The 1,002,528-nt window shown below is 37.1% G+C and overlaps 6 protein-coding genes, 1 non-coding gene and 4 pseudogenes across 15 annotated transcripts; 4 read left to right on the plus strand and 7 right to left on the minus strand.

The window, feature by feature from the left end:
- The first annotated feature begins 9,373 nt into the window (after window positions 1-9,373).
- OSTC (oligosaccharyltransferase complex non-catalytic subunit) lies at window positions 9,374-21,973 on the plus strand. The gene is made up of 4 exons (XM_037829030.1): window positions 9,374-9,580; window positions 12,262-12,355; window positions 13,961-14,158; window positions 21,385-21,973. Exons 1-4 carry the CDS (start codon window positions 9,442-9,444, stop codon window positions 21,401-21,403), a joined length of 450 nt encoding a protein of 149 aa, XP_037684958.1. The 5' UTR covers window positions 9,374-9,441; the 3' UTR covers window positions 21,404-21,973.
- An 18,243-nt stretch (window positions 21,974-40,216) lies between these two features.
- Window positions 40,217-41,230, minus strand: LOC119528761 (casein kinase I-like). Its single transcript, XM_037829031.1, has one exon. The coding sequence runs from the start codon at window positions 41,228-41,230 to the stop codon at window positions 40,217-40,219; it is 1,014 nt and encodes a 337-aa protein (XP_037684959.1).
- Window positions 41,231-73,237: 32,007 nt separating this feature from the next.
- LOC119528762 (aldo-keto reductase family 1 member B1) lies at window positions 73,238-74,587 on the minus strand. The gene has a single exon (XM_037829033.1). The coding sequence runs from the start codon at window positions 74,558-74,560 to the stop codon at window positions 73,610-73,612; it is 951 nt and encodes a 316-aa protein (XP_037684961.1). The 5' UTR covers window positions 74,561-74,587; the 3' UTR covers window positions 73,238-73,609.
- A 43,240-nt stretch (window positions 74,588-117,827) lies between these two features.
- Window positions 117,828-136,656, minus strand: ETNPPL (ethanolamine-phosphate phospho-lyase). Of its 3 annotated transcripts, XM_037830436.1 has the most exons (13): window positions 136,435-136,656; window positions 133,734-133,852; window positions 133,257-133,416; window positions 131,395-131,469; window positions 127,185-127,275; window positions 126,176-126,292; window positions 124,187-124,269; window positions 123,345-123,570; window positions 122,280-122,434; window positions 121,544-121,633; window positions 121,196-121,326; window positions 119,477-119,544; window positions 117,828-118,388 (listed from the first exon to the last, which is right to left on the minus strand). In XM_037830436.1, the coding sequence occupies exons 1-13, from the start codon at window positions 136,488-136,490 to the stop codon at window positions 118,260-118,262; spliced, it is 1,500 nt and encodes a 499-aa protein (XP_037686364.1). In that variant the 5' UTR covers window positions 136,491-136,656; the 3' UTR covers window positions 117,828-118,259. The 3 variants fall into 3 exon arrangements, with proteins under 3 accessions (XP_037686364.1, XP_037686367.1, XP_037686365.1); XM_037830439.1 differs by lacking the exon at window positions 133,734-133,852 and having other exon boundaries at window positions 136,435-136,637; XM_037830437.1 differs by lacking the exon at window positions 119,477-119,544 and having other exon boundaries at window positions 118,247-118,388.
- Window positions 136,657-186,309: 49,653 nt separating this feature from the next.
- Window positions 186,310-690,473, minus strand: COL25A1 (collagen type XXV alpha 1 chain). Its single transcript, XM_037830440.1, has 34 exons — window positions 689,448-690,473; window positions 688,313-688,382; window positions 410,053-410,097; window positions 400,992-400,999; window positions 370,755-370,772; window positions 340,002-340,028; window positions 339,824-339,850; window positions 303,255-303,326; window positions 302,415-302,522; window positions 300,171-300,206; window positions 284,655-284,681; window positions 282,478-282,522; window positions 265,479-265,532; window positions 263,538-263,564; window positions 261,115-261,159; window positions 253,768-253,800; window positions 253,315-253,350; window positions 248,732-248,776; window positions 234,788-234,850; window positions 230,945-231,013; window positions 230,067-230,111; window positions 228,534-228,578; window positions 227,514-227,591; window positions 220,144-220,188; window positions 216,601-216,645; window positions 214,328-214,408; window positions 213,314-213,376; window positions 212,634-212,684; window positions 210,481-210,507; window positions 199,521-199,574; window positions 195,134-195,187; window positions 192,669-192,722; window positions 188,346-188,423; window positions 186,310-186,524 (listed from the first exon to the last, which is right to left on the minus strand). The coding sequence occupies exons 1-34, from the start codon at window positions 689,742-689,744 to the stop codon at window positions 186,423-186,425; spliced, it is 1,974 nt and encodes a 657-aa protein (XP_037686368.1). The 5' UTR covers window positions 689,745-690,473; the 3' UTR covers window positions 186,310-186,422.
- Window positions 690,474-703,366: 12,893 nt separating this feature from the next.
- Window positions 703,367-704,666, plus strand: LOC119529756 (annotated as a pseudogene).
- A 94,684-nt stretch (window positions 704,667-799,350) lies between these two features.
- On the plus strand, window positions 799,351-799,479 carry LOC119530710. The gene has a single exon (XR_005216099.1). It is a non-coding gene; the product is annotated as a small nucleolar RNA SNORA18 (small nucleolar RNA).
- Window positions 799,480-839,809: 40,330 nt separating this feature from the next.
- LOC119528763 lies at window positions 839,810-841,235 on the minus strand (annotated as a pseudogene).
- Window positions 841,236-848,066: 6,831 nt separating this feature from the next.
- SEC24B (SEC24 homolog B, COPII coat complex component) lies at window positions 848,067-972,512 on the plus strand. 7 transcript variants are annotated; one of them, XM_037830441.1, is made up of 24 exons: window positions 848,074-848,385; window positions 879,170-879,901; window positions 906,315-906,482; window positions 915,251-915,355; window positions 932,614-932,694; window positions 935,913-936,145; window positions 947,621-947,805; window positions 950,956-951,058; window positions 952,949-953,075; window positions 954,156-954,265; window positions 954,973-955,085; window positions 958,022-958,140; window positions 958,490-958,545; window positions 958,768-958,974; window positions 961,066-961,189; window positions 961,527-961,685; window positions 962,372-962,545; window positions 963,120-963,230; window positions 964,642-964,817; window positions 965,416-965,553; window positions 966,314-966,418; window positions 967,240-967,332; window positions 971,267-971,370; window positions 971,616-972,512. In XM_037830441.1, exons 1-24 carry the CDS (start codon window positions 848,262-848,264, stop codon window positions 971,728-971,730), a joined length of 3,762 nt encoding a protein of 1,253 aa, XP_037686369.1. In that variant the 5' UTR covers window positions 848,074-848,261; the 3' UTR covers window positions 971,731-972,512. The 7 variants fall into 7 exon arrangements, 6 of the variants coding, with proteins under 6 accessions (XP_037686369.1, XP_037686370.1, XP_037686372.1 ...); XM_037830442.1 differs by having other exon boundaries at window positions 947,624-947,805; XM_037830443.1 differs by lacking the exon at window positions 848,074-848,385 and adding an exon at window positions 876,148-876,299.
- LOC119529075 lies at window positions 865,845-867,102 on the minus strand (annotated as a pseudogene).
- Window positions 940,314-940,931, minus strand: LOC119529759 (annotated as a pseudogene).
- Window positions 972,513-1,002,528: the final 30,016 nt, after the last annotated feature.

Raw genomic sequence — 1,002,528 nt, forward strand, 5'->3', positions numbered from 1 at the left:
TTAGAGATAAATGCCTTGGGAGAAAGAAGCAAGGACACACACGAGCTGAGAGAGAGAAGCTAAGACAAAGCCCAGAAATATTTTGGAGAAAGCCACAGAAACCAGAAGCTAACCCTGGGAGAGGACCAGCAGACTCCAGCCATGTGCCTTCCCATGAGACAGAGGAACCCCAGATGCCATTGACCTTTCTTCAGAGAAGGTATCATCCTATTGATGCCTTAATTGGAATGTTTTCATGGCCTTAGAACTGTTAATTTGTGAACAAATAAACTCCCATTATAAAAGCCAATCCGAGTAGAGGAGGAGGCGGGGCAAGATGGCAGACTGGTGAGCTGTATGTTTTAGTTACTCCTCCAGGAAAGTAGGTAAAAAGCCAGGAACTGCGTGGACTGGACACCACAGAGCAATCTGTCTTTGGGCATACTTCATACAACACTCATGAAAACGTGGAACTGCTGAGATCAGCGAAATCTGTAAGTTTTTGCGGCCAGGGGACCCGCGCCCGTCCCTGCCAGGCTCAGTCCCGGGGGAGGAGGGGCTGTCAGCTCCAGGAAGGAGAAGGGAGAATTGCAGTGGCTGCTCTCATCGGAAACTCATTCTACTGATTCAAACTCCAACCATAGATAGACTGAGGCCAGACACCAGAGACTCTGAGAGCAGCCAGCCCAGCAGAGAGGAGACGGGCATAGAAGGAAAACAACACGAGAAGCTCCAAAGTAAAAGCAGAGGATTTTTGGAGTTCTGGTGAACACAGAAAGGGGAAGGGCGGAGATCAGGCCTTGAGGCGCATATGCAAATCCCGAAGCAAGGCTGATCTCTCTGCCCAGGGCACCTTTCCTTAATGGCCCTGGTTGCTTTGTCTATTAGCATTTCAATAACCCATTAGATCTCTGAGGAGGGCCGTTTTTTTTTTTTTTTTTTTTTTTTTTTTTTTAAATCCTTTTTGCTTTTTCTAAAACAATTACTCTAAGAAGCTCAATACAGAAAGCTTCAAAGAATTGAAATTTGGGCACGTCAAGTCAAGAGCAGAACTAAGAGAGCTCTGAGACAAAAGGCAATAATCCAGTGGCTGAGAAAATTCACTAAACAACACAACTTCCCAAGAAAAGGGGGGTGTCCGCTCACAGCCACCATCCTGGTGGACAGGAAACACTCCTGCCCATCGCCAGCCCCATAGCCCAGAGCTGCCCCAGACAACCCAGTGTGACGGAAGTGCTTTAAATAACAGGCACACACCACAAAACTGGGCGTGGACATTAGCCTTCCCTGCAACCTCAGCTGAATGTCCCAGAGCTGGGAAGGGGGAGCAGTGTGAATTAACAGAGCCCCATTCAGCCATCATTTGAGCAGACTGGGAGCCTCCCAACACAGCCCAGCAGCCCAGAACTGCCCTGGGGGGACGGCACTCACCTGTGACATAGCACAGTCATCCCTCAACAGAGGACCCGGGGTGCACAGCCTGGAAGAGGGACCCACTTGCAAGTCTCAGGAGCCATACGCCAATACCAAAGACTTGTGGGTCAGTGGCAGAGACAAACTGTGGCAGGACTGAACTGAAGGATTAGACTATTGCAGTAGCTTTAAAACTCTAGGATCATCAGGGAGATTTGATTGTTAGGGCCACCCCCCCTCCCCGACTGCCCAGAAACACGCCCCACATACAGGGCAGGCAACACCAACTACACACGCAAGCTTGGGACACCAATTGGGCCCCACAAGACTCACTCCTCCACTCACCAAAAAGGCTAAGCAGGGGAGATCTGGCTTGTGGAGAACAGGTGGCTCGTGGACGCCACCTGCTGGTTAGTTAGAGAAAGTGTACTCCACGAAGCTGTAGATCTGATAAATTAGAGATAAGGACTTCAACTGGTCTACAAACCCTAAAAGACCCCTATCAAGGACAGCAAATGCCACGAGGCCAAAAACAACAGAAAATTATAAAGCATATGAAAAAACCAGACGATATGGATAACCCAAGCCCAAGCACCCAAATCAAAAGACCAGAAGAGACACACCTAGAGCAGCTACTCAAAGAACTAAAGATGAACAATGAGACCCTAGTACGGGATATGAAGGAAATCAAGAAGACCCTAGAAGAGCATAAAGAAGACATTGCAAGACTAAATAAAAAAATGGATGATCTTATGGAAATTAAAGAAACTGTTGACCAAATTAAAAAGATTCTGGACACTCATAGTACAAGACTAGAGGAAGTTGAACAACGAATCAGTGACCTGGAAGATGACAGAATGGAAAATGAAAGCATAAAAGAAAGAATGGGGAAAAAAATTGAAAAACTCGAAATGGACCTCAGGGATATGATAGATAATATGAAGCGTCCGAATATAAGACTCATTGGTGTCCCAGAAGGGGAAGAAAAGGGTAAAGGTCTAGGAAGAGTATTCAAAGAAATTGTTGGGGAAAACTTCCCAAATCTTCTAAACAACATAAATACACAAATCATAAATGCTCAGCGAACTCCAAATAGAATAAATCCAAAAAAACCCACTCCGAGACATATACTGATCACACTGTCAAACATAGAAGAGAAGGAGCAAGTTCTGAAAGCAGCAAGAGAAAAGCAATTCACCACATACAAAGGAAACAGCATAAGACTAAGTAGTGACTACTCAGCAGCCACCATGGAGGCGAGAAGGCAATGGCACGATATATTTAAAATTCTGAGAGAGAGGAATTTCCAGCCAAGAATACTTTATCCAGCAAAGCTCTCCTTCAAATTTGAGGGAGAGCTTAAATTTTTCACAGACAAAGAAATGCTGAGAGAATTTGCTAATAAGAGACCTGCCCTACTGGAGATACTAAAGGGAGCCCTACAGACAGAGAAACAAAGACAGGACAGAGAGACTTGGAGAAAGGTTCAGTACTAAAGAGATTCGGTATGGGTACAATAAAGGATATTAATAGAGAGAGGGAAAAATATGGCAAACATAATCCAAAGGATAAGATGGCCGATTCAAGAAATGCCTTCACGGTTTTAACGTTGAATGTAAATGGATTAAACTCCCCAATTAAAAGATATAGATTCGCAGAATGGATCAAAAAAAATGAACCATCAATATGTTGCATACAAGAGACTCATCTTAGACACAGGGACACAAAGAAACTGAAAGTGAAAGGATGGAAAAAAATATTTCATGCAAGCTACAGCCAAAAGAAAGCAGGTGTAGCAATATTAATCTCAGATAAAATAGACTTCAAATGCAGGGATGTTTTGAGAGACAAAGAAGGCCACTACATACTAATAAAAGGGGCAATTCAGCAAGAAGAAATAACAATCGTAAATGTCTATGCACCCAATCAAGGTGCCACAAAATACATGAGAGAAACATTGGCAAAACTAAAGGAAGCAATTGATGTTTCCACAATAATTGTGGGAGACTTCAACACATCACTCTCTCCTATAGATAGAGCAACCAGACAGAAGACCAATAAGGAAATTGAAAACCTAAACAATCTGATAAATGAATTAGATTTAACAGACATCTACAGGACATTACATCCCAAATCACCAGGATACACATACTTTTCTAGTGCTCACGGAACTTTCTCCAGAATAGATCATATGCTGGGACATAAAACAAGCCTCAATAAATTTAAAAAGATTGAAATTATTCAAAGCACATTCTCTGACCACAATGGAATACAATTAGAAGTCAATAACCATCAGAGACTTAGAAAATTCACAAATACCTGGAGGTTAAACAACACACTCCTAAACAATCAGTGGGTTAAAGAAGAAATAGCAAGAGAAATTGCTAAATATATAGAGACGAATGAAAATGAGAACACAACATACCAAAACCTATGGGATGCAGCAAAAGCAGTGCTAAGGGGGAATTTATAGCACTAAACGCATATATTAAAAAGGAAGAAAGAGCCAAAATCAAAGAACTAATGGATCAACTGAAGAAGCTAGAAAATGAACAGCAAACCAATCCTAAACCAAGTACAAGAAAAGAAATAACAAGGATTAAAGCAGAAATAAATGACATAGAGAACAAAAAAACAATAGAAAGGATAAATATCACCAAAAGTTGGTTCTTTGAGAAGATCAACAAGATTGACAAGCCCCTAGCTAGACTGACAAAATCAAAAAGAGAGAAGACCCATATAAACAAAATAATGAATGAAAAAGGTGACATAACTGCAGATCCTGAAGAAATTAAAAAAATTATAAGAGGATATTATGAACAACTGTATGGCAACAAACTGGATAATGTAGAAGAAATGGACAATTTCCTGGAAACATATGAACAACCTAGACTGACCAGAGAAGAAATAGAAGACCTCAACCAACCCATCACAAGCAAAGAGATCCAATCAGTCATCAAAAATCTTCCCACAAATAAATGCCCAGGGCCAGATGGCTTCACAGGGGAATTCTACCAAACTTTCCAGAAAGAACTGACACCAATCTTACTCAAACTCTTTCAAAACATTGAAGGAAAGGGAACACTACCTAACTCATTTTATGAAGCTAACATCAATCTAATACCAAAACCAGGCAAAGATGCTACAAAAAAGGAAAACTACCGGCCAATCTCCCTAATGAATATAGATGCAAAAATCCTCAACAAAATACTTGCAAATCGAATCCAAAGACACATTAAAAAAATCATACACCATGACCAAGTGGGGTTCATTCCAGGCATGCAAGGATGGTTCAACATCAGAAAAACAATCAATGTATTACAACACATTAAAAACTCGAAAGGGAAAAATCAATTGATCATCTCAATAGATGCTGAAAAAGCATTTGACAAAATCCAACATCCCTTTTTGATAAAAACACTTCAAAAGGTAGGAATTGAAGGAAACTTCCTCAACATGATAAAGAGCATATATGAAAAACCCACAGGCAGCATAGTACTCAATGGTGAGAGACTGAAAGCCTTCCCTCTAAGATCAGGAACAAGACAAGGATGCCCGCTGTCACCACTGTTATTCAACATTGTGCTGGAAGTGCTAGCCAGGGCAATCCGGCAAGACAAAGAAATAAAAGGCATCCAAATTGGAAAAGAAGAAGTAAAACTGTCATTGTTTGCAGATGATATGATCTTATATGTAGAAAACCCTGAGAAATCAACGATACACCTACTAGAGCTAATAAACAAATTTAGCAAAGTAGCGGGATACAAGATTAATGCACATAAGTCAGTAATGTTTCTATATGCTAGAAATGAACAAACTGAAGAGACACTCAAGAAAAAGATACCATTTTCAATAGCAACTAAAAAAATCAAGTACCTAGGAATCAACTTAACCAAAGATGTAAAAGACCTATACAAAGAAAACTACATAACTCTACTAAAAGAAATAGAAGGGGACCTTAAAAGATGGAAAAATATTCCATGTTCATGGATAGGAAGGCTAAATGTCATTAAGATGTCAATTCTACCCAAACTCATCTACAGATTCAATGCAATCCCAATCAAAATTCCAACAACCTACTTTGCAGACTTGGAAAAGCTAGTTATCAAATTTATTTGGAAAGGGAAGATGCCTCGAATTGCTAAAGACACTCTAAAAAAGAAAAACGAAGTGGGAGGACTTACACTCCCTGACTTTGAAGCTTATTATAAAGCCACAGTTGCCAAGACAGCATGGTACTGGCACAAAGATAGACATATAGATCAATGGAATCGAATTGAGAATTCAGAGATAGACCCTCAGATCTATGGCCGACTGATCTTTGATAAGGCCCCCAAAGTCACTGAACTGAGCCATAATGGTCTTTTCAACAAATGGGGCTGGGAGAGTTGGATATCCATATCCAAAAGAATGAAAGAGGACCCCTACCTCACCCCCTACACAAAAATTAACTCAAAATGGACCAAAGATCTCAATATAAAAGAAAGTACCATAAAACTCCTAGAGGATAATGTAGGAAAACATCTTCAAGACCTTGTATTAGGAGGCCACTTCCTAGACTTTACACCCAAAGCACAAGCAACAAAAGAGAAAATAGATAAATGGGAACTCCTCAAGCTTAGAAGTTTCTGCACCTCAAAGGAATTTCTCAAAAAGGTAAAGAGGCAGCCAACTCAATGGGAAAAAATTTTTGGAAACCATGTATCTGACAAAAGACTGATATCTTGCATATACAAAGGAATCCTACAACTCAATGACAATAGTACAGACAGCCCAATTATAAAATGGGCAAAAGATATGAAAAGACAGTTCTCTGAAGAGGAAATACAAATGGCCAAGAAACACATGAAAAAATGTTCAGCTTCACTAGCTATTAGAGAGATGCAAATTAAGACCACAATGAGATACCATCTAACACCGGTTAGAATGGCTGCCATTAAACAAACAGGAAACTACAAATGCTGGAGGGGATGTGGAGAAATTGGAACTCTTATTCATTGTTGGTGGGACTGTATAATGGTTCAGCCACTCTGGAAGTCAGTCTGGCAGTTCCTTAGAAAACTAGATATAGAGCTACCATTCGATCCAGCGATTGCACTCCTCGGTATATACCCGGAAGATCGGAAAGCAGTGACACGAACAGATATCTGCACGCCAATGTTCATAGCAGCATTATTCACAATTGCCAAGAGATGGAAACAACCCAAATGTCCTTCAACAGATGAGTGGATAAATAAAATGTAGTATATACACACGATGGAATACTACGCGGCAGTAAGAAGGAACGATCTGGTGAAACATATGACAACATGGATGAACCTTGAAGACATAATGCTGAGCGAAATAAGCCAGGCACAAAAAGAGAAATATTATATGCTACCACTAATGTGAACTTTGAAAAATGTAAAACAAATGGTTTATAATGTAGAATGTAGGGGAACTAGCAGTAGAGAGCAATTAAGGAAGGGGGAACAATAATCCAGGAAGAACAGATAAGCTATTTAACGTTCTGGGGATGCCCAGAAATGACTATGGTCTGTTAATTTCTGATGGTTGTAGTAGGAACAAGTTCACTGAAATGTTGCTATATTATGTAACTTTCTTGGGGTAAAGTAGGAACATGTTGGAAGTTAAGCAGTTATCTTAGGTTAGTTGTCTTTTTCTTACTCCCTTGCTATGGTCTCTTTGAAATGCTCTTTTATTGTATGTTTGTTTTCTTTTTAACTTTTTTTTTCATACAGGTGATTTGAAAAAAGAAGGGAAAGTTAAAAAAAAAAAAAAAAGATGTAGTGCCCCCTTGAGGAGCCTGTGGAGAATGCAGGGGTATTCGCCTACCCCACCTCCATGGTTGCTAACATGACCACAGACATAGGGGACTGGTGGTTTGATGGGTTGAGCCCTCTACCATAAGTTTTACCCTTGGGAAGACGGTTGCTGCAAAGGAGAGGCTAGGCCTCCCTATATTTGTGCCTAAGAGTCTCCTCCCGAATGCCTCTTTGTTGCTCAGATGTGGCCCTCTCTCTCTGGCTAAGCCAACTTGAAAGGTGAAATCACTGCCCTCCCCTCTACGTGGGATCAGACACCCAGGGAAGTGAATCTCCCTGGCAACGTGGAATATGACTCCCAGGGAGGAATGTAGACCTGGCACCGTGGGACGGAGAACATCTTCTTGACCAAAAGGGGGATGTGAAAGGAAATGAAATAAGCTTCAGTGGCAGAGAGATTCCAAAAGGAGCCGAGAGGTCACTCTGGTGGGCACTCTTATGCACACTTTAGACAACCCTTTTTAGGTTCTAAAGAATTGGGGTAGCTGGTGGTGGATACCTGAAACTATCAAACTACAACCCAGAACCCATGAATCTCGAAGACAGTTGTATAAAAATGTAGCTTATGAGGGGTGACAATGGGATTGGGAAAGCCATAAGGACCAAACACCACTTTGTCTAGTTTATGGATGGATGTGTAGAAAAGTAGGGGAAGGAAACAAACAGACAAAGGTACCCAGTGTTCTTTTTTACTTCAATTGCTCTTTTTCACTCTAATTATTATTCTTGTTATTTTTGTGTGTGTGCTAATGAAGGTGTCAGGGATTGATTTAGGTGATGAATGTACAACTATGTAATGGTACTGTAAACAATCGAAAGTACAATTTGTTTTGTATGACTGCGTGGTATGTGAATATATCTCAATAAAATGATGATTAAAAAAAAAAAAAAAAAAAAGCCAATCCATTTCTGGTATTTTGCATTTTAACAGCTTTAACAAACTGGAACACAGTCTGTAATGGATTTATATCATCAACCATTTTTAAGTGTTACTCAAAAAGGAAACTGACATTTGTAGAACCTTAAAAGGTTGTAGAAAACAAAACAAAACAGAAAACAATAAAATGTTACATCATCTAACTCATTCTCCAACTTGTATTTTCATGCATTTTATCCATTTGGGTTGTAAATACTTCAAGTAATACGGAAGATATTTCCACCTAGAAGCTAGTTTGCTAAAAGGAAAATGCCTCAAGGATTTTAATGGAGTTTAAAAAGTTCATCTACTTTAATGCAGAAGGATCTAAATCCCTGCTGATTTTGATAAGAGATTTGGCTTCCATTCTTGTGGAGAATGGATTTTAAGGGGGAGACCCCTGCTATTACAGAAGCCCAGGCAAGGTATAATGGGGCATGGCAGCAATGGAAACGAAGAGAACTGGGCAGATTAGAGATATTTTGGGTAGATAGCCAAAAAGACCTGCTGATGTTTTGAATGTGGACGGTTAATAAGGAGAGAAATCAGGATGACTTCAAAAATTTTGGCCGGAATAATTTTGCTGTTTACCGAAATGGGCGTGGCTGAGAAAGAAGGAGATTGTGAAGACAAAAACTGGTTATGTTAAGGTATCAGCATTAGGCCTCCCTTTGGAAAGTCGTGTTGACATTTGTGATGGATCTGGGCTGGAAATTTTTTTAAAAAATTAACAATATATTATTTTAACAATTATTGTAACTGTCATCATTGGCATTGTCATCACCACCATCACTACTACGAAAGGAAATAAAAACTCAGCCACCCAGGGCTTTCTCAATCTTTTGAAAAGAACCGCTAACTAGAAAGGGCAGAGATTTCTAAGCCCATTCATCCTCCAGCTCTGGGAACCCGCAGCGCCTGCATCCAATCAACTTCTAAATCCCCTCTGTCAGCAGGTGGGCAGGGCTCAGAATGGATTCTGCTCGCTCTGATTCTCCAGTTCGGCCACGTCAGAAGCCCCGCAGGTCTTGAAAGATACATAAGTGGTTTTTAATCCAAGGTCAATAAGTTGACAGTCTTATTTACAGCTAAGCTTAAAACCACAAAACAACAAATAGTATTTGATCATATCCTTATCTTTTCTAAGTAGGTTCTTTTTTTCTTCTTCTGTGGTTATATAAAACTACCTCTGAGCTTTGCGGACCTGTCGTTCCCTGCCCCGCGCACGCGCGGGCGAGAGGGAGTGAGGCTCTGTTTCCGGGTGGCGCGTGGGGCTGGAAATAGAGACGTGCCTGTGCCGCCACCAACATGGAGACCTTGTACCGAGTACCGTTTTTAGTGCTCGAATGTCCCAACCTAAAGCTGAAGAAGCCCCCCTGGGTTCACATGCCGTCGGCTATGACAGTGTACGCTCTGGTGGTAGTGTCTTACTTCCTCATCACCGGAGGTAACTCGAACTTACTGGGGCCGGAGAGTCGCTGAGGCGCGGAGAGCTGGCCAGCCCCAGGAGGCGCGTCTGTTCCGCTGACTCTCAGTCCCCAGGGAAAGCATCGCTGTGCTCTCGATTTTTCGGAGGGAGGCGGGAAGTTTTGGGGTCTCAAGTATTAACGACTTACAGGTTTCTTTGCCATCCCGCCTGACCCTGTTCTGAATCTTGATGGAAGTCGTGGTGGCCCACTGCTTTTCCTGTCCTCTTATCCCAGGGTTCCGAGTCGGATATATTTTTCAAGTCTAGATTGTTGCCTTTTATATTGTCTGCCATAAATTGTTTGAAAAGGGTCCTGGGAAAGTCTAGTCTGGCCCATTCTGCTTCCATGGTAAAGCGAATGTGGGCCTTTTAATTTCTAATTGTCTAAGGTCCCTGGAACCTTGGAAGAGAATTGACAGTCATTAGGTTTGTTAACACCCTCCAGCATCTGGTGTTGGCGTTTTTCCCCCATCGACAATAAGTATGAATGAGATTTCCTGAAACCACGGTTTATAGTTGAGATGAGATTTGCCGAAGGTTCTGTGTTTCAGAGAGCAGCGTTGAGAATTTAAAGAAAAAAGAAAATAGCATTACTAGTAAATGCTTCTGAATGACCGTCTTACCCTGTCCTTTTCAAATAGAACGTTGCAAAGGGGCGTTGCTTTGCATAGTGGTGAGTTGGCGTCCGACTACAGACTTTTTCAGAGCCACCACCATTTTAAACCGCAGTTCACAATTTACTCAAGAATGTGCTACTCTGGTTTTAGGATTTGGGGGAGAGGTGTACTTAATTTGGAAAATTGAAAGTTAAATCTGTACAGATTAGAAACAGCAAAAATAGTTCAACCTTTAAGAGAAATAGCTATTTACATCTTTGCCTTTTCATCCATATTTTGTGAGTATAAGTGGCACTGAAGAGGAAAGAATTTGAAATTGAGAGACCCGGCTCATTGAGAGTCGTTAGCACATAGAGTTGAAAGCCCTGGGAATGGATGAGTTCAATTATGGAGAGAATGTAAAGAAGGGAGAGGTTGACAGTGGATCAAGCCCTGAGGAATTCCAACATTTAGTGATTCAATAGAAGAGGAGTTTCTGCTAGAAAGGTAGCAAGAAAACATGGAGAGGAGTGTCAAAAAAAGCCATGAAAGAGGTTATTTTTCAAGCATGTAGATTGCGTGCTGTTGGGAAGCCTCTTAAGATGAGTACTGAAAAGTGTCCATTAAATTTGGCAACATGGAGGCCATTGGTAACCTTAGCAAGAGCTGTATCAGTGGTGGCAGCAGCCAGATTGAATTGAGTTAAAGAATGAAGGGTAAGTGATGAGGGGGAAACAGCAACTTTTCCTATCTCTTTCACAGAAGGAAGCCTGACTCCCTTTTGAAAAGGAAGCATAGAAACAGGATACTAACAAGGAGGGTTTGAAGTAAAGGTAGGGTTGATCTAGAAGCAAAGGAGAGATTGAAAATACAGGAGAGGGAAGATACATTCAAAGAAGCTAAGTCCCAGAGAAGGCAAGCAGGGATGGAATCTTGATTTCTATAGAAAGGATCCCACATTGATAGGAGGAAGGAATTTCTTTTATTGTAGCTGGAGGGAAGGAGGTGAGGGTGGATGTAGGTACCAGGGGTTTGTAAATTTGTTGGGGAGAAGATAAGGGAATTCCTATGCCATATTGTTTTGTCAGTCAGGGATGGGCTGTATGCTTGAGAAAAGCTGCAATGAGGAAATCTGAGAATAGTGGAGAAAGTAAATAATAGATGTTGACAGTGGGAGACTGAAAATATTATCCTAACATTGATGAATTGGTGTTAAGTGCCCATTTGAGTAGTTTATTGATCATAAGTCCCTGGTATCACCAATCTCCTGATGGTGTGATTTTCAGGTGTCTCTCTGTTTTACATTTAAGCTTAAACATTTCTTAAAAATTATCTCTAATTTATAGAAACAAATCTAAGCATATGGGCAACATTTCCTTCAGCTAAAATATAGCCTTTAATTGTTAAATCTTTTTTATTTTGGAGTCATTTTTGAGTTTTTAACACTATTATTGAATTTATGAAATTCGTATCTCTTTTAGAGATAAATTGTTTTACAAGTCATTCTAAAATGTTGAGTTGAATTTCTGAATGGTTGTATCAAAATGAAGCTTGGTGATGATAATTGTATAACTATGTAGCTTTTGTTGTGTGACCTTGTGATAGTGAAAACCTGGTGACTGACACTCCCTCCAACCATTATATGGACAGATGAGTAATCAAATAATGACAAAAATATATAAATAATGGGAGTAGGGGATAAGGAGTATGGGATGGTTTGGGTGTTCTTTTTATTTTATATGTATATATATTTTTTCTTTATTTTGGAGTAATGAAAACGTTTGAATATTGATTGTGGTGATGAATGCACAACTATATGATGATACTGTGAGCCATTGATTGTATACTTTGGATGGATTATATGATGTGTGAGTACATCTCAATAAAATTGCATTAAAAAACAAAAAAATGAAGTTTAGGAGATAGTTGGGCCTCATTTGGTTGTAATAATTCAATCAAAGCAGTCCTATTTAAGTATACAAATGAGCCTTTAGAGAAATGAAAACTATAATCCTATTTTTAAAATTAGGAATCCAATCATCTGTACTATTGTTTTTGATATAGGAATAATTTATGATGTTATTGTTGAACCTCCAAGTGTTGGCTCGATGACTGATGAACATGGGCACCAGAGGCCAGTAGCTTTCCTGGCCTACAGGTAAACGATACGTTTTTGAATGAGTTTGTGGTGGGAAAAAACGTTGCTGGGCCTGCCTGCTTATTTAAAAATATAATGAAACCTCTGGGGTCCATCTGTATTTAGGTAACAGTTGTTTTTTAAAATGCTGGATTTGGAGAGGGCAAGAACAGGAGTAGAAATATCTTAAAAAGACTTTTTAAATAAATAAAGTATTTTATAATGATTAATGCTATCGTAAAGTTAAAGGAGGATATCAATTTAAAATATGTTTATAGACTATTCTGGGATTCAGCAAACCAGACTACCTGTTCTTGTGAAGTCTGTTTTAGAAAAAGCCAGGCCTGTTTGTTTATATACTATTTATGTATCTATATGCTTTCAAGCTACAGCAGCTGAATGGAGTAGTTGCCACCCAAATAATATGGCCTGCAAGCCAGAGATGTTTACTTTCTGGCCATTTAAGAAAAAGTTTGTGGACCCCTGGACTATACCATTTAATAAGAACAATAATTTTTGAGAATGGGGGTTCAATTTCAGCACTGAAACACTAGTCCAGTGTGGTTTGGTTCATCTGAGCAATGCTTATCATATTGCTTACTAAAATCTACTTGGTATCTATCTACCTAATCATAGCTATATATTTATATTTACATTATTTTTTCATTAGGGGTATTATATGCGTAGAATATTCCTGGAAAGATTACTGTGATTCTCTGGGGAGGGGATCTAGATGAAAGGAGATCTTGATGGGAGGGAGATTTTTCACAGTGTCCTCTTTTGTGCTGTTTGAATTTTGAATTTGGTACATGTATTACATTTTTAATTAAAACAATTTAAAAAGAAAAACCATATACTTCCTCTTTTTATGCATATTATTAAATCATTTGTTTAACAGAAAAATTAGCTTTTCAAGGTCCATGAACTCTGAAAATTTGATTAAAGCTCTATATCCCTAGAAAAATCAGGTACACATATACACACAAATTTGCCTATAATTGTAAGAGCTTACTGATTGCTGGAAGCCCATTCATGGTTCTTATTGGTTCGTGGAGCCTTAGTTAAGAACACTTGATTTGAAAATATTTCCCTTTGAAATAAGACATTTATTAATTATTACCATAAAACCTCAAGGAACATTTCTAACCGATCCAAGACTAATTTGAAATCGATAATAGAAATGTAAAGTAGCATAACTTTTTTTAAAAACTAAACTAAAGTTCTAAGAGTTCATATGCATAAAATAATTGGTGTTTTTTTAGCTAATAATTAAAATATAATTGTTGATTTTATATAGACAGTTGTGTTGTTGGGGCTTTTAAGACTCTTTAAAATGTAAGCTCCGTGAAGACAGAGATTTTTATCTGTTTTCTCTGTTGTATCCTCAGCACCTAGAATAGTGCTTGATACGTAATAGGCTCTCAATAAATCATTTGTTCAATGAATGAATGAGTGAGTGAATATCCAGAGATATAGTAAAATAATTCTAAGAGTAAGAATAAAATATTAGTGCAGAATTTTTTGAGCTCAAAGCAAAACTAGGAATTTTAATCTCAAGAAAAAACTTTGCGTTTTTCTGGGAATTCTCATTTATTGTTTTGCTAAGGTCTTTCCTTTCTTTTTCAGAGTAAATGGACAATATATTATGGAAGGACTTGCATCCAGTTTCCTGTTTACAATGGGAGGTTTAGGATTCATAATCCTGGACCGATCCAATGCACCAAACATTCCAAAACTCAATAGATTTCTTCTGCTGTTCATTGGATTCGTCTGTGTCCTATTGAGTTTTTTCATGGCTAGAGTATTCATGAGAATGAAACTGCCGTAAGTTGTTTAGTACTTTGTGTAATCAACAACTTGTGTTATGAATAAGTAAAACAGTTAATTACCTGGACAACATAAAATCATTTCGAGATTTAATTTAACCCTCGTGTGAACAGATGGAAAATCTATTGGGGCTGTATAACCCCAAAGAAATTTGTGACTTGCTCAAGGTTATAGCTAGTTAGTAACAAAATTGAGACCAAAAGGTCTTCTTCCTGATTGTTATCCCAGTGCATGTTCATGAGAAAATTCATTTATTTTGCTGTAGTATCACAGACTGGAGAAAATTATTTCTTTAAAGTGCCTTTTTTTTTTTTTTAATTTTTTTAACTTTTTATTTCAGTGTAATGGAGGTGTAGGTTTACAGAAACATCATGTGGAAAGTACAGCATTCCCATATACCCTCTCTCTTAGGCAGTTTCCCTGTTCTTAACATTTTGTGTTAGTTTGGTATCTTTGTTATAATTCATGAAACAGTATTATTATAATTATGCTATTAACTTTAGCCCACTGTTTTTACATTAGGGTTCACTCTTTGTGTTGTGTTTCTGTGTAAATTATATACAAATTAAAATTTCCTTTTTTGTTCCTTTTCAAATATACGGTTCAGTAGTGTTAATTGAATACACAGAGCCTCCATCCCCATCATCCTTTTCCAAAACTTTTCCATCACCCCAAACAGAAACTCCATAGCAATTAAACATTTAGTACCCATTCCCCTTCCCTACTCAACCCTTGGTAACCTGTATTCTAGTTTCTGACTTTATGAACATGCATATTCTGCTCTTTAAAGTGTTTTTTTTTGATTAGTGTATAACATATAGGATTCCAGTTATGTAGGGAATATTTTTAAACTATTAATTGCTGCTGCCCTTTGAATATTGGCATGAAGAAAACCCATTAAGTCTGGGGACAGAAGAGGAGAGCTATTGCCTCCAAAAAAGATAGGGAAAGGATTAGATTATATTTTTTCTACGTCTTTCTATTCAGAAAACTTATGTATCTTTAGAAAAAAGTAAATGGGGTTTAAGGCTGCTTTTATAATTCAGTTTGAGATCATTGATTTGAAATGTGGGCAAGTCTAATTAATTTCCGAATACTCTGATTTCACCCATGGATGCAAGTAGTTAACTAGAAAGCTTGGGCAAACATACCCATATGAAGATTAGTCCTTAGTAAGTTCATATTTTGGAAAATACGTTAAACATCATTTTTTATAACTGATATTTCCTTATTTTGTTATAGAAGGCAATAAAAGGGAATATAGGAATGTGCTTGAATTTCACAAGTTCATTCATCCTCTGGCTTAACTCATCTGTTGTCTCTAACAGATCTGTATGGAATGGGCAGGCTTTTCCAAGAGCATAAGAAGTACTTACTCTGCAACCATTCTCTGTCTTAGACATGGCAGGATGAGAAGAGAGCACAATGTTCTTATTCAGCTGACCATCTGTGGCAAAATAGTGCCTTCAGATTCCTCTACCAGTGGCTCTTATTCTAACCATTGACCAAATTGTAAGAAGTCTTAGGTACCCCAATCTCCTCTTTTAGTACTCTTTTCCTTGCCTCTTTTGAAAATAAGTCAATATAGGCTGGTAAGGTATTCTGGTATGAAAGAAACTGAAGTGTTCTGTAGCAGAATAAGAAAAGAGGAGACTCCTAGAGAAAATAAACAGGCTATTAAAAACTACTAAACAGAAGGAAACCTTGGAGGTGTAAGTCAAAACAGAAGTAGTGGACTTTGCACATGGAATCAGATTTGTTCTCATTCTAACTAGAGTTCCCATCTTTGTATTTATAGATACTCTACCAAGGACGTGAGCGTGTTAAATAAGAAAAGAGGCATTTTATATTTTAGTTCAGGCATTTGGCTTTAAGGTGATTGGAAATACCTACCACTTACAAAAAAGCTTTGGGAAGTGTTTAATTGTCTGGATTGTCTCCATCTTTTCCAATTATTTATGCCAACATTTTTCTTTCTATCTCCATTCTGTAGGCCAATATCCAAGACTGTTGACAAAGTCCAAGCTTGGAGGGAGGGAAATTGGGAACTCCCTGGGTTTCAGGAATATAATAAGATATAATCAAAACCGATTTGTAGATCATGTTTAGATGTAACCAAGGCAGAACAATTGTCCCAGTTGCTACTTTCTATAATTTGCCATGCAGCTAAATCTAGAATTTGAATTTGTAAGATGAAGGAATTTTGATTCCTTCTTTGATATGATTTTTCATCCACAACTCCTAGTGCCCTGTACTTGCGGTATAGAGTAGGGAGAAACAATGGACAGTTTTAGATAGGAAGGGGAAGCAACAGTATCACCTTTGTTGGAATATTTGCAGGCCCTGAAGGAAGTGATGAGCCAAATCTGGGGGCTACACATTGCCCATAATAGGGGTGTGGTTAGTACCATCAGCAGGGAGGGGATGTATCTTTCTTCTTTCATACACATTATCTATGATGTGACATTTAAAAATTGTCTGATATTTAAGAAGTGGGGAAAAAAAGACTGCTGGTGTTTCCAAATTAAATAAGCTGCTAGCATCTGAAATAAAGGATGGTTATGCTATAAGATGCTCTATGACAACTCCAGGATCTAATTCTTTTTGCAGGGTCTTATATCACCTTTAGTAAGAGGTGCCTTTAAAATGGAGAAAGCAGTAGCACTGTAATAGTACTACTGGTTCTATATTTTTTGATTTATGCTTTCCTAAAGACCTCATGCTGTCCCTCTTACTGATAAAATTTTACTAATTAAAACAAGATTTAATCTCATGTCTTTTGAAGAAATGTGGACATTAATAAAATGAATGCCATTAATTATTTGCATACATGGCAGTACACTTAAAATGAATAATTAAATTATAGTGCTTAGTATTTTTATTATTACAGAATTACAGAGGAGCAATTTTCATTTTGAAAACAAAAATTTTCTAATGTACTTCATGAGATAATGTGTGTGAAATCTTTACTTTCAAAAAAATATATTTGGACATGGTATAGCAGACTTTGGTATAAGTTGGTACTTGTTTTTTCTGAAAAATAATGAATGGTCATTAGACTGTCTTTAGCCTCCACTATTAGGGCAGTTTTGACTTAAATGCAGAATCTTAAAATTAAAAAAATAAAAAGTGGCCTGCTGTGTCTTGTAATGGCCTAAAGGTGTTTGGTTGGATAGAAGGATGTTTTCCTACATTTAGGCAAGTCTTTATAAAGCTGAATGAATTCATCTAAATAGATAGCATTATATAATTGGGGGCAAAAGGCCAGCTTTACTCAGACCCTGGCAAAAATTGCCAGTTGAGCATGTCAAATAGTGTTTATTAAGCCTGATGAGAAGAGCTGGGGATCCCATGAGTAAATCCTGAGAACATCTAGTTCAGGAAAGAAGTTTCAGGGAGTGAGGTGGGGAACAGATTGAAGATTAAAAGTAAGAATCAAGTAATACTTAAAATTAACATTATTTAGGGAATAAGATGATATGTATATGTGATTCTTCCACATAACTGAAATTTAACCTTGCCGATACGAAAACTTTATTCACTTTTGATAGACCTTTTTCAAAAGTGTTTGTTTTATTTCCACCTTAACACTTTTTTAAAATCATTTTTTATTGTAGAATATAACATATATACAAAGAAATGGTAACTTTCCAAGTGCAATTTAACAAGTAGTTAGAGAGCAAATTTCAAAGAATGTTATGGGTTACAGTTCCACAGTTTCAGTTATTTCCTTATTGTAAAATATAACTTATATACAAAAAGATATCTTTCAAAGTATGATTTAACAAGTAGTTATATAAGAAATTTCCAAAAATGTTGAGTTACAGCACCATAGTTTCAGTTATTTCCTAACTGTGAAATATAACCAAAGAGGTGATAACTTTCAAATTACAATTTAACAAGTAGCTATAGAACAAATTTAAAAGGATGCTATGGGTTACAGTTCTACCATTTCATTTCTTTCCTTCTAGCTATTCTAATACCCTAGCAACTAAGAAAAAGAAAGTTATTTAGAGATTCAGTATTCATAATCTTTGTTAAATTCCGTCTTGTCTGTTGCTACCCCTTCCTCTAGTTTCCACCTTAACGCTTTTGTGGAAGCATTTGTATTTAGCAAATATTTATTATTTGATGCCAATTATTTGATGGGTGCCATGAACATTAAGCATAGTTTTATCTTCTTGACCCAAGATCAGTTTGCATTTTTATGTTTATACTTATGCATGATACTACTTTTCAGTTTTTTAGTTTATATCCTATGTGACTGTCACTTCTCATTCTCTTCAGTGTCTACGTATTGCAATTTTGTTCCTTCCTCTTTTTTTTTTTTTTTTTTTAGTTTGCTGGTTCTTCTGTGATTTGAGGAAAGATAGCTTAGTCATTGTTAACATTTTAAAATCAGTCCTGGCTGAAGAAGAGCTTAATGGCCTGGCTTCTAACATTCCTTCAGGTGTTTGAGAGTCTCTCATTTGCTTCCATGTTTATAGTTATTTTCTAGAAAATTAAGGTTGTAAAGAGTATGGCATCTGAATAAGTATGTTTCAGTAAGTACAATATAGTATCCAAAGTTCATTTTTAGCAAATGAGAGAGGTAATTCTAAAGAAAATAAAACATATGTACAGTTGCTGAGTACACTGTTTAGTAGAATGAGTAAGGAATTGGAAACCAGTTTTGGATTGGCCAATTACTGCCTGAGACTTTGGATCAGTTTAGTGAACTCTCTTAGCTTTGATTCCAAAATTGTTAAATGAAGTTAAAAATATACCTCAGATAGTTCTTATCAAGATTAAATGAAAAGGTGTTTTATGAGCTGTCAAGCGTAATATCAGAGTTAATTTGTGTTTTAATTATGAAGATAAACAAAATCATAAAAGCTCTTTGTTTTAAGTTGGATTCTGGCCATCATTTCAAAAAAAATAACCTAACTATTACTGTTTCTAAAAGAAGAAAGTAAGATTTTTGTTTCTAGGCCCATTGGGGAAGGTGAGGAGACTTGTGTGTTAGTGCTGGTACTGTTGCTTTCTGATCCATGACATTGAGCAAACCACTTACTGTCTCCACAGTTTCACATTCTTTAACTGTAAAATGGGAATAATCCTTGTTTCACCCATCTTTTTAGGATTGTTGCAAGGATTAAATGCAATAATGCATATCATAGGATTTTGAGAAATTTCTGTATTAATGTCAGCCTAGCAGTGTCTGCCTCATACCCAGAAGATAGGATTATCAAAAGAATGAATGCCTTAAAATAAAACTTAAATGGAAGATCCTTCATGGTGGCTTCTGTTCCAAATTGTTTTTTGAGTTCTTGATTTATTTTAACCTTATTTATCTATAATTGTGTAAAATTCTCACAGGCCTGAAATATAATAAAGATCAGGAAATTTTCTGGACCATGATAGAGGGCTAAATGATTCCAGGAGAAACCATAGTAAATGTGTTTCAACAAGTTTAATTTTATACTCTACCAAGAAGTATGTTAGTTTATTCTCCTCGTTTCTTCCAACATAGTATCCCTTTATAGCATTATAATATTTCTCACTGTCCCCATAATATTCTTAACCTAGGACTATGTATGTTTGGCAACTTTGAACAAAGATATGTCCATTTAAATATTCTTTTCTATCTAAATTTAGGTTGACAATAACCTATGGATTTATAGAAGGTAAACACAGGTCACACACTTGTTATAAGAATACAGTAACATACAGCTATAAAAAGAGATAGATGTCCAAAGTGCTCACGTATCAGTGTATGCAGATTATAGGAAATGGTGCTAACTATCCTTAAAGGGTCTTCAGTGCTTTTGTTTCACAGTGGAAGCTGTCTGTTTTCGAAACTTCCACTGTATGGTGCAGTTGTTAGTGGATACTTGCTTGAAATCTTCTTGACCCTGTTTTTTCCTGTTTGAGGCTTAGATCTTAAAGTATCCTTTTTGTCAGGTATCAGGCATTATAGTGGCAGATGTATATGGGAGTCTTCAAAGTTGATATATATCCAAAGAGCCATTTTATTTTTTATTTTTATTTAATTATTTTTGGGGGGAGTGTGAAAAGTATTGGGCTTAATTTGTACATTAATTTCAGTTTCCAGCTTGCAAGATATGTTAGGAAACTAATCATCTCATCCTTTAATCTAGGATCTTAAAAAGCGGTTGGCAAAGGCAGGAAGGAGGTGGGCAAATAAAAGGGCAACATGAAAGAATCTTGTAGAGTTGGAACTGTTCAGTAACTTGACTTTGACTATAGTGGTGGATACACAGTCCTACACCAGTAATAAAATTATATAGAACTACACACATCCTCAAATGAGTTCACGTAAAACTGGGGCAGTCTAAATAAGATCTGTGGGTTGTATGAATGTCAACATCCAGGTTGTGATGTGATATTATAGTTTGCAAAATGTTACCATTAGGGTAAACTGAAATCAGTGTACAAGGAATCTCCCTGTTTCTTCCAGTTGCATGTGAATCTATAAGGATCTCAAAAAAATTTTTAATAAAACAAAAACTGATTGGCAGGATGTTTTGTGAGGTAGCAAGTCCATATCCTGGGAAATATTCAAGCGAAGATTGAATGTATGTATTTGAGTTGTTGTAAAGGTGATTGTGTTAATGAAAGTTCTCTTTACTTAGAGTATGGATTGGCCAGGCAATGTAGCATATGGGTTCTAGGGAGATTGCATGGGCTGAACTCAGATCTAAGCTATGTAGGAGGTCACGTGAGTCCAGGCTAGAGCCCATGACTGTTATCTGGAGAGTACCTAAAGGAATGGAGGTGCAGGGTCAGATGGCTTCTGCATACTATTTCTTGCCTCAATGGCTCACCTCCCAAGTGTATCTAGATTTTTCCACCTTTTCTTCTGTCAGTATTAATGGTTTTTAGAAATTCAAACCAGCTTCTTTCCATAAAGAGGTTTGCGATTTTTGCTGTAATTGAGAGCCCAAAGGAAATTAATTCTGACGTCTAACTTTTACGTAACATTTTCTTTAACTTTTTCTCATTTTATGTTGTTACTGTATTGGTTTGTAATGTTGTTATACTTTGAGGAAGAAGGGTAGTGGAACGGAGGCCCAGTAATTTACTTATTGTGATGGGGCTAAGATATGAAATAAGAACCATAATAAGGAATTATACAATATTTTGGATTGTCATTTGATTCATTCTGAAATTATTTGGACACTTTGAAATGTTGCTTCCTTTTATAAATTTTATTTCTACAGAGGCTATCTGATGGGTTAGAGTGCCTTTTGAGACGAAATCAATGGATACTGGATTTGCTCCTGTTGATGAAGTTTTAAAGGCTATACCAATCCTCAATATGAAATGTGGAAAAGCAGCAGAGGAAGAAGCATCTAGTGAAAACAGGAAGCTTATTAAAGCTTGGACTAGAATTTCTTCTTGGTAATATCAGAGAGACAATCATATCACAGTATTTTTTCCTGCTGACCTATGGTAGCATACCATCAATGTGAAGTGGCATTTTCTTTTTAGATTTTTATTTCTGGAAGGAAATATACTCCATTTCTACAACTATAATATTGAATAAAGTGATTTTTTTTTTTTTTAACAACCCCCTTAACAGTTTTTGGAGATGGCATTTCTGATTTTCAGAAATTAATGTAAAATCAAGAAGCAAGATCCTATAACCTGAGAACTGTGGACAATTCATCAGCTTTACCTATGGTGCTTTGCCTTTAAACAGAGTGTGCGATAGTTCATTATTTCAGATGTGTATGTAAGATTGTTTCCTGAACAATAAGATGTATGAAAGGAGCAGAAATAAATAATTTTTCTAATTAGCACCTTTTATATATGTTTTCTAAATGACTGATAATTGAGTATTAACCTTTTGGTCTATAATCATCAGTTCCATTTTGTGACTTTATTTACCATTGATATCCTAGAGTCTCAAAAAGTGGTTGGAATAATGCCTTTGTGAGGTAGCAACTCCATATCCCTCCAATATTCAAGCATAGGTTGAATTTGAAGCTCTGTATCAGAATTGTTGTAAAGGTGATGGTGTTAGACGAAAGTTCCCTTCATGCATTCACTTTCAATTGACACAATTTAGAGCATATATTAAAAACATCTCTAGACCAGTTTGGTCTTCCTTTCCTAATTTTTTCTAGGTGGACCTTCCAGTTTTTCCTGATGCCGTGAGCATTGCTTCTTTAAAGGTTCAATTCTTACCCTAAAAATCTCTAAGTTTATAGTAAAATTTTCTCTCAGGTGAATTTTTTTCCCTAGTTCCAATACTGATCCAATTGTGGCATTTCATAAGGTAAAAAGAATTATTTATTCAAAAAGTATTGAGTTCCTGTTATATACCAGACACTGTTTTAACAGGTTATAATGGTAAGTAAGACAGGTGATGGCTCCATCCTCATAGAGCTTATGTTCTTATGTGAAAGTTAGAAGATCAACAGATAGAAAATGTAAAATGCCAGGTACTAGTAAATGTAAAACAAAAGAATAAAGTAAGTGAATAGTCTGGCTAGTAAGCTGAGTTGAATCCCTATGAAGTTAACTATGATACCCACCACACTCCTTGCAACTGGACATCCTTGAAAGGGGATTTAAGCAGCACATCTCTGTTTGCTGAAGATTTATAAAGAAAATACTTTATAAAATTATAAAATTTATAATTTTATGGTTATAAAATTTAAATGAGAGGGAATCCTATATATCTGGCTTGCAGGAAATTGTACTATGATTGTTTTTTTGAACTGGGAAGTGTGAAATAAATTAGATGTTCAGTGAATGGTATGTTCCTGCAGTATAAAGCTGGAAGAAAAGGATTTTTCCCATTTTGCTGGTGAATAAACAGGTTCATTTTCTATAGAACTCGAACTGGAACTCAAGTCTTCCAGACAGCAGACCAGTTGTTTCCATTATGTGCTGCTATTTTCTGGTGCTGAAAATCAGCCTTCCAACATAGTAATGAGAAGGTTTATAAATTTATTTACTTGAAAAAGACATGCCAGATATTGGGTAATATCAGTGAACAAAAGAAAATACAGCCCTATCCAAGTAAAGCTTAAAATCTAGTGAATATATATATTTATAAGGCAAATTTTCTTTGCTATAAAAGCACATAGGAGGAGAACTTAGACCCAGATTTGGATGAGGAAAGGTTTTAATTTCTTGTTAGAACCATGGATCACTAGCTGCTTAGAAGTTTCAAGCACTAACATGTCTTTGCCAAAATCTCTTACTCATTTTTCCTTCTTTTACTTACCACTACATATTAAGACTCTTAATTGCATGTGAGACTCAACCTAGCGTAAAGCAAAAGGGGTAATTTATTAGGATATAAGAGTATCTCATGAATCTAAGATACAGATGCTGCTGGACATTAGGAGTATCCAGAATGAGGAATTGATTCTGTAAGGACTCTATTGTTCATTCCTGGCATGTTCTGTGGGTCTGCTTCATGTTTTTCTCTCTAAAAGACCAGTCACTTCTGTTATTCTAGTTGACAGTTTTGGAAATCATGACTGCCAGCCTATCTTGATCATTACACTTAACTGCTTCAGACACTCTAGGGGAAATTTCCTTGATTCCATCACAGAGTCCAAGTCCAAAAATCCCATGGAAAGGACCATTTGACCAGTTTTAATCAGGTATTTACTGGGAGTTTTCTTCTTTTGTTTTGGAAAATACATTTAGAAAGTATGGTGAGGTTGCTAACTTGTGTTTGCAGGGTTTAAGAGCAGAAGGATTAAATATATACCAAAGGAAGATATTACTGGCTTTTTGCTCTATTTTTTGGTTTTATTTTTTGTAACACTGGTAAATATGCTGAAATTTTTTTTTACACCATGCCATGGGTTTGGTTAACTCAAATAGATATTATTTTTAAAATTATTACTCCAATAATTGGAATTAGGTAAATTTGAAGTATTAATCCTACCATCCCAAAGACTAAACAACTATGTTATATTGTAGGCCTACAATGTCCAATATGGTAGCCACTCACCACAGGCAGCTATGGAGCATTTGAAATGCAGCTAGTCTGAATTGAGATGAGCTATAAGTGTAAAATACACTTGGATTTTGAAGATGTTGTACAGTATCTCAATATTTTTATATTGATTATATGTTGAAATATTTTTGACATTAGGTTAACTAAAATATAAATTTATTTTAAATTTACCTGATTTTTTTTTACTTTTCAAAATGTACCTCCTATATGTGGCTTACATTATATTTCTACTAGACAGTACTGTAGACCAGTGGTTCTGAAACTTTAGCATGTGACAGGATACTCTGGAGGGTTTGTTAAAATACAGATTGCTGGGCCCTACCCCTAGAGTTTCTGATTCAGTAGGCCTGGGGTGGAGTCTGAGAATTTGTATTTCTAACAAATTCCCAGGTGGTATCATGAGACCACATTTTGAGAACTACTGCTTCAGACTAGGGGTCAGCAAATTTTTTCTGTAAAGGGCCAGATAGTATTTCAAGGGATGTGGGCTATAGTCTCTGTCACAGCTACTCTGCCATTGTAGTATAAAAGCAGCCACAGATAATACATGAATGAATGAGCATGGCTGTGTGCCGGTAAAACTTTATTTATAGATACTGAAATTTGAATTTAATACAATTTTGGTATGTCATGAAATGTTCATGTAAGAACTGTTTTTATATTCGTACAGTTAATCTGGACATTGTCCACCACAAGATTCACTGTTACACATTCCTATGTTTTAACCTCCAGCTTTCTTTCTTGTGACATAAATGACTGAACTTCCCCTTTTAAATGTGCTTTTGAATTCAGTTTGCTAGCATTTTGTTGAGAATTTTGGTTCTATATTTATAAGAGACATTGGTCTGTAATTGTCTTGTCTTGTACTTTTATCTGGCTTTGGTATTAGGGTAATGCTGTCCTCTTAGACTGAGTTAGGAAGTATTCTCCGCTCTTCAATTGTTCTAATTGTTTTAGATGAGCTACTTTAGATTGCTGGGGCCTGGCTTTAAGGGCAGCCATTGTTCCAACCCACCCTGGGCAAAGGCAGCAAAGGAGACTTGAAGATGGTATGCTTTTAAGATAGTATGTTTCCTCAGAGCTGCAGAAAACAGTTAAAGGGCTGCATTGGTTGGGCAAGGGCTGAGGCAAGAAAGCATAGCTTTGTGGAGCCATGGAAGAAGCCCCTGGCACCCTTCCTGGCCCCTCCCCCATTTCCTCCTCAAGGCCAGATAAGCAAAAACTAAGGGAGTTCATGACCACTAGATCTACCCTACAAGTAAGGCTAAAGGGAATTCTTTAGACTGAAAAGAAAAGGACACTAGACAGTGGTTCAACACAGCATAAAGAAATAAAGACCTCTTAAAAGTAACCATTTGGGTAAATATGAATGCCAGTACTATTGTATTATATTTTTTGGCATGTTACTCCACTTTTTACTTCTTAAAAGTGTTGAAATGCAAATGCATAAAAAGTAATGATGAAACTATGGTTTTGGATATACAATCTGCAGAGATACAATTGGTTACAAGTACAAAAAAGGTGTGGGGATGGAGAGGTATAGGAATAGCATATGTCTATGCTACTGAAGTCAAGTTGGTATCAAATCAAGTATAATTGTTATAGAGTAGAATGTTAAATTTTAACCTCATAGCAACTACAAGGAAAATATATGAAAAATATATCCAGAAAGAAATGAGGTGGTGTTCAACATGGTACTATAAAAAAGTCAAATAAATATAAAAGTAGGCATTAATGGAAGAATTGAGGGACACAGATGTCAGAAGAAAGTCCTACATTAAAGATAGTGACTTTGAATGTAAATGGATTAAACTCTCCAGTCAAAAAGTCAGAGACTGGCAGAATGGACAAAAAAGCATGACCCAACTATATGCTTCCTACAAGAGACTCATCTTAAATTCAAAAACATAGGTAGGTTGAAGGTGAAAGGATGGGAAAAAAACATAGAATGCAGGTAGTAACCAAAAGAGACCTGGGGTAGTTTTACTAACATCTGGTAAAATAAACTTCAAGTAAAAAACTGTTATGAAGGACAAAGATGTTCCTTAAAGGAACAAAGATGCTCCTTAAAGGAGCCAAGTCAACAAGAACATGTAACAATTATGAATATTTATGTACAGTAAGGCCCCAAAATATAAAGAAAATATTGACAGATTTGAAGGGAGAAATAGTTCTACATTAATAGTAGTAGACTTGAATATGCCACTTTCAATAATGGTAGAACATCTAAGCAGATGATCAATAAGGAAATAGAAGACTTGAACAGGAAAATACTTTAAAGCAACTATACCTAACAGACACTTCACCCTCAGTAACAGTATACACATTTTTCTCGAGTGCACATGGATCATTCTCCAGGATAGACCATATGGTTGGTCATAAAACAAGTCTCAAAAAATACAAAAATATTGAAATCATACAATGCATTTTCTCCAGCCACAATGGAATGATGTTAGAAATCAATAACTGACAGAGCTCTGGATTTGGGGTCAATCAGATTTGGATTCAAATTCCAGCTCTGCCAATTAGCAGCTGTGTAACCTTGGGCAAATTATTTGGATTCTCTGAGCCTCATTTTCCTCTCAGTAAAATGAAGATAGCAATACCTACTTCAAAGTGTTGTTGTGAGAATTCGATGAGCTAATGCATAGCCTCTGGAACATATTATGTGCTCCATAAATGTTAGCTCTGAACTTTAGTTTGTTTCCCACCCCCTCACACTCTAATTTTATTGATGGCATGATTATACATTCTCTCCTGGGGCTGGAAATGGTGGAAATGGGCTCATACAGGCATGCAAGGTAAATATAATTGAAGCATAGAATGTCTGCTTTTATTTTTATGTCCATTTAAAAGGTGTTTTTATGATTTACGTTGTATCCATTGCAGGGTGGAAATGGTCTCTTAGCAGCATGATGCCACCCCTTGCCTGAAAGCCAAGGAGCTGCCTGTAGTTAATGGATGGCATCTCCTCTTCATAAGGTCTGTTTCTTCAGATGCCTCCTGTCGAGGATGAAGCTTCACACATGTCATTAAGTGCTTATGTTGGCAGTTGCTCCACTTCAGAAAAAGTTTTCTCTTGACAGTAGAGGAGAGTAGAGCACCAGTCCAAACACACAGCTCTCAAGGTCTGATGAGGTTAATAGGACTTCAACAGAGCTCACAGTTAGAATGGCTGTAAGGCAGAGTCCCCAGCAAGGTCTGTACTATTTTAACTGGTAGAGAAGACAGGAAAATATCTAACAATTTTAATCCCACAGAGTGATTATGGTACTGTATCTTCTCACATAACAATTTACACTTGTATAATATGTTTCAACCTTTAAAATGCCCTCACATGTATTATCTCATTTAGTTCTAACAAGGGCCCCAGCTACCTTCTGGATCTCTTATTGTCATAAAAAGAAATAGCAGGTTGAGCCAACAAAGAAAGGCATCATGCTGGGTACTTTATACATATTATTTCCAATCCTTTCTACTATTCAGTCTTGTAGATATTTTTGTCTCCATTTCTCAGGGATCAGCTATGATTGAATTGAAATCTGCTTAGCTCTAAAACCCTTATACTTTCTACTAGGACATTCTGCATTTCTCATGTTGTATTCTAATTAGTTGTTTAAAAATCAATCTTTCCCATGGTGTTAGAGGAATAGTGGTTACCCTTGAGAGGTGGGGATGGTGACCAGAGATGCGTGAGGAGAGCTTCTTCGGGAGTTGGTAATATTATTTCTTCATCTGAGCACTACTTACATGAGTACTAACATTTTGGGAAACGCATTGCCAATCATAAGTAAATTATACTTATGATTGTACTTTCTTTGTGAATGTTATATTACAATAAAAAGTTTTTTAAAAGCCAGTTTTTCTTTTGAAAGTGTGAGGACTTTACCTACTTATTCCCGGAATCTAACACTTTGCTTTTACATTGCTGTGGACAAAGTGAGCTCATACTACAGACCAAGTACAGTGGGTGAGAGCCAGGTACACAGAATCCAGGGGAAGTGTTGGTTCTTCTAATAGCAAGGCTTAATCTTTTGGGTCATGGACCAATTGAGGATTTGATAATAGTTAAAATAAAAAGAATAACAATCAAAACTTGTACATTCTGTGTCAAGAACTGTGCCAAACTCTTTACATACATTATTTCCTTTTGTCTATACCACAATGCTGTGAGATGGGCATTACTATTTTCATTTTATAGATGTGTGAATCAAGTCTCAGAGAGGTGGGCAACTTGATCAAGATCACATACTAAAAAATCTTTGATTCAACATTCAAACCCAAATTTTTCTGCTTCCTAAGCCCATCCTTAGTCGCTCCGCACACTGTTTATCTCTAGACACTCTTGCCAGAAGAATATACTCTTTTCCTTTTCCCTTTCCTTCTCTGCACACCACCCCCCTCTCATCTCACATTCACACACACACACACACAGACACACACATTTTCTCTGTTATGTCAGGGAGTTTGTGGACACCATTTAAGAACTCCAATTGAAAAAGAAAATGACAAAAATTTTTTATAGCACCAAACTATGGAAAAGGAAACAGATTTTAAATTTAATGAAATCATAGTTTTGATATCTTACAGTCCTTTGTTTCCCCTATAAAGCCTGATGTTGTCACTTTTCATAGAAACATTTTAATTGCGTAATATTTAATATAATCAAAAGAATCCATGAAACAAAGATGTAGATTGTGTGGCATAATAAAAGAAATAAAGTCCTATGAATCCGTCATGCAATATAAGAATTAAAATATCAGCAATACCACTGAGTTCATCTTTGTACTCAACCCTTACCAGTTCCCTGCCTTCCTCTAGAGATATCCACAGCCGTAGAGGGATCTATCATTGTGTTTATCATGTCTTGTCTTTTCAGAAGATTATGTTACTACATATGTATGAATACTTAATCTATTGTTGATTTGTCTTGCTTTTGAGTTACTGCTTGACCCATTGATAACCTAAAGATGTATATTGCACCATGATTTTAATTTTTCCAAAGTTTTCAGTTTTATAAAATTTGATTTCATATTTCTCTGAATTGAAGTTTTCATCATTATGTAGTTACCCTCTTCATTTCTAATAATGATTTTTGGTCTCAGTGTCTATGTAGTTTCATGTTAGGTGGCTAACTCAGCTCTCAGCAGGGTAGAATTTGGTGTGTATGTGTATTATCATTTTCTTTCAACCATTCTTTTTTTGTTTGTTTTTTGGTTTTTGTTTTTTGTTGTTCAATTACTTTAAAATTAGTTTAATAGTACATCATACTTTACTTGATTTTTTTTATTTCAAAATAAATTCAAAGTTATATGAACAGTTGCAAAAACAATTCTAGCCCCGTACACAGAATTCCATCATACCCTGACCCCCCTCCCCCAATAGCTCAATCCACCAACTTTAACATGCTGTCACATTGCTATTTCTTTCCCTCCCTATCATCCATCATCTATTGCTCTGTCATTTGAACATATGAGAGTTAGCTGCACACATCCTTGAGCATTCACTATAATTCACATATACACTTCCCATGAACAAGAACATTCTTTTATGCAATCCCATTAAGTGCAGCTAAGAAGTACAATAGAGTCAACAATGATACAAAGCTTACATTCTATATTTCCTTTTCTTTATGTCTCAACTGTGTCCCTTTGAGCCACCTGTCCTCTATCCTCCTGTCCCATCCAAGTTCATCCTTAGCATTCAATTGTCATCTAGACTTTTTTTTTTTTTTCTTTTCAGTTGTGGAAACATATATACAGCCTAAATCTTCCCATTCCACTCCCTTCCTAGCCTTTCATTAGTGGGATTAATCATGTTTAGAATGTTGTAATGCTCTTTCCCACCATCCATTACTGGAAATTTCCCTTCACCTCAAACAGCAACCCTACACTCATTTCTTAACTCCCCATTGCCCCTTCCCCCATTTCTCTTAACCCAAACTCTACTTTTCATCTCTATGGTTATATTCTCTGATAATTTCTTTGTGTTTACTGTGGGGCTTAAAATTAACCTCTTAAATCCATATCAATCTTATTTTTCTTTGATACCACCTTCACTTCAATAGGACACGTAAACTATGTTCCTACACTCCTTCATTCCCCCACCTTTATATAGTTGTCTAAGATTACATATTTTACACTGAGTTCAAAACCACTGATTTGTCCTTAGAGTTTGTGTATTTTATATCATGTAGGAAGTAACTAGTGGAATTACAGTTCAAAAATTATTGACTTCTATTTGTATTCCATTGTGGTTGGAGAATGTGCTTTGAGTATATTCAATTTTTTTTTTTTAATTTCTTGAGGCTTGTTTTATGTCCCAGCTTATGGTCCCTTTTCGAAAAAGATCTGTGATCACTAGAGAAAAGTGAGTGTCCTGGTGATTTGGGATGTAAGGTACTATATATGTCTGTTAAAATTCTCTATATCTCTTTCTCCTTTCCCTGTCTCTCCGCCAGCAGGGCTCCCCTCAGAATCTGAAGTAGGGCAGGTCTTTCATCGGCAAAGTCTCTCAGCATTTGTTTGTCTCTGAAAAATTTAAGCTCTCTCTCAAATTTGAAGGAGAGTTTTGTTGGATAAAGTATTCTTGGTTGGAAATTTTTCTCTCTCAGAATTTTAAATATGTCATGCCACTGCCTTCTCGCCTCCATGGTTGCTGCTGAGTAGTCACTACTTAATCTTATGTTGTTTCCTTTGTATGTGGTGAATTGCTTTTCTCTTGCTGCTTTCAGAACTTGCTCCTTCTCTTCAGTATTTGACAGTCTGATCAGAATATGTCTTGGAGTGGGTTTATTTGGATTTATTCTATTTGGAGTTCTCTGGGCATTTATGCTTTGTGTATTTATATTGTGTAGAAGGTTGGGGAAGTTTTCCCCAACAATTTCTTTGAATACTCTTTCTAGACCTTTACTCTTCTCTTCCCCTTCTGGGACACCAATGAATCTTAAGTTTGGACGTTTTATTTTATCTATCGTATCCCTGAGATCCATTTCGATTTTTTTTTATTTTTTTCTCCATTCTTTCTTTTGTTCTTTCATTTTCTGTTCTGTGGGCTTCTAGGACACTGAGATGTTGTTCGGCTTCCTCTAGTCTTGTATTGTGAATATCCGGAGTCTTTTTAATTTGGCCAACAGTTTCTTTTATTTCCATAAGATCTTCTATTTTTTTATTTACTCTTGCAATGTCTTCTTTATGTCACTTATATCTTGGGCCATGGTCTTCTTGATGTCTTTTAAATCCTTTGCCATGTTTTTGTTTCTCGATTGTAGTTCTTTGATTAATTTTGCGAGGTATACTGTATCTTCCGATATTTTGGTTTGTGTGTTTGGAGTTGGATTCTCCATATCTTCTGGTTTTATCATATGCATTAAGATTTTCTATTGTTTTTGGCCTCTTGGCATTTGTTTTGCTTGATAGGGCTCTTTCAAGTTGTAAAGAAAAAGGGATATCGATCTAATTTTTCAGGAACAGAGTTTGGTGACATACACTTTCTCTAACTAACCAGCAGATGGCATCTGTGAGACACCTATATCCCTCAAGTCAGTTCTCAACCTTTTTTCCACGTTGTGTGGGGAAATGATTCTTGTGGGTTCAGTTGGAGAACTCAGTTTGGGTGTGTTGCTGGAGCTGTCCGCCCTGAATGTGGGGCGTGTGTACGGGTGGCCAGGGAGGAAGGGCAGTTCTAATGTTCAAATCCCCCAGGATCCCAGAGATTCATGGCCGCCACATGAGTCTAAGCCTTCATTTCAGATCAGCCCCAGACCCTCTCTCTTGCTGATCTATAAACCACCAGACTTGATGTAGCGTCCCTGGGTTCTCTGAGTGGATCCCCCCTCCCAACCATGCTCCTCCAGGAGCTCAGCTGAGGGAATGCTGTGCTACATCACCAGTGCGCGCCGTCCCACAAGGGAAGCCCCGGGCTGCTGGGCCGTGTGGCGGCGCACTCCCAGCCCAAAGCAAAAATGGCCAAGCAGGGCATCTCAGCCCCCTCTTCCTTGCACAGTTCTTCCTTCCCAGCTCCGGGACAACTGGCGGGGCTCTGGGCTGTGGGCACGGCCCCGGGCAGGAGTTTATCCAGCCCTCTGAGGGCCAGCTGCGAGCCGCGGGGTTTCTTTCTGCTTCCGGCTGTCCCCTCCGTTCCCCTGAACCCGAGGGTATCTGCTGTGGGCTATCTTCCCAGCCAGACAGCAAGAGGCTGGCCCAGCCCCCTCTTGCTGTGTTTTACAGCATGGTTCCCACAATTGCTACTGGAGCCGCTCCTTTTTTTTTTTTTTTTAAAAGAGCCAGCTGGTCTCCATACGCTGAACCCTGGCTTCCCCAGCCCGCCACGTGGCTGCGGGTCTTCCAGCCAGCTTACTCACTCGTTTCCGAATGCCAAATCCCGGTTTCACCAAGTATACGGCCCCTCTGGAGCTAGGAGCCCTCATCCAGCTGGTGCATTGCTGTAACCGGTATTCTAGGTCACTTTCTGGTTTTTAGCTAGTGTTTTTCACAGATGCATTTTTTTTGCCCTGTCTCAGTTAGCTGCCATCTTAGTTTCTCTCGACCACTCTTTGTCCTTACATTTGAGTAATGTCTCCTGTAAATATCATATAGTGTTTTTTCCATTTCTATAATTTTATTTCAAGGGTGTTGTATAAATGGAATCATACTGTACATAAGCTTTTGACATTGCTTTTTCTTTTTTTCACTTAGCATAATTCTCTTGAGATCCTTCAAAGCTGTTTTATGCATTAGTAGTTTTGTTTTGTTTTTTTGTTCTAAATTGCTGAGTAGTATTCCATGGTATGGATGTACCACAGTTTCTTCAACCATTCACCCATTAAGGGCCACCTGTTCTGTTCCCAGTTTTTGGTTAATGGAAATAAAGCTGCTATGAAAATTTGTATTCAAGTTGCTTTTTTTTTCATATAGTTTATTTATTTGTTTTTTTTTACTCTGATATTTTGTTATTTTATTTTATTTTATTTTATTTTATTTTTTTAATTGATTGTTCAGATACCATACAACTATCCAAAGATCCAAAGTGTACAATCAGTTGCCCACGGCACCACCATACAGCTATGCATCCATCAACACAATTAATTTATTTTCAATTTTTAGAACATTTTCACTACTCCAGAAAAGAAATAAAGAAAAAAAAAAAAAAAAAAAAAGGAAACTCAGATCCTCCTATACCCCTAACCATGCCCCCCTCCATTATTGATTCATAGATTTGGTATAGTACATTTGTTACTGTTGATGAAAGAATGTTAAAATACTACTAACTGCTTGATTCATAGATTTGGTATAGTACATTTGTTACTGTTGATGAAAGAATGTTAAAATACTACTAACTGCAGTATATAGTTTGCAATAAGTATATATTTTTTCCCTTTATGCCTCTCTATTATTAACTTCTAGTTATAGTGACATACATTTGTTCTAGTTCGTGAAAGAGATTTCTAATATTTGTATAGTTAATCACGGACATTGTCCACCACTGTGTTATACATTCCCATCTTTTAACCTCCAGCTTTCCTTCTGGTGACATGTGTGACTCTGAGCTTACCCTTTCCACCACCTTCACACAACTTTCAGCACTGTTAGTTATTCTCACAATGTGCTACCATCACCTCTGTCCACTTCCAAACGTTTAAGTTCACCCTAGTTGAACATTTTGCTCATGATAAGCAACTGCTCCCCATTCTTTAGCCTCATATCTATATCCTGGTAACTTATATTTCATGTCTATGAGTTTACATATTATAATTAGTTCATATCACTGAGAACCTGCAATATTTGCCTTTATGTGTCTGTCTTATTTCACTCAATATAGTGCCCTCAAGGTTTATTCATCAACCCATTTCTTTTAAGATGGTTTTGTTCACACACCATACATTCCATCCTAAGTAAACAATCGTTGGTTCCCCGTATAGTCACATATTTATGTATTGAACACCATCACCACTTTCTGTATAAGGACATCTCCATTTCTTCCACAAAGATGGAGAAAGAGTCAAAGAAGGTAAAGAGACAAAACAAAAGAGAAAGAGAGAAAAACAAACAAAAAACACAAAACTTGATAGCTAGAAAGCGACAAAAGGAAAGATAGCATTAACCAAAGTAGAATAAAGAGTCAGACAATATCACCAATGCCAGGAGTCCCATACCCTTCCCCTATTCCCCACACTTCCATATGCATTTAGCTTTGGTATATTGCCTTTGTGACATTAAAGAAGCATACAATGTTTCTGTTAATTCTAGCCTCTAGTTTGCATTGATTGTCTTTTCCTCCCAATCCCACCCTACTTTTAACACCTTGCAATGTTGACATTCATTTGTTCTACCTCATGTAAAAATATATTTGTACCTTTTATTACAATCGTTGAGCATCCCAGGTTTCCCTGAGTTACACAGTCCCAGTCTTTATTGTTTGTCTTTTGTTCTGGTACCCCACATGGTCCCAGCCTTCCTATTTCAACCATACTCATAGTCGTCTTTGTTCAGTGTACTTACATTGCGGTGCTACTATCTCCCCAAATTGTTTTCCAAACCTCTCACTCCTGTCTTTTCCTTTCTGTCTGCAGCGCTTCCTTTAGTGTTTCCTGTAGAGCAGGTATCTTGTTCACAAACTCTGTCATTGTTTGTCAGAGAATATTTTAAGCTCTCCCTCGTATCTGAAGGATAGTTTTGCCAGATATAGGATTCTTGGTTGGTAGTTTTTCTCTTTCAGTATCTTAAATATATCACCCCACTTCCTTCTCGACTCCATGGTTTCTATTGAGAAATCTGCACATAGTCTTATCACGCTTCCTTTGTATGTGATAGATTGCTTTTCTCTTGCTGCTTTCAGGATTCTGTCTTTATCTTTGATGTTTGATAATCTGGTTATTAAGTGTCTTGGCATAGGCCTATTCAGATCTATTCTGTTTGGGGTATGCTGCCCTTCTTGAATCCGTAATTTTATGTCTTTCCTAAGAGATTGGAAATTTTCATTGATTATTTCCTCTATTATTGCTTCTGCCCCTTTTCCCTTCTCTTCTCCTTCTGGGACACCAATGACACATAAATTCTTGCTTTTCATTTTGTCCTTAAGTTCCTGGAGACATTGCTCATATTTTTCCATTCTTTTCTCTATCTGTTCTTTTTTGTGTAGGCTTTCAGATGCCTTGTTCTCCAGTTCCTGAGTGTTTTCTTCTGCCTCTTGAGATCTACTGTTGTATGTTTCCATTGTGTCTTTCATCTCTTGTGTTGTACCTTTCATTTCCATAGATTCTGCCAGTTGGTTTTTCGAACTTTCAATGTCTACCTTATGTATTTCCAGTGTTTTCATTATGCGGTTCAGTTCTTTCACCATATCATCCCTAAACTTTTTGAACTGACTTATTATTAGTTGTTTCAATTCCTGTATTTCTGTTGAAGTGTAAGTTTGTTCTTTAGACTGGGCCATAACTTCATTTTTCTTAGTGTAGGTTGTAATTTTCTGTTGTCTAGGCATGGTTTCCTTGGTTACCCCAATCAGGTTTTCCCAGATCAGAACGGGCTCAGGTACCAGGAGGAAGAAATATTCAGTATCCAGTTTCCCTGAGGGTGTGTTGTAGAAAATTGGTACACCCTGTAATGCCTCAGGTCACTGTGCTTTTCTGCCCAGCAGGTGGCACCTGTCAGCCTGTAATTCCAAACTTGTGTAAGGAGGTGTGGCTGTTTTCCCTAGGTTCTGGGGTCTGATTCTGACTGGAAGGTGGGTAGTAGAGCTGGGCCCCACCCCTTTCCTCTTAGAGAAGATAGACCCCCTAGGGGGGGTCATTAGCATTTCAATGGTCTCTCTCTGCCTGTGCTATCTCCCCCCTTGTCTGGGTCAGAGCACTGGGAAGTGAAAATGGCTGAGGCTTTCTCCACTGAGCCAAAAAAAGAACAGAAAGTTCCCTTCAGGGCTAGTCCACAGTGACCCTCCAGCTCTCCAAGGTCAGTAGTCACTCAAAGCCTCTGTCTGCTTGTTGGGGATTCGTAGGTCATAGTGAGCAGTTCACATTCGCTAATTAAAACGGCATTTGGAGCTCAGCTGAGCTATATTCGCTTGCTGGGAGAGAGCTTCTCTCTGGCACCACAAGGCTTTGCAGCTCAGGCTGTGGGGGGAGGGATCTCCTGGCTTGGATCTGCAGTTTTTACTTACAGATTTTATGCTATGACCTTGGGCATTCCTCCCAATTCAGGTTGGTGTATGATGAGTGGACGGTCACATTTGTCCCCCTGCAGTTATTCTGTATTATTTACTAGTTGTTTCTGTTTTTTTTTTCTTATTTGTTCCAGGGGGACTGCTTAGCTTCCACTCCTCTCTATGCCGCCATATTAGATCCTTCTTCATTGTCTTTTAATGAGTAAATTTAGCCAGTTTTCATGTATTGCCATTATTATATATCTGGTCTTTTTTTTTTTTTAATAGCTTTTTACTTTGTACATATTTGTCTCACTTTTTCAAAATTTCTTTTTCTTCTCATCTTTTTGGGATTAATATATTTTTCAACAGTCTGTATGGCAGATTGTAGTTTCCAAAGATGGCCCAACAATAGCTTCTAACCCACATGCTTTTTTTTTTTTTTTTTTTAATAAAGGAAGCTTCCACTCTGCATGAAAAGGTGGAGATTATTTCTCTAGCCCCTTGAAGCTCAGATGCCCCTATGAATAAAAGCTGATAGAAGTGATACTATTGCTAATGCTTACCTGGCCTGGAAGCCTCTGTTTCCTGCATCTTAGAATGCTGGCTCTTGGGATGCTCCCTTTAGGAATCCAGCTGCCAAGTTGTGGGAAGCCCATGCCACGTGGAAAAAACACGTGGTCACTCCTGTCAATAATACCAGCTGAACTCCAAGATGGCAGCCACCATTAACTGCTAATCATGTGAGTGAGCCATCATGGACATCCAGCCCCAGCTGCCATCTGACTGCAACTGCATGAGAGACCCTAAGGAGGGACTTTCCAGCTGAGCCTAGTGAACATACAAAACCTTGAGAGATATTAACAAACTGCTGTTTTGGGCCAGTAACTTTTGAAGTAGTTTTTTTTATGCAGCAATAGATAGCTGGAATGGAAATGTGTCACTGGCTTTGAGTCTGGTGGGTCGATGCAAACTGGAAGGGTCTTGAGGAGACTGTCAAGGCAAGCTCAAAGGGCCTCCAGAAGACTCTTAGTGATAGCCAACAGAGGACACTGTTGATAAGTTCTTGAAGGACAGTGAGGGAAATATTGGAGGTTGAAGGAAAGGGACATTTGTTAAGTAAATGCAGAAAGTTTGCTAACAGTGTTGCCTGAGGTAAGATGGAAAATAGAAACGGCACCTAATGAACTCATTGGGGCACCTAATGAACTTACTGATCTAGCTGGAGAGCTTTCCAGGCAGAACATAGAAATTGTCAGCTGGCATCCTCTAAGCTGCCTATAATAAAATGTGAGGAGAACTGAACTAAAGAAGGAATTGCTCAGTTTTTGAGCTGAGTTAAGAGGAAACAGAGGACCTTTCTAGGCAGCAAATGAAAACTTGTTTTTCAAAAACATAGCTTATCCAAGAAAAAAGGTGAATGTTTCACATTTATTCTTTTTCTTCTTTCCTTCCTCCCTCCCTCCCTTCTTTCCTTCCCTCCTCCCTTCTTTCCTTTTTTTCTTCTAAGATTTTGTTGCTAAATTGATGATTAAAAGTGTAATTTGGGGAACATCACTTAATGTCCCTGTCTATCTCTTAATAACTTCCAGTCCTATCATAACTTTTCAATTTGCAAAGAACTTTCACATATATTACTTCAAATTTTCCTGACAATCCTGTTGTTAGGCATGTAGGAAAGCTAATATTCCACAATTTTAATAATAACAACCATAGCAACTCTTCCTCTTCCTCTGACAATTTTGGAGTTCCTACTGTGTGCCAGCTGTTATAGAAAGGGTATTTTCTCATCCTCATAGCAGAGTTTTATTATTCACACTTTTATGGATAAAGGGTATTAAGCCCAGGAAGGTAAGTATCTCAACCAAGAAACAGCTAGCAGTTTGATTCAAATTCCAAACTTCTATATCACCTTTTCCCCCGAGAAGAGCAGGAAACAATTTTAAACAAGGAAGCATCTTTAATATATGGATCACTTTCGCCTTAAAAATTTTATACTCATTTTCTATCTCATAGTCAATATTTTCCAGACTTACTATACTTGAACCATAATTTTGATAAATTGATTTTCTCCATTTCTTCTGAACCAGTGAGGAATGTGTCATTAACATAAGCTTCTTCATTTGTATAGAGTGAATGGATCAGATCAGACAATCTCTAATGCCTCCTTCACCATTGATATTCTTAATCTTTAATTTTCTGGCACATGGGTTTTCTATTCACTATCTGCAGTGCTACAAATGAATTCCATTTGGCCAGCAGATGGGGCTCTTGATAATTGAATAGTATTTGAGTGAAGGATGACATTGCTCCTAAAATAAAGTGGTTTACTTGATGGATCATTCACTTACCAACTATGAGTTCAAAGACTATTTACTGGATGCCTACTGTGTGCCAGGCTTTAGCTGAGGTACATTACTCCTGCTGCTTCAGATTTACATAATTTTGATTTTAGGTCCATCTCAAATTGTGTTTTACATATGGTAAGCATTTCAAAGAAACACCTCTACCAAGAAGAAACTTGTCCCTGTGGAAAACTGAATTAAATGAGACTTGTCCCAACTCTAAATGCCATGATTTGAGGCCCCAGAGTTAGTGACCTTAGGATCACTTTGCAAAGGAGCTGAGGTGTCTGATCTTCTGTGGTCTTTGAATATCTCCTAGGAAATCAAAAGCTGCAAAGTGTATCTTATCAAGGCGTTTGTGATCATAAATAAGATACAGAAGCCCTGGAAAGTTCACTAGTATTATAAAATATACATAATTTTTTTTTAAGTCAAACCCTTTAATGCATTAATTCATATTCAAAATCAGTCCAGTTGTTAAGTCAGTGGCAGCAGGAGTTACAATACCAAGTCTGGGCAGTTGCAGTACTAATATTGTGCTTGCAAATCATTAAAAAAAAGAAAAATGAAAGAATGCCTTCCCCTTCAGATGATTAAAAAAAATTAAAAAAAATTGAGGAATAGTTGTTAACATTAAATCTAAAATAATTTGCAAAGGATTATTACTTAACAAACGGCTTGAAGTAGTCTATTAAAAAATTGGGGAGATTTTGATTACATAGTAAGTCTGCAAGGCATTTTTTGTTTTAAAAAATCTCATTTCCTTACAGAAAGCTTTTAGTTTTTAATAAACTTGTAAACAAAAAACTCCCATTTCAAAATAAAAACAGAATCCCAGATCGCAAAGATGTTTACAGTGATTACATTTACTAAGCAACAAATATGTTCAGTTGTAAGATGTTTCCAAATTTCTGTGACATTATAGAGTTTGTGCAGAGCCCTAAGGATAATCAAGTAGTCACTAAGTTTTTCTGAAGCCTACACTTTAAATACTGTTTTTTCTAGCACAGGTAAGCAGGCAGAGTCTTTCATATACTCAAACACAGGAATCTTTAGTTACTGCCATATCAGCTGGCTTGCAAACAAAAAGCTAACTATTTTAAGAATGTTTTAAGTGAACAACTTGCAAACCCCAGGGATGGAAAAAGCCTAGGAATGCACAATTGTGAGCATTTACAACCATCACAACTGTGGCTGCAGATCGTTTGGGCCATTTTTCTGAAATGAGATCTCAAAGCAGTACAGATCAAAATAAAATTTTAACAAAAAATTGCCATATGCACAATTTCGCCACCAATGTGTGTGTGTCAACCACTTAGTTACTTTTCCACTTAAAAAAATGCAATAGAAAACTGGACACTAATATATCAGTTATTATTCACAATTACAGCATCTACATCTCAGGATATAGCACCACCAATGCTGCCCAGAGTCAGTTTATACTGAAATTAGGTCCTTTACACCAGCTAAATGGTTGTCCATAACCGCTGGCTAGTGTATATGTGAACTAAAATTTCTAGATGTGGGGAGAAACAAATGTTGCTCCAGTCATCTGCTCTGCTTCTTCTGTCCATAGATTCATGCTTAGAAATCTTTCACACTACTCTTGATTTTGTCAGTTCTCCTGCTTGTGGAGGTTTGGGGCCGTGAACGCTGCCCACTGGAAGAGGCTGTCTGCCGTGCTGCTTTCGGCTTTAATGTTGCCCAATCAAACGTGTAGTCATATTCGTGATTCAGGGTCCTGAAAAGAATGCGGAATAGCTGTCTCAGATACTTGTAATCGGGGGTTTCCTCAAAGCGCAGCCCACGACAATAGTTTAAGTACATAGCAAATTCTGCGGGAAACCCCTTACATAAAACTTCAGCAGGAGTGGACATCTTCTTTTCTTTAATCTTTTCAAACTTCTGTTTCTTTGTTGCAGCCTTTAGTCCTTGCCATGGCAGGCTGGTTCTGTTAAAATACATCAAAACATATCCTAAAGATTCCAGGTCATCTCGGCGACTCTGTTCCATCCCAAGATGCGCACTGATGCTAGCATATCGGGCAGGGCCAGCGAGATTTTTATCTTCTCTGTATGGTATGTGTTGCCTTGTCCTGTTGTCTCTGTACTGTTTGGCCAAACCAAAATCAATAAGGAATAACTTATTACTGTGAGGCCCAATTCCCATTAGGAAGTTATCTGGTTTAATATCTCTGTGTATAAAATTCTTTGTATGCACATACTCAATTCTACTGATCATCTGGTCGGCTAACATAAGTACAGTTTTCATTGTGAACTTTCTTGAACAGAAATTGAAGAATTCTTCGAGGCTGGGTCCAAGAAGCTCCATGACGAGCACATTGCAGTCTTTTTCCTGACCAAACCACCATATGTAGGGGATGCCAATCCCACCTTGAAGAATCTTACAGAGTTTGCTCTCGTACAGCAACCGGGGATACCTGGCCTTCTGAGATTCTAGCTTCACTGCCACTTCCTCGCCGTTGGTGATGTTGATCGCCAGATAAATATCCCCGAAGGAGCCAGATCCGATCTTCTGTAACAGTTTATATTTCCTCCCAAAAATGAATTCGTCCTTCGCGCCGCCGCTGCTCGCCATCTTGCGAGACGGAAATGAAGCGCTGGGGCCCAGAACCCGCCCAGGGGAACCTGACCGCCGCCTCTCCGTCGGGTTTCTCTTTACCAGGCGGCAGTGTGTGAGAGGGTTTCCGGGGACACTAGGCTGGCCCACTTGTTTCTGGGCGGCTGCAGCTGCCTGGCTTTCCCTGCGACGTAGCGGCCGGGGAAAGGGGCGCTGGGACTTGGGGCGGCGCCACCCATGCCACCGATGCCGCGGCTGCCGCAGGCGGACCCGCCTCACTCCGCCCCCGCCGCCATCTTGTCCCTTCGGCTCCAGCCACGTTATATATCAAGGTTAGTATCTTTTCATCCGTAAAAGGAAATTAATACTAATATCATTATCCCGCCTTCTTCCGTACCAATTTAAATGTTTCAAAACAATGAGTAGAAAAACCCAGAAACTTTGCTTTCTCTTTGCTTCTCTTGAAGACCTCTTATGGTTTTCAAATATCGGTTATCATTATTTTTTAAAAAGCTGCTTATAATTATAGGGCGGGGATTATATTGTATGTATATTAAATATATTAACATTTCTAGGTAATAGATGTCTCGAGTTACAAGCTGCCCCTGGGAGGAAAGGGAAATGGAGAGTTATTGCTTGAGAGGTACAGATTTGTTTGGGGTGATGACAAGGTTTTGGTCGTGGATGGTGGTGATGGCAACTCTATATTGTGAACGGAATTAATATCATTGAGTTGTACATATGAAAGTCGTTAAAATGCGTGTTGTATGTATGTTACCACAATAAAAAAATCAACCAATCAATTAATAAATTTTAAAAAGATAATATGCTGCACTTACACTGGCAATACCACTAAAAACTGCTTTAACATTAAAAAAAAAAAAAAGATTTGTCAAACATTAAAAAAAACCTCTCAAAGGTAGTCCAGGACAAACTACTAGTCCTTCCACTTACTAAACTTGCACATGTGTTCCCTTGTGAAAGGTCACATCCCTCCTTGTAAATTTCTCTTTTCTGAGGTGTCCTGAGGTTGAGTAAACTGTGCAGGTCGTCACAACAAGATCGTCATTTGTCTGGAACCACATGGTGTGGTGTCCTCTGCCCCTGGGCCATGCCTGGTCAGCACTTTGAGAACAGACAGACGTACCAGAAAAGGCTGAATACCAAGTATCACTGGGGCTTTTGGGTCTGACGTGTGCAGATCTGCTTTTTCTTTCTACCCCCACTCCCGGAAAAGGTCACATAACCAGGTTTTACTAAAGTAAAACTTTAATACAGAAATTGCCTGGTTATCAGGAAGGCTTGTTGTTTTCCTTGCCATTTAAATTCAGTGTGGTCCTTTTCCTCTGCGCATGTTAATCAGTGTTTCTGAACAGACTGGGAGTAAACAAGGAATAGGAAAGTGCTGATTCACTAGCCTTAGTGCAGCACTTGCTTCTCTAGAACTTTTTAACCTTAGAAACCCCAAATTCTTGCCGGGGAACTCCTCTTGAGATGATTTTCTCTTATTGTTGAAAAGCTTTGTTGTTTGAGGAACTATAGGTAGTAAAAATAGCTAATATTATTGAGATCATACTGTGTGTCAGACATTGTTGTAAGTACTTTTTTTCCTTACATTTTTTATTGTGAAAAATAACATGTATACAGAAAAGTGATAACTTTCAAAGTACAATTTAACAAGTAGTTAGCAAATTTCAAAGAATGTTATGGGTTACAGTTCCCCAGTTTCAATTATTTCTTTATTGTGATGTATCTAAGTAATTTTTATATATTAACTCTCAGTGCATTCTCACAACCATGTCATAAGGTAGTACTATTATGTGCATTTTGCAGATGAGGCAACAGAGTCTCAGAGAGGTTAAGTGACCTGCCAAAGGTTGCACAGTATGTGGTGGACCTGGAGTCTGGATCCAAAGCCTGGCCTCTTAAGCACAATGGAGCATTCCAGGAATGTGTCCTTGTTTCTCCATAAAATAATAATAACCTTTAAATATTTATTAAAAAAAGGTCAACTCCATTGGAAATTGCTTGAATTCAAGTTATGTTTCTGTTTCTTATTCAGTTCTTTACAAAATTTTCTGTTCCATAATTCTAGAAATACATCCATACTCTCCTGTTGTAGCACTTATTGCGTTGTATCAGTTTAGTCTTATTCATCTTTGCATTTGAGAAATGTGTGCAGTGCTAAACATATAATAGGGGCTTGCTATACGTTTGGGGAATTAAATAGCAATAACGTTTGGAAAATGCTTTAAAGTTTACAAAGTACACCTATGGAACTCCACTATTTAACATGGCCTTCATTTCAGTAGAATTTAGGAAGTCTGTTTTCATACAACTTTTCTTTGGAAGTATGTTAGTTTAATTCTACATAAGATAATATGTACATACCTTCCTTCCTTTTCATAGTGTAGCTTCTGCATTTCTTTTTACTGAATTCAGGCATGAGAACAGAATTAATCAAGGAATTTGTTTGCTTATGTAGTTAGCTTGTGGCTTCAGCCATGAAATTAGCTTCTAACACTTTAGAAAAAAATGGAAAATGAGACCATCTTTATTAAACTAATAAAAGATTCCCATAATTGAGATGGTTAGTCATCTTGGATTATAAATGAAGGAAGTGCACATGAAGAACTGAAAATTTGGGGACACCAACTCTGATAAAGATGGCCTGGATGTAACCCCAGGGGAGTTGTCTTTTGTACTGTAGTTGGTCTGCAGGTGGACAGGGAACAGATCCACCTGGAGCATGCCTCAACTGAACCTAATCAAAGGTCCCACCCACAATAAGTCTACACCCACAGGAAATAGATTAGCTTTTAAGAACATGATCTTCTCTGGGATACATACAGCTTCAAGCCATCACAATAATCAAATATTGTTTTTCAGTATTTGAAATGAATTAGTTCAGTTCCTTAGATAGTGCCATATCTTTTGTCATTTCATTTGCTGAAATGAGATCAGAGTTATATCAAATGACTACACCCACCTATGTGATTATTTTTTCTTATTTTTTTTTGCTGTATTCACTGCTATGCAAACTAATTATGATACCTAATTGTGCTGGTTTGTATATATTATGTCCCCCAGAAAAAGCCATATTCTTTGATGCAGTCTTGTGGGGGCAGATTGATTAATCATTTTGATTAGGGTGTGACCTCTTGATTGGATGTTTCCATGGAGATGTGACCCACCCAACTGTGGGTTATACCTTTGATTAAGATTATTTCCATGGAGGTGTGGATTCATCCATTCAGTGTGGGTCTTGATTAGTTTACCTGAGTACTATAAAATAGCTCACAAACACAAGGACCTTGTTGCTGCAACTTATAGAGACAGACATTTTCAAGAAAGCCGTTGAAAGCTGACATTTAGAGAAGGCCATTTTGAAACGCAACCTGGGAGCAAGCAGATGCAGGCCACATGCCTTCCCAACTAATAGAGGTTTTCCAGATGCCAATGGCCAAATAAACCCCCTTTATAAAAGCCAATCCATTTCTGGTATTTTGCATTCCAGCAGCATTAGCAAACCGGAACACTAGTTAATAACATTAATTTTTAGTAATAGTCAATAATACATAATCATAGAAATCATAATATACTTGTTCTAAAGCTCTTATAATTTGTTCAATTTCTGTAAATGACCCAGTTTTGTTATAACACTTCAAACGCTTTTTAAAATGTCTGGTAGTTTATGTAATTCTTACAAAACCGTCTTGTATCTGACACTCTCCTACTGTGCCTCTCACATGCATCATTACAATGCTCTCAGCTTCTTTGCTAGCTAGATATTTACTAGAGTATGCTTGAGCACAGCTATGGTCTGTCCAGGAAGAAAATTAGTTACTCTACTTTCCTTCCATGTCCCACAACACAAATGATAACACATATACTATGAAACTAGTGCCAAAGGGCCTTTGCTGGTTTGTATATATTATATCCCCCAGAAAAAGCCATATTCTTTAATGCATCTTGTGGGGGCAAATGTATTAGTGTTGATTAGGTTGGAGCCTTCTGACTGAGTGTTTCCATGGAGATGTGACTGAACCAACTGTGAGTGACACCTTTGATTAGGCTGTGACCTCTTGATTGGATGTTTCCATGGAAATGTGGCCCTGCCCATTCAGGGTGGGTCTTGATTAGTTCACTGGAGTTCTATAAAATGAGTTCACAAACAGAGGGACCTCAGAGCAGCTAACAGTGACATTTTGGAGAGGAGCTGCTGCTGAGACAAACATTTTGAAGACAGCCATTGGAAGCTGAAGCAGACATTCTAGAGAATGCCATTTTGAAACACAGTCTGGGAGCAAGCAGACACCAGCCACGTGCCTTCCCAGGTAACAGAGGTTTTCTGGATGCCGATAGGTACCCTATTGTTGATGCCTTACCTTGGACACTTTATGGCCTTAAGACTGTAACTTTGTGACCATATAAACCCCCTTTATAAAATCCAATCCACTTCCAGTGTTTTACAAAATGGCAGCATTAGCAAACTGGAACAGGGCCGTATAAGATTGGCTTAATAAAAAGGCTGCTTCCATTTAGCACAGAACTGGAATTGAACCCTTTGGGATTTTCTCTCTCCCTCTCTTAAGGTCCTGAAACACCTGCTTTGTATTTTGACTCATTGAATACAAATTTCACTTTGTATTTTGATGCTTTATTTCCCTTACTTGGACATTAAGTTCCTGAAAGGCAGAACATGTCTTGCACATGTGGTTGTGCTTAGTATAGTGTTGTGTGCATTGTAGGTGTTCAATAAATCTTTGTAAAGTTTGTTTTATTACTTGTTTATCTTTTAACCTATTATAATAGAAATTTTAAACACAGGTAAAAGTAGAGTGAATACTTTAATAAACCTCCACACATTCATTGCCTAGCTTCACTTATTGTCAACTCATGGCCAATCTTGTTTCGTCTGTGGCACCAGCCAGTTCCCAGTCCTCCCCCCAAATATTTTGAAGTAAATCCTAGAAAATGAGATATATTTTGTCTGTAAATGAATAAACATTTTGAATAAATAAATTTATTGGATTATAGATAATAGATCAGAACTACCATATTTATCCATAAACATCAGTAACCCTTCACAAATTCTTATGAAGGGTGTTGCAGCCCAAGAGGGCCATGCCAGTCCAAAGGCCAAAGAAGACAACAAGCATTTTCTCATACATGAACCTTTATTCAGGGCTTACTTACAGGGTGAGAAGTTGTGGAGAGATCCTGACGGCCTGAGGCCAGGTAGGCATCACATTCACAGGAAAGTCGATGGTGCAATGCAAAAAGGGCAGAAAACCTTTTATAAGGGTTTAAGACACAGGCCCTCCTAAGGGTGGGGGGAGCAGTTTACTTTGACCTGGGGGGTGATGCAGGAAGGACTAGAATAGCACTTGAACAATTACATTTTGCTCTTTTTGTGAGACTAAGAGCCTCTCACTTCCTGCCTGCTTGCATAAAGTTACATCTTAAGGTCAATTTACCCTTTTTCTCTTTACTGGCTTAGAAAGACAATAGGTTAAACATTTAGCTGCCTACCTCATGCAGACTGCTGTGCACCAAAGATCTGCAGGCCTGTTTTGCTCAGGCCAGGGGTTGCCACAAAGGGGAAACCATGTTATGTAAGTCTAGCTCAGGTACTATACTTCTTTGCTCAGTTTAATTCTATTACCATCTACTTTTGATGTGTTTACTTGTGACCAAAGTATTACTTCTCAACTTCAAGACTTCTTTTGCCTCCAGCCACTTCTGCTCTTTGAAGGTTTTATGTTGACTTAGACATGCCTGAAGTTTTTTCCTTCCAGACTATCTTTGTGTGATAGTTTCAACAGGCTGCAAGTGAGCTGAAAACGACACTGCTTGCTTAGGATACATCAAAGTGATTTTTCCTTATTGTTGATTAAGAGCTAATGGTTCATTATTTGAAAAACATGGATTAGCTTTCAAAAAGGGTCCCTTTGCATAATAGTTCAGATTACAGCATCATTGGGCAAACCCTGTGCCCAATTCACCTTAATTTCTAAGAGACTGATATTTCATCAGTTCAACTGAGGTTCCAGGGTTGCAATGTGGGTTGTTTCCCTGGTCCTGACAATTGTCCCTGTTGTGTGTGTGTGTTTTTTTAATTCAGTTTTACTGAGATTGTTCACATACTGTACAATCATCCAAAGGGCACAATCAGTTGCCCACAGTACCATCACACAGCTTTGCATCCATCACCACAATTATTTTTTTTTTCAATTTTTAGAACATTTTCAGTACTCCAGAAAAGAAATAAAAGCAAAAAACAAAATTCAAATCCTCTCATACCCCTAACCACCCCCATCCCATTATTGACTCATTATTGGTATAGTACATCTGTTACTGTTGATGAAAGAATGTTAAAATATTACTAACTGTAGTACATAGTTTACAATAAGTATATTTTTCCCTATATACCCCTCTATTATTAACTTCTAGTTATAGTGTCATACATTTGTTCTAGTTCATGAAAGAGATTTCTAATATTGGTACAGTTAATCACGGACATTGTCCACCACAAGATTCACTGTTTTATATATTTCCAAATTTTAATGTCCAACTTTCTTTCTGGTGACATATGTGACTCTAAGCTCCCCCTTTCCACCACATTTACACACCATTCAGTACTGTTAGTTATTCTCACAATAATGTGCTACCATCAACTCTGTTCATTTCCAAACACTTAAGTTCAACCTAACTCATAATAAGCAACTGCTCCCCATTCTTTAGCCTTGTTCTATATCCTGGTAACTTATATTTCATGTCTATGGTTTTACATGTTATAATTAGTTCATATCAGTGAGACCATACAATATTTGTCCTTATGTGTCTGACTTACTTCACTCAATATAGTGCCATCAAGGTTTTTCATCAACCCATTTTTTTTAAGATGGTTTTGTTCACCCACCATGCATTCCGTTCCAAGTAAACAACCAATGGTTCCCTGTATAATTGCATATTTATGCACTCACCACCATCACCACTATCTATATAAGGACATCTCCATGTCTTCCACAAAGAAGGAGGAAGAGTCAAAGAAGGTAAAGAGACAATAGAAAAAGAAAAAGAAAGAAAACATGGCAGCTAAAAAGCAACAAAAGGAAAGACAGAATTAAATTAAAGTACAATAAAAGAGTCAGACAACATCATCAGTGCCAAGACTCCCATACCCCTCCCTTATATCTCCCTCTTATAGGCATTTAGCTTTGGTATATTGCCTTTGTTACACTAAAGGAAGCATAATACAATGTTTCTGTTAACTATAGCCTCTAGTTTGCATTGATTGTAATTTTTTTCCCCAACATCACCCCATTTTTAACACCTTGCAAGGTTGACATTCATTTGTTCTCCCTCATGTAAAAACATATTTGTACATTTTATCACAATTGTTGAGCACTCTAAGTTTCACTGAGTTATACAGTCCCAGTCTTTATCTTTCCTGTTTCCTTCTGGTGTCCCACATGCTTCTAACCTTCCTCTTTCAACCAAACTCACAGTCATCTTTGTTCAGTGTACTTTCATTATTGTGCTGCCATCACCCAAAATTGTGTTCCAAACCTCTCACTCCTGTCTTTTCCTATCTGTCTGTAGTGCTCCCTTTAGTTTTTCCTGTAGAGCAGGTATCTTGTTCACAAACTCTCTCATTGTTTGTCAGAGAATATTTTAAACTCTCCCTCATATTTAAAGGACAGTTTTGCTGGATATAGGATTCTTGGTTGGCACTTGTTGTCTTTCAGTATCTTAAATATAGCACACCACGTCCTTCTTGCTTCCATGGTTTCTACTGAGAAATCCACACATAGTCGTATCAAGCTTCCCTTGTATGTGATGGATCGCTTTTCTCTTGCTGCTTTCAGGATTCTCTCTTTGTCTTTGATGTTTCATAATCTGATTATTAAGGGTCTTGGCCTACTTAATAGTCTATTCAGAGCTATTCTGCTTGCGGTATGCTGCGCTTCTTGGATCCGTAATTTTATATCTTTCATAAGAGATGGGAAATTTTCATTGATTGTTTCCTTTATTATTGCTTCTGCCCCTTTTCCCTTCTCTTCTCCTTCTGGTGCACCCATGACATGTACACTCAGGCACTTCATGTTGTCATTCAGTTTCCTGAGATATTGCTCATACTTTTCCATTCTTTTCCCTGTCTATTCTTTGGCATGTAGGATTTCAGGTATCTTGTTCTCCAGTTCCTGAATGTTTTCTTCTGTCTGTTGAAATCTGCTGTTTTATGTCTCCATTGTGTTTTTCATGTCTTCAGTCGTGCCTTTCATTTCCATAGAGTCTGCCAGTTGTTTTTTCAAACTTTTGATTTCCACCTTATGTTCACCTAGGGTTTCCTTTATAGCTTTCATCTCTTTTGCCATATCTTCCCTGAACTCATTGACTTGGTTTTTGATTGATTTAGCATATTTCTTTGAAAATCTTTAATTCATTGTTTCATTAAAGTGAAACAATATTTCCACTGTATCTCAACTGAGGTGTAAGTTTGTTCCTTTGACTGGGCCATATCTTCATTTTTCCTAGTGTAATTTGTAGTCTTCTGTTGTCTGGGCATCTGGTTTCCTTGGTTGCCCCAATCAGGTTTCCCCAGACTAGAACTGCTTCAGGTCTCAAATTCAGTGTCAGCTTTCCCTGAGGGTGTGTATTAGAAGATTGACAGACTTTCCTGTGACATCTTTAGCTGCTGTGCTTTCCCTAACCTGCCCAGCAGATGATGCCTGTCAGCCTGTCGCTCCTGACTGGTATAAAGAGGTGTGGTCCCTTTAGTTCTCCACTTAGGTTGTTTCTGTTTTGACTTTTTTCCCCCAAGCCCTGGAGTCTGAGTTCTGAAAGGAGGGCAGGCACTAGACTGGCCCCACCTCCTTCCTCTTAGGGAATATACACCCCCTAGGGAGTTATCTTCTGCATCTGAATTACTCCTTTGTCTCTCTGACTGTGTTAATTCCACCCCTGTCTGGGTCAGAGTGCTTGAACTGAAAATAGCTGGGGCTTTCTCCACTGAGCCAGTGAGGTTGAGAGAGAAAAAAAGGGAAAGAAAGCCTCCCTTCAGAGCCAGTCCATGGCTCCCCTGTTTCGCCTGTTGGTCAGAGAGAGCACCTGGTCTTCTGGGCTCCCTTTCCCAGGGCACAGGCATTTTCTAGCTCTGTAAGGTCAGCTGTCTGTAAAAGCCTCTGTATTTTTTTTTTTTTAATTGATTTTTTTTTCCATCAGCCCCACCTCCTCTCCACTGGGATTGACCTCAGGGTACTTTGCTGCTTGTTAGGGGTTTGTCTACATTTGTAGCTTATATTCAGCAGTCCACACTTGTTAATTAAAATCCCAGTTGGAGCTAGGCTGCATATTTGCTTGTTCTGGGAATGCTGCCTTTCTACCACAGTGAGGTCTTACAGCTCAGCCAGTACAATTCCACAGTTTTTACTTATGTTTTTATGCTGTGATCTCAGCCATTCCACCCAATCCAGGTTGGTGTATGATGTGTGGACAGTCAAGGTTGTCCCCCAGCAGTTGTTCCAGATTATTTACTAGTTGTTCCTGGTTGTTTATTAGTTGCTTCTGGGGACTAAGTAAATTCCGCACCTCTCTATGCCACTATCTTGCCCCTCCTCTTTAAAGACTTTTATTATTTTGCTCTTCTATCCCATGGCTGTGAAATCTCTAAAATTTGTTTCCACCAGGTTTCACCTACAGTACCTATAAATGTGGTGACTTCCTTTCTCCTCAAGTTCTCCAAAATCTGCTATTTTCTTCTGATGTGGTTTTGGATGCAGTGATTGCCATGGCACACCCCCTTCTCATGGGGGACAAAAAGTGTGCTGCTGATGATCATGGGTAGCATCAGTTCCAAAGAGAATAATTATTTCATTTTTTAAAACCAAGTCTGAGTCTGATTCAAATAGGAAGGAGCTGGAAGAAAGGCTTTCTTCCCAGAGCACTTACATAGTATGCTGAGAGGCAAGAGAGCACATGGCTAAGCATGGGGATGCTGGGGTCTGTCTGGGATTCAATCTGGCTTCCACCACCTACTTTTTATGACCTGGGGCGATTTCCTTGACCTCTCAGTGCCATAGTATCCTACCTGAAATAAGGGATAATAATAATACCAATCTCATAGGTTGTTGAGAGATTAAATTTATTCATTCAGTAAGTATTTAAAGACTGCTACTAGTCATCAAGTTCTCTTCTAGATGCCAGGGATGTAACAGTGAACGAGGTCAAGTTCCTCTCCTCATGGTAATTATATTCTAGAGAGGGAAGCATATTCCAAACAAGTAAATATATAATATCAAATAAACAAGTGTTATGAGGAAAATGAAGTAGGGCAAGGATTTGGAGATTAAAGGAGCTAAGACAGTTAAAGTTCTCAACAAAAATGAGGTGTTATTATAGATTCCCTTAATCAACCCTCAAAGGAGTGGCCACACCCATGGTTTAGCTAAGGAGGAGCTGACCTTATTTAGACTACCTAAGTATGACTGCATGCTTCAGAGGAGGGGGGATCACTCATATCAAGTTCTGACTGTATTTGGCCCTTGCTTAGCACTTTTAAATTCTTTAAATAGTCTTAAAAGCAGCCCAGTTTTTCCAAATTCTTTAAATAGTCTTAAAAGCAGCCCAGTTTTTATAAAGGTAAAATTGAAAAAGATAAGGAACTTTGCTTGCTTCATGCCTGTTGTGTCTTCTCCTGCATCGTGACCTTTCCCAAGGATGCAGTTTCTCATGGAATGTTTCATAGACACCAGAGGATTTGAAACTATGTGAGCAGACTCCTCGGCCTGCCGTTCACACTGCCCTTCTTCTGAGAAAGTTGACTGCAGGTGGTTCTTTATGCCCAGATTTCCTTGTTCCGTGTCATGGGGCTCAGCTGCCCCGACTTCAACTGCTCAGCAAATGCTCTCTTAGCTAAAGGCAACCACATTGAGACTGACTCCTGGCCTGTATCAAGACTAGCAGAAATGAAATTACATTAGGTTGTGAGAAATGATACAATCAGATACAGTTTTGGGTTGTGTGAAAGGAAAACAGAGAGAGAGAGTAGAAAGCTGAGAGGCTGTAAGCCCAAGCCACATAGCAGCAGATAGTGGTTGGTGGCAGTGGGAGAGGCAGATACAGTCTTAGTAAATGCTGTGGAAACAAGCAGAGGGGAGGGCAATAGTGGAGGTAATAGACTAAAGATGACTAGATGACCCAGACTCGGGAACGACTGCATGAGGCCGATTATTTGGCAGTGAAGATGGCTTCCTGACCTCTCTTCCCCTTGGTAGTCCCCTAATCAGCCCCCACTAACTGAGGTAACTTGAGCATGAAAGCTGAAAGAGTCTAATGTCCACGCTAGATGATGCTGGTCTCCACATGGCTATGAACGTTTATGCTGTAGAGCTATGACCAGGTGAGGAAGACAAAGTACTGAGCAGAGGACATTTCACTCCTTCCATTGCCTTTGTTTTCATGGCATTCCTGTTCATTCCACAGGACAAACTATGGGTAATTTGGAACAATTAGGAATATCCTGTGAGTTAGAAAAAGTCTTCAATGCTGAGATATGATAGGTTTTAATGCCCAGTAAAGACCTAGGTTTGGGGGTTGATTCACAGCCCTTGGAGCTGTTCTGGAGCCTCTTTAAAAGTAAAGCTTGGGTTGAATCAAAGACTGTTGAGATATGGGAGAGTGGTCAGTTCAGACTTCTTGGCACTGTCTTCCCCTGGTTACTTAACCCTTTGCAACCAAGACAGCTAGTGGGGAGAGGGCCAGTGCAAAGCAAGTCTGTAGAGTAATAAGACTGGCTGGGAATATGCTTGAAATAAGTTGCAAGAATTGATGCATACACTTGATATGATTTTAAATGAGTCTTGTTGACAAACAAGGTGACCTAGCCTCACTGTGCACTTATCCTTCCAGGGCCTTGGCTTCCTCATCAGTGGAGGAGGTCAAGTTTGGGCAAAACTGGTTTATAAAGTCATAGCTCTAATAGTTTGTAAGGCCATGGTAGAAAATGCACCAAATAGGTGCCTTGTATTACTTTATTCTGTGGTACTTTATTCAGTCTGTTTACCACCACAGAGAGAAATTCCTAGAGATGGATTAAATCACATATAAATGAAAAGCTTAAAATTCTGTAAAAAATAGGTTTTTTTAACTGGGGTCCTGGAGTATTGTTCATCCTCAGGACACAGGAGGTGACTCTTATTTTATGATATATTGGGTAAAGCAGGCATTGTGGGTTATGAGAATCTCATGTAGTTATTCTGACTATAATGTACTTTCCCTTTTCAGCAAGCACCTTCTCATCCTTCAAACCTCATTTCTCACTGCTGACTTCGTTGCTCTCTGCTCAGTTGTTCCCATTACCCTTTGTCCATCACAGGCTTATGCCCTTGTGTTGAATTAATCTACACGTCTCCCTCCCCTGCTAGACTTTGATCTCCTCAAAGCCAAGGACTGAATCTTATTTATTTTTGCATCCATCATACTGTGCCTGGAAACTTGTAGCTCTATAAATGTTTGCTGAATGATGAATGCTATCTTACTTAAATGTTTATGCTTAGGCTGACACTGAGAGCCAAACTATTGAAGCAGAAAGTCATAATCCAGCCAGTTCCTTAAGGGTTTAATTAAGTCTGAATAGAAATCATCACCAGTTGGATTTCGGAACAAAACTAAGAGGCAAGGGCAATAAGATTGAGACCTGATAACACAGTAGAATATTGTATGAGGACAAAATCCCATTTGCTTTTGTTAATTAGTTAACAGTGAGCAGCCTGACAAACTCTGAAGTGCAGTCCTTTTTTGAGCATGTACTAAACTTATGGAGGGAAGGATGTTGCCAGCACAGGATGGCTGTGGAGTTGGGGTGAGGGTCATTGAACCATGTGCTTCATTAACAGCAGAAGCCTACAGGGTACACAGGTGAAGAATGTCTCGTCTACCCCATAGCAAAGAGGTGGTTTGATGCCAATATTTACTTGTTTCAGATTTTATTTTCTTAGCAATGTACCAATTACAATGAAACGATTCATCTGTTTGTTTCATTCTTTCATTCATTCAACAGATATTTATACTGAGTACTTTTTTTCCCCGGGGCATTGTTCTAGGCACTGGATACAACAGGGAACAAAACAGACAAAAAATTCCTGTCCTCATGGAGCTTACCCTCCAGTGGGGAAGACAGATAATAAACAAATCAGTGAAATATATAATATGGGTAGATATGATAAATCCTAAGGAACAAAAAAGCAGGAAAAAAGGCATAAATTTTGTGGTAGTACAGCAGGGTTTGCATTTTTTCATGGGATGGCCAGTAAAGGTCTCACAGAGAAGGTAACTTTTGAGTAAGGAAATCAAAGAAGTGGGGGGATCTAGCCATGGGGCCATTTAGGGGAAGAGTAAAAGGAGAAGCAAGCACGAAGGCAGTGATTCTTTAACCACTTAGTTAAAGGATCAGTAAAGAGGCTGGTGTGGCTGGAGTTGAGTGAACGAGGGGAGAGTAGTAGGAGAGAGTAGGCTGCACAGATCTCATAGGGTGCTATAGGACATGGTAATGACTTTGGCTTTTACTTTGAATTGATGGGAGTTCACTGGGAGAGTTTTGATCAGAGGAATGACTCGACTTAACATATTTTAAAAAGCTCAGTTTGACTGAGGTGGTGAGAGTATTCTGCAAGAGCAGTAGCAGTTATGAAGCTAATTGCATTAAAATAGGAGAGAAATGATGGTAGCTTAGACCAGGGCAGGGGCTGTGAATGTGGGGCTAGAAGTGATATATTTTGAAGGGGAGACTGAAAATGCATAGCTGGAAAGATAAGAGGAAAACCAGGAGGAAAACAGTTCTTCCCCCAAGTCTTTAATATTTATTCTTTCAGAAGCTTATATTCTGAACGACTTTTTAGTATTATATATATATATAAAACCCCTGATGTGATATATAAGTATTTATATATATATATAATACATATAAACTTTTGATTTATGCATATATATTCTAATTTATATGACTTACAGAATTTCATTGCATCAAAATACCAATAAAATGCTTAACGAAACTTAAGATGAAAAAAACTGAACACACTAAAATCTGAAAAGTTAAAATTAAAAATTCTTATAAATAGCTTGAGGGGAATGCCTGCTGTTTTATAAGCACTGAAGTTCCTCAATAATCTTGCAATGATAATATTCATACACTCCCAGCACTCAAAGAATTGCTGGGAAATTGCTTCATTAACCTTTATAATACCTTTGTGAGGTCGGCAGAAATTTTATGAGCTTTCCATTCTCTTTGGTTGGTAAATGGAGACAGGGAGAATTTAAGACAATTGTAGACATAGCTCAAGTATAAGTAAGTCTTGTGTCCTCTGAAAGTCATCATTTTGGGGGCATAAGAAAAAACTAAAGTCTATGAACCAGCCATTTTTTAACTTGTATCATAGATCTCAAAAATAGAAAGTCATGTTAGAAGAAATGATGAGAGGAAAGGGGAAAAAAAAGAAAATTTAGTGAACACTTTCTATTCAGGTCTTTTATAATGTCTCCAATGGCAGGTATTGGAAAAGCAAGGAGTCACTACTATACAGAGGACAAAAAGTATGAGAATAAAATGAGTACTCTGAACAAACGGAGGAATTCCAACAGAGGAATTCATTGCTGAAATGAGAGAAGGGAATGAGAGTGAGGTGAAACAGAAGAATCTTAGGTGAGATATATAATGGAAAGATAAAGAAAAAGCTCTGAAATTTTGAAGTCTGGAACGCTGAACTGACCATAAATCATATGATCTGGAATTGGAGGATGTTTGTGCACCAGGAGGTGGGGTGATGGAAAGAACTGATAATCTCCTAAAAATAGCATTCCTAGTTTGGTACCCAAATGGCCTTGCATTAATAATAAGCAGCAGCTAACATTCACTGAGAATTTACCATTTGCCAGGCACTCCTCTTAGCACTTCACAAGTATTAATTTAATCCTCACTGTATCTCTATGAAGTAAGTAGTACTGTTATCCTCATTTTACTGATTAATAAATTAAGGCATACAGGTAAAATAACCTGCCACCAGTCAGTCAGTAAGTGGAGCAGCCTGACATCCAGTTCAGGAATTTATCATGTAACTGCTATGGAAAATTGCATAGTTGATATATAATACTTATTTGTTGATTGAGTGAATGAAAGAACAAATGAACCAGTGAATAAATGACCTGGTAGTTTCACTGTCAGGATGAGACCTCGGCAATACTCAAAGTACCCAAGATTTTTGGGGTATTTTGCCCTTTGTTCATCTGGATCCCTTTTTATTTGTTTGGAACTTCCTTTGCCTCATTGCCTTCATCCGGGCCCCAACTCCTTAGGTGTTTGGTGTTTTTTGTTTTTTTTTTACCCACTGAAACCATCTTTATCTCAGAGTTTAAGTTTTGTGATACACCAACACTCAACCCCTTTCCATTCTCTTTAGCTAAAGAACCAGTACTGTCAATGTCTTAATGCTTAACACATTATAGTCATAATTTGCATATCAGAAACAATTCTCACTTGGCAGGGATTAGAGGCAAAAATGGAGTTTCTGGAAATTTGTCTTCAGCTAGGTCTTTCCTATGGTTCTCCTTTGTAGGTGTTAAACCCAGTAGGTCCTCACCCTCACACCCTTCGAATGAGGAAATGTTTTAATGAATATATCATATATAGAAAACCTGCAGCAATTCTGGAAGGTAAATGTGGAAACTCTAAACTTCGTAGTTAGCAAATGTGCCAAGATGCCAGCTACAAAAATTGGTATTCATATAGATCTTTGTTTACCCCTTTTTGAATATCTACAAAAATAATAAAAGCAATGGTTTATTGATTGCTTCCTATGGTGGAGTAATGTTGCTAAACACTCTATAAGTATTTTGTCATTTAATCCTCACAACCAAGCTGAAGGGCAAGAAAACCTGAGGTTCAAGGAGTTACCTTGTCTAAGACAATAAATAAGAGGAGAAGCCAGGGTTTCAATTCATTCTAACTTCAAAATCCATCCTCTTTCCTCTTCAGCCCTGTAAGCCACCTACTTTCCAGCCACCTCCGGGAGGAGACGTTCACAGCAAATGTTCTTCAGAAAACAATGAAATCTTCACTCATCTGTTGAAATAATTACAATGTTTATTTTCTGGAAATTGTTCTAAGTCAAGTCCCATAGGCCCCAGAGATAGACACATTCCTGTTCAGGTCAGGCAAGAGCCTCAGTCCTGGCCCCATTGTTACTTGTCATTGAAGCAACCCCAAGCAAACACAGGAGTGTTTGCCTTCTCAGGCCACACCACTTGTGTTGGTGATGATAAGAAAATAGGCTTTGGCATAAATTCCAGCATCTTCTTAATCTCTGAATTTTAATCTTTTTGAGAGAGGTTTCTTTCTGCATATCCTCTCCCCTTCCTCATCTCCATTGATCAGAAACTCTATAGAGGTGCAGTTTTGTGTGTGTGTTGGTCTCAGATGCTAATGAGTTGCTATCTTGTTCCAACTGGAGATAGCATATGAGCTTCAGCTCTCCCCTAGGGTAAGCTCCAGGAGGGCAGGGACCCTGCCTTTCCTGTTCATGCTGTATCCCTAGTGCCTAACTGTACCTGGTATGCAGTAGAAACTCAATACTAATTAAAGAATGAATGAATAAGCCATTCTCCACTAAATTGAAGAAAAATAGCAAAGTACCATAACACTTTGGCCATAGGGTGTGTGGGAATTTTGCAGATTCTGATCCGGTGGCAGGGTCTGTTGAAATAGAATCTCCATGGCAGGAGCCTGAGGATTTGTATGTTCAATAAAGATGCCAGATGATTCTTTTTAGGACCCAGCCTAGGATTTTGAATAACTATGCTTCAACTGGGTTAGTGTTCCAAACAGTACTGGTTTTCTTTCATTTAACAATCATTTATTAAACAACTACTATAGTAGTTCTGAATCAGGCCTAGCATTTGTCTTACTCCCCACCCCCTTGTCCCCACCCCAGCTATATAATGTTGTTTACATTGATTCCCAGGTTGTCTTTGGGTTCATTCATTCTTTCACTCATTCATTCGTTTCTTCATTCATCCAACAAAAACCCATCGAAAATCTATCATGGGTGAACTGCTGTTTCCAATAATGTTTAATAGTACAGGGAAACGTTCACTGAAGTTATATCTCTGGGCCCCTGCTCAGCCGTTTTCCCTCGGTTTGATGGTTAGCAAGACAGGGAGAACAGAAAGAGATGTTGTAATATGGCCTGGTCATTTGTCAGTATTAAAATATAGTTCTGTCCTTGGCAGAGAACAGGCTGAGGGACTGTCTAGATTCCTTTATTGGCCACAGATGTGGTTGGATAAAATATTATGTGCCCCCAAATCAATCGTAGTCCCGAAAACCCTAACGAATACCTGGGTCCCTATCTGAGACTCTATAAAAGTTTTGCTCAGTTTATTCTTCAGAATCTTAAATCCTCCAGAGAACTCCTGTGCCAGCTAAGTCCCCAAACCCAGAGGCAACAGCCTCTTCAAGAACATCAACCAGATGCATCCCCTTTTCTCATAAAGTTGACGCCCATTTTCAATGTGAACAAGTTAAGGTGGTCACTGCCTAGACATCCCTGAAGATCAGGAAAGTGATTAAACTAGAGGAAGGGGTAGCAACAGACAAGATGGAATGTAAAAAAGGATTATGAATACTGAATCTCTATATAAATTTTTTTTCATAGTTGCTAGGATATTAGAATAGCTGGAATGAAAGAACTGAAATGGTGAAACTGTAACCCATAATTCTTTGAAATTTGCTATGTAGCTATTGTTAAATTATAATTTGAAAGTTATTACCTTTTTGTATATATGTTATATTTCATAATAAGGAAATAACTGAAACTGTGAAACTGTAACCCATAACATTCTTTGAAATTTGCTCTCTAACTACTTGTTAAATTGCACTTGGAAAGTTATCACTTCTGTGTAAATATGTTATATTCCACAATAAAAAAAATTATGTGCCACGAGGGCTTGGAAATTAATTTTTTTCAACATAGAGATTTGGGGGACAACAGTGTCTAACTTATAGCGATTCTCTCCTGCTTCTGCAGGCAAACTAATTCAGTCTCTAAACCTACTTTGTTCTTGTCATTTTGCCTACCATCTGTTCTTTAAGTATGGAATCCTTCCTGCTGGAAGGTACTATTTATTAAGCAGGGCGAAATGTCAGCTGGAATTGTAGACTTTACCATCTGCAATTTTCAGTGTGTTAATGGATGCTTTTTATTTGCAGGTGACAAAACCAATCTAAATAGAATAGTGTGTGAACAAAAAAGCAGATGCTTCTCTTGCTGTTACTTGGGGCCATCTTGGTGACTGCAGAAGAATGTATCCATCCTGCTTCCAACTGCTGGCTTTGCCCGTTTTCTACCTATAAAACCCCAGAACTTCAGACTTTCTCATGTTCTTTGACATCAAATAGGAATAAAGGCAGACAAACAAATCCAGACATGTGAAGTATATCCCCTAATATTTTTAAATATTGTGTCACAATCATCTCACTTATTACTGTAGCGAAGCTCCTAGATTCTCTTTCCTTTTTTCTTTCCTTCTCAAAAAGTTGTCTGTGAACCACTGCATCAGACTAACCTGGGGTGTTTTGAAGAAGGACTCTTGAACCATCTATACCCCCTCAATTTAATCCTTGTGAGAGAGGGCTAAGGAATGCATTTTTAGCAAGTGCCCCTGAGACTTCTGATGCATAGTGACATCTGAAAACTAGGTTTGTGGGAAATGGGCCACACTCTGTCACTTGGGAGTTTGCTTTCAGTGGACTTGCTTCACTTCCCTGAGTTTTAGCTTCTTCAGCTAAAAAACTCCAGGGTCATTGTAAGAAATTGAGATAATAAATGTAAAACATCATTTCTGGCACAAAGCAGATGCTCAATAGATAGTAGTTACTTTAAACTAGATGCTGTGAAGGATACAAAGTTTTGTAATATAATTCTTACCACCTTTGTCTTCTCCTAAAACCTGCCTAACTTCCTGTCAGCATTTTCCCTCTGTATCAGTGGTTCTCAAACTTTGGTCCTTGTGATGGTTTGAAGCCATATGAACTGCAGAAAAGGCTGTGTTCTTTTAATCCATCCCTGTAAGTGCAGACCTATTGTGGTGGGACCTTTTGATTAGGTTGCTTCAACTGAGATGTGACCTATTTCATTCAAGGTGTGTCTTAATCCTCTTACTGGCATCCTTTATAAGAGGATAAAAGACAGAAAAAGGCCCCAGAGAAACTGAGAGAGGAGGCCTCAGAAGCCAGAAGCTGAAAGCAACAAAAACCAGGAGAGAAGGACCAGCAGATGTCACCATGTGCCTTGCTATCTGACAGAGGAGCCCAAGCTCGCTGGTAGCCGGTCTTCAGGGAGAAAGCATCACCTGCTGATGACTTGAGTAGCACATTTTCATGGCCTACGGCCTGTAAGCTTGCAAGTTAATAAATCCCCATTGTAAAAGCCATCCCATTTCTAGTATATTCCATTTCATCAGCGTCAGCAAACTAAAACAGTTCATTTCAGAATTACCTGAGGGACCTTGGTAAAAATTCAAAGGCTGAGGTGCTATCCTACTTTTGGCAGCTTTTGGCGTCTGTCTTCTTTATTAGCTCTCCAGGTGATTCTGAGACCATCCACATTTGAAAACAGCTGCTCTGCATCAGAGGTCCTCAACCTTAGCTGCTCCTTAGAATCACTTGGGAAGTTGGGGCATTTTAAAACTCCTGATGCCGGGTGCCCCAGACCAATTCCATCAGAATCTCTGGGGGTGGGATATGGCATCAGCATTTTCAAAATTCCCCCAGTGATTCCAGTGTGGAGATGGTTAACATTCCCTCCATTTTTTTTTAACCTTTACTTTGTGTCCAATACCATGCTTGAGCCCCCTAGTTCTTTTGTTTGGAAAACAGCCCATGGTTATTTCATGCATGCAGCTAGTGATTTAGAGACTGTACTTTTTGGGTTATTTTTAAAAGGGACAGGTACTGGTGACCATTCAGGTTCTTATAAAAATGGGCACTACATAATATTTAAGTCTGGATTTAGGGTCCCATGACAGTGCTGGTGAGACAAGTTATTAAGCAGTACTTCTCAGAGCACAGGTAAAGATTGAAGGGGAAGCTTGGGGTGGAGAGAATGAAGCACCGTAACAGACAGACATTCAAGGAAGCTTGGGGGCCTTGCTGGAGGAATTGGCAAGTAGAGATCCTCTAAGCTTTACCATAGGGAAGTGTTTGTGTGTGTGTTGGGGGGGGGCAGATTATTTTCCTTTTAATCCCTTCTTCCATGCTTAAACTAGCTTAAGACAAAAACCAACCAAAGAAGGATACCAATGAAAAGGATAAGGGGATGTGTCATGGGACTTGACAGAGGTGAGCAGCCAGGCTCCCAAAGGGGCTGGAATGAGGAACCAAGGGGCCTGCAGAGCTCTTTCTCTAAACCTCATTTTTCTGCTTCTTTCTACCTCCTCCTTCTCCTCCTCCTCCTCTTCCTCCTTCTTTTTAGCTGGGAGGAATGTATTTTATTGATGGTACCTGACAAGGTAAGTCTCTCTAAGCCCTCCCCTTCTTGAAGAGGTCTGGGATGGACAATATGTCGAGGATCGGAGATTCTCAGTGTTGGGGGCTGAGGTGGGGGAAGGACACCAAAGTAGGTGGCTGCCTCTCTCTTCCTCTTGTGCTGTTGCTGGGTCTGGTGGTCCAGGGGGCTCCTACGCCGGAGGCCATGAGAACCATAGGGTCCACCACCCTGCTTCTGTAGCCAAATTTCTTTTTTAACTTTATCAAAAAATTAAAACAGACAAACAAACCAGCAACGTACTGTAGCCAAATTCATCATACTAGGAAACAGGCTTTACAAGGTGGTTGTGGAGTCACTGCCTGCCCCAGCTTTCTGTTTCTTTTCATGTGAGTGTTTCACTGCATTTCTCTAGTGAACAGCTTTCTCAGCTTCTCTGGGCACAGCATATATTACTCCCTCACAGCTCCTGAGTTTATGAGTTAAATATCAGGCTAAACAAAGAGACTCAAACACCTCTTTTTTCCAATTCCAATATTTGCAGCAGAGGATCTTATTGGATCAGGTTGTGTTGGCTATCTCTTGTGACCACACAGACAATTATTTCCTTTAGGGCCCAAGAAGCAGTCACTTTCTTGTGCAGTTGATAATTTTATTTCCTTTAGATGTGGAACAATTTGGCTATAAAGTGCACTTGTGATACTGGGGGTAATAAGGTGTGTGCTCCTTCTCCTCCATCATCACATTTTTATCATGGTAAATTAATACTCATTGAGCCAGTTGGATCAGGGGAATCATCATGGTTATTTGTCACTGCCCTGATATTTGGTTATCAGTCATAGATAAATGACATGGGTTGGAACATATACCATTATGTGACAGTCATCCTTTGCAGAAATAGAAAGTATGGTATATGAGCTGGTTTGTACGCATGAGTGTGTGTTATACACTGAGTGTGTAATTTGTCATTACATGAATTTAGATATATGTCTCCATAATTTACTAGTTGTAGGATGTTGGCCATGTCATAACTTCTCTGAGACTTAGTTTACAAATATGTAAAATGAGGAGTAAAAATGATATTTATTATCATGTGGGAATTAAATAAAAGAATACACCTGAAGTTCTTAGCAAAATGCTTGGCACTTGAAATAATCATTCAAAATATTTTAGCTACTCTTATTTAATTTTTGTTATTGAGGGACCAAACTTGTCCCTAACACATAAGATGTGCCAAAGACGTATGACTCAGGAGGTTGACAACCATTCTTTTAAAGGGAGCTCAATTCAGAATGAATTATTTAAAAACCCCTCAAAACTCTACTGCCATTTGCTACACTCTGGCAGCACTTCCCAATAGGGGTCAAAGGCTACAGGTTCACTTTCGTTAGGCCCACGGGCAGAGTGAAAGGGGTGGGGAGAAAGCCCATTGCCAATTGGTGGCTGGTTTAGAGATAAGCATTATTGAACGAACTTCACTTTGTCCTACGCCTAAGGTGATGAAACTGGCAGATGTCATGACTTCTAGGAAAAGCAGGAGAGAAACTCACTGTCCAGTCAGCATTCTTTTCGTACAGGGCAGCATGTAAGTCCAAGGCTACGTGCAAGGAGAGGGCTCCTGAGTACGTAACCCTCAGGGAGATTGTCTTCTCATCTCTGGCTCTGATTCTACTAGAGACTGTCAGGTGGGGGGAAGGGAATCAGCATTTAAAAAATATCTACCATGTGCAAGACACTGTCCTCTGTGCTGTTTGCAGTGTTGTAGGAAGAGACAAACCTGTGAATGCAGGTATAGCTCCATTTTACAGATGAGAAAACCGAGGCTCAGAGAGAGACTAATATAACAAGGATCACACAATTATCAAGAGATAGAGTTAGAATTTTAAAAATATTTTAGCTTGAAGTATACCTATAAATAGTACATAAAACATAAATGCCCATTTTAATAAATAATTATATGGCAGGGACCCACATACTTACAGGTCAAGAAATAAAACAAAGGCCCCTTATGTCTCCCATCCCAGTCATGAACCTTTATTCCTTAGAGGTAACCACAACACTGACTTTTTTTTTTTTAATTCATTTTTATTGAGATGTATTCACATACCATATAGTCATATAAAGCATACATTCAGTTGTTCACAGTACCATTATGTAGTTGTGTGTTCATCACCAAAATTAATTTTTGAACATTTTCATTACCACACACACAAAAATAATAAGAATAAAAATTAAAGTGAAAAAGAACAATTAAAGTAAAAAAAGAACACTGTGTGCCTTTTTTTTTTTTTTGCCCCAGTGTTTCTACTTATCCATTCACTGGACAAAGGGGAGTAACACTGACTTTTATGGTTGTCAATTCCTTACTAAAAGTTTATCCATTTCTAAACATTATAGATTAGTTTTTCATGTTTTTTAACTTTATGCAAATAGACTAATAGTGTATATATATCAATTCTCCCCAAACTGATTTATGGATTCAGTAGTACCAATCAGAATTTTGGCAAAATGATTCTAAAATTTATACATAATTGCAAAGCGCCAAGAATAGGTCAGGCATGCTAGAAGAAAAATAACAAGGTAGGAAAACCTGTTCTACCAGATAAAAAAAAAAAAAAACGTATAAGCTGTATTGATTAACACAGTGTGGTGTTGCCCCAGGGGTGGACAAATAGACTAATAAACAGAACGGAGCCTGAAACAGACTCACACTTATATGGGCACATGGTATGAAAAGGTTACTATAGACCTGTGGAGAAAGGATGGCCTTGTCAATAAGTGTTGTTGGGACAATGGGTATCCATTTGGAAAAAAATACATACATTAAAGTCGATTCTAGCTGGATTAAATACTTAAATGTGAAAGGTTATGCACCTTTTAGAAAATATATTGGTATATTTCTTCATGCCTTCAGAGTTGGAAAGGACTTTTTAAATGATACAAATGCAGAGATAGAGTTAAATTTAGATTTGATTGGTTTCAAAGGTCATGCCTTTTCTACTATCTACCCTGTGGGATTCCTTGATGCTGAATCTACATCCTTGGAAGAAAAAAGGGATACTGACCTGTGTTCACTTTTTGTATGCATCCCTACATGTAGATATCTTGCTGCTTTTAGCAACTTCCCTTCCAGGCCACATCCTTCTGGGCTCAGAAAAGCAGTTCCCGGTTGTGCATCTGTCTCAGCATTTCTCAGTGGTCAATAGGAGAAGGAAGGATCATGGAGGCTCCCTGCTTGACAGCTAGTGGTGCAAGCAGAGACAGCTATCCCTGCACTAATACCTACTTACACGCAATGCAAAGGAATATTAGTTAGTGTTCTTTGATTGCAAGTCAGAGAAGCAAGTAACCTGACCTAACTTAAGGTAGGGGGCATGGTGGGGGAAGATGGGAAATAGGGACATGTGATGGAGCCCAAGAGCAGGAATGCAACTGGGCTCAGTGAGGGCTGAATGGCAGACCTAGAAGGCCCCCAGGGCTTGATGTCTCTAATATTTCTGCTATTTTCTTCACATCCGTCTCACCCTCCTCTGCTGACCAGTTTTTCTGCTCAGCATGAGGTACATGACATGAGGTACATGGCTCTCCAACATATTTTCAAGCTATATTTCTTGAATTTACATGTTAAATTTCCAGCCACACAAAGAATCATGAACCACTACTGGTTTCAATTTAAAATGTCAAGGCAGAGCATATCATTGGCACAGCTTTGGTATAACATTCCTGGTCCAATCAGTTATAGCCAGCACAAACAGGGCTATAAGAGATCTACCTGGGTATAATGAACATTCCCAGTGGGGTAATTATGTTATTGGGCAGATCCACCAAAAGATGTCCACTTCAGAAGAGGGCTGTATGACCTTGGGCACATCACTTGATCATCCTAAATTTCTGTTTCTTTATATATAAACAAGGATTGGGACTATACAAATTTTTTGGTGAATTCAACCTTCCACTTGAGCATCTATAAATTTAGTATCCCTCCTTTTCATATTCTATGATATTGCCTTGAACCCAAGGACCATTTCTGGAAGTTACCAGGGGGGGGACATCTTTACAGAAGAGTTGCCATGTTTTAGTCAAAACTCCTTTTCTTTTTCAAGTTGGCTTGGATTATTTTCCTTCTTGAAAGTGGGAGTAGACTGTAGGTGCCATGAAGGTGGCTCAGGGGACATCGCAGATCAGGGATCCTGGTTTGAGCCCATCTGTCCTTGAGACTGCACAGAGGAGAGATTGCGGGCACCCTATCCGAGGCAGGTAATAGTAGGGTGGACCACCCACACACCAGTTGCTTCTGCTTCCCTTCTTAGGTACAAGTCTCACCTTTCTGCCAATAGAAGTAGATGATGCATCTGTTTTAATGATGAACTCAACCTGAGATAATAGGAGCAGGCAGAAAGTAAATATCTTTTTTTCCTGGTTAACCTCCCTTTCAGTTCCTCCCAGCACTGCCCCTGATGTCCACATTTATGCCCTGGTGTACATCAGATTTGCTTTCTATTTTTTTTAGTTAAAGAAGTTGTAGGTTTACAGGAAAATCATACATAAAATAAAGAGTTTCCATATACCATCTGTGGTGGTTTGAAGCTGTGTGTACCCCAGAAAAGCATGTTCTTAAACTTAATCCTTTCCTGTGGGTGTGAACCCATTGTAATTAGGTCCTTTTGATGAGGTTACTTCAGTTAAGGTGAGACCCATCTCAATCACGATGGAGTCCTTTATAAGAGAATTAAATTCAGACAGACAGAAAGCCATGGAAGCAAGAAGCTGAAATCAAAGAAACCTGGAAGAGAAGGGAGAGACTAACAGGTACAGGTCATGTGCCTTGCCATGGGACAGAAGAGCCAAGGATTGCTGGCAGGTGGTCTTGGAGAAGAAAGCATTGCCTTGATGATGCCATGATTTGGACATTTTACCAGCCTCAAAACTGTGAGTGAATACATTCCCAACCCATTTCACAGTATTTGCTTTGAGCAGCCTAAGAAACTGAAACACCAATCTATTGTTAATTCCTTATATTAGTGTGGTATGTTTGATACATTTTATGAAATTGTACATTTTTATAATTGTACTACTTAGTCCGTCATTTACTTTAGAGTTCACTGTTTGTGTTGTACGGTTCTATGTCTTTGTTTTTTATTTTTTGGTTTTTATTGTAGTCATACATATATGACCTAAAATTTCTCCTTTTAACCACATTAAAATAATATAATTCAATGCTGTTAATTATGTTCACAATGTTGAACTACCATCACCACCATCCATCATCAAAACTTCCATCAACCCAAATAGAACTCTGTACAGTTTAAGCATTAACTCTCCATTCCCTACCTCTACTCCCATTCCCTACTCCCCTCTAGCCCCTGGTAACCTATATTATAGTTTCTGACTGTATGAATTTGCTTATTCTAATTATTTCACATCAGTGAGATCATACATTATTGTCCTTTTGGATCTGACATTCATTCAACATGATGTCTTCAAGGTTCATCCATGTCGTTGCGTGTATAAAAACTTCATTTCTTTTTATGGCTGATTAATATTCCATTGTATGTATGTGCCACATTTAATTTATCCACTCATCAGTTGATGGACACTTGGGTTGCTTCCATCTTTGGCAATTGTGAATAATGCTGCTATGAACATCAGTGTGCAAATATCTGTTTGGGTCCCTGCTTTCAATACTTTTGGGTATAAATATAGAAGTAACAATGCTGGGTGATAACATAATTCTATAATTAACTTTCTAAGAAACTGCCATACTGTCTTCCATAGTAGCTGCAACATTTTACATTCCACCATCAACAAATGATTGTTTTTATTTCTCCGTATCCTCTCCAGCACTTGTAATTTCACATTTTTAAAATAGTAGCCATTCTAATGGGTATAAGATGGTATCTCGTAGTTTTGATTTGCATTTTCCTAATAGCTAATGATGTTGAGCATCTTTTCATGTGCTTTTTGGCTATTTGTATATCTTGGAGAAATGTCTATTCAGTTCTTTTGCTCATTTTTAAATTGGGTTGTTTGTATTTTTATTGTTGAGTTGTAGGATTTCTTTATATATTCTGAATATTAAATCCTTATTGTTCTGGGTTGCTAATGCTGCTGGAAAATGAAACACCAGAAGTGGATTGGGTTTTATAAAAGGGGGTTTATTTGGTTACACAGTTGCAGTCTTTAAGGCCATAAACTGTTCAAGGTAATGCATCAACAATTGGGTACCATCACTGGAGGATGGCCAATGGTGTCCGAGAAACCTCTCTTAACTGGGAAGGCACGTGGCTGGTGTCTACTTGCTCCCAGTTTGTGTTTCAAAATGGCATTCTCCAAAATGTGTGCATCAGCTTCCAATGGCCATCTTCAAAATGTCTGTCTTAGCTACAGCTAGCTATGAACTTCTTATATCTGAGCTTATATAAGGCTCTAGTAAACTAATCAAGGCCCATGCTGAATGGATGTGGCCACACCTCCATGGAAATACTGAACCAATAGGTTCCAACCTAATCCACACTAACATGTCTGCCCCTACAGGATTGCATTAAAGGATATGGATTTTTCTGGGGAACATAATATATACAAACCAGCACACTTACAGATATGTGGTTTCCAAAAACTTTGTCCCATTGTATAGGTTGTCATTTTACTTTCCTGATAAAGAAAGACATTTGATGCTCAAACTTTTTAATTTTGAGGAGGTACCATTTATCTATTTTTTCTTTTGTTACTTGTGCTGTGGGTATAAATTCTAAGAAACCATTGTCCAACACAAGGTCCTGAAGATGCTTGCCTATGTTTTCTTTTAGGAGTCTGATAGTTCTGGTTTTATATTTAGGTATTTGATCCATTTTGAGTTGATTTTTATATATAGTGGGAGGTAGGGGCTTACCTTCATTCTTTTGCATATGGATATCCAGTTTTCCCAGTACAATTTGTTGAAAAACTATTCTTTCTAGATCAGGTGGACTAGGCACTCTTGTCAAAAATCAATTGGAAAAAAAAAAAAGAAAAAAATCAATTGCCATAAATGTGAGGATTGATTTCTAAACTCGCAATTTGATTCCATTGGTCTGTATATCTGTCCTCGGGCCAGAATCGTGCTGTTTTGATTACTGTGTCTTTGTAATAAGTTTTAGGATTGGGAAGTGTGAATCTTCCAACTTTGTTCTTCTTATTCAAGATGGCTTTGGCTATTTGGGGTCCCTTACCCTTCCATATAAATTTGATGATTGGCTTTTCCATTTCTAGAAAGAAGACTATTGGAATTTCTATTGGGATTGCATTGTATCTGTAAATCGCTTTGGGTAGAATTAACATCTAAGCAATATTTAGTCTTCTAATCCATGAACGTGGAATGGCCTTCCATTTACTTAGGTCTTCTTCTTCTTCTTGTCCTCCTCCTCCTCTTTCTTCTTCTTCTTTAAGCAATGTTTTATAGATGTCTTTGTATAGGTCCCTTACATCCTTGGTTAGATTTGATTCTGTTATTTACTATGGTGAATGACATTTTTTTCTTTTATTTATTTTCCCTATTTTTCATTGCTTGTGTATATAAACAGTACTGATTTTGGGGTGTTGATCTTGTACCCTACCATTTTTCTGAATTCATTTATTAGTTCTAGGAGCTTTGCTGTGGATTTTTCAGGATTTTCTTTATATAGGATAATTTCATCTGCAAATATGGAAAGTTTCACTTCTTCCTTTCCAATTTGGATGTCTTTTATTTCTTTTTCTTGCCTAACTACTCTGTCTAGAACTTTCAGTACAATATTGAATAACAGTGGTGACAGTGGGCATCCTTGCCTTGTTTCTGATCTTAGAGGGAAAGTTTTCATTGAGTATGGGTTTTTCATATATGCCCTTCAGTATTTTGAGGAAGTTTCCTTCTATTCCTAGTTTTCTAAGTGTTTTAAGAAGAGATGCTGGATTTTGTCAGATGCCTTTTCTGCATCAACTGAGATGATCAGTCCCCAAAAGCCAATCTTCAAATTCATGTAAGCAAAGTTAAAACAAGGTGCTTACCTTGCAAAAGCTGTTCCATGATGAGGACACTAGCTCCCAGCAATCTGATTGGGATTGCTGCCCTTAAAACTTCCATATAGGAAATCTGGAGCCTCCACTGATTAGAAGCATGCCAACTACTTTGGACAGACATGGGAATGTGGTTTGAGAATTTAGTGCTATAGAAAGTCATAATTAAATTCTATGCAATTCATTTGAAAAATTTGAATATTAGCTCCTAGACAGATTTATTCAGAATTTTATTTTCAAAATCTAAACAGTTTTCATTTACTTCTTTAATATCTCTATTTTATAGAAATAATTCTAAAATTATGTGATATTTCCTAATTTCTGCCAAAAATCAGAAAAAAATGCAGCTATTTTGATGAGATCAACACTGAAAAGTTAGTCTAAACAATGTTTTGAATAGCATTAAGAAGAATGTTATAATGAAAGGTTTTTTCTTTTTATTCATTCACATTCATTCAGCAAGGAAAAAATATGTTCCTGTTAGGAAGCATTAGTTCAAAAAAGAATAGAATAGAAAACCAAAAATCAAACTAGCTTAGTGAATAAAAAGGATTTATTGGCTTGTTTAACTGTGTTCTGGTTTGCTAATGCTGCCATTATGCAAAATACCAGAAATGGATTGGCTTTTATAAAGGGGATTTATTAGGATACAAATTTACAGTTCTAAGGCAATAAAAGTATACAAACTAAGGCATCAACAAGAGGATACCATCACTGAAGAAAGGCCGGTGGTGTCTGGAACACCTCTCTCAGCTGAGAAGGCACATGGTTGGTGTCTGTTGGTCCTTTGCTTCTGGATTGTGTTTCAAAATGGCTTTCTTCAAAATGTCGTAGGGCTTTCTGTCTCTCTAGTTTCTCTTAGCTCTCTGCTTGGTTCTCCTGGGGCATTTCTCTCTAAGCATCTGGGAATCCTTTCTTAGCTTATCTGGGGCAAACTCTGGGCTTCATGTCTTAGCTTAGCATCTCCAAATGTCTTTTTGTCTGCATCTCCAAGTGTCTGGGTCTGTATCAGTTCTTAGCTTCTCCCGGGGGCAACTCTGGATTGCATATCTTAGCTTCTCTCCAAAATCTCTCTCTCAGTTTCTCTGAGCTCTATGTTTATCTGAGCTCTCTTAAAGGACTCCAGTGATCCAATCAAGACCCACCCAGAATGGGCAGGGTCACATCTCCATGGAAATAATTTAATCAAAGTTCTCACCTATAGTGGGTGAGTCATATCTCCATGGAGACACTCAATCAAAAGGTTCCACCCAACAAGATCGGATTAAAAGATCATGGCTCTTCTAGAGTCCATAAGAGTTTCAAACTGGCACAAACTCTAAAGTCCAGAGACAGGACAGACTTTAGGGATGATGTTTTTCAGTGGTTCAACAATGTGCTTTCTCTCCATTTAAGTATCACTTTTATCCTCATGCTAGTCAAGTGTCTACAGAAATTCCAGATGCATACCTGCATACCACGAGATTCTTCAGTTCCAGCATTCACCTTTCCTGGACCAGCTTATGCCATTGGTGCATTGACTATGGCCCAAGGAATGGAAAGTGTTGATTGGCTTAAGATACAAACTTCATGGGTCAGGTAGCTGTATGTTTGTGTGAGTGTGTCTTGGATATTCTATTCATTTCCTTGGACTGTGTAACAAACTGCTACCAACTGGGTGCTTTTCAGCAACAGAAATTTATTCCCTCACAGTTCTGAAGGCTCAAAATCAAGGTGTCTGTGGGCTATTCTCCCTCTGAAGGCTCTAGGAGAGAATCCTTCCTTTCTTCTTTCACCTTCTGTTGGCTCCGGGCATTCTGTGGTTTGTGACAGCATAACTCCAATCTCTGCCTCCATCTTTACATGACTGTCTTCTCCTTGTGCATCTCTGTCTGTGTCTCTTCTTTTTACAAGGACACCAGTCATTTTGGATTAGGGCTCACCCTCTTTCAGTATGACCACATTTAAGCTTAATTATATCTGCAAAGCCACTATTTAGAAATAGGTCACTTTCATAGGTTTGGGGATTAGGACTTAAACATATCTTTTTGGGGGACACATTTCAACCCACAATAGATATCCAATTGATAATTCAGTGCTGTTAGGATGAGGGAAGGGGGACTGCATGCTAGGTCAGCAGACATTCCTACTGTAGAATGTATGCTTCACTCTGAGGGAGGGAAAACATGCATCAGAACACCTACTGCTCCCAATGACCTCAAAGGGCAATAGTTGAGGTAAGCTGTGTTCTGCAAATACCTACACATCACCACGCTTTCATTACAGGATAACCTAACACTGATGCTATGATAAAAGTCTTATGAGAGAGAGTATTGGCATGTTTTGCATGACCACAGGCACTACAGTCCTGGAATTACAACATTTACGTAATGAGAACAAACACCAAAAAGTTAACAAAGCATTAGATAAGAAGAGGAAAAGTCTAGAGCATCCAAAGTACTAGTTTCTTTTGCCTGAGTACATTTGTTAACTGTCTGTTCATTTGTAATAAGCTTCTCATTATGCTTTGGGAAAAAGAAAATGAAACATTATATTCTTCCTTCCTGGAGCTCTCTTATTTTAAATTATTCCCATGTAATTTCAGGTGCATTTGACATGTCTCTCACTTGGAAAGTATCACTGTGGTAGGGTAAATAATGCCCCCCACCTCCCATGTTCATGTCCTAATCCCTGAAAACTGTGAATGTCACCTTATCTGGCAAAGGGACATTGCAGATGTGATTAAGTTAAGGATCTTGAGATGGGGAGATTATCCTGGTCGACCTTGTGTAATCACAAGGGTCCTTATAAGAGGGAGGCAAGATGGTCAAAGAAGAGGAAGGAGATAGGACCAAGAGCACACAGGATGGAGTAGTGCAATTTGAAGATGAAGGAAGGTGCCAGCAGTCTCTAGAAGCTGGAAAAGACAAGGAAATGGATTTTCCCCTGGAACTTCTAGAAGGAACTAGTCCTGCTGACACCTTGATTTGTGCCTTCTTGGCTGATTTCAGGGTTCTGAACTCCAGAACTGTAAGAGAATAAGTTTATGTTGTTTTAAGCCCCTAAATTTATTACAGCAGATCACTGACACATCACAGTACCTCTTCCCTTGCTTCTAGGCTCACCTCTTAGATCTTTATATTATGTAAATTATGTGATGTAAATCTGTTCACTTAAAGCTCTTCTCAGGCCACTCATACTGTAGGAGAAGATGCCCAAATTCTTTCCCAAATTGCTGTTATCTCCCTCACCTTGTCTCTCTTCTCCTACCCACCCCTTCCTTTCACTGATACTCACTCAAGACCCTGGGCTTTAGAACATGCTGCCGTCTCCCTCTGGAGGTGTCTACCTTTACCTGTATGTTAAATTCCCATTTTTTCAACTTCTCCTGGATTATGAAGACTTCAGGACTGCTCTGGACATAATTGATTGCTCCCTTTTCTTTTTTTTTTTTTTTTTTTTTTTTTTTTTTTTTTTGGCTCACAAAAGCACTTTTTATTTGAGGCAAGGAGAAGTCTGGCTGAAAGGAATACAATTCTAAGCAGTCAAAAACCCAACTGTTAGTGGCACTATTTTGACATTATAGATTTTACCTCTCCTTGGTCAGAAAAGAGTATTCAAAGTTGTATTTCCTAGTTAGGCAAAAAGAAAGGGCAAAGAAAACTGGAAGAGACTTTTAATCCACAGACACTGCTCTTCAGACCCCCCATTCAGCTGGGCAAACCCCTGCTGGTTAGTCATCAGGCTACTAATGCACTGTTAGGGACTCAGGTCACACCACACTTGCAAGAAAAAAGGAGACAGGAAAAACAGGAGGTTACTCGGGGAAGAGCTGGCAGCCACAGCTTCAAAACTCAGCATTGAAGGGGTAATCCTTGTGGGATGTAGCGCTCATCAAGGCACAGACCCTCCAGTCCCTGTTGTAGCTGAGCAAGGTGGTCATATCCACACTACTTAGTTCAAAGTCAAACACCTGGAAATTCTCAGTGATGCGCTCAGGTGTCACAGACTTGGGGATCACCACCACATTTCTCTGCATGGGAAACCGGATCAGCACCTGGGCTGTGGTTTTATTATGCTTGGTTGCGATTGCTTTGATCCTAGGATCCTCCAGTAGGGAAGGGTCCTCAGGTTTGGCCCAGGGCCTGTCAGGAGAGCCAAGGGGACTGTAGGCAGTCACCACAATGCCCTTGGACTGGCAGTACTGGAGTAACTTCTCCTGAGTTAGGTACGGGTGGCACTCGATCTGGTTAACCGCAGGCTTATATTTTAAGCCAGGTTTGTTTAAGATCCTCTCGATCTGGAGATGGTTGAAGTTAGACACTCCAATAGCTTTGACCAGCCCTTCATCCACCAGCTCTTCCATGGCCGCCCATGTGTCCACAAAATCGCTGTCACTGGGAATTACATTGCCTGCCTCATCCAATGGGAAAAACTCCTTCCCAGACTGAAAGCCTGTAGGCCAGTGAATAAGGTAGAGGTCCAGGTAGTCCAGCTTGAGGTCACTGAGCGTCTTCTGGCAGGCTCCTTTCACCAGGCTTTTCTCATGGTACGTGCACCAAAGCTTGCTGACAATGAAGAGGTCCTCACGCTTCACCACCTGCTCCTTGAGCTTTTCCTGGATGGCCACACCCACCTCATTCTCATTCTGGTACACGTGGGCACAGTCAATGTGGCGGTACCCAACATCAATAGCTACCTTCACAGCCTCTGTTACTTTGCCTGGAGGGGACTTCCAGGTGCCCAGACCCAGGATGGGCATCTTGGCGCCGCTGTACAGCACGACGTGGTCAACCATTGCTACAAGACCTCGGAGACGCCGACCCAGAACTGCCGATTGCTCCCTTTTCAATGATCCCATAACACTCTCAATGGATCTTGATGATATGTGGCACATACCATCCTGTATTACAATTGTGTTTTCTACATCTGCTTTCACCTGCCAGAAGCTCATCTCCTAGGCAGGAAGTGCTCAGAAAGTATTTGCTGAAGGCATGGATAACCATGCTTGTGTCACCCCACCCTGCCTCCACACCTTCTCTCCTTTCCTCTTCTAGCATAGCCTAGGTGGGCTTTAAAGTGGCTCATCTGGGCTGGCATTTACCAGTTGGGTCAACTTCTCAGTCACAGGCTTTCAAGTCAGATAAAATGCTACTTGAGTGGGCTGGGGTGAGAGCCACAGCAATGGATACTCTTGGTTTGAGTTCAGCTCTCATACTTATGGGCATGAACATAGGAACAGTAGGGTTATCATGGGAGGATTTTCAGAAATGTAGGTAGACAAGGATTCCAAATCATGAGAAGTTCAGTTCAAGTTAATATTTAGACTTTAACTAATGATCTCAAAGTGCTTTAAAAACATTATTTAATGGGAATATTTTTCACATGGGGGAGAAAGTCCCAAATACAGGAGATGGCAAGGCCTGGGATGAGTTGCATTCTGGTGACGGCAGTTCTCTGTCACATGGCAATGTCCTTTTCTCCTTGTGCCTCTTCTTCCAGTTCCTACTGACTTCTAGCATCTCCTTCTGGCTTTCTCTTCATAAGGCCTCCAGTAATACGGATTAAGGCCTACCCTGATTCTGTTGGGCCACACTTAAATAGGATCTTAGAAGATCCAGTTCACAAATGAGTCAACACTTTAACTGATAAAACATCTTTAAAGGGTCCTGTTTACAAATGGGTTCATACCCACAGGGACACAGATTAAGATCAAGAACTTGTGTTTTGTTGGACTACATAATTCAATTTACCACAGAAACCTATGTACAAAATATACACATGTGTACACACACATGAGAGAGATTAAGATTCTTTGAACCTGCCACCTGGTAGAATCAGGACTTTGTCTATTGTTAATTTATATTGACTTCCTTGTTCTTCAGTCTGGGCCACAAAGGTGGTCCTTGATACCACCCCTTTTCATTCCAACTTTCATGCAACTCTAGCAAATAATGGAAAAGACCTCAGAGAGCAAGAAGGATTGATAAAGAACAGGGAGGAGAAAAATATAACAGAGAGGAGAATTAAGATATGATGTGTAGCAAAGATTAAACAAGAAGTAAAAATAATCAAATCAAATTTTGAAAACTGTCATGAGGGAGACCCAGATCATACCACCAGGGACTTAGGGGCAAATCTAGGTTTCTTAAGACCTGAAACTTATTCAGTCTTAGGCCCTCTTTAAGAAAAATACTGCAAAAATATCATTTGCTAGTTTTACAGAAACAAATGATCAAGTGAACACACTGGGCCTTGGAAGGGGCATTGGTAAGGGTGGGGGTGCTGAAGCTTAAGCTTTATTTCATAATAGATTCTGCTCTGCAGAGAACAAAGAACAGACTAAAAGTGATGCTTGTTACACAGGCACACACATCCCTCCTGTCTCCCAGCACTGGTGCCAGAGCAAGAAGTCTAATGGCAAAAGTAATGATGTTTCTCAAATCATGAGTAGGCTTTTCAGGACCTCCTTGCAAAGGCTCCTATCCAGGAAATGTTGAAGGGATTTGGTTGGGTCTCAGGGCTTCACCTAAGTAGGATGACTGTGCCAATAGCATCAGTCTCACTCAAAGATCTCTCTAGGACAGTGTCATCAGGAAAATCCCAGTGGGCTTCACTGTGTCAGAGACTGTTGAAATCCAATCCTCTTGGACTACCCAAGTTCACCAGCACCACATCAAGCAACTGTATCTGTGGGTTTTGGGAGCTTGCCTCCATGCAAACAGATGCAACTATGAAGTGCAGGGGCTTTAATGCCCCTGGGGTATCCTTCAACCAATGGAGGAGGGAGTGGTAAGAAGATTCTCCATTTTCCCCATTCTCCATTGGTACAATACTAAAATGTGTTCCACAGAGCCCATTTGAGAGTCCTGGTTGTCCAGTGTGTAATCCCCTCATTGTTGCTTTTCTTCCTTTCTATTCTCACTTTCCCTACTTCTTACTTCTGCTTTTTTGGGATTATGTTCAAAGAAAACTACCCACATCCCAATTCTTGTTTCAGGCATGATTTGGAAAAATCCAAACTAAAGCATTGTTTAAAACCACATGGCCACTCATTTGGGAAAGTCAAGACTTTCATGACAATTATGGGGATTGTTCCAGTTTGCTAATGCTGCCATTATGTAAAATACTGGAAATGGATTGGCTTTTATAAAGGGGGTTTATTTGATTAGAAAGTTACAGTTTTAAGGCCATTAAGTACCCAAGGTAAGGGATTAACAGTAGGGTACCTTCACTGAAGGATGGCCAATGGCATTTGAAAAACTTCTGTTAGCTGGGAATGCACATGGCTGGCATCTACTTGCTCCCAGGTTGCATTTCAAAATGGTGTTCTCCAAAATGTCAGTGTCAGCTTCCAATGGCCATCTTCAAAATGTGTCTCGCAGCTGCAGCTAGCAGTGAGGTCCTTCTGTCTGAGTTTTTATAGGGCTCTGGTGAACTAATCACGGCGCACACTGAATGGGTGTGACCACACCTCCATGGAAATTATCTAATCAGAGTTATCACCTACAGTTGGGTGGGTCACATCTCCACGGAAACAGCCTAATCCAAAAGCTCCAACTTAATCAACACTAATACATCTGCCCCCACAAGATTGCATTAACGAATATGACTTTTTCTGGGGGACATAATATATACAAACCCGCACAGGGATGGAGATAACATTTTACTACATCTTCATTTTGAAGTCTCTGCATGTTCTAATCAACTGTAAACTTCGAAGATGCTTGCCACTCCCCCTTCACCCCCAGGCAACAACTTCCTCTTCAGGACCCATGGCAGTTTTCACTCACAAATTATAATACCAGAATCAACCAATCAGATATAACACGAATGCAGGACTATCTAATGCAAACATTGCATTAAAAAAAAAGGCAGTTTATATCATTCTTGGACTTGACCTCCACAAAGCTTTCTAAAAGACACATGGAAACAATCACAATGAAAAGATCTTATGCATTTTTGGAGCAAAGTTTATTTATTCCAGTTACCTTTGATAGCTGGATCCCATCCTGTCATGCTAGAGAATTTTAGAGAAACTCTCAAGTTTCATTTTCAGAGCTATAGCTGTATCATTATTATTATTATTATTATTATTATCATTATTATTATTACTGGTAGAGAAAAAGTGATCCAGATTGAAGGTTCTGTTAGAATTTATATATTTTTCACTGGCGGTTTTTCCTATTGAATATGCAAATTGATTCTTTCATTTGGGGATCTCTAAGCAGTTATTGGTAGCTATGATAACTCCTCAAATTTTCATGGAAGGAATTTTAAATAATACAATCAATACTTGAAAACCCAACACCTAAATAAAAAACTAGTACCTTGACAATAACCAACGACTAACCACATGGTACCCTTCGTCAATCTACTCTCTTTTTTTAAAATGCATTTTTTATTGTGCACTTTAACATATATATATAATAGTGATAACTTTCAAAGTATGATTTAACAAGTAGTTAGCAAATTTCATAGAATGTCATGGGTCACAGTTCCACAACTTCAGTTATTTCCATTATTATAAAATACAACATACATACAGAAAGGTATTAACTCTCAAAGTACAGCTCAACAAGCAGTGATATAGGTAATTTCAAAAAATGTTATGAGTTATAGTTCCACAGTTTCAGTTCTTTCCTTATTGTGAAATATAGGGTATATACAAAAAGGTGAAAACTTTCAAAGTACAGATCAATGAATAGTATAGCTACTATACTATAGGAGCAAATTTCAAAGAATGGTGTAGGTTACAGTTCCACCATTTCAGTTATTCCCTAATGCCCTCTAATTTAATCACTTTCCTGATCTACAGGGGTGTCTGGGTAATGATCACCCTAACATGTTCACATTGTAAGGGGGTGTCGACAGTATGGGGAAGGGGGCTGCATCGGATTATTGATCTTAAAGAGGCTGTTGCCGCTGGGTTTCAGGACTTGTCTGGCATAGGGACACTCTGGTGGATCTGAAGTTTCTGAGAGATTAAACTTAATGAGTGAATCTTTTACAGAATCTCAGGTAGGGACCTAGGTATTTGGGAACTACTTTTGGTGAAGACATGGCATACTGTGGCCATTTGGAATATCTAGCTGGAGCTTGCATAAGAGAAACCTCCAGGATATCCCCTTAACTCTATTTGAGATCTCTTAGCCACTGTGACCTTATTTTGTTACCTTTCTTTTTTCCCCTTTTTGGTCAAGTAGACATTTTCAATCCCTCACTGCCAGGGAAGCTCATTCCTGGGAGTCATGTCCCAAGTTGCCAGGGAGATTCATTCCCCTGGGAGTCATGTCCCTCATGGTGGGGGTGGTGGTGGTGGTGGTTAATGAATTTGTTTGCCAATTTGGGCTTAGAGAGAGAAAGGCCACATCTGAGCAACAAGAGGTTCCCTGGAGATACCTCTTAGGCATAATTATAGAAGGGCTTAGCTTCCCATTTACAACCCTAAGTTTCACAAGATTGAGAGCCAGATTTATTAAGTAGTAGGTTCGTAATTTCACATAACATATATTCTGTCCCAAACTAAATGGTCAGTTTCTCACATTATTTTCACTTAGTTGTACAATCATCATCACTCTCAATTTTAAACAATTATCATAACATAAAACATCCCAGAGCTCTTAGCCACTAATTATTCATCCCTGTATCAGTGTAGTGCTGGTAAAATATTCCTATTAAACATAGTCTATAATATGTAATGGGTAGTTTTTCTATATACCATTCTGTTGTTAACTCCTTGTACCAGTGTCTTACCTTATAAGTATATCATGCTAACATTTATTTATGTTTGTAGTGCCACTCTGGGGGGTTATATGCCTTTAAACAACAACTTTCAAACATGCTTGCCTTCAATGCAGCACTGATATTTATAATCCCATTAATGAACCATAATCACACCTGTCCATTCCAATACCATTAAGATCACCCTCATTAACATATATGTACATATTAGATTATCATTCCCCCTTTGCTAACTTCTGTCTATCTCTAGGTCCCCTATATTCTTCACTATAATACACTTATTTTACATTGTTCATGGAGTTCACATTAGTGGTAACATACAATATCTCTCCTTTTGTGTCTGGTTATTTCACTCAGCATTATGTCTCCAAGTTTCATCCATGTTGTCATATGTTTCATGATCTCATTCCTTCTTACTGCTGCATAGTATTCCATTGTGTGTATATACCATATTTGGTTTATCCACTGATTTGTCAAAGGACACTTGGATTGTTTCCATCTATTAGCAATTGCGACCAATGCCACTATGAACATTGGTGTGCAAATGTCTCTTCATGTCACTGTTTTCAGATCTTCTGGGTATATAACAAGAAGTGAAATTGCCGGATCATAGGGTAACTCGATATCTAGTTCTCTGAGGAACTGCTAAACTGTCTTCCACAGTGGCTGTACCATTACACAGTCCCACCAACAATGGATAAGAGTTCCAATTTCTCCACATCTTCTCCAGCATTTGTAGTTTCCTGTTTGTTTGATGGCAGCCATTCTTATTGGTGTGAAATGATAACTCATTGTGGTCTTGATTTGCATTTTCCTAGTAGCTAGTGAATATGAATAATTTTATATGTGTTTTTAGCCATTTGTATTTCCTCTTCAGAAAAATACCTTTTCATATCTTTTGCCCATTTCATAATTGGGCTGTTTTTACTATTGTTGTGAGTTGTAGGATTTCTTTATATACGTAAGATATCAGTATAAGATACATAGTTTCCAAATATTTTTCTCCCATTGTGTAGGCTGCCTCTTCACCTTTTTTGACAAATTCCTTTGAAGTATAGAAGTTTGAGGAGTTCTCATTTACTTATTTTTATTTTCACTGCTTATGCTTTGGGTGCAAGGTCTAAGAAGCAACCTCCTACTTCTAGGTCTTGAAGATGTTTCCCTACTTTATCTTCTAGGAGTTTTATGGTACTATCTCTTATATTGAGGTCTTTGATCTACTTTGAGTTAATTTTTGTATAGGGTGTGAGGTAGGAGTCCTCTTCCTTTACTTTGGATATGGATATCCAGTTTCCCAGCCCCAGTTGTTGAAGAGACTCTTTTGTCTGAGTTCAGTGAATTTGGGGGACTTATCAAAAATCAGTTGACCATAGAGCTGGGGGTCAATTTCTGAACTCTTGATTCAATTCCATTGATCAGTATGTCTATCTTTGTGCCAAAACCATGCTGTTTTGACTACTGTGGCTTTATAGTAGGCTTCAAAGTCAGGAAGCGTAAATCCTCCCACATTGTTTTTCTTTTTGGGAATGTTTTTAGCAATTCAAGGTCCCTTTCCCTCCCAAATAAATTTGATGAGTAGATTTTCCAAGTCTGCAAAGTAGGTTGTTGGAATATTGATTGGAATTGCATTGAATCTGTAGATCAGTTTGGGTAGGATTGACATCTTAACTATGTTTAGCCTTTCTGTCTATGAACACAGAATATCTTTCCATCTCTTTAGGTACCCATTTCTTTCTTTTAATAAAGTTATGTAATTTTCTTATAGAGGTCTTTTATATCATTGGTTAAGCTTATTCCTAGGTACTTGACTTTTTTAGTTGCTTTTGTGAATGGAATTTTTTTCTTGAGTATCTCTTCAGTTAGATCATTCCTAGTGTATATGAACATTACTGACGTTTGTGTATTAATCTTGTGTCCTGCCATTTTGCTGAATTTGTTCATTAGCTCAAGTAGGTGTGTTGTAGATTTCTCAGGATTTTCCAAATATTGATCATATCATCTGCAAATAATGCCAATTTTACTTTTTCCTTTCCAATTTGGATGCTTTTTATTTCTTTGACTTGCTGGATTGCTCTGGCTAGAACTTCTAGCAGAATGTTGAATAACAGTGGTGACAGTGGGCATACTTTTCTCATTCCTGATCTTAGGAGGAAGGCTTTCAATCTCTCACTGTTGAGTATTATGCTGGCTGAGGGTTTTTCTTATATGTCCTTTATCATATTGAGAAAGTTTCCTTCAATTCCTACCTTTTGAATTGTTTTTATCAAAAAAGGATGCTGATTTTTGCTGAATGCTATTTCAGCCTCTATTGAAATGATCATTTGATTTTTCCCTTTTGATTTGTTAATATTTTGTATTTCATTGATTGATTTTCCTATGTTGAATCTCCCTTGCATGCCTGAGATGAACCCCACTTGGTTGTGATGTATGATTTTTTAATGTGTCTTTGGATTCGATTTATAAGTATTTTGCTGAGAATTGTTGCATCTGTATTCATTTGGGAGATTGGCCTGTAGTTTTCCTTTCTTGTGGTGTCTTTATCTGGTTTTGGCATTAGAGTGATGTTAGCTTCATAAAATTAGGTAGTGTTCCTTTTCCTTGAATTTTTTGAAAGAGTTTGAGAGGGAATGGTGTCAGTTCTTTTTGGAAAGTTTGGTAAAATTGTCCTGTGAAGCCATCTGGCCCTGAGCTTTTATTTATTGGTAGATTTTTGATGATTGATTGGGTCTATTGTGATTGGTTTGTTGAGGTCTTCTATTTCTTCTCAGGTCAGTCTAGGCTGTTCATGTGTTTCCAGGAAATTATCCATTTCCTCTTAATTGTCTTGTTTCTTGGCGTACAGTTCTTCATAGTATCCTCTTATGACTTTTTAAATTTCTTCAGGATCCACAGTAATGTCTCCCCTCCCCATTTCTGATTTTGTTTATTTGGGTCTTCTCTCTTTTTTACTTTGTCAGTCTAGCTAAGGATTTGTCAATCTTGTTGATCTTCTCAAAGAACCAACTTTTGGTTTTATTTATTCTCTCTATTGTTTTTTTGTTCTCTACATCATTTATTTCTGCTTTAATCCTTGTTATTTCTTCTCTTCTACTTGCTTTTGGGTTAGTTTGCTGATCATTCTCTAGCTTCTTCAGTTGTTTCATTAGTTCTTTGATTTTATCTCTTTCTTCCTTTTTAATGTATGCATTTATAGCTATAAATTTCCCCCTCAACACCACTGTTCTAGTTTGCTAATGCTGCTGGAATGCAAAACACCAGAGATGGATTGGCTTTTTTAAAAGGGGGTTTATTTGGTTACACAGTTACAGTCTTAAGGCCATAAAGTGTCCAAGGTAACACATCAGCTTTTGGGTGCCTTCAGTGGAGGATGACCAATGGTGTGCGGAAAATCTCTGTTAGCTGGGAAGGCACGTGGCTGGCATCTGCTCCAAAGTTCTGGTTACAAAATGGCTTTCTCCTAGGATGTTCCTCTTTAGGCTGCAGTTCCTCAAAAATGTCACTCTTAGTTGCACCTGGGATATTTGTCCTCTCTCAGCTTCTCTGGAGCAAGAGTCTGCTTTCAACAGCCATGTTCAAACTGCCTCTCATCTGCAGCTCCTGTGCTTTCTTCAAAGTGTCCCTCTTGGCTGTAGCAAGCTTGCTCCTTCTGTCTGATCTTATATAGTGCTCCAGTAATTTAATTCAGACCCACCCAATGGGCGGGCCAACACCTCCATGGAAATTATCCAGTCAGAGTCATCACCCACAGTTGGGTGGGGCGCTTCTCCATGGAAACACTCAAAGAATTACAATCTAATTAACACTGATAGTCTGCCCACACAAGATTACATCAAAGATAATGCCCTTTGGGGGGACATAATACATTCAAACTGGCACAACTACCTTCTCTGTATCCCATAGGTTTTGATATATTGTGTTCTGATTTTCATTCATCTCTTAATATTTAACTATTTCTCTTGCAGTTTGTTCTTTGACCCACTGATTGTTTAGGAGTGTGTTGTTTAACCTCCATATATTTGTGAATGTTCTTGTTCTTGGTAGTTACTGACTTCTGGTTGTATTCCATTGTGGTCAGAGAATGTACTATGAATAATTTCCATCTTTTTAAATTCACTGAGGCTTGTTTTATGCTCTGTCATATGGTCTATCCTGGAGAACATTCTATGAGTACTAGAGAAAAATTTGTATCCTGGTAATTTGGGATGCAACACTATATATATGTCTGTTAAGTCTAAATTGTTTATCACATTGTTTAGGTTCTCAATTTCCTTATTTATGTTCTGGTTGTTCTATCTATAGGAGACGGTGGTGTATTGAAGCCTTCCATGAGTATGGTAGAAATGTCTATTGCTTCCTTCAGTTTGCCAGTGTTTGTCTCACGTACTTTGGAGCACCTTCATTGGGTGTATAAATATTTATGATTGTTATTTCTTCTTGGTGAATTGTCCCTTTTATTAGTATATAGTGTCCTTCTTTTTCTCTTATGACATCTTTGCATTTGAAGTCTATTTTATATGAAATTAGTATTGCTACCCCTGCTTTCTTTTGGCTATAGCTTGCATGGAATATTTTTTCCATCCTTTCACTTTCCATTTCCTTGTGTCGCTGGGTCTAGGATGAGTCTCTTGTAAACAGCATATTGATGGTTCATATTTTTAAACCCATTCTGCCAATCTATCTTTTAATTGAGGAGTTTAATCTCTTCACATTCAATGTCATTACTGTGAAGGCAGTTCTTGAATCAGCCATCCTATCTTTTGGGTTTTAGTTGTCAGATCTAATTTTTTTTTCTCTCTCTTTATTTCCTTTAAGTTATGCTTAATAAGAACTCTTCAGTTTTGTGCCCTTCTCCAGGCCTCTCTCTCCTTTGATCTTTCTCAGTCAGTAGTGCTCCCTTTAGTATTTCCTGCAGGCCTGTCTCTTGTTAACAAATTCTGTCAGCATTTGTTTGTGTGTAAAAAATTTAAAACTCTCCCTCAATTTTGAAAGAGAGCTTTGCTGGATAAAGAATTCTTAGCTGGCAATTTTTCTCTTTGAGAATTTTAAATATTTCATACCACTTCCTTCTCACCTCCATGGTGCCCACTGAGTAGTCAGTATTTAGTCTTACATTGTTTCCCTTGTATGTGGTGAATCACTTCTGTCTTGCCTCTTTCAAAACTTTCTCCTTCTTTTCAGTATTTAACAATGTATTCAGAATGTCTTGGAGCAGGTTTATTTAGATTTATTTTATTTGGAGATTCTGTGCATCTTTGATTTGCATATTCATTTTGTTTAGAAGGATTGGGAACTTTTCCCCAACAATGTCCTTGAATACTATTCCTTGCCCTTTAGTCTTCTCTTCACCTTCTGGAACACCAGTGATTCTTATATTTGTGCACTTCATGTTGTTCATCATTTCCCTGAGATACGTTTCAAATTTTTCAATTTTTTTCACCGTTCATTCATTTGTACTTTTGCATTCCCTCACTTTGTCCACTAGTTCACTAATTCTTTCCTCTGCCTCTTCAAATCTGCTGTTATGTGTCTCAATAATTTGATCAACAGTATCTTTTATTTCCATAAGTTCTGTTATTTTTTTAATTTACTCTTTCAATTCTTCTTTATGCTCTTCTAGGTTCTTCTTGATGTCCCTAGCCATCACATTGAAGTTCTTTTAGAGATTTGCTTATGCTTCTTTGATTACTTCATCTAAGTTCTGTGTCTCCTCTGACTTTTTAATTTTGTCATTTGGGTTGTCCATATTTTCTGGTTTCTTCATATGCTTTAAAATTTTTTCTTGTTTTTTGGCTTCATGGCATTTGCTTATTTTGATAGGATTAGTTTAGTATATGCAGGATTATTTGAACACATATCTATAATTTGGCAGAGCTACAGCTTGTTGGAGTGCACTTTCCCTGGCCTACAGCAGATGGTGCTCTTGAGATACTTCTGACCCTCAAGCCAGTTCTTCCCCAGTTTTGTCTATGCACTTAGCAGGGTCCAAACTGGGTAGAAATCCAATCAGTGCACCAATTTTCTGTATGCACTGGGGACTGCCCACCATATGGGAGAGGCACAGGTCCTGCACAGTTCTGCAGGGATTCCGCTCCAGGACACAGACATCCTGGCATTTCCCAGGGCTGTGGGTGGACTACTCTGGGGCTGCAGAGCTGTGCATCTCATCTTCCAGCTCAAATGCCCCACAGTCCCTGTCCCCACTATGAGCCAGTGAGTCCCTGCGATTGGGGAGAGGCACATAGCACTTCTGTGTGGCGCTCTTGCCTCTCAGCTGTGCACACCACAGGCTTCTGTGGAGGAAGAGCAGATGCAGTCACTAGAACCACTAGAATCACTGAATCCCAAGTTCCCTCATGGGAGCTCTTAGCTGTGGGACTGTGAAGGGTTTTCGCCCCAGCCAACTGCTGAGATGGGTGCACAGGGAATGGAAAACTGTCCCTTTCTGCACTTGTCTGCTGGCTCCAACCACCAGTCCCCAGCACAGGGGCTCTTGGCTTTGAGGCTGTGAAGGGTTACCATCCCAGTCAACTGCTGAGAAGTGTGCATGGGGCATGGAAGGCTGCTCCCTTCCATGCTTGTCAGCCAGCTCCAACCACCCATTCCTGGCAGCTTTATGGGGGCAAACCCTCACTAGTCCTAAAAGCAGTCTCTCAGCTTCTCCAACTTCTACAAATACATCCTCACTATGTAGTACAGAAGTCCCTGTCTGGCTGGTGGCACCCTGGAACTGCTGCTCTGGAGTGCTTTTTGTCTTTTATCTAGTGTTTTTCACACAGGAGAATTTTGCTCTGTCTCTCCTAATCCTCCATCTTCCCAGAAGTCCACCTATCCTGTCTTTTACGTCACCTGTGATAGCCATCAGTCTGTGTTCATCATTATTTATTTTGATTTCTACATACTTTTTTGGTATGTGTTCTGGTTTGCTAGAGCAGCTGTTATGCAAAATACCAGAAATAGATTGACTTTTATAAAGGGATTTATTAGATTACAAGTTTACATCCTAAGGCCATAGAAGTGTCCAAACTAAGGCATCAACAAGAGGATACCTTCCCTGAAGAAAGGCCAATGGCATCAAGAACACTGCCAGTTGGGAAGGCACATGGCTGGTGTCTGCTGGTCCTTTGCTCCTGGGTTTTGGTTTAAAAATGGCTTTCTCCAAACTGTCTCTGGGCTTCTGTCTCTCTTAGCTTCTCTCCCGCAGCTCCTGTGCATCCTTGCTTGTTCTCCCAGGGTGTTTCTTTCTAAGCATCTGGGGGTCCTCTCAGCTTCTCTGGGGCAATCTCTGGGCTTTATACTTAGCCTGGCATCTCCAAATGTCTTTCTGCCTGAATCTCCAAGTGTCTGGGTCTGTATCGGCTCTTAGCTTCTCCCAGGGGAAAACTCTGGATTATATATCTTAGCTTCTTTCCAAAAATTTCTCTCAGCTTCTCTGAGCTCCTTCTCTCCATGAGCTCTCTTAAAGGACTCCAATGATCTAATTAAGACCCACCTGGAATAGGCAAGGTCACATCCCCATGGAAATGATCTAATCAACGGGTCTCACCTATAGTTGGGTGGGTCACATCTCCATGGAAACAACTTAATGAAAAGGTCCCACACTGATCAAAAGACTAATAAGTCTGCCCCCACAAGATTGCACTAAAGAACATGGCTTTTGTGGGGGACATAATAGATTCAAACCAGCACAGTATGTTTGAAACATATTTTCAAAAGCAATATAAACCCAATAATTTTAGTTTTTAACTTTATAAAAAGTGATATCATGCTATATAATCTTCTGGACTTATTTTTCCCTCAATTGCATATTGCTAATTTTATATGTGGCATTGCAGCTCATAATTTTTGACTGCCATACAAATATTCCACTGTTCGATTATTGCATAGTTCATTAATCCACTCTACCACTCTACCACTGAGGGGCAATTGGAGGTTCCAGGTTGCTTTATGACCAGTACTGTTTTGGATATTCTTATGTATGAGATGAGGCAACTGAGGCTTGGAGAGGTTAAGGAACGTCATGAAGGCTATACGTCTACTGGGTTAGGCAGCTGCCAAGATGGCTCCAATGATCCTGTCCTCCTGGTATTTATGCCCTGTTTAAGCCCCTCCCTTTGAGCATGACTTGTTTCCAATGAAGAGAATTTGGCAGAAGTGATGGGATTTCATTTCTAAGTTTGGGTTACTAAAAGACTCTGATGTCATATTGCTTTCTATTCCTTTGTGTGTATCTCTCTGCTCTCACTCTGGGGGAAGAAAACCACCATGTTGAAAGCAGTCTTATGGGGCAGCCCAAACTGATGTCTCCTGCAGGCAGCCATCAAGGACTTGCTACCTGCCTACAGTCACGTGAGTGAGCTTGAAAGCAGATTCTCCCCCAGTTGAGCCCTGAGATGACTGCAGCCCTAGCCAACACCCAAATTGCAGCCTTGTCAGAGACCCAAAGCCAGAGGGCCCAGTTAAGCTGCACTCAAGTTCCTAACCCAAACAAACTTTGAGATAATAAAACTTTGTTGTTTAAGCCACCAAGTTTTGCGTTAATTTGTGGTGCAGCAATAGATAACTAATACATCTGGTACTTGGCAGAATTGGGATTCAAATCCAGGTTCAAAAACCCTGCTTTCAAGTATAAGCACTCTATTCTGCTAACTCTGTTTAAAAATAAAGTCTAATAGTAACAAAGCAAGTACCTTGCATACTGTTGAGTCAAAGTCAGTGTTCTTCCAACCATTTAAGCATTCTTTTCCATGGCACCCACACTCCATAGAACCCCATGGCTTTACCACACTTTTCCCTGGCTTTTCTTCTTCCCACAGGGTGTCTGTCCATTGCCCCATTTTCACATAGAACCTCTCCAGGATTCACGTTCTGCTCCACTTCTGAACCCCTCTGGCTCACTCTTACTAATCCTAGTTACAGACCCTTAACTCCAAGTGAGGACCTTGCCTCTCTGTACCCTTAAGCATCTTATGCTTCTCATTCTTCCTTTAGAGTCTGAGCCTGTCTCAGTCCAGGATCCTGTCTTTTGTTTCCTTTGGTTCCACTTCTCAAATGTAGTCCCATACCCTGAGCCTAGGAGCTCCAGCCTAGGACAGAAACGTGGAGTAGAGTTCAGACACATAAGGGGTCATTGACAGCCAGCCCAATAGTTAAACTAATCCATATGTAAGCTATTGTGTACTAGCAGCCCAATTTCTCCCTTACTGATCAGGATCAATCTCTTTGGCTAGTTATATTAACCTCCTTTGCCTAGTGATCCAGTGGCATGAGAAGCCCAAAGTAGCCAAGTGGCAGTCTCTTCTTCTTCATTGGAATCATTTGTATGTCCCCTGGTGGAAGCATACTCCTTTGGAACCAGATTCTTTAGACCAGAAGAGCCTAAATTTGCAGGGATGGGAGGAAAAAAATTTTCTAGTGGATCATTTGGGGTGATTGTGAGAAGAGCCACTTTCATTTCTACCCCTTGGTCCCCAGTCCCGTGAGTCCTGGCCATGGTAGAAAGAGCACCATTTTTTTGGTTACTGATTTAGACCATAGGCCACCTCCTGGATGGCATGTCCCCAAGCTGGAAAATGTTGTCACCTAGCTGGCACCTAACTGAGTCTTCAAAAAGCCATTTTTCTATTCTTTCAAACCAGCTGTTTCAGTATGATGGAGAACACGTAAGACAAGTGAATTTCATGAACATGGGTCCGTTGCCACACACTTGATTTGGAAGGTATTCCTTGGTCAGAAGAGATGCTGTGTGGAGTACCATGATGATGGATAAATTATTCTTTAAGTCCATGAATGGTGGTTTTGGCAGAAACATTGCAATCAGGGTAGGAGGATCCATATTCAGAATATCTCCTCTAGTAAGACCAACACACTACCCCTTCCATGATTGAAGCAGTCCAATATAGTCAATTTGTCACTAGTTAGCTGGCTGATCCCCTCTTAGGGAATAGTGCCATACTGGGGGCTCGGAGTTGGTTTCTGCTGTTGGCAGATTGGGCACTCAGCAGTGGCCATAGCCAGGTCAGCCTTGGTAAGTGGAAGTCCATGTTGCTGAATCTATGCATAGCCGCCATTGCTGCTTCCATCACCACTGTTAAAATGAGCCCATTGGGCAATGACAGGAGTGGTTGGGTGATTGATTCTGAACATCACAGGGAAATTTGGGTTTCTAGAAAAGCAATCTGAATAAGTGAAACTCCTTAGAAAAGAGATATTAATAAAGAAGCAGTTTAAGAATAAAGAAAAGAAAAAACAAACAACTTGGAAGTCTCGAAGATACAGGAGAGAGGTTAAGAACCTCAAGAATATTATAGAGAAATATTTTAGGTTTAGTGGAAAATAAAAGCATATTATTCAGTATATGCAAAGAATGAGTGCTTAGTTTTATCCTGCAATCCCTCCCTTTCTTCCTTTTGAAATCTTATCACACCAAGAGGGTATAAACTATGTGCAAGGCATGATAGAGGCATGGCAAATGTGGGACAGTCCTTGGTGTTATGAAAGAGCAAAAGTTAGGAGACCATTGTTCCCTGCAATCATTTTTCTTGCTTTCTAATCTTTACTTTCTGCTCCTACAGTGCCATTTCTACTTCAAATCCTATGCAACTGCTGTTATTTTCTTCTCTTTTGGGAATGGAAAATGCACTCTGGATTTCTACTTGCTTGGGGGTAGTTATTTATTTCACTTCACAGGTGATATTGCTATTGATATAAAAAGTAGCAAGGATGCGTAAGTTGGCATTTGGTGGCCAATGTTTCTTTATGTAAAGTTCAGTATTACCTAGGAGAATTATTAGTTCATTTGTTACAGTGTCACTTGGGTGAATTTTCCTAATTAATATTTTCATATCTGTCACTGATTAACAAACTGTGTTTTGCTTTTTCTTGCTGGTGGTGAAAGGCAATTCATCAAAATAACTGGTTTTATATTCCGTTAGTAGGTTCAACCACTCTTTTATGCTTCTGACCTGAACATTTTTAAAAGGCGTGGAAGCAAAACCACTGGCCCAGGAGTCTGAGTCTTCTGGGTACCAATCCAAGGTTTGCCCCAGTGATGTAGGACACCACATCTAGTCACTCAGCATTTGAGGCCTCCAGTTTATCCATCAAACAAGGGGGCTGAACCAAGGATGTGGTTTACATACCTTGTCTTATGTGGAAGTTGATTTGATTTAATTGAGTTAAAAATGCTTCACTTCCTCCCTCCCTTCTTTTTTTTTTTTTTTTTAATCATCATTTTATTGAGATATATTCACATACCACGCAGTCATACAAAACAAATTGTACTTTCGATTGTTTACAGTACCATTACATAGTTGTACATTCATCACCTAAATCAATCCCTGACACCTTCATTCGCACACACACAAAAATAACAAGAATAATAATTAGAGTGAAAAAGAGCAATTGAAGTAAAAAAGAACACTGGGTACCTTTGTCTGTTTGTTTCCTTCCCCTACTTTTCTACACATCCATCCATAAACTAGACAAAGTGGAGTTTGGTCCTTATGGCATTCCCAATCCCACTGTCACCCCTCATAAGCTACATTTTTATACAACTGTCTTCGAGATTCATGGGTTCTGGGTTGTAGTTTAATAGTTTCAGGTATCCACCACCAGCTACCCCAATTCTTTAGAACCTAAAAAAGGTTGTCTAAAGTGTGCGTAAGAGTGCCCACCAGAGTGATCTCTTGGCTCGTTTTGGAATCTCTCTGCCACTGAAGCTTATTTCATTTCCTTTCACATCCCCCTTTTGGTCAAGAAGATGTTCTCCATCCCACGATGCCGGGTCTACATTCCTCCCCGGGAGTCATATTCTATGTTGCCAGGGAGATTTTTTTTTTTTTCCTTGTCTTTTTTCTTTTTTCTTTTTTTTTTTAACTTTCCCTTCTTTTTTAAATCAACTGTATGAAAAAAAAAGTTAAAAAGAAAACAAACATACAATAAAAGAACATTTCAAAGAGACCATAACAAGGGAGTAAGAAAAAGGCAACTAACCTAAGATAACTGCTTAACTTCCAACATGTTCCTACTTTACCCCAAGAAAGTTACATAATATAGCAACATTTCAGTGAACTTGTTCCTACTACATCCATCAGAAATTAACAGACCATAGTCATTTCTGGGCATCCCCAGAACGTTAAATAGCTTATCTGTTCTTCTTGGATTATTGTTCCCCCTTCCTTAATTGCTCTCTACTGCTAGTTCCCCTACATTCTACATTATAAACCATTTGTTTTACATTTTTCAAAGTTCACATTAGTGGTAGCATATAATATTTCTCTTTTTGTGCCTGGCTTATTTCGCTCAGCATTATGTCTTCAAGGTTCATCCATGTTGTCATATGTTTCACCAGATCGTTCCTTCTTACTGCCGCGTAGTATTCCATCGTGTGTATATACCACATTTTATTTATCCACTCATCTGTTGAAGGACATTTGGGTTGTTTCCATCTCTTGGCAATTGTGAATAATACTGCTATGAACATTGGCGTGCAGATATCTGTTCGTGTCACTGCTTTCCGATCTTCCGGGTATATACCGAGAAGTGCAATCGCTGGATCGAATGGTAGCTCTATATCTAGTTTTCTAAGGAACTGCCAGACTGACTTCCAGAGTGGCTGAACCATTATACAGTCCCACCAACAATGAATAAGAGTTCCAATTTCTCCACATCCCCTCCAGCATTTGTAGTTTCCTGTTTGTTTAATGGCAGCCATTCTAACCGGTGTTAGATGGTATCTCATTGTGGTCTTAATTTGCATCTTTCTAATAGCTAGTGAAGCTGAACATTTTTTCATGTGTTTCTTGGCCATTTGTATTTCCTCTTCAGAGAACTGTCTTTTCATATCTTTTGCCCATTTTATAATTGGGCTGTCTGTACTATTGTCATTGAGTTGTAGGATTTCTTTGTATATGCAAGATATCAGTCTTTTGTCAGATACATGGTTTCCAAAAATTTTTTCCCATTGAGTTGGCTGCCTCTTTACCTTTTTGAGAAATTCCTTTGAGGTGCAGAAACTTCTAAGCTTGAGGAGTTCCCATTTATCTATTTTCTCTTTTGTTGCTTGTGCTTTGGGTGTAAAGTCTAGGTAGTGGCCTCCTAATACAAGGTCTTGAAGATGTTTTCCTACATTATCTTCTAGGAGTTTAATGGTACTTTCTTTTATATTGAGATCTTTGGTCCATTTTGAGTTAATTTTTGTGTAGGGGGTGAGGTAGGGGTCCTCTTTCATTCTTTTGGATATGGATATCCAACTCTCCCAGCCCCATTTGTTGAAAAGACCATTATGGCTCAGTTCGGTGACTTTGGGGGCCTTATCAAAGATCAGTCGGCCATAGATCTGAGGGTCTATCTCTGAATTCTCAATTCGATTCCATTGATCTATATGTCTATCTTTGTGCCAGTACCATGCTGTTTTGGCAACTGTGGCTTTATAATAAGCTTCAAAGTCAGGGAGTGTAAGTCCTCCCACTTCGTTTTTCTTTTTTAGAGTGTGTTTAGCAATTTGAGGCATCTTCCCTTTCCAAATAAATTTGATAACTAGCTTTTCCAAGTCTGCAAAGTAGGTTGTTGGAATTTTGATTGGGATTGCATTGAATCTGTAGATGAGTTTGGGTAGAATTGACATCTTAATGACATTTAGCCTTCCTATCCATGAACATGGAATATTTTTCCATCTTTTAAGGTCCCCTTCTATTTCTTTTAGTAGAGTTATGTAGTTTTCTTTGTATAGGTCTTTTACATCTTTGGTTAAGTTTATTCCTAGGTACTTGATTTTTTTAGTTGCTATTGAAAATGGTATCTTTTTCTTGAGTGTCTCTTCAGTTTGTTCATTTCTAGCATATAGAAACATTACTGACTTATGTGCATTAATCTTGTATCCCGCTAATTTGCTATATTTGTTTATTAGCTCTAGTAGCTGTATCGTCGATTTCTCAGGGTTTTCTAGATATAAGATCATATCATCTGCAAACAATGACAGTTTTACTTCTTCTTTTCCAATTTGGATGCCTTTTATTTCTTTGTCTTGCCGGATTGCCCTGGCTAGCACTTCCAGCACAATGTTGAATAACAGTGGTGACAGCGGGCATCCTTGTCTTGTTTCTGATCTTAGAGGGAAGGCTTTCAGTCTCTCACCATTGAGTACTATGCTGGCTGTGGGTTTTTCATATATGCTCTTTATCATTTTGAGAAGTTTCCTTCAATTCCTACCTTTTGAAGTGTTTTTATCAAAAAGGGATGTTGGATTTTGTCAAATGCTTTTTCAGCATCTATTGAGATGATCAATTGATTTTTCCCTTTCGAGTTTTTAATGTGTTGTAATACATTGATTGTTTTTCTTATGTTGAACCATCCTTGCATGCCTGGAATGAACCCCACTTGGTCATGGTGTATGATTTTTTTAATGTGTCTTTGGATTCGATTTGCAAGTATTTTGTTGAGGATTTTTGCATCTATATTCATTAGGGAGATTGGCCGGTAGTTTTCCTTTTTTGTAGCATCTTTGCCTGGTTTTGGTATTAGATTGATGTTAGCTTCATCAAATGAGTTAGGTAGTGTTCCATTTTTTTCAATGTTTTGAAAGAGTTTGAGTAAGATTGGTGTCAGTTCTTTCTGGAAAGTTTGGTAGAATTCCCCTGTGAAGCCATCTGGCCCTGGGCATTTATTTGTGGGAAGATTTTTGATGACTGATTGGATCTCTTTGCTTGTGATGGGTTGGTTGAGGTCTTCTATTTCTTCTCTGGTCAGTCTAGGTTGTTCATATGTTTCCAGGAAATTGTCCATTTCTTCTACATTATCCAGTTTGTTGCCATACAGTTGTTCATAATATCCTCTTATAATTTTTTTAATTTCTTCAGGATCTGCAGTTATGTTACCTTTTTCATTCATTATTTTGTTTATATGGGTCTTCTCTCTTTTTGATTTTGTCAGTCTAGCTAGGGGCTTGTCAATCTTGTTGATCTTCTCAAAGAACCAACTTTTGGTGATATTTATCCTCTCTATTGTTTTTTTGTTCTCTATGTTATTTATTTCTGCTTTAATCCTTGTTATTTCTTTTCTTGTACTTGGTTTAGGATTGGTTTGCTGTTCGTTTTCTAGCTTCTTCAGTTGATCCATTAGTTCTTTGATTTTGGCTCTTTCTTCCTTTTTAATATATGCGTTTAGTGCTATAAATTTCCCCCTTAGCACTGCTTTTGCTGCATCCCATAGGTTTTGGTATGTTGTGTTCTCATTTTCATTCGTCTCTATATATTTAGCAATTTCTCTTGCTATTTCTTCTTTAACCCACTGATTGTTTAGGAGTGTGTTGTTTAACCTCCAGGTATTTGTGAATTTTCTAAGTCTCTGATGGTTCTTGACTTCTAATTGTATTCCATTGTGGTCAGAGAATGTGCTTTGAATAATTTCAATCTTTTTAAATTTATTGAGGCTTGTTTTATGTCCCAGCATATGATCTATTCTGGAGAAAGTTCCGTGAGCACTAGAAAAGTATGTGTATCCTGGTTTTTTGGGATGTAATGTCCTGTATATGTCTGTTAAATCTAATTCATTTATCAGATTGTTTAGGTTTTCAATTTCCTTATTGGTCTTCTGTCTGGTTGATCTATCTATAGGAGAGAGTGATGTGTTGAAGTCTCCCACAATTATTGTGGAAACATCAATTGCTTCCTTTAGTTTTCCCAGTGTTTCTCTCATGTATTTTGTGGCACCTTGATTGGGTGCATAGACATTTACGATTGTTATTTCTTCTTGCTGAATTGCCCTTTATTAGTATGTAGTGGCCTTCTTTGTCTCTCAAAACATCCCTGCATTTGAAGTCTATTTTATCTGAGATTAATATTGCTACACCTGCTTTCTTTTGACTGTAGCTTGCATGAAATATTTTTTTCCATCCTTTCACTTTCAGTTTCTTTGTGTCCCTGTGTCTAAGATGAGTCTCTTGTATGCAACATATTGATGGTTCATTTTTTTTGATCCATTCTGCGAATCTATATCTTTTAATTGGGGAGTTTAATCCATTTACATTCAACGTTAAAACCGTGAAGGCATTTCTTGAATCGGCCATCTTATCCTTTGGATTATGTTTGCCATATTTTTCCCTCTCTCTATTAATATCCTTTATTGTACCCATACCGTATCTCTTTAGTACTGAACCTTTCTCCAAGTCTCTCTGTCCTTTCTTTGTTTCTCTGTCTGTAGGGCTCCCTTTAGTATCTCCAGTAGGGCAGGTCTCTTGTTAGCAAATTCTCTCAGCATTTCTTTGTCTGTGAAAAATTTAAGCTCTCCCTCAAATTTGAAGGAGAGCTTTGCTGGATAAAGTATTCTTGGCTGGAAATTCCTCTCACTCAGAATTTTAAATATATCGTGCCACTGCCTTCTTGCCTCCATGGTGGCTGCTGAGTAGTCACTACTTAGTCTTATGCTGTTTCCTTTGTATGTGGTGAATTGCTTTTCTCTTGCTGCTTTCAGAACTTGCTCCTTCTCTTCTATGTTTGACAGTGTGATCAGTATATGTCTCGGAGTGGGTTTTTTTGGATTTATTCTATTTGGAGTTCGCTGAGCATTTATGATTTGTGTATTTATGTTGTTTAGAAGATTTGGGAAGTTTTCCCCAACAATTTCTTTGAATACTCTTCCTAGACCTTTACCCTTTTCTTCCCCTTCTGCGACACCAATGAGTCTTATATTCGGACGTTTCATATTATCTATCATATCCCTGAGGTCCATTTCGATTTTTTCAATTTTTTTCCCCATTCTTTCTTTTATGCTTTCATTTTCCATTCTGTCATCTTCCAGGTCACCGATTCATTGTTCAACTTCCTCTAGTCTTGTACTATGAGTGTCCAGAATCTTTTTAATTTGGTCAACAGTTTCTTTAATTTCCATAAGATCATCCATTTTTTTATTTAGTCTTGCAATGTCTTCTTTATGCTCTTCTAGGGTCTTCTTGATTTCCTTCATATCCCGTACTATGGTCTCATTGTTCATCTTTAGTTCTTTGAGTAGCTGCTCTAGGTGCTGTGTCTCTTCTGGTCTTTTGATTTGGGTGCTTGGGCTTGGGTTATCCATATCGTCTGGTTTTTTCATATGCTTTATAATTTTCTGTTGTTTTTGGCCTCGTGGCATTTGCTGAACTTGATAGGGTTCTTTTAGGGTTTGTAGACCAGTTGAAGTCCTTATCTCTAATTTATCAGATCTACAGCTTCGTGGAGTACACTTTCTCTAACTAACCAGCAGGTGGCGTCCACGAGCCACCTGTTCTCCACAAGCCAGATCTCCCCTGCTTAGCCTTTTTGGTGAGTGGGGGAGTGAGTCTTGTGGGGCCCAATTGGTGTACCAAGCTTGCGTGTGTAGTTGGTGTTGCCTGCCCTGTATGTGGGGCGTGTTTCTGGGCAGTCGGGGAGGGGGGGTGGCCCTAACAATCAAATCTCCCTGATGATCCTAGAGTTTTAAAGCTGCTGCAATAGTCTAATCCTTCAGTTCAGTCCTGCCACAGTTTGTCTCTGCCACTGACCCAGAAGTCTTTGGTATTGGCGTATGGCTCCTGAGACTTGCAAGTGGGCCCCTCTTCCAGGCTGTGCACCCCGGGTCCTCTGTTGAGGGATGACTGTGCTATGTCACAGGTGAGTGCCGTCCCCCCAGGGCAGTTCTGGGCTGCTGGGCTGTGTAGGGAGGCTCCCAGTCTGCTCAAATGATGGCTGAATGTGGCTTTGTTAATTCACACTGCTCCACCTTCCCAGCTCTGGGACATTCAGCTGAGGTTGCAGGGAAGGCTAATGTCCACGCCCAGTTTTGTGGTGTGTGCCTGTTATTTGAAGCACTTCCGTCACACTGGGTTGTCTGGGGCAGCTCTGGGCTATGGGGCTGGCGATGGGCAGGAGTGTTTCCTGTCCACCAGGATGGTGGCTGTGAGCAGACACCCCCCTTTTCTTGGGAAGTTGTGTTGTTTAGTGAATTTTCTCAGCCACTGGATTATTGCCTTTTATCTCAGAGCTCTCTTAGTTCTGCTCTTGACTTGACGTGCCCAAATTGCAATTCTTTGAAGCTTTCTGTATTGAGCTTCTTAGAGTAATTGTTTTAGAAAAAGCAAAAAGGATTTAAAAAAAAAAAAAAAAAAAAAAAAACGGCCCTCCTCAGAGATCTAATGGGTTATTGAAATGCTAATAGACAAAGCAACCAGGGCCATTAAGGAGAGGTGCACAGGGCAGAGAGATCAGCTTTGCTTCGGGATTTGCATATGCGCCTCAAGGCCTGAGCTCCGCCCTTCCCCTTTCTGTGTTCACCAGAACTCCAAAAATCCTCTGCTTTTATTTTGGAGTTTTTCGTGTTGTTTTTTTTCTATGCCTGTCTCCTCTCTGCTGGGCTGGCTGCTCTCAGAGTCTCTGGTGTCTGGTCTCAGTCTATCTATGGTTGGAGTTTGAATCAGTAGAATGAGTTTTCGATAAGAGCAGCCACTGCAGTTCTCCCTTCTCCTTCCCGGAGCTGACAGCCCCTCCTCCCCCGGGACTGAGCCTGGCAGGGAGGGGCGCGGGTCCCCTGGCCGCAGAAACTTACAGATTTCGCTGATCTCAGCAGTTCCACGTTTTCATGAGTGTTGTATGAAGTATGCCGAAAGACAGATTGCTCTGTGGTGTCCAGTCCACGCAGTTCCTGGCTTTTTACCTACTTTCCTGGAGGAGTAACTGAAACTTACAGCTCACTTGTCTCCCTCCCTTCTTACTAGACTTCAAGAGAATCCCTAAGGCCCAGGATTGCACAATTTGAAAAAAGGGACTAGACAAGCTCTAAGACCCTTCTGCATACTCAAATTTTATGATCTACTTTGCTATCAAACCAACATTCAAGTTATAGTCCTGTGAAAGTTTTTGGAAGGAGGTTATATAGAAAAGGGATAGAAGAGGAAAAAATAAGTTTAGGAAGTTTTGTTTAAAAGAGAAAAATAGATATATGAATAATGTTGAGGGTGAAAAACTATATGGAAAAGAGGAGAGAAATCAAATTGGGTGAAGGACTGATTAAAAGAACATGCTGAGAGAATACTGCCCTGTGCTACACACTGATTTATATTTCAGGTCAAGTCAAAGCCCCAGCACTGCAATACATATTGCAGGACATCTCTGTCCTCATTGCATAACTTAGATGCAGTAACCCTATTCCTCATCTGCTACCATATTTAACACATAGGGAATGTATTCTAGGGAATTCATTCATCATGCAACAAACTATTTTGGGAATGTAGTATGATCTAGGCAATGTGCCAAGCAGATTTCTGCCCTTGTGGATTTTATATTCTAACAGGAAAAATCAAATAAATGATTAACTATAATGATGTACAACAAACAGATGAATACTTATACTAAAACATATTGACAGTTATGAAACAGGAAGGAAAGGTGCTTTGCCATAAAAATATACAATAAAGTAAGAAAAGATGACAGAAGATTGTTGTCCATCTATAGGTGCTATAGCTAATTTCTTCACCTTTTTCTCTTTTGACTAGCATCATAAATCTATGTAAGATGTCTCTGTGATAATATTGACCAAAACTTGACTTGGCTATGAGAAGAATGTATATACTGTAGGGGAAAATGCTAACTCTGTCACTTTTGTTATGTGTTCTTAGGAAAAGTAACCTCTGGTCTTCAATTTTCTCATTAGTAACGGGGGAATATAACAATGGTACCCACCTCATACAATTGAGAGAATTGAATGAGATAATCCATGGTCCCTATAGTAGAGTGTATGCATATTGATCTATTAGATTGTGGAAGAAAATATTAGAACAGATTTTTTAAAAAGATTGTTGAACCTGACTGATATTTAATATTTGCACTGATATTGGTGCATTCACTAAGTCTGTCAGATGGTTCCATGTGAAAAGGATGGGCATTCCACAGAGTGGAAAAGTTGACAGTGGCATCATTGTTTGCTTTTGGCTCATTGCCACATATTTCAATCGAAGAATGCTTGGTTAAGTGGATTTGATGTTTATATTATCTAGTTTTAAGCTAAATCAACTCTTAGAAAAAAGAAAAGTGGTTTAAAAACAGTCCTACAGGGTAAATAATTGCAGGGGATAAGGGATATGGGGTGTTTGGGGTTTTCTTTTTTCTGTGGCTGTGTCTATCTGTTATTTTTCTCTCTGGAGCAATGAAAATTGTCTAAAATTGAGAGTGATAATCATTATACAACTAAGTGAGGATAATGAGACACTGACTATATACTTTAGATAGAATATATGGTATGTGAATATATCTCAACAAAATCCTGTTCCAGTTTACTAATGCTGCCCTTTTGCAAAACACCAGATATGGATTGGCTTTTATAAAGGGGTTTATTTGGTTACACAGTTACAGTCTTAAGGCCATAAAGTTTGCAAGGTAAGGCATAAACAAAGGGTTCCTTCACTGGAGAAAGGCCCTTGGCATCCGGAAAACCTCTGTTAGCTGGGAAGGCATGTGGCTGGCGTCTGCTTGCTCCCAGGTTGAGTTTCAAAATGGCATTCTCCAAAGTGTTGCTCTTGGGGGGTTTTGTCCTCTCTTAGCTGCAGCACCTCTTCAAAATGTCACTCTCAGTTGCTCTGTGTCTAGGCCTGTGTGGCTTTTTTTAAAATACTCCAGTGATCGAACAAAGCCCCACCCACAGTGGATGGGGAAACACCTCCATGGAAATAATCCAATGAAAGGTCTCACCCACAGTTGATTGAGTACATCTCCATGGAAACACTCAAAGATTCCAGCCAAACCAACACTGATATGTCTGCCCCACAAAATTGCATCAAAGAATATGGCTTTTGGTGGACATAATATATCCAAACTAGCACAAAACTGCAAATTCAAAAAATAAACAAACAAACCAACAGAAAGATACAAATGCTGGAGAAGATGTAGAGAGGGAGGTCTACCTATTCAATGTTGGTAGTGAAGTAGAATGGTGCAACCTCTCCAGAGGGTAATGTAGTGTCCACAGTAGGCTAAATATAGAGTCATATGATAAGGCAAAACTGTTACTAGGAATATTCTTGGAAGAACGGAAAGCACAAACACGAGTAGACATTTGCACACTGATGTTTATGGCGGCAGTATTCACAATAGCCAATGAATGGAGGTGGCAGAAGGGTCCATTGACTGATAAATGGAAGGGTGAGCTGTGACGTATACATCATGTGACTAAAGAAAGGAATTATTTCATGAGACATGCAACAAGGTGAAAGAACCTTGAGGACATTATGTTGAGCAAAGTAAGCCAAAAATTAAAGGACAAATAGTGTATGGTTGCATTTAGAAAATGCTCATAAGAAAATTAGGGCCTAGATTATAAACTCTTACAGCAGTCACATTTATTCCTGAGTTTTAAGTGTTATTTCTAAATGCTAAGATGCTGTGCTCTTTGTGTATAATTGGTAGTTCCTTGGATCTAGAGGTAACTGTGTGACACCTAAGAGTGAGATTTAGAGTTCTGCAGCTCTGAAAGTGAGCATTACTCCATATAGCAACTGTTAAAGATTAAAAAGAGATTAGACTTCAATTAGAGATATGAATAATGTTTATTTTCTCCAAAATTTACATTTTCTATAGCACACTATCTAACTTAACCTCTCTGTTCAGTTCATTTAAACAACCTAAATACATGGATCCTAGAATAGGGAATGAGAGCTGATGATTCTGTACAGCTCAGAGTATTTTGGGCAGATAATAAAAAAGTATTTGCAAACTCCCTTGAGGGACTGCAGAAAAAATATGAAACTATTAAACTTCTTCGCCTGGGAAATTCCTGATATTCTCTTAGGTACTGGGGACTCCCAATTTAATAAGCCAAGCCCTTGATTTTGAGGATGGCTCTTATGAAACTTTTTTCTGTAATGGTGAAGCTAAGCCTACTTATAAATACACTTAAGAGTCACACCCAGAGAACCTCTTTTGTTGCTAAGCTGTGGCCTCTCTCTCTAAGCCAAACTCTGTAAATAAAACTCATTGTCCTCCCCCCCAAATGGGACATGACTTTCAGGGGTGTAAGTCTCCCTGGCAACATGGGACATGACTCCCTGGGTTGAGCCTGGCCTTGGCATCATGGGATTAACAATGCCTTCTTGACCAACAGGGGAAAAGAAATGTAACAAAACAAGGTTTCAGTGGCTAAGGGATTTCAAATAGAGCTGAGAGGTCATTCCAGAGGTTACTCTTATGCAAACTTCAGTCAGATATTGCAAATTGCCACAGTATGCCAAGCCCCAATCAACGGTATTCCTGAAAGCCCTAAAGAAAACCCAGAGCTTTATCTAAGACTCTATAAGAGTTTTACTTAAGTTTATTTCTCAGAAACTTAAAACCTCCACATTTTTCCTATTCCAGGTAAGTCCGAAAACTTAAGAGGTACCAGTCTCTCCCAGAACATCAACCAGTTGCATTCACCTACCCTGTAATGTCAACACCCACTTTCAACATGAAGAAGTTAGAAAGGTCATTGCCCAGATATCCGTAAAGATTGAGAGAATGATCAAATGTGAGGGAGGAGTTGTAACAGAGAAGCTAGGATTCAACAAATGATTATGACTACTGAATCATTATATAGATATTTCTTTTTAGTTTCTAGTGTATTATAACACCCAGAAGGAAATTCCTGAAATTGAGGAACTTAACCCATACTATACTTTGAAATTTGCTCTATAACTACTTGTTAAACAGTACTTTGAAATCACTTTTCTGCATATGTTATATTTCACTATAAAAAAGTTTTAAAAAAAATCCCTACAAAGAAATCTTGAATCAAAGATCACATTCAAAGATAATATTCAACCACACGTAAAAAAGGAAATGGCAAAACAGGTATACATTCTTTGCCAGCCGAATAACAAGAAAAACATGTAACATATCTAACTCCTTTCCAAAAAAATTCAAATGATCAAGAACTTTTGCTATGTAGACATAAATCTAGCCTAAGTTGGTGTAGATATCTTGAAGGATTAACTATTTATTGTAGGAAGTCACTTTGATGAGCAAGATATTTGCCTGAGCAGAGATTTTTGACAGCTTTGTGGTGCTAGGGACAGACACTGTAGTCCATGGCCCAAGAAGGCAGGAGTTAATGGCAACCCCTTCACTCTGGGTTCAGACCCTTAAGGGTGATATCTTATGAGCAAAGGTGACTTGGAAGTAGACAGGCTCTTCCAGGAACTGTATCTCAGCATTGTATCTCAGTCTTGGTTCCTGATTGGATTAAAGAGATCCCAAGACGTTGATATGAAGCAAAAATTGATAGGCACCTGGAAGAAGGAAAATCAAGACTTTCTGAAGGAACGTAACATTTTAGGCCTCAAATTATTTTTAAAAATAATTTTTAAAATACAACGTCTGGTGCACACATTAAAAAATAACACAAAACACAAAAGCCAACAGAAGAAACAAACAATAAAGATAGACCTAGAGATCCCAGATATTAAACTATTCCAACTTCAATACTTTATTGTTGGTTTTAAAACTACAGAATTAAAATATACAACAATACCATACCTGTCAGGGGGGTTAAATGGAATCAAGGTACTCTAAAGTCCTTACATTATTCAGGAAGAGGACAAAAGTCCCAGCTGATAATGGATTTTGATGAGTCAAGGATGTATGTTTTAAGATAATTTTGCTTTTTATATTCAAGGAAGATAAAAGGCATGATTGAGAATATAACCAAAGAAGCAGAAACTATAAAGGAGAACAAAATGGAAATTCTTAAGTTGAAAAATGTAATAACTTCAAAGAAGAATGCAATGGATGGACTTCAGAGCACATCAATCTCAGCTGAAGAATTGGAAAATAGGTCAGAAGAAAATAATATAAAGCACAGGAAACATAAATAAATATAGAAGAGAGCATAATGCATACATAGATATGTTCCAGCATTTGTGTAATTGAAGTCTCAGGAGGACAGGAGAGAGACAGAATGTACCAGAAACAATCTTTATAAAGATGACTGAGATTTTTCTGAAATTGATGAAAGACATCAAATCACAGATTTAGGAACACTAAACAACTTCAAACAGGGTAAATTAAAAGTCCAAAAAAAAAAAAAATGAAAACAAAGAGTCTTTAAAGCACCCAAAGATAACAAAAATAGACTACTTTCAAAGAAACAACAGTTAGGTAAGTTCTCAATAGAAACAATGGAAGTCAGAGACAATACAATATCATTAAAGCTCTTGACTGATATATTTATAGTGCTAAAAAATAACCTCCAACATAAAATTATAAACCTAGTAAAATATCCTTCAAAAATGAGGATGAAATAAAAATATTTTCAGACAAAAAAAATGGAGAGAATTAATCACAAGCAGCCCTGCAAGGAAAGGAAATTACTATGATATTCTTCAGAAAAAGGAAATAATCCCAGATGGAAGGTCATATATACAGGAAGAAATGAAGATCAATTAAAAGTATATATATGTGGGTAAATCTAGATTAATATTGAGTATATAAAACCAACATTAATAGTTTATTGTTAGTTTTAAAACTACAGAATTAAAATATTCAACAATACCATACCTGTCAGGGGGTTAAATGGAATCAAGGTACTCTAAAGTCCTTGCGTTGTTTAGGAAGAGAACAAAAGTCCCAGCTGATAATGGATTTTGATGAGTCAAGGATGTATGCTATGACTCTAGGTTGACCACTAAAAAAGTGTTAAAATGCTACACAAATTCCGAATTAATGGTGGAGAGAAAATGGAAATTAAAAGTACTTAAATATATTCCAAAGAAGTCAAGAAAGAGAAAAGAAACTGGGAATAAGCAGAACAAATGGTCATTAATAAAATGATATATTTAATCAATACAATGATATATTTAAATTCAAGTATACCAGAAACACATTACGTAGAAAAGCTCAAATTAAAAGACAAAGATGTCAGACTAGATTAAAAAATACAAATCTAACTATAAGCTATTTCAATAGGCATATCTAAAATATAAAGATTCAGAAGTGTTGAAAATAAAAGAGTGGAAAGAAAGGACACTTTCCCAGGAATATATAAATTCCCATGGAGTTATAAATTTGTGTACATTTAATAATGCAGTCTAACTATATGAAGCAAAAATTGATAGAACTGCAGAGGAATAGAAAAATCATGAGATTTGTGGGAGATTTTTAATCATGTATCTCTCTGTAACAAAAATCCCAATAAAGAAATAGAAGTTTTGAATTCCCTGGTCAAAAACTTGATCTGATGTCATACATACAACACCACAGAATTCATATTCATGTACACAAGATATACTTACCAAAATTGACTACATGCTGAGGATTAAAGCAAATCTCAACAAAATTCAAAGGAATAATAGCTTACAGTGTATGTTCTTTGATCAAAATACCTTTAAGTGAGGAATCAACAGAATTTATAATTCCACAAAGCAAACACTAGTATCAGATGACTTCAAAGTAAATTCTACCCAAAATTTAAGGAAGGAATAATGATAATCTTCACAAACTCTCTCAGAGAATAGAAAACTTGGAACACTGTTCACCTTGTTTTATGAGCTCAGCTTAACTCTGATACAAAAATATGAAATTAAATTATGAGAAAGGAAAATTATAGACAAGTCTCATTTGTAGGCATGGAGGAAGAATCCTAATCAAAATATTAGCAAACCTAATCCCAATATATGCAATAAAGACAATGTGAAGATGACATCAACAAAGGGTGATGTCATTAACATGGTGGCATAAGACATTCCCTGAGAAAACTTCCCAGAGATTCAGTGAATAAGAGGGCAAATCCCACTTGCTTAGAACTCTGATGGACAGTAGAGACTGAAGACTCCACAATGCTGAATCAAAGGAAAATAAAAGTATCACTTAGGAAATTTCCATCCCAGACCTGCTGATCCACTTTCCTCCCACTCACAGATTGGGAGTCACATACAGGCAGCACAGCCCAAGTCCCTCCCACAGGGGACACAGACTATAGAGTCACTCACAGCAGCAAGTTACAGCCCCACTCATATCCAGGGACAGGGACCCAAGTCCACAAAGACCAAAGGTAGAACAAAAACCACTAAGGAGTGCTGTATACAAAAAGGCCCCTGGGGTGGGGGGTGGGGAGAAAAGGGGACCATGGTGGAAAGGCTGGCAATTTATGTGCTCATTCAATCCAGTTTCTGTTGACTGGAACACCAAAGTGAAAATGGCTTTTCTAGGGTGACTCAACTTTCTGGATTGACCCCATCTGGCTCTCTGGATCAGGGTATCCTAATGGGGAAGAAATGAGAGGCAGAAAAGCCTCACAGTAAAAAAAAAAAAAAAAAAAAAAAAAAAAGTTGGGGTAAACTGAATTACTGTGAGACAGGAGGGTCCCTGAACTGAAAACTAAACAAAATGGGGGCACTGAGTGAAGGAGAGAATTTAAACAAATCATAGGAGCTGGGGAGAAAATTCTGTACAAAAACAAAACAGGATTCCTGGAGAAGAACAAAGGGAAGGAAGTTTTATCTTGGAGGTGAAACAGTTGCACAAAAAGTGCAATCTCAAAAATTGTACCAATATCAGGGCAAGAATCAGATGAAGAAGAGTTGAGAAAATCTGATCAGTTAAATATGGGCTATTACAAAGGTCTAATATAAGTTGGACCAAGTGTCAAAGAAGAGCCTCAATACAAAGCCAATCAACAATAGAACTCTAGACAAGAGGAAGAAATGACCTTCAGCGTTAACTCAGTAAGATAATCAGATGCAGACATCAGCAAAAACAATCACAAGTCATACTAAGAATCAGGAAGATACAGCTCAGCCAAAGGAACAAAACTTCAGAGGATACACAGCATTTGCAACAACCAATCAAAGAAGTTCAAATAAATCTAAATTAATTCAAGGAGATGAAGGAAAATATGGGTAAACAGATAAAGGATATGAAGAAGACAGTATGTGAGTATAAAGAAGAATTTGATAGTATAAAAAGAAACAACAAAAATTATGTGAATGAAAGCACAATAGTAGAGATTAAAAATACACTAGAGAGACTTCCAGGAAGATGGCAGAGTGGATGAGGTGGAGCAGGCTTCTTCTCTGTGAAAGAAACTAGAGAGGGGCTGGAGGATGCCTGGGACTGCAGTTTTGGGGTGTGACTGACCATAGAGAAACCCCTACAGTATGTGGTTGGGACATGGACAAAAACCTGGAGAGACTGTACCTTGAGGGATGGGGTGAGTTTGTTCAGCCAGGACTGCCTCTTGGGTTCAGCAGTGGTGAAACCACCAGGCAAGGGAGTGAGCAGCTGCTTTCCACTCCTGTGCATCCAGGTTGGCAGGTAGCTGGGGAGGTGATCTCTCATCCATACAGCCAGGAGCTCCTGTGAGGGAACCTAGGAGCCAGCATTTACTCTCTCCCTAAGGAAGTCTGGGGAGTGCACCAGCAAGCAGGGATAGGAGAGGGCAACCTACAGAAGCATCAGAAGCCCCTCCCATACCCCAGAGGCTCATGGGTGCATGGCAGGCAGTGAGTGGGACATGTTTGAGCTGGAAGATGCCCTTGAACAGACACCTTGGTGAACTGCACAGGGCCCACATCATACCACCAGGGCAGGCAGTCCCCAGTGTACATGGAGAACTGGTGCACTGATGGGATCCCCACCTGGTTTGGACTCCACCCAGTGCACTGCAAAAGCTTGGGAAAGTCTGGCTTGAGAGTAAGAGCCAGCTCAAGAGTGCCACCTGCTGGTAGGATAGGGAAACTGCACTCTAGCAAGCTGTAACTCTGACAAATTAAATATACATGCTCAAATAATCCTGCATTTCCCCAAATAACCTTATGAAGACAAGAAAATATCCCAAAGCCAACAGAAAATCATAAAGCACCTGAAGAATCTGGAAGATATGGACAAGCCAAATGAACAAATTAAAAACTGGAGGAGATACTAACTTTGGAGCAATTAATCAAAGAAGTACACATAAATCTTCAAAACAACTTCAGTGAGATGGCTAAAGACATAAAGGACATCAAGACATTCTAGAAGAACATAAAGAAGAAATTGAAAGAGTAAATTAAAAAATAGATTTTATGGAAATAAAAGATTCTGTTGATCAAATTAAAAATATACTAGATTTGTTTTTCTTCTTTTGTTTGAAATGTTTTTTATTGTTTGTTTTTTAATTTTTTAATAAATAAAGGTAAAAAATGAAAAACAAATACTAGAGAGACACGACAGCAGATTTGAAGAGGCAGAAGAAAGAATAGGTGAACTAGAGTACAAACAATTGAATACAAATGCACAAAAGAACAAATTGTGAAAAAAAATAAAAAATTTGAAATGGATCTCATTGGACAACACGAAGCACACAAATATAAGAATCACTGGTGTCCCAGAGGAGAAGATTAAAGGGCTGAAAGAGTGTTTCAAAATATAGTTGGGGAAAACTCCCCAACCCTTCTAGATGACATAAATATGCAAATCAAAGATGCCCTACAAACTCCAAATAGAATAAATCCAAATAAACCCACTCTGAGACATATTCTTATCAGATTGCCAAAGTTGAAGAGAAGAAGAAAGTTCTGGAAGCAGTAAGAGAGCAGTGATTCACCAAATGCAAGGAAAACACCCTACGACTAAATGCTGACTACTCTGTGGGCACCATGGAGATGAGAAGGCAGTGCTATGACATGTTTAAGATTCTGAAAGAGAAAAATTGCCAGCCAAGGTTTCTTTATCCAGCAAAGGTCTCCTTCAAAATTGAGGGAGAGTTTAAAATTTTCACAGAGAAATAACAAGAGACCTGCCCTGCAATAAACACTAAGGGAAGATTGTTCCAGTTTGCTAATGCTGCCATTATGCAAAATACCAGAAATGGATTGGCTTTTATAAAGGGGGTTTATTTGGTTACACAGTTACAGTGTTAAGGCCATAAAGTGTCTAAGGTAAGACATCAACAACTGGGTACCTTCACTGGAAAAATGGCCAATGGCATCTGGAATACCTCTGTGAGCTGGGAAGATGTGGCTGGTGTCTGCTGGCTCCCAGGTTGCGATTCAGGCCAATGGCATCTGGAAAACATCTGTTACCTGGGAAGGCATGTGGCTGCTTCTGCTTGCTCCCAGGTTTCGATTCAAAGTGGCATTCTCCAAAATATCATCTTTCAACAGCCATCTTCAAAATGTCTCTCAGCTGCAGCAAGCAGTGAGCTCCTTCTTTCTGAGCTTTTATAGGGCTCCAGTGAACTAATCAAGGCCAATGCTGAATGGGCAGGGCCACACCTCCATGGAAATTATCTAATCAGAGTTTTTATCTACAGTTCGGTGGGTCACATCTCTATGGAAACAACCTAATCTGAAGGTTCCAACCTAATCAACACTAATATGTCTGCCTCCCAAGATTGCATCAAAGATAATGGTATTTTGGGGGCCATAACACATCCAAACTAGCACAGAGATCTACCAGCTGAGAAAAAAAGAAAGGAGAGACAGGTCTGTAGAAGGGTACAGAACTGAAAAGTATTAGTAACGGTAACTTGAAAAAATGAGAGAGGGAAAAAATAGATCTGACAACTAAAAACCAAAGGATAAGATGGCTGGTTCAAGAACTCCCTTCATGATAATGACTTTGAATATGAATGGACTACACTCTCCAATTAAAAGATACAGACTGGTAGAATCGATTGAAAAGTATGACCCATCAATATGCTGTTTAAAAGAGACTCATCTTAGACCCTGCAACACAGAGACTAACAGTGAAAGGATGGAAAAAATATTCCACATAAACTGCAACCAAAAGAAAGAAGGGGTACCTATACAAATATCAGACAAAATAGACTTTAAATGCAAAGATGTCATAAGGGACAAAGAAGGACACTATATATTAAAAGGAACAATTCACCAAGAAGAAATAACAATCATAAATGTTTATGCAACCAACCAAAGAGCTAGATATTGAATTACCCTACAATCTGGCAATTCCACTTCTCAGTATATACCCTGAAGATCTGAAAGCAGTGACATGAGCAGACATTTGTACACTGACGTGCATGGTGGCATTGTTCACAATTGCCAAGAGATGGAAACAATCCAAGTGTCCTTCAACAGATGAGTGGATAAACAAAATGTGGTGTATACATATGATGGAATACTTTGCAGCAGTAAGAAGGAACAAGGTCCTGAAACATATGGCAACATGGATGAATCTTGAAGACATAATGCTCAGTGAAAGAAGTCAGACATAAGAATAGAGATATATGTTACCACTGCTATGAACACCCTGAACAGTGTAAAATCAATGGGGACCTAGTGATAGACAGAAGCTAGTGAAGGAAGAATGATAATCTAATATGTTCAGATGTGTTAATGAGGGTGAATTCAAAGGTATGGGAATGGATAAGGGTGATGATTGTTAATGGGATTATAAGTATCAGAGCTGCATTGAAGGAGAACAGGATTGAAAGGGGTTGTTTAAGGGCATATATGCCACAGACCAGCACTACAAATATAGCTAGGTACTTCCATGATATTCTTCTAAGGTATGACACTGGTACAGATCATTGACAACAGAATGGTGTATGGGAAAATTATACCTATTACATACTAGGTCCTATAATTAACAGGAATATCTTACTAGTACCACACAAATACTAGGGAGAAATAATCAAGGGCTGAAAAGGGCTATGGGGTATTTTGGGTCATGAGAATTGTATAAAATGGAGAGTGATGAGGCTTGTACAACTAAGTAATGATAATGTGAGATATGGAAGGATTGTTGTGGATGGAACATATGCTATGTGAACTTAGGAACCACCTACTTTATATGTCAAGCCCTTGATCTTGAGACTTACTTTTGTGAAACTTATGGTTGTAAAGTGGAGGCTAAGACCTATAATTACGCCTAGGAGTCACCTCCAGAGGACACCTTTTGTTGCTCAAATGTGTACTTTCTCTCTCTAACCCAACTCTGCAAATAAATTCATCACCCTCCCCCAACATGGGACAGGAACCTGTAGGTAAGTGGTCTCCCCAGTGATGTGGGACCAAGATTCAGGAAATGAGCCTGACCCTGGCATTGAAGTGTTAAGAGTGCCTTTTGACCAAAAAGGGGAAAAGAAAGACAACAGAGTAAGGTTTCATTGGCTAAGAGATTTCAGATAGAGTTGAGAGGTTGTCCTATGCCCACTAAGCAGATATTCTGCATTCAGTGTTGTAGCTTGAGGGGTTAGAAAGGGCATTGACAGTTTATTTGGGTGGCTGGGTGAAACATGGACCGAAAGGTGACTGGCAATACCTGAGGTCAAAATGCCAGAACTGTCCTGGTATAATGTAGAGGAGAGGATCCAAAGGCTTAGAGAGATTGGAATGTTAGAGTGGATTTACCTTGGAAGACCTGCTCACACACCCCTGGAATGTCCAGAGGACACACCTTTCACCAGGGTGACTTTGCATGGTGGAAAAGGAAATGATCATGTATTTCAAGGACGATTAGACATTGGCTCAGAAGTTACATTAATTCCAGGAGACTCAAAATATCTCTGTGGTCCACCAGTTAGTGTAGGGGCTTATGGAGGTCAGGTGATTGATGAAGTTTTAGGTCAGGTCCATCTCACAGGGTCCAGTGGGTCCCTGGACCTGTTCTGTGGTTATTTTTCCAATTCTTTTATGCATAATTGGAATAAAAATACTCAGCAACTGGAATAATCTTCACATTGGTTTCCTGTCTAATGGAATGAGGGCTATTATGGTAAGAAAGGCCAAGTGGAAGCCACTGGAACTGCCCCTGCATAGCAAAATAGTAAATCAGAAGCAATACTGGATTCCTGGAGGGATTGCAGAGATTAATACCATGTTAAAGGAATGACCTGAAGGAGGCAGGAGTGGTGATTCCTACCACATCTCCATTCAACTCTCCTATTTGGCCTGTGCAGAAAACAGATGGGTCTTGGATGGCCGTGGATTATCGTAAGCTTAACCGGGTGGTGAATCCAACTTCATCTGCTGTTCCAGATGTGGCATAATTGCTTGAGCAAATCAACACATCCCCTGGTACCTGGTATGCAGCTATTGAGCTGGCAAATGCTTTTTCTTGATAGCTTTTAGTAAGGACCACCAGAAACAGTTTGCATTCAACTGGAAAGGCCAGCAGTATACTTTCACTGTGAAACTTCAGGGTTATATCAAATCTTTAGCCCTATATCATAATATTGTCTGCAGGGAACTTGATCATTTCTCCCTCCCACAAGACATCACACTGGTCCATTATATTGATGATGTCATATTGATTGGAACCTCTGAGCAAGAAGTATTATCTACTCCAGACTCATTGGTAAGGCATTTGCATGTCAGAGGTTGGGAGATAAATCTAACAAAAAATACAGGGGACTTCCACCTCAGTAAAATTTCTGGGTGTCCAGTGGTGCATGTTGAGATATCCCTTCTAAGGTGAAGGATAAGCTCTTGCATCTGGCTCCTCCTATGACCAAAAAAAGAAGCACAATACCTAGTTGGCCTCTGGATTTTGGAGACGACATATTCCTCATATGGGTGAGGTACTCCAGCCCACTTACTGAGTGACCAGAAAATCTTCTAAGTTTTGAGTGGCCTTGGAACAAAAAGAGGCTCTGTGACAGGTCCAGGCTGCTGTGCAATGTGCTCTGCCACTTGGGCCATATGATCCAGCTGATCCTATGGTGCTGGAAGTGTCAGTCGCAAATAGAGATGCTGTTTGGAAACTTTGGCAGGCTCCTATAGGAGAATCACAATGCAGGCCCTTAGAAGTTTGGAGTAAAGCCTTACCATCCTCTGCAGATAACTACTCTCCTTTTAAGAAACAGCTTTTGGCCTGCTATTGGCCCTTAGTAGAGAAAGAACACTTAACCATGGGCCATCAAGTTACCATGAGACCTGAGTTACCTATCATGAGCTGAGTGTCGTCTGACCTGCCAAGCCATAAAGTCGGGCATGCACTGCAGCACTCCATCATAAAATGAAAATGGTATATATGTGATAGAACTTGAGCAGGTCCTGAAGGTACGAATAAGTTACATGGGGAAGTGGCCCAAATGCCCATGGCCCCCACTTCTGCCACATTACCTTCTCTTTCCCAGCTCACACTATGACATCTTGGGGAGTTCCTTACAATCAGTTGACTGAGGAAGAGAACTCAGGCCTGGTTTACAGATTGTTCTTTACGATATGCAGGTACCACCTGAAAATGGACAGTGGCAGCACTGAAGCCCCACTCTGGGATGTCCCTGAAGGGCAGTGGTGAGAGGAAATCCTCCCAGTGGGCAGAACATCAAGCAGTGCATCTGGTTGTTCATTTTGCTTGGAAGGAAAACTGGCCAGAGGTGTGTTTGTATACTGATTCATGGGCTATTGCTAATGGTTTAGCTAAATGGTCAGGGACTTGAAAGGAACATGATTGGAAAATTGGTGACAAAGAAGTCTTGGGAAGAGGTATGTGGATAGACCCTTCTGAGTTGCCAGCTCACTGCGTGCCCTATGGAATTTGGACTCATGCACCCCCACAGTTGCATGAGACACTTTTATAAAATCTCATATTTATAGATATCTCCTATTGTTTCTGTTTCCCTAGAGAACCCTAACTAATACACAGTCCTATAGAACAGGCAACAATATTCTTCACACTTTTGTGCAGAGCTCTGTTAACTCTCTTGCCTTCTCCTATTGAAACATAGTCTGAAAAGATCTGAGCCTTAGGGCATACTGCAGAATATCATAGTTATCCATTACATCAGTGACATTAAGCTGATTTGGCAGGATGAGCAAGGGGTGGCTAATATACTGGAGGCCTTGATAAAACATGTTTTAAAGAGAGTGGGAGGTAAACCATATGAAGATTCTGGGACCTGTCACTTCAGTAATATGGATGGTGGCTGCATTACAGTCACAGTCATGAGTGACCTTGAAACACAGTGGCAAGGGAAAATCTTCTCAATGGCAGAGCTTTGGGTGGTACACCTGGCCATCTACTTTGTGTTGAAGGCGAAGTGAAATGAATTTATATATGGAGTTATAAGCAGTGTTGAATGGCCTTATTTGCTGACCAACCACCTTAAAGGAAGTATTAGAAAGTCTGAGATAAAAGAGACCTTTGGTAGAGACATATGAAGGGGTATATGGTAGTAAATACAACTTGTTAAGAATTTTGTATCACAAATTAATGTCCACCGAAAGCCTTTACCACAGATGAGGCACTGTGCAACCAAGTAGACAAAATGACTTGTCCAGTTGACATTAGACAGCCTTTATCATCAGCCACTCCAGAACAGGCATGATGGGCACATGGACAGCAGTGGCAAAGATGGAGTCTATGCCTAGGCCAAGATTATGGACCCTAGTTTATGAAGACTTGCCTAGCTATTGCCACCTTTCAATATCTAAGCTGCCAGAAATCAATGCTCTGGCCCTCAGATAGCACTTTTCCTTCAGGATACCAATCAGCTACTTGGTGTCAAGTTGATTACATCAGACCCCTTCCATCCTGGAGGGGACAGCAGTTTGTTCTCACAGGGGTAGACATCTTTTCTGGGTAGGGGATTGCGTTTGCTTTTTCTGCTTGTATCACCACCACAATCCAGGAGCTTATAGAGTTTGTGATCCACAGGCATGGAATCCCACAAAACATATCATCCAAATAGGGAACCCATTTTACAGTAAAGGTGTATAGGAGTGAGCCCATGATCAGGAGATTGACTGGTTGTGTTACATACCAAACCATCCAGAGCAGTCAGCCTGATAGAGCATGGAATACCCTGCTGAAGGTGCAGGTGAAGCACCAGCTCAGAGGTAATATTGTTTAAGGATGTGGTGCTATCCTTCAGGATGCAGTATTTGCACTGAATTAGAGACCTCTGTATGGCACTGTGTCCCCAGTAGGACCCTGGATCCAGGGGGTGGAACCAGGAGGGATCCCAGTTGCCACCAATGACCTACTGGAGGATTTTTTCTCCCTATCTTTGGAACTTTGTGCTCTGTAGGGTTGGAAGTCCTGGCCTCCAAAGGGAGTGCACTTTTTGCTAAGGGACATAGGGTGGTGGTCTGGAACTGCATGTATCCCAGAAAATTATGTTCTTAAAGCTAATCCACTCCTGTGAGTGTAAACTTATTGTAAGTAGTACCTTTTGATGAGGCTACTTCAGTTAAGTTGTGGTCCAGAGTGGATCTTAATCCTCTTAGTGGAGTTCTTTGTAAATGGGATGAATACAGAGAGAGAAAGCCAGGGAAGCTGAAAGCCATGAAACCAGAAGAGAAGAGAGAGACAAGCAGTCACTGCCATGTGCCTTGACATGTGGCAGAGGACCCAAGGATCTCCAGCAACCAGCCTTTGGGAAGAAAGCATCATCTTGATGATGCTTTGATTTGGGCATTTCCCTGGATTCTAATCATAAGTAAATAAATTCTCATTGTTCAAGCCAAACTATTTCATGATATATTGCTTTCAGCAGCCTAAGAAACTAAAACACATAATGATGGTCCTGTTAAACTTCAAGCTACGGTTGACACTTTGGATGCCTTGGACTCCTTGTGTGTATCAGGAGCAGCAGGTGAGGAGTCACCATGCTGGCAGGATAGTTGATGCCGATTAGCAGGAGGAGAGGAAGCAGGGAGGAATATGTGTGGATCTTAGATGATACACTGTGGTGTCTCTTGGTGCTCTCTGCCTAACTAACTGGATGGACAAGTGCAGCAGCCCTGGCTTGAGAGTGGCACGGTTGTGGGGGCCTCAGATCGCTTAGGGTACACACCATTATCAGGACATGCAGAAGTGATAGCTGAGGTTGAGTGGAATTGAGAGAGTGGAGGAGGGAGATGGTAAGTACCAGTTGTGACCCTGAAACTGCAGTGACAAGAGTGGTAGTTTGCTCCCCAAACCTCACCCTTCTAAGTCTTCCCCTCAGGAAGGGAGACCCGTGGACATCATTGAGAAGCTGCTCCCTGAAATGTATGAGGAGGTGAATCTGTGCAGCAAAAAGGGTGGACTGTGGCAGCTGTGGGAGTGTGCTGCCCAGCTCTTCCTTCAGGAGACCTGTGGTGAGGAGTGCAGTCAGACGACAGCCACCAGCTACAGCATCTTCCAGACCCATTGCAGCATTTGAGCTGAAGACATGCTCTCCCTGGGACCTCCCAGCTAATGACGGATGTTGGTAGGGATACAGGGCCTGGTCATTGCTTTGCACTGGAGCTCCCCAAATATGCTGGCAGAGACTTTTTCAGAGCTGCAGCTCAGTCTCAGGTGCTTCCTACTCAATTTTCCTTTCTGTCTCTTCTCCTGTCACAGGGGTTAGGCCTGCATTGTGGTTTGTAGAGGTTTCTGACTACTTCTGCTTTCTCTCTCCTTTATCTTTTATAGGAGTCACCCCTAATCAATCTTGTGTACTTCTAACTCTATTTTGGCATTTTATTTCCCGGGGGTGAGTTGGGAGTGGGAACCCAAACCTCTGTTTTGATACCACAGAAATGAGGCAGCTACCTCGGATTTCACACGTAGGTAGTTTCTGTTGCATTCAGGAAGGGGTCACCTTTCTAGATCTGCCCTTGGTGTCACAGAAACCTAATTTATAGGTGAAGGAAAGAATAGAGTATGAAAAATAGTAAAATCTTTTGTATTCTTTTATACATGGAAAATGCATACCACATGTATGGACTATCTTCTTCTTCCTCCCTCCTCTTCTAATCATATATACCAGGCTCCAATAAGAGGAGACAAGCACATCCTGGGCATAGTAACAAGAGATGCTCACAGGAGTTTCAATCTGGGCTGTATCTGATTCTTTGTAATTATCTTGCTCCTCAAGAGCAAACCACAGAGACTTCCATTCCCCCTCTCTCCTTTTCCCCAGCTCCCAGCAACCAACCTCAGGCATTACTGAGCCAGGATCTACAGACCATAGTTATACTTTTAGAAGTAAAACATATTTAATAAGGAGATGTTCAGTTTGCTAATGCTGCCATTTTGCAAAATGCCAGAAGTGGATTGGCTTTTATAAAGGGGGTTTATTTGGTTACAAAGTTACAGTCCTAAGGCCATAAAAATGTCCAAACTAAGGCATCAATAGATTATACCTTCACTGAAGGGAGGCTGATGGCATCCAGAACACCTCTGTTAGCTGGAAGGCACGTGGCTGGCATCTCTTGATCCCACGATGTGTTCCAGCTCCTCGCTCAGCAACTGTACATTCTTGGTTCTTTCTCCCAGGACATCTCTCTAGGCACCTAGGGGTCCTGTCTTTGCATATCCCAGGGCAAACTCTGGGCTTCATCTTGCAGCTAAATGTCCTTCTGTCTTCTGTCTACATCTCCAAGTATCTCTAAGTGTCAGTGTCAGCTCTTAGCTTCTCTCCAAAATGTCCCTCTCAGCTGCTGAGCTCCTTCTGTTTGTAAGCTGTTTATAGGACTCCATTGATTAAATCAAGACCCATCCTAAATGGGTGAGGTCCATATTGCCATGGAAATAATTTAATCAAACACTTTGCCCACAGTTTACTCACATCTCCATGGAAACGCTGAATCAAAAGATTCCAACCTAATCAACACTAATATGTCTGCCCCCACAATATTGCATTAAAGAATATGGCTTTTGGGGGGGACATAATAAATCCAAACTGGCACAGGGGACCTTGCATTTTTATAGCATTTTTATTTATGATGAACTCAGAGAGGATGTTTTTACAATTAATGTCCCTCCCAACATCCTTCTTGGTTATAAAGAGACAGCCACAGCAAAATTATTGTCTCTTCTTTGTGGAATAAAAACACAAAACACAAAGTTTAATAACTATTAGGAAAGCAATAGAGTTATATGAGAAAAGTCAACACTGAAAATCAAATTTCTCCCAGTTCAGTACATTAGCCTCTAGCATAAATGCCTCCAAAGGAACGTCTGATGGTACCAGAATGTAACGAAAACAACCTTGATGTTTTCGATTTTCTCACTTCCCTTTGCCCATTTCTGGTTAGAAATGTGTGCTTGTGTCTGTATATGAGTGTGAGGGAGTGTTTGTAGGTGATCATAAACTTGATGAAGAGAAGAAGGATGCCTGGTTAAAAATCAAAGTAACAGGTAAGTGACTGTGCGAGGTGATTCAGTCTGAGTTGAAAAAGCTGAGATTTAGTGACTGAATGCAGTACTCTAGGCTACTGCTGCTGTCCCAGCTACACTTCATGCGAGTAAACCCCTGTGTAAACCCCTTGGTCCCCTGTTGTTCCCATGGGATCATGATTAACCTAGTTCACCACCAAGAGTGAGTTATTCATTCACTTTTTAATGCTCCTTGTATGCATTTTTTTTCAAAAAAATTTGACTTAACACCCCAACCCTGAATATTCGCTGCAAAAAGAAAGGCAAATACTTCTCTAATGAAAAATGTTTTGGTTTACATCATTTTTTACTTTATTAAAATCTATACACATATTCTTATATATTAAATCATTATAGAATTCATATTTTAAGGATCTGAGTCTCCAAAATTAAGGCATCTACTGTATTTTGCTCTTGAATTTCAAACATTAAAACATGAGAATACTCCAACCGACTGTTGGATTGCAAGTTTAAATGCAGCAGAATAAATTAGGAATGTTCAGCAATCTCAAGTAAGGAATTAACAGACTAGAGCCTGAACGAATAATCTTGACATGGTTTGATTATCTGTTGGTTTATCCTTATTAGTCACTGACCTTTTTATTTACAAACCTAAATGGAATGAAAATTACCCCTTTACAGAGATACTAAGAGAAGAGACACATCTATTCATTCTCCATAACTCTGGACATCTATCTTGTTACTCTTTCATGTCTTCAGCCTCTTACTGAGCAGTGAATGTTTATCTGTACACAACCCATTTCTCTTTCTGATGGAATTTTCTTTGGAGTCAGTGGAGCTGTCACTGAGCAATTCCAAGTGTGCTTCATTAGGTATCTGCAATACAGAACACAGAATTCCAGTGGGTAATCCACCTCTAAACCCAGGGAGCCTCCATGGGACTGACAGAACAGGCCAGCAAACAAGGAAAACAGCACTAATTATTCCTCCCTAACCCTTTTAGCATCTCCAGTAGGCATTTGAAATGTGATGTCAAGGTTAAATCTGGGTGTCTAAGCCAAAATTGGATAAAAATGTGTTTTGATTTTGCCAACTCCAGAGTGAGATTTCCTGAGGCAAACTCCCTTTTCTGCAAGCTCCTTTTCAATGCTTGGTCAATTTTTATAACAGTGATTCTGTCCTAGACTTAACAGGTTACTTTTGAACATCGGATAATAATTGATTTCTATAATAGGCTTGTGTTGTTAGGGAAGAGAGAGAAATAGCCCTGTTAGCAAATCACGTTTTTAATCATGAAAAGGACTTCGCTGACTGCACTGGTTGAGCAGACAAGACTCTAGGCACTGAGTGTTCCTTTATATGTCTTAGTCATAAACAAACAACAAATTATGCAACAGAGCCTCTCAAGTTTTGGCCTTTCTGTTTCCCAGACACAGGGAGTTCTTTCTCACACCCTGAGCAGTGCAGGCTGAGAATGGAAAGACCCTACAGAAACTAGGCCACTCGGTGCCTGATGGTTCTCAGGCCCAGTTTGCTGTTCAAAGTTTATACTTTAATTTGCTTCAGGACCAAACCCTGGCATTTTGGAGTCACACAGCTAATGCTTCAGCTGACTTCAAAGAGAAGTGTGTGGCAACTGGAGGCAGCGTCAGGTGGTCCCTTATAGAAAACTGAAGGCACTCAGAAGACATTATCATCTCTCTGTATTTACAAGGCCTGCTTTGCAGGCCTGAGTTCTTTTTGGTGGGGTCCTGTAAGAATGGTTTTATTCTTTTCAAACTCTATGAAAATCGCCTTTGAAATATTTTAATTGTGCACTCAAAATTGCAACAATAAGCCAACTCTCCTATAAGCTGCTTTTGTTGTAAAGGTCATTGTACATTTTTTTTTAAAATTGCAATCTTTGTTTCCAAATTCCTTAAGTTTTAATCTTTTCCCCTAAAAATACAGTAGCAGAATCTTACTTTGGTTCTGCATGGAAAATTGTCAGAGATCACACCTTCAGCTTTGGCTCCCGTGGCTGCTTCTAAAACTAAATCCAGAAAGATATAATGAAGAAGACAGAATTAAAAAAAAATAATAAAATTAAAAAATTAAAAAAAACTAAAAAACAAACAAACAAAAACCAAAACCAAAAATAAACAAAAAAACCCTTTTTGGTACCAATAGGAATATCCTTAGTGAAGAACAGAGAGCTAAATGTGATGTGTTAATGAATGTGTCACTATTAAGATTGCTGCTTTTAAAATTTTATTGTAGCATTCATCATTATCACTTACAGGTACCACTGAGCCTGACTATAGAGAGTATTCCCTAGGCCTCATCTACTTCATTCAAAGAAACTTCTTTGAGTCCATCATGAATAACGCTCAAGCTCTGTACTGGTTTTTAAGTCACAGTGATAGATATGCCTCAACCAATGGGTGCTTTTCTACTTGGCTCTTCTCGGGATCACAGTGCACACAGAATTGTGAGAAAGGCTTGCCAGGTTTGGATGTGAGCACTCTTGGAGTCTGCAGACAGGGACCATATTACAAGTAACTTAGGCTGAACCTCAAATTTCCCAACATTAATTACCTATTTTGTCTGCTATATTGATTCATGATATTTCGGCCTTATGCTGATCCCAGAGGCTGATAAGGGAACAGCAAAGTTGAATCTCAGAGTAATAACTATAGTAACAACAGTGATCTAATGTTTACCAGTGTCTGATGTTTCTCAATATGGTTTTATGGTGCTAATTTTATCTTATGCTCAAAACATCTTCCTGAGATTTACTGTCATTTCTATTTTATTTGTGAGGAAATTAACTAACAGTGAGGTTAAGTGATTTTTTTTCCCGCAGGTTAAGATTAAATCAATGGTGAAATCTGGATCAGAATTCAAAACTCCTGATTGCTAATTCAATGCTCTTCAGTTTGTGGTGGGGACTGCAGAAGTGTGACGAAAGATTAAGTGTAAAAAATTTTTTTCTATGATTGTGATTCTCCCAACCTGTCTTTTGACACATTTTGCATAATTAGAAATTGATTATAATTTAAAAAATTATATTTCTGTTCATCTGTTTCACATAATATTGAGGAATTGATGGAAAAACTAAAAAAATTAACTAACCTAATTGTATAATGTATGAAAAAAAGATAAATTCCTACCAGAGGCTGTAATTTTGAATACCAAACAACAGTCATCAAAAAATTAAATTTTAATAAGTGAAACAATCACAAGGTCAAATGATTTAGCATATAGCAAAAATCTGTTAGCCTGTAGCCTGCAAATTTTTATTTAAAAAATTTCACTTATTTTAATGATGCAATGCTGAAATGTTATCTATCCACTGCAGCATTTGTGGTGCTTCATATAATGCCAACATGCAGTTTTATATATCCCAGATATTGGAAAGTGAAGATAAATGATAATAATTTTAAAAACCAACAGTGTGATATTTTAGTAAAAGTTTAGATTTGGAGTGGTATGAGTACAAACTGAAAATTGTGATTTAACTGAGTACACGTAGCTGTTATTTTTCAGCTATTCTTTTCTAGTTCCAAATGCAAAATTGTACGTTCATTTCTGTCCTCCCTCACTTTTGTCACGAATAAGAAGATGCACGCAGGTGATGTATGACCAGACCAGGTTGAGAGTTGGGGGAGGGAAGGACACATCCTAAAGATCCGTGGACTGACCTGTTAGAATCTCATCAAGCTGGTCCACCATAGACTCTGCATCTTCTTTAGTGAAGCACATTGGTGGTTTTATTTTAAGCACATTTCTATGAGGTCCATCGGCACTGAGAAGCACTCGCTTTTCTTTCATCCTAAAGTGAGGGCATACAAATGTTAACTAAGATTATTCAAGAAGAGTGATGTGAACATGCTGTACCTTAGTATTCTGCATGCAAGGAGCCCACATTTATAAAGGGCTTGTGTCTTAGCCTTCCCTTTCTCGGAGATGTGGGAGGAAGTAAAACAAGACTTTCAAGTGAGTGGGCATCCTAGAACCGAAAAACCAAACGGGTGTGGGGATGGATTTACTTGTAGATGATGTGTTGAGCTTCGGCTGTGGCGGGGGTCCTTTTCTGCTGGTCCTTCACTAAATCAATTCCAATAAAAAGGCCAACACCCCTGGAGAAGGTGAAGAAAGAAAGCTTGACACACAATATATCAAGCACTGTGTTGTCCCAAAAAATCAGTGCTCTTCCTAATCTTCAGTTTAATTTGAAGCCAAATGTGATACTCTTTAAGGGTAATTGTTATTGATTCTGACTACGCCAAGGTACCAATCCAGTGTTCACAGCTCCTTCTAGTTTTTGAAAGAAGCTAGTTCTTTGTCATCCAGTTTTTTATCCTCCACTTACTTATAAAAGAAAAGGTTTAAAAGCAACCAATTTTTCCCTGCTATTTACTTTCTCAGCATGATAAGGATGGTAAATGTTTATACACAGCTATGAAAAATGTCTAGTTTTCCAGGATAGCATTTTAACTAATTTTTAATAGGTCATTTAGAGTTACTTAAATTTTGATCTTTTGGGTGCCAAAGTTACCGCAGTTTTACTTGAAAAAAAAAGTATAAAAGTCAGGAAAGATATACATCCAGATATTAACAGTGGTGATATCTGGGTATGGATTAAGAATGATTTTTGTTTTCTAGTTTTTCAGTGTTTCCTAGATTTAGTTTTAGGTAATTTATTTTAGGTTTATGAGATAAAATCTAATCTATTTTTATGTTAGAAAAATGAGTCACTACATGATGACTCCATGATAAACATACCTGATATCTCCTATCAAAATGTGCTTAGCCTTCTGCTTGTTCAGTAACTCAATAAGATAATTCCCTACACGTGTGGCATTTCCTTGAAGGTCCTCATTTTCAATTATATCCAGCACGGCCAGACCAACAGCACAAGATACTGGATTTCCTCCATACTGTTAAAAAGAAGATCAATGAGAAAATATAACAGTTGAATTGGTGGCACTGCTTCATCCATGAGAAATTGGCTCAAAAATAAGCAAATTAGGTTTTAATTTCAATAAAATATTTTCTGTGATAATAGTTTCTTGGATTTAGAGTATAGCAAAATCACTTATTCACGATTGAGTGCAAATTCACTCCAATTATATTCTCCATGCTGCATAACTGGTATGAAGGACTCTCAGGGAATTTATTGGTTTGTTCAAACAAAAAACAGACATTGCATTAGGAATTAAAGATTTGGGAGTGTGGTTCAGTGAGGGGAATACAGGTTTCTGCCCTTCAATGGCTTAGTGAAAACAACTTAACAATGATATTTCCTTCAGGCAATTTATATCTTTAGATTTGCATCTTACTTTTAGCTGTAACAAGTCCAGTTGTGCATGTTTCACAAACTATAGTAATTTCTCCAAGCTTAAAGATTATGACTTCTGAGGGCAAAACCATGAAAGTAAAATTTCCCAAAGATAAAAACAATACCTCAAATGGCATCCATATAACATTTATAGTACCAAACCACATAAATACTTTAAAAGGGTTTGGGAATTTAAATATAATACAAAACACACAGGAAGCATATATCATCTGTTAATGAAAATATCATTAATTTTCATAGTTTAGCAGGAAAGCCATCTATCATTAGAACAATTAATAAGAACATTTTAGGAAGGGGAAAGATACATCAGGAAATATGCATGGAGAATTGAGCCAAACAGAATAAAATCTGGTTAGATCAAAGTTTGGCTAGGTCCCGCGGTGGTTAGCTGGCAATTCTGAATTTTATTTTCTTCCGCTTTGGCAAAAAGTGTAAAAACAGTCATTATTTATTTCCTCTTAGTCTCAAAGTCAGAGAGCAAAAGTTACCGTGTTGAAATACTCCATCCCAGAGCTGCTGAAAGCCTCTGCAATTTCTTTGGTTGTTACCACACATGCCATCGGGTGGCCATTGCCCATTGGTTTTCCCATCGTGATGATGTCTGGAACAAAGTCTTCGCCATGCATCTGGAAGCTCCAGAAATGTTTCCCAATTCGGCCAAAGCCTACTTGAACTTCATCAGCTATAAACACACCTTCTGCTCTGTGGATGTGCCTGAAAAGCAAAGGGTCAATCTAATGCCTTTAGGTCACTGAAAGTTTCCAAGCCCACCCATAAAGATACAGATTATTGAAGATATAAATAACATTTTTTGTTAACATGTAGCCTGTAATCCTTGTTAAAAACATTTCAGTATTCAACATGTCAGCATTCAACTCACTGGATGTCATATATCATATGATGTATATATAATCATATTTGCTTCTATATTAGATATATTCTACATTGCTGGGGATTGTGCTGCTTAAAGTAAACTATATTGCAGTATTTTAAGTGGGAAGTGAAAGAATTGAGTAAGAAGTAGTTTTTCACAGGGTTGATCTTCAAATATTTACTAAGTGGTAAGGCCTGGGCATCAGCCAATTAGAGAAGATGCCAGCCCAGGGCTGGAGCTGGGGGTTGGAGGCACTCCTGCAGGACCAGATGTAAACCCTTCATTTGCTGGATCTTGGGAAGGTGGGGAGTGTACAGGAGTACTGGAGTTAAATTTCAATAATTTAACAACCAGTATGGCCCTACAAAATTGTACTTGCCAAATATCAGCAGTTTTCAGTAAAAAACTATCACAACGTCCTCAGTTTTACCCTGGATGCCCAAGTCAAGTACATACTCTGCCACTTTCTGGAAGTAGCCTGCTGGAGGAATTATTTGTCCGCCACAACTCTGCATGGACTCAGCAATAAAGGCAGCAATCTGTACAAGAGAAGATGGGGTCAAAGTTCACTAGATTCTCCTTCTTCCCCCTGAAAAAGAGGATTTCTTATAAACTAGTTATTTCAATAAATGGTTTGGGATAGATGTGTGAAAAAAGGCAAATAGGCCATCTGGTTAAAAAAGAGAAAAGAAAAGAATCAGTTGCTTGAAAAGCAACTGCTCTGAAGCATTAGTTTCTGAAACTCTAGGGTATTAAAGAAAACTACCATGAGAAATGTAGAAGATGAGAGGGTGCCTTCCATTTCTCCATAATTAATTTAAATACAGTGGTTTCATTAAGATGAAGTTTTGATCAGTCTTTGATATGAACCTCGAACAAATCACCCAGATTCCAGGCATCATCGTTGTGCCTGCTTCCACAACCTGGTAAAACAGGACTGCCTGAAGCTGGAATTTGCCCTAAAGAAATGGGAGGGTGGTTGGTGACCACACACCATGGTTACTATGCTATATTTCTAGTTCTTGCCCTGAACCAGGCTTAACTCAACAGAATTAAGCAGTTCTCAACAGGAACTACAGATGATGTCTTCTAGAGGCTAAGAGAGGAAAAGTAAAAAATAGATAATGCTGAAATAAAAAGAGAAAGTGCAAAAGTGGATGAGATACGAAGTCAAGAAAATCAAGGCTCCAGTCCTGACTATCCTTTAGTTAACTATATTACCTTGGGTTAGTTTTTAGTTAGCTTGTTTATCTGTAAGATGAGGCTATTGGTCTAAAGAAATATAGGGTCTATAAAATTCCATGAATTCACAAGCATATTTAATATTCTGATGTATCCATCTTATATTTGCTCATTGCTTTCGGCATTGTTAACATTTGTGTGGCACTTTAACAGACAGCATCAATCCAATAATTCTTGAAGGCTAGTGTTCTCAAAAAATTATGCATCCCTCTCTTAGCAGCAGAACATCCATATGGTCTTGTAAATGTAATATTTCCCCCCTGGAAACAGTGTTTACTCTCTGTGTAAATAGGTACAGGCTACAATTGAAGAGGAAAAGAGTATGAAGCACCCCACAGCAGTTAGAGTTTTAGGTCATTTTTTTCTCTGCACAGAAATAAACACATGAAGATATGAAAATAAAAATGGCTTCAGAGGAAAACAGAAGAAACAGTTAAGAAATGCAAATGACTATCCAGTTATTAAGACAAAAATATTTGCATTAATTGGAAAAAGCGAGGGCTTCATTTTTATCTCAAGGTTCTTTTCATTGCCAACTCTATGCCACGAGCCATTTAAAAACAAAGTGTATGTCAAGTTGTGTTACAATTACACGTAAGTAACCCCCAAATAGGAAGAGAGTAGGGTGAAGATTGAGAAAATGGAAACATTTTTTTCCTGATCTAGAAGATTCTGGTTCTGTCTTTGAAGTCCAGGTCTGAATTGAAAAAAAATTTTCTGCCTTGTCCTAACCAGACGCAGATGCTTCCCAGGCTCTGTGGTTTCAGGAAGGCTGATCCAGTTCAAAGTATGTCCCAAAGCTCCTTTGTGGGCCTCGGAGTCTACTCTGGTCCCGAGGCCCAGGGCCACCCTACCTCCTCCTTTCACTATATATTGATCCCTGGTGCTACTCTCAGTTGGATTAGTCTATCTCTCGGCTCTAACTTTTATTAATTCCCTCTTCTCCAGTCCCTGTGGACCAGATACCGCATCCCAGAGGGAAGGAACATAGTGATTGCATTTGTGGTATAAATAAAAGTAGATAGTCTTACAGACAGTACTATAATAATGCAGGTTTTGAAATATGCACTAGAAAAAAATGTAACCAGAGAAGAGCAAAAGAAAATTTAGATCTTGTCTTTTTTCACCCATCCAGTTTATCACTATGATTTCAATCCATTTGACAAAAGATGTTAAAATATTTCCAAAGCTGTAAATACAAACCTTCCTTCCAGCTTTATGAGCTTCTTCAATAATTTTCTTCACCTCATCTGCATAAGCAGTGGCTGGGTCTGCATGGTCTTCTCTATATTTTCCTCTGTAAGTATCTGGATTTGGTGCCTGAAAAGATCAAATGAGGCAGTTTCTCATTATTTGCCCCTTTGACAAATAAACTTAAAAAAAACAAAACAGTATTTCCCTACAAGGGTATATTAGAAAGGTATTCAACTGGATTTAAGTGACTCTAGGTTCTTTTGTTGTTCTTTTTCCATAACATTTCTGAATACTGTGAAGAACTGATGTCTTTGTACTGTGAACAGGAGATCAGATTTGCTCCCAGATCCAGCCTACGTCCCCTTTCCCATAAATAACAAATCCAAATCAACAAGTATGATATACTATTTGAAAATGTAAACTAACGGAAATTGCAGTAGCTATTCTTATATTGAAAACAAACCAACACTTAGCAGATCACAAACTGTTCTGACTCACAAAGCTAAAGAGTGCCTTAGCAATGTTTCCAGATCTTAAAAATAAGAGAAGGTACTTGCTGATTATTGTAAGAAAGCAAGCCTTCTTATCCTTAATATGAACATACCAAATGAATTCCACTGTTTCAACAACTTAGAAGCTTTCTTTATTGTACTTAATAAATCTATATAATAATTTAGCTAGAGCAATTGAATTTTAAGACATATACTTTCAATTCAACTTTGAGTTGCAAGTTGGCATAAGTGATAGAAAAATTAATTGATGATCAAGGAGCACAAAAAAATAAAGTGATAGCTCTATCTAACATACTCTCCCACCATTCTAATTTGCCTATTGTAATACTCATCAGTGGATTTTAATCAGTGTGATTAGCTTGCTCTTTAACTTTAGTAAGTCACATAACTGCTCTAGATCTTAGTTTCTTTTTCATGGCTTCATTTTGATGAAAGGGTTGGACTAGATTATCACTAGGCATTCTTTGAGTCTAACATTTTGATTCTAGGATTTTTAAGATACTTACCACATGTACAAATTCTTTCTTGACATCTTTGCCCTTTAGAAATTTGTAAGGACTTATCTCAATTAAAGATGACAGGTGACCATGGTAAGCACTAAACAGAAAAAGAACAGTGATCAAAATCACTCAAAGAAGGATACTTTTCTAATATATTAAAAATATTATTGCATATGTAAGTGAATATCCTTGTTTTTAGGAAATATATATGGAAGTATTAAGTAATCAAGGAACATGATGCATACAATCTACTCTCAAAAGTTTAGAAAATAGGTAGACAGACAGATACATGGATTGATAGATGAATAGATAGGACAACATGGCAAATGTGGCAAAATGCTAAAAGCTAATGGATCTGGGTATCTGGGTGAGGGTTATGTTGGAGTTCTCTGTATGGGTTTTGTATTATTTTTGCAACTGTTTTGTAAGTTTGAAATTATTTCAAAGTAAAAACTTAAAAAATAGTATTGAATATCATCCAGGAAAAATCTCAACGTTGGTGCCAGATTTTACCACATTGGATTTAATTTTTTCATGGCAAGATTGGCCATTTAACTTTTTAATGCAGTTTTACTGAGATATATTCATACATTGAGACATATTCAGACCACCTGAAGTATGGCCATTTAATTTGTCCAGTTCTCCTTACACAAGCAACAAAACACATGCAAAGCCAAGTATGCAGCCTCAGAGACTATTTTTAGCAGGAAAAAAGTAAATTTCCTTGGATTATGTTATATCTGCTAGGTTAGATTGCCTAAATATGAAAAACTATTTTCTATATCTTCATGAAAAACTTTGGGTGTATGTATCATTTAAATGTATTTGATAGTTATATTCTAGTAAATTTCAAAAACAACTTTATAGACTGGGCATGTATTTCTGTTTGTGATGATTTTTAAAGGATATTCAATTGCAAACACTGGGCAAATACTAACTGGGAAGGAACAGGAGGTCACTTCAAGAAGAACTAAGAATGAGAAGTTATCGAGTGACTATGGAATTCCTTTCTCTCACTTAAATTACTTGTGGTTTGATATTCTTTTTTCTGTTTCTTGCCCATAGATATAATTGGGAGACCTGGAAAGGAAATTACAAAAGATCTATTATAATAGATAAAGCAAGCACAAGAGACTTGCCCTACCAGATATTAGGCATCTTACAAAGCCATAGTAATAAATTAGTATGGTATTGGAATAAGAACAAAGAGGTCACTGGAACAGAAGGAGAGCTTGGAGATACACCCATACACAAATGGTAACAAAGTGGATGAAAATTTTAACTATCTGATTTTACAAAAATGAAAGATTTCTGTTGAAGGATACCACACATAAAGTTAAAAGACAGAAAATAAACTGGGAAAAGACATTTGAAATGTCTCAAACTAAAAGGGATTAATGCCTTAAATAGTGGTTCTCAACTCTGGCTGCATATTAAGATCGCTTGGAGAACTTAAAAAAAAATATCCTGTCTTCTGGGACTCACCTCCAGAGATTCTCTTAAAATGAACTGGAGTGGCAACTGGACATTGTCATTACAAAAAATTTCCCCGGGTAATTCTCAATCACAGTCAAGGTTGAGATCTTCTGATTTAGAAGCCAACAAGAAAGGATAGAAATCACAGCAGAAAAATGGGAAGACTATGAACAGGCAATTCCCAGAAAGGAAATCAAGAAAGCTTCATAAGCATATGAAGAGATACTCACAGTCATAATCAGAAAAGCACAAATTAAAAACAACATTGAAATATCATTTTATAACCATTAGAATGGCAAAAATTAGAAATCTGGATAATGTCAAATGCTGGCGAGGAAATGGGAAGATAAGAACTTTTATGCATCCTGTAGATTGTTGTAACCATTCTGGAGACCAATCTGGCAATTTTTAGTGAAATTAACTATGCTTATAGTACACCCTATGGCCCGATAATCCTGTTTCTGGGTATTTATCCCCAAGAAATTCTCAGAAGGTCCGAAAGAGGACATGTACAAGACTGTACAAGGCTGCTCACTGCATCCTGCTTGTGGTAGCTGGGAGTAGAGGACAATCACAGCGTCCACCACTGGGGAATGTTATGCAGTAGTTACAGCCACGACGCCCACTGGGGCAGCCACTCGCCACATATGGCTACTAAGCACTTGAAATGCAGCTAATCTGAATTGAGATGAGTTGCAACTGTAAAATACATGCCAGATGTCAAAGATTTATACAGAGTAATGTTTGTATTAATTACATGTTGAAAGGATCCAATATTTTTTATCTATTTCAGTGGTTAACTGAAATAGATGTTATTTTTATGATAATTACTCCATTAATTAGACTTCGGTAATCTGAAGTATTAACAACTTTTACCATTCTAAAGACCAAATATAACTGAATTAAGCTGTAGACCTACACTGTCCAATATGGTAGCCACTTGCCACATGTGACCATCCAACACTGGAAATGCAGCTGGTCTGAATTGAGCTGTAAGCATGAAATGCACATTGGATTTTGAACACTTGGCATACATACAAAAATGTAAAATATCTCAGTATCTTTTATATTGATCACATATTATGATACTATTTTGGACATAGTAGCTTAAATAAAGTATTAAAATTATTAAAACTAATTTCACCTGGTTTTTTTTTTCTTTTTAAAAATGTGAGGCTACAGAAAATTTAACATTGCTTATGTGACTTCCATTATATTTCTATTGGACAGTGCTGAGTTAGAAGAATAGAATATATACACACCTAGCAACATAAAGTTCTAGAGACAGTCTAACTCAGAACCAGAAATAGATCTATAGCAATTTCTGCAAAATTAAAATAGATGCATATAAAATAATACATATTTTGTAAGAATACAGAAATAAAAGATATAGATGAAACACATTAGAATAGTTGCCACTTAGAATAAATGGCTGGGGGACAGAAGCTATAGAGAATGGAAATAAATGAACAAATCAACTGTGATAGGCTGAATAATGGTCTCACAAAGATGTCCATGTCCTAATCCCATTATATGGCAAAAGGGACTTTGTACATGTGACTAAGGATCTTGATATGATTGTCCCAGATGATCTGGGTGGGTCCAATATAATTACAAAGATCCTTCTAAGTGAAAGAAGGAGGTGGGAGGTGGGGGTCAGAGTTAGAGAAGGAGGCGTGATGATAGAAGCAGAGGTCAGAGTGATGCGACTGCTGGATTTGAGGACTGAAGGGGGCCACAAGTCAAAGAATGTGGAAGGCATCTAGAAGCTGAAAAAGGCAAGGAAATGAAGTCTCCCCTAGAGCCTCCAGAAGAATGCAGTCCTGCTGGCACCTGGATTTTAACCCAATGAGACCGATTTCAGATTTCTGACATAGAGAACTGTAAAAGAATAAATTTCCATTTTTTTAAGCCACTAAGGTTCATTAAGTTTGTGGTAATTTGTTACAGATGCACTGGAAGACTTGTTCACCAATATAAAATGAGAGGAGCTTAAAGAAGGCCAAGAAATGAGGCACAAGTTTAATTTAACCCTCTGCATCTGAGGCTAGTCAGGTGATGGGTGCAGAAAAATAAAATGAAAAGAAAAAACTAATTCCCTAGTAAAGATGGCAGTTGTCAGATTTCTTATTCAAAAGCATTCTTTTTTAACTGGGGAAAAGCTATACTCATTGGCTTAAATTATCAGAGTCCCAGGCCACCCTTCAGAGAGAATAAAATAAACAGAATGTAATAATTTCATGTTTGACAGTAAGACCAAGTAGTGACTATTAAGAATAGAAACAAAGGAGAAAGAACTAAATTTTACTTAGCTGTTTGTTTTCTTTAAAAATTTGCTCTAAATTACCTTCTAAATTCATTATAGTAGATAATTACAAGAGTGAATGGGATGTTTGGATTTTTAAGAAATTAATTGCATTTTTATTTAGGAAAAGACAGTTGACTTACTTACACAAAGCAGTAGCTCAATAAATAGTTAATGTGTGAACTATAAGCCCTGATTCAAAGCCCAAGAGGCCACGACCCATGGCACCCAATAGAGCCTCCCCCATTTGCAGAGCTTAGAAGGAATAAGGATTCTGAGCTTAATCTGGACTTGATACCTTAATAAATAATAAATATCCTAGTGCCATATATCCACACTCCTCTACATCTGTTCATAGTATTAGTTTGGATAGGATCAACCTAATTTTGTCTCTGAAGGAGCATCTTCCTTAGAAATTCTGCACTTAAGACTTACTGGTCTAGAGTGATCACGTCTTGGTGGCCTCTGTACTGCTGAGCCAGGCGTAAGGCTAAATCGTTGGCTTCGGAGCTAATAAGATAACATATGAGAGAGGGGACGATGTAATATAATCTGTTTTTAAAAATATCAAAATTTTAATTACAAAAGTTGTAAGATTCAAATTATTCAGAAATGTAATTTATAAATTGAAGTCTCCCCCTTACACTTCAACCTCCCCCACCTAAAATCTCACTTCACCCTTCTTATACAAGTTTCCCAGATGTTTTGAAAAAAGAATGAAATAAACAGAAGAAAACCAATAAAAATTAAGGATATGCTGCCTATTTCGAACTTTAGTCCAGTTCACTTGAATCAGTAGGTGACTAACTTTGAGGACAAGAAGACTGATCTCAGTGTCTGAGGTCTACTGGCTTGGCTACCAAACTATGTTGTATTGATCCAGTGTTTGATACTAGTTTTATTATCTATGAAATGAAGATCATAATTTTTCTACTGGATTTACAGTGTCTACCAGACAGGGAGAAGGAAAATAAATATTTGGGGACTGTTTACTATGTGCCAGACATCATCCTGAGTGTTGTATTTGTATTTTTCCTCAAAACAACTCTGCAAGGCAATTATTACCATCTCTTTTTAATGGATGAGGAAACAGTGTCAGAGAGGTCAAGTGACCAAAATAAGGTGTCACAGCTAAAAAGAGGTCGAGCCAGGACTTAGAACAAAGCCCGTCTGACTTCAAGACTATATTCTTTCTACTATCCCAGGCTCTGTCACCTCTTGTCTATGGGGTCAGAGATGTTTGGGGCTCTCCCTCTTTGATTGTATAGGATTTTCTAGAAATGAAAGTCAAATATTATGATATTTCATTTACTGAAGACAAGAATGCTTTGTAACAATAAGTTAGAGCCTAACATTTTTACAAGAAAAAAAGAGAATGAGCTTTCGGTTATAAATTTGGCTTCAAAACATCTCATTAAAAAGAAAAGAGTGAATCACAGAATCATATAATCAATCAAACATTTATAGAATTTCTAGATTTATATATATATGTAATTTTTAAAATATGAGCTTTTGCTGTGTATATAGCTTCCTCCCAAAAAAAGCATTGCTTTGCAAGTTTGTTTACATTAAGTTGTGTTTTCAAAAACACACTTTTTAATGTCTGCATAATATTCCATAGAATGGATGGATAATAATTTGAATTTACAGAATTACAAAGTTGGAACATATATCTATTCATCTGAATTTCCTCCTTCTTTCCTTGTGTTTGTGCTGGGGAAAATATGTTCAACTGCCTAGGAAAACAAACAAATAAAAAATCTTACAAAAGTTACAGCTTGTTTAATAGAGTTCTTTCTTTGCTAAAATTCCTCATTCATGCTTTGAAAGAACCATGTGGACCATCAAATCCTGGCTACTCCCTCTACCACATCATTTGACTCATTAGGTTTCTCACACGAACACCAGCTTGAATATTTTTGCCATGGTTACTACCCAAGTGTCTATCCTTTTAGGAATACTTAAGGGTATGCTTTCCTTGTCTTTCTCCAAGGAAACTATGGTAATAAAAAGTTGTGAGCATGCACAGATTAATTATCAGACTACTGTCATAGGCTGTGCTCAGAAGCCTTGGAACATACTGTCCAGTGTCCTATGTACAACAGGCTCATGTAGCTAAGTAGAGAAACCAGGAAGGTCAGGTCCCTGGTGCATGGTCACTTAGTAAATGGCAAAGATCTTAGGAAACCTGTTTAGACATCTGTGTTCTACCACTTTTCAAAAAGAAAAGTACATGTGAAAGGGCAGAAAAAGGGATTGGTGGGAGTGGGGGATGGGTGGGAAACCCCAAAACATACCCTGAATTTGTAAAATAGCAAACAGAGAGTTTCTCTGGCAGGGTTGCTGAAAGGCGCTTGGCATACTCAACAATGCTGTCGTGGAGAAATCGAGAATTTGTATTTAGCAGTTCCATCTGTTTCATGGCAGCTTTGACCACTTCAGGGTGACAGTGTCCCACTAAAATTTAGCAGACAAAAGTCCAAAAAATAAATTACAACTCTAAGTGCCTTGGAAATGAGAGGAATTCTGAAGTGAAAAAGAAAGAGAGAGAGAGAGAGAGAGAGAGAGAGAGAGAGAGAGAGAGAGAATAAATGGAAGAAAGGAAGAGAAGGAATTTCTTTCCCTTCCACATTTTGCTGCAACTTTTCTCTGCTAGTACTGCTGGCCTGCAAAGGAACTGCAGCCACTGCAATTCCTGGGACAAATATTAACGGTCTCAAGTTGGCTATACCTCATAACTGTATCCTTCAAAGCACAACAGACAGGATGTTTACCATGGGCAACGTTGTTGATGCAGTCCAAGTACTGTTCATCTTTCTCATCAAACATATACTGCCTCTGGGCTCGCACTATTTTGATGGGATCCGCAGCAAAGAAAACTTTACATGAGGGTCTAGAAATAATGAAAGGAAAACACTTTGGGTTGGTAGGACTGCTCAGTATTTTTCCTTCTTATTGAAGGTCACTATCAGTGGAAAATTATGATTACATAAAGGAAAGGGAAAACACAACCTGGGTGACATGCAATTTTTTTTTCATTTCCTATCAGCCTGGAACCTTTTACCTTAATCCCCCCTCATGACACTGCTCCAGTTTCTTCTGCTTCTTATGTTAAATTTACCATGATTTAACAACTCTCTTCAGAGGCACCATGAATCAACTTCTGCGACAGCTCTAATCATATAAACCAATAATAAATTTTCCTTTGGGAAATTTTGTTCTACCAGAAAAAAAAAACTTTTTTTTTTTTTTTTTAAATTTGGAGGTGCAGTTTATATCAGGAACTATATTATCTAGTTTATAAATATTATCTTCTTTAATCCTCCCAACCCAAATAGGGGTTACTATCATTCTCATTTTCATAGGTAAGGAAGCCAAGACACTGAAAAATAGCTTGCTCAAGGTTACACAGCCAGTAAGTGAAAAACAAACCAACAAACAAAAACAGAATTTGAAACTAGGCTGTCTTATTCCACAGCTTGAGCTAGCAGACAGCACTTTCTCTTTGTAATCTAATTATACAGAAATAAACACCTCTAAAAGTAAAATCCAAGTCACTTAGAATTAAATACTATGATGGACCTTTTATAGATCATTTTCATGTCTTTTGGGTGGTCCCTGTTCTATATCAAACGTTATCTTCTCTCCTTAAAAAATGAAATTCAACTTCATTTTTTTTTCCTTCTAAACCCTAATCCACTCTTCTGAGCATAATAAAACATCATCTACAGTTTTGGTTATTTGGATGAATATCTGGAGTGTAAAGTTTAGCAGCGTAGAAACATCACACTGTTCTGTTCTTGGCTCTATGGACATTTAAGAACTGAAACTGAATATATATTTTCATTTTGGTGATTTTGTATGCACAAAAAATACCACATACATTGGAGTAGTTTTGGGATAATTCTGTACTTAAATTGATGCTGGTATTAAGCACCAACAGCTAAAATGAACACAGTATTTAATGAGAATTTCTAATTGTTTCAAACTCAACTGTATCAACAAGTTAAAATCCAAAGAACACCTTTGTTATAAATATGGGTTGAAACCTGCAGATTTCATCTTGCCTTTTAAACATACTTTCTACCATATCCCTCAGTCTTCAAGCAAAATTCTTCTTCCCTTCCCCATTCACAGAAATTGTTCTGCTCACGTCAGAAATGATTAGGTTTTCACTGGAATCTAACTATATAGGATTAAAACTACCAGAAAGTGGAGGTGATTAGAAAAAGGTCTGGTGACAGAAGAGAGAGGAATTTGACTATTTTGATCCCACTGCCGGGTTGAGAGAGATCCAAATAACATACTGTTCCAAACCATCCCGAACCTTCCAGGTTGAGATCAGGGACCCTGTCTGAGAAACTGCCCCGTATTTTCTCTGAATAGGGTACTGGTTCTTTTCTTGCTTTTGACACCCAATCCTCTCTCCTTTTCACCTATCCAGATGCAGCTTGCAAGTTAATTGCATATATATTTGTAGACAATTGATTTCACAGTAGTTAAGGGTGGACCAATGGCCACAATTTATATTTATATATACCCTTTCCCAAACCAAATCACAATGCACTAACACATTTATTAATCTTCTGTGTTCGCGCCTGTGAAGTAGAATGTTACTCTTACTTTCATACAAGAGGAACTTACGGGAATTTGGCAGAGGTCACACCGATTTAAGGCTATACGCCAGAGGTGACACGGGACTAGGAGGAAAGCCCAGGTCTGACTTTACGTTGACTCCTGTACCACTCATTATATCAGCAAGTTGTTTGTAACACATGCAAAATAAAAAGCAGACTAGGGAGGACATTGCATTTTTTAAACTTCGTGAGGGCTTGTTGCGGAGCCCAGGGTGGGTGAGCTGCATCTGCGAATGAAGTTCCCGCTTTCGAAGCTTTTCTACCGGATTAACCAACCGTTTACCCCTTAACCAAATGTGCAAAGACAGAAAACTTCCCTATAAAAAAATCTGTCAGTATGAGTTTGTTTTCCTAGCCATCACCAAAAATATTTCTGAACTCCTAATTTTCAAAAGTTTTTCGGTTTGGGGCGTTGGGAATAGTATTCAATCCAGCCCCACCCCCATTCCCCTCCCCCCTCCCCACCCCCTCTCCCCCTTCGACCAGCGCTCTAACGCGCGGAAAGGCGACCTCGGGGCGCTTTGCTCGAGCCCAGCTTTCCCCCGCTTGAGGCGCTTTGTGGGACGCCCTGCGGGCACCCAGTCGCAGCCCACAACCGGCCTCCTAGAAGTGCTACTGGTCCGCTACCTCCGCGGCCCCCGTCGCAGAGGCGCGGTCTGATGTGCGCGTGCGCAAGTGCGGCAGGCGGGCTGGACGCGGCACCTTGAACACCGCGCGCAGTCGCCTCTGTAGAGGGTCGGCGTACTTGGTGTCTCGCTCTTTGGCATCTCGTTCCGCGTCACCACCCCTTGCCCTGAACTTATTTCTCCTGCTTTGTAGTTCGTCGGGGAGTCCTTACCCGATGTGCTTTCTCCTTAGCGCCAGGGTGTTCTGCTTGCTGTACAGCTCGCACATGGTGGTGGGTCCGCCGGGCGCTGCGAGGAGTCTCCCCTGCCCGGTGGCTGCGCTTCCCTCCCGAGTGCGGGGCCGGCCGCAGCGGCTGGCGTTCAAGTTATTCCCTTTGGGGTTCCCTTGCCCTGGGCGTCGGAGTTTCCTGGTGACATCAACCAGATAGGGTATTCTCCTTTTTATGTCTTGCCCTGCCTTTGCCCTTCGCCAAGCCCCTCCTTCTCTTCCCCTTCTCCGCCTGGTGACTGCTTGTCATGTCACTGAACTAGCCACTCATTCGCCACCCACCCCCGCCCCGGTCTGACTGGCTCCTGCCCCTGCCCTGCTGATGCCCACTTCCCCTCCCCATCCCTGTTATTTCTGAAACTTGCCTTTTATTTTCCTAACTTTGCCTTGCCTTCGCCTTTCTTCCTCCTCTGTCTTTGAATTTCCTCCTTCCACTTCTTTTCCTTTTTTACCTCAGTGCATCCCCCACCCCTTTTTTAGTAAATGTTCCAAGATAGGTGCTCCAAGACTCCAGTTTTCTTCATTCTCACACTAGGCATATTTCAATAACAATCTACCATTTACTCAGCACAGGCAAGTCAAGTGTGCCGAAGTATAAATTATATAGGGACTCAGCTTTTAATCTCAGTTGAGAGTGATAATGTGTAAAGTATAGTTTCAAACAAGTACGTTAACAGTCACTACACTTTCAGTTTCTCTCGTATTATACATTTTACAAAGCACATTCATGTGACTTAACTCTTTCAGTCCTCAAAACACCCCTGAGAGATGAACATGAGAATTATTAATATCCCATTCAATAAATGGGGAAAGTGAGGTTAAGCCAGTTCCGTGATTACACATCTGTTTGGTGGGGAACTTGGGATTTGTCCCAAGTTTCTTGACTTCCTTTAGGATGGGCTTTTCACATTGATCAAATTTGAAGTTAAATTTGAGGACTGAGGGAAATTTAATTAACCATAACATTAAATTATGAATTATTTTAAGAGCTAGAGAACATTTTGTTTAACCCCTCTGTTGTGTAGATAAGAACAGCGAGGTACAGGAAAGGCAAAGGCTTATTCAAGGTCACACAACTGCTTAATCCCATAGAGTTATTTTATTCTCTCTGTGTTTGGAAAGGGCAGCACAGAAAACCTAATTTGCCTGTAACAACACATTTGATAAATATCTGCAGATGGCCTTTTTCTTGATAACACTTTTATTTACATTAACCCACTACTGGAGTAGTAGAATTGCATTACCAGAGATGGGTGGAGAAATGAAGACTTATGAGGAACAGCGTGTTAAGAATTCTGGGTGTCATCAATGAAGGGCAAAAGGCACTTTGAAGACTTGTAATAAATCCCAATCATGGAATATTGGGCTAGTTCCTTATCTGAAAGATGTTGCCAGCTGTACGTTTACTCTTCAACTACCTAAACCCAGTGAAGTCACACCTGATTGTGTGCCCTTCACAACCCTCCACTGTTCCTTGTTATTCTCTGCCTTAGAATATGATCCCTAAATAATCCTGGACTAAGAGTCTTGGGTTCTAGATCTGGTTCTTCCTTAAACTAGCTGAGCTTCCTGACCTTTCTGAGGCCAGATTTCTTTGGATACAAAAAACGTATTCCCTGTCTCAAAAAGCATTATGAGTAGGGTTTAAATGAAATCATGAATCTGGAAGGTGTGACAGGATTATAGTTAAGATCTAGATGCTCTTATTTTCTTGGTCCTTTTTTTACTGACCTCCTAGCAAAATTGACAACTGTTTTCTCCCTGAAGTAAGTGTGAAATACACACTGGATTTTGAAGATTTAGAATGAGAAAAAAAAAAAAAAAAAAAAAAGAATGTGAAGTAGATAAATTTTTATATTGATTACTTATTGAAATTATATTTTAGATATATTGGATTAAATAAAATACATTACTAAAATTAGTTTCACCTCATTTCTTTTTTTAATGTGGCTACTAGAAAATTTAAAATTACATAGGTGGCTCTCATCAAGTTTCTATTGGACAGCATTAATATAGGTAGAGGAAATAAGTAAACAAATAAATTAGCAAGACAGTGGCTTAAATTTCTTTAATCATGTTAAGTGCCTTGATGGAAATAAATGGGGAAACAGTCCTAAGCCAGAAACCTAGGAGTCTTTAATGACTCCTCTTGTTTTCATCTCCATTGCCATGTCAAATTATCAAGCCCTGTTGACTCCATTTTCAAAATATATCTTATACCTACCCGTTACCACCCTATCTACCACACCCTCTGTAAGCCATCTGCATCTCATCTGAGACCTCTGTCAAAGCCTGTCAGGGTGCTTTCCACCCTACACATCATGATCAGGACCTCTGCCTCCTTAAAACCATCAGTGACTTGCAGTTTTATTCTCCAGGGTCATCCTGGACCACCCTCCCCATGCCTCCCAACCATCTCCACAGTGGTCTTCCTTTACCTTAATCACTTCAGGGACTTGGCATTTGCTTTTTTCTTCTGCCTGGAGTGCCTCCTCCCCACCCACCTGGTTCTTCTCATGCTTCAGGCTTCAGTTTAAATGTCACAGCCTCAGAGAGGCATTCTACTTTATCTCATTCATCTGAGTTAATCCCTACCCTGTCTCTCCGTCTTAATATCCTCTTTGGTCCTTATCTGACTTGTTCATCAGTGTCTCCCCAGTTCTAGCACAGTGCTTAGAATGTGGTAGACTTTGATAATATTTGTTGACTGACTGAATGACTTACTGAAAGAGAAACCTGTATGAAGACTTGAGATCTTGTTTTGCAGGTGAAAGTTCTTACTAGCTATAGAGCCCTCAGAACTGCTCCTTCTAATAATATGTTGGTTCCTAATTTACACTTCAATAATTTCTTCAAGAAAAATATACTTACAGTTATTATTTTTTTATGGGAAAGCCAGTCACTTGCTTCTTATTTCTCCATTGTTTAACTTATTTCACAATGTGGAATATATAATATTAACTAGGTACTAAGGGCAAACTTTAAATAAAGAATGGACACACATTAATAACACCAAAATAAAGATGAAAATAAAGATAAAAATAAAGTTTGTACAAGACTTTGTCAAGAAATAAATATTAAGCATTTCTTTCCTTTCTTTTTTCTTTCTTTCACCTTCCTTTCTTCCTTCCTTTCATTCTTTCTTTCATTCTTTCTTTCTTCATGTTTTCTGAAGTACTTCACCAGTGTATGGTTATTGGTTATGGGTGTATGCTGTAGTACCTTTCCTCCCCAGAAGTTGAAATTCACTCCATTTTGGTCCTGACTCTACTGATTAGCATTAGAGTGAGGCCTGACCTGAAGGTCCCAGATTTCTCAACCATCTAGATTTGGCCAAGCAAAGCTTACTTGTGTGTAACTGAAATGGGAAGGTGTAGCCCACACAAGCTTGTAACAATAAACAAATCCATTCAGTAGTCCAATGAGAAGAATCTGAATGGCAAATTTTAATCGTCTGGTCCATGAAAAACATGCAAAGGTGAGTGAAATGTATGTTCCTTCCTCTCCAGTTTATTATATAATACTCAAGACGGAATGCATTCAAGTTAAGATGAGGTCATACTGAATGAAGGTGGGCCCTAATCCAATATGACTGTGTCCTTATAGAAGAGGAGAGGACCGAGAGACGAGCTCACATGTGAAGACAGAGGAGACACGGGAGAAAGCCATGTGAAGACGGAGGCAGAGACTGGAATGAAGCATCTACAAACCAAGGAACACCAAGGATTGCCAGCCAACACCAGAAGCTAGAAGAGGCAAAGAACGCTTCTCCTCTACAGGTGTCTGAGGATGTATTACCCTGTTGTCACCTTGATTTAGTTCTGTTAGCCTCTAGAACTGTGAGGGAGTAAATTTCTCTTGTTTTAAGCCACCCAGTTTGTGGCACTTTATTACAGCAGTCCTAGGAAATACAGATGAATACCATAATTATTCCATTTCAGATGAGAAAATTGAGAAACAAAAAGGTTAAGTAACTTCTCCCATTAATAAATAAAAGAGCCAGGTTTTTACCTTGGGAATCTGATTCCTTTACTTGTTCTCTTGACCTCTATGCTATGCTGCCTCTCTGTCGATGAATAGATAGAAAGTATAACTGGATAGCTTCAACTGCAAAAAAGATTCCTTGCTTTGGGGTATATGAAACTAGACCAGTACTGGAAAGTATTTTCCAAGGACATACTCCATGTAAGTTCTTGATATTTTGCTCTGGAGGAACTGGCATAAGTTGTGGGTGAGTCACAAAGTTCAGAGATTGTGGAGGTGTCATTGAGCTCTGCACAACTTCTAGAAAGCGTAGGTCTAGACATGCTCCTTTTCATTGCTCTTGGTTCCGGCAGCTCCTTGCAGAGTTCTCGCAGTCAGGGAGTCCTTGCTCTCACCTCTTTGACAACTGCACAGCTTTTAATACTCCTCAAAATTCATATTTCAACGAGTACTCTTTAAGAAAACACCAATTTAGATGATTTGGACATTGGAAATATTATAGCTGAAGTTCTTTTAGTTCTCAGTAGGAAAGACATTATGTGAACTGAGAGCCTCCTGGTTGAAAAGCACCATCTCCAGAAATCCAGATTTATTTTACAAGGGCAAGGAAGGTACATTTCTCAGGATATTTGCATGATGGTAAGAATCACCTGGGAAACTTGTTTAAAGTACAGATTCCCAGGCCCCACCCCAGATCCACAGAAACAGAATGTCCTGAGTCAGGGTCTGGGAACCTGTATTTTTACCAAGCTTCAGAAAATCTCATCATCAGGCAAGTTTAAGAAACATTGTATAGGAGACAGCAGGGATCTGTGGGGCCATTCCAACATATCTTCTCTTATTCATAGTCTAAGACACCACCATCTCTTGCCTGGAATATAGCAACAGCCTTTTAATGACAGTTCCACGCTTACACTTGGGTTTCCCTCCAGGTTCTCCTCTACGCAGCAGCCAGACTAATGGATTTAGTCCGTTAATGGATTTAAAACTTGATCTTTCCACTTCCCTGCTAAATAAGGTATCAGTGACTTCCCATTCATCTCAGAAAAAAGCCCACTATCCTGAACAAGGCCTGCATCTACCAGCCTGGCCTCCGCCTCTCTCCGTCTTGCTGGCATCCAGTCTCGCTGGCCTGTACAGCTGCCCCCGTGCCTCAGCCACAAAGCTCACCCAGCACCCACTCCCACTTGTACCTCTCTCCATTTGACTCACAACCTTTGCATCTCAGCTCCAATGATGCTTGCTCAGGGTAGCTTCTGACCTGCATCCATTTCCTGCCAGCTTAGGAAATCAACTCCAGCTGACCTGTGTCTGTTGAATATTTTCATAGCAATCCATACTGATCCTTCATAGTACTTGTCATGATTGTAATAAATTAATTGTTAAAATAATTCATTAATTTAACAATATTTCAAATTAATACAATTAATTATTTAATAAATAGAAATGCCATTATTCATAAATATATCTAAAATAAGTAGTAATTAATTAAAATTATTGATTAAATTATTGATAACCCTCCTGGTAATAAATTAATAAATAATAATAAATAAACAGTTGGTGTTCAGGGACAATTTTTCCCGCCTAAAATAAAAGCTCTACAGGGTAGGGACTGGGTCTGACCTGTTCCCCACCGTCCCTAGTGTCTAGTCCAGGGCGTGGCACATGGTAGGGACACAATAATTATTTAAAAAATAAATCTCAAATTTAGCAATGGGTATAATAGCAATCATAGACACATCTTTTTGTCCTCCTCCCCATGTGTTTGGTATAGGTTGGGTGAGTTACATACCTCCAGTATGTGCACCAGCAAGCAGCTATTATTATCTCCATTTTCAGAGAAGGAAACTGAAAATGAGAAGCTTTCATGATTTGCCCACGGCCTCACAACTGCTTTGGGGTAGACAAGATCCCAGGTCTGCTTTACTCTAAAGCCTGTGCCCCTTCCGTTATGCCCGACTGACTGCTCAAGTGCTACCTGGTATGCCATTTGTTACCTACCTTCTCAAAAACCTTTACTAAGAAAGTTTGTGTTCATTTTCTTCTTCACACTGCCAGGCTAACCTTTGCCATTAGAGGGTTAAGACAAAGCTGCTTGCAGGTTTGGCTGAGACTGAGTGCAACAACTGCTTTTCCTGGAGAAAGTTCTGTATTGAAGGGTTGCAATCAAACTGAACAATTTCATGTTTTTCTACTCACCTATGCAGCAGTATTTGAGTGATGTGTTAGTTTCATTTTATGTGAAATAGTCCAGCAATATTAGTAAGTTTCTTTAGGTGACTAATTACAGAAATGATGGGTGAAATGGTGAGAATACCCATGGGACTTGGAAGTGCCAGAACCTCCAGGCGTTCTTTGCTAGGAAGCAGCCTCCCTAGGAACCAGCAGGCTTTTGGAGCCATGTGGCTGATAAGTTTGTTGGCTAAGGAGATTCTTTTCTTCCTGGCTTACTGAGACTCAGAAGGGATATGGAGGCAGGCCAGACACAGCAAAGGTTATATAACATGTATGTTCGATTTTTAGAAAATGGAAATAAAGGAGAGTCTAATTTGGCATTATAAATTTATTTTGAAAAGTAAGTATACCTCATGATGGATCTGGATATCTAGTGGTGGTGGGGTATGTTGGAGCTCTCTTTGTGGGTTTTGTACTATTTTTGTAACTATCATGCAAATTTGCAGTTATTTCACAAAGAAAGTTTAAAAAGTTAAGTATACTGAGGTTTTCATGGCATTGAGACTTCTGTTCCTTGAAATAACTAATCCCTCCACCCCAAAGCCCATATTTTTTCTGAATATAAAATCTGTTGTGCACTATGTAGCAGGGGGAAAATTGCTATTCTAAAAGCCAGAGTTGAGCTTCCTCTGTGAAAGAGAGTGACTGTGGAAAGCAAAAGGCCTTGAGAAGATTTCTGGATATGAAATGATAGGCCTCAGAGCAGGGTCTTGAATAGGAGAGGTCACTGAACTGGATTGCTTTGCCCGGGAAAGGAGAAGAAATTCTTGCTCCAGAGATGGAGGGCTCAAAGAAGAGGTAAGGGGAGAGGCATGAGCTGCATAGGGGGAAGCTGGGTCCTAAGTGGAAGAAAAGGTCAAGGAACCTTTTTTAGAACAGGGATGTCCAATATTCAATTTTGAGTTGCTTGCTTTGATGTAGTCATGTAAACCCCTTCATCCCAGCAAGCCTTAGGAGAGTGCATTGTATACACATACCGTGTATGCCTTGGGAATTCTGGTGGTTTAAAGCTGTATGTACCCCAGAAAAAACATGTTCTTAAATCTAATCCATTCCTGTAGGTGTGAACCCATTGTAAGTAGGGACTTTTGATGAGGCTGTTTCAGTTAAGGTGTGACACACCTTTATAAATGAAATGAATACAGAGAGAGAGAGAGAGAGAGAAGAGATCAGCAGACACTTTTGCTGTGTGCCCAAAGAGCCAAGGATCCCCAGCAGCTGATCTTTGGTAGGAAAGTATTGCCTTAATGATGCCTTGATTTGGGCATTCTCATGGCCTCAAACTATAAGCTAACAAATTCCTACTGTTTAAAGTCAGCTCATTTCATGATTTCTACTTAGAGCAGCTTAGGAAACTAAAACAGGAATGTGTTCTAGAAATAAGGGGAATGGGGCAAATTCCATAACTGGGTCTACAGCAGAGAGTAGAGAACTAGTATTCTGAAGAAGCAGGGAATTGGAGGCAGAAATGCCAAGGAAAAAACAGTTTTTAGTCATTCCTGGGAATTGTGGACTTCTCACAAAATGTGGAAAGGGGTGTGTAGGCAGTATTTCCTAGATCTTGAGGGGCAGGGAAAACCCCAACTGACACCTGGGGTGCATTTGTCGGGTGTCTATTTCCCAGGCCTGTTTTTTTTCACTTTTGCCACCTCCTGTTCTTCAGAGAAACTGGTAGAAAGAACAGGTGTTTTGGACACAAACTGACCTGAATTTAAAACTGTGCTGTTTCAATTGCTTAACCCATTTGAGCCACAATTTTTCTCAGACATAAAAATGATCTTACAGAACACAGGATTATGGTGAGGTTTAAATTAAATGATGTATCATAGGTTTATGGGTTAAGAGCTCAGTTCCTGGAGTCAGACTGCTTGTTTCAAATCCTGGCTTCACCACTCTTTTACTGTGTGATTTGGGGTAAATTATTCAACCTCCTCTTATGAAAAATGGGGCAAATAATAGTATCTATCTCCTAGGGTTGTCGTGAGCATCAAATGAGATAATACAGTAAAGCACTTAGAATAATGCCTGACATTACAATAAGTGCCTAATAAGTGTTAGCCATTATTGTTCTTGTTATTATTACTACTATTACATACATAAAATGACTGGTCATGGCAGGACACTAATTAATGACTTTGCTCTTTCATTTTATAAAAACATGATCTGGGATTCCTATTCTACTAACACCTCTCTTTTTCTTAGAAGAATTAACTAAAAGAGAATTAATGGATAACATATATCAGATTTGAAGCTTCATAGAAGCTTTAAAAAATCTCTCTCTTCACTTTACTCTATATAAAGATTCTTCTGGGTAAATAAAGGTGCTTAAAATGCTGTCGATATACAAGTATATTTTATTTGGAACAAAATGCTGTCAGTTCTAAGAAATATGCCATATATATATATATATATATATGCACTTTGGCAGTTTCCTTGAAGTTTGATCTAATTCAGGATCTTTGAATTGCCTGTGTTCCAGCTCTTGCTGGGGGCAGCATGCTCTGCTTTGTTATGCTCCTCAGAATTTCCTCACCTTTAAGTTTGTTTTTCTATTGTTGCCTTAGGTTGACAATGATCAGTTTCCCATTGTATATGTAGTATACACCCAACTGCCAAAGTTTTAATGCCATACTAAGTAAAGAGTCCTTTAAAAGCAGGTTTTGAAAAACTGAAAAACTCCCAGCCATTTGTCACTGATTGTGACTGAACTTTCTGAGAAGTAGCACAGGCTGGGGAATCCAAGCTTTGATGTTAGAGGACCTGGGTTCAAATCCTGGCTCACAGCTTACTACTGTGACTTTGGTCTAACCACTTAATTCTTCTATTCTTTGATTTCCTCGGGTTAAACAGGGTAGCCAGCCCATAGGGCTTTTGGGGAGTGGATAAATCCTATATATAGTCCTGACATATGTTAAATGCTCAGTGAGTATTGGTTCTTACTATTAATTTGCTTGGATACTTTAGTGAATTATTGCAGGCTTCCAACCAAACTATTTCTCATCTCCAGTTCAGGAAGTTATTAAATCTACAATCCTGAATTACCTGGAAGGATTTAGGGTTATATGCCCTAGCTCTGAAAGGACACCACTTTGCACTTTTCCTTGATCTTGAATTAAAATGGTTCTGAATCTTCTGATAATAGCACACTTGCACCATGTTATTTGGCAGCCTTAGCTCTTCCAAGAGATCTGAAACCCATTCTGGCCATAGCTGGAGCCTGTAGATTTGAATTCTAGTTTCCATTTCTCACTTTCTAGTGGGGGCCTTGCAGCAAGGTATTTCACTTTGCTGAATATCAGTTTTTATAGACTGTGGAAGATTCAGATGAAGTAACACATGGGAAATGATTTTTAAATTGGGAAATGTTAGAAAAATGCCATTATATACTTTGTTGATAATGGAGTAGTAGTAAGTGAGTCCTTGGGGCTTACAGGGAACCATTGTTTCTGAACCATTGTTTCTTTTTTTTAGACACAATGCTAACAATCTTAGTCACCTGAATCTTTTCAAATATTTTACAGTGGTGGTAAAATTTGGGCAAGGTAATCTATATAAGGAAGGTGTAAAATGCATATTTATCAAATGTTGCTAATTATTAGCCACAGTATATAAATTGAAGGAGGAAGGGAGAGTGTTTTGGGTATAATTATCATAGTGGAGTTAACCTATCCATGTGCTGTAAATTTGGGTCTTATTTAAGGTTATATATTATAGATCCTTGACAAGCTCAGAAATGAATGAGAATACAATTTCCATTATTCCAAATGTCCAATCCTTTTAGGATCCTTTACTCACTTTCGTATTTCATACCTCAGTAAGCATGGGTAGTAATTAGCAGAGGTTGAGGGAGAAAGTACAAGGTGCCCTCCCTAGTTTAACTACACTTGTTCACGGAGTGTCCATAGTTCAGATAAGATGAATAGATACTTCATTTGCTGTGAACTCCCCTTTTCAAATCCCTCTGACCTCAAGGGCCCCCACAGACAGAGTCACCCCTATCTTTAGGGAACAGTCCAAGGACTCTAATTTACTCCTGCAGGTCACTGCTCTGCTGCTCTACTTGTACAATGTCCATCAGTAACTGTAGCATTTTTATATAAAAGGTCCATATGCAGAAACAAATTCATTTGCAAGTGTGCCAGAACCTCTGCCAAACTCCAGTCAGAATTTAATCAGTTGTTAAAAGAAACCTGATTAGGGCTTAAAAACCATGAAGATAATATGAGGGCACTTTTTATTTAGATTAAGGAGCATGATCCAAGAACCATTTAAGATTTCTTCTTGGCTTCACTCACAATGCATTCTTTGTGCTACTAATATAGAATTTATTTTACGCTGTCTGGACATTTTGACGGGTCATTTTTCTATCTATATAGATTGCACATACTGTGCCTTGAGGGCAGGAGCCTTGCCTTATTAATCTTATTCTGGTGCTTTGTATATGATGGGTGCTAAAGTGTTTTTGAGTTGAATAAAGGGTGGGGGTGGGAAAAGTAGATGGAGAAAGATACAGAAAAACATTAAAAGAATTTTTCTTTTTGAATCTAATGAAATAATTTTATATTAATTGAATTTTTAGAAATTTCTATTGATTAAATAAAGGTGACTTCATTAAATGGAATATTACTGTTTAAAAATTGTTTACATAATTAATTTAATTTTTTAAAATCAAGGATTCATCAGCACTCAGGTAAGTCCTTTCTGCCAGTTTTCAAATAGGTGGGGCTTTCTGGGGCACTTAGAGTTTATTTTAGTTGGATTTTAAATCTTTATGTAAATTAGCACCCAGCTGTCTGCATTTTATCAAGTGCTTACCTTTCCTTAGATTTACTGGAAAAACCTGCTAGTTCAATGTCTCAGGTTTTGTTCTTATGCTTGTGCTATTTGGATCTGGGACTTGTAGAAACCTTTTGTTTGTTTGCTTCTTGATACCATTTTCTTAAAGAAAAAGAGGACATGATTTGAGACATAATATGTATATGTAGAGCAAATACGTTTCAAATAAATGAATTAGATTTGGAGTCACTCACATAACCAGAAGGACTTGCAGTCTGCACACTATAATTCTTCAAGTGTGAGCCTGTTAGAAAACTGGGTCTGAGGGCATATAAGGTTAAATTACTTTTCAGGGCATTCAGGGTCTGCCCTCTGTTGGTGAGAAGTGCATAAAAACACCTTTATCCCTCAGAATTCAGGACTGGATTGAAATAAATTTTATTGATTAGGAATGGTATTTTGGGGGGGAGGGTCAGGTATAAATAAGGTAGAAAACTTCATAAAAACTCAAAAGCAAATAACATATTTCTTTTAGTCTAGGATTTGTAGTTTAATACAGGAAGAAAGATAGGGGAATGCAAAAGAAAAAAGGCAAATCATGGACAGTTTTTAGTTTCACATTTAGAAGAACACTTAATTTAATAATCTTGAATTAAATGAGAAATTGGGCATGTTTATTTTCTCCATGTACCTAACACACTATTTAATTTTACAGAAGTATGTCATGATACCAATTATTTCCTTGTAGTGAACCCAGTGCTCTAGTTATTGAGACTAAATATTTTGAGAAATATTTTAGTTCATTGCAGAATGCTATCAATTTGAGTTTCTAATTTATAATGAAGTTATAGCTTCATTGAACAATTAAAATTTGAATTTAACTTTGTTAAAAAAGTTTAATATGGTCATTAAAAGTAATAGTGCAAAAATATGAAAAACAGGCACTATTTTGCATTCTTTTCATCTCTTGCATGTTATATTCTTTTGCATTTAAAAATTAGTGTATGTGAGAAGTCTTATAGAAGAGCACTTTTAAAATTTTTCACTCTGAAATAATTTCAAAATTAAGAGACAGTTATAAAAATAATACAAAACCTAAGCAGAAAACATCAACATACCCCCCACTCAGATATCCAGATCCTCTAACTTTTAACATTTTGCCAAATTTTCTGTACCTATCTATCTATCCATCTATCTGCTCTGTCATCTATCATCTAATCTGTCATTATTATCATCTGTCCAATCATCGTCTAGCATCTGTCTGATCTGTCTCTTCTTATTTATCCATCTATTTTCTAAATATTTGAGAGTAGGTTGTGAGAAGGAAGCACTTTAATTTATTACTCCCTGTGATAGTTTGAAGCTGTATGTACCCCACAAAAACATGTTCTTAAATTTAATCCATTCCTGTGAGTGTGAACCCATTGTAAGTAGGACCTTTTGATGAGGATACTTCAGATAAGGTGTGACCCACCTTTACCAGGATGGGTCTTAATCTATTACTGGAGTCCTTTATAAGAGAATGAAATTCAGACACAGGGAGAGGAAGCCAAGAAAGCAAGAAGCTGAAATCAACAGAAGGGAGTGACCAGCAGATGTCACCATGTGCCTTGCCATGTGACAGAGGAGCCAAGGATTGCTGGCAGTCCATCTTTGGGAAGAAAGCATTGCCTTGATGATGCCTTGATTTGGACATTTTCCCAGCCTCAAAACCATGAGTTAATAGATTCCCATTGTTTGAGCTGAACCATATCATGGTATTTGCTTAAGCAGCTTAGGAAACTAAAACACTTCCTATGGAATGAATGCTACATGCGTTGACTCAAGTTGCGAGTTATTTACCTATTTGTCCCAGTTGTCTGACTTTTAGATTTTGATGTAGACTGAAATATAAGTAAATTTCTCAGTTAACTACATAAAAATATGTTATAATAATCAACCTCAAAAGAATGCCAAACCAAAGGGTTTTTTTTTCATATGAAGCTTTTTCTCTCTCTCTTTTTAAAGCTTTCAGCAAGAAAGTATCAGCGTCACTCAGAAAATATTCTGTTTCAAACAGTTTTCTGGGTACCACAATTTTGGGGACAGAAAAGCAAAGCTCCCAGGGTGATAGCTATCACACTTGTATTCAACTTTTTTTTTTTTTTTCTGTTCTCTCCTTCCCACTCTGGTCTGCGATTACAAACAGTTGTGCAATTGTGTATGGAGGCATCTGACTCCAATCATCTCACTCGACTGAATCATTTTTATTGATTCTTAGTACAATGCTGAGGTAAAGGCAGGTCGCTCAGTATTATCCCCATTTTATAGTTGAAGAAACTCATGTTCACAAGGTTACACAATAGCGTACATTTATAAAATTCTTAGTGTCTAAAAAGGATTGAAATACAATTCTCCTGACTTCTTACTCAGAACTTTTTCCTATTGCCATGAACAACAAAAAAAAGATGAATGAACCACCCTTCAAAACCTCTGAGATGCTGGATGCTAACTGTTCCAGTTTGAATGTATTGTGTCCCCCAAAATGCCATTATCTTTGATGTAATCTTGTGTGGGCAGACATATTAGTGTTGATTAGATTGTAATTCTTTGAGTGTTTCCATGGAGATGTGCCCCACCCAACTGTGGGTGATGACACTGATTGGATAGTTTCCATGGAGGTGTGGCCCTGCCTGTTCAACATGGGCCTTGATTAGTTTACTGGAGCACTATATAAGCTCAGACAGAAGGAGCAGGCTTGCTACAGCCAGGAGGGACACTTTGAGGAATGCACAGAAGCTGAGTGAGTAGCTGCAGATGAGAGACAGTTTGAAGACAGCTGTTGAAAGCAGACTCTTGCTCCGGAGAAGCTAAGAGAGGAAAAATGCCCCAAGAACAACTGAGAGTGACGTTTTTGAGGAACTGCAGCCTAGAGAGGAATGTCCTGGGAGAAAGCCATTTTGAAACCAGAACTTTGGAGCAGACGCCAGCCACATGCCTTCCCAGCTAACAGAGGTTTTCTGGACACCACTGGCCATCCTCCAGTGAAGGTAACTGGTTGTTGATGACTTACCTTGGACACTTATGGCCTTAAGACTATAACTTTGTAACCAAATAAACCCCCTCTATAAAAGCCGATCCATTTCTGGTATTCTGCGAAAAGGCAGCATTAGCAAAGTAGAACACTAACTTTTTTATTTGTCTATATGTTTATTCTGTGATCTTTCTGTGGTTCTCTACATATGTCTGTTCATATATTTACCAATTCATTTTCCAATCCATTCATATATTTTACCTCCATCCCTTTCCCCACTTTCCTATGAATCAGATTTTGGTTTTCTGAAAGTCCAAATGTTACATCCACTAGTGTCTTGGATTAACAAGGCAAATAATTCCTATTACTTATATTTCACTGAAGCTATGTTTCTTTTCCCCAGGGAAGTTCTGCTTGCTCAAATTTTATAGGTGAAACTGCCCTCAGTACTTCAGAAGTCAAGTACAACCTGAAATCAAAGTATAATTATTCTTTGGAGACACTATACAGGAAAGTACTCTGAACAGTGGAGTAATATTAAATGGAAGCTTTTATTATCATTATCAATTTCACATGTAGCCATTGCAATTACATGCATATTTTGATTCCTATCTCCTTCCACTGTGAAAAGGCTGATTAATTGTGGAGAATTTTAGGGTAATTCCACCATGAAACATTCTAACTTGGGAGCATTTTAAACGTTAACTAGATTTATTCTGATTATTGGTTTTTTTTCCCTTAGGCATGCCTTTTCATTATCTGATTCATATCACTCACTAGTGATTTTAGTACAAATGATTCTCAAAGTATAGTAAATGTAACAAGAAACAGTAACTTAATCATGTAATGAGGTTTGTTGTTATTCTTCATTTTTTTCTATCTTACTCTTATCCTTGTATATTTTGGAACATGAATCAGCTGCTTCCACACCACGAGACTAGTTCTTGCTCTGTTTTATATATATTATATATATAACATATATAAGTAATATAATATATATAACATATATATAAATAACTATATATATAACATTAATTTATTACTGTGTAGATAGCTAGATGATAGCTATATAGATAGCTAACTAGATAGATGATTACTGGGTCCAGAATTACATTTGAAGTTTTGTGTCAGTTTAACTGGAATAATTGGTCTCTTCCCACTGTCAAGGTTAATCTACCAAAAACGTAGATTACACATTATACATTGTTATCCGAGGAGGGGTGTATTGGATTAAGACTAACTTTTGGAAATGGGAAATTCATCAAGAGATAGTGACCCAGTTTACTATAGGGATTGGTATGTGTGATGGAGGGGACAGAAAACATTTTTAGCAAGTACCGTAATTCCTAATTTTGGTTCACATTTTGGAAAGGAGAGGTTAGTTCACCCTCTGGTTTCTATATGGATAATTCCAGATGTTCCAAACAGACATCTGGAAGAACTTCAGGATCTTGGGTGGGTTTGAAGCCTCTTGCTATGAATCCACTTACATCCTTACTTGCATTCTTGAATCATAGAATGTGAAATGGAATTAGTTTGGTCAGTGTTCCTCCTCTGTGTCACATTATACCCAAACATGTCTCTAACTTTGCACTGACTACAGGCCATTAGCTTTAGCATTTTTGTGAAGAATGTGGCGTCAGAGTACTTAGTCTTAAAGTCTGGCTTTGCTGCTCTCTAGCTGTGTGAGCTTGGATAAATTTCTTAATCTTTCTGAGTTTCAGTTTTCCAATTTATAAAATGATAATTATAAAGTACCTAACCCACATGGAGACGGTAGAATTAAATGAATGTGATGGTTTAGCATAACTGTGTGTGTTAAGCCCTCATTAAATGAAAAGGTCATTACATGACCTGTTTACTCATATAAACCATGAATTCCTTTGTATCTTATCTGCAGTTTGGCAGCAGCCTTGGTGACTATTTGTTGAGTTCAACTGATCAGTTAGAGTTTGGCCATGTAGTGCCCTAGTTATATAGAACCAAAGAACCAGTTAGATTGAACATGTTGGTGGATGTCTTAAAATTCAGGCCACTAGCTTCAAGGGACCTTGAACAAGAGCATTTTCTTGGCTCATTGAAACCTATCGCTGGTATTAGAAAAATGATTCAAGTGCCTATGAGTCAGAGGCATCGGCTCTATAGGGGAAACATCACTAAGAGTTACTTATTAACTTCTAGCTGTACTTTATGTTAGCTATATTTTAGTCCAAATGTAAATGTCTTTAGGATAATTTAACCATACACTGAATTGCTAAGGAGTTTATATGCCATCTGTGACAATATTTTTATAAGTTAATCTGTAAATAGTGTCGATAGCATTCTGCTTTATTGAATTTAAACAAGAAAAGACTAATTCATGAAAGCCCATTACCCTAAGCTAGGTGTTAATAATTTCTTTATTGATATTACAATTCATTTCTAAGAGTAATACCTTTCTTCGGTTGATAATTTGTTATCTTTACACAAGGAAACTTGTTAAGTGTCTTGGGAGATAATGATACTCTCTAATGTTGAACTTAAACTACCTGAATTTCTCATTGGCTTTTAAATTGAAAATAGGTGCTTAAGCCTTTATATATGCTGTGTCAGAGACTTTGGGGACAGTAAAATAGTCAGTGAAATGCATTTTGCTTTTAAGAACAGATGTTTCACTTTCTTAACATAGATCTGAACTTTTTATTCACTGCAAAACTTCCTACTAAGATATGTATGCAGAGCTTTTGTTCTGAAGAAAATAATAGCTAGTGGTTTATTGTGTACTCAACTCTGAGCCAGGCAGGCTCTGTCCTTAGCATGTGTATGTAATTAATTTACAAAACAGGTGTATTAACTCACCACCTTGAGGTAGGTACCTTTATCATGCCTAGTTTACAAATTAGAAAACGAGGCCCAGTGAAGTTATAACTTGCCTTATTATTTGAACAAGGATTCAAATATAGGCCATTTAGCTCTAGCACCTGAGTTCTTAAACACTACATTATATGCCTTGTGGACACTTGGAAACACTTTGAAAACATCTATTGACCACATTCTAGAAGTAATTTATTCCTAATATCAAAAAATAAAAACAACAGAGCTTAATGCATAAGAAAATAGTGAGAATTTGGAATAGATTTACCTCTGCCCTTAAGAACATCTCACTGAAAATACATGTTAATAAAAGGTTTTTGGAATACAGTATACTTTTGGGTGATTTTCATGCTCCATTTCTTGGTGAAAGGGGATTGTTCTAAGAGGTAAGAGGTTCTGCTCCCAGGCTCTGCTCTCAACGGCTGGGTCACCTTGACTAACTCAATGTTTGGATTCTTTCAAATGAAAATATTAATACTGGGCCATTCACCTTATATGGTTTTTGAGAGAATCAGATATAATTGATATGAAAATGGCTTAGGAATACAGAGTGCTATGGAAAGGTAAGGTGCCATTATTGTTTATTGTCACTGGGCGCATACAGAATCATGTCATCTCAGAACTGGGAGAACCATAGAGACATTGTATACTTCCCAGAAGGCAGAGTGGTAGAATGGAAAGAGCTGTGCACTTGCCCTACATTTAAATCCTTGCTTGACCACTTATCTGCTGGATAGCCTTGGGAGAGTTATTCAACTTTTCTTGGGCTCAGTTTCTTTATTGGTCAAAGAGTGACAATAATATTTGCTTTTCAGAGTTATGAGGCTTAAGTGTGACAGTATGTAACAGTAATATCCTGTCACATGCTCTTTCAGTTAATCCTCAAACAACTGAAAACAAAACAAAACAAAACAAAACAAAACAAGAGCCTACCAGTTGAAAGCAATAAAAACAACAAAAATCACACAACTTAATATTGTAAAAATAATTAGAAGTCAATCAATATTTAAGTATTACCTTAACAAGAAGAGTGCTAAGTCTTTTCAACACAGAGTACAAAATGTCAATAGCATCTTTACTTTATCAAAACAAAACAAAACAAAACAAAAAAACAAAATTTTGCCATTTTTGCAAAAAAAATAGCGAAAATACAAATTAACTACCTGTAATTTTTAGAAGACTTCCAATACTACAAAATCAGAGAGGTAATTGCATTTCTTACAACATCTTTTGTTGAAATTTTATTTATTTAAAAATTTTTGACAAATAATTTTATTTAATTAAAAAATCAAATAGGAAGTTCTATAAGTAAAAGATTAAAACATTTCCTGAATGCTTTAGAAAGACTGAAAAAAGGCAAATTTTCTAAAAATCTCTAAAAGCAAAAACAGCTCTCAAATTAGGTGTGGGTAAGAAAACTCTAAAAAACTGAAGAATAAAAGCATAAAAAAGTAGGATACTTTGTTTTGAAAGTAACTAGATTCCCATTTTACTTTGTTTTATTTTGATAAAATTTTTAATTGAAATATAACATACACAAACTAAAATGCACAGATTTTAAGTATTCAGCTCACTGAATTTTTCCAAAATGAGTATCTCTGTGTCACTACCGCTTGGATCAATATATAGAAAATTATCTGAATTCCAGAAGCCTCCCTCATGCCCCCTCCCAGTCTTTTCTCCTCAAAAGATGATTCCCTTTAAGTTCAAAATCAGACATAACTAACATATGATGAGGTATACTTTTGTGCTGGTTTTGTATATATTATGTCCCTCCAGAAAAGCCATATTCTTTTATGCAGTCTTGTGGGGGCAGACATATTAGTGTTGATTAGACTGGAATTCTTTGAGTATTTCCATGGAGATGTGACTCAATCAACTGTGAGTGAAATGTTTGATTGGATAATTTCCATGGAGGTGTTACTCCACCCATTCAGGGTGGGTGTTATTGGATCACTGGAGTCATATAAAGGAATTCACAGAGAAAAGGACCTCAGAGAAACTGAGAGTAACATTTTGGAGAGAGCTGCATCTTACAGAGACATTTTGGAGATGGCCTTTGAAAGCAGTCTTTTGCTCCAGAGAAGCTAAGAGAGGACAAATGCCCCAAGAGCAACATTTTGAGGAATGCACAGGAGCTGAGAGAAGAGCTGGAATACAACCCAGGATCAGCAGATGCCAGTCGCATGCCTTCCCAGCTAACAGAGGTTTTTAGATGCCATCCACCATCCTTTGGTGAAGGTACCCTATTGTTGGACACTTTAAGGCCTTAAGACTGTAGCTGTGTAATCAAATAAATGCCCGTTATAAAAGTCAATCCATTTCTGGTATTTTGCATTCCAGCAACATTAGAAAACTGGAACAACTTTACATACAATAAAATTCACCAATTTTATGTATGCAATTTGATGAATTTCAAAATGTATATAGTTGTTTAGCCACCACCACAAAGATGCTATAGCGCACCACCTTATTTGTATTATATGGCAATGAGTAATTAAGGTTGCCAATGAAATTAAGGTTGCTACTCTGCTGACCTTAAAATAGGGAGATTATCCTAGATTATCCAATTGGGCCCAATGAAATCACCAGGGTCCTTAAAAGTGGAAGAGGGAGGCAGAAGAAGGAGATGGCAGCGTCTGAAGGACTCAGCCGGCATTGCTGGCTTTGAAGATGGAGGATGGAGGCCATGAGCCAATGAATCCAAAGGGCCAAGGGGAGCTGGAAAGGGCAAGGATGGTGACTTTCCCCAGAGCCTCCAGAAAGGAAAACAGCCTTGCCAACACCTTCATTTCAGCCTAGAGAGACCCATTTTGGGCTTCTTAACTATGTAACTGTAAGACCACACATTTGTGTTGGTTTAAACTATTAAGTTTTGGTAATTTGTTACAGCAGCTATATAAAACTAATATAGGTAGTTTTGTTTCCTTTTTTTTCCCAACCCTTTTACCTTATTTTTTCTTTTTTAAATTTCATTGCCTGAGACCTTCAATATGATATTGAACAGTAGGAGTAATACTGAATATTCTTTTCTTGTCCTTGATTTAAAGAGAATGTTTCTAACTTTTTGTTATTAAGAAGAGATGTTCACTATGGGATTTTGGTATAGTCATTCAGGTTAAGGAAATTCCATTCCATTTCAGTGTTTATCAGGAAGAAGTACTGAATTTTATCAAATGTTATATCTTAATTTCTACTTTTTTATATTATAGACTTCCTCTCTTTTTATATCAAGAACATAATATAATCAGTTTTTTCCCAATATTCTTGTATTTTGGGGAAGAGTAATGAGTCAGGAGGAAAATACTCTTTCAAGCATGATAAATCCTTTAGCCCTAAAAGTAGAGTTTTCAGTACAAAAGTTGTTGGATGAATTAAAGAAGACAGTGAGAGCAAATTATGGGCAGTAAGTTATGGATAGTTCTTTATAAGCCATAAATTTAAGACATTAAATATTGCAAACTATGTGGCTAAAATCATCTAGGGATAAGCTCTCCTGTCAAACATCTTCATTTAATCTTTCCATTATCATTTTTGTTCATGTTTGTTTTTGCTTATAAAGGTAGACATAATAGTTTAGGAAGCTCCATAGTTATTAATACCAAGATAACTAAGTCCCATGAATTAAGTTACCATCAATATGATATTTGAGACCTTGATTATCTATCAAACATGTCAGCCACAGATGGAGTCAACACCTGTTTCATCCACAATCTGTTTTCAGTATTCCTATCTTCTCATTCAGTGACTTGATATATTTGCTCAATATAAATGTGGCTCACCTTTTTTTGTCATCCCCATATTGAACTTTCCCTTTAATATTTAAGTAAAGGCTTGCAATTTAGCAAGAAAAGTTTATATCTAAATGACTGCCTATCATCTACTCTATTGAAAAATATTTCCCAAATGCGCCTTTGTCACTCTTGGATCTTTTCATTGCCTTGTAATGATGGACTTGGCTGGACCCTGAAGTTAGGCTCTAATTCAAGCAAGAAGTGCATCCTCAGGCATTTTAGGGTGAAATATGAGTGGGGGAGAGAGAGTGCTAATGGAGAAGAAAATTGGGAGTGGAAAGGAGTGCCAAAGAGTAAGGTGTGACCAAGGAGAACAGCTTTGAAAAGGGTCACTTCTTGGAACATCTCATGTGATGGGAGTGCCAGCTGAACAACAAGGCACATTGACTGCCTGCAGACCTGAGCTATGGCATGTTTTAAGTGAGTTAGATCATATGATACTGTAGGGCAACATTTTTCAAACTGTTCCATGGAAACTGTATCCTTTATCCCTTTCATGGCTGTCATCAGTTCATATTCTTATATCAAATGATCTCATTTGTGGAATACTCATTACTAATTCATAGGGCATTTGTTTTCTGTAGAACACAGCTTGGTCCAGAAGCAATGAAAAATAGGTCCCTTAAATATTCTTTTGCTATCACTATTTATTGTGGGTACTACAATTTGTAAGAAAACAGAAAAGACCTGTAGAGTTCTTTATCATTTCTTTTAACTTTTAACACAAATTGTATGCTCATTATTGTATTGCACATTCTCACACCCAGTTGGTTATGTTACCCCTGGATAGCTTGTTCTGTATCCCTCTGTGTAGTTGCTCTCACTAATTTATTCATTTAAAAATATTAATTGAGTGCCAACTACATACCAGGCATTATGCTGGACATTAGGAATAATATCCAATAACAGAAAAATCCCTCACTTTATGGAGTAATACCATGTAAAAAGTGCTATGATAGAGTAAGCAGAGGATACAAAGGAAGCCCAGAGGAGAGGTGCCTACCCAAGATTAGAGAACCTAGAGAAGTTTGCCCAGAAGCAGCAATGTCTAAGCTGAGACTTCAGGATAGGTAGGAGTTAGGAAGGTAAAGTGAGTTTTTTGGTAAATAGGGAATGAAAAAGTGGCAGAGAGAGAAGTGAGAGAGAAGAACCTGGTTGAAGACCTGAAAAGTGCACATTGTCTAGACAAAATTCAATGGAGAGAATGATGAGAGGCAAGGGGGGAGAAGAACTAGATATGAGCTGAATATAGAAGAGCCTTGTAAACCACAATAAGGGATTTGGGATTTCTCCTAAAAGAAACCTAGAGCTTAACTTTAAAGAGTTTTAAGCAGGGAAAGTTCATTCTGATCACTCGGGATACAGTGTAGGGCAAGACCAATACTGCCAGTGTTACTACTATAGTAATCCAGGTGAGAGATAAAGATTTCTTGGCCTTAGGTTGTGACCATGCAAACCATGTGAAGTGTGTAGGCCTAGTATATTATTGTGTCAGTAGAGTCAGCTGGTCTTGGAGAGTGATGGGGATTCATGAGGGGGAAGGTTGAGCCAGGTATGATGGGTAAGCTTTGGTTTCATCACTAGTGTGAGTGGAGCACCCTTCCCTGAGAAATGGGACATAGGAAGAGGAACATGGTCATAGGGGCAGAGGGCAAGCTCAGTTCTGCACAAGCTGAGTTTAAGGACTGTACCACAAGTCCAAAGTAAGCAGTTGCAATACAAAATTCTAGTGTGGGCATATTGATGGTAACTTAATTCATGGGACTTGAGGAGCTCACTGTGGGAGAGAGTAGCTTGGCAGAATACTGGAAGCAGAGCTTAAAAGTGAATTGAAGAATGAACAGGCGACAGAAGTCGGTATGATGAGTGTATAATCAACTTTCTAGAAGGTTGTCTTTGAGGGGGAGGTGGGGAAGAAAGGACAGAAGCTGAAAGAGTACACATGGTTGAGGAAAAGTTTTTTTTTATAAAATTGGAAGATCATAAAGTTGGAAAAGTCTGAAGAGAAGGAGAGGTTGATATAATTAATGGAATGAGGTGGAACATCAAGGCAGGGGTTTACTTTTAACCAGAAGAGGGGCACTATTTTCTCTTGAAATAGAAGGGAGGGAAGAAAATCAAGTGTGTGGATGTGGGCACATCTCAGTATTGGTGGAAGGATTTGAGGGAGTCTGTTCTGTAGGTTTCCTTTCTTCTTCTGTGAGTACAATACAATCTACTGAGAGTGAGTGGGGTGGAAATTTAAGGACAGTGGAAAAGTTTGAATTACTCACCTTGAATACAGAAATAGGGAAAGATTTTTGGTTTCTGGTAGTTGGTGAATGCACAGGTGAGTTTGAAAACTTTTAATTTATGGTGGGACCAATCTCTATCACTGTTTAATTTTCTCCTGTGGCATGGAGTGACCAGAGCACTTAAAGGTGCAGAGAAGGTAGATGGATGAGATATTATAGGATTGGCTTTTTCCAAGTGGGCAAATGGAAGAACAATGGAGCAATGGAGTTGAAACTCAGAGTGAGATGTTTCAATGTATTTTTTCAGAGTTGGAGCAGTTCCAAGAACTGAAAAATTCAGAATGTGTCTGTAATTTTTCACTAGAAATGCTTAATGTGTACAGAGTTTCTGTTTGGGGTGAGGGGAAAGTTTTGGTAATGGATGGTGGTGACGGTAGAACAACACTGTGAATGTAAATAACACCATGGAATTATATAGTTAAAAGTGATTAAAATGGGAAATGTTATGTTGTGTATACACCACCACAATAATTTTTTTTAAATAAGGTTTAAAAAATGTCATTAGATCCTGATCAAGATGGTAGAATGAGATACTTCAAGGCTTCATCCACCACCACCACCCCCCACACTGGGAGCTTTGAACAACTGGCAGGAACTGGCAGAAACATCCTTCTCAAAGCTTCAGAAAACAATTAAAGGATGCAGTAACAGGGAGAGCACTAAATAAAGAAAATGTCTACATAAAAGTGGTAAGATCTCCTGGGCCCTGGCTGGCTCCTTCTCCTCCCCTCACTGGTTCTGCAGCACTGACCCATCTCCTAGTGCTGAGCTCTGGTCTTGGTACAAGAGGAAGCAGAGTAACCCTCATGCACATACTGGGAGTTTGCATATCTGGACCAGTCTGCCTGGTGGTGGCCTGAGGAACTTGCCCTGCATGTAGAAGGCAGCTCACAGAGCTATCCTACAGAACACTGCAGGAAGGCAGCCAAATTGTGCTGCCTGGGGCAAGGGATTGATGGCTATAGGACACACAGTGCAGTGGCTGGGACCATGATGAAACTATTTCCTAAGGAAGAGGGGACATTTGTATCTGTGTAAGTAGAGGGATTCCAGAGTCACACACACATGCCCAAGACAAGATGATTGTGCAGAAAAGATCAAGGCGGCCCCTATACTTTGGCCTGGAGCTAGTCTATAAACCCATTATATACATAAGCCTTGAAGGAGAGAACTTGCATAGGTCAATAAGCAAAGAATGGTAAAGTGTTTTCTTTTTTCCTTCTTTTTTTTTTTTATTTTGTTAGTCCTGGCATTAAAAGAAAATTCAGTCATAACACTAGCTGGATACAAGCTTAAGGAACAGACACCTCAGAGTCTAAATTCCAGTGTATTAAAATATGAAAATTCCTTGGTTTCAACAAAATACTGCAAAAGAAATAGGAAGCAATGCCAAGAAAAGGAGAACATTAAAGAATTAGAAACCATCAATAGGGAGACCAGATCTGGGACATACCAAAGACTTTTAAAAAATGGTTCTAAATATGCTCTGGGAATTATGAAATGGAACTAAACAGAGCTGAAGACCATAGTAACAGAAATTAAAAATTTCCTAGAGGAGTTCAACAGCAGATTGGAGCTGGCAGAAGAAAGAATCAGTGAACTTGAAGATAAGACAATTGAAATCTTTCAGTTTGAGGATCAGAAAGAAGAAGGAATGAAGAAAACAACAAAACATGAAGAACCTAAGGGACACCATTAAGCATAGCAATATATACCTTGTGGGAGTCCCAGAGAAGAAAGAGAGAAAGAGGGAGAGAGAACATTCAAAGAAAAAATGACTGGAAACTTCCCCAATTTAAAGATAGACATGAGGAGGGTGGGGCAAGATGGCGGAGTGGTGAGGTGTAGGTTTTAGTTACTCCTCCAGGGCAGTAGGTAGAAAGCCAGGAACTGTGTGGACCAGACACTGGAGAGCAATTTGACTTTGGGCATGCTTCATACAACACTCATGAATGGGTGGAACAGCTGAGATCAGTGAAATCTGTAAGTTCTCACAGCCAGGAGACCAGTGCCCCTCCCTGCCAGGCTCACTCCTGTGGGAGGAGGGGCCATCACTGCTGGGAACAAGGAGGGAGAACTGCAGTTGTGGCTCTTATTGAAATCTCTGCTGATCCAAACACCACATGTAGATAGACTGAGAACAGACACCGGAGAATCCAGGAGCAGTCAGCCTGGGGGAGAGGAGATAGGGCTAGCAAAAACAGCAAAAAAAAAAAAAAAAAAAAAAAAAACCCAAAATAAAAACAGAGACTTCTTGGAGTTCTGGTGAACATAGAACAGAGAAGGGCAGGGCTCAGAGTCAGGCTCATATGCAAATCCAGAGGGTGAGTCTCCTTGTCTGAAGAGTTGGTTTCTCTGCTTTCTTGATTGTTCCTTAATGGCCCTAATCTCCTTGTCTCTTAGCATTTCAATAGCCCATTAGATCTGCAAGGATGGCCCCCCCTTTTTTTTTAATCTTATTCTCTTTTTCTAAAACAATTAGTCTAAGTAGCCCACTACAGAAAGCCTCAAAGACTTGCAATTTGGGCCCAGACAAGAGCAGAGCTAAGAGAGCTCTGAGACACAAAGCAATAAGTCCAGTGACTGAGAAAATTCACTAAAGACCACAACTTCCCAAGAAAAGAGGGGAATTCCCTTACAGCCATCTTCCTGGTGGACTGGGAACGCTCCTGCCTGGCACCAGTGCCACAGCCAGAGCTGCCCCAAACAACCCAGTGTGATGGGAAGTGTTTCAAACAACATACACACACACTACAATATCGGGCATGGAAAATAACCTTTCCCAAACCCTCAGCTAATTGTCCCAGAGCTGGGAAGGTGGAGCTGTGTGAAAAGGGGGAAATTAACATGTCCCATTCAGCCATCCTTTCAGCAGACTGGGAACACCCCTACACAGCCCTACAGCCCAGAACCTCCCTTGGGGGATGGCACTCACCTGTAACATAGCACAGTTGTCCCTCAGCAGAAGACCTAGGAGTGCACAGCTTGGTATTGGCATATGGTCCCTCCAAGTCCCAGGGACCATATGCCAATACCAAGGACTTGTGGGTCAGTGGCAGAGACAAACTGTGGCAAGACTGAACTGAAGGATTAGACTATTGCAACAGCTTTAAATCTCCAGGAACACCTGGGAGATTTGATTATTAAAGCCATCCCCCCTCCCTAACTGCTCAGACACATGCCCCATATGCAGGGCAAGCAACACCAGCTACACACGCAAGCTTAGTGCACAAATTGGACCCCACAAGACACACACCCCCATTCACCACAAAGACAAAGTGGGGGAGAACTGCCTTGGGGGAAATAGGTGGCTCGCGGGCACCACCTGCTGGTCAGTTGAAGTGTACTCCATGAAGCTGTAGATCTGACAAATTAGAGATAAGGGTTTGAATCAGTCTACATATCCTAAAAGAACCCTATCAATTTAAGCAAATGCCAAGAGGCCAAAAACAACAGAAAATTTTAAAGCATATGAAAAAAAAACAGACAATATGGTTAACCCAAGACCAAACACCCATATCAAAAGATCAGAGGAGACACAGTATGTGGAGCAATTAATCAAAGAACTAAAGACAACAATGAGAGCATGGCACAGGATATAAAGGACATGAAGAAGACCCTAAAAGAGCATAAAGAAGAAATTGCAACAGTAAATAAAAAAATAGATTTTATGGAAATAAAAGAAACTGTTGACCAAATTAAAAAGATTCTGGATACTCATAGTAAAGACTAGAGGAAGCTGAACAGCAAGTCAGTGACCTAGAGGATGACAGAATGGAAAATGAAAGAACAAAAGAAAGAATGGGGAAAAAAATAAAAAAATTGAAACGGATCTCAGGGATAGCATAGATAATATAAAACATCCAAATATAAGACTCATTGGTGTTCCAGAAGGGGAAGAGAAGGGTAAAGGTCTAGGAAGAGTATTCAAAGAAATTGTTGGGGAAAACTTCCCAAATCTTCTAAACACCATAAATACACAAATCATAAATGCCCAGTGAACTCCAAATAGAGTAAATCCAAATAAACCCACTCTGAGACATATTCTGACCAGACTGTCAAATACTGAAGAAAAGGAGCAAGTTCTGAAAGCAGCAAGAGAAAAGCAATTCACCACATACAAAGGAAACAGCATAAAACTAAGTAGTGACTACTCAGCAGCCACCATGGAGGCGAGAAGGCAGTGGCATGACATATTTAAAGCTCTGAGAGAGAAAAATTTCCAACCAAGAATACTTCATCCAGCAAAGCTGTCCTTCAAATTTGAGGGAGAGCTTACATTTTTCACAGACAAACAAATGCTGAGAGAATTTGCTAACAAGAGACCTGCCCTACTTGAGATACTAAAGGAAGCCCTACTGACAGAGAAACAGAGAAAGGAGAGAGAGAGATGGAGAAAGCTTCAGTACTAAAGAGATTCAGTATGGGTACATTAAAGGACATCAAGATAGAGAGGGAAAAAATATATCTGACAAACATAAGCCAAAGGCTAAGATGGCGGATTCAAGAAATGCCTTGAATAATAATAGTAATAGTGTTGAGTGTAAATGGATTAAACTCCCCAATCAAAACATATAGATTGGCAGAATGGATAAAAAAAAATGAAGCATCATTATGTTGCATACAAGGGACTCATCTTAGACACAGGGACATGAAGAAACTGAAAGTGAAAGGATGGAAAAAATATTTCATGCAAGCTACAGCCAAAAGAAAGCAGGAGTAACAGTATGAATCTCAGATAAAATAGACTTTAAATGCAAGGATGTTATGAGAGACAAAGAAGGCCACTACATACTAATAAAAGGGGCAATTCAATAAGAAGAAATAACAATCATAAATGTTTATGCACCCAATCAAGGTGCCACAAAATGCATGAGACAAACACTGGCAAAACTAAAGGAAGCAATTGATGCTTCCACAATAATTGTGAGAGACTTCAACACATCACAATCTCCTATAGATAGATCAACCAGACAGAAGACCAATAAGGAAATTGAAAACCTAAACAATCGGATAAATGAATTGGATTTAACAGACATATATAGAACATTACATCCCAAATCACCAGGATACACATTCCACTCCAGTGCTTATGGAATTTTCTCCAGAATAGATCAGATGCTGGGACATAAAACAAGCCTCAATAAATTTTTAAAAAGTAGAAATTATTCAAAGCACATTCTCTGACCACAATGGAATACAATTAGAAGTCAATAACCATCAGAGACTTAGAAAATTCACAAATACCTGGAGGTTGAACAACAGACTCCCAATCAGTGGGTTAAAGAAGAAATAGCAAGAGAAATTGCTAAATATATAGAGACAAATGAAAATGAGAGCACAACATACCAAAATCTATGGCATACAGCAAAAGCGGTACTGAGGGGGAATTTATAGCACTAAACGCATATATTACAAAGGAAGAAACAGCCAGAATCAAAGAATTAATGGATCAACTGAAGAAGCTAGAAAATGAAGAGGAAACCAATCCTAACCCAAGTAGAAGAAAAGAAATTATAAGGATTAAAGCAGAAATAAATGACATAGAAAACAACAACAACAATAACAACAACAAAAAACAATAGAATAAATGAAACCAAAAGTTGATTCTTTGAGAAGATCAACAAGAACGACAAGCCCCTAGCTAGACTGACAAAATCAAAAAGAGAGAAGACCCATATAAACAAAATAATGAATGAAAAAGGTGACATTACTGCAGATTCCAAAGAAATTTACAAAATTATAAGAGGATACTATGAACAACTGTGTGCCAACAAACTAGACAATGTAGAGGAAATGGACAATTTCCTGGAAACATATGAACAACCTAGACTGACCAGAGAAGAAATAGAAGACCTCAACCAACCCATCACAAGCAAAGAGACCCAATCAGTCATCAAAAATCTTCCCACAAATAAATGCCCAGGGCCAGATGGCTTCACAGGGGAATTCTACCAAACTTTCCAGAAAGAACTGACACCAATCTTACTTAAACTCTTTCAAAACACTGAAGAAAATGAACACTACCTAACTCATTTTATGAAGCTAACATCAATCTTATACCAAAACCAGGCAAAGATGCTACACAAAAGGAAAACTACAGGCCTATCTCCCTAATGAATATAGATGCAGAAATCCTCAACAAAATACTTGCAACTTGAATCCAAAAACATGTTAAAAAAATCATGCACCGTGACCAAGTGGGGTTCATTCCAGGCATGCGAGGATGGTTCAACATAAGAAAATCAATCAATGTATTACAACACATTAACAAATCAAAAGAGAAAGATCAAATGATCATCTCAATAGATGCTGAAAAAGCATTTGACAAAATTCAACATCCCTTTTTTTATAAAAACATTTCAAAAGGTAGGAATTGAAGGAAACTTCCTCAATATGATAAAGAGCATATATGAAAACCCCACAGCCAGCACGGTACTCAATGGTGAGGACTGAAAGCCTTCCCTCTAAGATCAGGAACAAGACAAGGATGCCCGCTGTCACCACTGTTAATCAACAATGTACTGGAAGTGCTAGCCAGGGCAATCTGGCAAGACAAAGAAATAAAAGGAATCCAGATTGGAACGGAAGAAGTAAAACTGTCATTCTTTGCAGATGATATGATCTTATATCTGGAAAACCCTGAGAAATCGACAATACAGCTACTAGAGCTAATAAAAACAAATTTAGCAAAGTAGCGGGATACAAGATTAATGCACATAATTCAATAATGTTTCTATATGCTAGAAATGAACAAATTGAAGAGACACTCAAGAAAAAGATACCATTTTCAATAGCAACTAAAAAAATCAAGTACCTAGGAATAAACTTAACCAAAGATGTAAAAGACCTATACACATAAAACTACATAACTCTACTAAAAGAAATAGAAAGGGACCTTACAAGATGGTGGAATAGTCCATGTTCATGGATAGGAAGGCTAAATGTCATTAAGGGCATCAATTCTACCCAAACTCATCTACAAATTCAACGCAAGCCCAATCAAAATTCCAAAAACCTACTTTGTAGACTTGGAAAAGCTAGTAATCAAATTTATTTGGAAAGGGAAGATGGCTCAAAGTGCTAAAGTCACTTTAAAAAAGAAAAAAGAAGTGGGAGGACTTACACACCCTGAATTTGAAGCTTATTGTAAAGCCACAGTTGTCAAAGCAGCATGGTACTTGCACAAAGCTAGACATATTGATCAATGGAATTGAATTGAGAATTCAGAGATAGACCCCCAGATCTGTGGCTGACTGATCTTTGATAAGGCCCCCAAAGCCACTGAACTGGGACATAATGTTTTTTCAACAAATGGGGTTGAGAGTTGGCTATCCATATCCAAAAGAATGAAAGAGGACCCCTACCTCACATCCTACACAAAAATTAACTCAAAGTGGATCAAAGATCTCAATATAAGAGATAGTACCACAAAACTCCTAGAAGATAATGTAGGGACACATCTTCAAGACCTTGTATTAGGCAGCAACTTCCTGGACTTTACACCCAAAGCACAAGCAACAAAAGAAAAAATAGATAAATGGGAACTCCTCAAGCTTAGAAGTTTCTGTACCTCAAAGGAATTTGTCAAAAAGGTGAAGAGGCAGCCAACTTAATGGGAAAAAAAATTTGGAAACCATGCATCTGACAAAAGACTGATATCTTGCATATATAAAGAAATCCTACGACTCAATGACAAGAGTACAGACAGCCCAATTATAAAATGGGCAACAGATATGAAAAGACAGGTCTCTGAAGAGGAAATACAAATGACCAAGAAACACATGAAAAAATGTTCAGCTTCATTAGCTATTAGAGAGATGCAAATTAAGACCACAATGAGACACCATCTCACACCAATTACAATGGCTGCCATTAAACAAATAGGAAGGATGTGGAGAAAGTGGAACTCTTATGCATTGTTGGTGGTACTGTATAACGGTTCAGCCACTCTGGAAGTCAGTCTGGCACTTCCTTAGAAAACTAGATGTAGAGTTACCCTTCAATCCAGTGATTGCACTTCTCGGTATATACCCGGAAGATCTGAAAGCAGTGACATGAACAGATATCTGCAAGCCAATGTTCATAGCAGCATTTTTCACAATTGCCAAGAGATGGAAACAACCCAAATGTCCTTCAACAGATGAGTGGATAAATAAAATATGGTATATATACACGATGGAATACTATGCTGCTGTAAGAAGGAACGATGTCGTGAAATGTAGAACATGGATGAACCTTGAAGACATAATGCTGAGTGAAATAAGCCAGGCACAAAAAGAGAAATATTATATGCTACCACTAATGTGAACATTGAAAAATGTAAAACAAATGGTTTGTAATGTAGAGTGTAGGGGAACTAGGGATAGAGAGCAGTTAAGGAAGGGGGAATGATAACCCAGTAAAAACAGATAAACTATTGTGTGTAAATTTAACATTCTGGGAATGCCCAGGAATGACTATGGTCTGTTAATTTCTGATGAGTATGGTAGGAACAAGTTCACAGAAATGTTGGTATATTAGTTTATTTTCTTGGGGTAGAGTAGGAACATGTTGGAAGTAAAGTAAGTATCTTGGGTTAGTTGTCTTTTTCTTACTCCCTTGTTATGGTTTGTTTGAAATGTTTTTTATTGTATATTTTTTAAAAAATTTTTGATATAGTCAATTTTTAAAGAAAGAGCTAATAATAATAAAAAAAAAACGAGAAAAATATGCAGAGCCCCCTTGAGGAGCTGGTGGAGAATGCAGGGGTGTTGGGCTTCCCCACATCAATGGCTGCTGATGGCATACAGACATAGGGGACTGGTGGTTTGATGGGCTGAGACCTCTACCACAGGACTTGCCCTTGGGAAGACTGTTGCTGCAAAGGAGAGGCTAGGCCTCCCTATAATTGTGCCTAAGAACCTCCTCCCGAATGCCTCTTTGTTGCTCAGATGTGGCCCTCTCTCTGTAGCTAAGCCAACTTGGGAGGTGAAATCACTGGCCTCCCCACTACATGGGATCTGATACCCAGGGGAGTGAATCTCTCTGGCAATGTGGAATATGACTCCTGGGGGGGGAGGGATCTAGACCCAGCTTCGTGGGATGGAGAACATCTTCTTGACCAAAAAGGGGATGTGAAAGAAATGAAATAAGCTTCAGTGGCAGAGAGATTCCAAAAGGAGCCGAGAGGTCACTCTGGTGGGCACTCTTACGTATAATATAGACAACCCTTTTTAGGTTCTAATGAATTGGAATAGCTAGCAGTAAATACTTGAAACTATCAAACTATAACCCAGAACCCATGAATCTTGAAGATGATTGCATAAAAATGTAGCTTATGAGGGGTGACAATGTGATTGGGAAAGCCATATGGACCACACTCCCCTTTGTTTAGTTTATGGATGGATGAGTAGAAAAATGGGGGAAGAAACAAAAAAGGTACCCAGTGTTCTTTTTTACTTTAATTGTTCTTTTTCACTTTAATTTTTATTCTTATTATTTATGTGTGTGTGGTAATGAAAATGTCAAAAATTAATTTTGGTGATGAATGCACAACTATATAACAGTACTGTAAACAACTGAATGTATGCTTTGTTTTGTATGACTGCATGGTATGTGAATATATCTCAATAAAGATGAATTTAAAAAAAAGGTAGACATGAATATACATATCCAAGAATGTCTCTCCTTTTTTATGGAAATGGGACCTATTACAATGAACTCCAAAACAGGATAAACTCAAATAGTCCCATGCCACAGCATATTATAATCAAACTGGCTAATGCCAAAGATAGAGAGAATTCTGAAAGCTGCAAGAAAGAAGCAACTTGTCACATACAAGGGAGGCTCTTTAAAACTAAGTGCTGATTTCTCATCAGAAACCATGGAGGTAAGAGTAGAGAGCTCCAGAACTCAGTTCTTCCACGAAAACAGCTATTAAAAATAGGCAGGAACGGTGTAAAACAACTGTTCTGGGACTCCAGAGGCCAAAGGAACACTGTACAGCACCCAAAGAAAAGCGGGAGGAAGAAGCTGATAAACTACAGTTAAGAACAGTGAGTTGCTCTCTCTGTGCAACAGCTGCTGACACATGGGTCCCTGACCCTGTTTTGGCTGGGAAATACTGACTTTGGAAAGTATTGTAACCCTTCCCCAGAATCTGCTCTCCAGGTGAAAGCAGCTAGAGACAATGAAAGGAAAGTAAAAAAGTATAGAGGCAAAACAAAAGCAAACAGAACATAAGTGGAAAAATTATATGGTATAACGAATTATGTAGTAAAGTCCCATTTAGATAAAAAGGATAGACAAATATATATTAAGACAGAGACAGTCTTGGAAAAATGGGGTAAATAACTATGAACCAGGTTTGGCTCAGAGAGGGTAGGCTGGTGGAGGTAGAAGGGTGTGAGGGAAACTTTGTTCAGTTTGTGCTTCTCTGTAATGTTTAACTTTTTTTTTTCAAGGCATACTTATGCTTGCCTTAATTATTTTTATATTTACTCTTATAATAAACAGTGGTTTGTTTAAATGAAAACAAAACAAAACAAACAGAACAGGACAAGGTTTCCAGAAAAAGAAAGAGGAAAAGAAGCTTTCTCCTGGGGGTGAAACAATTGCACAGAAAGTGCAATCTTAAAAATTGTACCATATGTACAGGGCAAGAGTCAGATGAAGAAGAGCTGAAAAATATCTGACCAGTTAAAAACAGGCTATTCTAAAGGTCTAGAATAAGTTGGAACAAGTGTCAAATAAGTGACTTAATACAAAACCAATCAACAGTAAAACCCTAGGCAAGAGAGAGAAACTGAACTTCAGAGTAAACCCGTCAAAAAATCAGATGCTTAGACATCAGCAAAAAAAACAAGTCATATTAAGAGACAGGAAGATATAGCCCAGTCAGTGAACAAATTAAAACTTCAGAGGAGACAAAGAATTTGCAACAACTGATCAAAGATGTTCAAACATATCTCCTAAATCAATTCAAGGAGATAAAGGAAAATATGTATAAAAAGATAAGGATAGTAAGTAGACAATGTGTGAGCATAAAGAAGAATTTGAAAGTATAAAAAGAAACATAACAGACATTATAGGGATGAAAGGCATAATAGAAGAGATTAAAAATACACTGGAGGCACACAACAGCAGATTTGAACAGGCATAAGAAAGTATCAGTGAACTAGAAGACAAGACAATCAAAATAGTACAGACAGAAGAACAGTTAGAGAAAAGAATAGATTTTTGTCAAGGCTACCAAGTCCACTCAACTGGGATAGAACAGTCTCTTCAACAAGTGCTGCTGTAAGAACTGAGCATCCATATCCAAAAGAATGAAAGAGGACCCCTGTCTCACACCTTATACAAATATTAACTCAAAATGAATCAAAGACCTAAAAATAAGAGAGAGGACCATAAAACTCCTAGAAGAAAATGTAGGGAGGCATCTTCAAGATCTCATGGTAGGCAGAGGTTTCTTGGCCTTGATACCCAAAGCACAAGCTATGACAGAAAAAAATAGATAAATGGGATCTCCTTAAAATTGAATACTTTGTGCATCAAAGGACTTTGTCAAAAATGTGAAAAAACAGCCTACTCAACAGGAGAAAATATTTGGAAACCACATATCTGATAAGGGTTTAATATCCAGAATATATAAAGAAATCCTAGGGTTTAATATCCAGAATGTATAAAGAAATCCTACAGCTCAATATTAAAAAGACAAACTACCCACTTAAAAATGGGCAGAAGACCTGAAGAGACATTTTTCCAAAGAGGAAATACAAATGGCTAAAAAAGCACATAAAAAGATGCTCAACATCACTAGCTATTAGGGAAATGCAAATCAAAACCACAATGTGATATCATCTCACACCCATTAGAATGGCCACTATTAAAAAAAAAAAGAAAACAGAAAACTACAAGTGTTGAAGAGAATGTGGATAAATAGAAACACACATTCATTGCTAGTGGGAATGTAAAATGGTGCAGCTACTCTGGAAGATAGTTTGGCAATTCCCCAGGAAGCTAAGTATAGAATTGCCATATGACTTGGCAACCTGCTACTAGTTATATACCCAGAAGACCTGAAAGCAGAGACTTGAACAGACCTTTGCACACCAATGTACATATGGCATTAACTCACATTGCCAAAAGATGGAAGCAACTCAAATGTCCATCAACCCATGAATGATAAACAAAGTATGGTATATACATTCAATGAAGTATTATTCAGCTGTAAAAAGGAACAAAGTCCTGTGCATGCAACAATGTGGATGAACATTGAGGCATTATGCTGAGTAAAATGAGCCAGACACAAAAGGACAAATACTGTACAATCTACAGATATGAACTAACAATACTAGGCAAACTCATATACTAAGCAAAGCTAGCATATAGGTTACCAGGGGATAGACTGAGGTAGCAAATGGAGACCTGATGCTTAATTTGTACAGAATTTCTACCTAGGTTGGTTGCAAAGGTTTGGAAATGGGTGATGGTAAGGGGAGCATATTATTGTGAGTGCAATTGACAGCACTGAATTATGTATGTGATGTAGTTGAAAAGGGAGGTTTAGGGTTGTGTATGTTTCTAGAATAAAAGAAGATAAAACACAGGGCTGTATAACACGGTGAAACCTGTTGTGGATGATGGACTGGGGTTAATAGTATAAGAATGTTCTTTTATGAACTATAACATATGTATGTTATGAATACTAGATGTTAATAATAAGTGGTGTATGGGAAAAAAATACACCTAATGTAAACTATGGGAGTAAAAGAAAAGAAGCCATGGAGGTGAGAAGGCAATGGGATGACTTATTCAAAGTGCTGAAAGTAAAAATTGTCAATCAAAAATTCTATATCCAGCAAAACTGTCTTTCAAAAGTGAGGGAGAGGGGAGGAGCTAAGCTGGTGGCATAGAAAGTAGTAGAAGCCAGTTAGTCCCCCTGGAACAATTCATAAATGACCAAAAAACTAGTAAATAACCTGGAATCACTGCGAGGAGACAAACGTGACTGTCCACTCATCATCCACCAACCTGAATTGGGAGGAATGCCCGAGATTGCAGCATAAAATCTGTAAGTAAAAACTGCAGACCCGCACTGAGAGCCAAGAGCCAAGAGCTCCTCCCTCATGGAAGCCTCGCTGTGCCAGAGAGCAGCACTCTCTCAGCCCAGCTCCAACTGGGGTTTTAATATTAACTGCTCAATACAAGCAACGAATCCCCAACAAGCACATAGAGGCTTTTGGTGACAACTGACCTTCGGAGAGTTGGGGGACATATCTGTCTCGGGACGGGGATCCCAGAGGATCATGTGCTATCTCTGGCTGACAGGTGAAACTGGGAGCTTTTTCTCCCTTTCTCTCTCTGTGGAGAAAACCTCAGCCATTTTCAGCCCACAATGTTTTGCAGTAAAGAAAACCTCAGACATTTTAAAATCAAAACACTTTGATCAGCAGAGTCAGAGAAACAATGAACTTATTGATATGCAGATGAACTCTCTGGAAGGGGCATAGCTTCCCAAGAGGAAAGGGAGGGGCCCAGCTCTACTGCCTGCCTGAACCAGAACCAGACCCCAAAGCCTGGGGGAGGAGAGCCACAGGCCACACCCTCTTACACCAGCCGGTGACAGGCTGACAGGTGCACCTGCCAAGCAGAAAAGCACAGGCATGTCAATCCTGTAAGAAAAACCATCAGGGAAACTGGATACTGAATATTTCCTCCTTCTGTGACCTGAGCCTGTTCTCGTCTGGGAAAACCTGACTGGGGTGGCTTAGGAGTGGCTTAGGAGGTCAGATGCCTAGACAACAGGAAACTACACCACCACGCCTGTAATTGATTTTGAAAGGATCTTGTACTTAACTTTTGTTATGGAAATGATTTAAGTTTTTGTGATATTGTGATGGAATGAATGTATTTTGTATTTGGAAAGATAATGTCATTTTGGGGTCCAGGGGGTGGAATGTGCCAGTTTGAATGTATTGTGCCCCCCAAACACCATTATCTTTGATGTAGTCTTGTGGGGCATACGTTTTGGTGTTGATTAGATTTGTTTGGAATGTGCCCCACCCAGCTGTGGGTGATGACTCTGATAAGATATTCCCATGGAGGCATGGCCCCACTCATTCAGGGTGGGCCTTGATCAGTGGAGCCATATAAATTAGCTGACTCAAAGAGAAGGAACTCAGTGCAGCTGTGAGTGACGTTTTGAAGAGGAGCAAGCTTGCTAGAGAGGAATGTCCTGGGAGAAAGCCATTTTGCAACCAGAACTTTGGAGCAGATGCCAGCCACATGCCTTCCCAGATAACAGAGGTTTTCCGGATGCCATTGGCCATCCTCCAGTGAAGGTACCCGATTACTGATGTGTTACCTTGGACACTTTATGGCCTTAAGACTGTAACTGTGTAGCCAAATAAACCCCCTTTTTATAAAAGCCAATCCATCTCTGGTGTTTTGCATTCAGCAGCATTAGCAAACTAGAATAGGAACTAATTATAATCTGTAAACTCATAGACATGAAATATAAGGTACCAAGATACAGGACGAGGCTTAAGAATGAGGAGCAGTTGCTTAGTATGAGCAGAATGTTCAACTAGGATGAACTTAAATGTTTGGAAATGAATAGAGGTGTCGGTAGCAGGATGTGAGAATAACTAACAGTGCCGAATGGCACGTGAATGAGGTGGAAAGGGGAAGCTCAGAGTCATATATGTCACCAGAAGGAAAGTTGGAGGTCAAAAGAAGGGAATGTATAAAACTGAATCCTATGGTGGGCAATGTCCATGATTAACTGTACAAATATTAGAAATGTCTTCCATGAACCAGAACAAATGTATGACAATACAATTAAAAGTTAATAATAGAGGGGCATATAGGGAAGAAATAAATTGCAAACTATATACTACAGTTAGTAGTATTTCAACATTCTTTCATAAACAGTAACAAACGTACTATACCAACACTATGAGTCAACAATTGAGGGGGGTTGGTTAGGGATATGGGAGGATTCGAGTTTCCTTTACTTTTCTTTTTTTTTTCTTTTTTCATCTTTTACTTTATTTCTTGTCTGGAGTAATGAAAAGTTTCTAAAAATTGAACAAATATTAAGTGTGGTGATGGATGCACAGCTGTATGAGGGTACCAGGGGCAACTGATCATACACTTTGGAAGTTTGGATAATTGTATGGTATCTGACCAATCCCAATAAAAATTAAAAAGGAAAAAAAAATAGATTGGGAGATCAATGAACTATGATGGTAATGTGACCAATTGATTGTATATCTTGGATGATTATATGGTTTGTGAACAAATCTTACTTTAAAAAAAGTAAATGAACAGTGGGGGGAGGAGGAGGGGAATGGGATGTTTTGGATGTTCTTTCTTTTTATTTTAATTTTTATTTTATTCTTTGGGGTAATGAAAATGTTCAAAGTTTGTGGTGATGAAAGCACAACTATATGATGATACTGTGAACAACTGATTGTACACTTTGAATGATTATATCTCAATAAAATAGAATAAAAAATGAGGGAGAGATTAAGATAGTGTCAAATAAACAAAAGCTGAGGGAGTCTGTCACCATTAGACTGGCACTATAGGAGATAATACAGTGAAATCTGCAGGTTGAAAGGAAGAATAATAGACAATAGCTCAAAGCCACATTAAGAAATAAAGGTCTCTGGTGAGGGTAAAAACCTGAGTAAATATAAATGCCAGTACCCTTCTATTTTTGGTTTGCAACTCTACTTTTTACTTCCTATAGGATCTAAAACACAAATGATAAATCAAGGGTTTTTAATTCGTGATGTATAAAAATGCAATTTGTGATAAGAACCACATAAAGGTGGGGGGATAGAGGGGTATCAGAACATAGTTTGTGGTATTAGTTGAAGTTAAGTTGGTACCAAAGCAAATGAAATTATAATTAAGGATGTTAAATTTCAGTCCTGTAATAACTAACAAGGAAAATATCAGAAAATATGCAAGCTCATAGGGACAGAAATTAGAATACAGTTTGCTAGGGGTGGGGGGCAAGGAGAATGGGGAATTAATGCATTATGAGTGTAGGGTTTCTTTTTAGGGAGATGGGAAAGTTTTAGTAATGGAAGGTGGTAGAGGTACTGCAACATTGTGAATGCATTGTGAATGTGATTAATCCTACTGATGGTATGCTTAGGAGTGGCTGAGATGGCAAATTTATGCTGTGTATGTGTTTCTACAATTGAAAAAAAGAAAGATCAACTAAAGATACCATGACAATTAAATTCAATACATGATCCTAGATGGGCTCTAACAATGGAGGAGAGAAGGACATATGAAAAAATTATAATATAGAATGCAAGCTTTATATCAATGTTAAATTTTTTGGATTTAATTGCACTTAAGGTGGTTACATAGGTGATTATCCTTGTTCTTGGGAGATGTACACTGCAGTATTAAGTGTTCAAGAAACATGATGTATACAACCTATATTCAGGCATTTAGAAAATGGCATCTAAGCTTGGCAGGAAAGGTGGTAGTATAAAGATGACATGCATTAAGCCTTTAAAGAAAAGCAAGAGTTCTTCAGATGGATGGTGGGGATGGGAATGGAGACTACTTCAGGCCTTCAGAGCCACCAAAACTGTCTCTGAGTAGTTTAACATGGGAAAACCATTGGGGGAGAGTTACTGCCTGGCAAGATGTGATACTATAAAGTTAAGCAGAGTTGGATCACAATGGAGGCTAATGGGGGACTTTATGTAGAACAATAAAATGGTTAATTTTCTCTGCAGAACTCTTTTCAGTGAAGATAGTTTTGGCACATGCGTTTAGCTTAAATCATTGAGGAAGACTATAAAAATCTGCCACTGTATTTATTGTAGGGATGCTCTAAAATGCAATGCCCCCAAATAAGAAATATCACATGAGAAATTTCTTTTCAATCAGCTTTCATTTTTTTGAAGAAATAGTGTGTTTTTACCTTATGGATGATGTAAAATATTATTGATTGATTTTCCTTTTTCTATGGACACCTGGAAATTCAGAATCACATTGCTTGCTCAAGTTTAATGATACTGTGCAATTTAATATCTTTTCATTATAATTCTCTTTGTGGTCTTAAACTGCTTTTATATATGGTTTTCCTGATTCTTATTTTAAAACTTATTTATATACTTTAATTTCATTGTAGCATTCTTTCAATTTACCTCAAATTCTATGTGAAATGAAATGTGAGAAAGAATTCATAAATGAGTAAGAAGCAGCTATTTTTGCCTTCTTTGAATCATCACCCTCACAGTGATGAAGGGATTAGGTAAAGGAGTAGTAGTTATTAGAGGCAGAGAGGCCAGGTAGAAGGCTCTTCTAAAAGTCTAAGAGAGAAATGAGGAGAGCCTAAACCAAGGCAAAGCAGGTGGATCTGAGAGACATTTAGGAGGTAGCATTGAAAGCAAATGGATTAGATGCTAAGTGAGTGAGGGGATGGGTGGGTGATGAGAGGTTGGCAGTGCCCAAGATGATTCCCAGGTTTCTATCTGTTTGCCTAGAGGGCAGATGGGCATGCCTGTAACAGTAGGTCTGGAAGTCAGAAGGAAGTCTGTGATGGAGATAGAAACTGGGCCTTTGTGGAAGTGAACGAGTGCCCCTAGATAGTGTGTGGCAGGGAAGAGGAAAAGAAAAAAAAGATGTAGGACACAGCCCTGAAGATCAAAACTCATGATCAGGTAGAGGAGTAAGAACTGGTAAAGGAAAATGAGAAAGAAAAGTAGTAGGAAACACAATATGAGTGTAGCAATATGGGAACCAAAGAAGAGTTTTTAAAAGGGTAGCAGTGGCCAACTGCATCTAATGTTGTTGGTAAGAGCAAGAATGAAGAAGACTGAAAGATGAGATTTTTTACATGTTTTAGGACATATAAAGAATTGATGCCCTTAGTGGAGCCATTTAGTCATTCACCATCCAGTAAATATTTATTAAGAGATTATTATGTACTACATTCTAAAGACATGGCGATGACTGATGTGATGGGTGTGTGTGGCGTGATGAGTCAACTACGTACAAGTGCAAAGGTAGTTTAATTCATTAAGATGGAAAATTCAGAAAGAAAAGTGAATTTGCAGGGGAAGCTCAGTTTGGAGGCATTACCACTTAAAAACCGGAAAGTACTAGTTTTAGAAAATCACTACAGTGAGATACGTGTACTGAGTTGAATGGTGGATTACAATATTACAGAAGAGTAGAATAAAATTCCTTAAAGACTTTCAATCAGAGAGCACAGGACAAGGTTTTCATGAACTTCAATAAAACTTTATAATAATACAATTCATTATCATTGGATTAATATTGTAATTATTACACACTTTTTACATTAAGAAAATAAGTCATAAATAGTGTAAAAATAATTCTGAAGATCAACTTCTCACAAACTAAGAACCCTGAAAACAAGTTAAAAAAATCAAATAAAAGCAAATTAGAAACTGAACACAATGCAATTATCGCCAAACTGCAAATAAAAAAACCACAGGGGCCTTTCATTCAGCAATGTCAGCTGGAGAAATTACAATGAAACTGAAATAAGGAAGCAAACAGGGAAAATTCAATCTTTCAACTATTTACACTATGGGAAAAACAGGTTTGTGCCATATTTACAGTGATAAGACACAATACATTCTCAGAATAAGCAATTACTTGAGACTGGCCCACAAAACATTAAAAAAAAATACTCTGTAATGCTTGCCAAAATATTTTTTTTGCATTTTGCTCTTATTTTGTATTTATGTGGTTATTTTTGGCAATATAAAAATAGCTGCACATAGAGATGAACTTTAAAATGTAAAAATTACAAATAAAATATAGTATTTTCTACAGGAGAATCAGATACATACATCTTTTAACAATGTTAAGTGGCATGAAACATTTACAACAATATAAAGAATATTCACATAAATGTCAGCAATATGTAAGACATTCTTTTGTGAATCCAATTCATTAATATTTCTGATATATGTGAGAATATCAACTGCATTTTGAGAAATGCTGGTAGTTTGTTATTATTAAATCAAACAAAACAGGTCAGGTTGAAAAGTCTTCCTGTTCCCCAAATTACAGTTCTGTCAACAAGCAGCACAGGCAATTTTATTCATTTAAATATATTTTAAAAAAATAAGATACATCATTAAAATTTTTATTAATATTGGATTAGCAAAATCAAAATCCACTAAAAATTTAAGTTGGAGGGATGTCTCTGCTGTGGCATACAATAAATCTAGCTAATATGAAGATATTTCAACTTCAAAGTGGGAAAAAGTAGGGACTGAAGGTCCTTATATTCTAAAACAATTTAGCAGAATCATAATTGGTCAGGCATATTAATTCCAAAACGGATGTATGATTTTCACAGCCATAATCACATGTGATTGTTCTTACTTATTTTTTGGAAGATAAGATTAGGACTTGACTTCCTGGAGATAGCAGTTTTTCTTTTTTTTTGGTAGAAATTAGTAAGGTCTTTTTTGGTAATGATAATATTAATATAACTTGATTATCAAGAAATAGAAGAAAATAAGGTTTCAAATATCAATATATGCCTTATGATCACTTAGAAGATATTAAAACACCACCACACAATTATAATTTATAATTTTTGGGTAAGTTGAGATATAGTGATTAAAAGAAAGGATTAAAAAGGATAAAAAATTTAACATTTTTAATGCTATAATAGTGACATTAGAAAAGAAAACCTTCTAAGTGATAAAAATATAAGATACCAAAGATGATTTTTCAATAGGTACAGTCATGCTGATTTGACCATTTTCCAAACTAACAGTTATATACACATACTGTAGACAAAGGATATATAGTATGAACTACTGGATATATAAGTTCTTGCCATCTCATTAGAACATCATGCACAGACAGTAAATTCAAGAACAAGACTTTCTGGTAGAAATGAAAGATATTCTCATGTTTTCTATAAAATCAAATGAGAAAAATCCTTCAAAACTGCTTTTGATTGTGAAAAACGAAAAAGAAAAAAGAAAAATATCTAGGCATATTTATGTGCCAGCATATGTATAGTATGTGCAGATTGTCTAACTCTGGTTTCTGTCAAGCTTAATCAAAGTATATAAGCTAAAAGATGAGAATGAAAGTTGATAAAGACATACAATCAATGAAATGAATGTGAAATAAGGGATCCCACTATCCAAGTAAACACACATCAGCAACAGGTACACTGTTTTGTTTGGTTTTACATTAAGAAAGACTGGTCATTAAACCAGAATTATAGCAAATTCATGAATTTTAAAAATAAAATCACACACTAACAGTTTAGGAATGCTATTAAACAGAAAAATGAAATTATCCATAGTAGAGTTGCATTGTTCATAAAGAAAAACAAAAGAAATACATTAGCACCAACATGAATGGAAAACAATTTTAAAGGTAAAACACATACCAATTTGGCATCATTAAAGGGTATTTCATCAGAAATAAAACCTGACTTGACTTATTTCTAATGTGTCTCTCATGTATTTTTTTTCAATCATCTATCCAGGAATATAAATGAAAGGAAAACTATCTTTAAGAAAAATATGCATCTATCCAACACATATGTCACCAAATATAAGTCATTAGTTCATTTGGAAATTATTTGAGAATTTTCTATTTTGATGATAGAATGGATGCTTGAAAATATTTTAGGAAACAAAAGTTTTAAGATTATCCATGGTGGTCAAGACCTAGCAATTCCACTGAACAAAGAGAAGTACTATCTCTTTATTTCTACCAAGGAAATAAATGTAATGGGAGTTTCTAGTTTCCTTTAATCATAAGTCAAAATCAATGTTAAAAAATCAGTTACAGAGATAAATCTTATATATGCATAGGGCAGAACAGTATTGTGTAAAAGGCTAAGTTCAAAAAACAATTTTTTTTTTTTGGTAAATGAAGTATTTCTCTTTTGATGTTGAGGTGTTCTCTTTCAAAGCTATGCAAGTTTTAAATAGTGATCCATCTCAGTATCTCTTTCTACTAGAGGGGTAGAAAGGAAGATAGAAAGGAAGAAATATAGCCACTGAATTTTTCTCAAGACACCATACTTTGTTTTCCTGAAGAGAATATAGTCCCACCTACTTTAGTTCTTTTTTCCAATCCATTTTAAGACAAATTGTTTCAGACATTAAACAATACCTTATCCTAACCAGTTACAAAAAAGATGGCTAGAAAATGACTTTTAATATTTTTAAAATGTGAAATTGGATTTTGGGTATGGAATGTTATTTGAAATGTCACCAATTAGACTAAGCTACTGGCTTGAACATCTTTTCAACCTTGAAAACTTAATGGGAAAAAAGTCACTTTGTATAATTGATCAGTTGGTTACATAATTTGAAAGAGATCATAATGATCTTAGGATCCTTGTCTTTTGATCTGATATGAGCTGTTGTCGCTGTTTGCCAATTATGAGGTGATTTCCCCATAAAATGCCATTGCATCAGGAGGGAAATTAAATTGTTTCATGGGCTGAATGGGTCCTTATATTCTACTCCTCATCGATAGTATTTCTCTTAAGGTAAACCTTCAACTTAGAATAACAATTTCAAACCATGCTGCCTACTCTTCATCGTGCAACGAAATGCTCAGCCTAATACTTTAGGTAAATTTAAAGCCTGATTTAAGTAGATGAAAAATACTCTCTTTTTGGCAACTATATTTCACAGCTTTCTGACATCTGAGATTTGGTCTGTGGATAAGAGGATCAGACAAATAATTAAAAATGTAAAAAAGGATAAAGATATCTAAATAGACAAAATTTAGATCTAAATAGAAATATAAGAAATAGAAATGGGTTGATATTATCAAATGTAACCAACTCTTGGCTTCATCTTAACTGTAATTACTATGAATGGATATTCATCATATTAAAAAAAGTCAACAAGTACTGAAAAAAATGCTAAATGTTGATTCTTTACAATGACTAAACAGAAAGCGGAGCTTCTTTTGTATTCTCTTCAATCATTCTAAACAAAAGAGACGTTTGTTAAGAGGTCATTTTGACTGTTGGCATCAAATTATGATGATTTGAAGAATTTTCTTTAAAAAATTTTTCAAAACAAATGTGACAAAAACTGAAACAAATCTTTTGGAAATATTCCTGGGACAAAAAAAAATATTAAAAAGAATGGAAAATATCTTTCTGTTTCTAGGACCTTGCAGAAAATATTTCACACTGGTTGAATCTTAGAATGAAAACTCCCACGTCAACTTCTGTAGAGGCGGAACAGTGAGCTGCTCTGTGTCTGCAGGAAAGGTTATCTTGGCCAACCCCTTCTGGGTATGGGTTATTCTCGGCAACCTGAGCATTGGTGGGATGTGCCCACCCTTAGTCCTCAGAAACAGGGGCTGCCATTCCAAGAATCTCCTACCCCCAAGAAGTGCTTTATGCCTCTGTCATTTTCCAAAAGCACCCCATATCAACATTTGCTGGAATTCAGTTTAATAAAAAATTTTTTTTGCTCTTCTGGTTGTTTGCATTTGTAAACCTCTTTCCTACTTGGTCACACGAGAGACAGCACGAGATGCTGAACTGGTCCTCTTCCCGTGTCTTCACTGCTGGGGGCAGCCCAAGGAAAACTGGCAGTGGCAACCAGTTCAACCCCTTGATATTTGAACCAAGGTAGCCACGTGAGCCCACAATATCGGAAGCAGTAGAAGATTGCAACTCCCTCAAAATACAAGACCATTTGTGTGTGTGTTCTCCGCCACATTATCTCTTTTTGGCAATAAGCCACGGTGTAACCCCCTTGAGAGGACAGAAGGAATAAAAGTTCAGATGTGATCAAAGAACTCATCAAGAGACATGCTAGCATTTGAAGTTGCACAACAACAAGCAGGTTTGGCACACAGTCATGCTTTTTTAGGCAGTTTCCATGGGTGGTGTGGGATTTGTGCCCATACCACCATCAATGCTGACGGTGAAGGTGAATAGGAACGTTAGGATAAACTCTAAAATCAGTCAGTATAGTATATTTTCATAACTTTGAGTCCATATTTGGTCACAATTGCATGTAAACTATTCCATGGCACTTTTTTTTTTGTCCATGCAGAGTCACAAGCCCAAAGTAAGAAAATAGCAAGAACAATCATTTTCTATCACTGAAATGTCCATATAAATACATATCTTTACATAAGATAAAGAAATACTGATCTATATTTTTGCAGGCTTCCCACTGGTTTCACATATTGTCCAATTTCAGATGTAAGTGAAGAAAATATGGACACGTGTACTACTGTGAACAGAAGCAGCTATATGTAAACATATCTCAGACTTGTAAAATCTGCAATTCAGTTTTCAACTATAAATATAAAAAGTAGACCATTATATACATAACTTCATGCTTGGAAGGTTAGAGTCATCACTGCAGAGAAACAAACAACAAAAAAGACAAATACACAGAATTAGTAATCTAGGATAAAAATTCCTAATTAACATTTTAAGAAAACAGGTAGAACCATGAACAATCTTTTTCAATGAGCCAATAGAGCACTTGACATGTGTCCCATAAAATGCTATTCTAACCTCTAGGATGTCATGAAAATTTCCATCCTAGGTTTAGTCCACATTTTTCTTTTGCCACTGAGAAGTTTATGCTGTTTGTCTAGGTAAATATTCTGGGAAAGCAGAAAACAGAGATTTTATCACATATATACTATAATTAAAACACATTTCCTCTTTATAATTTGTATACATCTTCTCTAAGCATTAAAATACAAACTGTGGAAGAGGCTTAGGATTTTGACCCCACTAGCGTTGTTTACTGCACTGACTACCTGACTACAATACTGTACTGTCCTTCAGTTCTCATTTCCTTTTCCCTTTTGCAAGCCCTGCCTTGAATGATGTGCACAGTAGACATTCCTGCTATCAGATCTTCAAGGTTCCACTGTGATCTAAGGTACTACGAATCTCTGGTTCCCTGTTTTGAACAGCCACAATTACTACAGGTTTCTCAGAACTGAAGTTAAGTCTGAGAGGGCTGAGGTGCCTGGTATTTAAGGCACAATCTTATAGAGCAGCTCTTGGAGGACTCTTTGACTTTTACTCAAAGAAAAGGCAGTGAGAAATCTAGAATTTACTTCTTAATTGAGCCCAACAAACAGAGAAGGAGAATGATGAAGGTCTCTTTGTCCACTCATTCACAGTTGTGACATCCATAGAGTTATCTTTTGGTTTATTAAATAACAACACTGTTTTTCTCTCTGTTTCAGATGTGTTTGGGGGAGGGGCTGGGCAGTTTTGATCTTCAGAGATGGAGTCCACTCAATGTTTTATGCAGTCATATCAGTGCCAAAAAATGTGCCTGTGGGAAGCATTCCTTTTTCCAAACTCTCATTTCACATTTCAAATCTGATGCAATTTTGGTCTTGTCAAAAATCTACAGACTTTCAAAGATTCATATTTTATTTCCTCAGATTTTAAAACTTCATTTAAAAAAACTGTCACCTTGCTTTAGAAAGGTTCTGCTTCACATCTGTCAGCCCTTCTTGGAAAAATAAAGTTTACTAAAACATTAAGAGATGAAGCTGTGATATTATGGAACAAAGCTACAGGCATTTTCTCTGTTAAATGGTTTTTAGTTGTTGGATGAGGATGAATGATAACCTTATGAGCCTGTAGGTATTTTCTTAACAATAAATTTTGCCATTTACCCACTATACAAATTACATTATTATTAGTTTTTATTATTTAGTGAACTGGTACATTATTATTTAGTCCTAGTTTAGCAACTCTTCTTTCTGTGTTGGCAAATCTAGGAGATTGAACTATATTCAGGAGGAAAAGTAATTTAAACCAAGATCAAATAGCTCTGCATGAAAAAGTATTAGAGTAGTACTACCAAGAAGACTTGTTAATTAATCACAGTGATGAGCATCACTGTCACACTGGAATTTTAAGTCCAACAAAACATTTGCACCATGTTCTAGGACCTCACAGACAAACAGTGTTTAAAAGGGTGGCTCATGTAAAATAGTACTTCCAAATGCAATCTACTGTTTTTTTTTTTAAATGTTTAAAAATAATTAGCTTTGATAGGCAGTATATTTGAAATGGCTAAGTTAACCACATAAGAGAGAAAATTTAATTCTTCTAATGAATTTTCTTTCCTTCCTTCTATGCTTTTTTCCCTTTCCCTCCCTCCCTCTTCCTTCCTTCCTCCCTCCATCCCTCCCCCTTCCTTCCTTCCTTCCTTCTTTCCTTCCTTCCTTCCTTCTTTCCTTCCTTCCTTCCTTCCTTTTCTTCCTTCTCTTCCTTCTCTTCCTTCCTTCCTTCTCTTTCTCTCTCTTCTTTTGGTCAGGAGGGGTTGGTCAGAATTATTTGCATTTATGTGTGTTGGGGAGTGTGTTAAGTAATACTGAAGTTTTATCAGAGTTATTATTTTTCAAATAAGATTCTAGATTCATGAAATCCTTAATCTTATGTAGAATACAGTAACTACTCTGTGGAAAAATGTATACTTGAAAGGGAAATTTCTGATTTCCTGTAGCTATTCACATTACCAGTGGATTTGGCTGTTCTGTGAACCAAAAGGATGATGCTTTTGCCATTATTACACTCTTAAAAAAAGCAAGATGGTTAGAGGCAAAAACAAACATGAACCCAAGTTCTGAGTGGTGTCAGAAGGCTGGATAATGTAAGCCTTTCACATCTCCCTCTATGTAAAGTGTGCTAATGACTGAATTTCAAAAATCATTATAGTATTATTTTATAGGGCAAAGGGTAAAGAGTAAATGGTGATTCCAGCTCAGAAAGTTATTAAAAATTCTATGAATGAGGGTTCTTATGGTAAAAGGATAGTTTTCCCAGGTGAAGAAGAATATGATGACAGACCCAGCTTCCTGAGAACCACTTCACTTCAGATATGATCAAGCTAATTACCTCACAGCCTGAAAGTGGAGTATGGGAAGCTACTAAATAAATGATGTTACTGAGAGGAAGGATTTTCTTTCTCTGGTTTGGATGGATGAAACTGGTTAAGCAAGGCAATGAGTTACACAAGATCTCCCCACCACTGGGATTGCTGGGGTGAGAGGTAACCACGAGAGTCAATTTCCTCTCATCTCTTTTTCCGTCCTACATAGCTTTGTTATAGTTTTGCTGAATAAACCACAAGATATTGGAGAAAGTTGTCTTAAATTTCAAAGCAACTTGCATACTTCCCCCTAACTTTTTTTTTTTTTTTGCATTAATGGTATTCCTTTTTCGTTCAGTACATATGCACACTCTTATAATTATGTTCACACCATTACTGTGTAAAGGCGTGGTATTCTCTGAGTAGCACATCTCATCTAGGTCTCTTTCCTGCTTAAAGTGCTGTCACTGCTTTCCATTGTCTACTTCTCCTAGCTTTGTTATACGCTCGCTCTGCATCTTTGGAAGAAGTTGGCCTCTCTGAACCACAGTTTCTTCATCTGTATCACTGAAGATAATAACACCTTATAGGGTTATTTTGAGGATTACAGGAAACGATATCCTTTATATGAAAGGGCTTTTCACACAGCCTTTGTAAAAGAACTTAAATGTAACCAGGTCCTTCTACATAAATCAGACATCATTTAAGAAAAAAAATTGCTCATAATACGTATATTTTCTGCTTTCTCAACTTTGTGACTAACACTGACAGGGTTCTACCATGTATTTGCATATTTATCTAAGTTATTGAGTATAAATAGAATAAGAATCAAAATTAAGAATAGTTATAAACAGTAGGAGGACAAGGATTTTATTGAGAGACAAGCAAACCATTATCAAGATGCTCCACCTCATTCCATTCCGAAGAGTCTCATACGGAAGGTTCCAAATTATATTTGCTAAGAATTGTTTTCACTCATCAGCTTAGTGAGAAATCAGCAGTAAGTATGTTCAACAAGAGATAGTCTGGAAGATGGACTTTTTTGTTTTTAACACCCAAACAACTTTCGGGAATGTCAAATTTAAAAGATCTGTTGTTCAGAATGGAAAAGGCTAGCCCAGGATAAGAGAAAGGGAGAGTACTCTTTTTAGAAATAATTCTGAAACACAGCCTACCTTTTGCCAACAGCCAGGCATGGGTAACCCATCTGGTCCCTGTTTAAAAGAGAAGAAAAAGTATTCCTCGGGCCCCACAAGAGTGATTATACTTCAAAATTCACATGCTCACAGGCTTAAAAACCAGTATCTCTACCCGTTAGGTGGCTTCAGTCACAGCCATCTTTTCCTAATTACAACTCCCAATGTATTACCCAACGTTAGCTAAATTGAAGAAAATTAAAATGCTTTCCAGAGAGAGTATACATTTTGAAAATACATAAAGTACAGAAAGAGCTATGCCTAGTTTTGAAAAAGCAACTTACAAAGCACAGTGGTCTACTCACAGTTATATCTTTAGATAATAAGCCAGCACTGTGGCTCTTAATTTTATTTATATACACTTTACAGTGATCCTTATTAGGTTAAGTGAAATGACTTCTTGGTCACTATGGTCTATGGCTTAATGCATGATAATGATGAATCATCAATGATGAGCCATTTCTATCTGAAGTTTAAAGATATTAACATGTTGGTATTTTTGCTTTCCTGTATTTAAAGCAAGTATAATAGAGTATATTCAATTAATTGACTTAAAATAAATTTTTTAATAAAATCTTATTTATAGCGTTCAACAGTTTTCCCATCTATTAAAACTCTTCAGAAGACAATTAGCAAATTCTGAATAAACAAGAGGTTCCTAAATGTTGCAAAATTTATTCAATTTGAAGCGTAAGGATTCTTCAGATACAAATGATACAAATAAGGCAGGAAGAATTGGTATATTATGAAAGCATGCTGTGTTTTCCTCCAATTAAATGATTATCAAATATGATTTATTACCAATAACAAGCAAACAAAATAAAAGATAGCACTTCACATGGAGATTTTCTAATTATAATTATTGACTGACTAAAATAACTTAAAAGACTTGAAAAGTAGAAATTTATCTGTAAAGAATCATGCTTAGAACTGAAGAATAATATAAAAACATGCAGACCAAATACAATAATTAATTCAACCATTAAAATTTTTTCTTTATACCTCAGAAGACATGAATGTACTTTCCTCTTAAATATAGAAAAATTTGAAGTAGCTTTATAATATATTTGGGAAAAAATTCAGTAATGCCAGATTGGTACAAGGAGAAGGATCAACTGGTAGAATTTTAGATTTTAGTACAAGGAGGATTTTGAGTTCATGCCAATGGAGATAGGGGATTCTGTCTACTTTAGGAAAGTGAGTTTCAGAAGGAGAGACCATTATATTGAAAAGGTTACGTGACAAAGAAGAAGGTTTGGGCTGCAGACAAGTATCACCTTTAGAAGCACAGAGAAGTTTGGTTTTCTTCCTTATGGTCTCTTAACAGCATTCCCTTGAATCCATTAACTTTTGACCACAGAAGTGTAACTCTATTGTTTGGCATTATTTATAGCCTGACAAAAATTTAGTGAAAGGCAAAAATGCCTCCATTTCGTTTACAGAAAAAGAGAAAAAAGTTTTACATAGGAGAAAAAAAAAAGTTATACATGGGGTAAAAATAAAAGTTACGGTCTATCAGTGCCTTTACATAGAAAACGTTGACTTAATTTTAAGGTAATCTTTATAGTTACTGAATGAATTAAAATTCCAAAGAACACAGGTATGATGGTCATGTCAGTTGTGAGAACAATGCCAGGAGGTTAATTTGCATTCGTTGATAAAAACCCGTGCTTGCTCTCTTCACTTTGCTGAGTCATTGAAGGAGCTGTTCATGCACATGCGTTTAGTGTTTTATCATGTAAAGCTTGCTCCAGAAAGCACCACTTTACACCAATAGATATGACTATATAATAAACAAAGGAATCACATGCAGGAGGGTAGGAAAGAGAAATACTGTACCAATTGGCAAGGGGCATCCAGCCCATCCAGGCCAGGCTGGCCTGGCTCCCCTTTTTCCCCCTTAACGCCACGGAATCCCTGTTTGTAAAGATTAACTCATAACGTTACTATCACAAGAAATCACTTAAGTACACATTCTGCTAAAGAAATAACTACAACAACAAAAGGCTGGGAGAAGAGCAATTCTGCAGGAAAAAGTAACATCTGGAGAAGGTGGACAAAATAAAACAGAGCTAGCTAGGCATTTTCCTATAAGGGCTTGTCTGAGGAACGGTGACCTCTTGAAGCATATGGAATAGCGTTGGTTCCTCAGCAGATTGGATATTCAGGTTTTAGTTGTATTTTGATACCTGGATGTTAAGAAACCAGGTGGAGCAGGTGGAGCAAGTGGGCAGGGACAAGGTGTGGAATGTATCAGGATTATCCGAGATAGATGTTTCCCATAGCCTTCAGTCTATGCTAAATGACCCCAAACAGTGTCCTGTTACCGGTCCCTCCAGCTTGCTCTTCTCCCATCTTATCTCTTCAAACATGACATCTGGAGACAGAGTTCCATGAGTCAGACATACCAACGGGCAGGGTGCATCTAATCCAGGAGCACCCTGTTCTCCTTTCTCCCCTTTAGGCCCCTTTTTGCCTTTCTTTCCCTTTTCCCCCTGTGGATACAAGGGTTTAGATAAAAGACAGGTTTTATTTAGGGGGGAAATATGGTGGTTCAAAAGATGGTTCAGCCAATAAAAGTCTGGAAGGGCATTTACCACTGTTTTCTGGTTTGGGTAAGGCTTAATGTTATAAGAAATAAATTATACATTCAGAGTGTTAGTGTATGAATGGATACTGGGCAGCCGTATGTAGGATTTTATTTAAGATGTGCAACAAGAAGAAGGAAGGAGATCTAAAAAGCCAACACCTCAGAAAGAAAGATCGGTGCTGACTTAGACTACAACACCTCTGACATTGTGAATTAGGTGTCTCTGCCACAGATCTGGCTAGGATGATGTGTACTAATTGTGTTGAAGCCAGCCAATGGCAAGTGAAGTTCAGAGGAATAATGGATACTATATCCAATTTTCAGTATCTGTCAACTTGCTTTTTTCTAATCCTCTAACAGATGAAAACTACTTTGAGCCAGAGGAAAAAGAAGGAATATTAACAGCTTCTATTTTTTCAAGATGTTATCAAATTTTTTGATTTTTTTTTTGTAGCTCTGAAAAAATTCAGTGTATTAAAAATGTGCTTCTATTTCCTTTAACAGTCCTTTTTAGGAAACTAAATCTTTTAAAGCAAAGAATTTCCTTTATTAGTTCAGGCAAACAAATTTTAAAAGTGCCAAACTTCTTAGCAATGCCAATTGGAGAAAGAGACTTATTTATAAACCCAGGGACCCTCTTTAATTCATTCACATAGTGATCTCATGCCAGGTATTTTCAATGGTAAATGAGTTTCCAGCTTACAATATAACAAAAGCAAAAAAAAAAAAAAAAAAAAAAAAAAAGGCGGTTAAAGGTAGGAAAAATAATTTGGACTCAGTAGAGCTAACACTAAAAACGAAGGCAGTGGGATAATTATATGGTGGGAATGTAGCCATGGAAATTAGTATTTAGCAATCAAAGTAAAGGTTGTGGGATTTCTGCATGGATCATAGGGATGGAGGAATTAAGGAAAGGAGGCAAAAGGAGGAGAAGGAAGGAATGCACCTCAGCTGTTTCACATTAACATAAACATCTTGCATATTTATAGACAGGGAGTTGGTGCCGTACAGAATACGAAATTCTATACAATACATATTTAGTGTATTCATTTTGCAATCAGGACGGCAGTTACAATAAAACTAATAAATAATTTCTGAAGCAAAACAACATGAATATTCAAAGGTGAAAAGACATCGACATGACAGAAAATGTATGTGATATACATTCAAATTAATACACTCATTTTGACAGTGCATGAAAGCGCCTCATTTATCTCCTGTGTGCCAAAAAGATTTTAACAGAAGGCTCACAATAAAGAACATTTGGGTTTCCTTAACGCTGAAGAAAGAAAGAAAAATTCTTAGTGGTTTAGTTGATCACTGTCAAAGACAAAGCCCGGAGAAGCCAGTGTGAAGCGAAAGCAGGTGTGATAGGAACAAAGATGGGCGGAGCATACTGCAGTGGACTGCTCACTACGGCAAGATGAATTGACATCCTTCCTTAGCATGCCATGACATCAAGTGCCATGACATCAAGCTGACTTCAGCTTGTTTAGATGAGCTCTTTCCTCCCAGGAGCCTGTGGACTCTTCTTCACTTAGGCGTGACTGAGACCAGGAGTGTTGGGTATGAATTTAGAATTCAACTATTGTTTGATTGGTAAATCAGCTCAGCTTAACCACTCAACACAAAAATATTGTCATATGAATGTTGATTGTGACAGGCTATGGGAATCATTTTTCAGGAATATTTTAGTGAACCTCAAGTTTCATGGAAAACAGACACTACTGTACAAAGAATAATGTATCAATGTTATTGTTAATCAATATCCATTTGTAAAAGGTAGTGATTTTCCATGTATCATAAAACTATCTGTCGTGGGTATGAACACCTGAAGCCTCTTGCTAATTTTCATTTCCCATGTCAAAAAGTGTATGCAGAAAGTGTTCAAATTTAGAATCTAATTTTCCTAAATGTAAAGCCTCTAATCATGGATTCTGCGATACGGAAATATTTCTGTGTAGGTGATTTACATTATTCTGAGGATTAAACTCATAGCTTTATATTTTTGTAAGTTATAATACTAGTAGTTTCTGGCTTGCTTAAAAACATAAAAATGAGCATCCTTATAATGGTGACCTATTTTTGATTGAATATGATTTTAGACTCAAACCAATTAGGTACATATAAATACATGTAATCTCAAAGCACACACACCTGGACTAAAAGCAGGCATGCACAATTTATCTCAAAACATGTTTATTTTATAGTTTAGAATTTTATAATTCAGATTAAAGGAAATTTTTATGTCTCGATTCCTTATCTGTCAAATGGGGATAATAACATTAACCTCACGGAATTGTTATGAGGATTAAAAGACACATGTAGAGCTCTTGGGAAAGCACATAGTGTGCAATAACTGTGACGATAAGGATGATGCAGAAGGTGCTTTTAGATAACCATTCATGTGGTCTCTCTTACCAATGGAAGGCTAAATAAAGTTTAAGGCCTAAAAAATGCATAGCCGGCTTAATAGACTTTGACAATTCTGATTTGGCCTTGCTTTTCAATAGCTAGGAAAGTCAAGGGACTTTCAAGAGGCTTTACGGGGTTTTAAAAACAGTGTGGTGTTAAGTATGGCAGGACAGAAATTAATCTGAGAAAGAGAATTGGTTTAAATCTCACCATGAAAGCATGATTTCAGTCATCGACTTACAGATTTTCACTATCCTACTGAGGTGCTAAATTTTGCCAAGTTAAAAAATTCTTCTTAGATCTATTATTAGGCCAAAGACCCAAGCAAAGTGAAGAGAAGGAGAGAGAAGGAGAGGGAGAAAGAGAGAGGGAGATTGAGAGAGAGAGACTGAGAGACAAAATGAGACAGGCAGAGATTGAAAGAGAAAAGAACGAGACAGGGAAGGGAAAAATTATTTTTAAAATCCATAATCGAAATTTTGGTTTCAGACAAAACCATTTTGCCTGATGCTGGGTCCTGTATACCTTGGAGCTATTACTCCTTAGATAAAACCTGAACATTAAGGTCATAAAATACTCCAGTATCTGTATTTGAAAAAAGCTACAACTGTCAGCACCAAAACTGAGAGTGGCAGGTCCTAGCTCCTAATGGACTCACTGTGGTTTATCACTCACATTGCTTGCCCTTCTTTTTCCAACCAAAAAAATGAAGATACTGAACAATCTTCTGTTTCTCTACTGAGAATGTTGAGAAGATAAATAAGATGCTGGTTTTACAGTGATAGGGAGCTCTGACAAGACCACTGCAGATTTGTGCAATTTAATTTTCCTTTAATGCAATTAATGCCCTTTTTTTTTTACATTTTCAAGAGTCCCTGGCCATTAAATTTATTGCCAAATTGGTATCAGGTGGTGGAAAGATTGTAATTTGTAAATCTGGAGATGATAATTTTTATTCTAGGCTGGCGATGCTCTCATTTCTAGTACTGTAGGCCTTTTACTCTTTGAAGATCTGATTCCTTAGATCAGACATAGTGTATTTTTGGTGCACCGGATGGAGAAAGATTAGGTGTATGACGGAATCATACAGGTTGAACAGCAATGCTGACAGCATGAGAAAGAGCAAAACAAGGCACATGCTAGGGTGGAGAAGTCACCTTTTCTCCTTTTTCTCCTAGATCACCCTTCTCTCCTCGTGGACCAGGGAAGCCCTGTAGGAAAAAAAGAAACCCAGAAATATCTATTGGCCTAACTGTGGCAATATTAAATTGAAAAAAATTAGGATTTCATGTTTCTGAACTCAAATGTAAAGAAAAATGGCATGTCAAACAAACTCAAAACTCAAATAGGTAAAAGAGTACTTAGAAATAATAGTTTTCTAATGTCTCAGTTATCTATATACAACAGGTTTCTTGCCTTTTCTCCTAAGAAATGCAGAGTGGAAAGAACACTAGGATACCAGTTTGAATCCTGGTACGTTCACTGATTTGTGTGACTACTTACCTCTCTCCATTTTGTTTCCTTGACTGTGTTGTGAGCATAAATGAAGCGATATATATAAAGTGCTAGCATGATGCCTGCACATAATAGGTGCTCAGTAAATAGTGGTTATTTCTTTTGTTACCATTATTATTCACATAGTACATGATAAGCAGTAATAGTTTCTAGAAGCATTTGCTTTTGACATTCTCTATTTTCATAAAATTATGTTAGCATAGATATATAGGGTCTTTACATTAAGGGGAGAAGATAATATGTAACAGCTTTGAGAGTAAATATATCATTCCCTAAGGGTAGTATGTGAGAAGTATTTTGATTTTATGCATATTTTTACATAAGTGGTTCAATTGCTGGCATTAAGAATGACCCTATTTTGGGAAAGCATTCTGAAGTGCCACTATCCCCTGTCAGTTATTAATTCTATACCAGCTTACTCTGTTTTTGCTTCTATGTTTATCTCATGCAAATACCAGTGGTATCTTTTATATTGCTGTCTGCATGCACAGCAATATATGCTGTTTGCACAGCTCTATGCATGGAAAAAATAAGTATTGTTGACGTTATTGATGATGGAGACCATCAGCATCTATCACGACAGGAAGATGTGTATTGTATGTATTACTTACATCAAGACCAGGCTCTCCATCTTTCCCCTGCCAAAGAACCACAGTAGCTACATTAGTGTTCCTAAGTTTCATGAATAAGTTATTGTTTTTTTTTAAGGCTGCTTGGGCATGCAACAGTAACATTAGAACTAGTACTTCAGAATGTGAACGTCTCTGTTGATTAGTAACACAAATTTCTTTCATTAAATTGGGTGAAGTGATGGTTAATGTTGCAGTTAAGTCTCACAGAATTTTGACTATATATAAGGTTAAATAAGCTGATATTTTGCTGAAGTTAATGACACTTGGTATCCAAGTTATCAGACCAGGAGTAAGTCAAAAGCAAAACTACTGTTTAGTAGAATCAAAAACACACACACCAGCACTAACAGAGTATGTGAATCAATGCTTTGTGCCACTTTAATAACTTAGTCATTAGCTCATAAATGAGTAAAGAATGTGAAAAGTGTTTTTGTTAATGTAGTTTCAATCTGTCTAGATGTGCATCTTATGTGTAAATATACAGGGTGAGAAGGTAGCTACTTACAAACTGTTTCTAAGTCAACTTTGTAAATGAAGACCCCCAGATATAACATACATCCTTGAAGTTGTGCAAGGATGACAACTTCACCCCCATGCTATGATAATCACATTGATGACCCTATCGTGTCACATGACTGATCCACCCAAAGTCACTGAGAGTTTGCTTTGCTTCCATCAACTAGATTTTGAAATCTATTTCAAACGCATCTTTTTTTTTTTTTTAGCTCTGAAGTAATTATGGTTTAAATTTATTATTTGAGTTTATAAAAAGTATGTGGAAGGTATGTAGAAGTGAAAAATCTTAACATACGTTTTTACTGTAGTTCTATCCTATCCTGTGGAATCAATTATAATTATCCTAAAGGTGGAGTAAACCAATTTGATTTCTGTGTATTTGGGAATTTTCAGAAGATAGAATGCTATTAACATTCTATGTTCTGAAGATCATTTGCCATCACAGTAATTTAGAAAGTGCAGAAATATAAAAGTCATTGTCGATATCAACTTAATTTGAAAATTCACTTTTATCAGCAAGAGTAGTTTTAGTATATAACCTATGAGAAAAGAAAAAAAAATCTGAAGAAAGTTGTTTTAAATAAAGCTTCCTCATACAATTTTTGGATACAGTGACCTCCCAAGAAGTGCCAGTGATGGACGTCCAGGCAAATGGCACAGCAGGGTGTTATTTGACAGGGAGAATCCTGACAATCGGCGCCCCTCCCAGTCGCAGGACGGGCGTGGGTACGTGTCTGCCCATGCTGCAGGGCGTGGGAGGAGCGGGGCAGGACCAGGGGCTGAACCACCATGTCGTATTTCTGAAGGTCACGGCCCTATCGGTATTTTAGATAATTAGTGGATTGTTCCTTGCTCCTCTGATGGGATTAGTGTGCCCACGGGAAGGGGTAACCGCCTCAGTGACAGGTCATCTTTGCATGCTGAAGGTGGTGGCAGCGCACGCGTGACCATGAACTCACAGGCAGACCGTAGGGCCCTCTGGGTCCTGGCTCTCCGGTAGCTCCTTTTTCACCCTAAAATGAAAGGTGGAAAGAACAAATAGTACACTTAATTACCTGGGAGAGAAGGAAATAAGAGACCACTGCTGCCCAGTTGAGTGAAGGGATTTGAATATTTAGAACGCTGCAACTGAGTATCTTTGGCGTTAGTGTGAAGCATTTTTTTTTGCTACTAATTATTTTAAGTTACTACTTAAAAAATTGTAAGAATGAAATGCCTTCCGTTTTTTTTTCAGTCAAATGTCTCTTCTTCAGCGAGGTCTTCCTTGACTGTCCCATCTTTATGGAGCTGTATTTTTCTTCATGGCACTTCCCTCACCAGGAGGCACGCATGTGTTAGCCTGTTGATTCTCTGCTGCCCTCGCTGGAATATGTCTTAGTACTTAGTATCAATCTAAGTACTAAGCCATGGTATTTAGAATAGTGGCTGATGCACCAGGAACTGTTGAATAAATGAATCAATCTGAATCAATAGTCATGTACCTGTTTTGCTTATCTACCAAAAAAATGGAGTTTAAAAAAACTTTTATTCCTTCCACTAAATGCCTGGTAAGGTAGGTATATATTATTTTACTCTCTCTCTGACTTCCTGTTTAAAAAACTGGCTTGCCCCAGCTTAAATGATATTCATGAATGCTTGTAAAGAATAAATGTTATTAGAAATGCTGCTATGACTATGAATTAATTGTGATCATAGTCAGAGAAAAAGGTGTTCTGCATTTCAAATTGTGTTTTCTTCTGCTGCCATCTCCAAAACTCAAGTGTTTGTTAGTTGCTTTAAAGTGACTATTTAAGTGCTTTAAAATTACTGAAGTAATTAAGTGTTACTTCAGTACTAACTGTGATGTTTATATAAGTAGCCAAATAGAAAATGTTACCTTCTTTATTCATGCTCTTGAAGTAGTTTAACAGTTAGTAAATCTTTTTTGGGTAAAATGCCAAACTCTGCTGATAACTGTTCATGTGGAACCACATATTATGCTCGTGTTTCTCTGTATTCCAGATTCAGGTCAATATTAACATTCTACTATAATCTAAACTACAGGGGTTGGTAGAGCTAACTGGCACCATTACCTAGAGGTGCATAAAGTATAGCTCTTTAAGATATATGAAATTATTAAAAATAAATTTGGTAAAAGCTTTTTGAACTTGTATTCATTGTTACTTTATGGTTATTACTAAAAAAGAGCAGCAATTACATTTAGGGAAGTGTCTGGGCTTTGAAACAAAACAGATGTAAATTTGAATTCCAGTTCTGTCACTTACTGGCTGTGTGGCCTTGGACAGCTTTCTTACCTTTCTGTGCCTTAGTTCATTTGCTGTAAAATGAGAATAATAATGCATATTCTGCAAGAATTGTTCTGAAGATTAAACATGAATATAACATAGGAAATTCTATGTTGGTATATAATATGTTCCATAAATAATAGCTATTATTAGTTTTATACCATTAGAGATGTTGTTTTTAATGAAAAGGGCTTGGCAACTCACAGAGCAGTCATTTAAAATCATTTTCTTTCAGTTTGATCTGGTAGTGTTATTCACAGTTTTTAAAACTCTGTGTGTGTTGTGTGTGGGAAGTGGGGATTGAAAGGGAGGGTTCGCATAACCTTATATAGGTCTAGTTTGAAAAAACTCCACAGGTTATTTTGATATACCTACTCTCTTCCTCCTTCTCTGATTGAAAACATGACATTATTTTGTTTTAATAACAAGTATACCTTGGCTTGTTTGAATAAAACTGCCTCTAGAATATTTTTCCCAGAACTTCTCTCAAGGAATTGCCCTCCTCAGATAATTACTTTAAGCTAATAACAATTCTATTTCTCTCACCAGTTTCACCTTCAGAAATGTGCATATGACTGAATGTTGGCCAGTGAGAAGTCAGGAAAATCTGTTGGGAAGTTAATGGGGAATAATATTTTCCTCACTATTCTTTACCAGTAAGAAAGAGAAAGAGGAGGATACCATCTCTGTATTTTCCACCATTGATTTAATGGATGTGACACTCGGAACTGCCCCAACCAGCCTGCCTGTGGCCTGCACACAAAGCCAACTCAGCAACAAACCATTTTGAGCTGGGGTTCTCTTGCTCACAGCCCAAAGCATCCTAATGGTTCCAGCTTCAATATTTTGAGGAATGAAATATTAACACAGAGACTGAATATGCAACTTCTTTTCTGGGATTAAGTAATTCCAAAGGAACTTCTGAACCTTTCAAACGTAATACACTTCACAGAGTTTTGAAGCAGTTACAAGGCCCAACGAAGAGAGGAAGCATAAGGTACTTGAGGAATTGAATACTAATGCTGTCAATCATTTACCTGACACTTTATAATTAACATTGCCTGTCAAATGCCTGAGTTCTTTTAGGCTGGTCTAATTTCACTCAGACTCTTTAATTTGCATGTATACACTGAGGAATTATTCTAGAATGCCTCCTTTTTCTGACTCCTACCTCTTTAAAATTTGAAACTTTGTCAAGAGAGTTCAGATGGTGCCTCAGTCAATTAACTTTGAGGATCACACTCCAGTTTAGCACTTTGGGTGAGGGACACTTGTAGAGAACAGATATTTGATCCAGTTAAGATAGTTAGCATGCTGAGTAAATACAAGTGTAACACTTTACACTGCACACCATTTGACTTAAACTATGCCTCCCCAAATTCTTAGCGATTTCATTTGCTCTCCTGGTTAATTCTGCCCCAGCAGTGAGACCTGATACTCCTGTGACACTGTGAAGCTATCGGAAGTAGCAGCTGATTTACCAAACGGTAAACCCTCTTGAGCCCCAGGGCATTCTGCCAAAGGATTGCTTAAGATTTGCTGCTCCATTTTTAGTACATGCACTGGATTTCTTGATATAATGCTTGAAAGCGCATCTGTGTCAGCAGTGTTGGGGCTGTTAGCTTTTAAATATTATTTTTAATTAAGTTTATCTTCAGAAGTCATTGGTTTGCTCTTAGAAATTACAATTTCACATTTAGGGAGAATATATACTCTTTTAGATTAAATCTTTCTTAGGACTCAGCTTTTTCTATAAGCATTCTTGGATAAAGCCAGTCTTTCTCATCACTGTATGTATAAGCCCGTACTATTTGCATTCTCTGGTTATTTCTTGCTTTAAAAAAATTTTTTTTTCCTCTGCAATTAGATTGTAAACTCTTCTAGGTCAGGGAAAATAGCTGCTTCCTTTGCAGTGTTCAGCGTATATAAAGTATTAATAAAAGTTTGTGGACGGATGAATCAAGTATAATGCTATCATTCAATGCACTGGAACAGATGAGCAAAACAGGCTTTATATAAATGTGAGGAGAATGTTTCCACTTCATACTGGATGTAATACTGTGTTTTGTACATAGTAGCCTTTGATAAATATTTACTGAATGAATGGATTCATTTCATAGAACATAGAATTATGGAATTTGAAGGCATGTCAAAGAAATCACTACCTATCCCTCTATTTTAAAGCAAATATCCCAGACTGGTGAAAATCTATCTAGTTTTAAAAGACCACAAACTTGCACAGTGAAATCATTTCAGCATTTTCTTTACTTTCTTTATATCCCATACTGGATGCTGGCGAAATTGATGACACTATTCCACTCAGACACACACATACGAACTTCTGAGTTTTCCAAGGTGAGGAAAAGAAAAAGTAGGAGAAAAATAGAGAAAGAGGGAGCAAAGTCCCAGACAGATAGATGATTAGCTGCTGATGCTACAGTATATTTTTGTGTCAGATATTTATCTTCCTTTCTGAATGTCTTTTTTTTTCTTCCAAAGGATATGAAAACATGGCCTAGCTAGCAATAGAAAGAGGAGTGAAAGGTTTTTGTTTTATAATGCACTGAAATTATTTCCTTATGGTTAAAGAAAGGCTATTCTTTTGCTAAAAAAAAAAAAAAGGTGGGGGGGGAGCATGTATTACTGTGAGGAGGAATATACTTAGGTTTTGTAATTTCCTTTTTAAAAAAGTTATAACTTACTCTGAATGAACACAGTAGCTTTATCAACCAGAATATTTAGTCCTGGAAATTTTAGCCCCATTGACTTCCACCTTCTGGATTAAGGCCAAATGAAAACGTCGTCCTTATGGTTTAAGGAAAAATAATATAAGCCATTCATTTTAGCTATGAAAATGTGTGCATTGTTTTTATTAAGACAGCCATATTCTATTTTATACTTTGTGGTTCTCATCTCTCAGTCTGGGGACTCTGAAGGGAACTCAAGATGGTATCTATTTTCATTTAATGCTACCCAGCTCTTAATTTCTTGTCTGAAAAATGAACAGTTCAGCACAACTACAACAGAAAAGCTACTTTAGTATACCTCAGGAACAACTTACTCTTTCTCCTTTGGGACCTGCAGGGCCATGGGGTCCCATAGGGCCATCTGTACCCTAAAATAAATAAATAAATAAATAAATAAATAAATAAATAAATAAATAAAAATAAGGTCATGTGAGATATCACAAGTGCTGCAAGAAAAGTAGTTTCAATTTATCCTGGATTTCTCCTGGGTGAACGATACCTTAGAAGGTTAGTAAGACAAATCATCTCCCTTCCAAGCACTTTATTTATTTCAAGAAATTCATGCAAAAAATGAATTAGGTAACTGTATATTTCAACGAAGGGCACACAGAAAAAGCCATATGTCACACTGAATTATATATTTCCTCCCTTACTAAATGGAACTCCTTCACTTTGTCCCCATCATCTTAAGAATAATATACTTGCTCTTCCTTCACATCACTTCTTCCTCACATCCACTGTGCCATTCCCATTCTCTGCATCCTGCCAGAGGTACTCCGAAGCCTTGTTCTTAGTTGTTTATAAGAGGCTGGAGCAGTTGTATGTGTTATAAAAATTATTAAATAAATGACAACCACGTTTAATCATTCAAACCAAACTTTCTGCGGCTGCTGGAGGCAGGGCTCAGAGCGAAGGGATTATTCTTGAAAGTTCTGCTCAAGTCACTAGGCTTACAACACCCAAACCAGGCAGCCAGGATGATTTAATGGCATAATTGCCTTCTGGCCTGTTTCAGGATTAAGATTTCTGAGGCAGAGAAGGTAATACTTGAATGAATATAGGAACACTGAGGTCCACTAAAAATAACGACTGCCTGAAGCAGGCTTTTATAGTTGAAGAGCTTGGAGTTTTCTTTCAGATTCTTAAAAATGTAACAAGGATTTCAAGTATATTTGTCATTTCCAGGAAGACTATGTTCAGATTTGCAAAGAATTTATTATAACATATTCAAATGCAGGAACTATTCCAGCATAGTATTCATTCCTATTTTTGTTCTACTACCTTGGTTTATTCTGCTAGAAGCTTGTGAGATGAAAGAATTCAAGAGTTTAAACTCATTCTAAGGTTGATGAATTCTCATCATTTTAACTGATTTTTTTATTCTTGCCTATACTCAAAGCTCATTTTCAAAAGACTTCTAAAAACTGCTTATCTGTGGCTGCAATTTAAGAGATGGAGGTGTTAAGAACCAAAGAAAAGAGACAAAATCACAGTAGACAGACAAGTCTTATTTCTATGAACAAAGATTTGAAAGTTAGTTTTAAGGAAGAAGTTACATTCCTAAGATGGACATCAACATAAAAGGAAATGCAAGTTAAAAACAAAGGGCCAGATTCGATATTTTAACCCCTTCAGAGGGCGTTTCATGGAATTACAGGGAATGTCTGTCTGTTAAGGAAAAAGTTGTCTGGGATATAAAGACAATGAAGCCAATTAGACTGGTAGTTCTTCCCGACTGGCAAGTGATCTATATTGAACCTGGGCTTCAGAAAGATGTTCTGGCAGTTCAGGCTGTACTTCAAACAGAGCTGCAACCTATTCTCTATCCATCTTCCCCTTTCTGACACCAGCTTCATCTACCTTCCCCTTTCACTCCAGCCCTACGTACCTCTCATCATTGGATGGGAGTACATTGGGCAGTGGGGTCTGTCCTGGCACATACAATTCATAGCTGCAAAGCTTGTCAGAGCAAGACGAGGGACTGACTCACCCGGGATCCTGGCTTTCCGTCTAAGCCAGATGCTCCCTGTGTGTTTGGTTGGTAGCAGGGTTGGTGGGTGTAACACAAATGACAAGAACAGAGATTAGTATGAGGTACCAATGAACAAATGCAACACTTTAAACAACATAGTATGCAGTCACAGGGCTCTGGGTGAATATCACATTGCTACAAATTGTTAGTCAAAAAAAGAAAACAACAACACATGACAATAAACACCCCACAGATGATGGCATTTTAATAAGATTTTATTTAGACAAATCCTTATTTAGAAACCAAGTTAATGAGGTTTTTAACATGGGCTACAAAGTAATTGCCGATAACAGCCTTAGACTGCTATCTAATTTCCACATAAATTTAGCTGTTAAAGACTGTACTATTCACAATATATTTCTTTACCTTCTAAGGAAAAACTAATGGCCAACCTCCTAAGAAAAAGCTCATTGTAAGAATCAAGGTTTAGCATTTTAGACAACAAGGAAAGGGCTCTAGTTTCACTTGTTAAAAAAAGGGTTTATGAATTACAAATGCATTTTTCACATGCCAGGATGATTCTTGGATTTTTACATGAAGAATATGCATTGTTTTCTGGGTTATTCTTATTGTTTACATTAACCACCACTAGAGGGACTTCTAGGAATAGGAAAAGGCAAAAAAAAAAAAAAAAAAAAAAAAAAAAAAAAAAAAAAAAAATCCCGTGACCAAACAAAAAACAAAACTTTCCCAAACCAAATCATTCCTCAATTCATTTCAAATAATCCTTGCATTAAAGCCTGGATGGAAAATATTTTAAAAATCTAATTCTGTTCTCAGGAAATGTATGCTTTTCTTTATCTTGAACTCTAGACTATGCATCAACAGCGTAGGATTAAAAAAAATGACATTTCCAATGCTTGTTTCAAGAACAAGCACAACTACTTCTTTGATATGGCTTTTATATCTCAAAGCCCAAATAGTTATTTTTAGTCCTTTTAAAATATTGATTAGATCAAGGCGTATTTAAGAAAGATGAAGCACTGGCCCTATAAATTCTCTTGGCAAGGTTGCAGAACTATTTCCTCATTTTATGCTTCAGATACAGTTAATAATACAAAATGGAAGGCAAAATCTATTCCAGCTGCAAACTTTACCAGTGATGTTGCACCATATATATTTTCTGTGTTTTTAGTTTTTAATTTTAAAATTCTTTCTGTATAACCCTATTATCCATATTATAACTGCAAAACACATCTTCAGTTAGCAATGATTAAATTAAAAAAAAAGTGTGTGTTTGTTTAATGCTAGCATAGGTAGAGCATTTGGCCAAATGCTGCAAAAAATTATTATTAGACCCAAATTTAAAATTAGGGCAAACTTGAAAGAAACCATATTGAGGGTTAAAATAAAGTAGAAAATCAAAACTCTCTTTTGCGTTTGTATAGTCTCTTTAGAATCACTATTATTTTAACATTTGAAAAAAATGGGTGAATGGTAAAATTTTATACTCATTGATAATACTGTATCTATCAGAATGCTTGAGAAATGACTCGTATATTTTATAGAGGTTTTATGCCTGTGGTTTATTAATGTAATTAGTATGGTTTAACCTATACTTTGATATGAGGCTTATATCATTCACTGATTTATTATTCATTCAGTAAATGAATAAATATTGAGCATCTACTATGTGCCTTGTCTGTGCAAGGCATTGGATATCAAGTAGAATACCTTTGCATCTTAAAGTACTGTACCCATAGGGACAAATGGAATGAGTGACCACTGAGTTCTTTTTCTCCCCATCTCAAATATGTATCAACTATAGTTTATTACTGATTTTATGTCATACTTTAATAATATAGTCTATAATGTTCTTTATTGACTTTTATCTGTATTCACTGAATAGATAGTAAATTAAAAGACTGCAACTAGAACCTTATATTCACTAATCATTTTAAAAAGTCTCTTTTTAGTTGTTATGGAAAGGAGGCTGACATAAAAGGCATGAGAGGGAAATCCCTTTTTCATTAAAAATAAAAATCTCTAAACAATTACAAAACACTTCTTCCATACTAGCCAATACTGCCACAAGAACTGTATAACAGGTCATTTCCAAAACATACAACATAAAACACTGAGAACACGATACGGCTGATTAATGTAAGGGGCTACAGCTTTGATCTCACGCCATTAGCAATGGCCAGTTGCATACCTGCCACCAACAGAGGGCTACAGTTTTTGCACTGAAGAAGAAAAACAATTGAGGAAGGATTTTAAAGTGTGTTAAATATAAAAGCGTTTGGGAGAAATTCTGAAAAAATGAGCACAATACTTTTCAAAGGGGAGAAATGGACGGGAGGGAAACTATTTCAGCCCTAAAAGAAGAAGGCTGGCATGTATGTAATTGAAGAATGACAAAACATTTATAGCATTGTTTGTTACGGGATCTTCGGACCCGAGAGCAGGCATCGGAATAAACACAACTTGACTAAGCTCTGCTCTAACATAATATGTTTTCCAATTACAGAAATCTCAAAAAATAGCTACTGAGTAAACCAGAGTTGTTACTTAGGGTAGAAAGAAAAGTCTGAGATTTGCACTGAAATGGAAAGTTTTCTTTACTTACTGGAAGACCAAGGGGTCCTCTGTCACCCTTTTGACCTGCTTCACCCTTCAATCCTTTAACACCATTTAACCCTGGTTCACCCTAAATGCAAAAGCAAATGCCAATTTTGGTTGCTATTATGGGTGTTTAAATTGGGAGAGAAGAGAGCCAGTCTCCAAAATGATTGCAGATTCCAGTCTTAGGTAACAGCAGAGTCAGGCAAGATTTGTCTTGCATCAGTTCAAAATTTAATTTAAAAATTAAAAAAAAAATTAATAAACTGAAATTGACAGTTAAATAATATTCTGGAAAGGAAAACTCCTAAGAAAATGTGTTCTTTACCATCAAGATATACATGATTGAGTTCCTGAATTTTTGAGTTATATTTCAAGGAAATTTGTGTTATTCTACATTGTTCTGATCAAGCAAATCAAAGACAACCAGAGTGCTCAGGAAGGTTCAGTAGGAAAAACCCACTCTGCTGGAATGGAAAACTGGAATATGCAGGACAGTGTTATATACAGATATATTAAGCCTTTAAGCATTTTGCCCAGGGGAATGAGGTAAAAATGTAACAGCTGATGTTTGAAGTAATGCCATCTATTAAGTCCTCATTCACTGATATTGCCAAGTCAGGACCCTACATGGATTAATCAATAGAGTAGACAACAAATTGCCAATCCCAAAAGAGAATCTGAAGATCAAAGAATTGAAATGTGCTTTTACTAACTGTCTGCTTGCCCCATGTTGGAATAAAGGAGGTATGAATTTAACTCAAGGTGACATTACGAAAGCCAGGGTAAGAAATAAATTCTCTTGACTCTTTTTTAAGAATCTAGGAATACAGTATACCTATTTTCTATCTGTAGGAGCCTGTTACAGCTAGTAAGAGTTCTGACTGGTACACTCTTCCTCTTTTAAGTATAGATATTAACTTCATGTAGAAAATCTTGAAGGACTTATGAAAGGAAGATGATTACAGACTCAAATTCCCTATAGAGTCTTGCTGGAGGGCAGAATGGTGGGCTTTTGCTCACATAGAAGAAAGGATTTACCTGGATAGTGTTTTCCCAACTTGCCTGATGATGAAAATCAGTGTGGTGTTTGTTCAGCAGAGTCCAGGGCCCCACCCAGACTGTAGTATCATAGAAATTGATATTTTTAATAAGCCTCCCAGGTAAATCTTCTCATCAGGAAAGTTAAGAAAACACTGAGCAAGATTCATCCTTGGAACCATGGCATATATTTGATCTTTCAAAGGGGGCACAAAGTAATGAACACATTGGTCTGAGTTAATAGATTTTCTGGATTTTGAATATATGATGTTTGCAGTGCTATCACTTTAGGAAATCCAAATATGCTATGATAGGTAAGATATGGTGTGTGATACAAGGAACTGCCAGAGTCAGAGGCAAAGCCAGACTAAGGCCAAGGCTCAATGTCAACTTCGGACTTGAGAGTCATGGCTCTGCATGTACCTGGACACAGCAAGTGGTGTAGAGATGATGACCAGCCAAGGCAGCCTTGGAAGGCTATGAAAGTCTTTGGTGAGGAATCATGTATTGAGAGCAGCAGGCATTAACTGAGAAGACAAGTTTATAAACAATCAAATCCAGTGGCAAAAACTTCACGTCTGGACTTAAATTCCAGTCCCAGCTCTGTTATTAACTAGCAGTGTAATTTAGGGTAAATAACCTAACCTTCTTGGGCCCATAGCTTACCATCTATAAAATCAAAGGACGAGCAGAGATAATCTGTGAGGTCTTTTCAACCTTGTAACTCTCTGAAATCCATGATTCCAGTAACAAATCAATCAAAGCATCTTAGATATCAAAAAGACCGTGAATCATTTCCTAATCCAGTGGTGATGGGGTACTGGAATCATTTGTGGAATTTAAAACTGCAGTCTTGCTGGCTTTAGCCTTAGTCACTGTGATTGGTCTGGTCTGGAGTGGGGCCTTAAAATCCAAGGAGAGGATGAGAAGATCTAAGATGGTGGTGTAGAGAGGAGTGGAAGCTAGTTAGTCCCCCCTGGAACAACTAATAAACAACCAGGAACAGCTAGTAAATAATTCGGAATAACTGCGGGGGGACAAACATGACCATCCACTCATCATACACCAACCTGAATGGGGAGGAATGCCCAAGATCACAGCTTAAAGTGTGTAAGTAACAACTGCAGAGCCAAGCCAGGAGCCCCCTCACCCCACAGCCCGAGCTGCAAAGCTTCATGGTGCTAGAGAGCAGCTCTCTCCAGCCAAGTGAATATAGCTCAGCTGAGCTCCAACTGGGGTTTTAATTAACAAACAACTGCTTGATACAAGCTACAAATCCCTAACAAGCAGACAGAGGCTTTGGGTGATGACTGACCTTGGAGAGCTGGAGGGTGCTGTGGACTGGCCCTGAAGGGGGCTTTCTGTCCCTGTTTCGGCTCAGTGGAGAAAGCCTCAGCCATTTTCAGTTCCCAGTGCTCTGACCCAGATGAGGGTGGAGACAGCACAGGCAGAAAGAGATCATTCAAATGCTAATGCCTCTCCCTAGGGAGTCTATCTTCCCTAAAGGAAAGAGGTGGGGCCCAGCTCTACTACCCACCTTCCATTCAGAATCAGACCCCAGAGCCTGGGGGAAAATAGCCATGGGCCACACCTCCTTACACCAGTCTGGAGTGACAAGCTGACAGGCACCACCTGCTGGGTAGAAAAGCACAGTGATCTGAAGCATCACAAGGTGTACCAATTTTCTAAGACACACCCTCAGGGAAACTGGATACCGAATATTTCTTTCTTCTGGGACTGGAGCCCATTTTGTTCTGGGAAAACCTGATTGGAGTAACCAAGGAAGCCACGCCTAGACAACAGAAAACGACAACCTACACTGAGAAAAAAAAGTTATGGCCCAGTCAAAGGAACAAACTTACACTTCAACTGAGATACAGGAATTTAAACAACTAATGCTAAGTCAATTAAAAAAGTTTATGGAAGATATGGCAAAAGAGATGAAGTGTATAATGAAAACACTGGGCATACATAGGGTAGAAACTGAAAGTTCGAAAAACCAACTGGCAGAATCTATGGAAATGAAAGGCTCAACACAAGAGATGAAAGATACAATGGGAACATACAACAGCAGATCTCAAGAGGCAGAAGAAAACACTCAGGAACTGGAGAGCAAGACACCTGAAAGCCTACACACAAAAGAACAGATAGAGAAAAGAATGGAAAAATATAAGCAATGTCTCTGGTAACTTAAGAACAAAATGAAAAGCAAGAATGTATGTGTCATTGGTATCCCAGAAGGAGAAGAGAAGGGAAAAGAGGCAGAAGCAATAATAAAGGAAATAATCAATGAAAATTTCCCGTCTTGGATGAAAGACATAAAATTATGGATCCAAGAAGCACAGTGTACCCCAAACATAATAGATCTAAATAGGCCTATGCCAAGACACTTAATAATCAGCTTATCAAATATCAAAGATAAAGAGAGAATCCTGAAAGCAGCAAGAGAAAAGCAATCCATCACATACAAAGGAAGCTTGATAAGACTATGTGTGGATTTCTCAATAGAAACCATGGAGGCAAGAAGGAAGTGGGGTGGTATTTTAAGATACTGAAACAGAAAAACCACCAACCAAGAATCCTATATCTGGCAAAACTATCCTTCAAATATGAGAGGGAGCTTAAAATATTCTCTGGCAAACAGACAATGACAGAGTTTGTGGACAAGATATCTGCTCTAGAGGAAACACTAAAGGAGCACTGCAGACAGAAAGGAAAAGACAGGAGTGGGAGGGTTGGAACACAATTTTGGGAGATAGTAGCACAGCAATATAAGTACACTGAACAAAGATGACTGTGAGTATGGTTGAAAGAGGAAGGTTGGGACTATGTGGGACACCAGAACAAAAGATGAAGGATAAAGACTGGGACTGTGTAGCTCAATGATTGTAATAAAAGGTACAAATATGTTTTTACATGAGGTAGAACAAATGAATGTCAACAGTGCAAGATGTTAAAAATAGGGTGGGATTGGGGGGAAAATACAATCAACGCAAACTAGAGACTGTAATTAATGGAAACATTTTATTATGCTTCCTTTAATATAACAAAGGCAATATACCAAAGCTAAATGCATATGGGGGTGGGGGGAGGCAGGGATAGGGAAGGATATGGAAATCCTGGCATTGGTGATATTGTCTGACTCTTTATTCTACTTTATGTTAATGCTATCTTTCCTTTTGTTGCTTTCTAGCTGTCATGTTCTTGTTTTTTTCCCTCTCTTTTTTCTTTTTCTTTTGTCTTTCCACCTTCTTTAACTCTTCCTCCTTCTTTGTGGAAGAAATGGAGATGTCCTTATAAAGACAGTGGTGATGATGCTAAACACATAAATACGTGCCTATACAGGGAACCAACGATTGTTTACTTAGGATGGAATGTATGGTGTGTGAAAAAAACAATTTTAAAAGAAATGGGTAGATGAAGAAACCTTGAGGGCACTATATTGAGTGAAATAAGACAGACACATAAAGGCAAATATTGCAGGGTCTCACTGATATGAGCTAATTATAATATGTAAGCTCATAGACATGAAATATAAGTTACCAGGATATAGAATGAAGCTAAAGAATGGGGAGCGGTTGCTTATTATGAGCAGAATGTTCAACTAGGGTGAACTTAAATGTTTGGAAATGGACAGGGGAGATGGTAGCATGTTGTGAGAATAACTAAGAGTGCTGAAAGTTGTGTGAAGGTGGTGGAAAGGGTAAGCTCAGAGTTAGTATGTCACCAGAAGGAAAGTTGGAGGTTAAAAGATGGGAATGTATAAAACAGTGAATCTTGTGGTGGACGATATCCATGACTAACTATATAAATATTAGAAATCTCTCTCACAAACTACAACAAATGTATGACAGTATAACTAGAAGTTAATAATAGAGAGGCATATAGGAAAAAATATATATACCTATTGCAAACTATATACTACAGTTAGTAGTATTGTAACATTCTTTCATCAACAGTAACAAATGTACTATACCAAAACTATGAATCAGTAATGGAGGGGGGAATGGTGGTTAGGGGTATGGGAGGATTTGAGTCTCCTTTTCTTTTCTTTATTTCTTTTCTGGAGTAATGAAAATATTCTAAAAATTGAAAAAAAATTAATTGTGGTGATGGATGCACAGCTCTATGATGGTACCATAGGCAACTGACTGAACACTTTGGATCTTTGGATAGTTGTATGGTATGTGAACAATTTCAATAAAAATTATATATATATTATACTATATATAGTTATATATATATATCCAAGGAGAAGCCAAGAATGTGAAGGTTTGACAGTCCAGAGCTGGAGGTGGGGATGGGGGAAGAAGGGGACCTCGGAAAGATTCAAAGAGGTTAGGTAACTACCAAGGTCACAAAGCTGATAAATGACTCTCTCGTGATTCCCCAGAGCAGTGTTCTTTCCCCAAACTGTAATACTGTTACTGGCCTGACCTTGTTCTAACAAGCACTAACTCCTCTCATTCCTCATCAAGTCACCTGCCTGACCCAGAGAAGGAAACTCAGGTTTCCTGAGTCAGACCTATTCCTGCTGCCACCCCTAAAGCAAGGTGGGCCAGAGGTGCCACAGGAGAGATGGGCTGCCCCTTGGCTTTCTGATGTCTAGTGTTAATGCTGCATTTATGTGCCCCTCACTCCCTTTAAATGCTCCAACTCACTACAGGAGAACTCTCAGGGGTCCTTAATCAGCTCTTAATCAGCACTGAGGACTGGGTGTAGAATTTTTTTGCTCAGAACAAAGCATTGAATTATAAGATAACAATAACAACTGCCATTTATTGGGTGTTTATCAACAACTGTACCAGATACTTTTCCATTGCTTTATAATCATACCTCATTTAAATTGTCACAACAATACTAAATTACCCAGTAATAAAGTAATTGAGTAAGTCAAGGATCATAGAGGGTAACTAATCTGCCCAAGATGACAGCCTGTCAGTGGCAAAGTGGAGATTAGAATCCCATCACATACTCTCCCTGGAAGAAGGAGCTTGTCTTTCAGGGCTCATTTCAGTCCTCCAGGATGTCCTCCTGGCCTACACAACTACAAAGAACAGGTCGAGATGATCTTCATGCAAGTTGCACTAGTTCTGGCAAGGACAAGCTATTCTCCATTGTTCTCCTGTTAACCCAAAGAGTATAGAATACAATACATGTATGTGATGTGATCTTTCCGTCACCAGAGCACGACCAGATACACCCTACCCCATTCTAGACCTGTGACCTCTGGAGGAATACAAAATTAAAATGCTGGATAGTCAAAGCCTTCAAATGCAGTACTACTATATGGCAAGCAAGAAGCATCAATTAATAACACCCAAATATAAACTAAAGATACCATAATAAAAAAGGTCTTCTGGATGGGTCTGAAAATCTCATCAGGTTTACTTCTAGTTGGTTGATTTGAGTATATTATGATTAGTAATTTAAGAAACTTACCTAATGCCAAGGAAAAAACTTTAATGTGTTGTGAGTCATTTAATGTTGTGAGATTTAAACATCTGGATGCTTAAAGGCTTAAAGAGTATCAACATTACTTGACAAATAAATAAGACAGGACAGACATGCTTCCATCATGCTTCTCCATGATTAACAAGGAGACAGAAATCAAATCATCAAGGGATTTGTTGGATTACCTTTGGTCCAGGAAGTCCATGTGGTCCCTGAAAGTGGAAAGCACAGCTTTTAATTAAGAATTGATTCACTGTTTCCCAGCCGAAGTGAATATTATTGCAAAGTAAAAAAAAGTAGGGATGTAAAACAAGAGTCTTCTTGTTTGAGCCACAGCTAGAGGCAGGAGAATGGACTTTATGACCTACCAAAAGTTTCTTCCAGGGCTTGGATTCCTCTGTAATAGGAATTCATTAATAGCAATTCTGTCTGCTAGTCAGACCTCATTAAATCATCAAGACAACACTATGAGGTAAATTACCTGTGGGAGGGACTGGGAATCTTCTAGGGTTATATGGAAAGAAAAATAGAAAAAACAGTGTTTTGAACCCATATGACTTCTATTTCTCAAATCCCCATTTTTAAAAAAAATTTGGGTGGAATATATTGAGATGCCTAGTGTGTTTAAATTGACTAAAGGTAGGACTTAAAAGACAGTAATTTGCCAAAGAGAAGTCCCAGAGTTTAAGTACCAGGGAAGAGGAGACTTTCCCATTATCAACTCCTTCAGCCCCAAAGTGTTGGGGAATCTAAAGGAGGAAGGAAATGGAAGATGACAGTTGAGTTTTGGGTCCAGTTGAATAACTTACTTATGATTGAGCAAAGGATCCTAATACAACAGGTATAAATGTTATTATTCAGAACATGTAAAAGATGAATTATTCAAGGCTCTTGTGACAATTATTTACTAATGGAAAGAAGTCATAATGTATATGCATTGAGACCAGCATAAAAATAAAACAAAACATGCATTTTTGTGGAAAATCTTGAAATAGGGACTAATTAGTCATGCTAAATTTAATTGAAATTTACTATGGATTGCTTTAAACTTCTCAAGTGATTTAAATTAACTGTCTGAAGAGAGGAGTACTTTAATATCCATCAGGAAAAAGGTTCTTTATCAAGCAATGCATAAATATTTGTTTCAATGTCTACAATGGAATAATATTTTCCCTTTAGATAAGTTGTGGATAAACATTTTCAGGAAATGGCAGCTGCTTTATTAAGAATTCTTATCTCATTTTAATAATGGTTAAAAATTCTTTTAAACTAATTAATTGTATGATATGAGCAGGATGTAGCATTATCTAACTTAACCTTCCAACATAAGTGAAGGGAGTATAAAAAAAGCCAAAAGTATGTCATTTGCTTAATTCTTAATGAACTGTTTAATTTTAAGAAAATAAGATCAATTATAATTGTTTCATACTATGTAATAGAAATGGCAGTTAGTAAGAAGTAGATGATTGGATATGGAGCTACACTCTGGCTTAAATCATTCCAATGATGTTCTTTCCTAGAGCACAATAGGAAAAAGGAGTGACCACAATTTATTTAACCTGTATGACTGAAGACATTTGGTTTATTAGGCCACCTAAGAGATTAATGTGACCTTACAGACTGCCTGACTTTCCCCCACTCCACCCAGTCAGCAGCATTTGACGCACTCTGCCTTCTACATTCTAGCCTTAACACAACCGTCACTCCTTTGACATTTAGGGAATTACACTCGTTTAATGTCTGCCTTTCTCACTGGACGTAAGTTCCGTGAGGGCAGGGTCAGTTGTCTGCATGTCCCTGTGGGATACCTGCAGGAAATACTGAGGCTCCATAACGAATAAAAAAAAGTACTATAAGAACAAAAAAGGAAAAGGTCCAGCAATACATGATATCTGTGGCCATAAGCTCTAATTTTTGTAACATTATTTTATAAATGTTCTCACTGAACATTTCATTAGAGGACCTCAAGCCTTGAAGTTGATTAGAAACATTGTTCAATGGCTATGATTATTACTCTTATTTTACTACTAATAAACTAGAGGAGTGATTGGTTAAAATGACTAGCCAATAGTCATATAAGGTAGGAGGAAAGCTTGCCAGATCTATGTTTCTTCAACAGTCTTATCATGAAACTACTCATCTCTTTCCAGCTTATGTGACTGAGAGAGCAAAGGACACCCGGTAAAGTCAGTTTATCTCAAAGCACCTCATATTTTCTGAACATTCCTCAGAGAACAGTACAAAATACAAGCTGGCTGTCTGGAGAGATGTGCTCATGTTTTCTCTAGTAGCATGCTCATAAATAAACAATTACATTTTGGAGACAGGGCAAACTTACCATGGGGCCTGGAGGGCCATGCGGGCCTGGGGGACCTGGGGGGCCTATGATCTGTACGTCCAGAAAATAAACATGGATTTGGTTACTTCATTGAGACAAGGCAGTTCAGTGGAATCCTGCACTGGGGTTCTGCTAAGGTCATTAGTAGTTTCAGAGAAAGAAGGATACTGGAAGAAGTGATGCATTTGATTCTCTAGGTTTAGAAATCCCTTCATAAGAACAAAAAAACTTAAAAAAAGAGAACAGTTCTACAAAAGCCAGAATAAATCAAAAGTACATTAAAAGAAAAGGAAGCAACTGATGACCAAGAAATGCTATAATGCCACAACCACTATTAAACTATCACATTCTTCACTAAGCAGAAACAGGGCTCTAGAGTTAAAAAAAAGAATGTATGTTCTGTATTCACAGAACTCTACCCACAAGCGCTGTGGGAAAACCATTGATTTTCTCCTCAGGATTAGACAGTCCTCTGAAAAATTGCTTCTAACCCAGGCCTCTGAGACACTTTGTCTCTCACTGTGCAAGGCCGACAGATATTTCTTCTGCAGTTTGACAAACCGAGAGGTTTGTGGTCTTTCTACCATTGATAAGCCACCTGGCACAGGTTGAGCTAGGTAAGTAACAGGCTCGTTTCAGAGTTTTTCAGGAACCATGAAGTTCAGCCACCCTGGACTTACGGAAGGACCCTGAGGGCCTGGCAATCCAGAGTCTCCTTTTTCCCCTTTCATTCCATTGGCCCCCTATAAATAACCAGTAAGCAGAAGGAAACTGGTGAGGGTTTTCTCCAAAGTGCAAGAAACAACTGAAAATTTCCCCCAAACCCACCCCCCTCTTGAAATTCTTACACTATAAATATTTACATAAATATAAAAGAAGGATTTATTCCCTTTTAGCCTAAAACACAAGCTTACAAAAATCTCTAGGACTGTGGGTGATATGTGAAATAAAATATAAAGTAAATAAAAACTAGGTTAGGCCTAGTTGGTTAAACATATGCAGTGTTAAATACATCAGGTTATAAATGCTATATTTCTTATGGTGGTACTCATTTTAAATAGCAAAGATAAGGTTTGTTTTTTTTTTAAAGCAGTTTTATTGAGAAAAATGCACATACCATAAATCCATCTAAAGTGTACAATCAATAAGATAAGTCTTTCACTTAGTTTTTAATTTGACATTGATTTATGTACTTCCTTGTTTAAAAAAGATCTAGGACAGTGAGGTTTTCTACATTTTTTTCCTACAATTTCTCTGCAAATTCTCACTAAAAATTTGGGAGAAAACCCCCATAAAAACACCATCCCATGGTATTACACTCACAAAGAGAACACTTTCCAGAGTGGCTTATTTTTACAGTCTTGTGTAGTTTTTGCTTTATTTATTTATTTTGATTATGGTTTATTTTAGATCGATCAGTTACCACCATCTTATCAACACTAAATTAAAGTGGCCAAATGTATTTATTTTACTGTCGTCTAGTAAAAATGATTTTGGAAAACTGGAAGGTTTATTTTAGAATTCATTTGGCTCGGTGCTTTAAAATTCGTTTCAGTGCCCCAGCTGGAGTACTATAGTGCCTCAACTATTTCAAAATAAAAATATTATATATGCCCACTATATGACACTATGGCTCTTTTTCTAAGATTACTTAATTTATCTTAATAAATATATTATAATAAGTATAAACATACCGGTAATCCAGGAAGTCCAATTCCTCCTTTTTCGCCTGGCATACCTGGGTCCCCCATTTCCCCTTTTGAGCCTGTGAGTCCCTACAAATGAAAGGGTTTGTATGTTAGGAGTCATGCTGACTCCTGATAGTCACATCTGGGGAAAATTGAATTCCAGATCAATTTTGCTGGGATAGTTCTGGTTTTCATTTTGAGGTATAGTTATATCTCATAGCATTCCTCTACATTGAATCAATACTCCTTTCCCAAGCAATAGAAAGGATTAAATTCTATTACTGTAGGCCATTTAAATATGAATAACATGAACTTAGGTTTTGACATTATTTCTCCTGATTCCATAATTTTACCTGGCAGCCAAAATATGAAATCTCATCAGACTGAAAACAATTCAATGGATTTAATTCTCAACAGTACAATGTGCATTTTGAACCAGAATCTAATGTTACAACAAAAATCCAAATAAATTTCTCCCACCTTCACCCACTATACCCTCCTTAAAGGCAGGCAGAAGTTTCAATCACCATCAATTTTCACTGATTGAATGTTCAGACAGGTAGATCATTTACTGCACACTAATGCTCAATTAATGCTTAAAAACACTTGAACTTTTCATAGTGTTCTTATTTTGTTCTTGTGACATCTCTATGAGGTAAGCTAGGATGTTACTTTTATTCTCATTTTGCAGTGTATTTTGAATGTTAATGAATTTGAAATCTGTGATACTAATACTGAAATTAATTTATATTGTTAAGCATTTTCATCCACTGCAATATGACCAGAGAGTCTATTCTTCAAAGATGATCATAGTTATTATGGTAAGTGACCCAGGATGCACAAGCCTGTTCATCTTATCTACACTAAGGTCAGGAAAGTGTCTTTTCTTGTAAACTACACCTATTTCACAGCACTTTGTTAAAAATCACCCACTGGGTGGGTGGGTAAGTGGGTGCCTGAAGGGATAGATGGATCTTACTGGTTAATCAACCCTGGTTGGTGTTAGGAATCTAATGATGAAGAGCAGCAGGATAACTAATCACTGAACTTAGCAGCATAAGAAGACCTTGTAAAGCCTATAGAAAAAAAAATCCAGCTATTGCATATATAGGGACCACGGAGTATGTCACTGTGTCCGTCAAATTAGTAATTTATAATAACCAACAGTGGGAGAGGCAGTAAAGCCAAATTTGAAATTTTTAATGTGATCTCTGATTGAATAGCAAGCCATTAAAGCATCTTTCTTTTTTAACTATCACTTGTTTGCTTATTGTGACATTACATGATTTCAACATACAAATCTAATATTAAAAACAACTCTTGTTCTAAACTGAATTTTCTTATGTAATATTTTGTCCTGAGGAGTAAATTATTCACCAACTGTATCAAGAATCCTATTGATTTCTTACGATCTTGATTTTAGCCATTTCTTGGGTAAATAATGAAAGCCCAGAAAACATCAAAGATCTTGAAACAAGCCCTGAGGTTTGACTCTGAATTCTGAGTACTGCTCACATTCTGCTGGTCAGATCCTTTCAGAGTCAGGATTGGCATACTATGGCCCTCCGGCCGAGAACTGTTTCTGTATGGCCTGAGTGATTTTTTAAACTTATTTTTAAATTTTTTTTTTTTTTCCATTTTTAAAGGGTGTTTAAAAAAAAAAAAAAAAGAATATGAGATGGAGACCTTATATGGCCTGCCAAGCCTAAAACATTTACTATCTGACCCTTTATCGAAATGTTTGCCCACCCCAGTTTTAGCAGAAACCCTCTGAGATACTGCCACATCTGCAAAGCTGCAGGTACCCTGCTTTTTCCTGCCTTTTCTAAGCAACTAGAATATTTGGTGTGATTTTTAATTGTGAACAGATAGCATTGTCAAAATAACAAAATGCAAGCATTTTGTGGAATATTGTGGAAAATGTTGTCACTGATTCTAATCCTGAATTATTTGTATTCACTGACAAAAATTAGGCTATTCTTATGAAATTGATAATGACCTTGCAAGGCTATTAAAAATTGACACAGGAGTCACTGGTTGATTGATAAGAAGTATTAAGAACAAAACTAAAACATCATATTGTATCTTTCTGAAAAAACAATTACTGTCTAATTTAAAACCAATTGCTTTTTAGAGTTAATGTAGTTTGTAGAACAGATGGTGGAAAAAAAAGAGGATTTCATATATCAACACTCTTACCTTTTTGGCTCTAAACCTATAATATATGTAGTGATCAATAATGCTGCATTAAATCACGGTACATATTATTTGGAAATTACCTGCTCTCCATCAGCTCCTGGGATTCCTGGGGAACCTGGCTCTCCCTATTAAAATAAAAAAGGTCATGGCTTGTGTCCATTTATCACTGGTAACATGCTATACTAAATAAAAATGATACTGGTTGGTAAGTGTACAATTCTGACTTTTAGCAAATCCATTGTAATCTAAGAATACTCTACTACATCAAATTACATATCCAAACTAAGTGAAGAAAAATTTCCTTGAAGATTATGTATAATACTTATATGTAGCTAAACCAGTGCTTTAACTTTTTACACATGCTAAAGAAAAAAAAAATGGTGAAAGTAAACTGACATATTTGATGGCAGACCATATCCTGTGACAACAATATTTTTGCCCTAGTTAGTTAATTTTTTCTCCTTAAAAAATCTGTCTGATTTATTTTATTTTCCAATTTGAGAAAAAAGCAAAACATGAGTTAAGTTAAGAAAGAATAAAATGCAAAGGCTCATGAATTTACAATATTTTAACTGGCACAGTTTGAACAATGGGTACAAATTCATAATCATTGTGAATGTGTTATTTCAAGAAAAGCCTTTCTGAAGGTTATACTAAACAGATAATCCACATAAAATTACTTTTGGATCAACTCAATTTCCTATTTCATACTAAGAATGAACTACAATTTACTATGATTTATTAGAACCCTTGACAAACTCAAAATATATAGATATATGCTTTTTTTAAGTTGAAGATGTTCCATTAAAAACAAATTTAAACAATGTGCTAGAGGTTATTCAAACAACAAATGTGTAGCCACCTTTCAGTTTGAAAGGCACTGAACAAACAAATTCCTTGAAAGGCTAGATATTATTTTAAAACAGTGTGGCATTTATGCAGTTACCATTACGAATATCCCTGATTCCCACACCACGGAAACTTTGTGAAAACAGCTTTCTGAGATCTTAAGTGGCCTGCCTCAGACACAGAATTCCAAAGAAGCTGATTTGAAACTGTATTTTCTAGAAAGACTTGTTTGGTGATGTTATAAACCACAATATTGAAAGGACCAGAACTTAAAAACTTTAAGAGCTATGGGCCACAGCATGAAATATGAGCTTTCCAATATTTAAGGAAGGCATGACCTGTGGTTCCAAAAAAATGAAATAAAAGAGGGAGGAAAAAAAGGTGTCTTTCCTGATTTCAGATTTCCTGCTCTTTGTGGTAGCAGCAAAGTTTATTTTACCACAAACAAGTCTGCTGAGGTTGGATACACCTGGTTTTGAGTCTGAAAACCTGTCAGCATTCTGGGTTCAATAATGATTGCTGTGCTAGGCTTTTACCTTTAAAAGGCGACCCATCAGTGTTTTAAGAGAAACATAATTCATGAGTTGCTAATGCATTATCTTTCACTACTCAAATGTTGTTGTAAAGATTTATATGATGTCTAAAGAATCAAAACTTGTTGGATAAAGGGAGGAGAAAATCTAATTGACAAGGTTCCCATTCAGTCTAAGACTGTGAACAGGCTGGTTTCCAAACTCTTGGTTGAGCCACATCCTGCCCTAATTATCCCAACCTTCTCAAGGAGAGATCATGGAAAGCATAAAGGACTAAATCAGTTAAACAATAGTGAAAGCATAAAATGGTAAGGTTTAAGTGGATATGGAATAAGACTTCTTAGGACTTTGAAACAGGCATATTCCTTTTCTTGTTTCCTTTCACCCAAGATCCCAATTACCAACCTCATGGGGGAGTGTGGGAAACGGGTAGGGGACAGTGTACTGGAGGGATGGCAGGGGTGGGTGGTAAGAGAATACGTCTAACCTCCTACCCCAGACCACTTGTTTGGACCGTCATTGGTCAATTTCTCCCTGTCTTTCAGTTTCAGCTCACAGACATCCTTAACTCCTAAGACTGAGGGGGCCCTCCCTGCATGTCAATAGCATCTGCTCTTATTCAAAGCACTTATTCTATTTATTAACAATTTTGCCTCTGTTTGCCTGTCCCTCTCCCTAAGTGGTAAGCTCCTTGTTGAATCCCTTCACCACAGTCTTTATCACACAGAGTAGAGGCTCAAAAATTACTTATCAAATCGCTGAAGTAGAAAATGAATAGCAATTGGATTATAAAAGAAGAGGGATGGAAGTTTTAGTGATTCAGCTTTTTGGTTAGCTGGGCCTTTTTGTCTTTTGGGGTCAAGGGATGGGTTTCTTCTCAGCTTCTGTAGGCGTTTAGGGTGAAGGAAAGGGTAAATCCTAGAAGCTCTGAGATTTTGCAGGGAATGAGGTATATAATTAGCTTTGGGGGCAATTTTGCTTTTAGAAACCAAAAGTGGGTGGTTTAGGGGCGACGAAACAAGGAACTTGGATCTCGGTTGACTCTACATAGAGGAAAAAGGAATCTGCAGATTTTCTTCTAGATTGTCTCGTCCAGCTCACCAAAATATTATAGAATAGGGCTCCAGTCAGAATTGCTCACCAGGAATAAAGACTGTTTGTATGACTGGAATTTTCTTTGTGTTACATCTCTTAGGGGCCAGAATGGGGTGAAGGAATAGAAAATTTAAAATCCCAAACCTTACATTAAAGTTATAAATGAAATCTGCTTGAAATTAGGATCTATGTCTAAATACAACTCTATAGTCAAGGACCTGAGTAATGTAATTTCCTTATGTAATAGAAAAATTGCTTTTCTTACATACTAAATTTCTGTTTTTTAAGTACCAAGAAAGAGTGCAAAAGCCGATGTGTGTGTGTGTTTAACGGACTTAGCAAATAAACTGCCTTAAGAAGTATAAACAGAAGATGAATTCAAAACCATTTAAGTCCTCTACAAAATCCAATGATGAAATCATATTTCAACACATCTACATGTGTCATATGTCAGACGACATTATTCTGAAAAGTCAGAGTCACTGGCCATGTGTTAATTGATCAAACATGGTTAAATAACTAAGCATTAGTTTGAAGCGATACAGCTGATACTACCAACAAATTCTAGATATAATCAAGTAAATTTAGGTTTCTACTGTTTGTAGTTGGCATGTTTCATTTGATAAGATGCAAATGTTAGAATATCTGTATATATATAATAAAGAAGTATGTTATAAAAAGGACTCTAAAATTTTTCCTAAAATTGTCCTTTGTAAATACATCATGCTAAAACTTCCCTTGTTTCTTATAAAAGAATTGGCAGGAAAGATCTTTCTTAGTGTCAGAGCAAATTTCTTTCAATCCTCCTCTATTCAAAAATTTTCCTTTTTTATACACCACATTTAGTGTTTCTTTACATTTGTAATTTCTGCAGAACTCATTTTTTTCTTGTTTTATATTCTCCCTTCTTTTCAGTATTTCCCTCCTAAAAAAAGGCCATCATACTTTTCTCCTATTTTTCCTAATTTTCTTTTCTTCTGATATTTCTTCCTTCAGAACTTATTTTCTTAATTCTCTTAAACAATATTGCTGATCCCAGCTTCTCCAGTGTTTGGTAAGATTGATTTTCAAAGGCCCAGATACTGAACACAGAATTCTCTGCACAGTGAGTATGCAGTAATGGAAACAAGTGACATAAAGAATAACCTTGGGCCCTTGCAGTCCTTGAGGTCCAGGAGGTCCAGGGGGCCCCTAAATCAAGAAAAAACACAAAGTTTTTAGAAGTAGCAGGTATATGTATTAGGATTCATGCTTCTAATAATAAATGCTTTATATAATTTCTTTATTTCTATCTTATTCAAATATCCCCAAAATTGATTTGCAATGGGGGAAAATCTTGTAGGTTACCTAATTATAAAAACTACCTACTTATATGCTAAAATATCAACACATTGGGGTCAAAATAATATGGATGACACATTTGGGCTGATTCTATAAGACAATGTAAAATGGCCGCCATGTCCCACATTCGTATTCTTGGGATGAATTAGCCTAATATCAACTGTATTTATAGATACACCATCATCCCTTATTAAAAAAAAGGTTTTGATTTTCCAAGCACTAAAGAACACGGTTATATTATTGAGGCCAAGGACTCTTAAGAAAAATAAGATAGTTTATTTTTCTTGACTTTTTCACCAAGCAAGCTGGGTAATTCAATTGGGGCAAAATGTCATAAAAGGTTATTAATATAAGGAAATATAATATTAAGTATCAAAAAAGAATTGCTATATTAGTACCATATGACTGGCATGCATGAACACTAAATAGAAAGTCATAAACCACACAAATCATGCAATAGGAGTTACCGTGACAGTTAAGGTGGTAATCTTCTGTTGGGAAAATGTATTGATAAAGACAGAGTTACCTATTTTGTGTGACAAGGTAAAATAATACATTTCTGAAATAATAAACTTTTGAATATGTTGGCAATTTTGACAACTTATGAAGAATGGATAAGGTACTGAGAAAATATTATCCTATCTTCAAATGAATACAGTACAGTTATAAAGGATTTTTTTAAAAAGTGTATATTGAAATTTATTATTAAAAATCTGTAGATGAAGAACACAGAAAATGTCAAAATTGTAATTCACCTTATTTAAAAAACAATATATAGTGAAATAGTATGTACAAGAGGTTTGTCAGCCTAACTGTGAACTAAGGAGACTTTACTGTTCATAAGAGATCTATTCTAGAGAGAACTTTAATTAAAGAAAATTGAAATATCCAATTTCATAAATAATATTTTCCTTCTCTTTTAGTCTGAAGTTCATTTGTTGCATTATAATTAGCTTGATTTTTCAATGCCATGACTGAAGATTTGCACTGGCATGGATTTATCATTTCTTAGTATGAAGTGCTAGAGTTCTGCTACAGAATATGCTCTGTCAAAGTATGAATCTCCAAAGCACTGGACCCCTAATCCATGAATCATGTTTTTGTATTATTTTCTAGTCTACGTCTGTGCTGAAAGTTCTATAAAGCCTATACCCACATTATAAATTCATAGAGAAGAGAACATTTTCTATTAAGTACCCCGTTCATAGGGAAACATTATCCAATTACATGCAAACTTGGGGATATCACCATCACTTTGCTTTCTACTACTCCATCCCAGTCTCTGACTCAGGTTGTTGTTGCTATTTTTAATATTGTTGCTGTAAAATATCATCTTAAAATTATCTATCTCACTTCAAACACTTGTGTTTCTCTCTAGTGACATGGTGTCAACATTCCTTAGAAAACAATATAGTTATGCATTTGTACAATGGTCAAAGTTAGTATTTTAAGATAAAATCAGTCACTATCATTACAGCTTCAGAGAAAACACAGCAGGAAAGAAAATTTGTGCTTCAAAAGGCAAAAAATAGCCACAGACTGGGACAAGGCTACAAAAAAAATCAAGGCTATAAAAATATCATTAGATCTGTGTAACACTAGATACCATATTTTATTATTAAGAGATTCACATAGGGCAAGAGCTGGATTTAGAGGTATAAGAAAGCTACTTCTTTGTTAAAGTGTAGAGGAGTTATATAAGCAGGCAATTAGAAAATTACAGGGTAGAGTAATTTCTTTACCATTACTTTCCAATTATATATTACATTTTTAAACTAGAAAGCAGAATCATAAAACCTTAGGAAGAGAAAGGAGTTCTAGAAAGGAGCGCTGAAGTTTTCCATGTGCCATGCATTATTTTTGTTTTCCCACTTGTGTTATTTTCAAGCTGTTATGTACCGCAGAAAAGGCCATGTTCTTTTAATCTATTCCTGTGGGTACAGACCTATTGTGGGTGGGACCTTTTGGTTAGGTTGTTTCAACTGAGATGGGACCCGACCCATCCAAGGTGGGTCTTGACCTTTTCACTGGAGTCATTTGTGAGAAGATAAAAGATAAAAAAAGCTGAGAGAGTTTCAAGAGAAAAGCCCTGGAGAAGTAAGCAAGGTCTCAAAGAAACAGAAAGAGCCACTGAAGCCAGAAGCTGAACAAAACCTGGGAGAGGACAAGCAGATGCCAGCCATATGCCTTCCCATGTGAAAGAGGTGTCCCAGATGCCAGCAGCCTTTATTCAGAGAAGGTATCCTCCTATTGATGCCTTAATTAAGACATTCTCATGGTGTGCTGGTTTGAATCTGTTATGACCACATAAAAAGTAATATTCTTTAATACAATCTTGGGGCAGACATATTGTGGGTGGGATCTCTTGATAAGCTTTGTTTCCAAGGAGACATGACCACCCAACTCTCAGTGAGACCTTTTGATTAGATTATTTCCAAGGAAGTGTGACCCTGTCCATTCAAGGAGGGTCTTCATAAGTTTACTGGAGTCCTTAAGAGAGCTCAGGGGCCAACACAGACCCAGATGCTTGGATAAGCAGACAGAAAGATGTTTGGAGATGTTAAGCTAAGACATGAAGTTCAGAGTTTGCTCCAGAGAAGCTAAGAGACGACCCCCAGATGTTTAGAGAGAAACACCCTGGGAGAACAAGCAAGGGTGCACAGGAGCTGAGAGAGAGAAGCCTAGAGAGATAGAAGCCCAGAGACATTTTGGAGAAAGCATTTTTAAACCAGAACCCAGAAGGAAAGGACCACCAGATGCCAGCCATGTGCCTTCCCAGCTGACATGTGTTCTGGTTGCCATTGGCCTTTCTTCAGTGAAGGTATCCTCTTGCTGATGCCTTACCTTGGACACTTTTATAGCCTTAGGACTGTAAATTTGTAACCTAATAAGTCCCCTTTATAAAAGCCAATCCATTTCTGGTATTTTGCATAATGGCAGCTTTAGAAAACTGGAACATGTGGCTTTAGAATTGTAACTTGTAAGCTAATAAATCCTCATTGTTAAAAGCTGGTTGATTTCTGGTGTATTGCATTTCTGCATTTTTAGTAAACCAAAACACCATCTGAACATAATTGGTTTGCTTTTTTTTAAAATTTAAGGATAGCAACTGGTTTAATAATGCCTATCGTAATAAAAGAATATTATAGGTGTTTAAATGATTTTGTTAAATAACTATGTTTGGGAGACCTGAAAACTGTAAAGGATAGATTCCATAAAGTTAATAGAAGACCAAATGACAGCAAACTATGCCACCTTCATAAATGCATAGTTTTTACCACCATCCTGAAGCATTAATGTTCAGATACCCAGAGAATCCAAAACATGTTGGCTCACTTTGGATTTCTTGTATCTGGTTCCTTTAAGTTAAAGATACATAAACTCAGCAGGGCTTTCTCTTGCACTCAAGTAGTAACTTGAAAACCAGAATTTTAGATAGTCATGGAGAAAGACACCCCATTCCTCAGCAAGATAGGAAGTGACATGGAAGATGAGCTAGGGGAACTGTAAATTGGTTGAAGCCTACCAATCAGGCTGCTTCATGCTTTATTTCTTGAGATGCTTAATTGAATCTCTTTAGAATTAAAGATTATTTCCTTTCATTTCTCATAATGATGCAAGTTTAAAATCACTCATGATTCACATGAGAGAACAGGTTTAGTTTCAATGGTGATGAGACTTTTTAAAAGCTTGAGTTAGGAAACAGATGTTTTATTGCTAATTGTGGAAATGTAGCCAACTTAAATAAAAATAAAATAAATGACTTAAGGCAAATGTACATGTGAATAACAATTTTCAGTAGAGGCAACAGTAAAATTTTATTTTTCTAATGTGGTATTTTTATAACTGTAGTATACTTCTATTTAATTATTCCAGATTTTTTTTTGCAGATATTTCTTTTAGAGGAGGCAATAATGAAATGAAACTTGCAAAACTACGACTATCCAGTATTGTTCAGAGAATTAGAAAGTAAATGTCTATTACCTGTTGTCAATCTAATGGCTATTAGTTTAAATTGATTTTATTAGAGACTTTTAGTCCATTAGAGTACTATGTTAGAAAAACCAGTAAATAGGTTTGAAGTGAAAAAATAAATAAATATATGCTCTTTATAAACACAACATATAATTGTCCTAGCAATCCATTAAGAACAATAAGCCTTTAGGCTGAGACATAAGCATGAACTAGTTGATATTCATGAATACTGACTGGTTGACCGGCATAGAGAACTTGAGGTGAGAAAAAGAAACCAAAAGAATATACAGTCTTTCATATCAAGATGCAGGTGTCAGATTTTTTTTTTTTAAGTACAGTGCTTTTAGGCATATCAACATAAAAATGTTCAAGCTCTCTAAAAGAATAATAACATTAGATTTTAAGGACTCTTGGAAAAAAGCTATCCTGATAACATCCTCATTTTAAAGATGAGATGAATGAAGTATAGATACATTCAGTGTTTTCCCCAGAATGACCCAGCTGGTTAGTAGCAGAGGGGAGTTGAAAACAGATTTCAGTTTTAGGCTAAGGGTAGTTTGCCCTATGCCAGGCTCTATTCACGGAAAGAATGCTCTGTAAGACTTTCACAACTCACAGAAAATGACCAATAATATTGAACATTTCTTGGAAGATAAGAGAGTGAATACCTCTTAAGGGTGGTGGTAGCAAGAATTATGGAACACTGGGGGCAGTGTGAGGGAAATTTACAATATTGCTATTAAATTAAGTTTAAAAAATGTCTCCATATTTTATAAGTAAGAATTTCACAAACCAAAACTATGTGTTCTCTGACTCTGCCTCTCGCTTTCTCCACACAAAGATATCAACTTGTGGCAGGAAAGGCAACAATATAGAAAACAGGTTCTGGAAAGTGCCAATAGTCCAGAGGCAACTGCTTATATCTAGTCCACTTACTTTGAGGTACACTAATTCAAGCTGTTGACTGGATATACTGCCCAAGCACCATTTCTCAAAGCAGTAAACCTGCTTCTCTTTACATTTTACCAGAAGAAAAAGAATGAAAAGAACAGAAAAATAGGTTAAGCTGAAGGCAGATTCAGTAAAAACTAATACTTTACTAGTTAAAAATGGTAGCGGTAGTAAAGTACCTATAGAAATGCAGATCTATCACAATTAGCTAAAGTTAGTAAACTCATAAGGATAAAAAACCAATTCCAACAGGTACCAAATGGCAGAGAAAGATTTAAAATGACTGATTTGGCTTTCAAGCAGAGAAATGGCTTGTACACATGATTTACGTAGACTCCCTCATTCAATCAACAACAGTTTATTTAATATTTACATGCCCAGACTTGGTTTTAGGCACTTGCACTTTGGGGGATATAGAATAAACATAAGACATTTCTTGTCATCAAGAAATTTACAATCTGGTAAGAGGCCAGAGTAAAATCAATTATGCAATTTGCAAATAATTAAAACTTTTGGGCCCTGGCTGCTAATGTTTAAAAGGATTAAGAGGAAGAACTCATCTGGGTGGCTGCAGTGGATTGTTGAAAAGGATTTAGATGGGTGAGAGAAAGAAGAATGGGATGAACCCAGGGGGGAAAGGGAGGAAATTTATATGGCTATGATAAAAATGACCACTCCAGGGGAAACTGTGCATTGTGGAGAAATAAAAAATTCTCCATACAAAAGGCAGGATTAGAGAGCTTTAAAAGTCATATGGAGAAACTTGGGCTTGATAAAGTAGGCAACAGGGGGTCATTTAGATTTCTGTGCAGATTAGAACAATCAAAATAGTGATAGTTTAGGAAAAGTAGCTTTGCAGTGACAGGAAGCACCAGGGGCAGAATTGGTCAAGGGGTTGTTGCAGGGTTAGGCATGACATTTTTTCAGGATGTGGCTATAATGGTGGGAATGCGGAGAACAGGGCAACCTCAAGAGACACTTGAAAAGAGGAAATAGCAGGATCTTGTGATACATTAGTGGATAAAGGACTAAGAACAGTTTTTAAAAGATTCTAAAATTTCTATCCCAAGAATTTAAGAACTCACAGTCTCACTAACAGAAACTGGTTAGTTAAGAAAGGAAATGGTTTGATAGGTGGGAGAGGTGACCAGTATAATTGTTTTTGTTGGTGGAAGGCAATGGTGTATCTATAATGAGAACAGCCGTAGGCAGCTAGAGGTATAAGTGGATCAGAGCTGGAGATGAAAAATTGGGGAGCCCATGAAGTAGAGGACCAAAAGGGAGATGATTGTATCAAGAAAAGAAGAAAGAAGAGACTTGATACCAAAATTTAGGGAATGGACAGAGAAACTGGAAATACCAAAATAGAGCAGATCCATCAGAGAGAGAAAAAAAAAAAAAAAAAAAAGGAAGAAATAATAGTAAAAAAGCTCTGAGTGACCAAAAGGAAAGAGTTTCAAAAAGAAGATGGTTTTGTATAAATGTCACAGAAAAGTCAGGGGCAATGCAGGCAATGGGTTCCATCTGGATGTTAATTGCTAACCTTTGTAAGAGCAGTTTCAAAAGAATGATGATAGAGGCTGGAATACAGGAGTCTAAGCATGAAAGGATGAGTAGGAAGCAAAGGTGGTGGAGCCAAGCCACATAGTCTAGGGATTTTAAGCTAATGGAAGGAAAAGAAGTGAATGATAGCAATAATAAGAAATACTCACATAGGGTTTACAACGTGCCAGGCGCTGTATTAAGTGCTTAGTATATATTTAGCCATTTACTCCTCACAACAACTCTATGAAATAGATATTATTATTATCCTTATTTTACGAATGGGAAATCTGAGACCAAGAGAAATCAAATAATTTCATGGCTCGCTGTGTGGCACGAGAACTGAGATTTGAACCTAGGCAGCTCCAGTTCCAGAGCTACAGGGCTCTTAACTGCTTTTCTAAGCTCCCACCCCAAGCAAGGAGGCAAAACTTGGCCAAACTAACACAAAGTTTGAGAGAGACAAGGCATAAGCATATTTGAGGGTAGAAGGGAAAGAAAAGGAGAAATTGGAAAGGAGAGACTGAAAATGCTATGAAATAAAGAGATCAACTGGGGCAGGGAGAAAGGGATAGATCCAGGAGAAAAAGGAGAATGTGTGCTTTGAGCAGCAGAGTCTTCCAAAATCAGAGTGTGGCAGCTAATATTTACAGACATTACATTAGTGTCATTCTTTATCTAGGTCAGGGAGGGGAGTCGTCACTTGCCTGCAAGGCTTCATGGAGGTTGCCATTGTAGTCTATGATCTCGGTGGCTCCCGGATCCCCTTTTTGACCAGGTGGACCCTACCAAAAAAACCAACAAGGGGAAAGTCATGGGAATGAGGACAGTATGTGGAGGGACTGTGACAGAACAGAAATAGCAACTCACAACTCTCTCTGACCATTACTTCCCTCTGAAGGCCCAACTGCACCTTAAAATAAATAATTATGTTCAAATTTTGTCCTTATTTCAAAGGAGGCAAACCACTTCTAACTTCCTGTCAAATACGAAATTTGATAAGAAAGAGGTATGAATTAATCTCTGCAACTGTTTTCTGAAAATTATAAATTTCAGCTAATCTGATATGACTTGCAAAATTGTATTGGCTTTATCCTATATTTAGTAAGGCGACTCCTCACCTTTTTCTGCTTATCTATACTTCATAGATTTCTTCTTCATTCTTTAAGAGGATAGAACATTGTTCTATAGGAAATGCTTAGCTTTCCCAACAGGAATAGAGTCGCATTAAAATTAAACCAAACAGGGAACAAAAAGAAGAATATATATTTTTTTTATGACTTCTACCTTAGGCATTAGCTCTGCCACTTCATTACCATTTGTTATGTCCTAATTCCCTGCCTGTTTTTTAAAAAAGCTCTGAACATATGGGTTATTGCTTTCTTTTATAGTTGGATTAATTGAAAAAAATGGGACAACTCTGTTAACTGGATGACTATGGACTTGCCGTTGCTCATTTAGCAGAGGGAAAGTAGCTAGGAAGAGTTCTTTAGATGTTTTTCTCATGAAGCTGATTTTACGTGTTAGAATCCCCACACTCATTGCTCCTGGTAAACAAATAAAAATAAGAAGAAAGTGGGCAGGGGTAGCAGAAATAATTACAGTAGTTTTCCTCCATGCTATTATTGGGTATTATTATTTTGGGTTCCTTGTGAAAAGCCACATGGACACATACCTCAAATGTGGGCTCGGATGGGGCAAAAGCTCAGATGGAGAGACACACTCACCCTTGGTCCCAGAGCTCCAGAGTCCCCTTTGTCTCCACGATCACCCTTTCCCCATTGGAAAAAAACAAAAAACAAAACTAATTAGTGGTGGAGCCAATAGTCTAGAAATCTCTGCAAGCCTAAGGATGTTTTTACACCATCCAGCAACACCCTTAATATGTACTTTTGAGGTAGAAGAGAACAGCAGTGGCAAATATCACCACAACGGCAGCTGCTTCTTTAAGATGCATCTTGAAGGGAATAAAAATCTCCTTTCAGATAACAGAGAGTTTCTTGGAACAACAATATACATGGCAACGCTCTTGCCGGATGTGATCTTCAAAAGCAAAGCAAATGGTTTCTATGGCACACAAAGCTTTTATCTTTCAGATTGAGCCATGTCCTTTGCATGAAAAGATTTGGGGCAAAAGGAAAAAAAGCCAAGCAATTGGCTTGCCTGTGCTCTGGGAAGAAAAGTATACATAATTGGGATAGGAACAGAATAGAAAGTTTATTGCTACGGAAAATTAGAAGGGAAAGGTCACTTGCTAGCCCTCCTTCTGATGATGGGGATCTGGGGAAAAGTTTATGTACAGGTATAAGCATTTTAGTACTCAGAAGGTGCTGGGTGGAGAGCAGCTAGCTGGCAGGGCTGAAGGCCTGGGTCAGGGCGAATTGAGCTCTTTATTTTCAGTGCAGTATGAAAATCTCTCCATTTACGGTGTTGCTGCTACACCTGGAGAGTACAAGCCCCAGATTGCCCATGCACAGTTCTGAGAACACTATAAAATTCTCAGATGTCTAAACCAAAACAGTGGAGAAGAGGTTTGAACCTGTGAAGGTTTGATGGTTCTTTAAAATAGCCTTAAACTTACAGAGCCTCTTCCCTACAGGAATTCAAAGCATTTTATGTCTTTACATGTATTCCTATAAACTGGGTAGGGACCAGTGAAGATAAGCAGGAAAAAGGATTAATTTCTTCTATCCATATTAGGCTAATACAATTGGCAATAATAACTACATTTGCTATGAAATGGAGTACTAATGATTTCTGCTCTTTTTCCTAATTTTGCACACATTTTTCCACATTATTAGCTTTTTAAATAAAATGATTCTGCTAAGAGTTTATATGTTATGCAGATATTATAAAAGAACAGAGTAAAGGTAAAAATTTCAAATGTTGGTGAAATTTTAATGCTATGAAAGGAGTCAACTAACTTAAAAGTAATGTATAATTTGAACATCTATCACAATGATAGCCAGGGAGTGAAAAATAAGATTATATAACACATAATTTAAATTAAAGTACTTAATTTTTCCAAAAGAAGCTATATTTATGAAACAGAAAATACAAAGTTTTTAAAAGAATAGTCTGAAGTTCAAGAACACACACAAAAAAACAAGATGAAACAAAACAAGCCAAATATTCTCAGATATCATCAGAGGAAATAAATTTATTATAATCCCAGTGTGTGAAAGATTCTCCGTGAAAAAGGCCAAAGGCTCTGGATGGCCTCATGTTACATTCAAATGGTTACCGGTGTTGTTACTGACCTTTGACCCCTTTGGGCCTCTAGTTCCTGATTCACCTTGTTTCCCCTATTATAGGAGAATATGAAGATGAAAAAGAGAAAATGACAGAGGGGATAAGAACAGAAAAAAAGAAATTAGTAGTGACACAAAATAATGAAGAAAAATGGAAACACTTTATTTTAATTGCTCTCTCTATAATATGATATATTTATAGCTGTATAGAACTATATATAATATATATAATCCTCTGTAAACATGAGCATCACCACTGTATCATTAGTTCCGTCTCTTTCTCCCTACCAGCCTTCATTCCATTTTAATTCTGAAGGCAGCTCTCCCTTAGTGGCTGGGGAAGAGTTCTGTGACTAATTCTTAATAATTAGTCTCAACGGTGTCTGTCTGCATAAATTTCTTTTTCATTGGATCAAATCATTTCCTTTGTCTCTAGGATGGGTTATTAAAATAAAGTGTTACCACATTAGTTTGCAGGAAGTTTAGATGAGTAAAGATTGAACAATCAAATAAATCCTTTGCTCTAATATCTTCAAGGTGTTACACACCAAGTTACCATAGAAACCAATACAGCACGTATCAACAGAGATTTTTCTCAGTAAGGTTTAAAACACATTGAGTGATAATGTATTGGTACAGCAGCACCTCCCCCCTTTATATTGGATGTGTTATTAAATTTGTTCGCCAACAACATAGAGTAAACCTGAAAGCCTGAATCATTAAATCCCTTTTGTGAAGACCCAACTGGTGTGCGTTTCAATAAATTATTTGGGATTTTGGCTGTTTTAATACCTGTTGAGGAGTTTTATTTTAGTTTCAATTTCTGAAGCAAGTGGCACATATTTCCAGACCAAAGAAGGTTATTTTCCAATATAATAATAACTGACCTTTGGTCCAGGGGCTCCAGGCTCCCCTCGCTCCCCTCTTCCAGAAGGCCCTGCCTCCCCACGTTCGCCCTGTCACAAATTGCAAAACATGTAAGTGGCAACCCCACTCCCTCCCAGGTTGGTCCCTGGAGATTAATAAGTGAGTTGAATAAAATCAAAGAGTTATCACTTATTTACTGGGTACTCATCACTATACTAATTTCTTAACATGAATGATCTCATTTAACAATCAAAACAACTATGGCAAATTAGTATTATCATTCCCATTTTGCAGATGAGGAAATGGTTTGGTAAATGTCCATCAGATATGTAAGTTGATAAATAGGAAGAACCTTTAAAGGCAACTGATAAGGGCCACCATTATACCTCAGGATGGGAATGGATACAGGACATAAACTTTTATTTAACAATCACTTCTTAAATACTATGGGGAAGAAGCATGGAAAGGTGGTTAAACTACAGGTTTTATACTTCAACATCTTGGATTCTAGTTGTGGCTCTGATATTTAGCAGTTTGTGCTTTGGGGCTAGTTAATTCTGTAAGCCTCAGTTCCTTCTATAAAATGGAGAAAATTATAGTACTGATCTCATAGTTTATTAATGAAAAGTGCTTAGAATGGTGCAATGCACATAGGTGTCACATCTTAATCTGCAGAGTATAAATACAGTTACTGCCCTCAAGGAACTAGTTATCTACTTAGACAAGAGTCACACAAGTGTTGAGGAGTAATGTAAAGGTGCATGTGAGAGCAGAACGAGCCCATAGGGTCTAACTGGTCCAGTGGCTCCTGGACGTGACTTGAGTCATGTCCTGAAGCTGGGTAGACTTTATTATATAATTATTGCTGTTTACTAACGTACTATTGACGAATTTAGGAACTGCATGAAAAACTTTATATGCATTATCCCATTTAATCTACAGAGCAAATGAGGAAGATACCAGAGGTTACATAATTTGCCCAAAGTCACAAAGCTTTTAAAGCAAGAGAGATATTTTAAAGCTGATAGTGCTTAATTGTCAATTCTTGGATAAATGTTTTTGTATGTAAATCGTTTGCATATTTCTGATCACTTTCTTAGGATAAGTCCTAGCTGAGGAATTTCTGGGTCAAAAAGTATAAAACATTTTTAAAGCTTGCCAAATTGCCCTCCAGGAAGATGGTTCCATTTTATACTCCCCACCCACAGAGTAGAAAGTGTCTGGCTTCCTGCATGATGGGTAGAATTTCAATAATCAAACATGTCTGAAATTCAGACTTTTGATGATCTGTTCTTCACTGAAGAAAGAGATTCATCTTGGAAAGGAAGAGGAAATAGGACTGGATCTATGATGGTTGATGTATACTTCAAATCCTAGACCCTTACCTGTATTTTGCCCATTGGGAAGCCTTTGTTGCTTTGTAGAAGAAGTGGGATAGATGGGGCAAGGATTAAGAAAGACAGGAGGTAACAAGGTGGGGGATTCAGCAGGGTTCCAAGCATGAACCGAGAAGGGTGTGAAAATGGAGAAGTTGGAAGAAAGGAGTGGACTCGACTGGATGTCAGAGAAGGAAAGTAGGATCCAGAGGGGATTTTCCAGGGATTAGAGCCTGTGGTACTTCTGTCATTTATGGAACTTCTGTTTTAAAAAACTACGTAATTTGGTGTTTAATAATCATTGATCTCTAATATACCAAAGGAATGGAGTCTATACATCTTTATATAGAATCACTTTTTATCACAATGCCTCTAATTCGTTCCCTATCACTCTTTGAAATTATCCTATTTGTTTACTTCTTTCTCTCCTTCCAGCCCTCTCTCACAGATCCTGGAATGTAAGCTTCAGGAGGTTAGAGACTGTTTTTGTTGCATTTACTCCCTATTCTCAAATGCTAGAAAAATGTCCAGTATAAAAAAATTGTTGAATAAATGAATAAACAATATCATTCAAAGTATCCTAAAGCTTTCTGAATAAAATCCCATTTCTTTAGACTGATAGAGGTCTACTCCTCAGCAGTGATATAGACACTGAAGATTCAGCAGTACATAAAACAGATTTTTAGATGCCATTAAAGATCTTTCTTTAGTATAATCTCTTTGTGTTAGGAGAAAAGAATGCAGGGTCAGTTTATTTTTTAATCTGAATTCAGTGATACAAACCTAGAATGCTACACAACTGGAAAAGAGTGGTGTTTAGTTAAAAGAGATTTTTAAATAATCATTTTTTTTCTATTCTGATACTGAATTCATGTTAGGCAATTTGGCTGAAAATTAACTTCAAAATGTTGCTAAGAAAACCCCACAAATTTCCTATCCATTTCCCTTCTTGAGGAAATATAAAACAGGTATAGTACATTCTTCACTTTATTGGAGGTTCAGAGCAGTATCTGTTCTAAAAGTATCTGGACTGTAAAATCATGCTGAGTTCTTCATAAACAGCAATTAATGTTGATGCTATGTATCTGCATCTGGATCTTTTTTGAAAATGCTGAATAGTTTAACATCAGCGAATTAGAGAAAAGCCATTCAGGGATGAACTCTACTCTCTACTGCCTGTGTTTCTTCCCTTTTCCCGTTAAGCAAACAAAATGCCACAAACATTTACAAATCTTGTTCACACCTGGTTTTCTCCTACACTGACCAGATCTCCCTCCCATCTATGTGCTATGCTCACCAGTGAGGATGCCTTCCTTCTCCTACTTGGCTCTAACACTACATGTCTGAATGAATACAACAGTTCTTAAAGTAACAGGATATGCTCATTAATTTTCCTTTTTTTTTTTTTTTTAGTTCCAGAAAGCACATTTATTGTGTGTATCTGTTCAGGCTAAACCAGGCATTCCTCAGATTTGGTTCATGAGCCTGACAACTTATTATGTGAAAAAGAAAATTGCTTATGAAAACAGCAATTTTGCGTAATTTGACTGAGTTTTAGTCTCCCTTAGGCCATGCATAGTTTCCATTTACTAGGATTAGAGTTATTTTCACTTGACCAGCAGAAATGAGGACTCCTTTGTCAGAACAGACCATGAACATATTTTTCTAACTCTTGGAAATCATCCTCTGGCTTATTCCTGGTGAATGCAATGCACATTGAGGCAAAGACTGCTATGGTTTAAAAATAAAAGAATGTAGCTTGATCTAATTTTGCCCTTTCTTTGATTCATGAGTCTGTCAAGAGTAAAGCTCCATCAGCAGCACTGTACCCTTTTATGTCTTACTGGGCAGATAAAAACAGAACTATGGGCCTGACTATGTCTGCGGCAACAAAAGTTTTTACCTGGTGGCGTATAGACTTTGCTTTTAGGACCCTCTGTAGGGTTGCCAAGTAGAGGATCATGTGATGGTTTTCATAACAGAATCTTTCTGCAGACATTATTCAGGTTGGATCTTTTTGGGATGAGAGGAATCTATGTGACATCAGTATTTGCCTTTGAAATCTAGGGATTGATGGAGGAATAGTAATAATGTATGATTTACAATTTTATCCTAAAACCAGTGATGAGGAGCAGGAGTTAATGAGCTCTGTCTCTCCTCCTTAGAATTCTTCCATTTTCCATAAGGCCAGTAGGCTAGGAGCATCAAATAGTTTAGGAACAATTTGGGGAACAACTGGAACATCTAATATATCCCACCATCCTGTTGTCTTGCCTAAGGATTTCTGGAATTAATTTCCCTTTACTTAATACGGTATTTCCATTAGAAGTGTCAGTAATGGGAGGAATAGGCTGCCTTAGTTTCCTATTAGGAAAAAATATCTGGTCAACTAGATAATAAGGTTATCCCACATTTTTTTCAGCACAATGGACTAAAAATATATTAAGAAAATTCAGAAAGAAAGGAAGGGAGAAAGACTCCACTTACTTTTGTTCCTGGTAACCCTGGTAAGCCTGGTTCTCCTTGAGGACCAATGAAACCTGGTTCTCCCTTTAAGAAGACGGGAATACAAGATTGTTATTCTTTTGGCAGTAAGTAAGTAGAGTCAAACTGATTTCTTTCTGGGATTTTCGTCCCTTGATCACATACGGTTCTCTTGATTACATCCAACTACTGACTATAAAATTACTCAGAATTGATCTTGATCAGTGAAAATATTTTGAACAAAGCTCTGAAGAAACTTGAAAAAGTAAAAGTGACAAAGTAGGCAAATAAATATCTTTAAAATTTCCTGCTTACCAAGGTTAGACCCACTGTATTTCGGTGGATGTAGTAGGCAGTCTCTAAGATGGCCTCCAACGAACCCCCGCCTCCTGGTGTCCATGCCTTTCATAATTCCCTCCCTTTGAGTGTGGACTGGATTTAGTGACTCACTTTTAATGAATAGATTATGGCAGAAATGATGGGATGTAACTTCTGACATTAAGTTATAAAAAGACTCTGGTTTCCATCTTGGGGCTCTCTCTTGTTCTCTCTCACTCTGATCCCTTTCTTTGGGGGAAAGCAAACTGCCACGTTGTGTACAGCCCTGTGGAGAGACCCACATGGTGAAGAACTGATGTTTCCAGCCAACAGCCAGTGAGGACAGAGGCCTGTCAACACCCACATGTGTGAGCTTGGAAGTGAGCCCCCAACCCAGTAAGTCTTCAGATGAGACTACAGCCTCTGTCAGCAACTTGTCTGCAACCTCATGGAAGACCTTGAGCCAGAGACACCCAGTTGAGTTGTGCTAGAATTCTTGTCCCTCAGAAACTGAGAGATATTTAATGTTTGTTGCTTTAAGCCTCTCAGTTTTGGGGTAATACGTTATGCAGCAATCAATAAGTAACACAGTGGATATGGCAACGGATGAGATTAAGGAATGTTCAACATGAAAAGAAAAAAATCTCTCCTTACTACATTTCATTTCCTAAACTTAGCTCCACTACCTGGAGGAAATCAATATTTACATTTTATTGAATATCCACAGTTTTATTTTCTTTTTACGTACTTGAGCTCAAATGTAACAGTCTAGCTACCTGAAATTGATAACAAAATTTTAAAGCAATGAATATAATGGCACTGCTCCCACTTTTATTGCCCCGCCCCCCCCCCCCCGCTCTGGATTATTTCTGGAGCAGTTGTTAATGTTGTTTGTTACATTTAATTTTTTCTAAGGCAGTGATTTTCAGCCCTTGTTTTATGATACTTAGGGTTGAGCAGAGAGATACAGAGAGGATGTTTTACAAAAAATGTTAAAATATCATCAAATATTTTTCAAACATTAAAAATATGCTCTGTAAAACCTTTGGTATTGGGTGGGGAACAATATGGTGTTGCCACCACAAAAAAGTCATAACATTAACTTTTGTATCATATTTATATATAACTCAAACAGGTGTATCTGTAGCTCTGATGCTCCTGGCACTGGTCTAAGAAATAAAGGGGAGACTAATGTTTTAGATTCATTGTTTGTGAAATGTCTATAACTACTCTTCCACTCCCTATACCCTTAAACCTAACGAAAAGGAAAATCTGAACAAATAGTATTGTGTGGTTCTCTCAATGTCTAAAATAATGAATTGAACTATATTCTGAGAAATCAATGATAACTGTTATACTCCTAGTAAAAGTGTTTAAATTATTTCATAAACAAAAAATGTAAGGAATACATTTATTTACAAGTAAAATATTTTTCCCCATAAAATGAAATACACAAATAAATATTCCCTCTCTACCCTTAAGAAAGAAGCCATATTGAAGTAAATGTGTATCATTAGTAATGACTTACTGTCATGAAAATGTAATGCAAGTTAATATGTTGAAAGTTTACAGGAAGGCAAAACTTCTTTCAAGTCTTCAAGGAGAAATAAAATGAACTGATTGTTTAGCAAAGCAAATAGAAGTACAATTAAAGCACACTAATAATAGAGTAGAAAAAGATTAAATGTTACAAAACCACATTTCATATTCATGTTAGTGTTTAGTTTATTAAAAATTTTTAAAAATGAAGCATGCAGTTTCATAATGCACAGATAAATAAATAAGACTTTGTGACCTCAGTGGCTAGATAAAAGTGGTTTTTTTTTCCCTGTCTTTCTTTTTTAAACACAACCTATAATAAATTCCCCTTAACTAATGAATAGAAAGTCACTTTAAACAGAATATTCTCAGGAACAATTTTTATTTCAAGATACAAAATTATCAATATGTTCGACAGTCACAACAATTTTAGCACTATTCCTACTGGCTATTTTTAAAGGCTTTGAGTATGATTAGTTAGACCTTAGAATGCCACTCTAATAAAGCATCTATCATATCTGTACATACTGACACATTTCTTATTTCAATCTATTCAAGGGGAATGACAGCACATTTAACTATAAGATCACAGTTTCATGTTTACTTCTGGAGCTCTCAATCATTTAGAGGCATTATCTCCACATCCCTATATCTTAGCAGGTGTAATGGCCCAGGGCCCGAGACCCTCCTAAAAGGCCCATGACAAACCTGCTTTAGCCAAGGACAAAGGTCAAGAAAGTAAACAATCCCCCCAGAGGGGGACGAATGTAACCATGGATGTAAAAACAGCATTGATTTTATCTTAGTCTTCACTAATCTTAGTAAAACATCAGGTTTTAGGCTCCTTTAATGATTCTACTAGAGACCCAATGTCTTCATACTATATGGAATGTCCTTGTTCTAAAATCATATATTACTCCTTGCACCCACCCTGTTCCTTTCAGAACACTAAACTTCCAGGTCAGCAGCCACCAGAGAACCCGTCCTGTTCATAAGTCCCAATAAATCTATGTCCACTTCTGTGTCTGGCGTGTTTTTCGGTCTCGTGGCAGCACCAGCCCCTGCTCTGCACGAACTCAGTCTGGGCTCGAACAGCAGGAGAAGGAAGAGATAATTATAAGAGGCCATTGAGCTTACAGCATCTGCCAAGGTCAGCCAGCGAGTCTACGGTAAAAGACTGTAGGACCCTGGTTGGCCGTCTCTTTTCCCTCTCTGGCTCTAAAGACAATTATTGATGTAAATAAGCCATGAATAGGTCCATTGATAGCCTTGAGCTGGTTGGGCTGTTTCTTATTTTACTAAACTTATAACAGAGATCCTCAAAGTATGCTCTGGGGATCCCTGGGAACCCCTGAGACCATTTCAGGTAGTCTGCAAGATCCAGTGGTTTTCATGATATGAAGACATGAGTTGCCTTACTTACTTTCATTCCCTCGTGAGTGTACAGAGTATGAAAAGTTCATTGATGTGGTTTCAGATCCTACATTGCACCTAATCTTTAAGAAACAACCACTTGTGGAGTTTGGGGGTAGTAGCAAAGAAGAATATCCACAATTATCTGAAAAGGCTGCTAAAATAACCTTCCCTCGTCCAATTACATTTCTGTGTGAGGCTGGATTTTCTTCATATACTTTCAACCAAACAAAATATTGCAACAAATTGAATGCAAGAGCAGATAAAAGAATCCAGCCTCCTTCTATAAAGCTGGGTATAAAAGATTTTGAAAAAAAATGTGTTGTGATGCCACTCTTCCTGTTAAACTTTTTTTTGTTTTGGAAAAATTAGCTATTTTTCATAAAACATTTTATGTTAGCATGCAATGGGTTCTAAACAATTTCTCAGTTTTAATTTCCAATATAGTAAATATCAATAGAGATAACCCACAAAAACAAAAGCGTTTTCTGAAACAGCCTTTTAAGTTTATGATCTATTGATTTTTAATAAAATGAGAAAAAAAAATCTACAAAAAATGTGGGAAAAGGCAGAGTCTGTAACATCTGGTGTGTCCCATACACTAGGGCACCAATGAATAGCATATGGATAAGTTAAGGACAGCACAGATCTTTTAGAGCCATTTTTATCTGTTTGTCTCTCAAGTTTCATTTGTGTATATATGCATACATATATAGTATGTACTCTACATTCCTTCTATCTCTCTATTTATTTACCATCTCAAGTTAGAGAGCATTTTAGAGTTTACTTTGGTTATCATTTAGATCAGCAAGATCACAAAGCCGATTTTGTTTCCATTCATAGTGGTGCTATCAATAGCGTGTGAAACAGAGTGAAAACAATGAAGGTAACCAAGGCTGAGAGATCTAAAAATGTCACTGTTAGAACACCAGCACTGTGGCTTGATAGGGAGGGACAACTAAAGAAATTATGGTCAAAGGTGCATAACATGTCAAAGTTGGATTTCTCCTTTAGTGTATGAAACTGGGAGATAAATTTAGCCAAAGGCTGCTTCTGTGGATTGATTAATAGGAAGTTATAGAATAAATGCAATACATCTGCTCAAAACAATCTACTTTTGGAGCTCAGTGTTAAAACATTTGGCTATATGCTATGTTGTTAGTATAAAACCACAATTCAGAAAAATTTTTATTTATAGCAATTTTAGAAAATTAAAATCATTCCCACAGTGGAAACAAAATTTGTGGTCCTAGCAATTTATTCTCAGAATAACTTGAACATATAGGTATTCAACACAGCAAAAATATAAATTAGTGTCCATATTCTGAGATTTGCAATGATCTAAATCAAAACCTAAAGATGAAGAACATTTTCGATGAGATAATGAGATCTGCATCCAAAAAGCCTAACGGTGCCCAGTACCCATCAGTTGTTTGTATGACTATTAGGGGTAGAATGAGCAAGACGACTGTTGTTGGCATATTTACATATATGCTTGGTGTATAAATACTTTCAACCAATGAAGATTCATTTTGATGAATTTTGAGGAGCATGAATGTAAGAGTTCTATAGATAAAAGGTCAAGCTGTAATTTTTTTAAGATGAGAAAAGACCACGGTGCAAGAATTTCCAAACTATTGGTTTACATATTTGTCTTGGCACCTTGGGTAAGTCACTTAACATCTTGGATCTGTTGTCTCAAATGTTTTCTCAGACTTTGAATCTGAAGATTCAATAATTCTAACAATGCTTCAGAAATATTAGTGAGCTAAATGTTAATTACTACTGATGTGGCATCTGTGATTCCAAGATAGGTATTCATGATTTGCATTAGAAGAAATACATTTTTTCTCTCTGACTGGCTTTATTGTATGTGCACAAATGTGTAAAGGAAACAATAAGTACACCATAACTAGTCCTACTATATCCTTTCCACTGCCCAGTAAAGAGGATTTAGGCTTGGCCACAGTTTTTTTTTCCTCTTTTCACTTTCAGAGGAGAATCCTCGCCTGACCGGATGGCTACTATTGGAGGCCATGTTGAGGAATCAAAGAATGTGAAGAAACTAATTACAGTAGAAAAGGAAGAGCAAAAAGAAATGAGAAAGGCTTAGTAAAAGACTCTGTCTACATAACAGAAAGATGAGGAAGAAAGAGAAAGGGCAAGGGCAAGGGAGAAAGAAAGAACCAGTTTTTTTATTTTTAATTTCCAATCAGTCAAGGACCAAAACATTTTATAAAATATGAAAAAAATTGCTCGATGGAAAAGTGAAATTTAAGAAAAATTCACTGATATAAGCCTTTTTACTAAGTTCAACAGATGTAAAGTTACAATAAAATTTTCCTAAATATTTATTCTCAATTTCTGTACTTAATCTCATTGTAGACTTTGAGTAGCATTACCTTAGAGACCTAGGAGAATACAAATCTGAGACTTCATATGACTTAGTTCTACAGTTCTTAGAGCATATTCTTGACATCACAACTTTTTACATTCAAATGGTTATTTCACCAACAGTTGGTATGAAGAGTTGAAAGGGCTCTGGATGGGAGTATAGAGATAGGTTTCAGTCTGTGTTCTGCTGCGGTCTAGCTCTGAGTTCTTGAAAAGTCTTCTAGCCTCTCTGAGCCTCAAGGTTCTCATCTGTCAAGTGAGTAGACAAGGCTAGATAATCATCAAGGCTCCTTTAACAACTAATATGCTTTGCCCAATATCACAACCAATAATAAAGTGATAACAGCAATCTTCTACTACTAGTAATTCCTGGCACCTATAGCCAGCATTCAAAAGAACTAAACATTTTTGCAAAAAAGTTATGGGTAAACCCCAACCCTGAGCACTCCCTACTTAACATCAGTCATCACTCACAACAACACACTGTTATCATCTCCGAGAGCATTATGTTGGGTACTAGACTACCAAAGTGGGACACAGAAGGTAACATTAATAAAAGGAGGGGAAGACCTGCTTTCATCTCCAGCCCTGTGTCTGATTCACTGAGTAACCTTGTATAAAAGAAATTTCAAGTGCCTCAGTTTTCTTATATCCTAAAAAAAAGAGACAGTAGAGCCTAAATGACAGCAGTGATTATTAAAAAGTATCCTCATCAATAATATTTAAAATAACAACTAGAAATAATTTCTCGTAAGTCCTTTAAATTACTGGGAGATGAAATTAAGTAGTATTGGGTAAAAATCACAATCTTTGAAAACAATTCATTAGTGAGAGAGAAGTTATAAAAATGAAGAGAAAGAAGAACAGGGGAAGGAGTAGATGGAGGGATGGAGGTAGGGAGGGAGAAAGAGATGGAGAAAAAGAAAAGAAGATAACAAAAGGAGAAAGGAAGAAGGAAGAAAGGAGAGGAACAGGCATCTTAAAATGTTCTGTTCCTCTACTCATTATCACAGGAATTACATCCAAATTTATTCTGTTACTTTTGTTTCTGTTATTGGTTTATGTTGTTTTGTTTTAGTTAGAGATACATGAGATAACTAGATTTGCACTGGTTCTGGAACGTCCATCTAGATCTATTCTTATAACAAATATGGGAAAATATGAAAGATGTATTATCTAACTCTTTAACTACAGAACTATGATTTAACCAAAACCCGGGAATAAAATTTATACAACCCTGTTTATAAGAACCCTTCGTACAAATCAAAATTTTAATTGCTAAAACATAATTAAAAGCTGCTACCCAAGCCTCATGCTAACCAGTAATTAAATGGTTGTAAGGACAATAAAATCTCATCCCTGTTGTTGCTATCATAATATGGGACTAATGCAGCATCAAATTACAAAATGAAGAATAATTTGGTCTAATTTCCTGGTCTTGTTCTGCATAATGTATTGGATTTCATCCTGAGTTGTTTCATGAGTTTTATCCTTTGGCTATTCTTTCTTAACATTAATTAACTAGCCAAGCTCACTACTGATGAGCTCACAAACCAGGTCTCAATATGTTATTAATCCAGGGTGAAGCAAAAAATAAGCCTATTCATTTTAAATTCAGTGAATATAAGTCACAGTAACTCATATGCACTATATTTGAAAAATTATCCCGTTTTTGCACCAACCAAAACCTTCCATTGTCGATTAGAGAATCAGTATTAGGGTTGTTTCTCTCTTTCTCTCCTTCTCCTTTCTTTCATAAATTGGCAATACGGACACATAGAATGAAGTAAACTACAAGAAGATCTAGTTATAGGAAGCTGAGTTCTTTACTCTTTATGTTTCATGGTGAAGTTATCGAAAGGTTTTAAGATAAAAGGAAGATACCGCATAAGTAAGATTTTTGAATTGAAGCCATTTCACCTCAACCCATTTGCTAAATAGCCTATTGAGAGTGCAGCTTAAATTTTGTCTTCTGGCTTAAAAAAACAAAAAACAAAAACAAAAAGCAGAAGACGGGAGGTGGGGGGTGAAGACCACCTTTCCCAGCCACAACTGCAATGTGTTACAAAAAGGCAAGGCAAAGCTGGGAAATTTCTTAAGAACATAACCTTTCTGAAATATAACAATGGCCTCCAAAGGTCTCATTAAGTCTTAGAATTCCATAATAAAATCTTGACTGATTGTTCTCTAAACCTACTTTTAGTACATAGCAAGAAAGTATTTCCGATGACCTCAGTTTATCTTCAAAATGGCCATTTTATACTATTTTCCCAAATTACAAAAAGAATATTCTTCAAATAGGCGAAGACAATCAACAAATACTCAGATGGAATTATTAATCAAGGGAAGGAGGGAAGAGACAACTTCACTCACATAGAAATGGCTCACCAGGTGTTTCCCTATGGACTTCCAGAACTTACCAGTTGTTAAATGGAATGGTAGGCGGAAAGTCCTAACTGATTAGCTCTGAGCCACAGAAAAATCTCTGGTTTTTCATTTATTGCCATTTGTTATATTTTTATAAGTCATTGCCAATTAGAGGAGCAAAAAATGTTATTTTTTACATCTATCTAGAACCCTTAACATGCCAGCTTAAACTAGGTCATGTTTATATGGTTATTACCACAAAGAAAAGCCCATTTTCATTGTCCCAAAAATAGCACAACAGGGCTTGAAAAATATGTGCTGATTTGCCTGGGTGCTACGAGCATCACCAATAATTTTGATTAATGTGTCTTGACACTGAATGCTTTAGCCATATAATATTCTTCTTGCTTAAAGGCTAATTAGAATTCAAGTCAGCATGATACCTGCTTTTGAGGATTACAGCAAGAACATTTGTTGTAATAAGAACCTCCATGAAGCCAGTTTTGGTAATGATTGATTTGTAAAATTATTGAGGGAGAAAAAAAGAATGAGAAAGTAGACTCTGCCCCCAAACACTTATTTCCCTTAAGGATCAAATTTGAGTATAAATTAAAACATCTTGGTTGCTACGTTAAAAGTGAACTACAATAGCAGGTTTATTTAAAACCCAGAAAATACACCATTCTGATTTTTTAAAACAGAATTACATCATGAAAGCACATTTATTGTATTTATTGGGGATTTCCTTATAGCTGCTAAAAGTCTCTGACTTCTGGTTGCATGAGTTTCCTAATTGGACTCTTGAATTACTCAATTCAGATGGACTTTGTGCAAGCAGGAAATAATTATAAGTAACAATAACATAATGTTATCCTTTAACCATTATTTTTTCTCTTCCTTTTTCTTTTAGGAATTCATTTCATATCCTCTGTTGCTTCCAAGTGTTTTCCTCTGCTAATTTTAAAATGTGATTTGATGTTTCTGAGGAAGGAAACTCATCTCCAGAGGATTTAGAAGATAGGTTTCTATTAGATTCCTGAGCAGTATACCTAATCGTAAGAATGCCAAAGTAAATGTTTCTGCTACCTATAAAAGTAAGTCTTTATATGATTGAGTGTCAGGGATGATTTAACATAAGAAGGTATATAGGGCTAGTTACTGTCTCACACCATCCCAATCCTCTAGTTCCTGATCTGAATGTCAAATTTTCACTAACATGGGGCCAGAGTGAAAACATCAATCTTTTAGGGAAGATACATTGTGAATTTTTCTTTACAACTTAACTGATACGCTCTTTTTGACTGAATGTAATTTTTACTCTATTATGTCTCCCTGGCCTTACATGGTTTTTTCCTAATTTACTTTCTGAATATGGTGAGATAAACTGGTGGTATATGTTGAAAGGAGAAAAGCAAGCACCGAAAATCCGTATTTGTGAAAATGTCTTAGTGAAATTTTAGTCATAGTGAAAACTATGACTGGGCCTAAGAGAATTTCCGTCATCGCACATCATGCTTTGCGTATCAACGGTGCCAGGAAGAACTGTGACAGAACTACAACCAGAACATTGTGTTCCCTCATCTTTTGTTCCTGGAGTACATTTGGGTCCTTGGACAAGGGGGATAGTGTGCTGTCACATGTCAAGAGAAACCAGGTTATCTTACTGCTCTTAAAAGTACCATTTACCCATTATTGCAAACGAGTTGCCAGAATTTATATCTCTCAACCCTGTAGAGTATAAATTGCTGTATGTTCCGTAGTTAACATTACTCACTTGAGGAATGACTATATAGAACAGATGTGTAACCAATGACTCCAATATTCTGAGCTGCTCCAAGAGAAAGAAATAACAATACCCCAAATTTATATAGCATTGGTTATAGGTTGAATTGTGCCCTCCAATAAAGACATGTTCAAGTCCTAACTCCCAGTCCTGTGAGTTGGACCTTATCTGGAAATAGGGTCTTTGAAGATGTTATTAGTTAAGATGAGGCCAAACTGGATTAAAGTGGGTCCTAATCCAATGTGACCAGCATCCTTTTAAGAAGGGGAGAATAGGACACAGGAGAGGAGGCGGGAGCACCATGTGACGACAGAGGCAGAGGACACCATTGCCAGCAAGCCATCTCCAGAAGCCAAGAAAAAGACATGGAATAGATTCCTCCCTACAGACTTCAGAGGAAGCATGGCCCTGCCAACATCTTGATTTCAGACTTCCAGTCTCTGATTGTGAGACAATAAATTTCTGTTGTTTTAAGCCACCCGGTATTGGTACTTTGTACGGCAGCCTTAGGAAACTAAGACAATTTACTGCCTGCTTGGCAATATTTCAAGAGCTGTGCATATATTAATTCGTTTAGTCCTTGCAACAACCCTCTAATTATTGTGCAATGATTATTCCCATCCTTATGAGGAAATTGAAGGGCAGAGGGATTATATAATTTGCTCAAGGCCATACAATTTACTAAGGAATAGAACCAGGATTCACAAACAGGTGGTCTGGTGCATAAATCAGTTTTTTTTTTTTTAAACACTTTTATCCACACACCATATAATCCACCCTAAGTGTACAATCCATGGTATAATCACATAGTTATGCTTTCACTACCACAATCTTTATGAGAACATTCCCATTTCTTCCTAAAAGACAGAAAAATATTCCATACCATCCTTTATATACCCTATTATTGACATTTAAGCTTGGTATTGTGCCTTTGTTACAATTAATGAAAGAATATTACAGTGTTACTGTTAACTACTGACCTTAGTTTGCATTAATTGCATTTTTCCCATATACCACCCCATTATTAACACTATGTAAGAGTGACATACATCTGTAAAATCATTCTTATATCAAACCAGGGTTCTTGATCCATGCTCCATACTGCTTGATTACTAGGGTAAGGTAATCATAAAATGGGATAAGAAATGTATTTACATTTTTCAAAGTTAAGTGTGGAGAGAAACTTTTGAAAACTTAGGAACTCAGAATCTTATCCTTTTATGTAATATCAGAAATGCTAGTTACAATAAGCTTTACCTATTAAAATTATATTTGAAGGCTTGCATACAAAACTAGCTTTTGAACTAAAATCTTATTCCAGAAGATCAATGACTGCATGGTGCATTGCCCATAACTTAATTTTTCCAGTTGGAAATCTTGACACTATATGAACCATGAATGCATGAAACAGGAATTTCAAATGCCTTTCACATGAATAGTTGTGCAGGAAGCTTAAGAGTGGTTTGAAATTAAGATATTCCTGTTCTTCATGACTTTCATTATGTATGCCCAAGGTATTTCCACTTTCCTCTGAGTGGTATCCTGAGATGATAGATAGGTGAGTCTGCTGTCTGGATTTAGGCACTGTACTCATTTCCTGAAAGCTGTGTGGAAGGCATTTGGATGCTCATTAAGTTTCCAACCATTCCCCGAGAGCAACAGGTGGTAAATCAAAGCTTCCCTGGTATGTCATGGCTGTTTCCTCAGTGTCTTAGAAATAACGGATGGCATTTGCATGCTCTTTGTAGTATCAGAAGATAAAAAGGGGATGAATAGCAACAGGAAGTATTTCCAAAGCACAAACAAACACACTCGTTTAGGAAGATTATGACTAACGTTCTTGCTGCCACACATTCTGAATCCATACATGGTGGTTTCTTTTTTTCATGCTGTTACTCATTCAAACCATGAAGGCATGGTTAACTATCTTGAGGCTGGCTACCTAATAAGGTAAGGTAAATTAATCAAAATAAAGAACATCTCAAGTCAATGATGCTACATCATTAAATTATAAACTTTAAATTCTATATTTCCAAATTTCCAATGACTACTAATGACCTGATGAGTCCATAAATTGTCACCTTTTAAAATTTATTTAATTATACTGACTACCTACTACATCATTAGGAAATCATCTCTCTCACATCCTGAACTAGAGCAAGAAGACAAAGCTTATTATACCAAAAATAGAATCTGTGGTCTAATACTGGATTGTTATCCAATAGCCCTTGATAATTACACAGAAAAGTATCCGTAAAGAATGGATAAAAAGGGTTTGTGCCAACTGATAGCTCCTTCTCATTTAGTCACTAGTCAGAGTTAGAGAAACAAAGGAAGATATTAGCGTTCCATGACCTCGAAAAGGTAGGTCTAGTAATTTCCAATGCTCCTAGGAGTAAAGCATTTACTGGAGGTGGCAAATTAGCAATATACCTCCCAGTCTGAAAAAGTTCACAATATTCTGATTGGTATACAGATGACTTGGGAAATGCCAAGCACCTAGTGAGATGTTTACAATACTGGAGATCACAAAATAAATAAAGACAATGATAACAAATAGCAGCACTTGAAATTACATATATATGCCTTTGGTTCTGGAGGGAAGAAACCAATTCCTTCATCTTCATCTACTCTTTATCAGCAAGAAAGTGCCATATGCATATACAGGAGAACTGGATTTCACAGCCTGTAGTAGGTTCCCGTCAGACAAGCTGGCAGCACAGCCACAGGACTTGATGCAGGGAACTCTCCCAGGCCTTCCACAATTCCCCGCCACTGAAACTCTCTCCCTCCTTATATATAAAGGTAAGGTTCTTTAAAATTAATTCTGAATATAATTTTCTTCAATATAAAATCTATGATCTTCCAATCATTTGTAATAAGCTATTTTTTTCCTTTGTGGAAATTACTAAGGAAGTGCTATAAATTAACTCTACAGTATGAAACCACATATTAATTTATGAAGTTATTTTTGAGAAATACCAAGTGAAAAGTTAGTGACTTTTACTATTTAGTATTGTCGTTACACAGTGTACTTTTTCACTGAAGAAGCCAAAGACCAAAAATATATTTAAAGGACATTTCTAAATGTCTATGATACTCATATGGAAACATCAAACAAGATGCCAAAACCAAAATTTCTGAGTGCCAACCTGGAAGACATAGCTTTCATATCTAATCGTTATGCTAAACATACTTGTGAAAGATTATATGTGATACCACATGATCTCTTGGAATTCAATATTTTAACATTTATTTTGAAGAAATCATGTTATTTCAAGTAACTCACACTCTAAACACAGCCTTCCTAAAACAGTATACGCAACTCTGACACTGAAACTCAGGAATATTAATTTTAGAGTGCTCTAATACAGACTAGAAATAGAGTAAAAGTTTTATGAGATTAGAACAATGTAAGGGCAAACTACTTACATAATGTTACCCCTTCAAATTAGTTTTAGAATTTTAAAAAAATTGAAATAAGCTGATTTTAAAGGCGTAATTACAGCTATGGTGGTACAACTTTAAGCCTTGTCAGTGGCCCTGGGACACTCTGAAAATTGTCTTAAAGAAAATGTTCTCAAACTAAGCTTTAAGCAATTATTTCAGAAGATACAAAGAAAGTTTACAGGGACAGTGTACATTGGGTCAAAATATTTTAATAACATGACTTACTTTGCAGTGACAATTACTGACAGGAAGTAGAAGCACAAACCATTTTTGAGGATTATTTATAATGGGTGAATCACAAAAACAGCTGCCTAAATGTCAGATTTATGGGGATGTTAAGACTCCAATTTTATCTGACAGGATCTTAAGAATAAAATTAAAATATAAGGGTAAAGAGAAGTTCCAGTCTTCAAAGAATTCCCATGACTTCAAATGAAGTGGTTTTTACATCCCATTTAAGTGATGTAGTTGGTTAAATAGCTGAATATACAATTCAGATAGCAACAGCAGACTTTAGCAGTGCCTGTGCTTAATTTTTAATTAAAAATTTAATTGGTTGAGATGGATGGAGGTTATTTAAAGAAAACTGCTATTTTTTTTTTCACTTTTTCCTATTTCCCCCTATATGGGTGAGTCTAATAATTACAGTTCTATGAATCCAAGACTGTCAGAGTAGTATTTACCTTTATCCCCGGAAGTCCAGGAAGCCCAGGGAGCCCTGGTTCACCCTACATAGGAAAATCACAGAGCATTATAGAATGATATTCACTCAGTCACAATATCTGGATAAAAACATGGCAAATGTTCCTAGATGAACACTTTCTGCATATATAAAAAATGAGGCCTAGTTTCAAGAAGTCTGGTGAGATTATGCAGTTCAGTCAACTCTTGATTCAGGGGATTTGTTGACCACTTTGCAGATTAGTTAGGATTTTCCCTCTTCCTGCCAGTTCATGCTCTATCGTCTCTACCAGAAGGTGAGAAGGAGGAGTAAAAGGAGGAGGAACTTCTATGAGTGTATTTCATCATTACTTTGGTCAAAGATTTGTGGGGAGGCTGCAGCTATTTGCTGAAACAAGGGTTTTGTGTGCATTCCAATAACACGTCCTAATCCAGCACCCCCTCACCTCAGATTATCAAGAGTTGGCTGGAGGAACAGATGGTCACATCAAAACGGTATACATTAAATGTCTTGCTCACTTAAAAGTATAGTAAGATTTGGAAAATCTTTTCCATTCCTGAATGATGAGAAGATAGATGAATGGTTAAGGTCATTTTTAACTCCAGCCTATATTTCTGACATTTGTTTGAGTCTGGGCAACGCTGCTTAGCAGCTTAGGGCTAATGGTACCTTGCAGCTGTTCCTGAGTGCAGGTTTGAGATTAAGTGATACATTTTGGGTGAGCTCACTGGAGACAAACTAAACCTTCTCATTTTCACAGAATTGGTCTACATTACTTTAAGCACAAAGTATGATGACAGGAGGTTACATTGCTTAGAAAATCTCCTGAATTCCAGGAAAGAAGCATAAAAGCAGGAGAAAATGAAAGCCCACTCTGTTTTGGACTGATGGGATTATTGTTTATGGAACCAGCATTTGAAGGTATAAAAGTTACATCATTTAGTGATGGTCAGTAAGTGGGATAACAACTATGCTAAAAAGGTAGGAACATTAAACTAACAATAAAAGTAATACAGGGTGGCACTTCTTTTAATCTAAATGCTATCACCTATCCTTATTCCAAGGAAAATCTACAAAGAACAATCAAACATTCCATCTTTAGTAGGTACTATTTCCAAATTATGATAAGATTTCTTTTCCATTTTGTTTTCCATAATCTGCTTTGGTATTGTCACAAAATTACTTCAGACACTGTTTATTAAGCTGTATAATTAGACATAGAAGGAACAATGACTTTCTTGATAGTTTTTGATCAAAGGTATTTCAGGAATGCAAAAGAAAAAACTATTCTGGCTGAAACAATATAAATAAAAGTTTGCACTGTGACCAATAAGACTAAGATGAGATTAAGTCAAATAAGAAAGGTTTTTTTCAATCATTCTGGTTTTATTTGTGCTAATGAATGACTACTAAGAACTGATTTGTTATTCCATTCAGAGAATATTTGTCCAAATAGATTAAACTTACATAAATACAACATAATAATTTGATTCTCTGTTTTCTTTCCCTTTCCCCTGTCACTCAAAAAATCAAGGAGAATCCAGTCAAAAGATCTTGGATCCATATTTACTGAAGATTCTATGTTACTGTAAAAAAGCATAAGGCTCTTGAAAACACTTAAATTGAAGTAGAATATATAACCAATAAAAGTAAACATATTGATGAAAATGTATAATTTTGCATTCTTTTTGAACCCCCTACCCCTACCCCAAACAAAGGATATTTTATTTGAAACATTGGTGGAAACATATAAGTTGTAGTGCTGTTTCCTAACCAGAGTCCTCATCATACTCCACCAAATTAAAAGGATCATATGGTTACTTCAAAGAAAGATTTTTATATACACACGCATACATAGACACACAAACCATGTCTTTTAACAATGAGAAAGATTATAAGACATTGTGGAGCATTTTATAATAGATACTGAATACTTACATAGACTCTGAGCATTTAGCTGAAATCCATTAGTTGATATAACAGAAGATTATAAAATATTTACTCTTGCCAGTTGCCCCTTTGTGGATCATCTAAAATTTTAAGGAAGATATTTCTTTCTCTATAAATTCTCCATCTTTATACCATGAAGGCTTATCTTCCAATTAAGAGAGTTTTCCAGTTAACTTTGCCATTCCCACATATTTGTTGGCTTAGGAGCTTCTCTGAGTTGCGTTCTTGGGCATGCACAGCCAGTAGGTCAGAGTGAGGTCATAATTTGAAGGATGTCTCCACTATAGGAGACCCCTGTATGCTCTCAAAGTTGGGGCTCTGCTTTCACCCTGCATCTCTCTTACTGTTGCCCTTTACTGGCGGAAATAGTTCAACTGTGAGAATCCCCTCTCAGGAGGAATCAAGTAATGTCACTCCTTTAACATCAAAATAAATATTTTAAAAAGATGTGGGAGAAGTAAGGAGGGACTGAATTATGTGATAAAATACACTTTAATTTATAAATCTACACACTAACTATACAAATACATAGTCACACACTGGCTCACGTATCAGTCACATACTCTACTGTTGAGGCTATAAAAGAAAAATGTCTATTATGAAATGATTTCTATGTTATGAATGTTCATATAAATAGCAAAGTTTCATACTGGAAATTAACCAGAGTGGAAAACGAATCCATGCTTTTTTGCTCCGTTATGATATCCTATACTTTCCTGGGAGTGTCTCTAATACAGGTGTGTAAGTGCCAATGAATCCACAACACAGTTCCACAACAGTGAGGAAAATGCTGTGGAAGACGGGGAGATCTCTTGAGTTGATTCTGTATTCATTTCAGTTTGTCATTTTTCTAATCTAAGAAAGCTGCATGTGTGAAAATACTTAATTTTTAAATCAGTGTTGGGGTGAATATTATCAAATCCTGGTATTACACAAGAGAAGTCAGAAATATTGTGGAAAAGTGCATTGAAGAGTAGAATCTAGCTTAAATAGTAATGAAAACAATGCTTCTCATTTTAGGGGACATATTCATTTGGCTGCGTTATAAGTTTCTAATGAGTCTACCCCCTTCTCTCAAAATAATTTACAATTGATTTTTAATGAAATGCAAAGGGAAACCACTGTTTCCATTCGTAAACTTATAAACTTCCCAAAATTAATCTAAACTATATAAGGCAATTTTTTTTTAAGAAATTGAAATCAGTTTGGAGTTTCTATTCTGAAAATAGTGGAACTTATCAAAGGTTATAGCAAAGTAGTTTTTTTTTTTTTTTTTTAAGAGATAGAACAGTCTTGTAGACACAGCGCTTAGCAGATCACAGATTTGGACAGCAGCTTAAATTTAGCTTTTAATTTTTTAAGTCTAAGAGACCTAAAATTAGATCATCTGGGAAGAATATTTATTTGCTTTTTCAAATGAATGCAGACCGTGGATCTCTGACTATATGTCTAAATTTAAGTTTCTAACATAAAGAATCAGTAGGAAATCTTAGGAATTTACAAGTAAAAGTGGCAGAGTTCTGCTGGGCTCTTTGGAAAAGTCTCAACTTTACCTGAAACTTAGGCCTGATGAATCATTACTCTTAGACTCTTAATTTCCGGAGAAAAATTTGCTTTTAAATTAGAGAAATCTTAAAAGAATGTGAATGACCTTATAAAAAATTACTTCCATCTTAACTGTTTGAAAATAAAATAATGGTCCTCTCAGTGACTTCAAGAATGTGGGAATATTATTTTAGTATGTCTTAAGGATCTCAGCTACTACCATGCGATTTATTCTTTCTTTCCCTTTCTGCTAATGGGGTAAATTCCATCTTTCTACAGCATCAGCTACTGCTAGACAAAGGCAGAGTCATGATCTTAAGAGATTTAACTTAATGTGGAATTCACATTTCCTTGTAAGCTACAATACATCTGTTATCTACAATCGGACAACACTGGGCATGGAGATCCAGAGACTCAGACCTTGTGCCGCCAACAGTTGTTTCCTGCCTCCAACTCAAATGAGAATGTGAATCTAGACATACTCACTACATGTCCTCTAATTTATTGTTGAAGTGAAACACAGTGATAAAAAAAAAATAATATATCCAATGATAGATTAGTTAAAATGGTTTGGGCAGGGTCTGTAATTAAAATTTATTCACAGATTGGTTTGCGTAATATAGCATTCATGCACAAATAGACGTGATTTGCATAAAAATTATCAGAAAGGGAGCATTTCAAATGAAAGAAAAACAAATACAATTTTTAAAGAGCTGTCCATCATTCTTTATAGAGATAGTTTAGCCAATAGGCATTTCTCCTCAAGAAAGATTAAAAACATGCAGGCTATCTTTAAACATGCAGGGTAAGTTGTTGGCATTCAAACACAATTGATTTTTGTTAGTTTCAAGCAGCTGATTATGTGCAGACTTTATTCATATATCAACCTTTTACATGTACAAAATTAATTTTTACATTTTGCTATGGCCAACATATTTGAAAATGCAAAATAATCAATAACAGTCTACATGGGAACCATGAAAACTGCATTATTTTTCCATAATTGTTTTCATATTACATAGTAGGTAACAGATATAAAATGGTGTATATGAGACAGTACAAAGTACACACTTGAGATAGAGATATTACCTTTTGCCCTGGACGACCAGATTCTCCAGGTTCTCCCTGGCCAAAGAAAACCAACAATGAAAGCGACAGTCTTACAAGAATTTTCCAAAATGCTTAGGCCCTTGAGTTCTTTCACAGATAAGCATGCCTTCCTTCTTGGTCACATGTACTTTATTCAAGTTTTTCTGCTGCTCAAAATCTTACTAGACATAAGAAACCTTTTTTTTCTCTCTGAATATGCAAATCCACATTTCCACAAGAGTCAAGCAGAAAGGGAAGACAAGGTAAGATCATTTATTTAGGCCTTTACCAGATTTCCAAGAGAAATTTTCTGTTGTGTTTGGAAGCTGAGTATGCAGGAGACTAGAAACAGAGCTATAACCATCAAAGTTGGTGAAAAGAAGAGAAGGTAAAAACTTACAAAACTCAGACCTGTGACCCTTAGGGTACAAATGCTTTGAAGGCTATAGTTACCTTAATTCCTGCAGCAGATGATCCAGGATCACCCTAAAATGAAATCCACAAGAGATTATTCCACATCTCAGAAGTATGGTGAGAAGAGAAAAGATCGCAAACACACAGCCAGCCATTACCAACACAGGCACTCAGGGGCCCCCATGACTAATGGTCCTAACTTACTCCATAAGCCTTTGTATCAGTATGTCAGCTGCTAAGATGTCAACAATTTCCAAGATAAGTAGTGCACTTCCTAAAATTATGGGTTTACTTTGATTGCAAAATACACAAGGACTACATTCCTTAAAATAAATATTGATTTATAAATATGGATCTCTTCCCTTGATACAGTACTAAAATGCATTCTGCAGCAATAACGTAATTCAGGGATCTGGAACTTTTGGCTTTCTCTATTTCTGGAATTTATTACTGTCACTGGCTATCATTTACTGAGAGTTCTCTGATCCTTTTGGTCTTCAGGAAGTCAAGGTTCAACAGATGAAGTCAAAGGGTTAATGATGTTGGGTTGGAAAAAGCCATGCACCAGGCCAGTTTGTTTTCTTTATGAAGCACTGTTACAGTTACAACCACCACATTTCAAGTGTTACACTTATTTCACTGTGACACAGTCACTGTGAAATTACAGGATGATGGATGACTTGTGGGTGATGGGTATACATGTAAGTTCTGAGATAACATCTCAAGATAGAATTGGGTTTTAAAAAGGTACCATATTCTACTCAGGTCTCAGAGAGAGTGTGTACATTTCTAAAGCAAAAATGATCCAGATAAGCAGGTGGAAAGTAGTAGAGCAAAAACTATGGAGGACAGCTGGGAATATAGCTTATTTCTGAAATGAGGCCAGCAAAGGTCTTGGATCTTCAAGCACCTTCTAGTCTTCTCTATCACATGAACATACTAGAAGGAAAAAGGGGGGGGGGGGGGACTTAGTCGTTTGAGACCATCTGGAAAACAGAAACATCCACAAAAAGGAAAGCACACATTCAGGTTTCCTCAGCTGCCCCATCTGTGCAAGTCGTCAAGAAGCTGGTCCAGGTGTCTATTTCCTTGTTCTAGATTCCGGAAGCAGCTCATAAATCTCTTTTAGTGACAGAGATAAGGCCTCAGGCCTTTGCACATGGAGCACTTGTCCCCCTCCCCAAACTCCTCTTCTGTTTTCTGGCACTCTGTTTCTTCTGCTGAAGTGCTAATATCTCAGAGAAGCCTTCACTGACCAATGAGACACAGACTCCTCACACAGACATCGTACTATGTAGCACTGTGCTGTGTTCATGTCCCATGAACTCATTTATAACTGTGTACTTAGGCTTTCTGCTTATTCATTGTCCTCTATTAAACAGTTTGTATGTGAGCAGATTCTATTTTTATTCAGTGCCTGGCCATACAATATGCTCGGTACACATATATGGTCAATGAATGAAGAAATCTCAAAAATAATTTTTTAAGCAGACCAGCAGTCAAAGATGAAAATGAAAAAGCTTTAGGAAGGAAAATAAAGTTTAAGAATAAGAAGGAAATAGTAAATTAGGTTGAGGAAACTGATATATATGTGAGTTTCTTTGACATCTGTAATTGCTATTATTCAAGTAACAATGAAAACAATAAAGAAGGGCACCCCAAATCCTACTGTCTTACTGTAGGATGACACTGATTTTTCTTTCCAATCATGAAAATTTATTGAATACTGAACGAGAAACAAATTCAGTGTGGCTAATAAAATAACATTTTTCTATTTCTACTAAATCATGTCTGATAGCCATCAACACCAATGAGCCAGGTTTGTAATGTTTAGCACAATAAGACTTTTGTATTCATATAAGCAATTCTGACTTTGCAAAGTGCCGTCTTTCCTTCAACTCATTTTTATACTTCACAAAACTCCCATGAGACAGACAGATTTAATAGATGAGGAAAATGAAGGAATTTGAGGTTAAGTGAATTTTGAGCTTCCTAAATCTACTGCCATGTTCTTTTTATTGAAATAAGAAAAGAATAATTGGTTCCTTTCGATTTGACAACAGGGGCATAAAGGTTGCAGTAAACTTTTAAATAAAAGCAAGTTGTGTGTATTAACTTTAGTTAAAAGATTTTTTTCTCAGTGTTTTAATCTCAAGTGATTAGATAATCTACTAAAGAGAATAAGGACTAAATTTAATTCTCATAGAAGAAAAAGCCAGTTCCTGGAATGCTGATTTATTTGCATACATCTGAGCAGTTTCATTTTGGTGGACAACTATGAATGACGTTTTCATTCTCTTTTTTAAAAATTTAGAATTGTGAAATCTCAAGAAATTTTTTTAACTTTTAAGTGACTAGGGAACTGCTGGAAGACATTCATAAGTTAAAGATTTTCAAGGCTAATGCTGGAAGAAGTGGAAATAAAACAGTGAATATTTATAATCTTCCTTCCCCCAAAAGTGAATATGAATATAGGATTAAAGAGGATTAAAGTAGGGGGCTGGGGGAAGTGCCTTAAGTATACTTTAAGCTTGATGAGTCAGTTGGTTTGGAAATAAGTTTCCACAGGGAAAGCCCTAGTTGGGAAATACTGTAAGAGATAATTGAGATAAATAAATTTGACTTTCTGTTTTTTGTTTATGATTATTTTCAAACACACATTTGGTAGATAATTAAATGTATATATTGATAAAGCATGTGTGGATATATGAAGTGAATGTGGTATCTTATTTCTATCATTCATCAATTAATTCAACAAATTCTTATTGGGCACCAATTATGTGACAAGTCAAGCGTATCTTGGATGCAGGGAGCTAGGGAGACAACAGTTCACAGTTACAATCCCTGTCTTTAACCTGCATTTATGACAGTCACTTACTATATATGTACATAAAAATATTATTGATTATAAGTATGAAAGAGATTCTCTCTCTTTCAAATTCTGGAATAGGAAGACACTGTTGTATTTTGGGAAATTCTGTGTCACCAAATTGTTTTGTAATTTTTTTCATATGCAGTTGGTCAAGACTACTTGTCATAAATCTTAGGCATGACTTGAATGTCTCTACCAACACCTAAATCTTCAATATATCCTTTAAAAAAAAAAACTTAGCCATTATTGTCATACAGTGCACATACTATACAAATATAAAACTAAGATGCTATTGATAAATGGTGATTTGGTATAAGGATGTTGTCCACATGACAGCTATTCTCTCCTTAGTATGTGGTTAAAAGCACAGGCTGTGGAGGTAGGAGTCACAGCTTATCAGCTGGGCTGATATTCAAGTCTTTCCATTCTAGAGCCTATCTCTTAGAACTACTTGTGAGGATTAAAGAGGCAATGAAGGAAAATCACTCAACACAGGGGCTGAGACAAGGCAAGTATTCAGGAATGACAGAAATTGTTGTTACTGTACTCACACAGAAGATACGATAAACAAATGCATGGGACAGGAAAAAGTCCTATCATCCAATGAAAATCAGGCACAGTTTTCAAAAGTTTGATCATTTGATATATTTACTATGCTCTTTCTATGTGCCGGGAGCTTGACTTGATGTTGGAAATAGAGCAGTCTGGCATCATATAGTTATTTGTTTGTTGATTTGTTTGTTTTTATTTTTCCAGTGATCCAGATGTTCAATTAAACCAGGAATTACTATAAACCATGATAAGGTTTATGACAGGAATTATCAAGAGTGCTGTGGGAGCATATATTAAGTGACCTAAACAATTTACAAGAGTCTGAAAGGTTGCTCCAAGGAAATGACTTAGAAGATAGTGTTTCAGTGGACTGAATTTAGGAATATGGGCTAGCTAAGGGTTAGAAGGTGGCAAGGTGGAGGTGAAGAGTTTGAGGGAGGTAGACAGAGGGTAAGAGTGTTCTAAGCTAAGAGAATAAAATGCTAAGTTAGAGGATGCCCAACATAGACTGGGATAGGAGTGTTCACTGCGATAGATCTTTAGCTTTGATGGAAAGGAAATCATTGGGTTGGTGACCCCGAAGATGGCTGTGGCTTGGTAAAATACTCCAGGATACAATTTAAAGATGCTATGTCATATGCAAAGTGAGACAGCAGCATATTTGCAGGAATGGAGACTGGGGAATCAAAACGAAGACACAATAAGGTAATACTAACCAAGTCAAGGAGAAGCTTTTGAATCAATGGATAAAATCATGAATAGAGTGTCATGGTCAAACCATTCAGAGTGCTGGACAAACACCTATTTTCAAGTGGAGGGAAATGGGTAAGAAATCTATTTCTACATTTTTTTTTGTTGTTGGTGGGATTGCCACTCCAAAGATGAGAACATAACCTTCTGATAATAACTCTACACTTGATTGAAATCAGTCTTTCGCAGGTCATTCTGAAACCTAGAGTGTGCCGTGGTTGCTGGACATGGAGAAAACCCGGCCTAATGGTTTTTATACTTCCACAGCATTTCCAGATGACTAGTCTGGAAAGACTTAGATTGCTTTACCACTCAACGGCACTGAGTTGGATCAAAAGGGGAAAAAAAAATCCTATTAAAGTGAATCAATGACGTAATTTACTACATCAATGGCACAAAAGGAGTGTTTTTTTTTTTTATTTTACATCCCAAACTTGGTAAATGATGAATGAGTTTCACATACTGAACACAAAGGCCACAAGAAGAGTGTTTCCAACATGCTGGAAACAAATTATATGACAGAAGCAGGAAATGTTTAAAAAACACATCAAAAATTATATTCCAATTACAGCATTCTCGGGGATAAATGCTACAGGTCAGATTACGTATTATATGTTACAGATTTCTATTTACAATCCCCTGCTTAGACCCATTGAAAGTTTATAGAAATGATTTCCTTTTTAACCAAAGCCTTCTTGTGCTTAATTTCAGCTGACTAATAACCTTTTTTGTTACAAAAGTAAAACAGCCAACCTAGTTGATTTCAATTTCTATGTGGCAAGGAAGGCTAACATTTATTGAGCGTTTACTATGTGTGAGCAGTATGGTAAATGATTTGTATTAATATAAAATATAAGAACAGTATTCCTTTAAGGCGGACGTGGTCTTTTAAAAGAAAAAATGTTGCTCTCCTGTTGGAAAATAAAATTTTTAAAATGTGTGATAAAAGAAACAATTATTTGCCTATGCTCTGAAAATGAAGCTTCAAAAACACATCTTCTACATAAATCCATATAGGCAAAATTCAAACTTGGCACCAATTATTTTCACTCTTAGAAATTGTTCTCTGCTTAGAAGATTTCCTTTCTTTTAAGCAGAGTTGGCAACTCTGGCCTATAGACCAAATCTGCCTGCCACCTGCTTTGTACGGCCTGTGAGCTAAGAACGGTTTTTACGTATTTTAATGGCTGCAGAAAAATCAAAAGAACAAGAATATTTCGTGACACATGAAAATTACATAAAAAATTATAGTTTCAGTGTCCAGAAATAAAGTTTTATTGAAAACAGCCACAATTGTTCATATATTATCTGTGCTTGCTTTCACACTACCATGCCAGAGAGTTAAGCAGTTGTGACAGAGACCACACTGGCAACAAAACCTAAAATATTTATTTTTGGGCCCTTTACAGAAAAATTTTTTTGACCCCTGCTTTTCAGCATGAACAAGAATGCTTAAATTGTACAGAGTTTCTATTTTGGGTGATAGAGATAGTTTGGTAATGGATGGTGGTGATAGTAGCACAATATTGTGAACATAATTAACAGCACTGAATTATGTATTTGAATGTGTCTAAAAGGGGAAATTTTAGGTTGTATATATGTTACTAGAATAAAATTTAAAAAAAATAACAACATAGGTCTGTTCAACACAGCGAACCCTAATGTAAACCATGAATTATAATTAATAGTACAATTATAAAAATATTTTCATCAATTGTAAAAAATTTACCACACTAATGCAAGGTGTTGATAATTGGGGGTATATTGGAACTTTATTTTGTGCATGATTTTTCTGTAAATCTACAACTTCTCCAAAAAAAAAAAAAAAAACAAAAAACCCCAAGAACGTTAAGTGCAACATCAAGGTTTATACATCTGGGCTTTCAAATTTTGACTTCAAGAGTAATTGGAGTGCATCATTGCTTTCATTAGTATTAAACACTTTCTTCCATATTTGATTGTAGCCTGATACTTAACATTTGACACATAAGTAAAATGAGTCTACAGCAGTGGATCTCAATCCTGGGGGCAATTTTGCCCCCCAGGAGACATGTGGCAGTGTCTGGAGACATATACTTGGGAGGGGATGCTACTGGCATCTAGTGGGTAGAGATAACCCTCTACAACAAGGCATTATCTGGTCCAAAATGTTGATAGTGCTGAGACTGAGAAACCTGTTCTACAGCAAGCTGAGTGCCCTCTCTGATTTCTAGACCATGATCACTCCTGGAATATAAACACACTATTTGGTGACATTAATTCAATCCTATCACCCACACCATATTTACATTAATATTTATAAGAACGAGGAAGATAAATTTATTTCTATTTTGTGTATTTTTAATGGTTAACCATTATCCATCTGTACTGTAAGAATTTCTAGTGCAGAATAGTCTTCTCAACTGTAAGTCTAAATGAATAATTCTTTTTTTATCACTCAATTACTTAGCTTGATACAATTTAAAATCTAAGTGACTCTATTCTATTTTTAGTGTCTTAAAAGATCTTATTCTTATTTCCTAATACAAAGCACAAGAGAAGTAGAATATTCTTCCTGTGTCAGAGACGTCTATAAAGTATGAATCCAAGCAAAAGTTAGCTGCAATGATAGACTAGGGAGAAAAAACAAGAGGAAGTGGGAAGATAGCCACAAGACTACCACAATATAAATGCTAACAATGGTGTAAGAAGAAAAAAGAAAAAGGAAGATACAGACTAAATATCAAGATTTAGTGGATTTCAAATTGAGGCAAAATTTCAAAACTGTATTAAAGTCTCTAAAAAAGTGACATTAATTTAGAATCAAACTCTTAAATCTCAGCCCTATGTTCTGACATGCTCTCTTCTAAAATTGGGACAATCAATTTGATTCCCGAATCACTTCAGGAATTCTATTTTTATATCACTGGGTTTAAATGAAGTGTGTGTTTTTATACCTTGAAAGCCATCTTACTGGAAAGTTAGCTACACATTTTTTAGAATTTGTGCCTTGTTTTACTCTCAGAAATATTTAAATTTGTAGCCAGGGGCTGGTAGAATAGTCACCTTTTATAAATCAAATATTTAAATGTTTTCTAATCCTGCAGAATTGTCTCTGATCTTGTCATGTTAAGCTACTCACTCATTTACCTCTTAAAATCTACCATTTTCATATTCGTGAAATTATATTTCTTGCTCATACACATACCCTTCCATATTTCACAAAACTGTACCTTTTCGCCTGTGTCACCTTTGGGGCCATTCTCTCCAGCATCACCCTGAGAGGGGGAAAAAAGTGATACATATGAAACATTTTGGTAACATTAAGTAAGGAGTATCTTTCATTATTTTAAGTTTTCTTTCATAAATATTATTATTAAGATTTTTTATAGATGTTCTATAGAGCTAATGTGCTTTAACTTGACTGGCTGCCTGGTATCAACTGATGCAAAGAAATTTTATTACAATGGACATGGCTGTACAGTTTTAAACTACTCCATGATATTAGCAGAAAACACTAATTTCTATGTCTGTCTTCCAATACCTTATCCTGGCACTTAAAGCCCCTTTAACTCTATCTATCTTCTCCCCTGCTCAAACCTCCCCTCTACAAAGACTTTCTCCTGACTGTTCCCTCTTATACGCCAAGCTGTCACCTTCCCCGCATCTTTCCTGGTGCTGTTCCCGCCACCTCGAATCCCAACCTTTCTTTCTCTTCTGGTTGTATAAATCCTACCCTTTCTTCAAGAGCCTTGAAATGCATGACAATACCCTCGAAACATGCGGACTGTTTATCTGAGTCTACACGTTCTGCATTTATAAAATGAAAATTTATTATAGGGCTGGGTTTTTTTTTGGGAATCACAGTAAAATGGGTTTGAAGGGTTTGTTTCTTTTGATTTTTGAGACATCTCATGCCTATTCCCTCACTCATGTCTCCTTTGTACCCACAAAACAATGCATTAGAAAAAAAGGCATTCACTTATTATCCATGTTTTGCTTCCTTCAATTCTGAATTCGGTAATGTAAATCTTACAGGATGTTAGAGTGGAGATATCACGGGTTTGGAATGAGGGAGACTGGGTTCTGAGCTCAGCTCCAGCACCTTCCAGGCAAATGTAATTCTCTGAGCACCAAGTTTATCATGTGTTGGATAAGGATTTAATTATGTATTTTATGTGTTTAAGGATAACAATACTTTACAGAGGTTTAAGAAATAAGAAATACATTGTGCGTAAAGCAACTAGAACAGTATCTAGCACATAATAAGCCCTAAGAAATGGCAGCCGTTAGTAGTGATAACAATGTATTATTCTTCATACATTCCATAGGCTGGAATGCCTTTTCTCTACTTCCGTAAGAGGTCACTTTCCTATAGTATAAAAAGTCCTTAAGATAAGAGCAACTAATAATAACAGTTTCCTTGGGGGAGGGGAGTGGGCAGATAGGGAAGGGAGTCTCACTTTTCTCTTTCCATTTTCTTTTATGTTTTCAAATAAGCGTAAAGTTAACTTGCTCAGGCATTTGTCTATTGGGACAATGCACCACAGTGGCCCAGGAGAGCCTGAGGCACTTTATCTGATAAACCCTGGAACGGTGCTGGCACCACAACTTTTCCTCCTTAATTTCTACACAGAAGCGTCATCTGATATCTAATTAATTTCACATTAATTACAGTGATTTGGTTGGATGCCAAATAAATATACTGATAATCAGTTATGATGGACTTTTGATAGGCAGCCTATAAGCATGCTTTTTTTAAAAAAAAAACTTTGTAAATCCTTTTATTAAAAAATGAAACAAATTTTCTTAGGAGTACTGACTCAGAGCAGTTGTTCTAAGCCATCCCCTCAAGAACTTGCCTTGTCCACTCTCTACTTTTTCTTCTCCCATCTAAATAAACGTAGCTTTCTGTTTGCTTTATAATGTTGAAAAAAAGAGTTACAGTCAAGAAATTTGCTTGATCTCTAGATGAACTTCTTTTGGGAATTGTGTTCCTAATACTGATTGCTCAGAAAGATCATTTGACTTATGAATAGCATCATGCAGCATATTGGTTGTTTCCTACACAGACAGCATACTTCTCAATCACTATTAAAATAAACACCACGAGAACTAGGAAAATAAGCACCCTAATATACACTGAGACTCTAAAAATAATCAGGACAGGTTCCAAAGTAGTAAGGAAGTCCGAGAGAAATTTAACATGGAGCATACTGCTTCTCTCTTTGTTTCTCTTTTTATGGGCATTCTTTGTGGGGCAACTTTCAGTGTATTTGTTGCAGGTAAACATCTGTATCCTTTTAACCTAGTGACATCAGAAGCAGTAAAGAGAGCTGTGGTGCTTAGAAAAGGATTGGAATGGCATTAGTAAGTAGTTAGAACAGAAATTTTGCAGGCCTAGGGTGTTTTGAAAGCTATTTAAAAGTCCAACATAGAATGTTTAAATTTGCTTCTTTTCCCTCCATTTCTTTAAGCCTTTGTACCCCAACTTTTTTTCACACATAGGAATTACACCAATTTCTCCTTCCACTAAAAACCCCTGTGGTCATTTTATACATACACATATACATATATTTTTTACACAGGTCAGTTTGGATATGTTTTTTGGGGGGGAAAAAAAAAAAGAGAAAAATATAAGCAGAAGCATTCTCACCTTTTCTCCTTGTTCTCCAGGTTCTCCCTGAGCAAAAGAACAGAGATTGAATGACATATTAAACTATAAAACACATAATTAAATGATATCAAACAAAATAAGATATTGAACATACTAGGTAAGTTATGTGTGATTCTTTCTATTTTTGGTAATATATGGTTGCCATATGGAAACAAATAAGGTTTGTTTGCTGGGGAATTGGATATGAATATCAATATCAAATATAATCTTACTTTTTTGTTTTTAGAAGACATTGAAATATATCTTATCCAGAAATTTGCTATCAGTACACAAAGGAGAACAAGGGCATGGTGATTCAATGTCTTGAGAGGGTTCAAATAGTGTATTACTTTTTATTCTGTCCAAACTCAGCATCAGGAAGGTAGACCAGCACGTTCTTCCACAAAGCCTTTCATTCAAAGCGTCCCCTGGTGCATGGATCACCACAGCCGTCCCGAGTGCCAGTGTGGTTGTCCTGTCTGTCCTCCTCTAACATACCCGTAAACACTCAGTCCTGTGTGGACCCCTGACAATATCATACACTCTCTTTAACCTGCTGGTATCCAGAATGTTCCAGATCAGGTGTATTATAAGAGGCATTGGTGCCTTCAGGAAAGACACCAGAAAGCAACAGTGTCTATGTGAGTTTAGGGGAGAAATCCTTACTGAAAATGCACACGAGGGCAGCATGAGAACCACAACATAAAACTATACTCAGAAGAGAATCTCATTATAAACTTAAGCAGGGAAGGGACATGGGGTGGAATGGGAGGGTTCTAAAATGAATCATATACATTATGATTATTTTCTCTTATGAAAAACTTGAGTAAGTATGGCCATGAGATCAAACTGCTTTTCAAAAATGGCTTCAGGAGAATCCTATGTTCTTTTTAATCACAACCCACCCTGGAATGAGTTTGGAGACAAGACTCTTTGTTCCTTGCAAATCAACCTGGCAATTGGCTTTCTGAATTTCTGGCCACCTTAACTGCTCAACATCCATCCGGATGGTCGCTAGGCAACACAAGAATAGCGCCATGAACATGCATTAAGCATTAACTCCTATCACTTGGCTTTTTAGCATGGAGCAAGAGATGGAAGAAGTCAAGAAAATGGCTGTAGTCCCAGCAGGGATATTTTCTCCCCTCTCCTACAGGACAAAGGACAGGTCTATAAATTTTAGGTCTGTCCTAGGCTCCTGTCAATGGCAACGTGATCTGTAAAGTCAGCTGACAGGCATCTGTGGTTATGGGTACACACCAGCACAGCTGATGGGACTAGTCGTTAGTTTTGTACTATAAGGGATGTTTGCTCATCAAAGGCTTTGGGATTTGTCTGCCTGTTTGGCTAAACTAAACTGTCACAAATCTTTTTATATTTAACAGATTCATTTGTTCTTCAAGAAACAAAGAAAAACTTGCAATCCACAAAAATATCCTCATTGCATTTTTTCCCTTTTAGTAATTCAGACTACACCCACTTTTAAATTTTAAACATGCCACATCTTTATTCTGTTCTTACACGATTAACTGGTTATGTTGTGTAAGTGGTGGTGGTGGTCAAATCTTGAGGAAAAACCACAGAGTTGCTGTGAACGTCATCTTTAGCAAATCTTGTGAATATTATGCTAATTTTAGGCAGTATGGACATGACCTATGTTTTTATAGCTCATTAAGCAGTGAAATGACTACAGTCATATTTGAAATATGGACTTTCTTATGTTAAAATTATCCCAGAATAAAGTTTATAGAAAATCATATCCTATTTGTTTTTCTGCATTTTTATTCCTAATGAGAATGACAAACATAATTTATTCATTAGTTACAAAATTCCAAACTATAGCACCTTATATTATTGACAAAAATTTCTGTACAAGTACAACTAGTGGGATTTAAAAAATTCATGTCTTGGATGACTCTGGTTGGTTTTATTTGAACTAACCTTTGGGCCTGGTATTCCATTCTGTCCTACTGCTCCAGGCGACCCGGGTTCACCCTCAAAATGAAAAAGAAATACTACTAAATAAAATAGAAAAATTCAATATGTTATATACATCATTAGAGGGGATAACTATCCAATAATGCTATAGAAGTGGACAAAAAATAAGTACCGACTAGTGTAAATACAAGTTAGCTTATATGGTCTAAAATTCTATGTGCTGGGTACCAAGGACACAATGGGATTAATTTCTTTTGTTCAGTCTGTTCTCCATTAAGAAAGCTGTAGCAACTTACCAGAGGAAATTAATATCTAGCATGTTGTGGGGTATATTGTAGGAATCAAATAAATACTTGTTGCATGAGTAGAAGACAATAGAAAATATTAACCTCTCAATGGAAAACTTTTAACTGACCCATCAGCTCAGGAAAATAAAGACTAAATCATTATATTTTTATATCAGAATTAGTCAAATGAGCATTCTCAAATCTTAATTTTTGAAGAATGTATGCATCGTTGAACAGCTACTTAATTCATGAGACACATTTAACACAAAAGTAAAAAGCAAAAATGGCGTTAATTCCTTGTTCCAATTTTACTGGCAAAATAATTAGAATCAAACATTCAGACTTGTGGCCATCATTGTCTTAGTGGCTTTTGGGAAAATGATGATGGCTATCAGAATAGAACATTTTCCCATTTCAGACAGACGAACACTCTAACAGTTGTTCTGGACTCTGAGTCAGCAACTGTTTTCTGAGGAGGAAGAGTCCCTTGAAGGGCCCAGAAGCAAAGGAAAGATTCCTTCACCTTCTGTACCTACATGTAGCTCAAACACCTTTCAACTAGACTTTCATTTAAATTTAAAAACATTCACCAAAACCCTTCATGGTATGCCCCAATTACTGGACAATCTTTTTTACACTGAGAGTAACGAAGTTACTTCTTTATTTTATTTTTAAGAATAAATTCTAAATTCTATATTTCTAAGTCTGAGATGTAGCACCTGGAGGGCAGGGATTGTGCCTTTTCTTAGATTTGTGTTCTCAGCTTCAAAAACATGTGCATTGATAATAATAGTAATATTTCTTAAGTGCTTATTATGTGCCAGGAACTTTATTCTTTAACTCACTTAATTCTCACAAAATACTATGAGGTATTATTATTGCTATCCCCATTTTACAGATGAATAAATGAAGGCACAGAGAATTGAAGTAATTAGCCCAGAGTTACACAGCTATAGCCAAAATTTGAGCTCTCATGATCTGGCTTAAGAGATTGTGCTCTTAACACTATGCCACATTTGCTGAATGAATAAATGAATGAATCTAGAAGTTGATGTAAACTTGGGAGAGAGTACACAATAAATACTTCTATCCTCTTTATCATTTGGTTTATACTATCATTTTGAAATGTCTTTTCAGAATGTATCAAAATTCTGAATTGAATTAAATTAAATAGAACTTATAAAGAGATCATTTATATACAGATAAACCAAGCAATGTGAAGCTTGTAGTGTCTTTCTAGATAAACAAAAAGTGTATTATTATATTAGATTACTATAATTGCTACAGTAAACGTTCTGGAAGAATTTCTGCTTCTTATATAAAGTCATACTATAATCCTAACTTGCTCTTTCATTGGTAAAATGGTAAAACGATTTTGAATTAGAATAACAATGGTCATTATGGGATAATTTTGATATGCCATTCGTATATAGTAAAGGAGTAAGAACTTGGAAACAGAACACACTCTGAAAAAGGACTATCATTTACTATGTAACCAGAAAAAGATCTATCCAGTCTGCCTTCAAAAAATCCTCAACAGGATGTGCTAATATTGTAACTCATGGTTTAACACAAACATGAGATGCTGCCAGGAAACAATACAAACTTTGTTTAGACTTTCAAAGAATAACCATGGCAGCCAGAGTTATAAAAAAAAAAACATGGTTAAGCTCCTAGAACTGGACAAAATACATGCTGAGGTTTTGAAGCAAAGAAGAGAAATGTTGCATAGGTATCTGTACAGCATTCTCCTTAATACATGAGTATCAAGGGACTCCCACTTGATCTTTTTTATTCTCTGAGTTTATATATTGTTAAAATAATCTTACAACATAAAAGAAAACACAAATTACACTCATAATCCATTCACTCTACAATAATTTCATTTTGTTCTGTTTCCGTCTAGGCTTTTTATTTATGCTTACATATTTGCAAGTAACTGTAAGCATATTTCATGGTTTGATGTTCTGATTTTTCATTATCTTTATATTATACATACTGTTTTCACATGGTCTTCATGATTGTCTTGTATATAGTTTATCTAGCAGAGTCAAGGGTAATCATATGTTTCATCAGTCCCCCAATGTTGAATACTCAGGTGGTTTCCAATTTTTGTTATTAAAGATGAATTAAATAAACACCCCTGTTAACAAACTTACATTTTTTTGTCAAATTATTTCATTATGATAAATTCCCTATATTGGTTTTGTTTAGTCAATGGAAGCATTTTTATCATACTTAACTGCATATTTCTAAATTGTTTTCCAAAAGGTTTCTGAATGTTTTAGCTGCTTTTAGAGCTACCAGCTCTGTGTTACGTTTGTCACAACCTTATCAGCATTGGTTTTCACATGCTTAATAAATTTTTGTTGATATTTTTAATAAACACAAAAGAGAGCTTACCGTTGTTCAATTTTATATTTCTTTTATCACTTGGAAGATTCAATATTTTCTCATGTATTTATAATTTAAATAAGTATCTCACAAATTTCAAAGTTGAAAAGTGAATAAAGCTAGTTCACTATTTCCTGCATGAAGAAGGGAGAATATAAAGAGGGAAAATGATCCATAGCACTTGACCTTTCTAATAAGTTATATCAAGAAAAATGCATTCTACAATTACATTTGTATGAAATATCTAGAATAGGTGATACAAAAAGACAGAAAGTAGTTTGGTGGTTGTCAGGGCCTAGTGGGAGGGGGAATGGAGAGTAACTGCTTAATGGGAAAGGGGTTTAGAACTAGATAGAAGTGGTCATTGCACAACATTGTGAATGTACTGAACACCAATGAATCATTTATGTCAAAATCCTTAACTCTATGTTATGTGAATTTTACCCAAATTATAAAAAGAAGAAAAATATATTGAAACTTAGAGGTCTAAAAAGCAATCAATTATTGTCCAAAATTAGTTTTCCAGGTTGTGTAAAAGTAACATAAAGATGAAACACCGTGCAGTTCTGAACACCAAAGCCAAGCTACAGGATTCTGGAAAGAATTATCATTCAACTAATATTTAGTGAAAATTTATCATGTTTTCCACTCTGCACTGAGTATTTCATGGGATGTAAAGAGGAAATAGACATAACAGGTGCTTATTTTTTCAGAGAGCTAATTTTTGAGAGGAAAAATAGGATATGTACATAAAAACATACAAGGATGTCTAATTTGAGATACAGAAGTTATTGGTTTTTTTAGCAAAGTTTTCTTGCACTTTGTGAAGTAAAGAGGCATAATAAATAGAAATCAAAGGAAGTCTTAATGACAGGTGAAGTACATGTCATATAGTTTTTGATACTTTACAGATAAAGACAAAATGTTGTCATAATGAAGACTCTTCAAATGGAGTTACAATGATATTACATTACTATAAAACAGTAAAAATGTACATACACAGAAAGATATATCATAAAGGTCAAGACCAAAAAACTGGAAGTTAGTTTTTTTTTGTTTTTTTTTTTTTATTTTTTGGTGGTTGTTGCGGAGCTAATGTCATCCTTGTGGAATAATCTAGACATCTATTTATGACTGCATTTCATATTTACATATGGAGGACATTCCATAGATGGTAAGAAAGCAAAACAATAACTAATATTGTAATTATAGGTAGTCTGATGGTGCTTTTCTACTATACGTTAAATTCTAAGGCTGTTTCTAGGGCATTACTCCCAAATGACCTCTTGTGTATTTAAGCTGAAAATAAGCTGGAGTGACTTTTAAGGTTGGCTTACTGCTTTCACTTTTTTTTTCTAGACCAATAATGTAAAATATCCTGCAAGACTTTTACAACTATTTCCAGCACTGCTTTTCAAGGACAACTTGAAAGAACATGTACAGCTTCAAAGGAACACCGTCCTCTTACAAGGATTTAGCGTTAAAGCAAGATAGGCCATTGTGCAGTGATATTGCTCACCACTGCTTCAATCACAAGTGTTTACCAGTCTAGTGGTGGGAATTTAAAATGAGTCGTAGCTTTAAATTTTCAGCATAATATAATTTAACATTCACCTTGTCAAAATAAATTTGTTCCTGTTCAGTACTGTATTTTCTTGAACAATGATGAAAGAATCTCACTATTGAACCAGCTGTTATGGGCTTTTATAAATTTAGATTCCCAGCCAGTAGCCAATGGATGTTGTAGAGATTTATCTTACTGATACACTTGCAGAAGTATATCAAAATCTATTACAAGGATCTTACTGCAATGCTGCTTGTTATGACTAAAATTCAGAAATATTCGAAATGAGATCAATAGAGAAACATATTAAACACATTTTCTGACATTAGACAACAGGCAGCACAGTTCAGTGATTAGGAAACAAGCAACCCAAGTTTGCCTGTTGTTCCCACTTGCTTGTTAATAGAGCCTGTTCCAGTTCACTAATGTTGCTGGGATGCAAAACACCAGAAAAGGATTGACTTTTATAAAAGGGGGGTTATTTGTTTACACAGTTACAGTCTTAAGGTCATAATGTGTCCAGGTAATGCATCAACAATTGGGTACCTTCACTGGAGGATGGCCAGTGGCATCCAGAAAACCTCTGTTAGCTGGGAAGGCACATGGCTGGCGTCTACTCTGGAGTTATGGTTTCAAAATGGCTTTCTCCCAGGATGTTCCTCTCTAGGCTGTAGCTTCTCTTCAAAATATCACTCTCAGTTGCTCTTGGGGCATTTGTCTTCTCTTAGCTTCTCCAGAGCAAAAGTCTGCTTTCAAAGGCCATCTCCAAAATGTCTCTGTAAGTTGCAGCTCCTCTCTCAGCTCCTGTGCGTTCTTCAAAGTGTCCCTCTTGGCTGTAGCAAGAGTTTCCTGTCTGAGCCTACAGAGTGCTCTAGTAAATTAATCCAGGCCCAAGCTAATGGGCAGGGCCACACCTCCATGGAAATTATCCAATAGAGTTAGCACCTACATTTGGGTGGGTCACATCTCCACGGAAATACTCAGTTAAGGAATTATAATCTAATCAACACTAATATGTCTCCCCACACAAGATTGCATCAAAGATAATGGCACTTTGGGGGACACAATACATTCAAACTGGCACAGAGCCCTTTTGCTCTCAAAGGTACCCCAGTTTAGATGATACATTACATGTTCACCCTATGAATAGGGAGCTAGTTAAATCCATTACAGTAGATCCATTTAATGGAATACCATACAATAGTTAAAGGAATAAAATGCATATATGGAAATATTGTCAAGACTTATCGTTAAGTGAAAAATACAAGGTAAGGAATGTACAGACCTCCAGAAAAATTCTGGAAGGCTACAAAAGAAACTATCAACAGTGATTTCCTCTGAGTGGTGTTTTTAGAGTTTGAGGCTGGGATAGGGTAAGGGATGGGGAGCTTTCACTTTTTTCATTTCATATCCATTTCTATTGTTTAAATATATTAAACCATGTGCATATATTACCAATTTTAATTAAAATCTAGTTTAAATATTACCTATGGCCATAAATAATTTATTTTGTGGGGAGTAAGGGATAGAAAAAGGGAAGTTGCTGTGCATATACATTACCAGAGCAACAATTCCTGCATATATAAAAAGGATTCAGAGATAGTCAGAAAACAAAATATTGTGGCGTACAGGTGGTCCTTCACTTCAAAACTAAAAATTGACCCATGCAAACAAAACGGTTGCTGTCACATGTGGCTGCCTCCACCACTCCTGCATCTTTCCTAAGCCCAGGATTAGACGGCAGCTGTGTTTGCCTCAGGATTTAGGATGTTTAGGCATGTCTGGGCCTGTCACGGGGTACAGAAGCCCCCTTAGAAGGAATTCATCAAGAGAAGAGGAAAACTAGTTCAGGGAACACAGACCAGCATTGGCAGGAAATGGTGCTGCTCTAACATGCTAAGCAGAAGCCTGCTCCGAGTCTGTGCCCCAGGGGTCTCTCTAAGGGACCACCCGAGGCCCTTCCCTTAGCTATCCATACAGGCTTACTCCCTCACCTTCCTTAGCCTCAACTCAAATGTCCCCTTATTACAGAGGTTGCCCCTGAGCCCCCAGCCACACGGTCCCTGCCTAGGCCCATCACCCTCCTTTAGTTATTTATTGCACTAATTACCACCTAAGATATAATTCTTTCTCTCTCTTCTCTCTCCCCAAGTTGGATTGTCAGATTTGGCAAATAAAAATACAGGACACCCAGTAAAATTTGAATTTCTGATGGTGAATAGTTTTTTGATTAAATATGTCCCAAATATTGAATAGGACATAGTTACATTAAAATTATGTATTTATCTGAAATTCAAATTTAATTGGATATCCTATATTTTACCTGGCAACCCCCCTTCCCCCTGCCCCGTAAAATATGAATTATTTGAGGGCAGGACTTTGTGTATTTTGTGCTATACTCTTTCCTCAGTACCTAGAAACTGTTTCTGACCCATAATAATTGTTCAACACATATGCTGGAAGAATGATGAATAGAGTTCTGGAAGAGTAGGGAAGCAGTTAATGAAGCCCACATACCGATGTGAGCACTCTAGGCCCAGTAGAGATGGAGGCAGAAAGGCTGCCCTACTGGGAAACTGGAAAAAGGCTTTTGACCCTGGTGGTGAGAGAAGACTCTTGTTTCAGCTACAGCAGGGAAAAGAGAAGGGAGAAGATAGGTCATGCCAAGGTAGGTCTGAAACATCGGGACTGAAGAACAGTGGAACAGGGTAGGTTAAGAGTGAAGGGTGGGAATGAGGGCAGGGTGGAGTCCCATGAGGAGCGGGATGCAAGGAATGAGTAGAACTTTAATGGTTTCCAAGGAAAGCCCACAAGCCCCTGCAGGACTGTTACCTAGTGGTTACCTAGAGGACTAGAGGCTCCAACAATTCTGCATGTGGATACGGAGCAAGACGCTGGGTTGGCATTAGGTCCATATCCTTGGTTAACCCCCTTCTTCCCTCTGCTCCTTCCCTTACCCTGTGATCCCCAGTAGCTGGGACAATGGTGATTATATACATTATCAGTGTCATCTGAAGTTCCCAAAAGATCCTTTCAGAATTTACACAGCTGCCATCATTCACTTCATGAGTTCACTCTAAATCTGCTTTTTCCTAATCAGATGCTTAGGGAAGGCACAAAGCCAGTCATTCTTGATAGATGAAGAAACACATTCAGAGAGGGGAAGCAACTTTCCTAGAGACAAACAGTTGCAAAGAGGCAGACATGAGGTTAGAACCCAGGTCTTCTGATTCCCCATCTATGTCCCTTCTCTTTAAGTGGCTTGTGTCTGAAAACCTCTTACTCAATTTTATCACATTTCTTTTCTGTTTAATTTTAGCATAAAATAAATAAAAATGGGATCAAGAAGCATCCAGTCACAAACCAGCTTTCTGGCTTTCTGGTCCTGGGATAGAGAGCCAATGCTTTGAGTCTCTGTGAGGTTCAGCTTCTCTCCTGTAAAGTATGAGGGGCTAGATTAAACTCTTGCTTTCTCCCAGCTCTAAAAGGTCAAAACTAACTTTTTTTGTTGTTGGAATAAAGTTGTCCCCTGGTGGTTCCTTATTCCCAGAGATTTGATTAAACTTGGCTCAAGTCCCAATTTCCAGAAGTATGGAAGTCCAAGACCTGCTCTCCAGGCCCCTCTGTTCAAATTCTTGCATCCATTCATGTCACCTCTGTCTTTTCCCACACCAATTTCATGAGGATCAATCAGTTCTTCACCAGTTGCCTCAAAGCACTCACTTCCATGGGCATTTTGTGAGTTCAGTATTGGATATTGCTCATGGAAGGAGCTGCAACATCAAGCTGTAGCCCGTCTTCACCTCACCAACTTCTTTCTCCCCTTCCACCTTACCTTTCTCCCTCTTTCCCTCCTTCCTGGACGATCCTGGGAGCTCTGTTTCTCTCACTCTTACATGAAACAATTCCGTAGTTTTAGCTCCTACTTCATACCCAATTCCTAATACTTTTCCTTTTTCTTTCCTGGAGGCAGAGAGGGCTTTAATAACATGGTGAAAGGAAAACCAGAAAACTCTTAGCCTGGGCAATTAGGTTTGGTTATGTGTCAGAGTGCAGAGATCCCTGTAGGGAAGTTTTTGTTTTGTTTTGCTAATCAGCAAACTTTCTCTATAAAATAGAATTTCTTTGTCCATATTGGTAACATAAATACTAATTAGTAGAAAAGTGGACAGGTATATCAACCAGGGACTTAATAAAAATATCCAATTTCAGATAATCATTCAAAAAAGAGCTTAAATTGATTAAAGTAATAACTAAATTAACACCTACTAACCAAACTTTCATTATGCTTCTTTTACAATTACAAATGTATAAACATGTAAACTAAGAAAACATGACAGCTGTATCAATAATATTACTATGAGCTATTTCAGAAATAAGTTTTCTGGTTAATAATTTTTACTCTGTTTCTGTACTGCTAATATAGACAGAAATGTACACCATAGAATTTGAATAAAAGAGCTAAAGTGCAGAGAGATACCTAAAAGTTTGGAGTCACAGAAAATAGCTAGATTGAGTTCATTTGGATAAAATTTACATAAGTGAGAGGAATCATCTGCCCTGAGCAAACCCTAACATTGAAGGGATTGGTAGAGACACAGGGATGACCCCTCACCCCACCCTGTTTATGGCCTTCCTTGCCTTCACATCCCCATTCCCTTCCCAACCCAGATTCTGTGATCCACCGGGAAGGGCCTTGGGGTTCCCTGTGGACACCTCAGTCTGCAAGCTCTGCTCACAGCTCCCATCCAACAGCTGCCCCATGGCCATCTGCAGACTTAGGGGTGTGCACAGCACCACCCTGGGAATACAGACCTGGGGAAAAGCCAAATGGCTGCTAGAAGCAGACTCACTCAGAATGGTGAAGCAGGAAATCTTGGTACCAGGAGCATGGTCTAGAAGTGGGGCGGTTGTGCTCCAGGAGGCATGTCCCCTTGGCCCATGCCCTCCTCATCCCGTGGGAAGGGTCACAGACAGAAGAGGGACAAAGCAGTCCCAAGAGAAGAGCACCACTTTGTGTGTAAGGGAGGCACTGTCCAGTATTTCCTTTTAAAATAGCTCATGAAAGGTGAACAAAAGCCAGCCAGAGAGCATGATGCCACAGCAGGGTCTCTTCTCTGCAGAAAATAATTGTTGTCTGTGCATACTTTAATAGATTTTTTTTTTTAAGATTGTTTTAGGAAGACAAAATATAATAATGGATGAAGAGGATTAACGACGTGGAAGAGTCTCTTAGGTCTGGGGCAAGTCAGATACAACACAGTTGTTCAGCTGCCTAGTGTCACAGGAATCTCTTCTAAATTAGATAATTAGTGTTCACTGGCAACTCTCCATGTGACTGTGTGTTCATAGCAGTGTGAAGAAAGTAGCAGCACAGGAGCCAGTCGGCATCTGACATTGCCTCAGCAGAGGGAATGAGAGATAGGGGATATTTCCTATTTCCAGACACTTTTCCTTTCTGGATGTAGATATGGAAGATGAAGACCCAGGAGTGATTGGCAGTCACTTTGTAATGAAGAGGAGAGTGGGCGATGGGATAAAGCCAGTCACACGGAAGACACGGTGAAGAGATGAAAGGAGCTGGGTTCTTAGTAGTGAGGTTTAGATGCCAGAGCAAAGCAATGCTGAAACCTGCCTCACGGCTGGACTTTCAAGTTGCATGAACCAACGAATACCTTTATTTTTAAAACTGGTTCTGTTAAGTTTTCTATGACTTGCAACATAATGTGCCCTTGATAAGACACCCATTTTTTTTTTTTTTTTTTTAGTTTTAAAACCCCAGCTAATTTGTTCTTTCCTAAAGTGCAGTTATTAATAATAAATTATGTATAGGTTGAAAAACACTTTCTTTTATCTTGGAAAAAGAATGTGCTTAATTATTAATAGAAATATTAAATGGTTATGTGTAAGTGGAAAAACTCTAAAGGTCAGTGAAAGGTCAATGAAGAGATAATACTGCCTATTAAAATTAATTTATATGGCCAGGAGGTTTCTAAGTCATGGAGGTATTAATATCTCCAATTCAGAGAAGGAAGTGGTCTGTTCTTATGTGATAATAATATCTTTTAATGGATATTTACATATGTTACTTGGTTCACTTTTTTTTAAATTAAACTTGGAGGTAAACATTAAAATCCCCACTTGATAAATGAGGAAACTAAGACTCAGAGAAAGCAAGTAATTTGTTCAAGGTCATACACATACTGAATGACAAAGCTGGGATTTGAACCCAGGCCTTTCTGAATTTAAAATCCACATTTTAACCACTCCTTTGCCACTTACTACCTTAATGATCCTGGGCATAATATTTATCCTTTTTGGGTCTCAGTTTTCTCATCAGTAAAATGGAGATGATAATAGCACCTGCTTCATAGAATCACAGTGAGGATTAAGTGAGCTAATATACATACAACACTCGGAACAGTGCGTGGCACTTAGTAAAAGCTGAATGAAAGTAATTATTATACATGGCTTCTGTTCTCTCCACAGGGCAACTGAAGAAGAGGATCCTGAAAGAAATTCGGTTTCTCATAAATTGGCCCCATAATGCTGTTTCACATTTGCACAATGACTCTTAGCCCCTTAACAATGAGGACCAGTATCAAATGGATGAAATGGGTAAATGTTAATCTTTTATGATTGTTACAATAAGTTGTTTCATCACAGCCTTACTTTTAATACACATTTCAAAAAAATACAGTGTCTTCTAAATTTGAATAGAATATAAATGGACTTCAGGATGTCATAATTCTTTCAAACATATTTGCTTTGATGTTCCCTTGTTTTTAATGGTTGCTTATTTTACACTAGCCTATGGAGAAGCTTCACTTTCTCTCACATGCCTTTTCCCCACTAATCCCATTTCCTCAACTTTTTTCTCCCCCTCCACCAATATTTTCATTTACTAGAATGATAACTAAGTATTAAATTTCAAAATAACATGCTTAAATAAACTCAGGAGGAAAAGTGGCTTAAAAAATCTTAATTGTTTTATATCAAAATAACTTTTTATTTCCTTCTAAAGGAGCTTAAAATCAATTGTATAAAGAGTAGAAATATCTTTTGTTCTGTTTAACAAGTAAAATTGAGTGAAAAGTCTTATCAAGAGTATGCTTGTGTATAAAAATGCCTGAGAATGTATGACTCACACTCAGAGATAAAGTGATTTGACTTCATGAAATACTGTATAACAGGAAAATGATGGTACTTCTTTAAGCAGAAAACATTCTATTATTATAGTTACTAGAGAAAAATGTTCTTAGAATTAAAAGATATTCTTAGAATTCTAATCTTCATAATTGCTAACTTAAAAAGAGAGAAAAATTAATAAAAGTAATTCAATTCCTACCTTTAATCCTCAAAAGGATTGAATTGTTGTGAGATATTTTCCTTGAATTATTACCTAATCTGGAATCAGTAATTAGTACCACATTTATCTTAAAATCCAAAATGGGAAAATCATAAATATACTGAGGAATACATCACTGGATAAATTTTCCTACTGATGGGAGAAAATTTGAAGCTACTAACCAGAAAACAAATGGACTTAAAACACTGTCAAACCTTTTAGGAATTTAACTCAGACTTGTTACATGCTAGTGCTAAGGCAGAAAAAGAAAAGAATGTGTTTATTGGTTACAGAAGTGGATCTGGAATAAGAAAATACTGAGTTCACTGTATAGTCCAGTGTATGGTCTTAAATAAACGGCTTAACTTTGGAGGTCTGATTGCTTCAATTTATCTGCTCTCTAAATATATTTACAATAAAAATGCCAGAAGTATGCTGTGAGGATTAATATCAGTGAAGAGCCATGAGACCCATGTACAAGAGATGAAAAGGAATTCTCAATACCGTAACTATAAACTAATTAAAATTTAATGGTTCTTAAAAATCACATAGCTGTCTGGGATAGAGTCACAGATGACACACATATCAATTTTTTATTTACATTATATTTTGAAGTCTTAAAAATAGTAATAAATTCTAGAAAACATTTGAAAAATATATAAAACAAGATCATTTGATGTTTATCTTTTGCCTTGGAAGCAATCTCTATTACTTTGGGACCTCAGAAAAATTCTAGCTTGATTAGACAACAGAATTTGTTTTTAATACTGAAAGTCTTTAATATTATTTTCATGGTAATAAAGAGACAAGTATGTGAACTAAAAATTGCATAAATTAGATGTCCCATCTCTTCTGATGTCCCATGTCTCCATCCCCATCACCTCTCTTCCATGGCATTTGCAAAGTGCTGGACACAATTACTATTCACATGCATTGTCATTATTGTGATTAGTTCTATGGATACCAATTAATGAGAAAATGCTTAAGAGTTGAAAAATAACAGGGTTCTAATAACACCTATTAAGAGTTCAGAATTTTTAGTGTTCAGATGTGTGAATATACAAACAAAAATTGTAGGCAGCACAATTTATTTTGCAAAGCAATTCTTCAGTTTAAAAAATGGTACCACCACAAGATTATTTTAAATGCCTCACTTCCTCAGTGTATATGAAGTAGATTTAATTGACAAAATTTTACATTTTGTAAAATTTATACTTTTTTGTTTGTGTATATTTATGTGTGCATGTACATGTGGGTAAGAGAGAGAAAGGGAAAGAGAAAGAATCATGAAGCACAAATAAAATGTTAAAAATGTTAATTATACTTTTAAAACTAACAAGATCTATTCATGAAAATTACAAAAAAAAAAAAAAAAAAAAAAAAAGAATCGGAGTCCAACACAACTAGCCAGAGAAGAGAAAAACGTTTCAAAATTTTAGGTAAAATTAGCATTAAACTTGCCTTAGTTGCTTCAGCTGCTGCAAACAATTATAAATTATGGAAACAGTAGCTTTCAGAATTTGAATAGAGGATGCTAGAAGCTGGCTGAATTGAGACAAGTCAAGGGTGACTTTTTGTGGACTCAGTATCTCTTAAGGACTTAGAGATAAATTAGCACAGGCCTTCTCTTACTTTAGACTTGTAGCTCATTGAGCCCAGAGAGGAAAAAGTGTCATTCAAAGGCTACACATGAGGTGGCAGAGTGCCCAGATTCCAAGACGGTGCTCCCAAATTTCCCAACACTGATGACGGGGCTTTTGAAATAATGAGAGATGTGTCTTTGACCTTTGCATATCTGTAGTACTTACACCCCAACTACTCAGTACTGGAGGTGGGTGGGAACCCAGAAGAAACATACTCATACTAGCTTCATGTGTAATTTTGCATATTCATTTTATCCTGTCTTGAATTCAGCTAACTTTTGCTCCCTGCTTGAATGTAAGTGTCTAGACTTTTATAGCTCTAGCTCATTTGCAGAAATTCTCATCTTAAAGTGATTTAATACTAATACATGTACTAGATATCATTTATTGAGCACCTATTACATAGTGTTCACTTTAGATACATGGTCTAATTAATTCCGCAAGATCTGTCTCTATATTTTATATCCAAGGCTTCAAGAAGTTAGTAACTTGCCCAAAGAAAGATATTAAACATTCTCTGTCTGGCTGCAGAGACCATGCTCTTTCTACTGTATCACACTGTCTCCCACTTTTCACAGGAGGATGTTCAGTAGCCCTTTGTAGATTGTGATGCCAAAAGAGACTAGATTGGAGTTTAACACCTTGTTACTGCTTATTGAAGTCTTTCTTCCTAATACAACGTGAAGAATGGGAAGACCATTAAAAAGAAGAAATATTCAGATTAGCAGTCAAAGTGACCATACTCTAAAGGAAAATTGGTGTAAAAGTCACCACCAAGTTTATCGGCCAAGGCCAATCACCAATTTTGTCAGTCTGAATGGATGGTAAGTGTTCCAGTGAAAAACACACAAATAAAGATATTCTTAAAATTGTTTACTTTTTTTTTCTTTTTTTCAGGACACAAAAGAAAAATATTTTTATTTCCTAGATGTTATATGCCATATTTCTGGGAGCTTAGAAATTACATCCTCCTTTCACTATTGTCTGAAAACTATTTTCTAAGCATCAAGAGTACTTCTTTGGTAAAACTGAGACTGTAATGCAGGAAAGAAATGTGTTCTCAAGACAGATTAAGGACACTGAGGGTTTTTTTTTTTTAATATATTATGATGTCACTGAAAGTTCCTTTCTTAGAATAACAAATCCTAGAGGTTCAAAACACATATTGTATGTTCAAAGAGTCGAATTATTACTGTATTCCCAACATTGTTTTTATAATCTAAATAACCTGGTGTTTCAGAGAATAGGACTCATTTTTTGCCCTTCATTTTCTTAAAGATGGCATAGCAGAAGTTACAAATATTAGATAATGTCTAGGTTAACAGAAATTCCATACCCAAAGTCTTAGGTTAAGTTCTATAGAATAGGAAAAACAAATTTAAGCTAAACTGTGTTAATGCCTTCACAGAAGGTTGAATTTTAATTTCCTAGGTTTTACAGAAAACACTTTTTAAATGCCATAAAGATATATAATAAGACATAAATTATAAACATTTACTGTCTATTCTCTTGAAATATAATTTAAACTTGGTGACTAGACAAGAAAACGTCACATTCCGTTCTCTTGAGAAGGAAATTGCATATTTCCTTTGCAAAAATAAAGAATATTTAGTATATGTGACAGTTTTTAAGTTGTTTTGTTTCTGGCTAAAGGTTTCTAAAAATTTTCATGACTGTCTCAAAATTGAAAAAAGAAATGGAAAAAGAAGAAACATCAAAACATCACCCTCAGGGCATACAGGTTTTGTTTTTCATCAATGTTAAATACTATGTTTATGCTATACCTATAATTTGTCTTTTCTAAATATTATCTTGAGTTACATCATTTTAAAAGATATTTTAGAATGGATACACTGCCAATTTTTTTGCATATGATTGTAGTGAGTTGAATTGTGCCACCTCAAAATATATATTCAAGTCCTAATTCCTGGTACTTGTGAATGTGACCTTATTTGGAAATGGGGTCTTTGCAGATGTAATCAAGTTGAAATGAGGTCATATCTGATTAGAGTGGGTCCCAAATCCAATGACTGGTATCCTTATAAGAAGAGGAGAGGACACAAAGAGACACGCAGAAAAGAAGTTCATGTGAAGATGGAGGTAGAGATTGGCGTGAAACAGCTCCAAGCCAAGGAATGTGCTGTCAGAACCTAAGGGGCAAGGAAGGATTCTTCCCATTCTAGAACCTTCAGAGGTGGCAGGGCCTTGAGACACTTTGATTTTGGACTTCGAGCTTCCAGAACTGTGAGAGAATTCATTCCTTTGTGTTTAAGCCACCACGTTTCTGGTAATTTGTTCTGGCAGCACCAGAAAATAATACAATGATATTCAGTCAGGTATACAATAAGGAATCATTCTTTCCTTAAAACAGGAAGTTAATCTTCTTATCTTTACCAGGATTTGTGGAGCAAATGGATATGCATTTTACTAAGTAGAAAAATAGAGCTGAGGCATGGACAGAGAGTGTGGACTAAAGGATACCACAGAGAACTTTAATTTCACTTGGGAATTGAGTCTTTCTTGAAACAAAAAGCCCCTTTTAAAATGCAGTTTACTCAAACTTACAGAATTTCACTAAAATAAAATAAGAAAAAGTTTAACAGTACTACCAAACACTGATGTAAGGGCTTTTTACATGTATTTACTCGTTCAGTTCTCACATTGATCCTATTTGGTGTGAACTGTTACTGCCTCCCTTTTACAGATGAGGAAAATGAGGTCCACAGACGTCAAGGACTTTGCCAAAATTCACACAGCCTCTAAGTGTCAGCCTTTGGTCTTAACCATTCTGAAGGTTTAAAAATGTGATTGTTTATGTCTTATTGATAGAGAAGAAAAAGATGAACAAGATGGAAAAAGTCACAGAGGGTTAGGCTCCTAGTGATTTTAGAATACAGTCTAGGGCACATGGGTATAAAAACCTCTGGGAAGATAAAACGATGGATCACAGGATTTCCAGGGCCAGGCCGAGATCTCTGAGGGGGACTGGAAAGTCCCTCGCTCAGCATCCCGGCTCCTGGTACACTGCCCTAGCTAGCGGCTTTGTTAGCCAACTCAGCCGTCTTTGTAGAGGTTCCAGATTGAAGGTCTGTTGGAGAGCACAGGATACCAGACTAATCTGTGGGGCAATGATAGATGTTTTGTCCAACTAGTAAGTATGCTGCAGGTATAAATGCACACATGCAAATAGATGTGTGTATGCAGAGTTGTAGGGATGTTTTTTGTTCTTTATTTTTTTACTTCATTTTGTTTTCCCATTAAAACATTACAATAAAGTTGTAGTACCAGAGCTTGATGAGTCTAAATAATTCCTGATTTTACTTAGTAAAATGAGCTTGTTTGTGGATTCAGGCTCAATAGGATTCCTCTGTAAGAGTTACTTTTGAGAACCAAAGAAATAAGATACATTTGTTTTACCATGACAAAAATAGAGCGTGATTTTTAAAATCTAATTAATGTTAAACATAGAATTTTTCCTACTCCATATATATTTATGAGAAAGATATAGTTGTATCTCATATATAAAACATAAAAAAATACATCCAAAACATGCAGTGGAAATTTATGTGAGAGTTTCTGACTATCTAATGCATCTTAAAAAATTAAACTACTTTGATCATTTGCACCATAATTCCTCTGTATATCAGAAGTATGTATAATGTATTTAATAAGCATATAAAGTTATTACTAACATTACTGACTAGAATAATTCTGTGATTTTAATGTTATTCAAATTATTAAAAATACTATACTCTGTAGAGCTCACCTTCTGCCCATTCATCCCTGCAATGCCAGGTATGCCAACAGAACCCTAAGGAGAAACATGATTATATTAAGTTGACATCATAATCACAAAATACTTCAATTCTAAATTTATACTGTATTAGTTATGTCAGCCAAACATCCTGCTCTACTCTACTCTCTGGTATCTATATAACAACTACTATGTATGCCAGTAGGAGCATTTTTCTTCTAAGAGGGATGTTTCTCCACCTTGCACAGTCATCTTTTATTTTAAAATGTACTGCAGGTTATGTTTGGGAGGCCATTTTTTTTCAGATCTTATCTAGTATGTTCAAAAATATAATAATATAGGCAGGTTCATCAAGCTTCCCCAGAAACAATGGAATTGAAATTTAATCTTGTTTCTAAATCTCCATCTAGCCCAGATGTGATTTTTTAAGAATTCACATCATAAATTGAGATTCCTATCTCTCCAAAGGTCACACGGCTCTAAATTTTGGTGCTTTCAAGAAATAAATAGGCTTAGTTCCATCTGGAAAAAGCCTAGCAGTAGCAGTAACTTGTGAATTTCATGAGTTTAAATATCATGAAACAAAAGTAATTCGAATAACGACTACCTGTTACACAATTAATCAAATAAAGGAACAATGTTGTTAACTCAAATTTGTTGATTCGAAGCACTTTTAAGAGAGAATATTCAAGTCACATGAGTGTGAATATGTCTTCCAAAGTAGACTAGAAAGTTGTTTCAAATGTTAAACACTGACCAGGAACAACATGGTTTCTGTACAAAAATTTTACATTGTGTGTGTGTGTGTGTGTGTGTGTGTGCAAGCTTGTGTGTATGTCTGCACCTACATGCACACATGCACAGTGGAGTGAATATGGATAGTTGGACAGATATTGGGTGAGCTAAGAACAAGAAAACTAATTATTACCTGAGAAACTGTATGACATTTAACTGAATACAGAAACATTAACAAATGTTTTCAAATACTGATGTCATTTCCTTCTTTAGGCCTCCCTTTTAGACTCTGGAGAAACCATTTTAAAATACAATGTTCTTATTCTTTTTCTAGCACTATAACACAGATTTTCCCTAGTTGATATATGATATTATATATTTAATTTCTTTAATAATAATTTTTTAAAAACTTCATTAAATAGTAATCATATGCAAAACAAACTGAGATGGCAAGTTCCTTACCGCATTCAGTGATGATATTGAGTGGGTCATTAAAGGACTTCCCCAAGCCTGAAGCAGTAATTTTATCTGGCTGCATGTGGATTAGGGTAGCTTTACAATTTCACACCATGCTTAATAGAGACATTATTGCAAAGGACAAAGTGTTCTACACACAAGTGCCTACACACTTATTGGCTTTTACTTGGTTTGAAGGATTGTATTTCAACAGATGCCACATGCCTAGTGCTTGGGGGATAAAAAGTCTCTATCTTTGACGGATTCCAAAGATAAAGAATAATCACTTTTCCACCTGTTATAATAATTTTTGGTTTTAGTTTTCTTCAGGTTAAATATCCTTTATTCCCCTTGCGAGGGAAAGGGGGTGGCATGGGGAATGGGAACTTATTGATATTTGTTGGCAAAGGGCCATCTACCTGCTACTGATACATTTAGTGCTATACTATTGGTGTAATTTTAGAAGTCCTAGATACTCTCCATCTGAATGTAATGATCAGTTCTGATGACTGAGGATAATGTTGAAATGACAAGCAGGAAGTCACTTTTCAGGTTACCTCAAGGAAGGATGATGCTATTGTATTGAATACAGCCAACCAACCAATATCTACGTTCTCTCTTCTGGTCAGCTTTATGGTCATTTAGCAATCATATATTTTAAGCAAGGCCATGCATTTAATTTGCAATGTCATATGACCCTTCACCTCTTAATTTGGTTTCAATGTTTTACCAGTAGTCACATGAAAAATTCTAATAACCTACAAGTACTGCAGACAGATTGAAAAGAATCTGCCGTGGATTTATTGAATTTTCTGTAATGGAGTCAATTAGAACTCTAACAGCTTACATGATACAATTGTATATTGAGAAAGCACAAGGTCCAAACCAGACTAAGGGCTTCAGCATTGCTTACAGTAGCTAATTCCACTCACCATTCTTGCTAAACATTAGGCAACAGGAGTATAATTACTTTCACAGTATTGCTGTTTATACTCTACCTTTTGTCCTGGAGGCCCCAGAGGACCCTAAAAGAGAAAAAAAAAGAAATTCATTTAGTGTAATAGTGTCATCATTTAAGCTTAAAAACCAATTAAAACTTTTCTATTCTGTAAGCCTCTCCTAAAAGCTGGACTGAAATCTGCTGATGTTTTGTATATTAAGGAAAATGAAAACTTTCAGTTGCAAGTGCACAATAGGTCTTTTCTTCTCTCTTGAACTCTTTTGAAGAACATTAAGCATATGCAAAAAGATTCTGAATTTTCCCTAAAAAAATTCTGTGCTATTCCAGACCTTCTGTTTTTTCAAAAACCTGCAAATCTATCATATCAATCTCATTTAGAAGTCTGGATGTGTTGCAGCTAGTACCACTTAAAATCTAATGAAGTTCCCCAGCAAATGGACATATTATATTACTTCTGCATCTGCAAAACTTCAGTAAGCAGATTTACAAAGGAAATAATTGAATAGCATTACAAAGAAACATGTTTTGTTTTATTCTTCTTAGGAAATGTATCCAGTTGACCTGCTCCAAAACTTGTTTACAAACCAGGAGATGCCAAGGTCAATTGTGGCACCCAGTGTGTACCAGAAAAGGGAACAAAAGATGCTATCAGCTGTGGCTTAGACTAAAATACTCAGAGGAAAAAAAGAAATAGAGTATTTATGGAAAAGAATGAGCTTATTTACACATAAAATGGAAATGTGGCTAGTTCTGAGATTTGGCAGCTTTTCAACCACAAAGTCACTGTTGGCATTCTGTTGGCTTTTTTTAGAGAAGGGCACATGAGTTTGAAACTGTATTCTATTGAGTATTCATGGAAAAGCACACAAAGAGATCAAACTATAATTCTGACTACTCGTGTCTATTTTAAATAAAAATATTAAGCACTTTCTTCCATTTTTTCAAAAATATATTTAATTTTGGTATATTTTAGCAAAGTTATAGATGCTCCATCATTTCATGTAGTGAGCTTTTCATTCCATTACACTTAACTAATGGCTAGCTTATTTTCAATGTGTGTCAGTTAATCAGCATCTTGCATTCACATGCAATAACACTAAATAAAGCACAAGGATGTTCATTAGAGGAAGAATTGGCCATGCGTACATTTTTATAGAAAACACACAATGTTTAGGAGCATTTGGAGAATCTGTTCTTCATAAGTTATTTTGTAATTCCTTACAAAGACCAACAATTTCCTGATACAATCACTTTTAGGTTACTGAAAGTGCTATATGCAATATTACATTCACATATTCCTATTTGATTTACGCAACTAACCAGCTTTATAACGAGCGTGTTATCTGGCATTTCTGTGTGGTCACCCATTCTCTCTACTCATCCTATACCCTCTTCTACAAATTCTACCTATTTTGGATTTTGTGGAAGAAATAGAGGCTATCAGGTGTAAATTCCCTCGACATCACATTCCTTATCAATCCAAACCAACATGAACCTCTTTTCTATGCCAGAGGAAGAATCCTTCCTCCCATACATGACGAATTTTCTAGTAGACTCTGGAATCCATCCTTGCCTCTGCCCACAGGGATCTTTCTCCATCAATTATCCCTGCATCCATATCAGCGCCTCTCCCTCATCACCAGTTGCTTCCCCTAGCCGTACAAACATGTTTAATCACTTCCTCACTTGGGTATACTGTTTGGGAAGTAAATGCTAATGCTGGGTAAAGGCAGTATTTAAAGGTTATGGGAACAGGAGATCTGAGAGTGAAGAAAAGACTTGGGTTTTATCATTATCTCTGGTTCCATTTTCCCAAGTGTCTCTGGAGTATTTATTTCTTAAAATGTTTATGTTAGACAGGAAATCATATAATAAAAAATACATTAATTCAGTGTTTAGACTGAGACTGCATATGCTCAACTCACAAAGGTTTGTTTCCCATTGTAAACCTAACTTTGCTACTTGAAAAGATATTGTTCACTAAAATTGTATCTTTCATTGCATTGGTGTATAATGTTGGAATGTAGTATTTTATGTGAAAATGAAAGAAAATTTTAAATCAAATGTTTAACTAGAGACTAACATATCTGGCATTTTCTAATTTGGTCTGTGTTGCAAGATCACATGAAACCAGAGATTTGAAAGACTACTCACAACTCTGAAATCCATAAAATTATATTAGTTGTATATTTTAACATAATATTTAATGAAAGCCAAAAGATGGCCATAGAGATAACAAATATAATATTTTTCTTCACTGTTAGGAAAGTACTATTATTTTTGCTAAACTATGAAAATAAACGAGTTTTTAAGGTATAACATTAATTTTGAATAGCTGTCAAGGATATATTTCTAGCTGCCAAAAATGTGCATATCCCTCTTTGATATCACTGGCAGGAAAGAATGGTAGCAAGCCAAGGATAGTGTCCTCCATTACGAAGAGGGATTTGGGAGTAAAGAGGAGTTGCATATAAGGTGCACACACACCACATACAGTTATTTTACTGATAAAGATTTTAACTTATATCTATGTGTTTTGAGCATCCTTTATATATCCATTATATATCTGTGGCATTGCAGTCATTAAATTAAAGCTTACAAATTAAGGCTCCTCTGCTCAAAAATTTGATTTTGAAATTAGGGTATGTTGGTTAGTTAAGATGTCTACATTTGGTTAATATTTGTGACTTCTAGTGCAAACATAAATTTATAAAGTAATGAGAAAATACCACAGAACCATTGACTAAGCTATCTATCCTTTCTTAATCTTATTTGTCTTTTCAGCCTACATAACAACTTGGATTAAAATATTATAAGTTCTATATTCACTAGTCAAGCTAGTGCTTCTTATATTATTTCCAAAATAAATCAATTGATCTAGTGTTCCAAGATATCTAAAATAATTCTATGTTCATGTTATATCTTCTTGATTTAGTAAGTTTGGACAAAATAGGCTTTCCAAACCAAAGAGTCATTATCTTTTAAGTCCATTTTTACTAATCAATCACATGCCCTTTTCTTAGACATTTTCTTGGCAGGAACATTTATGTTTGTATATACTTCGTATGTAACCAACAGAGATGGAAATAATCGGGTCTCTTTAACTTTCAAAATATTTTCTTTGCATATGTCTCAAAACTAAAAACTGGATGACATAGAGAATCTCAGCATAAGGTCTATTTTTTTCAGTTTAACTCCAGATATGTCAAATATAGTTTGAATCTTAAAATATACTCATTTCAACATATCCTGGGTGATGTAAAATGTATGAACTTTTTCATGGAAGAGTTTTGCAAAATGGACATAACTTTGTTCAAAAGATAAAGATCAAATGAGTTAATGAAAAAAATCTGAGTGTGGAGTGACAACTTCACTAATCTGTAGATAAATCTTTACATTAAACTTTTCCATGATCTTTCAGAAAAGACCATGGAAAGCTATGCAAAGTTAAGATAAAAACTTGTAAACAAGTAAGAAATTACATAGGACTCTTGATTTTGTTTCCTGTTTTCCCCCCACACCCCTGCTAGATTCCATTTTTAAAGATTGTGTACAATATTCAACATACAGTGAGCAAGTAAGTCAAATGAATATGATAGCCTCTATGTTGGTGATTGCCTTTACCAAAAGCAATTACTCAGGCCTGAGACCAATCCTTTTTTCTTCTGGCTCAGAGTCACCCAATACTTACTCAAGAATCTCTCTCCCAGCACAGCCCTGTTCTCCAGCTGCGTTGCAATGCTCTTGCTCAAACTCTCTTCTCTCCTCCTTGGCTAATGTAACATCTGCCTGATGAATGTTCCACTTTCAATCTCCTCAAATCCTTTCTGCACATTGTTGTCAGAATGAACGTTCCAAAAGGCTAAAGGGTTCTTACCTTTTCTCAGCTTAAATATCCTTCAGTGGCTTTCTATAGCCTTTGAGAAAAATCCAAGCTTTGGTAGTAGTTGTGATTCACCAAATGAGCCTCAAGAGCCACACTTCCACATCTCTGCACTTCTGTACACCTGGCTGTCTTTTCCTATAAAGGTCCTTCTGCTCTCTCATCCTCTCTCCTCCACCCATTCCATAATACAGAGCTCAGTGCCCCCTCCTTGGGGATAGGTCCCCTTCTTTTTGTTCTCCAAAGCAACCCCATGACAGCACTTCTTTCACTGCACTCACCATGCAGTATTGTAATGGTACTTCCTCCTTCACTCTAAGTGTCTTCTGTCTTACACAGTAGCTAGCCCATAGTAATTGCTTAGTGAATCTTTTTTAATTCACTCATTTATTCACTCACTTAATAGTTGTTGAGAGTCAACTGAGTGCCAGGCAATATTCTAGGTGCCGAGGATACAACAGTGAACAAACTAGGCACAAACACAAGCCCTTCTGACTTTATCATCCAGTGAATGCAGACAGACTATGAAAAAATAAGTAAAACATAAAGTTGTGTCAGGTGGTAAGTGCTAAAGCAGAGGGGGACAGGGATTGGGAGAAGTAGATGTAGCAGTATGTTAAATCAAGGCCATGGTGAAGGTCTCAGTGATAAAGTGACTCTTGAAAAGAGAAGGAGGTCAAGCAGAAGATCGGGGGAGAATGTTGCAGACGAGGGAACAGCAAGTGCAAGGGCCATGAAGTGGGCACACGCTAAGTGCATTCAGAGAGCAGTAAGGAAGCTGTGGCTGAGTAAGCCGAGAGGAGAGCAGTAGGAGAGGAGGACAGTAAGGGGAGGTCATATTTGTATGACCTTGTAGGTGATTTGTAAGAACAATGGTATTTATTCTGAGTATAATGGAAATTACAAGAATGAATAAATGAAAACATAAAGTATATTAAGTATTTTTTAAAGAAGAAAACCATAGAAAACAGTGTCTCAAGATAGGAATGGCAAGATATTTCACCCTTTTGTTCACTTGAGCCATTCTAATTCTACTGGACTATTCCAGTAGCCTCCAGATTTCCCCTAAGTATGAGTGAGTGGAGGAGTTCAGATCATGGCTTTTATATTAAAACAGCAGTGCAAAACTTATTTCAGTTACATGGTATCAGACCCTGAGAATGTTGTGTAAAGGCCTCTAATGCAATTCAGAAAGCTATCATGCAAACAGTAGGTAGAATTAACAACTTAAGTTAATCTTCAAAGCAGGCAATTAAGAAGTGCATGATTCTGTAACCATTATGTACTGTCTGTACTTTCCAGTTTGTGGGGAAAAAAAGTCTTGCTTGATATTTCATGGAACGGAAAACAAAAATGAATTTTTCTGACACCAATGTTAACACAAATTTGATTGAGGTATTAATTACTTAAACAGGATGCAGAGCTTCTAAATGATGTACTTTAGGATGCCTCTTGGGAGGTGTTTTAAGGCAAGTTCTGGTTGCCTGCTATTAGGAAATGATATTGTATGTGAGCAGGGGGTAGACACAGTTCCTGTTCTGTCCCTAATGGCTAACAGTAAAATCTGAAGCTCTGAAAGCTGCTGGTCATTTTTGGATATAAGAATATACAACCAGCTTCTGTAATAAAAACAAAACAAAACAAAACAAAAACAAAACTAAACAAAAAAAACAGGGAACAAAATAAGAGGTGGTCCACCTGCGAAAGGGAAGATAGAAACTGCAAACTATTAAGCCGTTTAAAATTATTTCCTTTTTGAGCTAAGAATTTTTCCAAATTTTTCCATGATTTAATAAAAGTTAAACAAAACAAAGAAGATACTTTCTTAAGTTTAGCTCCATAGGGAAGAATGATAACATATATAATCTAACTGACAGAGTCATAAAACTTTAACATCTCACTTTTTCAAGGATTTAGTACAACAGACTTTAACTACAAGTATTTGAAAGATATTAACCCAGGCAAAAGCATCATGAAATCAGAAAATACCTAAACTTAGTTTATAAAGAATAAGAGAACATATGAAAAAAATAATGGAAATTCGTCTTCCTTAAGAAGAATAACTTAAGATGTACTTAGATAAAATTCCATGTTCTCCTTAGATGTTTGATATGGGAAAGTTAAGAACCATAAACTCTAGCCACTATTATATGTATGTCTGGAGTGTAATTCAAGTGATGTTTTACAAGATTCAGATTTTATAGCTTAAGTGCATGGAAATGCCAAACTAGAAACTACTGGGAAATATTTAGAATGTAAGAAAGCATGCTGAAATATTTTGAGTCTAAAACCTAATGATTTAGTTGTATGGGTATGGAGGAACACAGAATAAACAAGAAAAAAGTGAGATGGTGCTGAGAAAGCAGAGCCTCATCTCTTGTTTCAAATCTTTCATGAACCCTGCCTTCAGTCACACTTAATCATTTATATTTTCCTGAGCAGTACCTGCCCTTTTATTAGCTTTTGTGTGAAGTTCTTAATCATTCTTCAAGGCTCAGTGATCATAACTCACTCCGTGAGCCTTCTCCAAGGCCCCTAACAGAGCTTGTTTTCATCTACTGTGCTTCACTAGCACATTTGAAGTGGCTGTATTTTAATATACATACATGTTTTAAAAATCCACTTGACTAAGCAGCAACATCCTCAAGAGCAGGGTTCAGGTCATATAAACCTCCTCAACACTTAGCCCAGTGCCTAGAAAATAAGTATTGACTACATTGAAACAATGTATGAATGAATATTAACATTATTAAATTTCATTTACTGAATTTCCTCAATTGTTTTATCAAACTATCATACCTTATTCACCGGAAAAAGTTCCTAGTTTTGAGCCAGTGGTTTTTGTTTAAGCATCTGGTATTTTTATTTCAGTAATATCACTCTATGATTTCTATTATTTGAAGAAGGGCCTCTAAAACAGGTCTCATTTAGAGCCTATCAATAAGATGGTGTGTCACTCTACTTATTTATGAACACTCGCTAAAGAAGTTTTAAATAGAGTAATTCTTAATTTTTTAATAAAAGAGTAAATTCTAACTTCTCTATGTCATGTGCTGAATTTTTAGGGAAAATATTAAAACAGGATGATTCATTTATTTACGTGTTTCAAAATCATGAGGCTGTGACCTCTTTTAGGGAGGTCTCCTAAAGCTCAGGAAATTAAAAAAGTGCTACATTTTTCTCATCACTTGACAAAACCAGAACCCAAGACTAAATATTGAACACTAAATACCAGCAGTAGATTAAAGACAGATCTCAGTATCTGAGAATTGATGAAATGATCAGGTCCCCAAACAGAGGCTCTGTAACGCCTCCCACCAGAAATCCAGGGCTGAAATTAGCTCACTCTTTTCCTTCCAAATATTTAATAAATTGTTTCTTGTAGTTGAACCTAAAGTGGAAATGACCCAGAGAAGAAGAAAAATTAACAGGCTTCCTCTGCCTCCTGTGATTAAGCATACTTCCTTAGTGTACCATAAAGGAAACAAATTTATGGCTCACCATGGCCTATCACCCTACACTACGCTCAGTAAAAATTATTTCTATTGAATGAAGGTTAAGTACTTTTCCTATTTTAAATCAACAATGCTAAGAAACACTGGCTGCTAAAATTTAAATACCCCATGATCAACAGAAGAAGGTCTTAAATTTAAGAGTATAATATATGCTCATAAACTTTTCAGGTCTGTTTTCTATCTGGATTAGTGCTGTCCAGTAGAGCTCTACACAGCGAAGGAAATGATCTATATCATTCAGTCCAATATGATCTATTCCACTCAATCCACGTGTCATTATTGAGATGTGGCTAGTGCAACTGAGGTACTGAATTTTTAATTTAATTTTAATTAATTTAAATTTATGTAGACACATTAAGTAGCTAATAGCTACTGTTTGGACAGTACAGATCTAGAATGTGAAATGCCCAAGTCTGCAATCAGGTGAACTGGATTCTAATGAGTTCTGTCACTAACTAGCTTTGTGACCTTGGACAAATTACTTAATCATTCTGATGCTGTTTATTTACATGTGGAGTGGAAAACCAAATGATTTTTAAGACTTCTTCTAATCTTTTATACTCTACTTAAAATATAGCCATATAGTGTTACTATAAATTGATGTGATTACTTCTCCATCATTCACATGAAAATAAGTCTTTTAGTTATACCATACATATTCACAAGCATATATGTATATATACCATATAATATATGATAAATTATCAAATAATCTACAATGTATGAATGAATATAGGAAGATGAAGAAGTGAAAGTAGTTCTGTAGTAATTTTGCTGGACTGTTGAATTTATAATATCTAATCCAACCCTGGGGTACAATGACTTCAGTTGGGAGAAAAATCTAAAACTGAGTCCTTTGTATTAGTGCCTGTTTTATTGATTCATTAATTCATACCATTCATTCTTTTTTGAACATCCTAAGTGCCAAGCACAATTACGATATGATGTGATAAATTCGTTGGAGGAAGAGGGAAGAACACAGCTTTTAACTTAGCTTGGAAGACTGTGTGTCTGTGTGCAGAGTTTTCTAAAAGGAGGTGACCAAATCAAAAGCCTCCTGTCCTCGGGGCTCTTGCTTTGGGCCCGAAGCTTTAGTGACCTCTTTTCTGGTTGCACAACTGTAGCCCACTCTCCACCCCCCACCCCACCTCAGACTATGCTTTGGTTACTAGGGAAACTGGAATTCCTTGCCCCAATAGCATGAGCTTTTTTCAAGGACTGCAGGGTGCTTCTTTCCAAGGTGTTTTTTTTCAGATGTGGACCTCACCACTAGTGTGCACTGCAATGAGCTGGAAGGGCAAAAAAGGTGGATATTTGGGGGACAGTGGATGGAGTTTTGCCCTGTGGGCATTCAAGAATGTCTACATGTGAAAGACTGAGTCTTCTAAAGATGAGGGATGGAGGCAGATGTGGAAGAGAGAAGGACCAGGCCAAAGGCTGGGGCTGGGGCTGGTTACAGCTCTCTTCATGCCATCACATTCTAGCTTAGAACTCCAAGAAGTGCAATAATTCTACAGCATTGAACTTCTCAAGTCATTATGAGGACATATTTGTCAAGGTTAGAGAAGAGAACATATTCTACTTAACAGTTTGATTCATAACTTTCAAACATTTAGACATATTTTATAAGGACTTTCACTTGTACTCTTGCCCCAGACTCTGCAAATTAGGGCACAGGCATTACCTGGACCAAACTTTGTTTGGAAAAGTTTCTTCTTAGTCTAATGATGAGGCATGAGAATTTGGTGAAAGAGATTAATCACAATTTCATTAATATCCACATATAAGGGGGACATGTTTTGCATCATTATAGTGATAGTAGGTCGGATTCTCAAGTTAAAAGTTTTGTTATTGTTGTGTTTTTGAAGTTACAGTTTTGAAAAAGGAGACAGTTAAGACTGTCTTCCATTAAAACTTAATATATGACTGTGTTCATTGCATTTAAGTATTTCCAAAATATTTATGTATGTATCATGGATAAACGGGTCTCTAACACATGACTGTGCATTTATAATGAAAATATAGTAGGATGGCAGGACTTTAAAGTGGAAGGGGACTTAGATATTCCACTTTTTATAGATGAGGAGGAATCTGAGTCTAAATATCATAAATAATTTGTTCAATATGAAATAGCTTATGAGACTTTGCACTTGAACAAGTGTAAAGACAGTTAAAAATAGGGTTGAGTCACAGCCTAGAGGTCCTTAAGAGAAACAAAATAAAATAATGAAAGAATGGTCATATACTTGGCCTTTTAGATAATCTTTTCATACTTTCATTACTTGACTGTGCATTTGAGTCACTATTGAAAATGCTCCCCCAAAAGACTACCTTTTGTTTCCAAAAGACAGAATGAGTTTTGAAAGAGACTTAAACGTTCCTCACTATCATCACACTAAAGCAACTTTTAGGACTCTCCACAGAAGTCCATGCATACAGGCATCCACAGTGAGTTCCCTTGGCCTGGACAACTGGACAGGGCAGGGGGATACATAAAAAAGTGAAGGCATTCCTTGTCTCTTCTCTCAGTCCATTTGGAAAACAAGGCATCATAGGCTCTGAACAAAAGCACCAAGGAGATGGGAAGTGCTCTGTCAGTGTGGCATTTAGGTGGACTTCATGGACAATGAGATTAAGAGAAGATACTAAAGTATTAAAACAGTTGCTAAGGATCCTAGCAGGCAGTGTACATACTAAAGCACAGGCAGTTTCATCAAACAAGATTCCATTATTAAAATCCAGTTGAATAACCAAATATGCTAAGATGACTTTGGTCATTTTTGTTACTTATGATTTGAAGGTTTGGGGGTTGCTTTCTCTGCCAGATCAAAATCAAGAAGAGAAGTCTGCTCTTGTCTCCATGTTTGCCAGATCAAGATAATCAACAGAGCAAAGCACAATTAAGAAAAGTGATGAGCTTTCTAAAATCTGTGGGCTAGCAATGCCTTGTAAATGAATAACTTTACAGTAAACCTCACATATTAGTTATTTCAGTTTTATTTAAATAAGCAATTATTTATTTAAGCTCAAGATTCTGTTTTTTAAAATCTCATCCTGAACTTTTTGGAAAACCTGAAAATCATGTGTACAGAATAGATAATGGGAGGATTAAATAAATGTGGAACTGCTTAAGCTGCAGGTCTTTTTTATTCTATCATAGATGTTGTTAATCTTCTGCTGATTATTTTTGCGATATAAAATCCATCTCCTGGATTATGAAAACGAATTCCCCACTTGATATGCTCATAAACAGTTCTGTAAGAGCTAATTTTAGATTATTCCTGGCTTCTTCATTTCATTATCAGAAACATTTTACATTTCAAAAAATTCTCCAGTGTGTCTCAAGACCTTGCTGTAACCACTGTTCCAAAACACAAGCAAATAAATGTAGTACTATATACTGTGGAAAAGATGAAAGTAGTGGCATTTATTATCCTTTTTTTCTTTTAACTGGTAGATGAAAAGGGGAGTGTTATAAAAAATTGATAATGTTAGATGATCTGATTGATGTATAGGAGAAGACAAAAATAGAAAGGAAGGAAGGAAGGATGGAAGGAAGGAAGGAAGGGAAGGAGAGAAGGAGGGAAAAGGAAAGAAAAGGGAAAAAAAATCTCAGGACAAAATAATAAGTTGCACTACAATTGCAGTATCTGACACACCATAATTTAATTGATGGCTATTATCTCACTGTTCTTAGCCCTTGTCTTTGACAGAGTAGTCTTTATGTATGCCAAGTTTTGTCACAGGATATTTGATTTAACAGTAATACTTCTCATTTATGGAACTCTCTGTTTCATAAAGCATTTTTATATTATTATCATTTCTCTGGCTTCTCACCATTACCCAGAAAGAGGTAGAAGAGGAATTATCATTTATATTTTATAGATCATTTAAAAAAGATCACAGACTATAGTTTTATAACAAGTAGTTCTGAGAACTGAACTACTGATACAGCATACTTTTCTCCTTACCAGACTCTGAGTTACAACATGCACTCATGTACCTACACACATAATACGTGAAAGAAAATTCCTAAGGAAATCTCTCTTCTCATAAAAACTTGTTTGCAATTATATTTTCAATATTCTCTTCTCTCTTTGAGACAGCTTAAAATATACAGGTGCTATTCAAGTAAACATAAATAGTGATTTTTTTAAATGATGCTTTTTAAAATCATAGAAATAATTCACTTTTAGCAAATATAAGGTATACAAATTCAGTTTGCTGGGAAGAGGGATTAGAGGATCATATTGTCTTGCAAAAAAGACTCTGAATAGGATAGCTTTAAATAGCAAAATTCCCCCATACATTTAAAAGATGTTGAGTTATGAAATTTGATTCATACAAAACTTTACAGGAATATGTCTGTTATATAAATCCATGTTCACCTGTAATTTACTCTAGGGAACAATTGAGTGATAATAACAATATACTCATATAGTTTTTCATTATATATCTTAAAGTGCTTTCCCCTAATTTATTGCATTTGTCTCTGGCAACTTCATATGGAAGGTAGAGATGGTATTATTGTTCTTTTCTTAACAGATGAAAAATTGAGAGGTTAAGTGACTTGCCCAAGGTTGGACAGACTCTCCGTTCATTTGCTGCTCTTGGAATGATGCAGTTTTAATGGGGTAGTTAAGGAAGTGAGGTTCTTCCTCCCGATTTTTTTTCTAACCAGCTGGGAAGACTATTAAAACAGAGGTGGATGATCTCACAAATATAATGTCAAATAAAAGAAGCCAGACATAAAATTGTACATACCGTATGATTCTATGAATAAAACTTCAAATGCAGGCAAACTAATCTACAGTGATAGAAGTTAGAACAGGTTAACTTCAGGAAGGGAGATGGTGACTGCAGGGTCAAGTCGGGCTTCTGGGGTTAATATTCTAATTCTTGATCTGGTTTGTGGTTATGCAGGTATGTTCATGTAGTGAAAATTCAGTGATGTACCCTTATGATTTGTCTGCTTTTCTTTTTATATATTATAGGAGCTTTCTTTTAAAACAGGATTTTACATCTTCCAAAACAGGACTATTCACATTGGAAGATCACTATAATGCACTATCCTTAGAACATTTGCCATTTCCGTAAATTTTCTTAGATGTATTTTTTTTTTTTAGGCTCTAGGCAGTATAAGCCATTTTGAATTTATTTGCTTTGCTGAACGAAATAAGCCAAAAAAAGATAAAAGACAATTCTGAATCAAATTAAATGCATTTAGTATATACAGTAACTTGGTTGTGGGTTTTTTTTTTTTTTACATTTTTTTTTTACTTTTTAATTTTATTTTTATTTTTTAATTCAATTTTATTGAGATATATTCACATACCATACAACCATCCACGGTGCACAATCACCTGTTTATAGTACCACCACACAGCTATGCATTCATCACCCAATCCATTCTCGAATAGTTTCCTTACACCAGAAAGAATCAGAATAAGAACAAAAAATAAAAGTAAAAAGGAACACCCAAATCATCACCCCCATCCCACCCCATTCTTCACTTAGTCTTTGCCCCCATCCTTCCACTCATCCATCCGCACACTGGACAAAGGGAGTGCGATCCACAAGGTTTTCACAATCACACTGTCACCCCTTGTAAGATACATTATTATACACTCATCTTCAAGAGTCAAGGCCTCTGGGTTGGAGCTTGACAGTTTCTCTTAGCTGTATTTTTACAAATGAGAACATCAACTAAATCCACAGAATTAAAAGGAAGCAGAAAAAGTTTATAGAAAAGGATGTCCAGAGTTTCCTTCATCTGAGAAGGTTGCTATATGAAAGGGGAAATTAGAGCACACTAAGATAATAAGTTAATTCATTTAAGACTAGGTTAAGCATTTATATAGAATGATATCAAGCTAAGGAATTATAGGGAGATGGGATTATGCTGCTATTCATATAGCAGTTTCTATATATGCTAATCATATAGCATAGATAATACACATGTATTTAAGGAAGAAAAGACAATTTTAAAAAGCATATGTTTTGTGTTAGAACTTAGGATTCTGCTTTGAGCATCAGGGTAGAAAGCCAATGCCAATGATAAAAACTTGACTAGGCTTGTGCATATCTGGGGGCAAAGAGTTCTTGAGAATTCCCAGCAGCCTTCAGTGTAAGTGGAATGTATAGGATGAATATATTTTGACCATTATCCAGAATAGAATTTACAGGTGCATGCAATTGCTTAAGTCAGTTTCAAAACTTACATTGTAGTTTTCCAAAACTCCTTCATTCTCTTGATGCTATAAAATCGAGAGCTAAATGTATTCAACGTAAAATTAACACTAATGACAAATATTTTGTTAAATTTTTATCTATGGTCTTTTTGTCTTTGTACTCTTTTTACTCTTTTTAAGAGGAACCCACTGAGTGAATCTTCCTGGCAACATGAAATATGACTCCTGGGAGGAATCTAGACCCAGCATCGTGGGATGGAGAACATCTTCTTGACCAAAAGGGGGATGTGAAAGGAAATGAAATAAGCTACAGTGGCAGAGAGATTCCAAAAGGAGCCTAGAGGTCACTCTGGTGGGCACACTTATGCACAATATAGACAACCCATTTTAGGTTCTGGTAACTTGGAATAGCTAGCAGTAAATACCTGAAACTATCAAACTACTATTGTCTTGAAGACGATTGTATAAAAATGTAGCTTATGAGGGGTGACAATGTGATTGGGAAAGCCATATGGACCACACTCCCCTTTGTCTAGTTTATGGATGGATGAGTAGAAAAATGGGGGAAGGAAACAAACAAACAAACAAACAAACAAAGGCACCCAGTGTTCTTTTTTACTTTAATTGCTCTTTTTCACTTTAATTATTATTCTTGTTATTTTTGTGTGAGTGGTAATGAAGGTGTCAGGGATTGATTTTGGTGATAAATGCACAACTATGTAATGGTACTGTGAACAATCGAATGTATGATTTGTTTTGTATGACTGCATGGTATGTGAATATATCTCAATAAAATGAATAAAAAAAAAAGAGGAACTCATTATAGTACCAAATAAAATCATATGTATCAAACATCTGTGTTGATATTATAGGTCAGGAACAGAAAGTTCCTAGGTGGGTCAGATTTGGTCCCCGTGTATGTTCATTTTGCCAGTGAGCTTGCTTAGGCAGCTACACCTACAGGTGAGTGGCTCTTTATCCTCAGGAAGGCTGTTGAAGACGTCCTGCACCGCAGGAAGCCTTGGACCTCTAATTCACTCACGCACGTGCTTTAACTCTGGACCAACTCTATGTTCCTGTGTCTCACTTTCACTAGGACCTAGTCAATTTTTTTTTAAAAAATAAATTTTATATTCTGAACACCTTCATGCTGCATGACACTCATATAGAATGGCCAATATCAAGTTTATCGTAATCACCTACCAGCTCCCTGTCAGTCTCTGAGCCCACTCATTCCACATGAGTGTGAGACAAGCCGTCCTCTGTAATCTGGGTTAGGAGAACATTACCCTATGTTACCCGATGTTGTTCATGTGATAAACTGGGTTCAAGTAGCTCAAGAGACAGACAGGGAAGAGAGAGTGAGAGGTAGGTTGAAGGAATTCCACCCATCAGGGCTCAGCAAGGCTACCCCAAATTCTCTCCCAATGGCAAAGGATAAACATCTTCTGTGGAAGTGGAACCCACATGCCTATGGGCAAATCTACACAGAATCATTTCCTGACCTTTTTTTAATGGTAGAGAGCAAAAAGGCACACCTGTTTCTCTAGGTGGAGCCGTTCAACGGAAACAAACCTAGAACCACTGTGGAAGGTTTGCCATGCTCATTCACAGTCACACTTTGGCCCCTTTGAAAACATTTCTATTTACGCTAACAGGCATGCCCTTGCATTTAGTCTCCCTTACAGTAGAGTTGCTTGAATCATATTCTCTCCTTTGACCTTCCTGAGCTTCTTGCTTTCCCTCCCTCACACCTGGAACCTCCCTCTCTTTTTCTCCTGTGTCATTTCTGTAGATGTGTAGTTTTGTGACCCTTAGCTTGTAGTAGATAGGCCGTATTATTTTTAAACTCACACTAAATTTCACTCTTTTGCTTTAGGTTGCATGACAGATGTGTTTGTAATTCAAAATCTTGATCATAGTTTCATTTTCAGTATTAGAAAAAGTTAAACTGAGATACTTGCCATTAAGCCTTGTTCTCCTGGCTTTCCTGGTTCTCCCTTTAAAAAGAAAAGTAATAATTTTATTAATGCTGTAAACATAAAAACTCAATTCAATCATTTATTTATTTATTTATTTATTTATTTATTTTTACACAATACCTACAGGGGCATGTAAACGTTAAATAGATATTTCAGGCTAAATGGAGTGATGCAAACATAACACAATTAAAAGAGCTGATATTTTTTTCTTCAAATACATCTTAGGATTTAATAAAAATGAATTTAGCAGCTAGCAGAGATTTAGGAATTATGCTTAGGATGTATTCTAAATAAAACTGGTAGGAGTGATTATATTGTAAGGCAATAAATGGTCCTAGAAAAGTGATACCTACAATAACATTCCATTTATCTTGTCTTCTTTATGATGATGAAAATATGATGACTGATGTCCTCTTATAGACAGAACTTTTTTTTATAGGACAGAGAGACAATTGCTCTTAGTGCAGGAATTAAAAAACAAAATGAGCCAGAGTGTTTTTGAAGTTTGGTCCTCCTGGATTAATGATGACTAAAGAAATAGGTTTTATTGAAATTGATAAAGAAAATTCTGCTTTATTATCATTTTCTAATACTCATATTAAAATGGAATTATCATGTTTTCTTGTCATATTATTGTAACGACAGTCATTGGTCAAAGATATATATATATTTAAACTGTGCTTATAATCCAATATATGTAGATGTTGATGGCCTTTAAAAACTTTCCAGTTTATTTTTATGAAATCTTTTCCTGTGCTTATGATAGTATATACAAATCACCACTGAGACCATAAACCCAGTTCAAATTATATTTGTGGAATAAAAAATGTAATTTGTCCTTTTTGCAAAAAAGTTCTATTTTTTACTTAAATAAATTATATACATTTAAAAGATGGCATAATTTTTTATTGCTTTCCCTTTATTTTTGTTTATTATAAGTAATTTCTGCCTTGAATTATTTCTATTATTGCTCTATATAATACCCAACAATCTGACCAATTTTGTATCACAAAAATGATTTCAACTACTTTTCTTATTTGAAGAGCCCTTCATCTTTAAATGCCCCTAAAGGTATTGATCTCTCTATTTGTTGGTTTATCATCACTAGAAACGGTGAGACATTAGAAAACAATTTTAGGAATAAGCCAATCACTACCTCCCTTGGTTCACTGAAAGCAGTCCTAACAACCAGAAATCTTATGCTGAAAGTCAGTTCCTCATTTTATATGAGCAAATTTACAGCTGCTTTCAGAAAGGGAAATGGGGCTTATGAAGGTTGTCTCAAAAAACTTTTTCACATACTCTTACAAAGACTGCCTCCTGGAAAAAAATATATAAATGTATGCACCTAAAATTGGAAGGAAATATACCAGAACATTAATGACTGGCTGATTTTTTGTTTCTTCTTTTTGATTGTCTTTATTTTCCAAATTTTCTTTGTGAGATACTTTCATTATTACTTTGTACTATGAAAACACTATTGAAAGTAATTTAAGTTAAAGCAGTAAGTTAAATAAATAACATAATTTAGCAGTAAAACTGAATTTCAAGTTATAAAGTCATAATATAAATTAAAAACTGCTTGGCCTTTTCCACATATTATTTGTAAATGCTGGGCTGTTTTTTACCAAGCCAAACCATTTATCTGTAGTGTACTATACCACTTTATTATTGACAATTGACCAATCTTAATAACTAAATACTGAGATCACTTTTAAATCATTTCTATTAATATGACTCACATACAAAGAACAAACGATATTCGAACAATACTGTCTGATGGTTTAACCATTAGTTATCAATTTTTTCAGTCAAATTATTTATAAAGAATTAAATACTAGAAAGTTACACCTCGTTTACTGTCCATATATAATATGGAACTTCATTGTCTCTGCTGTTGACCCTTTGGAAATTGTTATTAATCTCCCACCTAGCAGGCATCTCCAATCAGAAACGTCTGGAAGCTTACCTGAAAACCAGTTGAGCAGCTGTCTCCAGGTCTCTGTGGTTTGCGTGGGATCCCCACTGACTGGGTGGTGAAGCAGCTGGGGCTGGGACACCCCACAGCCCTGCCCTGCTTAGGGATTTTCTATCCCCACCTTGTCTCAACCCACCCCACTCAATTCCTAACCCTGTGGCCCCTCTCCACCCTACTCTATCCCAGTTGTTAGCACTTAAAAACAAAACAAAACCTGTGAGAACAACTGATTTCAAAAAGCAACTCACAGGCACTCCGGGCATTCCACGGGGGCCATCTTTCCCTGTGTCCCCAGGAGGACCTCTTGGGCCTGGAGGTCCTGGAGGGCCTGGAGGGCCTGTCTGTCCTTGGTCACCCTACAACGGAGAAGGGAACACACTCACAATGACCATAAAAGACAAATACCCAGGTCTTTGTTTCAACACTTTAAATTTGTATTATCTAATCCACCTTTGCACGGTGAAAAGAACCAGAGCAACCAGAAACATGAAGTCTGTGGGCAATTTGCCTGCCAGCAGGGAGCAAATAAATACTCATGCTGAGTGAGCTGACTAGATGCTGTTAAAATCAAAGTAGTTCAGGAACCAAGCACTCAGCTCTGGGAAATAGTGTGTATGTTACAACTACATTCAGAGCTTGTACAAACTTTTTGCATAGCTTTATCCTTGACAAAGCTCCATCAGTTATACTCATCTTGCTTAATAAAATGGCTGTATTTATAGTTGAACAAATTTGCTTACCTTTTGATAGCCTATAAAATTAAGCATGCGAGGCTCCTGTAAGAATACTATGTAAGAATTTATAAATTACCAAAGCTGGAGAGCTTGGAAACTAGATTTATTACTGGATCCAACTTAGGTTGTTTTATTTTTTAATTAATAAAAAATAAGTCTTTCTATATCTTTTTACCTTGGTATTCATAAAATTTCATAGAAATGCAGCTCATTGTTCATAATTTTGTTCTAGAATATTTCCAGATAAATAAATATACCCCTCTCCCATGCCTAAGGGATAATAATAAAGCAACAGTATACAGAGTAATAACTGAATATAAAGAAGAAATTAGATTCAGCAAGAATAAGCACTACCTTAATCAGGCGGCGTTTAATGAGCTGCTGATCAGCAGAGAGAAACCCATGATTGATTTTAGGAAACACCATCTGATCAATCAGGTGAGGTCAAAGGTTGAAGTTCAGAGTTGAGAGAGTTGAAGAATAGACATCAGAAGGCCCCAAGAAAGAAATAAAGATATACACATTAGACTCATAATAATCATTAAACAAAATAGAACTGGCACTTGTGTCTAACATCAGACCCTCTGGCTTTTCTTGAAAGAAGTTATAATCCTGAAACAGGATAGTAAGATGAGATTTTTAATTAGAAATGAATCCTTTTTTGTACTCCATCATTCCTTTGTTTTGGATGTTGGATCTTTTTTAATGTAGTATAGTTCCAGAGCCAGGTAAACTGAAGTAACTCCGCATTCTGCACTCTGAGCAGAAAGTCCAGAGACAAAGCACCAGTTCAATTACCATCAGACTTTGCAACCAGCACACTGTGGCATGAATCCAACTGCCATTTTAATGATGCATGAAGTCCAGAGTCTTAAGATTATTTAACTGACTGAAAAATATCACAGAGCATTGAAATGCATGCAAATTAAACCATCGAGGCGTAGCATAGTTAGTCCTAGATATTTATGCCCACTGCCTCTCTTCATTGCACCTGCTCAACCTCAATATCTTACTCGTATGCATGCTCAACATACACCTTCTTAATTTATATTTGACCTCATTGACATAGATGAGGTCCCAGGTACCAATAACTTTAAGTGTATGATGAGGTGAAGCAACTGAACTTGGCCAGCCAATTTAACCGTTCTTGCTCACTCTTATGCTGATTGCAGACTCTGACTGAGCAGGCATAGGTAACAACCACAAACCTTGACGGTGAGGATCTGATTACTGTGCAGAGCAGCCACTGTGGGGAAGCCTGGAGGGCCCTATGGACACAGCACAGCACCAAAACAACACGACACAAAACGTCACACAGACATTTCACTGGTGGACAAACAAAACAAGCAAGTACTTCACGTCTCCCTATCCCTGTTCTAAACCTTGCCTTGTTGGACACACAATAAACAAAATCAGACAAGTAAATCATTCCTTAAAGGGAATGGAGAGTTTGAGAATTCGTTGTCCCTGTCCCTTCGGGCAGGTGCAGTGGGATCAGTGTATACACTGGGGTAAAGAACCTGCCACTCTGAACATTTCTGGAATCTTAACGTACAAAGTGTTAGCACAAAATGGAGATAATCACATGAACTGTTAAGAAAACAACACTGAATTTTCCCTCCATGATATTCTGTTTGCTCTACAACTCAGGACATACAATACGGGTATTAATTCCTTTTGGGGTGACAACACTGAACAGAATATTGCTGTCTGATTAGAAGTTTTACTCAGAATAAATGCTGTAAGCCTTACAAAATATAGCTTTACCACCCACATATCAAAATTTCTCTCTCAAGTCATATGATGATTCTTGGTTCTCTCCTGTTTCAGGAATTCCTGCAGAGGTGGTGGCTGGAAATCTCTCTTACAACATGAATGTTTCACATCAGGGAGATTTATGGTCACTTCTGTCACATAACTCTTCCAAAAGAACACGACGGTTCACACAACCACTTAGAGCAGAAAAGTGGTTTTGGATTCTTTAACCAATGAGAGAGGGTGGGAGAGAGATGTTTTAGAGACTTGTACTTCAAGGACTTGTTCTAACGTATCCTCACAGGCATTATCAATTGTGTAGCTCTGAGAGAGAAATTTCGCCTTTGTTCTATTTCTTTTCCAATAACACGTGAAATTGGAGCCTTTTATTTCATATCTTTTCTTTTTATCACAGAACATGTTTATCATAAAAATAAAATAAACAACAACCACAGCACTTCATGGCCTCGAGTTTGCATGCTTCCTTTCTACCTTTCCACCTCCTCTCTTCCCATCCAAATCTATTTTGAGGATATCTCTCACCCAGGAAAGCCCAGAAAGTTTCTAGGCTTCAAATTTTATTAGGTTTGAGGATCTATTTCTCCCTATTTCTTCCATATTAGGGATACAGTTTTCTTTTTAAGAGAGCCAATGAAATTTCGCTTGTAGTATGAATACATGTCTCAGTCTTAAGGCCTGTGTGTCTCCTTCTTTAGAGCTAGGACTTCTCTGGAAGCAAAGCAGAGGAAATCTCATTCCTTTTGCCAAATCCTTTCTGATAAGGCTGTTATGTGGCTGGGGAGTTTCGAGGTGACCTGTATCCTCTTTTTCTTCTCCCTAAGCAAAAGTCCTTTAAACACAGACTGCACACAAATTCAGAAATGCTGCAATTTGGAAAACAGATGTGTACAATTTGCTTTTGTTTTACTATGGAATATGAGTTTAAAATGTTATTAGATGGTCATGTGCCAGCATCTTTCCATCTGTGATTCATTAGCCCTATATTACACAGTCAGAATTTTATATATAAACCTCATATTTATGTAACAAAGAACAAAAACAGACACCAACAAGAAGTCAATGAGGGATCAGAATCTTGATTAGTGGTGATAAATCATATTGTCACTTTAAACGGGATTATCTAACAAAAATAATTTAAAATTAAAACCTTGTAACAGCACACATGGTATGCCTTATAAAGGTTTTGAAATTTGAATATATAAATAAGTCATTTCTTGTATCATATCTGAATATGACCAGTTTATATTTTCTAAATGCTTGCACAGACACACACCCAAAAAAAACATTAAGTTTTATGACTTCTTAGTTTGGTTTCTAGCGTTAATGATATCTTCCCTGCTTAGGTAATTCTCATCTTAGACAGATCCTTTTCCTCAAACAGAAAATCTTTATTTGAGGAACTTGATTTTATATCCCTCAATCACATTTACTGTGGAGATGCCCCCAATTAGGTGCTTAAAGCTACATTTTGTATTTTAAAAAATTTATTTGTTTAGGTTTTTTTTTTAAGCTACATTTTAAAGATATCATTAATGAGCCAGGCAAGAGGACCCCAGGAATGTACAGTAGCAAAGTGAAAAAGGCACATGTGGAAGAATTCTCTTAAACACTAACAAAAATTCCATGGCTTATGCTTTTCAAACTGGGCTAACATTAACCCTCAGAGTTATCAGTATCCAAGGGAGTGTTTAAAAGAGAAGAGTAAATAGTTACATCATCCTAAAAATCCATTTTAATTAAATGGTAAATAACTTTAAATATTTTTATGTAAAACAACTATAATTGGGTAGAATGCAAAATTTGCATATACATTTTCACTGACCATTTGACGGTGTTAGAAAACCCCTTCTCACAGGGATACCTCCAGATCACAGGTAGGTGCTGACCCTCTGCTTCCTGCAGGGGTCCTGTGGAGGATAAGTTTGAAAAGCACTGGTGGCAAAGAGTTGTTTTTAGGTCATGGCTTTGTGTGACTATAATTCCTAGGCTTCTCTAGATGTTTACAAAGAGAACACACTTTGTCACTAACTATGCCATCCCCCCCCCCCCCAGTATCATTACTCATAATCCTTTTTAAATAAATGGAACGGACATATTTCATCTGGTTTTACATCTCAGAAAACTTGCCTGGTACACAGATGGTTTGAGTGGGTGTGGAAAAAAAAAAATATGTGTCTCCAGAAAAAACATGGAGAAAGAGTCCAGGAATAACTTGAAATATGAAATAATTTGTAAGTATTTTCAAATATCATGGATTCTTGAGAAATTTGATTACAAGAGTGTAAAACTACCTGATAAAACTCATTTTCCTCTTAAGAGCACAAAGACCAAGAAAACTTCATGAATTTTCATGACATTCTGTGAAATGGGCAACCATCACAGAACCTCTGTTTTAACATCGTTACTGGAGGGGCTGTATCTCTCTTCATTACCTTCTAGAAGGAAAGATGCAAGCCTACCCCAAAGGGATGCTGAATAAATAAATAATTCATAATAAATGTTTCTAACTCCTTACAAGTCATAAATTCAAGATGATGTCATTTTTATTGTGTGCTTAGTAATGATGAGTGTTATATGATTACATTACCAGGAGAAAATTTTGTGTTTTGTCAGAGGCATTTAATAAGACAACAATAGAAACAGAAATCTAATCTAGGACTTCAAATTCCAGATTTCCTTATTATGCAATGTATGTGTTTATAATTTCCTTCTACTTGTTTTATAGTTTAAATATTAGAAAGCTTAAACAATGACTAATGTTCAAAAAGATTTAAAAAGCATTTATTGAGCTCCTTCTGTGCAGCAGTTCCTTCTGTGTTAGGCTCTGGGATTTAATGGGTGGGCAAGACCCTAGTCCACAGAGTGTTGGAGATTGAATCATGTTCAGATCTCAACCTCTTATCCTGTGGGTTGAACCTACTTGTCATTAGAACCTTGGAAGATGTTATCAGTTAAGGTGTGCCCAAACTGAATGAGGGTGGGGCTTAATCCAATATGGCTGAAGTCCTTATAAGCAAAGATAACTAGACACAGAAGAGGAGACATGGGGAGCAGTAGAAGGGAAAGGAGAAGATACCACTATGTGCATTGCCATATGATGGAAAAGTCAAGGACCAGGGATTGCTAGCAGCTAGCCACTGAATGCCACAATCTTTGAGGAGAAAGCATTGCTTTGCTGATGCCTTGATTTTGGACTTTTCCTAGCCTCAAAACATTACAAAAGTCAAGTGGAGGGATTGTGTGCTGGAGCTAGGAGAGGGACAAACAGAGTTTCGAATGATATCAAGGAGACAGAATTTGCAGATCTTGTAGTTTGGCTGAGGATGTAAGTGGGAATGAGAGTTAGAAAATTGTCCTAGGTCTCTAGCCTGAACAATGGAAGGAAAGAAGAGGGAACACCGGAGGAAGTGTGGGTTTTCTGGGGGTGGGATAGGTGTTTATGGATGACAAATTCCATTAGGGACTTGTTGACCTTGAAGTGCCTGTGGGCAGCCAAGGAGTGATAGTTGGATGTACATATAAAGCAGAAGAAAGGTGGGACGTGTGAGTCACAAGGCTGGGTGACATTACCCAGGGAGGTTGTAGAGTGAAACCACCCCAGGCAAGAACCCTAGGAAAGACATACTGAAGAGATGAGCAGAGAAAGAGGCAACTACAAAAAAGGTTAAAAAAGAGTAGCTGTATAAGCAGAGAGAATGCTGGCCCTTCTCACAAAAATTCTCAACAGGCAAATGACTCAAATGATAGACACACATACGTCTCTGTTTATAGTATCATCAATTATGCTTTATAAATGCACATAAATGCCCTATAGTAAGAACAGGTTAACAATAGCCAATGCATCCTGCTGATGGATGTTTATTGGTAAGCACAAGGGTGTGTACCTGAGCATGTGGAAGTATGGAGGAATTAGAAAACAATTACTTTTACCACAAAGGTGGTCAATGGGCCACTGTAGCAAATCATATTAGAAGATAATGTTACGCTGAGAAATTAAAATATCAGAGTTTCTCTGTAATATAAATAGTATCACGTTTCTGTTTGCCCAACATATATATCATGCATTACAACACAGCCATTAAATGGGGCTGCCACGTGTGCAGCATAAATGCAGATAAATATTCCTATAAGTTGATAAAATTCTTTCTACCTAAGAGATACCAGATGGGGAATATTATAATAGAATGCAAAAGTATTTAGGTAAAATAATGTTAATGTAGCAACAGGAATTGTTGGAAGGGCAAATAAGGAAAGAAAGAAATCAAGAGAAAGAAATTTGCTGCTAAATCATCCCATATTGCAGTGGATAGTATAATCTCTTTGTATGAATAAAAAATTCAACTATATGAAGCTAAATAGCTAAAGGATTCTCTGAACAACCAAATAATATGAGAATTGGTGCTTATGAAAATCAGAATTTAAAAGTGACTAAAAAGACTGCTTTATGGATGTATTAATTATGGGGAAAACCAGCCTTCAGTAGTTGAAGGTAATATCTGGCTCAAAAGGCTAATTTTTCTTTTTTTATAGATAGTCTAAGATCCATTCTATTATCTTCTATCCTAAACATTAACCCAAGTCACCCCAGGAATTATATTTTTATCTGTAAGTTATAAATATGAATTTACAAATTATCTGGAAGACAAAGAAACGAATACAATTTCTACTTTGACAAATGTCATTAAATACTATGATCACAAAAATGGCGAAGACAAACTGCAAAAGATCTGAGTAGGCAGAAAAAGGAAGTTAAGTCTCAACAGTCGCAAGTGTAAAGTACAAGGAAAATTGTATAAACTACACTCATAGCGTGGAAGACTCTAGTTTTTATATAGTATCTAATAAGGGATTCCAAAGGTGGTTGTAAAGTGTTTTCTAAAGACATGCCACTAAGAAAGGCCAACAAAAGATGAGATCCCCTGAAAAGAGGTAGGATTTCAGAAGAAGCACTGAATTACCCTGAGGAAGCAAGAGAATTGTAGACACTTAGGATATTGGGGAAAATATAAAACCACCCTGAGGTCTAGCAGGATGTACATTAACTAAAAGTGTAGCAATTTTGTTTATATAAACATTGTTGTAATTGGATCAGATTTATTTTTGCTAACTGAACATCAGGAAAGCAGTTGTGTTTAAAGGTTTCTTAGTAAATAATAATAATAATGGTGATGATGATAATAGTGGTCAATATCATATAATACCGTGTGCCAGCAATTTATCTAAGAGCTTTGTAAATATTAACTTTTTTAATCCTCACAACAATCATTTGGCAGATGAGGAGATGGAACACGGAGAGGATAGGGGTTTTGCTCACCTAACTGTAGACAGAAGAGCTGAGATTCACACCCTGGCCATCTGTTTCCAGAAACTACCCTCTTCACCATTAGACTTCCCACAAATCACTACCGCTGAATTTCATTCTCATTCATTCATTTAGTAAGAATTTATTAAGATCCTACTATAGACACAGCAACATTCAGACACTGAGATTAGAGAGGTAAACAAGATAGACCTCGTCCTAGGCTTCAGAGACCTTAGAATAAAACAAGAAAGGCAGAAATTAAACAAGCAATTACTAATGTGGCTGGGATATCTTTTGAGATATTTGTGTATACTCTTTTTCACCTGTGTTTTTCAATTTCCTTTGACCCCCCAATCAAGCTCTTATCTGGCCCTCTGCTTACTGCCTCAGAGGAGGTCCGAGGCAGGGTGGGAAACAAAACCTGTCCACCAACATTTCCAGAAACCAAAAATATCTAGAAAGGCATATCTGTGGTCCTCAAGAGCAGAAGGGGGCCTAAGCCCTGCTTCCCAACAGCACTTGGTGATGTGACCTGCCCAGAAAGACAGGGACTTGGACAGCCTTACAGAAAATTCCCCTGCTTAAAGCATGGCACAGAACTAGCAGAAAGATTCCCTGCCACACAGATACAATCACCACGTGGACTGATGACCAAAGACCAGGTGGCTCCCCAGTTCACAACCCCAAAATGTGATACTACAGAAGAGCCCAGAAGCGAGACAGAGTTCTAAAGGAGGTGGGAAGTGTGGCAATTCCATGGAGACAGATGTTTTTTTCTTTGGTTAGCTCAGAAGAATGCAGGCTCGGATTCTGAAATCAGGTTGTTATAGAAAATTAAGTAGTATTTCTTACCTCAGGTGTGGATCGAGACTCACACCCAATGAGTTAGTATGATGACTGTTATGAAACGAAAGCTATGGGAGGACACAGAAAGAGTGCCTAACTCAGGTCAGCTGTTCAGGGCCACCTTCCCCAAGGAAGTGATGTTTAAGCTGAGACCTGAGAATGAATAGGAGAAGCCCTTTAGGCGGAGGCGCCTGGCCACTCTTAAAAGGCACTGACACCTTTCTTTCCTGAATAATATCATCAAGATGAATACTGGCACTAAGCGGAAAACATACTTTCCTTTTCCAAAGACATGTGCATCTATACCTGGAATATCAAGATTAGGTCTTGTTCTAAGTTCTCACCCATGACACATAGACCCTTTTCTCTGTTTGGATGAAGGTCAGGATAAGGGCAATGACCGTGACGTAGGGATGGAGGATTCCTGGGGGACATAGATTGATGAGAGCAAGAGAAAAATTAACTAAATCATTAATTCTTTCATGTGACAAAAAGTCTCTTACATACATGTGTATTAATTAGGGTTCTCTAGGGAAACAGAATCAACAAGAGATATCTGTAAATATAAGATTTTATAACTGTGGGGATGCACGAGTCCAAATTGCGTAGAGCAGGCAGCAAACTGGCAACTCCGTTGAACGTGTTCGACGAACTCCTCAGGAAATGCTTTGCTGGCTAGCCGAAGAAGTCAAGGTTCTCTCTTTCTTCCTTAAAAGTTTTCAACTGATTGGATTAAATCCAGCTGATTGAATTCTCTCATTGAGTAAGACACACCCTTTTTGTTGATGTAATCAGTCACAGCTGCAGTCAATTGACTGATGATTTAATAAACCAGCCTTCTGGTTTATTAACCAGCCACAAATGTCCTTGCAGTAACAGTTAAGCCAGTGCTTCCTTGACTAGACACCTGGACACCATCACCTGGTCAAGTTGACACATAAACCTAACCACCGTAACATGTATCTGCCAAGTGAAAGAAGCTGCAGGGGTTTAAAACTATTGGGGAGGACAGCTATCACAGGGAAACCAACTCAAATGGAGACAATACTGAATTGATGCTCTAATTAGAGGTGCAAGCAGTATGCTATTTAAGCACATTCTGACTGGGGAATGGAGAAAGGCTCCTCTTATAAAGGTGGAATTTGAGGTGAGCTAGGAAGGATGAATAGGACAATGATACATTAGGTGGGGTGTGGAGTTGGGGCCTCTGGAAGAAGGTATTCCGGTCTGAAAAACAGTGACCAAAGAGGTGGAGGATATGCTCAAGGAATTCTAGTAAGTTGAGTTTGGTTAGAATGGAGAACATACTTTTTAAGGAAGAGCCTGGAGAAGTCGATAGAGTATAAATGTGGGAGTCCTTGAAAGAATGATGCTTAAAGGGGAGGAAGGCTTCATTCTATACATAGATAGTGGGAGACATTAAGGTTTTTACAGAATGAGGGTGATGTGGGACAAGTGGGTTTGAGGACGATACAGTCCATGATCCAAAGTCTCTGAAAATAAAATACTTTTTCATATGTTTAACCAAAGATTTTTCTAATTTGTGGCAAACTCATTTGGTAGCAAAAACTTACTTGAACAGATGTGTGGGCACGTATGGACATAAGCACATTGACTTAAGAAGAACTTAGTGTGAATATGGTTAAGTTTACTGCAGAAATAATGACAGTTTGAGTACAGTGTGCTCCAGTACACAGTACAGTGTGCTCCAGGTACACTGCATATAGACAATATGCAGTGTACGTATGACAACAACTTTCTAATTTCAAAAACTCTACATTCTGAAACACATTTGGCTCTGAAGTTTCCAGAAGGGATTCTGGTGATTGTGGTGATGAATGTACAACTCTGATTACACCAAAAGCCATTGATTGTACACTTTGGATGGATTGTATGGTGAGTGAATTAAACTGTTAAAAAAAAAGGGGGCGGATTGTGGGCTTTTTCCAAAGTTGATGACAAAGATGCTTTAACAGAATTAAAGATTGCAGAAAGATTAATAAATTTTGAAGTGAAGGCAATGAATTTGGCTTTGAGCAAGAAAATTTGTTAACATAGGGGCAGTCTTGGAAATGTCCTAACTAAATTATATATATAAATACTATAATTTACTGTAATTATATATATATACTATACTATACATATAATTATAGCATACTATTTTATATGCTATATTATATATACTATACTATAATATACTATACTATTATGTACACTATACTATAATTATATATATACTATACTAGAATTTATAATTATAAAATGCTATAATTTACACTAGCTTATAATAATTAAAAATAAATTTACTTTCATAATTTCAAGTTTATATTTTAAGCAAAACTACCCTGATCAACTGTTATCTAGTATATATCTTTTATTAACTGCTTTAATGAAAATTTAATAACATTTATAATTAGCATGTATGCTTGCAAGTAAATGCAAAAAGGGACCTATGAAAATTTTGTTCCTTTATGTAATTAAAATACATTCTCCAGAAGTCATGTTTAGAATATTAATTTGATTAGTAAATGCTGCATTCATTTACTTAACAATTCCCTCTTAAAAAAAATAAAGCAAAAGTAAACTTCTGATCCACCACATCTGAATTTTATGCAATTTGTAATTGAAACACAAATTCTGAATTGTGGAGCCCAAACAGTCTTTTGTTACCTAAGGAATCTTTTGAGCTGGTGCAATATTACACTAGTGTGCAATTCAATAATATTTTGTACCTATACTTCTAGAAAACAAAACATGTTCTTTAGTTGAGGTTGCCAGGTCAACAATTCACTTCAATTTGAAAAAAACCCATCCATTTTCTCAAAAGAAAAAGTCCAAATCTGGGAGAGGAGACATAACATGGATCAGGAAAGAAGAAAAGCATCAAGAAGATAAGAGATTCAATAGCTGACAGAACATATTCTACTGAAGGGAGCCTGTGAGAAGAATTCAACTTTTCTTTTTTGCATATTTCATTCCAGAAGAAAAAGCAAATTGGTATGCTATTCCCTACAAATTCCATTTAGTGTTCTGGCTTAAATGGTATTTGCTAAATTCCCTTTGTATAATGTTAGATTCAATTGACTCCAAAGTTCTTTGCCATGTTCTCTAGATGGTACACTCTTCTCTTCTTCCAACAGAAGTTGTAAATGGCTGGAAGCCTCCCCATAAAAGAGCTGAGTCCCAGTGTCTGTTATCCTTGCATATCCCATTCCATCTCTGAAATTTACCATCCCCCATAAATAAAGTTTAGCCCACAGTAAAGACCTGATGGCCCTCTGGGATCACTGAACTCCTCAAAAGTTACCCAGGAAACAAAAGGATAATAGGGAACTTGGAAGAGCTCACCAGAGAATAATGTTACTTCAAAAGGTACTGTTCTAGGTACCTTCGACCTCTGGTTAATTTGGTCCTATTCTCTTACATCCCCTGTGTTAGATTCCCTGGATTACTTTAACAAAGTTCCACAAACTGGGTGGCTCAAAACAATACACACTTGTTCTCTCACTGTTCTGGAGGCTGGAAGTCCAAAATCAAAATGTCAGCAGGGCCATGCTCCCCCTGAAACCTGCAGAGGAAAATCCTTCCCTGCCTCTTCTAGCCTCTGTGTGGGTCAGCAACTCTTGGTGCTCCTTGGTTTCAAAATCTGCCTCCATCTTCATATGGCCTTCTCCCCTGAATGTCTCTATCGTCGCATGGTGTTCTGCTCTCTGTGTCTGTGTTCCTTCTCTGCTTATAAGGATACCAGGCAGGTATCCTTCCTTACTTACTCCAGTATGACCTCATATTAACCTACCTAATTATACCTGCAATCACCCTATTTCCAAATAAGGTCATATTTTGACGTAGGTTAGGTCATCAATATATCTTTTTAGGGGACACATAGCTTGCCTCTTTAGTCCATATCCTAAATTTTTCCTAGGGTCTGTTCAATCGCACAAAACTGAAATAGAGTCCATAACTTGAAAACATCCCTGAAATTTGAACATTTTCATAAGAGGCTGAAATATTGCAGTTTGGGACAGGTTTGGAAAACCCATAACTTAACTTTATATGTGATGTCATTTATACAGAAGGAATGAACTCAAGTGACTATAGAAACCAGGCAGATAACATACACAAGGAGGCTGGTTTAAGACAAAAGGTAGTGGGGTCAGTTGGCTAACTAGGAGGGTGAAGCTGGAGCTAAAAGAAAGCAATGACCATCCAAGTGATTTTTGCCACATTGGAAAGAAGAACTAGTGCTGCTGCATCTTCATGTGCTTCAAGAGAAGCCTAGAAATTGAAATTTTTTTAATGAATGTGTCAAATTTTAAACGTTTGCTACTAATTCAGATTCACTTTAAAACATTTTATAGGCCAAACAAAAATAGATTTGAGGATGGGCTATTGCCCACAGACCAGCCATTAAAGATCTCTGATCTAGACCTTTTTTGTGCTTTTAGAAGCAAGACAACTGTATAAGGGCTTTGCGTCAGGAATGAAATAATAGTTAGCCCAGTTGAAGTAACTTTATTTGCTTGCATTAGCATTCAAAGAAAGGATTACAAGTCCTCATTGCATCAATCATACGTTGTCATTCAGAGTACTGATTCTTAATTTGAAAACTTCAAAATATGATTGTTATACAGTACTTCTAGGAGGAAAAAGAGCACAATAAGGTGTAATTCCTTTTTGAAAAGGAAGTACTACATTCCACAGTGATGGATCCATCTCGGAGGAGCTCCATGATTTGAGCTCCTAATGAAAGAAGCTGTTGTAATCTATGTGAGAGTTACGGCTTCTTTGGGAATCACAGAACAGAATTTCCTGACTTCCGTGAAATTAAATCTAAAGTTTATAATGACATGGATGTTAGAAGTCATAATACGAACATTTTACTTTTTGGTTTTAATTTCCTGGTTGTAGTTGATGATGTTATTTAATGATGTAATACATTTTTAATATTAGGTAGTATATCACATAATACAATGATTATATTTAGTTTAAACAGTGATATTTATTTGCATATATAACTTACTTGAAGTAACTACACTGATAATATTCAAACTTTTTACCTCAAATTTCCTTTTGTAACTCCAAATTTCAAACATTTGGGTGATAATAAGCCATCTGAAAATGTCAAGACTAAAGAGTAACTTGTCATAGAAAGTGACATGGCCTTCAACTGAGTAGAGAGAAGATGAAGTGTTTGCCTTATTGGGCAGTAAAGAAACAGGAAAAAAAACCCTGTGAATTACAATGTTCTGTGTTTGAACACATGAAGTGATGGTATTATATTCACCAAGACCAGAGAAAGGAATCTTTCTTTAATGTCTTAAGATCTAAATGCAATAACCTGGTTTACAAAATACAGATGGATCCCATAGATCTAATTTTTTTTCTTCAATGAGTCTCCAATTTCAGCACCCATAAGGAACAAAGTTTACTTTTAAAAACCAGGTGGCATCTGGTATACTCAGATAAGTAACCAGTTCTACCACCTCATCAACTACAGCTTTTATGACTCCCATATGTGGCTAAGAAATGGCAAGATGTATCCCTATCATATCATTACAGAAATTGAACTATTTACTTATTTACATATAAGGCACTGTCAACCATTCTCCTTTTGTGATATGGTTGTTAGCAATTAGGGAAAACAGAAGGGAGGAAGAATAATTTGTCATTTTATACTTCTGAGATTAAGCTTCAAAACATTACAGAGTTGAGATGAAACTTCAAAAAGATTGACAGTGAAAACGCCAAGTTTCTTCACTTGTGAAATGCTTGGGGAAGTTATTAAATGTTAGGAAAATTGCACTAAACAAATTTGACTAAGGAAAAAAATATTTTCAAAGGAACTGCCACAGAGCCAACTTTTATATGTCATTGTTATCCAATTTGCGAATTTCTCTTCCACTCTCCTATTCTTTGTAGGAGTTCCTTTATTATGACTACCTTAATTAGACATAAGGAAGGAAAGGAAAAAGGAAGCAGAAGTCAAACTAAGGACTAATATAGGATAGTGGCATGGAACATTAAAATCTGTGCCAGAAGCATTAAGCCCCACAGGATTTGGGGGAAAGTACTAAGAGAATAAAGGGGGATTTGTCAGATAGAATCAGAAAGAGAAGAATAATGAGAGAATAGGCCTATTTGTTTTCTGTCAACTAAGAGCAAAATCTTAATAGCTGATAAAAGAAAGCAATAGCAGCTAATTTCTATTTAGCTTCTAAGTCTGTCAAATGGATAAAACAATATATATTTGGACTAAAAATTGCCTCAAATATTTGTAGTATTAAACTACATGCCAACAAAGGTGAAGAAATTATAATGAAAACTTTTGGAATCTATATTAGTTCAAGTGAAATGTCCTGAAGAAATGACTTCCAATACACTGAGCATTTGCCAAAAACAATTATCAAACTATTCAGGTCTTTTTTAGGAACTGTGGAAAGTGGGAGAAGTAATAGAAGAAAAAAAAAACAAGGAAGAGGCTAGATCCTGTGAAATACAGATTGGTAAAAACTTTATTGACCTTAGTCAAGATTAGAATAGGTTTTTGAGAATTTGTGAAAATTTGTAAAAGAAGTGCAATTTAAAATTACAATATTTATTTGCTTTTAAAAAAGTTATTGGAGGTGATGTACATACATAAATGGCTTATAGCAAGAGGTAGGTCAGGGTTTCTTGTATTGTCCTTAGATACTAAACTGAGAAACTTGAACTGAAAACCAACAAAAATAAGCAGATTTATAACTGATGGAACAATCTACGAAGATAATACCGCTTGGCTAATCACAGTTCAGGTGCTCAGACCTGATCCATGCAACATTTGTATCCGTGATTGAGACTGGACTTCTCAATGCACGGCTGAGGGGCTAAGGCTTAGTAAACCTGAGCAAAAAAGACATAGAATTTAAGGTGATAATAAACTTAGACATCAATATATGATATGGCTGCCACTGTTGTTTAAAGCTAATCTAATTCTGACTGTATTAACACAAAAGAAAGACAGGCAGGTAGGTTATATCCCACTTTACTCAGGCCAGGCCACCCTTGGATTAATGTGTTTAATTTCTGGGCATTATACTTTAAGAAGGATATAGGCAGACAGAAGCATGTACAGAGAATCAGAGTGGTAAGAGGACACAACACTGTCACTTGTGGAAGGAAGGAAATCCTGGGGCTGGGGTAGAAGAAGATGAGATGGGATGTGAGAGTTGTCTTTAAAAAGGATTAGAACCAAAGGGTTGTCACTTGTTGGGGGATGTAGCTGATGAGAGTTTAGACTAGAAGAGTTTTGAGTTTCAGTCTAAGCTTGAACTTCAGCGTTCCTCTAAAATCACTGAAGGGCTGTCATGTGGGAGGCAAGACTAAAACTAAATATGTAAAAAGTAGAGGACAGGAAACTAAGATGGCGGCTAGCTGAGACAGGGTGAAAAAACGCCTCCATGAAAAACACTAGCTAAAAACCAGAAAGTTACCCAGAATACCGGTTATAGCGATGCGCCAGCTGGACGAGGGCTCCTAGCTCCAGAGGGGCCGTATACTTGGTGAAACCGGGAGTCTGCATTCTGAAATGAGTGAGTAAGCTGGCTGGAAGAACCGCAGCCGCGCGGCGGTCTGGGGAAGCCAGGGTTCAGTGTTTGGAGACTGGCTGGCTCTTTAAAAAAAAAAAAAAAAAAAAGGGAAAAACCCAGGAGCAGCTGCAGCTGCAATTGTGGGAACCACGCAGTAAAACACAGCAAGAGGGGGCTAGGCCGGCCTCTCGGTGTCTGGCCTGGAGGATAGCCCGCTGCAGGTACCCTTGGGTCCAGGGGAATGGAGGGGAGAGCCGGAAGCAGAAAGAAACCCCGTGGCTAGCAGCTGGCCCCCCAGAGGGCTGGATAAACTCCTGCCCGGGGCCGTGCCCACAGCCCAGAGCCCCGCCAGTTGTCCCGGAGCTGGGAAGGAGGAACTGTGCGAGGAGGAGGGGGCTGAGACACCCCATTTGGCCATTTTTGCTTCAGGTTAAGAGCGTGCCGCCGCATGGCCCGGTGGCCTGGGGCTTCCCTTGAGGGACGGCGCGCACTAGTGATGTAGCACGGCATTCCCTCGGCTGAGATCCTGCAGGATTGCGGCTGGGAGGGGGGACCCACTCGGAGAACCCAGGGACACTACGCCAAGTCCGGTGGTTTGTGGATCAGTGAGAGAGAGGGTCTGGGGCTGAACTGAAATGAAGGCTTAGACTCCTGCGGCGGCCTTGAATCTCCAGGTTCCTGGGGAATTTGAACATTAGAACTGCCCTTCCTCCCTGGCCACCTGTACACATGCCCCACATTCAGGGCGGACAGCTCCAGCAACACACCCAAACTGAGTTCTCCAACTGAACCCACAAGAATCATTTCTCCACACACCATGGGAACAAGGTTGACAACTGACTTGAGGGATATAGGTGACTCACAGACGCCATCTGCTGGTTAGTTAGAGAAAGTGTACATCACCAAACTGTGATTCTGAAAAATTAGATCGATATCCCCTTTTTTTTTACAACTTGAAAGAACCCTATCAAGCAAAACAAATGCCAAGAGGCCAAAAACAACAGAAAATCTTAACACATATGATAAAACTAGAAGAGATGCAGAATCCAACTCCAAACACACAAATCAAGATATTGAAAGATACACAGTACTTCGCAAAATTAATCAAAGAACTACAATCGAGGAATGAAAACATGGCAAAGGATTTAAAGGACATCAAGAAGACCATGGCTCAGGATATAAGTGACATAAAGAAGACCCTAGAAGAGCATAAAGAAGACATTGCAAGAGTAACTAAAAAAATAGAAGATCTTATGGAAATAAAAGAAACTGTTGGCCAAATTAAAAAGACTCTGGATATTCACAATACAAGACTAGAGGAAGCTGAACAACATCTCAGTGTCCTAGAAGTCCACAGAACAGAAAATGAAAGAACAAAAGAAAGAATGGAGAAAAAAATCAAAAAAATCAAAATGGAGCTCAGGGATAAGATAGATAAAATAAAACGTCCAAACTTAAGACTCACTGGTGTCCCAGAAGGGGAAGAGAACACTAAAGGTCTAGAAAGAGTATTCAAAGAAATTGTTGGGGAAAACTTTCCAAACCTTCTACACAATATAAATACACAAAGCATAAATGCCCAGCGAACTCCAAATAGAATAAATCCAAATAAACCCACTCCAAGACATATTCTGATCAGACTGTCAAATACTGAAGAGAAGGAGCAAGTTCTGAGAGCAGCAAGAGAAAAGCAATTCACCACATACAAAGGAAACAACATAAGACTAAGTTGTGACTACTCAGCGGCCACCATGGAGGTGAGAAGGCAGTGGCATGACATATTTAAAATTCTGAGAGAGAAAAATTTCCAACCAAGAATACTTGATCCAGCAAAACTCTCCTCCAAATTTGAGGGGGAGCTTAAATTTTTCACAGACAAACAAATGCTGAGAGAGTTTGCCAATAAAAGACCTGCCCTACTTCAGATTCTAAAGGAAGCCCTACCAACAGAGAAACAAAGAAAGAAGAAAGAGATATAGAGAATTTTAACAGACATATATAGTACCTTACATCCCAAATCACCAGAACACTCATTTTTCTCTAGTGATCATAGATCTTTCTCCAGAAGGGACTATAAGCTGGGACATAAAACAAGCCTCAAGAAATTAAAAAAAAAAAAAAATTGAATATACTCAAAGCACATTCTCCAACCACAATGGAATACAAATAGAAGTCAATAATTTTTGAACTGTAACTCCACTATTTACTTCCTTACATGATATAAAATATACAAACTCTAAGGACAACTCAGTGGTTTTGAACTCAATGTAAAATATGTAATTTTAGACAACTATATAAAGGTAGGGGAATGGAGGAGTATAGGAACATAGTTTATGTGTCCTATTGAAGTGAAGGTGGTATCAAAGAAAAACAAGATTGATATGGATTTAAGAGGTTAATTTTAAGCCCCACAGTAAACACAAAGAAATTATCAGAGAATATAACCATAGAGATGAAAAGTAGAGTTTGGGTTAAGAGAAATGGGGGAAGGGGCAATGGGGAGTTAAGAAATGAGTGTAGGGTTGCTGTATGAGGTGAAGGGAAATTTCTAGTAATGGATGGTGAGAAAGAGCATTACAACATTCTAAATGTGATTAATCCCACTAATAGAATGCTAGGGAGGGGGTGGAATGGGAAGATTTAGGCTGTATATATGTTTCCACAACTGAAAAAAAAAAAAAAAGGACAGTCTAACTAAGATGACAATTGAATGCTACAGATGAACTTGGATGGGATTGGAGGATAGAGGACAGGTGGCTCAAAGGGACACAGTTGAGACATAGGAAAAGGAAATACAGAATGTAAGCTCTGCATCATTTTTGAATCTCTTGTACTTTCTAGCTGCACTTAATGGAATTGCATAAAATAATGTTCTTGTTCATGGGAAGTGTATACGTGAATTATAGGGTATGTTCAAGGATGTGTGCAGCTAACTCTCATATGTTCAGAAGACAGAGCAATAGATGATGGATGATAGGGAGGGAGGGAAGGAGGGAGGGAAAGAAATAGCGATGTGACAGCATGTTAAAGTTGGTGGATTGAGCTATTGGGGGAGGGGGGTCAGGGTATGATGGAATTCTGTGTAGGGGGCTAGTATTGTTTTTGCTACTGTTCATATAACTTTGAATTTATTTCAAAATAAAAAAAAAAGTAGAGGACAGCAGACTAGGTATAAAGGAAGGAACAATAAATACTTGTTGCCTGAATTACTACATAACTTTTCCATATTTATGATTGTCTATAAATAGAATCATCTGCCCTGTGAGGGAGTGGGCTCCTTGTCACTGAAGGCATTTCAGTAAAAACCAGGGACTGTGCATTAAAGTTACCCTATTTGGGCTTTTAGCCAATGTCACTGACTGGGAAATGGGTTTATTTTAAAATTATAAGAGAAAGTTTGATAGCTCAGTAAGTGAATTTCTCTTCCCCTTACTATCTTCCCCTCAACCCCCTTTTAAAATTAGACAATCAAGATTTATTGAGATATTCATTCTGACAGTGACAAAAGATTTCAAACTCTAATTAAAAAGCCAATTTTTAATCACGATATCATTCAACAGCTAAAATCACTATTATAAAAATGGTTTATATGAACATAACTTTGTTCCATAAAAGGTAGTATAATCTACTTTATGGCATCCTTTTTATGCCACATTTTTAAAACCCTTTGGACCACATTCTCAAATTCTGTATTTGTTGCACTCAGAGAAATTAGGTTTAAAATTATTTTTATATCAAAGAGGACCCAGAGTAAAAAGGATTAAATAATACTGCTACAAATTAGTTCTTCCTTTTAATATTTGCCAGTACAGCTATAAAAGGCAATTAGAAAGAATTCAAGAACTTGTTTTGTATCAGTGTCTCCAAAAAGACAATTTTCTTAGACATGTTTGTGAGAGATGTTTCCATTAGTCTAACTGTACAACCAGAATAACAATAAAACCCCAACAAAACATATATAATTTCTTAAAACATGAATTGTGGAGAGCCGTCTCCCGGGACGGGCATAGCGCATGCGCTGTAAACCTGCTCCAAAGTCCCCCCGCCCATCGAATGAGCCAAGATGGCGCCCATATCCTGCTTCCGCTTATGACGTGCACACTCACTATTCCTATCTGCCAATTGAGTGCATATGCGCGGCGCTAGATCATTGGTTATGAGTAGAGTACTTAAGAGTTTGCCCAAGCGAACCTCGGGGAGACAGCCCACAAGGAGCCGTACCTGACGGCCGCATCGAGGTTGTTCTCCCCCGAGGTGTCTCGCCCCGGGTGGAACCTGTAAAGATGATGATTGCCTAGTCTCATTAAAAGTTTATCTGCTTTACCACCGCGAGTCCTGAGTGATCACAAGTGCTCCGGGTAAGACGTTGTCCGCACCCTCTCTCCCCTTATTTCTCTGGTCCCCATCGCCGGCCGACCGAGGACTCGAGGCGGGGCGGAGAGAGCGCCGGACAAGTGGTGGCCCGTACGGGGAACTCATTCGCGTTCCCCTCGACCCGACGGAGACGTGCTCCCGGGATCCGTGGTTTGACCTCCGCGACTGATCACCGCGAGAAGGTAAGCACCCCCTTTCCATACGAGGACTAGGGCCCGTGGGCGTTCAGGTAGCCCCGGGGACTCGGAAGAGCTCTCCGAGTGATTAAGAGATAGTGCCGACTGCAAGCATGGGGCAGTCTGGGAGTTCACCCCTATTAACCCCCTTAAAGACCCTTTTGAAACAGCGGGGTATCTCAGTTAAGAGAAGTTCTCTCCAGCGATTTCTTGATGATGTGGCCACTTTTGCCCCCTGGTTTCCTTGTTCTGGCAGCCTTAATCTGCCCTCTTGGATGAAACTTGGTCGTGATATAGACCGAGCGCGCCAAACGGGTGTCTGTTTGGACCCGATTCTAGTCCTTATATGGGAGACTGTTAAGGGCCATATCGCTCCCTCCACGTCACAGTGGAAAGGCCCTGACCCGGTGCTCGGCTGGGCCGGAGGCTCTGTTTGTGTTTTTCCCCAGGAACCAGGACGTCAACCAGTGTGGGTTCCGGAAAGACTGGTGGGAACCGTGGCATCACCTGGGGAGGCCGGGGAGCAGCTGTCAGAAACGCCAACGAATATACGGCCTGGGCCATTGGATCAAGCCTCCGGCCTTCAGGGACTTGAGAACATTAGGGAATTGAAGCCTGTTAGTTTCGACCTTTCCACACTGGGCGAGACTGTAAAAAATCTGTGGGACCAAGTCACCTCTTGGTTCTCTTGGCCCAATTTGACTAATTGGATTCTCTTGATGGTGGGACCATTGGTGGGATTAGTCATTGTTAAATCTTTGCTAGAACGCCTGTTTCAAGCGCGGCAGTACCGTGTTACCACTATGATGGCTATGTCCTCCACCTTTGATACCCCCAACAGCGACCATTCTGATGGCCATACCCCATCCTGGCCGCCTCGGGCGGGGCACTCGGGAGCGAGGTTTGTAGCTAAGCGCGCAGCTGTGTCCCGGGTATAACGGGCGACGCCAGCAGTCATAATTTTTGTCTCAGGTAGGTCCCTAAGGCAGAGTCATAGTTGTGGCCAGACTTGACTCTAGCCAATGCATAGGGACGCCTAGTGACGCCTCCGACTCTGGTTAATGCTATCCCTGCCCCCGCCTTTGTCCCCCAGTTGCAAGCCAAAGCACTGCAGGGAGAGTCATGTTGTTTCCAGCTCACGGACTCTCCTGTCTCCATATGAGGTGAGCATTCTGGTCGGTGCTAGAGGCTCCGCCGCTAAATGGCTGAGACCTAGTCCAGACTCCCCAAAGCACCGGAACAAATTGTGAGCCATCTGGGTTCACGGGAGCACACTCATCACTGGGGACACTGGGTCGATATAAATAATAAAGGGGGAGATGTGGAGAGCCGTCTCCCGGGACGGGCATAGCGCATGCGCTGTAAACCTGCTCCAAAGTCCCCCCGCCCATCGAATGAGCCAAGATGGCGCCCATATCCTGCTTCCGCTTATGACGTGCACACTCACTATTCCTATCTGCCAATTGAGTGCATATGCGCGGCGCTAGATCATTGGTTATGAGTAGAGTACTTAAGAGTTTGCCCAAGCGAACCTCGGGGAGACAGCCCACAAGGAGCCGTACCTGACGGCCGCATCGAGGTTGTTCTCCCCCGAGGTGTCTCGCCCCGGGTGGAACCTGTAAAGATGATGATTGCCTAGTCTCATTAAAAGTTTATCTGCTTTACCACCGCGAGTCCTGAGTGATCACAAGTGCTCCGGGTAAGACGTTGTCCGCACCCTCTCTCCCCTTATTTCTCTGGTCCCCATCGCCGGCCGACCGAGGACTCGAGGCGGGGCGGAGAGAGCGCCGGACAATGAATGTTTCTTGAAGTTTTTTTAATTCTTAATATGAGAAATAACTTGTTAACCTTGAAAAAGACAATCAGAATAGTACAATAATGTGACTTAGAACTAAGGCAAGTCTAGAAGATTCTCTGGTCTGTCCTGTACTTGCTCACAGTTCCCTCAGTCACGACCTTCATGTGTACTTCCTATTCATCAGTGGAAGAATTTCCCTTCAGAGACCCCGGAAATCTGACTTCCTCTAGGTGATTATAAGGCCAAGATTTCGATGAGATATTTTAAGTACAATGACTAATATTATCAAGGAACTTATTTTAAAACATAGGCAACTAAATTTATATTATGATTCTAAATAACTATGAACTTTAGTCACAAACTATGTAGATATATATAGCCTAGATCATCGTAAGCAATAAATCAATATATGTACTTTTTTAAGAAAGCAACCTAGATGAAATTCTGAAATTTGGGGCAACATTTTCCCCCAGAAGAGTGACTTTCAAGTTTAGCCTTCAAAGTCTGTGATGTCTCCAATTTTAAACATATATAATTGAAGAACTCAAATTTATCTTTTTAACATTCTTTACAAGTTATTTAATTACTATTAGCTTCCATGTACAATTGCGATAAATTTTAAAAGATTCTGTTATTCTACAATTTGTATTTTTTTAACAAAAAAAGGTTAAAAGCGAGAATAAATTGTACTGGAATCTTAATATAAAACTAGCTTGAACTAGTTTGAACTAGTTCTAATTTTAACCTTTGAACAGGATTGGTACACTAAAAATAAATTCCATTGTACCGTTGATTGACAGTCAACTGAGTTAGAAGAATGCTATGCAATTTCAAAACAAATGGAATGAAATTAAATTAAAGGCAACAAATTTTTCCTAGAAAAGAAAAGATTTCACATTTGTTGTTTTATGACTTATTTCTGCATATTTTGATGGGATTTATCATCATAATATCAGAAGCACCATAACCTCAGTATCTCAACCAGGTACTGCAAACTCCAGTGTCAGCTGGGATGTACATATATGTAATAAATGAAGTGGGCTGGGTGTCGCTGTGCTGATGCAGAATGCATGCCTCAAGTAAAGCAGATAGCTTCCATCATTCAGTTTCTGCCAATTGAGATTTTATAAGATTGTGGACACAGTGTGGCTAGTTCTGCCAGTTTTTTCAAGAGAAATTTAAAAAATGTTAATTTTGGAAAGCCAAATAAAATTTATCGATCACCAGAATCTGGTCCACAGGCTACCAGTTTGCAGCCTCTAATCTACCCCATTGAGAATTATTAATTCAAAACATAGAGGGAAGATTGCATATTTCAATAATAAGGAAAAATAAAGACATTGAATAACTGTCCCATGATACAACCAAGATGTTAGTCTCTACCCTAAAAAGAAAGCCCATATAAGTTGTGACAGTTTCTCAAACTACAGCTCTGTTGGCACATGCAATTTCATTTGACACATTCTACAACTCTTGAGTTATTATAACAGTTACTATATAAAATTCTGGGTACACACCATGTCTCAAACTTTGCATTCTTCTCTGACACATTTTATTAGAACTACATGGCTCCAAAGTAGAAGTAATACCACAGACTGGTATAGAATTACAGTTTTAACATTCAGCATTGTACTGGCAATACAGCAAGCTTTCTCCATTTTGATTTTGCTTGACTTTTCTGCCTAAAAGTGTAAAGTGAAGGGTGAAGTTGTAATCTCTACACTAATTTCTGAACAAATCCAAAAAGTCCAATAGATCACCAGATATCCCCTTCTTCCTGTAACTCTCAAAATTCATTTCCTCCTATGATAGTATCAAGTAATTGTAAATGACTGGCTGAAAAATAGGTTGTAAGACAGAAAAGTAATTTTGTGCTGAGCAAAAAAAGGCAACAAAACTAGAATGGCTTTATAATGTTGTATTCCAGAGTCTCTTATAACACTGAAGATCCTTTAGAAATGTCACCTTGTCAAAGTATAAATAATGAAAGTGGTATGTATGTACAGTGGGAGTTCTTAATTTAAACATAGTAACCATCTACTTGGCAGACAAAGAATAACATATTATTAAATGGTAAAATACTTGTTATTGTTTCCACCATCAAAATTACAATAGTGATTGCCACATAGATTATAAATTTATTACGCAACAAAGACATGGTATCAAAGAAATGCAAAAAAATCAAGAAAAATGGTTAAATTGTTGTTAGAGGATTTCTGCCATATGACAAACATCAGCCATATGAATGAAGATGTTTTGTAATTTTCTAAAGACCTGATAAAATGATTACAATGATTTACAATCTTTCTAATGCTTACCTTTTTAAAGAACAGTTGGGTAGGATAAAAATAAATTTTGAGTAGAGAAGAATGGAGGCTCGAAGAATATAAGGTGCTACTATAATGCTAAATGCAAGGAATAAGTTTGAGCCCCTTCTATATCATAAAAGTGAATACTTCTAAAAGAAAATTCAAGTTCTGGCATTCTAGGAACTTCTGACTTCTTCAATCACTACGAATTATAAAGAAATAAGATATCTATGAAAAGGGATCTGAATTGCATCTCAAACATTTCCTCTGATGTCAAATCCAGTATTTGTACCTCAAGGAATATCACAAAAAAGTCTGTGGACTCTGCTGCAAAATCAGAACTAATCTTTATTGTGATAGTCAAAAACTGTCACTGTGCTCATTTCCATCTAACTTGGCAAAGAATATTAAGAATGGTTTTCCTTGGAAGCATGTGATGAAATGCAGGAAGAAAAATCAAGCATTAAAAGTTAATTGAGATTCTTTGAGATACCACACTGAAAATGTGCTTTTAAAGAAAAAATTAAGGAAGATGTATAAATTTAATCCAGGAAACCTCATAGATTACTTTGAACTTCCCTATGTTTTCTGAATAGGAATTAGAGTATAAACAATAATTGGTACATATTTGTATGAGCTTAGATATTGTATTTGTGAGTAATAACCTGTACTTACAGAGAACTCTGTTTAATAAAGATATCATGCAGAAGTGCAATCATGAGTAAATTATTCACATACACATATATGTATAAAATATATCTATGGATATAATAATTCCTGCTGGTGAGAATTGATAATACATAAATACACTCTTTAATCCATTAGTTGTAAAAAAAAGGCAAGTGTTTGATAATTTGTAATATAAAGAAACAATTTGTAAACCTTGAAAAATTCTATCAAAATAGAACAGCATATACAACTTAGAATTAAGGCAAGTCTTAGAAGATTCTCTGGTCTGCCCTGTGTTTGGGTATAGCTCTCTCAGTGACATCCTTCACTCATCAGTGGAAGAATTTCCCTTCAGTGATCATGGAAGTCTTACAAAGTGATTACCTCCTGTAAGTGATGATGAGGTCAAGACTTTGGCAAGATAGTTGAAGGCTGGGCTACAATTTTCATAATCTAGATAGATAGACTAACTCAGTTCTAAAAATAATAAGCCTGATGAAAGGCTTATGACTGACTGTATCCTTAATTAAAAATTTAATGATGTCTCTCTTAGTCTTTTTTCTCACCTGCCAATAAACTCTGAATGTTCAGGATGACATGGTCCTTTGACGACAGGGTAAATGAGACAGGAATTACCAGCTGTTGTTCCCTCGTACTTCCTAGGGTTACAGTCAGTTCCTGCTAGTTCACATCACATCACATGGGCTTCAAACAGCACTGATACTGCCATGTCAACTTCCCTCTCCTCTTTCTCACCTGCCATTATTTATCTATCTTAAATCTTAATTTTAATGAATTCTTTCAGGTCTGTGGTTTACTGTAGAAACTGTTCTGGAAGCAGTGTCCTCTGCTACTAATTCTTTGATGTTTTGGAAGCTAAATTGGAGACAGGTTTTGATACCACCATTTCCCTCACTAAGATGGCTTTATCAACAGATTTATGCTAAATTTACAAGCATAATAAAACAAGATAAGAATGCCCAGAAATTTTCTTGGTTTGTGGTACTATGAGAGCATTATATGAGTATATATAAATGTATTCAATCATTCAAATTTTAATTTGTGCTAATAAAAAAGCCACTAGTGGTCAGTAAGGCTTTCTCTGAATATCAACATTTTTCCGAGAAAATTTTAACTGACTTCTAAGAGACTAAAAATCTAACTTTCCTGATTGCCCAAAGTCACTGCAGAATTGCATTTGAAGTCGAACCTTGCAACTGACATCCTTTTCCTACAAAGCCAGTCCTGTTTGTAACATGTGATTTACAGGCTGTGTCTGCTGCAGGGAGCTGCTGGACACATTAGTGCAGGTAAGCTTATGAAAGGATGCTGCTGTCTGGCATTAAATGGCTTTCTAGAGACCTATCTCATTCAGACCTATAGGAACGGTTCTTTCTGAACATGATCTGTCAATGCATAAGTCATTATTTCACCCATCCTGAAGGGAAGAATTAAAAAACATAGCCTTGTCCGCTACTGCCTTCTGCAAATCCTAACGCACCGTTAATATCTGCTGGTTCATGCTTTCTTGATTTCTATTTGGTTAATTCTCTTCAAACATTTCCAGTTGCAACTAAAATTCTGCATTTGGAGTGATGGAGAAAGTAATCATGGTGGATTTTGTTAATGTAAATTGCTTATAAATTACTGTAGTTCTTATTGGCAGTATACTCATTATTCATAGATATTGCCAATTGCAGAATAAATTGGATTTTTTTGCCCACTTCAAAAACAGATTTTAATGTACTTACTAAAAGGTTTACTTTCTCTCCCTTTGGTCATATTGAAAGTAACCAACCCCAAGCCTACGAATTCCTCAATATTTTATAATATGATAGTCATAGGCATTAATGGAAATCATAGCTCTATGATATATAAATTAACAAATCTCAGAAACTTGTGTTTGAATTCAAGTGAAAATTAACTTGTTTAAATATGGGACTAAGAGAATAAAATCTTCTGTATAGTTTTGTGTTTGTGAGGGGATCATTAATGTTTTGCTAGTCAAGGAATTATTTAACCAATGTTTTACAGAAAACAAAACTGCATGTGTAAAAACTCAACCCAAAAAACACAGATAGCAAAACATTAAATATATATACATTTTCTTTCATCTAAAATCTTTCATTTCACTTAATTTGAAGAAAAAGTTGACATGGTGTACATTAGTTTTAGAAGATGGTAAGGAGTGTGTCTAGATATATAAATCATGAGAAAGTTAAAAAAAAAAGGAAAATTGCAGTTAATTTAAGCAAGGTACAAAGGTGTGGACAAATAAAACTTCTCCTTTTCTCCACAAAATAGAATGAGACAATTATTTGAATATGAAGGTCACTGCATTCAAAAGACTAAAAGGAAATCAGTTGTTATGTAAACTGGATCATCCTTCAGAATTCCCTACTGGAGAATGTGCTTAGGTTTGGATTTGGGTTTTATTTTAATATATCCATGGTCATTAATAGAATTTCCAGTTAAGGGCTCAAATCCCAGGCCTTCTGCTATTGTGTTGTTTTGATATAAGGGTATTGCAAAATGTTCCTCTTACTTCCAAATACTTTGCATAAAAGTTTACATAACTGAATTATTTATATTTATTACATAGGGATATATTTACTTATATAATGTTTTACATTAGAGAAAAACCTACAAGATTTAAAGTAATATAAAGTAGTCATTATTCCTCAGCCTTTCCTAATACCACTTCTTTTTCTCATTTGATGAGCCCAGCCATTCAACCAGTAACTGTGATATACAATTTACAACACTGAATCCCAATGGAAAAAATTATCTACATATCAACAACAATTGATTGCAAAAATACATTCTTAAAATTGACCTACATTAGGACAAATTTATAAATGTTCCTGGGTTCAGTTCAAAAAGGCTATTTTAGTGGTTTAAAATATGACAAAGAACACTGAAAAGGGAACTCTGGTTATAAAATATAACAAGAACATTTGCAAGTTTTAATTGGCTTTCTATTTCCATGCCAACTTTTTCTGAATCTGGAGAGCATTAAAATAATTTTTCAGAATTTATTTCTTTCCATTGTGCTGTATCTAGTCCCTTTTCCCAGACAGTACATTCAGTACCAAATGAGTAGTGTATTCATTAAGGCTAAAGAGAAAGGCAAGGGTTAAGTAAATAAGAAAATTAAATTAATATCCAGGCCTAAATGTTTTAGCAGAGCCAAAGAATCTGTTTAATCACTCAAGTCAACAAAGGTTAAGATAACAAAATAAACTTCTAAATGCTTTCCTTTTCTGGAACTTAATCTGTCCTGCTAAAGATGTTTTTAAGTTGCTATCAGTTTTGCCCAGTCCCAGCTGTTATAAAATTTACTTGAACACACTGTGAGGAGAAAAGAATTTTTTGGAAAATAGTTAAGCAGAGCTCCTGGGTGGCTTATTGAAACTGCAAGAACCCAGGGCTCATTTAAAACCATCTCTTGGCTGATGATGTTGGACCAATAACTACCAAATCTTTAATTTAGCAGGGAACTTTGTTATTTGGCAAGGTGATGGTAGCCAACTATTTGAAGCTTGACATATAGTCAAAAGCTAACTTCATGATGTTTGGATTTGATTAATAAATTTGCCACAATTTCAGAACAACACAGTACCCTAATAAAAATTGTTAAACATTAAAATGGCTTTGCTTACTTTTAAGGATCTGTTTTTAAGTCACCAAGATACAGGAAAGAAATGTAAGTCATAAACAATGAAGCTCTGGGTACAATTGTGGCTTCCAGGGCCGTGGTTCATGACAAGGGCAGACGTCCTTATGAACAGGGCACAGACATGCAGAAAAGGCCTCTTTAAAAGTGAAAAGAGATGGTGGTGGTGGTGATGGGTTCAGAGGACAATGGGGAAAGCCTTAATAGTCTTGAGTCTTTTACACTTGACATTCAGGTTCTGTTACTGATCACGGAATGTAATTCAATCTTTTGCAGTGAGAGACTCAGAATAAAAGGAGAAACAACAGAATACCTTGTAGAACATGTAAACAGCATTATGAACAGCAGGAAACAGAAACAGACTCCATTTGATTATGCTGAAGGAAAAAAATCACTAATGGCAAATATACCTGGATTTTGAATAACATTTTTTAAATTGGTGCCAATGAGTCAAGAAGTAAAACTTTATGACAACTAAGTAGTTGGGTGTTCATAACCCTTGGATGGGGATCAAAATCATCCTGACCACTTATGTTTCATACAGAGAAGTTCTAAGGTGTTACTATGTGGCATTCATTCATTCATTCATTCATTCACTTGCTTTTGGAGAGTTGACAGAACATGGGTTGTGAAGACTCATTCTGCCATGATTGCAAAGGGCAAAGATCTACCTATTTGTGTTTGTGTTACTGAGCTTCTTCAATCTTATTCATAGGGGCACAGAATCAAAGTTAGAAATGGTCCTGGCAATTATCTGCACCCAGCTTGTTAGAGGGGAAAGAGAGCAGAAGTTGAGGTCTGGGTTTGAGTTTCAGCATTGCCTTTTCAGCATTGCTGTATATGGAAGAACTTGGGAAACACACCTGAGCCCAATCCTCATTAGAAAACAACAATGGTAATAGTAATGTCTGTGTTATTAAATGGCAGAATTACTTTTGAAGATAAATGAGAGAATATGTGGAAAAGGAAACCTGTGAGTACCTGGGTTTAAATCCTGGCTCTGACATTAATTAGCTCTGTGACCTTGAACAGAATATTTAAACTTTTTTAAGTCTTGATTTTCTCATTTATTCAATGGGGATAATAGGAGTAGCTATTACAGAAGGATGTTGGATGAAGGCATTTGGCACATTTTAAGCACTCAGTATATTTATTTATCATTATTATTGTTGTAGTATTTTAACCATAGATAGATCTGTAACCCCTATCATTTCACATTGCTGCTCATGACTTTATAACAACTACTTTACTGAGAGGGAGGCAGTCTACTCCAGCTGAAATGGCAAAAATGAGGCAGAGAGACCTGGGTTTGAATCCATTTCCATCACTAACCAGTTAGTTCTGTGAACTTGGGCAAGTTACTTAACCCCAGCTTCTCATTTGAAAATAGGAAGAATAATACAGCTATGATTTGTTGCGTGCTTATTATGGGGTTTTCATATATTATTTTATTTAATCCTTATAATAATAATAAAGATAGTGGTATAGTAGGAATTTGAATCCTGTCCAGCCTAACTCTGGCCCATGTGGATAATCATCTCACTTTACTGCATCTCCTTTTCCTATTTTTTCTTCTTGATAACCTACCTGGCTCAACTGTAGTAAGGCTTAGAGATAATGTGTGCAACACACCCAGAAAGGTAGTCAGTAAGCGGTAAGACTTAAGCAATTAGCCGTTGTTATTATTACTTGAGGCATTATTTCCTAGTCTAACTTCCATTCAGTCTCAGAATCACCCTCCAACTCCCTTACAATAGGTTATCCAATCTCTGCTTGAATATAGGGTAAAGTCATATCCTCAAATCTTTGCAATACAAAGGTAGTAGGATGCAGCTAAGAAAATCGTCACTGGCATGGTGACTGATAGCACAGATTTAAAGCACCATCACAGCCATATAGACTAGAGACCTGACTACTGAAGAGAAATGTTTGACAGCAGAAACAATATTGAAAATTAATGTTAAATCTGTAATGAACATCTTAAGATCAAGGAGGAAAGTGCAAATCTCATGTCAGGAGGCAGTCATCTGTGGAAATCTATCACAAGGCCTCTTAGAATAAAACCAAATAATATTTATAGATGTTATATTATACCTAAAATTGGCTCAATGTATACTGACAGAAAGCTAATGCCAAAAAAAGGTTAGTCTACTTTCTTCTGCATTAAATCATATGTCACCAGCAGTACTTAAAGATAATCAAGTTTCCTACTATTTACTTTTTAATCTGACTTCCATTTCCATTACTTAACAAAATACACTTTTAAAAATTTTCCATGACCCCCAAACACCAAATCTAAAGGCATTTTATAAACCTCATCTTGGTGACTTTTTTTTTTTCAAGTGAAAACATTCTGTTGACCACCATGATTTTTAAAAAGTAGATCTTTCCTGGGTTTTCAAACAGCGCAGTGTCCTGCTTCTACTTTTGAATGCTCTCACCTTTGTTGGGTCCCACTCCCTAAATGTGGGTATTTCTGAAGGATCTACCCTAGGCTAGTTCTCTCCTCATTCTTCCACTCATCACCTTATCTATACCCATTGTTTCAACCCTCACTCTGTGACCTTTCAGCTACATAACTGTTACCTCCAGACTTAATACCATCTCAGAATTTTAGTCCCATGTTTCAACTGTTTGTGAAATGATCCAATGAAATGCCTCACCAAGGTCACAAATTTGACATAACTGAAACTTGACATCATTTATCCTCACAACTCTCTTCTGATCAATTTTATCAAGCATCACAACAGAAACTTCAGACCTGTGCTGATTTGGAGCTGTTATGTACCCCACAAAAGGCCATGTTCTTCTAATCCATTCTTGTGGGGGCAGACCTATTGTGGATGAGACCTTTTGATTAGGTTGTTTCCATGGAGACTGACCTGCTCAATTCAAGGTACATCTTAATCCCTTTACTGGGGTCCTTTATGAGGATAAGGAGATGAGAAACACCCAGAGCAGCAAGAAGGACCCAGAGGAGCTGAGAGAGAAATGCACAGAGACATTTGGAGACCGCCACTGAAACTAGAACCAGGAGAGAAGGACCGGCAGACATCCCTATGCACCTTCCCATGTGACAGAGAAGCCCCAGATGCCAGCAGCCTCTCCTCAGAGAAGGTATCTTCCTCTTGGTGCCTTTATTTGGGCATTTTCATGGTCTTAGAATTGTAAATTTCTAAAACCCTATAGAAAAGTCAACCCATTTCTGATATATTGCATTCTGGCAGCTTTAGCAAACAAATTCTCTCTTTAGCTTCTTTCTCAGCCTCCACATCAATTAACATCAACTTGTTGAATTTTCACCTCAGTGTCTTTCAATTTTACTCTCTGACTGCTTTTTTAATTTAACGTCACCTGGCCACCACGCCTCCCATACCACAGGTCCTTGGTGTAAATCCAATATACATAGGATCTATCTCCAACCCTCTGGTTCAAGACTTCTCTCATATTAATATCTCTCCTGCTAGTGTGATTCCTGGTTTTCCCCTGTCTGCCAGGATTTTTTCTCACTACTTTTGGTGAACCCTGTTGTGAGATGACATAACTTTTATTTTCAATCTCATTCCACTTGGTTTCCTTCCAGCTTTGGAGTAACTATGTAACACAGTTTAGCCAATGAGAAATGAACAGAAGTCTGCTGTGAAATTCTTGGAAAAGACTTTGTTTTCTTGATAAAGACTCTTCTTCTTTTATCCTCTCTGTGGATACCAATATAGATGTGATGGCAGGACTTGCAGCAGCCTTCTTGCAACCATAAGGGGAAGGCCAAGAGATTCACAAATGCTTCCATACTAACATCACTGAGTTATACAACAGCAACAACTCCTCCAAACTTCTTATTATGTGAGAAAAGTAAACCCATTCCACAGCTCCCATAAGAAATATGGAGCTTTCTTCCATATTTTGGTGACTCCTTTGTTTTAAAGACTTCGCCCCCCCCCCCCCCCCCCATTGCTAAACTGCTTACTCTGACATTCAGTTTTTTGCTCAGTATATCCCTTTGTCTCTAAGGATACTTGATGTTCAGGCTGAGCCAGCCCATTCTCTCTGCTGACATCTCCACTGAGGACTGGACATGATCATTATATCTCAGACCTTATGAACTTGTCCTGGATGACTGACAATGTTTCCTGGTTTATTTGGTTGCCCCACTTTCAGTCGCTCCAAATTCCAGTCCATACTGAACATTACCACCAAACAGATTTTCATAAAGAACATTTGGTAATAACACCAAACACTCTGGTGTTAATATACATCAATGGATGTATTCAAAACTCTTCAATGACTCCCTACTGCTTATCATGCTAGCATTTAAAAGGTTCCCCAAAATATAACTTCAACCAACTTTATTTTAGACAAGTTTTCATATTTAAACTAGTCTCTTGACAAATGGAATATTATGGTTCCCTAACAAATTCTTCCATTTCCTACCTGTAAAATACTGTTTATGTCATTTCCTCTCCCTATTTACCTTATCTTCCAAAATTTACTCATCCCCTTTCACAGTCTCTCATCATCCTTGTGCTGGTTTGTATCTATTATGTACCCCCATAAAAGTCATGTTCTTTTAATTTAATCTTGTGGGTGCAGACTTATTCAAGGTGGGCCTTAATCAGTTTACTGGAGTACTTAGGAGAGAGAGAGAGAGAGAGCTCAGAGCCAACACAGACCCAGACGCTTGGAGATGCAGACAAAGATGTTTGGAGATGCTAAGTTAAGAGATGAAGCCCAGAGTTTGCCCCAGAGAAGCTAAGAGAGATCTCCCAGATGCTTAGAGAAAAATGCCCTGGGAGGAAAAAGCAAAGATGCACAGAAGCTGAGAGAGACAAAAAGAGAAAGTCATTTTGGAAACAGAAGCCAGGAGAAGAAGGACCAGTGGATGTCATCATGTGCCTTCCCATGTGACAGAGGAACCCAGATACCATCAGCCTTCCCTCAGAGCAGGTTTCTTACTCTTGATGCCTTAATTGGACATTTTCATGGCCTTAGAACTGTAAATTTATGAACTAATAAATACCCATTGTAAAAGCCAATCGATTTCTGTTATATTGCATTTCAGCAGCTTTAGCAAACCAGAACAATCATTTGAAATGGAAGAATGTTCGCTTTTCTAACATCTTCTAGGCATAGCTTTTTAAGGCATATAACATACAATCACATAGTGTTCTTAATCACTCACCCATGAGATTATCTACAGCTATTATCTACAGCCCCTTGAGGGCAGTAATGATGTAATAATATTCTATTCCTACATTCAACAAATATTCACCAAGTCCTTACTATTCTAGGTGATGGTAGTATGAAAAAACACAAAAGGTCCTTGCTCTCATGGAGTTTATGTTCTAAGGGTGGGCATGTTTTACAGATGACAAGCAAGTAAATAAACAAAATAGGATAATTTCAGATTTACATTCAGTAGTTAGGGACGCACTCCCGGAAGAAGTGAGATTTGAGATGAAATCTCAGTGATAAGAAGAACCCAATCACAAGAAGACCATTCTCACAAGTGGAAAGCCCTTGAGTTGGAAGAACACATGGAGTACAATGGAAGGAGGGGAAGACTAGAGTGAGATGAGGTTACAGGGGTGGGCAAGGGCCAGACCATAAAGGTCCATGGAGGCCAAGGAAAGTGGTTTGAATTTCATTGCAAGCTTTAAATATGAGAGTAATATGATCTAATTTATAACAAAAATGATCTCTCTGGCTGCTGTGTAGAGAATGGATTATACAGGGTAAAGAGTGGAAACAGAAGATTAATTGGAAGGGTATTGCAGTAATCAAGAGCATGAGATGATAGTAACTTGAATTTGGTGGTAGTAGAAGAGAGAGAGAAAAATGGGCAGATTTATGGTCTGTATAATATTTACAGTGTCTTGCACATGGTAGATGCTCATACATATGGTGAACTATATATGTCCAAGTGCTTCAAAATAGTTTCACATTCTTAATTTCTACATGACATTCCAGTTTTTCCTGCTTTGCTTCATATACTATGGCTTAACCTATTCTTGCTTGACACATGGGGAGCCAAGGACAAAAAAGAAGGACTTCACATTCAAGGGAAACAGTAGAAATCCCATAAAGGAAAGTCACTTAATAAAGGAAAGTCACTTAAAGATTTGAAGTGATGAATTCTAGAGGATTATATTGTTAAGCTACTTAAGGAAAGAAAGTAAGAACTTGAAATAAATGGTAAAAAGTAGAATTAAGCACTCAAATCAAATGTCAGTGGAAGACCAGTGTGGCTTCATTAGATACATTTAGTGTGTTTAGAATAAGTAAATTTGTGCTTTGAATTATAGTTTAAGAAATGTAAGAAAATAAAAGTGGAATTAAGAATCAATGATATGATGAAATAGGAGAGAGCATTCAAATATACATATTTTAAAAAAAGTTTCCTATCAGCATCTGCTGGAATGGTGTGCCTGAACAGAGGCTGTGGATAAAGTTAACCTTTGTTAAGTTGAAGACTTTTCCAATTCTAGATTTTTTTTTTTCTGGAATATAAATTGTTCTTTTCAATATCTTGACATAATAAATTTTATAATAATTACCTAATACTATGTTTATAAAGTTTTAAGAGCACTGAATGTGACCTGCCTTGTATCTAAACTAGGAATCTAAGAAAAGAAGTCAACTCAGTGGATTCTCATTCTCTTTCACATATACTTCTCAGGACACTTGGATTCTTTCTCATAAAGATTTGCCCTGCATTATGAATTCAATCTAAATTCCTTCGATACAGAGCAAAATCCAGTGGGTAACGGGATCAATTTTTGCCACTTTCTACCTGAAATGCTAACTGGCCCCTGGATGGAGTGAAACGTGGCCCCATTCAGTGTGAAAACTGGCTGAAATCTGTATGAAAGGCAGTCTGGGTTTGTCAAAATAGTTCATGAACTTTGGCCAAACTTTCAAGGAACCAGGTCTAAGCCTTAGTTTGTAATGCAACATGAAACCAGGTGAATTTCCCATGGTTTCAGGTTTCATCCAGAAAATATGGCCTAGCTTTATAATCAATCATCACTCTTTGGAACGATGAAAGCCAACACACCTTTTTGAAAACGAGGACTGCAAGCATACTGATGACAGCTAAGTTGTAAACCACCCTTTAACTTCCTTTGCCAAAAGAAGATTTCTCAAAATGGAAACATTTTCCCTCTTTCCTAGAAAGGGCAAGTTGAGTGATTTTGATATGTGTGTAGAAAGAAATGATACTCAATACCTGGAGACATGCCATGTGAAAAAGTCACCACGGACAGAGCAAGGGGCTACATTTGAATCATTTAAGATTATAAGAGTTTTATTCCTTTTACGTCCATGACAGTAGATACCATGTATAATTTCCTTGACCATTAACATGAGCTTTTAGCTTGAACATAGTCATCAGCTAGAATGACTGGCATGAGAAATGAAATGCTCTAAGGCATAATGATTATTTCTATATTAAGAAATGGCTGAAGAATAGAAGGGAAAGTAAATCATAGCATAAGTTTTATCTAATTTAAGAAGCATGAGGAGATAAGACTGCAAAGCTTACAAATTTGCATCAGCTGCATCTTTTACAGTAAAGCCTCTACTGCAATAAGTAACTAAGCATGGTGCATTTTATGAAAAGATCTACATAATTTCGGTTTTCAATCTGAAACTTTTAAATGTGCTTTCTAATTGTAAGAACGATTCTCTTCAATCAAATACTCACTTTTGTGCATAGTGACATGAGAAAATTGAGAAGTATGTCTGAATGGAGCCACTACATCATTGGAACAGTATGTCTGAACATTTGGGTAATAAAGCACAGATGTGAAGCAGAGTACTTGGCACTACCAAGAAAATAAAGCATTCACCATTGTATTATAATGGTTAAAAGAGCTCTACTTGGGAAGAATAATAGAATGCCCCGCCTCCCTAGAATGCTAAACTGTTTAACACCTTTTATCTACTTAAAAATGTATACAAATTAAGAACTTCAAACCTATGAAGAATAAGAAATATGCAATGCATCAATATTTTCATTCTCCATAAAAAAACATATTTATGCAATAGCACGTGAAGTTTAACTGCAGGAAAAGGCCAAATTCAATAGAAATGCATGTGGCCTCTGTATTACCAAACAATGTATGCAGCTCTGAAGGACTTAATAGCCATTGGAAAGGTGGTTGTTGTTGACTTTGAGAAGTGATTCTGAGCTTTAGTCAGTAGGGCTAATTACTGAAGATTGTTCTGCTTACATGTACCAAGTTCAGATAATGCAACAGGATATACACAGTGATTATTAATTAGACTTTTTCATTTACAAGTGTTATGGCATTTTTGCCAGCCATTACTAAACCATGCAACACAAAGGCAGTTATGAAACTAGGGTACTCTCATTCAGTAAATTTGGAGCTGAAAACTAATTTTCTGCCCAGGATAGGAGGGATATAACTTACCCGAGGCCCCTGATCACCTTGTTCTCCCTGCAATGTAGGAAGGTGAGATGATAGCTTTAACAACAAAATCTATACACGATGATCAGTTAAAAAAAAAAAAATCAAAATACTATATAGTGTGGTCATGCCAATATGGATATCCACTAACTTAATTTGTTTCTTCTACATATTTTCTTACCTTGTCACCCTTTGGACCAGGAGGGCCCTGAAAAAAAGAGGAAAAAAATTTAATTAAGAAATTATTGTAGCTTGAATAGATCATCTAGGTTGCAAGATACATGTAAAGACATAGAAATATGTCAGTGAGGTTTCTCAAGGAAATTGGGGTTCTTTAAACTATAATTGTAAATATGGCCGGTATGTGAAAATAATTTAATATATACATCCACAGAAAAGTACATGTCATAGTATGTAATATGCTGAATATTATTTTTGACAAACTGAACACACCTATGCAAGTAGCACCCATCTCAAGAAATAGAACTTTACCAATAACCCAGAAGATCCTTTTGTGGAATTTTATTGTCACTGTCTTCCACCATGAGTAATCACTATCTTGACTTCTGATGGCACAAATTCGTTTTCTTGTGTTTGTTCTTTAGATAAATAGAATCATACAGTATGGGTCTGGCTTCATTTGCTCAATATGTGTGAAATTCATCCACAATTTTGTGTGTACTTGTAAATTGTTCAACCTTATTGCTTTATAATATTCTGTTGTGTGGATATACCATAATTTATTCATTCATCCTGCTACTGATTGCCGTTTGTTTACAGGAATTTTTAGTTTATGGCTATTACAAATAGTACTGCTGTAAACATTGTAGTATATATCTTTTGGTGAAAAATTGTATGCATTTTTGTTGGGTAAATACCCAGTAGTAGAACTGTAGCTTATATATTTAGTTTTAGTAGATACTGCCAAAAAGTTTTCCAAGGTAGTTGCAACAATTTTCACTTCTGTCAGCAGACTATGAAGATTTGCTTTCTCCCATATATTAACAACACTAGGCATTTTCCATCTTTTTCATTTTATACTTTCTGGTGGGTGTGTAGTAGTTTCACATTGTGATTTTAATTTGTATTTACCTGATGACTAATTAAGCTGACATCTTTTAATACACTCATTGGCCATTTTATATATCCTCCTTCATGAAGTATCTATTCATGTCTTTTGCCTTTTTTCTAGAATTGTCTATTGTTAGGTAGGAGTTCTTTATATATTATATATTATATGTTATACTTAAGTGTGTAGAAAGATATAGATACAGTTTAGAATTCTTCATAGATACTGGATATGAGTCTCAACTATATCCACTGCAAATATCTTCCCCTACTCAGTAGACTGTCATTTCACTCTCTTAATGGTGTTTTTGATGATACTTTGAATCATCTTTTAGACCAATAGGTCCAAAACTCAATTTTCCATTTTTTTCCCCTTTATAGTTATCAATTTTGATGTCACACTTAAGAAATCTTTGCCTACTCCAAGGTCATGAAGAGGTTGTTCAATGTTTATTCTAAAAACTTTCATATTTAGAATCTTGATTCATCTAGAATTGATTTTGTGTATTATGTAAGGTCAAAGTCAAGATGTTTTATTCCCATGTGGACATCAAATTAGCTCAACACCATATATTGAAAATCCATCTTTTCTCCATTGTATTATAGTGTTTACCTTTGCTAGAAATCAGGTGACCCTATGTATGTGCATCTTTTGGGTAATTTCTGTTTTGTTCCATTGGGCAGTTGGTCTCTTCTTGAGTTCCAACACAATTTTCTTTACCTTTGAACAAAAATACTTGCAAGAAATAATAATTCTAGAGGCATCAGTAATGCTGTCTTTTCTAGCTCTTAAAGATGAAGTCATAGTGTTTCTTTCAGTACTCAGCTCAGCTGAGGAATTGGAGCGTTTTAGGGTTACCAACAATTTCTTGCCTCCATCCCTCTGAAGGCCAGGTCTAGACAGGAAGTAAAGTCAAGGCTCCAGTAAAGTAAAGTACCCTCTTCTCCTTAGGTCCTAGCACATTACTGCAGGTGGGAACATAGGAATGCTCTGCCTACGAAAACATCTCCTTCTGCTAAGTATTAGCTACAGAGGAACTGTACCGAATTCCTTCTCTCAATTGTAGCACTTCTGATAACAGCTGTGAGGTTATCATAAAATTAATATTAATAACAACAATGTGTCATATTTTGTATATTTTACCATCAACAAAGACCTTGCACCTGTTACTGCATTTAATCTTCACCACAGTCCAATGAGGAAAATATCATGATCTCCCTTCCAGAGTTACCAAACATGAAAGTCAAGGACCCTCAAGCTTGGGCAGACATCTTTGAAATGAGCAAGCCAGAATGTTAACCCATGTGTGTGACTTTAAATGCAGTGGTTTGGAGTGCTAAATGTTGGGATGCTGTTCTAGAACTAGATCCTCAGACAGAATGATGCCCATGTATCTGGTGCCTGTCTTCAACTGGTGTCCCCCAAAATGTCTCCCAATTGCACTTCCCACAAGGTCATGGAAACTGGCCCAAGATCTCACATTCAAAATGAGAGAAAGGGGAATTGAAGAGGAGCAGGGCAAGGTCTAGCAGACTAAGATAATGGAATCAAAGTGACAAAATCTCTTTTCTGTTACCCCCCCCAAATCATTTTGCAATTAAAAATATAGAAACTAAGAAAATTATTTTTCTTGATGTTTTCCAGTAAAAGTTTTTCATTATTGTTTTTACTAATGTTTTCAGTAAATCAAATAGTAATGAATGAGCACAGTCTCTGTGTCCACTCCGTAAAATTGTTCAAGGAATCTATTTAGTCATTTTTAACACACCCAAAATGCTTGCTAATATTATATAAGTAGGGTTTTATTTTTGGTGGGGGGAAAACAAACCTGAAAAAAAAAAAAAAAAAGGAAAAATGAGATAGTGCCATTAAACTTAAGAAATACATTGGAAGTTCTAGTCTTGATTTAAGTAGCATGTTGTTTGACTCATTTTGATTTGTATGTACATTTGTTGAATGCCCATAGTTTGCCAATATTATAGGCACTGGAGGAGGGATAGTGGGGCAAAACTGATTTTCCCTCTCCTGGAAAAGCTAACTGTTCAGTGTTAAAGACAAACACTTCCCACCTACTAGCATTAAGAAAAATGACCCACAAAAAGGTCAGTTGTTACACAGGCTCCACCACCACCCACACCCCCCAGAAAAGACTCCTCCTCTTTAGAGTTTTGTTTGCTTTTTCTGGTGAGATTTCAGGGGCCAACACTTTAGTTGTACCAGTCTTCCGAAGGCATTTTGTTAGGTTATATGGTGTGTTTGAGGTCAAAGCTTTTCTCAAATGATTTTGCAATGTTTTAAATGGGAACAGACTCTTTTTCTCAATGTTAAAAAAAGGCTCTTTTTTCTCAATGCCAAAGCCATGCATGTCAACTATAGCTCTTTAGCCAGCTTGCCATAAGCAAGATGCTTAATTCATGAACACATGAAAATTTGCATTCGCAGTTGAACAACAAACACTGTTGCCCCCAAAGGAGCTATATCTGAGCAGACAGAATGGCGTCCTGGCACCTGCCAGCTCAAGGCAGAACTGAAGCAGAGGTCAACCCTCATTCACAGCTGTGCCAGCTCCTGTGGACACTCCAGACCCCACTTGTGCTATCAGGATTAGTGGCAGGTGTTTTCTTCTGCTCTGATGGAAATACCACTCTTCTTTCTCAATTGGACCTTCTTCCCTGCAAATACAGGATGAATTTGAAGAAAAAAGTGGGCTACCTTAGTAAACACAGTAGTATTTCAAAATTTGGGAGCCAGGGTTCTTTTCTAAGTCAGAACATTGCAAATGAAAGAAAGGCATCTTTGATTATTAACCTTTAAAATTAAAACCAGGTCATTATTTAAGGTAGTTTTTTTTTGTTGTTGTTAGAGTGAAAAACAAACAAAACCAAAACAAACCTCACTATTATAAACTAATGGATGGACAACAATATAAATTAATAAATATTTGAATTAGAGATTATTTCAAGCCCAGTAGCATTCGTTGCTTCCAACTACACCAGCCTAACAATCTAAAATTTAGTGGATGTACTTGTTGTTTGAGTAACAGTCTCAATGGCTGGTTGGTATCTATTTGAAGATAAGATTTTAGTGCAAAAACAAGGTTGAGGTCAATGGAAAAGTAATAAAGTAAAATTATTGGTCATAAGGGAATGGTGAGTCACAGCTTCATATAAGGCATTTTTGGGGATTTCTGTTCTGGTTTGATACAGTATCTTGGAGCCAGATCTTTTATAAAGCCCACCTTAATAAATAAATAATATTTGCAATGATCTTTTTAATTAGTTTATGTAATTATAGATACCACTGAAATGCTTACAGGTGACAAAATTTTTATTAGTGTCATTATTCAGCAGTTGGAACATTTCTTTTATAGAATAGTTTGTATTATTAACTTTCTGGCAAACTCTCTATTTATAAATTTCAGTGGCAAACTTCAAACTAGCTCCAATCCAAATGGCTTCCAATTCAGAATTTGCAGTAGCAAGCCTATAATATAGATCTTTACCTATACCAATTTCAGCCTTTGAAAAGCTATTTCTGCCAAAATAACTAAGATGTTTAGTTCTATTCCCATATGTATTATCTGTTTCAATTAAATGATAAGACTAAACTGAAAGCAAGAGAGGCACAATGAATGACAGTCAGGAAAATATTGAATTTCAATGTACATGAAAGTAATAGAAATATTGCTGGAAAACACAGATATATTCATAGGAGCTGGGTGCCCCAATAAAGGATTTTTATCCCTAGACTTGTAAATTTTCCTACCTTGAACTGGCAAAAGATAAGGAGGTAAACATTTTAAAAGATGATAATCATTAAATCAGAGTACAATTCTGCCAGAGATAGAAGACGTGAAATAGAAGCATACCCTGGAAATTCTTGGCAGCCAGAGCTGCTGGAATAAGAATGGGGTTCTGATTTCTATCCCAGAAAAAAGTAGATAAGTTCAGCTTAATTCCAGACATACTTTCACTATTGAAATATAGCAAAACTTTTTTTGATTACTCTTTTCATTACCATAGAATTATGAGGACAAGCAGGTTTCATCTTCTGAACATTTATGGCCTACTATCAGCCAGGGAATGTGCTCCAAGTCTGGAGAGAGACATGAAAATGTAATTGCAATCAGTGGAAGAGATGATGTGTTGTGGGAGTATAGAGAAGAAAGAAGGCAGGAGAGCTGGAATTGAAAAGATGATACTGGAATTGGCTCTTGAAAATTGGCCAGAGATAAGAGGACTGCGTGGGGTGAAGCAGTTCAGTCAGAAGGGAAGAGCTGCGTAAGTGTGATGGGATGCTGTGCTAGTAGAGGAAAGCAGGAGTGTCCAGGGTGGTGACTGGCTATTTAGGTTGGGGAAAGGGAGCCAGTAGCAGCAAGAAAGGAAGATTTAGGAAGGCTGGTTAACCACACCCAGGTGTCTGGATCCCAATCTGTCATTGGTTTAATAATGGACTGAAGAGATCAAGTGTGTTTGCAGAACTCCGAGAGCATGGAGTGCTAGAGAGGCTTCTTAGGAAGTTGTTGCCTTGGTCCAGGAAACATATGGTGAAAGTCTGAATAAAGGTGGTGGCAGTGGGGATGCAGAGATAGTTCTAGTTTCAGGAGACCTCTTTTGAGGTAGAACCAACAAGATCAGTTAACTGATTGGACATGGGGCCACTGAACAGCTCACCAATGGGGTTTTAAAAGTCCTACTCATTTGAAAGTTCACAATTAAGTGTATTTGCAGCAAAGTGCTGGTCTAAACTGGCTTATGCCAGATAAATTTAGCAGTTGCAGAGCCAAGTGTTCTGGTTTGCTAATGCTGCCATTATGCAAACTATCAGAAATGGATTGGCTTTTGTAATGGGGATTTATTAAGTTACAAATTTACAGTTCTAAGGCCACAAAAATGTCCAAACTAAGGCATCAACAAGAGGATACCTTCACTGAAGAATGGCCAATGGCATCCAGAACACCTCTGTCAGCTGGAAAGGATGTGGCTGGCATCTGCTGGTCCTTTGTTCACGGGTTGTGTTTCAAAATGGCTTTTTCCAAAATGCCTCTCTCAGCTGCTCTCTCTCAGCTCCTGTGCATCCTTGCTTCTTTCTCCAGGGCATTTCTCTCCAGGCATCTGGGGTTCTCTCTTAGCTTCTCCAGGGCAAACTCTGGGGTTTATCTCTTAGCTTAGCATGTCCAATTGTCCTTCTGTCTGCATCTCCAAGCATCTCTAAGCAGCAGCATGCATCTGGGGTCTCTGTCAGCTCTTAGATCTCTCTCTCTCTCTCTCTCTCTTTTTAATTGAGATTGTTCTGACAAACCATATAATTATCCAAAGATCCAAAGTGTACAATCAGTTGCCCATGGTACCATCATACAGCTGTGCATCCATCACTACAATTAATTTTCTTTTTTCAATTTTTAGAACATTTTCATTACTCCAGAAAAGAAATAAAGACAAAAAAGGAAACCCAAATACTCCTATACCTCTAACCACCCCCCATCCATTATTGATTCATAGTTTTGGTATAGTACATTTCTTACTGTTGATGAAAGAATGTTAAATACTACTAACTGTAGTATACAGTTTGCAATAGATATATATTTTTTCCTATATACCCCTCTATTATTAACTTCCAGTTATAGTGTCATACATTTGCTCTAGTTCATGAGAGACATTTCTAATATTTGTACAGTTAATCAAAGACATTGTCCACCACAAGATTCACTGTTTTATACATTCCCATCTTTTAACTTCCAACTTTCCTTCTGGTGACATACGTGACTCTGAACTTACCCTTTCCACCACATTCACAGATCATTCAACACTGTTAGTCAGTCTCACAACATGCTGCCATCACCTCTGTCCACTTCCAAATGTTTAAGTTCACCCTAGTTGAACATTCTGCTCATAATAAGCAACTGCTTCCCATTCTTTAGCCCCGTTCTATATCCTGGTACCTTATATTTCATGTATATGAGTTCACATATTATAACTAGTTCATATCAGTGAGACCTTGCAATATTTGTCCTTACGTGTCTGTCTTATTTCACTCAATATGGTGCCGTCAAGTTTTCTTCATAAACCCATTTTTTTAAGATGGTTTTGTTCACACACCACATACTCTGTGCTAACTAAACAATCCATGGTTCCCCGGATAGACACGTATTTATGTATTCACCACCATCACCACTATCTATATAAGGACATCTCTGTTTCTCCCACAAAGAAGGAAGAAGAGTCAAAGAAGATAGAGAGACAAAAGAAAAAAAAAAGAAAGAGAAAATGAAAACCATGACAGCTAGGAAGTTACAAAAGGAAAGATAGCGTTAAACTAAAGTAGAATAAAGAGTCAGACAATGTCACCAATTCCAAGAGTCCCATACCCCTCCCCTATGTTCCCTCCCCCCACCATATGCATTTAGCTTTGGTATATTGCCTTTGTTACATTAAAGGAAGGAAAATTCAATGTTTCTGTTAATTATAGTCTCTAGTTTGCATTGATTGTATTTTCCCTCAATCCCACCCTATTTTTAACACCTTGCAATGTTGACATTCATTTGTTCTCCCTCATGTAAAAACATATTTGTAAAATCAAGTACCTAGGAATAAACTTAACCAAAGATGTAAAAGACCTATACAAAGAAAACTACATAACTCTACTAAAAGAAATAGAAGGGGACCTTAAAAGATGGAAAAATATTCCATGTTCATGGATAGGAAGGCTAAATGTCATTAAGATGTCAATTCTACCCAAACTCATCTACAGATTCAATGCAATCCTAACCAAAATTCCAACAACCTACTTTGCAGACTTGGAAAAGCTAGTTATCAAATTTATTTGGAAAGGGAAGATGCCTCGAATTGCTAAAGACACTCTAAAAAAGAAAAACGAAGTGGGAGGACTTACACTCCCTGACTTTGAAGCTTATTATAAAGCCACAGTTGCCAAAACAGCATGGTACTGGCACAAAGATAGACATATAGATCAATGGAATCGAATTGAGAATTCGGAGATAGACCCTCAGATCTATGGCCGACTGATCTTTGATAAGGCCCCCAAAGTCACCGAACTGAGCCATAATGGTCTTTTCAACAAATGGGGCTGGGAGAGTTGGATATCCATATCCAAAAGAATGAAAGAGGACCCCTACCTCACCCCCTACACAAAAATTAACTCAAAATGGACCAAAGATCTCAATATAAAAGAAAGTACCATAAAACTCCTAGAAGATAATGTAGGAAAACATCTTCAAGACCTTGTATTAGGCGGCCACTTCCTAGACTTTACACCCAAAGCACAAGCAACAAAAGAGAAAATAGATAAATGGGAACTCCTCAAGCTTAGAAGTTTCTGCACCTCAAAGGAATTTCTCAAAAAGGTAAAGAGGCAGCCAACTCAATGGGAAAAAATTTTTGGAAACCATGTATCTGACAAAAGACTGATATCTTGCATATACAAAGAAATCCTACAACTCAATGACAATAGTACAGACAGCCCAATTATAAAATGGGCAAAAGATATGAAAAGACAGTTCTCTGAAGAGGAAATACAAATGGCCAAGAAACACATGAAAAAATGTTCAGCTTCACTAGCTATTAGAGAGATGCAAATTAAAACCACAATGAGATACCATCTAACACCGGTTAGAATGGCTACCATTAAACAAACAGGAAACTACAAATGCTGGAGGGGATGTGGAGAAATTGGAATTCTTATCCACTGTTGGTGGGACTGTATAATGGTTCAGCCACTCTGGAAGTCAGTCTGGCAGTTCCTTAGAAAACTAGATATAGAGCTACCATTCGATCCGGCGATTGCACTTCTCGGTATATACCCGGAAGATCGGAAAGCAGTGACACGAACAGATATCTGCACGCCAATGTTCATAGCAGCATTATTCACAATTGCCAAGAGATGGAAACAACCCAAATGTCCTTCAACAGATGAGTGGATAAACAAAATGTGGTATATACACACGATGGAATACTACGCGTCAGTAAGAAGGAACGATCTCGTGAAACATATGACAACATGGATGAACCTTGAAGACATAATGCTGAGTGAAATAAGCCAGGCACAAAAAGAGAAATATTATATGCTACCACTAATGTGAACTTTTGAAAAATGTAAAACAAATGCTTTATAATGTAGAATGTAGGGGAACTAGCAGTAGAGAGTAATTAAGGAAGGGGGAACAATAATCCAAGAAGAACAGATAAGCTTTTTAACGTTCTGGGGATGCCCAGAAATGACTATGGTCTGTTAATTTCTGATGGATATAGTAGGAACAAGTTCACAGAAAGGTTGCTATATTATGTAACTTTCTTGGGGTAAAGTAGGAACATGTTGGAAGTTAAGCAGTTATCTTAGGTTAGTTGTCTTTTTCTTACTCCCTTGTTATGGTCTCTTTGAAATGTTCTTTTATTGTATGTTTGTTTTCTTTTTAACTTTTTTTTTCATACAGTTGATTTAAAAAAGAAGGGAAAGTTAAAAAAAAAAAAAAAAGAAAGAAAGAAAAACAAGGAAAAAAAAATGATGTAGTGCCCCCTTGAGGAGCCTGTGGAGAATGCAGGGGTATTCGCCTACCCCACCTCCATGGTTGCTAACATGACCACAGACATAGGGGACTGGTGGTTTGATGGGTTGAGCCCTCTACCATAAGTTTTACCCTTGGGAAGACGGTTGCTGCAAAGGAGAGGCTAGGCCTCCCTATATTTGTGCCTAAGAGTCTCCTCCCGAATGCCTCTTTGTTGCTCAGATGTGGCCCTCTCTCTCTGGCTAAGCCAACTTGAAAGGTAAAATCACTGCCCTCCCCCCTACGTGGGATCAGACACCCAGGGGAGTGAATCTCCCTGGCAACGTGGAATATGACTCCCGGGGAGGAATGTAGACCCGGCATCGTGGGACGGAGAACATCTTCTTGACCAAAAGGGGGATGTGAAAGGAAATGAAATAAGCTTCAGTGGCAGAGAGATTCCAAAACGAGCCGAGAGGTCACTCTGGTGGGCACTCTTACGCACACTTTAGACAACCCTTTTTAGGTTCTAAAGAATTGGGGTAGCTGGTGGTGGATACCTGAAACTATCAAACTACAACCCAGAACCCATGAATCTCGAAGACAGTTGTATAAAAATGTAGCTTATGAGGGGTGACAATGGGATTGGGAAAGCCATAAGGACCACACTCCACTTTGCCTAATTTATGGATGGATGAGTAGAAAAATAGGGGAAGGAAACAAACAGACAAAGGTACCCAGTGTTCTTTTTACTTCAATTGCTCTTTTTCACTCTAATTATTATTCTTGTTATTTTTGTGTGTGTGCTAATGAAGGTGTCAGGGATTGATTTAGGTGATGAATGTACAACTATGTAATGGTACTGTAAACAATCGAAAGTACGATTTGTTTTGTATGACTGCGTGGTATGTGAATATATCTCAATAAAATGATTAAAAAAAAAAAACATATTTGTACCTTTTATCACAATCATTCAACACCCTAGGTTTCACTGAGTTATACAGTCCCAGTCTTTATCTTTCCTCTTTCCTTCTGGTGTCCCACATGCTCCTAACCTTCCTCTTTCAACCATATTCATAGTTATCTTTGTTCCGTGTACTTACCTTGCTGTGCTACCATCTCCGCAAATTGTGTTCCAAACCATTCACTCCTGTCTTTTTCTTTCTGTCTGTAGTGCTCCCTTTAGTATTTCCTGTAGAGCAGGTATCTTGTCCACAAACTCTATCATTGTCTGTTTGTCAGAGAATATTTTAAGCTCTCCCTCATATTTGATGGAGAGCTTTGCTAGATATAGGATTCTTGGTTGGAGGTTTTTGTCTTTCAGTATCTTAAATATATCACACCACTTCCTTCTTGCATCCATGGTTTCTGCTGAGAAATCTGCACATAGTCTTATCAAGCTTCCTTTGCATATGATGGATTGCTTTTCTCTTGCTGCTTTCAGGATTCTCTCCTTGATGTTTGATAATCTGATTATTAAATATCTTGGCATAGGCCTATTCAGATCTATTCTCTTTGTGGTATGCTGTGCTTCTTGGATCCGTAATTTTATGTCTTTCATAAGAGATGAGAAATTTTCAGTGATTATTTCCTCTATTATTGCTTCTGCCCCTTTTCCTTTCTCTTCTCCTACTGGGACACCAATGACATGTACATTTCTGCATTTCTTGTTGTTCTTCAATTCCCAGAGATATTGCCCATATTTTCCCATCTTTTCTCTACCTGTTCTTTTGTATGTAGGCTTTCAGGTGTCTTGTTCTCCAGTTCCTGAGTGTTTTCTTCTCCCTCTTGAGATCTCCATACATGTGTCTTTCGTCTCTTGTGTTGTGCCTTTCATTTCCATAGATTCTTCCCATTGTTTTTTTGAACTTTGGATTTCTACCTTATGTACATCCAGTGTTTTCATCATATGCTTCATCTCTTTTGCCATATCTTCCATAAGCTTTTTGAATTGATTTAGCATTAGTTGTTTCAATTCCTGTATCTCAGTTGAAGTGTAAGTTTGTTCCTTCGACTGGGCCATAACTTCGTTTTTTTAGTGTAACTTGTAGTTTTCTGTTGTCTAGGCATCTGGTTTTCTTGGTTACCCCAATCAGGTTTTCCCAGACCAGTATGGGCTCAGGTCCCAGAAAGGGGAAATATTCAGTATCAGGTTTCCCTGAGAGTGTGTCTTAGAAGACTGATACACCCTTTGAGGCCTCAAATCACTGTGCTTTTGTGACCAGCAGGTGGCACCTGTCAGTCTGTCACTCCAGACTGATGTAAGGAGGTGTGGCCTGTGGCTGTTTTCCCCCAGGCTCTGGGGTCTGGTTCTGAATAGAAGGTGGGTAATAGAGCTTGGCACCACCTCTTTCCTCTCAGGGAAGATACACCTCCTGGGAGATATCATTTGCATTCAAATAGTCTCTTTGACTCTGCTATCTCCACCCTTGTCTGGGTCAGAGCGCTGGGAACTGAAAATGGCTGAGGCTTTCTCCACTGAGCCAAAAAAGGGACAGAAAGCCCCCCTTCAGGGCTGGTCCATGGCCACCCTCACTTTCACCTATTGGCTAGAGATAGCACCTGGTCCTCTGGGCTCCACCTCCCTCCCAGAGAGATCCTCTGGCTCTCCAAGGTCAGTTGTCAGCAAAAGCCTCTGTCTGCTTGTTGGGGATTCATAGCTTGTAGTGAGCAGTCAACATTTGTTAATTAAAACCTCAGTTGGAGTTGGGCTGAGCTATATTCTCTTGTTCAGAGAGTGCTGCTCTCTAGCACAGTGAGGCTTTGCAGTTTGGGCTGCCATGGGGGAGGGGCTCTCAGCTCGAGTCCGCAGTTTTTACTTAAAGATTTTATGCTGTGATCTTGGGAATTCCTCTCAATCCGGGTTGGTGTGTGATGTGTGGACAGTCATGTTTGTCCCCCAGCAGCTATTCCAGGTTATTTATTAGTTGTTCCTGGTTGTTTATTAGTTGTTCCAGGGGGACTAACTAACTTCTACTTCTCTCTTTGCTGCCATCTTCTTCCCTCTTAGGTCTCTCTTAAATACTCCAATGAACTAATCAAGACCCACCCTCAATGGGTGAGGCCACACATCCACAGAAATAATTCAGAGTTATCACCCACAGCTGAATGAGTCACATCTCCATGGAAACACTCAATCAAAAGACTTCCATCCAACAAATTTGCATTAAAAGATCATGGCTTTTGGGGGGACATAATATATCCAAACCAGCACATCAAGTGAACCTTATAGAGTTTTAAGCCTGGTTACAGGGGTGCATTTCAAACCCAGAGTGTTGGTAGTCTGGCTGGCCTAAATGGAAATAGTTGATAGAGAAAATTTTCTCATTCCTCACTGTTACATAAAAGCAACCTGGGTAATGTATGATAGCCATGCTGTCGTACTGTGCAGAAGACACTCTTACATGTTAACTTCTGAATAAAATTACATTTCCCTTCATCTACCATTTAAACTGCAAACTTGAAATTATCATATTTGAAAAGCCATAATTTCCCTAGTCTTTTTCTTTTTTTCTTTTCTTTATTAGAGAAGTTGTGAGTTTACAGAATAATCATGCAGAAGATAAAGAGTCTGCACCCTGGCAGACTTTTTGCTTCTGTAGAAGCAAAGCACCACAGCAGTGTTCCATGCATGCTTGATGTCTGCCTGCTTTCTGATGTGCTCAGACATCCCTGAAAATGTTACTTTATCAATGTGCACAGTCTCCCAGGGAGGGAATAATCAGCTTTTCCCTTCTACAGCTACAACAGAAGCTTCAGTTGTACAGACTCTTTAAGACTTCTACTTACTCACTAGGTAACACTTTAACTTGGTCTATTATGCCAATGAGACATGCACTCTTAAACCATATGTCCATGAAGAAACTAAATTTGGAGCCAAGCTTTGAACAAGTATCATCTGAAACAGCACAAAATCACATTACAAATAGTATTAATGATGGAAAATCTAGTGTTTTACTTGAAAAAAAATAGGGACCATACCTATTTAGGGGGGGATAAATCTACTGTTTCCGAATAAAGTGTTTTATGTGAGTAGCATAGCTTCACAGCTAACTAAAATGTAAACACATATTTTTCCAAATAAATACCTTAATCTTGAATTCATTCATATGGTTTTCTGCTTTACTAGCATAATATGTTTTTAAGAGACATTTCTTTTTCAAATCCCCTACAATATTTTGTTTTATAGACTTTCAACTTTGCAAATAATTTGAGTACTAATGTATAAATTTTAAAATTAAAAGACTTTTTTTCCTAAAAAACTTATAATTGTAGGAGCAAATTTGTAGGAGTCCCTATATATAAGTATAGCTAAATGGTAAGTGTATATGCTTGCGAGTAATTTATTTTTAAGTGCCTCAGTAAAAGTGAAAAAAAAAAAGTGTAATTTGGGGAAATTATTTTAAAATAAAGCACATAAAAAAAGTGTCTTTGTGGTAAGTGACCAAACTTTGGAATCAAACAGATCCAGGCTGAAATCATAAGATCCTGTGTGATCTTTGGCAGTCTAATTACCTTATCTGAGCCTCAGTTTCTTCATCTGTAAAATCATACATTATACACAAAGCATCTTGTAAAACCTGGCCTACCAATAGTAGTAATTACTAATACCACAATTGATAATTTTAAGCTTGGCAAACATAAAATTAAATAACATTTCTTTTTTAGGTACTTGACCATAGAATGAAATAAGTAAACAAATTAATTTCCTAAAATCAAAAGGCAGTATTTTGGGAAATATGCTGGGTAGATGATTGAAAACATTTGGAAAACGTGCTTGTTTAAGTTAATTTACCTCTATTGTTCAGGAACTATTACTTACACCACCCTGAACCCCAACCTGCCCCCAAAAGTCTTCACTGCAATTTTAACCACATTACTCCACTGAATAAAGCAAAACTAAACTCTAGGCCCTAGAACCACCCAGTCACTCCTACCACAGACTAGGTGCTCAACCAAACCTTGCTGAATTAAACACCCAGAATAAAAGAATGCAGTAAAGCTCTCAGTGTTCAAAGCAGCAACTTACAAAGAATCATACAAAACCAGATTCAGTGTTGCTGCAGAAGAGCTGTTTATTATAGTGTCAAACTCCACTAAGCCAGGGAAGGGACTTATAGCTATAAACAGATTTATAGCTGCAGACTTTACACCTTTGATTTTTCATTGAACATTAAAGGAGACCAAGCAGAGAAGAGGGTGGGTATAAACAGAAATTTAAAGTATCAAAACCAGTCCCACTTACTAGAAAAGTAATTTTTACGGCTATTACTTTCTGGGCATTTTCTGTCGTGAGATCGTAACTATAAGGTCTTTTGTGATGTTCATTTGAGCATTGAACAAGGGACTATATGTGCCCATGATCATTCTTAAATCATAAGCAGCTGCCATAAGGAAGCAATTAGTAGGGTATAGCACTAAAGGAAAATTTAGAAAAACCAAACATTCAAAAAGGACCCTTAAAAGTAAGATTGATATAGCTCAATGGAGTTAAGGGCTTATAAAACAGCAGGGATCAGGGAAGCTCATTCTGGCTTTCTTTCCTAACACAATACAAATTAAATACAGCCAGATTACTGCTCCTGCCATTCAAAACCAAGGGGTCCCTTCTTCCTGACATCTGTCCTTTGCTTCTAAATCTTTTAAGAGATTGCTATCACTTTGTTGTTTAACTTCACAATTTTTTTTTTAACTTATTCTTAAGAGGTCAAAATAAAATGAACTCCGTGGTGAAAGACTAGAATCCTAAACATTCCTTTTGTCGAAAGAAAGTATCAACTTATTCTTTAATGCCCACCGTAGCCCCTGTGATTTTACTGCTAATGGTGTAAGCTACCCAACAATAGTTTCACTGTCCTCAATATTATTCAAATATATTCAGAGGTACATCCATCTTTAAACCTTGGGTTTAATTTACAATCCTCTGTTTCAGCCTGTTTCCTGATAGACTATCCCAACATAATCTTGCCCAGGCTACTTAAGAAAGCCTGGTTTGAAGGTCAGTTTGATTCTTTGCTTCATTTGTAATAGCTTATAGCAATATTAATATTGTGAAGGGTAATTAAGCACAGGACAGAGATAAGGGTAGGATATCCCTTTGAGTCTAAGGACATACTCAGAAAGCATGAAAAAAGTGACTGGCAGATAAGACTAGGAGACCTGAATCTGAGGGCTTGACTATGATTCTTGTTTACAATCTACCCCTGGTCTCCCTCATCCTCAACTGTTGACTGAGATCAAAACTTTTTTTAATAGGAACTTCTGCAAGTTCCGTGCCCTTGATTTCCAGATTTTTCTCTATCTTTACCCTCCTCTCTGTGGAGTGAAGGTAATGGCTGTCCCTTCTTGCCTCCTCCTCAACCATGCCCTGCTGTTTATTTTATTTCTCTTCCTTGTCTCTTCACCATTACCGTTCCCTTGAATTATTTCCTTCAGTCTCTAAACATGCTCATTCTCCCTCTCCTAAAGAGAAGGAAACATTGCTTTCGCTCTCTCTTCCCTTATTTTAATGCCCTATCTTCTTCCTTTCAGTCTCTACCAAACTTCCCTAAGGAATAGGTCAGTCATGGAAAGAAAGGAAATTGTATTTGGAAAAAGAAAAAGGTGGTAGCAGAATAGAAGTTATATATTTCAGTCTGGTTTTGGTAAAAATAAAGGAAAATGAGTTGAAATACACACTGATCTTGGGGGCATTTCTTTCCATTAGGAGAGAGAAAGCTGAGCTACAGGAAGGGAAATTGCTGAGCCAGTCTGATGGGCTCTGGGAAGGAATTATCTTGGGCTAACCTAAAATGAAATAAACTGGTGCTTTGGGGAGGAAGGATTGACAAAGCCCATAAATGCTGGGATTGCTCAAATTTGTATCTGAATCTTTTCTCTTTCCACTTTGCTCCCTTCATCAGCTATCAAATATACCCTCAAGACTTTAACTATTACCTGACATATCCTAAATTCTTTTCCAAGCTGCAATCCTGCATTCCCAACTGCTCACCAGATGTCTAAGTCAAGACACCACTGTCAGCTCAAACTCAAATTCTCAAACCAAACTTCACAATTTCTGCTGTAAGTCAATCATGACTCCTGATTTTCCTATTTTTATTAAAGACACCACTGCCCCCACAAGTCTAAAACCTCAGTGTTATATTTGATTCAGTAAACGTAATCTTTTGCCATGTGTATACATTTCGTTCCCGTCAAATACCTTGAATCTGCCTCCATCTTTCATGCCTGATGCTAGCATCCTTGCTCCTAAACCTATTTCTCATCTGGATAACCAGAATAGACTCTCCAGGTCTTTCCTCACTCTACTCCATCCTGCACACTTTTGTCAGATTAGTTTTTCCAAAGCACATTTCTGAACATAAAAATTCCTCAGCTCAAAAAGTTCAGGGACCTATTTTGCAATGCACAATGAAAGCATTGCTATAGGATCCTCAATGGATGCAAAAGTCATTAAGTGATAGGTCGTTGGGAATCAGGTCAACACTTGACCCACTGATCAACCAAATATTGTGTGCTTCCCAGTGTGATGAAATAGGAAGTATACTACACCATTATAAAAGATTGTCCCTAAAAATTGAACCCAGATGTATAAAACCTTTAAATTTAGCTAGCAATTTATAAGAAATCTAGAGGATAGGGAACATGGTAATAACACCATGAGGAAGTAGACTGATCCAGAATGTGAGGCATTCTCTCTATATAGGACAAATGTACTGAAAATATTGATGACACGTATCAGTCAGCATTCTCCAGAGAAATGGAACCAATAGGATATATGAGTAGGGATTTATTTTAAGGTATTGGCTCATGCGATTGTGCAGTCCAGCAGGTGGGCAGGCTGGAGATCTTGATAGGAATTGATGTGTCTTGAGAAAGAATTTCTTCTTTTCCAGGTGTCTTAGTTTCTAGGCTGCTCAAACAAATACCATGAAATGATTCAGCTTAAACAATGGGAATTTATTTGTTCCTGGTTTTGAGGCTGGGAAAATGTACAAATCAAAGCATCACCAAGGTGCTGCTTTCTCCCTCAAGACTGTGGTGTTCTGGGGTTGGCTGCTGGTGATCCTTGATTCCTCTGTTACATGGCATCTCCTGGTCTCTTCCTTCTCTTCTGGATTCCATTTCAGCTTTTTGCTTCCTGTGGTTTTCTCTTTCTGCATCTCAATTTCATTCCACTTATAAAGGCCTCCCGTTATAGGATTAAGAACCATCCTGATTGAGGTGGGTCACACCCTAACTGAAGTAACCTCATCAAAATGTCCTACTTACAAAAGGCTCACACACACAGGAATGGACTAGATTTAAGAACATGTTTTTCTGGGGTATGAACAGCTTTAAACCATCACACCAGGAAACCTCAGTTTTCACTCTCAAGGCCTTCGACTGACTGGATGAAAACCACCCATATTATCAAGGGTAATCTTTAATTAAGATCAACTGATTCTAGATCTTAATCACATCTACAAAACACCTTGACGGCATCATCTAGACTAAAGTTTGACCAGCTTGGCACCATAGCCTAGCCAAGTCAACACACAAAATTAACCATCCCAACATGGAAAAATAAAAAAGAGAAGACTGCTATGGAACAAAAGAGATTTAAGAGCTATAACAATTAAATGCCAAGTGCAGACTTCGGCCCTTGATTCAAACAACTCAACTGTAAGAAGACATCTTGAGACAACTGGGAAAAATTAAATATGGATTGGATATGGATGATATTAAGGAATTATCATTAATATTATTAGAGTTGATAATGAAATGATAGCTATGTTTTTAGTCCTTAACTGTTAGAAATTCATATTTTGGTTTTTGCAGATGCACTGATATGATATTTAGACTTTGTTTCAAAAAATACACGCAAACATAACAAAACAAAACAAACAAGGGGAGAGGGATTCATAAAACAAGATTAGCAATTGATAATTTTTGAAGCTGGGAGATGGGTCTATGTCAAGTTTACAATATTATTTTCTCTTCCTTTTGGGTATGTTTGAAAATTTCCATAAGAAGAAGTTACATATCGTAAATTTTTTAAAGAAGTTTCAGAGTTCTACAAAATACAGTGTTAACTTTTGACTATGTCCTAAGTCCTCTATAATCTGTTCCCAAATTTCCTTTTTTGCCTGATCATTCCTTATTTACATGTAAGGATCCTGTCCTCCAGACAGACTTAAATACTGGCTGTTCTCAGAATGGCGCTCACTCATTGCTTATGCTGTTCTTTCTGCTTGGAACATCCCCTTTCATCTACATCTTCCCTTCAATCTCACTGTCTTTGTAGCCAGTCCTTGATGCCTCATCTCAGTGACCTCTCTTCCCTAAACCTTTGTTAGATTCTCTTTTGGATATGCTCTTCCTTTTTTTCAACTGCTAAAGCACTTTTACTTCCTTATGAAACTTAGCTCACCCTGCTGTGTATGATATTTATGCCTCTTACCGAACAACAAGGTTCTTGAGAGTAGGGATAGGTATAAGGGCAGGTCTGGCAAACACTGACTTCGGAGGCTCTAGTAAGTACTTGCACGTGACCTCTGACAGGTATTTAAACTCTCTGAGCCTGTTTCCACCTCTGTAAGATGGAGCAAATGATAATGACCTCATATGGCAGTTGTGGGAAGTAATTAAAAGGACATATTGTCTTCTGTAAATGTTATTTCCGTTTCCCTCCTCTCTTCCTAATTCAAATGTGTAGCCCTGTACCTTACACATGGTAAGTATCCAATAAATATATTAGCAGATTTCCTGCAACAGAGGTCTTTAACAGGACATCAAGTCTAAAATTAGTATTTCCTGAAAAGTCTGATGATGGTCAAGGAGTCACAGATATCTTTATTTTCAACATTTTTCCAATTAATGCTTACGAGGATGTATTTGAGCTCAGCCAGAGATTGTGCCTTTGGGGTCATTACAATTTCTTGTCTGTTGACTCATGACACTAGTTTAGAAGAATTACGACTAACAGCAAAAAGAATAAGAGAACATTGCACAGTCTCTTGGATATGAACACTATTCAATGAAAGTTTTTTTTCTCACATCTCAAACATAAGCAGATATTTTTTGGCTCTTGTTTGTCTTCTGCCTGCAGCTCCAAATTTTTAGAAAGTTTTCCATACCGAGTTGCTCCTAAAGCCATGGCACTACTGATTTGAAAATTGCTAGGCTACTGAGGTTACTAAATAATTTCTTAATTGCAAACTCAGTGACAATATTTAACATGGCTTATGATACCTCCCTTAGCTTTCAGCAGCACTTCCTTCTGGGTCTTCTCCTGCCCCATGGAGCTTTTTCAGTCTCCTTCCCTAGATCCTTTTTCTTTCTGCACTCCATACTAACTCTTCTCTTCCCTTCCCTCCACTTTTCTTCCCCTCTACACACTCTCCCTGGGAGATCTAATTAATTTCCGCAGTTTCAGCTACTACTTTCCCACTCTATCTTCCAGCAAGACCCTCTACTGCCCATTCTACATCTCCTCCTGGATGTGTTGTTCTCATCTCAGACTGGGTAGTTTTGTTCTGAGTAAATTGTAGGCACTCCATTCAGGGACCTGACAGCCCAAATGCAGATTCTGTGCTAATTAGAAAAGGAACCTTTCCCTCTATGCAGATACAGCCTCATGCCAGCAAGAGAAACATGAGCTAGATTTCAGACTGTACTTGCCCTTGGCTGAGAAGCCCTAGGCAGTGCACGACCTGCACAGATGTAAATGGTGGCCCTGACTTTATTGCAAAGACTAACGTTTCTTTTAGAAACAAAAACTTCTACCATGCTGGTTTTTTTTCCAAATAGATCCAAAGCTCAGATTGTCAGGTAGAGGTTCCAGGAAAGGTGTGCTATTAGTATTCCAAGAAAAATGATAATTAATGATGCTTATTTAATCAAATCAATTGAGGATGCATCACCTTTGATTTATCTGCAATTCTATGCATTTTTTTTTATAAAAAGAAAATTTTACATAACCTGAATTACTATGATGGGTTCTGTCTGATCTCAGCACTTAAATAATTAACACTGAAATACACTGTCCATTTGAAAGAAAAGTGAAGTGTAAAGCCTAACATTAACTTAAGGGAGGTGGTAGATTCTCCTATAGTCATTATTTGAACTATGTTCAAATGCAGTCTATCTGAAAGAAAGAAAACAGAATAAAATATTTCTGGAGCTATCTTTCTACTTACTATCTTAAAGCAACAAAGTCCCAATTTTCAACTCTGCATTATCCAACAAATACATTCTGTATTAAAACTGTGGTATCAATTGAAATGATTGAAGATACTTAAAGAGAAAAAAAATTTAGCCGTATGGAGAATTTTGTCAGGGCATAAAAATTATCAAGGAATCTGTAAAAACATACAGATGAAATAAAATAATACATATATACATACATAATACAAACTTAAGAAAATTTATAAATAAACCTTTTAAAGTTTGAAAAGTTTCAAAGTGACAATTTGACTTCACTAGAGAACAACAATTTGAATAAAAACCCTTTGCTATCTTTAGACATAATTATATACACTTACAAATGTGAGCATAAGTGTTTGTCTTAGAGAGTTCTACACTATGACTCTCACTATAACTATAAAATCACTTTTCATGAATTTCTTAAGTTAAAGATTATACTACTTTTCCTAAACTCCTACATGCTGCAAAGCTTTTATTCTATTAGATGTTTATCCACCTATTTGGGCAAGATGAAGTCTTTATGACTCTGTCACAGTGAGTACTTATGTTAAAAAGTATATTTGTGGGTGCTTATACATGCATAAATATACTTTTAATAATAACACTTATATGATAGTTAAGGTCATTTGTCAACTTGGCTAGGTTATGATGTCCAGTTGTTTCGTCAAGCAAGCATGGGCCTGATTGTTACTGTGAGGGTATTTCATGAATTTAACTTAAAGAGAGCACTAATGATTTCAGCAGCCAGAAAGAAGAAGTTCTATCTCTACTTCAGCCAGCCAGCTTCTCCTGGGGAATTCATCGAAACCTTCATCAGAGTCCCCAACTTGCAGCCTGCTCTTAGGAATTTGGTTCTGTTTCTCTGAAGAACACTGTGGCGGTTTGGATATTTTAGGTCCCCTCAAGAGCCGTGTTTTAATCCAATCTTGTGGCATATTTGGATTAGGTTGTTTCCATGGAGATGTAACTCACCCAACTATAGGTGAAACATTTTGATTAGACATTTCATGGAGGTGTGGCCCCTTTCATTGAGTGTGGGTCTTAATTAAATCACTGGAGTCCTATAAGAGAGCTCAAAGACAGAAGGAGCTCAGAGCAGCTGAGAGAGACTTTTGGAGAGAGACTTGGGAGTCGACAAAGATGCTCAGAGATGCCTGGAGTTGTGGACAGAAGGACGTTTGGAGATGCTAAGCTAAGGACTCACAGGAGCTGAGAGAGGAGCTGACAGAGGTGTTCTGGATGCCACTGGCCTTTCTTCAGTGAAGGTATCCTCTTGTTGATGCCTTAGTTTGGAATTTTCACGGCCTTAGAACTATAAATTTGTTCTATTAAAGCCCTTTATAAAAGCCAATCTATTTCTGGTATTTTGAATAATGGCAGCTTTAGCAAACCCGAACACTAACCAATACAGCTTATGTGTGTCATACACTATTCTAAGTATCTTATTAAGTCATGCATTAAGTCAAACTAGTCATTCTCATTTTACATGTAAAAAACTGAAGGAGAAAAGTTAGATAACTTTTCCAAAGTCATACAACTTGTAAGTGGTAAATAAAGATTAAAACTTGGGAATCTGCATCTGGAGCCCATGCCATTAGTCTTATCTAATGTACTTCATATGCTGTTTTAAAAATAGATTGCTAAAAGTTGATATTTTTCAGTAGTTTAAGTTGTTTCATCATCAAATGAATATGAAATTATTCTTAAATCTGAATTATTAAACATATATATTTATTCAGCAAAAATGCATTATGCATTTCCTATATTCAATGTCTGTACAAAGCAATTAAGACACAAAAATGAGTTAGCTCCAGCTCCTCAGTAAAATTCAGTCTGATGCATTCAATGATAGAAATATGCACGGGGTACTGTGGAAACTCAAGGGAGGGAGTGATAAAAACTTCCACATACACAAATAGTGTAGGATTAAATTCATTATTCATGAAATGCTATGTGTTATTCACCTTTATTCAGACAAAATTAAAAGGAATATATTTGATAGAAAGTATAGCATAGAATTGGTAAGAGAATTCTTCAATTAATCTCATTGGGAAAGAATTCTAAAATAAAATTAAACTTTGATATGACGCTATACCTTTTTCAATACACAAATGATCACATAAAAATAAAGAAATATGGATTATAGTAAAAAAACCAAGCTGTTATAACTATGTGTACTCTTAAAAATATAAGCCATTTGAAGTACAATGGAGTCTTTCATTTCATATTAACGACTTCATATAATACTAAAAACATCTATAAACAGTCACGTGGTCATGTAATCACCATATCACATGTACATAAAGGGGGATGATGATATTTTGTCAAGTGTAGCATCATTTATTCAGGATAAAATAATACATTACTAGTTGAATGTGACAGTTCTATTATATAGTGAGCAAATTAGAGACTTTTCACACACACACACATACACACACACACACACTTCTCAAATTTCCTGGAAAATATATATGTCCTCCTATTGCCCCCAAGTCAGACTATGTAGATCTGAAAAAAGCTAAGCTGTAACACAGACATGAAATATGGGAATTGCTAAAGTGTTAGGTTAGAAGGAGTTTAGTATATAATTAAAAACATATGACTAGAAAGACAAATTTTAAATAAACTCCCAAATATAATGTTTTATTCATAATTCCTTACAAGGCATACAAAGTTTGATGTTTGTAAATTTTAGTGAAACATTGTGAAACAGCAATGACAATGTCAGAACAAAAGAAAAGGAAAAAGTCATTCGGTAAAAAAGGCAAAGTGATAAAACGATTCCTCTGTATCTTCCACTGCTTTTCAAATGAATCTGAAGAAATACAAATGGAAGCCACACGCCTCTATGTGTAGTTGTCTCATGGTATTTGATTGTGGTTTTCTCTTACATTTTTTCTCACTGAGTAATACAGAATTACAACATACACACCACTTTCGTCCTCCAAATACCTAAGGGAATTAATTATATTGTCTTTATGTTCACATGCAACGCCAAAGTGGAGCATCGAGGAGAGCTGTGAAATGCTAAAAAAATTTTAGGGCAAAGAAGTGGCCTGAGTATGGAAGGGGACCTTTGACTTAAGGCAATGGCTCCCTTATTTTATTATCATTCCTCTCTACTGTAGATCTGCTGGGGTTATTTGGGAAAATTAAAGGCTGATGTATTTTTATAAATAATACAAGACATAGTCCTAAGAAGATTTTTTTTTAAACAACTAGTTTCTACAATTTGTATTGAATTATTTCCTAGCAGGAGAATACTAATGTTTAAGCAAAGTAGTATTTCACACAACCACCATGAACTACATGGTATAATAGTCTTAATTGTTATAAATCAAAACCAAGTCTTGAGCCCTACAAATAAAGTGTTAAAAAAATAAAATAATAGATCACAATTATGGCCCTGGGTTAATACTACCTGTTTATTTTCAGCAAAGATTCAATATCAATAAAAATAAACTACTATAATGAAAGAAAACAATGGTATCCAAATACTCTAAATCATGTGGAAGAAAGATATTAAGCTCAATAAATATTCAGTAAAATTCTGGAGTTTAGAAATCTCCAAGACTTGATTTAAATGGCATTATTTATAATTACAAGCTCTTACTGACTAAGGCATTCAGAATTATGAAAAGCTGATAGTTTTCTCTCTCCCTCAGCTTTTTTTTCCCTAAGCCCTCACATGTAACACTCACAACTCAATAATCTTTGTTGAACTTCTGATATGTGCAAAGAACTAATCCTTTTTTGGACGATACTAAAGAGGAAGAGAACATAGATCCTGCCCTTAAAGAACATGAAAATTAGTGATAAATATTATCACTAGATATAATATAATATAATATAATATAATATAATATAATCACATACTATAAATAACTATGATACAATAGAAAGAAGAAAGGGAAGGAAGGGAATTAATATTTACTGTTTCTCATGTACCAGGCTCCACGTTCAAAATTTTACATCTATTATTTTAATCCTCACATCATCTTTTGGGGTAAGACATTATTATCTAGGATTTAGAGATGGAGAAAATGAGACTCAGAGTGATTGAATAACTTGCCCAAGATCACACAGCTTGTAAATGGTAGAGCCAGTATTTGATTTATGATCTGCCTGGCTTCAAAGTCTATGCCTCCTTTACTTTAAGTGTAAAATAATTCCAAAAGCTGTACAGTTAACATGTGATGGGAATTTGGAAAAAAAGATAGTTTACATTCAACTAAGGGACAGTAAAGTCAGCTTGATGGAGAAAGTGGCACTCAATTATGAAGGGTGATTATATTTGGACATGTGGAAACTGAGTATGTCTAGGAGCTGGGAGGGAAGCAGTTCTAGAGAAAAGACTTTTCTTAGAAAAGGCAAATGAAATAAAAACAGTTTGAAGAGAAAAATGTAAATGGTTTTATTTGGTTTGGGCAATGCATGGTTCTAGGAAGACCCTTAATAAAATTAATGAGAGATGAATGGAAGCTAGAGCTAGAAAAACAGGCCAAATCAAAGGATTTGAATTTCCCTGGATGGAAAACAGACTGAAGCTCGAAAGTTTTGGGGCTAGAAGAGTGACAATTATAATCATGCTAGGAAAATTTAATCTGGCAATATATTTGATGGAATTGGTTGACACCAGAATCAATCCCACCCTTGATGGTTCTACTATAGAGATGGGGAGAAGCTAAATATTCACTATCCAACTTGTTTCCCTTGCAACAATGAGTGGCCAGGCAACAGGTATGCCTTAACAGTGCCCAGAAAGGCAATGGAGGAAGTCAGGGTTAAAAGAAATAAAAATCTGGAAATCCTTTCAGGTGGGCATTAAATGAGAGGATTTAATTGCTCTGTCTGCCATTAGCAAGGTTCTAGCTAGACTCAGAACATCACTACCCTGACTCTAAAGCCTGATGCTAGAGAGGAAAGGAAAAGGGGAAGCTGGGACAATGCAAATGATGTAGAAAGGGAATGCAGACATGGTGAGCCAGGTGATGACTCAGTCACCAGAGGGGGCATGACACCAGGGCCACACTCACACAAGGGGACCTCATCTGTACATTTGAAAAGGACCTCCTTAAATACCCCATGTGTATGATCTGGATTGATCCCAGGGACTATGCAGTTGTGCAGATGCAGGGCCGACTTGCAGGTGAGGTTAAAATCACCCTGGAAGTGGTAGGTCTGCCTGGATAGACAGAACTTTGACACTTTAATTTGACAGCTAACACTGAAAGACCCATCACGAGTACGGAGACTGAGTCTTGATCTTAGGAGGGGCTAAAGAAACACTTGATGGACTGAAGGGAATCATGTTAATATGGGTTGATGAACAAATAATAAGATGACTTGCATTTCCATAGATTAATGTGGCCACACCCCCCAAAGAGTCGCACTACCTCTAGTTTGATATACTAATACTCATCTGTCTTGTTTTCTCCCTAATTTTCTGTCCTTCTTTCTGCTCTACTCATATGGTGTTGTCACTTGTTATTTCCCCCTTTTTACCTAAACATTTTTCCAAGTCTTTTTGACATCATCCACTCTATTCCATCCCTTTTCCTCTCCAGGCATTTGATTTCCTTCATAGTAGTCAGTCAATTCAGAGCAACGTCCTTTCTGTTCATTTCCCTGCTCCTTTTTCCATCTTAACCCCAGCTGCTAGGCCTTTTTTCCCTAATATCCTTTCACTGTCTCATTTCTCTTGTCAAGAACCATTTTCTCACCCATTTAGGTAAATGCAAAGACCCACATCTCTTCCCTAAGGTCTATTTTCTTATTCAGTTTTTCATACTATCACTGTAACAGGGTTCACTGGCATTTAGTTTTCCAGTCTTCTTCACAATTTCTTAACAATCAAAGCTCAATCATCCAAGCTGTCTCAGCTTTTGGAAGATGATCAGAAGGCCTCCCCAAATAATAGAAACTTTCCCTGTTTACCATCAGTCTACAAAACAAAACCTTATTAATCAGGAAGCCCTTACTAAAGAACATGAAACATTGAAGAAGTGTTTTGCTTTAGAAAGGTAGAGTTTTGTGCTGTATAACACTGAGAATAAGATGATGTGGGAATGTTCAACATATACAAGAAAAAGCTCATTGGCATAAACATTTGCAAGTGGATTAAAAAGTTCCTAATTATAATTTGCACAAGCCCCCAACTCAAACTCCTGTGACCCTCTGGAAGTTGGTTGTTTGCAACCATGGTTGTATCTTCCCATACAGATATGAATAAAAATATAATTTTTCCAGCCTAATCCACAAAAGTTTATGCAATTCCTATGGACCCAAAAAAATTCCTATTGTACAACAGAAATCAAACCATCATTGGTAATAGTGTCTTTATGGAAAATCCATTAAGAGCTGGAATTGGAGATTTTTTTAATGTGTCTCTCACCAAAGTCACCCAGTCAGAGAGAGTATATTTTCAGTGGAGTAGGTAGGCTAGTGGAGAAGAGTCCCTGGGTGAAGCGGCTATGAATCAGGGAGGGGGTGGGACACTTGAGGCTTGAAGGCTGGGTAGGGAAATTTGTTTGGTGAATGCTCGGTAGGTAGCAAACGCTTTCTTCCTCTCCCTACCTTAATTAGCTGCAGAAGGAGATGGGGAGGGAAAGGCAAAGAGAAAATTTTAGAACATTCATGACCTTCCCTTTCCCCACAATTACCAATATGTGCTAAGGAGACAGACAGAGGGCTGGAGGCAGGAAAAGGCTTAGTAGGGAAGAAACACAGGTAAATATGCTATATCAAATCTTAGATATAGATTTGATATATCTATAAAAGCAAGTTATGATGAGTTTTAACTCAGAAATCTTATAAGATCAGGGAAATTTTAAAAGTTGATATTTTTAAAAAAAGTATGTATCCATTTTAAGCAAAATCAAAAGTAGAAGAAGAGGAGGAGGAGGAGGAAGAAGAGAGGTGGAGGAAGAAGAAGGTCAAGGAGAAGGAGAAAAGGGAAAAAAGGAAAAGACAGGAAAAGACATACAAAAAATTACAAGTTCATGTTACTATAAATACACTATATGTGACTAAGATAATTTTTACTAAGCCAAATAACAGAGCATGGAAATTTTAAATGAAATGTGATCACATAAAGAATCCTTCCAACTATTTAAAAACCCACAAACATTTCCTAATTTATTTTTTAAATGTACTTTGCTTGCTTATTCACTATATGAAATTTATAGATATATGTTAAACAGATTGAAAGTATAGTTTATACAAATTTACTCAAGGAAAAGTGGATGTGTGGCAAGGTGTTAATTTAAGATATATTGCATAAAACACTATAACTCTGCTGCACATATTTATAACACATCTACTATATAGAGCATTTCTAAATGTTCATATTCTTGATAGATAAAATCTGTTCTTGGAGTTAACAGACTATTTGAGATCCACGTTTTGCAAAAGAAAATTCCTAAGAGTAGACTAGGGATTAGGAAAGTAGCATTACAATAGGTAATGGGGAAAATGAAATAAATAGATGGATAGAAGCTTATATAAAAATATTAGTCCATAATTTGTAAAAATCTCAAGGCAAAGCTAATGATCAAGTACTAAATGAAAAACTTCATTAAGGACTGTATGATTTAAAAACAGAAGTTTCTTTGGAAAAATATGATGATGTAAACATAAGTGGTAGGTCAGGCTTTTCCTTGGAGACATAGCAACAAAAACTTTGCTGACTTTTTGTACCAAAAGAAGACTATATGAGAGTATTTCTTGGCTTCCCATTTCCCACTCAAACCTATCTCTCCTATTCATTGCTTTCCTTTTGAGATGTTGAGGAAGACATTTTGAACTAAATAATCATGTGATTGGAGTGTCTACTAGAAGCAAAATGGCAGCTAAAATGAAGGAAAATCAGAGCAAGTCAATATTTGGAAATGCCAGTCCCCTCCTCCTTGCAAGTTTCCCAAATTTTCAAGTATAGGCAAATAGATAAACTATTTTTCTGAAGAGCAAAAAGTAAAAATAAGAACAATGAAGCTGTTCTTAATTATCATAATATACTTTCAAATCTTAACTATGGAGATTCATCATGCTCCTGGTTCTGTCCATCCTTGACTCCCTGTACTGGTTTTTCTTTCTTAGGCTCATTAATTGTGGCTGTATACTCTAGATTTATCATCTCTGTGCTCTTCTTCTCACAGTTATTCCCTTTAGCATCTCATTAACTAAGATGTTTTTAATATTGCCTTTATCTCCAATTTTCTAACTCTTGATAACATATCTGAATTTTCCACTCTTCATATTGTCAATGGGACACTGGTAGTTGAATGTTTTGCAGACATAGGTGCTCATTTACAATGCTCTCCCCCTTCAAGACAGGTCTAGAATAGAGGTCCCTTATGGTTCCTGCATTCCTCTGGCTGCTGGTGTGTGCCAGACCTTTGCCTGGGGCAGGCCGGAAGTGCCAGGGAGTTAACACCCAGGCAGGACTCTCAACAAAGAAGGAAGGAAGGGAAGTGGGTGGATAAGGAAGCTCGGAAATCAGCTTCCTCACCACTCAGTGATCCCATGAACACAACATGGAGGTATGTTCCACACAGTCTGTCGCAGGTTGCCCAGCACAATGGAGACCCAGTAGTTCATAGCAGTAATTTGCTTTCTAATGCATCTGTTTTTGGTTTCCTTGACTTCTTTGTCTCATTCCCCCCCTCTCTCACAATACTTCCTGGTATCATCTCCCAAATAAACCCAATTCCTTATCTCAAGAACTGCTTTGGGGGAGGGGGATTTAAGCTAAGACAAATATATTAAATATATTGAAATATATTGAAGACTATAATTTTCCCTCAAAACCAACACTCCAATTTCTTTTATCATTTACTGGCTCATTTTCCTTTCTCAAGAGCTGAGTGCTACTATGGAACGAATGTTTTAGAAATACACTCGACTTATGCTCTCAGTTCTACAGTGTCACCCTGGTGGAGTCATTTATCTCTTCTGATGCTATGTTTGCATTTCTATACAACTAGTAAGATATTACTTTCCAGGACTTTTACTTTGTCTTCACACCATTACAATGCAGCAATTTTAAATTTAGGGAACAAGCTAAAATTTTCTTTCGTGGGTTTTCTGTCTCAATAATTACCTCGAGTCAATTGGGAATATAAGAATGAAAATTACAAATAATGATACAAATATCAATACAAAGGCCAATCTTTTTCTCATGAACTTAGTGTGAAAAGGACTGGGCTATAGAAGGATGTGGGTTTTTTGTTTATTTATTAGTCATCCTTTTATACAGAGCTCATAAAGACTCAAAATAATATTCTCTTGGCTTAGTAGAGAATTAGCACACAATAGACTACTACTTCATGATATTCACCAACAAAGATATTCTGAAAATGTCCAAAGATAAAGTACTGAAATAGCATGGGGTACATCAAGGGAAAAAAACTTGAGAGAAATTCAATAAATAATTGTTATTTGAAGCTATTGTGGTGTTAAAAATTAAAGCAGTTCCTTAATAATTGTATTTCCTTCTCTACAGCTTCATACAGATTACTAATAGTATTGAGATTGAGTTTATTTGTTGTTTTTTTACTGACTCAATTTCTGACAATTCCCATCTTCTTTTGTACCTTCATCTTTATACACATTCCTCTCTATCCTAAAATTTGCTCATTTTCTTTAATATGACTGAGGGCTTAAAAGCTTTTCTGTTGATTGCATTCACATTTAATTATAAATCACATCTTCAGCAGTTGGTTTATATTGAAATTGTGGAACAAATTCATTATCTGTCTATAATGAATCAAAAATTGCTAACAGAATCACAGACTAAATAATCAGAGCCTACATGGATTTACAACAACATTATTAGTACATGATTAATCAGTACCTAATGCAAACCAGCTCAGACCTGACATTTACTAAGTTATTCTATCTTACATTAAAGTTCTGTGGCACTGTTTCAGATCAGTTAAGGGTTTTGCTTTATATGATAGTACATTGTTAAACTTGCCATCTGGTCCAACAGCTGATGTGGCTCACACAACCCAAAAGAGGCCCTGAGACTTTACTCCTGGGAAATATTTGGTCTACTGTGTGGTGTCATGATTACCAGTTTACAGCTTTTTTTATATCCTTTGAAAAGAGTTGCAGAAAAACCTCCACATTGGGGAATCTTAAGTTGGAACTAATTTTTTAGAAAAGAATCCACTTACCTGGGGACCAGGTTGACCCTGAAATTGAAAGCAGGAAAAGAAAAACAATTTTAAAATAGTCTTCATAAGTGAATATTTTCATTACCAAAACTTAAACCAGTTCTGAAGATCTTTGCAAAATATCTCTTTAGATGGTAATATCTAACTGCTGACAAATTCCATTTTGTGGTTTTAAAAATTTTCATCACATCTTAATATTTTTACACTATGCTATTTATCTAGCATCCTCATATTAAGGGCAATTAGATGTCACTCTAAAGTGACTCAGGGGTTTTAGCATCCTCCAGAATTTAATTATAGAAAGAAAAGACAAAGGAGTACTTCATCTCACATTAATGTAACAAATGGGTCATTTAAAGGGAAAGTCCTCTAGCCTAGACGATGAGTAGGAGTTACAAATTCAAAGATGGCACAGAGTTAAGGTAAAAAGGCAGATATTTCAGTTTTAGAACTCACTGGGTCTTTGCATTTCTCATTGTTCCAATAATATTTTAAGTCTCAAAATTCAAGCTGAGGGCATTAAAAAGGATATGAGAGTTCTGTAGCTCAATTAAAGAGTGTCACATAATTCTTCACACAGTCAATAGATTATATAACCTCTGGCCAATTTAATTCGTTTTGAATGTCACTTTGTTGTTACTTAAACTGATAAAAATTTCAGAGCAGCATAATTGTAAATGTCTCACCCTAAAGAAAAATCACCTGTGAATGAAAGTACTGATTACACATCATCTTAAAATCTCCAGCTGGGTTTTGTGTCAGATGAGATTAAAGAAAAAGTTCACACTGAGTTAGGGAATTTTAAAAAGAAATAAATAATGTACGGTCTCTGTGTATCAGCTGTATGTCACTGGAAATTATACAGAAAAGCATGGAACTACTACAACTCCCAGAGAAGACCTAGCAACTCTCTCACACTTGTCCTCGCTCCAGGCTTGGAATTTCTTGAGGTACTTGTTATTGCTGGGGACAGAGCAGATGATTTTCTGGAGCTTTGGCTGAAAATGTGGTTAGCTAGGTTTTATCTAGTCAGGCCAGGAAGGGAAGCCAAACAAAGTCACTGTGGGTGTTACTCACCCCACTCCTGTACTCCTTAGTGTAGGAGAGGAAGAAAGAGAACATTTCCTAATTCCTTACCAAGTAACAGGCACTTTTGGATATGTTATTTCATTTATTCCTTAATACTGCCTGCATTTTCAGCCTACCAGCAGAAAACCAGAATTTAAACCCAAAGCTGATTCCAAAGCTCATGCATTTTCTACCATGCATTTTGCCTCTCCCTCTGGAAGTTTGGGTGGACACGGGTTGGTAGGGAAGGCTTCCCTAAGAAATGACGCATACAATATGATAAATCTGTTAACTCTACTCTAAAAACGGATTATACAATACAAGCCTTAAAAACATTACAGAAGGTTCAGGGTTGCCAACTCCAAGTCTTCTGACTCAGTATGATGTAACAGACTATTCACCAGAAGACACCTGAAATACCTGTAAGAAAGCAGAGTCTGGGAGCTGGAGTTTTATAGTCATCATGATAAAGCCACCAGGCCAAATGAGGGAAGTGATAAGGGGAAAGGCTTTCTGCAGGTGTGACAGTGGCTCTTCCTGACAGGGAGGACAAAGCCTGGAAAGGGGTGGGACAGAACCCAGGGTGAAGAGACTCCCAGCGACAACTTTGTGGCTGTGGGCACAGAGAGACAAGGACTTCATCAAGACGAATGCCTTAAAAAAAAACTCAGGATTTCCTTATATTGCATCTGAGTAGACCATTGTGAAATACATTTTTGGTGTATATTTTTCTATTCTTATTTATAGGTAGTGAACATTATTCATAGTTAATTGTGAAAGATAACTTTTTCTTCGATTTTCTAAAGTGCACCCCAAATGAGTAGTTATGAATTATGATTAATGCACACAAAACACAAGTTGATTTGTTTAAAATGAAATTCCTGGGAAGGTCTTTTTTTCTCAGATCACCAAAATGATTCTATAAATAAAGACCTGCATCTAGTATAATCAAGAGCCATGCCAAGGGAAGCAGTTAAATTACAGAAATACTAAATTAGGAACATGCACGTAAAGGTAGAGGATACTGTGATTTACTGTCAACAAAAAAATGCAATGCCCGAAGGGCAGGTTAGGCACCAGAATGAAGAAAAAGAAACAGCAGGAGGAGCTGACTTTAAAAAGGGGTAATCAGATCAGTATGGTGGCAAACAATCAGCCAGTAGCTGATGCTTGGCATGAAAGTGTTCAAAGCAAGTTGAAAGTTTTGTGAGGCAAGTAAACCACTACGGAACATGATAATGGGAGGACATATCACTGGAGTATCTATTGTTAAATCAGGCAATTAACGCACCGTAGTAACCATTCTTTGTTACACTGTTATCACAATTAAGCTTTCCAGAAAGTGCTAACACTCAATCAACAAATCTACAAAGTCATATAGATTTCTGACTGAGGCAATTCATTTTACTACATGATACTTTTTTATGGATTGGAAATCTGTGTCATTCTTTTTCAGATGGGACAAATGCTGTTTTTTTCCATTAACATAGGCACACAAACTTTGTAGTTTTAAAGTACTATCTTATTTTTAAATTTGAACTATGACAATGGACTTACATATGTCTTTATTGTAATATACTTCAAGAAAAATTCTTTCGTTTGCAAAAAATTGGGGAATACTAGTACTGTTCATGCAACTCTAAAAGGTAAACTCTGCTTCAAGGTAATAGCCTCAAAACCTCAAAATCCCATTATTCAAGCTTGGCCATCACTTTTATTTTAGTAGACTCGGATTCAAATTTTTTTTATTCTCTTGAATTGAAAGAAAATACTTTAACATAATTATTTCCATACTTTGCGTTTTGGAACCCTTTCTGTCTAAAAAGATCATTTGAAGAAAATGACTATAACTTAATTATCTCTTGAAAATTCCCAAACCCACACACTCAGACATCGAGCTTATTTATCTGAAAATAGCATCCAGATAACACTTACAAATCACACTGAAGAACTGTGAGTGGCGGCAGCAGGACCGTCCTGGGAGCAGCAGGACTTGAGGACCATAAGAATTCTATCATAGAACCATTTCCCAGCTTGTGACCACACCATCCCAGTGGGGCCCCCTTAATCTTTCAAGAGTAGCAGTTTGACCTAGAGCTCTGTGCCAGTGAGTGGAACAGGTGCATTCTACACTTGCTGCATGGGAAGCAGGAATCTTGCCCATCTTCACTGCACTGTGAATTTATCCATAGTGTTATCTCCAATATCTATCCCAGTGCCCAAGGTAGAAGACACTTCAGAAACAATTGCTGAATTGCAGAAAGGTGAGAATATTTTGACTGGCCCGAAGTTGGATGACAATGGTTGTTTTGAAGAACATTTTAAAGGTTACTTTTCTTACATGATGGTGTTATATTTTCAAAATGTAGGTGCTCAGTCAGATGTTCCTGAAAGGGATCTCTTAGTTTCCATTAACCACGGAAGAAACACATGTATGTTCAAGAGGAAGTCCTTCCCACGATGACGTCTTATTAAGATAATAGAATTGGAACTAAAGCAGTCAAACACTGCAGAGGCTTCAGAGGAAGACTTAGCAACATACTTGTTTCACAGAACAAAAATCATGAGAGTTCTGTCTTGAAGAAAAATCACTCCCCAGTTTGATTAAGCCTCCATATTTAATTAATCTGAAAATATTATGAAAATTACTTTGTTAATTATATAATGCTACACAAATATAGCATGGTGATTTAAAGAAGGCTATAAATCAATACCAATAATTCATTCAACTAATTCAAATTTTGATATGAAGTGTCTCCTAACTTTTAAAACAAATTAATATGCAAATGATATACCAGAGAGAAAAGCAATTGAAGAAATAAAGCATTATGGCTAATGTGTATTAATTAAAACACAACTTTGCTGGAACCCCTAAATAATCTTCAAATGTCTGTAAGCTGTTCATGCTTCTAAGGACTCTTACATGCTTGACTGAAATAAACATTATTCATAATTTATATTATCTCTCGTGTTACCCAACAGGATAGATATTAATAATTCTAACCTTAGCTGCAGTCACATAACATTATTTAGATGAGAGCCTTCCAATTTAAAGCTTTCTTTTGAAAAATGCTTAATCCTCAGTGGTCTTAACTCTGGGAAGGAAAAGCCATATTCTGTGCTATGCTAGAGGAACTTAAATAGCTATACTCCCAAGGGTGGTGGATATCTCTTTTTTAAAATGTGAAAGAGGGAGCAAGCATGGAGGTGATTTTGTCGGGTTCAAGGTAAAGAAAATGCAAATTGTTTCAAAATTTGGAAGATTTCTTTCATGACATTTGCCTTTTGTAAATAAATATTCTTAAACAGTTTAATGAATCATTCCCACATCAACTAAAAACATTATTATATTTTCTAAAGCAATACCATATTTATCTTGTCTTCCTTATGATTAGTTGTTCATATGTGGAATATAATAAAAAAAGAGAATTTTACTGTGTGGATTTTATTGTCACTAAATTTTTCATATTTGGAACCTAAAGTCTCTTATTTATGCATTTATTTATATCATTAAAGTTTATTGGAAGCCTAATAGTCTATTGAGGCTGATTCAGATTTTTTCTATCATAAATAGTGCTTACATACTTCTATAGATATATTTGACTATATCCCTGCATATTTCCTTATAATAAACACTGGAAATACAATATTATTCCAATTATGAAATTTATATACCTTTATATATTATATTTCTTTATATTGTAGAATATAAAATACAGACATTTTCTAAAATATAATTTTATGTGTGTATACATATATATTTATTCAGGTATATATTTATAACTCTATTTATCTATATAAAAAGAAAAAGAAAACAATTTTACTAGACCCTGTCTTAACTACAAAAATATATTATCACATGATACTTAATTCACTGCAGAGAACTTTTAAGCAGAGCCTTAACTATTTAATTTGTCAAATTTTTTCCATATTAGATTCATTCACTCAAGGATCTAGGTCAGTGACTTTGAATTCCATTTTTCAATTTTCTTCCAATTCAGGGTGGTTTTAATTACTTAACAGAATGTTGCAAAATTCTTAAAATATATTCTTTAAAACTCAATAAGTTAGGATCTTAAATTTACTTTATGTGTATGCCTCACATCACATAGGAGTAGATTAGGAGCAGGCGAGCTATATATTCAAACACTGATGATAGGAGGTCATAGTTCCATATATCCAGGGATCTCCGCTAGGCACAGAGTTTGTTGGGAACTTTTCTATTTTGGAAAAACAGAATATTTGGATTGGGATGTAGCCATATTATTTCAAGAAATCATTTAGGGAATGTATGCTTTTGGCAATATATGTGTACCAAACTTCTAAAGTGTTAGGCTCATGCAAGCCTGTTGAACAACTGGTATGGAATCAGGATTGGTTACCAAGGTGTAAATAAATGATCAGTTTTACAGACATATTTTTAATAGGATACAACGTAATATGGAATACATGTGAGAAGAGACACCTGCTCAGCTTCCATAGCTTTAAAACGTACGCCTTTTAAAGAATGCAAAGGCAATTTTTACTGCCCTACCAAATTTTATTACATTGTATATACTAAATAATTTTGTTTCTTCATATTTTTTTGACAACTTTAAAAGTGTGCTATTTTGTTGCTCCAGATGAATACTGGAAGCCAATTTATAGAAAAGCTCTCAGTCTGATTAAATTTATATAAGTGCCCAATTATAATTTCTAAATATTGTGCAAAGAGATGGACTTTGACAATGCTCTCTGCAGCTGTCCTAGATGTTTTGCATAAAGAATTGCATGCTAGTGGGTTTCTAACACCCGGAGAGTCAATTAATTCATAATGCATGAGTCACATAATGCTTATTGCTTCAGTGAGGCAGAACCCTGAAAATGAAAACCTATTTTAAAATTGGGAGGAGAGGCTCTGCAAGCCAACAAGCTTATGTGCTCTCAGGGCCCAGATGTTTGGCACTACATAATAGCTGCATTTACTGACTACTACAAGATACCAAGTGCTTTACAAATGACGTCACAGTAACCCTGCAAAAGAGGTCATTTCAGCATTTTGTAGTTGAACGATCCAAGTTTCAGAGAGGTTACTTAATGTGCCCAGAGACATCCAGCTTCTAAAAGAAAAAGTTGAAATATCAACATGAGTTTGTCTGACTTGACAATTCTGTGCTCTTATTTAACATCATGCTGGTGGCTGAAACCATGGGCTTGGACAAGATTGCCCAGGAAAAGCAAACAGTAGTGATTCTTAGCTCTTTTAACTGGATAAAAGCTATCGCTGCTTTAGTAGGAGTATCTTATATAAAAACACTTAAAAGTTTGCAAGAGAAAAATCACCTTAATTCTATTCATGGATTCTCTAGGGAATCATTCACACCAGGTTAAGAACTGTTGGGTAGAGAAATATAAACATTTCAGGGGCAGGACAAGAATAGTGTTACAAAAAAGGAAACTGAGGAGGAAAAGAATAAAACACAGAGCAAAACAAACAAAAACAGAGATATGGAAGTTAAGATTGGAGAGAACTTTTTTTTTTAAGTTGATTAAAATGAGAATTGCAAAGAATCCATTGTATTTAACCCATGCGAAGTCAGCTTTATTGTAAATGATTGAGCAGTAAGCTGAGGAAATTAAGAGAATAAAGTGCCACTGAAGCAATCAGGTGTCATCTCAGTGCTAATTAGTTGTTAACAGCTGCCTGGAATACTGTGTTAAGAGGGTTCTGAGTCTGCTTCTGACTTTGATATAGAATACTGGTATGAATCCGCAATATTGACAGAAGTCAAAAAGTCAAAATCATAGTTAAATCCACTATGTATTTGCTATCTTCAGTGGACAATTCTTTCTAGTAATTGAGTATCAAGGGAAGAAAAGGAATAGGATAATAGCTAAAAGGAATGCAGGATTGAGGAAAGTTTGTTTTTGTGGTGAGGTAGAAAGGATTGGAAAATGTTCACAAACTGACACAAAACTGTCAGTTGAGAGAAAAGAAATGGCTTATGGAGCAAAATCAGTGTGTAAGAGAATACAACAGGAAGTGAAGCCAGAGCATAAGGTTTAGGAGAAGGATATCATTTTGTCTAAACAGAGAAGAAGGTGACCTCAGATACAGATAAACTTGGATTACAGAGTTAGAAAGTAGGAATATTCCATGCCCTGAACCTCAATGGACTCTGAAGTAGAAGTCTATTGGAAATGGGCTGGGTGTGGGAAGAGTAAGGTTGATCATTCATTGGATCATTCAACAAACATTTATTAAGCACCTACATTATTCCAAGCATTGTTAAAGGCAGTGAGAGCATAGTAAATAGAGTAAGTAAAGCCCCTGATATTACTATTGTTGGAGAAGAGAGACTTTAAAAGAATTTTTATAAATAACGTAGCAGGTGGTGAAATGGGAGAAGAAGAAAAACATGAAGACAAAGAGGCTGGAGAGCAACAGAATAAGAGGGTGCTATTTTGTAGTTTGGTCCACACAAGAACTTGCTGGATAGGGAAAATGGAACTTCAAGTCTAAGTGTCCTGTTAGGTGGAAGTGTGTTTAGTGTGTTCAAGTAACACAGTGTGTCTAGACTGGAGTGAGTGATGGAAAAAAGACAAGAAGTGAAGTCATAGAGGTGGAGGGGAAAGATCATGTAGGACTTTGTAAGTTATGATAAGAACCTGGCTTTTAATCTGGGTGAGACAGAAAGCCACGGAGGCAGTGTAGAAGTGACATAATCTGAATTGTATTTGAAAAGGATCGTGTTCAGTGCGGGAAAAAGGTTGTAGGAGGACAAGGTTATATGTATGGAGAGAAGTTACGAGGCTTTTGTTATAATCCAAGTAAAAGACAAAGGATGGGCCAGGCAAGGATAGCAGTGGAGGAGGTAAGAAGTGGTCAGATTCTGGATATATATTCAAGGAAGTGGTACAAGAATCACTGATGGGTTGGATATGGGGTGTAAGGAAAAAGGAGGAATCATTAATAACTATAAGGTTGACTGGTGCAATTAGGAATGGAAATGTCATTTACTAGTCTGCGGAAGAAGGTAAGAGGAGCAGATTTGGAGAGTGGAGGTGGAATTCAAGAACTTAGTTTTAGACATGTTAAATGTGAGATGTCTATTAGATATCCAAGTGGAGATGTTGAGTAGATAGTTGTATATGCAAGTCCAGCGTTCAGAGGAAAAGTCCAGACTGGAAGTAAAAATTTGTAAATCTTTGATTTATAAATAATATTTAAAGCCAAGAGATTATATCATCTAATGAGTAAATATAAACAAGGAAGAAAAAATATCCAACAACTGGGCCCTCAGACATTCCAATATTTAGAGACCATGATGTGAAAAAGAACATGAAAGGAAGGTTGAGAAAAAGTGGCCAGTGAGGTAGGAGGAACACCTTGAAAGAATGATGTTGAGTAAGGACATAGGCAAGGAAAGTGTTTCAAGAAGGAGGGAGTAATCAAGTACGTTGATTGCGGTCCCGTAAGATGTGGAGAGAAACATGACCATTGCATTTGTCATGGGAAGGTAACTACTGACCTTGGCAAGAATGTTTCTGGCAGAGTGTAAAGATGAAAGACTTACTGAGCTTAAGAGAGAATGGGAAAACACTATTTGATGAGTAGGGACAACTCTGTCTATGAGTTTTGTCATACAGGGCAGCAGGACAAAAGAAATGGGATAGTATATGAGGAAAGATAAGGGGACAGGTAAGGTTTTTTTTTAAGATGGAAGATAATGGCATAATTGTCTGCTAATGGAATTATCCAATAGAGATGAAAAATTGGTGACACAAGAGGGAAGTAATTGCAAGAGCAATGACCTTGAACAAAGCAGAGGAGATAAGATCAATTGCACAAGTGAAGGGACAGTTCATCCCTTGTTACAGGAGGAAAGGAGAGTATGGATCCCAGTAAGTTAGCAGATTCTGTGGTGGGAGTGTGTAGATACTATACTCTGATTGCTTCTACTTTCTCAGGGAAGTAAGAAACAAGTCATCAATGACATTGTGTGGGCAGAAGATTCTGGAGGATTCAGGACCAAGGAAAAGGTATGAAATAGATATTGTCACAACTACCAAAATTTTTGTGCCTCTGCCTTGGCATCCATCTTACCTTGGCTAAGCCATTTGTCTCAACACTAACCTATGGCTTAGTTAATAAGCAGTTTTCCAGTCCTGGGGTATAAGCACACACCACTCCATCCTCCAGCCCACACCCACATCTGCAGTCACTACCCCAACACACCTCACCCAAAACCCACAGTGGGTCCCAAATGATAAGCTCACCATCCCCACTGTCCTTGGACCCCCAGTCCCTTTCCCTTTTTGTGTTCATTTGTTTTAAACTAACCAATCCTTGACTCACACAGGAAATACACTAACCTCCACCCCTGGACCACAATAAAGGCACAAGCCCATGGGTCCCTCTCTCTCTGCCTGTGTGCTCCACACCTGCTGGTTGAGCCACCCAAGCCGATTGTGCTTTCTGGAGACCCTTCATTGCACCCCCCTCTCTCTGGGTCCTCCGTGTAACAAACCATCATTTCTTATGCATTATGGCCTCGGTTTCCCATTGTGCTGCCCCTGACTTCAACTCGCACCCAAATTTAAAATCCAACGTAACTAATTCAACACAGCCATATAAGAAAGTTAAGAGCTTGACTGAATTAGGGACATTGCTGGGCAGCACTGAGGGGTCTCTTGAGATTAGTGGTTGTGAATTTAAAGTGACACCAGTTGACAGGCTTGTGTGTTTTTCTCCACCCACATTCAGAATAGAGGATGAATTGGTTTTAATCAGAATTGGTGTTTTCCCAGGCTAGGACAGAGGGAGAAGGCAACAGAGTTAAAGTGTATTATGCAATAACATGATTGTAACGCTGGACCTGACATCCATACTGTTAAGGAGGGAAGTAAGGACACAGAAGGTCTGTGGGATTGTGGAAATGTGGTAAGGTAAGTGGATTGGAGATGCCAATACAGTCAAGGAATTGTTGGAGTCAAAGGGCTAGAGAGAGTGAGAGCTGGAAAAAGAGGAAGCTTTGCTCAGAAGGTGCAATGATTGAAATTGAGATGGTGGAGGTGATTCTCTTACTTGTAATGAGGAGGTCCAGAGTACTATCAGGGATGGGGCTAGGGAGATTGGTGAAAGTTGAAATAGCCATTGTGCAGAATGGGAGAAGTGGATGAATAGGTAAAAGTATTGCCCATGAACTCTGAGTTTGGACACTATAAATCTGTAAGCAGGTAAAACATCATCAGAGAATCAATCCACATAGTTGGGCTATGGTTTCTCAACAGTTAAACAGGCTATGGCTAGAAGAGAAATCAGATCATTCCAACAATCCAAAATGGCGCGTTTTGGGGGTAGGTGTGTAGAGAGATAAAGGACTGAGGATGGCAAAAAGGTAGAAACTGATTCCCTGAGGTGGTAACCAGACGGACTAGGATAAACGGGAAGAAAGTGGTCTGATGGCTGTGGTCAGATACTGAGCGTGACTGAGGAGGGACTGGAGAAAGGGAAGGTATTGAAGGACTGGGAGAGGTGTCCTGGGAGGGAAGAAAGGAAGTCAGGGACAACAAGGCCAGGAAGTGATGGTGGGAGACTGGTCTGGCAAATTAAAGATTTCAGACATGGAACAGTACAAGGGGATGACAAAGTCCAGGATGAAGCTATGGAAATGATTTGCTGAAATGTAGTGTAGTGTTGATGATGGTTGTGATCAAGGAAGTTAAGGAAATTTGATGCCAAGTTGTTGAAGATGTTTAAGTTGATGGTAAGAGTTTTGGAAGACAGGAAGATGATGAGGGCATCTGTTTCCATTTCATTTATTTATTTATTTATTTATTTATTTATTCTTTCCACATTATTTTGTGATATATCTACTAGGCTATATTCAGTAAGTTCAGATGCAATATTACTTTTATCAATTCATAAAATGGCAGATGTGTTGATACATTATTTTAGTTTTTACCAGTACATCTTTTAACAGTTATTTTTAAACTTAATTTTAAGTTTTTTAGTTGTTTTAAGTTACATCTCTTTAGACTAAATTGCAAGAATGTAATCTCAGTTATATTATAACAATAACAAAGGTAGTTTATATACTATATCTATTTATTAAGGACTTCAAAATCATTGGAAGTATAGCTATGCATAACATACAATTTTCTGCCTACAATACTCTGAATTTCCATATAATCCTTAGATCTCAACATTGCCTTAAAAAGCAGTGATCTCCACAACCACTTTTGGGTTTTTAGGTTCTTCTTCTTTTCTTTTCTTTTCTTTTTTTTTTTTTTTTTTCAATTTTGCATTGAGAACAAGAAATAGGGGGACCAGGAACTTATTGAAAGGAAATCAAATAGAAAAGTTATTTGTGATAAAAAATACCTTGGGGCAAAGTGTAGGGGTGTGGAGAAGCCTTAGATTAGAGCTGTTCTTAGGTTTATGATGTGAGCCAATTTGGTAGAAAGGAACATAAAATTCTTCAACAGTTTGAATGGCATGGAAAGTGTCCTATGTTAAATTTTAAAAATTATTGAGTTACAATTCACATACATAATATTTACCCCTGAATGGGTACAGTTTAATGGTTATTAGTATATTCACAAAGTTGTATAACTACCACCAAAAGAAACCCCATATCTTTTCCATCTTCTGCCCAGACCCTGGCAACTACTAATCCATTCTCTGTCTCTATGGATTTGCCAATTCTGGACATATCATGTAAATGGATTCATACAGTATGAGGCTTTTTGTTTCTATCTTCTTTTACTTTACACAATATTTTCAAATTTTATCCATGTTGTAGAATGAATCAGCACTTCATTCCTTTTTAAGGCTGAATAATATTCTTCAGTTGATAGGAATTTGAGTTGTTCCCCTTTTTTGGCTACTATGAATAATGCTGCTATGAGCATTCATGTAAAAATTTTTGTATGAACATAGGTGTTTGTTTCTCTTGGGCATATACCTAGTAGTAGAATTTCTAGTCACATGGTAAATGTGTGTTTACTTTTTGAGAAAAATGCCAGACTGTTTTCCAAAGTGGCCAAACCATTTTACTATCCCAGCAGCAATGAATGAGGGCTCTAATTTCTCCCCATGCTTGCCAACATTTGTTGTCTTCTGTATTTTATTATAGCCCTCCTTGTGGGTATGAAGTGCTATCTCAAAGGAATTTTCCTAATGGCTAATGATGTTGAGCATCTTTTCATGTCTTATGTTCAATTTTGCACATGAAGGAGAAAAAGTCCAGCAGAAAAAGCCCTTTATGGTTATATCAAGGACGTATCACTGGAACATCCTACTGATCTGTAAGCAAGGTAGGTGTGAGATGAATTTGGAGTTATGGGAAGGAGCTGACCAGTGCATGGAAAGTGATAAGTTACCACGAATTAGTTTGTTGTGTCTACAGAGGCTTTAATGTAAAACCATGAGTTGACTTGCATGAATTGTCATACTTGATTTTCTATAGCCTGAACATGGAAAAACAGTTGGGCCATTTCAGATATGTCTTTAAAACATAAAAGTCTGAAGATAACATGCTTGATGAAACAATGATAATCAGACATTGAACACAGAGCTGTTTAAAGTTATTCAGATTCCTGCTGAGGCTGCCTTACACTTCAGAGGTTCATAATGAGCTATCATAGAATTTACATGAATCGTCCACCTATGTCTTCTGCAACAAGGCCAAATAAGCTTTACCGGCAAGTCACAAAATTCTAAGGTTTACAGAGACTGTGCAAACAAAGTGCTGCTGAAATGCCAGAGGAAGAATTACGGCAGTTCCCGCAGGATGGACTGACCGAATTTCAGGACTTCACTTTTACTCCATCAAAGGCAATGAACTGATAGTCACAACCCTTGGCTACAGCTACTGGAGGGACCCTTATTAGCCCTTGTGACCTCCCTCCAATTGCCACAGGCTCCTGACCGCAGGCTCCTGGCCCCGCCACACTCCTTTCCCTGATGCTCCCTCTGCCTAGTGTGCCCTCCTGCCCATTCCACCTCTCAAAATCCTGTCCATTGAGAAATGAAACAAAATAAAGTTTCAGTGTCTGAGAGATTCTAAATGGAGCTGAAAGGTCACTCTTGTGGGCACTCCTATTTGTTATATAGATAACCCTTTTTAGGTTTTAATGCATTGGTATAGCTAGAAGTAAATACTGAAACTATCAAACTGCAACCCAGTAGCCTTGACTCTTGAAGATGATTGTGTAACAATGTAGATTACAAGGGGTGACAGTGTGATTGTGAAAGCCTTGTGGATCACACTCCCTTTATCCAGGGTATGGATGGGTGAGTAGAAAAGTGGGGACAAAAACTGAATGAAAAAAGGGATGGGGGGAGATGATTTGAGTGTTCTTTTTAACTTTTATTTTTTATTCTTATTTTTATTCTTTCTGGTATGGGGAAAATATTCAAAAATAGATTGGGAGTGATGAATGCACAACTATATGATGGTACTGTGAACAGTTGATCGTACACCATGGATGACTGTATGGTATGTGAATATATTTCAATAAAACTGAAATTAAAAAAAAAAAAATCCCATCCGTGCTAAAGAGCTTTCATCCCCTTCACAAAACTTTGCCTGCTTTCTTACAGTAGACGGGAGCTTTCTTTTCTTTCCAACAGCCTCAGATCTTTTCTTAATTCATTTATGCCACTAAATACTGCCTTAAATTATAGGTATTGGTATCTTAGCTCTCCTATTAGACAGGATGCTCCTTGAGCAACTAACATTTATGGTGCTTTTACAATATGCCAGGCACTGTGCTGTTTGTTTTGTGGACATTATCTCATTTTGTCCTTGCCGTGATTCCATGATGTACATTCTATTATTAGCCCCAGTTTTGGAAACTGAGACATAGAGAATTTGAGTAGCTTGTGATCACACAATAGTAAGTAGAAAAACTGGGATATAAAGTCAGGTCTGCCAGTTTCCAGAGCCTACACTTTTTAACTATCATGTTAAACTGCCTTATTCATCTTTGAATTACTCAGAGCACCTAGGATGGTCCAAAGCATACAATAAACATTTGATTTTTTTAAAAGTTCCTCCTTATGTTAATAAATTTTTATTCAGTCATTATTTATTGACTGGTACTGTGGTGGTGCTAGAGTAACAAGGAAAAATAAAGCACGGGCCCTTCCTCAAAAGGGGTACTCCCAGTCCACAAAGGGACTCAAGATAACACATTTTCAGATTCCTGTATCTGTAGGGTCCCCCCCGCCGCTACTTCCCTCCAAGCAACTGGAAAACCTTTCAAAAGGCTTAAATTGTGAAAAATAAAAGTCCTCTCTTCATTGCAGTAAAATGGATTGCTTTGAAAAATAAACCACCTTTATTTTAACAGAAAATGTTATACAGTTAGTGATGCTGGGACTAAATTAGAGATTGTAATGTTATCTTCAAGAGTATCCTGAATACATTTATTTTCTTCCACAATATAAATGCTCTCAGTTAAGATAGGCGGTATACCTCATTTAGCATTTTTAGAGCCACTGGCTAAATTACTTCTATTGATGAAGCTCAGTAGGATTTTTCTGAATAATTCTAAATAACTGCCGAGGGATAAAAGAAAGTGTTCCATGGCTGCAGACGCAGCATGCGCTGAGTCTACTGGGGAGAGAAGGAAAGCACATGCCCCCGTGCATGAGCGGTTCTGTGTCTCACCCGGAGCAGGGCTAACTGGCCATCCCTGAAATTGTATAAATGAAAGGAAGTAGGCCAAGATAGACATTTGTATTAATAACTGGTGTGCATGAATAAATTAAGGTAGCCTACCAGGTCCTTCCGAAAGGGAGTAGAAAGGCAGTACAAACTTCTAGAAATAAAGTCTGCTAAAGCAATCTTTCCAAGGTTTTTGACAAACTGCAAATCTTAGCCATTTATTATTTTTTTCACTGAAAGGAGAGTTCAGGGAGAAGTTTCAGTTCAGTTCACACACAACACACACACACAAAGAGTGTTTAGGTGTATGGAGCATGAACTAGGACATGAGAATTATGTAGCACTGTCCTTATGCACAAAGGAAGTCAAGGGACCTGGTTCTGCCATTAAGCAGAGGGAGGGTTTTTCACCGATGTCAGAGGGCAGGTGTAGTGCAGTTCCAGGATCTTTTAGCTCCTGTTTATATTCCCACATGAGTGATCTGTAGTACAATGGAATCTGGTCCCCTTGCTTGCACAGACATGTGATAACAGGCAGGAATAGCAAAAGGTAGTCTGAATCAGAAGAGAGAGGACAAGCAATTCAAGCAAACCATGACACAGATTGTCAAAGGAAACAATAAATTTAGAAGTCCTTTGCTTTGAGATCCTAGAGAATGAAGTTTAACTTGCCTTTTTCTGGGTGTAGAAATTTTCCCTGGTTTTATTACCTTTCTTAACTAAAGTCTTCTTTTCAGCATTTCCCATTCCATGAAGTAAGAAAAGACTAAGAAATATTAAACTCATTTAATAATGTTACAGTATCATGTTTTCTTATAACTTTTGTAGAAAAAAAGAGAAAATTTATTTTATAGTGATATCCTTTGCACAAAACATTTGGTATCATTTAACTGTATGCCATTCTGTAATGAAATTCTTTCATTTGCACAGATACTAACCTTGTCTTAGTAAAAGATCTGAATCCAAAAGATAAATACAATTATATTTAATAAATAAAGCCAAGTTATTCAAACATTTTAATTCAAATCAATAGTAGATTCTCAAACTCTCTCTCAACTTTATTTTCCTTTAATACAAAGTAAAACACAAGTAACAAAATTCTGAGATTTATTCAAGCAATTAAAGGATAACATTATTTAAGGAGTAAGAAATAAACTCTTTTCTATTTCTTAACCACATACATATTTTAAAAACAAAATGGAAAGATTATGGCTGTCCCAAAACCGAAAGATATTTTTACCTAAAAGTTCTTGTTTCTCATAGGAAACTTAAACCTCCAAGTCCAGAAATAGAATGCACATGGCTAACTCATCTGCACCACTGTCACTCCAGAAATATATTTGATGTGGTTTGTGGTATGATGATGAAAACACAATAAACTGTGAAAAATGTCATTTCTGGAAAATTCACTGTCTAGAGTTAAGGAAGACACGATTTTTTGTAATAGACATAGCAAGGTAACGTTGATGAAGTGAACTTTTAAAAATCTGGATCGTATCTAAAGATATTCCCTTAGAAATGAATTAATTTAGATACAACATAGTGTATACCATCATTCATTATGTCCATTTTCATCATTGCAGAAGAGTTCTGTGTCAGTGACAATGTCTTGCTTCAAATTACCGTTGGACTCTACTTTCAGCTCATTTATTTTAAAAAAATGCAGAGAAAACTTAAACGCAATCTCTGAGGCTCCCAGAAACTAAAATTCTAGAATTTTAGTATTTCTTGCCCTCTGAAACTTTCCATGGTTTCAAGATAAAATCTAAGAAAAGATCCTTCTTCTAAAAACTACTTTTTCTTCTACTTAGCAGAAAACTTTTGAGCTACAAAAGATATTCTGATTGAAGAGTCAATACCTGGGTCATTCTCTAAAGATCATCATTTTAAATTGATCAAAAAGAAATTAAAAGCCTATAAATGTTAAATATTGAAACTTAATATGACACGGTGGGGTTTTTATTATCACACTATATGTATCTCTAGATGTTTAGATGTTGAGACAAGGGACTAGAGTTTTATATATGCATGCATATTCATATTACTGGGCTTCCTATGATGCTCTTGATTGATAAAGTCAAACAACACTTAGCTATTTTAGGTTACAATTTAAAATTAAGAAGCTCTGTAATTTAGGATAAAAACTTAAAGGTTATCCTTATTATCAGGCTATTCTTGGTATCCTAAGGTATTTAAAAGACTTGAAAGCATAGGGTGAGATGAGGTGAGAACAAAGACGTTAACAGAAGAGATATCCTTTTCTAAGAGGTTGAACATAGTGATTTTAATAGTATGCCACTTGCTATAATTACTTGTCAGTTAACAAAAGCAGCATGTACCAAGGAAAAAATTTGATACTTGAAGCAATGCTGACTTACAGTCCCAAAACAAGAAACATTCTAAAATAAACCATCCTCTTGACTGCTATCAAAACTCTATCCCAAAGGAATGCTTGTCCTAACATAGGGTCTAATTTAGTATCAATATAACAAGAGCATTATAAATCACTGAAAGTAATAAAGTAGGTTTTTGCAGCAATAGTTTGAGTTGCTACTACTACCGGGAAATGGGACAGGTCAAGTTCCAATAAGAATTTACATGAATGACAGGTTTCTAATTAATTTAAATTTTAACAGTACACAAGCCTAGAAAACAAACCAGGTACGTTAGTTATTGGAATTTCTAGAAAATACTGAAAGTTCTACAAGTTAATAGTGATGAAAGAAATTGCCTACCCTTTAACGATAATTTCTAATGACAAAACAAAAGCTTCCCTTCTCATAATGATGGATAGGAGGTTGTTTCCCAATGTAAATTGATTTGCCTTGTGGTTTTGATTAATATATTCACACAGGAAACATCATATTATCGGAAATATACAATTTCTATAGTGAGTTTCTTACAAATTATGATATTTGATACAAGGTCAAGCAATTTTTCATTTTGTTCAAAATGTTCCAATGATCTGAAATTGCCATCAGTTTCTTTATGGCTTTCAAATTCTCTCCTCCTAAACTCTGTTAACCTTACCAAACTAAAGATAAAACAAGGGATTTTTTTCCCTTCAAATAGGGGAGCTAATGCCTATGGGAAAATAACATTCTTAACAAATAAAACCCAGGGGATCTAGTTAGGCAGAGGAATAAATCCTCAAATTTCACCTGACTTTCAAACTGCTAAACAATACAAGGATTCTAAAATATTTCTTTTCAGCACATGCCATATTATGTACAAAGTATGTCTGTATGTAATGGCATTGCCAGATCAACTTTCCAGACATGGAGATTCAGTGATTAGAGGCTTAACTTTAATATTCAAAGTAGAGGGTTTGGTGGAGGTGAAGGGGACGTCAGGATAAATAATCGACACAAATGGAAGTGGAAGTTTAGGTCATTTTCTATCAGAGGATCTATATAGGGCATATTGGATAATGGTCGGACTACCTAAAAGGAAACCACAAGCTGATTAGTTCCACTCCAAGGATGGTTTTTAAAACCTAATTCTTATTCTTTACCATTGATTAAGAGTTCTAAATGGAAGGCTACATATGGTGAAAGATATACAATCAGCCATTACAAGAGAAGGGCCATAAATTATCTGGGTGCCTGTAGAGAACTCTCTAATCCACCCTTTCAATTCTCACTCTCTTCTGTGAAAAAGCCTGAAACTGTACGCCAATTGGTTGTTAATAATATTCTCTGGAAGGGAGCAAGTTGAAATTGTTCCCAAAACTGCAAATCAAGAGACAAAGTATGAGTGTCTACTACTGTTGAATGAAATTATATATCAGAATAAAGCACTGTGTCTGCAGTACAGGGCTAAAGTATGCTTTCATGTGTCCTATAAAATCCATGGGGTCTGGGCAACACAAAGCTCTGGAATGCTTATATTTCTACTCTCAGAGGAAAATCCTAACATAGACGTAGCTAATGGAAGCGTCCAAAAGGAAGTTTGCAATGTGAAATTTAAAATAATTGTTTTTAAATTTGCAGTTTCCAGATTGGGTTTCAACTATGCCTGCCAAACACGATCCCTCTTTGTCTATGGGTTAACTGCACAAATATGGACTTCAGATTGTTTACTAACAGAAGGAAGTGGTGATTCAGCGACTTTGCATCAACACTTTATCTTCCCTATCTCTATTTCTCTTCTCCGCCCAGGGAGCACTGTGAAGTGTGACAGGTCAAAAGCCAGGAGGACAGAGAGCACCATGGCACTCCATTCAGGAAGGGCAAGCCCTTGCCTTTCCAGTTGGTCTGCAGCCCAGACTGCCCGTGCTGCCTGCCTCGGCCTCCTCAGTGATGGTCAACTCTGCCCCTGGCCAGCCCTGCTGGCTCTTTTGTCCTGTTCCTGAATCATGGTGTGGGCTCTGGGCAGCAGAAATGCTGTTACCAGTATCTCTTTCTCTGTGATGTTTTCCAAATGCCAGTTTTCCAGAAATGTTTAATCCTCAAAAATGTCAAACAGGAGAGACCCTCTGTGGACTATCTCAAAAAAATGGGTGGCTCTATATTTACTTGCTGTAGAAAGAGCAAATGTGAGCATGCCAGATCTTTGTGCTGTCCACATGCCACTTATGATCCATGTGGTTGGAAGCATGTTGCTCCCCTTCTCTGAGCCCCTCTTAACATCTACAGTAAAATAGAGCATGACTATCAGTGCTGCCTACTTGTATGGTATAAGAGTCAAATATCGATCTGAACTTTCCATTAAATGTATTGCGCTATTAGCCAAGAATGCTTGTCAAGTCAGGGGTGTATAAGGTTATAAGGTTATACACATGGAATATGAAAGCTGAGACAAGAAAAGGGACAAAGGAAGAATGAGGAAGGATTCAGTGAGGAGGGAGAAGAGGGAGATAAAAGGACAAGTGTGAAGGTACATTTATGCATGTTCATTAAGGATCTGAAGTATGGCTTGAAAAGGCATTTATCTGAAGACATCTCCAAGGCCCTTTTTATTAGTAAACCCAGTTGACTCTTTGTAGCCTTTAACTAATTTGTCATTTTGTAGGAGTATCTTCTTGCTTATATTTCCACTCCAACCTTGCCAACCATACAGTGTCGAGAAAATAAATCCTCAAGTAAATTAAACTTTCGTGGTTCAAATGAGAAGAGCTTGGTATCTCACAAGGTCCATATAATATATCCACTTAGATATCTTACCAAAAACTCAAACTCAAAAATCTTTTTTCCCCATGTACTAGGTTGAATAGTATTTCCCAAAATCCATGTCCACCCAGAATCTTGGAATGTGACTTTATTTGTAAGAGGATCTTTACAAATGTAATTAGCTAATATGAGATCATACTAGATTGGAGGGGGCCCTAAACCCAATGACTGGCCTATTTATAAAAGGAGAGACACACAGACACACATAACAGGGGAGAAGGCCATGTGACAATAGGGGCAGAGATTAAAGTGATGTGGCTACAAGCCAAGGAATGCCAAGGATTGCTGGCAACCACCAAAAGCTTGAAGAGGCAAGGAAAGATCCTTCTCTAGAGGCTTCAGAGGGAGCGTGGCCCTGATGACACCTTGATTTTGGACTTCCAGCCTCCAGAACCATGAGAGAATAAATTTCCATTGTTTTAAGCCACCCAGTTAATGGTAATTTGTTATGGAAGTCCTAGAAATCTAATACACCCATGAAAGTGTATCATCTTAATCTCTTCTGTTCTCCCTGCCTATCCATTCTATAAGTCCTATAACTCTTCCATGGTAACTTTTCTCAGATGAAGACTTCCCTATGCACAACTTCAGCCCGTCCAGACTTTCTTCATGTCTCCTCCACATGTTATCCTGCAAATCGCTGAGACTAATCACTCTACATAAGCTTTCATTTATTGCCTAACAGCCACCCATTACTTTCTCTATTAGAATTTAAATTGCTCAGTCTGACCCTCAAGATTCTCCACATGGAATCCCAACTGGTCCTCATGTGCTAACCTCCACTACTTCCATCCACAGTAGCCACCTTGGCCTGTCCAGCAGCTCATTGCCACCTATCTGTCCACTCTCCACTTTCCTCACTGATCCAGTTATTTCCCATATTTCAAGTCTCAGCTCAAGATCCAAATTTTCCAGCCATTCATATGTTTAATAAAACTTCCTCTTTCTGAACTAGTTTCTCTCTGGCTCAATCACCTGGTGCTTAAGCATAAAATGAATTATATGGTTATTAAGTAGTGGACATAGGTGAAGGCTTTTCTCTTCAACCAGACTAAAAGCCGTCAGAGACAGTGACTTTAGCTTTAAAATTATTTAAAGAAAGAAAGAAGGGAGGGAGGAAGAAACTAAACAGGAGACCTCCCTTTGTGCTCACAAGCTGTGAGGTGCAAACTAGCACTGTATCCATCATCCATTCCAAATGCGATACTTACTTCAAGTTGTGGAAGTAATTAATTACATTTTCAAAAGAGAGGATATGTGGATTGATTTGTGGTGGTTGATTTGTATTAAGACATCCGTATCACTCACCCAAGGTTGAGAAGCTGATATGTACAGACCAAAGTGGGAAACAAAGCAATGTTACTTAATGTGCACAGGAATGCTCTGAGAAACATCACCAAGGCCCTTTTTATTGGCAAAGGACACTTTTCATTCCTCAACCTATTTGCCTATTTGTGGTGTCTGACCCTGTCTACCACTCTGCTCATTTTGAGTCTTTCTCCTTTTGTGTCTTCCAGGACATTGGCACGTCCTGATTCTCCTCTAACTTTTCTGTGCACTGTTTCAGTCTCCTTCTAGGACTTCACTTTTTCCACCTACTTCATAAATGGTAAACTCTTGGTGGTGGAGGTAGGTGTGTCTCGATCTCATTGCACTCACTTCTCATCCAACACAGTCTTCCTGAGGTGCCTCGTCCGCTTCAATCACTTCAACAATCATCTCGACATATTCTGATTATTCCTCAAGCCCTCTCCCCAGCTCAGACCTCTCTCCTGAGTAGAATACCATATAGCCAGCTGGCTGCTGGACATTTCCACATGGATGTCCCAAGTGCATCTAAAACTCAACAACTCCAAATCAGACCTCAGCATCATTCCTTTCCCAGACGAGCTCTTCCTTCTTTATTCTCTAACCCAGTGGCTGGCATTCTTATTCTCCAGAAAGAGGTATGAGTCATGTCTACTTCCCCTCATAGTCCTTCTCTTCACTCCCATGTTTTGTTACTCATTTCTACCATTTCCACTGCATTAATGTCACCTGAATGTGCCCTACTCTCTACATCTCCCGTGCTATCATTCTTCCAGGTCATTTTATTTCTCACCTGAATACCTACCTTGGTATCCTAATCATTTCTCTTTTCTCATCTGCTCTCCTCCAATCAACAGTGATCTTCCTAACTTGTTCATCTGTCCACGCCACTACCTTGCTTAAATCCTTCAAAGACTCTGCATACCTTCAGGATAACTCCTTAGCATGGCATACACGGCCCTTCACAGCCTCATCTTACTTCGATATCTTCTCTTACTATTTACTTCCTCCTGGAGCTGTTCATTTCAGCCTTATTTAGTAAGCGGTTTCCCAAAAATGCTACTCTTTCCCTTGCTTTAAAGGCTTTGAAAATGCTGGTCTTCCTAAAAGGATAACCTCTTTGACTTTTCACTTCAACAACTTCCTAACTTATCTTAGGTCCAGAAGCATCCCCAGTCTCCGCCCTCCCCAAATCTGGACTATGTATCCTTCAACCATTCCCCAATCACACCTTGACTTATGCTGACCATACCTCTCCTCACATATTATTGCTATTCTTTGGTTTTGTTTTGTTCTCCATTAGACCCTAAGGTCTTTGAAGACGGGGACCACATCTTATTTTCTCTTTTATCCCTATCGTCTAGCAGAAAGCACAGCATATAATAGATACTCAGTACAAGTTGATTAGTGAATCGGTAAATAAATGTGCTCTATGTTTTAACTATCTGTATGAATTTATTATTATTATCCCTTTAAAACCTCTCCTCTGAATCCTATTATTTCATCCTTTATTCATTTCCTTGATCATATAGAAATGTTTTCTAATAAAAAATAACAGAAATAAAAGCTGGAAATATTTATGTGTATCTTCGAGGCTGATGATATTAACAAGTAGCAAAACAAGCAAAAGTTTTATTTTATTTAATCTTAAGAACTTTAAGAAGGTAAAAGGAGGCATGTGAAAATAAAAAGTACATTTAAATTACCATTAAAAAGGATAAAAACAACATAAGAACATTTAGGTAACCTGGGAGACTTTAGATTCAATGGCTTGATGTTCTTTTTTAACTCCACCAAACTCTACCAAAGTAAAAGAATCAAAGTTCATTTAATAGCTAAAGGAGGGAATTATTTCCAAATTATTGCCCAGGACCTAATTCAGATCAAGTAGGTCATTTAAGTTAGACTAAATATAGGCCAACTTCATGATGTTCGTTCACATACTCAGAAATTAAGCAGAAGCTACTCTTTGTACAAGACGTTGTCACAGGCATTTTAAGTGGCTGGTTTGGAAATATGGGGACATTGAGCTCTTCTCTGAAATCACACGCTTGTGAAGATTATTAAATGCTTAGCTGTTCTTGATGAAACAATGTACCCTTGAACTGCTCATTTAGCATTGTTCAAAATATTAACATTCAAAATGAGTCCAAACTGCTTTGTAAAAGAATTTATTTTAGAGAGACTTTCTAGAATAGGGCTAGTTGTTGTTTCACAAATTCATGGGCATCATATAGTCGCTTCCCTCATTTGTCCTGTAAGATATTTACAGGTCTATATCAGCAGACAACCCTAAGAATTCAAGAAGATGACTAAGTATTTGATCATAAAAAAGTAAAACAGGAGTAGGTAACGTGACACCCCATTTGGCAGCAGATAGATATTAGATAGATATTAGAAAGGTATGGAGGTGTCCAATCAGCAACCAACAGCAAAGAGACTTTAAAGCTTAGAGTTTCCTTTTTAATTTCCTCTTTAGAAATTCTGACTCTTGTGCTACCTGGTATTTTTTATTCTCAGTAAAAAAAGAAACACACTCTTTCAGTTCTCTCTTATTTCACCTACCAAGTATCCTTGGGAAAGAAGATTTACCTCCAGGCTCTCACTTTTTTTGTTCTAATCATAAGTCTAATTTTTTTTTGTTCTAATCGTAAGAATGGCAATTGCTCCTTCTTCCAATCTCATAAAAGTGACTCAAAGTGTTAGTCATTTTTTTTTCACAGAAGCATTAATAGAAGCATGAAACAATTGGGAATATGAAACAAGAGAGAGAACCAGAATTGTCCCTAAATAACCAGTTGAGGAGGTCATCCTGGACCCAACGCTGTGATAGGTACAAGATAGCGAAATCACTTAGTGGCCTGAGAAACAGTAGGGAGAAGAAAGAGAAGGCACAACAGTGCCTGTTGGTGCTTAAAGATTTGGTTTGTGCATGAAAATGAAAAGACTTCACTATCACCCAGGTCATGAAGTAGCTGGGAGGCCTTTGGCTCATGGTCAGGCATTAATAATGTACCCTTTTTCCAAACCACTCACAACTTTTGTGTTGCTCTTTTTTAACCTCTTTCTTATTATTTATTTTCCTGGTCAAAGGTTCTAGTGATAATAGTTCTAATAAATGTTTTTCTTCTCTAAAATGTTACAGAAGACAGAGGCCACATTATTATCCAACTGATGGACCTATGTACATCTCTCTGACTGTTTTTAGTTCTTTTTATTTCTTATGAAATTACTTCCAGAGAGAGCAAACTGGCTGTTCATCAAATCATTTTACCTTTCCTTCTGAGCAGACAGCTACATTTCTTTACCTCCCTTGCAGTAAGATGTGAACCTGTGACTCGATTCTTGCCAAAGGAATGTCATCAGAAGTGATATAAACCACTACCAGTACTGGTCCATAAAATTACCCCATCTGACCCTCCACTCCTTTTCTTCCCTTCTGTGGTGGATATATGTCTCAGCCCAGGGTGACCTTGAAAGACACATGTTAAAGATGACAGTCTCCAAAAGTTTGGGTCCTTGCATGAAGCATTGCCCCTTGCCATATCTGAGAAATACATTTCTCTTGTAATATTTCAGAGTTTGTCTGCCTTAAGAGCTAAAGTTATTTTAACACAGATGGTATCCAGAAATAGACCACAAGAAAATAATGTTAGAAAAATACTGTCAATATTTCTAAAGTCTATTTTTTCTTCTACTTTTTAAAATAAATGCCCTTATTTATCCCAATTTGCAAGGTTTTACCCATTACTGTTGTCACTTCCAGGACTCCAAAGTTCTGCTTAACCTGGCACTAAGGCTTTGTGAATAATAGCAGAGGAGGTATTGAAACAAAATGCCACTGAACACAGTGCTACAGATGTGGCAGCCTGGAGCACTCAAAAATTATTTGGTCAGAAGACATAAAAAGACACTGAGGAATCTATTCCATGTAAGAGTTCACAGTTACATTCTCTTTTCCTATCTTTTCTTCCAAGAAATAAACCAGTGTGTAGGGTTCTAAAATGAGAATCTCTTCTGAGACAGCCCATGGTCATTTGGTTGTAACTGTCTGCAAGCAGCCACAAATAAATTCTCCAGGTGTTTGTTTGTTTTCTTGGTTTGTTATGGTGACCGCATGTGAATGTTATCTATCCACCTGGTATTTAGCAGTAGCTGCTTCTAACAAGTAAATGATTTATGCCCTCCACCAATAATAATACCCTATTATTATGGAGCAAATAACAGTCACTATACATTTAATAGTACACTGTTGAATCTCAGAAAAAGTCAAAATGTTTGAGTATTTAAGCAGGAATATAACAAAAAAGAAATTAAGAGAACATTTGCTAAAATAGTCCATGATAATTTTATACCCAGCTTTCTTGACTCAGGAGCTAAAGCTTGTACTTCCACACTATTTGCTTCCAAAAGACGAGAATTAAATAACTTATAGGATACTTTGAGTAACTAGCATCATGAAAGAACACATACAAGATGCACAATCCACAGATAACTAAGAAAGCTCAATATGAACCATATATGATAGAGGGTAGGATAAGACATAACAAAGGAGATACTACAAAGAAGGTAATAAAATTTAAATCTTACTTGCCTGAAAAACATACTGTAGAAATATGAGGGAAAATGGGGCTTTAAAGAGAGACATCTGCATTCAAATCCCAGCTCTACCTCCTGCTATATGTGAGATCTTGGGAAAATTATTTGATCTTCCCATGCCTCGATTTCTTCCTCTGCAAAATGGGTCTAATAAATCTCTAGTTCATATGGCTAGGAGGAGAATTGGTGTGTAAAGTGGCATATGGTAGGCAGTTACTATACATTATAGTTATTAGTATATCTGGAAAAGATTTATTATTGACTTAAAAATCATATTTTTTTTCCAATATGAAATAAAGACATTGAAGTTTTCTACTGAAAAGCTCTTTGGAGATTTCTTTTCCTAATCCATCTACCACATTGGCAAAAATAGCATTGCAAGTTTGACTTGGCTAAATCTGCTTCATTCATCTGTCAACAAGAATCTAGGGTTCAAACTGAGTTGACAATTGTTGAAGGCGGGCGGGAAAGAACAGGCTGCATGACAGCGTCACATTTCACACCTCCGAGGGCTCTGGCTACCAACAAAAACATCATATCTCTGTCAGTCAAGCATACTTATAGGGCTTGATAGATTGCTACAAATCCAGTTAAAACAGGTCTCCTGACTCTTTTCTGGCTACAATTCTAGGACTTGCCTCATTCTCTGACCTGTGAATATTAGAAAGGCACTTCCTTTTGAGAGAAAAGGACTGAGAGAGTGTGCCCCACATTAACTCTAAAAAAGGTCAAAACTAATTGCAACAGTTGCTACATTTGAAAACTGAAATAATTTTGCAAATTTTGATTAAACTCTTTGCTTCTTATTGAAACATGAATGCCTTTATTTTTTAAATATCCAAAAATAGAAGGTGCAATTTCATGTCATCTGGATTCAGGTAACAAAATGGTCAGGCAAATCATTCTAGCAAATTCATTTGTGATATCCGAGCTAGGTGCTCAAAGCATTTGCATGGAGTTCTTCAGAGCAATAATTTAATACATGTTATCTTTAAGAGAAAGAAAATAGGAAAAAGGCATCTGATACTCACATAAAAATAAATTATATACTTTATCATAAAATTGCTCCATTGCTGCCTTTTGTAGCTGAGACTCCTATAGTAGCAATATCCTTTTGTCAAAATGGATAAGGCTGAGTAATATGCTGAATAGCTTCTTAGAAAGTAAATTGATATGTGGGATCTTATTCAAGTTGTAATTCAAGTTTTAAATTATAAATTATCACAATATGCAAGAAAGAGAAACTGAAAAAGAAACAGCCACACGTAAGTCTACTGGAATATATCCATGTTTTCCAAATCTATATCAAACGCAGATGCAAATGAAAAGGATACTCGCTTAAATTTTATAATTCAATATGGATTTTTGAAAATCTTACTTGAGAGCATTACTTCACAATGACAATGAAAAAAGATGACTTTCAGTAAAAATTAAATCTGCCATTTCACCTGAGCCAAGGAGCCCTTTGTTTGTTTATTTAAATGAGTGCCCTAACATTGTTTTTTTTGCACTATTAGAGCATATTTTGTAGAAAAATGGAAGCAAAATGACCAGAAAACACATTTAAAGACACCAAGTTACACCTTAAATCCTCTATGCACATGAAGCCACAGCTCTACAGAAGCTCAGGGATAGAAGGAAGCTCTAAGAACTCACTTGATACAGGTTCTGTCCCAATGATTGCTCACTAGGAGCAACACTATTTAACATCTTGGACACATTTGTTCATTACATTTAGTTTATAGAATGAAGGCAAGGGCAATTGCAGTTAAAATAGCAACATGTGCCTTGATATTTTACCCAATTTCTTATTTGTGAAGATAGTTGAATACTTTCTAAAAAACACAAAATTAGGAAAGTAAAATTTTCCTGAAAATAACATTGCAGAAACCATTCGATTTCAGTTCATGGAAAAGAGGTAAAACAACAACAACAAAAATACACATAAATGAAAATAATACTAAAAATAGGAATAGTCTAGTCACTAAAATTAAATTTTCAGTAGTTGGATATTGCCTCCACCTAAATATATTGTTATTAAATCTATCTAGTCGTGATGATGCTGCTCCTCATTAATTTTTATTCATATGCAAGAAACACAACCAAAATTGTTATAAAGCCATGTCATAGCGTGGAGTCATATACCCCAGCAAAACATGTTCTTAATCTCAATCCATTCTTGTGGTGTGAACTCATTGTAAATAGGACCTTTTGGTGAGGTTATTTCAGCTAAGATGTGGCCCACCTGAATCAGGATGGGTCCTAATCCTATCACTGGAGGGGCTTATAAAGGCCACAGAGAGAGAGGCCACGGGGAGCAGCTGGAAACTGGAAGTCATCAGAACCCAGAGGAGAAAGGGGAAGATGCTGTCATGTGCATTGCCATGTGATAGAAAAGCCAAGGCACCCCAAAGATTGTTGGCCAGCCAGAAGATACTGATGCTGGGAGGAAGCAAGCCTTTTAGCCTCCGAAACCATGAGTGAATAAATTCCTGTTGTTAAGCCAACCCATCGTATGGTATTTATTTTAGCAGCCAGGAAATTAAAATGGGCCATCTACTCTATAGCAAAATCTGATGGAAGGCAGCTACTTCTTTGATTTATCTTTCAGTCAATATGAAAACTCATGATTATACCTCATTTCTTGATTTTGATGCACTTTGTTAAACACATTATAACTTCTTTAAAATGCAGTGGGGCAGTATTAATGCTTGTTTTTTAGATTAGCCATTTTACACTTTAGGTCATGCTTTTATTATATGTAATTATTTGCATGAAGGAATATAAATTGACCCATGGCCTTCCAAACCTGTCTAACAATTATCCATATTATAGCATGCTTATAATTTGTAAGGCATAGGGAATACCATGATAAGTGAAAGGGGTTTAAAATCAGACATATCTAATTGGAGCCCAACTTGGCAAACCATCTAACTATGCAATTTTTCACAATTAACCGCTCTGAGCCTCAATTTCCTTACTGAACAATGGAAAGAGTAACATCAGAGGGTTGTTGTGAGAACAAAATTAAATCATGCATGTAAAGTGCCTAGAATAATGCCTACCATATAGTAGGGGCTTAATAAATACTAGTTTCCTTTCTTTTTTATACAGCAAGAAAAGGAAGTACAGTTGAAATCTTCAGGTAGAGAATTCAGATAGCCCCAAGAAAGCAAAAGCTATATGGCTGCCTAAATTTGTAAGGGACCAAAGAGGAAATTCTAGAAAACTGAAGGTCATTATAAGACAGAAATGAAATTTAACTACCTTTTGGCATGCCTAATACTTACATCCAGGAAAAGACGCCTTGAACACTACAGTCTAGCTGTAATCTCCAGAGTTTCCTCTGGGTAGTAATGGTTTGTTTCTAGTTTTAAAGACAGAAGCTTAAATATGAAGTCAAAGAGAAAAGGCTCCTAGACCTGGGGCATGCCATCTGTCTAGCATTAAGCAAGAGTTGAAAGTCAAAGGAAAGTCATTTCTAACATGATTTATGGCCCATCCTTTAATGTGGCAGGAAGACTGCAAAAGATATTTGGAAGCCAATGCTTCCTCTGAATAAAGTAAACGAGGATCTGTTAAGCCCTCTCCCTGGACCACGCTGGCCTGTTAGATAAGTTGCCAATGTGGAGTCTGTGAACCCTGGAGCAAACTGGCTATCTGGAATGAGAAAATATCTCAAGGCCAATGATCATTGCTACCGTAAACGCACAGTACCCAGAATAAACACTGGGGTCAGACAACAGATATCCAGGATATTACTCAAAAACACATCTAGCTCAAAGCTGACAAGATAATCTGTTCCTGTGAGTGCAAAGCAGACTGGAATGCTGCAGCTATGACCTACCCAAGGAAAGAAAAAAGAAAGTGAAACTCTCCAAGGACTCCAACTCATACTCTTTATGCAGGCAAAACTCCAACAGACTTCAAAGAGAGCATGGCCTAAGGAGAGAATACTGGCCCAAGCCCTCAGGGGGTATCATTTCCAAGATCCTATTGCCATCTACGTTTGGTGGACTGGCAAATGCAAATATTTCATATACAAGCTTAAACAGATGAAAAAAGAAGTGTGAAATAGCTTGGAGATTTGCTTGCAAAAGAAATCTCAGAATTCCACAAAAAACATTTAAAATCAGGATCTTCATAAATTATTCCAAAAGCCTCAAGAGAGTGATTGGTTTGTGATCATATCAAAAATAAAAGTTTTTTTTTTAATTGACAAATATTGCAATCCAAACTATCACACGATCACGAAAGAGTATATATAAAAATAATTTGCCAAGCAATGTTCAGTTATCCCATTTAAGTAACTATTAAGAGGTTGGTAACACTTTTATAATTGAAATACAGATTATATTTTGATATCTTTACAAAGTTTTAACATACGTGATCCTGATTAATGTAGAAGAGCCAAACTGCAGCAAATATACTTACAGGAGGACCTATGGGGAAAGGGAGGTAGAGAGAGGAAAAAAAAGGGGGAGAAAAACCAGTGAATATGCAAAATATTAAGAGTAAATTAAAGATTAAAGCATCATTAAAACCATCAGCACAATACAAAGGACATGAAAGCCATATTGGATTTAGTGATCCTTAATCTTTTTTAGATCGTAGGCCCTTTTGAGTCCTTCTTAGAAAATGTATGTACACATAACACATAAAACTCTGATTCCCTGATTCCCTTCTATTTATCTATAGATAAATGAAGGGTTCACATACCTTTAGGTAAAGACTGTAATTTATAAACCTAAAATTTTAGGTAAAATATGAATCAGAAAGAGTTGAGGTCATTTATGATAGACTAGTTATAGAGTAACTGATATATAACTTCTTGATTAGTAAAGTGCCCAAATCAGAAATGTTTCCATCATTTGTTCTAAGAATGTTTTCCATTCAACAGTATTGCACATATAAAAGACTAAGTCCTAACATTTCTTTAGGTTTCTTTAAAACTATGTATTCTTATCAAACTACAGGCAAATCCTAAGAGGATTTCAATGTTTCACACATGATGTGCCCAATTACAAACACCAGTTCCAAGTAGCCTAAATATTGTTGGGCATTACCTTTTATATTTTCTATAAAGCTTTGTACAAGTACAAAATTCATTTTTCTCAATCCTCTTTTTTGCCTTTTTAAAAAGCAGTTTTATTGAGATATATTACACACCAGTCTATCTGAAGCATACAATCAATGGTTTTTAGTATAATCACAGAGTTGTGTGTTCATCACCACACTCAATTTTAGAACATTTCATTACTCCAAAAAGAAAAATCCCATACCCTATAGCAATCACCTCTCAATCTCTCTACCCTTCTCCAGCCCTACATAACCATTAATCTATTTCTGTATCTATACATTTATTTAAATTTACATTTAATATAAATGGAATCATAAAATATGTAGTACTTGTGTCTAGTTTCTTTCAGTTAGCACACTGTTTTCTTAAAATATATATATTTTTTTAATTAGAGGAGATGTAGGTTTACAGAAAACCCATGTACAAAATACAGCATTGCAATATACCCCCTATTGTTGACATTTTGCATTAGTATGGTACCTTTCTTACAATCAATGAAAGAATATTGAAATAGTACTATTAAATATAGTCCATGTTTTACATTAGGTGTATTTTCCCCCATATGCCACCCCATTACTAATAATTTGTAACAGTATTGTATGTTTGTTATAACTCAACCTTATACTTGTACTATTGACCCCAGTCCATCAACCACAACAGGGTTCACTGTGTTATACAGTCCCATGTTTTACCTTGAAATTTCATTCTAGTAACACATATGACCTCCAAACTTCCCATTTCAACCACATTCATATACATAGTTCAGTGCTGTTAACTACACTCACAATAATGAGTTGCCGTCACCGCCATCCATTTCCAAACCTTTATAATCAACCTGAATAGAAATTCTGTACAAATTAAGCATGAGCTCCCCATTCCCTACTCCAATCTATTCCCTGCTAACCTATATTCTAAATTCTAACTTGATGAGTTAGCTGCTTATAATTAGTTCATATCAGTGAGATCATACAATATTTGCCCTTTTGTGCCTGGCTTATTTCATTCAGCATAATGTTCTCAAGGTTCATCCATGTTGTTGCATGCTTCAGGACTTCATTCATTTTTTATAGCTGTATAATATTCCATCACATGTATGTACCACATTTTATTTATCCACATTATCATACCACATTTTATTTAGCAACCTGGGTTGCTTCCATTTTTGGCAATTGTAAATATTGCAGCTATGAACAACAGTGTGCAAATATCTGAGAGTACCTGCTTTCAATTCTTCTGGGTATATATACCTAGTAGCGGGACTGCAAAGTCATATGGTAATTCTATACTTAGCTTCCTGAGGAACTGCCAAACTGTCTTCCACAGTGGCTGCATCATTTTACAATCCTACCAGCAATGAATGAATGTTCCTATTTCTCCATATCCTATCCAACACTTGCAATTTTTTGTTTTTTTAATCATAGCAATTCTGGTAGGTGTGAAATGACATCTCACTGTGGTTTTGATTTGCATTTCCTTGCTAGCTAGTGATGTTGAGCATATTTTCACATGATTTTTAGCCATTTGTACATCCTCTGTGAAGAAATGTCTCTTCAAGTTTTTTGTCCATTTTTAAATTGGGTTGTCTCTTTATTTTTGAGTTGCAGGATTTCTTTATATAATCTGGATATTAAACCCTTATGAGATACGTAGTTTCCAAATATTTTCTCCCATTGAATAGGTTGTCTTTTCACTTTTGTGAGAAAGTACTATGATACACAAACATTTTAATTTTGAGGTGTCTCATTTATCTATTTTGCTTCCCTACATTTTCTTCTAGGATTTTTATAGTCCTGGCTCTTAAATTAACATATTTGAGATAGCGGTGTGAGATAGTGGCCCTCTTTCATTCTTATGCATACGGATATCCAGTTCTCCCAGCATCATTTGTTGAAGAGGTTACTCTTTCCCAAATATGAGAACTTGGCAGCCTTGTCTAAAACCAATTGGCCAGAGATGTGAGACTTTATTTCAGAACTCTCAATTTGATTCCATTGGTCAATATATCTATCCTTGTGCCAGTACCATGCTGTTTTGACCATTGTAGCTTTGTAAAATGTTTTAGAATCAGGAAGTGTGAATCCTCCAACTTTGTTCCTCTTTTTTCAAGATGTTTTTGGCTATTCAGGAACACTTATCCTTTCAAATAGATTCAATGATTGGCTTTTCCATTTCTGCAAAGTTGGCTGTTGGAATTTTGATTGGGATTGAGTAGAATCTGTAAATTATTTTGAGTAGAATTGCCATCTTAACAATATTTAATCTTTTTATCCATGAACATGGAATGTCCTTCCATTTATTTAGGTCTTTGATTTCTTTTAGCAATGTTTTGTAGTTTTAAACAGTTTTCTGGTTAAATTTATTCCTAGATATTTGATTCTTGTCATTGCTATTGTGAATCCACTTTTTTTCTTGATTTCCTCCTTAGATTGCTCATTACTAGTGATAGGAACACTACTGGTTTTTGTGCATCAATCTTATACCCCGCCACTTTACTGAATTTGTTTATTAGCTCTAGTAGCTTTGTTGCCGATTTTTTGGGACTTGCTGTATATATAGGATCATGTTATTGCAAGCAGTGAAAGTTTTACTTCTTCCCTTCTAATTTGGATGACATTTATTTATTTATTTAGCCTAATTGCTCTGGCAAGAACTACCAGTATAATGATGAATAACAATGGTGACAGTGGGCATCCTTGTCTTGTTTAAGATCTTAGAAGGAAAGTTTTCAGTCTTCCATCATTAAGTATGAAGTTAGCTGTAGGTTTTTCCTATATGCCCTTTATCATATTGAGGAAGCTTCCTTCTATTCCTATTTTTCTAAGTGTTTTTATCTAGAAAGGTTGCTGACTTTTGTCAAATGCCTTTTCTGCGCCAATGGAAACAATCATGTTTTTTTTTTCCCTTCATTTTGTTGATGTGATGTATTACATTGATTGATTTTCTTTTGTTGAACCACTCTTGCATACCTGGGGTAAAACCCACTTGATCATGATATATAATTCTCTTGATGTGTTGTTGGATTTGATTTGCATGCATTGTTGAAGAGTTCTACAGATATATTCATAAGAGAAATTGGTATGCACTTTTCTTTTCTTTTAGTATCTTTATCTGGCTTTGGTATTAGGGTGATGTTGGCCTCATAGAATGAGTTAGGTAGTGTTCCCTCCTCTTAATTTTTTTGTAAGAATTTAGGCAGGATTGGTATTAATTCTTCTTGGAATGGTGGATAGAATTCACCTATGAAGCCATCTGATTCTGGGCTTTTCTATATTAGAAGTTTTATGATGACTGGTTCAATATCTTTACTTGTAATTGGCCTATTGAAATCTTCCATTTCTTCTTGAATCAGTGTAGGTTGTTTGTGAGTTTCTAGGAAATTGTCCATTATCTAATTTTTTGGCAAACAATTGTTCATAGTATTCTCTAAGGGTCCTTTTTATTTTTGTTGGGTCAGTTGTAATGACCCCCTTTTCATTTCTGATTTCATTTATTTGCATATTCTTTTTTTCTTTATTAGTCTAGCTAAGGATTTGTCAAATTTATTGACCTTTTCAAAGAACAAACTTTTGATTTTGATAATTCTTTCTGTTTTTGTTTGTTTGTTTGTTTGTTTTTTATTCTCAATGTCACTTATTTCTGCTCTAATCTGTGTTATTTCTTTCCTTCTGCTTGATTTGGGGTTAATTTCCTGTTCTTTTTCTAGTTCTTTCAGGCATGCACTTAGGTTTTTGATTTTAGCTTTTTCTTCTTTTCTAAAATAAGCATTTAGTGCTATAAATTTTGCTCTTCAAACTGCATTCACTGTATCCCATAAATTTTGATATGTTGTATTCTTGGTTTCATTTGTCCCAAGATATTTACTGGTTTCCCTTGCAATTCCTTCTTTGACCCACTGATTGTTTAAGAGAATGTTATTTAACTTTGAAATGTTGTGGATTTTCTAGTTCTCTCCCTGTTATTGATATCCAGCTTCATTCAATTATGGCCAGAAAAGATGCTTTGTTTAATTTCAATCTTTCTAAATTTATTGAAATTTGTTTTGTGACCCAACATGTGGTCCATCCTAGAGAGTGATCCATGTGTACTTGAGAAGAATGTACATCCTGCTATTTTGGGGTACATTATTCTGTATATGTCTGTTAGGTTCAGTTCATTCATCAAGTTCTCTGTTTCTGTATTAATCGTCCATCTAGATGTTTTATCTATTGATGAGAGTGGTGTTTTGAAGCCTACAACTATTATCATAGAAGTGTCTATTTCTCCTTTCAGTTTTGCCAGTGTTTGCCTCATGTGTTTTGGGGCACTGTGCATAAATATTTATTTATTTATGATTGTTATTTCTTCATGGAGAATATCCCCTTTCATTAATATACAGTGTTCTTCATTGTCTCTTGTTACATCTTCTGACTTAAAGTCTACTTTGTCCAATATTAGTATAGCTACTCCAGTTGTTTTTTTGTTTGTTTGTTTGTTTTGTTTTTTGGTTACTATTTGCATGGCATATCTTTTTCCATCCTTCCATTTCCAACCTGTTTGTCTAAGGTTGTAAACAACATATAGTTGGATCATGCTTTTTTCTCCACTCTACCAACCTGGGTCTTTTGATTAGGGAGTTTAATCCATTAACATTCATTGTTATTACCGTAAAGGCAGTACTTACTTCAGCCATTTTGTCCTTTGGTTTTTATATGACATATCTTTTTTTTTTTCCTTTTCTTTTCTTTTGTTTTTTTTTTTTTTTTTTTTTTTTGTCTCCTTTTTCCTTTAATACAACCTCCTTTATTGTATAGCTGATCTTTGGGATGTGTCTGAACATTTTCTCATTTCTGCTTCTGTGCATTTTTAAAATACTTTCTTTGTGGTTACCTTGGGATTTATATTACTCAACCTACATATATAATCTACCAATTTGAAAAGGTACCAACCTAGATTCAATAACACACACATTCTCTGCTCCCATTTCCCTCTTTTTGCCCTCTTTATGTTGTTTTTGTCCCACCATACCACTTTATATTTTGCATGTCCATTACCAGAAAACACGTCTTTTTCTTCTTCAACTGTATTCTGATTCTTATAGGAATTAAAGAGTGGAGTCTGTATTGAGGATATAGTACTGTTGGGTTTTGCATTTACTCTTTTAGTTATGCTTACTGATGATCTTCATTTCTTCACACTACTCCAAGCCACTCTCTCCTGTCTTTTCCTTTCAACTTGCAGAACTCCCTTTAGTAATTCTTGTAGGGCAAGTCTTTTGTTCATGAACTCTCTGTTTCCATTTCTCTGTGTATGCTTTAAACTCTCTCTCATATTTGAAGGGCAGTTTTGCTGCAAAAATAATTTTGTCTGACAGTTTTTCTCTTTCAGTACCTTAAATATAGCATGCCACTGCCTTCTTGCCTTCATGGTTTCTGATCAGAAATCAGCACTTAGTCTGAGTGAGGAGCACTTGCATGTGACAAATCACTTTTCTCTTGCTGCTTTCAGAATTCTTTTTATCTTTGGCATTTGACATTTTGATTAGTATATATCTTAGAGTAGGTCTATCAGGATTTATTCTTTTTGGAATATGTTGTACTTCTTGGACATGCATATTTACATCTTTCATAAGAGTTGGGAAGTTTCTGGCCATTATTTCCTCAAATTTTCTTTCTGTCCTTTTCCCTTCTCTTCTTCTGGTACACCCAAGAGACATATGTTTGTATGCTTTGTGCTGTCACTCAAATCCCTGAGACACTGATCAACTTTTTCTATTCTTTTCTCTATCTGTTCTTCTGACTCTATGATTTTGATTGTCCTGTCTTCTAGCTCACAAATTCTTTCTTCTTCCTGTTCAAATCTTCTGTTCTATGCTTTTAGTGTATTTTTAATCTCTAGTGTGCCTTTCATCCCCATAATTTCTGTTATGTTTCTTTTTATACTTTCAAATTCTTCTTTATGCTCACACATTGTCTTCTTAATATCCTTTATGTCTTTATGCATATTTTCCTTCATCTCCTCAAATTGATTTAGGACATGTTTGAATATCTTTGATTAGTTGTTCCAACTTTGAAGTCTTTTCTGAAGTTTTAAGTTGTTCCCTTGACTGAGCCATATCTTCCTGTTTCTTAGTATGGCTTGTGGTCTTTTGCTGACGTCTAGGCATTTGATTCTCTCAGTGGGTTTACTCTGAAGGTATGTTTCTTCCTCTTGTCTAGGGTTTTGTTGTTGATTGGCTTTGTGTTAAGTATCTTATTTGATGCTTGGTTTAACTTATTCTAGACCACTAGAACAGCCCATGTTTAACTGTTCAGATTTTCTCAGCTCTTCTTCATCTGATCCTTGCACCAGATATGTGATGCCATTTTTAAGATTGCACATTCTGTGCAATTGTTTCACCTCCAGGAGAGACCTTCCTTTTCTCTGTTTTTTCTCTGGGAATCTTGATCTGTTCTGTTTGTTTTTGTGCAGACTTTTCTCCCCAGCTCCTATTATTTCTTAAATTCTTTCCCTCACTCAATGCCCCATTTTGCTTACTTTTTTTCAGTTGTGAGACCTGTCCTTAGAGAAGTTCGTTTTACCCCCTTCCCTTCTTTTAATTCTGTGAGTTTTTCTCTCTCTGGTTTCTTCTCCATTAGGGTTTTCTGCCCTGGGGAACCAGAGGGATAAATCAGAAAGGTGGATCATTTCAGAAAAGTCTATTTTGCCTTTAAGTGTCCCAGATGGCTGAAACTGAATTGGTCACAATTCTTACCAGGCTTTCTATGGCAGTCTTTCTTCTCCACCCCATGCCTGTGGGCCCTTTTGTATGCAGCACTCCTCAGTGGCTCGTGTTCTGATCTGGGTCTCTGCAGACTTAGGTTCCTGTGCCTGGCTATGTGTGGAGTTCCACCTTGCTGCTGTGATTTGGTCTCTGTCCATGGTGAGAGGGACCTGGGACCTTGCTGCCTCTGTGTGGCTCCCAAGCTGAGTGGGATCAAGTGAGGGGATGGGAAATGGGAACAGACTGGCAGTCCAGGATGGGCTTCTCCTACCTGAGATTTTCTGTTTCCTCAATTCAGGATTTGTGCAGTCATTCTCCAGTCTCTACCATCCTTCAGAGTTCAAAGCAAGTGAAATTTTTCCTTTTATTCATAAATCTCTGGGAGGCTTTTTTGAGTGATGCTTATGCCACCATGTTGATGGAGTCACCTTCGGCTCCATAGAATCTTTATTCCTCTTTCTTTCTTTTGACACAAGTATCAACTCAGTGATTACCTGGCTCCACTAATGTTTATAATTCTTTTTTCCTCAAAACAAATTTACAAAGTATCCCCAATTTTAAAAATTCAGAGTTCATAAGTGATAGCTATACATGTTTCCAGTTATTTAGATTAAATGAGTTTTAAAGATGACTTCTGAGAATACTCTTGAAGGAAAGGAGCCCAAATTAATGGATTTTCATAAGCTTTTACTTTGACATCTTTTACAAAAGGGGAAAGAGGGCAAAAAACATCAGTCTGCTTTCTGCTAGTCTTGATAAGCTTGGCAATTGATTGTTTTTAATACTGATAAATACTCCCAGAAAATACTGGAAAAGAACATTTCTCAGCACTCTACAATCACACTTTAAATTTTTCCTCTTATCTTGCAAGGAAGGATAGATGATCTGATGAGCTTTCACATGATCTTTTACATTTCTGGAATCTTAAACTTTATAAACAAATAAAACAGTAGGTGCACTCACTCACATGGATATCTTGGTTTAAATTTTTTTTCAATTTGACTTTTCTAGTTTACTTGGCATATATTGATTTGGCCTGAAACCAAAAAATGTCTGAAGTGGGAGTCAGGACAATTAGCCTGTTTCATAAAAATGTCATTGCCTTGGCCAAATCCCCTGAAGGCTCTGGGCCTCTATTTTCTCAACTACAAAATGAAAGTGCTAGATTGACTACTAAGGCTCCTGCTATCACTAAAATTATATAGTCAGAAAAAAATTTGCATACTGTGAAATGAGAGTAAAAGCCTGACAAAATCATGTCAATTGGATAAAATAATAAACTTTCCAAGTCATGTGCCCCAGTTTCCCAAGGCAGATGTTTTTGCAGAAAACGTACAAACATTTACTGACCACCTACAGAGATGGAAGCATGGATATTGCCACCACACTGTGTGCAGCTAGGAAACCCTCCATTGAACACAAGAAGGACAGACTTGACACAGTAAGGTAAACCAAAACTGTGTATAATTAACAATATTTGGTAAAATATCCTTCCTACAGTTTGGTGGAAATATGGGGAAGATTAAAAAAAAAAAAAACATTCTTTATCTAGCAGACAAGATTTAAACACACACATAGAACCTGCAACAAGACAATACAATCATTAATTAGGAGGAACACATACAGGGATCTAACAAGAACATGAATAGCACAGAGCAGCTGAAAGAGAGACTTACCAGATTCTCCTCTTCGGCCTCTCTTACCTCGCTTCCCTGGAGGGCCTGAAATAATGAAAAATAATGTTTTAGCATGATTTAACTTTTTTCCTGGTTCCAACATGGCTAGTAATCTGTTTTTAACTAGCAACTTCAAGAAAGGGACCAAATATTTGACATGGTTAGCATTGTCTTTCATGTTTCAGTGTAACTTTCAAGCTTCAATTAATTATAAAAGGTGTTCTTGATGTCTAACTATCTAGTATACTTAAGAATGCTGAAGAGTCACAATTTTGTTCCTTCTGCTTGGGTATCATCAATAAAGAAAAGTTTTGCTGAGAAAGTTGGTGGTGCTGAGATGTCATGATTCTTAGGAAAGAATTTTTTCTTCTGTAATTTTCAACAAATTAATAATTGAAAGTACTATATACAAATGGCAGTGGTTTCTTTTCAGTCTGATCCACTGTGAATTCTCTTAAAAATATTTAGTTAGCAGTTAGTTGACTGTATATATTAGTAATGGAAGTAATTTTTACAAATATTTCCATTTTATTAAATGTGAATTTTCATTTTTTGGAATTTCTATAATGGAGACCATTTCAATTTAAATCACATCCCTTTTAACTGGAAAGTGTGTAGGTAATATCTATTAGTCTCGGCTACTATAAGTCTTCAGGGTCTAGCTCATTTTTGTCATTCAATAAATATTTACCTTTTATGATGATCCCATTTAAAAAAAAGGAGGAAACAAAATTTTTTCATTGAGTTTCCTGTAAAGACCACCAAGCTAATATGTATGAGACTTAGCACAAGTGTCTAGACATTCATGGCTGTCAAGCCATTATTCTCAATTATATAAATTCTGTCTTCATTTCCTCGGGAAGGAATAGCTCCTTCTGAATAATGGTTCAGGCAAATAGAAGAGAATAATGAGCCCACAATGAGAATTGTGGTCTTAAAATATTTGCTGGAAGAAGAAGGCCAAGGAAAATAGAGAACTGCCTGGTTTTAAAGAATGAGCTGCTAAGTAGGACTGATGGCTTCCAAACTCTAGAAAGTTCAAAACATAGGCAGCATAGGGCTTGGTATTCAGCAGACTCTCAGTATGGTCCTGAGCTACTGGCTTCCACATGGAAACACTATCATCAGAAATAAAAACATCAGTGGGCCAGTTGGTTTCCCCTCGAAACTTTACACAGAATAAGTCTGGCCATCTGTGTTTTGTAAGAGGTTAAAAACAATCAAGCAATAAAACTGATTGAAATTTTATGAGAAATCATGAGAAGCAGCCTTGCAGCAAAGTCCAAAGCTGTCATTAGAAATTTCAGATTTCTTTCTGGATTCTAGAATAAAGCGAGATTTTCATTATATTCAAGTCATTCTTGGATAGATTGGGAGGAGATGGAGAATCAAGTGAATACTAGTATGTAAATAAAGACCTTTGGGATTCAAAATAAACCCAGTGGAACCCAAATAGGTATGAAAAGTATACACTTATACACACATATACACACGTACATATTGACATATTCTGGTACATTTAAGGTGAGAAATCAGATTTTTTTTCTATTACTAAAACACTTTAAGAAGAATACAGCAACTAAAATATGCCTGTGATATCAGTGGTCCATTTAGTAGGAGTTAAAGATTATGTATAATATGCATACTTGCCTTCTAGAGGCAAAGAAGTTGGAAAGATTAAAATAATATAACTGAAAAAATTTGTTATGACCATGTTGTGAAGGTGGTACAACGAGTTTATGCTCTAATGTTTCCTTCTGTTCCAAACACATGGTTAATTATGAAGAGTGAAAAATTTTTAGAAATATGTGGATTAAAAAAAGAGATGCGCATCTCCATGGACAAGAAATGGACCAGAAATGCAAAGTAGAGAGCAGGGATAAAACCATCTGCCTGCTGGCCTTCAGCTCTAGAAGGAAGATTGATGGCCAGGAATACTATTCCCAAGGGACAGAGTCTCAAATGCTCTCACTTCATAAAGCCACAGGCTGGAGTTCCTGAGGAGAAGCTGGAAAAAAAAGATTACTGCTGCTGACCATAGCTTAGGTCTATGGCTTAAGGGCTGAAGAATACACACAAAATTGCTAAAAAAAAAATCTCTCAAAAAATGAAACAAGATTCTACTGGATTGATACGTAACTCTATGACACCCCCAACACAAAACTAGGACAGGAGTTCTGAAATGGTTGTTAGGAGGTAAGAAGGTAAGGTAAATATAAATGTTAAATGGCCAGATTAGAAAGGGTGAGAACAGAGGAAGGAAAAAAAAAATGGAGACACAAACAGAGGGAAAAATCAACAAAAACAAAACAAAATCCTCCTATACATGATAAATTTAATGCTAAGAAAGGCAGCAAATAACTTCAACAACAGGAGCATGTATTCTTTCTAGTTTAAATTAATCAATTAAATTAATTAATTAAAAAAAACACCCGACAAAGTTCAGTATATTAATTATGCTTTAAGAGATATATCAAGAAATAACTCCAATTAAAGGTTAAGAATTTTTAATTTAAAAAAACAAAAGGAAAAAAGAACAAACAGATTGGAAAGAGAACCCTTTAGAAATCCTGAAAATAAAAAATATAGTCAGTCATTGAAATTTCAAAAACATAAAGTGAGTAAATGCTAGCTTGGACACTGTTGAAGAGAGAACTAATAAACTGGAAGATGCAGAATGCAGCCCAGAGAGACAGATTAAAATTAGAATACCAAACAAAGAGAATAGAGGGAATGGTAGAGAAGCCATTGATAAAGAGATCACAGGCGAGACTTTTCCAGAATTGAACATAGGAATCCTCATATTGAATTTACACTTAAAGTGTCACATAAAAATAATTCACAGTGAAACACATGGAAGTGGAAACATATGAATATTCACGAATAATAGGCAATATTAGAAACTAACAGAGGGAAAATGACAATGGAAGGGAGTTAGACTGGCGGCTATCTCACCCACAGCAAAGAACCAGAAAGTTCCAGCTTGATTTTTATTACATATCCTAGAAGCCTATATTACTTGTTTATTGGAAATCAGCTTATTTGCCATTTCACTTCTTAAAAATATGTTCCTCTTACATAGTAGAATTTATCAAGTAAAAATAATAGATTGTATAAAAGTTTAAACATAACTTGAAATATACTTTTAAAAATATTTCAAGTTATTATATTATAAAAAAATCAAGCAAGAAATCATGAAAAAAAAGTAAGTCAGGAGGCTTAAAGAAATGAATCAAATGTGGAAAATGTGCTTGTTATATTTGGAATTGAGGAAGAACAAATGTAGAAAACTGAAAGGATATTTGGCAAGAAAAATCTATTAGCTATGACAAGGTTTTACTAAGAATTTCATATTTGAAAGAGAATGACAGAGTGAGGCTAAGTGATTAGCAGAAAGGAACCTAAACTCTACTGGGTTTACAAAGAAAATACCAGATTTAAGAGAAGCATGTTAGAATTATTATAAGAAACAGAAGAATGTAGTGAATAATACACTGAACTCAATGAACTAATAAATTATACAAAACTCTCCAAAAGACATAAATATCTTGCCTACAAAGAGAATAAAATTGAAGTGTTGAGTAAGTCTACTGTGCAGATGAGACAATTTGATCCTGCTTCCGAATTTAAGGACAAAAATAATGAAAAATGAAATGGTTGAGATGAATTTAACAATGGACAGCTAGCGCATCATCCAAGTGAGAAGTGGAAAAATCAGAAAAGGCAAACGATAGATGTTTCCCAGATAAAACTGATGTTAGCAATAGTTGAAAACTATGGTGCCCATTTCTTTCTGAACTAAGCGATGAAGTGTCAGTCAAGCATGAGCCATAAGAACAAATACAGAAGCTGGAACAGGACTCGTTCACTGAATTTGGCCAGATCCTTGTGGCAGAAATTCTCAGTGAATTCTATCATCAGAAAGACATGACTCTGCAAAAGAAACCAGTTCAAGAAAAATATGAACAGGTAGAGAAAAAGCAGACATCAACAGCAATAGAAAAAATTGTAAACTGACAAGCAGAGAATTCATGAAATGAAGAGTGAATTACACAAAACAGAGTCTACAAAACAGATTATTCTTCAAGATAAGAAAATTGATGACAACTCTTACTGCTTATGCTTCAGAAAGAGTTCTAGCTTGAAAGAAGATGCAAAAGGTCAGCCTGAGTTAGAAATTAGTACAAATCAACCATATTGTTAAGGCTTCAAAGACAAGTGACAATAAACCCAACCTCAGGCAGGCCCAGTCATCAAATCTCATCATAGCAAGGTCTCTCACGCCAAGCTGGCTCTCTTGGCCCACCACTAATATTGTTGGAGCATTTTCTCCTTACTAATGATGTAGTCACCTGTGATAAGGCTCGTCTCCAAGGTTAGATATGTGCCAAAAATAAACATATGCCTAAATTTGGGCCTTTACATGGGCTGGGGAGTTCCTGGTGGTATCTAGATTAACGTCTGCCTCTGCTCTGGCCCTGAACTCAGCTTCACTGAGGAAACCAGGAAGCCCTTTCTCTTCCATGGTGATGATGGCATGGTGAATGCTGATGCCAGGGCCCTCTGTTGTTCCCCGTAATTCCCAGTATAATCTCACAAGTAGGAGGATCTCCATCATTACCTATTCAATTTGTACCTCTTCTAGTGCCTGGTAGGTTTGTTTTTCTAGATGTAAAAATATATTATCTGAAATTTCACCTAGAACAAAGTATCTTTTAAGATATAACCTTTTATAACTCTCTTGAAAATGCAAGTTCAGTTTCGTTAATGTGATTGGTAAATGATTTGAAATGTTGAGTAATACTTTCTATCATGTTTTAAAGTAATGAAAAACTAAAGTCTGCTATCAAAACAAGACAATATATAATTAAATTAAGTGGGTAGCATTGATTATAAAGTTGTGAGTCACAAAGGAAGGTCCAATGAATACTGCAGTGTCACATAAAGCTTGTCAATGACGTGAAACTTGGGCAGGGTTGGATTTGGATCATAGGGGCAAAGAATGAGTCTTCCACCCAGAACAAACATATCAAAGAGGATTATATATAAAATTAGAAATGAACATAGTAGCTTTATGTTACACAGTGGAGACTTACCTACTATGAATAGCATGCGTGTTGGAGGGCTTGGAAATTACAGCAGGAAAAGTAAAACAGGCTCAGATTTTGAGCAGCTTTGAAAGACAAGAAGAAAAGTCTAGCTGTTATGTGAGAGAGAACAGGGTGTTATGGAAAGCTTTTGAGAAGAGGCCTACTATAAAGTTTCTGTTTAAGGAAACTGAATGCACCAATGGTTTGAAGGATGGATTAAAAGGAAAGAATGAAAAAGGAGAAGAGCTAGATAGGGACAGTTGCAGTAACAAAAGAATAGGGCAATGAAGTATTAAAGTGAATTAATGATAACAATATTGGAGGAAAGGGCAGAAACCAGAGGCACCCAGAACAGGTTGGCCAGCTGTGAAGACAGATGATAAACCTGAGTGGTTATAAAGATTATATCTCACACCTTGAGGTCTAGCGGCATGATGGTTCTCTTGACAGAGCAGTTTTGAGGAAGTCGAGTTATAGAAAACAGTAGGTCCTCTGACTCTCCTAATACATGCTTTCATTTCACATGGAGCGGAGTGTGAGCTACATGCCTTCCTCATTCATTCTGACATTCTGTGCAGCAGAGAGAAATCCAGGATATGGTGGTAGTAGCATGTAAGCAGAAAATAATACATGGGTCTAACACTGGTTGCCATCAACTTCTACAACCGTAAATCTTCTAAGCAGAATTGTTAAACAAATAAATAAATAAATAAATAAAGTGTAACTACTCTCTTTCCTCCTCTAATCCATTTATTTATTTTCCTCAAAACAATGCCCCAGGTTTGTCTTCTCTGAAGATCCTTTTTCAATTCAGAGGGCCTTCCTGAACCTATTTTCATCCATGTAGAGTAGGGTGAATCTTTAGGTCATTTCAATTGCCTGTGAGATGACTTCAAGCAAGCACCTTAAATAAACTCAATATGTCCATAAATGAACATTTCATCTGCCCACTCCAAACATGGCTCTTCTCTCTCAGTTTGTGAATCACCACTCTTCCATTCACACCAGCCAAAGACCTGGAAAAATTTAGAGATTGTCTTTTCCCTTTTCTGGTTTATTGGATGAATTACTAACACCAGTCAATTCTACCTCTATTACTTGGATCTGTTCACTCTTCTTGATTCCTGTTAGTCTTTTAAGACTAAGCTTAAACAAACTTTTCTGGAAACTCTGAGAAGAAGCTTTCACAGGAATCTTATTTGTATTTTAAAATATTTTTTTTATTTCATAAACACAAATTAAACACACAGGAAGTGTTAGAGACAAGTTTCCATATTCATGCTGGACTGGGTTTTTCTGTTTTAAGTTTTTTTGCTTGTTTGTTTCCGGTTTCTATTTCAACATACATTTCTGGCTGTGCTTGCTTTTTTGGACAGCTGGTATCATATACAGATAGGAAACAAAGGGAAGATTCCTTGCCCTGTGTGAGTGTGCTTTTCTGTGTTGTCAAAAACCTAAGAACGGAGAGAAATGTAGCAATCTGGTTACAAGAGTGAGGCATTTACATGGTCATTAGAGAATTAATTCATGAATGGATTTCCATGAAGGAGGTAACAATGCATGTATGTAAAGGCACATACTAGGTGCTCAATAAATATTAGCTCTCCCTTTGCTTTATTTACATTTTCTCTTTACATTTAGTCAACAGGGATAAATCTAGGCATGTGATCAGAAAAGCTGAATATATGTGCAAATAATATTGTTAAAGAAAAATGGGGGAAGGAAAAAAAAAACAAAGGCACCCTGTGTTCTTTTATACTTTAGTTGCTCTTTTTCACTTTAATTATTATTTTTGTTATTTGTGTGTGTGGTAATGAAGGTGTCAGGGACTGATTTTGGTGATGAATGCACAACTATGTAATGGTACTGTGAACGATTGAATGTATGATTTGTTTTGTATGACTGTATGGTATGTGAATATATCTCAATAAAATGAATTAAAAAAAAGAGATCAATATTACCTTCTAATCAAAATATTCAAAAAGGCAATTTAGTATAGTGAAGAGAACATAGGACAGAGTTAAAAGACTTGCAGATTTTTACTACTGGGTAAACTGAGGCAAATTCAAATTAATCTCTTTGATTTAAATCTGCTAATGTATATGTGCTATACACATATATTAAATGACTGTTCTCTTAATTTTTCATTGCTGCATTGAAGCTTATAAACCACTTATTTCCATCCTAGGTTGCTGCCATATGCTTCAATAAATATAGCAAAACTTCTAAATAATTTGATGTATTCCAATAAAAAGTTGAAACTTCTTAGTCAAAAGTATCATTTCCAGAGTTATAGAGATATTTTAAGTACAGAAGATAAAAACATCATAGAATACCTCATACAACAGTAACTATTCCAAAAAAAAAAAGAAAAAATACTCTTATCCAGAATTCTGGAGGCAGAAAGACAAAGATGTTAAGGAAAAGTAAACATCAGAGGAAACCGAGCCAGTGGTCAGGGAGGGAAACAGGGAAGAAGAGCAGCTAGTAGATGTAGAAGTCCTTTAGGCAGACGTGTGCTTAGGTAGGGAGGTCTGGAGGAGAAATGTGTGCAAACCGAGGATGCCCCTGGACCCCAGCTGCTCCCAGGAATAGGCCTTTAACAGCTGCAGCTGGCGCTTGGGAGGCAGGAACCTGTCTGGGCACAGAGGAGACTGCAGATCATCCTTTCTGAACCATCCTCCCCCATTCTCTAGCTAAACCAGGTCTACCTTCAGATCTTCTGGATTAACCTTACAAGGAGGCATAGATTAATTTCAGAGCCTTCCCCAAAGTCCTCCCACCTGCTTGCTTGCTTGATTAATGCCTGAAATTCTTTCAACAGAGACCAAAGCCTTTTATTCCACAATTAGAAGTAAAAGGCTTAAATAGCAAATGCCTGGTAGAAGTAGAATATTAACTAAAATGTATTCTTTCCATACTCATAAAATGGCTTTACTACAACATACCCAGGATATCATACAACCCAAAGGTTTTCATCCTGCACTTCATTTCTGAACTGCCAGACAAGCTCAATTTGCCATATTGGGTTGCAATTTGAAGTTCGTTAACTAGAACAAGTTCATAAATCAGTGATTCTTAATGTCAGTGAAATTGAGGCCCAGGAGGAGAAGCAACCTACCGCAGTCACACAGCAGATACCAGTTCCTGATGCCGAACCCAGTGATCTTTGACACATCCAGCCTCACGTTACTGAACGCACATTCTGGAGGTTACAGATGAAAAGACTGAGAATCTGAACCCAACCAACACAAACTAATTAAACTTCTTAATTTTATTAATGGCCTGCCTCATATTTTTGTAACTACTTGACAGATGCATTATTATTATTTGTTACTGTCTCTCACTAGACTGTAAGCTCCTGAGGTTGGGGATCTCTTCTTCATCCTTATACCCTTAGCAACTGGCACTGAGCTTATCACTCAATGAACCTTTAAAGGAATACTGTCTATGGAGTGTTAACTGCATGCCAACATTGTTTCCTACCAGTTAACTTTCAAATGAAATAACTTTTTTTTATTCAGGAGATTTACTGCATGTACTCTATACCTAATACAGTGTTTGTTTTAAATATCTTTTATGGGTGTTTTTGTTTCAAATTTTTTCAAGTTTCTAAATTCAGTGGTATGTTAGTTTTTAAATGAAAGTTAATCATAATAACAATTTAAGTCTACAATAGTCAAGCTGTGTATCTCCCACTACAATATTTTTTCAGATACATAGCATTTGTTCTCAACTGAAAAGTTGGAAAAGTATTTCTTACTTGCTTTAACAACTCAAGAGACATACTAACAATGTTTTAGAGCCTCTATTCTTACATGTTAATTAGACTAATAAAAACCAGAAACATTAATAATTTCTGTTAGTAAAATTGTTCCCTGTACTTTAGTTATAAGAAACAAAGATAAAAATGCTCAATTTTGATTTTCATACCCTAACCAGGCCATATCATAATTTAAATAGGATGCGAACATTTATAATGCACTGGTACCCTAAGATTAGTAATTACAATTGTTCTGTTAAATTCATAGAGGTTAATTTAAGAATCAAACAAAGATACTAAATCTTTAAAATAATTTTACAAATACTGCCTTCTCAAATGTGCTTATAATTTTGTTTTTAAACCAGGAAATTTGTGACCATTCATATAAAAATTTATGAAACATAAAATATGTGCAGAATTTGCATTCACAGAATGAGGACAAAGCAATGTAACCCATGGAAGGTATAAAAAGAAAAACATAAAATCTATGGACAATAAATAAGGATGAGTAACAGTAAACACAATAGGTTGCCTAAAGTCAACAGCAAGTATATATATGTGTGTGTATATTGGTTTAGATATAAAATGTAATACTTCCTTAGGGTAGTAGCCAAAAAAGTTTAAAAACCATTAGTTTAGAAGAAGATGGGCTAGCCAATCCAGAATAGACTTTTCAATAGGAGAGTTCCTAAGTAGGTATGGCATGCCCTCCTGGTAAAGTATGTGTTTTCTTTCACATCAAATACATTGAGAGCAGGAGCCTTGTTCTATTTATTCCTATAGTTTTCCAGTTCTTAATAAAGTGAAATTTAAACTATTGCTATTATGATTAAACACATATGGGTGAATTACATCAAAATTGTGGTGACTCTAATTCTCAGCATTATGTGATCATCAGTTATTTTTAACTTGGCTGAGTTTCTACTCCTTGTGGAAAGGGGCCAATGGACCAAAACTGCCTTCTAAACCTTCTTCCTGGTTACCTCAGTGTAAGTTCAGTTCTACTTGATGCTAGGTTTAGATGAAGCTTTTCAAGTTTACCCAAGAAACTTCTATATTTTAAACTAGGAAAAAAATGTCCACATTCATGAGCTAATTGGAGGTGCTCATGAGCATATTGGAAAACCATGGCACTTAAACAATAAAAGACAGGTATTTCTAAATTGAGTGTAATGAAATATTTTCTGGACTTTATGTAGATGCTTTGTTTCCAGAATGAAATTCAAGCAAATGAGTTGTCTTTATTGCTGTTTTCAATATTTAGATAATAAATGTGGTAGAATAATCAATAGAAACTGCCCAAGACTACAAATAGCCCGGTATTGCAGTTCATTGACTTTAATGAGGTCTGATGTGACACAGTTGTTATTTCTATCATTCTTCTCCTACATATAAAGTGTTTCATTATTATGGTACTAGAAAATTTTACCCCATGATCCTACAGGAGATTTATCATGATAGTTTTTTTTTTTTTTCTACTTGCAGGAGAGAGGACTGCAAGATGTCAGAGAGTAAGTTGTGGAATGGGTAAGATGTGATTTGTTGTGAGATTTTATGCTCTATAACAAGAGTGATTATTATATATACAATGTAATGTATGAAAATGGAAAAAAAAGTTAATTTCCAAACTTGCAAAGAATATATATGAGTTTTCTAGATAACCTGTTTTTAATGTAATCCAGAGTGGTAGACAGATCATTTAAGAAAAGGAGAATTTTTAAACAAACAGAAATAAGATCAATGGGCAAATATAGTCTTTCACCTGCTCAATAAATAAACTGATACTAATTCTTAATTTTACAGAGATTGAAACAATCTTCCTTATGGGAAAGTGAAAAACAAAGTGGGTTAGTAGAAACCGGGATTTGTTTCCATTAATGGCTTTGCAGTGTTACAAACTTTTGCCAAATAGCGGATGGATGCATTAAACACAGCAGAGCCATATATATCATTATACTCAGATAAATGGCCCAAATTATTTTAAGCTGATGCTAAATTAATTACTCAGAATACTTATTGTCAAAATTAGCAAACAATAGGAAAAATAATCATGAAAGAATGTAAAAAAAAACTGGTTTAACACTGAAAATTAGTGAGGGAAAATGAGCCAACAGAAAATCAAGATGAAATCATCAGATATGAGTAGGACTATTTCAGAGGGAAATGGCAATATGGAAGTTAGGGGATCTGAGGAAACAAGCATGTAGTCACAAATAAACTAAAGCAATTAGAGCAGGAGTGATAGAATAAGAGGCTGTCCATGTAAATCAGAGAATCTGATGAACCCATAGTTACCATTGGAAGGGGAGGTGGGGAGGGAATGTACAAAATACTTGGAAATAACTAAAGGGATAGTTATTATTTATGAGTGTTCATTACACATCTGGCACTGGGCTAAGCACATCACATGCATCAGATCATTTATTTATTCTAGTTGTGTGACCTCAATACAATTTTAGAAAGCAATGAAACAGAATGGTTAAGTGATTTTCCCAAGGTCACGCAGCTAGTAAATGATGGGTTAGGGATTTATATCCAGAAAGTCTGACTCCCGAATTGTGAATTCTAGAACAAAAGACTTGTTCATTTACTGAGCAGCCTGCAGAACACTGTGTTTTCTGATACAAAGACACTGAGCTGCCATTAAGGAAAATAGGAGCTTTAGCAGCTTTACGTTCATAAGTATTTCTGAAGGTTTCTGTTTATGATTCCAGTTTATTAGGCATATGTTTTTAAATGCAAAAAGTCTTATAAAGTGCCAAATGTATTATACTATTGAAAAATAATCACAAGAAATTACTGGTCAAACATTAATAAACTTTTATTTTACAAAGCTAAAAAGGAATAGTGCTCTCGTCATACAATGAAAATACTCATGGTTAACCTGAGGGAATGTGACCAGCATAAGACAAGCATGCATTTATATGCTTGGTTAATATACTCTTACACTATGCACACCAGTTTTTAACAAGTCTGTTACATACAAGGATTTAAAATGAGACAAATAAAAATATTGAGTCTTTAGAGAGGAGGAATATTGGCTATCTCATTCACTATTGTATTAAAAGGACCTGGCACATAATTAAGTGTTAGTTTAATGGATGACTATTGTTTTTGAAAGCTGGAATAATAGCACTTTTGCAGTATTTCTTCTGCTAAAACAATAATAAACAGGAGAGCACCACTTTTGAAATCAGCCATATGGAGCTGTGTTTGAACCTGTCTCTGCAACATACTAGCTGAGTGACTTTGGACAGATTAATCTTTCAGAACCTGTTTCTTCACCTGCAAAATGTAGATAATATCAACCTCAAAGCTGTTCTGCAGAACAAATGAGGTATTTTTACTTGTAAGGTACCAGGAACAGAGCAGCCATGAAGACATATGTGCATCTATGCTGCAAAGCACAGTGCATTAAAAAGTGAAATGCTGGGTTCTACTTATGAGATACTAAGTTTGAGACTTGACTTTGAAGAATTAGAAAACCAGGAAAAAAGTACAGCCTCTAGTCCTTTTCCGCCTGCAACCCAGCTCTCATAGAGTTCCCAGAGTTACCCCTTTGGGTCATTACCCATACACCTCATGCTGTTTCTAGCTGCATACTCTTGTTCCCACTGTTCTCTCTGCCTCCATTTCCCTCCCTGAGTCCTTCTGTTTGCCTGGCAAACGCTACCTGCAGTTTGAGGTTGGTGGCAGTGAACTGCAGAAAGCAACCCCAGCCTTCCTGTGTGCTGATGACATCATCCTCTCGTGTGATCCTATTGCCCCTCCCTCGCTGATCTGAATTACTCCCTGAATGGTGATCTATTGTGTGCTCATATATCTGTCCTTCATACAGATTCTGGGCCAGTTCCAAGAGGGTAGAGGCCTGTCTCATTCTGCTTTGTGACCTAGCATGACACTTAGCAAGTAGTGGAGACCTAAGATGCTGAACGAATGAACGAATGAATGAATGAGACATCGATGAATGCCTTGTCACTTCCTTAAGAGTTTGATTTTCCTGAATTGCATAGCATATTGGTGATGAACATGGATTCTGGAGCTAGTTTGCCTGGGTTCACACTGTGGCTTAGACACTTACCTTTGTGACCTTTTTGTGCCTCAGTTTTCTTATCTTTAACTGAGGTATGTCATAACATCTATTTCATTCTTGTGAGGATGAAACAGGTTGATCCATTTAGAAACATGTCTGGCACAGAGTAAACCTTCTTTAACTGTTACCTATTATAATTATTTTCCACATGTTTCTCATTTGTCCAGTCCTGTTGCAAATGACAACTGACAACTTCCACATATTAGATTCCCAGTCCCACCTCAGGCTCAAGTTTCTGAAAAAGAAATGCATCACATACCTACCAAAGCAGTTGCATGGCTTTTCAGAATTTGGGCTATCATGACACAATTTTTCACCCACATAAGCTTGAATCATCAAAGTCATTTTTGAATCCTTCCTTCATATTCTTGAGAAATTTAGTTTTATTAATTTTTTTATTTAAACAATGCTTGCTCAATTCCTTTCCTTCCACTTCCATTGCTAATTCCATAGTTTGGGTCCTTGCTTTTCAGTACTGAATTCTTACCAGTGTCCCATAACCATTTTTACATAGTTTTGTCATGCAATTCCCCTTATTAATAAGCTTCTTTACTAAATATGGAAAGAAGTACATATCCATTGGCTCAACAAACAAGGTTTTCCCCAGTCTAACCCCTTTATAAGTTCCCACTATTCCCCAACCCCATGTTGAAAGTCTCTTTTGACTAATCCCTGGTCTTTCATCATTCTTATCCTCTCCTTACTTAAAGTTTAATTGCAAAAACATAATATAGGAGTTGACAATACTCTCCTCCCTTGCAATGTATTTGGCCTATTCTTCTCCTCCAATTTTTTCCAACATAACTGTGAATTAACTCTTGTCATTGTTTTTGTGATATACATTCCACCTTCTTGCAATGTCACTATCAGTTTAACAAACATTTTAATAGAGCATTTAAGTAAAAGTAGACATTTTTTTTGCCTTTATTCTCAGTTTCCTAAATAGGAATAAGAATTTCATACTTCAAGCCATAGGAAGAGCTACTATTTGCCTATTTAAGGAATTAATTTGTTCAATGCTATATATTTTGAAATGTCATGCATGTAAAAAGTGCTCTACAAAATGTCAAATTATCTTGTTAAACTAATTGAAAGCAAAATACAGTACAGGTTAGGATAATGGTTGGCCTCCCATAGAAAATGCTAAATAGGTGATATTCACCAGAAAATCAAGTCCCATTTGACCATTCAAAACAAGATACTTGAAATCTAACCACCCCACAGTGTCAGTGCCTCTTTCAAAATAAACACAGTTGTTTCCTTACAGTTAAGCCTCAGATTCATCCTGACAGGCAAATTCCCTAGAAAACAGAAATATTGTGAGCATGTTTCTATGAATAAAATGTTTCCCCATATGAGTTTGCAATACTTTTGGCACTTTACTGCTGCTATTCCCATCACACTGAAAGCAAACATTTTTCCAATGAAACTGCAGAAGGGCCATTCCAAAACATATGATTTTAACTTTGGAAGGTGAGTTTCTTTTCTACATTGTGTAGGAACTAAGACAAAGTCTTAAAAATATATACATAATGGCTCTTATTTTGATAGACAAAAAGTCTTACGATCTTAAACAACAAAGCATATACCAAATGTTAATTGGTTTCCATCTGGCATCTTTTATTCTAACAAAGAAAGGAAACCTCAAAGCATGCCAACATTTGGATGTGTGTCAGAGGCCAATAAGCAGTATGTGTAAGTCCTAACTGCAAATGCCAATCAATCTTAAAGGACTTATGAAAAGACCCCTGATAAAGTAGACTAGAAGCTCTGGAAATAACTATCAGAGGTTAAAGTTCAGGGTTCCAACTTTAGGTTAGGAAGGGGAGGTAATTTTAAAGAAAAATTTGAGCCCCCCTTTTTTTGCAACTTGACTGTCATAAGAGCTTATCATAAAAGAGAATAGTTCTAAAATATGGCAATATATTATGATACCTTTAACATTAGAGGAAAAACCTTCACAAAAAATATTAATGGTAGTAAATACAGAAAGAACCCTGATGCTCAGAAAATGGAGTTGGTTCTATGAAATCTACTTTATGCTCATATTTTTAATGTGCCATTAGGTAGGCATATTAGATAGCCTATTCAAGATATCAAAGAAAGTGTCTTGAATAAGACAATCATACATTATAAGTAAAATAAATTTCTTGCACAAAGAACTTTGTGTAAAATGTGTTCAGTAGAAAAGATTTCCACTTTTAGTGATTCTCCATATCTATACTTGAGTACAAAAATGAGAAAATTAGGATCTTAATCCATTTTGACAGCACCGATATTCCATCCACACATATTTGTGAATATGTATGATTTAATCAGGTTTAATCACTCCCCATATTCAGCTTCCTCATTACACAATCATTATTAAGAAATTCTTATGGTGTACTAGTAAGCTTTGAAGTAAGTTGTTAATACATAACATGAAAAAGGATTACTATAAATAAAATAAATCCCTGGAAACCTGATTGAATTTGATTGTTCTCTGAATATTTAATGCTGAGATAAAGGTGAGCGTATTTAAACAGTTTTCACTTTTAAAATATTTTAAATCAAAGAATATGTATGGTTTCTTTCTGAAAAGATTTCATGATCTTGTTAGAGATACAAGGCTTAAAACAAAAGCAATTAAAGACTGATGTTAACCAGTATATAATACAGTGTTTTACTATATATGGCATTGATTATACAATGGGAGCCCAGGAAGGGAAATGGGGGAAGCTTCACAGAAAGACTTTAGCTTGACCTAGAAGAAAATATTTAAAAGAGGATAAAGGAGAACATAGAGTATGGCACAAATAAACCCAGCTAACCACATGCTCTGCAGCTAGCCGTGGGACCCCCTTATTGTTCGAAACAAGGTTGGATAAATAAGGAGGGACCAGATAATAGAAGGCCTCACATGGCAGGAGAATAGGTTAGGAAATTCTCCAATAGGTAATAGGAAGTTATTATAGATTGAGTAGTAAGTAAAAAATGGGGTTCGGGGAGGAATAAACTGACAAGAATCAGGGAAGCCAATTATTAGGCTCTTTCAAAAGTTTAGGCATAAGGTTATAAAGGTACTATAGGCAATGGGGACAGAAAACAAGACACTAAAAGAAATATTTCACTAGAAGAATAGAACTTGGAGGCTGAACTGGATGTAGGAAATGAATAGGAGGTTTGAATTTCAACCAAGGATTTGAGCCATGTAGAAAAAAAAATGGTGGAACTAATTACATATGTTGGATAGACTCAGCGAAGTATCCCTCTCTCATTAACACAATAGTCATATGTCAACCTTGGACTATCAGAATTAGAATATCAGAATCAGAATCAGAATATTGGCATGTTAATATGAATTTGATTCTCTGCAGAGTCTGCATTTCCCCTTTGAAGATGAGATACATAGACCTTTAGAATAGAAGGTGCAAGCCCCCAAGCCTGGACAGCATGCCATTGCTCTTGTATTTGGACATCTATAGCATTCATGGTCAGTTTCATAGACATAACAAAATTTCACTCAAGTAAAATGGATAATAACTTGATGATGCTTTTACAGAATCTATAATGACAAGTCGCAAAACTGTGACCAAACCTACTAGTGCTGTTTATATCTTTCTATTGAAATCCTTGCCAATATCTCCACCCACAAAGAGTAGTGCATTAATTCATAATTTCCATGGGTGGATAGAGAACCAGAGACCTCCTTGTTGTCATTGAGTTTTGCAGGGTCTTAGATTTTTTTACTTTAACATGAAAATATTGTTTCCTTCCAATGATTTGATTCTAAGAGAAGCAAAAGAAAACAACTCATTTTCTAACTACATCGCCACACCTGCTCTCCAGTATCTACAAAAGTAGTAACCCACATTCCACCAAAGTGAATACAAGAATACCAGTTAAGTCAATTGATTCCATAACCATATAGGCAGCCATAGCACAAGCAGGTAAAATAATAACAGCTGCTGCCAGATTTTTTTGTATCAAGTGCAGATGCTCTTCTTTTAGGAGGGCAAGAGGTAGACGGATGGTTTATCAAGGGCATTGATAGGGAGATCAATAAGAGCCCACAATTCTACTGGCTTCTGGGAATTGTGGCAAGAGCTAGGGGATGGTAATGAATGACAGCAATGTGGTTTGCTTCTTTCAGGTTCATCTAACTCTGTGGACTGATGGCTGCAGCTGAGAAATTCCACAGGGATTGAGTAGGGGAAGTGCCCAGGGCATGATGCAGGCACACAAATCCCTCTGGAGTCCTAACCATTCTGCCTGAGTACACACAATCATGAAGCACAGTTGTTTGAACTTGCTACACTCTGCCTCCCTCATGAAGAAATAGGAGGACTGTTCGGAAGTATGATCACTTCCAATCAATTGCTTCATAAGTTATGATAAATCGATAGTCAGTCCTTGCTCAGCTTTGTCAATTATAATCTGGCCAGATCAGTTCTATATTCCAGGAGAGTTTTTCTTCTGAAAGGAAGAAACATTTCATTGTGCATAAAATATTAATGCAGTAACTCAGATAATGCCAAATGGCTTGTAAACACCTTTTTGGTGCTTTACAGGGGTAGCTAAGAATGACAAGGCCTTCTTTCTGACAATAGATTAAAGTATTCACTGTATGGGAGGGTTTTTCATTTCACTGCAACAACCAATGATGAAATGCAATATGGTCAGATTAGAGGTAGTACATAACTGCCCCTCTGTAGCAGTAACATCTTTGGTGAACACACAGATGCTGATCAGTAATTTAAACCCAGAACCTGAAGCTGAAGACAGTCCCATCAAAGTCTTCTTTACATGCCCCACCTGCCCGAGAGTGATACATACATCATTTGAACCAAAGCTCAGTGACAGCTGTAGAAATGTACTCAGTGAATTTAAAATAGATAGCAATCTGCAATACTAGTGATGGAAATATCTGGACATTCATTTTCAAATGAATTGTAACACTCCAAATCCAGAGCTGATTTGCATCTGGAACACACTAGCACTGCCATGTCAGACAGGTTGTTAGCTGGTTTGGGAGACACCCCCAAGTGCCCACCCTCCTAATACCTGGCCATTCTGGCCCCTTCCCAGGAAACCCCTGGATGTCTACACAAAATGTGTACTACAGGAGATAACACCTGGCTGCGTAAGAGGTCTCCAAAACTGTTCCAGCTTTGAGGTTGGCATCAGTTCTGATTTGTTGGTGCTTATGCTACAGTGTTTCATAAATTTTTTGAATACCGTCTTGCCCACATCCATCATCATTACAACACTTATATTGTATTGCAATTATTTTTTTGTAAGTCTGCTTCCATCTACTATTCTCAATCACTTGAAGATGGGGAACCAGACTAATTCATCCTTGGTTCCTCGTACTGAGGAGAATGATAGAGCATTAATTAGATATCTGAAGAACATATGAATGAATGAACAACAAAACTCAAATTTCATTATGTCACCTTTATAGTATAGTACATGCAGATAAAATTATGCTCATTCTTACACAATATTTGTGATTTCTTATAAAGATTTTCCTATAGAAACATATGGCCTTTAAATTTTCTTTGGGTTTCACAATCATGAACTAATGACTACAAGAGAGAACTCTTTTGAATTATCTGTGCTTTTTATCTCACTTCTGCTACTTTACTAGGAAAGTGTAATAACAAGTTTTACAAGATACCACCCTATAATAGGAGTATAAAAATATCCAAATTACAAAAATCTCTTTCATTTGATGCAATCATGAAATCATCTTTAGAATGTGCACTCTCAAATATCCATACTTTTTCAATATGTACAATATCTAGGAGACTCCACTGTGCACCCCTGTGCCATCCCTCTCTCCTGCTTTAATGGAGAGCCTTGTCATCTAAATACAATCTAACTCTTTGACTTTCAGGAAAAAAAAAAAAAACCTGAAAATATTACCTTCTAGTATTTTAAAAGCAGAGTCACAGAAATGGTTCTATTTATATGTCCAATGGACAATGCTTTGGTGCCATACAGGAACCTAATTTTTGTATCATCACATTGGGGACCATTTAGAATGTCAGGAAGCACAGTGGAAACATTTCGTTACAAAAGAATATATTCTCCATCTCCTGGTGAACAGTTTTTGTTTTCTTTACCAGGAAGTAGTTTATGTGCTATGTTTAGGCCACACATGAAAGTAATATCTCCCGCACGAGACTGCCTTTGGCTTCTACTGATTTTTTTGAGGCCAAGATTATGGTTATGATTTAAGGAGGGAAAGAAGCAAAATGGAATAGAAGGAAAAGATGGAAGAAACAAGATTAGATAAGTGAAAAATTTTCCTGATCTAATTCAACACCAAATTAGAGTATGTCTTGGGTAATTGAGAGGAGACTCAGATCTCAAATAAAATAAAGACACTAGGTTAGTGCCTTCATCAGGTAATTAGTACTGGGTGTTCTCTGACTTGATGCATAAATGGAATATCAAAGAGTCCAGCAGTAACTTAAAACCAAAAATTTGTCTTCCAAGTTCAGGTCCCATTCTACCCAATCCCCAGAAGTCTGCAGGAGCATGTGCCACTGTTTTGGTGATTCCCCCAAGGCCAGCTGTGCACAGATCTTCAGGGCCTGGAAGCTGGCCAGTGCAGGAAGCCAATGCTGGACTTTGGCAACTAATCCCCACTGTTACTGCTTTTTCACGGGGGTGGGGGAAGATACCTGCCCTTTTCTTTTAGCAAGGTCTTCCTAATGACATATTGAAGGCTCCCAAACTCAACATATCATTCGGATCATTTGGCTCATTATATTTGAATGAAAGCTTAAATACAACAAAGAAATGCAGTAATGAGTACCTAGTATATTTAGTCTAAGAGCCTAGTGCACATGCAACAGATTTGTCATTTTTGACAGCCAGAATGAAATGGAGGGAGGAAGGGAGGGAGGGAGGGAGGGAAGAAGGAAGGAAGTAGGGAGAGAGGGAGGGAGGGACGGAAAAAGAAGGCAGGCATGCAGGCAGGCAGGAAGGAAGCAACTTCTGGTGGACTGCAGTGGTGGTATACAATGATCGAGAGTGCTGATTTTCCACAGAATCTTTGAACTTCTAATAAAGATTGGCAGCGCAATCTTCCTCAGAATCCAGAAAAAGTTAAGGGGTTATAGTAACTGGGCAAGTACCAAATAAAGAAAACACAACTTCAAACAAGGATAGGCGAAGCTTGTTGTGTACTTGCTGGCCATCTCCTGCAGCATCTCCCCAGCCTTGTGTACAGCCAGCCTGTGGTCTCATTGTGGGTCCCTGGACCTGTTACAGAGGGAGTAGAGTAACCCCCATGCACATACTCTAGTGCCTGTATATTGGTGCCAATCTTCCTAGGGCAGCATGAAAAATTGAACTAGGAAATGCCTCTCTGGTTCACCGTTCCTGAACTTGCCCTTCTGGCAGAAGCAACTTGAAGACAGCTAAAGCAGTACAGAAGCAATTAAGTCAAAGCAGCCTGGGGAAAAGGATTACCTGCTTTGAGTCATACAATAAGGGCATCCAGGAGGGGAAGAAAGACTATTTCTTAGGGAGTAGAGGGGGCACTAGAATTCCTGTAAATGGGGTAATTCCCAAGGCCACAAGTAAGCAAAAACCAGGGCAAGATGTAGATTCAGAAAAGATGGAGCAAACCCTGAACTTCAAATTTGCCTCAGGCTGATCTTCTTGATAAGAAAGCTAAACTCTGAAGGAGAGCATCAACCAATGCAGACTCAATTGGTTGAGTCTGTGAGAGGCATTTTTTGCATAGCTTTGTTTCTTTTTGTTAGCTCCTAGCACTCAAGGAAATCTCTGTCATATCACTAGCTGGATTCACTTAAGGAACAGACAACTCAGGGACTAACTGCCAGAGTTAACACATTAAAATATTAAAATGTATAGTGGGCAAGAAAAGATTACAAGATAAACAAAGAAACAGGAAATGATGGCTCATTGAAAGGAAGAGTATAAAAATCCAAAAAATACCAATAAAGAAGACATACTGAAAAAAGACTTTTTAAATGATCAAGGATACCATGAACAACTGACTGTACACTGTGGATAAATGCATGGTATGTGAATATAACTCTATAAAATTGTAGGAAAAAATACATATAGGAGTAAAAGTGTTGGAGAAAACATGGAGAGAGGGATGTATCTATCTATTGTTGATGAGCAGGCAGAATGGGGTAGCCTTTCTGGAGGTCATTGTGGTGGTTCCACAAAAAGCTAAATATGTGGGGGCCATAAGGTCCTGCAACCTCATTATGGGGTATGTCATTGGAAGATCCGAGAGCAGAGACATGAATGGACATTTGCACGCTGGTGTTCACGGAGGCAGTATTCATGATTTGCAATGGGTGGAGGTGACCTAAGGGCACATTGACTGAGGAACATAATAGTGAACTGTGGTGTGTGCATACAATGGAATGTTGAACAACTATGAGAAGGAGTGAAGCTGTGAGACACGCAACAAGGTGAATGGATCCCGTACACAGCATTTTGAGTGAAGTACGCCAGAAACAAAGGCAAACACTGTAATGCCTCACCAATGTGGACTAAATACAATGTGTAAACTCAGAATTGAATCTTAGAACACAGTCTAAGAGGGGAATGATTATTGCAATGGTCCCTAGATTGTAAGCTCTTACAGCAGTCACATCTATTCCTGAATTGTAATGGCTACCTCCAAACTCTGAGATGCTGATCCCTTAGTGTATAACCTGATTTCTCTAAGGAACATTGGGTATCTGTGTGACACCTGAAACTCAGAGCTAGAGCTCGGCAGATACGAATTCAGTATTAGTGCATACAGCAACTGTTATTAAAAAAAAAAAAAAAGCTGAAAAAGATCCCAGATATGAATGAAGCAGATATGGTTAAGACTAGGACAAACCAGCCAAAGAGTAAAGGTCTAAACTGACTGTGTTTTAAAACTTCAACTTCCATGTGAGACCAAGGAAAGAGATGTGCATTTGGTGCAGGATCTATATTTTCTAAACAGTATAACTCTACAGTCAGTTTGTTCAAACACCACAATTACATGGAACTTTGAATAGGAAGTGAGATACGGTAGGTTAGTATAGGTTAGAGTGAAATAGTCACACATCCCAAAGTAATTTGGGCAGAGAATAAAAATATATTTGCAGGGCCCCCTGAGGAGCTGGGGGAAAATGTGGAAGAGCTGGACTTCCTCACCTGGACTGATGCTGATGTTGTCACAAATATTGAGGTCTGGTGGTTTGATGTGCCAACCCCTCTATCGTGGGACTTGCCCTTATGAAGCTCATTGTTGCAAAGGAGAGGCTAAACTTTCATATAATTGTGCTTAAGAGTCTCCCCCTGAGTGCCTCTTTGTTGCTCAGATGTGGCCCTCTCTCTCTCTAACTAAGCCACCTTGGCAGGTGAACTCACTGTCTTCCCCGCTACATGGGATCTAACTCCCAGGGGTGTAAATCTCCCGGCAACACAGAATATGACTCCCAGGGATGAATCTGGACCTGGCATTGTGGGATTGAGAATATCTTCTTGACCAAAAGAGGGATGTGAAATGAAATGAAATAAAGCTTCAGTGGCTGAGAGATTTCAAATGGAGTCTAGAGGTCACTCTGGTGAACATTCTTATGCACTATATAGATAGCACTTTTTAGGTTCAAATGCATTGGAATAGCTAGAAGTAAATACCTGAAACTACCAAACTCCAACCCAGTAGCCTGGACTCTTGAAGATGATTGTATAACAATGTAGATTACAAGGGGTGACAGTGTGATTGTGAAACCCTGTGGATCACATTCCCTTTATGCAGGGTATGGATGGATGAGTAGAAAAATGGGGACAAAAACTAAATGAAAAATAGGGTGGGATGGGGGGATGATTTGGGTGTTCTGTTTTCCTTTTATTTTTTATTCTTGTTCTGGTTCTTTCTGATGTAAGGAAAATGTTCAAGGAGCTCCAGTTGTCAGCAGCCTGTTTCAGAATCAGGTATAGTGCTGTTGATGCCTTGAGTTAGACATTTTCATGCTCTAAGAACTGTAAATTGTAAGTTAATAAATCCCCATTGTAAAAATAAGAGAGAGAAAGAAAGAAAGAAGAAAGAAAGAGAGAAAGAGAAAGAGAGAAAGAGAGAGAGAAAGAAAGAAAGAAAGAAAGAAAGAAAGAGGGTTGCCATTCTCCAAAATGTTCTGCTACTCACTTGCTTCAACATTTAAATGTATTTTTGTAGTGGGGGGAAACTCCAATAAATAAAACATTTGAAAACAAACAAAAAAAATCAAGGAAATGAAGGAAAATATAGAGAAAGAACTAAAGGATGTCAGGAAAACAATGAATGAACAATATGAGAATCTCAACAAAGATGAGCAATATGAGAATCTTAGTAAAGAAACTGAAATTTTAGAAGGAACCAAACAGAACCACTGAAGTTAAGACCCCAATCACTGAAATGAAAATTTCCCATTAGGGTTTCAAAAGCAGACTGGAGCTGGCAGAAGAAAGAATCAGCTAACTTAAAGACAACACAATTGAAATGAGTCAGGCTGAGAAGCAGAAAGAAAAAAGAATTTTAAAACGTGAAAATAGCCTAAGACAGCTTTGGGACACCATCAAGCATACCAATATATGCATTATGGGAGTCCCAGAAGGAGACCAAAGAGAGAAAGGTGAAGAAGGAATTGTCAAAGAAATAGTGACAGAGAGCTTCCCAAACTTTGGAAAAGGTGTGAACATGCACTTCCAAGAAGCCCAGAGAGCAGCAAACAGAATAAACACGAAGAAAAACATACCCTCTCATATACCAATCACATTATCAAATGTAAAGAACAAGGAGAGTTCTGAAAACTGCAAGAGAAGATCAATATGTTATGTACAAGGGAATTGATTGCCAATTTCTCATCAGAAACCATGGAGGCAAGAAGGCAGTGGGTTGAAATATTTAAAGTGCTGAAAGAAAATAAGTTCCAACCAAGAATTTTATATGCAGCAAGATTTTCTTTCAAAAATGAGGGAGAGATTAAGACATTTCCAGATAAACAAAAGCTGAGGGAGTTCTTCATACTGAAAGGAAAGGACTTTAGACAGTGGTTCAGCATGACATAAAGAAATAAAGACCACCAGAAAGGTAACCATATAGGCATTTATAAATACCAATACTGTCATATTGTATTTTTTGGTAAATTACTTCACTTTTCCTATCTTGCATTTGATGAGCAAATGCATAGACAGTCATGGCAAACACATGGATTTGAACACACAATGAATAAAGATATAATTTGTAACAAGTACAACAAAAAGGTGGGAGAACAAAGGGATATAGGTAAAGTATATGTGTATCCTTTTGACGTTAAGTTGGTATTGAATTAAACAGGATTGTAATAGATTTAGGATGTTAAATTTAAGCCCCATGGTAACCATAAAAACAAAAAAGGAAAATATATACAGAAAGAAATGAGAAGGGACTCAAAATTTCACAATACAAATAATCAAATCAATACAGAAGGGAAGAATAAGAATTGAGAGATAAAAACAGTATATGACATACAAAGACCAAATACCAAAGTGGCAGAAGAAAGGCTGCATTATCAATAGTTATTTTATATGTAAATAGATTAAATTCTCAGTCAGAAGTCAGAAATTGCAAGAGTGAATATAAAGGCAGGACCCAACTATATGTTGTTGATAAAGAGTTTCACCTTTGAAATTCAAAGACACAAGAAAGTTGAAAGTAAAATGATGGGGAAAAAAATAAACCATGCAAATAGCAACCACAAGTGAGCTGGGGTAGCTATACTAATATCACATAAAATGTACTTTAAGTGAAAAATTCTTGCAAGGGATAAAGAAGTCTCTATATGCTTATAAAGAGGTCAGTTCAATAAGAATACATAGCAATAAGAAATATATATAAGCATATTGGCAGAGTCCCAAAATATATGAAACAAATATTGACAGATTTGAAGGGAGAAACAGATGGCTTTATATTAATAGTAGGAGACTTCAATACACCATTTTCAACAATGGATAGAACTTCCAGACAGAAGTTCAATGAGTAAGTAGATGACTTGAAAGATACTATAAACCAAGCAGACCTAACAGATATATAGAGAAGATTTCACCCAACAGCAGCAGAATACATATTATTCTCTAGTGCTCATGGAGCATTCTCCAGGATAGACCGTATGTTAGATTATAAAACCAGTCTCAAAAAATTAAAAAATATTGAAACAATGAAATGTATTTTCTCTGACCATAATGAAAGGAAATTAGAAATCAATAAGAGAAGGAGAACTGGAAAATTCACAACTATGTGGAAATTAAACAACACACTCTTAAAACAACAAATGAGTCAAAGAAGAAATCACAGGGGAAATTAAATGTCTTGAAGTAAATGAAAATGAAAACATAACACACCAAAACTTAAGGGTTGCAGCAAAGGAAGTGCTCAGAGGGAAATTTTTAGCTCTAAATGCTTACCTTAAAAATGAATAAAGATCTCAAATCAGAGATTTAATCACGCAACTGGAGGATTTAGAAAAAGAAGAGCAAACCAAACCCAAAGTGAATGGAAGAAAGGAAATAACAAAGAACAGAGCAGAGATAAATGAAATAGAGAATAAAAAAACAAACCAAAAAAAAAGCAGTAGAGACTCAACACCAAAAGGTGGTTCCTTGAAAAGATCAATTAAATCAATAAACCATTAGGTAGGCTGACAAAGAAAAAATGATACATATGCAAATAACTGAAACCCAGAAATAAAGGGAAGGGGGCACTACTATGACCCCACAGAAATAAAAAAGATTATGAGGATATAATGAAAAACTGTAAGCCAATAAATTAGATAACCTACATGGAATGGACAAATTCCTAAAAACATACAAACTACCTATACTGACTCCAAAAGAAGTAGAAGATCTCAACAGACCAATAACAAGTAAAAAGTTAAATCAGAAATCAAAAACCTCCCAACAAACAAATGCACTGGGCAAGATGAATTTTACCAAACATTCCAAGAAGAATAAACACAATCCTGTTCAAACTCTTCTATAAAATTGAAGAGGAGGGCACACTTCACAACTCATTTTATGAGGCCAACAACTTCATCCTAATACCAAAGTCAGATGAAGATACCATAAAAAAAGATAATTACAGACCAATATCCCTCATGAATTTAGATGCAAAAACCTTCAACAAAATACTATCAAACTGAATCCAACAGCATATTAAAAGAATTATACTTCACAATCAAGTGGGACTTACACCCAGTATGTAAGGATAGTTCAACATAAGAAAATCAGTTAATGTAATAAACCACATTAATAGAACAAAGGAAAAAACACACACACAATTTTCTTAACTGATGAAGAAAAGGCATTTGACAAAATCCAGCACATCTTCTTGAGAAAAACATTTAGAAAACTAGGAACAGTAGAAAACTTCCTCAACATGATAAATGGCATATATGAAAACTTATAGCTAACATCATACTCAATGGTGAAAGAGTGAAAGTTTTTCCTCTAAGATCAGGAAAAAGACAAGGATGTGCACTGTCAGCACTGTTATTCAACATTATACTGGAAATTCTAGCCAGAGCAATTAGGCAAGAGAAAGAAACAAAAGTCATCCAAATTGGAAAGAAAGAAGCAAAATTTCCCCTATTTGTAGATAACATGATTCTATGTGTAGAAAATTCTGAAAAATCCTCAACAAGGCTACTAGAGCTAATAAACAAATTCAGCAAAATGGTGGGGTACAAGATTGACAAACAAAATTCAGTAGTGATTCTATACACTAGTAATGAACAATCTGAAGAGGAAATCAAGAAAAAAAAATCCCTTTACAATAGCACCTACAAGAATCAAATATCTAGGATTATATTTAACCAAGGGTAAAAGACTTGTATATGGGAAACTACAAAACATTGCTAAAAGAAATTAAAGGAGACCTAGATAAGTGGGAGGACTTTCCATGATCATGGATTAGAATACTAACTATTGTTAAGATGTCAATTCTTGTAGTGTTTTTCCACTGTTTGCTACTCGAATGAAATTCCAGAGTGTGGGACTGTATATCTGAAATGTCTTGCCCATCCACTGAAGACTTCTCTGTTCACTGCATTTGGTCTGATTTTCTTTACTGTTGCTTCCCCTTTTTTATTGACATCATTATTGTTTTTAAAGTTCAAATAAATAAATTCCTGGCTGTAGGTTCCTTCTTAGGGAGAAAAACCAAAGATGACTTCAGTACACTTTCAGAAAAACTGGTTCCGTTCCAAAGCTGTGGTCATTCCAGCACTTCTAGGGATATCGGATTATCTTGTCATTAAATATTGGCATCTGTTCTCTCCAGCTATGCCATGGTCCTCCTATGTTTCTGGATCTGCCTTTTGTTTGGTTCATGACGTTTGTGACTGATGCTCAGCTGAATTTTTTGCTTGATTTCCTCTTCAGATTGTTCATTACTAGTGTATAGCAAAGATGGTAGAAGTCTCCCCAGGTCCCTGTCAAATGGCATTTGACAACGAAGGATAATACTAGAGTGTTTGTGCTTTGATGTGTTCTGTGATGAATAGGAAATACAGACTTCCAGAAAGCCAGCTGTCTGAATGTGAGACAGACTTAAAAACAAACAGATCCTCCAGGATGAGAATCTTCTGGTGTTAGAGACAGATCTGAGCTCTCTGGAAGCCCCGCCGACACCCAGGTGTGCTCACCACCAGGACCACAAGCATACATTCGGCTACAGTGATCTTCTAGGTGCATTGGACCTGCTGTTCACCCACTTTCCACCCATTTGGTGGCCGCGAAGATGATAGCAGTGTCCCCAGGTCCCTGTCGTGAGCATGTTAGGAAGCCTTGGAGTGGAAATTTCTATTAAGGCTCTGTGTTGGAAACTTTCTTCCATTGTTTAAAGGGGATACTGTACTCTTAAGCTTTTAGCCTCAGGTCTTGCATAGTAAAAAGGGTTTGGGGGGTTTTTTTGTTTTGTTTTTGAGAGAGATTTTGTTGTTCCCTTTTGTTTTGTTTGTTTATTTTGGTCTTTTCTCTGTCTTTCCATGTAGACCAGATATTTGAAAGGGCAGGCAATGGCTAAAAGTGTAACGTTTATACATTATTTTTTGGAAACTTGGATGGTGTGCCAGTTTGAATATACTATATCCCCCCAAACACCATTATCTTTGATGTTATCTTGTGTGGGCAGACCTATCAGTAGTAATTAGATTGTAATTCTTTGAGTGTTTCCATGGAGATGTGCTCCACCCAGCTGTGGGTGATGACTCTGATTATCCTGTATAATTTTCATGGAGGTGTTGGCCCACCCATTCAGGGTGGGTCTGAATTAAATTACTGGAGCACTATATAAGCTCAGACAGAAGGAGCAAGCTTGCTACAGCCAAGAGGGACACTTTGAAGAAAGCACAGGAATTACAGATGAGAGGCATTTTGAAGACAGCCATTGGAAGCAGACTCTTGCTCCGGAGAAGCTAAGAGAGGACAAATATTCCAGGTGCAACTAAGAGTGACATTTTTGAGGAACTGCAGCCTAGAGAGGAGCGTCCTGGGAGAAAGCCATTTTGAAACCAGAACTTTAGAGCAGACACCAGCCACGTGCCTTCCCAGCTAACAGAGGTTTTCTGGACACCATTGGCCATCCTCCAGTGAAGGTACCCAATTGCTGATGTGTTACCTTGGACACTTTATGGCCTTAAGACTGTAACTGTGTAACCAAATAAAACCTCTTTTATAAAAGCCAATCTATCTCTGGTGTTTTGCATTCTGGCAGCATTAGCAAACTAGAACAGATGGGAAATGGAATCATGAGTTCTCCAGACCAGTGGTGGTATACTCACCCTTTGACCTTTCCCTCTGGTTCAGTACCTATTGTTTCCCCTTTCAAATATGTGATTATATTAGCTCTTTCCATATGAAAGAATTCTCCTTATTTAAATTAAAAAAAAGTAAAAAAAAAAAAAAAATTTTCAATTCTACCTGAAGCAATTCACAGCTTCAATGCAATCTCATTCAAGTTTCAACAACCTTCTTGGCAGAAATGGGAAAGCCAATCATCAAATTATATGGAAGGTTAATGGGCCCTAAATAGTGAAAAAAACATCTTGAAATAGAGGAATGAAGTGTGGAGGACTCATATTTCCCAATTTTGAAACTCATTTACCAAGCTACAGTAATCAAAATAGAATATACTTGCATAAATACAGACACATAGGCCAATGGAATAGAATTGAGAGCACAGAAATCACCTCCACATCCGTGGGCAATTGATTTTTGACAAGGGTGCCAAGTCTACTCAATGGGGAAAGAATAATCTTTCCATCAAAAAGTACTGGGAAAACTGGATATCCATTTGCAAGAAAAAAGAAAGAAAGAAGGTGGAACCTTACTTCATGGCATTTCATTCACAAAATTAACTTAAACTAGAACAAAGACTTAAATATAAGAGCCAGAACATTCAAACTCCTAGAAGAAAACACAGGGAAGCATCTTTAGGACTTTGTGTTGGGCAATGGTTTCTTAGACTTTACACCCAAAGCACAAACAAAAAAGGAAAAAAAAAATAGATAAATGGGCTTCAAAAAATTTAAAACTTTTGTGTATCAAAATGACTTTATCATGAAAGTAAAAGACAACCAACAGAATAGGCAAAAATATTTGGAAATCATATATCTGATAAGTGTTTAATATCCAGAATATATAAAGATATCCTGCAAATCAACAACAAAAAAGAGAAACAACCCAATTTAAAAATGGGCAAAGACTTGAATAGACATTTCTCCAAAGAAGATATAAAAATAGCCAATAAGAACATGAAAAGATGTTCAACACCATTAGCCATTATAGAAATGCAAATCAAAACCACAACGAGATAGCATTTCACACCCACTAGAATGGCTTCTATTGAAAAAACAGAAAATAACAAGTGTTAGTGAGGATGTGGAGAAATATGAAGACTCACATGTTGGTGGAAATGTAAAAAGGTGCAGTCATTTTACAGTCCAGTTTGATGGTTCCCCAGAAAATTAAGTACAGAATTACCATATTTCCTGGCAATCCCACTTTTAGGTATATACCAAAAATAATAATAATAAATAAATAAATAAATAAATAAATAAATAAATAATTGAAAACAGGGACCCCAGTAAACATTTGCACACCAGTGTCATAGCAGCATTATTCACAATGTCCCTTAACAGATGACTACATAAATAAAATGTAGTATATAAATGCAACAGAATATTTCTTAACCATAAAAAAAGAGTGAAATTCTGAAACGTGAGACATTGATGAACCTTGAAGACATCATGTTGAGTGAAATAAGCCATACATAAAAGGACAATAAAATCTCACTGATATGAAATTTAGAATGAGCAAATTCGTAGAGTCAGAAACTAGAATGCAGATGCTCCAGCCCAGAATACATTCAAACTGGCACACCATCCAAGTTTCCAAAAAATAATATATAAACGAGTTACACATTACACTTTTAGCCATCGTCTGCCCTTTCAAATATCTGGTCTACTCAATCCCAAGACCAAAGAGCATGCCAGGCAAAAAGTTACCCATGAACTTTAATTAAGGATTTACAGGAGGGTTTTCTGAATGGCAATGGTTGGGAAATGGAAGTCGATGATCCATGCAAACAAGAAGATGAGTGCCTTATATACAACTCACTGATATGAAATTTAGAATAAGCAAATTCATAGAGTCAGAAATTAGAATACAGGTTCCCAGGGGCCAGTGTGGGAGAAAGGAATGGGGAGCTTAATTCGTACAGAATTTCTGTTTCGGTGATGGAAAATTTTGGTAATGGATGGTGGTGATGGTAGCACAATATTGTGAATGTAATTAACAGAACTGAAATATATATTTGAATGTGTTTAAAAGGAGAAATTTTAGGTTGTATATATGTTACCAGAGTAAAGATTAAATATATGTATATATAGCACTGCACAACATGAACAGTGACCCCTAATGTAAACTATGAACTACAGTTGTTAGAATGATTATAACAATATTCTGTAAACTGTAACAAAGATACCATGCTAATGCAAACTGTTAATAATAGGGAAATCTGTGTATGGGTGTGTGTTGGGGAGGGACTCTATTTTCTGCATGTTTTTTTCTGTAAATCTGCAATATCTTTAAAACAATGGCAAGAAGGGAAGGAGGGAGGAAGGAAGGAAGTGTGGAAGGGCAGAAAGAAAGAAAGGGAGAGTGAGACTGCAGGAGAGCAACAAAGAGGGCAAGAGGGAGAGAAGAGCAAAATAATACAAAAGGAAGAGCAAGAAAGAAAGAAACAGGGAGGGAAGAGGAAAACAAACAGGATAAAAATTTGTTGGGAGGAAGGTTACTTTTAATTATACTATGATGGATCTAATAAACATCTATCTAGTTGTTTAAAATATACAACTAACAGCATATCTGAGTGAAAAGAGTATAGGTTTTGGTGTTTTATAGTTTTGGATTATAATTCCACCTCCACTATTTACCAGATATGTGATTCTTTAAATATAACATAATTCTCTCAGTCTCACTTTCTTTTTTCTATAAAACAAAAATGATCATTGTGAACTCACAGAGTAACTATTCATTCATTCAAAAATATTTTGAGTATATTCTATGGCCTGACTCTGGTTAGGTTCTAGAGTTAAAAAAGAGAAAGGGATATACAAGATCCTTACTGTGGCACTTACACACAAAGAAGGGAGGCAGATGGCCAACAAGTAAACCAATAAATATATACATATTTATATATTGTGACTAGTCCTATGAGGCATATAATAAAGACCTATGAGCATAAATAATTATGATAAGGAGTGAGATCACATATGAAAAGCATTGGCTGTAACACATATTAAGCCCTCAAGAAATATGAATTCCTCACCTGATACCTTTATCACTTTAAAGAATACCTAATTACTTAAGTATGCTTAAAGTATTTCCTGACTATTTTCAGATACTTCTTAAGTTAGCATGTCATGTACCACATGCATTTAATCAAGTTCCAGCACTGTGAGCATGCTGAAGTCAAGAGCAGAATGTCACACGTGTTATATGTGTGAAGTCATCTAAAAAGAAAATTGGAAGAACAAAGAACCAGTGCACTCAGTGCAATCTAAAATAAGCACATTTTCTGAGTTCTATGAAAATGAAGCATATCTATCCATGGTGATATTTTTCTGGAGAAGGAAAAAGAGAACTGAAATTGCCCAGGAGAACTGGAGGCTGCTGGCTTCCAAAAAAACTCATTTTATTGATTCATCTGTGACATGCAAATAATGCTATTTAGGTTAAATGGTTAAATTTTAAAAGATACAATTTTAAAAATAAAAGCAAGATAACTATATTAACTGGAAATTTTAAAAATTAAGAAAGCAATTAAAAGGCCTCACTGCCTAACACACCTAGTATTTGACTTGAGTGTATTTTCATTTCATATGCTTGTTTTACATACATAATGTTTTTTATCTTTTTTTGCTTACTTTCATATCGTAAGCATTTTTCGTGTTGCATCGGTCTCCATAATCATTACCTATAGTCATATTTTGTTACTCTAAATTATATAATCCTTGATCCTGATCTTATTATTGAACATTTTTTGGTTGCACACATTTTGACTATTATTAATAATATATCATAATGAACATCTTTGTGCATATGGTTTTTTCTGTCAGATTCATTATTTCCTCAGAATGGAATCTCAGAAATACGACTCCTGGTTTAAAGGGCTCAAAGATACTTTTTGCGGCAATTGACTCTTCTGCCAAATTATTTTCCAAAACATTTATACTATCTTATATTGCCACCAGAAATATATGGTAGCTCCAGTTTCTCCATATCTATTCCATGTCACCTGTATTTAACTCAAATTTCTTTCTTTCCTTATTAGGCTGAATACTGTTTAGTTAATAAAATAAACTCAATTTCTGTCTTATGTAGGGGTGAGTTCTGAGGGAGAATAAAACAATCAGAAATCTTTTCTTTTTTTGAAAATTAGTATTTGAGGTTAATATTATCATTGATGTTTCATTCCCAGTCCAAAGCCTAACCTAGTCATGTCAGAAGGATCCCAGATTTTGGGATCTTACTCTCCCTGCAATTATTGGATCAATATGGGTCTCTCAAATCTGGTGGGTAATATTGATTTCACCATTTTTGTCCTTTCTGAGGTCTGTAATATAGACCCAGCCACATTCTCAGCTTGCAGAACCTCTGCAAGTTTTCTGTCTTCTTTCTGAAACCTTTTGAAGACTCTGAAATAGCAAGCATCACAACCACTACAGACCCTAAATCTCACCAAGATGTCTTATTTTTCAATAATAAATGTTGCAATCAGCACTACAGCTGCCAAGCTATTCCTTGCCCAGATGTGCTAAATCGCTTACATAACTCTATAGGGGGCCCACATAAAACTTTACACTGCTCAGCACCACAAACTCCAACCCCCAACATGAGGGGGCCCTGACTCTGCAACACAGCATAGGATTTTAATGGTTTATACCATCCCTCCACTGTGTTCTGGGCTGGTACCCGCACTCCAGCTTTATCAGGTTGAGGCTTTTCTCTGAGGACAGATTTACCATTAGTCACTAAGTTTCCAGATGGGATCACTATGCTGTTATGTCCACAATCCGTGTTATTTCACACAACTTCTGATAAGCCAGTTGTGTGTGTGTGTGTGTGTGTGTGTGTGTGTGTGTGTGTGTGTGTGTGTGTTAGGTAGGTGGCAGGAGGAAGGGAGGGATTGATGAAGGAAGGAGAGAACCAAAACCTGGACTTCTGACCTCAGAATAAACAAACAAATTGCTTTTTAACTCCAGAATATAACTCCTGCAGCTAATCTTCCCTTAAAATTCCTCTATGGTTTGGAAATTACTCTAGACATAAACTTTGTGCATCATGAGGCTATTGCAATCCATTAAACCAGAGATTCCAATTTTCTACTCAAAAGCTCTAAGGACAAAATTCATCTTCATCCTTTGAGCTGGCTCCCCAGCCTGGTGTATTTATTTAAAAAGAGTAAAACAGTTGCAGCAGATCTTCTTTAATAACCACCCCCAGAATTTTGGCTTAATATAGTGTTTTGTTGTTAATTGCTAGATATTTAAGTTTTAGCTCTGAAACTCAGTAAAATGTATCTTTTGGAATATTGCAGCTTTATCTGGTTATGTGGTCTGCTGATAAACAGTGTTCCTCTACTCATCTAACATTACATTATATACTTTAAGATGCTATCACATCTTTCCTGCTTGCTTTCCCTAGGAGCTAGAAGCACTCAATTTTTAAAATATCTTTTCACAGATCATATCTTCAAGCCTCTATTATTTTGTTGTTTACCCTTGGATTCTGCTAAATTTTGAGGGTCATTTCCAGGACATAGTAGCCACACTAAAAGTAATAGTTTAATACACAGAAGGAAAAAAATAACACAATTATGTCCTTTTGTCCAGACCCTAATCATTTAACCCACAAAAAGATAGGTAAGATGCAGATTATGTAGGCAGAGTCACCTATCAATATTGATGTGGTTGTTTTGACTAGTTGAAAACTGAACCAAGGTGGATCCAGAGAATATGACTAATTCCAGGGCCTCTACTCACAGTTCTGTTGGGTTCTTTCTTTTTTTCTTTCTTTTAAGAAAGACTAAGAACAACTTTTAAAAATTCACCTTGCTGTTTCATAAAAAGGAGTGTACAGTATAGATATATGTCTATGCTGGTTTGAAACTGTTATGGACCCCAGAAGATCCATGATCTTTTAATACAATCTTGTTGGGTGGAACCTTTGGACTGAGTGTTTCCATGGAATGTGACACCCAACTGTGGGTGAGACCTTTGATTAGATCATTTCCATGGAGGTGCAGACACTGCCCATTCCGGGTGGGTCTTGATTAGTTCACTGGAGTACTCAAGACAACTCAAGAGCTGACACAGACGCTGACACTTGGAGAAGCTTAGAGATGCAGACAGAAGGATGTATGGAGATGCTAAGCTAAGAGATGAAGCCCAGAGTATGTCCAGGAGAAGGTAAGAGCGGTCTTCCAGATTGTTAGAAAGAAACGCCCCAGGAGAACCAAGCAGAGAGCTAAGAGAGACAGAAAGCCAGAGACATTTTGGAGAAAGCCATTTTGAAACACAACCCGGGAGCAAAGGATCAGCACACATCAGCCACATGCCTTCCCAGCTGACAGATGTGTTCTGGACACCATTGGTCTTCCTTCAGTGAAGGTATCCTCTTGTTGATGCCTTAGTTTGGACACTTTTATGGCCTTAGAACTGTAAGAATCTGTAACCTAATAAATCCCCTTTACAAAAGCCAATTCATTTCTGGTATTTTGCATAAAGGCAGCTTTAGCAAACCAGAACAATGTCAAATGACATTAAATGCTAAACAGGGTGGACTAAGATGTAAAATCCAAAATGTACTTCTAAACTACTTAAACAGTATCCAAATATAATCACAGGCAGTTGGATTCCTGATGATATGATTTAGCTCAAGCAATGGAACTAACATAAGATCCAAAGGGAGTTCTGTGCATTATTCTCACTGATGATGATAATATGATTCAATGATTTACACTAATATAGTGCCATCATTTAGGCATTCATCTGAACCTCTAGCTCAACAAGGTCACATGTTTAATCTAAGAAAACCAAACTTGTTTAGCCACAATACTTTACAAAGCTACTGGGACACCATTGGTGCTACTCAGGCCATGGTAAAATACAGAGTTTCTTTCTTAATAAGGTTGAAAGGGGCATGAACTTACAAAAAACTGATGACACAAGTTCACCTGTTTCTATGCAAAATAGTCCCGTGAGACTAAATACTAAGGCAAGGTGGGCTTTTTCATTATGTATCCTAAACAAAGAAGCAAAAAGACAAAGAGAATAACATTTCACCAAAATAGATGATTTGATTTTCTCAGTAACAGCTATAGATAAGTCCTCTAAAGGTGGAGGGCATTTCCCAGATGGTAATATCATCATACAATTTTGTGTAGGAAATATGATAGTCAAATATCAATTCAAAATCCAGAATACAACAACTTTTACTGTTCCTTGTGTCTATGGTGGTAGTGTCAACTACCAGAACAGAACAGCATTATTAGTTTCATTATTTTGTTTCCTACAGCTTAAATTTAAAATGATTCATTGACATTTCCATCAAATACTTAATTACTAGATTAGTTGTCTAAACATACTTTAAAATGGGAAAAAAATTGGAACTATGTGTACAATAAACAAAGGTAGAAGAAATTTTCAATTATTTCAAATATTGGGGATTAAAATCAAGACATGACCAGAATCATGTCTGAAGAGGATAACAGTCATAAGAATTGGCATTATGTGATCTGAAATAAATAGAATGACAAAATAGACCAAAGATAAAAGTGAATTAGGACTGACTTCATTTCATGTACTAGATCTTCTCATAAAATTGTGTGAGAACAAATGTTTTACACCAAATTATATTTGTCCCTAAATATTTCCATTAATATTGGAAAAAAATTGTAATCACATAGGAAAAACAAAGTTAACTCAATATGAAATAAAAATACATTAAGAATTTTAATGTATATTTCAGTCTGTGTATATTTATCCTCCATATAATCCATTCAGACTTAGTCAAATGAACAATCTGCATGATTGCATATCCACTAGAAAGTCCACATAAATGCCAAAACTTCACTCCCAGGAAGGGAAGTTCTCACTGACTATGAAAAATTTAAATGTCTAAGCATTCACAATAAATATACCTATATTGCAAGTATTTAGAAGAATTTCCTAGATGGAAGGGTCACATGAATATGATTGTTCAGGTGTTTTAAACAATGTAAGCATGGTAGATTGAATTATGTACCCCAACACAGATATGTTCTTAATCTTAATCTGCACTGCTGTGGGTGTGAACCCATTGTGAATAGGACCTCTTGAAGATGTTATTTTTAGTTAAAGTGAGGCTCAACTAAATGATGGTGGGTTCTTAATCCATATTACTGGAGGATTTATAAAGAGAAGAAACCAGAAGGTAGAAGGCAGAGAAGGCCTCAGGGAAAAGCTAGAAGTCAGTGGAAACCAGAAGATAAAAGGAGAGGACATTGCCATGTGACAGGAGGCAGAGATAGCAGCCAAGGAACCCCATGTATTATAGCAAGCTGGCACCAGAATGCTAAAGACTTCAGGGAAAAGGCCTGCTGATATCTTGATTTTGGACTTCTAGCCTCAAATCCATGAGCCAATAAATTCCTGTTATTAAGCCAAAACCCTCTGCATGGTATTTGTCACAGTAGCCTGGCAAACTAAGACAGTAGACAACACCTGCTTTGAACTTCACATTAAAATTGTAAACTTTTAAAGTAGAATTCACTTTTTTGCTCCACTGTCAATTTTTATTAACCCTAGTAGCTTATTCATTTATTAAAATTTTGCATCTGAGTGCTTATTCTGTGCCCAACCCTGATGTTCTACAGACTCCTAGTTGAGACAATAAAGAAATTTTGCATATCCCAGGATACATTCTGGAATAGGTGATATTCCAGGATCAGCCAAGAAGAATTCTTCTATGCTAATAAGCACAGCAGAGGGACCATCAATGACTGCTATTGCTTGTTGGGTTTAAAGCAAGTCAGCTGATAAGCTAATAGGTAGATTACTGCACAGTAAGTGAACAGTTTGATAAGCGAGTACGGGTTAAACGAAAACAGAAAAGCAAATCAGGAAGCATGAGGTCATTTTAAAAAAACATCTTAAGAACAATAAATTTTTAAATCAGAAATATAGTAGAGAACATGAGAAGGTAGGCTTCCTATCTACAGCAATACTGCTCTAGGGAACACAGGATGAACTATCAACTTGTGCAATTTCTTTCCAGACCTATATTTCCATAATTCCATTAAAAAAAAACACTAGCCTCTAACTTCTTGCCTCTCCCCCCGTAAAGCAGCATGTTCTTTAAACAGTTCAACTAACCCTGACAGCTACTGTTATGTGTAGCACCAGACTGGCCTTAGGCAACTAAAGATTTTAAATAGCCATAGGTTCTTATTAGAATCCTACTGAACACCACCTGGAAACCAGCCCCAGACCATGGACAGCCACTGATACATGATGTCAAATGTCAGAAGGGTAAGAATGAAAAAACCATTTTAGAACAGAAACAGAAAAAAGGAAAAGCCCCTCAAGCATGTTCAAGCTATAACATAATCAATGGCGTGGAAAGCTGTACTAAGATCAAGTGCAGAAGGATAAAACTGGAGAAGAAAACAAAATCTGACATGTAAAGAGGTCATTTATAACTCTGACAAGTGTAGTCTCCCCCCTCACTGTGTTTTGGGTTTTTTGGGGGGGCAGGGGGTGGTGGGGAGTTGACTGAAATTTTTATGTTTAGAATACTTTGACAGCTATATGTTCAACTCTTTGGCCATCAGCCAGGAGGATAATTCTGGGAGAAAGAGAGGATGTAAGTGGTCTGGCCATGGGGGTGTTTTCTTGTCTTTTCTTCTTGGCTGATCCTAGAATGTCGCTATTTCCAGACTGTGCCCAGATAGTCTCTTGACCTGTTTGTCCCTTGATAAGCCTTTCACAATGTTGGAGTTTCTCTAGTGTTATGCTAATTTTTTTCTGATACCCTCCAGAACTCAAAGAAACATTGGGATAATATCACCCATGACTCTTTTCCTAGAATGTGTTAGAGGTGTTTGTTTTGTTTTGTTTTAAATAAGAATCAGGGAACTTGGTACTATTTTAAAGTAGCCTCTGGTATTTATGATTCCCCTTCAGACCATTTAGCAAGGTGTAACTAAAACAACATTCCTGTTTTGAGGGAATTTTAGCATTATTTTATGTAACATTTGAAGTTATTTGTCATATATTGCCAAACACTCTCAAAATTGCATTTGTTTTACTGAATACAGTAAAAGACATGACCATTTGCATCATCAGAACTGTCAACTAGTCTTTCCTTTAAAAAAAAAAACCAAAACTAGTAAAGCAGGTTTAAAACAATATTTTTCATAAAGCTGCTTTTCACAATTCTTTCTGAAATCAGAAACAGTAGATCAAGATTCAAGGGGATTCTGGAAAAAAAGACACCAATTATCATAAGCCCTTCAAATGAATGGTAGGGCTTATGAGATGTAGGAGAGTTATTTCTACAAACAATGTTACAATCCATAGGGGGGGAACTTAACTAGAAGAATCTCAAGGCAGAAGTGCAGGGTGGAGTATGTTGTGATGGGAGTGAAACGCAGTAGCGCCGCTCCTCAGCATAACAGGTATCCTGGGAACCCTGCACTGATATCCTAGGCTGCTCTTCCTACTTGCCCTTTGTCTTCTCTGGTATGCCAAGCAACTGTAGCATGCCGACTCCTAGAGCACCGAGTGGAATGTGAGTATAGCGGAAAGAGAAGCCTAGGGAGATTTTGAAACCTGAGTTTTGTTTCTGCTTAATACATGGCACACCAAATGAAACAGGCAAAAAGAAAAACATGCATGTTTTCACTGGCAAACTTACAGGGCAACAGGGTCAAAGGAATCTTACAATTTCTGCTGATCCTCCAAGAAACAGATTGATGGTCTAGGTTACTGTATTTTTTTCAGGGGGTGATTGTAAGAATGGTGTTAAATAAGACAGATCTTTCTGAAATATAGTTGCAGGATAATCCTGAGATTCAGATTGAACTAAAGCAAAGTCTCACAATCTTTTAGGTGGATTTTCTTCCACCCAAGATTTTCATTTGTTTTCATTTGTTCTTGGTGTCCAGACAGACTCCCTGGCTAGAGAGTTGAATGCTCCCATTGTTTCATTAAAGAACAGTCTCCATAATTCACTATTAACCAACTAACTATATAGAATAGTGTTTAGTATAACTGAAAGCTTTCGTTATAATCATTTGGGCAATCGTTTTGGATTGAGTCATACATGCATTTATTCTACAACCAAAAAAATGTTGGCAATTTCTGGCTATGTTGAACACTAATACAGTGCCTTTATCCATTAGATAACTCCAGTATGCAGAGGCAGCTATAAATACAGCTAACTATAATACGAGACATAATAAATTCATGCCCAGAGAGCAAAAAGTACAAAGGTTAAGTCTGCCTTAGCGGGGCAGAGGCTAGGAAAATTAATTGTTTTTAGTGCAAAAAATATAAGAAGGCAAAATATTTCTATTATTTAGAGCAGAATTTTCCAACACTTTGGAGGTGGCATGCTAATTTTTGTCACATGCTACCAATTGTCCTGAAAAGTCCTATTTATTTACATTTCTAAGAGTTGAAGTAGGTTAAAATGAATCTATTTTGAGACTTTCATCACTGTTACTGAAATAACTGGAGACAACAAGGGCAATGTGAAATAGGAATCATTAATATGGAATTCAAATTCACATCATAACATGGGTAGAATGAGTCAAATGGCTTTCTTTCCCATCAGTATAGAACTTCTACACAGCAGAGGTGAGTGCTTTACTCAGAAAAACTGGACTGTGCCAGCTTTTGTTTGCACATTGTCATCATAACAATTACATTGTCAGCAGCAACAACAGCACATCACATTAGCAACAACTAACACATGTATAGCATAAGCCCCATGACTTGCACTGTGCTATTACAAATACTAGTTCAGTTAATCCTTACATCAAATTTTTGTGATAGGTACTATTGTTATCCCCATTTTACAGATGAGAAACCTGAGGCACAGAGAAGTTAAGTAACTTCTCAATTACTTGGTAAGTAGTAGAGCTAGGAAAGGAGACTAGGCAGTCTTGCTCCAGAATCTTAGCTCTTACTCACTATACCAAACAGATTGTCTGTAGATTTTGAAAACACAATAAAAATAAATACAGGAATATAATATTTATCTAAGATAGGTAATCGTGATAGAAAAAAATATTATTAAATTTATATACAAGAAGCAAGGGGATAAATCACTTCTAGGGCTCCATGAGTCTGTGAGACCCTTACACAAAGGGATCCCACTACAAAAAGGTGACTAGTTTTTTCCTAAAATCTCTTTCATTTTTCTCACCAAGTGAACCCAATTTATAGCAGTAATTTTAAAATATGCTGTCTATTAAATTTACCTTAAGGATGCTGAGGACCAGCCATGTTTTTTATGTAACTATCAAGAGATATTGAAGCCAGGGTTCCATGAGTATCATTTGGGATTCCCACATGTTTTATATTCTTTAGACTTCTCAAATTCAAACTGCCTCCTATTGATTACTATTCTTTCATAATTGCACTACCATTAGATTTTACCTCCTACATTTTATGAATTTCCTAAACCAATCCCTTCCTCCCCATGTTCAATGAAATTGTTCTATTTTCAGCTGTCGCCACTCACTTGAATTATTGGAATCAACTCCCTTAAAATTACTGAGCTCATGCTATATGCCACACACTGTGTTAGAGGTATGATATATTTTCTAATTTGATCCTGATAAAAATTCTGAGCAGAGTAGTAGTAGCCACATTGAACAGATACGGAAAAGATGCAGAGAGATAAAGTGACTTGCCCAAGGTCACAATGCTGCTGAGTAGTACAGCTGGTACCAGAACCCAAAACTGTTTCGTGTATATTCCATACTCTCCTATGATACCACACTGATTTACTATACATCACCTCTGTCTCACACATATTAAGTGACTAATACATGTTTGGTGAATGACTGGAAAAATGCACAAGGTTCTTCCAATCTACTATACCATTATGACTTAGCTTTTAAAACTCTGATCACCCACCAAAATTTTTTGCCTCATATCAGATAAATATGATCTAGATCATCTATTCAGCAAAGAAGGAAAGGAATATACAAAAATTAGAGTAAAGCTCTGTAGTTTGGAAAGACAGAGAATATTGATTCTATTTATTTTTATTTATTACTATAATAATTATAATAAGTATTAGTAACGAACCCAAATTGATCTAACCATGTTTTCAGAGACTGACATTTTCAACATAATAATATTTTTCCTAAAAAAGAATTTCTCATGGCATATTACTCAATATTACACATTGAGAGAAGGAAATTTATTGAAAATTATAGTATATTAAACAAGTATTATATAGCTATTTCTAAAATAAAACTTTCTAGAGGACACAGCAGCTTTACAAATCTGATACTGTAATGAAAATTTAATAGGGCTTCCAAACAAAGAAGCATTCTTCTATTTCAGGGCCTTTTGAGAACCAAATCCAAGTATTTGCCTAACCAGTCTAATCTAAGAATTTCTGATATTGTTAACTCCACAATAGTCATCCATTTGATTTACTGCAATAAATTACTGCTTCTTAAAGTTAAACAAAAAGACTCTGAAAATTTTTAAAAGACTAAAAACATGAAAAAACCATCTAAAGGAAAATATAACAATTTATATTACTCCATACTCTCCAAACTGCTTCATTTCTTCTTTAACTATATTCAATATGATCAAAATACTGCAACACCAATAATTTTTCAAATAAAATAATTTTATCCATATAAACATACCTGTGTAATTATCTCCCACACAAAAAAGATAAAGAATAAGAGAACAAAAAAAGAAATAGCTTTCATCTACAGAGTTTTTCATGTGTTTCCCTTCCATATTTTCTTTTTCTGCTATCCTCTATGTCTTTTATATTCTGCAGTAGAAAAACAATTTAAATTAAAGGAAAAAGATGACATGGGTTTTTTTTTAAAGAAAGACTAATAATCACCCTAGCCATATTTCAAGGTTCATCTTAAGTGATGCAAATTCTCCAAAGATTTTTCCTGATGACCCCAAGTAGAACTTAGAGTTCCCTTGTTTTGTGTCCCTTTCAAATCAAGTACATTTGTCTTAGAAGCTACAGCAAATCACTGCATTAATTTCTTTCAGCTGTCCCTACCATGTCCGTAAGCTCCTGGAGGGTGAGGCACATGTCCTATTCACATAGCACAGAGTCTGGAAGGGACTTAATTAACCAACATTTGTTGAAAGAAAAAAATTAAATGAATAAATTATAGGTGTGTCTTTCCCTACTTAAGGCCACAGAATTAACATTATTCTTGCAAAGCTGAAATTTAAAAACCAAAACTGTAATGAAGGAAAACTGTTTACAAGTTACCTCTCATAAGGGAAATAGCAATATGAAATAGGAAAAACATTTTCCACTGCAAACTCTCATGATATGATAATTCCTGGTGACCCAGTGGTTGAAGCATATTTATTTTCACATCACGCACTTAATCTCTCTAACACTACAGGAGAGCCTGAACCACTTTTTACAGTAAATTGAATTCCTTGAAAATTTATTATGGTATGTTATGATAAAAGCAGTGCTCTACCAAGAACCACATACCAGGTTTTTATACCCAATATCATAGCCCATATTCCAGTATACTTTGTATGCCCAGCATAATTCATTTATAATATAATACCAACCTCTCACTTTGTATAAATTAGTGGCTTTCACTTCTGGAGCTACCTGTTGGTTTTCAGGATGTTTCATTTCATTTTGCTTTGTTTTCTGGAAAAGAATATTTACTGCTCCTCTGTTTAGTTAAATAGTAATCATAACATTTTATATATGCCTTATTCCTTTTGGCATCCTGATATTTTACCCCTACAATTCTAAAACAGCTCTCTCAAAAATAACCAATAACCTTCCAAATTCAATGACCTTTTTCTCTTTTCAATCCCCACCTTACGGATTCACAGCCGCATTTGGTCTCTTTATGGCCTCTGTGACACCAGATTATCTTCATTTTTCTATCATTCCTCTCTGAACTACCCCTTTTTATTCCTCTTTGATATCAATGTACATCTTCTCCAAGTTTTTGTCTTGGTCCCGTTCTCTGTCTACTCTCCCATCCTTTGCAATCTGGTTTCTATCATCTCTACTTGTCTGAGTCCCACATCTAAAGCAGCCAGCCCTGAACCCTATACAAGATGCATCCTGCATTTCTATTCATCTTATATGTCCACCAAGGTATTCTTCAGATTCCTCAAATACAAAATTTTTGAAACAGAACTTATCTTCCCCTCAGACATACTCCAAGGATCTCATTTCTGTTAAAAGCCATACTATACTCCCTGTCTCTCAGGTTCTGATCTTATTATAAACTGTTTATTCTACAATACATCTGGCATCCATTCTCTCTTCTGATTCCACTGACTCCACCTCTATTTAGGTTCAATTCCATTCACCTGGACAACTGTAAGATTCCAAGTGCATGCCTAGTTTCCAGTCTTTGTTCTCTCCAACATATTAAACATATTGCTCTTCAATTAATTTTCCTCAAGCACATCTCTGATTACACATTTCCACTGCTCAAAAAAAAAAAAAAAAAAAAAAAAAAAAACCATCCAGTGAGAAAGTATAAAAACTTTAGCATCCAGGGTTCTCTGAAATACCTACCACTTTTCCAACTTTATTTCCCTAAACTTCCTTTGAATATCCAGCATATCAGCAAAACTGACCTACTAAATCTTCTTTGTGCGTGCTCCACGTGGACATGTTCATCTTTCTACTTCCACTACTACAATCATTGCCTTGAACATAAGTGTCCCCAAAAAATTTTGCTAAAAGATTAGACATGCAAGTGTCCTTTACCCTGAAAACACATCCAGTATATTTTATAAGGATGAGGTAGAAGTTACTGTAAACTTTACTAAATCCAGAGAGTGGAATAAGACAAAGCTGTAATGGGAGTGGAAGCTACTAAAAAGCCCAAGGAGGACCGTCCCACCAAAAGATTGTTAGCTCTGTTGGAAAGCAAAAGAGTTTTCTAGACTAAAAGTAAAAGGGCAAATAGTAACTTGCCAAAGAAGCTGCCAGTACTACACATTCTTAAAGAGAAATTTGGTCCCTGCTGTTCTTCATTTGCTTAAAACTGGGTGTCACCTATCAGAGTCGTTTGTCAAGGGCTAAACAGTTGCAGCATAACAAATTCAAACCTTTCACTATGAAAAATGCATAATTGATTTACTAGGCAAAGGACTCAAAAACATTCTGGTACCAAAAGAGAAAAGGAATCTTACTGGATAAATTAAAACATATGTTGCATGTTTGACTCTCAACATCCATAAAATCAAAAGAATAGATGCCAATTTGTCTAAAATGATGATAAAGTGGGAAGAAAAGTGGGAAAAATCAGCTCTTAACCAACTACATTCCAGATAATCCTTCTCCTATCTTTGCTTTAAGATATATTTTATGATGAGATATATTTAATAGGATTTGAAACATACAGACATTGAAATATTCAAAAATAAAGTTGCTAATTGTTCTCTAACTGACATTCCTGATAATATCATTATAAGTAGAGCTTTGAATGCTTCTAAATAATAAATCAGTGTTCTACACTGCGCTCTGCTTGACTGTTGAAATTACTTCTTGACTAGCAATAATTATGCACCACCTGCACCTGGCTATTCAAATAAAACTCTTGTTAACTTTTATTGGAAGAGTCTTTTTTTATCTGTAGGAGTTTATCAAGGCTGCTATTTCAATGCATCAGGCTCCCTTCACACACCTTCAGAGGAGTCAGTTGAATGTCCCTTGAAAGTACCCAAAGCAATACTAGAATCCCACAGACAAGTTCCCTGATAGGTTCTCTGACATAGTGGGAGTCGGGGAGACGAATAAGAAAAGGGCCAACAGACAGTGACTAATTGGATGCCTCCTGTCACTGAGTCTGTGCAGAATCCCTCCATTTCAGAATGTGCGTACGATAAAGGCTGAATATGGACCTATCAACCACTCAGTGTATGGCAAAATGTTCTAGGAAGCTGGTGGAGAAGCAACCTTCAAGTAATCCAAAAACTGTGGCAACATTCGAGTAATCTGAGAGCTGTGGCTGAATTCTCAGCCCTCAATAATGCCACTAACATTCGTACTGTGTCATTATTCTTCCTTTTAGTAAAAGCAAACAAAAGCTCTCTATAAGGAAAGTAGCATATACAGGAAGCAAATCCTTAGGATCCCTAGGATTGAATACAACCTTTTGACTGGGCAGAGCAATAAAGGGGTTCTGCACCTAAAGTACAGAAATTCAACTACTCTGGGCATCCCCCAATCTGACCCTTCCCTCTCTCATTAACCCGTGTCTGCTGAAGTGGCACCAGGCATAGAAACACCACTGCCTAACCCAGGTCAAAAAGTTCAGCTGCCTTCTCTGAAGCGATCCCTTCAGTGCCTTTGTCTGAATAATAGAAGTGGACTCTCTAAGTTATATGGATGCAAAATGAAGTAAGACTCATCTATAATGTACAGGATACTTATTTCACATTTAATGATCATCTGCTCTATTTGCCCACTTCAAGTTCATTAAGAACATTTAATCCACTACTCACTGAGCTGCTACATACCTAGGAAGGCAGAGTACTTTTATTCTGCTTTCTTTATTTTAATTAGCTCTGTTATTACATACAGACATTCAAGATATACATTAGGATGTCTATTCCTCAAAAATTTACTGCTCTCTACATAGTATGTCTCACCTGTATTTTTTTGAAATAATTAGAATTCCCATAATAGTTGAATACTGGGTCAAATAGCTGAAATGGACTGAGGAATACACTGTTCTCTGATTATTATTTGAGTCTTGTTCTATACACTATTCATAGCAATATATTTTTAAAGCAATACACAACTTGACTGGCATCCAAAAAGTTAGTACAGGAGTTATTCAATACTCTGAGCTTTCGTGGTAATGAATGGTCTCTAAGTTTCCTTTTTTTTTTTTAATTGAAAATACATTCTTAAGAAAAATATAGGCATATTTAAAAGTCAAAATATCAATTCAAAAATAATCAACACAAGTAGAAATGCATATTTTATGCCACTCGAATGTATCTAAAAAGTGTTTTAAGTTTTAATCTTATCAGTCATGAATGAACTTAAGAATGATAGTTAATACAATTTATGCTGTCTCAGTTGAGTTTAATTTTTGAAAAGCATCTTATACAATGCCCTGCACAGGTGTTCACCAAAACCATTTTGCAATTACAAGAAGACAAGGATTTATAAACTAGAAAAGACACCTTTAAAAAAAAAAAAAAAAAACTATTATCTTGGATACTAACTCATAAAAATACTTATTAAGAGGCATTTGGACAATGTTGTAGATCATTAAATTTAGCTTAAGTGTCAGATATGTCATGTAATCCATAATTATCAAAGTTAGCAATGGTATCTGAAGCTTTTTACTCTAGATTTTGTAACCTCATCATTCTCTAATTTTCAAAAATAGGTAACAGGTACATACTGTTTAAAAAAAAAAACTTCCTAATCTGCCTAGGTATAAGAATTTGAAGATCCCAAGTGAGAGTTAAAAGCAAACAAAATAAACTAAAACATTTTCTATTATCTTAGCTTCATGAATCTACATTTTTTTATATCATTAGATGACAATAATAAAACTGAATTTGTTAAGAATGGGGGTAATTTTGGCCCCAGCAGGCACAGATCTACTGCCAATGGCGGCAAAACTGAACCCAGGTTCAAATCAGTGGTTCTGAGTTAAGCAACTACATACAAGTTGCAAGAACCAGCTCAAGTTTCAAAATTCCAAATGAAACCATAAACTCTTCAAACATTCTAGTAGTGAGAGGGCTGGATTGTTTTCAATCCACACATATAAAACAATTCCCAGCCTGCTAACAAAGATTTCATCCTGAATAAGATTCATAATGAATATATAGTGCTATAATTCTTAACAGTTCTGTATTTTATATGCAGAAGTTATTAAGTAAGACCAAATTGTACTTTTCCAGTTTTACTGGTCCAAAAACACAACCTTTAAGATGCATAAATGAGAAAACTCTACAGTGGTGGATTCTATGGGGAGAACCAAGTAATTTCACCATTTCATGAAAATACTATCTTTAATACTTTTAATAATAGTTTGCACTTATTGTTCACAATATGCCACATCCTGTGTCAAGCTTCATATTCATTATTTACAGAAGTCATAGAACATATGCCAACTCAGTTTCTCCTAACCAGAAGAAACAGAAATAATAATGAATTCAGTGATGAGACAGTATTAAGATACACTTTTTTAGGGTATTGTTTTGTTTTGTTTTGTTTTTAAGACTTTTACTAACAGATGCTTGCAGTTTGTTGACTTTTTAAAAAAATCAAGTTGTAAACTTTTATTACAAATTAAAAATGAGGTTCTTAAAAATCTCAAATTGAGCAGATATGAAACAATTTAAAAACCTTTAAAGGTGTATTGAGAAAAAAACAGGCTTTTTTAAAAACACAAGTTTGTCATTACCAAAAAGAGATATCTTGAGGTAAAAATAATGAGAACCCCATACTGCATAGATAATGCAGATAGTTCTCCTTATCTTCTCAACGGGCAAAAAGCAAGCACTTAAGATCTTCAGCTCCAAGCTTTTGTTCATTTCTTATTGCTGGAATTTCATATTCATTCTTGTTGGACGACTAACCAGATGATGGTTGAGATGGTAAGCCGGCATTTACTCAGCTCCTCCCTGCTCAGCTTCCGGAGCCCACGAATTCTCAGCTGGTGGATGGGCTGCTTTTGTCTCTTTGCCATCTTGTGGTTTAGGGTTTTCTGGGCGTCTGCGTCCGTAATTGAAGTCACCACGGTGCGAACATTGAGGTGGCTGCTGACCTTGGGTCTCTTCTGATTTTCTTAATCATCCTCATCGCCATCCTCTCTAGGCTGTCTTTGGCGAGAGCGCCCCCGCGGAATCGTGGTGGATAACCCCGATAGTCCGCCTCTCTGGTCTGCCTTGTTCTCCTGCACCCTGGCTGTGAGCACCTCCATCTCTCCTTGCACAGTGGGGCTGGAATTCTGTGGCCCGCGCCCAGAGGGCCTCCGCGATGGAAAGGTGGGAATCGTGGCCCGCGGTAGGGCCTGGCCTTCGGGCGCGCTCTCTGATCCCTCCCTCTTTCCCCCATTCTCACTGTTCTGGAATTTTGCTCGTGGTTGTGTGGAGGACCCCTACAAAGTGGATCGTGTCTGTGATGGCCCGCTGCATATCCACTGCCCTGCGCCGGACTCCACCGGGGCCTGTGACGTGTGCTGCCTCCGCCCCCTTCTCTCCTTCGACAACGTCAAACTCCACAGTCTCGGTCTCCCACCCTGCAAAGGTACTTCCTGGGTTATTCTTCTTTATGGCGGTCTGGTGTACAAACCCATCTTCCTTGGTGTCATTCCTGTTAGTGAAACCATATCCGTTTCTTACCCTGAACCATTTTAGTGATCCCCAAACTTCCCTTGCGACGACCTTCTTGTCCCGGCCGGCAGGTGCCACCACAGTGAGGCCGCCCGGGACGCCGCTCCCTGCGCCCCTGCCGGTGGTGCGGAGCTTGGTGTCGGCGGCGCCGAGGGCGGGGGCGGCTGCCGGGTCCCGGCCTTGCTGCTCAGGGTTGTGGTGGTGATGACGGGGGCGGCTGCGGGGGCTGCGGCTGCTCCCTGGGTGTGATGGTAGAGAGGCCGGCGACCGTGGCGGGGCTGCTAGGGGCTCTCGGGGCTCCGCTCTCCTCTATTTTTAAAACATCTCTTTTTAACCTTGCCATAATTCCACAAATTAAGATGGGGTAATTATCTCATTCCCATGCTAAAGATGAGTAAACCTTCTCAGATTAATTTATAACTCTAGAGCTTGGTGGCAGATCAAAGACTAGAGTCCAGTTTTCTTTTATCTGAATCACATCGAAGATGTAAAAACTAGGTCAATTATAAACACATTAGCAACTGTAAATATATTTTTAAAAATTAAAAGAAGAATCAATATATTCAAAGACTGGAGGTTATTCTTAAGCATTATGTAGATATCCCTTTTTAGTTTTTTGTGTATTGGAATAGCTAGAAGGAATTACCTGAAACTGTAGCCTTGATTCTTGAAGATGATTTATATAGCTCCTAAGGTGTGACTGTGTAATTGTGAAAACTTTACAACTGACACTCCCTTTATCCAGTGTATGGACAGTTAAGTAAGAAAACAAAGACAAAACATAATAAACAATAGTGGCAGATAACAGGTATGGGATGTTTTGGATACTTTATTATTATTATTATTACTATTATTATTATAGGAGTAATGAAAATGTTCAAAAATTGTGGTGATGAATGTGCAACTATATGATGGTACTGTGAACAACTGATTGTACACTTTGGATGAGTATGTGATATATGAATATATCTCAATAAAATTGCATTTAAAATATATTCAGGGAATAGATGTGATTTGCTCATTCTTTCAGTGAATCAGCAGGGTACCTCTAGCAACAGAAGACTCATATTACATGATTCTAAAATGGCTGAGTTACCTGGCTGCTCCCGACTCTGGCCATAAATCTATAAACTTCTAAAGGGCAGGGATCTTATCATATTCAACTTAGTCTCATGAAACCTAACATAGTGCTTAAAGAGTTAGACATAGTAGACATTCAATCAACTTTGATGAATGAATGAATGGTCCCTATACATGCAGCAATATTTGTTAAGAATGAGGTGGTGGTGTAGGCACTGAATTTATGAGTAAACAAGACAGATAATTTCCCTGTTTTCATGAGATTTACATTCCAATGAAGGACATGACAGTAAACAAGTAAGAAAAATTCTCTATGGCAAAAAGTGCTATGCAGAGACTTAAAATAGAAAAACTGGGTGGCTAATTTAAACTGTATTGTCAAAAATTTCTCTTTGAAAAGGGGACATGCTGAGATATGAATAAACAAAAAGACAAAAAGGTTTCGGCCAAGCAATCACAGGAAAGAGGAAATAGCCAAAGCTGGTGGAAACCAGCCGGGTATGTTCAAATTACAGATAAAGACAGTGTGCCTAGAGTTAATGGGTCAGTGGCATGAAATGACAGAGAGATGTGGAAGGGCCACATGTATAAAAATCTGGGTGGAAAATGCTTATTTTGAAAAAAGTTTAAGTAAAACATTTATTTTTTAATCTCATTAGTTTGAGGTCAATTAATAGCCTTCCAGATAACTCATTCTCAGAGATTCATTCCTTTATCCCATCATTATTACTTAATTTCCTTCATAGCACTGATCCAAAAATCAGGTCATCTACATATTTGCTTGGTGGTTATTTTCTTTCTTGGCCAAATAAGCTCCCTGAGGGCAGGGACTTCATCTTGTTCTCCATGGTCTCAGCTCCTAGAACAGTGCATAGCAAATACTGAGCACTCAATGCGTATGTGTTGAAAGGCTGAATGGAACAATCCATAAGGACATGTCAAGTACGATGCTGGATATAAGAATCTGAAGATTGGCACAACAGTCAAGACGAGATATCAGATTGTAAAGTCATAAGAACAATATAGTTTTTTTTTTTTTTTTAACTTGGGACCAGATGAGTTCACCCCAAAGTAGTTGGTACATAGCAAAGGGCAGGAATCCAGAATAGATCCCTGGGGACATTAAATATTTAAAGCATCAAAACCATGGAGGCTAGAAGACAGTAGGATGACATTTAAAGTGCTGAAAGCAAAACACTGTCAAACAAGAATTCTATATCCAGCAAAACTATCTTTCAAGAATGAAGGAGAGATTATGTCCAGATAAACAAAAGCTGAAAAAGTTCTTTACTATTAGATCAGACCTACAAGAAATGCTGAAAGGAGTTCTGCGGGTTGAAAGAAAAGGACACTAGATAATAGATCAAAGTCACATGAAAAAATAAAGACCTCTGGTAAAGGTAAAAATATGGGTAAATATAAATGTTAATACCATGGTATTTTGGTTTATAAACACTTTTTACTTCCAACAGGATCTAAAATACAAATGCATAAAATGTAATGATAAATCAATGGTTTTGGACACAATGTATAAATATGTAAGTTGCAATAACAACTACAGGAAAGTGGGGGGATGGAGAGGTATAGGAACATAGCTTGTGTATGCTATCAAAGTGAAATTGTTATCAAACCAAATAACGCTGTATATTTAGGATGTTAAGCATAATAGGTGTAGGATGTCTGCTTGAGGTTATGGTAAAGTTCTGGTAATGGATGATGGTGAAGGTAGTGCAACAGTATGAATATAATTAGTCCCACTTAATGGTATGCTTGTGAGTGGTTGAGACAGAGAAGTTTATACTCTATTTATGTATCCACAATATTTTTTTTTAAAAAAAAAGAGGAAGTAAAGAGAAAACTAAATGCAATTAAATGCAATACATGATCCTGGACTGCATTTTATAATTGAGGAGAAAAGGCTCAAAGGACATTATTGGGACATTTGAAAAAAACTGGAATATAAACTGCAAGCTTTATAGCAATGTTGAATTTCTTGAACTTGTTAACTGTATTTAAGGTAGTTATATAAGTGAATATCCTTGTTCTTAGGAAATATACAGGGAAGTATTATATGTTCAAGGAACATGATCTATACAACCTACTCTCAAATAGTTAGAAAACAGATCAAATAGATGAAAGATAGATAGATAGACAGATAATAGAGCAAATATGGCAAAATGTTAAAATTGGTGGATCTGGTTATCAGGGTGGGCATATTTTGAAGTTCTCTGTGTGGGCTCTGCAGAGAAGGAGAAATCATAAAAAAAGATGTAGAAGGAGCTGCCAGGAGGAAAAATAAGAGAGGGTGGTATAAAGGAAGCTAAGAAAATAATTTCGGGGATAGTGGTCACCTATGCCAAATGCTTCTGTGTGGTCCCACAGAGATGAACAGCAAAGGAACCATTCAATTTGGCAACATGAGATGATGGGTGATTTTGACAGGCATGTAATGGGGACAGCAGCAGCCCAACTGAAGGCTTTTGAGTAGAGAGTGGGAGGTAAGGGAGTGAAAATAGTGGATATAGAGAACTCTTTCAAGACGTTTCCTCTCAGGGAATTCCAGTTTTAATAGTGGTGCCCCCTTCTCCTTTCAGAAATCACTCAAATACAACAAAGGAAAAAGAAGCAGAAACATAAATGTCATCTTTGCCTGACTCTTCAACTCTTTACTAACAAAACATTTCAGAAAGGACTGAAAAGGGAGCTGCACCTGCATGTGACTGTACCTGAATAAGCCTGGACAAGCCCAGTGGGAAATATGGAAGAAGTAGTTCAAGGAAAAAGAAAACAAACAAAAGACTTGAATCAAAAGGTTCATTATGTCCCAAGAAAAATTGACACAGGACAATCAAAATGGAGACATAGACCTACAAAGTTATGGATAAAGAATAATTGAATCATCCTGCCAAAAAGATCAGGTCATTTCTAAGAGAGAGAGAAAAAAATCAGAATGACTTTACACTTCTACCAGGTAAAATGTAATAGTTGAAGACAGCAGAGTAGGGCCCATGAAAATGCCAGAAAAGAAGTTTTTCTAGTGCAATGACTTGAATCCATTTTGGAAAGGTCAGCTCATTTTTGATCCTCAATTTCTTCATTAGAATGACTACCTTACAGGATGTGAATAAAGGGGCATGGCAACACCTATATTTAATAAATCTTAGCTTCTTTCCCCTTCTACTAAATGATGAATTCAAAAGTGCTTAGATGTAATTTCTTATATAACTCTACTGATTTTATTTATTCTGTTATTTCTCACAAATAACACAAAGATCAAATTCACCTTAGTTCCTGTTAGAATGATCATAAATTCAAATTTTAGCAAAGATTAAATTAATGATGTCAGATCTACTTGAGGCATTTAGGAAAGATACATCCATTATGTGATTTATTTTATGTGTTTTAGAACTGTAATTGCTGAATAGGTAGTATCTTTTTCAAAGATTCAGCTGAAGTGACAAATACAAAGCACTATAAATTGAGCAGGAAGTTTAAGCATACAAAATTCATTACATATGAATGTAAAACATTTCTATGTCCAAATAAAGTATATGTGTGTGTGTGTGTGTGTGTGTGTGTGTGCGTGTGTGTGTATGTATATAGCATTTCTATTTCAGAATAAAATGAAGTTATTTTTTAAGCAAAATTACTTTTTCTATAAATAGAGTTTAAGTTCAAATTAGTAAATTTGAATTATAAAACAAACAGTGAGCTGAAAATTTTACACTATTCCTTCTATAACAAGACTTAATTTATTTGTGAATGTTTAATCTACATTTTTATCTTCTATTACTTTCTATTTAGCAAGTTTGCTTTATTTTTCTTCTACATTCTACCTTCAGATAACAATTTTTCCCTTTCGTTAATGATTTTTCATGTTAATTAAACACAGAGGAAGGTATCTGTCATCAGTCATTTTATTTCATTTATCAAAAATTCAAGAAGCTGTTAGGAAACCCTGAAAGTGTTTTCAGAAATTAAATTTAAAATATACATTCCTAGAATTTATAGCAACTAGAAATAAACACATTGCTTGAAGTGCTGAAATGTAGTTACGTAATGTCAAAATGTCTTTATTAATGATAATATAAGTGCTATTTAAGAAAAAACCTTTCTTTACTACCTTGGTTTCAAATACTTAACTTACTGGTCAGAATGCCAAGTAGAACATATCAATTTGAAATTCCACTTGAAAGTTTATTTTCTGAATTAACATCATTGAGAACTATTTTGAGTAGCATGAAATGATGTAACAGCTAGGGAAAGTGCCTTTTGGTCTCAGCATTGAACAGTGATTGACCTCCATAAGGAGATGAACGTGCATCTCCAAAGTTAAATCAAGGTAACTAATATTTACAGCCTGGGTCAATCAAAGAGAAATAAATAAATAAATAAATAAATAAATAAAAATATAAAGACGGACCTCTCCTCAGCACAGCTTATATTTTTTTACAAACAGAAATAGAATCTGAATTTGCTGCCTACCTTCTTCTTTTTCTCATCATGAAAGGTAAAAAACAAATTTGGATAGACCTCCTGGGAGATAAAGAACCATATATGAAAGCTTGAGTAGGAAGTTAGTGGAAATCAGTGGAAGCATTTTTTTTAATGTTTCAGGATAAAGCGTGGCACTCAAGGGTTTCTATAATCTGGCCCACAATCTTCATTTCCACCTCTTTTGCATAGATTCTCTTTATTATTACTCCTTAACTGTAGTCAGACTGGTCTCCCTGCTCCCTAAGAAGCCTGCGTTTTTTCCCTCTGTGCTTTTGCTTCTGAATGCCCTCCCTCCTTCTCTCTGTCTATCCAAATCCCATTACGCTTTAAGATACAATTCAGACTCATCTCACTTAAGAAGTCTTCCTCAGCCCAAAGTATTCCCTCTACCTTCAAAACTCCTACAGCAAGTGCCTATACAATTTTTCTCTCATGCATTTCTTTGTGAGATATCCAACAACACTGCTGCATTAAATTATTTTAATCCAAATTGTCTTTGTGTGCCTGTCTGTCAAGGACTTTTATGCATCACCCACAACACTTAACACAGCCTTCCCTGTGCACAGCAAGAGTGCTCAAGAGCTTATGTCACTTCCTGAGAGTTCTTTTAGAAGTCAGCCAAACCAATCCAGCACAGTTCTTCCCTTTCCTGCTAACTAGTAAGGTGGTGCCTCACATGTTTGACTAATAACTCTGTGGGTGAAAAAAGTCCTGTACCATACTGTTGTCCTTAACACTAAACTCAGAGGGAATCCATTTTAATCTGAAATAGGCCAGGACACATCATCACTTGTTTTGAAGAGTCTGGCTGCTCCACATGAACACACCAGCACAGGAGCAAGTTTTCCAAGGTTCATTGAGAAGTGAGCCAGCTCTGTTTACCTCAGATTAGAACCAAGCCCAAAACTGAAAGACCTGCAGACTCTTAAAACATTTTTAATGACACTCTGGTCAGGGACAAAGGATGACAGCCTAAGGAAACAGTAATGTGATACCGAGCTTTTCACCTTGAGGTGATAGGTTAAAACTCAGCTTGAGATCATGAAAAATTTATAGCACTCTAATGCAATAAAGAGAAGAATTTGTGACTCAGGGGAAAGTGACCATAAGACAAGGGCCACCACCACTGGCCCACAGTAAGATCTGGGACAAAGCCACGCCACCTATGACTCCACACAGAGGAATCAATATCACTTTCCTTGAAGAATAGACTTCCTTTGAGGCAAACCAGAAGACTCAAGATTGACTCCTTTGTCTTCCAACTTTCTTAGAAGCTATCTTGAACTTTAAGATACTTGTACTAAATTATGGATTCAACAAAAGTGCTAAGACTTGTTCTTCTTGCTGTCAGTAAAAAAAATGTGGATTTCATGAGCAGCAATGTTTACAAGTCAACTCTAGTGCCTTCTATGTGCATGCCATTTTTTATTATTTCCCAAGATTTCTTGGAGGCAGCTGTGGCATAGTGGAAAAAAGCACACAACTTGACCTGAGAAGACCCAGGAGTCTCAGCTTTGCCAAAGTTGCGTGACCTTGAGCAACTCATTCAATTTATGTGGACCTCATACTCCTTGTTTGTAAAACAGGGCAACAATCTGTGTTCATAGGAGCTTGCGAGGGCTGAGGATTAAATGAGCTATTGTTAAAAAAATTTTTTAACCCTGCCAACCACTTTACACAATAAAGTAAAATTACAATCACGTTTTAATCATCAGTGGGAAATGGTACACTGAATAATAGTCAAATTTCCCAATCTGGGCCTGATCAAACAAGAATTCTTTTTTTAAAAAAACACTTTTATTCACACACCATACAATTTATCCAAAATCTATAATCAATGGCCCTCGGTATAATCAAGAGTTGTGCATTCATCATCACAATCAATCTGAGAACTTTCTCAATGTTCCAAAAAGAAAAATCCCATATCTTTTATACCTCCCATTATTGACACTTTGCATTTGCATAGTACCTTTTTACAACTAATGAAAGAATAATACAATATTGCTTTTAAATATAGTCCATAATTTGTATTAGTTGTATTTTTCTCCATATACCGTCCTATAAAACAAGAAGTCTTAAACTTAGATCATCTTCCAAGTACATGTGGAGCTCAGATGATAAATTTAAAGGGAGCTACCAGACAAGACTTTAATAATGTTTTAAAAAATACAAACTAAAACTAAAAATCACATTCCCCAATTAAGATTGTGTTCCCAACGATTTTGTGATTTGCAACTAAAAATCTTTGATATCTCAACTAATTTATCTGTCTAAAAATGCACAGAAGCCAAAAAGTAGGTTAAAAAATAAAATGCTGTGACCTAAAGACTACGAAAATGTTCCAAAACTAATGACAATCCTGTTAATAATACCCAAGATAAAAGCCTATAGGGACCAAATTTTTTTAGAAACATTTTTTTTTTCATGCTAATTCTTAACACAATTTAGATGACAACATTTTGGTTACTCAAAAATTATCATCAAAAGCCTTTTCCTTTTCCTAAATCCATAGCAACTCTTACTGAGATTTCTTTCAATACTTTTCATTGCAAAAATATTTTTAACCATTTAAGGAATTTTAATTGGAAAACAGTTATAACAAATCAAAGAAACTATGACTTCAAATTTCTTGTTTTTTAATATTATGTTTCCATTTAAATTAAGCATAGTACCTGGAAAACAAGGGAGCTTCAATAAATGTTTGCTGAATGAATGAAACAACAAATGAAATAATGTATGAATGAATGTTGACTAAAATTTGTCTTCCAGGGTTTTGTACAAACTTTCTACATATGTAAAACATTCTTCCAGTGGGGATAGTGAGCTATTCCTTACCCCACTGATATTTAAATAAATTACAAAAGGAACCACATCCAAACCACAGGCCCATGATGGATAAGAGATAGTATTTAAGGCCCAAGAATCAAACAAGTCCTCATTCAGATCTTGCCAGAAGACCTGAGGTTTCACAAGGCAAACCCTCAAATTTGATTTTCCTCATTTCCATTACATTTGCTTGTCATAGAAACTGAACTCCATCAGAAGACAACCATTAAATACATCACCATAATCCACTTGAACATTCAAGTTCACTTTGTTTATGTCTGGAAACTTCAGGATTTCAGACCTTCATCAGTGAAAATGGGCACTGTTGATGATTAGCTTGCAGATGCTCACAACTCAAAATAAGCCTTCCTTTAAGTCATCTGATGAGTTACAAAGACTACATTTGAAAACGGATTTTTTTCAAAAACCACAGGTGAGGCAGAGACTCCTAATGATTAGACAGGAACAAATCAGCTTAAATATGTACTAATTGTGGTCGTTTGAAGCTGTTATGTCTCCCCAGAAAAAGCCATGTTCTTTTAATCCATTCCTATGGGTGCAGACCTATTGTAGGCAGGACCTTTTGATTAGGTTATTTCAATTGAGTTGTGACCCACCTCATTCAAGATGTGTCTTAATCCACTTACTGGAATCTTTTATAAGAGAATAAAACACATACAGAAGCTAAAAGACGAAACTGAGAGAAGCTCATGGAAAAAACCCCAGAGAAGTTTAGAGAAAATCCTCAGAGAAGCTAAGAGGAAGCCACTGAAGCCAGAAGCTGGAAGCAATGGAATCCAGGAGAGAAGGACCAGCAGACATTCCATGTGCCTGGCCATGTGTTAAAGGAGCCCCAGATGATGGCAGTCTGTCTTCAGAGTCCAGGTATTGTCCTGTTGATGCCTTGAGCTGGACATTTTCATGGCCTAACTTGTAAGCTAATAAATCCTCATTGTGAAAGCCAACCTATATCTGGTATATTCCATTACAGCAGCTTTAACAAACCGAAACACTAATCATACATTTGGATCATTGGTCCACATTTCTTCCTAATCTAAGTTTTTGAAGTTTTTAAAAGAATACCTTTCACTTTGTTTTACTCCTATATAACCTATCACCATTTGTTGTTAATGTGGCAAGCATTATCCAAAATAAAACTATTTTCAGCTTGAATATTATTGCAATACACTGGAAATTTCAAGCATGTACAACAAAACAAGTTACTCAAATATTCAAACTGATTAATTAAAAATTTAGATATACCTCAAATCCTAATTCTTTAAATAAATATACATGTTATCATTATATTGACACTAACTGATACATGATTCCAGTATTACTGATAATCCATTTTATGCTACATCTGACAGAACACCAAGGACATACTTCCAAAGAACTCAGCTCCCATTAGAGTAATAGATGCTAAATATAATTCTCTTTTTAAAACATGCTGGCATTTTTTTTAACCTAGGAAGAGTGGAAATACAGTGTTCAGATAAGCTTTAGGGAACAAAGGAAGCTCATCCTATTAGTCTTCCTTGGAGGAGAGCAGAATGATGCAAAACCAAAATGCCAGAAAATGGATAGAGACTGTGGGTTCTCCCATGACATCTTCTCAAGTACACATTGCTGGAATGAAGCATGTGTGCAGCCAATATGTCTGGGCCCGAGGCTTCATACTAAAAGATTATACAGTGACAGTGGATAAATTGCTCAAGCTTCTCTTGAGAAAGCTTGGAGGAGCCTAAGCCAAATCTCCCCAGACTCTGAAAATTAGCTGCCCTTCTGAAAAGTCTTTGAAAGTATTATTCTGGATAAGAGAACAGTAAACTGAATTATATAATAAAATAAAATTTAAAAACAAGGCTTAGTTGGACTCAATAGGGTGATCTCTTTATATACTCCCGGCTGTTATCTGGAAAATGAGAGAGGAGATCAAGTTTTCTGTCATGTTGCCTTTGTCCATGGCAACCAGGAAGGCATGTCCACTTCTCCAGAATTAATCATGTGAAGGTGGCAATAAAAATTGTTCCCCACAGTAGAAATTTGGCCTTTGTGCTTCCAAAGGTTCAGAATTTGTACAAAAGTAGAAAATGAATTCGTTTACTGAATGGAGGTTTGGGAAACTGAAATGGAGCGAAAGTGTTTGGAGTTGGAATGAAAGGTTAGACAATTTTAGGAAACATTGGGTTAATGGCATGGTAGCCAAATGAACATTGCCTTTATCACTTAACATTTGATGCATGTTTTCTTTATGCATGGTAAATAGTGTACATGCTATAAACAACTCTGCCTTACTATCAACATTTTTTCAGCAGTGAATCAAACTCTTCTACAGTTTGCTACTACGAGACTGGCTCTGTTATTATTATTATTATTACTATTATTACTATAAATTCTATACATTTAAAATGCCATTTGCCAATTAACCAAGTAGAAACTTTTTACAAGTCCAGCTTTTTTTCTTTTATAATATTAATAATTATTATTACATAATAATAAACACTAACCAAAAACAGGCCTTCCATAGAAGGAGACACAGGAGGCCCGCTGAGCTGCAGAGCTCCTAACAAAAGCTATTTCTCCTCTGTGGTTACAGAAGCAGTTGCTCATATGTGAACTGTATTAATAGAAATTATACTATCTTAGGTAAGCAACAAATTTCACTCTTTCAGCTGTAAATAACAATCATTTGAAATGATGAAGCAATGACATTTGCTGGAGGACAGACGGCATGTCAATTTCTTGAAGGCCTCTGCTTCAGCAAACTATTTTTATCACTATACGAATGCACATACACCAAGGCTTTTCTGTTGCTCCAGATAGCACTTTTATGACCCTTCATCAATATCGTGTACTTCCTGAAAACTTTCTGGATTTATAGTGTGCTGCTTTTCTTTAAGCAGACATGGAGGTGCTAACTTGCTTAAGCTGATACCTAGTTTCCAAGGCCCAACGGTCAAGCAGATAAGAGTCTGTGGGCCAGAGGAAGGCCCTCGGTAACCTGATCCGGAAGGTGATGGTCAAGCAGAGGAGCTCAGAAACTTGGGGAGACTGGCGACCCCCAGCATGCATAGCTCTGGCCAACATGATATTTCTGTTTGTGATATCAGCACTTGCTTAACTGAGGAGCCCCAGAATCCATGCAGATGCCAAGTTTTGGAGGAGATGATGAGACTACCTGTTGCATTTAGTTGAGTGAACATTTTCCCGTGTGGTATAGACAATTTGCTTTAAATATAATTGAACTATCTTTGATATTAAGGATCATTTTCACTCTCCAAGGGATAATTAAACCCTTTTATCCTTTGATCAAACAAAACAAAACTTTGATCTTAGGTTTCTAAAGAATTCATAAGTCTTCTTTACTTGCACTAGTTTCCTTTACTAATTTAAATGACTACACTGTCTAGGTCAGATAATTTCACCTGATAGCAAGAAATAAAATTCATCAAGGAGATAAAGAACAAAATGACCTGTAGCCTCCCATCTAACGCAAGCACAGGACATTTATACAACCACTGCTAATTACAAAAATTGAGAGATTAAAAAACCAAGTGAGATAATGTCAGAAGCTGTATTATGTGGTGATTAAAAGTATGAGTTTTCAAGTCAGTCTGCCTTGGTTTGTTTCCTGGCTCCATTACTTACTAGCTTTGTGAGCTTAGGTAGGGTAACTCAACCTGTTCAAACTCCATGTTTTTATATGTAATATGAGCATGATAACATTAGCTACCTCAAAAGGAGTAATCCATGCCCCAATCTGGTACATGGTAAATGCACAAAAAAATGTTAGCTCCATTACTACTTTATACTATTTTCTAATGTTCTAAATACCTTTAAGATACTTTCCTTTAAGAGGTTTTGTGTATATCAGAGAAATATAGTGAAGCCAAAACTACCAACTTGAATCTTTTATAAAATTTTCTTTGCTTGGTAAAATGTAGATTTAACAACAAATGAGCTATCAATCTAAATTAACATAAAGGTTATGCTAAACTGACTAGGAAAGGCCAGACTTGAGCAGATATCCAACTAAGACATTTGAAAATCTAAATAAGAGGCAGGCATATATTTAATGCTATATGTAGCTATTTTTCATGTAAAAAAGAAACTATGGCAAAAATACAGTATTCTGTTTTTCCAAAAGTTCTATTTAACTTCCATGGAAGTAATGCTTTGACTATATTACACATGGCATGTTTATATGTAATGTCATAAATAATGAAAGAAAATGTGACAGCATAGAGAAATATGCAAGGTTACAAAGGAATCATTTTGAAATAAAATGTACCCTATATAATCACATCTATGAAGGCAAAAGACATTTGCAACACATTTTAAGTTTGATTAGATTTAAATTATAATGCAGTCACTTTCATTTTCTGATACTGTTTTTTTTTAACGTTTCCTTAATTAACTTTAATATAAATAGAAAAGTGGACAAAAACATGAATAGCTAATTTGCAAAATCAAAAACTCAAAACAAAAAAAAAGGACCAATTTTTAAAAACTATTCTTGTCATCACAATCATGTACTACACAGTTAAAGCTTACAACTCCTCATCTTTCCTATCCTACCATCACCTTTTAACACCCACCATTATTTAAGAGTCACATTTTGTCTTTCTCTCATGCATATTTCTTTATTAAATATAATCTATTAAAACACATTGACTCCATATTGACTCTGATCAACGTTTCAGTCTTGAACCTCCAATCTCACCCATAAAATCTGTCCACCTAAGTTTCCAAGTGCTTTCTGATAATTTCTTATATGTCACCCTATTCTCAGGTCAAGAAATTTACTTTAAAAGACTGGAAAATTGTACAAACACTTTCAGGGCATAGGTGTGATAGAATAAGGAGACATCAAATTCTGTACCTTTAGAGTGGAGCCCAGAGATCCAACGTCCTTCATGTCTAGTGTGGTGGTTTGTAACTGTTTGTACCCCAGAAAACCATGTCCTTAAAGTAAATCCACTCCTGTGGATGTGAACCTGTTGTAAGTAGGACATTGTGATGAAGCTACTTCAGTTAAGGTGTGACCCATCTGAATCAGGATGGGTCTTAACCCTATTACTGGAGTCCCTTATAAGAGACTGAAATCCAAAAAGAGAAAGTCATGGAAGAAAAAAGCTGAAATCAATGAAACCCAGAAGAGAAGGAGGGACCAGAAGATGCTGCCATATGACAGGAGCCAAGGATCTCCAGCAGCCAGTCTTCAGGAAGAAAGCATTGCCTTGATTTGGATATCTTCCCAGCCTCAAAACCATGAGCAAATAAATTCCCATTGTTTAACCAGACTCATTTCATGGTATTTGCTTTGAGCAGCCTAGGGAACTGAAATACCTAGTTTGTTCTCATGCCATCCTAACACAGAGTCCTGGCGCCAGTGAGTGCTTATTTCCAGATCAGTAAAAGTAGCAAACAAGTTTCAATAGCTAAGGATCTGAAAAAACACCTGATTTTAACAGAAACATTGATCTTGCTCACCATCAAATCTCTAATACTAAGAACAGTAGCTGATTTAAATATTCATGGAATCAGTAATTGAATTGTAAACATAAAAGAGGATGGGAAATCTTATAAAAAATCATAAAGAAAAAGATATGATACATGTGAATATATGAAAGTCAAATTTTCTGCTTATCAAAAAAAATGCCATAGATAAATCAAAAAAGTAAGGAACAAGGAGAAATCTGTGTGTGTATGTGTGTGTGTGTGTGAGAGAGAGAAAATATAAATAGAAAAGTGGACAAAAACATGAATAGCTAATTTGCAAAATCAAAAACTCAAAACAAAAAAAAAAGGACCAATTTTTAAAAACGATTTTAACTACTAATATATGGGTGACTATCCTTTAATCAAATTAAAACAACAAAGAGATACTATTTTTTCTCATCAAATTAATAGATTAAAAATGATAACAAATTCACAGGAAAATGGACACTTGCATACACTACTTGGGGGAATGAAAATTGGGGTAATTTTTTTGAAGGGTAGTCAAAGAACTTGTGCATATTCTTTGGTACATTACTTGAAGTAATTTAACCTAAGGAAGTAATCATGAAAGTACCCAAGTATTTGTCTAGGATTACTCATCATAGTAATATATGAAGTTACAAGAAATGAGAAACTACTAAATATTCAAAAATGGAGCAACATTAAATTATTAGGACAAAGAATACTGTCATTAAAAATACAAAGTAGAATACCAATTAATGCTATGGAAAATGTTTTAAATATATTTTTAAATGAAACTAAAGCAATTAACAAAAACCACATACAATATGAGCCCATTTTTGTTTTTTTTTTAAAAAAGGCAAATACACACCCAAAAGTTAATTGTAGCTCCTTTGAGCAATAGAAATAAGAGGAATTTTTATTTTCTATTTGTCTTGTTTATATCATCTCAATTTTTCACAGTAAAAGGTCATATATATTTAAAAATGAATTCCCCTACAACATTTCTAAACCTAATGATTACAAATGTTTTTTAAAAACTCTTTAAACACTTAAAAATTTATCTTCTTAAGGAGACAAATGTTATCCTTGAATACAGCTAATAATGAATTTTCATACAAATGACAATGGAAAGATTGATTTTAGAAGGTTGAGAGTTTGGGATTAACACTTGAGAAGGATGTTGTATGCCATACACTGCAATCCCAGACATAGTAAAATGTTTCCAATTACATTGCCTCACAATCAGATTTCAGAACTGCGGAGTAGAAGACCATACAGTGATAGCTATGAAAAGTCTGCCTCACCCACATTAGGTTGGTTTTCTTGGACATTTCAACAAAAGTTTATTAGATTCTCAATCTCTGTTCTCAGAGTCAGCATTATCGAGAAATTTAAAGCTAGCCATTTGAAAGGGGCCTTAGATGAAGAGCTAAGTGGAGCTTATGGGAATAAGGAATAAGAGGAATAGTAGAAACTCAAAATTGTTCCTCCAAAGTGTGATGAGAGAATACTGTTTTTGTCACTGAATTGCCCTGAACCATTTGAAAATGCTTCAAAAGAGAACTCAAACGGAGTCATCAAGAACTGCAAATATTCAGCATACTTTGCAAAACCCTGTGATTTAGCCATGATGGTGTGTGGAAAAAAGAATTAGAAAAGGATTGGACAGGTAAAGCAGAACCCTTAGTGTAAGAGTAGGTTAAGTTAATGAGTAAAAGTTGCAGTCAGTAGAGCTTTAAAATAAGCCTCAAACCTAATTTTAGCTATCTTGTGAATGACAGGGTTGAACAGGAATTGTTTGTATAGGGACGTGAATTTATAGTAATATCCCTTAAAAACAGAGACTTAAAGATATGTAAAAGTACACAGAAAGGTAAAACCATCTCTTGTAATATAACCACTTTGTTTGGAAGAACCCCTCCTTCCTTCCCCATAATATTCATAATTCCCTTTCTCCAGAATCAAGTGTAGGTATCTCTTGAACTCATCTGTGCTCTCCCCTCCATTTGCCTTTTCCCAATAATTTATTCCATATGTTTATTATCTCGTTCATGAAATACTTTCTACCCAGGATGGAAAGCAGACAAAGGCCCCTCTTCAGCTGACATATGGTCACAAAATTAAGACCCTTTCAATGCTTCTCTTGGGTCTCCTCTCCACACACCCTGAACTAATCGAGCTACTGCTGAAATATTACTCACCATCCCTATGAAAACCCACAATAAAGAGTTAAGTGAACCTCGTTCCATAAATAAATCACCACTTAAACATTATCCAAACTATCATTTTCATAAAAAGCTTAATGACCAACATAGATTGCACTGTATTCAGGTTTCCATAATATTTTGCTTCTCTTAGGAAGTAAATTCTTTGAGGAGCATTTTCCATCATACAGAGCAGTAGTATGATTTCTATGTTTGCCCCATAGAAGTCAAACAGGCACATTCAACTTTTCTATAAATAAATTCAAACATGTACGAAACTTGCAACTTTTCATACATGCACATGTGTATTTATATGTAAAATGTGATATGTGGTATGTAAACTGTTAATGTATCATTTGCATAGGTAGATTAGTATGTAATTTAGAAGTATGTCATCTAATTTTCAGATAGCTTTCTGTTATTGATTTCTGATTCAATTCTACTATGGTCAAAGGATATATTTTGTATGACTTCAATTCTTTTCAAGTAATTGAGGTTTGTTTAATGCCCAAAAATGTAGCCTTGCTTGGTGAATGTTTTATGTGCCCTTAAAAAGAATGCTGCAGTCTGCTGCTATTGGGAAGAATGTTCTACAAATGTCAATTAAATCATGTTGGCTGACAGTGTTTTCCAGGTCTTCTGTTTCCTTACTTGTTTTTGTCAGTTTGATCAATTTTTGATATAAGAATATTGAAATCTCCAGCTAAAATTATGAAAAATTTATATTTCTCTTTTAAGTTTATCAATTTTTGCTTCATATATTTAGAAGGTTATTAGTTGCATACACATTTAGGATTTTTATGGCCTCATGAGGAAGTGACCCTTTATCATTATGAAATGTCTGTCTTTATCCCTGGCAATATTCTTTTTTAAAAAATCAGCTTTGATTTTAATATAGTCACTACAGCTTTCTTTATATTTGTGGTGATTTTCTCTGGAAGACAGCATGTGGCCAGTTCTTACTGTTTGTCTAATCTGATAATCTTTGCTTTTTAATTGGTGAGTTTAGATTGCTTATATTTAATGAAATCATCATGTTGTGTTTAAATCTACTATCTTACACTGTACAGGTAGATATTTACAAATCATATAAATACTTAAATCATGTCACTGATTTGGTATTAGCACTACCATTCAGGAAACAAAAGATTCCTTAATTAGAGAACTTTCTCATAAAGGCCCATAGAAACACAATGATCTTCTAAGACACTCATTCTTCCAGGGCTAAGAAGAGATCCAATTCCTTTAATTTCAAATAAACTCAAACATCTTTATAAAAAACAAATAAGATACCATGATCAAAATATTTATTTTCATAGAAAGTTCATCCTACTTCTTCTTAGCACCCAACTATATATATATATATAATATATATACTTTTTTTTAATGGTGATTTTACAAATGGTGATGTTAATCTCTGGACAAATTCAGTGAGACTTTGTATGATAGAATATGTACATAATAGAATATACATTCAAGTAATATGTATGACAGAATATGTACATAATAGAATGTACATTCTAGTTGATAGTTCCATCATTAAAATGAAAATTAATTTCCCACCTGCCTTTTAGGATCATATCTGAAGCCATGGGATTATCCCTGTAAGCAGCAATATGTTATTTGCTACATAACCATGTATCTATTTTCTCTTAAATTGGGAAACAAATTTCAAAGTAATTGTTCTTAATATCTAGAACTGGTATTGATATACCATATCCCACTGAAAGGACAAAGGGCTCCTTTGAAAAATATCTGAATTCAGGTACAGGGCAGGAAATGAACAAGGAATGAAGCTATCAAGACTACTAGAATTGTGTCAAAAAGGCTCAGGAGCCAACTTGGAACAAAGATTTGGAACAATCTGAGTACTACTAAGGATAATGACTAAAAAGTGTTGACTCATCAAACCCATGAGATTATGATAATACTAATAAAACACACATGAATACCTTTGGAAGATGTTCATTATTTTGAACACTGATAGATAAAGGGAGAGAATTAAGCATGTGTCCTTCCTTTTCTATATAAACTCTAGTTCAGCTGATGGGAAGTTCTCCTTTTTAGAAGTATTCCAGCTAAAAATTGAAGAAGGAATACCAGAATTAGAAAACCCTCCTTTTATGCAGCCTTGAATGAATTAATAACTCCAGTCATCAAAGTCAGATGAGAGAGAGAGAGAGAGGAAGAGAGCAAAATCACACTTTTCGTATCTCCTAATGGAATCCCCAATTCCCATTATGACATACTCTTGCCAAAATATGAACCCAATTCCCATGAAGCCTCTAGCACTACCTACCAATTTGAAGGAAATACCGAGAAAAGAGGAACACATTAAAAGACACTTATGGGAATGCAATGACAAAGTCCAGACTGTGGGAAACCAGAGGAAAAATCACCCAGTTTCTTCAACAATAAAAAGAATAAAAAAAGAAAGAAAAAAAAGAGAGAGGGCAACTTATAGATGAAAGAAACCTTCAGAGACATATTGACATATTGTAAGATATTAGGATACTGATTCAAACAAAAGAACTACTAAAAATTACTGTCAAAACTACTTTACTCTGTCAATCTTAATTACCAATTTTACTCAAGAATATGTTGTTATTAAGGATAGACATATCCTCAGTTACATTTAACGAATGAATTACTTGGGTTTTCTATATTTTCAGTATGAATAATAGCTCTCAAATGATTAGGATAAGAACATAGGAAAAAGAACACTGTTAATCTCCATATAAGAAACAAATTTTTAACACAGAAATGGACAGTATAAAATTGACCTTTTTCCCTGCCTCCCTACTCCCACCCACACGTTCCTCCTATCATTGACTGGTACAGTGATATATGACACTAGTGACAAGCATCATTTCTTAAAATTTTGGAGTGGCAGGGTGCAAAATTTCTTCTCCAACTCCTCACCACGCCTAAACTTTATCCCTTAAACTATACAAACTTAAAATCAATTAACTGATATTTATATTTACTTTAATAGTGTAAAGGGTGATTTCTTTACCTTAAAATTTGTCCAGAAAAATACCTTGGAAATTCTGAAATTGCATACTTTACATAAAGACTGATATGCTTTACATCATAACTCCTTATGGAATTATTCATAACAAAGAAGTAGTAAACTATCTCAGAAACTATAGAAAATCAATAAATGAGAAGTGCTAGACAGAAAAAGTATCACTAAGAGAATTTGTCACTAAGTCTTGTTAACAGTGCGCAGAATACATTAAATCCAGAAGTAGGAATTACAAGCTCTCCCAAAATGGAGCAAAATTTCAGCCTCATCAATCACTTTGGAACTACATGGACATATAATTCTCACTATTCATTAAAAAGTAATATGTGTTCCAACAAAAGAAGATTTTTTTAAACTTTATTCAGTGAAAATCCTACTGATAAAATCAGTATTCACCATAAATCCCAATAAAACAATTTAGAAAAAAGTGACACTAAATAAAAGAAAGCAGTTATTAAAAAGATACATTTTTCCTGCTGCTATGAAATCTCCAAGTAGTATTTATTTTTTCTAGGTTTCTAAATGTACTTCAATGAAGGACTTCAGGAGTTATGTTCCAGATAGTCTATATTTACAGATTTTTAAAATCTACTTCATCCTCAAAGATGACTAGATATTTTAAAGTTTATACATCAGTGAAAGAATTCATGAGTAATAACATGCATTACAGTTCACTTGAGCTGTGATATAAAAATGCTGTCTATTTCTATTGAGAAAAGAAAATAAATAATATTTGTCATTTAATAAGATAAAATGCTTTCACCACTGACAAGTGGAATATGTTGGAGATACTGAGGGTGGAAAGAAGAAAAGATAAGAGAAAACCAGAAAAGTTGAGGAACAAGTATCTCTCCCCTTTCACCATGAGTTTTTACCTAAAATAAACTGAGAAATAAGAGATACCAGACCCTGTTCAGATAAAACAGCATTAGACTAATACTGACATCTCCAAAGTCACACTAACAAATACTCTGTTGTTTTAAACTGAATCAAATAGACTTTACACAAAAAAGAACCACCAATGTGACTATTAATCACATTAAAGCAAAGGCATGTTTTAAAATAAATCCTAGCTTTTATTTTTCTCACTGAGGGCTCCTAAAATATACACAGCTTACCACTAAGCAGATGGAAGGGATCAATATGTAACAGCATTTTTCCTTAAATTCCACTTAACATTGCATTTCAAGTGATCAGCTCTTCCCCACCCCCTCCTTTTAAGCATAGATGGAAACAGTATCAGCTTCAGCTCCTAAGTACTTTAAAAACCTATTTATGTACATGACCAGTTTTCATAATATCTGTACCTGAAATGAGAATACAGATAGTTATTTATAGCATATAATGGTAGGAAGCATTTATTTTATTTTATGCTTTAGGCTAAAAAATGTCAACTTCTGTCAGTGGAGAAAGAAATCAAATACTGTGTTTAGGTTATATTTATTTAAATGCACAATTGACAACATTCTAATCCACAAAATGCATGTACACTGTGGGAGCTTGGATCTATGAAGTCAACAGAAGCTGGAAGAGAAAGAAGATGCTGCAATGTGCATTACCGTGTGACAGGAAAGCCAAGGACCAAGGATTGCCAGCAGCCAGCCCCAGAACGCTAGAGTTTTTTGGAAGAAGGCATCATCTTGATGATGTCTTTATTTTGGACTTCCCCTAGCCTCAAAACCATAGGCCAATAAATTCCTGATGTTTAAGCCAACCCATTGCATGGTATTTGATTTAACAGCCAGGAAACTAAAATACACATACAACCCCCACAGTACCCCCCCATGCGCACGCACACACACACATTATAGAAACGTGTGTGTGTGTGTGTGTGTGTGTGTGTGTATAGATATGATTAAAAATCCCCAATTATTACTTCTAACATAGACATACTTTGGATAATATTAGAAGATACAAAGAGGTTGTTTATCACAGATTCAAAGAATAAACAATTTCTAGGAAGAACTTCTGTTTTAAACTTTTGATGAATTATCATCATTCAGGGTAGAAGGTAATAGTTATTGATTATGAGAAGTGTCAAAAAAGTTGCATTATATCCATGTCTTTGTTTTTTTATTTCTCATCTGTCCAGCTACTGTTACAGGAGCACTAGAGATTCGACTGAGCATCAAGTATGTTTACTACCCCATTTTCCCCTTCACTATGTTTGCTGACCTATAGCTATTTGCCATTTATTTTCTGTTGACCAAAGACCACATTTAGTACCGCTAAACTTTGGGCCTTTCCATTACATTATAATAAACCCGGTCCCCTCCTCTAATCCTTCGTTAAGGCAATTTAAAAAAACTAAAATGGTATTAATTTGTATATTATTAATTTCAGTCTCCTAGCACTCTTGACTCACAAGGCTAGAGACAACCAGGTACTGTCAAAAAGTTACCAAATCAGTGTTCTGTGATTTTCCCCCCACAGGTGATATTCAGCTGTTACTCACTCAGAAAGCCTCACTTGCTCTCAGTAATGCTTAGGTTTTTGCGGTTTTGCAGTCTCCTTGGAACTTCTCTACTCGGTTTTCCATTTTGTTATGTATAAACTCCACTTCTTTTCTCTGCCCTGAAATGTTACTGTTTCTCAAAGTCTGTGTTCTTCACTTCTTCTCTGTTCACTGTTTTTCTTCTGGGATCTTACCTACTTCTGTGACTAAACATAAATATTAATTCCCAAATCTCTAGCTTCAACTCACATGTTTCTCCTGATCTCCAGACCAATATTACCAACTTCAAATAGGCAAATTCCCTAGGACCCTCGAATGTAATTTGCACAAAACTGAATTTCTAATACTATTCTCTCATTCCTCCTTCCATCTCTCTACCTCCTTGCCCGAAACTCAAACTCCTCAAATAATCCTGCTCTTCCTCATCCTCAAATTTCAATCTTGGTGCCACATCTACCAAGAAATTGGAGATTTATCCTTGACCCTTGCCTCTCTGCCATACCACACATCTGACTCCAAATACTATAGATTCTAGATAAGACATATTTTCCTTTCCCCTTTCCATCTCTACTACCACTGTCTTAGTTTAGCCCTTCTTCTGCTCTTGTCTGGACTATTTCAACAGCATTCTACCTTATCTCCATGACCAACAAACCAGAGCTCCAGAATGATCATTCTAAAATTCAAAACTGATCACAATCTTTCAAGGATTCCTAATCACCTATAGGATAAGTTCAAAACCCCATGTGGCACACTGGGCACTTCAGAATCCTTCTCTGGTTACCTTTCCAATTTTTCTCCACCCTCTCCCTATACACCTAAACATGGGGTCTTTATTTAAGCCATAAGGAAATACTTTATGTGCTTCCTCGATGTATTACTCTTTATTTTTGCAACTACTATTCTTTCTGTATGTAGTGTCTTCCCTTCCACTTCTCTGCAAACAGCAGGAACTGACAGCTTTACAGCAAGTGTGAGAGTCATAATCCAGTCCAGGAAAATGTGTCCTGCACTGACTCTATCTCACAGCCACTCTTCAGTTGTCCTTAGCTTTCTCTAGATTTGAAGTCCCAATATATCCTTCTGGCTTCCTTGTTATATTTTGTCTTATATCCATGTTCAGTCCCTTGCTTTACAAATTCTTCAACCTACGACCTACCACCACACCTCCAATGTCACGGTTTGTTTATATTTTTCTGGCACAGTGCAAATAACCAGTGAAGTGCCCCCTCTGTCTTAGCTTTGGAATCCTTCCTCTAGAACGCCTCTCATGGACACCTTGGTGAGGCAGGGCCATGCTTCCAGTCTGGATTTGGCCCCAACCAGCTGGTTAATGGAGAGACACTAAGTAAAATTCTTCTCATCTTTTACGTCTCAGCTCAAACACTATACTCCTTTGTGAAACCTTCCCACACCTTCCCAGTGTCATAAACTCTTAGGACTTTGAATAAATTTCATTATACAACTTCCATGTTCATGTAACTGATGGCTTCTTTTTCTCTGCCATTAGGCTATATTATTTATTTTATATCAACAATACCAAATAATGTCAAGAACATAGTAGATGCTTAATACATAATGGCTGGGAAAAAAAACAACAACTTGTTCTATAACATTTTTCTCCAGTGGATATTCCTTTAAAACTAAAGAAATTTTGTTTAAATACATCGGAAGAATCTCACATTTAATCTTTGAGATTAAGATTATGGATTCTCCAAGCTTCTGATTATTTTCTCCAGTTTCTGTTTGCCTGACTTTTCTTAGTCTCTTTTGTTATATCTTCTTGTTTTTATTTGCACTAAATAAATATTTATAGAGCGAATTAAAGAAAGAATGAGTATTGAATGAATGAATTGATGTAGTAGTATAAATTAAATTACCTTACTACATATTTCCCTTTTCTTATCAATAAACATAGGCAATCAACTCTGTTGTTAGGGAGGATCTTCCAGATATTCCAAATAGGGTCTGAGATCCCCCTGTTATCATTCTGAGTAATTTATTCCTCATGGGAAGTAGATGCAATAAGAGATGATTACTATAGTCAATTTTTTCTTAAGTAAAAGATTAGAGAAAAGTGCACTGGAACCTCACATCAAACCTCACAGCAAGGTGGCTAAGAGCACAGGCTAAGTGGAGGCAGACTGCCTGAGTTTGACGTTTGAGCCACAACTCATTAGCTCTATGTGGAAGACATTGTTGGTCACCTTTCCAACAACCATATCCCCCAGCTTCTGTGCTAATAAAATCCCATTCTGCTTACTTTCTTTGATAGTCCATTTCTATGAGAGGCTAAGCCCCTTTTCCAAGGGAGTGAATTTTTATTGGATTAAGCCAATCTGGTCATGTTTTAGTCCTCTCTTGGTAATTGGTTTAAGCTTGAACATATTTTGCAATTCTGGACAATGAGATACAAGTAGAAGGCTGTCTGCAGGGTTTTGGGCAAGGGATTCCTCTTTCTTAAAAAAAAAAAAAAGAATGAGAAAAGGGCTTTCCCCTTTTATTTCTGCCTGTGGACAGCTTCCTATGGTGCTTAGAAATATGGCAGCCATCTTAGAGGGTAGCTAGGCTAGCAGGACAAGCGAATTCACTGAGGACAGCAAAGTAGATAGATGGAAGAACATGGCTCTTGGATGGTGCCAATGAGTTAGTCAACCATAGAGTAGCCTTATTTCTAGATTTCTTGTTATGTGAAATAGTAAATATCCTTATTGTTGTATTTTCTTCTATTGGCTATTACAAGGATACCAACTGAAATGCTGTATGTCCTTGGGAAAGTTTTGTAACTTCTCAGTGTTCATTTTCCTCTTCTGTAAAAGGTAGATAATAAGTTATTTAATCCTCATAGGATTCTTATGAATATTAAATAAGGTGACATGTAAGGTACTGAGTACAGTTTATAAATATGAAATAAATGTTCAGTGTTTGTTTTTATTATTGTCATTACCATTAATGAATTTAATTATGAAACAAGCATTTTTTTCTTTCCAATTATCTTCAAAGGTTCCTTAAATGGATGAGTACATGATAAAAGTCAATATTTCTCTTTTGCTATGCTATTTATATAAAAAAAGCTAGTTTCATTTTTAGCCCTTTACTCTTTCTCTTCAGTCCATGTTAAGCTTTTATAAATTTAAAATTCATATGCAAATAATTCCTTATTTTACTCTTTAAAAAAAGAAAAATGAGAATAGTCCCAAAGAAAGTAAATTTTAATTTCAACATAACCCAAAAAATTCATATAATAGCAGAGTAGAGAAAAATGAGTATGTATATAATACGAACTAATCCATCACATTTCCACAAAGGTTTTTCTATTTCTCTATGTAGCATTCTTTCTATTTGAAATCCAGTTCTTTTAGCAGTGGAACCTTGCCAAGAATGCAAAAGTCTGTTGAACTCTGACAGTTTTACAAAATTGGCAAATGTCCACAAAGATTTTAAGAAGGACCACCAAATTCAGCTGAGCTTCAAACTAAGAACCCCAATCAGACAAATAAAAATCTGATTGATATGAGGAAAACCAAAGAACTGAATGAATCAGCAGTGGTGTCAGGACATAGGTGCAGTTCTTAAATTTCTTTGTAAGTGGAGAATAGGAACCGCTTCAACAATGAAGAGGAAAAAAAACAAACAAACAACTGTTTTAGTAGCACTGGGGCAAACGTGAATAATCTCCTGTTCTGATGTATTTCCCTGACCTCTTAGGGAAAAAAAAGTCTCTCAACAGCACAGGAAGAAAATTGCTTCTTTAACCCCCTGATGACAAAAACAAATTGTTTTGCAGCTCTGGGAAGAGATTTGTCACAAATGTGCAAACCAGACCCTGTATCCCGGACATTTTGCAGAGCATCAATATCACATTTTAGGGAATTCCAAAGTGATCTTCTAATAACTCAAGAGATATTTTAAACACAGAGCTCTGTCTTGATGGTTTACTATGTATGGAATTTTTTGTGTGATCCCAAATGTAATTTTGTTTTTCAGTTTGTTACTATTACATTTGTTGTAATTCTCAGTACATCCAAGAGGCTTGCTTTTTACACCAGTATAAGCTTTCAAAAATGCTAACTCTGTTTGTCTAATAGATACATTTAAAACCAAACATATTTAAAACTAAACAACTTTTTATGGTAAATTGGGCAATAAAGGAGCTTTGGTGACTGTGCTAACCATTCTATGAATCACTCTTTTAATGCTGTTTCCTTAAATGGGAAATGTCCTTACAATAACCTTTCAAAAGCACTTCATAAACACTGCACAGTTTCATAAGCATCTACGTATGTATCAAAGGAGAGACAATAGATGTAATACAAAAAATATGAGCTCTAAATGATAGCTAGATTTAGGATTCACATCCTGACTCTACCACTTAGTAGATACGAAATTGAATAAATTACTAAATATCTGTGAGTATCTAGTTCCTCAGTATATAATGAAGATGACAAAATCAATCTTAAAGGACTGTCATAAAGATTGAATAATAAATGTGCTAAACACCTGAAGAAGGCCTGACATACAGTAAGTGACCAATAATTGTCAATATCCTTCCCTCACCAAGAGAATAAAAATAGCAACAATGGTAATACCCTAGAATAAGATCCCAATATGTTAAGAAATGGAAAAGCCCATCCTATGGGATCTGTGAATATTTTGGTATAACAGTAAGCTCTGCATACATCACTCAGGTACAATTAAAAAAAAACAGAATTAATGCTCAAATAATTACCTACAACCAATATTCTCATAAGTTCATCAAACATAAATTGACCATCTACTCTGTACTGTCAATACAGAGATAAATGGCATAGTTCCTGAGCTCAACAGGCTCATAGTTTAGGACAGATATTTACAAACTATGCATCTGCAATGACAGAGGTAATTATATGAAAGTACAAATATAGGATGGTCATTCAATATTCAATCCAAACTTGAAGGGGATGGAAGAATTGAAAAAGGCTCCCAAAAAAGATATGACAAAAAGAAATCAAGCTTAGTTTTGAAAGGAGTTATTCAGGTGTAAAAGGAGGTGAAGAGTGGGGTTGAGAGGCAGAATGAGGTTGAGGGCATAATTCAGGCTAAGAGAATAGCATGGGAAAGTCTTGAAGACACTAAGAAAGCACTCATGAATCCTGGAATTAAAAATATTTCAGTCAGAAAGGGATCTTAGAAACTACCTTATTCAGTATATTCTAAACAGTACCTGAAAGAATAACTCCACTTCTCAGAGATTTACTTGAACAGAAAGAAAATAAATCTCCTTATTTTTCTCCTTTCCATTTCCATAAATGATTGTAGTTAACACTTTACCTCAGAATGTGAAATAGCATAAGATACAGAAAGGTGTAATTTTAAGACCAAGAAAGCCGAAGAGCAGCCACAGAGGGGCAGGAGATTCATAAGCCTGCTACTTTGAAAAAGCATGGTAAAGAACTCGTTTCTGATGCAGCATTGGCTTCTGAGTATGATATGGCAGCAGAAGCATTGTGGGAGGGTTAGGTTACATTAAGGATATGTATTTGTTTAATATGAATTTATACTGCTCTGTCAATGAAAATTACATTTACATTTGGGTAGGGCGCCTGTCTGTATGTATATCTGTTTATATGTGTGTGTGTTTGATCAAATAGTTGCCCACTTAACTACTATGAATAATGAAGTAGAGCTATACTTTGTACTGTCAGGGAGACTTGAAGGGCTCCAGAATTGGAATAACGAAGTCTGTATCGAGCCTCACCACCTCACAAAACACCTCCACGCCCTCATGCTAAATAGAACTATCTTGGGCTCTGGGAACTGCTATATGCTTCATGCATCTCAAGGACTTTCTTGTGTGGAAAGGAGGATGAATTCTAAAGAACAAAACTCTATAGGGTGGGATTACAAGGTGGCAGGCAGGTAGAGAGTCAAAATGTAGTTTTTCAAAGAGTTCTATAAAAAGTTGAAGGAAGGACTTCAAACAAGGAGCAAAGTTAGAAAATGGAGTAGGTAAAGTTTATCATTGTTTTGTTCTTTTCATTTGAACTAGAGGAACAGTCACAACAATTTAAACCTTTTCTTCTTTTATGTTGTAACTTCCCTCAACCATGCCCTTTCCTTCAGCAAAGTTGATTAGAAGCCATAGAAAGTTGTGTGGTATATGAGGATGGTGGGGGGGGGGGTTGATATAGGAGGCAAAGTGGTAAGGTTAAGTTAGTGGGCAATAAAAGAATTATGGCTTTTTTTACATAGCCCCTCCCATGAGGTCAGTGTAAGGACAGTTGCATCAGGGAGGCAAATGGTTCACAAATTCTAGTTCCTACTGTTTCAGTGTGAGAAGGAGCCCCATCAGGACTTAGATTCCAACAGGAGAAGCTGCTACCAAGGAGATGTCTCAGTAGTGGGCATAAAACACCCACTATACTTTTCATGTATCCTAGATAAGGTGACAATTGGGTTACATATACAACAGATAAAGGGGGAGTTCTCTGGTTGAAGCTGGGGTTATTGCCAATTACCTATTTGAATTGTTATAGACTCAATACCCAAATCTGCAAAATTGGAGGGGTCACATTTTAAAACAGATGAAGAAAAAAAAAAAAAACTGGGATTTTCAACAGTTGAAAGGGATGACAGAAAAATTTATGATAGCGTAGACACATATCTAGTTGCTCATTTCAAAATGCATTTGCTGAGAAACATCTATGTGGAAGACACTATGATAGTTCCATAAGGTAATCTATAAAGATGAATAAGATATAATCCTTCCTTTCAAGAAACATAAGTTCAGCAGCAAAAGTAAGTAGAATGTGAGATGTACCAAGATGCCCTAAAGGAAAATGCTATGGGAATTAGGAAAGAAAGGCGTTACTTATAGGTTGTAATGTAGGAATGTGAAGTGGGTTCCCAGTGAAACTTTCTCAGTGAAATAATTCATAGTACTAATTGGGGGATATTTGGGGCTGTGAGTATATCAAGCATAGAAAAAAAGAGGACATGTGCATGATTTTTAAGTATACCAGAAGTAAATTTGATACAAAATCTACTGAGCAATGACTTTCCAGGAAAAATATGTGAATCATGAACATACAGAAATGTATTGCTTGTGTTATTTACACAATTTTACAGTCCTCAGAATAAGATAATTTCAAGAAAACAGCATAGAGTAAAAAAGCATACGGATGGTAAAGTCTTCAGAAACATTTCATCTTGAGCTGTTTATCACTAATTGTGTCAGGTGATTGCCATAGCTAGTTATCTGCAAACGGTTTACTTTGTAAGAGACAATAAAACACAAACTACTGGATCACAGATTCACTTAAGTTACCCAAGAAGAATTAAGTATTCCTCTAATTAAGCCCACTATTTAAGGGATGTGAAATTTCTTCCCAAAGAATATCTATTTGATATCTTTCAAGCCTATGGTGAGTTTATACACAATGCCTGAGGTATGGGTTTTTTAACCAGCTCCTTTCTGTTAACAAGAACTTTGATAAGGGAATTTTTCCTGCTTAAAAAATGAGCGGCAGAAAGAAAAAAAAAGGATCTGATGTTAGTGTTACCAGATTTTACTGCCTGAAATAACAGGCTTTTTGCTTTTTGTTTACTGAAGTAAAATCATATCATTCTATTAAATATGTCCTTCTAAATGAAAATTTTTCATTATTTTTACAATCTGATCTATACTAAATGAAGAAATAAGAACATAGCCCATATTAATAATGTTTGTTGAATGGATGAGTGAATGAATGAGTGATTTAATTAATGTGATTAAATTATGGTGGCAAAGAGCTTATGCAAATCACTATGTATAGGGAAATACAAAAAAAACGCATATTGAACATCTCTCTAACAAAATGTTATGTCGTAATATGCTTATATTTAGACTAAAGATAAAACAAGGTATTTAACAATTACAAAGAAATAATATTCTACTGATGATATTTGAATTGGCAAATGAAATTATTTCCACATTTGTGTAAAGAATCATGATATATTTATAATTATTCTAAGGCATTCCTTTGGGGCCATCTGTTAGACGTGGGCCTGGAGGCACCTCTGTCTCCTTAGGATTTCTGTTCATCTTGAAACCCCTGGTTCTCCTGATCCTAGGGATAAATAAGAAAAATCTATATGCTACTTTAACCCATTCTCCTGATTTCCAGATTTTACACTAATGATTTTACATTAAAAGCTCAATGCATGTTATATTCATGAAAAAGAACATTCACTCAATGTAAATCTAGAAATACAAGAGGGAAAACTTTCTATAACCCCTTTTTACCATCCGGTTTCAGATATTAACACTGACTTTATAACCTATAAAATCAGCATTTTACTTTATGCAAGATGGTATTTTTTGACAATTTCTGATCCCTACTTAATCAGTTTTTAATTTTAAGCAGTAAGGTTTTCTACCATATATTCAGCTTTTCCACCATATATTTCTCAGCACTTTACCCTGACTTATATTCAAGGTTTTAATTAATGTCTTACAATGTAATATTAAGATATACCATGCAATTATGTGGGCAAAGTACTCAGTGGAGGCTAGACATTATTAGCTATAATCATCTTCTAAAACAAAAGTTTAAAAAATGTAATTTTGTGAAATTTTCCATTCTGTCTATGACCTCTCTTAAATGATACATACACTTCAAACACGTCTGTGTTCTAAAACAACTCTGAAAAAAAGAATGTCACAGGAGAAAACGAGATCGCAAAGAAAGCCAAAAAAAATGAAATGTTTTCTTTATTTTCCTTCCAGCTTCTAATCTTTTATTGCTAGTGAAGACATGAATAGTTATCATTGCCTTAAAAAAAATGTGTTAGTTGAAATAAAGTTTTCCTTCCCTACAGCATATACCCAACATTAAATACAAAATGATCCACCACTTGCCTTTAATTGTCCTATTCCTAAAGAGGAAGAATTTAACCCAAAATCAAATAAGCAAACCACAAAGTTATATGGTCAAGTAATGCTAATCCATTATCTTGAAAAATAATCATACATTTATCTTTCTTCTTTGGGTAGAAAAACATAACAGAAGATTAAACATATTCTTTTTTATCCCCCTTTTTACTATAAATGAAAATTTCTTGATGAGTACATTTAACTGTATTTGATACTTGACTGGGTATCCTGAAAGTCTGAAGTAGCCTATTAATTTTTCATGTTTTCTTAACTCTTACAGAATTCTAAAAAGCAAAGAAAACCCAAAATGTTATCAGTTTTCCCCTTGAATAACAACTGCAACAAAGTAAGCAGATGCAGTCTAAGACGGTACACAGCACAACAAGACTACTTCCAACAGAACCTGTATCAACAGATGGGAAGCTATTTTCCCATTAAGAAATATCAAAAGGTTGTGTAAACTTAAACTCTATGTGTGTGGCTGAGTTGGAGGCTGTGGGAAGCAGATCGCTATCCTTTAGGGAGTAAACCGTGATGATATTATATCACAAATGATTATAAGGATTTTTTTTCAAGGCTACTGCTGTAATCTAGGTAAATCTATTCAACACACAGATTTATCCCTAGTGAAAGGGAAAATAGCCTTCTCAGGAAGTAACACTTCTAAATGACAGGAGACTGTGTGCTAAGTACAGCTGGCAGGGTGCTGAATACCCAATTTCTTTCAATGGGTATATTTTCATGCTCAATCTAAATCAGACCTCCATGAATCTTTAAAAATGGAGACTAGGAGGCGGGGCAAGATGGCAGACTGGTGAGCTGTATGTTTTAGCTACTCCTCCAGGAAAGTAGGTAAAAAGCCAGGAACTGCGTGGGCTGGACACCACAGAGCAATCTGTCTTTGGGCATACTTCATACAACACTCATGAAAACGTGGAACTGCTGAGATCAGCGAAATCTGTAAGTTTTTGCGGCCAGGGGACCCGCGCCCCTCCCTGCCAGGCTCAGTCCCGGGGGAGGAGGGGCTGTCAGCTCCAGGAAGGAGAAGGGAGAATTGCAGTGGCTGCTCTTACCGGAAACTCATTCTACTGATTCAAACTCCAACCATAGATAGACTGAGGCCAGACACCAGAGACTCTGAGAGCAGCCAGCCCAGCAGAGAGGAGACAGGCATAGAAAAAAAACAACACGAAAAACTCCAAAATAAAAGCAGAGGATTTTTGGAGTTCTGGTGAACACAGAAAGGGGAAGGGCGGAGATCAGGCCTTGAGGCGCATATGCAAATCCCGAAGCAAGGCTGATCTCTCTGCCCTGGGCACTTTTCCTTAATGGCCCTGGTTGCTTTGTCTATTAGCATTTCAATAACCCATTAGATCTCTGAGGAGGGCCGTTTTTTTTTTTTTTTTTTTTTTTTTAAATCCTTTTTGCTTTTTCTAAAACAATTACTCTAAGAAGCTCAATACAGAAAGCTTCAAAGAACTGAAATTTGGGCACGTCAAGTCAAGAGCAGAACTAAGAGAGCTCTGAGACAAAAGGCAATAATCCAGTGGCTGAGAAAATTCACTAAACAACACAACTTCCCAAGAAAAGGGGGGTGTCCGCTCACAGCCACCATCCTGGTGGACAGGAAACACTCCTGCCCATCGCCAGCCCCATAGCCCAGAGCTGCCCCAGACAACCCAGTGTGACGGAAGTGCTTCAAATAACAGGCACACACCACAAAACTGGGCGTGGACATTAGCCTTCCCTGCAACCTCAGCTGAATGTCCCAGAGCTGGGAAGGGGGAGCAGTGTGAATTAACAGAGCCCCATTCAGCCATCATTTGAGCAGACTGGGAGCCTCCCAACACAGCCCAGCAGCCCAGAACTGCCCTGGGGGGACGGCACCCACCTGCGACATAGCACAGTCATCCCTCAACAGAGGACCCGGGGTGCACAGCCTGGAAGAGGGGCCCACTTGCAAGTCTCAGGAGCCATACGCCAATACCAAAGACTTGTGGGTCAGTGGCAGAGACAAACTGTGGCAGGACTGAACTGAAGGATTAGACTATTGCAGTAGCTTTAAAACTCTAGGATCATCAGGGAGATTTGATTGTTAGGGCCACCCCCCCTCCCCGACTGCCCAGAAACACGCCCCACATACAGGGCAGGCAACACCAACTACACACGCAAGCTTGGGACACCAATTGGGCCCCACAAGACTCACTCCCCCACTCACCAAAAAGGCTAAGCAGGGGAGATCTGGCTTGTGGAGAACAGGTGTCTCGTGGACGCCACCTGCTGGTTAGTTAGAGAAAGTGTACTCCACGAAGCTGTAGATCTGATAAATTAGAGATAAGGACTTCAACTGGTCTACAAACCCTAAAAGAACCCTATCAAGGTCAGCAAATGCCACGAGGCCAAAAACAACAGAAAATTATAAAGCATATGAAAAAACCAGACGATATGGATAACCCAAGCCCAAGCACCCAAATCAAAAGACCAGAAGAGACACACCTAGAGCAGCTACTCAAAGAACTAAAGATGAACAATGAGACCCTAGTACGGGATATGAAGGAAATCAAGAAGACCCTAGAAGAGCATAAAGAAGACATTGCAAGACTAAATAAAAAAATGGATGATCTTATGGAAATTAAAGAAACTGTTGACCAAATTAAAAAGATTCTGGACACTCATAGTACAAGACTAGAGGAAGTTGAACAACGAATCAGTGACCTGGAAGATGACAGAATGGAAAATGAAAACATAAAAGAAAGAATGGGGAAAAAAATTGAAAAACTCGAAATGGACCTCAGGGATATGATAGATAATATGAAACGTCCGAATATAAGACTCATTGGTGTCCCAGAAGGGGAAGAAAAGGGTAAAGGTCTAGGAAGAGTATTCAAAGAAATTGTTGGGGAAAACTTCCCAAATCTTCTAAACAACATAAATACACAAATCATAAATGCTCAGCGAACTCCAAATAGAATAAATCCAAAAAAACCCACTCCGAGACATATACTGATCACACTGTCAAACATAGAAGAGAAGGAGCAAGTTCTGAAAGCAGCAAGAGAAAAGCAATTCACCACATACAAAGGAAACAGCATAAGACTAAGTAGTGACTACTCAGCAGCCACCATGGAGGCGAGAAGGCAGTGGCACGATATATTTAAAATTCTGAGTGAGAGGAATTTCCAGCCAAGAATACTTTACCCAGCAAAGCTCTCCTTCAAATTTGAGGGAGAGCTTAAATTTTTCACAGACAAAGAAATGCTGAGAGAATTTGCTAACAAGAGACCTGCCCTACTGGAGATACTAAAGGGAGCCCTACAGACAGAGAAACAAAGACAGGACAGAGAGACTTGGAGAAAGGTTCAGTACTAAAGAGATTCGGTATGGGTACAATAAAGGATATTAATAGAGAGAGGGAAAAATATGGCAAACATAATCCAAAGGATAAGATGGCCGATTCAAGAAATGCCTTCACGGTTTTAACGTTGAATGTAAATGGATTAAACTCCCCAATTAAAAGATATAGATTCGCAGAATGGATCAAAAAAAATGAACCATCAATATGTTGCATACAAGAGACTCATCTTAGACACAGGGACACAAAGAAACTGAAAGTGAAAGGATGGAAAAAAATATTTCATGCAAGCTACAGCCAAAAGAAAGCAGGTGTAGCAATATTAATCTCAGATAAAATAGACTTCAAATGCAGGGATGTTTTGAGAGACAAAGAAGGCCACTACATACTAATAAAAGGGGCAATTCAGCAAGAAGAAATAACAATCGTAAATGTCTATGCACCCAATCAAGGTGCCACAAAATACATGAGAGAAACATTGGCAAAACTAAAGGAAGCAATTGATGCTTCCACAATAATTGTGGGAGACTTCAACACATCACTCTCTCCTATAGATAGATCAACCAGACAGAAGACCAATAAGGAAATTGAAAACCTAAACAATCTGATAAATGAATTAGATTTAACAGACATCTACAGGACATTACATCCCAAATCAACAGGATACACATACTTTTCTAGTGCTCACGGAACTTTCTCCAGAATAGATCATATGCTGGGACATAAAACAAGCCTCAATAAATTTAAAAAGATTGAAATTATTCAAAGCACATTCTCTGACCACAATGGAATACAATTAGAAGTCAATAACCATCAGAGACTTAGAAAATTCACAAATACCTGGAGGTTAAACAACACACTCCTAAACAATCAGTGGGTTAAAGAAGAAATAGCAAGAGAAATTGCTAAATATATAGAGACGAATGAAAATGAGAACACAACATACCAAAACCTATGGGATGCAGCAAAAGCAGTGCTAAGGGGGAAATTTATAGCACTAAACGCATATATTAAAAAGGAAGAAAGAGCCAAAATCAAAGAACTAATGGATCAACTGAAGAAGCTAGAAAATGAACAGCAAACCAATCCTAAACCAAGTACAAGAAAAGAAATAACAAGGATTAAAGCAGAAATAAATGACATAGAGAACAAAAAAACAATAGAAAGGATAAATATCACCAAAAGTTGGTTCTTTGAGAAGATCAACAAGATTGACAAGCCCCTAGCTAGACTGACAAAATCAAAAAGAGAGAAGACCCATATAAACAAAATAATGAATGAAAAAGGTGACATGACTGCAGATCCTGAAGAAATTAAAAAAATTATAAGAGGATATTATGAACAACTGTATGGCAACAAACTGGATAATGTAGAAGAAATGGACAATTTCCTGGAAACATATGAACAACCTAGACTGACCAGAGAAGAAATAGAAGACCTCAACCAACCCATCACAAGCAAAGAGATCCAATCAGTCATCAAAAATCTTCCCACAAATAAATGCCCAGGGCCAGATGGCTTCACAGGGGAATTCTACCAAACTTTCCAGAAAGAACTGACACCAATCTTACTCAAACTCTTTCAAAACATTGAAGAAAATGGAACACTACCTAATTCATTTTATGAAGCTAACATCAATCTAATACCAAAACCAGGCAAAGATGCTACAAAAAAGGAAAACTACCGGCCAATCTCCCTAATGAATATAGATGCAAAAATCCTCAACAAAATACTTGCAAATCGAATCCAAAGACACATTAAAAAAATCATACACCATGACCAAGTGGGGTTCATTCCAGGCATGCAAGGATGGTTCAACATAAGAAAAACAATCAATGTATTACAACACATTAAAAACTCGAAAGGGAAAAATCAATTGATCATCTCAATAGATGCTGAAAAAGCATTTGACAAAATCCAACATCCGTTTTTGATAAAAACACTTCAAAAGGTAGGAATTGAAGGAAACTTCCTCAACATGATAAAGAGCATATATGAAAAACCCACAGCCAGCATAGTACTCAATGGGGAGAGACTGAAAGCCTTCCCTCTAAGATCAGGAACAAGACAAGGATGCCCGCTGTCACCACTGTTATTCAACATTGTGCTGGAAGTGCTAGCCAGGGCAATCCGGCAAGACAAAGAAATAAAAGGCATCCAAATTGGAAAAGAAGAAGTAAAACTGTCATTGTTTGCAGATGATATGATCTTATATCTAGAAAACCCTGAGAAATCAACGATACACCTACTAGAGCTAATAAACAAATTTAGCAAAGTAGCGGGATACAAGATTAATGCACATAAGTCAGTAATGTTTCTATATGCTAGAAATGAACAAACTGAAGAGACACTCAAGAAAAAGATACCATTTTCAATAGCAACTAAAAAAATCAAGTACCTAGGAATAAACTTAACCAAAGATGTAAAAGACCTATACAAAGAAAACTACATAACTCTACTAAAAGAAATAGAAGGGGACCTTAAAAGATGGAAAAATATTCCATGTTCATGGATAGGAAGGCTAAATGTCATTAAGATGTCAATTCTACCCAAACTCATCTACAGATTCAATGCAATCCCAATCAAAATTCCAACAACCTACTTTGCAGACTTGGAAAAGCTAGTTATCAAATTTATTTGGAAAGGGAAGATGCCTCGAATTGCTAAAGACACTTTAAAAAAGAAAAACGAAGTGGGAGGACTTACACTCCCTGACTTTGAAGCTTATTATAAAGCCACAGTTGCCAAAACAGCATGGTACTGGCACAAAGATAGACATATAGATCAATGGAATCGAATTGAGAATTCAGAGATAGACCCTCAGATCTATGGCCGACTGATCTTTGATAAGGCCCCCAAAGTCACCGAACTGAGCCATAATGGTCTTTTCAACAAATGGGGCTGGGAGAGTTGGATATCCATATCCAAAAGAATGAAAGAGGACCCCTACCTCACCCCCTACACAAAAATTAACTCAAAATGGACCAAAGATCTCAATATAAAAGAAAGTACCATTAAACTCCTAGAAGATAATGTAGGAAAACATCTTCAAGACCTTGTATTAGGAGGCCACTTCCTAGACTTTACACCCAAAGCACAAGCAACAAAAGAGAAAATAGATAAATGGGAACTCCTCAAGCTTAGAAGTTTCTGCACCTCAAAGGAATTTCTCAAAAAGGTAAAGAGGCAGCCAACTCAATGGGAAAAAATTTTTGGAAACCATGTATCTGACAAAAGACTGATATCTTGCATATACAAAGAAATCCTACAACTCAATGACAATAGTACAGACAGCCCAATTATAAAATGGGCAAAAGATATGAAAAGACAGTTCTCTGAAGAGGAAATACAAATGGCCAAGAAACACATGAAAAAATGTTCAGCTTCACTAGCTATTAGAGAGATGCAAATTAAGACCACAATGAGATACCATCTAACACCGGTTAGAATGGCTGCCATTAAACAAACAGGAAACTACAAATGCTGGAGGGGATGTGGAGAAATTGGAACTCTTATTCATTGTTGGTGGGACTGTATAATGGTTCAGCCACTCTGGAAGTCAGTCTGGCAGTTCCTTAGAAAACTAGAGATAGAGCTACCATTCGATCCAGCGATTGCACTTCTCGGGATATACCCGGAAGATCGGAAAGCAGTGACACGAACAGATATCTGCACGCCAATGTTCATAGCAGCATTATTCACAATTGCCAAGAGATGGAAACAACCCAAATGTCCATCAACAGATGAGTGGACAAATAAAATGTGGTATATACACACGATGGAATACTACGCGGCAGTAAGAAGGAACGATCTGGTGAAACATATGACAACATGGATGAACCTTGAAGACATAATGCTGAGTGAAATAAGCCAGGCACAAAAAGAGAAATATTATATGCTACCACTAATGTGAACTTTGAAAAATGTAAAACAAATGGTTTATAATGTAGAATGTAGGGGAACTAGCAGTAGAGAGCAATTAAGGAAGGGGGAACAATAATCCAAGAAGAACAGATAAGCTATTTAACGTTCTGGGGATGCCCAGAAATGACTATGGTCTGTTAATTTCTGATGGATGTAGTAGGAACAAGTTCACTGAAATGTTGCTATAGTATGTAACTTTCTTGGGGTAAAGTAGGAACATGTTGGAAGTTAAGCAGTTATCTTAGGTTAGTTGTCTTTTTCTTACTCCCTTGCTATGGTCTCTTTGAAATGTTCTTTTATTGTATGTTTGTTTTCTTTTTATAACTTTTTTTTTCATACAGTTGATTTGAAAAAAGAAGGGAAAGTTAAAAAAAAAAAAAAGAAAAAAGACAAACAAGGAAGAAAAAAAAAAAAAAAAACGATGTAGTGCCCCCTTGAGGAGCCTGTGGAGAATGCAGGGGTATTCGCCTACCCCACCTCCATGGTTGCTAACATGACCACAGACATAGGGGACTGGTGGTTTGATGGGTTGAGCCCTCTACCATAAGTTTTACCCTTGGGAAGACGGTTGCTGCAAAGGAGAGGCTAGGCCTCCCTGTATTTGTGCCTAAGAGTCTCCTCCTGAATGCCTCTTTGTTGCTCAGATGTGGCCCTCTCTCTCTGGCTAAGCCAACTTGAAAGGTGAAATCACTGCCTTCCCCCCTACGTGGGATCAGACACCCAGGGAAGTGAATCTCCCTGGCAGCGTGGAATATGACTCCCGGGGAGGAATGTAGACCCGGCATCGTGGGATGGAGAACATCTTCTTGACCAAAAGGGGGATGTGAAAGGAAATGAAATAAGCTTCAGTGGCAGAGAGATTCCAAAATGAGCCGAGAGATCACACTGGTGGGCACTCTTACGCACACTTTAGACAACCTTTTTTAGGTTCTAAAGAATTGGGGTAGCTGGTGGTGGATACCTGAAACTATTAAACTACAACCCAGAACCCATGAATCTCGAAGACAGTCGTATAAAAATGTAGCTTATGAGGGGTGACAGTGGGATTGGGAATGCCATAAGGACCAAACTCCACTTTGTCTAGTTTATGGATCGATGTGTAGAAAAGTAGGGGAAGCAAACAAACAGACAAAGGTACCTAGTGTTCTTTTTTACTTCAATTGCTCTTTTTCACTCTAATTATTATTCTTGTTATTTTTGTGTGTGTGCTAATGAAGGTGTCAGGGATTGATTTAGGTGATGAATGTACAACTATGTAATGGTACTGTAAACAATCGAAAGTACAATTTGTTTTGTATGACTGCGTGGTATGTGAATGTATCTCAATAAAATGATGATAAAAAAAAAAAAAAAAAAAATGGAGACTAACATAGGTTATTTCAATATGTCTTAAACAAAAAGTATTTCTACAGTATAAAATTTTCATTTCACTTTATTTTTCTATGAAATCATTAACCCAAAGGTCAGTGTGTCCATCATCATCATTGGCTAAGAATGGCTGGCAGTTGTTAAAAAAGGCTTCTTAACATCCTTATTATTGCTATAATCATCTTTAATTTTCATCACTTGGAATCAGTGATCTTTCTCCACTGAAGAGTAAACTGGAGACAGGAACAATTCTTGTGGCAAATAGATTAGGGGACAGTTGTCCCACTTTTAAAGCCCCGGATAAGATGAAAATTACAACTGGTAGTATATATAAACATAGAAAGAATGAGAAATTGAACATGATTTCAACATCACATAGAAACAAATTTTGCCACTTTTTCTGATAAGATTATTAAGTAGACATTATTTTGTGACTTTTAAGATAAATTACTACCTTCAAAATTTCCTCCTTTGAGGGAAATGAAAAGACAAGAAGAGATGCACTTAATAATTCCAATTTATATTCCAAGCACAAAGTTTTTTACTCATTTACCAAGCTCTGTAAATATTTCCTATGTGCTTTGCATTGCGGTAGCATTCTTTATTAGGAAGAAAATACATATGTGGGGAAATTTTATTGTTTTGCTAATTGAAATGCAAAGAGTTTAAAAAAAATTCAGAATATTTCCATAATTCCATATTGCAAACAAGAGCAATAAAGCACAGCAATGAAACACAGGCTTGATGATTGTTATTACTCTTTCTAAAATAAGACAAATTGAATCGTTAGAAGCCAATTTATTTCCTTTTGTATACACCTTCTTTTAAATGGGCTCTTAGGGAATCAAAACGTATTTGCAGACAATGAGACTCACGTCTCTATTCATAGATTTCTGACAACAAGAAGGCAGAACAAACTCTCCTAACCTGATCCTCTGATTTGACATAAGAGTTCAAGAATAGTTCATTACCATTTCACTATGCCTTGTACTAATGGTAAAAACAAAGCACAACAATAATGAAGTTAGAATGCAATATAAACTAAAAACAGTGGACATTTTAATAATGTTGCAAAGCATAAGAGTTCTCAATTTAAGGGCAAAAGAAACTAAATTGTACAAGATACCCAGTAAGGTCTATTGCATTTATTCCAAATATTAGTAAGAGGAATTTCATTTTAAAAGCTATTGGATGCTACCTCTCCGGAAATTTCACTCTTAATTTCCATTTTACATTCTTACTTCCCCAACTCATTTTTTTGATTTAAAAAATTAGATGGGGAAAATAACAGAAATGAAGAAAGAGAAGAAATGAAAAAAGAGATTAATGCCTCAAAAAACTGTGTAGGAATCATGCAGGAGCAGGCAGAACATTACACTGGTACAATATACTTTTTCCTAGCTATAACATACTCTACAATGTTTTGATCATATGATTATTAGGACCATGCCTTCATTACTTATTATGTGCTGTTCTAATTAAACATTTATAAGACATAATGAAACATCAACATTTCTTGGTCATAATTTAGTCCATTATTCTTTTCAATACTCAAAGACAGTATTAGTTATTGATGCATAAGTAAGTAGCTTCTAGTTGAAACAGAATACTGTTGAAAAAATCATTGATTTTGGATTCAAAAATTCATGGCACATAAACCTAACCCTACCACTTATTAGTTGGGTAACCTCAAACAGGTTACTCTCTGAGCCTTTGAATCCTCATTAGTAAAAGAAAAATAAAATAGAACAGTAAAACCAACCTTGGGGTATGGCATAAAGATTAAATGGACAAAAAAAAAAATCACTTCAAATGGTAGACAGTAAATGTTAGTTATTTTTATCTGAGATATTGACTTTATATTATTTATCTATGTACAATATGTGTTTAATTAAAGAAATTTTATTGAACAGGATTTGAGTGGGAGCAATGTATAATATTGATCCTGCACACACTACAAGCTTAAACACAATTTCCAAACACCTGTGGAAAAAAAGCACAATTGTGACAATGCTCATACTTTACGTGTTCTTCAGTTGAAATGATTTTAAATATTGTGCAAAAGAAACTTAAATAGAACTGAAATTGTCAAAAATGACAAGAAATGGCAGAATTATTCCCTGATGTGCCTCCTCTGGGTATCTAAAGATATGCTATATTTTACTTTGGTAACTGAATCCCCACATCCCCAAGGAGTATCTCTGCCAATAAATCATGGAAGGTACTTAGCACTCTAGTCAGCTCTATGCCAAATGGTGCTTGGCCTCTCTGTTACTGAAACATAGTTAAATATCTACAGCTAAGTGATTAGTCTTTTCCAGTGAACATCCCCACTACTTGAGAGTTAGGGTACTTGTGAGAACTGATCATGACCAGGTGTTATCTTTCTGTGCATCCCAGAGTAGGTCAGTGACTTTACATTAGTGTAAGACCAAAACAAGTCCAGGTGGTATGCTGGAAGGAAATTCATGATAGTGAGTCTGTGGTATTTTCTATCTAATCACCAAAATTTCCTTCAGAGAAGCTGGTATCCAAGGTTCCTTCTGGCTTGACTGGCCCCAGACCAGTATTACTTTTACAACTTTAAAGCCATGATAATAAGTGTGTTATACTGCAACAGTATTAGACACTAGGAGCAGACAGAGCAGTGGATTTTTAAACTGGGTAGATTTTAATACACAGATTCCAAGGACAAAAAGTCTGATAAAATCAGTCTAAGGGGAGCCTGGAGACGTGCCTTTTATGAAAGCTCTCCAGGTGATTCTGAGGTACAATGAGGCTTGGGAATCGGTGAAATAAAGCATGTTTTTTTCCTAGGTGTATCTTATTTTTTCAAATAATTTCTATGATTTCTTTGTAATTTTGCATTTAAATTTTCATTGGTGTGCTTAAATTTAACATATATTATAAAATAACTTATAATTTTCTTCAAAATTAAAAAAAATAAATGTTCTAGAGAGACAGCACAAAAATGTTCAGAGAGGACAATTTATAATTAATATTATAAATTATATAAACATGATTCAAATGGTGATTAAAAGATGTGATGGCACAGAAACCTGAGTCAAGCTAGTCTTTGATTTGTGAAATTTGTCCCATTTCCTTGACAGATGTCAAGTGTTATTGTTCAGCTGCACAATGTGACAGCATTTGTGCCAATAAAACACACATTTTCATTCCTGCTGGACTGCTGTACCAAACTAACAAGTTACTGGAAATAACATAAAGTTGACCAATTTTATTAAGTGTTTCATGGAAAGACTACAAATTTCCTCTCTTTCTTGCAAGGACAAAGTTGTTTAAGAATAAAAGAATCGTGGAGTTCTGAAGTGAGATAAGGAATGGAAATTCCTTCACTTCACAAGGCAGCATTATTTATTAAACCCATCTTCCCACAGAAAACAAACAAATTAATCAGTAAAATTCCTCTAGAAAGTGGAGACTAAGATAGGCCATAATGATCAGTGTGATTAAAGTCAAATCAACAGGAGAATTTAAATCTCAGTTCTTTGAGATAGTGTTCATTTGCACAATATGTATGTTTATGTACACAAGATGTACATTATGTATATCTCCACATTGTAACATGCACTAAAAAGCTGCACAAAGTCTATGTTTTCAAAATACTTAAGATTTAAATAAGGAGACAAAGCACACACATAAAAAAGTAATAATATAAGGTGGTATATACATAGATGTCAAAATGAACAACAAAGAAAAATATTGTAAGAATTGAGAACAGAAAGATAGGAATATAAGATGGAGTGGTCAAGGATGATTTCTATGAGGTGGAAATTGTGCTGGATATAGAAGGAGTAATATTATTTGTATCACTGAAAGAGGAAGCAGAGGAGAACACGAGAAAGTCAGCATGAGTAAAATCACAGAATTGAGAAGTGAGCCTGTTGAGTTCAAGGAAACAGTTAAGAAGGAGAATCTGGACTTCTGGATGACCAATGGTGGCATAAGATGCCCCAAAGGGCTGCTCCTCTACAGAATCTTTGAGCAAATAGTACAAACTGACAAAGCCATCTTCCTCAAAACTCCAGAAAACAGTTAAAGGGCTGCAGAAACAAGGTGACTAATGAGTTTTTAAAAAGGTTGGCAAAGCTTGTGACACCCTTGGTAACAGCTCCCACATACTTCCTTCCCTGGTATGGGTGGAGCCAGCCTGTGCTCCCATTATGGGTCTCGGGCCCTGTTCTGGGGGAAGCAGAGTAACCCCATTGCGTATACTGCAGTGTGTGTATGTCAGTGCCAATCTATTGGGTAGCAACATAAAAGACTTAGCTAGAAAACTTGTCTCAGCCTAACTTTTCCTATAGGCCGAAGCAGTTTGAAGACAGTTAAAGCAGTGTAGGGAACAATTAAGTCAAAGTGGTCTGGGACAAAGGATTACTTGCTATAAGTCATACAATACAGCATTTGGGAAGGGGAGGAAGTCTATTTCATAGGTAGTAGAGGGAACATTTGAATTCCTGAAAATGGGGCAATTTCTAAGGCCAGAATCACGTACAAGCCCAAGACAAAACACAGATTCAGAAAAGACAGAAAGGACCCTGCATTTCAAATTTGCATCTGGCTGACATTCTTGATAGGAAGGCTACACTCTGAAAGAGAGCACCAGCCAAAGCAGAGCCAATTTACAAAAACTGTGAAAGGTATTTTTTATGTTGCTTCATTTGTTTCTGTTAGCTCCTGGCACTCAGGAAAATTTGTCATATCACTAGCTGAATACAAACTTAAGGGACAAAGACCTAAGGGACTAAATCCTGGAGTCAGTAGAAAAAAATATTAAAATGAACCATGCACAACAAAAGATTATAAGAAAAAAAAAAGCATGAGATGATGTCCCATCAAAAGGAACAAGGTAAAAATTTGGAAACCATCAATGAAGAAGACTAGACTTTGGACATACCAGAAAAGACTTTAAAAAAAAAAAATCTTCAATATGGTCAAGGAAATAAAGAAAATATGGAGAAAGAACTAAGGTATATGAGAAAAATAATGAATGAACAATATGAAAAATCTCAATAAAGAGGTAGAAATTTTTAAAAAGAGCTATATAGAAATACCAGAGTTGAAGTCCACAATAACTGAAATGAAAAATTCAGTTTCAACAGCAGATTGGAGCTGGCAGAAGAAAGAATCAGTGGACTCAAAGACAAGACAATTGAAATGATTCAGGCTGAGGAACAGAAAGAAAATAGAATGGAAAAAAGTGAGCACAGCCTAAAAGACATGTGGAACACCATCAAGCATACCAATATATTCATTATGGGAGTCCTAGAAGGAGAATAAAGAAAGGAAGGAGCAGAAGGAACATGCAAAGTAATGATGATAGAAAACCTCCCAAATTTAAAGACAGACATGAATATACACATATAAGGAGTCCAACAAACCCCAAAAGAGGTTAAAATTTAAGAGAACCAAGCCCAGGTACATAGTAGACAAACTGTGGAATGGCAAGGACAAGAACAGAGTTCTGAAAGCTGCAAGACAAAAGCAATGTGTGATATACAAGGAACCCCCAATAAGATTAAGTGCTATTTCTCATCAGAAACCATGGAGGCAAAAAAGAAGTAAGACAAAATATTTAAAGGGCTAACAGAAATCAATTTCTAGCCAAGACTTTTATATCCAGTGACAATATTTTTCAAAAATTAGAGAGAGATTAAGTTAGTCCCAGAAAAACAAAAACTGTAGGAGTTCATCAGTTCATCACAACTAGACCTGCCCTAAACATTGCTAAAGGGAGTTCTTCAGACTGAAAGGAAAGTAAACTAGGCAGTGGATGGAAGTGACATAAAGAAATGAAGACCTTCAGTAAGGGTAACAAACAATGTGGGTAGTTATAAATGCCAGTACTATTTTTTTGCATCTTTTGGTATTTAACTCCACATTTCACTTCTTACAGGTTTTAAATGCAAATGTATAAAAATAATGATAAATCTATGGTTTGGGTCATACAATGTATAAAAATGTAATTTCTAACAAGTACAACAAAAAGTGGGGGGACAAAATGGTATAGAAATGGTGTTTCAGCTATTGGAGTTGTTATCAAATCAAATATGATTGTACAGATATAGGATGTCAAATTTAAGCTCCATGGTAACCATAAAGAAAATAGCTGAAAAATATACACAGAAGGAAATGAGAAGGAATCAAAATGGTATACTACAAAAATCAAATGAATATGAGAGAAGGCATTGATGGAAGAATTCAGAAACAAAAGAGGCATATGACTTGCAAAGACCAAACAGCAAAATGAAAGAAGAAAGTCATGCATTACTGGTAGTTACTTTAAATGAAAATGGATTAAATTCTCCAGTCAAAAGGCAGACATTGGCAGAATGGATAAAAGCATGACCCAACAATATGATGTATACAAGCAATTCACCTTAAATTCAAAGACACAAGTCATTTGAAAGTGAAAGGTTGGAAAAAATACACAATATAAATAGCAACCAAAAGCGAGCTAGGGTAGCTATACTAATATCAGATAAAATAGACTTTAAGTCAAAAACTGTTGTAAGGGACCAAGAAGGTCACTATATAGTGATAAAGGTGTCAATCCAACAAAACACAACAATTATAAATACATATGTACCTATTGACATATATATTTATGTTAATATATGAAGCCCCAACATATATGAAGCAAATATTGGTATATTTAAAGGGAGAAAGAGACAGATCCTACATTAATAATAGGATGCTTAAATATGCCACTGACAATAATGGATAGAACTTCTAGACAAGATCAATTAGGAAACAGAAGACTTGAATGACACTATAAATCAACTAGACCTAACAGACATATATAGTGCTTCACCCAACAGCAACAGATTATACATTCTGCACAGAGGTCATTCTCCAGAATGATCATATATTAAGTCACAAGTGGAAACTGGGAAATGTATTGAGGAGAATGAAAACAAGACACAACATACCAAAAGTTATGGGATGTGGCAAAGGGAGTGCTGAGACAGAAATTTGTAGCTCAAAATGCTTGCATTGAGGAAGACGGTTGCTGCAAAGGAGAGGCTAGGCCTCCCTATAATTGTGCCTAAGAGCCTCCTCCCGAATGCCTCTTTGTTGCTCAGATGTGGCCCTCTCTCTCTGGCTAAGCCAACTTGAAAGGTGAAATCACTGCCCTCCCCCCTATGTGGGATCAGACACCCAGGGGAGTGAATCTCCCTGGCAACGAGGAATATGACTCCCGGGGAGGAATGTAGACCTGGCATCATGGGACGGAGAACATCTTCTTGACCAAAAGGGGGATGTGAAAGGAAATGAAATAAGCTTCAGTAGCAGAGAGATTCCAAAAGGAGCCAAGAGGTCACTCTGGTGGGCACTCTTACGCACACTTTAGACAACCCTTTTTAGGTTCTAAAGAATTGGGATAGCTGGTGGTGGATACCTGAAACTATCAAACTACAACCCAGAACCCATGAATCTCGAAGACAGTTGTATAAAAATGTAGCTTATGAGGGGTGACAATGGGATTGGGAAAGCCATAAGGACCACACTCCACTTTGTCTAGTTTATAGATGGATGAGTAGAAAAATAGGGGAAGGAAACAAACAGACAAAGGTACCCAGTGTTCTTTTTTACTTCAATTGCTCTTTTTCACTCTAATTATTATTATTGTTATTTTTGTGTGTGTGTTAATGAAGGTGTCAGGGATTGATTTAGGTGATGAATGTACAACAATGTAATGCTACTGTGAACAATCGAAAGTACGATTTGTTTTGTATGACTGCGTGGTATGTGAATATATCTCAATAAAATGAAGATTAAAATAAAAAAAAAATGCTTGCATTGAAAAAGAAGAAAGATTCCAAATCAGACACCCAAACTCACAATTGAAGGATATAGAAAAAGAAGAGCAAACTAAGCTCAAAACTAGCCAAAGGAATGAAATAACAAAGATTAGAGCAGACAAAAATGAAATAGAGTATAAAAAACAATAGAGAATCAATGAAACAAAAAGTACTTTCTTAGAAAAGATTGATAACAACAACAAACCTTTAGGCAGACTGACAAAAAAAATAGGATGCAAATAGCTAAAATCAGAAATGAAAGGGGGAACATTACTACTGACCCCACAGAAATAAAAAGGATTATAAGAGGATACTATGAATAACTGAATGCCAACAAATTAGATAACCTAGAGGAAATGGACAAAATACTGGAAACACACAACTATCTACAAGGACTCAAGAAGAAATAGAAGATTTCAACAGACCAATGCAACATAAAGAGATTGAATCAGAATCATAAACATCCCAATGAAAAAATATCCAGGACCAGATGCCTTCACTGGTGAATTTTACCAAACAGTCCAAGAAGAATTAACTCTAATCCTGCTCAAACTTTTCCAGAAACTTGAAGAAGAGAGCATACTTCCTAATTCATTCAATGAGGCCAACATCATGCTAATACCAAAGCCTATAAAGACCATGAGAAAAGAAAATCACAGACCAACATCCGTTATTAATATAGATACAAATCTCCTCAACAAAAAGCTAGCAAACTGAAACCAACAGCACTTTAAAAGAATGAGGCATCCTTTCTTAATAAAAAAAGACTTAGAAAACTAGGAATTGAAAGAAATGTCCTCAATATGATAAAGAGCATATATGGAAAACCCACAGCTGACATCATTCTCAACGATGAAAGGCTCAAAGCTTTTTCTCTAACATTAAGAATAAAACAAGGATGCTCACTGCCAATGTTATTCCATATTGTAGTGGAAGTCCTAGCCAGGGCAACTGGACAAGATAAGGAAATAAAAGTCATCCAAATTGGAGAGGAGGAAGGAAAATTTTCTCTATTTGCATATAACATGCTCCTATATAAAGAAAATTTTTCTAAAAATCCACAACAAAGCTACTAGAGCTAATAGCAACTGGTAAAGTGGTGGAATTCAAAACCAGCAAACAAAATCAGTAGTGTTTCTATACAATAAGTAATGAAACATCTGAAGAGGGAATCAAGAAGAAATTCCATTTACAATAGGCACTAAAAGAATCAAATATCTAGGAACAAATTTAACCATGGATGTAAGGGACTTATACATGTAAACTACAAATCATAGCTGAAAGAAATCAAAGAAGACATAAATAAATGGCAGAAGAGTCCATGTTCAATATTGTTAAGATGTCAGTTCTACCCAAGGTGATTTACAGACTCAATGCAATCCTAATAAAAATTTTGACAGAATTCTTTGCAGAAATGGAAAAGCACTCATCAAATCTATATGGAAGGGTAAGGGGCCCTGAACAGCCTAAACCGATCAGCAAAATAGGAATGAATTTAGAGGACTCACACTTGCCAATATCAAAACTTATTACCAAGCTACAGTAATCAAAACAACATGGTACTGATGCGAGAACAGACATACAGACCAATGGAATATAATTGAGAATTCAGAAATAAGCCCTCACATCTATGGCCAACTGACTTTTGACAAAACTGACTTTGACTCACTTTTTACTTTTGAGTGACAAGTTCACTCACTGGGGCAAGAATGGTCTCAACACATGATACTGGGAAAACTGGATATCCTTATGCAAAAGAATGAAGGGGACCCCCTACCTCACATTATATATTAAAAATTAACTCAAAATGGATCAAAGACCTAAACATAAGAACCAAAATTGTGAAACTCCTAAAAGAAAACATAGGGAATCATCTTCAGGACAGAATTCACACAAAAGGCATGAACAACAAAAGAAAAATTTAGATAAATGGGACTTCATCAAAATTAAAAACTTTTGTGCATTAAAGTCCTCTAGCATGAAAGTAAAAAGACAATCTACAGATTGGGAGAAAATATTATGAAACCACATATCTGATAAGGATTTAATATCCAGAATATTTTTTAAATTCTTCAACTCAACAACAAAAAGACAACGCAGTTAAAAAATGGGCAACTCTCTCTAGCTAAGCCAGCTTGGCAGGCGAAATCACTGCCCTCCCTGCTACATGGGATCTGACACCCAGGGGAGTGACTCTCCCTGGCAAGGTGGAATATGACTCCCAAGGAGGAATCTTGACCCAGCATCGTTGGATGGAGACCATCTTCTTGACCAAAAGGGGGATGTGAAAGGAAATAAAATAAGCTTCAGTGGCAGAGAGATTCCAACAGGAGCCAAGAGGTCACTCTGGTGGGCATTCTTACGCACAACATAGACAACTCTTTTTAGGTTCTAATGAATTGGAATAGCTAGCAGTAAATACCTGAAACTATCGAACTACAACCCAGAACCCATGAATTTTGATGACAATTGTATAAAAATGTAGCTTATGAGTGGTGACAATGTGATTGGGAAAGCCATACGGACCACACTCCCCTTTTTCTAGTTAATGGATGGATGAGTAGAAAAATGGGGAAAGGAGAAAAAAAAGGCACCCAGTGTTCTTTTTTACTTTAATTGTTCTTTTTCACTTTAATTTTTATTCTTATTATTCTTTTTGTGTGTTTTATTATTCTTTTTGTGTGTGTGGTAATGAAAATGTCAAAAATTAATTTTGGTGATGAATGCACAGCTATATAATGGTACTGTAAACAAGTGAATGTGCACTTTGTTTTGTATGACTGCATGGTATGTGAATATATCTCAATAAAATGAATAATTTAAAAAAATGAGCAAAAGATGACATTTTTTCAAAGAAGATAGAAAAATGGCCAATAGGCACATGACAAGGTCCTCAAAATCTTTAGCCATTAGGGAAATGTGAATCAAAACTACAATGAGATACCATTTTACACCCATTTGAATGGATACTATCTAAAAGTAAAACAGAAAATAACAAATGTTGGAAAAGATGCAAAGATATATGAAAACTCAGTAGGTGGTGGGGATGCAAAATGGTGCAGCTGCTGTGGAAAACAGTTTTGGCAGTTCCTCAGAAAGTTAAGTACAGAATTCCCATATGACCTGGCAATCTCACTTCTAGGGATATACCCCAAAGAACTGAAAGCAGGGACCCAAATAGATACTTATATACCAATGTTCATAGTGGCACTATTCACAATGGCCAAAATATGGAAGCAATCCAATGGTCCATCAACAGATGAATGGATAAACAAAATGTGGTATATACATACTTTGGAATATTATTCAGGCATAAAAAAGAATAATGTTCTGAAAATGCAATGAAGTGGGTGAACCTTGAAGGCATCACATTGAGTGAAATAATCCAGACACAAAAGGATAAATACTGTATGATCTTGCCAATTTGAAATAATTAGAACAAGTAAATTCTTAGAGTCAGAAATTAGCATACAGGTTACCAGGGAGCAGGGCTGGGGCTGGGAATGGGGAGTTAATGCTTGAATGGTACTGAGTTTCTGTTTGCAGTGCTGGAACTGTTTTGGTAATGAACTGTAATAATGGTAGCACAACATTGTGAATGTAACTGACACCACTGAATTACATATTTGAATATGGTTAAGAGGGGGAAATTTTAGGTAGCATATATGTTACTGGAATAAAAATTTATAATAAAAAGCATAGGACTGTACAACGCAAATAGGGAACCTTAGTGTAAACTAAGGGTGTGCGAGTTTGGATATATTATGTCCCCCAGAAAAACGCTATGTTCTTTGATGCAATCTTGTGGGGTCGATGGATTAGTGTTGATTAGGTTGGAAACTTCTGAGTGTTTCCATGGAGATATGACCCACCCAAATGTGAGTGACACCTTTGGTTAGGGTGTGACCTCTGATTGAATGTTTCCATAGAGATGTGGCCCCACCCATTCAGTGCCTTGATTAGTTCACTGGAGCCCTATGAAAGCTCACAGGCAGAAGAACCTCAGTGCTGCAGCTGAGACAGACATTTTGAAGATGGCCGTTGGAAGCTGATGTAGACATTTTGGAGAACGTCATTTTGAAATGCAACCTGGGAGCAAGCAGATGCTAGTCACGTGCCTTCCCACATAACAGAGGTTTTCTGGATGCCAATGGCCCTTCTCCAGTGACAGTACCCTATTGTTGATGCCTTACCTTGGACACTTAATGGCCTTAAGACTGTAACTTTGTAACCAAATAAATCCCCTTTATAAAAGCCAATCCATTTCTGATGTTTTGCAAAATGGCAGCATTAGCAAACTGGAACAATGGGCTATAATAATTATAATAATATTGTCTCATCAATGGTAACATAGGTACCACACTAACGTGAAGAGTTGGCTTTGCAATAGTTGAACACTAAGTATGAAAGAATGATCAAAAAATATCTCGTTAATGTTTTGTGTTAATTGCATTTTGGAAAGATAATATTTAAGATATATTGGGTTAAGTATATTATTAAAATTAATTTTACCTGTTTATTTCTTACTTTTCTACGTGTGGCTACTAGAGAATTATATGACTCACATCTGTGGCTTGCATTGTATTTCTATTGGACAGTACATATGTTAAAGACTATGGGAAGCAAGATTATTCCAAATAAAAGTTTACATATACTATTGTATTCAGTGCCTTACTTAATGAAATTATCTTTGGAAGGGTATATTTTTTGGGTTATCTCTGTGTGTGTGTGTGTGTGTGTGTGTGTGTGTGTGTGATTTTAAATAATAGACCTTTTGTCAGCACAGTTTTATATTTACAAGAATTCTGTATATACACATATCACCCCACCCCTACACCTCCCTCCCAGGCATACAATTTCCCCCATTATTAATATCTTGCATCAGTGTGGCATATAACGAGCCAACAGCAAATCATTATTATTAACTATAGTCTGCAGTTTACATTGAAGTTCACTCTTAGTATTGTATGGGTTTTGACAAATACATAATGACATGCATCCACCATTACCTGTTTCATAAAGAATAGCTTCACCTGTGCTTCACCTTTTTACACCTCACCCTCTCCCCCTGAAGTTCCAGCAATCACTGAACATTTTACTGTCTCTATAGTTCTGCATATTTTGTTTTTTTAATATCACATATTTCATAGATAATCAGTCTGAACATCCAGGGGAAAGAGATGAGTGGAGTCCATGAGCAAGGTACAGGGAGATGAAAGATGTGAATATCCCTAACTAAGCAGTAAAACCTTTCCTCATATATGTCATTATCCAGATATGGTATGTACTGGGGAAAGCAAGAGTGTGGTACACGTCAAAAGTCAGGGAGGCACACACCAAGACAAATAAATCACTGAAGCATGCTCTCTCAGCTTCCACATTTGCCAGGAACTCAGCTAGTGCATGTGAATAGCTGCAACTCAGTTTATCTGGCAATGCATTGTCAGAAACCCTTTAGTGCCTAGACCTGAGGCATGTGTTACTGCTGGACAGCCATCGCCAAGGGCACCATTTAATGGAAGACAGAGAGCTACCATGCTACCATCCTTTGACAGAGATAAAGGTCACTAATTAACTTCATTATAGCTACACTTGGAGATTTCATAGTTCTGAAAAGTACCAATGAAATTTTAAGATAAATATTAGATTTGTTTTTAATTTTCAAATTGGTCATTGCAATTTTGCTCCCAGATTTCCAAGAAATGGCTTCAATGAGGCTACTTCCAATACCCTTTAAAGAACTTATTTTTCTTGGAACACAAATAATGCAGGATTTTCTATGATTGGTTTATATGAAATAAGCATCTTTATCTCAGATGTGGTTTTACCTGCTTTTATTTCTGATAATATATGAAAGAATTTTTATTTAAATAAAATCTCAAAAAGTTGTCTAGTAATTTGATTCTATAACCACACTTGAAATGAATTACATATTAACATTAACTTAATCATACAATCTATTTTTTAATATAAAAGGAGAAATGGGTTTTGATATATTGGAATGTATTTTCTGGTGTAATAGACTATCTTGCTCTGAAGATGAGGAATTGTTGATAAAGATTTTTCATTTTTAGGAGGCAGAAGAATAAAAAGATAACTTTTCAAAGTCTCTTCCAAAAACATCTAGAAATCTCTATATTCTGATATGTTCCTTTTTAATTTTCTGTCTGCAAATACTGCATTGTCATATTTGGAGTCATAGAGATTACTTAATTCAGAGTGATATACTGTAGCACAAAAAAACAGGAGTACTAGTTTTACATATTCACTTACATTTTTCCTAACGAAACACTTGATTTGGACACCTTGTTTCTTCTTCCTGAAAATGACTGCTCATTGTATTTTAGGAGACAACTATTATTATAAGCCTACTTATCAGTTAGAATAGCATCCACTAAATAAGACCACAGCTAAGATCTACCCATGGGTCTATCCTACACCCCTACTTTCAAAGATAGGACATAATTCCTTTCTTTTCTGCCATGGTAGTTAGTATGAAAGTTTTCTAAAGAAACTACTTTCACAATGTCAATTTGTGTAACTATTGGAGGAGCAATACATTTTGTAGTTATATGATGTAAAGGAAGGTTTACTATTATGACCAAACTAATAGAAGTAAAAATTTCACTGAAACACTAGGTCCTATTTTAATAATAGTATTTACTATTTTCTATTGTTCAATATTTACTATTATGGTATAGCTTTTTATTCATAACTCCACCTAACAAGTACTTCTCATGGGAGGTTTTTACAAATTAGGAAAATAATAAGCAGAGATCAAATTGTTCCTAAGATAGGACCCAACTCAATCAACGTTAATCCGGAAAGCCTCCTGTCCTTATCAAAATGTCGTAAAATATCAATGAATATTATATTAGCATGTATTGGCAATAGAATGTATGGTTTATGATGGCAGGAATCTTTTTTTATTCATTACAGTAAACCTTTATGTGTAGAATGGTGTTTGGCACACAGTAGTCACTCAACACATATTGTTAAATGAAGGAATGAATAACTGCATACATCTATAAATTCACCTTTTCCTTCAACAAATATTTGTGACTATATAGAGACAATATACTAGTCACTAGAGATAAAGGTAACTGATACGTGGTCCTCAAACTTCAGAAACTTCTCAATTAGGAAATACAGAAAAGAACAGTTAAAAATAGTGAAATATGGGAAGTGCAATGATTGAGATTTTCACAAAATTCTCTCTGAAAACATTTCACATATGTTGGGAGAACTGTAGGAAAGGGATGGAGGGTCAGAAAATATTTCTTTACAGGGATAACAAATTAAAATAGGAAAGAATAATTCAAACAGAGAGAAGCACAGAGGTGAGAAAAAGAATGGGATGCTCAGAAAAGACAAGTTCCACATGTCTGTGAATTAAATAAAAAGCAGAGTTGTAGAGAGGCCGAGGCCAGGTCATTGAACTTGTTTTCTTCTTACAGGTAACAGGCAGCTTTTAAGACAGCCTTACATGGGAGAAGATAAACAGGTTTTTATATTAGATAATTATTCTGGCAACTCTGTGGAAAGGTGGATTAGATCAAAGGTAGAACAGTACTCCAAGAGTTCAGGAGAGAGTTAAAAGGGCTTGAACTATAATAGTAGCATCTGGAAGGAAGAAAACAGAACTCATTTACACATGCTTAGGAGAGCGATTTTCAATTTTTGGAGTCCATTAGAACCACTTGGGGGCCTTTTCAAATTACCCATGGCCCCTGCACACTCTCTAAGGACTTCCCTGAGGAGTGGTCCCCACCTCCAATAAGAATCACTGACATCATGATATATAATTAATGATGACTATAAAGTCGTGGGGTAATGGGGGAATCAAAAGGTTAAGAACTGCAAAAGGCTGAGAAAGTAAAATCACTTGCATTTGGTAATTAGATAATGGTATAGAGAAGTGGGTAATGGAATAGGAGGAATCTAGGTTCATTCTGTGAACTGGGTGGATTGTGGAGCCATCAGCTGAGATGGGCAAGGAGGTGCGGTGAAGAAGCAACTTTAGAGTCTGAGGTGCTTGCAGAACATCTGGGGGGAAAAGTCAACAATGGGAGGAAATATAAGTTTGAGACATGGGGAAGAAGACTAAGTTGGATATTTGAAGTCATCAGAATACAGATGACAGATAAAATGCAAATAAAGGAATCTCATAGTCCAAGAAGAAATGGAGGTTCAAAATGGAACCTGTAAAGTCCTCACAATCAGGGAGTGGGCAGATAAGGAGCTCAAGAAGACTGCTGAAAGAAATTGCGAAGGAGGTTTAAAAAAAAAAGAAAGAAAGAAAAAAGAAAAAGGAAAGCCAGAAAAGCAGTGTCATGAAACCTCCAGGGAGAGAAAGTTTCAAAATGAAATGGTGATCTAGAGTTAAATGCAACAGAAAAGTCCAATAAGATAAAGACCTCTAGCCCCTTACTTTTGGTAGCAAGCTGGTATTGGTGATCTTTGCCAGAAGAAATTCATGGAGACATGGACGTAAAAGATAGGTTATATTGGACTGAGGAGTGAATAGTAATTGAGGAAATGAATAAAGAGAAAAGGGACTACACTTGGAAGAAATAAAAAAGTTAAAATACATGTATTACGTCTTACTGTACTGCTTCATTATTGTTTACTCACTAAAAAGAATTTGTCCTTCTCAATTTTTAAATTTAAAAAGAAATGCATAATCATACAAATTTGACCTGATTTTGAGGGCAGAAAATAGAGACATAATGGTCAGACTATTACCTCCCTATTTTCAATGCAAAAATTTTAACTCCACCTAAGACTCCACCTAGATTGAAAGCAAATTTACCATGCCCAAGACAAATTCTGTTGATTATTCTTAACTTACTACCAACTTGCAAAACAAGTGAGGACTTTAATTGTTGTTCTTGTTGTTTTTGTGTGTGTAGTGATGAAGGTGTCGGGGATTGATTTTGGTGTTGAATGCACAGCTATGTGGTGGTGCTGTGAACAGTCAAATGTACGCTTTGTTTTGTATGACTGCATGGTGTGTGAATATGTCTCAATAAAATGAATTAAAGAAAAAAAACAGGTGAGGACAGATTAAGTCAAAACAGGACTGGTTTCTGCAAAACAATTGAAGCTTTACTTAAATGTAGCTTATTTCTTAATGTAATTCTCTAAATTCCAATTTCAATCTGCAACATAGGTCAAAATATTAAGTCATAAAAATCAGAGGAGAAAATAAAGTTAAATAAATCAGAAATCTGTCTTTTTTTTTTTTTAAGCCACAGACTTGAGACCTGGCTCAATAAAATGAATTCAGAGGAAGTCATATACAGTGACTCTCTTATGAATTCATAAATGAGGCATAAACTTGTTGAATGCATTGGCCATATCTTATGCATCTTGGTAATCATTTAGCCATTCATCCAAAAAATATCAAGTGCCTAGTACCGTGCCAGACTGAAGTTTGGTGTTGGGGATACAGCTCTGGCAGAAAAAGCAGACAGTTAACTACAGCCTCGCAGAAAAGGCACACAACTGAAAGAGTCTGATGCATGCAATAATTGAGTATTAACCTATAGGAATGAGAATTTGTTGAAGGGTTTTGAACAGGAAAGAACATTAAAAATGTTCCTATATGCAGTTTTAGACATTTGGGAAAACTGTCATACTAGGTTTGAAAGAATAATCTACAACCACCAATGAAAAGAAATATTTAAGCAAACAACTGTTTCTGCTACAAAATTCTAGTTCTAAAGTTCAGTATCTCGTATAAGACCAAAATTATCTTCATAAAAGGGAAAGCCTCCTCCCCTTCATCTCCAATGATTCACCAAAAACAACCGGATACAGTATCAGAGATTTAGGGGAAAAAATGCAGATTCACATCTCATCAGGAAACTGTTTTATATACCAGCTTGACACCTCTGTGTTGCACTTCACAGCATAGTATAAATCCATGGCCTGTTCTGAGAGAGACAATTTTTTGAGTATTCAGAAACAAGGCAAGATTAGTACCTCAGGAGCCATTAGCATTTCCAAAAGCATTATATGAATTATTCCTGTGTGAGACATTTGATTGTGAAACGGAAACTGGTAATTAATTCACAGTAACTTTAACTGCACAATTGTTTCAAGTAACACTGTGTCATAAAATCCTGCAGCCAACTAACAAACTGCTAAGTGAATATGGAAAGTTCCAATAATCAAGAAAGGAAAGTCTTTTTCTCCTCTTAATCCAACAACCCTATCTATGAAATGAGAGTACAGAAGTTTTTAACGAAAACCTTAGCTTTTTTTTATCCAAATAATGTAACCATATTCTGTAAAGTTTAATGAAAAATAACACAAAATCATTTATTCTTAAAATTGCCTTCCATTGAGCAAAACTCTACTTCTTTACTTCGTTACTCCTTAAACTTTTGATTAAATATTAAAGTTCATTAAGTACTATCAAGATAAAAAGTGAAAAGTATTCTCCTTTTAACCACTTTGATGTATCTCCAAATACAAAATAATTCTTCATGCTACAGTAAGATAAGTCTGAAAGATAATTCTGCAAATTGAAGCCTATTCTTTTAAATTTAAGTAAGTCTAAACTTATGTCAAAAAATTTCTTCTGCAACACATTAAGTAAACAATTGAAAAATTCTTCATCAACATTCTGAAATACTAGCAACAAAAGGAGATGTTCATCTTGCTGTAAATTCAGTTTAGAATGACTTCAAAAATCTCTTGAGATTCTTTTTTCTAATCAGGATTAGGAAAACCATGATGAAGAAGTTAAGACAATTGTTAGGTAAACATATGTTTTCTAATATTTTGAGAAACTGTCATTAAGTAATAACACCCCTATAAATATCATCTAACAAGAAAAATCCATTTAGGTCTTATTTGCAATTTACACTTCACTTAGATGGTTCAGAATCATAAAAGCATCCATGGAGAGAGATTTAAAAATCATTATAATACAATATTTGTTTAATAGAAAGTGATGACTTAAATGTTACAAGATGTTTCTTGAACATCTTCACATTAAATAGTAATTGAACAAAAAAGCCCCCTGGTTCTGCTCAAGGGCAAGTCCCACAAAGCTCCTCATTATTGGAATTTCCAACTTGGAAGCCAAACTAAATAACAAGAAGTAATTTGCCAATTAGAACTTCCTGCTCTTTTCTCTTTATTCCTTAAACACCATTCAGGGGCTGAATCGGCCAAACACTTTTAGCTTCAAAACAGCAACTGAAAGGATTTAATTTGTGTCTCTCCAAGGTGAACCTGTCAAGAGGCAGCAGTGATGCATTCCATGCCCCCTTGCAGCAATTTCCCTTAAAGACAGAGAAGGTGGTTTCCACTCTTGCAGAATGTGGAGTTTCCTTTTCTCATTTCCCATTATTTTATTTCAGTTAATGACCTCCAAATTTACACTTGCGTAACTACTGGGCCTAAGAATGCTGCATCAATGTGTGCCTGGAATCTGCAAACATCTTCAGAGCAAACCTGCGTGTATACTGGAAATAAAGCATTTCACAGTTGCCTGAGGCAGAGATTGAAACAAGGACCATGCAAACTGTCTAAACCCAAATTGTGTGGACCAGAGAGGACCACAGTATTCTTTACTGTGCAAACCTGAGCAAGAGAAGGGCAAAAATAACCAGCATTTAAAGACCCTTGGCAACATTTGCATCACTCGCCTGCATTTTCCTAATTATAATCTGAGCTTGCATCTCAGTTTGTTATTCAAAACCTGTTTAAAATTCCCAATGATTAACAGAATTTAAATGCAGACTTCTAAATTGCAAACACATTTATAGATTTGCACTAAATCGGTGCAATCCATTTGGCTTTTCCACCCTACAGAGACCTGACATGAGGTTCTGGGCTTCCGCATTAAGACTCACTAGCTCTAGAAAAAGAGGCTTCATTTTTTTCATCATGGACCTGTCCATGACCCCAAGGGAATCACTCACTTCTCTGAAGCCTTGACCAGAAAAATCAGTTAAGTGAAACTGCTTTTCAAATGTTTATTTTCAAAAGGTATCTGTAATCAGGTTTATTTATTTATTTATTTTTTAATTCAGATCCTTGAGTAGATGGTCAGGAGTGACTCATCCTTTGTACAGTTTGTTACTACAGGGCTTCTTCCCTTCCTAGGCAGTCTTAAAATGGTTGAGGGAGTTTGAATTAAAGTGAAAATAAATATTGCAGAGAGAAGCACCAGTAAATACAGAGAACTTGAACTTCACTAACAGTGTTTTAATAATTACTATTCTACTATGGGAGTTTTCTTTTAAATGAACTGGATCAACAAATTATGGTCAAAAGAATTTAGAACTTTAACAAATCTTAGCGGTCATTTAATTCTTAAACAACACAACTCATTTCGTTTTCCAGTTGAAAGAATTATATTCACAGAAATGAGATTTAATAACAATATTTAGAAACAATAAAACAGTCAATTTCACTTATCTACATTGTGCAATTAATTCAGTGTTACTTAACATGCCAAAAAAGATGGCCTGGTCTTACTTTTGTAAAAGAATCACAAAATCAATTATCCAAAACAAATTTCCATTCTACCATCCAACCAGGTGCCCAAAGTAGAAGCAGTACAACTCTCTTGGATGCCTGTTCAGCTGTCACCATTCATAGAATGTCTCCTAAGACTGTTCCCTGTTCTCTATTCACAGCCCCTGCCCCATTCCAGGCACTCATCATCTTTGTTACCAGACCATGGAGTTGGACTCTTTTGCCCAATGCACTCAAATGACCGATTCCTGAGACACTGGGGTTTGAAAGAGAGAAAGAGTTTTCTTGCTAGGCACAAAGCAGGAGAACATATGGTCTATCAGTCCAAAATCTATCTCTCCAAACTGCAATAATTTTGATAGTTTTATAGTATCAAAAGATGGGCAGGTTTTAGGATAATGAGTACAATAGACCCAGATGATGTAATTAGAAGTGATTCAATTATTGAGCATGCACAGATTGATCACATGCTTAGTCACAGAATATAGGTAAGAAAATGACGGCCTTAATATGATGACAAACGTGATTTTTAGTGTTATAATGAGGTATAGGTGACCTGTAGGTTAAAGTCTAAGCTACTGCACATGTCAGGTGGACCCATTTTGGTTAGATTTAGCTTCAGTTATTAAGATAACTTCAGATTTGGGGTGGGTTAGTTCTGGGCTGACCCAAGGCTCTTCATTAATAAACATTAGGGGCTGACTTTAGTGATCATAAGACTTTAAAGTTGAAAAACTGGATAAATGGGTACAAGTGAAGGTTATCACAAGGTTTTTACAATCACAAGGGCAAAGATAAAGGCTATACAATCATTATCAGAGATCAAGGTAGCTAGATTACAGTTCAGGCTTCAGGTATTTCCCTTTGTCTGCTCTAATATACCAGAAAGTAAAAAGGAATATTTATATAATGATTCAGTAATCCTAATCAGCCCTTAAATCCTAACTTCTCGCTTACAATCTCCTTGCCACCAGTCTTTCTCAATTCCAATTCCTCCTCCATACTGCTGCAATAATTATATTTCTTATTTACAGCTTTGATCTTGTCACTTCCCAGCTTCACAAGCTCCACTGGTTCCTTGCCACCACCCGTTAGCATGGTACTCAATGACCTTTCACTCTTTGGCTTTAATCTCTAGCCATTTTCTTCGCTGTCCCTCTTGGACCCATGTTCTGGGGTGTAGATGCACCAGCTTTCTCACCAAACCTTCATGCCTCCACATCTAGGCTTATGCTTCTCACTCTTTTGGGAATCTTTTTCCCACCCATGTCCCTTCTCCTCCTTCTCCAACTGGTATAGTTTTATGCATCTTCACTTCACTTCTTTGAAATCATCCCTCAGGAACATAAAGGTGAATCAATTGATTGTTCCTCCCCAGCAGCTTATTATTACAGCACATTTTACTTGTATTATCATAGCTGCTTCTGAAATATCATCAATCTCAACTTCATATACACCCCTAAATTGTGAGCTGCCTATTTCCTTTTGTAGCCCCACTTTCCAGCAAGTGCTCATATACAGCCAGAATTTTATAAATGTTTGTGAAATCAAATCGCTTTGAAAATGAATCCACAATTGCAAGTAGACAATGATCAAGAGCCATTTCAGAAATGATATCCTGCCGAATCATCTACCATCATTAAAAAATATTTAACAATTTAATATATTTTTAATTTCAGCAATTAAATATTGAAAGATGTGGAAAACTACACTATTCTTAAATGTTCAACAATGAATATTAATTGAGCCTACTGAAGTGCACAACAGTGCTGTGCACTGAGGTGATTTTAAAAAACATTAATAAAATATAATATCTGCCCATGGGAGTTTACAACCTAAAAGTTATGGCATTGGCAACATACACAGTTCTGACTTCAAGCCATAAGGATAATATATGCTATGTCACTGAGGTTAGGAGTTGCTAAATATAAATGAGTCTGTGAAACACAGCAAATCAGACATCTATATGGATGTTGAATTGAGGTCATCTTGAAATATCTGGCACAGTGCTACCTGTATTTTATTTACAACTTCTTTCTTAAACAATTGGGATTTTTTTAAATGGACGTCATATATATGAAAAATGATGTAAAGCATATAATAGCTGGCTGTTCTATAGAATTAGATGGATGATAATGTAGACATATAAATGATCAAGAGAGCACTTCTGGTTCATATTTAATGAAACTTTCTGGACTGACAGTCTGCTGGAAATAATTTTATATAAATATATATAATGTGTGTATGAGCATGTGTGTGCGGTCTCTGTTGTCTCTAATTTATCTAAGCTATTTCAAACAAATTGGTTGCTATTATTTTGAGATACAGAATGTAAAGCCACACATAAGCCACTTCAACTCTATGAGTGATCCCCATCTGATCCTTCTGTTATTCCTCTAAAAGCTGTCTAGCTCCATTGTGATTCTTAAAAAGAGAATCTATTAGGCTTCTTAAGTTTCTAAAGACTTTGGCAGTTCTCTCTTCTCTAGTTAATCAAGAAATACCTCCTAAGGGTACTTCTGAGATGAGTAAAAATGGGGACATAATTTCTAGAATGTCAAGAAAATGGGAATTTATACATTGGATAAACCCCAGGGATATTACATAGCAAGAAGTTCTATTTCAGTCTGGGGGAAAAGGGAGAAATGTAGAGATGTGGTGAAAGGTTTCTTGCAGCTATCTAATTGATTTTAATAGTGCATTTCAAAAATAATCATTAAAGTAATTAACAGTTACTAAGATAGGAAACTTGCATCTAGAATTAAAGTGGGGAAAAAAACTTTTCTTATGAGAACTAAAACTTGACATTGGGACCTCTATGTCTAGTGACAAATTTCAATATGGGAATATATTGTATTTGGATTCATATTCTTTAGCATTCTGCCAGCTGAATGAGCAATTTTAGATCTCACGCTGATCTACACACTAAATTATCATTGACTTTCTTCTGAAAGAAATTGTTTACCCTTAGCATTATATTCCTTGATTGAAGCTTTAAAAAAGTAGATTATGATTTCTATTCATTTGTTAAGTCAGTATTTCCAACCTTATTAGCTCTGCTAATATAAATGAGTCTATGAAACACAGCAAATCAGACATCTATATGGATGATATAAGAAGCAGCAATTGTTGGATATTGAACCCTGTTTTCTTGACTTCCATTTTGGTTGGCTGAAAATTAGGCATGACTTCAAAAAGAGAAATTTGAAATATTTTTAAAAGGTCTTTAACTTGACAAAAGTAAATTTCTAGGCATGCCATAGATATTACTATTATTTACTACTTAGTAAAAACTATGTATTAGTTGCGCAACATTGGCAATACTTTAAAATGGCTAATTTTGTTATGTGCATTTCACCTCAATTAAAAAAAAAGTATAAAATATTAATAGGGTCATTTCTATTCCACTGAAATTTCCCTACATATTAACAAACACTTCAGTAAATGATTTCTTCCTAACTAGAACAATCCTTCTACAATTGCTGACTGCTCAGTGTCTCTTCTAAGACCACTAAAAGTAGCTGGCATTCTCTTAATCAACTCTCCCAAAATAATGAAACTGACATTAACCACAGAATAATCACAGGACAATTATTTTATGTCCACTAAAGATTTAGCATTACATTGTTTATTAATATTCCTTGAGGGAGAAGTGACCTATTTAAGGCATATACAATTCCAGTGACCTGATTTTTTTTAAATTCTTAATTTTCCTGAGAAACAAAGTTTAAAGTCATTAACTCAGCAACAACATCTGAAATTCTTTAGTTAATGCGATTGATTACAAGAAGACCTTCAAGTTGTCCTTAGGAAACTTAGAAATATTGAAAACAGAATCTCAGACTATTAGGTACAGGAACCACCATTTTCTTTTTTATTTTTTCAACCACTCTAAGTCTGGCTAATCTTTCACTGATTATTAGAAATAGAATTATCTATCTTTCTAAAAATGCTCTGTATATGTGACTAGATTTTATCTGATCTAATTAAATCAGTCTACAGAGGCCAACACAAAAGAAATGGTTAATATCCAGTGAATAAAGCTAACTTAGCCTGCATTAAGAAGGCATTCATTACAGTGAATTTTCTATGCCGAAAAATGTAAGAAAACTAAACTAGTTGCTAAACTTCCACTTAATTGGATGATTGACTAGATCTATCCCAGTATTCCCTAATGATGTTCCTAAGTGAAATGTAGGTGTTCACAAGAATCGCAATTTCAAGTTTTCTGACCTTCTATAAAAAACAGGTGTGCTGGTTTGAATGTATTATGTCCCACAAAACGCCAGGTTCTTTGATGCAATCTTGTGGGGGCAGACATATCAGTGTTGATTAGGTTGGAACCTATTGATTGTTTCCATGGCAATGTGACTCAATCAACTGTGAGTGAAACATTTGGATAATTTCCTTGGAGGTGTTACCCCTCCCATTCAGGGTGGGTGTTAATTGGATCACTGGAGTCGGATAAAGTAGTTCACAGACAGAAGGACCAGAGAGCAGCTATGAGTGACATTTTGGAGAGCAACTGAGAGTGACATTTTGGAGCTGCAGCTAAGAGGGGACAAAATGCCCCAAGAGCAACATTTCAGAGAACACCATTTTGAAACGTAACTTGGGAGCAAGTGATGCCAGCCATGTGCCTTCCAAGCTAATAGAGCTTTTCCAGACATCAATGGCCATCCTTCAGGGAAGATACCCGGTTGTTGATGCCTTACCTTGGACACTTTATGGCCTTAAGACTGTAACTTTGTAACCAAATAAACCCCCTTCATAAAAACCAATCCAGTTCTGGTATTTTGCATAATGGCAGCATTAGCAAACCGGAACAACAGGTAATTCTCAAAAGAAAGCATGAATTTCTATTTGAAAGGAAGTAGCATTTGCCCTGCACCTAAAGGGGATGGAGAATTCTATTGAAATGTACTGATGTATAACCGAAAAAAAACCCTAAATAATGAACCCTAGAGAAAAGATTAAAAACCTTAATAATTATTGTAATAGATCAATGGGGCAAAATTTAATTTAGCAGAATATAAGTGGAGTTCAAAAACTATGCTTGAATCCTAATGGGTTTACAGTACACAAATTCATTAGCATGTATTTAATTGTAGCTGGTCAAGAAAAGTTCAGACACAGCAGCCACAAGAAGTAGGAGTACCCTACACTTCAAAGTACTCAAGGCTATCTTGCTTTTTTTCTTAAAAACTCTTCTCCCTTGATAACATTAAATGTAAAAGTACCAGTATTTCCATGCTAGTTGTATACACGATTATATAGAGGAGTGTAAAATTTCACTTTAAGTGTGCTTAATTATGTCACTAAAAACTAATATATGTGTGTGTGTGTGTGTGTGTATATATATGTATAACAAAAGAAAAGCAAGATTAACAGCAATTCAAAACTAGGTTCTAAGCCAAAGGGGAACATTTCAGAGAAGAGAGAGAGTTTTACCCCATTCTATTATAAAATGCATATGTCTCCAAAGAATAACCACAAATTTTACCATTGGTCTTCTTAACAAAACATAGTAATCACCAGCTTACTCCTTGGGTGATCTTTGTGAAGACACAAATCATTTGAAAATACTACAAAAGGGAGTGATAGTGGGGAGTTGATATTGGTTCAGTAGAATTAACACATGTTTAATTATACTTATCAATGAAAAATTACTCAAATTTCTACTGACTTTTATTTGCTCATTGTTGTTATAGGTTATAGGAAACTTACAAAAGTTTAAGACTAAACAAGAGTTACCATTCATTAAGTGCCCTATTGTGTACCAAACACCATACACACTTTAGCTCAACTAATGTTTACTACAACCCTGCAAGGTCAGTGTAATTATGCCTTTTTTAAGATGAGGAACATGAAACACGAGAGTAAGTAGCTTGCCAAGTGGCACATGCAGGATTTGAGGAAGTCCTGCCTGATGCTGTACTACTGACACGTGACCCCTTCCCCTAAACAATTAGAAAGCAATATATTTGAGCAAATGAAAATTTAGAGCAGTAGCAAGAAAATTATTTAAAAGTAATCTATTTACAAACCAGAAATATTGCAGGGATTTTGACTATCACAATTATGGTAAATTGAATCTCAGTTAACTGTAAGATTTTTGTCTGGGTGGCAATTAAAGACTAGCCAGGAAGACAGTAGAATTTCTTCACATGGGCATCTTTAAGAATACAACACAGAGAGTAACCACCATCTGTCTTATACAGTTTATGGACAGTATTACCCAAGATCATTTCCTGAAGTCCTTTGCCCCTGGAGAAATCTCTAGATTTCTATTATTCACAGGTACTTTCTGTGCCACAGCCTCTCTCTCACCTCTCTCACACAAGAATACTCGTACACAAACATGCACTAGTTTTTCCCAAAACCCAAATGAAGAGGGGATTGCTGAAGAAGGCAATTCTGAATAAAGCAAGGACTTTGGGGCATGACTACGGGGCGTGACTTTGGGGCAATATGCTAACTTAATGGAGATTTGGCAGGACACTTGTTCATCTGTATACTTAAGGCAGTTCCCTCATAAGGCAAAAATATGAAAACAATACTGAACATGAGTGCAAAAGAAAACACTCTGTGTTGTGATCAATAAGCACATGCAAATGAGCAATGGGAAATTGAAGTCATCAGCAGAAAATGAAAAAGCCTTCTCCCTGAGGAATTAAAATCCCATGGTGTGCCAACCGAAGCAAAGCATGCAGAAAGTCTCTCTCTTATTTTAATTTAACTTCTCCACTCTTGGGATTTCAATCAGGAGAAATCTTTGCTAACATGTAGATACTCAGGCTTTTTTCTTTAGTGGAAAAAGGAGAAGGGCCTGGTAAATGTAGCCTTGGTTAGCCAGGAAAAGAGAAGATGATTCTATTATACAATCTGCTTAGCCTCTATTTTTCTGCCATATACTTAGATCTTTCTGACCACAAAGGAAGCTCTGATATCACTCAAATTATTTCAAAGCAAGGCAAGGAGGATGTTTATGGTGTTAAGTATATTCATAATATTAAATAATCCCTTTTTTAAGCAACTCTGGGCAAGGGAGCACAAAGCTAATCAAACTTACAGTACTTAAAGATAAGAGTCACTTGGCACTCTGGCTTCCACTGTTCAGAAACAATTCCTCTCCTTCAACAAAAGTACTACAGAACTCAAGAAAGAGAAACAGACTTACAGTCGTCTGACCTCCCCCGTTCCCCCTTACTGTTGGGAAAAAAGCAACACATACTTCAGTCTCCAATTTATCACTCCTATTTTCACAGTCATAAATTACTGCTCAGGCTCTAAAACAACAGGAATCTAAAAGGACACTGTAAGGTACTTACATTCCAGTAACTGAATTCAGATGTATGAAGCAATTTGAAATCTTTACAAAAGCTTCCTGTTTCAAAGCTACCCAAAATGGAATCCTAGAAAATCTGTGAATTAATATGCTGCAGAAATAAGATTAAAATCAATACACTTAATATATCTCTTCAAAGGTTCTCATACATGGTAGGTAATCAATAAATTAATGGATATTTTAAAGAGTCTTAGATCATATCCTGTCATTTCTCATCAACTATTTTGGTTATTATAATGTTCAATATAAATTATCATAGCTTAAGCAAATGTGTTATTTTTATAAAACACACAGACCAACAAAACAATTCTGGTGTTTGCAGTTGTATTCAGTTCACTCAAGCAGAATGAATTTTCACAGAGGTAAATAAATTCAGGAGGTTGGCTAAGCCAAGCACCATTATGTCAGAATTCTAGATATGATGCATAAACAAGAAAATTAGCAAACGCTTTTGAACAAATGGAATCACAGCAAACAAAAGGCAAAAGCAAAGAGAACAAAGCAGAAATTAAGGCGCTTAAGGAAAAACCATGATTTGGGACACTGATCCATAAGAAAAACAAAAATGCCTATTAAGTCCACAAAGTAGGGTCATTTGTCAAAAGTCTGTAGGAACAAACTCGTAAGTGGCTGTCTTACGTGTCTCGAGAGGCAAGACTAACCTGGTGCTGTCAACTGCCAGTGTTGTCTCTCCCAACGCGGGAGCTCTAATTTGACCCTCCTGAGAAAAAATCCCAATCCGAAACACATAAAGGAAGCTGTTTAGACATGGCGCTTCGGGACAAGTCTGACCCAGTGTGTCAATGTCAAGTGAAACAAAAAACTGAAGGAACTTTCTCAAGCATGTTGTCTGTTCTAGATAAAAGCTAAGGACCTTTCAAGCCAGCTTTTGAAGTAGGTCTCCCTGGACTAGAAGGAGCACAACTAAAACACTGAAAGCTCTCTTGATTTTTTTCCATGCTTGCTGGGGTGCTTGACAAAACTGAAGAATACCATAGCAAACGATACACCATAGTTAAGCAAAATTAGCTAGTTAAAATGTTTAATTCTTAATGGTTCAAACAGCAAGCTGTGAAGAGCATTCATCTGTTAGTGATTTTAAATCTGGTTTCCCATTTAAATTCTCCATCACTGACAATTATTTTTGGAACTTCCCCAGATCTATACATATAATGTTGATATCACTACACCAATTAATAGCTAACTAATTAGTTGAGATATAAAAGCTATAGTGCCTGTTTGGGGGATTTAAGAGGATAAGAGGTATGGGGAAAATAGAAATCTAGGATTTCAACTCTAAATCATGCAGAATCAAGAAAATAGCAAGAAACAGAACAAAATTCATTCTATATCATGCCAGTGGACCCTAGAACAAGAGTTCTTATTTGCAATTCAGGGAGTCTACTTTTAAATTTTTAACTTTTAATTTGCCGTACTTTCAAACTTACAGGACAGTTACCAAAACAATACAAACCCCTACAGAAAACTCCAACATACCCCATCCCCTCAGATACCCAGATTCACCAATTTTAACATTTTGTCACATTTGCTGTATCATTCCATCTATCTATCCAACTACCTGTCTGCCTGTGTATCTATTTATCAATCCATTTTCTGAATACTTCAGTGTAGGATGCATATGTCAAGCTCCTTGAACACTTAATATTGTCATGTACATTTCCTAAGAACAAGGATATTTACTTATGTATCAACCTTAAGTATAGTTATCAAGTTCAAGAAATTTAGCATTGATATAAAGCTTACAGCTTATATTCCAATTTTTTCATGTATCCCAATAATGTCATTTTGAGTCTTTTGCCTTCCGTGGTAGATACTGCTCAAGATAATGCGTTGCCTGTAATTGTCACTGTCTCTTTAGTTGCTCTTTCTTTTTGTTTTATTGTGGGAACATAAATATAGCATAAACTTTCCCATCTCGACCACTCCCAAGCGTACCATTCAGTGGGAATAATCACATTCACCGTGTTGTCGTACACTCACCAGCTTCCACTACTAAAACTTTCCCATCTCCCCAAACAGAAACCCTACAGACATTTTTCACTAACTCCCTTTCCCTCCACCTCCTGTCCCTGACAACTTGTACTCTAATTTCTGTCTCTGTGAGCTTGCATATTCTCTGATATTTTCTTTGAAATTACCATAGGGCTTAAATTTAACATCCTAACTCTGTAACCGATTCATTTGCTTTGATACCAAGTTAATTTCAATTGTATGCACAAACTCTGTTCCCATACCCCTCTGTCCTCCCACCTTTTTGTGGTTCTTGTCACAAATTACATGTTTAGACATTATAAGCCCCAAACCACTGATTTCTTATTACATTTTATACATTTGCCTTTTAGATCCTGTAGGAAGTAGGAAGTGGAGTTACAAACCAAAGATTCAATACTATTGGCATTTATATTTAGCTCTATCATTATCCTTATCAATCTATTGTCAATTGCTCTTTCTTCTCAACCTGCAAAACTCTCTGTAGCATTTCTTGTACATCTGGTCTAACAGGAACAAACTCGCTTAGCTTTTGGGATCTGCCCTGGGAGCATAGACCCACTCTGCACTGAGCTAGTGAGGGATTAGGGAGTGTTAGCACAGACTGCACAAAATCCTACTGCTTTTAACTAGTAGCCTTTTACTTGATTCAACATTTGCCCTGTTACTGCAGTCCTTTAACTGTTTTCTGGAGCTTTGAGAAAAATGTTTCTGCAAGTTCTTGCTGGTTGTTCAAAGACTCTGTGGAGATGGAACCCTAAAACATCTCAGTCCACCACCTTTAAAGCCCAGCTTTAAAGACCCAGGGAGTCTTCTAATCCCCTAAGATTGCATACAAAAAGTTTGCATGAGTCATTTTTACTGTATAAAGTCACCATAGCTTTTATTAGCTTATCAAAGGAGTCTGGGACCCCAAAAAAGTCAAAAGTCACTGCTCTAGATTTCGTTGAATTTGCATATGAATTCTAGCTACCTGTTATAATATCTGGAGCACCTCTTCCATTATCAACACAAGTTGTATAAAAGCAAAAGCACTGAAGTCGTCAAGTGTACAAGATCCAGTACAGGATCACACACCTACATCGAATCTTTTACTGATTGTTGATTGTCTTATATATAGCTCCTGAATTCAAAGCACTTAAAATGGAGCTGCACTACACAAACAGTGAACCCTAAGGTAAGCTATGGAATATACTTAATAGTACAATCATAAAAATGTGCTTTCATCAGTTGTAACAAATGTTCCACACCAATACAAGCAGTTAATTATAGGGAGGAATATGGGAATCCTGTATTTCATGCGTGATTGTTCTGTAAACCCACAACTTGTCTAACAAAGAAAGAAAAGGTATGAAAAAAAAGTGAGAAAAAATAAATCCCAGGAACAGCAAAATGACCAGAGGAAGAGTGGGAGCTGTGAATTATGGATATTCTCAACTGCTGAAGAAATTGAGATGAAAGGTCACAAAATATGACTCAACAAAAATTACCAGGATTTTTAAAATCTCATCTCTTCAAGATCAATGTTCACTGAAAAATATGAGCTAAACCCAAAGAGCATACTCCAGTAAGATCATAACCATTTTCAATTAACTCAGTTAATGAAACTATCCTTGGCAGGTGACCTCCAGAGTACAGTGCAGAGAGTCAAGCTGCTCCATAATTTAGCCAACAGAATAACTTTTGATGCTTCCTGTGGGGTTTCCCCCGTATAGTCACCTGTACTATTTCATAACTCCTCCAAAGAACACTGAAGACAATATGTACAATGTGTTTTAACTTCCCGTAAAGAAAGACAGCAATAAATTCAAAAGCACATTAATACTTTAGCTGTTCTTGATGTATATTCTTAGTTATAATCAGCTGAAGCAAAAAAAAAGAAAAGTTCTGCAATTTTATTTCATTTACTTTAAAATCACCAATCCCGTCTTTTAAGAATGTTGATAGGATATTGGTAACAAGACGACCATATAGTACATAAAAAATACAGATTTTACAAGTTCAGCTGCCTTTTCATGCCCAGAGTAGCAGTCGCTGACATGAGAAACCAGCCTGTTGGAACTAAGCACTCAGCCACATAGTCACTGCTGCAAAGCGGAGTGTGCAGTGCCGTGCCATTCCTGACACCAAAGCACACCCAGGATCAAAGGCCTGGACATATCTGACATGCCATCATCTACAGTGCTAAAGCCTCTGAATACCTCTATATAAAATTACATGGATGTTGACAAACCACCTGTTGGGCTAAAGAAAAAACTATCAAATTGTGCCTTTATAAAACCACTTTTCCCTGCATGTTCCTGTAAAATTTGCACTTTAGTTTCTTTCAGTGCACATATTCTATTTTAAAAAAGCTTTGCGGTGTCCAGGTATGGAAAACCAGGACAAATTAAACAAAAACAGGAAAGAGAAAAAAATAATTTTCAATTTTAGCTGATCAAAATGTGTTAGGGCTCCTGGAATGGTGGGCGATTGCTTGTTATATAATGTTCACTAATCTGTGTGTCTTCCTACAAATGGCAATGTTTTAAAGTCAAAAAAAAAAAAAAAACAGATAAAGCATTTTTTCAACAATACTGACAACTCTCCCCAATAAAAAGTTCTAGGGAATGCAATCAAAAGCTGCATCCTGTTAGACCGTATATTATTTTATTCAGGGCATGTTGACTATACAGCACAATGGTAATAAGGCAAGGTAGAAATAAACATAAAAGACAATCAAACAAGATGTTTAGTCACTCATTAAACAAATGCACATCAAGGGTCTACAATATTCTAGGAGCTGAACTGGGCTCCAGGAGTAAAAAGAAGAATGAGTCATGGCTGTGCCTTCAAGACTGTCTTATAAGGAAGCAGAGACATGGACAATTAATGGAGTCAATGTGATCAGTGGGTTAATAAAGGCATGGACATGATCTCGTGCTTTAGTGATTTATGGAAAGCTTTCAAGGAACAAGCTTAAAGAATTCTAAAGAGAATGCCCTAAGTTCTAAAGTTTTCACACTATTTTGTTTTGAGAAGGTAATATAATCACCTGTTTCAAAATTCTAAAGGAACAAATGGCTAAATGGTGCATTTTCCTTGCCACACCGTCCACAGTCATCCAATTCCCCTTCTTACAGGCAACCAATGTTAACACAGGAGTTTCTTACGTTGCTTCCCTGTTTAATAAAGACAATGTCAACCAATGATTCTCTTACGAGTCTATTGTACGTTATATCATTAAAAGCATCGCTATAATAAGTGGAAATATCCATTAAAAAAGAACTTCCAATCTCACTAAATATCAGGTAGAGTTCTCTTTTTACTAAACATGCTATACTTTTTTTAAAAATTACTTCAAAGTAGATAAGAAAAGACTGAGCAGGAACAAAACAAAAGAAAATATAAGTTGCATCCTAGATGCAAAAAGAAAATGGCAAGAATACCTTTAACAATTCCACAGCACATGAGGTTTCATTAAGTCTAACATTACTGTCATGGCTTCAGTTGAATATATTACTCAAGTGGTTCCTACTACAATCTAACCAAGTTTCCAATGTTGAGTGGTGATTCCGGTGGATTTTTTTAAATAAAAGGATAACATACAGTCAGTCAGTTCCCACTTTTCTACACTAATAGCTACATGCATGAGAACAATAAAATATAACAGAATCTGCTGCTCCCCACTTTTCATCAACATCCCACCAGATTTTTTTACTAAAAAGATTTACTAAATCTTCACCTCCACTGTACAAGCACCCTAAGGCTTTCTTCCAAAAACTATAATGGTTAAGTAATTGGATAATATGATGCAGGTTTTACAATACAGAATGGATGATGAAAAGAGAGAGAGCTACCGAGAGCATTAATCGTGAAGGAAATTGTCAGAAAAAGGTACCCATTTTAGGTATTCTAAACTCACAAGATGGGTTCTGGATATGTGGCTGAAGTGTGTCTGAACATAGAGGGTTTCGTGTATTATTTACACTGAGGGCCATTTCTAGCATTTTGGAAGTGGAGGAGGGAAGGGAAGAACAGACGAAATGTTAATAGTGAGCTGGCCGGGAGTGTCAAAAGTGTAAAAGTAAGTAGGCTTGTCAGCATCAGAAACAAAATAATCTAACCAAAATAGCAAGGCAATTAGAACAATCTAGCAAAGCAGGAAATAAAATTGATTACCAAAGTATAAATAGCACAAACCAAATATTTAAATTCCTGTACTTTAAAAGAGGTCAAAGTGTAAAATAATAAAAACTAGTAACAGTGAGGAAACCAATTTCTCTTTGACTGTGTAAACAGAGAAACTACAAAAGACACCTTGCTTGGCTCGGAATAGTCTGATAAGCCTATGGCTAAAGTTTAAAGGCAAGGGCCCACATTTACACTGCTTTCTCTAACCTCAGTCTCTGATAGAAATCCATACTGCTTTTTTTTCTTTTAACTTAGTTTCAAGATGATCCATGAGTAAAAGTCTAGAAGGTCTAAGAAGAAATTATAGTTCCTTTACTCATCCCAGAGCTCCCTAAAAATTGAGCATATGTGCAAAGTTGAAGAAAAGAAAAGAACATCTCTTTGGTTCATTTTCAATACCTGAATTAGCAAAATGAAGTCAAACAAAAATTTTAAGTTATGTTTAACAAATAGAACAAACCATTAGAAGAAAACAAAATTGCCCTTGAAATTGGCCATAATTAATCAAAATAATAAATATCACAAATTTATACTATTCAATTTTAAGTTTATAAAAGCTGAATTATCTTAAAACTGAAGATAAAGGAAAACAGAGGCAACTTTTGCTTATTTTTATATTTCTGTATCTAAGTTTGCCTTAGTTCAACCTGTCATAGATAAGCCATTACCACCAAAAAGTTCCCTTGTGAACCGGGTTTTGTGCTTCTGCACCATTTAGTACATTTGCTACGATCACTATGAGAGAGGCCTATTGTTGATCCAGCAAACATCAGTGAGGAGGCAGTCAACAGGAGTTGCTGTACGACCCAACCTTTGGCCTCATTGGACAGCAACCTATTGGCCTGTCCTGTAAGTGAGAAACTAAAAATGCTCATTAGGATTCACTGTTTTTCAAACTCAGTTTTGATCTAAGCATACCCAAAATCTCTTTACCGTCCTACACACTATATAATTTTACTTCTTCTAATTACAGTTGATTGCTTTATTTTATTGTTAGTCTCTGGACACTTTATACAATCAATAAAAGAAATATAATTCACACATTTTCTGTATATGTAAATAATTTACATATTTCAACTCCTCTATATGGATTTCAACTAGAACATGTTCTAGTTCAGTTTGGTGATTCTGAACCAGGAGTATAGCAGATTGAGTTATGTACCCCAGAAAAAAACGCAATCTCAATCTTAATCCATTCCTGTGGGTGTAAAATCTCATTGTGAATGGGACCTTTTGAAGTTGTTATTTTTGGTTAAGGTGTGGACAACTGAATAAGGTAATGCTATTACTGGAGGCCTTATAATAAGAAAGCCATGGGGAAGAGAAAGGAGAGGACTTCATGGAGAGGATACTGCTGTGACAGGAAAGACTAGAAACTCAAGGATTACTGACCAGCCAGAAAGCTACCTACCTGCTAGGAGCAGGACTTCCAGCCTCTGAAACCATGAGCCAATAAGATCTAATTGTTAAGCCACCCCATTGTGTGGTATTTGTCATAGTGGCTGAGAAACTAAGACAAGGAGTGATTTTGCCCCCAGGGGACATCTGGCAATGTCTGGAGACAGTTTTTATAGTCATGACCGGGAGTGGGGTTGGGGGGTGTGGAATGCTACTGTCATATAGTGGGTAGAGGCCAAGGATGCTGCTAAACATTCTGCAATGCACAGGACAGCCCCCAAAACAAAGAATTACCCCATCCAAAGCACCAGTACTGCCAAGGTTGTTCTAGTCAATAGAAAATCAAATTGATTTCTCTTATTATTTTGCATTATAACCTGGTAAATCAATTCTTTCTTTCTCTGCCCCTAAATATCTACATCAAGGACTACCTGTAATAGAATTATCTGGATTTCCTGTTTAAATATAAACTTCCTGAACTCCCGTCATTGACACACTGAATCTGAATTGTTAAGGGAAGGGATAAGGAAATTTACATTTGTATCCAACACCCTACTGCTTCTCCTGTGCTCTAAACACTGAAAGTCAAATATCTGTTTTTATATAATAAAAGGTTTCTTTTCCAAATTTAAATCCTGGAAGTTAAGGTGTATTTCCTTTGAATAATTCAGAAAAACAAAACATACATTACTACATGAATGTTAATATTTTAAAGTTACACTGAAGCTGCAAAAGACCTTGGAGCTCATTTGTAAAACTCATTTTATAGATGAAAAAATTAAGATGGTAAGTGCTGAGATCACAGAACTAGTTATTGACCTAACCAGGAATCTTGTATTAACTAGTATAAGGTATGAAGAAGTGGTTCACTCCAAACTCCTTCTTCCTGCAGGACCCTGAAATTTCCTGTGTGGTCCCTGTCAGTCTTTCCAACATTTATGTCCAATTCTCTGCATAAGGAACAAAGGCAATAATGTTGAATAAACAACATTGAAAGGGACTTGAGAACAATTTTAGGATAAAATAGAATTCAGGCAAATTATTGTAATACAGTTGATGTACATATAGGCATATGAACATTTAATGGAGAAAACGTGATTCAGGCTTCATATAGAAGATGAGTTTTGAATTACATTTAGAAGGAGAAAGAGGAGAAAGATTGACTAGGAAGAGGTTCAGGGCATTTTGGGGTCAAGGAATGGTATACTCAGAGGCACAAAAATAGAAATTAGCAAATTAAATTCAGGGGTTGCAAATAGTTTTGAGTTGCTGGAAGAGGGAGACTATATTGAATAATAAGAAATTGATTTGCTGAGATTAGCAGGGTAATGCAGAGAAGGGGTAACAATTGGTAAAAGCACCTAAGTACCAAGCTGTATGTATTCTCAGGACACCTCTAACTACTATTTATCACTCTGTTTATTTTCTACACTCCACTCATCACTCTCTAAAACTATCATATGTATTTGTGTACCTGAAGTCTGTTGGTCTCCCTATCTGTAATGTAAGTTAAATGCACCGAAGCTGTGGCTTGCAGTGAGGAATCTAGACTCAGGGAGGTCACTTTAAAATGAGTTGGATTAGCATGGAAGCTATAGAAATCAGAATGTGTATGACTTAAAAGAGTTGGGTAGAAAGAATATAAGTTTACTGGATCAGTTTATGTGCCCCAGATCTGCACACTTGCCTTGCTCTCTGGTCAGAGTGGGCCCAGCAACAGCAAATACTGCAGTCGTGAAACAGGCGGCTGCTACAGCCCATGCGCCTGCTACAGCCCATGAGCCCACTACTGATGCAGGAACCCTGTGCAGCACTGTCCAGCGAGGAGAGAATGACTGCACTGGACTCACGGGGAACTGGCTTTCCTGGCAGCTGCCTGGAGATGCCAAGAGATACAACCTGAAAGGGCAAAGGAGTTAATACCCATCTATGGGAACGTTCACTAATGGAAGTTTCAATTTTAACAGAGGGGAACTAGGGGATAAATTGTTCTTTCTTCCTCCCCCTGAGAGACTATTCTGACACAGTAGTTCATATGTCCTTTCTGATGATGTCCTGTGAGACAGAGCAGTGTCAGGTTGGAAATACACCCTCTTGTGTTTTCTCACCTACCTTCCACTGTCTGTGCCTCACACCCCTTTACCCCTCACTTCTGCTTCCTGGGTCTGCACTCCTCAAATAAACCACTAGCAATGCAGGCTTCAGACTCAGGCCCTGTTTTCTGGGCATCTTAGGCTAAGACAAAAGCCACCCTCCCTCGCAAATGAGATGCAACCCAAGCACCTAGCTTGAGTTACTTGCCAATCACTTTGATCAAGTCCAGCAAGGTTTAGAGATTTGTACAATGTTTTTAAGTCAGTAGACAGACTTTAAGTTGCCAGTTCATCTGCCTAATACTCTTTCCACCAGATACTGGCCTTTGCTACAGCTACAAAGCAAGCAATTTTCCAGAGTATTTTGTTTTATATGACAAGAGAATATGCAAGAAGAGATGTGAAGGAACTGAAGACATAAGAGAGGTGGGCCAGCAATGTACGGAGAGAAGCACTGGGGAAACTGAAGCAGACTAATTGAGGAAGATCAACCATTTCCCCTCAGCAGGAAATCCTATAATGCACAGCAGCCATTGGAAGCCTAAACAGTATAAATGGCTAAAGGTGTTTTCTGATGAATGAGGCTTTACTTCTTTGGCAGGTAACTGAAGTCTGACTTTGGGAACAAGAACAACTGGAAGCCAGCTCAGCTCTTGAACTGTTCCCAATTCCTCATATCGGGTTCATTATGAGAAGCCACCTGTGTCTCTGCTCATCAACTCCTGCTGATTTCTGGTTCTGATCTACTGAAATACACTGAGGAGTCATTTCTAATTATAAAAGTAAAATAAATAATTCATAGAGATTTCCTGACCCTTCAGCTTAGAGCCAAGTGAAAATGGTCAATGTTGATGATCATAGAATCGCAAATTGCTTCAACACTTCTGCTAATTACTTAATCCAAGTAGTAAAACCTGAGTAATATGGATTAACGAGTGGTATGGCTCAGTTTTAATCAGTGAAAATGATGAATTACAAAATGTTTTCTTAGGAGATGCTTGTGGAAGAGAATGTTATGTATTCACCAAATCCTGTTTCCTTTTTCTCTTGGGCACACAATGGAATGTGGGCAGAAGTAACGTGGGCCCCTTTTGGGGCTTGACTTGAGCAAAAGCATCTATGAAATCCTCCTGGTTTTTCTCTGCTCCTACATACTGTTGATTAGAGAGGAGGACAAGGCCCTGAACTAGCACAGAGACACGATGAAAGGATCCTGGATCCCTAAATGAATGCACCAAGCAGAAGCCACCCCTCCTCCCACTTCCATGCCCCACAATGGACTGTGTCCTAAGCCAAAAATACAGTTTTGTATGTTCAGAGACAAGATTTGGGGAAACTGTTTGTTACAACAGTGAGCCCTTCCTGCCTAGTGCCATATGATTTCAGATTCATAATTCAAACTAGGTTAACGTTTGTTTAATAGTTTACTTAACAGATTATTCACCTCCTTCATTCATCTATTCAATAGGTCTTTAGGGAACATGTTTAAATGAATGGATAAGACTGAATAAAATTATGCAAATCAAGTTTTCTAAATGGCTCTTCTAAGCTGTTTGAAGATACTTTTGGTTCTTTTATTTTAAGTATTTCCACAACAATTTGGCTTATGATATAAATTAGCAGTATGAAACTCTCATCCCAGTCTCTCTCTCTGAATAATCACAATTAGGTCTGGTTTGATATACAAGCATCCTCCTACTTTTCAATAATTTATCACTAAGCCTGGCTGGATGGCTCAGAGAAGTATGAGATGTCTGCACCATTTAGCTCTAGCAGTATTCATTCTGTCACTTTAGACTCCATACCTGAACTCAGCGAGGCAGGGATCCCTCAAACATTTGCAAAAGAAACCATTATCTCCAAGTGGAAAAACAATGTACAATGATAGTCATGTAACATCCTCTGCCCAAAGACACTAGCTTGTATATTCTCTGATATTAAAGATAATAATTTAGGTATGTACATTAACCCAAGGTTAGGCTTTAACTTCAATAGTTAATAATCAGGAAAGGGCAGTCAACTGTTATAAAACTATGCTTTTAAAATTTTAAAATAAAGTTGTATAACTTTCAAGCAGAATATGCAGCATGACCATGAAGTCACTATGCATTACACTGAATATGAAAAAAGAAAAAAGAACTCCTCAATTCTATCTAACCACAGTTAAGACTTAAAGTCAGTTATCAGGGTCATAGCTAGTGACTTGCAACCATCAATGTGAAACAAGAAAACCAGAAGAACATGAAGAAAAATTAGTGCATACAAAATTCTTTAAAGGGAATTTTGGACACTTTGTACACTGTTAAAAAACAACTAAGGACTAGTAGTTGGGGTGGTATTAACTAGTGAGAAAAATTACAATTCACATTAAACTTATACTATATCCATAACATTAGGACCGTTTTTTAACATGTGAGTCTTTCAAAACATCAATCATATCATGACATTTCTTAAAATATCTCAATGTAACAAGAACCCACCTGATGCTCCATACATGGTCCAACATTTCAACAGAGTAGAGATGAAGAACCACCCACTGAGGCTTCCATGCAATCTAGTTAATTTCCGTCTCTTGTGTACTTCATGTTGAAGCATTTGCTAATTCAGGCTGGAATCAACCATTTTTAAGTGAGAGTTTCCCCTACATTAGGAACTTCCAAAAATGAATTAAATGTAAATTAAACATTGTGTAAATATAGGGTTTATATCCAGAAGAGGGCTTGTATATTAAACAAGGGTTCAATAAAAACATTTCTTGAGTTGAAGCACTTTCAGCATCTGAAAGCACCTGAAATTTCCACATAAAAATAATTATATCTTGAGCCCTTACTTTAAAAGGATGACATTTTTTAGTTTAGATTTCCATTTTCACTTTAAAAAAAAAAAAAAAAAACTTGCACAATGGATGAAATTAATTCATATTTTCTATTTAATAAGTGCCATGCATATATAGTGACTGAATTTCAAAATCAATGCAGGCCAATTCAATGTGAGTTGACTATGAGTATGTGTAAGTGTGTGTATTTTCAGTTACAATTTATAAGATGAGCTTAAGGTATTCAGTAGCATATACCAGATTCCCTACCGAACAACAAATGTGTTTTATTTGGCATGTCTGTTAGATCAATTGTCCCAATCTCCTTCCTTCCATCACTTTTTTGCTTAAAAACCTAAAAGCATTCTTTTAAAGTACAGCTGGGACTCATTAGCTCCTTTCTGCCAATCTAACTACCATTCCATCACTTTCCCCTCCTTCATGTCCTCAACCAAAGACCTGTCATTTTCCTGCTTTCATTTTGGCTGGGAACTCAACTGAACCAGCTTTCCAACAGACCTGGCATGCACAATTCTAATCTTCCTTATTACTTTTGGCTCACAAATAACAACAATTAAACCTTCTTCTAGTGGTGCTGTGTGACTGCTGTTTATTTAGGCTCTACATGCGGAGCTGGAACAAGTGTCAATATCTTCTCAAGGGCTAAACATGAAAATATTTGTGAAATCGGCTTTGCACTCCACTGATCTGTGTCAAGTCATAGAAACACTGAAGCAAATGTACAATGAAAAGATTTTCTGGCCCTCTGAGAACACAAGTCTCATTGTCTTATTAAGGTTCTGAATGTTGCACTTTGCTGTTGTTCTTGTCTCTGGAAAGTAACACCAAATAAAGTATTTATCGAATATAAATCAAATGCAAAATTATAGCTTGTGACAAATGGCTTTTTCCAGAAGTGTAAATTCATTTTTTATTACTGAATGATATTAGACGTGTCCACTGAATTTTATAGATCTATTACAGTTTTCCTTCATTCCAGTTAGTGAATAGGAAATCTGCAAGAAGAAAGTATTTAAAGGTAGTAGAAAAGTATCATGTAAATGATGTGCCTCTGAAATTTGGAAATTAAGTTTAACCAAATTTCTGTGAAATGGATATGCTCAATAAGGTCTTCATTAGTAATTTTTAAAATAAAAATGCTCTTTTGAATTTTACAAAGTAGAAGGACAATGCGAACTTTGCCTTTCTAGAAAAAAGTTTGTAAGGGGAAAGAACCCTATAGGAATTTGTATAACATCTTAAGTAGGATAAATAATCCTTGAAATTGAACCAGAAGTACATTTTATAAAACTCATCTTTCCCTCTCAAGAGTCCCATTCAGGATAACATGTGTGCAAATCCTAGGCAATATATGGCTGCAAAGTGAGGCAAGGGACATATCAAGAGCTGAGCCAAGTTCTTTCTGAGTTATGCCCCATAACTCCTCTATATTCTCAATCACTAATTCCACCCATGTAGCACAAAATGAAAAAAATAAGAAAGACTTTTTGGCTGTGGCTTCTTGAACAGATGAAGAACAAATCTGAGAACATTCAACAAAAAGAAGTATTTATTGTGCCAGGCACTGTTCTTTAAATGTGTCCTTATAATGCTGTTCACACTGTAAGAACAATGTTATTATAATTGCAACTATAACTGTAATTTAATTTATAAGCTTTTACTCTTTTCTACTTTCTAAAATCAGCATCCCGTCTTAATTCTCTCCCTCCTTCCCTTCCTTCTCCTCCCATTATTTTCAGCCACATTTAATGTTCATTAGCTTGGGGCCAAGCACTTTGTCCTGCTCTGAACATACCTCATAGACAAGATGAATACAGTCTCTTACACTCCAGTAGAAAACACCATCACTGAAAAAATAAAAGTAAAACAAAAGGAAAAGTAACAGATACTAGGGATTGTAGAAGGAAGTAATCAAGAGTGGCCCAACAACTTATCAGTAATTTCAGACAGATGGGGAGAAAAGTTGGATTGATTAATAATTTCATGGAACTAGAGACAATTCAATCAAAACTGTTACTTTGGCCTCCATTCATACATAATCTTAATTCCTTAAGCCAGTAAATTTGGGTAGAGATGCAATGGACAACAGTAACTATTTGGGTTTGTAGGTTGCCATTTCTGAGGATCCTAAGAAAGAATGATGAACTCATCATTTCTCCTGGAGGTGGCTCTGTATCTTGATGAGAAAGGAAATGAACTGTGGCAGTCTCTTGGCTAGGAATGTTTTCAAGGTTACATGAAATTTTAGTGATAGCCCTCTGAACTCTTCCTCTACTGCAAACCTGCTTTCCGTTTTTTATTCTAGTTTTAAAATGCAGAAGATTTTAAATGAATTCACTGCAGCACTCTTGCTGTCGTGGACTGAAGAAATACTACTAGATAAATAAAAAAAGATCAAAAGCAAGTATCAGCAAGAGAATGGGAGTTTTGCTAGTTTACTTTGGAAATGCAATGCTTTTCTCTTGCATTGCAGTTTCTGTATGAGTTACAGTTCTTTCTTTTAGTTACAAATAGGCAAAGACAATTATTACATCATGCTAACTACTTTTATTGCATGTATTTTGCACACAAACATACATATAAACAATACTCAGGATATCCATTCATAAAAGGTTGACAAATTTGCATTATTATTTCTAGGATATCCTTTGCTAAACTCAAAATATACCAATGAAGTTCAGGTTCTTGTTGACATATATGACTCTCAGGAGCTATTATGCATCATAAAAGTTTCCTTGCAGGAGATGCTATTTCAAGGCTGTGCCAAAAATTTAATCTGGAACCAGACAACACTAAACCAAGCTGTGACTCAAACTACTCCAAAATTTGACTCAGAAGGTATCACAAGCTTTTAAGACAAATGAAACATAAACCAGCCTGGCGAGAATCGACTTTTTTAAACTAAATTTCTTAGCATCTCTTTAAAGTGAATTCATTGGAATGTCCAGATGCCCCATTCTCCATCCCCACACCTAGTGGCTCAGCAGCTCTCCTGGCACCTGTCACCTGCACGACTGCGTGTGTCTCCTGTCTAATCGCCCCAGCCTCTCCCTCCTCTGCACACCATTCTGAACATGCTCTTGCTAAAAATCTGATAATGCCATCCTCCTGCTTAAAGGCCTCCACCTGCTCCCCATTCTCTCCTGGATATATTTTAATTCTTTAGCTTGGCCTAAATAGCCTTGCACAAATTTATCCCTAACCTACCTCTCCAGTCTCATCTACTAATCCATCTATGTAATTTTCTCTGTGTTTCTAGTTACATGCAATACCTCACTTCTGCCTACCTGTGCTCTTTAGTAAATCCTGCTCTGTACATGCTATTAACTTTGCTTAAAATTCACTTCCTCTCCATTCTCTGTCTGGCAAACTTCCTAACCCAGCCTTCTCTAATTTACCATGGAATGGTTAACAATGTTGTCACAGTAATTTTTTAACCTCAGTTATGACACTCATATTTGCTTGTCTTCCCTTTTCTTTCATCTATTCTAATGCTCTAGTCTACATATTCTTTGAGAGTAGACATCATGTTTTAACTAGATAGATAAATAAATAGATACAGATAAATGCATTTTCTAAATACATATTTAGACTGAATTAAACCATTCTGGCTGAGTCTTCAGACTCCATCGCGGTTCTAGAGATTTCAGTTAAGGCTGAATCTATACAACAACTTATTTCCATCATAACATGATGAAAGATACCTTTTCTTAAACCAATTTAATTAAATTTGTATATAAAAGATTCCTAAAATCATACAAATATTTGTTTTTCCCTCCAAAACAGACAGGAACAAAAGAGAGAAATAAAACATTCTGTATTTTTAATGACACAGAAACATATCATTATACTGGTATTGTTTAATTAGTCATGAGTGTTAAAGAATACAATATTTAAAATGTCATGACCTATTTGAAAACTATGTTACTAATCATGTACATGAAAGTGAAAATATGTTATATACAATAGTTTATACAATATTAATTGTACAAGTTAGTAAAATCAATATTAACATAATGGGTTTGGTATTTCTAGTTATGACCATTAGTTCAAGGAAAATAAATACGTCATGAAATTAATCTGAACTCAGGGTGTATTCCATAAAATTTACTGAATCAATACTTCATTATTTTCCATAGGAAAAAAACGCAAGTAAGAAGAAAATTAAACAAGTATTCTACATATATTTTCCTGATATTTTATCCATTAGGGAGTAAAGACAATTCCCAGGTCAGAAAGATGAAAATGACAGATAAGACGTTTATTACATGCTAAAAATTGTAGTTACTGAAATAGGATATCCACACTACGCCCTTCTAAATACCTACAGTGACAAGCAGTTTTCACAAACTCTGTTGTTTAAGTAGAGAACTGAATTTACTACAGTTCAATTCATATCTCCTTTCAAGGGTTTGAACAACCCTATCCAGTGAGAACTCTTGTTCTTGCCGTATGTGCATTCTAAAAGCTTTTCTGAATTAAAAACTAGAATCTGCCTCTGGGCAGCAGAGGGGAATTGAACCCATGTTGTGATGGTTGGAAGCTCTATGTACCCCAGGAAAACATGTTCTTAAATGTAATCCATTCCTGTGGGTGTGAACCCATTGTAAGTAGGACCTTATGCTGAGGTTACTTCAGTTAAGAAGGTGTGGCCACCTCAATCAGGATGGGTCTTAATCCTATTCCTGGAGTCCTTTAAAGGCGGAATGAGACTTAGAGAGAGAGACACAGGAAGCAAAAGGCTGGACATCAATGGAACAGGGAAGAGAAGGGAGAGACCAGAAGATGCCGCCATGTGACAGAGGAGCCAAGGATCACCCGCAGCCAGACCCAGAATGCCGTAGTCTTCAGGGAGAAAGCACCACCTGATTTGGACTTTCTTTTAGCTCAAAACCATAAGCTAATAAATTCACATAATTTAAATCCAACCCATTTCATGGTAATAGCTTGAGCAGCCAAGGAAACTAAGATAGATTTATGCTACCTCAATTCAGAGTACATGTGCCCTTGGCATGCCTCTGAATACATGCACTGAGAAGAGGTCATGGGATGGGTGGATGGAAAGGAAGGAAAAGAAGGAGAAATCAACTCATTGTCACTTGAACTAGACAAGATTCTTTAAAATGAATATAGCATAGCAGTATATTTACTTGTTCTAAACAATCCTATACAGAAATAGAACAGGCATGACACAAAGTTTTTAAACAGTTAACAAGCATACATTCTCCCTCCATCCTGTTATTGAGGTCTCATCTGAGAAGTAACAGACCTGAGTTCTTCTTCTATGACCATTTCACATGGTAGTAGCTCCCTTGGATGCCACATGCTGCTCTCCAGGTCCTCCATCAACTTTCCACAGTTCCATAAGGGAAACAATTCTGTTTGTCTTTCTCATGGAACTATCCTAGTACCCCACTCAGTGCCAAGTTAGGATTGAATGAATAAATGTAACCCCCATAACCAAGACCGAGTATAACTGCACTCCTAGACCTTACGTTCCAGCGAAAGACCAGTTGGGTAGAATTAGACAATTGCACAGTAGTTAAGGCATCCTCGGGACTTCCACCACAGGCAAGGCCAACACAGAACTCTGTACACCTAGCAGAGTTGCTCCCCCCGACTCTCAGTCCAGCGTTCTCATCTCTTGCCTCAATTAGTTGATGTATAAAAATTGTGCATGACAGGTTATTTTTATTTTCTCTCCCCAAATTATAAAGTGAGTGGAGGGACATAACTCCATCTCAAAGCAATTTGCTCATACATGTTTCCCCGTCAGCTTTTCCAAGGCAGGAGCTGGGTCTTATTCAGCTTTGAATAGTGAGTACTTGAAATGATACCTGACACATAACTGCTTTTTCAACATGTTTGCAGAATAAATGATGGCCACACACCTTGAAAATGTGTAAAGTAAAATAATCTGTTCTCTGAAGGTGATTAATATCGAGGACTCCTCTATCAAGGCCCCAGCCACTCCGCTAACTGTGCTCTGCAAGATAGCAATGGTGCAGAGTTAGTTATGGTCTCTAATTAAACACCAGTCTCTACAGAGGCTTTGGACCTCCATGCTGATGCAGAGCCAGAGGCATCCAAGGGGAATGAGGCCTAATGGGAAGTTTTAATAGTTTCCTCTCAAAGGATTAGGACCTGACATAATAGTTCCAGGCTTTTTAAGCCTTAATGTGTCCTTCAGGGTCACCTGAGCCACCAGCTCTGGAAATCTGAGACTATGTAGGAACAATTTGTTTACTGAGCTCACTAAGAACATTCTCTGACTTTAAACTTCCCTTCCCTTCTTCCTCCATTTGCTGTTCAACAGATAATACTTACTTTGCCAGATTCTGTGCTGATTGATAGAGATGAAGACAGTAAACAATACAATGACAGTCTTTTGCCCTCACAGAGCTCATGCTCTGGTAGGGGAAACAGGTATTGAAACAAGCAAAAATTCAATAAAATATGATGAGATATAACAGAGTAAGAATAAGGTAGTCGGCAAGGACACAACCCCAAGGGGTGGGAGTAGAGGTAGGAGAGGCATCCCTGTGACAGTAATGTCTAAGTTGGGATCTGAAGATGAAATTAATTGTTAAGCCTTTCCATGAATCCACAATCTGACCACAATCTGGTCCTACTGGTCTCCAGTGGGTCTAAGTGTTCTGCCTGCAGGATCATAACCTACAACAATCCACCACAAACCACGTCAATTCTCCAACTAACGTCTGCACTCACCTATATCTTTCTAGAACACAAAAATTCAGAATTCCTCTCAGAAACTGAAAGACTTTTTAATGTAATTCAGTGAAATAAACAACAGCCTAGAAACTCTTAACACTGAGAATGGCAGTACAATGCTTTGTGGGCTTTTAAACCAGCCACTCCTGTCAAACACTCACTGTTTCAATGTAGAAAAGCTTAATCTTTAAGAAGGTGCCAGGATTCTTCTTAAAATTGTAAAAATATAGTAAACCATGCAGTGAGATGTGAGATATTTTTGACAAATTAAATGTCCTTCAGTTAGACTCCTATCTAACTGATATGTTATAGGAAATGTTATTTTGATATGCTCATTTGCATGAACAAGTTATAAAATTTTATTGCATACGAGGACATGGCAAGTTACACTCTATTTTAATAGGAAATCTAAAGTGATTGCTTCTAAATCACCAAATGGCAAGTCTGAACTAGCAAAAATACCAATGCAAAAGAAAGCCATTTATATAAATTATCACAGATTAGAACTCAATAACTATATGCAGTTTAAAATAAATCATCCAAAACTCAAAAATATAATCACTGCCAGATATAATTACTATGTATTCGGTTTTGCTATATTTTCTAATTTTATGGGGATCAAAAGTTAACAGATTTTATTTGGCATAAAATTTATATCTTCTGTAGCACACTAATTTAAATTGTCTGGTCAGTTTATTCGAACACCATAATTACATGGAACCTTGAATAGGGAGTGAGAACTTGTTGGTTTGTGCAGGTTAGTGTGATGCCCCTATGAATAGAGTAATTTTGGCATAGAATAAAAGAGCATTTGAAAAGTCCCTTGAGGGACTGGGGGAAAATATGGAAATATTAAACTTCCCCACCTGGGGAATACCTAATCTTCTCAAAAGCATTGGGAACTACCTATTTAATAGGCCAAGCCCTGGATCTTGGGGCTTGCCCTTATGAAACATATTTCTGCAAAGGAGAAGCTAAGCTACTTATAATTATGTGTAAGAGTCACCCCTAGAGAACCTCTTTTGTTGCTCAGATGTAGCCTCTTTCTCTCTCTCTAAGCCAACTCTGCACATAAACTCACTATCCACCCCCCTACATGGGACATGACTCCCAGGGGTCTAAGTCTCCTTGGCAATGTGGGACGTGACTCCCAGGGATGAGTCTCACCCTGGCTTTGTAGGATTGAGAAACCCTTCTTGACCAAAAGGGGGAAGAGAAATGAAACAAAATAAGGTTTCAGTGGTTGAGAGATTTCAAATAGAGTCAAGAGGTCATTCTGGAGGTTATTCTTAATGCATTATGTAGATACACCTTTTTAGTTTTTAGTGTATTGGAATAGCTATTGAACTGTAATCCAGTAGCCTTGATTCTTGAAGATGATTGTATAACTATATAGCTCTTAAGTTATGACTATGCAATTGTGAAAACCTTGTGACTGGCATTCCCTTTATCCAGTATACGGACAGATGAGTAAGAAAACAAAGCCAAAAATAAATAAAAAATGGGAGGGTTAAGGGGTATGGGATGTTTTGGGTGTTCTTTTTTATTTTTATTCTTTTTTTTTTTTTTTTGGAGTAATGAAAATGTTCAAAAATTCATTGTGGTGATGAATCCATAACTATATGAGGATACTGTGAGCAATTGATTGCACACTTTGGATGATTATCTGGTATGTGAATATAGCTCAATAAAATTGCATTTTTAAAAAAGCATCAGAGAGAGTGAGGCAGTTAGATAGGAAAGGAGGAAGGCAGAAGTGACCCTAAGACCCATAACAAAAAGTTCTCTTTGGTGCGCACACCTAGCCCCTGCACACTTAATCCTCACTTAGGTCGGTGCCCACAAAGAACCAATGAAAATTGCAGCTCATTAATTCCTAATTAATTAGCATAACCAGAGAGGAAAGGGCCCCTCCAAGTCCTTATAATACAAGGATCCCAATCTCAGAAGGCTTCTTCGACTTTGGAGAACTCCCACACTCGCCCCCTTCAAACGTGTACTTAGGCTACACATTAAACATTTTGGCTGAACCCACTGACTAGTCCTTGAATTCCTTCCTGCGACTGAGTCAAGAACACTCACTGCTCCAAGTACTCCTGGGGCTTTCCGGCATCAAGAGGGGCTAAAATATGAAAAATATAAATTCTATCCAAAGACCACATGTCAAAATTTACCACCACCTGAGTTTCTGATGTTCATGAGAAATGAGTTCAGGTCTGTACCCAGAAACATTAAAAGTCTATGAATCACAAATGGCAACCGTGGTGTAAGTCCTAAAATTAAGACCCGATATCATGCGTTGCTTTGACATCCAGGGAAACTGGGAGAGCCTCAAATGGCTTAAATGTAAGCTCCCCTCCCCCTCTGCTCCTTCAGATAAGGTCTCCTAGCCAAATATCCCTCCTTTTCATGTGCAGAGCCTGCTCATCCCTGAGCAGCAGATTTCAGTTCCCTGACAGCCCGTGGAATTGTTCAAACAAGCCTATCACACCCTCCCACCAGAACCAGGGGGCACTTCTCTCTCTTGAAACTACAAGGCCTGGCTCCCACAGCCCCTGTTCATTCACTCTTTCCTGAGAGCAACCCCATGTGGTCCTGCCTGTCATGTGGTGTCCTCCTCCCTGGGGCTGTGAATGTCTGCAACTAATAAACTGCTATCAGTCTCATCTGTGCAGTGTCAAGAATCCTGAGCTCGGACATCCTTATAACCCTGGGGCAGGAGTCCTTCCCTCACCAATGGGGTGAGATTAAAACAGCAACTGTATTGATTGTTCTGATACAAAACCACAGACTTGTCTTTTATTCACACAGACCATTGTTTTAGATGAGTGTTAAACCCTGTTGCCAGAAAAGGATACGGAAGCTTCCCTGGGCTTCTGCTCATGGTCAAGCTCAAGAGAAATGACATGAAGTTTCCGGCATTACAAAGCAAAAAGTTTGCCCTAAATCCAAACCTCGGTTTTTATGCAGCTAATATATTTTAATTTGAGAACTGGAGCCCTAAGTATTAATCTACACCACTCAATGCTTATTCTATGAAAATAATCATTATTTACCAACTTTAGTTTATGTAAATGTAGATTGAGGGGAATCTTAGCTAACTGAACCACAAGTTTGGTGAACTATGCAGCACTCTGTAAGAGTTCTTCATACAAAACACAATTGCAATTATGGTATTTTTAAAACATGTGGCTCTTTTTCTACTCATACTTTTTAAAATTAAATATTTCCCTGTAAATACATAGAGTCAGTCTATCCAAGTCCTCACAAAACATAAGGTTTATCCATTTCTCTCTAGGTGTTTAATTTTTAGAAATAGTCTCAATTATTCTGAGAATGAAATACTTCAATAGACATTATCTATGGCCACACAAAATGCCACAGTAGTGTTGGAAAGACAGGCCAGGTCTCTAATGAATACCTACAGATGTCTAGTTGCATCTAAGTTTTTCCCACATCCCTACAGGAAGCCTGTGATATAAGTACTTTTCAATGTGTTTAAAATTATTTTTAGCTTATGCTTTATGACCTACCCAGTGTTCTTTCCAGGAAAAGTCAATTCCTATAGTGAAGATGCTGTTTGATGTAACTGCATTGGAGAATAGTGTAATAGATCAAAAATGTTTGAAAAGATCTATTAATGGTCATATGATCATTCATCTATGCAACAAACATCTACTGGACACCTACCAGGGACAGCCACTGAAGCTACAAAGATAAAATATACAGTCCCTGTCCTTAAGGATCACACACAGAGTTTACAGAGGAGACTTGACTTATCAGAGTGGAGGACACAGGGAAAGCGCTGATAAATAATGCTTCTCCCAGAGACTAGAAAGGGTCAATAAATATGGGTTGTAATGAGAAAAGTGAAGATCAGAAAGTTCCTATAAAGAGGTAGAATGCCGAGTGAATTGAGATAGACTAAGGGTGGTTTAGAGGGTTGAATTGTGACACCCCCCTCCCCACCAAAAATATGTCCAATCTCTATGCCCTAGTATCTGTGAATGTGTCTTTATTTGTGAAAAGGGACTTTGCAGATATAACCAAGTGATCATTGGGGATTTATGGGGAGTCCTAAACCCCACGACTGGTATCTTCATAAGAAAGGAGAGGGAGATTTGACACAAGAGTCACAGAGAAGAAGGACATGTGGAGATGGAGGCAGAGATTGGAGGTGTGCTGCCACAGACCAAGGGACACCTGGAGCCACCAGAAGCCGGAAGAGGCAGAGCAGGACTCCCCGAGAGCCCTGAAAGGATCCTGGCCCTGTTAACACCTTGATTTCAGACTGCTGTCCTCCAGAGCCATGAGAGAATAAATTTCTCTTGCTTTAAGCCATCAAATTTGTGATAATTCATTAGAGCAGCTTTGTAAAGCTGGCATATCTGTATATGGGTTTCCTGGTCTGAGGACAAATAGCAGGAACCAATATGCAAACAAACGAAACCAAGTTTCTAAATGTGATGACAAGAGATGGAACATAGTAGAGGGTTGGCCTAGATCAGAAGCTCCATCTGCCACTGCCTAGCTGTGTCACTTGGACACATTATCTCAGAACCTCAATTTCATTGTCTGTAGAGTCAGTGGGACTGAGAAGAAAACATTGAAAATGTTTAAAATGTAGTATAAACAGAACCCAAACAACGGCCTACAGAATCACCACCCATCGCTGCCTCGGGATCACTGGTAAAAAGCACTTCTCAAAAACATTAAAACTGGAGGATCGTGCATTATTCCAGCGACCAAAGTGAGCTACAAACATTTTATTCCAACAGGTTTCCTCCTTGGACCCACTCCCATTCCCAGGCCTTATTACTCCACTTTTGAAGCCGAGACTTTAGGGCAAATACAGTGGGCACCATCTGCTATCAATACAGCTGAGACTCTTCCCAGCCAAGAGGAGTTCCAGGCCAAGTTTATCTTGTGAGTTAACAGGATGCGACAAGCCTGGCAGGATACGAATTCTCCCTGTGTGACTGATTCAGCCTGGTTGTCCAGCTCCATGCTAATGAGGATGTGCCAGTGCTCACAACAAAAACACTTGAATAATTTAAAACTTGAGAGCATGATTTGTCAGATAACATGATCCATTGTGTAGTCATGGTCCCAGTCAAATCTGCTTCTGTGGGTGCCTCTACAGCAAACATCAGTGACTGTAAACAGCCTGTTATCAAATTAACTATACAAATAATGCAAAAGAAAGGAGAAACATATTAATCTCATGAGGGAGGACAGTGAAAGGTAAAGCTGACTAAGTTGTCATAAACTGCTGCTTCATGAAGAACTGAGTGGTGCTTCAAATGTAGTGCTTCAAAATAAATAAGTGGATTAAATACAAATAAAATATCTACTTTTATCCACTATAAAGGCTTAAATGCAGACTAATATTTATGATTTATGGAGAACTGACTTCAATCTTTTGTCCTAATTCAGTTATCTATTTAAATCAATTTCTTTTTTCCCATTCTGACAGTTTATATGTCCTATATACATTCCCATGCCAATTTTTCAAATAAGATATAACAAATTCAGACATCTGAAACATTCCTTAGAAGAGAAAATTGCCAAGTATCTTTCTCCTAAGGTATCAAAACTCAAATAAATAAGGTATCAAATAAACTTAAGTAAGGGTTTATTAACTATGGTTTCAGAGGCTGATTTTTTTAAGACAGGTCCTTTAGCCTGAATATTGTAGAGATCAGGGAAAAACATCAATAACCAGAACTTTTTGTTAGTATAGTATAGTATATACTATAGTATAGTAGAATAGTAGTATAGTAGAATAGTAGTATAGTGGAAAGAACTATATAGTATAGCATAGTATAGTATAGTATAATATAGTATAATATAGTACAGTATAGTTGAAAGAACACTGAATATGAAACCAAATGATACAGATTTATAATCAATGTTGCATTTGATAGCCATGAGAAGGCTGAGGACAAACTGTCTCATCTCTCTAAGCCTGAGTTACCTCATCTGGAAAATGGATTTCATAATATGTAGCCAACTCCCAGGAATTTTCTGAGGCTCAAACCTAAGAGAATATTGTACTTAAAAGTGTTCATGTGATGTGAGGCCTTTATAGACTGTTGAACATTAATCATTCAGATAGATAACATTAAGGTATACACTCATTTAAGCAAATGTTAGAATTACATGAAGAAAAAGAAAAAAGAATTGTCCCAACATGTTTTTACAAGTTTCTTCTGCCACTGGAGACAAGAATCTGGAAAATGATGTCCTTCCTTCCTAGTCCAAAGGCACGGCAATTCTGTCCACTTCCAATGACAGAACGTTAAATCAACATCTCTTAGCTTCCTCCAAACTGGCAAAAGAAGCACATCCTCTCTTGAGTCACAGACTAACTTCCAAGCAACCTACCCAAACTGTCCTCACCTCCTCCCTCCCCCTGCACCTGACACAACAACTGTTGGGGCAGCTCCTGCCAGGGCTGCTAATTTCAAAGCCCTGTACCATTATGCCCACGGGTCCCAACCTGTCACACCATGGTCATCTGAGACCTCTAATAGGCACTTGTGATCCTAAACTTTTGCTCCTCACTTCCGTTTCCTCAGATTTCAGAAACCACACTCCCTGTTGGTTTACATGTTTACTTGATAGGGTGGAGAAAGGTAGTTTGCATGTGAATATGCAATAATTTATCTCTATTTGTTTTACAAATCTCACTATGTGAAATTATATCAAAGGCACTTAAAGACTTGTCTTTTTTATTATTTTCTGTCACAAGCATACATATTTTTCAAAACTAAATCTGAACTTGTCTTAGAGTTATTTGATATTAATTTTTTTATTAGAGCAGAGTGGGTTTACAGAAAAATCATGCAGAAAGTAGAGTTCCCATGTACCATCCTCCGACACAGTTTTCCATATCATAAACATTTTGCATCAGTGTGGAAATTTGAAGGTTTTGAAGCAGTATTTTTGTTAATGCAGACTTTTGTAGAGTTTGGAGACTTGGAAACTTACTATGAAAGTTTATCAGAATGTTGCTTTATTTTTAAATAGAGGTTTAGAAAGTTCTGTGCATGTTTCTTGTTACTCAATTAACAAATAAAACTTAACGACAAAATGCTTCATATCTGAAATCAATAAAGATTTTCCATGCACACTGTAAAATCACAGTCCATTATGAAGAGATTTGCATATTTTAATTATTGTGTTCCAGGGCTTTGTCAAATAGATGCTGCAGTGCAGTAAGCAGCATGTGGTTTTAGTAAAATGTTAACTACGCTTTTCATGTACAAAAATGCTAAAAGCACAAATATGCTAAGGTAGGAATAAGACTTGTTAAAGTGAGGCTTTCATTTTAATGTGTGTGTTTAATATTTGGCTCTCAAAATATAATCAGAGACCAGAAAATTCAGGAAGATTAAAATGTAGCCCTCAAGTTAATTAGCAAATGCACACCAGTGACCATAATCATTTAGCCACCATGCCAAAGTGACCCCAAAATACAAAGATAATTGCTGAAATAATTTTGGCTCTGAAGCTCCAGAAAAGAAGTCAAATGTGTAAGTGTTCAGGCCAGTTCTGGTGGCTAAGTATGAAGAGGAACTGGAATGAAACTGAAGCTTAATCATTTAGTCAAGAGAGAGCAGTTTGGACAAGTCACTGAACCTCTTTGCTCAGCTTCACTACCTGTAAAATGGGGATAAGAGAAGTACCTACTGCACAGAATTGTTGTAATAAGTCAATGAATTAATGCATGAAAAGTACTTAGACCAGTGCCTGGCACAGACTGTGGTGGTGGTGATGATGGTGAGGGTGGTGACAATGATGATGGCTTTGAGGATTCAAAAATCAGAAAGTCCCTATAATAAAGGAGTTTCCCCTAAGAAGTTTGTGGAATAAGCTTCAAATCTATATGTTTGACGTTTGTAAATGCCCTTGAAATAATGTTATAAAGGGGTGTAACTTTAGAAAAAAAAAATTTTTGTAAGATACTTAAATTTTCCATGAAAAGATAAAATAGTTTGTCTAATTTTTACCATTTGTAAAATATGCTACTAAAATAATGCTTTGATACACACATTTGTGACATTTCTAGATATATATATACATATGTATTTAGGAGGAAAAGTAGAATTCAACATATAATGTTGTAATTCGTAGCACTAATATCCTGTTTGCAACCCAGGTTTCATGAGGCCTTTCAGCAGATCTGTGCCAAACGAAGGGAGTTCTGTACATCAAGAAGCTCTTCCTCACAGAGCTTCATGCCAATACATCACAGCATTCTTGGAAATGAATCCTTAAAGCTTTTCACCAGCCCACCAAATTTCTGCCAGCCCATTCCACTTTATGTTAAACCTCTGATTTTTGAATTTTGTATGTGTTTGGTGGTAGGAAACATGATCCCCTCTGAGAATCTGAAGAAAGCTATGGACCCTCTCCTCCGAAAACGTACAAAACCTATGATTTTACATTCAATTTCAGGGACTTCATGAACCAGAGTTTCATCCATAGATCCCCCTACTCCAAATGGTGATTATTTAATTTTACCCTGAAATTAAATTTAATAATTCAGTAAAACATCATTTACCTTTATGAAATACAGACGAAATTAACATAGATTTAATCTCTGTATAATGTCTTTTAAAAGTAAAGACCAATTGCTAAATGTCAAACACAATATACTATACCATTTTCAAGGCTGTCTGTTATAGTTTTAAATTGTTTTTAAATACTACAAAGGAGTGGCAATGTGCAGGAGAGTAAGTTTTGTTTGACACTAAATAAAGGACCCCAAAAGGGTAAATTATTATTATTGTATTACTCCCATCTGCTTATGTAATTATGTTTGAACAAAATCTTCTTCACTTTTAAAAATCAATATGACTATTTAAGAGTAAAAAATTTAATGAACATGGTAAAAGTTTGGTTAATTTTTCTGGGGAATAATTGCTCTTGGAATTTCCCAACAGTTTTAACAGATTGCTGAAGCACTGAGAATGCCCAGGTAATCACTGAAAACAGAATTCATTTAGATAGCACAATGCAAAATTTGTAGAATTGTTTTACAATTTTTTCTGTTAAACAGAACTGGGATTACGAATGCTTAGAGTTCCCACACTGTATGTGCAATAGAATTAGAGACAGATTTAGAGCCCTGGTGTCTACCCCAGCAGGTGTTAGGATAAATTGCAAACTTGAAGCCTGAGAACTTTCTGTACTAAAATACAGAAAAGGTTCCTATTAGCCCTTGAAGCTTCAAGCTGCTTTTCTGAGAACAATAGAGGGCACAGAGGGGAAAAAGAATAAAAAAAAAAAAAAAGAGGAAGAAGAAAAAGAATCAATCCAGCTTTATCGAAGTCCTTTTTTCCCCCTTCACTGTTCACTATACCTCAACCTTTTCACCTGGACATCAGGAACATTTAAAACAACGATTGGCCTACTTACTTTTATTGCCTGTAACCATGAAAACGATCATGTATTAATCTTGTAGGATCATTAACCTAAGTAAAATGGCAACAGAGAGAGAAGCGCCCCCCTCCAAGCCCACAAATACAGTAAAACAGCCTTGAAAATAAATAAAAGCAACCACATTGTTCTTCATTCCCACTAGCAGCCTTTTCATACAACATAAAAGTCTCTGATCCTTTACTGCCATCCCTATGTGCTACAAAAACCTAGAACGGAGAATAAAAGAGGAAGGAAAAGACAAAAATGAAAGTCAAGAGTGAAGGAGGAAAACTGATGATGACCCCAATAGGGAAGACAGAGTGAGCTGTTTTCCCCCACAAAAGCTTTGAACAGCCAGCAAGAACTGGCAGAAACATCTTTCTCAAAGCTTCAGAAAACAACTAAACGACTGCAGTAACAGGGCAAGTGCTGAATCAAGAAAAAGGTCACAAGCAGTGGGATCTCGTGGAGCCCTGGCTGGCCTCTCCCTCACCCCTCACAGGCTAGGCACAGAGCTGGCCCATGTGGATCCCTGGTCCTGGTTTCAGAAGAAGTAGGGTAACCCTCTTATACATCCTGGGACCATGTGAGTCTGCCCGGTCTGCCTTGTGGTGTGGCCTGAGAGACTCACTGTCCCAGAACTTGCCCTGCATGTAGAAGGCAGCTTACAGAGAGCTCCAACAGAATGCTGTGCGAGAGCACTCAAGTTTTGCTGCCTGGGTCAGGGGATCGCTGGCTATAGGACATACAGTGCAGTGCCTGGGATTGTGAAGAAACTGTTTCCTAGTGAAGAGGGGACATTCATATCCAAGTAAACAAGGGAATTCCTAGGGCCTCACGTGCATGCCCAAGACAAGAGGCATAAGCAGAAAGGATCAGGGAGGCCCACAGGTTTGGCCTGGAGCTAGTCTCCAAACTCACTGTGTGGAGAAGTACTGAAGGACGGCACTCAGCAAAGATCAATCTGCAAAGACTGGGAGAGGTGTTTTCTTTTCTTCTTTATTCTTTTTGTTGTTGTTAGATCCTGGCATTCATGGAAAGTTCTGTCATAACACTAGCTGGATATAAGCTTAAGAAAAAGATGCCTCAGAGTCTAAATTCCAGTAATAGCACACTAAAATATAGAAATATCCAGGTTTCAACAAAAGACTACAAGGGAAGACCCAGAAGAAAAAGATTAAATCATTAGAAACCATCAACAAGGAGAATCAGACCTGGGACATTCCAGAAAAAGACTTTAAAAATGGTCCTATATAGGCTCAAAGAACTAAAGGAAAACATGGACAAAGAACGAAAGGAAATTAAGAAAATAATAGATGAACACAAAGAGAATAGCAATAGAGATGGACATTATGACAAGGAACCAAACAGAGCTGAAGACCACAGTAGCAGAAATTAAAACTCCCTAGAGAGGTTCAACAGCAGATGAGAACAGGCAAGAAAAAGAATCAAAGAATTTGAGGATAAGAAGATTGAAATTATTCAGTCTGAGAAGCACAAAGAGGAAAAGAATGAAGAAAAGTGAACAGCACCCGAGGAATCTGTTGAACACTATCAAGCGTACCAACATACACTTTGTGTGAGTCCCAGAAGGAGCAGAGAGAATATTCAGAGAAATAATGGCTGAAAACTTCCCAAACAAAACAAAAGACATGAATATACACATACAAGATCTCAGTGGACTCCAAACAGGATAAACCCAAATAGACCTACCATGCTATGTTAATCAAACTGTTGGATGCCAAGGATAAAGAGAGAATTCTGAAAGCTGCAAGAGAGAAGCAACAGTCACATCCAAGGTAGCCTCAATAAGATTAAGTGATGATTTCTCATCAGAAACCACAGAGGCAAGCAGGCAGTGGGAACAAAATTTAAAGTGCTGAAAACAAAAAAATTGACAACAAAGAATTCTGTATCCCACGAAATTGTCTTTCAAAAACGAGGGAGGAATTAAGACATTCCCAGATAAACAAAAAGCTGTGGGACTTCATAACCACTAGACTGGTCCTACAAGAAATGCTAAAAGGAGTTCTGCAGGTTGAAAGGAAAGGACACTAGACAACTGACAGAAGACACATGAAGAAATAAAGATCTCTGGTAAAGATAATGACATTGATAATTAGACATAGTAGTAGCTTAGTATTTATCTGTAACTCTACTTTTTACTTCCTACAGGATTTAAAAGGCAAATGCATAAAATATAATGAGAAATCAATGGTTTAGGACTCATAATGTATGAACATATTGTGCTGGTTTGAATGTATTATGTCCCCCAGAAAAAGCCATATTCTTTGATGAAATCTTGTGGGGCAGACAGAATAGTGGGGATTAAGTTGGAACGTTTGAATTAGGTTGTTTGCATGGAGATGCGCCCCACCCAACTGTAGATGATAACTGATGGGATATTTCCATGGAGGCATGGCCCCACCCATTTGGGATGGGCCTTGATCAGTGGAGCCATATAAATGAGCTGGCTCAAGGAGAGAAAACAGAGTGCAGCTATGAGTGACGTTTTGAAGAGGAGCAAGCTTGCTAGAGAGGAACGTCCTGGGAGAAAGCCATTTTGAAACCAGAACTTTGGAGCAGACGCCAGCCACATGCCTTCCCAGCTAACAGAGGTTTTCTGGACGCCATTTGCGATCCTCCAGTGAAGGTACCTGATTACTGATGTGTTACCTTGGACACTTTATGGCCTTAAGACTGTAACTGTATAGCCAAATAAACCCCCTTTTTATAAAAGCCAATCCATCTCTGGTGTTTTGCATTCCGCAGCATTAGCAAACTAGAACACATATAATTTATGATGATTACTTAAAAGTTATAGGAACAGAGGGATAAAGGAATATAATATATTATATTCCATATATTATATATATGCTATATAAGTTAAGTTGGTATCAAAGCAAATGAGCTTGTTATAGACTTAGTATGTTAAATTTGAACTCTGTGGTAACTAAAAAGAAAATATCAGAGAATATAAAAATTCCCAGAAACAGAAATCAGCGTACAGGTTGTCAGGGGTGGGGTGCAGGAGCAATAAGGAGTTAATGCAAAATTAGTATAGGGTTTCTGTCTGGGTGAAGAAATAGTTCTAATAATGAATGGTGGTGAAGGTACTGCAACATTATGAATGTAATTAATCCCACTTAATGGTGTGCTTTGGAAGGGTTGGGATGGGAAGAGTTATGTTATATATATGTTTCCAAAGTTTTTTCAAAATGAATAAAAGAGAGACTAAGATAATGACAAATGCAAAACACAATATTTTAGATAGAATCTAAAAATGGAGGAGAAAAGTCTCAAAAAGACATTATCAGGACAGACAAAATTGGAATACAGAATGTACGCTTTATACCAGTGTTAAATTTCTTGAACTTGATAATTGCACTTAAGGTGATTACATAAGTGAATATCCTTGTTCATAGGATACATACCTGGAAGTATTATGTACTCAAGGTGTATGATATGTGCAACCTGCTTTCAAATACTCAGAAAATAGATGATAGATGATTAGATAGATGATAGATAGATAGATAGATAGATAGATAGATAGATAGATAGATAGATATTTCTTGATACACAAAGGTGGCAAAATGTTAAAATTGGTGTATCTGTGTATCTGGGGATGGAATGAGGATATGCTGGAATTCTCTGTATGGGTTTTGCATTAGTTTTGCAACTAACCTGTAAGTTTGAAATTATTTCAAAATAAAAAGTTAAAAAAAAAAAGACGAAAAGTTTCTATCCATAGTGAATGGTGAACAGAAATCAAGTTCTTGAGTTTTCATTCGTCCACCACACTTCAAGCCCCAGAAGCAAAAAACAAGCACTTGTTTCGTAATTAATGGGAGACATACAAAGGCTTTTATTTCATTTTACAAGCTTGCCTCACTTTTTTGTGCCATTCTCTTTCTTTTTCCCCTATCCCAAGTGATATTAAAAATAAAAAGGCATTTTAAAGATGAGTCAGAAACACAGCTAGCAAAGTTTTTTTTATCTTTATATAGATCAAGAACTACAGTGAGGCACTTCAGATTCTCTAGGACATCTTGAAAATATTAGAAACTCTAATGCCAAAAAATTCTATGTACTGTGCATTATTCTTTGTCATGAGAAGTAAATTCTGAACCTAAAATAAATTGGCAAGAAGGGCACAACACTTAAGCTCAGATGTGCAATTCCCTTGCTGAATTTTAATAATACAGCTAAAATATTCAGTATACTGTTGTGACTTCCATTGTCCAAGTTGGAATGGTAAGAATAAGTTGAATTTTTAAAGTATTTATGAAGGCTATATTACTAATACCTTTAAAACACACAGCAAGCTTTAAAAAATGATTGAGCTCCAGAAACTCATCGAAGCGTTCTTTTACAAGTCTCCTTTGAAGTCAGCTTCATGAATAAAATGCTTCTTCAACTTGGAGAATACAATATTATTATTGTCTGGCATCTCAGGGTTAGGAAAAGCATATATTAGTTTTCTTGGCTCTAGGTTTCCATGACTGAGTAAGCAGACGGCTTTGTTCCCGAAGGAAGTTTTCAAGGAATTTTGCTCACAAGGAAGTACTAAATCAGGTATTTTAATTAATATTCATATTTACTTTGTTGCCAAATGAAGCTAAAAAGTCTATTTGCATGAACTGACTCTCACACCCATAAATCCAAAACCCCTCTAGAGGATTCTACTCTGGAAAGAGGGTTATATGCATTAACACTCCATTAATATCTTCCTTGGAAACATTCTTTTTAGCAGTTATCTCTTCATGATTTCCTCAATCTGTAATGAAATGTTTGTGCTGGCATCTAACAAAAGAATCATGTCCAGAACCTAATGAAGTGTTAGACACCAAGGTAAGAACCAAGTCTGCTGCACTGGCTCTTAGTGTCAGATAAACAACAGTACTTTCTAGACTGTATTTAACTCCTAAGTCATCGTCAGTAGCGCAAAGACTTAAAGTACAATCTGAATGAACTTCAAGTTCCAGGCATGCCGAACAGGCCAATCAGAGTTTTATTTTCTAAGTCATAAACCAGACATAGAGGTGAATTTCCATTTCTACATCCTTTTCTAAAGCAAGAGACTTCCTGAAAGTGACATTCTGGAATCACAGTAACAGAATTTCAGGGTGGAAGAGATCTTTGAGGACAATAGAGCAACTTCCTGTCCACTGCTTGAAGCCTTATTACAATATTATTGCCAGCTGGTTCTCTTTCAGAGATGAAGAAAGTACCACCTCCTGAGGTAGCTCAGTCCTTATTCAGATAGCACAAACCTCTCCAAGTACTTTCTCTAGTTGAAATTAAATCTGTCTCCTAGGAACTCCCTTCTCTTGATCCTGATTCTGCTCTCTGGGGCCCCCAGAATAAGATGAGTCAGTGGAAAATCTTCACTGGCACAAACTGGTTGGTGTTTTGAAATTCAAAGATTTGTAGAAAAGAAGAAAGTATAGTGAGCATTCAAGAATCTTGTTAAGGTTAAAGAAAGTGCTGTTTTAAAACAAAAGGTCTGCATAGTTTTGCTTCTTTCCTGATTATGCACTTCACAATAATAGCTTCATTTCTCTCAATATTATTCACATCATAAGCCAGCCAAGGACTTGGAAATATTTCCTTATGATAGTTCTTGTGGTTAGGTAAATTGAGTCCTTGAGCTATTCTGAATCCACAGGCTAATAATAATAATAATCTTCACATATTGAGCACTTAAACATACCAATGACCTTGTGGTGCACCTTAGATAACAGTCCTGAAGCATTATCATCCCCGTTTTACAAATGAGAAAACCAAGGCTCAGAAAGATTAAGTAGCATATCCATGGTCACATAACTAGTAAACGGAGGAGTCATAGGTTCAAATCTAGGTGTGTCTGATACCAAATCTAAGTCTTCTCTGCTATACAAACCTCTCTGGCCTATTTTTTGGATAAAAAATTTTTACACGTTTCTCCACTCTCTTTATAATTAGAAGGACTTTCTAAGAGATCTCAGTTCTAGCACTCTACTATCCTATACACACAAAAAATAAAGCTTTTCCTGATCTTTATTCACTTTCTGTCCATTTTTTCATATTTATTCCATTTATCTTTTCACAGATATTTGTTATCTCTGGATTTTTAAAGTAAAAAATTAGAAGAAAAATTTTATAAATTTTTGGTAGAAATTTTCAGAAAAATACAAATGTTTTCCCTTTGTTCAGTGTGTCAGAGTAATGGGATGGGGTGGGGGAGGGAAAACGTAAGAGAAGATGGAAATTCAGCCCAGCTAAACTACACTATATAAAGCCTATTAGACATGAAAAATTGGACAAGAAGATATATGCATAAAATTTCCATGGATTTGTAGATTTGAAAATAAAATCATACCCAAGTGGTCCAAGAATGGGCCAAAGGTAACTCATTGGTAATCACCATTCTTAAGTCCGTCTCTCACTCTTCAAGGCTAAACAAAGAAAATTCAGAAGTGGAGCCTAAGGAAAAAGTACCACAAAACAAGGTAAGGAGACCATCGATCTGAAGAATAAGAAGAGACATCTAAACATTATTTACCAGAGAAAATCCTTTGTGTGATGAAGGACAGCATGCCTTCCTTCAAAGAAGAGAAATTCAGAAAAGAAGAGAACCGGATGTGATTAAAAGACCATTGGTGGAATCACACTACACAAACTGTGAATCCTAAGTTAAACCCTAGACTATAGTTAACATTAACTATAATTAATAGTACAATTATAGAAATGTGCTTTCATCAATTGTAACAAATGTTCCACACCAATGCAAGGTGTTAACAGGATGGTATATGAGAATCCTGTATCTATGCATGATTGATCTATAAACCTACAACTTCCTTAATACAGGAAAAAAAAGACATGGGATGAAGTTAATACTAATAATTATAAAAAGATATATACATGAACTGTGCACATGTGTGTATGTGTGTGGAAAGAGAAAGAGAGAGAGAGGAGTTTATTTAGTTCATAGAAATCATAACAACTTGTAATTCTTCTTTTTTCAGTTAACATTAAAAAGAATTTTTTCCAAATCATTAAATTCTCTTTTAAAACAGGGTTTAAAAAATAGATGTATAATGTTCCATCATGTATTTCTTCTATTATGTGTGATTCTCTTGCATATTTAGATGTTTACATTTTCCAATTTTAAGGCATAAATGAACATCATTGTCCTTGGTACAATTTTCATCATATCTCTTATTTATTTAAGATATATTCCCACAGGTAAGATCAATGAATTTTCTCCTTTTTAAGATTATTGACACATAACAAATTGGTTTTAAGAAAGTTAGTCGAAGTTTGTTCGTCTATCAGCAATGTTTGTCATTATCCATTTCACTAAATCCATTTCAGCATTGTATCTATTTTTAATATTTAAATTTCATATTTAAAAATATTATGTTAGTTAAAAATATTTACTAATAAGGTTGAACATTTTTCCTGCATTTGTCTATTTATAGTCTTCTGCAAACAGCCTATAATTGCCTCTGCCCATTTTTGTCACAGGGCATTGATACACTTTTTAGTTTACATTAGGTTTATCAACTTTTAATATATGGTAAGATTTTTTCCCCCACCAAATATTTGTCCTATGCCTTTCATTTATTTGTGGTACTATTTAAAGTATGGTAGTTTAAAAATCTTATGTAAAAAAAAACCAACAAAGCAGGAATAGAACTAAATTGAGCACAAAGGCCATAAAGGGCAAAATTTATGCTTCAGAAAATATAATCAGTGATATGAAAGAAAAACTTGAGATGCAGAAGCAAACAAGTCCATGAAAAAATGAGAGAGAATGTGACATGCCTGTAGACAAAAGACTGGAGAGCCAGACCACTGTTGAGGTGTTTAGACCAGACCAATCAGAGAAGAAACAATAATCAAAGGAAAATTTCCCTAGGCTGAAAAAAGTCATGTATATGCAAATGAAATGGGCTCATCATATTTTGGGCAAAATTCTATGAGAAGAAGCCAATGTCAAGAAATACATTGACAAATATTTTAACCACAAGAACAAGGAAAATATTCACTAAGCATTCAGGTAGGAAGAAAGGAAGGAAGGGAAAAAAAGAAGTGAGGGAGGGAAAGAGAGAGGCTCAATCAAGGCATGCCAGTCTTCTCAACTCAAAAAGCAGAATACAATCAAACAACACACTCAATGTTCTGAGGGAAGAAGGCTGCTTACCAAGAATCTCATACACAATTAAGTTGGTTTTCATATGCAAAGGCAATAAAGAATTTTTTGTATATCAATGTAAAAATGTACTAAGCATATAGTCTTCTTTAAAATTTTATTTGAAGGTCTATTCCAGTCATGCCCCCCCCCCAAAATAAAGGAATTAAATTAGGAACTCAAGAATAGGGAAATTATTTTATAATAAAATTCATCAATCCACAAGAAAAAATTGCAGAACAAGATTTAAGCACAAAATTGTTAATGAGAGTAGTATTGATGATAATGAAAAATTAGAAGAAATCTTAAAGTACAAAATTAGGAGACAGTAAAAAAGTTGAACCATGTGATATGTATGTCAAATATTAGCAATTTCATGTCAATGTAATATTATATTATAGGATTTTGCAATCACTAAAAATTATTTTATAATGAATATTTAATAACTTAGGTAGGCAATATCTATGATATAATATTAATTGAAACACAAGGTACAGAATAAAATAGTATAGTGTGATCGTAACTGAGTAAACAACAAATCCACAGCAAAAATATTTTAAAGCAATATGCCAAAATCTTAGCCATGATTGATCCTGGTGAGATGATGAGTGTGTTTTTCTATTTCATACTGTTTTATATTTACCAAATTTCACACAATGAAAAGCAAGTTTCTCTATAATGAAAAGCAAATAAATGAAGCTAAAACCTGGAAATGAGTAATAAAAACATAAATCAAGGTGCTGATATTTCAGAAAGATTGTCCACTGAGTTACTGAATTAATCCTGTAGTTAATCCTGATTTCTATACCCCATTGGTACACATATACATCTCAGCAAAGAGAATTCAAAATGCACATTGTAGAATTGCTACTTGTTAACCCCAGGAATAGGGAGTGGTAGAGTGTGTGGAAATCTGTGTAAGAAACATTGAATCAAACCTGAGAAAACAAATTTCCACACTCCTATGCATGCATTGCCACTGGGAGATCATTGGATCTTCTCGGGAACACAAACAATGCAACTTTGGTGGAAGAGTGTAAGAGATGGAGGTTATTAGGTAGGAAAGTGGGTTGGTCAATTGTCTAAAAGAAAGTTGTGTGTGATATTAGCAATCTTAATAATATGAGTGGGTACTGTGGGATTTTTTTAAGTAATGAAGTTCCGATAGGCTTGCAACTATCTGACCACCTGATTCAATTTCTTTTTGAAGAAAAAATGGAACATATGGATATAATACAACTTGATCAGTTATTCAGGAGAGATTACTCCAAACCTTGCAAATTTCATTACTGTCTCATAGTCCATATCTCCTTTTCTTTTTATTAGCTGATAAGTTTTAAAGCTAACTAATGAACCTGGGCACACTCCTACAACCTAACATTTAGAGCTGCAGAGTAGTATCTTTTCATCTGCTACTTCAGATAAGGAAGCATCGAAATGATAATTCAAAACAAGACTTTGAGAATGGCCCTGGATTTATGAGTTTTGAAATTATTTTGGATCTGTTGCATAAAGCATATCACCCTTCTGGTCTCTAGTATTGTTACTTTTAAGCTGGCAAATTGCCTCAGCATTTTCCAGCAAGGTTGCTAATACATACCAGATCACTATTCCAAAGCAGAGCGCTTGCTGGAATAGTACACAGAAAGCAATGTTTTAAGTAAGCCACAAACCACGCTTCTTGGTTGTGTTTACATTGATTCCATACACTAGGAAAAAATTGGTTTCACAGAAAATTCAGTGATGAAATAAGTTATGCATTTGCCCAGCAGGTTGGAGAAAGCAACCTGAGAAACCAAGGGAAACCAAGAAGGACAATGCAAAAGAAAGAAGAGAATTTGTGCCATTTGACCAGGGTGACAAATTCAAACAGCTGAGGCCATGAACCCCAAACTCTCATTTTCATTCCCTTGCATGCCTCAAGAGATTTGGTATTTGTCACCCACAAGAAAGGGACACATGAAACACAAAGAGCTAAGTAGCTGCTCAAAAAGATTGAAGGCTTAGAAGCCCACTTGTTTTCAGCCACCTTCCCTGAAAGCCTCTCAGTTCTGGCACCCACCTTCAGCTTTGAGGACTCCCCTGCTTTCCATAATGAATGCATTCAGCTTTAAGAGTCTCCACACATCTTGGGTTAATAGATATAATAGTCATCATTCAAAAAATGGAGATTCCAGTTCAAATAATGTATTGAATGTTGATAGCAATAAGAACTGTGAGAAACATACATACAGCAATATCCTAATTTTAAAAAACGATAGGTGGAATGCTAACTTAAGTCTTTCCCAGTCCGCCACCACAATGGAACAAATCATCTCCCACAAAGACTTAAAGCTTCTGTATTGATCCTATGCCAGACAACTATGAAACCCAAAAGTACTGGTCTTTCCAAGAACAACAACCAGTTTCATCCCTCTGCCCTATAATGTCGATGCCCCTTTTCTCCACACAAAGAAGTTAGAAGAATCATTCCCCAGATATCCCACAAGATTGACAGAAAAATAGCAAATGAAAGGGAGGAGTTGTAACCAAGAAATTAGGATTTAAGGGGTAATTATGATTACTGAATTATTGTATAGATATTCCTTTTTACTTTCTTAGAGTAGACAGAGGGAAATACCCGAAACCTGAACTGTAATCCAGCTGCCTTGATCTCTGATGATTGCATTAGCCTTTATCTTGCGCCCTTTTGATTGTAAAAACCCTGTGAATAACCTTCACTTATACCCACTTAACTAGTTTTTCAACTTTAAAGTCTTATGATCACTAAAGTCAGCCCCTAATGTTTATTAATGAAGGGTCTTGGGTCAGCCCAGAACTAATCCACTCCAAGTCCAAATTTATCTTGATAACTGAAACTGGATCTAACCAAAACAGGACCACCTGACATGTGCAGTAGCTTAGACTACTTGTCACCTATACCTCATTATAATGCTAAAAATCATGCCCATCATCATATTAAGGTTATTTTCTTACATACATTCTGTGACTAGGTAAGTATGTAATCAGTCTGTGCATGCTCAATAAATAAATCACCTCTAATAACATCATCTGGGGACATTGTGCTCATTATCCTAAAACCTGCCCATCTTTTGATACTATAAAACTATCAGAAATACTGCAGTTCAGTATTCACGATTTGCAATGGACAGAGGTGGCCTAAGGGTACATTTACTGATGAACTGAATGGCGAACTGTATTGTATGAATACAAGAGAATACTGAACAGCTGCAAGAAGGAAGGAAGTTGTGAGACATGCAACTAGGTGAATGGATCTTGAGGACAGCATTTTGAGTGAAATACTCTGGAAATGAAAAGATAAACACTATAATGCCTCATTAATATGGACTAACTATAATGTGTAAACTCTGAGAATTGAATCTTAGAGCACAGGTTATCAGGGGAATGCTTATTGTAATGTTCCCTGGATTGTAAGCTCTTAGAGCAGTCACATCTGTTCCCGAGTTGTAATGGTTATCTCCAAATTCTGAGATGCTGAGCTCCTTGTGTATAACCTGTTCAGTCTCTGGAAATTTGGGTATCTATGTGACACCTGAGACTGAAAGCTGGAGTTCGGCAGCTATGAAAGTCAGGATTAATTCAGCAAATGTTTAAAAAAGCTGAAAAAGAAATCAGACTTCAATTAGCAATATGAATGAAGCAGATCTGGTTAGGACTAAGGCAAATCAGGCCAAAGGGTAAAGGACTATATTGACTGCGTTGTAAAACTTCAACTTCTGTGCGAGACCAAGGGAAGAGATATTTATTTGGCACAGGATCTGTATTTTCTGTAGCACACTAAATAATTTAACTGGTATAGTTTATTGAAACACCGTAATTACATGGAACTTTGAATAGGAAGGGCAATCTAGTAGCTTTGAACAGGTTAGTGGGAAATCCTGATAACATCCCAAAGTAATTTGGGCAGAGAATAAAAATATATTTGCAGGGCCCCCTTGAGAAACTGGGGGAAAATACAGAAATATTAAACTTCCCTACCTGTGTCATTACTGATGTTCTTGCAAGCATTGAGGACTACCAATTTAGTAGGCTGAAGCCATCAGTCCTGGGGCTTGCCCTTATGAAGCTTGTTACTACAAAGGAGAGGCTAAGCCTACCTATAATTGTGCCTAAGAGTCTCCCACAGAGAACCTCTTTTGTTTCTCAGATGTGGCCTCTCTCTCTAAGCCCACTCAGCAGGTAAACTCGCTGCCCTCCCCTCTATGTGGTACATGACTCCCAGTGGTGTAAAGCCCCCTGGCAACATGGGACATGACTACCAGGGATGAGCCTGGACCCAGCAATGTGGGATTGAGAAAATCTTCTTGACCAAAAGGGGGAAGCAAAATGAAACAAAATAAAGTTTCAGTGGCTGAGATACTTCAAATGAAGTCAGGAGATGACTCTGGAGGACATTCTTATGTGCTATATAGACATCCCTTTCTAGTTTTTAGTGTATTGGAACAGCTAGAAGGAAATATCTGAAACTGTAAAACTGCAACCCAGTAATCTTGATTCTTGAAGATGATTATATAACTACATAGCTTACATGGTGTGACTGTGTGATTGTGAAAACCTTGTGGTTCACACTCCCTTTATCCAATGTATGGACAGATGAGTAGAAAAATGGGGACAAAAATTAAATGAAAAATAGGGTGGTATGGGTGGTTGAAATTTTGGGGTATTCTTTTACACTTTTTATTCTTATTTTTATCTTTTTTTGGAGCAATGAAAATGTTTAGAAATTGTGGTGATGAATGCACAATTATATGATGATACTGTGAACAACTGGTTGTACACTGTGGATGATTGTATGGTATGTGAATATATCTCAATAAAACTGAATTTTTTTAAAAAAATGATACCACAAAGTACTGAATCTCTAAAGAAGATATCATGGTTAAGGCATCTAAGTAATGACTGAGTTTCTACTCTTCCAACTATATGAATGCATATGGAGAAACACAAAATTCAATCTCTATGATAAAAGTAACTTAAAAACTTGTTAAATCATACTTTGAAAGCTACTATCTTTTCATATATATATATATGTTATATTTCACAATAAGGAAATAACTGAAACTGTGGAACTGTAACCCACAATGTCTGTTCTAGTTTGCTAATGCTGCTGGAATGCAAAACACCAGAGATGGATCAGCTTTTATAAAAGGAGGTTTATTTGGTTACACAGTTACAGTTTTAAGGCCATAAAGTGTCTGAGGTAACACATCAGCAATCAGGTACCTTCACTGGAGGATGCCCAATGGTGTCCAGAAAACCTCTGTTAGCTGGGAAGGCACATGGCTGGCGTCTGCTCCAAAGTTCTGGTTTCAAAATGGCTCTCTCCCAGGATGTTCCTCTCTAGGCTGCAGTTCCTCAAAAATGTCACTCTTGGTTGCATTTGGGATATTTGTCCTCTCTCAGCTTCTCCGGAGCAAGAGTCTGCTTTTAACGGCCATTTTCAAACTGTCTCTCATCTGTAGCTCCTGTGCTTTCTTCAAAGTGTCCCTCTTGGCTGTAGCGCCTCTTCAAAACATCACTCACAGCTGCACTGAGTTCCCTCTGCCCATCAGCTCATTTATATGGCTCCACTGATCAAGGCCCACCCTAAATGGGTGGGGCCACGCCTCCATGGAAATATCCAATCAGAGTCATCACCCACAGCTGGGTGGGGTGCATCTCCAAAGAAACACTCAAAGAAATCTAATCAAAACTGATAACATCTGCCCACACAAGATTACAACAAAGATAATGGCATTTGGAGGACACAATACAGTCAAACTGGCACAATGTCCTTTGAAATTTGCTCTCTAACTACTTGTTAAATTGCACTTGGAAAGTTATCACTCCTATGTATATATGTTATAGTCTACAATAAAAATGTGATTTAAAAACCACTGGTATGGGAGGTAGGATGCATATAAATTACTATAATCAAAGGATAATGTGGTAAGTTCTCAAGGAGAAATAAAATTATTTCTCCTTGCAACAGGAGTGGTGGTCAAAGAGAGGTTAATTCCAACAAGGAGTGTCAGAGGGAGCTCCATAAATTAAGTAGTCTTTTGAGCTCAGTCTTGAAGGGCAGGTGGCATTAGAGATAGAGATTGCCAAGGGAAATACAGAACTTGCTTAGAACACAGCAGCAATTTAGTTTGACTAGAAGAGAGGGTGGGTGGAGAAGCAGTGGGAGCCAAAGGCAGAAGTGGCCCCATGGTGGATGACCATATATATCAGGCTAAGAAGCAACCGAAGTGTTGACTAGAGAAACAGTGACACCAACAAAGTGAGGATGAGAGCTGTGACCTCACCTGGAAGAGGAAGTGGGTAGAGTGTGAGCTTCAGATAACATCCTTCCATCACCATGCCCTTCTCCCAGATCCCAGGAAGGACTGGTCAAGTTAGCCACAGGCAGAAGAGAGGAGACGAGACTTAAATCAAATTTGAGAAGAAGGTTCTAAACCAGGGAGATTAGACCTCTATAAAATCATCATTGCAGTGTTGAAAGGAAACTCAGTAAGACAGACTTCTTGTCCTCTTTAAGTCCAAAGTAGCATTTAAAGATATATACACAGTCTGGATGTCTATTTAAAGTTTGTTATTAAATCCAAAAAATGGTACATATCTCTCATAGTTTGGAATTTATTAGAGAATAAAAATATAAATATTGTATTGTTGTAATACATATGTATATATGTGAAAGTGTATATATGTGGGTGGGTGAAGATGTGAATGTACATGTGTGTATACGTTGTATATATTAAATGTGCTCTACACTGATGCTAAATGTGCTACCAACACAATTGTCTGTATCTGTATCTTCATCACAACCCTACCATGATTCCAAAAAATGAAGATGACAGCACTCACCACTTCAAATCTTCGAGAAGAATTACTTTTAAAAACCTGTCTTCACAAATATGGAGTCTATCATTTATAAAAATTTAGTGCACCTCATGGGTGAAGCCATTTCAAAGCATTCTTCTGTGTGTGTAGAAATAAGAACAGTCAAATATACTTCATCTTATATATTTTACATACCAAGACTACTACCTTTTTAGTGGGTTTAACAAGAAAGCTATGGTGCTCCTGAATAACAGAAAAATCAACTAATTCCTGAGACATTTTGGGTATCAATGTGTATATACTGATTGGTGTCAGATTTATTTTAGAGAGGTTGGTCTTTAATATAATAATCAGGTAATATTAGAATTCATTACTTTTAGATGAATAGTATTATTTCTTGTTACTCATGGTCCATTTAAAATCTGTTAACCAGATAGGTATAAATCCAACATATATTTTTAAACATAAACTACATGCTCAGATATTAAATATTTAAAGTCATAGAACAATATTTTAAAATTTCACATTAAAATTTGCAAGTACATATTGGGAAACATCTAAACTTAAGGCTATATCTCATTTTCATAAAACTATTACTACAAGACTATTTCTAAATCCTTATTCCATTTAAAACGTCAGATCAACACCTTAATCCAGAGCTGTAAGATAATAATTTCTAAGACTAAATATGACAATATGCAGATTACTAATATAGCTTCAAGGTGACTGATTCAGCAAATGAATAACTTACTCCTCCTGTCAAAATATTGTCTATTTCATGAAATTAAAGAATTAGCAAGTATCAGTGGAATGCCACTTTAGTGTAAACTTAGATTATTCTTAATACACATGAAACTTTAATATGCTGCCAGTGTTACATACATCCAATACATTTTGTCATTAATCAAAAGTTACTTTAAATAAGTTCCACTCCTAGATGACGCCAAGGTTTTTTATTTTTCATGAAACATATGTGTCTTAAAAGTTAATTTTTCCTGTGCTTTTATATCAACTGTTTGCTTTGATTGGAATCTTTTCCATTTTACCTTGTTCCAGTTGTAAAGATGAGTGTGGGGTTCTGGCCAGCATTTACTTCTTTTGCAGATTACTTAACACAACACTGGCCAGAAAAGACCTCATCAGAAAGAACTCAGCTCCCTGAAGAGTGAAATCTACTTCATTAACCACACCACACTCTACCTATACAAACACACAAAATTTGTGTGTAACTATTAATACTACACAATTAAGCAAGAGAAAACCAATGTTCAAAACATTCTGCCTTATCTTTCTGGCAGTCTTCTTCCCATCTGATTTCAATTCTTTTCAAAAGTTCCAAGGGAACTTTATTAGCACTGTGGAGAGAGACTCCTTTTGCTCACTTAAATTCACTGGTAAGTAGGTAAAACTCATTGAAACATCAAATCCTACAGAGATACTCTTGAAATGCTAGAGGACATCAAGGAAATGAGTGTCACACAAAAGTAATAACCCTCTGATTGCACTCCACGCTAGCCCTGGAACTGCACTTTTTAACAGACAGAGTGATGTGTTACAGATATATCTGTTTCAGCTGCCATGAAAAAAAATGTTTCAAAATCCATAAAATTACTACTCCTGTCATGCCCATGCTTAAAATGGTTTACAATTTAACTTCTTAACAATGCTACAAATGTCTGGGATGCTTCCCCGAAGACTTCTAATGTGCACATTTGTGAAAAATCTGTCAGATTCAAGAGATTACTCTGGTACTTGAAACTAGGACAATAAAGTGCAGTTCTTGCTCTGAACACTATAAACACTTCCCTGTGCAGCATTTATAAGCTACAATTGGGGATGAGATGTATGCTGCATGAAACATACATGGTCACTTGTACAAAGAAAATGCACCATGTTGGGATAACAGGGCATGTTTTAAACTGTGACTATACAGTTAGCGGGAGCCCAACTGTTAGTCTGAGAATCTGATTGATGCAGCCAAATTCTGCTCTTTGCTTCATCTTCTATTTTCCTCCTTTACAGCATTTGATATTTTTTAAAGAAATTATCCAGAATTTTTAAAGAATTAAAAGGGTCTTTGGTCAACTTTTTCTAAGAAAAATCCCTATTAATTTTACCTAACAAATTTTATTTTTAATTTTCTTTTTAAAATGAACATTAGTAAGAGCCAATGTATTCCTTTCACATCTTCTGGTACATAGAGTTATATTTCTGAAAATGGCATTGTAAGTGGAAATGAAATATACATCATCTTATTTTTCCCTTAGAAGTAAAGATGTAATATGGGATTATTTTCATGAAGAAAAGCCTAGCTTTTTAAAAAATGAGCACAAATATTTTGCTTTTTTTTTTTTTTTTTTTTTGGTAACTATAAATCAACATAGCAATGCAAATAAGTATACACCTTATGATAGACATTAGAGATGTTCACAACTATTCTGCTTAGCTCTCCTTCCTGGCATGTGTTAGCATTGCACTCCCCCACCCCTCAGAAGGCAGCATGGTCACGTGGCTTGATTTGGCAAATAAAGTGTGAGGGAAAGTGGCTGAAAGTCACTTCCAGTCGGAAACTTTAAACACCAGTATATAATCTACCATGACTGTTTTCCTCTGACTGGTAGCAGACAGGAAGGGGAGTTGCTATATCTGCCTGGGTCCTAGAGTTAGGACAAACTGCAGCAAAATCCCCAGCTGACCCATTACATAGTATGCCTAAAGTGTCAGAAAGAAATATAACCTTAGTTATTTTAAGCCACTAAGTTTTGGGGACTGTTGGTTATCACAAAATAGCCTAAACTAATTGATGTATACCTTTATTATATATTTAACTATAAAGCTATCTAAAATGCTTGTAAACCAGTCAGTAATCAATCACACAAATGTCGGTAAGATAAATCATCTTGAGGCTATAATGTATAAATGGGAAGGGAACCTCATTCTATATGATTCCCTTTCTATTTTTATCTGCTATGTCTCTCGCCAGTGGCTCCTTTCACAGAACAGAGACAGGCTGAAGTCTCACTGCTGGTGAGCACCCTCTTTGACCTTGCTATGCCTTTCAATTATTTTTTCTTCTTTCTTCTTTTCCCTGTCAGCATCTCTGAAATCGTAGTCTACAATCACTACTCACACTTCCTATTATTATCTTATGCATTCTGGCTTCCACTCCTAACACCTTATGAAAAAAAATCTGTCAATAAACTTCCAGTCGTCAAAATCACGGCTCTTTGCTTGGTACCCATCTTTTCAATTTTACTTCCATGTTCATTGCTGTTTACCTTCTCTAATCCTTACAATTTCTCAGTTCACTTCTGGGATACCATATCATTTTGGTTCTTCCCTAACATGCATCTTCTCAGACGCTTTTGCTGTTCTTATTTCTCTACATAGAATTCTCTAGTGTGCCTTTTCAGTTCTTTCATCTCTTTTCCATCTCTCCCTTAAAATCTCATCTACTTGGACGGTTTCAGCTGTCATTAAGATATGGATAATTCAGACCTGTTATCCTCAACTTGTTTCCAGTTATTTGATATATATTTCCTCCTGGTCATACCACTAAAAACCTAACAATTTATAGACTTAATGGCTCCCTTGAGTACCCAACGTAACATCTGAATAAAAACTGACACAAAACATAAACTGCAATTTCAGAAAATTGTATATAAAGAGAAACTTCTACAAAAATACAGATAGAAAAGCAGGACACATATGAAGGATAGAGAATCTGCATGGCATCCAAATTCTTAACTACAATAATAGAAACTAGAAGACAAGTGGAATTATGCCTTCAAATTTCTGAGCTAAAATGATTTGCAAGTTAGAATTCTTTACCACCTAAACTAACAATCAGATATGCTAACTGAATAAAGGAGATTTTCAGACATGAAAGGTCTCAAGCATTTTACTTCCCATTTACCCTTCTCAGGAGCTAATAATGGCTGGTTTAGTACACCAAACTGTACTTCTGATTCTCTTTCTCTGAGAAAGAGGATATAGGATCCATGAAGCAGAGAGAGAAGCAAAGAGAATTCACAGGACGATATTGAGGGGAAGCCTCAGGACAATTTCGCAGGCCTAGAAGACAGCAGTGTACAAGAGAAGAGGATTAAGAACTCCATGAGGGATGTCACCAAGAAAACAAACAAAAAGAATCCTATAGATTTTCTGAGGTTTTTTTTTTTTTTTTTTTTTTTTGCCATAGTGAAAGTTAATTGCTGGTTTTAGCAGAGTGTTTTCAAATGAAGTGAAGAGTGAGAAGCCCACAGAAATGTAAGCAAATAAATAGAGCCATGTTCAATTTCAAGGGAAAATGCAATCAGAGAAAACTATATGGCTCAGCTGTGACTATCTTCTATATAATCATAGTAAAATAACTACCAAATATTGGTTGAACCACAAATAAAATAGCTATGTTGAAAGAGTGAGGGAAAGATACATATATGTTGGGGGGGGTTAGTAATTGCAAGCATAACAATAAATCCTCATCTTACAAAATTAAACATCAATAGGTAATGTGATATTACTTAGAAACGGCAAGGTAAATAAAAGAAATAATAGCTAGATAGTTTCAACTAGTTGCCTCTTGGAATGGAAATTGAGTGTGGGGCAGTAAAAGGCTCTAGTTTTTCATAAGTATTATGATTTTTTAACAATACACTTATTTTAGTATAATTTAAAATTGTAAAGGAAACATTCTTTCCTAAAGGATCCCAAAGCAAATACCAAAATTGGGTCACTCCAAGTTGGAATTTAACATTTTTAGAAGTTGTCATTTTTGCATTGTAATTTGAGATACTAATCCTGAAAGACACTGTACCAAGGAATGAGGGAAATACCACAACCAGAAAGCTCTTTCCCCTCATACCTCAGGTACAATTTGGAAAAATGATTTACTACACTTTTTTATTAAACCAGGAAAGCAAAAAACAGTAATAGCAATTAACAAAACAAAAACTACCACCCAGCAACAGTGTATTCAGAAAATAATTTAAATATCATATTAAGGTTATATGCTCAACTATGCAGTTGAAACCATAGGAACTTTAATTTTACAGAACAACAGGATTCTTATAGAGATAACATGGCTAATTTTTTTTAACATCAAACAGGAAAAAACTTGATTTTTTTCATAAGTTCTATCCTGTAATAGAAGACATTTTCTAAAGTATGTTGAAAGAAACTTACTTATATAAGGGGCTGCAGGAACTACAAAATCAGAAACAAAGGAAGGACAATACATATCTAGGCCCCTAAAAGCTATTCCTGGTACTCTGGCTCAATGGAAATTTGCCCATTACCCTCTCTTGCAGCTAAACCGTACTTCTGATTCTATTACGACTGGTAAATTTGATTTTGCAATACAGAACAGATAAGTAAGTAAATTCTTGATACTTCCTCCAAACTTTACTATTTGTGTGTGTGTTTATGAGTGTAATTTCTTCATCAGAATATGACTACCCCAGTGCAAAATATTGAGGAGCAGGGCCAAAAAGTGAGGGACTGATATTTGCCCTTTTAATATAAGAAATATGCAATCCATTATTGTAATGATTCAGCTATATGATTAGTATCAACTGAGTTAAAGAAATTCTATTAGAGACAATGAAAGAATCAGCAATATTATCCAGAAATATTGTCCAGAATGGCATAGTCTTTAGCTCTAAAACAGTCAAAGAGTTACATCTTATAACAAATTTCAAAATTGCCACAATATGTTTCTGTGCTGCACACTGCTGTTTTTGAACCAATATATGCTCTCCCCTTCTTGCTTTAGTAATCAACCCTCCACACTTTAGCTGGGCATACAGCTGCCTAGCTAAACATTACATTTCCCAGACACTCCTGAAGCTAGATGTGGCGATGGGACTAAGGTTTGGTCAATGGACTGTAGACAGAAATTGATAGGTGGGATATCTAATTTGTGCACTAAGAAAACAAAAAGCAGGCTTTGCACTGCCTCTCCCCCTCCCATCTGACTGGAATACAGACATAGTAAGTGAAGATAAGAACAGCCATATTAGACAATAAAATAAAAGCCGTGTGTTGAAGACAGAAAACCAAAGGGGCCTGGGTTCCTGATTATGTCAAGCTGCAGACTAGCCTGCCCACATACCTAGACGTACAAGAAAGGATATAGACTTCTCTCTTGATTCAGTTGTGATATTTTTAGATTCTCCATTGTCTCAGAAAAACCTGTATCCTATCTAATAAAGTTTCATCAAACACTGTCCTCAAATAGAATTCAGATGCTTTCAACCACATACTTAATTTACCAAACATCTGTTTTCTAAAAAGCCCAATTCACTTCACATAATTTTACATCATTTTTCTTCATGCATCTCTGATGTAATACAGTGACAATGCTTTATGTTTGGGTCAATTTCCAGAATCTATCATGAAAGTGTTCATGTCAAGTTGCTTTCTGCCCTGGAAAATAATGTCTGGTTCCATTTCATTACTGCTAGGCAAGCTGAAAATTTCCAGTTTTCAGGGCCCAAGAACCAGGTTATTTTACCTCATTTTTCAGAAAAAGTTATTTTTCATTCACCATCTTTTCAATTCACCAAAACTACACATAATATATAGGAAAAGTGATTAAATAGATAGGAATTTATGACCTTTCATTAAAATTATCTTATGGCACAAAATGGTTAATATCCCTCCACTCTATAAAACTCACCTAAAATAAATAGCTTTCTTGTATAACATAGATAGGCTCAGATATCTATCAAGTACTTATATTTGGAGAGAAAAATACTGCAAAACATAAATATTCCATGGCTTTCTGGTTTTTCCTAGTACCCCATCTTCTCTCTCCATAAAAAGGGAATAATTATAAGTGCACAAATTATTTCACGCTGATGTTATGAAGATAAATGAGACAACCTATATGCGAAAGCATTTTGTGCTCTCAGGAAGAATAAACTCATCTAAATCCAAGGTGGTATAATTCTTTATAATGCTTTCCAGGGGCTTTCTGAACAGCCCCAGAGAAGTTATTACCCATAACAAACTTTTGACACCAAAGGACTACCTTTCTACCAGAAATTCCATTTCTTGCACCTGACAACACTTTTCTGTTAATTGGGAGTAAGTCCAGATGCTGTTCTTTTTGGTCATCTCCAATGCTCTACAAGGATCCAGATTTTTCACTTCAATTTCTTGCACCAACTGAAATGAACAAACAACTCTCTAAATCATTGGGGTTTCAGTTGACAGGTTAACAGTGAGACCCATTTCAATCAACTTCAAATGCAAAGCAGATTTGGCAAGAGCCAGGGAGGGTATAAATGGGAAAAGGAAAGCCCAGGTGGCAGTCTTACAACTACCTCTTGTCTACTGTCTGCTATAATACATCAACGACCCCCGAGGACCCATCCAATCAACTGAACTTGGCCTCGAACTCAACCAAATGGGGTTTTCAGTTAACATTCCTTCGTTGTATACAGAAATCTGTTTCAGGTACTTAATTTCTGCAGAGAATTTAGAAATAAGAATTGATAATTGCAAACAAAAAAGTCAGAAGTTTATAAATCCAATCCATAAATTACTTCCCTTAACCTGATATTGGACACTGTAGTGACCCTGGTTAACGTCCTGTTTGCCCTCATGCTGGGGTTAACTAACAGACTTCTTTCCTTTTAGGTGAAGTGCCAAGTGTTTCAGCATGCCCCATGCAGCTTTAGGAAGTTGCCAAACAAAGAAATCAGCAAGCAGCATGCCAGCTGCCTCTGTAACTCACTGTGTGTATATGTGATATGGCTGAGTCAAAGCATCCCCTATCAGATCATCAATTAGCTGTGGGAGGGTGGGGGGTGGCGGGGGACATTTTAACATCTTGGCAGTCTTCCTGGAGCACAGTTAGAGTGATGTAAGGTAATATCAGAGCCTGACTGAATTGAGAGAGAATCATTTGAGGTCCTCAGAACAATTCTACTCTCACTCTCAATGGCTTGTCCCTGAGGCTTCTATCACTGACCAAACACCATATAGTTCAGGTGTTGAATGTCACTCTTCACTGAAATTTCTCATAATGCTGATTTTCTATCCCGTGGTTTTCCCTTGATGAGAAAACAGCTATTTATCTGACTAACAAGAAATAATGAGCTAACTACTGTTTCCAAATAAGTACTAAATATTGTCCCAAGTCCAAGATTTGTCTCAATTCTATTTACAATCAGTTTGGAATTACTAACCATAATTGTTACTGCCTATTAAAGAATATTCAGGTTGTTTTTAAAAGGCAGAAGCGAAAGAAAGGGACTCTTTCATTTACAACTCATCCAAATGACACAGTCTTCGGCTTTGCGGTCAGTCCTACCCACACGGTGCTTCCAGTAACAGTATCAGAGCATACTCTATTAAAGAACTGCTTTTCAGCATGACACCATGATGCAGCTGTCAAGACTTTCTTAAACTCCTCCCCAAATCATCAAAAGGCCTTGTCTCTTCTTTCTAAAGCAAGCCCAACATAAATCACCACTTTTCCTAGCAATCATAAATTAGGTGTCTTGCAGCTTAAAAGAACAACATAGGAAGAGACATATATGCTCAGCCATTCTGGGTGCCCTCTGTAATTAGGGTATAACATGCAATAATATGAAAATCATACCTTGGGAGGAGCTAATACATAATTTAACAACTTTGAAAGCAAGTCTTTCATTTTATCTACCTAAACTGCTTTGGCTGGAGGAATGGGTTCCATTTACCAGCTAGCTCTTATGCTTCTGAACATGGGCAACCCAGCAGATCAAAAATAATTAAGTCACTTATCATACTGTGTTCTTTCAGTCTACATTCTTTCAATAAACATATCAAGGGATTTCTTTTTATCAGACCCTGTTCCACATTCTGAGGATGCAGACTCTACCTCAGGACAGATCTGCAAGGCAGATCTTACCAACTCTTGCAAGGAAAATTTCTTTTTTCAAGAAAGAAAATATTAGTCAATAAGAAAAATTTATATTGTTTAGACTTCATTCAGGTAGTTTAAAAACAGTAATGTTTCTCAAAAGGTAATCAACAATTTTTAAAAATCGCAAAAACTTCATTAAAGATATGCAAGGAATCAGATTATCGTGGAAAGTTGACAACAAATGTTTTTCTTTTTTTTGTTTTGGAGAAAAGAGGGCACACATTAGTATATGTAGCTTTGCTTCATCATACCAAGTTGGATTTTTTTTTATATTAAGCCACAAAAAGCAATGCATATGGCAGCACCATCTCACGCAGGAAATACAAGGTGTCCCTAACAGTAGCATTGCCCTCACTATTTTTTTCTATCCTCATTTTACACACAGAAACATAAATTAGACTATTTCTTACACTTATATACCTCCTGTTCTTAGCACTATGGCTAAAATAGTGGCTATATAATAAATACTAGTTAACTAAATGAAATATTTTGTTATTGTACTATTAGTTATATACAGTGAACATTTCTTCCACTTTCTACTAGATATCTGTGTTAAAGTAAGATGACTTTGAACTAATATTTTCAAGTAAATTTAACAACATAGTGAAAGTTCTACTGTAGAAAGGATGGCCAAAAAACAATGGGTATACGCTGCTCCATAAATATTTAGTATAAGCCCCTATCTATTTTTGTCTCCAAAAGCAGGTGAAGCTAATCATATAACAATACTGAATGCTAAAGACTTTATTTTTATTGTACCAAACAGCTGATAGGAGATTATGCCAGAAAAAAAATAAGAGGTCCTGAAATGTTCATATTTGACTGAATAGCCCAATGAACTCCTTCAGAGATAAAATCTCACCCAAATCAATGAGTGTTTCATGCAATACAAATAACACCAACAATAAAATGTAAAATAAAACCAAAAAAGAAAAACTGATAAGTTGTATTTGTTTCCAGATATGTGGCAGTAAATCTTAATGTCTTTGGGGAAAATGCTTCATTATTATTATTCTATATTATTATTATTCTATAAAATAGAATAGAATAGAAATAAAATAGAATAGAAAATTGTATCAGTATATACATTAATAAATTTCCTTTGCCTTCTTTCAACTACTTTTGGTAAATACAACAAAATTATTATCCATAATAATTATAAAAACATTTCTATATAATACATCAATCTCACTAGAAAGACTGTATGATTCTCCCACTTGTGACTAATACTAACCCTATACTCTAAACAGAAGCACTGTCTTTTTGGATTTTGCCCACCCTACAAAACACTGCACAGAGAATTCTAGCTGCAAGATATTTTACTTAGAAAACAGGTGAGTTGAACCAGCATAATTCAAACAACACAATCCCAATATATCCTTATTTCTTTCTGTCTTTTTACAGTTTACACAGTGGGACAAGTTCCTTCCCTGCCCTGGATTAAAAAAACTCAGAACAATCAGGACCTTTTGGATAACACTTAGGTAATTAAAACGTCTGTATTTTCTTTAAATTGCAAAATGCATTTTCAATCTGATACCTCATACCTGGAAACTCAGTCCCATATCATAATTAAGGCTTCCAACATCACTCCATGATCTAGCTTATTCACCCACCCTGGATTAGGTCCATCAGCTGGGGAAAGGATTATGGAGCTTCTTTCTTTCGGGATCGCCTCCTTTCTTACTTGCTTGCTGCTCATTCTGATGCCCCCAGGATGGTGGCTGAGGTGGGAAATGAGTGGTAGTAACTGTAGAGGGAGAACAGGTATAGGAACAGGAACGTTCTTACTTACCTGACACTGTCATAAATTGGCATCCTACTCTATGGACCTGGAAGATATTTAAACACTCTTTCTCTTGCAGGGTAACTCTGTAAGTTTTTGGAGGAGACACCCCGTTGCTGGGGATCTCTTAACAGTATATCCTGTGACCCTGTCAAATATATTTCCAACTTGGCTGTTTGTTTCATTCATTCCCCAGCACCTAGGAACTCAAGGATCTAACTGGAACTTCTATCTGCTTTGGTCTCTTCAACATTCCCATCAACCATACCAAATAACACCTAGTATTATCTCACAATGGTTGTGCCTATCTTACCTGAAGAATGCTGTAGTAGAAACAATTTGGACTCTCATACCCTAAAAGACCTATGTTTTGAATTTCAAGCCCTTCATTTCCTGATTGTTTACCATTAAAGTGATTAATTAACTTCTCTATGCCTCAGTTTCCTTATCTATAAAATAATACATGTATTTTAACATTGGTATGAGAATTCCTTAATCATTACTCACAGAAGATCATAAAAAATGGGAGAATAAGGAAGAATGGTGTTCTGGTTATTTATCGCTGCAAAACAAACCACCCTGTGCCTGTCTGTATATTTTATGTCCCCCAGAAAAAGACATATTCTTTAATGCAGTCTTGAGGTGGCAGATTTATTAATCTTTCTGATTAGGGTGTAGACTTTTGATTGAGTGTTTCCATGGAGATGTGACTCAATCAACTGTGGGCTAGACTTTTGATTAAATTATTTCCATGGAAATATGGACCTTGCCCATTCAGGACGGTTCTTAATTAAATCACTGGAGTCCTATAAGAGAGAGAAATTTTGGATACCAGCTGAGGAGACATGTTGGAGAAGGCCATTGAAAGCTGATGCTTGTAGATGCAGACAGAAGGATGTCTGGAAATGCTATGCTAAGAGATGCTAGCCCAGAGTTTGCTCTGGAGAAACTAAGAGAGGACCCCCAGATAGTTAGATGCAAAGGAGCTGAAGAGGCTAAGAAAGACAAGCCCAGAGACATGAAGAACATCATTTTGAAATGTAACCTGGGAAGAGAAGATGCCAGCCACGTGCCTTCCCAGCTGACAGAGGAGTTCTGAATGTCGGTGGCCATTCTTCAGTGAAAGTATCTTCTTCTTGATGCCTTAATTTAGCCACTTTTATGGCCTTAAGGACTGTAACTTTGTAACCAAATAAAACTCCTTTATAAAAGCCAAACCATTTCTGGTATTTTGCATAATGGCAGCATTAGCAAACTGGAACACACCCTAAATTTAGTGACTCAAAACTAATTTATTATCATCGCTCATGGTTTGTGGGCTCAGCTGGGTGTTTCTCATTTGGAGTCTCTTACTTGGTTACAGATATGGGCTGGAGCTGCAGTCATTTGAAGGCTTGGCTGGCCTACTTGCCCCAGATGGATCACTAACCAGTTGATGCCGGGTATCAGTGTTCGGCTAGGGCTTTCACTTGGAGCGCCTACACACAGAATCTCCATGTCAATGGGCATTCCCACAACATGGAAGCTGAGTTCCAAAAGGGAACATCCCAAGAACAAACATTCTAGAAGCCTAAGAGGGAGTTATGAGATTCATTTAATCAAGCCTCAAAAGTCCCAGAACATCACTCTGCCCCATTCTATTCGTTAAGCAAAGCACCAAGACCAGCCCAAATTAAAGGAGTAGAAATTACAGTCCACTTTTTGACATAGCTAGAGCAGCATGCCCATACCAGAATGAAAAGAATTGCTTATAGACTACCTATATGACTACTTTCTCCAAAGTGGGAAGCCAAAGAAGGAGGGGGAAATAGTACTTGAGAGGTTTTATAAAATGAAATGCATCATGCCACTCATATAAAAACAAACTATCGAGGCGGGGCAAGATGGCAGACTGGTGAGCTGTATGTTTTAGTTACTCCTCCAGGAAAGTAGGTAGAAAGCCAGGAACCGCGTGGACTGGACACCACAGAGCAATCTGACTTTGGGCATACTTCATACAACACTCATGAAAACGTGGAACTGCTGAGATCAGCGAAATCTGTAAGTTTTTGCGGCCAGGGGACCCGCGCCCCTCCCTGCCAGGCTCAGCCCCAGGGGAGGAGGGGCTGTCAGCTCCGGGAAGGAGAAGGGAGAACTGCAGTGGCTGCTCTTATCGGAAACTCATTCTACTGATACAGACTCCAACCATAGATAGACTGAGACCAGACACCAGAGAATCTGAGAGCAGCCAGCCCAGAGGAGACAGGCATAGAAAAAAAACAACACGAAAAACTCCAAAATAAAAGCGGAGGATTTTTGGAGTTCTGGTGAACATACAAAGCGGAAGGGCCCTGAGGCGCATATGCAAATCCCGAAGAAAAGCTGATCTCTCTGCCCTGTGGACCTTTCCTTAATGGCCCTGGTTGCTTTGTCTCTTAGCATTTCAATAACCCATTAGATCTCCCAGGAGGGCCCGTTTTTTTTTTTTTTTTTTTTTTTTTTTTAAATCCTTTTTTCTTTTTCTAAAACAATTACTCTAAGAAACCCAATACAGAAAGCTTCAAAGACTTACTATTTGGGCAGGTCAAGTCAAGAGCAGAACTAGGAGAGCTCTGAGACAAAACGCAATAATCCAGTGGCTGAGAAAATTCACGAAACACCACAACTTCCCAAGAAAAGGGGGGTGTCCGCCCACAGCCACCATCCTGGTGGACAGGAAACACTCCTGCCCATCGCCAGCCCCATAGCCCAGAACTGCCCCAGACAACCCAGTGTGACGGAAGTGCTTCAAATAACAGGCACACACCACAAAACTGGGTGTGGACATTAGCCTTCCCTGCAACCTCAGCTGATCGTCCCAGAGTGGGGAAGGTAGAGCAGTGTGAATTAACAAAGCCCCATTCAGCCATCATTTCAGCAGACTGGGAGCCTCCCTACACAGCCCAGCAGCCCAGAACTGCCCTGGGGGGACGGCACTCACCTGTGACATAGCACAGTCATCCCTCAACAGAGGACCTGGGGTGCACAGCCTGGAAGAGGGGCCCACTTGCAAGTCTCAGGAGCCATACGCCAATACCAAGGACTTGTGGGTCAGTGGCAGAGACAAACTGTGGCAGGACTGAACTGAAGGATTAGACTATTGCAGCAGCTTTAAAACTCTAGGATCACCAGGGAGATTTGATTGTTAGAGCCACCCCCCCCTCCCTGACTGCCCAGAAACACGGCCTATATACAGGGCAGGCAACACCAACTACACACGCAAGCTTGGTACACCAATTGGGCCCCACAAGACTCACTCCCCCACTCACCAAAAAGGCTAAGCAGGGGAGAACTGGCTTATGGAGAACAAGTGGCTCGTGGACGCCACCTGCTGGTTAGTTAGAGAAAGTGTACTCCACGAAGCTGTAGATCTGATAAATTAGAGATAAGGACTTCAATTGGTCTACAAATCCTAAAAGAACCCTATCAAGTTCAGCAAATGCCACGAGGCCAAAAACAACAGAAAATTATAAAGTATATGAAAAAACCAGACGATATGGATAACCCAAGCCCAAGCACCCAAATCAAAAGAGCAGAAGAGACACAGCACCTAGAGCAGCTACTCAAAGAACTAAAGATGAACAATGAGACCATAGTACGGGAGATAAAGGAAATCAAGAAGACCCTAGAAGAGCATAAAGAAGACATTGCAAGACTAAATAAAAAAATGGACGAACTTATGGAAATTAAAGAAACTGTTGACCAAATTAAAAAGATTCTGGACACCCATAGTACAAGAGTAGAGAAAGTTGAACAACGAATCAGTGACCTGGAAGATGACAGAATGGAAAATGAAAACATAAAAGAAAGAATGGGGAAAAAAATTGAAAAAATCGAAATGGACCTCAGGGAAATGACAGATGATATGAAACGTCCAAATATAAGACTCATTGGTGTCCCAGAAGGGGAAGAAAAGGGTAAAGGTCTAGGAAGAGTATTCAAAGAAATTGTTGGGGAAAACTTCCCAAATCTTCTAAACAACATAAATACACAAATCATAAATGCTCAGCGAACTCCAAATAGAATAAATCCAAATAAACCCACTCCGAGACATATACTGATCACACTGTCAAACACAGAAGAGAAGGAGCAAGTTCTGAAAGCAGCAAGAGAAAAGCAATTCACCACATACAAAGGAAACAGCATAAGACTAAGTAGTGACTACTCAGCAGCCACCATGGAGGCAAGAAGGCAGTGGCACAATATATTTAAAATTCTGAGTGAGAAAAATTTCCAGCCAAGAATACTTTATCCAGCAAAGCTCTCCTTCAAATTTGAGGGAGAGCTTAAATTTTTCACAGACAAACAAATGCTGAGAGAATTTGCTAACAAGAGACCTGCCCTACTGGAGATACTCAAGGAAGCCCTACAGACAGAGAAACAAAGAAAGGACAGAGAGACTTGGAGAAAGGTTCAGTACTAAAGAGATTCGGTATGGGTACAATAAAGGATATTAATACACAGAGGGGAAAAATATGACAAACATAAACCAAAGGATAAGATGGCTGATTCAAGAAATGCCTTCACGGTTATAACGTTGAATGTAAATGGATTAAACTCCCCAATTAAAAGATATAGATTCGCAGAATGGATCAAAAAAAATGAACCATCAATATGTTGCATACAAGAGACTCATCTTAGACACAGGGACACAAAGAAACTGAAAGTGAAAGGATGGAAAAAAATATTTCATGCAAGCTACAGCCAAAAGAAAGCAGGTGTAGCAATATTAATCTCAGATAAAATAGACTTCAAATGCAGGGATGTTTTGAGAGACAAAGAAGGCCACTACGTACTAATAAAAGGGGCAATTCAACAAGAAGAAATAACAATCGTAAATGTCTATGCACCCATTCAAGGTGCCACAAAATACATGAGAGAAACACTGGCAAAACTAAAGGAAGCAATTGATGTTTCCACAATAATTGTGGGAGACTTCAACACATCACTCACTCGTATAGATAGATCAACCAGACAGAAGACCAATAAGGAAATTGAAAACCTAAACAATCTGATAAATGAATTAGATTTAACAGACATATACAGGACATTACATCACAAATCACCAGGATACACATACTTTTCTAGTGCTCATGGAACTTTCTCCAGAATAGATCATATGCTGGGACATAAAACAAGCCTCAATAAATTTAAAAAGATTGAAATTATTCAAAGCACATTCTCTGACCACAATGGAATACAATTAGAAGTCAATAACCATCAGAGACTTAGAAAATTCACAAATACCTGGAGGTTAAACAACACACTCCTAAACAATCCGTGGATTAAAGAAGAAATAGCAAGAGAAATTGCTAAATATATAGAGACGAATGAAAATGAGAACACAACATACCAAAACCTATGGGATGCAGCAAAAGCAGCGCTAAGGGGGAAATTTATAGCACTAAACGCATACATTAAAAAGGAAGAAAGAGCCAAAATCAAAGAACTAATGGATCAACTGAAGAAGCTAGAAAATGAACAGCAAACCAATCCTAAACCAAGTAGAAGAAAAGAAATAACAAGGATTAAAGCAGAAATAAATGACATAGAGAACAAAAAAACAATAGAGAGGATAAATATCACCAAAAGTTGGTTCTTTGAGAAGATCAACAAGATTGACAAGCCCCTAGCTAGACTGACAAAATCAAAAAGAGAGAAGACCCATATAAACAAAATAATGAATGAAAAAGGTGACATAACTGCAGATCCTGAAGAAATTAAAAAAATTATAAGAGGATACTATGAACAACTGTATGGCAACAAACTGGATAATGTAGAGGAAATGGACAATTTCCTGGAAACATATGAACAACCTAGACTGACCAGAGAAGAAATAGAAGACCTCAACCAACCCATCACAAGCAAAGAGATCCAATCAGTCATCAAAAATCTTCCCACAAATAAATGCCCAGGGCCAGATGGCTTCACAGGGGAATTCTACCAAACTTTCCAGAAAGAACTGACACCAATCTTACTCAAACTCTTTCAAAACATTGAAGAAAATGGAACACTACCTAACTCATTTTATGAAGCTAACATCAATCTAATACCAAAACCAGGCAAAGATGTTACAAAAAAGGAAAACTACCGGCCAATCTCCCTAATGAATATAGATGCAAAAATCCTCAACAAAATACTTGCAAATCGAATCCAAAGACACATTAAAAAAATCATACACCATGACCAAGTGGGGTTTATTCCAGGCATGCAAGGATGGTTCAACATAAGAAAATCAATCAATGTATTACAACACATTAACAAGTCAAAAGGGAAAAATCAATTGATCATCTCAATAGATGCTGAAAAAGCATTTGACAAAATCCAACATCCGTTTTTGATAAAAACACTTCAAAAAGTAGGAATTGAAGGAAACTTCGTCAACATGATAAAGAGCATATATGAAAAACCCACAGCCAGCATAGTACTCAATGGTGAGAGACTGAAAGCCTTCCCTCTAAGATCAGGAACAAGACAAGGATGCCCGCTGTCACCACTGTTATTCAACATTGTGCTGGAAGTGCTAGCCAGGGCAATCCGGCAAGACAAAGAAATAAAAGGCATCCAAATAGGAAAAGAAGAAGTAAAACTGTCATTGTTTACAGATGATATGATCTTGTATCTAGAAAACCCTGAGAAATCGACGATACGGCTACTAGAGCTAATAAACAAATTTAGCAAAGTAGCGGGATACAAGGTTAATGCACATAAGTCCGTAATGTTTCTATATGCTAGAAATGAACAAACTGAAGAGACACTCAGGAAAAAGATACCATTTTCAATAGCAACTAAAAAAATCAAGTACCTAGGAATAAACTTAACCAAAGATGTAAAAGACCTATACAAAGAAAACTACATAACTCTACTAAAAGAAATAGAAGGGGACCTTAAAAGATGGAAAAATATTCCATGTTCATGGATAGGAAGACTAAATGTCATTAAGATGTCAATTCTACCCAAACTCATCTACAGATTCAATGCAATCCCAATCAAAATTCCAACAACCTACTTTGCAGACTTGGAAAAGCTAGTTATTAAATTTATTTGGAAAGGGAAGATGCCTCGAATTGCTAAAGACACTCTAAAAAAGAAAAACGAAGTGGGAGGACTTACACTCCCTGACTTTGAAGCTTATTATAAAGCCACAGTTGCCAAAACAGCATGGTACTGGCACAAAGATAGACATATAGATCAATGGAATCGAATTGAGAATTCGGAGATAGACCCTCAGATCTATGGCCGACTGATCTTTGATAAGGCCCCCAAAGTCACCGAACTGAGCCATAATGGTCTTTTCAACAAATGGGGCTGGGAGAGTTGGATATCCATATCCAAAAGAATGAAAGAGGACCCCTACCTCACCCCCTACACAAAAATTAACTCAAAATGGACCAAAGATCTCAATATCAAAGAAAGTACCATAAAACTCCTAGAAGATAATGTAGGAAAACATCTTCAAGACCTTGTATTAGGCGGCCACTTCCTAGACTTTACACCCAAAGCACAAGCAACAAAAGAGAAAATAGATAAATGGGAACTCCTCAAGCTTAGAAGTTTCTGCACCTCAAAGGAATTTCTCAAAAAGGTAAAGAGGCAGCCAACTCAATGGGAAAAAATTTTTGGAAACCATGTATCTGACAAAAGACTGATATCTTGCATATATAAAGAAATCCTACAACTCAATGACAATAGTACAGTCGGCCCAATTATAAAATGGGCAAAAGATATGAAAAGACAGTTCTCTGAAGAGGAAATACAAATGGCCAAGAAACACATGAAAAAATGTTCAGCTTCACTAGCTATTAGAGAGATGCAAATTAAGACCACAATGAGATACCATCTAACACCGGTTAGAATGGCTGCCATTAAACAAACAGGAAACTACAAATGCTGGAGGGGATGTGGAGAAATTGGGACTCTTATTCACTGTTGGTGGGACTGTATAATGGTTCAGCCACTCTGGAAGTCAGTCTGGCAGTTCCTTAGAAAACTAGATATAGTTACCATTCGATCCAGCGATTGCACTTCTCGGTATATACCCAGAAGATCAGAAAGCAGTGACACGAACAGATATCTGCACGCCAATGTTCATAGCAGCATTATTCACAATTGCCAAAAGATGGAAACAACCCAAATGTCCTTCAACAGATGAGTGGATAAATAAAATGTGGTATATACACACGATGGAATACTACGCGGCAGTAAGAAGGAACGATCTCGTGAAACATATGACAACATGGATGAACCTTGAAGACATAATGCTAAGCGAAATAAGCCAGGCACAAAAAGAGAAATATTATATGCTACCACTAATGTGAACTTTGAAAAATGTAAAACAAATGACTTATAATGTAGAATGTAGGGGAACTAGCAATAGAGAGCAATTAAGGAAGGGGGAACAATAATCCAAGAAGAACAGATAAGCTATTTAATGTTCTGGGGATGCCCAGGAATGACTATGGTCTGTTAATTTCTGATGGATATAGTAGGAGCAAGTTCACAGAAATGTTGCTATATTAGGTAACTTTCTTGGGGTAAAGTAGGAACATGTTGGAAGTTAAGCAGTTATCTTAGGTTAGTTGTCTTTTTCTTACTCCCTTGTTATGGTCTCTTTGAAATGTTCTTTTATTGTATGTTTGTTTTCTTTTTAACTTTTTTTTCATACAGTTGATTTAAAAAAGAAGGGAAAGTTAAAAAAAAAAAAAAAGATGTAGTGCCCCCTTGAGGAGCCTGTGGAGAATGCAGGGGTATTTGCCTACCCCACCTCCATGGTTGCTAACATGACCACAGACATAGGGGACTGGTGGTTTGATGGGTTCAGCCCTCTACCACAGGTTTTATCATTGGGAAGACGGTTGCTGCAAAGGAGAGGCTAGGCCTCCCTATGGTTGTGCCTAAGAGCCTCCTCCCGAATGCCTCTTTGTTGCTCAGATGTGGCCCTGTCTCTCTAGCTAAGCCAACTTGAAAGGTGAAATCACTGCCCTCCCCCCTACGTGGGATCAGACACCCAGGGGAGTGAGTCTCCCTGGCAACATGGAATATGACTCCCGGGGAGGAATGTAGACCTGGCATTGTGGGAAGGAGAACATCTTCTTGACCAAAAGGGGGATGTGAAAGGAAATGAAATAAGCTTCAGTGGCAGAGAGAATCCAAAAGGAGCGGAGAGGTCACCCTGGTGGGCACTCTTACACACACTTTAGACAACCCTTTTTAGGTTCTAAAGAATTGGGGTAGCTGGTGGTGGATACCTGAAACTATCAAACTACAACCCAGAACCCATGAATCTCGAAGACAGTTGTATAAAAATGTAGCTTATGAGGGGTGACAAGGGGATTGGGAAAGCCATAAGGACCACACTCCACTTTGTCTAGTTTATGGATGGATGAGTAGAAAAATAGGGGAAGGAAACAAACAGACAAAGGTACCCAGTGTTCTTTTTTACTTCAGTTGCTCTTTTTCACTCTAATTATTATTCTTGTTATTCTTGTGTGTGTGCTAATGAAGGTGTCAGGGATTGATTTGGGTGATGAATGTACAACTATGTAATGGTACTGTGAACAATCGAAAGTACGATTTGTTTTGTATGACTGCGTGGTATATGAATATATCTCAATAAAATTAATATTAAAAAAAAAAAAAAAAAAAAAAAAAAGACATAATGTTGAGCAAAATAAGCCAGGCACAAAAAGAGAGATATTGTATGTTACCACTAATGTGAATTCTGTGAAAAATGTACAATGTTTTACACTGTAGAATGTAGGGGACCTAGAGATACCAATTAGTGGAGGGGGAATGATAATCTAATAAGAACAGATTATGATTATGATTATGGTTTTTAAACTTTCTTGGATATAGTAAGATCATGTTGGAAGCAATAGAGTTATTTTAGGTTTTTTTTTTTCTCTTATTCCTTTGTTTTCTTAGGGGTTGTTAATTTTCTTGGGGTATGGAAGGAACATGTTGGAAGCAATGTAGTTATTTTAGATTATTTGTTTTTCTTACTCCTCTGTTTGGACATGGTTTATTAATTTTCTTGGGGTATGGTAGGAACATATTGGAAGCAAAGTAGTTATTTTAGGTTATTTGTTTTCCTTAATCCATTGCTTTGTTTGAAATGTTGTGGGGTTTTTTTGGTTGTTGTTTGCCTGTTTGTTTTTAATTTTTTGATAAACAAAGTTAAAAAATTGAAAAAAAATCAGTAGAAAAATGGGAGTAGGGGCTAAATGACAAATGGGGTGGGATGGGGGGATGGTTTGGGTGTTCTCTTTTCACTTTTATTTTTTATTCTTGTTCTGATTCTTTCTGATGTAGGGAAAATGTTCGGAGGTAGATTGTGGTGATGAATGCATAACTATATGATCATACTGTGAACAGTTGATTGTATGCCATGGATGACTGTATGGTTTGTGAATATATTTCAATAAAACTGAATTAAAAAAAAAAAAAAAAAAAAAAAAGAATCAGCCATATCTTCAAGGAGTCCTGGTGACTTTTATTGGGGAATGGTATTAGAAACAACCCAAGATCTGGGCATGAGATGTGGTGATTGCTACCTATGTGTCATGGCTTCTAGGCCCTCTCAGCTGACAGAGCAAAGAAATATGTGTGTATATACTAATTCACATATAAACATATGTTTATAAATATTTCTATGTGTAACCATCTATATCTATATTAAGTTAAACATGAGTTCATATTGATATCTCCAACTCTAATCCAATACCACATAGATCATTCTAGCTTCCTTCCCTTACTTATCCGTTAATTCCCACTTCAACAGTGAGAAACCTGGCTTTCACTAATCTCCATCCATTTACTTAATTGTTCAGTTCCCACATACATGTATAGTGGATTCAGAATTGTTAACCCATACCCCTGTGGGAGATAACTTTATTGACTAGAGTATAGTTCTTATGTGCAGTCCCCTTTTCCTTTATTCTTATAGACTCCACTCATTTCCAGAGTTACTTGTCAGCACCTTCCCCCTACCTCTTCAGTAATTTTGTTTCATACATTTGTAATACACTTAAATTCTTTTGTGACAATCTGCATTCGTTTCTGTGATCCCTTGACCTCCTAATGACTTTTTAAAAATTTGTATACATTAAAGTTCACTCTGTGTTGTAAAGTTCCAAAAAAAAAAAAAAAAAACAAACTATCACAACTTCTTAAATTATTTTTTCACCGAATGGGTTCTATTATTTGACCAATAGAGATGCTGGGCCAGTTTCCAGGTCCAGGCCTTAAGATGTTGGCAGCTTCTAGTTCCTGCCTTTGGAAGATTTGCTCTTGGAACCCAGCTGCCATGCTGTTGAAGAAGCCCAGCAATTCAATGGGGAAGCCCATGTGGGGATAAACTTAGAACCCTGGTCAACAGCCCCAGCTAAACTCTCAGCCAATAGTCAGCACCACTTTAGCCACATGAGTGAGCCATTTTAGAAATGGATCTTCCAGCCCCAGCTGAGCTATCCCAGCTGACACCATGTGGAACGGACAAGCCCTGTCCAAATGCTGCTTGACACCACTAAGTCTAAGAGTAGTTAGTATGCAATAATAGATAGAACAATATCTTAACCTAATCTGTCCAAATTATAAACTTACTTTCATACTGCCTTTGTTCCCCAATGAAACAAAAGAAATGAGTTTCACCTAACTAGAATTCACCCTTCATATTTTATCACAAGTACTCTGCTATAACATGTTATCTATCACATAGATAGTATAAATAGTGTTTTCCACATGACACACTTCATCCTTGAAAGTTACCCTATATCAGAAGATAGCATCCCATAATCATGATGGATTTACCTCAACCCATCCTTACCCTTTTATCTGGGTTTTCCCTATAATCAATGACACATATTGGTGAGAGTACTGATCTGTGGTTAAAGGAAAAGTATGCATTCATGAAAGACAATAAAACTTTTAACTTACTATTTTAATCAACCTAATCTCAAGGGGGAAAAAAAGTAGCAAAATACATTGAAAATTTCATAATACCATATAGCCCATTTCGTACAATAGTATTAAAAATGAGACTCCATTGTAGTAAAACAAAAGCCTGACTTTATAATTAATATTTCATATACATAGACTATAGGAAACTGGGAGTAGCCTCCAAATCAATCTACGTTGTTTGTGTGTGAGACAAGTGGCTAATAAGAAAGACCTTAGATTATCAATTCTTCTAGAAAAACTAACAAACAATAGTTTTACAACTATAATATGTATATATTTTATTTGCTAACAAGAGGACTTTGACAGTCTCAGCTAGGATATAAAAAAAATCTGTTAAACAAGCTGCTTGTTGGAAGAGGAGCAAGTTGGAAGGAAAAAGCACAACATGAGATAAAACACAGCAGGAAAGCAAGGAATCACCTATCCTCCGCTCAGTAAAGCTAAAGAGCATCAGAACTGCTGATGTTTGTGTGAGTCAGATGCCAGGTAGGAGGAGTCTTATGAAGCACTTAGTACACAACACGGCTGTCCTTCACATGACTGGTATAGCACTAGCGGGAGAGCTCTTGCTGGGTTCCATTCTGGATTCATCTGTTTTTCAGACCAGTAACAGATGCTTTCCATAATTTTTGTTTTAACATGATATACAAGAAAATCTAAAGGTACAATCTGCCTGTGTGTCTGGAGATTTTTCCCTTAGCTTGATGCATTACCTTTTGGTGAACATTTAGCTCAGCAAATTTTGTTCCTGTACACTAAGGAATTTTATAGTTCTAAAAGAGCTTTTAAATCCTTTGGCAGAGATTCATTCATCTTTGTAAAACAATAGCTGGCAGATATACACAGTCTGCAGGAAATCAGGGTAACAACTTGGGTCATTTTTTAGGTGAGCTACTCAGCAAACTTTCATTTGTCCTGTAAAAAATGAAAATTTGTTTTCTTAAATGAAAGTACATGATTTCTTTTTATTCCATATTCCAAAAGTCAATAAACAAATCATCAAATAAAATCTGCTCTATACCAACTTCATGACTCACATCTGGGTTATACAGTTCACAACATTATTTTCCACCATAGCATTTCTGTAAAAATAACTCAAGAACATATTAAAACCAAAGGAAACATTATATTTTATCTATAAACAATAGTTACCAGCCATCAAAACTTATACTAAAAATTTTCTCACCTCCCTATAATTGTGAAACATGAACTTTATAGTCAATAAGAGATGAATATTTGGGGACTGTCTTTTAAATAATTTAATGAGATTACATTTAATTCTTTTGTCTAGAGATCAACAGGAAAGATACAAGTAAAGTCAGATCAGAATAGACCCTTCTCCACAAAACAATCAGCTGCTGATTTTTTGTTATCCAAGAATGATTTCCCCATTATATCATGATTTTAATAGATAACCCTATCAAATAAAGTTCCTTGAGGACAGGAGCCACTTTTTCTTGCTCACCTTTGCATCTCCTGCACCTAGCACAGCTCCTGGCACATGGCATGGACTTAGTACACATCAGATAAATGAATACAGCAAAAGACCCTCCTCAAAACTGTCTGTCTTCCCTACCTTCAAAAAAAAAATCTATATCAGCACCCCGCTAACTTAAGGAGTAACTTCTAGAAAGACCTTTTAAAATATGTTACACGGGTGAGTCAATACATTGGGTTACTGATAACCAGTTACAGATTCAGATAAATTTATTTATCAGAGTAGCTAACTAGCACTGACCCTGACTGAAAAGTAGCTGCTACACACACAGCATGTCCATCTGCCGCCATATCGCTTGAACCCCTTTATGTGCTTTATTTATCTTTGTAATACTTATTATCAAATGACATTCTGTATATTTAATGTGTTGATTGTCAACTCTTAATAGAATGCAAGTGCATAAAGGCAGGGATTTTATTTCATTCAGTCCTGTATTTCCAGTGCCCAGAACAATGCCTGGCACACAGCAGATGTTCATTTCATTTGTTAAATGAAGGGATGGATGGATGGATATAGATGGATGGATGGATAGGTAGAAAGAAGGAAGGAAGGAAGGAAAGAAAGTAGGAAGGAAGGAAGGAAGGAAGGAAGGAAGGAAGGAACAAAACAGTAAAGAAGAAACCCAGTGGGCTGCCATGTAGAAGACCTTCGGAAATCAAATAAATGAAGTATATAAAAGGAAGAGAAGAGGTCTCAAAAAAGGGAGAGGCAGAATATACTAAAGACAAACTTTGCCTTTATATTAAACCAAAGCTGGTTATGAAACAACTAACAAAATATGTACTAGGAGTTTTAAAAAGGAAATCGTAAGAGTAATGGCTGATTATTCTTTTTAAAAACTAGAGTTATTTTTCTTGGTTTTGCAACAATCTCTTTTTGCTTAATTTTTACAGCAAATGTTTATGTAACAAATTCTTTTGTGTTCTGAAGAAGTTAAGAAATAGAAAATCTGACAGCAAATTTCAACTTCTTATCAATGGGCAAATACTTTACCTCAAATGACAAAAAGTAACTCTTCAGGTATCAGAAATCTAATTACTTTTACCTTTATTTTCTGTTAATTTCATTAATTTGGAATTGCAAATTTTCCAAAAAAAAGTCATTCTAAACTCTGAAGGCATTTTATATTTAATTGAAATGATTTTCAATTAATTCCTTAGAATGTCTTTCCCAACCTAATAAGTTCAAATATTATTTTTACACTTATTAGCTGGTAAAACAATTTGTCCCTAGTATTGACTGAAAAAAATTCTAAAATATAACCTTAAATAAATAAGGAAGTGGTTTGCTTTAAAAGGACTGTTTGTTTTAAAATGCTAATCTGTGAGTGGTGAGCTACACTGGTGTATTTAGAACTATTCTATTTACAAAAATTTAATTTGCAACTTTCAAGTATATCACTGCTATATGTAGTGAGGTACAGTCATGAACTAGACATATTTTCAAGCTAGCTCCACAGCTATTACCAGACCCATTATACAGATGAAAGAGATGATTAACTCAAGCTCATGAAATAAAATCAGGATTGAAATGACAAACTAGAGAAATCACATTTCTGGAAATTTTAGCTCTAATTGATGAGGTCCTTAAGTACACTTTATCATTAACTTCTTCAAATACATAGAAGGTGTTTGGAAAAATGAATTTTAATCAGTTAGATAAAATCCTATATAAACTATCGCTCCAAGACATTGTTAACAAAGAAGGTAGAGTACAGATTTTGTTTTATTTAGTTTTTTCAGTGAAGCCCCTAAGGAAGAAAGTTGATTTACCTTCACATCGTATCTTCATTTTGTTCTGAATGATACACAATCTGAATACCTGATGGAAATTTTGCCAATAACACCATCTCGTCATGACACGAAAGTATCCAAGCTTAAGGTAGAGGCTTAATTAATGCTATGATCTTGGTAAGCTTAAACAACTGAGAAAACAACAGTGAAAGACTGCAAAAACGAGACTGAAATTTTGGCAAATGGAGGCAGTTAAAACAGATGTGGCTTGTTTTACAGCCTGTGCAGAACCTAGACAAGACAATGTCTCATAAAAATGATATTCTGGAGAAAAACAGTAAAGTTGTAATTCGAGTGTATTGGTGTTTACAAAAAAAAAGGCAATGGAGGAATTTTGTTATGTAGGTTTTACTTCTCTTTTGGAAATTATACCAGATTTTTAAAATTACCCTTTTGAGAGCTATGCAAATCTTCCCAATCCCTCTCAAATTTTGTTAATATTAGAGTTATTCCATATTTGTTTTTTAGTTATACAATATTCACCTTTTTAGTTACTGAGAAAATCTGTTGGTTTTTATCCCAATGTTAGGATATTTTAGGTGTTTTGTTGTTGTTGCTATTTGGAAAAGGTGTTTACTCTTTCTTTTTTGTTTTCTAATCTACATAAGTAAGTATTTCATCCTTCTATGATAATTCTTCAATTTAAAAAAAAGCATGTAAGTTTAGGGTATAATTTATGTAACCAAGACATTAGTTAAAAAAAAGAAGAGTACAATAGATGAAAGGATTATAAGTAAAGAGATTCAAACCAGTAAAACCTACACTACTTCAAATGAATATGATATCTGTGGAAGTTTTAAGTAAGTATACAACAAATGAATTAGAGAATTAGAAATATAACGGATTTGTAACTCAAATTCTTTCTTTTTCTAGCCACAAACAACTTCCATTCAGATTAACATATTTTCCTCTGAAAGTAACAATAAGCATATAAATTGAAGGTTAACTTGGTAAGTACTTTAAGGAGGACAAAAATTACTTGACTGATGGAAATAAAAGAAAATTAATTTCAACCGAGACATAAAAAATTTAGTGTAGAAATATGGAAGAAACTGCCATTGGTAAAGATTTGCCAACTGAAAAGAAAAGAGAATTTATTATAAAATATCTTCAGGAAAAAAATCACACTTTTCCATTTAACTGGAACAAATGAGATGAAGTCTAAGTTTTGAAAAGGATATGGAGCTTACATTTATGGTCAACTGACTTTTGACAAGACTGCCAAGGCAATTCAATGGGGGAAAAAAAATCATATTTTCAACAAACGGTGTTGGGACAACTGGATATGCACATACAAAAGAGTAAAGCTGAATCTACACTCCCCACCACATACAAAACCAAAATAGATCACAGACCTAGATGTAAGAGTTTAAACTATAAAACTCTTAGAAGAAAAAATAGGACCAAATCTTCATGCCCTTGGATAAGAGAATGGTTTCTTAGATGTGACACTAAAAGCACAAATGAAAAAAGAGAAAACATATAAATTAGACTTCATCAAAAGTAAAAACTTTTGTTCTTCAAAGAACACAATCAGAAAGTGAAAAGACAACTAACCCACAGAATGGGAGAAAATCTTTGCAAATCATGTATCGGATAAGGGACTTATACCTAGAATATATAAAGAGTTCTTACAACTTAATAAAAAGACAAACAACCCAATTTTTAAATGGCTAAAGGATTTGAATAGACATTTCTCCAAATAAGTTATGTGAACATCAATAATCCTTAACATAATATGTATTTAAAGTATACAATATAATAACAATAATAATAGGTGTTAATACTTTTAAGCAAACTCATTATGTGTTAGGCACACTTGTAAGTCCTCTTTTGTGCATTAATCTTTCAATCCTCAAAACAACCCTAAAGGAAAGATACTACTAATATTCCAATTTAGTGGATAAAAACATCAAAGTTTTGAAATGTGTAATGCAATTGGTCTCAATGGTGTCAATTTATTGAGTTACACGTGGAATATGACTAGCTAGAAATTTAGTCCTGTAATCTGTCAACATTCCCACAACTCATAAATGGTAGAGCCAGGTTTGCACGCAAGCAATATGGCTCCAAAGCCTAAACTCTTAGGCACTGTTCTATATTCATATCTTCTTTGGAGAAGTGTCTGCTTTCCCCAAAGTTGGCTTACTCATACAGAATAACTGATAACAGTCCCACAGATCAACTAAAAGTTGTACAGTAAATTCATTTCTCAGTTGCAAATAATGGAGAAGATGAACCAACATTCACCTTCAGGATAATTTCCTTAATATGTGCTGTTGTTTAAAAAAAATGTGATATGCATAATACCTTGTAGATTGGGAGATGTGATTTATTATTGTCCTATAGTGGAAAGTGTTACTAAATACTAAAGTTCTGCAGAATCAATTGCTACATTTTTTCTTTCCTTCTGGTTTTTGAATTAAATTTACTCCCCATGGCAGCTTAACAAGGGAAGCCCCATGAAGTTTCCAAACTGTATCCAAATTCAGGACAATCCAGCCTCTGTCTAGATTTTGCCTCTACCCATTTCAGATTTTGATATAATTTGTCACTCTGCCATGTCCTTGTTCAAATTATGCAGTCTGTATTCTCTCAGCTCCTATGCCAGAAACCACATAAGTCTTCTAACTTCAGAAAAATGTTGGATATATATTCTTACCCAATGTATGCTTTTGAACTTTTATTGGTCTGATCATAATCTATACATCACTAATTTACATCTTCTAAACTTCAAAAATCAAAACAAAATCTAGCAACAATGGCCAAATTGGCATCCTTTGTCATGGGAGTTTTTGATCTAATGAGATTATACTAATCTCTGTAACTCAAATCCAATATAAGATGAAAGTGACCATTCTTCCTGCTTTACAATATTCACTGCCAAAACAGGTTTCAAGTCAGAACACTTCCACAAGACTCTAGATGTCTCCCAAGACTTTTCTTTTCTGGACTAGAAATGTGTACCTAATGTTCTCAACAATGTCAACCTAATGATAGGTGAAATCTGACTAGCCAGTTTTAAGTGTCTGGAAATTAGTCAGCAGCAAACCAATTTAAATTTTTATTAATGAGTTACTATAAACTCTTCCTGGGCAAGTTGTCCATGCTCCTCAACTTGATCCTACAAGATGAAAAACAACTAAGCCAGTCTAGAAGTCTTTATTTACAGGATTACCAAATCACAGAAAATTAGAACTCGAAGGAAACTTGCAGAGAATCTATTACTTCATCATTTTACAGATGACAAAATTGATGCAATAGAAGACTGTGAATGGCACATGACTAGATTTCTGGATCTTTTTATTTCTAATTCAGTGTCCTTTCCACTAATTCACACTTTTTCTCACTTTTCAGAAGCCTGATTTTTAGGCAGTTTCCGACAATGGTCATAAAGAGAATCAGTTTTTTAGAAGGTATAAAGAAGGTGGAAGAATAAAGAATTTGTCTTTTAATTACCATTTTTTTAATTCCATTCTATGCTATCTGCCTTTTCCTACCACTCTTCCCCTATACCATATCTCCACACTACCACTCTCTGTGCCACCACCCTAAAAAGAAACATAAAGTTGCATATGAGTTTTCAGCTACAACTCTCCTAGGCCATGCCCTTAGTTTCATTGATTCTTGATGTATTTTAAGAGAAAACTATACATCCTTAGTAAAGCAGTCTCCTATAACTTTGTTTTATTTATCTATGTTTGTAGAAAAAGGCTAATACTTCCCTGAGATCCACAAAAAAAATAACTAAAATGTAGTTTCTTTTTCAGATAGCCTTCTATAACATGACAACATGAAATTACTATTTTAGCTTCCAACGAATCAATTCGTTTTGATACCCTCCTGTTATGGCTTGAATTGTGTTCCCCAAAAAGACTTATCAAGTCCTAACCTCAGGTCTTGTGAATGTGAACTAACTTGTAAATAGGACCTTTAAAGATGTTATTAGTTAGCTTAGACAAAACTGAATTAAGGTGGGTCCTAATCCAATAAGAGTAGTGTCCTTACAAGGAGAGGAAATTTGAACACAAATAACAAAACGGAGACAGAGAGAAAGACAGCCATGTGACAGAGGCAGAGTATGAGTCATGCTAACACAAAACGAGGAACACCACGGATTGCCAGCCACCCACCAGGAGCCAAGAGAGAGGCATGGAACAGCATCTCCCTTTTAAGAGTAACTGCAGCCCTACCAACACCTTAATTGGGGGCTTCTAGCTCCCAGAACTGTGAGACAATAAACTTCTGTTGTGAAGCCAGATAGTCTGAAGTACTTTGTTAGAGAAACTCTGGCAAACTAAGACACCTACTGAACAAAATTCATTGTTACATCTAAAAAATGAAAATTTACCTTAAAAGCCATGTTAAAATAAAAATGTTTGTTTGTTTCTTTTTTTCTATGCTATTATAATCCCTCGAAAAACAAGTAATTTTTATTTGTATCTGTGTTCAATAATGAAATGGAAAATCTATACATAATTTTTTTTCTAATTAGAAAGCTGGTTGGAAGGAACCATTTATTATTTATAGACTTACTTCTAATCTAATAAAGGCAACAGACCCATATCATAACCATCAATTATTATGAGTTCTCAATCAATAGAGTCTTTGTGTATTCTATACGGGAAAAACTCCAAAAAACACATTATGAGAAAATCTATGTTTTCTGGAAACATTTAGCATGATGTCAGCCACTTCAACTATAGTTCTTTTATTAGTTCATTATATTTTATTTTAAAAATTAACTGATTTTGCTCTTCAGTGAACCACTATTTATGAACTTGAAGATACATTCCTTGAGATTAAGCAGACATCCAGTTCACTTTAAGTACTTGTGGTTTATCTCAGCTGATGAGATACTCAGAAATAATGTTATATAACAGATTTTTATGAACAAAAGCAATTCAAGCTAGACACAAAGACTATCCAAAAGATTTTTTGCCCTGTACCCTGTGGTTCCTCCCCAAAGAATGTAGAGAATGTTAATGACACTTATAAATGAAGATTTGAAGTCTGAATTAATTCTACCATGTATCAGGTTTGGACATAATGTTTTTACTATCAGATACATAGTTCTCATTATAATAAATAGAATTTTTTCGTAAGTATATAGAAATGCATTTTACTATTAAGATCAAATCAAACCTCATAAGGATAACATTATTAAGATTATAGTAGAAAAAAGTTCAAAAGTACTTTACTGAAATCTGAATTCTAGAAACTAAATTCATATTCCTTTAGGGCACATGGAAACAATTTTCTTTCTTTTTAGTAACAAAACAATATGATTTATTTCCTGTAATATTGTTATTTCACTGTTTTCAGTATCATATAGATTATGAGGTTTCTGCATTTGTAATATGGAAGCAAACTGAATGTGAGGTAGGTTTTTAAAGCCAGAAATTCATAGGAAGCAAGAGTTTTCCAATACAGCACAATGTCATCAATATCAAGAACTGAATAATTTGGGGTGAATAACTGAATGAACTGTATACCAAAAAAAAAAAAAAACAAAAAAACCTAAATTGCCCCTTGTGCAATAAAGTTTCACTGAAAAATGGAGCCATTTTCAAAATGTTTAATCACCATGAAATCAGAGTAGAATGACAATTCATGCAAATTTCTCTGTTCTTAAAGTAACAACTCTGTTTTAAAATTTATACCTGTAGGAATTAATCTAATCACTAAAATTGTTTGAAATAGTAATAGAGAAAATCACAGTTAATATTTGCAAGCATATGCATCTGAATCCAACCAGGTTTTTGGTGTCCTAAAAATATACGGTGTACATGCTTCATTTTTAATACCCAAAACATATACCAATTATAACAAGAAAGTGATATTAGAAGGCAATTGAGACATAAATACAAAAATCCCTCCTTTTTAACACTTCTATTATTTTAAGCAATACTGGTTTTGCATATCAGATTATGAGGACACTGTAATACTGTTCACAGATAAAAAGTCCAAATCCACACCTTCTATGTTAAGGGACTGAACCAATGATACAAAAAAACCTACCAGTCTTGGACTCCCTTTCACTGATCAGCCTACAAAAACAGAGGCTCATGATCTTATCTGAAATGTAAATATTTTATTATTTCTTAACTGTCTATATTTTAATGCTTCTATTATGTCAGTCTTCATCAGTATTATAAATTATAAGGATCCAAACAGGTCAGTATCACAGACCAATGTTGCTGCTATGGTACCTCCAAAAAAAGGGGGACAGAGCAATTAGGTAGGTGCAAAATATTTGATATTAATATTAAGAAACTAATAAAGTTTTAAAATGAAATACACTATTAACTCACCTTTTTGTGTTTATAATTATTATCTTATTAAGCTATTTAATAACTATATTTATCAATTTGATAATCAATTCAACACTTATTACATAAACATTTTAATATGTTTAACTTATAAATTCCATCTGCCTTTACATTAATACTAAATGTACAATTTAGAATCCTGACTTCACACACCTAGTCAACTATTTCCTCAGTGACCCAAGAGAGTTTAAGAAGGTCATGTTGTCTTCACAGCTATAAACCAGACCTACTCCCCGAGGAGACTGTCAGTCCTGGGCTCAAGATTAGGTAAATCTATATTTCTGAATGGAAAAGCTCCATTGCTTTAAATAACTCCCTGACTATAAACAGTTCTCTACAAATGTACTTCATTGTTTCAATAACTCTACTACTTCATTGTTTCAATAACTCTGTCTCGTATATATCTGGAGATCAACATGATTAGTTTCATAAAAAAAATATGATACCAACTGAAATTTGTTTCCCAATAATAAATATGAGTAGCTATGTATATGTGAGGATGTGAATGTGTATGTTGCAGTCAGAGAGCTGAATGGGATCATGGAAGCCGATCTTGCCTTCAGCTGATATCATCATGAACCAGCTCAAACAGATCAAGAATTAATTCCCGAAGGAGAGATATTTCAGTTTCTTTTCTTAAGAATGTTTTAAGTCCATACACTATCAGGAAATGTTTCTTTACTGCCAGCCTAAATCACATCATGCTGCAATTCAATTTTTAATTTTCTGGCATCTATTAAAATAAAAATTTTAATATTATGATACAGATATTTGCATATTTCCAATCTATTTCAGCCTATTAATCAGGCCCCCACTGTGGACCATATCCAAAAACAAATATTATTATTCTAAGGTGTCAGTTGTCACCAGGCAGGTCTCAACCTTGTTCTTAAGTTTTATCTCAGAAACATAGGGTACATTTTTCCATGGAAACATTAGAAACTGTTATTTCATTCTAAGTTCACCAACAAAACTGCACTATTGTTGGTTCTTAATCCTAAATACTGACTTGAGAACCCTAAATCCCCACAGTTTAGGGATGTGGGGAATTAGTTGGTGATACTGTCTAGCAGCTGGGCAATACCCAAAATCAAGTCAGAAAAGAGGTCTGAGAGAAAGGGAGTGAAGTATACCTCCATCTTGATTTTAATAGTTAGGAAAATTAAAATTGTATTTTTATTTGGATAAAGATGATAACTCCCTTCCTATAACACTATATGCTTCTTAATAGACTCAAAACTCCTTGGAATACAGGAAACTGTGTCCTATTCATTTTATTTTTAATTAGGTCTTATTTACCAAACTATTGTTTAACAAAATATCTTGTATCTACTAGGGCCTCAGTAAAGTTGTTAAACAATGAGGTCCTCCATGTTTATTACTAAATAACGTCTTTTATAGCCAGCCATAGCATAGAAAATAGTGTATGACTAGTGCCGAATATAAGACATTGCTACAAACAAAGATACATGAATTATATCTCGAAAGTATACTAGATCTATTGATTTTGAAATACATACCTCAGAATTTATATCATCATCTTCAAAGTAAACATCTGAAGATGCTACAGTGATATTTATTTCACTGCTCTAAATATATTCTGAACTCCTGTTTTGGAGGTGTTTTAAGGTATTTTTAATATCCTCACTGCTTTTTTATCCTTTAAAAGTGAACAGTACTTTTAGAATTAGTCAAAGGTCACTCTGAGCCAAGACTTGTAATAATATTGATAAACATGCTAGGTAATATCATTTGTGTATAAGAAGAAGAAGGAATAGAAGGAGGAGGAGGGGGAAAAAGTAATCAGACTGCATTTAGAGTGTGTTGAATCAAGTTCTGAAACAATTCTGAAAGGAAATATTTTTTTAAAATCATAGGAATTTCCCACTGACATAAGTGTGAAACCTCTCAAGTCAAGTCACTGGAATATATATGGAGGCTCCTTGAAAGAGATAATACCATTTATACTTCTAAGTTTTGGCATATGTGCTTAAACATCAGTCATCTTAAGTTAAAATCCCACCCTAGAGTTTGTCTGTATTTTCACATTTTAATTAGGACTGCATCTGTATTTCAATTTTCAGCCAAAGAATGTAAATTATCTGACTAAAATGTGATAGAAATTCTGGTTTTCTACCAACTAAATAGAAGAGTGATTCTCTAACTATACTGTACCTTATCACCAGGGGTGCCTGTTAAAAATACAGATACCTGTGCCATATTCCCTGGAAATCTGATTGAATTATTCTGGACTGAATAATAATCCCCCAAGTTTATCATGATGCAGTTGGCCTTGGAACCACATTTTGAGAAACAAAGCAATCCATTTCCAGGAAGGGTAGACAGTCTCATTAAACTTCCACTTCAGCTGGTATGAGACAATGGCTTCTAAATATCATTCACAAAGAACTGTTCTCAGTAAGATAAACCTTTAATATTAACATGCACACAGAAAAATAGCAGAGATTTGTTAAAAGCCCGTTCAATCCCTACCTAGCATACGAAACTACTATGTTCATTATTAATTGAGCCTTATTGTCTCTAAATCCCAAGGGAAAAATCTCAGGGCTTCCTTTCCTTCTTTGGCAATTGGCACAGCGAAAGTGAATTTTACCAAGGCTTTTCCTGTAGTGTGAAAACTAGCTACACCACTCGATAGATCCCATTCTCAACCAGAGATCAAATATGGGAGGCCCATCGTCCCTTGATATATAGGGTCCACTAAAGTGTTTAGCATTACTGTGGAATTCCTGAAAATTCAGTGACTGGGTGAGATATAGGAAATGTTTTTCCCCCTTCAATAGTTTATGAAGAGCCTATCTTAGAATTACTTGCATCATATCTTTAAACAAAATCTCTTTTTAAAGGGCCAACTACATAACTGACTAAAATATCACTTTGTACAATTATACAGTAATTTACAGTATAAGTAAAACTAAGTAGCAAAATTTACAGTATATTTACCATATATTTACTGTATATGTACAGTATATGCGCTGTGTGAGGTATGCAGTTTATTTGCAGTATATGTGTGGTGTGTGTATTTACAGTATATTTACAGTGTATGTACAGTATATTTGCAATATAAGTAAAAATAAGTAGTGAAATTTGGACATGTGAATGAACAAAAATGCCCAGGAGACATTTTAGGGACAATGTCTTGAGGAAAATCCCAGAAGAGATACTTGGTGAAAACATAAAATAGCTTTAAGCCTTGCCCTCATCATTCCCAACCTCACTACCCACCCACCCCAACACGGCTGACTCTAAGTAGTTACACTTGAAAGGCCTTCCTGGTTAATTTGGAGGCATTTTGTTGTGACTCTAACTACAAGGTGAGGGGCTTATTTTTTATTTGATACACACAGTACAGCATTTTCTAAGGTCCTTTTTTCAGAGTGATGTAATGTTGCAATAAAATGCATTATTGTACCGTAAACAGTGTTATTTGTAACATTTTCAATGATTTATATTTCTCCTGCCTCATGACAATCAACAGTTGTTATATTTCATTTAAAATTTCAGATGTAGTCTTAAATAGGGAATGTATGTTTAGCAGTGCAAGTGTTTAAGTGCCCCAAAGATGTTATAAAGTTTAACAATATTTTCATAGCCACGTGTGCCGTTTAAATTGTCAAAAAGGGAACCATCTATGCCAAAGCCAGTATGCCATTCCAAAGGTCCTATTTCAAGAACGTTCAACAGAAGGAATTAAAAAGCAAGAAGTACAATCAAACAGATGCTTAAATCGGTAGTACAGAGAAGAAATGGAGGTGAAGTGACATAGAAATAGATTTCTATGGCCCAAAATACAAACTCAAAAATGTTGACAAAAATTTTAAGCCAATCAATAAAATTAATCACAGGTAGTGAGAGTTGCTTAATATAACCCGGACATATAACTATTATTATTACATATTGATTACATTTCATTACGGAGAAACTCGTGGTCAAATCTCACCTTATGTGACAAACCAATCTATACGTCTCAGAATTCTGGAATGTAAAAGTTCTAAGACTTAGCTTTATTTAGTTCAACTTCTTTAATTTACAAATAAGACTTTGGTGACTACCAGCTCAGCTTAAGCCAGTCTCAAGCTGCACCACATTCTTGTGTGTAGTGTGTGATATTACATATCAAAGAGGGCAAAAATTCACAGAGAAATCCAGGAAAGACAACTGCAGGGAAGCAGTGGCTCATTTACATGGCATAAGGTGTGTGGTCAAGGATGCAATAAAAGAAGTCTATTTGGATAAGCATTGTAGCTCTACTTTTTTTTTAAAACCTACTATTCCATCATGTTCATCCAAACTAAACTGGATTTTTCTAAACAGGTTTATTAATATTAAATGAGAGAAATGCTTCTGCATTGTTAAGAAGCAACATAGAAGAATGGAGGAGCATGGCCTTGTGATTTTGACAGACCTGGATTTGAACTCAGCTCTTCCAGTTACTAAATGTGTGATTTTAGGCATGGTAGAAACTTACTGAGCTTGTTTCTTCATCTGTAAAATAAGGAAATTAAAATCTTACACCAATTGGTTGTGCCGTGAAAAGTGAGCAGATTAAAGTATAAACAGCACCTATCAAAGAATTTGGTGATATATAGCTAACTACTCAACATATGATCATTCTTTGGCACTGGATAATGCCAAACAATTCAGCAGTCATTCACCTCAATTTCTTAGGTAAGCCCAAATGTTACTAAAAATCTAAATATGATTATTGTTGGTTTCAGTAGTCAAAGTCACCCAGTTTCTGTATATAATTTGCAAAATAAGTGAATAGGAAAAGAAAAATGTGCTTTCAAATCTTAAGTACAAACATCAATACTTTGTCAATAAGGCCACACCATGAGCAAGGGAACATAATATAACCCACGCTGACAATTTCTCCCTCCAGGTGTTTTGAACAATATACTCAGTATTTATCACATGAGTTGATTTTCTAACATGGCACACTGAAAAATAAGTGAAGTAGTTAAATATTAAAGTTTCAGTCAATAAAAATTACAAGATGACTTTAGATATTAAATAAGAACAAAATGTTGATGCTAAGCAACATTCTTGTAAATTTTGGCTAACATTTTTTTAACTTTTTATTTTGAAATAATTTCAAAATTTACAGAAAACTTGCAAAAACACTACAAAAACAACACAGAGAACTCCAGTACATCCCCTATTAAGTCCACATTCACCAACTTTTATTTTTGCCTGAAATTTTAATTCAACATTTGAACTTTTAGAATCAATGAAACTTGGTCTTCAACACAAAGATTTTCACATTATTAGTTGTGCCATTTGAATGCACTTATGTAGCCATCAAGAACCTTAGCCCATAAAAATTCCCCAATAAACAACTATGTGCTCCTTACAACAAAAAAAGGAAAAAAAAAAAAGTCCATTCAATTGTTCTGCAGTTACAGCCACAGAATTGTTTTCGGAGAGATATACATAGGTAACCTCTGTAACAAATCACGTAATTTGGGCTAGACTGGAAGGAACAATCTACTATAAATCAGTGTCTCATTTTGCTACAATAGCCTTAAAGTAGCTGCAACTGGTTTGATGTCTCAGATCCTGTTTTATTATACACACATTCTTAAAAGCATCAATAACAGAATACTAACTGACAAAGACAAAAAAGCAGCTGGTTCCATGGCTCCATGAAAACAATGTTCTGAAAACAGTTCAAGAATGTTTTATGCACTTCACAAGGATTCTGTTCTAAAATTTCAAAGCCACATTAAAAAGTGATAATTGCTATCCGCAGTAGAAAAGAGGAAGTCCAAAATGTTGGAATTATACCAAATGTTAGCAACAACTATCTTTTGGGTACTTAGGAGTTTTGTCTTCTTTCTTCCTACCCAGATTGCCTTTAATCTCCATGTTTTGAATTAAAGGACCTGGGTTTGTTTTTATTTCTTTAAGGGAGACACAGGTTTTTAATTCTAATCAGCTGACAAGCATTCCAATTCACTTAGCAGGTCAGAAGAATGTGCTACCTAATGAAAATACAATAACTATCATAATTAAGTACTTAATAAATGTGTTACTTATTTTATTTTGGGGTTGCTTGATCCATGTTCTCTTTCTTTTGTTCTTTCTTTGTCCCTACATATTAATTACACTCAGGTTTCTTTCCATAGTTCCCTGATTGCCAGATTCCTTCTGGTTCAACTAGTCCAAAACTATCTCATTTATGAACATCAGGAAACACAGATACTGAAAGAAAGTATATGGATTTTTTTTTCTTTTTCCTGACTATTAGAAGACATCATTTTAAACCCCATTTGTTCATTAAATGACTATTGAGTAAACACTGGAAGAACTGATGCAAAAACCTACTTATAGGCTATTTGTGTGATCTTTAGCAATGTGATTCACATCCTGAGATTCAATTTATTCATCATGCAGGAGACAGGTAATGATTATAATAATACAGACCCATGCCACAAAGATGTTGTGAGGACTGACTAATAAATGAGCCATCTGACATTACTATAGTACATGACGTCCCATTACTCATGTTCTAATGTTCTGCAGCAGTTTATTATAAGCTTCTAGGGGTCAAAGAACATAATGTGCCATACTTAATACCACTTGATAGGTAAACCTCTGTCACCCTTTTCCAGCTACTGAATAATTTTATGCTCTGCAGTTCATGGATACTGCTTCCAAATACAACATGCATCCTTAACAAAGCCCCCAACTTCAATAACAGAAATGCAATAGACTACTTTCTCATCACAAATACATTCTAATTTGCTATGTGCTTACTCCTTGCAGACTTTTCCTCAGTGGTTAATCCACTGCCCCACACAGATGAATCTCAATGAGAACAATGAGCTTTGTGGCATCTTAACTTACTCTATTCCCATTCCCCTCTCCCCAAGTTTGGGATATCCTTGAAAATCAGTGGCCTTGCAACCACAGTAGTCATGAAGATCAGCAACACAACAGCCAGTGGATGTGGCAGAATAGATCTGGAGGCTCCCAAAAGGCCCCATCCATAGAAAATTGTCACTATTTGACCAGTCTGGCAGCTCCCTGGAAAAACTTCACTCTCAGAATTTGTCTTTTTTTTCTCAGCCTGACTCAGTGAGAAAAGCCCTAGAGCCAGGATGTTTATTACAAACAATCAACAGCAATTGTTTAATATCACAGCCGCTCAAAGTGGCAACTGGCCAAGAGGCTAGCCAAAAAATTTGAAAGGACAGCCTGGTGAATGAGATGTCTATAAGGAGCTTTGAAAAGCTGTAGCATATTCCCAGGAATGTGGAAGGCTATGATTATGTGCAGGGCTGTGTACATGCCTAGAACAAACCTGAGGAGGTTCTAATCTCTCACCTTTGGCTGAACTTGAGATTCTGTGCAAGTAGGAAGTGAAGCTTAAGACAGAGTTGTGAACTGCCATAGCACTGAAGGGATGCCCCAATATACATACAGGGCCCTTAACAAAAAGTGGGAGACTTACTATTCCAAAGCACTTAGGGAAACCTCCTTCTAATCATTAGCTGACCACTAAGCTAACCAATCAGATACTTCAGTATGCACACATGACAAAGAATACAGACTTTACAAAATTAATCCAGGAGAGTCATGAAACAAATAAACAGCAAAGTACAGGTGAAACCCAATCTCTGGCTCAGATTTTGCAATTAGGGCTAGCTATAACCTTCTCTAGGGCACAGACTGTGTAGCTGGGTAAAAAAGGAAACCTCCTCTATAGCAAAGATTGAGTAGCTAGGTTTTGGTGTTACCTCCTCTACAGCCACACTGGAAGCTTTATCTAGCTTTGGCACAGATGGTGCAGTTGGATCTAAATGTAACCTCCCCTCTGGCACAAAATATCTACCTTCTCTATGAACAGACACTGTGCAGTTATATCTAGAGGTAACTCATCAGTGCCACAAATAATGCAGTCAAATCTAAGTGTAACCTCTGCTATGGTACAGACTATGCAGCTAGGTTTGGGTGTAACCTTTTCTATGGTACAAATTATGCAGAATGGTTTCGGTGTAGCCTCCTCTACAGCAGAGCCTAGGCACTTAACTCTAATTGTAAACTTTTCTATGACATAGTTTGTGCAGTCAGGTCTGGGTAGAACCTCCTCTATTGCACACATTGGACAGTAATAGATGTAACAATCTCCAAGGAACAGATTATGTACTTTAGTCTGAGTAGTCTCCCTCATGGAACAGATTGTGCAGTTAGGTCTAAGCATTGCCTCCTATGTAGTATAGACTGTGTAGTTAATGTTAAGTACATGTGTACCTCTAGGCTACATACTATGCAGTTAAGTCTGGCCATGCCCTCTGCTTCTCTTTGGCAGAGGCTGCACAGTTAGAACTAGGTGTAACCCCTCTATAGCACAAATCATGTTGCTTCCCTGCATCCCACAGTTTCTCAGCACAGGGCTCAATACATTGTAGTTGCTGAGTATGTGATACCAATTTCCTACACATTGCTTACATTCTGTAGTCATTTAATTCATATGTTTCATAAAATCATTTGAAGATAAAAAGTAATATCCTACTGTAAAACAATAGATCAAAAATCTTCAAAATACAAACTCTTGGTTTAAAAAATACAACTTCGGTGAAATGATTCATTTTACCAAAGATTTCTTCCCTTTTGTAATACCACTTAAACTAGAAGTCCCAATATGTATTTAAAATATCTATTTATAAAGCTTTCTGTTACATACAAATTTTCAAGAATACATCTGCTGAATAAATCAAAATATAACAAAGATTAATTTTCTCTAAATAAGAGTTATTGTATATTTTCTGGTTTGCCAGGCAGCAAAGGCAACAGAACCTGGCAGAAAACATTAGTCCTGAATTGGATGAAACCCAAAGCCATTCCCCAAACACCTGTAACTTCTCCAGTTCATTCTTAAAAGCTCTCATGAAACTCAGGGGTACAACCACAAATGACCACTTTCCTCATTCAATACTTCAGGAAATTAATAAATCATGTTCGGTCTATAAGCCTGGCACAAAATATAATTGATTGCTAAATACTGTTTCTTTTGAATAAGTCATCCAAATCCAAGAAAGGCATTTTAACTCTGAATCTCCTCCAAATATCTAATTTCTAGAAAAGCCTTGTTATTTATTGTCCTACAACAATTTTGCATAATCTTATTGTTTGCTTTGAGAACATGCTTCAATTCAGTTTTTCCCTCTAATGATTTTCACTTGAAATACCAATTTATGAACAAAATTTATGTTAAATGCTATGGATTTTGAATACTAATCCTTTATTTTACATTTAGATTTCAACAGGAATTGATACGGAAGAAAAACAGACTTGAGTTGGGCTCTTTTTGCACCGCTAAAAACATTCTGAAGTGTAGGAGGAAAAATTTCTAGGAAGGTTTTTGTATAGTTTAACCCATGTACAATGATCACTGAAAATGGAGGAAGGGCTTCCAAATGTTTCAGAAATAAGTAAAATTAAAGCCTGGTAAAGAAATCTTTTTAACTAGCAGCTATACTACCCATTGACCGGTTGAACATGCTAAAAAGTTAAGTGAATGTGATATGTCTCAATAATATACAAGAGATATAATTTATAATATGTTCAATTTCATAATGCTAAGCATTATCCCAACATCCCATTAATAGTATTTAACTCTCCTTCATGTGTAACCAGATGGGAAAACAAAAATATTTCTAATGTGATCCTATTTCTTACAAAGAATAATAAGTGGTGAGACTTGACTACTCAAATGAATGGCACAACTAGGAAAATAGAAAGCAAGGGCAAATCATCCATGAATGGAGGTGAATAAAGCACCTCATACCTGAGATATTTTGAAAACTTCTCTTTCAGAGCTCAACATATTTGGGGGGAAATTAGGGTTTGCCTAGATGGAATTTTTCATGTGCAAAATTCACACAGGTTTAAACTTTCAACCAGGGCAGTAAAAGTAGAAATAAAAATGTATGAATAAATACGAGGCTACCTAAAAGATTATTTGAAGCCAAGATTGGCAAATTTCCACTTACATTAATGCAGAGAATGTACACTGGTAAAGGGATGGATTGATGGCAAACTTTGAACCAACTATTCTTGGATCCATCCCATCATTAATAAAAGAATGTGGTATTCTTAAACTTTCAGGAATGTACTGTTCTTTTGATAAACTTCTTCCTCTTGAAATAGTAAAATACATTAGAAAGACAGAAATAAATTATTAGAATGTTACTCTGTAAGTTTCATTATTATAAATTAAAGGCTTTTAGAGAGAGAGAAATATTTTTGAAGACAAATTTGATGCTAAAATAGGCAACTACCAAGAAGATGCTTATTAATATTTCCTGTGATGTTTAGAAAATATTGCATATCTTTTTTACAGTAACTCACTCCCAACGAAATTCCAGATATATTTTCTTTCCATTTTTCATCATCAAAACATTCCAGCTTTCATCATCAAAACATTCACATCAAGCTCCCTTATTTACTGAATTAAGTACAAAATCCTAACCTATGGCTCTTCACAGCATGATCTCAACTTGGCTTTCTAGTCTTAACTCCCACTTGCTCCTCCACTCACTCCAGCCAATTCAGCACTCTCCACACTTGCTGCAGGACTTTTCTTTCTCTCTACCTTTATGTTTTTTCTGTGTCCTCTGCCCAAAACATCTTTTCTTTCATTAATATCTAAAATCCAGCATCCTTCAAAGGCCAATACCAAGGCCGTGCTCTCCACCAGATCCACCTCCAGCACTTTGAATTCCACATATCAGTTCTTGTGACATATAAGTTCACATCACTCTTGGATTATGTTAGTATTTTGCCTTGCATAGTCAAATATATGGTAATGTCACAGTTATGAGCACTCTCACCAACAAACAGATCTGAACCCAAACCCTAACTCTGCCACTGAAGCTAGTGATTGTATCTCTCTGTGCTTCAGTTTCCTAAGCTATAAAGCAGGGAGGATAACAATAACAGGACCTAATAAGGTCACTGTGAGAATTAAATGAGATAATACATCTAAATTGAGTGCTCAGTAGTTTGGCAGTCCATTAACTTCAACCACTGCTACTGTATTGTAATCACTTGTACATCTTTTTATCCCATATTAAATTATAAATCCTTTCTGAAACAATGCAAGATACAAATCAATACTTCCTTAATAAAACTTAATTACTTAAAGTGAAGTAAATTGTTATGTGTTAATTTGAATGGAAATTAATTCATCCAGAACACTACACAATGTTTCCCACATTTATTTGTTGAATGAATTTTCATTACCTTAGTATTCATCCCACCAGTCTTTCAGTAGAAAAATGCAGAGACAAAAGAAAGGAAAACATTTTCTAGGTCTCAGTTTTTTATCTATAAATTTAAGGAATTGGGCTATACAATCTCTAAAGTGTCTCTTAATTCTCACATTCTAGAAACCTATGCCAGCCATTAGATTCAACTCATTCTTGCTTCATTTTGAAGCTATTCCTTTTTAGCTTTGCCAACATCTCCTGCTTCTCTCTTAAATGACCTCTTTCTTTCCAAAATGTCATCTATATGGTTTATATTTTCTGGAGTGCCATGTCTCCTCACTTTTACCTTCTTTGTCCAATCTCTAAAATAACAGAAACCTTTTAATCATCAAGACCTATTGCTAAAAATTCTATTAAGTCTTAAATATACCAGGGAGGGTGGTCTTGTTTTCTAGATAGCACCATCATTAAGTCACCTGTTAGTCACTTAATCTGGAACTTTTAGAGGAAACAGGTCATGTGCTAACTTAAATCTATGAAGCATTTGCCACACAAAAAATGTTTGGCTAGAGGAATACATGACTCAGATAAATACCACCGGTTTTCACCTTGGCACTCCTTTGGTCCCAAGTCTTTTTGAGCTTGCAGATGGTCTTAATTAAAAACAAGTAGTTTCTAATTTACAACACAGGAAACATTTAGAATTTGTTGTTGAAGTAGAGTTAGTGGAACCTAGTAACCCCAATCTCACCCCTAGACTACTACCTCCATGACTTTAATTCATTTGTAGAGATTCCTGATGTGTTCATAAGTCTTTTTTATTACAAGTACAATACACTTCTATTGCACTTAAACTAAAAACAAAAATAGTTGACAGAAAGGCACCATGTAAAGTCTTGACTTTTATCCACCTCACATCCTTGAGTTGTGTCAAGCCTTTAGTGGAGCTGAATACAAAGATCAAAAGCCTGGGCTTTGGAATATTAATGGCTGATGCACTCCATCTTTTGTGTATGCAACATACTCTGTGACATCAGTAGGCTAAGCCTTTATATAGTGGAATGCTGTTTGCTTGGCACGTGTTTGTATGCTTGCCATCCAGTTTTTCCTACAACCAGTTCAATAGCTGCTGTTTCACAGCTGCATTTCCTCAGCTTTGCATCAGTTGTGTAACTGTAACAAGAAGTCAATTCCACCAACAATTTTTCTAACAGGCTATTCTGTTTGAAAGTGTTTAGCCTCATTTTATAAAAGACAAACACTGACCTTGGAATAATGAATGTCCTTAACCTATACACACTCTACTTCACTCCCTGCAATAAACACACACCCCAACACACAATTTGTCAAAGTTTTTCAAGAGGTGAGGGTGGAGTTGATGAGTCAAATTAAGAATGGTAGTTCTATGGTTTGGGATAATAGCCAATATTAGTGTTCATAAAACAGAACTTGAACTGGAAAAGGCTTATGCTATAATCCCTGTAGACCAGAAGTCACATAAGATTCAATGATTCATCCCTGTTATTAAAACTCACATTTTATGTAAAAGGTGTCTTGATATTTACATTATTTTCTTTCAGACACCAGCACTTTTATGGCACTAAATGGAAATGACTGGCTTTTTATTTTAGTAGTTTTCTTAATTCTTCATTTCCGGAGTTTGAGAAGTTCTTCATCTATAGTAATTATTACTCATTATCAATTTAGCAAATGTACTTGTATTTCTCTCATGAAATTAAAAAAGCTTTTGCTAAGTAATGTTTATTAGCTTTAAAAACTTCTCTTTCTCCATACTACTCTATTTAAAATAATTTTTCCACTATTAATAGTGATATTCATAAACTACAAAAAATTACAATAATATTTGAATGCAGGAGGGAAGAGAAAATAGGAAGTAAGGAAAGCATCACCTTAAAATGAAGCTTTTATCTCTTCTTGATCCCATAAGTCTTTGTGCCATCAATACATGCAGAAGAAATTGTTCTGTAAATTTGGAGCAAAAGGTCTAGGAACCAGCTCTCCTTCTGGGAAGAGGGCCTCTGGGTGCAGAATATAACTCTGCCAAAAGCTTTATAGGAATAGTTACTCTTTATTCTAAAAGGAACAGTTTTTTAAAAACCTGTACCCAATTTGTCGGCTAAAAATTTAACTCTACTAAAGTGGAGAAGAGCCACAAAGATGATTAAAGGGTTGAAAAGTAATATCTATAGGGAAAGATTAAAAGAACTGGGATTATTCCGCCTGGTGAAGGGAAGACTGATGGATGATTTAATAACATTCTTAAGATATTTGATCAGTTATTCCAGTGACCAGCTGTTCTCCATCTACAATGAGAACACAACCAAAAGAAATAGACTTCAATTCCAATATGAAGCACTTAGAATAGATCCTAGGAAAATTTATCTGAGAGTGAAATCGTCTCCAAAAGTCTTTAAATCTGACATTGATTACCATCTTCCTGATGTGGGAGGTGGGGTGCTAATAGAAGTTAGAAAGATCAATCCTCTCAGTGTTACTTCTATACTATGAAATCTATGATTTTGAGTCAGATTCTCTTGAGTCTATTTCTTTTAATATACAATTACTTATGTAAGAAAGTACTAGAGGAGGCCTCTGGAGCAACTAGGATATAACCAGAAACATCTAGTAAATAGTCTGAAACAACTGTTGGGGGACATCTGTGACCAGACACACATCATACACCAGTCTGGAATGGGTGGAATGGCTGAGATCACAGCATAAGAACTGTAAGTAAAGCTCCCCAAACTGCAGAGCTAGCGTCCCTCCCCAACCAGCACAGCAGGCTGAGCTGAAACACTTCCCTGTGGGAAAAAGCAGCAGTCTACCAGGAAGAGGGGACGGTAGCCCAACCAAGCTCCAACTGCAGTTTTAGTTAATGAATTAACTAAATAAAATTATTGTGTAATAAAATACACAAATAAACAAAAACAGAGGCTTTTGGAGTCAGCTGGGCTCAGAATACTGAAAAAGGGCTGTGTGCCAAGAAAAGGGGCACACAGAACCAGGCACCAACTCTGGTTCTTGACTCATATCTGAGAGGCTGGGGACTGGCTCTGTAGAGGGGGTTTCTTTTTTTCTTTCTTTTTTTTTTTTTCTCTCATTCTAAGTAGCTCATTAGAGGAAGCCTTGGGTATTTTCAGTTGTCAGTGCTGATCCAGGCAAGGGTAGAGTTAAGATAGAGAGACAAAGGAAGAAGTCAAATGTAGGAGATAAATCCCTAAAGGGCTTATCTTCCCTAAGAAAAGGGGGAGGCTGTGCCAACTCAAGTGGCTGCCCTGTCTCAGACAACTCAGGTTCTAGGGCCTGGCGGGGGGGCGGGAGACAGAAACAACTTAAGCTTGGCTTCTGACACTCTCAGCCCCTGGCAGGGAAGGGTCTACTGAGAATTAAAGGCAAAAAATCTCTTTACACCAGTTGGGAGCAGCAGGCTGACAAGTGTCGCCTGCTGGGCATGATAGGAAAAGTACAGGATCTAGAGACCCCACAAGAAATTCTGGCACCCTTTTGGGTCTTATCCTCAGGGAAACCTGATACAGATTACACCCTCCTGAGACCAGGGCCCATCTGGTCTCAGAAAATCTGATTGAGGTAATCAAGGAAACCAGATGTCTAGACAACAAAAAATTAAAAATCATACTAAAAAAATGAAGACATGGCCCACTCAAAGGAACAAACTTACACTTCAAATGAGATACAGGGGTTGAAACAACTAATTAAAGATCTTTGGACAAATATACTAAATCAATTCAAAAATCAAATCAATGAATTGAGGGAAGATATGGCAAAAGAGATGAAGGACATAAAGAAGACATTGGGTGAACATAAGGAAGAACTCGAAAGTTTGAAAAAACAATTGGCAGAACTTAAGGGAATGAAAGGCACAATAGAAGAGATGAAAAACACAGTGGAGACATACAACAGCAGATTTGAAGATGCAGAAGAAAGGATTCAGGAACTAGAAGACAAGACATCTGAAATCCTACACACAAAAGTACAAATAGGGAAAAGAATGGAAAAATATGATCAGGGTCTCAGGGAACTGAATGACAACATGAAGTGCATGAATATATGTGTCATGAGTGTCCCAGAAGGAGAAGAGAAGGGAAAGGAGGTAGAAACAATAATGGAGGAAAAAAATCACTGAAAATTTCACATCATTTAAGAAAGACATGAAATTACAGATCCAAGAATTACAGCATATCCCAAACAGAATACATCTGAATTGACATACTCCAAGACACTTAATAATCAGATTATTAAATGTCAAAGACAAAGAGAGAATTCTGAAAGCAGCAAGAGAAAAGCAATCCATCACATACAAAGGAAGCTTGATAAAACTATGTGAAGATTTCTCAGTAGAAACCATGGAGAAAAGAAAGCAGTGGCTTGATATATTTAAGATACTGAAAGAGAAAAACTGCCAACTAAGAATTCTATATCTGGCAAAATTGTCCTTCAAAAATGAGGAAGAGTTTAAAATATTTTCAGACAAACAGACACTGAAAGAGTTTGAGAACAAGATACCTGCTCTATTAGAAATACTAAAGAGAGTGCTACAGGCAGATAGGAAAAGACAGGAGAGAGAGGTTTGGAGAAGAGAGTAGAAACGAAGACTATCAGTGAGAGTAAAAAAAGAGCAGGAATATGAAATAAAATAAGATATAACATAAATTACAAAAGTCAAAATGGTAGACAGTAGACATTACATTGAGTAAAATTAGCCAGAAACAAAAGAAGGGGTACTGTATGGACTCACTAATATGAACTAACATTCATGAGTGAAATCTGAGAGTTAAAGTTGAGAACACAGGTTATCAGGGGATAGAAAGAGTTTAGAAATTGGGCATTTGATGCTGAAGGACTACATAAGGGTAAACAGAATTGAACATATAGATCCAGAAATGGATAGTATAATTCTGTATGATGGTAGTACAATATTGTAAGTACTCTGAACAAAGAGGAGTGTGAGTACAGTTAAAAGAGGAAGGCTCAGGGCATGTATGACACCAGAAGAAAAGATAGGATATAAAGACTGGTATTGTATAACTTAGTGAAACCTACAGTGGTCAGTGATGGTGATTAAATGTACAAATATAAGCATGTTTTTAAAAGAGGGAGAACAAATGAATGTCAACATTGAAAGTATTGAAAATTGGAAGGTACAAGGGAAAAAAATACAATCAATGGAAACTAGAGCCTATAGTTAATGGTAACATTGTAAGATGCTTCCATTAGTTGTAAGAAAGGCAATACACCAAAGCTAAATGTCTATAAGAGGGAGTTATAAGGGAGTTAATGGGATTCTTGGTGGTGGTGTTGTCTGACCTTTTCATTGTATTTTATTTTATTTTTATTTTTCTTCTATCTTTTATATTTCTATTGTTCATTTTTTTTTCTCCTTATCCTCTTTGCAGAAAAAATGGAAATGTCCTCATATAGGTTGTGGAGGTGAATGCATAACTATTTGACTATACCAGGAATCATTGATTGTTTACTTAATTCTAAGAGGCTGAGCTCTTTGTGTATAACCCAGTTGGTCGCTGGAACTTTGGGGATCTGTGTGACACCTAAGACTCAGAGCCAGAGTCTGGCAGCTATGAATGTCAGCATGACCCCATACAACAAATGTTAAGGAGTCTGAAAAAGAGATCAGACTTCAATTAGAGATATGAATGAAATGGACTTGGTTAGGACTAAGGTAAGTCAGACCAAAGGGTAAAGGACAATATTGATGGTGTTATAAAATTTCCACTTCTGTGTGAGACCAAAGGAAGAGATGTTTATTAGATACAAAAATCTGTATTTTTTTGTAACACACTATATAATTTAATTTGTATGGTCAATTTATTCAAACACCATAATTACATGGAACTTTGAAAAGGGAGTGTGATCTGGTTGGTTTGTATAGGTTAGTATCATGACATGATACATCCCAGAGTAATTTGGGCATAGAATAAAAATGTATTTGCAAAGTCCCCTTGAGGGACTGGGGAAAAATGTGGAAATATTAAACTTTCCCACCTGGGGAATTACTGATATTTTCGCAAGCATTGGAGGCTACCAATTTAGAAGGCCGTGCCCTCGCTCTTGGGGCTTGCCCTTATGAAGCTTGTTACAGCAAAGGAAAGTCTAAGCCTACTTAAAATTGTGCCTAAGAGTCTCCCCCGAGGACCTCTTTTGTTGCTCAGATGTGTCCTCTCTCTAAGCCAACTCTGCAGGTAAACTCACTGCCCTCCCCACTAAGTGAGATGTGAGTCCCAGGGGTGTAAATCTCTCTGGAAACATGGGACATGACTCACAGGGATGAGCTTGGCCCTGGCATTGTGGGATTGTGAAAGCCTTCCTGGACCAAAAGGGGGAAGAGAAATTAAACAAAATAAAGTGTCAGTGGCTGAGAAATTTCAGATAAAGTCAAGAGTTCATTCTGGAGGTTATTCTTCTGCATTTTATAGATATCCCTTTTTAGTTTTTACTGTATTGGAATAGCTAGAAGGAAATGCTGGGAACTGCTGAACTGTAACCCAGTAGCCTTGATTCTTGAAGACAACTGTATAACTATATAGCTTACACTGTGTGACATCATAATTGTGAAAACCTTATGGCTCACACTCCCTTTATCCAGTGTCTGTACGAATGAGTAGAAAAATAAGGACAAAAAGCAAATGAATACTAGGGAGGTTTGTGGGGTATGGGATGTTTTGGGTGTTGTTTTTTACTTTAATTTTTATTCTTATTCTTTTTTTGTGTGGTAATGAAAATGTTCAAAAATTGACTATGGTGATGAATGCTCAACTATATAATGGTACTGTGAACAACTGATTGTACACTGTGGATGACTGTATGGTTTGTGAATATATCTCAATAAAATTAAATTTAAAAAAAAAGAAAGTACTGGAGGCAGTGAAATCAGAAGTCAAAGAAACAAGTGTGTTGGATAAAGGCTCTTTCTGACATAAAGGATTCTCATATCTTACACAATTCAGCCCTTGACTTCCGTAAAATATCACCTTTGTTGATCTTCCAAAAATATTATCCTTTTTATCAATCCTTGAATGGGTAGAATAAAGGGAAAAAGAAACAGGAGCAAATTTGCTTTCCTCTTGAAAACTAGTCCAATAATAGACAGTTAACTCTCAAAGTCAAGACAAAATGGTCATATACAATAGAAAAGCATAGAGTCTATACTGTGGATTATTTTTGTTCCTTTTTCCAATACCTTAGTATCCACTGAAATGCTAAAAGTAGGATAATAATATCTGTAAAGTTCACAGAAGTTATCAGAGGAAGTGCTCTGTCATCTTGTAGGCTTTACAATGAGTATGATGCATTTAAATGTAAGACTCCTCCCTTTCTATTGCAGTTAATTTGCAAGTTTTAAGGGACTTTACAAAGTGAATAAAAAGAAGTTGAAGCATCTGCAATTCAAGTCATTTAAACCTTAATTTGCAGGTAGCAGCCCTGAGAATAATTATCAGGGCCTACTCATTTTCTGCTACACTGCACATAAAAAGCATCTGACCTTTTTTTTAAATATCCTGAGATGCTATATTTTTGGGGATTGTTATCATTCCTCACTTGAGCATTTCAATAACTGCAATACTTGCAATATGGTCAGCAAGAGAGCTTACATAACTAAACATATACAATTACAGACACTCAAAATTAAGTGTCTAGAAAGTACATTGATTCACAGAATATTTGATGAAGGGCATGAAGCAAATCTCTTAAAGTTGGCTTCTCAGGAATTCTTAATCCTGTGATAATATAATGCACAATAAACTTGTGAGCCTTGAGAAAAAATTTCTGTATCTTGATCTGTCCATTTGATATCTTTATATTTGCATTTTGCAGTCTCTAATTCAAATAGCAAAAAAAACTCAAAATCATTTAAACTAGATACCTTGTTATTTGATTTAAAAAAACTAAACCTCAAACGTTTCTCAATATGGCACTATAATTGATACAGATAAGACAAATTTAGAGTTCAGTTACTATTGTATCTTGGAAAAGAGGTTGGGTGACCATGTTATATAATCTATTTTCCAAACCAAGATACTTTGGAGAATGAAGGGGGCTCTATTAACAATTACACCAGAACAGCAGGTGAAAACAAAAACTCTCCTTGGCAAACCAGGAAATAGGGACAGTTCTGTCATAGACCAATGTGATCCAGTTTGCTATGATCAAACAGAGAAATTTGCAAGGTCTTTTAGGACTTGGCCCTCTAGGTTGGGACTTGTATGCAAGACAAAATTTGCTAGTGTGATGGTTAGGTTTATGTGTCAACTAGGCCAGGTGATGGTGCCCAGTTGTGTGGTCAAGCAAACACTGGCCTATCTGTTGCTGCAAGGACATTTCATGGACTTAAATCATCAGTATGTTGATTTCATCTATGGCTGATTACATCTGCAGTCAACTAAGGAGAGTGTCTTCTGCAATGAGTGATGTTTAATCTAAACGGTTGAAAGCTTTTAAGAGGGAGGTGATGACTTCAGCAGTCAGAAGAGAGAACTTTCATCTCTACGTCAGCCAGCCTTTCCTGGAGGATTCATCCAAGACCTTCATCAGAGTGCCAGCTTGCAGCTTGTTCTATGGAATTCAGACTCATGCATCCCCACATTCGCCTGAAACACTTTAATAAAATCTCATACTATTTACAGATATCTCCTGTCAGTTCTGTTTCCCTTGAAAACCCTGACTAATACCTCTTATAAGAAAGTGTGGAAAGTTTATTTTGGAAGTCAAAGCAACTATCAAAAGGCTACTGCAGAGAAGTCAGCAACGATGGAGATCCAACCTGAAATTTTCCCACCATATGTGTGGAGCATAGTGATGGGTAATTTAATTCTTCTACACAATTGACACCACTATTCTTATTCTCCTCCATATATTTGAGTCTATCCTTTTCCTCCTATCCTGTCTCTGTGGAACTTTCTCATTAATTCATTTATTCACTTTTCAAACTTGTTAAATTATCTAGGAAGAGATGTCTGTTCTGGGACATGTGGGGGATACAAAGATGGAACCAAATATGAGTACTACCTTCAAGAAGCTTACATGGAAAAAGGCATAAAAATAAAATTTGGAATTCAAAGCAGATTGTAATAGCTATTAAAGAAAAACAGAATTGTCATTCTACAGGTTCAGATGTTGAAGATATTATTTCTAATTAGAGAGACTTGCAACTAAACTAGGTTATAAAAGATGGAAATAAAGGGGGAGAATGTAATCAAAGATCTAAAACGGGAAGGTTTGGTGCAGTGTGTTTGAGGAATTTAAAGTGTTCCAGATGGGCTGGAGCATGTGGTAAAGGGGAAAGGAAGTAAGGAAAGATGAGTCTGAAAAGGTGCAAAAGAGCCCGCTTATGGAAAGCTTTGAGTGTCAGATAATGAAAGAAGAAAGAAAGGAAGTCAATTCATGTTTTTATGGGCAAAAAAGACAGCAATTGAGACCAGCTCAAAGATTATTAAAACAACTTACAAGTGGTGAGGTGGACCTGAATTAGGGCAGATGTAATATTGTTTAGGTATAATTGCCAGAGCTTTAAAACTAATAAACATGAGAATCACAGGAAAGGAAGACCTGGATGACTAAAGGATAGTGATGTCAGTAACAAACAAACAAATGGTAGATAGCTAGCAGGAGAAACAGATTTAGCAGATGAAGCCAGTCTTAGACATGCTAAGTTTGAGATAAAAAAAAAAAAAAAAAACACTAAGCCATCTGTATAGATGACCACCAGGTAGTTAAAAATACAGGGCTTTAACTCAAAAGATCAGAACTAAAAGTAAAAATTTGAGTTTCATCCAAACAGATGACATCAAGAGAAAGAATATAAAGACATAAGAGACAAGATCCAAGTGAGAAATCATGGGGTACTTTTTGCCAGCAGAAGAAAGAGGTCCAGAATGTGGAGGACAGAGAAACAAGAGGAATAAAAAAGTCCATCGTCATGGAAACCAAGGGAAAGAGTCAAATGCCAAAAAAAGATGAAAAGGGTGAGAACTGAGAAAAGGCCATATTGTTCCAGGGTCGCGATAACACGTGAGAACATTTTACCTTCTTACAAAGCCTGATAAAAAATTATTGATATGGTTATAATTACTATTATTCCCTAGTCCTTAGCCAGGGTGATTTGAAACCTTTAATCTTCATCTAGAGTGTTCAGAGTTATGATTAGTCAAAGGGTGATTGGTATTTCCCTTTTTCAGACTCTTATTTCCAATCTATAAATATGTATATATTCAACTATGGTGAAGGTTTATTTCATGGACAAGTGAATATCACTTTATCCTACACAGTGACTGAAAGTTTCATTGGTCATTCCAGACAGCTGTGTTGAAGAAGTCCCCTGCCCCAGCCACTCATTAAATTAGTAGCAATTAAGACACATGAATCTAGAGAGGCACCCTACTAGGTTCTACGGAGTTTAACACTCTGTTTGCCTCCATGGACACAGCATTTCAGAGCTGTTCCACCAAAAAATTATCAGCATCTGATTATCTTCATATCTGGCTGAGGAATAAGCATCCACCAATCTTTACCCATGCAATGCAATAAAGCCAGTGCCAACCCCAAGCCAGAGCCCTACTAACCTCCCAGCTGCTAGGCTACTCCTCCTGTCACTCCCTGCAGGAGATCATCTGTTAGTCAAACATCAATCCAGCTCTCTAGTAAACAGCTGATTAGTGAAGGGTAAGTGAAACAGCCACCAAGCAGCTGCATCATGTTTTAGAGATAAAGCATCATGGTAAATGTTTATGAGGAGATGAATGCAAGGAAATGAAGCAGTTAAAATCCTTGATAAGTGGAGAAGTACTGCCCAGTTCAGCTGCTGTGCAAAAATTTTCCAATTGCTTTCCTGCACACTCATATCAAGACAGATGGCTAGTGGCATACAAAGTGTGGTCCATGCACTTATTCCACCATACATTTATTGATCATTGACTGGATACTGTTGTAGTAAGGACTAGATATTTTAACCACCTTAACAAATTCATAGGCATGGTAGAAACTGTCCAAATGTTCAAATCCAACCTAGCTTTTAAGAGCCCAACTCAAATGCCAACACCTCTGGAAAGGTTTCCCTGAGTCTCCCAGTCAAAAGTATCAACTCTTTTCTCTAAATTTTCAGGGCATTCTATTTGTAGCTCTTTCATGGAACATGGCAATTATCCCACATTTTAATTATTTATATGGCATCTCCTACGAGACTATAAGTACCTTGAAACCAAGATTCATGCCATCTTAATATCCCCATCATCTTTATATTCCCTAAGCATAATGCAGTTATTTGCACAATGAATATATTAGTTAACTACCTGCTTTCCTCCTTGGCCCTACACAGAATTAGATGCTTATGAGGAAACACTGTCTTTTTCTCTCCAGCTAAGAGCAATGTTTAAGTCCAAGGGGAAAGACAAAGTAAACATAACAAGAAGTGGTTATGCATGAATTTGATATAGTAAGTAATCATAACTCCAATGCCAATAATACAAAATCTGTCATGCTTTGATCAAAACAGGATTTAACTTCACTTTTGCATGTATTAAAGAAAGGATTCACTTAAAAGAAAAAATATGCTAGAGTAACTATTCATGATCTATTTAAACCTATTTACGTGTTTTAGAACATTAATTACACTCGTCTTACATATTCATTTAAGCAGGCCCAGTAAGATTTCTACTTTCCTCTATCAATAAAACATTGGTTAGCAAGGAAATTGGATTGCTGTACATACCTGAAATAATTTTTAAAATTATGCTTACCTATAAATAATCTATAATTCATGTATTTTGCTAATTCATGACAGCTTCCTTCAAACACTCTAATTTAGTGAGAGAAAAAATATATAGTTTTGGAGATACACTGAGGTAGTTATGAGCTGCACTGACCAACAGTAAAAAAAGAGGTGCAACTAAGACCCACCTTTCTTCCTGAAGGAGGTGGGCATCTGTTTGCAGAAGGGGTGTGGATAATGAAAAGATGAATGGGTTAAGAGTTTGGGGACCTGGATTCTAGGCTCCTTACGGGCATAATGAGCTTTGTGTCTGTGCTAGTTTGGATGTATTATGTCCCCCAAAACACTATTATCTTTGATGCAGTCTTGTGGGAGCAGATGTATTATTGTTGATTAGATTGGAATCCTTTGATTGAGTGTTTCCATGGAGATGTGACATTCACATCAAATGTGCGTGAAATGTTTGACTGGATAATTTCCATGGAGGTTGTTACCCTGCCCATTTAGGGTGGGTGATAACTGGATCACTGGACTTGCATAAAGGAATTCACAGACAGAACAACCTCAGAGCAACTGAGAGTGACATTTTGAAGAGGAGCTGCAGCTGAGACAGACGCTTTGAAGACGGCCGTTGGAAGCTGACGCAGACATTTTGGAGAACGCCATTTTGAAACACAACCTGGGAGTAAGCAGACTCCAGCCACATGTCTTCCCAGCTAACAGAGGTTTTCCGGATGCCAATGGCCTTTCTCAAGTGAAGGAACTCTTTATCGATGCCTTACCTTGGACGCTTTATGGCCTTAAGACTGTAAATTTGTAACCAAATAACCCCCTTTATAAAAGCCAATCCATTTCCAGTGTTTTGCAAAAGGGCAGCATTAGCAAACCAGAAGAACAGCGGCCTTCACCCGAGTCATTTAACCTTCCCAGATCTCTTCAACTTCCAGTAAAATCATATAATACGACACTGGTAGGTTTGCTGTAAAATGAGTTTACAATAGTTACCTAAATAAATTGTAAGGAATTAGTGTGACCAAAAAGACATAAAAGCTTTAAGAGCCAATGTTTATTTTTAGGAAATAAACCTACTAGCCATAGTTTTAAAATACCCTTGAGCATTTATCTTCTCCTAACCTCTTCTCAAAAAAGTTAGGTGTGTTTTCTCAAATCACTCTAAAATCTATCCTATGAGCAAAACCAAATAAAATAAACTTAGAAGAAAAAAGTGTTTATTTTATAGGTATTTTTAAAAACAAAAGAATTATAGCTTGTGCTTAAATAGGCAAGAAAGGAAAGAAACCAAAAACTCTGATGAATCTGGTGGGAAGAAGTGGTACAGCTGATTTTATGCTGGTGTAGACCTAGAAAAAATACTATCTATTTTATTGCTTCATCACTATCATAATTAATACTCGTAAGGGGATTTATAATTTATTGTGCTTTTATTCCCCTCACTAAATTTTACCCTCACAGCAATTCTGTCAGGAAGGGAGAATATTATTACTACTATTATTATTATCGATTGCATTTCATAAAGAAACTGAGGCCAAGGACAGTTAACTCATTGAAGATTACAGAGCTAAAGTGGCAGAGAGGCAATTTAGCAGTTTGCTGCAGGCTACTTTTGCATATCATTAACAGGATGTTATGGATATAGGCATATATGTTTATGTATATGTATACATGTGTGTGTATATATACATATATATGCCTATGTGTAATATACTAAATATATGCCAAACTATTTTTCAACAACCCTGGATTATAAATTCTTTTACACAAAAGCAATGCTATACTCATCTTTCTATTCCCTGTAATGCCTATACAAGTGCCTTGCATATAGTAGATAGTAAATAAATTTTCGTTAAATTGAACTGATTGGATAATTTAATAAGATTGCCTGTTACTGCATTTTAACCAACCTGCCTGAAAATGAGACACAGTCCTAGCAGATAGATTTTTCTAAGTTTTTGACAGAGATTTTAAGCCAATAAATATAAGAATTCCTTAAAATGAAATCTGTATGTCTTCGGATATCCCTTGAGAAGAAAGAAAAAGGGAAAAGAGAAAATAAGAATTTGTTGATCTTCTACCACACAGCAGGCCCTGAGCTAAATGCTTTCACAGATTTATCTAGTTTCAAAAAGCACTAATGCAAATACAAGGCTAACAAAATCTGCCTCACCCACTAGGGATGAATTGGAGTTACTGGGCAAAGAAAATGCTGTCTTACCCTATGAGGAGAAAGCTGAGTTGAAATATTTAAAAAAAAAAAAAAGATCCTATTTGGGTGGGAAATTTCCTTTTCTCAATGAAATTTTTGCTTTGATGGGAAAGCTCTGTCATTTGAGGGAATAAGGACATGACTCTTGCAATTTTTCAAGAATTCTAAACTTAGATATAATGAAAAAAATTTTGCTCATAAATAGTTTCCTTGTAATATTTAAACTCATCTACTGCAAAAGTAACTTCATCTTATACTCCAAATTAATGTGAAAATAAAACTTACACAACCAAAAAAATGCCACATTGCTAAAACAAACTCAGACCCCATTGAAGCTGCAAATTTGGTGCAAAGCTAAAAGCCTTGTGGTTTGGGTGCTTTTCAAATTTATTTTAACTCATTGCTCCAAAGCAGTGGTTCTTCCCCAAGCGGAATGTCTCAGAATAGGAAAGAGGATGGATATTTGTGGTTGGAAAAGGCTACCTAGAGAATTCTTATGTGCAACCCGTTTCCTCCCCTCCACTACAACCCCCTCTCAAATGAGAACTACTATTCATGCATTCAAATAGTTTTTATTATTATGTGCTCAACTGTTTTAAAAATCTCTTTATCTTTTTCTAGTTTTCCCCCAAGACCAGGAAAGAAGTAAGAAGTTGATGAAAAATAAAAATAGCAACAAATTCCTCTTATTGAAACACTTAGCAACTTTAAAATATTGATGCTTTCTGATAATCTCACATATATTTATCTCACAATGAATATTGTATCTCTTATACACTCTACTACACATATGAACACGTAATCATATAAAAGCGAGAGAAAATACAAGAAACTTGGGTCACCCAAGAAGAGGATGTAACTCTCCTATTCATAAGCAAAACTTGCTTTGAGTTTCAGACACATTAAAGTTTCAAATCCATTCCACTATTGTACCTTTGCTTAGATAAGTGAAATGAGAATTTTTCAAATTTTAAGTGACAGTCCAGAGCCACAACTGGGATTTAAAACAGAACTTAGTTCCCACCTTGTTCATCAATGTTCATTTTACCTCCTCCACATGAACCAGAAGCCCTTCAGAAAGGAGCCACATAGTGAACGTATACACAGATTTGAACATGTTAAGCATTGCTTTTTTTGGGGGGGGTGGGGGGATGACGGACCCAAGTGTTTGGTATGGATTCAACCTAGACAGGAAAACAAAGGAGTTGGCCACATTATTTTAAAGCATCTTCTGGTACTCTATTTCCAAATATTTTTTAAATTTTTATTAATAATTAAATGGTAAGGTTTTTTTCATTCAAAAACTGTGTAGACAGTTAAATTAATTTTCTTCAGATCAACTTCACTTTGGGTGAATGCATACAAACACAACCAGCTTGGCTATAAGTGACCTTCAAAGCAAAAAAGGAGTCTCACTGGTTTCTCTTCCAAATTTACAGGGAACTCTGGAATAATGAAAAGGGATTCACAATTCAAATTCCATTCTCAGCGTCCTAAATGGATTTCCCTAGAGTCTTTAAAGATGTCATTCTAATTCTCTGGAGTCTTCAATGACAGGAGCCACTCTCGTGAGAGTGATCATCATGCCATTGTTTCTGAAGCAAAATGTAACGAGTTTGTGATGCCTGGAGCCCTTTTCAAATGTGCCTCGAAATCCTACCATGTTCTAGTTAGTCTCCAGCATTATAACTCCTGGTTGATGAATTTTCGTATGTGTGCTCTTCCAGTCTATTAATTCTCTTTATATAAGTTTTGTGTCTCATTTCTTTTTCTAGAACTTGTTACTATAATTTAAAAAAAAAAACTGCCTTCAGGATTTATAGAAAAAAAGTAGGAAATTGTCTGTGCTAGTTTATAATCTTATCTTGAATTCTCTGAAGATGCTTTTTAGTCCAGTGAATCTGGCTCTCTTCCTTTCCCAGTCTCTTTCTTCTGCTTTATCTACTACAGAGGCACTTTTCCTTCTGTATTCAAATATATTTAAGTATTCCCACCTACTTTTGACTCTGTCCTTTTAAATCATTCCTACTTACAATTTAAATTTCAGTATTTTTCATCTTGTCCTCTCCAACACACTCATACTCCAGCTTTGTTCCTTATTCCTAAGTCTAAAGCTCTTAACTTTATTTTTTTTTGTAGTTTGTAATTTTTTATTATGATTTTAAAAATTGTAATATTATTTAAAATAAAATTTGAAACGGTTGTGTAAAGAGCTCCTAAAGCACCTCTTTTGGATATTTTTAGAAAGTCATTGTTCTCATCCACCCCCACCCCCCTCATTTCACAGCAGGGGAAACTGAGACCCAGAGAAGGCTCTGTGGAGTGACTGAGTTGTGATTAGAGTTCTGATAGTGCCAAGGCCCAGTCCGTCTTCTAAGACTTTTCTTTCATAAGACCTTATATGATAATAACAGCCAGTTCGCCAAGGGCTTCCTCATGGACGTGATCTCTTTGGCACTTACAGCAATCCTCTGAGCCGTGCTTTCGGTCTGTGGGATGGAGATGTTGATGCCAGAGCCCAGGAGGGGAAATGGCTTGCCCCGAATCCCATGGTGAGTCAGTGGCCGGCTTCCAGTCCTGTGAACTAGGATCTTCACTTGGAAGGATGTGAAACAGGGGAAAGAACCTGGCTGCTGTCTTGCCATGTGGCTGTAGTTACTTCTTCCTGGGGCCTCAGATCCCCCAGCTGTAGTATGGGAATGTCAGTCTTGATTGGCTTTTGCTGTGGATATTGGAAAAATAAAATTTTGCATGGAAGCCCTTGTTTGCAAAGTGGCATTCTCTGAATGAAGGGAGGAGGGCGGGGGCTGCTTTTGCCTTTCACCATTTGAGGACAGCTGCCCAGAAATCTGGGTTTCAAGGAACACAGTTGGAAAACCACTGTATTGGATGATCTCAGATTTTCTTGCAGCTCTATGGTGCCACCAAAATGTTTATTCCAAAGAAGGAGACACTTCTGAAGCAAAAGACAAAAATACATGGTGCAGCAAGGACACACTTTACATTTTTTTCCCCCCAGATATCCATTATATAAAGATCATCACTAAACCCTGTACTATGTGACTTTTAAGGCCCCTTGACTGGTGTTTGTAGCTCTGCCTGTGAGCATGGTCTGGTTTCTTTCCCTCCTTCATGGCTGTTCCTACTTGAGTGGCTTCTGGGGAAGGGTCAGAAGGGTCTTCTGAGTTGGTTGGGGCCTAGATGGGCAGTGCCAGGCCTGAGGAATCATAGACTAATGGCACACATGAGCTGGAAAGCCCACCGGGGCTGGCAACCCTGCATGCTTCATGCACAGATGGGGAAACTGAGGCCCAGACTAGGGAGGACCCACCATGGTCACCCAGCAAGTCAGTTGTGAAACCAAAGCCTAGAACCCAACCAGGGCTTTCCCTCTCCATTCTCTTGTCTTATAAGGACTCACCCTGGTCACTCTATGTTCTGCTGGGGCTTTAAATTGGCACAATCTTTCAGGAAAGCAATTAAATTTATTTTAAAAGAAATAATGGAGAAGAAAGAGGAACAACATTAATGATGAAAGAAGTTTGCATTCTAAGTCCTATTTTTTTTTCCTTCCAATTTTACAGAAGCCTCATTTCTGACCCAGCATTTGGTTGAAATGGTGTTTATGCTCACGTGCATCTGCGGCAAAGAGGCAAGAATGCTGAGAATTAAGAGACCTAAATTTGATCTCTAGCTCGCCACTGTCATTATTGGAAGTCCTGGGCACATCCCCTTAAATCTGTAGGCCTCAGGTTCCTCTTCTGTAAAACAAGGTGGTTGTACTAGATCATATCTAAGATCTCTTCTGACTATAATGTTCTGATATTATTTGTAACATTTTACTTTTGAGATACTGGAGCCCAGTAAAGTTAATTGAATCAGAGAGAAGTCTCCTGTGGGTTTTTTCCAAATCTCCAACCAGAATTTAGCTAGTTGACTAGTTAGCCTTAGTAATTTTATGTAAGCTCACCTACCTACAAAAAAGGTGACTCCTATCATTCCATATGAGTCAGTATTTTGCTGCAATAAATTCTCTTCACGATAGCATCTGTTTAACCAAATGAAATTCCTACTCTAATTGCTACATTAAAGTTCAATCATTATATCATTCATAACATCTGTACATATAAAATTTCTTGATATGTAAGGGGCTTGGAAATTTTTATATTTCATATATCATCTTGCCACAGCTTGTCTTCATGCTGCAGTGAAGAATCCAGTTTGAAGACAAATTTTCACCCCCAGTCTGAAGTGTAATTTCACATACAACTACTTTATTATTACATCTCTTTGTAGTTCCTACCTTACAGCTTTAGAGTATTAACTTATTCCATGTTTAAAACAGAAAGACAATCACTGTGCTTTTTTTTTTTTTTTTTTTTTTTTCCATTTAATTTTTTATTAGAACAGTTGTACATTTTCAGAAACGTGCAGGAACAGAAATCCTTTTTAAAATTCTCAGTTTCTTCTCTCCAGTTCTGTCATATACTGTACACTTTGTCAGTTGATCTAATGTCCTATCATTAACTCTTTTGTGAACAGTTGAGGGCACTTCTTTGTCAAAGGTCTTTCACTCCTTCCTAAGCCTTTTTTTTTTTTTTTTTTTTTTTGATTTTTTTTTTTTTAATCATCATTTTATTGAGATATATTCACATACCATGCAGTCATACAAAACAAATTGTACTTTCGATTGTTTACAGTACCATTACATAGCTGTACATTCATCACCTAAATCAATCCCTGACACCTTCATTAGCACACACACAAAAATAACAAGAATAATAATTAGAGTGAAAAAGAGCAATTGAAGTAAAAAAAGAACACTGGGTACCTTTGTCTGTTTGTTTCCTTCCCCTACTTTCCTACACATCCATCCATAAACTAGACAAAGTGGAGTTTGGTCCTTATGGCATTCCCAATCCCACTGTCACCCCTCATAAGCTACATTTTTATACAACTGTCTTCGAGATTCATGGGTTCTGGGTTGTAGTTTAATAGTTTCAGGTATCCACCACCAGCTACCCCAATTCTTTAGAACCTAAAAAAGGTTGTCTAAAGTGTGCGTAAGAGTGCCCACCAGAGTGATCTCTCGGCTCGTTTTGGAATCTCTCTGCCACTGAAGCTTATTTCATTTCCTTTCACATCCCCCTTTTGGTCAAGAAGATGTTCTCCATCCCACGATGCCGGGTCTACATTCCTCCCCGGGAGTCATATTCCACGTTGCCAGGGAGATTCACTTCCCTGGGTGTCTGATCCCACGTAGGGGGGAGGGCAGTGATTTCACCTTTCAAGTTGGCTTAGCCAGAGAGAGAGGGCCACATCTGAGCAACAAAGAGGCATTCAGGAGGAGACTCTTAGGCACAAATACAGGGAGGCCTAGCCTCTCCTTTGCAGCAACCGTCTTCCCAAGGGTAAAACTTATGGTAGAGGGCTCAACCCATCAAACCACCAGTCCCCTATGTCTGTGGTCATGTTAGCAACCATGGAGGTGGGGTAGGCGAATACCCCTGCATTCTCCACAGGCTCCTCAAGGGGGCACTACATGTTTTTTTTTTTTTTTTTCCTTTTTTTTCTTTTTTTTTTTTTTTTTTTTTAACTTTCCCTTCTTTTTTCAAATCACCTGTATGAAAAAAAAAGTTAAAAAGAAAACAAACATACAATAAAAGAACATTTCAAAGAGACTATAGCAAGGGAGTAAGAAAAAGACAACTAACCTAAGATAACTGCTTAACTTCCAACATGTTCCTACTTTACCCCAAGAAAGTTACATAATATAGCAACATTTCAGTGAACTTGTTCCTACTACATCCATCAGAAATTAACAGACCATAGTCATTTCTGGGCATCCCCAGAACGTTAAATAGCTTATCTGTTCTTCTTGGATTATTGTTCCCCCTTCCTTAATTGCTCTCTACTGCTAGTTCCCCTACATTCTACATTATAAACCATTTGTTTTACATTTTTCAAAGTTCACATTAGTGGTAGCATATAATATTTCTCTTTTTGTGCCTGGCTTATTTCGCTCAGCATTATGTCTTCAAGGTTCATCCATGTTGTCATATGTTTCACCAGATCGTTCCTTCTTACTGCCGCGTAGTATTCCATCGTGTGTATATACCACATTTTATTTATCCACTCATCTGTTGAAGGACATTTGGGTTGTTTCCATCTCTTGGCAATTGTGAATAATGCTGCTATGAACATTGGCGTGCAGATATCTGTTCATGTCACTGCTTTCCGATCTTCCGGGTATATACCGAGGAGTGCAATCGCTGGATCGAATGGTAGCTCTATATCTAGTTTTCTAAGGAACTGCCAGACTGACTTCCAGAGTGGCTGAACCATTATACAGTCCCACCAACAATGAATAAGAGTTCCAATTTCTCCACATCCCCTCCAGCATTTGTAGTTTCCTGTTTGTTTCATGGCAGCCATTCTAACCGGTGTTAGATGGTATCTCATTGTGGTCTTAATTTGCATCTCTCTAATAGCTAGTGAAGCTGAACATTTTTTCATGTGTTTCTTGGCCATTTGTATTTCCTCTTCAGAGAACTGTCTTTTCATATCTTTTGCCCATTTTATAATTGGGCTGTCTGTACTATTGTCATTGAGTTGTAGGATTTCTTTGTATATGCAAGATATCAGTCTTTTGTCAGATACATGGTTTCCAAAAATTTTTTCCCATTGAGTTGGCTGCCTCTTTACCTTTTTGAGAAATTCCTTTGAGGTGCAGAAACTTCTAAGCTTGAGGAGTTCCCATTTATCTATTTTCTCTTTTGTTGCTTGTGCTTTGGGTGTAAAGTCTAGGAAGTGGCCTCCTAATACAAGGTCTTGAAGATGTTTTCCTACATTATCTTCTAGGAGTTTTATGGTACTTTCTTTTATATTGAGATCTTTGGTCCATTTTGAGTTAATTTTTGTGTAGGGGGTGAGGTAGGGGTCCTCTTTCATTCTTTTGGATATGGATATCCAACTCTCCCAGCCCCATTTGTTGAAAAGACCATTATGGCTCAGTTCGGTGACTTTGGGGGCCTTATCAAAGATCAGTCGGCCATAGATCTGAGGGTCTATCTCTGAATTCTCAATTCGATTCCATTGATCTATATGTCTATCTTTGTGCCAGTACCATGCTGTTTTGGCAACTGTGGCTTTATAATAAGCTTCAAAGTCAGGGAGTGTAAGTCCTCCCACTTCGTTTTTCTTTTTTAGAGTGTCTTTAGCAATTCGAGGCATCTTCCCTTTCCAAATAAATTTGATAACTAGCTTTTCCAAGTCTGCAAAGTAGGTTGTTGGAATTTTGATTGGGATTGCATTGAATCTGTAGATGAGTTTGGGTAGAATTGACATCTTAATGACATTTAGCCTTCCTATCCATGAACATGGAATATTTTTCCATCTTTTAAGGTCCCCTTCTATTTCTTTTAGTAGAGTTATGTAGTTTTCTTTGTATAGGTCTTTTACATCTTTGGTTAAGTTTATTCCTAGGTACTTGATTTTTTTAGTTGCTATTGAAAATGGTATCTTTTTCTTGAGTGTCTCTTCAGTTTGTTCATTTCTAGCATATAGAAACATTACTGACTTATGTGCATTAATCTTGTATCCTGCTACTTTGCTAAATTTGTTTATTAGCTCTAGTAGGTGTATCGTCGATTTCTCAGGGTTTTCTAGATATAAGATCATATCATCTGCAAACAATGACAGTTTTACTTCTTCTTTTCCAATTTGGATGCCTTTTATTTCTTTGTCTTGCCGGATTGCCCTGGCTAGCACTTCCAGCACAATGTTGAATAACAGTGGTGACAGAGGGCATCCTTGTCTTGTTCCTGATCTTAGAGGGAAGGCTTTCAGTCTCTCACCATTGAGTACTATGCTGGCTGTGGGTTTTTCATATATGCTCTTTATCATGTTGAGGAAGTTTCCTTCAATTCCTACCTTTTGAAGTGTTTTTATCAAAAAGGGATGTTGGATTTTGTCAAATGCTTTTTCAGCATCTATTGAGATGATCAATTGATTTTTCCCTTTCGAGTTTTTAATGTGTTGTAATACATTGATTGTTTTTCTTATGTTGAACCATCCTTGCATGCCTGGAATGAACCCCACTTGGTCATGCTGTATGATTTTTTTAATGTGTCTTTGGATTCAATTTGCAAGTATTTTGTTGAGGATTTTTGCATCTATATTCATTAGGGAGATTGGCCAGTAGTTTTCCTTTTTTGTGGCATCTTTGCCTGGTTTTGGTATTAGATTGATGTTAGCTTCATAAAATGAGTTAGGTAGTGTTCCATTTTCTTCAATGTTTTGAAAGAGTTTGAGTAAGATTGGTGTCAGTTCTTTCTGGAAAGTTTGGTAGAATTCCCCTGTGAAGCCATCTGGCCCTGGGCATTTATTTGTGGGAAGATTTTTGATGACTGATTGGATCTCTTTGCTTGTGATGGGTTGGTTGAGGTCTTCTGTTTCTTCTCTGGTCAGTCTAGGTTGTTCATATGTTTCCAGGAAATTGTCCATTTCCTCTACATTATCCAGTTTGTTGCCATACAGTTGTTCATAATATCCTCTTATAATTTTTTTAATTTCTTCAGGATCTGCAGTTATGTCACCTTTTTCATTCATTATTTTGTTTATATGGGTCTTCTCTCTTTTTGATTTTGTCAGTCTAGCTAGGGGCTTCTCAATCTTGTTGATCTTCTCAAAGAACCAACTTTTGGTGATATTTATCCTCTCTATTGTTTTTTTGTTCTCTATGTCATTTATTTCTGCTTTAATCCTTGTTATTTCTTTTCTTCTACTTGGTTTAGGATTGGTTTGCTGTTCATTTTCTAGCTTCTTCAGTTGATCCATTAGTTCTTTGATTTGGGCTCTTTCTTCCTTTTTAATATATGCGTTTAGTGCTATAAATTTCCCCCTTAGCACTGCTTTTGCTGCATCCCATAGATTTTGGTATGTTGTGTTCTCATTTTCATTCATCTCTATATATTTAGCGATTTCTCTTGCTATTTCTTCTTTAACCCACTGATTGTTTAGGAGTGTGTTGTTTAACCTCCAGGTATTTGTGGATTTTCTAAGTCTCTGATGGTTATTGACTTCTAATTGTATTCCATTGTGGTCAGAGAATGTGCTTTGAATAATTTCAATCTTTTTAAATTTATTGAGGCTTGTTTTATGTCCCAGCATATGATCTATTCTGGAGAAAGTTCCGTGAGCACTAGAAAAGTATGTGTATCCTGGTGATTTGGGATGTAATGTCCTGTAGATGTCTGTTAAATCTAATTCATTTATCAGATTGTTTAGGTTTTCAATTTCCTTATTGGTCTTCTGTCTGGTTGATCTATCTATAGGAGAGAGTGATGTGTTGAAGTCTCCCACAATTATTGTGGAAACATCAATTGCTTCCTTTAGTTTTGCCAATGTTTCTCTCATGTATTTTGTGGCACCTTGATTGGGTGCATAGACATTTACGATTGTTATTTCTTCTTGCTGAATTGCCCCTTTTATTAGTATGTAGTGGCCTTCTTTGTCTCTCAAAACATCCCTGCATTTGAAGTCTATTTTATCTGAGATTAATATTGCTACACCTGCTTTCTTTTGGCTGTAGCTTGCATGAAATATTTTTTTCCATCCTTTCACTTTCAGTTTCTTTGTGTCCCTGTGTCTAAGATGAGTCTCTTGTATGCAACATATTGATGGTTCATTTTTTTTGATCCATTCTGCGAATCTATATCTTTTAATTGGGGAGTTTAATCCATTTACATTCAACGTTAAAACCGTGAAGGCATTTCTTGAATCGGCCATCTTATCCTTTGGATTATGTTTGCCATATTTTTCCCTCTCTCTATTAATATCCTTTATTGTACCCATACCGAATCTCTTTAGTACTGAACCTTTCTCCAAGTCTCTCTGTCCTGTCTTTGTTTCTCTGTCTGTAGGGCTCCCTTTAGTATCTCCAGTAGGGCAGGTCTCTTGTTAGCAAATTCTCTCAGCATTTGTTTGTCTGTGAAAAATTTAAGCTCTCCCTCAAATTTGAAGGAGAGCTTTGCTGGATAAAGTATTCTTGGCTGGAAATTCCTCTCTCTCAGAATTTTAAATATATCATGCCACTGCCTTCTCGCCTCCATGGTGGCTGCTGAGTAGTCACTACTTAGTCTTATGCTGTTTCCTTTGTATGTGGTGAATTGCTTTTCTCTTGCTGCTTTCAGAACTTGCTCCTTCTCTTCTATGTTTGACAGTGTGATCAGTATATGTCTCGGAGTGGGTTTTTTTGGATTTATTCTATTTGGAGTTCGCTGAGCATTTATGATTTGTGTATTTATGTTGTTTAGAAGATTTGGGAAGTTTTCCCCAACAATTTCTTTGAATACTCTTCCTAGACCTTTACCCTTTTCTTCCCCTTCTGCGACACCAATGAGTCTTATATTCGGACGTTTCATATTATCTATCATATCCCTGAGGTCCATTTCGAGTTTTTCAATTTTTTTCCCCATTCTTTCTTTTATGCTTTCATTTTCCATTCTGTCATCTTCCAGGTCACTGATTCGTTGTTCAACTTCCTCTAGTCTTGTACTATGAGTGTCCAGAATCTTTTTAATTTGGTCAACAGTTTCTTTAATTTCCATAAGATCATCCATTTTTTTATTTAGTCTTGCAATGTCTTCTTTATGCTCTTCTAGGGTCTTCTTGATTTCCTTCATATCCCGTACTAGGGTCTCATTGTTCATCTTTAGTTCTTTGAGTAGCTGCTCTAGGTGTGTCTCTTCTGGTCTTTTGATTTGGGTGCTTGGGCTTGGGTTATCCATATCGTCTGTTTTTTTCATATGCTTTATAATTTTCTGTTGTTTTTGGCCTCGTGGCATTTGCTGACCTTGATAGGGTTCTTTTAGGGTTTGTAGACCAGTTGAAGTCCTTATCTCTAATTTATCAGATCTACAGCTTCGTGGAGTACACTTTCTCTAACTAACCAGCAGGTGGCGTCCACGAGCCACCTGTTCTCCACAAGCCAGATCTCCCCTGCTTAGCCATTTTGGTGAGTGGGGGAGTGAGTCTTGTGGGGCCCAATTGGTGTCCCAAGCTTGCGTGTGTAGTTGGTGTTGCCTGCCCTGTATGTGGGGCGTGTTTCTGGGCAGTCGGGGAGGGGGGGTGGCCCTAACAATCAAATCTCCCTGATGATCCTAGAGTTTTAAAGCTACTGCAATAGTCTAATCCTTCAGTTCAGTCCTGCCACAGTTTGTCTCTGCCACTGACCCACAAGTCTTTGGTATTGGCGTATGGCTCCTGAGACTTGCAAGTGGGCCCCTCTTCCAGGCTGTGCACCCCGGGTCCTCTGTTGAGGGATGACTGTGCTATGTCACAGGTGAGTGCCGTCCCCCCAGGGCAGTTCTGGGCTGCTGGGCTGTGTACGGAGGCTCCCAGTCTGCTCAAATGATGGCTGAATGGGGCTCTGTTAATTCACACTGCTCCCCCTTCCCAGCTCTGGGACATTCAGCTGAGGTTGCAGGGAAGGCTAATGTCCACGCCCAGTTTTGTGGTGTGTGCCTGTTATTTGAAGCACTTCCGTCACAGTGGGTTGTCTGGGGCAGCTCTGGGCTATGGGGCTGGCGATGGGCAGGAGTGTTTCCTGTCCACCAGGATGGTGGCTGTGAGCGGACACCCCCCTTTTCTTGGGAAGTTGTGTTGTTTAGTGAATTTTCTCAGCCACTGGATTATTGCCTTTTGTCTCAGAGCTCTCTTAGTTCTGCTCTTGACTTGACGTGCCCAAATTGCAATTCTTTGAAGCTTTCTGTATTGAGCTTCTTAGAGTAATTGTTTTAGAAAAAGCAAAAAGGATTTAAAAAAAAAAAAAAAAAAAAAAAAAAACCGGCCCTCCTCAGAGATCTAATGGGTTATTGAAATGCTAATAGACAAAGCAACCAGGGCCATTAAGGAAAGGTGCACAGGGCAGAGAGATCAGCCTTGCTTCGGGATTTGCATATGCGCCTCAAGGCCTGATCTCCGCCCTTCCCCTTTCTGTGTTCACCAGAACTCCAAAAATCCTCTGCTTTTACTTTGGAGCTTCTCGTGTTGTTTTCCTTCTATGCCCGTCTCCTCTCTGCTGGGCTGGCTGCTCTCAGAGTCTCTGGTGTCTGGCCTCAGTCTATCTATGGTTGGAGTTTGAATCAGTAGAATGAGTTTCCGATAAGAGCAGCCACTGCAATTCTCCCTTCTCCTTCCTGGAGCTGACAGCCCCTCCTCCCCCGGGACTGAGCCTGGCAGGGAGGGGCGCGGGTCCCCTGGCCGCAAAAACTTACAGATTTCGCTGATCTCAGCAGTTCCACGTTTTCATGAGTGTTGTATGAAGTATGCCCAAAGACAGATTGCTCTGTGGTGTCCAGTCCACGCAGTTCCTGGCTTTTTACCTACTTTCCTGGAGGAGTAACTAAAACATACAGCTCACCAGTCTGCCATCTTGCCCCGCCTCCCCCACTGTGCTTTTTAACTAAGAAAGATGATAATACACAGTTTAACATCTGGCAAGCAAAAGAAAACCTGGCTATTCCTCTTAATGTAATAAGAGTCCCCATCAGAGAAGCAACTTGAATTAAAGGGAAATATTTTGATAGGATGGAAGTGAAAAAAAGAGCAAATAGAACTCATGGTGGGTCCACCATGTTTTGAGCCTTTTCCCTAGGCTCATTTAGTGCTCATAATAACTCCATAAGGTCAGTATCACTCCCATTTAAAAATGAGAAAGCTAAGATCAAAGACATTTTTATTCCACAACTAATAATAGTATTGTTGGAATTCAAGCCCAGATCTATTTCTCTCCATTAGGTTACACTGCCTCCAGATTAAAGGTAGTTGGACATGATATATACTCTGTAATGAAGTGGGTATATAAAAAAGAAAGAAATGAGTCCCAGATTGAGACTTTGAAGACAGTGCACCACAGAAAAGAACTCTAAAGGAGGACCTAGGTAAGAAGAGAACCATGATTTAACAATGGTTACCGACATAAAGAAGCAAAGAGAATTTCTAAAGATTAGTTGAAAATGTTGAGCCTTGGGAAGTTGGTTACATAAGAGGACAGACAACCGACTGTTAATGGCATCAGCATAAATCTAAGTAAAACACCTGGGAGCCATCTTTGTTGCCTTCTTACCCACCAAACAGTAGCAGAGCCCAGCTGAATCTTCCTTTCCTGCCCTTCCTTTCTGTTCTGCCACCACCCATACCCAGACACTTATAATTTCACAGCTGAATGACTGCAATAGCTTGTAGTCTCCCAGCTTCCAGTCTGTACTCCATTGCATCTATACATCATCTTTCCAGCCTAATCTCCCTAAAACACTGTTTTCAACATACGATTCCTCTGTGCAGATATTAAAATGCTTTCCCACTAATCATGCCACAATCATCCTTATAGTCTTTTCCACTATTCACTAGCATTCTTACATTTAAAAAACTCCCCAAAGCAACTCTAATTAACCTTAGAAGCACTATGACCATTTAACTAGCTGTTTGACCTTGTTATTTTATCTGTCTCAGTTTATCATCGATAAAATGGGAATAAATAATAGTACTTATTTCATATAATTATTTTGAGAATAAAATGAATTAACATGTAAAACACTTGAAACAGTGCCTGAAATAGTCAATGAGTGCTCAATAAATATAGTAATGATTATTATACTTATCAGAATATTATTAACAATAAAATTATTATCAACACTAATATAACTCATTATTACTTTTTCAGACAAATATTGAATGACACTCCAATGTAAATGTTAATAATAATTATTATATTATTATTATGTGAACATGTGTAATCTGGCTCTGGAGTTGGGCTTTCAAAAAGTATGCTATAATACCATGAAGAAATTATCTAATCACTGCCTCTAAATTATAACTCCAAGCATTTCTTCTAATTATCTCCTCTACTTGAAGGATACTGCCATTCTCAAACTATTGAATTCTTACAATCATTGAAAATCCAGCCCAGTTACTTTTCAAGATGCCCTTTCAATACCCTTTTCAAGATGCATTCTCGGAACTTTCCAGTCAAGTTACAGACTACCAGTTTTGAATTCCATTTGCACTTTTATCGTTAGTATTAATATATATATATTTATATAAAGATTCAATATTTGTAATCTTTTGTTAAATCCTATCTTGTCTGTTGCTACCCCTTCCCCTCATTTAATCACTTTCTTGGATCGTCAGGGACTACCCTAACTTGTTCATATTAAAAAGGGGTGTTGACATTATGGGGAAGGTGGCTGCATCTGGTTGCTGTTCTTAAAGAAGGTATTAGGACTTGTCTGGCATAGGAACACTGGTGGATTTAAGTTTCTGAAAAATAAACTTAATAAGTGAAACTTTTATAGTCTCAAACAGGGACCTAGGTATTTCAGGACTACTGTTGTTGAGGGCATGGCATACTGTGGCCATTTGGGATGTCTAGCTGGAACTTGCATAAGAGTAACCTCCAGTATAGCCTCTCAACTCTATTTGAAATCTCTTAGCTACTGTAACTTTATTTTATTACCTTTCTTTTCCCCCTTTTGGTCAAGAAGGCATTTTCAATCCCTCGATGCCAGGGCCAGGCTCATTCCTGGGAGTCGAGTCCCTCATAGTGGAGAGGCTAATGAATTTATTCGCCAAATTGGGCTTAGAGAAAGGCCACATCTGAGCAACAAAAGAGTTCTCTGGATGTGCCTCTTAGGCATAATTATAGGAAGACTTAGCCTCCCATATACTGTCATAAGTTTCACTAGCACAAGCCTTTTTATGTGGCACTTATTTACTGTTAGTAAATTTTTAAGTTTTGGTTACAATCCACTATACTTCCATATCACTTTAAATTTTAAAAATAATTTTCAAATGCTTCAATTCCTTATGTTTCATTTCTCTAGCTAAGGCCTTTGAGGGCAGGGGCTGTGACTTTCTCCTCTAGGTAACTTTGGCATCCCCTAGTATTGATTATTTATGTTCCAACAGTTTTAATTGTGATTGAAAAAAGAAACCATATTAATTTTCACACTGAGAAAAATCAATCGAGACTTTTAGACACTAAATCTCATTTTTAAGTCATTTTAATACTTTCCAACTATTAAACATAAATTTTCCTTTAAATATCTATTGCTGCAAACTACTATCGGTTTCTTCCAAATAGACTGTCAATACTTCTTAATCATTAGAAAAATGATGTTTTGTTGCAATCACTTAAAGAAAGTCTGTAGGCAGGAATTATAATTCTGTCACTGTGACTAATGCCATTTTTCTTTCCTACATCTTTCTTTTGATTTAACATATAAGGCTCAAAGGTTATGCTGATTTGTTTCAATATGTAAGATATCACCCTAGTTCTGATGCAGTAGGAATGGCACCTTAAACTATAACAACAGAGTCTTCCTGGTAGTTTTAGACAACCCCAAGGACCAGAATTAGAATTACCAAAAGCAGATTCATGTAGAGGCATATATTCATGTTTACATGTCTAAGTATTTGCATCCACATGCATGATCTTTGGTGATTGCACAGGAAGATAACTACTATCCATTTCTATTTTTAAATAGCTGCCATTGTCATCTTTCTCCACTTAATCCCCTTAAGCAACGCTAATTGCAAACCAAGAACAAAAGAAAAACAGGTAGTCACAGAAAGAAGACATGCAATATTGTCGGAGGCTGCCTTATCATCCATGTGTTGCAGAAGGAGTCTGGAAAATAAAGATTCAGTGTGTGACTAACAAGGGATGAATGAGCTCCTTCTGGATTTTTACTGGGAGATCTAAAATTCCAATTTGTGACCGCAGGTGCAGTTGCTCCAGGTACAAAGTGAGAACAGGTGAGAAAGGTGTCCTGACTTTAACTCTACTTCCTTATACAAAGCTGCCTCCGTTTCCGACATCAACTCTATGAAAGTGTTCTCGTTGAATTCCTGGATATCATGCTGTAAGCTCTCTGAAATATATTTTTATTCAATGACAAATGGGTAGCAGAGGGCAAAAGAAAAAACATGTTCATAAATTGATTCCTTAATTTGGAGAGAGCTACATAGTAAAGTGAACAGGGAAGATAGTGGATCATATTAAAAGAACTGAGCAAAATGGAGGAGTAAAGTCTGTGGAACTTAAACAGGAAATAAATATATTTCTACTTAAACAAATAACCAATATTCCTCTTACCACATCCAAAAAAAAAAAAAAAAAAGACTTATCTTGAGGCTATACTATTTTTTTTTAAAGTCTGATTACAAATATATATTTATGAAACAGGTAGAAATAGTTATATAAATCCTGGCATATCTTTACCATGTAGATATTAAGAATGACATTTATAAAGATTTTTAATAACATGGGAAATGCTTATTGAATAATGTCAAGTGAAAAAGAATATAATATTGTATATAGCACATGATCTCAACTATGTAAATATAAACTTAGCATTTAAAAAAATCCTAAAAGGAAATACATTAAATAAAACATTAGCAGTAATTGTTTGGGTTGGTAGAATTATCTTTCTACAAGTTCTTACATTCTGCATTTTCCCTCAACAAGCTTGTATTACTATCATAATCAAAAAAAAAAAATTTTTTTTTCAAAATTTAGGTTTTGAGGAAATACCAAGTGGGGAGAACTGGTCCAATGTATTTATGTGTAAAAGTAATCTCTCTGTATAAAAGAATGATAAAATTATTGTTTTCATTTAAAAATAAAGCAATCAAGGAATATTCAATAAAACTTAGGAGATGGTAAAAACTACAAAAGTCTTTGAGAGTTCAAGCAGCCTTATTCCAAGTTACAGTTTTCCAAAATAACCTCTGTCTTTGAGATTTGACTACCTTTAACTTCTTAATGTCAAAAATAGCATTCCTCAGAATATATAGTTTAATGCTGGATAGATTGTAACTGCCAAATAAATACTTCTTCAATTGAAATCAGCTTTTATATACAAATGAATTAATTTTATTCCCCTTTAATAGGCAAAATTTGGCTGAGAGCATCTTCATTATTAGCATCATGTCAAAGTACTGTCATGGCAAATCGTTATTGACTCACACAGGCAATAATAATATAGTCATCTAATATCTTAATATACAGTAATTTAAAACATCTGTGTAGCCTCTGTAATTGATCCATTTTATTTCCTTTTTTTCCTCCTAAAACTGGACACTTTTGATCAATATAAGAATATGTAGTAAGTAAACATGCCCTTATGGTTAGAGTGATCTTGATTTCTGACTTGTACATTTTCAGAGCATTTCCCTATCCTCCCATATATTTACCAACTATATTTTTAAATGTGTGATATAATGTAGGCTCTAAAATTCCCCTTAGTGTAACCAAGTTTAGCTATTAAACAAAATAAAAATGAGAGTCAGCATCATACTATGTATTTTTAAGCATTTAAGGTTTGAAGTTTCAACAGAAGTTATTAATTTCAAAAAAAGTCACCTATTTTGCAAAGTGAATAATTTTTCCTTTAGTTTCTTTGATAAAAGGATCATAATTAGACCCAATTCCAACAAAGCACTGGCTTACACAGGGCAATTTTAAGCTTTTAACGCACAATAGTATTTCATTAGAAGGAACGATTTTCTGGCAATTTGTCCATCAAAACCTTTCAGAATGAGGGCAATAATTTTTTTAATGGTAAATTATGAAGTTCTTTACCATATATCATGCTGAAAAGTTATCGGAGCTATATTTCAAAAAAAAAAACACAATAATGAACCTTTAAAGAGTAGTACTCCTTTCATTGTACTCAGTATCAGTCAGATTTTGATTATCTCAGTTTATGACTTAACAGGTGGCATACTCAGAAAGGTTCAAATACCACCACTAAAAAATAATTAAAAGACTAGAAAATAAGAATGCAAGGGGTGGGGGAGAAGAAAAGCTTTGGGTATTGGAGGAAAACAGGAACAACTCAGTAATAACATAAGCATATATGATACTTCATTTCACCTAAGGAAGATCAGGAATGAGTTTATATTATAGCAGCATAAAGAAATTTCAGTTAGATACTAGAAAAGACTGCCTAACTTAAAGTTTGTTGGTTCCTACAATCCATTACTAAGGAAAACTACAGACTCTGTTCTACTGGAAGTTGTTATGAAGATTAATAATCTAAACAATGTTTAAAGCAAAGCCGGCTCTGCCTCCAGGAATTCATTCTGTATTCCTGCCTCACTTCCTGTCATTGAGCCCTGTGTACTCTAATACTTATATTTTGTAAATTCTCTTCTCCCTTGTTATCAAAAAAAATCACACATCAATCATTCATTCATTATATAATTATTTGCTAAATGTCTACTATGTACCCGGCAATGTGAGAAACTCTTGGTATACAACGGTGAGAATAAGAAGGGTCTCTTCCTCTTTGTCCCTTACAGTCTAATGGAACAAACCATTCAACAAGAAATAACAATAAAGGATTTTAAGTGTCCATAAGAATAAAAGTACTGATTCTGTGGAATCCAGACTTCTGTGGACACACACAGCAGGAGAACCTAATCCATCACTCTGGTGAGTAAAGGAGGAGCAAAGTCAAAGAAGACCTCAGGAAGGTAGAGAATTTTAAGCAGACTACTGCAGGCTGAGGATGGTGAAAGTATTCCATGACAGGGAACCTTGTGGGTGAAGGCCCAGAGGTGAAAAAGAACATGGCAAGAGAAAAGAGAAAATAGTGCAATCAGGCTAATAGGCAAAAAGAGGGGAGAGTGATAAGGCTGGGATGATTGACAGAGGCTCCATGAAAAATATGGTTAGCCATGTTCAAATGTTTGGGCTTTGTTCAGGATTTCAGATTGGTATTTTGGGAAGAGCACTCTGCCTAGCGCATAGAATGGACTGGAGGAGAACAGTAATGGAGGAAGAGAAACCAGTCAGTAGGCTTAGCATCACCCAAGAAAGAGATATTGGTGGGCAGCAGGAGCAGAGAAAAGTGGACAGACATGAGCTATTTAGGAGGAGAACAGATAGGACTTGGTGAATGAAAAATTGTGGGGTTTGCAAGGGAAGTCAAGGAGATTTCCTAAGTGTCTGATCTGGACAGTGACCATTATTCACTGAGAGATGCACAGGTGGAGGAACAGATTAGGTGAGGGAAGCAGGAATGATAAATTCAGTGAGAGTTTGAAGTGCCTGGCAGAGATCAGACCTGATGATCAAATGCCTCTCAGATTTCAAAGGAAACCCAGCAACATGTGGTATTATTGGCCCCACCAGGTTCACAAACATCTTCAGCAATCCCACTCGTTGACACTAATGAATTCTGGCCTCAATAATTTTGGATCATGTAGCTCTGCCTCTGGTGTTGACCAGTTAATTAATTTTATTATATTATGGAGACTGCTATCACATTTGTTGATGAAAGTAAATGTTTTGCAACTTTGAAACTTTCTTTGCTAAAAGAAGGGTAATAGGTGTACACCATAATTTCTAGTTAATTTATACTGTCTTTTTTTAATAAAAAGAAAATTAAAATTAAATTCAGGCCCAAGACTATGAATCATGCTTTTGTTCAGATGTTTTTGACATTTCCAATTTTAGCCATGTCACTAAAACAGAAAAAGTCATAATTTAGTAAGCTCAGCAAAGTCACTGATCATCCAGTAGCTATTTAGAAAATCCTCAAGTTTTCAGGCAAACATAAGCTACAATGGTTCAACTCTCCTCGTCTAATATATTAACTTATATATTGAAGTTAGAGAACTGAAACACTGTGAAGTATTCAGCATAGGCTAACATCTTGGTCTGCTGGTCACATCTGAAATAAATACTCTGAGCTGAAGACCAAATGATAGTTTAAACAGCTCTGCTTTCTTTGAGCAAATTAACTATGCTTTCTCTTTAGCATTTCTTTTCAATTAATCATGAAATTTTTCTTATACATTTTTCATAAAATAAATTTAAGGCAGAAAGACTATTTTTGCATGCATTTCTTGATGGGTTAACAGTATCTATTAAAGAAAAAGCAGAAAGTATTTGAATTTAAGGTATAAGAATTTAAGAATACCAGTGCTCAAGAATCTTCTCCACAGTAGCCACTGTTGTGGCCCTGTGCTACATAGGCTTTCCTAAATGCTACCCTTAGAGTAAATCTACTCTTTTTTATTATCTACCTACTAAATAGCTATCAAAATGAAATAGTACAAGGATAAATATTCAGAAATCCAATCCTAAGGAGAAAAAAAGAATTAAATAGTGTAACAAATTGTACTAGAATACATTTTTTAAATGCCAAAACAGCAACCAAGTCATATCAGTGAATACAGTCCTTTTCCCTGGTTTCCTCTCATATTAATCTAATGCTTTGCCGTAGCCCTTTGCTCCTCTCAGGCACTTTCCTACTCTACCCATCCTTCCTGCTATTAATACTACCTGCAAACATTCCCTTTGCTCCAACTTTTTAAATAAGGTCTTCTCTTCAGGAACAATAGGTATGGGAGTTAAGAAATAAAAGCTTGGACTGTGGAATAAAACAGAGCTAACCTTCACCACTTAAAAGTTCCTTGGTATACAAAACTTACTTAACCTCTTTGGTGCTCATTTATCCCATCTATAAAATTAGTATAATAGGTTATTGTAAGGATTAACCGAACCATACACGAAAATTTCTTAAAACAGGGCTTGACACTTGGTATAATGAACGTCAACTATTATTTTTATTATTTGCCTGGAAGGCTAGGTGTGAGCAGCTAAGAAAGTGGACAATTACCTCTAACAATCAGGAAGTGAAGATTGAGTGGCCTCCAGAAATCCTCATATGATAATGGAGTAGTTTGAAGAAAGAATCCCAGTATTAAGCTTACACCTTAAGCAATGTAATTTCAGGCATCCTAAAAAGCCCCAATGCCTCTGAAATATTTTTACAGATTGGTAAATTGTTGGCAGTAAACTTATAAAACAAGATATGAGGTACAGGAGAGAATTACTAAAGAGCTAATGAGGCTAAGGTACTAATGAGAATGTGTTAATAATCTAGAACTGGCTTTCACTGGCTTTCATGAATAAATGGCTGCCTCCTGACCAGTCAGCATGACCTCCTCAGTTGAAAATCACTACATCTATTACTATCATCTAAAAAAGTATTCATTTTAGAAACAGAGGATAGAAAAAAATGACGTAAAAATGTGAAAACAAATCTTTTTCCATTCAGCTGAATTACATGTTTTCTTCAAGTGAAAACCAACTAGCAATTACAATTATAAACGCAACCCATGACTTCTGTGCTGTCAGCTTTCTGGGAGTCCTCTGAGAGCCTTCGCTGTTGCACACCAAGCTTACTCTGCCTTTTGTCTTAATTAGATTAAATGCATCACTTGAATCTGAGATCATCCAAAATCACACGGTGGAGAAGCTAATGAACCCAAATGCCGAGCTACAGCTCTTAAAACCAAATGGGAAAAGTCTACACGGTTTTTTGTGGGTTTGTTAAAAATGGTCAATTCAGTCACCTTTCCAAATACACTGTCAGAAACTACTGCTGACAAATACAGGAGCAAATTCTCATTCCTATAACTGGCAATATAAGAAGGCCCAATAAATCAGTTAAAATCTCGTATTTACCTGTTATTTTAATAAAAGTTTTCTAAACTCATAATTTAAAAAAAAAACATTTTCACATTCAAAACATTAAATGTTCTTTCCTATTCAACCCTATTTGTAAAGGTCCAAGAAGCTAAAAAAAAAGAAAGAAACTAGAAAATGTCCCAACGAAAAGAAAATGTTCAGTGTCCCTGATCAAACTAAACAAAATTCCATTGTAAATTTTGATCATAATAATCAAAGAAGAAAATTTAACTCTTCATTGTTTTTCTTTAGTCAGTAAGGCTTCATCTCTGCTTTATGAATAGCACAGTATAAAACAGCCTAGTGGAACTTTAATCAAATCTGACTTCATCTGAGTTTGGGATTTAACTCTTATTGTCTTTTCTTACTTATGCATTCATGAAGATCATTTTCATTAGTAAGTAAAAATTGTACATTGTGGGAGAAATTATTTGGGAGAGAAATCTAAAACTTTAGAAAATGTTGAACTTAATTTACCATAAATTCTGGACTGCAAGTACATCTTCATACTAATTGAAAACTCATTTTTGAATGCTTTTCAAAAGAAAGGAGTTAATATCTGCAATATATTACGAAGAGAACATTGTTTTATCAAACCATGATTATTTTCTCCAGGTAATAGCACATGCATTCAGAGATCTGGGTGACTAAAGAATGTCTGCAATAATTTCAGGGGTTTCCTTTTTTCTTTGTTTTCTTTTCATTTCATGAGATGGTAATAATGACGGAAGTATGCTATTTAATCACAAGGCTTTGATATATTTTATGTAGTCAGTTACTGCTGTTGCGAGGTCAGAAAGAGTTGACCATCGTCCAAGTTTTATAAAGCATGTGAAACATAAATTTTGCATGCATAGACTCTTTCTGGAAAGATACACAAGATATAGATATCTGTGATTTCTTCTAGGTAGATGAGCAGTTTTGGCCTAGGGGTGGGTAGGAGAGAGACTTCCTTTGCCTTTTTCATCTTTTATAACAAATTTGTGTAGCCCATTCAAAAACAACAAAGTATTCTAAAATAAAATGCATGGAGCCAAAGACATGCACAAATTTAATATTATCATTTTATGAAACAGAAAAAGATGTCAGGCTAATCATGATAACCTAACATGTATGATCTACAAAGGATAATTAGCTCAAGATGACTACTTCCTCTACGGAGGGGAGACAAATCCCCATGCCCTGAGACTCAGCCAAGAGCCAGCCCCACACAGGGAAGGGGCTCAACAGAAGGACAAGCTGACCAGTCTCTGAGCTCTGAGGGCTATTGTTTCTAACAAAACCCCTTCCTAAGAAAGGAAGCTTTCCTTGGTTCCCTCTTTCATGGTGGCCTCACCATAGTTGCCATTCCACCCATCCCTATGAATACATAAAGCATTGAGGTCCCTCTCCTGGAGGCTTCCCATGGAGGATGCAGTCCAGTACTGCTCCCTGCAGATCATGACAGCTCAGGGACTTCAGCACACTTGGCTGCTTCTCCACTCGCAAGTTTTTCCTCAAGTATCTCTATTTCATATTTACACCACGTGGCACTGATGGTATAGGTGACCTGTCCTTCTTTGCACAGAATTACACTAGTTCATTGACTCAGTAAATATTTACTACAACTCTACTGTGTCAGGTCCTAGGAACCTAGAGCATGTAATTCTTTTAGTAAAAATTATAATCTAAAGACCATAATTATATAATGCTTAGGCAGCATTATGTTCCATTTATTGAATACCTACCTATGTGCCAGCATTGTGCTAGATGCCAACTATTTATATTATTTCTAATCCTTAACACAACCAGGGCCAGGTTGATATTAATTTTCCTATTTCATGGATGATGAAACTGAGCCTTGAAAGATTTAAGTGACTTGCCCAAGCCCAAACAATTACTAAGTAGCTGAGCCAGAACCAGGCCAGTTCTATATGGTTCCAAAGCCTGAGCTCTTTCCACTGGCTACACCCTTGCTGCTTAGTGGAAAATTACCGACAGTCTTTTTTTGTGTCAATTTAGAATAGAGTGCTACTTTTCCTTTATCATTGTTATTTTTATTCAAAAACAATTATATGCAAAATACCTAATAACATGGAAAAGCAAAAACTGAAATGTAAATTTATTGAGGTCAAATAAACTAATATTGGTGTTTAAGGAAAGCTGGAAAAGAAAATGCCACATTTTATAGCATGTTAAATTTTTCTTTACCTAGCTGAAAAGCATATTATTTCCTTTGGCCTTCTTTTCTTTTCAACCTTAAATAAGTAGCTATTAAACAGAATAGTCTTTCCCTTGCTAAAATAAATTAGGTAAATATAGCTCTTTCACTTATGTGATGAATCACTCACTCCCAGGAGACCAACTATGTCCACTTCTACCTTGTCTTCACAATGATGTGAAAATCCCATCTACTATCTTGGATTTGCTCTTCAGAGGCCTAAAATTTTCCCAGCCTTTGTAATTCATTATATTAAATATTATTGAGTGCCAGTTATACACTGTGCACTATGCAGAAGAGAAATTTGACCAGCATCTTTCAAGGGAGTTGTTGATATAAAAAACTTCAACCCTGGAAACCATAGTTATTTTTCATTCTGATGATTTCCTTTCTACTTCAAATTTTAGGATGGGGTTTGAGAACCTGGAAAGAATTGTACATAATTTTTACAGTATTTGTGCTAAACTTTTTCAAAGAATTGGCAGAAAAAAAAGTTCTAAACCCCCTTGAGTTCTAACAATATTTTCATTGTGAACACTATTTTCAGAAAATTATCATTCAACTTGGTATGCAACGTATTGCAATAAATTTTTGAAAAGATGAGTCAAGAATCAAAGATGGTGGTGATGGTAGCACACATTGTGAACACAATTAACAGCACTGAATATCCGAATATATCTGAATGTGATTATGTGAAATGTTAAATTATATATGTGGTAAAACAGAATAAAATTTTCAAAAAAAAATCCGTGGAACTACACTACCCAAAAGGTGAACCTAAGATAAACCATGGACTTTGATGCATAGTACAACTATAACAAATGTTCCACGCCGATGCAAGATGTTGGTGGTAAGGTGGTACATGGGAATCGTGTATTTTATGCATGATTATTCTGTAAACCCACAACTTCTCTAATAAAGAAAAAAAATTTCAAAAACAGAAAAGAATCACAGAGTCAATCATGGACAGGGATGAAGTTTTTCATTAAGGTGTACAACAATGTGCAAATGAACTACCACTTGCTACATACCATTATCAAAATACACCAAATTGTTACTGCCCTTACATTGCCAAATTTTTAAACAAGAATAAACTTTGGAAATCATTTAATACAACTACATTATTTAATGGGTTTACAAACCAAGATAATTATGAGAGCATTATCTAGAACTAGCCATGTAATCTACTCTGTAATATTTGTTTGCTGATATTTGTATTTGTTTTTCAGCTTCTTCATAAAGGTCTTTGAAAGCAGAGGTTTTACATCAAATAGATACAGAGCATGTACCATGGGTTAATCACCATGCTAGGCTAGACAGGCCCAGAAATAAGTAACTGAGAGGCAAAGTGGTATTACTTTGAGAGCAATATATCAAGTGCTAATATAGCCTCCAACTTTGCCTGGAAGATTTGAGGAAGGCTTATCATCTGAACTGACATTCGACCAGGTCTTGAAAGATGGGTGGGTCTTGAAAGATGGGCAGGGAGAGTAGAGAACATTCCAGGCAGAGGAGGCCAGGCAAAGACACAAAGCAGGAACAGAGCATGTCTGAGGTAGGGAAAGCCTCCTGTAGGTACTAAGCACTGTGTCAAATGGGACTGAAAGGTAGGTTAGGATCAATCTGGGCTCCATTCTAAGAACAATGGGAGCCAGTGCAGGTTTTTAAGTGTGATAAAAGATTTGCATTTTAGAAATGTCCCAATATATGCCCCATGAAGAATAAACAGGAAGGGCGTGGGGGGGGGGCAATAGAGGGGGCTAGAGACATTTGAACTGACAAAAAGGATGACAGATCAGATGTCACGTGTAGGATTACTCCCTTTGTTACCCTCTGTATTCACAGGCCCACTAAAATACCTCATGCTTACCAGGTTCTCAATTTACACAAGAACCAAGATTATAGTGATTATCTGAAATACTAAGTAGAAATCTTCTAACAAAAGGTAATGAGGTTTTTTTTATATTTCTTGCTTGCCAAAAGATGATAAAATGCCATATTGTCAAAAATAATACAGTCTCATTATGATTATTACTTCTGAATAAATATAATAGTTGGTTGAAAGCAATTGTGTATGACCCAATGGTATCTAATATTATTAAAAGTACCAAAGGTCATCTTCCTCAGTTTATTTTAACGGTATCACTCCATGCATCAGCAGAAAACTCATCCTTACGCATAGAAAAAGAAAGGGCTGACATCCCCATCCTGGATGAATGAGATTATCTCTGGGTCTCAGTTTTCTTATATGCAAATTGTGATAGTAAAGCCTGTCATATCTGCTGTCCAGGTTGTTACAGAGATCAAATGAGATAATTAAAGTGAGATCAATTCTAAACTGGAAAAACCTACTAAAATAAACATAAGTAACCTTTAAAAGAAAAAAATCATTATTTATGTAGCAAAAAAGTAGTATCACCTGACACGCAGACCTGAATCCTCTCTCCTCTGAATATGTAGCACTTACCACTCACTTTCAAGTCAATCATGTATCACGTCATTTTTCTTTGCATATGCATTGCACCATCACAAATTTCTCAAAGCATCTTTTATTTTTCTGCCAATCAAATGTATCTTTTTATTTTTTAAAACATCTGTTAACCCAAACAGTTCAGATTCTGATTCGTTAGTTAAACATACCCTAATTTGCTGTGTAAGGTTCATTTTCTTCTCAAATCTACAAGCCTCGTGCATTGGATGTAACAAAAAAGAGATGAAAAGAAAAAGAAATTCTTTAATAAGATTCTAATGAGTCACTAACTACTCTTTTTTAGCTTTGGATTCATTCATAGAGTGAGAAACCACTTCCACAGAATAGCTGACAACTATGGAATGCAGATTATTGTCTTCCATAAAATGAATGCATAATAAATATTCATTTATTTTCTAATAATATTGTTGAATGCACAGGAAATATGCTAAAACATCCTAGGGGAAAGAGGCAGTCACTTAAAATGCTAAAAATTATTTTGCCAATTAATTTCTGTAAGAACAAATAATTTAAAAATTCAGAGAAATATACAAAACATTTTCTTTTTAAAGTAAAAACTAAGTAAGGCAAAAATATTAATGGAAAAATGATATTTTATATATAGCTGAAAACAATTACTAAATTCAACAAGTTAAACTGGTATAATGAATATTTAAGGAACTTGTTACAGACATTATTAAACACTTACCAACTGTCTAGGAATATTAGACACTGCCTATCTTCTTTTATAATACATTCATGATTAACTTTCTCTGTGAAAATTTTCCACATGTGTTAGCACATTGATTATATCTTACTACAAATAATTGAGACCCAGAGTTACTGGCTGTTGAACTTCCCTTTGATTGTGTTTAAAATACAAAATTAGTTTTTACACAGAATGTACATGTATATACAATGGCCCTCTTTATGAAGCCCAAGTTTTACTAAAACCTCTTTTTGTCACTCTACAAAAGGGGAGTCTTAGCCTACCAACAAAACAGCTGAAAAGAACAGTAGTGACTAGTAAATGTGCCCCCTACCCCCACTGGTCTATAAAAACTGTATGTTCCCACCATGAAGAAGGCGTGCATGTAGCATGGTGGGAAAGCAAGTACTGGATCTATTGTGTATTGTGTATGATCTCAAGTGGAGAAAACCATCTGTCCTTTTGACCTGAAAAGGGACCCCCTGTGAGCCTCTTCCCATGGATGCTATAGTTTCCTTTAACCCTGACACTACACAGGCTTTGAACTGATGGCTGTCTGTCACATAAAGTTCATCTCAAGCCACTTTTCCCCAAAGGTTTCAGAGGGTTTGGTCTGAGATGACCAACCATGGCCTAACAAAAAGATCAGTGTGTCTGGGCACAAAGCAAGACAGAGTTGTTAGCAACCCTCTTTGTAACATCTTGCCACACAGAATAAAGAACAGTGACTGTAGTCAACTATGAATATGCAAAGACGCCTGAGGGGAAAAAGAGGACAGGAGAGGAATCCGTCTTCACTTGGAAACAAGTGCTTGTTAATGCCAACAGGCATTTTCCCAAAGAGTTTTAATGATCCTATCACCATCATTCTTTGTACAAGAAATATTAATAGAAATGACAATTTCTATTAAACCCAAGGCAAAAATTCAAAACAGAGTATAATGTTACATTTATCCCTGTAAAGTTTTTCTTTTTACAAAGCAATCACTTGGTAGGGTTGTAGAGTTATACAGCCACCAACCTAATGCCAAAGCAGTGAGAATCATTCCACAATGTCTTTGATGGAAGTCGTGTGACCTCCTTCCTTCCTCTCACCTTCTCCTCACCCCCACTCCCAATCCAATGTGCCAACACAAATCCATTGTTCAATGTTAAACTCAAAGACAAACTCTTTCCTCCTTCTCTCTTCTCCTCCATATATACTGTTCTCATAAACTGATAACATTTAATTATTCTTATTACATGTGTGTGTCTCCTCTTACTAAACAATAGGCCCTCAAGGGTAAATCTTATGTCTTATTGTTCTTTATGTACACCTAACTCTGTGCTTGACCTATAGTAGGCACTTAATAGCTATTTGTTTGCTATTGTTTCTATAGCAATTCTTTTTTAATTTTGTATTTTTTTTAAATTGGAGAAGTTGAAGGTTTACAAAAAAGTCATACATAAAATCGAAACTGTTTCATACCTTTGTTACAATTGATGAGACAATATTATTATAATTATACTATTAACTATTGTCCATAGTTTACATTAGGGTTCACTCTTTCAATTTTACAGTCTTATGGGGGTTTTTTTGTTTCTTTTCTAGTGCCATACATACAAACTAAAATTTCCCTTTTCCACATTCAAATCTATAATTCAGTGGTGTTAATTACATTCACACTGTTGTGCTACTGCAATTCTTGAACTCTTCCAATTATGGCGGGCCCATCACATCAAAAAGGAAACATTTATAAACAGCCTTGCTGTTAGGAAGAAAAAAAAGTCCCTTATTTTAACAGAAATTTGTTCCCTATTAATGATCACCCCTTGATACAAGTTTTGCCCAAACACATAAGACCTCCACCATGTTTTCCTTGTCATCTATCATGACCACCACCTCCAGGTCTTGTCTTTTTCAAGCTAAATATTTCCCTTTTCTTCTGCTGCATTTTTTACAAGATGAATTTTAAATGCTTTTTCATCCTATTGCCCTTGTGGTAGACAGAATCATGTCCCACATAAAAACATGTTCAAGCTCTAACTCCTGGTCCTGTGGGTGTGACCCCATTTGTAAACAAGATCTTTAAAAATGTTAAGGCAAACTCAATCAGGGTGGGCCTTAATCCAACAGGACTGAAGTCCTTTTAAGCAAAGGAAATTTGGACACCCAATCAAGAGATAGAAGATAAATTGCCCCAAGACAGACCACACCCAAAGCAGATTTTGATGCAAATTTGGACTTAGAGTTGTAACTGAAACGGCTTAATGCTTTTGGAATATTACAATGGGATGGATGCATTTTGCATGCAGGAAGAACATATCTTTTTGGGGTCCAGAGGGCAGACTATTGGGAATTGAATCATGTACCCAACAAAAGACATTTTCAAGTATTAATCCACATTCTTGGGGAGTGTGAATCCATCTGTAAATACGACCTTTGAGGAAGTTATTATTAAATAAAGTGTAGACTCATCTGTGAATAGGACCTTCAAAGATCCTATTTAGATAAAGCCAAATTTAATCAGGGTGGGCCTTGACCCATGTGACTGGAGTCCTTATAAGCAAAGGAAGTAAGGAGAGCCAAAAGTCAGTGGAAATCAGAGGACAAGCCACAAGGACAGAGAAATCAATATATGAGGAGGATTGCTGAAACACTACAAACTCTGGGAGAACGCAAGGCCTGGCAATACCTTGATGTTGGACCTTACTCTGGTTTGCTAATGCTACCCTTTTGCAAAGCACTAGAAATGGATTGGCTTTTATAAAGGGGATTTATTTGGTTACAAAGTTACAGTCTTAAGGCCGTAAAGTGTCCTAGGTAAGTCATCAACAATCAGGTACCTTCACTGGAGGATGGCCAATGGTGTCCAGAAAACCTCTGTTAGCTGGGAAGGCACGTGGCTGGTGTCTGCTCCAAGTTCTGGTTTCAAAATGGCTTTCTCCCAGGACGTTCCTCTCTAGGCCACAGCTGCTCCTCAAAATGTCATTCTCAGTTGCTCTTGGGGCATTTGTCCTGTCTTAGCTTCACTCAGCTCTGAGCTCTCTCCAAAATGTCTTTATAAGCTACAGCTACTCTCTCAGCTCCTGTGTGTTCTTCCAAGTGTCCCTCTTGGCTGTAGCAAGCTCACTCCTTCTGTTTGAGCTTATATAGTTATCTAGTAAACTAATCAAGGCCCATGCCGAATGGGCAGGGCCACAGCTCCATGGAAATTATCCAATCAGAGTTATCACCTAAGTTGGATGGGTCGCATCTCCATGGAAACATTCAATCCAAGAATTACAATCTAATCGACACTAATACATCTGACCTCACAAGATTGCATCAAAGATAATGGTGTTTTGGGGGACATAATACATTCAAACTGGCACAAACCTCTAGCCTCCAAAACCATGAGACAATACATTCCTGTTGTTGAAGCCAACCCACTGTGTGGTATCTGTCATAGCAGCCCTGGCAAACTAAGGCAGATATGATAACAGTATTGTGGTGATACCTTTAGTCTTAGAAAATTTGTGCTGAAGTATTTAGTGGTGAAGAGGTAAAGTGTCATAACATCTACAATGTACATTCAAATAGTTCAACAAAACACACACACACAAACATCTATAAAGCTATAGATATATAGAGATGCAGATACAGGTAATGATACATAGCTAGATAAAGAAAGCAAATAAAGGAAAATGTTATCCTTGGATAGTAAATGGGAAAAAAATTTAATTAATTAATTGAGACAATGCAAAAAAAAGTTACCATATTTATCTGTAGGAAAACAAGCTCCATTTTTTATCCAAAATAGTACAGGAAAAGGATCTTCTAAATAAATACAGTTAACTATGAATTATTGCATACTAGTCACTACCCACTACTTTTCAAAACTAAAATTACAGTGAGACCCAAACTTTTCAGGGCATTGTTTAACTAAGTGTTTTAAAAGTCAGAGGGGTGGATTGAAATATTCAAGAATAGCAGTTATTCTGACATTTTAAACATTAGAAATTCTAATTTTGTAAGGATAATAAGCATACCACCTCTCAAACTGCTTTTAGAACAGAAAGCATCTGGATATGAGCTGGTTGTGACCTGATGGAACAACTTAATAGTTATTAACTACTAAATAATATATGCAAATCATATGTTACATGCAGGAAGCTCAATAGCATTCAAGAACAGGAAAAGCCATTTAGCCATTTTCAAGGCCTTAAATCATTATTTAATGGTTACTAATTTTGTTATTTCCAAGAAAACTGGTTTATAGATTATAAATGGTTTAAAGATTATACCCAACTAATCAAACTGGCTTAATGATTACTCCCAGCTAATAAATAAGGAGTAATACTGAAGCAAAAAGCCATGGCGGGTAAATATTTTTTTTAAGTCTATAGTTTTATTTTATAAGAATACAAGCACTTTTGCTAGTCACTACACTAAACTTCTTCCTTGAAAACATTTTTATTCTTTGAACACTGGCTGTTCTTTCTAAGTTACAACCAAAAGCACCGTAGTTAATATAATCATAGATTCTCCTAGTTATGCCTTTGGGTATGTCAATATGCCGTCCTGCAGGCAGCTGGACAGCAACCTAATGGGAAACTGATGATTCACACTCAGTTAAATTATATTTTTGCTTCAAGTATGTTTTTAAAACTAGTCCATCTCTCAAAGAAATCATTTCTTTATATGAACACTAAGGTTCATACTAAGCAGTTCTTCACTACTCCAAAACATACAGTACAACGTTGATGGATTTCTGGCTGGATTTTAAATGCAGCTCCCAAAAGAGTAAAGAAACCAAGTTCTTATGAAGCCTTCAGAACAAAACTTAAAGAATGATATCATAATTAGAATACTTAGAAGACTACAAAGCGTTTTTTCCTCTACAGCAAAAAAGTGAACCAGAAGCCAAAACTGGAAAAGAACTTAAAGTACTGCACTGAAGGAAAATAAAGACTACAAAGACAAAACATTACTGATTTGAGCAAAAGGGTAAAGAAATGAACAGTCTTTGGAAGAAGTTCTGAACAGAGTTCTCTCTTCTATTTATAGAATCAAGAACTGTTAAAAAACATTCCTAAATATTATTTGCTAATTTCTTGTACTATGGTTATGTCATCCATCCCTTTCAAGAGTTCACTACAATACCAGTGAAACTGCAGCCCTATGATTCACTTACTAAAGTACAATTTGGCTGCATGCCTTATGAACAATGCAAATGTTTATAACATTTGAATTGGCAATTTCACTCACAGGAATTTATCAGTTATGCACACAAGGACTTACATATCAGATTATTCCCTGCAAAGTTATTTATAATAGCACTGAAAATAACCTAAATGCATAAACAGAGGGGAATAGTTGAATTAGTGTAAATTTGTATAACTATCACACAGAGATTTAGCATGATTTTATAATGAGTGTGATCTACCTTTAAAAGGAATGATACCATTGTGAGAAACTTATTTCTACCTTTATAAGGAAAAATATTTTTAAGTTTACATTGGCTATACCTTTGAAGTCTTGAGAGCATTCATTTGAGCTACACATTATTAGATTACCTGACTCAGTCTCCATATAAAAGGCTTTGATATAAATTACTTATTCTACTTACTTATGTCTAATTAAAATTTAAATTACATTACTCTATCCTTGGTGGAATATTAAAGAAACAAAGGATTAAGATTATATTTTTCAGGAAAGAAAATATTATAATATTCTTAATGAATATAGGAACAGGCTACATACCCTGAAACATGTCACAAAGAAAACAAAGCTATGCTAACTAGGGAGGATAACTGTATTGAATAGGAAGAAATTTATGTTATGTAACATAAGTAACATTTATGTTACTTGCCTGGCATCTGAGTTTGTCTTCCAACTTTAGACTTTAGCCCTACCTGGAATATCACTAGTTACGCTATATTTTGTTCTCTATTTCCTCCATCTCCTCCTTCTTTCTACAAACTTATCAAGCTCTACTTCTGCAAACTGGGAAACATTTGCTTAATTAACCCTAGACAATCTCAGCTAAAGTTCTAAAAACTCCTATGGTACTTCCCTGCAAATGCCCCAATGAAAACATTTACCCACCCACCAAACAAATTACTTTTAGTTATGTTATTTTATCTAAAAGGAAAAATATATATATATATATGCTCCATGACCAAATAAGTTTAGAAAACATGACGCATTGTAGTCCCCATTTTGGAGATTCATAATATACAAATCCTACAGTAAATAAATCTGTTGAGATCAATTTAACCCAGTATGTCTCTAATTTATTTGATACAAAAGCCTTCTTCCTCAGAACATTTGTTAACAGGAAAAAGAAATGGTGTTCTGAGGAACACAGCTGGAAGCACTGCAGTACACAAAAGAAAATTAAGTGGGTGAATCACTGGTAAAAAGGCAATTCCAAATGAACTGATGAATTGACTAAGAGCAGCCAAGAGGGAAAAACTAATAGAAAGCACTGGACTCTGTCCTCAACTCTCTCATGCTCCTTTTACCATGCTCAGAATCAGAAGAAAACACTGTTGGCTGATTCATAAAAATTCCAAATCATATGAAGCTAAGTGGAGTAAGGAATTTATCAAAATACAGAATCATGATTCCAAAACATCATGACAAGGCTGGAGTTGACTTCTATAAAAATAGATGAGGAGGCGGGGCAAGATGGCAGACTGGTGAGCTGTAAGTTTTAGTTACTCCTCCAGGAAAGTAGGTAAAAAGCCAGGAACTGCGTGGACTGGACACCACAGAGCAATCTGACTTTGGGCATACTTCATACAACACTCATGAAAACGTGGAACTGCTGAGATCAGCGAAATCTGTAAGTTTTTGCGGCCAGGGGACCCGCGCCCCTCCCTGCCAGACTCAGTCCCGTGGGAGGAGGGGCTGTCAGCTCCGGGAAGGAGAAGGGAGAACTGCAGTGGCTGCTCTTATCGAAAACTCATTCTACTGATTCAAACTCCAACCATAGATAGACTGAGACCAGACACCAGAGACTCTGAGAGCAGCCAGCCCAGCAGAGAGGAGACAGGCATAGAAAAAAAACAACACGAAAAACTCCAAAATAAAAGCAGAGGATTTTTGGAGTTCTGGTGAACACAGAAAGGGGAAGGGAGGAGCTCAGGCCTTGAGGCGCATATGCAAATCCCGAAGCAAAGCTGATCTCTCTGCCCTGTGGACCTTTCCTTAATGGCCCTGGTTGCTTTGTCTATTAGCATTTCAAGAACCCATCAGATCTCTGAGGAGGGCCGTTTTTTTTTGTTTTTTTTTAAATCCTTTTTGCTTTTTCTAAACAATTACTCTAAGAAGCTCAATACAGAAAGCTTCAAAGAATTGCAATTTGGGCACATCAAGTCAAGAGCAGAACTAAGAGAGCTCTGAGACAAAAGGCAATAATCCAGTGGCTGAGAAAATTCACTAAACAACACAACTTCCCAAGAAAAGGGGGGTGACCGCTCACAGCCACCATCCTGGTGGACAGGAAACACTCCTGCCCATCGCCAGCCCCATAGCCCAGAGCTGCCTCAGACAACCCAGTGTGACAGAAGTGCTTCAAATAACAGGCACACACCACAAAACTGGGCGTGGACATTAGCCTTCCCTGCAACCTCAGCTGAATGTCCCAGAGCTGGGAAGGTGGAGCAGTGTGAATTAACAAAGCCCCATTCAGCCATCATTTGAGCAGACTGGGAGCCTCCGTACACAGCCCAGCAGCCCAGAACTGCCCTGGGGGGACGGCACTCACCTGTGACATAGCACAGTCATCCCTCAACAGAGGACCCGGGGTGCACAGCCTGGAAGAGGGGCCCACTTGCAAGTCTCAGGAGCCATACGCCAATACCAAAGACTTGTGGGTCAGTGGCAGAGACAAACTGTGGCAGGACTGAGCTGAAGGATTAGACTATTGCAGCAGCTGTAAAACTCTAGGATCATCAGGGAGATTTGATTGTTAGGGCCACCCCCCCTCCCCGACTGCCCAGAAACACGCCCCACATACAGGGCAGGCAACACCAACTACACACGCAAGCTTGGTACACCAATTGGGCCCCACAAGACTCACTCCCCCACTCACCAAAAAGGCTAAGCAGGGGAGATCTGGCTTGTGGAGAACAGGTGGCTCGTGGACGCCACCTGCTGGTTAGTTAGAGAAAGTGTACTCCACGAAGCTGTAGATCTGATAAATTAGAGATAAGGACTTCAATAGGTCTACAAACCCTAAAAGAACCCTATCAAGTTCAGCAAATGCCACGAGGCCAAAAACAACAGAAAATTATAAAGCATATGAAAAAACTAGACGATATGGATAACCCAAGCCCAAGCACCCAAATCAAAAGACCAGAAGAGACACAGCAACTAGAGCAGCTACTCAAAGAACTAAAGATGAACAATGAGACCATAGTACGGGATATGAAGGAAATCAAGAAGACCCTACAAGAGCATAAAGAAGACATTGCAAGACTAAATAAAAACATGGATGATCTTATGGAAATTAAAGAAACTGTTGACCAAATTAAAAAGATTCTGGACACTCATAGTACAAGACTAGAGGAAGTCAAACAACGAATCAGTGACCTGGAAGATGACAGAATGGAAAATGAAAGCATAAAAGAAAGAATGGGGAAAAAAATTGAAAAACTCGAAATGGACCTCAGGGATATGATAGATAATATGAAACGTCCGAATATAAGACTCATTGGTGTCCCAGAAGGGGAAGAAAAGGGTAAAGGTCTAGGAAGAGTATTCAAAGAAATTGTTGGGGAAAACTTCCCAAATCTTCTAAACAACATAAATACACAAATCATAAATGCTCAGCGAACTCCAAATAGAATAAATCCAAAAAAACCCACTCCGAGACATATACTGATCACACTGCCAAACATAGAAGAGAAGGAACAAGTTCTGAAAGCAGCAAGAGAAAAGCAATTCACCACATACAAAGGAAACAGCATAAGACTAAGTAGTGACTACTCAGCAGCCACCATGGAGGCAAGAAGGCAGTGGCACGATATATTTAAAATTCTGAGTGAGAGGAATTTCCAGCCAAGAATACTTTATCCAGCAAAGCTCTCCTTCAAATTTGAGGGAGAGCTTAAATTTTTCACAGACAAACAAATGCTGAGAGAATTTGCTAACAAGAGACCTGCCCTACTGGAGATACTAAAGGGAGCCCTACAGACAGAGAAACAAAGACAGGACAGAGAGACTTGGAGAAAGGTTCAGTACTAAAGAGATTCGGTATGGGTACAATAAAGGATATTAATAGAGAGAGGGAAAAATATGGCAAACATAATCCAAAGGATAAGATGGCCGATTCAAGAAATGCCTTCACGGTTTTAACGTTGAATGTAAATGGATTAAACTCCCCAATTAAAAGATATAGATTCGCAGAATGGATCAAAAAAAATGAACCATCAATATGTTGCATACAAGAGACTCATCTTAGACACAGGGACACAAAGAAACTGAAAGTGAAAGGATGGAAAAAAATATTTCATGCAAGCTACAGCCAAAAGAAAGCAGGTGTAGCAATATTAATCTCAGATAAAATAGACTTCAAATGCAGGGATGTTTTGAGAGACAAAGAAGGCCACTACATACTAATAAAAGGGGCAATTCAGCAAGAAGAAATAACAATCGTAAATGTCTATGCACCCAATCAAGGTGCCACAAAATACATGAGAGAAACACTGGCAAAACTAAAGGAAGCAATTGATGTTTCCACAATAATTGTGGGAGACTTCAACACATCACTCTCTCCTATAGATAGATCAACCAGACAGAAGACCAATAAGGAAATTGAAAACCTAAACAATCTGATAAATGAATTAGATTTAACAGACATCTACAGGACATTACATCCCAAATCACCAGGATACACATACTTTTCTAGTGCTCATGGAACTTTCTCCAGAATAGATCATATGCTGGGACATAAAACAAGCCTCAATAAATTTAAAAAGATTGAAATTATTCAAAGCACATTCTCTGACCACAATGGAATACAATTAGAAGTCAATAACCATCAGAGACTTAGAAAATTCACAAATACCTGGAGGTTAAACAACACACTCCTAAACAATCAGTGGGTTAAAGAAGAAATAGCAAGAGAAATTGCTAAATATATAGAGACGAATGAAAATGAGAACACAACATACCAAAACCTATGGGATGCAGCAAAAGCAGTGCTAAGGGGGAAATTTATAGCACTAAACGCATATATTAAAAAGGAAGAAAGAGCCAAAATCAAAGAACTAATGGATCAACTGAAGAAGCTAGAAAATGAACAGCAAACCAATCCTAAACCAAGTACAAGAAAAGAAATAACAAGGATTAAAGCAGAAATAAATGACATAGAGAACAAAAAAACAATAGAGAGGATAAATATCACCAAAAGTTGGTTCTTTGAGAAGATCAACAAGATTGACAAGCCCCTAGCTAGACTGACAAAATCAAAAAGAGAGAAGACCCATATAAACAAAATAATGAATTAAAAAGGTGACATAACTGCAGATCCTGAAGAAATTAAAAAAATTATAAGAGGATATTATGAACAACTCTATGGCAACAAACTGGATAATGTAGAAGAAATGGACAATTTCCTGGAAACATATGAACAACCTAGACTGACCAAAGAAGAAATAGAAGACCTCAACCAACCCATCACAAGCAAAGAGATCCAATCAGTCATCAAAAATCTTCCCACAAATAAATGCCCAGGGCCAGATGGCTTCACAGGGGAATTCTACCAAACTTTCCAGAAAGAACTGACACCAATCTTACTCAAACTCTTTCAAAACATTGAAAAAAATGGAACACTACCTAATTCATTTTATGAAGCTAACATCAATCTAATACCAAAACCAGGCAAAGATGCTACAAAAAAGGAAAACTACCGACCAATCTCCCTAATGAATATAGATGCAAAAATCCTCAACAAAATACTTGCAAATCGAATCCAAAGACACATTAAAAAAATCATACACCATGACCAAGTGGGCTTCATTCCAGGCATGCAAGGATGGTTCAACATAAGAAAAACAATCAATGTATTACAACACATTAAAAACTCGAAAGGGAAAAATCAATTGATCATCTCAATAGATGCTGAAAAAGCATTTGACAAAATCCAACATCCCTTTTTGATAAAAACACTTCAAAAGGTAGGAATTGAAGGAAACTTCCTCAACATGATAAAGAGCATATATGAAAAACCCACAGCCAGCATAGTACTCAATGGTGAGAGACTGAAAGCCTTCCCTCTAAGATCAGGAACAAGACAAGGATGCCCGCTGTCACCACTGTTATTCAACATTGTGCTGGAAGTGCTAGCCAGGGCAATCCGGCAAGACAAAGAAATAAAAGGCATCCAAATTGGAAAAGAAGAAGTAAAACTGTCATTGTTTGCAGATGATATGATCTTATATCTAGAAAACCCTGAGAAATCGACGATACAGCTACTAGAGCTAATAAACAAATTTAGCAAAGTAGCGGGATACAAGATTAATGCACATAAGTCAGTAATGTTTCTATATGCTAGAAATGAACAAACCGAAGAGACACTCAAGAAAAAGATACCATTTTCAATAGCAACTAAAAAAATCAAGTACCTAGGAATAAACTTAACCAAAGATGTAAAAGACCTATACAAAGAAAACTACATAACTCTACTAAAAGAAATAGAAGGGGACCTTAAAAGATGGAAAAATATTCCATGTTCATGGATAGGAAGGCTAAATGTCATTAAGATGTCAATTCTACCCAAACTCATCTACAGATTCAATGCAATCCCAATCAAAATTCCAACAACCTACTTTGCAGACTTGGAAAAGCTAGTTATCAAATTTATTTGGAAAGGGAAGATGCCTCGAATTGCTAAAGACACTCTAAAAAAGAAAAACGAAGTGGGAGGACTTACACTCCCTGACTTTGAAGCTTATTATAAAGCCACAGTTGCCAAAACTGCATGGTACTGGCACAAAGATAGACATATAGATCAATGGAATCGAATTGAGAATTCGGAGATAGACCCTCAGATCTATGGCCGACTGATCTTTGATAAGGCCCCCAAAGTCACCGAACTGAGCCATAATGGTCTTTTCAACAAATGGGGCTGGGAGAGTTGGATATCCATATCCAAAAGAATGAAAGAGGACCCCTACCTCACCCCCTACACAAAAATTAACTCAAAATGGACCAAAGATCTCAATATAAAAGAAAGTACCATTAAACTCTTAGAAGATAATGTAGGAAAACACCTTCAAGACCTTGTATTAGGAGGCCACTTCCTAGACTTTACACCCAAAGCACAAGCAACAAAAGAGAAAATAGATAAATGGGAACTCCTCAAGCTTAGAAGTTTCTGCACCTCAAAGGAATTTCTCAAAAAGGTAAAGAGGCAGCCAACTCAATGGGAAAAAATTTTTGGAAACCATGTATCTGACAAAAGACTGATATCTTGCATATACAAAGAAATCCTACAACTCAATGACAATAGTACCGACAGCCCAATTATAAAATGGGCAAAAGATATGAAAAGACAGTTCTCTGAAGAGGAAATACAAATGGCCAAGAAACACATGAAAAAATGTTCAGCTTCACTAGCTATTAGAGAGATGCAAATTAAGACCACAATGAGATACCATCTAACACCAGTTAGAATGGCTGCCATTAAACAAACAGGAAACTACAAATGCTGGAGGGGATGTGGAGAAATTGGAACTCTTATTCATTGTTGGTGGGACTGTATAATGGTTCAGCCACTCTGGAAGTCAGTCTGGCAGTTCCTTAGAAAACTAGATACAGACCTACCATTCGATCCAGCGATTGCACTTCTCGGTATATACCCGGAAGATCAGAAAGCAGTGACACGAACAGATATCTGCACGCCAATGTTCATAGCAGCATTATTCACAATTGCCAAGAGATGGAAACAACCCAAATGTCCTTCAACAGATGAGTGGATAAATAAAATGTGGTATATACACACGATGGAATACTACGCGGCAGTAAGAAGGAACGATCTGGTGAAACATATGACAACATGGATGAACCTTGAAGACATAATGCTGAGTGAAATAAGCCAGGCACAAAAAGAGAAATATTATATGCTACCACTAATGTGAACTTTGAAAAATGTAAAACAAATGGTTTATAATGTAGAATGTAGGGGAACTAGCAGTAGAGAGCAATTAAGGAAGGGGGAACAATAATCCAAGAAGAACAGATAAGCTATTTAACGTTCTGGGGATGCCCAGAAATGACTATGGTCTGTTAATTTCTGATGGATGTAGTAGGAACAAGTTCACTGAAATGTTGGTATATTATGTAACTTTCTTGGGATAAAGTAGGAACATGTTGGAAGTTAAGCAGTTATCTTAGGTTAGTTGTCTTTTTCTTACTCTCTTGTTATGGTCTCTTTGAAATGTTCTTTTATTGTATGTTTGTTTTCTTTTTAACTTTTTTTTTCATACAGTTGATTTAAAAAAGAAGGGAAAGTTAAAAAAAAAAAAAAAGAAAGAAAAAAGACAAACAAGGAAAAAAAAAAGATGTAGTGCCCCCTTGAGGAGCCTGTGGAGAATGCAGGGGTATTCGCCTACCCCACCTCCATGGTTGCTAACATGACCACAGACATAGGGGACTGGTGGTTTGATGGGTTGAGCCCTCTACCATAAGTTTTACCCTTGGGAAGATGGTTGCTGCAAAGGAGAGGCTAGGCCTCCCTGTATTTGTGCCTAAGAGTCTCCTCCTGAATGCCTCTTTGTTGCTCAGATGTGGCCCTCTCTCTCTGGCTAAGCCAACTTGAAAGGTGAAATCACTGCCCTCCCCCCTACGTGGGATCAGACACCCAGGGAAGTGAATCTCCCTGGCAACGTGGAATATGACTCCCGGGGAGGAATGTAGACCCGGCATCGTGGGATGGAGAACATCTTCTTGACCAAAAGGGGGATGTGAAAGGAAATGAAATAAGCTTCAGTGGCAGAGAGATTCCAAAACGAGCCGAGAGATCACTCTGGTGGGCACTCTTACGCACACTTTAGACAACCTTTTTTAGGTTCTAAAGAATTGGGGTAGCTGGTGGTGGATACCTGAAACTATTAAACTACAACCCAGAACCCATGAATCTCGAAGACAGTTGTATAAAAATGTAGCTTATGAGGGGTGACAGTGGGATTGGGAATGCCATAAGGACCAAACTCCACTTTGTCTAGTTTATGGATGGATGTGTAGAAAAGTAGGGGAAGGAAACAAACAGACAAAGGTACCCAGTGTTCTTTTTTACTTCAATTGCTCTTTTTCACTCTAATTATTATTCTTGTTATTTTTGTGTGTGTGCTAATGAAGGTGTCAGGGATTGATTTAGGTGATGGATGTACAACTATGTAATGGTACTGTAAACAATCGAAAGTACAATTTGTTTTGTATGACTGCGTGGTATGTGAATATATCTCAATAAAATGATGATAAAAAAAAAAAACAAAAAAAACAAACAAACAAACAAAAAAAATAGATGAAAACATAGTGAAAATAAATACCAAGTCTTGAATTTGCCCCCCACCAAAACAAACTGCCCAAGAAAGGGAGGAAGAGAGGACTTAACAAAATATGCAAAAAATATGTAGAGGTTTTTATCAACGCTAAACTCAGCATCAGTCAACAGAATTACAGGCCAGCAAGAAAATTATTGTGATTTAAGGCTGCATTTGCGAGCAGTATAATAGCTTGAACTAGGGGAGTTCTCTTCCACTCTCCCTTCCATATGTCTGTTAGGCCAATCTGGAGCTTCGTTCAAATGAGTGTGCCACATTTTAAGAAAGAAGTAGACAACCTGGAACAGTTGAAGGTGCTAAGGGCATTTATCCTAAAACTAAAAACATCAATAGGAAATATATAGGGGATCTCCAATATTTGAAGCATTGACATAATATTCAACTAGTCTTCTATGATATAGTGTGGGGGTGGTGTACAGTAGCAAATGGTGGATGCTACAAAAGGAGACAAAAAAGATGAAGTTTTCTAACAAACCTGTCCAAAGATTAAATGATCTGTTTCAAGAGATTGTCATAAATTGAATGCCCATTTAACCAGAACATCACTGAGAGAATTCAAGTATTAGATGATGTTAGTTTAGATAAACTTTAAAGAATCTCCTAACACTGAGATTCTAAAAGCACTATCAGACATAGCATTTCCACTTGTAGACAACATTACCAAGGACAATGAATACATTCTGTATGGAAATAAGGATATCAATGTCAGAAGGTGCCAGAAGCAGCTTGTACAACTTGTGCTGACTCAGGAGAGTTTTCAGGATTTTGTGAAACCATTGTTAAACATTAAAAATGGTAATTATTAAAAATTAAATTACATAAACTTACAATGAAATCAATTATATTAAAAACAAAGCAAATGAACACTCAAAACTTATCACTTCCTAACGTCACTATGATTACCTGAAATCAACCACAGTGGGAATATTTACACCCCAGAAATCTACAAATGCTACAAATCAGAGCTTTTTTTCTGAGAGTGGTTTTAAATATTTATTATCAGTATTATATTTACTCAACAAGCATTTACTAAGCTCCTATGTATACAGGGTACTGCTGGAGGATGTATAGAGAATAGAAATAGGAATCAAAGGATTCTCCATCAAGAAGTAGGAAAACCGGAAACAAGATATAGTATATAAACTTTCAAAAGTCACATGCTTTCTCACTGTAATAGTTAGGTTCATGCTTCAACTTGGCCAGGTGCTGGTACCCAGCTGTCTGGTCAAGCAAGCACTGGCCTAACCGTTGCTGCAAGGACGTTTGTGGCTGGTGAATAAACCAACAGGCTGGTTTATTAAATCATCATTCAATTGACTGCAGCTGTGACTGATGACATCAACAAAGGGTATGTCTTCCACAATAAGAGAATGCAGTTGGCTAGATTTAATCCAATCAATCAGTTGAAGACTTTTAAGGGAGCTAGATAGAGGACCTTCACTTCTTCTTCGGCTGACCAGCAAAGCGTTTCCTGAGGAGTTCGTTGAAGTTGCCAGTTCGTTTCCTGAGGAGTTCATCGAACATCTTCATTGGAGTTGCCAGTTTGCTGCCTGCCCTATGGAATTTGGACTCATGCATACCACAGTTGCGTGAGACACTTCTATAAATCTCATATTCATAGATATCTCTCATTGATTCTGTTTCCCTAAAGGACCCTAACTAATACACTCACCAAATAAATTATGGCACATCTATATAATTAAATACTCAACAGCCTTCAAAAAGAAGGAGGTAGATCAATTCATGTTGGGAAGATACACAACAAACTAGTAACAGTGGACTCCTCCAGGAAGAGAGACTGCAAAATTATATATCATTTTTAATCCAAATGTTTGCAAATTTTGCCTTATGTATGGATTATTTTACTTTTAACAGCAATACAGTAATCAAAAACAAAGAAACAGGTCAACCTCGATCAACACCTTGACTATAAGCCAACACGAGCCATGAGGAAGAGGTAGAGAGAGTGGAGGGGAGAGCAGCCTGGATGAGTCATAGAAGTCCTAAGCTCACGGGGCAAGCAGTGACTGCCTCTGTTGAGTGGATGATAGTACATCCTAACTGTTCTAACCACTCTCCATTTCCTGTTCTTTCAGAAGAGCTGACTCAAGTTGATAGTTTTGTCTTCTTTATTTCTGGGTATCCTTACAAAAGTGATTTTCAAAGAGGGAAGATTTTGCTGCTAGGAGATATTTGTCAATGTCTGCAGACATCTTGTTGTCACAACCAAGGGGTGCAACCTGCATTTATTGGGTAGACGCCAGGAACGCTGCTAAACATCCCACAACGCACAGAACAGCCCCACACAACAAAGAATTACCCAGCCACAAATGTCAATAATAACAAGGCTGAAAACCCCTGTACTACTAAGTCAAGGCCACTTTAGTAGGTCTTAATTTTTGCAACGTAAGAGTCTAGTCAAGACACAGAGATTCTTTCTTCACTTGAAAACATGACCATAGAATCGGGACAGAAGCTTGAGAGAACCCCCAAAGCTCCTTAAAAATAACTGCCAAAGAAGGCAGCCTGGAGAGAGGTTAAAAGTGTTACACTTGACCTAACAACTAACAGATCATTTATTTTCAGGAAAAGAATTGATGTAGCACTGCAATTTCTGCAAAGCATCACAATCATCATTAGAAAGCATTTCAATTTTCTTTAAAAAATTTTTAAAAGTTCAAATGCCAACTTTTCTAATATGTTAGCTGTGTTTGAAATAATGAAAAGTAAATGACATGGAATTATTATTTCAAAAATCAATCACCATTGTAGTTTTAGATCCATTAAAATTGGATAGTCAGCTACAGACTACTTTTTTACCTTTTAGTTCTCTTGAAGTCTTCAGTCTGCATATCTGACACCAGTATTCCTTTCCACAAGCTTAGCATCCTACTTATTTCTTTAAATATTAAGCTTATGGCACAAGGCCTTGCCCATAGTAGGCAGTAATAAATATTTTATTCATTAATTGAATAAAAAGAGTTTTTAAGACTACAATATGCATGGCCCTTGCACCTTTGCCAGAGCTGGTTGCACTTTAGAGGTCAGGTACCACCCACAACATATAATTAATTTTTAGATACTAATATCCAAAATACTTCATATTTACGATTAATTCTCTTCTCTACCTCATAATATGAGACTCCCAGAACATACGCTTTGATGTATCCCTGCTGCCCTACATTCTGACACATTTTCTTAGAATTTGAAAGGGACTGCATCATGATTTGACAAAAATTTTGTGAATAAATCAATATAATCTTCAGATTTGATGTTTTTCTTTCCATACATATTTAGCAATAGAGCAAACACAATGTGCTGTATCAACTCTACAAAAATATGTAGTGTCTTGCCTTAGCTAAAGGGTAGACTATCCTCTTTAGGAGCAGGAAATCGTTAGTTATTTGTGGCTTGCAAAAGGCTGGTTAGGAAAAGCCTGAGGGCGATTTTCTTAAGGAGGAGCCATTGTTACATTAGTCCTGTGTGATCCTGTGGTCACCTCCTGGGTTTTGTGTTGCGATTTCTGCCACACTAGCTTTTCATTCAGAAATCTTACCTACTAGTTTGGCTTTACCTTCGACATTTCCATCCAATTTCCCACCTATTCATTCGTGTGTTGCTACTTCAGACATTTTATCTTTAGTTCAAACTTCTAATGATTTATTTACCCATTATTGACCAGTTACCTCTTCTCTGAACTCCTGCCCCGTTTGATCTTTCTCCACCTCTATCGCTGTCTACATACAATGTTCACTATATCACATGGCCCCATCTTGGTCCTCAGCTACCCAGGTATATGGGTGCTCTCTTCTGCTCCTACCTGGCTCAGTTGCTGCCAACTTTTGGCTGAGCTCCCTTTGATTTGGACAGAAGAAAGGCCGCAGCTAGATAATGAAAGCTATTTTTGTAGAGTTGATATAGCACATTGTGTTTGCTCTATTGCTAAATATGCAATAGAAAATATATAAGACATGAGGATTATATTGATTTATTCACAAAGGTTTTGTCCCTTTCAAATTATATTATGATTAAAGATTATCTTTAACCCTTTGTCTTACTTTTCTGGTTATTTTAAATTGAATATTTACAATAACCACTAGCATTAGTCAAAGTGGTTCCCAGGAGTGCAGAAAAGGGAGAAAGGGTAAATTGATGGCCTGGTCATAATTTCTCAAAATACAAGGGCAAGGTCAGCAATTCTTTCTTTAACATTAGTGGAGCTGTACTCACCAGTACTTAAATACAGGAAGCTGATTCTTTCAAAGTACTCCCTACCTTAAACAAATTTTCAGTATTTTTAAAGGCCACTAGGTAAATCAGGCCAGTAATGCAGGACTAGCACTACCCCCATGGGCCTAGTATACAAAGTATATAAAGCCAAAACTAAAAGGAACTGTGCTTTAAATAACTAATTTTAACAACAACAACAAAATGAACTACAACATAACCCATAAGATAGGAACATGGAAGGTAGAATAATAAACAATCATTAATAAACAATCATTATTCTGTCTATTTAATTTTAAAAATTGCTTACCTGAAGAATTTTTCCTGTGTAGTCACTTTAGTGATGTAGGGAAAAATTTGTGCTTTAGTGGAAAACTATGTATTGTTTGAGTACACCCATCCCATTTATGTGATTCTGATTTTCAGGGGTGGGAAGTGCTGTTTTACTACTCTGTAAACTGTAGATAACTGATTAGGAAAACAAATTAACTTTTGTCTACAGACATGCAAATTTTGACTGCTGGAGTACAAATGACTTCTTTCCTCCATTGTGGAAAAGACCAGTTTTACTTCCATTTTACACATCAATTTCAATATTCCTGAACTACAAATATCTACAACCTTTGAACCAGTTCTAATCAGTTCCTTCTTTAATAATGAGTTATACAGAATCTTTTAACACATATTCATTATATAACTGTATGAAAGTCATGATTTTACCTTTTTTGAAAATTACTTTTTAGCAGTAATTTTTGAGAGAATAATTGGCTACTCTTTGAAATGTTGAAGGAGTACTGAGAGTTACCATTATTTCCTCAGTTACAATGCTGGATTTAACCATAAATTTAGCTGTTACCCAGAAATGGCCTTCCAGCTTTGGGAACTCAGCATGATGAAGCCCCAAATTGACCAAAGAGGCCAGCAGTAAGCCAGGTAGCACCACCAGGGAATGAAGGAAAACAGTTCATATGCATGCTAGAGAAAGGGGAAATGAGAAAGGAGATAGCCTGACTGGAAGTTCTTATTTAGGTTCTCATTTAGGAATATAGAAGAGCCTCTCTTTTTGTGGTTCCATAGATACAGTGGCTACATGCCAAAATCAATCCCGTCCACTCTGTCCCTCAACAACACATGGCATTACGGCAACACCTTGCTCACTGAGAGGCTGAGGGAGATTGTTTATCTGTCTTCAGATGTGTTTGTTGTGTTGCTCTTGTCTTCAGGAGTTCTATGAACATCGTTAATCCCATCACATCCTGTAACTTCAAAAGCACTGTGAATGTTCCAAATGCTGGTGAGAAGTGGCAGATGCTCACAATTAAACAAAAGCAGAGATTTGTAAAAAAAATTGCAAATTGTAAGAAAAATGATATATGATACACATGTGCAGGCTGTATATCATGTATCAATTTGGCTGATTATAAAATTTCTCTGCCTGGGGATTGCTTCTTAAGACTGATGCTGGAAGTAAGGATTTTCTGCTCAAACAGATGAAGATTTAAAAGAATAAAACACATTCTGAGTTTCATGTGTCATGAGCTCACACACAGAAAACAAAGCATACCTCAGACCTCTCAATTCAAAGACACCTTTGCCATAAAAATAAATTGACCTTATCTTTTAATATTCCAAAATGGAAACTTAAATTTTACCACCAACACATAGTATTTGTCACGTAGAACTTGATGGCTGAAACTAACCAATATACAGGAAAGTATCCTCAGAAGTAGCTGAAATTTAGAGCATTAAATAACTTTATGTGGAAGGAAACTATATATAAGAACATAAAAGCCCTGGTTTCTTAACAGATGTAATTTCTCTTTGCTAGTGTTTTTCTTTTATTAAAAACTTCCAGATGCATAACATGTATGGTAGTACTAAGCAATACTGTCAGGTTTGCTGCTCAAATTCCTGGGAAGCTGTCAATATGTCTGAAGGCTTTTGGAAGTAGATTTAGGACATATAGGTTGTTTGGTTTAAATCTCTTTTCTACAGCTTATAATAGCTTTGGTGGACATATGTGATCTTGCCAGCTTTTATTACTTGGTAACCCTTCCTATCTTTGCTGCTTTACCATAGCTGTCTTCACCGAGAAGGCAAAGTAACTAAAACAATTTAAAAAGAAAAGTGGTTTTCTCTTCCAGACTTCCTGGAAGTTCATAGTTTGAAATTGTATACTAAAGAGAAAATAAATTGCTCACCAAAGCTCAATAATTTACACAGACATCATGTCATTCTATTACCTGTGCCTACAAGACAATAGAGAAAGGTGCTGCACTCGGCCAAACTACTGTCCACAACTAGCTAGTCATACAGTAAATAGCATTGCTGATGACAGTGGATGTTCATTTCAATGGGAGGTAGAGTACTGGCTTTCAAATTTCCTATTGCAGGATTTGTTACAGAATGATTGTGGCCAGATTTATGCTTTCTCTGCGAAATGTATCATATCTCTCATTCACTTTTGGATGAAATATTTTTAATTCCTGGAGATTTTTCCTACTGATATTTAAATATAGGTATACAATTCTTATATTCTCATTGTACTGTAAATTTAAATTTCAAGACATAAACCTCATCAGCTTTATATACTATCAAAAATTAAATCACATGTTTCATGACAACCTTCTTGCAACATGGATTTTCCACAAATAATATGATTTGGAAGGTAAGTTATTTTTCATACACTATTTTGCAAACTAAGTATTAACTATTATCAAAAAACAAGTTAGTCAAAAAAACAGCTGCTTTCAATAAACATATAAACAAGGTAAAGGATTGCTGTAAGTAACCTGGTAATAAACCTCACCTTAATAGGTAGAATTAAAGAATGAGTAGAATTTCAAAAGAGGAAATTTCAAAAACCACAGAAAACTGTCATAAAAACAAGAACATTATTGAACTTGAAGAAATAAAAATAAGTGACTTTTGAAAAAAAAGATGAAGTGAGATGTTGATTTTCTAATGAACGGTGCCATGCTCGGTAACACAGGGTATTTACCCAGTTTTCCATTAATTTTAATAAATAAGTTTGCTTTCAGCCTCTCTAATAACACTTCTAGTAAGAGAATTTTGAAGATGAATTCTGTGTTGCTGAATACATGGTTTATATAGACTTGGGACCTTGGATGACACCGGGAATAGGACTTTCAGTAACTTCCTAACAGCGTCCTATGGAGTCCTAAGGTTCTTTGGGGTTACCATGGCGGGGGGGGGGGGGGGTTGGGTAGGGAGCAGAAAGGAAGACCATGAAGGGCTTTGGCCTCTGTCACCTCTGCCCTCCACCAAAATTGTATCTGATTTCGTGTCCTGGGGTTTCTCATAAGATTTTATTTGTTTAAGAGGTTCAACTTCTTCAAAAAATGTTGGTAAATCCCTAAACTACTTGATCTCCAAGATTTGTATAAGCTTTAATAATCTATGGCAATTTCCCAGAAGATAGTTGTTCTGGTTGGCTAATGCTGCCCATTATGCAAAATACCAGAAATGGATCGGCTTTCATAAAGGGGGCTTATTTGGTTACGAAGTTACAGTCTAAAGGCCATAAAGTGTCCAAGGTAAGTCATTGGCAATCGGGTACCTTCCTTGGAGGATGTCCAATGGCATCCAGAAAACGTCTGTTAGCTGGGAAGGCACGTGTCTGGCGTCTGCTCTGAAGTTAGGGTTTCAAAATGGCTTTCTCCCAGGACGTTCCTCTCTAGGCTTCAGCTTCTCTCCAAAATGTCACTCTCAGTTTCTATTGGGGCATTTGTCCTCTCTTAGCTTCTCCAGGGCAAAAGTCTGCTTTCAACAGCCATCTTCCAACTGTCTCTCATCTGCAGCTCCTCTCTCATCTCCTGTGTGTTCCTCAAAGTGTCCCTCTTGGCTGTAGCAAGCTCACTCCTTCTGTCTGAGCTTATATAGTGCTCGAGTAAACTAATCAAGGCCCATGCTCAATGGGCGGGGCCACACCTCCATGGAAATTATCCAGTGAAAGATCTCACCCAGAGTTCAGTGATCACATCTCCACAGAAACATTCAATCAAAAATCTCCAACCCAATCAATACCAATACGTTTTCTGCCCACACAAGACTGAATCAACAATAACGGCATTTTGCGGGACATAATACATCCAAACCAGCACAATGGTGGATTAGGAAAGACAGAGCAAAAGGCTCCTCCATGAAAAACACAAGAGAAAGGACAGAAAGCACTCCAGACCAGCAGTTCCAGGGTTCACCTGGCTGGGAAAGGACTTGTACACTCATAGTGTATGTACTTGGAGAAACTGAAAGACTGTGTTTAAGAAGGGTAAGTGTTTGGCCTGGAACACCACCGGGAAACGGACAGCTGGAGCCAGCTGGTGAGCATGGAGGGAAGTAGCCTTCCATGCCCCGTGCACCATCCTCAGCACTTGGCTCAGATGATAACCCTTCACAGACCTGTAGCCTAGAGGTCCCATGCCAGGGACTGGTGGTTGAAAAAGGCAGACGAGCATGGAAGGGGGCAGCTTTCCATGCCCCATGCAGCCATCTTTGCAGTTGGCTGCGAGACAACCCTTCACAGCCCCCCAGCTAAGAGTTCCTTGAGGGAATTTGGGATTTGGTGAGTTGAGCTTCTGACAGCATCCACTCTGCCTCCATGGAAGCCCACAGTATGCACTGCCTAGAGGCAAAGGTTCCAAACAGAAGTGCCGGGAGTCCTGCCCCAATCCCAGGACCTAGTATTAAAGGTCACATCTTAGCCCTTACACCCAAAGCACAAGCAACAAGAGAAAAAATAGATAAAACAGGAAAAATAGATAAAATCAAAAGCTTCTGTACCTCAAATGAATTTGTTAAAAAGGTGAAGAGGCAGCCAACGCAATGGGAGAAAATATTTGGAAACCACATATCTGATAAGAGACTGATATCTTGCATATATAAAGAAAACCTAAAATCCAACTGCAATAGTACAAACAGCCCAATTATAAACTTGGCAAAAAGATGTGAAAAGACATTTCTCTGAGGAGGAAATACAAATGGTTAAAAAAACACATGAAAAAATTTTCATCTTCACTAGCTATTAGGGAAATGCAAATCAAGACTACAATGAGCTATCATCTCACACTAATAAGAATGGCTACCATTAAACAAACAGGAAACTACAAATGCTGGAGAGGATGTGAAGAAATTGGGACTATTATTCATTGCTGGTGGGACTGTATAATGGTACAGCCACTGTGGAAGAGTCTGGCAGTTCTTCAGAAAACTGGATATTGAGTTACCCTATGATCCAGCAATTTCACTTCTCGTTATATACCCAGAAGATCTGAAAGCAGTGACACGAACAGATATTTGTATGCCAATGTTCATAGTGGCATTGTTCACAATTGCCAAGAGATGGAAACAATACAAATTTCCTTCAATAGATGAGTGGATAAACAAAATGTGGTATATACGTATGATGGAATACAACACAGCAGTAAGAAGGAATGGGGTCATGAAACATATGACCACATGGATGACCCTTGAAGACATAATGCTGAGTGGAATAAGCTAGACACAAAAGTAGAGATATTGTATTTTACCACTAATGTGAACTCCATGAAAAATGTAAAATAAGTGTTTTATAATGTAGAATATAGGGGACCTAGAGATAGACAAATGTTAGTGAAGGGGGAATGATAATCTAATATGTACAGATATGATAATGAGGGTGAACTTAATGATATGGTAATGGGCAGGTGTGACTATGGTGTGACTATGGTTTGTTAATGGGATTATAAGTATCAGCGACACATTGTGAAAGTGAACATGCTCATAAATGGTTGTTTAAAGGCATGTAACCCACAGAGTAGCAACACAAACCTAAATAAGTGCTAGCATGATATACTTCCAAGGTATGACACTGGTGCAGAGGGTTAACAATAGAGTGGTTCATGGAAAAACTACCCATTACATATTATAGACTACATTTAATAGGAATATCTTGCCAACACTACACTAATACTAGGTATGAATAATTAGCAGCTGATAAGAGCTCCAGGATGTATTACGTTATGATAATTGTTTAAAGTTGAGAGTGATGATGATTATACACTTAAGTGAAGATAACGTAAAAAACTGTTTATCTTGAGATAGAATATATATTAAGTGAAATTAGGAATCCACTACTTAATAAATCATGCCCTCAACTTGAGCTTGCTCTTGTGAAACTTAGGGTTGTAAATGGGAAATGGAGCCCTTCTATAATTATGCCTAAGAGGCACCTCCAGGGAGCCTCTTTTGTTGCTCAGATGTGGCCTTTCTCTCTCTAAGCCCAACTTGGCATATAAATTCATTAACTACTCCCTCATGAGGAATATAACTCTCAGGGGAATGAATCTCCCTGGCAATGTGGGACATGACTCCTAGGAATGAGCCTAGCCATGGCAATAAGGGATTGAAAATGCCTACTTGACCAAAAGGGGGAAAAAGAAAGGTAACAAGCTGAGGTCACAGTGGCTGAGAGATCCCAAACAGAGTCGAGAGGCTATCCTGGAGGTTTTTCTTATGCAAGTTCCAGCTAGACATCCCAAATGGCCACAGTATGCCATGCCCTTACCAAAAGTAGTCCCCAAATACCTAGGTCCCTATCTGAGATTCTATAAAAGATTCACTCACTAACTTTTACCTTTCAGAAACTTAAATCCACCAGAGTGTTCCTATACCAGACAAGTCCTAAAGCCCAGAGGCAACAGCCTCTTTAAGATCAACAATCAGATTCAGCCCCCTTCCCCATACTATTGACACTCCCTTTCAATATGAACAGGTTAGGGTGCTCACTGCTTAGACACCCCTGAAGACAGAGAAAGAGATTAAGTGAGAGGAAGGGATAGCAACAAACAAGATAAGATTTAACAAAGGTCTATGAATACTGAAACTTTATATAAATATGTATTTTTTTTAGATGTTGTGATGTTGGAATAGCTGGAAGGAGGTAAATAACATGATGGAACTGTACCCTATAACATCCTTTGAAATTTGCTCTATAGCTACTTGTTGAATTGTGCTTTGAAAGTCTTCACCTTTCTGTATATACCCTATATTGCATAATAAGGAAAGAACTGAAACTGTGGAACTGTAACCCATAACAATTTTTGAAATTACCTGTATAACTGCTTGTTGGGCTGTACATCAAAAGTTAACACCTTTCTGTATGTATGTTTTATTTTACAATAATGGAAATAGCTGAAGTTGTGGAACTGTTACCCATGACATTCTCTGAGATTTGTTCTCTAACTACTTGTTAAATCATACTTTGAAAATTGTCACTGCTATGTATATATATTAAAGTTCACAATTTAAAAAATGCATTAAAAATAAAAAAATTAAATATATATATATTCTATGGCTCACAAGGTTCTCAGAAAATGTTTAAAAGGCATGCTATAAAAGTATTAGTAACTTTATAAGAGGTACTGAATCAAGCCAAATTGACAGCTCTTCATTACAATCATTATGAACCTTTACAGAGAACCTTCTACAGAGAGCTCTACAATAAACCCTAGATATTTACAGATACAAACCACAGCCCCTGCCAAGGAACTCACAAATGGGATTCATGGAATTGGATTCTCAACCGCTCCCTCAGAAAGTAGAACAAAATTATACTATGAAATCACTTACAAGTTAACATGTGTCAGGATCTACCTACAAGGGTCATTTGATCATTGACCTACTTAGCCCACTTGATCCCATGCTCATTGTTAACCAAACCCAGAAATGAAGTTAAGAAGCTCATTTCTATTCAAGCTCTGCTCTGACCTTGTGCCCTAATTCTATCAGAGAAAAATGAGTTTTGGCATTCCAAAGTTCACCCAGGAATCCTAGAATCTGCCAGCATTACTAAGGTTGGGTTTGGTATGTGGTTTGTGGGAATCAGCTTTATTTTATGAACATATCACGTATACCTAAAAAAATGACAGCCTGATTCTAAAGCCCCTGAGACAATAATTGGAGTTCCATGATTCCTAGAAGGGTAATACAAACAACTTAACTTTGACAGCTCCCAGAATTGATCTAAAATACAGGAATGACAGGAAAGAAACGTGTCAATTTTCCAGCAGGTTTAATTCTAATATCTGAAGGATCAAAAATAAGAGCACAAATCTGACCCTGTAACAGTCTTGGAAGAAAAACTCCTGAGACTTTTCTGACCCATCAGCTGCTACAAGATCAGAAAGAATATCTACAGAAACAGCCATAATGGAGAACTCCTCTGGCTCTCTAACTATTATCCATTCATTATAATGGGAACTCTAAAATACCAAGATTTCTAAGTACTGTAGAAAAGAGCTAAGATTCTGAAAGATTAGGGGTTATGGGTAGCTTTCTCCCCCTTTGGCTTTCCTTCCTTGTGAAGTCTTTGGTAAAGAATGGAAATATAATAGACTCTATCCCACCCTGACCAGGCTACTTCTAGTTAGACATATTCTGAGTCTCAATATTACCAAAATGCACAAACTAGATCTAGCTACTACTTGTATAATCTGCTCAGCCACTGATCCTAAATATGAAAATTGTATTTTAAAATGTCCTGATCACATTTCAAATACAAAAATAAAAACTTTGTGTACGTAATCCAGGAACCTAGAGCCCCTAAAATCTAAGCTATTACTATCCAAATAAATAGACATAGGTTTTGGCATTCCTGGAAAATAAAGGCCTTTGTAGCAAAAAGACAAATTTAGTCATCAGACTAAGGAACTCTGTATGAGGAAAAATAACTCTCATTTTATGCGGCAAACGAACTTGAAAGGAGACTCCAGATGAGACATCAAAAACCTCATACTGATCCCAAATAATCCTTCATTCTGAGAAATGAAAAATATGGGCACAAAACCCCCAACTGGCAAATTCAATTACATTTAGTTCATTTATTCCAGCTATTGAAATACTAGTCTTAAGTTCATATCTGTTAATTCACCTACTAAATAACTTTCTGATGATATTAATGCGACATTTCCCTGGTTCGTTTAAATATCTTAAAACTGATAGGACTTACCAGCCTTCAAACGTAAGTGGAAGAATTTTTACTTGCTTCCTCCATAAGTCTCTTCCATTGAAAACAGAAATCAAGAGAAAGAAGTCAACTGAAGTTTTAATTAGGAAGGAGTTGGTAGATTGGAGGAATCCAGCTCAGTTTCTCCCCCTTGTGGTCACACAGGGAAGATGCCTGCCACCTGGAGGCAGTTCCTCACAAAATCAAAGGAATGGCTTAGAATAGTCACTTGAAGAAATATACGATGCCAACGAAAAGTGCTCTATTTTAATTTGTAAGTGATTCCCACTTATTTCTGTATCCCACCCTCCTGCACTCCTCTTTTTAGAAGTGAATTTTAAAGTACCAATACTTTTTTAATAGCGAGACTGCTGAACAAATCCCAAATGAAACAGCAACTACCTGTATTTAAGAACTGGGTATGCCACAGTTGTTTTTAACACAAATTGAAGAGCAAGTGTTAAATATCATGGTGCCTTAAGCCACTGCAGGGAACTTCACCCCCACTGACAAGCCAGGGAGGGTGGGGATACTACTGCGTTTAGCAGCCACAACTGTTTTCACATTCTCAGCTTCCATCAAACAACCAAATAATGTTTATAAAGTAGTGGGATGAAATAAAAAAAAATTCATGATAGGTTTTGGACAGTTTCCACTCAAAATAACACAGATTGACATTATTTTGGTAAACGTCCAGTGGGGTTCCTCCTGTAGCAGGAAATAACCCCCTGGACTGCAAAACATTCCTGAGTCTGGACTGTTCCCCACCACCACCCCCAGCTCTCCATTCACCTCATCCTGTACATGAGAGGATACTTCCCCTTCTCAACTGCTAGACCTAATTTTGACATTTAGATACTGTTCTTTTAAATGTCGTATGGTTGGCTTTGCACAGTTACAAGCAAATAAGCAGCACAGTAGGTTATTATGGCCCCAAGAGGCTACTTGTACCTAAACGTTCTTCAAATGAGTTAGAAAGAGTTAAACTATATGTAGAATTTATTCCCTTCTCTTAAATAATTCCTAGCTCATGGGAGGGTTGGGGGGGGTGCAAACAGAATTACTCATGTAAGGAAGAGAAAAGAATATTTGAAGGATTGGCTTCTTAATAACTGACAGACAAGAGAACCAAAGAAGAGCTAAGAAATGAGAACACTGCTACAGGTGGCAATTTGTCCCTTGTCCCTTGGGTGGCAGGGCATTTTGCCAGCTGTCAGTACTGAACCAACTAAAAGTGTTACAATCAAACTGTTGTACTCATTAGGACTGAAACAATTTAACATGAATGCCTTCAGACACTCAGATGTCACGTTGTATTGTTTGGCCTTGTAAGAGGAGGAGAATGCCGGCTATTCTAGTTTAAATAACATTAACAGCATTTTTAACTTGCTTTCTTTCTGCAAATTGTTTCTATTTTTTACCTTATATAAATGAAAATCTACACATTATTATCCCCTTACTTGATGCACTGTTTCCATTCATTGTGTGGCTGGTTAGAAAAAAATGTGCAGCATAAGTGAAAAACCATGTTAGTAAAAAATACAAGTTTTATATGATAAAATAAAATTTATGGAAGTTGGACAAGGTTCAAAATACCCAAGCCTTTATCAAAATTTAAAAATTATATGTTATGCAAAGTAATTTAAAGGTCCTTCTTATATGATGGAACAGGGTGCACAATTTTAAAGCTACTGACAGTTAACATGTATTTCCACCCAAAATTTAGAAGTTACCACAAAGTCAGTCACTAAGAGCTATGTAGCTCACACCTACAAATCAGATGTATTTTTACTTGCCTACATTTATTCTTATCTGTATACAATCGTTTTCATAGATTAGAAGAGACTAAGGGAACTTGGGAGTTATCTAGTACATCATTTTTCTCTCTAGCTTATCCCTCAAGATGACTAGTTGTTCTACATTTAATGATTATCAGTGAATATACAGTAGGCAGGTCTAGTTGTGCTGTTCAGAACCACCAGACTGGAAGTTTTTCCTCTTACACAACCCAAATCTCTCTATTTTCAGGAAAAAAAAAGTAGAATAAATCATTGCCATCCTATCTACAACAGCCCTTTATATATTAAAAGTCCCTTTATTTTGTTTGAGTTGGGGAAGTATCAGTGTCGGTATATCAGGTATCATGTACTTCATCTTACCATAAATTCTTGGAAAACCCAAAATCCAGGTAGGACTAGGCAAAGCAACATTTTATCCATTGCTGAAGCTTTTTTTTTTAATCAGAAACCAAATTTTTGACCATTATGAAATTATACTGAATTTCTAAAAGAGAATTATACTTTTCTTTACCCCAGAGGGGGGAAAAAAAAACCCTCATATTTACAATATGGAAGAGATTCGGGTCACGTGTGCCAAAGCATGGTATACTTTTTCTTAGTTGTACTTGAAAGTATATACTCCATTTATACTTGGAGAATCAACGAATGCCCTTCAAATTCATTCTACTCTAACACTCCTATTTTGGGTACATGCAAATGGAGTCTGTAAAAGTCATTCATGGGAATATTCATCCAAGATCATGTAACATATTAATGACAAAGCCAGGATTAGAACTCTGGATTCTTTATTCTCCATTTGCATCCTCTGTCCACTATACCACTGAAGCTCTTATACCTAATACCCTGGGCAGGCAACAGTACTGATGAGTTAGGTCCAGAAACCTTTAGGATCTAATAGTCTTTTGGCTGGCTGCCTGGCTAACAGTGTTCTTTATCAATCAGCACATAGAAACCCTCCCATGAGAATGCCTGGTTTATACAAACTTTTTGTAGGACTCTAAGAGCAGAGCCCAAAACAGAATTCTAACGCCACAGCAAAAAGCCAACTTATTCTCTCCTATGTGGGTCAAATTTTAGAGGCCAAGCCACAGATGCCGCTGAATTTCCATGGCTCAGCTACTGCTAAATCAAACATTCTGCTAAAGAGAGCTTCAATTTGTATGAGTTTCTGCTTTTTTTTTTTTTTAACCTTTTAATTTGGGGTTTATTTTACTCAAATATTCAAAAACTAGAGTGTATGAGAAAAATAAATGTGACTTTTTGGGGTGACGGTGATGATCTAAAACTGGACTGTGGTGATAGTTGCCCAACTTTATAAATTTTTTAAAAAATCATTGAATTGTATACTTAAAATGGGTGAATTTTGCAAATTATACTACAATAAAGCTGCCAGAAAAGGTATAATGAGAAAATGAGTCTGATAGTTAAACTACTTCTTTTTGAAAACATCTGGTATTGAAACCGTAAAGACAGTCTTAAGCATCTCCATGCTTTTCTAAGCCCACGCACTATCTACTTGGATCATAGATGACCTAAAAGATCAAAAGTTTTCCCCGCAATTTCCTTAAAATCAATTTAGAAAACTACTACAAATATCTGTAAAGAACTAACCTTCCCAAAAGGTTAGTTGATGTAGCACCAAGAGGTACTGATTAACTTGATTAACCGCATGAATGATCTACAGATGTATTTCTTTAATGAAGCATAGTGTTCTAGTACAAACCTGCCACTAACTAGCTATTGGGTTTTATGAAAGTTATACAACACTTCTAGGTCTGTTTTCCCACCTATATCATGTGTCTCCTTGGACCAGATAAGAGTTGAGCAGCATAAAATATAGTAAAAAAGGAATAGTAATTGCTATCACTAACAAATAGCCACTAATATGCCAGACAGCTTAAGTTAATTACCATCCTGCAAGGAAGGTATTAGCCATTTTGTACAGATGAGGAAAGTAAAACACAGAGATGTTTGTTCATTGGTTTGACCAAGATCACACGTTTATTTAGCAGCAGACCCAAGATTCCATTCCAGAACTGTACAGCTCCAAAGCCCAGATGTATTCTCTATTCCTCAACAGACTTTGGCTCTTAATTCTTTCAGATGTGGGTATGAATCTGAACCTTGCCCTTACTATGGTAAGTTATTTACTTTCTCTGAATCCTGGTTTCCACATATATAAAATGAGATTGCTAATACTTAGCTCTCAGGGTTGTTGTGAAGATTAAATGAGAGAGTGCAACCTCTACAATGAGAAGACATCCAGTAAATAGTCTTTCTCATCCTTCTCCCCCAAAGGTTCTATCCTATGTATTAAAAAAAAAAAAAAATCTATAAACTCTATGAATTTGTTGTAGCCTACCTGGATAAACCTCACTGGGATTGAGTTCTATCAAAAGCAATTAAAGTGAAAATAAACAATACAGTCTCACTCTTTTGCTATCAGGCCTTGGCTCTCTGGCTAAGTCTGTCAACAAGAGTGTCAACTTCAAGGGATGGGCATCTGTCCACCGGAACGAGCTGAGGTCACAGACTTGCCTCGCTCTGCCCTACAAACAGATGTCTGGGTGACAACTCTTAGTCACTGCAAACCAGGGTTAGAGCCAAACCAGGTGGGAAACTCAGTATCTCCTTTCTAATCCTTTTGGCCAGCCCATTCATTCCCTAAGACAATACCTCACTAACCATAATTCAAAACAGCTAGTTTTCTCTGGGATACTATTTTCAACATAATGCCTTTATTTTGATGATGATCTGACATTCCACAAACAGAAAGGAATGTTTCTGTAACAGTGGTTTAGTCAGCAAGACACTTATTTGATCCTCTGTAATGGAATGTACACCTTCAGATGTTTACCTCTCAAATAACCGGGTAAAAACTGATGTAATGTGGAGCTCTAGTGGTGGCAAGGCAGTAAAGCAGTTGTTCCTGAGAGCCAACAAAAAAGCCAAGGAAACTGCTATTTATTACTAAATTAATATGTTAAGATGACAAATGTTTCAAATTGATCTTCCAAGATCATACAAGGTAAATTCTAAATTTAATCGTTTTCCCTTTTTATTTTTGTCTTCCAGATTATAAGTTAAACTTCAATAACTAGCTGAAAATAAATTTCATGAAGCAGTAATACCTTCACAGAAAAATGAACTCAATGCTGTGGATGTCACTTTTCTGTTTTTTGCCCAATTCTCTAGGAATTCAATTAATTAAACACTCTTTTTTACACAGCTAGTAAGAGTACTGTATATAGAAAATGCTGGACTCTAAGTGGTATAATCAGTGATGTTCTGTACCAACTGTCCTGGGAATTTAAATAATCTGTACAGGCTGATGAAGTTGTTGTGAGTTAATTCCTGCACTAGAAAAGTGCCTTCCTCAAATTTCTGACTTCTGAGATCTTTGCCAACTTGAAACAACTAAGAATGAAACCCACAATGTCAAATGTTAACTGTATGTTTTCTTGTTACTTAACATATATCTCTTCTCAAGGAAAAGGGCTTCATTTTAAAAATAGCGTTTGGTCAACAAGGTAGCAGAACATAAACAGTAAACATTTTTATAATATACAACCTGAGGTCAACATTAAAAATTGTTAAACATGGTGCTTGATTTCGCTGTGTCAAATCAAGTTGTCATTAGGAAAAAAAATCTGAGAACACGGAGAAATATAGGAACTAGCCTTTACATATATATAGCCAAGTCGAGCATTTAAATCTAAGTGTCATGATCCTGTTCATTAAAGAAAATGTGACACTCACTTTTCCATGAGTAATGATAAAAGAAACTAAAATGTTCATAAATGCATTAACAAAGTTTATTTCAAGACTCAGGAGTTTTTCATGGCTTATAGCAGTTGAATATACTAGGTATTTCCCAAGGACCACATTCTAAGGGCTTCTAAATTGGTAGGAAGTCTATAGATGATTACCATCCTTCAGAGGTCTGTGAACAAATATTTAGTGAATACTGAGGACGTTTTATCCATTGAGGTCTCTCTTCTCCACCCTTCTACTAATATGCTGTTTTTAATACAGTTCCCTAAACCTGCACAGAAAAAAATGGCAAATATATAAAAACCTTTTCTGAGTAGTCATTGGGTATGCAAAAGTTTTTTGATTGGAAGGAAGTACAAGATTAAAGAACTACTCTCCTTTTAGTCCTCATCTTTAGCAATAAGATAAGAGAGAGAATGTTTTTGATATAAAAGAAAAAAAAGCAGGAGAGGAAGTAAAGATGGCCTACTAATATAATCATATGCCAAAAAGAATGAAAGGGAAATCTGTATTAATGCAACATTAGCCACCAGGAAATTCAGAATCTAACATTTCTACAGTCTTTTTTTTTAACCACAGATATTAAGATAATTTAATAAAATTGAAGAATATTTTTCAATCTGTAACTCTAAGGACTTCATCTTTGTACATTATCTTGCCTGTATTTTCCTTGGTGATTATCTCTATGTCCTTTGCTTTCCCATAGCCAATCTTGGTATGCTGCTTAAAATAATATTTGGGCTTTATTTGCCATTCTTTTGACTGAGACATGTTGATTTCATTAAAACAAGTTGGGTCTGCATTCTTTCTTTACTATTACTACAGGTAGACTTGACAGACACAGGACCTTTGTTTTAAAATGATCTGCTGCAAAGGAAACCTTGTTAAATAGTTCCATTTTACCTGCTGGGCAGTTACACTCTGAAGGTGCTTCTCTTGCGATTCTTATTTTAGCCATATGTTCATAGGATTTCTGTAGGGAAAGAAGAGGTATTAATAATCATCAGTAGCATTCTTTAGGGGCTCTCTGGCCATATGCCTGATTTACCAGCATTTGACAGCCTGCATAACTAACGTTTACCTATGTACTTAGACTTTAGTAAAATGGTAACAGTATTCAAGTCCTAAAAAAAGAAAATGAACATTTTCATGGTATCAAGAATGCTGGACTTGTGTAACACCTTCTCACTCCTCAACTACCACCACCCTCAACCCCAGCTCAAGTACAGGCAGTCACTGCAAAAGCCTGGCACTAACATGTTGCAGTTCTATTGTAAGATGTGGGTTTTAAAACAGCCAATACTTTATACATGAAGATCGACTGTTTCATCATGTTGTGTTGCAACTACTGCCACACAGCCTTTCTATTGGAAGACCAAATTCCAGAAAACCCCCTAACTCTTGTCTAAAGCCACCCCTGGTTTTAATAAACCTAATGTAGATTCCTTTCAACTCTCAACTCTAGTGGCTCTGCATTCATAAACTCCCATGGTACTGCATCCTTTACAAAAAAATAAGACTACTAGTTTTTCCTTTTAAATATTTAGTATGAAAACATTTAATGTGTGCAATCATTGATTTTAAATCATAAAAAGGGATGTTTCACTTTTAAGAATACCCTATGTATACTAATAACAGGTATGGCCCTAACCTTCTTATAAGATGTGAAAGAAATAACAGATAATATCTCTGCAAGGAATATTCTCCACACAATCGGAAAAGAATACATGTGACCCCAGCAAAATAAAATGAGATAAAATACCACCCCACCATTCTAACCACCCTTCCCCCTTATAGACCTCCATATATTTATCATGCAAATATTAAGAAAGACTGAGGGACAATGATAGAGCCGGAGATGGCAATATCAAGAGATGAGCATATACAAATGTATGCTACAGTGAGCTTAGATGGTTGTCTAGCACATGCATACAGTCACACGAAGTATGCACACGGTAAGGGTAGAGACTGGTCGTGTACACAGATTCGCGCCTGTGCAAGATATTATGCACGTGCAAAACACCCCAGCCTTTCACACCTGAGCCAGAAGTCGCTCCACTTTCTCTTGCACCATTGCCTTGAGATGATCCAGGGAATCAGGCAGCAGACGAAAGGAAGGGTCCCCTTTGGCGGATTCAAGAGCGGCGATCCTCGCCTGGAGGTCGCTGGTTTTCACCCCCAGGTATAGACAGAACATCACGGCCACCACCGACAGGAGAGCCGCCAGGGCCGCGCACGCGGGCCAGGTCCGGGCACAGCGCTGCCCCGCGGGGCTCGGATCCTGGGAGCCGGGCTCACGGCTACCTCCTTTCCCTGCGTGCTTCTTCACCAGCATGGTGGCGGGGTCGGCTGTCTCGGCTTCGCCTATCACCTTCTACTATCTCCAGTAATCTTAGAAGCAAAGAAAAAAGCCGATTCCTCCAAAGTTCAGTCCCTGTGGCTGCACAACTAGTTGGCTGAGCCGGAGCTCCAGAGCGGAGATGGACCTCTGCTTTCCTCAGCTCCGAGACCAGCAGGCGTCGACCATCCTCCGCTTTCTTCTCCCCTCCCAGTTAGGAGTGAAAAGCACAGATAGCTGGGAGCACCCAGTCTGGGGACTGGGTGGCAATAAAGTAAAAACCAAAACGAAACCCACCTGAATGGCCCTCCCAGACCCTCCAGAGGACAGGCACCGTTTTCTAGATCCCCGAGAGCTGAGGGGCTGCGGGCGAGGCGCCGAGAGGGTCCGCCGCTTGCCCTGGCCACGGAGCACTGGACCTGTTGCTTCTCTCTTTCTCACCGTTAGGTTTCCTTATTTCTACCTATACTATGTATTTCCGCACGCCGACCTGTGTGCCACCTTGATTCAGTTAAAGGCAAAAAGGCTGAGAGAGACCACAAGAGCTCAGTGCAGAAGGGGCGGCCAACGGGGAAAGAAGAGAGGAAAACGAAATAACCCAAGAAGCAAATGCAAGGCGCGAGGCTGAAGTCGCGGCTTCCCGAGGTATCTCCGCAGCCTCCCGTGTGCGAGCCTTAAATATCCTTTGGGATGCTCGTGTGTGAGTGTGTGTGTGAGTGCGCGCGAGCTCCGTGCACGAGGTCCCTCCCCCGACCCCCTCCCGGCGCCCGGCGCCCGGCGTCCCGCCCGCCGCTACCGCTGCAGCGCGCCCCCCTCCCAAAGCCAAGGCAGAAGCCCGCCTCATTATTATAATGTATTCACCTTGGTCCAGCCAGCCAGGCCCAGCCCGGGAGACCCCCGCGGGGGCTGGGAGCGCGGGTGGGAGCGGAGCGGGAGGTCTATTATTAGCATAATGTATGCAAATAGCTGGAGAGGACTCGGCGATTGGAGAGGACCTTGACGGCCCCTCCCCCTCTCCGGGGAGTAACTTCTGTGTCCCCCAAAGCCGCCACTCCCGCCCTGGACTAGGGGTCTGAGCGGGGTCTGCTGTGGGGAAGGCAGCAACTTTGGCTTATACTGACTCAGCCCGACGCCCCCTCCTTATCTCGGTTAAAAATGGAGAAACGGCCTCCTGGGGGAAGAAGTGAGGCAGAACGCTGTAGCTCTTCAGATCTTCACTCAGATCTAGAGGCGGGAACTCTTGCTACCTTGCTCTGGCGCAGCGTTTTTCCCTCCTCCCTCACTTTCCCTCACGCCCAGAGGCAAAGTGTCTGGCTGACGTGTGAGGTACATTTCCTTACTCCCCTTCTCTTCCCACGTCCCGAAGAGGGGAAGTTTTCTTTCCCCTCCCCCAGTTTCCTTCTGTCTTGGCGATGCTTAGTTCCTCCCTGCTCTGTGTTCCTAGTCTGTTCTCTGGGGTGCTAATGGGTTTTCCTGATTCCCCGTTTTGTGGGATTGAAAAAGGGAGCATTGAGGTGTACATATTTCTCAGGATTTAAAAAATGACTAAAGAATGAGGTCAATTTTTCCTCTTTACCTGACTCTCCTCGTGCTGTTCCTACTGTATCAAATTACAAGTTCTCTAATGGGGTTTTGAAAGTTGGTAACAAGAAGCATTCTACATCTAATTGGCTTTCAAAAAAAAATTTTTTTTTCCACTTCGTATTTCAAATTATCTTCTCCCCGTAAGAAATGCCATACATTTTTCCTATCCTCCTTCATCAAACTAACCTCAAGTCATTGTTCATTATTCTAAGCAATAAAAAAAAAAAAAAAAAAAAACGCATCAAGTTGATCTTTCACATGCGTGAAAAGATATTGCTAGGTATGAAACCAGATAAAGAAGTTTCAACAATATCTGTTGATGGAGTATATAGGAATAAAAAGAATAGGAAAGGAAACAGGCAAAACATCGAAAGAAAACAGTAAATTTTGCTATACAACCCAAAGTATAATTGTTTACATTTGTGTTATACAGTAGTTCTCAAAGGGTGGTCCTGGGCGGGCAACATCAGCAGCATCTGAAAATTTAAGCAAAATGCAAATTCTGAGGCCCCACCCCAGAATCTACAAAAACAGAAGCTCCTGGGGCCAGCCCAGCAATCTGCTTTAACAAACCCTCCAAATGATTCTTATACACACTAAAGTTTGGGAACCACCAGTATAATACTTCACAAAATATTTTCAAAGACATTTTTTAATTTGAACCTCATAATCCAGTGATGTGAGTCAAGAATTACTGACCCTGTCTTACATACAGAGAAACAATTTTCAACACATTTAATTGTGTGATTAAAAGTGTTTCCAATAATAGGACTCAAAGAATGGATACAGATTTTTTAATTTGTTAATTCTTCCTGATTTTCCAAATACCTCTCTAGCCATTCCTTAGTCAGCCTTTTTCTTCTGCCTTCTGAATGTTGGTGATCCTTGAGGCTCTGTCTTATGCCATCTCCTCTAACTCTGTATACTCTCTCCGCTAAAGCTATCAATTACCATCTTTACATTGCTGAGTCATAAATCCATAGAGCAACCTTCTCTCCTAAGCTCAGATACATATAGCCAATTGCCTGTTTACCCTCTCCACTTGGATGCCCAAAAGAAATTCCAAATTAACCAGCATCTTTCCTCCAAACCCTGTTCTTCCTTTGTTTCCCATCTCAGTAAATAAATGGCACCGTCATCCATCCAATGTCTCCAAGCCCAAATACCCAATATTAAGCCTTGAATTCCCCCTTGCCCTCCTCTCCTCATCTAAACTCCTTGAATATTTCCCATTGTCCTTGGGATGAAGATCTTATTTTTACAAGGCTTCTCACCATCTGGCATCTGCCATCTCACCTGTGTCATTGCTCATTCTTCCCCTCACCTTCTCCACATCAATTTTTCTAACAAAAGTATGGAGACAAAGACAATGAGGAGCTTTTCTTTTGGACAAAGCACCACTCTCAACATTTCAATAGAAAGGCTATTTTTTGTCCTGGCTGGCGCTAAGAGGTTACACATTTAATTTGGGTGATACAATATTCTTATATTCTTGTAGCATACTTTATAGAAATTGGCCATGAGAAGGTCCATAATAACTCTTGCAAGCTCTCAAAACTACCAGCTCTTGGTAAAGGGATACAGTTGGAATCTCATGGATTGAGGACTTTTATACAGAGGATTAGATTTGCTTTATTTCTTCGGTGGGCACAAGAACTCAGAAATGTGCCAGTCATTAGCACTAAGATTTCAAAACCCAGTAGAATCTCTGAATCAAGCACAGAGAATGTGTGAATCAAGAAAGCTCTGGGGGTTTGAGCCCATGTTATTCTATAATTCATTAGGGCACAGTTATTTTGGTTCCTATGAAGAGAAGGATTCAAGGAAGTAAAAATGGCACTAAAATTTAGGTGACTCCAGTTTACCTAAGATTGATATCAATAGTAGGAATAGTTAAGCAGCTAGTTGTGGAACAGGTAGGTGGGCAGAAGAATAATGGACCCCCAAATATGTCCACATCCTAATCCCCCAAACGTGTGAATATGTTACTTTACGTGGCAAAAGAGATTTTGCAGATTTAAATTAAGGATCTTGAGAGGTGCAGATTATCCTGGATAATTGTAACCACAAGTGTCCTTATTAGAGAGAGTATCTCAGTATGCTATGCTGCTATGACACATATCACACAATGGATTGGCTTAAACAGCAAGCATTTATGGTCTCATGGTTTTGGAGGCTAGAATTCCAAACTCAAGGCATCAGCAAGGCCCTGCTTTCTCCCAGGAGTCTGTGGCATTCTGGTACTGGCTTGCCACAATGCTTGGAGCTCCCTGGCTTGCCTCTGCTCCTGTCACATGGTGATCTGTCTCTCTTTGTGTCTGTTCTTCTGGTTTCTGCTTAATTCTCTCTTCTGGATCCTGTGTGGCCTTCTCTGGCTTCTGGCGTCCAGTTTCTCCTCTTTATATGGCCTCCAGTAAATGGATTAAGACTCACACTGATTCTGTCGGCCACACCTTAACTAATAATAACATCTTCAAAACGTCCTACTCTCAGGTAAATTCAAACCCATAGGAACATGAATTAAGACTAAGAACATGACTTTTTCTTAGGGAACATAATTCAACCCACCACAGGGAGGCAGGAGTGACTGAGTCAGAGAAGGAGATGTGATGATGGAAGGAGAGGTCAGAGTGATGCGAATGCTGGTTGGAAGATGGAAGAAGGCCACAAGGCTCCAGAAGCTGAAAACAGTGAGGAACAGAATCTCCCCCAGCAGCTCTAGAAGGAACACAGCCCTGCCAACACCTTGATTTTAGGAACTTCTGACCTCCAGAACTATAAGATAATCATTTCTGTTGTTTTAAGCCACTCAGTTTATGGTACTTGGCTACAACAGCATTGGGAAACTAATACAATCAAAATCTCAGGAAATCAGTTTTCATCTGCTACAGAATCATCAGTGGTATTGGAACCACTACAGTGCCCTATAATTCAAATAAGCCCTGTAGTAAAAATCTCTTAAATGTTTAAGCATTTCTATTACTATTGACATGTCTATAGAGGAAGAATCGAAGAGCTATGCTTTCTCCCAAGGCATGTAAAATTAGGATGCACTCTATAGAGGCATATTAAAACGAACCAAATAGGTTCTGTTTTCTCAGTGCCTCTCATTTGTGCAATTCAAAAACAGCAAACCAGACAAGCTGTTCAGCTGCTCTCATCTGTCCTTCCCACTAATGCTAGCTTGCCAAGATCCTGTCCCCGAACTCAGGACTGCTGCTAGTACTATTGGTACCAATCCCTAGGTTTCCAAGAAAAAGGAAATAAATGCAGAGGCATGGCAGGAAATTAAAGTGGGAAAGAAGGTATTCCAGTTTACTAATGCTGCCCATTAGGCAAAATATCAGAAATAGATTGGCTTTTATAAAGGGGGTTTATTTGGTTACAGAGTCACAGTCTTAAAGCTATAAAGTGTCCAAGGTAAGGCATCAACAATAGGGTACTGTAATTGAAGGATGGCCAATGGTGTCCAGAAAAACTGTTAGCTCTGAAGACACATGACTGGCGTGTGCTTACTCCCAGGTTGCATTTCAAAATGGTGCTCTCCAAAGTGTCAGCTTTCAATGGCTGTCTTCAAAATGTGTCTCTCAGCTGCAGCTCTCCTTCTGTCTGTGACCACTTTTGTAGAACTCCAGTGATTCACTTAACACCCACCCTGAATGGGTGGTGTAACACCTCCATGGAAATTATCCAATCAAAGTTCTCACCCACAATTGATTGACTCATATCTCCATGGAAACACTCAGTCAAAGGATTCCAACCTAATCAACACTGATACCTCTGCCCCTACAGGACTGCATTAAAGAACATAGCTTTTTCTGGGGGACATAATATATCCAAACTGACACAGAAGGTGTGTGGGGAAAAAACACAAGAAAAACAAGATGAAGAGTATAAATAAAGAAGATAGAAGAAGAGAGCTTTTTACAAGGGTAAAGTGTTAATTTAAAAAGGCAAAATTCATTCCTCTATGCCTCTAAGGGGCTAATATGTGGCTATTAGCATAGAGGTAAGGAATTAATACATCCTTAAAATTTTTATGTCTTATGGGTATTTAGAAAGTTTATCTGACCAAAGAAAGTAGTTGAGAAAATAAGGTTATGCTGTTTTTAGATAGTAATTACACAAAAGAAAAACATCTCAGTTTGGTTAGAAAATATCATTCAGCACCATTGGTTTTTGAAGCTAGCTTCCTGAAACCACAATTTTAACCAAAGTCTACTATCAAAGTTATCAAACAGAAGCAAATGTATGAGGGGGTCCTGGGGGGTCTTTTTACTTTTAACTTTTGACTTTTTTACTTTTTACTTTTTACTTGCTTCTGTTTTATCAAACAGAAGCAAATGTATGAGGGGGTCTTTTTACACTTAAACCACCTGCTGTGCCCACTAAGTACCTTAATAAAGGAAATAGAACTAATTATGTCCCGTAGCGTACTTGCTATTTCATAGATGTTAGATGAGAATGTGCTCTCATAGAAACATCTTTCAAGAAGACAAAGTTCCCAAAGGGAATAGAGTAGGCAGTGAACAGTTAAGTGAACTGAAACTTAAAAGATACAGTTCTCCAACAGCCAGGCAAATTTCAATAAATCATACACAAATTATAAATATCTCCAGGCGCAGAAGAGCTGAAAAGGAGGATTTGGATTTTAGTGGCAGGCTGAAAAATTCCTTTTTCGGCAGATCAAAAAACTGATCACATTCACACAAGCCTGGTTAAGTAGGGGGCTAACAACTGTATGAATCCAATAATCTGCAAAACACAAGTCCGCCAAAATTCCATTCCTCAGTGCAGAGTCACAAGTTTTATATTTGTTTTGTGCAGAGAGACAAGGTGAATTTTTTTTCTTAAACTTAAATAATAACCCCACTTAATGGGTTTGAATTATACTGTGAATTCAAACAAGAGGCACCTTTTCATTAAACATAACAAATCAACTTTTTGTTGTAATGTTGTGTAAACATAGCATGCTTGTAGCATTGACTCAATTCATGGTTAAGAGCACAGACTCCAAGACCAGACTGCCTGGTCATAATCCAGCTTTGCCAGTTTCTAGCTACGTGGCTTTAGGTGCATCAGTTTTCTCATCTATAAAACAAGGATAGTAATTAACCCATAGGTCTTTTGTGGTAAATAAATGGAAAACTATGTATAAAGCATTACAATTTTTAGCACGTTAAGTGCAATATAAATTGTAGCTCTTACTGGTGTTGTTATTATTATTACTTTAAAAGTGTCATTTTACTGATCCATAGCCACTGAAGGGCAGGAACAATGAACGCTTTGATTTCATGTGGTACCTATATACCCTAATAATGATTTTAGTCCTGGCTCAGTTTACAATAAAAGAATAGCATCAGCGCAACCTTTCAGCTATCAGATGATTTGAGAGTTCCCTCCCTTAAGTAAACTAATCTGTTTTATGTCATGTTAGATTAGATTTTCCTGATCTAGAACTCCATATAAAGAGAAGCATGTAGTATGTATTCTTATGTGTCTGGCTTCTTTTACTCAATGTTTTTGAGATTTATCCATAGTGTTGCATTTAACAGTATTTTATTCCTTTTAGTTGCTGAGTAACATTCCATTGTATTAACCTACAACAATTTGTTTATTCACTCATTGACCAATATTTGGATTGTTTCAAATTATATATATTTTTTCTTGTAGTAACATTACACAACCCCAAATTTCCCAATTTAATGACATCCGTGTGTACAATTCAGTGATATTACTTATAGTCACAGTATTGTACTACCAATACCATCATCCATTACCAAAACTTTCCCATCACGCTAAATAGAAAATCTGAACCCATTAACAAATAACTCCAAATCCCCACCCTCACTTTCACTGCACCTCCCCTCACCCCCACCCCTCCCTGCCATGGCTAATATCTCACTGGATTCAACTATCTGTCAATATGGATTTGCATATTTTAGATATTTCACATAAGTGGAACCAAACATTATTTTTCTTTTTGTTTCTGGTTTATTTTACATAACATGATGTCTTTGAGGTTCATCCTTGAAGCAAGTATCAGAATTTCATTCTTTTTATAACTGAATTATATTCCATTGTACGTCTATACAACATTTTGTTTAACATTCATCTGTTGATAGACACTTGGGTTGCTTCCACCTTTTGGTTATTGTGAATAATGCCACTGTGAACACTGGCGTACAAGTATCTGTTGAAGCCCTTGTTTGTAATTCTTTAAGGCATATACGTAGAAGTGGGATTGCCAGGACATATGGCAGTTCTATGTTCAAATTTCTGAGGAACTGCCAAACTATTTTCCACAGTGACCACACCATTTTACATTACTAACAGTAATGCACAATGGTTCTTATTTCTCACATCCTCACCAACACTTATTATTTTCCTGTTTTTTACTAATAGGAACTCTGCTGGTGTGAAATGGTGTCTCACTTGGTTTTGATATGCATTTCCCTAATGGCCAATGCTATCCAATTTTTAAAGAGGTTGAGCATCTTTTCATGTACTTATGGGCCATTTTAATATCTTCTTTGGAAAAATGTTTAAGTACTTTGTCATTTTTAGTTTGCCTTTTTTGTTGTTGAGTTGTAAGTTTTCTGTGTATTCAGAAACATATTTTGCGACTGTTATCTCCCATTCTACAGGTTTTCTTTTCGCTTTCTTGATGTCCTTTGTGCATACAACTTTTAAATTTGATAAAGTCCAATTTATCAATTTTTTCTTTTGTTGTTCATGCTTTTGGTGTCATATCTAAGAATGCATTCTGAATACAAGGCCCTGAGGATTTTCCCCTATGCTTTCTTCTAAAAGTTTCGTGGTTTTAGATCTTATATTCAGGTCATTGATCCATTTTGTGTTAATTTTTGTATATGTTGTGAGGTGGGGATCCAATTTTATTCTTTTACATGTGGATATCCAGTTTTCCCATTCTTTCCCCATTGAGTTGACTTGGCACCTTGGTAGAAAATTAATTGGCCATAGATGGGTGGATTTATTTCAGAACTTTCAATTTTATTCCAGCAGTCTATTTGTTTGTCCAAAACAGTGCCAAACTGTTTTGATTACTGTAGCATTGTACAAAGTTTTGAAATCAGGAAGTGTTAGTCCTCCAAGTTTTTTAGCTCTTTTTCAAGATGGTTTTGGCTATCGGACGTCCCTTGCTATTCCATATTAATTTGATGATTGACTCCTCTGAAAAAAAAGGCCTCTGGAATTTTGATCAAGATTGTGTTGAAAATGTAAATTGCTTTGGGTAATATTGACATCTGTACACACAAAGTGTCTGCCACTTTTTTTAGGCTGCCTCTGATTTCTTTCAGCAATGCTTTGTAGTTTTCAACATGCAGGCCTTTTACGTCTTTGACTAAATTTATTTCTAGATAATTTGTTCTTTTATATACTGTTGTGAATGTAATTACTTTCCTTATTTCCTTTTTGGACTGTTCATTGCTGGTATGTACAAACACAGCATATTTTTGCATACTGATCTTTTACCCCACAAATAAGCTGAAATTCTTTATTAGCAATAGCAGCTTTCTTATGGATTCTTTGGAATTTTCATACATACATATATATATATGAATGAGATCATATTTTCTGTGAATAGAAATAGTTTGCCTTCTTCCTCTACAAACTGTATACCTTTTATTTCTTTTTCCTACCTAATCACTCTGACTAGAACTTCCAGTACAATATTGAATAGCAATAAGTGCAAGCAAGCATTCTTGTCTTATTCCTGATCTTAGGGGAAAAGGATTCAGTTTTTCACTATTGAGTATGATGTTAGCTATGAGTTGAAGAAGTTACTTTTTATTCCAAGTTTTCTGAGTCATTTTATTTAAAAAAAAATGTGCTGGATTTTTGTCAAATGCCTTTCTTGTATCTATTGAGATGTTTATTTGGTTTTTAGGCCCTCATTCTATTTTTTTTTAATTTTTGAATGCAATTTTATTGAAATATATTCACATACCATATAATCATCCAAAATGTACAAAAGTTGTTCATAGTATCTTCATATAGTTATGCATTCATCACCACAATCAATTTTTGAACAGTTTCATCACACCAAAATAAATAAATAAATAAATAAAAGTAAGAATAAAAATAAAAGTAAAAAAGAACATCAAAAACATCCCATACCCCTGCCTTCCCCCTACCCCCATTATTCATTTACTTTTTGTTTCCATTTTTCTACTCATTTGTCCATACACTGGGTAAAGGGAGTATAAGCTATAAGGTTGTCACAATCACACAGTCACACCATATAAGCTACATATTTATACAATCATCTTCAAGAATCAAGGATACTGGATTGCAGTTCAATAGTTTCAGATATTTCCTTCTAGGTATTCTAATAAACTAAAAACTAAAAAGGAATATCTATATAATGCATAGGAGTTACCTCCAGAATGACCTCTTGACTCCATTTGAAATTTCTCAGCCACTGAAATTTATTTTGTTTCATTTCTCTACCCCCTTTTGGTCCAAGAAGTCTTTCTCAATCCTATGAAGACAGGTCCAGGCTCATTCCTGGGAGTCAGGTCCCATGTTGCCAGGGAGATTTATGCCCCCTTGGGAGTCATGTCCCACTTAAGGGGAAGGGCAGTGAGTTTATCTGCAGAGTTGGCTTAGAGAGAGAGGCCACATCTGAGCAACAAAAGAGGCTCTCTGGGGGTGATTCTTAGACAGAATTATAAGCAGGCTTAGCCTCTCCTTTGCAGTAACAAGCTTCATAAGGGCAAGCCCCAATATCGAAGGCTCAGCCTACTAAATTGGTAGTCCCCAATGCTTGCAAAAATATCATTAATTCCCCATATGGGGAAATTTAATATTTCCACATTTTCCCCCAGTCCCACAAGGGGGCTTTGCAAATACTTTTTATTCTCTGCCCAAATTACTCTGGGATCTATCAGGGCTTCACACTAATCTGTACAAACCAACCAGATCTCACTCCCTATTCAAGGTTCCATGTAATTATGGTATTTGAATAAACTGACCATACAAGTAAAATTATATAGTGTGCTACAGAAAATATAGATTTTGCACCAAATGACTTCTCTTCCTTTGGTCCCACACAGAAACTGAAGTTTTAAAATACAGTTAATATCATCCTCTACCCTTTAGTTTGATCTACCCCAGTCTCAACCAAGTCCATTTTGTTCATATCTCCATTAGAAGTCTGAGCTCCATTTCAGCCTCTTTAACAGTTGCTGTATGGGGGAATGCCAACAATTACAGCTGCCGAGCTCTGGCTCTGAGGCCCAGGTGCCACACAGACACCTGAAGCTCATGCACAAATAGCTCAGTATCTGAGAATTTAGAAATAAATGTTACAACTCATGAATAGATGTGACTGCTGTAAGAGCTTACAATCTAGGAACCTTTACATAAGCCTTTCCCTGATAACCCATGCTCCCAGATTCAATTCTCAGAGTTTGCACATTACTGTTAGTCTATATTAGTGGGGCATTATAATGTTTGTTCCTTCATTCTATTAATGTGATATATTACATTAATTGATTTTCATTGAACCACCATTGCATTCTTGGTCATGCTGATTAATTTTTTTACTGTGCTATTGGATTCAGTTTGCTAGTATTTGGGGAAGGATTTTGGCCTCCGTATTCATAAAGGATCTTGTTCTGTAATTTTCTTTTCTTTTAATATCTTTATCTGATTTTGGTATTAGGGTAATGTTGGCCTCACAGAATGAGTTAGGAAGCATTCCTTCCTCTTAAGTTTTTTGGAAGAGTTTTGAGAATGACATGTTAATTTGTCTTTAAAGGATTGGTAAATTCACTTGTGAAGCCATCTGGTCCTGGGCTTGAGGTTTTTGAATGCTGGTTCATTATCTTTTCATGTTTTTGGTCCATTGAGATCTATTTCTTCTTGAGTCAGTTTAGGTAAAATTGTATGTTTCTAGGAACTTGTCCATTCCAACTAGGTTATCTAGTTTGGGGCATACAATTGTTCATAGTATCTGATTATAATCCTTCTTGTTTTTGTAAAGTCTATAGTAGTGATGCAAGTTTCATTTCCAGCTGGAGGTGGAAAATTTACTATTGTAATGAGTAAAGGTAAAGTAAGGTTGGGAGCTTAGGGTGCATGCTCCAGGAAGGGGGCGTCCCTGGCTGTGGCAAGGCAGGAACTTGTGGTCAGCATCAGGATGGGTCCTTGCTATTTCACTGGCCAGGGACTGTGTGGTTCCCCTGGAGTGATGGGGCAGTGGCTGCAGGAGCTGCAGTTCCCAACGGCTTCTTGCAGGTGTTTGCTTGCTATATGTTTCTGGAAATAAACACAGCTCAAGTAGAGACAGAAGTTAGATGGAACAACTGTTTTTTGCTCAGACTTAATCCTGGTGACATTCCTCTATTCAAACATTGTTATTACTGTCCATATACCATTATATGACTATAACACAATACATTTATCCATTCTCCTCTTTATGGACTTCTGAGTTGTCTCCATTTTTTCTTTTTTTTTCCCTATTTCAAACAATGCTACTATAAACATTTCTCTACATGTCTACTTCACACAGGTAAAATAGCTTCTCTAGGCTATTGTATTAGTTATCTTTGGCTACATAACAAATTATCCCAAAAAACTTAGCAGCTGTTAAAAAAAACAAAAAAACAAAATTTTATTATTTCACAGAACTTTTTTAGTATGAATAGCCAAAAAGTTGAAACAACCCAAATATCCATCAACTAATGAATGGATAAACAAATTGTGGTATATCTCATACAATGGAATATTATTCAAACTTAAAAAAGAATGAAGTTCTGGTACATGCTACAACGTGGATGAACCTTGAAAATATGCTAAGTTAAAGAAGTCAGTCACAAAAGGCAACATGTTGTGTGATTACATTTATATAAATTTACCTGACATTCCAAAATAAGCAAATCTGTAGAGACAGAAAGTGTATTCATGGTTGCCTAGTGGTGGTGATGGGAGAATGGGGGTGGGGTTGTATGTGACTGCTGAAGTATACAAGGTTTCTTTTTAGAATGATTAAAATATTCTGAAATTGATTGTAGTGATGGTTGCACTACCTTCTGAATATACTAAAAACCATCAGATAGAATCCTTTAAATAGGTGAATTTCATATGTGATATATCTTAATAATGCTACTTTTAAAATGACACAGTATGTTCTTTAAAATTCAAAGGATATTGTAGATTAGACAAAAGTTGGTTATTAAATTTTGCCTTTCCATTTAAATCAAGTATCAAAAATTAGAACATTAAAAAAATCACCATCTCACACATATATCTACCACAGACATGTATACAAATGAAGTAGAACTTAAACTGAAGTTGGAGTTTATAGTTTTTAAGGAGGAAAATTCTTTAAAAACAAATTTTATTCAGTTCTCTCAACATAATATATTTGACCTGATGTACACATATACCTAAAATAATTATTATTAAAGGCAGAAATGCTCATTTGTGAAGAGCATATAATTTTTCCTGGAGTGTGCTGACTTCTCAAAGAATATTTGAGCTCTCACTTTTGGAGATGCCACTTGTGATAATTAACAGAGGGGATATTTAGCTCATTGCTAACATGGTGTTGTATGTTCTTACTCCTGTCACTAATTTGTCTGGATCTAAGACAGGTGATCAAGTAAATTCCTAGAAGTTAGCCTTGGACAGAAATATTTGCAAGTGGGTAGAGCCCACATCAGGAAGGTCTGGCAGTGGCACAGTGGGCTGTGGGCAAAGATCCAGTCCAGCTATATATTTTAATAACCTCATTAATTAAGTCTCCCAGGTCCCCTATTATAGAGGCATCTATTATACATCTGGCACCTGAAAAGGAACTTTCTCTGATTTGGGCATCCAAGTCTTACAACAAGACTGTTGTTAGGAACAATTTTGTCATTATGAGTTGGCAACTCTCATGTTATCATAGTAACAAGTCCAACATAGGGAATCTTACACAACCACAGCTTCAGAAAGTTCCTAAAATAACAGCTAGCTGCGTCCATATCCCGAGTCCTGGCTTCTTGCCTCACTCCCCAGACAACATGAGCTTCACCACCCGCTCCACCACCTTCTCCACCAACTACCGATTCCTGGGCTCGGTCCAGTTGCCCAGCCACCGGATCCGGCAGGCCAGCAGCGCAGCCAGCGTCTATGCGGGTGCCGGGGGCTCGGGCTCCCGTATCTCCGTGTCCCGCTTCTCCAGCTCCCGGGGCGGCTGGGGGTCCGGGGGCCTGGCCGGCGGGGTGGCCGGGGGTCTGGCGGGAATGGGGGGCATCCAGGGCGAGAAGGAGACCATGCAAGCCCTCAACGACCGCCTAGCCTCCTACCTGGACAGGGTGAGAAGCTTGGAGACTGAGAATCGGAGACTGGAGGGCAAAATTCGGGAACACCTGGAGAAGAAGGGACCCCAGGTCAGGGACTGGAGCCACTACTTCAAGATCGTCGAGGAACTGAGGGCTCAGATCTTTGAGGTTTCTGTGGACAACGCCCGCATCATTCTGCAGATTGACAATGCCCGGCTGGCTGCAGATGACTTCAGAGTCAAGTACAGACGGAGCTGGCCATGCGCCAGTCTGTGGAGAGCGACATCCACAGGCTCCACAAAGTCATTGATGACACCAACGTCACCCGGCTGCAGCTGGAGACGGAGATCGAGGCTCTCAAAGAGGAGCTGCTCTTCATGAAGAAGAACCATGAGGAGGAAGTAAAGGGCCTACAAGCTCAGATTGCCAGCTCTGGGCTGACCGTGGAGGTGGATGCCCCCAAGTCTCAGGACCTCAGCAAGATCATGGCAGACATCCGAGCCCAGTATGACGAGTTGGCTCAGAAGAACCGAAAGGAGCTGGACAAGTACTGGTCTCAGCAGATTGAAGAGAGCACCACAGTGGTCACCTCTCAGTCCGCTGAGATAGGAGCTGCTGAGATGACACTCACGGAGCTGAGACGTACTGTCCAGTCCTTGGAAATTGACCTGGACTCCATGAGGAATCTGAAAGCCAGCCTGGAGAGCAGCCTGCGGGAGGTGGAAGCCCACTATGCTCTGCAGATGGAGCAGCTCAACGGGGTCCTGCTGCACCTGGAATCGGAGCTGGCACAGACCCGGGCAGAGGGGCAGCGCCAGGCCCAGGAGTACGAGGCCCTGCTGAACATCAAGGTCAAGCTGGAGACAGAGATTGCCACCTGTCGCCGCCTGCTAGAAGACGGAGAGGACTTCAGTCTCAGCGACGCCCTGGGCTGCAGCAACTCGATGCAAACCATCCACAAGACCACCACCCGCAGGATCGTGGACGGCAAAGTGGTATCTGAGACCAACGACACCCAAGTTCTGAGGCACTGAGGCAGCAGAAGCATGGCCCCCTCTGGGGAACCGGTGACCAATAAAAACTTCTGCATCTTCAAAAAAAAATAAAATAAAATAAAATAAAATAAAATAAAATAAAATAACAGCTAGTTTGTTTCTTTTTAGTAATCTGCTTTGAGTCCTAAAATCAAGCAATATGTGGGGTCTTGTGGGCACAGCTTCATGTCCAGTCTCTGTCCTCACATATACCATATAGGCACACATACAGCTGCCCCTAACAGCAAGGTATGACCTTCAGAGGATCGGCCTGGGGAAGAAGCCCATGGAGGCCCAGGAAATGGGCTTTGGTGCCACGTGGTAGGGAATTCCATCCTCCAGTACCCAAAGCATGGAGGAGTGGGGGAGGACAGCACCAGAACTGGGTGGGCACAGACCCTTAGCCCAGCGGACCCTTCACTCTGTGACGAGGGGAACATCTGGAGGAGCCCTACAAAGGTGAAGTCCAGAGGAGTAAGACTGCCTCAGGCTTCACTTGGTATAGTTATAACACTTCCATTGATCACAGTTTCAAGAACCATCTCACTTGGATTAGCCTTATCAGGATGAGCTACCAGTGGAGGAGGCTGAAGGGGGAAAGTAAATTCACCAACCTATCCCAGGGCAAAGGATTTACCACATGAGGTTTCTGATACCAGATGGATCTTAGCTTTTATTCTCATCCTTCTAAAGCCCAAAGCACTACTCAGCTGTTTCTCTCAAAGGACAAATAGGTAATGTTGGGGGTGACAGTGAGGACATGGGGAGAGAGAGGAGAGTCCCACCCAAAGCGGCTGGGGGTGAGAGTAGTGGGGGAAAGGCAAGGAGGGAGTCTCCAAGGTCTCCGTCTTTTTCTCCAGCCCTACCCCACTCATGGATCTCCTCCTCCTCTTCTATCACCTCCCATGGGTGACAAATATCCCTGGATAAAAGACTTATCAGTTCACCAATTTACACTTTTATGCTTGGCCCTGTTTTCTCAAGGTAATTTCTCATTACCTTGTTAGGCTTCTGATGCTATTAATATATTTTCTATATGTTATCCAGATATTTCAGTCCATCTTGCAGGAAGGTTGTGCTGAATTATAATCAACTATTACTGGAAGTAGAAATCCCAAAATGGTTTTTAGATATTTGTCTTTTGGAAAATTGATATTCAATGAATGGACCCCAAGTAAAGCTTCAAGTTTCCTTTGACTAGCTTTAAAAATGTATTATTTAATGAACATTTCTTTAACCAGTACTTTCTGAGTGTTGCACTATTCAAAACACAATTATAAACCTCAAAGAAGATACAAAAATGAAAAAGATGTAAGTTCTGCCATTGAAAGAATGTATAATCTTGTGGGAGAAGTACACATGTGTGTAAATAATAAAGGAGTGAAGGAGGAAGGTGAAGTGCAGAAAATGAACTGAGTTTGGAAGTAACAAGCCTTGAGATTACAAATTGGAACAGAACTGTCATGTTTTGTGTGGACTATAAATCAAAGGCCTCAAAATGGTAGACTGCAGACTGAATTCATCCCACAAACGTGTTTTATTTGGCCCACACAGTGTTTTAAAAATAGAGATTTCCCATTTATAAAAATCTGGATTTCCATCTTCTGAAAAGTCAAAGATCTGGCAGCCAACCTCATTGCCAACTGGCAACAATCACCAGGAGCTGAGTAGAGACTGCGTCCTTAGGGAGGGCTTAATTTCTTCAATTTACCACATTTCCCATCAGTCCTCTGCCATTATCTTTCACATCCCACATCTTCCCTGTCTAATGAAAAGTGCTATGTAAATGCAGTCTCCAGCCACTCTCCTCAGAATCAGATAATCAATTTTAGGCCTTCAAATCCCTCCCTGCCCCCAGTGCCTTGTTAATCCCATTTTTTATATAGAAAATCTAGACTACAGGGCCTCATCACCCCCACATTCAGTCATTTAAATATCCTGCCTGTAGGGATTTAAGGTCATGACCTGTATTTTGATCCTATCCCTGTGTATTAGTTAGGGTTCTCCTTGGAAACAGAATCAATGAGAGATGTCTCTGATTATCAAATTGTAAAAGTGACTCACGCAGCTGCGGGCACGCACGAGTCCAAATTCTGCAGAGCCGTCAACAAACTGTCAACTCCAAGGAAGACGTCCAACGAACTCCTCGGGAAACGAACCGACAACTTTGACGAACTCCTCAGGAAACAAACCGGCAACTTCGACGAGCTCCCCAGGAAATGCTTCACTGAGCAGCTGAAGAAGAAGTGAAGGCTCTCTAACCGTCTGGCTTATAAGCCTCCAACTGATCACCCGGACCAAATCCAGCCAATTGCATTCTCTCATTGTGGAAGCACGCCCCTTGATGAGTCATCAGTCAGCTGCAGTCAATTTACTGATGAGCCGACAAACCAGCCCGTTGGTTTATTAACCAGCCTCAAATATCCTCACAGCAATCGTCAGGCCAGTGCCCACTTGACCAGACAGCTAGGCCACCTAGCCAAGTTGACACATGAACCCAACCATCACACCCTGTAACATGGTCATTGGAAGAACCAGTCCATAAAAGTTTCCCAGCAGCTTCATTGCCAGAGGCTTTAGTGGAAAACCGACCGCCCGGGAAATCTGTTTCAAAGTAGGTTTTAGGGACTGTGGTCCTGGCTGTTAGAGTAAATGTTGAGTTTTTAAATATCAGATCCTAATTACCCTTAGGGTATACTTAATCATGTGACCATTCTTAAGTAGAAGAAGTTTTAGTCTTGCCCAGGGGTACAGAAGGATAAGAGCTCAAGCTCTAGGAGATCAGGAAGCATGACCATAGCTTCATACAGGGATCCCAGCATTGAGAAAGTCATTGGAGGATGAATTAACTGAGGGAGACACAAGATAAACTTTCATAATTTGTGATCATAGTTAATAACAGCCCTAATCCATGTAGGTGTCATGAAAAGCTTTTAGCAATAAATTGCCCATTGTTTTCTCTATCAGGGACCTCTGTTAGAGGTCTGCAAAGCTCAGCGTGGTCCATCAGGAGGTGTCCCTTTCAGCTGACATAGTCATGAAATATATAAGTAAATCTAATGGGTGAGTAAGGTTGTCATCCATCAGGGCAGGGACTAAGTGACTAAATAACATGAATTCCTAAGATCTCACTCTATAAAGAAGTGAAGAACAAGAAGAATATTGAATGGAGGTTTAAAGTATCTAGAGATTTAAAGAAGCAAATAATGAAGTGCTAGAGGAAGTACACACACCAGATTCCAGTAAAGCACAATCAGAGTAGGGCAACTTCAACAGTTTGGAGACTCACAAAATTCAAATTGACCTAAGGGGCAAGTAACTGCTGTAAAAGTAAACCCCATAGGGTGGAAGGGGATCGGATGCTTGCCTCTGAGGCCCAACTTAAAAATTCGTTCAATTTTTTGCCCATTTTTAAATTGGACTTTTTTCTTTTCTTATTATTGAATTGTGATAATTTTTTTTATTATATTCTGAATCCAAGTCCTTTTTCAGATATGCCTATGTCAAGTATTTCTCTCCCTGTCTGTCTTGCTTTTTATTATTAAACAGTCTCTTCTTGAAGCGCAGATGCTTTTCATTCAATGAAGTCCATTTTATCAATATTTTCTAACATGATTTGTACTTTTTGTACTCTAAGAAATCCTTGCTTAAAGATTTTCTCCTAGGTTTTCTTCTAGAAAATTTATACATTTCATTTTGTTTCATATTTAGGTCTATGATTCATTTCAAGTTAATTTTTGTGTATGGTGTGTAGTAAGGATTGAGATTCATATTACTCGCTATGGATATACAGTTGTTCTAGCACCTTTGTTGAAACACTATCATTTTTTCCCCATTGAATTACTTCAGCAACTTTCTCAGCAATCAACCAACAGTATGTGTAGGTATATTTCTGGGTTCTCTATTATGCTTCATTTATCTATATTGCTATCCTGATGCCAATACCACATTATCTTGAAACCTGTAGCTTTATAGCATGTGTTGAAATTAGTGTAAGTCCTCCAAAATTTGTTCTTGTTTTAAAAAATGGTTTTAGCTCTTCTGTTTCCTTTATCTTTCCATAAAATTTTATGGAGTTAGTCTGTCAATTTCTACAGAAAAGCCCACTGGAATTTGTGTTGGTTTTGTGTTGAGTCTTTAGATCAACTTTGAGAGAATTGACATCTTAACAATATTGAGTCTTCCAATCTATGAACATGGCATAGTCGTCCATTTATTAGATCTTCTTTAATGCCTCTAATCAATGTTTTCTTGCTTTCTTTGTATAGGTCTTGTGCATATTTTGTTGAATTTTCCCTAGGTATTTTCATATTTTTTATGTAATTGAGAATAGTCTGCTTTTTGCAAATTTCAATTTCCAATTGTCTATTAAAAGTACTTAGAAATACAATCAACTTTTTAATATTGATGTTTTTAGTGACTTTATTAAACTCGCTGATTAGTCTGGTAGGTTTTGTTTTGCTTAGATTCTTTGGGATTTTCTATGTACACAATCATGTTGTCTTCAAATAAAGACAGATGTGTGCCTTTTATTTGTTTTTCCTTCTTTATTGCACTGAATAGACACTCTAGTGGTTGTAGAATAGAAGGGGTGGGAGTGGGAATCCTTGCTTTGTTCCAGATGTTAGGAAGAAAACATTCAGTCTTTCAACCATACATATCTTACCTGCAGGTTTTTCATAGATGACATTGATAAGATTGAGGAAATTCTGTTTTATTCCTAATTTGATGAGTTTTTTTAAAATTCTGAATGGATGTTGGATTTTGTCAAATGCATTTTCTGCATTTATTAAGGTGATCACATGTTTTTATCTTTTTCAGTCTGCTAGTATGATAAATTTCATTGATTAGTTTTTTTGAGAGAGAGTTCTTTGGGAATGTCCATCCTATAAACAATATTTGAAGCACACAAAGATCTGTAATGGGTTCCTAGACTGCTTTGGTAACGTGGATGTGAAAAACTGCTCTAAATGCTCACATGAATTTGTCAACATGACGTTTTTGTGTTAAGCACAAATTACCTCTCACTTGAAAACTAATTAGAAATTTAGAAATATGGATTAAATACTTCCAGTATGTTCATACCTTTTAACCAAAGTACCCACTTGTAAAAAAATATGTACAAAGAAAATAAAAACATGTGTAAAAATACATGCACAATGGTATTACAGCATTATTTATAACAAGGAAAAATGAATCACACCCAAAGTATCAAAATATAGGGGACATTTATGATACAGCATAAAATGAAATAATATGCACAAGTTAAAATTAAGTTAGAGAAGAATAATTTCCCCTGGATTCATTCTACATTATTAAGAGAAGGAAACAAAATATGCACTATAGCCCCAAGTTTTTAAAAGTACATATATCCACAAATAGAAAGTCATAATAAAACTCATAATAAAATAATCTTTGGATGGTGGGGTTATTAATTTTTTATGCTTTTCTGTATTTCTAAATTTTCTAAATGAATTACTATTACTTTCAGAATCAGAAAAAAAATTTATGGTATCGATTAAGATGTTTTACCTACAAGTAACAGAATATCCCACTCAAGCTAGCTTGAACATTAAAGACATTTATTATCTTTTTTATTATTATATATATATATATCATCTGTGTCTTCATTGATTGTTTTTCGAGTGATAAACCAACCTTGGATTCTGGTCCTTTTTATATAATACTGATTCAACTTGATTTCATTTCTTGTCATGTCTTGGTCTAGGGTAATATTGACCATGTAAAATAAGTTGATAAGTGTTTCCTCCTCTATTTTCTAAAAGAATATGCACTGAATTGGTAATTTTTCTTCTTAAATATGGAGTAATCTAGACCTAGGGTTTACTTTGGGGGAAAGTTTCAATTACTAATTCCATTTCTTTAATAGATGTAGGGGTATTCAAATTTTCCATTTCTTCTGAGTTACTTTCGAATATATGTCTTTCAAGGAATTTTCCCATTTCACCTAATTCAGAGAAAGTATTGGTATAAAGTTGATCATAATATCTGTAGTTTGAGTGTCTCTAAAGTTTGTTTTCTAATTCATTGATTTCTGCTCTTGTCTTTAATGTATTCTTCCTTACACTTATTTTGGGTTTCATTTCCTCTTCTTTTCCTTGTTTTGTAAAGTGGGAAATTAGATTACCAATTTTTGACTTTTCTTCTTTTCTAACATAGGCATTTAAAACCATAAATTTTCCTCTAAGGACTACTTTATTTATCCCACAAATTTTAATTTGTTCTGTTTTTATTTCTTTTTGATTTAAATTATTTTTGAATATTTGTAGTTATTTCTTCCTTTACTCATCATTCCATTTAGAATTGTCTTTTTTAATTTTCCAACTGTTGGGGGAATTTTAAAGATATTTTTTGTTATTGATTTCCAATTAATTCCGTAATAGTCAGAGGATATACTTTCTGTGATTTCCATTCTTTTCAATTTGTTGATACTTGCTTTATGAACACCATATAATCCATCATGGTAAATGTTTTGTATGCACTTAAAATAATTTTTATTCTGCTAATTTTAGATGAAATATTTTATAAATATCAATTAGATACAGTAAGTTGATAATGTTGTTTAAGACTTCTACTGATTCTATTTTTTCCCATGAAAGACTAGGAGATGACTCTTGCAATCTTCAGAAGTAATTGTAGTTTTCATTTTTCTCCTTTTACTTCTTTTTTATTTCATGTACTTTGAAGCAGTGTTTTTCAGTGTGTCCACATTTAGGATTTTTAAAAATAATTTATTAGGCGAAAATCACATAGCATAAAATTAACCATTTTAAAGTGAACAATCCCATAGCATTTAGTACATTCACAATGTTGTACAACCACCATCTCTATCTAGTTCCAAAAGGTTTCCATCACTCCAAAGTAAAATTCTTTACTCATTCTCCTGTCCCCCCAGCCTCTGGCAACCACCAATTGGTTTTCTGTCTCTATGGTTATTTCATATAAATGGAATCATACAATATGTGACCTTTTTTTGTCTTTCTGCTTTCACTTAGCATAATGTTTGGGAGGTTCACCATGTTTTAATATGCATCAGTACTTTGTTCCTTTTTATGGCTGAATAATATTCCATTGTGTGGCCATACCCTGATTTGTTTAACCATTTATCCTTTGTGGCTATTGTGAACAGTGCTGCTATGAACATGCAAGTACATGTACTTATTTGAGTACCTGCTCACATTTAGGATTATTATGCCTTCTTGATGAATTCAGCCCTTTATAATTACAAAATGATCCTCTTTAGCCCTAATAATATTTCATGTTTTCAAATCTACTTGGTCCGATATTAATATAACCACTCCATCTTTCTCAAGCTTCATATTTACATGGTATATCTTTTTTCATCCTTTTATTATTAACCTGTCTGTGCCTTTTATTTAAAGTGGGTTTCTTTTATGCAGCATATATCCTGGGTTTTGCTTTTTTATCCAGTCAGACAACTCTGTCTTTTAAGTAGAGTGTTTAGACAATTTATATTTATTGTAATTGTTAATATGGTTGGGTAGTAAATCTATTGTCTTGCTATTTGTTTACTGTTTATCACATCTGTGCTTTGTTCTTTCTTTCTCTTCCACAATTAATCTTTAGGATTACTACTATATTTATTAGCAGGATGTGAATATTCATCCTGGTTTAATTTGAAACTAAACTGATATTCCTCCTTTTGTTTTGTTTCATTAGGAGAACTGATTCAACATATGAGAGAAGAATGGATTGAACCACCTCCCAACCTTCAAGAAATGTAAATTTTTAAACTCTTTTACAAGTAACAAATATGAAGAAATGCTTTGTTTAAAGACCCATCACTTCTTGTTCTCCCAGAAGGACAAAACCTTTGGGCTATTTTTAACACACTATTGGGAAAAGAAGAGAAGAGAACTTACATTGAAGAATTATAAAAGGATAAACTAGAGCCTGCCATGTGGTTGTGAGCAGAACTGAAACCTGGCAGCACAGTCTGGCAGTATTATAAGGGGAGCTATTCAAGTGTGCAGGAACTGTATTATACTGATGTCTTTGCCAATTGACCACCCAGCCTTTCCATGAGTGAAAACATCTCCAACTGCCTCCACTTAGTTATTTTCAGAGTAGTCCCTGTGATATGCTCCAGCTCCCATGATTCCAAAAGGGGCTCAACAGGGTGGTGAGGATGGTGTTCTCCTCTTTCTGGTAAGGGATGAACTAAAGAAGACCTACAGGTACTTTCACATTTGAGATTTCAGAGCATTTTTTTTTTCACCTGGTGGCTAAATATGGTTGACAGGATAATGCAGCTTAAAGTTTAAAGTTAGACTAACCTGACCTTGAGCTGTGCTGACCTTGAGCTGTGCCTCTTTCCCAATCACTGTGTGCCTTTCCCTCTAAGTTTCAGGATGGTTGTGAGATAATAAGATAATAATATATGTAAAGTGCTGAAGACAGAGCCTGGCATAAAAGTGTTCAATAATTGTTAGCTATTATTAATGCTTCACTTTATTTGGGATCCATAAAACTTAATCAGCCTTAATTATAGCCCTACATTGATGAAGACTACAAATTAAATGAAGAGGAAAAAAAAGTTGGTATACTTTTTACCTCATGTTTTGCATGTAGAAATCAGAGTATAGTTTGAAAAATGGGGAAATTTGTAAGTATGGAACATGACTACATGAGTAAGTGATCTATAAATAAAATGGTAAGTCATGTAGCATTTCCTCTAGCCCTTTATACAGACTGGACAAAGCCCTCACTCTTGGGCAAGAGTCCTTAAACCCAAGCATGGTTTGGCAGGTCATCCAAGCTATTGTGTGACACACTGCTCATATAGCCACAGCTTTGTTGTGTTTTTTTTTTTTTTTTTGACTAATGGCATTCCAGTTGTCCCTGCCTCTGACCTTATTCTTTTGATACTCATGTTTGTATCTATTCTGACTCAAACTTGAGTCTCCTCAGGTCTTCCTGAATATTAATGATCAGTCTATATTGTTAATTATTGTGACCTAAGTTTTTGTCCAAACCCTAATTCTCTGACTGTTTGCATCGACTGTCCCTCCTCCAACTCCCTTTTAAAGCTCCACATCACCCTCTTCCTAAAGTTCTTTTCTTCTGGCTTCGGTTCCCTAGCTTCCACAGGTCCTATTAACTTACTTGAAGAGGAGGGTAACATTTTCATTGAAAGTGAATACACATACAGAAATAGAAAACTGCACAAATCATAAGGGTATAGATCAGTAAATTTTTACAAAATGGACATTCCTGTCTAACCTGTGCCCCCGATTAAGAAGCAGTCACAACTCCCTCTCCCCTTCCCCACTGCAGAAATACTAGTTTAGTTTGGTCTGTTTCCTGTTAACTTTCTATAAATGGAATCAAACAGTATATACTTTTTGTGCCTGACTTCTTTTTCTCAGTACTGTATTTGTGAGATTCATTCATATTGTTGTGTATAGCTATAGTTCTTTTATTCCTATTGCCATATATATTTCATTGCTTGACTATAACACAATTTATTTATCCATTTTACTATTAATGGATATTTGGGTTGTATTCAGTCTTTTGGCTATTAAAGATAGTGTCGCTGTAAACATACTTGTTTTGACTCTTTTGGTGGACATCTACGTATTTCTGTTGCTTTTGTACCTAGGAGCAGGATGGCTGATTTGCAAACGTGCAGCTTTAATAGATACTGCCACGCAGTTTTTCACAGTAGTTGTACCAGTTTACACCCTAACCAGGAGTGCATGAGAGTTCCAGCTGCTCCACACCCTTACCAGCGCCAGGTATCACAGGGCCCTTTTTAATTCTCTCATTTAAACAGCACAGCTCACTCAACTCCCACCGTTTTGAGAGTTTTCTGCTTCCCATCTCCACTCTCTTATCTCTGGGCTCCTGGCAGCCCTATTTCAGCAGCATCACTGCAGTAATTAGTATTTGCCTTAAAACTGAATTTGCCCCTCAGATAGTGTACCTTATGTACTCTATCAGTAAAGAAATGACACTACCTACTTTATATTCTCCTTAGACTTTCTATATTTTACTTTTCCTAAAATTGGAGTGATTTGATACTAACAGTCTCAGGTATGTAATCATAGATATATATATACATCTGGTGCTAGTTCTGTGGATTTACACATTTTATGAATCTTCTATTTAAAAAATCATGCTATATAAGATCTCAAAATATAAAGAAACCTTTAAAATGATTAAAAGTATAGTGAATGGAAATAAGATAGCAATATTAGAAACTTACTACTTTACACCCAGAAATATGATTTCAGTGCCATAATACTGGATATATATAATAGGGTAAAAGATTAAAGCTTAATGCAAGTGTGTCTTATCAAGTTCCTCTAAGATCTGTTTCTTACTAAATTTACCCAAAAGAGGATTCACTCACATTCTTCTTCCTAAATGTTGTTTTTTTATTAGAAAAGAGATCAAATAAATTCTGAGGTTTTCAGTTTCCTTCTAAAGTATTTCTCAGTGCTAAACTCAACTTTTCCAAAATGCAGAGGATAGATGAGACACTTGAAAGAAAAGACTTCAGGTAAGACACTATGTTTTTTCAAATCCATCTCATGTTCATATATTTTTCTTCACTTAAATGTTTGAGTACCTTACCAATACACATGACATTATGAGAAATAAAGTAGAGGATTACAGCAAATTTGATTTCAAAAAAAATTATGGCCTAATAAGAAACAGGTATTAAATATTCATAAAGAGAAATTTTATTTGTAACCCCCAATTTTTTTCTATAAAGAAAAATATTCTTAGTTTCCCAGCTCTTCTGGATAAAGAAATTTATTTTCACTTGAAACTATATGTTAACTATAGCAGTGCAACTTCAGGTTATTCTTACATAAACAAATTTCTCCCTCGGTTAAGAGATGTCCTTCTACTAGTTTGTGCATTGTTATGCAGTCGTTGTTGTTTTTTTAAAATCTGGTTTGATTTTGCTCCCTTTCGTAAACAACCAAAGGATAGAGTTTTGTTGTTTCTATGTAAATGAGTGCGTGTGTGTGTGTGTGCGTGTCCTTCTCTTTCTCTCTTGAACAGTGAAGGCTAAGGAAAATGGGCAGTGGATTTGAATTCTTTATATAACTCAATATTCCAATTTGAATGCAAATTATGAACCTTTTGCAAGGGGTCAATTTTACCATCTGGAGTCTAAAAAAATATCCCTTAATTTTAAGCCATGATATTGGGAACTAAATTTGGGCTTATTTAAAATTATTTTCCCTTTGCCATTTTTATGATTTTGTCTTAGCAAAAGAAAACTACATTATTCCATTAATTAAAACTAAATGCCTGTCTTGCAAATACTTACAACTCTATTAGACTCCTGAACTACCATTTGTGGTTTTTAATTGACTTTTCCAACTCTTCATTTAGTCACACATACACAACTCACTCTATTCTCCCCTTGAGTCACACATTTAGTTCCTGTTAACATTAATGGAATTTATATGCATACACGCTAAGGGAGAATAAGCCCCTTAAACACCTTTTTAATGAAACAGTTTTGTTTCTTTCCATTCCTCTTTACACTCCTCTGTTTGGACATTCTCTTTCCAATATGGGCCTCTGAATAATGTAGCTCTGATTCCTTTTCAGCTCTTCTACTTTATTCTATATTGACTTTGGGTGCTTAACGTAGGACTTGACTTCCCCTCCTTTATTGATCATTCCTGGAAAACACAGCATGCCTAAATCATTACTGTATTTGATTTTCTGGTTTCAGAGTAAAATTCAGATGTTCCTTTCATTCCAGTTTTTTACTTTCCAGCAAATATATTTAACCCACAGACTATTTTTTGTCCTCCGGAAGACGTGACTAGCCAGAAGTCAAGTAAGATAATGAATATTTACCCAGGAGGCTAAAGAGTTTTCCACATTAACATGAAAATAAATGGGCATGTTTTCAGACTCTCCCGCTTTGTAATGTTTTTATTTGTTTACACTTTAGTACTTTTTTTCTCTTTTTAAAGTACCTATTGCATAGAACTTCAGCAACATGTTCAAATTTAGAACAGTAAAGTAACAGGAGAGCGAAGGGTACCATAGGAACCATAAATCAGCAGGAAGTAAAACTACTTCCAATGTGTATGCTAACAATCATATTTTTGTTTAGCTCTAAGAAATGTATTACTCTTTATTGTTTCTTATAATGTCTTTGTCAATGGGCTTTATAAACTAACTTTGTTTTCCTTTCTTGAATGTAAAATAAGGGACTTGGTAAGATTTTAATGACTTAGTGTCTACCAGGGTGCTAGACATACAGTATTAAGTTGAATCACATAAAATTGCGATTTTGGTTGGAAAAAAGTAGTTAAATAAGTGTTAAAAAAGAGCTGTTGAAAACAACTGTTAAAAAGGAATGAATTATTGAATGACTGAAGCCTCTTTCTAGTCTACAATTTATTTTTATTCTACTTTCAAAAATTTAAAAATGGAGTAATTAGTTGAAAGAAATAAAAATATGCATTAAGCATTGAACTTTTACAGTCTTTAATGGGATAAAACTCTAAAACTGTACTTTGTTATTTTCTCATTCAGTTCTCAACAGATTACATTAAAAAGTGTTAATTTCCATTCTGGAGGTAGGCTGGAGCTTTACACTATAAAAGGATGATATTCTGGTATATTTGAGCATTTGGAACATGAAATTGATGTATGACAGATCTCTGCTACATATGGTAAGAACTGAGGCTAAACATATGAAAACTGAATAAAGTAAAAAATCATAGCAGACATTATGCAAGAAAGGAACCAAAATCATAGTATACTACTTGACTGTTCATTGAATGCTCTTCAGATATCCCGATAATATGAACTCTGTTGATTTATCCCCAAAATATTATCTAGGAGGTGGGGCAAGATGGCAGACTAGTGAGCTGTATGTTTTAGTTACTCCTCCAGGAAAGTAGGTAGAAAGCCAGGAACTGCGTGGACTGGACACCACAGAGCAATCTGTCTTTGGGCATACTTCATACAACACTCATGAAAATGTCGAACTGCTGAGATCAGCGAAATCTGTAAGTTTTTGCGGCCAGGGGACCCGCGCCCCTCCCTGCCAGTCTCAGTCCCATGGGAGGAGGGGCTGTCAGCTCCTGGAAGGAGAAGGGAGAACTGCAGTGGCAGACCTTATCGGAAACTCATTTTACTGATCCAAACTCCAACCATAGATAGACTGAGACCAGACACCAGAGAATCTGAGAGCTGCCAGCCCAGCAGAGAGGAGACAGGCATAGAGAAAAAAAAACAACACGAAAAACTACAAAATAAAAGCGGAGGATTTTTGGAGTTCTGGTGAACACAGAAAGGGGAAGGGCGGAACTCAGGCCTTGAGGCGCATATGCAAATCCCTGAAGAAAAGCTGATCTCTCTGCCCTGTGGACCTTTCCTTAATGGCCCTGGTTGCTTTGTCTCTTAGCATTTCAATAAACCATTAGATCTCTGAGGAGGGCCCGTTTTTTTTTTTGTTTGTTTTTTTTTTAATCCTTTTTTCTTTTTCTAAAACAATTACTCTAAGAAGCCCAATACAGAAAGCTTCAAAGACTTTCAATTTGGGAACGTCAAGTCAAGAGAAGAACTAAGAGAGCTCTGAGACAAAAGGCAATAATCCAGTGGCTGAGAAAATTCACTGAACACCACAACTTCCCAAGAAAAGGGGGGTGTCCGCTCACAGCCACCATCCTGGTGGACAGGAAACACTCCTGCCCATCGCCAGCCCCATAGCCCAGAGCTGCCCCAGACAACCCAGTGTGACAGAAGTGCTTCAAATAACAGGCACACACCACAAAACTGGGCGTGGACATTAGCCTTCCCTGCAACCTCAGCTGATTGTCCCAGAGTTGGGAAGGTGGAGCACTGTGAATTAACAAAGCCCCACTCAGCCATCATTTGAGCAGACTGGGAGCCTCCCTACACAGCCCAGCAGCCCAGAACTGCCCTGGGGGGACGGCACTCACCTGTGACATAGCACAGTCATCCCTCAACAGAGGACCCGGGGTGCACAGCCTGGAAGAGGGGCCCACTTGCAAGTCTCAGGAGCCATACGCCAATACCAAGGACTTGTGGGTCAGTGGCAGAGACAAACTGTGGCAGGACTGAACTGAAGGATTAGACTATTGCAGCAGCTTTAAAACTCTAGGATCACCAGGGAGATTTGATTGTTAGGGCCACCCCCCCCTTCCCGACTGCCCAGAAACACGCCCCACATACAGGGCAGGCAACACCAACTACACACGCAAGCTTGGTACACCAATTGGGCCCCACAAGACTCACTCCCCCACTCACCAAAAAGGCTAAGCAGGGGAGAACTGGCTTGTGGAGAACAGGTGGCTCGTGGACGCCACCTGCTGGTTAGTTAGACAAAGTGTACTCCACGAAGCTGCAGATCTGATAAATTAGAGATAAGGACTTCAATAGGTCTACAAACCCTAAAAGAACCCTATCAAGTTCAGCAAATGCCACGAGGCCAAAAACAACAGAAAATTATAAAGCATATGAAAAAAAACAGACGATATGGATAACCCAAGCCCAAGCTCCCAAATCAAAAGACCAGAAGAGACACAGCACCTAGAGCAGCTACTCAAAGAACTAAAGATGAACAATGAGACCATAGTACGGGATATAAAGGAAATCAAGAAGACTCTAGAAGAGCATAAAGAAGACATTGCAAGACTAAATAAAAAAATGGATGATCTTATGGAAATTAAAGAAACTGTTGACCAAATTAAAAAGACTCTGGACACTCATAGTACAAGACTAGAGGAAGTTGAACAACGAATCAGTGACCTGGAAGATGACAGAATGGAAAATGAAAGCATAAAAGAAAGAATGGGGAAAAAAATTGAAAAAATCGAAATGGACCTCAGGGATATGATAGATAATATGAAACGTCCAAATATAAGACTCATTGGTGTCCCAGAAGGGGAAGAAAAGGGTAAAGGTCTAGGAAGAGTATTCAAAGAAATTGTTGGGGAAAACTTCCCAAATCTTCTGAACAACATAAATAAACAAATCATAAATGCTCAGCGAACTCCAAATAGAATAAATCCAAATAAACCCACTCCGAGACATATACTGATCACACTGTCAAACACAGAAGAGAAGGAGCAAGTTCTGAAAGCAGCAAGAGAAAAGCAATTCACCACATACAAAGGAAACAGCATAAGACTAAGTAGTGACTACTCAGCAGCCACCATGGAGGCAAGAAGGCAGTGGCACGATACATTTAAAATTCTGAGTGAGAAAAATTTCCAGCCAAGAATACTTTATCCAGCAAAGCTCTCCTTCAAATTTGAGGGAGAGCTTAAATTTTTCACAGACAAACAAATGCTGAGAGAATTTGCTAACAAGAGACCTGCCCTACTGGAGATACTAAAGGGAGCCCTACAGACAGAGAAACAAAGACAGGACAGAGAGACTTGGAGAAAGGTTCAGTACTAAAGAGATTCGGTATGGGTACAATAAAGGATATTAATAGAGAGAGGGAAAAATATGGCAAACATAAACCAAAGGATAAGATGCCCGATTCAAGAAATGCCTTCACGGTTATAACGTTGAATGTAAACGGATTAAACTCCCCAATTAAAAGATATAGATTCGCAGAATGGATCAAAAAAAAATGAACCATCAATATGTTGCATACAAGAGACTCATCTTAGACACAGGGACACAAAGAAACTGAAAGTGAAAGGATGGAAAAAAATATTTCATGCAAGCTACAGCCAAAAGAAAGCAGGTGTAGCAATATTAATCTCAGATAAAATAGACTTCAAATGCAGGGATGTTTTGAGAGACAAAGAAGGCCACTACATACTAATAAAAGGGGCAATTCAGCAAGAAGAAATAACAATCGTAAATGTCTATGCACCCAATCAAGGTGCCACAAAATACATGAGAGAAACACTGGCAAAACTAAAGGAAGCAATTGATGTTTCCACAATAATTGTGGGAGACTTCAACACATCACTCTCTCCTATAGATAGATCAACCAGACAGAAGACCAATAAGGAAATTGAAAACCTAAACAATCTGATAAATGAATTAGGTTTAACAGACATATACAGGACATTACATCCCAAATCACCAGGAAACACATACTTTTCTAGTGCTCACGGAACTTTCTCCAGAATAGATCATATGCTGGGACATAAAACAAGCCTCAATAAATTTAAAAAGATTGAAATTATTCAAAGCACATTCTCTGACCACAATGGAATACAATTAGAAGTCAATAACCATCAGAGACTTAGAAAATTCACAAATACCTGGAGGTTAAACAACACACTCCTAAACAATCAGTGGGTTAAAGAAGAAATAGCAAGAGAAATTGCTAAATATATAGAGACGAATGAAAATGAGAACACAACATACCAAAACCTATGGGATGCAGCAAAAGCAGTGCTGAGGGGGAAATTTATAGCACTAAACGCATATATTAAAAAGGAAGAAAGAGCCAAAATCAAAGAACTAATGGATCAACTGAAGAAGCTAGAAAATGAACAGCAAACCAATCCTAAACCAAGTAGAAGAAAAGAAATCACAAGGATTAAAGCAGAAATAAATGACATAGAGAACAAAAAAACAATAGAGAGGATAAATATCACCAAAAGTTGGTTCTTTGAGAAGATCAACAAGATTGACAAGCCCCTAGCTAGACTGACAAAATCAAAAAGAGAGAAGACCCATATAAACAAAATAATGAATGAAAAAGGTGACATAACTGCAGATCCTGAAGAAATTAAAAAAATTATAAGAGGATATTATGAACAACTGTATGGCAACAAACTGGACAATGTGGAAGAAATGGACAATTTCCTGGAAACATATGAACAACCTAGACTGACCAGAGAAGAAATAGAAGACCTCAACCAACCCATCACAAGCAAAGAGATCCAATCAGTCATCAAAAATCTTCCCACAAATAAATGCCCAGGGCCAGATGGCTTCACAGGGGAATTCTACCAAACTTTCCAGAAAGAATTGACACCAATCTTACTCAAACTCTTTCAAAACATTGAAAAAAATGGAACACTACCTAACTCATTTTATGAAGCTAACATCAATCTAATACCAAAACCAGGCAAAGATGCTACAAAAAAGGAAAACTACCGGCCAATCTCCCTAATGAATATAGATGCAAAAATCCTCAACAAAATACTTGCAAATTGAATCCAAAGACACATTAAAAAAATCATACACCATGACCAAGTGGGGTTCATTCCAGGCATGCAAGGATGGTTCAACATAAGAAAAACAATCAATGTATTACAACACATTAAAAACTCGAAAGGGAAAAATCAATTGATCATCTCAATAGATGCTGAAAAAGCATTTGACAAAATCCAACATCCCTTTTTGATAAAAACACTTCAAAAGGTAGGAATTGAAGGAAACTTCCTCAACATGATAAAGAGCATATATGAAAAACCCACAGCCAGCATAGTACTCAATGGTGAGAGACTGAAAGCCTTCCCTCTAAGATCAGGAACAAGACAAGGATGCCCGCTGTCACCACTGTTATTCAACATTGTGCTGGAAGTGCTAGCCAGGGCAATCCGGCAAGACAAAGAAATAAAAGGCATCCAAATTGGAAAAGAAGAAGTAAAACTGTCATTGTTTGCAGATGATATGATCTTATATCTAGAAAACCCTGAGAAATCGACGATACAGCTACTAGAGCTAATAAACAAATTTAGCAAAGTAGCGGGATACAAGATTAATGCACATAAGTCAGTAATGTTTCTATATGCTAGAAATGAACAAACTGAAGAGACACTCAAGAAAAAGATACCATTTTCAATAGCAACTAAAAAAATCAAGTACCTAGGAATAAACTTAACCAAAGATGTAAAAGACCTATACAAAGAAAACTACATAACTCTACTAAAAGAAATAGAAGGGGACCTTAAAAGATGGAAAAATATTCCATGTTCATGGATAGGAAGGCTAAATGTCATTAAGATGTCAATTCTACCCAAACTCATCTACAGATTCAATGCAATCCCAATCAAAATTCCAACAACCTACTTTGCAGACTTGGAAAAGCTAGTTATCAAATTTATTTGGAAAGGGAAGATGCCTCGAATTGCTAAAGACACTCTAAAAAAGAAAAACGAAGTGGGAGGACTTACACTCCCTGACTTTGAAGCTTAGTATAAAGCCACAGTTGCCAAAACAGCATGGTACTGGCACAAAGATAGACATATAGATCAATGGAATCGAATTGAGAATTCAGAGATAGACCCTCAGATCTATGGCCGACTGATCTTTGATAAGGCCCCCAAAGTCACGGAACTGAGTCATAATGGTCTTTTCAACAAATGGGGCTGGGAGAGTTGGATATCCATATCCAAAAGAATGAAAGAGGACCCCTACCTCACCCCCTACACAAAAATTAACTCAAAATGGACCAAAGATCTCAATAAAAAAGAAAGTACCATAAAACTCCTAGAAGATAATGTAGGAAAACATCTTCAAGACCTTGTATTAGGCGGCCACTTCCTAGACTTTACACCCAAAGCACAAGCAACAAAAGAGAAAATAGATAAATGGGAACTCCTCAAGCTTAGAAGTTTCTGCACCTCAAAGGAATTTCTCAAAAAGGTAAAGAGGCAGCCAACTCAATGGGAAAAAAATTTTGGAAACCATGTATCTGACAAAAGACTGATATCTTGCATATACAAAGAAATCCTACAACTCAATGACAATAGTACAGACAGCCCAATTATAAAATGGGCAAAAGATATGAAAAGACAGTTCTCTGAAGAGGAAATACAAATGGCCAAGAAACACATGAAAAAATGTTCAGCTTCACTAGCTATTAGAGAGATGCAAATTAAGACCACAATGAGATACCATCTAACACCGGTTAGAATGGCTGCCATGAAACAAACAGGAAACTACAAATGCTGGAGGGGATGTGGAGAAAGTGGAACTCTTATTCATTGTTGGTGGGACTGTATAATGGTTCAGCCACTCTGGAAGTCAGTCTGGCAGTTCCTTAGAAAACTAGATATAGAGTTACCATTCGATCCAGCGATTGCACTTCTTGGTATATACCCGGAAGATCGGAAAGCAGTGACACGAACAGATATCTGCACGCCAATGTTCATAGCAGCATTATTCACAATTGCCAAGAGATGGAAACAACCCAAATGTCCTTCAACAGATGAGTGGATAAATAAAATGTGGTATATACACACTATGGAATACTACGCGGCAGTAAGAAGGAACGATCTCGTGAAACATATGACAACATGGATGAACCTTGAAGACATAATGCTGAGCGAAATAAACCAGGCACAAAAAGAGAAATATTATATGCTACCACTAATGTGAACTTTGAAAAATGTAAAACAAATGGCTTATAATGTAGAATGTAGTGGAACTAGCAGTAGAGAGCAATTAAGGAAGGGGGAACAATAATCCAAGAAGAACAGATAAGCTATTTAACGTTCTGGGGATGCCCAGAAATGACTATGGTCTGTTAAATTCTGATGGATATAGTAGGAACAAGTTCACAGAAATGTTGCTATATTAGGTAACTTTCTTGGGGTAAAGTAGGAACATGTTGGAAGTTAAGCAGTTATCTTAGGTTAGTTGTCTTTTTCTTACTCCCTTGTTATGGTCTCTTTGAAATGTTCTTTTATTGTATGTTTGTTTTCTTTTTAACTTTTTTTTTCATACAGTTGATTTAAAAAAGAAGGGAAAGTTAAAAAAAAAAAAAAAAGAAAAGAAAGAAAGAAAAACAAGGAAAAAAAAAAGATGTAGTGCCCCCTTGAGGAGCCTGTGGAGAGTGCAGGGGTATTCACCTAACCCACCTCCATGGTTGCTAACATGACCACAGACATAGGGGACTGGTGGTTTGATGGGTTGAGCCCTCTACCATAAGTTTTACCCTTGGGAAGATGGTTGCTGCAAAGGAGAAGCTAGGCCTCCCTATATTTGTGCCTAAGAGTCTCCTCCTGAATGCCTCTTTGTTGCTCAGATGTGGCCCTCTCTCTCTGGCTAAGCCAACTTGAAAGGTGAAATCACTGCCCTCCCCCCTACGTGGGATCAGACACCCAGGGGAGTGAATCTCCCTGGCAACGTAGAATATGACTCCCGGGGAGGAATGTAGACCCGGCATCGTGGGACGGAGAACATCTTCTTGACCAAAAGGCGGATGTGAAAGGAAATGAAATAAGCTTCAGTGGCAGAGAGATTCCAAAACGAGCTGAGAGGTCACTCTGGAGGGCACTCTTACGAGCACTTTAGACAACCCTTTTTAGGTTCTAAAGAATTGGGGTAGCTGGTGGTGGATACCTGGAACTATCAAACTACAACCCAGAACCCATGAATCTCAAAGACAGTTGTATAAAAATGGAGCTTATGAGGGGTGACAATGGGATTGGGAAAGCCATAAGGACCACACTCCACTTTGTCTAGTTTATGGATGGATGAGTAGAAAAATAGGGGAAGGAAACAAACAGACAAAGGTACCCAGTGTTCTTTTTTACTTCAATTGCTCTTTTTCACTCTAATTATTATTCTTGTTATTTTTGTGTGTGTGCTAATGAAGGTGTCAGGGATTGATTTAGGTGATGAATGTACAACTATGTAATGGTACTGTAAACAATCGAAAGTACGATTTGTTTTGTATCACTGCGTGGTATGTGAATATATCTCAATAAAATGATGATTAAAAAAATATTATCTAAAAATATAAATGTCAATATCAGCAGGAACAGCTAAAAATGTCTGGAAGTGGGTGAAGGGGGAATTGCTGATTTTAATTATGACTTTTAGATCCACAAGGAAGCCCTTTGATGACATCCCAAAATAACATGAATCCCACAATAGTGCAATTGGAGATTGGTCCCCACCCCACACCACCCCCACCCCCACCCTCACCCCGACCCCCTATTGTTTTGTAAGTTCATGTTCTAGTTTGCTAATGCTGCCAAAATGCAAAACACCAGAAATGGATTGGCTTTTATTAAAGGGAGTTTATTTGGTTACATAGTTACAGTCTTTAAGGCCATAAAGTGTCCAAGGTAACACATCAGTAATCGGTACCTTCACTGGAGGATGGCCAATGGTGTCCAGAAAACCTCTGTTAGCTGGGAAGGCACGTGGCTGGCGTCTGCTCCAAAGTTCTGGTTTCAAAATGGCTTTCTCCCAGGACGTTCCTCTCTAGGCTGCAGTTCCTCAAAAATGTCACTCTTCGTTGCTCTTGGGGTGATTTTCCTCTCACAGCTTCTCCGGAGCAAAAGTCTACTTTCAACAGCCATCTTCAAATTGTCCTATAATCTGCAGCTCCTCTCTCAGTTCCTGTGCATTCTTCAAAGTGTCCCTCTTGGCTGTAGCTCCTCTTCAAAGTGTCACTCACAGCTGCACTCCATTCCTTCTGCTTGTCAGCTCATTTATATGGCTCCACTGATCAAGGCCCACCCTGAATGGGTGGGGCCATGCCTCCATGGAAATTATCTCATCAGAGTTATCACCTACAGTTGGGTGGGGCTCATTTCCATGCAAACAACCTAATCCAAATCCAAATGTTCCAACTTAATCCCCACTAATATGTCTGCCCCACATGATTTCATCAAAGAATATGGCTTTTTCTGGGGGACATAATACATTCAAACCAGCACAGTTCACAATAATGCAGCCTCATTATATCCGATTGAATTTTTTTGGATCCAGTTTAGAGTGTTCTGTGGGGTTTTATATAGTTTGTATTTTTAACTACATGCTTACATTAATTTCATAAGAAACAAAAATTAATTTAGAAAAACTTGAATTCTCGTTTAACCTATCAGAGTTGTGTTCTTTTAACAACTCAACTACAAGTTGGAAAATAAAAGGTTATAGTGAGAAAGGGGGGGACCCAGGACCCTCCTTGGTTACTAACTCTACTTTCCAATCTTACCTTTCCTTCTCTGAATCCTCAGTCTTTCCAGCCACTTTACTCTCACAGCAAACTGACAACATAGGGTGGGCATTTTAGGTTGTATGGCCAGAATGAAAGGGATAGGGGAATATACTCAAATTCCTTAGTTTTACTACCATAAGCCTCAATTCAACTTCTTATTTGCTTAAATTTTGCATTAATAAAGTAAAATAACTTTCATTATATTGTAGTGATATAAAAAGTGCAGTAAAGTAATGGAGTCCCTGATAACCATGACTTTGTATTCTTTGACTTTGAAGGTTGGAAAATTTTAACTCTGTACCTTAATGTGTCTACACATTTTTTCAATAATATGTTCTCTACTATGCCTAATTTATTATAATCATGTCTTATTTGAATAATGAATCAGATCAAAGAATTTTGAAGGTATTCTGGAGCTGTGATGTCAAGAGTCCTTGCATACAAAGATGAACATTATGCATGAAATATGGCATTTCATGCTCACTTTATCAGAAAAACTTTTAGGCTCAATGCACTGTCATCTTGGAGTTGAAGGAAGATCATAATTAAATAATGGCTTACAGCATTGGCCCCTTGATGGCTCAGGAGAAAAATGTGCCCAGGTAATTGGGGACCAGAGGAGAAGCAAAAGAATTCAAAAGGGGGGAAAAAACAGATTAGGTAATATTCAAAAAAGAAGACCCTCAACAGGCCCATCTTTAAGAACGTCCTCTCTGTTGGTCAGAAGTGGCAGCCCACCAATCCAGGAGAGAAAATCTATAGCAGTCCCATAACAGCCTAGTACCCAAGTTCCATTTAGAGTATCAGAGGGCTGGCACTTGGCATCCTCCTACCTCACAACTGCTCCTTCCAGACCATTGCTCTAACTTGTGTGTTCAAAAGCCTTTTTCCTTTCTCACACATCTGTTTGTAACCATTTTCTCAAAGAACAAGTAAGGCATAGTGTAATCAGGACCATGAATTACTGAACTATATCTCTGTTTTTAAACCCCAGCATCTCCACCTATTGGGTGATCTCAGCAAATTACTCAATTTCTCTGGGCCTCAGTTTGCTCATCTGTAAAACAAAGGTAATAATCGCACCTGCTTCATAGTGTTGCTATGAGCATGAAATAACTTATCACATGTAACAGAACAATACCAGGCATATATTAAGCGCTTTGTAAATGCCAGCTGTTATTGAACAGACTTAACTCAATAGGGTCTCTCTCTCTCTCTTTCTCTTGCTCTCACTCTTACTCTCACTTTCTTTCTTCATCCCCCCTACCCCCACCCTCCCATCACTTGGATGAAATCTTGAGCTGGTCCTATAACTTTTCCATATTAGGTTGTGTGATTCCAATCACTCTCTGTCCCAAGAAGTTATATTTCAGTAATTAAAATGTCTAATATGAAATAATTAAAATGTGCAACTTTTATCTAATATAGAAATGTTCCCCTTGGATGATCTTTTTGTGTTGTTTGGGGTGGAAGGGGATGCAGAGAATCAGCTTTTTCTCTCCCTCCTGACTTCACCTCCTTCTCTCCCAGTATCCTTGCCAGCAGCCCTCATCTTTCCAAGGTCTGGCCATCGGGAAGAGGGCATCATGGGAGAGGCCACGGAGATGGATGTGATGACTGGCACCTTTGTGATCTGGCATTGGAGCACTCTGAGCTTGGCAGTTGATTAGGGCTGGCACTTTCTCTAGTAGAGTGGTTCTGAAGTTTTCTCAGAATTTTACCATATTTTTTAAGGAAGAGACCTTTTTCTCTGGCTGATCACCAATAACCCTGGCTCTAACCCCCTAGGCATTTGGCAGTCGACCCCAGACTCTTTCTGTTGGATTCCATCACTCTCAAGCAGCCCTCTTAGTGGAGTTACTTTCAAGTTGGTTCCAGGCTGAGTCTACTCTTCTGTACCCAACCCCAGTGGTTTTACTTGCTTCACAGGAAAATTCCTGTGCCCTTGACTTGCAGTGAGTGAAAGTGCATGCCTCTTCCTTTTAATCTTCTCATGCGTGGATCAGTTATCAGTACACATGCATTCTCAACTCCAGAGGACACATGTCAGGTTTTCCTGGTAGGCTTCCTGAAGTTTCTTTCACATAGATTACAATGTGAGAATGTATAACCTATACAACAGGCGTCCTCCCCTCTCTACTCACACCACAAGTCTCCCCAAAGGAATCTTCTCTTCCAGCCCCTTTGATCTCCATATTTGTACAGGACAGATAAAGAGCTTGCCAATATTCACGGAACCCACTCCAGCATGCCCTGAAGAGTAATCCAGCACTTTCCTTGGCACATGGTAAGTGATTCGGTATGCACTGTTTCATTCCCAACTTTAGAGTCTCAGTCAAACTGTGATTGGAGGTGTCCCATCTTATATTGTGTTACACTTATTTTTTACATTTCCTCACCTCCAAGCCACTCTCCAAATTCACTGAGAGCTTTGACTACAGGGCCAGTCTTCTTCTATACTCTGATTCAGTAGAGAATTCATTTATGTGAATTGAATTAAACATGTCTGTGGAGCAAGGGGAAGGGGTAGTGAAAGATATATAATTTAAACATTGCTTGCTGGGGGGAGTCAAGGACATAATCAGTGGCCATCTTCTAGCCCTTGCCTTGCCTATTCCCCTCCTTTCCTCCACCTGCTTCTTGGTGTGCAGGTGTTTGTTATGCTTCCTCTCCTGCTTGCTTGCATGCAGGTATTTGGTATGCATTGATTTCACAAGAGACCACAGGCAGCTGGAGGAACCATTAAATCTTAATCATCCTCAGCTGATTGCCATGGCACAAAGGTTGCTCACTGACAGCCTCTTCCCCCAAAATGTATAAAAGCGCAGCACTCAGTCAGTGCAGGTGTCCCTCATCTCTGACACAAAGAGAGGCATGTGAAGCTGCCAGGTAATGGCCTCCCTAGGGAACAAGTCACAATTGGTCCCTCATCTCCAAAGCAAAGCAGGGCTTGCAGAGCTGCTATCCACAGACCCTGACCCAAGCAGTTGGTTTCATCAGGGGCCTGCCCATGGTGGAACATCTTCCCCTGCTCTTTTGGACCCTTTGTTCTGTTGTGCTTAAGCCTGTGTTCCCACCATGCACCACATAGTGACTTGCTTCACAATGCCTGCAGTCCCAGTCATTCCTCTCAATGAACTGATAATCCTGTGTAAGCTACAGCTGAAATGCAGATCTGCTATTTCGTAGGACATATTCTGTTCCTGACAGTCCGCCATACTTTTGAGCATCTGGCCTTCCTGAGCATAAATCTGTTATTTAAAGATAGATGTTTTTCATACAGGTAGCCCCTAAATGCAAGCCAACAATTGCATCTGGCTCTTAACTGAAGAGACACTGACCTTTTCTAAAGCTGGAAGGGAATCTGTCTGGGTGGAACCTACTGTATCAAGAGACACTATGCTGGTCTCCAAAGTGGTGCCCTTGTCAGAGGCCACAGGGGTAGTTTTGACTAAATGGGATGTTTATCTTATAAAGTTCCTTAAGGCCTTCTGCGTGCTCTGAGCTAACCAATTCCCTGTCTTGGTATGTTCTGGAAGATTCTTGACCATCTGGGAATGTTCTTTTATGCAAATGCATACCTAGACCCAAGCTTTGATTTTCTTATGTTCCAAGGACCCTGAAGTCCTGAACCTACAACTAAGAGTTAAAACAGGTACAGACCTGTCTCTTGGGTTGCAGGAAGAGAAAATGGTGTCCCCAATTGAAAATTAGCTTGTGTGAAAAAAAAAAAAAATGAAGCAGAGCAGAAGCAGCATGATCAACTTATCCCACTGTGTCCAGGCCTTTCCATGTTTTAGCACAGAAAGCCCATTTCCCACAAACCCTGTCAGTTCTGGGCAAACCAGAAGAGTTTGTCACCTTAACTGTATGCTCAGGCACCAGGAGGAGCAGAGGTTCTTGGAACAGTGTGAAGCTGAGCCTGAACACACCCCCATCATGGCCCCTACTCACCTCCTCAAAGTTGCTCTCGCCCATGTCTTCTCCTTCCTTTCTCGTTGCTGGTCCTCCTCAGGCACCTTTACTGGCTCCTCTTAAACTGCTCATCCCAGATTCTGCTTGTGACCCACTGTGGTCTCTAGAAGGAATCGCAACAGCTCCCATGAGTCTAAAGAGAGACTAAAGTCAAGGAACAGCCACCCAAATTGGGGAACTCAAGGACTTCTGAAAATTGTCAAGACTTGCCTGAGAGCTCTTGAGTCATTAAACTGACCAGAGAATTGGGAACACCACCTAATTTTTTTTTTTGCCCTTTTTATCCCAAAGCCAGGTTACATTTGCATACACCAGGTTGTACTTGTCTTTCTGTACTAACTAGTCCTTGATAAGCAATCACTCCCCTGAACCTGGTAATGGTTCTTCCTTGTTTTAGCCACCTACCTGGTCCCCACCTCTTCTTTGCCCTGTGGTTTTGACAGTAAACAACATAATAGACAACTACTCAAAGTGACACATAGTTGACATTGTTCAATCACTGTGGATGGCTTTTTTAAAAACATAATGCTTAGAAATAAATAAGCTACAGAACAAAAAAAAAAAATAGAATAAATAAAACCAAAAGTTGGTTCTTCAAAAAGATCAATAAGATTGACAAACCCTTAGCTAGACTGACAAAGTCAAAAAGAGAGAAGACCTAAATAAACAGAATCAGAAATGAGAAGGGGATAGTGACTATGGATCCTGAAGAAATAAAAAAAAAAAATCTTAAGAGAATTTTATGAACAACTATACGACAACAAGCTAGACAATTTAGAGGAAATGGACAACTTCCTGGAAACACATGAGCAACTGAGACTGACCCAAGAAGAAATAAAACATCTCAACAAACCAATCACAAGTAAAGAGATCCAATCAATCATCAAAAATCTACTTACAAATAAAAGCCCAGGGCCCAGTGGTTTCGCAGGGGAATTTTACCAAACTTTCCAAGAAGAATTGACACTGTTGCTGCTCAAACTCTTTCAAAAAATTGAAGAAAGTGGAACACCACCTAACTCATTCTATGAGGCTAATACCATTCTGATACTCTCATACCAAAACCAGATAAAGATACTATAAAAAAGGAAAACTATAGGCCAATCTCCCTAATGAATATAGATGCAAAAATCCTAAACAAAATACTTGCAAATCAAATCCAAAGGCACATTAAAAGAATTATACACCATGACCAAGTGGGGTTCATTCCTGGCATGCAAGGGTAGTTCAACATAAGAAAATCAATTAATGTAATTCATCACATCAACAAACTGAAAGGGAAAAATCAAATGATCATTTCAATAGATACTAAAAAAGCATTTAACAAAATTCAACATCCCTTTTTTGATAAAAATGCTTTAAAAGTTAGGAATTGAGGGAAACTTCCTCAATATGATAAAGGGCATATATGAAAAACCCACAGCTAGCATAGTATTCAACCGTGAGAGGCTGAAAGCCTTCCCCCTAAGATTGGGAATGAGACAAGGATTTTCACTGTCACCTCTGTTATTCAACACTGTGTTAGAAGTTCTAGCAAGAGCAATTCACCAAGACAAAGAAATAAAAGTTATCCAGATTGGAAAGGAAGAAGTAGAACTGTCATTATTTGCAGATGATACGATCTTATATTAGTAAAATCTTGAGAATTTAGTGACAAAGCTACTTGAGTTAATAAAAAAAATTCAGCAGAGTGGTAGGATATAAGATTAATGCATATAAGTCAGTAATATTCCTATACACTAGTAATGACCTAACTGAAGAGCCAATAAAAAAAAATTCCATACACAATAGCAACTAAAAAAATCAAGTATCTAGGAATAAACTTAACCAAGGACATAAAAGACCTCTACACAGAAAATTAACAAAATTTTACAAAAAATTTTAAAAAGACCTAAATAGGTGGAAAAATATTCCATGCTCATGGATAGAAAGACTAAACATCGTTAAGATGTCAGTCCTACCCAAACTGATCTACAGATTCAATGCAATTTCAATCAAAATTCCAACAACCTACTTTGCAAACTTGGAAAAGTTAGTTATCAAATTTATTTGGAAGGGAAACGGGCCTCAAGTTGCCAAAAACGGCCTAAAAAAGAATGAAGTGGGAAGACTCAAATATCCAAACTTTGAAGCCTTCTGTAAAGCCACAGTGGTCAAAACAGCATGGTGCTGAAACAAAGACAGACATACTGATCAACAAATTGAATTAAGAGTTTGGAAATAGACCCCTGGCTGATTTTTGATAAGGCCCCCAAATCCGCAGAACTGGGCAGAACAGTCTCTTCAAGCAAATGTGGCTGGGAGAACTGGATAGCCATAACAAAAAGAATGAAAGAGGACTCCTACCTCACACTCTACTGAAAAAATATGAGACAGCACAATAAAACTCTTAGAAGATAATACAGGGAAACATCTTCAGTACCCAATAACAGGAGGTCACTTCTTAGATCTTACACCAAAAGCACAAGCAATGAAAGAAAAGATAGATAAATGGGAACTCCTCAAAATCAAAAGCTTCTTGCCTCAAAAAACTTTGTCAAAAAGGTGAAGAGGCAGCCAACTCAATGGGAGAAAATATATGGAAACAATATATCTGAAAAGAGACTGATATCCTGCATATATATATAGAAATTCTACAACAGTAATACAAACAGCCCAATTATAAAATGGGCAAAAGATATGAAAAGGTATTTTTCTGAAGAGGAAATGCAAACGGCTAAAAAACACATGAAAAAATGTCATCTTCACTAGCTACTAGGGAAATGCAAACCAAAACCACAATGAGATACCATCTCTCACCAATAAGAATGGCTGCCATTAAACAGGAAACAATAAATGCTGGAGAGAATGTGGAGAAATTGGAACTCCTTTTCATTGCTAGTGGGAATGCTAATGGTATAGCTGCTGTGGAAGACAGTTTGGCAGTTTCTCAGAAAACTTAATATTGAATTACCCTAAGATCCATCAATTCCACTTCTTGGTATATACTCAGAAGATTTGAAAGCAGTGACATGAACAGACATTTGTACACCGATGTTCATAGCAGCATTGTTCACAATTGCCATGAGATGGAAACAATCCAATTGCCCTTCAACAGATGAGTGGATAGACAAAAATGAGGGATATGCATACGATGGAATACTATGCAGCAGTAAGAAGGAACAAGGTCCTGAAACATATGGTAACATGCATGAACCTTGAAGTTATAATGCTGAGTGAAGTAAGTCAGACACAAAAGGAGAGATATTGCATGTTACCACTTCTATGAACTCCCTAAATAATGTAAAATCAATGTCTTACAATGTTGAATGTTGGAGACCTAGTGATAGACAGAAGCTAGTGAGGGGGAATGATAATATGTTCAGATACATTAATGATGATGAATTCAAAGGTATGGGAATTTATAGGGGTGATGACTGTTTGTTAATGGGATTATAGGTATCAGAGTTGTATTGAAGGTGAATAGGATTGAAAGGGGTTGTTTAAAGGCATGTTTCCCACAGATCAGCACCACAAATATAGACAGGTGCTTTCATGATATACTTCTTTTTTTTTTTTTTATCTTCATTTTATTGAGATATATTCACATACCACGCAGTCATACAAAACGAATCGTACTTTTGATTGTTTACAGTACCATTACGTAGTTGTACATTCATCACCTAAATCAATCCCTGACACCTTCATTAGCACACACACAAAAGTAACAAGAATAATAATTAGAGTGAAAAAGAGCAATTGAAGTAAAAAAGAACACTGGGTACCTTTGTCTGTTTGTTTCCTTCCCCTATTTTTCTACTCATCCATGCATAAACTAGACAAAGTGGAGTGTGGTCCTTATGGCTTTCCCAATCCCATTGTCACCCCTCATAAGCTACATTTTTATACAACTGTCATCGAGATTCATGGGTTCTGGGTTGTAGTTTGATAGTTTCAGGTGTCCACCACCAGCTACCCCAATTCTTTGGAACCTAAAAAGGGTTGTCTAAAGTGTGCGTAAGAGTGCCCACCAGAGTGAACTCTCGGCTCCCTTTGGAATCTCTCTGCCACTGAAGCTTATTTCATTTCCTTTCACATCCCCCTTTTGGTCAAGAAGATGTTCATGATATACTTCTAAGGTATGACACTGGTACAGAAAGTTGACAACAGAATGGTATATGGGAAAAGTCTACCTATAGCATAATAGCGACCATAATTAATAGGAATACCATACTTGTACCACACATATACTATGGACAAATAATTAAGGGCTGAAAAGAGCTATGAGGTGTTTTGGGTCACAAGAAACGCTTAAAATGGAGAGTGATGAGGATTGTACAACTAAGTAATGATAATGTGAGATATGGATGTATTAACGTGGATATAACATATGCTGTGTGAACTTAGGAACCCCCTACTTTATAAGTCAAGCCTTCGATATTGAGGTTTGCTCTACTGAAACTTATGGTTGTAAAGGGTGGGCTTAGCTTAGAAATCACAAAACAAAACAAAACAAAACAAAACAAAAATGCCATAATGTTCAGAATTACCCAGTTACACCAAGGAATAATACTTTTGTACCTGTTGGCAATTGATGACAAAGTACCCTGAGGTTTCTATTCCTCTGTAGGCTAAATCTTTACTGGGTGCAATAGTTAGGGCCTAATAATGGGGGGAAAAGAATGATTGAGAGTTTTTAGAAAGCAGCAGGTAGCAAAGAAAGAGCATGTTTTAAAAAGAGCTCAGTTTTCAGAATCAGTAGACTAGTAACTTGTTTCTTTTTTTTAGGTGAAGGAATGAAAAATAAATCTTATGAGTTTTGAAAGCTTTTTTTATACAAAGTTTTTTAAAAAGGGGGTTTCTAGAACTCTCACTACTTATTTCTCAAAGATGCTTTACATCACAAGGAGGAAAGGAAATGAACCACAGATAGCAAAGTGGCCTACCCATAGCCACAGAATTATGGGGAAGAGCTACTGTTTCCTGTTCTTGGCCTAACCTACTGAGCCATTTTGCTTGGTAAGTTACTTAACCCTATTTGGGCCTCAGTTTGTTTTGGTTTATCTTGTTGTGGAAGCCCTGGGCCCCCAAGTGTCTTAAAAACTGCACACAGCAGTTTGCTTGAAACAGTTAGCCAGAAACAAAAGGACAGATTCTGTATGGTCTCACTAATATGTACAGACATTAATGAACAAACTTTGGGAGTTAAAAGCTGACAACACAGGTGACCAGGAGACAGAAAGAGGGCAGAGACCAGCCATTTGATGCTGAAGGACTACAGAATGTTTAGGATTGATTGCATAGATCCAGAAATAGATAGCATAATACTGTGTGATGGTAGCACAGTATTTTAAGTACACTGAACAAAGATGTCTGTGAGTAAAGCTGAAAGAGGTGGGATAGGAGAATGTGTGACACCAGAGGTAAAGATAGATGATAAAAAATAATGTGGCAAAAACTGGAGTGGCCAATGACTGTTACTAAATATACAAATATAAAAATGTTTTTGCATGTGGGAAAGCAAATGAATGTCAACCATGTAGAGAGTTGAAAAAGGGATGGTATTCAGGAAAAAACATAATCAAAGCAAACTGGAGTCTATGGTCAACAGTAACATTGTAATATACCTCCATTAAATGTAACAAAGGCAATATGCCAATGCTAAATGTATATGAGAGGGGGATATAGGGAAGGAATATGGGATTCTTGGTAGTGGTGTTATTTGCTGTCCTTACTAGTATATTGTATTGTATGACATGTTATTTTTCTTTTTATCATTTTTTTTCTTATTGCTAAAAAAAAACAATTTTTCTTGTAGTAATCAATATGTTCAAGTGGTGATTGTGGTGATAAATGTACAACTTTATGATGACACCATGAACAACTGATTGTACACTGTGGATAAATATATGGTATGTGAATATAACTCTATAAAATTGTAGGAAAAAAAATATATAGGAGTAAAAGTGTTGGAGAAAACATGGGGAGAGGGATGTACCTATCTACCTGTTGAGGAGCAGGTAGAATGGTGCAGCCTTTCTGAAGGTCACTATGGTTGTTCCACAAAAAGTTAAGTATGTAGGGACCAAAAGGTCCTGCAACCTCATTATGGGGTATGTCATTTGAAGGTCTGAGAGCAGAGACATGAATGAACATTTGCAAACTGGTGTTCATGGAGGCGGTAATCATGATTTGCAAAGGGTGCAGATGACCTAAAGGTACATTGACTGAAGAATGGAATGGTGTACTGTGGTGTACGCATACAGTGGAACATTGAGCAACTACAAGAAGGAGTGAAGCTGTGAGACACACAACGAGGTGAATGGATCCTGTACACAGTATTTGAATGAAGTACACCAGAAATAAAGGCAAACACTTTAATGCCTCACCAATATGGACTAACTACAATGTGTAAACTCAGAATTGAATCTTAGAACATAGCCTAACGTGGACATAATAATTGTAATAGTCCCTAGATTGTAAGCTCTTACAGCAGTTAACTCTATCCCTGAATTGTAATGCCTATCTCTAAACTTTGAGATGCTGATCCTGTAGCGTATAACCTGATTGGTCTCTGGAACAATGCATATCTCTGAGACACCTGAAACTCAGAGCTAGAGCTCGGCAGATATGAATGTCAGTATTAGTGCATACAGCCACTGTCAAAAAAAAAAAAAAAAAGCTGAAAAAGAGCCCAGACTTCAATTAGTGATATGAAAGAAGCAGGTCTGGTTAAGACCAGGGCAAGCCAAGCCAAAGGGTAAAGGTTGAAACTGATTGTGTTTTAAAACTTCAACTTCCATGTGAGACCAAGGGGAGAGATATCTATTTGGTACAGGATCTAAATTTTCTAAACGGTACAACTCTACAGTCGATTTGTTCAAACACCACAATTGCATGGAACTTTGAATAGGAAGTGAGATACGGTAGGTTAGTACAGGCTGGAGTGAAATAGTGACACATCCCAGAGTAATTTGGGCAGATAATAAAAAATATATTTACAGCCTCCCCCTCCCCAGCCCCGAGGATCTGGGGGAAGGTGCGGATGTGTTGGACATCCTCACCTGGACTGGTGTTGATGTTGTCACAAACATTGGGACGGGCAGTTTGATGTGCTGAGCCCTCGATCATGGGACTTGCCCTTATGAAGCTCGTTACTACAAAGGAGAGGCTAAACTTGCATATAACTGTGCCTAAGAGTCTCCCCCTGAGTACCTCTTTGTTGCTCAGATGTGGCCCTCTCTCTCTCTAACTGAGCCATCTCGACAGGTGAACTTGCTGCCCTCTCCCCTACGTGGGACTCAACTCCCGGGGGTGTAAATCTCCCTGGCAATGCAGAATATGACTCCTGGGGATGAATGTGGAATTGACATCATGGGACTGAGAGTACCTTCTTAACCAAAAGGGGGATGCAAAATGGGATGAAATAGTTTCAGTGGCTGAGAGATTTCAAATGGAGTCGAGAGGTCACTCTGGTGGACATTCTTATGCACTATATAGATAACACCTCTTAGGTTTTAATATATTGGAATAGCTAGAAGTAAACACCTGAAACTACCAAACTCCAGCCCAGCAGTCTGGACTCCTGAAGACAATTATAGAATAATGTAGATTACAAGGGGTGACAGTGTGATTGTGAAGACCTTGTGGATCACACCGCCTTTATCTAGTGTATGGATGAGTAGAAAAATGGGAATAAAAACTAAAGGACAAATGGGGTGGGATGGGGGGATGATTTGGGTGTTCTTTTTTCACTTTTATTTTTTATTCTTGTTCTGGTTCTTTCTGATGTAAGGAAAATGTTCAGAGATAGATTGTGGTGATGAACGCATAACTAGGTTATCATACTGTGGACAGTTGATTGTATACCTTGGATGATTGTATGGTGTGTGAATGTATTTCAATAAAACTGAATTTAATTAAAAAAAAAAAAGATTAAGGACGTGTCTAAAAAAAAGAAACTGCACACAGCAGTTTGCTTGACCTAAGACAGTTAAGGTTTAACCTATTCTCTTTGTAATATCAGGTGCTAACTGTAATCTATACCTGAAACTACCTCCTCCCTGAGATTCCCTAAGATACTTTTATCTCTGTAATCCTCCCCTCCTCCCTGTTGATTACAATCAATCCCTCCCTACATTGCATGACCCTGCTCCCTGCCTTATGCTCTCATACCCATTGGAATGTCGAGCCCTTATAACCAGCTTATTCAGCCCCCCAAAGTGCAGACTATTTCCACATTGTGTTCTGAACATGCCACCATTCAGGGAAGCTCCTGAATCCATTCAGAGAAGCTCCTGATTTCAGGGCAATGTGACTCGACTTCCGTACCCTGTAGGTAAGCCCTATAATAAAAGCTCATGTCTCAGAACCTGTCTGGTGCTTTCTTTAGTCTTTTGGCTACAAAAGCCCTCTTGGGCCATGACATTTGTTTTAATCTTTTACTCTTAAAAAGACATAATCTGTGCCCTATCTACCCCACAGGTGGTGGTAAGGATCAAAAAAAGGAAAATCTGATGATGCATATGAAAAAGACCTACTCAAAGCTCCTTCCTCCAACTCTCCAGACCACTCAGAGTGCTAAATCATTTTGGCCTACTCATATGCATAGCTCTCTTTGTCCCTAACATTGAAACTTGCCTGTCTTAGATTCCTTAGCATTTGTTTCATTGTGCATATCATAAGAAAAACAAGTAATATGAAAAGATATCCAGCCCTTTGTTTATGGGAGAAAGTAAAAGAGTTCTCTCTCCTATTTCACATCAGGGACTGCCTTCTAGAAAGAATGCCTTACATTTTTCTGATACAGAAGAATGGTATCCAATGGCAGGAATTTCACGTCAAGTAGGGAGTGACAGCAAAAAAGAGAAGGAAGAACTATTTGAGGAAAAGAGAACTTTGGAGTTTTCTGAAATGGCCTAAATCAATGGTCACTGATTCCACCAACTCCTAGTTAGCAACCTTAAGTGATATAACAAGGGCTAAGAACTAGAAACCCAACTGATTGGTCCTTGTAGTCAAGTTGAGGAAATCAGGTGATCTTAGTTCTACTTCTAACAAGGGTAAATACCAGCATGAGATTTTCTAAAACTATGGTCATTTCCAGGGAAAAGTACAGTCAAAACCACAAGAATAGAAATAGGTACCATGCTCTAAAATTGGAAATACGTATCTGAAACTTTCACCTGGAAAGCTAAACTGCAGCCAATTTGGAATATTACCTCATGAAACTGATGTCAGCAGAAATTAATTAATTAGTGAGAAGATTGAGCTATAGGCTTATTAAAAATGCCTGTAATCACCTTCATACATCATGCTGGTCATTCTTCATTTGCTCTAGCAGATCCATTCTCTGTCCTTCACTATCATACTTTGTGGCCCAGGTTGATTGCTACCATTTACATCATCTGGGCTTTCAGTTGAGTTCTGCTAAGAGGAAGTGTTGGCAGGAGATGGGATTGATAGAGGAGGGAGAAATTGGTGGGGGGGGGGGGTACATTCCACATCCCTACCCAGACTCCCTCTCCTTCCCTGCCAGGCTCTCATTTGTCAATCCTGGGTTACTCTACCTAAGACCACAGCTCCTCCTGGTTGGTCGTTGCGCTATGGCTACCGCTCTCACCATGTTCCAGCAGTACTACTTCTTCCATTTGGCCCTTCAGGCCAGGGGTGGTAACAGCTTCCCACTGATTCTAGTCCCTGGGGGATCACCATTTCTTAAGGGTTATTTTAACCCTGCCCACAACTCTGTAGTCTCTCCATTAAGCATGTTTAAATTGACCCTTTTAATTGTGTTATCTGCTTCATGCCAAGACATTGATTGATACATGTACAAACAATAAAATGGAGAATTGAGAAAACCCCTGGATTATACAAACAAAAAAAAACAAAACTATAACATAAAAAAAACTTTTATGTGAAATTTTTATATAATTAAAATAGCTTAATTCTTTTTCCCCTGTATACAGTGCAAGAATCAACTCCTTCCAAAACAGTTTCTTCCCTTTTCCCAAGTTTTTATGCAAGTTCTTTAAAACTCTTAATTATAATATTAAAAATTTAATAGCCTCCAAAAGATTGTTCTTATCTTTTGGGAGAATTTTGAAACATTTCATTTTTGTATGGTACCAAAGATAACATAATATAAAAAATGTTAGCGAAAATATATATAAAGGCTTTTAGCTTAAATGTTCCCAAAACACATCAAAGAAGATGGACAGAAATTTGAGGATATTGAAGTAGCTGAGGAAACCAAATGAAAACCCTATGCTCTGAAGGAAAAAAAAAAAAGCAATGTAAAGGAAGAAACTATATTTAATAATGTCTTTCCTTTTAAAAGGCTCTTTGCAATTTGGAAAACATTTCCATATCTGTGGAAGCTTGCTAACTGCTTCCCAAATCCAATTCTCTTCTTTCTTCTTGAAACAGAACTAGAACTCTGGTTCTTACTGAGCATATAGCCATCAAGTTAACAGACTATATTTCCCAGCCTCCTTTGCCACGTAACTAATTTCTGGCAAATGAGATGTTAGGCAAATGTGAAACATAGAGAAAGTCTCCATAAAAGGGAGTGGGACACTTTATCCAATGTATGGATGGATGAGAAGAAAAATGGGGACAAAAACTAGGAAAAATAGGTTGGAATGGAGGGGATGATTTGGGTATTCTCTTTTACTTTGTTTTTTATTCTTATTCTTTCTGGTATAAGGAAAATGTTCAAAAATAGATTGAGGTGATGAATGCACAACTATATGGTGGTACTGTGAACAGCTGATTGTACAATATGGATGATTGTATGGTATGTGAATATATCTCAATAAAACCAAATTTAATTATTAAAAAAAAGGGAGTGGGAGTGCCTTTCTTCCATTTCCCTCCTTTCTGTTGGTTGGAATGCAGACAGGATACCTGGAACTGGACCAGCTCTCTCGGACCACAACATGTTAAGGATGGCAATATAGAAGAAGCCCTGGGCCACCTATCTCCAGGCTCCATTCATGTGAGAGAGAAGTAAATTCCCTTCTTGATTAAATCACTGTTGATCTGTATTTCTTTAATTATATAAAGCTAATCCTAATGCTAATGATAGAGTTTTTAATTATCCAATCTAACTGTTAGCTAAATCGTAAGATCTGGGAGGGCAGGGATCATGTCTTTCTTCACTGCCAAATCCTCACAGGGCCTGGCTCAGAATAGGCACACAAATTTTTCTAATTAAATGAAGGAATGAATGAATGAGCCATGACAAAGCATCCTCTTTTAAAAAAAAGAAAGAGAGAGAGAGAAAGAAAGAAAGAAAGAAAGAAAGAAAGAAAGAAAGAGAAAGAAAGAAAGAAAGAAAGAAAGAAAGAAAGAAAGAAAGAAAGAAAGAAAGAAAGAAAGAAAGAAGAAAGAAAGAAAGAAAGAAAGAAAGAAAGAGGATTATTTGCGGGACACTGATTACGTGCTTCAACTTGGCGGGCCTGGGCCGGGGGACCGGATCCACCCCTGGGGAGAGTAGTGGGTACGGGTGACAGCGCCCTCCACAGCCCCCCGGGCCTGGGAAAGTGAGGCCGGAGGCAGGCCCCATTTCCTCACCCAAAATACCACTGTTAGGGGAGGCTTGCCGGAGGGAGCCGCCTTTTCCCCACCCCCTTATCTTGCCCGGACACTCCCCGTTGCCAGTGCAACTCCCCCACCGCCAGTGCGCATGCACCGTTGCCAGAGCAACTCCTGCCCGCGGCAAACAGCTTCCGCGTCCTCTCAGAACCAATCCAAGCCTTTAACCCCTACAGCTACCCCGCCCTCTAAACCGCCCGATATAAGCTTGTACTCTCCCCTAATAAACTCGCTCTCTCTTGGCTTCTTCACCCTAAAAGAAACGTGTCCCGCCTGTTCCTTTCTCGCTGCCCTCCATACTTTGCACGCCTCCGCCGGGGACCGGGCCCAGTCCCCCGCCTCGCCCTCGCCTCCGGGAAAGAGCCCCCGCCGCCGGTACCCTCCGAGCAATCCTGAGAGCCTAGGATTTAGCAACCGGCCGCCACTCCCCCCCCTAGACGAGTCAACTGCGACCGCAACTGGCGCCCAACGTGGGGCCCTGGGATTAAAAGTCCTCTCCACACAGCGGTCCAGTAAAACCACCCGCTCGCCCGGACGCCTCTCCAGCTCCCCTTCTCCTCGCCTGCAAAGTAAGGGCCGCCTCTCCCTCGCCGCCCCGCGGAGCCGCCTCTCCCTCGCCGCTCCACGTCCGGAGCCGCCTCTCCCACGCCACTCCGCGCCCGGGCCGCTCTTCCTTTCCCGCATTAACCTAACTCTTGCCCCCGACTACCTTTCGTCTTCTCTTCCTATGTCCCCCCCATTCCTCCTAACACTCTTCCTCCAGTAGCTTTCCCTCTTCCCCTCCATTACTTTGCTGTGGTCCTCTGTGTCTTTGTTTCTTTGTTTAGCGCGGTGTGCCTCTTTGCAACCGCCCCCCCCAAACTGCTCTCGCTACTAGAGGGTCCTGCCTTCTATTCTCACCGTCTCTTTCAGCCTCGCGGCCACGATTTACCTCATTTTCTTTACTCAATAATCAACCCCTCTTTTTCTTTTCTCCCTCCGCTATGGGTAATCGTCTATCTGCATGACAAGCACCCCAAGTTCGTGCTCTAGCGAGTCTCCTAGACACACATCGCTGTAAAGTGTCTGTCCGGCAGCTGCAAGTATACTGGGACCTCCTGCTGCCCTTTAACCCATGGCTCACCACTTGCCATCTTTGGGACCCTGTTACTTATGATCGCCTTATTGATCGGGTCACCAACGCCATGGAACATGAGAGCAAGCGCTTCCCTCCCGGCTTGCTCCCCACCTTAATAACCGTCCGCTCCTGCCTTCAAGGCTCCCTCCCCCCTGATCGAGGCCCCATTAAATCCAAGGAGGCCCTATCAACCCAGCCAACAGATTCAGATAGCGATACTAATTCAAATCATGACTCGGACACAAAGTCCTTAGTCGAGCAGATTAACAACGCGCTCGAAGTGACTCCCAAAAAACAAAATAACACTGAGCCTCGCCAAGATGGCAAACTTCCTCCTCCTCCTTCTTCTTCTTCCATCGAGGGGAGGAAGTGCTCCGGCGATGACGTCAGCCCTAAGCTGGGCCGGAAACCGCATGCGCTTTACCCCGCCCTTTCGCAGGGCGGAGCTAGTCCGCCATCTTGTGCCTTGGGCCCCGCCCTTTCGTGGGGCGGAGTTGGTCCGCCATCTTGTGCCTTGGACCCCGCCCTTTCACAGGGCGGGGCTGGTCCGCCATCTTGTGTCTTGGCCACGCCTACCGCGCCGCCATCTTGCGACGCTTGGGGCCTCCCACTTCCGCCTCCCCCTTCGGCGAGCTCCCCCTCGGAGCCACTGCCGGCGGCTGCCGCCGCCCCTCCCACCCTGCCGGCAAATAACCCCTGGCTGCCTTTTGCACCTCGGGGCAACCCTTGGGGCAGCGCTGCCCCTGCCCCCACTCCCGTGCCAGGCCCTCTGCAAGCACGTCCTCCTTTCTCTGGTGCTTTTCGCTGCTTTCCTCTTAACCTTACCCCCACACCGCAGAAACCGTACGACTGGTATCCCATTGACTCAGATACTATCAAGCAGCTTCGCAGGGCCGTCAAGGAGGACGGGTTAGGTAGCCCATACACTTCCCAAATACTGCAGGATCTCGCCATGGACTTTTGCCTCCCCCAAGACTGGGCCTCGCTTGCCCGTACCATTCTTAACCCCGGCCAGTTTGTTGATTGGCGTGCTCACTTCCAGGCGGAAGCAGCTAAGCAAAGCGAGCAAGACGCAGCCACTGGAGTCTATCATCACCCCGAAGCCTACTTAGGCACGGGAGCGTTTATAAATGCATCTGCCTATATTAATGCACCTGCCACCTTTTGGCCTATCCTTTGGAAAATCGCCTTACGAGCGTTTGCCAACTGCTCTACCTGTTGGCCTAATAAATTCACCAAGCTCTTCCAGGAGCCGAGTAAGCCTTTCACCACCTTTGTCTCCAGAGTCGAAGAAACCTGTGCTCGAAAGCTCTCACCCTAGGACCCTGGGTTATCCGCAGACTTCGCCAACTTGCTAAAAGCCAGGCCAATACCAATGCTGTCCTCTCATCATTTGTGCAAGTCCAGTATCAACAACTTGCCTCCACTGAAGAAGCTGACCCTCCTCAGCGTCGCCACCCTCGTCCATCCCACAAGCAGCAAGGCCCCTGTCGAGCGCCCGGGCGCCACACCAACGCCGAGCTCCAGCCTCGCTGAGCCACCGTCAACCCCTTTTCCCCTCCCCGGCCTCCCCCTTCCCTCATCCCTTAGCGGACCTCTCCGGTAAGCTTCTTCCTTCAATTTGAAAAGAAGGGGGAAATGCGGGACACTGATTACGTGCTTCAACTTGGCGGGCCTGGGCCGGGGGACCGGATCCACCCCTGGGGAGGGTAGTGGGTACGGGTGACAGCGCCCTCCACAGCCCCCCGGGCCTGGGAAAGTGAGGCCGGAGGCAGGCCCCATTTCCTCACCCAAAATACCACTGTTAGGGGAGGCTTGCCGGAGGGAGCCGCCTTTTCCCCACCCCCTTATCTTGCCCGGACACTCCCCGTTGCCAGTGCAACTCCCCCACCGCCAGTGCGCATGCACCGTTGCCAGAGCAACTCCTGCCCGCGGCAAACAGCTTCCGCGTCCTCTCAGAACCAATCCAAGCCTTTAACCCCTACAGCTACCCCGCCCTCTAAACCGCCCGATATAAGCTTGTACTCTCCCCTAATAAACTCGCTCTCTCTTGGCTTCTTCACCCTAAAAGAAACGTGTCCCGCCTGTTCCTTTCTCGCTGCCCTCCATACTTTGCACGCCTCCGCCGGGGACCGGGCCCAGTCCCCCGCCTCGCCCTCGCCTCCGGGAAAGAGCCCCCGCCGCCGGTACCCTCCGAGCAATCCTGAGAGCCTAGGATTTAGCAACCGGCCACCACTCCCCCCCCTAGACGAGTCAACTGCGACCGCAATTATTGATTGGGTAATGTTTCCCAGATGTTGTTTGCTGAAAGATTTTTAAAAAGGTAGCATAAAATTGTACATAAATGTGTGAGCTCCGGAACTTGTCTGCCTCATTCGAATTCTTGTTCTGATACTTACCAGCTGATGATTGGAAAAGTTTTCTTAACATTTCTCTGTAATTTGTAAATAAGTAATAAAATAGGGATATTAGTACACAGTTTATAGAGTTTTTATGAGAATTAAATGAATTAACACATTTAAAAACTTAGAATAATTACTGGCACTAAGCATAAGAAATGTTAATACTATATTTTATATTTGTAGAAAGAAATAAGGATTTCCTATAACCAATTTATGGCTGCCTTCAATTTATATATTTTTGTTACATGAGTCTCTAAGAAGAGTGTGTGATGGTCCTTTCCATAAGGAAGAAACTTTCAAGATGGGTCTGGAAGACTGATAACACAGAGGATGAAACTGCAAAAGCAAAAATGGATTTTTAGTGAAGATATAGATTAACAGGCAGTTGGTCCAGAAAAGAAGCTGATGGACTAAAAAACAAAGTGACAACCAAGAATTCCTGGATGAAAGTGGGTTTTTTTTTTTTTTATGTTATTTAAAGTTCTGTCTAGTTGCTCAACTAATGTAAAACTACTTGTGAAGTACAATAACCACCCATTGTCTATACTACTCTTTGACTGTAGCAAACAGTAGTCAAATTCTTGAACTGATAGTGTAGACTCAAGGCAGGATGACTGAGTTGATCTCTGGGAAAAAAGAAGGAAGAGTAGGACTGCAAACTCAGTTAAATAAAACTGTTAATAGGCTAAATAAGTTTATTCTTCAAAATTAAAAAGTTTTTTTGTTCTTCACCACCAGAATTAGCTTTGGAACAAGCAGATCTAGACTTGAATCACACCTTCAGAACCTCCTAACTTTGGTCCTAGGGCAATTCACTCAACCTTAGTTTTCTCATCTGTAAAATCAGGTACTAATACTCCTCTCAAAATATTGTTTAGATGTTTAAATAATGAAGTATGTGTATAGCATATACCACACTGTTTGGCACATAGTAAGTCTACAGTAATTGGCAGTGTTTATATATACCACTAGGCTTTATATTCCTCTTCAATAGAGAAAAAACTCTTAGCTAACAGGTATACTAAGGTATAATTATTTTAACAAATATTTTAATATACTTTGGAAAAACTATATATATATATATACATATACATATATACATATGGTGAGTTTTATTTCAATTATGATAATCATGGTAGTACTCAATCCCTTCCCCTCTTAACATCACAGAATTGTGGCAAGGAAAACATAGATAACTTATTTCAAATGTTTTTAATTACAGGCATTGGGAAACCAGCTCAGAAAACCTTCTTTTAGAGATCTTTCCCTGAGGAAAGCATTATTTTATCATCAAGCCCAAAGGTAGTATTTTGAGATTAGAAATATAAAGCAGAATGACTGACACATTCATTCATTCATTCAATCAATCATTTAGTTATCACTTATTAAGTAATTACTATAGGCCAAATCTTGTATTATGCACTGGGGATTTAGAGATGAACAATGCAGGCACGATCCCTGCCCTTGTCTTGGGGGAATTAAGGGAAGAGAAAAGCATAAAACAATTACACAAACAATTGTATAATTATAAACATGACACAACTCAAGAAGTGTCGCTTCTAGGACACATATGATTCAGTCTCAGCAGTGTCGCAAAGAAAACAGTCCAGAAACTAACAGGTAATTCCAGTGGAACCATGGGAAGGAAAAACTTATCTTCAGCAACACTGCTAAAAATTCCTGCTCCTTGTTACTTGTCTCACTCTCTGGAGCCACTCCCCAAAAACCTTATTCTCTATCCTGAGGCCACAATGTTCCCTTTAGTTGACTTGTCCGTTTCCTACCTCCCTGGTTTCTTTCCTGCTTCCATTGTCCCCTCCACATCCCAAAATCCCCCCTGGAGATGAGAGAGTAGAATAACCAAACCAGCACATGGTCTAACAGTTGGGAGGGGAAGGCCAGGAACATCAGATGATATTGATGTTTAGTTCTTCCAGAAGGGAAAAGACAAGGTTTAATGAAAAGTGTTCATTGGGAAGACCTAACCAGTTTGGAAAAATGGAGCAAAATCCCTGGGAAAATAACATGTAAATTGATACTGGAAGAAGCAGTTAGCCAAGTGAAGAAAGAAAAATAAGACATTATGAGTGAGATAGGAACAAAAGTTAAGGGGGCTAGGGCGGAGCAGAGAGAGAGTTTTGGAGAGGAAGTGAGACAGGATGGGAGGGGACAGATCATGCAGGTTTTTTATCCCAAGAGCTACAGGAAGCCACTGAAAAGTATTTGTTTTATATTTATGATTGTAATATTTTTTATATTTTTTAGATCAATTTTTAAAAAAATGTTTGGTAATACTATTTTTTAAAGGCAAGATCTTTTACTTTGAACCTCTCTCATCCACTGTCATAACATACTCATCAAAGGTCTTTATTTTAGAAATGAGAATTATCTACATCTGCTCATTTTTTAAAAAAATTCATTTTTAAATCACATAGAAAAAGCAAATATATCTACACCTATGCACAAACTTATCCCCATTTGAATTGCTATAGACTATGTGCTGAAACACTGGACTAAGGTTATTCCAGGGACTATAGCTTAATTACAGTTCAAAATGTAGCTCTCCTTGACTATAGTGTGAACCCGAAATGACTTGTAGCACAGCTTAGTTTTTAAACATTCAAATACACACAAATTCTTATCTTCTTCTATGCTTGTAACAGATTCCTTTTCTCTGTGTTCACAGTGAATGACTGTGTTCAGCAGGAAAGAAACCTGTCTCTCATACCATTCTTTTCCTCAACACCTGGTTGTGCAGTTTTAACAAGGTCACTGGTTTCCACCATAACTCAGCTCTTTTTCCACTTGGCTGGGTCCCTCTGGACTTTAAAGTAGAAATCTATGTAACATTAGCTTTCCTACTAACACTGGGGGGGTTTCCATCCACATCATGCCACACTAATCTGTGTGTGATATTATGAAAAATGTGAATGGGGATTCCTTTCTCTGCTCTTTCTTTTGAATTTCTAGCTTATATACCAATAGGCAATTTTATTCAGATCATTTTGGTTCTGTGTTCTATCTCAACCCAAATTTCACTGATATGTAAGCTCAGGTAGAACTCTCGCTTCTGCTATTGGCTCCTTTCCTAGTTTATTGTATATTTGAAGTAACCATAAATGAAAGGCTTTTCCAAGTTCCCTTATTTGTAGGATTAGAATAATGGTTGCCATTTACCTTTCAGACAAAGGTGCTCTCAAACATAACTAACTGGCAAGAGGTTATTATGCATTTGCAGTTACCCTTCCAAATGCCATAGAAATGCAGGGTTAAGAGTAGGCTGCATGTTGAACCACTGGGTTTCATATTTTATATGCAGCAGCAGGAATTTTACCTGGTCCTTACTGAAATCATTCCTAGTGTGAGAGCAGATGGGCCATAAACATCAGGTAAATGACTGACTACAACCATTCTTAACTTAATGGAGAATTCAGAAGTTGACCACAAAGTAAGTCTCCCTTTCTAGCCACTGAGGGTACAATATTATACACTTTGAGGTCTGGGAGAATAGTATTGTCCTTAGACCAGGCAAAAGGACACTTTGTCCTGGACCCTGTGCCTTAGAGGGTCCCACTCAGGTCTTCCTCGAGCCCTACCCTTCCCCATGCTCCTAGTAGTCTGCCAGGCGAAGGGGATATGCCCACTCAGAGCCTGCACCATCCCTTCTGGACTACTTTTTGAATTCCAGGACCCCAGAATTCCTTGCTTAGAAAATTCTCACACTGCTTCCAGAGTTTCTAGGCCTAAGGGTGACCAAGGGGCACTTACGGGCAAGGGAGTGTGGACAGAGCTTGGATTTGTGAGTTGGGCTGTTTACACAAGTGGGCATGAAGCCTCCTGTTGTGTGGGATGGAGCCAGTGATGCAAAGAGAAGGGGAGGGCTCCTTTCACACCTCCATGCTCCGGTAGGAAACTCCAAGTTAGGAATAAAGAACATCTTTTATCTAAAAGCTAACTTGATTTATATATTGTCAGTATTTAGCTATATGATGTGTGGACTTCCATTTTTACTCTTGTCCCCAGCCTCACAAATGTGAGGGGTGGGCCTTTAGAAGAACATACTGAGTTCAGAGATTATATTAGTATATATTATATTCTTTCCTAAACATAAATCACTAGAACTGTAATACAAAAGACGTGAGGGTAGGCGGGAGAGGGGAGTGGAGCTCCACCGTTTGGATCAAACAGTAGCTTCAATCTCTTAAGTTGTGCTCTTTGTTCATAAAGCATGGGGAGCCAAATAGAACATTCTTCTCTCTACCACAAGAATTCCATCTGCAGAACAGTGGCTCCCAAGCTGCCAGCTGCTCTTCACTCCCCTGCTGTAAGAATGCAGCTGAGGTTGAAAACTTGTCACCAAGTTGGAGCCAATATCCACCTGTCCCTCTTGTCAGTCTCTTTCTGTAAAGTCTTCCTGGGATTTAAAAACTACAGCCATAAAAATGGGATTTGCCTTGACTCTTTCTAGAACAGCTATATAGCATGCATGCATCATGTGTCCCAGAAAGACAGTGTCTCTTTAAAATTGTGATATTTAAATAAAATAACAGCTGTGTGGTACTATGAACAGCCATTACACATATTCTTAGGAATTGTTTTCATATTCAAATTACTGGGTGTGGATTTTATTTTTCAAATAAACTAAGAAAAAAGGAGATACTGAGAAAAGGAGAGAGATGTTCACAGTTATAATTTATACAGAAATTATATCAGTAAATTAAATCTATTCTTCATAAATAAAAATTGGATGTGAATAACTATGTATGTCATGAGTAGCCTTTTTTCCCTTCTGTAATAGGAAAGAAAATGCTACTGTATGATATGTATTCAAATATGCCATTAATTTAACAGCCATGCCTAACATATTTTATAAATCTTTCCTGGATTTTGCTTCAATTTTTAAATTATATTTTAAAACATTTCTATCTTTCCATCAGATCGTTCATAGGAAAAATGATTATGACATGTTAAAAAAAAAAAGAAGAAGCTTTAACTCCTTGGAAGAAAAGTATAGTATAAAGATATTTTATATAATCTCAAACCTTGTACCTAAAATCAAAAAATGAGTACACGTAAATTCCTTTAGGGTCTAAAAAAAAAATGTCACTGGGGAGTGAAGAACCAACCTGGCTCCAGCTCTGGATCAGCAGGCAGTGCCATGGTGCATAGCCTGGAACAGGCCAATCCAAGGTTCCCACTGGTTCAAAGTTGGGGTACAGTAAACCAGAGTCATCTACATATTTGGGGTACTTTCCTGGTTCTACAGCTGCTCCTGTTATAAACCACTGCTGTTGTCATTGTTTTTAACAGCTTTGCAAAACAGCTATCTACTCAAACCCTTCAATGAAGAACTCAAGAGGAAAAGAGAAAGGAAATTGACTTCTATACTTCCCAGGGCTACATGACTCTTATTTAGGAACCAGAAAGAGAATATCAAATTAGGTATTATTTAACCTAACTTTATTAATTATGATCATATGTAAATGGATTCCCTAAAAGACAATGCTCAACCCACAAATCATACAGATGGTGTATAATGCAAATGGAATAATTAATACATAAGAGAACAATAAGAACCAATAGATTGACTAAAGCAGTCTATCCTGCATAGTAACACAAAATTAATATTACACAGAGTTTGGGGGAGCAGATACTTAACAGAGCACAGTCACCCACACGCCCCTTTAGAATGAACTCTTTAAAGATGGTACCAAATTGAAAGATTTTGATTGAGCTAAAGGAGAATGAATGAATAAGGACATTTATCTGATTTGGATATACACTGATCTTTGGAGATCTTTCTAATTCTAACTTTTAAGAATTAAAACCTACATTTCCATATTTGAGAAATTAAAAGTGGCTATGCCTTGGGAAAACATACTGTAGACTTAACAGTCTCTTAAGCAGATACGTTTTATTCTGCTGACGCCAAGATCAGAAAGTAATAAGGGAAAGCAATTACCTTCATTGACTTGATAAAGCTTAACTGTTCCTGAAACAGAGCTTATCAATGAGAGATTGACTAGGAAATGTAACTTTTCAGTTGTTAACATTTCAATCATAGAAAGTGACGCAAATGTCACAGACTGCGATTTTCTAGCTCCCTAATTTTTTTCCCTCATGCATACCACTGTTTCCTTTGGATAGGAAGTAGCAACTGGAATCCAGCAGCTGAAGGTTAGTCCCTTTCAGTTACTCTTCTCACTTCACAGTCCTTATCGCCTCTCCATTCGCGAGCTCCTTTACCTTTAATGCCACGAAGTTCCAACATGATGCCCGGAAGCCAGGAAGGGCTTGTAGTAAAGCTTAGGTTCAACAAAACCTAAACCTGTTGTAACCCTTTGTAAATCAGAACACGTAACTCCACCTGGCAAGGAACCACATCTACTTTCAAATATACGCTGTTCCCAGACATAATGCAAGCACTCAGTACCACACACGTATGTGTCAAATAGCAATAACTTAAACATTTGCTCACCATAACCTCTGTGTATGTTCAAATAATATGGGCTACTAAAATTTCACTACACATTACTCTACTACCAACTCTACTGCACAGAAAGCTCATTCAAATTTAAGTCTTAGCAGCACTGGACTATATTTATTTATAAGATTATTTTCCAGTTTGGGTGGTGAGCCAATTTGCACACTTTCAATAATTTCAATAAATAGTCTGTATCCTTCCCATCACAGTCTTCATTGTAAGTCTATTTTTTTATAAAGCAAGACTATTCTATTAATGTTAACTGTGCCAGCTGTGTGTGTGTGTGTGTGTGTGTGTGTGAAATGATATAGATGTAGAGGCAGTTAGCTGCCATTCATTAAATGCCTACTATATGCCAGGCAATGTGCAAATCACTTTACTCATATACTTAACAAATATTTGTTGAATGCCTCTGATGTGTCAAGCACTGGTCTAGGTACTAGATATGTGAGAGCTAAAAAAGACAAACATGGCCATGGCCCTCATGATGCTTGTAGTTAAGTAGAGAAGAAAAAAATTTAAGGAAAACATTATAGCAAGGAATCTAACCAGTTTATGGGTCCACCTCATTGATAAAGCAGACTTGAAGCTGAGACATGAAGTATAATTCAGCAGGTAGAGATTGTGGGCCGAATGGTCTCATCAGAGGAAACAGCATGTGAAAGAGTGTGGTGAGTTCAAGAGCATAAAAAAAAATTCAGTGGGAAGAAAGAGAGTAGCTAGGTGAAGCTAGGTGAAGCTAGAGGAATGGACACTGGCCAGGACCAAAATGGCTATATAAGCACTTTAAAGAATTTGGACTTTACCCTGAGGATGATGGGAAGGTATCTAAGGGACTTAAGGAGGCAAGTGTCTTGATCAGATTTGCATTTCAAAAGATTCTGCTAGCCTCAGTATAGAGCCAGGATGGAGACAGAGAGACCAGTTCAGAAGCCATGGCAGGAATCCATGCTGGAGATAATGATGACCCGGGCTAAGGAGAAAAGGGAATGGATTCAAGAAAATTGATGTGGTGGTGTCATCAGGACTTAGTGAGAGACTGAATTGGGGGAAGGGATAGTTGGGGAGAACTATGTAGAAGAGAAAGGAATCACAGTCTGAACAATTGTCTGATTGGTATAATTGTGATAAATAGTCAAACCAGATTATCCCACTCAGAACCCAGCCAATATTTACTTTAATGTTGTGTCTCAGTTATCTTACTTCTCCATTTGAATAACATACATACCCAGGATACATACAAAGCAGAAGACTCAAAGCACTTTTCAATTAATGGGCAAGCATTATCTTCATTTCATACATGAAAAAAACATATTTTTAAAAAAGAATTATTTGTACTTTTTTCCTTGCCTTCATCTAAACCTTTTGTGAGGACCATGAATAAAAATTAAGACCCAACTTCCAAATGAATGTGTTTCCCTACCATTATTCTTCATCATTAAAATTGTCTTCTGTTGCTTCTCAGGAACTCTGGGGTCTAATGTTAATTTGGGATTATGACCAAGAATCATAGAAATATATGATTTTGAAAGTCCAACAAGAAGACTCTTAAGAATTATTTAGTTGCTTAGTGATCATAGCATCATAGCATCATAAAAGCTTAAGTTGATGGGAAGCCAGCAGAGGCTATTACAAAAACCAATAACACCATTTCCAATGACTTCCTATCAGCTTCTAAAACTTGAAAATTAGCCTACAAGATCAGTAAGAAGATTAGTGTGAAGGAGAAGGTTGGAAGTGACCCCTCAGAGCATATTTATTAAAAGAATAATGTGCCACGAGAGCTGAGTTCACTCAGAAGTTCCCATAGATCAGACGTGGGGATAGAGAAAATAAAAGTGAGAGTGACAGCTGGAATGATGCTGGTTCCATTTTCCCTAAAATGGAAAGTCACTAAAATGTCAGGATAATGTTTGTTATCAATTCTAGTGATGTCATTATAAGAATTCACATATTTGTGAGGACTCCTAAGAATTAAGTTTAAACCCTGCCTTATATGAGAGGAAAGGGATGCATGCAGAGTGGGGACAGCTGGTGATACTTATTCTTGAATTATGTACTGAGTAAAAACCAGAAAGAATTAAAATTTAGGATGATGTCATCCAAATAGAGTGTAAGCAGAAAAAACAAATCAAGCCAAGCCAAGTAAGTGAAGTATTGTTCCAAGAGGATAATATATAAAAACAAATTGTCTAAGAAACCAACTAAATGAGCAAGGATGGCTATTATTCAAAGATGATCATGTAGTAGGACATGGAATTAGCAAGTTGAAATATTTAGCAGGAATATACATGGACACAAATGGGTATGTGCTCTGACTGCCCTGAAACACAGCACTTGGATTATCTACTTTTTTAACAGAAGCGTTTAACTTTTTATTTATTTTGCAAATATGACAATATATTAAGTATCCTTGGGACCACTCACAAAAGATTGTCCATGATGGTTTTTATGTAAGTAGAGAAGAACAAGATGAGCGGTATCAAAAAAACCACAGAGATCTCTATCCTAATAAATAGCAGTGAGAGAGGTCAACGAATCTGCAGCACATCTCTTATCATTCTCTCTTCTCTGAAAAATTGAAATACACATGTTCTTTTCCAGGACAAGTATTTTAAGTCCCAACTCACTACAAGCCAAGCTTCCAAAATATTTTTAACATTGGTGAGTGAATTCATCAAAGCTCAGTAAACTTTAGTGCTGTCAGAACAGCAGAAAAAGATCATGATATCACCATTTTCATCAAGAGGTGGGAGAGGAGGAGAGAAGAGAGAGAAAGAGAGAAGGAGAAGAAGAAAAAAGAAGGAAAGAGGGACAAAAGGAAATAAAGATCCACAAAAAAGTAAGTAGTCTATAATAGAATGAAAGGAAACTGTCTAGTCCAAACTAGACCAAAACTTCTAAAGATTTGAGGGACAAAAATAATAATAGCAAAATCTTGCATGATACTTAATATATGCCAGGCTGTGTTCTAAAGGATTCATAGAGGCATTATTAATATGCAAAGAAACTATTAATATGCCCATGTTTATTGTGCCTCAGATAACTGAGGCACATGAAGGTAAGTAATTTGCCCAGAATTACTAAGCAAGAGAACCAGGACTTGAATCCAGGCAGTTCTGGTTCTAGGGTCTAGGTCATTAATGTTTATTATAAAGTCTCTAGATACAGTGCTCCTTAAAGTGCTGGTCCATGAAATGTTTGTTACTAGTCCATAATGAGATAAGGTGCTTGCACTAATATAATGACTAGGTCACTAAACATGCTGTTCAGTTCAGTTAACTTTGGAAAGTGAAGGGTGGTTAGACTCCCAGATTAGAGAAGCAGTGCACCTAATTTACAGTCTGGAGAAGCTGCTTATCTCATCTCTAACCAGTTACAGACAGTTCATGGACTAGCAACAGTATGCAAATCATCCTTTGAGTGGTGCAACTCTAGAGGATTCCCTTCCCTGAATCGAGAAGAGGGAAGAGAACTGTTTTAGTTTGTTAAGCTGCTCAAAGAAGATACCATGAAACGAATTGGCTTTAACTATGAGAATATATTAGCTTACAAGCTTACAGTTTGGAAACCATGAAAATGTCCAAATCTAGGCATCAATAAGGTGATGCTTTCTTCCTGAAGTTATGCTCCTGGTAATCCTGGACTCCTCTATCACATGACAAGCACATGGCAGCATCTGCTGGTCTTTCCCTTTTCTTCTGGGTTTCCTTGCTTTCAGTTTCTTGCTTCTGTGGCTTTCTTTCTCTTTGTGTGAATTTCATTCTCATATTAAAGGACTCCAGTAAGAGGATTGAGACCCATCCTTAAGGAGGTGAGTCTCATCTTAACTTAAGTAGCCTCACCAAAAGATCCTACTTACAATGGTCCACACCCACAGAAATGGATTTACTTAAAGAACATACTTTTCTGGAGTACATACGGGAAACCACCACAGGAACTAACATTTCTCAGCACCAGAACTACACTTAGCTTTGTCTATATTATCTCCATTCAATCCTGTAAACAACCCTTAGAGGTAGGTGACAATTGACTTGCTAAAGCTGAGCCTCAGCAGTTAATGAAATCTCTAGTCCTCAATCCACAACTTGTAAGTGGAATAGAACAGATGTGAACTCAGGTCAAACCAATACCCAAACTCCAGGGTGTTTTATGCTGCCTCCCACTTGCCAAGAGGATAAGAAGCAAAGCAGATTCAGCCTTCCAGAAAAGTTGGCAAATTTTGGCTTTGATTCTCTCCCATTCTTGCTCCACCGTAATCCCTCCAACCCATTCTACCCACTCACTCTCCAAAGACGCCCTCTTCTGATGCATCTAGTCAGAAGTATCTGTTCTCTCCAAATTAAGATCAATGATTTGTTTAATCAGGTGTCCTCCAGTGTGAGCAAAATACCTGAGAGGAGAGAACTGCACAGAGAAAAAACCCTGGAGATCTGCAGGAGTTCCCTTGAGAGGGGCTTTGACTGAGGACTGACTTGTTAGCACATGCCTGTGAGGAAGAAATTCTCCAAGGCCAGGGAAAGAATCACAGGAAAGAAGCAAGAGAAACAATTTCCAAGTCACACAGGGCTGGATATAATTCACAGAATAATTGTAGCATGTTTCAATACTGATGGGAATTATCCAATAGAGAGAACAGTTAATGATCTAGGAGAAGGGGAAAATTGGTGGAACAATGTCTCTTTGGGAAGCAAGAGGGCTGAATGCTGGTGCATAAACAGAAGTATGCACTTTCGATAATACTGTTGGGGGCAAGAAGGTAGTAGATGTGGGCGCAGATGCTGAAGGGTGAGTAGATGGGCATGGGGGAGTCTGTGAAAGTCCTTTTCTGATTGCTTCAGTACATAGGAAGCAAAAACGTCAGCTGAGAGAGAGGATAAGGGGGGAGGTGCTGAGGATTCAAGGAGGAGAATGTATGAAATAGTAACTCAGCAGAACCCAACAGCGAAGAACCCTAGTTCAACCAGGTATGTTTATGTGATTGGGTGGCAGTATTAAGGGCCTATGTGGTCATCAGTTAATCCTTACTACCCTATGCTAGTGCAGCTGAAAGTTGCTGATGAAAATTACAATCACACCAAAAGCTCTCACAGACACTGTGTGTGAGACCATTCTCAGAGTGGGGAATTTCTGCAACCTGGAAAACAAACCACAGGTCACAAAGATAGCCCTCTTTCTTGTGGCATCCCTACACACTGCCACCTTGAATCTAGAGCCCCCCGGTACCTGCGTCTGTTCCTCTAGCGTGGCGGGCCCAGCAAGTCACAGACACCAGGTATCAGTTTTGGAAAAGAAGAAGAACCGTAAATTACTTGGCAGATTTCAATGTGAAGATACCAGGATGGAGTCTGACCCAGCCCTACCCTGACCCTCATCCCACCCTGGGCAGGAGCACCTGGAGCAGTAAAAGAGCAAAGTGGGACAGGCACTACGGGTGCCCCATCAGGTCTGGTCAGTACTCCCAAGCGCCTAGGATGAGTGGGAATGGGGGAAAGGAGAGCTGATTAACCGTGCCCAAGCTGCTAGCTCCTGACAGCCCTGCACCTTGCCTCCAACTTTGAGTTGGTGAACTTCTCTCTCTTCTTCCTCATCATCACCGGAAATATTGAACAGGACAAGTCAAGGGCAGAACCTATTGGTCACCTCTAAAGACTTCTGAAGTGTCAGGTTAACATTAATCTATTTGTCAACACACTAGGTAAATATATTTAACCAGGTTTATATTCAAATAACTCTGCCCAGTCAAATTTCCCCATCTTTTTTTTTTTTTTTTTTTTTGCAATTATATCAGAGTTAATTAAATCCCTTGGTATAAAATTCAAGACACTCCAGACGTGCAGCATTTTCCTATATTTTCAGTCTGATTCAATAGAAAACATTTTTTTAAATGTCATGAAGTTAGTTTGGCATGACTTGTTAGCAATCACATTTGCTATTAGCAATTATTATTTTTTTCTACATGCTTTAAAACGAGATCTCAGTCTTCTGAACAGGGCAACTATATTTATTTAAAGTGAGAGGCAGTGGAGTTAGGACTGCTGATAGCCAAAGACATTCCTCTGGACCAGCCAGAAGCCTCTTATCTCCATGCTGGTGCTAATTTAGTTCAAGAAATAGACTCACTCAAACTAACCAAGTGGTGGGGGTCTAGGTATAAAGATGCTGTGGCAGACACTGCTAGCTGTTTACTCAATCCTCCCTTTCTTCCTTATTAACTGGACTACCAGCTTTTTCCTGGAGAACAATGTGCTCAGCTACAGACAACTATACTTCCTACCCTTTTTCTGCCAAGAGTCCATCTCATCATTCAGGCCAATGAGACGAAAGTAAAAGTCTTCTGGGTAAGTTTCGTATTCCTGATGTCTGTATGTGGAAAACACATTTCTCTTTATCATTTTCTTCTTCTTCTTCTGGCATGAGAATGGATGTGAGGCTGGAGACTATGAAATGGGAAAATGAGGGTAAAAACCCCAAGCCAAGGATTGTGACACAGAAAACTAGAGGATCCTGGTAAGCTGAGGTTGTGGAGCTGCTGTTCCAGCCCTGAACAGCCTGCCTCCAGACTTCTTGTATGAGGACAACAAAGCCCCTTTGGGCTAAGTCACCAATGCAGAGTTCCTGTTCTGTGCAGCAGAACTTACACATACATACAGGGATAGAAGCTGGAAAGCTGCCAGCCACCAGGGCAGCCTTAGGAGCTTGCTACTCTCTCCATCTCTCCCCCTCTCCCATCTGCTGCATTGTCCTTTTCTCAGGATGTAAATTTTTTTCAGAAACATTTATTTATTTTCCTTTCTCTACCTATTTGCTTCCTTATTTGGTCTCTAAGCCAAACCTTTTATTTACTAGTAATTTCTGCCACCTCTTGACTTTAGCCTACACAGTACACCTCGGGCCTTTCCAGCATATTTTTGCGTCATGACTTTTAACTCTCAGTCTTTGTTATTTCAAATTCTAGAGAGAAGGCGTATAATTGTCTTGCTTTGTTTAGGCCGAAGACCAACTTATTGATTGGCCACTCCTGGGTCTGGTGTCCACCTCTAAACCTGGCATCAGTGGTTTGAAGGATGCAAGGATTGAAGAACATGATAGACAACATGATTCTCTAACAGCTCCTCTTGGTAGGTCCTATGGGCAGGTCAGGGCTGGCAAGGAGGGGCAAGCTGCAAGCTTCCTGATGAGCCTCAGGTTGGGTACATTGTGCCAATGGAAAGCATCAAAGGTCAATTAAAGTCTCATTTTAAATTATCCACATTTCTGAAAAATATGACCTAATAAACTACAGCTGGGAAATTCCAGGACTTAAGTCCTAACCCCAGCCTTTCTCTTAACACACTATGTGAAAGTTTGAAGATCTCTTTGTGCCTCACTTTCTTCATCTGTAAAAATAGGGAAATCATATCTATTACCTCTAGAGGGTGCAGAGAGGAACAATAAAATTGATTTGTAATGTGTTTTATTACCATAAAGTGCTATGTTGAAAATAGCTTGTATTTAAACAGCCTGATTTGTTGCAGCATGTAAGCTATAGTATTATTTTCAAAGCATATATTCTAAATAAATGTATGCTTCATTTAATTTTTCTTTTTCTTGTTACTTTTGGGACTGTCACTAATATCTAGGAAGAATGTATGAGATGTTTATTAAAATTATCATTCACACTAAGTTTTTCTTTACCAAAAATAAAAAATTCTGTTCCTATAGTCTTAGTTTAACCTGTTGCAATTCACTAAGCAAACATTTAAGCACAAGGCTTGATTCTTAAACGAACAGAATCAAAAATGAAGGGCTGGAGTTAGCACTCACTTGTGAGAGTTGATTATGCTCATCTCTTCCTAACTATTTCAGCAATGTCATGTCAGTACTTGAAATTGGCCATGGTGGCAGCATTTATGCCACAAATATTGTCAAAGACTATAAATTAGGTCTTTTTTTTTCTTTTTTCTGTACAGCTGGTTGTTAAACACTTACTTGCAACCACTGGGTTTGATGTACCCAGAACTGAAATAGCAAAAATAGGCCTAAGAAGCATCAAACAGGGAGATTAATTTTCAAAAGAATATACTGTCTCTTCTTTCAAAACTTTTCATGGGAATCTGTAGGAACACATTAAATATTTGCTGTAACTAGATCCAGTTTTTTTTTGTTTTTGTTTTTGTTCTTTTAGCTTAAAACAGTGATTCTCACCGGATAGGCTTCTTAAAACAGATTGCTGTTTCTCCAAACCAGAAATTCCTGAATTCCTGATTCGGTAGGTTTGGGAAATGACCCAAGAATTTACATTTCTAACAAGTTCCTAACAAGTTCCCCGGTGATGTTTATTCTGATAGTCTAAGGAGATGGGGAGTTGTACAAGAAAAAAAGATAAAAAGAATAAATAGGGAGGTAGAAAGCCAGGAACTGCGTGGACTGGACACCACAGAGCAATCTGTCTTTGGGCATACTTCATACAACACTCATGAAAATGAGGAACTGCTGAGATCAACGAAATCTGTAAGTTTTTGCGGCCAGGGGACCCGCGCCCCTCCCTGCCAGGCTCAGTCCCGTGAGAGGAGGGACTGTCAGCTCCGGGAAGGAGAAGGGAGAACTGCAGTGGCAGCCCTTATCGGAAACCCATTCTACTGATCCAAACTCCAACCATAGATAGACTGAGACCAGACACCAGAGAATCTGAGAGCAGCCAGCCCAGCAGAGAGGAGACAGGCATAGAGAAAAAAAAACAACACGAAAAACTCCAAAATAAAAGCGGAGGCGGGGCAAGATGGCAGACTGGTGAGCTGTATGTTTTAGTTACTCCTCCAGGAAAGTAGGTAAAAAGCCAGGAACTGCGTGGACTGGACACCACAGAGCAATCTGTCTTTGGGCATACTTCATACAACACTCATGAAAACGTGGAACTGCTGAGATCAGCGAAATCTGTAAGTTTTTGCGGCCAGGGGACCCGCGCCCCTCCCTGCCAGGCTCAGTCCCGGGGGAGGAGGGGCTGTCAGCTCCAGGAAGGAGAAGGGAGAATTGCAGTGGCTGCTCTTACCGGAAACTCATTCTACTGATTCAAACTCCAACCATAGATAGACTGAGGCCAGACACCAGAGACTCTGAGAGCAGCCAGCCAAGCAGAGAGGAGACAGACATAGAAAAAAAACAACACGAAAAACTCCAAAATAAAAGCAGAGGATTTTTGGAGTTCTGGTGAACACAGAAAGGGGAAGGGCGGAGATCAGGCCTTGAGGCGCATATGCAAATCCCGAAGCAAGGCTGATCTCTCTGCCCTGGACACTTTTCCTTAATGGCCCTGGTTGCTTTGTCTATTAGCATTTCAATAACCCATTAGATCTCTGAGGAGGGCCGTTTTTTTTTTTTTTTTTTTTTTTTTTTTAAATCCTTTTTGCTTTTTCTAAAACAATTACTCTAAGAAGCTCAATACAGAAAGCTTCAAAGAATTGAAATTTGGACACGTCAAGTCAAGAGCAGAACTAAGAGAGCTCTGAGACAAAAGGCAATAATCCAGTGGCTAAGAAAATTCAATAAACAACACAACTTCCCAAGAAAAGGGGGGTGTCCGCTCACAGCCACCATCCTGGTGGACAGGAAACACTCCTGCCCATCGCCAGCCCCATAGCCCAGAGCTACCCCAGACAACCCAGTGTGACGGAAGTGCTTCAAATAACAGGCACACACCACAAAACTGGGCGTGGACATTAGCCTTCCCTGCAACCTCAGCTGAATGTCCCAGAGCTGGGAAGGGGGAGCAGTGTGAATTAACAGAGTCCCATTCAGCCATCATTTGAGCAGACTGGGAGCCTCCCAACACAGCCCAGCAGCCCAGAACTGCCCTGAGGGGACGGCACTCACCTGCGACATAGCACAGTCATCCCTCAACAGAGGACCCGGGGTGCACAGCCTGGAAGAGGGGCCCACTTGCAAGTCTCAGGAGCCATACGCCAATACCAAAGACTTGTGGGTCAGTGGCAGAGACAAACTGTGGCAGGACTGAACTGAAGGATTAGACTATTGCAGTAGCTTTAAAACTCTAGGATCATCAGGGAGATTTGATTGTTAGGGCCACCCCCCCTCCCCGACTGCCCAGAAACACGCCCCACATACAGGGCAGGCAACACCAACTACACACGCAAGCTTGGGACACCAATTGGGCCCCACAAGACTCACTCCCCCACTCACCAAAAAGGCTAAGCAGGGGAGATCTGGCTTGTGGAGAACAGGTGGCTCGTGGACGCCACCTGCTGGTTAGTTAGAGAAAGTGTACTCCACGAAGCTGTAGATCTGATAAATTAGAGATAAGGACTTCAACTGGTCTACAAACCCTAAAAGAACCCTATCAAGGTCAGCAAATGCCACGAGGCCAAAAACAACAGAAAATTATAAAGCATATGAAAAAACCAGACGATATGGATAACCCAAGCCCAAGCACCCAAATCAAAAGACCAGAAGAGACACACCTAGAGCAGCTACTCAAAGAACTAAAGATGAACAATGAGACCCTAGTACGGGATATGAAGGAAATCAAGAAGACCCTAGAAGAGCATAAAGAAGACATTGCAAGACTAAATAAAAAAATGGATGATCTTATGGAAATTAAAGAAACTGTTGACCAAATTAAAAAGATTCTGGACACTCATAGTACAAGACTAGAGGAAGTTGAACAACGAATCAGTGACCTGGAAGATGACAGAATGGAAAATGAAAACATAAAAGAAAGAATGGGGAAAAAAATTGAAAAAATCGAAATGGACCTCAGGGATATGATAGATAATATGAAACGTCCGAATATAAGACTCATTGGTGTCCCAGAAGGGGAAGAAAAGGGTAAAGGTCTAGGAAGAGTATTCAAAGAAATTGTTGGGGAAAACTTCCCAAATCTTCTAAACAACATAAATACACAAATCATAAATGCTCAGCGAACTCCAAATAGAATAAATCCAAAAAAAACCCACTCCGAGACATATACTGATCACACTGTCAAACATAGAAGAGAAGGAGCAAGTTCTGAAAGCAGCAAGAGAAAAGCAATTCACCACATACAAAGGAAACAGCATAAGACTAAGTAGTGACTACTCAGCAGCCACCATGGAGGCGAGAAGGCAGTGGCACGATATATTTAAAATTCTGAGTGAGAGGAATTTCCAGCCAATAATACTTTATCCAGCAAAGCTCTCCTTCAAATTTGAGGGAGAGCTTAAATTTTTCACAGACAAAGAAATGCTGAGAGAATTTGCTAACAAGAGACCTGCCCTACTGGAGATACTAAAGGGAGCCCTACAGACAGAGAAACAAAGACAGGACAGAGAGACTTGGAGAAAGGTTCAGTACTAAAGAGATTCGGTATGGGTACAATAAAGGATATTAATAGAGAGAGGGAAAAATATGGCAAACATAATCCAAAGGATAAGATGGCCGATTCAAGAAATGCCTTCACGGTTTTAACGTTGAATGTAAATGGATTAAACTCCCCAATTAAAAGATATAGATTCGCAGAATGGATCAAAAAAAATGAACCATCAATATGTTGCATACAAGAGACTCATCTTAGACACAGGGACACAAAGAAACTGAAAGTGAAAGGATGGAAAAAATATTTCATGCAAGCTACAGCCAAAAGAAAGCAGGTGTAGCAATATTAATCTCAGATAAAATAGACTTCAAATGCAGGGATGTTTTGAGAGACAAAGAAGGCCACTACATACTAATAAAAGGGGCAATTCAGCAAGAAGAAATAACAATCGTAAATGTCTATGCACCCAATCAAGGTGCCACAAAATACATGAGAGAAACATTGACAAAACTAAAGGAAGCAATTGATGTTTCCACAATAATTGTGGGAGACTTCAACACATCACTCTCTCCTATAGATAGATCAACCAGACAGAAGACCAATAAGGAAATTGAAAACCTAAACAATCTGATAAATGAATTAGATTTAACAGACATCTACAGGACATTACATCCCAAATCAACAGGATACACATACTTTTCTAGTGCTCACGGAACTTTCTCCAGAATAGATCATATGCTGGGACATAAAACAAGCCTCAATAAATTTAAAAAGATTGAAATTATTCAAAGCACATTCTCTGACCACAATGGAATACAATTAGAAGTCAATAACCATCAGAGACTTAGAAAATTCACAAATACCTGGAGGTTAAACAACACACTCCTAAACAATCAGTGGGTTAAAGAAGAAATAGCAAGAGAAATTGCTAAATATATAGAGACGAATGAAAATGAGAACACAACATACCAAAACCTATGGGATGCAGCAAAAGCAGTGCTAAGGGGGAAATTTATAGCACTAAATGCATATATTAAAAAGGAAGAAAGAGCCAAAATCAAAGAACTAATGGATCAACTGAAGAAGCTAGAAAATGAACAGCAAACCAATCCTAAACCAAGTACAAGAAAAGAAATAACAAGGATTAAAGCAGAAATAAATGACATAGAGAACAAAAAAACAATAGAAAGGATAAATATCACCAAAAGTTGGTTCTTTGAGATCAACAAGATTGACAAGCCTCTAGCTAGACTGACAAAATCAAAAAGAGAGAAGACCCATATAAACAAAATAATGAATGAAAAAGGTGACATAACTGCAGATCCTGAAGAAATTAAAAAAATTATAAGAGGATATTATGAACAACTGTATGGCAACAAACTGGATAATGTAGAAGAAATGGACAATTTCCTGGAAACATATGAACAACCTAGACTGACCAGAGAAGAAATAGAAGACCTCAACCAACCCATCACAAGCAAACAGATCCAATCAGTCATCAAAAATCTTCCCACAAATAAATGCCCAGGGCCAGATGGCTTCACAGGGGAATTCTACCAAACTTTCCAGAAAGAACTGACACCAATCTTACTCAAACTCTTTCAAAACATTGAAAAAAAATGGAACACTACCTAATTCATTTTATGAAGCTAACATCAATCTAATACCAAAACCAGGCAAAGATGCTACAAAAAAGGAAAACTACCGGCCAATCTCCCTAATGAATATAGATGCAAAAATCCTCAACAAAATACTTGCAAATCGAATCCAAAGACACATTAAAAAAATCATACACCATGACCAAGTGGGGTTCATTCCAGGCATGCAAGGATGGTTCAACATAAGAAAAACAATCAATGTATTACAACACATTAAAAACTCGAAAGGGAAAAATCAATTGATCATCTCAATAGATGCTGAAAAAGCATTTGACAAAATCCAACATCCGTTTTTGATAAAAACACTTCAAAAGGTAGGAATTGAAGGAAACTTCCTCAACATGATAAAGAGCATATATGAAAAACCCACAGCCAGCATAGTACTCAATGGTGAGAGACTGAAAGCCTTCCCTCTAAGATCAGGAACAAGACAAGGATGCCCGCTGTCACCACTGTTATTCAACATTGTGCTGGAAGTGCTAGCCAGGGCAATCCGGCAAGACAAAGAAATAAAAGGCATCCAAATTGGAAAAGAAGAAGTAAAACTGTCATTGTTTGCAGATGATATGATCTTATATCTAGAAAACCCTGAGAAATCGACGATACACCTACTAGAGCTAATAAACAAATTTAGCAAAGTAGCGGGATACAAGATTAATGCACATAAGTCAGTAATGTTTCTATATGCTAGAAATGAACAAACTGAAGAGACACTCAAGAAAAAGATACCATTTTCAATAGCAACTAAGAAAATCAAGTACCTAGGAATAAACTTAACCAAAGATGTAAAAGACCTATACAAAGAAAACTACATAACTCTACTAAAAGAAATAGAACGGGACCTTAAAAGATGGAAAAATATTCCATGTTCATGGATAGGAAGGCTAAATGTCATTAAGATGTCAATTCTACCCAAACTCATCTACAGATTCAATGCAATCCCAATCAAAATTCCAACAACCTACTTTGCAGACTTGGAAAAGCTAGTTATCAAATTTATTTGGAAAGGGAAGATGCCTCGAATTGCTAAAGACACTTTAAAAAAGAAAAACGAAGTGGGAGGACTTACACTCCCTGACTTTGAAGCTTATTATAAAGCCACAGTTGCCAAAACAGCATGGTACTGGCACAAAGATAGACATATAGATCAATGGAATCGAATTGAGAATTCAGAGATAGACCCTCAGATCTATGGCCGACTGATCTTTGATAAGGCCCCCAAAGTCACCGAACTGAGCCATAATGTTCTTTTCAACAAATGGGGCTGGGAGAGTTGGATATCCATATCCAAAAGAATGAAAGAGGACCCCTACCTCACCCCCTACACAAAAATTAACTCAAAATGGACCAAAGATCTCAATATAAAAGAAAGTACCATTAAACTCCTAGAAGATAATGTAGGAAAACATCTTCAAGACCTTGTATTAGGAGGCCACTTCCTAGACTTTACACCCAAAGCACAAGCAACAAAAGAGAAAATAGATAAATGGGAACTCCTCAAGCTTAGAAGTTTCTGCACCTCAAAGGAATTTCTCAAAAAGGTAAAGAGGCAGCCAACTCAATGGGAAAAAATTTTTGGAAACCATGTATCTGACAAAAGACTGATATCTTGCATATACAAAGAAATCCTACAACTCAATGACAATAGTACAGACAGCCCAATTATAAAATGGGCAAAAGATATGAAAAGACAGTTCTCTGAAGAGGAAATACAAATGGCCAAGAAACACATGAAAAAATGTTCAGCTTCACTAGCTATTAGAGAGATGCAAATTAAGACCACAATGAGATACCATCTAACACCGGTTAGAATGGCTGCCATTAAACAAACAGGAAACTACAAATGCTGGAGGGGATGTGGAGAAATTGGAACTCTTATTCATTGTTGGTGGGACTGTATAATGGTTCAGCCACTCTGGAAGTCAGTCTGGCAGTTCCTTAGAAAACTAGAGATAGAGCTACCATTCGATCCAGCGATTGCACTTCTCGGGATATACCCGGAAGATCGGAAAGCAGTGACACGAACAGATATCTGCACGCCAATGTTCATAGCAGCATTATTCACAATTGCCAAGAGATGGAAACAACCCAAATGTCCATCAACAGATGAGTGGATAAATAAAATGTGGTATATACACACGATGGAATACTACGCGGCAGTAAGAAGGAATGATCTGGTGAAACATATGACAACATGGATGAACCTTGAAGACATAATGCTGAGCGAAATAAGCCAGGCACAAAAAGAGAAATATTATATGCTACCACTAATGTGAACTTTGAAAAATGTAAAACAAATGGTTTATAATGTAGAATGTAGGGGAACTAGCAGTAGAGAGCAATTAAGGAAGGGGGAACAATAATCCAAGAAGAACAGATAAGCTATTTAACGTTCTGGGGATGCCCAGAAATGACTATGGTCTGTTAATTTCTGATGGATGTAGTAGGAACAAGTTCACTGAAATGTTGCTATAGTATGTAACTTTCTTGGGGTAAAGTAGGAACATGTTGGAAGTTAAGCAGTTATCTTAGGTTAGTTGTCTTTTTCTTACTCCCTTGCTATGGTCTCTTTGAAATGTTCTTTTATTGTATGTTTGTTTTCTTTTTAACTTTTTTTTTCATACAGTTGATTTGAAAAAAGAAGGGAAAGTTAAAAAAAAAAAAAAAAGAAAAAAGACAAACAAGGGAAAAAAAAAAAAAAAAAAAAAAACGATGTAGTGCCCCCTTGAGGAGCCTGTGGAGAATGCAGGGGTATTCGCCTACCCCACCTCCATGGTTGCTAACATGACCACAGACATAGGGGACTGGTGGTTTGATGGGTTGAGCCCTCTGCCATAAGTTTTACCCTTGGGAAGACGGTTGCTGCAAAGGAGAGGCTAGGCCTCCCTGTATTTGTGCCTAAGAGTCTCCTCCTGAATGCCTCTTTGTTGCTCAGATGTGGCCCTCTCTCTCTGGCTAAGCCAACTTGAAAGGTGAAATCACTGCCCTCCCCCCTACGTGGGATCAGACACCCAGGGAAGTGAATCTCCCTGGCAACGTGGAATATGACTCCCGGGGAGGAATGTAGACCTGGCATCGTGGGATGGAGAACATCTTCTTGACCAAAAGGGGGATGTGAAAGGAAATGAGATAAGCTTCAGTGGCAGAGAGATTCCAAAACGAGCCGAGAGATCACTCTGGTGGGCACTCTTACGCACACTTTAGACAACCTTTTTTAGGTTCTAAAGAATTGGGGTAGCTGGTGGTGGATACCTGAAACTATTAAACTACAACCCAGAACCCATGAATCTCGAAGACAGTTGTATAAAAATGTAGCTTATGAGGGGTGACAGTGGGATTGGGAATGCCATAAGGACCAAACTCCACTTTGTCTAGTTTATGGATCGATGTGTAGAAAAGTAGGGGAAGCAAACAAACAGACAAAGGTACCTAGTGTTCTTTTTTACTTCAATTGCTCTTTTTCACTCTAATTATTATTCTTGTTATTTTTGTGTGTGTGCTAATGAAGGTGTCAGGGATTGATTTAGGTGATGAATGTACAACTATGTAATGGTACTGTAAACAATCGAAAGTACAATTTGTTTTGTATGACTGCGTGGTATGTGAATATATCTCAATAAAATGATGATTTAAAAAAAAAAAAAAAAAATAAAAGCGGAGGATTTTTGGAGTTCTGGTGAACATAGAAAGGGGAAGGGCCCTGAGGCGCATATGCAAACCCCGAAGAAAAGCTGATCTCTCTGCCCTGTGGACCTTTCCTTAATGGCCCTGGTTGCTTTGTCTCTTAGCATTTCAATAACCCATTAGATCTCTGAGGAGGGCCCTTTTTTTTTTTTTTTTTTTCTTTATCCTTTTTTCTTTTTCTAAAACAATTACTCTAAGAAGCCCAATACAGAAAGCGTCAAAGACTTGCAATTTGGGCAGGTCAAGTCAAGAGCAGAACTAGGAGAGCTCTGAGACAAAAAGCAATAATCCAGTGGCTGAGAAAATTCACTAAACACCACAACTTCCCAAGAAAAGGGGGTGTCCGCTCACAGCCATCATCCTGGTGGACAGGAAACACTCCTGCCCATCTCCAGCCCCATAGCCCAGAGCTGCCCCAGACAACCCAGTGTGACGGAAGTGCTTCAAATAACAGGCACACACCACAAAACTGGGCGTGGACATTAGCCTTCCCTGCAACCTCAGCTGATTGTCCCAGAGTTGGGAAGGTGGAGCGGTGTGAATTAACAAAGCCCCATTCAGCCATCATTTCAGCAGACTGGGAGCCTCCCTACACAGCCCAGCAGCCCAGAACTGCCCTGGGGGGACGGCACTCACCTGTGACATAGCACAGTCATCCCTCAACAGAGGACCCGGGGTGCACGGCCTGGAAGAGGGGCCCACTTGCAAGTCTCAGGAGCCATACGCCAATACCAAGGACTTGTGGGTCAGTGGCAGAGACAAACTGTGGCAGGACTGAACTGAAGGATTAGACTATTGCAGCAGCTTTAAAACTCTAGGATCACCAGGGAGATTTGATTGTTAGAGCGACACCCCGTCCCTGACTGCCCAGAAACACGCCCCATATACAGGGCAGGCAACACCAACTACACACGCAAGCTTGGTACACCAATTGGACCCCACAAGACCCACTCCCCCACTCACCAAAAAGGCTAAGCAGGGGAGAACTGGCTTCTGGAGAACAGGTGGCTCGTGGATGCCACCTGCTGGTTAGTTAGAGAAAGTGTACTCCACGAAGCTGTAGATCTGATAAAGTAGAGATAAGGACTTCAATTGGTCTACAAATCCTAAAACAACCCTATCAAGTTCAGCAAATGCCACGAGGCCAAAAAAAAACAGAAAATTATAAAGCATATGAAAAAACCAGACGATATGGATAACCCAAGCCCAAGCACCCAAATCAAAAGATCAGAAGAGACACAGCACCTAGAGCAGCTACTCAAAGAACTAAAGATGAACAATGAGACCATAGTACGGGAGACAAAGGAAATCAAGAAGACCCTAGAAGAGCATAAAGAAGACATTGCAAGACTAAATAAAAAAATGGATGATCTTATGGAAATTAAAGAAACTGTTGACCAAATTAAAAAGATTCTGGACACTCATAGTACAAGACTAGAGGAAGTTGAACAATGAATCAGTGACCTGGAAGATGACAGAATGGAAAATGAAAGCATAAAAGAAAGAATGGGGAAAAAAATTGAAAAAATCGAAATGGACCTCAGGGATATGATAGATAATATGAAACATCCAAATATAAGACTCATTGGTGTCCCAGAAGGGGAAGAAAAGGGTAAAGGTCTAGGAAGAGTATTCAAAGAAATTGTTGGGGAAAACTTCCCAAATCTTCTAAACAACATAAATACACAATTCAAAAATGTTCAGCGAACCCCAAATAGAATAAATCCAAATAAACCCACTCTGAGACATATACTGATCACACTGTCAAACACAGAAGCGAAGGAGCAAGTTCTGAAAGCAGCAAGAGAAAAGCAATTCACCACATACAAAGGAAACAGCATAAGACTAAGTAGTGACTACTCAGCAGCCACCATGGAGGCGAGAAGGCAGTGGCACGATATATTTAAAATTCTGAGTGAGAAAAATTTCCAGCCAAGAATACTTTATCCAGAAAAGCTCTCCTTCAAATTTGAGGGAGAGCTTAAATTTTTCACAGACAAACAAATGCTGAGAGAATTTGCTAACAAGAGACCTGCCCTACTGGAGATACTAAAGGGAGCCCTACAGACAGAGAAACAAAGAAAGGACAGAGAGACTTGGAGAAAGGTTCAGTACTAAAGAGATTCAGTATGGGTACAATAAAGGATATTAATAGACAGAGGGGAAAAATATGACAAACATAAACCAAAGGATAAGATGGCTGATTCAAGAAATGCCTTCACGGTTATAACGTTGAATGTAAATGGATTAAACTCCCCAATTAAAAGATATAGATTCGCAGAATGGATCAAAAAAAATGAACCATCAATATGTTGCATACAAGAGACTCATCTTAGACACAGGGACACAAAGAAACTGAAAGTGAAAGGATGGAAAAAAAATATTTCATGCAAGCTACAGCCAAAAGAAAGCAGGTGTAGCAATATTAACCTCAGATAAAATAGACTTCAAATGCAGGGATGTTTTGAGAGACAAAGAAGGCCACTACATACTAATAAAAGGGGCAATTCAGCAAGAAGAAATAACAATCGTAAATGTCTATGCACCCAATCAAGGTGCCACAAAATACATGAGAGAAACACTGGCAAAACTAAAGGAAGCAATTGATGTTTCCACAATAATTGTGGGAGACTTCAACACATCACTCTCTCCTATAGATAGATCAACCAGACAGAAGACCAATAAGGAAATTGAAAACCTAAACAATCTGATAAATGAATTAGATTTAACAGACATCTACAGGACATTACATCCCAAATCACCAGGATACACATACTTTTCTAGTGCTCACGGAACTTTCTCCAGAATAGATCATATGCTGGGACATAAAACAAGCCTCAATAAATTTAAAAAGATTGAAATTATTCAAAGCACATTCTCTGACCTCAATGGAATACAATTAGAAGTCAATAACCATCAGAGACTTAGAAAATTCACAAATACCTGGAGGTTAAACAACACACTCCTAAACAATCAGTGGGTTAACGAAGAAATAGCAAGAGAAATTGCTAAATATATAGAGACGAATGAAAATGAGAACACAACATACCAAAACCTATGGGATGCAGCAAAAGCAGTGCTGAGGGGGAAATTTATAGCACTAAACGCATATATTAAAAAGGAAGAAAGAGCCAAAATCAAAGAACTAATGGATCAACTGAAGAAGCTAGAAAGTGAACAGCAAACCAATCCTAAACCAAGTACAAGAAAAGAAATAACAAGGATTAAAGCAGAAATAAATGACATAGAGAACAAAAAAACAATAGAGAGGATAAATATCACCAAAAGTTGGTTCTTTGAGAAGATCAACAAGATTGACAAGCCCCTAGCTAGACTGACAAAATCAAAAAGAGAGAAGACTCATATAAACAAAATAACGAATGAAAAAGGTGACATAACTGCAGATCCTGAAGAAATTAAAAAAATTATAAGAGGATATTATGAACAACTGTATGGCAACAAACTGGATAATGTAGAGGAAATGGACAATTTCCTGGAAACATATGAACAACCTAGACTGACCAGAGAAGAAATAGAAGACCTCAACCAACCCATCACAAGCAAACAGATCCAATCAGTCTTCAAAAATCTTCCCACAAATAAATGCCCAGGGCCAGATGGCTTCACAGGGGAATTCTACCAAACTTTCCAGAAAGAACTGACACCAATCTTACTCAAACTCTTTCAAAACATTGAAGAAACTGGAACACTACCTAACTCATTTTATGAAGCTAACATCAATCTAATACCAAAACCAGGCAAAGATGCTACACAAAAGGAAAACTGCCGGCCAATCTCCCTCATGAATATAGATGCAAAAATCCTCAACAAAATACTTGCAAATCGAATCCAAAGACACATTAAAAAAATCATACACCATGACCAAGTGGGGTTTATTCCAGGCATGCAAGGATGGTTCAACATAAGAAAAACAATCAATGTATTACAACACATTAACAAGTCAAAAGGGAAAAATCAATTGATCATCTCAATAGATGCTGAAAAAGCATTTGACAAAATCCAACATCCCTTTTTGATAAAAACACTTCAAAAGGTAGGAATTGAAGGAAACTTCCTCAACATGATAAAGAGCATATATGAAAAACCCACAGCCAGCATAGTACTCAATGGTGAGAGACTGAAAGCCTTCCCTCTAAGATCAGGAACAAGACAAGGATGCCCGCTGTCACCACTGTTATTCAACATTGTGCTGGAAGTGCTAGCCAGGGCAATCCGGCAAGACAAAGAAATAAAAGGCATCCAAATTGGAAAAGAAGAAGTAAAACTGTCATTGTTTGCAGATGATATGATCTTATATCTAGAAAACCCTGAGAAATCGACGATACACCTACTAGAGCTAATAAACAAATTTAGCAAAGTAGCGGGATACAAGATTAATGCACATAAGTCAGTAATGTTTCTATATGCTAGAAATGAACAAACTGAAGAGACACTCAAGAAAAAGATACCATTTTCAATAGCAACTAAAAAAATCAAGTACCTAGGAATCAACTTAACCAAAGATGTAAAAGACCTATACAAAGAAAACTACATAACTCTACTAAAAGAAATAGAAGGGGACCTTAAAAGATGGAAAAATATTCCATGTTCATGGATAGGAAGGCTAAATGTCATTAAGATGTCAATTCTACCCAAACTCATCTACAGATTCAATGCAATCCCAATCAAAATTCCAACAACCTACTTTGCAGACTTGGAAAAGCTAGTTATCAAATTTATTTGGAAAGGGAAGATGCCTCGAATTGCTAAAGACACTCTAAAAAAGAAAAACGAAGTGGGAGGACTTACACTCCCTGACTTTGAAGCTTATTATAAAGCCACAGTTGCCAAAACAGCATGGTACTGGCACAAAGATAGACATATAGATCAATGGAATCGAATTGAGAATTCAGAGATAGACCCTCAGATCTATGGCCGACTGATCTTTGATAAGGCCCCCAAAGTCACTGAACTGAGTCATAATGGTCTTTTCAACAAATGGGGCTGGGAGAGTTGGATATCCATATCCAAAAGAATGAAAGAGGACCCCTACCTCACCCCCTACACAAAAATTAACTCAAAATGGACCAAAGATCTCAATAAAAAAGAAAGTACCATAAAACTCCTAGAAGATAATGTAGGAAAACATCTTCAAGACCTTGTATTAGGCGGCCACTTCCTAGACTTTACACCCAAAGCACAAGCAACAAAAGAGAAAATAGATAAATGGGAACTCCTCAAGCTTAGAAGGATTTCTCAAAAAGGTAAAGAGGCAGCCAACTCAATGGGAAAAAATTTTTGGAAACCATGTATCTGACAAAAGACTGATATCTTGCATATATAAAGAAATCCTACAACTCAATGACAATAGTACAGTCGGCCCAATTATAAAATGGGCAAAAGATATGAAAAGACAGTTCTCTGAAGAGGAAATACAAATGGCCAAGAAACACATGAAAAAATGTTCAGCTTCACTAGCTATTAGAGAGATGCAAATTAAGACCACAATGAGATACCATCTAACACCGGTTAGAATGGCTGCCATGAAACAAACAGGAAACTACAAATGCTGGAGGGGATGTGGAGAAATTGGAACTCTTATTCACTGTTGGTGGGACTGTATAATGGTTCAGCCACTCTGGAAGTCAGTCTGGCAGTTCCTTAGAAAACTAGATATAGAGTTAGCATTTGATCCAGCGATTGCACTTCTCGGTATATACCCAGAAGATCGGAAAGCAGTGACACGAACAGATATCTGCACACCAATGTTCATAGCAGCATTATTCACAATTGCCAAGAGATGGAAACCCAAATGTCCTTCAACAGATGAGTGGATAAATAAAATGTGGTATATACACACGATGGAATACTACGCGGCAGTAAGAAAGAACGATCTCGTGAAACATATGACAACATGGATGAACCTTGAAGACATAATGCTGAGCGAAATAAGCCAGGCACAAAAAGAGAAATATTATATGCTACCACTAATGTGAACTTTGAAAAATGTAAAACAAATGGCTTATAATGTAGAATGTAGGGGAACTAGCAATAGAGAGCAATTAAGGAAGGGGGAACAATAATCCAAGAAGAACAGATAAGCTATTTAACGTTCTGGGGATGCCCAGGAATTACTATGGTCTGTTAATTTCTGATGGATATAGTAGGAGCAAGTTCACAGAAATGTTGCTATATTAGGTAACTTTCTTGGGGTAAAGTAGGAACATGTTGGAAGTTAAGCAGTTATCTTAGGTTAGTTGTCTTTTTCTTACTCCCTTGTTATGGTCTCTTTGAAATGTTCTTTTATTGTATATTTGTTTTCTTTTTAACTTTTTTTCATACAGTTGATTTAAAAAAGAAAGGAAAGTTAAAAAAAAAAAAAAAAAAAAAACAAGGAAAAAAAAAAAGATGTAGTGTCCCCTTGAGGAGCCTGTGGAGAATGCAGGGGTATTGGCCTACCCCACCTCCATGGTTGCTAACATGACCACAGACATAGGGGACTGGTGGTTTGATGGGTTGAGCCCTCTACCACAGGTTTTACCCTTGGGAAGACGGTTGCTGCAAAGGAGAGGCTAGGCCTCCCTATGGTTGTGCCTAAGAGCCTCCTCCCGAATGCCTCTTTGTTGCTCAGATGTGGCCCTGTCTCTCTAGCTAAGCCAACTTGAAAGGTGAAATCACTGCCCTCCCCTCTACGTGGGATCAGACACCCAGGGGAGTGAATCTCCCTGGCAACGTGGAATATGACTCCTGGGGAGGAATGTAGTCCTGGCATTGTGGGACAGAGAACATCTTCTTGACCAAAAGGGGGATGTGAAAGGAAATGAAATAAGCTTCAGTGGCAGAGAGATTCCAAAAGGAGCCGAGAGGTCACTCTGGTGGGCACTCTTATGCACACTTTAGACAACCCTTTTTAGGTTCTAAAGAATTGGGGTAGCTGGTGGTGGATACCTGAAACTATCAAACTACAACCCAGAACCCATGAATCTCGAAGACAGTTGTATAAAAAGGTAGCTTATGAGGGGTGACAATGGGATTGGGAAAGCCATAAGGACCACACTCCACTTTGTCTAGTTTATGGATGGATGAGTAGAAAAATAGGGGAAGGAAACAAACAGACAAAGGTACCCAGTGTTCTTTTTTACTTCAATTGCTCTTTTTCACTTTAATTATTATTCTTGTTATTTTTGTGTGTGTGCTAATGAAGGTGTCAGGTGTTGATTTGGGTGATGAATGTACCACTATGTAATGGTACTGTAAACAATCGAAAGTACGATTTGTTTTGTATGACTGCGTGGTATGTGAATATATCTCAATAAAATGAAGATTAAAAAAAAAAAAAAAAAAGGGGAAAGTTAAAAAAAAAAAAAGAAAAACAAGGAAAAAAAGATGTAGTGCCCCCTTGAGGAGCCTGTGGAGAATGCAGGGGTATTGGCCTATCCCACCTCGATGGTTGCTAACACGACCACAGACATAGGGGACTGGTGGTTTGATGGGTTGAGCCCTCTACCACAGGTTTTACCCTTGGGAAGACGGTTGCTGCAAAGGAGAGGCTAGGCCTCCCTATGGTTGTGCCTAAGAGCCTCCTCCCGAATGCCTCTTTGTTGCTCAGATGTGGCCCTCTCTCTCTGGCTAAGCCAACTTGAAAGGTGAAATCACTGCCCTCCCCCCTAAGTGGGATCAGACACCCAGGGGAGTGAATCTCCCTGGCAACGAGGAATATGACTCCCAGGGAGGAATGCAGACCTGGCATCGTGGGACGGAGAACATCTTCTTGACCAAAAGGGGGATGTGAAATGAAATGAAATAAGCTTCAGTGGCAGAGAGATTCCAAAAGGAGCCGAGAGGTCACTCTGGTGGGCACTCTTAAGCACACTTTAGACAACCCTTTTTAGGTTGTAAAGAATTGGGGTAGCTGGTGGTGGATACCTGTAACTATCAAACTGCAACCCAGAATCCATGAATCTCGAAGACAGTTGTATAAAAATGTAGCTTATGAGGGGTGACAATGGGATTGGGAAAGCCATAAGGACCACACTCCAGTTTGTCTAGTTTATGGATGGATGAGTAGAAAAATAGGGGAAGGAAACAAACAAACAAAGGTACCCAGTGTTCTTTTTTACTTCAATTGCTCTTTTTCACTCTAATTATTATTCTTGTTATTTTTGTGTGTGTGCTAATGAAGGTGTCAGGGATTGATTTAGGTGATGAATGTACAACTATGTAATGGTACTGTGAACAATCGAAAGTACGATTTGTTTTGTATGACTGCGTGGTATGTGAATATATCTGAATAAAATGAAGATTAAAAAAAAAAGAAAAAGAAAGAATAAATAGGAAGATTTGAGGAAGGCAGCAATAAATATGGATTGGAACAGTGCAGATTTAGTGGAACATATTTTCATGAGCTTAATAATGTTTGAAAGCTTTAGGATGCTTTAGGATGTTGCTACCCTAAAGATTACCTTGTTCTAGGCTTCTGCACAACAATTGAGATTACCAGGGTTTGACAGCTCTGAAATGCTGTGACTTTGGAGTCAGTGTTTTACCTCAACAGAAAATCACTGTTTCTTTGGGCCTCAGTTTCCTTATCTCTCAAAGGGAGAATTGGATTCCATGATCCCATCTAAAATCTAACTGTTTTAATAAGCTTTAAAATGAAAAAATATTCATCACATGTTTCCTTAATTATTGAAGGTTTGTTGTAAAAAACAAACAAACAAACAGAAAACAGCAAATAGGAAGCCCAGGTCTCAAACCCCAGAGACATGGAGGATCAAGGCCTACAGCAGTGCCAACTCTCAGAGATAGGGAGTGGAGTTTGGGGAACTGGGTAGTCCTCTAGAATCCCATGCGGTTTTTACAGCCAGAGTACCTTGCTGCTGTCTCATCAGCAGACTTGTGGGGACCCAATTAACATTACATGGTTTTGCTGCTCTCCATTGCTGCTTCTGCCTCTCTCTCAGCTTCTCTTCCCACTAATAAATAGCCTCTCCTCTCTTCTTCTCATAGCTTCTCTCCCTCCTGAGACTTCTACTACTGTCTTTTTTCTGTGTCTTTATCCAGTGCATTCCTTCCATTTTCTGCCACCATTTGCTGCTTGTCATCTCTGTAAACTCTGCACTCCACCTCCTAATAGAGAACGAGTTTAGATCTATCTTGTTCACTGCTCTATCCAGAATGCGTGGTATAGTGCTTGGCACATAGTATATTACCAATTTGTGTTTTATGAATGAATGAATGGATGGATGGATGGATGAATGAATGAATGAATCATTTAGGCCAACTCATAAACCAGTTCACCCCAGATCTGTTTATATTGGTAGCCTAGAAGGCAAAATTACATGGTATATAACTTGGCCAATTGCGTGTAAAATTTTTTAAAATCTGCTTTGCTTGGCAGGAGTCTGTGGGCAAGCCCTCAGAACATGAATTATTCATCTACAGACATTCATCTAAAGAATGCTTGGGTCCAGCAGGAGAAAGAAAAATTAAGTTGGTTGAGGAAGGGAGGGTGGGGAGATGGGTTAATATAGACTACCCTTACCAGTTGTCTAGGATCACCTAAAAATTTCTACCAATTACCAGCCTCTCAGCAGAGAATTTTTCAGCCAGGATGTAGGTGAATAATTGTTTGCAAAGACTATTTGGGCTTCCCCAGAGCAGATCATGAGATAAGGCTTTAAAAGTAAGCAGTTCATTTGGGTGTGATCCCAGTAGGACAGTGGAGAAGTGAGACAGGGAAAGGAAGGAAGCCAATAAAGATGTGTTTTCAGGCCAGTTACCACTAAGGGTACCTGGAGATTACACACTCTGTAGAACCCCCTGGGTCAGGTCTCAGAGTTATCCCACTGGAGGAGAAAAGAAACAGGTATTTCTACACCAACTCCCATTAGTTATTGATGGGGCTGGAGAACAGACAAGGGGGCATAAATTCGCTGGCACATCCAGCCTGCCCAGGCTGCCAGAGAAAACCTTCAGACTTTCAGAAGTCAGCCATGGTAGTGCAGTACAATGGTAAGAGGAGAGGATATGGGCAGGCCACGGCATGGTATTACAGACTGTCTTCCACCTATGGTCATACATGAGGATTTTATTTCCCCCAGAACTTCAGAATTCCAGGAGAAAGCATAACTCTTGTTTCTTCATTTGTTGACCCTCAGTACCCATTCCTAGCAACAGAGCCATCACACTCACAGTCCTTCTCCCCCAGAAAGTACAGCTACCAACTTTCTGTACCCCACTACAAAATCCAAAACCAGAAAATACAAGTCATTCTAGCACTTGCCATACCCTAATGCAATTTTCTGCTTACTTGCTTTCCACCTAAACTTCTCCCCCTCACCCACATACACCCACACTATGAGCTCATTGAGAGAAAGGCCTCTTGGTTATTAATCCTTAGAACCCCAAAATCTAGCACGGTATTGGGAGGGTAGTTGAAACTCAGTAAGTTTTCCTGAATGATTTAACTAAATTGACGAACCTAGCTTGGATCCATAGAACCACAAAGTCTCTCCTCAGAATCCCATCCCTGTGAATCTGGCCATTTAGTATGTGGGACTCACGACTGCCAAATTCAAGCATCAGTTCTAATACTTGAGGCATTGTTGTACTTTGCAGTCAGAGCTGCATTGCATACTTCATGAATTAGGAATTGTGGAACTATAGTGCTGTATAGACTGTCCACTTTAAAGACGAGAAAGAAAAGATACTAAGAAGACTTTTCTTTCTTGAACACCCAATAATATCTGTTACTAGTGGCCTTGGAATAGGAATATAACACATCCGTTATTAAGGACACCCAGTATCTGTAGGAAATAGAGCCCATTTTTGTTTTGTCTAGTATGGTATATTTATAGGTATCTAATTGTGTTTTCTCTGGTTCTCTCATTTATTGTAAATTCCCCAAGAGGAGGGGACTGTGTCTTCTACTTCCTTTCTAATTCTCCAAAGTGCCTGGGAAAGTGCTTGGCAAATAAAATATCATCAGTACACCTTGGCTGATAAGTGGAATCGCCCTGCTAAGTAGGTGGAACTACACTAAGCAAGTATTCATTGCTAGAGCTCCTTGAGTCCTGAAAGTAAGTAAACAGGTGGCTCAGACGTCACTGGTGCTCAGGAACAACTAAATATTTCATCTCTGCAGCCACTGAGATTTTTTTTTCCAAATGTCATCTCAAACAGCAAGTAAACATACAGTGACATTAATCTTTCATTTTTATGACCCACTAATATATCATAAACAGTAAGCATAAGGTAGGCTCAATGTTTGGTAATAGATGGCATAAGATCATTCATTCTAAAGATAGGCACCAGAAGACCCAAGCTGTGGAAAACATAACTGAATTGTGGTGAGTTCGTACTAGCTAGCAAAAATGAGGTTTCGGTGCAGACTTTCACTCTCAAACTCCTGAAATATTACTCTCTCTGCTTTTTGGCCTTCTTTTGGTTACCATGAGTAAAATCAGAAGCAAATGTGTGGAGTAAAATACAAATTTGGAACTATAGCTCCGTAAGAGTAAGTCCTGTGTTGTGATTTGATAGGGTCGGGAGCTGGGAGGAAGGATTCAATTTTCAGCAGCTCTGCTCTGTCCCTGCTGCCGGCCATGTGTTCCCGCTTGCCCTTGATCTGCAGGCTTCCCAGTTTACTATGTGACACACAGCTGTTCCTTCCTGGCTCTCCACAATCATTCCTCTGCCGCACACACCATCCCTGTGTAAAATGAGGCACTAGCGGAAACTGCAGCCCAACATGTGTGGTAGTTCTTTGGCTGGAAGGCTCAATGTAAGACCAGGACTGATAATCAAAGGGTCTCTTGAGGGACAGATGAAAAGGCAGGCAGAAAAGAAAATTCGCTACCACATAAGACGACCAAGAAATAAAGCTTATAATATAGCACAAAAGTCTACTTATACTTTTTATCATATTTGGTTCTATTTTCAGCTGTTACAGATTTCCCTCCACCTGCTGAAATAAAGACAGCAGGGGAGTGAAACTGCAGCTCATGGTTGAGAGCTCCTTGCTGGAGTCCCAGATTACACCTGGAAACAGAGATGCTGTTGTGTCTACTGTATGACTGCTGTTTGCAAAACCGCCAGTCCTCATTATCGGGTCCACCACATTTAATATTTTTAAAAAAAATCTGAGTAGTCTGCAACAAAGTGTTTCTGAGTATAGCATATATCCATATATACTTTATGCTAAGGGCACATATATGTATATATATGTATACATCTACATGTGTGCATATATGTATTTCTACCATTAGAATAAAGAATAAAAACTAAGACAAAAAAGAAAAAGAGGAGAAAAAACTATGCATTCTATCTTTCAATCATGTATAGGGTATTTTTTAATACAGTATTCTAGTTTGTTTTCATTTTATATTGGTGGACAATGATTAAAGTGAAGTGGAAAGGATTGGAGAGACTAATATACAGAAATTCACCTTTTTTTCCTTAGAATGACTTACTTGATCATTTTGAATGATAAGGAGCCTGTCTGGCCATCTTTTACCGAGACTGTAGAGGGAATGCCTGCTTAACTGGGAATGGACTGGCAGCTCCCCTGTTCCTCCCAAGTTAAAGTTCCATGGCCTTCATGTGCTGGGCTATTTGTTTTTAAAACATTTTTCCAAGGAAAAATGTTAGAGTCAAAGCAGCTGATTTAAACAAATAATTGCTAACACAGTGGAAATGTGTCTGTTAAAACAGGAAGGGAGAACTGGAAGGAGCAATTCCATCAGACTTGAAGGTAGAGAACTCATTCAGGCCGTGACTGAGTCTGCATCAAAGCTTCACATTTGCAGTGCTGTCGTTACATGGTTGAGTTGCAGTTTCCATTATAAGTCCCATTTCCAGAGCTTTGTAATTCATCCCTAACTTGACATTACTGACTTTAACCCAGGAAGAAACATTCCTATGAAATTTATATTACCCATTTGCGTTCGAAATGAGAAAACTAATAGAAAAAAAAAACATACAGATGATTTTAAATCTCAAGAAATCGCTTTACTATGTCTAGCTTCATAGGTTACATTTTCAATTAAGAAAGGAGCAGGATGCATAAATACAGCAATTGTACCCCAGGGAGAGTATAAAACAAGTCCTGCTAGGAGGAGACTCTCTTCTCATCCCAAAACATTTTTTTTGCCAGTGAAACCCGATGAAAATAAAAGTCTGAGCAGCTTTGAAGAGTCAAAGAATTTTTTGTTTTTTGGTTTTTTTAAGAAACTAATCAGCCAGAGAAGTGGGACGGAGGAGGGTAATGCTAACTGCTAGCCCCAAACCTGGGGGAAAGCTTAAAAGGCTGATTGTATGGGACTGTTGAATTATTTTTAGCACCAGCTGGTAGATAACTTCCCACCCTGCAAGGATGCTTCCAGCCACCTAGTTGTAGCACAACATTTGGGGGCATTTACCCAGTTGAAAACAATCACCACAATTGATTGAGCACTTTATACCTTTTCAGATACTAATCATACATTATCTGTCATCCTGAAAAGTAGGTGCTTATCCAGAGATAGTCAAATAATTAACACTATTACTCTTTTTACTCGGACAAGTAATCTGAAGCTCAGAAAGGTTAACTGCCCAAGCCACCCTGCAAGTATTGATTAATACACAATTTAAAACCACATTTGAGTCTTCTGAAGCCTGTGCTCTTTCCACTACACCAAAGAGCCTTTCAACCTCTTCTCACCTTTGAAGGGAGAGCTGTGTGTTACACTTGTATTTTCACTTAGGAATGGACCTGCATTCCACTGGAGTGCATTCTTCAAAAATGGAGATTTCCTTTTCTCATTAAAAATAGGTAAAATATAAAAATCAAAATATCAGAAAACAGCTGCTCACTTAGCTGTGGAGGCATTTCTGTTAGTGGAATTGATATTTTGAGATAAAATTGCTCTTTAGTTTTAGTAACACTTTTTAGGCAGTAGCCCTTAAAGTGATAACTTTCCTGCAAAGTTCCATTTGTTTGATAATGAGATCCACCAAATATGTTGAAAATTGGATTACCCACCAAATCATAAATGGCGTTTGAAATGACAGCTATGATGAGTAGCATAGTTTGGGTCACTTTGGGCAGAATAGAAAAGAACACTGAGCAAGGAATCTAGGTGATGTTGATCTAATCTTGGCTTTCCACTGACTATCATGGTCAAATTTTTTAGGCTTGGTGAATCTAAATTTCTTGTTCTGTAAAATGCACTAAATAATCTCTAGTTCTACTCAGTTACAAATTTCTGTGATATATTCAACATATCCAGTCACTGTATAGAAGTTTTGGCTAGAGGTCACCTTTGAACAGTATTATTTGAAAAAAAAAAAAAAAAAAAAAGGAAAAGAAAAGATCGAGTTTGAAGAGTTCATCTCTGATATGCTGATTACATCCATATGTTCTAACATGTTCCAGCAACACTTTATCCCCTATTCTAGCTATATGATGGAATATAGCCCTTGCATGACCCTGCCCCTGGAGCTATAGTTGATTGGTCCATTTGTAGGCACTTGATTCAAGATGGACCAATCTAAAAACTTTCCTAGGACTTTCACTTTAGGTCACAGAGAACAAGAAACAGTTCCTCTTTGGTGGTTGTCTTAGTTTGAGTTCACCCAAAAGTGATCAAAAGCAAAGCTTGAGACGAGGATTTGGGTGCAAATAGGTGATTCGGGTGATGATCCCAGGATGCATGGTGAGGAGATGTGGAAGTGAGACAGGGAGGGGCGAAAGCCAATAATAAAGGGTGCTCATTCCTGCTGGGGATCTTCTAAGTGGCTTACAGAGCAAAACTTAGAATTGTTCCTGTTAAGGATGAGAAAAGTGGGGTATTTATGCATCATCCCCATCCTTCTTTGGTTGAGGTTAGTACCAAAATTAACCACCTGGTACTTCTGACCTACCCTACCTACAATCCCAGCCCTGCCCCAGCCAGAGAACATCCTCAGGCTGAAAGACGTGGGAGCTTGAGGTATAAGCCTGGGGCAGATAGGGAACTATTCCCCAACTACAGGTGATCTCGGGGATGGCTGAGGGGACACGGCCAGGCCAAAGACAATGTCTGGTACAGTGGTTAAAGCTGGAAGATGTAGAGAGTTGTCAGTGGCTGTGCTTCCTGCCATTTGGAGGAAACTGGTCTACAGCAAAAGAGAAGGAAGCTGACCTACAAAGAAAGAGACATACAGACTGCTGGTGGTACATAAAGCCCTCATTCCACCTGTTCTTGAGGCCCAGGCCCCAGTTTTGTTTGTTCAATCATTTCTTCATTTCTGCAAGCAATTAAAATCAGCTTCAATCTAAACACACTTGAGTTCGGTTTCGGTTATGTAACCAAAAAAAAAAAAAACAAACAAACAACTTATTAAACTTATTGTGTGGGAGCCCCTGGCCCCCAAGTGTCTTTTTTTTTTATTTTGAAATAAATTCAAAGTTATAGGAACAGTTGCAAAAACAATACTAAACCCATACACAGAATTCCATCATACCCTGACCCCCTCCCCCGATAGCCCAATCCACCAACTTTAACATGCTGTCACATCGCTATTTCTTTCCCTCCCTCCCTCCCTTCCTATCTATCATCCATCATCTATTGCTCTGTCTTCTGAACATATGAGACCTAGCTGCACACACCCTTGAACATACACTATAATTCACATATACACTTCCCATGAATAAGAACATTCTTTCTTGCAATCCCATTAAGCGCAGCTAAGAAGTACAAGAGATTCAACAATGATACAAGGCTTACATTCTATATTTCCTTTTCCTTATTTCTCAACTGTGTCCCTTTGAGCCTCCTGTTCTCCATCCTCAAATCCCATCCAGGCTCATCCTTGGCATTCAATTATCATCTATTTAGAATTTTTTTCTTTTCAATTGTGGAAACATATATACAACCTAAATCTTCCCATTCCACCCCCTCCCTAGCCTTCCATTAGTGGAATCAATCACATTTAGAATGTTGTAATGCTGTTTCCCACCATCCATTACTAGAAATTTCCCTTCACCTCAAACAGCAACCCTACACTCATTTCTTAACTCCCCATTGCCCCTTCCCCCATTTCTCTTAACACATACTCTACTTTTCATCTCTATGGTCATATTCTCTGATAATTTCTTTGTGTTTACTGTGGGGCTTAAAATTAACCTCTTAAATCCATAACAATCTTATTTTTCTTTGATACCACCTTCATTTCAATAGGACACATAAACTATGTTCCTATACTCCTCCATTCCCCCACCTTTATATAGTTGTCTAAAATTACATATTTTACATTGAGTTCAAAATCACTGATTTGTCATTAGAGTTTGTGTATTTTATATCATGTAGGAAGTAAGTAGTGGAGTTACAGTTCAAAAATTATTGACTTCTATTTGTATTCCATTGTGGTTGGAGAATGTGCTTTGAGTATATTAAAAAAAAAATTTTTTTTTTATTTATTGAGGCTTGTTTTATGTCCCAGCTTATGGTTCCTTCTGGAGAAAGATCTGTGATTACTAGAGAAAAAAATGAGTGTCCTGGTGATTTGGGATGTAAGGTACTATATATGTCTGTTAAAATTCTCTATATCTCTTTCTCCTTTCTTTGTTTTTCTGTTGGTAGAGCTCCCTTTAGAATCTGAAGTAGGGCAGGTCTTTTATTGGCAAACTCTCTCAGCGTTTGTTTGTCTGTGAAAAATTTAAGCTGTCCCTCAAATTTGAAGGAGAGTTTTGCTGGATAAAGTATTCTTGTTTGGCAATTTTTCTCTCTCAGAATTTTAAATATGTCATGCCACTGCCTTCTCACCTCCATGGTGGCCGCTGAGTAGTCACAACTTAGTCTTATGTTGTTTCCTTTGTATGTGGTGAATTGCTTTTCTCTTGCTGCTTTCAGAACTTGCTCCTTCTCTTCAGTATTTGAGAGTCTGATTCAGAATATGTCTTGGAGTGGGCTATTTGGATTTATTCTATTTGGAGTTCGCTGGGCATTTATGCTTTGTGTATTTATATTGTGTAGAAGGTTGGGGAAGTTTTCCCCAACAATTTCTTTGACTACTCTTTCTAGACCTTTACCCTTCTCTTCCCCTTCTGGGACACCAATGAGTCTTAAGTTTGGACGTTTTATTTTATCTATCGTATCCCTGAGATCCATTTCGATTTTTTCGATTTTTTTCTCCATTCTTTCTTTTGTTCTTTCATTTTCTGTTCTGTGGACTTCTAGGACACTGAGACATTGTTCAACTTCCTCTAATCTTGTATTGTGAATATCCAGAGTCTTTTTAAGTTGGCCAACAGTTTCTTTTATTTCCATAAGATCTTCTATTTTTTTATTTACTCTTGCAATGTCTTCTTTATGCTCTTTTAGGGTCTTCTTTATGTCGCTTATATCCTGGGCCATGGTCTTCTTGATGTCCTTTAAATCCTTTGCCATGTTTTCATTCCTTGATTGTAGTTCTTTGATTAATTCTGCCAAGTACTGAGTCTCTTCTGATATCTTGATTTGTTGTTGGATTCTCCATATTGTCTGATTTTATCATATGCATTAAGATTTTCTGTTGTTTTTGTCCTCTTGGCATTTGCCTTGCTTGATATGGTTCTTTCAATTTGTAAAAAAGGAGATACCAATCTAATTTTTCAGAAACACAATTTGGTGACGTACACTTTCTCTAACTAACCAGCAGATGGCGTCTGTGAGTCACCTATACCCCTCAAGTGAGTTCTCAACCTTGTTCCCATGGTGTGTGGGGAAATGATTCTTGTGGGGTTCAGTTGGTGAACTCAGATTGGGTGTGTTGCTGGAGCCATCCACCCTGAATGTGGGGTGTGTGTACGGGTGGCCAGGGAGGAAGGGCAGCTTTAATATTCAAACCCCCCAGGTTCCTGGAGATTCAAGGCTGCCACAAGAGTCTAAGCCTTCATTTCATTTCAGCCCCAGACCCCTTCTCTCGCTGTCCCACAAACCACCGTACTTGGTGTAGCATCCCTGGGTTCTCCGAGTGGGTCCCCCCTCCCAGCCATGATCCTCCAGGAGCTCTGCCAAGGGAATGCCATGCTATGTCACAAGTGTGCGCCATCCCTCAAGGGAAGCCCCGGGCCACCGGGCCGTGCAGCGGCACTCTCCACCTGATTCAAAGATGGCCAAACCTCCCCCCTCCTCACACAGTTCCTCCTTCCCAACTCCGGGACAACTGGCAGGGCTTTGGGCTGTCGGCACAGCCCCAGGCAGGAGTTTATCCAGCCCTCCGGGGAGCCAGCTGCGAGCCACGGGGTTTCTTTCAGCTTCCGGCTCTCCCCTCCATTCTCTTGGCCCCGAGGGTATCTGCAGCAGACTATCCTCTAGGCCAGCCACCGAGAGGCCGGCCTAGCCCCTCTTGCTGTGTTTTACTGCATGGTTCCCACTCCTGCAACTGCAGCCACTCCTGGGTTTTTCCCTTTTTTTTTTCAAAGGAGCCAGTCGATCTCCAAACATCAAGCCCTGGCTTCCCCACAACACCGTGCGGCTATGGGTCTTTCAGCCAGCTTACTCACTTGTTTCAGAATGCAGACTCCCAGTTTCACCAAGTATACGGCCCCTATAATACTAGCAGACCTCGTCCAGCTGGCGCATTGCTGTAACTGGTATCCTGGGTCACTTTCTGGTTTTTATCTAGTGTTTTACCCAGAGGTGTTTTTTTGCCCTGTCTCACCTAGCCGCCATCTTAGTTTCTCCCCAAGGGTCTTGAAAACTGCACACAGCAGTTTGCTTGACTTAGGACAGCTGAGGTTTGACCTTTTCTCCTTGTAATATCAGATGCTAACTGTAATCTATACCCACAACTACATCCTCCCTGAGACTCCCTGAGATACTGTTATCTCTACAATCCTCCCCTCCTCCCTGTTGATTACAATCAACCCCCCCTACATTGCACGACCCCACTCCCTGCCTTATGCTCTCATACCCATTGGAATGTCGAGCCCCTATAACCAGCTTATTCAGCCCCCCAAAGTGCAGACTATTTCCATGTTGTGCTCTGAACTGACTGTCATTCAGAGCAGCTCCCGAATCCATCCAGAGAAGCTCCTGATTTCAGGGCAATGTGGCTCGACTTTCCCACCCTGTAGGTAGGCACTATAATAAAAGCTCAAGTCTCAGAACATGTCTGGTGCTTTCTTTAGTCTTTTAGCTACAAAAGCCCTGTTGGGCTGTGACACTTATTGAGATGTTGACATTTTCAAAGATACACTGAGGCATTTTTAATTTTTTTGTTAAAGTCTATTTGAGCAACATATGATTTGTGAATTGGGTAGTGCCAAACCAAAAGTGATAAGGAGCTCCACCAAGGAAGTGGAAAGGGGGAACTGATATATGGCAATGCAGAAGCAAGTGAGGAAATGGTCTGACCGGCTGATGTTAATTTTACACTTTTGCATGGGGGGGGTCTTATGAAGTGGGGAGCAGATATACAATGATTAGTATGGCATGTCCATACTGATAAGCTATCTCTCCTGGACTGAAACTGGTTTATCACCAGGTATTGCTAATCTACAATTATATAGGGTGCATTCCACTTTTCGTTTCTTAGAAATCCCCTGCAGGTCAATTGTTTTTGTCTTCTGGAAAATCCTTTCTCAGAAAGGGGTCCCTCCCAGCAATGCCTAATGCAGGTGGCAATTTTATTTTACTTACTATCTATATCTCTATGAGTTACCAGTACTGTCACCCCAAAATCCCATTGTATGAATGTGATCAAAGTAGAGTAACAATCATGAAAACTTCAGCTCTAACTTCTGCATTTCCCTCTGTAGCTGGGTTTTGCTTTAATTATTTTTAATTGAAGCTATTTTAAAATTGCCTAAAATATCTGTTTTATTTATCTGCTGCTGCATGTATCTTTGTACACAAAACTCATGAAATTTTGAATATGAATGTCATAAAACATTCTCTGGCTATCTTGAGGATAATTTTGTGAAAAAAGTATTAAATGACTTCTATTTCTAAAAAGGGCTTTACATTTTATGAAAGAAATGTGCCTTATGTAAATGTTTTACACTAACTGAAAAAAAAAATCTGATGGTAAAAGAAATCTAGAAGGTAGTAAAATACAATTTGACCTAGAAAAATAACTCAACAAATAATTTATTTTGGAGAGCAGGAAACAAAGACATATTTATTTTCTGATTCTGAGAATACAGCAGAGTTTTGAGACCTAAGGAAGATGGATAACTGTATGTGTAACTAAGTTAAAAAAAAGAAAGAAAGAAAGAAAAGAAATAAAATGTATGCAGTACACACACAGTTACATTATAGACAACCCATTAAAGAACAGTCCTCAGAGCACATTTTTACATTTCTCATGAGATTTTGGGATTTTACTGCAAAAGCATATGTGGAATCTGTGCAAGTTAAGGCACAGTCAAATCAGTTTTTCAGGAATGCAGATTAATATATGAGTTGACGGCTATTGCCAGTTTTTTCCATGCTCCACACTGACTGTTTAATTATGAAAAGTCTATTGTTAAAGCTCATCTTTCTTTCCTAGAGTAATATTTTAAATCATTATATACACTATTTTAGTGTATAAGAAATGCCTTAAAAGTAATACTTGCACATATTAGTTTAAATGAGTTCTCTGACATGAGGTTTTCACAGAAGCCTTATTCTCTATTCATTTGAACTTTCACCTTATCTATTTCATTATGGTTTGTTTACACAAAAGGGAAATTTTAAATTTTGTTTGATTTTGAAAATATGAAATAGCCTTACTATTTTTTCCGAAAGCAACTCAATAGCATGATGTTTCTCTGAACCATCCTGCTAGCTCTGAACTTTATAAATCAAACTCTGAATATAATTATACTGTATTGTTCCTCAAATGTGATGAACAATAAAAGTTAGTTTTTGCTTCTTATAGACAGCCAATGCACACATGATTTTAATTTCTCTTCTTTCTTTTCCATCCCCTTGTGTAAGACACTTAGATGTCTCTTTTGGAAAACAGTATAGCATGGTATTAAACATGGAGACTCTTGAATCAGGGTTACTTAGCAACTTACTTAACCTCTTTAGGCCTCAGTTTCCAGATCTGTAAAAGTAGGGTATTAACAGTACCTGATTCCTAAAGTTGTGGTTAGGATCAAATGAGAGAAATCTAGTAAAACACTTTGAAAGTGCATGGCACCTAGAGCTCTCAATAGAAAAGGGCTATTGTTTCCTTTTTTCAAAACAAAATGTTCTGGTTCAGGACTGGAATCTTTTATTTTGTCTATGTTATCATATAGATATTTAATAAATATAGGAATAATTATTTGGGTTCAAATGGAAACAAGCAATTGGCATTTTTCTAGAGTTGTGCAGAAGGCCCTGGGTGGGCTTAATCCCTGAGGGAGGAAGAAAGTGCCTGGAATCAAATATCCAAGCAGATAATTGTGATCAGAAGCACAAGTGGTGTGCTCTCTATGGGATGGCACTAAAAACACTGGCAGCCAAACATTTAGCTTTTTGTGTAAATAAAGAACCACTACAGAATCTGGTTCTTGGTCAAGTAGTGGATCTCTGTAAACTATCCACAGGCTGTAAAAGGAGAATAAGAAGTGGGCACATTCAAACCCAAGAAGAATAAATAATATCCATCAGATCCATGACATTCAAAGCTCATGTCAACTATTCTGACAGCAGGGGTACTGTTGGGAGCTGCAGAGATGCTGAATGCCATAAAATGACAAAAGCAAAAGAACACAATAAAGTAACCTAATCATTGGGGAAGGGGCTATAAATACCAAATACCTTGGAGTAAAATTAACAAGAAGTATGTATGTAGTGCCGATGTAAAGAAAAATACAAAATTTTACTCATGAATATAAAAAAAGTCCTAAATAAATGGAGTAAAATACCTTGTTCTCAGATGATAAGGCTTAATGTCATAACATATCAATTCTCTCAAATTCATTTAGGCATGTAACATAATTCCTTCAAAATTCCAAATCCAAATTTATATCACAAGGAATAAAAAGGGGAAATAAAACTCAAGCAACAACTAAACCATGGATTTTTCCCAAGATGTTAGAAAGATAGATGAATGAAACAGATTCTAATTCCAGAGACACATCCAAGAATATATAAGGATTTAGAATTAAACAAGTGCTTTTTAAATCAATAGAGAAATGGTTAGATTTTTAATTAATGTTTGCTTTAAGATTTTGTTAACTCTGGCCAGTTGACCAATACGGCAGCATAAGATACTCCAGGGTGCAGTTTCCACATAGAACCTTTCAAAAACTAGCAAAAGCTGACAGAGACTTCAAACTCCGGAAAATAAAGGGTTTAATAAGTAAAAGGGTTAAAATAAGTAAAATAAGTAAAAGGGTTGCTGTAGCTGGATGAGTGCTGAATCAAGAAAATGCAGTTTTAAAAACAGTAGGAGAAGCTCCTGGCACACTTGCTGGCCTCTGCCCCACTCCCTCCCCAGCATGGTGTGGAGTGAGCCTGCACTCCCATGTGGGTCCTGGACCCTGTCCAGAGAGCAGAATAACCCCTATGAGCATAATGTGCTCCCTGTATGTCAATGCTAGTTTATAAGCTGGCAAACTGAAAGACTGAACCAGGATACTCATCTTAGGTTTGTCCTCCCAGAATTTGCCCTTCAGGCATAAACAGCTTGCAAACAGCTAAAGCAGTGTCAGCAACAATTAAACAACCTGGAACAAAGGATTACCTACTTAAAGTCATACAAGAGAACACCAAGGAGGGGGGGAAAGTCTATTTCACAGAGAGTAGAGGGGACATTTCTATTCTTGTAAATAGGGATTCCTTAGGGGAATTCCTAAGGCCATGAGCAAATGCAAGCCCATGACAAGACAGGCTTAGAAAAGAGAGGAAAGACCTTGCATTTCACATTTGTCTCAAGTGGATCTTCTTCATAGGCAGGCTAAACACTGAAGGAGAGCACCAGCCAATGCAGAGACAATTTGCAAAGACCATGAGATGCCTTTTTTTTTTTTTTTTTTTTTTTGCATTGGTCTGTTTGTTTTGTTAGTCTGGCACTCAAGGAAATCTCTGTCATATCACTATCTGGATCCACATTTAAGGAATAGGCAGCACAGGGACTCAAATTCAGGGTTAACACTTTAAAATATTAAAATGTACACTTTGCAACAAAATATTATAAGCTAAACAAAGAAACAGGAAATGATGGCCCATCCAAAGAAGCAAGATATAAATCTAGAAACCATAAATGAAGAATACCAGATAAAGAGTTAAAAAAAAAAACAAAAAACCTCAATATGCTCAAAGAGATAAAGGAAAACACAGAGAAAGAACTAAAGGAGATCAGGAAAACAATGAATGAACAGTGTGAGACTCTTAATGAAGAGACAGAAATTTTTAAAAGAAACAAATAGAAAAATACTTTAGTTGAAGACTACAACAACTGAAATGAAAAATTCTCTAGAGGTTTACAACAGCAGATTGCAGCTAGCAGATGAAAGAATCAGTGAACTCAAGGACAAGACAATTGAAAAGATTCAGGCTGAGTAGCAGCAAGAAAAAAGAATGTAAAAAAGTGAACAGAGCTTAAAGACCTATGAAACACCATCAAGCATACCAACAGAGGCATATGGGAATTTCAAAATGAGAAGAAAGAGGAAAGGGAACAGAAGGAACATTCAAAGAAATAATTGCAGAAAACTTCCAAAATTTAATGAATGTGCTAATGAAGGTGTCAGGGATTGATTTAGGTGATGAACGTACAACTATGTAATGGTACTGTAAACAATCGAAAGTACAATTTGTTTTGTATGACTGCATGGTATGTGAATATATCTCAATAAAATGATGATTAAAAAAAAAAAAAGAAAGTGCTGAAAGAAAACAACCACCAACCAAGAATTTTATATCCAGCAAGGCTTTCTTTTTAAAATGGGGCAGAAATTAAGACGTTCCTAAATACACGAAAGCTGAAGGAGTTCAATAACACTAGAGCAGACCTAAAAGCAGTGCTAAAGGGAGTTCTTCAGACTGGAAGGAAAGGACACTATACAGTGGATCAAAGTAGCATAAAAAATAGGCTTCAAGTAAAGGTAAGCACATGGGTAATTATAAATTCCAGTATTATTGTATTGTACTTTGTTATGTAAGCTCACTTTTTACTTCTTACAGGTTTTAAAGTGCAAATGCATAAAAAGTGATGATAACTCTTTGGTTTGGGAAATACAATATATTAAGATATAATTTGTAAAAAGTACAACAAAAAGTTGAGGGGACAGAGCGGCACAGGAACAGTGTATGCATATGCTATTGAGTTAATCGGTATCAAATCAAAATTGATTGTTATATATTTAGGATGTTAAATTTTAAACCCAGAGTAACCAGAAAAATATATATGAGAAATATATAAAGAAAGAAATGAGAAGAGGTTCACAAGGGTACAATACAAAAAATCAAATAAATGTGAAAGTAGATGTAGTCATTAATTGAAGAATTGAGGAAGAAAAAGGGTTTGAGACTTACAAAGACCATGTAGCAAAATGACAGAAGAAAGGCCAGCATTGTCAGTAGCTTCCATACATGTAAATGGATTAAACCCTCCAGTTAAAAGGCAGAGATCAGCAGAATGGATACAAAAAGTATGACTTAACTATATGCAGCTACAGGAGACTCATAGTTGGCTGAAAGTGAAAGGATGGAAAAAATATACCATGTAAATAGTAAACAAAATAAAGCTGTGACAGTTATACTAATATCAGATAAATTACACTTTAAGTCAAAAACTGTTGTGAGGGACAAAGAATATATCCTGATAAAGAGGTCAATTCACCAAGAAAACATAACAATTATAAATATGTATGCACCTAATGGCAGAGCCCCAAAATATGAAGCCAATATTGACAGATTTGAAGGGAGAAATAGATTGGTCAACATTAATAGTTGGAGACTTCAATATACCACTTTCATTAATGGATAGAAATAGAAAATAAAAAACAGAGAAACAAGAAAAGTAAAAATAAGTTTTCTGAAAAGATCAATAAAATCTACAAAACTTTAATTAAGACAGAAAAAGAATAAAAGAGAGAGGACACAAATAACTGAAACCAGAAATGAAAGGGTGGGATATTACTACAGAACCAACAGAAATAAAAAGTATTATAAGAGGATGCTATGAATAACTGTATACCAATAAATTGATAACCTAGATGAAATAGACAAATTCCTAGAAACATACAAACTACCTACATAGACTCAAGAAGAAATAGAAGATCTCAACAGACCAATAACAAGAGATTGAATTAGTAATCAAAAACCTTTCAACAAAGAACAGCCCAGGATCAGGTGGCTTCACTGGCAAATTTTACCAAAGATTCCAAGAAGAATTAACACCACTCCTGCTCAAACTCTTCCAAAATATTGAGACGAGGGAATACTTCCTAACTCATTCTATAAGGCGGATTATCACCCTAATATCAAGGTCAGATAAGATACCACAAGAAAATAATAGTCCAATATACCTTATGAATATAGATGCAAAATTCCTCAACAAAATACTAGCAAACTGAATCCAATGGCATGTTAAAAGAATTACACACCATGAACAAGTGAGATATACCCCAAGTATGCAAGGGTGGTTCAACATAAGAAAATCAATTAATATAATACACCACATTAATAGAGTGAAAGAAAACAAAAACACATATAATCATCCCAGTTGATGCAGTAAAGGCATTTGACAAAATCCAGCACTCCTTGACAAAAAACATACTAAAAACTAGGAACAGAGGGAAGCTTCCTTAACATGGTAGAGGGCATATATGAAAAACCCAAAGTTAATATATTCAATGGTGAAAGATTGAAAGCTTTCTTTCTAAGATCAGGAACAAAACTAGGATGCCCACTGTCACCACTATTATTCAACATTAGAGATGGTTGGTGGGGCAAGATGGCGGACTGGTGAGCTGTATGTTTTAGTTACTCCTCCAGGAAAGTAGGTAGAAAGCCAGGAACTGCATGGACTGGACACCACAGAGCAATCTGACTTTGGGCATACTTCATACAACACTCATGAACACATCGAACTGCTGAGATCAGCAAAATCTGTAAGTTTTTGTGGCCAGGGGACCCGCACCCCTCCCTGCCAGGCTCAGTCCTGTGGGAGGAGGGGCTGTCAGCTCCGGGAAGGAGAAGGGAGAACTGCCGTGGCAGCCCTTATCGGAAACTCATTCTACTGATCCAAACTCCAACCATAGATAGACTGAGACCAGACACCAGAGAATCTGAGAGCAGCCAGCCCAGCAGAGAGGAGACAAGCATAGAAAAAAACAGCACGAAAAACACCAAAATAAAAGCAGAGGATTTTTTGGAGTTCTGGTGAACATAGAAAGAGGAAGGGCAGAGCTCAGGCCCTGAGGCTCATATGCAAATCACGAAGAAAAGCTGATCTCTCTGCCCTGTGGACCTTTCCTTAATGGCCCTAATTGATTTGTCTCTTAGCATTTCAATAACCCATTAGATCTGTGAGGAGGGCCTTTTTTTTTTTTTAATCCTTTTTTCTTTTTCTAAAACAATTACTCTAAGAACTCCAATAGAGAAAGCTTCAAAGACTTGCAATTTGGGCAGGTCAAGACAAGAGCAGAACTAAGAGAGCTCTGAGACAAAAGGCAATAATCCAGTGGCTGAGAAAATTCACTAAACACCACAACTTCCCAAGAAAAGGGGGGTGTCCGCTCACAGCCACCATCCTGGTGGACAGGAAACACTCCTGCCCATCGCCAGCGCCATAGCCCAGAGCTGCCCCAGACAACCCAGTGTGATGGAAGTGCTTCAAATAACAGGCACACACCACAAAACTGGGCATGGACATTAGCCTTCCCTGCAACCTTAGTTGATTGTCCCAGAGTTGGGAAGGTAGAGCGGTGTGAATTAACAAAGCCCCATTCAGCCATTATTTCAGCAGACTGGGAGACTCCCTACACAGCCCAGCAGCCCAGAACCACCCTGGGGGGACGGCACTCACCTGTGACATAGCACAGTCATCCCTCAACAGAGGCCCAGGGGGTGCACGGCCTGGAAGAGGGACCCACTTGCAAGTCTCAAGAGCCATACGCCAATACCAAGGACTTGTGGGTCAGTGGCAGAGACAAACTGTGGCAGGACTGAACTGAAGGATTAGACTATTGCAGCAGCTTTAAAACGCCAGGATCACCAGGGAGATTTGATTGTTAGAGCCACCCCCCCTCCCTGACTGCCCAGAAACACACCCCATATACAGGGCGGGCAACACCAACTACACATGCAAGCTTGGTACACCAATTGGACCACACAAGACTCACTCCCCCACTCACCACAAAGGCAAAACAGGGGAGAACTGGCTTGTGGAGAACAGGTGGCTCATGGACGCCACCTGCTGGTTAGTTAGAGAAAGTGTACTCCACGAAGCTGCAGATCTGATAAATTAGAGATAAGGACTTCAATTGGTCTACAAATCCTAAAAGAACACTATCAAGTTAAGCAAACACCAAGAGGCCAAAAACAACAGAAAATTATAAAGCATATGAAAAAAACCAGACGATATGGATAACCCAAGCCCAGGCACCCAAATCAAAATATCAGAAGAGACACAGCACCTAGAGCAGCTACTCAAAGAACTAAAGATGAACAATGAGACCACAGTATGGGATACAAAGGATATCAAGAAGACCCTAGAAGAGCATAAAGAAGACATTGCAAGACTAAATAAAAAAATAGATGATCTTATGGAAATTAAAGAAACTGTTGACCAAATTAAAAAGATTCTGGACACTCGTAGTACAAGACTAGAGGAAGTTGAACAACGAATCAGTGACCTGAAAGATGACAGAATGGAAAATGAAAGCATAAAAGAAAGATTGGGGAAAAAAATAGAAAAAATCGAAATGGACTTCAGGGATATGATAGATAATATAAAACGTCCGAATATAAGACTCATTGGTGTTCCTGAAGGGGAAGAAAAGAGTAAAGGTCTAGGAAGAGTATTCAAAGAAATTGTTGGGGAAAACTTCCCAAATCTTCTAAACAACATAAATACACAAATCATAAATGCCCAGCGAACTCCAAATAGAATAAATCCAAATAAACCCACCCCGAGACATATTCTGATCACACTGTCAAACACAGAAGAGAAGGAGCAAGTTCTGAAAGCAGCAAGAGAAAAGCAATTCACCACATACAAAGGAAACAGCATAAGACTAAGTAGTGACTACTCAGCAGCCACCATGGAGGCAAGAAGGCAGTGGCATGATATATTTAAAATTCTGAGTGAGAAAAATTTCCAACCAAGAATAGTTTATCCAGAAAAGCTCTCCTTCAAATTTGAGGGAGAGCTTAAATTTTTTACAGACAAACAAATGCTGAGAGAATTTGCTAACAAGAGACCTGCCCTACTGGAGATACTAAAGGGAGCCCTACAGACAGAGAAACAAAGAAAGGACAGAGAGACTTGGAGAAAGGTTCAGTACTAAAGAGATTTGGTATGGGTACAATAAAGAATATTAATAGAGAGAGTGGAAAAATATATATGACAAACATAAACCAAAGGATAAGATGGCTGATTCAAGAAATGCCTTCACGGTTATAACATTGAATGTAAATGGATTAAACTCCCCAATTAAAAGATACAGATTAGCAGAATGGGTAAAAAAAAAAATGAACCATCAATATGTTGCATACAAGAGACTCATCTTAGACACAGGGACACAAAGAAATGGAAAGTGAAAGGATGGAGAAAAATATTTCATGCAAGCTACAGCCAAAAGAAAGCAGGTGTAGCAATATTAATCTCAGATAAAATAGACTTTAAATGCAGGGATGTTTTGAGAGACAAAGAAGGCCACTACATAGTAATAAAAGGGGCAATTCAAAAAGAATAAATAACAATCATAAATGTCTATGCACCCAATCAAGGTGCCACAAAATACATGAGAGAAACACTGGAAAACTAAAGGAAGCAATTGATGTTTCCACAATAATTGTGGGAGACTTCAACACATCACTCTCTCCTATAGACAGATCAACCAGACAGAAGACCAATAAGGAAATTGAAAACCTAAACAATCTGATAAATGAATTAGATTTAACAGACATATACAGAACATTACATCCCAAATCACCAGGATACACATACGTTTCTAGTGCTCACAGAACTTTCTCCAGAATAGATCATATGCTGGGACAAAAAACAAGGCTCAATAAATTTAAAAAGATTGAAATTATTCAAAGCACATTCTTTGACCACAATGGAATACAATTAGAAGTCAATAACCATCAGAGACTTAGAAAATTCACAAACACCTGGAGGTTAAACAACACACTCCTAAACAATCAGTGGGTTAAAGAAGAAATAGCAAGAGAAATTGCTAAATATATAGAGACGAATGAAAATGAGAACACAACATACCAATACCTATGGGATGCAGCAAAAGCAGTGCTGAGGGGGAAATTTATAGCACTAAACGCATATATTAAAAAGGAAGAAAGAGCCAAAATCAAAGAACTAATGGATCAATTGAAGAAGCTAGAAAATGAACAGCAAACCAATGCTCAACCAAGTAGAAGAAAAGAAATAACAAGGATTAAAGCAGAAATAAATGACATAGAGAACAAAAAAAACAATAGAGAGGATAAATATCACCAAAAGTTGGTTCTTTGAGAAGATCAACAAGACTGACAAGCCCCTAGCTAGACTGACAAAATCAAAAAGAGAGAAGACCCATATAAACAAAATAATGAATGAAAAAGGTGACCTAACTGCAGAACCTGAAGAAATTAAAAAAATTATAAGAGGATGCTATGAACAACTGTATGGCAACAAACTGGATAATGTAGAGGAAATGGACAGTTTCCTGGAAACATATGAACAACCTAGACTGACCAGAGAAGAAATAGAAGACCTCAATCAACCCATAACAAGCAAAGAGATCCAATCAGTCATCAAAAATCTTCCCACAAACATTGGACAGGAAGTTTCAGTCAGAGCAATTAGGCAAGAAAAATAAAACACATTCAAATTGGAAAGGAAGAAGTAAAAACTTTCACTGTTTTCAGCTGACAAATTCTTACATATACAAAATCCTGAAAAAAGCACAACAAAGCAAACAGAACTAATAAATTCAGCAAAGTGGCAGGTATGAGGTCAACATGCAAAAATGGTAATGTTTCTGTACACTAGTAATGAACAATCTGACGAGGAAATCAAGAAAAAAATGCCATTTACAAGAGTAACTAAGAGAATGAAATATCTATGAATAAATTTAACTAAGGATGTAAATACAGAAAACTAAAAAACATTGCTTAAAAAAAAAGACCTAAATAAATGGAAGGATATTCCATGTTCATGCATGGATTGGCAGACTTACTATTGTCAAGATGTCAATTCTACCCAAAGCAATAGGCAGATTCAATGCAATCCCAATCTAAATTCCAACAGAATTCTTTGCAGATTGGAAAAACCAGTTGTCAAATTTATACGGAAAGTTAAGGAGTCCCTAATAACCAAAGCCATCTTGAAAAAGAATGAAGGTGGAGGACTCACACTTCCAAATTTTAAAACTTATTACAAAGCTACAGAAATAAAACAGCATGATAATTGCTGTTACCAGTATCCTGGTAGGGCTTTTTCTGTAGATCTACATCATTGGAAATGACTCAAAGAGTAACTCTGTGGTTTCGCTTTACTCACAAAACTATTTGTGAGATCTGTGGGAAGGCACTACAAGACAGAGCATTGCTAAAAGTCTGAAAGATATAATTAGCTTCAATGTAGTTATTTTAAGTTATTTGGTTTTTCTTATGCCTTTGTTTGATTATGGTTTGTTAATTTTCTTGAGGTATGATAGGAACATGTTGGAAGCAATGCAGCTATTTTAGATTATTTGTTTTTCTTATTCCATTGTTTGGTTATGGTTTATATATAAAAGTATGAAAGATCTAACAGTTAATTTTTTTGACCTTTAGGTATGGGTATCTCAGGGGACTAGACTTTAGGTATGGTAACCTTTAGGAGTGAGTGAGATACAAACTCATGATAAGAAGTCTGAAATTGAAAACCTTGCAGATCTACCAATTCTGATCTAAAGTGGGAAATTTTTGATACATCAGTTGTCCATACATGAGTGGAGATAAAAAGAAAGCCAACTAAAAGAACTATGACAAGGCTGACTGACAACAGTTGTGGATTCCTTTTAAAAGGGTATCTTGAAGATAAATCTTGGCTAAAGGTTGAGAGTAACTAAGGAAACCCTGATGAGCAGTGGAATGAAACTCAACATGTGGAATCCTTAAATAAAAATTTATTGACTTTAAATAATATTGCCTAATGCTACATGTAATGAAACTCGATAATGAAGAAAATCAGAAAAACAAAAACAAAAACAAAACCAGCATGGTACAGGCACAGGGATAGACATATAAATCAATAGAATCAAATTAAGAGTTCAGAAATTAACCCTCATCTCTATCGCCAATTGATTTTTGACAAGGGTGCCAAGTCCACTCAATTGGGGAAGAATAGTCTGCATAAATGGTGCTGGAAAAACTGGATATCTATATGCAAAAGAATGAAGGTGGACCCTTCCATCACACCATATGCAAAAATTAACTGCAAATGGATCAAAAGTGTAAATATAAGAATCAAAATTATAAAACTCCTAGAAGAAAACATAGGGAAGCACCTTCAGGACCTTGTGTTAGGCAGTGGTTTCTTAAACTTTACACAAAAAGCATAAGAAATAAAAGAAAAAAATAGAGAAATGGTACTTCATCAACATTAAGAACTTTTGTGCATCAAAGGACTCCATCAGGAAGGTAAACAGGCAAACTACAGAATGAGAAAAAATATTTGGAAACCACATAGCTGATAAGGATTTAATATCCAAAATATATAAAGCAATCCTTGAACTCAACAATCAAAAGACAAACAACCCAATTTTAAAATGGACAAAAGACCTGTGTGGTGACTTGAAGCTGCATGCACTCCAGAAAGATGTGTTCTTAAATTTAATCCATTCCTGTGGGTGTGAACCCATTGTAAGAAGGACCTTTTGAGGCTACTTCAGTTAAGGTGTCACCCACCTCATTTAGAATGGGTCTCAATCCTCTTACTGGAGTCCTTGTACTTAAGAATGAAATTCTGGCAAAAAGAGAGAAAGCCATGGAAACAAGAAGGTGAAAGTAATGAAACCCAGAAGAGAGGGGAGACACCAGCAGACACTGTCACATGCCTTGCCATGTGGCAGAGGAGCCAAGGATTGCCAGCAGCTTGTCTTTGGGAAGAAAGTATTGCCTTAATGATGCCTTCATTTGGACACTGTCATAGCTTCAGAACTGTAGGCTTATAAGCTAATAAACTTCCATTTTTTAAACTGAAACCATTTCATGGTAAATTACTTTAAGCAGCCTAGGAAACTAAAGCAACTGAATAGACATTTCTCCAAAGAATATATACAAATGGCCTAGAATCACATGAAAAGATGCACAATATCATTAGCCTTTTGCGAAATGCAAGTCAAATCCTCAACGAGACACCATTTCACGCTCACTTTAATGGCTACCATTTAAAAAATGGGAAATAAGTATTGGAGAGGATATGTAGAAATAGGAACATTCTTTCATTGTTGTTGGGAGTGTAAAATGGTGTGGCCACTGTGGAAGACAGTTTGGTGGTTCCTCAGAAAGTTAAGTATGGAATCACCATATGACTTGGCAATTCCATTTTTAGGTATATACCAAAAAGAATTGACAGCAGGGAGTCAGTTATTTGCACACTGATGTTCTTAGCAGTATTATTCACAATTGCTGTAAGATGGAAGTAACCCAAGTGTCTATCAACAAGCGAATGAATAAACAACATGTGATATATACACATAATGGAATCTTATGCACCCAAAAAAATAATGAAGTTCTGATACATACAACCACATGGATGAACCTTGTCTTCAACATCATACTGAGTAAAATGAGCCAGATGCAAAATGACAAATACTGAATGATCTCACTGATATAAGATGATTACAATAAGCAAATTTATGGAGTCCAAAACTAAAATACAGGTTACCAGAGTCAGGGTGAGGGATGTATGGGGAATTGATGCTTATTGGTAGAGAGTTTCTGTTTGAGGTGATGGAAAAGTTTTAGTAATGGACGGTGGTCTTGGTGGCATAACATTGTGAATGTGATTAACACCATTGAAATAAATATTTGAATGTGGTTAAAGGGGATATTTTAATTTTTATTCTAGTAATATAAATAAAAATTTAATTATTATTATGGTAATATAAATGAAGAAAAAAATTAAAATAAAAAATCATTGGACTATAACTACAAACAGTAAACCCTAGTATAAGCTCTGGACTAAAGTTAATAGAATAATTAAAATATGACTATTTTAACAATTGTAACAGTTTACAATTCTAGGGAACTGTAAACTGTTAATAATGCAAAGTATTAATAATAAGGAAAACTGTGTAAGGGAGTTATATGGGATCTCTCTATATTCTACCTGATTTTGCTGTAAGCCTACAACTTCTCTAATAAAAATTTTTTTTTAATTTGAATTTTGTTAACTCTGGTGAAATACAATTGGATTCCTTACCTAATTCCCTATACAGCATATGTTTTCGTATTTCTATAGCATTGGAACCATATATCCATCAATCAACTAAATGCAATCAATGTATTACTTGTGTAATTAAAAATACGAAAAAGGAAATGATAGCTGGGTCAAGATGGTGGCATAGAGACATGTGGAATTTAGTTAGCTCTCTAGAGCAACTAGTAAATAGCCAGAAACAACTACTAAAGAGTCTGGAACAACTGCTGGGGGACAACCGTGACAGTTCACCCATCGTACAACAGCCTGGATTGGGTGGAATGGCTGAGATCAAAGCATAAAAACTGTAAGTATGGAAAAGCTAGTTATCAAATTTATTTGGAAAGGGAAGATGCCTCGAATTGCTAAAGACACTCTAAAAAAGAAAAACGAAGTGGGAGGACTTACACTCCCTGACTTTGAAGCTTATTATAAAGCCACAGTTGCCAAAACAGCATGGTACTGGCACAAAGATAGACATATAGATCAATGGAATCGAATTGAGAATTCAGAGATAGACCCTCAGATCTATGGCCGACTGATCTTTGATAAGGCCCCCAAAGTCACTGAACTGAGCCATAATGGTCTTTTCAACAAATGGCGCTGGGAGAGTTGGATATCCATATCCAAAAGAATGAAAGAGGACCCCTACCTCACCCCCTACACAAAAATTAACTCAAAATGGACCAAAGATCTCAATATCAAAGAAAGTACCATAAAACTCCTAGAAGATAATGTAGGAAAACATCTTCAAGACCTTGTATTAGGCGGCCACTTCCTAGACTTTATACCCAAAGCACAAGCAACAAAAGAGAAAATAGATAAATGGGAACTCAAGCTTAGAAGTTTCTGCACCTCAAAGGAATTTCTCAAAAAGGTAAAGAGGCAGCCAACTCAATGGGAAAAAAATTTTGGAAACCATGTATCTGACAAAAGACTGATATCTTGCATATACAAAGAAATCCTACAACTCAATGACAATAGTACAGACAGCCCAATTATAAAATGGGCAAAAGATATGAAAAGACAGTTCTCTGAAGAGGAAATACAAATGGCCAAGAAACACATGAAAAAATGTTCAGCTTCACTAGCTATTAGAGAGATGCAAATTAAAACCACAATGAGATACCATCTAACACCGGTTAGAATGGCTGCCATGAAACAAACAGGAAACTACAAATGCTGGAGGGGATGTGGAGAAATTGGAACTCTTATTCATTGTTGGTGGGACTGTATAATGGTTCAGCCACTCTGGAAGTCAGTCTGGCAGTTCCTTAGAAAACTAGATATAGAGCTACCATTCGATCCAGCGATTGCACTTCTCGGTATATACCCGGAAGATCGGAAAGCAGTGACACGAACAGATATCTGCACGCCAATGTTCATAGCAGCATTATTCACAATTGCCAAGAGATGGAAACAACCCAAATGTCCTTCAACAGATGAGTGGATAAATAAAATGTGGTATATACACACGATGGAATACTACGCGGCAGTAAGAAGGAACGATCTGGTGAAAACATATGACAACATGGATGAACCTTGAAGACATAATGCTGAGCGAAATAAGCCAGGCACAAAAAGAGAAATATTATATGCTACCACTAATGTGAACTTTGAAAAATGTAAAACAAATGGTTTATAATGTAGAATGTAGGGGAACTAGCAGTAGAGAGCAATTAAGGAAGGGGGAACAATAATCCAAGAAGAACAGATAAGCTATTTAACATTCTGGGGATGCCCAGAAATGACTATGGTCTGTTAAATTCTGATGGATATAGTAGGAACAAGTTCACAGAAATGTTGCTATATTATGTAACTTTCTTGGGGTAAAGTAGGAACATGTTGGAAGTTAAGCAGTTATCTTAGGTTAGTTGTCTTTTTCTTACTCCCTTGTTATGGTCTCTTTGAAATGTTCTTTTATTGTATGTTTGTTTTCTTTTTAACTTTTTTTTTCATACAGTTGATTTAAAAAAGAAGGGAAAGTTAAAAAAAAAAAAAAGAAAGAAAAACAAGGAAAAAAAAAAAGATGTAGTGCCCCCTTGAGGAGCCTGTGGAGAGTGCAGGGGTATTCGCCTAACCCACCTCCATGGTTGCTAACATGACCACAGACATAGGGGACTAGTGGTTTGATAGGTTGAGCCCTCTACCATAAGTTTTACCCTTGGGAAGATGGTTGCTGCAAAGGAGAGGCTAGGCCTCCCTATATTTGTGCCTAAGAGTCTCCTCCTGAATGCCTCTTTGTTGCTCAGATGTGGCCCTCTCTCTCTGGCTAAGCCAACTTGAAAAGTGAAATCACTGCCCTCCCCCCTACGTGGGATCAGACACCCAGGGGAGTGAATCTCCCTGGCAACATAGAATATGACTCCCGGGGAGGAATGTAGACCCGGCATCGTGGGACGGAGAACATCTTCTTGACCAAAAGGGGGATGTGAAAGGAAATGAAATAAGCTTCAGTGGCAGAGAGATTCCAAAACGAGCCAAGAGGTCACTCTGGAGGGCACTCTTACGAACACTTTAGACAACCCTTTTTAGGTTCTAAAGAATTGGGGTAGCTGGTGGTGGATACCTGAAACTATCAAACTACAACCCAGAACCCATGAATCTCGAAGACAGTTGTATAAAAATGTAGCTTATGAGGGGTGACAATGGGATTGGGAAAGCCATAAGGACCACACTCCACTTTGTCTAGTTTATGGATGGATGAGTAGAAAAATAGGGGAAGGAAACAAACAGACAAAGGTACCCAGTGTTCTTTTTTACTTCAATTGCTCTTTTTCACTCTAATTATTTTTCTTGTTATTTTTGTGTGTGTGCTAATGAAGGTGTCAGGGATTGATTTAGGTGATGAATGTACAACTATGTAATGGTACTGTAAACAATCGAAAGTACGATTTGTTTTGTATGACTGCGTGGTATGTGAATATATCTCAATAAAATGATGATTAAAAAAAAAAACTGTAAGTAAAAACAGCAGAACTGTGCTGGGAGCCTCCTCCCCCCATGGCAGGCTGAGCTGTAAGACCTCACTGTGGGAGAAAGCAGCATTCCCAGAGCAAGTGAATATAGCTCAGCCCAGCTCCAACTGGGTCTTAATTAACAAATGTGGACTGCTGAATACAAGTTACAAACATAGACAAACCCCTAACAAGCAGCAAAGTACTCTAGGTCACTCCCAGTGGAGAGCAGTTGGGGCTGACAGAAAGAAAAAATTAAATAAAAAAATATGGAGGCTGTTCTAGTTTGTTAATGCTGCCGGAATGCAAAACACCAGAGATGGACTGGCTTTTATAAAAGGGAGTTTATTTGGTTACACAGTTACAGTTTTAAGGCCATAAAGTGTCCAAGGTAACACATCAGCAATCAGGTACCTTCACTGGAGAATGGCCAATGGCATCTGGAAAACCTCTGCTAGCTTGGAAGGCACGTGGCTGGCATCTGCTCCAAAGTTCTGGTTTCAAAATGGCTTTCTCCCAGGATGTTCCTCTCTAGGCTGCAGTTCCTCAAAAATGTCACTCTTAGTTGCACTTGGGGTATTTGTCCTCTCTTAGCTTCTCTGGAGCAAGAATCTGCTTTCAACAGCCATCTTCAAACTGTCTCTCATCTGCAGTGCCTGTGCTTTCTTCACAGTGTCCCTCTTGGCTGTAGCGCCTATTCAAAACATCACTCACAGCTGCACTGAGTTCCTTCTGTTTGTCAGCTCATTTATATAGCTCCACTGATCAAGGCCCACCCTGAATGGGTGGGGCCACAACTCCATGGAAATTATCTAATCAGAGTTATCACCTACAGTTGGATGGGGTGCATTTCTATGCAAACAACCTAATCCAAATGTTCCAACTTAATCCTCACTGATATGTCTGCCCCACAAGATTGCATCAAAGAATATGGCTTTTTCTAGGGGACATAATACATTCAAACCAGCACAGAGGCTTTTAGAAACAACTGTCCTTAGAGGACCAGAAAACGCTTGTGTCCGGGAAAGGGAGCCGAGAAGACCAGGTGCTTTCTTTGACCGATGGGTGAAACTGGGGGGCCGTAGACTGGCTCTGAAAAGGGGCTTTCTTTCCCTTTTTCTCTCAATCTGAGTGATTCAGTGAACTGCTGAATATGAGCTACAAATGTAGACAAATTCCCAAAAAGCAGCAAAGTACCCTGAGGTTGGTCCCTTAGGGTACTTTCTGTGGGGTACTTTCTGTGGGACTGACAGACAAAAAAATCTGAGTGGCTCAGTGGAGACAGCTTCAGGCATTTTCAGTTCTCAGCAAGCTGACAGAGACAGGGGTGAAGTTAACAGAGTCAGAGAGACAAAGGAGTAATTCAAGTGCAGAAGATAACTCCCTAGGGGAGGGTATTTTCCCTAAGAGGAGGGAGGTTGGGCCCAGCTCAAGTACCTACCCTCCTTTCAGAATTCAGATCCCAGGGCCTGGGGGGGAAACAATCAAACCAGAAACAACTTAAGCTAGAGGCCTCACAGGAAAGTCTGTCAATCTTCTAAGACACACCCTGAGGGAAAATTTACACTAAATATAGCCCCATTCTGAGACCTGAACCTGTTCTGGTCTGGGAAAGTCTGATTGGGGTAACCAAGGAAACCAGATGTCTAGACAACAGAAAATGACAAATTACACTAGGAAAAATGAAGATATGGCCCAGTCAAGCGAACAAACTTACACCTCAGTTAAGATAGAGTTGAGATATTGTTTCATTTTAATGAAACAATCAATTAAAGAGTTTCAAAGAAATATGCTAAATCAATTCAAAAGCCAAGTCTATGAGTTCAGGGAAGATATGGCAAAAGAGATAAAGGATATAAAGAAAACACTGAGTGAACATAAGGTAGAAATCAAAAGTTTGAAAAAACAACTGGCAGAATCTGTGGAAATGAAAGGCACGACACAAGAGATGCAAAACACAATGGAAACATACAAAAACAAATTTCAAGAGGCAGAAGAAAACACCCAGGAACTGGAGAACAAGACACCTGAAATACTGAATACAGCCCCTTCCTAAGACCTGACCCCGGTCTGGTCTGGGAAAATCTGGGGTAATCAAGGAAACCAAATGCCTAGACAACAGAAAACCGCAAATCACACTAGAGAAAATGAAGATATAGTCCAGTCAAAGGAAAAAAATTACACTTCAACTAAAACACATGAATTGAAACAACTAATACTAAATCAATTCAACAAGTTTAGGGAAGATATGGCAAAAGAGATGAAGGACATAAAGAAAACACTGGGCAAACATAAGGAAGAACTCAAAAGTTTGAAAAAAACAACTGGCAGAACCTACAGAAATGAAAGGCACAACACAAGAGATGAAAAGCACAATGGAGACATACAATAGCAGATTTCAAGAGGAAGAAGAAAACACTTCAGGAACTGGAGAACAAGACAACTGAAATCTTACACACAAAAGAACAGATAGGGAAAAGAATGGAAAAATATGAGCAATGTCTCGGGGAATTCAAAAACAACATGAAGTACATGAATGTATGTGTCATGGGTGTCCCAGAAGGAGAAGAGAAGGTAAAAGGGGCAGAAGCAATAATGGAGGAAATAACAAAATTTCCCATCTCTTATGAAAGACATAAAATTATGGATCCAAGAAGCGCAGCATATCCCAAACAGAATAGATCTGAATAGACCTAAACCAAGACACCTAATAATCAGATTATCAAACACAAAATAAGGAGAGAATCCTGAAAGCAGCAAGAGAAAAGTGATGCATCACATACAATGGAAGGTTGATAAGACTATGTGCAGATTTCTCAGTAGAAACCATGGAGGCAAAAAGGAAGTGGGGTGATATATTTAAGATACTGAAAGAGAAAAACCACCAACCAAGAAGGTTATATCCAACAAAACTGTCCTTCAAATATGAAGGAGAGTTTAAAATATTCTCTGACAAACAGACAATGAGAGAGTTTGTGAACAAGATGCCTGGTCTACAGGAAATACTAAAGGAAGCACTACAGACAGATAGGAAAAGACAGGAGTGAGAGGTTTGGAGCACAATTTAGAGTGGTAGCACAATAATATAAGTACAATGAACAAAGATGACTGTGAACATGTTGAAAGAGGAAGGTTAGGGACATGCGGGAAACCAGAAGGAAAGAGGGAAAATAAAGACTGGGACTGTGTAACTTAGTGAAACCTAGAGTGGTCAACAATTGTGGTAAAATGTATAAATACATTTTTACATGAGGGAGAACAAATGAATGTCAGTCTTGCAAGGTGTTAAAAATGGGGTGATATTGGGGAAAAATACAGTCAATGCAAACTAGAGTCTATAGTTAACAGCAACATTATATTATGCTTCCTTCACTGTAACAAAGGCAGTATACCAAAGCTAAAGAACTATAAGACGGGGATATAAGGGAGGGTTATGGGATTCTTGGCATTGGTGATGTTGTCTGACTCTTTTATTGAATTTTAATTTTATCTTTCATTTTGTTACTTTTTGGCTGTCATTTTCTTTCTTTCTTTTTCTTTTTCATTTGTCTCTCTACCTTTTTTAACTCTTCCTCTTTCTTTGTGGAAGAAATGGAAATATCCTTATATAGATAGTGGTGGTGGTGGTGAATGCATAACTATGTGATTATACAGGGAACCATCAATTGTTGACTTAGGATGGAATGTATGGTATATAAACAAAACCATCTTAAAAACAAAACGGGTTGATGGACGAACCTTGAGGACATTGTGTTGAGAGAAATGGGTCAGACACAGAAGGACAAATATTGTATGATCTTGCTGATAGGAACTAATTATAATATGTAAACTTATAGACATGAAATATAGGTTACCAGGATATAGAATGAAGCTAAAGAATGGGGAGCAGTTTCTTATCTTGAGCAGAATGTTTAACTAGGTTGAACTTAAGCGTTTGGAAATGGACAGAGGTGACGGTAGCAAGTTATTGTGAGAATAGCTAACAGTGCTGAATGGTGTGTGAGCGTGGTGGAAAGGGGAAGCTTAGAGTCATGTATGTCACCAGAAGGAAAGTTGGAGGTTAAAACATGGGAATGCATAACAGTGAATCTTGTGGTGGACAATGTCTGTGATTAACTACAAATATTAGAAATTTTTTTCATGAACTTGAACAAATATATGACAGTATAACTAGAAGTTAATAATAGAGGGGTATTCCAGTTTGCCAGTGCTGCCATTATGTGAAACACCAGAAATGGATTGACCTTTATAAAGGGGGTTTATTTGGTTACAAAGTTACAGTCTTAAGGCCAAAAAGTGTCCAAGGTAAGGCATCAGCAATAGGGTACCTTCACTGGAGAAAGGTCATTGGCATCTGGAAAACCTCTGTTACCTGGGAAGGCACGTGGCTGGCGTCTGCTTACTCCCAGGTTACCTTTCAAAATGGCATTTTCCAAAATGTCTGTGTCAGCTTCCATGGCCATCTTCAGAGTCTCAGTTGCAGCTTCTCTGGAGCAAACTCTGGGCTAGCTAGGTCTGCTTTCGAGGGCCGTCTCTCTCAGTTGCTCCCCAAAATGTCACTCACAGCTGAATTCCTTCTGTTTGTGAGCCCCTTTATAAGACTCCAGGAACTAATCAAAGCCCAGGCCAAAGGGTTGGGGCCACACCTCCATGGAAACATTCAATCAGAGGTCACACCCTAATCAGTGTCACTCACAGTTGGGTGGGTCATATCTCCATGGAAACAACCTAATCCCAATATCCCACGAGATTGGACTAAAAGATAATGGCTTTTTCTTGGGGGACATAATCTATCCAAACTGGCACAAGGGGTATATAAGGAAAAAGTGTTCCTATTGCAAACTATGTACTACAGTCAGTAATATCTTAACATTCTTTTATCAACAGTAACAAATGTACTATACACCAATACTATAAGTCAATAATGGAGGAGGGGGGATTTAGGGATATGGGAAGATTTGAGTTTTCTTTTTTATTTTTATTTCTTTTCTGAAGTACTGACAATGTTCTAAAATTGAAAAAAATAATAATTGTGGTGATGGATGCATAACTATATAGTGGTACCACGAACAATTGATTGTACACTTTGGATGATTGTATGGTATGTGAATAATCTCAATAAAATTGAATTAAAAAAAAGAAATGAAATGATTACTGTCACTGTGAAAAAATGTTCAAATTCATTACAATTAAAAAGTGCAAATTGAAATAATGGGGTGTGAGTTTACCCCACTAAATAGGCATTTTAAAAATGAAAGATAGCACAAGTGATGACGAGAGTTCAAGGAAAGGGACACTTCCTTTAACTGCAGATGAAAATGTAAATTGGTATAATCTTTTAGGGAGAAATTTGGCACCATGCTTCCAAAGTGCTAAAAAAATGTTCAGACCTGTTTACTCAACTTCCAACTCAAGAAATACATTTTAAAATAATGAGGAATTCAAAATCTAGAATTATTATGAACTATGTAATCTGAAAATCTTCCTTTTGCAAAACATCCAGGAACGTTGGATTGAAAGTAAACTTCTTTTCTAAGAGCTGGGGGAAAGAATTAAAGAAGAAGAACAGGGACTGAGAAGAAGAGAGGGAGGAGGAGGAAGAGGGAAGGGAGTAGGAGGAAGAAGTAGAGGAGGGTCAGAGAACTGAAAACCCAAGCAAATATGTTTATGAGCTAAAACTGTGGCAGCCCCAGAGGGGTTTGTTGGTATCAGTAATTTTAAAAAAGTTGGAAATACATTCATATAATTTAAAGTCAAGTCATAAAAGACAGGCAGTGAAAAGACTGACTTCTAATCCTTTCCTCCAGCCACTCCCCAGAGGCAACCTTTGTTACCAGTTTCTTGTGTATCCTTCCAAGCATCCCAGGTTTATTGTTGTAAATATGCATTTGGAGACTTATTTTTAATCCAAATGGTAGCATACTATAGACAGTGTTCTGCACTTTGCTTTTTTCACTTAAGATGAGAGAATTCCATTTCTACATATAAAGAGCTTTCTTATGCTTTTTTTATGGATGTGCAGTACTCTAATAGTCAAACTATAATTATTTAACCAATCTCCTATGGATGCCGCCATTCTTTAACTGCTACAATTAAAGCTTCAGTGAATAACCTTGAACATAGGTCATTGTGCATTTATGTAAGTGTATCTGCAGGAAAAAAATGTCTAGCAGTGGAGTTGCTGGGTTGAAGAATATAGCAATTAGATCGTATTCTCAAATCATCCTTCTTGGCAGTTGTACCAATCTATACCCCTACCATTTGTATGGGAAAGTACCTGTTTTCCCATAGAGTTTTACCAAAGTTTTAGATCTTTGCCAATTTAAGAGTGGAAAAAATAGTGTTGCTATTTAAATTTAAATTTCTCTTATTATGAGTGAGGTTGAATATCTTTTCCTAGGCCAATTATAGTTTCTTTCTTATGAGCTACCTGTTCATATCCTTTACTCACTTTTTGTTTGGGTTTTGGGTCTTTTTTTTTTTTTATTGATTTGTTGGAACTTGTATATTAAGGAATTAGCCCTTTGCCTATGAGTTAAAAGTATTTTTTAAGTTTTCATTTGTCATTTTTTGTTTAAATTTTAAACGTGTGATGTAAAACACCGAAACAAAATAAATGGAAGCAAAATAAACGTAAGTAAACAAAGAAGGAAAATTCTCTTTCTAAGGTATCTTCTCCTTCCCTCATCTCACTCTTCACAGTTCATTATCTGTCCAGATGTCTTTCTATACCCAAATAGCTATCTATTAATCTATTCATCCATCCATCTATAAGTTTTTACAAAAATGAACTATTATACATTCTATTTTATAACTTTCTTTTTTTTCTCCTAACAGTGGAATTTAAAATGCCTTAGGAATCTACTTGTCTTTCTTTTGTGTAAAGCTGTGTAGTCCTCCACTGTGTGGACCACACTAAAATGTTAACAATTTTATTTGCGTGTGATGTGAAATTATGGTTAATTTAAATTTCTTGATTTGAGTTCATCTTTGTTGCTCTGCAATGACATTTGTAAAGTTCCTGTGGTGGGAAAGACTCATAGGACCCTGTACCCTGGTCTCAGAAGTTTGGGGTTTTCATGAAGGAGGTTTTCATAAATAGGGATACACCTGCCTGCAAGTGGAAAGTCCTAACAAATGAGGTCTCCTCTGGGTGGTCTTTGGCCATAAAACCCAGAGAGTGGCCCCAGCAGGAAGGACTTAGGGACCTTCTGACTTGGACCAAGCACCAAATGAGATTCCTTATTAAACTTTGTTCCTAGAAGTCAGGCAGGTGAAAAGGTTAGGGAAACCCTTTGGATGTGGCTTCCCCTTTTCTTTTCCCATTGCTGAATATGTACAGTTGACTTTGCCAAAGCCACATGTGTGAATGATGAGTTCCCCTGTGTGTTGCAGCTTCTCTGTCTTCCCTCCCAATTCTGGGCCCTTGGAAGGCAGGGACATCCTCACTCGCATTACCGCAGTCCCAGGACTTAGTAGAGCACCCGCTACTGAGATTGTAAACTGCTGCCAGGATTCACTTGTTGTTTGACTTTCTTTTGTAACGGCTTTATGGAGGCATTACTGACATACAACAAATTCCTTATATTTAAAGAGTACAACTTGAAAATTTTTTAAGAATTTTGTTGAGATACAAATGGCATACAATAAACTGTACATGTTTAAAGTGTACAATTTGATAAATTTTAATATGTATACACTCATGAAAGTATCACCACAATCAAGATAATGAACATATTTACATCTTCAAAAGTTTTCTTGTGCCTCTTTGAAATCACTCTCTCTTGTCCTTCTTATTCCTCCAACCCATCCCCAGAAAATAACAGATCTTTCTATCACTTTAGATTGGTTTGCATTTTCCCTAATTTTCTGTGACTGGAAATATATAGTATATACTCTTTTTGTCTGGCTTCTTTCACACAGCATAATTCTCATGAGATCCATCTATGTTGTATGTATCAGTAGTTTATTTTTTTCATTGATGAACAGTATTCTACCATGTTTCCAAATGATTTTCAAATGGATTCAGAAAAAATATATGTATACATACATACATGCATACAGAGAGAGAAAGAATGATAAAGAAAATGAAGCAAAGTGTAAGCAATGGGTGAATCTGGATGAAGAATATACGGAAGTTACTTCTACTACTCTCTTTTTTAAAAAAAACTGTTATTGAGATCTAATTTGCATACTATACAATTCACTAATTTAAAGTGTACAATTTGTTGAAAATACTATTCTTTTTCCATTGAGTGGTCTTGGTACCCTTGTCAAAAGTCAAATGACCATAAATGTAAGGGTTTATTTCTGGACTCCCAATTCTATTCCATTGATCTATATGTCTGCTCATACCGGTACCACACTGTCTTGATTACTGAAGTTTGTAGTAAGTTTTGAAAACAGGAAGTGTGAGTCCTCTCACTTTGTTCTTCTTTTTCAAAACTGTTTTGGCTATTCTGGGTCCTTTGCAGTTCCATACAAATTTTTAGATTGGCTTGCTATTTCTGCAAAAAATCAGCTGGGATTTTGACAGAGAATGCTTTGAATCTTTAGAACAATTTGAGGAGTATTGCCATTTTAGGACTATTATATCTTCCAATTCATGCATGTGGGATGTCTTCCTAATTTTTTAAAGCCTTTTTAATTTCTTGAGCTTCTTCTGTTAAATTTATACCTAAGTATTTTATTCTTTTTGATGCTATTGTAAATAGAATTCTTTCCTTAATTTCATTTTCGGAATCTTTATTACCATGTATAAGAATATAATTGATTTTTTTATGTTATGTCCTGCAGCCTTCCTAAACTCTTTTATTAATTCTAATAATTTTAATAGCTCTAAATATTAATTTTACTAATTCTAATAGTTTTTAGTGTATTTCTTAGTATTTTCTATATATAAGATCATGTTCTCTGCAAATGGAGACAGTTTTACTCTTCCTTTCCAATCCAGATGGCTTTAATTTCTTTTTCCTAACTCATATTCCTGTTCAGAACCTTCAATATAGAGGGGGTTGAATAGAACAAGATGTTAAATAGAAGTGTCAAAATCAGACACCGTCGGTGGAGTGCGCAGGTCCCAGACGCAGAGCAGAGCGGGCTAGGCCTCTCCCGCCGGCGCACGGTCCCAGACGAAGAAAGAGAATGGAAAGAAAGGAAATTGTGAAGGCTGGTGATGGCTAAGCGATGGTGTTACAGGTCTTGGTATTGTAAGATAACCCAAGCATGCAGTTTATTCCTAGTATCATACTATGTGTTGTGGACCGATACTTCTAGCATAGAAAAAATTAAACACTGATTCCACTGATCTGAAAGTTCAATAAAGAATTAGAAGCCTGATTGTAAGAAGACGCCAAGATGCAAAAAAAGCAAGAAAGTATCAAAGAGCTTGGAACAGAATTCTAGTCAAGTTGGACCCAGGAGCATGCCCCCTTAGCTTGTTCCACAATTCTACTAGCTCCTCTACCACATCTGCAGTCAGATGGCGGAACAGCGCCATGATCTCCGTCAGCGCCATCTCTACGCCGAGGAGTTGCTCCTCTTTTTCCAACTCTTTACGTGGAATAAGTGGTGTCATCACCACCACCACCTTTAATGGGTGGGCATCTCGATGATCGCCACCTGCTCTAACTTATAAAATGAAGCAGAAATAAACAAATAAACCTGAATTCATGGGATTGCTTTTGGACTCCATGACTTGATTCTCTATGAAGAGAATCAGTTGGTCAAAGGCAAAACTCTGAGGTCTTTGGCATCTTTTTCCCATTGGTGATCATTAATAGAGAATAAGTACATAGCTATGCATATGTATTGTGTAATTTTAGAGAACACGACTGCTACTAATTTTTTTTCTTGTGAGATCATACTCTTATATTCACCATTCAGAATAAAATAATTGAATAACCATAGAGAATATGCAATTAATGTAGAAATTTAAGGTGAATAAACAAAGTGTTGTATGGATAATTGTATTAATTTCCTAAGGCTGCCATAATAAATCACTACAAATGGATGACTTAAAAAAAAAACCAGACATTGTCATTTTGTCCCTGATTTTAGGGGGAAAGTTTTCAGTCTTTTACCATTAGGTATGATGTTAGCTGTAAATTTTTCATAAGTGTCCTTTATCAGGTTGAGAAATTCCCTTCTATACTTAGTCTGTTAAATGTTTTTATTAGAGTTTTTTCAAATGCTTTTTCTGCGTCTATTGAGATGGCCATTTTGTTGTGGTTGTTGTTTTATTCTATTGATGTGTATTATGGTAATTGATTTTCATATGTTGAACCTACCTTGCTTGCCTGGGATTAAATACCTTTGGTCATCATGTATAATCCTTTTTCTAAGTTGCTAGATTCAGTTTGGTAGTATTTTGTGGAGGATTTTTGTGTCCATATTCATAAGAGATATTTGTCTGTAGTTTTCTTTCCTTGTGATGTCTTTGCTTCTTTGTATTACTTTAGCAACATTTCTGTAAATTTGAAAATAAAAAAAAAATTGTCAATGGAAAAAAATCTTCAATGTCGTGAAGGGATAGCATATTTACTGAGACAAAGAATTTTAAAGGAGCTAGTGAGGGAGGGTCTCTGGGAGCAGGGGGACCATGCAAAATAAAAAATTCTATCTTGGAGATTTAACTTTGTGATGCCTATTAGACATTGCATTAGTTTCCTGCAACTGCTCTAACAAATTACCACAAACTTGGTGTCTTAAAACAGCAGAAATTTATTCTCTTACAGTTCTGGAGGCCAAAGGCAAAAATCAAGGTACCAGCAGGGCCACACACCCTCCAAAGGCTCTAGGGGAGAATCCATTCTTTGCCTCTTGCAGTTTTTGGTGGCTGTTGGTATTCTTGGGCATTGCTTAGCTCATAGCCTCTAATCTCCATTTCTTCTTTACATAGACTTCTCTTCTGTGTCTGTCTTCTTCTCTGTGTGTCTCTTATAACTGTCTCTTATAACGACACTTATCATTAGAGTCCACCCAGATAATCTGGGATAATCTCCTCATGTCAATAGATTAATTACATCTGAAAAGCCCTTTTTTTTGCCAAATGAGGTGATATTCACAGGTTCCAGGAATTAAAATGTGGACCTATCTTTTTGGGGTCCACCATTCAGCCCACTACAGACATCAAGTGATAATGTTTAGTAAACAGTAAGGTATGCAAAATTAGAATTCAGGGAAGTGATCAAGATTGTGAATATAAATTTGAATCTATCATCTTATCGATGCTTTCAAAGCCATGGAACTGAATGAGATCACTTAGGGAGAAAGAAGAGATCTTAGGACCATGTCTTGGAATACTACATCATTTAGAGGTCAGAAAAGGGATAGGAATCCAGCAAAAGAAAAAGGAAATATATGCTCTGTGAGGGCAGAAACCTGCCTATACTGTTCCCTTGTTTTGCCATTGTTTTAAACAGTGCCTGACATTTAGAAAACACCCCTCAAAAATAGACATCTCTCCTAGGAAGATAAATAAATGTCCAGAAAGCACATGAAAAGATGCTCAACATCATTAGCCATCAGGGAAATGCAAATCAAAACCACAATGAGATACCATTTCACACCCAGTAGAATGGCTGCTATTAAGAAAATGGAAAATAACAAACGTTGGAGAGGATGCCAAGAAATAGGAACACTCATTCATTGCTGGTGGCAATGTAAAATGGTACAGCTGCTGTGAAAGACAGTTTGGTGGTTCCCCAGAAAGCTAAGAATAAAACTACCATATTACCTGGCAATCCCACTTTTTGGTATATACCCCAAAGAACTGAAAGCAAGGAATTAAGCATATATTTTCACACTGATGTTCATAGTGGCATTATTCATAATTGCCAAAAAATGGAAGCAACCCATATCCATCAACCAATGAATGGAAAAATAAAATGTGGTATATACACATGATGGAATATCATTCAGCCATAAAAAGGAATGAAGTCCTGGTACATGCAACAACATGGATGAAACTTAAGGAGGGAGTGATAAACTATGTCAAATGCAAAGGAAAATACTTAAATGAAATAAGAAAATGAAACTGCAATTAAGCTGAGGATTAAACATTAATCACTGAATTTGCCACAATAGAGGTCTTTGGTAACTGTGGCAAGAGAGGTTTAGGTGAGTATAAAAGGAAAAAATTTGATTGCATGAGAGCAAGGAAAAATGAGAGGTGAGAAAATGGAGGTAGTGAGTGTAGAAAACTCTTTTAAGGAGTTTTGCTATTAACAGGAAGTAGAGAAGGAATGACACCTGGAGGGGAATTATGGAGTACGTGAGTTTCTTTTTTGTTTTGTTTTAAGATCAGAGCTATTCCAGCATATTTGTATACTGGTGAGAAAGATTCACTTAGAAGGAGAAACTGATGATGCAAGGTTGTGGATGGGAGGTAGAATTACTGGAACAAGTCATTGAATATGCAAGAGAAGATGGGATTCAGTGCTCCAGTAGATGGACTGGCCTTAGGTGGAATCAGTGACAGTTTGTTCTTGGTAATAGGAGGTATTCTAGTTTGCTAATGCTGCCAGAATGCAAAACACCAGAGAAGGATTGGCTTCTATAAAAGGGGGTTTATTTGGTTACACAGTTATAGTCTTATGGCCGTAAAGTGTCCAAGGTAACACATCAGCAATCAGGTACCTTCCCTGGAGGATGGCCAGTGGTGTCCGGAAAACCTCTGGTAGCTGGGAAGGCACGTGGCTGGCATCTGCTCCAGAGTTCTGGTTTCAAACTGGCTTTCTCCCAGGACGTTCCTCTCTAGGCTGCAGTTCCTCAAAAATGTCACTCTTAGTTGCTCTTGGGGCATTTTTCCTCTCTTGGCTTCTCCTGAGCAAAAGTCTACTTTCTACAGCTGTCTTCAAACTGTCTCTCATCTGCAGCTACTCTCTCAGCTTCTGTGCATTCTTCAAAGTATCCCTCTTGGCTGTAGCAAGCTTGCTCCTTCTCTCTGAGATTTTATGGGGCTCCAGTGCACTAATCAAGGCCCATGCTGAATGGGTGGGGCCACACCTCCATGGAAATTATCCAATCAGAGTTATCACCCACAGTTGAGTGGGTCGCATCGCCATTGAAACACTCAAAGAATTACAATCGGAGAGGCGGGGCAAGATGGCAGACTGGTGAGCTGTAAGTTTTAGTTACTCCTCCAGGAAAGTAGGTAAAAAGCCAGGAACTGCGTGGACTGGACACCACAGAGCAATCTGACTTCGGGCATACTTCATACAACACTCATGAAAATGTCGAACTGCTGAGATCAGTGAAATCTGTAAGTTTTTGCGGCCAGGGAACCCGCGCCCCTCCCTGCCAGGCTCAGTCCCATGGGAGGAGGGGCTGCCAGCTCCGGAAAGGAGAAGGGAGAACTGCAGTGGTAGCCCTTCTCGGAAACTCATTCTACTGATTCAGACTCCAACCATAGATAGACTGAGACCAGACACCAGAGAATCTGAGAGCTGCCAGCCCAGCAGAGAGGAGACAGGCTTAGAAAAAAAAAAATAACACGAAAAACTCCAAAATAAAAGCAGAGGATTTTTAGAGTTCTGGTGAACACAGAAAGGCGAAGGGCGGAGCTCAGGCCTTGAGGCGCATATGCAAATCCCGAAGAAAAGCTGATCTCTCTGCCCTGTGGACCTTTCCTTAATGGCCCTGGTTGCTTTGTCTATTAGCATTTCAATAACCCATTAGATCTCTGAGGAGGGCCCTTTTTTTTTTTTTTTTTTTCTTTTAATCCTTTTTTCTTTTTCTAAAACAATTACTCTAAGAAGCCCAATACAGAAAGCTTCAAAGACTTTCAATTTGGGCACGTCAAGTCAAGAGCAGAACTAAGAGAGCTCTGAGACAAAAGGCAATAATCCAGTGGCTGAGAAAATTCACTAAACACCACAACTTCCCAAGAAAAGGGGGGTGTCCGCTCACAGCCACCATCCTGGTGGACAGGAAACACTCCTGCCCATCGCCAGCCCCATAGCCCAGAGCTGCCCCAGACAACCCAGTGTGACGGAAGTGCTTCAAATAACAGGCACACACCACAAAACTGGGTGTGCCTTCCCTGCAACCTCAGCTGATTGTCCCAGAGCTGGGAAGGTGGAGCAGTGTGAATTAACAAAGCCCCATTCAGCCATCATTTGAGCAGACTGGGAGCCTCCCTACGCAGCCCAGAACTGCCCTGGGGGGACGGCACTCACCTGTGACATAGCACAGTCATCCCTCAACAGAGGACCCGGGGTGCACGGCCTGGAAGAGGGGCCCACTTGCAAGTCTCAGGAGCCATACGCCAATACCAAAGACTTGTGGGTCAGTGGCAGAGACAAACTGTGGCAGGACTGAACTGAAGGATTAGACTATTGCAGCAGCTTTAAAACTCTAGGATCATCAGGGAGATTTGATTGTTAGGGCCACCCCCCTCCCCGACTGCTCAGAAACACGCCCCACATACACGGCAGGCAACACCAACTACACACGCAAGCTTGGTACACCAATTGGGCCCCACAAGACTCACTCCTCCACTCACCAAAAAAAAGGCTAAGCAGGGGAGAACTGGCTTGTGGAGAACAGGTGGCTCGTGGATGCCACCTGCTGGTTAGTTAGAGAAAGTGTACTCCACGAAGCTGTAGATCTGATAAATTAGAGATAAGGACTTCAATAGGTCTACAAACCCTAAAAGAACCCTATCAAGTTCAGCAAATGCCACGAGGCCAAAAACAACAGAAAATTATAAAGCATATGAAAAAACCAGACGATATGGATAACCCAAGCCCAAGCACCCAAATCAAAAGACCAGAAGAGACACAGCACCTAGAGCAGCTACTCAAAGAACTAAAGATGAACAATGAGACCATAGTATGGGATATGAAGGAAATCAAGAAGACTCTAGAAGAGCATAAAGAAGACATTGCAAGACTAAATAAAAAAATGGATGATCTTATGGAAATTAAAGAAACTGTTGACCAAATTAAAAAGATTCTGGACACTCATAGTACAAGACTAGAGGAAGTTGAACAACGAATCAGTGACCTGGAAGATGACAGAATGGAAAATGAAAGCATAAAAGAAAGAATGGGGAAAAAAATTGAAAAAATCGAAATGGACCTCAGGGATATGATAGATAATATGAAACGTCCAAATATAAGACTCATTGGTGTCCCAGAAGGGGAAGAAAAGGGTAAAGGTCTAGGAAGAGTATTCAAAGAAATTGTTGGGGAAAACTTCCCAAATCTTCTAAACAACATAAATACACAAACCATAAATGCTCAGCGAACTCCAAATAGAATAAATCCAAATAAACCCACTCTGAGACATATACTGATCACACTGTCAAACACAGAAGAGAAGGAGCAAGTTCTGAAAGCAGCAAGAGGAAAGCAATTCACCACATACAAAGGAAACAGCATAAGACTAAGTAGTGACTACTCAGCAGCCACCATGGAGGCGAGAAGGCAGTGGCACGATATATTTAAAATTCTGAGTGAGAAAAATTTCCAACCAAGAATAGTTTATCCAGAAAAGCTCTCCTTCAAATTTGAGGGAGAGCTTAAATTTTTTACAGACAAACAAATGCTGAGAGAATTTGCTAACAAGAGACCTGCCCTACTGGAGATACTAAAGGGAGCCCTACAGACAGAGAAACAAAGACAGGACAGAGAGACTTGGAGAAAGGTTCAGTACTAAAGAGATTCGGTATGGGTACAATAAAGGATATTAATAGAGAGAGGGAAAAATATGGCAAACATAAACCAAAGGATAAGATGGCCGATTCAAGAAATGCCTTCACGGTTATAACGTTGAATGTAAATGGATTAAACTCCCCAATTAAAAGATATAGATTCGCAGAATGGATAAAAAAAAATGAACCATCAATATGTTGCATACAAGAGACTCATCTTAGACACAGGGACACAAAGAAACTGAAAGTGAAAGGATGGAAAAAAATATTTCATGCAAGCCACAGCCAAAAGAAAGCAGGTGTAGCAATATTAATCTCAGATAAAATAGACTTTAAATGCAGGGATGTTTTGAGAGACAAAGAAGGCCACTACATACTAATAAAAGGGGCAATTCAGCAAGAAGAAATAACAATCGTAAATGTCTATGCACCCAATCAAGGTGCCACAAAATACATGAGAGAAACACTGGAAAAACTAAAGGAAGCAATTGATGTTTCCACAATAATTGTGGGAGAATTCAACACATCACTCTCTCCTATAGATAGATCAACCAGACAGAAGACCAATAAGGAAATTGAAAACCTAAACAATCTGATAAATGAATTAGATTTAACAGACATATACAGGACATTACATTCCAAATCACCAGGATACACATACTTTTCTAGTGCTCATGGAACTTTATCCAGAATAGATCATATGCTGGGACATAAAACAAGCTTCAATAAATTTAAAAAGATTGAAATTATTCAAAGCACATTCTCTGACCACAATGGAATACAATTAGAAGTCAATAACCATCAGAGACTTAGAAAATTCACAAATACCTGGAGGTTAAACAACACACTCCTAAACAATCAGTGGGTTAAAGAAGAAATAGCAAGAGAAATTGCTAAATATATAGAGACGAATGAAAATGAATGAATACCAAAACCTATGGGATGCAGCAAAAGCAGTGCTAAGGGGGAAATTTATAGCACTAAACGCATATATTAAAAAGGAAGAAAGAGCCAAAATCAAAGAACTAATGGATCAACTGAAGAAGCTAGAAAATGAACAGCAAACCAATCCTAAACCAAGTAGAAGAAAAGAAATAACAAGGATTAAAGCAGAAATAAATGACATAGAGAACAAAAAAAACAATAGAGAGGATAAATATCACCAAAAGTTGGTTCTTTGAGAAGATCAACAAGATTGACAAGCCCCTAGCTTGACTGACAAAATCAAAAAGAGAGAAGACCCATATAAACAAAATAATGAATGAAAAAGGTGACCTAACTGCAGAACCTGAAGAAATTAAAAAAATTATAAGAGGATACTATGAACAACTGTATGGCAACAAACTGGATAATGTAGAGGAAATGGACAATTTCCTGGAAACATATGAACAACCTAGACTGACCAGAGAAGAAATAGAAGACCTCAACCAACCCATCACAAGCAAAGAGATCCAATCAGTCTTCAAAAATCTTCCCACAAATAAATGCCCAGGGCCAGATGGCTTCACAGGGGAATTCTACCAAACTTTCCAGAAAGAACTGACACCAATCTTACTCAAACTCTTTCAAAACATTGAAGAAAATGGAACACTACCTAACTCATTTTATGAAGCTAACATCAATCTAATACCAAAACCAAGCAAAGATGCTACAAAAAAGGAAAACTACCGGCCAATCTCCCTAATGAATATAGATGCAAAAATCCTCAACAAAATACTTGCAAATCGAATCCAAAGACACATTAAAAAAATCATGCACCATGACCAAGTGGGGTTCATTCCAGGCATGCAAGGATGGTTCAACATAAGAAAAACAATCAATGTATTACAACACATTAAAAACTCGAAAGGGAAAAATCAATTGATCATCTCAATAGATGCTGAAAAAGCATTTGACAAAATCCAACATCCCTTTTTGATAAAAACACTTCAAAAGGTAGGAATTGAAGGAAACTTCCTCAACATGATAAAGAGCATATATGAAAAACCCACAGCCAGCATAGTACTCAATGGTGAGAGACTGAAAGCCTTCCCTCTAAGATCAGGAACAAGACAAGGATGCCCGCTGTCACCACTGTTATTCAACATTGTGCTGGAAGTGCTAGCCAGGGCAATCCGGCAAGACAAAGAAATAAAAGGCATCCAAATTGGAAAAGAAGAAGTAAAACTGTCATTGTTTGCAGATGATATGATCTTATATCTAGAAAACCCTGAGAAATCGACGATACACCTACTAGAGCTAATAAACAAATTTAGCAAAGTAGCAGGATACAAGATTAATGCACATAAGTCAGTAATGTTTCTATATGCTAGAAATGAACAAACTGAAGAGACACTCAAGAAAAAGATACCATTTTCAATAGCAACTAAAAAAATCAAGTACCTAGGAATCAACTTAACCAAAGATGTAAAAGACCTATACAAAGAAAACTACATAACTCTACTAAAAGAAATAGAAGGGGACCTTAAAAGATGGAAAAATATTCCATGTTCATGGATAGGAAGGCTAAATGTCATTAAGATGTCAATTCTACCCAAACTCATCTACAGATTCAATGCAATCCCAATCAAAATTCCAACAACCTACTTTGCAGACTTGGAAAAGCTAGTTATCAAATTTATTTGGAAAGGGAAGATGCCTCGAATTGCTAAAGACACTCTAAAAAAGAAAAACGAAGTGGCAGGACTTACACTCCCTGACTTTGAAGCTTATTATAAAGCCACAGTTGCCAAAACAGCATGGTACTGGCACAAAGATAGACATATAGATCAATGGAATCGAATTGAGAATTCAGAGATAGACCCTCAGATCTATGGCCAACTGATCTTTGATAAGGCCCCCAAAGTCACTGAACTGAGCCATAATGGTCTTTTCAACAAATGGGGCTGGGAGAGTTGGATATCCATATCCAAAAGAATGAAAGAGGACCCCTACCTCACCCCCTACACAAAAATTAACTCAAAATGGACCAAAGATCTCAATATCAAAGAAAGTACCATAAAACTCCTAGAAGATAATGTAGGAAAACATCTTCAAGACCTTGTATTAGGCGGCCACTTCCTAGACTTTACACCCAAAGCACAAGCAACAAAAGAGAAAATAGATAAATGGGAACTCCTCAAGCTTAGAAGTTTCTGCACCTCAAAGGAATTTCTCAAAAAGGTAAAGAGGCAGCCAACTCAATGGGAAAAACTTTTTGGAAACCATGTATCTGACAAAAGACTGATATCTTGCATATACAAAGAAATCCTACAACTCAATGACAATAGTACAGTCGGCCCAATTATAAAATGGGCAAAAGATATGAAAAGACAGTTCTCTGAAGAGGAAATACAAATGGCCAAGAAACACATGAAAAAATATTCAGCTTCACTAGGTATTAGAGAGATGCAAATTAAAACCACAATGAGATACCATCTAACACCGGTTAGAATGGCTGCCATGAAACAAACAGGAAACTACAAATGCTGGAGGGGATGTGGAGAAAGTGGAACTCTTATTCATTGTTGGTGGGACTGTATAATGGTTCAGCCACTCTGGAAGTCAGTCTGGCAGTTCCTTAGAAAACTAGATATAGAGCTACCATTCGATCCAGCGATTGCACTTCTCGGTATATACCCGGAAGATCGGAAAGCAGTGACACGAACAGATATCTGCACGCCAATGTTCATAGCAGCATTATTCACAATTGCCAAGAGATGGAAACAACCCAAATGTCCTTCAACAGATGAGTGGATAAATAAAATGTGGTATATACACACGATGGAATACTACGCGGCAGTAAGAAGGAACGATCTGGTGAAAACATATGACAACATGGATGAACCTTGAAGACATAATGCTGAGCGAAATAAGCCAGGCACAAAAAGAGAAATATTATATGCTACCACTAATGTGAACTTTGAAAAATGTAAAACAAATGGTTTATAATGTAGAATGTAGGGGAACTAGCAGTAGAGAGCAATTAAGGAAGGGGGAACAATAATCCAAGAAGAACAGATAAGCTAACGTTCTGGGGATGCCCAGAAATGACTATGGTCTGTTAATTTCTGATGGATATAGTAGGAGCAAGTTCACAGAAATGTTGCTATATTATGTAACTTTCTTGGGGTAAAGTAGGAACATGTTGGAAGTTAAGCAGTTATCTTAGGTTAGTTGTCTTTTTCTTACCCCCTTGTTATGGTCTCTTTGAAATGTTCTTTTATTGTATGTTTGTTTTCTTTTTAACTTTTTTTTTCATACAGTTGATTTAAAAAAGAAGGGAAAGTTAAAAAAAAAAAAAAAAAAAAGTAAAACAAGGAAAAAAAATAAAAGATGTAGTGCCCCCTTGTGGAGCCTGTGGAGAATGCAGAGGTATTCGCCTACCCCACCTCCATGGTTGCTAACATGACCACAGACATAGGGGACTGGTGGTTTGATGCGTTGAGCCCTCTACCATAAGTTTTACCGTTGGGAAGACGGTTGCTGCAAAGGAGAGGCTAGGCCTCCCTATATTTGTGCCTAAGAGTCTCCTCCTGAATGCCTCTTTGTTGCTCAGATGTGGCCCTCTCTCTCTGGCTAAGCCAACTTGAAAGGTGAAATCACTGCCCTCCCCCCTACGTGGGATCAGACACCCAGGGGAGTGAATCTCCCTGGCAACGTGGAATATGACTCCCGGGGAGGAATGTAGACCCGGCATCGTGGGACGGAGAACATCTTCTTGACCAAAATGGGGATGTGAAAGGAAATGAAATAAGCTTCAGTGGCAGAGAGATTCCAAAACGAGCCGAGAGATCACTCTGGTGGGCACTCTTACGCACACTTTAGACAACCCTTTTTAGGTTCTAAAGAATTGCGGTAGCTGGTGGTGGATACCTGAAACTATCAAACTACAACCCAGAACCCATGAATCTCGAAGACAGTTGTATAAAAACGTAGCTTATGAGGGGTGACAATGGGATTGGGAAAGCCATAAGGACCAAACTCCACTTTGTCTAGTTTATGGATGGATGTGTAGAAAAGTAGGGGAAGGAAACAAACAGACAAAGGTACCCAGTGTTCTTTTTTACTTCAATTGGTCTTTTTCACTCTAATTATTATTCTTGTTATTTTTGGGTGTGTGCTAATGAAGGTGTCAGGGATTGATTTAGGTGATGAATGTACAACTATGTAATGGTACTGTAAACAATCAAAAGTACAATTTGTTTTGTATGACTGCGTGGTATGTGAATATATCTCAATAAAATGATGATTAAAAAAAAAAAAGAATTACAATCTAATCAACACTGATACATCTGCCCACAGAAGATTACATCAAAGATAATGGCATTTTGGGGGGCATAATACATTCAAACTGGCACAGGAAGTAAGAAAGAATATTTGGGTACAAATATAGGTAAGCTGATATATGTGGTAATGGAAATAGAAGATAATTCCCTTCAGATTGCTTCTAATTGCTTTCTTTGAGGAGCTCATAGCCTCGTGGGGGATATGGAAACATAAACAGAGAACGTAAATAACGTACTTAGCTCTGTAATAAAGCCACGGGCAGCCTTATACACATAAGCCTGGTGGTTCAGGAAAAGTGTTGGGGGCAGGTAATGACTGAGATGACTCTTAAGGAATGAGTAGTGGTTACACAGGTGAAGAAGGAAGGGGAAAACATTCAAGGTAGAGAGATCAGCATTATCAAAGGCACAAAGGAGTAAAATGTCATGGTGTGGGTAGAATATTAACACAGAACCAAGCACAAGAAAGTGTACAATAAATGTTTACTGGCATTAATTAAAAAGCTTGGTGTTTTCCTGGGCCTGGCATATCTAGTGTGACTGGAGGCCAGGGATGAAATCAGAAAATCTGTTATTCAAGTTTTAGGTTTATTGTTATCAAACAGCAGAGTCGAGAAGTAAGATGCTGAAAATTATATTCTCAAAGAGGTATTAAGGACCTGGAAAATCTAGGAAACAACCAAGATGATAAGTTCCTTAGCATCTTAAATATTTCTACCAATGGACTTTTTTTGTTTTTCAACATATATGATTCCATTTATTTGAGATTCTAGAACAGGAATATCTAATTCATGCTGGGAAAAAATTCAGAAGAGTGTCTCTGGAAAATGGAGTTGGGAATTGATTGGGAAGGGACATGAGGAAACTTTCAGGGGTGATGTTAATGTCCTCTATCTTGATATATGGATGTTTACAGTTATCAAAACCTAGTGAGTGTCCACTTGAGATATGTGCATTTCATTGGGGGGTGGCCAGCCTCCAAAATGGCCTCAGTAATTCTTGTCTTAGAGTCACATCCTTGTAGTGTCCCTCCTGCACTGGATAGGGCTGATTCTAATAACCATTAGGATACTGTAGAAGTGATGGCGTAGGATTTCTGAGGCTAAGCCATAGAAGACTTTAGAGCTCCTGCCTTGTTCTCTTGGATTACTTGCTCTGGAGAAAGCAGCTGCCATTTCATGAGGATACTCACGTGATGAAGAACCAAGGCCTCTGTCCAAGTGCGCCATCTTGGAACTGGATCCTGCAGCGCTAGTCAAGCCTTTCAGATGACTGCCAATGGCTTGACTGCAACCTTGTTAGAGATCCCAAGCCAGAGTAACCCTGTTAAGCCACTTTCGAATTTCTGACCAACAGAAACGGTGCAAGACAATATGTGTTTATTGTCATTTCAGGCTGCTAAGTTTTGGGGTACTTTGTTATGCAACAATTAATAACTAATACACATTGTAGGTTAATTTTACATCAAGCAATAAACAATGTAAACAAATACCAAATTCTAGACAATGGTACATGTGCTGAAGTATTTAGAGGGAAGTGTACAGATGTTTTCAATTTACTATGAAATGCATAAAAAATATGGCAGATTAATGAATGGATAAAAGGACAGATAGACAGATATGCATAAAATAACTATAGCAAAATATTAATGATAGAATCTACCTTGTCAGCCCTGGCTGTGATTCCATGTTTAATTCAGCAATGTCTATCTTTATTTATTCATTTTCTAATTCATCCTACAAAATTTTTAAGCACTTTTTTATGTATACATTGTTCATATAAAACATCCTTGTGGCATCTGAAGTGCAGTGGGAGAAGCAGATATTAAAGAAATATGTGCATAATTAAATATACAAATGACATTTTTATACAGCACAAGTTCCTGCCATATGACACAGTCAGAAGATTTAAATATTTCAGTACCATAAAGGTCAGCTTCAATCTTAAAAATACTTCCAAATTATAATAACAATTTTTATTGCTATTTTATTATTTTATTTTTATTCCCCTCACCCTAGTTTATTATAAACTAGGGTGAGGGGAAAAAAGGTAGTCTGGACTTTTCATTTTTTCATTTTTAATGAAAACACTAACTGCTATTCACTTATTCATGAGAAACTCTAAATTTTTATTCAAGGTGGGTCCAGGTCCATCAAATAGACTTTCAGCATTAGTAAAATAACAGAACAAATTACAGGGAAAGTGTGAGACCATATAGATTCATTTTAATTTAAGTATGAAAAAAAAGGAGTCTTTGACTCAAATGGAGCTTTTGTGTGGTAGATTAATGGGTCATCATAACCAAACGATTGTAAGTCACAATTTAGCTGAAAACCAGAAGGATAAAAATAGCAAGAGCTAAGCATATAATATCCTTCTTTCTTCATCTTTGCTGTGGAAGGTGTGTCTTCCCTGAACTATGAATCACAGCCGCAGACCTTGCAAATTTGTTCCGTGGAGGGAAGTGCCAGAGCAGCAGTAACGCTCTCATTTTGAGCTTCATTGCTGAGGAGGAAAAGGTGCATGTTCTACACTTTGGGTACTTCCCTTCCCCACAGTTTGCATAAAACGGAAACTAATGTTAGGAGAGAAATACTCCACGTCGTTGCACTTTACCTTTATAGAACAGCTGTAATGACTGCACTGGCAGAAAGCAAGAGCTGATTGCCTCCTAGCTTTCTGTACTTGAGTTTTGGGTATTGTGGTAACCAACTACTTCATAGAACTTTCAATGTCTCAGTCCTAAAAGGTAAATGAAAGCATGGTTCATAAAATTTACAGTTTATGCTTGATCTTTTGGCAACGATGGCTACTCTATAAGCCTGGAAATAAATAAAATGAAAGGGGATTGAATTTTGAACCAGAAACAAAATTAAAGTTTTCTCTTTCTAAGACTTGGCTCTACTGCTATGGAATATTCCCAAATTCCCAGATGAACAATTATCGTAACCAACAGTTTTCCAATGCTGTTAAAAGCATAGTGCATGCTGAAATCTATGTATACACTTAATCTTTGAATTTTTTAGCTCCCTGAAGTTTCTGTTTTTATAAATCCCTTTTAGTTTTTCTACAAAACAAATAAAAAATAGAAATTAGTATTGTCTTTTTAGCTTTTTTTCCTAAAATATTTTCCTTTCCATATATGCAAAAAAAAGCAGCTTCAAAAATATGTGGAGATGAGTTAAGTACCATTTATTTTCTGGCTTGTCTTCCCAATAATAGTCGCTTAAGCAATCATAGTAATGAATTTGTAGAATTATTATTACTTTGCATTTCTTTGCTCTTTTTTCGTTAATTTAGGATGCAGCAGCAACACCTAGTGGACATTTTTGTACTTCTCAGTATAGAATCATTTCACTACTTTTCAAAATAGGAAACTGGCTTGTTTATTTAGAGTTCAGAAGGGAAATTAACACAAAAATAATGATAATAATAAAGACAATAACGTATAATTTTTGAGCATTTATTGTGTGCTGCGGACTAGGTTAAATGTACTACATTCATTAAATTTGTTTACTCTTCACAAAAAAAAAATCTATGAGGCAGATACGATTATTATCAATATTTTACCAATGATAATCTAAGACTTAAGAAGGTTAATTACCGAGATCACATAAATAATCAAAGCTGGGATTAAAATCTCAGCTGTTTGAGCCATAACACTCAGCCACTCCATTAAGTCATACAAAAAAGAATGACAAAAAGTAGAAAGTGGTACGTATCCCAAGAAATTTAAAAAGACAACACGCTATGGAAAAATGGAGGTGGCAGATAACATTTCTGGAGGGATGTTCAGGAAAGACTTCACGGACAGGGATGCTTTTAACTGGGCCTTGAAAGATGAGAAAGATTTAGATACATGAGACTGTAAGTAGGGCAATCGGCCAAGGAACTGCCTAGAGTCAGAAGTGCTTGGGGAGATTTTGGAGGAGCAGTGAGTGGTTCCCTTCAACTGGAAGATAATGTGCCTGAGCCAGCAGGGGACATCAACAGGAAAGCTAGATTAGAGATAGGTGGGGGATCATGGTGACTGCCAAGCTAAGGAAAAGAGAGTTTAAATAAATGAGAGTGAGTGAAAGTTTACAACTACATAATGGACACAATCAGCTCTGGGCTTTAGCTAGATTACTCTGACAATGATGTATTTAATGGATTTGAAGAAGGAGAATGAGAGGCAGAAAAATAAATTAGGAGTGTGTTAACAATAATCCAAGTCTGAGATGGTGAAGATCTGAGCTAGAGACAGTGAGAACAGGGTGATGAAGAGAGAGAGAGAAATGCAGACAATGGTGAAGGTCCCACCTATATTCCTTCCAAAGTAACTAAGTAATGCCTGTCAACAGCACCTCTCTTCTGCTTCCACAGGTCCCCTCAGGCTAAATATTACCTTTCCATGGCATTGTCATTCTAATTTTTCCCCAGCCTTGTGCCACAACCCCTCCACCACAAACATACACACACACATATACACACACACACTCAGTTTCACAGACTAAATTAGGTCCCTGTGTTGGCTCTCTTGATAAAGTCATTACTGGATATTTATTTTAATAGAATTTCACCTGAATAAAATTGTCAGTGTTTTGGCATTGAGTGGGGAGGTGGAGGGAATAATGTCCACACAATGTGATTTACCAGGTACAATCCATAGGAATTGTCTTCTTCGTGGATTGTGAGATTTGTATCCGAATCAATAGTTCACACTTCCTCACTTGTAGACCCTCCAGTGTGGGAACTGTTAGTTCATCACTTTAAAAAATTGTGTGCCAATTCAGCAAGGAAAATAAGAGAAATAAAAGTTCAGTCTCTGCCCTCAAGAAACTAGGAGTTTAACAGGCCAGTAGAAAATATGTGCCAAATGAATACTGAACATGTTAATAAAGCAAAATGTTCATATCATCAAATTATATTCCTATTGAATATTGAGGAACTTTTTTGTTGCTGTTGTTGTTGTTTTTTGGTATAACTGAGTAATCCGAACAGGTGAGTTAACCCACCTGTTTATTCCCTCTTTAAATATCCAAACTCTTTATTTCAACCTTCTTGAATAGAAAATGTCTTTTAAATTATGCTACTCAATATCGTCTGTTTTTAACCAGTGTCTGGGCTTCATCCATGGAACCAGGATAGTCTGGTGGCAAGGCTGCCCCACAAAGTAGAACATGATTTGGTAAATTCTGAGGGTGAAGCCAAGCTTGGAAGGGCATTGTTATTCTAGATTTTCCGTGAACGCTTCAAGCCAAAGATGAGAGCTCTAAATGTGGCTGAGAGGAAAAGCAAACTCAAAAGCCAAGAGAGGCTATGTTAAACATGGAGTTGAAAGGGAAGGGTGAGGAGCAGGTGGCAGAGGGCATCAACGTTGGAAGCCTAAAGCTAGAGAGGCTTGGTAGATGTTACAGTACCATGACACTAACAAATCTAAATACATAGATGCAGAAAGGATGGCAAATAGTAAAAGAGATAACCTAATCATATAAGATGAATCAGGTGTGCTCCCTGAGGGATGAATTTTGACTCAGATTCTGAAGTTCATATTCTAGGCCTTGTTTGTTGTTGTTGATTCATCTGGTTCAATTCCCAAAGAAATGCAGTGCCCTCCTCTCTGCCACAGTGCCCCGTGCCCTCAGTGCTGCATTTGCGTGAATCATCGTTGAGCCCACAAGAAAAGGATTCCAGCAAAGGAAGCAGGCAGGCTTGTTAGAGGAGCTATTCTGGGGCCCTTTGTTGTTATTCACTGGACACTGCTCATTTCACTTTGTGGATTTACAATGCAGCAGCTGTGCTTCAATTTCTCCGGTAAGCCCAGCCACAGAGAAATATCATCAATTAAAACAGACAAAAATAAACCACAAATTACTTTACCAGTTACTCCCAAGTCGACAGTCTATAGATTACAACCTAATCTTCAAGTGTTTTGCTGGTCGATTGTATTATTCTGCAGCTCTTAAGTGTCTATTTGAAGACCTAAAGCAGGTGACGTTTTCGGCCCAGATCCAGAGTTTAAAATTTGTGTAATATGATGTAAGACTACCTACAGTTTTATGAGAATTTCTGTTAAGCTTTTGGGGGTTTGGTCTGAATACTGTCATCCTTCATTTTCAAAGAATACATTTTTCAAATGGTGTTTCCCATTTGTACTTTGCATTGCCGGCAACGTCTACCCTGAGTTATTTATAAACTGCTGTCAAACTCTCAAAACTTTTCTGCCACACAGCATACCAAACTTGATTCTTTCCCCTCTCCCCTCTCTCTCACTATGGATGGGGAAACAGACTATGACAAAGCTTCAAGAGGCCCTTGGTGGGTTTGTGCGGTAGGAGGGAGCTTGTGGGGAGAAAGGAGGGATTGGAGAGTGGAGACATGGAAACAGATTCTGGCAAAGTGGCTTTGCATGGGAGTCATTCTATCCATGTGAGCACAATCCTGTAAGAATAGAGGGCTGGCAGTGGGCCATACAGGCAGGGGAAGCACTGGGCAAGAGTGATGATTCCTGTAGACTAGAAGCAGGAGTATGTCATGCCTCTTCAAAATGCTGTCAGGAGACTTCTTTGCCAATGAATGAATCCTTGGGCTAATGAAGAGGGCAAGTCAATTCACATGCCTGCAGTTGAGAAGCATGGAAAAAAAAGTGTTCTCTCCCTTGCGTCTAGGAGACCCGGGTCCTAGTTCTGCTTTTACTAATAACTAGCTGTGTGGCCCAGGGCAAAATCACTTAACATCTTTGAGTTCCAGTTATGTTTTGTGAATAAAATGGGGATCAGAGTAAATAATCCCATCTGACTCTAAAATTCCATGGACCTGTAATCTATCAGTGTATCTGACAGCTGCGATAGAAGTGAAAGTCTGGTGCAGCAGTTTTTCTAAAGCTTCTTTTGTCTAGTCATCTCTACAATAGGGACAAGTCCTATAGTTCGTAGGATTAACACGAAACACAAAATAACTCTGTGTTATCAGAAACAAAGAATTTGGAAAAGACATTTCCCAAAACTAAATTAAATATCACTGCTCAAAAATGATAAAATGCTATAGAAAGAAAATATCAACACCACCACAAATCAACAGCTAAGAAACAGCCCTAGAAAACATCTGGAAAATAGCATTACATTAACAAACTACTAGATAAAATGTTTGATTTCCCAGTCACTGATGTTACTAACTGCAAAAGCAGTTAAAAAGTCTTATGAAGAATAATATCTTGGCACTGGATGAACTATAAGAAACCCAGCTGTTTGCACTTGCTATATAACAAGTGCCAATATACATACTGTAATCAACACAGTCTGCTTAGCATTGGAACAGCAAACCACACAATGTGATGGAAAGTCCTGATTGGACAGGAGTGATCAGGCTATGGGGGCTAAATAACAGGCTAATGCCTTTTTTTTTTTTTTTTTTTTAACTACAATAGCCCACTTCCAGGGCAACTCCCCTGTGAAATGCTGTTTCTTGCTATATATTCATTCATTTGCTTTTATTAGAAATTTATATCATGGCCTGGAAAGAACTTCTATTTTCAGGCAAGAGTCCCTCTAAACCATACCAGATGTTGGAAATCGTATGAGACTGACCAAAAAAGAAAAGGAGGAGGGGCTTTCAGCCAAGACTATGTCAGTGACAGAAATTGAGGGGCCCTGTGATGGCTAACTACATGTGTCAGCTTGGCTGGGTTATGGTGTCCAGTTGTTTGGTCAAGCAAGCACTGGCTTGATTGTTACTGTAAGGGTATTTCCTAGATTAGAACAGGATACATGTTAAAAACTATTTATAGTAGTATTGTTCACAATAGCAAAAAATCTGCACTCAACTCAAATACTCATCAAAGGGGGAAAGGATAAAAAAATTAATGTAAATGTAATATAATTTAAATTCACAAATGGACTACCATACAATAAAAACACATGAACTCCAATGGCATGTATCACTATGAATAAATTTTAGAAATATGAATGAATATATAGCAAATGAATGAATATATAGCAAGAAACAGAGATACTACCTATTACTGTTTCTGTATGTTGGTTCCCCTCCCAAAGAAGCTGTAAGCTTTTACCATTTTTTGCATTCCTTTGACTAACAAGCACTCTCTATTGCACATAGTAAACATTTACCGGTTATTTACTATATTAAATGTCACCAAACTCTTAAAATGTGATAATGTAGTAAAACTGATTTTGTGGTTGACTTATTTCCTTTTGTAACTTTATCAAGAGGCATGCAAGAACCTTAGGGTATTGGTTCAAACTCATTTGACTGCAAGAAACAGAACTCTATCAGATTAGCTTAGAGAGAAAGGAGGAGTTTCTTACTATAAGGATACCGGGTAGGGTTGCAGCTGAATGTCTGGAATGGGGTGGATTAGGTCCTTAAATGCCAGCAGGAGGGTTCTGTGTCATTGCTCTCTGCACATCCTCTCTCCTTCAGTCCTCCTACTTAAATGGACTTTTATTCAATCCTTCATCTTCTCCCTCCTTTTCTTCCTCGATAGCAGAGAAGGGGAATGCTGTTGGTAAGCGTGCCCTAAGGCCGAGGACGGCTCCCTAAATCTCCTAAATTTACAGCTCCCCATTTCAAACATTCCAAACTGAAATTGGATTATTTTATTCTCAAACCCAAATTGAGAGTGAGGGGACTCTGATTTACCCAGTTTGAATCAAGTGCTTACTCCTAGTCCAATCAACACCTCTGAAACATGGCTAAAAGTTATCCTTGTAACTATGGGCAGGGGGAGGAGTTGGAGGTAGGGAGAAAAGGACATTAAATGAAACTAGACAGAAATACCCTAATAAATTATCTGCTACACTGAGTCACCCACGTCAGAGATTATAGGCAGGATACCAGGTCTGGGAGAGAGCCTACAGAACTGTAGGTTGGTCCTAAATTTCAACAGTCAACAATCCAATGTAGGCAGAGTAGCATCAGGTTTGATGTGCCTTGTAACACAAAGGGCCTGGAATATCTCTTTATTCACATCAGATAACAGCACTTAAGGCTAAGTCTCCTTATGCAACTCCTGCCTTGCTTGGTAGTGGCTTTTCAATTGGTCCAGGCTAGCCAGCAAGTAAAGGCCATGGGGCTGGGGAAAAAGGAAGGCTTTTGATTTCTGGTGTGTTTTGAGCACTATATTGAGTAAATAAACATTTCATTTCCTAAATTGACTGTTTTAAAAGGCAGCACTTATTTATGTGGCTAAATATGTTGTAGTAAGTATGAGAAAATAAATTTCATTATATTTTATCATACCTCATGCCACTTATATATTTATTGTAGGAGAGGGTAACATTGAGCAGGCTATTTATTTAATGGCCCATTTGTTTCACTAATGGAGAAATGACAAAAGAAATCAACCAAGAAAATTAATTGAATATTATAAGATATACTCTGCTTCGTTGTTTCTCAAGTGTTAACTACTTGCCGAGAATCATATGAACTTTAAAAATCTTAACTCATAACTCATTGACCAGAACTGGTTTCACGGCCCGACCTAACCACAAGGTGAAATCTGACCATGTGCTGAAAAGTGTAGTGCTTGAACCATTTGGTAACCAGCACCACTGACTGCTTTTCCTCTGCCACATACTTTCCCCTCCATATTCCACCCAAGCACTTTAAGGACGTGTTATACCTATAAGGATTATCTGCACTTACAAATATGACAATCTTATCAGAGATGAATAGATCCTATATGTTGAAATTTTAGGTGTAGGAGAAGCAGGATTATAGAAATTATAAGGGATGTAGATATAGAATTTCTGATTTCTCAGATAAAGCCACTGCACAAACAGCTTTATTTATGTTGGTCTATGGAGCTGCAATTGTTTATAAAGTTTTTTTATACATGGAGTGTGGAGCTGAAGGATTTCAGTAGAATTGGTTAAAAAATATTTTAGTTACTGTGGTTCTGTATGATCCTAGTCTATAAACCACCACTTAAAAATTGTTAACCTTTCTAGTTGCCTAGAAATAAACTATTTTTCACCCATTTAGTTTTTATATTCCCATTTATTCCTTTCATATTAATTTCCTGAATGCAAAACTCTTCTCATTAATCATACTCCTCTCCATGCAGTTGTCTCAAGTCGGAGTACATCACACATGGCCCACCAGATGGCACTGGAAGCCCATCGATATTTTATACCATCATGGATGAGAAAAATGAGTGACAGAAGGGAGGCTGAAGCTTTCAGTCCTGTTTTTATAAAATTAATTGCTAAATGGAAGGGGACTCTCACATTTTAGATACTCAGATATTAGCACAAAATTTTAAAAGATGGGTTAATGACAATACATTTTAGTAATCTAACTAGTTTACATTTTGTGGTTCTTTTTTAGTGAAACAAAATAGTACTGAACACCAGTCTCTGGGTAGTTTTGCTAAGATATTTCTAGGAGAGTTCTTGGTAATCTGCTTAAAGCTACATGGCTGGATGAGGAATGGAAAGTGGCATACCTAGTATGCTTGAAATCTCATACTTTTCTGTACCCAACTAAGGCATGCAAGACAAAATCCTGTTAAGGGACATCAGCTCCTGGGTACTGTACCTGTACTGAGCACCTGGATTCCCAAGTCTTTCAGGCAACCTTCTTGTTCTTCTTCTATGACTGCCCCCATTTCTTGTCCCATTCACTGAATTATTGGGATAGTAACATGTGACCTCGGTGGAGTTTCTTAATTTCATTGAGTCTCAGATTTCTCATCTGTAGAATGATTTTTTAAATGTCTACATTTTTTGTGGAAATAACATACTAAAGTAATTAAATAATGTCTGGCACATCCAAAAATGGAAACAATTATTATTTTTACCTCAAATTTTTAACTTTAAGTGGATTCCTCTTTGAATCCATCAGTCCCTCCATGTTGTTCTCTCACAGTTTTGCTTCTACCCTGTTTACTACCTTCTACCCACATGGTATAAAAGTGAGAAGCCATGAGTTCTTTGTGGCCCCTGCCCACCAGCCACACCTACAGAACAGCCAAAGGCCTTGGCAAGACGCATGTGGCACACATGTCTAAAATGTGTATTTTTCTCTTTCTGAATATTTTTCTCATAGAAATTTTCTCATGGAGAATTTCTGGGTATAATATTCCCCACTTTGTTATATTTAAAAGAAGAAAATCTCACAGGAAGAATTTCTGTTTCAAATAACCCTCTGCCATCCTGAGTTTCCTGTAGTTCAAATCTTATAATATTATACAAGTTTGCTAGAGAATGATGCGGACATGTTTTGGTCCATTTCATAGCAACTGCATACAGGACTGTATTTGATTTCTAATTTCATTTGTGAAGAAGAAAGCTAATATAAGAAAAAATTTTTTTGAAAGAGATCATGAATCAACAAAATAAAGAAAATCTACTTCAACCCTTGAATATTATATAGAAGGAAGGACCCACAGGTAGGACATTTAAATTATACTGAAGACAAAATTGGATATGCTCCTTAAAACTTCAAAGACATTAATGAAAGTGTTTGTAATAACTGAAAATATCAAACTAAATGAAATAAAATTGGCAACTAGGATTACAAGTTGTGGAGCCTGGAGCTGAGAGAAAGCTTAGAGATCATGTAGCTGAACTTTCCTTCCAGTACCAGAATATCTTTTTCAGGATTCCCATTAGAAGTGCTTGCATCCTGTGGTTGAACATGTCTCTCACTTCCTTAGCAATATACTCATAAAACAGCTTTGAATGGTAAATTGTTCCTTCTTATCTTTAGCCAAAATTGGACTTCTTTGTCCTTGTTCTGCCATCGGAAGCAATGGACTAAGTCACTCTTCAGTAGACAACTTTCTAATATTTTAGGAAATTTATCATTTTCCCATGGCCTTCTCTTCTCTAGTCCAAGCTCCCCAATTCCTTAACATTTCTCATTTAAGAGAACTTTTAGCAGTGCTCTAGCATGTCAGTATTCTTAAAAAGCTTGGGCTCTCTAATTGAATTAGTATGTTCAACATTTCTTTTATCTGGCATTGTTTGAAAAGAGAGCTGTGTTTCACATTATTGGTTTTTCTGTGGTTTTGAAGTTTATCCTTTGAAATGGTAGAAAAATTTATTTTATTTAGTTTGTGTTTTGAATTAAGCACACTTCTATTGAAGCATAAATTGTACAGAAATATATTTCAACTGATTTAAATCCAATACCATGAAGGGGGAATTTATGGCACCCAAACATCCCCTCCTCTACAACACTGAGATTTAGATTGCTAGCCAATCTACAGCTTTCATTTTCTAGGTTTACTTCCATACAAATTTTTGCACTTTATCAACATTAGACAAATTCTACTTTTTTAAAAAAATCAGACCTCAGGCCAACAAATATCATCAAATTTGCTGGGATACTATTCAAGAACAAAATTCATTTTGGGTATTGGTCCTCAAGAAACCAAAGCACCAAAACTTCAGGTGCTATGCTACTTACAGAATCAAACAGAATACACATTGATTGAATGCTTCTTCAGTGAAACTTTTAACAACGTGCGTAAAATAAGTGAAAACAGTGTTCCAACCACCTGATTTCAAACCAGGTAGATTTTGTTTAGAAACCTCTTTTTAAAAAGGTGTTTCATCTATAAATATGGAAGGAAGGAAACACCGTGGCACCAATCCAGAAAGAAATTTAAAAAAAATATTGAGGACAAGAAATACAAAATTTAGTTCAAACTTCACTGTTCTCTCAGCTGCTTAAATACCACAGAATTTGTGAAAAGATGCCTAGTCTCTTGACAGCCTGTATTTGTTGTCATTTCCCATTGACTGTTTTGGAATTGCATGTTATGTTTTATGAATAGCATTCTGCTTCACTGTGCACACAAGAATAACCTGGATAGCTATCATTCCAAGCAGTCACTTCATTTATCTTATCAAATCATGGTGAAAGGAAAAGCAGTGAGAACAGATGAAGTCAGAGCACTATCACATGCTTCACAAAGTCACGGGATAGAAAAGACATTGATTCTGCTTTGAATCAAGGCTTTCAGTGTATTATTAATGGAAATTAGTGGAATGGATTGCTAAAGTAATTTAAGTTAAAGTGAGCAATCCAAGTCAACTTTGATAAACGCCATTTATACTACTTAGCAACTTAGTAAAGTTGTGGTGCTCATGATAAGCTAATCTCGCTTACTGATTTACTGGGGAACATGGCATGGGTTTTAAGATTTCCATACAGTTCTGCCCATGCACCCTAATCTCAAGCTAAATATTTTAATGCTTATTTTTGTCACCATCTGCCAATAAAAAGGAGACCAAATTCACTTGAACTTAAAAGAAAACTGGGACCAGGGTCCACTCCCCTTTCCTCTCTGGGGCATAAAATTAGTATAAGCCCACAGTGTAACGGTGTATTGCTTTATTTGGGGGCTGAGGAGAAGGAACCCCATGGTGAGGACTACAAATGGAAGGAAACATAATATTAAAATAATTCACAAAATGAATAACTGCAATCATTTTCTTAAGACAACTTGACTCACGGAAGAAAAACTTTAATTAATGTTGCAAAAAATATCTGTATGACATAGAAAGTGGTTTCAATAACATTAGTAGAGAATACCTTCTGGAAACTGGAAGTAACTGGATGTAAAATTCAGACAGCAATTTAATAGAACAGTCCCAGATGGTTAGGCTTAGGCCAACACCTAATGAGGACAAAAGCCTTATCTGTGGGGAATTTTGGATGATACCTGCAGAAATATATTATGCATAAACCAAATTGAATTGCTTTCACAAGTGGTGTAAAGATTCAGAAAGTAAAAGAATTTTTCTACATGCACTTCAATTTCACAGCAAGAGTAGCATAGAATACCTAAACACAGAAGAGAGCATTCATGCAATATATCTAACTCCTTGATATAATACATACATACAACAATTCAAAGCAATTACACTATGATTATAACTAGAGCTTCCTGCAACTACAAGGTGGTGGTTATGGAAAGCATGGCCCCCAGTATCGATATCTAGAAAGCAGCCACCACCTTCTTCTATGTGTGTTCTCTTTTTTCATTTTTTCTTCAGTTTTCTTAATCAACTCTGCTGTTGTTGCTGATTCTTAGCAAAGCTGGTAAAAACAAAGTTGTAATCATTGAACATAGCACTCTAATGATCAAGACGTTTAAAACCTTCAGTCTTCTGGGGCAAAGAAAGCACCATGCAACGTTTAAAACTCTGATTTACAAACAAGGTGGTCACAGATTTTCCTGGCTTGCAGACTTCCACAACTTTCCTGATCAGGTCATCATAGGCGGTATGACTTAAGTTTGTTTCAAAGCTAACATAAGAAAATAATGGCTCTGGAGTCTTGTGAATAGTCCAATAAGTTCCATCTGATTTCATTCCATTCACCGAATACCCACAAGTATTGAACAGTGTGGCATCAATGACAGAACCTGGTATCAGATCACTAATTCCATTCTCCCAAGTGACACCCTTTGCAGTAACACCATCTTTCATGTAGAACCGGTCCATAACTGAAGGGTCAATCTCACTCATCAGAATTTCCAGGGTTTGATCTGGCTGACTGATAACACGACTCTCTGGGAGTATACAAGTACCGACAGTCAGAATTCATCCGTCCTGTACAATATGCTGCTCCATTTGGGAAAATTGTATTAAAAAACCCTATTTCTTCCTGGAAATTCCAGTGTGGGTACCCTTGGTGAGAAGGCTTCATGAAATTCTTATGAGAATAAAAGGAGCTTTTAAATGAGTCAAACCCACTGTAATTCCTAGCAAGCTACAACAGGGGAACGGTGCTTTCAGTAGAGGGTGGTACCACATCTTTAAAATGAAACGTCTCCTGGAGACAAACGTGCTACTATTACTGAGTACACAAGCTTCCTGCTTCTCAGTTTTGTCACATTCATGATTAAACATTGCACATCCTACAAAAGTATGCCCCATTCAGTTCTTGGGATGGTGTGAAGATCCCCAGACCCTTGGTTTGTGTTGGGCCACTGCCCAGAGAACCAAACCTCCAGCAGCTTCTCGGTCCCTTCAAAAACATGTGCAGCTTCCATCACCGTGAGACTAGTGAACAACCAACAACCACAGAAAATCAACTAAATTAAATCATCTTTTCTTTCCCCACTATGGATTGTTCCGGCTGTTTTACTAAAGTTCAGGTTCTTTTTTTTTTTTTTGGCTATAATTTAATATTACCTTTTTTTAAAAAAAAAGGATTAAAAAATTTTTCCCGCCTTTTTTGTGAGCGAAAGTTGAATGTGAGTCTGTTGGAAATAAGAGGCAGATACAGTTCAGTCTCTTGTAGTCCACTGCTTCCCTGTTACAGAGCAGAGTGAGCCCTAGCTAATGTCACCAGCCATACTATGTAAGCCCGCAAATATTTATTTTAACCAAGTCTTCTGAAATACGGAAATCTCACTTCTTATGATCTTTTACTTACACATTTTCATAAATAAAAAGAAATCTACCTCCTAGAGCAACAGTCTATTAACTTTGCCTACTCCCAGCAGATGGCACTAAAGATTGTGTACAGTGCTTTTATTCTAGGGTAGCACTTCCCAGCCCCTTTCATGTCATGGCACAGCTAGAAAATAAGTGTACTTTTATGGGGTAAATGGATGAGGTTTCTTACAGCCAGAGGAAACTAGTTCTGAGCATTGCCTGAGATTCCTTGCAGCTGTCCCAAGGTCTGAGGGAAACTGATATCTTAGCACAATGTTTAACCCATCACAACTCCTTGGTGTGCCCTGGCACATTGGCTGGGAAGTTCTGATTCAGTTCTTATTATTAATTTTGGGCTTATTATGTGTTTATTTTTTTTTAAAGATGTGTTTACACTTATTATCCCCAACATTTACGTCAGTGGAAAAGCGGTGAGAATTTTCAAGATACTAGTATGAAGAATGATTTGAAGAAGATAATAGTAGACTTCAGAACAGAAACTCATATGAAAACAATATACAGTGAAATAGGATAAACCATTTGAAGGTGGGAAAAATTCTGAAGGACAAACAGAGAATCATGTCATCTGTGAAAATACTATTTTTATACAACAAACAATAATCAGCAAGAGGAAAAGTAATTGACAAAATGGAAACACTGTTGAATGTCTGGCAAGAGGATCCATGTCAACATCAGGCACCCATTAAACCAACTTAAATTCAGAAGACTAGGAGATTGTTTGGTATGTAGAAAAGCCTAAGAAAGCATGTGGCTGTAGAAAGCCAAGGAAACATAAGCCCATTTTAATTTGTACAACACCAGCATGAGTGGCAGCAGGTGTGAACGAACTGCAGCTGCTAAGGTGTTCCCTTAGGGTCATCAGGAAGGGGCATTTCCTTCCTCAATGTATTTTCAAATATAAATGAAAAGATACCCTTTGGATCCTCCTGTTCAAAGTGTGGTCCACTGACCAGCAGCCTCAGGATCACTGGAAGCTTGTTAGAAATGCAGATTCTCAGGCTATCCAAGACCTACTGAATCAGAATCTGCATTTTAATAAGATCCTCAAGTGGTTCTTATGCATATTGAAGGCACCACTTTACAACTTCTATCAGCAAAAAGGAGAACAGTAAGCTTAGTTTTGTTAAGTAAAATAAACAGCCGCCTGCATTGGGCATTGCCAGGAAGGACCCCTTTCCAAGAAATTGTTTTCAGAAAGACAAACAATTGACTTGTAGGGGTTTTCAGAAATTGTTTTCAGAAGACAAACAATTGACTTGTAGGGGTTTCCTGAGAAAATGGAACAATGGAAAGCACCCTGCAGAATTGCAGATAAGCAGTACCTAATGATAAACCACTTTTGGTCCAGTAGTGATAAACTTCTCAGGATGGACAAGCATACCATGCTAATCAATGTATGTTGTAAGACCTCCCCTATGTAAAACAGAAACAATGGCAGTCAATCAAAATACTTCCTCATTTGCTTCCTCATTGCCATACAGAAACTTCTCCTTTATACCCCTTCATGGCACTCCTTTCCTAGTGCAGTTTAGTTGCTGCCTGATTCATGAATCTTAAACTGCTCAAATATACTCCCAATATATCTTGGCTAATATTTTAACAGTTTAAAGCCTCAAAGGACTGGTTAACCTTTCTTTTTGGTGGAAATGTATGTATGGCCTATGAGTGTAAACTCTATTTACTGTGGACTTGTGAGTATTGGAACTTACTAAAAGTGAAGATTTGGAATCTCACCTGTTCCTATTGTAAGAGTTTCTAAGGTTCTAAAAATGGGTTGTATATTCCTCCTGTCTACTGAAACAGAGTATAGAGCACAACTTCTTTGTAACAGGGCCAAAGCTATGAATATCTGTTTTGGGCCTTGTATACAACGATGTCCTAGAAAGCTATCAAGCGATACAGTAGACTCTACGCTCAGTAACTGATAGTTCCCTTCATTCCTTTCCCTTCAGAATATCAGGTTATAAATTCTCAGATGGCAGAGAATTGTGGGGTTTGTTTATCATATAACCAGTGGAATATATAGGGTTGTTCAGTTTAATTGTCTCAGACTGCTGTGGATTTTTATTTCTTTCATTTTTCTGATTTTCTTATCTTTCCTGTCCTTTTCCTGTCAACTAAAACTGATTGCTGCTCTCAACTTGCCTATGTCAACAGCTTCGCTTTCTCATCTCTTGTGATTCATTGTTTCTAATCAGGCATAGGCTATACAACTAATAACTAAACCTTTCAGAAATTACAGTATGACTAAAATAGTAGCCAAATATTCTAAATGAGAACTTGAGAGAATTTCCTGTAAGTATATTTGCTTTGGTGCATAGGTTGCCTATGTGGTAATTATTTTCCTAATAATCACATCCTTTTTTCTTTGGAATCTTAGCTGTGTCCAAGACAGTTGAGGCTTATGTGAAAGATAAGTAACATCAACATAAGTGAAGTATTCTTGTGGGCAAATAATTTAAAGATCAGTGAAATTATTTCTGCCCATGAGTGGTAGAATTCAAATTACAACTCCATAATAAAAAGAAGAAACAAAGATTCACAAGAAACAGAAGAAAAAAAATAACACAGAAGTCTGTAGAAAAATCAATAAAAACAAATATTTTAAAAAGCTGGTAAGATTGTATGTAAAAGATCCTGCACACCTTTGGGGTAGACTATATTTTATTCATCTTTGTACCCCCAACATGGGGCAGAATGAAAATGCAATAAATATGAAAACAGATCAGATAAAGGAGAAGAAAACTGTGTCTTCATATTGGGAGACGGACACCTAATAGGGAATGACATTGTTGGAAATTGAATCATGCCCCCCTTAAAAGACATACTCAAGTCCTAAGCGCTGCTCCTATGGGTGTGAACCCATTTGTAAATAGGACCTTTGAAGACGCTATTATTAAGGTGTGGCCAAATGGAATGAGGACAGGCTTTAAACCAATATGGCTGAAGTACTTAAAAGCAAAGGAAATTGGTCATGGAAGAGAAGTCAGAAGTCAGTGAAAACCAGAGGACCAGCGTGGCAGACATAAGGAGAGAGAGAGCTTCCCATGTGTTGGAGGATTACTGGAACACTACAGACTCTGGGAGAAAATAAGCCCTATCAATTCCTTGATATTAGATATCTATCCTCCAAAATAGTGAGACAATAGATTCCTGTTGTTTAAGCCAACCTATTGTGAAGTATTTGTCATAGCAGCCCTGGCAAACTAAGATAGACACTAAAAGAGAAAAGGTATTCTACAAAGTTCAAATGTGATTTAAAAACTAGGACCAAAAATCCTAGCTGAGGAAGATGGGAAGCCAGCCTACACTTGAAAAAGAACTGGGCCATCATTTCTGTAGATAAAGCTGGGTATTTAGTTGCCCCAGGCTCCCATAACTGCTGTTATGGAGAACATGAGTCCTAAGTGAAGGATGACAAATAGGGGCACATATGTCACAATTTGACACTCATCAAAAATTTCCCCTCTCCTCTGCATATGTGGCAGAGATTAATTTCAATTATAACACTCCCACTGAACACAGACTTGGCCTCAGAATCTCCTCAACACTGCACAATTAGTCCGAGTTGTCACAGGAACCATTATATTTGGCGTTTGTGGCATTATAAGCACAGATCTATAAAATATCACTTTTAAAGTTCTGCCGAAGATTTGAGGCTGTCTTGAAGAAAAAGGCCATCATTTCCCAAAGTAAAAAGAACCAATTCATCTTAACTTTGCTATTAAAAGGCAGTGGTTCTCATCTACTTGACCGAAAGGGGGAAGTGAAAGGAAATAAAATAAGCTTCAGTGGCAGAGAGATTCCTAAAGGAGCCGAGAGGTCACTCTCGTGGGCACTCTTACACACAATACAGACAACCCTTTTTAGGTTCTAATGAATTGAGGTAGCTGGCGGTAGATACCTGAAACTATCAAACTACAACCCAGAACCCATGAATCTTGAAGACAATTGTATAAAAATGTAGCTTATGAGGGGTGACGATGTGATTGGGAAAGCCATATGGATCACACTCCCCTTTGTCTGGTTTATGGATGGATGAGTAGAAAAATGGGGGAAGGAAACAAACAAACAAAGACACCCAGTGTTCTTTTTTACTTTAATTGCTCTTTTTCACTTTAATTATTATTCTTGTTATGTGTGTGTGTGGTAATGAAGGTGTCAGGGATTGATTTTGGGGATAAATGCACAACTATGTAATGATACTGTGAACAATTGAATGTACGATTTGTTTTGTATGACTGCATGGTATGTGAATATATCTCAATAAAATGAATTTAAAAAAAAGGCAGTGGTTCTTAAACTTTAGTGAGCATCAGAATCACCTGGAGGGCTTTCAAAATACAGATTGCTGGGCCCTATCTCTACAATTTCGGATTCTGTAAATCTGGGGTGGGACCTGAGAATTTACAATTCAAACATTTTGAGATCCATTATTCTAAAGAATACTGGAACAAATCCTAAATGTATAAAATTGAAAATCCTTTGAGAAGCAAAATAGTACATCAAAATTAGCATAACTTAATGAAGAAAAATGTAAACTGACTCATTAGAGTTGTGGTGAAAAGAGCAAAAGTTTTGGAAATAAATAAACCTTGGATTTATCTCTGGATCTAGGAATCACAGGATCATGAGTTTTACTGAGATTACCCCAACTCTATATAAGCCTTAGTTTCCTCATGTATAAAATGGGGATAATTAAAATATCCCTTGGGGACTTCGTGAGGATTAAATGGAAAAATGTATCTAAAGTATGTAGCACAGTGCCTAGCACACAGTACTTAGTAATTCACTCAATCCTTCATCCGTTTCTTCCACTTCTTCACAGCACTGGTGGGACTTAAAGCAAGAGTGAATATAACATTTTCATGAAGGTTATAGATCTGTCGTGCAAAATATTCTTATTAATATAGGAGAAAAATACTATGGTGAATTAGTAGACAAGAAACCGCTTAGGCAATGAAGGTTGTGGGGAAGATCTATTATCCCAGTCCCAGGGTCCCAGTTCTCCTCTTTAGGAGTCTCCCCTAAAGAGAAAAGATTCACCTTTATTCCATATACTTCTGATTAAAACGGACATCTTAAAGCCAAGAGGATATGTTCCAAGGGCAGAAAGCCAATTGCCTAATATGTTCCTTACTCACATAATGTTATCCCTTAATCCAAAACCTTTTTTCTAAGCCGTTTTTCAAAACATTCCTGGGAACTGTTGGAACCTGTAACTGCGTAATTTCTTTGGTGAAATAGTGTGAACCATTGCTCATGGGGATTGGTGGGGGTTGTGTGGAGAAGTTGGAACTGCTGAGGAAAAAGACTTGCTTCTTTTGAATATATAGAGTATGATGTATTGTTGAAAATATAGAACTCAAAGGTACAAATCCAACTACTAAAATCCTGTTTATAGTTCATTTGGTGCATTAAAGCACCAAGTATCATTAATTCATGGCAACAATGAAAGAGCTTTACATTATTCTAGAACTACAATACACATTATGCTTTGTAATATCTTTTAGTAAATTAGATTCCTTATCGCTCCAGAAATCTCATCTTACCAGATGTCAATTCAATGTTTGTGAGCAATTTCACTTCCAATACAGAATGACGGTAGCAAAACCAGAATCCCAAGACGGTAACAGGACTTGGGTAACAGTCCAGGGCTTGGCAGTTAACACGCTGCGACAGGCCAGGGAGATTCAAAGATTTCACTAATGCAGACAAGGCAAGCTCAGTTCTGGATGCTACAGCTCCTCCTCTGAACACCAACATGATGAGCAACAATCCTGAGGAAGACAGTCTTCTAGCTTTCCCCTACTCCGTTTTCCTGGCCCCTTCCCCAGATACTTTAAGTGAGTGAAAAAGTTTTGAATAGTGCAATTCTTATTGAGGTTCACGTTTATATTAAAAGAAATGTTTTCTCTTCCTTTGTCCAGGAATGATATACTCCTCACAGAGAGCCTGAGTGCCATATCTCCCTTGGAATGAATATTAAGGAAAACAAAATTCAAGATTAAAAACAAACAAAAAACACCCAGAGTTCCTCTTCAAGGGAGGGGGGAAGGGTAGGAGGGTCAGTCCGATCTGGCGCTGTCCTGGGTCTTGTACATCACCCCATAGTCCTCCAATCCCTCTCCCAACACTGCCGCGCCCCTCGGTCCCCCTTGGCCCTTCCAGCCTCCGCCCGAGGTGGGGGCGGGCCACGGAACCTCCCTCCTTCTAAGGAACTTTCCTCCTGCCTCAAAGGGACTGCGGTCCCGCCCGGGCCCGGGCAACCGACGCGGGGACCCGCAGGCTAGCCGCAGACCATGGCCTCGCTTCGGGCCTGGGCGCGCCTTGCTCCAGGCTGCAGGGGGCGCTGCGGAGGCGCCAGGCCCACGCGTGCGGGCGGCGACCCTAAGTGAGAGTTCGGTAGCGAGGGGCGAGGGGCGCGGGGCAGCGCGAGGCGGGCCGGGATCCCCGCGGCCACGGCGGCCGAGCGCCGGCGCCCAGCCCGGGTCCCCGGGTCACTCCCTTGGTGACGACAGGCGCGTTCCTTCCTCTTCCTCTCTCCTCTGCGGCCCCGCCTTCCCTTCCCTCCGCCTACCTCCCCGAAGCCGAGCCGCCGCCGCCAGCCGCGCGTCATGTCGGGCCCCGCCGGGTCCCCTCACCCGGGCGCTGGCCGGATTCTGCCCAAGCTCGGCGGAGCCGCTGCCCCAGGAGTCGCCGCGCCCGCGGGCTCTGGCCCAGCGCCGCACCAGCAGAACGGTAGGCTGGCGGCCGAGGTGGCCGGCGGGGCCTAGAACCAGAGGGGCGGCCTGCGCGGCCAGATCGGGGTGGGGCGAGCCCGGTGGGGGGGGGTGGCGCGAGCCCGGTGGGGCGGGGGGCCCGGGTGGCCGCCGGGGCTCGGTGCGGAGGCCGCGGGGCTGCGCGGACGCGGGGGGAGGGGCGGTGCGGGACGCGCGTGGGGAGGGGCGCTCTGGGCCTGGGGGCGGGGGCCTGCCTGGAAAAGTCGGGACCCGGGATGTTTATGTAATGTGACCCCGGGCCCGAAACCGCGGCGGAGAGTAGGGGCGGTAGAAAGAGCGGAATCGACAAACAAGGTAAAATCCCTGTTACGCAGCCTGCACGCGGGAGAGTTGCTTCGATCGACCCTTTTGCTTAGAGACCGGGCTGGGAGCCGAGACCGCAGGGTGCGTGGTCTGAGGAAGGCGGGTGTAGCCGTTGGGCAGGAAGGATCGTGTTCTTTCTGTCTTAGGAAAATTGCTTTGATTTTTGCGGCCCAGAGAGCACGCTGCCATGGAGGGAACTTAAGTTAGCGCTCAAGTTTGTAGACAAAAGGGTGTAAATATGCAACATAAGTGTAACTGTAACCCTGACCCAGTTCGGCCTCCAGATCTGTCATTTCTGCTGTCGCTGCTGCTTAAGCCTTCGGAGTTTGCTTGAAAGGCAGCAGGTGTCAAACGGATTTAAACGAATACTTTTAGATCTGGGTGTTTTTCCCAGTTTCAGTTTCAGAAAATACAAAACGTGCCAGAGTTGGCTTTTCTTTGAGTCAGGGCCTTTACACCAGCAGCAGCCAATGCAACGTGAAAGCTGCTTTTCATGCTAAGGCTTTTAGTATGGAGGAGTTTCAGCTGAAAAATGATCGTCTCTAGGATATCCATTCCCTAATCTTGCGATTTGGAATGTTCATGGATCTGAGCGGACCGGGGTGGGAATAGGTGGGGGGAAGGGTGCTGTCTTTATAGACTTGATAGTATGTCAGATTAGAACCCTGGAAAGTACTTAACTGAATACCTTAGAAAAATATGTATACCTTGTGTAAGAGAGTAAAACTACACTGGTACTCTTGAAATGACTGTCTGACTGGCCTATTGTATCCAATTCGCTAATGAAAATTTACTGGATGTAAGCCAATATCTAAGTTTTACATCTGATATTTTTCACTCATGAAGTTTATCATTTATCCTGAGAATAAGTGATCACATTTTTTCATAATTCAAAGGTGATGGTTTAGCCTTAATATTCTTTGGATCAGCCATACTTGTCAATATTACGTTTTACTTCCAGTAGTCATTTTATTACAATGGGTTTTGTAGGTGTTGTACCTCTGTCCTGAACATGAAGATATTACCTGTGAACAGTTTGTATTCTTGTAACTTCTTGGTTTGGTTTTGTCTGTTTTGAAAACAGCTTTGTGTGTGAAGGAACCAACACACTCTAATTTAGAAAGAGATACTAAATCTTTTATTCCATTGTAAACCTGTGTTAACGGTGATTCAAGGATTATCTTTCCTTAATTTTCTGGGTATGAATTGTCTTGGTGAATAGTTCTTAACTTTGCAAATATTTATCTTGGCCTTATAAATTTTGTGAATGTTCAAGGAACACGAGGATATTTGCTTAGCCAGTTGTATAATGAGAACATTAAATCTTCAAGAACAAATCAAGTCACATATTTTGAAGACAAATAGAGATGATGCTTGATTTCTACTGTTGGTAGTCATTACTTTCCTTTAAAGTTGCAGTAATCAACTCATTTCAGCAACACTTAACTGCATGCTTATGCATCCGATACTCACGTGGTGATAAGATAGGAAGAGCCTTTCCTTTCTTCTAACCTGACCTGTATTTTGTTGACATTTAAGTTGTTTCTGGTCTTGAGGAATTTAACAAGTAGGGGTGGGAGGGAAAAGCTTTCTATAAGCACAGGTTACTGCTTGACCAAAAATCTGGAAATGTAAAGTTCTAAGGTACGTTTAGAATCTAAGCAGTAAAAAGACACAAAAGTTGCTGAGTAGGGAAAGCCAAGGCATTGAAATTGAAAGGAAGAATGAAAAGGGGCCAGGTCTTAGATAGGTCTTAAATGTTATGATAAGAAATTTGGAAATAAAGATAAAATAAAGAACTAGGGACAATTTTGTTGTTTTTGTGGAAGGGAGTGGTTTAAGTAGAGAAACAACAAGATCAAATCTCTGTTTTTGTTGCATTTGCTAATTTTAGAAAAACTTTTTTTTGCTATATAGTATTGGCATCTGTAGATAAAGATTAGGCAGTCATTTGGGTTTCTGATTTATTCTTTAGTCCCACATAAGCTGGGTTGCTTTTTAATCTATCTCTGGAATTCTAGACATGGCAAAAAAGAAATAGGACTATGGGTATGGAAAAGTCACAGATGACAGAATTGTAAAACTGGAATGGTACCTTAGAGATCACTTAGTTCCTTGGTTACTAAACTTTTTAAAAAACAAATTTGTTTTTCCAAAAGAAATGTGTATAGAGCCCTGCTAGAGCCCTGCTAGATCAATTAGAAAAAAGCAAAGCAGTTGTGGGTAAACTAGAGGTGGAGGCCCAGTTGTTTTTGGAACACAGTCTGAAAATCACCAGATCCAATTGCCTGATTTTACAGATGAAATCAAGATTCAGAAAGATTAAGTGACTTGGTTTTTCACCAATTTAAATGTGAACTTCATGAGGGTTACTGCTTTGTCTGTCTGTTGTTCACCGTTGTGTTCAGGGTCTGAACTATGCCTGGCAAGTTATAAGTTTTCATTAAACATTTGTTAAATGAAGTCCAATTCAGTCCTCCTAATTCCAAGTCCAGATCTCTTTCTCTTAGCATACTCTAAGAAGTTTATTTTTAGAAACTTTGATATATTTGGGGAGGGAAGGGAATAGAGGCATAAAACTGAGACTTCATTAACACTTTTACTTGTTTTCTAGTTTTAATTGCTGACACCCTTTTTCCCAATTATTTGAAAATGACTTCTTTTAGTCTGCGAAATCTTTCTCTCAGACTTCCTTAGGGTTGTATTTCTACACTTCAGTTTTTCATTGAGCAGCAGATGGAACTTTTAAATTTATTTGTGTTTGCATATGAAGTGTTTGCTGAATATTTTTCAACTTTTGCTCTTACTATGCCGTTTGAAATTCCTTCCAAAGCTGAGTCCTCAGACAGAGAACTGAGTGAAATAATATCCTTGTAATGATGGTGGGACTCCAAAATTGTTCCCAATTGACTTTAATTGAAAGGGATCTTTTAAAAGTGTTTTTTCAAAGTGCATTTTTGTTTATAAATACTAGGAAAATCTCTCCTTTCCTCCCTCCATCCCCTGGTAACCTTTAATCTATCTCTGCAAATTTGCTATTTCTAGATACTGCATTTAAGTGACGTCATACAATATTTGTCCTTATGTGCCTTGCTTATTTCACTGACTGTAATGTTTTCAAGGTTCTTCCATGGCGCAGCATGTCTCAGAACATCATTCTTTTTCATGGCTGAATGATATTCCATTGTGTGTATGTATGACATTTTGTATATACATTCATTTTGTTGATGACATTTGGGGTTGTTTCTACCTTTGTCCATTGTGAATAGTGCTGCTGTGAGCATTGGTGTAGAGGTATCTCTTTGAGACCCTGTTTTTACTTTCTTTGGAAATATGCCTAACCCTGAATTGCCAGATCATGTGGTAATTCTGTATTTAACTTTTTGAGGAACTGCCATATTTCTTTCCACAGTGGCGCTGCCATTTTACATTCCCACCAACAGTGCCCTAAGAGTTCCAATTTTTCTGCATTCTCTCCAACTCTTGTTATTTTCCATTTTTAAAATAATAACTATCCTTGTGGGTGTGAAGTGATGTCTCATTGTGGTTTTGATTTGCATTTCCCTAATGGATAATGATGCTGAACATCTTTTTATATGCTTATTGGCCAATTATATGTCCTCTGGGAAGAGGTCTCTTCAAGTCCTTTGCCCATTTTTAAATTGTGTTGTTTGTCTTTTTTGTTGTTGAATTGTAGAAGTTCTTTATATATTCTGGATATTAAGCCCTTCTCAGATATGTGATTTGCAACTATTTTCTCCCATTCTGTAGGTTGTTTTTTCAGTTCCTTGATAATGTCCTTTTGATGAAGTCCAATTTTTCTATTTTTCTTTTATTGTACATGCTTTTGATACCATATCTAAGAATCCCTTGCCAAGTCTCAGGTCGTAAAGCTTTGTTCCTATCTTAATTTCTAAGAGTTTTATATTAAGGTCCATGATTCATTTTGAGTTAATTTTTGTATATGGTATGAGATAGGAGTCCAGTTTCATTCTTTTGCGTGTGGATATACAGGTTTCCCAGCACCATTTGTTACTTGGTACCATTGTCAAAAACCATTTGGCTCTAGATATGTAGGTCTAGTTGTGGACTTTCAGTTCTATTTCATTGGTCTGTTTGCCTGTTCCTGTGTCATTTCCGCACTGCTTTGAGTACTGTAGCTTTGTAGTACATTTTTAAATTGGGCAGTGTGAGTCCTCCATCAAAACTTTGTGACAGGCACCAGGTTTAACAATAAACCACTGCTTTTTAACTTTACTGCTAGGAAGCAAATAGTGCTCATTTTCAGATGAAAATGTGTTTCCTTCCATCTGTGTGTTTTCCAAGACTGGTACTATTGGCAGTTTTATCATTTTAATAGTCAATAATGCAAGAAAGGTGAGATAGTAAAGGGAATTATTGGAGTTCATTATAGAATAATGAAATAAATGAATAAACCATTCTCTCAGCAATACTCTCTGGTCAGTTATAGGAAACCTTTCAACTTTGAGAGCATATGTACAATTTAAAATGATAAATCTCCCTAGTGTGTCTAAAGTAAGTACCTTTTAATCAAAGCAGCATCTGTGTCTCAAGTTTCTAGTCTTCCTCTAGAAGCAGCCTATCTTCTCATGAAAATATTGCCATGATGATAATGTAACTATCTGGATACATCATTTCCTTCTGAGCTGATTGATATAAATATTTCAAGGGTCTTAAAAATAAAAATGCATTCACTCCATGTATAAATAATTGCCTTTTTCAGGGATTTTTATTTTTTTTATTGCTATATGTATTGCTTTAGATATTTGCAGTGTCTTTTCATTCCCCTTCCCCCTTCTCCCTCACCTCAGGTTTCTGAGAGCACATCTGCAATAATTTTTATAAACCACATTCATTGCCACTGATTGTAGTATTTCAGCTAACATCATCTTTCTAATTCATCTGTAAACCTTGAAGTATTTGATGCTAAAGACATTGAAATAGAACAGATTTTGTGCCAACCTTCGATGACTTCCTAGAAATGAGGGCATCATCACAGTCAGTGCTGTATATTAGAGCATTTCACGTTATTATTCAGTCCTGGGGAAGCCACTATTTCCAAAGGCTAAGCACACTCAGATTCATCCCGAAGGTGTGGGCTAGTGAGAAGGATGCAGGTTTTGATACAGCCCAGGTTTTTTGGGAGATAATTATTAAACATCTCTGACCTGCAAGGGATAATAATGTCTTTCTTGTACGGTTGTTGGAGGATTACATTAAATGGGGTAATATTTTTAACGTACTTTGCCCTAGTAGGTGCTTAGCAAGTGATAGACCCCTTCATTCCATTGCCTTTAGGCTGTAAGTTCTCCAGTGGGAAAGGCCATAGGTTTTCTTCATGATACTCCTTGTGGCAACACATTGTAGGCCCTCCACTGAGTAAGGAACTTGGCTTTGCATTCATTGTTGCTTTTGAAGACTGACCACTGACAGGAATCTCTGTGTCAGCTGCCTCCTCTCTCTGCCCCCCCTCTCCCCGTTGCATTTAAGGTTCGATCACTGTTTGTCTTTTTTATATTTTTCTTATACTGTCCAGTCCTCCCTCCCTCCTTCCAACCCATTCTTGAAAGATTTTCTCTAATAGGCTATCTACCTCAGCTTGCTGGAAGGTAGGTTTAATTGTTTTCAGGTTTTCTAGAATTGTACAGAAGATGTAAGTGAATGTAGGGAGAGGGATTAGATAAGTAGGCCTATTTCTTAGGAGTTCATTAATGAATGAATTACATTCTTAGATCTAATTCTGCCTCTCCAAGTTAGTATAAATTTATCTCAGTATAGTAGAGGAGATTGTATTTTGCTGACCTTGAGGTTCTTGTTAAGATTATGAAGACTTGTAGTCTGACTTTAAAAAAAAAAGTATTGAAATTCAGTTTAGGAAAAAACTAATGGAACAAATATCTTTGATATTAAAAATGATGGTTCTCTGTCATGGGGGAATAATCATGTTTGCTTATGGAAATTTTAGGATTTGAGAATTAGAGACATTTCACCATTTTTTGTTCTCTCTCTCTTTTAATTTGTTTTCTCTTTCTCAACCATAATTGTGTCATAGTGGAAACTGTACTATTATAACCTTATTTGTGTGACTTGTTATATTTTTATTATTACTTATTTGTCATTTTTGCATGTTTATGCTATGGTCAGTAACTTTTTTTATTTTTTTTCCCCTATGAAATGGTTATATATGTTGGCATAATCCTATTTTGATGGTTTATTTTCCTTGAGGTTTCTCCTTACTTTAAATTTGTGATAGCGTCTCTCAAGTGAGCTCTGTACACCAATTAGCAGCCCTCTCTATTTCCCTACTCTTATTTCTCTTCTTCTCCTTTTCTCTCATACCTCAACATCCTCTCTCCCCTTTCCCTTTTCACTAATGATCTTATTCCAAAGAAATTAAAAGCAGTCTGAAGAGAATGTACGAAACTTACCACCACCAAATCTCTCAACCTTCCTGCTTATTATTCTTGCCCTATTTCAGATGAATCTAGATTATTTGGGTGCAGATTTCCATTCCTTCTCTCTTAAGAACTTTGTTCCTACACTTTTCTCCTACACTATCTATTTTGATCTTAAAATTTATGAACCTTATTTTATGCAATAGATATGTAATCTCAACAGTTGTATATAAGTTCAGTTCACAGTTCTTAGCAAGTATTATGTTTGGGTCCTATTTGTGTAGTGACAGGTACTCAGGGGGGTGCAAACATGAATGTTCTCTGCACTCTAGGAGTTCTCTGCACTCTAGTGAAGGAGAAGAGGAATGTAGGCAATGAATCATCTTTCTTTGATAAGTCCTCTGAGAATGATATTAAGAGTTCTGAAGAGGGAAAGATTCTTTTTGGTTGGTATAATAGAAGAGAATTAAGGTAGAACTTCAGCTAGATCTAAAATGATGGTAGACTTTGAATGAGCAGGTAAGAACTCATGAATGAAAGACAAGGAATAAGAAAGTATACTTTGAGTGGGGCAAGGGTACTAATAAAAGAATAGTTTCCAAAGGTATGTGGGGACTGTTTACAGAGGTTCTTGAAAATTAGCCCAAGAAGTTTAGACTTTATTTGGAGGGACAGGGAGCCACTGAGATTGTGTGGTAAAGAGTGTTGTTAAAAAGTACTATGGTTGCATTGGTCATGAATCAAGAGAACGTGCGAGTGGGATGAAGGGAATTCAGAAGGCTTTGAAATTTTCCAAACCAAATCATATTTCGTGTGCCCTACAGAAATTTGTTTATTTAAAGGATCCTATGTTTTTTTTGTTTTTTTTTTTGTAAAGTGACTAGATGTTATATAGAATATTTGTTTTGTAAATTTTGATTTTCATGTCAGGTTTGTTTAAAGCAGGAATAGAATCAGATATTTGCAGTGTCTGGAAGGCTGTATCACTGAAGTGGATGTATCCTTATGGATCTTGTGATAATTTAGTCTTGCTTATGATGCTTATAGAAAATCAAAGGCTTTATCTAGCTGGTACCTGACAGTGTCAGTCAGGCTGACCAGATAAGCAGCTCCATTGAAAAAGTATACAGACTACTTGTTAAAAATCTTTATTTCTCAAGGCAGATTGCTACCAGTGAGTGGATTAGTCTGTTTGAGCAATCATTTCCTTCTTTTATACATATCTCACTTGAAGCTAGGAGTGTAAAATTCTTTCAGATGTTGCATGTAACTGATTTTTTTTCTGTTTTCAGTGATTATTTGTTACTGCTTATTTGTAAGACAATGTGTTAGGCTATTTGCTAGATACAATAATTAAATAATTTCCTTGTTTCTAAGACACTTTTTTTTTCACATTTTTACCTCTGAAATATGAGTGCATCTTAAAATCGGTGGTATTTTCAAATTGTTTCCAGAGTTGTGTGAAAACCTGCCATTGACACCTGGTATGGTTGGCAGAATAAAGGCTCCTGAATTATGGCCAAGTGCAAATCCCTGGAACCTGTGAATGTTACCTTCTATGTTTAAAAGGGCTTTGAAGATGTGATTAAATTAAGGATCTTGAGATGGGGAGATTATCCTGGATTATCCAGGGGGAGAGTCAGAGTCAGTGGAGAATGCAGTGTGACAAAAGAAGTTCAGGTTGAAGTGATATGCTTTGAAGATGGAGGAAGGGGACACAAACCAAGGAATGTAGGTGGCCACTAGAAACTAAAAAGGGCAAGGAAATGGGTTTTGTTTTCAAAGCCTCCAAAAGGAACTAGCCTTGCTGTTGACACCTTGACTTTAGCCCAGTGAAACTGATTTTGGACTTCTGACCTCCAGAATATAAGAGAATAAATTTGTGTTATTTAAGCCTCTATATTTGTGGTAATTTGTTACAGTAGCAGTAGGAAACTAATATAAGTGGTGTGGTGGATTGAATTTTATGCCCCAAGGTGGGGCGGGGGGAGCATGTTCTTAATCTTAATCCATTCTTGTGGTTGTTAATCCATTGTAAATAGGACCTTTTGAAGATGCTGTTTTTGGTTAAGGTGTGGCCCAACTGAATGAGGTTGGGCCATAATCTTATTACTGGAGCCTTCATGAAGAGAAAGCCATGTGGTAATGAAGAAGCTGAAAGTCATCAGAACCTGGAAGAGAAAGGAGAGGTCATCGCCATGTGTATTGCCATGTGACCGAAAAGCCTAGAACTCAAGGATCACCAGCATCCCGCCCCAGAATGCCACAGTCTTAAGGGAAAAGGCATCACCTTAGTGACTCCTCAGTTTATGTTTTCTCCTAGCCTGAAAACCATGAGCCAAACAAATCCTTTGATTAAGCCTACCCATTGTGTGATATTTGTCTTAGCAGCCAGGAAACTAGGACAGTTTTTGGCACCAGAAAGTGAGGAGATGCTATTGCAGATACTTAAAAATGGCTTTGGAATTGGGTAATAAGTAGAGGCTAGAAGAGTTTTGAGGTGGTTGATAGAAAAAGCCTAGATTGCTTTGAAGAGACTGTTGGTAGAAATAAGACTGTTAGAGGTACCTCTGATGAGCCTTAGAAGAAAATGATCAGTGTGTTATTGGAAACTGGAGGAAAGGCGATCCTTGTTATAAAGTCACAGAGAACTTGTTGAAATTGTGTTCTGATGTTGGATGAAAGGCATAACTTGTACATGAAGAACTTGGATATTTAGCTAAGGGGATTTCTAAGCCATGTGGAAGATGCAGCCTGGTTTCTGTTTGCAGCATATAGTAAAATGCAATAGCAAAGGGATACACCGAGAACTAAACTCTTAAGTATAAAGAAACCAGAAATTGTTGATTTTGAATATTCTCAGCCTATCCAGATGTTGTACTCTGAGACCAGGGCCAGAGACAGCTCTCTTGGAGACCTCCCCGAGCTTCTGAGAAGTGAGTCCCAGAGGAGAGAGCTCCATGTAAAGGTTTAACTAAACAATCCTTTGCCAGAGAGGATGTTCCTAAACATGGATCCAGTCAGCCACTTCAGTAGAAGTCAAGATTGGAAATGCAGTTATCCAAGAAGGATCTGTGGAAAGTTCTTTTGTCTGATGGTTTGGACTTCCTTGAACTACATGCAAAGCTGAAAAGGTTTTTGCAAAATTTGTATGAATAGATGCACTACCAGCCTGGACTGAATGGGACAGAGAAGGAACAAGTTGTTGAAGGAAGAATGGCTTCAAGGGCAAAACCATGGAAACAGGTTTGGACTGAAAAGATCTCTTAGGGCCAAGAGAGTGGACCCACTTGTGTGTGGAAAATTTGAGTGTTCACCCCTGCACTGGGAGGGGGCAGGCCATCTTGGAGGAGATGGGCCAGTGTTCAGGGAGAGTGCCAGCCCAATGCTTGGAAGTGGTGGGGTCTCTACCTGGCATTTGCAGAAAACCTGGCCGCTATCCAGATGCTTGGAGAGGGTGGCACTTATCCAGTGTTTGAGGAGAGTCTGACCTCTGTGCAAGCCTTGGAAAGGGTGGGGCTGCCACTCCAGCAGGTCCAGAATACAAAGCATCAATCCAGAAATGATTCTCAGACCTTGAAATCTAACAGAGTTTGCCCTGCTGGGTTGTGGACTTGCTTGGGATCCATGACCTCTGTTTTCCTTCCGTTTTTTTCCTCCTGGAATGGGAATGTCTATCCTATGCCTGTCCTGCCATCGTTTATTGGACGCAGATAACTTTTTACAAGGTTTCATAGATATACAGATGGAGGGGTGTTTTGCACCAAGACAGACCACACCCATAACTGATTGATGGTACTTTGGACTTAGCATTTTTACTGAAATGATTTAAGGCTTTTGGGATGTGATGGAATCAATGTATTTTGCATATAGGAAGAACATATCTTTTGGAGGTCTGGAGGGTGGACTGTAGTAGCTTGAATTATGTATCCATTCCTGTGGGTAAGTGAACCCATTGTAAATAGGACCTATTGAAGATTTTATTTTTAAGGTTTATAGCCAACTGAATTGTGTTAATCCTACTACTGGAGGCTTTATGAAGAGAAAGCCATGTGGAGATGAAGAAGCTGGAAGTCATTGGAACCAGGAAGAGAAAGGAGGGGACATTGCCCTGTGCATTGCTATGGCACAGAAAAGCCAAGGACCCAAGGATCATCAGCAACCAGCCCCAGAATGTCGTAGTCTTAGAGGAGAAAGCATTGCCTTGCTGTTGCCTCAATTTTAGACTTCTAACCTCAAAACTGTGAGCCGGTAAATTGTATGGTGAAGCCAATCCGTTGTATGGTATTTGTCTTAGCAGCCAGGAAACTAAGTCATCTGGTAAGATTTTTTTAAAGTGCCATTATCAAAACATATGAGATGTAATAAAAATACAGTTTTTTTAATTTCCCTTTGTTATGAATACTGTTCGTATTCTTGAACTACTACAGAGTAAAAAGGGTAACATATGGGAGGAAAAAAAATCAGACCTCTGTATTTATCTTTGTACTTGCATATAAATTACTTTATATAGTGAAAACTCTTAAAGTATCCTATAGTATTCCTTGTTGATACATTGTGACTAGGTAAATGCCGGTTATTGGATTATTCCATGATTGTTACTCAGCTTTATTTTTTTTAATACTATAGTATTGGTTTCCATGAGCCAGGTACTATGCTAATAAACCTTAGGGATAAGTGGAACTGAGAGCTTAATAGACCAAATTTCTTTACTTACAGAGTTTACAGTTAGACAATTATAGTTCCATATGAACAGTGTTGTAGGGGTCCAAGATGGTATGGATGCAACATTAGGCAGGTCATTTAGTATTCATTTGGAGGGTTAGAGAATGTGTTCTAGAGGAAAAGCTGAGCTGAGATCTGAAGAATGAGTAAGAGTTAGGTATGGGGTGAGAAGGAAATTTGGAAGTTTCCAGATAGAGTGAAGAGTCTGGGTGAAGGTTCAGATATGAGGAAGCATAGTTTGAGAATAATTGAGTGTGGTAAGGGTGTGTGTGGTACAATGATTCTCAACCTTTTTATGCTCATGGATACTTTTGTGTTAAACATTTTTGGTGGCACTTTTTTTTATTCAGCTTTATTGAGATATATTCATATACCATACAGTCATCCAAAGTGTACTGTCAGTTGTTCACAGTATCATCATATAGTTGTGCATTCATCACCGCAATTTGTGAATATTTTCATTACTCCAAAAAAAATAAAAAGTAAGAATAAAAATAAAAGTAAAAAGGAACACCGGAAACATCCCATCCCCCCCATTATTCATTTAATTTTCATTCCCATTTTTCTACTCATCTGTCCATATATTGGATAACAGGAGTGTGAAGTTTTCACAATCACATGGTCATACTGTGTAAGCTATATAGTTATATAGTCATGTTCAAGAATCAAGGCTACTGGGTTGCAGTTCAATAGTTTGGGGTATTTCCTTCTAGCTATTTCAGTACACTAAAAACTAAAAAGAGATAACTATATAACAAGGTGGCATTCTTGAGGAAATGAAAATTTGAGCGCCTATATTTAAAAAAAAAAAAAAATGTTTAAGAAAAGTATCACATATTCACTTTGTCCCCTTCAGAACTTTGTTGCCATTAAAAGGCAACTTGAAGTAATACCATATTCTGTCCTGACTAATCTCTTTTATGACCTCTTGATGCAAAACTGTAACATACAATGTCTCCCCACACACTTTTTTTTTAATGGAGTAAAATAACATAAAAATCATTGTAACCATTTGTAAATGAGCAATTCTGTGACATTAAGTACATTGACAGTGTTACGTAACTTTCACACTATTTCCAGAACATTTTTATCATCCCAAACAGAAACTCATATCCATTAAGCAGTAACTCTGTATTTCCCCTCCCTTACCCTTGTTTACTTCTATTCTGCTTTACAGCTCTATGAATTTGCTTATTCTAATTATTTTATTTAAGAGAAATCATACAGTATTTGTTCTTTTGTGACTGGTTTATATCACTCAATATGTTGTCTTCAGGTTCATCCATGTTGTTGCATGTATTGACACATCATTTCTTTTTATGGCTGAGTAGGTTTCGTTGTATAGATATACCACATTTCATTTATCCCCTCATCTACTGATGGACACCTGAGTTGCTTCTATCTTTTGATTATTGTAAATAATGCTGTTAAGAACATTAAATAATGTGTATAAATATCTGTTTGAGTCCCTGCTTTCAATTCTTTTGCATAGATTCCTAGAAGTGGAATTGCCGGGTCATATGTTCATTCCGTATTTAACTTTTTGAGGAACTGCCAAACTGTTATCCACAGTGGCTGCACCATTTTACATGTCCACCAACATTGTATGATGAGTGTTCCTGTTTTTCGCATCCTTGCCATTACTTAATTTTATTTTAATTTTTCAGATAATAGCCATCCTAGTGGATGTGAAGTGGTATCTCATTGTAGTCTTGATTTGTGTTTTCCTAATGGACAGTGATGCTGAACATCTTTTCATATGCTTATTAACCATTTCTGTTTCTTCTTTGGAGAAATGTCTGTTCAAATCCTTTGTCAATTTTTAAAATTAGGTTGTTTTCTTTTTGTTGTTGAGTTGTGAAAGTTCTTTATATATTCTGGATATTAAACCCTTATCAGATATATGGTTTCCAAATCTTTTCTTTCATTCTGTAGGTTGTCTTTTCATTTTCTTGATAATATCCTTTGATGCACAAAAGTTTTTAATTTTGATGAAGTCTCCAATTAATTTTTTTGTTTTTGCTCATGCTTTTGGTGTAAAATTTAAGAATCTGTTGTCTGATACAAAGTCCTGATGCTATTTCCCTATGCTTTCTTTTAAGAGTTTTGTACTGTTAGCTCTTATATTTAGGTCTTTGATTCATTTTGGGTCAGTTTTTGTATTGGGTGTGATGTAGAGGGCTAACTCTATTTTTTTACAAGTGGGTATCCAGTTTTCCCAGCTCTTTTTGTTGAAGAGACTATTCTTTCTGCCATTGCATGTAATAATTAGTTCCTTTTTCAAAATCAAATGGCCATAAATGTGTAGATTTATTTCTGGACTATTCTATTCCATGGGTCTATATGTCTATCCTTATTCAGTTACCACGCTGTTTTAACTACTGAAGCTTTGTAGTTAAGTTTTGAAATTAGTAAATGTGTGTCCTCCAACTTTGTTTTTCTTTTTCAACTTTATTTTGGCTATTCAGGACCCCTTCTAATCCATATGAATTTGAGGATCAGCTTTTCATTTCTGCAAAATAGGCTGTGGAGTTTTTATGGGATTGCATTGAATTTGTAGATTGTTTTAGGTATTATTGACATCTTAACAATACTGTGTCTTCCTGTCTATGAATACAGTATGTCTTTCCATTTATTTACACCTTCAATTTTTTTCAGAAATGTTTTGTGGTTTTCAGTGTACAAGTCTTTCACCTCCTCTGTTAAATTAATTCCTAGGTATTTTATTCCTTTAGATGCTTTTGTAAATAGAATTGTGTTCTTTATTTCTTTTCAGATTGTTCATTACTGGTGTATAGAAACCTAATTGAATTTTGGGTGTTTATCTTGTACCCTGCAATTTTGCTGAATTCATTTTAGTAGTTCTCATAGCTTTCTTCTGGGTTCTTTGGGTTTTTCCATATATAGAATCATATTACCTGCAAATAGGGATAGTTTTACTTTCTAGCATATAGTCTTATTTGGTGGCAAGTTGTACCTCCTACCACCAGGTGGGAACTTGACATTACATTTGACGTCATAACAGCAGTATCCTTAGTTGTAGCAAAATTAAACTTTATGTGTTATTCAAACTGGCAGATTCATGGGAAGAACTTGCTAAGGCCTACCCATCCAAAATCACTATGTGAAGGAGTGGTGAGTGATGAAGTCAGAGAGGTAATAGGAGTCAGATCATAAAGGGCTTTTGTGTTAATTTTCTATTTGCTGCCATAATAAATTACCACATGTTGGTGGCATAAGTGAACACCAATTTATTATTAGTAATTTAGGAGTCCAAAATAAGTCTCACTCGGCTAAAATTAAAGTGTTGGTAGGACTGGCTTCCCTTCTGGAGGGTCTAGGGTAGAATCCATTTACTTGCTTGCTATAGCCTCTGTGGCAGCACACATTCCTTGGCTCATGGCCCCCTTTCTCCATCTTCAAAGCCAGCAGTGTTGCACTTTTTTGAAGTTTCTTCCATAGTCATATCTCCCTCTCACTCTTCTATCTTCCTCTTCCACTTTTAAGGAACCCTGTGTTTACATTGGACTGACAGATAAACCAGGATATTCTCTATTTTAAGACCAGCTGATTAGTAACATTAATTCCATCTGCTACCTCAGTTCCCTTTTGCCATGTAACCCAACACATTCACAGGTACCTGGGATAAGGACATGGACATCTTTGGGGAGAGGGTGGCTATTATACTTACCACAATCTTATAGGCCATGTTGAAGAATTTGAACTTTTTCTGTATAGCAAGAGAAACCATTAGAAGTCTTTAATCAAGGAGTAGCTTAATAAGACATGTACTTTAGGAAAATGTCTTAGCTTACCAGAGCTGCTATGACAAATGCTATTCAGTGGGTTGGCTTATACAGCAAGCATTTATTGCATCATGGTTTTGAAGGCTGGAAGTCCAAAATCAAGATGTTGGCAAGGGCATGCTTTCTCCTGGGCTCGGTAGTGTTCTGGTGATGGCAGTCGCCGTTACATGGTGATCTCTGTCTTTGGTTTCTCCTTTGGCTTTCCCTGACTTCTGGCTTCTCTTTATAAGGTCTCCAGAAATTAAGAATAAGACCCACCCTAATTCAGTTTCAATTTTGGTCTTTTAAGATCCCATTCACAAATGAGTCCACACCTTAACTGATAATAGCATCTTCAGAAGTCCTACTTTACAAGTGGGTTCACATCCACTGGAATGTGGATTAAGACATGAACATGTCTTTTTGATGGGTACATGATTCAGTCCCCAACAGAAAATCACCCTGGCTCTATTTAGTAGTCATTTTTCTAAAACATTGCATCATACAATCAGTTTATTAGGTCATTACCAGCACTTCTGTCCATTGGTATTTTAAGAACATTTTATTTTGAAATAATATTTGATTTACAGAAGAGTTATAAAATAGTGCAGTTTTCTCATATATGCTTCACCCAGCTTCCACTAATGTTAACATCTTACAGAACCATAGTACATTTATCAAAACTAAGAAATTTGTGTTGGTGAAATATAATTTAATTAATCTACAGATTTTATTTTTACTTCACCAGTTTCCCTACTAGTATCTTTTTCTCTTTCAGGATCTAATCCTGCATTAGTTGTTTTGTCTTCTTAGACTCCTCCTGTTTGTGACATTTTCTTAGCCTTTTCTTGTTTTCCATGACCTTGGCAATTGAGTGCTAGGTAGGTATTTAGGATGTCCTTCACTTTGGGTTTGTTAATGTTTTCTCATGATTAGATGGAGTTGTGAATTTTCAGAAAGAGTACCACAGAGGTGAAGTGACCTTTTTTTTTTTAATTTTCTTCCAGAAATATTTTAATAAAAATTGGTTGTTCCAAGAAATGCCCACTGCATGCCTATCAATGAAAGAAAGCCATTAACAAAATAGAAATTTTACCATATGGCTATGCTTTTAAGTGAAAAAAAAAATTAGCAGACACTCAAGCACATCAACAAAAACCAGTGTTAAAATCACATTTCTTCTTATTGGGTATGCTTAGGAATCTGAATACATACCAAAATAAAACTTATTACAATTATTGAATTATTTAGGTCACAGAACCCTATAGAAGCATCTGACCTCAAAGGCATTCCAGTTTGAGACTCAATTTCAGAAAAATACATAACAACTGTTAACAGAAGACATACAAGGTAAAAAAGGACTCTAAATTCCCAATATACTCTTGAGTCTGATAAAACAATCTAGGTTTTTTAACAAATTATTTTCTTTAAACAGTTGCCAAGATGGGAATCAAAGATAAATAGAAGGCATAACAGTTTTGCTCTAATTATTTGTTTCTCAGATTTTGGTGATTTTGTTTTGTTTGTGTTGTTTCTTATAAATTCAAATTAAACACAAGAAAACTCTACTTCAAAAAAATTTAACAGCTTAAGAAAAGCATCATTTGCACGCTAGACATTGAAAACCTTTCTCACAATTTAAATTTCAGTGATAAAAACAATAGGTTTTAGAATTGTTTTTTGAACATGTATCAGAAGGAAAAAAAACACTATTTATTCAGTTTTAGACCACATCAGCGAGAATGAAAACTGTCAATTTTTCCAAAGGCAATTACTCCACACCAGAAGGTAGGCATGACTCAAAAAGGCAACAATTTGGGTTTTTCCTGCCTTCAAAATGTTTATCAAGTCCTGTATTTCTCACAGCCTTTTGAAACATGTACAAAATAAGAAATATTCCAAATGTCAACAGTAAGACACATTCCTTTGGGAAGTGGCTGTTAAAAAAAAAAAAAAAAAAAAAATCCAGCCTGTATATGCAAAATAAGCAAGGAAATTCAGTCTTTTTTTTTTTCTTCTTTAAAAGTCCATTCTTCCTTAAGTATCATTCCACAAAATTGGAAGTGAAGGACTAAAAGTTCAGGAAAGGAAAGGGAGGAAAGAGAGCACACACCATTAACACAAAAAGGAGTAAAGTCATACTCCAAGATACCAAAAGCTGGTTGAAGAAATTCACCATTCTGTAAGACCTACGGCTTGTACTTCTGTGAGAAGAGCAGCAAAGAGTGATTCACTGCCTTGGAGCAGTCCCCCTTCCCACTCCAATTCCTAGTTTCTCCAGTCTTTTCTTCCCTAGTCAGATGAACCTCACCTCTGAACATGATGGGCCTGTTGCTGAGGACCTTCTGAACAGGTTCAGAGTCATCAAACACAACAAAATCAAAATTTGGTTATTTCCTACTGCTGTTACTGTGGAGCTTCACCATATTCCTATAATTTTGAAAGGAATCTTTAAGATCTGATTTGTTCACCTCCTGAGGCAGGTTGCCAATGAAGAGCTGTTGACTATCAGGGTGTCTCACAGTTCTTCGGGGTTCAACATCCTCTTGCTCACCGACCTCATGGATTGATCTGGGTCCTCTCTGTGGAGGAATATTTATTCATTGTTCTTGCCCTCTTTGATCCCCCTGAGGCCTCTGTAGTGGAATCTGAGATTCAGGCTTAGACTCTAGATGGGGCCGTGAAGCTGGTACTTTAATGACATGAAGTGGTATCCCAGTAACTAGAACAGCTTCACTTGGTGGAAGGTTCTTGTTGGTCACAGATACCCAGAAAAATGTCCTCAAGTCTTCCTGTACAGTCTGAGCTGTGGCTGTAGGTGCTGGTGAATAATTCTGAGCATCCTCAGGAGGAGTTTCTTCTAATACTGGTTCAGACTTTTCCTCTTGGATATCAGATATAGGTTCTTGTACTGGTTCTGGTTCAGGATCAGGCCTGGTTCAGCAACAGGTTCCTCTAAATGTTCTTCAAGTCATTGCTGACAGTCTGATCATAGAAAGTTCCAAATCATCAGGTACCACCTCTGGAATCTGGTGTCTTTCTTCAAAACTACCAAAGACCTCATCTTGGTTTCTGAAGCTATCATTGTGAAGATAGAACTTATTTGCAAAAGAGCCATCAGGGGCAAGAACAAAACTCTGCGTGATTCTCCTTATGCAGTCCCATCACCTGGACCACCATAGCATCATTTAAAGTTGGCATGAGCATCAACATGGTGAATTTTAGTGTGGCAATTGGTAACATTCTGTGACATCACTTTCCTATAGATTTCTTTCTGACCATAGACCACATCTGCTGGTTTTCTATTTGAATCCAATCCCCCATGAAAACATGAGTTTTGTTTCCTTAAAATCTGTGTAGCATGTCTCAGGTCTGGTTGCGCAGTGTATAATACTGTCTCATAAATTCCTGCTCAATCAGCAGGGGACTAAGCTTCTCCATAACCATTGCTTTGGTCAATTCAGCTTGTGTGGCTGAACGGCAAAGGAACAAGCTTTGCTCCACAGCAGGATGGATAGCAAAAAAATCTCTCACGCGACTGTGTTCACACTCCTGAAGTGCCCTTCTTAATCACTTCTTATCAGTGGTCATGTGATATCAACTTTTACTGGTGATGTTAACCTTAGACACTTGGTTAAGATGGTGTCTGCCAGGTTCCTCTACCATAAAGTTCTGTTTTTTGTCTTTTCCCACTCTTTTCGTTAGAAGTGAGTCACTAACTATAGTCTACATTCAAAAAGAGAATTAAGCTCCACCTTCTGGGGTGAGGGATATCAAATAATTTGTGGGCATATATTAAAGTTACCACAATAAGTATTCTGGGGGAGATATTTTGAAGTTATTCCGCTATCTTGTTTCTCCTTAAAATTTCACCCACTAATTTCAGCATTCCTCAGTGGATCTGGCTTTAAGCAGCTACTACGATGGAGTTCTAGTAGTGATTTTTCTCTTTTCTTCATTCCTTTTACATTTGTTATTTGGAATTTTTTTTGTAAGGAAGATTTGCCCTTTCTTCCCCATTTAAAAATTTATTTGATTATTTATATCATTATGGACTCAAGGACATTTATTTTATTGTGGGTTATAGTCCAATACTATCATTATTTTGTTGCACAAATTGTTCCAGCTTTGGACATTGGGAGCTCTTGCAGGTTGGCTTCCGTGTCCCTTTGTCCTCATCTTGGTATTTGAGAACTTCCTTACTTTCTAGAACTACATGATAACTCTGGGGTCATCTTGTACTTTCCATGTCCTAGGCCTAGAATTAACCATTTGTCCAAGGAGCACTAGTTCCTTTTGTTTGGGAATGCTATTTAGAAACTGAGAACTGGACTGGATGTGCTTGTTGCTACTGGGGTGTCACTGATTTGTCATGTGTGCATTCCATCCTGGGTGTTTTCAACATGCTGGTTGATTTTTGAAAATACACATGCAATAATGTTGGCTCTTTGTGGTGTTCAGTTGTGTAGGTTTTAATGATTGCATAAAGTCATGTCTTGGCCACTGCAATATTATATAGAATAGTTCCATTTCTGTAAAAATTATCTCATAAAGTTTTCTTGTAGTCAACACCTCTTACTTTTCCCAACTCCATTCTCTCTTTCCCATCTCTTTCATTCTGCCTTTTCTAAAGTCTCATAGAAACAGAATCATATAGTATGCCATCTTTTGGACCTATCTGGCTTTTATATTTTATCACTATTCATCCATGTTGTTGCATGAATCAATAGGCTGCTCTCTTTTATTGCTGACTAGTATTCTGTTGTATGTATGTACCACAGATTGTTCACTCCCCTTGTAAGACATCTTGGTTGTTCCAGTTTTTGGTGATTATGAGTAAAACTGCTGTTAACTGTTCATTTACTGATTGGGGAGAACATACACATTCATCTGTCTTAGGTAAACACTAAGAGTGGAATTGCTGAATCATATAGTGTTTTAGTTTACTTTGGCTGCTCAGCAAATACCGTGCAATGGGCTGGCTTAAATGGTGGGAATTTGTTAGCTGACAGTTTTGAGGCTGGGAAAAAATTCAAATCAAAGTGTCATCAAAGATAATGCTTTCTTCCTGAAGACTAGCATTCTGAAGCTGGCTGCTGGTGATCCTTGGTCCTTGGCTTCCTGACACATGGCAGTGCACATGGCAGCCTCTCCTGGCCATTCTCTTCTCTTCCAGATTCTGTTGGCCTTCAGAAGCCTTCAGCTTCTTGCCTCCTGTGGCTTTCTCTCTCCATCTGAATTTCATTCCATTTATGAAGGACACTAGTAATAGGATTAAGAACCATTCTGATTGAGGAGGGCCACACCTTTACTGAAGTAACCTTAACAAAAGGGCCTATTTAAAATGGGTTTACACCCATAGGAATGAATTAAGTTGAAGAACACGTTTTTTGGGGGGCCTATTCAGCTCCAAACTACCACATTTGCAAACTATATTTAGTTTTATGAAAAGCTGCCAAAATATTGTCCAGAGTAGCTGAACTGTTTTACATTCCTTTCAACAGTGAATGAGAGTTCCTGTTGCTCTGTATCCTTGCCAGCATCCCTGCCAGTGTTGGCATTATCCCTTTTTTTTTCCTCTTAGTCATTCTAATAGGTATGTAGAGGTATCTCATTGTGGTTTTATTTTGCATTTCCTTAATGACTGATGATGAACATCCTTCCATATGCTTATTTGCCATCCAAATAGCTTCTTTTGCTGGGTGTCTTTTCAGATCTTTCACCAATATTTGGTTGGGTTGTCTGTTTTTTTTATATTGAGTTTTAAGAGTTCTTAATATATTTGGATACAAGTCCTTTTTTTTGATATGTGATTTGAAGATATTTTCTTCCAGTCTGTGGCTTGTCATTTAATTCTCTTAACAGTGCCTTTTGCAGGGACATGCTTTACATTTTGATAAAGTCCACTTTATTAATATTTTCTCTTACCGTTCATGAGTTTAGTGCCATAGCTTAAAAACATCATCAAATTCACGTTCATGCAGATACTTCTCAGTGTCTTCTTCTAGAAGTTTTATTAGTTTTACATTTTACATGTAGATCTATGATTCATTTTGAGTTAATTTTTGTATAAAGTATGTCTTGCGATTCATTTTTCTTTTCTTTTTTTCTTTTTCCTTTTTTTTTTAATTTTTACATATGGATTTCCAATTGTACCGCCACCATTTGTTGAACAGGTTATCTTCTTTCCATTGAATTGCCTTGGCACCTTTGTTAAAATCAGTTGGCCATATTTGTGTGACTCTACTTCTAGACTATTATGTTCCATGTGTCTATCCTTTGATTGATACCATACTTTTTTGATTATTTTAGCCTGTAAAATAACTCTTGAAATTGAGAAATGTGAGCCCTCCAACTTGGTTCTTCAACTGCTTTTTTGTTTGTTTGTTTGATATTTTAGTAGCTTCACCACAGAAATTTTGAAATCAGTTTCGTGATATCTACAAAAAAAGCCTGCTGGGATTTTATTGGAATTGTGTTGAATCTATAGGTCAAACTTGAGATAATTTATGTCTTAATAATATCAAGTTTTCTAATCTATAAACAAGCTATATCATTTCATTTATATAGATAACCTTTGATTACTTTCATCAGTTTTTGTAGTTTTCTACATCTAGATCCTGCACTTATTTCATTAAACTTATACCTAAGTACTTCATTTTTTGTATGTGCTACTATAAATGGTACATTTAAAAAATTTTTAAATCCTATTTGTTTATTTCCTGCTTTTAGAAGTCCAGTTATCTTTTGTATATTGACATTGTGCTCCGCAGCATGCTAAACTCACTTACTGGTTCCAGGCATGTTTTTGGTAGATTCTTTGGTGTTTTATACAGCAACAGTCATGTCATTCCTTGAATTAAGACAGTTCTGTTTTTTCTTTCCAATCTGTATGCCATTTATTTCTTTTTCTTGCCTTATTGAACTAGCTCGTATTTTCTGTACATTGTTGAATGGAAGTGATGGGAGAAAGGACATCCTTGCCTTGTTCCCTCTCTTAGGGGGACAGCATTCAATTTCTCACCATTAAGTATGATGTTGAGTATGATGTTAGTTGTTGGTTTCTGGTAGATACTTGTTCCATTTTGCTAAAGCTGCCAAAATGCAAAATACCAGAAATGGATTGGCATTTACAGTGGGGGTTTATTAGTTCACAAATTTACAGTTCTAAGGCCATAAAGGTGTCCAAACAAAGACATCAACAAGAGGATACCTTCACTGAAGAAAAGCCAATGGCGTTGGGAACACTTCTGTTAGCTGGGAAGGTACGTGGTTGGTGTCTGCTGGTCCTTTGTTCCCAGGTTGCATTTTTCAGCTTCTGATTCCAGTGGCCTTCTGTTTAAGCATATGTGGGTTATCACTTAGCTTCTCCAGGGCAAACTCTGGGCTTCATCTCTTAGCTTAGCAATTCCAAACGTGGTTTCAATGGCTGTCTCCGGAATGTCTCTAAGCATTTTCTCTCTCAGCATCTCTCTCAGCTCTTTTCAAAATGTCTTTGCTTAGAGGATGCCAGTAAACTAATTAAGACTCACCTTGAATGGGCAGGGTCACATCTCCATGGAAACAACCAAATCAAAAGATCCCACCCATAATAAGTCTGTACCCACAAGAGTGGATTAATAGAATGTGGTCTTTCGTTTGGGTATATAATAGATTAAGACCAGCACAATACTCTTCATTAGGTTAAGGAAGTTTCCTTTTATTCCTAGTTTATCGAGAATTTTTGTTATCAATGAATATTGGATTTTATCTAATGTTTTTTTCCTGTATCTGTTGATATGATCATATGGTTTTTCTTTAATCTGTTAATACGGTGAATTGCATTGTTCGATTTTCACATATTAAACCAGTTTCGCGTTCCTGGGATGAAGCCTATTTTGTCATGATGTATTTTAGTCTTTACGTATTGTGGATTCTATTTGCTGATGTTTTGTTTAGGTAATGATGGTGTTTCAAGAAAAATAATCTAGTTTGGTTTACAGCTAAGCTGAGCAAGTGCTTTACCTCAAGATAACCTCATACCTTACTTAGTATACAACAGAAAGGTTTTATGTTTATTTCTGATTGCATCACACAGAGTATTAAAAAGACCTATTCTTAAGGATTGATATTTAAATTAATAATTTTTGCTGCTTAATCAAGAACACTTTAAAGTGAAATTAGCATTCTTTTTTTTTTTTTTTACTGTAAGGGCAGGGTGGTGAAGATGATGATGATTACTGGTATAATTTGGTACTACTGCTTCAATTAGTGCCAAGAGGCCAGCAATTTTACCCATCATTACTTTTGCACTATTACTGCAAAATGTCAACACAGTGAAGAAGACAAATATCATCTTAGTATTATTATAAAAATAGCTTTTACCTTATAGATCTCCCGACAGAGTCCCTAGGACTGCTGGTGTTCTGTGAACTTTACTTTGAGAATTGCCATTTTATATCTTAATGGTATTAGTTTTCTGTGACTTCCATAATAAATTACTACAAATTCATGGCTTGGAATGACAGAAACATTCTCTCACTGTTCTGGAGGCCAGAATTCCAAAATTAGGGTGTTGACAGGTCCATACTCCCTCCATGGCCTGTTTCTTGGAGTGATTTTTTGTTTGTTTATTCTGCTTGGGGTTTATTGAACATCCTGGGTCTCTAAATTAACATTTTTTTACCATGTCTGGAGAGGTTTTATCTATTAATTTTTTTTCCTCCCTTCTCTCCTCTCCTTTTGTGATTCCAGTTACAGGGATTTTGGACTACTTCACATTGACCCATAGGTCTCTTGAGTTCTGTTCATTTTTCTGTTTTCAGTCTTTTTTCTGTTTTTTGATTGGGTCATGTCTGTGGATCAGTCTTCAAGTTCACTGATTCATGTGCCTTGATGTTGAGCCCATCTAGTGAGTTTATTTCCTTTTTATTTTGAACATGTCCGTTTTAAAATAGCTTTCATTTCTCTGTTGAAATTCCCTGACAACTCACATGTTCTTCAATTCTTTGAATATGTTTTTCTTTTCCTATTTTGAACATATTTTAATAGCTGCTTTGAAGTCTTTTCTGTATTCAACTTTGGGGACCACTTGGATTCAATTTCTCGAGTGTTCTTTTTTTCCTAATTATATTTCATACTTTCCTGTTTCTTTGTCTAGTAATTTTTGGTTGAGAAGGGGACGTTGTAGATAATTCATTGTAGCAACTCTGGATATCTTGTTCATTTGAAGATTAGTGGATTGTTGTCCTTACAGGCAGTTAATTTGCCTAAATTCAAAAATTCAAACTGCCAACTTGATCTAATCCATAGTATGTGGTTGCTATTTGTTCTTAAGGCTTTCTACTGTCTACTGCTTTTTTTTTTTTTTTTTGTCCTAACTCTCTTTAGGTCTTCTCTCTCATCACAAAATTTGGCTGTAAGTCAAGAATATGGGCAGAAATGTGGCTCACCTTTGCTATATTTTTTCTTGTTTTTAGGGGTCCCACCCTAATTTCTAGCTACTCTGCCAGCTTTGGGCATTGTGGTAGATAGCCTTTAAGATAACCCTAGTTATCCCCACTTCTTGGTATTGATGTCCTTGTGTACTCCATTCCCATACTGGGTAGGACTGTTTAACTACTAGGATATTGAAGAAACCATGTTGTGTAGCCCCAGCCAACTTTTTGATTGTAACTTCATGAGAGGAAGAGCTGGAACTATCCAGCTAAGCCAATGCTGGATTTCTGACCCACTGAAAATGAGTGAAATATCAATTTTTATTGTTTTATGCTGTTAAAATTTGGGGTAATTTGTCATACAGCAGTAGCTAGCTAATGTAGTTACTGTACCCTGATGTTTCATTCTCATTCAGCTTCAGCTTGAGCTGTGCATGGTTGCTGGATGCAGTCAGTTAGAAAAGCACCAGATTAACAACTTGGTTCATATACCTCTGTCTTTTAGGAGTAGTTTTCTATCTGGCCTCTGCCTGTTTTTTGCTTGTTTGGTTTTTGGGGGTTGGGGGGGGGCGCAGATGTTTTTTGCTGGTGTTGTGGTGTCTCTCCTTTGCCTGTTTAGTTAAACTCCAACCAGGGATTTGACCCGGCAATTGTACCTGATAGGAATTTACTTTTAGGAAAGTATAATGAGTGAATACAAAGATATTTATCACTATGTGGTTTAATGTAGAAAAAAAATTGAAAACAACCTAAATGACCAATAATAGGAAATTGATTCAAAAATCCTAAGTCCATGTAATGGAATACTATACAGTCATTAAAAATGTTTATGGAAAGTGAAGAAGATATCAAAAAATAAAATGTACATTATAACCCCGTTTTTGTTTAAATGAGATAACATATGCAAAGTAAACATGTTGTATGGATATAAATCAGAATGTTAATAGTTGTCTCAAGTGTTGAAAATATAGGTAATTTTTATTTGATTTGGCAAATAAATGATTTTGTAATAAACAAATAAAACCTAGTTGTTTTGTTTTTAAATTGACTGTCCATATATATAAACTTCCTATTTTTTCTTACACATACCTTCTCTCTCTCCATTTTAGAAATATTAAAATACTAGCAGTCTTTTCATATATCTTGCATAATCATTTTGAATTCAAAGAAAGACCTGCTTCTAAATTATCCCAGGAAGCTAGATTTTAGAAGACAGTAGCATTAATGAAACAGCAGTATTTTGAATTTTTTTTGTAGTTAGTAAGTTTCTACTAATGCCTAATCTATACATATATAGGCCTAGATTGAAAGCATTCTCCTTTTCTCTTAGTATTCTTGTCTATAGCAGTGCTGTTCTATAGGAATATAATGCAAGTCGTATATGTAATTTTAAACTTTCTAGTAGTTGCATTAATACATCAGAAAGAAATAAGTGAAAATAATTTTAATTTAACTAATTATCCCAGTATATACAAAGTAATACTATTTCAACATGTATTCAGTATTAAAATTTATTGTGATTATTTTTCATACTATTTCTTTGAAATCTGTTCTGTATTTTATACTTACAACACTTTTCGATTTGCACTGGCCACATTTCATGTGCTCAGTAGGCAGACATGGCTAGTGGCTACCATATTGGATGGATAATGCAGGTCTATAGCATATTCATGACTCCAGTTGTTTTTGCATCTCATGATAGACCCTATTTTCAGCCTTAGTTTTTAGTTTTTTCATTCTTTTCTAATTTTTTTCCATATTTCACTTCAGAGGTACAGCATCCAAATAAATATTAATATTCTAGGAACAAAATATTTCTCTAATAAGATAGTACAAAATACATTATGTATGTGTTTGTATATATACACACACATATATACATGTACACATAAATGTACACATAGTATGTTTCAGTTATTTGAAGACCAAAATATTAAACTGTGATGTGTAGATTTTTTTAAATAATGCATTTTTATGTTAAGTAAAGGTGGATGCATTTCGGTTTTAGAATCTGAGTTGTGAATTTTTAAAAATATTTAACTTGTTGCTTTTCCAATTGCTATTGCAATATAATGAACTACCCCAACACTTAGTGGTTTAAAACAACCATTTTTTTTTTAATGCTCACAGATTCTGTGGATCAGGAATTCAGATAGGGCACAATGGGGATAGCTTTTTTCTGCTCTATGACGTCGGAAGCCTCAGTTGGGAAGATTCAAAGATTGGGAATGACTTAATCAGAATGATCTGGAAGGCTCATTTATTCATGTATTTGGCAGCTGGGCTGGGACGACTCAAAGACTAGGACCTTTGATCAGAGTGCCTACACATGAACTCTCCATGTAGTTTAACTTCATCAGGGGATGGTAGCATGGCATAATTAGATTTCTTACAAACTGCTCAGGGCTCCCCCTGCAAGTGTTTCATCAAATAAAGCAGAAGCTGAGTTGTCTATGACCAAGCCTTGGAAGTCACACAGCTTCATTTCTGCCATTCTTTGTTGGTGGAAGCTGTTATAAGCCTGTTCAATTTCACAGGAAGGGGACAGAGACCTCATCTTCTAATCAGCAGACTATCAAAGAATTTGGGGACCATATTTTAAAACTGCTACAGTTGTTGAGGGAATTATAGGAAATATAAGTAAGTAAAAATGCTAACACTAATAAGATAGCCATAATTTGCTCTATAGACTGTGTTTAAAAAAAAAAAAAAGAAGGAAAAGATGGGTATACTTAAACTATATATTTATAATATTTGCCAGGCTTGGTTTTTTGCATAAGCGGAAGGAATAACACTTTAATATTAGTTTTTATATTCTTTTCTTGTTCTAGATAGCATTTTCTTTCCACCTAACCAATCCTTGTGTTTATTTTTACTATTTTTAGTACAGGCTTTTTAAAATATGATTTAAAATATTTGAAAAGAAACATTTGCTTTCAAGGGCACCCTGATTGATTTATGATCCTTTGATTACTTTTTATTATTTTCAGGTACTTTTTCATGTATGATATAGCATAAGGAATGGTAAACATTGACAAATAATTAGGTGTTCTTTCCTCCTGTCTCTAAGAAAGTATTTTTCTTTTTTTTCACAGGGTGTGTAATTCACTTCTGATAATTTTCAGCAATGTTCCTATTATTTTCAGAGGAATAGCTTGGACATGATGATGCTCATTTTCCTGTTTTCAGATCATGTAGCATGGATGAGCCAAATCAAGCATTGGATGGGTAGATATTTAGATTTATCTAAATTAGACTTGGCTCTTTTCTTGATTGCTAAATTGTACCACTGTAGATTTTTCTGAGACTGTAGGGAAGGGTAACAAATCCGTCTTTTTATATATGGAAATAGGGAAGAGGAGAATATTTAACATTTTTGTGATTCCTGTTAGACTTATTTTTCTATAAGTAAATAAATTCTTTCAGTTGAACTGTGAACTTAAAATATTATCCTTTAGGAAAAGTGAATTATAACACAATGAAAAAAGTGTTATTTGAATTTCAGTTCTCTGTATATCCACTGGAATTATAGAAGTGTGGGTAATATTTTTCTCTTACAGCTTGATTGTGTAAGTTGTCATTGTGTCTGTCATAGAATATATATTTACATGACAAAAAATTAAGATTCCGCTACATTATTTAGTAGAAATTCAAAACAGAACACGGAAATATAAGCTTTGTTCATATTTCGTTTACAGAGAATTATTTTATACATTATTATGGCAAGAAATACAACAGCAGTTCCTTTGAGTACTTGTATCAGTGAACTTGAAACAGCTTGTGAATGTTTTTTGTTTCCCTGTCATTTGAGATATGGCACAGATACCTGTTTCCTTCATCAGAAAGGAAAACTAGATTCTAGATTCATTAAAGTTTGCCCCAAACCCAAAGAAAGGTAGTTATAACTAAGACTAGAATCCTCTTATTAGGGCAGTTGGCCATTTGATGGACTAAAGAAATAAAGCTGGATCTTAGTGTAGTAAGGAGCAACAGATCATTGGTTAAGAGCATGGACTTGCTGATTGCTTGATTGAAGTCCTAGCCCTGTTCCTTCCTAAGTATGTAACTGTATTAAATGACCTAACTTCTGTGCCTCAGTTAACTTATAAAATGGGTATAATAATGCTATTTACTTCAAAGGATTCTGAGGTGGATTAAAGAAGTTAATAAATGTAAAGCATTTAGAATAGTGAATGGCCATAGGATAATATGTTTTTAATATTTATATTGATTAAATTAAGAAGATGGGTGTTAATTTTAATATTTAATAATAAAATAAAGACAAATTCTGTAATAATCAAAGATAAATATATAAAATGGAAGCATGAAAGCATTAGAAGAAAACATGGGTAAATAGTTTTATAATCTTGAAATGGGGAAAGCTCTAAGTATGAGTCAAATATCTGTCAAATGTAAATGTAATAATCAAGAAACTATAGCAAAAAAACAGCATAAAAAAAAAACAAACAACAAACAATAGCCTGTGGAAAATATTTTGCAGTACATAGTAATGAAATAGGGCTGATTTTCTTAATATCTGAGTGTTGCTTCTTAACACTTTCCTTAAATCGTTAAGGAAAGCACAACTCTCTAGGAAAAAAAGACAAGTGACTGCGAAAGACACCCAAATGGCTGGTAAACATTTGAAAAGATTCAGCATCAAAGTTAAATACTACAGAGTTTCTCACCTATCAGATCAGCAAAGATTAAAATGTTTGATGATAAGGTTGGAAAGATGAGGCATTCTTAAGCATCCTTGATGAGGGATGGACACTGATGGTTATTTCTGGAGAGCTATTTGGCAACAGTGGTTAAAAGGACAAACCCTTTGAACTTCCATTTTCACTTCTAGAAACTTATCTTGCAGATTCATCACAGAAGTTGACCTTATAAGTTAGTTCACCACCTGAAATTAATGTTCGTCAATTGGGGTTTAGTTAATAATTAAATACTACATAGGTTTTTTTAATGAGGATTTATACATATGCACACATAGGTATACACATGTGTATACATATACATGCATATATATCTATATATAGAAACAAAACAATATCCAGGACATAAGTAAAAAACAGTAAGTAGCAGAAGTGTAGTATCATCCTACATTTTAAAAAAATTTATATATATACTTACATATGCATTACATGTAAGTATAGGTATGCATACAAAGGATATACAGGAAACCATTAACTATAGTTACTTCTGGGAAGATTGAGATCAGCTACCAAGGAGAGAGAGGGACTTTTACATTTTACTTTATATTCTTCATTGTTTGGATTTTTTTTTTAACAATGGTATATGATATATTATTACCTTTATAGTTTTAAAAAACCAATAAAAAAAAAACTGAACTTCTATGCTTAGCTATCTATTACTACATAACAAACTACTCTAAAACTTAGCAACCTCAAACAACACATATTTATTATCTCATAGTTTGTAAGAGTTAGGAATTTGGGAGCAGCCTGGCTGGTTGGTTCCGGCTTAGGGTTTCTCATGAGATTGTAATCAAACAGGAAACCAGGGCTATAGTCATTTCAAGACTTGACTGGGCTTGAAGGGTCTTCTTCCAAGCTCATTCACATGGTTGTTGGCAGGCCTCAGTTTCTTGCTGGCTGTTGGGCAGAGAGTTCACTTCCTCATCACATGAGCTTCTCCGTAGGGTTGTGCACAATTTGACAGCTTGCTTTCCCCAGGCTCAGTGATCTGAGAGAGAAAATCCAAGTCCAAGACTGTTACCGCAGTCTTTTAGAATCTGATTTTGGAAGTGATATACCATTACTTCGGCCATATGCTATCAGTCACATCAACCAACCAGCGGTATATTGTGGAAGGGAACCATACGAGGGTGAATACTAGGAGGTGGGGATCATTCAAGGCTCTTTGGAAGCTAGCTACCACAGTGGGTCTATAAGAGTGTATATCTTTTGTAGCAAGTTAGGATTATAAAGAAAATTAATTGGGTCAACATTTAGATGGGAACTATGCTTAAAAGTTACTTCATGATTCTGTTTTTCCCCCTCTGTGGTGTTTTCTTTTATGGCCTTTTAGTTGTCTCCTTACTAATCTTTGTATATTTGTTCTTTCTTTTTCAGGTCCAGCACAGAATCAAATGCAGGGTCCATCTGGGTATGGATTTCATCCTCAAAACTATATTGCTCCCTCCGGACATTACCCAAAAGGACCTGGGAAGATGACCTCATTGCCATTGGATAGCCAGCGTGGTGATTACTACTCTGATCTCTATACAGTACCAACACAGAATGTGGTGACTACTAGCACAGCGAACCAACAACCAGGAGCACATCAGATGTATGGCAGGGGTCCTCCTGCCCCTCATAATATGGGATCCACTCCAGGATCTTTCCAAGGTGCTGCATCATCAGCATCCCATTTGTATACCAGTGCCTCCCAGCCATACTCCTCTTTTGTAAATCACTACAGTAGTCCAGCTATGTACTCTTCTGTTGCTTCTCAGGGATTTCCCTCTACTTGTGCTCATTATGCTATGTCAACTGTTTCTAATGCTGCATATCCTAGTGTTTCATATCCCTCTCTGCCTGCTAGTGATCCATATGGGCAAATGTTTACATCACAGAATGCTTCGACTCTCAGACCAGATAATTCATTTTCTGGTCAAAATGCAGCTGTCAGCCATCCATCGCCACTTCCACCTCCACCATCACAACAGCACCACCAGCAGCAGACTCTTTCAGGATACAATACTCTGTCTTGGTCAGCTCCAGGCCTTCTGTCAACCCAAGACAATCCCATCCAAAACCATACTGGATCTCTGGTGACAGCCAGCAACAATCCAACAAATACCGGTAGGTTGAGTGAAATGTTCACCAAAACCTGGTTGAAATCTGTGCATTTCCATTCAGGTTACTATTTGTATGAAGATTAAAAAAGTTGCCTAATAAAAAAAGTGGAGATTAGCTCACCTTTGCAATTTTATTTGCATTATTGTAGTATTTTGTAGTATATCCCCAGACTCTTCCCTCCGACCTGTTCACAGGTAGCTACCCAACCATTTGCCTTGTCTAACCTGGTTCTTTGCCCTGATTGGGATCTCAGTCAATATTCATTAATGTGTTTTATACCTCTATAATAGTTGTCTTTAATGTGAGTTAGGTATGAGAGGATCCATCTGGGGAAATGCTTTGTTGACCTCTATTTTAATTTTTTACACTAATTCACCCTTGGAGACAGTTATTTTTCCAGCCTATGCCCCACTTACTACATAGAAAAGTTGATGGCCTACAAAACTACAAGTTTCCCCTAAGTTAACCCCTGTAAATGACTTTCCCAGAAGATATGGTTCCTATAGATTAAAACTAGTGTTTTCTGATTCCCAAATTGGTAAGTTACAGTGAAGGATGGGAAAGGTTTAGGAAGATACATGTAGTCTTTCTGACATTCCTAAACCAAGATGTCATTAAATTTATTACTTTAAATATTATGTATGTGAGGTATGTGGTCTCTTTTAATGTGTGTGTCTGTAAGCTATTTCATTGTAATTCACCTTGTGAACTTGAACTTAACTTTTCTCTGAAATTGAATGAAAATATATGTAAACAATGGGAATTAGCTTTTTTTTTTTTTTTTAAGAGGTGGGGCATTATAATGATGCCTTTAGGTTTTATGTCAGAGGCTAGTCATATCTAAAGGATGTTGTAGAGAGATATCCTCCTTCCCTGGACAATTAGATTATGTTAAATTAGAACTTTAGAATACTGTGTCTGAGCCATACGTTTGAGGTGGGCTCCTTAATCACTGTACCATTTAGAAATGCTTTCAGCTACAAGCAACTAGTAGTAGTTTAAGCAAAAAATGTGGTGTTTTTCTCACTTCACAAGAAGTCTGGCAGGAAGCAATGGTTCCAGATGTCCTCAGTGTCTTTTCTCTCTTTCCATTCTGCCATCGTTCACATGTTGGTTTATAGAAACAAGATAACCTATAGGCATCAAGTTACAGTTAAAAGCAGGAATAAGAGAGAGAAAAGGAGATGGAGTGATGACATTCACAGACTTCCTTTTAAGTATCATTTGCCATAGCTATTTTAAAAGACCTCTCTTAGCTTCACGGAAGGCTGGAAAATGAATACTTAACTTTGTAGCCTCCATGGTAGAGTCAGGCTAGAAAGAAGGGAGTTTACATTGACTGGTTATTGGGTGATTCAACAAAATGTCAGTCACAGTTCCCAAATCTGGCTGGGTAGCAGAATCAATTGCTTGCACAGATTATGATTTTCAACCTCAGACTTACTGAGCTGGAATTTCCATGGGTAGTCTTGGGAATCTATGTTTCTAACTTAATCTCAAGTGATGTTTACTGTCCAGAACCATATTCTCCTGTAATCTTTCCCATGTTGGGTTGCCTGTAGACATTAATGTTAGAGACAGATCTTAGCCAGGAGCTCAGTTTCTTCTGATTCTGGTCTACCCCTTTCAGAACCATGGCCATCTGTCCCCTAGAAATTGTGTTTTCTTTCTTCTTTCAACACTCCTTTTATAGATCAGCTTTTTAAGGTCCCTTTGACTTAAGGATTTTGTGACTTTTGTAACAAAGAGGAAATAGAGGCAGTTCCTATCCTTATATCTGAGATGCAAATGGGATCCTGGATTGGAACCAATTTATACTGAGATGTAGGATCAGGGAAATATGGGGTCATTTGTCTATGAACAGAACACCCAATTGGAAGACACTTATCATTAAAAAAAGATCTTGAATACAGAGGAAGAGTAATTATCAAATTACCTTCTATTTGTATAACTGTAGGAATTGATCCTTTTGACAGAGAAGTGGAGTATATTTCCATTCTTGAAGTCTTAGTTCTGTATTAGAACTTAATTCTTGTTAAGTGTGTAGAAAATTGGTGGTACAAGAAAAGAATTATGGACTCCTAACTTTTTGCCTTTGTTTTGTGTATTATTTTCCTGGGGCTGCTATAACAAATTACTAGAAACTGGTTGGCTTAAAACAAGAGAAATTGATTCTCTCACAGTTCTGGAGGCTAGAAGTCTGAAATGAAGGTGTTGTCAGGGCCATGCCCCCAATGAAAGCTCTAGGGAAGAAGGCTTCCTTACTTTTTTCAACTTCTGGTGTCCTCAAGAGTTCCTTGGCTTGTGGAAGCTTCCATTTTTGCTTATCTGTTTTCCCCCGTATACCTCCATCTCCTTGTCCAAATTTCTCTTTTATAATGACACCAATCATACTTGATTTACGACCCACCCTAATCCAGTATGACTCATCTTAACTTAGTTATATCTAAAAAGATTCTTATTTCCAATAAGCTCACATTCACAGGTAATGGGGGTTAGGACTTGAACATATCTTTTTGAAGGACATAATTCAACCCATAATAGATTGGTCAATTACTTTTTAACTGTAGTTCAGAGGTTGACATTAAATATATCGTAAGTTAACATGACATTTGGCTTTCACCATTTCAAAAGAAATAAAGATGCTGCTTTTAAACTACTTTAAAATTAAATATTCTAGAGATTCCCAAATTTTCTCAGTTGATATACCTCAGTAGTTTTTTCATGGTGCCTCTAGGCTAAAAGTAAGGCCTAACTGCTTTATTTATTAAGTGGTTAGGGCCAAACAACTTAATAGTAATAGTTCAGGAGGTCTTTGACATCTACCACTGAATTTTTCTTGAAAATTTGAAATATCCCTTGGCACCCTGTGAGTTTGTTGCAGTGCTTTGGGGCACCTCAGTGCAAGATTCGGGAATCGTGAGACTTGTTTGTTTCCTTGGCTGCTCAAGCAAACACCATGAAATGGGTCAGGTTCAACAATGGGAATTTATTTGCTCACAGATTGAGGCTGAAAAAAGTCCAAATCAAGGCATCATCAAGGTAATGCTTTCTTCTCGAAGAGTGTGGCATTTTGGGGCTGGTTGCCTGCTATTCTTGTCCTTAGCTTGTCACTTGATAAGGCACATGGCAGGGTCTCCTGCTCTCTCCCTTCTCTTCCTGATTCCATTGATATTCAGCTTCTTGCTTCCTGTGGCTTTCTTTTTGTTTGAATTTCATTCTGCTTATAAGGGCTCCAGGAATAGGATTAAGGCCCATTCTGTTTGGGTTGGGCCACACCTTAATTGAAATTATCTCATCAAAAGGTCCTATTTACACTGGGTTCACATCCACAGGAATGGATTAGATTTAAGAATATGTTTTTCTAAGGTACATATGGCTTCAAACCACCATAAGAATAATGGATTTAATGTTCTGGAAAGACAAGCAATTTAATATTGCTTTGGACAGTCTTAAATAATCTTGTACATTAAAGTGAGAATTATTGTTAAGTGTGAACCATAGTTTTATTTGAAATTCAACCTTTGAGTGATTGGTAAAAATAATTGTTATTTTTTTATTTCTTGGTTTTTACATCAGCTTTATTTTCATATATAACTAAATGTCCTTAAGTAATCTGTAAACGGTTAGAAAACCAAAAGCATAAACTGGAGTTAAGTGAGTATCAGTAAGTTGATGGATATATACTGTTATTTTTAGGCAGTTGATGAGTTAATATTCAGAAACATAGAATAAAATAGTCCTTTAAATATCAACCTCATTTGCCTTTTTATTTTAGGAAAGCATGTTAATATATTATAATCCAACACTAGAACTTTATTTTATTTAAAAATGCCCGAAGTATGCCTGTTTTGAGTGCTGTTCGGTTAACTCTGGGTGAAATTTGGCTAATGTTTAAAAGCAGTCTTCTCATAGGCCATTTTAAAATTTGTAAACTGCAGCTGTAGGTAGATCTCTCAAGGTACAGAAATTCTTTTTTAGTTCAAGGTTAAGCTGGTTGAGTACATGACTAGGAGATAAAGATAGTCATCTTTGGTAGCAAGATGAGTACTGGAACTCTGTGAATTCATTTAAAGTTACTAATTTTTTAACTTTCCGTTTGTTTTGAAAAGCACATAATTTAAAATATTCATAAAATAAATCTTGTTGCTAAGATTTGGAATTTTGCCCTAAAAAATAATTATTTTGAATATTTCTTTCTTATGCATATTGATAGCGTATTATAAAATAGTCTTGTCTGATTAATGCTATTTACTGTGAACAGTTTTATAAAACATTAGATGCATGTAAAAGCTATTTAAAATAATAATAAAAAACATATATATATAATCCTTGTATAATTGTCCACAACATACATAACACTAAATTTAAATGGTCACTAATGAGTTAGTGTGATATGTCATCTCTGGATAGTGATATGCCTAAGGAAAAGCACAGGCACACCTCAGAAATACTGGGGGTTTTATTCCAGACCACTGCAATAAAGCAAGAGATGCAAATTTTTTAATTTCCCAGTGCATATAAAAGTTATTTACTTTACACTATAGTCTATTAAGTGGGCAATAGCATTATGTCTAAAAATTAGTGTACACACCTTAATTAAAATGTGAGACAAAGACACAAAGTGAGCACATGCTGTTGGAAAAATGTCACTGAGAGACTTGCTTGATGCAAGATTTCCACAAACCTTCAATTTGTAAAAGACGCAATATCTGTTAAGTGCAATAAAACAAGGTATGCCTGTAAAGTAAATATCCTCATGAAATTTGCAGTCTACTTCATGAAGCAGACATTATCCAAATAAGCACAAGTGAATGTAAAATTGCTGTTATTATTTAAGTGTCACGAAGCAAAAAGATATCTGGTGCTTGGAGAGTATTCTCTAGGTACATTTGTCTTATTAGTAATGAAGGTTAAGGAAGTCTTCTGAGGAAGTGATATTAAGCCACAATCTGAAGGATTTTCCTTGTACAAAATATCTTGCAGGTGAAATAAATATTTAAATACCAAAAGACAAAACTTTTAAACTTTTTGAAGAAATTAGGGTTGTTATCTCTGGAACTTTGGCGTATAGGACTTGTTAAACACAACACAGTCCTAGCCATAAAGTATAAAAGTGATAAACTTGACTACTTTTTTTAATTAAGAACTTCTCTTCATCAAAAAGACAATATAAAGAAAACATAAAGGCTAGCTGTGAACTGGGAAGAAAAAATATTTACAGTATATATCTAGAATACATAAATAACATAAATAAATTAATAAAAGACCAATAAGAGAAAAATACTTTAACAGGCATTTCACAGATGAAATGAAAACATATTTAACCTCATTATAATTAGGGAAGTACAAATTAAAACTAGAATGGGATACCTTTTTATATCCTAAAACAGATTGATAAAAATTTTTATATCTGGTAATACCGGGGGATGGCAAGGATTTGGAGTAACAGGAAACTCTTAGACACTGTTGGCAGGAGAGTATGTTGATTCAAAATGTTAGGAAAATTTGACACTTATGGAATTGAAGAAAATCACACTCTAAAACACAGCTTTCACTTCTCTATACCCTAGTGAAGTCCTTCTCAAATTTTATGCTTGTAAGTCACCTGGAACCTTGTTAAAATTCAGATTCTGTTTCTTCAGGTCAAGCTTCTGTATGAGGTGCTGCTAGTCTATAGACTAACACTTTGAATAGGAAAACCCTAGAGACATTTCCCAGCCCGTTTTAGGTGTAGAGCACTTTAAGCAAATGATAATATTTGTATAGATTATGGGTTAAAGGGACTAGGCCTGTCTAGGCCAAAGACCTCATTTCTCAAAGGGGCTGCTCCAGGGCTAAGGGGATTCGAAACACTTGTTGAGAAGCTCTGCCCTAAAGAAAGTTGCACATCTGCACCAGGGACATGTTTACAAATGTTCATAGCAGCACTGTTACTGAAAACAAAATACTGGAAACAGCCCCAAATTCTGTTTATAGTAGAATAGATGAATAAATTATATTCTTCCAGTGGAATACTGAACAGCAGTGAAAATGTTGAAATAGAGTTGCACTCATTAACACAAATGAATCCTAGAAATATTACATAGGAAATCATGGAAGAATACACGCAGAATGCCATTGTTATAAAGTGCAAAAGCAAGCAAATATAATATTTAGGGATACTTAAATATGTGGCAAACTATTTAAAAACAAAAGCACTGGCAAAATGGTGGAGAAGGAAGTTTTCTAGATTGCTCCTTCCACCAGAAAAATGAATGAGTTGGAAAAAGAAATTGGAATCAACTAGGTGGTGACCCTGGAACCAGACATTTAGAACAACCTTGGTAGTGCCTGATGAACAGAGAGGCTACTGAAAGTTTGATTCTTGTAAGTAAAGATGGATCTGGAGACGGTAGCAGCCCCCATTACTCCTCTCATGGCAGAAGCATGATACGGAAATGCAGACCAGATTTGGGGAGTATAGGATGGAGCAAAGGAAATCCTGACTTCCAAAAGCTGGGGTTAGAGGTGGAGGTTGGTCTGGGGGATCCAGGGGTCCTCTGGAGAATGAAAGCCTTCCTGCCTGTTTTAGTTTGCTGGGCTACTGAAAGCAGATACCATAAAATGGGTGGGCTTTTAACAAGGGAAGTTGGTAGCTTACAAGCTTTGGGGCTGTGGAAGTGTCCAGTTCCAAGGCATCATCAAGACAATGATTTCTTCCTGAAGACCGACTGCCATTGATCCTGGACTCCTCTGTCCTATGGAAGGGTACATGGCGGTGTCTTCTGGTTTCTCCCTTCTCTTTCCAGTTTCATTGTTTTTAGCTTCTTGCTTCTGTGGCTTTCTCTTTGTCTGTCTAAATTTCATTCTCAGTCGGGGGCAAGATGGCAGACTGGTGAGCTGTATGTTTTAGTTACTCCTCCAGGAAAGTAGGTAAAAAGCCAGGAACTGCGTGGACTGGACACCACAGAGCAATCTGTCTTTGGGCATACTTCATACAACACTCATGAAAACGTGGAACTGCTGAGATCACCGAAATCTGTAAGTTTTTGCGGCCAGGGGACCCGCGCCCCTCCCTGCCAGGCTCAGTCCCGGGGGAGGAGGGGCTGTCAGCTCCAGGAAGGAGAAGGGAGAATTGCAGTGGCTGCTCTCATCGGAAACTCATTCTACTGATTCAAACTCCAACCATAGATAGACTGAGGCCAGACACCAGAGACTCTGAGAGCAGCCAGCCCAGCAGAGAGGAGACGGGCATAGAAGGAAAACAACACGAGAAGCTCCAAAGTAAAAGCAGAGGATTTTTGGAGTTCTGGTGAACACAGAAAGGGGAAGGGCGGAGATCAGGCCTTGAGGCGCATATGCAAATCCCGAAGCAAGGCTGATCTCTCTGCCCAGGGCACCTTCCTTAATGGCCCTGGTTGCTTTGTCTATTAGCATTTCAATAACCCATTAGATCTCTGAGGAGGGCCGTTTTTTTTTTTTTTTTTTTTTTTTAAATCCTTTTTGCTTTTCCTAAAACAATTACTCTAAGAAGCTCAATACAGAAAGCTTCAAAGAATTGAAATTTGGGCACGTCAAGTCAAGAGCAGAAATAAGAGAGCTCTGAGACAAAAGGCAATAATCCAGTGGCTGAAAAAATTCACTAAACAACACAACTTCCCAAGAAAAGGGGGGGTGTCCGCTCACAGCCACCATCCTGGTGGACAGGAAACACTCCTGCCCATCGCCAGCCCCATAGCCCAGAGCTGCCCCAGACAACCCAGTGTGACGGAAGTGCTTCAAATAACAGGCACACACCACAAAACTGGGCGTGGACATTAGCCTTCCCTGCAACCTCAGCTGAATGTCCCAGAGCTGGGAAGGGGGAGCAGTGTGAATTAACAGAGCCCCATTCAGCCATCATTTGAGCAGACTGGGAGCCTCCCAACACAGCCCAGCAGCCCAGAACTGCCCTGGGGGGACGGCACTCACCTGTGACATAGCACAGTCATCCCTCAACAGAGGACCCGGGGTGCACAGCCTGGAAGAGGGGCCCACTTGCAAATCTCAGGAGCCATACGCCAATACCAAAGACTTGTGGGTCAGTGGCAGAGACAAACTGTGGCAGGACTGAACTGAAGGATTAGACTATTGCAGTAGCTTTAAAACTCTAGGATCATCAGGGAGATTTGATTGTTAGGGCCACCCCCCCTCCCCGACTGCCCAGAAACACGCCCCACATACAGGGCAGGCAACACCAACTACACACGCAAGCTTGGGACACCAATTGGGCCCCACAAGACTCACTCCCCCACTCACCAAAAAGGCTAAGCAGGGGAGATCTGCCTTGTGGAGAACAGGTGGCTCGTGGACGCCACCTGCTGGTTAGTTAGAGAAAGTGTACTCCACGAAGCTGTAGATCTGATAAATTAGAGATAAGGACTTCAACTGGTCTACAAACCCTAAAAGAACCCTATCAAGGACAGCAAATGCCACGAGGCCAAAAACAACAGAAAATTATAAAGCATATGAAAAAACCAGACGATATGGATAACCCAAGCCCAAGCACCCAAATCAAAAGACCAGAAGAGACACACCTAGAGCAGCTACTCAAAGAACTAAAGATGAACAATGAGACCCTAGTACGGGATATGAAGGAAATCAAGAAGACCCTAGAAGAGCATAAAGAAGACATTGCAAGACTAAATAAAAAAATGGATGATCTTATGGAAATTAAAGAAACTGTTGACCAAATTAAAAAGATTCTGGACACTCATAGTACAAGACTAGAGGAAGTTGAACAACGAATCAGTGACCTGGAAGATGACAGAATGGAAAATGAAAGCATAAAAGAAAGAATGGGGAAAAAAATTGAAAAACTCGAAATGGACCTCAGGGATATGATAGATAATATGAAGCGTCCGAATATAAGACTCATTGGTGTCCCAGAAGGGGAAGAAAAGGGTAAAGGTCTAGGAAGAGTATTCAAAGAAATTGTTGGGGAAAACTTCCCAAATCTTCTAAACAACATAAATACACAAATCATAAATGCTCAGCGAACTCCAAATAGAATAAATCCAAAAAAACCCACTCCGAGACATATACTGATCACACTGTCAAACATAGAAGAGAAGGAGCAAGTTCTGAAAGCAGCAAGAGAAAAGCAATTCACCACATACAAAGGAAACAGCATAAGACTAAGTAGTGACTACTCAGCAGCCACCATGGAGGCGAGAAGGCAATGGCACGATATATTTAAAATTCTGAGAGAGAGGAATTTCCAGCCAAGAATACTTTATCCAGCAAAGCTCTCCTTCAAATTTGAGGGAGAGCTTAAATTTTTCATAGACAAAGAAATGCTGAGAGAATTTGCTAACAAGAGACCTGCCCTACTGGAGATACTAAAGGGAGCCCTACAGACAGAGAAACAAAGACAGGACAGAGAGACTTGGAGAAAGGTTCAGTACTAAAGAGATTCGGTATGGGTACAATAAAGGATATTAATAGAGAGAGGGAAAATATGGCAAACATAATCCAAAGGATAAGATGGCCGATTCAAGAAATGCCTTCACGGTTTTAACGTTGAATGTAAATGGATTAAACTCCCCAATTAAAAGATATAGATTCGCAGAATGGATCAAAAAAAATGAACCATCAATATGTTGCATACAAGAGACTCATCTTAGACACAGGGACACAAAGAAATTGAAAGTGAAAGGATGGAAAAAAATATTTCATGCAAGCTACAGCCAAAAGAAAGCAGGTGTAGCAATATTAATCTCAGATAAAATAGACTTCAAATGCAGGGATGTTTTGAGAGACAAAGAAGGCCACTACATACTAATAAAAGGGGCAATTCAGCAAGAAGAAATAACAATCGTAAATGTCTATGCACCCAATCAAGGTGCCACAAAATACATGAGAGAAACATTGGCAAAACTAAAGGAAGCAATTGATGTTTCCACAATAATTGTGGGAGACTTCAACACATCACTCTCTCCTATAGATAGATCAACCAGACAGAAGACCAATAAGGAAATTGAAAACCTAAACAATCTGATAAATGAATTAGATTTAACAGACATCTACAGGACATTACATCCCAAATCACCAGGATACACATACTTTTCTAGTGCTCACGGAACTTTCTCCAGAATAGATCATATGCTGGGACATAAAACAAGCCTCAATAAATTTAAAAAGATTGAAATCATTCAAAGCACATTCTCTGACCACAATGGAATACAATTAGAAGTCAATAACCATCAGAGACTTAGAAAATTCACAAATACCTGGAGGTTAAACAACACACTCCTAAACAATCAGTGGGTTAAAGAAGAAATAGCAAGAGAAATTGCTAAATATATAGAGACGAATGAAAATGAGAACACAACATACCAAAACCTATGGGATGCAGCAAAAGCAGTGCTAAGGGGGAAATTTATAGCACTAAACGCATATATTAAAAAGGAAGAAAGAGCCAAAATCAAAGAACTAATGGATCAACTGAAGAAGCTAGAAAATGAACAGCAAACCAATCCTAAACCAAGTAGAAGAAAAGAAATAACAAGGATTAAAGCAGAAATAAATGACATAGAGAACAAAAAAAACAATAGAAAGGATAAATATCACCAAAAGTTGGTTCTTTGAGAAGATCAACAAGATTGACAAGCCCCTAGCTAGACTGACAAAATCAAAAAGAGAGAAGACCCATATAAACAAAATAATGAATGAAAAAGGTGACATAACTGCAGATCCTGAAGAAATTAAAAAAATTATAAGAGGATATTATGAACAACTGTATGGCAACAAACTGGATAATGTAGAAGAAATGGACAATTTCCTGGAAACATATGAACAACCTAGACTGACCAGAGAAGAAATAGAAGACCTCAACCAACCCATCACAAGCAAAGAGATCCAATCAGTCATCAAAAATCTTCCCACAAATAAATGCCCAGGGCCAGATGGCTTCACAGGGGAATTCTACCAAACTTTCCAGAAAGAACTGACACCAATCTTACTCAAACTCTTTCAAAACATTGAAAAAAATGGAACACTACCTAACTCATTTTATGAAGCTAACATCAATCTAATACCAAAACCAGGCAAAGATGCTACAAAAAAGGAAAACTACCGGCCAATCTCCCTAATGAATATAGATGCAAAAATCCTCAACAAAATACTTGCAAATCGAATCCAAAGACACATTAAAAAAATCATACACCATGACCAAGTGGGGTTCATTCCAGGCATGCAAGGATGGTTCAACATCAGAAAAACAATCAATGTATTACAACACATTAAAAACTCGAAAGGGAAAAATCAATTGATCATCTCAATAGATGCTGAAAAAGCATTTGACAAAATCCAACATCCCTTTTTGATAAAAACACTTCAAAAGGTAGGAATTGAAGGAAACTTCCTCAACATGATAAAGAGCATATATGAAAAACCCACAGCCAGCATAGTACTCAATGGTGAGAGACTGAAAGCCTTCCCTCTAAGATCAGGAACAAGACAAGGATGCCCGCTGTCACCACTGTTATTCAACATTGTGCTGGAAGTGCTAGCCAGGGCAATCCGGCAAGACAAAGAAATAAAAGGCATCCAAATTGGAAAAGAAGAAGTAAAACTGTCATTGTTTGCAGATGATATGATCTTATATCTAGAAAACCCTGAGAAATCAACGATACACCTACTAGAGCTAATAAACAAATTTAGCAAAGTAGCGGGATACAAGATTAATGCACATAAGTCAGTAATGTTTCTATATGCTAGAAATGAACAAACTGAAGAGACACTCAAGAAAAAGATACCATTTTCAATAGCAACTAAAAAATCAAGTACCTAGGAATCAACTTAACCAAAGATGTAAAAGACCTATACAAAGAAAACTACATAACTCTACTAAAAGAAATAGAAGGGGACCTTAAAAGATGGAAAAATATTCCATGTTCATGGATAGGAAGGCTAAATGTCATTAAGATGTCAATTCTACCCAAACTCATCTACAGATTCAATGCAATCCCAATCAAAATTCCAACAACCTACTTTGCAGACTTGGAAAAGCTAGTTATCAAATTTATTTGGAAAGGGAAGATGCCTCGAATTGCTAAAGACACTCTAAAAAAGAAAAACGAAGTGGGAGGACTTACACTCCCTGACTTTGAAGCTTATTATAAAGCCACAGTTGCCAAAACAGCATGGTACTGGCACAAAGATAGACATATAGATCAATGGAATCGAATTGAGAATTCAGAGATAGACCCTCAGATCTATGGCCGACTGATCTTTGATAAGGCCCCCAAAGTCACCGAACTGAGCCATAATGGTCTTTTCAACAAATGGGGCTGGGAGAGTTGGATATCCATATCCAAAAGAATGAAAGAGGACCCCTACCTCACCCCCTACACAAAAATTAACTCAAAATGGACCAAAGATCTCAATATAAAAGAAAGTACCATAAAACTCCTAGAAGATAATGTAGGAAAACATCTTCAAGACCTTGTATTAGGAGGCCACTTCCTAGACTTTACACCCAAAGCACAAGCAACAAAAGAGAAAATAGATAAATGGGAACTCCTCAAGCTTAGAAGTTTCTGCACCTCAAAGGAATTTCTCAAAAAGGTAAAGAGGCAGCCAACTCAATGGGAAAAAATTTTTGGAAACCATGTATCTGACAAAAGACTGATATCTTGCATATACAAAGAAATCCTACAACTCAATGACAATAGTACAGACAGCCCAATTATAAAATGGGCAAAAGATATGAAAAGACAGTTCTCTGAAGAGGAAATACAAATGGCCAAGAAACACATGAAAAAATGTTCAGCTTCACTAGCTATTAGAGAGATGCAAATTAAGACCACAATGAGATACCATCTAACACCGGTTAGAATGGCTGCCATTAAACAAACAGGAAACTACAAATGCTGGAGGGGATGTGGAGAAATTGGAACTCTTATTCATTGTTGGTGGGACTGTATAATGGTTCAGCCACTCTGGAAGTCAGTCTGGCAGTTCCTTAGAAAACTAGATATAGAGCTACCATTCGATCCAGCGATTGCACTCCTCGGTATATACCCGGAAGATCGGAAAGCAGTGACACGAACAGATATATGCACGCCAATGTTCATAGCAGCATTATTCACAATTGCCAAGAGATGGAAACAACCCAAATGTCCTTCAACAGATGAGTGGATAAATAAAATGTGGTATATACGCACGATGGAATACTACGCGGCAGTAAGAAGGAACGATCTGGTGAAACATATGACAACATGGATGAACCTTGAAGACATAATGCTGAGCGAAATAAGCCAGGCACAAAAAGAGAAATATTATATGCTACCACTAATGTGAACTTTGAAAAATGTAAAACAAATGGTTTATAATGTAGAATGTAGGGGAACTAGCAGTAGAGAGCAATTAAGGAAGGGGGAACAATAATCCAGGAAGAACAGATAAGCTATTTAACGTTCTGGGGATGCCCAGAAATGACTATGGTCTGTTAATTTCTGATGGTTGTAGTAGGAACAAGTTCACTGAAATGTTGCTATATTATGTAACTTTCTTGGGGTAAAGTAGGAACATGTTGGAAGTTAAGCAGTTATCTTAGGTTAGTTGTCTTTTTCTTACTCCCCTGCTATGGTCTCTTTGAAATGCTCTTTTATTGTATGTTTGTTTTCTTTTTAACTTTTTTTTTCATACAGGTGATTTGAAAAAAGAAGGGAAAGTTAAAAAAAAAAAAAAAAGAAGAAAAAAAAAAAAGAAAAAAGACAAACAAGGGGAAAAAAAAAAAAAAAGATGTAGTGCCCCCTTGAGGAGCCTGTGGAGAATGCAGGGGTATTCGCCTACCCCACCTCCATGGTTGCTAACATGACCACAGACATAGGGGACTGGTGGTTTGATGGGTTGAGCCCTCTACCATAAGTTTTACCCTTGGGAAGACGGTTGCTGCAAAGGAGAGGCTAGGCCTCCCTGTATTTGTGCCTAAGCGTCTCCTCCTGAATGCCTCTTTGTTGCTCAGATGTGGCCCTCTCTCTCTGGCTAAGCCAACTTGAAAGGTGAAATCACTGCCCTCCCCCCTACGTGGGATCAGACACCCAGGGAAGTGAATCTCCCTGGCAACGTGGAATATGACTCCCAGGGAGGAATGTAGACCTGGCACCGTGGGACGGAGAACATCTTCTTGACCAAAAGGGGGATGTGAAAGGAAATGAAATAAGCTTCAGTGGCAGAGAGATTCCAAAAGGAGCCGAGAGGTCACTCTGGTGGGCACTCTTATGCACACTTTAGACAACCCTTTTTAGGTTCTAAAGAATTGGGGTAGCTGGTGGTGGATACCTGAAACTATCAAACTACAACCCAGAACCCATGAATCTCGAAGACAGTTGTATAAAAATGTAGCTTATGAGGGGTGACAATGGGATTGGGAAAGCCATAAGGACCAAACACCACTTTGTCTAGTTTATGGATGGATGTGTAGAAAAGTAGGGGAGGGAAACAGACAGACAAAGGTACCCAGTGTTCTTTTTTACTTCATTTGCTCTTTTTCACTCTAATTATTATTCTTGTTATTTTTGTGTGTGTGCTAATGAAGGTGTCAGGGATTGATTTAGGTGATGAATGTACAACTATGTAATGGTACTGTAAACAATCGAAAGTACAATTTGTTTTGTATGACTGCGTGGTATGTGAATATATCTCAATAAAATGATGATTTAAAAAAAAAAAATAAATAAATAAATAAATAAATTTCATTCTCTTATAAAGGACTCTAGGAAGAGGATTAAGACCCACTCAGAATTAGGTGGGTCCCACCTTAACTTAAATAGCCTTACCAAAAGATCCTACTTACAATGGGTCCACACCCACAGGAATGGGTTAACCTTAAGAACACAATTTCTGGGGTATATACAGTTCCAAACCACCACACTGCCTCCCACTAGCATCCACTATGTTGTGAAGAACTAGTACAACTTTTTGGGGATTGGTTTTCTTTCTCTTTCCTGTGTATTTTTGATCTGGTGGATCCCTGAGGGACCAGTGAGGAAGCTAGCCTTGGTTTAGGTCCTCTTGGCAAGAACGGTTCTGGGCTTCCACTGGAAGCTATCAGTATGTTTTGGTTGGTGTTATCTTGTTTTCTTTATTTTTATTTTTATCTTGTTTTTGTGTAGGTGTTTCTTGGTCAGGCTAATGCCTGACCTTGGTTTTGGCCTGGATAGCAGCAGCTTCCAGCTTCTCTTTGGCAAATACTGAGAGACTTGGAGAGGCAGTGCACCTTAAAAAAAACAACTTGTGTTTTGATCGTTTGTGAACTCTTTTTTTCCCTCCTTCCTCCCCCCCACCCTGCCCCCTTTTCCTTTTTTCTTTCTTTTTTTTCTTCTCTGGAATACTGAGGCATGGGAGAACCAGATTTCCAGAGTGACCACAATATAGTACTCAGAATGTCCAGTTCTCAACAAAAAAATTATAAAATATGCAAGGACACAGGGAAAAGTATGGCCCATTTACAGAAAAAGAATTTAAAGAAAAACTATCCTGGAGGAAGTCCAGTTTCTGGAATTACTAATCAAAGATCTTTAATCAATTCTCTTAAATAGGATCAGTGAACTAAAGGAAAACCTAGGCAAAGAGCTAAAGGAAATAGGAAAACAATATATGAACAAAATGAGAAGTTCAAAACACATAAAAATTACAAGAAGGAACCAAACCAGAAATATTGAAGTTGAAATCCACAGTAATTGAAATAAAAATTCCCTATAGGTGTTCACTACCAGATTGTGTAGCTTATAAAAGAAAGAATCAGTGAACTCGAAGATAAGACAGTTGAAATTATCAGGCTGAGGACCTGAAAGAAAAAAGAATAAAGAAAAGTGAACAGAGCCTAAAATACTTGTGGGACACCATCAAGCATACCAACATAGGAATTGTAAAAGGCTAGAAGAAGCAGGGAGAGAAGAAGGGCCAGAAAAATACGTGAAGAAATAATGGCCCCAAATTTCCCAAATCTGATGGAAGGTATCAGTATACAAAATGGAATAGTCCAGTTCATGAACAGGGACTGTACATCCATTTATTTTGGTCTTTAATTTCTTTCAGCAGTGTTTTGTAGTCTCCCATGTACAAATCCTTTACATCCTTGGTCACATTTATTCCTAAATATTTTATTACCACTATGTCCTTCCCCAGTTTTATGTTGTTCTTGTCACAGATTACATCTTTACACATTCATTATGTGTCCATAGATTTATCATAACTTTTTATGCATTTGCATTTCAGATCCTGAAATAATTAAAAAGTGGAGTTACAAACCAAAAATATAATCATACTGGCATTTATATTTACCCATGTAGTTACCTTTACCAGAGATCTTTATTTCTTCATGCAGCTATTTCTCACACATCAGGTCTAGTGTTGAAGAATTCCCTGCTCTCTGGGAATACCTTAATCTCTCCCTCATTTTTGAAGGACAGTTTTGCTTGATACAGAATTCTTGGTTTGCTATTATTATTATTATTATTATTTTAAATATGTCATTCACTGCCTTCTTATTTCCATGGTTTCTGATGAGAAATCAGCACTTAATCTCAGGTTTCTTTCTTTGCCTTTGGCATTCAACCGTTTGATTATAAAGTATCTGGATGTGGATTTCTTTGAGTTTATCCTGTTTGGAATTCATTGAGCTTCTTGGGTGTGTGTATTTATGTCTTTCATTAAATTTGGGAAGTTTCCAGCCATTATTTCTTTGACTATTTTTTCTGCCTCTTTCTCTCAAACTTCTCTTTCTGGGATGCCCATAATGTGTATATTAGTATACTTCATGGTGTCCCACAAGTCTCTTAGACTCTGTTCACTTCATTCATTTTTCTCTCTGCTCCTCACACTGGGTGATTTCAATTGTATGATCTTCGAGTTCACAAATCCTTTCTTTGCCAGCTCCAATCTGCTGTTGAATCCTTCCATTGAAATTTTTTATTTTCGGTTGTTGTGATCTTCAGCTTTGGTATTCTGTTTGGTTCCTTTTTGTGGTTTCTATCTCTTTGTTCTTACTTTGTTCATATATAGTTTTCCTGATTTCCTTTAGTTCTTTGTCTAAGTTTTCCTCTAGCTCATGTGGCTTTAAAATTCCTCTGTTTACCCAGAAACTCCAAATGTCCTCTTCCCCCAGGACATATGCAATGTCTCCTCCCAGTCTAGGTGCTTTGTTGTATATCTTAAGCTGGTAATCTTTTGGCCCTAGCAGCTGCGATTTGTTTGTACAGCATTTTAGCTGTCCTAGGAGCTACTTTTACATCCAGAGCAGATTCTGGGACCAGCCAGAGGTAAGTATCCTCAATCAGACTTTCAGACTGCCACCATATGTATTGGTACAGATATATATACCCCCCCAATATGTTAATAAGAGTTACTCTGCTTCCTTTGGAACTGAGGACCCCAGACTTGCTTTGCACTGAGCCAGGGAGGGACTGGGAGAAGAGCCACCAAAGACCTCACAAAGTTTTCTACCATTTTTAAGTTGCCATTTTCTTGATTTGGCACTTGCCCAGTTATTGCAACCTCATATTGTTTTCTGAATTCTAAGATGTATGGTTCTACCAGTTTTTGCTTATAGTTCAAAAATTCTGTTGGGGGACAGAACTCTGGATGGACATTTCTCTTAGCCATATGATGACCATAAGTCTTGAAGTCAAATCATGCAAGGTTTTGAATGCCATGCTCTTTCAAAATTGTTTTGGCATTTCTGTGTACTTTGCATTTGCATAGAAATTGTATATTTCACTTGCAATTTCTAAAAACTTCCTTGGATTTTGATTGACATTACATCAAATCAGTCGAGGAATTTAGTGGAGAATTGGTGTTTTAACAGTATTGGGTTTTGCATTTCATGAACATTTGAATCTTCCCACTTATTAATTTCTCTAAGCAATGATTTGTAGTTTTCAGTGGTAGAGGTAGATCACTTTACCTAATAGTCAAATTTGAAAGGAGAAAACACAGAAAGTATAGCCATAATTAAAATGCAGACACTAATGCTGAGCAAATAAGCCAGGCACAAAAAGACAAATATTATATGCTACCACTAATGTGAACTTTGAAAAATGTAAAACAAATGGTTTATAATGTAGAATGTAGGGGAACTAGTGATCGAGAGTAATTAAGGAAGGGGGAACAATAATCCAATAAGAACAGATAAGCTATCGTGGGTAAATTTAACATTCTGGGAATGCCCAGGAATGACTATGGTCTGTTAATTTCTGATGGGTATAGTAGGAACAAGTTCACAGAAATGTTGCTATATTAGGTTACTTTCTTGGGGTAGAGTAGGAACATGTTGGAAGTAAAGTAGTTAGCTTAGGTTAGTTGTCTTTTTCTTACCCCCTTGTTATGGTCTCTTTGCAATGTTCTTTTATTGTATGTTTTTTTTTTTTAATTTTTAATTTTTTTTTATTTTTTATATAGTTGATTAAAAAAAAAAAGTTAAAAAAAAAAACAAGGAAAAAATATGCAGAGCCCCCTTGAGGAGCTGGTGGAGAATGCAGGGGTATTGGCCTGCCCCACCGTGATGGTTGCATCTCATATGGGTGCCGTGAAGATAGTGTTTGAGGTTGTAGCTTTATCTGAAGACTCAACTGGGGAAGGATCCTCTTTTACCTCATTCACATGGTTCTTGGCAGGATTCACTTCTAGCAGGTTGATTGGACTGAAGGTCTCATTTCCTTGCTGGCAGTTGGCCAGAAGATACCCTCATTTCCTTGCTATATTCAAAATTTATTGCTGTAATCACAGCTTTTTCCCTTTATTCTGTTACTTGGTGAATTACACTGATTGATTTTATTTTATTTTTTTATTTAACCAGTTTTTTCACACCATACAATCCATCCTGAGTGTACAATCAGTGACTCCTAGTATAATCACATAGTTATGCATTTATGAACACAATCAATATGAAAATATTCTTATTTCTTCTGGAAAAAAAAACCCATATCCCTTGTTTCAGTTTGCTAAAGCTGCCGGAATGCAATATACCAGAAATGGGTTGGCTTTTTCAAGGGTTTTTTCAAGGGTTTTATTAGGTTACAAATTTACAGTTCTAAGCCCATGAAAATGTCCACATTAAGGCACCAAGAGGAAGATACCTTTTTTGAGGAAAGTCTGCTGGCATACAGTGTTCCTCTGTCACATGGGAAGGCACATGGTGATGTCTGCTAGCTAGTCCTTTTCTCCTGGTTCTGGTTTCAATGGCTGCCTCCAGATAGTTCTCTCTCAGCTTCTGTGAGCCCTTTGAGTTTCATCTGTCTTTTATCCTTTCATAGAGGACTCTAGCACGGGGATTAAGACTCACCTTGAATGGGCTGGGTCACATCTCCATGGAAGCAACCCAATCAAAAGGTCCCACTCAACAATAAGTCTGCCCCCACAGGGATGGATTAAGAGAACATGGCCTTCTGTGGGGTACATAACAGCTCAAAACCAGCAGATCTCTGATATCCCTCTGATTGATATTTAGCTTTGGTATAGTGCCTTTGTTACAATTAATGAAAGAAAATTACAATGGTACTCTTAACTATAGACTTTAATTTGCATTAATTATATTCTCTTCCATATACCGTGCTGTGATTATTATTATGAACACCTTGTGATAGTGATATACATTCTGGTTCATCTAAGAAGTTTCTTATATTTGTATAATTAACCACCATAATCATCCACTCTAGTTTTCACTAAGTTATATAGTTCTGGTTTTTGTCCTCTAGCTTTCCTTCTGGTGACAGACATGACCCTAGTCTTCCTCTTTCAACCATACTCATACTCAGCTTTGTTAATTATGCTTACATATTAATTGATTTTGCAAAGTTACATCAACTGAGATAAACCTCAATCATGATTTTTAAATTTGATAATATATTAACTTTAATAAGTTTTTTTAAAAGATTTCTATGTCTTTGTTTATGGGGATTTTGTTCTGTAGTTTTCTTTTCTTGTAATTTGTGTGTGTGTGTGTGTGTGGTTTTGGTATCCGAGTAATGCTGGTCTCATAAAAAAAGGTTTTAGAATGTCTCACCTCTATTTTCTGTAAGAATTTGTGGAAGATTGTTGTTATTTCTTCCTTAAATGATTGACAAAATTTACCAGTTTTCTTTGTGGGAACTTTTTAGTTACAAATTCAATTTCACTGTTAAATACATGGCTATTGCTATTTTATATTCCATCTGTGTCTGTTCTGGTTTGTTAAGGCTGCCATTATGCAAAATACCAGAAATGGATTGGCTTTTATACGGGGGATTTATTAGGTTACAAATTTACAATTCTAAGACCGTCAGAGTGTCCAAAGTAAGGCATCAGCAAGAGGATACTTAAACTGGAGAAAGGCTGATGGCATCTGGAACACCTCTTGTCAGCCGGGAAGGCACATGGTTGGCTCTGCTGGTCCTTTGCTCTTGGGTTCTGGTTGCAAAATGGCTTTCTCCAAAATGTCTCTGTGCTTCTGTCTTTGCTCAGCATCTACAAGTGTCCTTCTCTCCACATCTCCAAGCATCTCTAAGTGTCAGCAGGCATCTCACTCTCCTGACTTGACATATCCCAGCGTGTTTTTGTGTCTCTGCTCCCTGTGTGTGCTCCCTTTAAAGGACTCCAGTGAACTAATCAAGACCTACCCTGAATGGGTGGAGTCAAATCTCCATGGAAACAGTCAATCAAGGGGTCACACCCTGATCAAAAAGATTAAAAACTCTGCTCCCCCAAGAGTGCATTAAAGAACATGGCTTTTGCAGGGGGGGCGGGGGACGACATAATATCTCCAAACCGGTACAGTCCATATCCTAACACTTATTTTTCCTTTTTTTAATAGTAACTATTCTAGTAGGTGTGAAATGGCTTCTCATTTCTCATTATAGTTTTAATTTGTATTTCACTAATGGCTAATGACGTTGAACATCTTTTCAGGTGCTTATTGGATACCTTATTAGGAGAAATGTCCTTTGTCCCTGTTTGAATCGAGTAGTTTGTCTTTTTGTTGTTGAGTTGTAGGAGCTCTTTATATATTCTGGATATTAAATATATATCAAATATACATCTTCCAAGTATTTTCTCCCATTCTGTTGGTTGTCTTTTTCACTTTCTTAGTATTGTCCTTTGTTGCACAAAAGATTTTAATTTTGATGAAGTCCCATTTATCTTTTTTTTTCTTTTGTTTAGAAAATGTTCCACTGTGTTTTCTTCTAAGAGTTTTATGGTTTTAGTTGTTATATTTAGGCATCTGATAAATTTTCCATTAATTTTTGTATATAGTCTGAGGTAGGGGTCCACCTTCATTCTTTTGCTTCTGGATGTCAGTTTTCCCAGCATCGCCAGTTGAAGAACTATTCTTTCACCATTGTGTGAACTTGGCACCCTTGTTAAAAATCAGTTTGCCATTCCCACAGGAAGAGTGCCCATGGTTCTGGGAATACTCAGGCCACGTCCATGGCATGTGGAGGACAAGGTTTGGATGTACCTCATTTCACAGCCGACACCTCAAAGAGAAAAATTTGGATACAGTAGATTTGCTTATCTGATTTGAATGAAAACCCAGAGGAAGACAGTTGTCAGCTGAGCTTTTGACAGTGCAGCCACTGTGTGCATTCAGGAGACTGAGTATAGTGGGTAGAGTAAAATCTATGGCTCTGTGAAAATTTTTGAAACTCAAGAGACCAGAATGGATCAAGAGGCTTTTTTTCACTCTTGAACATGCAGAAGAGGTGAAGATACAAGAGAAATGACGAAAATGGGTGTTGAAGTTCCCAAGGACACTTGAGGATGGAAGATTTCATACACCTGGAATGGCCAGCTGGGATCATCCTTCAGTATACCCGTCTTAGGGGAGTTAGTGAACTTGAAAGATGTAGTTATGGACTTCACCCAGAAAGAGTGGGCCCTGCTGGAAACATCCCAGAGAAAGGTGTTCAGTGGTGTGATGCTGGAGAATATCAGTCATCTGCTCTCAGTGGGTAGTTTTCCCTTGGCTGACCTTCAATGTGTACCTTATTCTTCTTTGGTCACTATACTGGTTTGAAGCTGTATGTACCGCAGGAAAAAAACATGTTCTTAAATCTAATCCATTCCTGTGCATGTGAACCCATTGTACATAGGACCTTTTGATGAGGTTACTTCAGTTAAGTGTGTCCCACCTCAATCAGTATGAGTCTTCATCCTATTACTAGAGTCCTTTATAAGAGAGTAAAACTCAGAAAGAGAGACAGCCATCGGAAGTTAGAAGCTGAAATTGATGAAACCTGGAAGAGAAGAAAGAGACCAGTAGACACCATGATGTGCCTTGCTATGTGGCAAGCTAAGGACCAAGTATTGCCAGCTGCGAGCCCCAGGATGCCACAGTCTTGGGGAGAAATTATTGCCTTGATGATGCCTGCACTTGAACTTTTCGCACAAAACCTTAAGCTAATAAATTTCCATTATTTCAGCCTACCCATTTCGTGCTATTTGCTTAAGCAGCCTAGGAAACTAAAACAAATTTTGGAACCGGGCAAGTGGGGTGCTTCTGCTGCATATATCAAAAATGTGGAAATGGCTTTGCAATGGGGTAGTTGGTTGAAGCTGGAAGAATTGTGAGGTGTTTTATAGAAAAGGCCTAGATTGCTTTGAAGAGACCTTTGGTAGAAATATGGATGTTAAAGGTACTCCAGTGAGGCCTTAGAAGGAAATGATGATGTACTCTTGGAAACAGGAGGAAATTTGTTCCTTATTTTACAAATGTTAGAGAACTTGGCAAAATTGAGTTCTGATGTTGGATGGAAGGCAGAACTTCAGTGATGAACTTCAATATTTAACTGAGGCAATTTCCAAGATAAGTGTGGAAAGTGCAGACTAGTTTCTCTTGCAGCTTATGGTAAAATGCTAAAGGAATGGGTAAGCTGAGAACTGAAGTCCTGGGCATTAAGAACCCAGAAACATGGCTTGGAAAATTCTGAGCTTCTTGAAAGTGAGTCTCCAGAGAACAGTGCTCCATGTGAGGGTTTAATTAAACATGGAACGAGTCAACAATTTCTATTCAAGTCAGGATTGGAGGTGCAGTTATCCAGGAAGGATCTGTGGAACATCCTTCTGTCTGATGGTTTGGACCTCTGTGTACTACATGCACAACTGACAAGCTTTTTGCAAGATCTTCATGAATGAAACCACTGCTACCCTGGACTAAAAGGGACAGAGAAGAGACAGATGGCAGGAAAAATGACTTCAAGGGCAGAGCCATGGAAGCTGAGATCTGGACCAAAGTCATCTTCTCAGGCAAGAAGGTGGGCCCACACGTGCGTGGAAAGGGTGTGTCTGCTCTGGGGCTTGGAGCGGGTTGGCTTCCCACCATATTGTTGAGGAAGAGTGCTGCCACCCAACTGTTTTCAGAGGTTGGAATCTGCTCATGGGATTGCAGAGTCTCTGGCTGCCACCCCACTGTTCTGAGAGGGTTAAGCCTATTCCCCAGGGATTTTGGAGAGTCTGGTCACCACCCCAGTGTTTACAGAAAGCATGGCTGCTGCACAAGCGCTTGGAAGGGGTGGGGATTCCCCTTCATCAGTCTGGGAAGACAAAATAACATTCCATATGTGACTCTCAGACCTTGAAATGTAATGGAGTTGTAGGATCTCTTTATATATTCTGAATATTAAACCATTATCTGATATGTGGCTTAAAAAAAAATCAATTGGTCATAGATGTGAGAATTTATTTTTCAACTCTCCATTCTATTCATTGTGCTAGTACCACACTGTTTTAAATACTGTAGCTTTCTAGTAAATTTTGAAATTGGAAAGTGTGAGTCTTTTTTTTTTTTAAAGATGTTTTTGGCTGTTTGGGGACCCTTACCCCTCCATGTGAATTTTATGATTGCTTTTGCATTTCTGCAGAGAAGGTTTTGGAATTTTTGTTGAAATTGCAGTGAAGCTGTAACTTGCTATGGGGAGAATTTACACAATAAGTCTGCACCCACAGGAATAGATTAAAAGAACATGGCCTTTTCTGGGGTACACAATAACTGCCAACTACCATACCTTGTAATCTTTTGTTGCACACTATGCTTTTTAATATTTTAACTTGTTAGCTCTGAAATTCAATCCCTGACCTTTCAGTTCTTTAAGTTTGTATCCAGCTATTGATTCAAAATAGTTTTCCTAGATTGTCAGGAGCTAACAAAAACAAGCAAATGCAAAAACACCTTTCACAGTCTTTGAAAATTTGCTCTATCTTATAGTCAGTAATCCTTTGTCCTAGGCAAAGTGTTTGCTTTGAAAAGGATTATGATGAGGTTGGAGCAGATAGTGGTGAGGGAGAGGATGAGGGTGAAGAGTGTTAACCTGTGTGCTGCAATTTCACATACTCCATTGTCTTGAGGCTGTCTTATTTCTGTTCCGTGAAACTGTCTATTGAGACTACACTGTCAATAAAAGTGGTATTTACATTGTAAATGTCAAAAATTTTTTTTGATTGTTTTTTTTACTGGGTCTTTATGCCAGTTTGAAACTGTTATGGACCCCAGAAGAGCCATGATCTTTTAATCCAGTCTTGTTGGATAGACCCTTTTGATTGAGTGTTTCCATGGAGATATGACTTACCCAACTGTGGGTGAGACCTTTGATTAAATTATTTCCGTGGAGGTGTGACCCTACCCATCCAGTGATTAGTTCACTGGAGTCCTTTAAGACAAGCTGAGAGAGACATTTTGGAGAGAAGCTAAAATACATAATCCAGAGTCTGCCCTGGGAGAACAAGCAAAGATGCACAGGAGCTAAGAGATGAAGCTCAGAGTTTGCCCTAGAGAAGCTAAGAGAGGACTCCCGGATGCTTAAGAGAGAAACAGCCCAGTAGAAGCAAGCAGAGATCTGAGAGAAACTAAGAGAGACAGAAACCTAGACACATTTTGGAAAAAGCCATTTTGAAATGCAGCCCAGGAGCAAAGGACCAGCAGACACCATCCACATGCGTTCCCACCTGACAGAGGTGTTCTAGACACCATCGGCCTTCCTTCAGTGAAGGTATCCTCTTATTGATGCTTTTGCTTGGACACTTTTAAGGCCTTAGAACTCTAAATTTGTAACCAAATAAACCCCCTTTATAAAAGCCAATCCATTTCTGGTATTTTGTACAATGGCAGCTTTAGCAAACCAGAACAGTTTTCCACTGATTTAGCTGTCTGCAGGCAAGCTGCTTCTGGGTACAGGGAAAGCTCTGGGATGGTGAGCCAGAGACAAGTGTTCTGGTTCAGTTTTTCTTACTGCCACCAGGTAGACTGGCACAGACATATATGCACCCTAGTATGCCTTTAGTGGTGAGTCTGCTCCCTCTGTAGCAGGACTGGAGATCTGCATTGAGAGCACAAGCTGCCTCTACATCTAGCCAGTGAGAGTGTGTGTGGGGAGCCAGCAATTGTACTATGAGGTTTTCCTATTATTTTTTTTAAGTTGCCTTTTCCTGACTTGGCACTTTCCCCTTACTGCAACCTTTTACTCTTTTCTGGTGCTCTGAGAAAGGTGGCTCTGCCAGTTTTTACTAGTTGCTCAAAGATGCCATGGGAGAATTGAACCCTGGAGCATCTTACACTGCCATCTTGGTTCTACTGAAAGTCAAACCATTTTTCAAGCATATATATGCTGGATGTTGTTTTGCAATAGAGAGACTATAGTGTGTGTGTGTTTGTGTGTGTGTGTGTGTGTGTGTGTGTGTGTGTTCCCTTGAAATTTTTCTCATTTATTTATTTATTTTTGAGATAGTTCTTTCTTACTCTGTTGCTCTAACCTAAGTTTATTTTTTTCTTTTGACGGGTGATACCCTACCACTTATTTAGTAGTTAGACTTTAGACTTTGGGGAAGCCCTCTCTCCCTGGAGTTAACCTTAATGAGCTATCACAGAAGCCCATTTTGATTCACATGTACCTTATTCCAGAAGGTCAGCCTGGTATATTGTAAGGCACTTACTTCTTTACATATGAAATAGGGCTACATGTTAGAAAGTAGCAAATGAGAAATGACAGTTTACAATGCGAAGTGTGATCTGAGCTGATCCAAGCAAGGTACATTTACAGAATCTAGGAACCACATTGCTGCAGAGGCAAACAACCTGTATTCATCTTCTTACCTCAGACACCATTGCATAGTATAATAATTGATACTAATAGTAGTGATTATTAGTTATTATCCAAAAAACTGTTTTGTTTTCATTTTAAGAAAATAAGGGAGTTCATGAAAATTTTAGAAAAACTGCCACTATGAATGAGTTGTTTTTAGTTTTTTGGAAAGTCATTTTTCTAAACTACCTTATTTTCTAGATATGTTGGGTAAATGTGAATTGATGCTACTAAAGTTTCTACAAGAACTTCAAATAAACTATTTTGTTAGTAACTCTCTTATAATATGGTTCAGGTTTGTTGGTGTGGTTGAAATAGTTTCTTGTATTCTATTACAGATCCTTTACCCTATCCTGTTATGCAAAATGTTCAGCCTCCCAAGCCCAGCCCAGTAGTATCCACTGTTTTGTCAGGAGCTGCATCAACAAGAATGCCTCCTGCTGCAAATCACCCAGTTGAGCCTGTGGCCTCAGTTACACAGCCATCTGAGCTTTTACAACACAAAGGTATTTGAGAAATTCGCTTTACTATATATTCAAATAGCAAATATTTTTAAAGTCAACTGTATAGCCATAGTTATGAAAATAAGAAAAATGTAATTTATAATCTCAATCCAAACACAACTGTTTTCCTTTTTTATGTTAGCTTCCAATCTCTGTTTATGATTATATATTTTAAATAATTGCAGTCATAGTTTAGATACTGTTTTGTATTTTGCTTTTACATTGGTTATATTATACACAGTTCTTCATGTATCTTCACAGTCTTAATAGTCGTTTATGGCTGATAATCTATAGTGTTAGTGTATTATAGTTTACTAATCTATCCCTCTTATGGGATATTTATTTCCTATTTTTTAAAGATTCTTATAGTTTATTTAGAATAAAACAACCTGAATTTCCTTCTTTAGTGAATCTCTGTATCCTTTGTTAGATGATTACTCGGTTTGTCATTAATATTAATTTAAAGTAATCTTTGACCTAATTTGGGGGATGAGAAGGGATGAGAACAAAATTATTACTTACCCTCTTGCGGCATTAACAAATTTATATGGTTTTCTTATTTTTTTTTTAATACTCTTCGTGTGTTAAATAAATGGCAGGTAATTAAGATACGTTGTTTTGACTCTGTTTCCCCATGTAGCCTTTTTTTCTTTTGACAATATTCTTGGTTACATTGTCTGGCTAAAGTCTGTATAAACTATTGATATTTCAGGTTAATATACTAGTTTTCCGTTGGTCGGAACTGTTCTCAGGAATTTGTAGTTTGTGTTTCCAGAGCAATCATTAGTTATATTTTAGGTACCATGTTCTTTATGTAGTGACAGCTCCCAATCTTGTGTATGAAGAACCCTCTCTCTTATGTTCTCAATGTCAGAAAAGGAAAAAACATCATGAATTCTTAGATTGCACTGCCTAGATCTATTGAGAGTTTTATTTTGTCGACAGAGGCTTTCAACCTATTGATCAGATTATATATTTTAAATTTCCTTATTTGGTTTTATGGAAAAATCAACTACATCAAAGAATGTCAGTGAAATTACTGGGTGTAGAATCTAGTTCTTCTAAGTGTTTGCCTTCAAGGCAAAGGGCTGGTAGGACAGTACTGCTTATCATGAATAGAAAAAACTTAATCGTAGTTTGAAGCCCTAACTAAATAATTGGTGTCTTTTCTTGTCTTTCTTCTATATCCATGAGAGCCTTCCACTTCTTAAATATCTTGCTTCTTTTAAGCCTTTACATCTTCCCTCCTAATTTCTTTCTTCTTGTCACATTTTCTTTTTCACCATCTTTCTTTAAATACCATCCTACCATATTACTATAAATATCATTTTCTAAAATACTGTCCCACTAAACAATCACAGTTATGGTTTTTGTTATTAATAAAACAGATTTTGAAAACAGAAGCAGCTGCCATTTATTGAGCACTTAATATGCCAGATAATTTGTATTTATTTTTTCATTTAATCCCCATATTGATCCTATGAGGCATATATTATCCCTGTTTTGCAGATTAGAAAATTGAGGTTCACAATGGTAAAGTAACTCACCCAAGATCACAAGTTAATATGTAGCATATAGAAAAAAAATTTTTTTTATTAGAGAAGTTGTAGGTCTACAGAAAAATCATGCAGAAGGTACCAGGTTCTTAAATATACCCCTTCACACACACAGCTTCTCCTATGTGGTACTTTTTTTTTAATAATTGATGAAACAATATTATTATAATTTTACTGTTAACTGGATTTTCTAATAAAATGGTTCACTGTGTTGTATAGTTCTACAGTTTTTAAAATTGTTTAGTCTAGAAACATATATACAACCTGATATTTCCCATTTTAACCATAGCGAGAGATTTTCAACTCAAACCTGCCTATCTTGTACTCTTTCTATAAAAATGACACTTTATTTTTGTTGTTGTTGGTTGTTACCAGAGTCTTGATTTACCAAAAATAAACTCCTTGCATAAAAACAGAAAAGATAATACTGGAGATATTTGAATTATAGGTTTTATTGTTCCTTTTTCTTAAGTAGGAGTTTGGCTTCTTAGTGGCCCCTTTGCCTTTGGATGGATCTAGGGTACATAAACTAATTGTTTGCCTGAGTCAAGGTTATCATGTATGATCGTTCAAGTTGTAGTTTATGGGGGTGCTGCCTCTTGGAGTTGTGCTGTGTACAGCCTGCATAGCATATGTTGTGGATCTGATATTACTACTGAAATATTAATGCGATTAATGAGTCAAAGAGATCAGTCTTTTTTTTGTCTCACTGTAGGTATATCCTCGCTTAGCTGTTCTCCCAAAACTTGGCATTTTTTACTGGTACTTTGTAAAGGGGAGGCTTTATATTTTTTGTTTATGAGTCCTCTAAAAGACATTTGAAAAAAATACATAATTCCTTTAACATTTTTTAGATTGAGAACTAAAATTTTTCATCAAAAGTTTAAATAGTTGCAGTTACGTAGTTTTCAACATATGTGTTGACATTTTAAAACAAAGATGTGACATTTATTTTTTAAATGTATCCAACAGAATGTTACCCCAGCCATCATCCTTTTTTAAAATGTACAAATAAGCCCTTCTTTAACATTAGAGAGTTTATATTTTGCCTTTTTTTCCCTTGAAGTCCTATCCCCTACTCTGTGAATGTAATAATATATTCTTTAACTAGAAACTCTTTTATCACACTGTCATACTTCTCTGCCACAATAACACTATATAAATTGAAAATTTTTAATTTATTTTCTATGACCATGCATGTTTAAGCACTAGTATTTTTTCTTTTTGGAATAAGTTATCAATACAGTTATTAGTATACAGTTGGTCAAGATAACAAATATATCATGAATTTTGCTATTATTTATACGGAAAGTACATTTTTATGGGCTTCTCCCCCTACCCCCTCAATTGCTTTGTGTATCTGGGATTATGATTTTTAGGATAAAATAGGGTTAGATCAATTTTAGTCCTAATCGCATTTTCATAGATATAATTGCTGAGAAACTTTGTTCACACAAAGTTGATGAGAATGATAATGGAAGAGTTTTACTCAAGCATGTTGTTCTGCGTGTGTGTGTATGTGTATGTTTTAAATACCTTCTATGTTATATGTCAGAAATTTTTGTTGCTTGTTAGATTTTATTTTCCAGCTTTTAATGTTTTCCAGGTTCTAGCTAGTTGGTAACATCACTTTTATATAGCAGTTTACAATTTACAAATACCTTGAACATTTATCATCTCACTTGATGATTACATGAGGCAAGCATATCATATCTCATCTTCCTTTTATAAATGAGGACACTGAGCTTAGAGAAGTTAGGTTAGATGTCTTACCCAGAGTCATACAAACATCTGGGAGATGTGCCAAGACAGTATAGACCTTCTGCCTCCAAATCCAGTGCTCATTTTACTGTAACAGAACTTATTCAAAATAGTTAATTTTATTATACCTTTGCCGATATAATATCTTATCACATTCTTTTAATTTATTTTTATCAGAAACTTCAAGCCACAATTTAGATAATTTTATTCTCTATGTCTTGGTAGAACCTAATTGACAAAGGTAGTAGTCATTTTTAAGCCAGGGAGCCAGATTTCACTCTTTGTCAGAAAAAAGTCTGACTTAATTTTTCAGTTCAAGGAAATGTGTTCATGGGAGTATCCTAAACTCCAATGAGAAATAAATTATAGCATATGTCTTGTAAGGCACACTACTAAAAGCAGTCAAACTTAAATGTCACAGATCTAATATAATTAATTTGTCCATTATTATATAGGCTAAAAAAAAAACTAGCCAATGAGTCAATATACTAATTCTTTTTTTTTTCTTTTTTTTTTATCATCATTTTATTGAGATATATTCACATACCACGCAGTCATACAAAACAAATTGTACTTTCGATTGTTTACAGTACCATTACATAGTTGTACATTCATCACTTAAATCAATCCCTGACACCTTCATTAGCACACACACAAAAATAACAAGAATAATAATTAGAGTGAAAAAGAGCAATTGAAGTAAAAAAGAACACTGGGTACCTTTGTCTGTTTGTTTCCTTCCCCTACTTTTCTACACATCCATCCATAAACTAGACAAAGTGGAGTTTGGTCCTTATGGCATTCCTAATCCCATTGTCACCCCTCATAAGCTACATTTTTATACAACTGTCTTCGAGATTCATGGGTTCTGGGTTGTAGTTTAATAGTTTCAGGTATCCACCACCAGCTACCCCAATTCTTTAGAACCTAAAAAAGGTTGTCTACAGTGTGCGTAAGAGTGCCCACCAGAGTGATCTCTCGGCTCGTTTTGGAATCTCTCTGCCACTGAAGCTTATTTCATTTCCTTTCACATCCCCCTTTTGGTCAAGAAGATGTTCTCCATCCCACGATGCCGGGTCTACATTCCTCCCCGGGAGTCACAATATACTAATTCTTATTACTTAATTTGAAATAAAGCAGTGTAATGTGTACCTAATATTATGCTATTTATGAAGCTAGCATTATCTTGAACCATATCAGATTCCTGCAGTAAATATGTATACTTCGTGTGTTGAATGCTCGTATTTGTTTTTTTGATATTTAAAGTAGAATCAAACAGGAAAATCAGAATCAGATACCATGAAAAAAATTTTCCTATTTATTTAATAAAAAAGAAAAAAAAATATATATATATATATGCCTAAGTACTAATAGGTCCACTGCTGGCAAATATTTTGTTCCTAGGAGGTGGAAAGTATTAAATATTTTATAACATATAATAAAGTGAGAATTGACTATATTATAAATATTTCATGATATGATAAATTAGGTTGCATATACTTTATTGACCATCTCACACTGAATCTGAAAGAAATTATGTAGAAGTTTTATCTATGAGTTGTGTCTAGTGTGTCTAGAAAAGCATTGGTAGTCCTAAAAAACATTCTACTTGTTTTAAAAAGAATTAGCATTACTAAGTATATTGCTCAGATTGGTAGAGGGTTCTTCTTTTCTTCCTAATGATCCACTCTAGGGATGAGTATTAAGAATAGTTGAAAATAATTGTTTTTAATTAAATATATAGTTTTTAACGTTCAGTGGTAACAATAGCTAACCTTTAGATAATGTTTAGCATATGCCAGGCACAGTCTAGGCATTTAAAATGTATTAATTTATTTAATACTCAAAACCACCATTTGAGGTGGTTATTATTCCCATTTTACAGATGACATAAATGAAGAACAGAGACAGTAATGGTAGAGCCTTGAATTGAACCTACAATCCCCACTTTTATCCACTATGACAGGCAGCGTCTCTTCTCAGCATTTCTTATTGTTTTTGCTTTGTTCTTATGGAACTTTCAAGAAGAAATGGTTCCTTTGACAGTAAGGGTAGGCAACTTCATAAAGGCAGAATTATTAAGTAAATTTATCCATACTCTCACCATCTTACTTTTCACTATTTCTGAATTAAGAATATTCCAATGAGAGTCAAATTTGTTTTTAACAACTTTAACTGAAACATATGTGGCAAGAAAAAAGAAAGGACTGTAGAGTTAGGGTACCTTGATAAATCATGTAAGAAAGCAAGACTTTTCTTTTTGTTGAGCACCTAAGATTTTTTTTTTTTTTTTCTGGCACCTTAGGGCAGTGTGTCATAATAAGACTTAGGATAAGTTAAGAGTGTGTGTTTGCTTCCTTTGTAAAAGGAGAGAAAGGTTGTTGTTAACACAGGCGTTTTCCTAGGTGGATGAATTTTAGAAGATAGAATAGTCATGAAAGTTAAAGATCTGGAAATTGATTTCTTGTATGGGAACCCCAGGAAAGTCTTCTAGTATGTGTACCTAGTTTGAAGCCCAGGAAAGATTACAGTTGCTCAAAAGTCAACTCTCTTGAGTTTAAAAAAGCTAACCTCCACAAGGGATTCATTCACTAAACACTAGTTGTGTTTATTACCAGTGTAGCTGTATCTAGGGAACAGTGAAGATAACTTTTATTAAGCAGCCTCTAGGCTCCTACAGTTTTTCCTGAAGGTACTGTAATGGTAAGAGTTTAAACTGAATGTCTTTTTTAAAATATTGGGGCCCTATTAATGACATAGTTCTTCATCATGCCAAATTCTATCTATGAAATATTTCTTGCTTCTTGGTTTACTTGATTCTTACCTTGGAAGCTCTGTTTAAAACAGAATAAATTAGGATTATAGTATTACCTCTCTGTTTGGTGGTGGTGGTAGGGGTACTCCATGTACATTTCTACAGCGGGTTTTAGGCAGGGTTCTTAGAAGAGGTTGTCATACTCTACCACCTTATATATGTGGTCTTAAGGGTTCTGGCTTATACAGAGGGTCTGAAGAAAGTTACCGCAGTAAACTCTCACAACCATTCACATTTCTTAGAGGGTATGATTGGCTCTCAGCCTCTTTCTGACCATAACTCCCCCGTTTGTTGCATTCTGTATGTGGATACCCAGCCTTAGAGCAGGGAACTTAAATATGGATTGCTATTTCATAGCTCTTACCATTCCTCTGTGGATTTAGCAAAATGTCATATTCTTGTGCATTAATATTCCCAAGCTTTTAACAAAATTTACTTGAAAAAGTGAAGGTAGGTTTAATTCGGAGCATATTAGGAGTCATAATTGAAGAGAGAGCTAAAATCTTGATACTTTTGTCTCCAGTGCTTCTGGAAAAAGGAAAAGGATTGTATTTTTTCAGGAAAGGAAATTTGAGGATTTTGTGTGATACTCTGTCAGTATGGTACATTGACAACCACAGTATAATCTAAAATTATATTATACTAAATAATAATGATATTACTCTATTTTTTTCAATAGGTTTGTTCCAGTGTACTAAGTATTGCTCTATAATTTTTTTTTAATCATTGTATAGCTATCTCATTTGCTTCCACTTAAACATTGGATGTTTTTCCAACGTTAAGTAAAATAAATCTGTTTTTATTCAATAGATCTGGAAATAGATAGGAAAATATTTATCTTATAAGTAAATATTGATTTATCCTAGACCTTGGTTCCTTTCATTAGTTACAGAGTCAACAACCTGCATATTCATTCAGTCAGGAAAGGAAAGAATTCTCTTCTGATTTTCTCTTGTTTATTGGCTCTCTTGTTTATTGGCCTTTTTTTTTTTTTTAGCTCTGCATGGTAAATGGAATTTCTTCTTGTTTCTTCTTATTATATGCATATGCATATGTATACATTTAAAATGCAATGCTAATTGTATGTTGAGAAAGTACTTTACTTTTCAAAAGTTCTTAAATTGAAGTTTCTTTCCTATAAAACCTTTTCACTATCAACCTATATTTAATTATAAACTACTTAATATAATTTAACTTATCTCTAAATTAGTCAAATTTTCATTTTAGCTAGGCTTTTATTAGAAGAATATGCCACTCTAAATTTGGTCTTTCAGGATGTAAAGTTTGTTCCTTTTATTGCCTGAACTTATTTTACACTGATTTTTACTTTCTCGGACGAATTTTTGATAACTATTTTATTTATATTAAATGATGTTTCAGCAAAGGTAGTAGATTTTTTCTTGATTTCTTTAGTCATGGTGAGAAGTTCAAACCTTCACTCATCTACAGTTTGACCTTTGTTTCTTCTAAGCTCAAATTTTATTCTTTCATACCTTTTTTTCTTACTAGAGAGATGAATTGTATTTATCTATGTACTTTTAAAAGGTCACCTGAAAATAAAGGAACATCAGAGGACTAACATGTAATTTTGATGAGGCAGTGCTTCATAGTCCTTCCAATATTATAAAATGTTGTTGAACATCTCCACTATGTTCCTGTATTTTTTTTTCTTTTTTTGAAAGTAGAAACATAAGATTTTTCTTATAAGGATGTTTATTCTTATTAATAAAATGTTTTCATTTTTAATTAAGATTACTTTTATTTTTCATTTTAAGACCTTTGTAGATGTTAATTTTTTAATCCCAATTTTACCACCAGATTAATTAAATAATGAAAACATCTTATTTTTTTTAAGTAAAGTATTATGTAGTTACCAGTTGTTGTGCCTTTTCCAAAGCTCTGTTCTCTGTTGGTATATCCCACACAGAGGGCAGGCTCTTCTACCTTCTCCAGACACACATGTAAACAATAGGCTGAAGCTGAGATAACACACTGTCTCAGAAAATACACTTTTCTGTAATTGTCACATTTGTAGGGCCATAGTTAATAAGTCTGTTTCTCTCTCTCTTTCTTTTTTTTTTTCTATTTTTTTTCTTGAGCGTCTACTGTGAGCAGAGAACTATCTTGAATACAGTTCTTTTCTTTAACTGTCATTCTTTTTCCGTTATGGGACCTGAGTTATCATCAAGGTGGCATTAGCAGAAGGAAGGTACCAAGTATCTCTATGTGTGTTGTACGCTGTACAAATTCAGTTCAGTAGAAATGATCAGTCCACCAAGAATGCACAGTCCCAAAGGAAGTATATCACAGAGGCCCTAAGGTCAAAGAAGATAAACATGTTTAGAGCACAGTAAAATTTTCAGAGAATATAACGGCAGTTTCCTAAATATTAGTGTACTACTTGTTACATTTTTCACACTTAAACCTATTAGTTCATAATAAAGCTGCTTTTACTAAACTGCTTTGCAGAGATTTTCTAACTGTTCCAGTTTTGATGATAAATTTGCTAATATTAATATGCATGCTGGGATGTTCTTTGGAATGTCAGAGTTCTTTCTCACTTTTAATGCAATGTCGAAATTTTATTTCTCGTCTTTCCTGTTGGTTTGACTCTTGTGTTTGTGCTTTCCACTTTACAGGCATGCAGTTTGGTGAATATGTTAATAATCAAGCTAGCTCTGCACCAACTCCCTTGTCATCAACTTCCGATGATGAGGAAGAGGAGGAGGAGGATGAGGAAGCAGGTCTGCTTTAGCTTTACATCAGTTCTCCATCTTTTCCTGCTCAAGTTTTCTTTTTATTTTCACAGTCTTAGTCTTTTAAAAAAAGTGTCTTTATAGATTTAGCACAATGAACTTACTTGGTTTGGGTTTTAGAAGTTGGGTCACTTGAAAAGAAGTATTTCATTTATTTGTTTGTTTTACTGTTCCTCCTTTGGACATCTTTACCATTTCATAAACAATAGAATACATCTTTCATGATGGCAGAGTGCTTTCTTCTTTCAGAAATACATTTCTCCATGTCACATGCAAAAGAATGAGTCCCGACTGAAGCTTTGGGCTGATGATTGCTCTAGCACCTTTTTAGAAATAATATTTTATTTTCTGCTTTGCATGCTACTTTAGTCTAATCAAAACATAGATTTTATAATAGTGATAGGGGAATAGGACAATGTTTCTGTGAGGTCCTTTTTGCCCTTCTTGTCGTATAGTTAGAAGGCCCAGAGTTTCTAGTTATCTTCCTGCTTCATGAAGTAGTAGTTCACATGTTGCTAGTTGAAGAATTTGTGCATTTGGTTATCTGTTGCAGCCTTTGATAGGTAGAATATTGGAGAAAAGTAAGCAGTTCAGTTCCTGCATTAATTCTAATGGTTTAAGCCTGAACCAGTAAGTGGTGATCTTTTAAGTTCCTGTATGTGACCATGATTCTCCTTCTGTTATTGTTATCATTGAGTGGAAGGATTTCCTCTACAAACAATCCATGTAACCAAAAGTTTCTACTAAGTGTGTATGTTTTTATATTCAAATCCCTGTGTATGAAAGCAGAGGTGCTGGGTTGGCTGTAATTGTTCTTATGTAAATATCCATCTTTCTGAAAATTTTTGTAACTTTTTATTTTAATATAATTTCAAATTTACAGAAAAGTTCTAAGAAGAGTAAAGAAACTCCTATATATCCTTTATCCATACACCATTTTTGCCCCACTTGCTTTATAATTCTCTTTATCTATCTATACGTTTTTCCTGTACTATTTGAAGTTAAGTTGGAGATACCATGAACTTTTACCGCTAAATACTTCAGTATGTATTTCCTAAGAATAAAAACAATATAGTTCTCAGGAAATTGAACATTGATACAGTAATATCTGTTACACAGTCCATATTCAAATCTCAGCAATTGTTTTAATAAGATCTTTTATAGCTATTTTCCCAGTCCAGGATCTGATCCAGGATCATGCATTTCATTTAGTTGGTGTGTCTACTTAGACTGCTTTAATCTGGAACAGTTACTTAGTCTTTCTTTGTCTTGACATTTTTAAAGGAAGTAGTTCAGTTTTTTGTAGAATGTTCCTCAGTTTGGGTTTATTTGATGTTTCCTCACAATTAAAGTCAGATACTGCATTTCTGGCAGGATTAGTTAACACTGAAATAATGTGTTCTTAGTGCATCATATCTCAGACACAATGTCAGTTTGTTCTAATATTGACGTTAACTTTGATCACTTGCTGAAGATTGTATCTTCCAGGTTTTTCCACTGTAAACTTACTATTTCCCCTCTTTGAAATTAATAAGTAATTTGTGGAGAGATTCTTTGAAACTATGAACATGTCTTGTCCTCTATCAAATTTTTTACCCATTAGATTTAGCATTCATGATGATTTTTTAGTTCAGATATTCCTTTTATGGGTTGGTATTTAATTTATGGAGGAGCGTTCTCTTCTCCTTCATGATTTCTTTAGATCTGTATTGACTCATGAATTGTTACTTTATTCCGTGAGTTACGTTCCATTACTGTCATTAGTTATTTGATGTCAACTTTTCTTAGACAGGGCCAGTGGCAACTCCTTCAATAAGATGTTCCTAGTTCATCTTGTAGTTATCATGCTGCAACTGTAGAATCAGCCATTTTTCCAAAGAGCCCTGGTTCTTCTAGTGGAGAAAGGTATTTTGGAAACCACGATCTGATTATTGTGTATGCTTATTATTACCAAAAGGTCATTGCTCCCAGAACCTAAATGATTTTTTTCAGTGTATATATTTTTCAGATCCTAAGCACATCTCACTCTTCTACCTCATGGGCCTTATTTTGCAGATTTCAAGCATGTGTCATTTTATATTTGTGTTATTTATCAGGCTAAAGTACTTCCAGTTTTTCTCTGCTTACAATAAAGTGAAATTGTTGAAAATTACATTTGCTTAAATTGAAAAAAATATTTGAGAGGTCAAAAAGATTTAGCATTTATGGCTTTTCTCCTTTCTCCGTATCTTGTTATAACTAATTTATTTTTTTCTTGATTATATTGTAGATTGAAAATGTGTTGAGTTCTTGAACACATGACATTTAGACTTTCATAAAACCTTACATTTTTGATCACTTACTGTGTGCCAGTCTCAGCACTAAAGAGCTAATATATTCTCTTTGGTTTTTGTGTCAGTATTTCTGGATGTGACCTTAGGCAAGTTTCTTAAACTCGTTGAGGCTCAGGTTACTTATCTGTAAGATAGGAATAATAATAGTGACAATTTCAAATGGTTGTTTTGAGGAAGGAAGGTATTCTTTGTAAAGAGCTTAGAGCAGAACCTGGCAAATGATAAGCACTCTTAGCTGTCATTACTAACATTAAGATTGAGTCCTTATGTCAATTTGAACCTCACAACAATCCTGCAAGGCAGAGATAATCATCTCCATTTTATAGATGAGGTTACTGTGGTCCGAACAGGTTATGTAACACTTGTCAGTAGTCACACAACTACTAAGCAGCAGAGTGGGGATTCAAATTGAGGTCTGTTTGTCTGCAGAAAAGTGAGAAAAGGAAGGAGTCTCCAACTCCTATTGAGAGAAACACAACACTGGTCAGAAGAAAAATGAGCCCAAAAAAACAAATCTTTAATTTTTTTTTCTATTTTTCTTATTATAATAAGAAAATTATAATAATCTTGATGTTATTCCTGTGTCAAAAGGAAAACATTTTTATTTTTGTAAGGCAGAGGCACCATATATCTTTATTATTTTTGTATTTCCAAAATACTTCCCAATTGCATTATAAAAATAATTACTAATGCAGTAATTTAAAAGTGCACTTAAAATCCTTTCTTCAGTTCTCCATTCTTAATGGATTTAAATTAGCTGCTAGTCACCTAAATTTTAAATAACAAATTTTAAGTGCTGATTTCAGTAAGGTGCTGGTAGAATAATTGATCATATATGTTGTACATGTGTTTATCTCCACTCAGGACTAATGCCATAATGAAGACTTATGACTTAATATTAAGTTCAGTAGAGAATTAAAATATTGCTGCTTATCAGCTTTGTTTTCTGTGATTCAAATTATTTACTCTTTTAAGGGTCAGTTCTACTGCCGCTGCTCCAGTAGTTAGAACCATGCCTGGCACTTAGTAGGTATTCAGTTAATATTTGTTGACTAATGAAATGACAGATGATTGCATGGGATGGGAGGGCTTACAGGGAGGATGTCTCCTCCCAAGAGAAGAGCTCTGGTCTCTTTTTATTTGTATATAACTTATTTAACTGTTCTTTTTAGTACCTTCCATTTTCAGATTAAATTGGTTTCCTTAAGGAAATTTTTGGGAGTTTTATAATACAAAAAATCTTGCCTCTAGTGTTAAGAAGTGGGAATATTTTCAATATTGTTCTACAAATTTAACCTTTTTCCCAAGCTCTATAATTTATATAATATGGCAGGTGAAGGGAGAGAGCCTTGTTTATATTCCCCAAATTCCCCAAATACTTCCTAATTGTGTTGTGAAAAATAATTTCTAATGTAGTGAATAATTTTTTTCCTATAATGTGAAATTCATCATTTTGTTTTTTCAGATTTCTTGCTAAAACCTTCTTCATTCTGTTTGATAACATCTTTAAGTTGTGGATAATTTAACTATACAGTTAAACATACATAGTTTCATTGTACAATAAAACTATCCATTAAACCTTTAGGCATTTTTTCATGGCCAGCAAAAACAATTATATCAGCCAAATTTTTCTATCCAGATGATTTTACCACTTTTTTAACTTAGTACAAAGCTAAAGGCATACCCTTGGGTAGCTCCCTTTGCCACATCTAATGATTTCCTCCATAGAATCCAACTTCACATACAAAGTTTGATCCCAATTGCTAAATTACTCCTATTTCCTTCTTTCAAATTTACTAGGATTGTTGTTTTTTTTTTTTACCCTGTCCACAAAATCTTTAATTTTATAAGTGTTGTTAATCTCGGGTTATCATAGATTTTACAATAAAGTAAAAGAGATAAGGTTGCAAAGATCATGGTTAAAAGGCTACAGTTATACTTTCTATCTTATATTCTTCATCCTCTCCAGTGTTATTCCAAATTATGAGGAGAAAGCGTCATTTAGGATGTGAAGCAGGAGGTAAATAAAGGGTACATGGTAATAGTCAACCACAGTGTTACTTACATGCTATATTCCTCCTGCCCTTTTGACTGTGAAGCAAAATGATAAGACTATACTATTGACATTTTTACTAGAATCCTGGCGTTATTGATTCATAGTTTGTAAAAATAAATTATATTTTTATTGACTGCAAATTAAAGCAATAGAGTAGAGGGAAAGAAAAAAAATGGAAAGAAATCCTAGCTTTAATTTTAGTTTTATTTTTTTAAACCTTGCTCAGTTACAATAACTTTTTCATATGTAAAGAGGTAAAAAGAAAGTGCCTCAGATTGGTGTGGAAATTACATGTAAGTATCTCTACAAAGTAGATCTTTGAAACTCTTGACTTTTTAAACATTTTAATGGTATTCATTGCTTATATGCATAAGACTCTTGTGTGTTTAGTTTATGTGGGATTGATTGTTCTCCAAATTTAAAAAGTTTATTAAACACTGATGAAGAAATCAACTAGCTGGTTTGGAAATCAGTAATAATTCTCTTCTTAGTTATAGTTTAACTATGAGGTAACTATAAACTTATTTTGGCTTTTCATTTAGTAAAGCTGTGGCTTGCTTGACAAGTAAGTCTGTCCAGCAATCAAGAATAAAAATGTATTTTTTAAACTTTCAGTTTAAACTGAAATTTTTTATTTCAGTTCTAATTGTATATCAAACCATCTAATGATATTTTAAAAATTATATGCTGCAAATAGGCTTCTTTTTTTAAATTTCTTCATTATTAAATACACACTTAAAAACTAAAATATGATTTTGTAGTAGGGCAGTCTTCTGTTTTTCTGGAAGCTTCTAAAATTTCAGAATTGTTGGAAAATAAACTTAAAATTAAAGAAAACCTGTGCAACCAACAGGCTATCAGGTCCCCTAATGAGTAGCTCTTAAATTCTTCTCTTTAATCTTATAAAATCACAAGTATTCACTCCTTCAGTGGTGAGCGCTAGAGTAGACCTTTTTTTAGTGATAAATAGCATAATACTTACATTGTTAGGAGTACTAATTTGCAAATGGGAGTGAAAAAGAATAAGCAGTGAAAATAAAAATTAAGACATGAAATAAAGTGAAGGAGGGAAAAAACAAAATTAATTTAAACTTCAAGGTGTGATTAACCATAGTCCCTGGAAGATACTGCCAGGTGATGTTCTGTCACCTGCTATGCATGCTCCAAATAACCCTATATCTAGGGTATTTTCCGATTGGAAAGAGACTGGAGGACAACAGGAGGCTCTCTCCCATGTATGTGGTAATGTGACAGTCTCGTTTCACATTTTGAAAGTGATGTTGGAAAAAGCTTTTTGATTTTTCATAATGAGTTTTAAGGTGCTGGTCAGTTTTTGTTTGACTTTTCACAACATCCTGGTGCTGGGCACCACATCAAAGATAATGATATGTTTATGGTTTGCTTGGATATTTTAAAAAGTAATGTATTTTGACCATAGAACAAGTTAAGTCTACTCCTGTAGATAACAAGACAGTATTGTATTAACCTGCTTAGCTGTAACTTCCAAAGAGAATTCTTAAAAGGGCTCACACCCATCTTTCCCTTTATTTGTTGTACTATTTCATTATTTTAACAGGATAATCTCTTTCTTTCAACTGATTGCAATGACTAATATATTTTTAAAATTATATAAATTTAATACATGTTTTGGGTCTGTGAAAGATGTGTAAGAATAATATCACAGACTCCCTGCCATCAAGAAAATAATTAGTTTGGAGAGTTTTGGTAATCATATTCATTAAAAAGAAAATGTGGTGATATATTTGCAAGTGATACCTGTTACCTGAACATCCAGCTTAGAAATCATTCTGTATATATGATTGCTGTAGCTGAAAACTCTACTTTTCTGTCCAGCACAAGGGGTGAGGATATTGGGACTACAGTGAAAGGAGATTTGGTACCCATGTCCATAGTTATAATTCAAAGGTACTTTCAAATAGAAATAGTATTCAAATGGTGAGTGGTTGTCTACGCTAGCCCCAAATCAATTAACTGAAATAGTAAATATTTGCAAAAGCATTTTTTCCAGCCCCATTGCAAATGTGTAGTATTTCATCAATAATATAGATTACAGATTTTGTAAATACCTGTAAACCAACTTGGGATAGTGAGTACCAATTGTTTCATTATTTCTCTGAAAAAGTGTATGCTGAGTTCCAAACAACCAATTTATAAACAAAGTATTTAATAATACCATTTATAAGCTTGATTTAAAAAGATGAAGAAGGAACTATATTAATTTTGATGTTCAGAGAGTTTGGGGAAAATCACTTGTGGATATTACTGAGACTCATCTTTTTTTAAAAAATGATTTTGATTACAAAGACTGTTGAGAGGTTATCTGATCTGACAACCTTGCCTTCAGACTACAAAGCGTAAATCATCTCCAACTGATGAAGTTCATATTGAGACATTATTAATGTGTAATGAGCTTTGGTTTGGACATACTGGGTTCATATCCACTTAGGAAATATGTAACTTTGGATAGCCTATCCTTTCTAGGCTCAGTTTCCTTGCCTATAAAACCTCAGAGAGTGGTAGATATTAAATAAAATAACATACTTAATCTCTTATCACATTGCCTTATATTTAGTTGGTTCATAATAAATAATAGCTATAGTAGTAACAATAATAATATCTAAGCCTTACTGAGCACTTTCCATGTTCCATGGTATCATCAATGCTTTACCATGTATTAACTCATTTGATTTTCACAGTCATACTCTGACCTAGATACTGTTAATGTCCTTGGTTTACAGATGAAGGGAGCTAAGGCTTAGATAAGTGAAATAAGTTGTTCAAGGTCACAGGCTAATAAATGATAGAATCGGAGTTGTAATCCAAGCAATTTGGCTTCTGAGTCTGTTGACTCTTGCAGCTTTCATTACATAGAATTACTTGGTTCCCCAATCAAGTGTTAATATGGCTTCCTCACTAGAAAAATCAAGTCTCAGGCTTTGGCTATATTCTAAACTTTTTTCAGTTTATGAATAACAGTAGGTCAATGTTGTCAGTCAAAGTAATACTTTAATGGGTTTGATATTTGTTCATTGTATGAGATCGTTAATAAAGAGAGGGGTACAGGAAGGGAAGACATGAAAAATAAATGGTTACCAGGAAGGAATGTTTATTGGCATTAGAAGTGACTTTAACCTCTCTCTTCAACTAGTTATGTACAGAAGAAAGTTTGCTATGAAAAGGTTTCTTTTAGTTTGTCCTCCTCATTTCTTTCTCAGATTTCAGCCCTGGCTCTTCTCTCCCACCCCTCTTTTCTTCTCCCAAGTTGTTTATGGAGCCAGGAAAAGAATAAGGGAAAGCCCTTCACCAGGTTTATATTCATGCTTATCCCTCATTTCCTCTCAGAATATTATCACTTATTGTAATGTGAAGTGATTGAGGCAAACTGGAGCCATCCACAGTTAAAGAGTGGGGACAAGTACCAAAGCTGTTCATTCAACTGAAGCCAGCTTGTATACTGAAAGCACTATCATCTGTCAGAATGTATACCTAAAACAGTATTTTCTTGGTATCGTGGATCCAAAGATCAATACAGAGGCATATTTTCTGTCCTCCAAATACTCATAATAGGGGAATTAGATACCAGGTACAATTACAATACAGCTTGAAAAGTGTAGTAATTCGGGGTTGAGAAAATGTTCCTACACAAGAGAGGAAATGATTTTCCTTGGGCATATGGGAAAGGTTTCACAGAGGACTTGAAATTTGAAGGATGAGTAGGAATTTGCCGTGTGGAGAAAGGAAACCTAGGCTAAAGGATCAACACGTGCAATGTGTAAACACAAGAAAAGATGTTAACACTGGGTGAGGAGTGAGAAGTTTGACATAACTGCATTATAGGTAAAAGAGGGAACATAGTGCAGGACAGGTGAAAGATATGGGTGAAAAGGGCAAGTAGAAGCCAAACTATGAAGTTCCCTGAATGGCAGTGGAGGTATTTAGACCTAATTCTTAAGGGTGATGGGGGAATTATTGTAGATATTTGTTATGTATGTTCTGAATATTAACATGAAAGTTTCAATAATATACCAGTTTTTAAAAAGCACTTGTGTTGGTTTGTGTTGGCAGTGATGTATAACCTAATTAGAATACATTAATCTGAGCACTAAGTTTTAGCGAAGTTTAAATCTGTTTGTTTAGCTTAGTGGTTCCTCTGGATTTGTAACTTTTATTATTGCCTTGATTTTTTTTAATGATAATTTGAAGTAAAATTCATATAACGTAAAATGAACCATTTTAAACTGAACAATTTAGTGGGGTTTAGTTTATTCACAAAGTTGTGCAGCCACCACCTCTGTCTAGTTAAAAAACATTTTCCAAAACTTTTGCATTATCCCAAAAGACAACCCTGTGCCCATTAAGGAGTCACTCCCTTACCTTCTCACTCCAGCATCTGGCAGCCATCAATCTGTGTTCTGTCTCTATTAATTTATCTATTCTGGGAATTTTTATGTAAGTGTAATAATAGCAATATGTGACCTTTTGTATCTGTCTTCTTTCATTGAGCATGATGATTGGGAGGTTCATCCACGTTGTAGCATGTGTTTCATTCCTTTTCAGGGTTGAAAAATATCCCATTGAGTGGCTATACTGCATTTTGTTTATCCATCCATTCATGGACATTTGGATTTTGATGTATTGTTTTTTAATATTACGTACTTTGTGACTTTTGACCTTGTATTATCAGCATTCTCCTCTAGTATAAATTCACAAAATAAGGAACAAAAAGAAGGGCCAAAGAGGATTGTGGGAAGAGGATGGAGTAGGGAGCTCCAGGACTTAATTCTTCCACCAAACAACTATTAAACAGGCAGAATCTGGCTGAAACAACTATTTTGAAATTCTGGAGGCCAGAAGAACACACCATCCAGGAAAGAGCGGGAGGAAGAGGCTGATGAAGTATGGTAAGGACAGTAAATTGCTCCTTCCCATGTGGAGGCTACAAATGCCCTTCCCCCTCTCTTGTAGCAGGCCTCTGTGGGTGGGGGACCCAGCCCCTGGCTAGCTCAGTGACAGAAAGGGACATAAAACTCCTCTTCCCCAATACCAGGGGTGGGTACCGCAGATCACTGATCACATCTTTTGATTAGCAACTTCAGATTGTTGGGGGCCCAGCTCTGAGGGCAGCCATTGTTTCAACCTACCCAAGACAAATGCCAGGACAAAGGAGATTTAAAGACACTATACTTCTTCAGGGCTGCCCAGGACAGTTAGTTGAAGGGCTGCATTTGCTGGGCAGGCCAAGAAAGCTCAGCTTTGGGGAGCCATGGAAGAAGCTCTAGGCAGTCCCCTCCTGACACTCTCCCTAGGGTACTTTGGAGCCAGTCTGTGGCCCCTGCCTTGGCCCTGGCCTTGTTTTCCTTTGGACATACTGACTTGAGAAAGTCTTCTCTGGCATGCCTCTCCTCCCAGAATTTGCCCTCCAGGTAAAAGCAGCATGAGACAGGAGAGGAGTATAAAAAGTTGTGGAGGAGGACAGCCTGGGACAAAGTCCTGCTGGCTTCAAACACCCAGAAGAGGGAGGTCTGCCTCCTGGAAAACAGTGAGTATACTCAAACTCCTATAAACAGGGGAATCCAAAACAAGTAACCAGGAAAAGACACAGACCTGGAAAGAGAGAGAAAACCCTGTGCACTGCATTCTCCTTGGGCACACCTTCTTGATCGGAGGACTGGAACTCAAGAAAATTTCTGTCTCATCACCAGCTGGTTACAAAGTCAAGAAACAGACAGCTCAGGGAATAAATCTCAGAGCTAACATTTTAAAATATTAAAATATAGAGCATGCAACAAAAGAATACAAGTCAAATGGAGATACAGGAAATAATGGGACATCCAAAGGAAGGGGGTAAAAATATAGAAAACACCAACAAAGAAGACAAAAATATGGAAATACCAAAAAAAAGCATATAAAAAGATCTTAAAAATGTTCTAAGAGATGAGAGAAAACACATAGAACTAAAGAATATCAGGAAAACAATGAATGAGCAATATGAGAATCTTAGTGAAGAGATAGAAATTTTAAAAAAGAACCAAACCGAACTACTGGAGCTGAAGACCACAATAACTAAATGAAAAATGCCCAGGAGGTGTCAAGAGCAGATTGGAGCTGGTAGAAGAAAGAATCAGTGAACTCAAGGCAAGATACTTGAAATGAGTCAAGCTGAAGTGCAGAAAGAAAAAAGAATTATAAAAAGCAAAAGTAGCCTAAGACACCTCTGGGGCTCAGTCCATCATGTGTAGCAATATATGCATTGTGGGAGTCCCAGAAGGAAACAAAACAGAAAAGGGGGCCGAAGGAATAGTCAAAGAAATAATGACAGACAGCTTCCCAATTTTAGCAAAAGACATAGATACGCACATCCAGGAAGACAAGAGAACAACAAACAGGATAAACATGAAGAAAAATACACCATTGTTCACATGATCAAATGCAAAGGACAAGGAGAGAGTGCTGAAAGCTGCGAGAGAAAGCATCATGTTACACACAAGGGAGTCCCAATTAGACTAAGTGACAATTTCTCATCAGAAACCATGAGGCAAGAAGACTATGGGTTGAAATACTTAAGGTATTGAAAGAAAACAACTGCCAACCAAGAATTTTTTATCTGGTGAGATTTTCTTTCAAAAATAAGGGAGGGATTAAGAGGTATTAAGACATTCCCAGAAAAACAAAAGCTGAGGTAGTTTATCACCACTAGACGTGTCCTCCAAGCAATGCCAAAGGGAGTGTTTCAGCCCAGAAGGAAAGGATGCTACACAGTAGTTCAAAGCAGCATGAAGAAATAAAGACTTTGAGTAAACAGAACATTTGGGTAGTTATAAATACCAGTATTATTGTAGTGTATTGTTTGCTCTGTAACTCCACTTCTTATTTCCTACAGGTGCTAAAATGCAAATGTATGAAAAGTAATTATAAATCTATGATTTGGGGCATACAGTGTACAAGATATAAATGGTAACATGCAAAAAAAAAGAGGTGGGAGAACAGAGGAGTATAGGAAAAGTATATATATGTATATGCTATTGAAGTTAACTTGGTATCTGTTCTGGTTTGCTAATGCTGCCTTTATGTAAAATACCAGAAATGGATTGGCTTTTATAAAGGGGGTTTATTTTCTGAAGGCCATGAAAACGTCCAAATGAAGGCATTAACACAAGTATAGCTTCACCAAAGAAAGGCCAATGGCATCTGGAAAACCTCTGTTAGCAGGGAAGGCACATGGCTAGCTTCTGCTGACCCCAGGTTGTGTTCCAGCTTCAGTCTCAGCTCCTGTGTATTCTTCGAAGTGTCCCTCTTGGCTGCAGCTCCTCTTCATAATGTCACTCTCAGTTGCTTGCCAAAATGTCACTCACAGCTGCACTGAGTTTCTTCTGTTTGTCAGCTTTTTATATGGCTCCAGTGAACTAATCAAGGCCCTGGCTGAATAAGCAGGGCCACACCTCCATGGAAATTATCTAATAAAAGCTGTCACCTACAGTTGGGTGGGTCACATCTCCATGGAAACAACCAAATCCAAAGGTTCCAACTTAATACTAATACATCTGCTTCCACAAGATTGCATTAAAGAATATGGCTTTTTCTGGAGGACATAATATATACAAACCGGTACAGTATCCAACGAAATATGATTGTTATATATGTACGATGTTAGCTTTTAACCCCATGGTAACCACAAGGAAAATAGATGGAAAATGTAACCACTTAGGAAGGAGAAGGCACTCAGTATGGTGCAACACAAGAAAGCAAATAAATATAAAAGCAGGCTTTAATGGAAGTTGGGGACCAAAAAGTATAAGACTTACAAAGTAAATAGCAAAATAACAAAAGAAAGATCTGTTAGGCAAAAAATAAATAAATAAAAGGTATCCAAATGGGAAAAGAGAAGTAAAACGTTCCCTATTTGCAGATGACATTACTCTATACATGAAAATCCTGAAAAATCCATAACAAAGCTCCTAAAGCTAATAAAATTCAGCAAAGTGGCGGGGTACAAGATCAACACCCAAAAATTGGTAGTATTTATATGCACAAGCAGTGAACAGTCAGAAGAAATCAAGAAAAAAATTCCATTGACAATAGCAACTAAAAGCATCAAATATCTGGGATAAATTTAACCAAGGATATGAAGGACTTATACTCAGAAATTACAAAATATTGGTAAAAGAAGTCACAGAAGTCCTAAATGAAGTACATTCTGTATTCATGGATTAGAAGACTAAATACTGTTAAGATGTCAAGCATTCCCAAAGTAATTTACAGATTCAGTGCAATCCCCATCAAAATTCCAACAGCCTTCTTTGCAGAAATGGAAAAGTGAATCATCAAATTTATATGGAAGGGTATTGGGCCTCAAATAAGCTAAAGCCTTCTTGAAAACGAAGAATGAAGTTAGAGGACTCATATTTCCTGATCTTAAAGCATATTACAAAGCCACAGTGATCAAAACAGCATGATACTGGCACAAGGACTGACATGTAGACCAATGGAATAGAATTGAGAGATGAGAAATCAGCCCTCACATTAAAGGCCAACTGATTTTTGACAAGAGGGCAAAGACCACTCGATTGGGAAAACTGGATCTCCATTAGCAAAAAAAAAAAAGAGAGAGAGAAAGAGGACCCATACCTTACATGGTATAAAAAAAAATCAACCCAAAATGGAGTAAAGATCTAAACATAAGATCCAGAACTATCATACTCCTAAGAAAAAAAATGTAGGGAAGCATCTTCAGGGCCTTGTGTAAGGCAGTGGTTTCTTAGACTTCACACACAAAATATAAGCAACAAAGGAAAAAATAGATAAATGGGACCTCATCAAAATTAAAAACTTTTGCACCTCAAGGGACTTTATCATGAAAGTAAAACAACAGCCTATACGATAGGAAAAAATATTTGGAAACCCATATCTGATAAAGGTTCAATATCCAGAATATATAAAGAAATCCTCGAATTCAGCAATCAGAAGACAAACAACCCAGTTAAAAAAATGGGCAGAAGGCTCAAATAGACATCTCTTTTAAGAAGATATAGAAATGGCCGGAAAACACATCAAAAGATGCTCAACATCATTAGCCATCTGGGAAATGCAAATCAAAACCACAATGAGCTCTACAAATGTTTCACTCAGTAAGTTTATTCTTCAGAAGCTTAAATCCTTTAGAGTGCTCCTATGCCAACTAAGTCCCAAAACCCAGAGGCAGTAGCCTCTTCAAGAATATCAACTAGATGTGTGCCCGTTCTCATAAAGCTGACACCCCTTTTCAACATGAACAGGTTAGATTGGTCACTGCCTCGACATCCCTGAAGGTTGGGAAAGTGATTAAACTAGAGGAAGGGGTAACAACAGACGAGAAGGACTTTAACAACAGATTATAAATACTGAATCTTTATATAATTTTCTTTTTCTTAGTTGCTAGGGTATTAGAATAGCTAGAAGGAAAGAATTGAAAAGGTGGAACTGTAACCCATAGCATCCTTTGAAATTTGTTATATAGCTACTTGTTAAATTGTAATTTGAAAGCTGTATTTTTGTATATATTTTATATTTCCAAGAATATATACAATACAATAAGGAAATAACTGAAACTATGGTACTATAACTCATAACAGCTTTGGAAATTTCCCATATATCTACTAGTTAAATCATATGTTGAAAGATATTACTTTTTTTTTTTTTTAATTCAGTTTTATTGAAATATATTCATAAACCATACAGTCATCCATGGTATACAATCAACTGTTCACAGTATGATCATATAGTTATGCGTTCATCACCACAATCTATTTCTGAACATTTTCCTTACATCAGAAAGAATCAGAATAAGAATAAAAAATAAAAGTGAAAAGAGAATACCCAAACCATCCCCCCATCCCACCCTATTTGTCATTTAGTTTTTACTCCCATTTTTCTACTGATTTTTTTTCAATTTTTTAACTTTGTTTATCAAAAAATTAAAAACAAACAGGCAAACAACAACCAAAAAAACCCCACATTTCAAACAAAGCAATGGATTAAGGAAAACAAATAACCTAAAATAACTACTTTGCTTCCAATATGTTCCTACCATACCCCAAGAAAATTAATAAACCATGTCCAAACAGAGGAGTAAGAAAAACAAATAATCTAAAATAACTACATTGCTTCCAACATGTTCCTACCATACCCCAAGAAAATTAACAACCCCTAAGAAAACAAAGGAATAAGAGAAAAAAAAAACCTAAAATAACTCTATTGCTTCCAACATGATCTTACTATATCCAAGAAAGTTTACAAACCATAAGAAAGATATTACTTTTTTGTCTATATGTTATATTTCATAATAAGGAAATAACTGAAACTGTGGAACTGTAAGCCTGTGGTATTCTTTGAAATTTGCTCTCTACTTGTTAAATTGCACTTGGAAAGTTATCATTTCTATGTATATACAATATATTTGACAATTAAAAATATGATTTAAAAAAACCACAATGAGATACCATTTCACACCTACTAGAATGGCTCTTATTTAAAAAAAAAGAAAATAACAAGTATTGAAGAGGATGAGGAATAGACACACTAATTCTTACTGGTGGCAATATAGAATAGTACAGCCACAGTGGAAGTCATTTTGGTGGTTCCTCAGAAAGCTAAGTATAGAGCTACCATATGACCTGGCAATCCCACTACTAAGTATATACCCAAAAGAATTGAAAGCAGGGACTCGAACAGATATTTGCACTCCAGTGTTCTTAGTGGCATTATTCACAATTGCCAAAAGATGGAAGCAACCCAAGTGTCCATCAGCCGATGAATGGATTAAAAAAAAAAAAAGATACATATAGTGGAATATTTTTCAGCCATGAAAAGGAATGAAGTTCTGTTACATGTAGTGACGTGGATGAACCTTGAAGATATCATGTTGAGTGAAATTAGCCAGACACTAAAGGACAAATATTGTATGAGCTCACTGATTTAAAATAATTAGAATAAGCAAACTCATAGAGTCAGAATCTAGAATATAGTTTACCAGGGATCGGGGTGGGGATAGGGAATGAGAAGTTATGGCTTAAAATGTACAGGGTTCCTATTTGGAATGATGATAATGCTTTGGTAATGAATGGTGATAATGGTAGCACAATATTTTGAATGTAATTAACAGCACTGAAATATATATCTGAATGTGATTAGAAGAGGAAATGTTAGATTGTATATATGTTAACAAGTAATTTAAAAAAAAAAAAAACCATGAAACTACACTACACAGTGGACCCTAAGTTCAAACATGGACCATAGTTAATAGTACAGTCATAAATGTGGTGTCATCAATTGTAACAGATTTTTCACACCAATGCACATTGTTAATAATAGTGTAGTATATGGGAATCCTGTATTTTATATGATTGCTCTGTAAATCCACAAGTTCTCGAATAAAGACCAAAAAGTGAAAAAAAATTTAAAAAGTGCCCTTATTTCCTATATTAATTAAGTGTATTGGCATATATAAGCAGCCAGTTTTCTATTTATCACGTAAATGCACTTAGTAAATGTTACCGTCTTCTCTATCTTTCTAGCCCTCATAGTTTACAATTTGCTTCTTATACACTATCTCATTTAAGCCTCATAAGAACATCAAAAAGCATACATAGGGCATTGTTTCTATTGTTCTCATTTTGTAGAAGAGAAGATTGATGATTAATTTACTAAAAGTTATATGGCCAGTAAATGACAGAGTTTGATATTACTAGTTTTTTGTCTCCAAATCTTGTTACTTGCTGGTAATAGAATGTTCCTGTGCATATAGCTTTTAGCTATTATGTCCTAAATCAATGTACCTAATTCTCATTGGTATCCAAAATTATTCAATGAAAGATACTATGTATACCTATTCTTTGTATACCACAGTTGAAAATTAACCTACAATGTAGTTTAAACTACAAAGTAGTGTCAAGATACAGGGATGACCTCTTAGCACTGAATTTTTTCTGATCATGGAAAAGACCAACACTTGTAAAACAAAAGAGGGACCTTGTACATTTTCAGTTTTATTCATATAGTCTAACATATATACTTAGAAGGATCGTGACTCTCAATAAAATATTTAAGTGATGGATGAATGAATGAATGATGTATATTGCATGTTCTATTGTCTATGTGGTCTGTCACCAAATTTTATCATATATCACTACTGAACTTTCCTATGAACATTGAAGGTATTAAATGAACATACATAATTTAAATTCTTACAGTCTACCACATATTTATTAGAGTGTTTTTCATTTATATTGCCTTATATAATATGACAGGTAGTATTTTCTGTTCCTCAGTTTATTCATTTGTAGAATCTCCATTAGATAAATTGAGGCACAGACAAGCTTGGTAACTACGTAGTGACCTAAGCCATTGACTCCTTTTTTTTGAATGTTTCATACAGCTGTGCTATTCTATAATTTATAAGTCATTAAAATGGAAGTATCTTAAAGTAGTCTAATATTGAGATTTGGTAGATGCAGTCATTGAAGTGTGACACATTAACATTTCAGTTAATCTAAAATTTATATTTGTTTTCAAGAACTTTTAATAGTTTGATATCTTTTCTTCTCTAAGGCACTATCATATATATTTAACTGAATTTTGTTCCATTCATTAGCTCCATATTCTCCCCCACTATCATCCCTTTTCTTACTAATAGAAATTCGTTTATGATACTTAAAATGTCTTTGAATATTATTATTTTATGTTTTTACTCAGGTCAGGATTTTTCCTAATTCAGCAAAACATCTTTGTTTCAAAATTGTAAAAGGAAGCTCTAAGATACATTGTCATTTTAAACTTAGTAAATATTTTGGTTTTCCTTTTAGGTGTTGATAGTTCTTCCACCACAAGCAGTGCTTCTCCAATGCCCAACAGTTATGATGCCCTAGAAGGAGGCAGCTATCCAGGTAATTTGTTGCTTTGTGTTCACTTTTCAAAATCATTCATTTTAAAATTTAGTAACCATCAAATGCTGTCAAATATGAAAACATGTAATTAACAGTGTATAGATATTTTTGAATTTTAAACTTTTAAAATTTTTTTATTAGAGAAGTTACAGGTTTACAAAAAAATCATGCAGAAAATACAGAGTTCTTTTAACACCCCCTCACACACAGTTTTCCCTATTAACACTTTGCATTCGTGTAACAAGCTATATTTTCACAGACGGAAAGGGACATTGTATTTCTTAGTCTTTATTTAATAATATTATGTGTGATATAACTACTATGAATACTGTTTCTAAGAGGCCTGATTTTTGCTGTATTGCTGTACATTTTTCCTCTTTCTAAAAGACATTTGATAGACACTATTTCTCCTCTCCTCCTCTCTCTTTTTTTTTCTGTTAATAAGTCCGTAAATAAATTTCCTCCTTCTGTTCTCCTGCTTAATTACTTGAATTCCTTCCAACTAGCCTCTTTACATAAAAAAATATTCTTTGTCTCTTTATTTCTCCAGTAGCTCCTGGCTGCCTCCACCAGATAAATAGCCAATTTGGGAGATAGGTTTTAGGGGCATCAACTTTAACTGTTTCTGGAAACAACTTATTTTAGTTATTATTTAAGGGAACAGGAGTGATTGATAATGTTAAAAGAAAAAAAATACAGAACTAACTTTTTAATTAATCATTTCATTATAATATGTTATACTGTGATTTTATTCTCCTTCTCCTGTCACTGACAACCACACCTTTTCTCTCTCTTTTTTTAATGACTCCAGACTTTAGACCTAATGGAACAAGTAATTTTGCCCTTCTATTTATTTCTTTTCATTTTGATAACAGTCCAGGATGGAGCTTAATTGAATTTGGAGTATGCTGTACCAAACTGAACACACTATCTTACTTTCCCCATACTGTGTGTCAATGGAAAACTTTAATCTTTTCATTAACTCTAAATTTACCTGAAGTGGAATATCCAGTGTTGAAAAGTCAGAACTTGGTTTGTTTGTCTCTATTCAACAAATTTTCATCTGAATTTCTGTGCTTATTATGTTAGTGACCTTGGGCAAGTTTTCTAGCTATTTATATACTCCACCAAAATTAAAGAAAGATGTGAACATATGTAATAGTAGCATTAAATGAATAATAAATTTTGTTTGATAAGTGTTGTGGTTTGCTAAAGCTGCCATTATGCAAAATACCAGAAATGGATTAACTTTTAAAAGGGGATTTATTAGGTTACAAATTTACAGTTCTAAGGCCATATAAGTGTCCAAACTGACGCATCAACACGAGGATACCCTTGAAGAAAGGCTGATGGCATCCAGAGCACCTCTGTCAGCTGGGAAGACAGTGGCTGACGGACGGGTCCTTTGCTCCTGGGTTCTGGTTTCAAAATGGCTTTCTCCAAAATGTCTCTGGACTTCAGTCTCTCTTAGCTTCTCTCAACTCTCTGCTTGGTTCTCCTGAGGTGTTTCTCTTTAAGCGTCCGGGAGTCCTCTCTTAGCTTCTCTAGGGCAAAGTCTGGGCTTCATCTCTTATCATCTTCAAACTTCCTTCTGTCTGTATCTCCCAGTGTCTTCAAGCATCTGGGTCTGTGTTGGCTCTTAGCTTCTCCCAGGGGCAAATTCTGGATTACCTATCTTAGTTTCTCTACAAAATGTCTCTCTCAGCTTCTTTTAAAGGACTCCAGTGATCTAATTAAGACCACCCAGAAAGGGTAGGGTCACATCTCCATGGAAATGATCCAATCAAAAGGTCTCACCTTAATCAAAAGACTAATAAGTCTGCCCCAACAAGATTACGTCAAAGAGCATGGCTTTTGTGAGGGGACATAATAGATTCAAACCAGCACAATAAGCAAACACCTATTGAAGGTCTACTCCATTTCAGGTGTTAGGATAAAGCTTAGAACGGTAGAGATGTATGAAACATTATCCCCTTTCTGAGGAAGGGGAAAGGATTTAGACCTCCATGTTTATAACTCCAATTCTTTATTTCTTTTGTGGATTACATGTTCCCAACACCATCAGGAGGGACAAGCTTGTAAACATGATTGCACTGCATTGAAGCTCTTGTCCTTTTACTTTTAGAAGTCTGGGAGATTGCCAGAATACCAAAATCTGTTCCTTGCCTAAACAACACAAGGTGATAGATAGCAGAATGTATAGGAGTGTGTCTTTAAAATTAGAGCCACTAGAGTCAGTAGAAAGATATGATTCCTAACGAAACTTATAAAAGATAAATTGTGTAGTCAGATGCTTTTAAGAACATGTATTTGCAGAGTCTTGTTGCTAGTGAAGTATATCATTTTTATATGAAAGAAATGTTAGAAAATACATACAGTATAGATTTGACTTTAAATAAGACTAGAAGTCAATATACCAAAATATTAATCATGGTTACATACGACTGTAATTTTTAGGGCTTTTTTTTTTCCTTATGAAATTTCAATTTTCTACAGTTTTTTCACTATTTTAATCAAATATTAATTTTTGTTTTAAATTTAAATAGAAGAACATTCTTTCACTTAGTAAAATTTTAGTTTGCATGACTATATACCAGACGTTGTTGTAAGAGCCGGACACAGTTCCAGGTACTATCTTTTGTACTTTACTCACAGTTTTGCCTCTGCCAAATAATGTAGACTTCTAGGAGATTATGCAAATGTGCCACTCCACAGACTTTTTAAATTCCTAGCAAAATCAGGTAAAAGACAAGTTAGAGAAATGAGTAGTTGACACTTTTTTTATTGTATTGCTTTACTTTGCTTTCTGCTTCTTAGCCCTATTCCTGCTTAAAGAATAGAAGAAAAACTGTCTTAGCTACATATATATTTTCTTAAGTTCTTATCTGTTAGAAATATTAACTAAAGTATTTGTCAGTGAAATCATACTAAATATGGGGTTTGCTTCTAAATGTTCCTGTAAAAAAAATACAGGGGGCAGGGGCAGGTACCACATGTAAAACAAGGTTAACAAAATAATAATTATTGAAGCTGAGTGATGGGTAGGTTGGGGTTCATTATTCTATTCTCTCTATTTGTGCATGTTGTGTTTGAAGTTTTTTATTAATAAAAAGTTAAAAAAGTAGAAGGGAAATACCAATTGTGAGACTAGCCCTGGAGTCAGGTCTTCTTTGAATACTGATTCTCAGGTGTCAGCATTGTGTTTTTCCCTTTGCTAGATATGCTTTCTTCATCAGCCAGCAGTCCTGCTCCTGATCCTGCGCCTGAATCTGATCCTGCTCCAGCTCCAGCTCCTGTTCCTGCTGCTCCTCAGCCTGCAAAAATGGCTAATAAACCTTTTGGCTATGGTTATCCAACTCTTCAGCCTGGTTATCAGAATGCTACAGCACCACTTAATTCTGGAGGACAGCCCAATAACCCAGTGTATTCTGGATTCCAGCAGTATGCTCAAGTATGTATTTAGTCATGTAAAAGACATTGTATTTTGAAAAATTATGAAACTGTTATCAATTCTGACAAATTCCTTGTGATTCAAATAGATCATAGGTATAAGTACAGATAAGCCTGGATCAAACATACATGGAATTTGATCCCAGTTTTTTGTGTTCATATGCAGAAAAAGGTGAAATGAACTATAAATATCAAATTTTTAAAGAGATTAATCTGGGTCAAGATATTAGGGGTGATTTTTCTTTTCTTCGTTCTATTATTTTCTAGATTCTCTACAGTATGTAGGTATTAATTTTATAATCAGGAAATTCAAGTAAATGCTAAGTTTTGCTTTTTTTTAAAATCCTGTATTAGTAAGCTGGCTTCTTTTCAGAAATAACTTGGTCTAAACGTGGTTTGGAATTTTTGTCCCAATCCTTAACTTGAAGAAATCTCTATGAAGTAAAACCGTGGTGAAAGCCTCCATACACATAAATGCTCATCGGTACATACTCAAAAGCTACTACTAATGAGCTATCTTGTTAAAATATCAGTTTAATTGATAAAGTACAATAAATATTTTAAATTGATATTTATTGAAAGTAAAATGTAGGGAAATATAGTCTTATTAGACAATTCTTACAGAAATTTCATCTTATAGTAGGCTAAGACTGAAAATTAGAGAGAGATAGGAAAGTCCTTTATTTCTGAAATTTAATGTTGGAATTAAGGGGGAGTAATAAAACTGAGAACGCTGGAATAATGTGGTTGGTTAGTACAGATTTCCCTGCCTTCCATGTTCTTAGATGTTCTTTATGCTCCACTGGTCAAGATGAAACACTTTATAAGTTAATCTTGTCTGACTCTTTTGTACTTCAGTCAGATTCTTATTTGAGGTCACAATATCATTTATTTCTACATTATAAGGAGAAAAAAATTAAATTCAAAGAAAGAATCTGATTCTTGTAATCTGGTTGGTCAAGGAGAAAAAACAAATTTTATTTTAAAATAGTAAGTGGTCTTCCATAATGACATAGGACAGGGGTTCACAAACTAGAGTCCGTGTGCCAAATCTCGCCTGCTGGTTTTTTTGAAAATGAAGTTTTATTGAAACACAGCTGCCCCCATTCTTTCATGTATTATCTATAGGTGCTATTGCACAATAATGATATGGTTGAGTAGTTGCAAAGAGACCATGTAGCTTTCAAAGCTTTAAAATATTTACTCTCTGAGCCTTTACAAACAAAGTTTGCTGATCCCTAATATAGAAGAATTGCAAGGATTGTTCTTTTCCCATTTGATTTGGGAGATTATTTTGGAAAAATGAAGAAATTGCCTTTGGGAATAAAAGGAAAAGTTAATATTCAGTATGCTAGGTTTTTAATGTAACCTCATTCTATTCTTCTGTGACCATAGTCCTGTTTATAACCTAGACCTAGAACAAGGATCCAGAGAAGTTTGGATAAAGAGGACAGTGACAGACTAAACAGCAGTAATGTAGGTTATTAGTCACAGTTGAAATGGGCATCATAAGACCAAACTAATTTAGAAGTAGACTGTTCGAGTTCATCCACTCCCACCTTTTCATATTTTTTGACATTTTATTGAAGTATGGCATATTAATAAATAAATGTTATATAAAATATTATTTTAAAAACATACTAATCAATAGCATGCAACTTGATGGATTTCTACAAATTGAACACACTCTTTTAATTACAGCCAGAAGCCTCTCTCATGCCGCTTCTAGTCACTAACCACTCAAAACAAGAGTAACCACTATCCTGATCTCTAATACCATAGCTTAGTATTGCCTGTTTTTAAGCTTTATGTAAGTGGAGTTATACTATATGCACTCTTGTGTCTGGACTCTTACGTTCGAAATTACCTTTAGTGTGTTGTAGTACATTCATTCTCGTTGTTATACAGTACTCCATTATGTGAATATACCACAGTTGATGTGTCTGTTCTGTTGTTGATGAACATTTGAGTAAATTTCCCATTTTTGGACTATTATGAATGGTGTTACTGTGAACATTTCTGTACACATATTTTAATGAATATATATATTTAGGAGTGGAATTGCTGGGTCCTGGGCTGTTCATATGTTCAACATTAGCAGTTACTGCCAAACAGTTTTCCAAAGTGGATGTTCTGATTTATACTTCCCTATTGCAGTGTGTCTGAAACTTCTAATTTCTTCACATCCTTGTGAATATTTGGAATTCTGACTTTTTATATTAGATAATCCAGTCTCTTTCCTTTCATTTTATATGTGAGGAAATTCAGACCCAGATAAATAAAATCATCTGTCCATGACCAGACATAGTTCTGAGAATGCAAAAGACCTTGCAGTTCAGAATTAAGCACTTAAATTTTCTCTTTAACTAGTAGTGACACATGCAGTAGAAAAATCCAAGTCAGGTTTGATATATGTATCTCTCTAAGGAAGATTAGAAAGCAATGATTTGTTTTTGTTTAGTCTGAATTTAAAGTAGTTTTTTGAACACTACTGTTAAAGGTAAATAATATAAGCACATAGCTAAGACCTACGTTTAATTTCTTACCTATTCACATGCAAAGAAGTTTATGGACTTTCATCTAAGATTAACATTATCAAGAAGCCATTTGTTTTTTGTTTTTGTTTTTGTTTTGTTTTGTTTTTAATTTTATTTTGAAATAAATTCAAACTTACACGAACAGTTGCAAAAACAATACAAACCCCATACACACAACTCCAGCATACCCCGACCCCCCTCCCCCGATACCCTGATCCACTAACTTTAACATCCACCATTTCTTTCTTTCCCTCCCTCCCTCCCTCCCTATCATCCATCATCTATTGCTCTGTCTTCTGAACATATGAGAGCAAGCTGCACACATCCTTGAACAAACAATATAATTCACATATACATTTCCCATGTACAAGAACATTCTTTTATGCGATTCCATTAAGTGCAGCTAAGAAGTTCAAGAAATTCAACATTGATACAAAGCTTACATTCTGTATTTCCGTTTTTTTCTTTCTTTTGTCCCAACTGTGTCCCTTTGAGCCTCCTCTCCTCCATCCTCAGATCCCATCCAGGATCATCCTTGAAGCCATTTGTTTTTTTTTTGGTTTTTTTTTTTTGGCATATATACTTTAATAAACTTTTTTTGTATCTATATCATACTTTGAAATATGTTTTTCTTAAATGCTTAACCCAGGAAACACAGACACATGCCAAACAAACCAATTTAACAGTGTAATTTAGGAAAAGAAAGCAATAATAATTTGACTCTTCAGGACCCCTTCACTTTGTCTTTGTCAAATTTTCTTATCTCTCCCCCTCAAAGATGGACTAAGGTTAAGGGATGAATGATAAAATACAAGTTTTTCAGCTGCTAATTGACAAATTTTCATCAGCCACAGTATATCTTTCAAAAAGTTCTTTTTTCATTTGCTTTTCCAAACTTGGAAACAACCTGCTTTACTGATTCATCTGATTATTGTTTTAACCATGAGTGGCTATACTAGCACTTTTAATTAGTACACTGAATGGAAGCCCAAATCAGAGAGATTGTGGATTATTTCCAGTGAGTAATCTATGTCCACTCTCTCCTCACGATGGGGAAGAAGGTCACTAACATCTATTGAAAGCCTATGTCCCAGGCACTCTGCTTAGCATTTTCTTAACTTGCTCAAAGTCATAAGCTTAAAAGTTGCAGACTCAAATCCAGAGCTATCTCACTCTAGAGCTCTCTCTGCTACATTGTCAGTTGCTGAGTGTAGTTCAAAATTTTAGAAATCTTTTGTCACTCTGTAGCTATAAAAGAATTTCATACAAAATGCTAAAAAAAATTTTTTTTTTTACTTCCAAATGCTTCAAGTTAAAATGTCTTAAAAGAATTTGAGGTCATTTTGCTAGTTATTCCACTACCCATTTCTTACTCTCCTCAGCTCTATTACCTTTCACTTATAGCTACTTGATCATCCTTTGCTGTACAACAGATTATTCAACCTTTCAGCTATCCTTTCACTCTTTTGAATGGGTGTGCTCTCATATATATATATATACACTTTGGCTTACAGAACAGAAGGAGGCCAGAGGTATGGATGAGCAAGTATGATTCTGTTATTCGTTATAGGTGAATGATAGAAAGAATGCTACTAATATCCATAGATAAGTTCCTTAAATCATGTTAAGAAATTGTTATTAAAAGATTGCTTTATTTTTCAATTGAATCAAGCACTAGTTACCAATTACAGTTAGAATTTTTTTTGCCTTCTGAAAGTTAACATCACCTTTTTGGTAACCAAATAAAAAAATCAAACTAGGTCCCAGTGGTTATGTCCGTATCTAGATTGTTCAGGTGGCCAGGAACTCTTATTTGTTTGCTTTAGCTTTCAGCTCTTGGTTATATCTCCAAATATGAAAGAGCTGAGAGGTTCCCGCTGCCCCCGCAAAAAAATTAACAGCAAACAGACTCCAGTTTTTTGGAATAATAACAAGTGAGTATCTTGACCAAATAAACCCTGTAGCCATCAAAACAGCAGATTGAGCTGTGCTGAGTTTTTCTGCAGGTCTGGCCATGTCAGCCAATCCAGCACACACCAATCCCCATTTCATAATTGGAGCCCCCAAAAAAAACTGTTTTGGGACCTGCCGGGTGGTTGTACAGAGGCCTCAATTTCTCAGGCAGCATCAGCTCTACTTTATCGAGGAACCGGTGGTAGGTGGCCCGCAGGCCTCGGACGCCGGCGGCCGACATCGCCGCCGCGGGGTGATCGCGGGTAGCCGGTTGGGAGAACTGCGGTGTCCTCTTCCCCGGCTGACAACGAAGGGCAGCGCGTCACCTTCCCCCGCCACAGCGCCTTGCGTCCTCTTCCCTAGCGTGCGCTTCCCCTGTCACAGCCTGCCCTCTGCGCACCACCCACGGCCGGGACCCAGAGACCGCCCCCATTTGTTTTTGAAGTCCTAGTTAGGATAACAATATTTTGCCTTCTTATTTTTATGCAGCCTTCTGTAATAAAATTGAAATGCCTTTAAATGTTATACTTGTATGACCCAATGTGAGGGTTTCTTTGTAGTCATTAATTTTGGGTGACCTTTATTTAAGTAGTGGGAAACCTCAGTTGTTGGTCTAGGGGGAGAAAACTTAAAAGTTGTTTTTGAACAAGAAAAAGTTGATGTTTAAAACACAGATATAGATACTATATAGATTTTTTTTTAAACAAACTTGGAGCATTGTCAATTATAGAAAATTCAGATAATTTAAAAAAAGGGAAAAATAAGTATCAACCCATATTCCCAACTTCAGGTTATAACTACAGCAACACTTGGGAGTATCTTTCCAGGCTTCTTGCTATGCTTCTTGGGAGAAAAGCCAGTAAAGAAGCTGGTCATCCAAATGACTTGTTTAAACAAACAAACAAAAGAAATTGGTACATTTGGATATTGTTTTGGAAATTTTTTTATTCCTTTAAGAGTATATGAGAAATTCTTTCCACATTACTACATATTTCTTCATCAGTTTGGTGGCTTTATAACATTTCATAATATATTTAACCAGTATACCATGATTGGGCATAAACAGATTTCAAAATCAACATCCTTGTATATGTACCTTTGCTCATTTGTCTTTCCTTAGATGAAATTTCACAAATAGAGTTACTGAATCAAAACACCCAATTTTTAAGCCTTTAGAATTTCTCTCCACTTACGCATTCAGTAAATATGTACTGAGTTCATACTATGGGCCAGCACTTTTCTGAGCACTGAGGGTACAAGAGGCTGCGTGAACAAAACAAAGTTCCTGCTTGCATGAGACTTAAATTTTGGTTAGAAGGCAGGGTTCATGGGGCAATAAATGAATTAATGGGATATTTTCAAATAGTTATAAGTGTTGTTATGAAAGAATTTAGATGAGGTGAGGAAATTGCTGGGGTAAGAGATGTGGAATATATAGTCAGGGAGTTAACATTTGAATGACAAGAAAAAGAAAGCCAGGCATGGAAAAATCTGAATGTAGAACATTTCAGACTGAGGGAATGTAAGTGCAAAGACCTGCAGGAGCAATTTTGACATGTTCCAGGAATAAAGTTCCACTGTGCCTGAAACTCACTAAGCAATGGGAACAGTAAAAGGGCTGAGCTCAGAGAGCTAGGCAAGGACCATAGTTAAATACTTGGATCTTACCCAAAGTGCTAAGGGGAGACATTGGAGATATTATAAAGTAATGACTTCTGATTGACATATTTAGAGGATCATTTTGGCTGCTGTGTGAAGAATGAATTAGAGGTGGAAGTATTTGAGAAGGCAAAAATAGAAGCAGGGAGACAAGTTGAAGTTTGCCGTAATCCAGGAAATAGATGATTGTGCCTTATACTAAGGCCATATCATTGTAGGTAGTAAGAAGTGAATGGTTAAGAGAGTGGTTTTGACATGGTGATAGATTGAATGTGGAAGGCGTCAAGGATAATTCCTAGGTTTCTGGAGGAGCAACTGGGTAGACAGAGGGAGGAACAGGTCTAGGAATGGGAATCGAGTTGGCCGATGTTAGATTAAAATGCCCAGTAGACAACCAAGTAGAGGTGTCAAGCAGGCAGTAATTGATCAGGTATGGAGAAAGGTGTACCAGTGTATTTTCCCAGCAAAGGTGTCCTTATTATGAAGAACACCAAGAATTATTTTTTTAAAAATGTTTGTGACTTTTATAGGTTAAAATATTGCATTTTATTTTTTTCATAATTATTAGTAATTTGTGTTTCTTTACTGAAATCCCTGTTCATATCCTTTCACCATTTTTCTATTCAGGTGTTGATTTTTTTTTTGTTTCTGGTTTGTAAAAGCTATCTGTAATAACTATGTTAACTTTCTGTCTAATGTAACACATTTTCTCCAGCTTAACATTTGTTTTTAATTTTGGTGTTAATTTTTTACCATTGGAGAAATACTTAATTTTTTATGTGGGCATTTTATCATTTGTTGGTTTTTACTTTTGTTTATATCCTTTAAAAGGTCTTCCCAAATCTGATATTAGGAAAATATTACAGCTGTGTGTCTTTTTTAGTTCTTTGCAATTTCGGTTTTGCATTTTTAATCCATATAAAGTTCTATTTTGGTACATAATGTAAATAAGAAATCTCATTTTCCCCCAAAAAATGATTAGCCCTTAGTTCATTGTCATTTATTAGATTATCTTTTCTCAGCTGATGAAATATTGCACCTTTATTTATATCCTAAATTCTTATAAACTTGGTTCTACTTGGGGGCTTTCTATTACATACTGCTGTTGATTCACACAATTTTGTCTCATCCATTACAGCTCTACTGAAAACTCAGAGACTATTATTGCACAGCTTTTTTTCCCTTAACATCATCAGCTTCAATTACTGCTGACATTTTGCCATATTTGTTTCATCTACCCTTCCCCCTTCTTGCTTAGGATTTTAAAGTTAATCTTAGAAAGGATTTTAAAGGGAACATTTCTTATATAACCACACTAACACTATCATAACCAACAAAGTGAATAGTAATTTCTAAAGCTCTTTAAAATTCAATCTGTGTTCAGATTTCCCTGATCGTCTCAGAAATGCCTTTTGACAGTTGGTTTGTTCAAATCAGGATCCAAATATGGCCTACTCATTTTATTTGCTTATGTCTCTTAATTCTTTTTTAATTTAAACCCGCTGCCCTTTTTCTTGGTTTTTGTTTGTTGAGAAACTAGATCAGTTGTGCTATAGAATGTCCCACATTCTGAGTTTGGCTAATTGCTTCCTTGAGATATCATTTAACTTATTCTTCTGTTATGTTTTCTGTGTACTGGAAATTAGATCTAATGGCTTGAGTTATATTTATATTCAGGCTTCTTACTTCATTTATTTATTTGCCTAGACCAGAATATGGTATATTTTGGTGCTGAGTACTTCATGATAATATATGGTTGTCTCACTTTTAGTGGTTTTAGTCAGATTGACTAGTGGGTTCACATGGTGGCAGCCTGATCCCTTCATTGTGAAGTTTCTTATTAAGCTTTCACCTACTGGCTTTATCATCTATTGATGACTGTTATCTGAATCATTATATCAATATGGGCTGCAAAATACATACTTTCCTGAATTTGTCATTCCTTCTGCATTTATTAACTGGAATTCTCTAGTATATTCACATAATGGAGTACTAGGTAACTGGAAAAGGAATGAAGATCTCTATATACAAATATAGATTTATCTCCAGGACATGTTTTAAGTGGAAGAAGAGGGCCATATTTAGAACTGTCTGTATTAGTTTATGTTTGTAAATAGAAATAATCAAGGATTAAACCAAAAACTAATAAAAATAGTTAACTCTAGGTAGAGGAATCAGAAGTGAAGTGAGTTACCTCTAAATGTACTTCTATTGTAAAGTTTTGACAGTAGAATAATATAAATGTTATGTTTACTAAAAAAAAATTAAGTCAGAAAGATAAAAGGAATTCCTAAAAATTAAAAACAAAAGCAAATGAACCTGTTTGTCAAGTTGGCTACATTCTGATCAGAACAAAGGATTGTTCTGTTTAATGTTAAAACACAGTATTTTGTATACTCTCAGTGGGATATAGTCTAAGAACAAAAAAAAACAACAAAGTTAGAGGACTCGGTTTCCCAATTTCAAAACTTATTACAAAGCTGTGGTAATAAAATAATGTGGTACTGGAATAGGGACAGACATATAGACGAAAGAAATAGAGTAGAGACTTCAGAAATAAATTCACACATCTATGGCATTTGACTTTTTTTTTTTTAAATTAAATTCAGTTTTATTGAAATACATTCACACACCATGCAATCATCCATAGTATACAATCAACTATCCACAGTATGATAACATAGTTATGCGTTCATCACCACAATCTATCTCTGAACATTTTCCTTACATCAGAAAGAACCAGAACAAGAATAAAAAATGAAAGTGAAAAAAGAACACCCAAATCATCCCCCCATCCCACCCCATTTGCTCTTTAGTTTATATCCCCATTTTTCTACTCATCCATACACTAGATAAAGGGGGTGTGATCCACAAGATCTTCACAATCACACTGTCACCTCTTGTAATCTAGATTATTATATAATTGTCTTCATGAGTCCAGACTGGCATTTGACTTTTGACAAGGTTGCCAAGTATATGCAATGGAGAAAGAATAGTCTCTTTGGCAAATGGTGCTGGGAAAATGAGATATTCACATGAAAAATTAAATTAGACCCCACCGCATACCATATACCAAAATTAACTCAAAATGAATCAATGACCTAAATATAAAAGCTAAAACAATGAAACTCTTAGAAGAAAACAGGACCTTGTATTAGGCAATGGATTCTTAGATATGATACCAAAAATACAATCAAAAAAAAGAAAAAAAAATAGATAAATTGGACTTCATCAAAATTAAAAACTTTTCTGCTTCAAGTATATTATCAGGAGAGTGTAAAGACAACCTACAAAATGAGAAAAAATAGTTGCAAATCATATATACATGACAAAGGTTCAGTATTCAAAATATATAAAGAACTCCTATAAATCAAAAACAAAAGCAAGCAACTCAATTAAAAAATGGGCAATGGATGTGAATAGACATTTCATCAGAGAAGATATACAAATGACCAACAAGCACATGAAAAATGCTTAGCATCATTAGCCTTTAGGGAAATGCAAATAAACCACAATAAGATCACTTCACCTACTAGGATTACAGTTATTTAAAAAATGGGAAATAACAAGTGTCGGCAAGGGTGTGGAGAAATTGAAACCTTCACCCATTGCTAGTGTGATGTAGGATGGTGCAGCTTCTGTATGAAAAATCATTTGAGAACTCTTCAAAACGTTAAATACAGAATTACCGTATGACCTGGCAATTACACTTTTCAGTATATGCACCCCAAAGATATGAAAGCAGGGACTCATACAGATACTTCTACACCTGTATGAATGTGAATACAGCATAATTCACAATAACCAAAAGGTAGAAACAACCCAAGAGTCCACTGACAGATGAGTAGACAAGCAAAATGTGATATATCCATACAATAGGATATTATTCAGCTTTAAAAGCAATGAAGTTCTGATACATGGTACTACATGGATGAACCTTGAAAACATTATGCCAGACACAAAAGGACAGATAAAAAAGGACAAATATTGTATGATTCCACTTATGAAATATCTAGAATAAAGCAAATTCACAGAAACAGAAAGTAAATTATAGGTTACCAGGGGTTGGGGAAAGAAGGAGGACTAAGGAGTTACTGCTTAAAGGGTAAATAGTTTCTGTTTCGGTTTATGAAAGTTTTAGTAAAAGAAGGTAGTGATGGTAGCCCAACATTGTCAATTAATACCAGTGAGTTGTATGCTTAAAAAGGGTTAAAATGGCAAATTTTATGTTGTATGTACCACAATTAAAAAAAAAAAAAATCCCTATAACTACAGTAGTTTCCTCCTACACTTCAGCCTGCCTGTTTCTTCCTGTCTCAACACCTTCCAGACAGATACAGAGTCTACCTTAAAAAAAAAAAAACTACAAAGAAAGTATTGCTGTTACAATTAGAAACCATGATTTTCAGCAAAAGAGAAGAGAGAGATACTGGTCCAGAATCACAGAAGTTAAAATAAAACCCTGTCATCTTAAGTTTGAATTGGAAATATCAATACAAACCCATTACTTTTCACCTCTATTCAAAAATGTTTATTTTCTGTTGCTACCCATTGTAAAAATCGAGTAGTAGTAGTAACACCATGGCAAGACCAATGTTATGGTCTCTAGTTACCATTCCTACTTAAAAGGGGCCAAGGTTCCTCTTTGGATAAAAGTCCGATTCTGGATCTGGAACAGGAAAAGTACAAAATGTTATGCCAGAAAGCAAGGAAGCTCCAGCAAAGGCTAACAGGTTCATATTTAAAGGACCCTGGAGCCGGCTTACAGGAGCCTCCACTGACCAAAGATTTGGTAGTTTAGGCATGAAAAAGAATAGTGATTAATTCATTAAATCATTTTGAGTTTACAGAGAGCCATGGATTCATAATAATATTAAAATATAAAATAGGAAAGGTAGAAAAAAATAAGCCAAGTAAAACTCACTGGACGTCACTAGAGATTTCTACGGTATCAACTCATTATCCTAGAAATTGCTAATTGAAAAAACTCAAAACAGTTAAGGATTTATCCTGCTTTTCCAATATGAACTGAATTTCAGGGAAGCCAAGCTTGGTGTTTAAAAATATTGTTGCTAAAATTTTGTTGTGAAGCTTAAGCTTGATAGTGAGATTTAAATTGATTCAGAGTTTTGCTTTGAGTTTTTTTCCAAGTATGCTTTAGATTGAACTGCCATATTGTCTCTTTACCATTACCAAGCAGATTTAAATTTTCTTCTTGCTTTTTCAATATGTTGTAATCTTATATATAGTATAAGAAATTTTATTTATGTTTGTTATAATGTTCTTTTTTTATTTTATTTTATTTTATTTTTTTAATGCTCTCTCAGCAGTATCCTGGTATGAACCAGCTGTCTTCCAGTCTAGGAGGATTGAGTCTTCAGAGTTCTCCACAACCAGAAAGCCTGAGACCTGTAAACCTCACTCAGGAAAGGAATATTTTACCCATGACTCCTGTTTGGGCTCCTGTACCTAACTTGAATTTAGACCTCAGAAAATTAAACTGTAGCCCAGAGTAGGTATTTATTTTATAATCTTTCTTAAGTAATACACTTCAAAGTAAACATTGTATGACTTTTAAAAATAGTAAAAGTAGGATGAAATTAATTCCCTGACTGGAAACTTTATTAATGAGGACTTTTCTATTTTAGTTTGTATAGAAATTCTAGGTGTAAAATTCAATTTCGGTCATCTGTTCCTGTCCCCATCTCTACCACTATCCAATCCCATTGTCCCACCAAGTAATGCTAGGAAAAATTTTTCTATTTCAGTGAAGGGTTTCTGTATCACCAATCTAACTGTATTTTTCTTTTCATAAATCTTTTTCCTTGTTTTTCATCAGTAATAACTTCTGATGCCTTTTAAATAATGTAGAATCTTTAAAATTGTGTTACCATGTTTAGTCTTTGCTTGAGCAGGACACAACCCTCACTTATGTAATCCTAAAAGTAGGTTTAGATAAATTGTTAAATCTCTGAATTTTCTCTCCTCACTCAGTATAGAATGTGAAAACCATCAACTTCCAGGCCTATTTATCCATCCTGCATTTAGATTTGCAATTACCTTTATTGAGTATTTCCTCACCCTATGGAGAAGTTTAGCTATCACTAAGCCTTGGTGTACCCTCTGGGTGGAAAAGCTCTTGTACTCACTTCAGATTGCCTCCAAAACATATGTTCTTAGTTCTTAGCTGTTTTCTGTACTTCTGTGCCCTAAGAATAGGATATTTCTCTGGACCCAGATGCTTTTTAGATTCTGTTCCTGGGGCCTCCCCTCTCAAAACTGATTCACAGAACATTGTCTTTTTCCTTGTATGGGAAGAGTTTGTATTCTTCTTTAGAGCCAATATTTTCCTTTCCTTCAGGCAATAGTTTTCCAGTCTTTTTTTTTTTTTTTTAAAACTATAGCCTCTTTTTTTTTGACCAAAATCTCATATAGAATACCAGTGAAGAAATAGAAGTGGCACTGTTCTAAGGGTTCAGCTCTTTTCCTACAGTCTGTCACTACCCCCATGCTAAGGCAGTGTCAGGATCACTTCCATAAAACTATGGGGCGTCATGAATTATAGGTTGAAAACAGCTGCCCATCTTTCTAAGTGTCAGTTGCTGTCAGGTTGATAAGTGTTTGGATTATGGCTTTGTAGTATGACTGGTTATGCATCCCCTCAGTAGGTGAATATAGTGTATTTATTTTTATATATGAGGTCCTGTAGGTAGGGCAATGACATATATTTTTCTACTCAGTTATGCCTTTTCTGTGAAATTACCTTATCATAATAATGAAGCAGAGTAAGCAAGAGTATCAGCTTTAAAGTTGGACACGTAGCTTCTTAGGGTTCCACCAATAAGTAGCTTTGAGACTTTATGCAAATTACTTAAACTCTCAAAGTCTCAGTATTGTTGACAGTAAAGCAAATAATAATAGTGGCAACAATATAAGATAATCCATTCATTAAATAAATATTTACTGAATGCCTCCTAAATTAAGTTCTAGCTGCTGGGGATAGAGCAGTAAGCAAAACAAAGTCTCTGATCTCATGGAATATATATTTTATTAGAGAGACATTCTATAAACAGTCAAACCAGTAAATATTTAATGTAATGCTGGAGTATTACTAAGAAGAAAAATGAATCAGTAGGGAATGGTAAAGAGGGTAGAGGGTGACTATTTTGAATTGTCAGAACAGATTTTCCCATTTGAGTAACAATATTAATGTAAAGTGACAGCAAGTTATGTGACTCTGGGAAAAGAGTGTTCTAAGCTGCATGAACAGCAGATGCAGAGGTTCTGAAGCAGGAACAAGGTTGGTGTGTTCAAGGACCAACAACAACAAGCTTGAAGTAAATAAAGCAGAATGAGGGAGAGAATAGTAGGAGATGAGTTCAGAGCCTTACCGGCTATTTATTGTACGGTGTTTGGAGTTTACCTTGAGTGTGATAGGAAGGGCTTGAGCAGAGAATTAACATGTTTTAAGACCATTATGGCAACCATGTAAAGAATTGACCATAGGATATCAAAGGACAAGTTAAGAGGTCAATGCAATAGTCTGGGTAAGAGGTAATAGTGGGAGTGATGGAGGTAGTGAACAGTGGTTGGATTCTGGAGGTATATTTTGAAGGTAGAGCAAGTGGGTTTTATTATTGGATTGGATAGGGGCTGCAAGAGAATAGGAAATGTGCCATGCATTTTATGATAAGGTACCTGGTTCATAGTAAATGCCTGGTCAGTAATGGTAGTGGTTGTAGTAGCAGTGGTTTTGTTCTTAGCACTTTCATTTCCTTAGCTCCCAGCAATCACTGCCCCATGGAATGAGATTTCAGTCCCCAGTACTCTACAGAAATTCTCAAAAGTTGACACTGAATTCCTTATTACCATATTCATTTTTTTTCTAAGTGCATAGATCCTGGATATGTCTACTTAATATTAACCACTCCTCTTAAAATTATTTTCCTGGTTTCCGTACTTCTCCTTCTTACCTTTTTGGCTGTCCTTTATTGATTCTTTGTGTACTGATCCAACTTTAAATTTAATACGAAAGTGTTTATTGAGCACTTTCTCTATGAGAGGAAAAGTGCTAGGATGATCCAAAGGAAAAATGATATCTGATTTCAAGGGGAGAAGACAGACACAGTATACAACCAACTAAAGCAAAACAGACTGTAATTGATAGAAGCATAAACAGATCTCAGAGCACAGAGGAAGAAATTCTTTCTGACCTCAGGATTCAAGGGTGGAGTGGTTTCAAAAGAAGCAGTAACTTTGATGAGTCTCATAGTAAACGTAAGAGTTCAATAGGTGAGAAAAGGGCAGAAAGTATGAACAGCATCATTACAAACACAGATCACTCATGTTTTCTAGTCCCTTTTCACTAATGTTTTTATTCCCTCCTATTCATGCCCCACGTTAATCATAATAGAGTATCTCTTTTCCTTAATGTGTTGTACTTTTCTATCATGAAAGTATTAAGTACTTAATATATGTCATATATGACATATATTCCTGTTTAAGTAAATGGGACCTCCTTGGTTAGGGTAAAATAACATACCTGGATGATTTTCACTCATGCCCTTAAGTGTTCTTAATTACCTACAACTCGTATCTACTTCAGTGTATATATTTTTTTCTGATAGCTAATGTTAGCCCATATCGTTTATGTTTTTTGCAGTTCTTTTCGGTGTACTTTGACAAATATTCCACAGACACAGGCTTTACTGAATAAAGCTAAACTTCCTTTGGGGTTGTTGTTACATCCCTTCAGAGACCTAACGGTAAAGTAACATTTTAAAATTTTTGTGGGTGCTGACATATGTGGTTATGTGTAAGATACTTAGAGTGCATATTTTATTTGAATTTACTTCCTTTTATTTGAAGTTAGAAATAATCATTTCTGTCAGATTCAATATAGTGAACATTTTCTGAGCTCCTGCTTTGTGACAGGCTGTGAAGGAAGCATTGATAATAGAGACATGACTGAAGCATTGCTTTCATCCCAAGAAGTTCTTAATTATCAAAGAACAAAAATGTAAAAACAATCACAATACAGGGTAATTAAAACATGTAATTAATCAAATACTGCAAGGTATTTACTTAGGTAGTGAGTACAGTTTGGGGGGTGATTCCTTTGGGTACAGTAGAAAAAGTTATCTACAGGAGATGAGATTTTGAAAGATTAGCAGTTTTGAAAGTTGGAAAGGCCAGGGAGTCCTTTATTAAACGTAAAATAAACACCAACAGTGGTGTCCATTTAGGGAGGAAAATTATATGATTGTTCTTAATTGTGTTAAACAAATAATCTTTATAATAATAGGAAGGTCCAAATGCTGCAAAATCTGTTGAATTAAAATGTTACTTCTTGTTTGTTTCCATGGTCTATTTAGTTTACTATGTAGTTTGTTAGACTTTTACAATGCATTGTATTTAACCTAAATTTTTAAATTTCAGAAATTATTTTATCCAGATACATTTTATTTATACTTGATAAGTCATATTTCCCCTCTCACATTTTCACTACTGTGATTTTCTACCCCTCCTGTTGCTACTGAGTTCCTTTTATTCTTGTTGTTCATCCAACAAATATTTATCAGCTATCTAACAAGCTGGATGCTGAGGATACAAAGGTCAGTAAGCTTTCTCATGGTGCTTACTTTCCTACTAGGATATATAGAAAATAGCAAAGCAAATAGAAAATAAAATAATTAAAATATGTGATAAGCAGTATGAATTTATTTACTCAGTAAACACTGTTTGATTATCTGCGATATTATTACAGCCTTTATTTCTCAACCAAGATAATTTCCTATATATAATACATTCTGGAAGTATATATACTAAATTGTTAATAGTGGCTTCCTCTGGGATGTAGAATTCTGGTTTATTTTTCATTTTCTCCTTTTCAATTAACTGTATCTCCTAAAATTTCACAACTGATATGTAGTTAACTTGCATAATAAAAATAGTACATGTGAAAAAAACTTAAACACAAATGTATAAATATTTATGTGTGGATAGAAAAAAGCCAAAAGGAAATACTGAAATGTTAACAGGTATTTACTCAGGAGAGATAGAATAATATGTGATATGTGATTTCTTAATCTTTTTTCATATTTTCTATATTAAATATAGGTTATTTTTCCAAACTATGCATAAAAAGATGTTTGTTTGTTTTTAAGTTACATTCTGTTTGGTTTCCTTCTGCCTCTGTTCCCATCAGGATTGTTCTGACCATGTAATGAGCAGTACCTGATATTCTAGAACTGGGTGTGGTCAGATACAGACAAAAACATTTTTATACTGTATAATGGTATATATTTCTTTTTCACTGTTCTTTTTTGAGTCTATCAGATGAGCTCTGATTTATATTATTTTCTTGGCCAACCAAGCTTTTCTTGTCAACCAATAACTTTTATTGTATTTAGATATTGTATTTATTGTATAGTATGACTGTTTTAGTGGTATCTAATGGTTTGTGACAAGAGAGGGAGAAAACTTTGGCTGCTTGTGTTGCTCAGTACATCACTGGATGTTATTAAAATGTTTCCACTTCAAACCACACAAAAACGCAGTTATCATTTCTGTTCTGTACATGGAGTAGAGCCTGTGTGTTCTATTTTATCCTGGGGTGCTTTTTTATGCTACAACAGCTTTATTTTACTTCCTAGCAATTACCAGTGATAACATCAAATACCATTGTGAGGTGCCGATCTTGTCGAACATATATCAATCCTTTTGTATCCTTCATTGATCAACGTAGATGGAAATGCAATTTGTGCTATAGAGTTAATGATGGTGAGTTTCAGATTCTTAATATTTGTGTTTTAACATTATTTTAAACATTTTCTGACATTTTTGCTATTACCTGATTTCTCTCCTCATTGCTTTAAAAACAACTTTCATGCCCTTTTTTTTTTAAATCTTCATTTTATTGAAATACATTCATATACCACGCAGTCATACAAAACAAATCGTACATTTGATTGTTCACAGTACCATTACATAGTTGTACATTCATCACCTAAATCAATCCCTGACACCTTCATTAGCACACACACAAAAATAACAAGAATAATAATTTAAGTGAAAAAGAGCAATTAAAGTAAAAAAGAACACTGGGTACCTTTGTCTGTTTGTTTCCTTCCCCTGTTTTTCTACTCATCCATCCATAAACTAGACAAAGTGGAGTGTGGTCCTTATGGCTTTCCCAATTCCATTGTCACCCCTCATAAGGTACATTTTTATACAATTGTCTTCGAGATTCATGGGTTCTGGGTTGTAGTTTGATAGTTTCAGTCATGCCTTTTTAAATGGAGAGAATATAGGGTAGGAACACTTCTTTTTGACTGGTCAAGGGATAATTGACAATGAAGAGAGAGATATTGAGGGCAAAGTTAAAAAAAAAGAAAAGTCATAAAACAAGCAGTGACAGTCACCCAGGTGAGGTCATGAAGACTAATGCTTGCCCCTGACAAGTTAGGATTGTCTTCTGTTTGTGTATTTGATTCTTTGTGTGTCTGTTGTCCCCTTTACTCATTTCTTAGGTCCCCTTATTATAATTGCTTTCAAATATGCTTTCCTCTGTCTGATTTTTGTCCACGTGATGTAATATAAGTAGGAGTCAAGCCTGAGAAGCCAGGTTACCTACTTCCTTGTTTCCTCACCTGATTTCAGAAAATATTTTTTTATCCTTCTGATCTGTTTTTCAAAGAAGACTTCAGGGATTCATTTTTACCATTACGTGTACACAGAATTCTTGGTAAACCTCATATAAATATTGATGATAGAGGTATTTTATTTCTAGGTGTATTTGTGTGTATGTTTAGCTGCAAATTGTGTTACTAAATTTATTCTGCATTCTTAATTCTCATGTAGTTCCTGAAGAATTCATGTATAACCCCCTTACCCGATCTTATGGAGAACCTCATAAACGGCCAGAAGTTCAGAATTCAACTGTAGAATTCATCGCTTCTTCAGATTACATGGTAACTATTCAGTATGAAAATTAGTCATGGGATACAATTATAATGGTCATTTGTAATTTGTTGTTAAGTAAATACTTGTCCAAATTTTGAAGTTGTTTGTAGTATGAATTTTTAAAAATAAATTGATGCTTAAAGTTCATACTTAACAAATAGAAAACTTTTTCTAAAGATTATTTGGAAATCCTAGAAGAATGCATAATATCACCAAGAAATGTTGGTAATGTTGTATGATTAACACTAACATCAATAATTTGTTGCCATTTTGATTTGGTTACTTGACCCAATAGCTGATACTCATGGCAGGTTGTCAGATTTAAAATTCATTTAAAAATATATAAATAGAAAAAAAAAATGTTTCCAGGAGTAGGGAAAAGATGTAGAGCTCAGTTTTAAATAATAAGCCTAATTTTTCCTTAAAAGATATCTTAGCCAACACTCCTTACCCAGAAAACATTTTGTCCACCTATTTAACTATTACCGTGGGATGATTGTCTTACCATGTATAGTCAGCAACCAGCTTTTCCAAGGAAAAAAGTGAAAGAAAGGAGTGTCGTTTTCATTAGCACGTAAGATCTTACAAAATATCAACCCTACTTGTGTATTTTTTTAATACTTTCAGTAAATACCCGGATGTAATATTTACTACTAGGCATGAAAAGAACAAATTGAACCTACTAAATAAACTACATTGTTTTTATTCCTTTCAGCTTCGTCCTCCTCAGCCCGCAGTTTACTTGTTTGTTTTAGATGTGTCTTATAATGCAGTGGAAGCTGGATATTTGACAATTTTATGCCAGTCACTGTTAGAAAATCTAGACAAGTAAGAATATTTTTTTACTCATAATGTGTGTGTGTGTGTGTGTGTGTATAAATTTTATAAATGCGAAGTGTTTATCAGCAAACTGTGGGGTTGGTTTTTTTTTTTTTTTTTAATCATCATTTTATTGAGATATATTCACATACCACGCAGTCATACAAAACAAATTGTACTTTCGATTGTTTACAGTACCATTACATAGTTGTACATTCATCACCTAAATCAATCCCTGACACCTTCATTAGCACACACACAAAAATAACAAGAATAATAATTAGAGTGAAAAAGAGCAATTGAAGTAAAAAAGAACACTGGGTACCTTTGTCTGTTTGTTTGCTTCCCCTACTTTTCTACACATCCATCCATAAACTAGACAAAGTGGAGTTTGGTCCTTATGGCATTCCCAATCCCACTGTCACCCCTCATAAGCTACATTTTTATACAACTGTCTTCGAGATTCATGGGTTCTGGGTTGTAGTTTAATAGTTTCAGATATCCACCACCAGCTACCCCAATTCTTTAGAACCTAAAAAAGGTTGTCTAAAGTGTGCGTAAGAGTGCCCACCAGAGTGATCTCTCGGCTCGTTTTGGAGTCTCTCTGCCACTGAAGCTTATTTCATTTCCTTTCACATCCCCCTTTTGGTCAAGAAGATGTTCTCCATCCCACGATGCCGGGTCTACATTCCTCCCCGGGAGTCATATTCCACGTTGCCAGGGAGATTCACTTTGTGGGGTTGGTTTTGATTTATTTCATCAGTCTTTCAACTAAGAGTACTCCCTATCCACTGTATAATAAGGATCCTGTTACTTGGAGTATTTTATCATTTATGAACTGGTATCTGAATCATAAAATCATATTTTTTAATATTTAGTATGGAATTCCTCTGATTTGGCAGATCTGACTATTGGGACCCAGAAGGCTTGACTTGGACAGTCACCCAAGGAATCAGAATCTGGATTAGAAATCTAGTTGTAGTTTGTGCTTGAGCAAGGAAGTTGTTTCATATAAGCTAGTTTTAATTTGCGCTAATGAGAGAATGAGCTAGGTAAGGGGAAGGAAGGAATTGGTTTGGTCCTGAGTAGTTCAGGAAGACAGGAAGCTGAGCTTTTCATTTTGGCATGTTGGTAATGAGCTGTAGTATGGAAAAGGAAAGAGTACAGGATGGGTAGACAGTTCGCTTATACCTGGATCTAATTCCATTCTTTGTGCCTACTAATTTTAGTCATGGAAGAACCTCTTAACTAATTTTAAAAATGAACTTTCCTTATTTCTGGAAAACAAAGTGTTTGTACATTTCTGGTTTTACTTCAACACCCATGAAAGATATGACTTAAAATTGTAAGAATGGTTCATCTGCTGAATTGTATACCTAAATGATTAAAGCAGCATTTTTATGTTATATGTATTTTATCACAATAAAAGTTAAAAGAATAAAAGAGTGGTTCATTACTGCAATGGTTCTTGGCATGTGTCAAGGTGTGGAGATGGTTATGTATCAGTAGTTTGTCAGAAATACTTCAGGTGATTCTGGAAGATTCTCTCTCATCTCCCATTTGAATTTGAGAGCCCTTGCCCTGTTGAATGCTAGTTATATTCAACTTAATCTACTTATCTCTAATGTTAGGGTGTTAGTAAAACTAAATTAAGACATTCAAGATAAAACGCTCAGAGATATTGAATGATTTGTTTTTAGTTTCTTTTACTAACATAGTTTTCATATTTTTATCCTTGGTTGAAGTATTTGCCCTTATTTTAATCACTACTTAACTGCAGAAGAAGCATTAGCAGTGAATGGCAATGCAAGGCCACTCTGCAGAGAAATGGTTTTGGAGATTGTCAGGAGTTAGCTTGCCTCACAGTAGAAGCCACTCTGGCAACTTACACAGAGAGGAATGAAAAGACTACACAAAACCAAAAGGACAAAATTGAGAATGGAAAATGTTTTTTATAAATGTTTATTTTTGATTATAGCAGTAAATAAAAGCATTAGGAAAGTAAAAAATATAAAGGGTAGCAACATTATACTACCATGTTTTTGGAAAGGGCTCTGGATATATCTTTAAGAAAGAGGAGTTTGATGCCATGGCAATTCCAGTTCAATCGCGTGTAGTTTCAGCTGAACATTGACAAAACTTTTGCATTCTGTTTTCTGAAGTGCTCTCTGACCTAACTTGGGGAATATCTGAGCAGCCCAATCAATCATGCATAATAGTAATAATGCTTATTGCATTGGTACTTATTCTTTTGGCATCCTATAATATTCATTTTAAAACATTGCATAAAAATAAGTTACATAACTGAAGTTAACATAGTTGGTGGTACTCAAAAATGTACTCTTGTAAAATGTGAAGCATCCATCTTGTTATTAATAAGAAAAGTTTGGCAGCAATGAAATGGTCATTTATTCTTTTATACTGGGACATTGATTTTTCAAAACTGAGTTCTAACACTAGACAATTTTTCAAAAACTGACAATAGATAAAATGTTTTCATATTCTTTAATGTGTTTTTTATTTAAAATTTTACATATTAAAATCTGATTTGCATTATATTATATCTTTTCTCAGAAAGTCCTTTTAAAGGCCCAAACAAGTTTTACTATTGTTGTAATAGTGGAATTGAAAATATGAGTAACTTTTCATTTGAAAAGTGTTTCAAAGAAAAGTTAGCAAGAAATCTGTCTCTTTAATCATAGTATTTTTAATTTTGGTTAATTCTTATTTGAATACTGAAGTAAGTTCAGTTTTCTGAAGTATAAATTCTAAACGTGTCAACTGTTTCATCTCTAACATATACTGGTTTGGGAAAGGATAACTTTTCTGCCCCCTATAAAAAAGCATATTTAGTTATCCTTAGGCTTAGTTTACTGTTTCATTATTTTTTTAAATAAATATGTTATTGAGTACTGGGAATTTAAAATCATCGTTTTTATTTTTAGGCTTCCTGGAGATTCACGAACTAGAATAGGATTTATGACTTTCGATAGCACTATTCATTTCTACAATTTACAAGAAGGATTATCACAACCTCAAATGTTGATTGTGTCTGATATAGATGGTAAGCAATGAGCAAAGTAAAAATCTTTCTACCTAAAGACTTTGAAATTGGGCCTACTTTAGTATTATACTGTACGCTTTGTCATATACTGTAAGGATAATTTGTTTGGTATTCCTTTTCAAATTGTTTTCTAAGAAAATATATGATTCTGAATTTTTTATTCCTGTTTGTATATAGACACAGACACACACACACACACACGTATGTATCTATAATATAGACTATATATATTTATTAATGCAATATTATTGCATACATTATATGTGTGACCTGATAAAAACTAAAGTTGTCTAACTTATTACATTCTTTTGAATTGTTTTGTTGATTAAAATATATATTTCCCCCCTAGATGTTTTCCTACCTACACCGGATAGCTTACTTGTGAATCTGTATGAAAGTAAAGAGGTGAGATTTTTTTCTAAAGTATCAAAATATTTCTCTCATTTCACTGCATACTAAAATGTTTAACATTTGTTTACTTGGCATATTAATAGGTAGCATATCTATTGATCATTTTATAATTCCCAAAAATGACCTGCAGGGACACATACTACACTTGGGAATGTTTTAAAGAAAAATATTGCCTTGCCTTCTCAGTAATTCAACTTTTAATCTTTGTTTTCCCAGCTTATAAAAGACTTATTGAATGCATTACCAAATATGTTCACCCATACGAGAGAAACACACAGTGCCCTTGGTCCTGCACTTCAGGCTGCCTTTAAATTAATGTCTCCAACAGGTGGCCGTGTGTCTGTATTTCAGACACAGTTACCTTCCTTGGGTGCAGGACTTCTGCAGTCCAGAGAAGATCCTAATCAGAGATCGAGTACAAAGGTATTTTAGATTTAATTTCCCTGTCATAGTCAAGATAGTATTTTCTACCTCTATAGACTCTGTAACTAGTTGTTCATTATTCTACTTGTCTACTTAATTAAAAATTTCTAAAAGATGGTAAGATAATTTAACTCAGGTTATCTTTTTGCTTTTGAGGTGCAGTGTGTTCCTTTTATTACTTTGTTTGCAAGTCATAGAAACTTAGAAATCATTTATTCTAAGCCTTTTATTTTATAGTTGAGGAAACTGGTGTCTTGTGTCAAGTGTCTTGCCGAAGTATAAAGATGTGACTTAAATTCCTGACTCCAGTGCTCCTTTCTGTTGTACAAGTAATATTTGTTAAATATGAGATATTATAATTTAATGTTATAAGGATATCCTTTTAAATACCTGTATGTCTAGGAGAAGCAAAATTGTATGCTATATAAAAAATGTTTAAATGTTAATTTTAAAAAAATGTCATAATTACAAAGGAAATACGGATCATTATATAAAACTTGGACAGTGGAGAAAATATAAATCATCAATAATCCCACTGTCAAAATACTAGGATTTAATTATATAAACACACAAATAAGCATAATGGGCATCAGATATTTATACACTGTATTTTTTAACTCACTTTTTTCATTGGAGAGTATATTGTGAGCAAAATTTTCTTAGGTCCCTAAAAATTCTTTAAAAACTAATATCCTTCAGTAAATATAAAAGTACTATATTTAATTAAGTGCCCTCAGTCATTGAGTAATTAAGTTATATATAGTATTTTCACTATTAAAAAAAGAATGTGCAACTGAACGTCACTTGGGTTTTCCTTGAAGGTTTGGTTAGGGTATTCTAATGCCTTTTTCAAATAATAAATCAAATCCAGTTTCTTGTTGTTTTGTACGTGAGTTCTGTCTGACCTCCAATTATGTATGAGAAAATACCATTAAAACTAGATATGCACGTAAATTAAACAGATTTTATGGCGTCATAAATCTTCAGTTTGTCCTTAGAACAAATTGTAGAAGTGAAATTACTGGACCAAAGGGCACAAACTTTATTGAAGTTATTAATGTGTTTTACTTTGGGTTTTTTTTTTTAATTAACTTGCACTCTTAAAGACCATCCTCTAGTGCCATTAAGTATTGTAGGTTTTTTTACTTTTCACCAATTCTCTAGAGAAAAATGGCACCATCTATCAATTTTTATAAAAATTGTGTGTTTAAATTCCTTTTGAAATGAATTTAAATGCTAATTTTTAAATAAACTAGGGCAAATATTTTTTTTAACTCATTAAAGTGTAGCTAGCATTTATCTCATTGTGCCATTATAGTCCCTTTTAGAATCCTGAGGTGTTTTGAATGGAGTAAGCTGTTAAATATATTCTGAATTCTTGGATACAATTTTTGTCTCTAATTTTAACTTTCAATAATATTCTCTACCTGCCTGGGTCTCAAAGTTTAAAAATTACTTGTGTTTTATATATTTCTTCATATCTGAGTAAACTCTGATATAATCATCATACAATGTAATTAAGAGAGTTAAAACATTTTGTTATACAATGTAACATTAGTGATTAAGAATTTAGAGCGTTACTCTTTCATTTTTACATCTTTCAGTCAACAGTGCCACCATCTCAGCTCAAGTTTCCTCATAATTTGGAAAAACCTTCCTTAACCTATTACCTTCTCATAATCACTCACTCTGATGCCCGACTGCTCGGATTTATATTCCAGCATCCACCAGTTAACAGCTATGTAATCTTGGTCAAGTTGCTTAATTCTTCTGTGCCTCGATTTCCTCATTTGTAAGGGGAGGTTATAAAAGCCCTAGGATGTATATATATATTACTATAAGTATTAAATCAGTTGATACATATATAACATGTTGGACAGTGTGGCACCAGTAACTGCTTTATGTTAAATATTATTATTACTTTATTTTTATTATAATTATCGGAAATGTGTGCCAAATGTGTAGGCATTTTTAAAACTCCTTAATGTGGTAGGAGAACAGAGGATATCTGCTTCCTTATTATTAGAAAGATATAGAAATATGTATGTAATTGAAGATTTCTGATTTTTACTTTGTGTTCCTTTGATTTAGGTTGTACAACATCTTGGCCCTGCAACTGATTTTTATAAGAAACTTGCTTTAGATTGCTCAGGGCAGCAGACTGCTGTGGATCTGTTCCTTTTAAGTTCACAGTATTCTGATCTTGCTTCTCTAGGTAAGAAGATAGTGTTTTTTATATGTTTACATAAATATTAAGTCAAAACTCTTGAAAGTTCTCAATATTTTAGGGAACAAGGCATGTGAATTAAATAGATAATATCTGTGAAAATTATTAGTAAACTTTAAACCACTATACAAATATAAAACGCTTTTACTATAAGTTAATATTTTACAAATGTTTCTGTTTTCTCAGATTTATGTATTATTCTTATTCTGATAGCTTAGGTTTTCTCATGACTTAGATTTCTTCATAGTAATATGATGTGTACTACTATATGAACTAGAAGGATATTGTTTCTGTAGCTAATATTTTTAAAACTTTCTCTCTAAAGCTTGCATGTCCAAGTATTCTGCAGGGTGCATCTATTATTATCCATCTTTCCACTATACTCACAACCCTTCACAAGCAGAAAAGTTACAAAAAGACCTAAAACGATATCTGACAAGAAAAATTGGATTTGAGGCTGTTATGAGAATAAGGTGTACTAAAGGTATGAAATTGTAAAAATTATGCTTTATTTTATATACTTTTGTTGAAATTAATGAACATTCTTGTATTGACTACCTATGATGATGACTGTTCATCATGGAGGGCTTGCTCTTTGATCCAAGTTTCAAGGATGTAGTTATTGAACTATTGCCCTATCTTTTATACAACTTGAATAAATGGGCAAAAGTAATGTTTTGCTTTATTCAGGAAGAACCTGAAAGAAAGCCCATATTCAAAGTGATTTTAGAGGACTAATTAGAAGAATATGGAAGATCTTAAATTAAAATTGTCAAATTAAGGATCTTTGCATAATTATGTAAATAGTCTTCAAGTTACATTTCCTCAGTTTTAGGTGAATGCTTGCATGAGTGATTCTTGTACAGTAGCCTTCATTTACTTAATTTTATACATTAATTATATGTCTGACTCCAAATCACACATGAGACAAAATTAGTAAGATTAGCTAGTTACAAATACATGTTAAATGTGTAGTCTCATTTTAATACAACTTGCATTGGGTTTTTTTTAAATTAGTATTTTAGTACCTTTACCCATACTCTAACTCTACTCCCAGTTATCCTTTTGATTTAAATCAGAGGCAACTTTGACTTTAAAAAGTAAAGTTTAATATGAGATGAAGATACTACTGTTATTTCATCTTTTATAATCAAGTTTTCTCTTTTATAGGCCTATCAATGCACACTTTTCATGGAAACTTCTTTGTTCGTTCCACTGATTTATTATCCCTTGCCAACATCAATCCTGATGCTGGGTTTGCAGTACAGCTGTCAATTGAAGAAAGTTTGACAGATACTTCCTTGGTGTGCTTTCAGACAGCCCTATTATATACATCAAGCAAAGGTATTGTAGGTATTGTTAACAGAAACTGAATACGGCCTGCAGCAGTAATTCTCCCTTCCATTCAGTTGCTCTTTAGTGGAATGGGGACTACAGAGGAAGTCATGGAATTATGGAATTCGCATTAGTTAATCTGTAAGGAATAAAATAATAACTTTTTTGACTCAGAGAAAACTTGCTTTCCCAGGAGCAGATGTTTCTGGTAAACAACTCATGCTAAATCCAGCTATGCCATCCTTGGCATTATTTCTTGCCCCCCAGAATAAAAAGTTCTGCATAGCAATTAAAGCCCACAATTGTTGTTATTAGATGGTCTTAAGTTTTATGATAATTTACTCTATTGGAAGTCTAATGTTCCATAAGGTACAAAATATAGTATATAATCATGATTGTTCTTCAGATTGAGAGTGTGTTTAATTTTCTTTGAAAGCTGTACATTATAAAACTTTGCTGTTATAGCTCAAAATCCTATTACTCTGGTCAAAATGATAAAGTGAATAAAATTTTGACCTGTTCATTTTCTTATTTTCTTGTTCTGATATACTTTGCAATGTAATTTATTCATCATTTTGTTTAGGTGAGAGGAGAATTAGAGTGCATACACTTTGTTTGCCGGTGGTAAGTTTATTAGCAGATGTTTATGCAGGAGTCGATGTACAAGCCGCTATTTGCCTTCTAGCAAACATGGGTAAGTGAAAAAGTGAGGGAGGAGGTGAAATGTATTTTTCTGTTCTGAAAAGTAGAGCTTGGGATACTTTTTACCCCTAGAAATCCCTTATTTTAAAAGTGTATGTTTTATGTTTTATTTACTACTGAAAATAGTATGAATTGGACTGTGTATGAATTGGACTGTTCTAATATTTCTTATTAATTCTTTAGTTTAAAAATCTTTTAGAAATTCATAATCACCTAGAACTAGTAACAACCCAAATGTCCTTCAGCTGGTGAATGTATGAACAAACTATTGTGCATCCATACAATGGAACACAACTCAGCAATAGAAAGGAAAGAACTGTTGATACATGCACAAACTTGGTTGACTCTCAAAGGCATTATGCTACATGCAAGAAACTAGACCCAAAAGACTATATATATATGATTCTATTTATATGACATTCTGGAAAAGGGAAAACTATAGGGATGGAGAATAGATCAGTGATTGTCAGGGGTTGGGGGCTGATGGAGGATTTTACCAAAGTGGGTGGCACAGGGGGATTTTTTTTGGAGTGACAGAACTTTCTGTATGTTGATTGTGGTAGTGATTACATTGACATATAACCACCATAGAACAAGACACCAAAAAAGTTAATTTTACTGTATGTAAATTTTAAAAATCTTTTGGGGAATTAATAAAACATGGAATTTTTTATTTTGTTTTGTTTTTAATGAATTAAGACATAAAATGAGCTTTGCTGTTTCCTATATAGTCCTGTAGAAAAACAGTCATTGTTAACTATAATTTTATATCTAGATGTCAAATTAGTTACATCATAACTGATTGTTCATCATTACAATTTTTTTTTAAATTGGGCATATGTATAAATTATGTCTGTTTTAGGAAGATATGTACTTGGAGAAAAATAAGTTTCACACTGATATCTCACTCTAAAACCTGAGTGAAAACCTGTGTTCAGTTTGCCTTCTTACTTGTTAATCTGGGAATGTTTTGATAAAGAAGGTTTTAAAGTGTCAGAAAGGGACCCTCAGATTGAGAAACTCACATTGGTTGTGTAGATAAAAATGATAATTTATACATGTGACTTCAATTTAAGTAACAAAAACATCACCAAGACTTTTCCAGAAGTAGTTGGATGATATTTATTCTCTAATATCAATAGTGGTTAAGTGTTTTTATATTTGAGAGATTAAAAAAAAAAAAATCCAAAAGAATCTAGACTTGTTTTGATTGTCAGATTTAGTCAAGAAAAATTTTATAATCAGCAGACACTTTCAAAATGAGAGAGAAGGTGAAATACATTTTTCTGTCCAAAAAAAGCACAAATTTTTGTTTCTTAAATAATGCATTGAAATTTTATCTATTTTCAGCATTCATTGGCATCTAATGGTTAAATACCTTTCCATTTTGGTTGCTTTTTTAGCTGTGGATCGGTCAGTTTCATCAAGTCTATCAGATGCTAGAGATGCCTTAGTGAATGCTGTGGTGGATTCATTATCTGCATATGGCGCAACAGTCTCAAATTTACAGCACTCTGCATTGATAGCACCCAGCTCCCTCAAGTTATTTCCTCTCTATGTTCTGGCCCTTCTCAAACAGGTAGTTCTCTAAGCACTGTTATATTTAATAAAGCTTTTATTTTAAAAAATTCTCAAATACATAGCTAAAGGGAAAAAATGTCGAATTTTAGATTTTTTTTAATACTCAACTAGAGGGTTACACAATAGCTTTTGAAGAGTTTTGAATAATAGGAAAAGATCACAGGAAAATGAAGCTGTTCAACTACATGATGACTCTTGTAAAATCTTCTGTTTGATATGTGTGAGAAGTTTGAAAAATTGTATGCTCACAGCACTCGTAATATGTATTTCCTGAAAGAGACTCTTAAGAAAAGGATCTAATATTTATTGGGCATCTTATGGTTTCAGGCACCATAATTAGTGTTATATACACATCACCTTATTTAATCTTGACAACATCCTAAAGAAGTGAGTATTATTTTCCTTGTTTTTTTTATGAATATAGCTTAGAGAAGTTAAGTAACTTGCTCAATGTCACATACTTACTGAATCTCAAAGCTGGGAATTAATCAAGGTCTGTCTGACTTTGAGGGCTATGCTTTTTCTGTGATTGATGATATATATTTGTCTTAATATTTTTGTTTTAGTTGAAAAACTGTATATCCTTTACCTTGTAGAAAGCCTTTAGAACTGGTACAAGCACACGCCTGGATGATCGTGTGTATGCAATGTGTCAGATAAAGTGTCAGCCACTTGTTCATCTAATGAAAATGATTCATCCCAACTTATACAGGATAGACAGATTGACAGATGAGGTATGACTTCTTGCACTGCATTTATATTTGAATACATTTGAGTGTCTTGATTCTACACCAAAGGTGGTAATATGTTATCAACAGATTTTTCCATCCTTTTTTCCCTATGGTCATGTAATACATTAAATAAAGACCCTAGCTATGGATCTGATTGTATTGTAGGACTTGCAGATACTACCTCCAGTTATGGAGTCTTCAGAAACATTTTATATGGAAAGAAAGCAATTCAATTTTGGGGATTGGTTATACTATTTGTTACAAAGCTAAGTTGTAGAGTAGACATTTCCATTTATATTTTGTAGCTATTTACTATTTCTGATGTGATCAGACCATAATTTTAATCATTTTGTAAACTGAATCTGGTATCCAACAATAATTTTAATATGCATATGTGTGGTGTCTTCTCTTTTTCCTTGTGTTAAAACTATACTTTTTGGAATCTTCTCTTTGTTACCAGAGAAATATAAAAATGCAGCTTGTTATGTATCAGATTCAACACTCACACTTTTAACATACTCTGTCCCCAAAAGGTAAATCTGAGCTATCTTTTTGAATATTCATGTGTTGTTACCTTTTTAATTTGAATACATTTGAGTATCTTGAGTCTACATCAAGGTAGTAATATATCAGTAATCTTTTGCCTCCTGGAAAATTGTTGGATATCATTTTCAGTATTTCAGAAAGATCCAGTGGTCATTATCTTCTAAACTTTGATGATAGTAATATAAGCTCATTCACATTCTATCTTTTCTCTTTTCAGGGTGCAATACATGTTAATGACAGGGTTGTTCCTCAGCCACCTCTTCAAAAATTGTCTGCAGAGAAGTTGACAAGAGAAGGTGCTTTCCTTATGGACTGTGGCTCTGTAAGCATCCTCTACTGACAAAATTTAACACTGTCACCTGGCAAAAGGGAAGCACTTACAGTGTCCAGCTGTATTACCATAGAGCAGGCACTGAAAGGTGGATTACTAGCTGAGAGACAATAATTGTAACTGGTACATGAAGTCAATTTATTTTAGACTTTTCCAGTTGGGCATCATTTTATAATAATAGAGTAATGAATTTTTTTATCACAGATTTTGTGTATTTGATGAAGTAAAGAGATAATTACTGTCCTCAAGGACTTTACTATCTAAAATCACAGAATGCAAAGGGAACTCAGAAGTTTATCTAGTTCAACTTACATGCATTGCCAGAAATCATTAATATCTAAATGATAGGAGTTCAGAAGTCACTGGGCAGAGATGGTGAAGGGTGTTAGAATAGCCAAGAGAGCTTCACAAATAATATGTGCAGGAAAAGAATTTGGATAAGACACAGAGCAGGAGGAAACCCCTGAGTTAAAATGCAGGGATAGTAATTGAAATAGTGGATGAGAAATATAGCGAGTCACTTATCCTGATTAAAGGATTACATTCCTATTGGGAAAAGAGGGAAAAAGTAAAATTTTATGTGAAGCCTTGAAATTTAAGAAAAGACGACATGAACCACTCTATATTCCTAGATATAAATATTGACAATGTACTGATTATATCAGTTTCCTTTTTACTTCTGTGTTGTTTCCTGCTTTATTTGAAATAGTATACTTTATGCTTTTATGCACAATAATGTTGACGATATTGGCTATAATGGGTTTACTTGACTGATTAAGGGGTTGTAATATTTTGTTGCCTTTTGCTTTTAGGTTTTTTACATTTGGATTGGAAAATGCTGTGACAATAACTTCATAGAGGATGTCCTTGGGTATCCTAATTTTGTATCAATACCACAGAAAATGGTCAGTGGATGTGATACAACTGTAACGTTTTTGTTTTTTAATTTTTTCATTGAGATAAAATTCATATAATATAAAATTCATCATTTTAAAGTGTACAGCAGTAATTTTTAGGACAAAAATATCCATGGTATTGTCCAGCCATCACCTCTGTGCAATTCCAGAACATTTCCATCAACCCAAAACAAAACTCTGTACCTGTTAGCAGTCGTTCTCAGTTCTGCCCTCCCCCATCTCCTGGCAGTCACTAGTCTCCTTTCTGTCTCTGTGGTATTGGCCTGTTCTGGAAATTTCATATAAATTTCTTTAACTTAGGATAACGTTTTCAAGGTTCATCTGTTTTGTAGCCAAAAAGTTCATCTTTTTGTAGAAATGAATACTTCATTTCTTTTTATACTGAATAATATTCCATTGTATGGATGTAGCACATTTTGTTTATCCATTCATTAGTTGATGAAAATTTAGTTTGTTTCTACTTCTTGGCTATTATAAATAATGCTGTTAGGAATATTTGTGTAAAAGTTTTTGTGTGAACATGTGTTGTCAATTCTGTTGGTCATATGCCTAGAGTAAAATTTCTGGGTCATATGGTGACTCTGTGTTTAACTCTTTGAAGAACTACCAGACTGCTTTCTGACAACTTTTAACTTTTGAGTTAAATTATTTTGCTGATAATAAAACATAATTTTTTCAGTTGGCCTTTACTTGATGTGTGCTAGCCAGTACTAGGGTAATATGATTCTGAAAGCAGTTCTGTATGTTTAATTAATTGAAGAGGCCTACCTTATTCTCAGTTATTATAAATATGTCAGTTCCCCTGGAATTTAATATAAATTCATATAATCCCTATCACAATCTATTGTTTTTTGTTTGATTTTTCTGAGGGCTTTTTTTTTTTTCAATTTAACAAATTAATCCCCGAGTTCATTTCTAAAAATCAGTAAGTGAGGATAATAAGGAAAAGTCTGAAAAGGGAGGCTACTGTCAGCAAAGGGGAAAGCATATTGAAAATAAGTCCTGCTAAATAAAATAGTAAACTTTATTTTAAAACTATAGCTATTTAAACACTATGATATTGGCACAATAAACAGATCAGTGGAACAAAAATGGAGTTCAGAAATGGATCTAATTTGTGAAAATTAGAATGTAATAAAGATTACATTTCAAATTATTGTGAAAATAATAATATATTAGAAAAATACCTTGGGGACCATTGATTAGCCATTAGGGAAAAACGAAGCAAGATATTTACCTTATTTCTTACATCAAAATAACTTTCAAATGGATCAAACATTTAAACAAAAAAGGATACCAGGCAACTTATTAGAAGAAACATTTATGAATATATATGATTTTTAACTAATAGTAAAATGGGAGTGACCTTTATAAGCACGATATAAGTCAATGATGGAAAAGATTAATAAATCTGAGAGCATAAAAATTTGGTTTTAAAAAAATAAAGCCAGAAGGTAAGCAATAAAATGGGAAAATTATTTCTAACTCATATGCCTGAAAAATGGCTAATTTCTCTTGTGTACAGAATTCTCTTACAAATATATAAGGAAAGAAAAAGACAGACATCTTTCCCTTCCCCCCCCATAAATATAAGAAAGGAAAAATGGGCAAAGAATTTGAACAGGCGATTCATAAAGGGAAAATACAGTCATGGGCATGTGAAGCAATGTTCAGCCTTATTCAACTAGGAAAACAAAATACACTAACAGCAGAATATCTTTATCATTTACCAGATTGGCAAATATTTTGAAGTTTGAAAATAGATAATAATGCAGATGGTGTAGGGCAATAGGCACTGCTGCTAAATACTACTGCTTGGAGTACACACTAGTTAGTACACCCTCTTGGATGGCAATTTGGCAATATCTGTCAAAATTAAAATTACATGCTCTATGACACAGTAATAGACTGTAATAGTAATATGACATTCGTTTTTTTGGTAAAGAAAAGAAAAAAGAGTATCCTTTTAGATCTTTTAAAAATAACCTTGTGTATCGTTTTTAATGTGCTGTATTTGCTTACCAGTGGCCATTTTAGGCCAGAGAAGTTGTATATATGGAAAGAAGAGAACAAGCTTAAAGAGAAATGACTGGTAGTACTCAGCTTTTAAGCCATTTAATTGCTGCACCTTAACCAAGCATTTCTTACTAATAAAGAAAAGGGCACTATGGTAATCAAATTTGAAGAATAATGACTATGTTCTTGACTTCCCCTCTATCAAGTAGATAACCACTCTCTGATTTGAAAGAGAGGGCTATAGATTTTGAGATATAACTTAGACATATTTAATTTTAATGTTAACTAAGATTATTTTCTCCAGCACCATATCAGAGTATATTATATTAATGGCACTAGTTCTTTCCTTGAAATAATAGCGATTAGGATAACAGAAATTCCACAATCACTTTTCCTATTCCTTTCATTTTTACTTTAATCCTCATATCACACAGAGGTACTAAGATAACTATTTTGGAATACTATTGTATTTGTTTAGGTTTAGGAAAGCTGTTCACTTATGTTAGTACCTACAAGTTGAACTTCACCCATTAGTCAGCAGAGGGCAAGCAAATGAAACTTTATATGTCGTAAGCATATAAGTGCCCCCTTTTTAAAGCAGAGTAAAATTTTAAAACTCATTACTTTTTCCCTCTGATTATTGAAATAGTGGGATGCAGTTGAAGAATATTTCAGATACATTATTTAGCTAAGCTTTTCTTAAACAATAAAGATGTCTATCTTCTATCAAGAGATTTACAAAGAAGGCATAGCCTTAAATGGAGAAAGGGAATTAATTTTTAGCCCAAAGTAAAACAGCTTGATGTAATAAGAAAAATTTCAGGAAGTTAAGAGATGTCATTTCTGGTTTGCTTCTGTCACTAAATCTATGTGTGATTTTAGGCAAGGTGCATCATTAAATGGTTGCTCAAGTTGTTTCCATCTCTTAATTATTGAGCTCTTAATACCTAGGTATTATAAATACATATATTTAGCCATGAGAGGGGTTATTTTGTTTCTCTTCATTTTACAGCTGAGCACTCTAAGACTATAAATTATTCTTGTATTAGAAAAGAATCATTTTGACAGAGACATTACATGCCTCTGATTCTGAAACCAGAGAAATGGGGAGTGAAGTTGTTATAACTGTCAGTATTGAAAAGATCAAGATTAAGTTTTCTAATGGGGATAAAAACTAAAGGACAAATGGGGTGGAATGGGGGGATGATTTGGATGTTCTTTTTTCACTTTTATTTTTTATTCTTGTTCTGGTTCTTTCTGATGTAAGGAAAATGTTCAGAGATAGATTGTGGTGATGAACGCATAACTATGTTATCATACTGTGGACAGTGGATTGTATACCATGGATGATTGTATGGTGTGTGAATGTATTCCAATAAAACTGAATTTAGTAAAAAAAAAAAGAAAAAAAAAAAAGATTAAGTTTTCTACATTGGCATTGACTAAGATCAGTAAAACTTTGAAATTAAAAATGAAAAATCCTCAAATGGTTTGAATATATACAACCACATTTTTCTTTAAACTTCCTTGCCCTTAAAATTAAAGGACTAAAGGAAACATGTAATTCTCACGGAATAGCCATTATTAGACTAGGGTGTAATGTATAATTGTTAAGTGACTTTGGAATTTATGGGTAGCCTCCTTCATTTGAATATTTCCCTTAGAAGAAACATAAAGGCACTTACACCAGTGACATACCAATCATTTTGTATATTTTATTGACTTGTGCCGAAAAATATTAACAGATTTCCCAACAGTTTAAATTTCATTTATTGGTGGTTGCTCTTGGGGCTGGGGAATAGAGTGCCAGCAGTTGGTTGTTGGTAGTGGGAATCATGATTTAGTTCTAATGCTACTAAAGTCTATGAGAAAGGAAATAATTTTCTAATTACATTCCTTTTACTAGACACATCTTCCAGAGTTAGATACGCTTTCATCAGAAAGAGCCAGATCTTTTATAAGTTGGCTTAGAGACAGCAGACCTTTGAGCCCAATTCTTCACGTGGTTAAGTAAGTTCTTCTATAAATTAATAATGAAATTGTCTTTTCTTGTGCAGTCTGTGAAAATTGCTTGTCTTCAAAGCAAACTTGAAATAATATCAAAATATATTCTTGTGGTAGAATGCTGTTAATTAATTAATACCCTCTGTGTTGCATTTTCTTAAAGTCCCTGTGTATTAGAACTTTCTTAATCTGTAATTCTTAGCTTTTTAATTATATGCATTTTTAGATAAATACCCTGTTCTCTTTTCTAGAGATGAGAGTCCTGCCAAAACAGAATTTTTTCAACATTTGATTGAAGACCGGACAGAAGCTGCATTCTCTTACTATGAATTTTTACTTCATGTTCAGCAGCAGATTTGTAAGTGAAGTGGAATAAAATTGAATAAGAGGAAAAAGGTCTTTAACCTAGGTATAGCATAATCTGTCAGAGAAACACATAGGAAGTTTGATGGGAAGGCATTTGTATATTGTCAAGACATAATGCAAAGCACCCTGTCTGAGGCTTTGGCAAAAGGTAAAGAGAAAGAAAGAACTTGACAGATCCTTTTCAGCCTAAATTAATGGTAATGATGATGCCATTTCACCACGTATATTTTGAATTGGTTTATACACATTTCCTGTAGTGCAGCAGTACAGTGCTCTGTTCATTGCAAGTTGGCAAATATATGTAGCTATGTGGAATGATTTGTCATAATGTAAAATTAGATAAATTCTTTTTTCTTATAATTAATAAAACATTTCTGGACTTGAATTCTGACAAGAGATGCCAAAAGGCAGTGGTACCGTGTTAATTGTTTATATGAATTACTTTTTAACAAGGAATGATTCGTATTCATTAAATGAATTCAACATTTTCCCTGTAAAAACAATACACTTTCAGTACACAAACTATAGAAAAAATATATATAATGTAAATAAATGCTACATTTGTAAAGAAAATGTAAAAATGTAACTACAGAATATGAATTGCTTCAACTGTACTGCATTGTTGGATGACAACTCTTTTTGTCGCAGTTAGAGAATGAGGTTGACTAATGCACATTATGAATTGAGTCCACAAAAGAAACACAAAACTCTTTGTAATTCTGTTAAATCTTTTATGTGGATTTATTTATGATCAGCCTACTAATTAAAAATATTTTGCTTGACAGCGTGGTTTGTTTTTTGTTGTTGGGGTTGGTGGTATTTTTTTTTTCATTTATTGGATATACTGAATTTAATATATGGTGATAAGAATGATAGTGTATTTCAGTTAGTGATGTATGTGAATCAGCAAGTTTTTGTTAGTTTGTGGATATGACCAAGTACTTAGTCTGTTTACATTCTAAAAATAAGCAGCTACTTTCAAAATAGTGTTGATTACTGATTTACATACAAGTACTCTTAATTTGTATTTTCAATTTAAATTAGGCTTTTTTTATGAATTATCAAAAGAAAGTTTACATAACTACGTGACTAGCACATTTAAGTGTCTTTATGGAATACTAACTTGAATTTTGAGAGTGATTTTATTCTCATCAAGAAATCTCTCATTTACTAACAGCTTATTTATTTTAAAAACTCTTAATGAGCCATTAGATTGAGGAATGGAGGTTTGTTTTGTATACTAAGTAAGTACCATCGATGAACTTTGTGGTAAGTGATTTTGACTGGTTTTGTGCTTTGGTGGATCTCTATTCTTTGGATAAAAAGTAGTGTCTCCCATTTTCTAATGGAAATGAGAGGTTAAATGACTCACCCTAAATGACATTACTAATTAGTGACAGAGCTGATACTAAAAGCCAAATGTTCTCCCCACCTACCACCTACTTCCAGGTGCTACTCCACCCCCAGAAATGTACTTATTCCTGTACTGTGCTGCCCCCAGCAAGAGAAAATCTTATTGAACATTAGGAGAAACTGTAGTATTCTAAGGGCAACTAAATACTGTAATTTTACAACAAAAGTATGATTTCTACTTTAAGAAAGATAGATATCTTCTGTCTTTGGATATCTTGTCATTCAGTCAATAATGTTTTTAAGCACTTAATACTTGCCAGATACTGTTCTAACCACAAAACAAAAATCCGTTCTTTCATGGAGCTTACACTCTAGAGTGAGAGTATGGAGGACTAAAGAGAGATAATAAATGTATATATAATATGTCAAGTATGATGAATGCTATGAAGAAAAATAAAGCTGGTTAAGGGACTAGAGAATGCCATTTTTTATGGTAACCAGGAAAGGTCTTTCTGAAAAAGTGAAAGTTAAGCAGACATGAAGCCATGTGAATATCTAGAAGAAGAGCCGTCTGTTCTGGTTTGCTAAGGCTGCCAGAATGCAAAATGCCAGAAATGGATTGGCTATTATAAAGGGGATTTATTAGGTTACAAGTTTACAGTTCTGAGGCCATTAATTGTCCAAACTAAGGCATCAACAAGAGGATACCTTCACTCAGGAAAGGCCAATGGGTCTGAAACACCTCTATCAACTGAGAAGACCTGTGGCTGGTGTCTGCTGGTCATTTGCTCCTGGGTTCTGGTTTCAAAATGGCTTTCTCCAAAATGTCTCTGAGTTTTGGTCTCTCTTAGCTTCTCTCTGTCAGCTCCTTGCATTCTTGCTTGTTCTCCCAGAGCATTTCTCTCTGAGCACCTGGGGGTTCCTCTTAGCCTTTCCAGGGAAAACTCTGAGCTTCATCTCTTAGCTTAACATCTCCAAATGTCTTTTGGTCTGCATCTCCAAGTGTCTGGGTCTGTGTCAGCCCCTGAGTTCTCTTAAGGACTCCAGTAAACTAATCAACACCCACCTTGAATGGGTGGGGGTCACACCTCCATGGAAATAATCTAATCAAAAGGTCTCACCCATAGTTGGGTGAATCACATCTCCATTGAAACAACCTAATCAAAAGATCCCGCCCATAATAAGTCTGCCCCCACAAGACTGTGTTAAAGGACATGGCTTTTTATGGTGTTCATAACAGATTCAAACCAGCACACAGTCCAAGCAGGGCAACTTGGTGATGGGTGAATATGGAAGTTACCTTCTGTTAGCTCCTGTTTTCTCTGTGAAAAGAGCAGCAGGGTTATCAGCTGAGAAAAGGGAAGGAATGTTAGAGGTTTTATAAAATAGTCTCCTAGGACAGTGGGATATTAAGTTGACTGGTGGTGCATAGTAGGACTGGCAGGAACACTGAAGATCGAAATTGAGATTTGAGTCATTAGTTTAAAGTGAAACCAGTTAGCATGGCTGTGTCTATATCCTAGCCACATTCAGCAGTTGGTATTTAACCAGGGTTGGGGTTTTGCCAGGTTGGTAGAGGGAACAGAGGATCAAGGGAATCGGGACTGTATACAAGGGAACTACTGTATAGTTTAAGCCAAAGGAACACAAAATGGGTGATGGATAGAAAAAAAGAAAGTTAGGTAAGGGGCTAGAAAGTGCTTAGTAGTTGAGGTCAAAGGAACACAAAATGGGTGATGGATAGAAAAAAAGAAAGTTAGGTAAGGGGCTAGAAAGTGCTTAGTAGTTGAGGTCCTATTGAGGTCAAAGAGTCATTTAATGTATGGATACCAGAAGAAGTGAGTTGAAATGATAGAAGTGGTAGTTGGAAGACGACATACTGGAAATCAAGATTTGGGGAAAAGTTTAGATATTGATACTGACAAGATCTAGGGTATGTCCATAGGAGTGGGTGACTAAGCTGGTGTTCAAGGTAACTGGAGGTAAGGAAATCAGAACTTACAGCTCAGGGTTTTAGATAGATCATCAATTTGGTTATTAAAATTGCCAAGAAAATGACAGGAGTAGTGGTAGAGAGAGGGGACTATAAAGGACTGAATTATGAAGAGTAGCAGGAGATATACTGTGGTGTGATAGTAAGTGCCCAAAGGACCTGGGGTAGGTAAGGAGAAAGAATAATCTGCATGTTACAAATGAGGATCGGGGGGTGCCTGTCCCTCCTCTAGAGCCAGGAGTAGATGGGATTTGGGGTCAAAAACAGCCACCCCTTGAAAGGTTTGCAGGTGTCCTCAGCCAGCCATGTTTCAGTTAGGGTACATGGTGACTGACATAAACAGGAATTTATAAGCATGAGGAGAATTAATCCTGATGGGAGGTGGATAATAATTCTGATTGCATCCATTGTGGGACAAGTCTCTTTCGCCATTTGTTCTGTGAGGCAAGAAGTATGAGTGAGAGGGAGGGGCTCACCGGAACTGTGTGAGCTCCCTTTTCAGTCAGTTGAAACTGTTGTAAAAGTCAGTGGTTTACTTAGTTTTGGGAGGGGGGATGGGATTCAATTTTCTGGAAGAGGTTTTAGTATATACATCTATACCCCTCAAATCTGATGTTCACCACTTGGGGAGGGGGTTAACCAGGGATATGTATTTTAAAAGTGTCCCAGGAGAGGGACAAGATGGTGGCATAGAGAGGTGTGGAATGTAGTTAGTACCCTGGAGCAACTAATAACAACTAGTAAATAATCTGGAACAACTGCTGGGGGACAACTGTGACTGTCCACACATCATACACCAACCTGGATTGGATGGAATCTCTGAGATTGCAGCATAAAATCTGTAAGTAAAAACCACGGACTCGTGCCGGGAGCCCAGTCCCCCCACAGCAAGCTGAGCTAGCAGGACCTCACAGTAGGAGAAAGCAGCATTCTCGGATCAAGCGAATATAGCTCAGCCCAGTTCCGACTGGGGTTTTAATTAACAAAAGTGGACTGCTGAATACAAGCTACAAACACAAAAGCCTAACAAGCAGCAAAGACCCCTGAGGTCACTCCCAGTGGAGTGGAGGTGGGGCTGACAGAAAAAAGAAATTAATTTAAAGAAGGAAAAATACGGAGGCTTTTAGACACTAACCTTGGAGAGCCGGCGGACACCAGTACCCCAGGAAAAGAAGCCCAGAGGACCGGGTGCTCTATCTGACTGAACAGCAAAACCAGGGGGCTGTGGACTGGCTCTCAAAAGGGGCTTTCTTTCTCTTTTTCTCTCTCTCAACCTGAATGGCCATTTTCAATTTGCAGCACTCGTGACCAAGACAGGGGTGGAGTTACAGAGTTAGAGAGACAAAGGAGCTATTCAAATGCAGAAGACAGCTCCCTAGGGGATGTATCTTCCCTAAGAGGAAGGAGATGGGGCCCAGCTCTAGTGCTGGCCTGCCCTTCAGAACTCAGACCTCAGGCAGGTTAGGAAAAGCACAGCAGCTAGAGGCCTCACAGGAAAGTCTGTCAATCTTCTAAGACACACTCTCAGGAAACTTGACTCTGAATACAGCCCCACTCTGGTATGGGAAAATCTGATTGGAGTAACCAAGAAAACCAGATGCCTAGACAACAGAAAAGTACAAATTACTTTAGGAAATGAAGATACAGCCCAGTCAAAGGAACAAACTTACACCACAATTAAGATAGAGTTGAGATATTGTTTCACTTTAATGAAACAATCAATTAAAGATTTTCAAAGAAATATGCTAAATCGTATCAAAAACCAAGTCAATAAGTTTAGGGAAGATATGGCAAAAGAGATGAAGGATATAAAGAAAACACTGGGTGAACATAAGGTAGAAATCAGAAGTTTGAAAAAACTCCTAGCAGAATCTATGGAAATGAAAGGCACAACACAAGAGATGAAAAACACAATGGAGACATACAACAGCAGAGTTCAAGAGGCAGAAGAAAACATTCAGGAATTACAGAACAAGACACCTGAAGTCCTATACAAAGAAGAACAGATAGAAAAAAGAATGGAAAAATATGAGCAACTTCTCAGGGCATTGAATGACAACATGAAGCGCATAAATATTTGTGTTATGGGTGTCCCCGGAGGAGAAGAGAAGGGAAAAGGGGAAGAAGCAATAATAGAGGAAATAATCAATGAAAATTTCCCATCTCTTATGAAAGACATAAAATTACAGAGCCAAGAAGCACAGCGTACCCCAAAAAGAATAGATTTGAATAGACCTAGACCAAGACACTTAATAGTCAGATTATCAAATGTCAAAGAATCCTGAAAGCAGCAAGAGAAAAGAGATCCATCACATACAAAGGAAGCTTGATATGACTATGTGCAGATTTCTCAAAAGAAACAATAGAGGCAAGAAGGAAGTGGTATGATATAGTTAAGATACTGAAAGAGAAAAAGTGCCAACCAAGAATCCTATATCCGCAAAAAAAAAAAAAAATATGAGGGAGAGTTTAAAATATTCTCTGACAAACAAACAATGACAGAGTTTGTGAACAAGATACCTGCTCTACAGGAAACACTAAAGAGAACACTACAGATAGATAGGAAAAGACAGGAGTGAGAGGTTTGGAACACATTTTGGATGATGGTAGCACAGCAATGTAAGTACACTGAACAAAGATGACTGTGACTATGGTTGAAAGAGGAAGGTTAGGAGCATGTGGGACACAGAAGGAAAGAGGAAAGATAAAGACTGGGAGTGTATAACTCAGTGAAACCCAGAGTGCTCAACAATTGTGATAAAATGTGCAAATATGTTTTTATATGAGGGAGAACAAATGAATGTCAACCCTGTAAGGTGTTAAAAATAGGATGTTATTGAGGGGAGAACATACAATCAATGCAAACTAGAGACTATAGTTACCAGAAACATTGTATTATGCTTCCTTTAATGTAACAAAGGCAATATACCAAAGCTAAATGCCTGTAAAAGGGGGATATAAGGGAGGGGTATGGGACTCTTGGCATTGGTGATGTCTGACTCTTTTATTGTACTTTAGTTTAATTCTTTCATTTTGTTGCTTTTTAGCTGTAATTTTTTTCTTTCTTTTTCTTTTGTCTCTACCTTCTTTGACTCTCCATCCTTTTTTGACTCTTCCTCCTTCTTTGTAGAAGAAATGGAAATTTCCTTATATAGATAGTGGTGATGGTGGTGAATGCATAAATATGTGATTATACAGGGAACCATCGATTGTTTACTTCGGACAGAATGTATCATGGGTAAACAAAACTGTCTTAAAAAAAGAAAACAAAAAACAAACAAACAAAAAAACAGGTTGATGAAGAAACCTTGAGGGCACTACCTTGAGTGAAATAAGTCAGACCCAAAAGGACAAATGTTGTATGATCTCACTGATACGAACTAATTATAATATGTAAACTCATAGACATGAAATGTAAGTTACCAGGATATAGAATGAGGCTAAGGAATGGGGAGCAGTTGCTTATGAACAGAATGTTCAAGTTTTTGGAAGTGGACAGAGATGACAGTAGCATGTTATTGTGAAAATAACTAACAGTGCTGAATGGTGTGTGAATGTGGTGGAAAGGGGAAGCTTAGAGTCACATATGTCACTGGAAGGAAAGTTGGAGGTTAAAAGATGGGAATGTATAAAACAGTGAATCTTGTGGTGGGCAATGTCCATGATTAACTGTACAAATATTAGAAATTTCTTTCATGCACTAGAACAATGTATGACTCTATAACTAGAAGTTAATAGAGGGGTATATTGGGAAAAAATATACCTATTGCAAACTATGTACTACGGTTAGTAATATTTTAACATTCTTTCATCAACAGTAACAGATGAACTATACCAATACTATGAGTCAATAATGGAGGTGGGGTGGTATGGGAGGATTTGAGTTTTCTTTTTTGTTTTTATTTCTTTTCTGGAATAATGGATGCACGGCTGTATGATGGTACAATGGGCAATTGACTGTGCACTTTGGATGATTGTATGGTATGTGAACAATCTCAATAAAATTGAATTAAAAAAAAAAAAGTGTCCAAAATGGTTTGAATAACTTCCTACATCCCCTGTTAGAACCTTTTTCAATAGGAACATATATTTGATTTACAGAAATACTTACACACTGCATTTATGGTAAAAATCAAGGTAGAGCTGTGAAAAGAGAACTCTGTTTTTTCATTTATATATTATTTATATTTGTGTGCTGAAAACAATTTGATAGCAATTGGTGGTTATGACTCTGCAGCCGACTCATAAGGGTATGAATTGCATATATTAGCAAAGTGTAATGTTGAGAAAACCATAAGCCCTCCTATTCAAAGTAACATGCCACTAAAATAGTTTTTCTAAACTGGTAGAGCTCCATTTAGTATTCCTTGCAGGGAAGATCTCTTGTTAACAAATTCTCTCAGCATTTGTTTGTCTGTGAAAATTTTAAACTCTCCCTCAACTTTGAAGGAGAGCTTTTCTGGATAAAGAATTCTTGGCTGGCAGTTTTTCTCTTTCAGAATCTTAAATATGTCATACCACTGCCTTCTTGCCTCCATGGTGTCTGCTGAGTAGTCAGTACTTGGTCTTATGTTGTTTTCTTGTATGTGGTGAATCACTTTTCTCTTGCTGCTTTCAGAAATTTCTGCTTCTCTTCAGCATTTGACAATCTAATCAGTATATGTCTCTGAGTAGGTTTATTTGGATTTATTCTCTTTGGAGTTCATTGGGCATCTTTGATTTGCATATTTATGTCATTTAGAAGGTTTGGGAAGTTTTTCTCAACTATGTCTTGAAGCACTCTTCCTAGCCCTTTACCCTTCTCTTCTCTTTCTGGGACACCAATAATTCTTATATTTGTTTGCTTCATGTTGTCCATCATTTCTCTGCATTTCATTTCAGATTTTTCAATTTTTTTTCCTATTTGTGTGCTCACGTTCAGTTATTCTGTCTTTAAGTTCACTTATCCTTTCTTCTGTGTCTTCAAATCTGCTATTGTGTGTCTCTAGTATATTTTTAATTTGAGCCACAGTGTCTTTTATTTCCATAAGGTCTGCTATTTTTTTATTTACTCTTTGAAATTCTTCTTTATGCTCTTGTAGAGTCTTCTTAATTTCCTTTATGTGTTTAGCCATCTTGTTGAAGTTGTTTTGGAGATTTGTTTGTACTTCTTTAATTAGTTGCTCCAAATGTTGTGTCTCTTGTGGCTTTTTAATTTGTTTGTTTGGCTTTTCCATGTCTTCTAGATTCTTCAAGTGCTTTGTAATTTTCTGTTGGCTTCGCAACATTTGCTTGTCTTGATAGGGTTATTTTGGGAAGTGCAGAATTATTTGAGCATTTATATATAATTTGGTTTGGTGGAATGCAATTTCCCAATCCTACCTACTCACAGATGGTGCTCTCAAGTAAGTCTTCTCCAAACTTCTGTGCAGTGGTTGGTGTACAAATTGGGTGGGGAATCAATCAGTTCACCCATTCTCCATGTGCAGTGGAGAATGCCTGTCCTGGGCTGTGATGGAGGCCCTAAGCAGGTAGGCAGGGAACCTGATCAAGGGCAGCCTGCAGGTTGGACATGGGCCCTGCCTGCTGGTTCTCTTCCCACCTTGCGCCCATGAGTCTCTGGAGTGTAGGAGGGGCTCCTGATCGCTGGTATGTTGCCTCTCCCTTCCCAGTTGCACCCCCCTGGACTTCGTGGGGGGTGTGGGGAATGTTGCTGCACTTTCCCCCATGGGAGCTCCCCGCTATCTGACTATGGAGGATCATCCTCCAACAAACTGTCAAGGTAGGTGCATGGGAATTTAGAGCTGCTACTGCTCACTACCTTGCCCAGCCGTGGTTTTGCTGCTGCTGTCCTCAGGGTGGAAAGGGGTGGGTTGCGGGGAACAAACTCACTGCAACACTTCAGCTGCCGTCTTGCCTCCAGTTTTTGTTGGTGTTCCCTCCACATAGTGTGTGGGACCCTCTATGGCTGGTCACACCCCGAAACTGTGGTCCCTGATGTTCTCTGGCCCCTTTCTAGTTACTTTTACAGAGAAGAAGCCTGTTTCGCCTCACCTACTCTGCCATCTTCCCAGAAGTCCTAAAATACTTTTGAAGACATTGAAAAAGAAGAAAACTCACAAAAAAGCTAAAAATAATGCTGCATACATTGTCTAGTTGTACTCACTGATTACTGAAAGAAAGACAGAGTTTAAAAAAAAAAATTCAAATTTTGGCACATGAAACAGACCAGTCTTCCTGGAAAATAAAAACGGTAAGAATTTTATGCTTCACTTATTTTCTGTCTCAGAATTCAAAGACATAAGCTGTATCAACCAGAAAATGGGTCTCCACTTCTCCATGCCTGCTGTCAGAAATAGCCCTTATCATTAAACGAGGAGGCGGGAAGTACATGTGTATGTGACTTGAGGAAGGAAAGTAGCATTGCCTTCTGATGAGAGAAGGGCTGATCCAAAATGAAAGTTCTTTCTTTAGTTCCCATTGGTAAACAGTGCACAGTTCGTAGACTTTCATATTGGGGGCCAAATAAGCATTACTTTCTGAGAATCCACTGAGTTATGAAAGAGCACTAAAATTGTTCTGTATCCTTGAATGAAAATCAGTGTTTTATTAGGGCCTACTTGAGACTCAACTCATAAGAAATCTGGTTCCTGCACAATGTAATTTTGCAAAAACTCTGAAAGTACATGTAGAGGTAATTGGGATTCCCACAGATAGTATCCCATAGACAACTCAGAGAAACTACCCTACCATCAGTACTCAGCATTTTGTTATGAGTGTATCATCATTGCTAGGAGATGTTTATGGTTTTTACTGGGTTTTGGGGTTGTTTTTTGTTGTTGTTGTTTGTTTTTCAGGTACATAGTATTTTAGTTTGTTATCCATTTAGATTTTTATAGATTATTTGATTAGTTGTAATTGTATAGTGATGTATGTATGCATATTTTTGCACTATATTTTTCTAGTTTTATAACTATACTTTAAAATATATGTTTGAAAAAAATATATATGTTTGGATACATATAAAAATAATTATACCTTCATTGCTGAAACAAATATGTGTAGCGTCTACATTGTGACACTTTATTTGTATATTAGCCAGTAAATTTGTGCTAATATAAGTGACTGTTACATACAATTAAGGTAAGTGTAGTGTAATTTCTGGATTTTTTTGAAATAAAATAGGCTATTGTTTTATAATATCAAATCATGTGTTTAAACTCATTCTTCTCTTTACAAATAAGTAAGCATTTTCTATTTGTTCTTCTCCAGTACTTTATCACTGCATTATTTTCACACAGGAACATGTGGGGTAGGGTGGGGTGGGCTAAGAGAGAGAGTCAGGAACTACTAGAAAAGAAAGGTTGATGGGCAAAGTGGAAAATCTCAAAATAGTCTGAGTGTATGTTAGAATTTATTTTACAATAAAGGTAAACATCTTACATTCATGGGCAAACTGAGGGTTATTCATAATATTGGAACAACTTGTTAACCAGTTGGAAAAATGTTGATAGATCTCTTTCTTATACCCTACAATGTATATTACAGATGCATTAAAGATATAAATGTTGGAAACGAGAAAAGGGAGGAAATGGAAAGAACAAAACTAAGAAGTTCTAGAAAGAGATAAGATGAATTTTTCTATAGGTATTTGACTGGGGTAAAATCCTTTCAAGGAAGGTCCCCAAAGGGAAAGCTTCACAAAGTAAAAATATAAAACTGCCATGAGTGAAAATCTGTAAATGGTAAACTGGCAAAAAAAAATTGCTATGTATTTGATAAAACAAAAATTCAAAATCCTTAAAGGCACTTAAATATCAAAATTTTTAAAGATAAAATACAATACAATAAAGAATGGGAAGGGCATATGGCCATGCAAATTCTCTCAAAGAAACAAGTGATCAGTAGATATGGAAAAAAAAAAACTTTTCCATCTATTAGGACCCAGTAAGAAGCAAGTTTAGAGCCAACAATATGATAACATTTTTTTTAACTTCTCCAATCAACAGACATTTAAAAATAACAAATAATACCCAATGTTGCCAGGGATGCCAGGTGATAGCCCTCCTCTTATTTTGTTGGTATAAATGTAAGTTGTTTCTACTGGCTTCAGTTTTATTTACATTGGGGAACATTGGAAACACCCTGCTATTCTCTACAATAAGAGCTGGCTTATATGCATTATAGTACAGCTAGGCAGGAAAATATTAGATAGTTTTGAAAGATGACTTAAAAAGGATGTTTTATCAGCCAAGGTCCGCTAAGGAAAACAGACACTACTGTAAATATTTTTACAAAAGGCAATTTAATACAGGGAATTGGTTACCCAGAGGATGGAAAGGTTGAGATGCTAAATGGGGATGGTGAGGCAACCCAGAAAGCCCCTTCCACCCGTAGGACCGAAAGGCCAATGACAGGGGTCATGTTGCCAGAGCCCAGAAGCTCATTGCTGGGGATACAAAATGAGCTCATCGCAGGAAGCAAAGAGAAGGGGGGAAAGGCCTTGGCTTCTCCCTTCCTCTTGCTGTCTGATCTGCCAGTGCATCCCGACCACCAGACAACCCAGAAGCCAAAAGATAAGGAGTCCAGGAAATGTAGTTCCCTGCATTACAGAGCAGAGCAAGGGAATGGTTAGGAATGGATCTGATAGTAAACAGGCAGTTAACCGGCACAAATATTTATTGCCATGAAAAGGATTCAACACAGTAATTTTAAAAAGCAGATTATGAAACAGTGTTTATACTCTTGTCCCATTTTTGTTAATTTTTAAGTAAATGAATACGTACGTATATGTATATATATTTAGAAAAAGGACTGGAAGTTAATGCATTAAGATATTATCAGTAGTTAGCTCTGGGTAGTGGCATAATCAAGATTTTTATTTTCTTCTTTTTGATAACATGTAAGAACTAAATTTTCAGAAAGTAAGTATATATTCCTTATGTAAAAGAGGAGAGGAAGTGGTAAAAAAAAAAACATGCAATGGTCAGTAAGGCCAAAGCACCATAAAAAGAATGCAGCCAATTTTAAGACACAATGACCGGGAAAAATAAGGATAAGTGCTGGGGAAAGAAACCTATAGTCAGTACTAAAGGCCAGTCTGTGGGAGGAATATTCCAAATTTATTAGACTAAGATTTACAGTGACCCTTGGTTAAATAAATACGGAAGTGCTACAGTATCTCCTATAAACAACATTCTCAAAATTTGGTCTGCAGACCCCTGGGGGTCCCTGAGACCCATTCAGAGGATCCACAAGGTCAAACGCATTCTCATACTTCTAAGACGTCTTTGGCATTTGCACTGATGGCATGAAAGCAATCCTGGTAAAACTGCTGTATCGTGGAAGTGACACCACAAGATGTCATTGCATTTTTCACCACAGCATGTGCAGTAAACACACACCAGTTTTACTTAAAAATGTGCGAGGTGAAGCAACAAAAAATATTAATTTTGTTAAATTGTGATGCTTGACAGGTGTTTTTAATATTCTGTGTGACACAATGGGAAATCTGTTTGCAGTACCTCTTCATGTTGAAGTATGATGGTTGGAGGAAAAACACTGCCTGAGTTGTGAGCTGAATTAGCCACTTTTTCCATGGAACACCATTTTTACTTGAACAGACTGATAGACAAACTATCATCATTCAAATGTGTGTATTTGATAGGCATTTTAATAAAAAATAAAAACCAGAAGGCTGGTTTATTAAATCATCAGTCAGTTGGCTGCAGTTGTGACTGATTACATCAATAAAGGGCATGTCTTCCACAATGGGAGAATTCAATCAGATGGATTTAATCCAATCAGCTGAAGATTTTTAAGCAAGACAGATAGAGGACCTTCACTTCTTCTTTAGTGACCAGCAAAGCATTTCCTGAGGAATTCATCAGACACCTTTGGTGGAGTTGCCAGTTTGCTGCCTGCCCTACAGAATTTGGACTCATGTGTCCCCACAGTTGTGTGAGACACTTTTATAAAATCTTATATTTAGATACCTCTTGTTGATTCTGTTTCCCTAGAGAACCCTAACTAATACACTTAAAGATCCAGTTTCTCATGTACAAAAGGAGAGCATACCTGATTGGATGTTTGTAAGGATTAACACATAGTAGGTATTCAATATAGGGTGGCTACAAGGAAAGATGCAAAAACACCAGCCAATAAACACTTATTTTAAGGGATTAGATATCAAATAATTTGTAGTAGCAATACTTTCAGAGGCTGACAACCAGTTTATCAAAAAAGATAGAGACATTATGAAACAAATCAACCAGAAATATAAAATCAATATAATAGGACAAGACACACAGATAAAAACAATTAACAAAATAATACAACAGTCTTATCACAGACTAGGAAATAAGAAACTGAGCAACTCTGAGGAGTAAATCAGTGTAAATCCTTATGGGAGTAAGCTTGGTAATTGAAATCATAACCACATGTGTATACATATAACTATTAATAAAATTTTTTAAAAAATGAATGAAATGGCAAAAAAGTCATTTAACAAAAAATTGATGGCTTCTTTGCCATTTTAAAGAAAATAACTGACAATTTTTGTTGCCAATGCTAAAAATCCAAAGTTTCAAAATGAGTATAGAATTTTGGAAAACTTGTATCCACTGCAAACTTTCAGCATCCCAATACTTAAAAACTTTTTGGAGAGATCAGTGGTGATATTATGATTTTTAAAATATGCTATATAATGAAATGTGGCAACATTTGGAAGATCTGTGTAATTTAATGAACCGGTATTTTCCATCCATGTTGTTACAGAATTATGCATGGGTAAAAGATAACATTCAAAGAGCAAGATAGATGAATGGATTTTATTAGAGGACAGAAAGTTCACTGATAGAGTTTTAGATTCCACACTGCAACTAAACTTAAAGAAAAAACTTGTATGTTAGTGTAGTATCAGGGAAGAATATCCACAATATGAAACCACACATCCATGAGGCTATATTTTCTTTGTAACTTCCACCAAAATATCATATCACAACAGATAGAATGCAAAAACAAATATGAGAATCTACATTAAGGAGATTTGCAAAAGTGTAAAACAATGACACTCCTCTGTAAATTATATTTTGTTCTGCTAAATAGATTTTTTATTAAAAATCTTGTTATTTATTTTTATATGTAATGGGCTTATTCTTGTTTTTAAATTAGTTAATACATATTTTAAATGATCAGTATTTTTGAATCTTAGTTTTAGTTTCTAATATGGTAAATTTTGATAGGTATCCACATAAACAAAAACTCTTTGGGAGTTCTCAAGAATTTTAAGAGTATAAAGGAGTCCTGAGATCAAAAACTTTGAGAACCACTACCCTTTATCGTTAATTTCTGTTTTTATTCAATACATATTTATCCAACACTAAGGGCACAACAATGAAAAAGACAGATGTGATTGCTATCCTCATGGAGCTTACAACCTCGCAAGGAAGACATGATGTATGTTTTGAAAGTGGAAGTACCAGCACCAGATACTATGGGAGCAAGTAAGAGGGAAAGGTAACCCAGCTTAATCAGAACTTCTGTATGGATTCCATTTTGGTATTGCTGGTAGAGTCTAGGAAGACACTGCAATTTTTTTTTCTTAATTGCAGCCTTATTTTATAAGCTGAATTTTAAATGTCATAGTACAGAGAAAGAGGTGAGAAAGAATATAAGAAAAAGTTCTTAATGCAACTCATTTTTGCCTGAGATGTTCCACTTGAGAGTTTTTGATAACTGCCCTAGAACGCTTTCTTATTTTAAATGAGGGTTATGTTATCCTCTCTTTGTTGAGCATTTCCTTCTTCTGAGACTCAAAGTGAGTGCTGTAAATCCCATTAATACATCTTTTTAAAATGAGCATGTCTTTGTTTATCTTAAGCACCTTATAGGATACTGGTTCCTCCCCTTGTGAGATTTTCTCTGAGAAAATATTTAAGATATAGAGTTAATCGTTGTCTTAGATTTATGGAAAAAAAAAAACTGCTCATACTAAAATGCTAATTAAGTGGCATTGAAAGTAATGTAGACATTGTGAGGAAGGAGCATCTGAAGTAACAAGGAAGGGATGGTACAGGGAGGAGACTTCAGTGGACCTCAGATGAGTGAGGCTTGCATTGTTGGAGAGGGTAGAAATCTCAGGTGGCAGAGGAAGAATCTGATGGTGAGTTTGCACATGCATAGTTTGCAATACTGAATGAATTAGCCATTCTGAAACAGAGCTCCATACTTAAGAGAATCAGCAGAATAACCCATTAAGTTACTAAAATGTTGAATCTGTATATGTTGAGTAACATAGTTATGAGAGATCCAAGTATAGATGGCTAAGTAACTTGAGAGTATGTCAAGTGTAGAGATCTAAAGTTGTGCTTATAATAAGTCTTGTCATCCATCCGTACGTCTCAAAATTGGACAGAGGAGATAGTTTGTTGGGTGGTTTGTGCCATTCTTTAAAATGTTTTTTGTTTGGATTAGTTATGGAATAGTCCCATTCATATTGTACCTGGAGAAAAATTAGTAAACTTACATGATCTTTATTGCTACTACAGCTTAAAAGTTGCCATAAATGTTGGATTTACTTGCTACTCCCCCATTCATCCCATATTCATAAACGATGTCACCAGACTTTAGGAATAAGGGCTCTGTGTCCTCCAATCTAGGGGTGAGTTTCAGAGAACAGACAGTATTCTAACTACAGGGCAACAAAATTTTATCTAGTACTTATTCCACCCCACTTGCCCTCAACTCCTCATTCCAGGACAGGATACATAGTAGGATGTTTCAGTTTCATAGCTGCTAAAACAAATACTATATAATGGGTAGGCTCAAAAACGGGAATTATTGCCTCGCTATTTCAGAGACTAAAAGGCTTGCTGCTTCCCAAGGTTGATATCTTATGGCTGCTGGCAATCTTTGGGGTCTTCTTTCTTTTCCTGGTTCCGTTGACTTCTGGCTTCTGGCTGCTCCTGGTGGCTTCTCTCTATGGCCTTCTAGTAATTGGATTAAGACCCATCCTGATTCTGTTGGCTACACTTTAACGAAAAATAGCCTGATCAGAGTGGTCCTATTTACAAAGGGCTTAAACTCACAGGAATGGATTAAGATGAAGAACATGTTTTTCTGAAGTACATTATTCAATCCCCAAGACAGGAACACATTTATTTAACTTATTTGAAAGACTGAAAAACTTACTGATTTTCTTATCATGGTGTCATTTCACCCTGACCCTTGGGAAATCTGTAAGACACTGTAGCAGTTAGGAACACCCTTTTCTAATGAAAAATTATGAACTTTTTTTCTGTATTTATTCCAATTTCTTTCAAATCCTGCTCCTTTGAGGCTTGCATCTTATGACTTGCATTATAGCACTAAAAAATGTCTATTACCTGTGCCTACTATTGGAACCTGAGAAATTTTAATCTAATGTGAAATACTATGCCTCTAGACTGTCTCCTATTAATTATCAAAAACCTGTAAGTACCTATTTGAAGAGCTGAGAATAACAGGAATAAATGGGGAAAAGGATGAATAAGATGTTTAAGGAAGAAAGGTCAAAGCTTAAAGTTATTATTTAATAACTAGTGATACTTATTACAGAAATGTTGAGAAAGTTGATAGTTTTAACAATTTTCTTCAAGGTAACCAGGTACTCTATTTTAAGAGTTATGCTTTTCAGTTAGTTATTTTCTCTAATTTTAAATCCCTCTAAAATCCTTTATGTGTTGTATTTTCTTCTCTCTTTCAGCTTTTTCCTTTTGCTGTTATCGTGCATGTGTGCTAAACCACTACTCTAATATGCTTTCTTCTACTTACCAAGGGAATTTCACAAATGGTTCAGCCTTTCCATCTCAGTAGCCCTCCCTCCAACCTCCCATTTCTTTTCTAGGCTCCTCTTTCATACAGCATACTTCTAGAATTGTTTCCTTCAATATTACTAACCCAAGTAATAAACATCCACATTCATAGGCACCTCCCTCCAGGCACTATTTCCCCATTTCAAATAATCTTGCCCATCCCCCATTTAGAAAACAACATCATCTGGTTTGGTCCTTGTGCTCAGCTCTGCCATATACTGTCCTATATTCCATCTTGTGATAGCAGCTTTGTCCCTTACAATTACAGGACCCTAAGTACTGTGTTCACAAGCAACAGGTGGTCTGAAAGGTCATTTTTTTCCAAAATTTTCGCAGTAAACCTAAATTGTCTTTCTGGAGTTTAAGGTAATCTGGGTTATAGCATGGGGAGGAATGGGAACAAAAATTGGGGTGAAGAATGGGTAGGATATTTTTGAAAGGGAAAAAGGGTAATTGTTCTTTCTGGGGGCTTCCCCTAAATGAGGGAACTATCTTCTCTTTATCTCAGGGTACCTCATGCCTGGCACACAGTAGGCATTTAGTAAATGTTTGTTGACTCAATATTAAATAATTAGAAATCCCAGGTTAGAGATAAAACAAGTGAAGATCCAGAAACAACAGTAAAGAAGTAGTTATCTTTTACATGAGAAAAGAAATATACTCTATTATGCTAGATAGAAATTGAAAGGAAATCTGGTAGACTAGGAATAGTGCCAGGAGGTAGATGATTAACCCCATGAAAATTCAGATGTCTTCCACTTCAAGGAAGTTTCTGGAGGTTCAGTGTTCTGAAGCATGTCACAAAATGCCCTCCAAAATGAAAAACAAGTTGTCGTTCCTTGTGTCACCTACCCAACACCATGATGTGCCATTTTGGGATTTGGGGAAGCTATATAGACCATATTTCAGTGTACTGCTCTGACCCATTTACCAAGTAACCTGTACAGCTGCCAATTTTGGGTGGGGTCAGAGCAACGGAAGGCTCTATATGAAGTCAGCCTGCAGTGTAAAATGCTCTGCTACTTGGGCTTAATTGACCTACCAGATCCAACTTGAAATGTCTCTAGCAAATATGAATGCTATGTGGAGCCTCGATTAGAGAATCACAGACCTCTAAGGTTTTTGAACATAGCCATGCCCTCTTTTGAAAAAAAAAAACAAAAAAACAAACAAAAAAAAGCTTTTCTCCGTTTAAGAACTGCTCCTAGCATACTGCTGAACTGTCTATGTATGGGACATCAAGTGCCCTTGTAATCTGAGCTGACCATTGTGAACCAAGCAATAAGACTGAGCATGCACAACATCAGTCTATCATTAAATGAAAATAGTAATCTAAGACGTCAGGCTCAAACAGGTCCTGAAGTACTTTTGATACCAGCTCCTGCTGCCTTGCTTCCTTTTCCTTGATTCATGTCTATAGCCTCAGGAGGTGTTTCTCCATGATCAGTTAACTGAGGAAGGAAAAACTAGAACCTGGTTTTAAGACAAAGTACTGGCACCAGCTGGACTGCTATGGGATCAGCAGTATATAGTATACTATCCTGATAGTGAAGGGAAATTCTCTTTGTGGGCAGACCTTCAAGCAGTTCATTGATTGGCCACTTTGTCCAGACTATGAGATAGCCAAGAGACATAGATTCGTACAGCTTCATAGGCAGTGGTTAACCACTAGTTAGTTGGGTCAGGGACTTGGAAAGAACAGGACTGGAAAATTGATGACAGGAGGTTTGGAGAACAGATATTTGGAAGTTCTTCATAATAATTGTTTTCCATATGAATGTACATCAAAGGGCATCCACAGCAAAACTTGTCCACGTCAATCAGGTGAACAAGGTGACTCATTCTCTGAATGTCAGCCTTTTCCCCAGCCACCCCAGTATTTGCTCAATGGCCCGTGCACAAAGTTCCCATGCCTGAGAGGATAGAAGCTGTACTTTGGCTCAATATTATGGACAACCCCTCACCAAGGCTGATCTGGTGTCATCACTATATTCCTGACCCAACCTGTTCTCAGCTGAGGCTTACTATGATTCCTCAATATGGCATCATTCCTTGAGAAAACCAGGCAACTACCTGATATCAGGTTGATTACAATGGACATCTTCTAGCATGGGGTAATTTGTCCTCAATGGAATAAACACATGTTCAGTATGGATTTGCTGTCCCTGGGCAGTGTTTCTGCCAACACCACCATCTGTGGGCTTACAGAATGCCTTAATCACTACCATGGGACCTCTACAATATTGCAAAAGAGTATGGCAATGGAAATTCATTGATCTTACCAACAACCCTTTGCCACAAAAAGCAGCTGCCTTGATGGAATGGTGAGATGTCCTAATGAAGACTCAGTTACAGGGACAGTTGGGGTGCTGTCCTACAGGAAGCAGTATACACTTTGAATCAGCAACCAACATTTGTTGTTTTTCCTATAGCCAGAACAACAGAGGTATGAGAATCAAGAATTGGTAGTGAAAGCATTCCCTCTCAATCTATATGAAGAATTTTAAGGTCTTAGTTATCAACGAGGAGGTGCTTCCACCACTGAGTTGAAAGATATGACTACCACCTGGCCATTTGGGCTCCTTATGCCAACAGCCAAAAGGGGTTTGATGCTGATGACAAAGTGAAATTGGATTTGCTACTATGTAATGAGGACAGGGAGGAATATGTCTGGGACCCAGAGGATTTTCCAGAGTACCTCTCAGTACTTCTATGTTTAATACTTAAAGATAATGGAATACTACAGTGAATCAGTAAAATAATGGATCATTGATGATTCAAACCCTTCAAATATTGAGATTTGTGTTTCCCACTAGGTAAACAACATCAGCCAATATCGTATACTAAGCTGGTTAGAAAATGAAAGACAATCTGAGAGGTATAATGGGAGCATATTTGATTATGAAAAAGAGCTTAATTCTAGCTCTTAATCTATAAGATTATGTTTGACCCAATTTAGTGGAAAGAACGTGTGTTTAGGAAACAAACAGAACAAAATTTGAATTCCAGTTCCTCTGCTAGCTATCTAACCTAAAGCAAGTCCCCAAACTTCCCTGAGCCTTAGTATCCTAACTAGAGATAACAATTATGTGGTGAGCATTTTGTGAGACTTACACAGAACATGTATGTGCAGTTGATCACATACACTATCTGGCACATAGTAAGTACTCAATAAATGGCAGTCAATGTCTTTAACAAAATGATAGCACAACAGACAGACTAATAATGACCCTCCTATGTTGAGCCTGCTCTTTGCATTCATATCACCTACCAGTTTCTGCCTTCACTGAATTTCTTCCCCACTCGTGACTGAGGACCAAAAGTTTTCTTGCCGGCTACTGCTACCTTAAAACTTTCTGCTTCCTCTGATCGATTTGCTGACCTCATGGATTTGTTTTGTTTTGTTTTGTTTTTCCTCCAGGCCATTTGGTGCTGCCAGAGATACAGAAGGAAACAATCTTAGTCTAGGACATCCACCTGCCATCAGACTTCAAAGCTTGAGGCTCACCTGTAAACTGTATTTGTTAGTTTAATATTTGTTTGCTAAAAGGTTTGTTCCAATAAAGGCTTTCCAGACTTTAACTTCCCACCTGATATCTCTTTAGTAGAAAGTTATGAACTTGTATGCCTCTGGGCCTTTGAACGTTATTCCTTCTGCTAGAAACACATCTTCACCTCTTTATTTGGCTAGTTCCTATTCATTCTTCCATTCTTTGTGTGTCCCACTGTCAGCCTCTCCCTTACCCCTCGGTCAAGTCACCCTGCTGTATGTTTCCGTAGCCCTTATTCTTTTCCTATTATAAACTTTATTCGTAACACTTTAATCATTTGTTCATAGTTTAGCTTCTCCACTATGTTCTGTGAGGGCAAGAAATCCATCTTATTCACCACTCAGTCATTAGAGCCTATGTGTGTTACTCGTAAAGGCAGTTGCACTTTTCAACTTTGAAGTCCTGTTTTATTATCATCCATTGATGATTCATTCATGTGACAGGCAAGATGCCTGCTGCCATGGAGCCTGCATTCTGGTTGGGGGAGACAGATTTTTAAAAATTATGTATATAAACATATATGTGTGGACAGATTTAAAAATTATATGTGAACATATGATATATATGACATATATATGTCATATATATATGAGGGCTTGGAGCAGAGGAGTGGTATGATCTTAGTAGTATGAGTATGGTCAGTCTAGTATAGGTGGCTGTAGAAGGCAAGGATATAAGCGGTTAACAGTTTATGAATAAATAGGCCCCCTGGGAATAGTTTAGATGGGAGATGTTTGGATTAAGAGCATGGTAAATTGCTTTGGAATTCCTTTTTTTTATAAGTGCATTATTTAAATGCCAAGGTTAAAGATGAGGTAGTGGAGTTTTATCTTTTAGCTAATTTCTAATTTCTTGCATTTAATTCTATGAACATTCACACATTTCACATGTATTTCTTGTGTAATAGCAAGTTTAAATAATTGTTTGAGATTTCCTTTGAGGCCTTAATATGTAAGATACCCAAGGGGACCACCCAGCCATGCTGCCTGTCCACCCTAGAATCTAGTACTGCTGGCAGCTGTAGAGGATGTATGAGAGGTTGATCAGTGCAGAATGATTTTACAATTAAGACCAGTTGACATAAATACTTTTCTTTTTTTTTTTTTTGCTAAATAAACTTTCCACCTTGACTGAGCATAGACCCCTTCTAGCAGTGACAGGCAGGTACTGCCAACACTCAAAAGTTCAAAATTATTATTGGTCAGCTAGCCTATTAAAAACTGAGAACTGCATATAGAAGGTGGTTTGAGAACATAAGTGAATAATGTCTGTAAGGGCAAATTGTAAGCAAGTCCATGAATGGAATTGGGGAACAACCTTTATTGGAAGTTAGTGTATGTTGGCTCTAAAGCATAAATCTGACACTGAAGTCCTAGTTAAGGATATGACACAGGGCTGGAAGTAGTGTGAGCTGAGTGAAGTACTTACTTTAAGCACAAAATTTAAAGGGGTACCAAAAAACTCTGTAAATAAGATAAGCAATATTTCAAATCATCAAATTTTAATTATTTAAAATATTTTAATAATATATTAAATCATCAAAATTAATTTTAAAAATCCATGATGAAGAAAATATCAAAATTTTAAATACAGTATATTAGTTTGCCATACTGTTATGACAAATATCACACAATGGGTTGGCTTAAACAACAAGAAGTTATTGGTTTGCAGTTTTAGAGGTCAGAAGTCTCAAATCTAGGCATCAGGAAAACCACACTTTCATCCCAACATCTGTAGCATTCTGGTGCTGCTTTGCCCCAATCCTTGGGGTTCTTTGACTTGCATCTCTACCTCCTGTCACATTGCTGTGATCTCTCATTCTCTCTCTCTCTCTTTGGTTTTCTGCTGACTTCCCAGCTTCCGGCTCCTCCCTATGGCTTTGTCTTTTTAAGGCCTCTAGTAATCCAGATTAAGGCCCACCCTAATTCAATTGACCCACTTTAACTAATAATCACATCTTCAAAAGGTCCTATTTACAAATAAGTTCACACCTACAGGAGAAAACTAAGATGGCGGCTAGGTGAGACAGGGCAAAAATACACCTCCGTGAAAAACACTAGATAAAAACTAGAAAATGACCCAGAATACTGGTTACAGCGATGCGCCAGCTGGACGAGTTCTTCTAGTTCCACAGAGGCCGTATACTTGGTGAAACTGTGAGTCTGCATTCTGAAACAAGTGAGTAAGCTGGCTGGAAGACCCACAGCCATGCAGCGGTCTGGGAAAGCCAGGGTTTGGTGTTTGGAGACCTAAGGGCTCTTTAAAAAATAAAAATAAAATAAAGGTAAAAACCCAGGAGCGGCTGCAGCTGCGATAGTGGGAACCATGCAGTAAAACACAGCAAGAGGGGGCTGAGCCGGCCTCTTGGTGTCTGGCCTGGAAGATAGGCCACTGCAGATACCCCTGGGGCTGGGGGAATGGAGGGGAGAGCTGGAAGCAGAAAGAAACCCTGGGGCTAGCAGCTGGCTCCCCGGAGGGCTGGATAAATTCCTGCCCGGGGCTATGCCCACAGCCCAGAGCCCCGCCAGTTGTCCTGGAACTGGGAAGGAGGAACTGTGTGAGGAGCGGGGTGTGGAGATGCCCCATTTGGCCATCTTTGCATCAGGCTGAAAGCGCCCCGGCATGGCCTGGTGGCCCGGGGCTTCCCTTGAGGGTGGCACGCACTGGTGATGTAGCACGGCATTCCCTCAGCAGAGGTCCTGGAGGATCACGGTTGGGCGGGGAGACCCACTCGGAGAACCTAGGGACACTACGCCAAGTCTGGTGATTTGTGGGACAGCGAGAAAGAGGGTCTGGGGCTGAAATGAAATGAAGGCTTAGACCCTTGCGGCGGCCTTGAATCTCCGGGAACCTGGGGGATTTGAATATTAAAACTCCCTGGCCACCCGTGCACATGCCTCACATTCAGGGCAGACGGCTCCAGCAACACACCCAAACTGAGTTCTGAAACTGAACCCCACAAGAATCATTTCCCAACACACCATGGGGACAAGGTGGAGAACTGACTTGAGGGGTATAGGTGACTCACAAACGCCATCTGCTGGTTAGTTAGAGAAAGTGTACGCCACCAAACTGTGTTTCTGAAAAATTTGATAGGTATTTTTTTTTTACAACTTGAAAGAACCCTATCAAGCAAAGCAAATGCCAAGAGGCCAAGAACAACAGAAAATCTTAATGCATATGATAAAACCAGACGATACGGAGAATCCAATTCCAAACACATAAATCAAGATATTGGAAGAGACAGAGTACCTCGCACAATTAATCAAAGAACTATAATCGAGGAATGAAAACATGGCAAAGGATTTAAAGGACATCAAGAAGGAGGTGGGGCAAGATGGCGGATTGGTGAGCTGTATGTTTTAGTTACTCTTCCAGGAAAGTAGGTAGAAAGCCAGGAACTATGTGGACTGGACACCACAGAGCAATTTGACTTTGGGCATACTTCATACAACACTCATGAACATATTGAACTGCTGAGATCAGCAAAATCTGTAAGTTTTTGTGGCCAGGGGACCCGCGCCCCTCCCTGTCAGGCTCAGTCCCGTGGGAGGAGGGGCCATCAGCACTGGGAAGGAGAAGGGAGAACTGCAGTGGCAGCCCTTATCGGAAACTCATTCTACTGATCCAAACTCCAACCATAGATAGACTGAGACCAGACACCAGAGAATCTGAGAGCAGCCAGCCCAGCAGAGAGGAGACAGGCATACAAAAAACAGCAAAGAAAAACTCCAAAATAAAAGCGGAGGATTTTTGGAGTTCTGGTGATCATAGAAAGGGGAAGGGCAGAGCTCAGGCCCTGAGGCTCATATGCAAACCCTGAAAAAGAACTGATCTCTCTGCCCCCTGGATCTTTCCTTAATGGCCCTAATTGCTTTGCCTTTTAGCATTTCAATAACCCATTAGATCTGCGAGGAGGGCTTTTTTTTTTTTAACTTTTTTTTTTTTTTTTTTTTTTCTATTTCTAAAACAATTACTCTAAGAAGCCCAATGCAGAAAGCCTCAAAGACTTGCAATTTGGGCAGGTCAAGACAAGAGCAGACCTAAGAGAGCTCTGAGACAAAAGGCAATAATCCAGTGGCTGCGAAAACGCACTAAACACCACAACTTCCCAAGAAAAGGGGGGTGTCCACTCACAGCCATCATCCTGGTGGACAGGAAACACTCCTGCCCGTCACCAGCCCCACAGCCCATAGCTGCCCCAGGCAACCCAGTGTGATGGAAATGCTTCAAATAACACACACACACCACAAAACTGGGCGTGGACATTAGCCTTCCCTGCACCCTCAGCTGGTTGTCCCAGAGTCAGGAAGGTGGAGCAGTGTGAATTAACAAAGCCCCATTCAGCCATCATTTCAGCAGACTGGGAGCCTCCCTACACAGCCCAGCAGCCCAGAACCGCCCTGGGCGGACGGCACTCACCTGTGACATAGCACAGTCATCCCTCAACAGAGGACCAGGGGGTGCACGGCCTGAAAGAGGGACCCACTCGCAAGTCTCAGGAGCCATACGCCAAAACCAAGGACTTGTGGGTCAGTGGCAGAGACAAACTGTGGCAGGACTGAACTGAAGGATTAGACTATTGCAGCAGCTTTAAAACTCCAGGATCACCAGGGAGATTTGATTGTTAGAGCCACCCTCCCTCTCTGACTGCCCAGAAACACGCCCCATATACAGGGTGGGCAGCACCAACTACACACGCAAGCTTGGTACACCAATTGGACCCACAAGATTCACTCCCCCACTCACCACAAAGGCAAAGCAGGGAAGAACTGGCTTGTGGAGAACAGGTGGCTCGTGGACACCACCTACTGGTTAGTTAGAGAAAGTGTACTCCACGAAGCTGTAGATCTGATAAATTAGAGATAAGGACTTCAATTGGTCTACAAATCCTAAAAGAACCCTATCAAGTTCAGCAAATGCCAAGAGGCCAAAAACAACAGAAAATTATAAAGCATGTGAAAAAACCAGACGATATGGATAACCCAAGCCCAAGCACCCAAATCAAAAGACCAGAAGAGACAAAGTACATAGAGCAACTAATCAAAGAACTAATGATGAACAATGAGACCATAGTACGGGATACAAAGGATATCAAGAAGACCCTAGAAGAGCATAAAGAAGACATTGCAAGACTAAATAAAAAAATGGATGATCTTATGGAAATTAAAGAAACTGTTGACCAAATTAAAAAGATTCTGGATACTCATAGTACAAGACTAGAGGAAGTTGAACAACGAATCAGTGACCTGGAATATGACAGAATGGAAAACGAAAGCACAAAAGAAAGAATGGGGAAAAAAATTGAAAAAATCGAAATGGACCTCAGGGATATGATAGATAATATAAAACGTCCAAATATAAGACTCATTGGTGTTCCAGAAGGGGAAGAAAAGGGTAAAGGTCTAGGAGGAGTATTCAAAGAAATTGTTGGGGAAAACTTCCCAAATCTTCTAAACTCCATAAATACACAAATCATAAATGCCCAGCGAACTCCAAATAGAATAAATCCAAATAAACCTACTCCGAGACATATTCTGATCATGCTGTCAAACACGGAAGAGAAGGAGCAAGTTCTGAAAGCAGCAAGAGAAAAGCAGTTCACCACATACAAAGGAAACAGCATAAGACTAAGTAGTGACTACTCAGCAGCCACCATGGAGGCAAGAAAGCAGTGGCACGATATATTTAAAATTCTGAGTGAGAAAAATTTCCAGCCAAGAATACTTTATCCAGCAAAGCTCTCCTTCAAATTTGAGGGAGAGCTTAAATTTTTCACAGACAAACAAATGCTGAGAGACTTTGCCAATAAAAGACCTGCCCTACTACAGATTCCAAAGGGAGCCCTACCGACAGAGAAACAAAGAAAGGAGAAAGAGCTATAGAGAATTTTAACAGACATATATAGTACCTTACATCCCAAAGCACCAGTACACTTATTTTTCTCCAGTGATCACGGATCTTTCTCCACAAGGGACCATAAGCTGGGACATAAAACAAGCCTCAAGAAATTAAAAAAAAAAAAAAAATTGAATATACTCAAAGCACATTCTCCAACCGCAATGGAATACAAATAGAAGTCAATATTTTTGAACTGTAACTCCACTATTTACTTCCTACATGATATAAAATGCACAAACTCTAATGACAAATCAGTGGTTTTGAACTCAATGTAAAATATGTAATTTTAGACAGCTATATAAAGGTGGGGGAATGGAGGAGTATAGGAACATAGTTTATGTGTCCTATTGAAGTGAAGGTGGTATCAAAGAAAAACAAGAGAGATATGGATTTAAGAGGTTAATTTTAAGTCCCACAGTAAACACAAAGAAATTATCAGAGAATATAACCATAGAGATAAAAAGTAGAGTTGGGTTAAGAGAAATGGGGGAAGGGGCAATGGGGAGTTAAGAAATGAGTGTAGGGTTGCTGTTTGAGGTGAAGGGAAATTTCTAGTAATGGATGATGGGAAAGAGCATTACAACATTCTAAATGTGATTAATTCTACTAATGGAAGGCTAGGGAGGGGGTGGAATGGGAAGATTTAGGCTGTATATATGTCTCCACAATTGGAAAAAAAAAAAAAAAAGACAGTCTAAATAGATGACAATTGAATGCCAAGGATGAACTTGGATGTGATTGGAGGATAGAGGACAGGTGGCTCAAAGGGACACAGTTGAGACATAAGGAAAAGGAAATATAGAATGTAAGCTTCATATCATTGTTGAATCTCTTTTACTTTTTAGCTGCGCTTAATGGGATTGCATAAAAGAATGTTCTTCTTTCTTGGGGTAAAGTAGGAACATGTTGGAAGTTAAGCAGTTATCTTAGGTTAGTTGTCTTTTTCTTACTCCCTTGTTATGGTCTCTTTGAAATGTTCTTTTATTGTATGTTTGTTTTCTTTTTAACTTTTTTTTCATACAGTTGATTTAAAAAAGAAGGGAAAGTTAAAAAAAAAAAAAAAAAGAAAAGGAAAAAAAAAAAAAGATGTAGTGCCCCCTTGAGGAGCCTGTGGAGAATGCAGGGGTATTCGCCTACCCCACCTCCATGGTTGCTAATATGACCACAGACATAGGGGACTGGTGGTTTGATGGGTTGAGCCCTCTACCACAGGTTTTACCCTTGGGAAGACGGTTGCTGCAAAGGAGAGGCTAGGCCTCCCTATGGTTGTGCCTAAGAGCCTCCTCCCGAATGCCTCTTTGTTGCTCAGATGTGGCCCTCTCTCTCTGGCTAAGCCAACTTGAAAGGTGAAATCACTGCCCTCCCCCCTACGTGGGATCAGACACCCAGGGGAGTGAATCTCCCTGGCAATGTGGAATATGACTCCCAGGGAGGAATGTAGACCCAGCATCGTGGGACGGAGAACATCTTCTTGACCAAAAGGGGGATGTGAAAGGAAACGAAATAAGCTTCAGTGGCAGAGAGATTCCAAAAGGAGCCGAGAGGTCACTCTGGTGGGCACTCTTACGCACACTTTAGACAACCCTTTTTAGGTTCCAAAGAATTGGGGTAGCTGGTGGTGGATACCTGAAACTATCAAACTACAACCCAGAACCCATGAATCTCGAAGACAGTTGTATAAAAATGTAGCTTATGAGGGGTGACAATGGGATTGGGAAAGCCATAAGGACCACACTCCACTTTGTCTAGTTTATGGATGGATGAGTAGAAAAATAGGGGAAGGAAACAAACAGACAAAGGTACCCAGTGTTCTTTTTTACTTCAATTGCTCTTTTTCACTCTAATTATTATTCTTGTTATTTTTGTGTGTGTGCTAATGAAGGTGTCAGGGATTGATTTGGGTGATGAATGTACCACTATGTAATGGTACTGTAAACAATCGAAAGTACGATTTGTTTTGTATGACTGCATGGTATGTGAATATATCTCAATAAAATGAAGATTAAAAAAAAATGTTCTTGTTCATGGGAAGTGTATATGTGAATTATAGTGTGTGTTCAAGGATATGTGCAGCTGGCTGTCATATGTTCAGAATACAGAGCAATAGATGATGGATGATAGGGAGGGAGGGAGGGAAAGAAATAGCGATGTGACAGCATGTTAAAGTTGGTGGATTGAGCTATCGGGGGAGGTGGGTCAGGGTCTGATGGAATTTTGTGTATGGGGTTACTATTGTTTTTGCAGCTGTTCCTATAACTTTGAATTTATTTCAAAAGAAAAAAGAAGAAAAAAAATTCACACCTACAGGAACATGATTAAGATTAAGAACATTTTTTTTGTTGGGGTACATAATTCAATTTACTACAGATGCAATTTGATCCTGTGCTTGCATGATTCACCTTACTTGCCTAACCCTAATCTTGACCCTAATATGACAGCTGTGGTATGGGAAGTCCAGGTAGTCAGGTGATACTAGAAGAAACAAGCAATATAAAGTCAAGGTTAAAAGCGTAGGATCATAAATTATATAATTCTGGTTTTGAATTCTGACAATATGACCTTAAATAAATTAGTTACCGTGCTAACAACACTAAATGAACGTGAAAGTGATTATTTATTTAGAATGAGAACAGAAACCATAAATAGCAAATTTGTAAAGCCAAAAATACCACAAATAGCACAAAACTAAGAAAAATAAAATATTTGTATTAACTAGTTGTCTTACACATCACTGTAAAACTTTTTTCTCCTACACTTTTTTTCTGGGGGGGGTGGTTACATCCTCTTTAATCACCTTTTCATATAACAAAATTTTGTGATACTTACTATAGAGAGTAGAAAAGATAACAAGTGTTTTCTCCAGCATGATTGAAATTTGTTTTATATAATTAATAGTTTAGAATAGTGTCTTTAAGCATAACAACTCATTTTTAGTTATGTCATGTCAGTTTTTATGATTGTTCTTAAATTGGGGAACACTTCTATTAAGTGTCTTTTATATATGAGCTTCAAGATTTGGAAGAATAGTCTACAGACTAGGTTCTGGCACCATTCATTCATTTCAAACATCATTTCTTTTCCACTAGCCATGCACTTTGGTAATCTGACACTGTAGGACACATTCATACTGCAATAAAATTTGTGGCTCCACGCTTCTTTGTTACATCATTGGGTAAGTTGGCCCAGTGGGGGACAGGAGTATTCTTGGAAGCCATTCCTATGTCAGGATGACTAGCAGTAACTTAACAACTTAGCAATAACTTAACAAAATGGCTATGATCCACATAAAAATATTTAATTAAACCCAAACTAATCTATCTCCATCTAAGCTTATGTTCCGGTTTGCTAATGCTTCTGGAATGCAAAACACCAGAAATGGATTGGCTTTTATAAAAGGGGGTTTATTTGGTTACACAGTTACAGTCTTAAGGCTATAAAGTGTCCAAGGTAACACATCAAAAATCAGGTACCTTCACTGGAGGATAGCCAATGGCATCCTGAATACCTCTGTTAGCTGGAAAGGCATGTGGCTTCTGCTTGCTTCCAGGTTGTGTTTCAAAATGGCGTTCTCCAAAATGTCAGCAACAGCTTCCAACAGCAATCTTCAAAATGTTGCTCTTGGCTGTAGCTTCTCTCTCAGCTCCTGTGCATTCTTCAAAGTGTCCCCCTTGGCTGTAGCAAGCGTGTTCCTTCGTCTGAGCTTTTATAGAGTTCCAGTGAACTAATCAAGGCCCACACTGAATGGGCAGGGCCACACCTCCATGGAAATACTGAACCAGTAGGTTCCAACCTAATCCACTAATACATCTGCCCCCAAAAGATTGCATTAAAGAATATGGCTTTTTCTGAAGGACATAGTATATACAAACCAGCACAGCTTATTCTTTGCTGGATCATGAATATGTTCATGGCCACCCTGCCACCTGACACAAGGTAATGTGTGACAGAGGTGTTGAAGTGGAGCCAGTCGTCTTAACTAATTTCAGTTAAAATATCTTACTTTCAGAAATACTACAAAAACATGTAACCAGGTCTACACATCACTAGTGGCCCACCCGTTGTCTTAGAAGAGCTTGTTCAAGTAAGGAGTTTCGTTAACTTCACAGTCAATCAACTTAGCTGAAACATTATAACTTCTCAGTAAATGTTATTACTCTTGACTATCCCA

This window comes from Choloepus didactylus, chromosome 3 (assembly GCF_015220235.1).
Source record: "Choloepus didactylus isolate mChoDid1 chromosome 3, mChoDid1.pri, whole genome shotgun sequence".
Taxonomy (NCBI): Eukaryota; Metazoa; Chordata; class Mammalia; order Pilosa; family Megalonychidae; genus Choloepus; species Choloepus didactylus.

Bases quoted from the DNA above. Each gene is read 5' to 3' on its own strand.
- OSTC (XM_037829030.1), top strand. From the start codon at position 9,442: ATGGAGACCTTGTACCGAGTACCGTTTTTAGTGCTCGAATGTCCCAAC. The intron at 9,581-12,261 runs GTAACTCGAACT...TTTTTGATATAG, and splicing joins TTACTTCCTCATCACCGGAG to GAATAATTTATGATGTTATT. The intron at 12,356-13,960 runs GTAAACGATACG...TTTCTTTTTCAG, and splicing joins GTAGCTTTCCTGGCCTACAG to AGTAAATGGACAATATATTA.
- ETNPPL (XM_037830436.1), bottom strand. From the start codon at position 136,490: ATGTGCGAGCTGTACAGCAAGCAGAACACCCTGGCGCTAAGGAGAAAG. The intron at 131,470-133,256 runs GTATGTTTTGGG...TTATCTTATTAG, and splicing joins TGCTATTTTACAAATTCAGG to CTCCGAAGCCAACGATTTAG. The intron at 123,571-124,186 runs GTATGTACTTGA...TTTGCTTTTCAG, and splicing joins TACTTCCAGAAAGTGGCAGA to GCACATCCACAGAGCAGAAG.
- LOC119528761 (XM_037829031.1), bottom strand. From the start codon at position 41,230: ATGGCGAGCAGCGGCGGCGCGAAGGACGAATTCATTTTTGGGAGGAAA.
- LOC119528762 (XM_037829033.1), bottom strand. From the start codon at position 74,560: ATGGTTGACCACGTCGTGCTGTACAGCGGCGCCAAGATGCCCATCCTG.
- SEC24B (XM_037830441.1), top strand. From the start codon at position 848,262: ATGTCGGGCCCCGCCGGGTCCCCTCACCCGGGCGCTGGCCGGATTCTG. The intron at 906,483-915,250 runs GTATTTGAGAAA...TCCACTTTACAG, and splicing joins TGAGCTTTTACAACACAAAG to GCATGCAGTTTGGTGAATAT. The intron at 967,333-971,266 runs GTCAGTGGATGT...TCCTTTTACTAG, and splicing joins TATCAATACCACAGAAAATG to ACACATCTTCCAGAGTTAGA.
- COL25A1 (XM_037830440.1), bottom strand. From the start codon at position 689,744: ATGCTGGTGAAGAAGCACGCAGGGAAAGGAGGTAGCCGTGAGCCCGGC. The intron at 339,851-340,001 runs GTAAGAAAATAT...CCTACATTGCAG, and splicing joins CTGGTCCAAAGGGTGACAAG to GGAGAACAAGGTGATCAGGG. The intron at 212,685-213,313 runs GTAAGTCCAGGG...CTGGACGTACAG, and splicing joins CAGGCCCTCAGGGTCCTTCC to ATCATAGGCCCCCCAGGTCC.